Source organism: Pongo pygmaeus, chromosome 10, assembly GCF_028885625.2.
Source record: "Pongo pygmaeus isolate AG05252 chromosome 10, NHGRI_mPonPyg2-v2.0_pri, whole genome shotgun sequence".
Taxonomy (NCBI): domain Eukaryota; kingdom Metazoa; phylum Chordata; class Mammalia; order Primates; family Hominidae; genus Pongo; species Pongo pygmaeus.
The window spans coordinates 692,582-1,732,917 of record NC_072383.2 but is presented as its reverse complement, the minus strand read 5'-3'; the positions used below and the strand labels follow the sequence as shown (position 1 = coordinate 1,732,917).

The following is a 1,040,336-nucleotide window of genomic DNA, read 5'->3' as shown; positions in this document are numbered from 1 at the left end:
GAAAAGATTCTGGTTTGACAAAACGAAGGGCTTTAAGAAGCTACCTCTGGAACAGTTCACCGTGTGCTGAACCAGGTGAAAGACAGCCTTACCATTTCCCTAAAGTTTCACACCTTGTTCTCGGTCGCCTTGATCCCATTCACATATCACTACTGCCAGTTCCTGATGCTTATATAGTGATGAAACAAACTACATCGTTTCCTCAAAATACCCACACCTCCTTAGCTATTGAGGATGTTGCCATTGTCCCTGACCTGAGCACCTGAGGAACATTCCCCTGATCCCCACATGCATAAGGCTGGCTTCACCCTTAACCCTTATCTAAATGTCACCATTAAATATTCCAAAGCAGAATTTTCAGGCCCTCTCCCTGACCATACTTCAGTTACTAAACTTTATATATTGTCTTCTGATTAGCTTTCCAAAAAACAAGAAAAATTCGTAAAATTCTCTATCCTCCAGCATCAGCTGCGTATCTTGAGAATTTCTGTTTTCTCCATTCTTGGGGTATCACACTACTCCACAGGAGGGTAGAGCCCCTTATCTTCTGCAGCACCAAAAAAAGATTCCCTTCCACCCCTATCCCACATGCCAGTCGCCAGTGACCCAACAGTACCCTGTGGCTCAACTAGTCTGATGTAGTCATCTCTGCAATTATCAGATGTTATTGAAAAGGATGGCGCATCACTAGGTGAGTCACATTCATAATCCAGTTGTGGCTCCAGTGACACTATAGTATATTGCTGACATGATGGACGGAGTTAAACTCCATTGTGATATCCAAGGCAATAGCCAATGAGATTTGAATATGTATCTAAGGCATGGTAGTGCGCACCTGTAGTCTCAGCTACTCCAGAGGCCAAGGCTGGAGGATCACTGGGCCCAGGAGTTCCAGGCTGCAGTGAGCTACGATGGCACCACTGCACTCCAGCCTGGGAAACAGAGTGAGACCCCATCTCTAAAAAAAAAAAAAAAAAAAAGAAGAAGAAGAAGATGTATCTAAAGCTAAAAGCAAATGAACGTTCAGCTTTAAAATTTTTTTTCGTAAAAAGAGAGTCTCACTCTGTTGCCCAGGCTGGTCTCAAACTCCTGGGCTCGAGCAATCCTCCTACCTCCCAAAGTGCTGGGATTATAGGCGTGAGCCACTGTACCTAGCGAACTTTCAAATTCTGAAAGAAAAAATACCCTAGATCCCAGTGTGAATTTAAACTTGAGTTTGAAACTGGTTTGTATTGCTTCTCTTATAGAGAAAAGACAAGCTATCGTTTTTCTTATCAGAATCATATCTATTTTTAAGAAGGAAAAAAGACAAATTACTTCACCAGTGAAAACCAGAATTAGAGTGTTCTTTCAGAGACCTGTGTCTGTGAATTAAAAAAAAAAAATTACAAAGAGAAATTAACAGCTTCATTATTACAAAATACTTAATTCTAGCATAAACTCTTCTTTTCAGCTCCAATATTTATCAACTTTTAAAATATAAACATTAGAACTGAGGGGGAAATCTGGACAACATAGAAGATACACCATAAAAAAGATAAATCAAAAGAAAGGGCAAGGAATGTCGTCACATCAGTCCCTCTGGTTGTCTCATATAGTGTCCATAGAACAGTGAAATCCAGCCAGCTGTTTAGGATTCAGTGGTGTTAGATGCTTTGCAAATAGTCTAGTAATCTATTTGAGAAAATTAGAGGGAAATACATAAATATCTGTATTCCATCTTAATTGCAATTAAACAAATCACTGATATCAAATTGTTATATTGCTTAAAACTACATTAATCAGGGCAGGTCGCCGTGGCTCACACCTGTAATAGCAGCACTTTGGGAGGCCAAGGTGGGCGGATCACCAGGTCAGGAGATCGAGACCATCCTGGCTAACACGGTGAAACCCCGTCTCTACTAAAAATACAAAAAAATTAGCCAGGTATGGTGGGGGCGCCTGTAGTCCCAGCTACTCGGGAGGCTGAGGCAGGAGAATGGCATGAACCCGGGAGGCAGAGCTTGCAGTGAGCCAAGATAGCACTCCAGAGGCCAAGGCTGGAGGATCACTGGGCCCAGGAGTTCCAGGCTGCAGTGAGCTATGATGGCACCACTGCACTCCAGCCTGGGCGACAGAGCAAGACTCCGTCTCAAAAAAAAAAAAAACACTGAAGAGAAAGACCAGTATAAACACTCCAATAATTACATAAATTACATTAGCAGCTCCTCAAACGCAGGTTAGATAACATAGTCCTGCAGATTAAACTTAAGATAGAACATCATTACTGGCTGTGCTGCTGACAAAGTCATTGTTTATCTATGGCTTATGCATTAGCTCTTGTTAAGCTTTGCTACCTTCATCAATAAAATGAAGATGTCAGTGAATACATGTTTTAGATGGACAGAAAGGATAAATACAACTTTAGGAATCTACTTGCCGGTGGGAAGGGGTGAACAATAGGCCTGGGAGCTATGGAGAGATCTTTATCTGTAATATTTCGTTTCTTCTATGTGAAAAAGATGAAGCAAGTAACAAAACATTTAACATTTATGAATCCTAGGTGGTATGTACATGGATATATATCAGAGGCTTCTCTGAACTTTTTAAGTAGATGACAAAAACAACTTTATTGAAGTATATTTTTATATAAAATGCACCCTCTTTTTAAGTGTGAGTTCAAATGAGGTTTGACAAATGTATACTCCCATGGAAGCATAACCTCAGTCAAAATGTGCAACATTTCCAACACCCCCCACCAGTCCCCCCATGCCTATTTGCAGTCAGTATTTCCTCTCCCAAGCCTGGCTCCAAGCAACCACTGATATTCTTTCTGCCACTATAGAATGCTTTTGCCTCTTCTAGAATTTCCCATTAATGGAATCGTGGGACATGTACTCTTGTTCTGTCAACTTTCTCTCAGCATGGGGTTTTTGAGTTTCATTCATGCTATTGCATTCATCATAGTTCATCACTTTCTGTTGCTAGGTAGTATTCCATTTCTTTATCCATTCACCTATTGATGAATGTTTGGGTAATTTCTTGTTTTTGTTGTTGTTGTTGTTTTGTGAGTCTCACTCTGTCACCCAGGATGGAGTGCAGTGATGCAATTGTAGCTCACTGCAGCCTTGATCTCCTGGGCACAAACAATCCTCCTATATCAGCCTCCCAAGTAGCAGGGACTACAGGCATGTGCCACCATGCATCGCTAATTTTATTATTTTTTGTAAAGACAGGGTCTTGCTAAACTGCCCAGGCTGTCCTCAAACTCTTGGCCTCAAGCGATCCTCCCATGTTGGCCTCCGACATTACTGGGATTACAAATGTGAGCCACTGTGCCCAACGTCTAGTCCCTGATTGTTATAAATAAAGCTATTGTGAACATTTATGTACAAATCTTTAAGAGGACATGTGTTTTCATTTACTTTCGATAAGAGGGGTGAATTAGCAAAATCATATAAATTTATGTTTAACTTTATGAGAAACTGCCAAATTGTTTCCCCATTTTACACCCTCACCAGCAATATATGAGATTTCCAGTTGTTCCATATCCTTGCTAACCCTTAGTATTGTCAAATTTTTTATTTTAGCTATTCTAGTGGGTATGTCAGTGTTATCTCATTGTGGTTTTAATTTGCCTTTTTCTGATTGTTAATGATGTTGAGCCTTTTCATGTGTTTATTGGCCTTTCTTATATTTTCTTTTGTGATGTGTCTGTTCAAACTTTTTGCCCATTTTTTAAAATGAGATTGTTTTCCCTCTTATTATTGAGCTGTAAGTGTTCTTTTTTTTTTTTTTTTTTGAGACAGAGTCTCACTTTTTCACCCAAACTGGAGTGCAGTTGTGCAATCTCTACTCACTGCAACCTCTGCTTCCTGGGTTCAAGCAATTCTTATACCTCAGCCTCCCAAGTAGCTGGAATCACAGGCGTGTGCCACCGCACCCGGCTAATTTTTGTATTGTTAGTAGAGACAGGGTTTCACCATGTTGACCATGCTGGTCTCGAACTTCTGACCTCAAGTGATCTGCCTGCCTCGGCCTCCCAAAGTGCTTGGATTACAGACGTGAGCCACCATGCCTGGCCATCAGTGTTCTTTATATATCTTTAGATACAAGTATTTTGCCAAAGTAAAAGGCAAGCAAAAAATTCTTTTAAGAATGCCAGGATTACATAATATTTCAAAGTTATAAAGGGTTGTTTCCATTTAATCTCTCCTTTGCTGTGAGAATGAAAATAGAAACACAAAGTTTTCATTATCTTAAAAATAGAGAGTAATAAAGATGTGTGTTAGAAGCTACAACTACAGAAAAACAGGAAATACAGGTGAAATCAATAAAGAAAAATGTCATTTCTTAAGTAATTTAGAAGCACCTAGTAATTAAAAATCTGTCATCTTTTTATTAAGAAAAAATTCAAGACAGCATCTGTGCTACTCAGTGACTGCTTATGCGCTCACCCACACACACAGAACTGTAAGCCGAAAAAAGAGCATTTTATTTGTTGTGCTAAAATTTTAAATCCATAATCTAAAGAGGTTTATTAACCTTGCAATATCTCAATGATGTATAGCTAAACTCAGAACTCAGGACCAGGTTTAGTCAGGATAGTTTGATATAAATAATTTCATCAAGTTATACAGGATGAATCCCTGAGCCCTTGAGGTCACAATCTGGTGAAGTGACAATTTGCAGAAATAAGTTGCAAGGACTGGCAGGCATTTACTGTGGAGGAAGAAGAACTGATCTGGAATTGAATTCCAGTGATTGTGACTAAATAATCACTGAGGTAGGGGTTGAGATTGTTCTCATAATTTTGTTTCTCAAAAAATTTTTTTCCTTTTCTTTTGGTTTAGATTAGAAGCAAAGGCAAAACTGGGTAGGAAAAGCAGGCTATAGCAAAAATAAAATTCTTAATGAAAAATCCAGACTATCGAAAGTCTTACTCCTTCCCCTCAAACTTTCTCTAATAATTTCATATGCCTTGGATGCCGTCAGCCACGTCTAGCCACACCTGAGGTATTGCGGGCAGGCCCAAGACAAGCATAAAATCATAGGGGAGAAAGAGGAAAACAGAAAAAGAGTGAAAGAGCTCAAAGAAATGCTGCTAGAGATGCAACATAAGTGCTGTCAGTTGCCCATCTAGGAAACCAAGCCGAATACTTTTAAAAGAGAATTGGGGCCAGGCACGGTGGCTCACTTTGAGAGGCAGAGGTGGGCGGATCACTTAAGGTTAGGAGTTTGAGACCAGCCTGGCCAACATGTCGAGACCCTGTCCCTAATAAAAATACAAAAATTAGCCGAGCATGGTGGCGCACACCTATAATCCCAGCTACTCCGTGGCTGAGGCACAAGAATTGCTTGAAACCAGGAGGCGGAGGCTGCAGTGAGTCGAGTTCCCACCACTGTACTCCAGCCTGGGCAACAGAACCAGACTCTGTCTCAGAAAAAAGAAAAGAAAAGAAAAGATAATTGGCCAGGCATGGTGGCTCACACCTGTCATTCCAGCACTTTGGAAGGCCAAGGCAGGAGGATCACTTGAACCCAGGAGTTCAAGACCAGCCTGGCAGCATAGTGAGACTCCATCTCTACAGAAATTAAAATAAAAAGCCAGGTATGGTGGCTGGCACACACCTGTAATCCCAGCTACTAAGGAGGCTGAGGTGGGAGGATCACTTGAGCCCAGAAGATTGATACTGCATTGAGCTATGATCATGCCACTGAACTCCAGCCTGGGTGACAGAGGGTGACTCTGTCTCTTAAAAAAAAAAATGAACCAGGCGCAGTGGCTCATGCATGTAATCCCAGCACTTTGGGAGGCCAAGGCAGACAGATCACAAGATCAGGAGATCAAGACCACCCTGGCCAACATGGTGAAACCTTGTCTCTACTAAACAATACAAAAAATTAGCCGGGCATGGTGGTGCACTTGTAGTCCCAGCTACTCCGGAGGCTGAGGCAGGAGAATCACTTGAACCTGGGAGGCAGAGGTTGCAGTCAGCCGAGACTGCGCCGTTGCTCTCTAGCCTGGGCAACAGAGCGAGACTCCATCTCAAAAACAAACAAACAAACAAACAAACAGACAAAAACCCAACATTGTTCTTTCTTCTTCCCAAGCAAATAAAGAAAATAGGTGTGAGATTCTCAAAAGTCAACATCTAGAGAGCTTATTAAGAATGTTAATTCTGGCTGGGCACGGTGGCTCACACCTGTAATCCCAGCACTTTGGGAGGCTGAGGTGGGAGGATCACTTGAGTCCAGGAGTTCGAGACCAGCCTGAGCAACATAGTGAGATCCTTTTAAAAATAACCAGTGTGAGCATACCTGTAGTCCCAGCTACTTGGAAGGCTGAGGTTGGAGGTTTGCTTGAGCCCAGGAGGTTGAGGCTGCAGTGAGCCATGATCAAGCCACTGCACTCCAGCCTGAGCAACAGAGCAAGACCCTGTATTTAAAAAAAAAAAAAAAAGTCGATTCCCGGATATTATCCCAGAGATTCTGGCAGGCCCCAGAAGTCAGATTTTTTTTTCCAGTCAGATTCCAAAGATTCTGATTCGTGGGCTCCATGCAGGCCTGGCTTCCTAGGTGGATGGCCTATGCAGTTAGTTGCTCAGGGCCCTGTACTTGAAAGTGCCCTATGCTTGGGTTTTGTTTTTTGGTTTTTTTTTTTTGAGACCGCGTTTTGCTCTTCTTGCCCAGGCTGTCATGCGATGGTGCGATCTCGCCTCACTGCAACCTCTGCCTCTGAGGTTCAAGTGATTCTCCTGCCTCAGCCTCCCAGGTAGCTGGCATTACAAGTATGCACCACCACACCCAGCTAATTTTGTATTTTTAGTAGACATGGGGTTTCACCATGTTGGCCAGGCTGGTCTCGAACTCCTGACCTCAGGTGATCTGCCCGCCTCCGCCTCTCAAAGTGCTGGGATTACAGGCATGAGCCACCGTTCCTGGCCCCTATTCTTGGTTTGATGCTCTGTTGTTACTGTCTTGAAATTTTTAATAACTTTTGAATAAGAGACCCCTCATTTTCCCTTTGCACTGGGCCCTGCAATTTATGTACTGCAATGGGAGTTAGACCTTAGACTTCAGTCTTTTACTGTGGAAAATATTCAGACAATTACCTACATATCTATTGGATTTTAAGCCTGATACACAGCATCTGAATTAATTCAATTTATACAATTTCTACTTGGCACTTTGGAATCAGGGGATCCTTGAATGAGCTTTTTCCAGAGGGAGAACCCAGACAGAGAAGTACCTGTTGTTACAGGAAGCAAATTCCTGGGGGCAGTGGCTTCAGGAACTGGCAGTTATTTGTGCAAGGAAGGGATAAAGAAAAAAAGTAGAGACCCCAAAAATAATACATGAAAAAACATCATTCTCAGGCATTTGAGGAGAGGCAAAATTGACCCAACAAAGGTGATCAGATAGCCCTGAAACTCAATTATCTAAAAACTTCAGTCATTAAAAGCTAGAAAAAGTTAAAGACCTTTGGAATAAATTCTAAGCTGATTTACTTTGCCTAACCCTCTCAGCTGGGGAGGTCAGTAGGTGGAGATGGAGATAAAGGACATGTCTCTTAGACTGCCAGAGTGTTTTGTGGCAGAACTAGGAGAGATGAGCTTTAGGTCAGCTAATAAAAGTTCCCATTTCCCCACTCGCTCTTTATCATGGTAGAGCATCAACAATACACATTCCATGGAGAAAAAACAAACCGTGGCAAAGAGCCAGTTCCATCCAAGGCTAAAAAATAGAATCAGAATATATTTCAGCTAAATCTAAAAAACAAATTGTTCTTGCCACTGTGCTTCAACTGGAATACATTCCTCTCAGCAGTTGAGTCAGACTATCGAAACTTCAGAGCCTGGCTGGCCATAAACTAGAACAGGAAGGGAAGGGTGGTGTCAGCTTTTCCTAGAATGACCAGCTGGGTAACATTGATTGTGGCCGTCCATTGTCATGCTCTATTTTTTTTTTTTAATCTTTTATTCCTAAGTAACTTTGGCTGTTGTTACTCACTCTTAAGTGGCTTCAGGAAGGTAGAAGTCATCATGGTTTTCACCATCATTACCATCAATGCCATACTCATGTAATTATTATAATAACAATAGCTGATATGTGTACAGAATATTTACTATGTGCTGAGCATTTTGTTAGTTATTTATATACATTAACTCATGTAATCCTTACCACAACGCCACGACATAAATACTATTGTTAGCCTCATTTTACAGCTGAGGAACTGAGGCACAGAGGGGTTAAATGACTTGTTTAAGGTCACACAGCTATTACATAGCAGAGCCAGGATTCAAATACACGGAGTGTGACTCTAATGCCCAAGCACATAGTCACTAGTCTACATAACAAAGGACACTATTCTGGGAGCTGAATGAAGCAAGGCAAACAGTTGCTCTGAACCTTTTTCAGGTTATAGACTCCTTTGAGCATCTATACCCTCAGAAAAATAACTATATACACCAAATATTTACAGATTCACAGAGGACTGCCCCTGCTCCTCCGAGACCATACATTTACATTTATGACTTTATTCCTGGTTAAGAATGCCTACTACAGCCACTAGTTGTTTAAAATTGTAAAACAACTACCAAAGACAAAAAGATTTTTAAGTCTAATGATGAGGCCGGGCAAGGTGGCTCACGCCTGTAATCCCAACACTTTGGGAAGACGAGGTGGGAAGATTGCCTGAACCTAGGAGTTCAGTACCAGCCTGGACAAATGGTAAGGCCCTTGTCTCTACAAAAAAAAAAAAATTTTTTTAAACTAGCCGGGCATAGTGGTGCATACCTGTAGTCCCAACTACTCAGGAGGCTGAAGTGGGAGGATTGCTTGAGCCCAGGAGTTCCAGGCTTCAGTCAGCTATGATTGCACCACTGCACTCCAGTCTGGGCAACAGAGAAAGACCCTGTCTCTAAAATAAAAGTTGAAAATTTAAATCTAATAACTCTGTGAAGTGTGGACTCAGGGCACTAATAACCCTGTAAGCCTTACATAGCACCACGTCATCAAAATCCAAGAACTGACTTTTTTTTGAGACGGAGTCTTACTCTGTCGCCCAGGCTGGAGTGCAGTGGCATAATTTCAGCTCACTGCAACCTCCGCCTCCCCCGTTCAAGCGATTCTCCTGCCTCAGCCTCCCGAGTAGCTGGGATTACAGGCATGCACCACCATGCCCAGCTAATTTTGCATTTTTAGTAGAGACAGGGTTTCACCATGTTAGCCAGGCTAATCTCGAACTCCTGACCTCAGGTGATCCACCCACCTTGGCCTCCCAAAGTGCTGGGATTACAGGCGTGAGCCACTGCGCCTGGCCAGAACTATTTTTAAAAAAACAAACTTTAAAGATTTTTATCAACTGCCAAATTATTTCAAAATTGAAGAATAAACCACTATAACTTCCAGCATATAACACAGTGCCTGGCCCACAATGAGTGCTCAATAATTGTTAATAGAAGGAAGGAAAGGGGAAAAAGGGAGCCAAGTGTATCTGAATGCTTTTTAGTAGTATGATCAATATAATTTCAAAATATCATTCAAGTTTTAAATATATATAATAAATTATATATAACATATATAATAACTCCATTTCTTCACAATCATGTTTTGATTACCCATCCTCAGAATCAAGTAATTCAAGTTCTTCTCCAAATAACTTCTTGGCTTCATAGTCCTATTGCTTTTCATTCAGCAATTAAATGCTAAAAAAAAATTAAATCTCTAGAAAGCCGATGCTCATTTACATTTAGCTAACTGACAAGTTATGATACAATCCACAACAATTTGGGAAAGGGGAATTCACACACAGGATACATATGAAAGCGACCTTAGAACACACTAGAGCAATAGGAAAACAAATGCAAACCAAGTCATTTGGGTTGTCATCATGCTAACTAGATATAAAACCCAGGCTGGGTGCGGTGGCTCATGCCTGTAATCCCAGCACTTTGGGAGGCCGAGGCAGGTGGATCACAAGGTGAGGAGTTTGAGACCAGCCTGGCCAACATGGTGAAACCCGGTCTCTACTAAAAATACAAAAATTAGCTGGGTGTGGTGGCGCATGCCTGTAATTCCAGCTATTCAGGAGGCTGAGGCAAGAGAATTGTTTCAACCTGGGAGGCAGAGGTTGCGGTGAGCCGAGATGGTGCCACTGCACTGCAGCCTGGGCAACAGAGCAAGACTCTGTCTCAAAAAAAAAAAAAAAAAAAAAAATATATATATATATATATATATATATGTAACCCAATAGAAATAGGTGATTAAATTGTCCTGCTAAGACATTTGAAGATTGAAAGTTCAGAGCAATGATTTTAGAAGATCTTATTAACAGTAGAAGCAAATAATGGGAGACCACTTAAAACTCTTTGGGCTGATGCTAAAAACAGTTGTTTATACTCTGTAGAGCTACAGATCTATCTGTTTTACTCTACTTTCTCTATTTTAATACTGTTTTTCAAATTGCACTGACGCATGCTTTTTCAAGTCTGGGTTCAGATCAAAGGAGGGCTCTGGCTGGCTCAATAGGCCAATTAGGCGACATTTTATAAACAGCATGTGACTTCCTTAGAGGACACCAGCAAGTCTCTAAGAGTTCATAATGCTGTTCCGCTGGGAAGTGACTTACTCTAGAGAATGCTGTCATATGTCTGTATTGGCATCTCCTCTTGGCCCCAGTTTGGTTAATAACTACAATTATGCTTTGATCATTTCAACAGCTCTGAGCCTTTGTCAGACCTTATCCCTATTATGTACCTTCATGCCTCCCTGGACTACTGCAATATGTTCCTAATTGGTCTCCCTGTCGTCAATCTCAACACCCTCCAATCCACTCCATCTACTGCTGCCAAGACCAACTTTCAAAATGAGTTAAGTTCAGAAACTTTCAAAAGCTCTCAAAGTCTGAATTCCTTTAAGCTGAAATCCAAGGCTCTCCACAATCTGGCCCTAACTTACTATTTCAGAAATTCACTCACATTATTACATGTACCATGTACCAAGGTCCTGCCAAACCAACTATTTACCATTCCCAGAATATATCCTTCACTTTCTGCCTCTCTATCATTCCTTGGAAATCCTTTGCTTCCTACTAGCCTATTACGAAGTCATTCCTCACACAGCAACTAAAATGGGCTCTTTTTTTTTTTTTTTTTGAGAGAGAGTCTCGCTCTGTTGCCTAGGCTGGAGTGCAGTGGCACGACTGAAATGGGCTCTCTGTCTGCAACTTTAGCCATCCTATTAAATGTTAATTAATAATTTTTATGGTATGTGTATTTTACCATAATAAAAATGGCTTAATGAAAACATAGAGTTAATTAATAGATTTCAAGTTTAACAAGTTGGCAGACCAGATAACCTGAAAATTGTCCTGCTACAAACACCTACAACTGCTGAGTAAACTCAATAAGCCTACTTTTAAATACAAAGCCAGGGCTGGGCGCGGTGGCTCACACCTGTAATCCTAGCACTTTGGGAGGCCAAGGCTGGCAGATCACGAGGTCAGGAGTTTAAGACTAGCCCGGCCAACATGGTGAAACCCCACCTCTACTAAAAATACAGAAATTAGCTGGGTGTGGTGGCAGGCACCTGTAATCCCAGCTACTTGGGAGGCTGAGGCAGGAGAAACGCTTGAACCCGGGAGTGGGAGGTTGCAGTGAGCCGAGATTGCACCACTGCACTCCAGCCTGGGCGACAGAGTGAGACTCCATCTTGGGGGGGGGAAAAAAAAAGCCAGGTTGGGTGCAGTAGCTCCTGCCTGTAATCCCAGCACTTTGGGAGCCCAAGGCAGGAGGATCACTTGAAGCCAGGAGTTCGAGACCAACCTAGACAACATAGCAAGCCCCCCATCTCTACAAAACAAGCATGGTGGCATGTACCTGTAGGCCTAGCTCTTTGGGAGACTGAGGTGGGAGGATCTCTTGAACCCAGTAGTTTGAGGTTGCAGTGAGCTATGGATATGCCACTATACTCCAGCCTGGGTGACAGAATGAGATTCTGTCTCTAAAAACTAAAATAAATACAAAGCTGAACACTCAAGAAAGAAAGTTAAATAACCAGGTGCCTGAAACACAAAGGGAACCAAGACCACTACAGTACCTGTGAATTCAAGCTTCATTTGCTCTAGAAGGTAGAGGACAAGGGGGAAAAAAAAAAAAAACAACCTTCCCTGAGGAATTAAAAACCATGAGCCTGTGCCTTATGTGAGCTTAAGGTTTACTTTTAGAACAATATGATAGAGGATATACGATAAAGTTAGTATTTTTAAATAATAAAATGTGTAAAAGAAGAAATGCAAGAATAAACAAGAGTGAATGAAATAAGAACAGGTAGAAATGCAAAACAATCAAACTTCCAGAAATTACAAATAAAACTTAGTGAATAGGTTAAACGGCAGATTCGACACTTAGCTGAATCTGCTGGATGAATTTACCCAGAAGGCAGCATAAAATGAGAAACAGAAAATAGAGATTTGGCGGCCGGTCGCCGTGGCTCACGCCTGTAATCCCAGCACTTTGGAAGGCCGAGCCGGGTGGATATTTTAGGTCAGGAGTTTGAGACCAGTCTGGCCAATATGGTGAAACCCCATCTCTACTAAAAATACAAAAATCAGCCAGGCGTGGTGGTGCACACCTGTAATCCCAGCTACTCGGGAGGCTGAGGCAGGAACCCGGGAGGCGGAGGTTGCAGTGAGCCAAGATCGCGCCACTGCACTCCAGCCTGGGTAACAGAGCAAGACTCTGTCTAGGGAAAAAAAAAAAAAAATAGAGATTTGGAAGCAAGGAGGATAATATGTCTACTGTATCACTCATAGGTGATCCAGAAGGAGAAAAGGGAGAGAACAGAGGATCATAAATATTCAAGAGATCATCACTGATAATTTCCCAGAATTAAAAAAAAATTCCGAGAATTGATGAAAGACATGAATCCTTGGCCGGGCGCGGTGGCTCACGCCTGTAATCCTAGCCCTTTGGGAGGCCAAGGCGGGCAGATCACGAGGTCAGGAGGTCGAGACCATCCCGGCTAACACGGTGAAACCCCGTCTCTACTAAAAATACAAAAAAATTAGTCGGGCTGGTGGTGGGCGCCTGTAGTCCCAGCTACTCGGGAGGCTGAGGCAGGAGAATGGCGTGAACCCGGGAGGCGGAGCCTGCAGTGAGCCGAGATCGCGCCACTGCACTCCAGCCTGGGCGACAGAGCGAGACTCCATCTCAAAAAAAAAAAAAAAAAAAAAAAAAAGATATGAATCCTCAGACTCAGAAATCATGACAAGTGCCAAACCAATAAACAAGAAGAAATTTACACCTAGACATATCATGGTGAAATTGCAGGCACCACAGACAAAAATCTTAGAAGCTACCAGAGACAGAAGACAAAAGAACTACAATTAAATCCAACAATAAAGGCCCAAAGATAATGGAATAGTATTTTCAAAGTATTGAGAAAAAAACAAAAACATTATCAATCTAGAATTTTATATTTATATAAGTTCTCATTCAAGAATGCAAACAAAATAAAGACTTTTCAATAAAATAAAGACATTTTCAATAAAACAAAGACGAGGAGAGTTTAACATTCAGTTCCTCTCTGAAAAAAAAAAAAAAAAAACAGCTAAAGTGTGTACTTGCAGAAGAAGAAAACTGAACCCAGAAGGAAAGAACAATGGTAAGAATTCTCACCTACTTTGGGTGGAAATGTAAATTTGTATACCCACTTTGGAGCAAGGTTTGGATTACCAAGTAAAGTTGAATACGTGCATATCCTAAGACCCCAGAATTCCACTGCTAGGTATAGAACCTCCTGTATGAGGGACATAAGGAAATATGTAACAACATCATGATTTATTATAACAAAAGCCCGGAAATAACCCAAATAAATAAATAAGGTGCTACTGATTTATTTATTTTATTTTTATTTTTATTTTTTGAGACGGAGTCTCGCTGTGTCGCCCAGGCTGGTGGAGTGTGGTGGCCCGATCTCGGCTCACTGCAACCTCCACCTTGTGGGTTCAAGTGATTCCCCTGCCTCAGCCTCCCAAGTAGCTGGGACTACAGGCGCCCGCCACCACGTCCAGCTAATTTTTTGTATTTTTAGTAGAGACGGGGTTTCACGTGTTAGCCAGGATGGTCTCAATCTCCTGACCTCATGATCCGTCTGCCTCGGCCTCCCAAAGTGCTGGGATTACAGGCCTGAGCCACCGTGCTGGCCTATTTATTTATTTTTTGACACGGAGTCTTGCTTTGTCACTCAGGCTGGAGTGTGGTGATGTGATCTCAGCTCACTGCAGCCTCCGCCCCCCACCCCGGGTTCAAATGATTCTCTCCTGCCTCAGCCTCCTGAGTAGCTGGGATTACAGGCATGTGCCACCACACCTGGCTAATTTTGTATTTTTAGTATAGGCAGGGTTTTAGCATGTTGGTCAGGTTGGTCGCGAACTCCTGACCTCAGGTGATCCACCTGCCTCCGCTTGGCCACAGTTCGTTATTTTTTTAAAAGCAAAGAAATGATGGAGGGATCCAGGCGCGGTGGCTCACGCCTGTAATCCCAGCACTTTGGGAGACCGAGGCAGGTGGATCACCTGAGGTAAGGAGTTCAAGACCAGCCTGGCCAAATGGCGAAACTCCGATTCTACTAAAAATACAAAAATTAGCCGGGTGTGCTGGTGTGAGCCTGTAGTCCCAGATACTCAGTAGGCTGAGGTGGGAGAATTGCTTGAACCTGGGAAGCAGAGGTTGCAGTGAGCCGAGATCACGCCCCTGCACTCCAGCCTGGGTGACAGAGTGAGACTCTGTCTCAAAAAAAAAGAAATGATGGAGGAGTTCATCATGGAGTGGCATGCAGGTGTCTTCTGAGGTGTGGTAATGTTCCACTGGGTACATTTTATTGCTGTTCTCTAAACTGTGCTTTTTTTTCTTGCCATTCATTCATTAAATATTAAGAGCTTACTCTAGGTCAGGCCTGTGCTAGGTGTTGGAGATACAACAATGACCAAGTTAGACAATGTACTAGTTCTCATAGAGGACATTGTAGTGAGGAGTTTGGTGTGAATTAAAGATTCATGAATTCCAACTACTTTTTTTTTTTTGCAGAAATAGACAAAGTGATCCTAAAACTCACATGGAAAAGCAAGGACCCAGAATAACCAAAACAATCTTGAAAAAGAAGATAAAAGTTAGAGGGCTCACACTTCCCAATTTCAAAACTTACTTTAAAGCTACACTAATGAAGACAGTGTGGTACTGACATAAAAATAAACATGTATTTCAATGCAACAGAATGGAAAGTCCAGATGTAAGCTGATACATCCATGGTCAATCTCTGACAAGAGTGGCAAGACCGTTCAGTGGGGAAAGGTCAGTCTTTTCAACAAATGGTGCTTGGATAACAGACATACATATGCAAAATAGTGAATTTAGACCCCCTAAATTCACGCCTTCACACTATATACAAAAATAAACTCAAATGATCAAAGACCTAAATGTAAGAGCAAAAACTATAAAAATTCTCAGAAGAAAATATAAGGATAAATATTTGTGATATTGGAATAGGCAATCATTTCTTAGGTATAATACCTAAAACGCAAGCAACCAAGGACAATTAGATAAATTAGGTTTCACCAAAACTAAAGGCTGTCATGTATCAAGAAAGTGAAAAAACAACCCAAAATTGGAGAAAATATTTATAAATCATATATTTAATAAGGGTTTTATACCTAGAATATATAAAGAGCTCCTATACCTCAACAATAAAAAGATAAATAACTCGGCTGGGTGTGGTGGCTCATGCCTGTAATCCCATTACTTTGGGAGGCTAAGGAGGGCAGGTCACAAAGTCAGGAGTTCAAGACCAGCCTGGCCAACATGGTGAAACCCCATCTCTATAAAAATATAAAAATTAGCCAGGCATAGTGGCAGGCACCTGTAGTCTCAGCTACTTGGGAGCCTGAGGCAGGAGAATCACTTGAACCCGGGAGGCAGAGGTTGCAGTGAGCTGAGATTGCACCACTACACTCCAGCCTGGACGACAGACTGAGACTCTGTCTCAAAATAAATAAATAAATAAATAAATAACTCAATTTAAAAATGGGCAAAAGATTTGAATAGACTTTTCTTCAAAGAAGATCTATAAGAGGGCATGAAAAATGTCCAATATCATTAGTCATTAGGGAAATGAAAGTCAAAATCACAATAAGATACCACTTCACAGCTGGGCACAGTGGCTCACGCCTGTAATCCCATCACTTTGGGAGGCTGAGGCAGGCAAATCACTTGAGGTCAGGAGTTCAAGACCAGCTTGGCCAACATGGTGAAACCCGGTCTCTACTAAAAATACAAAAATTAGCCAAGCGTTGGGGCAGGCGCCTGTAATCCCAGCTACTCAGGAGGCTGAGGCAGGAGAATCGCTTGAACCTGGGAGGTAGAGGTTGCTGGGAGCTGAGACTGTGCCACTGCACTCCAGCTTGGGTGACAGAGTGAGATTCCATCACCAAAAAAAAAAAAAAAAAAAAAAAGGCAAATTATATGGGATGTAAATTTTATCTTAGTAAAAAACAAAATAACAGAAACAACACAAAAGATTAATGATATCTCACCTGTCAAAGCAGGAAGGGATCTTAAATGATCGTCTAGTCCAACTGCATTATTTTAGAGAGAAAGAAACCAAGGTGCAGAGGAAGGAAGTGACTTATAAAAAGTGACACAGCTCGGGCCTGGCACGGTGGCTCACACCTGTAATCCCAGCACTTTGGGAGGCCAAGGCGGGAAGATCACTTGAGGTCAAGAGATGGAGACTATCCGGGCCAACAAGGTGAAACTCTCTACTAAAAATACAAAAATTAGCTGGGTGTGGTGGTGCGCACCTGTAGTCCCAGCTACTCCGGAGGCTGAGGCAGGAGAATTGCTTGAACCCAGGAGGCAGAGGTTGCAGTGAGCCAAGATCCCACCACTGCACTCCAGTCTGGTGACAGAGCGAGACTCCATCTCAAAAAAAAAAAAAAGCCACACAACTCGTCAGCTACAGGGTGAACATTGAGTCCCAGGACCTTTTACTTTTTTCTATATCCTTTAATATGTATGAAAAATTTCAAACGCATACAAAAATAGAGCTAGCTCCCTGTATCTATACTCCAGCTTTAATAGTTATTAGTACACAGCTTTAATAATTATTAAATAAGTATCAGTACACAAATTCAATTTTTCTTTTTTTTTTCCTTTTAGACTGGGTCTTGCTCTGTGGCCCAGGCTGGAGTGCAGTGCACAGTCTTGGCCCACTGCAACCTCCGCCCGAGGGCTGAAGCAATCCTCCCACCTCAGCCTCCCGAGTAGCTGGGATTACAGGACCACACCACTACGCTTGGCTAATTTTTGTAGTTTTAGTAGAGACAGAGTTTTGCCATGTTGTCCAGGCTGGTCTCCAACTCCTGGGCTCAAACAGTCCACCTGCCTCAGCCTCCCAGAGTACTGGGATTACAGGTGTGAACCACTGCACCCAGTCACAACTTTAATAATTATTAAATAATTATTAGTACACAACCAATTTTATTTTATCTCCACCCTCACTTACTTTCTCCCCTCCCAGATTATTCTGAAATGTATCTCAGACATCATAGTATTCATCCACCAATACTGCGATATGTGCATATTTTTTCATATATTTTTACATGTATGATCTATTTCTCATACACATACACATGCACACAAAAGAAAAAAAAAGAGTGATCCCTCCAAAAAATGGAAAGCAATGGTGAGCAAAGAAACTAATAAAGCTTTAAATAAATCTAAACATGCATTCGCTGTATAACTGTATATTACATTGATGATGGATCTGTAAAGATATGAAGTATCACTGCAAAATAGCATGTTAGATAGGGTGGTGGCATATAAAGTACTAAGTTCCTTGAGCAAGACTCCATCTCAAAAAAAAAGTCAGGGTGTGGCAACAGTGTAATTGCTGGTGGCCTGACCATTTATGGCAGGATCTCAGCAGGTATGCAGAGCTACTATTCTGTGGGGAGGGAGTTGATGACAGCTAGTCAAGGTATGACAACTATATTCTAGGAGCTTAGAAAAGGTTCCTGCTCTGGTCAAGACTTGTTGATGGCACCTGAGCCACAGCAGTGGGGCTTAGGCTGAAGTTTCTGGTCCCTGTTGTGGACCTGGGCAAGGGCCTGGTGGTGATGAGGAGCTTGCTTGGTATACGTCCAGCCTTAAAAGCTAGAAAAAGCAACGGCGGGAGCAATGATGTCTGCGAAGCTGTATTGATAAAGTTGGGTTTTTTTAAAGGTGTAAAAGTAAACACATCTGAGTCTCAGGGAAAAGCTACACTACTTCAACTTCAGGATTCAGTCATTCCTGCTTGTTCAGAACCATAGGGTAAAATGAGCACTGCACTTACAAAGGGCTAATCACAAGCAAGGGCACCGTGGCGACCTTTCACCGAGCGTCAAGGTGCGGCGGCCTCCGTAGACCCATGACTCAGAACACCAGGCCAAACACCTGGGAGCACATCTGCGACTTCATATGAAAAAAAGGTGTAATTTAGTTGAAGCAATAAACTTAAAGTTGGAGAGTAAAGCCTTTTCAAATGAGCTGTGAGTGAGTGAGGGGGAGAGGACGCCCGAGGGGCAGCGTGGAGTTGCCCGCAGTGGAAGCGAGGCTGGCGCTCTGCTAATGAGCGCCCAGGGAGGAGGGGAAGACGCAGGCCAAGAACCTTTGGCCCCCAGGCAAGGCCTCCAGGGAAAACCAAAGGGCCGAGCTCAAGCTCCCCTTTCCTCCTGGTTTATTCTCTTTCCCTCAGGAGCCTGCCAGCCTCCACCCTCAAATTCTCAGCCTGAGAAAGTAATACGATATTGGCACTCACCTCTCCAAATTCTTCCAGAAACAGAGTCAGATTAGAGTGTGACAGGAGCACAGTACGCTTCTGGTCTGAGCTTTTGGAGGCCATATGACTCTAGAATGAGTCCGCCTGGTTTTTGTGAATGAGCCCCCCTGGTTTTTGTGAATGAGCCTAACTAAAATGAGTCCTCTTATTTTTTCACCAGAAAAAACAAGATGTGTCAAGGGGCTCTTTGGGCTGTGAAAGAGCTGTATCCCAGCAACAGCTCATGATGTTTCTGACAACTTATTAGCATCTATTTGAGGGTGATTAAAAACATAATGCAGGGCTGATTGTGGTGGCTCATGCCTGTAATCCCAGCACTTTGGGAGGCCGACGCGGGTGGATCATGAGATCAGGAGTTTGAGACCAGCCTGGCCAATATAGTGAAACCCCGTCTCTACTAAAAATACAAAAAAAATTAGCTGGGCATGGTGGCAGGTGCCTGTAGTCCCAGCTCATCAGGAGGCTGAGGCAGGAGAATCGCTTGAGCCCAAGAGGTGGAGGTTGCAGTGAGCCAAGATCACACCATTATACTCCTGCCTGGGTGACAGAGCGAGACTATCTCAAAAAAAACCCAAAAAACCAAAAAAACCATAATGTGTAAAGGATTCAAATTGTACTCAATTATTATAATAGCCTACTTCTCCCCATTCCCATTCCTCCTCCCTAAACCAGAGCTCCTGTTTGCCAGCCAAATAAGCTACAACTAAAATAAAAGGTCTTTTTAGACAAGGATCAAGCCAGATTAGGAATATTATAACTAGGCTTTCCAATCAATATCAGGACTTTCCATTTCTCTATCTGAGTCTGAAACCAATTACACTTCCAGATCGTGGGTCCCCAGGTGCTGATCTCGTGGCACCACTTGTGGGGCTCTAGGTCCAGAGGACAGTCTCTGCTGGCTGAGGCTGGAGGGAGCATCTCATTGGTAGAAGTGGCATAGCATGACTTGGCCACTGGACATCTTGGCTGTCACCCAGACTTGTTTCAAAGGCGAGACTAAAATAAAGAGGGCCGATCAGAGTGGGGGCAAGCAGAGATTGGGCCATCACTACAGAGTTACAAAAGCAGTGCTGGCTGCTGTAGGGCAGCAGCGTCATCTCCTCGAGATAGGACTCCCTCTGCCCTAGTTCTGTTCACCGTCCAAAGACCAGGGCCCTCCCTGAAGCCCAGCACTTGAGAAATGCTCGCTCTCACGTATTATGACTCTGGCTTTGGAAAGAAATTCAGCAAGGGTACTGGTTAAAAGGTCAAAAAGTGGTGAAATGCCATCTGCCCAAACCGAAGCAAGGGGTCGCTTGGATTGGGTAAAGGTTTCCCTTGTGGTTTTAAGTCGTTGGGTTGTTTTTCGTTTGTTTTTGTTTTGTTAGAAAGCACTGCGTCTGTCTGGAGGTTGAAGGGTCGGGCGGGTGTCTGCAGTGCTTTTTCTCCCTTGGCCAGCACGGAAACAGAGTGGGTTTACTGGCCATTTCCGCTTTGTGTGAAGGAAACCTGAGATTCACTGCCTCCAGCAGATAGGAGTTGTCTGTTGTTTTTAGTTTAGTTCTGTTGTTGTTATTAGGTGTTTTTAAAACATATGTAAGTGTGTATCAAAGTCGTATTTCACACTCTTGGCAGAAAATGTACAGGAAAAAGACAGGAGGGCTTAGATCAGGAGGAGGTAGTAAGACTGGTTAAATGTCTAGTGAAAGTTTATTGTTAAAATTGTGGTAAAAAATATATAAAATAACATATACTATTTTAACAATTTTTAAGTAGGCCGGGGCACAGTGGCTGACACCTGTAATCCCAAGCTTTGGGAGGCTGAGATGGGAGGATCATTTGAGGCCAGGCGTTTGAAACCAGCTTGGTCAACATAGCAACTTCATCTCTAAAAAAAAAAAAAATTTTTTTTTAATTAACTGGGCATGGTGGCATACACCCGTAGTCCCAGCTCCTTGGGAGGCCAAGGCAGGAAGATCACTTGAGCCTAGGAGTTCAAGGCTATAGTGAGCTCTGATCACACCACTGCCCTCCAGCCTGTGTGACAGAGCAAGAACCTGTCTCTAAAATAAATAACAATTTTAAAATGCTCAAGTGAACAGTTCTGTGACATTAAGTGCACTCACATTTTTGTGCCACCATCACCACCGTTCATCTCCAGAAATTTTATTTCTTTCCCAACTGAAACTCTGTCCCCATTAAACACTAACTCCCCATCCTGCCCTGCCAGCCACCGGTGGCCACCGTTCTACTGTCTCTGAATTTGACTATTCGTAGTACCTCATATAAGTGGAATCGTAGAGTAGTCGTCCTTTTGTGACTAGCTCATTTCCCTTAGCACAACGCCTTCAAAGTTTATTCACGTTGGTAGTTAGTTCTTTATGGTTTGTTTTTCATCGTTTGGACCCTCAGTTTTTGTTTCTTGTTGAGGACTTGGTAGTCTCAGACATTGAGGATAGGATTGTCGGCTGAAAGTTTGGCCAGGAGGCTTCCTGATCCTTCTTCTCGCCCTAAAATATCTTGGCCACACTGGATATATATATTTTTCTTTTTGAGATGGAATCTCCCTCTGTTGCCCAGGCTGGAGTGCAATGGCGCAATCATGGCTCACTGCGGCCTCAACCTCCCAGGCTCAAGGGATCTTCCTGCCTCACCCTCCCAAGCAGCTGGGACTACAGGCATGCACCACCGTAGCTGGCTAAATTTTTTTACTTTTTGGGAGAGATGGGGGTCTCACTATATTGTCCAGCCTGGTCGTGAGCTCGTGGCCTCAAGCGATCCTCCCCCCCTCAACCTCCCAAAGTGCTGGGAGTACAGGCATGAGCCACCACGCCTGGCCTACACTGGACATTTCTTAGTGTTTTTTCCTGCCTGGGCCACTACCTACTTGGTGTGCTAATAGTTCTCAAGACTCAGCTTGGCCCACATTGCTTGCTCCTCTGGGCAAACCATGAGTATTTCCAAAGCAGACCAGCCTCTCAGGGGACTCTCTGTCTCTGTCTGTCTCTCTCTGCCTCTCTCTGTCTCTGTCTGTCTGTCTCTGTCTCTCTGTCTCTCTCTCTCCCTGTTTCCATCTCTGTGTGTCTCTGTCTCTGTGTGTGTGTGTGTGTCTCCATCTCTGTCTCTGTCTCTCTCTGTCTCTCTCTCCTCCCCCGTCTCAGCATCAGTATTTACCCACTGGCCTCAGGCAAAGGCTTCAGAGAAGGGAAAGAAGCCTTTTCTTTCCCCTTCCCTTCCTCTCAGGCACAGGAGACATGCCTTTTGTTTGCTTGTTTTATAATCATTCTTTGTAAGTAGTACATTCAAATTGCAAAATATATAAGCAGTAAGAATGTGCAATGAAAAACCAGTCTCCCCACCCACTTCCTTGTTGCCCTTTGCCACACCAGCCACTGTGACCCTGACTGTCTTTCTAGGGACATTTACACATAAACAAGCTCAGGGGGCCTCTTTTTACACAAAAGATATCATCTTATACCCACCCTAAAAATAAGAGTGTAATAAATGAAGTCTCCACCAACCAGAGTTGATAAAAAAACATTTAGTATAGCTGTTTTTTTTTCCTTTCTTTACATAAAAATAAGTAAAATGCTACAGATGAAGTTGAAAATACTCTGTGGCCTTTGTGGCCAGTCCTGCGTCCTTCCTCCCATCCTTAGAGGGGAGCACTATTGGAAATTATTTACAACCTTTCTGTAATTTTTTATATGTCATATACATACATATATACATCTGTGAACAATATATAGCACCATTTTGCACAATAATCATGTTTAATATCCCTTCCCCCAATGGCAGGCATTCAGGTTCTTTTAGACTTTGCTCCTCAAATAATGCTGCAGGAAAGTTCTTGTGCAGATATCTTTGTGCACATGTGTGAGTGTATCTGTAGGATAATTTTGTAGAGGCGGGCTTACTGGATCAAAAGATATGTGCGTTTGATAGATTGTTTCAAAGAAAGGGCACCAATTTTTACTTCCACCAGTAATGCATGGAACACCTATTTCTCCACATCTTCTTTCACACAGAAATTTATCAAAATGCTTAATTTTTATTCATCTAATCCATAAAAAATACCTCTTATACTTTGAATTTATGTATTGGAAACCATGTATTGGTAATGTATTAGAAATATAATAGAATTATTTCTTTTATTATAAGTGAGGGTGAGCACCTTTTCATGTGTTTGAAAGCCAGGCAGGCCGGGCTTGGTGGCTCATGCCTGTAATCCCAGCACTTTGGGAGGCCGAGGTGGGTGGATCATCTGAGGTCGGGAGTTTGAGACCAGCCTGACCAACATGGAGAAACCCCGTCTCTACTAAAAATACAAGATTAGCCGGGCGTCGTGGCACATGTCTGTAATCCCAGCTACTTGGGAGGCTAAGGCAGGAGAATCACATCATTTGAACCTGGGAGGCGGAGGTTGCAGTGAGTTGAGATCATGCCATTGCACTACAGCCTGGGCAACAAGAGCAAAAACTCTGTCTCGAAGAAAAAAAGAAAAAAAAAAGCCAGATATATTTCTTCTTCTATGGTTTTTTAAGGTCTTTTGCCTATTTTTCTTTGGGGCTGATTATCTTATTCACTCTTAAGTGTACTTTGCATGTGAAGAAAATTAACTGTCATATGTGTTGCAAATATTTTCCCAGTTAATTGTTTATATTTTGGTTCATCTTAGCTATTTTTGCCACATGGAAATTTTTAATGTTTATGTAGTCAATTTTATCAATACTAATGTTTTTAAGTGGTGATACCTTTATTGTTTTCTTTTAATTTTCTTCATTTCTCCCCTACTTCCCATTTTTGACTCAAATCATACCTGATTCCTGGGTCTAGGGTGAGATCAACAGCTGGAAGCCACCAGAGTTAATCCAGGTGAACCCTGGAGGTTCAACATAACCCCAAAGGCTCCAGGAGTCCTTGACTTAACTTTGCCCTACTGTATATTTATAGGGTATCCTAAATCTGTCCTAACCACTGACACTTCCCAGAGTTCTTTCAATCTGAAGAAACTTCTGGTGCCAAGTTGGTCTCCTTAAAGACCTCTGCCCCAGACGGGTCTGCATCCTTGGAGGCACCATGGCAGGGCTGGCACAGGGAAGCTGGGACCTTAGTGACCTACTGCTGCTTTTTCATTCTTTTCACTCCCTGTGGAGCCGGGTTTCTTACTGGCAGAGAAGGGAAAGGGAGAAAACAAGAATGGACTCATGCTGTCGGCCTGGACTTGGAGATTATCAGTGTGAACTCATGCTTTCCAATACATAAAGATGGAGAGAGAGATACAGGTGTAAAAGTGTGTGTAATATTTTGAATCTACTTTTGTGTGTTCTTAATTTTTATTATTTCATTCATGTATTTTTGAAACAGGGTCTTGCTCCGTTACCCAGACTGGAGTACAGTGGTGAGATCTTAGCTCACTGCAGCCTCGACCTCCCGGGCTCAAGTGATCCTCCCACCTCAGCCTCCTGAGTAGCTGAGACCACAGGTGTGCACCACCATGCCCAGCTAATTTTTCTATGTTTTGTAGAGACACGTTTACACCTTGTTGCCCAGGCTGGTCTCAAATTCCTGGGCTCAAGCAATCCTCCTGCCTCAGCCTCCCAAAGTGCTAGGATTACAGGCATGAGCCACCGCACCCTGCCTTTAAATGTTTTACATGCACATCCTTGTCATCGTTTTCATTTAATTACTCTCCTCTAGTTTGTAAGGGCAGGGCCATAGTGGGCCAGTCCCAAGGCCATGGTGGGCCAGTCCCAAGGCCATGGTGGGCCAGTCCCAGCATTCTTTCCCCTTCTCTCTACCCGAACACAAATGTCTTCACAGAACACCATCATTCAGGCATTGGGGATTAAAAATTAAGATCGAGGAAAAAGCAAAATAAAACAAGCTCATTATTTGTCATTGAGGACTGGGTGGGCATTCCTTCATTCTTCTTGCCTTCCATGGTCCATCTCAGCAGCTTGACATTCTGCACCTTCTATTAGCTCGTGGCCTGGCTGCATCCTCCCTACAGACATTTTACCCCTAAGCAGCCTCCTTCCTTCCTCCCTTCCTTTCCCCCTTCCTTCCCTCCTGTTTTCCTCCTTCCTTCCCTCCTTCCTGTCTTTCCTTCCCTCCTTCCTGTCTTTCCTTCTCTCTCCCTTTCTTCATCCCTTTCCTCCTTTCCTCCTTTCCCTCCTTCCCTCCATCCTTCCTTCCTTCCTTCTCTTCCTCCTTTCTTCCTTTTTTATCTTTCTCCTTTCTTTCCTTTCTTCCTCCTTTAATTCCCTCCTTCCTTCCTTCACCAAATGTTTGCTGCACTGCTAACACAGTCCATGCTGTGCTTGGTGCGGACAATTCTGTAGTGAACGGTGAGACAGATAGATAACTGGTGCTGCCTTCAGCAAGCGTACAGTCTAGCAGACATCCTGCAGTGAATCGGCCACTACATAACTCAGCACCCATTTCCAGAGGCCAGCTCTCTCTCTCCAGTGGCTCCAACTGTAGCCGCTCTCAAGCCTCCACCATCAAACTGTGTCCTTAAGAAAAGCATTGTCTTCTCCCCACCAGAGGAGAGAGCTGCTAAGTGCTCTGACCCCCTTGCTTCCAGCACGTTCATACGAATTGGGATTTGGTGGCCTCACACGCATAGGCTCACGATCCTCACAGGGGAGAGGGAAGACGCCACGATCTGCATTGTACCGATAGGAGGCGCAGGAACTTGCCGGAGATCGCAGAGCAGGTTCGTGCCCAGGTGGTGGGAAGCGACTCTCAGGCTGGGAGAGACACTGAAGGCCGCCCCGTCCAGCCAGTTGTTTTCCCCGGGGCTCCTGCATCCGGACGGCCGTCCTAGACGAGAGAGCAGGCTGGGGCGGCCCTGCCTCCCAAGGGCCGCGCTGAGTGCCCAGTGCACCCCTTCACCCCGCACTCTGCCCCAGCGGACCCCCCGGCTGCCTCATGTTCGCGGGCAGGTGCGCTGGGGAGCGGGGCACGGAAGAGCGGGCAGCTCCTCCCGGTTACAGGCCCTCCTCCCGGCCAGGCCCTGGGCGATGAGCGATGAGAAAGGCAGGGTCCCCATCCTTGCAGCTGGTGGGTGAGGGGCTAACCGAGCTTCAGGAAGCGCTGCTTGTGCCCTGAGGGACTCTCACGGAGGGCGAGCGGAGCACACACCGAGTCCTCTCTCCCGACAGCGGACCTCTCAGGAGGGAGGCGGGAAGTGAGGAGGGGGAGGCGGGAAGTGAGGAGGGGGAGGCGGGAAGTGAGGAGGGGGAGGCGGGAAGTGAGGAGGGGGAGGCGGGAAGTGAGGAGGGGGAGGCGGGAAGTGAGGAGGGGGAGGCGGGAAGTGAGGAGGGGGAGGCGGGAAGTGAGGAGGGGGAGGCGGGAAGTGAGGAGGGGGAGGCGGGAAGTGAGGAGGGGGAGGCGGGAAGTGAGGAGGGGGAGGCGAAGGGGCGGCGGAACCTCCGGAGGCGCAGCTCAGGCAGAGCAGGCCGCGGCCACAGAGGGCTGGGGCTGGGGGCGAGAGGAAACCCGGGAGGGGAGAGGAAGACCGCGGTGGGGCCGCGAGGCCAGGAATCAGGAATCTGGGCAGGGGCAAATTGGCCCAAGTCTGCAGTGTTCTTTAGCCAACTCTGCAGTGGGAGAAAACAGGAAGAGAGGGCTGGACAGCGGGCGGTGCAGCGGGGGAAGGGTGAGAGGATGCACGTGTGACTCGCTCTGCGCCCGCGGAGGTGCCCGTCCGCTGGCATGGCCCGCGGGGTGGGGAGTCGCTGCAGACGGCGCCTGAAGGCAGTTCCCGGCGAGGGAGGCGGAGCCATTTCCCGAGGGCGGAGCTGCGGCCCCGCCCCCCGCCTCCCGCCTCCCCCATACCCCGAGCCGCGAGGCCTTCGAGGGGAGAGGGAACTCTAGGCCGCTGCTGGGGCGGGGTTGGGGTGACTGGCAGTGGGAGAGCCAGGCAGGGGAGGGGCGAAGATGAAGTCAGGGAGGGCACACAGCTCCGGGAGGGCCGTGCTGAGGCGGAGGGCACAGCAAGGGTGGGGGTCGCAGTGGGTTGCAGGGGGGTCGCTGAGCACGGAGGCTTCAGGTCCCGAAGGAGCGATGGCGCGGTGACAGGGGCCCAGGCGCGGCTCAGCTCGCTGGCGGATGAGGGGCTGGGAGGAAGACGTCCGTGCGCCCCTGACCCTCAGTGCATTGCAGAGGGGCCCCAGGGTGGGCGGAGGACAGGGACCAAAATGCAGAGAGGATGGTCCGGCTGGAGAGACGGCTGAGCGAAGGGCTGCAATGGTGGGGTGTGAAGACCCTGAGAGCAGCACCTCCCGCCCACATGGGGGTGCCAGGAGGCGAAGAGCCTTTACCCAGAGGGTTTTCAACTGAATGACATTGTCAAAGAAAAGCCAGGATCCACTAAGACAAGAAGTATTAAAAGTATTTTACGGAAAGTCATTTACAGCTCTGTAAGATTGTATTTTCATGGAATCTTCTAGATTCTTCCCCTAGAATCAGAGTTGGATTTTCCATTAAGTGAATGAAGCTCAAGTTTCAGGGCCTCTCCCTCGCCTTCTAAGGCCCTGTTCATAATTTCGTATTTGTAATTATTTAAACTGCCCCACCCTGATTATATAACTTTTAGGTCCCACAAAAGCTTAGCCAGTCTCTGCCTTAGAACTTCACGAGTTGGGAGGATGAACGAACTTCCATGTTTTGATTTCCAAACAATTTCCCTACCCTTGCATTGTTAAAAGATAAGCAGGAATAAGTGTTCTAGCTGTGAGTGCATTTTTTTTCTTAATATGTTTTGGCCTGGATACTATCTGAAGGTGTTACCCAAGCAGCTGGGTGACTTTGGTGAGGACACAGTTACCCAATACTCCCCAGCTCAGGGTGAAGATTAGGTGGCACGTTGGCAGGACATGTGACTCACATGCACAGGTGTGTTCCTTGGGAGGAAGGCTTGGAACAGGCACCTGTGTGTGCCCAAGTGTTTCTAGCAAACACGGGGACCTGAGTGTCTAAGCACAGGCCCACTTTACAGGGGTCTCCTGAGAACTCCTCCCCCTCCTGAGAATTGTGCCTTCACAGCCAGAAGTCACTCATACAGAATGTTCCCAACTTATGAATGGGCATTGTTCTCAGAAAGAGAATTTGTAAGTCAGTTGTTTAGAACGGGAAGGCATCTCCCCCGATAAACAAGTGTATGTGTGATCTTTGTTATTCAGGAAAGCCTAAAAGAACATCTTGTGTCCCAGAAATGAAGGACTGTACAATGGTAACAGAAAACTCCAGCTGGTGGAATCATGTGGCCCTCAGAAAATGCCTTCCAGCTTCTAGCCTGAGATCCTGGGAATCTTCTCCGCTGTCACAGACCTTCTGTGAGAAGGGGGGATGCTTCCCAGCTCCACGTCCCTGATGTGGCTGTCATGGTCTGGGGCAGAGGCCAGTGAGGAGAAGCAGCTGGGTGTAGGCGGCCAGGCCCTGGGGGCTAGCGGGGGCAGAGTCCATTCCCAGAGCTCCTTTCAGAGTCCACTCCCTGTCCATGTCCTCTGAGGGCCCAGGGGTGGGCCTCCTTGCCTTTGCCTTCTTGAAGTTTCCTTGACCGGGAGCGGTGGCTCACGCCTGTAATCCCAGCACTTTGGGAGGCCGAGGCGGGCAGATCACTTGAGGTCAGGAGATAAGGATCAGCCTGGCCAGCTGGTGAAACCTTGTCTCTACTAAAAAAAATACAAAAATTAGCCGGGCGTGGTGGCACGTGCCTGTAATTCCAGCTACTCAGGAGGCTGAGGCAGGAAAATCGCTTGAGCCTGGGAGGCAGAGGTTGCAGTGAGCTGAGATCATGCCACTGCACTCCAGCCTGGGCGACAGAGTGAGACCCTGTCTCCAGAAAAAAAAAGAAGAAGTTTCCTAAGTCTTTGATTCTTAGGACAAAGTGGTAAACAGACTGGGGATTTAAAAAAAAAAAAAAAGACTCCCATGTGATGGGAGGTGGAAGGTGGAATGCTCATTTTTCAGGTACTGGCCTTCTCAGGAAAGACCAAGACCAACATAGAGAAGGATGGTGGATTTCTGGGTATACAAAAGACCAAACAAATCTGGATCATCAAGGTTAGACCCCTTGCATTTGTGGTTGGCTTCAGTTGAGATGATTCCCAAGAGCTTACATAATAAACTTTACTCTTTAAAAAAAGCATATTTTCATTGATCTTGCCATGACATAGGCAAGCTATATCTTATACACTTATCTATATCTATATAAGATATACCATTACCTTTTTCTTTTTTAATACAGGGTCTTGCTCTGTCACCCAGTCTGGAGTACAGTGGCTCGATCCTAGCTCACTGTAACCTCAAACTTCTGGGCTCAAGTAATCCTGCTACCTCAGCCTCCCAAAGTGCTGGGATTACGGGCATGAGCCACCATGCCCAGCCTCAATATTTTAAAAGTTTATATTTTACAAAAGGCTTTCACATCCATATGATTTAATTTGAGGTAGAGAGAGTATTATTTCTGTTTTATTGCTGAGGAAACTGCCTGGAATCACTTAACTAGTTGGCTGGGAAGCCAGGTCCTCTGTACTGAATCCTGTGCCCTTGCTGTTTTTAGAGGCTGATTAACTCCTGAAAGGGAGATGGGACACACAGAACCCTCTAGCTGAAATGAATCTCCAGAGAATGTCTGGTTTTCTCCCTGGCTCTAGACTCTACTAAATTCTAAAAACATCTAAATGCTCTTATTTTCTTAAACTTTTCTGGGGAATGAAATCTATCCTCTCAGTTACCTGTCCCAGCAACAAATAGCCACTCTGTTTAGAAATCCATGCTGTAAGGCCGGGCGCGGTGGCTCACACCTGTAGTCCCAGCACTTTGGGAGGTCGAGGCGGGCGGATCACCTGAGGTCAGGAGTTCGAGACCAGCCTGGCCAACATGGCAAAAACCCATCTCTACTGAAAATACAAAAATTAGCCAGGCGTGGTGGCATGTGCCTGTAGTCCCAGCTACTAGGGAGGCCGAGGCAGGAGAATCGCTTGAGCCCGGGAGGTGGAGGTTGCAGTGAGCCGAGATCTCACCATTGCACTCCAGCCTGGGCAATGAGCAAGACTGTGTCTCAAAAAAAAAAAAAAAAAAGAAAGAAAGAAAGCTATGCTGTATTTCTACCTTTGGTCTTTTCTGTTACAAAAAAGAAAAAAAGTTCGTTTAGCAGAGAAAGTGTTTTTGACTACTTTGTTGGAAAAAAGCAATAAGGGGCTTAGAAAACAAAGAACTAGCCTGTGGTTACTGGGTCAGTTCACAACACTCCACAGCAGAACTGAAATAATAACGAATGCAAGAATGGGATCATATACATTTTCCAGAGCACTGGAAACTAAACTTTCCAAAGCTTCTATGGCAGCTAAACTTTGCAAAAACCCTGAGCTGGCACCGGGAACTGAGGAGCAAATAAAGCCTGGAAGCCTGACCCTTCTTCCTCAGAGGCTTTTGAACAATTTGACAGCAGAGCCAGCGCTACAATTCTGGTTTCTTGACCCTAGGATTAAAAAAACCACATCTCTGACCTGGCACCTGGCATGGTGGTTTATGCCTGTAATCCCAGGACTTTGGGCTGCCAAGGCAGGAAGATTGCTTGAGCCCAGGAGTTTGAGGCCAGCCTAGGCAACACAGTGAGACCCCAGTCTCTACAAAAAATTAAAAAAAAAAAAAAAAATAGCTGGTCATGGTAGCGCACACTGGTGGTCTGAGCTACTTGGGAGGCTGAGGCAGGAGGAATACTTGAGTCCAGGAATTCAAGACCAGCCTGGGCAATAGAGTGAGACCCTGTCTCTACAAAAAAATGAACAAAATTATCTGGGCGTGCTGGCGTGCACCTGTAGTCCTAGCTATTGAGGAGGCTGAGATGGGAGGATCTCTTGAGCCCAAGAGGTCAAATCTCCAGTGAACTATGATTGAGCTACTGCACTCCAGCCTGGGTGACAGAGTGAGACTCTGTCTGAAAATAAATAAATAAATAAATAAAGCAAGCCAAATTTCTCTGCCCATCAAAGAGTCAAATTGACTTTACAGATTAACACAGTTTTCACTTGGGTGAGTTCTTAATTCAGCATGCAGCCCAAGTTCCCAAGTTCCCAAGTTCAGGACTGCTGAAGACAGCCCCTGGGGACTTTCTCAAGAGAGAACGAGAAGCTCCAGCTGGATTCTGGGCCAGTGCTAGGGCAGAGCCAGCAGCATGTGTGCAACTGTGTGGTTGCTGGCTTTTCCCTGCTCAGGCCTGCATGGGGAGCCGGCGACATTCAGAGGCTTCGTTTGAGATATGATCTTTCAGGTCTGTCCAGATTTGTGAGCTGCGTGATCTTGTACGGTCTGATTGCGAGGCTGTTTGGATGCACATAGTCTCTTGTGCACCTCTCCAAAGCTGCAGAACCAGGTCACAGATGCAGACCAAGCTTAGGGCTTGGGTTTGCCTCACAAAATATTCCCTTCCTCATCTGATCACCTAATGCTGGTCCAGCTGACCACACTGGAGGTTAGAAACAGATCCAGGAAATTAAGACCACACATTTTATCATGTGGGAGGATTTAAGGATGGACTCTGATTTTAGTCTTTTGCAAGATGCTAATCCAGGATAGTTTACCATTCCTCCATTCCTTCCTTTTCCCAGGTCCAATCTTTTTTTTTTTTTTTTTTTTTTTTTAAGAAATAGAGTCTCAGGCCAAGTGCGGTGGCTCACGCCTGTAATCCCAGCACTTTGGGAGGCCAAGGTGGGCTGATCACGAGGTCAGGAGTTTGAGACCAGCCTGGCCAATACGGTGAAACCCCATCTCTACTAAAAACACAAAAAAATTAGCTGGATGTGGTGGCGCGTGTCTGTAATCCCAGCTACTCGGGAGGCTGAGGCAGGAGAATTGCTTGAACCCAGAAGGCAGATGTTGCAGTGAGCCAAGATCGCACCACTGCCAATGGAGAGAGACTCTGTCTCAAAAAAAAAAAAAGAAAAAAGAAATGGAGTCTCACTATGTTGTCCAGGCTGGAGTGCAGAATGCAGTAGCTATTCACAGGCATGATCGTTATCACACCACACCCCCAAACTCCTGGGCTCAAGCAATCCTCTCTCTCACCTCAGCCTCCAGAGTAGCTGGGACTACAAGTATGTGCCACCACACTCACTCCAGATCCAATGTTGAGTGGGTAGATACTGATGCTTTACTCTGAATCCCCATCCTTAGACCTCTAACAGCCTGAGGCCCTGGCTACATTTCCTCTAAACCCAGCTCTGTCTGCAAATGGCCATGTCACTGCATGGAAAGCTTGGTGTAGTCAAATGTAATCACATATCAACAATCCCCTATTATAGCTGCTAAGCAGAATCACCCAAGGCATCTTTTTAAAACACAGAGTCAATTCCAGACCCCACCCCAAATTGACTCAATCAGAATCTCAAGGCCTGGGCCCTACGAATCTGATGTTTTTTCAATAGAGACAAGGTCTTACTATGTCGCCCAGGCTGGCCTCAAACCCCTGAACCCAAGTGATTCTCCTGCCTCAGCCTCCCAAAGTGCTAGAATTCCAGTGTGAGCTAGAATTCCAGGCTGGCAGACTCTGAATTTTTAAATCTCCCCAGATGATTTGAATTTAGCCAGATGAAGGGATGGAACCAGTGCCCAGGATGCATGAGCTTCCTCCTTACCAACACCAGAAAAAGGGGGAAAAACCCACCTCCGTCCCCATTGCCACACATTAGGTAGCACTTGAGACTCCTCAGACTGAGGTAGCCAGGTGCAGCCCAAGCTCTGCTCCACACCCAGTCACCCTCCCTCTCCCATAACATATGAACACCTCCTCCCCTCACCTGGGCTCATTTTTCTCTGAGCAGGTAGAGACTGTGGGGCCATGAGGAGTCCCAAGAGCTGCTCATTCCGCCTCTCTCATCTAAGACCCTCATCTCTCCACTCCCCTGCTCTGAACCCAGAAGCCCCAGGCAGGAGCTGAGTCACATAGAGGCAGGAGCCGCTGTTCCTTCTCTTGCCCCCTCAGTGGGTACACCAGGAAGCGAGCACTGCATTCTCCTATGGACTCCCAATACCTGCTTCTGCTTCCTACCTTCTGTCCCAGCAGAGCCTCTCGTAGAGTCCCCTGCTCCATCCAGCACGACATGCAGTTTCTGTGCTGTGACTGGCGGGACTGCATCGCCAGCATGTCACAGTGACAGGGCCACACTGAGTTTAGGGATGGAGCCTTTGAGTAGCTGAAAACATGTCACTTAATTCAAAAATATTTAAGGTTGTCTCCTTGTGATAGGAATTATGCATTTGTGATGGAGCTGAGTCCTGGCACAGAGATCAAGAGGCTGGAAGAGCAGATTGGAAAAGGGAGTTCAGAAGCTTAGTCCATGGCCCCATCCGCTCAAGATCAGACATGTGTGGAGCTCTTCTGAATTTTAATCTTCACTCTTATTCAAAACCATTGACTCCTAACGCCTGGGAAAGCCAGTGGAGAGAGGGTTTCCCTTTGAGTAAATTCGAGGGAGGCATGTGGTAGAGAATGCCCATAGCTGTCTTGTAAAATGAAGCCCCCAGGCACCACCTCTAAATTTCCTACCGAATGTGACTTACCCATCTAGTTCCATTGTCCAAGTCACCAGTTTTCTCTTTGCTTCAATATGTACATCAATATACTATCTTCAACTTTTGCAGCATTTTCTGTGCTGTTTAGCCCTGTATGCTTTATCTGTTTCCTTTTTTTTTTTTTTTTTTTTTTGAGACAGGGTCTCACTGTAACCCAGGCTGGAGTGCAGTGGCACGATGATGTCTCACTGTAGCCTTGAACTCCTGGGCTCAGCAATCCTCCCACCTCACCCTCCCCAGTAGCTGGGACTACAGGTATGTGCCACCATGCCTAGATTTTTTTTTTTTTTTTAAATACAGGGTCTCACTGTTACCCAGGCTGGAGGAATGCAGTGACATGATCACGGCTCACTGCAGCCTCGACCTCTTGTGCTCAGGTGATCCTCCCACTTTTGCCTCCTGAGTAGCTGGGACTACAGGAAGGCACCACCATGCCCAGATAATTTTTTGTGGTTTTTTTTTTTTATAGAGACAGGGTCTCGCCATGTTGCCCAGTCTGGTCTCGAACTCCTAGACTCATGCAATCCATCTACTTCAGCCTCCCAAAGGGCTGGGATTACAGGCATAAGCCACTGCATTCAGCATTTTTTTTTTTTTTTTTTTTTTTTTTTTTTGCAGAGACAGGGTCTCACTATGTTGCTCAGGCTGGTTCAAACTCCTGGTCTCAAGTGATCCCCCTGCCTCAGGCCCCCCAAAATCTTGGGATTGCAGGCATGAGCCACCACACCTGGCCTGTTTACTTTAGATTTGGGATCCCCAAGTTCCCCTTGCCATATGCCCCTACCAAATGAAATCTCCCTAGTCACTCTTCTCATTCAGAATTCATGGTGGAAAGATGAGGAAGATTGTTGTACACTCCCTGAGACTTAGAAGGAAATGGGCACTTGTTATTTTAGCTGACTAGATTCCTTACCCAGAAATCCACTTAAATTCCTTACCCAGAAATCCACCTGAAAGAGGTCTGCAGTCAGCATGAATTACTAGCTGTGTGAGGTGAAGGATGCCGCTTCACCGCTCTGAGTGTTAGCTTTCCCATCTGAAACACGGGGATAATATTGGCTACACTGCAGAGGTCCTGAGAGGATTACATGTAATATATGTAAAGCAGCTGGTACACAGTAGTACTCCATAAATGGTAGCTATAATTATTACTCACCTCCTTCATCATAACCTTCAAGCACGAAAAGTACTGTGGATGTCTTGAGGGTCCAGCCGAGCAGGACAAGGCATTCCTTTGATGTTTGCTTTCCTAACTGCATTGCCCTCCTCACTCGATCTTTTAAAAATAAGTAAAATAAGACTGACCTAATTCTTCCCACATTTATCCAAATGAAAAATCTAGAACTCAGCTTTGCTGCTGTCCAGATTCTGTTTTCTGCCATCAATCCGCAAGGATTCACCACCCAACTTTTTTTACATTTACAATTTTTTGTTTTTGAGACGGAGCCTTGCTCTGTCGCCCAGGCTGGAGTGCAGTGGCATGGTCTCGACTCACCACAACCTCTGCCTCCCAGTTCAAGCGATTCTCCTGCCTCAGCCTACTCAGTAGCTGGGATTACGGGGGTGCAGGCTACCACACCCTGCTAATTTTTTTGTATTTTTAGTAGAGAGAGGGGTTCACCTTGTTGGCCAGGCTGGTCTCGAACTCCTGACCTCAAGTGATTCCCCCACCCCCCCACGCCCTGCCTCAGCCTCCCAAAGTGCTGGGATTACAGGTGTGAGCCACCGTGCCCAGCCAAAAAAAAAAAAAAAATTTTTTTTTTGAACCAAGGTGCGAGCCGGAGCTATTCGGCTAGAACTGAGAAGATAGCGACACTGTGTGGTCACACGCAGAACTGCAGCCCAGTCTGGAGTGGGTTCCGGGCTGATCATCTGCTCTGACCTTAAGGCTGTGTTCTCTGTCAGATGAGACGTTAGGTCCATTGAAAAGTTTACTTGCATGTGAGAAAATAAAATGAGGAAGGAAACATAGCACCTAAAAAGTGTGAGTGTAATTATTTCCTATTTTACAAATGTGTCCTGCCTGTCATAGCATTCAAGGTCTATGTGGCTTTTGCTGTCAAAACAAAAAAGACAAAAGAAGGCCAGCCACAGGGCGTCAGTCAGTTTTCTTTCTTTCTTTCTTTTTTTTTTTGAGACAGAGTTTCGCTCTATTTGCCCAGGCTGCTGGAGGTGCAATGGTGCCATCTCCACTCACTGCTACCTCCGCCTCCCGGGTTCAAGCGATTCTCCTGCCTCAACCTCTCGAGTAGCTGAGATTACAGGCACCCACCACCACGCCCGCCTAATTTTTGTATTTTTAGAAGAGACAGGGTTTCACCATGTTGGCCAGTCTGGTCTCGAACTCCTGACCTCAGGTGATCCACCCGCCTCGGCCTCCCAAAGTGCTGGGGCGTGAGCCACCACACCTGGCTATAACTCAGTTTTCAAATGCCTGCTGGGTGCCCCCAGGAGCTGTGGAAGATTTACAGAAACATCCTGGCAACCCTTATCCCTCTCAGGTCTTCCTTTTTGGCATACTCAGGCCTTGAAGAATGAGGAAAATGTATGAAGGAGGCAATTGATACTGTAGAGTGATCCTGTCAGAGGGAAAATATCTTTAAATCATCCACAGGAATGACTGGCCTTCAAATACAGCTCAGTATTGAAAAATGAATGCACCTGTAGGGCGGAATGCCAGCCAGGGGCTGTCACTGTCTCTAGTCTATTCTCTGCTTCTTAGCAACTCGGCTCCCTGAACCCTGCAAGGTAGACGAATGGGTGTGTGTCCCATCCTGGGTTAGTCAGAGAACAGAAGCCTTCCTCTTCACACTAGTGGGCTCAGGTTTTTCCTTATTTTAGACAATCCTCAGGACTTGTTCCATAATTATGCATTTTCACAGATAGAAGACTCCTCAGTAAAGATATCATGAGAATTTCCAGAGTAAATACTTAGGGGTCTCATTCACACCAACCAGATTATGTGTTCTCTAGATCTAACCATCCGCCGAGAAATCTATGAGAACGTGAGCAGCTCCTCTCACCTTGATGAGTTCTTCAGCCCCTCCACTCATTGAATTGAACTGCTGCAAAGTCATGCAATGGTGGACAGAGCCCTGACCAGAAGCCCCTCCTGGGAATCTGGGACAAGGACCAGGAGAGATTCAGAGTCCCTTCCTGGGGCTGGAACTGTGAGAGAGAGAGAGAGAGACCTCAGAGGAGAGAAGAGGAAGGGAGAGGGATCCAGAGGTGTCCAGGTCAGCTCCTGAAGACCCTGGCATCTTTGAGACTCTTGGGACCCTCATGTCATACTCCTTCTTCGTAATCTGACTCAAATTGGTTTCTATTACTTGCAATTTTGATAGAACAAATGATATGATGGACCAGGCAGTTAATCACATTATGCCTCAGTTTCCTCGTCTGTTCATGAAGAAACATCATTCATTCATTCACTCAGCAAATATCTATTGAGTGCTTTCTTTGTGCTAGGCACTGTTGTGGGTGATGGCAGACATAGCAGGGAACAAAAGAGGTATCAAAACTTCCTTTATGAAATGTAACTGCTGCTAAGGTCTCTGGAAATAAATATACAAAAAACATAACTTTCAAATCAGGGACCAGCCGAAGAGCTGGCTGACCCAACAGGCAGAGCACCAATATGGGATGGGGCCAGGGTCACTTAAAACAGTACTCACTCCCTTTGGCTTTACAGTAAGATTGGATCAAAAGGGTTCACCTTTTCTATAGTGTCTGTTCTTTCACATCTTTCCTTGGGTCCCTGCTGAAGTCCCCTCCTGATATTCTGCTGAAAGCCTCCCCACCACCTTGTTTCCACACCGGCAAACCCTCTCTTGCCCCGAGTGATTTGAGTCTGTTTCTTTCTCTCTCTTTCTTCTCTCTGTCAATACTGCAGTTTCCTTCTGGGTTTGGTTGTGAGCAGCTTTCAGTCTATTTTCAGTTCTCCTGTGGAGCAGCAGATAATACACATACACCTGTAATTCTTAAAATCTCATTTGAACCATCCCTCCTCCCACCCAGTTGTTTATCAAAATGGCTTAGAAGGCCTAAATTAACTGATTCGGCTCTGTCTTCTGCTGCTGCCTCTGGTAGGGCTGCAAATGAGCAGCGTGAAGACGGCCTGCAGCAAAAGCGGGAGGAAGCAAGGACTGGAGAATCTATGTGAGAAATGCCCAAACTCTGCAACAAGCTAGAAAATTAACTGTGGATGGCTTCAGTCTTCCACACTGCCTGACGTCTGATCCTCACTGCTGGGCCCAAATCTTCTTACTTCAGAGAAAAATGGGCAAGCTCCCACACTTCTTATGTAAAACCAAAATTAAAGCACCCACCCTTTACTTACTGTTTTAGTATAAACACAATGCAGAGATTCTTACATAATAAAGAACTAACAGTAACACTTAGCAACCATGGCTCACAGCCCTTCTCAGCTCCCCAACATTCCTTCTAGAGATATGAAGCCTGTCATCACCAGCCAGGCAGAGGACAAACATTTCCAATAAAGATAGACAACCCAGGCTCTGCAACGTCTCAGCCAGAAGTGTTGAGTTGTTTTTGATTTTTTACATACTCTATGCCTCTGGTGCCTTCTCCACCTCCACCCCCAAATTAATGAAAAATACTCATTTCCAGACGCACACACACACACACACACACACACACACACACACACACACACTGAGGTTCTCCCAAAATCCATGTGCCCGGTGTCCGTGGTGTCTGGCAATGGAGCAGAGTGTTTCAGATGGAAACACTATTTTCCACACTCTCAGGGTGGTGTGGCTCTCTGCCAAGGAATAGGCTTGTCCGATAAACTACTGCATCTGTAAGAGCTCTGTCTCATGGAGGACATCTTGCTAGTTCCTAAAACTCCAGGGGATGACGGAGCTTAAATAAGATACTAATGATTAAAGAGAGGAGGCGGGGCAGAATTTCCAAGGCAATAGCCAATCTGAGGTTTCAATACAAAGAGCAAGTTTTGTTTCTCACCTCAAAGGATGGAGAGTGGGAGAGAACAAAATGGGCTCTCCAAGTAAGGACTTTGAATCCAAGTTCTGGAGACTTTGTCCACGATGCTTGGATGAATGCAAGCCTGCCCTAACCTCAACCATACCTGTGACTGCCTTCCTATCCTCCCATCCTCTAGCTGTCCATCTGTCTTTTTATTAAATGGAGGCAGTCAGGCATACCTTTCTCTTAATTTTTGAAGATAAGGCAAAGACATATAGCTAAGAACATATCGCCTTATGACAGACATTCAGGAATTACATCAGTAGGTCTCTACCCATCCTAGGCAGAGGAGGGAGGGGAACATCTCAGGGCAAATCAGTTCTGCTCTGTACCAGAAAGCTCTTTCCAACGCATCAGCAAGGTTCCCTGGGATGGCTGGGACTGCTTGGTCGAGGCATTACACCAATGCAATGATCTGGTGAGACTACATGTTGATTATAACACATTTCAGGTACTAGGGAACCCTGCCAGGGGCTGCAAAGAGCACTGGGCTGGGAATCAGGACCAGGCTTCCTGCCTCCCGGCAGGTCTTAGCTCTCCATATCTGCAAGTCCAGTGTAGTCTTTGAGCTAACAGCATCGGATCCCTTCAGGTCCCAGGCTCTGCCCCAGACCAGCTGAATATGAATTCCTGGTGTTGGGGACCCAGGACTCTGCGTTTTTACAAGCACACTAAGGTGTGGGACCTGCTTAGGATCTGGAGGTTCTTATCTGGAGCCCCAGAAGCTTAAGCTGTGATTGCCATGTTCCCTTCCTGCTCCAACATTCTGTGATTCTGAGCAGAAGCTCACTTGCTTTTCTCAGGTTGGTTTCCACATTCTCCAGCCACATTCCTACAGCGTTACTGGTCACTTCACAGACAGCTGTCAATCCACCAGGATTCAACAAGCAAGTGACAAGTAACTATACCCGTATGCCAACCTACTTAGAAAAATAGGTCAGCGGATGCAACAGCCACACTGGTATTTGAACACAACTTGCTCCCACGTCAGAAAGAAAACTGATTTACTCTACCACTTGCCATGACTCTGCAGGAAAACCTTACTCTGATAAGGATTATCCATCTCCCTCCCTGAATACAGAAGTGACTTCTGGGGATTGTGGACAATCATTCTCAGCTAATTTCTGGGGGCTTCTAAGAACAGGTTAGATTTCAGCTCTTAAACAGTTTGAGCACCTGATACAAAGTAATTCCCCAAACCTCTAGAACTGATGTGGGGATGAACAGTAACGTTAGCCAGTGTTTCAAAACCCTATTACCATGGTTCATCTGTGCATCTGGATAGTTATGGTTAAAGGTGGTTACGATGGTTAAATGTCAATGAATGAAGACAAGGACATGGTTTTCATCTTTTGTAGACAAATTAACTTCAACCATTTTTTTTTTTTCGAGACAGGGTCTCACTCTGTTGCCCAGGCTGGAGTGCAGTGGCATGATCTTGGCTCACTGCAACTTCCGTCTCTCAGGTTCAAACAATTCTCCTGCCTCAGCCCCCGAGTAGCTGGGATTACAAGTATGCACCACCATGCCTAGCTAATTTTTGTATTTTTAGTAGAGATGGGGTTTTGCCATGTAGGCAAAGCTGGCTTGAACTCCTGACCTCCAGCAATCCACCCACCTCAGCCTCCCAAAGTGCTGAGATTATAGGCGTGAGCCACCCTGCCTGGCCATAACTTCAATCATTTTCTTTCATGAAAATGAAATGTCACCTTGAAAGTATCAACCAAAGGAATCTGGGTAACAGTGTGAGTTAGCTACAGGTAAAATAACTCTAGGTCTGAGGTTCTTGGTTGGGTCAGAACATTCTCCTTCAGGTACTAAAGAGACAGGTAGTATGTATGGCATAAATGCCCTCAGGCAGAATCTCTTTTAAGCAGTTTTGCAATATCATTTGCTCATTATAACCCAAATTAACACATTATTTCTCCAGAAATAAAGTTTTCTAGAATAAAACTGATGTCTTTCTGTAGTTATCGGCTCACCGGCATGCTGGTCACTCTACAGCAGCCTGGCTCCGTGTCTCCCTCAATCACTCCTTCCTCCCTTTTTAGGATAATAACATCTCCCTTCCTAGATCCCCAAGCTCAGCCTTACCCTCCTGGCCCCAAATACTGGAGTCCAAAACTGCAGACAGCAACACAGAGGAGATAGCAAAAGGGCATCCCCATTACCCGTGCTTTACCAGGGACCCAGGGAACAAGCCAGGGTTCACTTGGTAGGCTATCAAATGGGGGGAAGGGAAAGTGGGAGGTAAATATGAGGTTTCCACTTAAATTTCTGAATTCCCTTGTTCATAGTAGTAATATTAATGGCTACCACTTCCTGAGTGTTTAACTGTGCTAGCTCTTGGGGTGAATGCCTAAATGCATCACCTTATTTAATTCTCAAAACATTCTTCTGTCCCTCTCCCTAATCACCAAACTATATAGTCTAAGGAGTCTCAATTTCCTTACCCTCATCCACACTGCAAAGCAGAGTTCTAAAGACCAAATAAAAAATAAAAGGAGACTCATGAAAGATCAGCGTGGGTCCAAATAAGGAAAGGGAGCAAAACCTCCATGAAGGGCATTTAATGTCAGAGAGAAATCGTACACCTGGGGCAGAGACGAGGAGCACGCCGGGCCCGCCAGCCTGACCCGTTGCAGCGTCCTGTGGTTTGTGAGGCCTCCCTCGGTGGAGGAGTGACAGCAGCAGCTCAAGCTTCCCCTCCCTGGAGGGGGGGAAGACAGTATAACGTCCACGCAGCCTGGTCATGCACCCTGGCTTCTGCAGCCCAGGTGCAAACATTCAGTTCAGGGCTTTCCTGACAGGTCAGGTCAAACGGCCCCCTTTCCTCTTCAGGTAGGAGCTAGTGAACTGTGGAGGATGAAGAATTCTCGCTGGAAAGGCAGGCCCGAAGTCCGGGAGGTGCAGATCTCCCTGCGGTCACTGGGCCAGAGATGGCCTTGGACTTCTCCTCATTTTAGGGAAGGAGCCGTTCCTGTAAACTGTAGATGCTGCACATATGCACGTGAATGAAAGAGTAGGAGAGCACCAGGCCTCTTAGGGAACCAGTCTTCATTCTGGGCAAGAACCTGAAGACATCGAGGTTGAAGCTGAGTTCCCGCCACCTTCATAGGGCCTCTTGGTCTAGTGGCCAGCGTCACAGCCAGTCATCCAACCAACAAAGACTCCAGACTTCCAGACAAGATCATCTCCTCCATCCAACCACAGCCTCCCTCCTCCAGGCCACGGTGGACAGACAGTAAATATTTCCAAGTCCCTACATCCTGAGAGTCCTCGCCAGAGGGAGAGAAAAAGCCCCGTCTCCCACCCACCAAGAGGAGAGAACCAGCAAAGTCCACTCCTCAAAGATCTCCAGCGTCTCTTAAATAAGCTTTTCCTTTCCATTTTCATCTTTTCATTATTTAGCATCCGTCCATTTATTTATACAAATATAAAATAGATTTATATAGATTTATATAATATAGACCTTTGTGAGGCAGAGTGCAGGGGGGCCGTGAGCAGACCCTCCGGGCTATTTACAGATGTACTGGTCCACGATCTCCGTGCACTTCTTACACTTGACGAAGCAGCACCAGTGGAACTTGCAGTGGCAGCGCTCCACCTGCACGCTCTTGAACTGGTTGTAGCCGCGCCCGCAGCACATGAGCTCACAGCCATCCATGCCCTCCGAGGTCTTGTTGCAGAGGCGGCCCTGCGTGCCCAGGGAGCCCGTGCTCTCGTTGCGCAGGCAGTAGTCGGGGCTGGGGTCCACGTAGACCAGGTCCTCCGGGGTGGGCTGGGTGAAGCGGCTGTTGACCAGCTCCAGCCGGCCCTTGCGGGTGACGCGCATGGCGGCCGCACTGTCGTACTTCTCCTTCAGCCGGTCCCCGACCTTGCGGAACTCGGCCAGCTGCAGCCAGCAGGTCTTGAGGCTGCAGGACCCCGAGACGCCGTGGCATTTGCAGGCTACGTCTGCCATCTTATACACAGCCTAGGGGAAGAGAAAGAAGGGAGTAAGAAGGAGGATCCCGGCGGAAGAGGCCCAGAGGTGGCTGCGGTAGCCGCAGGCCTAGTACACAGGAGGGGCTGGTAGAGTAGGGGATAGATAGCTTTTCAAATGCATGCAAATGCTCGGTTGCTCAGGGGGAAAACATAAAAGGGGCACCACAGAAAAGAACCCTGGGGCGGCAAGGTAACTCGTTCCCATCAGCCGGGAGGATGGGAGGATGGCACCAGGCACTTTCACTTTCTACTCTATTGGTTTCTCATTCCTCGAAACCTGCTACAATCGATGCATCCTTTTCACAGTTGGAAAACAAAGATATCTCCATCTTGATCAAAGCCTTAAACAGATAAATAATAACCAACAAAATACAGCCAGGCACTGTGGCTGGTGCCTGTAGTCCCAGCTACTGGGGAGGTTGAGGAAGGAGGATCACTTGAGCCCAGGAATTTGAGGATGCAGCAAGCTATGCTTGTGCCACTGCATTCCAGCCTGGGCAACAGGGCAAGACTCCATCTCTAGAAACAAAGCAAAACAAAACAAAACAACAAAATGTGTCCAGCTTTTGCGTAATAGGAGCACAAGTCAGAAAAAAGAATCCAATTGTATCACAAGCCTATCACAGAAATCACTGGCATAGCCATGGTTAGCCCAAAACTCTCCCTGATCCTGTCAAATACCCTGAGAATTAAATGGCCCCTTTCCCCATGTTACCATGTAGTCACTAACTCCATAGAGTCATCAGGAGTCTTGCCATACGCCATCCATTTGTAAGCAAGACCACTTTCTTCCTCCCTAGCAGCCCCCAGACACCCCCTTGGGAGAGGCGGAGTAACACAGTGAAGCAACGTGTAAGGGATCTGCAAGCAGCTGGGCCTGCCTGCAGGAGCAGTTCGTCTAAAACAAGTCTACCCCAGAAGTCACAGAACCACCACAACGTGGAGTAGATTTGAACTTGAGTTATCCCAAACCAAAATGTAAAAGCAAGAGCAGACCAGAAAGCTGCTTACAAAGTGCTTTTCAACGGGCAGCCTACTGACGCACCATGGCAACCAACCTGGCAGCAGGCCCAGACGTGCAGATGGCGGGATGAAAATGCAAGCCGGCTGCAGAGCATTTTCTTATGCACGGCTATTGTCACCAACTGAGTCAGGACTCATTTTTCAAGGGTTTCTCTTAGATTTCTTTTCAAGAGCCCCCAGATTGTGTCTTTATTCAGAGCTAAGCAGAGACCACTGCAGGTGCAAGAGACAGCACAGCCATCATCAGTGCATGTGACTGTTGGCAAAAGTCTTCCTGAGTTTTTTCTGGTACGGAATTATTCCCGCTATTTTATGGTGGAGAAACTGAAGCTCTAGAGAGGCTCACTAACCTCCAAGGCCACCCAGAAAGGACTCAGAATAACAAGCACTTATCCACTCCAATCTCGGGGCTTAAAGTTGGCTTAGAGCAGAGGAGGAAGGAAGGCTCTTCCCAAGGTTAAAGGCACCAGCACTTAGCCGGGCAGCTCCAGGTCTAAGACATAAAGGAACTGACACCCCATCCTGACAGACACTTCAAAGATGGGACCTGCAATTACCCTTCCGTCCCAAATGCCCTGGGTCTGAGCTGCAGCCTGACATTCCTCTGGAAATGGTCCTTGGTTTAGAGAAGGATGACAGGCGTCTGGCACTGCTGAGAGGAGGAAACATTAAGGGTTGGAAACTGTGCACCTTGCCGCTTAGCAACTCGGAGCACAGATAAGCATCTCCTGCAGGGGCAAACACTCAGACAGAGCTGGGGAAGGAGAGTCGGAGCAAGACTCGGCAGGGCAAGGACCAGAATTTTAGGAAAACAAATCCGAGAGGAAGTGCACCAGCTTAAACACCCCCTCCATCCTTCCCCGAATTCAAAGACATTGTAGGGATAGGAATATCTGCAATATATATATATATTTTTTTGAGACAGAGTTTCGCTCTTGTTGCCCAGGCTGGAGGGCAATGGCGTGATCTCAGCTCACCGCAACCTCCGCCTCCCAGGTTCAAGCGATTCTCCTGCCTCAGCCTCCCTAGTAGCTGGGATTACAGGCATGCACCACCACGCCTGGCTAATTTTGTATTTTTAGTAGAGACAGGGTTTCTCCATGTTGAGGCTGGTCTCGAACTCCTGACCTCAGGTGATCCGCCCGCCTCGGCCTCCCGAAGTGCTGGGATTACAGGCATGAGCCACTGCGCCTGGCCCAAATATCTGCAATTTTTTTCATATTTTACTATTGATTATATATATATATAAACTCCTTTTGTAGATTTATATATATATACACATATGTGTATATATCTATGTGTGTATATATACATATATACACACACATATATACACATGTATATATGTGTGTATATACGTGTATATATATATACGTATACATATATATGTGTGTGTGTATATATACACATATATATATACACACACATATATATAAGCTCCTTTTGTAGGCGACAGGGGGAAATGCCTATTTTCAGCCCAAACTGCTAATTCAAAAAGAAAAAAAAAGCTTTAAAAAATGTTTTAGTTCTACGATCTGTCCCTGGAAAAGCGCCCTCTCAGCTCCTCTTCCGCGTCTATCTAATGGTGTGCTGAGCCTGGTGACAGACAGGAATGTTACAGGATTAGGCACCAGCCTTTTATCTGGAAAATGCTTAGAAATCCTTGAGTGGCAAAACAACATCAGCCACTGGTGTTGCCGCCACTGTCTAAGAAGGAGCTACTAGGTGCTCTTGCAGGCCAAGAGAAACTTCTGGCAAAGTAGCCTAAGATTTACTCTGTGTCAAGACATCAGATCCTGGATAATCTTTTTTTCTTTTTAATCTGGTTCTAAAATACTTGTCTATTTTCCATCCCAGCCATCACTCAGCCCTTGCTGGAGAACTTTGTGTGCAGGTGTGAGGAGGCAAGCAGTGAATACCTCCGGCCTCAGATGGTAACTGATGGCTGAGGCCTGTTCCTTGGAGAGAGGATAAAAAATAAAGAGGGCCAGGAATTCCCAACCTGAAGCAGGCAGAGGCAAAGGGAGAGATAAGGAGTTAAGGAAGAGGAGAGGTATGGGGCCTGAAGGAAGGGGCTAAGTGGGTAGACAGACAGGGAAGGTGTGCAAGCCAGGAACAAGCCTGATGGGAAGGAAGGCTGCCAGATAAGAGCCCGGACAAGACAACAAACAATTAAGGGCAATAAAGTGAGACAGACTCAGCAGCAGGGGAAAGGGGAAGAGTGGGTGTCACCTGCCTGATCACAGGCACGTGCGGACACCACAGCGCAGCTCAGCAGAGCCACAAGCAGCCTCCGTGAATCTGACCTCTCCCGAGGAGGCAACACGGAACTCCTCTGTGCATATCCATTTGCCCCACCCACATACAGCACACGGAGGGTTGAAGCAAAGGGGCAGAGAGGGCAATCCCTGCCCACAGGAACCTACCACCAACCTACAAGGCCAAGGTAGACAGAGTAAGGAATACCTGAGAAGAGCAAGAATGCCTGACTGAAGATCAGGCAGGAGAAAAACTACTAACAATGGGGACTGGAGAGGGCAGTGTTTCAACTAAGATCTCAAAAACTGGACCGACTTTGGGCAGTCAGGAGATAAAGTGCGGATCTTAACCCCTTCACCGACATCTCTACTCCTCAGGCTCAGACACCCAAAGACGTGGGCAAATGGACTGGGAGACAGCCAGGACGCCTGAGAGACCGGGTGGCTCCACACACGCCCTGAGCAGAAGTCATCTGAGACGGCTCCAGTCTCTCTGCCCTGGGTTAGCCTATCATAATCACAGATCAGCAATTACCAGAACTCCTAACATCACCACAGACTGACACCACCTTACACACACTCTTTTCTGGGAAACAAAAGTAGCCTCTGGATAGGAGAGGTGTAAGGAAGACCCTGGGCATATAACCCACTCTGGTCGCTACGTGATGTCCCATGGCTGATGATGCTATGCACATAGGTGCACCACATTCCATCTGGCCAATACTACAACATCCCCATTCAGACAAAAGACACTTCCTATTCCATTTCTTTGATATGTGCTCCAATATATGAGTTCACATTTTTTTTCTTTTATTTTTTCTTTTTTTTTTTTTGTCTGAGACAGAGTCTCGCTCTGTTGCCCAGGCTGGAGTGCAATGGCAGGATCTTGGCTCACTGCAACCTCCGGCTCAAGCAATTCTCCTGCCTCAGCCTCCCAAGTAGCTGGGATTACAAGCGTGTGCCACCATGTCTGGCTAACTTTTTGTATTTTTACTAGAGATGGGGTTTCACCATGTTGGCCAGCCTGGTCTTGAACTCGTGACCTCAGGTGATCCACCCACCTCAGCCTCCCAAAGTGTTGGGATTACAGGCATGAGCCACCGTGCCCAGCCTCTCATGAGTTCACATTTTAAGATTTTGCTATGTAAAGACATTTTGAGGCTTATATTCATATCCTGTTACTGAATCACCAGGGTGCCACCATTAAACTTCTAAGAAATTGCCATTCTCATTTTTTTTTTTTTGAGATGGAGTCTTGCTCTGTCGCCCAGGCTGGAGTGCAATGGCGTGATCTAGGCTCACTGCAGCCTCCGCCTCCCAGGTTCAAGCTATTCTCTTGCCTCAGCCTCCCAAATAGCTGGGATTACAGGTGCCTGCCACCAAGCCCAGCTAATTTTTTGTATTTTTAGTAGAGACAGGGTTTCACCATGTTGGTCAGGCTGGTCTCGAACTCCTGGCCTCAAGTGATCCACTTGCCTTGGCCTCCCAAAGTGCTGGGATTACAGGCGTGAGCCCCTGCTCCCAGCCACGATTCTCATTTTTGAGTGAGTTCATCTTTGTTACAATACCTCACCTGGGAACCAGAGCCAGCTGGCTTGACATTGACCCGAGTGGGGACAACACTCCAAGAAAGAAGTCCGTGCTGTTTCCTGAGAGCTCTTTTTCCAGGAGAAAGAGCCTCTCACCAACCAGTGCTCAGACCTCAGACCTTTCTCAGGGGAAACCCGGGTGGACACCCATGTTGCCCTCGGTCCCTGTCAACACTGGCTATGCAGAAGCAGCAAAAGGCATACCTTCCTGAGGGGCAGGCCCTCCAGTCTCGTGTGGCAGAGGCAGCCATGATGGGGGACAGCAAAGAAAAGAGGAGGCTGGATGTGTGCTCAGAGCGGGGGTTTTCAGGAACAAGGTGCAGGCAGAGGGTTCACGCTTTCCAGCACGCCACCTAGGGGCGTGCTCTGCACGTACAATGAACCCAGCTCCCCTCAAACCTGCATTGTTATTTCTACTGAAACTGAGGCTTAAAAGACAGTCACATCTTACATGAGACTGGGGAGGCTGTTTCCTTGAGCCTTAAACAGATGGCTGTCTTCTCACACTTCCACTTAGGTCTAAAATCTCCTAGCACAGAAGTGTGTTTGTCATTAGTACTTGAATGTGTTTTTGACTGGGTTTCTGGATATGTATGATAACAGTTCTTAAAAGTCGACTCTAGTTTTACCATAGCCTTTAACAGAGCATAAACCCTAGATGAGGTCTAATGGCCTAAACATCCCATCGCATTGTCTATTCAAGTTGCAAAGGAGGGGTGGCCAAGACAAGAGCGCTGCTCTAATCCTTACGTCTGGAATTCTGATCCAAACGTTGCACCTAAGTCCTCTAGGAACTGTGAAATAATAAAGTAAGTAAAAAAAAAAAAAAAAAAAAAAAAGAAAGAAAGAAAGAAAAAGAAAAAGCACATATGCCCATTGGAAAGTGGGGGCATTTTGAAAAGGATTTGTTCAATAATGTGGACATCTAAATTTGCAATTGTAGGGAAGAATCTTCACGGTCAGACTAACCCGTTTCCTCGATGGCCAGGCCACAGCTGGTGGCACAGCCCGGGAACAGCCCCGTAGGTCTGCAGTGCTGGGGAGGCCGGGGGGGCCCAGCTTACCCTGCGACCGGCCTCGTTGTTTTGCAGGTTCATCAGCACCCGGCCCTGTTCCTCCGATCCTTTGGCAAAGTTCTTCTCTCGCTCCCGGGCATCCACGAACTCCTTGGCGAAGCGGTAGCCGTACTCCACATTGTCCCCACAGCCACCCCACAGCCAGTCCCGGGGCAGGTCCTTGGGCCGCGCCGTCCGGCTGCAGCCGCAGGTGGAGAGCTCGCCCTCGCGGCAGGCCCGGCTGATGGCGTTCACCACGCCTGCGGCGCTCACTGCATAGGTGAAGGCGGTCTCTCGGCTACCTGCAAAACGAGGCAGGGGCAGTAAGGGGGGTGCACTCTCCCCTCCCGGAGACCTGTCCTTGCCGCGTCTCCCCGACTGACCTGCACACCACAGCCTCTGCTGACACTCCTGGGGCAGGGGGCTCAGGAGGAGCGCTTTTCGCTTCCCCTAGCTCTAATGGTTGAAAACATCTCTTTATAATGGGCTGAAATCCCCTCGGTTTTACTTCCGCCTCTTGGCCCTAGCTCGGCCCTACGAAACCATCCAGAATAAAACAAGTCCAAAGTCCCTGGCCGGGCGCGGTGGCTCAAGCCTGTAATCCCAGCCCTTTGGGAGGCCGAAGCAGGTGGATCACGAGGTCAGGACTTCAAGACCCGCCTGGCCAAGATGGTGAAACCCTCGTCTCAGCTAAAAATACAAAAAATTAGCCAGGCGTGGTGGCGGGTGCCTGTAATCCCAGCTACTTGGGAGGCTGAGGCAGAGAATTGCTTGAACCCAGGAGGCGGAGGTTGCAGTGAGCTGAGACCGCGCCACTGCACTCCAGCCTGGGCGACAGAGTGAGACTCCGTCTCAAAAAAAGAAAAAAAAAAAAAAACGCAAGTCCCTCCGGTCCTGGCCTGCACTAATATCCACTGCAGAAGAGCCTGTGTGACCTGCAGATTCCTAGGAGGGAGACCTCAGTGGAGGGGAGAATAGGCATTCGGAAACACACAGAACATGGGAGTCGAACAGAATGAGGCTAAGGAAGAAATCATGGGATCAAGAGTAGGACGTTGTATCCTAGCACAAATGTCTCCCTCACAGATGCCATTTCTCACGCTCTACGAGCTGCACATCTGTCTGTCTGTACTGCTGCCATTATCTAGCTAGACAGTGGCACAGGCCAGGAGTCAAAAATGAACTAGAATTACAGTGTCTAGAAAAATCCAAGCTGTCTTCCTCTCTCTTCCACAGGATCCCCACTGCCACCTAACTCAGAAGAACTGGGAACCACATCTACAGCACCTACAATTCCAGACACTCATCACGGTCCCTCTAAATACCCAGATCATTTTCCAGCAGAAAATCCCAACTATGTTCCCCTTTACTGCTGTGGCGAACCACCTAAACATTCATATAATGTATGCTCTATTTCAGTAAAATGTCTGTTTCAGAATACTCAGCTATCAGGGACATGCAAGCCCAAATCACATCCACTACGATGGCTATCATCAAAAAGACAGCCAATAACAAGTTGGTGAGAATATGGAAAAACCGGTAAGTGATGCAGCTGCTTTGGAAAACAGTCAGGCAGTCTAAGGCTAACAGTCACAAGGTTAAACGTAGAGCTCCCATATGACACAGCAATTCCACTCCTAAGAACACAGGCAAAGCTCCTCGTTTTACTGCGCTCAGCTTTCTTGTGCTGTGCAGGTGTTGTGTTTTTTGTTTGTTTGTTTGTTTGTTTTTGAGACAGAGTCTCGCTCTGTCGCCCAGGCTGGAGTGCAGTGGCATAATCTCGGCTCACCGCAAGCTCCGCCTCACGGGTTCACGCCATTCTCCTGTCTCAGCCTCCCGTATCTGGGATTACAAGCGCACGCCACTGCGCCCGGCTAATTTTTTGTATTTTTAGTAGAGACGGGGTTTCCCCGTGTTAGCCAGGATGGTCTCGATCTCCTGACCTCGTGATCCGCCCGCCTGGGCCTCCCAAAGTGCTGGGATTACAGGCGTGAGCCACCGCGCCCGGCCGGTGTTGCGTTTCTTACAAATTGAAGGTTTGTGACAATCCTGCTACAAATCTATCAGTGCTACTTTTCCATAGCATGTACTTACTGTGTTTCTGTGTCAGCATTTTTTAGCAATAAAATATTTTTAATTAAGGGGTGTACCTTTTTTTAAGATGTAATGTTATTACACACTTAAGACTATAGAATAGTGTAAACATAACTTTTATATGCAATGGAAATCCAAAAAATTCATGCAATTCACTTTATTGCAGTATGGTGGAACCAAATCTGCAAACCCGCAATATCTCGGAAGTATGCCTTTATACCCAAGAGAAATGAAAACACAAAAACTGACATAGGAATGCTTCTTGCAGCATTATTCATAACAGGCAAAAATTGGAAACAACCAAACTATCCATCAGTGGGTAAATGGGTAATCAAAATGTGGTATTATCCATGCAATGGAATATTATTCAGTCATAAAAAGTGACTAGGCGTGGTGTCTCACACCTGTAATCCCAGCAATTTGAGGCTGAGACAGGAGGATCACTTGAAGCCAGGAGTTTCAGAACAGCTTGGCAACATAGCAGTACCCTATCTCTACAAAAATATTAAAAAAGAAAAAATTAAGCTGGGCATGGAGGCTCATGCCTGTAATCCCAGCACTTTGGGAGCCCAAGGAGCATGGATCACCTGAGGTCAGGAGTTCGAGACCAGCCTGGCCAACATGGTGAAACCCTGTCTGTACTAAAAATATAAAAACTAGCCAGGCGGGTACCTGTAATCCCAGCTACTCGGGAGGCTGAGACAGAAGAATCATTTGACCCCAGGAGGCAGAGGTTGCAGTGAGCCGAGATCACACCATTGCATTCCAGCCTGAGCAACAAGAGTAAAACTCCATCTCAAAAAAAAAAAAAAAAAAAAAAAAAAAATAGCTGGGCATGGTAGCATGTGCCTGTAGTCCCAGCTACTCAGGAGGCTGAGGTGGAAGAATTGCTTAAGCCCAGGAGTTGGAGGCTGCAGTGAGCTATGATTACACCACTGCACTCCAGCCTGGGCAACAGAATGAGACCCTGTCTCAAAAAAAAAAAAAAAACAAACAAAAACAAACAAACAAAAAAACACATGAACCTTTAAATCATTGTGCTAAGTAAAAGGAGCCAATCACCAAAGGCCATGTATTATATAATCCCATTTTATAAGAAATGCCCAGGATAGGCAAATCTATGGAGATAGAAAGAATAGTGGTTGCCTAGGGTTGGGGGTTGGGGTATGCAGAGTGACAGTTAGCGGGTATGCAGTTTCTCTATGGAGTGGTGAAAATGTTATGGAATTAGTGGTGATGGTTGCACAAGCTTGTGAATATGCTAAAAGCCACTGAATTTTACACTTTAAAATGGTGAATTTCATGGTATGTGAGTTATATATCTCAATAAAGCTGTTATAAGAAATAACAAATGATACTTATAGGGACTTAGATATGGAGAGAAGGGAGTGATTCTTAGCAGGAAACAGATTCAATCCTGATCTCAGAGATTAAACTAGGCAGAATCCCACAGTCTTGTCTTGGAAGGTAGAAAGGGAAGCAGTCTGAAATCAATCAATAGGTCTAGAGAAATCTCCCCCTTGGCCCTACTTCTTGATTATCTGGGCATGACACAGTGAAGTTTACAAACAGACCATGCTGAGTGAGTCCGTTTTTCTCTATTAAGCAGCGGCTGGCTTCCGGTCAGTTGTGAAATAGGAATAGCCCAAGAAAAACCGAAATGATGGCAGGAAGTTACACTCGTGATTCAGCCGATAGGACCTGGTCTACGGGGCTCAGAATGTGACAAGGAGCACTGGGGATGGTAAGATGGCCAAAGAGCCTCTCAGGGAGGAGGGTCTGGGCCCCACTTTGAGGAATTCATCTCCTTAAAATGCAGCCTGAACCACCTGACATGGCATCCTGGAACAGAGGGAGCCTCCCAAGCTTCAGCCCCGAGCTATCCTCCATATCCACCCGAAGCTTTCCCTCTACAGAGTTCCTCAGACAAGTGGGCTGGGTTTTCAAGGCAATCCATTCCATCTTTTTAAAATGACTCTAATCACCAGAATGCTCCTTGTATTAAGCTGAAATATGCCTCCTTATGATTCCTGCCGGCTGCAGTTGCACTGTGCCATAATCCCTTTCCCATTTGACAGCTCTTCAGTGTTTGAAAACAACTATTAAGCCTTTTACGTTTTCACTTTTCCAAGCTACATATGTCTGATTTATTTCTATCATTCTTTAGCAAACATACTTTTCAGAGTTGAATCAGCCCTCTCAGAATTGCCTTCTAAAATCACGTACCTGCAGCTGAACTAACACACCAGACAATCTGTACTCTGACGGTTCTAACCTATCATGACTGTTTGGGATCCTGATTTGTCCTCCGGTGCGCTGCCTGCCTCTTTCAGTCGGGTCTTCATCAGAAGCTGAGTGTGGGCAGCTCTGTCTTCACGGGGCAGCCTTTGGGCCCTTGGGTAAGCCTGCTAAGTGCCATCTACTGTTGCTGCCTTCAGCAAGAAAGAGATAATTCGGGGCTTCAGAATGGATATGCAACGTGTGGGTTTACCTATATATGCAACAGTTCAGAGTTGAATCTCTAACCATCTCAAGAATAAACGGCTAACCCCGTCTGGGAGGAAGTGAGGAGCGCCTCTGCCCGGCTGCCCCATCTGGGAAGTGAGGAGCGCCTCTGCCTGGCCGCCCCGTCTGGGAGGAAGTGAGGAGCACCTCTGCCCAGCTGCCCCATCTGGGAAGTGAGGAGCGCCTCTGCCCGGCTGCCACCCACTATGGGAAGTGAGGAGCGCCTCTGCCCAGCCGCCCACTCTGGGAAGTGAGGGGCGCCTCTGCCCGGCCGCCCACTCTGGGAGGTGAGGAGCGCCTCTGCCCGGCCGCCCACTCTGGGAGGTGAGGAGGGCCTCTGCCTGGCCACTCCGTCTGGGAAGTGAGGAGCGCCTCTGCCCGGCTGCCACCCACTATGGGAAGTGAGGAGCGCCTCTGCCCAGCCGCCCACTCTGGGAAGTGAGGGGCGCCTCTGCCCGGCCGCCCACTCTGGGAAGTGAGGAGCGCCTCTGCCCGGCCGCCCACTCTGGGAGGTGAGGAGGGCCTCTGCCTGGCCACTCCGTCTGGGAAGGGAGGAGCGCCTCTGCCCGGCCGCCCCGTCTGGGAGGTGAGGAGCGCCTCTGCCCGGCCGCCACCCCGTCTGGGTGGAAGTGAGGAGCACCTCTGCCCGGCCGCCCCGTCTGGGAGGTGAGGAGCACCTCTGCCTGGCCGCCACCCCGTCTGGGAGGAAGTGAGGAGCGCCTCTGCCTGGCTGCCCCATCTGGGAAGTGAGGAGCGCCTCTGCCCGGCCGCCCACTCTGGGAGGTGAGGAGCGCCTCTGCCTGGCCACTCCGTCTGGGAAGGGAGGAGCGCCTCTGCCCGGCCGCCCCGTCTGGGAGGTGAGGAGCGCCTCTGCCCGGCCGCCACCCCGTCTGGGTGGAAGTGAGGAGCACCTCTGCCCGGCCGCCCCGTCTGGGAAGTGAGGAGCGCCTCTGCCTGGCCGCCACACCGTCTGGGAAGTGAGGAGCGCCTCTGCCTGGCCACCCCGTCTAGGACGTGAGGAGCGCCTCTGCCCGGCCGCCCAGTCTGGGAAGTGAGGAGTGCCTCTGCCCGGCCGCCCTGTCTGGGAAGTGAGGAGCGCCTCTGCCCGGCTGCCACCCCGTCTAGGACGTGAGGAGCGCCTCTGCCCGGCTGCCCAGTCTGGGAAGTGAGGAGTGCCTCTGCCCGGCCGCCCTGTCTGGGAAGTGAGGAGCGCCTCTGCCCGGCCGCCCAGTCTGGGAAGTGAGGAACGCCTCTGCCCGGCTGCCACCCCGTCTAGGACGTGAGGAGCGCCTCTGCCCGGCTGCCCAGTCTGGGAAGTGAGGAGTGCCTCTGCCCGGCCGCCCTGTCTGGGAAGTGAGGAGCGCCTCTGCCCGGCCGCCCAGTCTGGGAAGTGAGGAGCGCCTCTGCCCGGCTGCCCAGTCTGGGAAGTGAGGAGTGCCTCTGCCCGGCCGCCCTGTCTGGGAAGTGAGGAGCGCCTCTGCCCGGCCGCCCAGTCTGGGAAGTGAGGAACGCCTCTGCCCGGCCGCCCTGTCTGGGAGGTGAGGAGCGCCTCTGCCTGGCCGCCACCCCGTCTGGGAGGAAGTGAGGAGTGCCTCTGCCCGGCCACCCCGTCTGGGAAGTGAGGAGCGCCTCTGCCCGGGCGGCCCCGTCTGGGAAACGAGGAGCGCCTCTGCCCGGGCGGCTCCGTCTGGGAAGCGAGGAGCGCCTCTGCCCGGGCGGCTCCGTCGGGGAAGTGAGGGGCGCCTCTGCCTGGCCGCCCCGTCTGGGAGGAGAGGAGCGCCTCTGCCTGGCCGCCACCCCGTCTGGGAGGAAGTGAGGAGCGCCTCTGCCTGGCCACCCCATCTGGGAGGTGAGGAGCGCCTCTGCCCGGCTGCCCTGTCTGGGAGGTGTACCCGACAGCTCCGAAGAGACAGCGACCATCGGGAGCGGGCCATGAGGATGATGGCGGTTTTGTTGAAGAGAAGGGGAGGAAGTGTGGGGAAAGGAAGGAGAGATCAGATTGTCGCTGTGTCTGTGTAGAAAGGGGTGGGCATAGGAGACTCCATTTTGTTCTGACTAGGAGAAGTTCTTCTGCCTTGGGATGCTGTTGATCTATGGCCTTTCCCCCAGCCCCATGCTCTCTGAAACATGTGCTGTGTCAACTCAGGGTTAAATGGATTAAGGGCGGTGCAAGATGTGCTTTGTTAAACAGGTGCTTGAAGGCAGCATGCTCTTTAGGAGTCATCACCACTCCCTAATCTCAAGTACCCAGGGGCACAAACACTGCAGAAGGCCGCAGGGTCCTCTGCCTAGGAAAACCAGAGACCTTTGTTCATGTGTTTATCTCCTGACCTTCTCTCCACTATCATCCTATGACCCTCCCATATCCCCCTCTCCGAGAAACACCCAAGAATCATCAATAAATACTTCATAAATTTAAAAAAAAAAAAAAAAAAAAAAAAGAATAAACGGCTAAAAAAAAGCAGCCATGAGCTACTAGAGAGACATGCCTCTTTTCCCTACAGGAGAGAGCAGAACAATTTCATGTCCTCTCTGTTCCATATCAGCCCAAGGTGCCTCCAGGCTCCCTAGGCAGAAGCCGGGCAACAGGCCGAGGCTCCTCCGAGCTGCTCTGCCGCCCTCTGGTGACCGACTTTTGCAGCGGCTTCAAAGAAGAAAGGAAGCCTTAGACAGTCATTCTCAAGATAGGGAGAGGGAGGACTCACCAGGAGCTACTCTGGGCTCAGGGGGGAGGAAGGGAGGACAGCCTCCTAGGTAGCATGAGCCTTCAGTGACGCTATAAAAAGGAAGGGGGAAAATTAGGCAAACAGAAACGTTCCATTTTGTAACAGAACAGGGCACAGAGAGATGGGCTCTCTTCGACAGGGTTTGCTTTCGCTAGGCACCTAGTGGATATCTGAACCCAGCAAGTGTCTTTTCCTGCCAACCCCTTTCTTTCCTAAAGTACAGCCTCACTTTGGGGCCTTTATGCACATGAAATACACATGAAAAGGATCTAGCCAACATCAGGCCTGTATTAGGTCCCCAATAAACATTAACTCCACTGAAGAGATTAGAGGAGACTCTCTGCACCTGGGCCGTCCTAGTTTCCTTGCTCAAAACACAGGGCAGGGAGTGCTGCCAAGATTTTCGCCAGAAAGAAGAGACAAATGCCAGGTGGGTTTGAGAAGAATCAATAAACTGAGTAAATCCCACTAAACCTCCAAGTCCACTCTTTTGGAAAAGCTGCCCCCAAGACTGTCCCAGGAACACTAGGACCTTCCTTTTATGCACCCTGAGTTGATACTGAAGGAAGCAAGAGAGCAGCAAGTTTCAAAGTGTACTTTCCCCATCTTTAATTCCCTCTCTCTCTTTAAAAAAAATTTGTTTATAGAGACAGAGGTCTCACTATGTTGCCCAGGCAGGTCTTGAACTCCTGGCCTCAGGGAATCCTCCTGACTCAGCCTCCCAAGGTGCTGGGATTACAGGCATGAACTACTGCGTTGGGCCTTACTTCTCAATATGGGACAGAGAGGGTAGGGAAAGAGGTCTGGAATAAGTGGGAGGGGGAAGGAGCCTTCCAAGTATCCTCCCTAAGAGAGGAGCACGAAGAAATCTCTACCTCCCCAACTCCCCTCCCAGGCTGAAATCCCACTGTGGGGAAACTCCAGCCTCAGGTAACCTTTTGAAGGGAGGTGTTCTGGGAGAATGTCAGGCAGAAGGAACACAGCATCCTAACACTTCCCTTTTATGGCCCTGGGGATAAGACCCGGTAGAATAGGGCCGGATTTCTCAATTTCTTGCCAGAGAGGGGAGGATTGCATTTCAAAAGGACCTAAAACAATTAGACCACAGATCACACCTCCATCTAAGCAATAGGGTGGCCCAAGAATCCTTGGCCAGCAGTGGGAGAGGGGAAGGGACAGGAATCCAGAAGACTTGGCCCTCTCCCTCTCATGTTTTCTTTCGTCTGACCCCTTCCCCCACGTTCACACATCCCTTTCAAATGAAAAAGCTGGGACTGGATGGGGTTGGGTTAGTGACAGCTATCACCACTTTGGCCGACATTTCTATCTCTCTTTCAAAGGTTCAAGTGGAAGAGGCAAAAATCCAACAGACATTCAGGACTGCAATTTCTGGTTCTCCACCCAAGGCTCTTTTTTGCGCTGAGACACAAAGGCAGTGGCAGTGGGCGGCTCTCCTAATCCACTCTAAGTCAACTCAGATGTCCTGCCCCCTCTCAGTGAGTCCCAAGCAGCCTGCTCCAAGTGAGGCTGGAAGGCAGAGGGCTAGAGGAACATCAAGCGTGTGGTTTCTGCAGCCTCCCAGAGCCTGCTTCCTCGTGTGCCGCTCTGTTGGTGCACACTGCTGCGAAGCCTGGAGAGAGCCCAATTAGGCTGCATTTGGGCTCTCCCAGTGCCAGTCCTGAGAGAGCTTAATTGCTCCCAAACGCGATGAGTGCAGTTCCGTAGCCGAGCCCTCTTGTAATGGCCTCTTACCTATCTGCATAACTCTCCCAAAGACAGACGCGTTGTCCACTGTGCTGCAGTTCCACCGCCGCTGCCGGAACTGGTGCTGGCATTCCTTGATGCCAGTCTTGGCTCCCTCCCCTATATAGGCCATGTGCTCCTGGTACAATTGGCACAGCTTCCTCTGGCCAGGGGAGAGCCCGGGAAGCTGACTGCACACGGGCTGGGCACCGATGATAAACATCTCGGGTCTCTGCACCGGGTTCAAAGCTAATGACCTATGACAGCAATCCAGAAAGGGGAAAAAAAGGCCCAGGAGTGAGTATACGCCTGTGTGCAGCATTAAGTCATTCATTCAACACATTTATTGAATGCTCCCCTGTGTACAAGGCCCTGGAAAGAAAAATTAGTAAATCAGAGTGCTGGCCTTCAAAGGACAAACTGAAGGAATCTGAGGCATGAACACAAACGACATGCGAGATGCCAAATGCCCCAGATCGAGCTTCTGGATCTGCTGTGATCAGACAGGAAAATAGCTCTTATGGCTGAAGAGAAGCCTTTATAAGGAAATGGCCAGAATTTGAACTGGATCTTAAGAATGGGGGTCAGGCAGATAAGAAGACGAGGGGTGGGGAGCAGCTCTTCATTTTAAGTAGAGGGCAAAAAGAGCCAAACCTCAACAGGAGAGCACAGGCCTCAATCAATGAGTAGGAGTGACTAGTTCAGTGCAGCCCAAGTACATGATAAGCCATGGAAAGCAATCAATTCCTTTGCGTGGTACTCCTCTTGTGCCTTTAAAATCCAATCACTTTACATACATCACGATCTAGTCTACTTGTTTTCACTGCCATGTCTCACTTTGAGCCTCCCCTCATCCACTCTCCACCAGTTCAGAGGCTCTTCCTTTTGCTCATCATCTACCAGCCATATAGAGTGTTAGATGAGAAGGCTGCAGATTTGCCATCTGAGTAAAAATGCTAGTGGCAGAGACCATGCAAAATAGGTGGTGATCACCTGCCATTTCCATGTCAACTTGGCAATGACAATAGCCTTTAAAACACAAGAAGAAAGCCATCCATGGTGCTGTGAACCCCTCATCTGGCCTTCAGACTTATAAAAGAGGAATTCTATCCCCTACCAGCAAAACACACAAAACAAAGGAACCAAAAACTACCAAGTATTGATATTCTTGTTGACCCAAGAGCAATTTCTAACAATTCATGGGCATGAGGGAAGGTCCAAGGAAAAGGAATGTGGAGAGGATTAGAGAAAAAAATCAAATAAACGGATCCTTTATCCTCAGGGAACCCTTACAAAGATAAGGGTTGGGAGAGACACAGAGCGTTCTTAGTTTTCCTGGGATAAAAGAGGCCCTTAGTACTCCCAGGAATCAAGGTACCATCGTGACACACGGTGCCCTTCCTCCTCATCTCAGTCGCTGAAGGAGGCCTTCGGCTGTGCAGGCAGGACTTCAGCCCCTCTCACTCACCACCAGGAGTTGGCATCTGTCAGAAGCTGAGCCCAGCTGGACAGCAGAGCAGCCGTGAACAGCAGCAGCAGGCTAGGCATGGTCGGCCTCAGCCCCCCCCAGTGCCCTGGGACTGACAGCTTCCAGAGTAGGGCTCCCTGGAGAAAACAGAAATGGAAAGTCAGTGTGGAAACTCAGCGGATAAGGGCAGACCAGGAACCGGAGTGAGGTGGAGAAAATTGCACTGATGCTTACATGCTGCGTGCTCCCCACAAAGAAGCTCGGCCTCTTTCCAGCCTTCACCTCCCACTGCTCATCTTCCCACCCTAGCTAGGACTTCTGTCTCTTACCCCAAACTGTGGGAACCCTGCGCAGGACCTAATTTCCAAAGAAATAATGAGCTGAGAAACCACAAAGAGAAATGAAAACAAGTAATTTCAAGAGCGGAGCTTGCTGCGTTCCTCCGTTCCGCATCCGGGAGGCCACTTAGGCTGTTGCAAAGCACACCTGTCCTTGCTGCAGAACATCCAAAGAAATGAGGACCATCCTATCCGTTCCCCCACGTCCCTACCTCTCATTCCAGCCCAGAGACTTATTTCTCTGACCCTCAGGCTCTCCTTTGTGGGATTAAAACATTTTGGTGAATTGGATTTACCTGCACCCAAGGAGGAGTTTCCCCTCTCCATCTGTGTCCTTCTCACCCTCAGCAGGGTTTCTGAGTCCCAACCCTTGTGTACAGATCAAGGACTTTTCACTTTCTCAAGGCACCTTCTCTGAGAAATGTAAAAGCCACACCGCGAACCGCTCGCCCAGAAAGCTTTGGTGGCTGAGGTGGTGCCTCCCTAGGCGGCCCCTGCCCCTCCTGGCGCCGTGGTCCTCGAGGGCGGCACTGAGCACCTTGCCCAGCAGCTGCGCCGGGGACTCTGCCAACGCCAGGCGGCAGCTCTGGCATCAAATGCCTGAGCTGAGGACGCATCTTCCAGATGCCACAGCCCTTCCCTGCTAGCTCCCGAGCCTCCCACCTCTTGGCTTCCTGCCTGCTGTAACTCACGCCTGTTCCTCTATCCATCCCCGAGAACCCCTGTCCCCAGACCCTGAGACCCACAGCAGATCCGTGCTGCTGGACCCTAGAGCGAGCCTGCGCCTAGAGACACACGCCCCCTGCGGCTCCCCCTGCGGCTCCCCCTGGGGCTCCCCCTGCGGCTCCCCCGCGGTCCTCTGGGGCCTCCGTCTGGGCGTGACCCGCGCCTCCAGCGGCCTCCCCGGGGCCCGAGGCCCCGGACCTGACGAGCGCAGCCCCGCGCGCCCCGGCTCACTGCGCCACTCCTGCGCGTCCACGTCCCCAGGCTCTCCGGGAGGGGGCGGCAGGTGCTTCGGGTCATCAGCCCAGGAAGTATTTTTGTCCTGGGGCCGCCAGGAGAGGAAGGTGGCCCGAGCAGGATCCAGGAGAGCTGGGACACAGCCTTTCCCCAAACCCCTTTTGATTTTCCTTCTCCAAGTCTCAGCTGGGGCGCGGGCACCAACAGGCAGGTGTGTGGGGCCGGCAGGGGGCAGATCAAAGAAGAAACTTGCTCCTTCCCCTTTGTCATGCAGAGCCAGCTCGGAAATGAGCCGGCCTCCAGCCCCGGACTAACAGCTTCCACACCCGACTCTCCGCAGACCTCCCCTCCTCTGAGGGATGCCCCTCCCCCTCTCCTCTCCCCCCATAAATCCTCCTCGTCCCCCAGGGCAGAAGGTCTGTGAATGCACCGACTGGAACCACCAGAGATGGAGCAGAGATAGGGCTGGCACCAGGAGCTAATGGTTTTATGGAGGGGAGGGGACCAGGTCCCGAGTAGGGAGGACGAGAGAAAAGCTTCAAAGCGTTTCCTTGTCCAAATATCCTTAACTCCACCTACCAGTCCTTCCCGGGATTGCAGAGCTGGGGCTGCCCATGCCCTCCTGCTTCTCCAGCCTCCTCCCCGCGGCCCCGAATCCTCCTGCCCAGCCCATGCCCGGCCCACCACCCTGCCGCCTGCAACACCTACTCTCCCTGGGGACTTTGATCCTCGCACATTTCCACCACCAGATAGCGGAGTTCTTCCTCCCCTCCTGCGACACTTGTCCCTCACAACAGTGCCTCTCACCTCTGTCACCCTTCCATCAGGCTCCAGTGAAATCTCTCTGGTCCTGCAGTTCCTAGGTTCAAACTAGGCTACGTTGGGGGCCACCGTTTCTGAGCCAAAGACAGGCCTGGTGCCCGCTAATGGTCACCGTGGCTTTGACTACCCCCAGGACAGGCTGACATGGAAACTAGGGCCAGACTTCCCAGGAGCTGCTAATCCCGCCCTCAGTGCCTTATAAACATATATGGAGACAAGAATCACTCCCGCAGCTGTTTCTACTCCATCCTCCGCCCCCCCTCCCCCCGGCCCCGGCCCCGGGCTTTCCACCAGGCTCTCAGCCCATTAAAAATGTTTTTTTAAAAAATTGCCCCCCAAAATGGCTCTAACATGTGCAGTGGCTTCTTTCTCTGACTTCCAGATGTGTGGTACCTGAAATTGAACTCCCCCATACACACATATGCACGCGCGCGCACACACACACACACACACAACACACACACCAACCCCCTCAGGACGCTCTCTGTCCTGGCAGACAGATGCGAGCCAATTCTTGAGTGGCCATAGTGAGGCCAGGCAGCTGTTTGCCCTCTCTTACATTCTTGTGCTGGGGTGGGCTGGGGTGGGAGTTGAAAGGACCCCTTAGAAAGGTAAATGCTGGCGACAGGTTTCATCAGCAATGGCAGAATGGAAACTTCTTGCCTCAACCCGACTGCGGAGGCAGGAAGCTGTATGGGGACTGATGGTTTTGTGTTAATGAGCAGGTCATATTGGGACCACTGTTTGTGGGTCACTAGTGAGATTTATAGCAGGATTCAACCAGGGGAGGCTCTCCTTGTGTAGGAAGAAAGATCTGGTAAATGCCCAGCAGGCAGGGAAAGGCCTTTGCAATAACTACAGATTTCCCCAGAGTCTAAAAAGATTCCCCTTCCTAAGAGGCAAGTGTCAATTCAAACACACCAAACACAGTAGTTAAGAATGTGGGGCTCTTCGGGAAGCTGAGGCGGGCAGACCACCTGAGGTCAGGAGTTCGAGACCAGCCTGGCCAACATGGTGAAAGCTCATCTGTAATTAAAAAGTATAAAAATTAGCCAGATGTGGTGGCACATGCCTGCAGTCCCAGCTACTTGGGAGGCTGAGGCAGGAGAATTGCTTGAACCTGGGAGGTGGAGGTTGCAGTCAGCCAAGATCGCACTACTGCACTCCAGCCTGGGTGACAGAGCAAGACTCCATCTCAAAAAAAAAAAATAAATAAAAAGTGGGAATCAGGGTCTCTATTCTTTAGTAGTGACTAGGAGGCTGTGGGGAGGGAAAGATGCAAAATTCCCAATCAGGATCCTTCCAGAAGCCAGAATGAGCTGGTCAGACATCTGCTCTATTCCTCTTCTTCATTCATCCATTCAGCCATCCAATACATTCATTAATCAAATAAATTACACACTGGGTGCCTAATATGTGCCAGTTACTGCTCTAAGTGCCAGAGACATGGCAGTGAACAAATACATAATATGTTAGGTCCAGTGAATACTATGAGGAAAATAAAGAGGGGACCAGAATCAAGAATGGGAAGGGGTGGTAGTATACTTGATGTAGGGTTCTTGGGAAGACTACTCTCTGAAATATCTGTGCCCCCAAAACCACTGTGTAGGCAGGACGGTGGGAGGGGATGTAACGATGCTACACCTCCAAGACCCCCTCTAGGGCACATGCAAGGTCCCTGCTGAGATGGCACTGTCCCACTTCACCATCACAACCAAGAGGTGCGTGTTGGAAGACAGGAACTCCAAGATCTCCTCCTTTTTCTGCTGGGACTCAGTCACAGTCACTCATTTTCATTCCCTTAAGGGGCCACGTCCATCCAGCCCAGAGTTAAGAGACCAAAAAGAGAGACCGGGACAGGTAAAGCTGAGACCCCAAGCAGCTCTGTGCTTTCCACCATACTTCAGAGCAGTGCCTGAAACAAAATCTCTGCCCCACAGGACGCGGGGTTGATTTCAGGTCATTAGCCATTCACACAAACCCACTGATGTCTAGAACTGACTTCCCCAGCACCCAGGGACTCAAGCATCTCTCCTGCAGGAAATGGAGCCACCTCCCACATCTGCCCCTCTCCTCAGAAAGGCACCCTCACACCTAGAAACCTATCCAGAAATAGCCACGAGCTTAGGTGGGGGCCTCTTCAAGGTTGCTGAGCAGGCTCCTTTGTCACTGAGGTCACACCTTCCAAGACGCCTTCCCTGACCATCCCTCCCAGAGAAGGCCCCCACCGCCATTATTCTACTTCTAGCTTCTTGCATGTTTTAGCTGCAGCATTAAATGTGACATGGAATAGTGTGGCATGCTCATCTGTTGTGGTTTTGTTTCTTTCCCTCATATGCTCTGGAAATGGTCTTATTTACCATTTTCTCCCCAGTGGATAGGATAGTACACAAGGGTATGTGGGAGGTGCTAGAAAAATATTTGTTGACTGAAAGAAAAGAAAAGCACTCTTACTTGGTCAGCCAGTGGGGAGCTATAGAATGTGTAATTTAAAAATACATTTGGCGGCCAGGCGCGGTGGCTCACGCCTGTAATCCCAGCACTGTGGCAGGCCGAGGCAGGCGGATCACGAGGTCAGGAGATCGAGACCATCCTGGCTAACATGGTGAAACCCTGTCTCTACTGAAAATACAAAAAAATTAGCCCAGTGTGGTGGCGGGCGCCTGTAGTCCCAGCTACTCGGGAGGCTGAGGCAGGAGAATGGCGTGAACCTGGGAGGCGGAGCTTGCAGTGAGCCGAGATCGCACCACTGCAGTCCAGCCTGTGTGACAGAGCAAGACTCCGTCTGAAAAAAAAAAAATACACTTGGCCTGGAGTAGTGGCTCACACCTGTAATCCCAGCACTTTGGGAGGCCGAGGCAGGCGGATTACCCGAGGTCAGGAGTTCGAGACCAGCCTGATCAAAATGGAGAAACCCTGTCGCTACTAAAAATACAAAATTAGCCAGGCATGGTGGCACATACCTGTAATCCCAGCTACTCGGGAGGCTGAGGCAGGAGAATTGCTTGAACTCGGGAGGTGGAGGCTGCAGTGAGCTGAGACTGCACCATTGCACTCCAGCCTGGGCAACAAGAGTGAAACTCTGTCTCAAAAATAAAAATAAAAATAAAAATACACTTGTGGCCAGGTGCAGTAGCTCACACCTATAATCCCAGCACTTTGAGAGGCTGAGGTAGCAGGCTTGCTTGAGCCCAGGAGTTGAAGACCAGCCTAGGCAACACAGTGAGACCCTGTCTCCACAAAAAATTTAAAGTTAGCCGAGCTTGGTGGTGCCTGGGAGGCTGAGGCCAGAGGATCGCTTGAGCCCAGGAGTTCAAGGCTGTAGTGATTGTGCTATTGCACTTCAGCGTGGGTGACAGATTGAGACCCTGTCTCAAAAAAAAAAAAAAAAAAGAAAAGAAAAGAAAAAACAGGCCGAGTGTGGTGGCTCACGCCTGTAATCCCAGCACTTTGGGAGGCCGAGGCAGGTGGATCACTTGAGGTCAGGAGTTTGAGACCAGCCTGGCCAACATGACAACACCTGTCTCTACTAAAAATACAAAAATTAGCTGGGCGTGGTGATGCGTGCCTGTAATCCCAGCTACTTGGGAGGCTGAGGCAGGAGAATCGCTTGAACCTGGGAAGTGGAGCTTGCAGTGAGCCGAGATCGCACCACTGCACTCCAGCCTGTGTGACAAAGTGAAACTCCATCTCAAAAAAAAGAGAAAAAACAAAAGAATAAAAGTACATTTGCAATTTTGTTAACATTCCCGGCATAACAGGGTAAACCATCTTAGCAGTCTTTGGAAAGGAAATGCTTCCCTTTGTGAACTCCTGGCTGCATTGCTGTTGAAGGGGGGGCCTCAGACTGGATGATTTCCATGGGACAGGGGAGGGGCAGGTGGAGGAGCAGCAGGCGTTGCTAGCTGGAGTCCTGCGGCTTCTCTCCCTTTGGCCACTCATTTCTCTTACTGGAGAGAAAGACTGTTTATGGACCTCAGAACAATAGACAAATGCCTCCTAAAATGTACATCAGGTTCACTCATTTCCTTCCCAATTTCCAGGTGAGTACTCACCCTTCTGGCATCTGAACACCAGAGTAGTTCTTCGCGGTCTCACTCACAAGTGCAGATAGATACAATACCAGGTTTCCCTAAAATACTAATTTTACATCATAATATTCCCCTATTTGAAAACGTATAGTGGTTCCCAGTTCTTTACTTCCAATTTGGCCTCATCTTACCTCTCATTGTTTTCCTGAATTTCCCAACATAAGGTCTCCCTTTTCAATCTCCTTCTACTCCCAGAACAAACCCCACTTTTCCCCCAAGACCTCATTCTGATCCTCTTCCCAAGGAAGCATTCTCCTCTGCTCTGCGGCAATCCAGATCTTAAACTACTTTCACGTCCATGCTCAAGATTCATTCCCTCCATAAAACTGTGCTTGATTAACCCCACCCCATGAGAATCTCATTCCCTGAGACCTCTTCGGCCTTTATGAATCCATGTATCTGGTCTGCACCTCCCTACCCCACTTATGCTGCCTTGGGCTGTTTTTCAGGTGAAGTATATACTTCTTACTTCTCTGGTAGATCAAATGCTTCCTAAAGGTTCAAACTTACCTTTTCTACTTTCTCTGCGAGCCCGTTGGTGCCCAGTATGGTTTTACTCAGCAGTAACAAATGTCTTTTGATTGATAACCAGTGACAATAGCTAGTATGAATCAACGTTTATTGAGCACCTCCTAGTGCACTGAACTAAGTGTTTCACATCTATTTTTCTCATTTAATCTTTACCAAAATTTGTGGCATATGCCATTATTATTCTCACTTTGAAAATAGGGAAACTAAAATTAAGTAATTGTTCACACAGCAATTGAATGGTTGACCCTGGCTTGGAATCCAGATCTTTCTACTCTTCCCCAAATACAGGTCCTCCCTGTCACTAGAGCATAACACCTTCTCTGCTTTCTCTCTTTTTTTTTTTTTTTGAGACAGAGTCTCACTCTGTTGCCCAGGCAAGTGACATGATCTCAGCTCACTGCAACCTCCGCCTCCCGGGTTCAAGTGATTCTTGTGCCTCAGCCTCCCGAGTAGCTGGGATTACAGGCGCCTGCCACCACGACCGGCTAATTTTTGCAGTTTTAATAGAGATGGGTTTCACCATGTTGGCCAGGCTGGTCTTGAACTCCTGACCTCAGGTGATCCACCTGCCTCGGCCTCCCAAAGTGCTGGGATTACAGGCGTGAGCCACCACACCCGGCCTGCTTTCTTTTCTTCGTTGCACCATTGCTCTGTTACTAAGTCTGCGAATAGTGTGGAAGTCAGAAAACAACATTCTGATATACAGGAGATAACACAAAAAGCAAGGTTTACAAAACATGCAAAGTTACTAGTATTAATACACACACTTAGATACACACACAGCCTTGTGGGCGGAAAGAGCTGGACTTCTCCCCTAGCCAAAATGATATGTGGGTTGAGAACAGGCCAGGCTGCTTAAAACTGAAGGAATTAAAATATAATAGTTTTAAAGAGTTGGTACTTAGTTTTACCTTGGGATGGAAAAGACAAACCAGGTCAAGAGCTAAGGGTCTGGAAGGGTGGATCCTGGTTTGTTGTGAGGGGCTCATGGGAGACACTGGCAGAGGTGAGGTACAGAGTGAATGTAAAGAAACATAAGGTTTGGAGAGAACGTGGAGGGACATTTTAGATTAGCCTTAACAGTGAAACTCACCAAGAAACTATGTCCTCAGCAAGAGAAGACTCTTACTTCGATAGCACAAAATTGTCTTGCCTTTCAGTAGATACAGCGATCAAGGAGCTCTGTTCAAAGCTTAGATTTGACCATGTGACTTCTTTGCTTAAAACCCTTCAAAGGTTTCCTATCTCCTAGATGAATCATAACTCCTCACCCCATTACACGACGCCTTCCAGAATCTGGCCCCACCAACCTTTCTATCCTCTTTAGGATTTCATGTTGTGCTTTAGAACCCCAAACTCCTTATACCTCCTTATCCAAACCCATCCTGTTTCTCCCCGCTGTGCCTTGCTGACTTCTGGGAATGGTTTCTCCTCTCTCTGTGCACAGCAAGCTCCTTTGTCATTGAGGTCACACCTTCCAAGAGGCCTTCTCTGACCATCCCCCCCAAAGAAGGCCCCCAGCAGCATCATTCTATTTCAAGCTTCTCACATGTTTTAGCCGCAGCATTTAATGTGACATGGAATGGTGTGGCATGCTCATCTGTTGTGCTTTTGTTTCTGTCCCTCATATGCTCTGGAAACGGTCTTATTTACCATTTTCTCCCCAGTGGATAGGATAGTACACAAGGGTATGTGGGAGATGCTAGAAAAATATTTGTTGACTGAAAGAAAAGAAAAGCCCTCTTCTGGCTCTCAGGGAAAGAGGAAGCAGGTCACGAAGGCCAGCCTCCCTCATGAAGACAAGGAGAGCCCCTTCGGCTTCCATACAATTTGGTCCACTCACTGTGAGGAACCTGCTTGACTGTGCCTCCCCTTATCTGAGAATCCACTGCTAATTGAAATTTTGGAGATTCCTGGTCCCAGACATAATTCTCTGTCTTTTCCTCAAAGATATAAGTAACATTCAGCTTCTAAGAGTAAAGTCTGGCACTGCTTAATAAGATAATGTAAAAATGTGTAAGACCTTGGGGAGTGCCTCAAGGTGCATTGGTCTAGCTGGGGAAAACAGAAAACCTGCCCAGAAAAGTATACTATAAGAAGTGTCATCTACTAAAAATACAAAAAATTAGCCGGGCGTGGTGGTGGGCGCCTGTGGTCCCAGCTACTCGGGAGGCTGAGGCAGGAGAATGGCGTGAACCCGGGAAGCGGAGCTTGCAGTGAGCCGAGATCGCGCCACTGCACTCCAGCCTGGGCGACAGAGTGAGACTCCGTCTCAAAAAAAAAAAAAGTGTCAGAAGAGCCTAAGGGAGCAGCTGTAGTCAGCATGTGGGATTTGACTAGGGCCTTGAAGAATGTGAGGGCTTTTAACAGGAGGAAAAGAGCAGAAAGGATTTCACATGAAGATGTGGTTTGGTCAAAGAGAAAATTTCAAGGTGCTTTTGGAAGAAGAGGAGAGATAGTGCAGTGAAGGAGGACTTGAACAATTTCCAATGTTTTCGGAATCGCTTGTTTGTGAAATTTATGTAGTCCCTCCAAAATCTAATATGGGGCCAGGCATGGTGGCTCACACCTGTAATCCCAGCATTTTGGGAGGCCGGGGTGGGAGGATCACTTGAGGCCAGGAGTTTGAGACCAGCCTGGCCCACATCATAGTGAGGCCTCATCTCTACCAAAAAAAAAAAAGCTGGACATGGTGGCACATGTCTGTAATCCTAGCTACTCAGGAGGCTGAAGTGGGAGGATCACAGGAGGTCAAGGCTGCAGTGAGCTATGATTGTACCACTGCACTCCAGCCTGGATGACAGAGGTCTCTAAAAATAATAAATGTTAAATTAACATTTTTAAAAACCTGATTTGGTATTCCCATTGATAATTCAGTATCAATTACCCAGGAAAACTCCCATCATGACATGCTTCCAGTTTCTGGGGGCAACACTGCAGGAATGGGGTCAAAGACATAGGGGACCAGTCACCCTGGATACTGTCCTTTTGATCATAAAATGTGGGTTGAGTGAATCTTCTTAGAGCCAAATATAGAAGTTAAAATGCTGATTGATTACACACCTTCATTTCAATCATGCATGTTCTCTGTCTTCCAATTCTCTTCCTGGATCCAGGCCTGAAATCTTGGTATCCTTTGTGACTCCTCCCTCTTCTTTGCCTTCCAAGTCAAATCAATTGCCAAGGTCTCTTGATTGTATCTCTATAGTGTTTTTTGAATATATTCCCTACTCAACATTCCTATTGTCATACTATGAGCTACTACAAGAGCCTGCTAATTGACCTCTTTTTCTCTAACAAATTGCAATATCTTATGTCCCATTCTTATCTCTTGAAAGAAATAAATGAATTTCCCCACGGCAGTTCTCTAACTTTCAAAGTAACAGGGCTGGGCGGGGTGGCTCACACCTGTAATCCCAGCACTTTGGGAGGTCAAGGCGGGCGGATCATCTGAGGTCGGGAGTTCGAGACCAGCCTGACCAACATGGAGAAACCCCGTCTCTACTAAAAATACAAAATTAGCCTGGCGTGGTGGTGCATGCCTGTAATCCCAGCTACTCAGGAAGGCTGAGGCAGGAGAATCACTTGAACCTGGGAGGCGGAGGTTGCAGTGAGCTGAGATCACGCCACTGCACTCCAGCCTGGGCAATAAGAGCAAAACTCAATCTCAAAAAAAAAAAAAAAAAAAAAAAAAGTAACAGCCAGCAACCAGTTTTCTCAAAGTGTGGTCCACTGTATCTGCATCATTTGGAAACTTGTTAGAAATACAAAATCTTTTTTTTTTTTTTTTTAGATGGAGTCTTGCTCTGTCGCCCAGGCTGAAGTGCAGTGGCCCACTGGAGCGCAGTGGCCGGATCTCGGCTCACTGCAACCTCCGCCTCCCGGGTTCAAGTGATTCTCCTGCCTCAGCCTCCCAAGTAGCTGGGACTACAGGTGCAGGCCGCCACACCAGTTAATTTTTTGTATTTTAGTAAAGACAGGGTTTCACCATGTTGCCCAGGCTGGTCTCGAACTCCTGAGCTCAGACAATCCACCCGCTTTGGCCTCCCAAAGTGCTAGGATTACAGGCGTGAGCCATCGCACTCGGCAGAAATACAAATTCTTAAGCCCCAGCAAGACCTACTAAATCTGAAGCTCTGTGGATGGGGCCTAGCAATCTGTCTTAACAAGCTCTGCAAGTGATTCCGATGCCTATGAACATTTGAGAACCACTGTAATTTAAGCCATCCATGGAAATAAGTAATGAATTAATACACTAAGGCCTTCAAGTAACACATACGTATTTTATCTTATTAGTTATGTATTTAAATATTTTTGAGACAGAGTTTCACTCTTGGCCCCCAGGCTGGAGTACAGTGGTATGATCTTGGCTCACTGAAACCTCCGCCTCCCAGGTTCAAGTGGTTCTCCTGCCTCAGCCTCCCAAATAGTTGGGATTACAGGCACCTGCCACCACACCCGGCTAATTTTGTATTTTTAGTAGAGACAGGGTTTCACCATGTTGGCCAGGCTGGTCTCAAACTCCTGACCTCATGTGATCCACCCACCTCAGCCTCCCAAAGTGCTGGGATTACAGGTGTGAGCACCACCACGCCTGGCCTGAACTGTATACTTTAAATGGGTGAACTGTATGGTATGTAAATTATATCTCAGGAAAGCTGTTACATTTTTAAAAAGTGTTTCTGATGATGCATTTAATTCCACCCCACTAGAGATGTCTGTACATCAGGAAATTTGTCAAGAATAGCAACACTCTTGACCGGCCAGGCCCGGTGGCTCACACCTGTAATCCCAGCACTTTGGGAGGCTGAGGCAGGCAGATCACGAGGTCAAGAGATCAAGACTATCCTGGCCAACATGGTGAAACCCGTCTCTACTAATAATAGAAAAATTAGCCAGGCGTGGTGGCGCATGCCTGTAGTCCCAGCTACTTGGGAGGCTGAGGCAGGAGAATCGCTTGAACCCGGGAGGTGGAGGTTGCAGTGAGCCAAGGTTGTGCCACTGCACTCCAGCCTGGCGACAGAGCGAGACTCCGTCTAAAAAAAAAAAAATTAGCTGGGTGTGGTGGCATGCGCCTGCAGTCCCAGCTACTTGGGAGCCTGAGGCAGGAGAATACTTGAACCCAGGAGGTGGAGGTTGCAGTAAGCCGAGATCGCGCCACTGCACTCCAGCCTGTGTGACAAACTGAGACTCCATGTCAAAAAAAAGCAACAAGAAAAGAATAGCAGCACTCTTAATAGCCTCAAACCAGAAGCAACAATATCCATCAACAATAGAATGGACAAAACAATTAACTGTGATATACTACAACAAAGAATTATTATGCAGGAAGGAAAACAAACTACAGTTACATGCCATCACGTGCATGGATCTTCTGAACATAATATTGAGAAGAAGGAAGTCACAAGAAAGTATATGAATTATGGTTCCATTCGTAGCAAAACTATCTTGTTTGGGGACCCACACATTGGTGGTTAAGCCATAAAGAAAAGCAAGCAAGGAAATGATGACATCAGGGAGTGGTTTCCAAGGAAGGGGGCTGTGATGAGGAAGGGGCTCAAGGAAGTTCCTGGGATACCAGCAATGTTCTGTTTTCCAACCTGGTGATGGATATGCGGCAGTTCACACTACAGCAGTTTATTAAGTTGTGCATATATTATGCTGTATGCAATTTTCTGCATTATATTAGACAACAAAAATATTTAAAAATAAAGAAGTCTTATTAATACCTAATGGCTTGAAGGTCTTTATATATTATATTTTCTCGGCGGAAAGTACTATTATGGTCTCATGGGGCACGTGACCTTTTTTATTTTTATTTTTTGACTTAAAAACAAGATCGACATACCCAAAAAGAAACATATGTTGGGAAATTTAGGTACAGAGACAACCACGTGGGATCACTATTTGAGGGCAGGTGGGGCTGGTGGGAGGGAGTTCTGTGCAAACCACATGGGTATTGCACATGCAGTGCCAGGCCTGGATCAACTGCACATGAATGGCAGCCACTACGCCAGGAGCTGACTCAGCATTTCGCTTCCTCTCTTGCTCAGTCCAGGAAATGAGGCTATGGCAAAATCACCCTCTGTCTCACTTTTTTTTTTTGGTCAGTTATTACTATTTAGTTCTGTAGCTATCTGTTTCTCTTGCATGAATTTTTTTCTAGATACCATTCTTCCCCAAAAAACATTTTTAAAAAGTAGTAACCAAAGATGAATCCAATAATGTACCAATGACTTTATCTGCAAATCCACCACCTCTTACGAGAATCCCCGGATGCTCGTCTTTCTTCTCAGCTCAATTAACACAGCCTCTCCCTGCTAGCCTTAATTATTTCTCCCGAGGGTCTCTGTCTCTAGGTCTCTCTCTAGTTCCTCCTTCCAAGCTCTGCTCAATGAATCCTCCTAGCCCTGAGGCATAGTATTCCTTTGTGTGATCTGCTTGTGTGTGTGCATAATCTACAGTTGCTAGAAATGAAAATAAAAAATTGGGTGGGGAGAGGGTTGTACCAGCTCCACCATAATTGCAGCAGTCCTTTAGGGAGCCTCATCTCCCAAATATTGTGTGTCTTTTTTCATTGTTTCTCTGGCTTGCAGGAGAAGAAATGTCTTTGGGGTGGGGAGGGGCTGGGGGCTTGGTAGGAGTGATGAGATTTAAATTCTGGCCCTTAAGAAAAATGCTAAACTACCCTTCCCCAGAAATGTGTGTGCCATTCCCAATGATAATGTACACAATTTGAGAAGTATATAGCAAAACAGACCCAATCACAGTGCAGGGTGGCAGGGGCGCAGAAACAAATCCTGAGGCCTTCACACTAAAATCTAGTGCTTGATGTTCCAGAGAATAGAGCTTCCCAGCTTCCAGCTCCTGGTGCCTAGAGCAGTGTGAAAGTAACCAACTCACGCACTGTGAGAATAAATTCCACAAAGTAGGCAGAGCAGATCCCCAAGACTCTGGGTCCCTGTACAATTCCCAGAAATGGCAGATCTCAGATGACTCATCTTACTTGGAAAAGCACAATTTTCTCCCCAGGTATCAAGCAAAAGTCCACTGGAAGTCTTATTCTGTGCAGATGATAAGAAAGAGGAAGTTCCCTTCTCCTGAATACTAATAAATTAAAATAGTTTTAAAATATGCTCTAGAAAAGAAGGCAGAAGTGTATACGTCACAGGTCAGTGTGGTTTAGGAATTGTTTCAAGAGAACAAGGCTGTGGACTTTCTTTTCAAGGGCTGGAGGATTGAGGGGTGTTTAGATGCTCTTGTCTTGCAAGTAATCTATTTTCACCAGATCTAGAGTTTTAGCGTATTGCACTATAGGGGAAAAACATTTATTTGTGCAATTGCTACTGTTTTCTGCAAATTCCTGTCTACTTAGAGTGAATGAAGTAAATAAATGGACTTCCGGATCACCACCAAGGGCAGGTGGATAACCTCTCTCTATGCCATATGCTAATAAAAATGTGTCTTGTGCTACCAAGTAGATGTACTACTGTGTTTGCGAAATGGAGCATATTTTTAAAGGACCTGGGGAAATCATGCAACTTTTAAAACCAGGGTCACCAATTGGCAGACAGTCAGCTGTCTTTTCTTTTCTTTTTTGGAGACATCGTCTCACTGTCACCCAGGCTGGAGTACAGTGGCATGATCACAGCTCACTGCAGCCTCGAACTCCTGGGCTCAAGTGATCCTCCCACCTCAGCCTCCTGAGTAGCTGGGACTACAGGTGTTAGCCACTGTGTCTGGTTAAGTTTTTAAATTCTTTTGTGGAGATGGGGTCTCCCTATATTGTCCAGGCTAGTCTTGAACTCCTGGCCTCAAGCAATCCTCCCTCCTAGGCTTCCCAAAGTGCTGGGATTACAGGCATGAGCCACTGTGCCCAGCCCAAGTGTCTTTGACTAACACAATGTTTAAAAATCTTTGGAATATGAATGTCTTGGTGGGTGGCACACAGGCTCTCTAACTTTCCCAAATCCCCACTGCTCTCTGTTGTATTTCTCCTGGCTACTTCACTCATTCATTTTGGAATGTTTGGAGCATTCACAAGTCATGTTCCAAAAGACTTTCAAATTTGCCATGCAGTTCTTTTCTCTTTTTCTTTTCTTTTCTTTTTTTTTTTTTTTTTTTTTTTTGAGACAGGGTCTCACTCTGTTGCTCAGGCTGGACTGCAGTGGTGTGATCATGACTCACTGCAGCTCTGACCTCTCTGGGGTCAGGTGATCCTCCTACCTCAGCATCCTGAGTAGCTGAGACTACAGGCACATGCCACAATGCCCAGCTAATTTTTGCATTTTTTTGTAGAGTTTCACCATGTTGCCCAGACTGGTCTTGAACTCCTGGGCTCAAGCAATCCACCTGCCTCAGCCTCCCAAACTGCTAGGATTATAGGCATGAGCCAGCCCATCATGCTGTTCTTTAAAGGGACCTCAATATACATATTATATATATATTTTATACATTACATATATGATAATCATTGTACCAAATGCATAATCACCATTTATAAATCTGGATTTTCACAGGTGGCATTTTCTGAAAGTAGTTATATTGACTCTTTTTCTAAACAATTCTGTAATTCCACCCCAGAAACTAAGTTTAGATAAGAAGTTATGGCCTCACCTGATTCCAGTCTTCTCGCTCTCTTGAAATCTTACTGAAGCTGTCAACCTTCTGCTTCAAAAATTAGCAATTTCCATTTGGAAGAATAGGATAATTGTTTCATTTTTGTAAACAGGCAGGAGATGAATGTTGCAATGAACGGAACAACGGAAGTACAGCACCCCTGGGTCCACAGCACCTTCAACGACGAGCCCCAGAGCCTGTCTTCATCAGTCAGGTACCCAGGGGCAAGCGGCAACACAGGGGCCGTGGCTAGAGGGACTCTAAAGGCACAGCGTAGCTGAGAGGCTGCAAGCGAATTCTCCTCGTCACTCACTGCTCATGCAGAAATGACACCTGGGTTTTTATCTGGGGGGAAACCAGTAGCTCTAAGTAATGTGGGTCCCTCTAATGCTGTCCCCAGCTGTCACCCCTGTGTCTCAAACTGCTCCTTCGATTGTGCGGGGAAGACTTTCCAAATCCTCTGAGAGAAAAGGAACCAAGCAGCTTTCTAAAGAAAACCACAGGCAAAACAACTTCACGCCCACTCAGGCACAGCACCAGTTCCTTCCTCACGGATGAGAACATTCAAAGCCAAGGTGGTCAGCTCTCCTGTCTCCCCCTCCAATGCTAAGCAGCTCACGTTCCCTTTGCCAAAACTAGAGTCCCTGCTAGCAAACCTCAGACCAGGTTTGTGGGTCTCATAGGCCCTGGTTTTGAGAATTAAATAACTTCTGTGGCTGACTCAGGCAAAAGCATGATCACCAAATTCAGGCCTGGGCAGGTTACAGAGGCTTTTGGTTCACCACCAAAATTCTTTAGTTTCTTTTATGGCTCTGCCAGGCTTCTTTTCACGGAACTCCTGACCCTCCTGCTAAATTGCTCCCTCGGCTGCCTGTTTTCTTGGTGAAGGCTGCAATGATGGGGGTCAAGCTTGCTGTCTATGCTGCCCCAAAACGGGGCTCTGCAGAAAATGATGGTAACACAAGGACAGCGTCTGGGAAGCACCTAGCATTCAGCCGGCACTCAATAAATGTTAACTGTTCATCATTTAACAAATGCTTATTGTAGGTTTACTCAATACACAGTACTGTATAGGATATTCTAATAAATTAATAAAATGCTACTCTCCTAGGAACTCAATATCACTGCCCAAGATGGTAGCCACTGGCCACATGTGGCTATTTAAATTAAAAATGAATTTAAATTAAAGGTTCAGTTCCTCCATTGCAGAAGCCTCATTTCAAGGGCTCAGTAGCCACAAGTGGCTAGCGGCTATTGTTTTGGACAGCACGGATTATAGAACGTTTCCATGATCACAGAGAGTTTATGGATTCTCTCATAGTGCTGGTCTAGAGTGGAAGCCAGGCAAGGAAACAAATCATCACTTGTACAAAACCGAAAGTTCCATTTGAAATCTATTGTTTCAACATGGTGCAGTAGGAGCTTTAACAGAGTTACTTGCAAAGTACCATGGCACTCAACGTAAGGGTAGCAAACTCTAACCTACCGCCCAGGAGCAAGACCCCACCTACCAGCCATGGAGACAACCATTTTCTATTCCAATGACAACCCATACTTCCCATCATTACAGATAATCTTTAGGAAAAGCAGCCATTTTGCAATGACCTTGAGAGCAATTTCCCATGATCAGAACCAAATTGTTTGCTATTTTAAATTTGCTACTCAGAGTAAACGAAAAAGTTCCGACCCAGTGAAAATGCCAAAAAGTAATTTAAATGGAGTTCTTTCTGTGACTCTTAATTCAAATCAACTAATATTATTGAGCATCTATTAGGTCTTACTCAAAGTCGAGTAACAGGAACTCTTAGTTGAATAACAGGAATCTTGTAGAGGTGAGGCAAATGTATGTGATTATAATATTTAGCAGGGCAATACGTTATAATGGAGGTATCAATTACTATCCAAACACCTGAGAAAGACTATGTCGTTCCAACGGTGGGGATGCTTTCTGGGGGTGATGGTATTTGAACCTGTCCCTAAGAGGACAGGCAGGATTCTCACAGCTGGAGATAGGAGAATGAGACCCACCCACGGAGCAAAGGCACAGAGGCCTGAGAAACGCATGACACGTAGTTTCAAGTCCAAAATTCAACTTTGGAAAACAGAAAAGGGAAGGGGGAGAGAAAGAGAGACAGAGAGAGAGAGAACCAAAGCCAAAATCTAAAGACAAACAAAAGTCATTAATTCTTCGTGAAGCAGAACCTTCCTATTGGGGCCCCCTTATAAGGAGTGTGGGCATCTCCTGTCATCTGCAGGAGACATCCGAGGCATCTGAACAGGGGAAAGGCATCATCAGATGTGGATTTAGAAAAGCTCTGGTAATCGTTTGCTCCAATAATGATGGATGGAGTGTGGAGGGTAAGCATCTGCAAGGTGGGAGCCCAGCTGGGAGGTCTGATTCAGTAGAAACACTACAAGGGGCAGAAGGACAGCACTGTCAGCCTGAGTGGAAAAGAGACGAGGAGGTGTGGTCTGTGCCTTATGCAGCCAAGGGATGACAAATGTCAGCAGCTGGAACAAACCACCAGCACAGGCCTCGGGCCACTGGCCTCTGGTCACTGCCGAATGGAGATGAAGAGTCCTGACTATAGTCTATCCGCATGTGGCTTTGGGGAGGGCCCATTGTTTCTGTGGTCACCTCCCAAGCTGCATGAGATGACTGGAGCAGGTGTGATCTCCATGGGATCCGGCTATCTTGTAAGCACAGGCCATGGATCAGAAAGAGTCAGCACTCCTGAAAATACAAACAAATTGAGATACATATCCCACCTTATTTTCAGGAATTTAAGAATTCCTAAATATTAGGATAAATTTAGGAATTCCTAAAATTCCTGAAGATTATCTGTAATATGTAAGAGATACATAACCCTCTTATTAAAATTAAGACAAAATGACCGTTAATAGTAGAAATAATTATTAGTTATTTCCACCCTCCTAGGCATGTGTGTATTTGTCCAATAAGTTACTTCATTCTCATATGACGTCCTCCTCCTTTGGGCCCTCAAAGCCCACTGCAGCAGAGATTACTTGATGGTCACTAAAATTGCATGCCGCTGGACTACATTACCCAGCATCCACTGCACCAAGAGGTGGTCATATGACTGGGTGCTATCTAAAGGTATGCTAGAAGAAGTGATGTCTGCAACTCCCAGGCCTGGCCTCTAAAAATCTCCAACCAGGAGACCTCCAAGCTCATTTTTCTTCTTTCAGCTTGATGCAGACAAGCATGGTGGCCTTCAAAACCAGGCCAAAGGTAGAGTGATAAATCAGAAGAAGCCCAAGCCCCAAAATTACCAGAGGGAGACCTGCCTGATAATAACGAACATCTATTTTGGCTTTTACATGGGCTAGAAATAAATTTCTATGATTCTAGAGCCAATTTACATTTGGGAGATTTGTTTGTTACAGGAACTGCAAGACCTTAACTAATACAACCTCTTACAACACTTATTCTGTTTTGTATTAGACTTACCTATGTACTTTTTATCCCCCTTTTAGACTGTACATACCTTATTTTTATTTGTAGTTGCTCAAGGGGTTTTTAAGATTATCAAAGGGACATCAATTGTGCAAGGATTATTATCCCCATTAAACAGATCTAGGCTGGATGTGGTGGCTCACGCCTGCAATCCCAGCAGTTTGGGAGGCTGAGGTGGGAGGATCACTTGAGCCCAGGAGTTCCAGACCAGCCTGGGGAACATAGTGAGACCCCTATCTCTACAAAAATAAAAACATTAGCTAGGCATGGTGGTGCACACTTGCAGTCCCAGCTACTCAGGAGGCTGAGGTGGGAGGATCGCTTGGCCCAGGAGTTGGAGGTTGCAGTGAGCCACAATCATGCAGCTGCACTCCAGCCTGGGTGGCAAAGTAAGACTGTATCTCAAAAAACTTTTTTTCTAAAGATGTAGAGGTATCCAGCCACTCGTTCATTTAAGGACAAAGAATAAATAAGGGAACAGTGCCTGATTTGAGGTCTTGGACATCTTGTCTATCTCGAAAGACAGGGAAGCACAACATCCTTGAGGTATTGAAAACAAAAAGTTTAATCCTATATGAAGCTATTTGCTGAGAGCAAGATCTAAATAAGAACTCATCATGTTTTACTAACGCAATTCCAGCCTCCGTACAACTGTGTGACCCTAGACAAGTCACACAACATTTCTAGGTCCCAGCTTTCTCAGTTAGAAAATGATGAGGCATCCATCCTGGCGAACACGGTGAAACCCCACCTCTACTAAAAATACAAAAAAAGTTAGCCGGGTGTGGTGGTGGGCGCCTGTAGTCCCAGCTACTCGGGAGGCTGAGGCAGGAGAAAGGCGTGAACCCAGGAGGTGGAGCTTGCAGTGAGCTGAGATCGCGCCACTGCACTCCAGCCTGGGAGACAGAGCGAGACTCTGTCTCAAAAAAAAAAAAAAAAAAAAAAAAAAAAAAGAAAATGACAGGGCAGAGCCACATAAGCCCTAACGTGTTTTCCAGTCCTAACTTCTCTAGCATCTATTGACCAGTCAACCAATAGCTTGAATTGCACCATTAAGTTTGTTGGGCCATTCATTACTCTTTCAAAATAAGTTATTTTTAGAATTCCCAACCTTTCATGAAAGTAAAGTCTAATAAAACACTAAACTGGGTTTTAGTTTTAAATGACAAAAGCTAATTAAGATGTTTGGATATTATCATTTTAAAAAATTCTTTCTCACAATAGGGAAAAAATGCTATCAAATTTTAAACTGCCTTTCTTTGATTATTCGTGAGGGCATACATTTTTTAGGTGTTAACTAATCACTTGTATTTCCTCTTTCATCGTTTTTTTAGTTTTAAAAGCAGAACACTCACAGTAGGATAACAGGAGGAGGTATTACTGCCTCCATGTTTTAGCCAGCGGCCAACTAAAGAGGACTAAAGTATTTTGCCCAGAATTGTCACCAGCTCAACCTACTTGGAATTGCAGGATTCTCAGCATTGGTTCAGCTCTGTGCCTCTCAGAGTATGCCTGCCTTTCATTATGTGTGAAATTCAATGGAATAAAAGTGGCTGCAAGCATAGCATTGTGGGGTTCCATATTTATTATCTTTCGGTGACAGCCGCATCCAATTTTCTCAGTTAAGAAGTCAAAGGGGTTACAAATTCCACGCAGGACCTGGAAATCCAGCTGAGCTGTTTGAGTTTTCTTCTACTTCTCCATGAATAAACATTCTACAGAAGAGCCCTAAACAAACAATGCTGCTAATGATGTGTGAGGCAGATGGGTCCTCAAACTCAACTGGCCAGGGGGACGCTGGCTTTGCCTGGCTAACTCCAGTGCAAAAAATTGTTTTTGCCAAAGAAACCTTGTAACTAGATATGTGCTTAAATCACATAGAACGGAAGTGTTGAATCAGAAGGCATTTTTTTTCCCCTGCTGCTTTTCCGAACCTAACCATGCTTTGTGGCCACAGCACTGTCCTGAAATCACCCTCTGTTTCTAGGTGATATAGTGCTTGTGCAATGATTCAAATGATGGAAGAAAAAAAAAAATAACTCCCTCCTCACATCTGGGTTCTATCAGCAAAATAAAACCACACTGTTGGTTTCAAAAGCATTTAGAAATTTAGCTTAAAAAATAGGCTAAAAAACTGACAGAAAGAGAAATTCTAATGAGTACCCTCTGCAAAAAATGCCCAGTGGCCAGTGTCCTAAAGTTCAAGTCCAGGAAACATGAGTAAGGGTCTCCAGCAGATCTCAACTGCTGGAGCAGGAATAAGGGAGGTGTGTTCTCTGTCTCCTGCAAAAGAGCCTCATCCTTGTGGACGTTACTGTCTGGGAAGGCTGGATCTGAGGCTCTGATATACCACAAATAAATGCATGCTACTGGCACACGGCATCACCGCGGTTTCCTTGTCTCCCGGGCTGCATAAGAAAAACCTCGCTTCTTTTACTCATATGTAAGCACATTCACTGTTCCATAGAAAGCCTATGCTCTGGGTGGCACCCACAGATGAAAGTGAGAACAGGAGCCGGGCGCGGTGGCTCACGCCTGTAATCCCAGCACTCTGGGAGGCCGAGGCGGGCGGATCACGAGGTCAGGAGATCGAGACCATCCTGGCTAACACAATGAAACCCCGTCTCTACTAAAAATACAAAAAATTAGCTGGGCGTGGTGGTGGGCGCCTGTAGTCCCAGCTACTCGGGAGGCTGAGGCAGGAGAATGGCGTGAACCCAGGAGGCGGAGCTTGCAGTGAGGCGAGATCACACCACTGCACACTCCAGCCTGGGTGACAGAGCGAGACTCTGTCTCAAAAAAAAAAAAAGTGAGAACAGGAATGTAAAAATGCATCCCAGTGACCATCTCCAACTCAAAATGACTGAACCCCTAGGAAAACCTCAGTGGTACAATGTACTCATGTTTGTGTGAAAAGAAACCACATACCCAACACTAAAAGCCAATATCAATAACCAAAAAGTCAATGGAAAACAGCGCAGTATAACATAGCCAGTATAATATGACCTGATTTGGTTCAGTAGGGAACAGCATGGGAAGGTATGTGGCAAATGATAAAACTATTGCATTTTTCCAACATTAAGAAAACATCATCAAATACAGAGGCAAAACCAGAATGCCTTGTGCTCTTCACCCCAGCTCCTACACAGCCCCAGACTTCTCCCCATCTGTACATTAGAAACAATCTCCCCTTCCCCCTTCTTTCCCACACTCACTGCCCACCCCAACACATATTTATTTTTAATTATTTTCAAAAAAAAGTAAGAGACTAGGTCTCACTGTATTGCCCAAGCTGGTTTTGAACTCCCGGGCTCAAGTGATCCTCTCACCTTGGCCTCCCATAGTTTTGAGATTACAGGCATAAGCCACTGCACCCGGCCCCCAACACATACTAACCAGAGAAAAATAATCAAAATTAGAGTCAACATTTATGGAGGGCTAACTGCATACTTTGTACTAGGGGCTGAGGGATGGGATGAACAGAGGCCTGGCAAGGTGAAGGGTAATGAAGAGAAACAAAATCCTTGCCCTAGTTCAGCAGTGAGAGCAGCCAGGCCGGAAAACGCCGGGGAAACAGTGGTAATCACAGGCAAGAGAAGGTTGGCGGGTTCAGGGGTACGGCCATGCTCCCATCTGTGTAAAACCCTGGGCAGCAGCCACTGTAGAATCTGTCCCTGTTTGGTTACCCTGTTTGAACAAACAGAACTTGAGATAATTTGTGTGCACAGGAGTAAACTTTTCTTGACCCATTAAACCCCTTCTGACTTAAAAAATAAATAAATAAAAGCTTTTAAAAATTGAAACAAAACACACAGAGTAAAACGCACAAGTCTTAAATATACAGCTGATGAGTTTCCACATATGCACAGACCCATGAAACTAAGACCCAGACCAAGAACCACCTAACCATGGGCAAACCAAATTGATACGCTGCAGGTAAATGCAGGAGTAGAATCTAGTTGGATCTCTAATCTACCTTTTAAAAGTTGTTTTAGCTGGGCACTGTGGCCCATGCCGGAAATCCCAGCATTTTGGGAGGATGAGGCAGGAGGATCACTTGAGACCAGGAGTTAGAGACCACCCTGAGCAATATAGGGAGACCCTGTCTCTACAGAAAATTTTAAAATTAGCTGGGTGTGGTGGCACATGCCTGTAGTCCCAGCTGGTTGGTAGGCTGGGGCAGGAGAATTGCTTGAGACCAGGAGTTCAAGCCTGCAGTGAGCCATGATTACACCACTGCACTCCAGCCTGAGCAACAGAGTGAGACCCTGTCTAAAAAAAAAAAAAAAAAAAAAGGCCGGGCGCGGTGGCTCACGCCTGTAATCCCAGCACTTTGGGAGGCTGAGGCGGGCGGATCACAAGGTCAGGAGATCGAGACCATTCTGGCCAACACGGTAAAACCCCGTCTCTACTAAAAAAAAAATACAAAAAATTAGCCTGGCATGGTGGCGGGCGCCTGTAGTCCCAGCTACTCGGGAGGCTGAGGCAGGAGAATGGCGTGAACTCGGGAGGCGGAGCTTGCGGCGAGCCAAGATCGCGCCACTGCACTCCAGCCTGGGCGACAGAGCAAGACTCCTCTCAAAAAAAAAAAAAAAAGAAAAGAAAAAGAAATAAAAATATAAAAGTTGTTTCATTGTTGTTGTTTATTCTGATATTTAGAGACAGTTTACTCCTTCTGGGGGTTTGTGGGTGGAAAGTCAACTAACAAGGATCTAGGAAACACTAGGAAATATTCTCCCAGCAAGCACACACATACTCATTCAGAATAGTATTTTCTACTTGTTGGCCAGGTGCAGTGTCTCACGCCTGTAATCCCAGCACTTTGGGAGGCCAAGGCAGGTGGATCACTTGAGGTCAGGAGTTCGAAACCAGCCTGACCAACATGGAGAAACCCTGTCTCTACTAAAAATACAAAATTAGCCAGGCATGGTGGCTGGCTGTAGCGGAACTACTCGGGAGGCTGAGGTGGGAGGATCACCCAAGGAGCCCAGGAGCCCAGGAGGTTGAGGCTGCAGTGAGCCATGATTATGCCATTGCACTTCAGCCTAGGCAACAGAGTGAGACCCTGTCTCAAAAAGAAAAAAAAAAAAAAAGAATTTTCTACTTGTTTAGGGATCTCTCAGGATCCCTAACATTTAAGAAATATTTAGGAAACCAGGCTCTGACTTACTGCCATCACGTATTTTGCATCCCTAATATTTAGGAACAGGGCGTGAAGCAGTTGGCTTTTATATGTGATCTGGGCGCTTCCTCTTACGTAACACCACAAACTTCTCGTTCTCTTCAACTTTTTTTTCCGTTTGTAAGACATTTCTCTCCGACCGTAGGACAGTGACAGTTGACAATGCTTTTTTCCAGATCTTCCATTCTTCTTTTTCTAGCTTTGTCTTAGAATTAAAATGAACAGTTTCAAAAATAAACTTGATTTTCTTTAAAAGAAAAAAACAAAACAAACAAAAATGCTTAGTTTGGAACACAACCCATGGTTGGAAGTGAACCACCTGCTCTCTTCCTAGAGCCGTGGAAAACTCAGGGTTAACGATGGGATTATGCTGGCCAAGGATTTCAAAATGCTCATATTTCAAGCACTTACTATCTTATACTATGTAACACTGAAAAATACTAGTTAGTATATTAATTCATGTAGTAGCCCCAACTTTCTGTCAGTTTGTCACACTTACAGGGTGTTTTTAATAAGCAATAGGTTTACAATGAAAGTTGTGACAGTCAGGATGTTAATATAGCGTTAAGGAAGCAAATGTGTATTAAACTTCATTAGCAGCTCCTGGGCATTTCCTGTAGTGAAGCTTTACAGACTAAGACACGTTTCCGATTAAATCACAAGGCAAGCTGACTCAATTTTAGCTCTGCCAGCGGTGACAATTTCTTAGTATACTATTGCTTAAAGTATGCCCTACTTTTTAAAGTTTATAGATATAAAAGCAGGAAAATGGGTGAAAGGAAGATCCCAGAGATTGTGTTTTCCATTTTTCCATAGCACTTTAGCAGCCATTGACATGCCTGGGGACATCCATAATCACTCCATTTGAAATTTCTCCTTTTCCTCCCTTATTGCAGGAAGATCACTGAGCAATCTTCATCACATAGCAGTCTAAGTGATCAAACTTTTATGTACTGCAGCGAAACCATTCCAATTGCTCACAAATTTATTGAAATATCAAGTAAAAAGGCAACAATAGGCCAGGTGCAGTGGCTCGTACCTGTAATCCCAGCACTTTGGGAGGCCGAGACGGGTGGATCACCTGAAGTCAAGAGTTCAAGACCAGCCTGGCCAACATGGTGAAACCCCGTCTCTATTAAAAATACAAAAAAAAAAAAATTAGCTGAGCGTAGTGGTACACGCCTGTAATCCCAGCTATTCGGGAGGCTGAGGCAGGAGAATCCCTTGAACCCGGGAGGCGGAGGTTGCAGTGAGCCGAGATCGCGTCACTGCACTCCAGCCTGGGTGACAAGAGCGAGACTCCATCTCAAAATAAATAAAGGCAACAATAGCGATGACTGCAATCCTGAGTGTGCGCCTGGGTGAGGAGACTCAAAGACGTTCGGCAGGTCGGAGGAGAGATGCGCTCAACCTGAATTGTTCCTGTGACCCTGAGAAAGTGACTTCTCATTCTCTGCCTTATTTTTATTGGTAAACAAACAAACAAAAAGCAAGCAAACAAAAAGCAACCACTGTCATTAAATGTCTACACAGTGCTTTTGTTAAATATCTACACCTGCTTTGAGTGTCATCTGGTTACTAAGATTTGCTATTATGTGACAGCTCTCATTTAGGTTCCCTGAACCAGTTAAATTAAGGAATTCTTTTTTTTTTTCTTTCTTTCTTTTTTTTTTCTGAGACAGAGTCTCGCTCTGTCACCCAGGCTGGAGTGCAGTTGCGTGATCTCAGCTCACTGCAACCTCCACCTCCCCAGTTCAAGCAATTCTGCCTCAGCCTCCTGAGTAGCTAGGATTACAGGTGTGCTCCATCACACCCAGCTAATTTTTGTATTTTTAGTAGAGACAGGGTTTCACCATATTGGCCAGGCTGATCCCGAACTCCTGACCTCGTAATCCACCTGCCTCGGCCTCCCAAAGTGTTGGGATTACAGGCATGAGCCACTGCACCTGGCCCATTAAAGAATTCTTGATGGTTACAACAGTAGCCACTGATTTCTTATGTTAGTTACTTGAACTCTTTGGCCTTCAATAGTAAGTTAGTTAGTTAGTTTATTTATTTTGAGACGGAGTCTTGCTCTGTCGCCCATGCTGAGTGCAGTTGCTCCATCTCAGCTGACTGCAACCTCCGCCTCCCAGGTTCATGCGATTCACCTGCTTCAGCCTCCTGAGCAGGTGGGATTACAGGCGTACACCATCACACTGGCTAATTTTTGTATTTTTAGTAGAGAAGGGGTTTCACCATGTTGGCCAGGCTGATCTCGAACTCCTGACCTCAGGTGATCTGCCTACCTCGGCCTCCCAAACTGCTGGGATTACAGGCGTGAGCCACCGCGCCTGGCCAAATAGTTTAAAAATAAAAAATAAACAACAAAGAATCTCACTGAAGCTTGAGATTGAAGCTCAGTCTGAAGCCCCAGGCGAGCTGTTCCAACTTTAGAGAAAATGTGGACAGGGTTTTCATGCTTCTTCAATTTCCTGCACACAAGGCGGAAGGTCAGTGCTTGGTGTTACTGACCTCTTTAGGAATGGCTGGATTCAGGAAGGCAGTGGCATCATGTGACATAAGGGTGTGGTTTTATCTCAGAACCATCTTTTCTGGGGTGTGAAGAGTTAATGCTGGCAAGGCTGAGCCTTTGCTTTTCTGCCCCTTGAGATTCTGGCTGTTTTTTTTAAACCTTTAACCCTATCCTCTTGGCAGAAAAGGGGACCTGGCTGTGAACTCTGTAGCTGGGCTGATCCCTAAAGCTCCTCTGGGTCTGACATTATGTAAGAAATGTAAATGCTCTGGCGCATCCAGATAGGACTTTCCAGCAAAGCCTGGCCTGGCGCCAGCACCTTTTCAAAAAGGGAGTACCCTTCGCATTCTGGCTCAGTCAGGCCTCGGGCGGCAGCGTCCCGCCTAACGCGGAGTTCCAAATCCGCTCTGAGTAAGACTGATCTTGATTCCCCCTTGTCTTTTGAAATATTTATCAACATGCAAAAGCCTACGAGGATCCTGATAAAAATGACCTTTACTGGCAGAGAGAACACAGCCCCAGGCTAGGCAGAAGCAGCCGAGTCAGCAGTCCACTCCACGGTGGTGAACATTTGGAATTAGTCAGCTCTAGGCAGTCTCTAAACCTGTGCCTACTTCCCTTGGAAAACAGAATTGAAACTGCTTTAAAATATTGCTTCTCCACGCCCACTTCGGCCCTCAGTACTGACATTCTGGAAAGAGCTCTAGCTGCGGGAATCATCCCACCCCACAAACATAAAATGGCACTTGACAAAAATTGACATGCAAGAGCCTCCCCTTGAGAGCGTCTTCTCTCCTCTCCAGAAGCTGTGCCTCGCCTGCTCCTGCTTTCCCTTCTGCTCGGCAGGGGTGCACTCATCATTAGTCCTAGTTGTACTTTTCACTCTTCCCAGGCCCTGTCACTCTCTTCAAGCCCGGCCACACCCCGCTTTTCCCAGCACTGTCCCTCCCTGCCAAAATCTCCCTGAAGTTCTGCTCCCGGGCTCTCACTGGGAAGAGAGGTCACCGACACCAGAGTGGGCTTTTCAAGGATAAAGGGCTAGTAGGGAAGTCACCGCTAGAGGGTGACATAATTACACACAAACACATTCCTGGTCATGCAAGGGCACAGCCAGCTGTGGGGCTGAAGGCATGAAACAGATCAGCATATCCACCAGCAGTACACACACTCACACAAGCACAAACACACACACACACACTCTGTCTCTCTCACACACACACCCTCCCCCCACACACTCTCACACACACACTCTCACACACCCACATACACTCTCACACACCCCCCCCACACACTCTCTCACACACACATACACTCTGTCTCACACACACACACACAACCCTCCCCCCACACACTCTCTCACACACACACTCTGACACACACACACCCTCCCCACACACACTTTCACACACACTCTCTCACACACACACACCCATACACACTCTCTCACACACCCCCCACACACTCTCACACACACACACACCCCCACACACTCTCACACTCTCTCACACACACCCTCCCCCCACACACTCTCTCACACACACTCACTCTCTGACACACATACACCCATACACACTCTCTCACACACCCCCCCACACACACTCTCACACTCTCACACTCACTCTCTCTCACACACACTCACACACTCATACACCCCACACACACACTCTCACACACACACTCTCACACACACACTCTCTCACACACCCCACACACACTCACACACACTCTCACACACACACATGCGCTCTCTCTCACACACAACCCCACACTCTCACACACACACACACACCCACACTCTCACACACACTCACTCTCACACACCCACACACACTCACACACACACCCCCACACTCTCACACACACCCCCACACACACACACTCACACACCCTCCCCACACACTCTCTCACACACACTCACACACCCCCACACACACACTCTCACACACACCCCCCACACACTCTGTCTCTCTCTCACACACACACACTCACACACACAGTCCCTCCCCCCACACTCACACTCTCTCACACACACCCCCCACACACACCCTCCCCCACACACTCTCACATACCCCCCACACACTCTCTCAGACACACACTCACACCCCCCCACACACTCTGTCTCTCACACACACACACACCCTCCCCCACACACTCTCTCACACTCACCCCACACACTCTCACACACACACTCACCCCCCACACACACACTCTGACCTACTTTGGCTTTCAAACCAACCAGAGCCTTCGAGTGTCTTCCATGACCCCACCATGCCTCACCGTGAGCAGGTCCTGCTCACAGCATGGTCAATATCACACTCACTGTTAACTCTATTTTTTTCCCAAGCCAAAGGTACTTTATGAGGAGTTGTTCAAATACGTAATGGGACAGCCGTACTCCTAACAAGCAAAACATGCTACACATTTACATGGCACTTTAAAGATCTCAAAACATATTTGCACATCTTTTTTTCCTTTTATTTTCAGTTGACATGTAAAAATTGTACACATTTATAGAGCACAGAGTGCTATTTCTATCCATGTATGCTATGTGTAATGGATCCAATCAGGGTAATCAGCATATCCAACACCTCGAAAACTATTTCTTTGTGTTGGGAACACTGAAAACCCTCTCTTCTAGCTTTTTGAGCAAATAAAATAAATTGTTAACTATATTCGCCCTACGGTGCTTTAGAACACTAGAACTCATTCCTCCTGTCTAGCTGTAATTTTACATCCATTAACCAACCTATTCCTGTCGTCCCCTCCCTGCTGCCCTTCCCAGCCTCTTTCTTTCAGACAGGGTCTCCCTCTGTTACCCAGGCTGGAGTGCAGTGGTGTGATCATACCTCACTGCAGCCTCGACCTCCTGGGCTCAAGCAATCCTCCCATCTTAGCCTCCAGAGTAGCTGGGATCCCTGATGCGCACCACAATGCCAGGCTCATTTTTGTATTTTTGTAGAGATGGGGGTCTCCACATGTTGCCCAGGCTGGTCTCGAATTCCTGACCTCAAGTGAGCCACCCACCTCGGCTTCCCAAAGTGCTGGGATTACAGACGTGAGCCACAGTGCCTCACCCCTACTTCTATTTCTATGAGCTCAGTTGTTTTTAGCTCCCACACATGAGTGAGAACATGTGGCATTTATCTGTCTGTGTCATGGACCTCTCTTTACGTGGCATCATCGAGTAACTGCATCCTAGCAAGGCCGACTGCTAAACTTATATTGTCAACGCAGCAAAGCATGGTGGCTGGGATATGGGCTCTAGATCCAGATCACAGGATTAAAATTCCAGTTCAGCTAGCTGTTTGGTCTTGAGCAAGTCACTTCTCTGGGCCGTACTTCCTCACCTGTAAAATGGAGATAATAATGAACCCTCTTCATAGGTTGTAAAATGAGCTGTTGTGACAATTAGGGAAGTTCATAAATGTAAAGACCTTAAAAGAAGGCCTACTGCTCAATCAATGCTCTGTAAACATTAGGCTATTTACATTACGGTCTGTCACGGTACTAGGAGGTTACACACATTACCCCAGTCAACCCTCACAAAACTCCCAAGATTTGGAAATCACTAGTTCCATTTCATAGATGAGACAATTGAGGCTCTTAGTGGTTAAATCACTTGTCCAAAGTCATAGAGCTAATAAGTGACAGAGTCAAGATTTTATCCTAGAATTCATCTGACTGTAAAACCTAAATTCTTTTCACCATATCACTGGAGAAAATTTCAACCTTTGTATCAGAGGAGCTTATGATCTAAAAGACAGAAGACGGAGGGGGGCGGGGGACTATAGTTTTTTCCTGTATTATTTTTATTTTGCCAAAAAAGAGAGAGCTTTTAAGAAGTATAATTTAACAAAAGTTTTAAAGAAGGAAAAAAAAAGATGGGTACTAGGAGGTTCTACCAGTGATTCTCAGTTCTGTGAACCCCAGTTCCCAGGTAATGCTGACAGCAATGTGAGAAATGCAAATTCTCAGGCCTCTCCCCAGATGTCCTGCATCAGGAAGCCCTTGAGTTTATTCTGATGCCTAGTCAAGCTTCAGAACCACCGCTCTAAGCAAAAGAAAGAGTAACAGTTGGGCCAGGCGTAATGACTCACGCCTATAATCCCAGCACTTTGGGAGGCTGAGACGGGTGGGTCACCTGAGGTCAGGAGTTCAAAACCAGCCTGGCCAACATGGTGAAACCCCATCTCTACTAATAATACAAAAGTCAGCCAGGCGTGGTGGCAGGTGCCTGTAATCCTAGCTACTCCGGAGGCTGAGGCAGGAGAATCGCTTGAACCCAGGAGGCGGAGGTTGCCGTGAGCTGAGATCGTGCCACTGCACTCCAGCTTGGTCGACAAAGTGAGACTCTGTCTCAAAAAAAAAGAAAGAGTAAGAGTTGGTAGTGAAACCATAGGTCCAAGGCCACAGGACGGATGGATGTCTGGCAGAAAAGGAGTTATGGACTATTTCTTTGCAGGTGAATGGAACATGCTACCCTTCCTGACTTACAGAGGAGAAGATAAGATGCAAGCGGACGGCTGGCCCTACCTGAAAGATCATTCTCTTATGCGCCTACACTTTTGTTATGTTTCCAGTGCTTGAACCTGTACATTTCTTTTTCTTTTTTTTGAGACGGAGTCTCACTCTGTTGCCCAGGCTGGAGTGCAGTGGAGTGATCTCGCTCACTGCAACCTCCACATCTCAGGTTCAAGCTATTCTCCTGCCTCAGCCTCCCGAGTAGCTGAGATTACAGGCACCCACCAGTACGCCCGGCTAATTTGTAATCTGTAAAATGGAGATAATAATGAACCCTCTTCATAGGTTGTAAAATGAGCTGTTTTAGTAGAGATGGGATTTCACCAAGTTAGCCAGCCTGGTCTCGAATTCCTGACCCTGTGATTCGCCTGCCTCGGCCTGCCAAAGTGCTGGGATTACAGGCGTGAGCCACTGCACCCAGCTTCAAACCTGTACATTTCTTTAAAACAGGAAGTAAAGTTTAAAAAAAGTTTAACTGTCAGCAAATGTACATCTGTATAATTTTGAGGCACATCTGTAAAGGTTTTTTTTTTTTTCTTTTTCAAAGTGCATCTTTATAAAAGAAAAAAACAAAAACAGCATTTACTAGGTCCCTACTATGTGCCGGGTATGCACTAGGCCTTTCCTTTCTCGTGGATGTTTTCTTAATGCATCTCACCACAGCTCCGTGAACAGCAATCACTTTCGTTTTATAGATGAGGAAATTGAAGCTCAAAGAATTGAGTGACTTTGCCACAGGTCATGCAACAGACTACAGTGGGAGGGCAAGGATTCAAACACACAGCTTCAGACTCCAAGTGTGCTGTGAACACAGCTCACAGGAAATGGGAACAGAAGGCACGGGCACGTAGGGGAGAGTCACACATGGACGCCACAGACAGGACACCCTGAACTTCCCTCTTTTTCCATCCTTGTCTGGTTCTATTGTTAGAAGAAGAATGGGGCAAATGAGGAGAGAGCTGACTAAAACAAATTTTTTTTTGAGGCAATCTCAGTTGTAAAAACAGTTGCAAAGTCCAGCAAAAACAGTTGCAAAGTCCAGACCATGAATTAAAATTTTCTGACTTCAGATACTGAATTCCAATTCCAGATACATAAGAGTTAAAATAAAGGTTTCTCTTTTTTCTCTCTCTCCTCTCTCTCTCTGTTACCCAGGCTGGAGTGCACTGGTGTGATCACGGCTCACTGCAGCCTCGACCTCCTGGGCTCAAACTATCCTCCTACCTCAGCCTCATGAATAGCTGGGATTACAGGTGCGCACCACTGTGTCTGGCGAATTTTTTAAATTTAACTTTGTAGGGACAGGGTCTCCCTGTGTTGCCCAGGCTGATCTTGAACTCTTGGGCTGAAGCGATCCTCCCGCTTCAACCTCCCCAAATGCTGGGATTACGGGAATGATCCACTGTGCCCAGCCAGATCTCTTATTCTTTTTTTTTTTTTTTCCAGATCTCTTATTCTTGGGAAAAATAAAAGCTAAGAATTCTTTGGGAAAGTGATTTTTTAGATTTTTTAGATTAACTGATGCCTCAATATGGAAGATCCATAACAATGTATGACAATACATGGTTGCTATTGTAATGTTCTTATTTTTTTCTAAACAATGTAAAACTTCAGCCTATTCTCTAAAAAAATTTCCACTATAATGTAACGACATTCTTCCCATCAACACCTATTCAAATTCTAGGTTTCACTACGGATCCTCCAAACTGAGAACTTTATTTCTATCACTCTGCTGGCACTTATAACACTAACAAATACTGTCACTGTCACAGGTATTTTCTAGCTCACCTGCTGGATCCCAAGTTCTTAAAGGCAAAAACATAATCTTCTACATCTTTGTTTATTTCATAGCACAGGCAATGTATATAATTTGTATTAATATTTTCCCGAATTTTTTTTCTTGAGAGATGGTCTGGCTCTGTCACCCAAGCTGGAGTGCAGGGGGGCAAGCACAGTTCATTGCAGCCTTGACCTCCTGGCCCAGCGGTCTTCCCGCTTGCCTCAGCCTCCTGACTAGCTGGGACTGCAGGTGCATGCCATCACGCCTGGCTAATTATTTTTATTTTTATTTCTTGTAGAGATGGGACCTTGCTATGTTGCCTAGGCTGGTCTCAAACTCTTGGGATCAAGCAATCCTCCCAGCCTGGCCTCCCAGAGTGCTGAGATTACAGCCACCCTGCCCAGCCTGAATGATTGAATACATTGAAAACCCGTCTTTCTAAGTGTTCAGTGACCTGGAATTGGCTACATTTACAACACACTTTATTTTTCTAGAGTTGTTCTATCTACCTGTTTTGTAACAAGTACCTAAGGTGTTTGTCAACATTGAACAAACAATACCTGATATCTGAGATTATTCTATTACCGTATTTCTAATTCTTTGGTTGGGTGCCTAAAACTACAAAAACACCTATTATAGTTAACACTCAAAAGTTGCAAATAACAAATTACAAATGGCAACCCCATTTCAAGAGTAAAAGGGCGTGACCATCCATCGGGGGTGAATAGTAATAGCACAGCATCCCCTTTCACCTCCGCGGGTTTTCCGGTATGGACAATATAGTGCACATTCACCCTCACGGGAAGGCTTTGGCTACCTGGATCACAAGCCCTTATTTTTACGGTAGTGGATAAAGATGATCCTAGCCTACATTTACAAGATACAGTAAGCTAATAATTTGGGGGAACATCTCAAATATCTCAGGGGGTTCCTGGCAATCTGTTGATGTGAGAATACTTTTCACCTATTTTTCTCTCTTTTTTTTTCTATCTTTATTTCAAAATGTTTGTCCTGCTAAAATCTTTTTTAAATTTTTAATTGTAAAGTACACATAACATAAAATTTGTCATCTTAACCATTTTTTTTGTTTATTTTTGTTTTTTTTAGACGAAGTTTTGCTCTTATTGCCCAGGCTGCAATGCAATGGCACGATCTCGGCTCACCGCAACCTCCACCTCCCGGGTTTAAGTGATTCTCCTGCCTCAGCCTCCTGAGTAGTTGGGATTACAGGCATGTGCCACCACGCCCAGCTAATTTTGTATTTTTAGTAGAGACAAGGTTTCTCCATGTTGGTCAGGCTGGTCTCGAACTCCTGACCTCAGGTAATCTGCCCTCCTCAGCCTCCCAAAGTGCTGGGATTATAGGCATGAGTCACCACGCCCGATCCATTTTTAAGTGCACAGCTCAGTAGTGTTAGGTATATTCACATTATTGTGCAACCAATTTTCAGAACTTTTCCATTTTGTAAAACTGAAACTCTATACCCATTAAACAACTCCCCATTCCACATCAACCCTCTCCCCAGCCCCTAGCAATGATTATTTTTTCTGTTTCTATAATTTTGACTACTCTAGATACCTCATATAAGTGGAATTGTACAGTATTTGTCCTTTTGTGACTGGCTTACTAACTTAGCACAGTGTCCTTAAGGTTCATCCATGTCGTACTATGTGTCAGAATCTCCTTCTTTTTCAAGGCTGAATAATATTCCCTTGTGAGTATATACCACAATTTGTTTATCCATTCATTTGTCAATGGACATTCGGATTGCTTCTAACTTCTGGTATTATGAATAACATTACTATGAACATGAATGTACAAACAGCTCTTCGAGCCCCTGCTTTCAATTCTTTTAGGTACATACCTAGAAACCGAATTGCTGAATCATATGGTAGGTCTATTTTTAATTTTTTGAGAAATGGCCATACCATTTTCCATAGCAGCTGCACAATTTTTTATAATAGAGATGGGGTCTTGCTATGTTGCCCAGGCTGATCTTGAACTCCTGGGCTCAAGCAATCCTCCCACTTCAGCCTCCCAAAGTGCTAGAATTACAGGTGTGAGCCACTGTGCCTGGTCCACAACTTTACATTCTCACCCGCAGTGCACCAGGATTCTACTTTCTCCAGATCCTTACCTATACTTGTTATTTTCTGTTTTATTAATAGTAGCCACCCTTATGGATATGAGGTGGTATCTTATTGTAGCTTTCATTTGCATTTCCCTAATGACTAATGATGTTGAGCATCTTTTCATGTGCTGTGGGTCATTTGTGTAACTTCTTTGGAGAAATGTCTATTTAAATCCTTTGCCCATTTTTAAATAGGGCTTTTTGTTGTTGTTGTTTCTGCTTAAATCTTTTATTTGCAATCACTGAATCAAATCCTCACCCTCTCTTATGTTTAATATTCTGTCACAAAGAAGTGTCGAGAGAGATGCTCTCCTACTCCTACTTAGAAATACTTAGCAACAGAATGAATGTTACTCTCAAGAAACCTTGAAGTTGGAAAGGCAGCATTTTATTATAAACTTCAGATTACTAATGGCTGCCCAGAACTCTCGAAGAAGTTTTGATATGTATGAAGTCTTTCATAAAGAGATTATTATTATATTATCCATCTCATTCACTTCAGTTCAACAACATTGACAAAATGTCTCCTACATAGCAGGCACTGTGCCATAGATACACTAGAGTTCAAGGAAAACAGACACAAAATATTTTAACTTTTTTTTTTTTGACAAGGTCTCTTGCTCTGTCGCCCAGGCTGGAGTGCAGTGGCACAGTACCAGCTCACTGCAACTTCTGTCTCCTGGGTTCATGCGATTCTCATGCCTCAGCCTCCTGAGTAGCTGGGATTACAGGCATGTGCCGCCATGCCCGGCTAATATTTTCATTTTTTTTTTTAGTAGAGACGGGGTTTCCCCACGTTGGCCAGGCTGGTCTCGAACTCCTGGCCTCAAGTGATCATCCCGCATCGGCCTCCCAAAATGCTGGGATTAGAGGCATGAGTCACTTTGCCCGGCCTATTTTAACTCCTTCTACCCAACCCATAAACTAGACTCTGGGCCACTATTTTTGGAGAGATATATGTATATTTGAATGAGGAGTTAAAAGCTACAGAGCTCTTCTGATCTTTCCTGCCAGGTCTTCCCCTTCTGAAGGAGAAAGTATGAATCCTTAGGTAAGCTTGATCTTTGGGTTGGGCTTCTTAATTTTCCCCCCTACCCAGGTGAAAAGCACATTCCATCTGAAAAATCTAGAATTAAAAAAAAAAAAATTCTTGGTAAGGATTTGGAGAGACTCCCTACACAAGGCTATCATTTCTGCTTTTAAACAGGCTATAGTTCATTCAGAAAAAAACTTCTGGTTGCAACTTGTTAAATCATATACAAAAATCTCAACCAGTTTTAAAAATATGAAGAGCAAGCCACGGGATTTTCTACATTGGAATACATCTTTGCCGGACAATCAGAGTCTCCTGTCTATACGTACTCTCCATATATTTTTGTGTCCTAAGTCTGAGCATAAACCAAAACTCCCAAGAAGTTACTGTATTCGAAGTTATTCTTAATATCTGGAGCCTGCATTAGGAACAATGTATAATTCCATGGGCTAAGGAGACAGTGTGCTAGGCTCTTGGCCTCACAGACTGTTCCTACTAGAAAGGTCCCTGAAGATTACCTAGTCAGATCACCCTGGTGTTACACAAGGAAACCGAGACCCAGAAAGGAGAGTTTCTTCAGTAGCATAAAGTCACCAGGTGTTCAGATTCTGCATAGGGTTCATTCTATGCCCTAGTTCCTTTTCCCCAGGAATGCTTTTTCTGTGATGCTTCTTGATGCTATATTTCCTATTTATTGAAGGTGAAAACAGTCATATTGGTGAAAATCCTTATAATATATACTTGAGTGCCTTAAATAAAAGGCTCTGTGTTAATAAGATTCTAGAATTCAAGTCAAGAAAAACTGTTGCTAGAACGAGGACCAGACGGCCAACTTCTAGAGAAAGTGCTTCCAGACACCTCTGAATGACTCTTCAGATTTGAGAACAAAGGCCTTTCTAGAGAAGGAAAACCATTAGGCTCCTTCTTAGTCCGAGGCTGGTCAGGTCCCTTGTCTAAAACTCCCCTCAAATGTGTGGGGTACTTTGTTTTGTATTAAGCAGGATTAAGTTACACTAAGGTGCTTTGGATTAAGGCCTTGACATCAACCCAAACGCATCTAGGTGCACAGAACAACCAAAAAGTGACTTTCACGCAGAATTTAAGGTAAAAGTTTAGGCAGAAGTGACTAAGAAGAATAAAAGCCTAGATAACCCCCAGGAGAAGAGTGAAGCCCAGGCATAACCCAGAATCGTGACACTTACTGCCACCGTACATCTGGATGTACTGGATGACTAACAGTACAGTCTATTTTTTCAGGAAGGTTATAAAAATCTATGGGCTTCACACTGCGTTGTAATGTGGGTGAGGTAACAAGCTGGCGAGAATTTTTGCTTCTGCATTTCCTGATTTAGGAAAGAGGAGTGGTAGGGGTGTAAAAGGTGTATTATGCCTATTACTGAATCTCTATGTATTTGGTCTAATACTGGTTGCTTGGGCAAAAGTTAGTCTCCTACGCTGAATATGGAACCCCTTCCAAATCTTGTTCAGGTCCTCAAAGAATCAATGAAACCATGTTCCCTTTCTGATAAATCCGCTTGTCTTGTATCTAGTTGTGTGGATCCATAAATTAAAATACAGAAGATCATTTTCTCTGATCCAAAAATTCTTGGTTTGGGGGTAGCTAAAATGAAACTTCTGAAATTCTATCCTTAGTACGGACATTTAGGACCCAGGGGCTACATCCTTGAATGGAATTGTGCCCTGGTTCCATAAAACAGTTGATAAACCAACAAACACGACTGGATTGCCTTAAACCAAGTTCAACTGTCATTCCATTTTAATCAAAAAGTAAATTGGATTCAGCATATACGAATATATTGACTATCAGTACAACTGAGCCATACAACTGATAGTCTAAGGCCGATGACAAGGAGGAAACTCCTAAAACAAGGCTTAGGGAAGGCTGTTCCCCTCTAAGCAAAGCGGGCTGAGGGCATTGGTGGCGCAGCAGCGTGCAGAAGTAGAGGGAAGTTTTCATGTATCAAGTACCGAGGGAAACACACACAGCGTGTCTGGAAACCATCAGAAGATGCTAGAAGGAAGTAGTCATGGATAATTCTAGAAATTTCTAGAACACCGACTGGAGGGGCTCATTGGTTAAGATGAGTACAGCCGAGTTTCTCTCCAATTTAAGACACAAGACTGGAGAGAAAAGAGTCGCAGTAAACAGCCCCAACCGGGGGAGCAGGGGGTGTGATAATGAGGCGTGTTAAGGGGCATTAGGGACAGTAAGAAAAGGAGAGTTGGGGTGACGATTATTGAGCACTGCTATAGGAGGAGGCTCTCGCAGGGATAATCAAGGGAGAGGGGTGTGAAATAAGGGTAACGAATTGTAGGGGTAAACTGTGGGAAGGGGCTGCGCAGACTTCAACAGCAAAGAAAAAGAAGGAACGGGGCTGGGGCGTGGCCCAGAGAGGGAACGGCTCAATAACGGGCTACCGAGTGAAAAGAAGCCGGGTGGGGAGGCGCTCTGCTGACAGCTGCCGCTCCCCCATGGCGCCCACAGGGTTAAAAATCAGGGGCCACGGGACCAGGCCGAACTCGGTTTCCAGGGCAACGGCTCCACAGTTCCGGCAGCGCAGGCCCGTACCATTGCGCGGGCGCGGGGGAGCGGGAGCGGCGGAGGGGACGCGCTGCAGGGCGGCGGAGCCGGGGCCGGCCCGGGCGCTACCAAACGCGAGGCCCGCCTGCTCGCCCGGGGTCTGCGCCGAGCCGCGCTCCGGCCGGACGGCCGCGGCGTCCTTGGTGCGGGGGCCGGCAGCTCCCAAGTGGCCGCGGACGGCGGGGGAGAAGGAACGCACGCCGCCGGCCGGGATTGGCCTCCTGGTCCCCCCGTCTGGGCGGCGGAGTGCGGGCGGCCCGGGGCTGGGAGGTTTGAAAAGCGGGCGAGAGACAAAGGCGGCAGGAAGCCTCCTCCGCGCCCGGAGCCCGTGCGCCCGGCCCCCGGGGCCCCCTCGCCGCCAGCCGGCCCGCGGAGCGGCGGCGGCGGCGGCGGCGGCAGGAGGCGGAGGATGCGGCAGGGGGCGTGGGCGCGGCGGCGCGGGCGGAGCGGCGCGGCCCGGGCGCGGCGTGGGTAGAGCCGAGGCGGCGGCGGCGGCCGGCCTCCGGGAGCGAGAGCGAGGCGCCTTCCCCGCCCGGGATGTGAGCGCCGTGAGGAGCCCGGGGCGGGGGAGGGCCGGGCCGGAGGCGCAGCCGGCAGGAAGGAAGGACGGACGGACCAGGAGGAGGAGCGGCGGCGGCGGCCGGAGCCGGAAGGCGGGGAGGGGCCGGCCGTTGGGCCCGAGGCGGCGGCGGCGGCGGCGGCTGGGGAGAAGCGCTCTCGTCGCCTGCCCGAGGCCGGAGCGGCGGAGCCCGCGCCTCCTCCCCCCAGCGCCGCGGAGGGGGGAGGAGGAAGATGGAGACCCACATCTCATGCCTGTTCCCGGAGCTGCTGGCCATGATCTTCGGCTACCTGGACGTCCGGGACAAGGGGCGCGCGGCGCAGGTGTGCACGGCCTGGCGGGACGCCGCCTACCACAAGTCGGTGTGGCGGGGGGTGGAGGCGAAGCTGCACCTGCGCCGGGCCAACCCGTCGCTGTTCCCCAGCCTGCAGGCCCGGGGCATCCGCCGGGTGCAGATCCTGAGCCTCCGCCGCAGCCTCAGCTACGTGATCCAGGGCATGGCCAACATCGAGAGCCTCAACCTCAGCGGCTGCTACAACCTCACCGACAACGGGCTGGGCCACGCGTTTGTGCAGGAGATCGGCTCCCTGCGCGCTCTCAACCTGAGCCTCTGCAAGCAGATCACTGACAGCAGCCTGGGCCGCATAGCCCAGTACCTCAAGGGCCTGGAGGTGCTGGAGCTGGGGGGTTGCAGCAACATCACCAACACTGGCCTTCTGCTCATCGCCTGGGGTCTGCAGCGCCTCAAGAGCCTTAACCTCCGCAGCTGCCGCCACCTTTCGGATGTGGGCATCGGGCACCTGGCCGGCATGACGCGCAGCGCGGCGGAGGGCTGCCTGGGCCTGGAGCAGCTCACGCTACAGGACTGCCAGAAGCTCACAGATCTTTCTCTAAAGCACATCTCCCGAGGGCTGACGGGCCTGAGGCTCCTCAACCTCAGCTTCTGTGGGGGCATCTCGGACGCTGGCCTCCTGCACCTGTCGCACATGGGCAGCCTGCGCAGCCTCAACCTGCGCTCCTGTGACAACATCAGTGACACGGGCATCATGCATCTGGCCATGGGCAGCCTGCGCCTCTCGGGGCTGGATGTGTCGTTCTGTGACAAGGTGGGAGACCAGAGTCTGGCTTACATAGCCCAGGGGCTGGATGGCCTCAAGTCTCTCTCCCTCTGCTCCTGCCACATCAGTGATGATGGTATCAACCGCATGGTGCGGCAGATGCACGGGCTGCGCACGCTCAACATTGGACAATGTGTGCGCATCACGGACAAGGGCCTGGAGCTGATCGCTGAGCACCTGAGCCAGCTCACCGGCATAGACCTGTACGGCTGCACCCGAATCACCAAACGCGGCCTGGAGCGCATCACGCAGCTGCCCTGCCTCAAGGTACTCAACCTGGGACTCTGGCAGATGACGGACAGTGAGAAGGTCAGGTGAGGGCGGCAGCACCAGCTCCCCTTGTCCCGCCCTGTTCATCCTCCCATTACCGCCGCCCCCACACACTCACACGCACACTTACGCACAGATCATTGCAGCGGATGAGATGGGGCTATGACAGAAGCCTCAGGCTCGTTTCCTCCTCCCTCCTCCAGCCCCCTCCCGGCTTCCAGCCCATTCTCTTTGCAGCTGGGGTTCCTACCCTACCCTACTCCCAGCTCCTTTTCCCCGCGGATGGAGAGATGGACTCTGCTGCTTACCCACCCACTCCCCTGCAGGGGGTGGAGGACTGATTCAGCTACTGTATCCCCACTGCTGTGACTGGAAATGGGGGTGGGGAGTGACTGGTCTTTTCAACCCTGGGGAGTTGAGGAAAATGTCTGCCTTCACTTCAGCTTTGATTTGAATACTGTGATCTGGTTTTTATTTTGAAATGTATAAAAAGGAAACCCAGCTACAAAGGCCTTTTCACCCTTCTTCCACTTTGTAACTAATCCCAGTCTCTTCTCATCACTCCTCCTCTTACAGTACTCTGCTATTCATGCTCATTTCATTTTCTTAATCTTCTTTCCTGTTTAAAAATTTTTTTTTGGAAAAAATTTGAAATCATGGTCCTTTTTTTCTGCTGAATATATTCTATATATTATATATATATAAATTATATATATATATATATACATATATATGTCTGGCTACCTCGTTTTAGTTTACTTTTTTTCTGAAGCCCTGGAATTCTACAAGAGAGATATTTTGAGACTGAAACATGTTTGTGCCTAGACTGGAAAGATGCCCTTGGGTTTGTCCGTCTTTTTGTGTTGGCTTCTTCCCAGCCTCCATCCGTCCAGTGTGCCCCACTTCCACATTCTGGCTATAATTTCCTTTTTCTCCTTGTTCATTGGGATTTGAGGACCTGTTTCTAAATCTTAATTTATAGCACAAATATGTGGGAGCCATGAGAGTTGAACCGTTGTTTTTGTTTGAGATGCAGATTGTGTCTTGAAAATGATGATTATATATGCAAATTCTGCCCTACCCTCACCCTCTTCCAAGTTTCCCCCCAAAAAGGTCACACAGTGCGGCTTCCTGTGGGAAACAGGAGCAGAGCTGGCCTGCAGAGCCCCTGGGGCTGTGATGAAGCTCATGTCTTATCTCTGTTCTGTTAACAAAATGGGAGTTTGTGGGTTTTAAAAAATTCTGTTTCTAAATGGAGGAATAGATGACTGACTTTATTTTGGTGGGGGTTGGGACTTGTGGCTTTAAAGAAATCACTTTTGAGTAGGATGTATATTTTTGTTGGATTTTTGTTGTTGTTTATTTTTTTAGAATCCTCCACAGCAACATGCGCGAGACCATGGAGTTAAAGAAGCCCAGAGACCTTTATCAATTAATTGTACTGTTTGTGAATTTGTATAAATAATAACAAAGATCCTCTTAAAACGTTTATATTCTTACAGTAAAAGGTTAAACTGATATTTATATAATAAAAGAGGAAATATGAAGTATGTTTTTGAAAAAAAAAAAAAAAAAAACAGCCTTGTATCTGCGAATTATTTTTAAGGCATTGTGTGCATGGGGACATGCCAAGGTAGGAGGTGTTGTTTGTATACTCTAAGAGGACGCAAGGTGGAGTTTGGTGCATCCTATGTGGGGGGAGACAGCTCATGGGAAAATTTTATTCTGTATAAGGTTTCCTACTGACGTGTTTTGTTTCTAGAAATGTGATTAGACTGGAGATTTATATAATTTTTGGCTTTAAACTGTCAACAACGTGGAAATTTAAAGAAATTGAACAAAATGAAACTTTTTAAAAAACCAGATTTGTATGTAGTTTCCCCGAGTGGCCAGTTTTTCTTTGGGTGAAAATGAGATCTAGGGGTGATTTCGAAAAGTGGATCACGACGTGGGCTAGAAAGATGGATTTCTTTACCCTGAGAGTGGGTGTGGGGGAGGATGTGAAGGTGGAAGGACTGAAGCCATTGTTCAGAAAAGTTAAAAGAGCGCTGTCCTTGCGTGCTTGCCGGCTCAGTCATGCATACTGAATCTCCCAGTGGGAGCGAGGGTCCGAGTGGAAAGGAGGAGGGCAGCTCGAGCCCTCTTTTTAACATTCCTCTCCAGGCCCGGCTGTAAGGAAGCACTTTCCTGGGGGATGGGGAGCTTGGCCAGGATTTTGCACATTTGCATTTTAGCACTTCCAACAGCCGAGGCTGGCCGCTGGATCCACTCTGTCAAGGGTTTTTAGACTGAAATCGGGGCAGATTAATGAAATACCAAAATTCCAGCAAAGAGTTCCCTTTGGTAGACAGTAACAAAATAATCTGACACCCTGTGGTTTGGCTGTGGAGACCTATGGGTATGAGTGCTCCAACAGGGGAGTGGTTCATATTCCTGGTTTCACATCGGTCTTGGTTGTTTCTGAGATGGTTAAAAAAATACTGATCTCAGCAAGAGCTGATAAGAGTAGTATAAAACTTTCCTGGATCAACCTCTCTTTCCAGGAAGAGGGCTGGAACCCAGGTTTCTCTTAGGATAAGATTGTTTTGTAAAATGTCCAAGCTTTCTGCCTGAGCATATCACAAAAGCCGCATTGTTCCTTTTTGGAGAGTCATCACAATTGGGTCTAATTGAGCCTGACACTAGATCCATCTTCTGTTTCTTTGGGGAAGGTGTAGATCTCTTTCTTCCCACTTAGGTTACAGTGCTTAATGCCTGGAAAAAAAAAATGTGTGAAGCCTATTAAGAAGTAGGGACTCTGAATTAGGGTCAGCTTTTTAATCCAGCATTTGACACAACTCCTGAAGGTTACACGGCTGTGGGTTCTTAGTCTGTTTTTCTTCCAAGAGACTGCATGGCTGTACAGATTCAATTGATAAAAATTTGAGCACCCATGTCTTAGGCTCTGTATTCACATTCTTCATTTTAATATGCAAAATATTCCTACCGCCTGTAACGTGAAGCACGTTCTTCTGTTTTGTCTCCTTTTTATGTTAAATGTTAAATATACACTTGACTAAAGGTTGGCAAATTAATGTTTGAAAGTTAAGACCATGGGTCTATCTATATCCTTATCCTGAATGAGGCATACTTGTATAGCTGGAGCTTCTCTGGGAAAGAAAGATGATAAACCACCTAGAGTGGTTAGTGAAGGTCAACTGCTAATCTCTCAACCTTTTTGGATGGAAAGCAATTAATGTGTTGAGAACCTACGCGTGTTTTACAAGGTACTTGTTAAGTTTTAACCTTCAAAGCAACCTGCTGAAAAAGGTATTATCCCTGTTTTCCAGATAAGTCATAATTCCTGCCGTAAGTTACCCAACCAGTAAGTGAGGGAGCCAGGATTCAAACCTAGGCTCCATTTCTCCATTTCTCTTCCTCCCTCCCTCCCTCCCTTCCTTCCTGTCTGCCTTTTTTTTTTTTTTTTTTTTTTTTTGAGACAAGGTCTTGATCTGTTGCCCAGGCAGGAGTGCACTGGTACAATCACAACCCACTGCAGCCTTGACCTCCCAGGTTCAAGTGATCCTCCCACCTCAGCCTCCTGAGTAGCTGAGTCTATAGGCACACACCACCATGGCTGGCTATTTTTTTTTTTTTTTTTGTATTTTTTTGTAGAAACAGGGTTTCACCATGTTGCCCAGGCTGGTCTCAAATTCCTGGGCTCAAGCGATCTGCCCACCTCGGCCTCCCAAAGTCCTGGGATTACAGGCCTCGTGAGCCACTCTGCCTGGCCCAGGCTCCATTTCTAAAGTCCAGCTCCCTTCTGCTTGATGAGAAGATTTAGTTACTCGTCATACCTTGGTTTCCAGTAAGGTGACCCTCATAGAAGTGAACGGTAGCGGTTTGAACACCGTGTGAACAAGCTTATGCCATAGGGCAGTGCTTCAAAGCGAATAAGGGTGATTCTTGGTGGTATGAAAATGGGAGAAATGCATTGAAGAATAGAAGAGCTAAAGGACATGAGTTGATAGTACACTTTGCGTGGTGGTACAAAAGTTAAAAGGCACTCCAAGGCAGTTCTTAGAATAACAGAAAAAAACTTGGTTGAGGTATTTATTTGCTGAAACTTGAGAACTGAAAAAACATAATGTAAACTTCGTGTAAACCTTATCATCTAGAAGTAATAAACCTCAACAGAAACTGGGTAGTAGTCAAGGAACAGCTTCATTTCCCTTCTAAGTGTCATTGTGCGTAGCCCTTCAATGTTCTTACTGAAAAGATTATCTATAAATCACCTGTGGGGCTCGGCCAATTTCTGCAGCTCCCAAGCTAGGCCTCTAACTTGTCCAACTTAACATTTACTAAAACTAAAAGCCAGTACCAGTATATCCTAAAAATAAACTCAAACCGATCATGTTCTTTCATGAGTCAGATGAACAACAAAGCTCTAAAAAAGCAAACGTTCCTTTTTCTTTTGAAAGGTATGAACTTTCTCTTACATAAGGACATATGATATGTAAATTAAAGCATGGCCTAGTTCCCAAATCCTGCTGCTTTCCTGAAGTGGTTACTAGATAGGTGCTGGTCTTAGAATACAAACAAAACCTTTCACTTTTGACTTAGAGAATTTGAATTCAAGTTTTCAAAGGGAAAGGGTAGTGGCCCCCAGGGACCACTGTGTTTCTAAAGAATAAGAACCTCTTGATTAAAAGATCAGATTTGTAAAACAAAACCAAGACCTCATGCAGCTTCTGACAACTGTCTCTTCCCAGTTCTATGAAAGGGAAAGCCCTGGCCTCTGATCTCTGCTGTGTTCTGCAGCAGAAAGGGAGGGACTATAGTAAGTCATCTAGTGGTCCCCTCTCTCTGTTCTCTTTCTCTTCCCTGCATCAAACATCACCTCTTTTAAAAGTTAATTCCATCCCTTTAGTAGAGGGCAAGACCTAAATTTTGTGCCATTATGAACCCCTGAGGAGTCAGAGGGGTGAGGCTTTTTGATGAAATAATGTGGATCATGAGTAAAGCACAGGATTAGAAATTAGAAAGCTGCATTCAAACCTAAGCTCAGACTTGGGCCACATATTTACCTCATTTCTGTCAATGTACTTGGTCAACTATTAGGCAGCAAGTTAAATTTTTTAAAAAGTTGTGAAACAGATGGGATGTGCATATTTAGATCAGTGCCAAATATTAATAATTTACTTAAGTATCAAAGGTAAGTGCACAGTTGGAATAAGAGCATATATTCTCAGCTCTTGTATGAAATTTCTAGACAATTGGTAAATTTAAATGTCCACAAATGATCAGTTTCAGTTTTTTCCTCTTTTCCAGGGATTGCTCTAATTTTGCCTGGTGGAGTTGCCCTTACCAACCCAGAATATTTGGTCGTATTTGCCAAGCCCTCCAGTTGAGGTGCAAAAGAAAGTAAGCTTGAGATCTTAACTGAGCAGCACTAGAGTGGGGTATGTTAAACCCCCACTCCCAATAAAACAATAGAAGTGGAATTCCTCTGCCTGCTATTTGTTAACCCAGAAAAGTGCACATATTTTCTTTAAAAAGAAGACTTAAGTTTCTATTATTTCATTACTCTTCTACTTTAATTTTTTTTTTTTTTTTGAGACGGAGACGGAGTTTCACTCTTGTTGCCCAGGCTGCAGTGCAATGGCACGATCTTGGCTCCCTGTAACCTCCGCCTCCCAGGTTCAAGTGATTCTCCTGCCTCAGTCTCCTGAGTAGCTGGGATTACAGGCATGCGCCACCACGCCCGGCTAATTTTGTATTTTTGGTAGAGACGGGGTTTCTCCATGTTGGTCAGGCTGGTCTCAAACTCCCGACCTCAAGTGATCCGCCCGCCTCGGCCTCACGAAGTGCTGGGATTACAGGCATGAGCCACCGCGCCCGGCCACTTCAGTTGTTTAAGGAACAAATGCTTTATATCCTTAAACTTACAAGGACACTTGCATTTGTGATAGTGGAAACGAATGAATCTCAATTACAAAGAGGAGAATTGGGTCTGCAGCTGCAGTGCAGCAGAGAAACCCAAGTGAGACAACAAGGTCAGGAATGTGAGTGTGATCTGCGGAAGAACTCAGTCATAACATAGTGTTCGGTTTCTCTGTCTCAACATTTTTGTTTTCCCAAATCTGGCAGATGTGGTACATTTAATTTTATAAATGGGAAAAGATGCTTAACAAAGTGGAAAAGATTTTGCCTAGGTAATTAGAGGAGAACCTAGTGTCAGAACCTGGGCTGCTCTGGACTTAATGACCAATGCAGAAGGTGACCAGCATGGAGGCGGCTCACAGAGGCACTGCAAAGCACCACCCTGTCTCTCTTCAGAGATGTGCTGCACCAAGCCAGGCATGGCACACATCTGTAGTCCCAGCTACTCACTAGGCTGAGGTGGGAGGATCACTTGAATCACAGGAGTTCAAGACCAGCCTGAGTGACACAGCAAAACCCCATCTCTTAAAAAAATTATTTTTTTGTCTTTTTTTTGAGACAGAGTCTCGCTCTATTGCCCAGGCTGGAGTGCAGTGGCATGATCAGAGCTCACTACAGTCTCGGACTCCTGGGCTCAAGGGATCTTTCTACCTCAGCCTTAAAAAAAGTTTTTTAAAAGGTGCTACACCAAAGCATATTATTTTCATTAGGAGTAAAAAAAAAAAACCCAAAATGCTAAAGTTATTACTATTTAATATGCACTACATTATGCAAACTTAGACATGTTTGCAAGCATTATATAGGATTATTCAGGAAACCAAAAAACTAGTACATGTTGTTAAATGGTCTATAAGGTACTGAAGTAGCTAACTGTGTCAAATCTGTTGCCTGTTGCTCTCAGAGGATTTGAGCCAGTTTCCAAAACACTGCTTTGTCGCACATAGTAATGCAGAATACTAATGCTGGGAGTACATGCTTATGAGAGCTTCAAAGCTAGGAACTCACACATATTTCACATGCTATAAATACCTGCCACACAATCCTTTTATAAAGTAGAATCAAGTTGCAAAAACTCTATTTTCTCTTCATTCAAGGGTAAAAAGGCTTGACTTCACAGATGTTTTAGTTACAAATCCCACTTGTCCAGAAAGAGTAAAAGGGTCTAATTTGTTAATACTAGGCACCTTCTTATATTTATTACTCCCCCATTTACGTAATCCACACTCCAGAAGGATCAGACCTACCACACAGTGGTGTGTCAACAATTACTCCTTACATCATGGATCTGAGACACTGGAACTGGACTGTGGGAAAACAGTTCTTTGAGACCAGATTAATTTTTCATAAATATTAATGTGGAATTAATATGGCTTGGAAAACATTGTTTTTCTCATCTAAAAAGGATATGAAGAAATATTTACTACCAAGGCTTATAATATTTCTCCTTAGGAAATCTTGACCTCAAACTAGCATTATTTATGTACACATCTGCTACTTTTTTTTTTTTTCTTTTAGACAGAGTCTTGCTCTGTCGCCCAGGCTGGAGTGCAGTGGCACGATCTTGGCTCACTGCAAGCTCTGCCTCCCGGGTTCACGCCATTCTCCTGCCTCAGCCTCCCGAGTAGCGGGGACCACAGGCACCTGCCACCATGCCCGGCTAATTTTTTGTATTTTTAGTAGAGACGGGGTTTCACCATGTTAGCCAGGATGGTCTCGATCTCCTGACCTTGCGATCCGCCCGCCTCGGCCTCCCAAAGTGCTGGGATTACAGGCGTGAGCCACCGCGCCCGGCCACACATCTGCTACCTTTTTCTAGCCCAAGGCAAGGCTTTTTGAGAAGTAGTCACTAAACAGGGAGGATCCAAAAAAATTAGTCCTGCTATTTCTCAGAATCTCTAGAAAAATCACTGAGGCTAAAATTGGACACATGAGTAAAGTAAGGGAGAAACTGTAATAGTTAAGCCCGCAAATGCCCCTCAAATAAATGCTTAATGTTCTCAGATGGAAGACAACCGTTTCTGCTTTCAATAATTTAAACCTTAACTTCATTGCCCAAAAATCCACTGCTGTGAACAACAACAACAAAAAGACGGCCAGTACGTGTGTCTTAAGCAAACAACATGAAAATGACAAGATGAAAGTGACAATTTCCACCTTTCCTAATTTATTTCAAATGCACACAATTTAGCCAGTTTTCAGGAATCTGTAAAAGCAGGATGGTTAAGTTCTGTGGCCCCCTGAACTTCATCCAGCTGACAGCTGACGGTTGTAGGAAGCAAAAAAGGTCTTCAAATTTCCAGAGCCTGGAGTAGATAGAGGATTGGCTCTTCCAGCCCTAGCTGACGTCTGTGCACTTGAGACAGATGCCCTGCCATTGTGCTCAGGGTCAGATGTCAACAATCAGAACAGCATGACCCACAGGAAGGCAGCTGGCCTCTCTTCCCTACACAGAAGGGTCTAATTTTCAATGGAATCACAAGAGGAACTGCAGAAACTCATTAATGTATGACACAGGATTTAGCAGCAAACAGCTTCATCACTGCTTTATTTATTTTTAGAGTTGGGTCTCGCTCTGTCACCCAGGCTGAAGTGCAGCGGTGTGATCATAGCTCACTGGAGCCTCGACTTCCTGGAATCCTCCCACCTCAGCCTCCTGAGTAGCTGGGACCACAGGCATGTGCCACCATGCCCATTATTACTATTATTATTATTTTTTGTAGAGACAGAGTCTTGCTATGCTGCCTAGGCTGGTCTCCAACTCCTGGGCTCAAGTGATCCTCCCATCTCGGCCTCCCCAAGTGCTGAGATTACAGGAGCCTATAACTGCTTTCTTTAGAAATAAAAATGCGCATATGTGGGTTAAGAGGTAAAAGTCAAGCACTACACATTATTGAAAGGTAGGGATGGAAAATGTTATTGTCTCCTTCTGGACTGTTCCTTCAGCCTCCCCAGCCCTTTAAAAGACAACAAAAAACCCTCTTACTCACAATTTACCTTCCCCATTGTGAAGCGGCTGTGAATCATATCCAAACCTGTCCTGGAGGTATTAAAGCTAGGAGTCCGACCTTGTGTTTTTCTTTACCCCAAGTTTATGAAAATTATTTTAGGGTCCAATATAAGGCAGTACAATAAAGTATGGTTAATGCAAAACTAAATATTTGTTCACTGTGGAAGATAGAAAGTGGAGAAATCCACAAAGTCTGCAAGTCCCACGCCTTGTCAGTAGGTGGCAGCATTGTCTGTGAGTTGGAAGCTATTTCCCGTGAGGAACGACAACCTCCTCCCATCTAACAAATCCCCTCTGGTCCTTTCCCTTTCACCCGCACCCGCAAAGTATTTCCTCCAGGCGTAAGAGTTGACAAATGAGGAATTTCACTTCCTGGAAAAGATGAAATTGAATTTTAAAATATCAGTGAGGTTAATCCCTAGAGCCAGGTGTTATTTTGCAGCTCTCTGCTTTTGGAGCTAAGAGAATCAAACATCAACTTCTAATGCTTTTTAAAATTTTCTTCTCTTTAAACTTCTAATTCTTCTTAAAGGGCACTTCATACAAATCCTTCTTAGATTGCCATATCTGGGGAGTTTAGAAGGAAAAAAATGGGGAAAATTTAAACAGCAAGAAAAAAAGAGCTACTTTTTTTTTTATTACAAAAGAAAAATCAAAAGTGTATCATCTGCAATGAAAAATTCTAGAGAGCCTTTGAGGAAAAGCAATTTTAAAATTTTAGGAGTATCTTTATTTTATTTTATTTTATTTTTTAAATTTTTATTAAAAGGAGTATCTTTATTGCCCAGATGAAGACATCTTCATAAAATGTAAGAGAGTCTAGGAAGATGAAAATAATAAGAGCCCTGATGAAGAAGAAAAGTTGCCTGTGGGACCTAAATTCCTCCTACAGAAAACTGACATTAGGACAAGGTAGCAGAACTTATAATAACTTCTGAGCCAGTGTGGCCAGATTCTGTAGAATGGCACAAGAAGAGAGAGGCTGAGGGCAGAGAGGCCTTTGGCTCTTGCCCTCCTGGTACTCAACAGCCTGGCCTCGGGGAATCAAAGTGTGAGCGGGAAGGGCAGGTGTAGAAGTGGGAAAAAAGGTGGAAGCAGTTATCCCCTGTGGATGCTTCTACCAAGCTGTATTGGCCAGAGGAGCCACAGTTTATAAGCTCTGTAATATAGACGTCATTTTTGGTTAGAGAATGAATAAAAAAGGAAAAGTTTCAGGGACTTGGGGCCTATGCATGAGGCAAATTACATTCCTGGCACCATCCATGAAGGTCTTATGAAAGCAGAACATCTCCCTGGGCAACTTTTGGAAAGTGATGGCTGAAATATGCCATTCTTAGTGACTACGCTGAAAGAATACAGATTCAGGGAAGAAACCCCAAACAGAGAATACAGTTTGTAAAGGAAAGAAAAGCAAACATGTATGACCCTGCACAAAGCCAAGAAGAAGAAAACGGGGCTGGCTGAGGAGCCAGAAGGAGAACTGAGTGAGGGGAATGTGTGAACGCTGAGGACCAGCAGTTCCTAAAGCTGCTCCTCGGAAGAACTGGGAGGGCTGCTCCTTGATTCACAGCCTCCAAGAACAGCTTGCCTGGACTTCGTTTTTTCTTTCTTTCTGTCTTTTTCTTTTCTTTCTTTTTTTTTTTTTTTTTTGAGACAGAGTCACTCTGTTGCTTAGGCTGGAGTGCAGTGGCGCAATATCAACTCACTGCAACTTCTGCTCCCCAGGTTCAAGCAATGCTCCTTCCTCAGCCTCCCGAGTAGCTGGGATTACAGGCACGTGCCACCACGCCCGGCTAATTTTTGTATTTTTAGTAGAGACGGGGTTTCGCCATGTTGGCCAGGCAGGTCTTGAACTCCTGACCTCAGGTGATCTGCCCGCCTCGGCCTCCCAAAGTGCTGGGATTACACACGTGAGCCACCACGCCCGGCCCTGGGCTTCATTTTCAAGAAGGTAGGCCCTCTTTCTGTGGTTGTTTGAATTTGACTCTAGACAAATCTCTTGCGAATGTGGCCACCGGGCTGGCATGAGGATGTGGGTGTGACTGAGACCTCTGAGGTGGCAGCACTGCAAGCCTGAAAATGTCCTACGGGAGGCATGTGGCTGTCACTCTAGTTCTGTGCTCACAGCAGTCAGGACCAGCGTTGTTTTCATCCACACCCCGTTTCTGCCGGGAAGCTAGAGCAACAGTGTAGAGAGGACACATAGGAAAAAGCATTTCCGGGGCAGGCCGGCTCCAACATTCTTCACATGGGCCCTTCAGGCAGCAATTACTCTATGGGCTTCAACATTCTCCATCCAACCCACGTGACTCCAGTTTCTGTGCTCCGTTTTGCAGAGGAAGGTATAGCTGAGGGCTCCAGTAATCCCAGACGATGCACGTTTCTGTTGTAGGGGGCCTTCCCCAAACCCTCTCCCGAGGAGGTTCCCGTGGCTCAGTCTGCAAATCCACACAGCCCGGACACTGATTTGCAGGCTGACAGCCACTGCTGCTGCTTTCCTAACCTTCCTCTGTACTCTTTTCGCCCCTACCAGCACACCCACCCCCAACCCTAAAGGTGTCCATTCGCCCGTTAAAGGACTCCAGCATGGCCACTTCCCAGTTTCTGAATTTCCTGTCGCCATCTATGGAGACTGTCGAGAGGGGTCGAGTGTTGCGGGTGGGGGATTCCAGGCGACGTGGCCACACATAACAGCAATGAGGCCGGTCCCACGGCCATCTACACAGGTATCAACAGCACCTTGCACTCCTTCCTGATTTGGGCTGCCTTCCACTGGATGCTTCAGAGATAAAGCCTCCTGTGCCATTTTCAAGCCTTTTAGTTCCCACTCCTGTATTCATTCCTACCTCTGCACCTGCCAGGAACTTGCAGAGAAACTAAGGAACTTGTGTGCAAGTGGCTGCAAACATCTTCCCTCTCCTCCACTGGTACCATCAACAAGCCCGCTAATGCTAATCTACCCCCTCACTTGTAGCTCAACAGCTTTTCTCCTCTAAGCCCCTGATAATGGTTTTACTAAAATCCCCTTTTGATGGGAAAAATTCCCAGCTGGACATTTCAGGCCGCAGCACAATATACAAGTCTGCAGGTCCCTTTCCCCACCTCACAAAGGCCTCTAATCAAGTGGAAAATGTGCTGGAGGCCAGAGGTTTGGGTCCGCAATTATTTTTTAAGGGATTACTAAAGAAGAATAGGGGGCAGCAAGGACCTCCCCCCGCCCACTTTGTTTTCCATTTGGTCCTGTTTTTAGACACACTGAGCCAGGAGTAGCCATCCAGTTCTCCAAGCACAAGAGCTTCATCTCTCTCTTCCCAGGTGGAAGGATGTCATCTGTGAACACTATTGCTTCAAAAAGATGTAAAGAGTTTGGAAGCAAGATGCAGGTCCTTTTCTGACCCCATTTAAGCCCTTATTTATAAAACCGCTATTGAACGGGATCCTGAGTGTGGAGAGAGCACCCATTCATTAACCTCTAACCTCTGGTCTGTATTCAGAGGGGACCTTTCGCTCTGTGTCCATACACTGCAAGATTGGAGGCATTCACTTGCGCATCCCAGGCTTTGGAGGGCAAGAGGTCATGTTCCCAACACTGCCAGATAGCCTTCTTCTAGTTATACACACTGACCCTTCCCTCGACACTGAGCAAATGTCCACGTTACTCCTAATGTTTAATCTTGGGGCAAAACATGGATAAAAGTACAAAATGTTAACTATGTGTATTGGTCTATTGGAACCTAAAATGTTAACTATGTGTATCGGTCTATTGGAACCTTCCTTTAAGAATGTACACTATGGAAGCCGGTTTGTCTTCCCTGTACATTGCAAAGGACCTTCTTTGATGTCATCTATGCATGAGTGTTCATTAAGGATTAATTGATGAGGATGAACATTTCAGGCTGGCCCTGAGTTCTCATCATTCTATTTCAGCATCGAGAGACTGCTCATTCTAATCCCAGCTGGTTAGTGATGTATGCAAATACCCAGTAAAAAGGAAATGACTACAAATTCCTAAACTCACTCTGGAATGATCAAGGATTAGACTGTTCAGCTCTGAGAGTTAAAAGTCAGCAAACTAAATACCAGCCTGAGTAATAATTTTCAGGTCCTTTCTTCAAAGTTCCTGAAATACTTTTGGTCAAAAACAAAAAATTGATAACTACATTTTTTTTTTTTTTTTTGAAATGGAGTCTCACCCTGTCACCGAGGCTGGAGTGCAATGGTGCGATCTCGGCTCACTGCAACCTCCCCCTCCCCTCAAGCAATTCTCCTGCCTCAGCCTCTTGAGTAGCTGGGATTACAGGTGTGCGCCATCATGCCCGGCTAATTTTTGTGTTTTAGTAGAGACGGGGTTTCACCATGTTGACCATGGCTGGTCTTGAACTCCTGACCTCAGGTGATCCACCCACCTCAGCCTCCCAAAGTGCTGGGATTACAGGTGTAAGCCACCGTGCCCGGCCCAGATTATTTTTTAAAACCTCTGATTTTGTTTTCATCAGTATGATGCCTTAATGATATATTTTGCTTTAGTGACATTTTTGATTTGCCCTCAGAAGATCCCTAAACAACTGAGAACTGGATAGAGAGAAGCACAAACACTACATTGAAGGTATTATATTTAATACTTAATGCAAATATCATATTCATATTTTATGTCGGCTTTCATACTTCTTTTGGGGAGTGTTACAGGAGGAGTATTACATGTCGTTTCCCTAAAGAAAGCAAGTAGAAGTGTGTTATCTGGATCCCCCTCTCCAGATAATGACAGGCTCGCTCAGGCACACCTGCTGCTTGTCCCAAAAATGTTGTAACAGCTTTCTCCAGGAGTGAAAAAGCTTCACCCGACTTTAGATGAAGATGAGCACCTCTAGAAAGGTGAAGGGATAGTCATGAGCAACAAAGCACACAGTGGAATATCTCTAAAGCAAAGCCCACAGTGGTCTGACTCCTTAAATGAGGAGGGAACCGTGAGATAAGTCTGCGTTACAGGGAGAGCTGCTCCGAAGCCACCTCTCATGGACACCCCTCCTGGATGCCTGTTTACTTCTTTGCTTATCATCGTTATTTTAGTCTTCGTCATCATTCTTCAGCTTCTCTGCCCTTTTAACATACCATGTTGGACAAACTATCCGTTGTTTTATTTTATTTTAGAGACAGCATCTCACTCTGTCATCCAGGCTGGAGTGCAGTGGCGCAATCTCGGCTTACTGCAACCTCTGCCTTCAGGTTCAAGTGATTCTCCTGCCTCAGCCTCCCAAGTAGCTGGAATTACAGGCGCCTGTCATCATGCCTGGCTAATTTTTGTATTTTTAGTAGATATGGGGTTTCACCATGTTGACCAGACTGATCTCGAACTCCTGACCTCAGGTAATCCACCCACCTCGGCCTCCCGAAGTGCTGGGATTACAGGTGTGAGCCACCGTGCCTGGCCAATATCCACTGTTCTAAAAGTCACTCCTCCTACTAGAGGAGTAAAACAGCATTTTAGAAACAATAATTTGATAAAATAGTAGCAGCAATGCATCTCAGGTCTTTCAGGGCCATTGAAAATGTTAGTACTGTGGAATGTAATCATCTTTCAGACTCTCTATTAGAGGTAGCTAAATAATTCAAAAAACAAGATGAACATAATTAGAATTAAGTATAAAATGTGTGCTTTCCCATTAAAGAAAATTTTGTTCAAGGCCTAAAAACAGAAGGAAATTATATCGCAATTATGAAATGTTATCAGTCTAAAGTTCATTGTGTCAAACTGCATACCTAAAATAGGTGGGAAACGCCCCTGAATCCACGGAGAAAAGAAGTGTCAGCTTCTCCCGGCCACACTAGGTGGGGTAACTACAGGAGGCGATGGAGCCTTCCTTCTCTGCAGTGTTTTCGTTAGCTCCTCTGTTTATGCTCTTGATATCCAAGAGCATATCTACCCTGAACTCCTACTCAAATATGTTTAGCCTTTGTTGTATTGCTTCCGATTTCTAAGTGATCCCGGTTCACTCTTTCCCATCATTTTTGGGGCACATTTAATCTGTTTCACCTGCCATCTCCATGCCTGGTCACCTGAAGTCAGCATCTGCAGGCCCTGCTTGGGATGGTCTCTGCACTCCTACAGTGAGCTAGCTCCCTGCTCACCCTGCCCTGCCCTCAAAGCCCTCTCGGGCGTCTCCCGGCAGCCATGAATGCTCCAGAACCATTCTGACTCTGCACTCTGTTTCCTCCAGGCTGGGGGCAGGGGCAGGTGAGTGATAATGACCATCACTGTATTTGACTGGCAGTCTCCACACCGCAGGGTTAAAAAATTATTTTTACAAAATATGCCTGCCTATTTAAGGCTGCTCTTTAAAATAATACATAAGTCCTTTTTTTTTTTTTTTTAAATCCTTATTTAAAATTCCCCCAGAATAGGACAACTAGATGACAAGGCAAAGAGGAGCTCTTGAATCTTCACCTAACCCCACTGCCCTCCCCCGAGGAGGGGCTGCATCCTTTGGCCCCAACTCCAGAGTTCCAACAGCAGTGAGGTGGCAAGTGCCCCACACTCAGTGCGGCTAGGAGACTCTTGCTCTTGATTTGTATACGATCATGAAATGAAGCATTTGTCCACACAGGGCAGGCCCCCAGAGGGCCTATGGTAAGCAGGCAGTATCAAGATTCTCTCTTCCCTGGCCTCCTGCTTAAGCATTGCTAGAAGTTTCTTCCCGGGAAGGATGAGGAGTTTATCCAGGCAGTGCTGACAGCCAACGGCAGGACTGATAAAGCCTGTGACTGGCTTTATCAGTGACACAGCTAAGACGACTTTAAGAGCCCATAAAAATGCTAACAAATACTCCTGCTGACCAATGCATTCCAACAGTTTCACAATCACAAAATCCTGCCAGTTTATTGGGATTAATTACTAACTAATAGTTAAAATGCTAAAGTTTATGAATGACTTTAAAAAAATACAAATTAGTGTGGATTCAGGGCTATCTTTCACTTAGTAAATATTTATTTGGCAGCTTTTACAGGCCGAGTCCCCCGCCAAGGGCTGGGGCGACAGAGCACCATCTCCCACTTGCGCGTATGGAGGTCTGCTTTCTTGAGTGGGAGAGAAAGAAGTGGGGTTTTACTGGGAACTGCGCCCAACCCACAGCCTGATTTATCTGTGCCGCAGCCTGCAATCTAGATATGCCCCATGGGAGTGCGTCTCGTGTATTTTAGGGGGAAAATGTTGGGAATTGCTGCTTTACAGAGCTGGGCTTCAGATTCTTGGCGCAGAAGGGAGCCAGCCAGTCCAGATAAGGAGCGGGAACTGAGGTTAACATGTATTCAAGACTGAATTCCTTCTCGGTCCCCGAGCAGTAGCTCCAGAGGGTGACAGCCTCTGCATTGCTGCCCTTGTAGTCTCTCTCCACCTTCTTGAAGCTGCCCTCGATGTCAGTTTCAACCTATTTTACTGGTACAGAAATATGGAGGAGTGAGGGGCCAACCCAGCACTCAGTGACTGCCACTGCCCGCCCCCACGCTGTCCACCCCACCACGGGCACTGCCACCCTGCCTTCTGCTCGGTTTAGCCTGTAGAGACGTTATCAGCATAGCACAAGCTAAAAAGTCTCCCAGGGCGGTCCTTGATTTAAATGACGATTTGAATCACTCCCTGCTTCATCTGCAGTAATTTTGTTTTATTAGATAAAGGGTTTGTGAGAAGAAAAGGAAATATTTAAGGTTTCCTCCCGCTGTCCAAGGCTAGTTAAGTGTAAACAGAAAAAACCTGTTGGGCTGTGCTGAGGCATTGCATACAATTTGTCATGTGCATCTCCATGAGGACAAAAACACACTTGCAGGCAGGCTTCATCAGCAAGAGAAGTGCCTCTGAGCATTTCCTCAGGACAGGACCTTTCTACTGAAGATCCTGCGGAGGGAGAAAGTTCAGAGTTCATGCCAAACCTGACCCCAGGATCCAGGCAAAGACGGTTCCCTGAGGACACTACGACAGAGACAGTGACCCTCTCATGACACTTCCTCAAACACGATCCTCAAACACGATCGCACACACTCCACACTATTTTCCTACCGAGAAACCACCAGGTGCCTTCCTAAGCTCCCACGCCTGTCGGCTGCAGATCCCGACCCACAGCATGGGCAGAAGCCAACAGCAACCTCCTGCGGCAAGGATCCCAGAGTGCTTGGAGCTGGAGAGGGCTGATTCGGAGGATCCCAGAGTCCTACAGGGGCTTCAGACAGGAGATTCCGAGGGGGAGTAGAGCTGTGAGCACAGGATTATCACTGATCAATGAGGAAGAGGGTGTTTTCCCCACGGGATCCTGAGCGGCACCGTGTCAGTGTCTGCTCAAGGAACCATTAACCCCAGGGATGCAAAAGATCTACTACTTATGGCTGAAATACGGAATATTCAAAACCAGATGGACAGATAGGTCGATAGATAAGATTAGAGAAATAAGATAGATTACATTGATAGAGATAGATTTAGACAGACATAAATACTTTCTTTTTGTTCAACTCTTAATCATCCAAACTACTTTTATCTCAAAATGAAATACAGCAAACCCAGTGAGCAAAGGAGGATGGAGCTGTAGGGGATCTTTATTTTTATTTAAATAGAAGTTTTTTCTCCCTTGGGGTTTTGTTTATCTGTCCATACACATCCATAGAAAAATATTATTCTTAGAGTCCTGAGGCTGTTCACATTTGTTTGCACAGACTTTACAGGGCAAATAAAAGACAAGCAGAGATATTTTTCAGACATACTGTTGTATTTAGATGATGTGTTTAGATCCCTCCTTCTAGTTCAGGAGCAATTTGTTCATTCATTACTGTCTAAAAAGTACTTTCAAAATATTCTACTAAATGTATCAAAGATAATTTTTTTTTTAAAAAAAGCTCCTAACTTTTCAAATAAACTCGTACCAAATCCTTTCCAATAGCCACAGTAATACTCACATGACACTGAAATGACCCTCAGGACACCAGCGGCTGTGACGAGAGTAAGTCCCCAGAGTAAGGCGGGATTCTGCTGGCATGGCCCGCTCCCACAGCCTCCTGCCCACATCCAGTTGTTCAAGCAGGCACGAGGCACGAGTGCAAAGCTTCCTGAGGTTTTGGAACACTGATGATCTGGGGCATTTGAGAACTTGAATTTCAGATCCCTCAAAAGAAGGTTCTGCAAACTTTCTGGCTACTTAGCAGGGTGGCCTTTACCAGCACTCAGTTGCTATCCTTGTCCCTGCCTCCCGAGGTGCCTCCACTGCCACCAGCCTCCCCCACCCCAGTCTCCATCCACACCGCTGCCACCAGCCTCCCCCACCCCAGCCTCCATCCACACTGCTGCCGCCAGCCTCTCCCACCCCAGCCTCCATCCACACCGCTGCCGCCAGCACTCAGTTGCTATCCTTGTCCCTGCCTCCCGAGGTGCCTCCACTGCCACCAGCCTCCCCCACCCCAGTCTCCATCCACACCGCTGCCACCAGCCTCCCCCACCCCAGCCTCCATCCACACTGCTGCCACCAGCCTCCCCTCACCCCAGCCTCCACCAGCCTTCTCTCACCCCAGCCTCCTCTCACCCCAGCCTCCACCCACATCGCTGCCGCCAGCACTCAGTTGCTATCCTTGTCCCTGCCTCCCGAGGTGCCTCCACTGCCACCAGCCTCCCTCACCCCAGCCTCCATCCACACTGCTGCCACCAGCCTCCCCTCACCCCAGCCTCCACCAGCCTTCTCTCACCCCAGCCTCCTCTCACCCCAGCCTCCACCCACATCGCTGCCGCCAGCAGCTAATTTTGTATTTGTAGTAAAGACAAGGTTTCTCCATGTTGGTCAGGCTGGTCTCAAACTCTTGACCTCAGGTGATCCGCCGGCCTTGGCCTCTCAAAGTGTTGGGATTACAGGTGTGAGCCTCTGCGTCCACCCTCATTTCACTCTTTTGTGCACTTAGGTATGTTGTATCCGTGGACATAGAATGTTCTTCCCTCCCTGTTTGACTGGAGAACTCTTCCTCACCCTTTAAGTCTCTGAGTGTATGTATAAAGTATAAGATACATACAAGATTCCAAAATAGTGGCTGAAGGGCCATACAATCAGGCAGTCATAGCAATGACCGATTATTAGTGACAAACACATGCCACACAGAGAAAGAACTATGGACAATAATGGCCTATTTAACCTACCACTGTCCTGCAGCAACCGCTCACCTGGAGGAGCAGCAGACAAGGGTAGATGGAGCTGCACTATATGGCGACGCTGGGCAGCTTGGTCCACACCATCACTGCTCCTCCCATCCCACCAAAGGGAAAAAGATCAAGAGAGACCGAGGAGAATGACTACCACTTGGTCTCCATGGTCACGTCATCAGAGATTCATTCATTGACTATTCAGTGTATGCTCTGACTAAAATGGGCAAAAGTGATCGAGACACTTGGGTTCTGTTCTGCTTTGCTCACTTAGTCCTTAACTTGACTGCCCTTCCCCTGCCTCACTTTTTTCACCTGCAAAACCAGACAAAATGCTGGACATTCTACACGCCTACAGGGAACCCCACGGCGTGAAATCAGCGTCAGCTCAGCAGGCAGGTATTCCAGGCAGAGACCCAGCCATGCCCACCCACGTTTCCCACCTTCACCCTCAGGCACAAGACCCACCTTCTGACCACCAGCTCCTGCATTTTTTTTGCGGAGCCCTCATGCCCACCCTGGTAGGAAGGAGATGCCAGGGATGAGTGCTCCCTGTGACAGCCCTCAACCAGGGACAGGCAGGAGCCATTGTATAAGGACACATGTTGTACCCCAGCTGACTTCCCCAGCAGGTTTGGCTCCAATGGCCACAGCCATCACCTGTGTGATAACCCACTCTTGATTGGCTGTCTTCCCTTCCTTGTCTCACTTTCTCACTCTCTGATCAGTAGCTCCTTCATGTCACAAGTAATCTACTGGCCTTTGAGTCACTGTTTCAGGGTGGGCTTCTGGAGGAACACAAACTAGGACAACAGGTCTTCTCTGGACAGGACACCACACTAGACAAAGCTGGGCGTGGTTTAGACCAGAGGGGAAAAAGAATTCAACTTCTTACGTGCAACAACAGCAAAACTGCTTCTCTTAGAAAGAATCTGAACCTCATAAAAGCATCCTTCTTGTCTGAAAAGCTTCCTTGCAGAAGGAGCTCAGTGGGTCTGAGGGCAGGAGTGCAGCTCTCGAGGGGGATGCTGACTCTGCAGTGGGCATGTGGTGTGCCCTGCCCTCCTTTGGCTCTGTGTGAGCCTCCCTTCCTTTGCACAGGGGACTCTGGGTGAGTGGCACAGCCTTCAACAAGAGTGGCTCTGCTCTTTGGCAATAGTCTTTTCTGTGGAACAGCATAAAATGAGCATTAAACAAACTTCGAGGATGAGCTATGCTCAACAGCTATAAAGAACCAAGTGGTGCCGGGCGCGGTGGCTCACGCCTGTAATCCCAGCACTTTGGGAGGCCAAGGCGGGCGGATCACGAGTTCAGGAGATCGAGACCATCCTGACTAACACAGTGAAACCCCATCTCTACTAAAGACACAAAAAAATTAGTCAGGCATGGTGGCGGGCACCTGTAATCCCAGCTACTCAGGAGGCTGAGGCAGGAGAATGGCGTGAACCCGGGAAGCGGAGCTTGCAGTGAGCCGAGATTGCGCCACTGCACTCCAGCTTGGGCGACAGAGCGAGACTCTTGTCTCAGAAAAAAAAAAAACCGAGTGGTTTCTCATTTAGCATATGAGAGCGTGGGGTTGAAGAGGGAAGAAGGAAGAGGAGAAGCCTGGTGAAAAGGAGAGGGAATGGGAGGGAGAGGGAGAGAGAGAGAGTTAGAAAACATCAGAAATTAAGTGGATAAGAGTAAACGACCTTTTCATAAACAACCACTACCTTTCCTCAACCTGGAAAGGAAAATGAAAAGGAGAAAAAAGAGAAGCAAAACAAGGACTGATTATATCAATTCGCATGTACAGAGATAAATGTGCACCAGCTTTTCCTTTTTGTTCTGTGAAAACTTCAATGTATTCTTTATATCTCAATCCTATGAAAATACTTGTGAGATTATAATTATGCTTATATTATTAAAGACAATTTTTCTGGGTTATTCTCCATGTCTCAGGACTGTGCCTTTTGCTGGTCAGCCTAAAATGACCACACGGAAGCACAATTTATATCTGAAGTGGGTTTCTTGTAGACAATGTATAGCTGGGTCTTATTTTTTGACCCACTATGACAATCTGTCTTTTTTTTTTTTTTTTTTTTTTTTGAGATGGAGTCTCACTCTGTCGCCCAGGCGGGAGGGCAATGGCGCGATCTCGGCTCACTGCAACCTCCACCTCCTGGGTTCAAGCGATTCTCTTGCCTCAGCCTCGCGAGTAGCTGGGATTACAGGCATGTGCCACCACCCCAAGCTAATTTTTGTATTTTTAGTAGAGAGGGGGTTTCACAGGTAGTATGAGTTTCTTATAATAACAACATAATCCTAATTCCTCCCCCCCATCCCTTGTAATATTGTTGTCACTCATTCCCCTTATATATAAGTATATATGTAAGGGTACATAATTGAATACATTGTTGCTATTACTTTGAACAGTTATCTGTTAGATTAAGAATAAGAAAAATAAGTTATTATTTTGCTTTCACTTATTCCTTCTCTGCCCTCTTTCTTTATGTAGATCTAAGTTTCTGACCTATAGCATTTTCTTTCTCTCTAAAGAATTTCTTGTAACATTTCTTGCAAGGCAGGTCTACTGGCAACAAATTCTCTGAAGTTTTGTTTGTCTGAAAGAGTCTTTATTCTCCTTTACTTTTAAAGGATAATTGTGCAGGGTTCAGAGTTCTAGGCTGGTGGGTTTTCTCTCTCCACCCTTACATCTCACTCCACTCTCCCCTTGCTCACCTGCTTTCTGAGGATAAGTCAGGTGCATTTCTTCTCTTTGCTCCTCTACAGGTAATGTGCTTTTTTCACTCTGGCCCCTTCCAGGATTTTTTCTTTATCTTTGATTTTCTGCAGTTTGAAAATGATATGCCCAGGTGTAGTTTTTCTGGCATTTGTCCCGATTCTCTGAGCTTCCTGGATCTGTGGTTTAGTGTCTGACATTAATTTGGAGAAATCTGTCATTACCATTTCAAATATTTCTTCTTTCTTCTCCTCCTGGTATTCCCATTACACATGCTACACCTTTTGTAGATGTCCCACAGTTCTTGGATATTCTGTTCTCTGTGTGTGCGCAAGTGTGTGTGTGTGCACACGTGTGTGTGTGCGTGTGTGGGTGGGTTTTCTCTTCCCTTTTCAGATGTGGAGGTTTCTATTGAGATAACGTTATGCTCAGAGATCCTCTCCTCAGCTGCATCCAGTCCACAAATCTATCAAAGCCCATCAGCAGCATTCTTCATTTCCGTCACTGTGCTTTGCTCTCTGCCACTTCATTTGTTTTTTTTCTTAGAATTCCCATTTCCCTGCTTTCATTGCCCACCTGTTTCTGCATGCTGCCTACTTCATCCATTACAGCCCCTCACATTAATCAGAGCTGGTTTCAATTTCCCACCTGATAATTCCAGCATCCCTGCTGTCTCTGAGTCTGGTTGTGAAGCTTGCTCTGTCCCTTCAACATGTGTTATTTGCTTCTTATTTCATTTTATTATTTTTATTTTTGAGACGGAGTACCGCTCTGTCGCCCAGGCTGCAGTGCAGTGGCGTGATCTTGGCTCACCGCAACCTCCGCCTCCTAGTTCAAGCGGTTCTCTTGCCTCAGCCTCCTAAGTAGTTGGGATTACAGGCGCTTGCCACCACGCCCAGCTAATTTTTTTTTTTTTGTATTTTTAGTAGAGATGGGGTTTTGCCATATTGGCCAGGCTGGTCTCGAACTCCTGACCTCAGGTGATCCACCCGCTTCAACCTCCCAAAGTGCTGGGATTACAGGCGTGAGCCACCGCGCCAGGCCCTATTTGCCTTTTAGTATGTCTTATATCTTCTTCTTGATAGCGGCTCTGACTGGGTAAAGGCAACTGCTGTAAAGAGGCCGTGAGTGGGAAGGTCTACTCTATAGTCTACAATCAGGCCTCAGAGTTTTGGTGAGCCTGCGCCCCTCAGCTGAACATTCACAAATGCGTCTCCGTTCTCCCTCCCACCCCCACCTTAAGTGAGCTGGGAGATGGCTAGAGTGGGCTGGCGTGGGAGTTTCCCTTCCCTCAGGTCAGTTAGGTGCTGATAAAGCCTCAGTGGGGTTAGGGGAGGCGACCTCGTTAGGAAGAGCAGAGTGCTGCAGCCTCTTTCAAAATGGTCCTTTTTCTTCTTCCCACTGCAGGAGGCACGAGGGGATTTTTCTCCATTATTCACTGTGAGAACTCGGGGAAGCTCCAGAAGGTGAGGGAGAGGGGACAACGACTTGGTTCCTGTGGATCTTTAACTTTCAGACTTGCCCGCTCTGAGCCTCCGGCACTCTGGCGATGACAGCTCAGGTTTCCCTGCCTGTCACTGCTCCAGCAGAGGCTGCTGCCCAGGGCTTCTGCTCCAGTACCTTGTGAAGCTGCATTCTCCTGCCGGTTTCTCCAGTTCTGGGGACAATGGTTTGCTCTGAGACCTCGCTTCCCTTATGGATCCAAGGAGACTTGCTTTTTCAGTCTGTTCAGCTTTTTACTTGCTAGGATGGAATTGCAATTTGCAAGCTTCTTCGACAGGAAACTAGAAGCTCCACACTTTAATTTTATAAATATAAATATACACATGTGTACATATATCTATGTACAGGGCTATTATGTATACACATATAAATATACACATGTGTACATATATCTATGTACAGGGGTATTATATATACACATATAAATATACACATGTGTACATATATCTATGTACGGGGGTATTATATATATACATATAAAATGATGATATACATAATGATGATACGTATTACTGAGAACGTAAAATATCATTACATAGTGATAGCTGGATACACAAGGAATTCACAACTCCCGAAAGAAAATACATCTGGATGAGCTGCCTAGCAGCTTCCCCATGAGATGGAGGAATGTCTCCATATTTCATTCCCTGTTCCTGCCCTGAAACAATTTCAATCACTTGACAAATCATTATCATTCATTAATAATGTTTACTGAGTGCCCATATGTGAAAGAAATCCACTCTACATTCCACAGATGCATTTCCTCTCCCCACGGGGTTTCCATTTTAATGGGAACAATGTAGAATATATCTGTCTTCCCTTTATATATTCTGTTGGGTTTTTTGTTGTTGTTTCTTGTTCTCTCTCTCTCTCTGGTCCAGAGGAATAATTTCCTGGTTTTGTAAACTAAACTGGATCATTTCACTTCCATGAATCAGGGAATACTTTATGAAGGAATAAGGATTTACAGAGGACTGGGGATAAGAGATGGAGGGAAGCTGAACAGAAGGCAAATGACACTGGCTGAGCCTCTTCAGAACACAGGACAATTCCTGGTGGTGAGTCAGTCTGGATGGGGGAATGGGACACCTTACATGGGGAGCAACGAAGAATCACTGGGGTCAAAAAGAGCACACGTCAAGAAGATGTCAAACTGATGACAAGCAAATATTGCCCCAGTATTACAATTCCTGTTGCCCCATCTCAAAATTACCCTGTCAGTTTGATGGGATAACATTCTCAGACCCCGTTTCATACCACAGACACTGAATCCCTATTCCACAGCTTAGGAAGTCCGAAGAAGTAGACGGTATATGTGTCTTCCAAAGCTGTCTACCAGAGATGATCAAGGTGTTGGAGAACTTTGTCTCTCTTAATTGTTCTGGTAACTGCTGTGTACAACGAGGCTAAACACTTACTGATAAGAATTCTCTCCCTGCTGCCCCAATGCAACTTCCAGATTGTACACTGGAACTTGTACATTGCAACTTCCAGATTGTTAGAGTCCTAACGCAGCAACTTGCCTACACGCAGAAACTGGGTGACCTGGGCTTTGGGTGTAGGAACCCTTCCTAAAAACATGAGTATCATCCAGGAGTCTAAACAATTTGGTGGGTAGACCTTATATTGAATCACAAAGGTTTAGGAGTAGGAATTAGCTAGTCCAGTGGTTTTTTTAAAAAAAATGTTTTTAAAGAAGTAGAACTCTATTTTTCCACTAAAATCATATGTTGAAGCAAAACGAATAACATTTATGTAGTTGAAAATTGGGTAGGAAAAGAGATCTCCACTGGCCCCTAAGTAAGAACTGTCTCAAAGTTCTGTCTCAAAAACCACTTATCTAGCCCAATTCCTCAATTTTTATTGTTTTTTTGTTTTGTTTTTATTTGTATTATTTATTTATTTATTTTTGAGACAGAATTTCGCTCTTGTCACCCAGGCTGGAGTGCAGTGGCACGATCCCCGCTCACTGCAACCTCCACCTTCTGGGTTCAAGTGATTCTCGTGCCTCAGCATCCTGAGTAGGTGGGATTATAGGCACACGCCACCCCGTCTGGCTAATTTTTGTATTTTTAGTAGAGACAGGGTTTCGCCCTGTTGGCCAAGCTGGTCTCCAACTCCTGACCTCAGGTGATCCACCCACCTTGGCCTCTCAAAGTGCTGGGATTACAGGCGTGAGCCACCGTGCCTGGCCTATTTTTATGTTTTTAAACAAGGTGTTGCCCTGTCACCCAGGCTGGAGTGCAGGGGCACTATCATAACTCACTGCAGCCTTGAACTTCTGGCCTCAAGCAGTCTTCCCACCTTGGTCTCCCAGTAGTGCTGGGGTTACAGGCACGAGCCACTGCACCCTGCGCAATCCCTCCATTCCTATAGGTGAGGAAATGGGTACACAAAGAAGGCAGGTAAATTACCCAGGGTTACGGGACTAGGGGTAAATCTGGTTCCTGATGCTTAATCCTTTGCTTTTTCTATTATAACACCCTGTCTCTGAGAATCTATTCTGAACCCATGGAACTACACGTGGCGATCTTAAGCCACAAAAATTACTGACACAGTGTTTTCATTAAGGACTCCCCCTGCCCTGTCCATTTGCTGAGAATGAGAGGTTTCTAGTTATTTGTACCACATTAACTCCAATTGGTAATTTTGAATTCCTTCTTGGCAGAAGTAATATAGATCAGATTCCATTAAACATATTGCTACAGTGAAAATTTATTTTTTAAAAAAATTCAAACCCAGCTTATGGTCTACAGACTTCAGTAAGATTTAATCAGCAACAGTTTAGTATTATACTGCAAAAGAATCTGGATGGTGTTTGGGATTTTACTATAAATAGGTTTCGCCTATATTGCATATATCGGCCTCATGTTGGCACCTTCAGTAATTCCGACGGCAGTTGGCTTCCAAATCCCTCACCATAAAAGTGGTTGCATATTATGAAATCCAACACTGATATCCCAGGATCCCAAGGAGTTTATCCCTGTATCTCATTTAGTTATCTTCCAGGTAATCTGCTGTGATACGCAGTTTGCTAACGCTGGCACAGAAAGGAGGAAAAGAACCATCAAGCTTGGAGTCCTGAGGCTCCCCCAAGGCTTCGATGGGCCTTTCTAGGAGGTGGCTCTGTGATTCCAGCCTCATCACCAAGGAATCTTGGGTTATTTATGAGATCAGAGCCCTTATTAATGTAATTCTGTTCAAGGCAATTTAAACGAATGAAATAGGCATGATGGTGCGTGCCTGTAGTCCCAGCTACTTGTGATGCTGAGGAGGGAGGATCGCTTGAGCCCAGGAGTTTAAGGCTGCAGTGAGTCACGATGGTGCCACTGCACTCCAGCCTGGCAACATAGCAAGACCCTGCCTCTAAAAAAGCTTTTTTTTTAATTTAAAAAAAGAAGGGAAGATAAGTGAGAATTTGAAAGAAATGACAGACATATTTGAAAGCTGCAGGGGCAGGGTGGAGGCAGCCACGGAGGACACGGCGGGGCGTCAGCTTGTGGGACTGGAAGTTCCATGTGAGCACCTAGAGCGAGGTCTCTCATACTCATTCCCACACCACTGAGAATGGCGTTTCAGTAAGGACTGACTGAGGAAGCAACAGCAATGAAAACGAGGCCATGAGGAACGAGGAAACTGTCTACATGGAGTATAAACTCAAGGCCAGCATCCAAGTAAAACATCAAATTGGAAAGAAAAAAACAAACATTTCAGATGGTGAAGCTGAAACTCAGTCTCTGGGATGTGGCAACTTCGGTCTCCCTCTCATGCCTGACAGTGGAGTCAGAGCTCTGTCATTTTTAGAGGCTGGGTCCCTGGCACGCGATGCCTCTGGTACAAAATAACCCACTCACTGCGCAAGTGGTCTGGGCAGGGGACTAGGTGTGTGGGGCCAGCTCACATCCCTGACTCCTGTTTCTCAGCCATTAGCTCATATCTGAAACTGGGTACTAGAACAGTTCATGCCAGGACACTCTTTGAACTCTGTTTGCCCTGGTCCTGGCACTGCTGCCCTACAAAGGGAGGAGAATTTTAATTTTAATAGCATTAAAAAAAAAAAAAAAAACAAGGGAAAGAGAATGAAATACTTGTAAAGCATTTGATAGTATCAAGTCATACACATATAAGCAAGCAAGTGGTAAAAGTACTGAATGAATGTTCTAGAACATACACAATACAAGTTGCAGTAGAACTACCTTTTATATTACCTCATGGAGCAGCAAGGCTACGTTACAGCTGAGAACAAAACTGAGGCTTCTAAACATTTGGGGCTTTTGAATACCTCTCCCCATGTATTGTTTTGGAGTGACCCCCAGCTTTCTGAAGAGCACGGAGGGTGGAGCATGGACATCCTGCAGCACTGTAGAAAGGGCAATGGGCTTTAGGGCTCAGTTATGCTGATTGTTTTCTGCATGACATAGAGCAGACGACCTAGCCTATGGTTCTGTTTCCTCATCTTTTTATTTATTTATTTATTTTTATTTTTTTGAGACGGAGTCTCACTCTGTCACCTAGGCTGGAGTGCAGTGGCGTAATCTCGGCTCACTGCAACCTGCACCTACCAGGTTCAAGCAATGCTCCTGCCTCAGCCTCCCGAGTACCTGGAATTACAGGTGCATGCTACTGCGCCTGGCTTATTTTTATATTTTTAGGAGAGACGGGGTTTCACCATGTTGGCCAGGCTGGTCTCGAACTCCTGACCTCAGGTGATCCACCCGCCTCGGCCTCCCAAAGTGCTGGGATTACAGGTGTGACCGTGCCTGGCCCTGTTTCCTCATCTTTAAAATGAGAATATGAAAGCCTTCTTCACAGGGTTGTAGTTGGAATAAACGAAATGAGATGATGTATGTAAAGCTTCTACTATAGTGCCTGGCATATAGCAGATGCTTCGTTCATTTGATCAATATTAATTAAGCACCTTACTACATGTCAGGCACTGTGTGAGGTGCTGGAAATAAAAGTTAGTATGAACAGACCTGGCATCTGTCTTCTTGGAGCGTGCAGTGTAGCCACCCATGTGTCGCTAATAGTGGCACTTACTGTGAATGTCCTGTCTTGGCTGAGGTGCACAGGTGGTGCTTACACAGGTCACAAAGATGAGCAAAGTACAGGCACTGCTTCTGAACTGCTTAAATCTGATTAAAAAGCTAGGACAACCATAACCACATAATTGGATGGCTCTGCCACTAATTAAGTGATCTTGGGAAAATTATTTAACAATTTTGGACCTCAGTTTCCCCATAAGTAAAATGAGGAGGTTGGACTGGATTAATGGTTCCCAAACTTGGCTGAGTATCACAATTGCCTGGGGAAGCTTTTAAAAGTACGTATTCCAGGGACCCACCCCAGACTTGCTCATCAGAATCTCTAAGTGTGGGGCTCAGGGATCTGTAGGAATTTTTAAAATGTCCCCAAGTGATCCAACACAGATATTTTGGTCTTAGTCCATATGTCAGATCCCTTTTAACAAAAGAGTTCTGGGATAAATTACTATAATCCAAAGCCGAAGCAAAGAGTGCCACAGAAAAGGCACCAGTACAATGTTATGAGAGTTAGGAAAAGGCAAACATCTCGGGAGGCAGCAGCACTGAAGCGGAACTTGAGCTGGGCCTTGGATGAGGGCTGGAACCTGAACTTGAGGGGAGAGAGAAAGGGAAGAGGATGGAGAACTGAAGCCAAACATTTGGTGGAGGACAGACTTCTTGAATGGGAATGATGGGATCTAAGGTTGGCAAGGTAAATCAAGACAAACTCCCTTAGTTATTCCATCCATCCATCCATCTGTCCGTCCATCCGCCCATCCATTCATTCATTTAAATGACCATCCATCCAGGCATTCAGGAATGCCTGGCAGTGTGAAATATGTACTATTCCAGGCCCTGAGGGTGGAAAGATAAAGACGTAGTCCTGGCTGGCCTAGCACGGCTACAGACACCCAGACAGTGACAGAAGCTAATGGTGCTAAAAGAAGTGCAGGGCAGGCTGGGCACGGTGGCTCATGCCTTTAATCCCAGCACTTTGGGAGGCCAAGGCAGGCAGATCACGAGGTCAGGAGTTCAAGCCCAGCCTGGCCAACATGGTGAAACCCTGTCTCTACTAAAAATACAAAAACCCACTGTGTGTGGTGGTGCCCGCCTGTAATCCCAGCTACTCTGGAGGCTGAGGCAGGAGAATCACTTAAACCCGGGAGGTGGAGGTTGCAGTGAGCCAAGATCACCCCACTGTACTCCAGCCTGGGTGACAAGAGCGAAACTCCGTCTTGGGGGAAAAAAAAAAGGCAGGGCAAAGGCAGCCCAGAGGACTAACTGTGCCCAGAAAAGACAGACATCTGAAAGTAAAGGAGAGATAACTGGGTGTTACAGGTTCAACGGTGTCTCCCCAAAATGATATGTTGATGTCCTAACTTCCAGTTCCTCTGAAAATGACCTTAGGGGATATCTGAACACAGAGACAGACATGCGCTGTCTTTTTGAAGACAGTGCGAAGACAAAGAGAGAAGGCCACATGAAGGCTGGGGACTGAGTGATGTTCTGCAGTCTAGGAATGCCAAAGACGGCCAGCAGATCACCAGATGCGGGGAGAGAGGCCTGGAGCAGCTTCTCCTCACAGCCTCAGAAGGAACCGATCCTGCAACACCTTCATCTTGGACTTTGGGCCTCCAGAACTGTGAGAAAGTAAATTTCTGTTGTTTGAAGCTCCCCAGCTTGGTGGTACTTTGTTCCTGCAGCTCTAGGAAACCATACATAAAGCAGACGCAAAAGGGGAGCTGTTAGAGACTGCATATTGTAGGCTTGGCAGCTGATTTTTGAATTGTTGGGTTAGCCAGCTAATTAAGCAGCTAGAGTGGTGCCCAGCACACAGCAAGAGCTCAATAAACACTTGCTGAGTAACGAATGGGAGGCTGGGGAGAAGGAGTAAAAATGGGTTCCCAGGGAGAATGCTGAGATGTGGAGGAAATGCAGTCCCAGTCTCAGGCATGTTGAACCTCTCCAGAGAGAGAGAAATCCAGAGGCAGCTGGAGCATAGCCGTGAAGCTTGGGAGCCAGAGATGAAGTTTCGGGAATCATCCATATAGAGATAATAGATTAGATGCAGTTAAACATTACATAGAAAAAAGAAAAGAGCACTACAGGCAGACATACTGTAATTTAGGGTCTCAGAAAAGGACGGAGAAAAAGTAGAGGAAAGATACAAGTCCAGCATCAGAGAAGACAGGAATGGAGGCTTCAGGGCAGAGGACTCAGCTACAAGAAAACAGAAAAGGAAGACCTATTTCAAGTGATCTGCTTTCCATGTCACAACTGCTGTGTTGTTTTTTGTTTTGTTTTGTTTTGTTTTTTTTTGTTTTTAACCTAAACCCATGACAATTCCTGAATGGTTTCCAATAGAGCAGCTTTTGAATTTCTTAAATTCAAGAAAGATTCGGGTGGAAAAGATGAAGATGTTAGTATTTTAATCCTGAGTGTTTCAATAGCAATCTTAGCCTGCGGAGCTCAAAGACTGCGGGATCAGGCAAACAATCTAGGAGTGAATATTATGTCCCTAATAAAAAGGCTCGGCCGGGTGCGGTGGCTCACGCCTGTAATCCCAGCACTTTGGGAGGCCGAGGCGGGCGGATCACGAGGTCAGGAGATCGAGACCATCCTGGCTAACACGGTGAAACCCCGTCTCTACTAAAAATACAAAAAATTAGCCAGGCGTGGTGGCGGGCGCCTATAGTCCCAGCTACTCGGGAGGCTGAGGCAGGAGAATGGCGTGAACCTGGGAGGCGGAGCTTGCAGTGAGCCAAGTTCGTGCCACTGCACTCCAGCCTGGGCGACAGAGCAAGACTCTGTCTCAAAAAAAAAAAAAAAGAAAAAAAAGAGGGGGGACAGAGAAGTAAAAATTCATGACTTGGTTTTAGGCAGAAGATCAGGTTCCAGTGAAGAGCTGGGTTCTGATTCTGGGGCAAATATTCAAATCAGAGCACCAGCCATTTATTCATTTAACACATTAGTGACCACCTGGCACTGAGCTAGAAGCACAAAGGTGAATAAACTCATCAAGGAGCTTACAGTTTAATGGGGAAGACAGAGACATTATCAGGTACTTAAAAAATATGTTGAAGACCTTAACTAAAGAAACTTTAGAAATCAATAATATGGAGGTTCCCTCAAAACTAAAAATAATCTGCCTCACTGCGTTCACAAGATCAGCATCAAGCAAAGATTAATCTCAAGCCTTGTTGTTTTTCTTGTTGGGTTTTGGACTTACTTGCAACCCCTTTCTTCTTATTTCTCCCTTTTGGAATGGGAACATCTATCCTATACATGTCCCACCATTGTATTTTGGAAGCACATTAACTTGTTTGATTTCATGGGTTCACAGCTGGAGAGCAGTTTGCCTCAGGATGAAACAAACCTTTGAGTCTCATCTGTGTCTGATTTAGATGAGATCCTAGTTTTTGGACTTTTGAGTTGGTGCTGGAAGAAGTTAAGACTTGGCTGGGTGCAGTGGCTCAGGTCAGGCGTGGTGGCTCACGTCTGTAATCCCGACACTTTGGGAGGCTGAGGCGGGCGGATCACCTGAGGTCGGGAGTTCGAAACCAGCCTGACCAACCTGGAGAAATCCTGTCTCTACTAAATATACAAAATTAGCCGGGCATGGTGGCACATGCCTGTAATCCCCACTTGGGAGGCTGAGCCAGGAGAATCGCTTGAACCCAGGAGGTGGAGTTTGCAGTGAGCCGAGATCACACCATTGCACTCCAGCCTGGGCAACAAGAGCAAAACTCCGTCTCAAAAAAAAGAAAAAGGCCGGGCGAGGTGGCTCATGCCTGTAATCCCAGCACTTTGGGAGGCCGAGGTGGGCGGATCACCTGAGGTCGGGAGTTTGAGACCACCCTGACCAACATGGAGAAACCCCATCTCTACTAAAAATACAAAATTAGCCAGGCATGGTGGCGCACGCCTGTAATCCCAGCTACTCGGGAGGCTGAGGAGGGAGAATCGATTGAACCTGGGAGGTGGAGGTTGAGGTGAGCTCAGATTGCACCATTGCACTCCAGCCTGGGCAACAAGAGCGAAACTTCGTCAAAAAAAAAAAAAAAAAAAACTCAAGGCTACTGAGATAGAATGAAGAACGAATGTATTTTGTGTGTAAGAAGGACATGAGTTTAAGGGGGCCAAGGCTGGAACACTAGGGTCTGAATGTGTGTCTATACCCCCCAAATTAATATGTTGGAACTTAACCCCCAAGGTGATAGTACTAAGAGGTAGGGCCTTTTGGGAAGTGATTAAGCCCCTTATAAGAATGGCTGAGAGGAGTGCTCTGGCTCCTTCCCTCTTCCACCCCTTCTGCCATGTGAGGACACAGCAAGAAGGCACCATCTTGGAAGTGGAGAACAAGCCCTCACCAGAGGCCAAACCTGCTGGTGCCTGTCTTTTGAACTTCCCAGCCTCCAGAACTGAGAAATGAATTTCTGTTGTTCATAAATTTTTTAAAGCCTAAAAATGGAATTACCATATGATCTAGCAATCTCACTTATGGATATAGATCCAAAATCATTGGAATCAGTATGTTGAATAAATATCTTCATTCCCATGTTCATTTCAGCATTTTTCATAATAACCAAGATATGGAATCAACCTAAGTGTCCATCAATGGATGAATGGATAAAGAAAATGTGGCATATATACAATGGATTACTAACAGCCTTTAAAAAGGAGGAAATCCTGTCATTTCTGACAACATGAATGAACCTGGAGGATACTATGCTGAGTGAAATAAGCTGGGAAAGAGAGATAAATACCATAAAATATCACTTATATGTGGAATCTTAAAAAGTCAAACTTATAGAATTAGAGTGTAGAATGGTGGTTACCAGATACTGGGGGTGAGGGGTGGGGAATGCAGAGATGTTGACCAAAGGGTAGAAAGTTCCAGTTAGACAGGAGGAATAATTCTTCAAGATCTATTACCCAGCATGGCAATCACAGTTAATGATAATGTATCATATATCTCAAAATTGCTAAAAGAATAGATTTTAAATGCACTCACTACAAAAAAGGATAAGTATGTGAGGTGATAGATGTGTTAGCTTGATATAATCAATTCCACAAGGTATACATATATCGAAACATCACATTGTACCCTGTAAATTTACAATTGTTATTTGTCAACTACAAATAAAAATTGAAGTTAAAAAATAAAAAAGTAATATTCTGTTGGGGGATAAATAAACAAAATGTTGTATACACATATAATGGACTATTATTCAGCCTTAAAAAAGGAAGGAAATTCTGATGCATGCTACAACATGGATGAAATATTGCTAAGTTTCATCCATGGGCTGGGTGCGGTGGCTCACGCCTCTAATCCCAGCACTTTGGGAGGCCGAGGCGGGCGGATCACGAGGTCAGGAGATCGAGACCATCCTGGCTAACACAGCGAAACCCCGCCTCTACTAAAAATACAAAAAAATTATCCAGGCCTGGTGGCGGGCGCCTGTAGTCCCAGCTACTCGGGAGGCTGAGGCAGGAGAATGGCGTGAACCCGGGAGGCGGAGCTTGCAGTGAGCCAAGATTGCGCCACTGGACTCCAGCCTGGGTGACAGAGCAAGACTCCGTCTCAAAAAAAAAAAAAAAAAAAAAGTTTCATCCATGGATGAAACATGGATGCTAAGCAAAATAAGCCAGACACAAAAGGACATATTTTATAATTCCACTTCTAAGAGGTATTTAGAACAGACAAATTCGTAGATAGAAAGTAGGTCCCGATGTGGTGGTTCACGCATGTAATCCAGCACTTCGGGAGGCTGAGGTGGGAGGATCACTTGAGCCCAGGAGTTTGAGACCAGCCTGGTCAACATGGTGAGACCCTGTCTCTACAAAATATAAAAACTAAAAAATTAGCAGAGTGTGGTGGCACACACCTGTAGTCCCAGCTACATAGGAGGCTGAGGTGGGAGGATTGCTTAAGCCCAGAAGTTTGAGCCTGCAGTGAGCTGTGGTTACACCACTGCACTCCAACTTGGGCAACAGAGCAAGACCCTGCCTCAAAAATAAATACATATATACATACACAGGAAAGTAGAAGTACACAGAAGTGGTTGTCAGGGGCTGGAAGGCATGAGGGATGGGAAGTTATTGTTCAATGTTAATTAAACAATAGTGTTAATTCTGAACAGAATTTCAGCTGGGGAAGATGGAAAAGTTTTGTAGATGGATGTGGTGATGATACACAGCAGTGTGAATGTGTCCAGTGTCACAGAACTGTACACTTAAAAATGGTTGAAATGGAAAATTTTGTTAAGTACATTTTACCATAAATTTTTAAAAAACAATAATGTTTGTGAACCTATCTGATAATTGAAAAAACTGGTCTTTTTCCGTGAGTCCCTGTTGGAGCATAAAGCTTCTTCAGCTCAGTGAATGACTGAGCAGATACGAGGCAGCATTGAAAGGAATGCATCCCACATTCGACTGCCCAGTTTGATAGCTAGCAGCACCCCAGGGGTCAAAAGACATATGAGGCCGGGTGCGGTGGCTCACGCCTGTAATCCCAGCACTTTGGGAGGCCAAGGCGGTTGGATCACCTGAGGTCAGAAGTTCAAGACCAGCCTGGCCAGCATGGTGAGACCCCATATCTAGTAAAAATACAAAACTTAGCCAGGCGTGATGGTGGGTGCCTGTAATCCCAGCTACTCAGGAGGCTGAAGCAGGAGAATCGCTCGAATCACCGAGGCGGAGGTTGCAGTGAGCTGAGATCGAGCCACTGCATTCCAGCCTGGGTGACAAGAGAGAGACTCCGTCTCAAAAAAAAAAAAGACATGGGTCCTTTTTGGACTGTGACCTGGTGTAACAGGTTTTACCCTGAACCATTAGGGATCAATGAAGCTGATAAATTGTTCCAGTGGGTTAAGAACAAATGCCCATCATCAAGGAGAAATAAGGACCCTCCCAACCGGCCCCTTCCCTCCCACTGCCGCATAAGGGAAACTTCCATCATTGCCCCCTCAGAAAGAGACCGAACTCAGACTGCAACCCCTGCCCCCCTGCCACTCAGGCAGGTGATCTGGAAGGATCGAGGGGCTTTCCCAGCATCTCAGCCTGTCAGAGGCAAGTCAGAATGAGAATCCAACGCCTACTCAGCCACCAGAGCCTCCCTGCCACTCTAGTAGCCAGGACGACTGGAACTATTGCCTACCACAGCCCCTGGCTAAAAATACAACCTCCTCTGAGATGGTTTCAGTTATTTAAATGTTTGAGAGTCAGGCAGCACCTGGCCTGGGTACTATACAAACATCTGGCTGAGGGACTGCCAGAAAACCACTGGGCAGCTGGAGGTCGTATGGGAACTGTACCCCTGCAGCTGCATGGCCCTGTCCACCTCCCGGCACTTCTCCTTCAAGCCCTTCCTTCCACCCTTTCTTCTGCCCGATTGCTGGTCTCCTTTGCTCCTCTGCCCCATCTGGCCTCTCTGCTCTGCTCAGGATGGAATCTCTGTCACCATCTTTGTTCCTTTATTCCCTGCCGCACCTCTATCTACCTTTCCACTCGACCTTCACCTGGAAGGGTTTCTCCCTCTCTCGCTTGCCAGTTCAGGGGTTTCCTCCAAGTCCTTCTCAAATGCCATTTGTCTCTGAAAGGCTTCCACAAACCTCCCACACGGGTAGCTCTCCTGCAGCCTCTGCTGGCCAGTCAGCCTCACCAGGGAGGACTCATTCATTGAACAAAATTTGCCCACACCTGCTCCAGGCCGAGCCCTTCATGAGGGCAGGGCCATGGGCACAGTGGTGTATGGAAGGGGGTTTCTGCCCTCAAAGATGGGGGTCCGCTGAGGAAGACAAACTAAAACCAAATAGTTAAAGGAACGCACTAGGTTTTATATCAGAATTTTTGTGTAGAGATGTCTTTGGGAGCTCTGAGGAGAAAGCAGCCTGCTTGGAGAGGTTGGGAGGGGTGAATCTTGGGTAAATGTCGTCGTCCCCCAGGCTTGTAGCTGCAAAAGGGCACTGCCAACAGCAGCAAGGCATCACGAGGACCACAAGTGTGGCTCTTCGGACCATGCTCAGGAAAACAGCAGGCGGCTCTGACCGGCCGTGACGCCAGGCTCATCCAGGAGAGATGTGGGAAACGGAATTGAACCGGAAGGGCTTGGAACTCCGGGCTGAGGAGTGACAGTCCGGCTTCCTCCTGGGGCCACAGTGCACTGCTCAGTGCTCCCTAGTAAAAGGCGTGTCACTGGCTATGGTCTCACCGGATTGCCTGTCTAATTCTTATTTTTCAGTTGGGAAAGTTCAGAGCAGTTTTCCCTTGGCACCAATTCACAGCAGAGCCAAAACTTTTGCTAAACGCATGGTTAAAGATTCACAAACATCACAGCAACTGGCACTGTCACAATGGCTCCTGTTGGAGCCACAAAACAGTCCCCAGAGCCTATCTAAAATGAGCAACCTCAGTGACTGACGTCAGACGCTCAGGGTGTACGAGTGTGCTCGTCCACTAAACATGGCAGAGGATAGATCGATGGCGCGCTCTGACGAAGGATTCCACAGTCAAATAAGCATGGGATATACTCCCTCCTGCTCCTGAGGGAGTCACACGGAATATGAACACATTAAAGCTCTGTGGTTTTAAAAAAATGTGTTTAATTTGGTGGAAACCAGCACTTCTCAAACTTACTTGATCACACAACCTTTTTTTTCCTCCAAGTGCCTATTAACCTCTCAGGAAGAACAGATGCTGGGAAGCGCTGGATTAGATGATTTCCAGTTGACCTTTCAGCCATTAAAATCCACTGCTTTATGGCTTGAGTATAAGTCACTGGGCTGGAACGTGAGTAACCAAAACATAATTGAGTTTTAGATATACTAACATTTATTCCGAGAAGTCCTCAAAACTGGAAATGCATGACTTTACGAAGGGATGTGATGATGACGAAGGGTCCACAGGGGGCCGGAGGGCCACGAGTGGGAGAAGAACACAGAAAGCAGGAGAAAGAAAAGGCCTGAGAGGAAGGCAGACTGGTTGAAAGATTCTGATTGGAAGAAGAAAAGGTTCTAGTTAAGTTAGGAAAGTTTGGAAAGCATGAGACAGCTTCACAGAAATTCTTTGGGCACCGAGAAAGGCTGAGATAGGGATCAGGAGGCCATAAGGAGAATGGCCTCTACTTCATGGCAGAGGAAACCTGTTCCCTTGGGGGACACTGGAATGGAGAGAAGGAACCATGGCGGAGCATGGTGTGCAAGCCAGGACGGCCTGGCAGGAAAGCACACTCAGATGCAAGGAGAGAGGGACCAGACAACTGGGGGGTGAAAAGGACGGAGAATGGAAGGGCTAATGAGCACCTCAGCCGACATGAAGAGCAAGGGGCTGGCTACCTGTCATCTACCCACATAGCATGAGTAATTTCAGGCTAACTCTGTCACCTCACTCTCAATCCCTTCCCCTCTCGCAGCTGCTGGGATCTTGCCCCATGAATCACCCTCCTCTCTCGCACATCTTAGGCCCTTGCCAACCTGCCTCCATGTTTCCTTTGACACTGCTGCTCCCTCCAATTACTGCCCAATTTCTATTCTTTGTCAAACTTCTTGAAAGAAGTTCCAGTGCCACATTTATAACTGCTTGGATAGACTAGCCACCTCAAAGTCAGCAGGTCCAAAAGTGGCTCCATCCACCCTCCCCTCCATCCAGCCCCTAACTTAGTTATTTACACAACTGTTACAGCTATGTGCTGCCAGTCAGCCAGACTCAAAGCCACAGCCACCTCCCATGTCTAATTCGGTGACAAGTCTGACATCTTCCTCTGCAATAATCTTTTACATCCGTGACACTCTGCCATCTCACTGCACCGCCCTGACCCCAATTACAGTGGCCTTCTGAATGTTCTCTAAGGCTGGGAGGGCAAATCCTCATCCTCACACACATGCCCCACCTCTTCCTCACCTGGAGACCAACTGGAGGACATGAGTGATGGGGCAATGGAGTTTTTTCTTGTGGATGGTCTCACAATCCTCTCGAACGAAGTGTACGGTCCTGGGAGGCCACCACCAGTCAGCTAAAGTGGGCATTCAAGATGACACAAGCACACATCTCATCCCAGCTAATGACTCCAAAATCCAAATAGGAATCTCAATGCTGGCAGCCAAACCATAGTCATGACACAGTTGTTACTGTCTCCAAATGGCAGAACTTGGTCCTAGTTGTCCTGTTCTTGTCACTCCAACTGAGTAATGTGCTTTGGTGGTATATACACGCTGAGTCATTGTCGTGTCACCAAAAAGATGACAGCACGATTCAGCATTGAAACACAGTTTCAACTGTATACAGAAAGGCATGAATCTACATTTTACATTAGTGAATCAAATGTTTTGATTGAAGAAGTGACCAAAATTTCATTATTTCACTTCAAATCAGCAACAAAAAGCTTCTTGAGACATAAGAAAGGAGGATACCCACAGGTAGAGAAGCCTTGTTACCTCTCATTAAGATCTGCTTATCACAAGGTGTGGCTCATGGTTCTGTGGGCTACCCAGGCTTCTGCTTCTGGGAAGGCCTCAGGAAACCTACAATCATGGGGGAAGGTGAAGAGGAAGAATGCTCATCTTCACATGGCAAGCAGGAGAGTGGGGGAAGAGGAAGGTGCTACACACTTTCAAATAACCAGATCTCAAGAGAACTCTATCACAAGACAGCACTAGGGGGATGGTGCTAAACCATGAGAAACCACCCTCATTGATCCAATCATCTCACACCAGGAACCACCTCCAACATTGGGAATTACAATTCACTGTGAGATTTTGGTAGGGACATAGAGCCAAACCATATCACTCTGTCCCTGGCCCCTCCCAAATCTCACATCATTTTCACATTCTAAAACACAATCATGCCTTCCTAACAGTCCCCCAAAGTCTTTACTCATTCCAGCATTAACTCAAAAGTCCAAGTCCATAGTCTCAACTAAGACAAGGCAAGTCCCTTTCACCTATGAGCCTGCAAAATCAAAAGCAAGTTAGTTATTTCCAAGATACAATGGGGGCACAGGGATTGGGTAAATGCTTCCATTCCAAAAGGGAGAAATTGGCCAAAACCAAGGGGCTATAGGCCCCACAGAAGTCTGAAACCCAGTAGGTCAGTCATTAAATCTCAAAGCTCCAAAATAATCTCCTTTGACTCCATGTCTCACATCCAGGCCATACTGATGCAAGCAGTGGGCTCCCAAGGCCTTTGGCAGCTCTACCCCTGTAATTCTGCAGGGTACAGCCCCCATGGCTGCTTTTATGGGCTGGTGTTGAGTGCCTGCAGCTTTTCCAGGCACACAGTACAAGCTGTCAATAGATCTACCATTCTGGAGTCTGGAGGATGATGGGCCTCTCCTCAGAGCTCTACTAGGCAGTACCCAGTGGGGACTCTGTGTGGGGTCTCCAACCCCACATTTCCCCACCATACTGCCTCAGTAGAGGTTCTCCATGAGGGCACTGCCCCTGCAGCAGACTTCTGCCTGGACATTCAGGTGTTTCCATACATCCTCTGAAATCTAAGCTGAGACTTCCAAGCCTCAACTCTTGCCCTTTCCATACGTGCAGGCTTAACACCACATAGAAGCTGCCAAGGCTTGCAGCTTGCACCCTCTGGAGCAGAAGCCTGAGACACATCTGGGGCCCTTTGAGCCACAGCTGGAGCTGGAGCTGTGGCAGCCACAATGCAGGGTGCCATGTCCTCAGGCTGCACAGAGCAGCAAGGCCCTGGGTCTGGTCCGTGAAGCCATTTTTTTCCTCCTAGGCCTACAGGTCTGTGATGGGAGGCGCTGCCACAAAGGACTCTGAAATGCCCTAGAGCCATTTTCCCCATTGTCTTGACTATTAACATTTGGCTCCTCTTTACTTAAGCAAATTTCTGCCACCTTGAATTCCTCCCCAGAAAATCCATTTTTCTTTTTTACCACATGGTCAGGCTGCAAATTTTCCAAACTTTTATGCTATGCTTTCCTTTTTTTTTTTTTTTTTGAGACAGAGTCTCACTCTGTCACCCAGGCTGGAGTGCAGTGGTGTGATCTTGGCTCACTGGAACCTCTGCCTCCTGGGTTCAAGCAATTATTGTGCCTCAGCCTCCCAAGTAGCTGGAATTATAGTCATGCACCACCAGGCCTGGCTAACTTTTTATATTTTTGGTAGAGACAGGGTTTCACCATATTGGCCAGCTGGTCTCAAACTCCTGACCTCAAGTGATCCACCCACCTCAGCCTACCAAAGTGCTGGGATTACAGGCATGAACCACTGTGCCTGGCTTGCTTCCCTTTTAAATATAAGCTCCAGTTTCAGATAATGTCTTTGCTCATGAATAAGAGCATATGCTGTTAGAAGCCAGGTCACATCTTGAATGCTTCGCTGCTTAGAAATTTCTTCTGCCAGATACCCTAAATCATCTCTCTCAAGTTCAAAGTTCCACAGATCCCCAGAGAAGGGCCACAATGCTGCCAGTCTCTTTGCTAAAGCATAGCAAGAGTGACCTTTACTCCAGTGCCCAATGAATTCCTAATCTCCATCTGAGACCACCTCAGCCTGGACTTCATTGTCCGTATCACTATCAGCATTTTGGTCACAACCATTCAACAAGTCTCCAGGAAGTTCCAAACCTTCCCTCATCTTCCTATCTTCTTCTGAGCCCTCCAAACTATTCCAGCCTCTACCCATTACCCCGTTACCTAGTTCCAAAGTTGCTTCCACATTTTCAGGTATCTTTATAGCAACACCCCATTCCTGGTACCAATTTTCTGTATTAGTCTGTTCTCACACTGGTATAAAGATATACCTGAGACTGGGTAATTTATTTAATTATTTATTTTTAAATTTTTATTATTATTTTTTGAGATGAAGTCTCACTCTGTCGCCCAAGCTGGAGTGCAGTGGCATGATCTCGGCTCACTGCAAGCTCTGCCTCCCGGGTTCACGCCATTCTCCTGCCTCAGCCTCCCGAGTAGCTGGGACTACAGGCACCCACATCATGCCTGGCTAATTTTTTGTATTTTTAGTAGAGATGGGGTTTCACCATGTTAGCCAGGATGGTCTCAATCTCCTGACCTCAGGATCTGCCCACCTCGGTCTCTTAAAGTGCTGAGATTACAGGCGTGAGCCACTGTGCCTGGTGGCTTATAAAGAAAAGAGGTTTAACTGACTCACAGTTCTGCAGGCTGTACAGGCTTATGCTTCTGGGAAGTCCTCAGGAAACTTACAATCCTGGCAGAAGGCAAAGGGGAAGCAAGCACATCTTCACATGGCAAGCAGAAGAGCGGGTGGAGAGGTGCCACGCACTTTCAAACAATCAGATCTTGTGAGAACTCCATCATGAGACCGCACTAGGGGGTTGGTGCTAAACCATTAGAAACCACCCCTATTGATCTAATCACCTCTCACCAGGTCCTACCTCCAACATTGGGAATTACAATTCAGTGTGAGATATGAGTGGGGACGCAGAGCCAAACCATATCACAGGCCAAACAATATGTCTGGAGGCAAGAGAAATGGACAAGTCCCCCAGAACAGAGGAAAGAAAGTGCAGAGCAGGAGAGGCTGGCACGACTAACTCACCTGTTTGAAAGTACTCTCTTAAAGGCATTATTTTATAGGGAATTGGCACTGTTTTTCTTTCTTTGTGATATAGAAAATAAAAGTAAAGTACAGACTAAAGGCATCTTAGAGTCAATGAACTCGGTTCATGTTGTCTTTAGCACTGTAGTAACTTTTACACAGTCTCGAGGCCAAAAGAAATACCTAGTAGTCTCATTTATTAAGAGCAGTGAAATACAAACAACCTAATAAGTACTTATGTCCCAATAACATAGTGGCCATCTGAAAAGACGATACACATCAGTTGAAAGAAAAACATTCTTATTCCACTCTTACGCAACTTCATGATAATGCTTTGAGGTGAATTTTCATAGCCCCTTTAAGGATGAGGAAGTTGAAACTCAGAGAAGTTCAGTAACTTTCCCAGGGTCTTAGAGCTCCAAAATTGTTCTGCCTTGTAATATAGCACTGTGTGTAATTTTAAACTTTCCTCTTAGAATATAAACTCCTGAAAGGCAAAGACTGTGCCTCAGTCATGTTTTAGAATCTTGCCACAAAATAGAGAGTAAGAAAATCTTTCTTGGATTAAATCCTCTCTACCAAAAGCACCCTTCTTCTTATGGCACCTTTTGCATTTTTAGTAGCTAACTATGTGCCTGCCACATTGAAGAGGATAGTGAGAAAAAGGTAAAAGGAAGTGGAAAGAAGAATGATTGTGCTACCCTGGATAGAGGTGGCTAACAGTCACCCAAGTGGTGGCCCCTCATTGCTAGCAGCAACCACACCCAGGAAGCCTTAAACTCATGAGCCACTCCTGGACTGTGCGGCCTCCTCACATCCCCACCCGTGCTGCCCCAGCCAGCTCTGCAGCACCAACATGAACAGAAGGACATGAGTCTTCAGCCCCCCACGCATGAACACCCTCACGGTAAAACCTCATCGGTGTGACTGCCAAGGAGTTAACCACATGGATGCTTAAGGCAAGGTGCACCAGAGGACAGAGGGCGGACGGCAGAGGCTCAGATCCAGTGTCGGACACCCGAGTCTCCTCTCCACAGCAGTGTTCAGGGTCTCTGTGAGGGAGACTGGAGAATTTACTGGTTTGTGGAAACAAAAGCTTCCATCACAACTATAATCACGTAAGCACTGTTGCCGCAGGACCCTGACAAGGCGATGCATTGCTGAGTGGCACCAGCTGCATTTCAGGAGACCGATTTGACTTCTGCTGTAACAACCAAACACAATACAAGCTCAATCTTACACACTAAGCTGTGGCATGGGTGTGAGCCACATTGCCCAGTTGTCTGTCCTAAAAAGGGCTTTTATTTCTCCTCTGAAGAAAGATCGCCTCTGAAGAAAGTGCAGAGTACGTTGGAGGGCAAATAGCTCTCCACAGGAATTCGTTTAATTCACTTCACCTCACGTACCCTCCTACATCCTGAACCTGAGGTCTGTATGTATGTTTAATATGGGGTGGCTGACAGAAAGTCTGTCCCCAGGGACACAGCCAAGGAGAAACTCCGTGAGGATTAAATGGATCTACCATGCCAAAACACTGACAAGCCCCTGCAGTTCTGGAATGACAGCAAGTTAAGAACACAGGATTCATAGACCTCCTGAGACCACAGAAGCCATCCAGTGGAAGTTACACGTGAGGCAGAATGCTCAGTAAACAGGACTGGACAGAAACAACCTGGGGGCCACACAGCCCATCAGTTTGGAGACCTTGCGAACGTCCCAAAGTGGGACACTCCCTTGTCCTTCTCTCAGGCCTCCCGCTTCTCCAGCCGCCCGTCCCAGTAGGGGTAGTCAGGGCGGGCGACCCGGTGGAAAAGAAACCTAGCAGCATGTCCATGATGCTTCAGGTTTGTAGGAATGGGTGCAGCGTTCAAGGCACTCTCACGTGTATCCCTTCATTTGATCCTCACAGCACCTCAGTGAGATGGCAGAGCACACATTAGCCCCCAAAGAAACTGCTACTCACAAAAGCCAAGTGTGAGCCTCAGGTCAGACCACTGGATCTCAAATCCACATCTCCTCAAGTCAGGACCTGTCTACCTCATCTTAAATGCAAGCTCAAACCACACCAGCGGGCAAATGGCAGGAGAAAGCGATTTGCTCGAGTCATGCACGCACACAAAGCATTATCATCTTATTATCTGCTCTTGCAAAATTCTTCCCATAGACTCCAAGGTTGCTGGCTGATTGAAAGGGCAGCCAGGGCCAAGTGCAGTGGCTCACGCCTATAATCCCAGCACTTTGGGAGGCCGAGTCAGGTGGATCACGAGGTCAGGAGATCGAGACCATCCTGGCTAACAAGATGAAACCCCGTCTCTACTAAAAATACAAAAAATTAGCCGGGGGTGGTGGCGGGCACCTGTAGTCCCAGCTACATGGGAGGCTGAGGCAGGAGAATTCCTTGAACCTGGGAGGCAGAGGTTGCAGTGAGCCAAGACTGCGCCACTGCACTCCAGCCTGGGTGACAGGGCGAGAATCCATCTCAAAAAAAAAAAAAAAAGGGCAGCCATGCATGGAGACGGAGCCCTCACTCACCACCAACAGGCGTGCCGTTGAAATGTGACTCCTAGAAATGCGTTTCAGGGTGTTTAACAAGATAGTAATGTTCAATTAGAAGTTTATATTATTCCTGATTAGCTCCAATTATTTTATGAGGTATCATGAAATACAAAACTAAATTAATTTCCATTCTTCTCTATTTATTTATAAGATGGTCTTGCTCTGTCGCCTAGGCTGGAGTGCAGTGGCACAATCATAGCTCCCTGCAGCTTCGACCTCCTGGCTTCAAGCAATCCTCTTGCCTCAGCCTCTGAAAGTGCTGGAATTACATGTGTGAGCCACTGCACCCGGTTAATTTTCTTTTTTAACTTTCTTGTGGAGATGGGGTCTTGCTAATCACATTTCCTTAAAAGACACACACGTAGTATTTTGGGAAAAGATGTCACAACATATAATGATAAATATTTCCCTCCATTCTGAAAAGTTTGCTTTTATTTCTGGAGGACTTTCACTTCCCCCTAAACTTCTAAAATTGTGAAAAGATACTATGGGCATAAACTCAAATTACCATGGAATTTGCATATCCCTAAAATCCCTGAGGTCTAACCAGTAGGTGTCTCACTTAGTCAGTGCTCAGATTCAACAAGCCAGTTGTCAGACGGGGCTTTGATACACAAGTCATCTGTCCCAAAGGAAAGTCCTCAGGTTTGTGAGCTCCTGAAACCCCAGTGATATCAGTTAGTGATGATTTATAGTATTTTCTACCTTTTTTTTTTGAGACGGAGTTTCGCTTTGTCACCCAGGCTGGAGTGCAGTGGTGAAATCTCAGCTCACTGCAAGCTCCACCTCCCGGGTTCATGCCATTCTCCTGCCTCAGCCTCCCAAGTAGCTGGGACTACAGGCGCCCGCCACCGCGCCCGGCTAATTTTTTGTATTTTTAGTAGAGACGGGGTTTCACCATAGCCAGGACGGTCTTGATCTCCTGACCTCGTGATCCGCCCACCTCAGCCTCCCAAAGTGCTGGGATTACAGACATGAGCCACTGTGCCCAGCCTGTATTTTCTACTTATTATATAAGGAAACAATATTAAATATGCCACATATATGAAGATTTACATTTTGTCAATTTATCACGGCTTGACGAGATTGTCTAAAGATATTCAGGTTACTTCCTCCACCAATAACTAATGCAGGCTGCCTCAGAGATCTGTACTAGCTACCTAACATGTTGCAAACTTTCGTCTTCAGTGGAGCAAGCAAGGTACCCAAAAGTAAGTAACCCACAAAATGGGAACAACTATTTGTGAATCGTGTATCTGATAAGCTACAATATACTAAGAACCCTTACGACTCAAGAATAAAACCTAATTTTTTAAGTGGGCAAAGGATCTGAATAGTTATTTCTCCAAAGAAGATATTCAAATGGCCAATAAGCACATGAAAAGATGTTCAACCTTATTAGCCATCAGGGAAATGCAAATGAAGACCCTAATGAAATACATTTCCTATCTGCTTAGGCTGCCATAACAAAATGTTTACCTACAGTTTTAGAGATTGGCAGTCTGGTATCATGGTGCCAGAATGATCAGCTTCTGGTAAGGGCCCTCTTCCTGGCTTCTCATGGTGTCCTCACAGGGCACTAATCCCATCATGGGGGCCCCACCTTCATGACCTCATCTGACCCTAATTACCTCTCAAAGGCTCCATCTCCAGATACTATCACATGAGGGTTAGAGTTTCAGCATATGAATGTAGAGGGAACACAATTCAGTGCACAGCAATACCCTTTAGGGAGGCTACAATAAAACAGATAATAACAAGTGTTGCCAAGGATGTGAAGAAATTGAAACCCTCGTACACTGCTTGTGTGGAATTGTAAAATGGTACAGCCACTTAGAAAAACAGTTGGCTATTTCCTCAAAACATTAAACATAGAGTTAGCATATGACCCAACAATTCCATTCCTATTTGCCGAAAATAAATGAAAACATATTTCCACTTCCACATAAAAACATATACACAAATGTTGATAGCAACATTATTCATGATAGCCAAAAAGTAGAAACAACCTTAATGTCTGTCAACTGATAAAAGGATAAAGGCCGGGCGCGGTGGCTCATGCCTGTAATCCCAGCACTTTGGGAGGCCGAGGCAGGCGGATCACCTGAGGTCAGGAGTTCGAGACCAGCCTGGCCAACATGGTGAAACCCCGTCTCTACTAAAAATACAAGAATTAGCTGGGTGTGGTGATGGGCTCCTGTAGTCCCAGCTACTCAAGAGGCTGAGGCAGGAGAATCCCTTGATCCTGGGAGGCGGAGGTTGCAGTAATTGTACCACTGTACTCCAGCCTGGGCAGCAAAGGGAGACTCCATCTCAAAAAAGATAATAAAAGGTAAAATCTCTATTCAATAAATATTATTTGGCCACAAAAAGAAATGAAGTACTAATACATGCTATGATACGACATGGATGAGCCTTGTAAACATTATATTAAGTGAAAGAAGCAAGTCACAAAGACCACATATTATATGGTTCAACATTTATGAAATGTCCAGAACAGGCAAATCCATAGAGATGGAAAGTAGATTGCAGTGAGGGAGTTGGAGAGAAATGGGGAGTGACTGTTAATGGGTATGAGTTTCTTTTGGGGAGGATGAAAATGTTCTAAAATTGATTATGTTGATGGCTACACAACTTTGTAATATACTAAAAACCATCCACTTGCACACTTTAAATGGGTAAATTCTATGGTATGTGAAGTATAGCTCAATAAAACTGTTACATATTTTTAAAAGTAAGTAGCAGTTAACACCCCTGGAATCCAGCTGAGACATAGTAAGCATAACAGTAAGGACCATGGCCTAGAGTAAGACGTCATCTAGACCCAATCGAATAAACTCTAAAACCAAGCCCTAACAAGATCTACAGGAAAGGTGGAGTTAGATGTTGAGTCCCATCAAGTTAAAGTTTTTGTTTGGTTTTTTGTTTTTGTTTTTTTTTTTGAGACGGAGTCTCGCTCTGTCACCCAGGCTGGAGTGCAGTGGCGTGATCTTGGCTCACTGCAAGCTCCACCTCCCAGGTTCACGCCATTCTCCTGCCTCAGCCTCCCGAATACTGGGACTACAGGCGCCTGCCACCGCGCCCAGCTAAGTTTTTTGTATTTTTAGTAGAGACGGGGTTTCACCATGTTAGCCAGGATGGTCTCGATCTCCTGAACTCATGATCCTCCCGCCTCAGCCTCCCAAAGTGCTGGGATTACAGGCTTGAGCCACCGCGCCCGGCCTAAAATTTGTGCTTTCTACACAGCCACACGAACAAAGTGTCCCACCAAGCCTACACTGGCATGAAGTGATCAGCCCGTAGTTGAACTGTCTGCCAAAACGAGAATCAACACACTTCAAAGAATAATAATAAAACCCAGAGTTTAAAAAATATAACACATTGTATAATATTTAATCAAAAATCACTAGACCAGCAGGGTGTGGTGGCTCACACCTACAATTCCAGCACTTTGGGAGGCCAAGGTGATAGGATCTCTTGAGCTCAGGGGTTTGAGACAAGCCTGGGCAACCTTGTCTCTATTAAAAAAAAAAAAAAAAATTAGCCAGGCATGGTGGTGCATGCCTGAAGTCCCAGCTACTTGGGAGGTTGAGGTGGGAGGATCACTTGAGCCTGGGAGTTTGAGGTTGCAGTGAGCTATGATTGCACCAGTGCTCTCTGGCTTGGGTGACAGAGCAAGACCTTGTCCAAAAAAAAAAAAAAAAAAAAATTCCCTAGATCAATAAATAAATAAACAGGAAAATGTTGAGAAAAAATAGTCAAAAGATACATGACTTGACATGGCCTAGTTGTTGAACTTAGCTGACAAAGACTTAAGGCAGCTATCAGAAATATATTTAAATAGGGAAAGGAAAATATATTCAAAGAATTTTATAAAAATATGGTCTTATTATAGGAATAAACAGGGAATTTCAGCAGAGAAGTGGAAACTATAAAAGAACCAAATGAAAATTCAAGAACTAAAGAGCATGACAACTAAAATGAAAAATTCACTGGATTATCTTAACAGGAAATTGGAGATGATAGAAGAAAGTGTCAGTGAACCTTGAGATACCAACAGAAATTGAAATTGAATCCGAATAACAGAAGGAAAAATGTATTAAAGAAAAATTAACAAAATTTTGGGAACCTGAGTGACAGTCTAATATAAGTAGAATTGAAGCATCAGGATGAGGGAATGGGAATGAGTTAGAAAAAATTTTTGAATAAATAATGGCAAAAATTTTACCAAATTTAATGAAAACCACTAACTTACAGATCTAAGAAGCTCGTCAAACCTCAAGAAGTATATATACACACACACACACACACAAAACCCATGCCAGGCACATCATAGTCAAACTGCTGAAAAATAAATATAAAATCTTGAGGTCAGGCATGGTGGCTCACGCCTGTAATCCCAGCACTTTGGGAGGCCAAGGCAGGAGGATCACGAGGTCAGGAGATCGAGACCATCCTGGCAAACACGGTGAAACCCCGTCTCTACTAAAAATACAAAAAAATTAGCCAGGCGTGGTGGCGGGTGCCTGTAGTCCCAGCTACTCGGGAGGCTGAGGCAGGAGAATGGCATGAACCCGGCAGGCGGAGCTTGCAGTGAGCCGAGATCGCGCCACTGCACTCCAGCCTGGGCGACAGAGAGAGACTCCATCTCAAAAATAAATAAATAAAATAAAATAAAATCTTGAAAGCAGAAGTGGAGAGGGACGACACATTGTGAACAGAGAATGATGATTTAAAAGAAGATAGTTGACTTATTAAAAACCAGAGGCTTTGGGGTTTTGTTTTTGTTTTTGAGACAAGGTCTCACTGTCATCTGGGCTGGAGTGCAGTGTGCGATCTCGGCTCACTGCAGCCTCGACTTCCCTGGGCTGAAGTGATCCTACCACCTCAGCTTCCTGAGTAGCTGGGGCCACAGGTGTGCACCACCATGCCTGGCTAATTTTTTTCTTTTTTTTTTTTTTTGAGATGGAGTCTCGCTCTATCGCCAGGCTGGAGTGCAGTGGCGCAATCTTGGCTCACTGCAACCTCCACCTCCAGGGTTCAAGAGATTCTCCTGCCTCAGCTTCCCGAGTAGCTGAGACTACAGGCGCATGCCACCATACCCGGCTAATTTTTGTATTTTTAGTAGAGACGGGGTTTCACCATGTTGGCCAGGATGGTCTCGATCTCTTGACCTCGTGATCCGCCCACCTCGGCCTCCCAAAGTGCTGGGATTACAGGCGTGAGCCACTGTGCCCAGCCTAATTTTTTTTTTTTTTTAAATAGAGATGAGATTTCATGTTACCCAGGCTGATCTCAAACTCCTGGGCTCACGTGAGCCACCCACCTCAGCTTCCCAAAGTGCTGGGATTACAGGCATGAGCCACCATGCCCAGCCCAAAAACTGGAGTTTTGAAATAACACTTTTAAAGTGCTGAAAGAAAAAAAAAAGTTTATATCCAGCAAAAATATCTTTCAAAAACAAGGATGAAATAAAGATGTTCTCAGATAAATGAAAGTTGAGATAATTTGTTATCAGCAGATCTGCACTATGAGAAATACTACACATGGAATACCCATCAGGCTGGAAACTTGGATCTACAGAAGAGAACAACAAGCACCTGAAATGGTAAATAAGCAGGTAAATATAAAATACTTTCCAGTCCTTTCATAATTTACTAAGAGACAACAGACTAAAGCAAAAGTAAACATTTAGCAGATTGTCAGACATATCTTTTAAAATATGACAATCAGCTAAGTGGGGGGAGGTAAATGGAATATACTAAGTTTATGACATCAGTGACGTGTGGCCTGGGAAGACGTACAATGCTGATTCTAAATAAACGCTGAAAGTTAAGGATGCATGTAGTTAGCCCTAGAACCCCCACCACAAAAAAGGTGTGGTGGGGAGGGGCATGAATGGAAATCAAATAGCAACATGGCAGACAAACAAAACCATATCAAAAATTACATTAAATGATCAAAAGTTAATATCACCAGTAATCTCAACATCACGCACTCCTTGATATGATGCACTGAGGATACAACATCCTCTCATGTGATACTCTTGCCAGAACTGTATAACTACATTCTAATCATGAGAAAACATCAGACAAGCCCAAACTGAGGGAGGAACATCTTATAAATGTATCTTCAAAAATGTTGGCTGGGCACAGGGAAGATCACCTGAGGTCAGGAGTTCAAGGCCAGCCTGGCCAACATGGTGAAACCCTGTCTCTACTAAAAATATAAAAATTAGCTGGGTGTGGTGGCACACATCTGTAGTCCCAGCTATTCGGGAGGCTGAGGCAGGAGAATCACTTGAATCCGGGAGGCCGAGGTTGCAGTGAGCCAAGATCGCGCCACTGCACTCCAGCCTGGGCGACAGAGGGAGACAGAGACTCTGTCTCGAAAAAAAAAACCAAAAAACAGTCAAGGTAATAAAAGACAAAAGTAATACTAAGGCATTGTCACACACTGGAGGAGATTAAGAAGACATGATCACTAAATTTAATGTGAGATACTGGATTGAATTCGGGGCCAGAAAAAGACATTAGGAAAAAACTGATGAAATTGGATGAAGGTCTGTAAATTAATTAACAATACTGTAACAATGTTAATTTCCTGTTGTTGATCATTGTACTACGGTTATGTAAAGTGTTAGCATAAGAAAAAACTAAGTGAAAAGTATTCAATAATTCTCTAGGCTGGGAGTGGTGGCTCACACTTTGGGGGGCCGAGGCAGGAGGATCGCTTGAGGCCAGGAGTTTGAGACCAGCCTGGGCAACATAGTGAGACGCTCTCTCTACAAAATTTTTAAAAATTAGCCAGGAGGCTGGGCATGGTGGCTCATGCCTGTAATCTCAGCACTTTGGGAGGCCGAAGCGGGTGGATCACGAGGTCAGGAGATCGAGACCATCCTGGCTAACATGGTGAAACCCCGTCTCTACTAAAAATACAAAAAATTAGCCGGGCATGGTGGCAGGTGCCTGTAGTCCCAGCTACTCAGGAGGCTGAGGCAGGAGAATGGCGTGAACCCGGGAGGCGGAGCTTGCAGTGAGCCGAGATCGTGCCACAGCACTCCAGCCTGGGCGACAGAGCGAGACTCTGTCTCAAAATAATAATAATAATAATAATAAATAAATAAAAATTAGCCAGGCATGGTGGCATACACCTATAGTCCCAGCTGCTCAGAAGGCTGACAGCAGAAGATCGCTTGAGGTCTGGAGTTTTGAGGCTGCAGTGAGCCATGATTGCACCAAAGCACTACGACCTGGGTGACAGAGCAAGATCCTGTCTCAAAAAAAAAAAAGAATGAACTACTGATACCTGCAACAACCTAGATAAATCCCACAGATATTATGCTGAGCAAAAGAAGCCAAACACCAAAAAGCTGAAAAAAAAAAACCCATAATTCTGGTATAAATCTATTCGTGTGAAATTCTAGAACAGAGTAAAGTAATCTCGAATGACACAAATCAGGTCAGTGGGTGCCTGAGTTGGGGTAGTGGTGGGGTGTGGCTACAGGGAAGGGAGACAAGGAGACTTCTGCAGAAGCAGAAATATATTGATTGGGGTGGTGTTGCATGGGTGTGTATATTCGTCCAAATTTATTGACCTGTACACGTACAATGTGCGGATTTTATTGTATGTAAGTTACACTTAAAGAAAGTTGATTAAGAAGAAAAAGTCAATAGTACCTCCACCATTCAGCTGTGGCAACACAGGGTGGGGAGTGGAGAAAGAAATACAGAGAGGGCAGAGTGTGTGAAGCTAATGAATTTCACACAGCGCATGGAGCTAATGAATTTCACACTGTAAGACTTTCCCTAGCCTTCAACTGTGAAAGTAGGTTCGTGGTAACTTCTCAGAAGTCTGTATGCCATATGGAACGAGAGAGACAGCAGCACACCATCTCCCCACAGCACATTTTTTGAGGGCAGGTCTCTTAGGCTTTTTTTTTTTTTTTTTTTTGAGACATACTCTTGCTCTGTCGTCCAGGCTGGAGTGCAATGGTGCGATCTCAGCTCACTGCAACTTCCACCTCCTGGGTTCAAATGATTCTCCTGCCTCAGCCTCCCGAGCAGCTGGGATTACAGGCACCCGCCACCATGCCTGGCTAGGATAATTTTTGTATTTTAAGTAGAGACAGGGTTTCACTATGTTGGCCAGGCTGGTCTCGAACTCCTGACCCCAGGTGATCCACCCACCTTGGCCTCTCAAAGTGCTAGGATTGCAAGTGTGAGCCACCATGCCTGGCTATGTCTCCTAAGCTTTTAAGCATAAAAGTAGGATGCTGCTTAAGACTTCAGCACATGGAGTGGGTAACAGTGAACTTCAAGAATCTCATTTGAAAGGAAATATTTTAAAGCTGTTTGATAAGGTTTCGACCAGGATTCTTGATTTGGTTACTGTATAACTTGCTGTATGTGTCGAAAATGCAATATTATTTAGGTCAGACTATTGTTAAATTGACATGTTTGTGTAGCTTATTAACGCCAGCATTAAGTATGAAAATAACACCACTTCATTCCTTCTTCCCAGACACAACCAAGCTTTTGATTCTGTCAGCAGAACCAGTCACTGGCAATTGCACAATAGCGTGTTTTGTGGCTGTTCAGAAGCATAATTAGAGCCAGCATTTTCTGGTGCTTTCTAAGTGCAAGGCTCTGCATGCATTTATAATGTAAGTGCTTTCTATTCATTCATTTCATCCTCACAACAGCTTTTTAAGATTTTAGCAGATGACGAAACTGGGGTTACCTGTGTGTGGTGGTCATACTGCCATGGGGTTTTGGGGCGAGGGTTGAGCCAGCACCTGTTGCACTGCAGAACTTAATCTTTTTTTTTTTTTTTTTTTTTTTTTTGAGATGGAGTCTCGCTCTGTCGCTAGGCCGGAGTGCAGTGGCGCGATCTTGGCTCACTGCAACCTCTGCCTCCCGGGTTTCAGCGATTCTCCTGCCTCAGCCTCCCGAGTAGCTGGGACTACAGACGCACGCTACCATGCCCAGCTAATTTTGTATTTTTAGTAGAGATGGGGTTTCACTGTGTTAGCCAGAATGGTCTCGATCTCTTGACCTCCTGATCCGCCCACCTCGGCCTCCCAAAGTGCTGGGATTACACGCGTGAAACACTGCGCCTGGCCAGAACTTGATTTTTTTAAAACACTGTACATAAGAGATTAGACTTACTCTTCATGATAAATATATTTGTGTTAATGTTAACAATATTTTACCCCATATTTTCCAGTGCCAAGGCAGTGAAACAGGAAAGTATAAAATAAAAAAAGAAAAAAAAAAGCTTGCATTCTATTTATAGGATGTAACTTCTTTTTGATCCTTTGGGATACTATTTCATCTCACCAGACAAGCTTCTATAATTTCAAAGTCTCTCTCCTAGAAATAGACAAATAAGAAGATAAGTGCCAGGTATGAATCAACACTGAGTCACCTGGGGCTGTGTTTTGTCAGTGAATTTAAACAAGTCTTTGGGTCACAGTTCCCTTCTGCATATCAGGTAGGAACAGCACTTTGTTGTTCTTAACGTTGGTTATAAAGCACTTCCCTACACACCATGTCGCTTGACCCTAGCAATTCTATGAGATAGGAAGGGGTTACATTGTGACTCCATTTACCAATGAGAAGAGGGAGACTGGCAGTGATAAGCACATTTGCTCAAGATTCTCAGTAATGCAAGGGCAGAAATCCTGGACTGCTGATTCCCAGGTGGCCACAAGCAGCCCAGCAGGCTCAAGCATCAGGGTCCAGGGTCCATGGGAAGTCCAGGTTTTGCCTAGAATTTCCTCTCTCAATTTTAACATGGTTAATAGATGTTCAACTTGAAGGTGACAGGAAACAAATATTCTGTTTGGCAAAATACAAAAGTGCATTTCCAAGTGAACACCAAGGTAGGCGCCAGGTCCCCTTAGTAAACAGTGATCAATTACCTTTTTTCACCAAACCTAAGATGCCACTGATTCTAGAATGCACCATTATTTTGTACCACTAAGAAAGAAAAGGACGTGTCATCAAACTGTCATACAATATTGATTCTGAGATGCATTCTGACCTCAGATATGTTGAAATGCATCTTAATATCGATGAAACGTGGTAATTCAAGGCTGGATTTCTTGAACTGGGGATGATAACCTGTTTAGAAGTCACTAGCTCATTAACTTGTCAATATGGCTGAGCAGCAGCAACACCAAGTGGTGGGATTATCAGTGAAGAGAGAGGAGCCCAGACAAGGAGGACATCACTCCTGCCATCCAGGAACCCACCTCTTGGTTGGGAGGACTGTCCAGGAAAAGTCCAAGAGCCTGGAGCTGCAGACCTCTCAACAGCTCTTCGGTAAAAGCAGCTGTCATGGAAGTGAATTCTCAGGTCTCCTTTGTCTCCTCAATTATCAAAATAAACCAAATTATAAAACACTCAGTTCTTCTGCCCAAATTCTGACGAGGTATTTGAGAATCTAGGGGTCAATTTCTTGACACTTTTACTTTTTTTCAATGAAGTGTTAAAGAGGGAGCTAACATTGACTAAGTACATGATATATGTTAGGCATTGCCCTAATTCACAAAATTAGCACATCTCATTCTCAAAAATGACCTTAGGAGTTGGGCATTATTATCCCTGTTTAAACAGTGAAGAAACTGGAGTTCAGAAAACCTAAATGGGCAAGGCAAGCCAATCAGGCTTGAACAGTTGAGTTAGTTTAAAGCGAAGTCCCCCTGAGCCTCAAGGCCATGCACTTTCCACCGGACAGGACGGAAAGCACGGGCTTGCAAAGACTTGTAAAAGCTGGAAAATCATCACCAGGCTAAACCAAGGAAGGCTGATACCCCAACTACACAGTAAATACCAAAACCTCTTCTGCTACAGGACACCTCGTTCAACTTCAGGACCTGTTTAATCAGCAGGGGAGATGGCCTTGCGAGGGTGGGCCCAGGGACAAACAGCTAGTGAGAAAGCTGCTGCCATAATTCACGTCAGCTCCCCAACGGCCTGCCCTCGGCAGTAGCATGGAAATAGGATGTAAAACGGATAATAAATCCACAGGATTTAGGAGAAACAAAAACAAGGGAAGATTGTCAGGAAAAAACCAGAGGCATTTTGGAACAGTGGTTGCCTCCCAGGGTGACTCGGCTCCCTCCCGCCTTCCCCAGGGGACATTTGGCAGTGTCCAGAGGCATTTTTGGTTGTCATCCTTCGGAGTGGGGTGCTACTGGCATCGTGTGGGTAGGGGCCAGGTGTGTTCTCAGACATCCTGCAATGCACGGAGCAGCCCTCTTCAACAAAGAATTATTGGGTCCAAAATATCCGTAGTGTCGGGGCTGAGAAACCTGACCCTGAAACAACCTTAGGGAAACAAAAAGTGGTGAAGACATTGCCCTTACGCAGCAGCTCATGAACCAAAAAGGCAAAGAAATCACAGGGACTGGCTCTGCATGGACTCCAGGTGCTCATCAGGAAGCAGACCACGCACTTGTCCGGCCATCCCTGTGATGTACCACTGTGTGCACCTGATCCGCACCAGGCTCGAGAGAGGAGCTGGAGAGGAGAAGAACAGGCACGGCGCTGGCCCTCAAGGTGTCACTGCCTGTCTGGAGGAGATGGGCATGTGCGGAAACACACACCTGAGCCTGTAAATACATGTGTGCTTGTACACATAGGCAGAAAAAACTGAAAAGGAATGCACCAAAATCCTACCAATGATAACTCAAAATCATCATTTTCTTCATATTTTCAATAAAAATATGAATGAATTAAAAAATGAAAAAAAAGTCAATGTTTTTCAGTGAACATGTGATACTTTCATCAGTTCTGATAAAACAGGCATATCCCAGGGCCACATGTTCTCGCAGCTGCCCCACCTCTGTGGTATGGCAAAGGAAGCCAAGATGGGGAGGGAGCAACAGAGCAGAGGAAGGACCTATGATTTTGTTTGCTTGTTTTCAGACAAGGTCTCCCTCTGTCACCCAGGCTGCAGTGCAGCAGCACAGTCATAGCTCACTGCAGCCTCAACCTCCCAGGGTTAAGTGATGCTCCCACCTCAGCCTCCCAAGTAGCTGGGACTACAAGCGTGCGCCACCACACCCAGATACTTTTTAAAATTTTTTGTTGAGACGGTATCTTGTTACATTGCTCAGGCTGGTCTCGAACTCCTGGCCTCAAGCCATCCCTCCCAAAGCACTGGGATTACAGGAATGAGCCACCACGCTCAGCCTGTTCCCACTGTTAACACCCTTGCCTGCCAACAGGTGAAACCGCTGTCTTTCATCCACTTAAGTCCTTCAGCAAATGTTCACTGAACACCCACTGCATGTCAGGCGCTGTCCCATGTACTTAAGATACAATAGTGGACAAAATAGACAACAACCCCTGCCCTTGTAGTGTTTCTGTTTTAGCAAGGGGAAGCAGACAGAGGACCAATAAGGGAAATATAAAATACCTGTATGTTCCATGGATATAACAGAGAGAAATAACGCAGAGAAGAGGGCTAGAGAATGGTGAAAGGGTTATGATCTACATAGGAAAGTCACAGAAGTCCTTGCTAGGGTGAGGTTGCAGAGGTAAGTGGGGGCTGCCCACCAAGGGCTTGCAAGCCAGTGTGAGAACTTGGCTTTCTCCTGCATGAGCTGGAAGGCCACTGGAAGGTTTTGAAGAGACAAGTGACAAGATCTGACATGTCACACAGGATTGCTGCCCTAACTAACTCAGAAAGACCGATTAGGAGGTGCCTCCTAATGAGCTGGGATGAGAGGGGTAGAGGAGGTGAGAAGTCATCAGGGTGCTGAGAATGTTCTGAATTTGGATTTGGCAAGAATCACTGATGGATTCGATGTCAGAAGGGAGAGAAGGGAAAAGTCAAGACTGACTCCAGGGTTTACAGCATGAGCAACGAGGAGGATGAGATGGAGAGGGCTGTGAGAAGGCAGGGACGAGCTCAGAGGCATGTAATTCTGTAGAGGAGGTGCTGCTTCAGCAACACGGGTCTGGAGCTCAAGAGAGAGGAGCAGGCAAGACACAAAAACATGAGGTTCCTAAGTGTAGAGACAATACTTACAACCATCAGAGTGTACAGTCCAGTCACACATCACCTAACAACAGGGATACATCCTGAGAAACATGTCATTAGGCAATGTCATTACTGTGTGAATGTCACAGAGTGAACTTACACAAACCTAGATGGTAGAGCCTACTATTCACCCAAGTGAGATGCTCTAGCTGATTGCTCCTGGGCTGCAAACCTGCACAGCATGTGACTGTACTGAATACTCTAGGCAGCTGGAACACAGTGGCAAGTATTTGTGTACCTAAACAAATCTAAACATAGAAAAGGCACAGTGAAATATCTTATGAGACCACTGTGGTCTATGCAGTCCATCATTAACTGAAACATCTTTATGCAGTGTATAACTGCACATAGAGAAGACAAGAGGTCCAAAGAGATAGAGAAAATCAGGTGAGCTGCTGCCGATGAGCAAGAAGGGAAACTGGAAGAGTGAGATGCTCTGGAAGCCAAGTGAAGGTCGTACAGCAAAGGGGAGGCCATGAGCCAGGAGTGGTGGCTCACACCTGCAATCCCAGAGCTTTGAGAGCCCAAGGTGGGAGGATCACTTGAAGTGGAGTTCAAGACCAGCCTGGACAACATAATGAGACCCTATCTCTACAAAAAATTTAAAAATTAGTCGGACATGGTCGTGTGTGCCTGTAGTCTCAGCTACTCAGGAGGCTGAGGCAGGAGGATCACCCGAGCTTAGGATGAGCTTTGGTCAGGATGGTCTCGAACTCCTGACCTCAAATGATCCTTGGCCTCCCAAAGTGCTGGGATTACAGGTGTGAGCCACCTTGCCCAGCCTAAAGCTGATTTTAGATATGACTTCACAGAGGTTACCTTTTTAAGAATAACAAAATGCAACAAGTTAAGATTTTGGGTGACTTCCAAATCCAGGGAACATATCAGCATTTGCTTAGTTAAAACGACAGATGCCTCTGAGATGGGGGCAGCAGGACCCCTTCCTTTTCAGCCAGGGACTTGCCGAATTCTCAGCTGCGCAGGACCAGGTCAGCACTGAGCTCTCCTCTCCCATTACCTGCCTCCCTCTTCCTTCCCTTCATGACAGCCCACCCTGAGCATCTGTGCTCTCCCAGTCCTTCCACAAACCTCTCTTCCTGTCATGTAACGATCAAAATCACTCCTATGCCTATGGGACACAGTCAATGTCCGTGAGATGCATTTCCCTGGAGAAGGGCGAGGCATGCTGACATAAGCAGTCGGTGATGCTAGTGTCCCACATAAAGCAGCCTCCATCTTTCAAGGCAGAGCAAGTCCAGGGCAGGTGCCAAGGGGTGCTAGCGGCCCTGCCAGCCAGCCCGCATCAATATCACCATAAAAGCTGTCGCGTCTAGAGTCCCACAAGGCTCCAGGCATGGTCCAGGTGCTTATGTACACTAGTCCTAATCACCACATACCACATAGAGATAGGTATAAAGTTACTGTTTCCAGTACACAAGTAAGAAAATTGAGACACAGAGAAGTCAGGTAACCTGCCCTACCTCAGGTGATGCAGCTGTGCTGGGGTTTGCACCCAGAAGTCTGCCTCAAAAGCCCTCCTCATCCCAGCCTATACTCTGTCAGTGCAACTGAGAATGCCCCCTCTTCCCTCACTCACGGCCCCCCGCTCCCAAGGGTCTTACTCTAGTTCTCAATTTATATACACAATCTCTTTAAAAGTTTAATTACTTTGATTGCAGGTCTCATATCCCCAAACAAGATTTCTAAGAAAATTCAGTAATTCTTTACTCAAAATTTCTCAGGAGAAACTGCTCAACAAATACAGGTGAAATCTATAACTGGGGAGGAGTCTATGACAGGCACTCAACTTTGCCCCAACCTCCCAGAGCAAGACAAGCCTCCTGTCATCTGGGGGATATTCACCGGTAAGAGAAATGCGTGTGGGGCCCCTGGCCTCTTGCCCATGTCCATCCACTGGTTAAGTTCAGGAAGTGTCACCAGTGCAGGCACGACGCCAGCAAGAGCCCAGGAGCTCAGGGCTGCTCTGCAGCTGCGCACCTTCGGTTCTGGGCCTGACCTCTCTAAGAGGAGCCAGACTGAGAGTAGCAAACAGGATAGCCAGGAGCTGGCCTCAGGAAAGCTTTGTTACATTTTTCATAACATTTTATTTTTATGTTACAGTTTTTGTTTCCCCAACAGGACTCAGAGCAAATCCAACAATTAATCATTTGCAGATAACTCTAAAGTGACCTTTGGGGGCTAAAGTGTGTAAACCAAGAACTTTTGAGTCCACTGCCTTTTCTAAGCCAAGGCCAGCTATCGTTTCCCAGGCCTCAGTAAATCCACTGTATAAATTAGACAGGAGTAACCTTTTAGGAGTTAGCATTTCTGGGGCTCTAGGAGGCTACAGAGGAGAGGAGATTGTATACACCTTTAAGAAAGGTTGGGGTGCCTCCCCCCATAACTCAGGCACCAGCCCCAAAGTCACCCAAAGCTGGAGACAGAGGCTTGTCATAATCTCCCAGATGCCGGCGAACCACAGAGGACCCTGGCAGGCCCAAGCCCAAAGCCAGGAGCACAACCTGAGCCTCCAGCTTGACCACAAGCCCTGCCTCTGAGACCACGACTGGTGAAACAGTAACTCTGTGAAAGCAGCAGGCCCAGAGCACCCCCCAACCCCTTTGGTGGGGACACCCCAGGCCTGTCCACAGCAGAGGGATTCCCAAACCTGAAAGAGCTCGAGCTGCTCAGAGTGACAGGATGTTAGAGCTGGAAGGGGCCTCTGGACCGACGAACCCAATGCTCTCACTTTATAGAAAAGACAAGCAAGGCCGGGCACGGTGGCTCACGTCCATAATCCCAGCACTTTGGGAGGCTGAGGCAGGAGAATCACTTAAGCCCAGGAATTCAAGACCAGCCTGGGCAACATAGCGAAACCCGATTTATACAAAAAATTTTAAATAAAAATTAGCCAGGCATGGTGGTGCATGGCTCCTACAGTCCCAGCCGCTGGGGAGACTGAGGTGAGAGGATCACTTGAGCCCAGGAGGTCGAGGCTGCAGTCAGCCATTATCACACCACTGCACTCTAGCCTGAGCAACAGAGAAAGACGCTGTAAAAAAAAAAAAAAAAAAAAAAGGAAAGAAAAGAAAAGAAAACATTACTGAGACCCAGAGAGAAGCTACCGTGTGCACCCCCACCCACTCAAACACCCTCCCCAGCAGAACCTCAAGAAAAGACAGTGATGCAAAGAACAGGACATCCGGGTGGGTTGGCTTCTTAGGGGAGTTGGAGGTTTGGGGTGCCAAAGACCTTCTTAGAGAATGCCCCTGTCCCTTTAAGGGCTGTACTGCTGCCAGCACCCTACGTGCTTACTCAAAGGGGATCTCTAAAGGGAATCGGAGAGCCTGGCAGCCAGGCTGGGTAATGATTACAGTCAGCACAGCCCCCTGAGGACCTTAAGCGACAGCTTGAGTCTAGGCTTCCTGTGGTCTCCGTCTCCGTGCACAGTATCTGGGAGGGTTAGGGGAGAGCATCTTCCCCCAGTACCGAACCAGGTTCCAAATCACCCAGGAGGAAAGAGTTGGGAAGAAAGCCACATGGGTGGAGAAGCAGCAGGGAGAGAGACCAACTTTAGAAAGTCTAGAAGAGGATTCATGCAGCACAAAAAGACCACACTGCAACCACAGAGGCGAAGAAGTCAGGAAATGCTGCCGCAGCAGCCAGCCCAGTGGCGAGACCGCAAGCCAGTGGGTCAAACTGGGATGGAGGGGGCGGAGGTTTAAATTTAGCCAGGTAAACAGAACCAGGCCAGGGGTGGAGAGGGCCTGGTAGGGGCTGTGCAATCACCTGCTCTCCAGAGTTGGGGCATTTCTCGCTGAAGGGAACAGTCCAGCCAGAACTGTACCAAACAGCAGATCCGTTTTCAGGGTTCCTCCAGCATGCTGTTTGGGGGAGTACACAGGCTGCACCCCAGAGATGGACAGAAGGTTAGTTTTACTTTAAAGTGTGGCTCAGATTTAAAATGAGCATGTCTTTTCATCTTGATGGCAATATCGATGCACAATCCCTCTGCTGGATGTTTCTGGACTGGTAGATACGATGAAGACACTCAATAGAAACCAGCCAAGGCTGCCTGTAAGTGGAGCTCCCACATGCTCTCATTGCCCAGGGGGCTTTTACATCTACTGCTATTGTGTGTCTTCAGAGACCTGATGGAGTTACCAAACAACCAGTAACTACCACCACGACGAAACACTCTGAGGACTGCATTCAGGAGTGGCACTGGAGCAAAGGTGGGTTCTGAAGACCTGGTTAGAAGATTAAGGAGATAAATGGCAGGCGGTTTGAAAAGGAGCCAGAGAGAAAAAGCTCTCACGGACACGAGAGCTTTTGTGGACTGACTGGTTTCTATTTCAGAGAAGACGAGGACTATCACTTCATGTAAAAACTTTCCTCCATGCTAGAGAAGCCAGGCTGTGGCAATCCAGAAACCAGCAGAACCATCCTAGAATTAAAAATTAGAACAGACCAGCCTAGTCCTCTGCCTTTCTGGATCCTGAAGAAGAGCAAACAAAAAATCTTTCAGCTGCCACTGGAGTCAGAGGGTGAAATACACAAGGGAAGAAGAATCCCAGATTTTTTCTTTTCGCAGCATATGGCTCCCAGCAATTTTGGCAGTATCCCTTTAACTATGCTTTTTGGACAGAAAAAAATTTAGAAAAGGGTAGTTTCAAGTCAATAAGAAACCCCTGGTGATATTACAATCACCAAATGAACTAAAGAAGGGACCGGTTTCAGACACCTTGGAGAAACACACAGACACACACCCTCAACCACCTATTCATATTCAAATACATATGATATCAGAGCCTGGGAAAGTACGAAATCCATGGGTGAAAAAAGACCAGCCAGCTCCTCCGAGCCTGGCTCCTGCTCCCCTGGCAGGCAGATCCCACAGAGCGTCCCACGCCCTTGGCCTGACTGTCTTTAAGAAGAGAAAGAAAGGGAAGGGGAGATGTCTTTCCTGGCTGCCTTTGGGTATTGACCCATCCATTGTCGCTTTAGGTTCCTTTGCTCCCTTCACCTCCTGCCCTGTTGTCCGCGCCACCTGCATCCGTTAGTAAAAAGTCCTGGTTTTAATTGTGACCCTTCCCTTGGACTGCTGGACTTGTCATCACCATGAAGACGCCAGCTCCATCACTCCTCTCACAAGGGTGCCTAAGAGGTCTCTTTCAGCGCTGCCATCCTTCCAAGGAGACACACTTCCTCCTTCTTGCTATTTATAACCACAAATCTTGTGTGTCAAAGCGAGAACAGACACTATTTTGAGATGGAGGAAAACCACCCCTCAGTCTTCCACCTCTAATAGGTCGGTGTGTTTGCCAGGACCTGTGCGTGTGAGCCTAGGCAGGGGTGCGGGTGCAAGCTCCAGGTCTGGCACCCACTCGTCTGTGCCTGAGATGGGGAGTCTTGCCTTTGCCTAAGTGAATTCTACCGGTTAATCGGATGGCAGGAGAGGCTGGGTGCAGGAAAGGGTCCTTAGGCTTTCTGAGGGCGTGCCCACTGCTGCCTGGACTCTCTGTTGCCTTAGGGGCAAGCCACAGGAGGGGGCTCCCTAGGCTTCCCCGCGTGTGCCTGGATGAGTGCTGGTGGCTGGCTAGCAGCTGACCCTGCCCTGCTGAGCCAGGGTTTTCAGCAGACACTGACGGCATGGGCACAGACGTCCCATCGCAGCTCTGGTGAGTGGGCACATTCCGGGGCCCCTGGAGCAGTTCGGGGGGTTGATTCCATGATCCCTAGCTTTTCTCCTCCAGGTACCAGGCTGAACCCCTGCCCAGGGGAGTAGCAACTGGAAGCTGTTGCCAACGTGGCCAGGTGGCAAAAGCAGCGAAGAAGGGCCCGGGTAAAGTGGAGAGGAACACCCGACACACACCCCCCTTCCGCTGAGTGACCGACCCAGGGCCGGAGCCACCTCAGTGTCCCTCCCTGAAAAACAGCCAGTCAGGCTCCCCGCAAATCGAATTGCCTCTCCCAACGATCTGCAGCACGCAAATATCCAGGAGTTCGGCTCTGACTGGGGCGCCGGCCACATGTCCACCGAGGCTCCAAGAAAGCGAAGGAGGAGGTCCCGTCCCGCCTCTCCCACGGCGGGGACGTGGAGCGCTGGGGCAACCGGAGAAGCACAAAGCTGAGCGGCCCCCGGGCTCTACCCGCCCGGTCCAGGCAGAAACGCAGGCGCCCAGTCGCTTCTGGCGGGTAAAGGGATCCAGATGTGGCCCTGGAGCGGGGCCGCCCGATGCGGGCGCAGACCTCGGCGGAGGGTCCAGGCTGGGCCCGACCAAACCCGGGAGAGTGAGCGCCAAGCTCAGCGGCTCCCCCTCCTCGGACGGCCGCCCCCGGAGCCCACCTGCCCGCGCCGAGGGCCCGGCGGTCCCCAGCTTTGTTCGCTGCCCCGGCCCGGGGCGACTCCCTTCCCCCGACCTGACCCCGCGGCGGCCCCTCCCCGGCCCTCCCCGCCCGACGCCCGCGGCGCGCAGACCCACCCGGCGGAGAGAGACCCAGCGCGGCCGGGAAGGCGGAGGGGCCGTCACCGGGGCGAGGGCCGGCGCTTACCTGCATGTCCCGCCGCTCGCCAGGCCCGCGGGCTCCGGCCCTGCCCGGCTCTTCCTGCGCCCGGCTGCGCTGGGTGGGGGCGCGGGGGGCGGCTGGCGGGGCCCGGGGAGACCCTGCCCGCTCCTCTCTCAGCGCGCGGGCCGCTCGGGCCGCCGCGTCCGACTCTTCATCCGCGGCCGGGGCGCGGGGCCGGAGGCGCGGGCGGGCGTGCTCAGCTCCCGGGGTCCCGCCGAGGCGTCTCGGGCCCCCCCGATGCCGGGGCAGCCTCCGAGGTGTCCGCCCGAGCCCGGCCAGGCGGCCCCGGCGCTCGGAGTCTGCGCGCCCTCCTGCCGCCTGGAGGGTTCCCTGCTCCGCGCCGGGGACCCCCGAACTCGGCCGGCGGGGACAGTCGGGGGTGCGGAGCCCGCGGCCGATCCGGAGGGAGGCCCTGGGCCCGGGGCGCGGGCTCGGGCGGCCGCCGTCGGTCTCGCTGGGCTGCGCGCCCTGCTCCGGAGCGCGGGACCCGGGGAAGAGTCGGCCCGAGTCGGCTGCGGGGCGGGTGGCGGCCGCGGCTGGGAGTGCAGGGGCCGGCGCTGGGCGAGTGGATGGATCCCGGGGGCGCCGCCGCCTCCGCCCCGCCTCCCGCGCGTCCTCCCCGCCCCCCGGCAGCCGCGCCGGCCCCGGCTCCCTCCTGCCCACCAGCCGGGCCGCGACACCCTCCCGGGGGCTCCTCCCAGGCGCTGGGACCGTGACCTCCGCACCTGCCTCCCGCCCGGTTCCCTCGGCCCCTAAGCAGAGCGGCCCGGGGGCCTCGCCGCGGGGGTGCGGACAGGGAGTCTCCGCCGCCCGCCCCCTTCCCCCGGCCCCGCACGCCTGCCGCCTCCTTCTCCTGGAACGTGACCCGGTCCTCCGAAGAAACCGCGGGTCTTACCCCGGCCAGCAGCCCCCTCGGGGCGCCCAAGGAGCCGGTACCCGCGCCCCGCGATCCTGGCACGAGCGCCCACCTCGGGGTCTGCGGGGCCAGAGGCTCTGAGACGGGAAGAGAGTTATGTCCTCCGCTTTCTTGCTACGCGTCCTCCTTTGAATCCCCCAGAGAAGTAGAGTGACCCGGGAACTGCTTTGCCGCTTTGCAAACCCAGGTCATCCCCCTCGCAGTCCTGGGCCCTTCCCTACAGAGCCCAGCTCAGAAAGATCCCTGGGTTTGGGAAAAATGAGGCAGAAAGGTTTCAAGGAGCAAATGTGTTCTCTCAATACTTTTGTCATGGATATGGGGCTAAATAATTCTGATGTTTTATGGAGAAACTGAGGCACAGAAAAGTCTGACGACCAACCCATAGTCACTGAAGGGGCTAATAGCTTGAGAAGGTCACTAGAGTCCAGGGCTCGGCCTTAGTTCAGATCCAAGTTTAAATACTTTTCTGGAAGTCCCATGTCCTTTTGTAGGTAACCTCATAGCACCCCTGGGTGAGCTGCCCAAGAGGGTGTCCAAGGAGGTGAAGCGGGTGAGCTAAGATCCCAGTGGAGGCAGGAGCTGCTGGTCCCTGCTCCAGACCCAGGTAACAGGGACCAACCAAGAGCAGCCAGCAGGATCCCAGGCCTGCCCTCCAGCCCCTTTGATTTTACATTCTGAAAAACCCAGTCTCTTCCCTGAGGAGGAGGTCGCCCTGCTAAAGAAATTGCCTTCCAATGCAGTATAGTGAGGGGAGGGAAAATACAATAGTAATAATCAAAGGCTTTGCCTTTTTACAATTAGTAACCAAACAAGGTGACAGCCTCCCCCTTTCAGTGGGGGAAGGGGCAGCAGGGAGGGTCAGGGAATGGGTGGGACCAGGAACCCACCACATTGGCCAGGCAATAAGGAGCTATTGTCCTCTGGATTTTACAATAGGAGGGTAAGAGCTGTTGCAGCAAATACCCCACTAATTAGAGGGCAAGGCTTCCTTGGAACTGTGCTGGCTTGGGCCGGAGGTGCACTGTGACTTTTCTCACCTCAGGTGCACTGTGACTTTTCTCACCTCGGAGTGAATGAATGGGGTTTATGAGACCAGGTCCAGCAACCATAAATGAATGGCCTATAATTGTTGTGGGGAGCCTGCCTGCTGCTGGAGAGAAGCTAGTTCAAGGCTTTATCTTGGGGACAGATGGTATGAGGAGAGTTGGCCTAAAGCAAGCAAAAACGCTTTTAATCCACTTTGCCAAATTTCAAGCAGGCTCAGTTTCTCTCTTCCTGAGAATAAAACATCAGTTCTAGTGTTAGGGTCTTTTTTTTTTTTTTTTTTTTGAGACAGAGTTTTGCTCTTGTTGACCAGGCTGGAATGCGGTGGCACAATCTCGGCTCACTGCAACCTCTTTCTCGCAGGTTCAAGTGATTCTCCTGCCTCAACCTCCCGAGCAGCTGGGATTACAGGTGTGCGCCACCGTACCCAGCTAATTTTGTATTTTTCGTAGAGGTGGAGTTTCACCGTATTGGCCAGGCTGATCTTGAACTCCTGACCTCAAGCGATTCACCTGCCTCGGCCTCCTAAAGTGCTGGGATTAGAGGCATGAGCCACTGTGCCCGGCCATGGTGTTAGGGTCTTTGCGGGAGGTCACGGGAGAGTCTTGTCCCCAGACCCTGATTACTCCAGAATGCAACATGGAAGAAACTGAAGATTCACTTCATTTGTTGAGCCCTAAACACCCAGAGATGAATGAGACCAGTCCCCACCCTCAGGAAGTTTACAGTCTGAAGAATGAGGTATGGAGAGGCCGACCTTTAATTTGAAGCCTAGAAGAAGCAACAAGGGATGACTGCTTGGCCCCGAGCTGACAGTCTAGGATGAGAGCAAGTGATGGACGACAGCAACCCCAGCTGAATGCTCTGTAAGTCCCCTACCTCCCACCATCTCTGTCCAAGATGAGTCAAAACTTGTGGCACAGGGAGGGAAGCTGCAGTGCCCCCAGGAAAGGAGCTTGTGGCTGAGTAGCTGGGAAAACATTTGAATGAGGAGACAGCAGAGATGTGGGCCAGATTCCCCAAGGGAAGTGGTGAGCACCCCATAGCTTGAGTCACTGGATTGCTGGGGCAGCTACCTCCAGCTCTGAAGGCAGGCACTGATGGGAATGCAGACAAATCTCACCCATGTTTTGTCTGTGACTGTTGGGTGGGGTCTCTTGCCTTCTCTGCCAAATAAGGCATATCCCAATTTGGCATTTGTGATTAAAAAGAAAGGACGCAAGAAAGTAAGGAAGGAAATAGAAGAAAAAAAGAGAAGAGAAAGAAAAGAAAGAATATTTGGCCCTATGCAAATGTGTAATGATTACTGCTCTGTTTATTGAGGACACTGCTCCCTGCTCCTGGTCATGCCCTCGCAGGCCCCCATCTGCACTCAGAGGTCCCTTCCCAGTCTAACGAAAACCCTATCAGAACTAGTCAGAGAGGAGGCTGAGACTCCTGCATGGCTTATATCTCAGTGGCTTTCCTGCCAGGCACATCTAGGGCTGAGTGCTGGTCCTCAGGCATGCTCTTTGGTGGATTGCTCTATTTCACCACCCCCAGTGCCGGGGGAGGAGCTTCAGGAACACTGCTGTCCAGCCGCTTCTGGGAGCAGGAGGAAAGTACCCCTGCTGCAGGGCAACCCTCTACTCCATCCCAGTCTGTTTCTCTGGCACCTTTCAAAGGTGTTCTTTAAGATGCACAGAAGGCCGGGCGCAGTGGCTCACACCTATAATCCCAGCACTTTGGGAGGCCGAGGCGGGTGGATCACGAGGTCAGGAGATCGAGACCATCCTGGCTAACACGGTGAAACCCCGTCTCTACTAAAAAATATAAAAAATTAGCCGGGCGTGGTGGCGGGCGCCTGTAGTCCCAGCTACTCGGGAGGCTGAGGCGGGAAAATGATGTGAACCCGAGAGGCAGAGGTTGCAGTGAGCCAAAATCGGGCCACTGCACTCCAGCCTGGGCGACAGAGCTAGACTCCATCTCAAAAAAAAAAAAAAAAAAAAAGATGCACAGAAAATTTCTTGGGGGAACTGATGAGCCTTCAAAGCCCCAGAACAAGAGCGGAGGCAGAGCTAATAATAACCTTTTATCCCGACAGCTATTTCACAGGCACTTGACCCCATTGCCTGTGGTACTGTGTTATTCAGTGTTGAGTTTCTGCTCGTTGTCTGGACGTAACATAGAAGTCCTGGTTTTGCTAAGAAAGAGGGCTTTTTAAAAACTGGTAGAATCTGACCCAAATATCCAGACACTATCCATAGATTACCGCCACAGACTCACAATAGCCAAGACAATTTGGGACAGCTGGATCGGGGGAATTCTAAGTGCTGAAGGCAGCAGGATTGGTAAGAAGGAAGCTGCTATCATGAGTTCTAATGTGGCTCTGCAGTGGACCTCTAGAGGAAAAAGTTCCTACCAGGATGTCAGCAGCATAAAGGAATTTTTATAAAAGCAGAAGATAGTTCTTAACACCTCATGTGTGCATAGAGCTTACCAGTTTATAAACTGCTTTTTTTTTTTTTTTTTTTGAGACAGACTCTTACTCTGTTGCCCAGGCTGGAGTGCAGTGGCATGATCATGGCTCACTGCAGCCTCAACCTCCCATGCTCAAGCCATCCTCCCACCACAGCCTCCTGAGTAGCTGGGACTACAGGCACATGCCACCATACCTGGCTAATGTTCATATTTTTTGTGGAGACAGGGTTTTGCCATGTTTCCCAGGCTGGTCTCAAACCCCTGAGCTCAAGCGATCTCTCACCTCGACCTCCCAAAGTGCTGAGATTACAGGTGTGCACCACTGTGAGTGGCTGATATGGTTTGGCTGTGTCCCAACCAAATCTCATCTTGAATTCCCACGTGTTGTGGGAGGCACCCGGTGGGAGGTAATTAAATCATGGGGGCAGGTCTTTTCTGTGCTGTTCTCCTGATAGTAAGTCCCATGAGATCTGATGGTTATGATAAGGGGAAGTTTTTCTGCACAAGCTCTCTTTTTGCCTGCTGCCAACCACAAAATATGTGACTTTGCTCCTCTGTGCCTTCTGCCATGACGATGAGGCCTCCCTAGCCATGTGGAAGCGTAAGTCCAGTTAAACCTCTTTCTTTTGTAAATTGCCCAATCTCAGGTATGTCTTTATCAGCAGTGTGAAAACGGACTAATACAGTGGCCCTCTAGTTTTATCTTAATGGAGATTCATCAGAATGATGACAGCCTTACTCATCTCACTTGGAGGGCTCTCCTCTAACCACCTCTCCCCAAAAGAGAAGTTACCTCCCCTCCAGGGAGAAGACAGCATGGTTGCTGAACAGGGTGCCAGGTCAGTCCTCACAGGTGAAATTCAGACTCACCACCTGTGTGATCTTGAGCAAGACACTCATCTCTCTAAGCCTCAGTTTTCTCATCTAAAAGGTAGCGGTGGTAAGATCACCCACCTATGGCAATGTGAGAAGTCGAAGAATACACATAAAGAATCCAAGTACTGGCTGGGCATGGTGGTTCACGCCTGTAATCCCAGCACTTTGGGAGGCTGAGAGGGGCAGATCACTTGAACTCAGGAGTTCCAGAACAGCCTGGGCAACATGGCAAAACCCTGACTCTACAAAAAATACAAAAATTAGGTGGGTGTTTTGGTGTGCACCTGTAGTCCCAGCTGCTCAGGAGGCTGAGGCAAACGGATCACTTGAGCTCGGGAGGTTGAGGCTGCAGTGAGCCGTGATTATACACCACCGCACTCCAGCAGCCTGGGCAATAGAGTGAGACCCTGTCTAAAACAAACAGAAAAAAGGAATCCAGTACTATTTCTTACACATAGTATATATTCAATCAGTATTAATGATTGTATTATTATGATTAAATAGACATGACCTCATTTTCTGTTGTCCACTGTAATGGAATGCTCTATCCTTGAACTCCTGGATTTTAATCCCTATTTTTTTCTCCCAAGAGAAGACAGAGTTCTGAATTGTCCCTTTAATGAATTACTGCTTTATTAATACCTAGAATGAAGCAGTTGAAGGTGTCACTAAAAACTGGCAAAATCTGGAGACTCTAGCTAACTGCAATGGGAAGAGTTTCATCATTTCATCAGTACCACTCATCAAGGTCCCATAAAGAGAAAATGGGGGCCGGGTGTGTGGTGGCTCACGCCTGTAATCCCAGCACTTTGAGAAACTGACGTGAGAGGATTGCTTGAGGCCAGGAGTTCGAGACCAGCCTGGGCAACAAAGTGAGACCCCCCCCCATCTCTTAAAAACAAGCAAACAAACAAAAGAATGGTGAGCAAATGGGAAAAACTAATGAATGTGATCCTGTTAATGAACTACTCAAATGCTTGACCAAAAAACAAGGCACTCTTTGGAATTGTGATTGACAAGAAATACCATTTTCCCTTTGGAGACTCTAACATCCCCATATGCCTCCTCTTTTTCCCTCATCTCAACTTTGACTGAAGCCCTTTAATGCTTTCTATACTAAGGAACATTTCAGAGGAAACGGAGACAGGGTGTCTGCCCTCAAGGAGCTTTGTTCTTAGGGTGGGGCCAGGACACAAGCAAATGGAAAGGAAATGAACATCAGATGCCCAGGCCACACGCCTCTGGTGCCAGAGCCCCTTGCGGCTCAAGGCCATCAGGACTAGGGGTGGTGGCCGAGCTTCTCCTTCCCTCTCTCTTACTAAGGAGCTGGTTTCCCCCGGGCAAGGTCACTCCCCTTCTTGGATCCTCACCTGTAAAGAGCATGGGTCTAAATACTCCCCAAGAGTAAACAAATCTATGATGGAGTCAAAGGGGAGATGGAGAAAGATGGAGGTTTGAGAGGAAGACAGTGAATCTGACGCCAAGACACTTACTTTTAAAGTCGAGGGGGCATTCAAGTGTTGACAGCAAGGAACAGGGAATGTAAGGAGCGTTAGAGGTCAGGGTGGCTGGAGGTGCAGTTTCAAAAAGTGACCTGATAAATACGAAGGCCAGAGGGCAAGGCGAGAGCGATGGCAGAGTAAGCATCCTCTGTAGACAGGACCCACAAGTTTAGGAAGAGGAGAGCGCAGACTGGAAGGTGCAGGAGGGGGCCCTCGGGTTGAGTGATGTGTGCTCCACAATAAGACACGCACAAAGGCAGAGAGAGGCAAAGCCAGGAGCACTGGCTGTTCCTGTTGGTAGAGGGGGCTGGGAGCAAGGAAGAGAGGGAGGCAGGAACTCAGCAGGGAGCTGGCATTCCAGAGCGGGAGCAGCCCCTTCTTCCTTCCTCTCCAGAGACTGTTAGGATGACAGAAAACGCAGATACCGAAGGAGCGGCCGGCCAGGAAAGGGAGAAAGGATGGCCACAAGCTCCCACAAGGACACTAAAGTGAACTCTCCAGCTGTCAGGGGAGGCTGACCCCTCCCATGTGGCTGCCCAGGGTGGGAGGCACACCTGTGCCAGGTGACCAGAGGGTGTCTCAAGTTGTTCACTCACAGACAGCTCCTTGAGGGGCTTCCTAGTGCACTGAGGGTTGAGTCCCCGGTTTATCAGAATCTCCTGGGAAAGAATGTTTAAAGTCCAGTTTCCAAGGCTGTACCTCTGGTCTGTGACTTCTGAGGCTCCACAGGTCATTCTGATACTGAACTCAGCCAGGGATCCCAAAGGCCCAGCATCCAGTGAGGCTTGCGGGAGGGGAGAGGCTTGCTAACAGGTACAGGGTAGCCCGGAAGAGCCGTGGCACCCCCTGCCCCAGGCCCAGGAAACACATCGCTTAAGTTCCCTGGGGTCCATTGCAGTGGAGAGCGGCAGAGGGGTGGGCGAGAACTGGAGTCTGCAAGGTCTTCCACCATCCCGGCTTCTTCCTACTTGGCCTTGCTAGGGACCAGGTGTGCTCAACCTGAGCTGAGACTGGGTCCTGGGTTCCGCCATCATGTTAGCTTTTGCTAAATGGTGCTAACAAGGATGATAAAGGAAACCCACAGGTAATCCAGACGTCCCAAGGAAGTAATGGTTTGTCTCCTGACCCACGATTATTATCAAAAGCATTTATAGGCCAGGCGCTGTGGCTCACACCTGTAATCCCAGCACTTTGGGAGGCTGAGGCGGGTGGATCACCTGAGGTCAGGAGTTCGAGACCAGCCTGACCAACATGGAGAAACCCTTTCTCTACTAAAAATACAAAATTAGCCGGGCGTGGTGGCACATGCCTGTAATTCCAGCTACTAGAGAGGCCGAGGCAGGAGAATCACTTGAACTGGGAGGCAGAGGTTGTGGTGAGCCAAGATCGCACCATTGCACTCCAGCCTGGGCAACAAGAGTGAAACTCTGTCTTGAAAAAAAAAAAGCATTTATAAACGATTTAATTCCACCCTATGAGCTGTGGTCTTTGCTAGAATGTCTTATCTGAAGCACTTGTTTGGCTTCAGAAAAAAATGATTGCATCACCAGAGACAAACAGTAATAAGTGAAAATGCATCATTGTAATGGACAATTGTTTAACAATTGAAGTTTTTTTTTTTTTTTTTTGAGACGGAGTCTCTCTCTCTGTCGCCCAGGCTGGAGTGCAGTGGCGCAATCTCGGCTCACTGCAAGCTCCGCCTCCCGGGTTCACGCCATTCTCCTGTCTCAGCCTCCTGAGTAGCTGGGACTACAGGTGCCCGCCACCACGCCTGGCTAATTTTTTGTATTTTTAGTAGAGGCAGGGTTTCACTGTGTTAGCCAGGATGGTCTTGATCTCCTGACCTCATGATCCGCCCGCCTCTGCCTCCCAAAGTGCTGGGATTACAGGCGTGAGCCACCGTGCCCAGCCTGAAGTTTTTAAATATTCAAATGTTAAGCTTAAAGCATTTAGCCTGGCACTCTTCCTTTCTCTCTGATATTTTTCACTCTATGTATTTAAACAATTGGCCCTCCCTATTCGTGGGTCCTATGTTCACAGAGTCAACCAACCTCAGATTGACAATATTTTTATTTTTTTAATTTATTTTTTTTGAGACAGAGTCTCACTCTGTTGCCCAGGCTGGAGTGCAGTGGCACGATCTTTGCTCACTGCAGCCTCCACCTCCTGGGTTCAAGTGATTCTCTTGCCTCAGCCTCCTGAGTAGCTAGGAATACAGGTGTGCGCCACCACAACCAGCTAATTTTCGTTGGGTTTTTTTTTGTATTTTTTTTTGAGACAGAGCCTCACTCTGTCGCACAGGCTGGACTGCAATCTCGGCGCAACCTCCGCCTCCCGGGTTCAAGCAATTCTCCCGCCTCAGCCTCCCAAGTAGCTGGGACTACAAGCACACACCACAACGCCCGACTAATTTTTTGTATTTTTAGCAGAGACAGGGTTTCACTGTGCTGCCCAGGCTGGTCTCTAACTCCTGAGCTGAGGCAATCTGCCCGCCTCAGCCTCCCAAAGTGCTGGGATTACAGGCGTTAGCCACCACGCCCAGCCTAATTTTTGTATTTTTTTTAGTAGAGATGGGATTTCACCATGTTGACCAGGCTGGTCACGAACTCCTGAGCTCAAGTGATCCACCTGCCTCGACCTCCCAAAGTGCTGGGATTATAGGCGTGAGCCACTGCACCCAGCCTGAAAATGTTTTTAAAAAATAAAAAATAATGATGCAACAATAAAAAATAATATAAACAAAAAGCAATACAGTATAACAACTACTTATATCACATTTACATTGTATTGGGTATTACAAGTAATCTAGAGATGATTTAAAGTATTTGGGAGGATGTGTGTAGGTTATATGCAAATACTATCCCATTTTATATCAGGGACTTGAGCATTCATAGATTTTGATGGATTTTGATATCATCAGGGTCCTGGAACGTATACCCCAGGGGGTACCCAGAGACAACTGTACAAGCATCTGGGTCCTAATACGTAACTAACATTAGCATCCTTTGTTAATTGTTGAGGTTCCTAAGTATGTTGGTCAATGAAATGGTTCATAGAAAATAGCTGTCACTGCCAGGCTTGGTGGCTCACGCCTGTAATCCCAGCACTTTGGGAGGCCGAGGTGGGTGGATCTTGAGGTCAAGAGATCGAGACCATCCTGACCAACATGGTGAAACCTCATCTCTACTAAAAATACACACACAAAAAAAAATTAGCTGTGCTTGGTGATGCACGCCTGTAGTCCCAGCTACTCCGGAGGCTGAGGCAGGAGAATCGCTTGAACCCAGGAGGCAGAGGTTGCAGTGAGCTGAGATCGCGCCACTGCACTCCAGCCTGGTGACAGAGCGAGACTCCATTTAAAAATAAAATAATAATAATAATACAGCAGTCAGCTTTAATGCTAATTAGACCCTAACATTCCTCCATTCCTAAAAGTCCTCTCCGAGACTTCATGCAATGGCCATAATAAAGAAGGTGAGGGCCAGGCATGGTGGCTCACGCTTATAGTCCCAGCTACTTAGGAGGCTGAGGCAGGAGGATCACTTGAGCCCGGGAGATGAAGGCTGCAGTGAGCTATGATCGTGCCACTGCACTGCAGCCAGGTGACAGAGCAAGACCCTATCTCTAAAAAGAATGAATAAATAAATAAAGAGGATGATATAGACAAAGGTGATTCCTGAAGAGATGGAAATTATATCCAGTGATTTTTTCATTTCATGTTTCAAATTATGAGCCTTGAACGCCTTTGTGTTCTGACAGAAGAATGAACAGATAAATACCATAGGTTTGTATAGGCTTAAAAAGGTATTGGAGGTGCTGATTTTTGTGCCCCAAACGTGAGTCGATAGGAGAGAAACAGATAAGGATAAGGAGAGAACAGGGCAAGAAGGAACTAGCCTGGGAGAGAGAAGTACCATCTAGTCACTTTGTCCTCCTGCAAAGTACTGACGATCTCTTGTACACCCATACTCCTATGTTCCCCTCCCTTCAGCTTTTTTTTTTTTGAGACAGGGTCTCACTCTGTTGCCCAGGCTGGAGTGCAGTGGCATGATCTCGGCTCACTGCAACCTCTGTCTCCTGGGTTCAAGCGATTCTCGTGCCTCAGCCTCCCAAGCCGCTGGTATTACAAATATGCACCACCACGCCTGGCTAATTTTTTGTGTTTTTAGTAGAGACTGGGTTTCACCATGTTTCACCATGTTGGCTAGGCTGGTCTCGAACTCTTGGCCTCAACTGATCTGCCTGCCCTCAACCTCCCAAAGTGCTGGGATTACAGGTGTGAGCCACTGTGCCCAGGCCCTCTTCCCCCACTGTTAATTTTCCTTTTGCCTTTCTTGTAGCTTGATAACATGACCTGTATCCCCATCTGCCTGTTTTATTCTTGGGCTGACACTTGTGGTGCATTTTAAGCTGGAATTTCTGGAAATAGAAAGCTACAAGATCCACAGCAAAAGCTACAAGATGCAGTCGTGGAATTTCAGCCACCAGGACATCACACGCAGGAGACATTCCAGGGACCCAGAGTGGGCGAGGAAGCTGCTGAGAGCCTTCCCGTACCTTCAGACCCCACCACCCAGGCAGCAGCCTGCCCAGAGTCCACTCCCTTGGGCGACTCTGCTTAGGGCTCCCCCATCATCTAGCCAGTGGCAGGCAGCCAGGAGCTACTCGCCTTCTTTAATTTAAATGTACATCCGGGTTTGCAGTAAGTTACAGGGACAAGGGTCTCCAGGAGTGGACCAGGGAAGGCCCTGCCCAGGTAACCAAGCCCAAGTCAAGCAATCCACAGTCCTCAGGATTCTTCCTCCATGGGTGGGGTTTTTGATTGTGTGTTTTAAAGATGCCTTCATTGTAACAATTAAAGGATCAGAATAAATCTGACCACAAGCAGTACTTTAAAACCTTCTTGCTTTGCACTTAGAGAACCCTTGGCATGGCCCTGCTTGCCACGGTGACTGACAACAGCGACCCAGACAGACGGAGGACACTCACTCGCTGCAAATGCTGAGCACATAAATATTTACTTAGGTACAAGCAATGGCCTGAGTGCCTTTCGTGCGGTGGGGAGAGAGGAATGAATCATGCAGGTTGGCAGCTGGAACAAGACGGGGAGAGGAAGGGGAGTCTCTTCTCTGGGGAGCAGCTGTCTAAGAGCTGCCAGAAATAGGAGAGGGAGGACTGGAGCTGGGGGAACTTGAACATGGAGAGGCCTGAGAGGATGCGAGAGTGGACGACCGGTGGGCAGCCCTGGGAGGACCCCACCTCTGCCTGGGAGGAGCCTCAGGCTGCTGTCTGCCAGCCAGTGCCAAGGGCTGGAGGGGCCCCGGCGGAGTCTCACCACTGTTTGGAACAAAGAGTAGTAGAATCTTAGCCCTGCTCCCAGAGGGCAGAGGACGGGAGGCAGGGAGGAGTACACCTGGTGAGGCAGGGTTCACCAGGGGGCCCCACGGAACTGCCAGGGGCCTACAGTTCCACCCTACCCAGTCCTGGGCTCCAGAAGCCATCTGCCAAGAAGGTGGGCCAGTGCACACTGTGCTGCAGGGGTGTGTCTTCTCCCACACCAGTAGCACCGTCACCCCTGTTCACACCCACCCCCAGCCTAGACCTGGTTTTTGCCACAAAACCCCACCGAGACTTTATCTTCCATCTCACTGGGGTCAAGGAGTGGCTGACTGCCTAGTAGCAACAAAGGACGTTTTGAGCCTCGGAATCCACTTGGATCCTGGGGCTGGGAACAGAAGTCCCAACACCAGGTAGGGGGCAGCCCCAGAACCAGGGAGGGGGCGGCCCCAGGACAAGGTGGGGGCAGCCCAGTGTGCATCCCTTCCTGTGTAACTCCTCATCACTCGGCTGGTCCACCAACAAGAACTGCTTAACCTGGGGCTGCCTCTGTGACTCTCCATTTGACCACTTCTCTGCCCCAGAGGGCGGCTGAGAGAGAAGGAAGGAAGGAAGTAGATTCTCTTTGGTCCTTGTTCCCGGCTTGGGTAAGAGAAAGGAAGTGTTCGCTCCTCCTGAGCCAGGCCCTGGCCACCCCCTTTCTGCTGTCCCTCAGTAGACACCTGCACTGTGATCCTAGGCATGGTGGCTGTGGTGGAGGTGGAGGTGACGGGGTCATGGGAGGGAGCATCTCCAGCACAATGCAGCTTTAAAACCACTGCCTCTGCAGCACGGACTCTGGAGTCCAGCTCCCAGGAAAAGCTTCAGATTAGGATATTTCTATTGTTACTACATGTAGGCACTTTGTCAGTTGCACTGTAGCTTTTCTATACTGTACTGGTATGGGGTGTGAGGAAGTTACGTTCAGGGACAGCAGCTCCCACCCAGGACTAACTTCTGCAGGAGAATTATGATAGCATCGGGAAAATAACAGTAATAACCCATTCTAATTGAGAGGTTATGGTGTACTAAGGAATTTAATCCTTACAGCAACAGGATGAGGTTGGCTCTGTTATCCCATTTCACAGATGAGAAAACTGAGGCTTAGAGAGGCCAAATTACCTCCCACAATCACACAACTAGCAGGAGTCCAGGTCAGGCTTCACACCCAGTTGTAGAAAAGCCTGTAGGGAGAGAAATCGGGAGACCCTTGCTGCTGTTTAGGCCAAATTCTGCCTCCAACTACCACAAACTGGGAATTGGTTCTTTATTCCTACTTTTCAGAGCCTACCTTCCTACAATTACTCAGGACAGGAAATCTACCATGCTGGCCCTAATTCTATAAATAGTGGAAGAGGATGCGTTGGCTGGAAAGCTTGAGAGAAACGTATACGATGAAGTGCTTTTTATATAATCTGTTCAAGTTCACAGTGAGGCAGGAAACCAATTTTCCCCAAACTGAGAACTGAGGAAAGGGCCATCCTTTGATTCTTACCTCCCTTTGTCACCCCTGTGGCCAGAGAGGTGTTGCTTTTAATAAAGCAATTTCCAGGTGGTGCTTGGAACTCCACGGAACAAAAACCCATGAGAAATGGCTTGGGGGGTGGGGGCTGCCATTTCCTTCATTTTTCTCTAACTGTTTTCCTTTACTTCCACCAAGCTAGAGATCACAAAACAAGCCAGAGACCCCACCAAATCCCAGGGTGGGGAGCTCCTCCTAGTGGCCCAGTGGGTCCCCCTGTAGACCCCTCTGGGGTCTTGACGAAAGAAGGGAAAGGAGCAGATGTTTGAACAAATCTAGAGTCTTGTATAAGAGAGAATGGTCCACTCCTGGGCATACACCCAAAGAATAGGGCAGGGACTCAAAGAGATATTTGTACAGCCGTCCATAACAACGTTATTCACAGTGGCCAAACAATCCAAGTGTCCATCAGTGGATGAGTGCATAAACAAAAATGAGGTATAACCACACAATGAAATATTATTCAGTCTTAAAAAGGAATGAAATTCTGCCACAGGCCACAACATGGATGATCCTGAGACATTATGCTAAGTGAAGTAGTGAGACACGAAAGGACAAAAACTGCATAATTCTACTTATATGAGGTACTCAGTGTAGTCAAACTCAGAGATACAGAAAGTAGAATGGTGGTGGCCGAAGACTTGGGGGAGAAGGGAATGGAGAGTTATGGTTTAATAGATACAGAATTCCAGTTGCGGATGATTAAAAATTTGGGAGCTGGTGGTTGCACAGCAATGTGTGTGTACTTAATGCCACTGAATTATACACTTAAAAATTGCTAACATGCTAATTTTATGTTATGTACCTTTTATCAAACACAAAAAATAAAAATAAAAAAGAGAGAAAATAGTTCCACCAATTTTTGTGGAAAAAGCACATCTTTTTCCAAGTTTCTAGAAATTTTGCCAAATCACTCACTTTAGGTTGAAATTCTGTGTATTTAGTCTCAGCCTAGAATGAAATCTAGAGTAAATATTGTATTGAAATTTATTTCATTTAGGAGAATAAAATGTGGTCTTAGGCTGGGCGTGGTGGCTCACACCTGTAATTCCAGCAATTTGGGAAATTTGGGAGGCAAAGGTGGGTGGATCACTTGAGAGCAGGAGTTCAAGACCAGCCTGGCCAACATGGTGAAACCCTGTCTCTACTAAAAATACAAAAAAAAAATTAGCCGGGTATGGTGGCATGCACCTGTAGTCCCAGCTACTTGGGAGGGTGAGGCAGGAGAATTGTTTAAAACTGGGAGTCAGAGGCTGCAGTGAGCCAAGGTCACACCACTGCACTCTAGCCTGGGCAAGAGAGCAAGACTCTGTCTCAAAAAAAAAAAAAAAAAAAAAAAAAAAAAGTCTTAGGGAAGGATAGACAGGTCAATGGAACAGAATAGAAAACCCAGAAACAGGCCTACACAAACAATGCCCAACTGATTTTTGTCAAAGCTGCAAAAGAAAATCAATGGAGGAAAAATTGTCTTTTCAACAAATGATGCTGAAGCAATTACACATCCATAGATTAAAAATATGAATCTCAACCTAAACCTCACATTTTATACAAAAATTAATTTAAAATGCATCATAGATTTAAATGTAAAATATGAAACTATAAACTTTTAGAAAACCAGGGGAAAATCTTTAGGACCCAGGGCTAAATAAAGAGTTCTTAGACTTTATACCAAAAGTATGATCCATAAAAGGAAAAAAAATCAATAAAGAAAAAAGCCCGGTTAAGAGGATGAAAAGACAGGTTACAGACTAGGAGAAAATGTTTTCAAACTATATCTGACAAAAGTTTATATCTAGAAAATAAGAACTCTCAAGACACAGCAGTAAAAAAAAAAAAAAAAAAAATCCAATTAGAAAATGGGCAAAAAACATGAACAGGTATTTCACTAAAGAGGATATATGGATTGCAAATAGGCACACAAAAGGACATTCGTTGTTAACCATTGGGGAAATGGAAATTTGAAATCACAGTGAGATATCATTACACATCTATTAGAACAACTGAAATAAAAATAGTGACAACACCAAATGCTGGTGAGATGTGAGGAAATGATATCTTTCATATGTTGCTAGTGGAAATGTAAAATGGTTCAGCCACTGTGGAAAACAATTCGGCAGTTTCTTAAAAAACAGTGTCCAAACATAGACTTACTATGTGATCCATTAATTGCACACCTGGGCATTTACCCCAGAGAAATGATAACTTATGCTTACACAGAAATCTATACTTAAAATTTCATAAAAGTTCTATTTGTAATAAGTGAAAACTGGAAAAAACCCAGATGTCCTTCAGTGGGTGAATGGTTAAACAAACTGTGGTACATCCATATCATGGAATACTACTGAGCACAAGAAAGAAAGAAAAAAAAAAACTATTGATATACGCAACAATTTGGATGGATCTCAAGAGCATTATGCTGGGAAAAGCCAGTCTCCAAAGGTTACTGGATGAAAGATACTCTGTATGATTTTTGTAACTTCCTGTGAATCTATAAGCATTTCAGAAACAACAAAGACTGGGATAAAACCCACTGCAACTCTGCAAGACAAGGAAGAGAAGGGAAGTAAGCTTATGAAGCATTTGCCCTGTGCCAGGACGTCCAGGACACGGGCCAGGCGGTCTGCAAGGGTCATCTCATCTGATTCCTTCAGAGCCCTGTGAAGTTACGCAGCATCCCATATTACAGACAAGGAGATCAAGACCTCAAGTGCTATAATTGTGTTTCAAACCAAGTCTGTCTGACCCTAAAGCTTCCTCTCTTTTAGGGAGCCGAAGTGTATATGAACTTTTGAAGCTAAGTAGTCACGTCAAAGAAAAATAAGTTTTGTGTTGTCTGCCAAAGTTACCACCATCTCAGAAGTGAGCCTGTGCACTTTGTTTCGATCAGTCATCATCGATTGAATGGTTCATCTCCAGTTCTGTTGGATATCATCCACATAAGCTCATCACAACAAAGCCCTGCCTTCTGATAGTTTATGTCCTTCCTCAAATGCCACTTTTGTTGTGTCACTCTCTAGCCCAAAAATCTAGGTAACTATTTTTTCTTTTATTGATACATAGTATTTTATATGTTTATGGAGTACATGCGAGTGTTTGTTACATGTACAGAATGTGTAACGATCAAGTCAGGGTGTTTGGGGTATTTATCCCCTTGAGTATTTATCATTTCTATGTGTTGGTGTCATTTCAAGTCCTTTCTTCAACTTCGAAATATATATAATATTGTTGCTAGTCAGCTAGTCACCCTATTCTGCTATCAAACATGAGAACTTATTTCTTCTTCTTTTTTTTTTTTTTTTTTTTTTTTTTTTTTTAAGACGGAGTCTCGCTCTGTCGCCCAGGCTGGAGTGCAGTGGCGCAATCTTGGCTCACTGCAAGCTCCGCCTCCCGGGTTCACCCCATTCTCCTGCCTCAGCCTCCCGAATAGCTGGGACTACAGGCACCCGCCACCACGCCCGGCTAATTTTTTGTATTTTTTTAGTAGAGATGGGGTTTCACCATGTTAGCCAGGATGCTCTTGATCTCCTGACCTCGTGATCCACCCACCTCCGGCTCTCAAAGTGCTGGGATTACAGGCGTGAGCCACCGCACCCGGCCTTATTTCTTCTGTCTAACTATATGTTAGTACCTATTAACCTCTCTTCATCTCCACTTCCACCGACCCACCCTGCCCATTCTCTGGTGCATATCAGTTCTGCTCTCTAGGTCCATGAGATCAAGTTTGTTAGCTCCCGCAAGTGAGTGAAAACATGCGTTATTTGTCTTTCTGTACCTGGCTTATTTCACTTAACATAATGACTTCCAGTTCCATCCGTATGGCTGCAAATGACACGATTTCATTCTCTCTTTATGTCCAAATAGTATTCCATTGTGTGTATACATGACATTTTTTAATTCATTCATCTGTTAATGGACATATAGCTTGTTTCCTTACCTTTGCTAGTGTGACTAGTGCTGCAATAAACATATAAGTGAAGGTATCCCTTTGATATACTGATTTCTTTTCCTTTGGATAAATACCCAGTAGTGGCATTGCTGAATCGAATGGTAAATCTGTTTTTAGTTTTTTGAGAAATCTCCATACTACTTTCCATAGTGGTTGTGCTAATTTACATTCCCTCCAGCAATGTTTAAGAGTTCCCTTTTTTTCCACATCTTCCTTAGCATCTGCTATTTTTTTACTTTTTGATAGTAGCCATTCTAACTGGGGTGAGATGATACCTCTTTGTAGTTTTGGTTTACATTTCCCTGATGGTTGGTGATATTGAGCATGTTTTCATATACCTGTTGGCCGTTGTATGTCTTTTGAGAAATGTCTATTCATATCCTTTGCCCATTTTTTTAAATTTTATTTTATTATTATTATTTTTTAAGACAGAGTCTTGCTCTTGTTGCCCAGGCTGGAGTGCAGTGGCACGATCTCAGCTCACTGCAACCTCCACCTCCCGGGTTCAAGCGATTTTCCTGCCTCAGCTTCCTAAGTAGCTGGAATTACAGGCCTGGTGTACCATATGGTCTATCCTGGAAAATGTTCCATGTACTGATGAGAAGAAGGTGTATTCTGCAGTTATTGCATAAATGTTCTGTAAATAGCTTTAGGTCTATTTAGCCAAATCTAATGTTTCTTTTTAAATTTTCTCTCTAGATGATCTCTCGAATGCGGGGAGTGGGGTATCAAAGTCCCCTACTATTATTGCATTGGGGTCTATCTCTCTCATTAGATCTAGTAATATTTTCTTTATGACTCTGGGTGCTCTAGAGTTAGATGCATATATATTTAGAATTGTTATATCCTCTTGCTGGATTGATCCCTTTATCATTATATAATGACTTTCTTTGCCTTTTAATTTTTTTTTTTTTTACTGTTTTTGACTTAACATCTGTCTTATCTGATATAAGTATAGCTACTTCAGCTTGCTTTTGGTTTCCATTTGCATAGAATATCTTTTTCCATCCCTTTACTTGCAGTCTTTATGTGTCTTTACAGGTAAAGTGTGTTTTCGTAGGCAGCATATAGTTGGATCATTTAAAAAATCCATCAGCCAATCTATACCTTTAAGCAGAGATTTAATGTATTCACCTTCAAGGTTATTATTGATATGTGAGGTTTTGTTCCTGTCATATTGTTAGTTGTTTTCTGGTTGTTTTATATGTTCTTTGCTCCTTTTTCTTTTATTGTTTGTCCTTATGGTTGGTGGTTTTCCATAGTGACACCCACCACTTGAGTCTTTTCTCTTTCTCATTTGTGTGTTTGTTTACCAGTGAGTTTTATGCTTTTATGTGTTTTCACGATGGTAACTGTTGTCCTTTGCTTCCAAGTATAGTGCTCCTTTGAGCATTTCTTGTAAGGTTGACCTGGTGGTGATAAATTCCCTCAGCTATTGTTTGTCTGAAAAAGACTTTATTTATCTTTCATTTATGAAGGGTAATTTTGCTAGATATAGTATCCTCTGGTGGCATTACTTTTCTTTTTTCTTTTTCTTTTTTTTTTTTTTTGAGACAGGATCTCACTATGTCGCCCGGGCTGGAGTGCAGTGGTGCGATCTTGGCTCACTGAAACCTTCACCTCCCGGGTTCAAGCCATTCTCCTGCCTCAGCCTCCTGAGCAGCTGGGATTACAGGTGTACACCACCATGCCCTTCTAATTTTTTTATATTTTTAGTAGTGACAGGGTTTCACCATATTGGCCAGGCTGGTTTTGAACTCCTGACCTCAAGTGATCTGCCTGCATTAGCCTCCCAAAATGCTAGGATTACAGGCATGAGCCACCATGCTTGGACATATTTTTAAATGCTCAACATCTCTAATCATCAGGGAAATGCAAATTGAAAACACGAGACATCACCTCACACCTGTTAGAATGGCTATTATCAAAAAGACAAATGATAATTATTAGTGAGGCTGTGGAGAAAAGGGAACTCTTGTACACTGTCGATGGGAAAGTAGGTTAGTACAGCCATTTTGGAAAACAGTATGAAGGTTCCTCAAAAAAATAAAAATAGAATTACCATATGATCTAGCCATCCCATTTCTGGGTACATATCCAGAGGAACTGATACGTTGCAGAGATATCTGCACTCCTACATTCATTTCAGCATTATTCACAATTGCCAAAATATGGAAGTAATCTAAGTGTCCATCAGTGGATGACTGGATGAAGAAAATGTGGTATATACACACAATGGAATACTATTCAGCCTTTAAAAAGAAGGAAATTCTGTCATTTGTGACAACATGGATGGAACCAGAGGGCATTATGCTAACTGAAATAAGCCAGGGACAGAAAGACAATACTGTATAATCTCACTTACATATGGAATCTAAAGAATTGATCTCATAGAAACAGAGAGTGGCAGGGCTGGGAATATGAGGGGGAGGGATGGGGAAAGGGAAGAGGTTGATTAAAGGATACGAAGTTTCAGTTAGACTGGAGGAATAAGTATTGGTGACTGTTCTGCACAGTGACCTCAGTTAATAATAATGTATTGTATATTTGAAATTGCTAAAAACAGATATTTAATGTTCTAACCACACAAAAAAATGATGTTAGTGAGGTGAGGGAGTGTTACTCAGATTGATTGAATCTTTCTACAATGTACAGATAGATCAAAATATCTCATTGCATCCCATAAATATGTACAATTATTATTTGTCAATTAAAAATAAGTAAAAACAATTTTAAAAAGGAACTTAAGTCTCTAGCACACAGTAGGCACTCATACAGGCTTGTCAAATAAGTTCATGCGACATATGGCTAAATAAAAGGCTATCACATATGGCCTTTTATTCGCATTAAATGTGTATTTATGAATTAGTTTTACCTTGCTAACCAGATGCTAAGTTCCTTGGCTCACGCTGTTTTATATTCTCAACAGCCCTTAGCCCAGATTGTTAAATGGTTTTAAAACAGCCACTAATAATGAGAGCTCATTCTCACTCTGCAACTGAGTATCCACTCTCACTGCAGCCATCTATGTGGATGGCCTTGCTTCAGACACAGTCACTGCTGGGGTGCTGGTGGCCTTGGGGTCCAGCTGCCACTGACTTTCTCCTTGTTCCTTCTCTGCTTTTGTGGGGAAGTTTGAGTTGCCAAGGTCCCAAGACACACAATCTCTTAGCCATAGCGCATCCATCCACCCCTCTCCTCAGTATTTCCTTCAGCAATCATAACCTTCCTTAGGGGGCTGACTTGGCTCCTTCAGTTTCAAGCCTGCATCTGGAATGAACTCAGACACCAGAGCTCACAGCCCTGGTCATCCATCTCTGGGGATGAGCAAATCAGGAAGGAGCCATGGAAAGCGTGACTGAAGAAGAATGGGTTAGAGGCCGGGGAAGGGGCTGGGGCTGTTGCCATGAGTGGGCCTGACCTCACGGCCTTTCATAAATCACATTCACTGGACTGAGGCTTGAGAGAGACACGCCAGAGGGAGGAAGGTGTTTGGGAAACTCACATGACTGTGGAGAATCAGCTTGTGTCAGAGGCAGTGAGTGGGAAAAGCTGCCTCTCCTTTCTGTTACCCAGGTTCTCTGAGCCAGCATCACGGAGCTCTGGTGACCCTCCTGAGCCGGTTAGACCTTGAGGGCATCTGCTCAAGGGGGCTTTTCAGAGGGGTGTTCTGAGTGTTCTTGAGCCTTGGAGCACAGGAGTCAGGCTGGGTTTCTAGCATCCAACCTCATTCCCTCATTCCCCAGGAAAGCACCATGGGGTCCATGCAAAGAGGCTCTGGTGAAGGACTCGGCCATGTGTGTCTTGCTGCTGAGTCTCTGCTCAGGCAGAGGAGGAGAACCAGGATCCTAACCTTGGAGACCAGAGTGACTCTGGGTAGTGAGAGAGGAATGGGAAGGGGGTAAATGGCTGGACTTCCGTCTCTACTGCGATCACGTGGGTCAGGTCCAGGGTGTCAAAGGAATAGGTGCTGCCGCAGGTACATTTCCCTCCTCTCACAACAGTGTAGACACGTGCAACTCTTGGTTACTGCTAACACCTCATTCCTGTGCCCCAGTGGGGCAGCACGTTAGCATAAACTGTGCAGAGCAGGCTTGGTAGGTCCCCAGGAGTCTGGGCCACCATGCAGAATTGCAACAAGAGGAAAATTATGGTATCCCCAAATGTTTCTTTAAGGCAGGGGTTGGCAAGCTATGCCTCCCCATCCAAATCCAGCTCAGTATCTATTTTTGTACAGGCTGCAAGCTAAAATGACTTATATTTTGAAGTGGTTGGAAAAAATTTTTTTTTAAGAATAATATTTCATGACGTGAAAATTATATGCAATTCAAATTTCAGTGTGCACAGATAGTTTTATTGCAACATGTGCAATCTTTTATACGTTGCTTTAGCTCTCTGATAATGGCATCGGAGACCGTATGGGTTTCATATGCTAAAATCAAGACTGGCCACATAATTTGAGATACAATATGCAAATATAGAGCCCCTTGTTTAAAAAAATATTAAGAATTCCACGATGGCAATAGTTGAGGATTAAACCAAGTGTGGCCCCTAAACCCAGAGTCCTGGGCGACTGCCTATGAATCCAGCCCTGACTAAAATATTTACTCTCTCTCTGGCTAACCTTTGCTGTAGGGGCTAAAATACCAACAAATGTTTTCTCTTTTCTTTTTTTTGCGACGGAGTCTCGCTCTGTCGCCCAGGCTGGAGTGCAGTGGCTCGATCTCCGCTCACTGCAAGCTCCGCCTCCCGGGTTCACGCCATTCTCCTGCCTCAGCCTCCCGAGTAGCTGGGACTACAGGCGCCCGCCACCACCCCCGGCTAATTTTTTTGTATTTTTAGTAAAGATGGGGTTTCACCGTGTTAGCCAGGATGGTCTCGATCTCCTGACCTCGTGATCCGCCCACCTAGGCCTCCCAAAGTGCTGGGATTACAGGCGTGAGCCACCGCGCCTGGCCATGTTTTCTCTTTTCTTTCGTACTATTAATGTTAATCTCCAGCAAAAAATCCAGGGGAAATTATTAAGGTATTTCTAGACACTTTGAAAAGGAGTTATTACATACTAGGGCCCAAAATGGGTTGAGTAAAAATAAATAATTCCGAATTAAAGTCATTTTCTTTTCTGACAAAATGACCTATTGGGATGGGAGGGTGTGTAAGGCTGAGCAGGCGAGTGCCATATACCCGTGTAGCAGCCCTTCCACTCAGGCAGCCATCCACATTGATACCAAAACTATCAGGAAAACTGTGTAGTGACAGTTTCTTCATGTGTGAAGTTAAATTCAACGTGTAAATATTTCTTCTTATTTTTCAGTCACATAATAGCTCATTCAAAAGTACTTCAGGCCAGGTGCGGTGGCTCATGCCTATATTCCCAGCACTCTGGGAGGCTGAGGTGGGCAGATCACTTGAAGTCAGGAGTTTGAGACTAGCCTGGCCAACATGATGTAACCTTGTCTCTACTCTACAAAAATTAGCCGGGCATGGTGGTGCATGCTTGTAATCCCAGCTACTGGGGAGGCTGAGGCAGGAGAATCTCTTGAACCCGGGAGGGGGAGGTTGCAGTGAGCTGAGATCGCACCACTGCACTCCAGCCTGGGCGACAAGAGCTAAACACCGCCTAAAAAAATAAAGAAAAAAGTATTTCCGATGCATTATAGTTGGATTGATAAGTTACTTTTGAAAGTTATTTCCTTGGGAGGCTGAGGCAGGAGAATTGCTTGAACCTGGGAGGCAGTGAGCGGAGATTGCGCCATTGCACTCCAGCCTGGGCGACAAGAGTGGAACACCACCTCAAAAGAAAAAAAAAGGAAAGTTATTTCCTAGTCTTGGGCTTTTTCTCAAGCCATTTTCAGAGGTTGTGAATGAAGTTGAATGCATATGAGCATTTTTGTTAGATGCATTCATTGGATTTGGTACTTACAAGGCAGCAGACATAGTTTATGGCTCCAAAACGGGGAATGAGTGAATCCTGATCTTTATCCCCAAAGGCTCATGTCTACACTTTGTAGTTGCTGAATTTTAGAATCTGAGTGATGTTATCAGTTGAAGCATCGCACAGTCTTTTGCTGTCTCCGCCAGATGACATCAGCTTATTAAACAAAATGTGAGATGCAGTTTCTGTAGGAGGTCACAATGGGGAATTCAGTTCTAGTTGGAGCAAATGGTATTGACCTTTGCTATTATGTCTGATAGAACAGATTCATGCTTGTTGAGGTAGAAATGGGCTGTGGGATGGGATTCAGGCTCCACCTATGACCAGTGTTTAGTTGCCCCGCTCTTGAGTCAATCTTAGGAAGACACGCTCTTCACTTCCTGTGGACAAGGAGTTTCCCAGAGCAGGGGAGTACATTGTCAGGGCTAAGGCAGGAGGAAGAGCTGGCTGTAGGGGGAGCGTGCTAGCGGGTGTCCAGGTCACCCGGGGCCAGGATGCCCCAGCTCCGAGATCTTTTGCGTGCTATTGGCGGGAGCTTGGGGCCGAGGAGCAGGGTCCAGGTGCTGCCACGCATGGCCATGCGACCTTGAACACACGGCTACATATTTTGAGGCCTCCTTGTGTTTGGAATGAAGAGACTGGACAGGATTATTTCTAAGATCCTTTACTGCTCTAATCATCCATGAGTCTCTAAGGAAGACTTTTTTACATAAAAAATCTGTTCAAAAACAGAGCTGGGCTGGGCATGGTGGCTCGTGCCTGTAATCCCAGTACTTTGAGAGGTCAAGGTAGGTGGGTCACTTGAGGCCGGGAGTTTGAGACCAGCCTGGGCAACATGGTGAAACCCCGTCTCTACAAAAAACACGAAACAAATTATCCAAGTGTGGTGGCATGTGCTTGTCATCTCAGCTACTAGGGAGGCTGAGGCAAGAGGATTGCTTGAGTCCAGGAGGTCAAAGTAGGATCGCGTCACTGCACTCCAGTCTGGGTGACAGAATAAGACTCTGTCTCAAAACAAAACAAAGCAAAAGACTGGCTGCCTTCATGGGGTAGAGAGGATGTATGCGCGGAGGGGATTTTTTCAATCAGAGGGAAGTTGGGGTGACCCCCACTGCCCTGCTGTGGTGCCCTTAATAGAAAGCAGCCTTTTCTTTATGCGTATATAAAATGAGTTTCTCAGGAGGCTTGCGCTCTAAATCAAACAAATCGAATAAAAAGTCATTTACTCCACCTCCTTGTGCCCTATTCCCCATTCAGAAAACAGAAGACATGTTCGGAGATGCTTGTTGACTAGGCAAGAGGGAGCCAACACTGTGGCTAGACAGCCTGGGTCCGCAGGGCTGGGGAGGTGCTGCCTCCGGACCGAGGGAAGGGCTGGGCCGGGCATGGGGGCCAGGAGCCTCTCAACAGCCCAGGGACACCATCCTCAACCCAGCCCAGGGTGGGTACCAGTGCTGGCAGGCCCAGGGGTGCTAGGCCAGAGGTCTATCGGGGGAGAGGCCTTGGTGCCAGGCTAGCAAATTGGCTTTAAAATTCATTAATTTTTTTTTTTTTTGAGATGCTGTAACCCAGGCTGGAGTGCAGTGGTGCAATCTTGGCTCACTGCAACCCCCACCTCCCAGGGTTCATGTGATTCTCCTGCCTCAGTCTCCCACATAGCTGAGATTACAGGTATGCGCCACCACGCCTGGCTGTATTTTTAGTAGAGAGGGGGTTTTGCCATGTTGGCCAGGCTGGTCTTGAACTCCTGACCTCAAGTGATCTGCCTGCCTCAGCCTCCCAAAGTGCTGGGATTACAGGGGTGAGCCACTGTGCCTGGCCAGAATTCATTACTTTTTTATTGTGGTAAAATGTACATAATATTTATCATCTTAGCCATTCATAAGTACACAAGTACACCATGAATACATTTAATGCTGTGGTACTAAATTCATTCACGATGTTGTGGAAACATGACCATAGTCTGTACCCAAAACTTCGCCCGTCATCCCTAACAAAAACTCTACCCATCAACCAATAACTCGCCCTTCCTCCCTTCCCCTCATTTGCTGCCTCTAGCTATCTTTCATTAAGTTTTTATTGTGAAAATTTGCACAACACGGAAGTTATCACTGTAGCCATTTTTAAGTGTACAGGTCAGTGGCATCAAGTACATTTATATCGTTTGTAACCATCACCACCCTTCATCTCAGAACTTTTTCATCTTCCCAGATTGAAACTCTGTACACTTTCAACCCTAACGGCCCGTTCTGGCCTCTCCCAGACCCTGCAAGCGGGGGTTATATGAGGTGAACATGGGCAGAAAGACTCCTTCGTGTCTCTGTGAATTTGCCTGTTCTAGGTAGCTCATCTAAGTGGGATCATGCAATATTTGTCCTTTTGTGTCTGACCTGTTTCACTCAGCATGTCTTCGAGGTTCATTTTTGTGTGGCATGTGTCGGAACTTCAACCGTCTTTGGAGACGGAATGGCATTTGTATGTCTACACCGTAATTCACAAGTCCATTCATCTGTAGCTGGACACTTGGGTTGTTCCACCTTCTGGCTGTTGTGAATGAGGCTGCTATGGACAGGGGTGTAAGTATCTCTCTGAGACCCTGCTTTCAATAATTTTGCATATGTGCCCAGAAGTGGGATTGCTGGACCACAGGGTAATTCTATGTTTGATTTTTTTTTTTTTTTTTTTTGAGACAGAGTTTCGCTCTTGGTGCCCAGGCTGGAGTGCAATGTTGCAATCTTGGCTCACTGCAACCTTCGCCTCCCGGGTTCAAGCGGTTCTCCTGCCTCAGCCTCCCGTATAGCTGGGACTACAGGCACGCACCACCATGCCCAGCTAATTTTGTAGTTTTAGTACAGATGGGGTTTCTTTATGTTGGTCAAGCTGATCTCAAACTCCTGACCTCAGGTGATCCGCCCGCCTCGGCCTCCCAAAGTGCTGGGATCACAGGCGTGAGCCACCGTGCCCAGGCTGTTTGATTTTTTTTTTAAGGAACCACCATATCATTTGGGGGTGGTCTTTGAAAGAGCACCACAAGCTACACCCAGAGAAGCTACCACAGATGCACGGAAGGTGGCGAGGGGGAGCTCTGGCTTGGGGGCAGGAGGCCTGGGCTTCGGTCAGCCTGGCCACTGCTGGGCTGCCTGACTCTGTGTAAGTGGTGTTGCTGCTCCGGGCCTCAGCTTCCCTCGTGCTCATTTATGGAAAGCATTTTTATTGAACACCTAGAATGCTCCAGACACTCTCCTAAGCACAGGGATGTACTGATGATAAAGCAGATGTGGGCCATGTTCTCATTCAGCTTTGCATGGAAGGTGGTAACGGATGGAAAGGGCAAGCTCAGCCCTGACCCATCATTAGAACTTCGTGAACTCGGTAGCTGGGAGGGCGTGTTGGTTGATCAAGGATACTGTATGTTCTCATATGAATAATCTCCTGTTGTGGTTTTCATATAAATAACTCCCTTCTAATTCCCATTTTTAAAACTCAGAGAGGGCCACTGTGAAAAAACACAAACAAATCTATGGGGTGCTTGGTGTGGCGCGAGGAGTCGTCTGTGTGAAGGCCCTGGGTGAAGACCGTAGCACCTCAGGCACAGCCTGCTGGAGCTGGCCGCCTACATCCACACGGGTGCGAGTGGCGGGAGGTGGCAAGGTGGGGGCCGGCTGGCCCGGGCTTGTTTGGTCACTAGAGTCCCTGACAGTGCAGTGACTGAGGCAAACCTGGGACAAACACACACCAGCAAACCTCAAAGGGCATCTCAACAAAAGCTAGTGAGGGACACAGAACGTAAATCACGGGGCTTGGGTCAGGAAACTCCGCCACCAACCCAGCCCAGCTGCAGACAGCTGTGATTTTTGTGTCCTGGAGACCCAGGAGAAATTCCTTCCAATCTCGAAACCCGTCCTGATCAGCACCCGAATAAGGAGAACTCTGGGCCACAGGCTCCCACAATTTCCACCCTGCGGTTTCCTGATCCCAGTTGCTACAAGTGGAGGAAGAGAAGAAAACATTTTTGTGGTGAGATCTTTTTAAGCATAGGAAAAAATAGAAGAGAAAGAAAACAAGGGCAGCTCTGGGCAAGGGCCTGACAGGTTTGGGGTTGGACATGCGTCCCCCCCAGAGCCCAGTTGGCAATTGGCGGGCAAGGGTGGGTGCAGGTGAGGCAGGCACGGCCGAGGTCACGTAGGTGAGGCAGGTGCAGGTGAGGGGGGTGTGGGTGAGGGAGGTGCGGGTGACGGGGGTGCGGGTGAGGGGGGTGCGGGTGAGGCGGGTGCAGGTGAGGGGGGTGCGGGTCAGGCGGGTGCGGGTCAGGCGGGTGCGGGTGAGGGGGGTGCGGGTGAAGAGGGTGCGGGTCAGGCGGGTGCGGGTCAGGCGGGTGCGGGTGAGGGGGTGCGGGTGAGGGGGTGCGGGTGAGGGGGGCGCGGGTGAGGGGGTGCGGGTGAGGAGGTGCGGGTGAGGGGGATGCGGGTGAGGGCGGGGCGGGTGAGGGGGTGCGGATGAGGGGGTGCGGGTGAGGGCGGGGCGGGTGAGGGGGTGCGGGTGAAGGGGGTTTGGGTGAGGGGGTGCGGGTGAGGGGGGTTTGGGTGAGGGGTGTGCGGGTGAGGGCGGGGCAGGTGAGGGGGTGCGGGTGAGAGGGTGCGGGTGAGGGCGGGGCGGGTGAGGGGGTGCGGGTGAGGGGGTGCGGGTGAGGGGGGTGCGGGTGAGGGCGGGGCGGGTGAGGGGGTGCGGGTGAGGGGGTGCGGGTGAGGGCGGGGCGGGTGAGGGGGTGCGGGTGAGGGGGGTTTGGGTGAGGGGGTGCGGGTGAGGGGGGTTTGGGTGAGGGGTGTGCGGGTGAGGGCGGGGCAGGTGAGGGGGTGCGGGTGAGGGGTTTGGGTGACGGGGGTGCGGGTTAGGGGGGTTTGGGTGACGGGGGTGCGGGTGAGGGGGTGCGGGTGAGGGGTTGCGGGTGACGGGGGTGCGGGTGAGGGGGTGCGGGTGAGGGGGGTGCGGGTGAGGGGGTGCGGGTGAGGGGGGTGCGGGTGAGGGGGGTGCGGGTGACGGGGGTGCGGGTGAGGGGGGTGCGGGTGAGGGGGTGCGGGTGAGGGGGGTGCGGGTGAGGGGGTGCGGGTGACGGGGGTGCGGGTGACGGGGTGCGGGTGAGGGCGGGGCGGGTGAGGGGGGTGCGGGTGACGGGGGTGCGGGTGACGGGGGTGCGGGTGAGGGGGTGCGGGTGAGGGGGGTTTGGGTGACGGGGGTTTGGGTGAGGGGGGTTTGGGTGACGGGGGTGCGGGTGACTGGGGTTTCGGTGACGGGGGTGCGGGTGAGGGGGGTGCGGGTGAGGGGGTGCGGGTGAGGGGGGTGCGGGTGAGGGGGTGCGGGTGAGGGGGTGCGGGTGAGGGGGTGCGGGTGACGGGGGTGCGGGTGACGGGGGTGCGGGTGAGGGGGTGCGGGTGAGGGGGTGCGGGTGAGGGGGTGCGGGTGACGGGGGTGCGGGTGAGGGGGTGCGGGTGAGGAGGGTGCGGGTCAGGCGGTGCGGGTGAGGGGGGCTGGGGTGCGGGGGGAGGGCAGGCGGAGCATTTCTTTCCTCGCTGCCGCCTCAGGAAGGGGCGTATTCTCAGGGTCAAATGCAAGTAGGAGCAGCCCCTCCAGCCCGCCTGAGCTGTCTCGAGTCTCTTGCTGTTAAGGAAGAGGAATTAAGAGGAACTCAGAAGAGGTAGTTCGCTGAATAGAAGCCCTGTTTTGCAGACGCTGATATCCAGTCAGGAATATTTAATCACTGTCTACAGAGACACCTACATACACACATGGGTGGGGAATGAACCCAGAGTTTTTAGGTGAAGTCTCTCAGGGCCCACCCCGTGCCACAGACCTTCCTCGGTTGCAGAGATTCTGGGCAAAGCATCTGTGCTCTCATGAGATTATCCTGGGGAGATTTAGAAGAATTTTGTGGCCAGTCCCAAGCTGTGCTGATAATTTTTAACAATGGTAATGCTACTGCCAATACTTTTGTTAACACAGGAAAGACTGGCCGGGCGCGGTGGCTCATCCCAGCACTTTGGGAGGCCGAGGCGGGAGATCACCTGAGGTCAGGAGCTCTAGACCAGCCTCAACATGGAGAGACCCCATCTCTACTAAAAAAAAAAAATACAAAAAATTAGCCGGGCGTGGTGGTGCATGGCTGTAATCTCAGCTACTTGGGAGGCTGAGGCAGGAGGATTGCTTGAACCTGGGAGGCAGAGGTTGTGGTGAGCTGAGATGGCGCCATTGCACTCCAGCCTGGGCACCAACAGCGAAACTCCATCTCAAAAAATAAATAAATAAATAAAATAAAACAGGAAAGACCAGTGGGTCTCCTGAAGCCGTTTGGCCACTGAGGTCTAGGTGGCCAGAGAAAGACCAGCACAGAGCTGTGCTCACCACCAAGGCACCTCCTTCCTTCCTTCATCTTCACTGCTTCCCTCAGGCCAAGGAAATCAGAGATGCCAGCTCCACGGAGGGACAGCTTTGTCACATGTAGGATGGGGTGGTCCCTGAACCAGGTGCCACAAGGCCCTGTCCTTGGCAAGCTTATGTCAGATCGTGGGGATGAGATGCAAATTCAGTGACGCAGAATCGCAAAAGCCCCTCGTGGTGCAGAAACGTCATCATCCATTCCAAGCCTTCTGGAGTTGAACCGCCGAGGGGGTGACGCTGAGTGGGCGTGGGGGCAGGTGCCTGAGGTGGCAGGGCACTTGTGGGGAGTCGTGGAGCCCAGTCTGGGTGGAGGTGGAGCCAGCTCTTTACAGTGTGAAAGCTTCTCTGGCTGGTCTGCCACGCTGGGTCCTGTCCCGAGCCCCGTCCTCACTGCGGAGTCGTGTCTTCATTCTGATTCCTGCCCTGGGTGTGTTGCCCTCACAAGCAAGGCTTTCCTGTGTGTGTCTTGTGGGAGGCTGACATGGTCCCTGCCCCTGCTGGAGCAGCATCTGTGTTTGGAGGAGGAAGGGTGCCTCTGGGTGGGGGGTAAGGAACAGGTGTCCTTCGTCGGGGGGACCCACTGGGACTTCGCTGTCTTGCTAGTCTAGCAAGTGGGCAATTCTGGCCAGTTCTCCGTCTTGCAGGGGTTGGCCCTCCCTCCCGCCTTGCTCTGGGCCCTTTAGGCGTGAAGGAGGCTCCATTTGCTAAGGAAACAGTATGAGGAGAGCAGAAACAGGAACAGCTTAGAGGTCTTGCCAGCTCCTGCGCCACCCTGCTCTGGCCACGGGGTGGGTGGCTGTGTCGGGGCTGTGCCTCGCTCTGCCTGTCCTGGCTGGACGTGTGGGCTCACCCCCACCCTGCCGTCTTCCTCCACTCAATTCCTTCTAGATTAGCTCCGTGTAGCATTACCCCAAAAACTCCGTCCAAGTTGGCAAGAATCGCACAATGGGCTGTTTGGCTTTTAATAAAGTTTATGATTTAAATCTTGTGCTCTTAACACCTTCTTTGCAAGCCTCAGAGGGAAACAACAATGTTGAAGTTGTTTACTCATTTCCTTCGTCACATGGAGACCCTCACGCTTGGCCAGGGCCCGTGTGTGCGTTAACACAGAGTCAGGTTGTGTGGCTGTACACACACACACACACACACACACGTGCACTCAGAGGAGAGGAGGAATCTTTGGGAAGACTGGCTGTATTTCAGTACCTGGCAAATTTCCAGAACATCAAATGAGCCCTTAAGCAGGAAGACTCCTCTGCAGAACTAACACCTGCAGTAGATTCTGAGCGTTTGCTTCCTCACCAAAGTCAGTACTGTTTCCCTGGAAGCAAAGAAGGAGACTTATCAGGCCTCTTGTGTGCCCCTGGGAGGAAATACAAGTTCGAAGCGCACCAGAGGACCTGTGTGGAGATTTCAGTGTAGGGGAGCAAGGAGGAGAGGAGGCCGTGGTCCTCACACAGCTGCTTCCCTCCCGGCTGCTTGCACTGGAGATGCAGTCAGGCCCGGCACCGAGGCAGCTAAGGCTGCGGCAGACCCTGCTGTCCTGGACCCTGGCCTGGAAACAAGGAATTCCGCAGAGGCAGCAAATGGGATTCCCCTTACATCACGTAGCCACAGCGCAGGCTTACTCTGGCCTGTCCCGCCCGCAGGGGAAGCTGGGGTCATAACGGATGTCCAGGCTGATATTTCAAGGCCCAACACATCTCCAGTGACGTGGGCTAGAACTGTGCCAGCTGCGGAAAAGAAGGTCCTGGAATACGAAGCCCTGGGAAGCCTGCAAGTCATCAGACCAGTGCTGATCACTTGGGAAGGTCAGTGTATGCACAGGCCTGCTCAACTGGGTCTGCAGGGGACCCAAAAGCAAGAACAGACACATGCCCTGCCCTCAGAGGGCTTGCAGTCAGTGAGGGGACAGGAGAAGGAAAGCAGGCTCCTGTTTTGGGTGGGAGGCAATGGAGATCTAAGTGCTCTCTCACCGCGGAGGCTGCCTGGGGACTCTTCAAGGGCCTTTTGTGACGTTTAGTCCGTGTAGGAGAGTTCAGATATACCGGAGCCAGGGATGGCTTGCATGCTGCAGCCTGAACCCCATGACGTGACATCCTGGCAAAGGATCCAATGTTGGGCTCCAGTCTCCCTGGGTTCCCTTTGTCACAGTGACTGACAGGCAGGGCAGACAAAGCTCTCATTCAAGAGAACATCCCAGCCGGGTGCTGTTGCTCACGCCTGTAATCCCAGCACTTTGGGAGGCCGAAACGGATGGATCACCTGAAGTCAGGAGCTCGACATCAGCCTGACCAACACGGTGAAACCCCGTCTCTACTAAAAATACAAAAAATTAGCTGGGCGTGGTGGCAGGCACCTGTAATCCCAGCTACTCGGGAGGCTGGGGCAGGAGAATCGCTTGAACCTGGAAGGTGGAGGTTGCAGTGAGCTGAGATTGTGCCACTGCACTCTAGCCTGGGTGACAGAACGAGACTCCGTCTCAAAAAAAAAAAAAAAAAAAAAAGATAAAAAATAAATAAAAAATAAAAAAATAAAAGTAAAAATAAAAAAGAGACCATCCCGGCAGGAGGACGACGCGGCCCCAGATGATGAGGCTGGTGGATTGGCATCTGGGCTTTTCTTCCCTCCTCAAGCAGAAACAATCTGATTGTTGGTATCTGACTTCTTGGGGGTGGGGTGGGGTGGGCACCACAGCCCTGCCCGGAGTGGCCTCTCAGGAGGGCAGGCCCAGAGGCCTCTGTGAGGGCTGGGGTGGGTCTTGGAGCAGGGGAAGTGTGAAGAGGCTGGCAACGCCCTCACGTCTCCAGGAGAGCTCCCACTGCAGGCCTCAGTGCTCCCGTCTCTAGCTAGTTTCTACACCCATGGAGGATTTTAGACGCAGGAAATGGCCCTTGGAATAGGGTGTGGTCAGAGGGGGATGACCTCTCTAAGGGTGATGGTCCTGTTCTCAAGATTCTAGGCTTTAGGACAAACGATATGCGGGTTTCCTCACAGCCCCTGGGGATGATGCCACCGACTTACCGCAGACACTGCCCAGCAAGTTTCCAAGCAGGAGCCAGCCGGCCAAGGCCGACTGAACGCAACCATGGGTGCCGGGCCCTGCTGTGTGCACGTCGGGCCTCACGCGGTCCCCTAGTCCCCCACCCACCTGCTTTCATGTTCAAGGCCAAAGTTCCCACAATTCCAGGCCCTACTTTGCCCTGAAATGGAGAGCTGGTTCTTTGCCATTCCGCAGGACAAGCATCCGGTCCCCCACTGCCCCGTAGGCCCCACAAAGGCTGTGCTCGGGGAGGAGCAGGGAAGCCGGAGGCAGCCGGGGAGGAGCGGTGAAGCTGGAGGCAGCCTCCCCTGAGACAGGTCCGTCCCCCTGGAGCCAGGCTCCCCCTATCCCCTGCAGCCAGCCCCATGGGAGTGCCCAGGCGTGACAGTGGGATGACGAAGGCCAACTGGCTTCTGCCTAAAGGGCCAGATGGCTCCTCAAAGCCGCTGGGTCATCCTGACATCAGTACTTAGGATAAAAACCAAGAAGAACTTCGGGATGGAGAAACGTGGCATGCCTCCCGTCACCTGGACCTGCCCTGCTTGTCTAGGGTTGCTGCCTGTGTCCTGGGGTTTACTGCTGACCTCAAGGCCCAGCCCTGGCTGCTGCGGGAGGCGCGGTGGCGGCCAGGGCGCCGTTGCACAGAAGTCCTCGTTCCTGGCTTGTGTTCCCGGCACGGGAACGCTGCACAAATGCAGAGGGAGGAGTCCAGGCACATCAGCCCATTACATCCTGCACACAGGCCAGGTCCAAGTCAAGATGCAGATTCCCACAACCCTGATGAATAAAATCATAGTAATAAAAAAGTGTAAGCCCAAGACCAACCAAGCAGGAACCATCTTTTGAGTGTGAATTCTTTCAGATGCCAGAGATGGCTTTTTGTTATGGAAGTTTCTCAGACATTCGATGCACTTTTTTTGCCCACATCTGACTCTCCCTCTTCAAAGGAGCGCAGCTCAAGTTCTTCACTCGCACGAGTAAGGCCGAGCCAACCAAGTGCTGTGGAGACTGAGACTGAGGGGCCGGGAAGGTGCCAAGGTGGCCAAGACAGAACTGAGTGTTAACTCGGGAAGGGAAAGATGAATGTCGCATGCTGGAAGCAGCAGGAGGAGTTGGGAGGAAGAGTGCTTCACGGCTGAACCCAGCCGAAGGTTGAGGATGTCCCAGGTCACCCTGTAAGCCATTGCCTATGGCAGGGGATGGCTTCTTCCCCAGACGACACAGCAAGGGAATGGTCCCTGTGGACAGGGAGGGCTGGAGTGGCATTACCAAGCCTGCAAACCTCATTCCTGTCCCATCAAGGGCCTGGAGGAGAGAACATTCATAGGGCTTCGTCGCCTCATTCCCAGGAAATAAACTGCCCAGAGCCAAACAGAGCCTGAAATCCTGACGTGACTCACATCCACCGTTAACGGTGACCAAGCCATGCATGTTATTTTCCTCTTTCCTCTGAAACCCCCAGCCACAGTGTGGCCCTGATGCCTCAACCCCTCTGAGGCTGTCAGGGAGTCTGGGGCCAGAGAAAGGTTTGGAAGCGATGGACCCATTCTGAACCCAGGTCCAGTTAAGTTGCTGTATAACTCAGGGCAACTTAATCTTTCATTTCTAGTTTCTCTGCCAGAAAAGCAGGTGAAGGGAGGCAAAATACATGCCTCGTGTTGAGTAACTGAAGATTGAGTGATGCCCTTTCAAAAGGGCCCACCTGCCTGGATGCAGGAAAAGCAATGTCCCATGTCAGCTGGTGCTTTGGCTAACACCTATATCCAGGCACTTAGGGAGGCTAAGGCAGGAAGATTGCCTCAGCTCAGGATTCAAGATCAGTCTGGGCAACATAGTGAGACCTCGTCTCTACAAGAGTTTAAAAAATTAGCTGGGCGTGGTGGCACACACCTGTTATCCCAGCTCCTCAGGAGGCTGAGGCAGGAGGATCACTTGAGCCCAGGAGGTCGAGGCTGCTGTGAGCTATGATTGCACCACTACACTCCAGCCTGGGTGACAGAGCCAGAGGTGTCTCTCAATGTATCAATAAGAACATCCTCCTTCCCTTAGGGAAGCAGAGTCCCCTCATGTAGCTTCTCTGCACGCGGCCTGGGGAGCCTCCCTCAGGTCACAGGCTGGAAGCTCCAGAATGGATGTGCCCAGGGGTGTTTCCTTTGCTTTTTTATATCAGTCCCTGGGGAGGCTTTTCCTCATCGGTAGCTGGGGAGGGGTCAGGACCACTGGGGCTGTGAGATCGTGTCTCCCAAGCTGGCCTCCTTCCTAGGGCACTGGGGACCCCCTTTCATGCTGCACCTGCGGCCACGGCCGCGCCTCGTCGCTCTGAAGCCAGGCAGTACGCACGTCCTTTGTCCACACTGGCCACTTGCTGTCCCAAGTGCCCTCCTCGTACTTTTCTACCTACCTCCCTGGTCTTGCTCGTCTGTCTTTTTGGGCTCCCTTCACCCCCTTTTCTGGCAAAATCCACCTGTTGAAGTTGTGTGACGAGCACTGCCTGCTCTCATGCCCCACTGCCCTTCACTGGGCTTAGCTGTCCCCAGCAGACCGTCCTCCCCGGGAGGTGGCCGCAGCAGTGGGCTGAAGAACACACACTCTGGAGACAGAGTCGGGTGTGAATTCCAGTCTCACCAGTAACATGCTGTGTGACGCTGGGAAGGTCGTGCGTCCACTTTGTGCCTCTCCTGTAAAGTGGGGTAACAGTACCCACCTTGTAGGACTGCTATGAAGGTGAACCGACACCAAACCTGTGCAGTGCTCAGAACTGAAGCTGGCAGGTGGTCCACATGTCACTAGCTTTTATTATTTGTAGCCTGGAGTCTAGAACACAGAGAAGTACAAATTCTGAACGGAGTGCTACGGTGGCCCTTTGTGAATGCAGAGTGCTTGGATCTTCAGAGGAAGAGGCCTGTATGGACAAGTACAATTGAAGGATGTGAATATTTAACTGATTCAGGAAAAATTCAAACACAAGAATAAGGAGAATGGACTTACAAACCCCATGCACCCAGTTCCCCAGCTTCATAATTACCGACCTCTGGCTCATCTTTTTGTCTCCACATCCTGCTCCTCACCCCTGCTCCTCCCCGACAGACCCGCTGGATTATTTTTAAGCAAATCACAGATGTGAAGAAAGCAATTTATGCTCTGTAGTCTTAAAGAAAATTTTAAAAAGGAAAAAGATCATCCTACGGCACCTTCATTATGACCTAGACTGGGGACAGGGATGAAGGAGGCGCTCTTTCAGAGGGGAAGGAGAGGCTGGGAGGTCAAGGGGCAGCCCAGTGCTGCAGTCTGCGAGTCTGGGCCCTTTCCAGGATGCCTGGGAAGGCTCACAGACCTCACACCAGCTTCCCCCGAGCCCCAGACCCTATTTATTTTTTTTGAGACAGGGTTTCTCTCTGCACCTCTAGGCTGGAGTGCAGTGGTGTGATCACTGCAGTTCACTGCAGCCTCAATCTCCCAGGCTCAAGTCATCCTCTTGCCTCCAGAGCAGCTGGGACTATAGGCATATGCCACCATGCCCTACTAAATTTTTAATTTTTTGTAACGAGAGAGGTCTCACTGTTTTCCAGGCTGGTCTCGAACTCCTCGCCTCAAATGATCTTCCCACCTTGGCATCCCAAAGTGTTGGGATTAAAGGTTTCAGCCATAGCACCCAGTCCCTAACTAGTTCCTAATCATTTTTGAGCCAGCCTGAGATATTCTACCTCAAAAATAAAGTACTAGTGATCTTCTCTCAATTCTGAAAAAAAAAAATTAGTGGATGGAATTCTTAAAGTTTTCACATATTTTCCTTAAATCTATGGTCTGTGTCCACTTGCCTGCAACTGGGTGCTGGTAGAAAGCAGTGTGAATAAATAGTAAAAAAGATGAATGGGAAACCTTGGAAACAGCTGACCAGTGTAATCTGACAGCTTTCTGTGGACACATCTGCTTGTGGTTGTGATTTTATATTGTGCAGAATAATACATGCACTGCTAGTAAAATTGTTCCTGCTTCATATGATGAAAGTACAAGCAACCTCAGCCCTGCGGCCGGCCGTGTCCACAGCGCCCTGTCTCCCGGGCACGCCTCCCCTGGCAGAGCTTCCCAACAGCTGCTCTGGCTGCAGAGAGCAAGGCCAGGGTGGGACCTGGGCACTGGGAGGGCTGACCAGGAAGAACGAGTTTGGACTCTCTTGCTAAAATTCCCAAGCACCAACACCCAGTGTGTGACAGAATTTACACGGCGGAGGGAAGGAATGCAGCAAGCTGGCTTGATTCCTTTCTCGGGTAGACACAGAAGTGTGGCTAAGCAGAAAAGTAATTCTCATAAAAGAAATCCCCCAGAATAATTTCTTATTGAGCATAAGGCCCAAGACAAATCCCAAAGCTGGAAATGACAGCCGCGACCAAGCACAGGGTTTCTCGGCTCCTTTTACTCTTGGCACGCACACTTTCTGTTGACCCAGCCTGCATGCCCCAGAGTCAGTGCATCAGAACATGCCCTGCTGAAGCTTGAGTCCCAGTCCTGGGCAAAGCCCTCCCTTGATGGCCGGCCTTTACGGCTCTTCTACCTTGGCACAAGAGCAACACCATCCCTCAGCGCTGGGCACCTACTCTAAGCTCTGGAACAGTGAGATGTGACATGGATAACCTGGCCCGGGGCTGAGGGTATAAGAAGGAAAAAGGGAACCAGGAATTGACTTTAAAAGCTGCAAACCCGCAGATCAGGCGGGAAGGGAAAGGAAGCTCACTCCTCTGAGGTCACAGCAGGCTGGGGGATGTGGCACCACGCCCGTCAGGGCTGTGTGGTAACTCCCACACCCACCGTAAATCCTGGGACCCCTGGCCCTCGGGCTGCCTGCCATTGGAGTTGGCCTCTTGGGCACTGCAGACCTTGTCCATCTTTTCCAGCATTTGGGGACACATCTTGCCTGGACGATCAGCTGAGTGAGACTCAAAGACGGACACAGCACAGTTTTTAAATAACTTTATAATTTCCTGGTGGATTTAGTTTGTGAATAAAAAAGAAAAAATGAACAAAGTGTTTACAATAATTATCAAGGCAAAGTCGAATATAACACAATTTCTTTGTAATGTCATTATCCTGTCAGTAACACAACTCCAGCAGGAACACACATGTACAGTTGAAGGCAGCGGGTGCATTTGCATCACAGACACCACCATGGAGGCTGCTACTGTTACCAAAAGGAACTCAAGCTACAAGGGGGCAGGTGCTCCTCAGCTCCTCCATTAAAGTGCAACACTTCTCTTCTGATGCATAAGGGAGCAAGTCACAGACCCCACTGGACATCCTGCAGTGCCCGGCAGGTGCCCGGGCTAGTCCTGCGATGGGCCAGCAGGCCAGAGTGGGTGGTGATGCCCTCAGGACGTGTAGCTGCAGTAGATGGATGCAATACTGGCGTGGTGTGGAATGAGGGGCTGGACCCAGGCCTGCTTTGGCCGGGGTGGGTTCTCTGCCTTCAGTAGGGTTCACTTCCTTCTTGACAGTGCCTTCTCTGGGGTCAAGAGAGAGCCTGGGCCTAGGAGATCTGGGGTCTAAAAAAGCTCCAAGGGAAAGAATTGAGGGCCCGAAGCCAGAAGGAACTGACATGGAGGACAGTCTGTTCCACCCGGATTGCAGGCTCCAGGCTGGCCAGTGCTCACCCGTGCTGGGTGGCCAGTGGATGAGATAGCACCAAGTGGGCAGGAGAGGTCCTGTGGCCTGCCGGGCAGGGGCTTCGGGGTCAAGCCCAGGTTACCATGCAGTATTAGGCACACTGAGCTAGGACCCACGTGGGGTGAGGGTGGTTATGTTACGGGGTCACAAACTGTGAAACCTCTACCCAGAGGTCCTGAGCATGTATCGGAAAATCCTGGCACAACCGTGAGGCTCTGAGCCCCAGATTCTCGTTCCTTTTGCTCGGCAGGTGTCTCTTGCCCAGGCAGGCACTATGGTAAGTGTGCTCCATGCTTCCTAAGCTGCCAGCCCGGGGCCACTTATGCCAGCCTGGGAGGAGGAGGGGAGTGTGGCTGCCCCATAGTTTGAATTCCTTTATTAACAAGATATTGGTTTGCATTTTTAAAACACAGCTCTTTAATTTTTCATTTCTACAACTACGTTTTAATCTTTTAATAATCTCAACAACAGACACAATGTAACTGCCCCAATTCTCTGAATCACACAGACAATATCGACAAGCAGAGAAAGAAGAGAGGAGGTGGGATGGGACAAAAACCCGCTCCCCCAAATCAATCCCTAAAACCACTTCTCCCCCAAGAGTCAGGAGAAGTACCTACAACAGGGTCACAGCACTTGCCAAACACATTGGAAAAAATCAGGAGACAGGTGGTTACAGTTTTGACACTAAAAAGTCTGGAGACAGTTTTTGCTTAACAAGAGTAGGTAAAGACAGCCATTTTGTTCAGAAGCATTTCCCTGTAAGGTATGTCTTTTCTTGCCTAATTCTTCCCTAATTTGCATGGGGGAAACTCCAGATCCTCTTTAAGACATTCCTTTGAGTGGTTCACGTCCCCTCCTGAGCAGCCCAGGGCTGGCAGTGATGGACGGGAGGCCTCGCTCTGCGGAGGGCGCCTGCTGCATTGCAGACTCTTCTCATCCTTCCTCCTCAGTTCCGAACCCAGGCAGGTGAAGAGGCCAGGAGTAGATGTTAAATTACTGGTATTTGCTGACACGGGGTCCGCTGGGCTTGAGAAATGCCATGTGGTGTCACACTCCACGCAGCGAGGTCTTCTTTGCTTGGCTCTTTCCTCAAAGACTCTGAGGGTAGCCACCCGGCCTGCACTCAAGTAACATGGTCAACAGGAGGGTGGGGTGGTTCTGGGAGGAACAGGACTCTGGCAGCAAATCCAAATGCCAGTGGATGGGCAGCTCAGAAACATTTATATTTTGGGGTGACACATGATGTTCCTCTCACAACCCTGACCCTCAGTAGGGGAGGGATTCGTTCAGCAGGCGGCCAAGACCGTGTCTGTGATGACTTTGCCTTCCTCTTCTCTCACTCTGGGGGTGGGTGAGCCCGCAAGTTCCTCACGGAAAACCAGACTTCAAGGGACAGAAATCGAGGGGCAAGTCACAATGCCCCTCTCGACACTGAAGGCGGCCTTGGGTCCTGTCTGCTTTACAAGTTATTTCTAAAACCCAAGTGTGAGGAAGTCTGAGAGCCACAGGTAGACCTTTAGATTGTAAAGTGCAAGGACAAAGGTTAAAAGGTTAGAGCTGAGATGAATTTGGTGATTCCCATCCATATATATACATATATTTTAAACGGAGTCTCTGTCACCCAGGCTGGAGTGCAGTGACACGATCTCGGCTCACCGCAGCCTCTGCCTCCCAGGCTCAAGCGATTCTCCTGCCTCCCGAGTAGCTGGGATTACAGGCGTATGCCACCACGCCTGGCTAATTTTGTATTTTTAGTAGAGTCAGGGTTTTTGCCATCTTGGCCAGGCTGATCTCGAACTCCTGATCTCAGATGATCCGCCTGCCTCAGCCTCCCAAAGTGCTGGGATTACAGGCGTGAGCCACCGTTGCCAGCCCCATCCATATTTCTCAAACATGTTAAAGCCCGTTCAAAATTTTTCCATTTCAAATGGTATCAAAGTCCTTGCAAATCTCAACTGAGATACCTCATCAATGATTCAATGAGTACCGGGGGTTAGAGGTATATGAAAAGATGAGAAGCTCACACTGTACTTCAGTTACAAAACCCCGTTGGGATCACACCCACTCTTCTTTTTGCCCTCTTTATGGTGATATTGATTTGGGGTGCAGATCTTTAGGTGCTAAAGGGCAACTAGACTTGCCGATGGAGGGGTGTGGGGAAAATTAAGGGCAACCTGCATTAAGTTTTCAAGGCTGTATAACTTCAGTGGCAGTTGTATGACCATATGAAACCATGACTACTAGGAGAGAGGCATGGAATGACAAGTCCTAGTGTGATGGGAGTGAGACATTTGGTTAAGTGTTGGTTCAATGATCTAGACTCAATGAGATACTCTGAATGCTACAAACTGCATCCACTCTGCCCTACAGCACAAAGGCAGTCAGTCCATGTTTATTACTGAACTCTTAGCCAGTCTCCACATCATTTGAGATGCCAGACCAGTGCCCAAGAAGGGCCAAGAAGATTCCTTGCTGTTCATAGAGACCAGACAGATGATATCTGTCCCAGAAATTTTTCTTCTCAGAAGCACTCACAGAGGGCTTCCTTCCGTCAGTTTTTCTGGAGGGAAAGTGGTGGAGAATGTTGAGATGAAGAGAGTCACACACCCAGTGGCTGAGAGTGGCAGGTGCTGCACCTGGTGAGAAAGGCCACGTGGGTGGGATCTGGGGCACCTGCTTGGAGAGAGCAGCTGGCCAGCGCCAGACCACTTGTTTAGGCACGGCCTCGCCTGCTTTCTTGGTTTCACTGTGGCCCTGCAAAGGCTGTTATCATACCCCAGTTCTTTACATTATGGTGGATAAAGTGAGATTCTAATACTCATGCCTTTCAGTACTGGGAGCTTTCTACATGGTTTATGGGCACTGCAATGAACAGAATTGAGGTAACTGACCACAAATGACCACCACTTACTATCTAACCCCTGCACCCCTCTCTGGCCAGCCTGGCTATCAGGAAGCATCTCAGTAAGAGGTTTATGAGCAGAGTCCATTTAACCTTCGATAAGAAACGCTCCACAGTTTCCTCTCACAGGGAGAGGGATTGTTTTACAGCAGGGAGTAGGGGCAGCTGGAGATCTGACCATGTAAGTTAATGGGACAGTCAAGGGCTGGCGGTGGGAAGTTCCTGGACTGATGGGGCTGTGCTGACTCTACAGACTTTCAATTCTCTGAGTAAGTGGGGAAGGAGAGGAGAAAATGCAAAACAAAAACACTGAGTCCAGCAACTCTTATCAGGAGATGTGAGTGTCTGCTGGGTTCTGGTGGCAAAGGTGGTCAAAGAACTAGATTTGGGTTAAGTGGTTTACTTCTTCACGCCTAATTATTTACGACTGCTGTTGTCTATGCTATGTCCTTAACAATGCCAATACTTTCATTGATCTGCAGTCTTGGGGTCAGCTTTCTGATTTGCAACATGAAGCTGGCTGAATTCCACGAGGTACATGTGGATGTCAGGAAATGGCCACCCACAAGTAGATACTCAGAGCCCCTCTAAGGGCAACAATAAACAGCAAAAATCCAGAATCATCAAATGGAATCTTATAGGCAAGTGGGTGACTGAGCCTCCCCAAACTCATGAATTCCATTAGGGAACTTTTCTAGAAAACACACCTTTTCTTAAGATCGGGGAGGGGAAGGACATGCTATTTACTGCTTCGACTCCAGCAGGTATGTCTCACAGAATCCACTACACCTCTCCCTCACTGAGAAGTGGCCTTTTCAAGGATGGATAACTTGCACACAGTAGGCATTTCATAAATATTCTCTGAATGAAATAATCGAGGAAGGAATGTGTGTAGGACGAAAAACCTTCATTTATGCCAGAAGAAGTTTCCAGGCAATGCACGAGGCTGAGGTTCTGAGAAGACAAGTCAAGGGCAAAGCTAGCAGGGTGAGTGAGGGATCACTGGGCTGCAGGCGCTCGGGACACAGGTGCTGGCAAGGCAGGCAGCCTCTTGGAGGTGTTCAGGGGAAACCAGCCCAAGAGGTACAGGCATCTGCTACTGGGGCAAAGCTGCAGGCGGGGACAACAGGGTCTCATACGTCAACTTTGTGTTCTCTTTTTAATTTTTTGTAGAGACAGGGTCGCGCTATGTTGCTGGCTGGTGCTCTTTCAACCTCATATGTTCTTCAATTAGAGATATTTGATCTAACACCTCAGCATGATAAGGTCAACAGTCTCAAACAGGAGAGACTGGTGGAGAACACCTCACATCATCTTCTTGTTAACTGGCTGAGGAACAGAGTGAGGAAGGCTGGGACAGACAGGCAGGGCTGGGTGAAGACTCAGACCTTGGGGGACGAGTGCTCCCAAGCCATCGTGAGGCCTGCTCACAGCTCCCCGGTACAAAGCATCTCATGTGGAAAGTAAGCAGAAGAGACAGTAAAAAGAAGAGTCGATTTTCTCTTCCCTTCCCCCCTTCTCTTTTTCTAATCTTTTTGAGATTGTTTTTTACCCTTTTAGGAGAAAGCACCTATTGCGATATTAGAACACTCAGCTCTCTGGTCCATTGGAGGCATCCTCTCAGCCTGCTGAACTCCAAGTCCATTCCTGGTTTCATTCTCATGTCGGAGGACAGGAGGTGAGAGGTTCCTCTGCTCCATGGCTCTCTGTCAGGGCAGAGCCACCAGCTCCCACAGTTCTCCACTGCTGATGACCAGGTGGCAGTTCTTCAGAGAGAATCGACCTTTTATCTACCCTGGACATCAAGAAGGTTAGTGTAGAGCCCACATTCAAAGCAGAAAGGCAGAGTAAGATGGCAGATGTAGAAATGGTGCTGGAATCACACTTCTTCAAGTGAGCAAGTTGGGATGAAGTTTGTAGTGTTTGGTGCCAAGAAGGTTCTGGGCGCCTGTTCCTCGTAGTTCTCCTTTCTTAGCTCCTGGGGTGACTACCTCAGGCTTCCCCACAAAGCAGGGTCAAGAGGACTCTTCCAGGGCGTTGACCACTTGCTCTAGGATGTCGGGACAATGGTCTGCTATCTGCTGAAGAATGGCGTTGGCAAACTCCTGCAGTTCTGCATTGTCCCGTTCGCCTTTCTCTAACTCATCCTGAAGCTGAAAGGGAAAGGAGAGATGGATTTCAGATACAACAATCCCATCTGCACTGAGCTAAGAATTATTTTTCATCGATAAATGACAAAGGCACTTTCTATGTGAAGTCTCTCTGCATCAACCATAAGAAAAGTGTAAAAGCAAATATCAAATGTGTCTTCATGAAAGGGAGGCCCAAAAACTTAGTCACTGGCTCTAGGCCCAAAGCTGATCATTTTTGCAGAGCTGTGACTTCAGCCCTGGCCTCTCACTCTAAACAGAATGTTCTCTCCGCCAAGTCACAGGCTCACACGTGCATGAGAGCAGGAGAGATGGGCATGGTGATCTCAGATAGGATCTTAACCTTGTGGAGTGACCCTCGCCCTAAGGGAACTTATAATTTAAAGGACTTCTCCATTTGCCGTGTATCGCTTTCATTCAGTACATTAGCCTACCCACCTAAGGCCTGCTAATTTAGCTGAAGAGATTACTTTGAGAAACACAAGATAATCCCTTTGCTTAGAAGTAAGTATATTTTTAACTTCCTGTTGTTTTTAACAACCTCTTTCACATTCCTTCAAGCATTTTAACCAACATTTATTGAGGGCTACTCTGTGCTGGGTGCTGAAAGCTGAAGGGATTTGGTCCTTGTCCTGAAGACCCATTTAGGTTAATGGAGACAAGCACGTAAACAGATAAATGACCACCCAGCAGAGTGAGGCCGCAGCTGAGGCTTGAGCATGTGCTGTGGCAGCCCTAAGAGTGTCTGCCTCACCCTGGAGGAATCTGAGGAAATGCTACTAAAGAGGCATGGGGTCTGGATCTTGGGAGCTGACTAGAACCTGTCTGGGAGATCAAAGACAAAGGAGGCTTAGCGCAGAAGAACAAAGGCTGATGCGTGGAGCTAGGACAGGCCTGGCCCAGATCTTGAGAAAAGGGAAGCCTCAGGATGGCAGGAATGTAAGGCACAGGGAGTGGGTGGAGAATGACAGGAAATGGAGCTGAAAACACACGCGAGGGCCAGACTGAGCATGTGAAGTGAGGGCGTTCCAGTGTGATCTGCGTAAAAACCAAAACCAAAACCACAAGAAAGTAAATCCACGCATTTTTAAATGGTACAGTGACATGAGCATCGTCACTTTCTCAGACTGAGCAGAAGGAAGAGTCCACCAAGGGCAGCTCCTGCTCCCAGCCCAGGTGGGGGTTAGGCGGGGCTGACGCAAGGGAGGGTCAGGGACGTGGAAAGGAACACACAGGTCTGAGCCTCTTCAAAAGGCAGGACTAAAAGGAGCAGGCGTTAAGTGAGGGAGAACTGGAGAATCATTTCTGACAATTCTAGCTGGGGATATTGGACAAATAAGACCAAAAATGAAGGAGACAGAGCAGGTTTTAGGAAAGAAAGGAGGAAAATTAAAAATGGAATATAAAGTACAGTTAAGAACATAGGCTCCGGAGTTAGGCTGCCTGGGTTTCAAGGTCAGTTCTGCCAATTAGTTCATCTGACCTTGACTTGTCTGAGTCTCAGTTTTGTCATCTGTAAAATGAGGCAATAATAACCATGTCAGGCCAATGTTTTAAATTTTAATTTTTTTGGAGAGATGGGAGTCTATGTTGCCTACACTTGTCTTGAACACCGGGGCTCAAGTAATCCTCCTGCCTCGGCCTCGGCCTCCCACAGTGCTTACAGTTGTGAGCTCCTGTGCCCTACCTTACAGGGCTGTTTTCAGGATTTAATGAGATAGTCACATAAAGTGCAGTGCAATGCCTAATAGAAAATGCTTGACAAATATTAGGTGTTCTAACTGTTACTAAATGGGTAAGATCACCCAGCAAGAGCATATAGATTAAAAAGCAAAAAGGGAGCTGCGTACAGTGGTGCATGCCTGTAATCCCAGCTACTTGGGAGGCTGAGGGTGGGGGGATCTCTTGAGCCCAGGAATTTGAGTCCAGCCTGGGCAAGATAGTGAGATCCCATCTATCTTTCTTTTCTCTTTTTTTTTTTTTTTTTTTTTGAGACATGAACCTCGCTCTGTCGCCCAGGCTGGAGTGCAGTGGCGCGATCTCAGCTCACTGCAACGTCCGCCTCCCAGGTTCATGCCATTCTCCTGCCTCAGTCTCCCGAGTACCTGGGACTACAGGCGCCTGCTACCACGCCCAGCTAATTTTTTATATTTTTAGTAGAGACGGGGCTTCACCGTGTTAGCCAGGATGGTCTCGATCTCCTGACCTTGTGATCCACCCGCCTCGGCCTCCCAAAGTGTTGGGATTACAGGCGTGAGTCACCGCACCTGGCCTCTTTCTCTCTCTCTCTTTCCTTTCTTTTCTTTCTTTCTCTCTCACTTTCTTGTTTCTTTTCTTTCCTCCCTCCCTCCCTCCCACCCTCCTCCTCTCTCTCTCTATTAATTTGAGACAGGGTCTCCCTCTGTTGTCCGGTGGGGGAGTGCAATGGTTTGATCAGGCTCACTGTGGCCTCGACCTCCTGAGCCCATGTGATCTTCCTGCTGCAGCCTCTTAAGTAGCTGGGATTACAGATGTGTACCACCATGCCTGGCTAATTTTTTTATTTCTCTTTTCTTTTTTTTTAGAGGTGGGGTCTAACTATGTTGCCCAGGCTGGTCTTGAACCCCTGTCCTCAAGTGATCCTCCTGTCTCGGCCTCCTAAAATGTTGAGATTACAGGTGTGAGCCACCACACTCAGCTGAGATTCCATCTTAAAACAAGCAAAAACAAAAAACAAACAAACAAAAAAACTAGATGCTTGGCACCATAAGACAGGGCAAGAAAAAAAAAAGAAAAGAAAAAAAAGAATCTAGATGCTCTGAGTCAAGAATTAGCACAGTGCTTCTTAAATATATCAGAGTTAAGAATAGCCCTAGCAATCTTCTTTCTGCTAAATGGTGACTAAAAGACCAGGACACTGAGGGGCCAGATTTAGACCACACTGCCTTGGTGCATCTCAAACTCTGGCTGTCGCATGAGTAAGAATCTCTTCAACAGGGAAAGCTAGGAGGCTGGGTACCTTGTAAACACAGCTGCAGAGAAAACAACCCAGAAATGCTAAGTGAAAAGGCTACAAACTCTAAAGTCTCAGCAGAACTGACATCAACCAAGCTACAGAAGAGGTTATGGGGTGGTGTTGCTTTAGGAGCTTGATTCCAGCTCGATTCTTCCCAGGAATATTCCAGACAATTCTAGTTTATATTCTGAGCCAGGTAACTCTTCTTCAGTCTCTACAAGTCACTTATTTATTTCCCATGCAATAGTCTTTATTCTAATTGGGCTTCTGTTACGTTAAGTAGATAATCATGAAGTTACCAAAGGATATAACTTAGTTTAAGAACATTTTTTTCAGGAGTTTTCCACAATTTAAAAAGTGCTTCACAGCCGGGCGTGGTTTCACAGCTGGGTGCAGTGGCTCACGCCTGTAAAACCAGCACTTTGGGAGGCCGAGGTGGGCGGATCCCTTGAGGCCAGGAGTTCAAAACCAGCCTGGCCAACACGGCAAAACCCCGTCTCTACTAAAAATACAAAAAATAGCCGGGCGTGCTGGCACGTGCCTGTAGTCCCAGCTACTCGGGAGGCTGAGGCAGGAGAACTGCATGAACCTGGGAGGCGGAGGTTGCAGTGAGCTGAGATTGTGCCACCGTACTCCAGCCTCGGCGACAAAGCAAGACTCTATCTCAAAAATAAAATAAAGTAAAAAGTGCTTCACAAATATTGTAAACACTTTTGAAAATAAAAAAACAAGAAAAAAATCACCTAGAATATTGCCATCATCTAGAGATAACCATGGCTATATATTTCATCATGCATTACTTGAGGCTTTATGTACGTGTGTATTTGTGTGTATAACACATCTCCAAACAAATCCTAAAGGTTCTTTTTGGAATTTGATAATGGATTCCAACATTTATCCTGAAGTATACATATAGAGAAGAGTCAAAAAAATATTTTAAAGAAAGAAGAGTGATGTTAAGACTTGCTTTACCAAACAAAACATGCCACAGAAGTACAATAATTAGAAGAGTGTTGGGTTGATACCATTAAATGACTGGGATTTAGGATATGACCAGGAAGCATATGAAGTCAATGAACTGTACAGGGTCAACTGGGCCCATTTATGGTTGTATTCTTGCTCACACCATCCAGCAACATAAATTCCAAACTGGTTAAAGATGTATATTTAAAACCTATGCTGTGAAAATACTGAAAGTAAATTTAAGAGCATATTTTTTATAATCTTGAGATGGGAGACAGAAAAGTGTTTTTAGCTTTATTTTGGGGAGGAGGGTAAGTGCTTTTAAATTCAGAAATCATAAAGGAATAACAGGGTAAGTTGGACTATTTAGAAATTTAAAATATCTGTATGGAGACAGAAGAGCTATTAATTTAAAGTACAAATGACGGCTTGAAAAACATAATAAACACAAAACAAAAAGACAAAGGATTGACATCAATGTATTATGAAGTGGTACCATAAGCCTAAAAACCTATAACCTAATAGAAAAACAGGCAGAGAATATGAACAAAAAACTCACAGAAGAAATGCAAACGGCTAACAAGCACAAAAATAATATCCAACTTCATTAATAATTAAATATGGCCAGATGCAGTGGCTCACGCCTGTAATCCCAGCACTTTAGGAGGCCAAGGTGGGCAGATCACAAGGTCAGGAGTTCAAGACCAGCCTGGCCAATATGGTGAAACTCTGTCTCTACTAAAAATACAAAAACTAGCCAGGCGTGGTGGCGGGTGCCTATAATCCCAGCTACTTGGGTGGCTGAGGCAGAAGAATTGCTTGAATCCAGGAGGTGGAGGTTGCAGTAGGCCGAGACCACGCCACTGTGTTCCAGCCTGGGTGACAAAGTGAGGCTCTGTCTCACAAAAAAAAAAAAAAAAAAAAAAAAAAAAAAAAAATATATATATATATATAAACTTGACCAGGTGTGGGGACTCACACATGTAATCCCAGCACTTTGGGAGGCTGAGGCAGGCAGATCACTTGAGCCCAGGAGTTCAAGACCACCCTGGGCAACACAGCGAGACCCCATCTCTACAAAAAATTAAAATAAAAAAATTAGTCAGGTGTGGTTGTGCATGCCTGTAGTTCTAGCCACTCTAGAGGCTAAGGTGGGAGGGACTCTTGAGCCCAGGAGGTTGAGGCTGCAATGAGCTATATGAATGTATTGCTGCATTCTAGCCTGGGCAACACAGCGAGACCCTGTCTCAAAAAAAGAAAAACAAGACCCAGTACGGTGGCTCACGCCTGTAATCCCAGCACTTTGGGAGGCTGGGGCGGCGGGTGGATCATGAGGTCAGGAGTTCGAGACCAGCCTGACCAGCATGGTGAAACCCCATCTCTACTAAAAAAAATACAAAAAATTAGTCGGGCATGGTGGCGCGCACCTGTAATCCCAGCTACTCCGGAGACTGAGGCAGGAGAATTGCTTGAGCCCGGGAGGCGGAGCTTACAGTGAGCCGAGATCGCACCACTGCACTCCAGCCTGGGCAACAGAGCAAGACCCCATCTCAAAAAAAAAAAAAAAAGGAAAAGAAAAACTCAAAAGAAACAAACAAACAAGAAATATAAACTATACAAGATAGGTTTAGGTTTTCCCCGGTCACACTGGCAGACGTTTCGAGGTCACTGACAATCAGAGTTGGCTAGGGCATGGGAAGTGGGAACACCGGAGCAATGACCTGTGGGACAATTGTAGGGAGGTGAGCAATTTGGTCTCATCAGCCAAATTTAATTGTATATGTCCTCTGACCAAATAATTCTACTTTTAGAGTATGTTCAACAGAAACACTAGTAAGAAATTTAAGAATGTATGTACAAGTATGGTTACTAAGGCAATTTGTAGGAACAAATAATTTTTTTTTTTTTTGAGATGGAGTCTCACTCTGTTGCCCAGGCTGGAGTGCAGTGGCGCGATCCCGGCTCACTGCAAACTCCGCCTCCCGGGTTCACGCCATCCTCCTGCCTCAGTCTCCCGAGTAGCTGGGACTACAGGTGCCTGCCACCACGCTCAGCTAATTTTTTGTATTTTTAGTAGAGATGGGGTTTCACCATGTTAGCCAGGAAGGTCTTGATCTCCTGACCTTGTGATCCGCCCGCCTCAGCCTCCCAAAGTGCTGAGATTACAGGCATGAGCCACTGCGTCCGGCTGGAACAAAGATTTTTTAAAGACCTCAGTGAGGCTGGGCGTGGTGGCTCACGCCTATAATCCCAGCACTTTGGGAGGCCGAGGCAGGCGGATTTCAGGAGTTCGAGGCCAGCCTGGCCAACATGGTGAAACCCCGTCTCTACTAAAAATACAAAAAAAATCGGTCACACGTGGTGGTGAGCGCCTGTAGTCACAGCTACTCAGGAGGCTAAGGCACAAGAAAAGCTTGAACCCCTGAGGCAGAGGTTGCAGTGAGATGAGATCGCGCCACTGCATTCCAGCCTGGGTGACAGAGCAAGACTCTGTCTCCAAAAAAAAAAAAAAAAGCCCTCAGTGGATGGAAGGAGTTCCAATTTTACTTTTACTTTACATACCTCTGTACTGTTTATAGCACAAGCAACATTAATTTTGCAATAAGAAATATACCAAAATATATAACATAAATACCTTTTAAAACTGTACATACGTTTAAAGGCATAATTCTGATACTCTACGACCTTAAGGCGGGAAAAAATGAAGTGTATAAAATATCCACTCAAAAAGTATTAACCGACTGGCCAATAAAAAGGAACGAAGTTCTAACACGTGACATTATGTAAAGCTACACTACGTAAAGTATATAAAAACATTGCGCTAAATGAAAGAATCCGGTCTCAACAGACCACATATTGTATGATTCTATTCTTTTTTATTTTTGAGACAGGGTCTCATTCTGTTGCTCAGGCTGGAGTGCAGTGTCAGGAGCTTAGCTCACTGCAACCTCCACCTCCCAGACTCAAGTGATCCTCCTGCCTTAGCCTCCCAAGTAGCTGGGACTATATGCACATGCCACTACACCTGGCTAATTTTTGTATTTTTTTGTAGAGATGGGGTTTTGCCATGTTGCTCAGGCTGGTCTCGAACTCCTGGGCTCAAGCGATCTGCCCACCTTGGTCTCCCAAAGTGCTGGGATTACAGGCGTGAGCCACCATGCCCAGCCTGATTCCATTCTTGATGAAATTCCAGAGTAGCCAAATCCAGAGTTGGGAAGTAAGAGTAGCAGCTGCTTGGGGCTGGGGTAGGATGGGGTGATTGGCAGTGACTGCTAATGGGTGGGGGCTTCCTTCTGGGGTGACAAAAATGTTCAAAAATCGAGTATGGTGATGGCTGCACAACTCTGAGAACACACTACATCTACTGAATTACGTACTTGCAATGGGTGAGTTGTATGCATGTAAATTATATCTCAATAAAACTATAAAAAAATTGGCCAGGCATGGTGGCTCACTCCTGTAATCCCAGCACTTTGGGAGGCCGAGGCGCGTGGATCACTTGAGATCAGGAGTTCGAGACCAGCCTGACCAACACGGTGAAACTCCGTCTACCAAAAATACAAAAAAATTAGCTGGGTGTGGTGGCAGGTGCCTGTAATCCCAGCTACTCGGGAGGCTGAGGCAGGAGAATCACTTGGACCCAGGAGGCAGGTGTTGCAGTGAGCCGAGATCGCGCCACTGCACTCCAGCCCGGGAGACAAGAGCGAAACTTCATCTCAAACAAACAAACAAAAAACTCTTTAAAAAATTGACTGAGTGCTCTATGCAAAACACTGTGTAGTAACTGCCACAAACAGGTAGAGATAAAATGCCCTCAGTTTGGACAGAAAGGAAGGCAGGGTTGGGGGGGTGGGTATTTTCTTGACAGCAGGGGACAGAAAAGGGTCATTTCAAATGCAAACACAGTATGAGGTGAGGCACAAAGGAGGAAAGGCACTGGGCTGCTCACTGCAATTCTGGAGCACAGGAATCGCCGGATCTTGACGGAAGCAATTCCAGCTCTTCAAGAGACACAAAAGGCCCCCGGGCTGGCCGGCCCCAGCCTCACTCCTCAGCAGACCCCCATTCCATTACACAGTTTCAGCGAGGCCACACCTAAGGGCACTGTGTTCCGTTTCAGACACCTCATTACCAGAAAAATGGAGACAAACTGGAGTAAGTTCAAAGACAAATGGCAGCATGACTAAGAAGCTGAAAGAATCATTTTATGGGCAGGATTAGAAAAACTAAACATGGAGACCTGAACTAAGTAAAAACAAAGGGGAGGGAAATGTGGTTATCACCTCCACATGCCAGGAGGGTGCAAACAAGAAGGGACAGTGATTTAGCACTGGAGGAGGAAGTGTAACAAGAAATGGTGGAATAAGATTAAGGAGAAAAAATCCAGAGGCAGACTATAAGGCTACGCTTTCTCCAGGGTCTAATGTATGCTACGCCTGGGAAAAGGTGTTTAAAAATAGAGGGAATCACACAATCGAAAAGTTTAGAGAAGTGTTCCTTCACTAGCTGGAGTTGCTTTCCATCTGACAGGCCTTTCTCTGTTCTCCAGGGATTAGGCATGGTTCAGATTTTATCTGAAAGCAGTATTACTTGTGGGCACAGCTGAGCAGGGAGTGATTTCATTGGTGCTTGATCCATTCTATTTTGTCTTGGCTTGAAAGAATCTCAAGGATCAACTTCTCTTGTGTAACTGTGATTACTTTTAAAATGCGATTTTTATTTTGTTGACTTTGATTGTAAAGCTTTAGTCATTCTGAAGTCAAAGGAGTACAGGCATGTGTTGTTAAAGCTTTTAGATCGCTTAGGAAGAAAGAGAGGCAGTGTGAAGAAACCAAACTAAAAACCTAGATGAATGTGTTACACAGCACAGGTGTGAAAACAAAACCTGAAATGGATTAGTACCTCCTTATACTAAAACACGGCGGCGCCCCCTTGTCCGTGGTTTCCCTTTCCACGGTTTCAATTACCCTCAGTCAACTGCGATCTGGAAATATTAAATGGAAAATTCCAGAAATAAACAATTCATAAGTTTTACAGTGCATGCTGTTCCAAGTATTGTTATAACTGTCCTATTTTATTATTAATCTCTGACTGTACCCAATTTATAAACTGAACTTTATCTCAGGTATGTATGTACAGGAGAAAACAGCATCTATAGGCTTCAGTACCATCTACAATTTCAGCATCCACTGGGGAGCTTGCAACAGACCCCCCAGAGTAAGGGGGACGTCTGGAGGCGTCTGCATGTCTTTACCATACGCATCACATGAAAAAAGGCAGTTTTTGCATGGCTTTGGGATGCAATGGATTCTGTGGATAAGTTGGGAAAGATGTATTTTAGTGTCTGAAACTTCCCCTAACAGGTATTACTCGAGATATTCTTGCTCTCTTCGCCCCCTACCCGCTACCCACACCCCCTCCCATACCTGCTTATCTTCCTCACCTCGTCTTCAAGGCAGGCCCCTTTAGGCTTAAAACCAGAAAAGAATTTCCCAAAGAGTACAAATTAAATTGTGATTTAATGAAAGTGCTCATTACATTCTAGTTACAATGAATTGATTCCTTCTTTCCCCTTCCTTTTACTGCCTTGTTAAGACTACAAATCCAAACGTAGTAATGTAAGAAGGAGTAATCCAATGAGATTTTCCATTTCCCGTTCTCCATTTTCTAATACTGGCAAGTAATCCCACCACTATAACTATTACAGTGAAAAATACTGGCTTCTTGGTTACTTTCTTAAAAACACCATAATTAGGGCAGCACTTAAGTTTACCCAATCAGTTCCCTAGATGTGCAGATGCCATTTTCTGTGCACGTGCTGAAAAACCTTGTATCTAAAAACAAACAATAACAAAAAACACTCCAGAGTAAACCAATTTTCACTAAACTGCAAAACAAGTTTGTTCCCATGAATTCTGCCAGCCCTTTCTATAACTTAAGCACGAAGTCTCATATCTCAGCACCTTAGTTTCCTCCGTATATAGCATTTCTACTACAAAATATTCCTCAAGCCTCCTGGGCACTGCAAGATTTTATTTAAAAAAAAAAAAAGTATCCTCCAGATACTCTGGAGGAAAGGACTGTTGGAATGACACATGTACAAGTATGCACCTTCGGTAGAGAAAATGGAATATGCTCTGTTAAAATAACATGTGCTGTATTCCAGGGGCTTGGAGGTGTGGATGAGGACAGGTGTGAGGGCAGCAGGGTTTGCTGCTGCTCTCAGTGCAAAGGGCCCGGCTCACGACAGCTCTGTGCTGTTGATTATGTGAGCACCTGGGGAGTCTGAGGTAACGCTGTGCTGGATCCGTCCTGCCTCAAAATGACCCCACCTGGCTTCTCCAGGCGAGCAGGGTTCCACCCTCCTCAGGAGTACCCACACTCCTGAGCTAACTCTCCATGTCTCCGTCCCTTCAGTGAACTCTGTTTCCAACCCCTCCCTTGGTCTTTCACTATGGCTTCTGAGGGCACTGAATCCTGCCCGTCCTGAAAAGACTTTTGGAATCTGCATCTCACAAGCTAGTAGCAACTTTTCTCTTCCTGTAACCAAATTTCTCAAAAGAACAGTCTACATGTGTTACTTGCATTTCTGAGTTCTCTCCTTAATAACTAAGAATATAGTTTCTGCTATTTCACTGAAATTGCCCTCTCGAAAGATTACAAAAGCCTCTATATTGAAACTATAAAATATCTGGAGAAGTTAAAAGCGTCTTAAATGGAGGAATAAACATGATTAAGGATTGGAAGCCTCAATTCTGTAAAGGTGTGAATTCTGCCTCAACCAATGGCAAGGTGTGTATGTGATGTATACGGTTGATGCAAGCCATGTCAAAACTGGAAGGTGTGTATGTGAATAGACGAGCTGATTCCAAAGAGTAAGTGGAAATGCAGAGAGCCCAGAACAGCCAAGACAGCCGCCAAGAACGAAGCTGTACAAATGCTCCTCTCTGGAAGAAGACTGTCACTGCAAGGCGGCAGCGATGCACATACATAACACTGGCACGAGAGCAGACACACAGACCAATGGGACAAAAAGAGAACACAGAAAAACCCTACACATATACGGCCACTTGACTGTGCACTGGGAAAGGAAGGTCTTTCTGATAAATGGTGGGGCTATATGCAAAACAAATTTGGATTTCTACCTCATACCATTATCAAAAATCAATTCATGATGAATACATATATAAATGTGAAGGGTAAAACAATAAAGCATTTACAAGAAAATGTAAGAGACCATCTTTAGGGAATGTAAAGATTTCTTAAACAGAACACAAAAAGCAATAATCACAAAAAGAAAAAATTGATTGATAAACTGGATCTACATTAAAATTAAGGATTTCTGTTTCTCTCTCTCTCTCTCTTTTTTTTTTTTTTATTGAGACGGAGTCTCACTCTGTCGCCCAGGCTGGAGTGCAGTGGCACGATCTTGGCTCACTGCAAGCTCCACATCCCGGGTTCACACCATCCTCCTGCCTCAGCCTCCTGAGTAGCTGGGACTACAGGTGCCTGCCACCACGCCTGGCTAATTTTTTGTATTTTTAGTAGAGACGGGGTTTCACCGTGTTAGCCAGGATGGTCTTGATCTCCTGACCTTGTGATCCGCCTGCCTTGGTCTCCCAAAGTGCTGGGATTACAGGCGTGAGCCACCGTGCCCGGCTGGATTTCTGTCTCTTAAAAGACACCATTAAGAGAGTGAAAGGGCAGTCCACAGGAGAAGATACATATCTGATTTATGCATACCCATAATATATAAAGAACTCCTATAAAGCAGTAACAACAGTTCTTAATGAAAAACAGGCAAAACACTTGAAGGACCACAAGAGTATACTGAAATGGTTAACAGACATATAAAAAGGTGGATAACTCATTAGTCATCAGGAAAATACAAGTTAAAATCACAAGGAGATACCACTAAATAACCACCAGAATGGCTAAAATTTAAAAAGACAGACAATATCAAGTGCTGACAAGGATGTGGAACCACTTGGCCTCTCCTACACTCCCAGTGGGAGTGTAAATGGGCACGACCACTTTAGAAAAACATCTGGCAGTATCTACCAAAGTTGAATGCCAAGGCTGAACAAGTGGACTTGTAGGTATACGTAAATTCACCTGAAGACACTGGTAAGAGTATTAAAACCTGGGAACAACCCAAATGTCCATATTGAATGATAAATAGATGATAAATAATTTGTGGCACATTCATACAATGGAATATCGTAGAGCAATGAGAATGAATGAACTATACGTATAACAAAACAGATACAATTCATAAACATGATGTTGAATGACAGAATCCAGACATAATAGAGTATGGTATGATTCCAGGCATAGAAAGTTTTAAAACAGGCAGAACTAATCTGTGGTGTTTGAGGTCAGGTTATCCTTGGAGGATGAGGAGTGACTGGAAGCCAAGGGGCTTCTAGGCACTGGTAACATTCTGCTGCTTGTTCCAAGAATTTGCTATATGAGTGTGTAATTCAGCTATATACATAGGATTTGTGTACTTTTCTGTATGCAAGTTATATGTCAAAACTTCAGAAAAAAACCCACCAAGGACCCCCAAGGATTATCTAACTGTACGATCCAATCTGACCCTGAAAACACCTGCTAGGCTGTCTGCCCTCGAGGCCCCCAACACCCACATGTTTCTGGTTCTCCTCTGCCTGCCCCAACATTTCTTCCCTGTCCTGGTGTTGTTCTTCTTCTTTCTGCTCAGTCTCACGTGTGCAGGGGTTTCCTGAGGTCTAAGGAGACTGTCCACTGTTCTCTCTTAGATCCTCTGCTTAGTGAAACGTGTTTACCTTTAGCTTTAAAAGTGGGGGGTGATAATAACAGCAACTAACTTACTGGGCATTTATTATGGGCCAAGTATTATTCTAAGTGCTTTAGTGCATTAACACATTTAATCCACTTTCTTTCAAATTTATTTCTTTTGAGGTAGGTGTTTTTTCTTCAAAAAATTTTTTTTAATCACAGAAAATATCACATGTATAATAAATAGCATAATAACTCTTCTATGTCCGTCATCTAAACGTAAGCACTATGAAGGCGGATCCACACAATTATAACTCTAGCTTCTTTCTCTACTGAGTTTCAGACTCACATCTTTCCAGTGCCTGATAAACATCTCTTGGTGAATGTTCCCTTTACACATCAAATCATACTGTTCACACTATTTAATGAATTGTTCTTTTCACCTAATAATTAAACAGTTTTTCATGTGATAAAATATTCTTCTAAAATAATTCATAATGGGCTGCACTGTAATCCATTTTATTAAATTGTAATTTATTTAACTCCAATAGACAGTTTGTTCTCAAGTTTTCATTCCTATAAATATTAATGTATTATATTTTCCCATACATAAATCTTTGCATGTCTATGATTTTTTACTTAAAATTCCTGAGTCAAAGGGCATAGACCTGTGTAAAGCTTTTGACGAGTAACCAGACCATTCTAGAATAGCTGTACTAATATTCAGCCCATAAGCAAGAAATAAGGGTGCCATTTTCCCACTCTCTGAACATACTGAGGACTCCAACAAACCAACCAATCCCACCCTTCCCAGTATGACAGCACTGTTTTCCCAGTATGACAGCGCTGTTTTCATTCGTAGTTCTTCCCATCTGTAGTGAAGCCAAAAATTGGGGTAAAACATTAAAAAATATATTTATTGGCCACTTCTTCTGTGAGTTTCCAATTAATGCTCTTTCCAGATCATGTTTCTTCTAATTTAGTTTTTTCTTTCTTTTGAAGAGAAAGAGTCTTGCGCTGTTGCCCACGCTGGAGTTCAGTGGAGTGATCATAGCTCACTGTAACCTCTAACTCCTGGCCTCAAGTGATCCTCCTGCATCAGCTTCCCGAGTAGCTAGGACTACAGGAGAGCGCCACCACGCCTGGCTAAGTTTTTTTTTTTTTGAGATGGAGTCTTGCTCTGTCGTCCAGGCTGGAATGCAGTGGTGCGATCTCAGCTCACTGCAATCTCCGCCTCCCACATTCACGCCATTCTCCTGCCTCAGCCTCCTGAGAAGCTGGGACCACAGGCGCCCGCCACCATGCCAGGCTAATTTTTTTTGTATTTTTAGTAGAGATGGGGTTTCACTGTGTTAGCCAGGATGGTCTCGATCTCCTGACTCTGTGATCCGCCCACCTCGGCCTCCCAAAGTGCTGGGATTACAGGCGTGAGCCACCATGCCCGGCCTTTTTTTTTTTTTTTTTTTTAAAGAGATGAAGGCTCACTATGTTGCCCAGGCTGCTCTTCAACTCCTGGCCTTAAGCAATCCTCCCACTTCAGCCTCCCATAATGTTGAAATTACAGGTGTGAGCCACCACATCTAGCCTAGTTTTTTCATTTCTGATATCCTTGTTAACAATCCTAATTCAAGCTCTCATGTTCTACCATCTTGCAATAGCTTCATAACCACTTCAATCCTGGTGTAAGAGTAATCTTTCTAAAATAGGCTGGAACAGTTCCCTCCTCCTCTTCCAACATCTTAAACGATTTCCTTCCTACAAAATAAAAGACTAAGCTTTTTGGCATGGGAGCTACTGCTCCAATTTCATCTCCTGGTACATACCTACCATTCCCTGTCTTTGCTTTTCCTTTTCTCTCATTCTAGAATGTGGACAATCTTACTTCCTACACACCTTTCTTCTCTTTCTTATCCTTCACGGTTGAGCCCCTTTTCTCTGTAATGCCATCCCTGGTTAGAAGTGTAAACTGCTACAGTATTCATTTTGTCCTCTCTTTCAATAGTTGGTTTTATGTTTAATTCCCCAACTGTTCTTCAAGCTCCTTGGTGAATTCTTTTTTGTATACCAATGTTGCCTCATAACAAAAGGCCTGCACGTAGCAGACAATCTGAAAATGGTGAATGAAATAAAGGAATAGACGCTAATTCTGGGGAAAGGCCTCGATAATGTTCTAAAGAGCTATTTAAGTTCAAATTTGAAGCATGTTCAAACCAAAACAATCTGATGGTAGACAGCAGGGCACATAAACTATACAGTGTAGCACCCCACTCTGTTTAAAGTTCTTAAGCAATGGAATACGGGACAAGTATAGGATACAAAGGTGGCCTCTGGCAGAAATTCTCTGGCTTTTGTGTGTTGAATGTTATTAAAATGCATTCTGTTATTAGTAGCTGTTCCAGCCCTCCCTGAACTCAGAGTAGTAATATGATTTCTAGAGGGACTTGAGCCAAGAATCACAAATGCAATAGCAACTCAATCTGAATGCTCAAAGCAACACAGGCTGGGAGTGTATGCACCAGAGGGAAGGGGAGAAGGCCTCAGCCCCTACGACTGCGCAGGGAAGAAACGGACAGAGGAAGCTCAGAAGAGCGGGAACATTTCAGAGATGAGGCTCTCCAAGCACATGGCAGACAAAAGCATGGTTACGACTGGCTACAGGGAAAACCACTCAGGCCCCCTTCCCTCTTTCTGTGTTAGGATAACTGCCAGAGAACAAGCTGACAGTCTAAAGAATAAGGAATGCGAGGGGGCTGAATGGAGAAAGAGAAGCAGAGTTGAGGGGTGGGCTGCTTGATTCAGGGAGACTGCCCCAAACATTTACTGTTCAGCACAAGTCATGATTTTAGAACAGAAACAACATTTTCTCTCTAGTAAAGATGTTAGAGAGAGCTACCAGAACTCCGTGAAATAAATTTGTAAAAGAGAAAAAACAGTTAAAAGTTCTGTGGACTTGGCCTGATTTCAAGGTAAACAACTCTATTCATAGTCACAAAGCATGAGGTGAAAGGGAGGATGTATTGATGGGTATAAAGAAGGGACGGTTACAAGAGGGGTCAGTGAATGAATTCCTCTGTGGTTGGCAGTGACTCAGATTAATTCCTTTCTGCAGATGGTTTGGTGGCGGGCAGGAAATTATTCAGAAATGCCTAGTTTGGTTGAAGCAGACAAGAATCTAAACTTGAGGTTCTAACAGCTAAGTCCCAGGATGCGTCACAGGCCATGAGGTCTGAGCTGTAACCTGGCATGATGTTCGGAGCCTTTTGGAGCTGACAGATGAAGTGGAAACGGTGTTCGTCCTGGCCAGGTCCGGCCCACAAGCCCCTAGTTTGAATCTGCAGGCTTCTTAGGAGATATGAAGACATAATATAACGTCCTAGTTTGGAATTTCAAACAACTGGAGTAAATGGAAATGTATTTTGCCGTAAGAGCATCTATTGAATAAGACATAAAACTTACACAGTCAGAGGGATCTGGAATCCCTCTAACCCTCTGCAATCCCTCTAAACCTCAATCTTTTTTGCCCAGGCATCTATTTTTCTACAGGCATCTGGTCACGTTTTGACTCTACAGAATCCCTTTAGCACTTAGTACCAGGGAAAACTAAAATTGCTCTTGAAGAATTTATCCTATGGTTGTTTCCCACTGATTAAAGTTAACTCCAGCGTCCTCTGTTCCTTTCAAGTCTGCACTTGCAGAGACTCTGTGCAAAGTGGGCTGGAAGTGGTAATGGCTGTGAGGCTGCTGTGGGGCCTTCTCCTTCTCCCTCCCCGTCCTTTTTTTTTTTGAGATAGGGTCTCACTCTGTCCCCCAGGCTGGAGTGCGGTGGCGAGATCACAGCTCACTGCAGCCTGGAACTCCTGGGCTCAAGTGATCTTCCTGCCTTAGACCCCTGAGTAGCCGGGACTATGGGTGCGCACCACCACACCCAGCTCCCCTTCCTACTTTGTGATGAACTCCTTTGCCAGGCAATGTGTGAATATGTTTTTACAGGAAGGAAAGGCTGTTGCTTAGACCAAAAGTAAATAAGATGTTACTGCTCTCCCATAACTAACCTTGAACAAAATGGCATAATAAAAACGAGAGTTTGGGCTGGGCGCAGTGGCTCACACCTGTAATCCCAGCACTTTGGGAGGCCGAGGCGGGTGGATCACGAGGTCAGGAGTTCAAGACCAGCCTGATCAACATGGTGAAACCCCGTCTCTACTAAAAAAAAATACAAAAATTAGCTGGGCATGGTGGTGCGTGCCTGTAATGCTAGCTACTCAGGAAGCTGAGGCAGGAGAACTGCTTGAACCCGGGAGGCGGAGGTTGCAGTGAGCTGAGATCGCACCACTGCACTCCAGCCTGGGCAACAGAGTGAGACTCCTTCTCAGAAAAACAAACAAACAAACAAACAAAAAACAACAAGAGTTTGGCTCCATTCGGGTCTGTCTATCCAAAGTCAAAATTCCACTGCTTAACAATTTGATAGTCTGCAGTCATCTCCTCCAGATTCAAGTGGTGACATAAAGGGACTTCCTCCTTTCTTTCTCTCATGATAGAAGATGAGATTCCCTGGATGGGAGGGAAACTCAAGTATGTAATCACTTTCTCGTATTATCAACAACACTTTATGCCTGGCATGTAATAAGTGTTCATTAAATATTTATTGAGTGAATGCTAGCCATATGCCTTAGGGTAGCTAGATTTATCTTCCTTCCTTCCTCCCTCCTTCCCTTCCTTCCTTTTTTCCTTTCCTTTCTCCCTTCCTTTTCTCTCTTTTTTTTTTTGTGTCTTTTGAGACAGGGTTGCACTCTGTTGCCCAAGCTGGAGTGCAGTGGTGTGATCATGGGTCACTGCAATCTCTACCTCCTGGGCTCAAGCGATTCTCCCACCTCATCTTCCCGAGTGGCTGGGACTACAGGGACATGCCACCACACCCCACTAATTTTAAAATTTTTTTGTAGAGAGGAGGTCTCACTATGTTGCCCAGACTGGTCTTGAACTCCTGGCCTCAAGCAGTCCTCCCGCCTTGGCTTCCCAAAGTGCTGGGATTATCGTGGGGAGCCACTGTGCTTGGCCTAGATTGTTTAATGTTAGGTCATCACATATTTCTACCATTCATTTTCAAAGGTTAAAAACAAAACAAAAACAAATCAAGAGCTTCTCTGCTTCCCAGCTATGGCACTGAAAACTCTGCAACTGACACTGGCAGCCCCCAGCCCTAAAAGAAATAAAACAGTTAAGATTTCTAGTGAATCTATATAAAAACATAAATTATCGTTTAGTTTTCTACCCTGTCCCCTGTCCCCGACCTGCAGCTCAGGCAAATACCCAAAAATGGAACAACGAGATCTACAAATGCTACACCCAAAACAGGCCAATTCTGAAATTTAGACTCATCAGCCCGGAAGGGAGCTACAAGAACTACCAGTCCCATTCTCTAACCTTACAAGTAAGACAGCTGAGGTCTCAAGAGGTACAGGGCCAGGTACACAGGTTAGACTGACAGATCTATCTGTTGTAGGAAAACTTAATATGTATCTATCACGCCTGGCCAGTGGTTAGAGAATCAGGCTCCACCGCATCCAGGTGCATAAGCTCTCCATGGAGAAAAAGAGGAAGTCTCCCCTACCTGAGAGGAAAGTTTTACAAGGAATCCGGTCTTGCTAGCTGTCAGACCTCCTCCAGCTGTCACCACTCACAGTTGCTTATTATTCTTTGCAAGGTTAGAGTCAACCATTATTTTGTGAAAGTCAACAACTGAGATACCAAGTAACCCCAGCAAAGGTGGACAAATGAATTGGGGTCAGTGGCAATCTACAGGACCAAGAAACACGTGTTGCTAACACCTGCCACTCCAAATTAACCTCCTCATGTATAGCAGGAGCTGGAACCACGCAGTACAACAGATACAACAATTCAGTTTTAAACCGTTATCTGGACAAAAACCAGCACAAATGTTCGCTTTCTGATGATTATATTTTGTATTTGCAGATGTCACCAACATACTCATATCTTAATTTCTAACTTACTTATGTCTAGACACTTCTAAAATTCTGGCTGTCTTCCTGCCTAAAGCATTCTTCCCTAGCTGAGATAATTTCAGTTTTTTCTACGTGATAGTCTGTGCCTACAGCAACTTTCCAGATTATCCTCTTTCCTGAAAAGTTATACCTAATTTTTTAGAAAAAGGGTCTCGCTGTGCTGCTCAGGCGGGTCTTGAACTCTTGGCCTTAAGTGATCCTCCTGCCTCAGCCTCCTGAGCAGCTGGGACTACAGGTGTGTGCCACCAGGCTCAGCAGGTTTTATCTTGATGTGGGTGTTATACCTTCCCTGAACAATCTGGGAAGGGAGCTGAATAGAATGGGAGTTTGGCAAGAAAACAGAAAACATGACTATAAAAGACAAAAATGGGAATTAAAAAAATAAAACTCAACAGGAGATTTACGTTGGTCTGATGAGCCTCTATACACTAAGAAAACAGGGGACCATCTCTTGTGTAGAAACGTCCCTGGAACACCAAAGGAACTGTGACGTGGTATCCCACTCAAAGAACAAGCCAGCTACCCTTCTGTGTGGAATGCTTGGATGAAGTACAGTCCTGAATCAAGAGATGGACGATGGACTCTAGAAGGCTTTATCAGGCCAAAGATTTGCGGATGCAGGCTTGAGAAAGTGTGGAGTACTCTAAACAAAGAAGCAGATTTCCCAGTGAGGCAGATTTTTAATCCGGCTGTCTAAGCTGATTTGGTAATATCTCACATTATTTCTTACAAGTCTATTAACTGAAGCGAACAGAGACATTCAAATTAAGGGCTCGTCATTATAAAAGTGGAGAAAAATTTCCCTCTTTACCAAAGGGACCCATCAGAGCAGCAGCAGGGCTCTGGGAATCGCAGACACAGCCAGGTTAGCTAGTCTGCCTAGCGTATTTGGTTTGGCTCTCAGAAATGAAAAGTGTCAAAAGGGAGAAGATGAAGAAAAAAAAACACAAAAAAACCCCCAAACCCAAACAACAAATAAGAAACCTAATGCTGAAACTGTCAGGGCGGTAAGAACAAGGCTTTGTTGCAGTTGAGATTTAAGTGCTAAACCAGCACAAAGCCTGATCCACGTCCAGGCAATCTCTCAGGCCAGGCAGGAAGAGAGAAGGAAGTTTCCGGAAGTTTCCCCCACAGCCACAGTGGCACGTGCTCAATGCACCCTCTACGTCCAGGGCTGCATTCTGCTACTTCCAGTGCGTGGCATCTGATTCTAGGGCCACTGTGACAGGGAGAGACTGCAATGGCTCCCACAGAGAGCTATGGATCTTGCTGGATTTTCTTTTTTTAGTATAAATCTGATATATTCTCTGGGTGGTATCTCCTGACTCCCTGGTGAGATGACGAAATGACCCTTTAATGTGATATAAACTCCTGGCCCAGTAACTCACAAGGGCCATGGAAGGGGTTCCACGGCTGCCAGAGCTCTAGGGTCCCGTGGGCTGCTCTGAGTGACCCCGGGGCATACCTGCCCAGTTCATGGCACACCACAGTGACATGGCAAGTTGTGTCCGATTTAGCTGACACTGAGGAGGATGGGGGTGGGGTGGGGTGGGGTAGGGCCTGGAGTTGCATGTTACTAATTTTTGGATTGCTAAAGGGAAAACAGTATGTCATGTGATTTGAAAGCTCTTGGGGAAGGTTGGGGTTGAAAGAAAAATATTCCCACAGCCCCCTAAAGCTCAGAGAATTTTGCTGTGTGTTTACTTAGGTGAAGAAGGGTGAGAATGAGGGACTCCCGGGACGTTTCCAGTCCAGTTGGACTCAATGAATGCTTAAGGCTCTCCAAACTTGTGAGCGCAGTTCCCCCAGAAAGTGTGGGTGAAGCCACGGTGCTCCAGGCCCCACATGGCTTCACAGTTTATTCCCACACGGAGGGGAGGCAAAGCCCGCACAACAGCAAGCACTCTAGAAGGACCACCAGGTCTTTCTTCTATGCCTCTCTTCCCGAGAAAACAGCTGGAGGGGGCGGTGGGCCCACCCCTCCAAAGGAGCCGAGAGAGACAGCTCCACACAGGCCAAAGGCATGGAATCACCCACTGCACACAGCCTGTGGAGGCTGTTCCCAATCAACAGCTGCCCCAGCTACTCCCGTGTTGCAGCACCTTCTAACGATCCCAGTGCCTGTATGACAGCTGCTGGCAGGCTGCAGGGTGCCACGCCAGAGAGTGCTCAAGAGCTGGGCTCAAGGCTCCCACCAGCAGGACGGGGAGAAGAGAGCTGCATGGAGTCACAGCCCTGCAGGAGACTCTTAATAAGATATTCTTAGTTATCTACTCTTCCTTTTTCTCCCTGCAAGAAATTCATAGTGCTTGGTTAGTGCACAACACCTAGCACAGACATGTATCTATCTGCTGTTATGCATTCCTGAAACACTCTGCTTGAGCTAGAAGGCAAACGTCTCTGCGGCATCCTGCAGAGGAGTTCACATTCGTGAAGGAGAACAGTTACAGCCAGAGATGCCTCTGACGGGCTAAGAGGACTTTCTTCCCAAGGTTGCACAGGAAAGTAGTGGGAAAAGGTCTGAAATGGAAGAAATGTCTAGTTCTAACTCTGCCACTTAGCTTTACCATCTTGAGCCTCTCTGTCTTCAGCTTCATTTTGTGAATAAAGGGGAGATTAGATGATTTCTAAATTCTTTCCAGATTTAATAATCTATGGCTAAATACAGCTCATCCCTGGTTTGCCTTATAAAATAACAGTAGAACAGTGATCCCTGAGAGCCTGCAGGCTCTTTCTTTCCTTTCCTCTCTTTTCTCCTTTCTTTTCCTCTCTTTTCTCCTTTCTTTCTTCCTCCTTTCTTTTCCTCTCTCTCTCTTTTTCGATGGGGTCTTGCTCTGTTGCCCAGGCTGGAGTGCAGTGGCATGATCTCAGCTCACTGCAACCTCCACCTCCCGGGTTCTAGCGATTCTCCTGCTTCAGCCTTCCGAGTAGCTGGGATTACAGGTGTGCAACACGATGCCCGGCTAATTTTTGTATTTTTAGTAGAGATGGGTTTCACCATGTTGGCCAGGCTGACCTTGAACTCCTGACCTCAAGTGATCCACCCACCTTGGCCTCCCAAAGTGCTGGGATTACAGGCGTGAGTCGTTGCACCTGGCCCCTGCAGGCTATTTCTAGTTGGAGTTTTTTGCTTTCGTGAAGGCTTCCCCCTGCAGCTTTTCTCTGTCGTATCACACAGTGCTAAGAAAACTCATTACTCCATCTTTTCCACGAGTCTTTACCTTCTTGCTAGTTGTATTCTGACATCTATCTGTGGCTTACTTACTTTTAGAAATAAGTATTTTTTGATTCAAATTTAGGCTCAACTCTTGTAAAAGGTTGATGTGATTTCTCATATACTCTAGATTGGGAGTTCCCAACTCCCAGTGCTGGGTCTGTGTACTGGTCCAGGCCCTGTTAGGAACTGGGCCACACAGCAGGAGGTGAAATGCTAGCCAGGAAGCAAAGCTTCACCTGTATTTACAGCCGCTCTCCATTGCGTGCACTACTGCCTGAGTTCTGCCTCTTGTCAGATCAGCTGAGGCATTAGATTCTCATATGAGCGCAAACCCTATTGTGAACCACACATGCGAGGGATCCAGGTTGCGCGCTCCTTATGAGAATCTAGTGCCTGATGATCTCTCACCATCTCCCATCACTCCCAAATGGGACAGTCTAGCTGCAGGAAAACAAGCTCAGGGCTCCCATGGATTCTACATTATGGTGAATTGTACAATTATTTCATTATATATTACAATGGAATAATAACAGATATAAAGTGCACAATAAATGTAATGCGCTTCAGTCATCCTGAAACCATCCCTTCCCTGCCACTCCCCGTCTGTGGAAAAACTGCCTTCCGTGAAACCAGTCCCTGGTGCCGAAAATGTTGGGGACTGCTGCTCTAGATGTATCAGGTAGCCTAAAGTTGGAGAATCCTAAGAATAAAGATGTTTAATCATCAGGCCTGGGATACAATGAAGAGGTTAAGCTGGTTTTTAATCTGGCCATTGGGTCCCTCCCTTTTTTGAACCCTCCTTTTCCCAGTCTCTTCCTGTTTGTATCATCCTAGATACACTGGGCATGCTAAGGAGAAACTGACAACACGCTGCCCTTCCTAGAAAACTTGCACTTACAAAGGCAGTGCCTCAGAGAGATGAAGTCAGGTCGGAGCCTTACCCAATATCCCATCACACTTTTCTGTTAAGTTGGCAGTAAGATGTTACTTTCTGAAGTTTGGTTTAGAATTTACATTAGAAAAGAGTAAGATGTTTCCAGTCTGATAACATTAAAAACTACTATTCATCTTTAACAAGAACACCATGAGAAATCCCATCAATCACAACCTGATCTTTATGGCTATTAAGCATCATTGCACTTTACAGCAAGATCTGTTATCTTTAGTGTTAAAATTAAAGGCTCTCTTTCACTCGTTCAGCCTATGCTAGGTAGGGGCACTTCCTTTTGTGCCTAGGTGGTCTTTTGTATAAAAAGAGGTAAACAAAGCAGTAAGATAGCATTTATACAGTGTAGAAGAATACCATAATCTTATCTCCGGAAAATTCCTGATTTCATTCACTTGCTAAACAAGCATCTACTTCATATTTTATGGCTTTATGTCTCTTACACAACTCTTTTAGAAAGGGTCAGAGACTCAGTGCTTTTCTTACAGCATTCTTTATTGAAGTAACCAGCCGACCCTGAATGGCCCCTAAGGGAGTATTCAGTAATTAGTGGACGTAACAGATTCGCCAGGACCCCCTACCTTGTAACAGGCAGAGCCCCACAGTTTATTTGGAATGCAGTTTCCAGAGCTTGTTTGACAGTCAGTTATTTTGAAACCCTTAACAATTACCCAAGCAGTAGTCAGGTTCGGAAGTTGTTGCCATGAGCCTATTTTACCCATAATGTTTGTGATGGGCTGAGCTGTGTCCCCACCGAATTCATAGGTGGAAGCCTAAATCACCAGAACCTCAGAACGATGTGACTGCATTTGGAGACAGGGCCTTTAAAGAGGCAATTAAGTTAAAATGAGGCAGGTAGGGTGGTTCCTAATCCGGTATGACCGGTGTCTTTATAACAGGAGGAAATCTGGACATACAGAAAGACACTGGGGTGCACAGGGAGAGGGGACAGACCATGTGAGGACACAGTGAGAAGGCAGCCATGTGTACACCAAGGAGAGTGGCCTCAGGAGAACCAACCCTGCCAACCCCTTGAGTTCGGACTTCCAGCCTCCAGAACTGTGAGAAAATCAATTTACGTGGCTTAAGCCACGCGGTCTGTGGTATTTTGTTACGGTGACAGTGGCCCGAGCAAGCTAATACAGTGTTGTTGGTGCGCAGTGCCATAGGACCTAACCACCATTTCATAACAGCGTATCCACTGGAAGGCGCCTTCTGAGTTCCAACTCCAGACATCAGGATATGTCTTCACTTGTCTCAGTGGCAACAGAATTAGCCTGGTCCCATCTTTCCTACTTGGCACCAGAAGGGGGTCTGGGAGAAAACCCACGACCGTGGCAGTGGCCCCAGCATCAGGACATTCTCACAGGGCATGCAGGAGATTCTCCAGAAGGCTCAGGGAGTAACAGCAACAGCAGCAAGGAGGCCTCACTAGTGCTGCCGTGGAGGGCTGGGACTTTTGGGACCAGGTGGTACTGTGGGGAGAGAGGCTGTGGCCGCACTACCCCCAACTCTCTAGGGGAAGCGGGGCTTTCAGGCATGGCCACAGCGGAGTCAACCGGAGAATGGCAGCAATGTCTGTAAACCGGAGACGGTTCATATTTCAGGGTTCCTGCCTGATTTTACACCTGGGCAGTTACGCCCCACTGGAAGAAAGGTGTGGTCTCACACCTTTTTGTTTAAATTTACGTTGGTTGTCTAGAGATTACTGTTGTACATAGCTACTGTTCCTACAGGAGCTTCACATCCTTCAGGTGTGCTGAGTGCCTCTGGCATGCACATTGTAGACACTGTAAGAAATTTAAGTTACTTGTATTTCTAGGCGGTCCTGATCAGTAAGATTGGTACCACCAAACCTTTTGTAAACAATTTAAAAGTTTGGAAGAAAACTGTCGGCAATTTATTTCAGATGCTCTGACCGGACCGGAAGACTGTCATTTCCAAAGTTTCTAGTCCCACTGGCTTTAGGTCTGCAGCGTCTGTGCAGGTCACGTCCATGTCTCTTTGGCATTCTCTTCTGAAGGACTCATTTTCTTCTCTGCTTAGCTGGGGGAGCATTATCTCTGGAAGATGACACTGGCGACGACAGACCCGCGTTCAATGTCCTGGATTATAGTAATTGTCAAGACTCACTAAAGTTCCAGGATGGTAAATAATTGTTCCTGCAGGAGCTCAGGGACTCAGGAGGGTGAACTTTCTTCTCCCATGGGAATATGTTCAACACAAAGGAAAAAAGCAATTAGGGTGGCTAAAAAACGCTAAGATCTCCATAAACGCAGGGCTTTGTATTTTATAAAATATTCCATATTCATATTTTAGGACTCTAAAGAGTCCAGTGTGAGGCCAAGCTAATAAAAACTAGATTAAAAAAGGCTTTTGTGGCCATGCACAGTGGCTCACGCCTGTAATCCCAGCACTTTGGGAGGCTGAGGTGGGCAGATCATGAGGTCAAGAGATTGAGACCATCCTGGCTAACACGGTGAAACCCCGTCTCTTACTAAAAATACAAAAATTAGCTGGGTGTGCTGGCAGGCACCTGTAATCCCAGCTACTTGGGAGGCTGAGGCAGGAGAATTGCTTGAACTTGGGAGGCGGAGTTTGCAGTGAGCTGAGATCACTCCACTGAACTCCAGCCTGGGCAACAGAGCGAGACTGTGTCTCAGATAAAAAAAAAAAAGGCTTTTGCATTCTTTGCTGCAAAGCTGAAGGTACATGAGAACTGAATTCACAATAGGATGTTTTTATGTTCAGTTTTATTTAGACCTGGTGAGTTTGGGGTAGGTACCAGTAATGAGGATCAAGAGCTGCCCTAGTTTAGAGGTGGAGGAGAAGGCCTGATAGGCGAGCCACGAACACCAGAACTCCCCTTCTCTGAGATAAGCTATGGAAGGAAATGACTGGAACAATCTTCTGTATCATAATGTTTTGGTCTACAGAGGTCTCCTAATATTTTCTCTTTCTTTCTCTTTCTGCACAAACAAGATTATTCTACATTTAGCACAAGGTCCCACATATACACCAAAACTCCATGAGGAGTTCTCATATCCATCGGGAGTGAATTGCAAATAATACTTAATATCTGTGTAATTTCAACTATGTAAAAGAGTTCCTTATCGCCCTTATACTCACATTCCCGTTTCCTCTTTCTTTTCTCAACTTCATTTGAAGGGATTTTACCAGAAGCAAGGCAGCCATTTTGCATCGTAAGATCCAACTTAGTAGCCTGTCTTCCCCTGGACTTCTGGTATGTCTGCCCAACCTTCCCCATATTCCCCGCCTCCTTTTTTTTTTTTTTTTTAAAGCAAGCTTTTCCTTGCCAGAGATTTCAACATCCAATTGGCAAGATACCCTTGTCTTCGCATTAAAAAGTTAATGGCAGCTGTCACAGGAAGAAGAAAGTGCCAGACTGTGTGAGAGCGGAGAGGAGAAAACTACTCTTTAGTGTTTCTCATCAGTTTGTCAAGACACACACACACACACACACACACACACACACACACACACACACACACACACACACACACACACACACACAGTCTCAGCGCCCCCAGCCCCTCTCTTCCCATTCTCCAGCCCAGTCCTGATATGGACACACATTTATCTTCACAGTTCTGCAATTCTTTTTGCTGGATTGCTGGACTTGCCTCCCAGTCTCTCACACTATGCTGCCCTTAGAGTTCAGCATCTGAGCTGAGGAAACAAGTTCAAACATCACAAAAAGAAGAAAACCAGATCAGAAACATTCAGGCTGGGAACCAGAAGAAAGTTTGCTGCCCCACAAAGAACCATTCTTTTTTCTTTCTTTCTTCTTTTCTCTCCCTGCTGCCCCTCAGGCCCTGCCCCCCCAACAGCTACATCCATTTGGCTACTCGAGCGACACACCCATCTGTGCAGGCGCGCTCAGGAGGGAAGAATGAACTGTCATGTCTGCGACTGATGATTGATGCGGTCCCTGAGTGAGGGAGATGACCTCTAGGTTCTGTGCCTAACACCGCCCCAGCATTAACACCTCCTAATCCACCACCTTGGAAAAAGAGGGGGTGCAAGTTAAAGAGTGAGTGAGCAAAACCGAGAAAACAAATGGAGAAAGGAATCCAAGGAGAGGAGAGGTCTGAGCCAAGTTTTGGAACAATACTTCCTGAAAATTAAAAATGGGACTAAGTGCTGGGAAAGGGACCTGGAATCCAAAGCTCAATGACCCACAGAGGGGGCTGGCTGATGAAAGTTCATTCCACTGTGGTTCAGCCTCTGATGGGAGGCTGGCATTTATGGTGGAAAAAAAAAAAGAAATTTGTACTCTAGGGAAAAATTCTATTTTTAGCTTTTTAGCAGAATCTGCCTATCAGTTGCACTACTTCAAACAGGAGATTGGAGGTGGAGTATTTTTTTTAAACATTGCCATATAACAAAATGTACAGATCTTTAGGTGTACAATTGAATGAATTTTGATGAATTTATCTACCCACATGGCCATCTCCCCAGTCAAAATATAGGACATTTTCCTTACCCCACAAGGTTCTGTTTTATCCTCTTTCAGTCAATTCCTGTAAGTAATCACTGTTCTAATTTTTACCACCATAATTTATTCTGTTCCTGAATGTCATATAAATGGAATAATACATTTAGTACGTGATTTTTTGTGTGTGTCTGGCTTCTTTTGCTTAACACAGTATTTCTGAAGATTCAGTTGTTTGTATTAGTAGCTCATTCTTTTCTATTGCTGAGTAGTATTCCATTACATGATATATGATCGTTTAAAAATACCTATTCTCCTGTTAATGGACATTTGGGTTGTTTCCACTTTTGGACTTTTTCCGATAAAGCTGCTATGAACACTCTTGTACAAGTCTTTTTGTGGACATATGCTTTCATTTCTTTTGAGTAAGAATAGGATCCCTGGGTTACAGGATAGATGTACATCTATAAGAAACTGCTTATCAGTTTTCTAAAATATTATGCCATTTTACCCTCTCATCACAATGTATCAGAGTTCCAGTTGCTCCATATCTTCACCAACATTTGCTACTGTCAGTTTTGTTAATTTCAGCTATTTTAGTGATACTGTAGTGCTATCTCTTTGTGGCTTTCATTTGAATCAACATTTATTCATGTGCTTACTTTGTATATCTGGAAAGTCTGTTCAAGTCTTCCGCCCATTTAAAAACTTATGTTGTTTTAAGTATCTAATAGATATTAAATATCTATTAAATATCTTTTGTTACTGACCTTTAAAATATCTTCTCAATACAAGTACTTTGTCATGTGTGTATGTGTTTTTGTGTATGTATGTATTTAGTGAATATTTTTTCCCAGTGTTGATGAATAGAAGTTTAAAGTTTGATAAAGTCCAACTTACCATTTTGTTCTCTTAAGTTTAGTGTTTTATGTCTCTATGCCTGCTGAATTGGGGGTAGTTTTAGCAATATATGTTAGGTGCCTTTTGGTTAATATCTGGAATTAAAACACATTTCTTTATTAAGGCTTAAAACAACCACCCATTGCTACAAAGGCTCAGTTTTATTTTATTATTATTATTATTATTATTTTTTGAGACAGAGTTTTGCTCTTGTCTCCCAGGCTGGAGTGCAATGGTGCAATCTCAGCTCACTGCAACCTCTGCCTCCTGGGTTCAAGCAATTCTCCTGCCTCAGCCTCCCAAGTAGCTGAGAATACAGGTGCCCGCCACCACACCAGGTTAATTTTTGTATTTTTAGTAGAGACAGGATTTTCCCACGTTGGCCAGGCTGGTCTCGAAATCCTGACCTCAGGTGATCTGCCTGCCTCAGCCTCCCAAAGTGCTGGGATTACAGGTGTGAGCCACTGTGCCTGGCTCAAAGGCTCAATTTTAGAACCAAAAACATTGGCTTTATCTAAAATTCCTGGGTGACAAAGGTTTTAAAAACGAAAGCTGCACTTTCAAAAATATTCAATCATTCAACATACAGGTCATACATGTCTCATATTCATATATAATCCATATGGCTAATTGTATGAGATGATCTGTATCAAATGGGTACAATATTGACAAGTATGGTGAGGTTGGGATGGGCACTAAGTGATGGGGAGTCAACCTTAGTTTTTAAAACTCTCCAAAAGGAAATTCTATAACATTCTTTTGAATTTTTTCCATGTTGCTTAGTTTTATAGTCAGACAGCTGTTCCCTATGTTTAACTAAAATATTTCTTTTGCAATTTAATATATTATCTTGGTCTATCCTAAGTGGAACTAGAAAAATGAAAAAAAAAAGGGCCTCCTCATCGTTTAGGCAAGTCTTTATCCTATGAAAACTGCCTTTTCAAAACAATTGTTCACTTTTCATTCCTCCTATCTTCCCCTTTTCAAGTATTTTACCTCATTTATTTTTTATGGAGTTTGAGTTAGGATGTCACATTCAAATACTGTCCTAAAATTGCGAGGAGGGGGCTATTATACATCCCTGTTATACTAGATAATAGACAATCAGGGTTAGAAAAACAACAACACCTTAGAAACAAGCTGACTCAAATCATCTTGCAATCCTGAATCCTTTTTATAACCCGACTGAGTAGCTTCTCTCTAGTCAAAAGAACTTATTTCAAATATGGCTGCCCATTCTTTTTGTGGAGAGATCTAGGAAGTTTCACTTTCTGTTAAACCAAAACCTGCCTTCATGTAATGTTTACAATTAAACACTGTAATGGTAATGAAATGGATGTCGCGTTCGAACGTATTTACCTCTTGTAACGGTGCAGTGATGGGTGGAGCTTGGTGGAACTGGCAGCACTGGCCATGGGGTAACACTGACTCAGCCCACACAAAGCTCCACCTGTCACGGCACCATTTTGCTGCTGCCTGTGGGTGTTACCTTGGGGTTGGCTATTTAGGCTAATACTTGTATTTTCAATACTCCTGTGCCTCTCAATTTTCACAAGAGGATTAAAATCTTAATCCTAGTTTACTAAGTTTTTAAAAACTTTTTATTTTAAAATCATTTCAAAAGAACTCCTTATACCAGAAAGTAAGGAGGTTTTCCAAGAGTAGTGGGCATATATTAGAAGGACGTGGGAAACATCTTGGAGAATCTGAGCATTGAAATAAATAATTATAACATATTATAACTCACTGAATAAAACAGAAATCTTTAAGTCTATTCTGGCATAGATCTCACCTGGATTCCTTAACTGCTAACATTTTACATTTGTCATATCATTCATTAATTAATTCTCTATCTTGATAAATATACATGTGTATACACGTCTGTCTCTACCTGTATCTTTATCTGTGTCTCTATCTATATCACTCTATGTATGTTTCCTGGTGTTAAATTCAGGTGATGATTGTTTGGCAAGAGTACTACCTGTGTTGTTCTCTGTGTATATGATGAAGAGGCACATACTGATGTGTCCCACTATTGGAGATGCTAACCTTAATCACCTGGTTTAGATGGTACGTGTCAGATTTTTCCAGTGTAAATTAACTATAAATATTTTGTGCTAATTAACTGACATACATTTTTGTGTGTTTGAAGAGATACTTTCAGTCTATGCAAATAGTCTGTTCTTAGTAAACCTTCACCCAGTGTTTTCACATTCATTGATGATACTTGCCCAAATCAGTTACTAATATAATGGTGCCAAATGCAGATTCTCTCATTCCATAATTCCGTCTACATTATGCTGGCATTCAACTACAGGGTGGAGTTTTCCTTTCTCCCCCATTTACTTGTTCATTCATTCATTCATTCATTTATACCATCACAGACTCCTAGATTTCTATTTTATTCAACAGAATATTGATTATTTCTAGTCCAGAGATCTGAAAGAAATTTCTCCCCCTGGGTCCTCATAAAAAATCTAATTGTAAGCAACATCTTCAGCATCCTTTAAAATATATAGCCATGAGGTTCAGAGATTTATTTTTTAAAAAAATCTCGGCAATATCATAATGTCAAAGTTCATCTCACAGAAACCATTTTCTAGGAGACCCTAAACTAAATATTGCTGCCCAAGTACTCAGAAATCTAATGTATTATTTAATAAAGGAAATAAATTTTCAAGTCTTTGGGAAGATTTAGGCAATATTCTCTATATATTAGTTGTTATAATCTGTTACTATCATTACTTATTTTGATGCTCGAATTCCTCAAGATTTTCCCCACGTTGTTTTGATATATCCCTATCACTCTTGGAATGCTTCCTTACTTTCTGGTATAAAACTGTTCTGGGATTATCATGTGCTTTCCCACACACATCCCTAGACTCAGTCATTTCCCCAAAGAGCTCTGGTTCCTTCTGGTGGGAAAAGGCATCTAGACCAACATCTGAGTACTAAGTGAGCTCTCTGCTACTGGGTATCACTGCTTCTAGGTCCCTTCAGCAGATAAGGTTAGAAAATACACACAATGCTTTGGGAGGCCAAGGTGGGTGGATCCCCTGAGGTCAGGAGCTCAAGACCAGCCTGACCAACATGAAGGAACCCTGTCTCTACTAAAAATACAAAATAGCTGGGCATGGTGGCACATGCCTGTAATCCGATTCAGTTACTCGGGAGGCTGAGGCAGGAGAATCGCTTGAACCTGGGAGGTGGAGGTTGTGGTGAGCCAAGATCATGCCATTGCACTTCAGCCTGGGCAATAAGAGTGAAACTCCATCTCAAAAAAAAAAAAAAAAAAAAAAAAGAAAAAGAAAATACATACATGCATATATATGTATACATACACATATACACATATATAAACACACACATACACACAGAGAAATCTAAATCTATTTATCTGTTAAAAACCATGAATTCATATCAATACCTCTAAAAACAATCCAATACGATAGGGTTTGTCTTTACTCTTTCTATATCTGGTACTCTTATCTCCTATAATGACAAACACACTATCCTCAATATATTAGCCCCAATATATTTACTCATTTGCTTGATCTCCTGGTATGTAACCAGTCTCTCAACCATGTGGGGCACCTTCTTGGCCCTGGCCTGCTATTTCCACTCACGCTGGCTGAATCCTCAGCCCTTGCCTCCCAAAAATGTTGGCCATGTGGGTTGGCTTCTTGGTCTCAGCATGACAAACACATCAGCTATGCTAGCAGAATCCATGGTCCTGCCAAATGCCCAGGGCATGATCCCGAGGACCAGCTCCACTACCAAATATGCCAACCATGCTGGTCAAACCCAGTGCCTTTGTCCTGCCAGTCATTTTGGCTATATCAGTTGAACACTTGGCACCAGCCTCACTGACCATGCCAACTGATTCCTCAGCCACAATTAAGGGGAAGGGGCAGACTGAATAACTTTTTTTTCTTTTTCTTTCTTTTTTTTTTTTTTTTTTGAGACAGGGTCTTGCTCTGTGGCTCAGGCTGGAGGGCAGTGGTGCTATCAAGTGATCCTCCCACTTCAGCCACCCAAGTAGCTGGGACCACAGGCATGCACCGCCATACTTGGCTAATTTTTTTTTTTTCCTTTTTCGATTAACTTTTAAAGTGTATGACTCTATACTTGAACACTGAATAGCTACATTCTGGTATCTGTCAAAGACTAGATCCTAAACATATTGCTGCTTAATGTATAAAAAAATGGTTGAGACAACTAATATTTAGAGAGTATTGCCTAAATCTTTCCAAAGACTTGAAAATTTATTCCCAATATTAAATAATATATTAGATATCTGAGTAGCAATATTTACGGTCTCCTAGAAAACGGTTTTTATGAGATAAACTTTGGCCTTATTATATTGCTGAGATGTTTCTTAAAAAAAGAAGTGTTCTGAACCTCATGGCTGTACACATGGAAGGATGCTGAAGATGTTGCTTACGATCAGATTCTTTATGAGGACCCATGAGGGAGAAATTTCTTTTTCTGTTTTTGTTTTAATATTGTGGGGTACTATAAACTGCACACTACAGACACATCACTTAATGGCGGGGATACATTCTGAGAAATGCATCGTCAGGCGATCTTGTTGTGGGAACATCACAGACTGACTTACACATATCTAGGTGGTACAGCTGCTACACGCCGAGGGTGTATGGCACAGCCTATTGCTCCTAGGCTACAAACCTGTACAGCATGTGACTGTACTGCATACTGTAGGCAACTGGAACATGGTGGCATTTCTGGATCCAAACATATCTAAACATAGACAAAGTACAGTAAAAACATGGTCTTATCATCTTATGGGAGCACTACGGAACACGGGGTCCGTCACCGACTGCAATATTGTTATGTAGCACATGACAATAATTGAATCTCTGACAGTGCCTGCGAGCTCACTCCTGGCTTCACCTTACTTTTTCTCTCTTCATTTTCTCTAGATTATTAGAATTATGGGGATGGGAATGCAAGAGAACAAAGTTCTTCTGGTGATTCTGATGCCCCACCCTCTCTGAGAGCTGCCACTCTCTTTGAGAAGTACAGCTCCAGAACCGCTCACTGCATCTGGAGTACTGTGAGACTCAGACCCGAGCTTCTGCTTGCTTATTCCAACTTCTGATGTGTGCTCCCCCTTGGCCTTACATTACAATATTATAAATATAACTTCCAATTTTATATAATTCAAAAGAAGTAAAAAACATAACATGAACTAGATAAGGAAATTACCTTGAAGAGATAAAATAATGGCTGTTCTTTCATGTATACAAGATATTTAGAAATAATATCTTCTTGGTCATAAGGTGTCTCAAATCTGACCTGACCCAAGTTTACTTAGCTGCTGGAACTTGACAAGATTGCAGCTAGGGGTAAAGTGGCCCTGAATTCATTATTTCAACAACATATGCTTGGTAGAATCTACAGACAGGAAATCCAAAGAAATAGAAACCAAATACTTAAGCCTTCAAAAAATACCTGCAAACCAAAATATTTAAAGTGTGTAGAATTGACTACACATAGGTAGCCAAAACCAAATCCATTTAATCAGACTATCTGACTTTGGCCAGTTGGTGTAAAATCACGATACGTAAAATTTCTTCAAATTAGGGTACTTTGACTGCAGAACAATATTACGCCCCAAATTGGTCACCACGTTCACTTTATAACTACGTGAGCCATTGCACTGGTGACAAATTGAAAAGTCGAAGTTTATTGTTGCGGGAAATTGTTTACACAGTACAGTGGAATGCATAAGAGAGCCATAGGAGGCCCATAAATGTTTCCTCACCTCATTGGAAAGCTGAACACAGTCACTTGCAGCTATGAGAAAGATCACATACGTGAGTGTGGTCTTTCCAATATCTGCACCTGTGGATATCGAACTTTCCCACTCTGTCGCATCTTTCGAAACTAAGGAATTAATGTGTAGCACATGTTCAGTACTGCCTTTTAAAATCATACACAATGTTTATGTAAAACTCATTGTTACCCCTCTCAAAGGAAGCAGCACTCAAATCCTTGAGTTCTATGAAAAAGTTTGAAATTTTGAAAATGAAAAACGGTTCGCATTTATATACAAGGGAAAGGCGATTTGTCAAAAATGTTTTCATTGAAGTGTTCTCACAATTTTCATGGAGTTTCTTAAGAGCCACTAATGCAACTCCCTGAGTAGATGTTAGTTCTATGTTAGCTAATGTCAGTGCTGGATTCACGGAGGCACTAACAAGGCTTCCTGTCCAACAGACGGCAACAGGGCTTGGCGGTGCAACCAGCGCATCTAATACATGAGGAGAAGTTCTAAGCGCACTGCAGAACCCCTGGACCTGGAATTTCAGTGATCGGTGATTCTGAAAGCTAACTAACAGTGGTCAGATACGGGAGCATCCTAAAGTAAACAGAGAAGATGCTTACATCTAAAACTGAACTTGAGAGGCCAGGAAGGGGGCTGGGGCATGCTGAAGAGAGGCTGATTAGTGGGTAAAAATATAGTTAGATAGAAGTAAGACCTGGTGTTCCACAGATCAATAGGGTGACTACAGTTAATGTTAATCTGTTGTACATTTTATGAAGATTAGAAGAGAATTTAAAGGTTCCTAGCATTAAGAAAGGAAAGTATTTAAGGTGACAGATATCCCAATTATTCTGATTTATCTTTACACAGCATATGAATGTATCAAATTTTTCATATTCCAAAAATATGTATTTCTATTGTGTATCAATTTAAAAAACTCCTGAATTTAATAAAACCTTTTTCTTAGTGCTAGGTCAAGACACTTCGTACCATAATAGTGTTCCACTTTGACATTACCTCAATCTATTTTCTTTAAAGAAGGCTTCTTTAGGGCTTAGACCATTTAAAAATGGTCTAAGAATCACCCTCTCTGAAAAATGTCAAGAATATGTTTTCTTCTGTTATCAAATGACTAGAGGGCCTGAGTTCAGTAAGTAATAATGAACTGACAGCCTAAGTAGTATGAGACCATATATTTTAAATTTATATCACACTCAACAATATTGTACATTATTTATGGAAACATATATGTATTAAAAAGCTAAAAATGTGGACTGTAAAAATGCACACCGATTTAGGACAGTGGCTGCCACTGTAGTTGAAAAAAGAAAAATACAGCTGAGAAGAAATACAAAGAAGACTTTAATTATTATCAGAGGCAGGAAAAAACAAAGTGTTTTCCTAATTTCACAGAGTCGGCACAACTCTTCTGACCCAGATTCTCCAGCAGACACCAACTGGGTGTCCTAGAATTTAATTCTGATGCTAGTTACCTGGTGACAGTGTCAGACTCCACAGATTAAGGGCTCAGTCCCACAATATCCACCTCCAGCTTTAGATGCCAATCACAGGTTGTGACCTGTGCTTCTGACTGACCAGCTATAAACCGGAGTTCCCAAGATCCCTTCCTCGGATTAGGTTAATTTGATAGAATGGCTTACGGGACTTGGGGAAACACTTTACTTATGTTTACCCATTTATTACAAAGAATATTTCACAGGATAACACAAATGAACAGGCAGATGAAGAGATGCACAGGGCAAGGCATGTGGAGAGGGGTGTGGAGCTTCCGTGACCTCTCTGGGCACTATCCTCCAGCATCTCTGTGTGTTCGGCTGGCTATCTGGAACCCATCTGGACACTATCCTTTAGAGTGTTATGGAAGATTCATTAAGTAGGCATGATTAATTACATCATCGGCCATGGGCAATCAACTCAACCTGCAGCTCCCCTCCTCTCTCTAGAGGCCGGGGTGTGGGCTGGAGAGTCCCAACCATCTATCACAGAGTTGGTGCCCTTGGCAACCAGTCTCCATCCAGAGCTCCCAGCCACCAGTCATCTATTAGCATTAAAAAAACAAACACTCATCACTCAGGAGATTCCGAGAGTTTCAGGAGCTGCATATAAGGAACTAGGGGCCGAGACCAAATATGTATTTCTTATTATATCACAATATCATACTACATTTAGCATTAAAAAGGATCTGAAGCAGATAGGACAAAGTAATATTTGTTAATTCTGGGTATAAAGGTAATGTTATATTAATCTCTATACTTTTCCAAATGTTTGAAATATTTCATTAAAATTTATTTGATACAATCACATGCAATAACGAAAAGAGCCTGGGGACAAAAATAGAGAGAATCTCTCTCTCTCTCTCTCTCTCTATATATATATATAATGTAAAAAATGGTAAGAGAAGGTTTTCACAGAGGAAACCTTCTTCTGGAATCCTCTGCAAATAATTTTTGTGACCCTAAAATATGCATCAACATGCACACAGAATGACAGGGAGCTTGACATCAAGGAAGCCCAGAAGTGAGAAGATGTAAGGCCAAATTTTCCATGCTCAACATTCTAGAACAAGGGAAAATTCCAAGGTTGATGTGGGGCTATCAGGCTGCTTCTTGGGAAAATACCAGCTGAAAATGATGATGATGATGATAAGAGCAATAACCGCTACCACCTCTAAGCATTGTAATTCTCACAACAGCATTATGTCCACTGCAAGATGAAGGAACACATACAGAGATGTGAAAAAATTCAGATCAAATAAGAAGTGGAAGGGAAACAAAGCAAATTCAAGTCTGTCTGACTCTAAAATGTGTGCCCTTACCTTCCATCACGCACTGAAGCAGACACCACAGCAAGTGGCACTCATGTACGTCTGTCTGCCTATTATCCACGTACCTATCTACTAATTCAGTTCAATCCAAATGAATATATCATGCCCAAAGAAAACTCCAAAGAGTAAAAATTTGGGGGCAGACTTATAAAATGCAAAAATGAAAGGTCACCGCTATGAACAGATTCAAGGGAGAACCTAGAAAGAAGTTCATCGTGCTCTGCCAGCTAGCAATCCTGTAACCATTGTTAACTTACCACAGGAAGTCTGATAAAAAACTCAATAGTTCTAAGGGTTAAATAATCTAACTTTCAACAATGGAATGTTTCACTTGGAGTAAATCAATGCCAGTTCAGTCCATTGTATAGCACCAGGAATAAAATGACAGCAATCGTCATATTTCCTAAATAGACCATTATGGAATTCTGACATAATGATATGTCTTTACTTCCTAATTCCTTCTCTATTCATAGCAGTGAGTTTTAATTTGTCAGTTTATAACTCTGACAAAAAAAGTCATATTCTCATCTCTGATTTTAAGAGACAGTGTCTCGCTCTGTTGCCTAGGCGAGAGTGCAGTGATGCAATCATAGCTCACTACAGTCTTGAACTCATGGGCTCAAGTTAATCCTCCCATCTCAGCCTCGTGAGTAGCTGGGACTACAGATGTGTGCCACCACGCCTGGCTAATTTATTTTATTTTTATTTTTTGTAGAGACAGGGTCTCACTATGTTCTTGGGCTGGCCTGGAACTCTTGGCCTCAAGCAATCCTCCTGCTTCCCAAAGCACTGGGATTATAGGTGCGAGCCACTGGGGTCGGCCTAGGTTTTTTTTTTTAAAGACAAGATTTATTCATCTTTCCAATCTATCTGAATTATTTTTATTCTTTATGATATAATAATGGGTTGTACAAGAACAAGTGCCAAGTGTACAACTGTCTTAAAAAGCTTAAGGAATTGAGAAAGCTTAACTAGTCTATAGGGAGAACCTTTGATAAAGTGATTCATGATTGAACATATGGCCTGACATTCACTTGCTTTAATACACTACTACAGGGTGTTTCTTTGTAACTATTTAGGTAATAATATCTCATTAAGCCTAAAGCAATCCTGGGGGCCAAGTATTATTCCTATTTTACAGTTGAAAAGACCAGGGCTCAGAAGGATTAAGAGTTGTTCCATGTCCCAAAGCCAGAAAATGACAGAGCTGGACTTTGAACCCAGAGTCATTATTTTTCTACTATGCCACTCTGTGAGCACGTGTGTGTGTGCGTGTGTGCGTGTGAGAGAGAGAGAATGAATATGTGTACGATGTGGGGACCATTCTCTTGAGTATGTTCCTGGGGTTTTATTTTTACTTGGTCATAAAAGGTTTTTCAAACCGTTTGAGCAGAAGGAACACCTCAACCAGTGTTGGTGGGGCGGGGCGGGGGGGGGGGAGCGGAGTATCACTCTTCCCCCCAGGGCTGACTGCAGTGGCGTGATCTCAGCTCACTGCAACCTCTGCCTCCTGAGTTCAAGCGATTCTCCTGCCTCAGCATCCCAAGTAGCTGGGATTACAGGCCTGGCTAATTTTTGTATTTTTGCAAAGAGGGGTTTTGCCATGTTGGCCAGGCTGGTCTCGAACTCCTGGCCTCAAGTGATCCGCCCACCTTGGCCTCAAAAAGTGCTAGGATTATAGGCGTGAGCCACTAGGCCTAGCCTCATACTATCATTCTTTGAGGACATGAGACGTTAGCATGTTCTCTCTCTGGCTCTTCAAATAGTCCACCTCTCCTATCCAAGTAAGCACAAGTTAAAAGTGTCAGTTATCTATCAGCACTCGAAAAGCTGAAGAATGCATATGCAATGGGCTGTTTTCATCATCTCTCTTTTATATGTGTTCTATACAGAAATGTATTAAAAAATTGGCACATAAACTTAATAGACTACAGCTGTCCAAGTAGGCAGAGCTTGAGGGTGCTGAATAAAGAGAACTTTGTGTAAACATGTGCAAAGGACCAGGAGATGCTGAAAGCCTTAAAATAATGCCCTTTGTGTATTTTCTTCTTTTACCTTGCAAACTGACAATAATCCAAGTTTATAAGGAGTTCCACTTCTGCAGAGAATGTAGAAATCCCTAAAAGAACATTGTTCTCACACTAACAAGAATAGGCTGGACAATCTACAAAATCAAACCAATTGTTTTTAGCTCATCAGAGTGGCAGGCCCAAGGTAACTAGGTGAACTGAATTCACAGGTAACGAGCCCATCTGAGGAGAGATGGGACACACCTCTAGCAGAGCACAGGAGGAAGAGGTGGCAGCCCTGAAGTGGGTAGGAAGAAAACAGCTTGACAGATTCAAGTCCCTCAGAGCCCCAGACACAAAGGAGTACACACCCACTATCCACCCACTATCCACTGGCTCCCACTGGCTTTGTTGGAAAGACTGGGCGCAGAGCAGGAAACTGAGAGAGCACTCCCTCTGTGGTGCAGAGGTGTGGGCCTGCCAACACTGAGGGCAGAGCAGGAGCGCGAGAGAAATCTAGCCATGCTCTGGCCTGCATGGGTACAGGCGTGACTGGCTCCAGTGAGGACAGGTCCATGAGTTCCACCTGCACCCTGGGCTTTCCTTTGATATGAAGAAAAAAAAAAATTTGCCAGGGAAGAGATTTTCCAGATTGGGTTAGCAGAAAGAACATCTTATTTCCCTTCTGATTCTCAGGCTATCATTCTTTGAGAACACGAGACCCAGAGAAGGACAAGAAAGACTTCGGTGCCTGGAGCCTGGCCCTACTGTGACAGGAAAAGCTGTGTGCTGCTAGGGGTAGGGCAGCAACCTTCATGGCCTCTGTTCCTAGGCTAGAGAAGGGGTACAAACTCTACCTCTTGTGCTGACGTTAGGCAAAAGCAAACCGTTGCCAGGAAGGAGACACGGAGTCCAGTCAGACCCCAAATTATGAACGGATTCAAACTAGAAGTCTGCTGCTACTGGGGAAGGGATAGGAAATCAGCCGACAGTCTAGACCTGTGCTGAGTAGGGGGAGATGTTGTCTGTCATTGGGGGTGGGACAGAAGTACCAAGACCAAGACTGGAGCAGGAAAATGAAGAAGCCACTCCTGCCTGACCCTGAGTCTTCACTGAGTAACAAGAACAGTCTACTGCTTAGAGAAGGACCAGAGCGTGGAGAGAGAGCCCTCTGTGGTGCAGGCACGAAGGACATGCTGAAAGCTGAGAGAGAAGCATGAAACCGAAACATCGGCACCATAGAGCTCACACTAAGCGTATGGAAGTGGCGATCCACCACTGAAAACCTCAAGGCCTGTGGCACAATGAAGGTAACTAGAGTGGAAAGAAGCCCAAACCCAGCTCAATTAGTGAGTTATTTGATTCAGTCCCCGATGCTAATGGCCTGACAGAAGAAGAGGAAAGTATATTTCCAGACATAAGTTTTATTTACCTTGGTTTCCATTGTTCTTTTTACTTAGACTATTTAACATTTAATAAAAAATTACGACACACACACAAAAAGAAAGGGAACTTAAGTATAGATCGATATAAATTATCCAAACTAATAACAGAAAACTTCAAGTATAATAAGAAAATATAGAAAACAAAACAAAACAGGAATCCAAGAGATACGGGACAATATCAAATGATCTAACAAATACGTAATGGTAGTTACAAAAGGAGAAGAGAGAAGTGGGCAGAAGATATATCTGAAGAGATAATGGCCAAGAATTTTCCAAAATTAATGAAAGACAACAAAACACAGATCCAGAGAAGGGGCTCAGAGAATTCCAAACAAGATAAATATACAGAAAAACACAACTAGGAACATTATCATCAAATGGTTGAAAACTAAAGATAAAGGGAATATTTTGAAAGCCTCTGGAGAAAAAAGAACATGGTATATGAACCAACCAACCAACCAACCCACTCACCCCAAAACAAAGCTACATGAATATAGCAGACCTCAACAGAAACTATACAAGCCAAAAGAAGATGGAACCACATCTTAAAAGTATTAAAGAGGAAAAAAAAATCCCTGTCAACCAAGAAATCTGTGCCCAGAGAACATCTCAGAAACAAGGTGTACAGTTTTCTAGGGCTGCCGTAACAAAATACCAGTCTGGGTGGCTTAAACAACAGAAGTTAATCTTCTCACAGTTCTGGAAGCCAGAAGTCCAACATCAAAGTATTAGCAGGTTTCATTTCTTCTGAGGCCTCCCTCTCCTTGGCTTGCAGATGGCCACCTTCTTGCTTTGCCCTTACGTGGTGTTTTCCTCTGTGTGTGTGCCCTGGTGTGTCTCTTAAAAGGGTATCAGTTACAATGGATTAGGGCTCACCCTAATGGCCTCATTTTAACTTAATTATCTCTTTAAAGGTCTTATCTCTACATATAGTCACACTTTGAGGTACTGAGGGGTTAAGACTTCAACACAGGAATTTTAGGAGGCGGGACACAATTCCGGCCATAACAGAAGGTGATAAAAATACATTCCTTCAGACAAATAAAACACAGAATTCAATATCAGCAGATGTGTACTACAAGACATTTAAAAGGAAGTTCTTTTTTAAAATTTATTTTTAATTTTCTGAGACAGGGTCTCATTCTGCGGCCCCGGCTGGAGTGCAGTGGCGTGATCATAGCTCACTGCAATCTTGAACTCCTGAGCTAAAGTGATCCTCCCACCTGGGCCTCCCGAGTAGGTGGGACTGCAGGCACACACCACTATATCCAGCTAATTTTTTAAATTTAAATTAAATTTTTGTAGAGATAAGGGTTTCACCATTGTCCAGGCTAGTCTTGAACTCCTGGCCTCAAGCAATCCTCCTGCTTTGGCCTCCCAAAGTGCTGGGATTACAGGCATGAGCCACTGCACTCAGCCTCAGTAAGTTCTTTAGAGAGAAGGAATAGGATGACAGATGGAAACTCAGACATACACAGATAAAAAACAAAGCTTTTTGAAAATGGTAAACATATGAGAAAGATATTATTTTATAATCTTAATCTCTATAAAATATAAATGATTAAAATAGGCAAATGGGACTTCAAGAAAATAAAAAAATTTGTGCATCAAAAGACACTATTAACACAGTAACAGTAAGAAGTAACCATAGAATGGGAGAAAGTATTTGCAAATCCTATATCTGATTAGGGATAACTATCTAAATATGTAGAGAACTTCTAAAACTCAGTAACAACAACAACAGAAAACCTGATTTATAAATAGGCTGAGAACTTGAATAGATATTTCTCCGAAGAAAAAATACGAATGGCCAATAAGCACATGAAGAGATGCTCAACATCACGAATCATTAGGGAAATGCAAATCAAAACTATGTGATGCCACCTTATACCCATTAGGGTGGCTACTATTTAAAAAACACACCAAAGACTACAAAATAACATGTGTTGGCCAGGATATGGAGAAACTGGAACCCTTGTGTACCGCTGGTGGGAATGTAAATTGGTACAGCTGCTGTGGAAAACAGTATGGTGGTTCCTCAAAAAATTGAAAATAGGATTAACACATAGTCCAGCAATTTCTCTTCTTTTGATTTTATACCAAAAGAACGGAAAGCGCGGTCTCGAAAAGATATTTATACACCCATGTTCACGGCAGCATTATTCATGATAGCTAAAATGTGGAAGCAACCCGACTGTTCATCAGTGGAGGAATGAATAAGGAAAATGTGGTATATAAAACAGTAGCCTTAAAAAGGAAGGAAACTCTGACACAGAATTTCCTTAAACAAGGTACAACACAGATGAACCTTGCTAAATGAAATCAGTCAGTCACAAATCGACAAACACTGCGTGACTCCATTTCTATGAAATCCTTAGAGTAGTAAAATCAGAAGGCAGATGGAACAGTGAAGCAAGGGAGAGTGGGGAGTTACTGTTTAACAGGTATGGAGTTTCAGTTCTGCCAGATGAAAAGAGCTACAGAGATAGATGGTGGTGATAGTTTACGTTATGAATATAACACTGAACTGTACACGTAAAAATTTTTAAGATGGTAAAATTTATGTTGTGTATGTTTTACCACAATAAAACAATAGAAAAAAGATAACTGATTTAAAGCAAAAACAGTAACAATGTACTATGGGGTTTATAATATATGGAGGAATAAAATGTATGCCAACGATAGCATAAAGTTTGAGACAAAGGAAATAGAAGTATACTACTGGCAGATTCCGATACTATACCTGAAGTGGTATATTATATTTTCAAAATTTGACTACGATAAGCTAAAACTGTACACTGTAAACCACAGAGTAATCACTTAAAAGGGGTGGGGAGTTGAGCTTTAAGCCACTAGTGGAAATAAAATAAAATAACAAAAAAAAAATTAAAAGAAAACAAAAACAGAGGAAAAAATAGATGAAACAAATAAATATAAAGATGATAGGTTTAACTTGACCATGTCAATAACTGTATCAAGTGCAGATATTCTAAACACTTCAATCAGAAGACAATTACTGATTTGATATATGCTCGCTACAAGAAACCCACCTTAAACAGAAAGACATGGTGTGTCAGCCCATTCTCACGCTGCTATGAAGAAATACCCGAGACTGGGTAATTACTAAAGAGGTTTAATTGACTCACACTTCTGCATGGCTGGGGAGGCCTCAGGAAACTTGCAATCATAGTGGGAGGAGACAGAAGTGCCAGGCAAAGGTGGCACTTATAAATCCATCAAATCTCATGAGAAGCCACCCACTATCATGAGAACAGCACAGTGGGTAACAACCTCCATGATTCAATTACCTCCCACTGGGTGCCTCCCATGACACCTGGGGATGACGGGAACTACAATTTAAGATGAGATTTGGGTGGGGACACAGCCAAACCATACCATTCTGCCCCTGGCCCCTCCCAAATCTCATGTCCTCACATTTCAAAACACAATCATGCCTTCCCAACAGTCCCCCAGCATTAACCCAAAAGTCCAAGTCCAAAGTCTCATATGAGGCGAGGCAAGTTCCTTCTGCCTATGAGCCTGTAAAATCAAAAGCAAGTTAGTTACTTCCTAGATACAATGAGGGTACAGGCATTGGGTAAATACACCTATTCCAAATGGGAGAAATTGGCCAAAACGAAGAGGCTACAGGCCCCAGGCAAGTCTGAAATCAATAGGGCAGTCATTAAACCTTAAAGTTCCAAAATGATCTCCTTTAACTCCATGTCTCACATCCAGGTCACGCTGATGCAAGAGGTGGGCTCTCAGGGTTGTGGGCAGCTCTGCCCCTGTGGTTCTGCAGGGCACAGCCCCCTCCCAGCTGCTTTCATGGGCTGACACTGAGTGCCTACGGCTCTTCCCGGTACATGGTGCAAACCAGCGGTGGATCTACTGTTCTGGGGTCTGGAGGACGGTGGCCTTCTTCTCAGAGCTCCACTAGGCAGTGCCCCAGTGGGGACTGTGTAGGGGCTCTGACCCTACATTTCCCTTCTGCACTGCCCTAGCATTGAAAAAGACAGACAAAGTTCTTGTCCTGTCCTCATGGGGGTGGTGTTGGTGGCAGTGAAATGCATTGGAGATACGAGGTGAAAAATGCAAATGTCAGGAGCAGAAGGCTCTGCATCACAAAAACAAAACTACAAAACTATAAACAAAACACGCACACAAAATAAACCAACATGCATATTTGGCAGTGACTCACATCTTCTGTTTCTTGGCCTTTAAAGCTGAAGTCAAACTCTGATCACAATACTTTCACAGGCAAGTCATTTGGTATTGTTAGACAGCCTACATTACTTCCTTAAATTCTTACTTGGGGTAAGGAAGCAGGAAATGGGTTGGTTTCTCCACCAATCTTTAGAAGCCATGAAGAAGCTTATAGTAGGGGTTGTTAGTTATTGTATTCCTCTGTAGATGACCCAGATCTCTCGTTTCGCGGGGACTATTGGGGAGAATACAATTTCACACACCTCAAACAGTAACTTCAGTAACTGAAGTACATTCTCAATTAAAGGGAAACATGACAATATTAACAGAATTCATGCGTGTGAGCACAATTGTTTTGATGAGTGCGGTAGCTTGACTGTAACACAATCTGCAATGGGAAGTCTATGAATCAGGTTTCATTCACTCAAAACTTGCTGAAAAATCCTTAGTTTGAAATTTTCTATCTTGGTATCTATCACTCTGAAGATTTTTTTTCCCCTTGGTAAGATTAAGTCCATCTAGGCATATTGAAAATACAGGACTGAGCAAAAATATCTTTTCCATTTCAAAGACAAGCTGGGCAGGCATGGTCACTCATTCCTGTAATCCTAGCACTTTGGGAGGCCAAGGCAGGCCGTCTGCCTGAGCTCAGGAGTTCGAGACCAGACTGGGCAACATGGTGAAACCCCATCTCTACTAAAATACAAAAAATCAGCTGGGCACGGTGGCACGTGCCTGTAGTTCCAGCTATTCGGGAGGCTGAGGCACGAGAATTGCTTGAACCTGAGAGGTGGAGGTTGCAGTGAGCTGAGATCGCGCCACTGCACTCCAGCCTGGGTGACAGAGTGAGACTCTGTCTCCAAAACAAAAACAAAAACAAAAACAAAACAAAGACAAACTGTTTTACAAAGGAATAATTTAATACCAGTTAAACTTTAATACATTAATAAGCACTGTGGTTTTTGTTGTTGTTTGCTTGTTTTTGAGACGGGGTCTCGCTCTGCCACCCAGGCTGGAGTACAGTGGCACGATCTCAGCTCACTGCAGCCACGACTGCCCGGGCTCAAGCCATCCTCCCACCTTAACTACCTGAGTAGCTGGGACTACAGGCGTGTGACACCACGTCCGGATAATTTTAATTATTTGTAAAGATGAGGTCTCGCTATGTTGCCCAGGCTGGTTTTGAACTCCTGGGCTCAAGGGATTCTCCCACCTCAGCTTCCCAAAATGCCGGGATTACAGGTGTGAGCCACTGTGCCCAGCAGCACTGCTTTTAAGAAGCATCGTTTTTCTGCAAAATTCTGAAGGCAAAAGTCTCTAAAATGAATAGCCATGTGCCTTGTTTCCAATGGGCTTTTGGTTGCACTGTAATTATGTATATATTTATTTATTTCCATTACATTTTTACTATATGGTTATCAATATCAAAAAGAGCTATTAGGAATTGAATTTAATACTGTCCTTTTTTTTTTTCATTTTAGAGACAGGGTCTCACTTTGTCACCACCCAGGCTGGAGTACAGTGGCACAATCATAGCTCACTGCGACCTTGAACTCCTGGGCTCAAGCAATCCTCCTGCCTCAGCCTCCTGAGTAGCTGGGCCTACAGGTGTGAGCCACAGCACCTCGCCGAATTTAATACTGTTCTTCAAATCTTTTTCCTCTTTCAAGAAAGAAATTAAAATTCCTATGGCAACATGCTAAATTTGAGAAGTAGGTCTTATCTTTACACATCAAATAAATGATGGATAACTAGTTAGGCTGTGAAATATGTCTGTGTACTATTAGGCAATATCCACATCATGAGAAAGTAAGTACAGCTCTAAGCCTCACCAGTTTGCATTTCTTGACTTGGGGGTTTTCACTGTCATCTTTAATATCACACCACAGGAAGTTCTGTATTAAATACAATTTACCTTCACACACGAGTAAACAAACAATATTTAAGAAATAGAAAGTATTTAGCTAGAAATAGTGCATAGCTTCAAAGTTCTGATGAAAAGTTTTAGTAAGTTTATAACAACACCTGTGCATTTCTTTAGCCTTCTGTTGGTATAAGTCTGTAAGGGGTAAGGAAGACCACTGACTTCTATCAGTAAACTAGGAGCAAAAGGAGCTTTAAGTTAATATTTCAAAAACTGACCTATTTTTCTCTTTTTCTGTTTCTATGTCTCAATGTTTATTCACTTTTTCTTTCCTTCACTTTCCATGTCTGTACTCTATCCCTATTCTCATCCTGTCCTCTGTTTCTTTTATTCCTGATTTTTTGTCTCCAGGCTAGCCTTACCCTGTCTTTTACTGCATTAAAAATCACAACATGTAAAAAAATCACTGGATTTTTACAGGTGACAGTAAACAGAAAATGTCGTACAGGGAGTACTATAGATGGAATGTTTACCCTCCTCCCCTCAATTCATATGGTGAAATCCCAACCCCCAACGTGATGGTATTAGGAGGTGGGCCTTTCGGAGGTGATTAGGTCATGAGGTCAGCAGTATGCGACAGGACAAAAGGAACCAGAAACCAACCATGCTGGGGCCCTGATCTGGGACTTCCAGCCTCCAGAACTGAGAGTAATAAATGTCTGCTGTTTATGAGCCACCCTGTCTGTGTTACTTTGTTTTAGCAACCTGAATGGTCTAAGACATGGGATTAACCTAAACTACTCAGACTCCTTCAGTGGCTACCACTTCATGGAATAACCTATGGCAATGTTAACAGATCGTCCTTAGCCTTCTCCCTTATAAATCAGCCCTTTCGGATACTTGAGTAAGTTACACTGAGGCAAGAATCGTACTTCCTTCAAAAGGTAATTCCAAATATCTGTTCAAGACTATTCATTGCCAAGAAACTTGAATCTAAGAGGAAAATGGTGGTTACCAGGGGCTGGAAAGATGTTGCTGAAAGGTTACAAAATATCAATTAGACAGGAGGATTAAGTTCAAGAGATCTAGTGTACAATTGGCCAGGCGCGGTGAATCACGTCTGTAATCCCAGCACCTTGGGAGGCCAAGGTGGGTGGATCACTTAAGGTCAGGAGTTTGAGACCAGTCTCGCCAGCATGGTGAAACCCCATCTCCACTGAAAATACAAAAAACTAGCCAGGTGTGTTGGCACGCGTCTGTAGTCCCAGCTACCCGGAAGGCTGAGGCAGGAGAATGGCTTGAACCCGGGAGGTGGAAGTTGCAGTGAGCTGAGATCATACCATTGCACTCCAGCCTGGGCAACAGAGCAACACTTCATCTCAAAAAAAAAAAAAAAAAAAAAAAAAAAAAAGATCTAGTGTACAACATGCTGACTATACTTAATAACAATGTATTGCTGAGAGTACATTTTAAAGTGTTTTCGCCACACACATACAAAAATGGAAAGTATGTAAGGGAATGTTTATGTTAGTTAGCTCTATTTAGCCATTCCACGACGTACACACATTTCAAAATTACATGTTGTACATGAGAAACATACATTTTTAATTGGTGAATTTAAAAAATAAAACAGTAAAAAATCAATTAAAAATCAGTTTAAAAATGATATCTGGAAACCCCTCCCCACCCCCAAATCTTGAATCTAAACATGGATTCCCCAAGGTAGCTAGCCCCCACTGCATCAACCTACACAGCAACTGGATTCCCCAAGGTAGCCCCCACTGCAACAACCTACACAGCAACCAGATTCCCCAAGGTAGCCCCCACTGCATCAACCTACACAGCAACCGGATTCCCCAAGGTAGCCCCCACTGCATCAACCTACACAGCAACTGGATTCCCCAAGGTAGCCCCCACTGCATCAACCTACACAGCAACTGGATTCCTCAAGGTAGCCCCCACTGCATCAACCTACACAGCAACTGGATTCCCCAAGGTAGCTCCCACTGCATCAACCTACACAGCAACTGGATTTTCACAGGCTCTTTTCAAAGTGCGAGAGAGAGGCTCACCTGCCCCCGGGTCATCTTCTGCAGCTCATTCTCCCAAGCCGCCTGGTCATCGTCCAAGTTATAGGAAGCTGGTGGAGTGAGTCCACGGAGGATCAGGGGGTCTCGGTCATGGCAGAGGGCTGTCAGGTGTCCAATGTACAACTTTAATTTACTTCTATTTTGGTCAAGTTCTAAGAGGGGCTGGATGATCTAAGGCAAAAAAATAAAATAAAATAAAATAAAATAAAATAAAATGAGGAGAGTCAAGGTCAGTCTGAAATGAGAGGTTCAAACATTCTTTATGCTTTCCAAGTCAAAGAAAATTGACCAAAGACTAAAACTTTTCTAATCACTACTGAAATCTTCAGGATTACAGAAACATTTTCACATACTGTCACACATTTACGCTATCACACCCAGCCGCCCTTCTGGGAGACGGGAAGAGAATGCTGGCTTAATATATCCACACCAGACGGATAGCTCTGTATCGAGGCAGGGATTAAGCACGGGACTAACTTGTTTTTACAGAGATGCTATTCCTGATACAGAAAGACTCCAGTTACCTCACGATTTCTCTTTTCACTTGTTTATGAGTAGATTGCGAAAAACTGCTAGTGAAACTGCTCATCTGAAAGCCTGGACTACATATACTTCAAGTGTTCCTCCACCTCCTGGAATGGAAGACAAATTCTGTCTCTGGAGAAGGTGCATGTTTTTCTTGGCCAAGAGATGTGATGAGGGAATTCATTACGAATTCTGCCTCATCCTGGCTTGCGCTCCCCTCATTTATTTCACAGAGGTTACCCGATATTCTTCTGAACCAGTGACTGATAAATCCCTATATAACACCAAACACCCGACTCACAGCCAAGGACTCTGAGATTCTTAGTTGTAACATTGGTTCTGTGTTTTTCTTAAGTAACAGACTTGCTCTACGTTTTTTCTTTTCTCATTCCTTTCCCCTGCTTGAACAGCTACTCCTTTGATTCCTTCTGGAAGCACACTAAATGACTGATGACTCCTGCCCCAGGATTTCATTTGACAGCTCTCGTGACAATAGTCTGGCCAGGTATTTGGTAGCTGGTCAAAGCCTGGAGTGTTGAGGAAGAGAGCGGGGCCAGACCTCACATCACAGAACACTGAAGCATTAGAGCAGCACCTGCTTGACACACAGCAGCTGTGAGCACTGTGAAGCACTGCCAAAACGCTGGCAGTTCTCAGTGTGTTCCCAGGGCTCACACTGCAGAGGTCTGCACCTGTTGCATGTCACCAGCCTGGCAATTTTCATGAACAGGACACCTCTGGCCTAACTAATGAATTGGGAGCTCAGTAATCTTCAAGTCAACAGAAGCAAGGCCTGGTATTACTTTCCACAGTAACACTGATTCCTCCTTGGACCCCCTCAGAGGACTGCTCCTGCCACCTTCCTTTATTTCTTTTTAAACAAGCGTTTTTTAAGAAACAAAGTTTTATGTTTTTATTATGAAAGCAATGTATAGTTTACTCCAAAACATTTGGGGAAAAAAGAAAAATAAAGGAAATAAGACTTTTCATACACTTCCATCAAGAAGTAATCATCTGGCCGGGCGTGGTGGCTCACACCTGTAATCCCAGCACTTTGGGAGGCCGAGGAGGGCAGATCATGAGATCAGGAGATTGAGACCATCCTGGCTAACACGGTGAAACCCCGTTTCCACTAAAAATACAAAAAATTAACTGGGTGGGTGCCTGTAGTCCCAGCTACTTGGGAGGCAGAGGCAGGAGAATGGTGTGAACCTGGGAGGTGGAGCTTGCAGTGAGCCGAGATCGTGCCACTGCACTCCAGCTTGGGTGACAGAGCGAGACTCTGTCTCAAAAAAAAAAAAAAAAAAAAAAGAAGTAATCATTTGATCATTTGTAACATTTTGGTAATTTTCCTGCCAAATATTTTAATAAATTTATATGAATCAGCATCTAACAGTATCATACCTCATGTTTTGCTTGATATGTTGTTTATCTATTTAACATTATATTGTGAGTACTGTTCACTACATTATATATGACTGAAACTATGTTTTTAATGGCTGCATAATAAATATAGCACATTTCCTTTGTTTCTAGTACTATTTCCAGGAAATAATTAAAAGAGAATAAAGAGCAAGGGCTTAGTGGCTAAAACAATCTTCAGCTTACTAAAAAGATCAGAGTTCAGTTTAGGCCTATACAGTATATAACACAGAAGCTGGAGCCTGGCTAGACAAACCAGAGAAAATTAATCAATTTAGCATTACTTTTGTTTCTAAAATTCTCTCTCTCTAAGGATAAACGATAAACACCAAAGTGTTGCTGTGGAAGGCTGCTGGGCTGTGTAAGAGACTCCTAATCAGCAGGTTTACGGTACCAGTTCTGGGCTGGAATTTCCTACCTATGACAGTCAACACAGCCAGTCACAGAAGGAAGACAGTGTTTCAACCAAGTAGAGAATTTAGAGTGGGGGAGTTGGATAGTTTTTTGCAAACAATACCAACTTTTCAAAAATATTGTATTTTATTTCTGGGCATACATGTATACTTGTGGTCGGGCATGGTGGATCACGCCTATAAACCCAGCACTTTGGGAGGCCAAGGTGGGCAGATGACTTGGGGTCAGGATTTCGAGAGCAGCCTGGCTAACATGGTGAAACCTTGTCTCTACTAAAAATACAAAAATTAGCCAGGCATGGTGGTGGGCGCCTGTAGTCCCAGCTACTTGGGAGGCTGAGGCCGGAGAATCGCTTGAACCTGGGAAGTGGAGGCGCAGTGAGCAGAGATCGCACCACTGTACTCCAGCCTGGGCGACAGAGTGAGACTCTGTCTCAAAACAACAACAACAAAAAGCATACTCATTGTGGAAAATTTACAAAGGATTCCAAGTGCAGTCTTTAAAGGTAACATTACTTTAAATGCAAGTACACTTTGTGCACCAATGACGAAACTGTCTAATAATGGTTCTATCACTGCACTCCCATGATGCCAAGTAACATATCCCTATTTCATTCCTCATTTTTTAAAAGCTTGGTTTTCTCTATCTTCTTTCACGAATACAACCATTTAAAAAAATCACTTTTGGGCTGGCCGTGGTGACTCACACCTGTAATCCTAGCACTTTGGGAGGCCGAGGCGGGTGGATCATGAGGTCAGGAGATCAAGACCATCCTGGCTAACACGGTGAAACCCTGTCTCTACTAAAAATACCAAAAATTAGCCGGGCGTGGTGGTGGGCGCCTATAGTCCCAGCTACTTGGGAGGCTGAGGCAGGAGAATGGTGTGAACCCGGGAGGCGGAGCTTGCAGTGAGCCGAGATCGCGCCACTGCACTCCAGCCTGGGCGACAGAGCGAGACTCCGTCTCAAAAAAAAAAAAAAAAAAAAAAAAAAAAATCACTTTTGGGATTTTCATTGGGTTTGTGCAATTTATTCCCATTCTCTTAGTGCACACGTGCATGTTTGTGGGTATAGAGCTGCCATCACAAATGCCACATCTGGGCTGCAAAGGCTGAAAGAGCTGATTATCTTAGGTAACCACTTTTGACTGACAAACTGGCAGAAAAAAGTGTGACCACGAAGAAAGGGGACAATGTGATAAATGGTCATATTGAGAAGGTCAAATTCCTTATAGTAAAACGGAATTTAAAAAGATATTATTAGCTCACTCCTACAACTACTATGACTCGGATGCTGACTTTTTAGGTCCTTATTCTTAATAAAAAATAAATTTCAGCCGGGCATGGTGGCTCATGCCTGTAATCCCAGCACTTTGGGAGGCTGAGGCGGGTAGATCACTTGAGGTCAGGAGTTTGAGACCAGCCTGGCCAATATGGTGAAATCCCATCTCTACCAAAAAAATACAAAAATCAGCCAGGCACGGTGGTGCATGCCTGTAATCCTAGCTATTTGGGAGGCTGGGGCAGGAGAATTGCTTGAACCTGAAAAGGGGAGGTTGCAGTGAGCCGAGATCGCACCACTGTACTCTAGGCTGGGCACTGCAGCAAGATCTGTCTCAAAAAAAAAAAAAAAAAAAATTTCAAACCGATTTAAATGCATTTTATGCTGATGGCTAATTGATTAAATAAACATGATGGCATTTGGTATTCTGAAAAATTTCAGAGTCCAATCGAAAACTTAAAAAATAAGGCTGAGGTCAGGTGTGGTGGCTCATGCCTGTAATTCCAGCACTTTGGGAGGCCAAGGTGGGTGGATCACTTGGGGTCAGGAGTTTGAGAGCAGTCTGGCCAACATGGTGAAACTTGTCTCTACTAAAAATATGAAAAGTAGCTGGGTGTGGCGCGCACCTGTAGTCTCAGCTACTTAGTAGGCTGAGGCATAAGAATTGCTTGAACCTGGGAGGCAGAGGTTTCAGTGAGCTGAGATCACACCACTGCACTCCAGCCTGGGCAATAGAGTGAGACTCCATCACAAAAAAAGAAAAAAAATAAGGCTGAGGCAGGGAGATTGCTTAAGGCCAGGAGTTTGAGACCAGCCTGAGCAACATAGCAAGACTCTGTCTCTATTGAAAAAAAAAAAAAAAAAAGGCCCGGCGTGGTGGCTCACACCTGTAATCCCAGCACTTTGGGAGGCCAAGGAGGGCAGATCACAAGGTCAGGAGATCGAGACCATCCTGGCTAACATGGTGAAACCCCGTCTCTACTAAAAATACAAAAAAAATTAGCCGGGCGTGGTGGCAGGCGCCTGTAGTCCCAGCTACTTGGGAGGCTGAGGCAGGAGAATGGTGTGAACCCGGGAGGCGGAGCTTGCAGTGAGCCGAGATCGCACCACTGCACTCCAGCCTGGGCGACAGAGCAAGACTCTGTCTCAAGAAAAAAAAAAAAGACAGAAAGAAAGAAAACTTAAAAAAGAATGAAATTCTAAATTGTTTATCCAGGATAAAAACTCATTTTACAAAGAAAAGATAAATGTTTGAGGTGATGGATTACTCTGATTTGATCATTTACATTGTATAGAGGTATCAAAATACCAGGAATACTCCCAAAATATGTATCATTGTGAAAGCATATGAAACTGCCCAACTAGTATAGTCCCCAAATCTATCCGTAAAAAAACTACTTAAGCCTCTCGGAACACAAGAACCATGTCAATCATGTGGGAAATGCCCTTATCTCTTCCCTTTTCTTCCCATCTAATTTGAGCAGTCCACTTAGAAAAGAAACTGTGTTTCCCACAAGGTAGAACGGCCACTGCCTAATCTCAAGAGGGAAGAGGGACATTTGCCAAGTAGAAAGAGAATGCCTTACAGGACCCGTAAGTTATAACTTTTTTCCATACATGACCTCAATACACTGGCAAGGGGTCCTACTAAAAATCATCAGATATGTGGTCAGGCCAAATTGGTTGTACAGCTATAATGAACTATAGTTAAATATACTTTTCTGCACTAGGAAAAAAGAAGTTAAAAAATGACCTCGTCATGATATTTGCTTCTACCAACTGTGACGCCAAAACATCATTATGGCCCCAATGCTACATTTACAAAATTGTTGAAGAAATTTAAATTTTAAAAAGGGATGAGACATTTTTGCTAAGTACTAAGAGCTTTGTTTCTTCTTATAAGAATTTATTTGTTTATGTATTAGATTCTCAAACAGGTTTCAGAGGCCAGCATTTCATGGCATAGTGACAAGACCAGTAATCTTCCAAAGGTGTTTATTTTAACCTAGTTTCCACTTAAGTGAGATTAGATAACTAATGGTCTTTAGGAAGACAGGTAAGTTGTTCCTGTATCATTCAATACAAATAGTAACAGAAGATTCTACCGCACTCCATTTCTGCAAATCACTCATCTATGAGATTAAACACACTTTCTTGGGCCATGTGACTTGAATACCTGGATGAAATGTGCAGAGTGAAACGTCTGTCCGATAGGCTTTTCTCGTCCCACTCTACTGTTTCTGTGCCAGATAGTTACTCTAAGAACCATTTTGAGAGGTATAACACAGCCTCCTCATAAAGACTAGATGAATAGGTACTGAATATTATTTGGGGCTTAAGGTATTTTCTCATGGGGTACTAACATTTTGTCCTTGAAAGATGTCATTTTTTATAATAATTTTTTTTTTTTTAAATTGAGACAAGGTCTCGCTTTGTCACCCAGACTGGGGTGCAGTGGTGCAATCACAGCTCACTGAAGCCTCAGTCACCTGGGCTCAGCGATTCTCCTACCTTAGTCCCCAAAGTAGCTGGGACTATAGGCATGCACCACCATACCTGGCTAATTTTTAAAATTTATTGTAGAGAAAGGGTCTCACAATATTGCCTAGGCTGGTCTTTAACTCCTGGGCTCATGTGATCCTCCTGCCTCAGCTTCCCAAAGTGCTAGGATTACAGGCCTGAGCCACTGCACCCAGCCTGAAAGATGCCATTTTTTTAAAGCTAGCATTTATTGATCACTTACTGTCTTCCTGGGAAATTGTTTTATATCTACTATGATTCTTCTGTGGCTGGCTCAGAGCCCTGAAGTGGCTACAAAATCTTTTTGTTCTTTTTACCTGCTGAAGTCTTCAGAGGCAGGTTCAACTGTCCATATGTTAACTGCATAAATGTTAGTGGTAGTTTTGATTTCTTATTGGACTGTCATTGTACTGCTGTCTCTCAGCATAGGCTACATTAAGAAAATCCCAGAATAACAGATTAACTTTCCATAAATATTATCATCTTAGAATGGCACTCTTGTCCAGAGGCCCCAGCTGAGAGCTAAACTCTGAAAAGTAAAAGATGCAAGAAAATAAAATTCATTAATTCTGCCTCAAAGTCTTTACCCTCAATAACTAAGATATCTTCTTAGTCAATAATGTACTTCAGGGTCAGGAAAATGAAGGACAGTGTGTCGAGCCTCGTCACAAAGGTTTGGAGCAATGTGTTATGTTCTTATTTAAACACAGCTATTTTGTGAAAGAATAGAGTTCACAAAATCATATAATTCAGTTACCACTAGGAGTTCAGGTCCAGGGACCACTAGGTCACTGAGATGGATAAATGTTAATCAGAAATCTCACTACTAATAGAAATATCTGGTTCTAAAAGTAGAAACTCTCTCCAAAGGTTTCAGATTGAAAGGGTTTTATGGTCTGTCAAAGTGTAAATGTGCCTATGAAAACCACAAAAGACTACAGGTTTTGAAATGCAAAGAAACATGAGAATCATTTTTGAAAATAACAAATGATCATTTCTTCTTAGTTTTACAGCTCACAAATCTGTTGCCAATTTTTCTTTAAGGATGCATTACCACTCTAGCAAACAAAACAAAACAAAACAAAACATTCTTTATTTCTGGATTCACGTATGAAGAGAAAACGTTACGTCCTCAAAGCTGTAAGGAGATATGGAACAGCATTCAGAATAAAATAAATCTTGAAATCTCAACTATAGAGCTGCTAACTGCATTCTGCCTATTCAATCTTCATTCAGTTAAAATCTCTTTTACCTTATGCAGCATAACAAATGCTACTCAAGAGAAATCTAAGGGATGTGCATAGGGAACAGACTGTTAGGGGCTTGCCTACTAGTGAGGGAAGGACATCTCTGGCTGAGCATACCTATGTATCTCTTCATGTGCTACAAAGGATGTCAAGACTGTGGGCATCTCTATACTTGCTTTAGTACTTGGAAACTTGTAAGATACATTAAAACCAGGTCATTCACCACCAGGTGGGCGAACATGTATATATAGATGAGGACAGCACACGGAAATTGGGTGAAAAGTGAAGAGAATGCTACTAGGAGGCACAGAAGCTATTATTACAAGCCAACCAATCAAGGGTACATACAGTATGCACCCTGAAAGGACGGCTGCTGAAAGTCGATGAGATAACCAGAATCAAGAAGTCAAGAAAGACACTCAGAAAGCCACTTACTGCTGCACTCAGAAATTCCAGGAGCAGAAATGTGTTCCAAAATTCTTTCTTGCTGTTAAGAGTTAACAAAGATGAGAAAACACTTTCAACTCAGTTCTTGGCTTGAGGCTTGGCTCCCCACACAAATCACTCATTGTGTTTTAGTGAAAAATGGAAGAGTTAAATATAAGTGCATATATATATATATATATATATCTGAATGGTTTCCCTACCGTACAGTACAGTTCCAGGGCTATAGATTTATGAATGAGACATTAGGGGCAAAAATCTAGGCATGTGGAAGAAACATGAGGCAAAAGAGGGAGAAGAGAGAGTCATACTTTTTGCACAGGCCAGCCCAACAAGGACTGACGCTGGATTTCAAGGAAAAGCTAGGCAGGCAGTTGGTCACAGGGAAAAATGGTGGCTTTTAACTCCCTGCATGCATGTGTGAACACGTAAACACTGAAATTGATAACTCACACTCTATTCTGACCCTCTGAGGCCTGGGCCTCACGTGCTGTAACTGCTGCAGTCAAGCACAACAGCACCTTTTGGCATTATCACATGTCTGCTGGACAGATGGATCTGAAAAACAATACGCTCGTTGCCTACGGGACAAAACAGTGTAATAACCTCATAATCACATTTTATTTTCCCCTTTCTCTCCTGCGGCGTTGGGAGTGGAGGGGAAAGGCAAGCGGAGTTACCCAGGGTAAACAAAAGGGACCTCCTGACCTTGATAGCATCTCAATAAACAAGGAACAACATAACAAAGATGTGAACTGAAATGATGAGGAACACATTTACTGGCTCCTTCTCAGTCCGTAGGACTACAAAAAAAGAGCCAAGTATGACTGTCTAGTCACTATGAGATTTGATAGCTTATCTGTACAAAGGCTCCCAAAGACAGGCCAGTCTCTGGAGGAGACTCTTCTGTGAGTGGTAGCTATTTCAAGGTCAGGATAAGAGGGCGTGTGTGTGTGTGTGTGTGTGTGTGTGTCCGTCTGTCTGTGCATGGGAGGGTTGGGGGAGTAGGCAGAGGCAGTTTGCAGTTAGTCACCTTATTATTTGAACTCTAGTGTCAAATCAAACATAACAGACTATGCAGATATAAGTCTACTGCTGAGTGCTCACAGATAGGCTATAGCCACTGAGGGTCTCATTACGTGTCTGGAGCCTGTGGTAGACGTGGCTTCTCAGTAGAGTGCTTAATAATAACATGGCCTAAGAGGGCACAGGTGGCAGGAAGAAGAGTTAGCTACCACCGAAATCCAGGAGAAACTATAAATATATCTGTAGCTGTGTGTAAATATCAGAAATGGGCACCTTTCCACTGGAGAAAGGCGTCACATACAGAAATCTGATCTGTTAATGCTAATACCGGAAACAGCCAGAAAACGGTTTCTCACTGTAGCAGGTGAGAAATGGTTGTGATTTGGTGTTTAGGAATGCACGGGGGCACAAAGTCCAGATGCGAGGAGAGATCTGAGCAAAATGGCCCTCAGCCAATATTTTCAGCTTAGTGTAGCTTAGTTTTCTCTGAAAATAGTGGCACAAGAACTTTGTATCACCAAGAGGATGAGGAAATGTTTCTGTATATCATAAAAGAGCACTTCAAGAATGAAAACAGTACCAGGACAGAAGGCACGAAGGCTGTCTCTCTAGCTTCTTCCTCTCAGTACTATAAACCAAAATAAAGCTGGTTTTTCAGGGGGACAGCAGCTAATTCCAGGAAAGCCAGGGGTACATACCTGCCTCCCCCGACGCTAGCAGCTTTGGTTTGTTTCTATGTACTATTATTCTCTTCCTTTCTTCTCCTGCCTCCCCTCTCTCCTTCTGACCTGCCCACGGGAAGAATCTTTATTTCCACTCCACACACACACTAAAACATCTCATACATCTGAGAAGCTAATAAGGATCTTGGCTGCTCTGACAGAGTTGTACTTCCTGGATTTATGTTTGCTACAGTCAATCAGGAAATCATATTTAAAAGGCAAATTCTTTCTGAAAATTTTATATACCATGAATAGATCCCATGGATTAACAATTTCCAGACATCACCCCTTTCACCTTGGGAATAATCCAGACTTTGGGTGGAAAAAAAGATTTGGGAAAAACAAACATGAGAAAGACGGCTTTCTCTACCAACTTCCTTTATCTGAGAATAAAACCTCCCATGCAGTCATTGAATTATTCTCTCTCTCTCTCAGAACGTTAAACTGTGTAGCACAACACAAACTCTGACGGTCATCACCACTTCAATAGTAATAGTTGTGGATGCTTAAGCAAAGCTTTATTATTTGAAGATATACGGTTGACTATGACAAAAGAGGCTCAACATGGTAAATACCAGAGATACTACAAATGGTGGCTGACGTTTCAAGATTAAACGACCTGGACCATGACTAGCCTAAGGATCTCCAGTCAGACGACCCTCTGGGTGTATGTAACACCCATCTCTGGAAGAAGGACCCACGTGCTCTGTTTCCCTCTGCTCCAAACACAGGATTATTAAGCAGGGACTGGAGATCAATTCTGAAGGGTAGTGGCAAAGTGGGGCAGACCCACTGGGAAGTGGGAAATGGAATGGGCAGAAAGAAGAAACCCCAGCATTTGACAGAACTGACTGATACTCATGGGGGAAGAGCAGAGTGCCAACAGGCGGCCACAGAAGGGAGTTCCAAAGGCTACATGGTGTACACATCTAGACGGAAGCACAGGTAACTACACGAATCAATAAAGAGTAAGTAGGCTCCTAGTTTAGCTGTAAAGTGACTTGATAGTAAAAAAGAAAAAGGAAAAAGTTAAGCTTATATAGAATCTTCATATATCTATTTTTTAATCTCCCAGGCTCTCATACCAGTGCCACCTTTTAGTACTCACAAAAAAGCTACTGCACAAAGGAAGCCACGTCCAATTTTAGTGAGGAAATCCAGAGGATGGAGACCACGTTTTTCATATAATCAGAGAATCTAATATATTACGGGTGTTTAGAAAATAGGAAACAGAATAAAGAGTGAAATGATAAAATCTAACTCTAGAAATCAAGCAAAGAAAAGGGACAAGAGGAAGCAGAACATGCCTCTTCTGCACCATGTGAAGCTGCTCTTGTTTGTAGCTGCTTTTCCCGATTTTTCTACCAGGGAGTACCCCCCCTTTTTTTGAGACAGGGTCTCACTCTGTTGCCTAGGCTGGAGTGCAGTGGTGTGATCACAGCTCACTGCAGGCTCGGCCTCGGGGAGTATACTTTTGATGGCACAGACACATACTTTAACAGTAGCAATAGCTCTCTTCATGCTTTAACCAGTCTGCCCAAATATACACAACATACAATTTTGAGGAATTCTCTATACTCCATTGCCTTGTGGGCTTCAGCAACTGTAACCTTCTTGCATGAGATGCTACTGCTGACAGGAAATAGAAAGCCTTTGTTGGACCATTCAAAGGGAGTAAAGTCTCTGCCATCTTGTTCATTTAAGCAATAAGATCTCATGCCACTGGTCACGTACACTTCTAATTAATAAACCATCCTCTAGCTAGCAAACCATCCACACATCATTTCCCAGATGCAGCATTTCAAGGAACACTGCAAAGCCATTCTAAGGCAGGTGTGTGCCTCTGACAACCTGTGAGTTCAGTGCTGTACATTCTATGTATGTGAAGGTTTTCAGCTCCCCGACTGCATTAACGCATTTTGTCTCAATGATCATGTATTTCTGCACGCCAGAATAAAGCTTCAGCTTAACATGCTATTTAAAACATACACGTGCATAGAGCTATGAAATGTCTGATTGGCTGGAGCCAGGCTCCTCTGAACTAGGACTCCTACCTCTGCCATCTCTTGGAGCAATTACAACTTGTACCTTCCAGGAAAGCACACTGTTTGCCTGGATGCTTGCCCTTATCTGCTCTCATGTCAGTTACTTCCATCATGACATTTTTAAATTAGCCTGGAATTAAATTAATTTAGGAGATCCTCTGCATCTTATAATCTTAACTAAGAATTGCATCTACCTAAACATTTCTTTGGCAACAGATGCTGTGGCATCACAGCACCTTACAGTACTACACTGGATGCAGACACAGGAGTCCATCCTTTAGTACCAGGGAAGGCAGTGTGGCTCCTGTGGCTATGGCCGTTCCAACACTGTACAGCCAGGAGGATGCAGGTGGTTGGCTGGTGACATCATGTTAATGACTGGGTATTCAGTTTCAGAGACTGTGGTGAAAAAAGTTTTTTCTGGTTTTTGTTTTTTAATGCAGAGGCTACCCTCACTAGAGACAGATATGTATCACTTACGTGCTATGACATCTTTGCACTGTATTGATAGTTCTGTGCAACAGAGCAGAATTACACACAGAGTGATAAAGTGGTGAAGAGCATGGGCTCTGGAGACACACTGTATGGCTTGATTCCAGGGTCTGTTACATTCTAGGTAGGAGACCTGGAACAAGTTGCTTTGGTAACAGTGTATTAATGGGGTTGTGATAATCTACGTGCCTGCCACAGAGTAAAGTTCTTCAATAATTATTAACTACTATTATTTCCAATAACCTGTTTTGTCATCTGTAAAATAGGAGTAATTATGCCCATCCTTGTGAAGATTACGGTACATGTAAAGACAAGTTATTCTTGGTAACTACCTGACATCCTCACCCTGAGGACATTTTAATGCCACCACATGTGCTTGGCCTCACCAAGGATTGTGGATGGCCAGGGAAGGCATGTAAAATGATAAGAAGCACAACAAGAACTAGATAAGCAACACAACACTACAGTCCATGAACCAAATTCAGCACCACCTTTTTTGTATAGCCCATCAGCTAAGAATGGTTTTTATATGAACATGAGATTTCAGTGTCTAAAGTTTATTAATTCATAGCCACAGTCATTCATTCACATATCGCCTATGGCTGCTTTCACACTACAACAGCAGAGGTGAATTGTTTTGGCAGGAAGTACACAGTTTGCAAAGCATAAGTATACGCTATCCCAGCACTTTGGGAGGTCGAGGTGGGAGGACTGCTTGAGCTCAGGAGTTCGAGACCAGCCTGGGCAAAACACAGAGACTCATCTCTACAAAAAGTTTAAAAAATTAGCAGGGTAAGGTGGTGCATGCCAATAGTCCCAGTTACTCAGGAGGCTGAGGTAAGGGGACTGCTTGAGACTGGGCAGGAGGTTGAAGCTGCAGTGAACTGCGAATGCACCACTGCACTCCCTGTCTCAAAAACAAACAAAAACCAAAAGTGTAACTATATACTATTTACTATCTGGACCATTAAAAAATGTTTGCCAATTTCCGTAACAGACCAATCTCAGATAACAGGGCAAATATAATATTAAAGAGGAAATTCTTATAATTTTCCAACAGATTATTGTAAAAAGGAATAATAATTACTATCTTAAAAAATCCATTCACAATGAAAAGTACTTGTATCAAGAATAATATTAACACAAAATAAAACACTGGCTAAATGGAAAATTGGATTTGGCAATAGGCATAAAATGAAAACTGACAGTTACAGGAAGTTATAATTAGTAAAATCTATGTAAAAACTGATAAATAAAATCATTATGCAATTTAAATATGAAAAAGAACTGATACTAATTAAAATGATTCCATAAGATAAGAAAATTAAAAAATCTGAACATTTTCAACTACACGTATAAATTGATCAAGATACTAAGTTAACTTAGTTTCAGCTCCAGAAAACGCTCAGTTAAAAATTCCTTGATACTGATACAACCTGAATTAAATATCTGTGAATAGGTTAAATGTTTCTATTGGGTCAAATGTTCTCAAGGTTAGACAAGTCTAAAACACTAATTGGATCAAAACAGCATCCTGTACTCATTTTGATGGAAGGAATTTTAGAGATATCTGCCCCCGTCCCTGCCTAACTTTCTAAATGAAAAATTCAAAATCCTGAGGTGACTTGATGTGTAAAGATGACCAGCAGCTATGTTCTCAGTCGGCATCAGTACATCACAGCTCGTGGTTCTCCCCTGAAGCGGTTATAGAACTTTCAGGCTTTCTTTGATTGCTTTTCCCTGAGTAGTTCCTGCGGGCAAGTTAACTTTCTGAATTATAACTGGGCATTCAGATGGTGTTCTCTATTTTCTCAACCAAGAGAGACTGGAAACCATTTGGGACATTTCCTATAAGAACCAGAGCTTCTTGATAATAAACATATTCTCACTTATAAACTCTTCTATCACTGCACCCCTTCAGCCCCTCAGCATCACTTTCCAGGACAAAGTAGCAAGCTCTGAACTGGCTGTCCTGTTTCCAGTACTCTGCCCCGTGTACCTCCCTCTCCACCCGTCCATCCTCTACAGATTGCAATGGCTAAGGTCTTCACGATCCACCTGCTGCTGACTGCAACCATCTAATGGCTTGTTTTTCCCTCTCTGACATCCCATAGTAATTGAAAAAATAAACCTGAGGCTGGGCGCAGTGGCTCACGCCTGTAATCCCAGCACTTTGGGAGGCCAAGGCAGGTGAATCTCTTGAGGTCAGGAGTTTGAGACTAGCCTGGCCAACATGGTGAAACCCTGTCTCTACTAAAAATACAAAAAAATTAGCCGAGTGTGGTGGTGCGTGCCTGTAATCCCAGATACTCGGGAGGCTGAGGCAGGAGAATCGCTTGAACCCGGGAGGCGGAGGTTGCAGAGAGCCGAGATCAAGCCACTGCACTCCAGCCTGGGCAACAGAGTGAAACTGTTACAAAAAACAAAAACAAAAACAAAAAGCCTGAAAATTATTTAGCATTCCTCTTTTCAAAAAGTGGTGCCTAAGCCCTAATACCCCACTCAGTGTGGGATGGTCTTAGTGACTCACTTCTAAGGAACAGAATGTGGCCGAAGTGATGTTGTGTAACTTATGATTCTAGGTCATAAAAGGCATTGTGGCTTCCTTCTGGCTCTCATCTCTTGGATCACTCATTTTGGGTGAAGCCGGACTCCATGTCACCACATCCAGGAGCCCAGTGGAGAGGTTCCATATGGCAAGGAACGGAAGGTTCCTTCCAATAGGTAGCACAAACTGTGGATGAGCAATCCTGGAATTGGCTGCTCTACCCCAGGGAAGGTTTTAGATAATTGCGGTCCCATGAGAGACCCCAAGTAAGAACTGCCCAGCTAAGACGCTGCTGAATTCCTGACACATAGAAGCCATTGAGATAAAAATCATTTATTGTAGTTTTATGCTGCCAAACTTTGGGGTAATGTGTAATGTTGCAACAGACAATTGATATGCACCCTAACTACTATGTATAATGAGCTACGAAGAATATACTAAATTTGTTATGCTGCTTATGCTTCTATATCTTTGCAAATGTCTTTATCTAAAATTATATCTGCCTGGCAAATGCCTACTGCTCCTTCAAGTTAGCTCAAGGGTCACCTTTTCTGTGAACCCCTGAATCTCTTTGGAGACCTGGGTTTTTCTATTGCATCTTGTATAATTTTTCTCTGTTGGAGAAAATCCATCATTTAGCATTTGTTTCAAAATGAAACATGTATTTTTTACCATGTACCTAGTGCAGTGTTAGGCACATGGTAGATGTCCCAAAAATATTTTTGAATTAACCTTATTTCTCATTTCAGTTTTAAACCAAAATAATAAAAGTTTCATATCACATGGAATTATTCTACATGAACTTGAGGATTCAGATGTAAATGATAAAGGAGTGTGGAGAATGTACTTTTCAGTTAAAACATGAAATCAGAGATAAACATCCTGGTTCAATTCTTAGAAGACAAAACAATATGAATACCAGATTTTTAAATAGTGACCCAACAACAAAATGATTATGTGACCAAATGTAAGATGTTTTCATTTGATTCTAGAATACCAATAGCAAAATTTTAGTAACTTATTTCATATTCACATGAAAACGCAGACAATCTAATACCTTTCTAGGCTTGCCAAATCCCTCCTTCTGCAAAAAGTTTGTGATCCTAGTCTTGAAATTCAGGAAGAAACAGTGCTATGTGTTCAGTAGTGACTATCTATCAATGAAAAGAAATGAAGTTTTGCTAACAAGTGTTTTGCCTTAAAACCTGAATTTTCACCAAAAAGAAGAAGCCATCTGTTTTGAATATTTTATAGACCAAGCCTCTATTTGTGCTTTGCTTTGATCTCCTAGCATAATAGGAAGCCAGTGATACAGTCCAGCTACCCCTCAATCAAGTGTGCTCATTTAATTTATCCCAGAAATGTCGAGCCAGATCCAGCTGGAAACTTTAGCCTCATCGTCCTAGGATCAGGAAGAAGGAAGACACATCAGGGAGAATAGCTCTGTTATTTTGGTTGATAATGCAGTTCTGTGTCTAAGAAAATATTCCTTTAACCCAAAACAGACAGTAATCCTGAAGACAGAGAGTGTGTATAGAAAATAACAAATTAGCGGGGAGCTGAGGACAAGTTAATGAAAGCAGTACTGTAGGGTCCTATTGTAAAGGGTCTGCTGTTTAATATTTCAGATAAAATGTGAGTTGAATCATATCCTCCACAACGTAACTCTATAAAATTAAAATGTGATAGAATACGCAAGTGTTATTAGGCCTGTCTTCCAAAACTGGTATTAAAAAAAGGTCAAATCATAGGCTAACTGAGGGGGGTGAGTAATAAACTTCATGATATAATATTCTAGAAAGCACACTAGGTATTTACTGGAGCTAAGATCAGCCTGGGACACTAATACACATGAATGGAATCCAATTATAGGATAACCTATTAGGGTGCAGGGAGAAACAGAAAGATTAAAAATAGCTACTACACTGCAGAAAACTGTAAATAACATACATGTAACTTTTCTTTAGGGTAAAACTCATCAATGTTTTCTTTTAATAAATATTTGTTGAGCCCTGTCAGATGCCCACATTTTCAGATGACTGTGTGGGAAACAAGTAATACATGAAGAGTTTTATTTTGTACAAAGTACAAAGATACTTTGTTGTCCAGGAAGAATGTCTAAATCACAAATAATACCACAAATAGGGGAGACAGCTCTTCCTCATTAGTAAAATGCCCATAATCATTAAGATATGAACCCACGGATCTGAGTGCATATGTTCCAGAGATGCTTCAAATGCTATATAATTTTCAGTCTAAGAAATAAATCAAGTGAGTCCCAGGACAATGTCACCTTAAATCACTCAACAGAAACCACAGAAAAGCAGGATCTACCTGTGAAACACTATAAATGATGTCTTAAAATACATTAAGTAAAAGGTTCTACCCCAAATTACTTACAATGCACTCATGTAGCCTAAGAGGTCTCTGCCTCAATGTCACCCTCACTGTCATTTATTGAGCACGTCCTATATGTCAGGCAAAGGGCTGAGTGCACTGACTACATTATTACATTTAATTCCCACCATAACCTTTGGCATAGGTTTTATGATTGCCATTTAACAAATGAGGGACCTGATGCTTAGAGAAGAAGTGACATGACTTGTGGGCAGTTACACAACCACCACGCTGGATTCAAATTAGGTCTTAGGGCAAAGATGCTCTTTATCACCAAGTTAAAAGGCCCTCAAAATAATACAACTACCCTGTAGGGGAAGCAAAAGAAAATATATTTTGCCAGTTTTATAGGTGGGATGCAATATATTAAAAAAAAGAAAATAGGAAATTTATAGTTGCACAACTGTCATGTATCACAATTACGACAGCACCACATAAGAGAAACAGTAATGCTGATCTGTGACAGTCACTGACATTGCACTGGGGTGAGGGGATTAGCGGCGATTCTTTTTCTTTTCTATTTTCCAAGTTAAGTGGTTACTGTTGACTATAAATCTCTCTTCCAATCCAACTTCCTTATGTAAAAGTTCCGATACGCATCGAGGCACCCAGGTTTCACACAAAGGAGGCCCCCAGTAGTGGTTTACACAGTATGTGTAGTGTCTGCCAGGTAGAGAGCACACATTATAAATCTAGGAGATATGGTGAGACCTACTCCTTTCTTGTCTGCTTGAGTACGCTTTTGTCTTGATGGTCATCTAGTTCTGGAAGGGTCTGTCTGGGATTTAAGAACACAAAGAGCAGGTGAAAGCAGGTTTGAGACACTTCTAGGCTGGTGTCCAGTTATCAGAGAAATTCTAGTTAAGAATAAAGTATATAAACCTGCCTGTAGTGTCCCAGGCACTGCAGCTGTCCAGACATGTATGTTCTAGTGGGCCACTAGAAGGAGGGCAGACACAGCTGTTTTGAAGGAATCCCAATGGTTTTGATACTTATATGGAGAAAAAATGGTTTTTACGAAAAAAGTGGAAGATGGAATGTGGCCCAGTCACAAACCACTCTAAATTATGAAAAAAAAAGAATGACACATTGAATTTAGAGGTACAAAGACAGAACATGGTAAGAAAAACTGGGGTAGAATTAGGAAATAAAAGCCGCATTCCATTGATATGATAATGTTGACAGAGCTTTCAAATCTGAAATAGTATGCATTACTATACCACATTAGATGAACTATTGTAGTCCACAAAACATATAATACAGTTGTAGTCTAAATTTGGCAAAAGCTGTATAGTCTAGAGCAAAGATCCTAGAATTCTGGGAATTTCTGCAAGCTATCCAAAAGTAATTGAGTTCTAGAGAATATTAATGTTTAAGAAAAGAGACTAACCCTAAAAATCCAGAAATCTGGTATCTTCCAATATTAGTAAATGACTACACCCTGCTCCTATTGACATTCCTCTAACTTACTTGTAAAGAATGTTCTAAAGGCCGGGTGAAGTGGCTCACACCTGTAATGCCAGCACTTTGGGAGGTTGAGGCGGGTGGATCACCTGAGGTCAGGAGTTCTAGACCAGCCTGGCCAACATGGTGAAAACCTGTCTCTACTAAGAATACAAAACTAGACGGGTGTGGTGGTGCACGCGCCTGTAATCCCAGCTACCTGGGAGGCTGAGGCAGGAGAATTGCTTGAATCCGGGAGGCGGAGGTTGCGGTGAGCAGAGATCGCACCATTGCACTCCAGCCTGGGCAACAAGAGCGAAACTCCATCTCAAAAAAAAAAAAAAAAAAAGGTCTAAAAACTCCCTGTGTTAGACTTCAGATACTATGCAAAAGCTATACAGAAGTACATGTTGGCTACCTGTAGGTAGGTAAACAACAGCTATTAATTGTATGGCAAATTATGGATTTACAAACTACTTTCACATTCATTACATCGGTGCCTCAAGAAAAGTAGGATAGTTATCATCACTCCCATTTCAGAGATGAATAAACTGAGGTACCAAGAGGTTAATGGATTACCTTGAAGTCTCTGACCCTGATTCAATGCTTTTTCTATTACTTTAAGTAGGTGTCTACATTTTTCTTGGATAATTCATGTTACACAGAAAAACAGACATACCTGAACCTTGCGGAATTTAATAGCTCTGTGCATTAGGGCCAGAGAAATGATAATTGATCCTAATACTAAGTCTGTCAGAAAGAAAGTAAGTTTGGCCATTAAAAGGATGTGCTAAAAGCTCTAAGTCACGTAAACAGATCAACATTGTCTCACAGTCATTCTGTAAAGCCAAAAACACACTGAGGAGAAATGACCACGTGAGACCTTTGTTCACAGGGGAATGATGATTATTGTAACCAGTTCCTTCTCTGTTCCAGTCCTTGCTATGAGGAAAGGCTGCATAGGTACGGATGACTGGCATGTCTCAGTACAGTCAGAGATTCAGGAATTTGGGCTGGTGAGAATGCTGGTACAGAAAGTTTGTTTCTCTGCTCTGTTTGTCAAGAGCTTCTACAAGTCTGTGGGGAAAGGGAAGAAAGCAGAATGCAGAAGAGGTCACCATCCACTGTAACAGGAAAATATTCCTGTCCCACAAGAGATGTGGCTATGCCATCACACTAAAAAGTGCTCTCACTGCCAACTACCAAGCACAATCCAGCATAAGTGCCTACTAAAATTATGTATGTGCTTTATATTCTAGGAAGTAGATAGTTTTGTTTACACAACAGAAACACAAATTTAAAAGAAATAATACTCCTGGCAGCAAAGAATTCTAACCCTGTTCTACTCTAAGCAGTAGCATGCTATTCCAACCCCTACTCCCCACAAAAAATTAACAGGCAACTGAACAATAAGAAAAGAAAAAAAAAAGGTTCTTAGGTTGTAAGGATTTAAGAAAAAGCTTCTCTATCTATCTATCTATCTAACTATCTATCTATCTGTCTATCTATCTATCTATCTATCTATCTATCTATCTATCTATCTATCTCAAGCTCTTCTCAAGACACACTTTCAGCAGAAGGCTGGGTAGAGAGAATCACAGGCGATTACTTCAGTGTTTATTTCTTTTCCAAAGGTCAAAACCAGTTTTAGTTTGTTTACTTCTAGGGATGAAGAAACAAGAGGAAAAAGGGAGGATGATAGTGAGCTTCCTTAAGGTTGCATGGGTCTCTCCTATTTTCCTGGTTAAGACACCACTGCCTTGAGGATCTTTAGAATTAAGAAAAACTACTCTTTTTTGCTTTTTTCCCAATGGTTCTTTTAGAGACATAAGCGACTACTCTTTTTAAATCGTGATATGAAGAAACCACTTTGTTTTAAACAGCTAAAGAACAGAATAGAATTATACTTGTGTTGGTATACAGAGAACGAGCTTTGGTTCAAGCAAATATCAGGAAAGCAGTAAAACTGCAGCCAAAGGTCATAAGGTCATGTATTTATGAAGCTGTCCTTCCCGACCTGCTCTGATCCTTCTATTACCCCTCTATTGAAAACACCTGACATTGTATGTGCACTCATTAGTTTTTTCTCTAAAGATTTAAGCTAGATTGCCTACTCATTCATTATGTCATTATGAGCTGCTTCTTCCTTCAACATTAGGTATTAGAAGGCTAGGACCCACGCTCAGTCAACCTTGGAGGTAAGTAACTTCCTGAAGTGAGTACTATTTTATCCACAGCATCTCATCCACACTGAGACTTAGAAAATAGATTATTAAAAAAGAAACACACACACACACACACACACGAAACCATATTATCTGGCAATCTGCCACCCAGAAACTACTAAAATTCAATATTGAACAAGTATTCATTGAATACCTATTACTTGTTAAACAATATTTACATCTACCTTTAGTTACTTGGTAGTGCCCCTTGCTGATTTAAGACAGATAAAGTAGATTTCAAAACAAATGATATTTCTGAAAATCAAAAGGGATATTTCACAGTGGTAAGAAGGCCAGTTATCAGGGTATATAACAATCATAAATGAGCCTGCAAACACAGCCGGAGCTTCAAAATACAATGTAAAACCTGAAATAATTCAAAGGACAAGCAGAAAAATCTCTGATTTCTGTTGGAGATTTGAATGCTTCTTTCTCTGCAATTAACAGACCTCTCCCTCTACAAAAATTGAGTGAAGACATGGAGGATCTAACAGACTCTATCAACCACCCTGACCTGGTTGATATTTACAGAACACTGCAGGTGACAATTAAAGAATACCATTTCTTCAAGAGCACAAGTTATGTTCAGTAAGATGGATCACGTTTTGGGCCATAAAACAACAGTCTCAAAAATGTAAAATAATTAAGACAATACAATGTATGGTTTGTGATCACAGTGAGATTGAACAGGTGTTAAAAGATAAACAAAGGCACACTAAAATTTTAAAGAGTTTATTTGAGCAGACAACAATTCATTAATCAGGCAGCCTTAGGCCATAAGTGGTGGGGGGTTCTGATGAAGAGATTGGGAGAAGACTTTTGTAAGGTGAAAGCAGAAGCAAGGTAAAGAAAATCTCTTATTGGTTGAAGTGGGGCAGTAATGTTTTTCGAATCATTTCAGTGGAAAGTCCCTGGTTAGAGGTTGGCCAGGCAGTTTCTGATTGGTTAAACTTAAGTATTGGAAAGCCCCTAGGTAGGGAGTTAGTTGGTGGTTTCTGATTGGCCTAGAATATGACTGTTTACAAAGAGTTGGGTTTCAGTTTGTTTATGTAGGAACTCAGGGCATTGGAGCCGCCTTAGCCTAATGGCCTCCCAACCAAAATTACACTGAGTTTGAAATAGGATTATGGAAAAATGCTGAGCATTGCTAATCATCATGCAAATGCAAACCATGATGAGATACCATCACACACCAATCAAAATGGCTATTATTTAAAAACCCCAAAAAACAAAAAATAACAAATGCTGGAGAGGATGTGGAGAAAGGGGAACTCTTACACAGTGTTGGTGGCAATGTAAATTAGAACAGCCATTATAGAAAACAGTATGGAGGGTTTTCAAAAAACTAAAATAGAACTATCATGCAATCCAGCTATTATACCACGGGGTATATATCCAAAGGAAAGGAAATCAGTATATCAAAGAGATCACTGTACTCCCATGTTTCGTGCAGCACTATTTACAACTGCCAAGATACGGAATTAACCTAAGTATCCATCAACAGACGAATGGATAAATGTGGCAAATATATATACAATGGAATGCTATTTAGTGATTAAAAAAAAAAAGAATGAAATTCTGTCATTTCAGCAACATGGATGAGCTGGGAGGACAATATGTTAAGTGAAAAAGTCAGGCACAGAGAGATAAATACCATACATTCTCATTCATGTATAGAAGCTTGTATGGAAGCTTAAAAAGTTGATCTCATAGAAACAGAGAGTAGAATAGTGATTACAAGAGGCCAGGAAGGGTAGGGGGAAGGGGAAAGCCAGGGGTGGGTTAATGAATATAAAATTGCTTTTGCAAGAATTATAAAAGTGAGAGAAATCTAACCTGACTCCATCTTGCTTCTAACGTCACAAGCTCACTCCCCTTGCTCATTCCTGCGCATAGGCCAAGCTAAGTATGGGAGGAATTTAGCTTATAGTTTAACTTTGAAGCAAAAATGATAATAGTCCCTCTGCAAGCTGACCCCCGCTGGGGACTGAAACCATCTTTGTAAAACGAATGAAAGGCCACAAGGTTAGGATTATGGGAAAAGACTGAATTCTGCTAAGATGTAGGTGTAGTTAAATGATAACCAGCCACTGTTCCCTAGCTTACTTTGCCAGGCTGGAGTGCAGTGGCGCGATCTCGGCTCACTATAACCTCTGCCTCCCTGGTTCAAGCAATTCTCCTGCCTCAGCTTCCCAAGTAGCTGGGACTACAGGCACGTGCCACCATACCCAGCTAATTTTGTTTTTGGATTTTTAGTAGAGACGGGGCTTCACCATGTTAGCCAGGATGGTCTCGATCTCCTGACCTCACGATCCACCTGCCTCAGCCTCCCAAAGTGTTGGGATTACAGGCGTGAGCCACTGTGCCCGGCCTGTTTCCTAGCTTACTTTTCTAATATCACTTACTCATCAAGAGTCATGTAGCTGGAGGTTACAAAATTTGTAACTTCCCCAATTACTCCTATAGATAACATCACTGTTGTAAAACCCGAGATTGGTCTTTAAGATATTTTTCAGACTTTTGCATTCTGGCAACCAACTGACTCCACTCGGACCTGTTACTCATATCAAGGAACTGACTCAACTGGTCTTGTGACCCCCATCTAGAAACTGACTATAAAGATAAAAGATAGTACAAAGATACTTTTTTTTTTGTATAAAGATAGTTTTTGACACCTCTATGATCTCAACCCCAGCCAATCAGCAGTACCCATTCCCTAGCCCTCAGCCTGCTAAATTATCCTGGAAAACCCTAGCCTCTGAATTCTTGGGGAGGCAGATTTGAGAAATATCTCTTGTCGTCTGATCAGCTGCCTTGAGATAATTAAACTCTTTCTCTACTGCAATGCTGCTGTCTCAGTGTATTGGCTTTTCTGTGCAGTGGGTGAGAAGAGTCCACCGAGCAAGTAAAAGCACAGGTAGATGGGAGGAACAAGTTCTAATGTTCTAGAGCACTATAAGGTGACTATAATTAACAACAATTTGTTATGTATTTTTCAATAGCTAGAAGAGTGAATTTGAAATGTTCCCAACACAAAGAAATGATGTCTGAGGTGACAGATATGCTAATTACCCTGATTTGAGTATTATACATTATACACATTTATCAAAATATCACTGTACCCCATAAACATGTAAAATTATTAGATGTCAATTTAAAAATAATAATGAAGGAAAAGATTTAAATACAACAATAGAATGTTTTATAATTAAAAAAAAAAAAACCCAAAAAACCAAAAACAAACAAAAACACTGGGCTTGGGGAAGTAAACCAATAAATGCATACCCTTGCACTCCACACACTGTTCTTCTCACAAAGAAATACACTCATTTTGTAAAGAGTTCCAGATAACTCTCCTGTAGGGTTTTGCTTAAAAGTTTAACCTCGGCCAGGCGTGGTGGCTCAGGCCTGTAATCCCAGCACTTTGGGGGGCCGAGGTGGGCGGATCACGAGGTCAGGAGATCAAGACCATCCTGGCTAACACGGTGAAGTCCTGTCTCTACTAAAAATACAAAACATTAGCGAGGCATGGTGGCGGGTGCCTGTAGTCCCAGCTACTCGGGAGGCTAAGGCAGGAGAACAGTATGAACGTGGGAGGCGGAGCTTGTAGTGAGCCGAGATTGTGCCACTGCACTACAGCCTGGGTGACAGAGCGAGACTCCATCTCAAAAAAAAAAAAAAAAATAAAATAAAATAAACAAAATAAAAGTTTAACCTCACAAAGCAAAACAAAAAATTTTTTTTTAAAAAGGAAAAATCTCATTTAATTGATGTTGGGAAATTATTTAAAAGTCAGTCCCTGGTTCAGAGTATTTTTCTGGATGCAGTTTCTAAAAGATGGTCCCCAAATTTGTATCTCTATTGAATGAAAAGTGCTTCAATTCATTAAAAAGTTAAGTTTGTAGCTGTTAAGTTGTCTAAATATTCAGTCCTTGTAAAAGGTATAGGTGTATATCTTTGTTAAAGGAAATGCTGAATGTGAACATATTTAAAAATAATAAATTATGCAAATGATTCTTTTAAAGACTTCTAAGCAGTTCAAATCAAGGAAGAACAGTGTCATGCTTTATTATGCTAATAAAGCAACCAGTTAAATAAACAAACAAATAGCCCAGTTCCCAAGCAGAGAACAAAAGGCTAAATCAAAGCCTCAAGGATAGTTCTTTTCCATTTCAATACCTTGAAATGTTTACCTGGGAAAGAGGAAGGTGCCTCTTTTCACTAGGAAAAATTTTCAAAATAATATTCAGCGCATGTTTTGAACATATCTTTTTTTTTTTTGCCAGAAAATCACCATTACTTCTTTTTTAATTAGGAAAGTTTTAAAATTGTAGTAAAATACACATAACATAAAATTCACCATCTTAACCATTTGAAGTGCACAGTTTAGGAGTGCTAAATACATTCACACTGTTGTGCAACCATTCTCCAGAACTTTTTCATCTTGCAAAACTAAAACTCTATATCCACTAAACAACAATTCCTCATTTCCTCCATTACTTTGGTTTTTCACAAGGTTTTATGTCTTGAATGAAATGATGAAAAACATGGCTTCCATTTTGATATGAAACGTTAAGGGAAAAATAAATTTAAACGTAGAAATTTATTTTGTCAGCTTCTTTTTTTTCTTCTCAAGAATGAGACCTGAGAGATGGCTTACTAGACAGAATAAAGGATGTGAGTTCCAGCTTCAAAAAGACCACACTCTTGGAGGCTTCTTACACTACATGTTATTGATATTTCAAGCAAGAAAGGTATGTCATATATACATAAAGAAATGTATCCAGGACTTATAATTTTGGAGAAAAAGTACATTTGTAGTATACTAATCCTAAAATGCATTATCAGAAAGATTAAGGTCAACACTTAGGAGAATGGTTACAAATTAGTCCGATATACATACATTGCTACCATGGGGTCCTTTTCTATTCAGATTTTAAAAGGAGTTTATTGTTAGTCTTCACTATTTATAATTGGATATTCTTATGGGAATATTCTTAGGGGAGAAGAGATTTTCTTTTTTCATCCGCTGCTAGGTTAATGGGGGAGAACCCTATCACAGAGACTAGCAAGATAAAAACATACACATTTATTTACTGTAAGTTTTATGTAACATGGGAGCCTTCAGAAACGAAGACCTCAGCCGGGCTCTGTGCTCAGGCCTGTAATCACAGAACTTTGGGAGGCGGAGGTGGGAGGATTGCTTGAACCCAGTAGTTCGAGACCAGCCTGGGCAAAATAGTGAGACCCTGCTTCTACCAAAAAATACAAAATTTAGCAGGGCATGGTGGTACACACCTGTAGTCCCTGCTACTCAGGTGTCTGAGGCAAGAGGATCCCTTGAGCCCATGAGTCCGAAGCTACAGTAAGCTACGATCTTGCCACTACACTCCAGTCTGAGCGACAGAGACAGACCCTGTCTCTAAAAAAAAATAAATAAAGAAAGAAAGAAATGAAGACTTCAAAAAAGAAGGAAATCTGTGTATTTTTATACTAAGATGAAGAGTAGACAGTCATGGAGAAATGGATTTGAGGACAAAAGGGTATAATCTAATAATAGTAATAAACTGGGGGAATTTAGCAGGGCCTGTTTGTTGTTCTTTGTGTTCCTCTGTCTTCAGAGATAAGGACATTCTTTTCCTTCAGCTATGGGGTGGGAACCTCTGCAATGAAGGTTTTATGACTTACTTTAGAGGCAGGTCAGAAAATTCTTTTATAGCTTGCTTCAGGCAAGAAGGGTGAGGAGAAGGTCAGAGAGACCTTCCTGCTTCTGTTGTTGTATCCAATGCCAAGGTGCCATATTTTGGGGTAGCGTGTCCTGAATTCCATCATTTACTCTCCTCTCTCGTAATCAGTATGAACACAAAAGCATAATAACCTCTTTAAAAAATGCTTCTAGCTATGTATCCTTATCAGAGGTAGGTCAAGTTTTGATATAATTAGACATACCTGGCTTCAAATCTGGCTTCTACTGTGTACTGGGTATGTGAACTTGGATAAGTTGGCTAACTCCTCCATGGTTCAGTTTCCTCAGCAGTAAAATAATGAAAATGGTATCTATCTCTTAGGATTGTTACATTGGTTTCAATGAAAACATGCTTACAATGTGCTTATAAACTTACAACTTAGTGTTTGGCACTTAGCAGGTATTCTTTAAATGGTAACTACTAGCATCACCCACCATTTAGTCTTTATTTCCCAATGCCTTTGTCAAAAATAACTCTTTTCCAAAATCTTTTTTTTTTTTTTTTTTTTTGAGATGGAGTCTTGCTCTGTTGCCCAGGCTGGAGTACAATGGCACAATCTTGGCTCACTGCAACCTCCGTCTCCTGGGTTAAAGTGATTCTCCTGCCTCAGCCTTCCGAGTAGCTGGGATTACAGGCAGGCGCCACCACACCCAGCTAATTTTTATATTTTTAGTAGAGACAGGATTTTGCCATGTTGGCCAGGCTGCTCTCGAACTCCTGACCTTAGGGTGATCTGCCTGCCTGGGCCTCCCAAAGTGCTGGGATTACAGATATGAGCCACCGTGCCCGGCCTCCAAAATCTTTTTTGATTTGACATAGGTTCAAGCTGCTTGGGAGCAGGAAAAAAAAAAAAGCAGCAGCAGTAGCAAAATGTTTATGTGTTTCAGTATATGCTCATGAGATGAGATGGTGGCTTAGAGAAGATAGAAGCCCACAGAAGGCATCTGCTGACTACGGTATGCAAAAAGGGCTGGCGGAAAGCTTGGCCTTTAATAGCAGAGGGCAGAGTTCTGAGACAGCTAGTGAGAATCCAGGACAGAAGGATGAGGTGTAAAGGGAGTGAACCCTCTGGAAAATAGTGAAAAGCAGAAGCAAGGATTTTAAATTTCTTTGTGGAGAGGAGGGAAGAAGAGAAACCTGAAAAGCAGAAAACAGGTGGTGTGCCGAGGTCAAACAGTAAACTAAAGACATTTCTGAGCACATAGAGGAAACACTATCAAACTGGAGTTCAGGTGGTGCAAGAATAGTTTGAATCCAGAGTTGAAGAGTAAGGGACTCTTATTCAATCCTCCCACTAAATGAGAACCAAGAGGAAACAGAGAAAGTGAAGAAGGAAAGAGAAAAGCGGGAAGGGTATTCATGCTAGAAGTGGTCAGCTTGTGCCTTGAGGTTAAAGCCAGCTAATAGCTAACATTAACTGAGCAACTACTGATATGTAAAAGCATTGTTCTGTTTTAAGGGCTTTATGTTACTTCATTTAACCATCAAACAGCCCTCTGAGGCAGGTATATCATTATCCTGATTTTACAAATGAAGAAAGTGAGGTACACAGAAGTTTGAAACCAAGTATGGTTTCAAACAAGGTGGGTTCCAAAGCCCACCTTCTGACTAGGACCTGAAAGCAACAGAACTAGATAAAGGGACAATCAACTTAGAAGACAGTGATTCAGACAGTGTCCAAAGGAAGCTGATTACTACTTTAATCCTCTGCAAAGCTCAATATGTAACTGTTCTCGTGAACTCCTCACATCTGTAGTTTGTCTCTTTGAATTATGGGTGGCCAATATTAAAACAGAAGTGTGGGTGGGGATAACCATGGAACGAATGAAAGGACAGACACCCTCTGTTTCACTTGGGCTGGTTTCCTCACCAGCCCCTACACATCATATTCTCATTCTTAGGTTGGAACCTCCTTGAAGTTAGTTCCTATCTAAAACTTTTCTTTTCCTGTTTCATTTTCCCAAACTTTACTCAACCTCCAAGACCTATTTTTCTCCCTTCTATGGTTCAAAATTCCTCACTAGATTCCTGGTTAGTCACATTTATCAGTGAACTCAGAAACCACTTAGTTTCCTTTCAGTGAGGGGCTGTCTTGGGTAACCTACAGATATTCCTTTACCAGCAAAGACCATTTTGTTATTTCCCCAGTTAGGAATACAATTCAATTCAACACGCTTCTACAGAGTGTCTACTATGTCCAAGGAACTAGACTGGAAAATGGAAGACTCCTCTTTTGGTATGGTGTAATGGAAACAGCAGGGGGTCTGGAGTCTGTCCTGGGTTTAAATATCTGCCACTTGTTAGCTGTATAATCTTGGAAAATTATTTAACGTCTATGAGCCCTGTATGAGATAAGATATATGAAAGTGCTGGGCCTATAGTAAATGCTTAATAAATGTTCATTTTCTCCCTCCTATTTCTCAGCAGCTAGATCCTTGTGCTTCTTGAATTCCACTGGCTTTGTTCTAAGCTTTCCAGGAAAGAAGTTTCTTGCTAAAATCTCTGATCCACTTCTGAAAATAGAGGATCAAATTCTTCCTTGTCTGTCATATCAAAAGTCAGTCCTGATATTGGCCCAAACTGGTTTTTGGACCATTTTCTCCATACCAAGAAAACAGTGCAATTCACTGCACCATTTAATTCTGCAAGATAATTTAACACCTCCCTTCTATGGATGTATTCTCTAGAGATTTAAGGCTTCCATTGTTGCATTCTTGCAATGAGAATAATTTTAGGATGTTTCAAACTGATAAGTACACTGACATCTCCACTAAGATGGACAAAAAGGAAGAGCCAAAAGAGAAGGAGATGCTTGTTTTACAACACTTGTCTTAAAAGTTTGTGTTAAGATTTACATCATCTCTAATGAAAAAGAAAAGTCTAGCATACTGGTCCAAATCCTGTTTTGAGATGCTACAGTGCTGATCTAATAGGCAAGCCATTTCCAGATTGTAGTAAGTGGCATGTTCTTATACCAAGACCAACTTCTAAGCCCCTTGGTAGGTACATCCTTTACTGAAGGGACCTAGCACCAGTTCACACAAACTGCTCCATGGGGTGAAGTCCAGAAAGAGCATATGCTGCTCTTCTTGATGGCTAAGAACCATAGGTTACTGGAAGGAAAGTTTCTACCCGAAGGATCTTCAGTTGGTAAATGAAAAAGATTTCAGAATTACATTCAACTCCATTATATTCGGTGTAAAATTTTAGTAGGCAGACTCTAGGACTTCATTATGATTTTCCTTTAAATTCTCAACATTTCTCTAAAATTCTTTTGTTTCTGTTCATCTTTCTTATCTTCCCTTTCTAGTAATAGCAGTGCTGATAATAAAGCTAAGAACCAATTTCTATGCTCCTGGTTTCAATGTAAACTTTACTTTTACTTTTCTGGATTTTTGTGAATTCAGTAGTTAACTAAAATAAATACACACACACACACACAGACACACACACATATATATATTTACTGAGGACCTACTATATCCTGGGCATTTATTCAAATGATGGGAATACGTAAGTAAATATATTAAAGTCCCTGTCCTCATGGGGCCTACATTCTACTGTAAGGAGGGAGGAGGAGGAGGGAGGGTAAAGGGAGGTGGGGAGGAGGGGAAGAAAAAGAGGAAGAAAAAAGAAGAAAACTTACAGTAAATGGATAGAGAGTGGCATGGATAAACTAACTTATACAGGAAATCTTTGCTCTGGAGCTCCCTATTGGGCTGAGACTAAGTCACATTTGCACCACTGAGTTCTTTGAGTCAGCAACATCATTGCTATGAATTGAATGTTTGTGTCCCCTCAAAATTTATATGTTGAAACCCTAATCTCCAACATGATGGTATCTGGACGGCTTTGGGGAGATTATTAGGTCACGAGGGTGGAGCCCTTATGATAGAATTAGTGCCTTTGTAAAAAGAAACACGAGACAGCTTGCTTCTTCTCTCTCTTAGCCCTGTGAAGACACAGTGAGAAGCCAGCCATCTGCAAAATAGGAAGAGGGCCCTCACCAAACATCTGACCACGCTGGGATCCTGACCTCAGACTTTCAGCCTCTAGAATGGTAAAAAATAAATGTTTGTTGTTTAAGCCAGGGGTCTCCAACCCCGGGGCCATGAACCAGCACCTGTCCGTGGCCTGTTGGGAACTGTGCCGCACAGGAGGAGACCAGTGGCAGGCAAGCCAGCATTATGGCCTGAGCTCCGCCTCCTGGATCAGCGGCGGCATTAGATTCTCATAGGAGCGCGAACTCTACTGTGAACTGTGCATGGGAGGGATCTAGGTTGCACGCTCCTGATGATGTGAGGAAGAACAGTTTCATTGTGAAGCCATCTTCCCCAAGCCCCCGTTGTGGAAAAATTGTCTTCCACGAAACCGGTTCCTGGTGCCAAAAAGGTTGGGGACTGCTGTTTTAAGCCATCCAGTCTATGATATTTTCAACAGCAGCCTGAGCCGACTGAGACAGTCATATAAGACTTCATGGCTATTGGACCCAGTACAATTTAAACACATTACAATATAGACATTTATTCAAGTGATTTACTGAATAGTTATATAACTTATCAAATCACGCTCAAATTCTACTTAGTTATTGAACTTAGAACACCTAGCATGAATGTCTGAGAGAGAGAATCAGTTTCCTTTTCTTTCTTTCTTTTTTTTTTTTTTTGGGGGACTGTCTTGCTCTTTCACCCAGGCTGCAGTGCAGTGGCATGATCTCGGTTCACTGCAACCTCTGCCCCCCAGGTTCAAGTGATTCTTGTGCCTCGGCCTCCTGAGTAGCTGGGACTACAGGTGCCTGCCAAGATACCCAGCTAATTTTTGTATTTTTAGTAGAGATGGGGTTTTGGCATGCTGGCCAGCCTGGTCTCAAACTCCTGGCTTCAAATGATCCGCCTTCCTCGGCCTCCCAAAGTGCTGGGATTACAGGCGTGAGCCACCGAGTCTGGCCCTCACACGGATTTTCTATAGGCCAAGAGGAGAGTGCAGGAACTGTTATTTTTTTTTTATGAGTGGAGGCAGTCCTTGCTTCAGTCTGTGTGTCTTAGGAGGGCTGCTTGACAGCTAATTCTTTCAAAGATTTCACTGACTAAATGTCATATAATAGGTAATTTCTTTATAAAATTCAAGGTGTTTTCCCAAAGGAAAAAATTCCTCAACATATAGGAGATGAAACTTGTGGTGATGGAAGAGAGCTATCACCATCAATATGTCTTCATTATCTCTTTTACTGTCAGATACTAGTTCTTCCTTCCAGACCACAGAAATGCCTGAGGACCTTAAGTCACAACTTTTAAATCTTTGTTTTGCATCCTGACCTATAAAATGAGGGCACTGGATTAGATGATGATGTTAATAACAACAGCAACTAACATTTATTGAAAGCTTACTATTTCCTGGAGATGGATCTAAGTTAATGATGACAACAGCAACAGCATAACAAAGGCATGTACACTACTGTTCAAAGCATTCTACAGATATCAACTTATTAATCTATCCAATAATCCTAGGAAGTAGGCATTATTAATAAACCATTTTTTTAGATAAAGGAACTGGGGTTCAGGGAGTTTAAGTTACTTTCCCAAGGTCACAGGGCAGGTGGAGAGGTCTAGATTCAAAGCTGTGCAGTCTGGCTCTGGAGTCCACGTGTCTCACAACTTATCTACTCCCCACAACAACCTCCATCCTAAAGATGAAGAAATTGAAGTACAGCGCGATTACATACCTTGTCCAAATCAGAAGCTAGTACATGGTGGTGTTAGAATCTGAACATAGGCATCCTGCTCCAAAGCCTACACTCTTAAGCATTATGCTTTACCACCTCTCCTGAAATGGCCTAACTCCAGAATCCTTTTCAGCTCAGTACATCTATGATTCTCTTCCCATCTATGGATTATATCAAGTAAGGCTCATACTTGATAACTATATATTGGTGTCCTAGAAAATGTTTTAGATGCAAAACATATGTTCTTAAGTTTGATAAGGCAAATCATCAATTTCAAAAGTTTGAATTTTTAAAGAAAATCTATTTTCTGTAAAATTAGTAAGGAAACAGGAGAAGGAAAGTGGATAGCCAGTCAAAACTTCTGCAGTGTTTTAGGGGTCACTCATGCATTTCTTTAGGTAAAATCCTTATGATATAATGAGGTTTACAGCACATTTTATAAAATTGGAAACACCATATCATAGAAACTCCAGTTACGACTGGCTAATTGCAATTGCATGGTGTTAAACCAATGAAAGTTAATATATTAGTGCGATATGCTCAATAGTGCGATAATTGGAAAAAGCTAAGAGTTATCCTATTTTGGTAGAGAAAGGAAAATGAAAATTTCAGGAACAAGATTATGTACTGGTTTGTTTACTTTTTAGTCTCCTGGTGAAGTTACCTATGGGCCTATTTCCTAGAATACCAACAGGCTTCCTCTGATTGGCCAGAAAAAGGATTTGCAACAAAAATATAATCATGTCCACATACGTGGTGCTTCCAGCTGAGGGAAGCTAAGAAGCTCCTATGTTCTGCCAAAATAGACAAGGTAGGGGCATGCTCATTTCTAAGAGACCAGTAAACTACATCCAGCTACTGCATGGCCTCACATGCTTGATGATAACAAATACCTACCCTTGTCGAGTGCAGATAAATTAGCACATTGATTGCTCTCAGCTTTAGCTTTCTCTGACATGCAGCATCCTAACCTGAAGAGCTTTCTGGTTGATCCAGTGCATTTCAACTTCATTCATGCCCTCAGGATAAAGCCATCTGGACAGCTTCCTACCTCACAGCACGTGGCCCCTTTCCACAACTTACCTCTCCATCCTTCTTGGTTGTGCTCAACAGTTAAGAGATCTACACATGTCCTCATCATTTTAAGCAGTTTAACACCAAGACAAAGACATTTCAGGGAGAACTGACTCCAGGGGAGTGAAATCACTGATAAGCATGGGCAGTGAATCCAGGGAGTGCAAGGCCACCAAATATGTGTGAACTTATTAATCATAATTATTACTTTTTCTAAGAAAAGGATTTCCTTAGTCAAACCTCAAGGGCATCAGATCAAAGGCAGATACTGCCACAGCTGGACTATACTTTCCAGCCAATTGTCCTGAAAAGGAGAATCTAGACAGTGTCCTGGCAACTGTTGAACACAGCAGCAATCCACGAAAAGGGAGGGAAAAGAATATTTAGAATGACTTCTAAAAAAAGTCTTCCTTTACTTTGCTCCTCCCTATTTTTCCCTATTTTTAGGGATAGTTTGAGGGTAATGTCAAAGCTCCAGGGGATGTGTCCGAGGTGCTGACTGTGAGAGCTCATTCTTCTATAGATAGAAACAGAGGTGCTGACTGTGAGAGCTCACTCTTCTATAGATAGAAACAAAAGGAGGTTTTAAATCACAGTACAGCTTTTTTTAAACACCATGTATTTATAATTAATCATCATAAAAAGTATACCTCAAACTTAGGCCAATGAGCAAAGTACTTGATCAATTTTCTATTGTCAATTTCATATAAAGTTATTATAAACCTTGCCAGGACACTGTAAAATCACCCTAGAAAGGGTAATTAATAAAATCACAACTGGAGAAATTTAGTTACATGTCCTAGAAGTTCTCCCAAAAATGTATAAAAAGAAATTATAGAAGTGACTATTAACACACAACGAGAAAAAAAAAAAAAAGCCACAAAATCCAAACCCCACTATGTCAGCAGCACAGCAATACACACAAGAATCACGTGAAAATGAAAAAACAGAAAGCACACCAGGGATTTCATGAATTACAGAGAAATGAGATGTGAGAGTTACTGTGTAAAAAGAAAAATGAAAACGAACAAAAACCATTTCTATAGTTAAGGAAAGCTGTTTCTCACCGTTCTGAACAAAATGGCTGAACTAAGCCTCTGATTGGCTATGCCCATATACCCTCCTCCTCATCCTACAGGGAGAGAGATGACAAGGGGGCAATGCCCCAGGGCAGCATGGAATGAAAAAGAGGTGGTTAGTATTTAAAACAAAGACATAAGCATAATGTAGCCAAAGAGAATTTCTTGACTCTCTCATACAGATTCTAATTCCCTAAACTATCAAAATTAGTAGTTAATGTCGGTCCTCTGTATCTGCAGGTTCCACATCTGTGGATTCAACCAACCGTGGATGAAATATATACATATACATACATACATACATACATATATATATATATATATAAATCAATAAAAAATAACAATGCATTGATAATAAACAAAATTTTAAAAATACAGTATAACAACTATTTACATAGTATTTACATTGCATTAGGTTACAAGTAATCTAGAGACGATTTAAAGTATATGGGAGGGGCCGGGCGTGGTGGCTCATACCTGTAATCCTAGCACTTCGGGAGGCCAAGGCGGGCAGATCACCTGAGGTCAGGAGTTTGAGACCAGCCTGGCCAACACGGTGAAACCCTGTCTCTAACTAAAATACAAAAATTAGCCAGGCATGGTGGCAGGTGCCTGTAATCCCAGCTACTCAGAAGGGTGAGGCAGGAGAATCACTTGAACCCAGGAGGCGGAGGTTGCAGAGAGCTGAGATCATGCCACTGCACTCCAGCCTGGGCAACGCAGCAAGACTCTGTCTCAAAAACAAAACAAAACAAAACACAGTATATGGGAGGATGTGTGTAGCTTATATGCAAATACTATGCCATTTTATATAAGGGACTTGAGCAACCATGGATTTTGGTATTTGTGGATGGGTTTGTTCTGAAACCAATCCCCTGAGGATACTGAGGAACGACTGTAGTTTGTCATTATACTTCTTTTCTTCCTATTTTCCAAGATGCCATCTCTATCTCAGGGCTGGATCTGGGCAAAATTATCAAGTTGGAGGTTTTTCTTTATGTTTTGCTTTTCCTTCAACTTTTCTCTGTTTGCCTCTTCCTACTCCAGGCATCCAGTTCTATTATCAAAAACCTGTTTTCATGAGGAATCAAACATGCATCTTATATACCCTGGCATAAATTCAGTTCCAGGTATCAGGAAGCAGGCAGAAAAGGTAAAATGATCTCTTGGCAGGGAAAAACCGCTGACACCAGGCAGATAGCTCTCCATTTTGCCCACATTAAATATTTACATTGTTTTCCTTCTAAAATACAAGGCTTGCCTCAACTGGCTTAGTAAATGTCATCATACTAGGACTATACCTTCCGAATCTTAGAAGCAACAGCAATTTGAATACCATTGCTGCTTTCATCTGCACTATTTCTGCTGCTTCTGCTAAGACAATGCCATAGCTGTTAGTTAGTGGAGATGTTTAGCAGGAAAGTTTTCCTTGATGCTTTAGTCATATGGATGTAATTACCTGACTGGTTTTTTTTTCCCTTAGCTATGTATTTTAAGACTGGGTGTGATAGAGATGTTAAAATTTGATTTTTGGCAATGGGATATGAGGTAATCTGTTCACCACTCTCTCCCATCCACCATTTTCAAGATTTGGGGAGAGTTCCCTTCTTCCAAGAAGCTAGAATTGAATATGGTTCCCTTCAGAGTCATCAATGTCTCTTTTGTGTTGATGAGAAGTTGAAGGCAACAATTTTCCTTAAGCATGACACGCTGGAGGGATCCTAAGCATGACACGCTGGAGGGATCCTAAGCATGACACGCTGGAGGGATCCTAAGCATGACACGATGGAGGGATCCACAAGGACAGGGAGTGAAGAACTAAGTTTCAATCTTCACTTTTAATAGGTAATGAGCAGAGTTCATAATTTGCCACTAAACAGAAATAATCTCCAAACTGTGCCTCACTAGGCTTGCAAGGAAAGAGTCTTGTTTTTCTAATAAGGCACTATTTCTTTAAAAAGAAAACCAAGATAGTTAAAAATTAGTAAAGACAATTAAAAATTACATATTATTAGTATGTATCTCTGAGAAGGTTAATTTTTTTTTCTCAACCCAATTCAAGGATTCTTTATTGTTCAAATCTTTCAAGTATCTGCTCTTAAAATATCCAGAATCACCAACTTCCTATAAAGAAAGTGAATCTGTGATTTTTTTGAAAAGAATAGTTTTCAGAACTGAATTAGCTATTTATTTTTCTTCTTCTAACTTATATCTCAGAATTTGCAACATGCTAGTACAAAATATTTCAAAATTTAAGTGTGTGGGTTTTTAAATAAAACATTCCAGAGCCAACTTACCTGGTCTGGGGAGGGCTTGTGATTTGTTTGATTGGAATGGGAGGATTTGAAGTGGTCATCCTCGTAGTTGTCGGCCATTAGCTTCATTCGATTTTGCGTCTAGGAAGAAATTATTCATAAGGTTAAATTTAAGTAAAGTTTGTATGACACACTGTGAAGTAATGAGTATTTTAAGAGTTTCATAAGAAAGGATAAAACTAATCCTGTCTGCAATAAAATAAACTAAATATGGGATTTCTGAGGATACTGGAAAGAGTTTAGCCAATACTATGGGCTGAATTGTGCCCCCGCCCAAATTCATATGTAGAACCCCTAAACCCCAATGTTACCATACCCAGAGACAGGGTCTTCAGGAGGTAATTAAGGTTAAATGAAGTCATAAGGGTGGGGCCTTAATCTGATAGGACTGGGCTTCGTAAGAAGAAGAGAAAAATAGAGGGATTTCTCTTTATTTCTCTGCCATATGATGATCCAGTAATGAGGCAGCCTCTACAAGCCAGGAAGAACCTTCACTAGGAACTGAATCAAACACTGCCTTGATCTTGGACTTCCCAGTCTCCAAACTGTGAGAAAATAAATTTGTTTGATTAAGCTACCCAGTTTATGGCATTTTATTATGGCAGCTTGGGCTGAGACTGGCAATTAAATTGATACAGAAATCTTTAGGGAAGAGGCAATATCCCCAAATCAAGCACTTCATGAATTGTCTTTTTAAAAAAAAAAAAAAAAAAAAAAAAAAAGAGACAGGGTCTCACTATGTTGCCCAGGCTTGTCTCAAGCTCCTGGCCTCAAGCCATCCTCTGGCCTCAGCTTCCCGAGAAGCTGGGAACACAGGTACACGCCACCATGCTTAATTTTAAAATTTTCTTTTGCAGAGACAGGGTCTCACTAAAAAAATCAATTGAACAACTATTACAATTTACTACAGAGTTCAGTGAGGTGTTCAGACAGAAGTGCTCTCTCTCTCTCTCTCTCATATATATATATATATATATATCAATAGCTTTTCTTTCTTTATACCGTCAATAAACAATTCGGGTCTTAAAAATAAGTAAAAAGTTCTGAAATCTTTCTCCTCAACCCTAAGCCAGAAGAGGACTATAATCCCATTGTCTTTTCTCCGTCTTTATCAAAAAGGAAGACTGGATTAGTGATTCTGTGTGGGTGGTTAATTTAGGCCTTGAATAAATGAATAATATATTGAACATTTTAGAAAATTAACTCTGCAGAGTTAGCAGCTTAGAAAATGCCAGGGTACATGATGCATAAAATCAAACAGCAATGTGTTACACTAGTAAAATATTGTTAAAACTTGAAGTTTTAAAGCATTAAAAATAAACTTGCTAATACTGTATGATTTAAAAATGCTCACTATAGATAATTTGGGTTTTCTTTGTTATATTTTAGAGAGAGTCTCATTCTGTCACCCAGGCTGTACAGTACAGTGGCATCATCACTGCTCACTATAACCTCAGACTCCTGGGCTCAAGTGATCCTCCCAACTCAGCCTCCTGAGTAGCTGGGACTACAGGTATGCACCACCACACCCAGCTAATTAAAAAATTTTCTTTTGTAGAGACAGGGTCTCACTATGTTGTCTAGGCTGGTCTTGAACTCCTGGCATTATAGATAATTTAAAAAATAAAGTACAAACAAAAAAGAGAAAAGAAAGAAAAATAATCTATAATTCCTCTATCAGTGATTATCACTCAATATTTAGGTGTATCCATTTAGTCTCCTCCCTGTGAACATAAAAAGTGGCATGCTCTTCTGATTTATTCTATTTCTTCTCTATTTCAGCTACACTGTGATATTTTAAAAATTACTATATCTTATAGCATATTTTCATACCTGGTAGAATATGTCCATCAATTCTACTTTGTCAAAATTTGACTGGTTATTTTTAACACATTTTTGTTTCTAGATGAATCAAAAATAGTTTGTCTAGTTTCATAAAAAAATTTGCAGAGATATGTAATGACGTCTGAGCAAGGGATTTAAAAGAGCCAAATTGCCGGAGTTTAAATTCTGGCTCTGTCTCTCACCAGCTGACTTTAGGTCAGCTACGTAAATGCTGTGAGCCTCAGTTTCCTCACCTTTAAAATGGGGATAACAATAGTTTCTCCTACATAAGACTGCTGCGAGGATTAACCTGTTGAATTGACACAAGGAGAGCGCTTAAAAAGGTGTCTGGCGTAAAACTGACACCCAATACATTTTAGCTATCATCATTATCATGACCATTTTTCATATCATTAAATAGTATTCCAAAATACTGTTTTAAAAAAATTACATATATATGTATATGTGTATATCATGTGTGTGTGTGTGTATATATATATGTATATATATTTATTTTTTGGTTTTAGAAAGTTTATGTGTTTTTTTTAGAAACTTTAGAAATGGGGTCTCACTATGTTGCCCAGGCTGGTCTTAAACTCCTGGCCTTAAGTGATCCTCCCGTTTTGGCCTCTCAGACAGTCGGGATTACAGGTATGAGCCACTGTGACCAGCCTAAAATCTACTTTTAACTGGCTGCACAGCATTCGGCTGAATGGATATCCATTTATTTAATTTTTCTTTGAGATGGAGTCTTGCTCTGTCACCTAGACTGGAGTGCAATGGCGTGATCTCGGCTCACTGCAACCTCTGCCTCCTGGTCTCCTGCCTCAGCCTCTCGAGTATAGCTGGGATTACAGGCACCTGCCACCACGCCCGGCTAATTTTTGTATTCTTAATAGAGATGGGTTTCACTATGTTGGCCTGGCTGGTCTCAAACTCCTGACCTCATATAATCCGCCTGCTTTGGCCTCCCAAAGTGCTGGGATTACAGGCGTGAGCGACTGCGCCCAGTCCCCTGAATGGATATTTAGTGAGTCCCATATTGTTGAAGATTTAGGTTCTTTACATTTTCACCTAATAATGTAAGCACATTTTAAAGTCAATTCCTCCCTCTAGTATATAACGATAGAAAAAAAACCTATTAATAAATTATCTGTGAATCAAATTTCTCTTTTCTGGGAGGACCCCCAGTGACCTTTGCTATGGTCTGAATGTTTGTGTTCTCCCCAATTTTATTTTATTTTATATTTATTTATTTATTTATTTTTTTGAGCCGGAGTCTCGTTCTCTTGCCCAGGCTGGAATGCAGTGGCGCAATCTCGGCTCACTGCAACTTTTGCCTCCCAGACTCAAGCAATTCTCTTGCCTCAGCCTCCCAAGTGGCTAGGATTAGAGGCACACACCACCACGCTGGCTAATTTTTTTGTATTTTTAGTAGAGACAGGGTTTTGCTATGCTGGCCTGGCTGGTCTCAAACTCCTGACCTCAAGTGATCAGCCCGCCTCAGCCTCCCAAAGTGCTGGGATTACAGGCATGAGCCACTGCGCCCGGCTCCCCCCAGATTTAGATGTTGAAACTTAACCTTTGATTTGGTGGTATTATGAAATGGGGCCTTTTGGAGATGATTAGGTCAGAGGGTGGAACCCTCATGAATGAGATTAGCACCCTTATAAAAAAGGCCTGAGGGTACCATGCCATATACCCAAGTAACAAACCTGTGTATGTATCCCCCGAATCTAAAATAAAAGTTGAAAATAAAAAGAAAATAATGAGGAACAAGGTTCTACGGCCAAAGTTTGTACTTTGATTTAGGAGACGTAAATATCTAGTTGCATCACTGGTAGGAAACTGAACTCCTAAAGAGGATAGTGTCTCACTCAAAAGAGAAAACATGAAAATAATTTTTTTCTTCTGTTTTCGCTCTCCCAGCACACTTTGCTTGTGAGACCAACTATAGATTTTTTCATATAGAACTGTTATCTCCATTATCAAACTGGTGGCAAATAACATACTTTTTTTTTTTTTTTTTTGCAAACAGTAGTTGTTCAAAGGATAATTGCAAATGAATGAATAAATAAATGGATGAGTAAATAAATAAATGTATCCATTATACTTGGAAAAAGGCCTGAGGGAGCCTGTTTGCCCTTCTGCAGTGTGAAGACGCAGCGAAGCAGCACTATCTATGAAGCGGAGAGCAAGCCCTCATCAGACACGAATCTGCTGCTGCCTTGATCTTGCACTTCTGGTCTCCAAAATGGTGAGCAATAAATTTCTATTGTTTATAAATTACTCAGTCGGAGTTATTTTGTTATAGCAGTCTGAATGGACTAAGACAGTCTTGAAAAGATGTAGGCTAATTTTTCTTATGGCATGTGGTATTTCATGACAAAGTCTTCTGCAAAGCAGCTCTCAGAAAAAAGGAAAATAGAAGGAAGGAAAGAGGCATATACAGAAAGTGAGCAAAACATCTGTATCATGTCATTCAATTGGTTAAGAAACCTTTCCATATTGACTTTAACAGGAATGTGGGTGAAAGTAGACTTGGCTAGTTATTTTCTTAGAATATGAGACAATCTTTCATATCTGATATCTAGCATAAGTTTAAAAACTTAAAAAGAAATCCTAATAAAGTACACACAAATCCATTTTCAAGGCAGAATGCATTTAAAGTACTTCTTAGGAATGAGTACATATGCCTGCCTGAAAAAACTGATCCAAGTGGACAGATAAGACCAAAGATTACTTATTTGATCCACGTCAGAGAATGAAAAAAAAAGTTGTAAGAACTTACTTCTCTATTTCCAAAAGACACGAAGATGATCAAAGTTTAGTGTTCCTAGGTCTAGTATGAAGAAACTTGGTGTGAAGTCTATTCCCTGCATAGTTATGATGTTGAGCACTAAATATCTGACAGCTCACAGAGCATTAGATATTACACAGATCATATAAAAGACTCTGTGCTCTTAAGGGGCTCTCATAGCATGCGCTTCTCAAGATAAGACCAAAAAGCAAAAGGAGTAATTCCTTCATGTTTTACTGACATGAAAGATATTTTATATCCAAATGTTTTTCCTCTTGAACCATGCCAGGTGCATGTGCAGGGAGATGAAACCCCTGGTCCCAATGACATAAAGAATAAGACTGTCTGAAGGAAGGAAGGAAAAAGAAAAAAAAGGAAGGAGGGAAGAAGGAAGAAACTTGCTGAAACAGACTTCTTTAGCTATCAATGTGTATCTCCAGGTATACATACCCTCCCAGAGGAAAAAGGAGTTAGTTGTCTATTCTGTTAATCTTTTCTTCTAAGACAAAAAATGTTAAAATAACTTGTTACAGAAACTATATTTCATAGAAGAATACATAAGCTAAGAAACAGGATAGGCTATCCAGACCCAGCTATTAAAAGAAAAAGCTCAAATTCTAATTAGATTTATGTTTTAGTATTGATTAAAAAAAAAATCTGAGAGTTCAGTTGCAGGTTCTATTAACCAGAATAAAAGCAGACTAATTCTTTAGTAATAGAAGTCTGAAGGGACATCAGATTAAGTCACTGTTAAAATTATTATAATATCTGGTCTCTTCTTCATGAACAATCTGTCCCACTATATATTTCACATCTAATTAAGTCATTAAATCCTATCTCCAAGAACCAGCTCTTAGTTTCACTGACCTTCTCTTACAGCTTCTTTTCTATTTCATTTAATTTCTGTTTTTATTTTCTTTGTTCTTTTGTGTGTGTGTGTGTGTTGGGGGTTACACAGATATTCTATTTCTTGATTTGGATGCTTAGCTCATTAATTTTCTTTCTGTTTTTCTTTCTCTTTCTTTTTTTTTGAGATAGTCTCTCTCTCTGTCGCCCAGGCTGGAGTGCAGTTGGTGTGATCTCGGCTCACTACAACCTCTAGGTTCAAGCGATTCTCCTGCCTCAGCCTCCTGAGTAGCTGGGATTACAGATGCCCGCCACCATGCCCAGCTAACTTTTGTATTTTTAGTAGAGACGGGGTTTCACCATGTTGGCCAGGCTGGTTTTGAATTCCTGACCTCAAGTGATCCACCTGCCTTGGCCTCCCAAAGTGCTGGGATTACGGCGTGAGCCACCGTGCCCAGCCTTTTCATTTTCAATTTTATATATGTGTTAAGAGTATAAATTTTCCTCCAAGAACTGCTTTAGCAGCATCTCACAAATTTTGATATATAGTGTTTTCCCTGTTCTAAATATTTTGCAATTTCTCTTTTTTACAATATTTGCAATTTCCTTATTTTCTAATTTGCAAAATTTGTAATTTCCAATTTTTTAAATGTATACTTTCCTATTTTGCAATATTGGTCCTTCTGAATTTCCCCTATGGTCTTTCTCAAAACTCCTACCAGAGGCATGTACCTTCTCAGTCTGTTTTCCACGTCTCCTAATCTCTCTTTGATATTTTCAATTTTGTTTTATCCTTCTGCACTGCATTTTGGATAATTTTGGCAGTGTTATCTTCAAGTTCATTAATTCTCCTTTCATATATGTTAACTTACCACTAAGTTTTTAATTGAATAACTAGATTTATTGATTATTTGGTAAATCTACATGTACTTTTAAAAATACTCTTTTTTTTTTTTACCGCCCTCCCTTCAAAAATAGTCACTTTCCAAGCCAACATTTATTGAATACTTACTAAGTGCCAAGAATTATTCTAAGAGCTTTAGGTAATTTAATCCTCATAGCAACAATATGAAGTTGGTACAATTTTCATGTCAATTTTATAGATGAAAAACTGAGGTACAGAGAGCCTAAATAACTCAGTGACATTCATATGATTAATAAGTCACAGGGTTAGAGCTCTAATACAAACAGTCCAGCTTCAGAGCCTGTTCTCCTTTTAAAACTAAAATAATTATATTTTATATTGAGAATTTCCAAACATACACCAGAGGAAAGAATAGAAAAAAACCCCATATATCCATGTCCTCCTTCAGAAACTATTCTATTGCTCTACGTGTTTCCTTTATCCTCCCTTCCCTTTATTTGCTGCAGCATTTCTTCTTCTACTGCTATGACTACTACTATTAGTGCTACTTCTATTACGCTTCTTCAATTTTTGAGAGAACTGTAAATTCACATGGGGTTGTAAAAAAATACAAAAATGGCCAAAACAATATTGAATGAGAAGAATAAAGTTAGGAAGACTCATACTTCCTGATTTCAGAGCCTACGGTAAATAGTAGGTTTACCTACAGTGGGTTATCAGCATAAAGACGGACAAAGAAATCAATGAAACAAAACTGAGAGTCCAGAAACAAAACATTATTTTTTTATGGTCGACTGATTTCCAGTAAGGGTACCAAGACAATCTAATGGAGAAAGAACACTCTTTTCATCCCATGGTGTGGGAAAAACAGAAATAGACATGCAAAGAAAATGATGTCAAACTCATTAAGTCTCAGTCTCAGAACATATAAAAGAATAAACTCAAAATGGGCCAAAGACCTAAATGTAAGAGCTAAAACTATAAAACTCTTAGGACAAAACATAAGAGTAAATCTTTGAGGCCTGGATTAGGCAGTGATTTCTTACATAATATACCCAAAGAGCAAAAGTGGCAAAAGAAAAAAAGAATAAATTGGAACACATCAAAATTTATAAAATTTTATGCTGTAAACAGTATCAACAAGAAAGTGAAAAGAGAACGACAGGATGGGAGAATATATTTATGCATCATATATATGATAAAGGATTTGTGTCTAGAACTCTTACAACTCAATAATAAAAATACAAATACCCCAATTAAAAATGAGTGAAGGATTTGAATCTTTTCCATCAACAAAGAAGATTCACAAATAGGCAGTAAGCACAAGAAAAGATGTGCAACATCAATAGGGAAATGCGTATCAAAGCCACAGTGATCTACAGGAACAACGGAGAAGCAATACAATATAAAACAAAACAAACAAAACCCCACAATGAGATACCACATCACATCCACCAGGGCGGCTATTAAAAGTCAATAACAAGTGTTGGTGAGAATGTGTAGGGACGGTCATATATTGCTGGTGGGATTGTAGAGTGGTAGGGTCTCTTTGCAAAACATTTTGGTAGTTCCTTAAAACGGCAAACATACAATTACCATATGACTTAGCAATTCCAATCCTAGGTACATGCTCAAGGTAACTGAAAACATGTTTCCATGCAAAAAAGTACCCACAATGTTCACAGCATCATTATTTATTATAGTCAAAAAACAGGAACAACCCAAATATCCAACAACTTATGAATGGACACATAAAGTCTGGTGTATCCATATAATGAGCTATTAGCCATAAAAAGGAATGAAGTACTGATACATGTTACAAATACGAATGAACCTTGAAAACACGATGCCAAGTTAAAGAAGTCCTGCAAAAGGCAACATAGTATATTATTTCACTTATATGAAATCTCCAGAATAGGCAGATCTATAGAGAGAGAAAGTAGATCAGTGGTTGCCAGGCCTGGGGGAAAGGGACAATGGCTACATTGAACAATTTGAGCAGCAAAATCAATAATGCTTTCAATTTGTCAAAATGTATTTAATATATAAAAAGCGATGACACTGAAATAATGCTAGAAAAAGATACTTTAAAAAATAGGGTATTGTAGTGATGGTTACACATTTCTGTAATTTACTAAACAATATGGAATGACATATTTTAAACGGATAAATTGCATGAGATGTGAATCATATCTCAATAAAGGTATATAAAATAAGACAATGTGCAGCCATGTGAGTAAATAATGCTTTTGCTCTTAAAAAATAGTAAGAGAGGCCCGGCGTGATGGCTCACACCTGTAATCCCAGCACTTTGGAATGCTGAGGTGGGAGGACTGCTTGAGCCTACAAGTTTGAGACCAGCCTGGGCAACATAACCAGACCCTGTCTCTACAAAAAAATAAAAAAAATTGCTGGGCATGATGTCACATGCCTGTGTGTAGTCTCAGCTACTTTGGAGGCTGAGGTGGGAGGACTGCTTGAGCGCAGAAGGTCAAGGCTGCCTTGGGTCATGATTGCACCATCGCTCTCCAGCCTGGTTGACAGAGTGAGACATTGTCTTGAAAAAAAAAAAAAAGAAGTAGGAGAAAAGAAAATAAACTGATTTGTCAGCACTGAAGTTTACTAGGGAACTCATTAAATAAACAAATTAGTAAATGAATAGATGTGTGCGAGGACACAAGGTCCCTGCCCTCTGGAGGATACAGCAACAAGGTACCATCTTAAAAGCCAAAAGCAGCCCTTACCAGACAACCAAACCTGCTGGTGCCTTGATCTTAGACTTCCCAGTTCCAGAACTGTGAAAAAATAAATTTCTGTTCTTTATAAATTACCTGCCTACCGATTTTGTTATAGCAGCATACCAAAAACAGTGAGAAGCCACAATCCGGCTGCTGGGGTGTTTATTATTTATCATTTCTTCTAGTCTGGTTCAGTCAGAGATAGGAAGTGATTCCCAGAGATAGGAAATGAATATTTTTTTAAAAGGGAGAAAATTATTGGTTAACAGTAATGTTTTAAATTCAGATTTAAGATTACAGATCTCAGTCTTGAAGACTGGGTTTACTAAACTACTTTGATTTTATACTTTATATTTTTTTCTCTTATGCTGAAAAATTTTGGTTCCTAACAACAACATAATTACTTGTTATTTGTTTTCTCTAACAATATAATGTTTTTAAAATACCAAAACCAATACAATTACTATCAATATGCCTTCAGGAGGAACTCTAAAATCTATTTGGGCTAGGCACGGTGGCTCACGTCTACAATCCCAGCACTTTGGGAGGCTGAGGAGGGAGGATCACTTGAGCCCAAGGGTTTGAGACCAGCCTGGGCAACATGGTGAAACCTCATCTCCACAAAAAATACAAAAACTAGCCAGACATGGTGGCATGTGCCTGCAGTCCCAGCTACTTGGGAGGCTGAGGTGGGAGGATCGATTGAGCCTGGGAGGTTGAGGCTGCAGTGAGTGGTGATTGTGCCACTGCACTCCAGCCTGGGAGACAGAGTGAGACCATTAAAAAAAAAATCTTTGCATTTTTGTTCTTTTACTTGGAGTTTATCCTACTAAGATGTACAGAGAAAAATCTGTATTATAAAGTTAGCTGCAATAATTATTTGCTCAATGTGAATATGTCAACAATTTAATATATAATTGATTCATCTGTTTCTGTTTGTTTTTAAATTTCAAGGACTGCTTTTTTCCTTTTTTCTGATCTGATTTTATTTTTGATTATGTAACACATTCATTTGATTCTAGAGTCAAAACTATATAACTAGGTATAATCACAGAAGGCTTGCTTCCACCCCTGTCTCCTCTATCCTGTTCCCTCCTTTTTATAGGTAACTTTTTTGGGTAAATTTTAGATTTGTCCTTCAATTGTTTCTTCTTGCAATTATTAGCAATCATATACTCACATAATTGCCCATGTTACTCCTTTTCTTACATAAAAAGTAACATGTTAAATACATTATTCTACATCTTGCTTTTTTATTGAACAGTATGTTCTGGGAATCGCTCCATATCAATAGAGATCTTTCTCATCCCTTTCTACATACAGCTGCACAGTATTCCACTCTGTTGGATATATTGTAATTGACAACAAATATCCCACTGTGGCACAACTGGGTTATTTTCAATCTGTTGCTATTACAAATGTTATAGCAATGAATTACCTTGTGTATATGTTATTTTGTATTTTTGAAGATGTGTCTGTGGGACCAATTCCTAGAAGTAAAGCTTCTGGGTCAAAAAGTCAATGCACAGATAAGCAATGTTACTACATACTGCCAAATTGCCTCTATAAGAGGTCTACATTTTGCATTCCCACCAGTAGAGTATCAGAGTTCCCAATCTGCACAGCCTGCTTAATTTAGTGTGTTGTTAAATTCTCGATTTTGGCCACAAAGCACCTCAGTTTGCCATTATCTGATTATGAATGGGTAAGGACCATGTGCATTTCTTTCTTAGTGATTTTCAGGTAGGAACTTCCCAGACAAGTAGTGACATAAATTTTTAGTCTAAACCTGGGGAAGGTACAGGCTTTATAACTTTGGTTTCTTAGAGCCAACTCTGGGCTCCTTCCCAGAGTCAGGGCAGAGAAAAGCTTCTTTGTCATCTATCACTGGTATTAGTTTGACTGAATGAGTCTTGCTTTTCTGCACAGCAAGCCTCTAATGGACCCATCTTCAGCAGAGGTTCGGTTCCAACTCTGCACCTCTTGTGAGCTCAATGCCTCACCTCCATTCTCTGTATAGGCATTTTGTAAACCCAAGTCCTTCTAGTCATAACTAGGTCTGCCAGCCCCTGGGCAGCTGCTGCATAGGCTCACACACCTCATCTTTATCTTTCAGCCCTCTCTTTGATTCTGACACCATTTTCTCACATGAGCTCAACCACACATCACAAATTTTTAGAGGTGGTAAAAGCTTATGCAGCTTCTTGAGGTTTGGAACAAAAGGCTTTCGGCGCTATCTGAAACAGATTCTAATAATCTGTTTACGTATCTTTTCTTCCAATAGATTTGATTTTATGAGGGCTGCGACAGAGTCTCATTCATCTTTCTATCAACTCAGTACCTAGTAAAATTGCCAGCTTAGATAAAATCCTTAATATATATGTTTGTTGAATTCAAGAATCAATTTTCCATGATTGGTGCAAAACAATGATAGGTTTGTAGCTCCCACCTTTCCTACCATTAAGGACTACATATATTTTTTGGCAATGAGTTTAACATTTTGAATGCTTTTTCTATAAAACTTCCTTTATTAAATAATTCATTTTCCTCTTTGTATTAATCAAAAATAGATATATAGTTACCAGTCAGAATTTAAAACCCAGTGTTACCACAATGAGTTATCTCAGTCAAAAGCAAAGAAAATAGACATTTTAACTAGCACAGTTTTTTCTCAGATAAAAAGACAATTTCTGTTCCTTATACTAGTTTCAAAAAAGAACTCTAGAATCCAGGGACTCCAGTTTACACATATTTATAAAGTTTTCTCCTTCATTTCCTTCCACACAAATAGATTTAATATGAAAAGGAAAATTTTTGATTATGGATATTCACTTATTTACTTTAGGACTCAGTGATTTTTTTTTTTAAAGACTCCATGTAGTTTTTCTTCTTATCTCAGGGTATTCTTGGGCACATCACCATTTATGGAATTGAGCTCACAAGACATCTGTTCTTTCAACATACTTCCCATGAAAACGACTTTTTTTTTCCCCTCTCTTGGTATAAAGCAAATAAAAAAACTTTTTTTTTTTTTGGTCTATCTGCTCATTCTTAAGAAACTCTTCTCTTCCATCTCATCATAACCATTTTCGTAATCCTCAGAAACGCTTGTATGGGATTCTTGGCTTCTATAACACAGACACATAACCTAGCTGGGCGGACTTATAAACATAGCTCATGGTTTTCCCTGAGCTGAAGATATCCCTTCTTAGCTGCCAGAATGAGTATGTTCATCTTAATGGTTAATTTCAATTACCATGTATATTTAGCACTTTCCCATATGCTGTGCAGACTTTACTTCGAACTCTGGAGAAGAGCAGCCTATATTTTCTCTCTTCAAACATATATTAACACAAGGATAAAAACACATTCAACATTTTAAAACTGAAAAAAAAAATTACAAAATTTCTATTCCACTCCTAATTTTTGAAAGATTTCCTGTTTTCTGGCCATGGCATATAATTACGGTACATTCTGGTGAAAAAGTAACAGTCAGATCTAAAAAGCCATTCCTAAAAGTTGGTCATGAACTTAAGTTCCAGGAGTGAAATATCTTTTGGGCCAATTTGCCTATGATGGCCCAGTGCAGTATCTAAAATCAAACTGTTCAAAAACAAAGAGTGGTTGAGCCTTTGCTCCTGGTCACTGCCACAATTTGGAGTACAGATCTCACATCCCTGCAATAAACCTAATGCAATCCAATTCTAGTTTAATGTCATAGGATCATTTCTCCCAGCTGTATCTGTTCTCAAAGAACAGAATGTGTAAAGGGAATTATTAGCTGGATCCAGTGAGACTCAACACTATATCTAAAGAAAAGAAGAAAATGTAGGCAAGTGTTTTCTGTTATTCTAAAAATCAGTGAACGATGGCCAGGATCCAAGAACATTTACCACAGTTTGTCTGTAATTTAGGTTATGTGAGTGGCTGAGTGGATTAGTCCGCTCTCACACTGCTGCAAAGAACTACCTGAGACTAGGTAATTTATGAAGAAAATAGGTTCAATTGACTCAGTCCCTCAGGCTTCACAGGAAACATGACTGGAGGGCCTCAGGAAACTTACAGTTATCGTGGAAGGTGAAGGGGAAGCAAGCACCTCTTCTACACAGTGGCGGGGGAGAGTGAGAGCACAGGTTGAGAGGGGAAGTGTCGCACACTTTTAAACCATCAGATCTCAAGAGAACTCACTCATTATCATGAGAACAACAGGGGGGAGGAATGCTGCCCCCATCCAATCACCTCTCACCAGGCCCCCTCTTCAACACTGTGAATAACAATCAACATAAGATTTGGTTGGGGACACAAAGCCAAACCATATCACTGAGTATACAGTTGTATTTTACAGATGCAAAGGCCATGAAAACAAGAAGTAATAATAAATTTCTTTTTTTCTTTTTTTTTTAGAGGAGTCTTGCACTGTCGCCCAGGCTAGAGTGCAGTGGCGCAATCTCGGCTCACTGCAAGCTCCACCTCCCGGGTTCACGCCATTCTCCTGCCTCAGCCTCCCAAGTAGCTGGGACTACAGGCACCCGCCACCACACCTGGCTAATTTTTTGTATTTTTAGTAGAGATGGGGTTTCACCGTGTTAGCCAGGATGGTCTCGATCTCCTGACCTCGTGATCCGCCCGCCTTGGCCTCCCAAAGTGCTGGGATTACAGGCGTGAGCCACCGTGCCCGGCCTAAAAAGTTTTTTTAAAGTATGATCATTTCCTTACTAAATATACAGAAATTAAATTGCTTAATGCTTTTTTTTTTTTTTTTGAGATGGAGTCTCACTCTGTCACCTAGGCTGGACTGCAGTGGCAAAATCTCAGCTCACTGCAAGCTCCGCCTCCTGGGTTCATGCCATTCTCCTGCCTCAGCCTCTGGAGTAGCTGGGACTACAGGCGCCCACCACCACACTCGGCTAATTTTTTTGTAGTTTTAGTAGAGACGGGGTTTCACCGTGGTCTCGATCTCCTGACCTCATGATCCGCCCGCCTCGGCTTCCCAGAGTGATAGGATTACAGGCATGAGTGACCGTGCCTGGCAATGCTTTTTATAATCACATAAATACAGCCTATTTTCTCCTGCTTGAAGAACAGCTAAGCAAGCAGAGAAAGTGATCTTCAAGAATCCAAGCACTTTACACACACACACACACGTGTGTTCTCTCTAAAGAAAAAAAAAAGAACTTTAGATCACAAGACTAAAAGTTCTTTTTTATATTTAAATTGAGACAGGGTCTCCTCTGTCGCCCAGGCTGGAGTGCAGTAGCACAATCACAGCTCACTGCAGCCTTGACCTCCTGGGCTCAAGCGATCTTCCCACCTCAGCTTCCTAAGGCCTGGGACTACAGATGTGCATCACCATGTCCAGCTAATTTTTAAAATTTTTGTTGTGTAGAGATGAGGTTTCCCCATGTTGCTCAGGCTCGTCACGAACTCCTGGGCTCAAGTGATCCTCTTGCCTTTCAGTTTCCCAAAGTGTTGGGATTACAGGCGTAAGCCACCACGCCCAGCCAAAGTTCTTAAAGCTAGATGTTCTGAGGGAATTTTATCTTTTCTTTTTACAAAATCATGGTCCATATGTGGTAAGAAAAGAATATAATTGAGTCAAAACATAAGCCAACTATACACCTGTGTGTACATACAGCGAAGTATCTTTAAATAAACCCAGAGGATATAAAAGCATTTTTAGATTCTTACTGAACCATTCAGACTGAAAGCAAATGATATAAGGCCAAACTCTCCAATACCATTTTTTTCTCCTATACTCTGACTATTCATTATAAAAGGATTTTTCTGTATATATGTATTTTACAAACATATGTGGTTACATTGTTAAAATTTTCCCACAGCTACTATTGCACTCTTGATTTTCTCTATTCTCCAAAGTTTCTTTTTTGTACAACTGAGCTAAATGGCTTTCAGTCTTTTGTGTAGAAGAAAAAAAACCAGAAAACCACCATTTATTAAAATCAGGCTTTTCTAAAAAAAGTTGTTAATTATAGGAAAGTATCTTAAATGATCTCTTCTTAGTTGTTGAAATATTTCCACTTATAATTTTATAAATCCATATATTTGAAAAACTTTGATTTCCAGAAATATACAAGTATCAGGTATAGATTGATTCTGATAAGAAATGAATACCCATTAAGGACCACTTAAAATGAACTGGAAGCTGAATAAAGTAACGATACTAGACATCAAAACTCAACTGCTGCCAGAGGTATGGTTTTCCAAAACACATAAATATGTGACTTGGGCTAAGGGATGAGGTTGTAATGAAAATTATAACTTAAAAAAATCAGTTATCTGCATGTAAGCATTAAAATTCAACCTACTGATTACTTAGATATCTAAGCCCAGAACATACATTTTATTTTCCTAAAGAGAAAAGGTAGTTTGCTTAAGTCTTCCTTCAAAAATAAATCCCCACCCTTGACGTCTGATCAAGATCTCATCAAGTTCCTCATCTCCCACTATCAATATGTCATCTCTCTGGCTTGTCTTCAGCAACTCCTGTTGAGTAGGTCTGGCAAGAATCCCCCAGCCATGACGTTTCTTCTTAGTAATTTTCGATCACTGACCCCCACCCCGCTCCTTGGCTACACATCTCTGATTTGTCCTTGTGTATTCTGAGTTGAGCCCGATCTCTGTCCTCTAACACAAATCCTCATCTGAGTGGCCCCCTGAATAGAGTCTGCCTTACTGTCTTTAAGAAGTATCAGGAATATTTTTTTTTTCTCCAGCACACTAAGTATAAAAGTACAAGAAAAACTATACACACAGAGAGAAATATTTAAAAGGCAGAGAGAAGGCAGACCAGTCAGGAGCGCTGTGACCTGCAGCTCCCTGGATCTTCTTTTTGCCTTATATATCCAGAGGTGGAGCTGAAGACGCCGACAACCTGGAAATGCCAACAGGTATAGACAAAAAAAGCCTCAACAGAAGCCAACTTTCTAGCCAAAGAAGCCTCTAAAGGAAAGGGACAGCCTAGCAACATAGAAACCTGTGGGACAACAATCACTCTATTCCAAAGACCACGTGGTCCCACTGTCACTCATGTCAGTAAAGACCAAGCGGCGGGCCCCATGCTCACTAGGTTGTGAGGTGGTGCTTCAGCCTCTCCTTGCTCCACTGGAAGGTGTCAGGGAAAGCCGAGGGAGGCAGGGCTATAATCTCCAACCGTCAGCAATGAAGTCTCCCCTCCACAGTGTCACTGGAGACTAGGTGAGGATTCCAGAATTCCACCCCCATGGAGCAGTAACAGCCATGTCTCCTAGTGGAGAGTCAGGACCTTCACTACTGCACAGCAGTAACTAGGCCCCTCTTCCTTCACCCCCACTGTGTTAGTGGAGGCCTTCCTACCCCAACCAGGCAGGGATACATCAGTGAAGCCTAGTGGGGATATGAATACCCATCTCCACCTAGGAGTAACAAGAAGCCTCCACCCCTTGAGTGTGAGCAGGTCCAAGTGGGGAATCTGGACTTCTACCTCCACTGGGCAATACTGAGGCGGCACCCCACTCTTCCCCTGCTGGAGTGGTGTCAAAGAAAACCAGCTAAAACAGAAGTCTAAGTAAGACCCAGAGTCATATAGCATAACATCCAACATGTCCAGGTTTCAACTGAGAACCACTCAACATCCCAAGAACCAGGAAGACCTCAAACTGAATGAATAAAAGACAATTATGATTAAAGGCACAGCAGGGAACTGAAACATTCATCTCGCCAACAGGGTTAGGTAATTGGGCAGCAGCTGATTAGCTACCATAGCTAGACTACTGCTGGGCACCAGAAGTCAGAAACAGCTCTTAGAAGACATGCCAACATAGCTGCTCCCTCCCTCATCAAACTTGTCATTAAGGCTTCATTAATTTCCTCTCCATTCCTGGAGTGGGATGGTTGAATCAGAGTGGGACTGTGTGTGTCTGGAAGTGACCTCAATTTAATCAGACCTCAACTCAATCAACTAGGAAACTTCTAGGGCAGGGCAACCTATTCCAGTCCCAGTTCTTGTAGTAATTTGACCATAGTGAATCCACAACTGGGTTCATTTAATGCTCCAAAACTCATGGTTTGACCACAGTCTTATTTTGGTGGTGACTAAACTACCCCCACCTCCGGGAGATGAACTGACAATACCTCTGGGCATCCTATGCATGTTCTGGTAAGTACTTTTGACTTTCCTTCCAGTTTTGAGGTTCAGAAAAATTCATTCTTTGTCCCATGTTTCACCTTCCCATTTAGATTAATAATAATAAATGTTAATTTTATTAACTCAGTAATATATCAATTTAGTAATTTTTACTCTTATCAATTTGAAAAATTAAACTTTATTATTTTTTAAATGTATTGATTTATTAATCAGTATTAATAGACAGTTGGTATTTACTATATCTTTGATTTTTAAAAAATTTTAATTTATGTCACTGTGGGTTACACTGTCCTAGAAATATATGGAGACATACTGGCTAGTGATCAGTTCTAATTATATCAAGAGACAGGTTTATCACTAAACAGGCTGACTTATCCCTGTTTAGATGTTTGTTATAAGCTAATCACTAATCATAATATACCAGTTTACTACTATAATTAGAAGGAAATAATCTACCAGAGAAAACAAAAATTTTAATAAAATGTCTACTGGTATTTTGAAGTATAATTTACCACTCAAATATACAAAGGTCACTTCCAGACACACACAGCCCTGCTATGATTCAACCATCCCACCCCATGAATGGAGAGGAAATTAATGAAGCCTTAATGACAAGTTTGATTAGTTCATGAAATAAGTGTGTAACTTAAAATGGGAGAGATTACCTACTCAAGAGTTTTTTTGTTGTTGTTTCTTTAAAGGCACTACATATTTTTGCTTAGAGACTGAATGCAAAACAGATTTTTTAATGTAAGGTGCTCTTAAGGAAAATAGACAAAATACCCTGGAATTAATAGGATTTGGACAGAATTCTTTTCTTGAGGGAGTGCTTTTCAAGACTACATTTATGTTAACTCTTTGGAATATTCATGTAGCATTATCCTCATTTCCAGGAACAGAGCTTTATTAATTTATATATCAAAACAGCAAAATGGCTATAGGGTATATAAGATCACAATCACTTGTGATATATTGTGCCATAAATGCTTAAAGCATTTTCAACACATGTAAGACATGAAAAAAAAGGTCTTAAAAACCCTAGAACTGCATAAAAACTTCTAGCAATGCATATCCAGTAGAGCCAATTCTGAAATCCATTACCAACAGGCTTACAGAGGGCATATGCTCATTGAACTATAATCTATAAAGATGAAAAGAATGGCCTGTGTTAATATTTTAGTATATGTCAGAAAACAGTAAAAAGTAAGTATAACTTGCCTATATTCTTTCTTAAGCAAGCTATTCCATTTTCATGGGTTTAAGTAGTATTTCTGTTCTGATGGTTCCAAAATTATCATTTCTAGCTCTCACCTTTACCTGGAGCATCTCTAGCCAATGGCTTTCCTGACATACCTATTTGGGTATAAATCACCTTGAATTCAACTCTACTAAAAATGAGCATGTTATATACTCTTCCATACATGGTCTTTCTTCTTGATTACTCATTTTAATTAGGGAGACCACGTCCACTTACTCGGCCAGACCAGACATCTGACTGGCGAGTGGTCTGTGGGTAGTGACCCTGGGCCCCAGCATAGAAGAAACAGCACGGGAACCACCAATTACTTGTTCCTTTGCCACAGTGACCAAGAAGGCCTCATACTGAAAGAGCTAAACTAGAAAATTTTAAGTAGAATTGGATTACTGAATTGCTGCATGGAGGGCAACTTCCTCATAGAGCCGGCAAGATCTGCAGTGGACTTTGTGTGACCAAGAAATAAGCGTTTACTGTGTTAAGGCACTAAGATTAGGTGGTGTTTGATACACAGAATGGCCTAGTGAATACATTACTCCATCTCAACTACCCTGTATTCTTGTCCTCATCATTTCATATTTGGGAAACTGGAATAGATTCTTAAACAGTCTCCCTGTTTTTAATCTTACCATCTTCTTACTCCAGGCTCCCCGTAACTTCCTCCATTAGCTGCCAGAGTGATTGATTTATCTATAAAAGAAAACTCTGAAAACATCAGTGAGACTAAAAGCCTCTCCATGGCTTGGCGTCACCTACAGGAGCAAGTCCAAGCTACTCTCAGCATTGTCAATCCAGGGCTCTCCATGACCTGTCCCCTCCTGGCTCTGGAGTCTCACGTCACCGCCCAGGAGTAGTGCAGACTTGGTAATAAGAAGCCTTCTATGGCTCCCTGATCTCAGGATGCTTCATGCTTCAGCACCCCTGGCCACTGTGATCCCTCTGCCTAAGAGCTCCTTTTCTGGCTCATTCATGAGGCTAACTCTTTTTTTTGAGACAAAGTCTCTGTTGCCCAGGCTGGAGTGCAGTGGCGTGATCTCGGCTCACTGCAAGCTCTGCCTCCCAGGTTCACGCCATTCTCCTGCCTCAGCCTCTCCGAGTAGCTAGGACTACAGGTGCCCGCCACCACGCCCGGCTAATTCTTTGTATTTTTAGTAGAGACGGGGTTTCACCGTGGTCTCGATCTCCTGACCTTGTGATCCGCCCGCCTCAGCCTCCCAAAGTGCTGGGATTACAAGCGTGAGCCACCACGCCCGGCCGAGGCTAACTCTTATTAGTCTTTTAGTATTCTCCTTTCTCCAAAATTATTATTTGACTTCTTCTGCCCCCAGGCTGTCTTAAGAATGTCTTCTTTGCATATATCAAAAAATGCTAGTGATTAAGCAGAGATAATGTATTCACCTTTCTCTTTCAAATAAAGGGGAACCCTAATACATTCAGGGGCAATAAGCTTGTCATACATGAAGGACTCGAGAAGCTGTGTTACCTACTCCATGTGTTAGTTTCCTGGAGCTGCCATAAGAAATGATCACAAACAACACAAACACAACATAAATTTACTCTCTCACAGTTCTAGCGGCCCCAAGTCCAAAAGTACGGCGTTGGCAGGGCCACATTCCCTGTGGAGACGTTAAGGGAGAATCTCTTCCTTGCCTCTTTTGGCTTCGGTGACTATGGACATTTCTTGGTTCATAGCCACCCAGTCTAATCTCTGCCTCTGCCTTTATATCACCTTATCTTCTGTATCTGTCTTCTCTCTGTCTCTCACAAGGACTTGTCATTAGGGTTAGGGCCCCACCTGGATAATCAAGAATGATCTCTTCTTGAAATCCTCAATTTAATCCCATCTGCAAAGACCCTTTATCCAAATACGGTTACATTTACAGGTTATAGGAACTGAATGTAGACATATTTTTGGGGGGCTATATGTTTGGGGAGGGCATATGTTTTGGGGGGCATTCAATCTACCACAGCCTGCCTTCTAGTCCCACCAAATTCTTATCTGTCCCATACACAAAACATGTTCACCCCATTCCAGTATCCCCAAAAATCTTAACCCACTATGGCACAACTCTAAATCCAAAATTCCATCTAAACAGCATCACTCAAAAGTCCCAAATCTCCTCATCTAATTAATCTGAATTGGGTATGAGGGAGACTAAGTATGATCCATCTTCTCCATCTGTCAATATGCGAAACAGAAAACAAGTTATCAGGTTCCAAAATACAATGGTGGGACCAGTATATGATAGACATTCTCATTCCAAAAGGGAAAAACTGGAAGAAAAAAAGGGGTCATCAGCCCCAAGCAAGTCTGAAATCCAGCAGAGAAAATTCCATTAGGTTTCAAGGTCTGAGAACAATCCTCTGGCTCAAGGCTGTGCCCTCTGCCTGTGGTAGCTCTGTTGGCTTCTGCCTCTGGGTCCCTGGTTGCTCTGCTGACATAAAATCTTTAAGTTTTGATTTTTTAAGATACAATTAATCAATACTGTCAGAATTCAGTAGAGCAGTTACTCCTGCAGGAACAGGCAGGGGATGGTACCTGAAAAGGGAGTGTAAGAACTGGTTGCTGGGGTGTTGGCAATCATCTGCTTCCTGGATATAGATGCTGGTTACCTAAGTGTGTAAAATTTCACTGACATGTATACTTAGACATGTGTACTTTTTAATGTATGTATTTTTTTTTTTTGAGACAAAGTTTTGCTCTGTTGCCCAGGCTGGATGGAGTGCAGTGGTGCGATCTCAGCTCACTGCAACCTCTGCCTCCTGGGTCCAAGCGATCCTCCCGCCTCAGCCTCCAGAGTAGCTGGGATTACAGGTGCCTGCCACCACGCCTGGCTAATTTTTGTATTTTTAGTAGAGACGGGGTTTCACCATGTTGGCCAGGCTGGTCTCGAACTCTTGACCTCAAGTGATCCGCCTGTCTTGGCCTCTCAAAGTGCTGGGATTACAGGTATAAGCCACCGTGCCTGGCTGCATGCATTTCAATTAAAATTTTTTTTGTGACCGGGCGCAGTGGTTCACGCCTGTAATCCCAACACTTTGGGAGGCCGAGGTGGGCGGATCACAAGGTCAGGAGTTTGAGACCAGCCTGGCCAATATGGTGAAACCCTGTCTCTACTAAAAATACAAAAATTAGCCAGGCGTGGTGGCGGGCACCTGTAGTCCCAGCTACTCAGGAGGCTGAGGCAGGAGAATCGCTTGAACCCGGGAAGTGGAGGTTGCAGTGAGCTAAGCTCGTGCCACTGCACTTCAGCTTGGGCGAAAGAGCAAGACTCCGTCTCAAAAAAAAAAAAAAAAAAAAAAAAAAAAGGCTGCATTGCAAGAAGCTTTAAGCAACAGAGGAAATGATCTCTGACAAGGAGAGTAATTTCTGTCAATCATGGCTCATGTTTTTTCTTTTCCTATAGTTATATCATTATGGTAATAAAAAGAAGGATATTTAAGTTATGGCTCATCTTACTAGACGACATAAAAGTGAGAGACCCACTTAGTCTCTTCTCAGATTGTTAAAATATGTATTAAGAGAAATAGTTATTTCGGTGCACAGCCATTAGAAGAGTTGCAAGTCAGTTGCTGGTAATTTCATCTACCATTCAGGAGGACAATGCGGGCTTAGGGAACATTGCTGTGACTGATGTCTTGATGTCTAAATACAAACAGAGCTCTAGATAGCAATTAGCTGAACTAGAACCAGCCTTAAAAACAGGTTTCCTTCAGTTCTTCCTGGCTATTGTTTCTCAATAATAAGATAGATAGGGGCCGGGCGCGGTGGCTCACGCCTGTAATCCCAGCACTTTGGGAGGCTGAAGCGGGCAGATCACGAGGTCAGGAGATCGAGACCATCCTGGCTAACACGGTGAAACCCCCATCTCTACTAAAAATACAAAAAAATTAGCCGGGCGTGCGTCTGTAGTCCCAGCTACTCGGGAGGCCGAGGCAGGAGAATGGCGTGAACCCGGGAGGTGGAGGTTGCAGTGAGCCAAGATCGCGCCACTGCACTCCAGCCTGGGCAACAGAGTGAGACTCCGTCTCAAAAAAAAAAAAAAAAAAAAAAAAGATAGGAAGGTAACTGTGAGGAAACTTGTTAGGAAAAGAAAACTTGATTTATAAGAATCTTCCATTTAGCAGAAATTGAAATTAAGAAATGTTAAACACTGTAGACTAGGGGAATATGATGCACTATGTCCTTTCACTGGCTTCAGGCCAATGACTGAGAACCAACCAGGCTTCTCTAAGTGTGTTTTATAATCTGGCTCTCAGGAGACAGTTTGGTATTTGTTTCAGGTGTGCAATTTGGGTGTGCTCGTAAAGTGCATATGTAGATTTAAACACAGTAATATCCATTCAATCTCTTTGTATATTTCTAATGAATCAGTTTGTTAAAAGTTAGGTAGGCCTGGACTGTACATGTTCCAAATTATTTTCTGAGAACCCATAATTTTAGATGTAAACATTAGTAGGTTGCAATTTTATGCAAGACCAGGAAAAACATCATATCCAATTCCGAATGCTCCATTCAGGAACAAGGCTGGCAACACCATAAACTTTAAGCATCTCTACCCTGAAAACCAACTACCACAAATACTGTTTTAGTATTAAAGCTCAACAATTTCTTTCTTTAAATTCTTATATTTCATAAAACTTTTGAAATATAGGGGGAAAAATATTGAACTTCAGGTATGATAGATGTTCCTTCTTCAACAGTCACTATTTTCTATGAACTTTTCAACAGCTTTCCAATCACTCATCTCCATGAGCTCTTAAGTATGCAAATTAATTGATTCTTAAAATTAAAAAAAAATGCTGGTGGCTAAAAGCTATCTTAATAAATGCTGTGCAATACTTTGGAGCCAGATTTGCATACATCTTGTCTATGTATATATGACAGTAATAGTATTTTAATAACAAAATTATTTCCAATGGTAATTTAGGGTTATTAGCACATGGATTTTCGAACTTAGCTGCTTAAAAATCAGCTTATCATTTTACCCTCTCCTGTGCTGTGTAGCTGTTCATTAATCCAGTCAACTATTTATAAGGTAATTGTTAAAATTAGAAGACATCTTTTAAATAGAAGATTTAGAAAACAGTTTGATCTGTCAGGATTCTGAATTAATTTTTTAAAATTGGCAGCAGTCCTTTATAGTAATGTAAATATTTTCACTGTAATTTATAATAAGGGTAGATTACAGTACTATTTATTACAACAGAGTATAATGGGGTTATTAATAATTTGGCTGGAGGCTATTGAAATCTCTTACCAAAAGCACATACTGTAATGATGGTAACACATTTTGGTATAGTGATTAGGAGTGTCAGCTCTGGAGTGATAATGATCTGCTCTGAATCCTGGCTCAGTCACTTATGAGCTACGTGACTTAGGGAAAGTTACTTAACCTCTTTCCCTCTCTGTAAAATGAGGATAACTCCACTTCTGAGGGCTGTAGTGATGATTAAATGAATTAATTCACATAAAGAACTCAAAATAGGGCTCAGCTGCCTAGACGTTAAATAGTATCTTCTTGAGATGACTAATGGCCTGAATACTGTTTTCCAGAAAGTCATGTGATAGTACATTTGGTCATGTAAATTACAGCTTCTGAAAATGGCACTCAGTGACAGCTAATATTCTAGTTTAACACCACTCCTATTATCCTTGAATGCAAATATCATTTAATTCCACATTCACTTTTTTTTGTGTGTGTGTGACAGAGTCTTGTTTTGTCACCCAGGCTGGAGTGCAGTGGTGTGATCTTGCCTCACTGCAGCCTCTGCCTCCCAGGTTCAAGTGATTCTCCTGCCTCAGCCTCCCGAGTAGCTGAGATTACAGGCGCATGCTACCACACCTGTCTAATTCACATTTGCTTTTAATGAGTATCTACATTAGTTCAAAAGAGACCAAAAGAGGCAGCAGGATCAGATTTTTGGAATATATTGGTCTGACTGGTTCCCACCAAGAGAAGTTTAATGGAGGAGGGAACGACCCTCAAACTAATCTTTCTAGTTTTACATATGCTTAATGAGATCCTCAGACCAAGGTCAATGAGCATAGGAAAGGCAGCTATAAATCACACCACCTGACGGACACAGAAGAAACAGGGAGAGGAGGGCACCAGCATACGGGCAGGAAACCCAGGTTGATTTATCTGCATTGAGACAATTCAAGAGGGATCAGGAAACACAGAAGATTTATAAATTAATTCCCTGTGGCATCATAAAAGGCAGCAGTTTGATGATACGAAAGGCAAGTCAGATTTGATGCTGGAAATGAAGGGAAGAGTCTTATCAAATTGTTGTGAGGGATTTTCCTACATCTGGAATTGATGACAAAAAAACGCAACAGATGGATGAAAGGAGCCTGGATGAATCCAGGTTTCCCTACATTCCCAGCCTCTGGACTTTTTACTTCTTAGTAACTCCAATCAAGCAGAATTCATCAAAATATGATCTATTTCTCTGAAGGATTAAAAAAAACCAGGAGTTTTTCATCTTCAAAATGCAATACTTTTTAATAAAATAACACTTTCATAAAAAAAGCAAATTTCTATAGACAGAGTTAAACAATCTTTACATATGTTTTCTTATGCTTTTTGATTGCTTCTTTTTAAACTCTTAATGTCAGCATTTAGCAGATGATACAGCTACAGGTAAATATGTTGATTTATCAAAATACAGAAAATAATGAATTTTAGACTTTAAAATCATTTGACCTATCCACCCAACATTATAGATGAGGAAGATAAAGCCCAAGATAAAGAGGCAAGTTAGGCAGCTTGTGGCCTTATTTGTGTTAAAACAAATACAATTAAATCATCCTTGCAGCCTGATTTATATAAAAATAAAAAATACATTAGTTGCCAACACTTAGACATAAAGAGATTTGTATAAAAATCTGAATTCTCCAGGGAAAAATGGATGCCTGAATAACACAGGGCTCGCATCTTACACGGTCACAAGAGCTGGAATTAGAAGTGGCTGCCTCTTTAGACAACACCATGTGGGCCCTAGTTTATCACAGTTCTCTTTCTCCACTTCACTCACCCCTTTTATTTATGAGATCTGCCTGGCCCATACAGCCCTAGGGTTAGGCGCTATTAAGTATTTGAATAGTACTTTGTAAAGTGTGAAGTGTTTGATATTCGTTGATGGTGTTATTATGTTCAAGATTATATATACTTATTTATCAACAGAGTTGGATCTAGACCTCAGGTCTCCTGACACTTAGTTACTATTTCTATTGTACCATGCTATACATACAAACAGGAAAACAAGACAGGGATGGTTATAGAATGGGAATTCTTGGATTTGAACAAATAATCACACCAACAAGAATAACCTGGCTTAACATAAAGAATAAATACAATTAACAACTCTAGTCCAAGTGAAAAGTTTCTTTCTCTTTCTCTCTGCTCCCTCCCTTCCTCCTTTCTTCTCATTTGTTCAACTTAAGCCCAAGGGAAAATGAATATATGAATGAAAAAAAGCACAGGATGGCTTTGCTAATGATAAGGAAAAATAGTGACTTCAGGCTAGGAAATTCCAACCTATGATGATGAGTCTTGAAGAGAAGTTTAAAGTGGAGACTGAGCTGAGGAAGCGCAAGGCAATTCCAGAAGTGAGGACAGTGAATGAAAAATGGTTTGCATCTAGTTCTTTCAAAACAATCTGGATACCATCAGTAGGAACAATCTAGTTGATCTTAGTGTTCGTAATGGTTCAGAGGAAGAAGTATATATATTTGAGTACTTAATATATACAAATTTAGGGTTGAAAGGAGGTAAAATAATTTTTAAAAGATTAACATTTTTATCTTGACTAGTCAATAGGGGCCACTGAGGACGGTTGTGCTGGCTCATGTGTGTTATCTCAGCACTTTGGGAGGTGAAGATGGGAGGATGGCTTGAGGCCAGGAGCTATGACTGCACACTGCACTCCAGCCTGGGCAACAGAGTGAGTCTTTACTAAAAATAAATAAGTAAATAAAAAAGTAAGGGCCGTTGAATTATTAAATATAGACTGAACTGTTATCTTCTGTTTTTTTTCGGAATTGTATTCTTCTGTCAAATTCTGAATATTCTAACCAAAGTTTTCATTTTCTAGGATAAAACAAGTCACCGTCAAGGACATAATATCACGCAGGACAGCTGGGAGGTTGATGCTCATGTACACAGCAGATGCAGTATGAAGTAGGCACCATCAAGGGCAAGGTAAAGGGGCCCTGGCAGTGCCTAACACAGATGTGTTTTGAGGAATGTCTTCTTAGTCATAAAACAGACACCTGGTATTATAAATGACAGATTCATATATAAAACAAATGGGTACATAAATGCTCTCAGAGGCTGGCCTCATTATCAAGAATTTAAACTAAGTGAGATGAACAGATGTTTACAACATTTTACTTTCCACAAACAGTTTCTGCAGCACTTAAGCTGCTGTAACACTTGCTATTTAATTTTCCCTTTATTCACTAACAACTCAGGAGCTCTCTGTAGTTTTAGTCTACCATTGTTATCTTTTAGAATGTAAAACAGTTTTAATAGTATGATGAATGGGCTTTTCCAGTTGTTATAGAATTGGTGACCAAGGCCCAAAGCAGGTGACAAAAAAGAGCTAAGCAACCAACATGTATAAAGGCAGCTTAGTGGCCAGTGGCTGAAAAGGCACTACTGTCAGCAGTCCATTGCCTCAGCAGGTGCCCCTTCATCCATCTAAGACTGGTGTGAGCGTAGTGCTACTGCTGGAAGAAGGACTTGTCACATGGAGAGTTATGTGTTCATTCACAAGAGAGTCCCCTTTGCCTTAGCTAAGAGAGAGAGGGATCAAAGAGAACCGCTCCTAAAGACTGAGTGTGAGAACAAGTCAAGGAGACTGGCATCTCATATTCCATCAGACTTGTTGATTTGCCTTGTGCTTATCTGAGAAGGAGACAGATGGCAGATGGAAACAAGCATCGAGGCGGCCTATTTCTCACCATTTGGCACGGCAAGGATGCATGAGCTTTCTGTGGGTCAAGTGATGTTACAGAAAGCTGTCAGGTTTGTGTCTTTTGGCTGCTGCTCCGCCCCAAAGGAAACAATGTTGGCCAGAGAAGCAGCATCACAAGATGAAGAAGGCAGAGGAGTGAAAGAGAATGGAACTTGTCCCTTTCCCCATGCAGGCCTCTCAAGTGAGCTGACGAGGGGAAGAAAAGATGAAGTAAGTTCTGCTTTGTTGTCTGATCTGCTTTCTTACACTGTATAGTATGGTGGAATCATACAGTAGGTACTTTTCTGTGTCTCCATTTTTGCTCGGTGTGTCTTTGCGGTTCATCCAACTGTTGTGTGTATTTGTAGTTCATTTCTATCTACTGCTGAGCAGCATTTCATTGCATGGACAGACCACACTTGTTTATTCATGCACTTGCTGTGGCAGTCAGCCTTCACATGGCCTGCAAGGATCTCTGTCTCCAGGTACTCGCGTCATTGTGCTGTCCCCTCCTATACTACATAAGGGTTGGTCTGTGTGATCAACAGAATAAGGTGGATGTGATGGTATGTCACTTCTGAGGTTAGGTTATGGAAGACACTGCAAATTCCATTTTGGTTGCTCTCTTCCTCTCTCTTGGGTCACTTCTGGATAAGCTGGCTCTCGTGTCCAAAGTAACCCTGCAGAGGACTCCGATTCAGAACCACCTGCTAAGCTGCTTGCAGATTCCTGACCCTCAGTCACTGTGTGAGACAATAATTATTACTTTAAGCCACTAAGTTAAGGGTAATTTTTATGCAGTAATAGATAACTAACAGATTTGGGTATAACTGGGAATGGGGTAACACTGTGACAAAAACTTCAAACACCAGTGTGGCTTTGGAGCTGGGCAGTGGGTGGAAACTGGAAGACCTGGAAAGATTCTGAGGAGAGACGACTGCAAACCTAAAGTGCCCTGAATTGGCTATTGGCTGAAATAGGGGCTTTTAGGAGGCTGCCACTGGATCTCAAAGGGAAGCGAGGAACTTGTTACTGGGATCCTTGATATGCAGTACCTGAACTTTAGCAACGATGTCACCTACGGTTGTGTGGAAAGTGGAGAATGTACTGAATGAACTGAGAGATCTAGCTAAGTAGATTTCCAGTTAAAGTGCTGAAGGTGTGGGCCTAGTTTCTTCTTGCTGCTTATGATAAAATGTGAGAGGAAAATACACTAGTGTGGCCACCCCAAAGACAGCTTAGCATGGTCGTTTTATGTATTTATGGGAATTTACAAACACAGCGTAAATCTAAAATACATATATTTAAAAAATTCCCTATGTGTATTACAGCAACAAACTGAAAGTGAAAAATTAGACCAAAATATCACACAATATATTCCCTAAATTAGTCAATATTTGACCTGCAAGTAGTGTTCTTTGTGATGTACTTCCCTTCCATAGTGTATTTGTCAAAACCATGAAGTCCCTAACGGGAATCATAGGTATAAAATACCCTAACTATGCAATTTATTTCGGGATGTCATCTGAAGGTTCAGATGCAATAATATAACAGTCAACAAGGTACACTCTACCCTCATATTCCTTAAATTTTAAGTCTTAACTTCCTGCCTCTGTAAGAAAATTTAGTCCTCTGTTGGTTCAGAAAATAGGACAGAGAAAAGGAAGGGAGGACTGCTGTAGAAAGTAGTTAATAAAACTGACTAGACACATGTCTCTCTGGCTGACCGCTACAATACAGCATGATGGCAACTTGAAATTCTACATCAGGTATGTGGCTTTAAAGGTTGGTTCTCCATTATCCTTAATGGCAACAAGCTTCCATCATGGATTTCATTTCTAAGCAAAAGGCTTTAAATCACTAAGTAGACTACAGACAGGTCTATTTTCTTGGCTAGTTAGGAGAATTTTTCATATAATTTTTTTTTATAGAACAGAATAAGTCCCAAAAGGTGATTTTCATCTAACTGGGTTCATATTAGATTACTAGTATGTCTTCACAGGATTTTAGCTTCGTTCAAAAACAATTCACATATACTACAGAGAGCCAACAATCAGTTTGACATGTAAGAATCAATTATTTATTGTCTCCAACTTGGTGGAGTGGTCAGGGCCCTGGGCTAAGAATTTGAAAATCAAATTTGAGCATTTTTTTAAAAAAGTATCTGACCTCTACATTCTTCAGATCAATGTTAAGCCAGTTCTTCCCAAATTTTAGCAAATAAGAACAAACCACATTTTTCATATACAAAACAATATATTTATATTCTTTACTCAAAACTTTGAGATAGGTAAAGAAGACACATTTCAAACCAGTAAAATGATTTGATCATAAAAGCTGTGATCAAAGAACATGTCCACCAAAACTGAAAGCTGAAACAGATAATATTTTATTATTGTCATAACCCACAGTTCCTAACAAAGAGAGTTTACTGAATCTTCAAAAAGGTATTCACCTTTGTACCATAAACAAGCCTGGGAAATTTTAGTCCAAATAATGATTTATTTGGAAAGTTCCAAGTGGCTAGAGTGATGATGATGAAGTGTCTTTTCAACCACAACTTCATAATTAGTACACCAAGCTTCTATAATAGACAGTAGCCTTTAATGCCACGAGGAGGAAAAGATAGATGATATACGGCCATTTAAAGGTGGGCCAGTGGCCAGCCCTACATCATGTGAGAAAAAAGGTTAAAGTCAAAATAAGAAAGGCATTAACCTATATACATTTTCTATTCACTAACAACGAAGGAGTAAAATAACCCTAAATAAATGAATCAAAAGATAGTGAGTCTATATTATAGGAGAAATTGTTTCTGAGTGGGATACGTGGACAGAGCACTGAATCCTGTTATGATGGTAACCAGCATTCTAACAGGGATGGGGAAGTGTGAAAGCATGTACAAATGTGGGTTCACAGATGAGTGAATGTGGGCTAGAACATCTGCTAGATCGCACAAACGGCCAATTCAAAGCATAGGCTGGTTTTCCCGACCTAATCAGTCAATGTCAAAGTACTCAGCTTTACTGATGAGACAACAAGTAAGAGCAAAGGTATCATACAAGGTGTCACATGCAGTGCCACAAGAGAGACTGAAAATTGTTAACTAGAGAGTGGACAGAAGTTAATAAAAGACAGTTACTCAAAATATTATTCACTTGATTCAGGTATTTTTTCATACCATACCTACTGAAAGTACTTGGGGCAATGGTGAAATACTCTTCCCATCAAGAACTTAGTGATTAGGGAAATAAAGCGGTCTTGGGGGGATTAAGCAAGTAAAATACACATAACAGTAGAAAACTACTCTATGAAAATGCTTGACTGAAGAATATGGGATCATTCTTGAGACCAACTGGATCACCTGATGTCATCTCAAGGAAGTAGTGCTGGGAGGACGGGAGAAAGACCGCGTGTACAGAAAGGTGATGCTCAGCCTGGAACAGTGAAAAGGGAAACAAATCGCACCATTTCTTTTTTGTGTCTGGTTCTTTACAGACAGAGAGCGGGAGAGCTGGAGTATAAATAGATCCCCTTTTCTGTCTCTCAGGGAACAAATGAGTATCATAAAAACATAAAATAGCATTGTTTGTATTATTCTAATTCTAATACAATCTGATTACCAACCATCTGGAATCTTCACTTAAGATGGTGACAGTGAGAAAAGAATCAGTTCTAATTCTGGCTCCACCATTTAGTCTTCTTCGTAGAAATTTAGCCACAATTTTAACCTTTTTGGGTCTGAAGCGCTTCCCCAAATAATGAAGACACTCTCCAGAGCTACGGGGAAGACCCGGTGATATAAAGCCCCTGTGCCCCGCGCACTACAGTCAAGTGGTACGTGGTGGCCATTATTGTCACTGCTCTATTTTCACAGAATTCTTAAAAGTGATACTACTCAGGGATATCTAGAAAGGGAGGTAATGTGGAAAATCACAGAACTAGAAGGCGAGTGAGATGGGATGTATGCTTGGGAGTTACCATTTTCCTAATGTTGAGGACTTCAGCCAGATGGGCATTTAAATGTTCTTCAGTGACAAAAATGTAAGATTTAAGAAAGATATATTAGAATTTAGAATTATTTTTTAAAAATTCTACATTAGAGTCATATAATTAAAAAGAACAGGTGGAAAAAAGGAAGGATAAAAAGTACCTCTACCTCTTTTTCCTAACTGCCCTGAGAAATACGTTCTTCCTCAGAGGAGTGGAACACCATGTGCTAGTTGTGTAATTCTGAACACTGTGTGAGTCTGCACATTTAAATAAAGTGGTTAGAGATAACCAAGAAGTAGAGCCAGGCCAGGCGCGGTGGCTCACGCCTGTAATCCCATCACTTTGGGAGGCAAACACAGGTGGATCACGAGGTCAGGAGTTCAAGATCAGCCTGGCCAAGCTGGTGAAACCCCGTCTCTACTAAAAATACAAAAAATTAGCCAGGCGTGATGGCGGGCACCCATAATCCCAGCTACTCGGGAGGCTAAGGCAGAGAACTGCTTCAACCTAGGAGGTGGAGGTTGCAGTGAGCCAAGATCGCACCACTGCACTCCAGCCTGGGCAACAGAGCAAAACTCCATCTCAAAAAAAAAAAAGAATGAGAGCCACGCTTACTGAGACTACCCCTCCCTCAATGTACTGTGTGTCACCTATGGCACGGTTCTGACCATGAGCAGGGCTATCAGTGACAGGGAATGGAAGTGGGGATTCTAAGCACTTTAGGTGTGCTATCTTATTTAATTTCACACCAACTCTGTGAGGTAAATCTGAAGTGAATGGGTACATAAGTTACACAATGTTTGGATGACCTGCTAAAGCTGTCAGCAGAAAAAGTTGGCAAGGCCAGGACTACCTTCTACAGAACGTGATACGATTTGGCTCTGCATTCCCACCCAAATCTCACCTCGAATTGTAATCCCCACGTGTCAGGGGAGGGGCCTGGTGGGAGATGATTGGATCACGGGGGCAGACTTCCCCTTTGCTGTTAAGATAGTGAGTTCTCACGAGATCTGATGGTTTAAAAGTGTGTGGCAGTTCCTCGCTTGATCGCTCTCTCTCTCTCTCCTGCCACCGTGTAAGATGTGCCTTGCTTCCCCTTCACCTTCTGCCATGATTGTAAGTTTCCTGAGGCCTCCCCAGCCATGTGGATCTGTGAGTCAATTAAACCTCTTGTCTTTAAATTACCCAGTCTCAGGTAGTACTTTACAGCAGTGTGGAAGCGGACTAATACAGAATGTCTGCCAGATGTCTAGAACAACCAGGGTTTGATGCATTAGCTTGTGAGTTCCTTTAAGACAAGTACTGTGCTTTTGTATCCCTCATGCCCACAAAACACTGGAATCAAAGAATATATGGTGTGACAATTAATTCTAATGCAGAGGATTACAAAATTGTAGTTGTAAACGAGATTATCTAGATTCAAACCAAATCTGTTTAAGTTTGTAGCCTTTACTTTTATACTGTTATAGTTGACTCTTAAAAACAGAAAAAAAAAAAAAAAAAATTCCCAGCCTGTCCTGAAAAGCCCAGCCTGCCTATGACACATCTGTGTAGAGCACACAGGGGCAGAGCCAGATTTCACACCAGCAACCAACACAATATGGAGGTTGTAAAATTCTGGAGGTGAAAAGAAGAAAATAATGCTGAGAGAAAGGCCATTTTGTGACAGCTGTTGTGACTAAACAGATTGTATTAATGCTTTCCAGGGTTCTATCTGAGTTTACATTAAATCTTGTGCGGGGGCCTGACAATCACAGCGGGGCTTCTTCATGACTTAAGGTCTGAACACACTGGTTGGCACCCACCACAGAACATCTGGAGTTTGTTAGACAGCCTTAGTTTCTATTTTTTTCATTGGCCCTGGCCCCTTGCTCTGATGCAGCCTCTCCAAGTGCTGCTTTGCCATGAATGACTCAAGGAGACAAGTTACCCTGTGGTGGTGGTGGTGGGGGGGGGTTGGTTAGAGGGGATAAGTAAATTGGAACCATATTAGAAGGTGACCCCCAAATCTATATATCCCCCATTGCTTCACCCTTTCTGACAATAGGAATCACATGTGAACGCCAAGAGCCTATCAGGCAGTGGCAGCTCCATTTGCTGGAAAGCCTGGTCAATGCTGACTGCTTCCCTGTTAGGAAATAGCCTTTAGATTGAGGCACATTCCTGCAATTCATGGACTAGAAGCTTTAAATTAAAACAACATTGATGCCATATCCTCTTTCCAAAAGGCCTCTCCCTTGTCCAAAAGTTAGTACACACTCTTGGAGGAATTAAAGAATCAAATGCCTTTGGCAAGACTCCTTCCTTCTTGCTCACAGCATCCAGATACATTTTGAAAGAGCAGGAATGTAAAAGGGAGGCAGGAGACGACTGTAGGAAGGACTCCTGAGAACTGTTATTATTTTTGTCTTTATACAGGACACATCGCTACAGAAAATTCAAGGCATATGGTTTGATATAAAGAGACTGAGAATTGTTTAGCTACTTCCTTCTAAGGTTATAATCTCAGAGATTAATTAATTTCCTTAATTTTCTTTTTTTTCTTTTCTTCTTTTTTTTTGAGACGGAGTCTCGTTCTGTTGCCAGGCTAGAGTGCTGTGGTGTGATCTTGGCTCACTGCAACCTCCACCTCCTGGACTCAAGTGATTCTCCTGCCTCAGCCTCCCAAGTATCTGGGACTACAGACGTGCACCACCACATCCAGCTAATTTTTGTATTTTTAGTGGAGACGGGGTTTCAACATGTTGGCCAGGATGGTCTCGATTTCCTGACCTCATGATCCACCCGCCTTGGCCTCCCAAAGTGCTGGGATTACAGGCGTGAGCCACCGCGCCTGGCCAATTTCCTTAATTTTCACATAATGAAAACATATGTTCTTCCGAGGCCACTAATCAAAAACCACTGTGAATGAGGTACGGTATTCTGGTCGGCTAGATATTCAATTCTATTTGGTGTCTTAAGTGAAGCAATCATGAACTGCTTAAATCATAGGCCTATGTATTCAAGCCTAACTACTTAAGATAACTGATACTGCTAAATATATAAACTCACACAGCAGTGAAATCCTTTCTCCAATAATATCCTCCAATTTGCTATTATCAGCTTTGATGAGCCAAATTTCAGTTTTCAACTACTGCATGGATGTCTTTAATAATAAGCACATTCTTCCTATTTTACATAACAGGTAGTCAAAATATTAGATGATGTCCTCTTCTTGCTAAAAAGTATTTTAGGACCCTGGAAAAGTTTTATTTCACTTGTGAATAAGCAATGGGTTACTTTTTGCTGGTCAACTATCCATCCTGCAGAAAAAAAGACATCTTTTGGTATTTTCTCAGCAAAGTGTGCAACATAAATACATATAAAGACTATTTCTAAGCAGTTTTAATTTGATCCAGAGAAAATAACTTAGTTGTTTAAATATTGATTCTTGTTAATATAAACATGCCAAAATACCATCAATTGATGACTGACCTCCAAAAATAGAAGAAAAGAAATTTCTTTACTTGAAAAACTCTTTCTCGGTCTCATTACTTGAGGGTGAAGAGCACACCTGGGCAGCCAAAATGTACAGACAACGTGACTGGGAATGCAGGAGACAGCCACGGGGGCTGGGACGCGGATGCTGCGCACAGCTAGGAGCACTCAACGAGGAGCACTGCCGTTCAAGCAGGGCTCCGATGTAAACATCCAGCACTCTCCTTATCTTCCAAGGGAAATGTTTTTCCCCATTTCTTTATTGTGGTAAAATATGTCTAACATAAAACGCTGTCATTTTATGTTGTGCAGGTTTTGTGCGTTAGGTACATTCACGCCGTTGTGCGGGTTTTGTGCGTTAGGTACATTCACGCCGTTGTGCGGGTTTTGTGCGTTAGGTACATTCACGCCGTTGTGCGGGTTTTGTGCGTTAGGTACGTTCACGCCGTTGTGCGGGTTTTGTGCGTTAGGTACGTTCACGCCGTTGTGCGGGTTTTGTGCGTTAGGTACGTTCACGCCGTTGTGCGGGTTTTGTGCGTTAGGTACGTTCACGCCGTTGTGCGGGTTTTGTGCGTTAGGTACGTTCACGCCGTTGTGCGGGTTTTGTGCGTTAGGTACGTTCACGCCGTTGTGCGGGTTTTGTGCGTTAGGTACGTTCACGCCGTTGTGCGGGTTTTGTGCGTTAGGTACGTTCACGCCGTTGTGCGGGTTTTGTGCGTTAGGTACGTTCACGCCGTTGTGCGGGTTTTGTGCGTTAGGTACGTTCACGCCGTTGTGCGGGTTTTGTGCGTTAGGTACGTTCACGCCGTTGTGCGGGTTTTGTGCGTTAGGTACGTTCACGCCGTTGTGCGGGTTTTGTGCGTTAGGTACGTTCACGCCGTTGTGCGGGTTTTGTGCGTTAGGTACGTTCACGCCGTTGTGCGGGTTTTGTGCGTTAGGTACGTTCACGCCGTTGTGCGGGTTTTGTGCGTTAGGTACGTTCACGCCGTTGTGCGGGTTTTGTGCGTTAGGTACGTTCACGCCGTTGTGCGGGTTTTGTGCGTTAGGTACGTTCACGCCGTTGTGCGGGTTTTGTGCGTTAGGTACGTTCACGCCGTTGTGCGGGTTTTGTGCGTTAGGTACGTTCACGCCGTTGTGCGGGTTTTGTGCGTTAGGTACGTTCACGCCGTTGTGCGGGTTTTGTGCGTTAGGTACGTTCACGCCGTTGTGCGGGTTTTGTGCGTTAGGTACGTTCACGCCGTTGTGCGGGTTTTGTGCGTTAGGTACGTTCACGCCGTTGTGCGGGTTTTGTGCGTTAGGTACGTTCACGCCGTTGTGCGGGTTTTGTGCGTTAGGTACGTTCACGCCGTTGTGCGGGTTTTGTGCGTTAGGTACGTTCACGCCGTTGTGCGGGTTTTGTGCGTTAGGTACGTTCACGCCGTTGTGCGGGTTTTGTGCGTTAGGTACGTTCACGCCGTTGTGCGGGTTTTGTGCGTTAGGTACGTTCACGCCGTTGTGCGGGTTTTGTGCGTTAGGTACGTTCACGCCGTTGTGCGGGTTTTGTGCGTTAGGTACGTTCACGCCGTTGTGCGGGTTTTGTGCGTTAGGTACGTTCACGCCGTTGTGCGGGTTTTGTGCGTTAGGTACGTTCACGCCGTTGTGCGGGTTTTGTGCGTTAGGTACGTTCACGCCGTTGTGCGGGTTTTGTGCGTTAGGTACGTTCACGCCGTTGTGCGGGTTTTGTGCGTTAGGTACGTTCACGCCGTTGTGCGGGTTTTGTGCGTTAGGTACGTTCACGCCGTTGTGCGGGTTTTGTGCGTTAGGTACGTTCACGCCGTTGTGCGGGTTTTGTGCGTTAGGTACGTTCACGCCGTTGTGCGGGTTTTGTGCGTTAGGTACGTTCACGCCGTTGTGCGGGTTTTGTGCGTTAGGTACGTTCACGCCGTTGTGCGGGTTTTGTGCGTTAGGTACGTTCACGCCGTTGTGCGGGTTTTGTGCGTTAGGTACGTTCACGCCGTTGTGCGGGTTTTGTGCGTTAGGTACGTTCACGCCGTTGTGCGGGTTTTGTGCGTTAGGTACGTTCACGCCGTTGTGCGGGTTTTGTGCGTTAGGTACGTTCACGCCGTTGTGCGGGTTTTGTGCGTTAGGTACGTTCACGCCGTTGTGCGGGTTTTGTGCGTTAGGTACGTTCACGCCGTTGTGCGGGTTTTGTGCGTTAGGTACGTTCACGCCGTTGTGCGGGTTTTGTGCGTTAGGTACGTTCATGCTGTTGTGCGGGTTTTGTGCGTTAGGTACGTTCATGCTGTTGTGCGGGTTTTGTGTGTTAGGTACGTTCATGCTGTTGTGCGGGTTTTGTGCGTTAGGTACATTCATGCTGTTGTGCGGCCATCATCAACGGGGAAACTTTTAGCTTTTATATTCTCAAACAAAAGGTGTTACATGAATATTAAGCATTAAATTTTGAGAGCATTTAGGCTGGAAAAGAAAAAGGCCAACCTTTGTTCTTATCTTCAGAGCTTACCCAATCCTGAATAACTGAAAATCTTTCCATGAAAATATCCTTAGTGGCTGTTGTCATAGAAATCTTGCTGGATGTTTTAAAAAAAAGTCTTTCCATGTCAAATGGGCTAATTTCACTAATTTCTACAATCCGTTGTACAAAGTTAAAAAACATTCTCATAGAAGACCTGTGACATTGTTCAAAACAGCCCTCTTACCAAGAATGCTCTGCATTTCCTAGACACAGATTTGTGGAGATAAAAAGTCTCTAATGATGGAAACTAACTAGCTCCAATGATCAGATGTCTAATATGAAACATGAGACCTTAAAGTACAAGCTGGCAAGACCTGTGTAGAGAATGGTGTGAAAGCTGGCCCCACTGACCCTCCTCCTGGCATTTGATAATACCTGCTGCTTAAGCTGCTGCACCAGACGATCCTTCTCCCGCTTCAGGGCAGCCACTTCCTCTTGGGTCTTTTTCTTAGAGGATGAAAGCTCCAAGAGAGCTATATTGGCATCTTTTTCACTAATGGCAGCCAGAAGAGCTTCTTGCCTGCAAAAGAAAGAAAATGCCAACAGTGTAATTTACCCCTTCTAACAATTCTTTGAAGTTACTATTATCATTACACCCATTTTAAGGGTAATAAAACCAAGACTTTCAGAGTGTACACAGCTTGCCCAAGTACACAGCTTGCCAAAGTCCACATCTGGAGTAAATGATACAGCCAGGAATCCCATTCAGGTGAATGTGACTCTAAATTGTCTTTATCATGTTGTTACATTGCTATCTTAATAAGTTTCCCTATATTAGGCTAAGTGAAATAAGCCAGTCACAGAAGGACAAATACTGCACGATTCCATTTACATGAGGAATCTACAACAGTCAAACTCACGCAAACAGAGAGTAGAATGGCGGTTGCAAGGGAGAGGAGAGAGGGGGAAATGGGGAGTTCCTACCAGTGGGCATAAAGCCTAAGTCACGTAAGATGAGTAAGTTCTAGAAATCTGCTGTATGACATTTTCTCTATAAATAACAATACTACATTGTACACTTAAGTGATTAAGAGGGTAGGTCCCATGGTAAGTCTTCTTACTACAATAAAATAAAGTTTAAAAATATTTAGGCCAGGTGTGGTGGCTTGTGCCTGTAATCCCAGCATTTTGGGAGGTTGAGGTGGGTGGATCACTTGAGGCCAGGAATTTGAGAACAGCCTGGGCAACATGGCAAAACCCCACAAAAATTAGCTGGGCACGGTGGCACATGCCTCTGGTACCAGCTACTCACTACTCCGGAGGCTAAGGTAGGAGGATCTCTTGAGCCTGGGAGGTGGGGTTGCAGTGAGCTGAGATGGTGCCATTGCACTCCAGCATGGGTGACAAAGTGAGACCCTATCTCAAAAAGAATAAATAAATAAAAATTGTTAAACTTAAAAAAAAAAACTATATTAGTAAGAACTTAGTATTTCATTTTATATTTTAAAAAAGTTCCTATAGTTGTAGTTGAATTTGAAAAGTAAACAAAGTTACTTTCTGTAAGAATAATCCTGTGACTTACATACTTTATCCATTTATTCCTTTGATAATTATTCTGTAGCTTCCAGACCACTTGAGGCATTACTGACACTGAAGACATTTTCATGCATACAGCGTACCACAAACTGCAAACTTTAATAAAGTGGATATAGAAACACAGCCATCTATTCCTGGTGCATTATGAACATCAATCATTCTTTTTATGTCATCAATGCAAATAAGTGTGCAGTTGTGGCTTTATTGGCAATGATCTGCACACTTTGAAACAGTAATTTAAACTTTACAGATTCCTTGTGGTTTAGCTAATAATTACTTTATGGTTTGTGTCCAAAGGAAAAAAAAGGTGGATTTAGTGGGGAGGCTGATGTAAGAAATTTACAAAATAATCACAATGGAGTTGGTGAACAATTAGTTTCATAATCCAAAATGCATTTCTCAGTAGCTCATCTTTTATGAAAGAAGACATATTTGATTTATAGGAACTATGTAAGTGGCATGAGCTTTTGACCTGAGGAAATGCTGAATCTGAGAATGCATTGCCCAAGTTTAACCTTGCTTCTGTCTTTTGTTAAGATAATTGAGCTTCAACAGCAGTCATATGGAAGAGTTTTAGTTTAGCCACAGACTGGAAGACTATCTGTCTACTGAATATTCTAATGGATATTCTTTATTCTGGATGCGTAGGTCTACTCAACTCTGAAAGCAATACTAACAAATAGAAGATGTATACTCGGTTTACATCACGGAAATAAAGATTTGTTTCACTAGTTTTGCTGCTGGAAGAGGAGAGAAGATTCTCATCGCACTGTCCCCACACTACGTAATTCTAAGAAATGGCAGGCAACTTATACCACGAGGATCCAGTCAACACTAAAGGGATAACGACAGTCTAAATATATCCACTGACCACTTGAAAAAAATATGTTAAGTGGTGAAATGAGCTTAAAGGTGAAAGAGTTCAAGAAGGTCTAACTATGCAGTTTCCTGTTGACTGCGGTCATCTGTTCCCTTACGGGAAGCTCAAAGACTGACCAAGCTGGAAGAGGCAGCATGCTTTCCCAATAAGGGTGCTACGTTTCTGTGCACCAATAGTCAGAATCACACATTTAGTAGCAGGCAAGCAGCAGCAGGTGAATGACAGATAAATTACTCTATCTAATTAGATTGAAATAGCAGCAGCAGATGAATGACAGATAAATTACTCTATCTAATTAGATTGAAATACCGGCACCTTTGCTGAATGCAAAATACAAAGGTGATCGGACTTGAGGCCTATTTTATGCTTAAGGAAAATATTGTAATATGACATAGTAAAAATGATTCCATATTGTTGAAGCTTCTTGACTGAATTCCAAACTCTTTCATAAATGGTATGCTTGGACAGCTAGTGTGGTAAAGTTAATCTCTGGGGTAAAATATCAAATTTGCAAATCACAATATGAAATAACAGATGACAATTTAGATTTCTAATTTCAAAGTTTTGAGGAATGTGGCAGTGGAGTCTGAGCCATTGGAATAGTGTCTTTTTAATAAGATATATAATTTGAAGTATTTTTTATGCAATTCGAATAGAGATTTTATTTCATTGATGCTATTTTTTTTGCTAAGCAATGATAATATGCTATGGGCTATACAGAATCGAACTTCTCTCCTATGACCGTGGCTGTCACCCTCTAAAAACTCCCTGACAGATTATCATGCCTTTCTCCTTTCCATTTAAAACGTATACTCCTGATATTGATTTCTACAGGTATAGGTGCCTAAGAAGGGCAATTCATAGTCAAGAGAATAAAATGCTTTGATTATATATTGTACCTATAATCATATGAATTCTGAGTAATGTCTATCTTTGATAGGTATACTAGCTTTTAGGTTTTTCTTTTATTTTCCAAAAGGGACAAAGATAGTATTGTTCTCTTGGTTACAATTCTGGTAAATTTGAAGTGAATAGTATGAGAGAGAACAACCTCTTGAAAAAAATTTGGAGGATAGCGAAGAATGTGAAAGCTAGTAAACAGTAACAGCAAAGACTTTTAGGGAATACAAAAATTGTTGTTCCTCTAATACATCTCTTAGAAAGGACCATATGGTATAGTTGAACTTACCTGATTAAGTTTTACATGGCACACTTGAGAGTGTCTAAACTCAAAAATGTTGTTAAAAATACTCAGCTTTTCAGAGGGAATGGAATTCACAGTGGAAAAAAAAAAGCAAATTGAAAAAGAATTTTATTTTAATAGCTGTCTACTCAATATAATTGCTTCTTTGAAAAAAGGTATTTTCTGATAAAAGTAGTACACAGTCATTGAAGAAAAACCGAAAGATACAGAAAAGTATAAAGAAAATGAAAATCACCAGAAATAATTCTTTTTTATAACTTCTTTTAATCTGAGTCAATGGTTTGAGATCACCTATTCTAATACTGATATAAATATTTTAAAGAAATTGAACCTCAGAGGAATTAATCATGGACTTTAAGAGCTTTACTAACTAAAGACTATCCGCAGAAAGGGGAGACTTGCTAGTGTAGCACGTTCTGACTTCATTCCCACGAGTCCCTAGGGAGTAATACAAGCACATAAAATGTGAACGGTGATATATGTGTGCCACAAGCCCAGGGCAAAATAAGAACTGCAATGCTTTTCCTGTCAAATTACTCTCCTTGTTCTGTTCCCTTCTTTTCCACAGTTAAAAAAAAAAAAAAAAAGGAAAATGTGGACACGAAACCTTTCAAAGTGATTAGTAATCCACCCCCCGCCCGCACGACCAACATGCACATTACTAGCATAATGAGTAGGTAGCAGCAGAAATCCAACTTTCAGTCATTACAGTAGTCTATTCACTCTATCCCTGGTGCTTTAAACTACCAGGCCAGTTGAACCTGCCCTTTGACCTGCAAATTCTAATAGAATCAAGATGTCTCTAAAAGGACTCTGCTGTAGCATCTGGGCTTCAGGAAATAGTAAGACCACCCCCTCTATCCCCTTCCCCCATCTGGGCACATTTCAGAAACTGGAGGCAAACATCAAAGGCAAATGGAGCTCAATATGCTTTTGAATAACATTCCTGAATCCTTGAGAACACCACATTAGCCTTCTATTGCTAGTAAATAAGAGACCATAATTAGCGTTGGAATATGGTGTTAAAAATCTGAATGAGTCCTAAGTATGTGTGTGTGTTTAACAGAAATGCAAGACAAAAAGAGGAGCATGGATGAAGGGATGTTACCAAGATTTATTATTCGCTCCTCCTCCAACCGAGTATGTCAAATTGAATGATTGCGTAATCATGTTCTATACATTCTATAATACTGAAAACACCTGGAAAAATACCAGATTAAAACTAGAACAAGATAAGTAGCTTTGGACATCTTAATGTCATGGACATGTAGGAATAGTTTAATTTACTCTAATTTTAAGATAAATCTGAAATCTAGATTATCTTACCGATGGATTAAATAAACCTTTGATTCTGCTACCTTCCTTGTTATTTAACCGATTAACTATCCAGAGTGAGTAGTAAACTACCAATACATCTCTTCTACTCTTCTATCTCTTTTCCTGAAGAAATCCTCTAATGACTAGATTCTTCAACTTCCCTTGCAGAGGTTTCAGAGACTATGGTAGATACACTACTTAAATAAACTGTGAAAACCCTAGTCCATGGGACAGCCTCTGTGGGTGGACCTCACTGAAATACCTGCCCTCGCAAACTCTGTTCCCTGTACATCTTATGTCCTCTGTAGGTCATGTTTATTTAGGTACCCAGAAATATCTCTTTAATGTAAAATGTCAACACTAAATTAACTTTTCCTTCCACCATAACAAATTACCCTTTTAATGTTAATAGAGCCATCATATTCCTGGATCCACAGGCTGACAACATTTAGTTTTTAACGTACCCACTGTTTTGTCTGTGCACGTCACTCCCACCCTTTTATCTTGGGCCTGCACCACTCTTAAAGCCTCTTCTCTGATTTCTCCATCAGTCTATACCGTTCTACTTTTCCAAGGTCATCGTCATTAGGTCTCTTGCCATAGCAAATATTTTTGCCTAATATTCAGGATCACCTACAATTTTTTTAACCCATTTCTTCCTTATTGTCTTCCAAGGACTCTCTGTCATAGAGCTGCTATGTGTTTTCACTTAGGTTTATGTTATGTCCTCTGCCTGAAATGCCTGTAGCTTTCTCTCCTTCAAAATCCGGCTTTAACTGCTAATTTCTCTCCATTCAGCATCTCCTTTCAGCACTTACACAGTTTGGATGATATTAACAGGCATTTGCTCTGTAAATGTTTTTTGATTCTTCTACATGGGTAGGGTCTGTTTCTCTGATTATAGTGTTTATGATTTACCTCTTCAAAATTGATTAATGTTTCTGGTTTACTGGTCTATTTATTAGCTCATTAATTTTTATCTTTTAGGTTTTTTTTTAGTTGTGGTAAAACACACATAAAATTTACCATAACCATTTATAAATAAACAGTTCAGTAAAGTACATTTAGATCGTTGTGCGACCAACCTCCAGAACTCTTTTCATCTTACAAAGGTGAAACTATACCAATAACAGTAACTCCTCTTTTCCCCTCCCCCAGCCTCTGGCAGTCATCATTTACTTTCTATCTCTATGAATTTGACTTCTGTAAGTACCTCACATAAGTGAAATCAAACAGTATTTGTCTTTTTGTTACTGGCTTATTTCACTTAACATTACATTTTCAAGGTTCATCTATGTAGCATGTGGCAGAATCTCCTTTTTCAAGGCTGAGTAATATTCCACCACACGCACATACCACATTTTGTTTATCCATTTATCCATCATGGACACTTGGGTTGTATCTATCTTTCAGGTATTATGCTGCTATTTTTACATTTTAAAAAATGTCTTCCTTCTAGGGTCTTGGTTCATAAATTTGAAAACTAAAAGCTTTCAAATATTGTTAATGTTCTGCATTGCATTAGCCTAAACTGCTTAAGCTTTCTTGTTTTATTTTATTTAGGGCTGCAGTTACTCTATATACTCTATACTCAATACACTCTGATATTATTTGCTAGTCTTCAATGTTTGCCCAAAGCCTGTACCTAGGAATAGCTGGAATACAAACTCCACAAAGACAGGGTCTTTGTCTGTTTTATTCTGTAATGTATCCCAAATGCTAAGAATAGTTCTCAGCACAGAGTAGGCTCATAATCAATGTATCTTGAACCAACCGCACCTCCGATTCTGACTTCATTTCTATCTGTTGTGGTGGTTCCCCAGCTGTTCAGTGTTCTCACCTATTCTGAAGCTGTATTTCACTGCACTTTTAAGGCATTTTTTTTTTCCAGGCCAGTAGCATCGAGGCAAGTGAGCAGAGCACGTAAGGAAGATAAACATAAACCACAACTAGAAAGAAACCATGAGCTTTGGGCAACTTACGTTTCATTTAAAGAAAGAGTTGTGTTTTTCTCTAACTGAACACCTGACATCTAGTTCACTAGGTTCAATTCTATACGCCATAATTTAAGAGGGGGTACACAAGCAGAAGGTATCAAAGGAAGATGACATAGTGGGATTATATAAGGGTATATTAATCTAAAAAGATTTACTAACATAGCACAATCATTGCTACCAAAATTTTTAAGGTAGGTTTTGCAAAAACAGAACATTGAATCTGTGTTTGTCCAGAGGGCACAATTGTTACCAAAGCAGGGGAAGTCACAAAAGAGAGAGATTTTGGTTTATAAAAGGAACATCTAGTGTATTAATATTTGTTAGTAAGTAGAGTTGGAAAGCTAAAAAATTATAGATCTTCCCATGACTAGGTGTTTAAAGATATTATCAGAGATACTGTGTAAGTAATTTTGTTTTCAGTGGTCAGACTGTCCTTTTCAACTCTAAGATTTTAATATAACTAATGAGATGAAACAATAAATGATAAGTGCCAAATATACTGTATGGGCAGTAAATGCTGACGTAGTACAGCAGAGAGAAATCACCTTAGGCTAAGGATGTGGGAACTGAGATGGGCCCTATTTTGACAGAGAAATAAGAAAGACAGAGTGGCAAGTGTGAAAGCACCAGTCACATGGGAGGACACATCGTAGAACTGGATTAGAGAGTGTCTACAGGGACAGGAAATGGCAGAGAAGCTGAAGAGGCAGCTCTAAATCAAAGTAGAGATCGTCTGGAATGGTGGCCTAAGGAATAAACACAGAATGTGAAATTCTTGAGGGTTCTAACCAGAACCCGGCAGGCAGAGGGTACACAAAAATGCTGAATGAGAAGTGATTTGATTTTGTACGTAATATAGAAATACCAAAAGTTTTAGAGAAGTAAAGCAAGGTCTTAGAAAGACTGAGTTGAAGGTAATGAGGAGAGATTAGAAGATTCTGCAAGGGGAAAGGCCAGGATGCTACTGCTAGAGATGTGTTAGAAGTAAAAATCTGATATTACAAAAACAGTTCCTAAAGAATGAAGAATAAAACACCGCTGTCTGACTCTTGGATTCAAGAATCGCAGGTAGGACTCTAAATGAAAGACTGCTATGCTAGTCAATGAATATGCAACACAAAATAACTATCACATTTATGCTTAAATGCTACAAAGAAACTTTCAAAGGTCACCAAACACAGACTATTTCAGGGCATAGTTCCAACAGTGCACGCTGGGGTCCTGCCTAGCACAGCCTTCCTGCGGCACAATGGCAAGTCCTGTGCAAAGCACAATGTCCAAGATTTCTCATTTGCTGCTCATCTCATGTTTCTCTATCTCCTGAAACAAGGGAAAGGAACTGACCTACAGTGAGAAATACACTCATGGTTGGGCTCAGTGGCTCACACCTGTAATGGCAACAATTTGGGAGGCTGAGGTGGGTGGATCACTTGAGCCCAGGAGTTTGAGCCCAGCCTGCACAACATGGTGGAACCTCATCTCTGCAAAAAATAAAAAAAACTAGCTGGGCCTGGTGGTGCATGCCTATAGTCCTAGCTACCTGGGGGACTGAGGTGGGAGCACCCTTTGAGCCCAAGAGGTCGAGGCTGCAGTGAGCCATGATGGCACCACACTGCATTCCAGTCTAGGTGGCAGAGCAAGACCCTGTCTCTAGAAAAAAAAAAAAAAAAGGAAAGAAATACACTCACAAGGGAATGGGTAGAGAAGTTATCCCAATATGGACTGACTTCCATTTTTCACAAGTTCTTGAAAAAGATCAAAATCAACATTATAAAGGCAGAAACTGCTGGTGATTATAGCTCACTAAATGACACTGATTGAACAAAATTGTGGGTGGAAAACTTGCCTTCAGTTTTTTCCTTCACCTTTTCTGAAAAATGAGCATGTTCGTAAGATTATGGCAAGTTTAGAAGACTTAGTTTTACTGTGCTATTAAGACTTCTCCTATAAAGCCTCTATCTGCTTCTCAGATGGGCAAAAACTCGACATCTGTATCTCTGCTTGTTAAAAAACAAAAGTTTAGACATTCCAAATTTGTTTAAAAAATATAAAAATGAACTGTATTCTAATCCACAAGAATCGGAGGCAGATCAGTTATTGCCAGGGACTGCAGTAGGAAATGGAGAGTGACTAGAAAGGGCAGAGAGAAGCTCCTGGAAATGACTGTAGCTTGATAAACTCACCAAAATGTACGTCTAAAATGTTTGCACTTTATTGTATTTATATTATTCCTCAATCAAGTTACTTTAAAAACCATAAAATCTTCTGAATGAGGAATGTTCTCATATAGCAAACATGATAAGTATAAGCACTTTTTTTTTAACCTATGGTCAAATATAGATAACATAAAATTGACCATTTTAAAGTGTGTATTTCTGTGGCATTAAGTACACTGATATTGTTGTGCAACTGTCACCACCATCCATATCCAAAGATTTTTCATTTTCCCGAAAAGAAACTCTATACCTATGAAAGGCTAACACCCCTCCTCTGCCCCTTCCAGCTCTTGGCAGCCACCATTCTACTTTCTGTGTGTTTGAATCTGACTACTCCAGGTACCTCACATAAGTAGGATCACACAGCATTTGGCCTTTTGTATCTGGCTTATTTCACCTAGCATGATTCGAGCACAATGTATTTTTATGCTTCCAAATTTAAATAATGTGGAAGATACAAATTACCCTATGAAAATTGTTTCCTCGAGTCTTCTTTTCCAACTCTTTGAGAGAGAGAAAGAGACGGAGAGAGAGAGACAGAGAGAGAGAGACAGAGAGAGAGAGACACAGACAGAGCTCTGAAGATCAACGGTTCTTATCTAGCCACTGCTGGACTAAGAAGGCAGAGCTGGCAAGTGCCAAGATCAGATGGACAGAGCAGAGGAGAAAAGGTCTAGGGCAGAAGAACTCATAAGACCTGGTGAATGCTAGCAACTTTGCTGGGGTCCTGATGTCCTTTTTCATTAAGTCTAGTTAAAAATACACAACCACAGCTTCAGTGCTGTCAGACTGAATATGATGCAGAATCTCTGTGAATCACTTGTTTTTGGCCACTTAGTGTTAAATATCATTTATGGTGATACTGAAAATTTGTTCAAGAAACGAGATATTTATAGGAATTCTAATATTTGATTAAAATTCACAGGCACACAATAGTGTATCTTACCTTCTAGAGGGATGTAAGATAATGACATCTGAAGAAATACTAGCAACTAAATAAAACAACTTGGAGATAAAAGGTCTAAAAGCAAATAACGAACTGCATGGAAAAACAGAATGACTTTAAGAAGCATTGGAATTCAGGTGCTTTTCCAATGAATATTTTAAATAAAATTCAGCCCCATGGCTCTAAAGAAGGTCCCAGTGAACTCCGGACATTCTTTCCACTCTTTCCCCCACACTTCATACAGAAAGTCAAGCTGCTAGTTTCATCCCATACTGTTGATGAGTTGATAGTAAGTAAAGGCCTTCCAAATATTACATCCTCAGTTTTTTAATGAATAATCACGGTCTTATAAATGTGGTACTCTGTGGCCCAATGTTCCAGAGTTTTGCTCTCCTGGAGGCACTTTCATGAAAACCAACTTCATGAGAGATTTTCATTCCATATTCATGACGGTGGAATGTGAATTTAGGCTAAGTTTTTAGATATAGGTCTCAGTTTTAGTGCTCAAGATTAAGAAGGTAGCAGGGCTCCTGGTATTTAAGCAGTTCTAGCTTCCCTTATGAAGGTGGCACCCAAAACTCATTTAATCAAATCATGCATTTCTACAAATTGTTTACTAGTTTAATAAAAACAGGCAATTTTTTATTTTTATTTTTTATGTTTCTTTTTAAAATTATTATTATACTTTAAGTTTTAGGGTACACGTGCACAACGTGCATGTTTGTTACATATGTATACATGTGCCATGTTGGTGTGCTGCACCCATTAACTCGTCATTTAGCATTAGGTCTATCTCCTAATGCTATCCCTCCCCCCTCCCCCCACCCCACAACAGTCCCTGGTGTGTGATATTCCCCTTCCTGTGTCCATGAAAACAGGCAATTTTTTTTTAGGCCAGAGACTGAAATAGCATATCCTCAGTTTCGTGGGTCCATCTTTGAGTATCTTCCATTCATCTTCTATGCCCACCTTTGTTTTTTTTTGAGACAGAGTCTCACTCCCATCACCCAGGCTGGAGTGCAGTGGTGACATCACAGCCAGCTGCAGCCTAGATTTCCCAGACTCTGGTGATTCTCCCACATCAGCATCCTAAGTAGCTTGGACTACATACCAAGTAGCTGGCATCCCCATACCCAGCTTATTCTATTCTATTTATTTATTTTTATTAGAGAGGGGGTTTCACCATGTGGCCCAGGCTGCTCTCCTGGGCTCAAGTGATCCTCTCACTTTGGCCTCCCAAAGTGCTGGAATTACAGGTGTAAGCCACTGTACCCAGCCCTGTATTTCCTTAAATGTTACTTTAGCAAAAGTTATCTAGCTGCTTCCTTTATAAAATATACTTGTACTTATATTTGAAATGAAAGATATGTTCTTCAGGGAGTTAATTTTGGGAAGTTACACAAAAATTTATTCTAGTGATGCCGCCAATTTTCTCTTTAAGCTTCACAGTTTTATTGCATTATTTAAATATTGGAATTATGACAAATACCCTTTTTATTAACTGAATTTTAATTTAGACACCAAGTCTTGTGCACAATGAATCAGAGTGATATGTTTTGGATTACAGTGAAGTGTAAGTACATATTTATTTTTAGGGGCATCCTGCAAACTGGCTCTGAAAGCAATTTCCAAGAAAAGGATCACAAATATATTTGAGCCATGACAGCCCCAATGAAGTAAGTGTAAAATCACCTATATGACTAATGTGAGACTCTATTGGATCTTAAGTTCCAACGTTCTTATTTTTTGATAGAAAGATTCTTCTACTTCATAGCTAAGCTTCATTTTCTTCATGACTAGAGAGTCCCTTCTGTTGAATATGACATCCTTGTTTATATTCTAAGCTTCTTTACTTTTGACTTATACTTAATAATGTCTGTCAATAGTAAAATAGACAATATAACTGAAATTAAAAAATCAGAAGAGAAATTAAGAAATTACAATAAGCCTCAGAATGCCTTCTTAAACAGACAAAAAAAGAAGATGCCAGAGGAGAAGGGAGTACCTAGTTACGACAATGCCTGCTCACTTGTTATTTACTGTTTAGAATAAGATCCACTAAAAATTTTTAAGATTTACATTAATTTGCAAAATAATGGCACATAGTATCTTTCTTTAAAAAAAAGCCTAATCTATAGAATTAGTTAACTATCAAATTGTATATAAAATGTATCTATATATTCTCCATGTTAGAAGACTCTAAAGATGATGTAACTCTTTTGTGATACACAAATATATAGAGACCAAAAGTCCTTTCAATATAATACGTAGGGAACTACAATTTATGGTGAAACATTATAATAGGAAGGAAAACAACATCAATTCAGTGACTGGGCCAAGGTTTGACTATTCCCTCCCAAACTCATGTTGAAATTTAACTGCCCTTTGTAACAGTATTAATAGGTAGAACCCTTAGGGTGTGTTACAGGCCACGACCGCTGTGTCTTCATGAATGGATTACAGCCATTATTGTAAGGGTAGGTCTGTTAATGAGGAAGCGGAGTCTCTGTAAAAGGAGGAGTTTTACCTCCTTTTAGCTGCCTTCCGCCTTTCTCTTACCCTCTCTTTGCCCTTCCACCATGGGATGACACAGCAAAAAGACCCTTGCCAGGTGTTGGTTCCTTGCTTTTGGACCTTCCAGCTTCCAGAACCATAAGCCAAAATTTCTGTTCACTATAAATTACTCAGTCTGTGGTACTCTATTATTGCAGAAATAAAATGAACTAAGACCATCTTAGACTGTTGCTTACAGTCATAGTTCTAGTGAGTTGCCTCTATTTCTGTTGAGTGTAGAAGTGATTCCTGGATTCTACCTAATGTCTACCTATTTTGACAGAACTCGTAAAGAAAATATGTTTAATTTGACCTAAAATGATTGATTATTCAACTCCTCACCATGCTACAATTACTGATCCTCAGGGAGAAAGCCTCGACTGAGCCTACTTTTCCCTAAAGCTGTTATGCTTTCTATTTCCCTACCTTGGTCAAAGTTTTGAGGGCTCCAATATAGTACTAATGACAATTTTGGGTTCCTGACTTCAAGGCAGCAGAGCAAAGACCTATCAGTGACATTTTCCTCCAGAAAATTACTCCCAAACACCAGAACAAGAAAACGAAGCAAACTCTATCTTGAAGCAAACATAATTCTCATGCCAAACTATAATGGTTAAAGTGAAAATGGATATGGAAATTCTAAATGATTTAGCATATGAAAATCAATCCAGAGTGCGAACCTACTACTTAGCTTCATCTCTTGAGGCTCAAGCTCAGCTTCCCCTCCTCCAACTTCATCCCCAGATCTCCAGCACAGATCAGTGGATTCAAGACACAATTCAGTCTATGAGCGGGAAGCAGCTTTCCCCTGCAGAACCCAAGAGCTCACAAATAGGTCAACGGCTGTGGAGAGTTGTATAGCTTATTACACGGTATCAGATTTGCTTTATAATGGTGGTTCTCAAACATGAAAGAAATTATTCAAAATGGAAATCTGTGCTCTACTCTAGACCTACTGAGTTTCCGGAATGGACATCTATACTTGAGATCCACTGTTTTAGACGAAGATGAGCTGATTAAAAAGACCAACATTAAGGTATTACATACCTCTGATTCCCTATATCCTTGCCAAGACTGGATTTTTAGCATTTGTATGTACTTTCCTAATTCAGTAAGTTTATAAAAAGAATCTTTCAATTCCATAGTGAAAATGATCAAAGTAACTTTCGACTCTTAAATTCTGATGATATTGCAGGCACTCATAATGTTGATCATTATTGGACTTAGAAATATTATGCAGCGATGACTTTTATGGGTTGGTTCTATCTAACGTATTATTTGAAAAAAAAAAAAAAAAGTTTAGTGTTTTTTTTTTTTTTGAACAGACAAGGCCTTGCTACATTGTCCGGGTTGGGGTGCAATGTTTTTTCACAGGCATGATCGCAGCTCACTGTAGCCTCAAACTGCTGGGCTCAAGCCATCCTCCCAAGAAGTCGGGACTACAGGCATGTACCACAAGAACATCCTATAACACATTCTTGGGCAAATCTCCTCCTATTTTCCTGGCAGGGGCTATCACAAGACAGATAGGTGAATTTAGGATCTTCTGCTTTCTACATATCTGCCTTTAAAAACAGCTGGCAAGCCAAGGGAGTTTCTGTTAGGGATTTACTCAAATCCTATCAAAATCTCTACTGAATTATGTCTTAAACCCACTGATCTGCGCTGGAGATCTGGGGATGAAGTTGGAGGAGGGGAAGCTGAGCTTGAGCCTCAAGAGATGAAGCTAAGTAGTAGGTTCACAGTAACATCTGGAGATGGTCTGATAAAGAGATTTACTTTGGCCTTTTCTCTCATTTTGTCTTTATTATTTTACAATAGTATGTCCTTTACTCTTCATGTTTGATAGTGTATATAACATGAACAGAAAATTTCAGAATACAATCTTTCCATTATGAAGACGTAGTCCCTTCAAACTAAGGTACACCTGTTGTTATATATGTCTACTTTTGGACTACACCATTTATCTTGTCTTCTTTCCTTAGGAAGTCTCTGTCTCCAAAAGAAAATAAAGCCTTCTTACATTGTCTCTCAGAACTCAAACTCCAGAATGCTTCTCCTTATTTAGATGTCTGTTTTAAGAATTATTGAATGCTTTCAGCAATTAATCTCTGCACTTTGTCACTGTCCCACTGTTTATTTAACCTTTCCCAGTTTTAGATGGATAACATGTCCGTACCAGCTGTCCACACTGTGCTACCGAGGGGGCTGGCTTGCCTTTCTTTAGCCTGTGCTGCATTCCACGTCTGTTTGCCATGACATCTGCTAGAAGAATGCCAGCAGTGTCAGGGCACTCAGGTCTCCACCTCCAGCAAAATCAAGATCCAATTGTGTCTTGATCTCATAAAATGGCCAACATTACATAGAACATCTAATTTTGGGATTTGTGGTACACTTAAATAAAAAGTAGGAACTGCTCCAGTGAGTAAGTATCCGAGATATACTCCTATAGCTGTATAGGAAGCTTATGAAAGCTGTCAGGGATATACATGAGTGCATGCTGGGATGCTGAGAGAGAACCGAAGACATTGGGGCTACTGAGATCTTGGAGGTCACCAAAAACATTTGTTGGCCAAATGGATGAAAACAAACCCGGTAATTTATTACCTTCTTGCATTAATGATTCAACAATTTTATTATTCATCAGCTATCAATTTGTTGGCAAAAACTATAAGAGTCCCTTTTCTCCTACACAGGTTTGGAACGAGACACCTGGTATGTAAATTCTGTGGGAACGGGCAAATGACTATGCATCAGGCAGATAAGTTATCATCAGCTGGAACGGTCCCATCTTTTCTGCATCCTCCTATAGGTTCTAGCTGCTTGCCAAATGCCAGACAAAATTTAAAAACAATGCTTACTACACCAATTTTTCCTTTTAATAAGGGGCATATGGTTAAAGTAGGCATAAAAAGATGGAAAGTGCAGACTTTTAAAATGAAAGTGTTTTTGTTTTTAATTTGAAGGTTCTCTCCTTAGCTATGGCATTATTTTTATTAGGGAAAAATATGCTCAAAATAGTAAAGCAATAACCTTTACTGCCTACTGAGTCACACAACCTACTTCTCAAAGATACAAAAAAAAAACCAGCAACTGAAAATATTATTTCAAAGCAAGTTTTAGAATTCTATTATCTATGAACTCAATTTTTTAAGCTTTAAACTTTTGCATATTTTAAAACAATAGCAGTAAAGATTTCAAAACTATAGAAATGGATACCTATTACTGTGTATATTTTGCATATGACCTCTGGATCTCTTCTTCCTCTCAATGGAATATAAATATATAAATACACACACACACACACACACACACACACACACACACACACACACACACACACTCTTTTTTTTTAGACAGAGTCTCACTTTGTCACCCAGGCAGGAGTGCAGTGGTGTGATCTCAGCTCACTGCAGCCTTGACCTCCTGGGCTCAAGCGATCCTCCCACCTCAGCCCTGCAAGTAGCTGGGACCACAGGCATGTGCCACCAGGCCTGGCTAATTTTTTTTGTATATTTTGTAGAGACAGGGTTTCATCATGTTGCCCAGGCTGGTCCTGAATTTCTGAGCTCAAGCAATCCACCCACCTCAGCCTCCCAAAGTGCTAGGATTACAGGCGTAAGCCACCGCACCCAGCCAGGACCAAATATTTTATCTCACTTACAACACTTCTATTTTACCTTACATTAAAGCTATTTTTCCCATTTCTGAAGCTGGTTGATGGAATTAACTTCATCATGTCCACCCTCAATTCAGCCAATCTTTGACTCAGCTTTAGTGGTTCACTGGTGCCCACCTCATAGAGTGAATTCAATTTCCCAAAATACCCTTCTGTCTGTGACCAGTTGGAGCTGATGATCAGAGCAAGAGGAATAAAGACAAGACGCTTTCTCTTGTTATTTACAGTCAGCTCCACAGGCCAAACTTTACCTCTGGCATACATAGCTATTCTCTAGGTCAGTATTTCTCAAAAGCACATTCCACAGAAGTACAGCAAGTTAGAGTAACAAATAAGCATGACAAAAGATTTCCATGGTCAAGGATGTTTGAGGAACACTGGTCATAACAGCACTGCTGCAGAACTTAGAAGAGCTTTTTATGGTGTAGGTTGCATATCTTTAATAGGAGCCTATATTTTAAAGCAGGAACCAGCAAGCTACTGCCACTCATGGTCAGTCAGCCCATGACCCGTGAGCAAAGAATGGCTTTTCCATTTTTAAATGGTTGAAAAAAAGAAAATAATAATATAACACATAACATATAATAATTACATTTTGTGAAAATTATATGAAATTCAAAGTTTAGTGTCCACAAATAAAATTTTAGTGGAACAAAACCTTGCTCATTTGCTTACATATTTTCTATGGCTGCTTTGGTGCTACAAGAGATTTGAGTAGTGTGACAGAGACCAAATGGCCCACAAAGCCCAGTAAGTTTACAATCTGGCCCCTGAAAAAGTTCCAACCCTACCTATAAAGTATTTTCCAAACTTAATTGATCATGAACCCCACCTTCTCTTTTTTCTGGGTGAAACATCACTTAACACCTTGAGGGATACTAGTACACGAGAAAACAGTTTGAGAAGTGGTGATTTAAAGATAAATCAGTGGGCGGACTGCTGTAATCCCAGGATTTTGGGAGGCTGAGGTGGGCAGATCATCTGAGGTCAGTAGTTCCAGACCAGCATGGCCAACTTGGTGACACCCCGTCTCTACAAAAACACAAAAACTAGCTGGGTGCACTCCTGTAGTCTCAGTTACTCGGGAGGCTGAGGCAGGAAAATCAACTGAACCTAGAACACGGAGGCTGCAGTGAGCTGATACTGCGCTTCGGCACTCCAGCCTGGATGACAGAGCAAGGCTCCGTTGCGCCCTGACCCAAGAAAAGGATACATAAATGATTCTTCAAGAATATGAATGAACTGGGTAACACTCACTATAATTAGCATTGCCAGCATGATTACTATAGAGCCAGATATTCTACTAGGCATCTTCAACTAAGTTTTTTTTTTTTTTTTTTTTTTTTAAGATGGAGTTTCACTCGTCGCCCAGACTGGAATGCAATGGCGCAATCTCAGCTCACTGAAACCCCTGCCTCCCAGGTTCAAATGATTCTCCTGCCTTGGCCTCCTGAGTAGCTGGGGTTACAGGTGCCTGCCACCATGCACAGCTAGTTTTTCTAATTTTAGTAGACACGGGTTTCACCATGTCGGCCAGGCTGATCTCGAAGTCCTGACCTCAAGTGATTGGCCCACCTCGGCCTCCCAAAGTGCTGGGATTGCAGGCGTGAGCCACCATACCTGGCCTTAACTAAGTAATTTAATCTTTACATCAACCTTATGAATTTGGGGAGATACCTGGTAGGCAGTTGTACTGACAGTCCTGCATTCAGGACCTGATTAAAGATTACGTGGGAATAATCAGCACTGAAAGTAATTGAAATCACAGGAGTACACAAGACCACCAAGATAAGACACGAGACCACCAAGATAAGAGGCGGGGCACACAGCACTGGTGGAAGAAGTCTATGAAGAACTGAGGGGGAATGGTCTTAGAGGAAAAAGAAAACCAAAAGAAGGTGGTCCCTTGGAAGCCAAAGATAAAGAAAGTTTCCAGAAATAAGAAGAGATTAAACATGTTAAAGATTCACAGGCAGGTCAAGATAAAGAATACAAAATTTCCACTGGATTTAGATTTTCGAAAGTTACTACTTTGGAGAGTAGTTTCAGGGCTGGAGGCAGAAGCTGTATTGCAATGGGCTGAGCAGTAAACAGCAGTGAAGAGGTGGAAAGAGATCATAAATCAGTCTTTCAAGATCACACAAAACAAAACCAGAATCACAGACTCTTCACTTAACAAGAGACCTTACAGATCAGATCCATTCATGAAAATCATGGCTTTTGTTCCACACCGCATGGCTGCCAAGTGGCTCTCCAGCCTATGTTTAAACACATTGAATGAGCTGCTCTCCAGCCTATGTTTAAACACATTGAATGAGCTGCTCTCCAGCCTATGTTTAAACACACTGAATGAGCTGGCGCCTATACCAGCTTTGACAACCTCTTAGGAAATTACTTATAGAACTGATCCCAAAAGCTCTTTGTTTTTAAGTTTTATTTATATTTTTTATTATCTTGCATAATTATTAAGACTGAAAGAGCTGTCTCTTTGTGACCTTAGTTCTATTCCTTTAAGCTCCATAAAAGAAATTCAAAAATTCAATCACTCTTTCAAATAACTGTCCTTAAAATGTTTGAATAATGTTCTCCTGTCTCTTTAGCGTTAAATAATTATTTGTAGGCCGGGCGCGGCGGCTCATGCCTGTAATCCCAGCACTTTGGGAGGCCGAGGCAGGCGGATCATGAGGTCAGATCGAGACCATCCTGGCTAACACAGTGAAACCCCGTCTCTACTAAAAATACAAAAAATTAGCCGGGTGTGTTGGCAGGTGCCTGTACTCCCAGCTACTTGGGAGGCTGAGGCAGGAGAATGGCGTGAACCCGGGAGGCAGAGCTTGCAGTGAGCCGAGATAGCGCCACCGCACTCCAGCCTGGGCGAAAGAGAGAGACTCCGTCTTAGAAAAAAAAAAAAAAAAAAAGAAAAGAAAAGAAAAGAAGACTTGATTGCTTTTCATGCCCAATAATTTTATCAAGGTGAGAGTTAAAAGATCTGACTGAATATACATGCTTAAATCACACTCATCTATATTTTTAAAATAAAAAAGGCATTTAAACTTAAAGTAGTCCTATTCTAGAGTAAATACACATTCCCTTACATAGGATATAATGAATATGTATTTGTATGTACTTTGAAAGAAACAAAAAGAGAAAAAGCAATAGAAAGAATAAAGTAAAAACAAGTGCTACAGTCTCCAATAACAATCTCTCATTAAACAGATTTTCTTTCTCTCAAATGTCTGCGACCACCATGTGCATGGGCAAGTGTACCAGAGAAAACTGCATTAAGAGTTCAGACTGAAGGTCAAGGAGGACAAGAAATTATTTGGCGGGGGGGGGGGGGCGGTTTACTTACAGATCTCAATGTGATGTTTTCTGAATTAAGAAGATAAATTCTAAGATCATTCTAGCTATTATAATATAAAAATTCACCCTTCTATGAGAAAGATAAGTATATATAAATACATAAACTATACATGATGACATTCAAACCATTTGCAGTTTGGCTCCAACCTAAATTTTCCAGCCTGATGGTCCAGTGATTTGGAAATTTCTCATATTCCCCCAATACATGCTGCCTTTCCCAGTGTCTTTTTAATCCTTTTCAATTAAAATGGCAGTCTTTTAAACCCCTTTTGCCCTTGCTGGTTCAGCTCAGTTCGCCACACATTTATTAAATGCCTTCTATGTGACAAAGGCCACCAGGAACACTGAGAAAACTAGGATGGGTACTCAATCTTGAAATGCTATCCTGAGAAAGCTCCTAAGCAACAGTGAACAGGGTGATATGATGAAGGCTTGTGGTAGAAGGAGCCTGGTGAGCTCTAAGAGTCCTTGAGGCAATGAGATGGTTAAGGCCTGGGGACTCTTGAAACTCTGGGGAGAACTGGGTATTTCAGAATGCTGTTGCTGGGTTAAAGCTGGAGGCCTAATGGATCCTTGGGCCCTTTGAAGCAGTATACACTCAGTAGTGATTTACTTACCAACCGTTTAACCATTATTATAAATCATGTACCATTAATTTATAAATAATATGTGTTTAAATATTCAAATATTAAGAGAATGAGAAGATAAGCCACAGAATGGGAGAAAATACTTGCAAAAGATACATTTGATAAGGGACTGTTATCCAAAATACACAAAAGACACTTAAAATTCAACACTAAGAAAATAAATGATCTAATTAAAAAATGGGCCTTATGATACACTGCATGTATTAAAACATCACTATGTATCCCATAAATATGTACAATTATGTTGTATCAATTAAAAATTGAAAATATTATAAAAAACAAAACAAGATAGAAGGAAGAAAGTGCACCAGAGACCTTAACAGACACCTCACCAAAGAATATATACAGATGGCACATAAGCACGCAAAAAAGATGCTCCACATCATATGTAATCAGGAAATGCATATGAGAACAATGAGATATCACTACACACTTACTACAATGGACAAAATCCAGAACACACACACTACCAGATGATGGCAAGAATGCCGAGCAACAGGAGTTCCCATTCACCGCTGGTGGGAATGCAAAACGGTACAGCACTTTGGAAGACAGTTTGGCAGTTCTGTACACAACTAAACATACTCTTAAGATCTGGCCATCGCACGCCTTAGTATTTACTCAAAACATAGAAATTATTTGAAAAACATGAGCAACACTTTATAGAAATAAATCCAAGAGAAAAGTATCAGTGACAACAGGACTAGACTATATTTCAGAGCTATTCTTTAGATTTGTAAGCAGTAAATCAGAGACTGGATAAACACAGCACACAAAAAGTCTAAGGATATTGCTATGGTGTGGATATGGTTTGTCTGTCCCCACCAAAACTCATGTTGAAATTTGATTCCCAGTATGACGGTGTTGGGAGGTGGGGCCTAATGGGAGGTGTTCAGGTCATGGGGGGGCGGTGAATCCTTCAGGAACGGCTTGGTGCTGTTCTTGTGGTAGGGAGTGAGTTCCCCCTCTGACAAGACTGCATTAGGTATTGCAGGGAACAAACAGATTAGTTCCCAGGAGAGTGGGTTGTGATAAAGCCAGGACGGACTCTCAGGTTCTCCTGTTTCCATGTGTCCCCTTCCCCTTTGACCTACTCTGCTATTGCTATTTTGTGACGCAGCATGAAAGCCCTTGCCAGAAGCCAGGGCCATGCCCTTGAACTTCTTAGCCCACAGAACCATGAGCTAAATAAACCTTGTTACATTATAAATTATCCAGGCGCAGGTATTCTTTTATAACAACACACAACAGACTAAGGCAGATACACTCTAAGAAGGATGAACTTAATTAGCTCTAGAACTGTAAGTCCCTATAAAACAGGAAGAAATCTTGTACACGACATGAGCTCCTGCTGGCTCTGTCCTATCTGACTTCATGGATTTATGGCAGTTTCCCAGTTAAAGGCCCATCCCATAGACCATGTGTGGCTTACATATTTGCCATTCCTACTGTGGTATGGCATAAATAAATCATGAGGCTTGGGTCAGTATAGCCAGCCTGTAAAGTGATTCATGGAGCCAGAAGTACCATCCCCTAGGACTGTGTACTTTATTACAGTAAACCTCAGAACAAGATACAATTTCCTGACTTAAGAAGCAGCCTTTAAATCAGGACACCTGGACAGCCTTGGAACCACTTAAAAAATACAATAGGTCTCAACCCACCATTGTTTCTCAGTGCTGGCCTACGCCTGCCCCAGGCCTGTTCTTTTAACACTAACTACTAAATTCAGAAAGAGTCCCTTCTGAGTGAATTACTGTGGTGAAAGAATTACAGAATAAATTTAACGCATCCCATCCTCTTATCTCCATTGTTTTCTGTTTTTCCCTGACTTCACTTACCCACTGAGGGAAATAACATTCCCCACGACGAATTTTTCCCTCATCCTTTAAAACTCATAAACCAGGAGGAGTCCCTTTTGGTGCCAAAAGAAGAAAGCACAACACTGTGAACCTGGTTTCCCTCCTCAATAAGGAGCAGTAGAGTGGACCTGGAGACAAAGTTGTCAGAGCATTCTCTGCTTAGAGACCTATGCTGCAGTCAGTGCTATTTTATGTAAATTACATATACTTTAAACCAACACTGGCAAGAGGGCCATACTCTTGCTTAGGAAAGCTGGAAGTCTAACCAGTTGTAAAGGTTATGTGTTTGATGAACTCCTAAAAGTTTTTTAAGGTCTAAGTATAATCAAGCTATCTTTTATGTTCTCAACTCTGAATAAAATGCTGGAAGCTAAACGGCCAACACATTCCAAGGTATCAAAAATAGCTTTTTTTTTTTTTTTTTTTTTTTGAGACGGTCTCACTCTGTCGCCCAGGTTGGAGTGCAGTGGCACGATCTCGGCTCACTGCAACCTCTGCCTCCCGGGTTCAAGTGATTCTCCTGCCTCAGCCTCCCGAGTAGCTGGGACTACAGGCGCATGGCACTACGCCCGACTAATTTTTGTATTTTTTAGTAAAGACAGGGTTTCACCATATTGGACAGGCTGGTCTTGGACTCCTGATCTCGTGATCCGCCCGCCTCGGCCTCCCAAAGTGCTGGGATTACAGGCATGAGCCACTGTGCCCGGCCAAAAAGAACTCTTTTTAAGCCAAGATCTCGAACACTTTTTAGCTAGGACAAAAAGCTATTAATCCTAATCAACCTCACTTTACGGATTTACTGAAGCCTAGAAGCCAAAGGTTAGTCACATACTAATACTGTTTCATGCTGCTTCTTGTAGAAACCCTGGAGAAAAAGAAGTATTGGGACTCTGTTATAAACATGGAACTGACTCCAATGTCGTTGTTTTCTTGGGTACAACTTGAGGAAAATTTCCTTTTTTCAATAGACGTCTACTTGTTGAATATGTTTTGAGGACATGCAGCCAACAACAGACACAAAAAAGACACAGGGCATTACTACATTCCTCTACAATAAGAACACAGGACAGGAGAAAATATGAAGTCTAGCTCAGCCTCTTCACACCTCCCCATCAAAATGATTGGACTGTATAAGGGCATGAAGTGTGCAGAAATACGAGCATGGCAATGGGAAGAAAAAGTATATTGCAAAAATGAAATCAGAAATATTTCAAGGCTTGAAGCTTTCCAGTCAATCATAAAATAGAGGAAGGAAATGAATATAGGAATGCCCAGCAGTTACCAAAAAACCTACATTCTGGTGACTCGTGTATTTTAAGAGACACAGGTCTTTGTAAGTCCTGAGTAATCTTGTTGCATTATATTGTGAGACATTATACATTTTTTTTTAAGATGGAGTCTTCGCTCTGTTGCCTGGGCTGGAGTGCAGTGGCACAATCTCGGCTCACTGCAACCTCTGCCTCCGAGGTTCGAGCAATTCTCCTGCCTCAGCCTCCCGAGTAACTGGGACTATGGGCGCCTGCCACCATGCCCAGCTAATTTTTGTATTTTTTGTAGAGATGGGGTTTTGCCATGTTGGCCAGGCTGGTCTTGCACTCCTGACCTCAAGTGATCTGCCCGCCTCGGCCTCCCAAAGTGCTGAGATTACAGGGGTGAGCCACTGCGCCTGGCTGGACATTACACATTTTTTCCCCTTAAGCTGATTCTTCATCATTGGCCATACAGGCAGTGTATGGTTCACTAAGTTTCCTAAAAATAATTCAGTAACAAAAGTTCTTTAATGAATAAATAAATATAAACACTTTTGGAAACAAGAGTGGCAGACATACTCCTTCTTAAAGACGTCTGGCTCACTTCTTATATCCGTATTTTGCTAGGAGAGAAATCCAAACCAGGAAGAGGCAGTGGTGGATCATTTACACTGGTCACACAGTGGTTCCTTATTAGCAAATGCTACCAACCTTTGTAGCATGCCAGACAATGTAAATAAACACTGCAGACAACACATTGTAAAATGTATCACACTCTAGAGAATCAACTAAGTGGAGAGACATACAAGAAACCTGTGTTCATTTTTAATTTTTTTTTTTTTCTTGAGACTGAGTCTAACTCTGTTGACCAGATTGGAGTGCAGTGGCGCCATCTCTGCTCACTGCAACCTCTGTCTCCCAGGTTCAAGCAATTCTCCTGCCTCAGCCTCCTGAGTAGCTGGGACTACAGGCATGCGCCACCACGCCTGGCTAATTTTTGTATTTTTAGTAGAGACGGGGTTGCACCATGTTGGCCAGGCTGGTCTTGAACTCCTGACCTCAAGTGATCTGCCCACCTCGGCCTCCGAAAGTGCTGGGATTACAGGTGTGAGCCACCATGCCTGGCCCGTCTAGCTCCACTATTAATTTTACTTATATAAAATGATGGCTAACACGGTGAAACCCCATTTCTACTAAAAAATAGAAAAAAAATTAGCCGGGTGTGGTGGCAGGCGCCTGTAGTCCCAGCTACTCAGGAGGCTGAGGCAGGAGAATGGCGTGAACCCAGGAGGCGGAGCTTGCTGTAAGCCCAGATCACGCCACTGCACTCCAGCCTGGGCGACAGAGCAAGACTCCATCTCAAAAAAAAAAAAAAAAAAATCTACTGAAATTCTCTTTGTTTATTCTGCTAATGTCAAGTAAAATTAAATTCAATTTTTATTTAAAATGGCATGTTATATGTTGATTTTTTTCTATATGTGCATAGGAATATGACAGGAATCCTGCTTACCTACTACAAATAATGATTATTTTCTAGGCAATTGACTTTGGGGCTGTTTTTTTCTCTATTCTTTCTACTTTGTACTACTACTTAAATATATAAAAGAATAAAAAATAAGTAAATCATATAAGTGACTGAAGGAGCACTAAAATACACAAGAAAAAGCATGTGCTTTGGAGCTGGATAGTGCCGCTTACTAGTTGTATGACCCTAGACAAGCAGCTTCCTGAACTTCCTTGATTTTATCTGTCAAATGGAAATATAAATGTGTAAACTTACCAAAGTTGTTATTAAGATTGAGACAGTATAAAATAATAATTATACCTCTCTTACAGATAGGAATCTGGCACATGGCAGGCCCTTAACAAATGTTAGTTTTCCTAGAGAGCTCAGGTTCCAACAACAGAAAGAGAAAGAAAAAGTGGAATTACCACTCTGGGTTTTAGATTTCTTTTTAATTGTATCTTTTAACCTTTAGTCAAGAGTTAAATGAACACTTGTTTTAGTTCCCAAGATTTGTGTGGCTGAGGACCGTCAGCTTTGTTAAAACACAGTGATCAAAATGTACCGTCAGGGTTTCAGGGTTTCACAGCACAAACCATGTGGTTCCAGTCTCTCCTTTCCTCCCTCAGAGATCAACAGCTTCTTCATTCAATGCAAAGAGAATACTGTGTTAAAACCCCTCTTTCCCCCACTGAGATGCTGACCGAATCTACTGCATATGCAAAGTAAAGCTCATGGTTACGAAGAAAAGCCACCACCACAGAGCTAGGCCAGATATCTTTTAAAAAAAGTAAATAAATGACAGACCCCACCCAACCCTGACTCCCCTCTTTGAGTCCCATAAAAGTATTGTTGTATAATCAGATGTTTTATTTATAAACAAAGATGAAAATGTTTTTACAGGCTAGGCGTGGTGGCTCACGCCTGTAATCCCAGCACTTTGGGAGGCCGAGGCAGGGGGATCACGAGGTCAGGAGATTGATATCATCCTGGCTAACACAGTGAAACCCTGTCTCTACTAAAAATACAAAAAATTAGCTGGGCGCGGTGGTGGGCGCCTGTAGTCCCAGCTACTCGGGAGGCTGAGGCAGGAGAATGGTGTGAACCCGAAAGGCAGAGCTTGCAGTGAGCGGAGATCTCGCCACTGCACTCCAGCCTGGGTGACAGAGTGAGACTGTCTTAAAAAAAAAAGAAAAAGAAAATGTTTTTACATATGAAATCTATAATTTAAATGATAAGCTTCAGAATATACCTTATTTCAGCATACTGGCAGGTAGTTTAGAAGCTTTAAAGGAAAGTCCTGCAGTCACTGGCATTATACGATGTGTTTAATCTTTCCTAGTAACATAAAGAATGAAAAAGCATCTAAGACTTGGGTGAGAAGTGAGACAGTGTAAGTGGCACAGATGTTCCGAAAGGGTAGTTAAGTGAATGAGTGATGAAAACACTGAGCCACTAACCGCCACAGAACTCTCTAAAAATAACTCAATATCAATACTAAGATAACTAAACTCTTAAGTTACAAGAGAATCTGCTTCAGGGAAGAACAGACATACAGTTTTTGTACTAGATATGATATTCCTGGTGCAGCTCATAGGAATCCTTTGAATTAAAAGCAGCATGACTGTATGGGATATTTTCATGCCAAAATAATCAGTGGAGCACTGGAACTGAAATATAAAGACTAGCACCAAAGCTGCTAGAATTTGAATGACCCATGAACTAATTGAGCATTAGTGATACAGACAAAAGGGGGAAAATACTAGTTGGGATGAATGGCACTCTCTTTTGAAGGACGAAGTCTATAATGGAAAAGAAATGGTCATTTGCTTATGATGCTTGTTTGCATAGGGCTCTGCTGGCCTCATGTTGCCTACATGAGAGATCCCCAGAAGAGCTGTAAAGCCTACTTTAAGTCCAGGTGCTCTAACTCCTGTCTGTCAAAACAGGACTGTTTTCTTAATAAACATTTCAAAGCTGTCTAATGCCCGGACTGATTAGTTTAGGGGCTGGAAGGAGTTGTGAGGACCGCATGAGCGACAGGCAAAAAAGGCAGATAACATAGATACTGGTATTTATTTCATTAAGTGTGTTTAATAAATTTTGAGAGTGTTACTGTTTGCATTCATGTAATGGATTATAGGGTCAGCATGATCTTCCTGAAGTATGGATTGGATCACATCACTTCCTTGCTATAGAATAATAATTTAAAATAGTGGCATGGCATACAAAGCCCTTCTAGCCTTTTCCCTCAAAATTTTCCTCATTCTTTGCTCCAGCAATACTAAATTTCTTATAGTTCCTCAAATACACGTTAATATAATATTTCATACCTCTGTGACTTTTCATCTGCTATTTTATCAGCTAAGAATACTCACAATGCTCTCTTCTCTGATTTATCCTTTAAGAGCCAGCTAAAAGGCTAGGAGGGTCTGTAAAATACCAGGTAGACGTGGGATGATGTCCTTTCAGATTTACTTTAGGTTCTACATTTAAATTCAGCACTTACCACCTTTTGCCATGGTTTCTCTATCCCTGCATTTTTGCTTTATCTTTTTTTTTTTTTTTTTTTTTTGAGACAGAGTTTCGCTCTTTGTCACCCAGGCTGGAGTGCAATGGCGCGATCTCGGCTCACTGCAACCTCTGCCTCCCAGGTTCAAGCGATTCTCCTGCCTCAGCCTCCCAAGTAGCTGGGATTACAGGTATGTGCTACCATGCCCAGCTAATTTTTGTATTTTTTTAGTAGAGACGGGGTTTCACCATATTGGCCAGGCTGGTCTCAAACTCCTGACCTCAGGTAATCCACCGGCCTCGGCCTCCCAAAGTGCTGGAATTACAGGTGTGAGCCACCGCGCCCCGGCCTGCTTTAACTTTTTGCTCACTGAATTTTATCTTTACTTGACTTTTTCAGGAAAAACTCTCTCTACAAGCTCCCACTGAAACCTGTTCATACTTCCTTTATATTGTTACAGTATATTATTAATATAATTTCCTGTTTCGTGTATTTCTCCATAGATTTGGAAAGGTAAAAACCATGCCCTTTCATCTATGAATTCCCAGAAGAGAGAAGAAACTGTTTACCATTCAGTGAAATATAAAAAGAAATTCTTATTTTTCTTCAGTTCAAACGAAGTTTTGAATATCCATTCAAAGTGATTCAGCAAGAAACTGTCAACAGAATTTATGCAAAGTATTCCAGGCTGATCTCAAAGCTTCAAATTTCTTTTTTTAAAAATTATACTTGAAGTTCTAGGGTACATGTGCACAACGTGCAGGTTTCATACATAGGTATACATGTGCCATGTTGGTTTGTTGCACCCATCAACTCTTCATTTACATTAGTTATTTCTCCTAATGCTATCCCTCCCCCAGCCCCCCACCCCCTGACAGGCCCCAGTGTGGGATGTTCCCCTCCCTGTGTCCATGTGTTCTCATTGTTCAATTCCCACCTATGATGAGAACATGCGGTGTTCGGTTTTCTGTCCTTGTGATAATTTGCTGAGAATGATGGTTCCAGCTTCACCCATGTCCCTGCAAAGGGCATGAACTCATCCTTTTTTATGGCTGCATAGTATTCCATGGTGTATATGTGCCACATTTTCTTAATCCAGTCTATCGTTGATGGACATTTGGGTTGGTTCCAAGTCTTTGCTATTGTGAATAGTGCTGCAATAAACATATGTGTGCATGTGTCTTTATGGTAGCATGATTTATAATCCTCAGGAGATCGAGACCATCTTGGTCAACATGGTGAAACCCCGTCTCTACTGAAAATACAAAACAAATTAGCCGGGCGTGGTGGCGTGCACCTGTAGTCCCAGCTACTCAGGAGGCTGAGGCAGGAGAATTGCTTGAACCCAGGAGTTGGAGGCTGCAGTGAGCCGAGATTGTGCCACTACACTCCAGCCTGGGCGACAGAGTAAGACTCTGTCTCCAAAAAAAAAAAAAAAAGAATAAATGGACATTCAAGGAAAAATAGAAATGTTAATATTCTGTGTTTTAAACCAATCTGTATTTATTCCTCTGGAAGAAGGCAGAATATACTGGCAATGTACCCCTTAGAATGAAAATAACAAGAACTGGAAAACACATCCTTAAAAGAAAGTACTAGGTTGGACACGGTGGCTCATGCCTGTAATCCCAGCACTTTGGGAGGCCAAGGCAGGAGGACTGCTTGAGCCCAGGAATTGGAGATGAGCCTGGGCAATATGGAGAGACTCTGTCTCTATATCAAAAAAGAGGGGAAGGGCAATAAAGCCGACTAAAAGCAGCCAGGTGGAACAGCTGCCAGCGAGAAACCGAGCTGACTGGCACAACAGACCTTCAGAGGGAAGGCAGTGAGAGTGGATGGAGGGAACACACAGAAGCAGGCTGAAAGGGGAGGATGCTGGGAACGCTGCACCGGGCTACTGAACAGAGGGACTCATTCCTAGCTCCCAGCAACCCCGAGGGAATGACCGAGTTGTACTCACAAAGAGTAATCTGCTCTTGCTATGGGCCTCTGGAATTCCAGCAGAAGAGGACCCCTCAACTACCACAGACACCGATTTGGCAGGGAGAGCTGCTTAGAGAAGTAAGGGCAGCGCGTCAGCTGAGGTGGAACCCAGAGGGTTTGGTGTGATAGAGTCTGTAGTGGGGCATGGCTCGGGAAGCTCATCTCCCTAGGCTTGACTTGTGCCCATAGGAGACATTAGCTCCAGGGGAACAATTGGACCTAACCTCTGCAGGACCTGAACTCTGGAGGTCTTGCCCATCAGATGGGGCTGGTCCAACCTGAGCACCCCCTGGTCTGCTGGACTCTCTAGGGACCACAGCCTAGCTGTGCCTGCTTGCAGGACAGCCTTGGGTACCCTGGAGGCTGTCATTATAGCTCCTGTGCTGGTGAACTATGCCTGACTGGCAGAGAACTCCAGCAGGCTGGCCCCCACGGTCACACACTGGCCACGCACCAGGCCTGCCTGCTTTCTCCACACATTGCAGCTTCCCCCAGGCCGACAGCAAGCCTCCACATCTCTTTGCCAGCACATGTGTACGTGGGCAGATTTTGCTTTCCTTGCCCTGCCAGTGTGCATGTGTGTGTGTACCCTACCCCCTGTTCCCCGTCTGCTGGACCATCACCGCAGCTGGAGCCTTGGTGAGCACAGAGCCAGCCAGCCCTGCCCTTGTGCCAACACTGCCATGGGAGTGAAACTAGGCACAGAGGACAGCAGACCCTCCCCAACCCTGAGCAACCACCCCTGCCTGGGGCACACAGAGACCTGTCCCCACCAGCAATCCACGTCCATGTTAACACAACCACCAGTGATACCACATGCACGGTCACCAGCAAGGGCTCCCTAGCCCCCCAAGCTGAGCTGCCTCTGCCACTGTGGTGAATGCCTGCATGGGGGCAGGCACCCTGGTACCTGTTAGCACCCTGTCACAGTCGTCCAGTGTGCACTCTGCTGCGCTGCTGCTGTTGCTGGCACGTGCAAATGAGGACGGATCCTGCTGCCACCACACTATGAAGCACTTCGGCAGATACCACCCATTAGAGTGTAGTGACCAGTGATCGTGGAGCACCTCGGCCTCACCAGCACAGTGGACTCCTAACCTCAGAGGAGCCAGAGAACAAAGTCATTGCCCAATGTAAGTCCCCCAAAGTTAGAGCACACAGTCTAGAAGATCAGAGCTGAGTGTTGGCCGCCTAAAATCTTCCAGAAACAGTCAGTTGGCTGAATCCACCTTATACCACAAACACTGAAGGTCATCAAATAGTATAAAAGAAGAAGAAGAAAAAAAAACTATCCAAAAGTCAGCAAGTTCAAAGATTGAACAAACATTAGCCCAGAAAGATAAGAAAGAACCAATCCAAGAACTCTTGACAACTCAAAAAGCCAGAGTGCCTTCTTTCCTCAAAATGACTGCACCACCACTCCAGCAGGGGTTCTGAACTGGGTTGAGATGGCAGAAATGACAGAAACAGAAGGCAGAATATGGATAGGAATGCAGATCGTTGAGATGCAGGAGTATGCTGAAACAAAATCAAGGAAGCTAAGATCACAATACAACAATATAGGAGCTGACAGACAAAATAGCCAGCAAAGAAAAAAATGTAATCAACCTGACAGACCTGAAAAACACACTATAAGAATTTCATAATGCAGTCACAAGTATTAACAGCAGAACAGACCAAGGTGAGGATAGAGTCTCAGAGCTTGAAGACTGATGTTTTGAAATAAGGAAGTCAGACAGTAATAGAGAAAAGAGAGTATAAAGAAATAAACAAAACCTCCAAGAAATGTGGTATTATATGAAGAGACCAAATCTATGAATCACTGGTATCCCTGAAAGAGATGGGGAGAGCGTAAGCAACGGAAAACATATTTCAGGATATCATCCATGAGAGCTTCCCAACCCTAGCTAGAGAGACTAATATGCAAATTCAAGAAATGCAGAGAACCCCAATGAGATCCTTCATGAGAAGAACATCCTCAAGACATAATCATAAGGTTCTTGCAGGTTAAGATGAAAGAAAAAAATGTTAAAGGCAGCTAGAGGGTAAGGTAAGGTCACCTACAAAGGCAAGTCCATCAGACTAACAGCAGACCCCTCAGCAAAAACCCTACAAGCCAGAAGAGACTGGGCACCAATAATCAACATTCTTAAAGAAATTCCAAGCCAGAATTTCATATCTGGACAAACTAACCTTCATAAGTGAGGGAAAAATCAGATCCTTTTCACACCAGCAAATGCTGGGGAAATTCATTACTATCAAACCTGCCTTACAAGAGCTCCTTAAGGAAGCACTAAATATGGAAAGGAAAGACCATTACCAGCCACTTCAAAAGCGCATTTAAGTAAACACACCAGTGACACTATTAAGCAACCACACAAACAAGTCTGCATAATGACCAGCTAACATCATGATGACAGGTTCAGATCCACACATATCAGTACAAACCTTGAATGTAAATGGGCTAAATACCCCTATTAAAAGGCACCAAGTAGCAAGCTAGATAAAGAACCAAGACCCACCAGTGTGCTATCTTCAAGAGACCCATTTTGTATGCAATGACACCCACAGACTCAAAATAAATGGAAAAAAATCTACAAAGCAAACAGAAAAAAAGCAGGATTACATCTTAATTTCAGAAAAAAAAGACTTTAAACCAACAAAGATTAAAAAAAAAGAAAAAGAAGAGCATTACTAAATAGTAAGGGGTTCAACGCAACAAGACGACCTAACTATACATGCACCTAACACAGAAGCACCCGGATTCATAAAGCAAGTTCTTAGAGACCTTCAGAGAGACTTAGACTCCCGCACAATAATAGTGGGAGACTTCAATACCCCACTAACAGTATTAGATCAAAGATTAACGCCAGGAGCAGTGGCTCATGCCTGTAATCCCAGCACTTTGGAAGGCTGAGGTGGGCAGATCACTTGAGGTTAGGAGTTTGAGATGAGCCTGGCCAACATGGCAAAATCCTGTCTTTACTAAAAATACAAAAAAAAAAAAAAAAAAAAAAAAAAAAAATAGCAGGCATGCTCCTGCACGCCTATAGTCCCAGCTACTGAGGAGGCTGAGGCAGGAGAATTGCCTGAACCCAGGAGGCGGAGGTTGCAGTGAGCCGAGATTGTACCACTGCACTCCAGCCTGGGCAATGGAGTGAGATTGTCTCAAAAAAAAAAAAAAAAAAAAAAAAAAATTGTTTTTAACAAAGATATTCAGGACCTGAACTCAGAATAGGATCAAAGGGACTTGACAGGAATCTACAGAATTCTCCACCCAAAAGCAACAGAATATACATTCTCACCTTCACAAGGCAATACTCTAAACTTGACCACGTAATTGGACAGAAAATACTCCTCAGTAAATGCAAAAGAACTGAAACCATAAACACTCTCTCAGACCACAGCATGATCAAATTAGAAATCAAGACTAAGAATTTTGCTCGAAACCATACCATTATATAGAAATTGAACAACCTGCTCCTGAATGACTTTTGCATAAATAATGAAATTAAGGCAGAAATCAAGAAGTTCTTTGAAACTAATGAGAACAAAGATACAACATACCAGAATCTCTGGGACACAGCTAACACAATGTTAACGGGGACGTTTATATCATTAAATGTCCACATCAAAGAGTTAGAAAGATCTCAATATAACAACTTTACATCACAACTAAAAGAACTAGAGAACCAAGAGCAAACCAACTTCAAAGCCAGTAGAAGACAAGAAATAACAAAAATTAAGAGCTGAACTGAGGGAGACTGAGACATGAAAACCCATATAAAAGATCAATGAGTCCAGGAGTTTATTTTTTAAAAAAAATTAATAAAATAAACTTCTAAATAGGCTAGTAAGAGAGAAAATCCAAATAAATACGATTAGAAATAACAAAAAGGATATTATTACCGAACCCACAGAAATACAAACAACCACTAGAGAATATATGAACAACTTTATGCATGTAAACTAGGAAATCTAGAAGAAAGGGATAAATTCCTGGACACATACACCCTCCAAAGACTGAACAAGGAAGAAACTGAATCCCTGAACAGACCCATAATGAGCTCTGAAATTGAGAAAGCAACAAATAGCCTACCAACCAAAAAAATAAATACATAAATACATAAATAAATACATAAATATATAAATAAATAAGCCCAGTACCAGATAGAATCACAGCTAAATTCTATCAGATGTACAAAGAAGAGCTGGTACCATTACCACCGAAACTATTTCAAAAAATTTGAGGAAGAGGGACTCCTCCCCAACTCCCTGGGTCAAGAACCACTACTATACTGGAAATGCTCATGGTACCACTATCTGTAAGAGCCCCAAACTAAATGATCTCTGTCTCCATCAACAATGAATAAATAAGTAGATGGATAACTGCTAGACAAATAAATATTGTATAGTCACCCGATGTAATATCATATGGGATGAGATTGAAAGAACTATTGGCTACATGTAAAAACGTGAATAAAACTCACAATGCAGAGTGAAAGAACCCAGACACAAAAGAGTACTTACTTGATAACTCCATTTATATGTAACACAAAACAGGCAAAATTAAAATATGCATTCAGAAGTCAGAATAGTGATTACTCAAGGGAGGTGTTACTCACTGGAGGGAAGCACAAAGAGGGCTTCTGGAGTATTGGGAATATTCTGTTTCTTGATTTGGGTGTCAGGTTAAATCAGTTTTTCAGATTGTAAAAATATAGTGAACTAAACTGACAGTACACATATTCTTTCAGAGGTATAGTATACACTTCAATAAAAAATTTAACAAACATGTTAGTAAAGTTACAGATAAAAACTAAATAAGCAGGGGACGGTACATTGAATGTAGCTGAAGACAGAATCAGTGAATTGAAAGAGAGTACTAGGAATTTACTCAAAACATGGAACAGAGACATAAAGAGATAAAAAAGAGAGAAGATAAATTAAGAGACATGTAAAAAAGACAAAGAGACTCTAAGTCTACTAGGAGTTGCAGAACAAAACATTACAGAAAACAGTATTTGGGAGAATTGTTCATAATTTTCCAAAATAGAAGGACAAGATGAGTCTTCAACTTTAAGATATGGCTGCATGTCCTGTGTAAATGAATAAAAATAAAAATTCAACTGTCAGAAGTTAGGGAAGGGGAAGAGAGAAGAAGGGAGGGGAAGAAAAGTGGAAGGAAGAGTAGAGGTACTGATAACCTTATTTTACGTGGCCTAGGCAGAGAGCCTGTGGGAAGATGATAAAGAGAAATTAGAGTTTTAAGTGTATGATTTAAAGTTACAAAGGTAACGAACAGGAGTAATAAAATAATAATAATAATAATACAAAAACTGGGAGAAGGAGTGAGGGAAAACAGGCAGCAATTTAAGTAAGCTAAATACTGACTGTAGCAAGCAGTCAATAAAAAATAACATTATGAGTCTAAAGTTTTGAGTGATGATTGCTTCTCAGCCTTAGCTAAGAGCAAGTGCAAAGTTTTGAGTGAAGAAAGCTCAAAGGATCATTCACTCGAGGATGTGGAAAGGGGGACAGAAAAGGTAGAGGTGTTGTTGCTTTTCCTTATAGGCCTTTCTGTACTATCTGACTTTTCACCATTATCATGTATTATGTTGTTTATGCATTTCACAGAAGAAAATAAAATGTGGTCCTGTAAAAGGTGAACTTGCTCTTCCTAGTTAAATAACAGATGATACTGGTTCTTAGTCATAAAACAAAGGATACTGCTTGAAACTTCAGGGTTGAATCCACTGCTGCTGGCTCCAGGGTTTAAATATTCCCATCTCAGCTTTTATAATTTACTTCCATTGGGAACTGTTAAACTATTCTCCAGAATCTTTTTAAAGGAGAAACCAAGCACACTAGAAAAGTGGGGTCAAAAGTCCTGGGAGCTTTTAGCTTAAATCATCTTTAACTCCTCCCTTTCCTTCAAATTCCACATATCCCTTTGTCATTAAATCTTCTGTTCATTCTACCTCCTCAATATTTCTTCATCCTCCACCTCTGACATAACCCTAATTCATAATTTCTTGCCTGAATTACTTTAACATCCATTTATTTTGGTATCTTATTCACATTTTCCCCTTCCCCAGCTAGGTAAGATCTAGAGGAGCAACATTAGATAGCAAAAGGAAACCAAAGTAACGGATCTGTTCCTTTCCGTTTATTAGTATAATTGGGAAAATTACTCACTTTGTTACAGTCTCAGTTTCCTCAACTATAAAACGAATATAATGAAGGCAGCTTTCTCACAGGCTGCTTGTGAGGCTTTCAGAATATATACATGGAAAACGTAAAACAATATATTATTATTGTTCTAGTTATTGCCTCACTTTGCATCCCAAATAGGGATAGAAGGCCATTAATATGCGGGTAGTTGATTTTATTTACGCTATTATAAAATTATTTTGAGATTATTAGATGAATCTATATTGAAAAATTTAAAAAAATATATAACCTTTTCTAAGACTTTTCTTTTCTTTTCTTTTTTGAGACAGAGTCTTGCTCTGTTGCCCAAGCTGGAGTGCAGTGGCGCGATCTCAGCTCACTCCAACCTCCGCTTCTGGGGTTCGAGTGATTCTCCTGCCTCAGCCTCCCAAGTAGCTGGGATTATAGGCGTGTGCCACCACACCTGGCTAATTTTGTATTTTTTAGTAGAGATGGGGTTTCGCTATGTTGGCCAGGTTGGTCTCAAAATCCTGACCTCAAGTGATCTGCCTGCCTTGGCCTCCCAAAGTGCTGGGATTACAGGTGTGAGCCACAGTGACTGGCCTCTAAGGCTTTTTTTTTTTTTTTTTTTTTTAGTAACTTTTAAATAGACACTTATTTATATGTCAAATCATCTCTCAAAAGTTCCAAGAATGAAAAAGACAAGGACCCTCCCTCCCCAAGAACAGAGGCTGTCTTATTCCAGGTGATACCGCTAACACGTAGAACTGTGTCTAACACTGAATTAGATGCTCCTAATTCAACAGAAAACATGTACACAGATATTTTAATCCATGGTAAGAAAAAAAGACGAAGCAATAGGAGAGGTTCAAAGCAAACTCAGAGAAAGAAATGACTTCCTGCTGTAGCATCATTTGTCATGGAAGAAGCAGCATCTTAATTGAGGGAGAAAAGGGGAGGGGGGAGAAAGGAAAAAGGGCAAGAGGGGGAAAAAGTGAAAGAGAAAGGAGAAAAGTGAGGTAATATGGGCCTAGTGCACAATAGGAGGAGCCAGATTATGGGGAACCTTCAACGCCAGGTTTAGGAGACTGAGTTTTATCCTGAAAGGATAAGAAGCCTTTGGAAAATTTTAAGGGGAAATAACATGACCATATACGTGTTTTCGAAAGTATTAAGGGCAGGTGCAGAGGCTCATGTCTGTAATCCCAGCACTTCGGGAGGCCATGGTAGGAGAACTACTTGAGCTCAGGGGTTTGAGACCAGCCTGGGGAACGAAGTGAGGCTTCATTTCTAACAAAAAAAAATTAAGCTGGGCATCATGGCATGCATCTGTGGATGCATACCTCACCTATTTGGGAGGCTGAGGCAGGAGGATTGCTTGAGCCTGGGAGGTTGAGGTTACAGTGACTGGTGATTATGCCAATGCACTCCAGCCTGGGTGACAGAATGAGACACCATCTCCAAAGGAAAAACAAACAAACAAACAAACAACCAAGTATTAACCTGGAAGAAGCAGAAGAAAAGGACTGGCAAAGGGTAAAATTAGTTAGAAATTAGCTAAGATGCTGTTGCAAAAACAAAGTGATAAAATAGAATAATTCCTGTGAAGAGAGAAACAAAATGATGTGGAGATATGTCTCAAAGGTTGAAAAAACTATGAGAAGCAAGGGAAAAAAAGTTATTAGGAACAATTTAATTAGTTTCTGGCTTGAACAACTGAGTAAACTGCATTTATTGATGATGAAAATACTGAGGAGCATATTAGTAAAAAAAAATGATGAGATGATTTTAGGTATGTTGAGATTGTTTATGGAATGTTCAAGCTGTCAGGTGCAGTTAACAGTTGATAGGGGCCCAAAGTTGGGAAGAGAGATACGGGCTAGAGTAAACCACTTGTGTATTTATTTGTAGTTGGACGTCATGAGCATGTATCAATAGCGGTTGATGCCACTGAACAGATAGCATTACTTTGGAAAAAATATAGGGGACGAAAGTATAGAAGGAGAAGAGAAGGGAGCTAAAAGTGGACTCAAGGCGACCATCAGTTGTAAGGGAGAGAAAAAGGAGACTTTTAGGGAATGGTTAAAGACACAGGAGGAAAACCAAGGTAAGTATTGAAAGAACCAAAGATCAACTGTCATGTGTAGGCAACGTGAAGAAGTTCCTATAGAAAAATTTATCTGGGGGCTACATATTGCTTAATGTTATATAATCATGGGAATAAAAGACCTCTAAATGCTACTGTAGGTAACTCTAAAATACTTGTGTAAATATATGTATATTTTGCTAAAAGTAGGTTAAAAAAACTTCATTGTTAGAACATAAAGATATAAGACATGACTCTGGGGGATGGATCCACAAGACACATACAAATCATTCATGACTTTAATAGAAATGTCTAGTATTTTTCTTTTCCAGAGTGGGCCTCAAATCATGAAGAGGTTATACATTTGAATTAATATGGTAATTTGTAACTTAGGACACAAGATTTAGAATCAAAACAAGGCCAGCAATGTGGTAGATGAAATAATGTTAAATTGTGTTTTTAATATTAGGTATAAAAAGAGTTAAATTAAAAAACCCCAGCATTTATGAACCAATGACTATTAATGAGGTAACATCTTAAGACATACATTTGTCACAAACTGAAATACCTTAGTTCTAGTAGGATGTACATCAGCTTATTATACATTATCCACAGATTTTTGGCATTATTAAAAAAAACACACACACAAAGTGTCTATAATTGAGCCTGGAGTAATGTGGCTATGTCACACACTATTTCAGAGAAAAACATGCAGAAACAGGGAGTTCTACTTGCTGTTGGCAATCCATAACCTTTCCAAGAGGGAGAAATAATGAGTTTAAAATGACTGACAACATTACCCTGTGAACTATTCATAAACAGGGAAACTAAAAAATATCAACTTTTCAACCTAAAACATTTGCCCTTACAAGCAATTTCTTTCAAAAACTCAAGGGAGACTTTTTGTCTCTACATCTAAAATATCACCTTTCAAACACAAAGAGTTATAGTACCTAGTCTGTTCTAAATCCTTCCTGCATATAGTCTTTCTGGCTCTGATAAAGAATGCTGGACAAGGTACAACGGCAAAATGGTACTATCAGGCAGGATCAAAACTTAGTTTGCATCCTTTTTTGACGCAGATGAATTGCTTTTCTGCTTCAAAGGGTGAGCTTTGTCATGAATGCCTTCGGCACTTCAGTCTGACTAGACGTTATCACTTGATAAGCAAAATAGGAGAAATAATGGGACTTAATGCAGTTCATAATTAAATCTAATTTGAGAGGTCAAGGTCTTGGGCCAGACTCTGACTTACCTTTTTAAATTAGTGGTCTTTGAGTAAAATGTCTTGATTCTAACACCTTGTTCACTTTACCAGTCTGCAAATCAGTAAAACGGTGAAGATTTTTCTACTTTACTTTTGGAAAATAAGGATTCAAAGATAAACTGGTGAAAGTTTCTGGCATTCTTTCATGAAAAGAAATCAAAACTTATTTCCAGGATGACGACTAACTTAGGCTCATTTTCTCCAAAGGAACAAGAAGTTTTTGAATCATGAACGTCAAAGTAGAAGACTGGCAGTTTCATACCACAAGCACCTCCCTGAAACCAGTAAGGTTTATCTGACTTCAGCAAATATCCAACTAAAGAGACTGTATACAATGGTAACAATTAATGATCAAATAAAGAAATGAGTCACAACCAAAGATGCAAACAGGTTTGGAGAAGCAAAAAGGAATGAATAGACAAACTGGTGCATATCTTGTATTATAAAAGAGAAAAGAGAAACTATACTCATGAAAGAAATGAGTCAAAACTATAATCCTTAGATTACTCTTTAGATGTTTACAAATTTTTGTTTATTCTATTTGTTTTTCAAGAAAGAGGAATAAATGGTATGGTCAATTCTAAGAATTACAATCTGAAGTATCTAATTTGAAAAGTGAATGGAATCAAAGAAAGTTAAAATATATATAAAATTTTCTTTATTGAACTGTCTTGTCAAACTTCTGTCCTTCTAATATTAAATTTATAGAGTTTTATGAAACATGCCTCATTCATATGTTTACCAATAAAATTAGTTGTCGTGGCTCCTAAGGATTGTTTTCTTACAGCAGAGAAAATGCCAGTTAAACAGGATAAAGAATAAAGCCAAACTCAGTGGATACTTGGCACAATTAACAATGTTATCCAAACCTCTGGACACAAACTCTTAGCATTTTTTCAACCTCGAAACTGGTTAAAAATAGTACACTATGTGTTCCCTGAAATTTATCATCAAGGAAACTAAGCAAGAAAGGCCCTGACAATTCAGCAATACAGACTCCCAGAACATTGATACATTTTATTACAGCTTAAAGACAAAGGGAAACATGGGTGGGAATAATAGAATTTTTAAAACTTCTCAAAGTCCGTGTTCTGCCTAAAACTGAAAAAGGGAAGCTGAAGAGCTTAAGACTACCCAAAAGCCAAGTCTTTACATAAGGAACGCTGAGTCATCGCAACAATAACTCATTTTTTTCTACAAAGAGTTATTTTTAAAGTTTAGAGACTTTAAAAACTCACCAATATTCTATGTTTAACACACTTCCAGTAATTAACTTAAAACATTTTATACATTCACATTAAGTTGCCTCCTGTGTGGGCTACAAAATATATGTGTATGAGGGGCGACTACCAATGTGAAGTGGGGATGAATGGACTTGAAAATACTTCATTCACTTCTATGATACCTGAAGAAAAACAAGCAGTGGAAGCCTAAACTGAATTTGGAAAATGAAAGATTCACCAACATTCATAACTGGAAACAAAACTGGAAGATTTACCTTAGGTAAACTCATTATCTCCAATTAAGTTTGAGACTGCTAAGCAACATTCTGGAATCAAATAAACAGGAGTAGCAAATAATTCTGGAGGGTCTAATCTGTCATACCATATGTATTGGATAATAATTTTAATGGAAAGAAGGAAAGAGTTATTTTAAAAAATGAACTTTATATTCAAGCCTTGTTTCGGATGCTCCCTCTCTGACTGGATTACCCCAGTGACCGTCTGAGACTGAGGCCTCTGGCTTGTTATGTTGAGAGAAATAAAATATATATATATTTGTCTTTGGTATCCATGAATGATAAGTTACACTTCTGACATGCATTCAGCAAAGTCTACCTGTTAACCTCCTTGAAATGAATTCTATGAAAAAGCAAAAATCTTGGCAGGCTCCAAAGTGAGACATGCCTTCTCTCTGGGTTCTTTTCCCACCCAGTTGCTCCTAGGGTAGACTTTGGAGTTCACTGTCACCTCATCAGTAGGTCTGTCAGCTGCCAAGACGAGAGAAGACTAAGCCACTCCCTAATTCCTGGCCTTTTTGCCTTCTCCAGAGCAAAAGCAAATCCAGAATAGATGGATACGTTTTAAACCCACTATATTCACTTGCTCATTGTAATTTATCAGATCAATTAACTTAACTCAGAATAGGAAATAACTGATATTAGATATTCCTCTAAAGGGGCACTGTTCAAATACTGTTCAAGAACATCAAGATATGAATTAGCAGGGAGACAAGACCACTGACCAGTCTTTGATGTACTGCTAATAACAGGGAGGTGGGAGGGCAGGGGTGGTTATATTGAATGACAAGGGTTCACAGCTTAGAAGGTAAAACAGCAGAGGTGAAATTCGGGTAAAAGGGGTGAAGATGTTGGGAAGCAGCAAGAATCAGCCATACAGCTTTCTAGGTAAGGAGTAGTCTCATGTTGTACATTTGAAAGAAAAAATTGAAAAGACAAAAACAAAGAACAATCATTCCTTCTAAGCAAAATATTTTCCTAATGCCTTTTCTATTTTGGAATGTGGCTTCAAGTCTTTAATTTTTCCCTGAGTAAAATCTGGTCATAGTTAATTTTCTGCAACAAATTTGCTATACTTTACCTACCCAACTCAGAGAAAAAACCTTAAAAGAACAATGAGAAAATGCACTCTAGGTATAATATGTAAGTGAATGTATTCTAGGTATGATTTGTGATTTCCTTGTACAAATATAGCATTTGAGTCTCAATATTCACAAAAAGCTCATGGAGTAATAAATCTCTGTGGCCTTTTTCAAATGGGGTGGCAGTATAAGAATTATAGACAGTGACCATTTCTTTATTCTGAAATATAATTTATATAGATACCACATGTGTACAAAAGTGCCTTGAAAAACTGCAATATGTAAATGTAAGAAGCTATTTTCCATGTTAACTAATATCTTACATTGGCTGACAGGAAAGCTAATATTCAAAGTGAAGGCACAACAAATTGCATGTAATTTTATATAACACAACACCCTTGGTTGTAGGCTTTTTTTTTTTTCTATTACCAGCAAGCACCATATTTCAACTCATCAAGTGCGCTGACATTAAAGTTAGAAGTATTCGGGTTCTAGACATCGCACACTTACGTCCAAAATTATTTGTCAAATGTTCAATAGTCACATAATTAATTCCCCACAAAATATACAGCCTATACCAATTTCAGCCCTCTTTTATAAGACATAAGATTACAACATAATTTCTCCTATCATATTGAGGAAACAGCTTGGCAATAAGAAGAGAGATGGAACAGAAAGCAGGTTTCCCAATTCCTAGACCAGTTTTCTTTGTATCATCCACTGTTGGGGCATACAAACTCATATTAATCTTTCATCAAGAAAACTAAGGAAAATCAGGTGTGAAAAAGGAAGTCAGAGATAATTTCAGATAACTGAATCAATCCAGCAAAATCAAGGATATTTTGGCTGTTCTAAAATGGACAAATTAAGGTCGCCAAGCTGGAGAACCAAGTTAAAAGTTTAGAAAATATATGCTCAAAATAGAAGAATGATGACTGAGACAAGTTACATCAGATTTCAACCAGGATTAAAGAGCTCAGAATTGGAAAATTTTATCAGGCGAGAAAAGGTCAATCTAAAAGAAACAGCTGAGAATTATGGAATTATCATTATTAAAGATGTTTATACTAGAACTCAACATCCACCTCTCTGGCATGGGTTTATGTAATAAATGTTTACTTCTTAGCAATTTATGTAAGTGCTAGATTTTATCAGGACTGAAAAAAGACAAACTGCTAGTTGCTGCTCATTTTTTCTCATAGAAGGCAGGATACATGCACAGGCGGAAATAATGAGTTAAGCTTTAGTTTAAAATTCCTGTAGGACACTTATCTGAAAATGCCCAATGGCCATATGAAAATGTAAGTCCAGAGAGCTTCAGGATGAAAGGTTTGGAAGTTATAGATAACATACATGGCAGCTGAGGGTGAAGAAGAAAAAAACAAGCACTACTATCTGACATTGATTAAGGGCTTTCTAAATGCCAGGCATGATTCTAAGAACAAATGGGGATCAATGCATTACATCTTCAGACTATAGGAAGGAGTTTTTATTATCTTCATTTTAAAAATAAGGAAATAGAGATGAAAATATTTCTAGTATTATCTTGCCAAGCTTACATGGTTAGAAACTGGTAGAGCTGGTATCTGAACCCAGGCAGTCTAGTTTCAGAGACCCCCTCTCTAACATAACTTCCGAGTAGTTAGTATAAGAGAGAAAAAAATGTCCAAGGTGAACCTGTACATGGGAGATGAGCAACCTCAGGCTGGAAGGGGAACACCAGCATTTAAGGAGTGGCTATAGCTCACTTTCATAAACATTTACAAAGCATCTACTACATAACAATCGATATGTTCTAGATATTGGGAGGTAAAAAGATAAGAAACAATGGGCCAGGCGCAGTGGCTCAGGCCTGTAATCCCAGCACTTTGGGAGGCCAAGGCGGGTGGATCACCTGAGGTCGGGAGTTTGAGACCAGCCTGACCAACATGGAGAAACCCTGCCTCTACTAAAAATACAAAATTAGCTGGGTGTGGTGGCACATGCCTGTAATCCCAGCTACTCGGGAGGCTGAGGCAGGAGAATTGCTTGAACCCAGGAGGCGGAGGTTGTGGTGAGCCAAGATCGCACCACTGCACTCTAGCCTGGGCAACGAGAGCTAAACTCTATCTCAAAAAAACAAACAAACAAACAAAAAAAACCGCACAGTTATATAGGAGAAACAGACTTTTAAACAATGAACTAAAATATATAATGATGATTCAGTAAAAAAAAAGGGACATTATCAAAGGATTAAAAGGAATAGTTGAAGACAAGTATGAGAGTGAGTAACACAGAATCCAAGGGAGGAAAGTGTCAAGAAAACATTTTAAAAAGAGTATTTAGTAGGGTGGCAAATGCTACCGAGTAGCCACATAGAATGAGAACCAAATAAATGATATTGGGCTGCTTCTTAACTTTTGAAAGGAAACACGTTCTGGAAAAAGCGGCATCTCTGGTTAAGTATTTTCTCTAAGGTATAGATTAGAAATTCCTGGGTGGGCATGGTGGCTCACCCCTGTAATCTCAGCACTTTGGGAGGTGAAGGCGGGCAGATCACGAGGCCAGGAGATCGAGACCATCCTGGCTAACACGGTGAAACCCCGTCTCTATTAAAAATACAAAAAAATTAGCCGGGTGTGGTGGCGGGCACCTGTAGTCCCAGCTACTCAGGAGGCTGTGGCAGAATGGTGTGAACCTGGGAGGAGGAGCTTGCAGTGAGCCGAGATCGTGCCACTGCACTCCAGCCTGGGTGACAGAGCAAGACTCCGTCTCAAAAAAAAAAAAAAAAAAAAAGAAATTCTCATTATTCTAAACCCTACATATAATTAATTCAAGCATCAAAGACTTTCACAGTATGGGATCTAAGTTCTACTGGTTGCCTCACTTGCATCAGTGAGGTATATTATCACTTAAGTATGTAATCCTGCGTGAGCACAAGGACACTTATTCAATCTGCTACCACAAACTTAAAAGCAGATGACTTCTCAAAGCACCAAAACACAGAGGATGCCTTGATTAGTGGGTATAAAACATATTACCACTGCTGAACGTGGTATGGAAAGATGGAAAGCTTTTCATTTCTATTTCCTTATTTTTAAAATGAAGGTAGTAAAAACTCCTTCCTGAATCTAAAGATGTAATGCATTGATCCCCGTTTATTCTTAGAATCATTCCTTTCAAGGAATATGCTATGAACTTGGGAGTAACTTTGTCTTTTGCTTAATTTTATTAGCACAAAAGGAGATAAATGCTTCTCACAGCATAGATGTGTACAGTGAATTCAATAAACTTATAGAAGAGATGTAGGAAATGGTTACGAAAGCCTAACATTCTTTTTATATTGAACACTCAAGTATTATTTATAAAGCCTTCTAAAGCAACTGCATGCTTTCCCAGTATATCACCTAAAGCCATGAGTAAGATACTCTATTTGAAGAGCCCAAAGAGAACATTCATCAGGAAGAGAACAAGCTTTACAGGTCTCAAGTTTCTAGGAGTGAAGCCATTTTGCCTTTAAATTATGCTCAGAAGTAAAACATAATTCAAAACAGAAGCTGCATTTTCCATGCTGACAACTCTATGTATAATTGATTAAATAAAAGCATCATTGACAAGGAGGCTCCACATTGTATGAATACAACACGCAATTGCTACCTTTACAAGAAATATCTGTGCCACATATGGCACGATATAGAGCAAAATACATATAGAGAAAGAGAAAAAAAAATTAAGCTGGAGAAAATCTGACACTGAGAAAATAAGAATATATCTGGCTTACAGTACCAGAAGTAAGAGGAAATCAAATACCATTGATGCTCCTTATCCACGATAGCTGTGTTATATAAAATAGCCATGACCACTGAATTAGCGAACACTGAACCACTGGTCCTAGTGGAAATACAGGATCAGGTTCCTGGAAGCCACTCGCCACAACTTTTCTGTCATTCAATCAATGCACAAACTTGTTTTATGTGTGTTTCTGTTTAAAAGCATCTTATTTAATATATGTGTGTGTATGTGTATATAAAATATATATATTTGATACATTTGAAATCACAGCCAACAGCACTATAACTCATGCCTGAAAGAAGGGTATTTAATACCAGTGTTTTCCCTGTAAGGCACATAGCCTTCTTGTGCTTAGGAAGAGTAGATTAGCCCTTCAGCACCATGCTTGGGGGCCATTTTTTAAACACGGAAATCACCAATAAAACATGCAAATACGAAGTATCTGAAAATGTGGTGCTAAACAGACCATGAAAAGGACACTGGATTACTGTAGGAGAGCTGAAACAAAAAGGCAGAGCATCACCTTGGGTTGGTTTGTTTGTTTGAGACGAAGTCTTGCTGTGTCGCCCAGGCTGGAGTGCAGTGGTGCGATCTCTGCTCACTGCAACCTCCACCATACGGGTTTAAGCAATTCTCCTGCCTCAGCCTCCTGAGCAGCTGAGACTACAGGCGTGCACCACCATACCCGGCTAATTTTTATATTTTTAGTAGAGACAGAGTTTCACCATGTTGGCCAGTCTGGTCTCGAACTCCTGACCTCAAGTGATCCGCCTGCCTTGGCCTCCCAAAGTGCTGGGATTACAGGCTTGGGCCACCGCTCGCCTGGCCCATCATCTTGTTTGACTGCAGCTGGGAACATGAACGTTGAGGGACTCAAAGTTTTTTGCTGCTCTGCCCATGTATGTGAATGACTGTGAAAATACCATGAGTATTGATTTGGGCATTACAAATACATTTCAGCAACAAGGTGAATTCACAGATAGAAATCCACAAATAATGAGGATTAACTGTACTTGTCTCTAAAATGTAACCCATAAAAACAAGCTTTAATTGATTTTCCACCCCATTAATCAATACTGCTTCCTATTAGAGTGACTATCATCTGACAGGGGCCACTTCCGCTTTTTGCTTCTAGTTTAGAAAAGAAGCAATGAAGCTGCATATCAAGAAACTTGTCCTAAGTCTAGGACAAAATATCTGAGGGATCTACCAGAACATCACAAAGTCATGAATAAGGACATGTAAAAAAATTGTGGGTAAATAAAGACCAAATTTATAAATGAATCCAAATAAGAAATTAGAATTCACAATTCTTTACTCCCTCAGGTTACACTTCACATGATAAGGATTCTCTTCTGCCAATTCTAAGATAAATTTCACTCCTAGTGGATTCTTGAGATAGAAAGGTTCAGAAAGGTAAAGGTCTGATCACAGCTGTTATCAGTGTTCTTCCAGCAACTGTAAGAGGTTAATTTTATACGTGAATACTCTACCACGGATTTCATGTAGCCAACTTCGCTTCTAAGTTAGAAGTAAAAATGTGTTCAATGGTCATAATAAGTAATAGGAGAATTTGGTTACAATATGGAAAAGTTGCTGTTTAAACAAATCCCTAGTTACTAGAGAGTTAACTTTTCCATTACTAAGCCTGTAAGTGAACATAAACTACAGTAAAGATTCTGAGAAACAGTGCAGAATTTTTTAAAAAAATTACCATACTAAGAATGGCAGTGGGTATTGTCTAATTTCTTACAACACTAGAGTAACCTCCCTCCTCTTTCCCTGTATTCTTCCAAAAAACACTCTATGCCATTTAATGCACTAGAAATCAAAGTTACAAAGACAAAAATAACATGCCTTCAATAAGCTCAGAATCTGTTGGAAAATACTATAAGAGGCAAATAAAACATAATGTGGTCTATTTGTATTATGTCCAAACTGCAACAACTCAGATTTCCATTTATGGTTGAATGGATAAAGTGTAGTATAGTCATAGAGTGGAATACTACATACCAATGAGAATAAGCGAACTACTATTACACATAGGGGTAGCAGAAAGCAGGGACGTATCATGAAGAGGTGTATATGCATATCAAGAAAATATATTTATTTATTTATTATTTATTTTTTGGGTGAGAATGATGACGGGGGCGATGGGGATACAGAAAAAGTTCAGGTGGAAGATTCAGCACACCTGAATTTTATGCCGGTAATGTTGGCAGGCAATGTGAAGGATTTATCACAATGGGACAAGAAGACCAATTAGGAGGCCGTGAGATATAAAAGCTAGAATGATCATGAAGACACAAATTCAGTGGCGACAGCAAGGACACGTTTAATACTGGAATCTGTTTTGTAAAGGTGTTTTTGAATGTTATATAAACTGAATAGTTCTATATCACACAGGTAGAATGGGATAGAAATAGGAAAACTGCATACCTGCTCCACAATTGTGTATGTTGTAGTCCACATGCAAAAACTATAATATTTACAGAAAACCGACCTATATGCAGGCTGACCTTATAGGAAAAATATTTGAAAATCACTGAAGTTACATCTTCAAAGAGTTATTAACAATAGAAACACTGTTCAGCAGAAATTGTGAGAAACAAAGTAAAGAACGTGGTGGTATCCGTTAATTCAGTACAGTTCTAACTATATTAAAACACATGAAACCATACCTGAATGTTCTGCATGGAGACTGGAAAAGTATTTCTTAAAACCTTTTTTCAGAAATATAGAAATGTAGTGTGTGTGTATACATTATGCATTCAGATATTTTACTGAATTTGAATAAAGGTCATCCAAAAATTTATAAGAAAAGTAGATACTATATTAACTTTAGAATAAATTAGTGTTTGCATATGTTTCCGAATATGAATTGTTGTAACATTTCAGAGGAAGGTCTACAGAACAATCAGATTAATGGTTTATCAAGTCAATCTAATTATGGCACCTACAATCACCTTCACTCTGTTCTTTTCAGCAGTAAATATAAAAAGGGGGCTTTCAGATCAGGCGCGGTGGCTCACGCCTGTAATACCAGCACTTTGGGAGGCTGAGGCGGGTGGATCACCAGGTCAGGAGATTGAGACCATCCTGGCCAACATGGTGAAACCCCGTCTCTACTAAAAATACAAAAAGATTAGCTGGGCGTGGTGGCATGCACCTGTAACCCCAGCTACTCGGGAGGCTGAGGCAGAAGAACTGCTTGAACCCAGGAGGCAGAGGTTGCAGTGAGCCGTGATCCCGCTACTGCACTCCAGCCTGGTGACAGAGCGAGACTCCGTGTAAAAAAAAAAAAAAAAAAAAGGGGGGGGGGGGGCTTTCAGAACTACACATATATTTGTGTCAGCAAATAACTCACTGTTACAAATGCTGACTATCTGAAGTGGCAAAAAGTTATCAGGTAAGAGTGGACTGGGTAATCTGAAGCATATCCAAGCAAACTGATACAGAGAAAAAAAGATAAAAATTAGTATAAAATATGCAAAATTTTAGCAAGAGCAAAAAGGAAAAAAGAAAGAAAAGAATTGCACTAGAAAAACACTGCACTCGGTTTCTTCGATTCTTTTGGGTTGGAAACTATGCTCAAGGGCAGCTTGGATGTCAACAGAAATTGCTAGGAATAAACGTTTTAGCAGTCTTTCCTAATTTGACATCTTTAACAAATAAGTTTTATGAAGTCTTTGTGATTCAAATGATTTGGAAGGGAAAGGTGAAGGAGTAAATCTGGAAGGAACACCAGACATTTAAAAACACTGTTAGTGATAACATGTACTTGTTATTTAAGAGAGTTGATATTACTGCACTGTGTGTGTGTGTGTGTGTGTTTGTCTAATTCAAAGTTTATTTCTGTAGGAATTACCCAGAAGCTAAACTGGCTAAACTGCACTGGCTTATAAGCAGATCCAGTTCTCCTACACATACACACAACAATTCAAGAGTATATACACATGCCTGGTAACCTATGAACCTGGCTTAAGGATTGCTTGCAGAAGCCATAGCTTCTGAGTAGGTGTTTTCCTCACTGAAGAACTATATTAGCTCTATTCTATACTCTTTTTTTTTTTTTTTTTTTTGAGATGGAGTCTCACTCTGTCGCCCAGGCTGGAGTGCAGTGGCGCGATCTTGGCTTACTGCAACCTCCACCTCCTGGGTTCACGTGATTCTCTTGCCTCAGCCTCCCAAGTGGCTGGGACTACAGGTGCCTGCCGCCACATCCGGCTAAATTTTTGTATTTTTAGTAGAGACGGGGATTCACCATATTGGCCAGGCTGGTCTCGAACTCCTGACCTTGTGATCCACCCTCCTCAGCCTCCCAAAGTGCTGGGATTATTGGTGTGAGCCACTGTGCCCGGCCTCTATACTCATTTTTAGACATAACAGTTTCCCACTCGTGTTCATTTTTCCACTGTGTGGTAACATTTTTATGACTTCTTCTGAAGTCACTGTCTTGCTGCTTTAGTTGTTTTTTTCTTTTTTTTAAAGACACTGTCAAAATCAAGTCAGGGTTAATGGCCTCCTTATCCACATTTAAAAAGAGAAGACTAGATAACAGACATTCCATGACTAAGTTTTCTCTCTCTAAATATAACCTCTCAGGGATTTCATATTACAGAAATAACTTTGGCAAAATGAAAGAAATGTAAAAGAACTTACTATTTACTACACGTATCATATGCTGGCCATGGTGTCACATAATTTCACATACAATTTTGCATTTAATTCTCATAATACTATCAAACAGGCATTTACTAGCTTCATTTACATACATGTGGAAACTGAGGCTCAGAGTAAATTAAATGTTTATGTCCTGTTGTGACCTAAGTCACAGTGTACCCTTAATTTTGGTTCTAACTTGAAAGCTCATTTTCCTCTGCACTCACCATGTTAACATGTATGCCTGCACATGGATATTCTTATACCCTTCCCCTTGTAAACAAATGGTAGCATACTGTTTTCCATCTTCCTTTCTCATTTAACACTATCAACTAGAGGCCGGGCGTGGTGGCTCACGCCTGTAATCCCAGCACTTTGGGAAGCCAAGGCGGGTGGATCACGAGGTCAGGATATCGAGACCATCCTGGTTAACATGGTGAAACCCCGTCTCTACTAAACATACAAAAAATTAACTGGGCGTGGTGGCGGGCACCTGTAGTTCCAGCTACTCGGGAGGCTGAGGCAGGAGAATGACGTGAACCCAGGAGGCAGAGCTTGCAGTGAGCCGAGATTGCGCCACTGTACTCCAGCCTGGGCGACAGAGCAAGACTCTTCCAAAAACAAAAAAAAACAACAAAAAACAAAAAAACACTATCAACTAGAATTACAAATACATACTTCCTCTGTTACATTTTGGAATTTATCCTGCAGACATACTTGCATACATGTGAAATGACTTTTGTAATAAGGTTATTCTTATACTTATGAAAATTTTGCATTACAAATTTGTTAAGATTTTGTAGCATCATATGTAATGGCAAACTGTTAGAAGTAACTTAAATGTTCATTAGTGGAGGACTAATTAAATATAATACTATGGAATACTACTCTGCTGGAGAGAAAAGAGTGAGTAATGGTGTAGAAAGATGTCTCAAATATAAAAGTCAGTCAGCAAAAATGGAAAAGATGGATAGTATCTACTACACCTAACAATGTAAGGAAATGCACACTCTCATACACATTTGGGTGAGAGCACACGTGGGGCAGAGCCTTTTATAAGAGTGCTCGAGCAACAGTTTTCAAAATAAAATGTCATTATGTTTTGACTCAGCAATTCCATTATCTATCCTAGAAAAATAGGCTTACATATGTGAAAAGATGCAAGTATAATGATTTTCTTTACAGTATTGTCTGCAATATTACACAACTGGAAATAACTTAAATAACCTTCAACCAAGAAAGGATTAAATAAATAATGCAATATCTATACACTGGAACACAAAGCAGTTGTTAAACAGAATACAGCAGATCTTTATGCTGACATTAAAAAATAACCATGAATATTCTTCCACTGAAATATAAGTTGCAGAACAATATATCTAACATTGTATATATAAAATCAGAAAAACAAAAGGTAAAAATAAGAACCACCCCCACCCCACATACAAACACACACACAAGTATTCTATATGCTATTCCATTTCTATTATAGCTTTAGATACTTTGAAAAGTTATTATAGGTATGGGAAAAAATACAGAATTTAAACATGCCAAGCACATTTTTGTGATGGTCCAAAACAATTACCAAAATTCTGAGGCCTTCATTTTCTAATGAGGAACTCAATTCATGAATTTGTTTCAATAATGATACCAAAATGTAACATATATGAGCCTAAATGGAAAGACAAAATCTGAAATACATCATTACAATAAAGTCTTGCTAATAAAATAATCCAAGTGATATTTTAGTAATAAAATTTATGGGACTGACCAGCTATGCATGGATAATGGTTATTTACTTGAAAGAAAATAATAAATATATCGTACCTAACAGTATCCTGCATATACAGAGAGCTCAGTACATAAATAGGAAAAAGCAATGTAAGAAACAGAAATTGTGTAATATAGAAACTCAAACTGAATCATGTGATAACAGGCACATGCTTTGGGGGTGAGTGAATGAGAATTTTTCTATTTGGTATATGAAGGAAAGCAGAAAGCTAACAAATAGAGGTAAATACTATCCTTAAAGCGAATATAAAAAATACACTCACATATAATAAGGGATGAATTAAAATCAAATTTTATTCTTAAAGTTTCACTCTTAGCAGAACTGGATAGTATCACTGTTGACTTTTAAAGCAATAAAACTGAGACTGACTTGAGATGAAGGGATGAAAAATGAAGAAAATATCACTATAGAACATAAAATAGCAGAAAGAATAAGACAGCTATCATAAAGCAAGCATCAGTTCAGAAGTCAGGAACATGGAATAAATAGGCCAAAGTGCTGGGCTTTGTGAACCTTCCCCCTTTACTGAGGAATGGCGTTTTCTGACACATAATTACTCCCACAGAGGAAATGCTTTTCCATAACCTCTTCTTCAAAATTACAAAGAGCTGAGAATTACACAGTAAATTTTTGGCAGTTAACTTGGAGAGACTGTTGCTTGGAGCTGCTGCACCTAAACACTGAGCTTCTCAGCAAACAGGGCCTGCTGCAGCCCATAAACTAATCTCTGTGGAGGGCCCCACTGAGAGACCCACATGTTCTGCAGCTCAGTGCCAACACCCCTTTCAATACTCCAAAGGTTCACTTGCAACTCTGCATAAATTGCCAGTTTCTCTTGGCTCCAGAGACAGCTTCACCTGCAGGGTTTCACTTTTCTGTTTGACACCTTAATGTTGATTTTCCTATGCACTACAAAAGAGCCCTCTCCAGTGCTTCTCACACAATTACACAATCACTCTATTGTAACTCAGAAGAGGATTAATGATTGAGTTTTATTTGATTATAGTCTTGATTAATCCTGACTTTGTTTAATTTGTGACCTTTGCTGGGATCCCAAGGGCTGGGAATTAGAAAATGCACACTGTACCACTGTACTCTGAACAGTTTGAGCCAATTTATTTCATGCCTCATTAGCCACAAAAGCTATAAAATTTTAGTCCAAAAACAGTTCCACATTTTTTCAGAGTATGGGTACAAAATTTTGTATGAGCTTTTCATTTTGATTTAAATACAGTAAGCCAATAATTAAGTCTACCCTAGTTATACCCATAGGGTTCTAATTCCAACTGGCAGATATCTCAGCAAAATACCAAACCCCAGGCAAGTCATATTATGATGCAGCTGCCCTGACTTCCCAAGGCTCAGATTCAGTTTTTGTGAAGGACAGAAAAAATAAAATCTGCTTTTAAAAAATCCTCCCAAATTACAATATTCCTTGATAAATAAATCTTAAAAAAGATATCACATCATGGAAATTTTAGTTCTAACTTGAAAGCTCATATATACTTATTTACTATTTGAGAATAGCATTTGTAATTTTTTAGTTATTCACTATTTCAGAATTAGATCTTTTAAAACATTTTTATAAGTAATTTACAATATACACATGCTATATAAAATATTTACCTTTTAGAGTTCCCAGAATCAGCAAATTATTTATGAGAAACTACAGAAGAAGCCCTTTTATGTGACACTCAAGTCTGCTGGCTGATTAACTAAAATATTTCTTAAAGAATAAAAAAAGTATATGGAGAAGCGTTTTGCTGCTTTGAAGCTGCTTTGCTGCTTTTTCATGTAGACAAGATCCAAACGATCACCATATAATCTGATGACTTAGGTTCAGTATTGTCTTTTTCACATCCTTTTCAGTTCTGGTTGTGTGAAAGTGGGGCTAGTCAGTATGTAGACATTTGAAATCCAATACCAATTTCAACCTTTAAGGTTTCAAAAAGTCTCCCAATATTCAGTAACCGTTACCTAATTCAACAGCAGCAATTTGTTTTTGGATGTATTTATTTTTTTAAATTATACTTTAAGTTCTGGGATACACGTGCAGAACGTGCAGGTTTGTTACACAGGTATACACATGCCATGGTGGTTTGCTGCACCCATCAACCCATCATCTACATTAGGTATTTCTCCTAATGCTATCCCTCCCTGAGCCCCTGACCCCCCAACAGGCCCGGTGTGTGATGTTCCCCTCCCTGTGTCCATGTGTTCTCACTGTTCAGCTCCCACTTATGAGTGAGAACATGTGGTGTTTGGTTTTCTGTTCCTGTGTTAGTTTGCTGAGAATGATGGTTTCCAGCTTCATCCATGTCCTTGCAAAGGACATGAACTCATCCTTTTTTATGGCTGCATAGTATTCCATGGTGTATATGTTACACATTTTCTTTTTTTTTTCGTTTTTGAGACAGAGTTTCTCTCTTGTTGCCCAGGCTAGAGTGCGATGGCATGACCTCGGCTCACCGCAACCTCTGTCTCCTGGAGTCAAGCGATTCTCCTGTCTCAGCCTCCTGAGTAGCTGGGATTACATGTGCCCGCCACTACACCCGGCTAATTTTCGGTATTTTTAGTAGAGATGGGGTTTCACCATGTTGGCCAGGCTGGTCTTGAACTCCTGACCTCAGGTGATCTGCCCGCCTTGGCCTCTCAAAGTGCTGGGATTACAGGCTTGAGCCACCACGCCTGGCCATGTGCCACATTTTCTTTATCCAGTCTATCATTGATGGGCATTTGGTTTGGTTCTAAGTCTTTGCTATTGTGAACAGTGCTGCAATAAACATGCGTGTGCATATGTCTTTATAGTAGAGTGATTTATAATCCTTTGGGCATATACCCAGTAATGGGATGGCTGGGTCAAATGGTATTTCTGGTTTTAGAGCCTTGAGGAATTGCCACACTGTCTTCCACAATGGTTGAACTAGTTTACACTCCCATCAACAGCATAAACGTGTTCCTATTTCTCCAAATCCTCTCCCGCATCAACAACAGCAATTTTTAAATGACTTACCTGCATCCTTTTTCCACAACATTTTGCTTTATTTCACGGAGATATTTTTTCATATGAGTATGTCATTGGTTTCTTATAATAATAAAAATATATAATTAAAATGTCAAGAATAGCTGGAATAAATAACTTTTCAGCAATAATACAACTCAACAGGTTAACAGAGCCATGCCTGGTATATGTGACAGTAATCTAGTAGCTTTTCCAGCATGCTCTGGGCAAAAATTGGCATGGTGAACAGAGAAAAGAAAGTCTCAACCTGGCAAGTAGTTATGAGTTAACTGGAAGGTGGTTTAAAAAGCTTCTCATATATTTAATAGTGTTCACTGCTCAGTTAGCCTAAAAGTGCCCATTAGCTATAAAAAGATGTTTACTGGCCGGGCGCGGTGGCTCAAGCCTGTAATCCCAGCACTTTGGGAGGCTGAGGTGGGCGGATCACGAGGTCAGGAGATCAAGACCATCCTGGCTAACACGGTGAAACCCCGTTTCTATTAAAAATACAAAAAAATTAGCCGGGCTGGTGGCGGGCACCTGTAGTCCCAGCTGCTGGGGAGGCTGAGGCAGGGGAATGGCGTGAACCCAGGAGGCAGAGCTTGCAGTGAGCCGAGGTTGCGCCACTGCACTCCAGCCCGGGCGACAGAGAGACTCTGTCTCAAAAAAAAAAAAAAAGTTTACCATTTCAAACTGTAAATTCACATCATTTCTAGAAATGATATTGCTATCAGTTTCGTAAAGTGATTCACTTCACTGTGTTTCTATGAACTCAATTATCCCATCGGCCCCACTTTGTCTCTTCTTTCTCCTCCCCTCTCTCTTTGGCTTTCTCTCTTTCTAATGTGCCATGCAGAAATAAAACTAGTAAAAAAAAATAAGTCTGAGAATAAATTTGGGAAGAGGCACAATTTCATGTTTTAGAATACTGTAGATCCGCCAACCTCGGCCTCCAAAAGTGTGGATCACCTGAGGTCAGGAGTTTGAGATCAGCCTGGCCAACATGGTGAAAGCCTGTCTCTACTAAAAATACAAAAATTAGCCGGGCGTGGTGGCGGGCGCCTGTAATCCCAGCTACTTAGGAGGCTGAGGCAGGAGAATCGCTTGAACCTGGGAGGTGGAGGTTGCAGTGAGCCAAGATCACACCATTGCACTCCAGCCTGGGTGACAGAACAAGGCTTCATCTCAAAAAAACACAACACAACAAAACAAAACAAAAAAACTGTAGAAAACTTCTGAATATGGGCTGGGTGCAGTGGCTCACTTCTATAACCCCAGCACTTCGGAAGGCTGAGGTGGGTGGATCACCTGAGGTCAGGAGTTCAATGATCAGCCTGGACAACATGGTGAAACCCCACCTGTACTAAAAATACAATTAGCCAAATGTGGTGGTGCACACCTGTAGTCCCAGCTACTTGGCAGGCTGAGGAAGGAGAATCGCCTGAACCCGGGAGGCAGAGGATGCAGTAAGCAGAGAGAGTGAGACTCTGTCTCAATAAATAAATAAATAAACAAATAAATAAAAAAGAAAGAAAATTTACTGACTAAAATCCAACGAAGACAGAAGCAGAAGTCTTTATGGCATTAGACCATTAGGCAAGTTTCATTTGGAAATACTTCATTGACACAGTTAGAAAACTACTTCTGAAAGTTGGGAGAAGAGTTAGGAAGACTGGTTGTAGTAAAGATAGAGCCCAGAGGTAAAATAGACAAGACCAAAATGGACAGACAGATTGAAACAAAAATAAAGATATGAACAAAGAAATAATTTTTATTTTTAAAAGATTGCCATTATCTTACTAATACAGTGTAAAAGGAAAACATATTAAATGTTCATGGCTTAGATTTTCTAAAAGAAAAAAGCTTTGACAGTAAATTACATATTTACTTCTTAGAAAGCTTCACACAAATTACTACAGTAAAGAAAAAAACTGGCTGGAGTTAAAAATACCTTATGTCAATTTACCAGGGTCAATCACTGTGTGCTTGTCAAAAATTTAGGTAGGAAAGTTCCTCAAAGTAGAATTGCAGGGTCAAAAGTTTTTGCACATTTTGTAAAACCTTTGATAAATACACCTAGCTGCCCTGGTTTACTACTTCAGACTATCTTTACACTCAAGTACTTGTTTCTTTATATTCTTATTGCCACTGGGTATTACATCTCTGCTACTATGTTACATTTTTAGAAAGGGACTTTTTATTTAAATTTAATCTTCTTTTGTCATAAGTGAGGCTTGATATTTTCTTATAGTTTTATTGGTCATCTGCGTGTATAGTTTTGTGAATTGCTTGATTATATTCTTTGCCTACTTTTCTATTATGATCAATGTCCTCATTTCACGGATGGACAAACAGAGGCCCAGATAGGGTAAGTATTTTTCTTAAGGCTCTACAGTAAATGAATCACCTCTATGGAGTCAAAATTTAAGGAACCTTCTCATCTTTCTAATACAATAGGAAATACTGATGAAGTAGACAGGATGTGGGTTAGCATGTCAGCAACGAAGACTCACCATACCCTCCAGCCCACTACCACACACAAAAAAGAAAAAACAATTTTACTTTATTTAATTTATTATTATTATGTTTTTAGACAGAGTCTCACTCTGTTGCCCAGGCTGGAGTGTAATGGCGTGATCTGGGCTCACAGCAAACTCCACCTTCCAGGTTCAAGCAATTCTCCTGCCTCAGCCTCCCGAGTAGCTGGGATTATAGGCACCCACCACCATGCCTGGCTGATTTTTGTATTATAGTAGAGACAGGGTTTCACCATGTTGGCCAGGCTGGTCTCGAACTTCTGACCTCAGGGGATCCGCCCAGCTTGGCCTCGCAAAGTGTTGGGATTACAGGCATGAGCCACCGTATCAGGGCAAAAAAAAAATTTAGAATATTTAATACTTCCAGAAAAATACTGAAACGTCATGGGATAAATCAAAATGTTTTCGGTCTTCACATGTATTTTTTTCAATTTTTTGTACAATTTGATTTACATATGGGAGGTGATTAGCCTCTTTTCAATGGTTGGTTAGTGCCTCTAAAGGTCTGATTCTAGTCTTGTAAGTCTATCTAGGATAGATAGAATTAAAGCAATATATGGAGTTATAACATATTTCTGAACAGGAAAGTTGAATCTCTGTTTAATATCCATCCACTCCATCATCATCCTTTACTAATGGGATCTGGATTTTGCACTGGATAGTCACTGCCCAACTAAAACGCGATATTCCAGGCTCCTCTGCAGCCTATTGTGTATAGAGGGTAGGCATGCTACGAAGTTCTGGCCAGTAAGAAGAAGAAATCTAGTGGGTGGGTCTTTGATATGGTGATTGTTGTTTAACCAGTTGGCACGTCCCTGTTCCCCTTGTCTTTCTTCATATTCTGGAATATGTAGGAAAGGCTTCTGTATGCCACCATTTTGCAAGCAGGAGGAAGAAGGTCATATACTAAGGATAGTGGAAAAGAAAGATAGAGCCCAGAACCATTTGGTATCATGGAGCCACTGTAGCAGCCCCAAACTGCCTATTAATAGAATGAACCCTTATTCTATTAATTTTTTTATGGTTTTATTGCAATAGGAGCATCTTTTGGATGTTCATTAAAAATGAACTAAGACAACCCTAAGTGATACTGCTGTAACCTGCCAAAAGTAATGATTGAGAGTTAAGAAGACTGGCTGCCAGGAACAACATGATAAATGTTACAGTGAAAGTGGCTGCAGTAGAAACAGAAGAGGACTTTAAAAGTAGAACTTTTAAAAACAAGCTCAACTCATGAAAGAACTGACCAACTCATAAATATAGTGGATGATTCAAGCCTAAAAATAAATGTAATTTAACAGAAGCAATTATCTTGGAAGTGAGGTAAGAATCAACCAAAGTCAATATATTAAATGCCTATATATAAAAAAAACTGCTTTGGCTGGGTGTGGTGGTTCACGCCTGTAATACCAGCACTTTGGGAGGGCAAAGTGGGCAGATCACTTGAGGTCAGGAGTTTGAGACCAGCCTGACCCACATGGTGAAACCTCGTCTCTACTAAAAATACACAAATTAGCCAGGCATGGCGGCAGGCACCTATAATCCCAACTACTCGGGAGGCTGAGGCATGAGAATCGCTCAAACCCGGGAGGTGGTTGCAGTGAGCCAAGATCCCGCCACTGCATTCCAGCCTGGGTGACAGAGGAAAAAAAAATTGCTTTACCTCTCTGAGAAACAAATAATACAATGTCAAGGAGTCAGAGGTGCCATCAGTGGGTTAGGAGGACACAAGCAAACAGACTGACTCTGGCAACCGATTTTCTTTGAGACCTTTACTGCTTAAAGCTAGAGGTCAAGCTCAAGGTACTGAAGAGACAGTCAGCAGCATTAACTTCAAAACAAAAAGTCAATATGGGGTATGTGATCATACCACTGATTACAGAGATGTCAGGAACTCCACTTCTTCCTGTAGCTGTTGATGAAAAAATAGAAATAGTAGCTACAAGCAGCAGAAAATGTGTTTCTAGGAGAAGAAATTATGCTATTCAACCCCTGCACTGAGATGCAAAAGACAAAATTATGTTCTTGAGGAAAATGGGGATATAGTTTTCAAATAATAAACTATATACTGGGTAGCATAAGAAATAATTAGTTTAATTTTACATAGTGGAAATTCAATCATATAAAGCCAATGGGAAAGTTTTTATATTGCTCAAATTTTATCAAATTTCCTATCATCCAGCTGGTGAAAAGACTTAGTTTTGGCCATGTATCTCCATAGAAAAAAAGACAAAGCATGGCTACTTCAAGTGAAATAGCCAGAAAAATAACTGATAACTCTATGAGTAAAGCAATTGCATCTTTTTGAGGAAACAACAGAATAGCGCTTGCAAAGTTTATGCCAAATGGATCGGTACCATTTCCAAGAATTTCTGGTCTAAAATAAGTTGTTAGTTGCCTGATACACGAGAAAAACTATTACCACTTCACATACATAGAAAAAAAAGACTGTTTCAGATGCTCACAGGAAAAAAGACCCCCATTAATAGGACAACTATGTATTTAGGTTAGAAGTGACAATAAAAATTAGGTTAATAAATTATTTTCCTATAAATAACAAAGATCAAAGGCATATCTCTCTTGCTATCTTAGGCATATAAAATCCTTCTTACTAATCAACTAAGGCTGATCTCATACCTCTAACACTACTGAAGTTTGACAAAAACAAACATTGATAAATTTAATGTTGTATCAACAGAACAGGGGAGAGAAGTCAGTGGTCAATTTTTCTTGCCAAGTAGTTTTGTCTGTTTTACGGCTCTTAGAAATTCTAGGATGCCTAAGCCAGGGCAGAATTCAAACCCTGGTGTATCTGTTTTTAAAGTTCGTGCCAGAAAGGATACCTAACTACTAAAATCATAATCAACACGAACTTGATTATGGACCTCCTGTATCCTTATAAAATGTTCCCTTTGTTAAGGTGATATTCTCATTCTTCACATTTCTGTGCCTATGTTTCCAGTCTCCCTCCCTTGTGAGTTATCATTGGCAGATTTTGAAGAAAGAGGTGAACACACTCAGTTCAGCCCCTTCTGCTCTCCTCTCTTCAGACCTGGCTGCCTACGCAGAAGGTCCATCCTGTTCTACTCTCTGCCATTCAGTAAGAGGCCTGCAGTTATTCAGCTGTGCTGGTGGGCAGATCTGTCTACTTCAGGAGTGATATACTAGTGAAGCTACCTGGGTGCAAATATAAAGTTATGTTCTCTAATCAGCTTTGTCAGTAATGACAACAGGATTTTCATCTCCCTTATTTTGACTCCCTTGTTTACTACTCACCTGGATCCAGATTCAAGAGGATAAATACGGAAAATCTTTGGCAAGGGATACACAACCTATCTGCCCAAGAGTAGAAATTCAGAAAAGCCTTTTGACTGTATGTAGTACCCTTTAGAGCATAGAACTACTGCATCTCTCTAATTTCCCAAATGTTTTAGCCTCTGATTATTCATTGAGATTCTAGTAATAAAGCAGTAATTACTGATCAAGAACTGTTTAAATGGCCAGGCGCGGTGGCTCCTGCCTGTAATACCAGCACTTTGGGAGGCCAAGGCAGGCAGATCACCTGAGGTCAGGAGTTCGAGACTAGCCTGGCCAACACAGTAAAACACCATCTCTACTAAAAATACAAAAAAATTAGCTGGACCTGGTGGCGCGCACCTGTATTCCCAGCTACTTGGGAGGCTGGGGAAGAGGCAGAGGTCGCAGTGAGCCGAGATCGTCCCATTGCACTCCAGCCTGGGAGATTAGAGCAAAACTGTTCCTCAAAAAAAAAAAAAAAAAAAAAAAGAACTGTTTAAAGTGTTTTACATGTATTAACTTCCTTAAAATCCCCTCAACACTAACACGGTGAAACCCCTTCTCTATTAAAAATACAAAAAATTAACCGGGTGTGGTGGTGGGCGCCTGTAGTCCCAGCTACTCAGGAGACTGAGGCAGGAGAATGGCATGAACCCGGGAGGCAGAGCTTGCAGCGAGCCGAGATCGCACCATTGCACTCCAGCCTGGGCGACGGCGCGAGACTCTGTCTCAAAAAAACAAAACAAAACAAAAGAAAACAAATCCCCTCAGCACTAGGTACTATTACAAATTACCATTCTATAGGCGAGGAAACTGAGTAACTGAGAGGTTAAATAACTTGCTTACAGTCACACAGATAGGAAATGGTGAAGGCCATTTTAAAGTCAAGTCAGTCCCTCAGTCTGTGACCTTAACTAGTTTTCGTCAGTTCAGTAGGTCTTAAGGAGACATTAAAAAAAAAAAAAAAAAAAAAGTCAGAGTGCACACAGTGAGAATACTGTTTTGTTAAATACTCATTTCACTATGTGTGTGTCTGTTAGAGCAAGAGTGAGAGATAAAGAAGAGACAAAAAGGGAGAGAGAAGGGGGAAGGTACAGAATACTTTTCTTATCGGGGTCAGAGTAAAAAAATAGGCCATGCTTCTCTCCACAGGTGGGTGAAGAAATTCATAATCATTCTGATAACAACCTAGTATATGATTTACTCACTTCCCCTACAGCCTGACATACTAATAATTATTCCTAAACTAAGATGCCATCAATACTTATTATTAGATAATCTTACTATCTACAATACTACCACAGTTCCCAAATTGTGCACTGCAGCACCCCAGGGAACTCACAGGGGTACTGCAGAGCATCTTAAATTTTGAGAAACACAGTGCTGTCAGACAGTGTGCAAATTACTAGCTTGTGGTATTTCACAGTTCAATACGACATCACGCAAAATTATTGTTCATGATATTCCATCTCTTTGAAATTGAGTTTTTGATGGTTGCTGTGTATCTTAGTCTATTCAAGCCACTGTAACAAAATATCATCAACTAGGTAGCTTATAAACAACAAAAAATTACTTCTCACAGTTCCAGAGGCTGGAAAGTCTAAATCAAAGTGCTGTAAGATTCAGTATCTGGTGACAGTCCACTTTCTGGTTCACAGATGGCATCTACTCACAGCTTTTCTCACATAGTGGAAGGGGCAAATGAGTTCTCTGGGGTCTCTCCTACAAGGACACTAATCCTATTCATAAGAACTCCACCTTCAAGACCTAATCACTCCCCAAGGCTCCACACCTCCTACTATCATCACCTTGGGGGTTAGAATTTCAACATATGAATTCTGGGGGGACATAACCATTCAGACCACAGCACCGTGACTAAAAGCACAACACAGTTCTGCACAGAAATTAGTATGGAACAAGAAATGAAGTTGGCAGTGGCCAATCTGATTCCAAGGTTTAAAAAACTGTGCCATGCCCAACAAGCACACATTTGATTAGTAAGTAATAAGGAATTAAAATATTTTCTTTCAATTTATTATTACTAATATGTCTATTATTTTTTGACATGATTACAAACTGTTGGAACATAACAAACTATTAGGAACTGTTAAGTATTTATTTTGGTCTAAAAGTCATGAAAAATTTCGTGATTGTGCTAGAACCAAGTAATGCTGGGAACCTCTGTCTTAACTGCAAAGAAACTGACTTCCTTTAAGAAAGCTGTAAGATAATGTTCACCATCAAGTTTGAAGAATTTTCAAGTATTCTTTCAATTTATGCAGAACAACATAAGCTGCTTTAGTTTTTTATTGAAATGTCCTCATTTTAATATAACTGAATAAAAGCATTTTTTTTCTTTATCTCAGGCCTTTATTTGCTGCTAATCTGTTGCAATACTCTGAGATTCAAGGGAAATTTGCCTGTGAAGTAACTGCTACCATTCATGCAAATAATAATAATAACAATAATAACAGCTAAAGAAGAAACAGAACCTCAACTACAAAAACATTACTATTTGGCAGCCACTGATTCTCATCTTACCTCTATCCCTGTCAGAGGTTAGGACACTGCCCTATCTTAAGAGCAACACTGCTATTTTTGAAATAATAAAATAATGTCTTATATGCACAATGACCATTCACACAAATGTGACCTTTGAGGTTTATCTCCTGATGTTTTGAACTATGTTGTCAGTATTCAGATGGGATTTACAATGAATCAAAGCTACTACTGTTCACACTACATTATATCTACAATAGAGTGCAATGAGATACCATAATATTTTCATTTGGTATTTTTTATTAGCCTACAGTTCAGTTCTAGTCAATGAAATACATAGTACTTTTTAGGTTGAAAGCCTCTATTTATAATACTGCTTTAAGAAGCTTAGATGGAGGAGGAATACCACAGAGGACATTGATCCTCTGACCTAAAAAGCAAGTTAAAAATGCTCAATTTTAAATAAAAAAATCTTGGGTAGCATAAAGGAATCATCAACTTACCTAAACAGTGATTGGTGACTAACTAAAGGGGCGCTCAGGCATTAGTTTAAAGCAAAAACCAAACACAGCTCTGGAACCGTCTTAGGTTTTAAAAGTGAAAACAAGAATATAATTTTTAGCAGGATGCAGAAAGGATGCACCCACAGCTAAAAGTAGTAGGAGGGGAGAAGCAGCGGCAACAAAGAAACTCCTTCAAACCAATGACATCCAAATTAACTGTGCAGAAAAGTCACTTCACTCAAATTCAATATGCAACTTCTATTTAATCCCAACTACTAATAAACAACAAACACCTCACCTAACATGTTTACAGGGCCTGTGGACTCATTATTTATACAATACCACAAAGTGGGCGGCAGGGAGTTGAAAAGAAAGAAAATTCATGCCAACTCCACCCATGGTCAAATCACCAAGAACTTATTTTACGCAATACTTATTAAACTCAGTTATTCTTCTACTTATTGGTCCAGAATTAAATGACCTGACTAGCTATCTGCAGGAAAAAAACAAAGTTGATTTATCTTTCCCTTTAAGACAATCAATCCAAAGAAACTGACAACAGCTGAGCTTTAGTAAAATAGCTATCTTCTTAGTGATCAAAGAGGTGAGACACAAATGAACACTGGCGTGACATAAACAGTCTCTAGGGCCTCACTTGCTCCGGAGCCCGTCAGCACTTCCCAGGATGCCAGCTGGGAGGAAGAGGGCATGTGCCCACAGTATCTCCATCTGAAACCTCCCAGCTACAACTATGCCAAAGATCACCTATTGTTTGCCTGTGATGTATCCATAAAAGTTTATATACATAAACTTTGCAATTATTTGGGTACTTTCTAACAGATGAAATTACAATAAAATGAGTAATTAACTCACTGAAACATGTATAGGTGTCTGGTCAAAAAACTTTCTGGGCTGAGTCCTGTCTCAAAAAAAAAACAACAACTTTCTGATTAGGCTTCTTCTACAATTGGAAATTACTGACAGCTTCACACTATATTATTTCATACAATAGGATTTCATCCCTAGCAAGCAGAGCTGCAGCATCTACTTAATAACATAACAATTTCATTCATCTCCGATGTCTTAAATTGAAGCACCAAGGGGTTTAGCTACATGAACTCTGCCAATAAAATAAAACAACAACAAAAAAATCAGACCTAGAAATAAAAAGAAATGTTTTCCAATACAGTTTTACGTAGAGAGATGGAAATACACAAGCACAGTGTGACTGTCTCATCTCCGCAGGAAATTAGCAACGGAACGAGGTTTACTCCTCCAATTTCTACTTCAGTATTAACGGGTTGAGCAATTGCCACATGGAACAAGCCCCTTTAATACCACCTAGTCTACTTCCCAGCAGTAAGTTCCACTCCCAGGCCTGTCACGGCTCATTTAAATAGTACAGCATGCTCCCTCTGTAAGTCTCCTCCTAGAGCTTAGAGAATTTCAGATATAATGAGATACGAAGGTGTTTATCATGAGGTAGAATGGAACTCTGAGCCAAAGCAACAGGAGCTGGATGTCATGAGCAGGCTGAGAACAGAAGGTTTTTTTTTTCTTTAAAGTATACTGGAAAAATAAACTATTCCAGAAGACACCATAAAGTTTGGGTAAAGGCAGAAGTTTTAAGCAGAAGTAACTCTTACAGAAACTCAGGGAACAAAATAAGATTTCAGAAATAGAGATGAAAAGCAGGAAGTACATCTTTCATCATTCCCTTCTGCTGCCTTTCCACAGAAAACTGTTGTTTAAGAGAGTTGTAATTCATCCCATCCCATAAGCAATGGCAAAAACTTTGCAACAGATATATATCTAAAAAGCAACAATCAAATCCATCTGATGGATTTTGAAGACTTCAGGAAGAAAAAGAATGATTATAAAAATAACAGCTGACAAAAATTAGGAGAGAAGGAGAAAAAAAACCTAACAGACTGAAAATAAATTAGTTTAAATTGGAACTTGTACTTGTGATAAATACTGTGAAGGAACCCAACATGACCCTCCCTTCTTGCTCCAAACTCATAAAAATGGTGCATAAAAAGAAAATAATAATTAGGTATTGAGCTTTAGCCAAACCAGGAGAAGCGCTAATAACAAAGAAAGAATTCAGTTATAGCTGACGAGTTTAAGTGGAAATAACTTATGGGGGTGGGGCGAGGGAGCGGTAGGTGAAAAACTGGGTTATAAGCCTTAGGGAGGAGATCCCAGGATTGGGGCTCAGGAGGAGATGGAACTAACCTTTCTGCATAAAGTTAAAGAAAGTCACAAAGGTTGACTACCCCTGTAAAAATAGAGACCTTTAGAAAAACTTTACTTACTAGCCCAATGAAGCAACAAAGACTCTTAGGCTATGGGTAGGAAAAGAATTACTCATTAGAAATCATTGATGCATGAGAGACACACAGAATCCCAAGCACAGAAATTAACATAAAAACTGGTCCAGAAAGAGTGAGTGTACTAAGTCCCCAGAGAGAGAACCTGGAAGCTGTTCTGAAGGAACAGGACTCCCAAGGAAAGCAGCTCCACAGAAGCACAGCTACCAAAGATTAGAAAACAAGTCCTCGTTTAAGAGTTACAACAAACAGGCCGGGAGTGGTGGCTCACGCCTGTAATCCCAGCACTTTGGGAGGCTAAGGTGGGTGGATCATGAGGTCAGGAGATCAAGACCATCCTGGCCAACACGGTGAAACCCGTCTCTACTAAAAATACAAAACATTAGCCGGGTGTGGTGGCGGGCACCTGTAGTCCCAGCTACTCGGGAGGCTGAGGCAGGAGAATGGCGTGAACCCTGGAAGTGGAGCTTGCAGTGTGCCAAGATCTCACCACTGCACTCCAGCCTGGGCGACACAGCAAGACTCCGTCTCAAAAAAAAAAAAAAAAAGAGTTACAACAAACAGAAGACTTCACATTGTAAAAACTAGAAATAATAGAACTGTGTTAAAGGGCCTTTAAATAAGCATAACAGAGGTTCTCCTAACAGAATGCCAATTATCAGACTCTCCAGATCAACCAATATTCTTTCTCCCTTCCAATAAACTGGCTGATACCCAGGCATATTGAAAGATAGCAACTCAGAGACAACTGAAGACTCTTTTGGCTGCTTAACCAGTTGTGCTAACTGTTTTTCATGTATCTTGCCTTCGCAGAGTGCCTTAAAGACTATCTTTAAACCTCAGAGGTAGGTGCCGATTAGATTAAGCCAAGAACGATAATCACTTTCCCTCCTCACTGACTTGGCACGGGACTCTGTCTAGCCTAACAGATGTTGAGTAAAAGTCTATTGTTGGGGGAGGCTGGATATCAGCACTTCTGAGAAACATTTTCAAATATCTAAGAAAGAGACCTAGGAACACTCAAAAGGATGGCATCACTTGACACCAGCCTGAGGACGAAAATCAACAGATAGTTCAATGCCAGTACATCTGGTCAGTGGATAGTTTTTAAAATCTTGACTGTAGTTGTATTTACACCTCCTGTGCTTTCCTTTTATAGACTATGTTTTTTCACCACAATACAATAATATTGTGAACTCCAGAACAAATACCTCTCTCCCAACTCCCAATTTTATAAAATGAAACCACCACACCCTAAATAGGTTAAAAAGAAACACTCAGAAATCCAGAGACTTCATCGTACATGAGAAAAAAAAATCTAGATATATATCAAACCTTGGATATAGCTAATGGAATTATTTATTTATTTATTTATTTATTTAGATGGAGTTTTGCTCTTGTTGCCCAGGCTGGAGTGCAATGGCGCGATCTTGGCTCACCATAACCTCTGCCCCCGGGTTCAAGCGATTCTCCTGCCTCAGCCTCTTGAGTAGCTGGGATTACAGGCATGCGCCATCACACCCAGCTAATTTTGTATTTTTAGTAGAGACAAGGTTTCTCCATGTTGGTCAGGCTGGTCTTGAACTCCTGACCTCAGGTGATCCCCCACCTTGGCCTCCCGAAGTGCTGGGATTACAGACGTGAGCCACCACGCGTGGCCAATAGAATTCTTTTTTTTTTTTTTTTTTTTGAGATGGAGTCTTGCTCTGTCTCCCAGGCTGGAGTGCAGTGGCGCGATCTCAGCTCACTGCAAGCTCTGCCTCCCGGGTTCATGCCATTCTCGTGCCTCAGCCTCCCCAGCAGCTGGGACTACAGGTGCACGCCGCCACGTCCGGCTAATTTTTTTTGTATTTTTAGTAGAGACGGGGTTTCACCGTGTTAGCCAAGATGGTCTCGATCTCCTGACCTCGTGATCCGCCTGCCTCGGCCTCCCAAAGTGCTGGGATTACAGGCGTGAGCCACCGCGCCCAGCCAGTAAAGCAGCATCAAGATTGAGAGGATTGACTCCAATTTTGAAAGAAGTTCTACTGTGGGTAAAATGCTTATCAAACAGCATCCCATGCTTCAGAAAAATCTTTTGTGAAAGGAAGGGTCGGTCCATTGATGTGGCAACTTTATTACTGTCTTATTTTAAGAAATTGCTACAGCTACCTGAACCTTCAGCAACCACCACTCTGATCAGTCAGCAGCCATCAAGATAGAGGCAGGACCCTCCGCCAGCAAAAAGATCATGACGCCCTGAAGGCTCAAGATGATCATCAGAGTTTTTTTTAAATAAAGCATTTTTTTTTTTTTTTGTATTTTTAGTAAAGACGGGGTTTCACCATATTGGCCAGGTTAGTCTCGAACTCCTGAACTTGTGATCCACCTGCCTCGGCCTCCCAAAGTGCTGGGATTACAGGCATGAGCCACCGCGCCCAGCCTAAATAAAGCATTTTTAAAGTATGCACATTTTTTAAGACACAATGCTATTGCACACTTAACAGACTATAGCATAGTGTACATATAACTTTTTCTTTTCGAGACAAGATCTCACTTTATCACCCAGGCTGGAGTGCAGTGACGTGATTACAGCTCACTGCAGCCTTGACTTTCTGGGCTCAAGCAATCCTCCCGCCTCAGCCTCCCGAGTGGCTGGGACCATGGTGTGTGCCACCACGCCCCGCTATTTATTTTCTTTTTTTGTAGAGACAGGGTCTCTCTATGTTGCCCAGGCTGGTCCTGAACTCCTGGGCTCAAGCAATCCACCTTCCATGGCCCCAAAGTGCTGGGATTACAGGTGTGACCCATCGCACCCTGCTTACATATAACCTTTCTAAGCACCGGGAAACCAATACATTTGCGTGACTCACCTTATTACAATATGCACTTTATTTCAGTAGTCTGGAACAAAACTTTCGGTATCCCCAAACTATGCCTAAAATGCCCTAAACAACCATGTTTATGAATACACACGTTTTAGAATTCTTTTGAATTTTATTCTTTCTCTCTCCTTCTTTTCTTGCATTACTAGGATCTCCAATATAGTACTGAATAGGGGGATATAGACATCCTTATCTCTTTTGCAATCTCAGGGTTCAGCTTACATCATTAGGTATGATGTCAGCTGTAAATTTTTCATGATGCTCTTTATTGAGCTGAATTACCTTCTATCTCTAGTCAGCTAAGATATTTTATCATAAATGGATGTTGCCTTTTATTAAAAGCCTTTTCTGAAGGTTCTCAGGTGACTAAATGATTTTTTTCTGTATTTTGCTCAGGTAGTGAGTTTAATTAATTCATTTTTGAATACTGAACAAATCTTACATTCTAGAAATAAGGCCAACTGGTTGTGATATATTAGCTTTCTTATTTATCTTGAATTCAAATTGCTAAGGTTTTGTTAGGGACTTTTATGTCAACGTTCATGAGTGACACTGACGTGTAATTTATTCTTTTGTAATGTCTTTGTCAAGTTTAGGCAGGAGGGTCACAATTTTAAGCTGACTTAGTAAGTATTTCTATAATACCTTCTTTATTTTGTGAATGAGTTTCTCTAAGACTGGTATTACATCTTGCTTACACATTTGGTAGAATTCAACAGTAAAGCCATCTGGGCCTGGAGTTTTCCTTGTAGGAATGTTTTTGATTATAAATTCAATTTCTTTTTCTTTTTTTTTTCTTAGTTTTTAAGTTCAGGGGCACATGTGAAGGTTTGTTATAGAGGTAAATTTGTATCATGAAGGCTTGTTGTACAGACTATTTCATCACTCAGGTTTTAGTCACTTTTCGTGATCCTCTCCCTTCTCCCACCCTCCACCCTCCAATAGACCCCAGAGTCTGTTGTTCCCCTCTATATGTCCATGTGTTGCCATCATTTAGCGCCCCTTGTGAGAACATGTGGTATTTGGTTTTCTGTTTCTGCGTTAGTTTGCTAAGGATAATGACCTCTAGCTCCATCCGTGTTCCTATAAAAGACATGATCTTGTTCGTTTTTATGGCTGCACAATATTCCATGGTGTACAGGAACTACATTTTCTTTATCCAGTCCACCACTGATGAGCACTGAGGTTGATTCCATGTCTTTGTTATTGAGAACAGTGCTGCGATGAACATATGTGTATATGTGTCTTGTTTTATTTCAAATAGCTTTTGGGGTGTGTTTTCTTGTTACAAGAATGAGTTATATAGTGGTGAACTCTTAAGATTTTAGTGCACCCATCAACTGAGTACTATATATACATGGTACCTAATAATTAGTTTTTTATCCGTATCTTCCCTCCCTCACCCCCTCGGAGTCTCTAAAGTCGATTATATCACTCTGTATGCCTTTACATACTCATAGCTTAGCTCCCACTTAAAAGTGAGAATATAAGCCTTTTGGTTTTTAACTCCTGTGTTACTTCACTTAGAATAATGGCCTCCAGCTCCATCCAAGTTGCTGCAAAAAACATCATTTCATTACTTTTAACGGCTGAGTAGTATTTCATGATGTATATATGATAGAACGATTGATATTCCTTTGGGTATATACCTAGTGATGGGATTGCTGGATCAAACTGTATTTGTTTTTAGGTCTTTGAGGAATCACCACATCGTCTTCCACAATGGTTGAACTAATTTATACTCCCACCAATAGTGTTTAAGAGTTCCTTTTTCTCTGCAACCTCACCTGTCGTCTAGTCTGACATCGTCACTGCAGTCCTGTCTAGTCTGACGTCGTCACTGCAGTCCTGTCGTCTAGTCTGACGTCATCACTGCAGTCCTGTCGTCTAGTCTGACGTCGTCACTGCAGTCCTGTCGTCTAGTCTGACGTCGTCACTGCAGTCCTGTCGTCTAGTCTGACGTCGTCACTGCAGTCCTGTCGTCTAGTCTGACGTCGTCACTGCAGTCCTGTCGTCTAGTCTGACGTCGTCACTGCAGTCCTGTCGTCTAGTCTGACGTCGTCACTGCAGTCGTCTAGTCTGACGTCGTCACTGCAGTCCTGTCTAGTCTGATGTCGTCACTGCAGTCCTGTAGTACAGTCTGACGTCATCACTGCAGTCCTGTAGTACAGTCTGACGTCGTCACTGCAGTCCTGTAGTACAGTCTGACGTCGTCACTGCAGTCCTGTAGTACAGTCTGATGTCGTCACTGCAGTCCTGTAGTACAGTCTGACGTCGTCACTGCAGTCCTGTAGTACAGTCTGATGTCGTCACTGCAGTCCTGTAGTACAGTCTCATGTTGTCACTGCAGTCCTGTAGTATAGTCTGACGTTGTCACTGCAGTCCTGTAGTCTAGTCTGAGGTTGTCACTGCAGTCCTGTAGTATAGTCTGACGTTGTCACTGCAGTCCTGTAGTATAGTCTGACGTTGTCACTGCAGTCCTGTAGTATAGTCTGACGTTGTCACTGTAGTCCTGTAGTATAGTCTGACGTTGGGTAGCATAATGCCTCCAGCTTGTTCTTTTTGCTTAGGATTGCCTTGGCTATTCGGGCTCTTTTTTCGTTCCATATGACAAATTCAATTTCTTTAATAGATAAAGGCCTGCTCAATTTTCTATTCCTTCTTGAGCCAGTTTTAATAAATTATATTTTTCAAAGAATGTCTATTTATTACATTTATTGGTATAAGGTCGCTCAAAATATTCCCTTATCTTTTTAAGTGTCTTTAGAAACTGAAGTGATAACCCCTCTCTCATTTCAGGTATTGGCAATTCATGTGCCTTCCTTTTTCCCTTGATCCGTTTGGTAGGGACTTATCAATTTTTTAAATTTTTTAAAGAACCACGGTTATGAATTTTGTGAATTTTCTCTGTTGATTCTCTGTCTTCTGTGTGTTTGATTTGTTATCTTTACTATTTCCGTTATCCTACTTACTGTGGTTTAATCTGCTTCTTTTTCTGGTACCTTAGTATAGAAACTAAGATCAATGAATTTCAACTTTTCTTCTTTTTTAATATAGGTATATAAGGGTAAAAATTTCATTCTAACCACTTTTTCAACTGTGAAACACAAAATTTCACATTTGAATTTTCATTCAGTTCAAAATGATTCCCTAATATTCCTTCTTCTCTAAGCCACGGTATTTAGAATTATGTTATCTAATTTCCAAACATTTTCTAAGTATCATATTAACTTCTAACTGAATTCTACTATGGTTAGAGAACAACTTCAACATATCTCAGTCTTCTGAAATTTACTGTGACTTACTTTTTAAGGCCCAGCATATGGTCTGTATCTGTGAAACTTCCATATGCACTTAAAAAACATATATTTTCTCCAGTTGTTAGATATAGGATTCTCTAAATGTTAAACAAGTCAAGTTAATAGTCTTTAGATCTCCTATATTTCTGATTGCTTTTGTTTGTTTACTAATCCTATCAGTTTCTAAGGAATAGAGGCCAAAATCCCCAGTAATGACTGGTGACCACAGATTTGTTTTACCTTTAGTTCTGTCAGTCTGTCCTTCATGAATTTTGAAGCTCTATTAGATATATATTTGTTAGGATTATTATGTCATTTGGATGCGTTGTCCCCTTTATCTTTATGATATGCTCTTTTTTATCTCTGGGAATACTCTTTGTGTGGAAGTCTCCTTTGTCTGATATTAATATAGCTATGCCAGGTTTCTTAGGATTACTATTTCCAACAACTACCTTTTTCTGTTAATTCCAGCCAGTGTTTATGATAGTATAGGTCTTATGTACAGCATACAGTTGAGCCTTGCTTTTTTTTTCTAATACATCCATTCTAATATCTCTGTCCTTTACTTAGTGTGTTTATTATATTTCATTTTGCCATAAATATTGATATGGTTGAATTTCTGTCATTCATTTGTTGTTTCTGTTCTTTGTTTATTTGTTGTTCCTTTTCTGCCTTTATTGGTTGGATAAATGAAACAATTTTTAGCATTGCATTTTATTTCCTCTATTAGCTCTTCAGTTGTTTTTTCTTTGTTTTTTTTTTTTTTTTTTTTTTTTTTTGTGACAGAGTCTCATTCTGTCGTCCAGGCTGGAGTGCAGTGGCGCCATCTTGGCTCACTGCAACCTCTGCCTCCCAGGTTCAAGCAATTCTCCTGCCTCAGAATCCCGAGTAGCTGGGATAACAGGCACCCGCCACCACACCCGGCTAGTTTTTGTATTTTTAGTAGAGACGGGGGTTTCACCATGTTGGCCAAGCTGGTCTCAAACTCCTGACCTCAAGTGATCCGCATGCCTTGGGCTCCCAAAGTGCTGGGATTACAGGCATGAGCCATGGTGCCTAGCCGCTCTTCAGGGTTTTTAAAATTTTTGTTGTTATTATTTTGGTAGTTGCTCTACAGCTAACAATATGCACCTTATCAAAGTCTATTTAGATTAGAAATTGTACTACTTCACATCTAACACTTCATAATCTTTCTTTCTATTTTTTTTTTTTTTGTTAGAGACAGGGTTTTACTCTGTCAACCATGCTAGTGTCCAGTGGCACAAACAGGACTCAGTGTAAACTCAAAATCCTGGGCTCAAGTGATCCTCCAGTCTCAGCTTCCCAAAGCACTGGGATCACAGGCATGAGTCACCATGCCCAGCCAACAGTTCATATTTTCTACTTTAAGAACGTAACAACCTTACAATTCTATCTCCTAATATTTTGAGATACTGTTGTCCTATCTTTCACTTTTACATGTATTATAAATGCCAGCTCATCATGTTATTTTTGCTTTAAATGGTTAGTTGTCTTTTAAGGGAATTCTGAGAAGAAAAAATACATTTTCTACATGTATCAACTGATTTACCATGTCTGTGTTTTTTTTTTTTTTTTGGCGGGGGGACAGAGTCTCACTCTATCACCCAGGCTGGAGTGCAGTGGCGTGATCTTGGCTCACTACAGCCTCCGTGTCCTGGGCTCAGGAATCCTCAGTCTCAGCCTCCCAAGTAATTGGAACAAGAGGTATGAGCCACCATCCTCAGCTAATTTTTTTTTTTTTGTAGAAACAGGGTTTCGTCATGTTGTCTAGGCTGGTCTCAGACTCCTGGACTTAAGTGATCCTCCCACCTTGGCCTCTCGAAGTGTTGAGATTACAGGCGTGAGCCACAGTGCCCGGCCCATGTCTGGTGTTCTTCATTCCTTCCTGTAGATTCATGCTCCCATCTGGATTCATTTCCCTTCAGCTTGAAGAACACCCATTAGCATTTCTTGTAGAGTGCTTTCTAGAGATGAATTCTTTTCATATTTGTTTATATGAAATTGTCTTTATTTAATCCTAGTTTTTAAAGGGTCTTTTTCTTTGGTTACAGAATTTTAGGCTAATTTTTTTTTTTTTTTAGTACCCTGAAAGAAGTTCCATTGTCTTCAGGTCCTCACTGTTTCTGATTAAGGACTCAGCTATCAATAGTTTCCCTTTATGCGCTGTGCCTTTTTTCTCAGGCTGCTTTTATTTTTCTCTGCATATTTTGTTTCCAGCAACTGGATTATGATATTTCTAGTTGTGATTTTTTATTTTTTGTATTTATCCTGCTTGGTTTCACTTAGTTTCTGGGATTTGTAAATCAAAGATTTATGGTTTCAAATTAAATTAGAGAAATATGTTGGTCATTTTTAGAAACTGTCTTTCATCTGCTTCATGCTCACTTTTATCCTTCTAGTGCTCCACATGTATGTTAACCCATTTGAAATTGTCCTACATGTCACTGAGGCTCTGTTCATTCGGTAAAAATCCTTTCACTCCCTGTTCTATAGATTGAATAATTTCAATTGATCTATTTTGAAGTTCACTGACTCTTTCTTTTGACAGCTCTAATTTGCCATTAAGACTATCCAATAGGCCGGGTGCGGTGGCTCACGCCTGTAATCCCAGCACTTTGGGAGGCCAATCTGAGGTCGGGAGTTTCAGACCAGCCTGACCAACATGGAAAAACCTCGCCTCTACTAAAAATACAAAATTAGCTGGGTGTGGTGGCGCATGCCTGTAATCCCAGCTACTTGGGAGGCTAAGGCAGGAGAATCACTTGAACCCGGGAGGCGGAGGTTGCGGTGAGCCAAGATGGCGCCACTGCACTCCAGCCTGGGCAACAAGAGCGAAAAACTCCATCTCAAAAAAAAAAAAAAAAGACTATCCAATAAATTTTTCATTTCTATTTCAATTATCAAATTTCCATTTTCATTTTATGATTATTACTTTTTTGAGATAGGGTCTCATTTTGTTGCCTAGGCTGGAGTACAGTGGCACAATCAAAGCTCACTGCAGCCTCAATCTCCCAGGCTCAAGCAATCCTCTCACCTCACCCTCCCAAGTAGTTGCACCACCACACCTGGCTGATATTTAAAAAAATTTTTGTAGAGACAAGTTCTCACTATGTCAAATTTCCATTTTAAAATACTTTTCCTTTCTCTGTTGAGATTTCCTATCTATTCCATCATCAACATGACATTTTTCTTTAATTTTTTGATGTATATGTATAGGGGTGAATTTAGTTTTTTGTTTTTTTTTTTTTTCTGTTAAACCAAATAGGACTCCTCAGAGGTGATTTCTACTGCATGCTCCTTTTCTGCTCTATAGATCATATGTTCCTGATTCTTTGCATGTCTGGTAATTTTTAAAAGCTCAACATGGGATATATTGCAAATATGGTTCTGTTAATTTCTTCTGAGGAGCAGTGATTTTTATTTTAGTACATATAAGTCAGTTAATAGTTGACTCCTTGAACTTGTATAGGTTTGGAGTTAACCTTTGATATGCTGATCTGCTGAAAGCTCAGGATATTTCCCAGGCTTCTCTATCTCGGTGAGACTCATCGTCCAAATTTGGTCTACCCTGTAAGACTTAATTGGGGCCTTGTTTTACCAGTCTTAGCCTGGGTCTAGAGTAGGCCTTATATTAAAGCATGGTCCTTGTTCCTAAAGCCTATCTTTTTTGTTATCTCAGCTAGATAACTGAAGTTAACAAGGATTTCTCCATGCTGACTGGGTTGGAACTCCAGATTCCCCACTGCTCTATCTCTAATATTACAATTCCAGTCTCATTCTGTAGCATCTAATCTCTGGTAAGCCTTGGGCAGTCTCATTCAGTGAACACGTAGCCTAGTCCTCAGCCAGGAATCATGATATCTGGCTTCCAGCTTCTCCTCAGTATACTGTTTGTATATGAATTACTTCCCTGATTTACACATGATATTTACAACTACAGAATCAGGGGACCTCAGGAGGTCATCTGGCCAAAGAAGCACACAATTTTTAAATTGATGGGAGACCTTTCGAATCTGAGTGAGAAAACTGCAGACCTGAAAAGCTAAGTGATGTCTCCAGGTACAAACACAAAAGCACAAATTGGATTTTCAGTTGTAAATGTCATGCTTTGCAAGCACCCAGCTTTACCAACTTCAACGTGTTTTTTTAAATCTCATTTGATCCGTGTAACAACTTCATGAGGTGGGTCTAAGTATTACTACGCCTGCTTCACGGGTAAGCAAACTGGCTCAAAATGTAAGCAAATCCTTTGCTACACAGAGCATCTTTTAATCCTCTTTCATTCAGTAACTTCTGGAAGAAAAGCTTATGATTAAATGGATAGATTACTGTCTTTGACATCCACAGCTTGAGGGGAGTTTTACCTATTTGGAGAGTGAGTAGCTACCTATAGGGTACACTCTGGAGGACAATAAAACAGATGGTCCTGAAAGGAAAATTAAAAAACAAAAAACATCAAAAATCCAAACAAAACCAAAAAAACCTGCCATACTGGTAAATTATATATCAGATTTTCTTCAAATGGGTATTGCAATTAGGTTAAGGCATCAGGTTACCTACCTACAATAATTAACCTTTTAAATGATTCATTTATATTTAACAAAAGGGATGAGGGTTGATCCTATACCTCCAACAGAGAAAAAAGAAAAGGAAAAAGTAGGACAATAATCTCACTTCCTTCGTCTTGTGAGGAGTAGATGACAGACAGTCTTAATTTCATCCCTACACAGGTAAGCACATTTTTACACGTGAACCATATATTGATAGAGAGAGAGAAAGAATTTTGAAAGTTGAAAACAAGAGGGACTTTCGGGGTCTTTACCTGAAAAGTTTAGTTCTTTATTTGTTACTTAGACCTTATTCCAGCCACTTGAGGCTTTTTACATAAAAAAAGATTAGAAAGCATGGATTTTTTTTTAAACATGGTTTCTTCTATTTGGAAGTTATGTCTGATCTTAAAAAGCTAAAATGTGGAATAAGTTTAAAATTTAAAGAAGGAGAAAGGCAAAGAACATTTAGGGTTATTTGTAATTTATTCCAATTCAGGTCACAAGAAAGTAAAGAAATTTCTATAGGGTGGGCCATATAAAAGCACTGAATATCAGGGCAGAAAAAAGGGGAGCAGAATGAGAGAGTTAAGCAAAACTGAGCAGGAGTCCCAAGGGATAGTTGATTGTAGATATAAACTTTGCTTTATAACTTTAACTAGTCCCAGACCCACCAATGCTATTTGTTTATAGCTATACTGTACAACATATTGTTTTTTTTTCAAGTGTAAAATAATTTTATATTAATTTATGTGGGTTTCCTACATAACATTCAACCTCAGTATTCTAGCCCATTGTGAAAAATGCTTCCAAGTCCACTGAAAGTCCTTTATCATATGTCTACAGACTTTAAAAAAAATGGCTTTTGGTGGAAGTATAAATAAATATGGCTTTGTGAAGAGGAAACATGCTCTTATGTAACTCAGAATGCATTTTCATTTTTATTTTCCCCCCTGAATTGTTACTAGGATATAATTTGGATAACTATTTACAATTTTATAGTTAATTCGGAACACTATGTCATAAATCCCTAAGGAGATTTTTTTTCAATGTGAGCAACTCCACAATTTTTTTTTTTTTTTTTTGAGACAGTTTCACTCTTGTTGGCCAGGCTGGAGTGCAATGGCGTGATCTCGGCTCACTGCAACCTCCGCTTCCTGGGTTCAAGTGATTCTCCTGCCTCAGCCTCTTGAGTAGCTGGGTTTACAGGCACGGGCCACCACGCCTGGCTAATTTTTGTTGTTGTTGTTTTGTTTTTTTTTGAGACGGAGTCTCGCTCTGTCGCCCAGGCTGGAGTGCAGTGGCGTGATCTCGGCTCACTGCAAGCTCCGCCTCCCGAGTTCATGCCATTCTCCTGCCTCAGCCTCCCGAGTAGCTGGGACTACAGGCGCCTGCCACCGCGCCTGGCTAATTTTTTGTATTTTTAGTAGAGACGGGGTTCACCGTGTTAGCCAGGATGGTCTCAATCTTCTGACCTCGTGATCCACCTGCCTTGGCCTCCCAAAGTGCTGGGATTACAGGCATGAGCCACCGTGCCCAGCCACGCCTGGCTAATTTTTTTTTTTTTCTTTTGAGATGGAGTCTCGCTCTGTCACCCAGGCTGGAGTGCAGTGGCGCAATCTCAGCTCACTGCAACCTCTGCCTCCCAGGTTCAAGCGATTCTCCTGCCTCACCCTCCTGAGTAGCTGGGATTACGGTGTGCGCCACCACACCCAGCTAATTTTTGTACTTTTAGTAGAGACGAGGGTTCACCATGTTGGCCAGTCTGGTCTCGAACTCCTGACCTTGTGATCCACCGGCCTCGGCCTCCCAAAGTGCTGGGATTACAGGCGTGAGCCACCGCGTCCAGCCAATTTTTTATATTTTCAGTAGAGACAGGGTTTCGCCATGTTGGCCAGGCTGGTCTAGAACTCCTGACCTCAGGTGATCCACCTGCCTTGGCCTCCCAAAGTGCTGGGATTACAGGTGTGAGCCACCGTGCCCAGCCTGTTAACAGCTCTCTTAATCACAATTGTACTCTACTTTTCTCTCCTAACAGTCAATAATTTTTTAAATGTCAGAATTTAGTACTGGACTCTTCTTAGGTACATATAAAAATTTATTCTCTGTTAGTGGGAGACCTTTTTTTGGCCAGAAAGCATCTCATGAGTATATAACTTAACACAGAGATATTTGGATTACTCTGCCAGCTTTACTTGTTTCCAGAGAAGACCAGTCTTCTAAACATGTCTGTCTAGTCAGTTCAGGAGATTCTAATATTTTTCATTTTTCACCTGTGTTGACATCATCTTTTAAATCATATTTATTTATTTTTTAAGCTCCCAATTAGTATAGTGATTTAACTTCTACTCGTTGGTTTCATTCTTTGAATGACTTACAACTAACTGCCTGCATATAGGAGGCTACCTATTGAATAGCTCTAAACTCTCAATGAAACCAAAGAGCTCTGCCACCTCTTCCCTGAACAAACCAGTTGTCAGGGCAGTCAAATTCACAGCTTAATAAAAATTTTATTAAAAATAAAAAATAGACTTGTAAAATTTATTCTGAATGCTAATGTAGGGTGGGACTGCAGGAGGAGTTTGAATGCAGGGCAGTGTCGAATGAACTAGCTCACCTAGAATTCTTAATAGTGAACCTCATGACCTCAACTGATACTTAAAATTTATTACAGTTATTACAGTTGTTATTTTATTATTTTTCCCCTGCTCCCTTTTATCCTTTCTTTCTTAAGGGAAAAAGGCTAACATAAAAGTGGAATAAAAAAGTAATGGTTAACAAAACCACAGCATAAGGAAGAGAAGAACCATTGTGGGATCTGCCAATAAAAATGTTCCTTCTCTTCAGGGCTGGCTAACCAACGCAAATGTTTCTAATGCACCACTGGCAGGCTACCAAGCGAACTGTTTTACGTCTCCCCAAACTTAGGGTCACCATTTATCTGTAACAGATGCTCAAAAATTACATTAATATACGCTAGGAATGGAAAATAGCTATTAATTCATTTCTCTTGGCTTGATGAGGTCAGGATTATTCCAGAAAACAAAGCTATTCTAGTGCTTTGCTGAAGAATTTTCTATGCAAATGGGCCAACTACCTTTTCCTCAGGGAAGACTCTGTCTTATTCTAGCTCCAGAGTCACACATATTCCTGTTTCAGTCTCCCTGCACATTTCATGCCCCTCATATTTCTGCCTCTCAGGTTCTCTAGGTAGACTAAGTCTTTCTACTTGTTCGATGATCAATAATTGAATAATTTAAACCTTTAAAATATGGTGGGTCATGCAATGACTACAGAGTGAAGAATCTAGTGTCATCACCAGCAGTCACAGGGAGGACTTGCCTTTCTCCACTTAAGTTTGCAAGCTTTTTCCTCATGATGCTACTCGGAACTCTAACCTCTCTTAATTCTCCCCCTACGCCAATCCACTTCTGGCTTCACTTGCGCATTACTTCCAAGACACATCACTTGTAATGCTTTTCTAAAAGGACAGAATCTCGTAGCCTTGCACTATAGCCCAAGAACGTGAAAGCACAGAGGACACCTCAACATTCTTGGGTTGCAGTCACAATATCGCAATTACCATGTCCCATGAGAATTCATGCTAAGGTATCATGGCAAGATTCTGTACAGCTCTATTATTCAGGTATTCAAAGTTTACTGATAGTTCAAAGTAGCAGAAAAGTAAACTGATGTCAGTTTAAAGCACCAGTTGGAGTGAAAAAGTTTTATTTTAGGCCAAAGACAGACTGTGCATTTATGCAGAGAAGAAGTGAGCAATGGCCATGTGAGAGAGAACTGAGAGCGAAAGGCTGCTGAGGCAGGGACTTGAGATCTGTGACAGAAAGAAGAATCTGGCCTTATGAAGGAGAAAGAAACCTATCCTCTGAGACAGAAAAGAAGACAACAAAAATAAAGATAACTGCTGACAGAACGAAGGTAACTGAGGGATCCCGGGATAGACCTGGTTTCAGTAAAATAGCAGTAGGGCCTTTAGGTAAGGGGAAGGGTTAGGAATGGTAAATGAGAGGGTACAACTGGATTTTCAAAAGAGACATGTTTGTTTTAAACAGAAGGTCACTGAGAAGTAAAAGAAACATCTACTATGTATTAGCAGATGCATACATGCTTCACAACAGATTATAGTCTCAGCAACCTACAAAATGTGGGGGAAGCAGGAAAATGTATAACAAAGCTCTGCTAAAAGTGACATTTTTCTAAAAATTGGCTTCCAGTGTGGCAAAATGTTAACTATTGAATCTTGGAGATAGGTATATGGGGGTTCATTCTCTCTACTTGTGTGTACCTTTGGAAATGTTTACAATAAAAAATGTGTTTAAAAATTGCCTAGTCTTCATACAACCTCAGAACCAACAGCCCTCTTCCCCAGTAAGCTCGCCATTTTGCCTGAACTTTCCAGAAGATTTTAGGAATTTCAGAGAGGTAATTACACACAGATATGTATAAGCCAGAGGATTTAAAATTCATTAAAGAGGAACCAAAAATATTTCTATTTGATCAGGATTTGTTCCACCTTTGACCAAATTTATTCTAGAGAGTGAGAAATACAAGTTAGCACTAAAATTAAGTAAGTGTATTGGGGTAATAAACAGAGCCGGAAGATGAATGCAGGGAGAAAAAGTATTTCCACTAAGCATATGCTTGAAGAATAAGACTACAAACACTTACTTCATCTCCAGAACTTCCTCTAAGTGTTTCCTTCTCTCCGCCCGAAGATTAGTCAAGTGAGTTTCCTTTTCTGCCAGAGACTGCTGGGTGGAGGACAGCTTTGCTTTCATGGATTCTAGTTCCTGCTTTACTTTCTCCATGGCCATCAGTAACTCCTCCACCTATCACAAATATGGGAAAGAGAACAACAGAGTATCTTGATCAATTAAAGTCAGAGAACCTGGGTAACACGCAACTCCTGGGTCCAGAAAATTGAAGAGACACAGGAACACATTAAAAATTCTGTACTCTTTCTGGATCAGTTATGTGTATGTATATATCAAGAATCAATACAGCAGATAATAACATCCCTACAGTATAATTCTTTTCAGTTTAGGTCAGAAAGAACTTAATACATGCAAGGGCATACGAGTCATCAGTTTAAGAAGTCGCACGCTGCCACAGACAGTACCTTTTAAGGAAGTTCTTTGGAAATAATACAATACAAATATAAATATAAAAAAAATACAGAACGATTTTAGGAAATAAAAGACATAAACTTGACAAATAACAGATTTCCTGTATACATAGATGAATAATTTTTAGTCCTCTAAACTAAAATTTTCCTATTTACATCATTAAGAAGAATTTCTTTTTAAAGAAACCGCTAGAATTCAATCGGACCATTTCTTGCTCTAAATCCAGGTAGGTAGGGTTTCTTTTTTAAGGAAGGCAGGAAGGAAATATATCCCTATATACCTATATAGTTATGTGTGTGTATATATACATACCAGATAGAAAGGAGACAGAATGCTTTAAAAATGACATGGGGAAAAAAAAAAACAAACAAAAAAACGCTTTGATAACAACAGACCTGAAAAACAACAAACAAAAAGCCACCAGAGAAGACAGACAAAATGCTAAAACATAAGGAAAAGAAACTAAGAGAGCAAGGTAAGTACTTTATCAGTAATTTCCACTTATTCCAGGTGGCTACCAAATCAGAATTATTGAAATAAACATGTTCATTTCAATTCAGAAGCAAATGTAATCAAATAGCCAACTGCATCAATTACAAGAGTTTATGTTAGGTTGTTAATTGCCAAGAAAGGATCTTGGTAATAACTAGTTTTTTCAGAAGTAAAAGATAGGGCAGGTAGAGGTGAGGCATTTGCCATTCATTGATTCCTACATAAACCCCATTTGTGTGATGCTAAAACAGAGAAACCTAGAGTCAAAAATCAGCATGACAAATCAAAGTTGTTTCACTGACCCTTGGAAATTAGTGCTTCCTACCTAAACAAAGTTTCCATGCTGATTGGTAACAGCTGTTAAACAATGATAGTAAGCAGATGCATTTAGTTTTTTGGCACCTGAATTTTTTTATCCTTCCAGAAGTGAGCAAGTTAAATGTCTCCAGCTAACAGCATCCTCACAGTCCCAGTTGCCATAAGAATATATTGTTACAGCCGGGCGCTGTGGCTCATGCCTGTAATCTCAGCACTTTGGGAGGCTGAGGCAGGTGGATCACCTGAGGTCAGGAGTTCGAGACTAGCCTGGCCAACATGGCAAAACCCTGTCTCTACTAAACAAATAAACAAACAAAAAAGAGAATATATTGCTATGTAATACACTGGGATAGGTATTCACACATCTGCAAGCTTTACATGAACATATACCATTGATTCCATTTTATCAGTTTAATTCATGTAAAATTTTATCTAAAATTGGGTACAAATAATACACCAAGCTATGTTTTTATAACATAAAATCAGTAATGGATAAGAACCATTTATAGGAGCTCCAACACATAAAGCATAGGATGTGTCCATCTTTTATAAACTTATCTTAAACAGATCTAAAAAAAATCTGCCTCCTATCCTGTCTTTTGCCACTCCAGGCAACCAACATTGTCACTTTCTTACATAACTTGGACAGATATTTTACATATACACAAGCAAGCATGTGCAAATAACCCATTCCGCCTTTTTCTACACAAATGGAAGCCCATTCTATACATACTCCTATGCATTTAAACATTTTGGGAAAGTTTTTATTAAAATACAAAATAAACATAGAAAAATACACAAATAATAAATGTACAGCTTTAAGAATTTTCTGAGTGAACACACCTACGTAATCAGCACATAAAACAATAAACTAAACGTTACCAGTACCCCAGAAACTGCCCACATATCCCCTTTCCAGATAAAGAGTAACTGGAGTAAAAGGCAGTAAAACTGCCTTTTAACACTCTAGATTAATTTTGACTGCTTATTTTTAATTTATACAAATGAAATTATGTAGTATATAATTTTACAGATTTTTAAACTCAGTGTACTATCTGTGAGATTCATCCAGGTTGCCCGATGCAATTATCGTAACTGTATGGTATGCCACTGTGTGAAAATACCAACATTTATTTGAAGCACTTGTGATAATGAGCAGTTCTTAATTTTAATGGAGTTCAATCAATTTTCTCCTTTATATTTCTTATATGCTCAGAGCTTTTCATATACTGAATAAGATTTTCTCTACTTCAAGGTCATGAGAATATTCTTCTAACCTTTCTTATAAATTCTTTATTGTTTCATGTTTTCATTTACAATATATATGCAACCGATTTTTGCATACATTGTAATGGTTAAAATTCATTTTTATTAGTATGAAGATAGAAGAATTTCAAAAGTCATGGTTAGAAGAAACTTTCTACCTACTTTGCAAAAGATTATAGCTTTAAAGACTACTTATAAATTGTAGGAAAAAATGTAGGGTCCAGCCCTACCGGGCCTGTGGGTTTTCTCTTTGTGTGTGGAGACAAGAGATCGTAGAAATAAAGATACAAGATGAGATAAGAGAAAAACAGCTGGGCCCAGGGGACCACGGACCACTACCACCAAGACGCAGAGACCGGTAGTGGCCCCGAACGCTTGCACTCGCTGCTATTTATTGTATTCTAGGCAAGGGGGTAGGGTAAGAAGTGTGGGTTATCTCAAATGATTGACAGGGTCAAGTGAGTCACGTGTCCACTGGACAGGGGGCCTTTCCCTTTAAAGTAGCCGAGGCGGGGAGGAAGGACAGCATACGTCAGCATTTCTTGTATGCACTTCACAGAAAGATCAAAAGTCTTTAATACTTTTACTAATTCTGCTACTGCTAAGAGGAGGACCCAGGTGCACAGGCGGAACATGAAAGTGGACAAGGAGCGTGACCACTGAAGCACAGCACTGCAGAGAAACGTTTAGGCCTCTGGATGACTGCGGGCAGGCCTGGCTAACATCAGGCCTCCCACAAAAGGTGGTGGAGCAGAGTGTTCTCTAACTCCCCCAGGGAAAGGGAGACTCCCTTTCCCGGTCTGCTAAATAACGGGTGCCTTCGCAGGCACTGGCGCTGCCGCTAGACCAAGGAGCCCTCAAGTGGCCCTTATCCAGGGTGACAGAGGGCTCATGCTCTTGTCTTCTGGTCACTGCTCACAGTGTCCTTTCAGCTCTTAATTCTGTATGGCCTGGTGTTTTCTTAGGTTATAATTATAGTAATAAAGAGTAACACTACAAGCTAATGATTTATAATATTCATACATAATCATATCTATATCCTATTTCTAGTATAACTTTTATTATTCTAATTATTTTCTTTATTATACTGGAACAGCTTGTGCCTTCGGTCTCCTGCCTCGGCACCTGGGTGGCTTGCCTCCCACAAAAAAAGATTTAACAATGTCTTATACTGCACATAACTACCTCAAATTTTATGAATAAGCAATGTAAAATACTGCATGCAAAAAACAGGGCCTACCATATGCACGTATTTTAGAATCAAGCGCAAAGCACCCATCTATAGACTTACTACCCAGGAGCTTTGCAAGTGCACTGCAGCTGTATCGCACTGAATCTCCCGTGAAAGGTGATCAGCATTCTTAGTGTTACTTATCCCTTACACGTCTTTATTTTTACCTCTAATGTATATATGCCAAAATAAATCACTGATTATTTTTTATCAGTTTACGAACTTCATATAAACAGCATTTTCTTTCTTATTTCATCCAACATTATGCTTTTTTGATATGTGTTTTTTTTTTTTTTGAGGCAGAGCACTCACTGCAACCTCCGCCTCCCGGGTTCAAGCAATTCTCCTGCCTCAGCCTCCCGAGTAGCTGGGACTACAGTGCACGCCACCACGCTCGGCTGATTTTTTTGTATTTTTAGTAGAGATGGGGTTTCACTGTGTTACCTGGATGGTCTTGATCTCCAGACCTCGTTATCCACCCGCCTTGGCCTCCCAAAGTGCTGGGATGACAGGCGTGAGCCACTGCGCATGGCCACTGCATTTTTTTTTGTAAAGGCTCACCGTATGTGAATATTCCAGAACCAAGAGCAAACACACACCTGTGTATTCACCTCCCAGAAGCCAAAAACAATGACAGCTCAACAGCATTGACCACACTACCACCCAGATTATGGTTTGCCATTAAACTGAACAGGCTCCTTAGAAAAATGACTGAGTCCGGATTTGGAACAGGAAATTTCTAAGATGAACTTTGTACATCTTGTGCTGGAAAGCAAGAGAAATAGGGATCATGGCAAAAGGACACAGAAACGCTGATACCAAAACCAGCCAGGGAAGGAAGGGAGGGACTCAGGGAGGGAACTAACTGACTACAGAGGAATATCTCCTATATAGATGCAAAAATCCTCAACAAAATATTAGAAAACCGAACCCAACAACATGTAAAAATTGAGATTTATCCCAGGAATACAAAGGTGGTTTAACATACAAAAATGAATCAATGTAATTGGCCTGTTTGAACATCCGTCCCCTCCAAACCTCATGTTGAAATTTGATTCCCCGTGTTGGAGGTGGGGTGCCTAGCGGGAGTTATGTGGGTCATGGGGTGGATCCCTCACGAATAAATTCATGCCCTTCCTCGGGGATGAGTGAGTTCTCATTCTATTAGTTCACTAAGAAAGAACTGATTGTTAAAAAAGAGCATGGCACCACCCCGTCTGTCTTGCTTCCTCTCTCACCGTAAGATCTCTGCAAAAGCTGGCTCTGCTTCACCTTCCACCATGAGTAGAAACACCCTAAGGCCCAAACCAGGTACAGACACCAGTTCTTGAACTTTCAAGCCATCCTGAATCGTGAGCAAAAGAAACCTTTTTCTTTATAAATTACCTAGCCTAAAGTATTCCTTTATAGCAACACTAAATGGACTCAGGGCTACCGGATATATTAATAATACACTGTATTAATAGAATACAGGAAAAAAACTCTATGATCAACTCAATCGATGGAGAAAAAGCATTTGACAAGTTCTAACATCCTTTCATGCTAAAAACACTCAACAAACTAGGAATGGAAGAGGACTTCCTCAACTCATAAAGGGCATCTATGAAAAACCCACAGGTAACATCATCCTTAATGATGAAAGGCTGAATGTTTTTCCTCTTCGACCAGGATCAAGAACAAGACCAGAATGTCTACTATTATCATTTCAATTTAACATTGTACTAGACATAATAGCCAGGGATATTAGGCCACACAAAAAATTAAAAGGATCCATATTAGAAAGGAAGACATAAACTATGTTTAGTTTACAATGACATGCTCTTGCACACAGAATGATCCTAAGGAATCCACTAAAAATCACTTACAATAAATGAGCATTCAAATGTCGCAGGGCACAATAGCAATATACAAAAATTAACTGTATGTCCATACACAGCAATGAAAATGAAATTAAGAAAACAATTCCATTTAAAATAACATAAAAAAGAATGAAATATCTAGGCATAAATTTGACAAATGAAATGTAAGATGTATATACTGAAAATGACAAACATTGTTGAAAGAAATGAAAGACTTAAATAAATGGAATACTTATGTTTATGGATGAAAGACTTAATATTGTTAAGATGGCCAATACTCTCCAGGTTCAACACAATCTACACTAATTTACAGGTTCAACATAATCTCTATAAAAATCTGAGCTGTTGTTTTTTTTGCAGAAATTGACAAGCTGATTCTCAAATTCACATGGAAATAAAAAGGAGCCAGAGTAGCCAAAAACATCTTGAAAAAGACAAAGCTGGAGGGCTACTCATACTTCAAAACACACTACAAAGCTTCTGGGTTGGTACTGGTTTAATGATGGACAAAGATATCAGTGGAAAAGAAATGAGAGTCCAGAAATAATCCTAACTTTCTAGGTCATAATTTTGACAGGGGTACCACGCCAATTCAATGGGGAAAGAATATTCATTTGAACAAATGGTGCTTGGACAAATGCCCCAGTACTTCATACTTCTAATTTCTTAATGGCATTAACTTCCTGATGACACTGGGTCACTTGTCCTGTATTATGTACCACATTCTGGATTCCACTGACTATTTCTTTTCTTTTTTTTTTGAGGCAGAGTCTCACTCTATCGCCCAGGCTGGAGTGCAGTGGTGCAATCTCGGCTCACTGCAACCTTCACCTCCTAGGTTCTAGCGATTCTCGTGACTTAGCCACCCCACCGCCAGCTAATTTTTGTATTTTTAGTAGAGACAGGGTTTTGCCATGTTAGCCAGGCTGGTCTTGAACTCCTGACCTCATGGGATCTGCCTGCCTTGGCCTCCCAAAGTGCTAGGATTACAGGTATGAGCCACCGCACCCAGCCTTTGTTGACTATTTCTTAATGGTGCCATTTAATCTGTTCTTCTTATCCTCATTTTTCTTGTAAACTGAAAGATTTAAAGGCGTTAAGTCTTCGTTAGATTTTGGTTCAGTATTTTTGGTCTTTTTGACAATAATATTTCATAAGTAAGGCTATGTAGTCATAGTATATCACATGAGATATATAACTGGTTGTCTTTCCCATTTTTAACAATAACATTGATTAGTGGGTTCAGGTGACAGCAGTGTGATATAAATATTTTTATTTTAATTAATTAATTAATTTTTTTTTTTAGACAGTCTTGCTCTGTTGCCCAGGCTGGAGTGCAGTGGTGCGACCTCGGCTCACTGCGACCTCTGCCTCCTGGGTTCAAGCAATTCTCCTGTCTCAGCCCTCCAAGTAGCTGGGATTACAGGTGCCCACCACCGCACCAGGCTAATTTTTGTATTTTTGGTAGAGACAGGGTTTTGCCATGTTGGCCAGGTTGGTCTTGAACTCCTGACCTCAGGTGATCTGCCTGCCTCGGCCTCCCAAAGTGCTGGGATTACTGGCATGAGCCACCACACCCAGCCTGATAGAAATCTTCATTATAAATTAATTAATCTTTTATCAAATTATTTAATCATCTAAATAATAATCAGTGAAGTTACACGTTTTGTTTAGGAACCATTTATACTTCTTCTTCCTTCAAATTCCCAGCCACATCTATCCCCACCTTCCCACACATCACCAACAGCTTGTTTTTCTTAGTCTTGCTGATTTAAAGGAGTTATAAACATATTAATGAACATATATTCTAGATAACAACCGTTTATCAACTACATGTGTAGCAAATTTATTCTTCCAGTTTATGGCTTTTTCTTTCCATTATACTGGTTTTTGATCATCAGAAATACAGTTACATGCCACATAATGCTTTAGTCAACAATGGCCCACATATATGATGGTGGTCTCATCAGAGTATAATGGAGCTGAAAAATTCCTATTGCCTAGTGATGTTGCTGCCATCACAATGTTGTAGCACAATGCATTACTCACGTGTCTGTAGGGACGCTGGTTAAACAAACCTACTGCACTACCAGTTATATAAAAGTATGGCACATACAATTATGTACAACATGCAATGATAATGAACTGTTACTGGTTTATGTATTTATTGTACTATACTTATTACTTCAGAGTGTACTCCTTCTACTTATTTTTTTAAGTTAATTGTAAACTAGCCTCAGGCAGGTCCTTCAGGAAGTATCCAGAAGGCACTGACATCCCAGGAAGATGACAGCTCCGTGTGTTACTGTCCCCGAAGGCATTCCAGTGGGACAAGATCTGGAGGTGGAACATAGTGGTATTGATGATCCTGACCCTGTGCTGGCATAGGCTAATGTGTGTGCTTATGTCTTAGTTTTGGGAAAAAAAGTTTTAAAAGGTCATAAAAAAGTAAATTTTTTTTTATAATAGAAAAAAGGTTATATAAAGATATAAAGAAAATTTTTTTATATACTTGTACAGCACGGTACAATATGTTTGTGTTTTAGGCTAAGTTATTAATTTGTGTTTTAGGCTAAGTTATTACTATAATACTATAATAAAAGAGTCAAAAAGCTTTAAAAAGTTTTTAAGTTTATAAAATAAAAAAGTCAGCGGCCGGGCATGGTGGCTCATGCCTGTAATCCCAGCACTTTGGGAGGCCGAGGCGGGTGGATTACGAGATTAGGAGATTGAGACCATCCTGGCTAACACAGTGAAACCCCGTCTCTGCTGAAACATACAAAAAATTAGCCGGGCGTGGTGGCAGGCGCCTGTAGTCCCAGCTACTCAGGAGGCTGAGGTAGGAGAATGGTGTGAACCCGGGAGGCAGAGCTTGCAGTGAGCCGAGATCACGCCACTGCATTCCAGCCTGGGTGACAGAGCCAGACTCCGTCCCAAAAAAAAAAAAAAAAAAAAAGGAAGCTTAGTAAGCTAAGGTTAATTTATCATTGAAGGAAGAAAATAAAAAATAAGCATAGTGTAGCCTAAGTGTTCAGTGTTTATAACGTCTACAAAAGATATCCTAACCCTTCATATTCACCCACCACTCACTCACTGACTCACCCAGAGCAACTTCCAGTCCTGCAAGCTCCACTCATGCTAAGTTTCCTTAACAGATTATCTTTTAAAAAATCTTTTATATTGTACTTTTACTGTGCTTTTCTATGTTTAGATATGTTTGAATACTAAAACACTTACCTTTGTGCTACTACATTATTCAGTACCGTAACGCTTTCCACAAGTTTGTAGCCCAGAAGCGAAAGGCTATACCATATAGCCTAGGTGTGTAGTAGACTATACCATCTAGACTTGTGTAAGTTCACTCTATGATGTCTGCACAAGGAAGACTGCCTAACGGTGAATTTCTCGGATGTAGTTAAAGTCTTTGTTGTTAAGCAATGCACGACTATACCATATATTAACATATTCAAATTTATCAGACATTTATTTTAGAATGTGTGACATTTACATTCTGTTTAACAAATCCTTTCTTATACTCAAAGTCGTATTTCCTACTTTTATACTGGTTTCATTGGTGGACTAAATTAGTGGTCTCAATTATTCATTCCTTTATAGTAAAAATGTACATCTATATCCTTGCTAGGGGCTTATGATTGGCAAAGTACCCTGAGTACCTTTGGCTAGGCTACGTGACTTGCTTTAGGTAAAGAGATGTTTGCAGATCTGACAGAAGCTGAGGCTTACAGTCTGAGCGGCTGAGTTGCATTTCTACCATTGCCAGGAGAACAACATTTTGCATAGCTGCTGCCCCTCAGCTGGGCCCTAGAAGGAGCCATGTGGATCAGAGCCACCCCAGTTAAAATCTAACTCAGAGCCAACCATACTCACCCTCCATGTATGTGAACGAGAAATAAATGCTTGGTATTGTCTGTACCTTAGTCAGAATTCTCCAGAGAAACAGAGTGTATATGTGTAAATAAAGACTTATTATAAGAAACTGGCTCATGAATCACAAGATCTATAGGGTGAGCTGGCAAGCTGGAGACCCAGGAAAGCCAGTGGCATAGTTCCAACCCAAATCCAAAGGCTTGAAAAGCCAGGAGAGCCAATGGTATAGCTCCAGTCTGAAGGCGAGCAGGCTCCAGACCCAGGAAGAGCCAGGGTTTCAGTTTGAGTCTGAATGAATGCAAGGAAAAGCTAATGTCCCAGTTCGAAGGCAGTCAGGCAGAGGGAATTCTCTCTCACTTGGGAAAGATCAGAGTTTTGTTCTACTCAGGCCTTTAACTGATTGGATAAGGCCCACCCACATCAGGGAGGGCAATCCACTCTACTCAATTTTGCTGACTTAAATGTTAGTCTCATCCCCAAATACCCTCACAGAAACACCCAGAATACTGTCTGAGCAAGTATCCAGGCACCCTGTAGCCAGTCAAGTCAACATCTAAAGTTAACCATCACAATATGCTACCGATATTTTGTAGTTGTTTGTTATACAATATCTGATTGATAAACTTTGTAAGAGTTTTAAAGTATTGCTTTTCATGTTTAGTCCTTAATCCATCTGGAATTCATTTTTGTACATGGTATGAGGCAGGGGTCTGATTTCATTTTTCCCCATATGGATAGCCAATGTGCAGTACCATTTATTTAAAAATCTATTCTATCTTAACCTTTGATACATATCAAGTATACTCAAAAGCATGGATATTTCTGCACTTTCTATTATGATCCACTCTTTTGCCTATTCCTGTACCAATACCACATTCATTATCTTAATTATTATCACTTTATAAGGCTTGGTATCTAATAAGTCTCAGCTTGTTCTCTTCAAGAGCATCTTAGCTATTCTTGAACTTCTGCAAAAATATTTAGATTTTATCATATGCCAGGTACTCTTCTAGAACACGTAATGAACTAGATATATTTTTAGAACTTTAATATCTTTCATAAAGTTTAATAATTTTTCTCATTAAAATGTTAAACATCCTAATAATATTTATTCCTAGGTACTTTATATGCTTAATTTTCTAGTAAATAGTATCGTTTTTACAAAAAAAAGTAAATTTTCTGTTCAGTGCAGATTACGGAAATTGAATCTGTATCTAGCAGTCTTCTTAAATGCTCTTACTGACAGATTTTGAAGTTTACTATATAGACAAATATGATAGTTTTCTTTCTTTTCTTATTCTTACAATATTCATTTCTTTCACTTGCCGTGCTGCATAATTTAGAATGACTACTACAACGCTGTACAGACATGGTGATAGCATGCATTCTATTTTATTCCTATCTTTAAAAAGAATCCTTTATAAGTTTTATCTATAAGTAGTGTAATTTTTAATAGATACCCTTTATTAAGTTAAGGAAATTCCCTTGTATTGCTAGTTAAGAACTTTTGAAAATTATAAATGAATGTTAAATTTTCTGCATTTCTTGAGATGGCCACTTAACTTTTCTTCTATCATCTTTTACTGTGATGGATTATAGTAATTAGTTTTCTTTTCTTTTTTTTTTTTGAGATGGAGTCTTGCCCTGTTGCCCAGGCTGGAGTGCAGTGGTGTGATCTCAGCTCACTGCAACCTCCGTCTCCCCAGTTCAAGCAATTCTCCTGCCTCAGCTTCCCAAGTAGCTGAGATTACAGGTATGCATCACCACGTCTGGTTAATTTTTGTGTTTTTAGTAGAGACGGGGTTTTGCCACGTTGGCCAGGCTGGTCTTGAACTCCTGACTTCAAGTGATCCACCTGCCTTGGCCTCCCAAAGTGCTGGGACTCCATCTCTACAAAAAATTAACCACGCCTAGCCAGGATTACAGTAGTTTTCTACTGTTAAGCCAACCTTGAACTCTTGGAATAAAACTCACTCATGCACATTTTTCTTTTTTGTGTACACTAATTTTGGATTGGTGTGATTATGTTTAGGAATTTTTCTACATGTTCAGGATTGAGACAGGCCTAAGCTTTTCTTTTCCTGTATTAACTTGTAAAGTTTTGATATAAAGTTATGTGAACCTTATTAAATATGTTGTTGAGTGACTGTTCCCTCTCTTTTATATTTCCAAATTGTGTCTGTAAGATTGAAATTATTTGCTCCTTGTATATTTGCCAAAAGTTACCAATATAAATCTCTGGGCCTGAAATTTGTAGGAAAAATTTTTATTACTGCCTCATTTTTCTCAGGTTTTCTTTTTCATATTTAGTTGGCTTTGCTAAGTTCAATTTTTCTTGGCATTTGGTCATTTAGTCTAAATTTTCAAATGTGCTGGCAAAGATATCTTTGTATCTTTCTAGCACCTACAAGACTAGTAGTTGTGAACCCTCTATCATTCTAAAATAAATATTGTTCATTGTGCCATCTTTCTTTTTTTCTTTTAGTCTCACCAAAGACCAGCTGACTTTCTCGGTGTTTTCAAAGAATGAATTTTGGGCTTTGTGGATTTGTTTTATAAAAGAGTGACAGGGATTTGGTTTCCCACTTGACTATCTTGGGCTGCCTTGATCTTTTCTTTTATCCTATGAAGATATAAAACCCAATGTTCAATAGTTATCAAGTACTTATTTTTGAATTCCCTACCTGTTCATCCCCTGACCTGAGAATTTCTTACCTTTTTGCCAAGATATAAATGCAATTTTATTGACTATCTTCAATTGTTTCTGTGAAAGTTACTTCCCCAGCACCAACTCTGTCATGTTTAAGGACACATTTTACCCTTCATTCAAAACTCTTACTTCCAAAGCAAACAAAAAAAATTCGATTAAAATATGAGCAAAAGATCTCTATAAACATTTCTCAAAAGAAGACATAAAAATAGCCAAAAGTTATATGAAAAATGTTTGACATCACTAATCATCAAAGAAACGCAAACCAAAACCACAGTGAAGCTGGGAGTGGTGGCTCACGCCTGTAATTCCAGGAGGCCAAGGCAAGAGGAAGGGGTTTGAGGCCAGCCTAGACCACAGAGTGAGCCTCCATCTCTACAAAAAATTAGCCAGGCATGTAGTGCACACCTGTAGTCTCGGCCATTCTGGAGGGTTGCTTGAGCCCCGGCGTTTGCAGCTGCAGTGAGCTATGATCACGCCACTGCGCTCCAGCCTGGGTAACAGAACAAGACACTGTCTCTCCCTCAAACCACTCCTAAAAAAACCCCACGATGAGGTACTATCTCATCCCAGTTAAAATGGCTATTACCAAGAAAGCAGAAAATAACAAATGCTGGCAAGGATGCAGAGAAGGGAGAGCACTCATACACTGTTAGTGAGAATGTAAATTAGTACAGCAACTATGGAAAATAGTATGGTGTTTCCTTAAATAACTAAAAATAGAACTCTCTCATGATCCAGCAATCCCACTACCGGGTATATATCCAAAAGAAAGGAAATCAGTATATCAAATAGATATTTGCACTCCCATGTTTACTGTGGTACTGTTCACAATAGCCAAAATACGGAATCAACCTAAGTGTCCATCAGTGGATGAATGGATAAAATGTGGGATGTATATACACATACACACACAAACACACACACACACGAATACTATTCAGCCGTAAAAAGAATGAAATCCTGTCATTTGCAGCAACATGAATGGAACTAGAGAACATTACGTTAAGTGAAATAAGCCAGGCACAGAAAGACAGATGTTGCTTGTTCTCACTCACATGTAGGAGCTAGAAGAAATTTGATTTCATGGAGATAGTGAATAGAATAGTGGTTACCAGAGGCTTGGAAGGGTAGGAGGGAGAGTGGGATGAAGGGAGGTTGGTTAATGGGTACAAAAATACAGTTAGATAGAAGGAGTAAGTTCTAGTGTTCAATAGCACAGTAGGGAGACTACAGTTAACAATCATTTATTGTGAATTTCAAAATAGCTAGAAGAGAAGATTTGGAATGTTGCAACACAAGGAAATAATAGATGTTAGAGGTGATGGATACCCCAGTTACCCAGATTTGATCATTACACATTGTATACATATATCAAAATATCACATGTACCCCATAAATATGCACAACTATTACATATTGTTAAAAAACTTAAAAATCTCCACCTTCCAGATTTTTATGTTAGTAAAATCGTTTTCTTAAAGACTGCTTAATTTTCCCATCCATTTGAGTGTCAGACCCTCAAAGTATTTCTGCCTCAGATTATACATATATCCAAGTAAGTCCTAAAGCATTTTGGTATTCAGCGCAAGAATGGTACCGTAAACCAGGATTTCCAATCAATCATCTGATTTGCTCTCTGGCTCTAAGCCAGGGAAACAGTTCCAAAGTCAGATTTAATTACTTCATTTTCTGTTACGTTTCCACAATCCAGGAGAACACGTCCAGCTGGAATCATGTGGCTCCATTTCGTGCCTACCACTGAGCAGCTGTACAGTATTGGGTACAGCCAGAGAAACGAGGGTAAAGACCGACGGGGAGAAGAAAAGAAGAGATAAATCCTATAGTAAACAATGAAGAATTTATCCACACTTTAAAAATATACTGCAGGTCACAGCACAATTTTCAAAAGCAGACGTTTTAAAACACAGAAAAGCTCAGACCAAAGCTGGGACTCAAATATGTAACTTAACTGCCTCCAGTAACATATTAAGGAGAAAGCACGGGGCTTGACAGTGTGCAGTGCCAGCAGGACCAGATGGTTTGCTTAAATCACAAGCTAATAAACTTTTGCTCAGAATAAGAAGGGAACAAATTATGACTTTACCACAGACCTATTTTCCTTAAGAAAGCAGCACAACAGGGGGCTTCAGAGGCTGGCAAAGCCTGCTTCTTCAAGTTTCCCACCTTCTTCTGTTCCACAACCAGGAGAAAAACACTTTTTGTAGTTTCTAAGACGCGTATGGAAAATCTTGTTATGCTCTCTTGGGAGAGTAAAAGGCATAAGTCTCCACAAGAAGAAAACAATTAGAAGAAAAAGGGAGTGGTACAAAAAGATTATCTAGAGGTTCAGCAGTCACCATGCAAGCCAGATTGTCACTTGAGAAGTCCACCGGTTTCCCTGACTAGAACAAAATTCCAGATTAAAACCTACTCTCTGTTTTATAATTACAAAGAAAAAAAGGTAACAAGCTCTTGAGTTGAGGAGCATTTCTGAAGTATTAGTGAAAACATGTATACATATATACCTACATATATAAATTCTATCATCCTTTCCTAGGAAATTCCTTTAGGGGATCTCACAATCATTGCTAAGGAAAATTTGAATTTACATTTACCAAGAGAGCTTTAGGCTATTATTTACACTAGAAATCTCTTTTTTCCAATATGTTCTTTGGCCAACTCATGGTAATTCTTTGACAAGATATATACCGGTAGGACAGTATTTTATAAGCATGGAATAGCTATAGTTATTGCAATAATAATTACTTACATTATTTGACTACTTTGAAGTACACTGTTCTAAGTGCTTTAGATGTATTGTCTCATTAAAGCCTCAAAATTATCCTATATGGTGGGTATAAAGAATTATTATCCTCATGTTTATGGCAAAAGAAACAGGGTTAGTGGGTTTAAGTGCCTTGTCCGAGGTCACACAGTCAGAGAAAGCAAAGCCAGGACTCCAAGCTAAGTAGTCCGACTCCATCTTGCTATACACACTGAGTGCTGCTTTGCTATAATGTATCAGTGTTCACCAAAATCATCCACAATGGTATCTAATGAGTCACTGGGTAGTGTTCCCATTCTCACTCTTTTTACAAGAGAGTGGAAACATATCAGTGTGAAAGAAATGCTTCTTTTTCAAGCCATCTCAATTTTCCTTTTATTTAAAAAAAAATCAACTCAGAAGGCTTAGGAAGATAAATCCTGTAATAAGCACTCATCACTCCTAAGTAGGGCTTGAAAAATAAGACACAATAAAATGTGGATGCACATTTTCAAAGCAAACATCACCCTGCTGCTATGACCCTCAGTATCTTGTGTCACTGATGTTAGAAAGAGGCTAAGACGGGCCAATGTTTCATCACTGCCAATTCTATTTAGGTAACTTTGGCAGCATAGCATCAAAACTAAAAAATAAAAACCTAAATTAATGCACTGAAAACAAACTATTTTTCAGCAGAATATTATTTCACTTTTCCTATTTTTAAGTCAGCCTACATCATGCTTTGACAGCAAAATATTATTTATCTCCCAAGATTTGCTTATTTCAGCAACAGATTGTAACAGAACCAATTAACACAAAAAATTAATGATCTACTGGGTATGGGTACACATAAGCTCCATGGTTCTTCTTTCCTCCTGGAAGAAGGGAGGACAGAAATAATCTAAGTAATAGACTGCATTTTCTTCCTCCAGCAGTAGTAACAAAGAAGATGTGGCAACCACCATTTTATGCTTTCTTCTGCATCTGGGTCTGAGAGCTCTTAATATTTCATTAGGGTTTGTGACAAATGTCTAATTTAGGAAATGAAATATGAATAGAGGTGGAATGACAAAGACCATCCCTAGAACTCTGAGCTCTGATAAGTTCTCTTCTGAAAAGGCATTTTTTTTTTTCCTGCTTTGCTAGGGAGTTAAGACAATAGAATAAAGCAGGTGTTGAATGGCTGTATAATTTGTCCAGGTTTTGGAAACAAATTTCCTTCTTAGTTGAAATAATCTGATCATCTCAAATGGCGAAAATATTTATTACATTTTATTCGGAAAACAGCAAACAAAACAGATCATGTAGGGACTCAGCCCTTCTTCTAAGATCAAATGAAATAATGTGAGTAAAACAGACTCAAACGCTTTCCTTAAGTTTTCAACAAAAATAAATGTTTCACTGCCATTTTAACTGGAAATTTTAATTCTTCTCATTTGCAATGGTGAAAAAAGCCAAACTGCCACCTTGAAATAAATAAAGTTGACATTTCATTAATTAGACACACATTTTGTGGAGAAAATTTATTTCAACATAACCCTGGACAGTTGTTAGAAACACAATGTTGGCAAATAAAATGACACTTACTTGACCTTATCAAAAGTATACTATTAGCCAAGGGAGAAAAGTAAAAGGATGGGATTTTAAGTCTGGTAACCCTAGGACACCAAGAAGGAAACTCATAAACATCACGTAAGTGCATGTATACTATGTGTATGTATGTGCATCTATGATACGTGTATGTTTGTGCATGTCTGGTGTGTGTGTGTGATTTTGGCCATAATAAGGCTGAACAGTTGTATGCTGCCGTTGTAAGCTACTAAAACCCTTGCAAATACTTATCTCCATGTGAGGTAGTGAGTGGATACTTGTGGGGATAATAATTTCTTCCATCTAGGTGAGGTTGCAGATACTTGGAGAGATTACAAAACTTATGCCAAATCACTGTTAGTACACAGAACAAGGATTAGAATCCACGTCACTTGACTTCTAATCCAAAGCACTTTACATTGATTTTATTGCATCTTTATTCATTTATTAAAGAGGGTGGAGATAAGAGGAAGGGACAATTGAATGTCAAAATAGGGCTTGGGACATGACACACACAAAAGCTATCTGTTGAATAGGATAAATCCCACCGTGCACATTTCTCCAGAAAAAAATATCTTTCATTGAAACATCCAGGAAGACACAGCCAAGGAGAATATAAACTGCATATAAAAATCAGTGGGAAGCCATCCGGCTCCCAAGGCTTTACTTTCAGCCATATCTCAGATGACTGCTTCTATGATCAATAACTTGGTTTATCAAACTTCTCAGTAGGAGAAAAGAAATAAGAGCCAAACACTCCAAGAACTCATTACAAGCAAATGACATATCCCTTGTTATAGATCCACCACACAGACTCCAAGAGTGCTTCCTGGTACAGAAGTTGTTCTGCAGTTTAGAGTATAGGGTATAAAAACATGTCTGGTCGGGCGCGGTGGCTCACATCTGTTATCCCAGTACTTTGGGAGGTTGAGGAGGGTGGATCATGAGGTCAGGAGTTCGAGACCAGCCTGGCCAACATGGTGAAACCCCGTCTCTACTAAAAATACAAAAATTAGCTGGGCATGGTGGCGCACGCCTGTAGTCCCAGCTACTTGGGAAGCTGAGGCAGAAGAATTGCTTGAACCCGGGAGGTGGAGGTTGCAGTGAGCCGAGATGGCGCCTCTGCACTCCAGCCTGGGCAACAGAGCACGATTCCGTCTAAAAAAAAAAGTCTGCTTTGAAAACCAGTATCCATAGACTTCTGGCAGTCATTTCTGGGGTTTAATTTTGGATGTGCCAAAGGTTTGTTTCTACTGTAACTAATTTTTTCACATGGCTGTAACTTTTGAAAACACAGATACAGTCCTTTTGCTGAATAAAATGAAAACTTAAGCCTAAATTTAAAGGCACAGATATTTCCTGATCTTCCAGGACAGTATTATCATGTACTACTTTGTCAAAAAAATTTTCTGGAGGTTTTTCTAGAGGAAGAAACTAAGATAACAACAACAAAAAAAGACAAATCCAAATGCATTACTTGAAGAGCAACTACTCATGTTTCTAGAGAATTTTTTGGTCCTACCATGTCATGGGGTTATTTCCTGGGGGCTTCAGTTCTGCTTCAGAATTTCTTTAGTAGTTATCTACTGACCCCATCTGGCAAAATTATAGAGGAAGTTACAGTTGTTAAAGCTTCTGTCAATGTGATTTCTAAAAATTTTATATAAAGAGAAATTTTAAGAGAAATAAGAAAATAGGAGATCAGGGCAAATGAATCTAAAGATCTTTAGCTTTATCTTCCTATACACATAGCATGAGAGAGAAAACATACAATCAGGAAAAGGTCATGCCATTCACTTAGGAGGATTTTAAATTCCAACTAATTTACACTCCAAGTTCATATCGCATATAAAATCTCCACTTTTTTTTTACTGTTATATTATTTATAAAGTTTTCTGCTTTCTTTTTCAAGTATACTAAACATTACTCCATCTTTTAGGGCTATCCGTATTCTAAAAGAAAGAGTTCATGTTGCTTCCTTTTCCCTTGTTATTCTTGAAGATGACTGTTAGTACTCTGACCTTTTATTAAGGGTTCTATTAAAACTCTTGAGGCTTTTTTTGTTGTTTAATATAAACACAAGGTAATTATTTTAAAATTGTATTCAGCAGAAAGGGATGCATATAACTTTAAATATAGTACAAGGTAGCTTCAAACTTTAAGTACAGTTACTAAAAGTGGAGAAATGTCAGTTTTAACCATGAAAAGTAGCCTTATGATTAAAGATTTGTGTTGTTTTCTAATCTATCAATATTCAGAATCTGATTCTATTAAAAGGGCTAAAAATTACACGAAGAAATGGAAAGTTTTAAAAACACACTGAGTTTCATTTTCTTTACCATACTATTTCCAGATTTTTTAAGGTGGCTACAACAATACTATGAAATTTCAACTCTTTTTTTGGACATTCATTCTCTGAGACATTTGAGTTTTTAAACCTCCTGTAATTAGAACATATTTGGGTAATTTCCATTAATAAATGGATCAAAATGCAGAATGCTGGGTTGCCATTACTAGAGACTTTATCATTCCTCTAACTTAAGTCATTTCATACACCTTTCAAAGATCAAAAGAAGGAGAAGTCTAAACATGGAGATTTCTGGTAAGGCAGGGTACAGCCATTTAACAACTTCTTTCAACAAGCCAGAGATGGCAGAATTCTCTTTGAAGTGGCAGCCCCGTTGGCCTTTGAAGTCCCTTGTCAATTGCAGCATGGCTGTGGTGGGGTTTGTTTTGTAACCAGCTGTCACCATGAACGCAGACATGACGTATTTCCAGCAGTCTCACTTCAGGGTCTGTCAAGTGACTGATTTCATAACCAGTCACCATAACAAAGGGGATTCAAACTCCTTGACGGTAGAGCAAGAGTCTACAATGAAACCTACTAGGCTCCTCTTGACAGAATTTGATTTAAAGACTGAACTGATTACACAATGGCAAAGAGAAAATGATTGTGAACTGTCATATCTCTTAGGTACCTGAAACATTAAAAATATACTCTCTATATGCTTATCAATATCATGTTTCATAATAACATCTTACATTTTAAAAATGAAGTATCTTTGAACAACAGTATTACAATCTGTGCATTGACCAAACATGATGAACTTCTGCAGAAACCAGTAAACTGCTTTACAAGCACAGTTTATGTTACCAACTTAACACTATATTTTTTTTGTAAGACAGAATGATTCTACATAGTTCTGAATAACGTTTGTACCTGTAACACTTTTGGACTGCTTAGCTACTCATTTCAAGAATCTCTCACAGAAATCAGTTTAAGACTTATAAGAGCAAGCAAAGAAAATGAATTTAGGATATGTTAAGAGGAGATTTCTGCAAACTATTAAATGTAACCCATTACAGCACTATATAAAATGAACCAGTCTTAATAATATTATGAACCTATTTCCAAGTCCGGGAAAGATGAGGCAAATCTTGAAAAACCTAATGTCAAATTTACCAGTGATGATCAGAAGCATCAGTCCCACTAAAAGGAAATAAAGCAGGATCAAAAAGATTTTCAAACAATTCTAATCAGTTTATACCTGCTCTGCATAATGTTTTGAATTATTGCATGTTTTCATAAATATGGTGGCCTGGTATTTCAGAGTGGAAGGCTCACTGCTACATAAGTCTTTCAGCTAGTTCCCACTAGCTAAGAGGTCAACAACAGTGGGCCTAGAATTTTGCACATTCACTTTTTGAGACATATAAGCTCTGTTTTCCCACTGAAGGACAGGTCAGGGATAACAATGATTTCTAAATTGTATTTTTCCACTCTGGCTACCATTCTTTAAAATCAAGCACAAAAAATGTAAATAACTTCCACATAAATATCTATTCTAATTCTTTAAATCTACAATTCTGACACCTTTAAGTTCTTCTGTTCAGATGAAAAAGTATTTTATCAAATCCAGTGAAAACACAGTTGCAACAAAGAAAACATTTCAAAACACTGTTTAGGTAAGTTTAAAAATACAATAAAATTACCATTAAGTCCTAAATTGTTTAGTAAGTATAGTGATGCTGCAAACATTAAGTAAGTCAAAACAAAATTTCATTTATTCGCTCATAAGTTAATTACTTAGTAAATAGTCATTGAATTCCACTGTGTACCAGGCACAATGGTAGACATTGAGGATACAACAGTAAATAAGACACAGCTCCTGCCCTCAAGGAGCTTTCACTCTAGGAGACGAAATGGAGACAGTCTCTTAAAGCAATAGGTAGTAAATACATAATAATAATGCAGTGTTATTAAAAAAAAAACAGGACTAAGTACAAGTGCAGTTGAAAAACATGAGAGGCCAGGCACAGTGGCTCATGCCAGTAATCCCAGCATTTGGGAGGCTGAGGCGGGCAGATCACCTGAGGTCAGGAGTTTGAGACCAGCCTGGTCAACATGGCGAAACCCCGTCTCTACTAAAAATAACAAAAAATTAGCTGGGCGTGGTGGCGGGCGCCTGTAATCCTAGCTACTTGGGAGGCTAAGGCAGGGATAATTGCTTGAATCCGGGAGGCAGAGGTTGCAGTGAGCCGAGATCATGCCACTGCACTCCAGCCTGGGCAACAGAGCGAGACTCCATCTCAAAACAAACAAAACAAAACAAAAACAAAAACAAAAACATGAGAGAGACATGTAACTCAGACTTGGAAGGTCAGAAAAGGTTTTATGGAAGAAGTACGATTTTTCTAGACAAGGGAATAAGGTAAGGTTGAAGAGATTGCTTCACTCAGAAGGAACATGTAGTTTAAGACGTGTAAGCCATTCTTTACTCTTCTGAAAAAGGACCCAACAAGAACTGGCACTTGTTTTCGACCTAGAAAACATTACATATATCTGAGAATCTGTTGTTTAAAAACTGAATAATATTATAAAGAAAGTATGTAACACAGTGACTGGCACACAATAGGTAATCAGTAAGTGTCAGTAAATCCACACGAATTGTAGCTTGTATTAAGAATAAAAGGTACTCCGCCTTCTGACACAAGTGGAAGCCTGAGACCTTCACCAGAAGCAGATGCGGGCATCACGCTCCTTGTACAGTCTCTAGAACCATGGCCAAATAAACCCCTTTTCTTTATAAATTACCCAGCCTCAGGTAATTCCTTTATAGCAACACTAAATGGAATAAGACAACCATCCACTTAAACATCCTCATGACAAAAAGCGTAGAAATCAACCTTGCCACTTCCCTCCCCTCTCCCTCATCATCAACATGCAACCGACTGGCAAATCTTGCTGAGTCTATCTCCAAATAGACCTCTCCATCTCCTTTGCCATCACCCTACATGTCCCTGGATTATATGTTTTCCTAACATGTCCTCAGCCCTTTCTACCCTTACTCTCCTATTTATTCTTCATATAACTGCTGGAATACTCTTTATTTTTGAGATGGCACAATCTCGACTCACTGCAACCTCTGCCTCCTGGGCTCAAGTGATTCTCCTGCCTCAGCCTCCTGAGTAGCTGGGACTATAGGCGTGCGCCACCACGCCCAGCTAATTTTGGTATTTTTAGTAGAGACAAGGTTTCACCATGTTGGCCAGGCTGGTCTCGAACTCCTAACCTCAGGTGATCGACCTGCCTCAGCCTCCCAAAGTGCTGGGATTACAGGCGTGAGCCACTGTGCCCAGCCTGGAATACTCTTTTTAAAACAGGAAATAAGTCTTAACCACTCTTCTGCTTAAAATTACTTAAAAGATAACCACTGTGGTTAAGATAAAACCTAAAATCATTAACATGACTATCCTATATATTCTGGTTTCTGCCTACCTCTCCAGTTTCACGCCACACCATCCATTCATTCGCTCATTTATTCAATCACTCACCTACTATCCATAGAGCTACCGGCTCACTTTGACTTAGTACACTCCATGAACTCTGGTTTTCTTTTGATTTCCGGACTATGCCAAACTATTTCCATCATTAGGGTCTCCACACATGTGGTTCCTGCTGAAGTAAACTACCTGCCATTCTTAATTTCACTAATTACTACTTACTTTTCATTTTCATTTCTCAATTTAAGTATCAATGTGTTAAGAGATGCCCTCCAGCTAGGCACGGTGGCTCACACCTGTAATCCCAGCACCTTGGGAGGTTGAGGTGGGCGGATCACAAGTTCAGGAGTTCGAGACCAACCTGAACAACGTGGTGGAATCCCATCTCTACTAAAAATACAAACATTAGCTGGGTGTGGTGGTGCATGCCTGTAATCCCAGCTACTTGGGAGGCTGAGGCAGGAGAATTGCTTGAACCTGGGAGATGGAAGTTGCAGCAAGCTGAGATTGCACCACTGCACTCCAGCCTGGGCAACAGAGCAAGACTCCGTCTCAATAAATAAATAAATAAAAATAAATAAAATAAAATAAAATAGAAGAGATGCTTTCCCTGACCATTCACTCTAAATAAGGTCCCCTGTTACACACTTTTATAAAATACTATACTTTATTTGCATGGATCAAATTTTAAAGTATATGTTTATTTCTGTGATCAATCTCCCCCACTAACATATAAGCTCCATGAGGAAAAGGACCATACTCATTTGGTTCAGTAAAATACTCTGTTTCTAGCACATAGGAGGATCTCGATAAACAATGAATGAACAGCGAAATGAATGGATGATAGATAAACTTTTAACAATGCTGGGGTGGCATGTTCTCACTATGGACATCTAATGTAGATGACTCTAATTTCTGTAACTATTCCACTCCTTTTTCCTCCACTAATTCCATCACTCATGTCATAACTTTAAGCATCTACATGATGCTACTACATGAATATGGAAGAAAACATATGCAATTATAATATCCCTTGAAAGTGATCTAGTCTTCCACCATTATTTCTTAAAGGAAAAATTACTTTTGACAAACATGGTTTTAGGTCACAAATGTTTTTCCAAAAACAAAAATTTTAAAAATGACCAACTATATCAGAAAATGCTTGTATTTGAATATCCTAGTATCACAACTCTGTCAGGCTTAGGAGGAAAAACTAACTAGTATCTACTAACTATGTGTATGTAGATAGATAGATATCCATGTATCTATCTATCTGTCCATCCATCTGACTGTCTGACTGACCATCCATCCATCCATCCATCAATCCATCCATCCACCCATCTGTCCAACATATTATGGAGTTGAACTGTCCAATATAGTAGCCACTAGCCAGATATGGCCATTAAAATTTACTTAAAATTAAATAAAAGCAAAATATCAGTTTTTCAGGTGCTCTAGCCACATTTTAAGTGTTCAACAGAAACGTGGCTAGAGGCTACCATCTTGGTAGAACAGACGTAAAACATTACCACTGTTTTAGAAAGTTCTATTTGACAGTGCTGCTATAAAGACTACAGAGGTTTCAGAAGTCAATAAGCACTTGTGAAGAAAAATGTATACTTATAATATTCACTTTATGCCAAAAACGTAACTTTTGTTTAGATTTCAAGTCCTTCTAATACTGAATAGTATTTAGAAACCATATCTGACCACTACCAGTGAGCATTGCTACTAAGAAGATGATTTGTTTTCTAGGTATTTTCAGTACATAGGAAATGCATGTGTGATCATGTGTTTAAGAGAAAAAAGTCATAAATTTAAACAAATGTTTCCAATTCCAATTTAAGATTACAAAGACTAAACCCTTAAAACATTTTTACAGTTTTAAAATTTCCGTATCTTCTTGCTTCTAGGAATAAGATCTAAGAATAATGTTCTAAAACCAATACTTTGTTTTAAATAATGCTAAGAAAGTATTTTTTCCCTCCCTCCCTTCCTTCTGGAAACTATAGAACATCTGGCTTAGTAAAACTGAAAGACAGCATTAGAACTGGATTTTATAGCATATACTTAGCAGTTTACTAAAGCTACTCAAGCTATTATTATTATTTTTTTAGACGGAGTCTCACTCTATCACTGAGGCTGGAGTGCAGTGGCATGATCTCAGCTCACTGCAACCTCTGCTGCCCAGGTTCAAGCAATTCTCCTGCCTCAGCCTCCCAAGTAGCTGGGATTATGGGCACCTACCACCACGCCCGGCTAATTTTTGTATTTTTAGTAGAGATGGGGTTTCACCATATTGGCCAGGCTGGTCTTGAACTCCTGACCTCGTCATCCACCTACCTCGGCCTCCCAAAGTGCTGGGATTACAGGTATATGCCACAGCGCACGGCCTACTCAAACTCTTTTTATGAGAAGACCATGGATGTAAAATGGGAAATAATGTACAGATTAAGAACTTGTATTGATCTAAGACAGACTCTCAGAGAATAAATAATCCGGTGATAAGAACAATGTCCATCTGATCAACATATTAGATGACTGTGTTATTCTCAGTTGATGCAAATCTACAACTTCTAGAATATGTGACCAGATTGGGGGAAGAGGACAAGAATTTCCTTGAGTCACAGTATTAAAACTTGACATATGTAAATTAGAATTTAACAGTAAGTTTGTCACTGCTGGTGCTCAATCAACCAGATAGGGTCTATAAATACGAAATTTCTCTGGGGCCTTCAACCAACCAGTGAGAGCAGTGCCTCCCCTTGAAACCACAGCGGGCAGTGGTGGTGACAACAGAAGTACCAATAGTGGTAGATGTTTACTATGGGGTTACTATGTGTCAGAATCTGTTAAAGGTGCTTTATACACATATCATCTCTTTAATGTGGCAGATGTAATAACTATTTCTTTTACAGCTCAGGGAACTGACCCACAAGTAACTTGCCCAAGATCATAATTTGTAAGTGGTGGAAGCCTAATTCCAACCAAGGCTTCTAACTCCAGAATCCACTTTCTTCGCCATTATAGAATACAGCTTCCCTAAGGTTCTGGAACGACCTTTTGAACTGGAAAGCCACAGTGTAAACATTTCTGTACCTAACCTATCACTTCTGCCTTTCTCAGACTCGACCTCCCTCACATTCAGTAAGCCCACTTCCAGCTTTGTAAGATTACAAAGAAGTCCAGATGAGATGAGCAAGCCTGGGGAAAAACTGGTTGGAAGGTAAGAATCAAAAGACTGAACTTAGTTTCTGGTTGAGATATCAAGGAAATATTGGTGTACAGATATGAAATGGGCTGCTGTCTATTTCATAAGTTTGGATCTCAGAAGAGAAAACTGGGCTAAAAATATAAATTGTGCACGCACCCAGTCCAAGCTATGTGGAAAGGTAGCCTGAGCGCAGGATTTCGAGGCCATAGTATGTACAATCATGCCTGTAAATAGCTACCACAGTCCAGCCTGGATAACATATCGAGAACTCATCTCTAAATAAATAATAAAAATATCTAATGTGATAACAATTCTAAAACTGACGATAATGTAGCTAACATTTCTTTAATACCATGTCTTGCTTCTTATCCTCAAATTTTTCCCTCAGGCTTTCTCATCTCAAAAAATTATACCACTATTCTCCCAGTTGGCCAACCAGAAATCCAATGGCCATCTTTGTTTTCTCTTCTATCCTTTATCCATACATGTAATTCACCAAATCCTTTTAGCTCTATTTCCAAAAGACGTTTTAAATTTATCTATTTCTCTTTATATCCACTGTCACTGTGGAATCTCTTCAGCTATTGCCTGATCTGCCCAACCTCATGCGTAGACCAAGAGTCTCTCTACACGTTTTTGCCTGTATACCTCCTAAAAGAGTTTACACAACTATGATTTTTAAAATGTATCTTTTTATACTTCTTTTTTTCTGCTCACAAACATACTGAGACAGAATGATTTTAACTTGATATACAAATTTTTTACATCGAAAGTTTAAAGAGTTGCAAAGATTTAATTTCTTGGGTATTAAAGACTGTTTTTTAAAAAAGTATCACTTTTTTAAAGAAAAGGAAGTATCCAATAAAATACAAATACCATACTTGATATCCATCATCATCTATTCAAAAACTGTAAGGACAAATTATTATTTACATGTTCCTTTTTCTCTTTGACCTTGTTTCCATTCTACTTCGCCTTAGAATTTTATACTAATGTAATTTACTTTGTGCTAGACGGCTTGCATGGATCTTTTCTCGTACTTTTCTCAATAAAAATATTTATGTAAGTTTAGATATTTTAATATTTTCCTGTGGTCATAACCCTTAAGAATTCTTGTGGACTGAGTTATCATTAGAATCACTAGTTATATAGTATCAATCAAAACCAATATATATATTAAATATTATAAGAAAATAATTATTATACATGAATACATTTTAATTAAAATGTATCTTATTAAACATATTTATCTTAATGAGATTAATGGGACTTTTATAATTTTATTAGTTTAGATATCCCTTGTTAATATTACTATTAATAGAAAGGTAAAGGTTCAGACCGGGCACAGTGGCTCACACCTGTAATCCCAGCACTTTGGGAGGCAGAGGCGGGCGGGTCACCTGAGGTCAGGAGTTTGAGACCAGCCTGGCCAACATGATGAAATCTCGTCTCTAATAAAAATGCAAAAAAATTAGCCAGGCATGATGGTGGGTACCTTTAGTCCCAGCTACTTGGGAAGCTGAGGCACGAGAATCGCTTGAACCCGGGAGGTGGAGGTTGCAGTGAGCCAAGATCCCACCACTGCACTCCAGTGTGGGTGAAGAAGTGAGACTCCATCTCAAAAAAAAAAAGGAAGATAAGGGTTCAGCATCAATTCTATTGGTATGTTTCACTTTTATAGATGTAAGCACTAAGAAACCTTCATCATATAAATGGATAGGAATGGAAGGAGTTTTGTTGTGGCAATATAACTCAACTCTTTGCATTCCTTCAGAAACACACGCCCCAAACCAGATAGTAATGTGTCATCGAAAATTATTTATAATAATCTACCAACTGGCAACTTAATTAGGTTTTATTTCAATTCTGTTGAAAACAACCTGACGGACTCATCCATTATCTTAACACCAATATGCTGAATTGTCCCTTTGTTAACATTCCAAAATTTTTTCACCTCTGAGGAATAGAAGATAGTAAGAGTCAGGAGAGTTGTAAAGTGAGGGGTGCAGAACCGTGAAGGGGAAAATGAAAAAGGAGAATCTGCACACCTTAGGTGCTTTTTGAGCAGATCAATTTCAGGGATACATATGTTTAGAGGCTGAGAGCCTGTGTCCATGTGCCTTTTGGGAAAGTGTTCATGCACTTTCAGGTGTGTGCATACTTCAGTTAGAAGACATCCAGCCTAGGCTACTTTAATAGCCCATCTGATCCTCCTGCTTCCAATCTTACCCCCTCTAATTCATCCTCCACCCAACACCCAGAATGATCTTTTAAAAACATCAATCAGATGATGTCACGCCCTCTTTAAAACTCTTCAATGGCTTCCATCCCTCTTATGAAGCACAAACTTCTGCCATGGCTTATATAAAAGGCCCTGCATAGCTTGCACCGTTCTTGCCCGCCAGTTATATTAGTCTTCCTTAGACATGTTCAGCTCTTCTCCACCTTATTACCATTATGATTGCTGCTTCTGTCCCACTTGTCACATGGTAAGCTTATTCTTAGCCTTCTAGGCTCAGGACAAAGCTACTTTCACAGAGGACCCTCTCTGAGCACTTAATCTAAAATAGATGCTAACCCTCCGACTTTCAAGAAATTATTGTGTATTTCTGAAAACCTGTTCCTTTGTCATAACTAGTAATTAAATGTTATCTGTTGGGTTAGTGTCTGTGTCCCTATCTGAACTGTAAGGTCTCGGGCATGAAACTACAGCTACTTTGTTTATCAGCATGTATTATCCAGGACTACCACAGCACCCACTGAATAAGTTATAAAGATCTGTTGAATGAATGAATGAGCAAGTAAACTAATAATTATTGTTCTTTGTTCAAAGGTTCTCTACTTCCCTGAACATAAGCTTGAACATGCTTCATTCAGCACGATCTGACTGTGCACACCTGTACAAAGGATCTCTCTTACTCTCTCATCTTCTTCTCTTCTTTACATAGTTCTTGCCATTCCTGTTTACACTCAGCTGTAGCTACTAACCACAACTTGGTTTCCTAGACGCTTCCAGCTTTCACTTCTGTTCCCTCTACATGGAATACGTTGAACATCTTTCACTTCTTTGCCTAATTCTTTCCTTTTTTTATATACAGAGTCTCGCTCTGTCGCCTGGGCTGGAGTGCAGTGGTACAATCTCAGCTCACTGCAAACTCCGCCTCCCAGGTTCACGCCATTCTCCTGCCTCAGCCTCCCGAGTAGCTGTGACTACAGGTACCCGCCACCATGCCCGGCTAATTTTTTAATTCACACACAGACATCTTCTCCAGGAAGCCTTCTGTAGACCTCCCAAATCTGGATTTCAGGCTTGCCTCTCTTCCTCTATTCTTCAAGCTCTGTATTAAGACCTCTACCATGGTAGTTATCAAACAGAACCATAATTATAAGTTCATTCTTCAGTCTTTCCCAATAAACTACAAGCTTCTTGAAGACAGAGGCTGTATCTATTACCTTTTCATTTTCAGTGCTTAATGTGGCATTTGGAAAAGCACAAGATATTTTTTAAATGTTAGCAGGGAAAAAGGTACAAGTGAAAGTATAATTTTATTTTCAGAGCATCACTGCCATTTAATAAACAATGAGGGAAAAATAACTTAATATTCAGACCAGTAAAGAATTATATTTATAAAAGTAAAGAATAAATTGTACACTCTGGAAATTGCTAAAAGTAAAAAAGGCAATAAGAAAGACTAACGAATACAATTATAGTTCTATTAGTGTACGTCATCTTCTACAGACATACCCCTCTACCCGTTTTGCTTCTGTAGTGGCAACTGTTCATTCTGAAAATGAACTTGGGTATTCTGGTGATAACTGCTGCATAAATGACAGAGGAGATTTTCGGCCAATGAAGAACTTTATACATTAACAATGACAAAAAAATATGTAATCCTTAAAAATGCTCATTAATGTATAATTACCTAGCAAACCACAGATATAATCCTATAACCTTAAACATCAAGAATTTATACTTTATAAGCCAAATAATGTCAAAATGGCAATTTGAAAAAATATTACTGTTTATCACTGAATATCACTGTTAAAAATGGGGTTTTAAAAGAAAAATCAAATTCATATGTGCAAATATGTTGTTATTATTATTATTTTTAAAGACAGGGTCTGACTCTGTTGCCCAGACTGGGATGCAGTGGTACAATCATGGCTCACTGCAGCCTCAAACTCCTAGGCTCAGGTGATCCTCTCACCTCAGTCCCTCAAGTAGCTGGGAATATAGGCATACCCCATCATGCCCAGCTAATTAATTTTTATTTTTTTTTGTAGAGACGAGGCCTCGCATTGTCGTACGGGTTGGTCTCCAACTCTTGGCTTCAAGCAATCCTCCAACTTCTGCCTCCCAAAGTGCTGGGATCACAGGCATGAGCCACTGTATCCCAGCCCAGTGAAGATATTTAAATCACTCTTTTAAAATGTTAAAAGAAAATTCAAAAATTTAAAGTTCCTAACATCATAGCTGAACTAAGCATACTGCTCCTTAGCCCCTGGCAATTCTGAGACTTGTTTAGGAGACCTTGTTTAAGAAAAGTGACACTCACATTCAATAAAGCACAAAACCCACCAAAAGTTAAACAGAGAAAGATTCCAGAAATAGAATCCCCACGTGGAAAGGGACAAAGCAAAAGTAATGGAGCTGTTGGGTTCTCCCCTGTGGGGATCATTCACTTCCATCTCTCAATTTGCTCACACAGGTTAGGGAGCACCTTCCTTCATTAGGTTATTACACAACTTCTATAAATTTCTAGCATGGGCTCAGTGTGGGGCAGCATGTATTAGGAATAAATAAACTGTAAGGGGATCCTGTGAGAATAAAGAAAAGGCATCAAGAGATGTTTTCTTATAGGAGTTCTTCCTTGCTGGAACTTTGGAAGGTTGTACATCTTATTTTAATAAGAGCTCTGGCTCCCATACAATTTTACTTTGCTCTTGGAGGAATTAAGAGATGTAGATATCCTACCTTTATCAGAAAAAGTCATTCTTTCCCAGAAGCTAAATTTCAGTGAGAAACAGGTAACTTTTGAATCTGAGAAAGATAGAATAACGTTTCTAAACAAAAAAGCCTCATTTAAGGCATTTCAAAAGAACATTTGTAGATTATCTCAGTATATACAATCAACGTACATAAGTAAAATTAATAGTAGAGCTAAAAGACAGGAAAAGATGGGCCAGGCGTGGTGGCTTACACCTGTTAATCCCAGCACTTTCAGAGGCCGAGGCGGGCGGATCACTTGAGGTCAGGAGTTCAAGACCAGCCTGGCCAACATGGTGAAACCCCGTCTCTACTAAAAATACAAAAATTAGCTGGGTGTGGTGGCACATGCCTGTAGCCCCAGCTACTTGGGAGGCTGAGGCAGGAGAATGGCTTGAACCCAGGAGGCAGAGGTTGCAGTGAGCTGAGATCACGCCATTGCACTCCAGCCTGGGCGACAGAGCAAGACTCCATTTCAAAAAAAAAAAAAAAAAGACAGGAAACGATAAAAATAATAATAAAAAATGGGAGAGGAGAGAACAGTAGACGAAGGTTGTAAGGCTTCGAAGTATAAACGGAAAAGCAATTTCTTCATACCTTGAACCACTTCAAGTTCAAATAACTGGCCTCATGCAATATTTCACGCAACAGCTTCAGATAGGCAGTGAGTAGCAGAAAGGCGAAGACAAGAAAACAGAAAAGGAAAAAAGCATACAATTAAAAGCAAAATATATACAGCCACTTTGGGAGACCGTTTGGCAGCTTTTTCCAAAACTCTTACCATATGATCTTACCACAGAATCCAGCAATCACACTCACAGTTATTTATCCAAATGAGCTGAAAACTTATATCCACACCAAAGTCTGCATGTAAATGTTTACAGCAGCTTTGTTCCTAAGTGCCAAAAACTGAATGGCACCAAGATGTCCTTCAACAGCTGAAGGAATGAACAAACTGTGGCACATCCATACAATGGAATATTATTCAGAGATAAAGAGAAATGAGCTATCAAGCCACAAAAAGAAGAACCTTAAATGCAGATGCTGAGTGAAAGAAGCCAATCTGAACATGCTACATACTATCTGACTCCAACTATTAATAAAGAAAACGGCAAAACTACAGAGGCAGTAAAAAGATCACGGATTGGGGAGATGGGGGAGGAATAAATCGGTGGGGCATGGCACTTTCAGGGCAGTGAAACTACTCTGTATAATACTGTAATGGCAGATACATGTCATTATACATTTGGCAAAACTCATTGGACTGTGCATCATAAAAAGTGAATCCTGAGCTATGGACTACACAGTTAACAACAATGTATTAAAACTGGTTCATTAATTTTAACAAATACTACACTAACCCAACATGTTAACAATAGGGGAAACTGAGGTAGAGAAAGGAGTAAATGGAAGCTCTTTGTACTTTCTGCTCAATTTTTCTGTAAACCTAAAAACTTAAAGTCTATTAACCATAAATAAAACACACCCCTAAAGCATATTATAATCAGTTCACACAATAGCCTCAAAAAGGAAAATACATAACAGAAGTCTATATCCCGTAATGACATGATCTATTATTAATTGCCAAAATCTCTGCATGATCTCTGATGTTTAATACTTGTCAATAAATAATGACGCCGAAGCAGAAGAAAAATCTTTATTTGAAAAATAAAGGAGAGAATATAAAAAGGGTAAAATCAAGATTAAAGGAAATTCCTCCCCATTCTTGGGTGACACAATGGCTGTCACCATCCCTTCTCTGAAGCTCTCCACTACCCAAGCTCTATGTGACTGTGCATTAGGAACGTATTTGAAGAAAGAGCAGACAAGGTATTTATCTAGGAACAGGGCACTGAAAGGCACTCATTCTGCAAAAAGTTCATTCTCTCTCAGCTTTGCCAATGAGGTTGGTCTTTCTATACTTGACACAAAAGAAACCATATCTTTGTATCTCACAGAGCTATGAAGAGGCTCCCTGGGGCACATGCTATGTCTGCCTTGGAAACATACCCTTCTTTACTATAGCTACCTTAACTCAAAATAACACCAGTGGTCTGACCAAGGAGTTCCCAGGAAGATTCCTGCCACCCTCTCATTGAGTACTTTTTTCCTGTTTAACATTTATATTTCTCCCACAAAGAAATGGAAAGGAAACAATTACTGCAAAATTAAGTGTTATGAACCTCTGTGTCAGATAGATTTGAAATCTTTTCTTTTTTTTTGAGACAGAGTCTAGCTCTGTCGCCCAGGCTGGAGTGCAGTGGCGTGATCTCGGCTCACTGCAAGCTCCGCCTCCCAGGTTCACGCCATTCTCCTGCCTCAGCCTCCCGAGTAGCTGGGACAACAGGCACCTGCCACCATGCCTGGCTAATTTTTTGTATTTTTAGTAGAGACGGGGTTTCACCATGTTAGCCAGGATGGTCTTGATCTCCTGACCTCAAGTGATCAGCCTGCCTTGGCCTCCCAAAGTGCTGGGATTATAGGCGTGAGCCACCGCACCTGGCCTACATTTGAAATCTTAAATCACATTCTCATAATGGGAGCTGGGATTATAACCTTCACTTGTTAAAACTATTTCTTCCATTCACATTTCCCATCTGTAGTTATTCTTCCTAATGAAAAGTCAAAAGCAAGAGTATGGAGATCTTAAAAGATACAGGATATATATAAAACAAGCACCACAAAGTGCCATAGCAGAACTCTTCAGCAAATCCCTCTGAGGCTGAGACATGCTTATCTGGGACTCAAGTGCATGGTTTCTGTGTCCTTCATACTCACTGTTAACCTTAACTTGTTACAACCTTAACTCTTCTCTTCAGTGAGGCAGGGTATGAAATGAATAAACTATTAGCTATTTGAAATTAACATTTTTCAGTCAGAAATGTTTGTGTCTTTTTTTTTTTTTTGGCCGGGCACAGTGGCTCACGCCTGTAATCCCAGCACTTTGGGAGGCCGGGGCAGGTGGATCACTTGAGGTCAGGAGTTCGAGACCAGCCTGGCCAACATGGTGAAACCCCAACTTTACTAAAAATACAAAAAATTAGCTGGGCGTGCTGGCAGGCACCTGTAATCCCAGCTACTCAGGAGGCTGAGGTAGGAGAATCACTTGAACCCGGGAAGCAGAGGTTGCAGTGAGCTGAGATCGCACCATCGCACTCCAGCCTGGGGGATAAGAGCAAGACTTCGTCTCAAAAAAAATAATAATAAAATAAAATAAAAAATAAATAAATAAATAAAAAGAGAAATGTTCATGTTTTTTCTTTCCGTTTAAAAGCCAGGGTTGTGCCCAGTCTTGTAGCAGACAGACAAGCTCCATTTCACCTCGTCCAATATATTAGCACATGCTACATAAATACATATGGGATCAGACCCAAGTTATTAATGCAGGGACTTCCGTGTTAACATGAGTCAATTCTCATACAACTTTATTTCAATTCTTATTTAAGAAAGAGCAGACAAAGCATTTATCTAGGAACAGGGCCCTGAAAGGCACTCATTCTGCGAAATGTTCAATTCTCTCTCAGCTTTGCTAATAAAGTTGGTCTTTCTTTCTATACTTGACACAAAAGAAACCACATCCTTGTATCTAATACCGCTATGAAGGAACTCCTTGGGACTTCTCCTCTATGAAGTGTTTCTGAAACCCTATAAACATACAATATGTATAGTTTACCTAAACTATACTGGTTGTGTTTTACCTTTTGGTTAACCAGCAGCATTGCTTAGAACTGTATAAAATAGCAGACCTGTTTTTCAGCATTGGTCCTGGCTGATTCCTCTTGTGCTAGCACCATTTCCCGCTCTGCAGTTATCTGTACACTTTCTCTTAGTGCTTCTTCCAGCTCTTCAATCCTGTCATCCTTCTTACGGAGACTGTCCTAGAAAATGATGGAAGACTAGGTGAAGTAGATTAATTAAATTTAACCCAGGGAGAGCCTATTTATTAAGAAAGGGCTGTTTGCTTATTAAATGTTCTTCCCATCAGAAGCAAATCCAGGTCAACAAGATATCGTCGCAGAGGACACAATAAAGAAAGCAAGGAAAGAAAAGAAGTAAAGGAGGCCAAAGAAGTGTATTAAGAGCAAAGGGTCAAGTTAGTTAAGCAAGATAAATGTGAGGAATCTGCTCTCTGTAACAGAGAGAATAAAACTGTGTTAGACAGCAGAGGTGGCAAGGGCTTGATTATTTAAAAGCACCAAGTTGTTTTTGAACTACTCTCTAAGCATAAAGCCAGCTTTGATGAGATAGTAATTAGACTGAATATCAAAACACTCTTTTCCTGCAGTTAAGCCTAGATGAAAAAGTGCAGTGAGCAACATGATCTTTCAGATTATATTCTTCATAGACAACCGCTGGCAAACAATTTCTTAAAAGACATTAAAAAGCAAGTGATGCATCCCAATATTTCAAGAATGTATGGTTTTCTCATAATCTCATAGGAGAAAACCAAAAATGACAACTGGAAAAAAGTGACCGGTCTGGCTAAGAATGAGCAATTTTATTAGCCAACCAAGCAATTCCCAGCCCTGATGTTCTACACAGGTTTAAAACACAGCTTCTGGAGAGGTGAATGTTGATCTATCAGAAAGTCAAACAAAATCCTACAGAACGTTGAGTTCATATAAGATAGGAGAGATCTTAAGAAGACAACATGAAGAAGAGTTCAAGTGGGATGGAGAACTGGAGTCTTCAGGTTATTATAAGCACTTCCTTCTTTAACTTCTTATGAAACTAGAGGATTAAGAATAAAGTGCTTCCTTTTAAAAATACATAAAACAAAAGAACAAGATTTGCTAAACCATTCTCCAATTTTCAGAATACTCATATCAGGAAAAGATATCCAAGAATTTTTTATTTTATCTAAGAAACTCAATTGTACCACAGCCCACTTTTGTAAGTCCTTTTTGACAACTTTACCTTCAAAAATCTAGAACTTGAAATCTGTCAAAGATAAGTCAGAATTTTCTCCCCACTTTGGAAGGACAGCATCTATTATTTAACATTCTTCTTAATAAACAGTTGATAAATCTTTTGCTCTCTTGTTTTTCTAAATTTTAAAAAATGAGAGTTAGAAAAAAAATTCACATTTTGGTGATGTACGTTATATTCATGTTAAGAGAAAAGTTTTCATTCTTCTCAAAGAACTGTGGTTCTCCACAGTTATAAAATACTGTGATCTAATCCCATAAGTAAGGTTCTGTTTTATGTAGGGCAGTTTAGCTGTATCCAAAAAACAAAACAAAAAAACGCTGTTTGTTGAACTCTTCATTCCCTCTGTTGACTTGCCATGAACAGCAGAGTACAGTGGAGGTTTTTAAAGGGATGCCACGCAGAGAGACAAGGAGTGATGCCCGTCAAAACAAAGGCCAAGGTGGTTTCTTCAGAATCAAAGAAAACTAAACATAAAAGAAGGATTATGAAGTAAGAGATGGATGCAATGATTACTTCAGTCTTCTCAAACCCTCTAATGAATGAGAATGACTATTTTGGACTAATATGGGATTCTAAAACACAGATTGCTGTAAGTATAAAGAAGCATAAAGAAACATTATTAACACATAAAGTTGATAATGTTTCTCATTAGCAACTTATGGAAAATTCAGTATTATGTCTTTGTGCAATCTATCCCATCCCACTCTTAAACTGTTCTTTGGAAGTCTCCTGAGAAGCTTCTATTATCTAAATTGAGGCTCAAACAGTTAATTCCAAATAACTTCCCAGGAATCTATTTCAAGCAAACAACTTTACTTGTACATTCGCGTGGGGTAAAAATAGTTTTGTGGCTGTACCAATAAAAAACTTTTAGGGAGAAAATGATTAGTAATTTGTCATAATGCAGAGAATCAAGTTTTCATAATATTTCATTATGAAACTCATTTCATAACTTCATTTGAAACCAGCAGTGAAACTAGAGTCTACCACATGAGCTCAGTGTTCATGGCCTTATTTAAAAAAAGATTTCTGGAATTAATGGCAAAGCCTAGTTCAAAATCTTTCTCAATAATAAGGATGAAAAACAAAAGCCAAGTGAAACTACAAATAAAAGGAAATGGCTGATAAGTAATATTTATGTGATATTATAAGTCACATAACATTTCGATGTAAAGCTAAGTATGGAATCATTTGCTCTAACGCAACTGTATCAAACTAGGATAATATAATACAACAGAATGAAGACAGCAAATATCTCTCTCACCTTCATTTACGAAGTCCAGAATTACTTAATCTATCAAGTGGGTAAAATCTGGCACCAGTTTGTTTTGGAATTTTGAGAGATCTGCTAAAATCAACCAAGGAAGTTTCTCTTGTGTCGAACCACAGCTTGAATCTCCTATTTAATTTAATAAAATGTTGAGCCAGTGTAAGAAGTAAACAGGAAAGCCTTTGAGTCCTACAAATACCAGAGGACCAACAGCACTGCTAGGTAATATTTATAATCATTCCTTCTTGTCCTCGCTTTTGCAAAAAGATTAAATCCATCATTTAGTGCTTAGATGATAATATGAATACCCTTTTTTTTAAAGTTTAGAACACTAGAGGAAAGAAAACATCCTGAAAACTTTTAGAAAGGCCAAAAATGATCACTTGTTGGATCAAAAAATCAGAAGACACTGGAGTTTTTAAAGGCAACACAGGAAACTAGAAGACAATTTGAGTAATGTTTTCAAAACTCTAAGGGAAAAAAGATGATTACCAATCTAGAATTCTGTATCTAAACCACCAATCAAATATGGGAGTTGAATGCAAAATCCCCCCAAAAAAGTATCTCACTCAACGACTCTCTCAGGAAGCTACTATGGTATACTCTATGAAAATGAAGAGGTAAACCTGGAAAGAAGATGTGGGACCCAGAAAAAAGGAGCTCTACCATAGGTGAGTGGTGAAGGGAACCACAAGCATGACACAACCTAGAGACTAAGCACACATGACAGCAGAGAAAGGAAATGAATGTTTCCAAGAAAAACAGCAGATGTATGGATTACTGAGGGCAATTAGTAAGGGATAATGTATTTTTATAGTAGTAATGATATTGGGAGGAATTTTACGGGTGTAGAAAGGAATCTGGGAATAGATACCCAAGACAGGAAAAGCAAAAAGGAAAACTAAGGTACCCTAGGAAAAACCAAAATGTAAATCATAATATACTACGTGCCTCAGTTTTAATAATGCAGACCTAGATATAATTATATTGGAAGGACAGAAAGAAGGAAGTGTGTGTGTTGGTTTGTGTAAAAACACTAATTCCTCGTCATCTATGATAAGACGTCAACAGACGATGCCCAAATAAGAAAAATAATAGAACAATAATATAAAAATGTCACTTGGAAAGATAAAAATAAACAACAGTAGAAACAACCAAAAGAAATGAAAGTGGTCACCTCAGAGGAAGAGGAATCAGAGTTAGACAAGAATAAGAGAAGTGACTATTATTCTAAGACATGTAAGTATTATTTGTGTAAATAATATAAAATACATATTGTTCTGATATAAAATCAAAAGCAAATTGAAAAATATGTTAAAAGAGTATCTTGCACTGCAAAGAAATCAATAGGGATATAAAGACCTTCTGGAAATAGTTACGAGTGTCATTGTTTAGATAACTGATATCTAAATATGTAAGTTAACTGTTTACTGTGAAAAGAGAAAAGCAGACCAGGCAAACACATCTTCAGGCAGTGCTCATGATCAAAGGAAAGGTAAAGAGAACAAAACATGTATGGATTATACGTCATTGTGCTCTTCAGCTTTTTATTCAAAAGTCCTATGAATTTCTTCATAGCAATATTTTACAGAAGTGGGTCAGAATTATGATAAGAAATTCCTTTCAAGTCTTTTGATAACCATGGGATATTCTAAATAACAACATTTTTTAAAAGGGACAATATTATCACAGTAAGTTCTTCCATAAATTCTGAAGATTCTGAAGATAAATCTCAAACTTAAAAAGAAAAATCTCTTATCTGTCAATGCCAGACTTTGAGTTGAAGAAGTGACAGTTATCACTAGCTTCCTTGAAAGTGAGTGAGCCAATAAGATGTCATATTAGACTTGAGAATTATGAAATGCAACAGACTTCACATACTTCTGCTCTCAGGACCACACTGATGAAGTAAGGGGATGTGCTAACACCCCTGGAAAGTGCTTCCTGGTGGCTTGAGTGCAAGAGTGATTATACCATGTGCAGCCCGAGGCTTGGAATAGATGCTTTACATGCTAAAGTACATTTTCTCCTTCAAAACATCCATATTCACCAACCTTCATGATAAACTATGAGCCAGTAAGAGCCATTCTGAGTCTGTAATGCTGAAGAAATCTACACATACTATCTACTATGCCTAATTCCTCCTATCCCTATATTCCTTAGGTTTGAAGGATCTGAAGCATCTGGAAATCAGGAAGTTGACTTACTGGAACTAAATGTAGCTAGAGATTAAGGTAGGACGTGCCACACTTAATTTGAGAAAATCATATCTGTTGTTTATAGGCATTCTTAATCTGCCGTTAGCTTAGAAGAACGTATTCTTCTTTAGCTAATATACTATTTGTACTGTCCAATGCAGGAGCCACTAGCAACAGGTTGCTACTGAGTGATTAAATGTGGCTAGTCCAAATTGAGATGTGCTATAAACACACACTAAATTTCAAAAACTTAGTCTTAAAAAAAAGGAGGTACAACACTTCTTTAATAATTTTCATATTGATTATATGTTGAAATAATATTTTGGATATATTTGATTAAAGAAAACATTATTAAAATTAATATGTTTCCTTTTAGTTTTTTTAATGAGACTATTAGAAATTCAAAATTATACATGTGGCTCACATTATATTTCTACTGGAGAATGTGGCACTAGTTAGAGCAGTTTTTTACATATGAAATAAATCTGTAAAAGGCTATATGACACATCATGTTTTACACACATTTGTAACTCTTTTCCCAGCTTACAGGCTGTCAGCAGACAAATATGAGTTATATAGGTGATAAACACCAACAAAAGCTCCAACGGTACCCAACCCTGATAATTACTATGGTGATAATATGAATAAAACAATTTAAAATAGCATTTATTACTCTAACAGAGAAAACCAAACTGTGGATTTAGGGGGGAAAAAATCAGACTGTGGTAGATCACCTTAATACTAAAAATATAAAATACCTGTAATCATTGTTTATTGTTGTATTAATGAGTTACTTCAAAACTCAGCAGCTTAAGACAACAGTGAATACTGATTATCTCACACAGTTTGTGTGGGTCAAGAACTCAGAAGCAGCTTAGCTGAACAGTTCTGGTGCCAGGGTCTCTTACGAGGTGGTAGTCAAGATGTCAACCAGGCTTCAGTCCTTTGCTTCCATTTAGATGGCTGGCAAGGTGGTGCAGCTATTGGCAAGAGGCCTCTGTTCCTCTCCACCGGGCTGCTTGAGTGTCGTTACAACACGGAGGCTGTCACCAGAGCAAGTGATTCAGGAGCGCAAGGCAGTTGCATCAACGTCTTTTGTGATCTAGCTTCAGAAGTGGGTGCCATCACTTCTCCCTTCTTGTACAGTTCATACAGACCAATCCTGACAGGGTGTGGGAGAGGACTACACAAGGGCATGAACGCCAGGAGGTAAGGATGATTTGGAGTCAAACTGAAAGATGGGTATTATACAACCTGAGAATGTAGCTCCAGTATAACAAAACTGGATTATCAATGAAGACAAAATTTCTTCTCAAAGAAAAATGCCTGTTAGGCTAACAAGACTTCAATTATAAAAACACAGCTGTTGGTATGAGACTATATTAAAATGGAACCCAAACATACCTAAAATATAAAGGCAGATATTATGGAGACTACAGAATTGAGATATGGCTCAGCATTTCACTGAATGTGAAACCAGCAAGATACGCATCACGTCAGGAATTATTCAGAATAAACTCTGCAAACGATTTGAATTCTAATAAAATATTTTGTGACTATGATTACAAATTAGAGTAATCCAACGTATTCATAAATAGTTCAACATCAAGAATACTCAGTGATAGGCCAATCATCAAAGTTCAGCTGAAAAAAAATTGGACAAATGTTTTAAGAGATATACAATGGAGGTTTATCAATAAGCTTAGTCATCACATTTGAGTGAATCCTCACATTTGACTGTTTGGGGAATCAACTTTTTTTTTTTTTAAGAAATATGAGAACGAAATACTCAGAGTCTATTGGCCCCCAATGAATAAAGACCCTCTTTAAACTCCTGTTGCCTCACGAATTTTCAGTATAACTGCTTCTAGTCTTAAAGTAGACAAGGGAAAAAGTTAAAAAAAAAAAAAAGGCAAAAACAGAGTCTAATTTTAAATTACAACTGTGTATTTCAAAATTGTTTTTAAAGAAGTAGATTTCATCAGAGTGAACAGGCAACCTACAGAATGGGAGAAAATTTTTGCAATCTATCCATCTGACAAAGGGCTAATATCCAGAATCTACAAAGAACTTAAACAAATATACAAGAAAAAAGCAAATCCCATCAAAAAATGGGCAAAGGATATGAACAGACACTTCTCAAAAGGAGACATTTATGTAGGCAACAGACATATGAAAAAATGCTCATCATCACTGGTCATTAGAGAAATGCAAATCAAAACCACAATGAGATACCATCTCACACCTGTTAGAATGGCGATCATTAAACTCACGCCTGTAATCCCAGCACTCTGGGAGGTTGAGGTGGGCGGATCACGAGGTCAGGAGATTGAAACCATCCTGGCTAACATGGTGAAACCCCATCTCTACTGAAAAAAAGTACAAAAAAAAATTAGCTGGGAGTGGCGGCGGGCGCCTGTAGTCCCAGCTACTCGGGAGGCTGAGGCAGGAGAATGGCATGAACCCAGGAGGCGGAGCTTGCAGTGAGCCGAGATTGCGCCACTGCACTCTAGCCTGGGTGACAGAATGAGACTCAGTCTCAAAAAAAAAAAAAAAAAAAAAAAAAAAAAGTCAGGAAACAACAGATGCTGAAGAGGTTGTGGAAAAACAGGAATGCTTTTACACTGTTGGTGGGAGTGTAAATTAGTTCAACCATTGTGGAAGACAGTGTGGTGATTCCTCAAGGATCTAGAACCAGAAATACCATTTGACCCGGCAATCCCATTACTGGGTATATACCCCAAAGGATTATAAATCATTCTATAATAAAGGCACATGCACATGTATGTTTATTGCAGCACTATTCACAATAGCAACGATTTGGAACCAACCTAAATGTCCATCAATGATAGACTGGATTAAGAAAATGTGGCACATATACACCATGGAATACTATGCAGCCATAAAAAAGGATAAGCTCACGTCCTTTGCAGGGACATAGATGAAGCTGGAAACCCTAATTCTCAGCAAACTAACACATGAACAGAAAACCAAACGCCACATGTTCTCACTCATAAGTGGGAGTTGAACAATCAGAACACATGGACACAGGGAAGAGAATATCACACACTGGGGCCTGTTAGCAGGGTTTGGGGCTGGGGGAGGGATAACATTAGGAGAAAATACCTAACATAGGTGACGGGTTGATTGGTGCAGCAAATCACCATGGCACGTGTATACCTACGTAACAAAACTGCACATTCTGCACATGTAACCCAGAACTTAAAGTATTTAAAAAAAAAAAAAAAAAAGTGGATTTGAGATGTTCTCACCACAAAGAAATGACAAGTATGTGAGGTGATGGATATGTTAATTACCCTGATTTGATCATTCCACAATGTATACATGTATTCAAACATCACCATACATACATACGATTATTATTTGTCAATTAAAAATTAAGCTTGTAATCCCAGCACTTTGGGAAGCCAAGGTGGGTGGATCACCTGAGGTCAGGAGTTCCAGACCAGCCTGGCCCACATGGTGAAACCCCATCTCTACTAAAAATACAAAAATTATCCTGGGTGGTGGTGCACACCTGTAATCCCAGCTACTCGGGAGGCTGAGGCAGGGAGAACTGCCTGAATTGGGGAGGTGGTGGTTGCAGTGAGCCAAGATTATGCTACCACACTCCAGCCTGGGAGAGGGAGTAAGACCCTGGCTCAAAAAAATATTAAAAAAAAAAAAAAAAAATTTTTTTTTTAAATTACAAAGGGGAATTATTAGGTTGGTGCCAAAGTAATTGTGGTTTTTGCCATTAACACACGTACTGTTTGGAGATAAGCCATTTTATAGCACCCATTAATTAGAAAAAAGCATTAAATTGGCAGCCTAGGGGAACAAGACTAAGTAGAGAGAGAGTTTTATTTCATGCACCTGCCCTAACTTGGCTATTTTACTCTGCTTAAACAATTCAGGCAACCCAAAATTTAGAAATGTACTGTGTGTCAGATAAATCTCATTTAATGGCTATCTAGAGATAGTAAAGGAACATACTTTATCATTTCAAATAGTTCATATCACCTAAAGTGAAAGCAGTATCTTTAGAGTTTTACTTCAACTGCTATTAACCACATTTGCACTCACCAAAACGAACCCATACCATTTTTCCTACCACTGGATTATGTAACTGAAGCCTACTTTTGCCAGCCTCACATACTTGCTGAAATCAAATAAGAATACTTCACTCACAGAGTATAGGGTTCACGTCAGGAGGTTTGTGTGACTGCTTTGAGGGGTCTGGTAGAGGGAGAAGAAGGAAGACCTTTCAAAGAATTCCTCATCTCCTTAAAGAAGAAGACTCCTATATTCAAAGAGACTAGGGCAGAAGTCGGGATAGCCTAACTATAGCTTCACTCAGGCAGATTAACAGGGAGAGACTGGACTCTACAGCAAATCCCATGATACCACTCCCAATACATCTCTCAGAACTTTACTTCTTGATGTCAGCTCTGTCAACACCAAGCTACACATCACTGCAGCTGTAAGACTCTACCCTCCACTGTCTTTTTTTTTTTTTTTTTTTTTGAGATGCAGTTTCCCTCTTGTTCCCCAGGCTGGAGTGCTCACCACAACCTCCGCCTCCCGGGTTCAAGCGATTCTCCTGCCTCGGCCTCCAGAGTAGCTGGGATTACAGGCATGCACCACCGTGCCTGGAGAATTTTGTATTTTTCGTAGAGATAAGGTTTCTCCATGTTGGTCAGGCTGGTCTCGAACTCCTGACCTCAGGTGATCGGCCTGCCTCGGCCTCCCAAAGTGCTGGGATTACAGGTGTGAGCCACCACACCCAGCTAGCTGCCTTTCTTTCCAATCAAACATTCAATCAGAAAAGCAAAGGCAAAGGAGAAACTGCAGTTAAAATTTAATTTGTTGTTCCCTCAACATCTTCCTCAAAAATTGTTAACAAGGCTCTACAGTATAGTAACATAAAAAAGAGCTACTTGATAATGGTAGATCTTCCTATGCGTTTGCCTTTTTCTGCAGCAGAAAGAAGGCCAATTCAAATTTCACAAAGATTATCCGAAGTAACAATCTCCCACATTCTCTCCTCCCTCTCCCAACTCTCATTCTGACATGGTAATGGAAGTCATTTATTTGAATTAATAATAAGAGCTGCTTCCTTGGAAGTAAACACCACTTACCAGATAGACTTTAACCTGTTCTGAAAGATATTAATGTTAACTGTTATCCATTATCCTTAATGTAAAGAGACAGTAATTCTTTATTACCTTCAACCCCACTGCTTATTCTGCCTCCCTCTTCCCCATCCCCTAAGCATATATACACATCCAGAAGATTTCATTAAAATCATTCAACATGTCAGAATTCATTTACCAACTTCTCAGATGCTTTGTGGGGAAAAAAATTGAAGCCAGATGCACTGATGAAGTGAAAGCTAGTATAACACACAGACAGAATCTGGTTACACACCAACTACTTTAAGGCAATACTGTGGGTTAAAATTTAAAAATATTCTCTCCCTCCTTCTTTTTAAAACTCCTCAAATATCTCCCCTCAGTTAAGAGTGGTGCTCTGTTATAACCTCAATGGTTAAAAACCAAAGTCAAAACAAAAGCAGATGTATTTCATTAAATAAACAGAAAAGTACACATATAAAAATGATGCTTTATATCAATAAATTTTACAGAGCATATAGTACAAATATCCCATACAGACTGGGAAGGTTCTCATCTTGAAAATCATGGTAGCTGAGTATGAGAAACTTGGGCAAGGACATGGAGTTTACCTAATCCCCTATAGGACACTATAAATCTTTGATCTGTAATGCTTATAAAAAGAACAAGCATACCTTTTCAAAATCTTTACCAAAAAATCCCAAAAATATCTTTTCCTTAAAATAACAGACAACTGATGTGGTCCATAAGAGGCTGACCTTTGCCTCCGAGGTCTTAGAAAACGGACTGTTTGCATACCTGCTTCTGTTCTCTTAAAAAATAAAAGGATCAGTATTCAGTGGCACAATAAGGCAACTATAATTAACAACACGCTGTTAATTACCTAAAAGAATAGAATTATATTGTTTCTAACACAGAGAAATGATAAATGCTTGAGGGGATGAGTACCCTAATTACCCTGATATGATCATTACACATTACAAGCTTGTATCAAAACATCATGTGTACCTTGTAAATATGTATAACTATTATGTATCCATTATAATTAAAAATAAAATTTAAGAAAAAAAAGAATCTCATTGGAGACTTTTCCTTCCAAACGCAAACCAAAAAGAGCTCACACAACACAAAGGAAAGGAGTAAACCATTCATTTCACTAAAGTGAGAACTTAGTAGTCCACTTTTTCATAATTTTAGTGCCTAATGTAATTTTATTCATCATTTTATGGAGAGCACATTAGTCCTATCAATAAAGTCTTTCAATACATTTCACTGCTATTAAATTGAACTGACATGTGGCCGGGGGAAAAGTACTATAGAGTCCATTTCGAACACTGCAGAATTTTAAAAAATAATGTTAAGCCGCGTTTTTGCTTTCTTTCTAAATGGTAAAAAGTGGCCCAGTTTGAGACAGGAGTTTTTAAAAGCTGCACACATAACCAACAATTTGTGTAGGTGCTGAATTCACCTGCAGTAAAAGAGAATTTTCATGCGTAATTTCAGCAACTATCCACAGGGGTGTAAAAACAGATGCTGATTCATATGCATACTTTTCCATTGTGATCCGTTACTCTAATATTCATTAAGAACACCTTAAAAACTCACCTATGACAATATTCTATATAGAAAAAGCCCTGTTTTACTAAGAAAAAATTTTTATTAAAAAGGAAGAAATGATACAGGATTAAACATTTAAACAAGTGAAGGAGAAGTTCTAGAAACAGGAAATCAAAATTTATTTTTGCAAAAACAAGAACATTAATATATTAGATGTATCCAGCATGTGACAAATCACATACTATTTCTAGAAACAGTATTTCTAAAAAGATGTCAGACAATCTTAATTTTTATAAAAGGCTTTCTTAAATAATTATCCCCCTGGCAAATCTAAAAATGAAGGATAAGTAGTGTTCATCTCAGAAAGGAAAAAAATCTCTTACCAAAATGAAGAAACTTTTTGTAGACAGAGTTAAATCAAATTACAGAGAAAAACACAAATGTTTCATTGACTATCTAAGAAGAGAATATGCTTAAATACATGTAAAGCTGATTTTCTCCGTCTCTATTTCCATTGTTTTCACTTTCTTTGAACTTTATTCTTAATATTCATTGGTTTCGGGAGAGCTGACTCACAGCACTACAGCATTCTTTCAGCAGTTCCATTAATCTCTCTCACAACAACCTCTTTCAAGGTTAAATTCAGATACTTATCTTTGTTATAAAGAAAAACAAAGCCCCAAACCACTATTGATAGGAGCCTCCTTTCAGTCCACTCTACTTTGCATTATTAGGATGTGACTAAAACTTACAGCCTTGTTGAAAGGTATATCTGAGTGTTACTGCTCAAAGAATATTCCCAACTAAGGGAAGATGGCATTTCCTGTGTCAAAACATACAAGGCTCTTAAAGGATAGCCTACAGAATTTTAGAGAATATTTATTAGGATGCTGAAAGGAATATCATTCACTTCCAAAAAAATTATAACTAAATGAAATTTTATTATTTATAACTCAATAAGTACAGCTATAATTAATGAACCTATGTAAAACAATGTTTAAGAAAAACTAAAAAGAAATTTTAAAGTAATTCTTCACTTATGGCAGATATGAACTAGTTGAGAAGGGAAAATTAAATTGGTTAAATCACACAGGCGCAATTATAAAACAATGTATTGAAAAGTATGTAAACAATAAAGTACGATTAAACATACAGGCTAAGGAACAATGGATAAGACAATAACAACTCCAGGCAGAGTTCATCAACAAAAGTTAATTTTAAGGCAGAATCTTTATGTAGTAAAACTGGAAATCCACAGGAAAAAGATTCTGCATAAGTAGAAGAGCATCCATTAGGAAAACAACGTGTTCTATTCAGAGAACACCAACAATGTCAGCTTATATCAGAGAAGCCAAGCATTTAACCTCAAGATGAGGTGAAAAACAGAGCTTGCTTTAACAGGAGGCTCCAAATGCCAGGAGCAGTGATCTGAATCAGATCAGATCAGAATCAGAACCTGAATTTTGTGTGCTCCCAAAATTCATACGTTGAAATCTAATCACCAAAGTGATGGTATTAGGAGGTGGAGCTTTTGGGAGGCCATTAGGTCATGAGAGCAGAGCCCTCATGAATGGCATTAATGCCCTTATAAAAGAGACTGCAGAGAGCTGCCTTGCCCCTTCCACCATGTGAGGACACAACAAGAAGGTGCTACCTATGAACCAGAAAGTGGGCCTGTACCAGACACCAAATCTGCTGGTTCCTTGATCTTGGACTTCCCAGGCACAGAACTGTGAGGAATAAATTTCTACTGTTTATAAGCTAGCCACTTTACAGTATTTTGCTACAGCAGCCCAAATAGACTAAGAGACCAGGCTAAGATGCATGTGGCTGAGAGTTCTTGACATCTATAGATAAAATTAAAATCAATAAACATTTATGAAGTACCAACTATATGCAAAATACGAAGACATGATCCCCAAGCTCAAGTATGCAGAGGAACCAGCACACAATTAGTATATAATACAAAGTAATATAAAATAATCCCCAAATCAATGAAGAAACAAACTAATGAAATTACAACAGAAGGTATGATTAATTCCAACTGCGAGGATTTAGGCAGCCTCGCAAAAAAAAGCATCTAACCCTTAAAAGATGGGTAGGCTTTCAAGAGAAAGCTTTTTTAAATCCCCAATTCACCAACAGTCAAATCAGCTAAGACTATGCTTCTATATGTTTTATTTGAAAGGTTCTTGCTGTTGCTGGAATTTACCTAATTTCAATTCTGCGTATAGCAATTACTATAATTGAAATTATTGTACTTGTATTATAACACATCTTTTGAGAGCCAGCAGAAATAAAAAGTTATAATAAGTAATGTAAAGTATAATCCATGCATTTTGGAGGCTAAGGCAGAAGGACTGCTTGAGGCCAGGAGTTCAAGTCCAGCCTGGGCAACATAGCAAGACTCGGTCTCTACTTAAAATAAGAAAAAAAAAAAAATTAGCCAGGTGTGGTGACACACCCCTATAGTCCCAGATACTCCAGAGGCTGAGGAAGGAGAATCGCTTAAGTCCAGGAGTTTGAGGCTACAGTGAACTATGATCATGCCACTGCACTCTAGCCTGAGTGACAAAGCGAGTCTGTCTCTAAAAAAAATTTTTTTAATATAAATAAAAACCTCTTTCAATTCTCACAGAGCCCTTACCAGAATGTGAGCTTCTTGAGAGTAAGAAGCTTGTTTGTTACTGTTTCTAGCATAGAAAACTGCACAGCACACAAAGGTATGAAACAGTGAGCAAACGCTTTGTATGACTCTTGTCCCACTCCAATCAACCTCCAAATATTGCAAAAAACAGTATCCTGAAAATGCAAATCAGATCCTGTCAACTTTTCACGTAGAATGTTCCACTACTTGCAAAATCTAAACTTCTTTTCAAGGCCTATAAGGTCCCTTTTGGCCTGATCCTTACCTATTCTCTACTTTGAAAATGCCAAGCTTTTCATTGCTGTAGGGATAACCTCAATTTTTTGTTTTCTCCACTTTTTATATGGCTTTTTCAGATCTCAATGTCATATCCTTTGGGAGGACTCCTCTGATGTCACTACCTAAATTTGTTGCCCAAAATATTTCCCTCCCCCATCATCTATCACAGTGTCCTGTTTATTTCTTTGTAGTACTTACCCTGGTTGATATTTACTTATTTGTTTAGTTTTATTGTTTTTCCATGAGACAATGTTCCAGAAGGGCAGAGAACATGTCTTTTCACTACTGTATAACCAAAGATTAGCAACAGTGCCTGACACTTAGAAAGCATTCGATAAATTTATATTGAAAAAATGAAAGACATCTCAAGTATGTCTAAAAATGAGTATTTTTAGTATTTTTAGTAGAGACGGGGTTTCTCCATGTTGGTCATGCTGGTCTTGAACTCCCGACCTCAGGTGATCCACCCACCTCAGCCTCCCAAAGTTCTGGGATTATAGGCATGAGCCACCGTGCCTGGCCTGATCAGCTACATTCCTAATTAAACTATGGGTTTACGAAGTCAACAATATGACTTCCTAAATTCCTAAATTCAGGAAAAATGCCTGAGCTAACTATCCTGTTACGTTAATTCTGGTAGTAAGACATTTTTAAATTCAAAAGCATACTTATTTCAAAGGGATGGCAAAGTGAAGTGGGTGATTAAAAGTGCTGAGAAATATAGTGTCAATGCATTTTTTAAATAATTTTATTCTGAATTAATTATGAACATACAGAAAAGCTGCAAAAACAGAACAGTGCCCATCTACTCCTTATTCAGGCTCCTGTAATGTTAACAGCTTACATAACCATAATAAAATGATCAAAACTAGGAAATTAACATTGGTACAATGCTATTTACCAACTTGAGAACCTTACTTTCATTGTTTTTCCACCAATGTCCTTTCATTGTTTTTCCACCAATGGCCTTTCTTTCTGGAATTTTTTTTTTTTTTTTTTGAGACAGGGTCTCACTCTGTCTTGTAGGCTGAAGTGCAGTGACGCAAACAGGGCTTACTGCAACCTCAAACTCCTGGGCTCAAGTGATCCTCCCTCTTCAGCCTCCCAAGTAGCTGGGACTATAGGTATGCACCACTATACCCAGCTAATTTTCTGTTCCTTTTCCTGAAATCTGCTTTAATCCAAGATCCCACAATTCATTTAGTTGACATTTCCTCTCAAATGTATCTGTAACTGCTCAGTCTTTCCTTGTCTTTCATCATCTTAACATATTTAAAGTATACTGCTCAGTTATTTTGTAAAATGTCCCAGAATTTGCATTTGTCTGGCATTTTCTCATTACTGGAATGAGGTTACACATTTTTGGAAAGAGTAACACAGAAATGATATTGGGTCCCTCTCAGTGCCTTATATCAAGGGGTTCATGAGGTCAATGTCTCTTTATTACTGGTAATGTTAACTCTAAACACTTTGTTAAGGTGTCCTGGTAGGTTTCTTCACTGAAAAGTTATAGTCTTCTGTTAAAATAAATAAACACCTTAGGGAAAACATTTTGAGACTATGAAAGTCATGTTTAACCTCAAACTTTCACACATTAATTTTCACAACCATCAGTTTGTCTCATGGTGATTTTCTTTTGGTCTATTTCCATCTATACTTATTAACTGAAATTCTTCTATGAGAAAGAGCTGTCTGTCCACATGCCATTTAGTTATGTATTTGATTACTTATTTATATCAGTATAAACTCATGGATATGTATTTCATTCACAATTAAAATACTTTTTTTTTTTTTTGCTCACGTTTCATTTCTTTTTTAAAACTGCCAGTCTCCTCTGTGTAGATTCACCATGGTGAATTTAAGCACTCTCCCACCTATAGACGATTAGGTTTTCAAAATTTTGCAATTACGAATAATGTAATAAGTCACCTTGTACATATGTCTTTTTATATTTTTGGACATGTACATGCATATAAATCTAGACATGGGATAGCTGAGTCTAAAGATCTGCACGTGTATATCATATATAAGCCACATAAAAAAGCTGAGTCTAAAGATCTGCACGTGTATATCATATATAAGCCACATAAATCTAGACATGGGATAGCTGAGTCTAAAGATCTGCACGTGTATATCATATATAAGCCATATAAATCTAGACACGGGATAGCTGAGTCTAAAGATCTGCACGTGTATATCATATATAAGCCATATAAAAAAGCTGAGTCTAAAGATGTGCACGTGTATATCATACATAAGCCATATAAATCTAGACATGGGATAGCTGAGTCTAAAGATCTGCACGTGTATATCATATATAAGCCATATAAATCTAGACATGGGATAGCTGAGTCTAAAGATCTGCACGTGTATATCATATATAAGCCATATAAATCTAGACATGGGATAGCTGAGTCTACAGATCTGCACGTGTATATCATATATAAGCCATATAAATCTAGACATGGGATAGCTGAGTCTAAAGATCTGCACGTGTATATCATACATAAGCCATATAAATCTAGACATGGGATAGCTGAGTCTAAAGATCTGCACGTGTATATCATACATAAGTCATATAAATCTAGACATGGGATAGCTGAGTCTAAAGGTCTGCACGTGTATATCATATATAAGCCACATAAAAAAGCTGAGTCTAAAGATCTGCACGTGTATACATAAGCCATATAAATCTAGACATGGGATAGCTGAGTCTAAAGATCTGCATGTGTATATCATATATAAGCCATATAAACCTAGACATGGGATAGCTGAGTCTAAAGATCTGCACGTGTATATCATACATAAGCCATATAAATCTAGACATGGGATAGCTGAGTCTAAAGATCTGCACGTGTATATCATACATAAGCCACATAAATCTAGACATGGGATAGCTGAGTCTAAAGATCTGCACGTGTATAACATATATAAGCCACATAAATCTAGACATGGGATAGCTGAGTCTAAAGATCTGCACGTGTATATCATACATAAGCCATATAAATCTAGACATGGGATAGCAGAGTCTAAAGATCTGCACGTGTATAACATATATAAGCCACATAAATCTAGACATGGGATAGCTGAGTCTGAAGATCTGCACGTGTATATCATATATAAGCCACATAAAAAATCACTTTGAGGCCTGGTGCAGTGGCTAATGCCTATAACCCCAGCACCCTGGGAGGCCAAGGTGGGAGGATCACATGAGGCCAGGAGTTCAAGACCAGCCTAGGCAACATAGTAAGACTCAGTCTCTATTTAAAAAAAGAAAAAAAAAATCACCTTGGGAACTTTAATAATATTTAAATGCAAAGAGGCTTCTGAGACTAAAAAGTGTGAGATAAGTTACTATAAATCATAGTAATTAACTGTCCAAAACACAAAGGTAGAAATAGGATACAACTGAGTGGCAACATGACATCATAAGGAAGAGTATTCATACCTACGGCCATGATAAATGACAAAAAAGTGTTTAGAATCTCTGGGATCCTCAGATTCTCTCAGTTTTTCAGGTATCATTTTCATTTCACACGTAAGATAGTATTTAATCTAATGAGAACATTTGTAATGTGTTGAACCAAAAACAAAAAGCAAAGTAACCACTTACTTCCAAACTCACTTTCTGCCAAAAGGAATTACTTTTGGCACTATCTGAAGTATTCAAAGAATGGAAAATTGAAAAGAAATGAAGTTGTCTTTTCAGAACACTTTCAATATAAATGTGGAATTCTGAATTAAATAAAAAACACAGTACAAGGACAATAAAGGAATGGATGCTACATATAACTAATACAAATGAATCTCACAAATAATGATCAACAAAAGAAGTGACAAAAGAATAAATATAATAATTCCATTTATTGAAGTACAAAATATACAAAACTAAATTATAGTTTTTGATATATGTGCAGGGCATAAAGAAAAGCAAAGAAGAAGAAAAGTCAGAATAGTAATCTCTGGAGGAACAGAAGAGAAAAATGATAGCAAAGAAATATACATATGAATTCTGGGATGCCAACAATATTCCAATTTCTTGAGATGATCATTTTATAAGTATTCTTTACATGGTACATCTATATGTGCATGTGTATACTTTTAAAAATGTATTTTATTTTTCAGAGTTAAAAAAGAGAAAAAATAGAAAAGTAGTACTACTGCTCTCTGGCAAACTGTAACTTCTACCTGGAACAGTGAAGCCAATGATGAACTTAACATCACAACTGGCAGTCGCTGAATAACAAAAAGTGAAACTGAACCTTGCAGGTTAAGTGTTAATCTTCACAAATAAAATACATTTACTATGTGCTTATTAACATAACTAGTAAAATTGACCTTTGAATATCAAAATGGCATCTGATAAAGATTAAACATAAACTATTCAAAACATTAAGTATAAGGTCAGGTGTGCTGGTTCATGCCTGTAATCCCAGCACTTCTGGAGGCCGAGGCAGGCAGATCACATGACGCTAGGACCAGCCTGGCCAACATGGTGAAACCCCGTCTCTAATAAACACACACACACACAATTAGCCAGGCATGGTGGCATGTGCCTGGAATCCCAGCTACTTGGGTGGCTGAGGCATGAGAATCACTTGAACCCGGTAGAAGGAGGCTGCAGTGAGCTGAGATCACACCACTGCACTCCTGCTGGGGTCACGGAGCAAGACCCTGTCTTAACAAACAAACAAACAAACCATTAAGTATAAAACACTTAACATTTTAATCCTAGAATTACTATACTTAAGGTAGAAATACTAAAATAATTCCTTCAAAAAACAGAAATAAGGTAGTAATGTTTCCCTTTTCTTCTCCTATTTCATGAAAACATCAACAGATCACCTAAACAGCCAGAAATTTAAAACACAAAACATAGTGATAAAAATGTTTAAAATGAGAAGACATAATTAATTGCTATTCTACTATTCTACGACACACCAAAAATACAACCAAAGTCACTCGATTATGATTGTGTGACAATTACTCAATACTTCTAGAGCACCAAGTCTCCTTCAACAATAATACAGAATACTTCAATCACTGGCATAGTAACTTCAATCTGGAACTATGTGCCTGAGAATGATGGTTAATGTGTATGTTACGTAAACTACTCACTCATCACAACTCTCCTAGCATCATTTCACATCAAATTAGAGTACGGTACCAGAAAACTATGTACCTAGGCGATATTATTTGGTACTGTGGCACTGCCACTAGAGTTTTAACTTAATAGCCTTGGTCTTAGCTCTACATAGAAAAAACATAACTATGGCCATAAGTATTAGGTTTCCAAAGCTAATCATGAAAACTTCATCTACAGTAACACTTTGGATAAAGAACTGGTGTTCAAAGTGTTTCTAAATGTGGTTTCAAACTTCAGCACTATTTGCAGTGTGGGCCGAATAATTCTTTGCTGTGGGGGCTATCCGGTGAACTACAGGATATTTAGCAGCATCCCAGCACTCTACTCACCAGATGCCAGTAGCACCCCTCAAGTTGCAAATGTCACCAGACAGTGCCAAAGATTCCTTAGTGCCAAAATTGAGCCTTAATTGAGAACCACTGCTCTAAATGAAGTAACATGAGGCAAGTTTCTCACAAAATCCTACTGGAAAAATTAAAAGTTCTCTCCTAATAAAGTGAGTGCCTCCTTTTACAGGAAAATTATAGAATCTCTCACGTTTCATTACATCCCTACAGTAGGACCTCAGTATCTTCTGGGGATTGGTTCTAAGACTCCCCTGGAATATGAAAATCCACAGATGCTCAAGTCTCTGATATAAAATGCTGTCATATTTGCAGATAATCTATGCACATCTTCGCATGTATTTTAAATCATCTCTCAATTTATTCTAATACCCAATACAATGTAAACACTATGTAAACAGCTGTTACACTATATTATCTTCTATTTATTTTTTATTGTTGTATTATTCTGTTTTATTGGTTTTTTTCCCATAATATTGTCAATCCACCGTTGGCTGAATCCGAAAATGCAGAAACTATTGATGTGGAGGACCCACTGTACCTGTTATGTTACTACTACCTAGTCCAATCCTGTTAACATTTGCTCTTATAGAAGCTTTTACATGTATCATCTCATTAATGCTCACAACCTTTAGAGACAGGAGCTCTGTAAGGAATTTGTCTGTTTTCATACAGAGAAACTTTATTTTATAGGTGAATACAATAAAGAGCATTTGCTAATACTTTTTTCATCTTTTTATGGCTTGAAGTTTCATTTGCCTTTTTCTTCTCTATGATCTACCACAAATCTTTAATAATTTGGTTGTAATCTGGATATTAGCTTTCTTTAGAAAATATTTTATATTCCTTAAATCTTTCTTAACATGATAAATAATAAACACAGATAGGAATAAAAAGAGGAATGAATTTAGTTCCTGGCTGGAGATGACTGAATAAATTACAAGTGATAATATTCTTTAAGTTATTAGTATACTTTAACAAACTAGAGACTCAAATGATATTTCAAAGGTTGTTGAAAAAACTGATAAATTTACCCAGAAAAAAAGTTTTGAGATAAAGTTAATGACGTTGAAGATGACCTACCGACTTTGTAAACAAAGTGCAAAAGAAATGCAAAAAGGCTGGGCTCATGCCTGTAATCCCAGCACCTTGGAAGGCCGAGGCGGGTGGATCACCTAAGGTCAGGAGTTCGAGACCAGCCTGGCCAACATGGTGAAACCCCATCTCTACTAAAAATTCAAAAAAATTGGCCAGGTGTGTAATCCCAGCTTTTCGGGAGGCTGAGGCAGGAGAATCACTTGAACCCGGGAGGAGAAGGTTGCAGCAAACTGAGATCACACCACTGCACTCCAGCCTTGGGGACAGGGCAAGAGACTCCGTCTCAAAAAAAAATAAAAAATAAAAAAAAAAAAAGAAGAAGAAATGCAAAAAATTGGATTAAAGACAAAGCAATGAATATAGAATGAAATGGAAACTTGTATGTGATTACGCAGCATATGATTAGGTAGATTTAAAATTTTTTTAAAGAACACCTATTTACTAAGTGCTACCAGGAGAACTGGGTATCAGGGTAAAGAAAGAGTACTTTAAATTTATGTTTTATAAGTTAAGTTACATAAATTCCACATGCATTAAAGCAATGAACATTTACAAGAAACAAACACATACACATAGCTAAAGAACTAAAAGAAACTAACATGCTTGATTTTGTTGCAAATGGGAGATTAAGTGAAAAAATAGCCTTGAAAGGACAAGATAAGCAATTTAAAAGATTTTTTGAAAAGAGGTTTAAACAACAAAATCTAATAAATTTCAAAAGAAAAATGACTGAAAAAGAAAAAATATGTAACAATCATCATTCCTCGATGTAATTCATAACATATCAATTCAAAGTAGGTGATATGCAAAGATCTTCACGATAGGTAGCAAATGTAATTAAAATTTGACACAGAAATTTCACATAATAAATCATTACATGTGAAAAACGGACAGCGTCACTGAAGAAATGAAATATAACAACTTGAAGACGCCATTATATGTAAAATGAGCAAAAAATTAAATAGAACCAAAGTGGCTATGGGGAAAATAGAACGCCTGCAAACTGCTGGGGGTACTATAAATTAGCTCATCTTTGGTAACAAAAATTTAAGAAAAGCTACAACACTTCATATACTTTGAGTAAGTTTGCTCTGAGGAATAGCCAAAGGAAATCACCAAATTGGGTACAATTTATCGGTACAAATTTGCTCTGTGAAAATTGAAAATAAAGAAATGTCCAGAAAAAGGGGAACGTGTATAAAGCTACTGAACTCTGGATTCAACTGAAAATAATAAGTACAAGCATCATTATGAAACATATAACTCACGGAAATGTTTAAATGATATAAAGTTTTTAAAAAGCAAAATACAAAAGAGTATATATGTATTACTATTACAAATAAGTAAAATTAAAGTTTAAAAGAAAATGTAGAGGGATACAAACAAATATATATTATGGATTAATTTTTCTAGTATGTTAATTAAGAGTTATAATTTTTAAACAAAAGCAAAGGTATATGACCAAAGGTATATGACCTTCAGTTTAAAAACAGAAGAAACCAACTCCATGAAATTCAAGCAAAGATATGAAAAAAGAAGTTACTTGGAAAATACAGAAAATATTTCTCAAGTAAAGGGAAAACACAAATAAGGAGTTTGGCTAAGAAATTAAGCCAGAGACAAAGGCTCCATTCCAGGGCTATGTAAATATGGTTAGAAAGCTAGTTTAGAACTGAAAGACACACTAAAGTCTAAGGAGTGAGGTCTTATCTGTCTCAAGACTCATTTTAGAGATATGAAAGTTTCAAGTGGTTAAGTGACATCTTTCTTTTTCAGCATTTTATTAGGGACAATTTCAAACATGCAAAAGTATAGGAAAGATAGTATCATACACCCCATGTCACCATCACTCAGCTTCAATAAACTATCAAAAAATGGCCAATGTTTCCCCTACTACCATTGGAATTTTATAAAGTAAATCCCAGTGTTAGGGCACTGGTATCTCAGCAATCTCCAAATTATTTTTATAGTCTCACCATGAAGTTTCCGGATTTAAAAATACTTTATTTGTTTTAAACAACTGTACTCATTAGCCTTTCTTATGCTCAAACTGTCTATCCTAGGCCAGTGATAGCCCCTTCATTCTTGCTCCTCTGTCCATCCTTATATGACCCCAGTAGTCTTTGATGGGTTCTTAATTTTTCATATCACATGATGCTATAGTGCAGTGATTTTTCAAAATGTGGTTCCTGGTCCAGGAATGTTATCATCATCCAGGAACTTATTAGAAATGCAAATTCATGGGGCTTTCCCCAAACTTACTGAATCAAAACCCCTAGGGACAGGAGACAGCAATCTATTTTTCTAATAGTCCTCCATGTAACTCCAACGCACACAAGTTTGAGAACCACCAATTTAGGTTTATCTTGTACATTTCTTGCTCTAATCCTGGAATGAGTAATTTCTCCAAGAATTTCTAACTTCTTTTATTTTTATTTAATTTATTTTAGAGACAGGGTCTTGCCCTGTCACATACGCTGGAGTATAGTGGCACAATCATAGCTCACTGCAACCCTGAACTCCTGGGATAAAGCAATTCTCCAGTCTCAGCCTCTAAAGTAGCTGGGACCATACGTGTACACCATCCTGCTAGGCTAATTTCTCAAATTTTTTTAGAGGCAGGGTCTATGTTGCTCAGGTTGGTCTTGAACTCCTGGTGTCAAGTGATGCTTCATCTCACCTCCCGCGTCACTAGGATTAGCATAAGCCACGATAGCCGGGCTCTATTTCTTCACTATGTTGTTATAAATGACAACCCAGTGGTAGGGAGTACCCCTAACACCCAGATTGCGATCTCTAAATATGATCCATAGGGCCAGGCACAGTGGCTCACGCCTATAGTCCTAGCACTTTGGGAGGCTGACACAGGAGGTTCGTGTGGAGCCAGGAGTTCGAGAACAGCCTAAGGCAACATAGTGAGACCTTGTCTCTACAAAAAATTAAAAAATTACAAGCCTGCAGTCCCAGCTACTTGGGAGGCTGAGACAGGAGGATCACACAACTGCACTCCGGCCTAGGTGACAGAGTGACACTGTCTGTCAAATAAGTAAATAAATAAATAAATAAATAAACAAATATACTTAAGTAACTGAGTAGTTAGTAAAAGAACTGAGATCAGATCCTAAGTACCCTAACTTGTAGTCCAGTGCTCTTTTCACGGTATTTGAATGAATTACATCTCGGTGGAACTTGCACATGGCCATCAGCTATCTTTTTCATAACTTTGATATCTATCATTTACTTAGACACCTTGGGGAAGTCAGTCATACACTCTAAATTAGTTTTCCCTATATGTAAAATATAAATAATATAATCTATCTTATTTATCTTTTAGTTTATATAAAAAGGAAATAAGAGATTACATATGAAAGCACTTTTGGTGTTATAACAACTGACAGAAGATTAGAAGAGTATCTTTGGTTTATAAAGACTGCTAATAGAAAACATTAAATGATGAGCAGGGGAAGAAAGACAAATGAAACAGTTAAAGTGCTAACGTAAAGAGGGGCTGGCCTTATCATAAAATAAATACTTTCTACAATGAAACAACAATGTGGCCACAGTTGAAGAAGGGAGGTTAAACTGAAATCCTAGAAACAGACTCATCATCAATTTCGTGAAATATAAAGACATCAATTCAAGTTTGTGAGCAATGAAATAATTCCCTATAAACATTCTTGTGAAGTTGTTAGCAATAAAGAAAAAATATCCTCACCACACAAATACCATAAAATGAATTAATAAGTAAAGGTAAAAAGCACAGAACAACTTAAAAGTATTTATGTGTAAATATATACTCTCAAAATGGGGATAAACTAAGCAAAAAATCCATGGGAGGAAAAGCTAACAATGGAAGAGAGATTTAAATTACATTAACAAACAAAAGAAAATTCAAGACTTGAAAAAACAATGTCACTGGTAATCAGAGAAATATAAATTAACACAGAATGAAATATTTTCCACTCATCAGATTTGTATTTTGTTAAAAAAAAAAAAAAAGGAGGAAGAACAGAAAGATGAGAAAATTGCCAATATTAACTGTTATTGGCAAGGATAAGGAAAAATTGGCATGCTGCTTTTTTCAAAATTTGGTGTATTTCAGGAAATTTATACTTTTTCTATAAATATAATCAGTAAAAGTTACATAAAAGAGGAATGAGAAAAAGAAGTAAAAAGTAGAGTCTTCTTCACATGTTAAAAGAATTTGTTGTAAAGCCTCAAAATGGCTTCTACATAGTAACTCCTCCAAATCTCTCCAGTAAAGACTGTAATTGTGGCATATACACAATATCAGACCCAATTAGAAATTGTTAACTAGAGAATAACAGTCCGGCAGTGGCTTAGTCTTAGCATGAGTTTCAAAGACTCCAGCACGTTTATGGTATTCTTCCCTATAATCTAAACCTTCATTCTGAAGCATTATGATCAAGACAAAGAGGACAGTCTACAGATTCAGGAAGTCCCAGTTAAAATCATGGCTGAGCCATTTAGAAGTTGTGTGCATTTATGTAAGTAACGCAATGTCTCTGAATCTATTTCCCCCGGTGCAAAATGTATACAATACCACCTGCTCCACTTGGATTACTGTGAAGGTTAGAACAAAATGAATGACCACAGCCTAGTTTCAAATACTGAGGACCTAACGGGCACTTATAATATGGTAGCTGCTACTGCTGTTATTGAGCCTGGTTTAATTAATCTGTGAATAATTAGGTTTAGGCATCAATTATACTCCACTGAAGTGAAAAAATACAGTTTATATGTTACATTCTGTATGACTGTAAAATATTCTTGCTAAATTGAATATTTAAAAAGAGGAAAAGAAGGAAAGATAGAGGGAGGTTAGAGAGGTAGAAGGAAAAGAGAAAGGAAGAATGGAAAAAAGGAAGAAAGACACAAACCAAGATTAGCAATCCATTTTAATGAATGGAACTGGCAAAGAGGTATACTGACAACCCTGAAGCCTAATATAACCCACTCATTAAACTGTCATTGAACTTACCAATTAAGTGTGATCAACTTGAAGCAAGATGAACTTTCTCCTATGCTGAGGTGTCCTCATAAAGCTGTGGAATAAAACTTGCATTTTCTATTTAAAGCCATTCCTTCATTGCTAAACAGTTGGTCTGAGAGGAAGGCAGCAAGCAGGGTTAGAAAGAGAAAAAAGAGGAGGATAAAGATGAAGAGAAAAACAACACGCGATTATGGATCAAATGTCTTCACCCGATCTTTTCAGATTCTCCTTGTGTTCTAACCTGTAGCTGCTGAGAGCTGTCGTTGAGATTGTCCTCCCGTCGTCGCGCCTCCTCTAACATTTGTGCACTCTTCTTTTTTTCCACCTGTTCCTTGTGCTTCAGATTTGCTACCTTCTTATTCTGGTCTTTCACTTGCCTAATGACAGAAGGAGAAAAATCAAGCTTTGCATATGTATGCATAGAAACAAATATGTTTATTTTGAGACTTACACCAGTGACAATAAGGAATTGTTGAAAACCAACAAATAAATACATGCTGCAAAATTTTTCAACAATTCCAAATTCGTTCCTGTCAATGGTAGCACATTTGTTTACAAAAATAAGTTTTCCCATAAAGAACATGTATTTCAGCATGTACTCTATGAAGAACAATGAAATCATAAAACAAAAGAACGGCATGGGATAATCTGAAATGACTAAAAAGAAACCAAGTCAGAGATTCCGGAAATATGGAAGCGGTCTCCTGACACCGACGCACTGAAATATTAGAATGGCTGACAGAAAAAGAAAGCTTTGTAAAACAACTCTAATTTTACCATTATTAAATATTTCAAACATTCAATACACTGTATATAATGTAGATGTATATGAAAATAATGACATAAAAATCTATAAACCTAGCTTAAGAAATGGAACATCATATTTACTTCTGAAGCTCCCTATTGTGTCTCTCTCTACTATTGGACTATCCTCCATTAATAACAACAACCTATATCTCAAAAATTATGTTTAAAATCCCCTTGCTTTTATTATTGTTTTGCTACATATATATATATATATGAACTGTTCATTTATAGTTTACATGTTTTTGAGCTTTATAAAGATAAATAATTATTCATTTTTCTTTTTAGTACAGAATGATATTCAATATTATTCCCTTTCAACAGATTTCGAGACTTAGACCATTCAGAGTGTAATGTATCTTTTAATCTTCTCCACTTTCACTGAGGTATGAAATAATATATGGCAATTATTTTAGTCTACTCCCCAGAAGATGACAATTGCGTTGTTTCCATTTTCTTGCTATTTTAAATAATGCTGCTAGGTGCACTCTGATATACCTGGGCAGGAATATCTCTAAGGTGTAGGCCTAGGAACTGAATTGCTAGGAAATACAGTAGGTACACCTTATTTTATTTTATTTTCCAAGAAGCTACATTGATTTATACTCTTGCTAGCTGTGCATAACAGTGGCCATTATACCTCTCCACATCCATTAACACACGGTACCGACTTTCTAAATGTTTCCAATCAGGTAGAAAGAAAATAGAACCTCATTATGGTTTTAAAATGCGTGTTTCTAACCACCTAGGCTGAATATCTCATCATACAGTATTCGATCATTCCTGTTTCCACTTCTGTGAAATAGCTATTTGTGTCTTTTGTCCATTTTTTAAATTAACATATCTTTTTCTTGATGACTTGTAGGTATTCTTTATACATTATAGATAATAATGCTTTATCCGTTATATGTTATGTAAGTATTTTCTTCTAGGCTATGATTTCTTTACATCTTTTCATTGATAGAATTCAATTTTATTTTTTTTCTGAGATGGGATCTCACTCAGTCGCCAAGGCTAGTGTGCAGTGGCACAATCTCAGCTCACTGCAGCCTTGACCTCCCAGGCTCAGGTGATTTTCCCACCTCAGCCTCCTGAATAGCTGGAATTACAGGCACATGCCACCACACCCAGCTAATTTTTCGTAGAGATGAGGTTTCACTATGTTGCCTACACTGGTCTTGAACTCCTGGACTCAAGCAATCCACTGGCCTCTGCCTCCCAGTGTGGGGATTACAGGCATGAGTCACCATGTCCAGCCTAAAATTTTTAATTGTTTCAAATGTATCAACCTTCTCCTTTATAATATACAATTTTGTGACATTTCCACAAAATCTTGTCCATCCAAGTTCATAAAGATATTTCCCTAAAACGACGTTAACTTTGTCTTTCACGTTGTAGTCATTAATCCATCTGAAACCGATGTTGTATATGTTATGACGTAAAAACATACTTCCATTTTGGAGGGTTTGGTATAAGATAAGAATAAAATTTCATTTTTTAAATGTATTTATAATGAATTTTCCCAGGAATATTTATATGCATTGCCACTTCTGGTGTGTATCATGTTTCTATATGCATGTGTACCTGTTTTGTGGCTATGTTTGTATATTTCTGTGCCAGATCTATACCACCTTAATTACTACACCTTTACAAAAAGTAATTAGTAAGGCAAGGCTCCCTACCTTTTTCTTCTTCAAAACTGTCTTGGCTATTCTTGGTGCTTTACACTTCCCATAGAAATTTCAGAACTAGCCCGTCAAGTTCCACCAAACCAACCAACCAACTACAGCAACAAAAATCCCAAGAGCAGCCTCTGGGATTTTGATCCCAATTACATTGAAGTAATGTCAGTTTGGGAAAAACTTCATGCTTTTGGACCTTTCAATTCATTAACATACTACAGATGCTCCTCAACTTATCATTGGGCTATATCCCAATAAACCCACCGTAAGCTGAAAATATCCTAAGTCCAAAATGCATTTAAAACACCTAATCTGGAAAGTAGCAGTTGTTTACTCTCCTGGTTGTGTGGCTAACTGGGATCTGTGGCTCACTGCCACTGTACAGCATCACAAGAGAGTATCATATTACATACCACTAGTACAGGAAAAGATCAAAATTCAAAGTATGGTTTTACTGAATGTGTATCACTTTTGCACTGTCGTTAAGTTGAAAGCTTGTCAGTGTGTACGTAAAAGAGATGTGTATATATTTTATTCCTATGTACATTATATGTTTTGCCATCATTTAAAATTCCAGACATCATGTCATTACACCCTTATACATGCTTCCTTATGCGCCTCCAAAAAAGAGCACTTTTTAACAATGTAAATTGTGACAAAATTAATAATTCCTCAATATCAATATATAGTCCATATTCAAATTTCCCCATTCGTATCAAAGTTTATTTTTTACAGCTACTTTATTTGAATCAAAATACAAAAAATGCCCATACATTGTGCTTATTTGTTAGATCCTTCAAATCCCTACTAATCTAGAGGAAAGTCTCTTACCTCCTCCAATGTACCCTTTTTGAATGCCAGTGATTTTTTTTAGAAGGAAATCAATTATTCCATACAACGACTCACATTCTGGATTGTACGTTTGCTTCTTCATGATGAAATTCAACTTGTTTCTCTATATCTCTTGCTTTTTGTTTGTTTTGATATTGAATATTAGCTTTAAAGACTTGAATAGATTCAATTTTCATTTTTAGGTAAAAATAATAATTAATGGTGTTGTGTAACTGACATTGCCTCACATCTGAGAGCATATAACATAATGTCTGGTTTCTTACTCTTTTTTTTTTTTTTTTGAGACAGGGTCTCGCTCTGTTGCCCAGGCTGAAGTGCAGTGGTGCAATGTTGGCTCACTGCAACCTCCACCTCTCAGGTTCAAGCCATTCTGGCGCCTTAGCCTCCCAAGTAGCTGGGATTACAGGCATGCAACACCACACCCGGCTAATTTCTGTGTTTTTAGTAGAGAAGGGGTTTCACCATGTGGGCCAAGCTGGTCTCAAACTCCCGGCCTCAAATGACCCACCCGTCTTGGCCTCCCAAAGTGTTGGGATTACAGGCATGAGCCACTGTGCCTGGTCCTTGGTTTTCTCACTCTTAAAGAGGCTAAGATTAACCAGTGCGTTAAGGTAGTGACAGTCTGGTCACTTCTGTGTGTAGAGTTCACCTAATGGCTCCGTGCACTAATGAACTTTTCCTGAATAAACTATTTTAATAACTTTTTAAAATTACATTTTCTAGTGGCTTTTTGCTGGCATATAAACAGGAACATGATTCCCATATATGGGTATTATATCTAGAAAACCTGTTAAATGCTCTTGCTAATTCTAATTATTTTTCTATAGGTTTTTATTTTTCTATGTATTCGGTTTACAGTTATATAATACATCACCGAAGTAAACCAACAAAGCCCTTATGACTGATCACAAAGGAACGGAGATTCATGAAATGACTGATGGAATTAAAGATAATCATCCTAAAGCAGCTCAATGAGATTCAAGAGAACCCAGAAACAAAAATCAGGAAACTCAATAAAAATTAGGAAAACAATACATGATCAAAACAAATAGTTTAATAAAGGAATAGAAACTCTAAAGAACCAAACAGAAATCTTGAAACTGAAGAATACACTGACAACTGAAAAAAAAAATTAATAGCTTCAATAGGAAACTCAGTTATGCAGAAGAAAGCATCAGTGAACTCAAACACACATTGTTTAAAATTATCCAGTTAGAGAAACTAAAGAGAAAAATGAATTTAAAATGACATAAGCATACAGAAACTATGATGCAGCATTAAACGAATGAGTATGTGCATTATCAAGGTCCCAAAAGGAGAACAGAAGAAATATCTAGCTTACTTAAATGTTTGTTGCCTGAGAATTTCTCAAATCTTGAAAGAAATATGGACATCTAGATTCATGAAGCTCAAAAGCTCAAGTCAAAGAAAATTACACTGAAACACATTATAATTGAATTCTGAAAAATCAAAGGCAAAGAGGAAATTCTGAAAGCAGCAGGAGAAAAGCAACCTATAATACAAGAAAACCCCCAACACATACACACACACCACCATTACCACCACCAATAAAGCAATCAGTGGATTTCTCAGCAGAAACCTTGCAGATCAGGAGGGAATGAGATGATATAGTCAAAGTGCTAACAGACAAAAAATTGCCAGCCAAGAATATTATACATAAGAAAGCTGTTGCTGGGCACGGTGGTTCACGCCTGTAATCCCAGCACTTTAGGAGGCCGAGGTGGGTGGATCACGAGGTCAAGAGATCGAGACTATCCTGGCTAACACGGTGAAACCCCATCTGTACTAAAAATACCAAAATTAGCCGGGCGTGGTGGCATGCACCTGTAGTTCCAGCTACCCGGGAGGCTGAGGCAGGAGAAATGCTAGAACCCAGGAGGCGGAGACTGCAGTGAGCTGAGAACATGCCACTGCACTCCTGCCTGGGTAACAAAGCGAGACTCCGTCTCAAAAAAAAAAATTGCTTTACTTCTCTGAGAAACAAATAATACAATGTCAAGGAGTCAGAGGTGCCATCAGAGTGGGAAAAAAAAAAAAAAGTTGCCCTTCAGAAATAAAGATGAGATAAAGACATTTCCAGACAAACAAAAGCTGAGAGAGTTCATCGCACTAGAACTGCCTTATAAGAAATGCTAAAGGGAGTTGAGTTAAAACTAAAGGACACTAAATAAAAACATGAAAACACATTAAAGTATAAAACTCACTGGTAAAAATAAATATACAGTCAAATTCAGAATACTGTAATGCTGTAATCACGGTACATAAATCGATTTTAACTAGTATAAAAGTTAAAAGACAAAAGTATAAAAATAACTAGCTACAATAATTTGTCAATGGGTACACAAATATAAAAAGATATAAAGTGTGACATCAACAGCATAAACTGTGAAGGAGGGAGACATAAAATTGTAGAACTTTTGTGGGTAATTAAAGTTTAGTTATTATAACCTTAAAACAGCCTAAGATGTCTTATGTAACCCTCATAGTAACCACAAAGAAAACTAACCTCCAGTAACATATAAAAGATAGAAGGGAATTAAGCATACAATTACAAAAAAAAAAAAAAATCATCAAACCACAAAGGAAGGCAGCAAGAGAGAAAGGAACAAAGGACCTACAAAACAGAGAACAACAAAATGGCCTTAACTATCAATAATTACTTTAAATGGATTAAATTCCCCAATCAAAAGATATAGAGTGGCTAACAGATTTTTTTAAGTATCCAACAATATGTTGCCTACAAGAGACTCACTTTAGCTGTAAGAACACACACAGGCTGAAAATAAAAGGATAGAAAAAGATATTCTATGGAAATGGTAACCAAAAAAGAACAGAAATGGGCTTACTTATACCAGACACAATAGACTTTCAGTCACAAGAGACAAAGAAGGTTATTATACAACAATAAATGGGTCAATTCATCAAGAGAATATTACAATTGTAAATGTATTAATATATATGCATCCAACCTTAGAGCACCTAAAAATATAAAGCAAATACTAACAGAACTGAAGGGAGAAACAGACAGCAATACAATCACAAGAGAGGACTTTACTACCCCACTTTTAACAACGCATAAGTCAAAGAGTCTATCAATAAGAAAACATTAGACCTGAATAAGAGTATAGAGCAAATAACAGACTATCTGAAACATCCATCCAACAGCAGCAGAAAACATATCCTTCTCAAGTACACACAGAGCATTCCCCAGAATATATCATATGTTGGGACACAAAATTAAGTGTTAAATCCAACTATGTTAAAATCATATCAAGTATGTTTTCCAACTACAATGGTACAAAATTAGAAATCAATAATAGGAGGGAAATTTTAAAATTCACAAATACATGGAAAGTAAACAATATACTCCTGACAAAACCAATGGGTCAAAGAAGAAATCAAAAGCAGAGTCAAAAAGTCAGGCTGGGCGTGGTGGCTCACGCCTTTAATCCCAGCACTTTGGGAGACCAAGGCAGGTGGATCACTTGAGGTCAGGGGTTTGAGACCAGCCTGGCCAACATGGTGAAACCCCATCTATACTAAGAATTAGCCGGGTGTGGTGGCACATGCCTGTAATCCCAGCTACTCAGGAGGCTGAGGCAGGAGAATCGCTTGAACCCGGGAGGCGGAGGTTGCAGTGAGCCAAGATTGTGCCATTGCACTCTAGCCTGGGTGACAGAGCGAGACTCCAACTCGAAAAAAAAAAAAAAAAAAAAGAGTCAAAAAGTATCTTCAGGCAAATAAAATGAAAACACAGCATTCTAAAACCTATAGAATACAGCAAAGCAGCAGTTCAAAGAGACAAGTTTATGGCAATAAACTTTAAGAAAAAAAAGATCTCAAACAACTTAACCTTACATGTCAAAAAAATAGAAAAAAGAACAAACTAAGCCCAAAGTTAGCTAAGGTAAGGAAATAATAAAGAGAAGAAATAAATGAGAGACCAGAAAGAAAATTGTAAAAAATCAACATAATAGTTGTTTGTCGAAAGATAATCAAAATTGAGAAGCTTTGAGCTGGAATAACTGAGAAAGAGAATTCAAATAAAGAAAATCAGACATGAAAGAGAAGACATTACAACTGATCCACAGGAATACAAGGAGAATATTATGAAAATTAATACACCAACAACTTGGATAACCTAGAAGAAATGAATAAATTTCTAGAAACATATACCCTAACAAGACTGAATCATTAAAACAACAACAAATGAAGACTTTTTTTTTTTTTTTTTTTAAGAGATTCATTCTTGCTTTGTTGTCCAGGCTGGGACACAGTGGCACCATCATAGTTCATCAAAATTCTGGGGTCAAGGGATACTCCTGCCTCAGCCTCTCCAGTTGCTACAACTACAGGCATGCACCACTGCAACTAGTTAATTTTTTATTTTTTTGTAGAGACCAGTCTTGCTATGTTGCCCAGTCTGGTCTCTAACTCCTGGCCTAAAGTGATCCTCCCACCTTAGCCTCCCAAAGTGCTGGGATTACAGCCACTGCACCCGGACAACTGAAGAAATATTAATAGCTGAACAGACCAATAACAAGTAAGAAGACTAAAGCAGTAGTCAAAAACCTCCCAACAAAGAAAAGCTGAGGACCAGATGGCTTCATAGGTGATTTCCACCAAACACTTAAGCACAAGCTAGTATCAATTCTTCTCAAATTCATCCAAAGAATTAAAGAGGCAGGAACACTTCCAAACTCATTTTAAAAGGCCAGTATTGCCCTTATACCGAGGCCAGATAAGGATACTATAAGAAAAGAAAATTACAGGTCAATATATTCCTGATGAAACTAGATGCAAAAGTTCCAACAAAATACTAGGAAACTGAATTCAACGGCACATTAAAAGGATCATTCACTATAATCAAGTGGTATTTGCAAGGATAGTTCAAAATATACAAATTAATAAATGTCATACACCACACTAACAGAATGAATGATAAAAATCCACACAATCATCTGAAAAAGTATTTGACAAACTTAAATATCCTTTCATCATAAAGACTCTCAATAAATTAGGTAAAGAAGGAATGTACCTCAACACAACAATAAAGGCCATATATGATTAGTCCACAGCCGATATACCTAATGGTGAAAAGTTGAAAGCTTTTCCCCTAACCTCAGGAACAAGAAAAGGGAGTCCACTCTCACCACCCCTTCAACAGAATATTCGAAGTCCTAGTCAATTAGGCAAGAAAAAGAACTAAATGGCACACAAACTGGAAAATAAAAAGAAAAACTGTCTCTATTTGCAGATGACATGACCTCATACATAGAAAACCCTAAAGCCTGCATAAAACAATTGTTAAAAACTATTATAGTAAGTTCAGTAAAGTTGCAGAATATAAAATATACAAAAATTAGTTGTTTCTATACACTAACAATGAACTAAAAAGAAATTTAAAAAAATCTTATTTACAATAGCATCAAGAAGTTCACAGGAATAAACTTAATCTTAAGTGGCTGAAAGATCTGTACACTAAAAACTAGAAGACAAAGGAATTGAAAAAGATACATACAAATGGAAAGATAATCTGTTCATGAATTGAAACAATTAATGTTGTTAAAAGGTCCATACTACTCAAAGCAATCTATGGATTCAATGCAGCCTCTATCAAAATACCAATGGCATTGTTTCACAAAAACAGAACGAATAATCCTAAACTTCGTATGGAACCATAATAGACCGTAAATAGCCAATTGTGAGTAAGAAGAACAAAGCTGGAGTCATCGCACTTACCGATTTCAAACTATGTTACAAATCTAAACACTATGGTACAACCATAAAAACAGACTTCTATACCAATGGAACAGAATAGAAAGCCCAGAAATAAATCCATGCATTTACAGTTAATTGATCTTTGATAAAGATAACAAGAATACACATTGGGGAAAGTATAATCTCTTCAATGAATGGTGTTGGGGAAACTGGATATCTACATGCAGGAGAATGAAACTGGACCCTTATCCCTGACCATATACAGAAATTGACTCAAAATGGATTAGACTTAAACATAAGACCTGAAACTTTAAAACTAGTAGAAGAAAACACTGGGGAAAGAAAGCTTCCTGACGTTGGTCTGCACAATGATTTTTTGGACATGACCCCAAAAGCACAGGCAACAAAAGCAAGAGCAGACAAATGGGACTGCGTCAAACTAAAAGGCTTCTGCACAGCAATGCAAGCAATCAACAGAGTAAAGAGACAACTTACAGAATGGGAAAGAATGCTTGCAAACCTATCTGATAAGGAGTTAATATTCAAAATGTCTAGATAACTCAATAGCAAGAAAACAACCTGATTTTAAAACGGGAGAAGGATCTGAATAGACATTTCTTGAAAGAAGACTTTAAATGGCCAAATGACCACCAGGTATATGGAAAAATGCTTAACAGACCGAAGGATAGCTAAATATGAAAATATGCCCAACATCACAGGAAGATGCAAATCAAAACCACAATGAGATATCACCTCATACCAGTTAGAATGGATACTCTGAAAAAGACAAAAGATAACAAGTATTGGCAAGGATGTGGAGAAAAGAGAATCCTGGTACACTGTTGGTGGGAATGTAAATTGGTACAGCCATTACGGAAAACAGTAAGAAGGTTCCTCTAAACGTTAAAAACAGAACTACCATATGACTCTGCAATGTCACTCTGCTACATATCAAACAACTGAAATCAGGATCTGCACTCCCATCTCACTGCAGTATTAGTCACGATAGCCAAAATGTGAAAACAGTGTAAGTGTGCATCAGATGAATGGATAAAGAAAATGTGGCATATATAATCAAATGGAATATTTATCAGCCATAAAACAAAAAGGAGGCCAGGCACAGTGGCTCAAGCCTGTAATCCCTACACTTTGGGAGGCTGAGGCGGGTGGATCACTTGAGGCCAGAAGTTTGAGGCCAGCCTGGCCAAAATGGCGCAACCCCATCTCTACTAAAAATAGAAAAATTAGCCAGGCCTCGTGGTACACACCTGTAATCCCAGCTACTCAAGAGGCTGAGGCACAAAAATTGCTTGAGCTCAGGAGGTGGAGGCCGCAGCGAGCCGAGACTATGCCACTGCACTCCAGCCTGGGTGACAGAGTGAGACTGTTTTGAAACAACAACAAAAGGGAAATACTGCCACTTGTGATACGAATGAACCTAAAAACATCAAACTCACAGAACTCATAGAGAATAGAATGGTGGTTTCCAGAGGGCTGGAAAAGGGGGGGATCATGGAGGATGTTTGTCAAAGGGCATAAACCTTCAGTTATATAAGATGAGTAAGTTCCGAAGATTCAATGTATAGCATGGTAGATTATAATTAATAATACTGTACGGTACACTTGAAATTTGCTAAGAGCAGAGCTTAAGGGTTCTAACAACACACAAAAAAAGTGGTAACTATGTGAGGTGATGGATGTGTTAATAGTAATCCTTCACAATGTATACATGTATCAAATCATGTTGTACACCTTACTTAAATGCACACTATTTTATCAATTTTTATCTCAATAAAGCTGGGAAAAATTATGCAAGATAAAATCATGAATTAATGACACAGATGATAAGATAAAAATTCATTCTCCATTGAAAATGCACACTAAGAAGTTACATTTTGGATCTCCACTTTTGGCCATCTTCAATGTCTACAGAAGAATTCAGCCACAGACATAATAAAATCAGCTATCACTAGAGGAAATAAAAAGAAAAATAGTGTTTATATTTATTCTCCTTACTCTATAATTTTTTATTTCTCATTTTAACAATCTGATATCAATCATATTAACTAATGGAAAAAGCAGACTGGCTCCTGGCATTAGAGAAGACAAACAAATGGAGAAAAATTCTGTTTATATGAATCAAATTGCTTTTTCTCAAAATTAAGTTCCTCGTAACATTCATTTACTAGATGCAAAAATTTTGCTCTGTTTTAAGAGAGAGAAAAAAATTTAAACGGTGCAGAAATTCCTTTCACCTTGCACTTGTGAATTATTCCAGATGGTGCTGGCAACCTTTAATGCCAATAGCAGTAGCCTGGTTATTTGGGGCATTATGACACATGGAATAAATAACTGAATTAAAACTACTAGACTATGTTTTGGTCAGAAGGCAGATATGCAATCCAATCAAAGCCAATTTCATTCCTCAGCACTTTTCATCACAATTATATCGAAGAGTAAGTGATTTTAAAAATCCTACTTTACCTACAAATCATAAAACTAGGTTATGGTGTTTTTAGTCGTGTTTCAGAAAAAACAATTTAAGAAATTCATTACCCTCATCCTATCCAATCAACCACTACATGTGTGTGTGTGTGTGTGTGTGTGTGTGTGTGTGTGTGTCTGTTTTTTAAGAGACAGCCTCATTTTGTTGTCCTGGCTGTAGTATAGTGGCATGCTCATACCTCACTACAGCCTTGAACTCCTGGGCTCAAGTGATCCTCCTGCCTCAGCCTCCCAAGTAGCTGGGACTAATAGGCACACACCACCATGCTCAGTTAATTTTTGTAGAGACAGCACCTTGCTATGTTGCCCAGGCTGGTCTTAAACTCCTAGCCCCAAGTGATCCTCTCGTCTCAGACTCCTGAGCTGCTGAGATTACAGGTGTGAGCATTCCACCTGGCTCACAGACATACTAACGACTACCTCCATTAACTCCAAAAAGACATAATAAAATGCTAACTAAAGAATACAGAGCATGACCCCAAATGTATGTATATACACACATATAACGAAGAATATTAAAATGGACAAATTAAGCATTTTTTTTCTTTTTGGTTTTTGAAAATTCATTTTTTTCTTTTCTTATTTATTTATTTTTTTTTAAGACAAGGTCTCACTTACTAACCTAGGCTAAACTGCAGTGGCACAATCATAGCTCACTTCCCAGGCTCAAGTGATCGTCCCATGTCAGCCTCCCAAGTAGCTGAGACTATAGACATATGCCACCATGCCTGGCTAATTTTGTTATTGTTGTTTATTTTTTGTAGAGATGAGGTCTCACTATGTTGCCCAGGCTGGTCTCAAACTCCTGGGCTCAAGCAATCCTCCAGCCTCGGCCTCCCAAAGTGCTGGGATCACAGGAGTGAGCTACAGTGCCCAGCCTATTTTTTTTTCTTTTTTATCTTTTTTTATAGTTTCTAAATTTTCTACTTTAGACATAAAATATTTTAAAATTTTCTTTAAAAGTTGTTTTTAAAAACAGATATGGTTGTATCTCAAAAAAGGTTCTTTGCCTATATCAGACAAGATATACAAAGTAGTACAGTATGGCACATTTTTTTGGTCTTTGATTCTTTTATTTTTTTGGTCTTTGATATTCTTAATCCATTTTCTTTTCATATTTTAAATCTCCTATCTTTAGTTTTACCACTATTATTTCTTTACCTTCACTCTACAGGCTAAAGGATGACTATCAAGATAAAATGGTTTTATCTACGATAGGCAACCAAGGAAAGTACAGAAAATTGTGAGATAATTAAATCAATCTCTCGCCTACCCCCACCTTCTTGTCTTGTGTATGCGTGTCTGTCTGTGCACATATGTGTGTGCATGCACGTTTTTATGAATGTAGGTATAGTTCTGAATTCATGAATTAACTAGAAAAGATGAAAACACACAATGATTTTCTTGCCTCATTATTATCCTTTTCAATATTGTTTCTCTGGGAAGAGGTATAGGAGGGAATATCATCTAAATATACATTAAAAGAGTAAAAGGAGGGTATTTCTGGAATGTATATTTAGGAAAAAACATTCTGAGACATAACAGAACTTGTGAAATGAGGAATTTCCTTCTTTTTCCTTATAAATAGATTAACATCTAGTTTGATTTGAATCTAAATTCTCAAGAAAACCCAGATGTTAGTAAATTCCTATCGTGAGGTGCCATGGATTTAATGGCTTCGTAAATTTATTAAAACTCTCTCAACTGCTGTTTTGCCTGAACTAATCTTAATTTAATTCAAAGTGAACGTAGATGTTTTATCATTCTTCAAGCAGGAAGAGGAGAAATTAGAGCAATTCATAAATAAATTAATGCTTTAAAATTAGATTCACAATTGCTAAGCTCCCAACTATTATAATAAACCGTGAAATGATGAATAAAAGATTTAACTCTCTCCACCATGTAAGCAAACAAAAGCGTAAGAAGACAGAAAAACAAAGATGGGAAAGAAAACAGTAGTTGAATGTTTACTGGTCTCTGCCACCAGAAGTTTTACAAAATGTGGTCCACTATCTTGCTATTTAAAGTGTGATCCATGAACTTATATCATGAGTGTCACCTTAGTGCTTGGTAGAAACACCCAATCTCAGGTTGATGCCAGACCTATTAAATCAGAATCTGCGCTTTAACAAGGTTCCCAGGGGATACGAATACACACTAAACGCACAATGTTAAGAAACAACAGTCAATGCAGACTATGCCAGGCAGGCTTTGGCCATATTTACTTTGTTATTGCCACCCTAAGCCTCTGTCTCTTAAAATCCAAACTCAAATTTAGGTAAATCTATTAGATCACAACTATTATGGATGCTCCTAACTCCAATGCCACTTTAACTGTATCTATCTTATGACATGTTGACTTGTTCTCCATATTAGGGGAGGGAATCTACATACCTGTCTTACTGTACTTTATGAACATGCCTTCCTAGAGGTTAAAGTCCTCCTCTGATATATTTTCAAAATCCACAATTCCTAGCACAGTTCCTTGTGGTACATGGGTGCTCATTAAACATTTGTTGAACAAATGCATAAAAAGGAAACTAATCATACCCTACTGACAATCCACCCAAAACAAAACTCTGAGGGAAAATACAGTTTGTTTGAAGCTCTAAAACAATGGAATTACTAAAAAATAAATATCTTCCTTGTATCTTAAACACCTAGCAAAATTAATTGGTAAAGGAATTTTTATTATCTGTCTTTAACTTACTCCTTCCTATTAAGAAACTAACAACATTTGTCAGAGGCTACACTTCTACTGGCTGTTTTGCTTTACCAAAAAGAAAGTTACATATAGTTAGTGTTATACGTTACTATATCATAAAATCTCCCACACAAATTTAAGAAAAAATAGGATGCTTCTATTGTCAAATTTAAAAAAATATTATCAATCAAATTTCACTCAGGTATTCGTGTTTTCACTCAAGAAGAGAAGCTTAAGCTAGGGCTTAAATATACAATAATTAAAAATAAAATGACATTGCTAAAGCACCACATATATTACATATAAACATCTATAATATTTATGAAATGTTACATGCAGAGAATATGGGCCAGATGTGGTAGCTCATGCCTGTAATCCCAGCACTTTGGGGGGACAAGATGGGTGGATCACTTGAGGTCAAGAGTTTGAGACCAGCCTCAAAACCCCTTATCTACCAAAAATACAAAAATTAGCTGGGCATGGTGGCACCTGTAATCCCAGCTACTCAGGAGTCTAAGGCACAAGAATTGCTTGAATCCCGGAAACGGAGTTTGCAGTGAGCCAAGATCACGCCACTGCTCTCCAGTCTGGGTGACAGAGCCAGATCCTGTCTCCTCAAAAAAGAAAAAAAAAAGAGAATATGTACACTCATAATAGTCATACAGCACATAATGATAATGCTTTGGTCAATAATAGACTGCATCTTATATGCAGATGCATATAAGATTATAATACTGTATTGTTACTGATGTTTACATGTTTAGGTACACAAATGCCACCGTGTTATGCTGCCTACAGTATTCAGTACAGTAACATGCTGTACAGGATTATAGCCTAGGAGCAACAGTCTATACCTTACAGCCTAGCTGTGCAGTAGGCTAGACCATCTATGTTTGTGTTAGTATACACTATGATATTTGTACAATGATACCACATAGCGATGTGTTTCTCAGAAACTATCATCCCCATTGTTCAATGACTCATGACTATATATATTGCACACATGGACACACATACACACACCCTCTCTCTCATTTTACCTTCCTCCAAAGAGCTCCACTCACAGTTAACATAAAAATTAAGACATAAAATTTTATACTACCTAAATACCTAATTGTAGCTTTAAAAAATACCTGCCCAAAGAGTAACCAAAAAACTAAAAATAAAATGCTAATAGTTTCACTTGTTATCTGTCTAATTAAAATGCTTTTGACTATTTCAAAGCCATTTTAAATGTGGGTTTTATTTTCATGGAACCATATCCCTAATTGTCTAAAGAAAATAAGTCATAATGAAAAGGAGAAAAGATATCAATACAGAACATAAAACTGTTAATTACTTGGAGTTTTACATAAACACTTTTAAATTCTGCAAAAATATTTTAAATGATCAATTCAACATTTTTCTAATCAGCAAGGAAACTGCATGATAATTAGTCTCATTTTACATGTAGTGTCTTTTATTTCTACACTTATTCTCACTACTACACGGATTTCTTTGAAGACAAGGACCCGATTTTATACAACTCCATAGACCTGAGATGAGGACTGTCTTATGGCAATTAATCAATGTTTACTGAAGTGTTTTGACTTTTTTTAATGCTGGTTCTCAAGATAACTTTAATCTATGACCATTAATTCAACAAACATTTAATAAAAGCTTCTATGGGCCAGGTGCTATCTTTGAAAATATGGCCGTGAACAAAACAGACAAAAATCTCAGCCCTCATTGAGTTTACTGTCCACTGGAAAGAAACAGAACATAAGAAAAATACACGGTATGTCAGACAGTGATATGTCCAATGGGAAAAATAAAAGAAGAAAGGAGATAAGGTGTGTAGGAATGGGTGGTGGGATTGGAATTTAAATCAAGTGCTCAGGAAAGGCTCCACTGCAAAGGCAACAGCTAAGCAAAGATGTGAAGGAAGTAAGGGAGTGAGCCTCAGTGTTCCTCACGAAGGAAACAGCAAATGCGAACGGGCACGAGGCCCAGGTGAAGCAGACGGGAGCAGCAGGCCGCTAATGAGGAAGGCAGGTAATGAGGGCCACCGCCTCCAGCAAGGGTTAGCAAACTTTCCTTGTAAAGGATCAGAGAGCAAATATTTTACATTTTGTGAATCATGTAAAATCTGTCTCATATATTTTTCTTTTTTTTTGTTACCCTTGAAAAATGTAAAACCCATTCTTAGCTTGCAGGTTTTACAAAAATAGGTGCCAGATGAGCTGTAGTTTGCCAATCCCTGCTGAAGAGCTTTGCAGGTCACTGGAAAAGTCTTTTTCATTTGGAAGCAATTACTTGTTATCACAAAGTACAAAAGAATTGCTCAAAAACACGAATAAAAATAACAGTAACCTAATAAACATTCAAGTTTCTCTCAACTGATGTAAAGCTGCATATTTGTCCATAATTTAAAACTAGCATGCATTCTCAACCGTCAACTTTTTCAGAAAAGAGCCAGCCCTCGCTCATCTATTCAGCAAATATTTACTGAATGCCTGCCACGAGTTAAATACAGGAAGAAAAAAATACAATGTCCCCGCCCTCAACAAACATATTGAACTTATTTTTAAAAGGGGGAGGCGGGAACATAAACTAACAAAAAACTATGTCATAGCACAGTGACATGTGCTAGGAAAAAAATTAAAACAGGCAATGTAATGGAGACATTGGATGTGACAAACAGTGTATTTCATCTACAATGGTCAGCGAAGAGACATATAATGATCTAGGAGAAGAGGTACAGAGAATCATAACTACAAAGCCTTTGAGGATAGAAAATGCTTAGCTTGTTTTAACAACAACAAAAAAGCTGATAGGTGGAGTATACGGAAGGGGAGGTTGCGGTGGGGTTCTAGAGGTGGCAAGAAGCCAGAGGATGCAGAGCCTAAGCTGTGGAAGGAGCCTGGGTTTTACTGTGTATGATGGGAGAACACAGGAAGGTTTTAATCAAGGAGTGACAATGTCTAAGAGTTCAGTTCAGGCCAGGTGCGGTGGCTCATGCCTGTACTCCCAGCACTTTAGCAAAACCTTGTCTCTACAAAAAACACAAAAATTAGCCAGGCATGGTGGCGTGCACCTGTAGTCCCAGCTACTTGGGAGGCTGAGGTGGGAGGATGGCTTGAGCCTGGGAGGCAGAGGTTGCAGTGAGCCAAGATTTCACCAGGGTACTCTAGCCTGGGTAACAGTGAGACCCTGTCTCAAAAAAGAAAAAAAAAAAAAAAGAGTTCAGTCTGATTGCCACAGAGATGGGACAAGTACAGAAGTAAGATATAGAAGCAGACAGCCATTGGAAAACGGCTGCAGTAGTTTGAGCAAGAGATAATGGTTCATAGAGAGAACAGAATGGAATCATTGAATTAAAGATACATTTTTGAGGTGTGATCGGGCTTACTAATAGATTTAATGTAGGGAGTAAGAGAAATCAAGGCTGCTTGGTGATTTACTGCCTGCACAATGAGTGAATGGTAGTATCGTTTACTGAGGGTGGGAAACTGGGGAAGAAGAGGTTTTGAAAACGGTGGGCCAGATCAAGAGATCTGTTCTGAGTAAAACTAAATTTGTTATTTAACTAAAGACATTGTGTAGGTAATAAGTAGAGTATTCTAGAGCACCTTGTATATTATTAATTTGGTAGCTATTGCTGTGTTTTTGATAATGAATGCCTTAGACTTGAAGAAGTCTGAGGCCACGCATGGTGGCTCACGCCTGTAATTCCAGCACTTTGGGAGGCCAAGGCGGGTGGATCACCTGAGGTCAGTAGCTCAAGAACAGCCTGGCCAACATGGTGAAATCCTGTCTCCACTAAAAATATAAAAATGAGCCGGGCGTGGTGGTACACGCCTGTAATCCCAGCTACTCAGGAGGCTGAGGCAGGAGAATTGCTTGAACCTGGGAGGCAGAGGTTGCAGTGAACTGAGATGGCACCATTACCCTCTAGCACGGCCGAGAGAGTGAGACTCCATCTCAAAAAAAAAAGAAAAGAAGTCTGAGAATATATATATATAAAAGAGAATAGGACTGAGAGTGGAGCCTTTTAGAGGTCTAGAGGAAAGTAAGTGGCAGAATCAGAAACACCACAAAAGGAATGACAGGTGAAAGAGGGAGAAAATAAGGAGACACTGGTATCAGAGATACCAGAAGAAAACAGTGTTTCAAGGAAGGAAATGCGTAGAATGATGCTGAAAGGTAAAGTTAAGATGGGGCCATGGAAGTGATTTTTGTATTTGGTAACATGGATATTCATGATAACTTGACAAGAGCAGTTTCGTAGGAGTACTAAAAATAGGAGCCTGATTAAACAAACGTAAGGAAAGGCAGAGAGCAATGACAGTGAATTTTTTAAATAAGATTTGCTGAGAAGGGAAGAGAGAAACAGGCTGGCAACTAGAATAAGACATCATGTCAAGAGAACAATTTTTTTTTTAAGACGTTAAGTGAAACTCTAAAGGCAGGTTAGTACACTTGTGAACCAAGAGAAAGCAAAAATTTGAAAGGAGGGAGAAGGATAATGAGGGAGAAGCATCTTTAGGTTGGGCAACTGGGACAGGATTAAGAGAAATGGCAGCAGAGGTGAATTTAGGAATAGTGGCACTATTCAGGCAAAGGATACAGGTATAGATGCAAATAGGCTGGTAGATTTGATGAGGAGACACACTGGGTAGCATCGAATTATTTTAATTTTCTCAAAGTAATATCAAGTGAAGCCAGAAACTTTGAGTGGAGGCGAAGGATTTGCAGATTTGATAAGAGAAGAGAATGATACAGTCACCTCTGAGAATGGGAAATCAAATCTAACAGTCCTCTTAATTAGGACTGCGTGCAGAATTAGGAGCAATTTGACATCTGCGGCCATAAATTCAATGTGAGACCAGTCTGCAAAGCTTTGTGACTCTTCTTGCCCGGTAACATGCAGCTGCTCAGGGCAGAGGCAGTGTAGGAAGACACTTGTTTTAAGTCAGGATTGAGGTTTTGCAAGCAAGTGTCACGGAAGAGAAAAGCAAGTAAGTCAAGGAGATTTAGAAGGGAGTGATTGTAGTGCTGGACCATGAAATCTGACCCAGGTAAGGAAGGAAGTGTGAGGCCATACGAGGTTCAAAACAAACAAACAAAAGTAGTAGGTTGTTGTTTCAAGGTCCTAATTAGACGGAATAATTGGAGTGGAGACGAGAGTAAGTGAGCTGGGAAGACAGGAGGTGTTGGCCAGAGCTGAACTGTATCTTTCAGCATCACCATTCCAAGGTGGAGAATTCTAACGGGTAACAATCTATTCCACATTTAGAGGCAGGTTTACTCTACCCAGAACAGCTACACAATGCCCTAAATCAGAGAAATGACACTGTCTAGGAATGGCAGCAGACTAGAGGAAAAGGAAAGCAGAGAACTCACTCTCACATACCACAGCACAATTTATAGAGCTGTTTTTCCAAAACAGTCATTGTCCATTTCCCAAACTGTGTAAAGATAAGAATCTAGTACTGCTGGTACAGTCAGAATCAATTTACAAAGTCTGATAAAACAGACCAAGGATATGACACAATGCTATGACTGTACTGTGCCAAGAAATTTGAAGGTGTGGTTGAGAAATAGAAAACCAAAGAAAACCCTGCCTTAAAATGCAGACTTGGCTTTTTGGATCTATGACAGAATAAATATATTGTCAACTTGTTTCACTGTTTAAAAAAAGGAGGAGAGGGAATACTTTTATGTTGCTCACTTCTGGATTTCTTGCTGATTAATTCATAATGACAGAGGAAAGCACTGAGCACTTTTATGGAGCCAAGCACCCATTTTTGTTAAGCACTATCATAATTTTTATCACTGTATAAAACAAGACATGCAACCTTACACTTCTGAGTAAAATGTTCATAGTAAGAGAAATAAGCGTATACAACCTCTTCCTCTACCTCTATTATTTTCTCCCTTAATTGTATTATTATTCTCCAACACTCCTACTTCATTTAATTTTCCTCTCCCTTTCATGTTTCTTGTTTATATGCCTCAGGGCTCACAGGATCAACCAGGGATTCAACCCTTCTTGGTAGAAGTCAGACATATAGTGGTTGCTAGCCCCATGACTTTGGAAAAGTAACGTACTAGTCTGAATAGACAATATGGCCTTTTATTTCCTGTTATCTTGTTTCACTCTTCCCAGCTGAAAAGTGTTTTTGTAGATATCATTCCATTTACTCCCACCCCCGCCCCACCGTCCCCACCAAGGCTATGTCAGTGATGAAAGCTGTGAATGCTACAGCTGAATTACACTGCAGCAACAGCATACGAAAATGTATACAGCTGAATTACACTGCAGCAACAGCATACGAAAACGTATACAGCTGAATTACACTGCAGCAACAGCATACGAAAACGTATACAGCTGAATTACACTGCAGCAACAGCATACGAAAACGTATACAGCTGAATTACACTGCAGCAACAGCATACGAAAATGTATATGCAGGAATAATATGCCATCCATATTTCTCCACCTGGTGATTTCACAGGGCTCAGCTTAAAAACTAATTTAATTTGGACATTTCACTCTAACGTGCGTAATACAGAAGCAACAGCTGGAGGTTGTGGGAAATCAAGGCATAAAATCATTAATAAAAGCAGATCTATTAAGTAAATAATAGTAACACCTTTTTCTGTGCAAATAAATATTAGTGATCAGAAAATCTCATATGTAGTTTTCTCAATAAATGTTAGTTAAAATAAAATAAAAATCATTAAATCAAATGGGTAGAAGACTATCCCAGTGAGATGGGAGAGAAGAATAAAGTTACGAGTTTCTGATTTCATTATTAAAGGATGCGCCTAGAGGAAAAGAAGGAAAAAAGGGATGAATGGAAAGAAGGAAGGAGAGGGGGAGACCAAAAAAAGGGTAACTTATAAATCTGAAAATTTGGGGACAATTTATTTTCATACAAAAACATTTACATTCCATTTCCAAATAGTCTTTAACCAATAAGATTCTGGTTTTATGTAAAACATGACAATTTACAAAGATTCCATATGCACGCAATTGAATTATAAAAGTTGTTTATATTCCCATACTTTTTGCTTTTTTTGGATTCATACTAACTACATAATAAAATCCATATTCCCTTAATTAGTGCTAAAGGTCTTTAACAATCACCTATATTTTTAATATTCCCTTATGCAGTAAGCATGAGGAAAAAACTCTTTTGTTTTTTTGCCTTTTCAGATGTCTTCATGTCGTGCCCTTTCCCTTACCCTGTCTTTGCCGAGCGTAGGAGCACACACACACTCATTCTGCAAGAAGAAGCTTAAAGGGCAGCATCTTGGCAAAGCTTTCCAGCACTCCCCTAAACAGAACTATTTCCTTCATCTCCATGAGCTAAAGGCTCTGTATCTAGATTATAGTATAATAGAGTATAATTGTAAAAGAAAGTATTTTCTAGATCCACTGATAAACTGTAATACTGTAAAAAATGCAAATATTAGATCTAGAGTTCCCAAATTCAATGCAATTCAAACCAAAAGACATAATGCAAAGTACCAGTATTAATTGAATATGCTGTTAAATTGCTGCTAACAGTGCACTCATGGTACTTATTACCATGGTCCACGTTGTTTTGAGCCTTAAGATGATCCAACTGTCTCAGAAATTTTGTCAAATTACTTTTTTAAAAAAGTTTGCTGCTTATAGTACATTATGACATCATTTGAACTCTGCTTGGTTAAAAAGCAACAGTATGGATTAGGCCCACCACTGTTCTTTTCTCATTGGCCCATGACAATTACAATGAGATGATATCCATAAATATAAATGAAACTACATAGGGTATTTCATTGTAAGATATTCACCCAGGTGATCCAGAATATGTATATAAACTTTTTTATTGTCATTGAAATGAAAATACAAAATCATAAAATTTACATGGTAACTTGTAAATCTCAGAATGTGTTCAAGGTCTCCCAAGGGATGTGAGGACCCCTAACAGGAATACAAATGGTAGAGTGGTTAAAAGCAAAAGTTTTAAGGGCTAAAGAGCTCTAGGTTAAATATTGGTTCACTATTCATTATCTATATGATCTTTAGCCTCTCTAAGCTTCAGAGTGTTCTTATCTTTTTTATTTATGACATGGGAATAATGCCCATCTCTTATAGAATTGTGAGAAGTAAATAAAATAATGCATGAAAAATGCTTAGCATAAGATTTGGCACACTGCGAGAGGTTACTAACATATCCTTTCTCTCCTTACCCCAAACATATATGTGTGTGTGTGTGTGTATGTGTGTATACATACACACACAGACATATTTATCTGTTTTATATGTTAATATATAAATTTAAATATCTAAATTTGCCCTTACATTAAGATCCAAAGAAACATGGAATATGCTTCTTCTTCACTCTTTGAGGGGAGGCAGGGAGGGGGAGAGTGGAGGGAAGGAGGATACTATTGAAGTTATGTGTTATATGTTTATATCTAACTCTAGCGCTATGTTAAATATAATACTATAATAACCCTTCTAAGTACTTATTATATACCAAGCACCTTAATGTTTATCGCAGCATATTTATCATCTTATTCAAAATGTTTTATAAGGTTTTATTAACTCCACATTAAAAATGAAAAGAGCAAACCTTCCATAAAATTTAATCATTACCCAAAATCAGTTTTAAACTTCCTAGAACTGTACTCAAACTCAGGTCTGTCTGACTGTAACTACGATAATTTTAACCTCTCTACTATAGAAATTATGAGCAAATACTGTTTACCTGGGAGATCTCTGACACCAAATATTAAATGAAGATGGCGTACACAGCGCATAAATCAGAAGGCAGAAACCCACTGCTCTACAGGGTTGTTACCTTACCAGGACTCTATCGCCATGGTTAACAGCATGTATTCCTCTGATCTTAGGAAATTTCATCTTTCAGTGTCTTTTTTCTTTCCAAAAGCGCAGCATACCCAATGATGTAAGTACCCTGGCATTCTCATATGGATTCATTTCCTTTTTTAAAAACTCAACTTTTCCTTTTTCTTTTTTTTTAGAGATGGAGTCTCATTCTGTCATCAAGGCTGAGTGCAGTGGTGTGATCTCGGCTCACTGCAACGTCCACCTTCTGGGTTCAACCGATTCTTGTGCCTCAGCCTCCCAAGCAGCTGGGACTACAGGCATGCACCACCATACCCAGCTTTTTTTTTTTTTTTGAGACGGAGTCTCACTGTGTCACCTAGGGTGGAGTGCAGTGGCAGCGATCTCGGCTCACAGCAACCTCCGCCTCCTGGGTTCAAGTGACTCTTGTGCCTCTGTCTCCCAAGTAGCTGGGATTACAGGCATGCACCACCATGCCGGGCAATTTTTTTTTTTTTTTTTTTTTTTGAGATGGAGTCTTGCTATGTCGCCTAGGGTGGAGTGCAGTGGCAGCGATCTCGGCTCACTGCAACCTCTGCCTCCTGGGTTCATGAGATTCTCCTGCCTCAGCCTCCCAAGTAGCTAGGACCACAGGTGGCCACCAACACAACCAGGCAGTTTCTGTATTTTTAGTAGAGATAGGGTTTCACCATGTTGGCCCTGCTAGTCTCAAACTCCTGAGCTTGAGTGATCTGCTCACCTCGATGTCCCCAAAGTGCTGGCATTACAGGTATGAGCCATCGCACCCAGTCTTAAAACTCAACTCCTCTGAAAGCAAGCTTCGACTCTAAAACAGTATTTCTATGCACTCTTCCTTTTAAAAGCTACCACTTTCTTTCCACTTGAAATGATGAGTATGAACAGATGAGTTTAGTTCTTCCACAGAATTTATCTCTTCACTCACATTAGATGGTGAATGTGAAAGTGCACTTTAAGCTACTAGGTACTAAATAAATGTAAGACACTATGGGTTTTTTTCCGCTCTTTATGTGAATAGTCAAAATGGAAGCCAAAGGATTTAGGCAGAAAGAGTCAGGAAATAATTTTACGTCTAGAAAAAACTACCGGTAAGTCAGAAAACTAGACTAAATGCTAGGTTACAGGTAAAGGTGAAGAAGACTAACCTCACAAAGGGCAGAATCAGGATTACTAGACAACTAAAAAATATGCTTTAGGCACTGCCCAGGAGAAAATAGGCTCTGGGATGTAAGAGGATCACATTTATCGAAGCTTTGACAGCCTGCTAAGTTTTTTACATATTCACTACTCATTAAATAGACAAATATTTAATTAAATACTACCATTATATATCAAACACTGAGGATATAATTTTGAGAGAGCCAGGTAGGAAGGGGTCCCCACAGAAATCCCAGCCAGTGGTGCCCTGGGAGGAGAGCACACTGGGATGGAGCTACAGAAATCCCAGCCAGTGGTGCACTGGGAGGAGAGCACACTGGGATGGAGCTACAGAAATCCCAGCCAGTGGTGCACTGGGAGGAGAGCACACTGGGATGGAGCCACAGAAATCCCAGCCAGCGGAGCACTGGGAGGAGAGCACACTGGGATGGAGCTACAGAAATCTGCACCTTGTGCAGCAGGGAGGAGCCTGGCCCCTCCTTTTCACGGGTGTAACCTGGGATTCAATCTGCAAGGCAGGTAGCACTCTAGCAAGGAATCTGGCCTGCAGAGAGGCCCTGTTTCCCCCTCTTCCTTTTCACCCCATAAAACCCTGTCCTACTCACCATTCGAATCGTACGCAAGCATAAATTTTCGTGGCCGAGTGACAAGGACCCCGTCTTTAGCTGAACTAAGAAAAATTCCTGCAACAATTTCATGAATAAAAATTGTTCGTGTTCTCAAATACTTCCCAGGCATCTAAGGAAATACAGTATATAATAAGTGCTATTAGAGTGGACAGGAAAGAGACCTAAGCTAGTCTGGAGGTAGAGGTGGTGGTGATGATCAGGAAAGGCTTCCTGGAAAAACAGTATCTGAACTTTCCTAAGGGATTAAGTCCAAGTTACTAGGCAGGTGATCCAGTGCTAGGCAGAGAAGAACTATGAACAAAAACCTGAGGAAAAGGAGAATGTGTTATCTTGGGGAAAACCTCACAGTTCAGAATGTCTATAGCTTAAAGTTGGAGGAGAGAGTAGAGAAAAAGGAAGCTAAAGGTAAGCAAAGCCAAACAATTATACGCTAAGCAAGGAATCTGTAGCTTACCCAAAGTAGATAGGACTTATATAAAGAAGTGATATAATCAGATTTCCCAAAATTTGGAACAAGCTGAAAGGGAAACATAATGAGAGTGGACAGGAGGAACCATTAGATAGCTTTAGCAGTAATGTAGGAAAGAATCAACTTACTCTACTGTTGCATCAATAAACTAATAATGACAATAAGCAAGCTACTATGGTTTATATTTAATTGACCTCCTTTAAATAAGGTAAAGAGCCTGTGGTGAATTTTCCTCTCACAACACATTGTATAAAACTTCTGATTATGGCCGGGCACAGAGGCTCACACCTGTAATCCCAGCACTTTGGGAGGCCAAGGAGGGTGGATCACCTGAGGTCAGGAGTTTGAGACCAGCCTGGCCAACATGATGAAACCATGTCTCTACTAAAAATACAAAAAAAAAAAAAAAAAAAAGAAACCTGGGCATGGTGGTAAGTGCCTGTAATCCCAGCTACTAGAGAGGCTGAGGCAAAAGAATTGCTTGAACCCTGGAGGCAGAGGTTGCAGTGAGCTGAGATCGTGCCATTGCACCCCAGCCTGGGTGACAAGAGCGAAACTCCATCTCAGAAAAAAGAAAAAAGTTCTGATTATATCCAAGCTATATCATTATGATCACTTCCCCAAGCCAATTGTTCCTTCTAGTTTTCTTGGAAAGTCATCTGGAAAGTACTTTCCTTTTAACATCTCAACTTAGGTCAGGCGTGGTGGCTCACGCCTGTAATTCCAGCACTTTGGAGAGACCCTGTCTCTCCTAAAAATACAAAATTAGCCAGGCATGGGGGTGCATGCCTGTAATCCTAGCTACTCCAGAGGCTGAGGCAGGAGAATCGCTTGAACCCGGGAGGCGGAGGTTGCGGTGAGCAGAGATTGCACCATTGCACTCCAGCCTGGGCAATAAGAGCGAAACTCTGTCTCAAGAAAAGAAAAATTCTCAATTTAAGAGATTGCATTTGAAGGGGATTATTTTTCCCTAACACTTTGAATATAGTTGTGTAACATACTTAAGTGATTTTTGAATATAGAAACTTACAATAACTAACATTGAAATTTGTAATACCTAGGCCAAACAGCTAGCTACATTTTTTTTTTTTTTTTTTGAGACAGAGTCTCACTCTGTTGCCAGGCATGGCACAATCTCAGCTCACTGCAACCTCCACCTCCCGGGTTCAAGAGATTCTCCTGCCTCAGCCTCCTGAGTAGCTGGGACTACAGGCGTGTGCCACCACACCCAACTAATTTTTGTATTTTTTAGTAGAGACGGGGTTTCACCGTGTTGGCCAGACTGGTCTGGATCTCTTGACCTCGTGATCGGTGTGCCTCGGCCTCCCAAAATGCTGGGATTACAGGCGTGAGCCACCATGCCCAGCCCTAGCTAAAGAATCTTAAAACTGTCTTTTGTAGCCATTGAGAGCAACTATCCCAAACACACCAGAAGATAATAATAATAATAACAATAACAATCCCATATCAATGAAGGAAAACGAAGTAAAGAAAAATTAAACATACATTTCCCTCTTGCCTATGACAGAAGTCAAGTTTCTGAATCCCATTACACTATACCTAAAAGATGAGATCTGCTTGCAAAAAGAACTAGTTTTGCAATCTTTGCTATCATGCTCAAACATCTGACAACCCAGACAAGAGCTGGAAGGTTAAAACTGAAGAATACAACTTCACCAACAAAGAAAATGCCAACAGTGGATAAACACTCTAGCTTAAAAAGACCGTCTTAAAGACAGAGCAATCCCGATGTACACACAATTAAACCAAATCACTTACAGGTCTGCCAGGTGCCAGTGAAGACCACTGATTTCCTCGTCTGTTTCTCCCAAAGCACAGTCTCAAATTCTGAGGCCTCAAAGACACATACATGGACAACAGAATCTGGAGTTTGGAAGGAAGGTTTCTGTGAAAGCATAAGCCACACCCAAGAAGCCAACTCAATAGTTCTGAAGTTTGTGACTCTTTTCTCCAGCTGCCTCACCCTAAATTACTTGTCACTATGTTCCACTGCTCAATATGCTTTTATACATTTAAAGCAACAAGGCAACAGGTGCCAGCGAAAACAGTGCTTTTGCTCTAACATCCTGAAATCTTAACCTGACTCTTGTACCCATGCCAATAGAAAACCTCAGACGTCCTTTAACAAAGGCAAATGGTCACCTTGATATCCTAAACCCAAGGAAAGGTTGATTTTTATAACAAGTTAAAATATGAGCTAGTATAAATAAATCAACAGAGATATTGTTAAATGTTTGTGAATTTTTTAAAAAAGGAGAAAAATCTATTCCAAAAACGTTAACTCACTAAAGTCTTGTGAGTCAAAGCACACTCAACAGACCAACAGTATCAGTACCAACTGGGAGCTTTTGGAAAGGTAGAAAAATTCAACCAAATCCATCAAATAAGAACTGTATTTTAACAAGCTCCCATCCAATTTGCATGACACTTAAGTTTGAGAAGCAGTGTTCTAAAGGATCTCATAAAATAATCAAATTACCCAATATCTGAAATACAAGTTGTGTTACACAGCATTTCTTGAGCAAGGCAGAAAATGTTGATAAATAGGACAACATAAATGAATGAACTAGTCAATACTATAGGAACATCTCATACAACAGGCTATGAATGGTGACAGACTAGCCAGTCTCATCTAAGAATTAGAGCAAAAAAAAAATGCTATGAAGAAATCCCAAACATTGCTACATGAAACCATAAGTTTGTTTAACTGTGTGAATTCCAAATGTATTGATAATCATAGGGAACAATACATACCAATAGCCCCCTTGAAAATAAGCCATCATAAGACTGCTTTAGAAACAGTTTATCACGTCTGTAATCCCAGCACTTTGGGAGGCCGAGGCGGGTGGATCATCTGAGGTCAGGAGTTCAAGACCAGCCTGGCCAACATGGTGAAACCCTGACGGGTGGATCACGAGGTCAGGAGTTCCAGACCAGCCTGAGCAACATGGCGAAACCCTGTCTCTACTAAAAATACAAAAATTGGCCAGGCGTGGTGGCGCACCCCTGTAATCCCAGGTACTCAGGAGGCTGAGAGAGGGGAATAGCTTGAACCTGGGAGGTAGAGGTTGCACTGAGCTGAGATCACGTCACTGCACTCTAGCCTGGGAGATAGGGCAAGACTCCATCTCAAAAAAAAAAAAAAAAAAAAAAAAATTAGCTGGGCGTGGTGGCAAGTGCCTGTAATCCCAGCTACTCAGGAGGCTAAGGCAGGCAGGAGAATCACTTGAACCCGAGAGGCGGAGGTTGCTTGAAACCAGTGAGCTGAGATTGCGCCACTGCACTCCAGCCTGGGTAACAAGAGAAAGACTGTCTCAAAACAGAACAAAACAAAAAACAGTTTAATTGCTGATTGCAATATCATTATTTTATTCAGAATTAATCAATTTCCCATACAAGATAGGCTTAGTATAATCAAAAGAAGACACAACTGAACACCAGTTGCCAACAGCTGCCAAATAAGAGATAGAGCTGCATGCAGTTTCCATTCCAAGACCACGCATTCTGCTTCTCTGGACACTGTATACCAAATAATACAAGTAATCCAACCCTCCACCCCATGCTCCACGGGTCTAAAAAGCACAAATTTAAAAAGGTGTTACAACCTACATGTCATCTCTAGATGTCACAACGATGTAACAGAACAAGGTACAGAGCAGGGGTGTCTAATCTTTTTGCTTCCCTGCCCACACTGGAAGAGTAAGAATTGTCTTGGCCCACACATAAAATACACTAATAATAGTTGATGAGCTTAAAAAAACGCAAAAAAAGGCTGATAGTGTTTTAAGAAAGTTTACAAATTTGTGTTGGGCCACAGTCAAAGCTGAGCTGAGCTGCATGCAGCCCATGGGCTATGTGCCATGGGTTGGACAAGCTTGATACAGAGGAAAGTAAAGTGTGAAGTAAACTTGAAATTAGACAAACTAGTTTTGTACCCTAGATTCTGCCACTTAGTAGCTATGACCCTAAGTAAATCATCTAATCTCTCTAGACTCAATTTTCTGATCTGTGAAACGGGAAAATGTCATCCAATTCATATAGTTGTTATGAGTTGAAGTGAGATAAAGAATGTGATAGCATTTTTAACAGTGTCAAACTGTAATTAGAAATTAGACGTGTTTCTGTGGTTTTATTGAGATGGCAGGGGGTGGGGGTGAGGGTGCCAGAGTAAGTATGGCCCAATAGTTCTTATAAGACATACTAAAAGATGATTTGTGGTTTACATGAAATTTAACTGGGCATCCATATTTTTATTTGCTAAATCTGGCAACTCTAAAAAAACTCAAATTTTGGCTAATTTTAAAATTATTCTTTCTTCCCTTCTCTGTTGAATTTGCCATCTTCAGCTGATTTACAGAATTTGTGGTGATCTACAACCGTGGTGATCTACAATTGCTATCTAGAAAAACATTTACCATTTATCAATGCATGATAGTATAAAACTATCATTTTCAGTAGAAGAGTTAGGAAGATCAGCACAAGTCTGCATTCACATATTTTTTTTTTCCTACCAATGAGTTATTCAAAAGAGTACACTACTACACCAGCAGATGTTATTTAACAGAGAAGATGCTACACTTGCTTGTGCAGACTATTACAAAAACACCAGGCACTATTATTTGAAAGAAAAATAATAATAAGTACACTCTTGAACAATAGAGTTGCTTAAGAAAGCTAAAAGAATGAAAAGTGGAAGCTAAAAATGCAAATAATAACAGATCATTCTCCTGGGTTATAAACTCTTGCCCATAAGTCAAACTCCTTGTAAACAGATTTTATGGGGTCAGAAATTTTCTAGGGCCTACAAAAAAAAAAAGCTTAAGCTAAAAAAACTAACCCTTTCAAAAATACAATTACATCTAGTTTTGTGAGTGATATATCTTATGATGAGGTTTTAGCAACTAGTGCCTTTTCTTAATGAAATCAGACAATAATGTAAAAAATCTTTTTAAAGTGTGTAATCAGAGAAATAACTACTTGAGTTAGATTTTTGAAATTAATGTGAAATGTTTTCATCAAACTACATAAAAGAGACTATAACAATGGGATTTTTTGGGGGGCAAAGTATAAAAGTATTTTAACTTTTAACAACATAGGGACTCTGGTCTTAACCCATTTATGCCTAGTGTTCTATTATTAGAATGCTAAGCTTGTGGGAGTTATTTATATCCTACTGCTCAAGGTCATCACAAAGCTCTGATTTTTCACACGCAGAAAATGTGCAACCTCTGGTATAAATGGGTTAATGAAGTTGGTAGGAACTATCACACATATTCCAAACGCTTGTTTTAAAAACAAGTCTACAATGGTAACTGATAATTAAAACATAGATATTAATAACATTGAGCTCAATTTTAGACCTAAGTGTTAATGAGAATAAAGAGATGACATTTATAGCTCTCACCTCTGAATGACCATTAGCCAAAAGAAGAATTCTGAACCAAATCATATATTTTCATCTACACATAGAATAATTTCTTGGTATTCACTCTCTGGTGCTAATGTCATTGAACACGAAATAAAAAGATGTGTATGTCTGAAGATAGAAAATGTGAGTCTTCAGTCAGTATCACTCTAAATAAGATCTCACTACTCTGTACTGAATGCAAAGGAAGACAGAGGAGAGCAGGGGAAGAAGACAAGGGAGAAGAGAGGAATAAAAACAAACCTCTGCAAAACAGAAATGTTTAGTGGAGACACTAAAATACAAATACTACAGCTAAGCATCACTATTAATACAAAACAAGCGGTTAAAATAAACACTGAAAGGTTAAGTATCTTGCCCAAGGTCATATAATGAAGTCACCCAAACAATCCGGTATCAAAGCAGTAATAAATTACACTCTCTTTATGACCTATTCAACTGGACTTGGCAAAACCATAATTAAAATTGTAAAATGTTTCTATCTAAAAAAAAATACTGCACTAAATCATAATCTGGAATGAAGAGAGACTTTAAACTTCTTTTGCATACTACAGTTAAGATGATCTTTGCCACTGAAAAAACAATGACTTTTATTTTGTATTCCTTGGAAAATAAACTTATTTAGAAATAAGTATGATTTAATGGCATTTGCTGCTGGGTAAAAGTGAACTAAAATAAACCAGCTAACAATATTATAATTAATATAATCTGTAACTCAGTGAATTATGTATATACCAATGGCTTCACGGTCAAATTCTTCTGAAGCTTTTCCCAGGGTTTCATTTAGAGAGACTGAGAGCAAAACCAGTCATGCAAAGGACCAACTATGGGACAAATGATAAAACTTCCCACTAAAATATGAGTCAGCTTGAAGCTTAAGTTAGAGATGAAAGTTCTCTAAACACAAGGCAAAACACTTCATGAAATTTTTATACTAAAACTCAACTGCTTTCAGATTTTGCCACCTAATTGGAATTACTTAAGTGGTATCCATACTGTTCTACTACAATATGTGGAGAAAATGTTTAGAGTAGAAATGGGAAAATCTATTTTTTAAATGCAGTATTTGTGTTTGCTATTTTTATTACAAACACTTTAAGATTCCTTCTGTAATGAATACAGCTGACTCAAAATGGGCAGGGGGCATAAATTTTTTTCAATTTATTTTCTTTTTTGGGGGGCTAACTCTTTAATAACACTTATCCCAGTGTAACCCATATGCTAGCTGTTGAGAGTCAAAGAGGTGCTTTTATAAACAGCAAATATATATCTACACACACACACACCTATATATACACACACATATATAATCGCTATTATTATTAGGTAGTTGCTAGGTAAAACACATATGATATTAACAGGCTCATTTCTGAATCCTATCAGAAACCCTCACACTTTATATTGCCATGGCTCATATGCAAAATAAGTAACTTTTTAAATGCAGATTTATGATTGTTTTGTGCCGCTTCTCTTACTATTTACTTACTAATGAAGATGGGCAAGTTACTTAACGTGCTTTTTCACCTAAAAAATCAAAATAATAAATCTCTCTTCATAGTTGCTAAGATCAACTGAAACAAAATATGTTCTGCTACAGTGCCTCTGGCACATATAAATAGCAGTAATGGTTGCTGTTTTTGTTATCACTAGTTCTACCACCTAGCAGATTCACAAAAAGAAACCAAAATTTAAAGGATGTGGGTATGTGTGTGTCTGAAAGTTTGTCTCAGTAAATAATTCAAGGTTTCTTCTATAAAGCTATAGACAGTTGTGACTTTCCCTCCATCATTTTTGCTGCACTTTATCCCATTTAATAGCCAGAATGTCTCTATTGAATGTTCAATTAAATTAACACAATTCTTTTCCCCTCCTCTTTCCTCGTAATCGTCTTTTCATCTCCACTTCTCTCTCAGTCAAAACCTGGCCATCTGGTTCTTGCTCTCTGACTACTCAAACTACCTTTTCAAAGCACAAAAATCTAAACGCACTCTTCTGATAAACCCAATACCCTTGACATTTTATCCTCACAGCTAGATTTCTAGATCCCTCTCTCCTGAAATATGTTCAGTTCCCTGTATGAATTCAAGATAATGTTTGCAAACAATGCTCAATCACATAATCTTTGTTTTAGTGCAAGCATACTGACCTTGAGGTGAGACTGAAGGAAACAGCAAATCCAGGAAGAAAATGTGAAAAAGAAAGTTAGAAAGAATTAATAAGGACAATATTCAGAAATATTATTCATGGACATCATAAAATGCAGGATTAGAGAAGGGAAGGAGTCACAAATTCTTTACAGGCACTAAAGAAGAATTATTTCAGATTTTCAACTCAACAAATTTACTTTCTTATTAGATTACACCATTGTATTTTAATGAAAGTTTCTAAAAAAAAAAATTTGTCCAAAATTTGCCATTTCCTGGGCAGGAAAAAAAACAATTTCTTAAACACCAAGAAAAATAGAGAAGGTTAGCCATCTCATTCTCATTTAAGTAGTCAGAGCTGGCTTTAAGTAACTGCACAATTTTAGTCTGCTTAGTTTTATAGACACCCACCTTATAACTAACTATGCCTTAACCACCCCACTCCATTAAGAGGATCCAAGTTATCTAAAAGCAAAAGCAGAAAAACACAGCTTCTGTAGAATACAGAACTTTAATTTACTTGAAATAATTTTCTCAAATGTTAAAACATAATTTTCTCCTAACAACAACTAGTATTTCTCACTCCAAATCTACCAAAATCCTCAAATGGTGCAATCTAAAAGCAATAATGAACAAGAATACACAGGCTTGTTTACAGCAATTCAGTTCCAATGCTGCTTAGCAGTAGGAGATTTAAAGCAGTCATGCTTAATATTCCCTCATAGCATGTGGCCCTTACAGTTCATTACTGCCTTTTACAACAACAAGCAGTTTTTCTCTTTTTTAAAAAGTAATCAGTTTCACTGAAATTAGTATGATCCTCCAAATAGTTAGGGCTTCTAATGACCAGTATCATCTGGATTATCTTCATGGTCTAAATTTTACCTTCAGAATCTGAAACAAAATATTTATTTCTTGAACGCAAGCACCATTTCCATTTATACTTTAATATCTTCTAAAACTTAGTGATTTCTTGCAAAAGTATAATTCAGTACTTACAAGTTTTAAAAAGTCATTGTGAGAATAAAAAAAGATAAGAAGGACAAGATTTGTTACCTTGTAACATGAAGAGATGAAAAACAGAAACAAAACGACTTGCTCTCAATCACATGGTGCGTGAGTGGCAGATACAGAATAAGAATGTAGCAGCCGGGCAGGCATGGTGGCTCACGCCTGTAATCCCAGCACTTTGGGAGGCTGAGGCATGCAGATCACCTGAGGTCAGGAGTTCGAGACCAGCCTAGCCAACATGGTGAAACCCCATCTCTATTAAAAATACAAAAATTAGCCAGGCGTGGTGGCACACGTCTGTAGTCCCAGGTACTCAGGAGGCTGAGGCACAAGAATCGGTTGAACCCGGGAGGTGGAGGTTGCAGTGAGCCAAGACTGTGCCACTGCACTCCAGCCTGGACAACAGAGCAAGACTCCGTCTCAAAAAGAGTAAGAATGTAGGTCTGCTGACATCTCACCTGGGCACAATTTATATGTTTTATGATGCTTCCTTAGGAATCTATAAAACTCCATGAACCTTTAGCATCTATAACGCAGTGTAAAATGCAGACAATGTTCAAAGGCAGAAAGAAGCCAATCTCTAAATGATTGTTCCCAACGATCCTTTTATTTCATTGGTCGTGAAACAGGAAGTCAAAATAATTTTAGATGAACAAGGACATTAACTGAATCTTCTTTGTATGCAAGTTTTTATATAACACATGGGTAAATCCATGGGAAAAAATTGAATGTATTCCTGCCAGAGAGCAACTTTAATTATTAATTTAATTTTTACCTACTTTATTATTCATGAATCATATTTCACTTTAGTGTCAAATTACAACTCTTTTTTTTTTTCTTTTTGAGACAGGGTTTCACCTGTCACCTAGGCTAGAGTGCAGTGGCGCAATCTTGGCTCACTGCAAACTCTACTTCCCAGACTCAAGTGATCCTCCCACCTCAGCCTCCCAAATAGCTGGGACTATAGGCATACACCACCACACCTGGCTAATATTTGTATTTTTTGTAGAGATGAGGTTTCGCCATGTGCCTAAGCTGGTCTCGAACTCCTGGGCTCAAGCAATCCACCCACTTTGACCTCCCAAAGTGCTAGGATTAGAGGCATGAGCCACCACGTCCAGCTAAACTGTAACTCTTGGGAAATAACTTTAGGAGAAAAAATCTGTACATCGAATTATATGTAATCCTAATGTTTGTACTTTTAGGTAAAACATTACAGTAGCCATTAAACACAGATTCCTATAAGACCACAGTAACAAATTATAAGGTGCTGTGCCCACAGGAAACTTTGGGAAGATAACCTAACAGGATTGACTACAAAAACCTTTGTAACTTATTCTCCTTTTAAAGGAAATCTACGATATTCATCAAGGAGGAAGAAGAAAGAAACAAGCAGCTTCCCCAGAAAGCAAGCTGAAGCAAGCAGGATCAGATAAAGAACCAGTCATCTTCAGTTGTAATATGCTGGCATCTTTCTTTTCCTTTTTAGTTTTTTCATTTTTTAAACACAGACCATTCTCCCTCAAGCAAGAACACACATTAAATAATTACTCTGAGCCACCATCCGCAGCCCCAGTCATCTCTCTTCCACTCTAACCACATTAACAGCATATTCTCTGACACTATACTTCATGGATTGAAGGTGCATATCCATAAATTTAAAAGTAAGACTATTTTTCTCTAAACAGACACTTTCCTCATGGATTATATAGCAGTTTATGTCAAACTTGCATACGGCTTAATTTCTATATGGTATCTTTGAAGACACAGTAAATGAATATCAATTCAAAATTTAAGGAAAAATATTTACAAGAATAAAGACTAAATACCTAGGTTTACATTTTCAGGTTACACTATGCAATAGATGCCCGAATATAATGTGATACTAACATAAAGTAATATCATAAAGCCCATTTCGCCATTGAGATGGTCCAAAAGAAACCGTTTTGGGTCAACCTAAATAAACAAACTCAGCATATAGGTAAACCCGTCAAATATCTAATTGACAATTTATACTAGTAAATACATTCACTTAGTTACTACACGTACATTTAAAATGAAATATATGACAAAATAATATTAATTTAGAAATACTACTTTCTCCTACTCCCACATTCAACAAAACAATTTTATTCACTCTTTGAATGCATTCTTAACATCAATTCACCAAGGATAGAAGACACATCATAGTAAAAAGTATTTTATATTACTGAGAAAGAAAAAAAGTTATACCAATTAGATTATACCATGCCATTTACTTGTATGTGTATCCAAATTTCAGAGATGTTAAAATACAAAAACAAGGTCAGAAATGGCATTTCATTGCGACAAAAAGGAGAAAGGGAAAGTTATCTACACTTTTGCTTAATCTACAAATCTAAAAGAAATTCAACTGAATTATATTAAATTGTATAAGAATATAGGCATATGAATGTACTTACATTTTTACAGAAGGAAAAACGTGTAAATACATATGCATGCATATATAAACATGTACATGTGTAAACATACTATGTACATATAAAAGAAATATAAAAATATTTTCAATATAATGTCAAGGTATGGGAGACTACTGAATCTCTTTTTAATTTCTAAAGGGTCTGAATATTATGGGCGATGGTAAGAAAAGGAAATGTGGGCCGGGCGCAGTGGCTCACGCCTGAAATCCCAGCACTTTGGGAGGCCAAGGCGGGCGGATCACGAGGTCAGGAGATTGAGACCATTCTGGCTAACATGGTGAAACCCCATCTCTACTAAAAATACAAAAAACTAGCCAGGCATGGTGGCGGGCACCTGTAGTCCCAGCCACTCGGGAGGGTGAGGCAGGAGAATGGTGCGAACCCGGGAGGTGGAGCTTGCAGTCAGCCACGATAGCGCTGGGTGACAGAGAGAGACTCCGTCTCAAAAAAAAAAAAAGAAAGAAAAGAAAAGGAAATGTGAGATGATTAGATAGCAGAATGAGAAAAGAGTGCTACTTCTCTTTTTTAACATATATACATTGGTCTCTCTAATGTACAGTCACAGGACAGAATGTGATAGGTACTACTGGAAAAGCACAAGTAAAGGAAAGAGAGATTACTAGCGAAAGGAGGTCAGTAAAGTTTTCTTTTTCAAAAAAAGTAACAGTTAAAATGGGTCGGATTCCCACAAACAAATAAAGGGAACAAAACTTTTAGTCAAAGAGAAAAGAATAAGAAAAGACAGATAAGAAAAAAAGCATTCTTCTTCAAAATTTGACTTCTATTTTCTAAGAAAACAGCAAATTCTTCTCAGACTATCAAGCCAAAAATTGGTAATATCCTATAAACTAGTTCAAGTTTGCCAACATATTTTAGAAGATTTATGAAAAATAAAAACCTCCATTTTCATTGCATAAAAATTTTAGAAACTACTTGTAAAATCTTTAAAAGAAAATTTAAAATCTCAAAAGGCAATAATCTTTAGGCATTAAGTTGAAGCCTAGCAGCTATTTTCCCAAATGCCATCAGAAAAGTTCTCTTTCTTTTACACATACACACGTGCAAATAACACTCCCAGATTAAAAATCACTACCGGCATGATAGGAAAATGACCTCCTTCATTCTTTGTGTTCCAAAAAAAAGTTATGTAATCTGTTCATAGGATTTGGGCTAATCTTGTTGATTTTTGTTTTTAATCAAGGGTGTTCTTAGTATGCTCAGAATTTAGCCCAAATCCTATGAACAGATTACATAACTTTTTTTTTTTTGAGATGGGAGTTTCATTCTTGTTGCCCAGGCTGGAGTGCAATGGCACGGTCGCAGCTCACTGCAACCCCTGCCTCCCAGGTTCAAGCAATTCTTGTGCCTCAGCCTACCAAGTAGCTGGGATTACAGGTGCCCAGCTAATCTTTTTTTGTATTTTTTAGTAGAGACAGGGGTTCACCATGTTGGTCAGGCTGGTCTCAAACTCCTGACCTCAGGTGATCCACCCTCCTCAGCCTCCCAAAGTGCTGGGATTACAGGCGTGAACCACCGCGCCTGGCCATAACATTTTTTTTAACAAAGTCAGTTGTTTATAAATCAAAATATAGCTCCCTTAAAAACAATACTATAAATACACACTAGGTTGTCTTGGTAGTCCACAAAATTAAAGTTTAATCATGATGTAAAAGCCAAGAGCTAATAGTTCCAGATGAATGACACGGTCTGGCTGTGTCCCCACCCAAATCTCATGTTGAATTGTGATCCCCAGTGTTGGAGGTGGGGCCTGGTGGGAAGTGACTGGATCATGAGGGTGGTTTCTAATGGTTTAGCATCATCCCCCTAGTGCTGTCTTGTGATAGAGTTCTCATGAGATCTGGTTGTTTGAAAGTGTGTAGCACCTCCCCCTTTGCTGGCTCGCTCTCTCCTGCCAGCCATGTAAATGTGCCTGCTTCCCCTTCACCTTCTGCTATGACAGTAAGTTTCCTGAGGCTACTCCAGAAGCAGAAGCCTGTACAGCCCGCAGAAACATGAGCCAACTATTTTCTTTATAAATTACCCAGTCTCAAGTATGTCTTTATAGCAGCATGAGAACGAACTAATACAATGAGGTATGGAAAAGATGGTTAGCAAAGAAGATAAAACTAATCACCACAAAGTAGAAAAACAAAGTTACCTCCATCATAACTACTCACAAGGCTAGCCCTAAGAATTTTATATATATATGAACAACAAAACTGATCTCCAGTTCTCCTATCTTTCTCAGAATAATTGTAGCAGTGCAATATCTTAGCTTTCCCTCTGTATTCTGTATCTCTCTACTAGAGCTGGAGGACCTGAAATTAATATTAATAGTTTAGGATCCAAAATTACTTATTAGCCTTCCAACCAAATAACCTCCCAAGCTACTATCATTTAATATTGGCTTCAAAAATGGAAAGACCAAAGACTTAAGAGTCCAAATTTCAGGGCTGGGTGCAATGTCTCACCTCTGTAATGGGTGCAGTGCCTCACCTCTGTAATGGGTGCAGTGTCTCACCTCTGTAATGGGTGCAGTGTCTCACCTCTGTAATGGGTGCAGTGTCTCACCTCTGTCATCGTATCACTTTGGGATGCAGAGGCAGATGGATCACTTGAGCCCAGGAGTTCGAGACCAGCCTAGGCTATATGGCAAAAACCCATCTCTACAAAAAAAATACAAAAATTAGTTGGGCGTGGTGGCATGCGCCTCTAGTCTCAGCTACCCAGGAGGCTGAGGTGGGCGGATCACCTGAGCTCAAGAGGTCAAGGCTGTAGTGAGCCGTGATAGTGCCGCTGCACTCCAGCCTGGAAGACAGAGACCCTGTCTCAAAAAAAAAAAAAAAAAAGAGCCCAAAGGTCAACAAGTCCTTTCTTTCTGATACTACTACATTCTGGGCACATGATAACTGGGATGACCAGCCTCTGCAGTATGTTAAGTGATACCTTCCAGTAGAGCTCAACCAGACCTTAAGGAACTAAAATTTCATTACTGGAATTTCTAGCTATTGGACCAGCTATAGACAAATGCCAATGCTAGCATAATCTATAAATGAAATGACAATAGCTTCTGTATTGATGGAGTCTTAGTCTCTTTGAGCCAGACGTATCCCTTTAACTGAGTCCAGACTGAGACAAGCACTAAAAAGTACATGTGTAGAAAAACTGGACCCTAGCAGCAAAACAACCCACGTGCCATTTCCACAGTACCTGTCCTGTAAGTGGGCATTCCAGCATATGGGAAAGACTTTGGCCTCAGTAAGATCCTCAAGTGAACAGACTCTGAATCGTCTAGCTGTCTACAGCCTCCTCTTCTAGGAGGTGAGGTCATTAATGAAAACTGAACACCTGAAAAGGATTTCTTTTCAGGAAGGAGAGACAGACACTGGAATTGTTAGGCATGACTCCGCTACCTACTTAGGTAATACAGGACCAGTCGTTTAACCTCAAACATCTGTGTAACAAAAATCTAGGCCAGGCACAATGGTTCATTCCTGTAACCCCAGCACTTCTGGAGGCCAAGGCGGGTGGATCACTTGAGGCCAGGAGTTCGAGACCACCCTGGTTAACATGGTGAAACCCCATCTCTACTAAAAATACAAAAATTAGCTGGGCCTGGTGGTGTATGCCTGTATTCCCAGCTACTTGGAAAGCTGAGGCACAAGAATCACTTGAGCCCAGGAGGTGGAGGTTGCAGAGAGCTGAGATCATACCACTGCACTCCAGCCTGGGTGACAGAGGGAAAATCCGTCTTAATAAAAAATATATATATATATCATATATATTTTTATATATATGATATATATTTCATATATATGATATATATTATATATATCATATATATATCATATATAATATATATTTCATATATAATATATATTTCATATATTAATATTAATATATTTCATATATTAATATTATATAATATATATTATATTATATATTATATAAATATATTATATTATATATATTAATATTATATATTATATTAATATTATATATATTATATATATATTATATATATAGAGAGAGAGAGAGGGAGACAGACAGACAGAAAGAGAGAGAGCGAGAAATAGCGCACGCGCATGCACCCGGTGTGGTGGCTCATGCCTGTAATCCCAGCACTTTGGGAGGTCAAGGGGATCTCTTGAGCCCAGGAGTTCAAGACCGGCCTGGACAGCATAGTGGGCGCCAGCCCTATAAAACAATTAAACAACTAGCTGGGCATGGCGGCGCCTGTGGTCCCACCCACACAGGACACTGAGGTGGGAGGTCTAGGCTACAGTCTGGGAGGTCTAGGCTACAGTCTGTGAGCTGTCATCACGCCACTACACTCCAGCCTGAGCAACAGAGTGAGATTCTGTCAAAAAAAAAAAACCTACATATGAAACCTTTCCAACACATACCCCCACAACCCAAAAAGTCATGACGTAGACAGGGCAGCTAAAATGAACAAATATAACTAAACAAATTGCATTAAAATTCTTGGATATCTTTCTTAGATTCAAAATACATCCTCCTTTAAAGTAGTTGCCTAGTCGGAGGCAACAATCTGCTAAATGTATTCCTCTCAAAAGATGAAAGGGTGAGATCTGTTCCAGGCATTTGGGTGGGGGATGAGGTGGAGGCAGAGACAAAGGAGAATAAAGAGGACTACAACAAAGGAAAAGTAGGACTGACACCACCTGAGTGGGCTGATTTGAAAAGAATGGCATAGAATAATCTATGACTGGTTTAACTATTACCCTCAAATTACCACCTTATTTTAAAAGAACCAAAATCAGCACAGTGAGGAAGTTATTCCTGATCTGGGGGAGTAATTAAAATACTAGGGAAATTATCTTTTGATTTGGAAGGTATTAGGTAGACAAAGAAACCCCAATTTGGTCAGGGCCCCTGTGTTGCCCCGGCTTTCAGCAGCATTGATCCTTATTTGACTTACCAAAAAACTTTAACTCTTTTCAAAATGATTGCTTCCATTAAAAAAAAAAGGGGGGGGGGGAATAAGTACGTAATTATATCCATTTGAATGCACTGGATTACAAGTAACGGAGAATCCTGATTCAAACTGGCTTAAACAATCAGAAATTGTCCTATCTCACATAACAAGCAGCACAGAGGCAGTTTCAGGAATAGTCCATTTCAGTTCCAACTCTGCTTTGCTGAGATTTTGTTAACTGTCACTCTCTGGACACTGGCTTCATCTTAGGTTGGCAGAAGTAGCTGCAGCAATTATGGGTATCACATCCCGACAAGATAATGTTCAGGAGAAAGGGGTCATCTTTCTTCTTGCAAGTCTGTCTTATAAGAAAATCATTCCCAGAAGCCTCCCTGTGGTTTTTCCTTCCAATCACTAATGCATATGTGCTCAATTCGTAACTAGCCACTAAGAAAGACAATGCCATTATCCTGATTGGCTTTAAAAGATCAGAATCTACTTCTGGAGCTGAGGAAATAGGGAATTACACATACTTGCGGTTGTGTTAGAATGGGAAAGTAGAAAATTAAATGTTAAGGCAAAAGGGAGAAACTGAAGTTTAATGTATAAAATTAATTTTAAAAGTAGGGCTCAGATCTGCAGAGGCTGGGACTAGGGTTGGGAAGAGATTTGCTGTAAAGGGACAAAAGGGAACTTTTGGGGATGAGGAAATTTCTATATATCTTGATCATGGTGGCAGTCATGTAAGTGTATAGATTTGTCAAACCTCAAACAACCAGCTTAAAATGGGTGCATTTTATTGTATGTAAATTATACCTCAAAGTTGTTGAAGTTTTTTTAGGGGCTTCTGTGGACTTCTTATAGAGCCCCTCCTTCAAATCGCTGCTCATATATCAATAACTTTATCAGACAGGTCTTTCTCGACTATCCCATAAATAATCACTTGGCTGAATTTCAAAACATCCCCCCCCCAAAAAAAATCTATATCCGTTAAAATCCCGGTTCTTATATTCCCTCAAATCAGGAAATATAGTAAATCCACAATTCCTATTAATCTTTAGATCACACAATAATAGACTCTATTATTCTTTGGATCACTGAAAACTTCTAACTTTGAAAAACCAAAGGCAACCTTTGTTATCTAAATTATATGAAAATCAGATGGTTGCCATTCTCTGAATACAAGTTTTGAATGGCATATTGAATCTAACAATCTCATATTAGAGTAAAATTGAGGATTTCTGCTGCAAACACTAAACTCTGTGAATCCATTAGTCATGGTATTAGAAAAAAGGTAACAAAGCACATTAAAAAGCAAAATTATAAGGCACAATACAATATATGGCACAGGGGATAATGTTCCCACAGTGGTGCTATAACATGGGCACATTCACTAAGAGGGACAGCGTGAGTGAAAAAGCAGACAGCAAACAATCCTGTATCAGCCTCCAGTACGCTTCTAAATACTTGATTTAATTTACTTTATTTTATTTTATTTATTTTTTGAGACAGAGTCTTGCTCTGTCACCCAGGCTGGAGTGCAGTGGCACAATCTCGGCTCACTGCAACCTCCGCCTCCTGAGTTCAAGTGATTCTCCTGCCTCAGCCTCCCAAGTAGCTGGGACTACAGGCATGTGCCATCATGCCTGGCTAATTTTTGTGTTTTTAGTAGAGACGGGGTTTCTCCATGTTGGCCAGGCTGGTCTCAAACTCCTGACCTCAGGTGATCCGCCTGCCTCAGGCCTCTCAAAGTGCTGGGATTACAGGCGTGAGCCACTGCGCCCGGCCACTCCAAGTATTTTAAACATTATAGCAAAGAAAAGCCTACTCACTATTAATCTAAATAGAAACTCTGATGTGCTTACTTTAGGAGAGAAATTCTCAGTTACATTCAGGGTTCCTGAGGCTACTCTAAATTTATCTACTTATCTAATGACTTTTCAAGCTCTGGTTTGTTTGTTTTTTGTATACTATCCAGAACCATCAGATGATGACTTTTTTGAAATATTAACTTGTCTATGTTACAGTGCCCAGTTACTCCATCAAATATTAATCTAGATGGTGCTTGTGAAGGTAGTTTGCTGACATAATTAAAGCCTCTAATCAATTTCAGTAAAAAAGACTATCCTAGATAATCCCAATGGGCATAAATGAATCCTTTGGAAAGATTTTAAAACAGGCTGAGGTTTCCCAGGAGAGAAAAGAAATTCTGCCGGTGGACCACAGCTTTGGCTTGTGCCTGCAACAGGTTCCATCCTGCTCATGATCTTCTCTTCCTGATAGCCTGCCACAGGGATTTCAGTCTTGCTTAGCCAGCCCCATGATTTTACAAGACTATCCTCTGTAATAAATCTCTTAATATATGTAGGCATATATTAATATATATAAATATACGTATAAATCTCATCATATATGTATGCTTCTGTGTGTGTTTATATATGAGTGTGTGTATATATGTATTTATCTCTCTCAATATGTGTGTGTGTGTGTGTATATATATATATATATATATCCTACTAATTCTGCTTCTCACTGAATTCCAACTAATATGCACCACAGTATGGAACGTGAATTTAGAAGTACTACTTCTTAGATTTACTTGGGGAAAATATTTTATATTTATAGATGTATTAATGGGCTTATCCAATCCTCTTTTTAAAATTGCAGTGGGTCAACAGAGTGGTACACCACTAAATCATCTTCTGACAAGAACCATTATTTTCTGTAACAGACAACATGGGAAGGAACTACTCATTTATTTCTTTAGATCACAAAGAACAGGCCTGGGAATCCTTCATAATACAATCTGAACCATTTAATATTGGAGATCCTTTTATAAGGAGCACTATAAAATGCAAAGAATACTAAGGATTTTCTTGAGTTCAATTATTGTAACAGTCTCCTTTTATTTCTGCACTTAGTGGGTTGCTGAACACCCTTAATAAATTAATTCTACATGCTGAATCTACAGTGTGGCACTACAGTTACATTAGTTGAGGAACTATTTAAAGAGTAAAACAAAGACTAAAACAATCACAACTAGCAGTATCAGAACTTTACCAGAGCGAACACAGACTTTATCAAAAAGCAGGGTACCTAAAGAGGTATAGTTCAACTTGACATATAATCAGCTGTTCTTTAACTCTGATCAAGCAAAATTCCAAACAAGCCCCAGCAGTAGCAAGAGCAGCAGCAGCAATTCACTCTAGTACAAGACTGTAGCCTTATTTAATGCTCACTTTCCCAGGAAGTCCCAAACAAAACCCTGATGGTACAGGGACAGAAACCTGGCATGGAGGGTACAATTTGCACAAGAAACAGCCATGGCCAAGGGGCAGGAGGAGCATACACATATAAACACATAGACACCAAAAACCCCAATGGAACAGGACCATGGTAAGACAAAAATAAGAATGAAGAAACTCAAATGATAAATTACAGGGAGACAGACAACGCAGAGGAAATAGTGGAATGGCAACATAAGCAGCAAATGATTAGTAAGAAACACAGCAGCCACACACATGCAAATCAGAACTAAATCTGGGAACAAGAGGCATAACATAATCCCAACTGTCTTTGACAAAGAATGCACTGATTATCTCCTAAAATAAGCAGAGCTCAGTTTATAAAAATGGCATTCAAGGGCATAAGTGAAACTAAAATCTACCTTAGTTTGTAAGCAAGCCATACTAAATATAACCACTTCTACTTAAGACATTGGGTCCAGATGGGGTAAAAGAATAAATCACCTAAGGGTAGGCAGCCTTCAAATAACAGTTGCCAGGAAGTCCAAAAAGAACAGAACTAGCCTTGGCAGAACAGAAAGAAAATTGATTTGGAATTTACAAACCCCATTCTATTAGCTCTGGCTCAACCACCGTGTCACTTCAGCAATAACTTCTCCGGGCCTCGGTTTCCTCTTCCATAAAATGCCATGCTAGATCACTTTCACAAATTCCATGATTCTACTGTTTATAAAAATCTTAAACTATGTTACCAAGTAACAAACTACAAAGCTGGTAGCAAAAGCTGAGTTATGAAGGCTGTTCCCTTTTTTTTCCCAGTAGCCAAGAAACTGTGTTAAATCCTAAAACAAAATTATAATGCTATAGGGCCAGAGGACAGAATTGTACAGTGCTTTTTCCAACTTTTATAAGAGTTACATTCTATGGAAAGAGTAGATCATTTACAACTCTTTCTCAAAATGTGAGAAATATAGTGTCTAATAAAAGCTGCTCTTTGGTGTGCTCTGGATATCAAATACAGACTTAGTCTTATTTCTTACTCTCCTTCAGTTCACATCCATCTCCCAAAATCAATATTGGCGCCAAAAATGAATCAAAAACGTTTTCAAGCAACTGCCTGGAATAGCAAGCAATAATTTCAAATGTAGATTTCTAATAAGAAATCAAACCATAAAATAAAACTTATTCAAGGAATTTCTTTTCTGAAATATATTTAGTGGGAAGTCACTAATCAATCAAAAGCACCACATTTTTATATCTATGCAGTACTGTTGCAGATTTCAGGCCTTTCCAAAAGCAAAGAGAGGCATGTATTCATGTAAGGACGTAATGGGTGAGGGGGTATACACACATGTGTGCATGTGTGTGTTGTGGGGAAGGGTACAGTGCAAAAATGAAGACATAAAAAATGTACATAATCTAATCTTGAGGCTATGGTAATTTTAAAATTCTGACTTAAAGAATTTTATCCATATATCCTATCCAGAACTGAACAAAAAGAGTAGAGTTAATACCAAAATAAGAGGAAATAAGTGAGCAGGTAATCAGCCCGTGTTATTTACACTTTCAGTACAGTGAAGGAGAACTGTGAAGGTTAGACTTCATAGTTTTGGTTTCTTGAAAATTAAAATTCTATGACTATAGAATAGGAAAAAATAATACATTCAGAGGACAGTATCAAGTCTACCACTAACCCCAAAACGTTAAAACTTAGTAAAAAATTTATGGAAGTACTCTAACACTTCTCAGCCTTCGAGATCATAAAAAAAAAAAAAATTATTCTTAAGGATCAGTCCCCAAAAGGCCAAGTAGATTAGTGACCCCACTCTGTCACTGTCAGTCTTTCTGGCTGTTCAGAATATAGGTAATTAACAAAGTTCTACTGGCAGAGTTGTTTCTGCACAGTTTTACATTTATGTTAAATATGTGGTGTAAAAGAAGAGGTCAAGAGGCACATGCTTGACCTCTAGCATAAAATAATAAGAAAATACACCAAAAAAATTCTAGGAGACCTGTCTGCCTAGATCTGTTCAAACACAGAATATTTTGAAGAATTCCAAGTCAGAGACAGCTTCATAAAAAACATATCCGTGGCTCCTAAATTGTCCTCAAAGTGTCTCTCCTCCTAATTTTGATCTAATGCACTGAAGTAACAGCTTGTTTTTCAACAATAAAAACTGTGAAAAGTCTAAAAATTTATAGCCCAACAGAGCATTAGCTCAACAACAAAGGTCTAAACCAGTGATAAAAGATTAACTCCTTTGCTTGAGGATCATTTGCTCAGTATATAGAGAAATTAAAAAGTAGACATTTGTCCTCTCTTGATTTGCCAGTAAAAAAACTTTAATTTTAAATTAATGAATACTCTCTTTTTTGCCAATGTTACAGCCCATAGCTTCCCAATTTATTCCCATTCTATGTTGCCTTCGAGATACCGCAACAAAGAACGTACACTGACCTAGAAAAAAGGCAGCTAATACAGTAATAGCAAGAATTTGAGAACCTAAATTCAGAGTCAGATATATTGAAAAAGTGTGTCCCCAAAAGCATACTTTTAAAACCATACTTTAACCTCATGAGCCCCAATCAGCTTCACTTTCTTACCTTTCCAACTCAGCTATCTTCTTGTCTTTGTCATTCTTCTCATTTTCCACCTCCTTCAAGATCTCTAAGAGTCGATCAACTTCTGCCTGGGCCTTGCTAGACTCATCTTTGTACCTGGTGATCTCTCTCTCCAAGTGCTGTATTCGGTCACTCATCTCTGGACTGGCTCTGGCTTCCAATGCTGCCTCATGTGCCTACAAAGAAAAGCATTTCAATCCTATCAGATCCACACAGGTGGCAATGGGCAAACCATGTCCCAAACAATGAGTTATATTCCAATTTAAGTACAGAATTATCAAATATCTAACAGTTTGTAATTTATAAGGTTTTTATCTACTTAAGTATTATATAGACAAATATTAGTAATAAATGGAGAATTGTTAGGTTCCAAGTAGATTAGTTGTTTTAAATAATACATCTCTGAATATTATTAAATCAAAAATCATCACAAGCCAAAAGATGCTTCAGAGTTTAGTGAGACAAACTAACAAGTCATTGAACTGTTGTTATTGATCTCTCCAAGGGAATATCAAAAGGCAAACACCAGGGACTCACTGCTGATCGTATAGCCGGACCAGTGCAGAGACCTAATTCCCACTAGACGCTAACTTCCATTTCCATTTCCATTTCCTATATGCTGCTTTACCTAACGTGTGAATCACACAGCCTTGGGCATGTAGAATCATACAGATACTGTGAGTGTGATGCCACAAAAATGTGAGTTAGGTTAAGAAAATAGCTGCTACCATCACACAGGTACCTCCCTCATGCAAGGATTAGAGAATTTACAAAATAATATGGGACAAACAAATGAATTCAGAAATCGATAACCACACTTAAGGATGGGCTCAGTGGCTTGAGCCTGTAATCCCAGCACTACAGGAGGCCCAAGCAGGGGGATTGCTTGCGGCCATAAGTTGAAGACCAGCCTGGGCAACACAGCAAGGCCCCATCTCTATTGGAAAAAAAAATTGTTTAAGAAAAATTTTTTTAAAAGAACCACACTAAGATCTGAGAAAAAAATTTTTATTCAGGATCCTACAAAAGTCAACTAATATTGTTTATGCATTTTGGAATACAAAACAGTTTCCATAATTACAAACTAATTTTCAAGTCCTTAGCTGTCTTCTGGAATCTCTAAAGCCATGTATGTATAATGTGTTTAATGAGAAGACAAAAGCTTAGACGTTTTTTCTTATTCAATAGACAACAGAATATATTTAGTCCCTTAAAATGGTTTGAAAAAATATTAAAGGAGAAAATATATATATTCTTAGGAAATATTTCAGAAAGCTCTGAAGCAAAGTACCTTGAGTAAATGAGAAATGTTTATATAATTGTATTAAACGCTTGGTGAAAGTAACAGCTATACTTTTAAGATAAGTCCTTTCCCAAGTTCATTTGTTTAAGGCTTCACACGTGTAGAAAAAAATCTTTTATCTGTCTTAAATATAGGCTTCCCTAACCCTTAACCTTGATACACATATGAAGTATATTTTAAGAAACAAAAATCATGTAAGTTTGGAAGGTAAGAAGAGAGCACTGTTCTGCACTGAATGTTGTCCAATGTCTAAAATCAGTTGTTTCACATGGTTTCCCAGTTTTGGAGTTGTTAATTGTAGGAGGGAAATTCCTGCAGCAGTCAATCCTTCATGGGCAGAAGGCTATAAATGTATCTAATAGAAAAGGAGAGAGGGAAGAAGAGTATAAGGAGTACCAAGATCAGGAGATATTTCAATAGAAAGCTGATCATATTACACATAAAGAGAGGGGACAACAAAGGGGAAGAGATTGAAGATGCAAACAAAAGCACAAGTAACTGAGAAAATTCTTAGTATCCACAAAGAAAGAAGGTAACGAAATAGGCAATAGGAGGCAGCTTGATGTAGGGGCACAAAAGATGACTGTGTAAACAAAAGTGAAGGCCGGCTGCCATTTAATGTCACTGAGATAATTCTAATAATTTATTATAAATTATTTATTATAACTCCACAAATATAAATATAACTACTGCATATCGGCATTCTGGGCCTTCACACATGCTGGTGAGTCCTTACTTTGAGGTCTCAGCTTAGAAAGTGTCACTTTTGTTAGGATCCATGACCCTGACCTAAGTTAGTTCTCCTTGATATAAGCTTCCCTCACACCATGTGATTTACTACAATTACCTTTTTAAGTGTCTACCTTCCTGATAGGGGCTATAAATTATATGAGTCAAGGGACAGGTCTGTCTTGTCCACCACTATATATCCTCAGTGCACAGTGTGGTAACTGACAGTAAAAACTCAATTATTTGTAGAAAAAATGAATATGCAAAAGCAGTGGGCTAGTTTCCATTTGATTTAAAACAGCCCACAGGCCGAAATGGTAGGAAAAGAAAAATGATTGGGAAGAAGAGAAATTAATCAGTAATTAAATATAAGTGAAAGATTAAATGTAGCTGGAAGATTATTGAGAATATCAAATGAGGCCAGGTGCAGTGGTTCACGTCTCTAATCCCAGCACTTTGGGAGACTAAGCTAGGAGAATTCCTTGAGCCCAGGAGTTCAAGACCTGCCAGGGAAACACAATGGGACCTCGCCTCTACAAAAAAAAAATAAAATAATAATGATAAAGATAATTAAAGAATACTAAATGACAATCTTTAAAGACAAAATAAATCAAGCTAGGAAACAAAAAATCAAAGATACTATAAACCTTCCCTTCCCTTATGACAACAAATTCGGTATCAGAGTAGTTTACATCTAAACTCTTGCTGAGTTAATTTGTACTTTAAAATAAAATTCTAAGATTTTTAAACCACCTTAAAGACCTTCACAACTTTATAAATTATAATACAAACTCCAAAAAAGGCATATTTTTCAAATCAGTGTTATAAACATCCCTTTAAAAGGGACTTCTAAGCCAGGTGCAGTGAGTGGCTCACGCCTGTCACCCCATCACTTTGGGAGGCCGAGGTGGGTGGATCACCTGAGGCCAGGAGTTTAAGACTAGCCTGGCCAACATGGCAAAACCCCATCTCCACTAAAAGTACAAAAATTAGCCAGGGGTGGTGGCGCACACCTGTATTCCCAACTACTTGGGAGGCTGTGGCACGAGAATTGCTTGAACCCGGGAGGTAGAGGCTGCATTCAGTCGAGATTGTGCCACTGCACTCCAGCCTGGGCAACAGAGTGAGACTCTGCCACAAAAAAATAAATGAAGATAAAATGGATTTCTAAATTGTGGAATATGACATTTAATTCAAGATGCAAGCATTTCTTCTGTCCATAGAGTCAATTATCATGGTATCAATATGAAAGGTATTTTCTGGATGAAGGTGTTTAATTTCATGCCTTCGTTTTCTTCTCCCGTTTCTTACCCATTAAGTTCTAACTATATGTTAACCTATGCTTTAAAAATGCAGATACTCCATACACCTTGCTTTTAGAATGTGAAAAAGTCAAGAACATTCAGAAGCAAAAGCTGCAAACTTTAGTGAAATAACAATATTTGTATAAAATATCACCTTTGGACAAGAGAAGCTGACCTAACAGTGAATAATCTTCCTTAAAATACTGAGTTAAAGGTTAAGCGCTCCATCCACAGGCCTTGTTCTACTGAAAAACACCTACCTTTAACATTATTAAAACCTCAGTACTCATACACTGGAGGCAAAGATTTTGTTATTTTGTATTTCATACATGTCATAGTAAAACATGTAAGATTACAAAACCATGCAGATAATCATATTCCTATAGAAATCAACATTTTCACCACATAACCTATTTAATGAGAAAGTAAAGACTAAGACAAGTTTTTTTCCTTATTCAATAAGCAACAAAACATATTTAGTCCCTTAAAATGGTTTCAAAAAATATTAAAGGGGCAAACACACATACTTAGGAAAGCTCTGATTCAAAGTACCTTGAGCAAAAGAGAAACGTTTATGTAAATTTTGTTAAATGCTTTGTGGAAGAAACAGAGGTACTTTCGAGATTAAGTCCTCTACCAATTTCTTTTGTTTCAGGTTTCATCAGTTGTCAAAATTCAGTTACTAAGCATGGCCTTTACAAAAGACTCTATTGGCAGATACATATTTTAATGTGTTAGCAAAACTGTACCCTAAACTGGTGCGGCTAAAAGCCACACCATGGTGGAAATAAAAGCAAAGAGAAGAAGTCATGAATGAATTAACTCACTAGGAACAAAACAAGGTAAAAGCAGCAGAAATGCAAACACTTTCCAAAGTCTCAGGAAAAATTTTGGTCTTAAATAAGCCTTTCTGTTTTGTAGTCATCTCAATATACTTTAGAGAGGAATCATTTAAAAAAAAAAAAAACAACCTAGAGTGCCTATTTCGGGAAGGGAGAGATGAGAAGGTTAAGTATATTCATTTATCTATAGGGTGATAAAAATGTCATTCACACAAAAGCCAGAAAAAAAACTATCAACTGGGACTTTCTGGCAACACTTGGCTAGGTCACTCACTGGCTTGGATGAGTGGCTCCGGACTATTCCAGGATGCTAAAGACAGTAAGAAGCATCAGGGAGAAAAGAAGAAAGAAAAGTACAGAAAATGGTTTTAAGAGTAGGATAATCAAGAGAAAGAGAATTAACGGTTAAAAAAAAAATGGTGAAAAAAACAGCTTCAATAAAAAAATCAGAGTACAGAAATAAATATTTCACTCTACAAGGAAAAAAAAAGAATTACACATTTTTTAAATTCTGATAACTCAAGGCTGAGCATAGTGGCTTTGCTCCCAGCAGTTTGGGAGGCCATTGCAGAAGGATCTCTTGAGGCAGGGGTTTGAGACCAGCCTAGGCAACATGGCAAGACCCCTCTATTTAAAAAAAACAAAAGGCCAGGTGTGCTGGCTCATGCCTGTAATCCCAGCACTTTGGGAGGCCGAGGCGGGTGGATCATGAAGTCAGGAGTTCGAGACCAGCCTGGTCAAAATAGTGAACTCCATCTCTACTAAAAATACAAAAATTAGCCGGGCGCAGCGGCATGTGCCTGTAAACCCAGCTACTCTGGAGGCTGAGGCAGGAGAATCACCTGAGCCCAGGAGGCAGAGGTTGCAGTGAGCCGAGACTGCGCCACTGCACTCCAACCTGGGCAACAGAGTGAGACTCCACCTCAAAATTAACTTAGCCAGGTGTTGTGGCATGGGTCTGTAGTCCCAGCTCTTCGAGAGGATGAGGCAGGAAGATCACTTAAACCTAGAAGTTTGAAGTCACAGTAAACTACGATTACGCCACTGCACTCCAGCCTGGACGACAGAGCAAGACCCTGTCTCTAAAAAACAAAGAAAAAAAGACAAAAAAATCTGATATCTCAAAAGTTGAGTTTCGATCCTTTCCTTAATAAATTCTGAGGCTATTGTCTCATGCTGAAGACATGGAATGCCAATATTCAGATAACAGGATATACATTCTTAAGCTATAAATAGGTCAAAAATGACTCCAATTATCATTACCTCAAGACCAGTCATTTCCTACTCCAAACAAAACAGAGAAGAAATCTACTTTAAAAATTTCAATGATAAGCACAGGCTTTTGAATAAATGTAAATTAGAACACTAATAATATACCAGTAATAGTTTCCAAGAAGAAAATATGCCAAATAATCCTTCATGTAAATCTACACATAAGCTATAAACCAAAAAATAGACCCTAATGTAGAAGGTAAAGATAACAAAATTCTAGGCCCAATAAGTTGCTAAGAAAAATTAAAAATATAACAAATTAAAAAAACTTTCTGACAATATGTGCCCTGTCTTTTCAAAAAATGCTAGGAAATTAACATTCTCCAAAATGAGATAAAATCTGAAACGGGATATTTAACAATTGTTCTGAGTCTCCGATCTTACTACATATGTTAAATTAGAAAATATGCTCCCACTTATTCTTTTTTTTTTTTGTGAGATGGGGTCTTGCTCTGTCGCCCAGGCTGGAGTGCAGTGGCACGATCTTGGCTCAATGCAACCTCCGCCTCCTGGGTTCAAGTGATTCTCCTGCCTCAGCCTCCTGAGTAGCTGGGATTACAGGCCTGCGCCATCAAGCCTGGCTAATTTTTTTGTGCTTTTAGTAGAGATGGGGTTTTGCCATGTTGGTCAAGCTGGTCTCGAACTCCTGACCTCGTGATCTGCCCGCCTCGGCCTCCCAAAGTGCTGGGATTACAGGCGTGAGCCACCGTTTTTTCTTTTTTTAAGAGATGGGGTCTCACTCTGTGGCACAGGCTGATGTCCAACTCCTGATCAAGTAATCCTCCCACCTCAACCTCCCAAGTAGCTGGAATTACAGGCACGAGTTACCGCACCTGGCAGAAGTCTGATTCTAATGGAAGAAAAATATCAGGTAACTGAGATTTTTACACTCTGGTCTCATATTTTACCCACAAGGGAGTTGCATATTTTAATCTTTCTCTGAACTGTCAATTTTCAAAGATTTAGGGATTATCTTGAATAAAATAAAGTAGGATAAGAATGCTAAGATAATTAATTCAGGTATACATGGTATTTTAAAGTTTGGGGGATTATTATTCCATTGGTAAATTATTCCCTATAAACATGCTAAGGTTATCTACTACGCTCTTATTTAAAGCAAAGCAAAAAAATGTGAAAATTTTTCTTTAACCTTTTTCAATTGTGATTCCATTTTCAGACACTCCTCCTTCTTCTGCTCCAAAGCAATCTCTAGTGTCTTAAGCCGTGAGTCCTTTTTCAGTCCTGAGGATGCCAGAGAAGAAGCATGCTCTTTCAGATCCAAAAGTGAAGCCTAAAAGAAGGAACACACATCTAGAATAAATAATTATAAACAAAATAGAGGTTTAAAATTTTAAATTTATCGTGGTAGCTGTAATTTCCTTTCCATTACCAAATGCTGACATATTTTCATTTCAAGGAAATTCATTCATGAAATATAAAACAATATTAGCTCTAGCTTTCAACTCTTAACAAATAAGATGGATTCTCAAGAAATACCCATTCAACAGTGATGTAAAGAGTTCTGTCAATACAAAATAAACCAAAGTAGATCAAGCTTTGTGAATGTAAGTAGTCAAACCTCAGTAGCTACATTAACTTAAACAGAAAACATTTTTCGGCCAGATACCTGTAAACCCAGCATTTTGGGAGGCTGAGACAGGGGGATCACTTGAGGCCAGGAGTTCAAGATCAGCCTGGGCAACATAGCAAGACCCTGTCTTCACAAAAAAAATTTTTTTAACTTAGCTGGGCATGGTAGTGCACACGTATAGTCCTAGCTACGTGGAAGACTGAAATAGGAAGATCCCTTGGGCCCAGGAGTTCAAGATTGCAGTGAGCTATGATAATGCCACTGCACTCCAGCCTGGACAACAGAGTGAGACACAGTCTCTTAAAAGAAAAAAAAAATCACATTTTTCCCTATTAAAAGAAAAATTCTATTAGGAATTTAAACTTCAATAACATTGCCTAAAGATATTAGAAAGAAAATCCAGAGAAAGATGCTAAAGCTCATGCATTATCATCATCTGATTACATAGCATGAGGCATCTTTGCTATTTAGGTCATATTAACAGGACTCTCCAAAAACAAGATCAAAGTATATTAAGTCACCTAATTTAATAGCTGTTGTGTTCTTTGATAGTTGCTATACATAAAATTTCCTCCTTTTGCATATTCCTTTTATCTGTCAACTTTCTTATCTTTAGCACACTATTTCTCCAAATGTAACTGAGCTTCAGTTACTTTAGGTCTATACAAATATTAGTAAGTAAAAAACCAACATAAAACAAAGTGAGTAATACTTAGAAAATGAATGAACCAATCCGCTATGTCTCTGCAAAGCTTTCTGAAATATTCTTTAAGGTATTCACAAAAGCCTGCTAAAAGAATATTAAGAAAATTTTCCATCGAATACTTTTTTACATGCATTATGTAAACACCAACAACATACAGACACACGCAATGATTAAGCAAACAAACTAATTCCATTTTAGGGAGCTTAACCTCTTTCTCTGAAAGATCGCCTTGCAACAGGCTGACTTTTTCCTTCAAGTCTTTAAGATCTTTTTTGTAGTTATCAATTTCCTCTTGCTTCTCTCGCTCATCTCTGTCCCTCTGCTCCTTTAAGCGTTCAATTGTCCGCTCCTGATGAGAGAATATATCAACATGTAAAGAAATTCCCTTTTGCACTTATATGACTGTAACTCTGCTTTTAGCAGAATTCCAAACTTCTATATTCAAAAGACAATGGTAAGTTTTTAAAGAATCCACCTTTTTTTTTTTGAGACAGAGTTTCGCTCTTGTTGCCTAGGCTGGAGTGCAATGGCACGATCTTGGCTCACCACAACCTCTGCCTCTCGGGTTCAAGCGTTTCTCCTGCCTCAGCCTCCCAATTAGCTTGGATTACAGGCATGCGCCACCACGCCTGGCTAATTTTGTATTTTTAGTAGAGACAGGGTTTCTCCATGTTGGTCAGGCTGGTCTTGAACTCCCAACCTCAGATGATCCACCCGCCTCGGCCTCCCAAAGTGCTGGGATTACAGGTGTGAGCCATTGTGCCTGGCCAGAATACACTTTTTAAATAATTCATCCTTCTTATTCGTCTTGCCATAACAAGGATGTAGGTTCATTCATTTGAATCCCAAGGTTTCTTTTCTTATAATCTCAACTAGTATTTGATATCACTAAAGTATTCTTTTGGAGTATTTCCATTTATTCAATTTCTGGGCAACTAAAAGCTTATATATACACCCTAAGGACAATAACTAACAAATATTTCTTCTCTATATATTATTCACATGTTGCCCACAAGGCAATGGAAACAACTCACAACTCACACACCAAAAAAGGGGGAATGGGAAAGATTTTGATATATTGAGCTTAAAATATAAAGGAAGGTAAAGAAAAGAGAAATCATCAAAACTTTCTGTCAACAGATACTCAAGAAGTTTGAAAATCAGAGCAATTTAGCCAGGTGCAGGGGCTCATGCCTGTAATCCCAACACTCTGGGAGGCCGAGGTGGGTGGATCACTTGAGGTCAGGAGTTCAAAACCAGTCTGGCCAACATGGCAAAACCCCATCTCTACAAAAAATACAAAAAATTAGTTGGGCACGGTGGCTCATGCTTGTAATCCCAGCTACTCGGGAGGCTGAGGCAGGAGAATCGCTTGAACTTGGGAGGTGGAATTTGCAGTGAGACAAGATCACGCCACTGCACCTCAGCCCGGGCACAGAGTGAGACTCCATCTAAAAAAAATGTTTCCCTTCACACTACATATGTCAGCAATAGCACACAGCAGCTCTTTTCCCTTGTGCCCACAGGGATTTCTTTGGTATTCTATATCCAGTCTTAGATTAATGAGAAAGCAGAAAACGTGTGTGGAGAGTCGGGGCCAGCCACTCACTTTCTCTGCAAGGGCCTCCTCCAAAGTTGTCAAGGCAGTGTCAGTGTTGGTGGTGTCAGCCTGCAAGGATTTGACCCGTTCTTTCAAGCTGCTCATCTGCTTTTCCTTGTCTCTAAGCTGCTCTTGAAGATTTTCAATCTAAATGTACATAAATATTTAAGGGAAAAGAGAGGACGTTTATAAAAAAAAAATAGCACAATCAAAATCATTTCAATTTGAAAACAGATAGCTCAGGGTTGTCTGTGTGTGCATTCTGTAGAAATCATTTAATCCTAAGAGTTTCAGAATTACATGCAAAACCTTAAATTTGTAGGCAAATTAAATTTGTAGGAATTTGTAGGCAAAACAAAAAAAAGGTACACACATGTATGGACACGCACGCACGCACGCACGCACGCACGCACGCACGCACGCACGCACGCACGCACGCACGCACGCACGCACGCACGCACGCACACACACACACACACACACACCCCCCTAACAAAATAAGAAAAGTAGCTAGCAGAAAAGATCCAGTATAGAGATGGCCATGTAGAGAGGAAAGTCATGAGGACTAGGATTACTTCTAAAATGACATTGTAAATGCCAAGAGGGATTTCTTCACAAAGCATAAAGGGAGGACAGAGGATAGCGCAGCTAAACAGTGAGAAAGACAAATCAACTATATAAAGAAAAGGCTGTTCTTAAAGGCTAGTGTTATGTTAGTTTTACACCATCTTTTATCTACGCAGCAAACATTTTCTTAGCCATTCGTTCATACATACTTACATGCATTCACTTACTTATATCATCTTTTATCTAAGCAGCAAACATTTTTGTGGCCATTCATTCATATACACTTACATGCATTCATTTACTCAAAAAACATTTGTTGAATTCTGTATTACATGCCAGACACTACGGATATAAAGAAAAATGAATAGACTCATTTTTATTCTACTATGAGATGGTAAGAAAATGCATCATTATACAGCTGAAGCCAAGCTATAAAACAGTTTGTGTGCCAACCTAAGGAGCACAGATTTTATTCTAGAGAGATGGAAGCCATTAGAGATTTTTAAGCACAGAAATGGTCTGGCCAGTCCTGTACTTTAAATAAATAACAGTGCCAGCGTTGGCAGTATCAGCGTGCAAGGATCTGACCCATTCTTTCAATGAAAATTTAAGAGGACTCGCATATAGACATGGAAAACCATTAGGGTTTGTATCAGTTCAGGTAAGGTTATGGGGACTCAACATACTATGAGATAACACTGTGGAAATAGCATGTTATCACTCAAGTACAACAAGCAGCATGTTATCACTCAAGTACAAGGAGACTCAAGTACAATAAAAAATTATTATTCAAGTATAATAAAAAAAATCAAGCAAACTATGAGGAAATTCTAAGGAGCTATCCTTAATAAGCTAAAGGAAAATTATAAATAAACCAACTACTCACAAAGTTCATTCATTCACTATATACACACGAGTTCAAATTCCCACCATAGATCAGGCACTTTTCAGTTGCTGAGGAAACCGAGTAATGAAAACAGACCAAATCCCTGCCTTCATGGAGCTTACATTCTAGTAAGGTAGACAAATGAATGATGCAGGGAGGGAGTGAGTGATTGAACAAATGAATGAATCAATATAGCATACGGCAGAGATAAGTTCTATGGAGAAAAATGAAGCAAGAGAATATAATCACCATCTCCTCTTGAGCTGATATTAGAACTACCTGATTTTTCTACATGGTTTTCAAAATGCAAGATAAACGTTATCTCCTCTAGGAATAGTTTGTTGCCCTCACCTCCATGAGAAAAACCTGATCATTGTCTGTACTCCATTAATGATACATATACATGTATATATTACATATAAATACACACTCCTCCATTATTCCATTTATCTATATATCGATCACACATCTCCATTCCTCTATCAATCATTATAGCACTGATTAGTGTATGTAACCATATGTAATTCTTTGTTTTATACATGTCTCCACAAGTAGACATGGATCCTGCCCCTCCACCTGTTTTGTACCTTCCTATATGGTACATCTCAGATCATAGTAAACATTAATAAATAAATGAATAAAATATAAGTTTGGGCTTCCATAAACTATATTCAGGGATTCACAAAAACTCCTGCCAATAACGGAATTACAAAACAATCCTGGATCCAATTGTCAGGTAGTTTCTTACATTAATAAACTTAGTACAAGCTCTTTAGGAACCTCTCTAGAGTCGAGAAGAACTCGACAGGCAGAACAAAAGAGCTAAGAAAGAGATTTGGTAAGTTTAGAATAGGGTACGTGAATATGCTGAAGCTTACGTTTTCACTTGTTAACAAAGAAATAATCATATGGGTGAACCACTGAATTGCCCAGTAACAGACCAAAGCCTATTGTAAGAACCGAGTTCATCCGAGATGGAAAGCATTAGTCTTCCCTTGATTTAATCAGACACTACTATTGAAATCTCATACGGATCAACACTTAGGTAAACTCATAACCATTAAAGAGAATTTTGCCACTCAAAAATTCAGTACTCCATATACAGGTATACCTGGATTTCTTACGCTTTGCTTTATTGCTCTTCACAGATACTGGTTTTTTACTAACTGAAGGTTTGTGGGAACCCTGCGTCGAGCAAGTCTATCAGCACTACTTTTCAAGAGCTTTCTAACTTGGTGTCTCTGTCACATTTTGGTAATTCCTGCAATATTTCTTTTTCATTATTATTGTATCTATTATGGTGATCTGTGATCAGTGATCTTTGATGATATTATTGTAATTTATCTGGGGTGCCATGAACTCTGCCCGTATGAGATGGTGAACTTAAGAAATGTTGCATGTGTTCTGACTGTTCCACTGATCAGTCATTCTCTCTTCTCTCTCCCTCTGTGTCAGCCTTCCTATTCCTTGAAACACAACTACATTGAAATTAGGCCAATTCATAACCCAACAATGGCCTCTAAATAGTCAAGGAGAAGGAAAAGTCGCACGTCTCTCACTTTTAGTCAAAATTTAGAAATGATTAAGTCAAATGCTACATGCAGAGTTTGAAAAGTAAAAAAGATTAAGCTTAGTGAGGAAGGCATGTCAAAAGCCAAGACAGGCTGAAAGCTAGGTCTCTGGAACCAAACAGTCAAGTTACTGAAGGAAATCAAAAGTGCCACTCCAGTGAACACACAAAAAAAGAAATCAACCTTATTGCTGATATGGAAAAAGTTTGCTGGTTTGGATACAGGATCAAACCAGCCACAGCATGACTCAAGCCAAAGCCTAATCCAGAGCAAGGCCCTAACTCTCTTCATTTCAATGAAGATTGGGAGAGGTGAAGAAGCTAAAGGAGAAAAGTTTCAAGCTAGCAGAGGTTGGTTCATGAGGTTTAAGGAAAGAAGCCGTCTCCATAATATTAAAGTATAAAGTAAAGCAGCAAGTGCTGATGGAGAAGCTGCAGCATGTTATCCAGGTCTAGCTAAGACAATCAATGAAGATGGCTACAACAATGAATTTTCAATGTATTTGGTTGGTGCAAAAGTAACGGCAGTTTTGCCATTGAAGTTACTTCTGCACCAACCTAATAGATGAAACAGCCTTTTATTGGCAAAAGATGCCATCTAGAACTTTCATAGCTAGAGAGGATAAGTCAATGTCTGCCTTCAAAGCTTCAAACATTAGCTGGGTGTGGTGGTCCATGCCTGTAATCCCAGCTATTCAGGAGGCTGAGACGGGAGAACTGCTTGAACCTGAAAGGCAGAGGTTGCAGTGAGCCAAGTTCATGCCACTGCACTCCAGCCTGGGCAACGAAGCAAGACTCTGTCTCAAAAACAAAAAAAGGAAAGAAAAGAAAAAAAAAAAAAAACAAAGAAAACAAAGCTTCAAAGAAGAGGATGACTCTCTTGTTAGGGGATAATGCAGCTGGTGACTGAAAGTTGAGGCCAGTGTTCATTTATCATTCTGAAAATCCTAGGGCCCGTAAGAATTATGGTAAATCTACTCTGCCTATGCTTTATAAATGGAACAATGAAGCCTTGATCACAGCCCATCTGTTTACAACATGGTGTACTTGGTGTATTAAACCCACTGTGGAGACCTACTGCTCAGAAAAAAAGATTCCTTTCAAAATATTACTGCTCACTGACAATGCATCTGGTCACCCTAGAGCTCTGATAGAGAGGTACAAGGAGATTCATGTTTTTCTTATGCCTGCTAATATAACATCCATTCTGCACCTCATGGATCAAGGAGTCATTTTGATTTCTAGTCTTACTAGTTAAGAAATACATTTTGTAAGGCCATAGTTGGTGATTCCTCTGATGGATCTGGGCAAAGTAAATTGAAAACTTTTCGGAAAGGATTCACCATTCCTGATGTCATTAAGAACATTTGTGATTCACAAGAGGAGGTCAAAATATCAACATTAACAGGAGATTGGAAGAAGTTGATTCCAATCCTCACGGATAACTTTGACAGACTCAAGACTTCAGTAGAAGTAGTCATTAAAGATGTGGAAATAGCAAGAGAACCAGAATTAGAAGTGGAGCCTGATGCTGTGACTGAACTGCTGCAACTTCATGAAAAAATTTGAACAGATGGGCCAGGAGCAGTGGCTCACACCTGTAATCCCAGCACTTTGGGAGGCCGAGGCAGGCAGATCACTTGAGGTCAGGAGTTCAAGACCAGCCTGGCCAACATGGAGAAACGCCATCTCTACTGAAAACACAAAAAGTTAGCCAGGCGTGGTGGTGGGCACCTGTAACTCCAGCTACTCGGGAGGCTCAGGCAGAAGAATCACTTGAACCTGGGAGGCAGAGGTTGCAGTGAACCAAGATCACGCCATTGCACTCCAGCCCGGGCAACAATAGCAAAACTCTGTCTCAAAAAAAATAAAAAATAAATAAAAAAAATTTGAACAGATGTGGAGCTGCTTCTTCTGAATGAGTAATAAGAGTGGTTTTGGTTTTTTTTTTTTTTTGAGACAGAATCTACTCTTGGTGAAGATGCTGTGAACACTGCTGAAATGACAACAAAATATGTAGAATATTAATAAACTTAGTTGATAAAGCAGTGCCAAGGGTTGAGAGGATTGACTCTAATTTTGAAAGAAATTCTACTGTGGGTAAAATGCTATCAAATAGCACTGCATGATTCAGAGAAATCTTTTTTGAAAGGACAAGTCAACTGATGCAGCAAACTTCATTGATGTCTTACTTTAAGAAACTGCCACAGCCACCCCAACCTTCAGCAACTACCACCCTGATCAGTCAGCAGCCACCAACACAGAGGCAAGATATTCCACTAGCAAGAATATTATGAGTTGCTGAAGGCTCGGAAAATCATTAGCATATTTTGCAATAAAGTATTTTTAAATTAAATTATGTACATTTTCAGATATAATGCTATTGCATACTTAATAAACTACAATATAGTATAAACATAACTTTTTATATGCTCTGGGACGCCAAAAAATTTGTGTGACTCGTTTTATTGTGGTGGTCTGGAACTGAATCTGCAATATCTCCAAGGTATACCTGTATACACAGAACACAATGTCTTGGTGTTTACATGTTTAACCAGCTGTGCAGGTCATTCCAGTTGCTAACATATAGGTCTTATACAAAGAAAAGCTATGGTCATGCTGTTGATTAGACTTTCTTGTCAAGAAAGGGCAATACAAGAAACATTATTTAAAATGAAATTTCACAGAACCAACCAAGTTTTACATACAAGAAGACAGATTTGTTTTATGAGCCTACCTAATACACAAACACCCCTTACATACATAATAAGGATAATACCCTTCTTTCTACTCCATCATCTGCATCTAGGGAGAAATTAAGGAATTAAAATGTTAACAATTTCACTTTTATACCTTATATGTAGTTAAACTATTAAAGGAATCCATTATTCTTTGCTAGTAAACACTTCTGCTGATATACTCAGGTGCAGAAGCTGCTGAAACAGGTAAAATTCCGTCAGCAAGTTCTCGGCAAGCTACTTTCTTTTTCAATTACCCACTCTAGACAGACTGACTGTTGAGTCGGAGTGAAAAGGGATGGCTATTCTTAGACTCTTATTTACTTCTAAAAGAGGAGAAACAAACATTCCATAGTGAAAGGATCTCACAAAATAAAAAAAGAATAGTGGACACTAATATTACCTCCTCTGGGCAAGCTGCCATCAGTGAGGAAGACCTGAAATAGACACAGATGGGTGCAAACCAGCTGGGTAAGCACCGAACAAACCCAAAACACGCAGGGGGTGGGAGGTGGGTGTGTCAGGTGAAATGTGTGCCCATAAAAATACTTCTCTTTCCGTTTATCCAGCATCATGATGGGTAACAGCTGAGCCCCACTGAATCCAGCATCACGATGGATAACAGCTGAGCCACATTGAATCCAGCATCATGATGGATAACAGGTGAGCCCCACTGAATCCAGCATCATGATGGATAACAGCTGAGCCCCACTGAAGGCTCCCGTGACATATCCTCACTTTCGTTGTGATCAAGGACCTCGGTTTATATGTGTCACTAACCAGCTGAAGAATGAATGTTACCACATTATTCTTGTCATTATTCTCTTCTTTTTCACCAAGCTAATGTTGAGGTTATAAATGTTGTTTACTATGATAGTCCCATATCATATTATTTCAGTATGTATTATGCCATTTTTATAAAATATTCAGCAGAGATCCTATTCTATACTAAGTTCAAGTACCCATAGGATCTGAAATATAAGATTTATAAGCAGCTTTGAACAGCCAAGAGAAAAACTGGATCCGTTATGCACATACTAGAACATAAAGATAAAAATGATTGTTCAGAATCACGTTAGCAGAAAAATACCCTTTTAAATATGCTCGGAATATCCAGTTTTTAAAAACTCTCCATTGTTTAGGACTACAAACCACAGAACACCTAAAATACAGTAACAAGAATAACAATTCTAACAGTGGTGGTGGGGAGGTAGATTACAGGAGCAGCCAACACTTAAAAACATGCCAGATGCTGATGCAAGGACTTTATATGTAACAATGATTTAAGCATCACTACAGGACTATGGGAAAATCACTAGGCAGTCTAGCTCCAGAATCTACTCTAAATTACCACCCTATAAATAATATGTTCTATGGTGAAAAACTGAAAAAGTAATCACATAAAGCATCTTTCCATAAATGATTTCTTATGATTATAGTGTTTATTAATATAGTATATCATTACTACGATCATGTACTTAAAATGTACCCCCTACTGAAGCAAAGAATAAAACAAACCCCCAAAGAATGAGGTACCAAACCACTGCAAATGGAAAAGTACATCCTTCATGGATGAAACATGTATCTAATCACCATACACTAAAGCTACTGGGCAGAGCCAAAGATGCTTGACGTTAAGGATTTCAGGACCACGACGTTATTAAAATAATCTGTTTAGCCTAACTTTCAAGGTTAAAGGAAGCTAGTTTATTTACAGACAGATGGACCAAGGAGGACCTGACAATAAAACACTTAAAAGGTTTTTCTTCTGTTACATAAATTAGTTTTAAAATTGAAAATTAATAATTGTTACAGAAAAGGATACATTTTATAATCCCATGGGATTTTTTTTGTATAAACTCTCCCTGACATAGAACGAAATCACTACCTATTAGCACGTATTCAATTTCTGTACAAGCAAAATTTCATAGTGATCAAAGGAACTGGCATTTATTCTACACATCTGTGCCGTCAATGATAATAGAAGGGGGGTGATATCAAACAGGTTTATATATACAGTTTACTATCATAGATAATTATCATTATTGAGTAGTAAACTCAAGAAATACATATTTGTTTGTTCTGTTTTTGAGACAGGGTCTTGCTCTGTCACCAAGGCTGAAGTGTGACAGTGTAATTGCTGCTCACTGCATCCTTGAACTCCTGAGCACGAGTAATCCTCCAGTCTCAGCCTCCGGAGTAGCTGAGACTACACATGCATGCCACCACACCCAGCCAATTTTTAATTTTTGTAGAGATGAAGTATTGCAACATTGCCCAGGCTGGTGTCAAACTCCCAGCCTCAAGTGATGCTCCCACCTTGGCCTCTCAAAGCATTGGGATTACAGATGTGAGTCACCGTACCCAGCCCAAGGAAGAAATATTTTTAAATTAACTGTTTGGAGAAAGACGACATTATTCCTTAAAATGACCTCTGTAATCATGGTACAGTTCTGTTTACTAGGGTGGAAAGAAACAGAAATAAAATAGTTATTTTATATAGAGGCTTTCTTGTCCTCATACAATTTTTATTTTAACAAGAAAGAAAAACTGATAAAATCAGAGGAAGTCTAATGCTGACTGCAATGCTACACAGTGAATTCATCAAATCTGTATACTAATTCCACGTTGGCACAGATTTATTGATATCTTTTATCAGCACTGCCCAGTTGTCGGGAGCTATCATGTTTCGGTCTGGGTGATTTATTTCTAGTCAAGTGGAACTCATTACTGTGCCTTTGAGGCCCAAATCACTGGGCAAACGCAGAAGAGACTTCCTCTAGGACACGGTTCTGAGGACAAGACAGCTCAAAACACTTCTTGCAATCAATCACCTGGCTCACTTTAAATATCATTTAAAGGAAAGGAACATTTTTCAGGGTGCCTCCACCGCTCTTTTAAGTAGCCATCAGCATCAAATTTATTGTATGAAGTCAGTTATTCAAAAAGGCTCTGATCTTTACTTTCTTGGTTAATAATACCTTTCAGTATTGATGGCAGAAACACAGTCTGGATGAACTGGTCATAATCAGTTGGCAAAGAGGGATCTATAGTAATTAATAGTGAATTTTTCCTTTTCAGGTTCTAAGTCCCCTGATTTCTAGTCAACAGTTTGTCCACCATCAGACACTCGGACAAAATGTACAAACAAGGCAAAACTATAATTTACCCCCCCCCCCGCCAAAAAAAAGAGTGTTTTGCCCAGACTATTGTGTTGACATCTAAATTTTGCTTCTCCACTTGCTTCCAGTGATGAGAAGCTGCAAGACTGACAAAACTATAAGACACTCTAAGCAATGTTTTAAATTCAGTTTGGGTTTTTAAAAGTTTTCATATCAGTATTCTCAATTACTGCTGGTCCTCAGTAAGCCCAGCAAAGATGTCGGGCAGCAACTAACATTTCCTTGGTTGGGTTTCCCTGTCAGTTGTGCTGTTCTCTCATAGCACAGATTATGGAGTGAATTATTGCAATGGATGACTAGTTACGTGGCATTGAACAAATTGCTTAATCTTTCTCATCACTTTAACTGTGAAACAAAAGACTAGTAATATCTCTTTCAATTATAAAATATAACAATATTCTTCTAAGGAAGATGAGAACATTTAAAAAGTAATAAACTTCACCAGAATACTACTATATTTTATCTATAAAACTGTTCAAATTTAATTATACAGGAATGGTATAGCCCTTAAGAAAATATATTTTCAGAGTCCACTGCTCCAGGTAGATTTTATTAATTGCTGGTAGGAAAGAAAGTTCCTTGACAGATTTGCTGATGGTACAGATCATGGAACTAGGGGCCTCCTGCATTAGAACAACTGGATAAAATGACACAAAAGCTGGTAAGACCAAAGGTCACTGCCAGTCAAGATCTGCCTGGTAGATAATTATGGAAAATAGCTCAAACCCTTCTTTTTATATCTAGTCGGCATATATAAAAAATTGACAGACCTCCCTGTGCTAAAATTGCTCAAAAGACAAAGAGGGCACATAAATCCACAATGGCAATCCTTCTGTGGCAGTAGCAAGGATGAGATTTCACTGAGGCCCTCAATTCACATCATCGATGTGAATGGCTTCCCTCGAAGTTGTTCAGTTACAGTGGCTGTCTAGGTAGCCTAGTCTCAGTTCACTACATTTTAGTGATGAGAGATCCAATATTTTTTTAAAAACTAAAGCAGGCACAAGAGGCTTAATTTTTTAAAAAATCCATTGTATTGTAATAATTTAAAAATTGGGAATAATTAAACACATAACAATAAAAGGCTAGCCAAATTAAATATGGTCTATCCACTGGGTGGAAAGAATATTATACCATTACAGCTCATATTCTTGAGAATTAAGGATACAAAAACTTGTTTATTATTATATACTATTACATGAATAAGACAGGTCACCAAAAAGTATGTGTAATATTATACCAATTTCAAGTGAGAAGTTTATTTTTACATAGATTTTTTTCTTTTTATAGCTTTTCCATACTTTTCATATATTTAGAATAGACATCTATAATTTTAATGATAATGACAAAACCAAATATTTTCTAAATACAGTCCAAGAAATCTTAGCAAAAGGAGACTCTCTTATCATATTCACTTGTCAACATAGAAAATCTCTAGGGGTTTCTCTGGGGCATGTAAGCCAACTGTATTATTTAACCCATACCTTTCACAAGTTCATAATGTGTAACCAAACAAATCAAGCTTTCAGAGATTTGGGGAGTTTTCTTCAATGCCAAAGAAAGACTGAGAGACACAAATAAATTCAAAGAAACCAAGACTTTCAAAAACTACTTGAATATAAGGTCTGAAGGAAATATGATGAGATGTTTCACTTATTTTTAATTTAAATTCAAGTTCACCTCATTGAATTTTTATTTTCGCCAGGTCTACTTTTATGGGTTGAAAGATGCTAACTTGTACTAATATCCTACCCTATATTCTACCCAAGACTGGGTTTCCCAGAAAGCAGACCCCGAGATAGACATTATTATGCAAGAAGTTTATTAGAGGGTACTCTCTGGGATCAGTGTCAGTAGAAAGGAAGAGAAAAATCAGGATTGTACAGAGGGAGCAATTCAGCTGCCATGAAGTCCCAAAGGATTCTGACAACCCCATGAGGAGCTCTGAAGCTGTTGTCCCAAGTAGGGGGAAGGAATTCAAACCACGGCACCTCATAAGGATCAATCACTGGATGTCCATGGGAGGGGGCATGCCCTCGGGCAAGGTCATGTCTTTAGCCAAGACAATCTCTAGGGAAAGTTGAGGGCTTTCTGTTGATAACACTTCCAGTGATCTGGGGGAATAAGTCCTTCAACACTCAGGAGAGATCTAGGTTGCATCGATCATCGCAGCATCCACCATACCCAACAGTTATACTCTTTCTAGTTAAATTATAATTAACATGAAATTGTAGTTGCCATGAATTTCTGTTGTATTTGAACCATATACACATTTTATGATTTTGTAAAACCTAGAAAACAGTGTATATCACCAACTTGGTTGTTCCATAGATGGTGAGTGTTTTTATTTATTTTTTTCTTCACCATGTCATGGTGAAAGGTGGGTGTTTTAATCAGAAGTTCATGGATAAACTTTAAGGTGTATATTATATCCCAGTTCATACAAATGAACTATGCACACTTTTACCTGGGGAAAGCCCATAGCTTTCATCAGACTGTCAAAAGCATAAGAGAAGTTACAAATCATTAATTGGTGGCATTCTTTTCAAGAATCCAGAATGTTGTTTAAAATGACCAGTCACAGCCGGTGCGATGGCTCACGCCTGTAATCCCAGCACTTTGGGAGGCCGAGGTGGGCAGATTATCTGAGGTCAGGAGTTTGAGAGCAGCCTGGCCAACATGGCAAAACCCCATCTCTACTAAAAATACAAAAAAATTTGCTAGGTGTGGTGGTGGGCACCTGTAATCCCAGCTACTCGGGAGGCTGAGGCAGGAGAATCGCTTGAACCTGGGAGGCGAAGCCTGCAGTGAGCTAAGATTGCGCCACTGCACTCCAGCCTGGGCGACAAAAGCGAGACTCCTCCTCCAAAAAAAAAAAAAAGACCAGTCACTTCATTTAAAGTTGTTTGCTTAGCTGCTTTATAAAAGTGCCAAATTTGGCCAGTGCAGTGGCTCACACCTGTAATCCCAGCACTTCAGGAGGCTGAGGCGGGTAGATCACTTGATCCCAGGAGTTTGAGACCAGCCTAAGTAACATGGCAAAACCCATCTCTACTACAAAAAGTATTAACAATCAGCCAGGTATGGTGGTGTACAACTGTAGTCTTAGTTCCTTGCAGCACTGAGGTAGGAGGATCACCTGAGCCCAGGAAGTTGAGGCTGCAGTGAGCCATGATCGCACCACTACACGGCAGCCTGGGCAACAGAATGAGACCGTCTCAAAAAAAATAAAAATATCAAATTTGCTGTGTATAAGGCAGAGTTCAGCCTGAATGGGATGCAAGGAAACAAATCCAAATGTCAGTTCCTTACCTATATGCAATGTATATAAGAAGCCCAAAGGCTGACAGGGTGCGGTGACTCACGCCTGCAATCCCAGCACTTGGGGTGGCCAAGGTGGGTGGATCACGAGGTCAGGAGATCAGGAACATCCTGGCCAACATGGTGAAACCCTGTCTGTACTAAAAATACAAAAATTAGCAGGGTGTGGTGGCGTGCGCCTGTAGTCCTGGGTACTAAGGAGGCTGAGGCAGGAGAACTGCTTGAACCCAAGAGGCAGAGGTTGCAGTGAGCTGAGATCACACCACTGCAGTCCATCCTGGGCAACAGAGCGAGATCTCAAAAAAAAAAAGAAAAGAAAAGAAAAAAGAAGCCCAAAGATCTTATAGAATTTTGCAAATTTTTCTCTGTAAAATTACATGATTTTTCTAACCTGAAAAACTCCATTAGGAAAAAAAAATCATTAGGAGAAAAAATTGAGGAAGTCTGACAATTACAGGAAGATAAAACAGATAAAGAACAAAATACATGTCTGATTCTTGAAGCTATTTTCTGGTTAGGATATACATACTGGTGTAGCAGGAAAAAGGAAGAGCACAAAAGGCTGCTTCATCAGAGTCTGATTTAGTAACTTCTTCACGTGGTTAGTTACTTCAATTTCTCAACTAGAGTTGACAGATACCTGGGCATCTAATCAAACAGCCATTCCCACAGATGAGAATGCAATGTAAGAGAATTAATGTCAAGTTATAAGCACTTTTTAAGCAGAAGAAAATATTGACTCTGCTTTAAAACTGTGAGCAGGCACTTTTCCCTAAATCCTTTGTCTTTTTCTAGATATGTGTCTGTATATTTATTACTCTGACAAGTTCCTGCTACAGGATCTCCTGAGAAACAACTAAGAACAATCTTCGTCAGAAGAGGGATCTGACTCTTACTTATTGACTTGTTAATTATCATTTTTCAAGTTTAAAATGTGTGCTCGGTCAAAACACTCAACTAGAACTTGCAAGACTCTGAGAACATTAATGTGGTGTACTACAACAGATGAGAAAGGACACAGATAAGCACAGATCCTCAAATTATTCACTAAGTTACTTAAAAGCCCATATAAATAATATTTAAGCCCAAATAAATAATGTTTAATAAGAGTCAAAATTATTTCCATGATGTAAAAATATTACAATATAAGCCTTTGCATATGTCCATTTATATTACACCTTAGCACCTGAAAATTAAGCATTTATCCAAAGGCTATATTCCCTCAGGTCCACTTCTATTGTCTCCATAATAATGCTGATAGAACAAGTTTCTACATTCATCCAGCTGAAAAACACAAAGCTATTTAAAAACACATCTATCTTTACCCAGCAATGCAAGGCTAGTTTCAAAATACAAAAATCAATCAATATAATGTACCACATTAACAGAATACAGGAGAAAAACCAAACGATCATCTCAATAGATACAGAAAAAGAATTTTATAAAATCCAACATCTTTTTATGATAAAAACATGCAACAAGCTAGGAATGGGAGGGAATTCTCAACCTGATAACCAGCATCTATGAAAAACCCACAGTCAACATCATACTTCAAGGAGAAGACTGAAAGCCTTCTGCATTTGTCCATTTTCATGCTGCTGATAAAGACATATCTGAGACTGGGAAGAAAAAGAGGTTTAATGGACTTACAGTCGCACATGAAACGGGAGGCCTCACAATCATGGTGGAAGGCAAGCCACCATGTGACTTGCTTGGAAGGCACCAGGCAAAGACAGAGACAGCTGGTGCAGGGGAACTCCTCTTTATAAAACCATCAGATCTCGCGAGACTTATCCACTATTGCAAGAACAGTACGAGAAAGACCCACCCCATGATGCAATTGCCTCCCACTGGGTCCTTCCCACAATACAGGGGAATTGTGGTTATTACAATTCAAGATGAGATATGGGTGGGGACACAGCCAAACCACATCATTCCGACCCAGCCCCTCCCAAATCTCATGTCTTCACATTTCAAAACCAATCATGCCTTCCCAACAGTCCCCCAAAGCCTTAACTCATTTCAGCATTAGCTCAAAAGTTCACAGTCAAAGGTCTCATCCAGTATAGGCAAATCCATAGAGACAAAAAGGAGGTTAGCAGTTGTCAGAGGATGAGGGGTTGTAATTGCCAGCAGGTGTGAGTTTCTTTCTGAAGTGATGAAAATTGGACAGTGATGATGGTTGCACAACATTGTAAATATTCTGAAAACCACTGAATCATATAGTTTAAAATGGTAAATTTTTTTTTTTTACAGAAAATAGGCTTTAATGATTCTAGCAGAATGCAAAAATACAGAAATAAAAGTGAAATCTATGTTTTTTGTTTTTTTAATTTTTCTTTTATTATTATTATTATTATTATTATTATAATACTTTAAGTTTCAGGGTACATGTGCACAACGTGCAGGTTTGTTACATATGTATACATGTGCCATGCTGGTGTGCTGCACCCATTAACTCGTCATTTAGCATTAGGTATATCTCCTAATGCTATCCCACCCCCCTCCCCCCACCCTACAACAGTCCCCAGAGTGTGATGTTCCCCTTCCTGTGTCCATGTGTTCTCATTGTTCAATTCCCATCTATGAGTGAGAACATGTGGTGTTTGGTTTTTCATCCTTGCGTTAGTTTACTGAGAATGATGATTTCCAATTTCATCCATGTCCCTATAAAGGACATGAACTCATCATTTTTTATGGCTGCATAGTATTCCATGGTGTATATGTGCCACATTTTCTTAATTCAGTCTATCACTGTTGGACATTTGGGTTGGTTCCAAGTCTTTGCTATTGTGAATAGTGCCGCAATAAACATACATGTGCATGTGTCTTTATAGCAGCATGATTTATAGTCCTTTGGGTATATATCCAGTAATGGGATGGCTAGGTCAAATGGTATTTCTAGTTCTAGATCCCTGAGGAATCGCCACACTGACTTCCACGATGGTTGAACTAGTTTTTATGATCTGTGAATTCTATCTCGATTGGAAAAAAATTCCATCCAAATTAACCCCTCAGTGCTAGGTCAAAGCAGTATCCATCAACGAAGTGTGAAAACACTCTAAGTTCTGAGATGTATCTTGCTTTATCCCCCTCAAATAACACAAAAGAGTTTAGCCATGTTTATTTCTTCTTAATGTTCTTAAAAATTCTCGCCAGGCACAGTGGCTCACGCCTGTAATCCCAGCACTTTGGGAGGCCGAGACGGGCGGATTACGAGATCAGGAGATCAAGACCATCTTGGCTAACATGGTGAAACCCCGTCTCTACTAAAAATACAAAAAAATTCGCCAGGTGTGGTGGCAGGTGCCTGTAGTCCCAGCTACTCAGGAGGCTCAGGCAGGAGAATGGCGTGAACCCAGGAGGCGGAGCTTGCAGTGAGCCGAGATTGCGCCACTGCACTCCAGCCGGGGCAACAGAGTGAGACTGCATCTCAAAAAAAAAAAAAAATTCTCCTGCATTCTGTGTATCATCTATACACACCTCTGTCTTCTAAAAGGCAGTCTTGTAGCAAGCACACTGGTTCTTGTTAGATCACCAATACACAAGTTTCCATCTAGACAGTTGTGCTTCTCACCCAAGGTGAATCTCCAAAATCAGTATGTAGCATTAATTCACCTTCTGTTAGTCCTTGTCCTTTCCACATACCTTATTCTCTTGTACTTTCTTCCTATGAATTACATTTATACTCTGTGGTAATTCCTGAATTAGGTAAAACAACTCTTAAGTTGTTCAGAATTCTTTCTGGTTTGGAGTAGCTTGTTTGAAAGCAACAGATAACATTAGAAACCCTAAAAATAACAGATTAAAACACTGAGCAGAACATGGAAATAGAAACATTCCACTTCCATTCTGGTTAATAAGGCTGCAATATCATAAGACAACAGAAAAGGGAATACGAATTTTACTGCCATACCGCACAAAAAAACTCACTCTTTGATTTCCAACCCCTTATCCAATGTTTTATTCTATTGAAGTAGATATTTTCCAAAAATGGTCACAACAATGTCTCCCATGTCACATACTCTTCTGCCATGAACTCTACCCCTTCTCAGGAAGAAGATGGAGCCCCATTCTTGACACCACCACCACCACCACCCTGCTTTAATAAGGGCAGGGTCTGGCTGGGCCTGGTGGCTCACGCCTGTAATCCCAGCACTTTGGGAGGCTGACGCAGGCGCAGATCACGAGGTCAGGAGATCGAGATCATCCTGGCTAACACGGTGAAACCCCTTCTCTACTAAAAATACAAAAAATTAGCCAGGCGTGGTGGCGGGCGCCTGTAGTCCCAGCTACTCGGGAGGCTGAGGCAGGAGAATGGCAGGAACCCAGGAGACGGAGCTTGCAGTGAGCTGAGATGGTGCCACTGCACTCCAGGCTGGGCAACAGAACAAGACTCCATCTCAGAAATTAACATAACATAACATAACATAACATAACATATAACATAACATAACATAACATAACATAACATAACATAACATATAACATAACATAACATAACATAACATATAACATAACATAACATAACATATAACATAACATAACATAACATAACATAACATATAACATAACATAACAACATAACATAACATAACATAACATAACATAACATATAACAACATAACATAACATAACATAACATAACATATAACAACATAACATAACATAACATAACATAACATATAACAACATAACATAACATAACATAACATATAACATAACATATAACATAACATAACATAACATAACATAACATATAACAACATAACATAACATATAACATAACATAACATAACAAGGGCAGGTTCTGTGACTACTACGACCAACAGAATACAACAGAAGCGACCTGCTACTTCCAAGCCACTTTCAAGAATAACCCTTCACTGACCAAGCAGCTTCTGCTTCTAACATCTATAAATCTGGAAGCAGCTTCCATATTAGAAGTGTGACTACTCTCCCCATGCCACAAGGAACCCAAGGCACCTGCAGTAGCTGGGGCAAAAGACACCATGTAGGCCAGACATGGTGGCTCAGGCCCATAATCCAGCACTTCAGGAGGCCACGACGGGCGGATCACTTGAGGCCAGGAGTTTGAGACTAGCCTGATCAACATGGCAAAACCCCGTCTCTACTAAAAATAAAAAAATTAGCCAGGTGTGGTGGTGCACGCCCGTAATCTCAGCTACTAGGGAGGCTGAGGCATGAGAATTGCTTGAACCCAGGAGGTGGAGATTGCAGTGAGCTGAGATTGTGCCAGTGCACTCCAGCCGGGGTGACAGAGTGAGACTCTATCTCAAAAAATAAAAATAAAGAAAATAAAAATAAAAACCACCATGTAGACAGAGGCTAAGCAGCAAAGATAGAATATATGCAAGTGAATCGGCCATCTTGGTAGGAGATCATCCAATCATAGACACTTCCAGGTGAAAATACACAAATCAAGAACAAACTACCTATGTGAGCCATTCTGGAATTCCTGATTCACAAATAAATAAGCAAAATAAAATGGTTGTTTATGCCACTGCATTTTAGGGCAGTTATTATGCAGCAATAGAGTTTGCTAGATCTATCATAATACATCAATTTTTATTGTTGTTTTAATCACTTATATCTGAAGTTTATTATTTCTAGATTATCACAATGTAGGGATGAGGGGGTATTTTGTTGTTTTGTAGTATTTTTTGAAGACAGTGTTCTGGAAGTGGAAGGAATACTGCTAAGGAACATATAATTAAAAGATTTACATTATAACAAGGTAAAAAAAACCCCTCCCTTTCTAAGAGAATAATTATTCAATAATTATAAAATATCACTTCTATAGGATCAGCATCATTTATAACCAGAAACCTGTTGACATATAGAAGTTAAATCATACTTTGCAAGTTAAACTCTCCACTTCCTTAAGGTTTACTTTTAAAAAGGGAGGGGAAAAAAGTTGTATGAAGCAAATAAATTTACACAGAGTATATTTCCTTAGCTACCAGTAAAAATATAATCATCAAATCAAACTTCATTTACTGTGCATTTTTGCAATAAAATGACATTTCAAGAGTTTAACTATACATATTCTCCATCAACAAAGAGCTGCAAAGTGAGTTCTATTAGACAATTATAAGTAAAGGAAAGAAAAGGAAAAAATTCTAATATCTAACTAAATTATGTTTCAGACGTAAAGTTCAATTAGGCCTGACACAGTCTTCTCTAAACTTAGCGTGTTTCACAGCTGGGTTAAGATTTAAAATAATAACATTCAGAAAATATAGGAATTGATCCTTATTAAAAATAAAAAGGCACAATTTTAAAAATAAAATATTTTCTCAGAATATATTAGTAAATACTGTCTTTAATTAAAAAAACAACAACCTTACTCTCCTATCCGATTTTATGATATGGAAAAAGTGAAGAAACTAACAACTGTCTTATCCAAGACTTCACAGAAAACAAACAGAACATACAAAGGAAGTATTCTTTCTGACCTCCTACCCAAAACAAAATAGAAGAGACTTAAAGAACCAACTAGGACAAAAAAAAAAAAAACAAAAAAAAAAAACACCTATATATCAATTGGCTTTCTGCTCCTGCTAAATCTAAAACTCTAAATATCAAAACCTAGGAAACTGGAGATGCAAGCAAAACGAAATAAACAGAAGTTACAGAAGCATGGAAGGGAATGTTGATAGCATCTGTGTAAGCAAATTAAACTCCAAGCTACATTATCATTTATAATCCATCAAGCAAGAAGCTGTATAATTTTAACACAGATTTTGAATGCAGCTCAGATTCAAATGCTCAATTACATTTTCCAGGTCAATGATTTATTATAAAGATAAGAAATTTACTGTAACACAAAACTACTTTAAACCCTAGGGGAGAACCCTGGGAAGGAGGAGCCCAATACTAATCCCATTGTACAGCACGCTTGGCCATCTGCTATTGTCTCATTTCATTCTCTAAGCACAGGGTTACCCTAATGCATACAAATATGTATACTACCTAGAAAGCAAGGAAGACTATGGGTGGACAGTGGTGGCCCAGACAGAACCACAGACAGTCCACAGTATGTGACTAACTTATAACCCAGCGATTACCATAACTGCCATTGTGCTCAGAAGAAAAAATTTCTTTTAAGTATATCTAGATAAATGCCAAAATAACATAGTTTTTCAGTACTGCTCCCTAAATATTACAATATTTAAATATTACTTAAATATACAATTATAATATTCATGAAAGAAATGATTAGAGAATGCAGACACCAAAGAACAAGAAAAGGATAAATGTAGTGTTACCTTATTCTTCTTCCTTAGGGAACAAGTGTCTGAATCAAGAAGCAAAGTACAGAATTTAAGGCTTTTTTGTACAGAATTAAGGCATCTCTACAGGGATACCTAAAGTTCTACCTTAAAAGTTATACCACAATATCCCACTGAAGATAAATTTCTAAAGTTTTTGATTGAAAATCTTCTGGGACAGAGGAAAGAAAAACTCAACTCAACTGCTTCCTAAATTAACAGGTCAATAAAGATGACTACATTCACTGAAATCTTTCTCATTATGTAAAAATTGGGTATAATTTTCCCATGGAGCAAGTGATTTCAGAGTTCGTAATAAGACAGAAATGGCTTCATATGCAGAGTTCTACCAGAAATTTTTAAGAGCGTATATTACAAATGTTAAAGAGCAGAAGTGAAATGCCAGGGCATGACACAGTGGAAAAGAACACCCCTCCTTGTTTTTATTCACACCGCTCTCTAGGCTTAGACGCCCCTTTCTCCATCTACCTTGCAAACTTTCAAGGCTCAGCTCCTAAGACTTCCTTAGACTCCTTTCATACAGGGCTAAATCTAAAATTCTTGTTTTTTTGCCCCACCATATATCATTCGTATCATAACTTTCTAACCTCCCATAATTCTGGGACTCCTGAGAGCAGAGACCACATCTGTATGTCTTTGCACTTAACACAGTGCCTAGCACATAGTGGAAAATACTATGCGGAATGAGGACAGTTTAGAAAGACTGGGAAGACTGGGAGACCCACAAGAACATAATTTGGACTGTACAACTATAAATGTACTCATTAAGGAAAAAGAAGAAGAAACAGCAAAGACTATTCCAGTGCATACATTGCTTAGAATGCTAGGAAAATATGTGTAGGTGGTGGTCCTGAAAAAGCCAAAATGGTTGGGTATGCTGGTGGTTCACTATCAAGGTATCATCATTAGAAGGAATTTCAGGCTGGGCACAGTGACTCATGCCTGTAATCTCAGCACTTTGGGAGGCCAAGGCAGGAGGACTGCTTAAGACCAGGAGTGTGGATACCAGCCTGGGCAACACAGTGAGACCCTGTCTCTACAAAAAGAAAAAGAAAATTTAAAGAAGAAGGAATTTTACAGGCTGATCTTAGATTTGATTTTTTTTTGGCAGAGTCTTGTTCTTTCGCCCAGGCTGGAGTGCAGTGGCGTGATCTCAGCTCACTGCAACCTCTACCTCCTGGGTTCCAGAAATTCTACTGCCTCAGCCTCCCCAGGAGCTGGGATTACAGGTGGGCACCACCATGCCCAGTTAATTTTTTGTATTTTTAGTAGAGACAGGGTCAAGCTCCTGACCTCAGGTGATCCACCCTCCTCAGCCTCCCAAAGCGCTGGGATTACAGGTGTGAGCCACCACGCTCAGCCTGATCTTAGATTTTTAAGGGTCTTATTGACGAACATACATGAAGGACAAATAGGAATATAGATTTATAAAAGTCTGGACCTGCAAACAAAGTGAGCTTACAAAAAAAAATTCTACAAGCAACGAAAAAAGCTTTTAGAATTGTTGTGATGTATATATCAATCTGATCAGCAGTTTCTTACAATGTATAACCTAAATCTTTTGGGGCCTTTTCAACATTTTATTGCCTATATGAAAGTATAAAGAGCACGTTTATAAATGGGTAGAAGGCATGACATTGAAGGACTGACAATCCTTCAATCAAATCAAGACTAAACAATTTGTTAGTCAAATCAAGATTTGATTGTTAGACTAAATAACTGTTAGACTAAACAATCAAATCAAGAGTCAAAAGATTCTCCATGATTCTAAATTCAGAGTAATTGGCTGAATTAAATTTAATGAGAATAAATTATATTGATACCTCATATCCTGAGTATATATCACTTTACAGGTTCCAAGGTACATGATTTCATACACATCACATCGTTCAACAAGAACCTCCTTACGTAGCTATTATATCCACTCTACAGATGAAGAAACTGAACGTTAGTGAGTTTCACTGAGTAGCCCACATTTCAGCTAAGGGCCATGAACGGAACATGAATCCCATTTTAATCATCTCTCTTGCAATTAGATCCAAAATTCTAACTAAACAAGTCAAGATGGAAGAAAAATCAGTTTAGACACATAAAAGTCATCAGAAAAAATAACCAAAGGAAATAAGAACAATGAGAGGAATAAAAATACTTCACGTAGGATATTAAGATTTGGGGGCTGCCAAAGAGTAAGCTCCAAATATCTAAATATCACGCAGAAAAAAGATCTGACTTACTCACTATGGCCCCAAGTTAATCTCAATCAGTAAATACTCTAAGGCAGGGGTCCCCAACCCCCGGGCCATGGACCAGTGCCGGTCTGTGGCCTGTTAGGAACTGGGCCGCACAGCAGGAAGTAAGCGGTGAGACAAGTGAGCGTGATCGCCTGAGCTCCACCTCCTGTCAGATCAGTGGCAGCATTAGATTCTCACAGGACCATGAATCCTACTGTGAACCGTGCATTTGAGGGATCTAGGTGGCATGTTCCTTATGAGATTCTAATGCCTGATGATCTGACGTGGGACAGTTTCATCCCAAAACTGTCCCCTGCAGCATGGCCTGTGGAAAAATTGTATTCCACAAAACTGGTCCCTGGTGCCAAAGGCTCTAAGGAATCAATTCTGGTTAAACAAAATAGGGTCAAAACTGTCCAAAACTGATACATGCTACCTGAGAGGAAATCAATTCATTCATCGTAGTTAGACATATTTCTCCTATTTATTTGCCATATGTACTTCCTCTTGTTGAACATGTATAAATACTAAAATCAAGTACTAATCTCTGGGATAGAATAAAAAGGAATACTATCAATGAGAGATATACCAATGAACTTCAACAATATTTGAAATGTTTACTTAACTTGAGTGATTATACTCAGTATATTATTCTCTATACATTTTTGTATCTCTGAAATGGTTTTTAAAATATAAAAAGATAACATAAACACATGGTCAACAAACAAGGAACTGGGATAGCACCCATAACCCTTCATACAATACAATTCAGAGAAGTTCCTGGGCAACCAAAAATTAAAGTTTAAAACTTGGGAACAGCCGGGCCCAGGGGCTCACATCTGTAATCCCAGCATTTTGGGAGGCCAAGGCGGGCAAATCACTTGAGGACGGGAGTTCGAGACCAGCCTGACCAACATGCAGAAACTCCATCTCTACTAAAAATACAAAAAAAAAAAAAAAAAAAATTAGCTGGACGTGGTGGTGCATGACTGTAATCCCAGCTACTTGGGAGGCTGAGGCAGGAGAATCGCTTGAACCCAGGAGGCAGGGCTGCGGTGAGCCGAGATCATGCCACTGCACTCCAGCCTGGGCGACAAGAGCAAAACTCCTTCTCAAAAAAAAAATAAAATAAAATAAAATAATTGGGAACAGTTAAGCTGTTTTTAACGACTAGTGACGAGCATTAAATACACTGAAATTCAGAAATAAAAGCTAAATATGAATCATAATTACAGTAAGCAATGTTTCTCCTTTACAAAAAACAACACAATATAAAACTGAAAAGTACTATGAACTCAGCAAAATATAACAAAAGTTTACCAACAAAAATCAAGAAGGGGGATTGGTAATATAAATAAACTATTTTTAATAAAAAGTAGTCAATAAACGTGGCTTCATTTTTAAATGTGTTAAATCAAGACACAGAAAGTTTTAAAATATTGTTTAAAGTAATAGATAATCACAGGAGAAACTAGGCACAAACTATCAACTTTGCCCACTCTATTGCACATATAGCAAAATTAGATAAAGTGATGGATTACACTTTAATTTTGCTGTATGTCCACTTATAATGAATGAATTGATTTCCTCCCAGGTAGTGTGTTATCAGTTTCGGACAGTTTGACCCTCTTTAGAATTGACTCCTTAGAGTATCTGCTGATTGAGGTAATGTGGGGCCATATTGAACAAGTCTAATCTTTCTTCTGCATGATGTTTTTTTAGATATTTGGATCTTCACTTTATTAAAATCAATGGTCAATTTTCATTTTTTGTAACTCATCAGCAGTATTTGAAAAAGCTGATCATCCTCTCCTCTTTGAAACCCTTTCTTCACTTGACTTCTGAGATACCACATTCAATAAAAAAAGTAACAAGGTCATTTTTGGAAAGAGGAAAATTTGACAAAATGATAATAAAGTTCATCTGAAAAAGTAAACGAGTGAGAAGAGTGAGAAATTCCTGCAAAAATAAAATTAATATAGCAAAACAATCTACTAATCTGATAATTTACTTGTGGCATTTCAAATCAGAAGAGAAGGGGTGCATTATTTAATAAATACTATAATGACAACTGGCCAGCCACATGTAAAAACATAAAACTGAAGCATTACAGCAATATATAAATTTTATAAACCAATTTTTAGGTGTAAAAAAAGAAACTTTAAAAGTACCAGAGAAAAGCATGTATGAATTATATAATAACCTTGGCAAGGGCAGACTGCTTGAGCCCAGCAGTTCAAGGCCAGCCTGGGCAACATGGCAAAACCCTGTCTCTATGGAAAGCTAAAAAATTAGCTGGACATGGTGGTGTGTGCAGCTGTAGCCCAGCTACTCGAGTCTGAGGTGGGAGGTTGGCTTGGAGCCTGGGAGGTAGAGGTTGCAGTGGGCCGAGACTGCGACATTGCACCCCAGCCTGGGTGACAGAGCGAGACCCTTCCTCAAAAAAATATAAAAATAAAAATGACTTTGGCATGTATAAAGACTTTCAAAGTGTGACCTAAAACTGAGAGGACATAAAGAAAAGTACTATTAAATTGGGTGACATAAACCCCAAAATAAATACATAAATGAAGTAAAAAACAAACAAACAAACAAACAAAACAGGAAAATGTATTTGTAAAACATAAAAGGAAACAGACCAATATATTTACTAGAGGAAAAACTTCCTGTAAATCAACAAGAAAAAATACATCATCAAACAGAAAAATATGGAAAAGAAATGAACATATACCTCCCAATTAAAACAAAAACCTATGAAAAAATGCTCAATGAGAACTCAACTTTAAATAAATACTAAGCAAGAAAAGAGATACTTCAGAATTGCCTACCAAGTCAGTGGAAATTTAAAAAGGTTTGATAACAAATGTTTAATGAAACTGTGCAGAAAAACATTCTCAGTGTAAATCAGTGAAAGACTTTTGGTGGATAATTAAACAGCTATCAATATTTTAGATGCATATAATATTAACTCAGGAATAAGATGGTTATGTCATTATGCGTTATAGTACTATAATAAACAAGAGGCCGGGCGTGGTGGCTCACAACTGTAATCCCTGCACTTTGAGAGGCCGAGGTGAGCAGATCATGAGGTCAGGAGTTCGAGACCAGCCTGGCCAACAAGGTGAAATCCCGTCTCTACTAATAAAACAAAAATGAGCCAGGTGTGGTGGCGCGCGCCTGTAATCCCAGCTACTCAGGGGGCTGAGGCAGGAGAGAATTGTTTGAACCCGGGAGGCAGAGGTTGTAGTGAGCTAAGATTGCACCACTGCACTCCAGCCTGGGCGACAGAGCGAGACTCTGTCTCAAAAAAATAAAATAAATAAAATAAAATAAAATAAGAAAAACCCCTATCTTCATCTACCTGTAAAGCTTAGGTTAAATTTAAATTATGGTAGAAGTATGATTCAGAAAACCATGTAGATACTTTTTAAGATGAGATAAAGCTGCATATAAGATGATATTAAAATGTTTATTTTTAAATTAATAAAAAGTATGATTCCAGTTGTTTTTTAAAAGGTATATAACACATAAATGCTTGAATATGCATAGAAACCTTATGAAACAGCACACAAAGAACTGTTAACAACAGTTAATATCCCTAAAGAACTGCACTGAGAGGAGCAAAGGATGGGAGAAGGAACTTCAATTTCACTCCATATGTTCTGGTAATTCTTTTTTTTTTTTTTTTTTTTACCTCGAACACATATTACTCTCATAATGTTAATACTAGTCATTTTTAAAATCCTACACTGTCATTTCTCAGGGCTTTTAAAAAAATACTTATCAGCAGGGTGCGGTGGCTCACATATGTAATCCCAGCACTTTGGGAGGCTGAGGTGGGCAGATCACGAGGTCAGGAGATCGAGACCATCTAACACGGTGAAACCCCGTCTCTACTAAAAATACAAAAAATTAGCCAGGCGTGGTGGCAGGTGCCTGTAGTCCCAGCTACTCAGGAAGCTGAGGCAGGAGAATGGTGTGAACCCGGGAGGCAGAGCTTGCAGTGAGCCAAGATAGCGCCACTGCACTCCAGCCTGGGCGACAGAGCGAGACTCCATCTCAAAAAAAAAAAAGTTTAATTTTCTTTATCCATTCATTGGTTGATGGGCACTTAGGTTGATTCCACATCACGGATGTCTTTTTTTTTTTTCAGAATGACTTCTTTTCCTTTGGGTAGACACCTAGTAGTAGGACTGCTGGAAAAAATGATAATTTTTTTTTTTTTTTTTTTGAGATGAAGTCTCGCCCTGTGAGTGCAATGGCACAATCCAGGCTCACTGCAACCTCCGCCTCCCAGGTTCAAGCAATTCTCGTGCCTCAGCCTCCCAAGTAGCTGAGACTACAGGCACGCACCAATATGCCCATCAAATTTTTTTATTTTTAGTAGATACGGGGTTTCGCCACGTTGGCCATGTTGCCAGGTTTGTCTCGAACTCCTGACCACAGGTGATCCGTCTGCCTCGGCCTCCCAAAGTGCTGGGACTACAGCTGTGAGCCACCACGCCCAGCCTGAAATGATAAATCTACTTTTAGTTATTTGAGAAATATCCATAAGTTTTCCATAAAGGTTGTACTAATTTACATTTGCTCCAACAGTGTGTAAGACTTCCCTTTTCAGCACATCCATGATACCAGCTATTATTTTTTAACTTTTTAATAACAGCCCTTCTGGATGGGGTAGGGTGGTATCTCATTGTGATTTTAATTTGCATTTCCCTGATGATTAGTGATGTTGAGCATTTTTTCATACATTTTTGGGCATTTGTATATCTTCTTTTGAGAAATGTCTATTCATGCTATTTGCCCATTTTTTATGGGATTATTTTTTTTTTCTTGTTGATTTAAGTTCCTTGTAGACTGTGGATATTAGTATTTTGTTGAATATAATGCAAATATTTTCTCCCATTCGGTAGGTAGTCTATTTACTCTTTTGATTATTTATTTTGCTGTACAGAAGCTTTTCAGTTTAATTAAGTCCATTAAGTCCCATTTATTCATTTTCATTTTGTTGTGCTTTTGAGATCCTTGTCATAAATCCTTCCCCTAAGCCAATGTTCAGAGGAGTTTTCCCTGTGTTATCTTCCAGAATTTTTATGGTTTCGGGTCTTAGATTAAGTCTTTAATCCACCTAGGTTAATTTTTGTATATGGCAAGAGACAGAAAGTGTGTGTGTGTGTGTGTGTGTGTGTGTGTATATAAATACACATGGGTATGTGTATGTGTATACATACATATATACACATATACACATACACGTGTGTATACACACATATGTGTATGTGTGTGTGTACACACATGTGTATGTGTGTACACACACACATATACGTATACGTGTGTGTACACACATGTGTATGTGTGTACACACACACATATACGTATACGTGTGTATACACACACACACACCATGGAATACTACTCGGCCATGAAAAAAAGAATGAAATCATGTCTTTTACAGCAACCTGGATGGAACTGGAGGCCATCATCCTAAGTGAAGTAACTCAGGAATGGAAAACCAAATACTGCATGTTCTCACTCATAAGAGGGAGGCAGTGCTGAGTACCCAAAGGCATACAGAGTGGTATAATGGACACTGGAGACTCAGAGCAGGGGGAGGCAGGCAGGGGAGAAATGAAAAATTACCTATTGGATACAACGTACGTTATTCAGGTACACTTGGGAACTTCCCAAACTACTCCAAACGAATAAAGTTATTAATTAACAAAAAGAGAAATGGAGTATCCCAAAAGTCCAGGAAGGGAAAGGGCCAGGGGAAGGCGCAGAGCTGGGGGCTGTGATCATGTAGGCCAAAATCCGACCATGTGAAGAAAGGAGGGCCCAGGAGGGCAAGCCCAGCATTCCACACGCACGGCCAGAGAAGGGCTTCAAACACCTGCCCCGCTTGGCAAACTCACAGTGATCCGTTTGTTTTACCTTCTCCGAGTTCATGCATTCTTCAAGCTTTGGTAACTGGAATGTTTGTCTTTTCACGCTCAAAAACAGTCAGTAGAAAAGGAACCAAAATTAAGTACCAATCATATGTCAGGATTCACCTAGGAAAACTGTGAGCTGTTGACTGGACTGCTTCTCTGAATAAGCTGGTACTCCCTTTTGTCTCTAATTTTAAAAGCTCCCAGGCAGCAACCTGAAATCCACAATCTCTTTGGAATAGGATGGGAAATATTCTGAAGGCACAGTTAAACACGTATAAGTCTCAAGCCTTAAAAAGAGTCAAAATACCAAAGCCAAGAAATTGTGGAGCTTTGCCCACAGTGGTGTGATAACCTGCAATTGTCTAACATATTCAGCATGTGTCTTTCAGAGTTCTAGAACAGAGAGACATCTTGGGATTCATCTGATTTGGGAAAAGCCTTTAACTGTAGCTAGGAGTCACCTCAGTGTTCTTCATGTAATCAAGCCTTGGAGATTTTCTGTTGTGGTTTGCTCTTCTGATGTACAGTTCCCAGAAGTAGGAAATGGAAACATGACCTTTTACAGACAACTGTGAAAGGAGAAGCTATGACTGTGGAAGAGAAAGCTCCCTAGAATGCCCTCACAAAACCATCAATGGAAGACATCCTCCAGGAGGCCTCCAGCGGATCCCTTGATACTACAAAAATACCGGAGGCTTAGGAGTTGGGAACTTCCAGGGGCTAGAGATCTCTTGCTGTGGTCCTTTCCATCATCACACTGACAACAGCTCTCTCCAACACCTTTCTGCTTACCACCATCTTCCTCACCAGGAAGCTACATACACCAGCCAACTATCTCACTGGCTCCTTGTTCATATCCATGAGCATCATATATACCATCACACACACCTGGAAATTTGGCCAACTCCTATGCAACATCTGGCTGTCTTCTAGCATCACGTGCTACATGGCCTCCAACCTATATTTCTGTCTGTTGCTCTGACCAGTTACTGGGCCATCACCAATGCCCTGCAGTATAGTAAATGGGCCATCTCAAACTGTATCTCTATCCCAGTGCTCTTCTCCTAGATCTCTTGCACCACCTACTCCACATGTAAGACCTTCTACATTCTGGCTGTGTTGTTCATCATCTTCACACATTGCCCAACAAGAACATCCAGAAGCCATCATCACAGCACCACTGCCCAGGTCATCACAGCTCACTCTGCTCCCTCAACCCCAGCCTCCATGAGAGGCAAAGGCGCTTAACTGGCTTTCCTCTGCTTGTTAACCATGTGAAAATCAAGCATGCTTATAGTGTCCTAGAACAACAGGAAATTCACTTTCAAACAAGGAAAGCCATAGAAACCCTGGGGATCATTTTAGGGGCTTTTATCATCTGCTAGCTGCCTCTCTTTATTCTGTCTCTGCCAGCCAAGATACCCAACCATATTAAACATCTTCATCTTGCTGAGCTTTTTTTTTTTTTTTTTTTTTTTAAATACCAAGTCTCACTCTTGTCTCCCAGGCTAGAATGCAATGGTACAATCTTAGCTCACTGCAACCTCCGCCTCCCAGGTTCAAGCGAGTCTCCTGCCTTAGCCTCCCGAGTAGCTGGGATTACAGGCACCTGCCACTACTCCCAGCTAATTTTTGTATTTTCAGTAGAGACAGGGTTTCACCATGTTGGCCAGGCTGGTCTCGAACTCCTGACCTCACGTGATTTGCCCGCCTCAGTCTCCCAAAGTGCTGGATTACAGGCGTGGGCCACTGCGCCCAGCCTTGCTGAGCTATTTTTAAACTCCATCATCAATCCAGTGATGTATATTCTGTCTAATGAACAGTTTCACCAAGTATTTCAGAAAGTTGTCTTTTTTGCGGAAAGCCTCCCAGTCTTATTTGGTGGCTACTTGGTTATCTTTACCTGTTGTCTTCTGAGCCACCAAAAGTTGGGCAGTTGTGTGAAATGAAAGAGGATTGAAATTTGTCAACAGCGTTAGGTAGAAACATGGCTCACAGGGTTACCTGTTGATATAATTCACATAGAAAAGTGCCTGGCACTGAGAAAGAACCCCGGCTCAAAGTTTCCTGGTGTACCTAAGATTTCTATAAACCTCCAAGGAAAGCAGAGGAGAATAATGACCTGAATTGAAACAGAATTTAAGAGTTCAAATGGAGGGGTCCATTCCACATAACACTCTCCACTGGAATATAACAGGGATTTCTTGCATTGAGTCTTTCTTAGATCAAATCTGTCCTGGTTGTTCATGAGATATTCAATATTGGGGTGCACATGGTCTATGGTGACTTGGAGAGAGATCCGGAAGCCAGGGGCAAAGAAGACAAATAGAATTAGGTTGACTACTTTGTAGCCTTCCTTCTTCCCCAATAAATTCATACAACCTTAATGTTCCAAAGGTAAAATCCCTGATCTCCCCCACTGGAGTATTTATAGGTTTTGGGTCCACCAAGCTTTGAAAAGAATGCCATTCCGATTTTTTTAGTTTTGAGCTCTCTCAAAATCACTGTTACTTTATTATTCTTAACTCTAATACACTGCCAAATTTGAATTGATTTTTTAAATGCACTTTTTGTTTAGAATAGTTTTGGATTTGCAGAGAGGTAAGGATGGTACAGAGAAAGTGATACAGAGAGTTCCTGAGAACCCAGAGGCCAGATTCCCATACTGTTAACATCTTACATTAGTATGACACATTTGTCATAATTAATCAACACGGACACATTATTCTTAACAAGAGTCTGTGCTTTATTCACATTTCCTTAGTTTCTGTCTGCTGTCATTTTTCTGTTCCCAGACACTGCCTAGGATATGTCATTATGTTTGGATAGCATGTCTCCTTGGCCTCTTCTTGGCTGTGACAGCTTCTTGGACTTTCCTAGTTTTTGGAGGCTTGGCAGTTTTGAACACTACTAGTCAGGTCTTTGGTGGAATGTTTCTTAACTAGGATTTGTCTACTGTTTTGTTCATAATTGGACTGGGGTTTTGCGTTTCGGGGAAGAGAACCACAGAGGTGAAGCATCATTGACCACACCAAGTGCACATACCGTCAAAATGACTTATCATTGTTAACAACGACCCAGTTACTTTTATATCCCACTCTCATTAGGAATCTTAAGATGCTGACTCATCAAATAAAAAGCCTGAAATATGATCCAAAAATAAGCAATATAAATAATAAATAAAAATGGTAATAACTGCTCAAAACACATTAGACTAGCTATTTTTATTTGATCAATTTATAAGTAATGGTTTGAAGATAAAAGAGTTGTAAATAACTTTGAATTTATCCTTTCCCTGTGAATACGTTCTCCTTCTGGAAAATATTTTAGTTCTACTGTTCTGTTTTTACTGCCATGGCTATTAGGAGAAGCCTCTGACTGGGGGAGAGAGGATAGTGGGTTGTTGCTACCAGCTAATTCAGGGTTCAGTAGTAAACTATGAGATGGAGAGTTTCCACATATAAGTATGCCTAAACTGCATCTGAGTTCCTTCAGTAGGAAAATGTCCTGTGCTGTCTGACGGAACTGCTTCAAAGACTCTGTTTAGAGATAACACACAGAGTTATGAATATTTTATCCCATGCCAAAATGCTTTACAATGTAAGCTGCAGGAGAGTGCACTGTAAATTCCCCTAAGATATTCAAAAAAACCTTCCCCTGATGCAAAATCTTGATTCGATTCTTCTCAGTCTTGGTGATGGCCAAGGGACTATGGTCCCAGAGATTAGTTCAAGTAATATTAAGCAGGTGAAATTTTTCTATGTTGTATCCACCACCACCCATGTCATTCCTAATACCTCACAAAGCAGGCAAATGAATGAAAATTAAAGAATAATAATATTCAATCTGAAGTCTTGTTCAAGTAATACACTTTATCTCCATGACTTTTTGCCTGTCAGTATCTATGTATTTGTCTCTATACATCATATTGGCTGAGTTTCAGAAATAAATGACAATACAAAATGAAAAAAAGATGTCTGGCATGGTGTCTCATGCCTGTAATCCTAGCACTTTGGGAGGCCAAGGCGGGCAGATCACTTCAGTCCAAGAGTTCAAGACCCGCCTGGCCAACATGGTGAAACCCCATCTCTACAAAAAATACAAAAAATTAGCTGGGCATGGTGGCATGTGCCTGTAGTCCCAGCTACTTAAGAAGTGAGGTAGGAGGACTGCTTGAGCCCCAGACACAAGGGTTGCAGTGAGCCATAATTGCACCACTGCGTTACAGCCTGGGCAACACAGTGAGACCCTGTCTCAAAAACAAACAAATCAACCAATATATATGTATATATGATACTGTATTGAAACTAAGTTTCAGCTGTAAGCACTACTCTTCTCTCCATGGTCCTACACAAAATTTCAAAAGTTTAAACAGTAAAACTATGGCTAGAATAATAAATGCTGTTTTGACCTTTGTTCTCTGGATGGAAGTGTGGAAAAAGTTGTTACTCCTGCCTAAAAATACATAAAAGTGCATGTTTTATCAAGAAAAAAAATTACTTATTTTGAAGTTATTTTTATATAGTTTTTAAAAAATATATAGATCCCTTGAGAACTTTAAACTGTCTCTAAACCTACTGTATTCATTTTATTTTTTATGGATACTAAATTTAAAGCTATCTCTATTTTATCAGCCAACAATGGTGCTGGAAATACATCACAAATGTTGATTCTGACCACATTAATACAGTAACGTCAACAAAAAAAAGTACACAGAATGGGAAGGATCTAAGCACTGAAAATAACAGGCATAAAGGTAATTGTCTACAAAGCAGTACTAGGCCAAACTCGGTGGCTCATGCCTGTAATCCCTGCACTTTGGGAGGCCAAGGCAGGAGGATCATCTGAGGTCAGAAGTTTGAGACCAGCCTGACCAACATGACGAAACCCTGTCTTTACTAAAAATACAAAAATTAGCTGGGTGAGGTGGCAGGCGCCTGTAATCCCAGCTACTCAGGAGGCTGAGGCAGGAGAATCACTTGAACCCAGGAGGCGGAGGTTGCAGGGAGCCAAGATCACGCCACTGCACTCCGGCCTGGGTGACAGAGTGAGACTCAGTCTCAAAAAAATAAATTAATTAATTAAATAAAATAAAAAAGAAGCACTAATAACATAAACCAATTTTGAAAATAGTTGTACTAAATATCTGGTAAGTTTTAAGACACATAAAAGTTTGTAACATGATAAATTATTGGGGCATTGTAGTGTACTAAGAGAGCACAATTACTGGTCCTCTGCTCTGCTGCCTCCTGTGAAGGATGAAGAGGAAGGACAAAGAAAATATATACAAGATTTGCATGATATGTGTGTGTGTGTGTGTGTGTGTGTGTGTGTCTGTCTCTCTCCTGTTGCCATGTAAGACGTGCCTTGCTTCCCCCTTCACCTTCTGGCATGATTGTAAGTTTCCCGAAGCTTCCCTAGCGACTCAGATATGGAAATGTGAGTCAATTAAACCTCTTTTCTTCATAAATTACTTAGTCTCAGGTAGTATCTTTATAGCAGTGTGAAAATGGACTAATACAAAAACTTTTCTAAAAATTTTTACCTAGTTAAAAATAAGAAATGCATTACTTCCAAACAACCTTTGAATCCTAACCAGTATATCTTTCCTTCCAGTAACATTAATCATCTAAGGCTTTTTTAGTAGCTTGCTGTCATGTTCTTATGATCTGAAAGGCGAAGTTTAATGACTGAAGACCCACGCAATCTTTCAACACTTTGGTTTTAAATGAAGTAATCCTTACAGAACGAGAGCGAAGAAAATAGGAGCTGAAAAATAAATGTTATAAAAGTAAAATATATGCCCCTAACACTTATGACCTAATGAAAGTGATAATCCATCATGTCACCAACATTTTTGGTATAATCAGCCTAGAGCAACAAACACGCTGCTGGCACAGTGGTGAATCAAGTCTTTGTGCATCCAGATGCCTTCAGAAACTTGCACTGAAACCAAATAATTAAATCACTCCCCTCCTCACAAACTCCACAACTGCAATAACCAGTGAAATTTTAAAAATTCATATTTTACTAATAATATCCTACACTTAAAGAAAAGTTTAATAGGAAATGGAACCCAAAAGGCTTACGCATTATTAATCATAGTAAAAATTACAAATAACTTCTAATCCACTAAAAGTTGTCTGGTCATATTTCTTACCAACATGCTATTGTGCCTAGGAAGAAGTAAATGCAAGAGAAGCACAATGGGAGAAAAATATACAATGATCAAGTGCATGAGAAGTGAAAAATGTTTTGAAACTATTAAGTCTATTACTTAAAAATATTACTATTGAAAGATCAAAACTAACACAAACAAAATAAAACAAAAATCAGACGATCTTCTCAATAGACCCCAAAAAAGCAGTTAACAAAATCCAGCATCCTTTATGATTAAAACCCTCAGCAAAATTGGCATACAAGGGACATACCTTAAGCCATCTATGACAAAGCCACAGCCAACATTACGCTGAACGGGGGAAAGTTGAAAGCATTTCCCCTGAGAACTGGAACAAGATAAGGATGCCCACTTTTACCACTTCTATTCAACAGTACTGGAAGTCCTTGTCAGAGCAAACAAGAGAAAGAACTCAAGGACATCCAAATCAGTAAAGAGGAAGTCAAACTATCATTGTTCGCTGATGATAAGGTCATATACCTAGAAAGCCCTAAAGACTCATCCAAAAGCTCCTAGATCTGACAAATGAATTCAGTTAAGTTTCAGGATGCAAAATTAATGTACACAAATCAGCAGCACTACTATAAACCAACAGTTACCAAGCTGAGAATCAAATCAAGAACTCAACCCCTTTTACAATAACTGCAAAAAAACCAATAAAATACCTAAACAAGGAAACGAAAGACCTCTACAAGGAAAACTACAAAACTGCTGTAAGAAATCACAGATGACACAAACAAATGGAAACACATCCCATGCTCATGGATGGGTAGAATCAATATTGTGAAAATGACCACACTGCCAAAAGCAATCTACACACTCAACGAAATTGCCATCAAAATACCATCATCATTCTTCACAGAACTAGAAAAAACAATCCTAAAATTCATATGGAAGCAAAAAAGAACCTGCATGGCCAAGGCAAGACTAAGCAATAAGAACAAATGTGGAGGCATCACATTACCCAACTTCAAACTATACTACAAGGCTATAGTCGCCAAAACCAGTCATGGTATTGGTACAAAAATAGGCACACAGACCAATGGAACAGAATAGAGAACCCAGAAATGAAGCCAGATACTTACAGCCAACTGATCTTCGACAAAGTAAACAAAAACATAAAGCAGGGAAAGGACACCCTATTCAACAAATGGTGCTGGGATAACTGGCAAGCCACATGTGAAAAATGAAACTGGATCTTCATCTCTCACCTTATACAAAAATCAACTCAAGATGGATCAAAGACTTAAATCTAAGACTTGAAACCATAAAAATTCTAGAAGATAACACTGGAAAAACTTCTAGATGTCGGCTTAGGCAAAGACTTCATGAACAAGAACCCCAAAGCAAATGCAACAAAAAGATAAATAGATGGGACTTAATTAAACTAAAAAGTTTCTGCACAGCAAAAGAAATAATCAGAAGAGTAAACAGACAACCTACAGAATTGGAGAAAATATTCACAAACTCTGCATCTGACAAAGGACTAATATCCAGAATCTACAAGGAATTCAAATCATCAAGTAAAAAACAAATAATCCCATCAAAAAGTGGGCTAAGGACATGAATAGACAATTCTCAAAGGAACAGACAGTTCTCAAAAGAAGATATACAAATGGCCAACAAACATATTAAAGCTCAACAAGGGCTGGGTGCAGTGGCTCACGCCTGTAATCCCAGCACTTTGGGAGGCTGAGGCGGGCAGATCGCCTGAGATCAGGAGTTCAAGACCAGCCTGGCCAACATGGTGAAACCCCGTCTCGACTAAAAATGCAAAAATTAGTGGAGCGTGGTGGCGAGCACCCGTAATCCCAGCTACTCAGGAGGCTGAGGTAGAAGAATTGCTTGAACCCGGGAGACGGAGGTTGCAGTGAGCCGAGACTGCGCCACTGCACTCCAGCCTGGGTGACAGAACAAGATTCCACCTCAAAAAAAAAAAAACAGCTCAGCATCACTAATTATCAGGGAAATGCAAATCAAAACCACAATGCGATATAATTTAAAAATAAAAAATAGATATTGGCATGGATGTGGTGAAAAGGGAACATTTTTACATGCTGGTGGGAATGTAAACTAGTAAAACCACATGGAAAACAGTATAGAGATTCCTTAACTAAAAGTGGACCTACCATTTGATCCAGCAATCCCACTATTGGTATCTACCCAGAGGAAAAGAAGGCATTATACGAAAAAGACACTTGCACAGGCATGTTTATAATAGCACAATTTGCAATTCCAAAAAATACGGAACCAGCCCAAATGCCCATCAATCAACAAGTGGATAAAGAAAATGTGGTATATATATATACCACAAAATTCTACTCAGCCATAAAAAGGAACAAAATAATGGCATTTGCAACAACCTGGATGGAGTTGAAGACCATTATTCTAAGTGAAGTAACTCAGGAATGGAAAACCAAACACTGCATGTTCTCACTCACAAGTGGGAGCTAAGCTATGAGGATGCAAAGGCATAAAAAAGATATAGTGAACTTTGGGGAGTCAAGGGGAAGGGGGAGTGGGTGAGGGATAAAAGACTACACATTGGGTACAGTGTCCACTGTTCAGGTGATGGGTGCACCAACATCTCAAAAACCACCTCTCAAGAACTTATCCATGTCACCAAACACCACCTGTTCTCCAAAAACTACTGAAACAAAAGATAATAAAAAAAATTTTTACTTTTTAACTCATTTTATTTAGACGGATACTTTCTTAATGTATCTATCAATTCTAACACAAAAGCAAGCATTGTACTTGAGTGGGAGGGAACTAAAAGCGTTCTCATTCAGATCAGGTATAATGTGAAGATGCCCACTGTCATGCAGTGGGGTACACATAAGTAGAAAGGAGAAGGAAATGGGGCACATACATTAAAATTGAACACAGGAAAATCATCATTATTTAGAAATGATAACACTACATATTTGGAAAAGCCAAAAGAATAAACTAAAAAAAAAAAAAAAAAAAAAAATCCAAACCTTTAAGAGAATTCAGTATGACGACTAAGTACAAAACTGATATAGAGAAATTATAAGCCTTCATGTGTACAAAAAAACAAGCAGTTAGAAGACATAATGAAAAATATAACACTTTATAACAAACAGAAAACCTAGGAATAAGCTTAACAAATGTATAAAATCTATTATGAAGGAAACATTAAAACATTTCCGAGAAACAAAAAATGAATTCATGGAAAGATATACCCCATTCTTGTCAATTCTCTATAAATTACTAACTACAAATTTTATGTAATCCCAATAAAAAACACAATAGAAAGAATTAAAGGCAGGAGATGATAAAAGCTGATTCTAAATTTCAAATGAAAAAATAGCCAAGAAAAAAAAAAGCTAGGGCACTTTTGAAAAAGAGAAGTACCTTAGAAGGAATTAGCTATTAACATATATCACAAAACCACAAAAATTTAAACAATGTTACTGGATACAGACAGATCAGTATCACTGGAAAATAAGAAATATTCTAAAATATAACTTTTGTAATATGTCACAAAATCCAGAAGCCTTAAAACATTCACTTTAAGAAGTCTGAACACATACACACACACACACACACACACACACACACACACACGTGAGTCAAAAGCCAAACAGAGCTAGGAGCAGTGGCCTTGGGAGGCTGAGATGGGAAGATGGCTTAGGGCCAGGAGTTTGAGACCAGCCTGGACAACATCTTTTTTATTTTTTATTTTTATTTTTAAAAAAGCGGGGCTGGTGCAGTGGCTCACGCCTGTAATCCCAGTACTTTAGGAGGCCAAGGTGGGTGGCTCACGTGAGGCCATGGGCTTCAAAACCAGCCTGGCCAACATGGTGGTAAAACCCCGTCTCTACTAAAAATACAAAAAATTAACCAGATGTGGTGGTAGGCACCTGTAGTCCCAGCTACTTGGGAGGCTGAGGCAGGGGAATCACTTGAACCCAGGAGGCAGAGGTTGCACTGGGCCGAGATCGTGCCACTGCACTCCAGTCTGGGCGACAAAGTGAGACTCCATCTCAATAAATAAGCCAAACAAGAAGAAATGTTTAGAACTCACATCAGACAAAAGAACTAATTTTTAAATTGGGAAGGGATTTCTACAAATCAACTTTTAAAAAAGCAGGAAAGAACTCAAAATAAAAATGGGTAAAGCATATAAACAAATAACAGAAAATACAAAGGATTTTAAATATAAAAGTATGTTCAACTTTACTTATAATGAAAGAACTACAACTACACTGATATTGTTTGCTCACCTATCAGATTGCCAAAAAGTAAAAAAGTCTTTTAACACACTCTGTAGACAAGTATGTGGGAATATAACACTTTCATCACGGATAGTAGAAATGAAACTTGGTACAGTCTCTTTAAGGCTAATTGGCAAAATCCATCAAAATTATAAATGCACATCCTTTCACTCAGCAGTTCAACTTCAAGGACTTTATCCTAGAAATATACTTGACTTGACATATGTATAAACTAAACATGTACAACATTTTTTACTATTAATCATTTTATGTAAAGGAAGAAATTTTTAGCAAAATAAATGTCCATCAGTAGAAATTTTGCTAAATATAGTATATCCATACAATGCTATTAGTAACAACAATGAAGAAACCCTTGGAAAGAATACCAAAATATATTAACTGAAAAAAGGGGAAAGAACAAGCACTAAGGAACAGTAAGATTTGTATTGAAATACACAAGCACACTTTTTTTTGCTCATATATGAATTATGTGTTTGTCTGGATGCTACCGGTCTTGGCTTAAAACTGTCATCTTATTAAACACATAAATGAAGTTGTACCTTTCCAAGTCCATGTACTAAACCAATTTAGTACAGTTTCAATAAAAGACAGAAGGGGCAAAAGAATGTCAGTTCAAACACTTTGGCAATTTACAAGGCACTTTTGAGAAACAGCATGAAAAGCACTACTGGAAGATACTAACAGTGTTTAAATTTTTAAAAACTGAATATGTAGAGCAGTCTTAACAATCTACCTACTACAACAACAGTTCCAAATTACTAATCACAAAAATATAAACTGAAGAATGAGCAAGAAACTCTGACAGCATTTAGAAATAACTTAGTGGTAGGAGTGCAGATGTATGAGGAATGGGCCACTGAACTCAAAACACCTGCACCTTACCTTCTTCTGAAGAACATTAACCTTCCGCTCCTTCACATCCAACATGTCCTTGAGGTCATGTATCTCTCCAGCTTGTGTCCCCTTCTCTTCAGCCATATCCTGAATTTGTTTTGTCTTTTTATTCAACATGGTTTCCTTCTCTTCCAAACGCAATCGGAGAGCATCCACCTAAGAATGTAAGAGTTTTACAAGTGATGAATTAAAAAGAAAAGAATGTAATTCCTTTCAAATAGATATGTTATAAAGGTTATAAAGAGGTTGAGTTTTGTTATTCTATAAAAGTAGTATTAGCTACATCTATGTTTCTCTGGATTCAGGGTCCAGTGTGCTCACCGTTACACAATGGAACCTCTACAACTATGTTTCTCAAACTTCATGCGCATCAGAAACATCTGGAGGGCTAAATCAAGCCCCTAGTTTCTGATTCAACAGGGTTAGGGTTCAAAATTAGTATTTCTAACAAGTTTCCAAGTGAAGCTACATTGCTTTAGAAAATCTAAAACTAGGAAAAGGGAAAAAAAGCATCACCAAGCATAACACTGGCTATATCAGATAATACAATCTAGCCATAGGCTATGAGGCTTTTATGAAAAACAACCCCATAATGCACTTAGATATCCATACAAAGCAAAAGCAAAGGTCTACTTTTAGACGGCAAGACTAACCAGCTAAAGTTTGGTAACTAGTTACCTTTATCCCTGAAGTTGAATGCCTTTCATTAGATATAACTTTAAAATAACAAGAAATCTAATGATATTTATTTTAGAATCCATTCACAGAAAATTTTATTAAGCTTTTATCACCCCATACATAGATTCAGTGCTGTTCAACAGGAAAATAATGAGTCATATTTTCAAGCCAGAAATTGTTAATAAGCTGTTTTACATTTTTTCATTATTGTCATTTCAAACATATAACCCATATAAAAAACTATCAATGAGCAATTTTATATTTTTTCATACTAACTCTCTGATATCTAATGTATATTTCACCTTTATATCACATCTCAATTTGGGCTAGCCACATTGCAAGTACTTAATAGCCACAAATGGCTGGTGGCTACCACACTGAACAGTGCAAATCTAAGAAATCAAGTATGGTTCCATGGTCTCTCATCTTTAACTTGTCTTATTTTTCCTATCTGAATGTGGATTAAACCACAAAGAAAATATGAATAATGTTTCATATTTAGAGTACATCAAAGCACTCAGGAAGATCTAATACAGGTTGGCCATCCCAAAATCTGAAAATCCAAAATGCTCCAAACTCCTGAACTTTTTGAGCACTGACACGACACTTAAAGGAAATGCTCAATGGAACATTTTAGATTTTCGGATTAGGAATGCTCAACCAGTAAGCATAAGTATCATGCAAATATTCCCAAACTCAAACTCTGAAACACTTCTAGTCCTGTGCATTTTAGGTAAGGGATGTCCAACGTGTAGAATATCTAAACTACAAGGTATCTGAGAACCAATACTGTGTGTGTGGTGGTGCTTCTTGCTCAGTTAAGTAGTATGGAGAATTCCTTAACAAGACTAGTCTCATGGGAGACTGCTATAACAAGTACTTGCTACTACTGTAAGTGCTTACAAATTGTGTTGGACCATACTGGAAAGGAAAAACATGTAGATAAACCATATTTCACTCTGCTAAACTACATTTCTACCAGCTACTTCTATGCGACCAGTCTCACCAAGCCAGAAAGTAGGGAACAATCATTTGAGCTCCCATTTGTCATTATTCACCACAAGTTCTACCATGCTCCTTCAAAAGTCTTTCATCTGTAATTTACCTCTATTCTGCTTTAATAAATATACAGTTAACCTAATTATAATCTGGAAAGATCTACCTAAGAACTTTCAAACTCTAAATTTGTTTTTCTGAATCACAAATACTATTTTTTTCCTTCTCCTACACCTACTAAATCTACCCTTTGTCCATAGCATGACCTCTGATCTATCATCCTTTCTTTTTTTGTCATTCATCTCTATTCTGTTTTGTTTTGTTTTCCTCCCAGCTTAATCAATGATTTCAGTCTCATATCAACTCCTTAAAAAAAAAAAAAAAACCTGTTTTACTTTACTACTTTATTTCTGAATTAAACAGTTTTCTGGGCCTTCCTGCATGTGTTCATGTATATTTTTGTCACCATATTCAGTAATCTCCCCTTATCATCAAGGAATATAATCCAAGACCCCCAGTGGATGCCTGAAACCACAGACAGTATCAAACCCTATACACACTATGTTTTTCCTCTATATACATACCTATTACATAATAAAATTTAGTTTACAAATTAGTCACAGTAAGAGATTAACAACAATAATTAGTAACAAAATAGAACAATTATAACAATATGCCAGCATCATTACTCTTATGCTTTGGGGCCATTATTAAATAAAATAAGGGTTATGTGAACACAAGCACTAATACTGCAACAGTCGATCTAATAACCGAGACAGCTACTAAGTGACTAAGGGGCAGGTAGTGTGGATACGTGGATACACTGGACAAAAGGAAGATTCACCTCCAGGGTGGAATACAGCAGAATGGCACAAGATTTCATCACACTACTTAGAAAAAAAGCTTAACTTAAAACCTGGGAGCTGTTCCTTTCTGGAATTTTCCATTTAATATTTTCGGACCACAGGTGACCACAGGTAACAGAAACCAAGGAAAGCAAAAAAGCAGTTAAGGGAGGACTACTGGGTATACATTAAAATCCTCACAGTTCTGTTCTCAGGTATTGTATTTTCTTCCCTTGCATTCTCCCTGTGGAAAACTTCACACTCTCTCACGGAATGTGGGAAACTGGGCCTTAGAGGAGACAGCAGGCGCAAGATCTCACAGCTACAAATGAGCAGTGGAGCAGAGATTTAAGATTACGTGGTCTTGCCCCCAGACCCCACACTCTAAGCCACTAGTTCTCTACCACCACCCTAACCCACAGGATCCCAGCAGGGAATTCAAGGTCCTCCACGGTCAGACGGTCCCAATGTACCAGCACGGCCTAACCTTTGCCATATGCCTCTTTGCCTCATTTCCAGTGGCTCTGCATTGCAGCAGTAACTGCCATTCTCTGAATAAATACTATACTTTCTTTCTTGTCATTGTTCACATTTTGTCCTATGCTTGTAATATCCTTAACCCCTACCACTTAAAAAAAAAAATCTGCCCACTGAACACATTTTTCAAGGCCCTCTTCCTATGCTACCATTTTAATAAATATTTTCCAAACCCCCAACAGACAAGTACTATCTCCCTCATCCATCCTTTCTCAGGGTATTTTGTAATAGAATTTAACACTTTTTTTTCTACTTATAGAACTTAGTAACATTATCATACAGAACTTACATATATATATATATATATATATATATATAAATAAAATTTTTTTTTTTTTTTTTTTTTTTGAGACAGAGTCTTGCTCTGTCACCCAGGCTGGAGTGCAGTGGCACAATCTTGGCTCACTGCAACCTCTGCCTCCCGGGTTCAAGCGATTCTCCTGCCTCAGCCTCCCTGGTAGCTGGGACTACAGGAATGGGCCACCACGCCCAGCTAATTTTTTTTGTATTTTTAGTAGAGACGGGGTTTCGCCATGTTGGTCAGGCTGGTCTCCAACTCCTGACCTCAGGTGATCTGCCTGTCTTGGCCTCCCAAAGTGCTGGGATTACAGGCATGAGCCACCACGCCTGGCCCATATTTTGCCCACCCTTTTATCCTCAGTAATCCTATCTCACTTAAAACATACAGCACTGTAAAGTAGCTAACATTATCTCCCTATTTCAAAAGATGATAAAACTGTGACTCAGGGGAGTTAAATAATTTACCTCATATTACACTAAAGAACTGATGAGTAGAAGGATTATGGCCAGGCGTGGTGGCTCACACCTGTAATCCCAGCACTTTGGGAGGCCAGGATGGGCGGCTCACGAGGTCAGGAGATTGAGACCATCCTGGCCAACATGGTGAAACCCCGTCTCTACTAAAAATACAAAAATTAGCTGGGCATGGTGGCGCATGCCTATAATCCCAGCTACTCCGGAGGCTGAGGCAGGAGAATTGCTTGAACCAGGGAGTCGGAGGTTGCGGCAAGCCGAGATTGTGCCACTGTACTCCAGCCTGTCAACAGAGCGAGACTGAGGGACAGCATTGGGAGATATACCTAATGCTAGATGACGAGTTGGTGGGTGCAGTGCACCAGCATGGCACATGTATACATATGTAACTTACCTGCACATTGCGCACATGTACCATAAAACCTAAAGTATAATAATGATAATAATAATAATAATAATAATAAAAGAAAAAAAAAATCTTCTTAAAGAACCACAAAAAAAAAAAAAAAAAAAGAACTGGTGAGTAGAAGGACTGGAACTCAAAGACTAGATATGACATCAAAGATTATAATCTGTTATCACATACCAAAGAATACCAGCATAAAGGAACACAGGTGAACACAGGCAGGCAGGGAAATCTCTCCTACGAACAGTATGTCAAAAGAGTCAGAAAAGTTTTCTAAAAGAATAAATGTCTGAATTGGTTTTTTAATGATGAAGAGAACATCACTAGATACAAAGGGGAAGGCAGAGAGAAATGCATGGATATCTAGGAAGAGGAAATAGAATATTTAAAAATCTAGAAACATGAAACAGCATGACATACTTATAAATTCATTTGGTATTGCTTAGCGTAAAGTAACAGAAGGACAAGAGACAAGCCTGAAAAGACAGCAGATCATAAATCCTTGCCTGACAAAATAAGATACTTAAATTTTATCCTACTTGCAAAATGGAAGTCAGTGAAGATTTTTAAGCAGGAGAAAGTCATGGTATTCGTATATCGGAAAAATTATACTGGGCTGGTTACTGGAGACACAAAGATAACTAAGATATTCCCTGTCTTCTGCTGAAGTTACAACCTAATGGAGAAGAATGTTGCCAAAATAGATCACATAAATGTATTATAGAAAGTGCTGCAACAGAAGTGTAGAGAATATTTTCTTAAAGTACAGAAAAGAAGCACTCAGCTTGCTTGGAGATACCTCAAAGCAGGTAAAGATGAACAGATGGCTGGTGAGGAAGATAATGGAAGAACCTTTGAGCAGAGATACCACAAATAATGAAGATTAGAAAGGATGTTAACTTCTCCGAGAGCTATGAATAGAGAATTGCTAAAGCATAGAATAGGTGGTAAGTTATGTGAAGTGCAGCAGTAGACAAGGCCTTAGCCACGGAAAGCATTAGTGTCATGTCTAGGAGCTTGACTTTTATTGGTTGTATATAAGGGATAAAAGAGAGATAAGTCAAACATGGGTTCCCAGGTTTCTGATGAAGAAGACTAAATGGGTTTTAGCTTTGAGAGAGAATAAGAACCTTATTTTTGGTGTGTTATTTCTGACATGACATATATCTTAACAGCCTCCCTGATAACACCTGAAATGCTTTGATAATAACCTGAAAATATCTGATAATGACCTGAATATGAACTAGAAATCCAGAAAAACCTAACTGTTTTACTTTCTCAGGACTGCCCTAACAAAGGACCACAAACCAGGTGGCTTTAAACAACAGATTTTTTTTTCTCTCTCAAAGTCCTGGAGTTTAGAAGTCTGACATAAAGGTGTCAGCAGGGCCTTGCTCTCTATGAGGGCTCTGAGAAAGAACCTTCCTTGCCTCTTGCTGTCTTGTAGCCAGGTGGCTCCTGGCTGCTTGTCTTGTAGACGATGCATCACTCCAATCTCTGCTTCCACCTTCACTTCACCCTCTTCTTCGTATCTTTATATGTCCTCTCTCTTCCATAAGGACGCCAGTCATTGGATTTAGAGCCCACCCCATCATGATCTTATCTCAAACCTTAACTAATTATAGCTTCAAAGACCCTATTTCCAAATATGGTCACATTCTGAGTACCAGGTAGACACAGATTTATGGAGGATACTATTCAACCCACCACATCTACTACTACAAAACACCCAGAAACGCTAGGTAAAGCACAACAAACTTCTATTCAAATTCATAGATCAGCACGCATATAAGCATATTCAAAAGTGTACACATAGAGAAAGAGACAAAATCACTAAAATGTTGAAAACAGAGACTAGAAGCCCAAAGTGGTAAGCTTACAACAGAAGTGACGCCTGTCCTGCTTTTTCATTTACTTGTTTCTGTGACCTACAGAACTGAGTTTGGAAGATGCCTCCAGTAACAGAAAATAAGATGTCAGGGCAACACAAAGGTTAGGTTGGAACAGGACGCAAAATCCCAAGCCCCCTCTGGGCAAGTGCCCTGCTCTAGAGAAGCCTCAGGCACACAAATGTTCTGAATGTTCCCTTACATTACCATTCTCAGACCCTTTGGTCTCAGGACTCCTCAGCACTCTTAAAAATTACTGAGGACCGGCAGGGCACAGTGGCTTAGACCTGTAATCCCAGCACTTTGGAAGACCAAGGTGGCCAGATCACCAGAGGTTGGGAGTTCAAGACCAGCCTGACCAACAGGGAGAAACCCCGTCTCTACTAAAAATACAAAATTAGTCAGGCATGGTAGTGCATGCCTGTAATCCCAGCTACTCAGGAGGCTGAGGCAGGAGAATCACTTGAACCCGGGAGGCGAGGTTGTAGTGAGCTGAGATCACACCATTGCACTCCAGCCTGGGCAACAAGAGCAAAACTATGTCTCAAAAAAAAAAAAAATTACTGAGGACCCCAATTGAGTTTTTATTTATGTGAGTTATATCTATCAATATTTGCTATACTCAAAATTAGGGCCAGGTGCGGTGGCTCACACCTGTAATCCCAACACTTTGGGAGGCTGAGGCAGAAGGATCACTTAAGGCCAAAAGTTCAAGACCTCCCTGGGCAACATAGCAAGACACTATCTCTACAAAAAAAAATTTTTTTAAATTAGCCAAGCGTGGTGGCACACATCTATAGTTCTAGCTACTCAGGGGGCTGAAGCAGGAAGATCACTTGAGCCCAGGAGTTCAAGGCTGCAGTGAGCTATGATCACACCACTGTACTTCAGCCTTGGTACCAAGCAAGACACTGTATCTTTAAAAAAAAAAAAAAAAATTAGAACAGCTTTTAAATAACAATAAGCCCAATATGTTAATCAAAGTAACATTTTAATTTCCAAAACCTACATTTTCCCCCTAAAATAGTAAGAAGAATATAATTGTTTTAAATTTTTGCAAATCTCTTCAATATCTGGCTTATAATCAAGGGGGGAGTGCACGAGGAGACTAGCTTTAGAATAAATGCAATTTTGGTACCATCTAACAAAGCTTAAATGAAAGACCCAAAAGAATGAAACTATTTCCAAGTATTTTACCAGCATCACAAAACAAAAGTTCAGTAATATTCACAGGAACACAAAATGCCTAGCATCCAACAAGGTAAACTCACAATGCCTGGCATCCAATCCAAACTCACCAGACAAGCAAAGAAGCAGAAAAACACAATTCATAATACAAGGACAAAAAGCATTCAGTGAAAACTGAGATCAGAAATAACACAGATCACGGTATGATCTCACTTACATATGGAATCTGAAAAAAGATGAACTCAAAGAAACAGAGAAGAGAATGGTGGCTACCAGGGGCTGGGGATAGGAACAGGGAGAGGAACAGGGAGATGCTGATCAAAGGGTACAAACCCTCAGTTATGAAATGAGGAAGTTCTGGGGATCTAATATACAGCAGCGTGTAATTAATAATGCTGTATTACATACCTGAAATTTGCCAAGAGAGTAAAAATCACAACACCCCACCATGCAAACAAAAAAAGTTCCAAAAGGGAAGTGTCAGAACAGACTGAATATTGATTCAGTTAGAAGAAAAGGACTGCAACCACAGAGTAAAGACCTTAGTGGAATATGAAATTCAACAACCAGGCTGCTCAAGATGCCAAAGAACCCACTGACCCTTATCCACTGGCATTCAGGCGCAGCTCAAGCCAGCCAGTGTCACTACTAATCCTATTTGACAGTATCAGGTTTGGTTCCTATTAGCTGAACCCATTACAGGGCATCAGTCATGGTGAAGGTGCTTACTGAATCTGGGGACCCTTCTACACAGTTAAGGAGGTCAAAGCCTTAGAAAAGTATACATGTCAGAAATTTGAAAAATAAATAAATCACATAATCATTTGCATCTAATTACTACACGCTAATCTGTATTTTGTATACTATATTCTACCAAAAGCAAAAAACAAAGCAACTCATTAAAAAAAAAAAAAAAAAAAACCGGCCAGGTGTGGTGGCTCACACCTGTAATCCCAGCACTTTGGGAGGCTGAGGCGGGTGGATCACTTGAGGTCAGGAGTTCAAGACCAGCCTGGCCAACAATGTGAAATCCCCTCTCTACTAAAAATACAGAAAAATTAGCCAGGCGTGGTGGTGGGTGCCTGTAATCCCAGCTACTCGGGAGGCTGAAGCAGGAGAATCACTTGAACCCAGGAGGCGGAGGTTGCAGTGAGCCAAGACTGTGCCACTGCAGTCCAGCCTGGGCGACAAGAGCGAAACTCTGTCTCAATTTAAAAAAAAAAAAAACCCACATTATTTTATCCTGTATCTCCTAAATACACAAATTCTTACTATAAAGGCAAAAACCTAAGGCATTCAAACCTAAAGTCTCAACTGCCTAATTTTCTTGTCTCTCAGTTCTTCTAAGCATTAATTTCAGAAAAATAAAAGCCTTTCCATCTGTGGGACATGAATCTGTATGTACGAACACATCCCTCATCACTTCTAAGTGTTTTTCATTCTGATGGCACCACCATCACACAGGACAACATTTGTGAGACCCCGCATTGCTGCCTCTTTATGAAAGGCACCCAGATGCCAAGGCTGCACTTTATATTGGATCCATGATTCAGTTAAGTGACCTGGAAACGTGTCAATGCTGACTGGACATAAATACCCACACGGCACTGAGAGAGTGTCAAGTATGAACTGGTGACTGAAAAAGGTGACTGAAAAGGGAAAGAATAAGAACTCTTGTTATAAACATACAAACTTTAGTATAAGTGTGGCTGGAAACACAGGCTTTGATACAAAAAAATTTCATATTATAAATATTAGGAACAGAAACTGCCCAAGTCCATACCCCTAATTACTAAATCATCTTTTATTTACTAAGTATTCAATTCAAATCACCTGTGTACACTTTGTCTTAGTCTGCTTTTTTGTGCAGTACAGAATTCAAATATGCTAGTCTAGAGATTTGAGATAAAAGCCACCACAAAAACCACTTTGCTACTACTAGATTAATTGCTCTGAATTCTACACTCATCTTTTGGTTTGGAGTGAACTAAATTTATAGTATAATTTTGTATGAGGTCCATATTTTACAAACCACAAAAAACATATTCAGGAAAACCCCTCAAAGACCAGCAGGACACACAGTCATTGCCCTAACACCAATCCTGGCAGGAGGAATAAAACCTTGTTTATTCACATCAGTGGAGCTGCAGGAACAGCATTCACCCAACTTGCCAAGTTTGTCTGTGGCAAACAGGTCATGCCAACTTCAATAAAAACAGAAGGCTTTTGTCTACAAGGTTTTCTCTACCAATGGAAATGAACAGAAAATGGCTACCCTACTGTTTTGGCCTTTCACTTCTGATCAAAAAACAATTCTGGCCGGGCGTGGTGGCTCACATCTGTAATCCCAGCACTTTGGGAGGCCAAGGTGGGCAGATCACAAGGTCAGGAGATCGACACCATCCTGGCTAACACGGTGAAGCCCCGTCTCTACTAAAAAAATACAAAACAATTAGCTGGGTGTGGTGGCGGGTGCCTGTAATTCCAGCTACTCAGGAGGCTGAGGCAGGAGAATGGTGTGAACCCGGGAGGCGGAGCTTGCAGTGAGCCGAGATCGCGCCACTGCACTCCAGCCTGGGCGACAGAGGGAGACTCCGTCTCAAAAAAGCAAAAAACAAACAAACAAAAAAACAATTAATTCTCTCAACCTACCTCAACTTTCCTGTTTTAAATCAACAAATAGATCTATCTAAAGGCAAATTAGTAGTAATAATTAGTGGCACGGATATGTGGCTTGTTCCCTATCATTCCTCTCTTGGCTTTGCCAACATGACGCTTTCCCTTTCGAACTCTGTGATCACACCTTTTCGGTGTTCTCCATCCTCTGTCATTTCCTCCTCCTCACATCTCACTGCATGGAACCTCCTCTGGAGAAACTAATCCAATTCTAAGGCTTTAACCACCACCTCCACAGCTTCCAAATCTTTATTCCTGGCCCCAACTAGTTCTAAAAACCTAAAATTCTAATAACTTTTATTTAAACCACATCTTCCATTGATTAGTTTAGAATGAGACATTTTAAAGAACTTTTTATTTTAATGTATATTAAATCTGACTGGTATCTATTATATTTTCTACAGTTTTCCTGTATTCTGCAGTATTTCATAAATTTAACAGTTAAATAACTGAATTTAAACTCCCAACTTTAAAGCTGAGAAAAATCAAGGCCCAAACTAATTAAGTGACTTGCTCAAGTCCACTCTAAATGATACATCCTATGACCGCATTTCCCATTGTTCCCACCTAGACGGGAGGCTGAATGCTGGGTGAAGGGCACTGAGCCATGGGGCTGTCAGCACTACAGACCACACGGAAGTGAACCTTTTTAGAGTACTGTTTCAACAAACTGCATTGAGCTCTGTTTGATACCCCATACTTCATAGAAAGATGAAAAGCTCAGATATCAAAATAGTCAAGGTAGAAATGAGTCATTCCACAGCACACAGTTTTTCAAAAAAAAAAAAAAAAAAAAAAGACTATATGTTTTGCAAATTTATATTCTGAAAAATTAATGTTGATACCTTCACTCACTTTCCCTTGAAAACTCCTAGCAGACAAAGAAGACACAGTATCGGCTACACAAAGTATACTGCAATAAGTGGTATTCAGGTATGCAGCCCCAAGAAACTCTTGGCCTCTGCAAACCTGATAAAAGCATGGCAGTCAGCCAACTTACTTTGGCCCCTTTAAGCCAACACATAACATAACATTTCCTCATTCTGGTATCAGAACTAAGATCAACAAAGCCTTATAACTCTATGTGAAAACGCTCACAGAAAGGGAGAATTCCTTATAGCTTTCTCCATGTGAAAACCCTCCTGGGCTCAAGTGATCCTCCTGTCTCGGCCTTCCAAAGTGCTGAAATTATAGGCATGAGTCACTCTGCCCGGCCACTGCAGAGGTCTTTATGCTTTCTTACAATTTCTGTCTTCACACACCTTGAGCTTCATTTTGCCACTGTTGAAATATATAATCCATTTATTTTATTCCTATGCTCTTGACAGGGAAGATAGAAACAATCTAGATGCAGAATTCCACCTGCTCTATTATTTAGCAACATTATACCAACAAGGAGAAGCAACAGACAAGCTCTTCCTTTTGTGATCTTTCTCTGAAATTCTTCACCTTTACTGAATAAACCTCAATTGATTTGCGAGTTTTGGCTGTAATGGCACTATTACTGTAAGGTCTATGCCATACTATTATATTGATATTAGATTAGTTTTTCCTGTTACATTAATGCCTTTTTGCCTCCTGTTTTTTTCTTGCATCTCATTCTTTCCTTCTTTCTAACATACATCTTTTAACAGTTCTTTCCATAGGGATCCTGGGTAGTCAACTCTCATTTGTATTAATCTGAAAGAAAAAGTCTTTCTGCTATCTTTACTGAAGAATGAGAGTTCAGCTTGGTACAGAATTCTGAGTTGCCAATGTTTTTCACTAAACTTTGAAGATTTTACGCTACCATATTCTCACTACTGTTGTTGCAACTGAAAAGTCTGATGTTGGCCTAATTGTTAATCCTTTATAGGTAATCTATTTTTTCTCCCCAGCAGGTTGTTTGTTTTCTTTTTTAGAGACAGGGTCTCACTCTGTTGCCCAAGCTGGAGTGCAGTGGCACAATCATAGCTCACTACTGCCCTGAAGCCCTTAGGCTCAAGGGATACTCTCGCCTCAGACTTCTGAGTAGCCAGGACTACATGTACACACCACCATGCCTGGTTAGTTTTTTGTTGTTGTTGTTGTTTGTGGAGACGCGGTCTCACTATGTTGCCCTGGCTGGTCTGAAACTCCTGGTCTCAAGTGATCCGCCTGCCTTGACCTCCTAAAGTACTAGGATTACAGGCGTGAGCCATCATGCCCGGTCTACCTGCCAGTTTTTAAGATTAGTTTATCTATGGTTCCACTAAGCTGTATGGAGGTGTAGATATTTTCCTGCTCAAGAATAATTTGTTCCTGAATTGAAGGATCCATTCCTATCATCAAAATCAGAAAAATTCTCAGCAATTCTCTCTCTCAAGATTGCCTCCCATTCTCTTTATCCGCTCCTGAAACTCCTACATATAAGTTGGGCTCAATTTCCATAGAGTTCTTTTTAATAATTTCTATCTTCCTATTTTTCCTATTGTTTGCTGGGTAATATCTCATCAGATCTATGTTCCAATTCACTAACTGTTCCTGCAACTCTCTATAATCTGCAACTACACTAACACACTGAGTTTTCCATTTTAGTTACTATATATTTCATGTCTAAAATCCTGTTTTGATCTTTTATAACCCGGTTGGTTTTATTTACAGTGCCTCTGTTTTTTTCCTCATGTTTTAAATCGTTCCTTTATGCATTTATTAATTATAATAGCTAATATTTACTGAGTGTTACTATATAGCTAATTAACATTTAATTCTCACAACGTTATGAGGTAAGGCTATTATTCTTCTCACAGATGAGAAAACTGAGGCAAAAAAGTATACACTCATACAGCAAGTGGCAGAGCCAAGATTCAAAGACGCTATACTAAACAGCTAGTGCTAGCTGGGCACAGTGCCTCACGCCTATAATCCTAACACTATGGGAGGCTGAGGTGGGAGGATCACTTGAGTCCAGGAGCTGAAGACCAGCATGGGCAACATAAGGAGGTTCTGTCTCTATAAAAATTAAAAATTAAGAAAATAAAAATTAAATACCTAGTGCTACTTCAGCTTTTGCTCTCAATAGTCATGAAACAACATCCCAACAAGTTATATCTGATCATCCATTCTGGAGAGTGTTCCCATGCCTCCTAGTCCATCCTTTAATCATTTAGTTTATACTCTCGTTCTATTATCCAACATTCCTAAGAGTCTGATCACTCCATTTGTTCTTACTCCCATTATTGGTTCAGGGGAGATTACAATCCACAAGTGATTAACTAATGTGGAATTGTAAATTCATTCTAAGCAATGCTTTTATCTGTGGGAATCTACATGTACTAAGTTGAGAGAATGTCCCTTCAGAGCAGTTATGTCTATTCAAACTCAAACCTGCATGATGAGAGACCTTTCTCCACAAAATCAAAGCCAAGGAGAATAAGTCAGTCTCTCATATTGCCACTAATACTGGTAGGAGGCATTTTTTTCTCGTCTGACCTTTCTCAGGAGAGTACTAGATTTATGCAGAGGTCTTGGCTTCAGATCCCTATCTCACTTAGGACCAAGGTCTGTCTGCTGTCCACGTGTTATCGTTGATTCATGTAAAGTTCTACTCTGGTTTTGTTTTACTCTTTTTCCATTTATGTCCAATACCCATCCCTCCTTCAATATGCAGCTATTCTAATACGTTTTAATATGTTCCTGAATATGTATCTTAGAAACACAGAGGGTGATTTTTATATTCATACATGTTTTCAATTTATATTAATGCTATATACCTCAACCTGTTTTTTACTTTTAAAAAACAGCATGGAAGCTGTTTTTTAAATAATACACTACTTGTAACAAGTACTGTAAAGTGAGCCGAGACTGCGCCATCGCACTCAAGCCTGGGCAACAAGAGCAAAACTCCGCTCAAAAAAAAAAAAAAAGTAAACATAGATAGTACTTATATCTATCCCTGCTTCTGCATCACTGCTTTTGACTTTTGTACAGTATTCCATGGTACATATCCACAATACTTTATTTATCCAACCCCCTAGTAATAAACACTTATGTTGCTTTTAATTCCTTCTTCCCACAAATAATACTGTGGTGAACATCCTTATACATGTCCTTTTGTGGACCAGTAGGAAAGTTTTTCTGGGAAATATACCAAGGAATGGGATTACTGAAACCACCTATGTCATTTGTGTTACTGTTTGCCCAAATCCTCACAAGCACTGAATGTTATCTCATATTCTAATTTTTATCAATTTGATGAACAAAATATAGTATTTCATCATCTTTGAAATTTGCATTTCTTTATTTACTAGTGAGATTGATGACATCATGGCATAGTTGTTAACCACTTAGGTTTCTTTATCTGTTAATTGTCTATTCAAATCCTTCACTCTCCCTATAGTCTCTATTTCTTAATGATTTTCAAGCTTTTTTTTTTTTTTGAGACAGAGTCTTGCTCTGTCGCCAGGCTGGAGTGCAGTGGCATGATCTCAGCTCACTGCAACCTCCACCTCCTGGGTTCAAGCAATTCTCCTGCCTCCCTCCTGAGTAGCTGGGACTACAGGCACGTGCCACTACGCCCAGCTAATTTTTTTATTTTTAGTAGAGACGGGGTTTCACGATGTTGGCCAGAATGGTGTCGATCTCTTGACCTCATGATCCGCCCGCTTCAGCCTCCCAAAGTGCTGGGATTACAGGCATGAGCCACCACGCCTGGCCTCACGCATCTCTTTTTTATTCTTTATCTGAATCCTTACTATTTTAAGAGGCTCTAAAAAAAACTCTTCTCCCAATCTCATCTGTTAGCTTTGCCAATGGTTTTCTTTCTTGAACAGAAATGCTTAAATTTGATGGAGTCATTTAAGTTATCTTACCCAATATATTCCTACTAAACATTTTCATTGATTAGCTTTATAGTTTCTCTTTAACACTGAGGTCTTTAATCCATCTAGAGTTCACTGTTTCATCTAGCATGAAGTAGGTGGCCAACTTTATTCTCCATATGGTATGTCAGTTTTCTCATACTTGCTTGATTTTGCACTAGTTTATGACTGACTCTCTCTCCACATAAATGTTTCTGATTTCACATTCCCTGTTCTTTTCACTATCTGCTCCTTCCTGTGCTAGTTACCGCACTGTTCTGAGGCGCACTGTTTGGTTTTGTTTGGTTTACGACTCTGTGTTTTCATGTCTCACAGGGCAGGGTTCTCCCATCTTCTCTTCTCTTTTTGTTTAATGTTAGAATAGCTTTATTCATCCATATACATTTTTAAAAATTTAATAGTGGTAAGATATACAGACATAAAATTTGCTATCTCAATCATTTTAAGTCTACAGTTCAGTAGTGTTGAGTATATTCACACTGTTGTACAACCAATCTCCAGAACTCATTTCATCTTACAAAACTAAAATTCTATACCCATTAAACTCCACATTCTCTCCTTCCCAGCCGCTGGTAACCACCTTTCTACTTTCTGTCTCCGTGAATTTGACTCTAGGTATGACTAGTGGAATCATATATAGCATTTGTCTTTTTGTAACTCCTTACAAAATTTAAAATAAAATGAATTCCTAAAAAATACTGTTTGGTTTTTTTTTGTTTTGTTTTGAGACGGAGTCTCGCTCTTGTCACCCAGGCTGGAGTGCAGTGGCGCGATCTCAGCTCACTGTAACCTCCGCCTCCCGGGTTCAAGTGATTCTCCTGCCTCAGCCTTCTGAGTAGCTGAGATTACAGGCGCGCACCACTGTGCCCGGCTAATTTTGTATTTTCAGTAGAGACGGGTTTTCACTATGTTGGCCAGGCTGGTCTTGAACTCCTGACCTCAGATAATCCACCTGCCTCAGCCTCCCAAAGTGCTGGGATTATAGGTGTGAGCCACCGTGCCCGGCCTACTGCTTGGTGTTTTAATTGGAAATGCAAAAGAATATATACATTAACTTCAGGAAAACTGATATCCCTGCAGGATTAAATTATACCATCTATTGATATGGAGTATCTTTTAATTTATTTATTTTTCCTCATATCTTTGGGTAGAGTATTAGGCTTTCTTGTTTTTTCTTGGGGAGTGGGGAACAACTTGAGGATGAAAATGACTATTTTTAAATATTTGATAGAAAATATCAAATATTGGGCTGGGCGCAGTGGCTCACGCCTGTAATCCCAGCACTTTGAGAGGCCAAGGTGGGCGGATCACAAGGTCAGGAGATTGAGACCAGCCTGGCTAACATGGTAAAACCCCATTTCTACTAAAAATACAAAAAATTAGCTGGGCGTGGTGGCATGCGCCTGTAGTCCCAGCTACTCGGGAGGCTGAGACAGGAGAATCACATGAACTTGAGAGGTGGAGGTTGCAGTGAGCCAAGATCATGCCACTGCACTCCAGCCTAGGCGACACAGCAAGAATCTGTCTCCGAAAAAAAAAAAAAAGAAAGAAAATATCAAGTATTTTCTCCTCGAAAGCCATCTGGGCCTTAGGATTTGGGAGGGAAAAAGGGATGAGGCTGATTACCATTTCAATTTCTATAACGACTGTTGTTCATGTTTTCTCTTACCTCTTGAATTTCTTCTGTCATTTTATATTTTTCCAGAAATTTATTTCTTCTTGTTTTTCAAGCTTATTCGAATATCATTGTTTAGAGTTGTCTTATATTATTTTTAAACTCTGTAGTACTAGTAGTTACTTTTCCTTTATCATCTGTAAGAGCTGTTCCTGTCCTATTAACCTTTTTCAAATAACTACCTCTTGGTGTTGTTTTATTCTCTATTAATTTCTCATCTTATATTTATTACTCTTTATTGTTTTTGGATTAACTCTGTTTTTTCTAAGTTTCCTGATTTGAACACCTAGATTACTTGCTTTTCTTTTTTTCTGATAAATGTCTTAAAAACCAGACATTTCCCTCTAAATACTGCTTTAGTTATACCCCACAGAGTTTTTTCTAATTATGTTCCACAAATTTTTATATAGAGAGCTTTTACTGCCACTCATTTTTAAATGTTTATATTTCTCCTTTAACCCACAGGTCATTTCGGTAGTATGTTTCAATATTGTAGATTTATTTTGGTTTTCTGCTGCTGTTCTTTACTATCTTTATTACTACTTTACTATCTTTACTCCTGATTTCTAATTTTGCTGCATTAGGAGTGCAAAGTCATGGGACTTTGACTCTTGGGAATTTTAAAGTTTCCTTTATGACCCAGTACATGGTTAGTTTTTACGACTGTTCGGTAAGTTCTTGAAAACAATGTTTATTCTCTATGTTAGTACAAAATTCTATATACACATCTATGAACTTGAGCTTGTTAATGTTATTAAAACTTTATGTTGATGCTTCTTTGTTTATTTGATCAAATTCTGACAGGAGCACATCCAAATGACCAACTACAATTGTTGATTTATCTATTTCACCTCATTGCTGCTAGATATACATTTATTTATTTATTTATTTATAGACAGAATCTCTCTCTGTCACCCAGGGGCATGATCTTGGCTCACTGCAACCTCCACCTCCTGGGTTCATGCTATTCTCCTGCCTCAGACTCTCAAGTAGCTGAAACTACAGGTGCGTGCCACCATGCCCAGCTAATTTTTGTATTTTCAGTAGAGACAAGGTTTCACTATGTTGGCCAGGCTGGTCTCAAACTCCTGAACTCAGGTGATCTACCCAACTTGGCCTCCCAAAGTGCTGGGATTACAGGCGTGAGCCACTGTGCCCAGCCTGCTATATATATTTATATATTTATTTATATATATTATATAAATATATATAATATATTATATAATATATAATTTATATAATATATATAAATTTATATAATTTATATAATATATATAAATTTATATAATTTATATATATTATATATTATATATATTATATAAATTTATATATATTTATATATTTTATATATATATAAATATATATATATTTAAATGCCATGTTGTTAGATGCATCAATTGACACAATTATATTTTCTTGGTCTACTGTTTCTTTTATCAGCATATAACATTGCTCTTAAAAGATAACCAATATTAAAATAAATCATATTTGGGAAGGCCTATTTTCCTGATATAACTTTTATTTTTAAATTTTTTTCTCTCTCTGTATTTTTAACTTTGCTGTTACTTTTTGTCTCTGTTTAACTCTTGTTGACAGTATATTTCTGTATCTTTTTAGCCCAACTGAGATTTATATTTTCATTTTGATCCAAGTACTTATTTGTATTTATTGACTTTCCCATGATTTGTACTTATCTCAGCCTTCTTTTTCATGGTGTCCACATGCTATCACATTTCTTTCTCTCCCCTCCCCATTCTTCTCTATTTTTCACTGGGTAAACTGAGTTTTACTCTGACGGTTTGAAACTTATACATTCCATTTTGATTTTTCTAGTGTATTAAGAGCCATACTTATGCTTGTATTTTCTTAAGCTTATCATTATCTTCTTAAGTAACTTGATGTAACTTCTTAAGCTTATCATTATCTACATCTTCCTGCAAACAAGACAGTACCCCATCACCACCGTAAGCAGTGCCATCTCACCAACTGGAGCTGGGGGAGTGGTTGTGGCAGGAAGCAAGCCTCCCAGATCAGAACGCCTCTGGTATGATCATCTGTACCTCTGCTACAACAAATGCTCTGCCCCAGGTATAGAGAGGATGCTGAAAGGGGAAGGAGCGCTCCAAAGCCAGTCTACCTTCACAAGCAGACATGAATATCATGCCATGTCACCCTGCAGCACCCACCCCAAACCCCTACCCCATAACTCATACAATCCACCTACAACAGTAAGAGAGAAACACATTCATCTGAAAAGGATTCTAAGCCCTATCTCTGTTCATAGTACCCAGTCCTCTTTTATTCTGAGCAGCTATTTCAGAGATATAGATAGATATATACAGATATATTAATAGATACAGATAGAGATATAGATATAGATCATCAGCCTTTCTGTTTTATTTGCCACTGTATCCCCAGTGCTCAGAAGAGTTCGCAGCAGGTACTCCCAAAACCATGTTGAATGAAGAGATCAATCAATACATCTTTCTCTTCTTTCACAATCTCGTCACAAAAGATGCCTATCTCTTTCTGAGGCTGTATGATTCCAACAACCTAAATCCTTTTCTCCTCTCTACCAAGATGAATTGTTTCTTCCTCTCCCCATCTTTCTTTGTGGCTAGTCCTCAACCTACCAATCAAACAAGAGTCATGGTCGTCTATGCACATCATAATTAGCAAAGTCAGAAATGATGAATTCCAGTCCCAAAACTAATACCAAGTAGTTGTATAGGCCTTCAGCATGTCACTATATTCTCTCTGCACAGGGAGGAATTGCAGCATTATGATCAAGAACGTAAGTTTGGGGGTTTGAATCGATCGGGCACCAGGTCATGTAACTTCAGTCTCTCTAAGTTTTAACCCATCTGTAAAATGTTGCAGCAATTCTTATTTCTTAGAAGGTTACTCTAAGAATTAACTGAGAAAATGAAAGTATACAGACCCTCCATGGCACACAGAAAGCACTCAGGTTAGATATTATCATACATATTCTTTAAATTATGGAAAGACTGGATGATCTCTAAAAATGCCCTCTAGTTCTAAGAATGTATTACTAACTCTTAGTGTGCTGAAGAAGTCAGAACTCTAGCTTCAAGTGGCACTGGGCTGGGACTGCAAGCAGAGAGTGCAGGTCAAACAACAGCATCCTAGCTCTAGTGCCTAGTGCCTAAACATCCTAGAGCAAGGGCAGTCCCTCACCTTGTGCTAGATGCTGATCTCCTGAGCACTTCTGAAAAAAAGAACCACTTCCTCTTACTATTACTAAGATATAGATTATATTCCTTACCTATAATAAACAGAATTCCTAAACACAATTTCCTGGAAAAGGGGAAAAAACTGTACTACTTTGAAGCAGTAAGGTCTACATTATTTTGGCTTATTGATAAAACCAGCTCTGCTCTGCACATTGAGAATTCATCCTGAAAATACATTTAATGGTAGGTCCCTAGTATAGCATCACGATTTTGGAACAAGAAAAGAACTTTAATTCTTGAGAATACTGTAACTGATATATCAAAAGTCCCAGGGTTACTAGTGAGAGTAGCCTCAAGTGCCAATCAAAAGTGGTATGCTAATAAGCAGTTCACAAAATTCTCAATTATAAAAGAAAAACAACAATACTTATCTTGTCTAACCCATGCCATTACTATGAAGAGCAAACAAAACAATAAAGATCAAATCAAATCAAAGTGTTATAAACTGTAAGGTGTTTCAAAATTTTTTTAACCCACTGAATTTAAATTTCCCTCATGGCTGGGCACAGTGGCCCTTGCCTATAATTCCTGTGCTTTGGGGGCTGAGGTGGGAGGACCGCTTGAAGCCAGGAGTTCAAGAACATCCTGGGCCACATAGTGAGATCCCGTCTCTACAAAAAATACAAATTAAAAAATTAGCCAGGAGTGGTGGCCTGCATCTGTAGTCCTAGCTACTCAAGATGCTGAGGTGGGAGGATCACCTGAGCCCAGAAGTTCAAGGTTACAGTGAGCTATGATCAAGGCACTGCACTACAGCCTGAATGACAAAGTGAAACCTTGTCGCAAAAAAAAAAATAATTTAATTAATAAATGTCCCTCCATATTCAGATGAGAACAGAATTAAACATCTAGTCATAAAAACCTTAGGAAGTTGTTATTATCATTATACTCATTTTATAGATGAGGAAATGGAGGCTTAAAGAAGTAAAGTAACTCCTGGATGGACGCGGTGGCTCACGCCTGTAATCCCAGCACTTTGGGTGGCCGAGGAGGGTGGATCACCTGAGATTGGGAGTTCCAGACCAGCCTGACCACCAGGGAGAAACCCCATCTCTACTAAAAATACAAAATTAGCCAGGTGTGGTGGCACATGCCTGTAATCGCAGCTACTCAGGAGGCTGTGGCAGGAGAATCGCTTGAACCCAGGAGGCAGAGGCTGCGGTGAGCCAAGATTGCGCTATTGCACTCCAGCCTGGGCAACAAGAGCAAAACTCCATCTCACACACACACACAAAAAGAAGTCAAGTCACTCCTCTAAGGTCACACAACTAGTAAAGGTAGAGGGCTGGTTTTCAAGCCTATGTCTGACTCCAAAGACCATGCTTTTAACCACTATATTACTAAATCCAGACCACCTCCGTGAAAGTCATCAGATTAAAAGAGATGGTTACAAAACGGGAGCGATTCCATGTATACTGTACCTTGTATAACACCAGAGGGCCTCATTCCATGCACCCTGAATGGGGGGGAAAAAACAGATCTTTTCACATGTAACTGTTTTCCTTAAAGGATTTTTAAGATTTTTTAAACTCCAGGCTAGGCACAGTGGCTCATGCGTGTAATCCCAGCACTTTGGGAGGCAGAGGCAAGAGGATTGCTTGAGCTCAGGAGTCCTAGACCAGCCTAGGCAACATAGTGAGACTCTGTCTCTGCAAAAAGTTTTAAAAATTAGCCAGGTGTGGTGGAACATGCCTATAAGTCCTGACTACTCAGGAGGCTGAGGCAGGAGAAGTGTTTGATCCCAGGAGTTCCAGGCTGCAGTGAACTATTAATATAATCGTGCCACTGCACTCCAGCTTGGGTGACAGAGTAAGATTCTATCTCTAAAAGTAAAAATGAAAGAAGAACTCCATGATCCATGTTCTTTTTTCATATATACTTAATTTAGTAATCTGAGTGTTAGATTGAAGTCTAGGATAGCTGCAGAAAAGAAGATGAAATCGACTAAGAGCAAATTATAGAAACACATGAAAACTTTCAAAGAGCTGGTATAAACTGCCTTTTACTGGGCTCTAACACTGGCAAGTTGCATTGGAAAAGGTGACTCCTGTCAAGTGTCACCAGAGTAATTTTTTAAGTAATGCTAATAAATAGACATATTACATTCTTAAAATCATCCCAAATTCCAAAGAAAGTTAGCTTTCATTCTTTTATCTTTTATGATGAGATGGTTCTATTTGAGCAGTGGCCCTAGTAACTTACAGAAATAATCACTGAGACTCAGCTACTCCTGCAATGGCTAAAAACTAAAAACCATTCATGAATGACAACAAATACAATCTATTCTCTATGGTACAAGAAACCAATCACAAGCCCATCTGGGTGAGACCTGGCTAATAAGAACATTATTTGAGGGGGGTACAAAGAGAAGCATGAATTGCCAAGAGAGAAAAGTCATTTATTAGACTGTGACAAGCTTTTAAATGTTTGCATTATCATTAACCAACTGCTTGGTTCTCTGGTTTGTACACCTGCCACCTCCATCCAAAGCTATTACAGTAGCAAACTTGGAAGTGCGGCTGACCTCTAGAACACTGGCGCCCTCTTCTGACCCTTTTGCTGTATTGCATGCACTCAAGCTACTGAAGTGAAAAACGATTAATAAAGCTATTACATTTTAAAATAACTTAAAGAGTGTAATTGGATTGTTTGTGACTCAAAGGATACACGACTGAGGGGATGGATACCGCCATTCTCCATAATTTATTTTCACATTGCATGCCTGTATTAAATATCTCACATACCCCATAAATATATATACCTACTATGTACCCACAGAAAATTTTTAAAATAAAGCTATAAATGAATAACTTTGCAGGTAACATTACCTAGATGATTTCATATTTATAATTCCCTGAATAAACCTAAGTTTAGCTTAATAAAAGTAAGAAAATGCAGATCATCTAAATACTATGTTCTCTTAACATCTCAACAGTATATGCATTAGTTGATTTTATTAGAAGAATTATAAAATGATAACAATGACAAATGTACAAAGACTTTACTATGTGCCAAACACTGGCAGTAAATAAACGAGTTTAATTCTAACAACAAACTTATGAGTTAAGCACTACTATTCTCTGCACCTTACAGACGTGAAAAGTGAAGCGTAAGGAAGTTCAATACGTTCCCAGGATCACGCGACTCATAGTAAGGGGTAAAGATGGAAGTCCAAACTCAGTAAACATGACTCTAGAGCCAAAGCCTTAGCCACTACTGCATCTCATGATTTTATACCCAAAATATCTCTGTGAGGTAGAATGGAGCTGATATCATAACAAAATGAAACATAATTAAAATAGAAAAAGTGTAAGTTATAAGAAAAATGACAAATATGTCAGCTAAAATCTCCCACTTTTAACAAAGCCCCAAATTGTACAGATAAAAATATTACATGATACAGTTTAGGTTCCTTCTTCATTCGTCCTTACTTGAAGATTCTTGTCTTCTAGGACTACGATGTTTTTATTCTTTCTTTTCCTCCTCATTCCTTTTTTCCACCAAATTATGTTCTTATTTTTCTTTAAAGAAAAAAAGCTAATCTACATCATATGCTTTATGTTTCTTCTATAAAGCAAACCTACTTATCTATTCTTAAATTACCTATTTCACTGCAACCTTTAAAAAATATTTATATTAAGACAGTACATCCACATGGCATCATCAACTCTTTCTCTTCGATCATTGAAAATAAGATAGATAAGAATCGATCTGGGATTATTTAGCAATACACTAAATATCTATCTGAAGACATATACCTATCTGAAGATGGTCAATACCTAACTGAAGTCATAGCCAATAGTCTAGATCATCTTCCAAGATTTCTAAAAACACTGCCCAGGCATGGTGGCTCATGCCTGTAATCCCAGCACTTTGGGAGGCCAAGGTGGGCGGATCAAGAGGTCAGGAGTTCAAGACCAGCCTGACCAATATGGTGAAATCCCGTCTCTACTAAAAATACAAAAATTAGCAGGGCCTGGTGGAGTGCGCCTGTAATCCCAGCTACTCAGAAGGCTGAGGCAGGAGAATCACCTGAACCCAGGAGACGGAGGTAGTGGTGAGCCGAGATCATGCCACTGCACTCCAGCCTGGGCGACAGAGCGAGACGCTATCTCAAAAAAAAAAAAAAAAAAAATTCTAAAAACACTAACTTTATTTTCAAACAGGATATGTAGACACACTGTCTAATAATCTGTGGTTTAAAATTAAACTATCTAGAACTTTAACAGATTCCAGTTTCCTATATATTCATAATATCACAACTTAAAAACACTTAAATGTACTCCAAACACAGTGTAACCAAGTTCATTGTCATTCATGACTAGAAAATTCACCAGGGGTTGAACTGAAGCTTCTAAATCAATGATTTCTCTTTTAAAATTATCCTTTCATTTTTAATACTGTTAGAGTATACTTTGAAGTACAGACTTGGTGAAAGTTTAAAGAATTAAAAACATAAACTGCACCTGTTTTAACTTGTTAGATCTAAGAACAACTGAAACAAGATGGTTATATTTTAGCACAGTAACTGATCACGCTGCTAAAGAATTAATCATAACATTACTCATATTTCCCAATTCTAAACATAACAAAAACAGCACAGGTAACGCTTATGAAAAGGTGCCAAGAAACCAACTCCCCACAATTCCCAGAATTCTTTCTACCTCAGTCTGCAGGATGGCAGCCCTCTGCTCCTTAGCAGTCAAGGACTCCTTCAACACTTCAATGTGCTGTTTACTATCTGAGAACTGGTTTGTGAGTGTTTCTAGCTTTGTCTGCAGGGCGAGTAGTTCTGTGTCCTTTCTGGACAGCTCCTGTTTCACCTGGCCAATCTAGAAAAGAAGTAAAACACTTTAAGGAAAAAAGAAATAAAACAAACACCTCTTATCTGGATCTTTGACAGATCTGAGTCACAAAATATGAAATTAAATGCAGCACGAATTGTGTGATAGGTCATATTCATCTTTTTGCATCACATAATCTTGGATCTCCCCCAACCCTGAGCCAAAAAAAACACACTAAACTTATTCAACCAATAGGGAAATGTCCAGTTTTCATTTATTGTGTCTTCTAAATAGTCTTTGAAACCTCTTAGAAAGGGAATGGAGGGAAAGGAAATTCCAATTCAATTAGATGACTATGAGATAGCAGTAAGCAACTGAACACCACTGTACTGATGAAATGGCTTTCATTTTTCTAGGTGAGACCTCTTCAGAACACGATGGATCAAATGCAGGATGAGGGCAGATATAACACAAAAGGTTTTAGAAACCTCCTAGTACTATTTAAAATTCAAAATCTGCTGCTGTTGTGCTTATTTTTCATTGTTATCTTTTTCATTCTCAAAAGTCTGCATAAAATTCTTATCTTAAAAAGCCACTTTTAATGTTATACATAACGTGGTTTTGTAAAATCCTATAATTTGATGTTATGTGTATTGATTAATTTCTCTCTTAACATTGAAAGTATTTTCTTTCAAACACCTTCTTTACATTCCTGTTTTCTAAGAATTTTAAAAATAGTTTTTTACCCTAAATGTAAGCCATGTAAACAGAAATTACATCTGCTTTTACATTATGTCTACCACCTAACAAGGAACTAAAAAAGATACTAATTATTGGAAGTATACATTGACAAGCCAGTAATTTTGGTGTCACTGATGAAACAAAAAGTTATCTTTTCATTTTCAAAAACTTGTATCTAAAGTATTGTAACTGAATGTATCTAAAGTATTGTAATTGTAATAATCTTAGGTATAAGGGATAAAGCTTTTGAGAACAATTTCCAATGAAGAAATAAATTTCACATTAATTAAAATTAGACCTTTGAGGAACACCAAAAATAAATTTCCAATTTAGCCTTCTGTTTCAAAAAAGATTATTTTTCTCATATGCATAAAATCTCTTCTGGTCGGGCGCGGTGGCTCAAGCCTGTAATCCCAGCACTTTGGGAGGCCGAGGCGGGCGGATCACGAGGTCAGGAGATCGAGACCACGGTGAAACTCCGTCTCTACTAAAAATACAAAAAATTAGCCGGGTGCGGTGGCGGGCACCTGTAGTACCAGCTACTCAGGAGGCTGAGGCAGGAGAATGGCGTGAACCCGGGAGGCGGAGCTTGCAGTGAGCCGAGATTGAGCCACTGCACTTCAGCCTGGGCGACAGAGCGAGACCCTGTCTCAAAAAAAAAAAAAAAAAAAAAAAAAAATCTCTTCTTAGAAATATATTCATTCATTCAACAAATATTTCTGTATGCTTACTGTATACAAAGTACCTGAGGATACTAAAAACATCAGTGGAAGATAATTTTAAACGGTGGCTATATTCATCCTGCAAAATAGTATGTACCCAAGAGTTACCACACACTGTAACAACGTGGAGTCTTTTATGATATCCCTTCACCAATAAAAACAACCCATTAATACTATTCCACTCCCTAACACACTGATTGTAACAAAAACACATTTGTTATATGAATTAATATTTTGGGGATGTTCAAAGTGTTACCATTTTCTCAGCTAAAGAACAATGACTTAAAGATTATTCAAATTTCCAGCTATCTCCAATCATGTGGTCAAAAATAAATATAAAAATCTGTTTCGTCATCATCTGCATTATTAAGTAAGCTTCAAATCACGCTATATTGACCTTAAAGACTAAGAAAGAAAGAAATGAAAAGCAGGGTTTAGGCCGGGGTGCAGTGGCTCATGCCCATAATCATAGTACTTTGGGAGGCCAAGGCAGGTGGATCACAAGGTCAGGAGATCAAGACCAGCCTGGCCAACACGGTGAAACCCATCTCTACTGAAAATACAAAAATCAGCTGGGCATGGTGGGGCATGCGTGTTATTCCAGCTACTCAGGAGGCTGAGGCAGGAGAATCGCTTGAACCAGGGAGTCAGAGGTTGCAGTGAGCCGAGATCTCGCCACTGCACTCCAGCCTGGCAACAGAGCAAGACTCTGTCTCAAAAAAAAAAAAGAAAAGAAAAGCAGAGTTTAGAAGCACAAATTTTCCTTAAAGACTGAGAAGGGAAGAGATTATAAAGGGGAAGCAAATATAATACAAAGCTTAGGAGCACAAGGCTTTGCAGACAATCACACATCAGAACTAAGCTAGCTCTGTGTCCCTGAATAATTACTTTCCTAATCAGTTTCCTAATCAGTAATAAGGAGAAATTATATGAATGCCACTGTACTGTTTATGGATTCAATAAAATAAAGCGTGAAATGTGCTTAGCCTGTTGTCTGATTCAATGCAGAAATTACTAATAGTAGCTATTTTAAAAAGGAAGTTATCGATCAACCTTCCCTCTAGCCAATATATGGTTTCCATAAACCAAATTAGACCCTTTCCACCAAAATATTTCCCTTTTTAATATCTACTATAAAGTGGACCATAAATAGCAAATCTACCAAAGTAGCCCAAGTTTGGTTTTTTAAATGCTATATTTTTTTATTCTAGTCTTAGCCACAATTATTTTCAGAAGCAGTTTTTGCTGACACTTTGACAAATGTGTGCACAGCCTAGTATAGGTCAGTAAAGAACTTGTAAGCAGTATGTGGAAGAAGACTGCTTGTATAAAACCAAATCCTGCCTCTTACTAGCTGTGTTTTCCTAGGCACCATTCTGTTACCTCAGTTTCCTCATCTATAATTTGGAGTTGATAATATGTCTAACTCAGCACGTTATAAAATGTTTATAGTAAGTGTGCAAGTGTTAGCTACTTTATTATTCAGCCATCCCTCGGTAACAATGGGTCCATGGGGGACTGGTTCCAAGACACACCTTGGATACCAAAATTAATGAGTGCTGAAGTCCCTGATACAAAATGATGTAGAATTTGCATATAACCTATGCACATCCTCCAGTATACTTTAAATCATCTCTAGATTACTTGTAATACCTAATACAATGTAAATGCTATGTAAATAGTTGTCATACTGTATTGTTTAGGGAATAATGACATGGGAAAAAAGCCTGTACATGTTCAATACAGACACAACATCCATTTTTTTACCCTGAAAATAAAAAACAGTTGGTTAAACCCACAGATGCAAATCCACAGATATGGAGGGCCAACTGTATTTTATTATGTTCTGAATTGAAATTTTAAGTCCATTAGAATACTGAACTAGATTTAGATACCTGAAATAAGTCTCTTAGTAATTTTAATTTACTAGATAAATACTTTCTATACATCTGTCCTAAAGAAAGTAACATTTGTGGCAAAATCACTCACTGGAGACTTAAAGATAATGTCTACATAAGAAGGTAAAGCACTTTACTCAAGAGTTTCAAATTCAAATAAACTCTAGGTGATGGACCTAGAACAACTGCATATATTCTTGTACCTAGGAAGAAAAGAAGGCCGCCATTCATATAAACCAACAATAAGGGGTTGAGAAAAAAACAGGCTTTGAAATACCATCCATAGAGTGACAAAAGCAACAATAAAGTACCAGGTACAAGGCTTCCAGAACATGTGAAGGCTCACTGCACACAAAGTGACATGTGGGTCAAACTAGTGAACAGGAGTCAGTTAAAGAGCAGAGCAGGCTGGTTAGTGCTAGTAATGGGCAAAGCTGCCAACCACAGAGAATGAAAGGGTAAGCCGCCCAGAAGCCATAGAGCTAGCAGGGTCCCACTGTGGGGTCACTGCACACAAAGAGGTAAATCTTACGGCAAAGACCTCAGCCTGAAGACCAGCCGCTCTCTTTTTCAGCTCCTCCCATTGAGCCTCTTTCGAACTTAGTTCCTCCTTCAGTTGTTCTACCTGTCACGACATTATTATTCTTTTTCACTTATGTGTCAACTTAGGTCTTCTTCTTATCTACTTTTGAGGCAGAATGGTAACTGGAAATAACAATAACTTATATAATACAATCAAATCTGTTCCCCTCATTCCCTCTTCAAAGAGCCATAGGTAGTTTCTCTAAGTTCACAGGTTTTTTTTTACCCCACAGTGGACTGGAATGTGCTAATCAACAAATGAAAAACATAAACACAGATCATACTGCACTATGTCTTGTTCTCAAATTAGGGTGAAAAACCCAAACTAATAGAAAGTTGGTTATGTGAGGCCAGGCGCAGCAGCTCCCACCTATGATTATATCCCAGCACTTTGGGAGGTCGAGGCAGGAGGATCACTTGAGGTCAGGAGTTCGAGACCCGCCTGGCCATCATAGTGAAACCCGTCTCTACTAAAACTACAAAAACTAACTGGGCATGGTGGCGGGCGCCTGTAATCCCAGCTACTCAGCAGGCTGAAGCTTGAACCCTGGAGACGGAGGTTGCAGTGAACCGAGATCACACCACTGCACTCCATTCAGCCTGGTCGACAAAGCATACCTCCGTCTCAAAAAAGAAAAAAAAAAGTTGCGTATGTGAGTTTTTAACTTCTAAAACTGAAATGAAAGTAGTAGAAATAATTCATAATAGAGTCTGAAGGTAGCAGAGGAGTATTCTGTAGACTTATATGCCAGGTATGGGCACCATGGCAAGAAGCCAGAAACTGGAGGGGAAGTGATGTTATCATTCCTTCACACTACTGGGATGTTTCAGTTTTCATTTCTAAGAACTTGGAGAATACAACTGGCAAATAAAGGGGGAAAACACTTATTTTCTGGCTAAAACTTTATAATTACAACCATAATGTTTAATTAAACCACAACAAAACGGGTAAATTGATAATTGTGATAAACTAAATCCTCCAACTTGCCTAAATAGTTTACAGAATCAAACTAAATGACTTTGGATACAAGGAAGGAACACTGTGACTGATTATAAACACAGACTGATAGGTCTTGGTGGTATCCATCTTTGTCATATTACACCTGAAGTGCACGTGGGAAGCAATAAACCTGACAGCAAGTGGATCTTCCCCACAGGATAGGGCAAAGAAAGGGCTTTCCTTTACAGAACTGTATTTGGAGGGGAAACATAACTTCATTTAACCCATTTCATTAAAAAGCCTCTTAGGGCTGGGCATGGTGGCTCACGCCTGTAATCCCAGCACTTTGGGAGATCGAAGTGGGTGGATCACCTGAGGTCAGGAGTTCAAGACCAGCCAGGCTAACATGGTGAAACCCCATCTCTACAAAAAATACAAAAAATTAGCCAGGCGTGGTGGTACGCACCTGTAATCCCAGCTACTCGGGAGGCTGAGGCAGGAGAATCACTTGAACATGGAGGCAGAGGCTGCAGTGAGCTGAGATCACACCACTGCACTCTAGCCTGGGTGACAAGAGCGAAACTCCATCTCAAGCCTCTTAGGGTTTTGACTTTTTAAATAATTCACAAGAGGTAAAGAACTTGATGTTTCATATAGTGAGAAAAACTCATCTGGAAGTTTTTCGGAAGTACTAATAGATATGAAAAGTTAAACCGTGACAATACGTATGTAGCCTCATACAGAGAACTGTCTTTGTAAGTAAAAACTTGTAATAACTATCTATGTCAGTAATTCTGACTTTAATTCTGGAGAAGTTTCATTTGAAAGAAGTGTACTAAAAGTATTCTTCCCTGAAACCTGATAAAATAGTGTAAAATATGGCTTTATCATCACTAGAGAAGTAAAAAATATGCATCGATTTTTCAAACCCCTTTTAAGAATCAAAAGTCTCACACGCCATTACCTTATTTTTCATAAATTTAGAATGGCTCCGATACACTTCCATCTGCTTCATTTCTTCTTCCCTTTCCTCAGTACTCAAAGCCCCATTCGATTTCAGCATCTGAATTTCCTCTTCCAGGTCTCGGAGCCCACGCTCCATAGAGGAAATTTTTGAATCCTGAAGACAATGGAAGATTTAGTGATTGAAGTATTCACAAAAACCCAGAAAAGCTGAATAACATGATATTTAAAGAAGTTACATTTAATAAAGATAGACAAATATACAGAAAAAATGCTGTCTGGCAATTGGTGCCTTGCTTCCTTTTTTTGAGACAGAGTCTGTCGCCCAGGCTCTAGTGCAGTGACGCAATCTTAGCTCACTGCAACGTCTGCCTCTGGGTTCAAGCAGTTCTCCTGCCTCAGCCTCCCAAGTAGCTGGGATTACAAGTGTGCACCACCACGCCCAGCTAATTTTTGTATTTTTAGTAGAGACAGGGTTTTGCCATGTTGGCCAGGCTGGTCTCAAACTCCTGACCTCACGTGATCCACCTGCCTCGGCCTCCAAAAGTGGTGGGCTAATGGGCGTGAGCCACCATGCCCGGCCAGTGCCTTCCTTCTAAAATACGTCCTTTACCATTTGAGTAGGAGCAGAAGCACTCATATCCACAGTATGATTTTTCCTCTATGACTGCCTCCAGTTCTGCATCCTTTAAATTAAAGTTGAAAATGATTACTAAATTACTGAAGAAGTAAATGCAATGAAAAACTGGTTAAAATTTCTTCACATCAGAAATTACAAATTTCTGGTGAAAAAAATTTCCAATATTAATAGTAAAGCTTTTTCTAGTTCTAATATTTTATCATTTTACTTGGTGACCCCTAAAAAACATATTATGCCCCAAAGGAGGGGAACAAAGTAAGAGGGTTTCAAAGATTTATACAGTAACGTGTATAGCTATATGTGTAATAATAAAAATTACATAACATCCCACTGCAGAAAAATGGGGGAATAATTAAGTTATTTATCATGTTAGAAATCCTTATTGTCTATACTTCATACATTTAAAATAATTCATAATGTTTTAAATCACTGTCCTTATAAATCATCATCTCTACCACAAATATCACCTTCCAATAGAACATTATTTCATATTCGATTTCTTGATTTTGTTTGTCGCAGTACCTAGTTTCTCCCCAGACTACTTTACATGTCATGAATTACAGAAAGACTCCTACATGGAATAAATAGTTTTATGTATCTGTAGCTGCATATGCTTACTCACCAAAGAAATAGAGACCTTAAAGAGCATAAATTAAGTGTAGCTTTATTTCACTTGGAGTTTTAGATAAACCATTCCTTTGGAAGCTATTTTGAAATTAACTCCTTTTCTACTTTACCTCAATAATTTCTTGATTAAGTCTCCTTAATTCTCAGAGCATGAAGATAAGAGAGATTAAGGCTTTATACTGAGAAAACTACACCTAGCTATTTTCAGGTTCAAGGGAGGGGAGAAGAGAGGATGTGTTCCTCTGTCTTGCTCATCACATGACCTTTAAAAATATCCCAACGAAAACTGTCTTTTATAAATTCATTCAAATTAAACTTAAAATGTATCTGTTCAAAAGCCATCGTACTGAATTAACACAATCAGAGTCATTCTATACCTAAACCAGGATTTTTATTTACTCATGTGGAATGACTGACCCATAAAAAGTACTACTTCAATTGCACTACCTGAAAATTCACTTTTAAGATTGCTATAAAATTTCTCTGGAAATATCAGAACACAGCCCCTTAAAAAAGACTAAAATACTAGGCATAAGCATATGACTAGCCTACAAATGAAAGAAAGTGGAAGTTAAATGTAAGTTCTCCTCTGTCATTAGCCTGAGTGGTAATGAAACTGGACCAGCTGAAAGAGGGAAGTGTATCTCCACAGCACTGGGGCTCCACTCAAGACAATTTAGTCCCAGGTAAGAACTCCAACTCTGTACATCACATGGCAGCCTGAACCTGTACAGAGCCTCTAGAAAGTCTCTACAAGGCCCTTAAAAAATATTATCTATCTTCTCTCCTACCCTAAACACAGACAAAGGCAGCTTTTGACAAATTAGCACCCTCACTACCAAATCATGAGCCATAAAACCTTCTTCCCAAAAAGGGATCATGACTCCAGCTCTGAACACCAGGAGGCAGGTACTGACTGACCAGAAAAAGAACCTACCAAGGAAATCGGGCCACAAAATTAAGGCCTGATACTCTCAACTAGTTCTAGCACCAACCCAACAGGTACCAATGCTGGGTTTGAGGAGAGTCATTCCAATCAGGTTTCTTATTCCTAGAATGTGTAATATTTAAATAAATAAATTCCTTTTCACTTTACTACTCTGTACTTCCCCAGCCCTGGCCCTTCCATCATTGACCAACCAGTCCCACTGGACTTACTGAAATCCTCTGCCCTTTGTCAAATTGCCCAAATTCTCAACCTTTTCCCCATGAACTCCCTCCAGTGAAGGCCAATAACACCCCAACACCACAAAGGAGCAGGGGAAAGGGCTGACGTTCTCCCAGTTCCTCAAGGCTGTTTCCCTTTATGGAAAGCCCATGCTCCTTTTCACTCTACCCTCCCCATTGCTGCCATCCAGGGACTTCTCAATCACTCCTGCCCATTTCTGGAAGTCTTTGGCACCTGGCTTACAATATCCCCTTCAATCACCTTCCTACGATAATCTGAGGACTGCAACGTCAGAATTCCTTGACGCCCTTAATTGCAATGATCTCATCCTCCAGTCCATTTCGGTGACCCAGTTTCTAGGACTGTCCTTTGGATCCTATCATCATCCAGAACTCTCTTCCTCTGGCCTGTCACACCCTCACTCTGATGATTTCCTGTTCAACCTCACAGAGAATTCCACTTTCCTAACTTTTACATTTTCTCCCAACCTGTCAGTCCACCTGAATTTTATTCTTTCCATATCCAGGGTACAGTCCAGGACCAACCTCCAAACTCCTCTGTCATCATCACCCTCAATTCATTTGCATCCCAATCACTCACTCTGCTTTATCTATCTCAGCAAAACTCTAACCCTAGAGCAGTACAGTAATTCTTCCCTGTTCCTCCACTGGTCAAGGAAAAACAAACAAACAAACAAACAAATAGTAGAGACAGGGGAGGAAGAGAAAGAGAAAAGGAGGAAAGGCTGGAATGAGGGAAAATGGTGGGAGAAGGGATGAGAAGAGGAAAGAGAGGAAGAAGAGGAGGAGGAAGAAGAGGAGGAGGAAGAAGAGGAGGAGGAAGAAGAGGAGGAGGAAGAAGAGGAGGAGGAAGAAGAGGAGGAGGAAGAAGAGGAGGAGGAAGAAGAGGAGGAGGAAGAAGAGGAGGAGGAAGAAGAGGAGGAGGAAGAAGAGGAGGAGGAAGAAGAGGAGGAGGAAGAAGAGGAGGAGGAAGAAGAGGAGGAGGAAGAAGAGGAGGAGGAAGAAGAGGAGGAGGAAGAAGAGGAGGAGGAAGAAGAGGAGGAGGAAGAAGAGGAGGAGGAAGAAGAGGAGGAGGAAGAAGAGGAGGAGGAAGAAGAGGAGGAGGAAGAAGAGGAGGAGGAAGAAGAGGAGGAGGAAGAAGAGGAGGAGGAAGAAGAGGCGAAAGAGGAGAGGGCAAAGAAAATTGCTTCACCTTCAAGATTACTGGGCTCTTTTACTTCAATCATCTTTCTTCCCTATTTTCCCTAAAGACTACTCTAGATTTTCGTAATTCTCTCAAGCGCATGCCACATTCTCAGCAACACAGCTATTTCTGTTGTGATTTCAGCATCACATCCTCTTGACCCCACTGGGCCACCAGAATCTTTCTCCTTAGCAGAATGGCTGAAGGTTCACACAACTTAAAATGCATCCACTGCCAGCAAGTAATACTATTACTCGTCCTCATTCGGTCAAAAGGTGGTTAAACAAATAATTTTGTGAACATAGGTACATTCATGTGTTTTATTCTTAGGTGTTAACAGGGATCAGGAAATAACACGACAAACTTGTGGTGAATGTGAAAAGGGTAAAACCATGCAACTGAACGATTATAAAGTCCCTTTACAAGATTATACTCAAGACTACCAATTAACTACAAAGAACCCAGAATCCACTAATCCGGAATTTGTTTGGTAAATCCTTTCCCCACCGAGAATAAAGATGTATACAATATAAAGTTTTAAGAGGAAATCATCCAAATTAAGACAACAGTTTCCATAACTACTTCAGAAGTATCTATTTACATAAAATTATTTATATGCCATTAACTAAATATTCTTGTCATATCAACAAATATTAAATGAAGGCCCACAATGCAAAACACAGTATTGAGCTTTCTAGAGGATATGAAGAAGTAGTTGTGAGGGGAGGTCCCTAACTACAAGAGCTTTTATGAGAAAGAATAGATTGTTAACAAAAATAACAGCAGCAACAGCTAGTATGGATTGAATGTTTACTATGTGCTAGGTCCTGTTCAAAGTGTTTTTACATGGTTTAACTAATTTAAACCTCAAAACGACCCACTGGATGAGTACTATTACTATCACCATTTGTTGATAAAGAAACTGAGGCATAGGTAATTTGCTCCATATCTTACAGTTGGTTAAATGAAGCAAGATTTTGAATCCAGGGAGTTTAACTTAGAAAGCAAGTTCTTAATCACTATACTGAACAGCCTAAAGATTTCTAAATATTCATTAACTTAAGGCAGAGGTTTTCAAAGGATGGTCTATGGAACCCTCAGGGTACCCTCAACCCTTTCACAAAGTATGTATGATCAAAACTATTTTATAATAATACCATGATGTCACCTGACTTTTCCACCGTGTGCACTAAAGATATAAAGCAATGATGGGCAAAACTGCTAGTGCCTTAACATAAATCAAGGCAATGGCATCAAACCATACTTGTAGTCATTATATTAATATTTGTCACGTCAAGTACTTGTAGGAAAAAAATGAAAAATAAGAAATAAAATTTTTAAAAGACTACTTCATTTAAGACTGTCCTTGAAGAAGCAGTAAAAAGCATTACTTTTAATAAATCTCGGCCAGGCGCGGTGGCTCACGCCTGTAATCCCAGCACTTTGGGAGGCCGAGACGGGCGGATAATGAGGTCAGGAGATTGAGACCATCTTGGCTAACATGGTGAAACCCCATCTCTACTAAAAATACAAAAAATTAGCCAGGCGTGGTGGCAGGCGCCTGTAGTCCCAGCTACTTGGGAGGCTGAGGCAGGAGAATGGCGTGAACCCGGGAGACGGAGCTTGCACTGAGCCAAGATTGTGCCCCTGCACTCCAGCCTGGGCGACAGAGCGAGACTCCGTCTCAAAAAATAAACATAAAAAATAAAAAATAATAAAAAATAAAAATAATAAATCTCAACACATACTTTTAATATTGTGTGTGACAAATGGAATGAAGCTGCATACTGAAATACGATGGCTGTCCCTAAGCACAGGACTCGTGTGTTGCTTTGAGATGTAAACTGAATTCAGTTATTTTCTTCACAGAACACTATTTTTACTTGAAAGAACAATTGACAAGCTATGGTTACCCAGATCTGGTATCTGGCAGACATTTTCTTAAAATGAAGGAAGTGAGTCTGTCACTTTAAGAGAATAAAGGGCTCCTGAGACCAAGACATTTGCGAATAGCTGATTTAAAGAAATTCTGTTCAACTCTTTTTGGTCCAATTTGAATTATGGTCTACAAGTGAAAGGAAATAAAATTGAAATTCTTTTAAGATGTCATTTTCATTGATTCTCACTCTTAATCTCCAAATAAGTGAAATATTATTACATGCCATTTCCTAACACTCACACATGGAAGTTTTTGATCACTTAAAAGTATAAGGTGATTCATAAGATTCTTTACTAGATTCTCACTTACCTTCATCTCAATAACAGTTTGCAGAGCTTTTGTTTTGGCAGAATCAGGAGCATTCTCAAACCTTCGATGCATCTCCTGTAGAAAAGAGGCAAAAAGAGATTCAGTGCTCTCCTGTTCACTCTCATTTTTTTCAAAGAGGAGCGAGAGCCGATGTACGCAAAAGATCACTACAGCCTTATGAGACACGGACCCCTTCTGTGTTACCAACCTTTCCCTGTGAATCAGGCAATCCACAGACTGCATTCAGGCTCACTCAACCATGCAGGCATAGGAGGATCCCTATCTCTGAACACCTAGTTATTTACAATCAGTCACACAGACGCCAGCTACCATAACAGTTGAAACTATGATTTCACATCCTCAGGTTGTGTGTCAATCTTCCACATAACTCCGAGAAACGTAATCAGAATTCCAAATGATCCAAAAAGGGGATTAGAAATGCTCCCTTTTAAAAGGAGAAATAAACACCATCACAATCAGTCTGCATTGCTGACTGCAGCTATGGAAAGCAATCTGTACTGACAACATCCTTTCCACGGCACCCACCCCCAGAATAACAACCACCTGGTTACCTACGATGAAGCTCTCTCTCTAGTGGTGCTACAGTTAGGAAGAAAAAGATGACACTGTTGAACAAGTTTCCTGAGTAGTTCAGGTTCAGAAAATGTCAGAAAAACATAGCTTTTTTTTTTTTTTTTTTTACCCAAATTTTACTGAGTTCAGGATAGAAAAGGAAGGAAGGGATATCAGAGCCTTCCGGGTTACTGAACCACCTCAGTGATTTTCTTGTCAGACTCTGTGAATGTCCCTAAATAAATCAGTCAGTACTTCGAAGTACCCTGGGGACAGGCTCTTGGGAATCCAGGGAATACAGAGATGAATGCTTTCTGCTGCCTCTCTCCCTACTTCCAGCTTTAACTATCCACCTAGTCATCCCACTTTCATGTCCAACAAACATTTCAAACTCTACGTGCTCAAAACTCAACTCCTGACCAAGCGTGATGGCTCACACCTGTAATCGCAGCACTTTGGGAGGCCAAGGCAGGAGGGTCACTTTGGCCCAGGGGTTCAAGACCAGCCTGGGCAACATGGCAAGATGTCATCTCTACTCCTGATGGTGCCCCCAAACCTGCTCCATCCTTCCTGTTACTCAGGCCACAAACCTATGAGTCTTCTTAATGCCTTCCTTTTGCTCTCAGGCTGCAGTCAGAAAATCCAGTTAGCTCTAGCTTCAAAACATACCCCAAATCCAAGCACTTCTTGCCATCTCCACGGCCACCACCTGGAATGAACCACTAAACAGAAATATACCTTTTAATCCATAACAACCTTCTAACTGAGCTCTGCTTCATCTTGCTCCACTACCGTGTATTCTTAATGGAACACTTCAAGTGACCCTTTTAAACATAAAGTTATCCTTGTCAGTCCTCTGCTGAAAACCCTGTCATGGCTCCCCATTCGACTCAAAGTAGAGTCCAAGTCCTCTCGGTAGCCTGCAAAGGCCTCATCTCATCGTCCTTCCCTGGGTCTCCATGCTTTAGCCACTCTGGACTCTTTGCTGCTCCTCAAATATGCTAAGCATGCTCCTGATCCTTAAGCCCTTTGCACAAGCTGCTAGGGGAAGACTTCACTTCCTTTCAGTCTTGGCTCAAATGCCTCTTTTGTATTAGTATTAGGTTTAGTTGTTGTGATAATGCCATTGTCATTATGCAAGAAAAATGTCCATATATTTTAGAGATGCATATTAAAGTCTGCAGAGGAAAATGACGTCATGCCAGGGACTGGCTTTAAAATCTTTGGTAAAGAAAAGAGGAAAAAGAAAAAAGGATACATGGAGGAAGTGTGACAAAATTTTCGAAACTGGTGTATCTGAGTGATTAGTATCTGAGATTCATTATGCAGTTCTTACTGCTTTTGTGTAGGTTTGAAATTTTTCATAACAAAATGAATGTTCCATGTTTTCAGTATAATTTACACCTTATTTTAAAATTTAACACAGCCAAAAAAGAATGCATGTGTCCTTTCCCCTTTACTTCGCTCTCCTTCTTCTTGTATATAGCACTTAACCTCTAACACATTTTATGATTTATTATGTTTACTTATTATTCTCTACGAGAATGTACGCTCCACAAAAGCTAAGATCTTTGTTTCATTCATTCACTGATGGATCCAAAGCACCTACAACAGTAGCTGCCACACTGGTAAGCGCTTAATAGACATTTAAGGAATGAATACTGAATGAATGAAATGGCTACCAAACGTTCAAGAATTAGCTAGAAAGGAAATATTTTAGTCCCTTCCTACTCCTGTGCTGAATTTTGTACACCTCCTATTTCTCATACAGCATGCTACACAGCTTACATAGCTCCATTAGCACTTACCCCACTGTATTAGCAATAATTTTTCTTCTCTAATATACCATACTGTGAACTCTTTAAGGATAGAAACTGTCTTCTGTATTCCTCAGGCACTGTCTGATATGTAAGCAGTCATTAAATATTACTTCTCCTCTCTATCTGTTCCTCTTTTGTTAGATGAAGGAATGAATGATAAATGAATGAATGATCAGCCAGTTTCTATCCTCACCTCTCCACTGAACCACACGATCTAAAATAGCAAATAAAAAACCTCCTTCTTTCTAAACCTAATGGCTATTGTCAGTTCACCTCCTTTGCAAACTCTAGCTGGTACCGGAAAAAAAAAAAATTTAAGTTAAAGAAGGAACATCTTTAAAATTTTCACCTGGCTTCCATTAAAGAATTATCCTAGCTCTAAATTCTTATTCTCCACCCTTTTCCTTTCCTACCTGCAGACATTTTCTAAATTCCTGTCCTCGGAACATCTGGATTCTATAGCCTGAATCCAAAGCCTTCACTAATCCACAGAGTAACTTTATGTGAATTAGAAAAAAAGCAACCCTTCTTGGGTAGATGCAACATCACCATGAAGCACAGGCTGAATTTTAGGGCCTACATGCTCCATCAGCAGGAAGCTCTTGTTTGGTGAACAACCTGTACAAATAACCATGCAAAATAGCCCTTCCCTAATCCTGTGGTTTCAACTATTACCTTTTCACGTATACCCCACAAAATCTATTTATCTTGCACTGTGGCAGGCATCCAGCACTCTTCCTCACCGTGTGATATCTGACCTCCTTAGTATGTGTGGGAACTCCACATTTTAAAGCAGAGTCTACCTCCCACAACAGAAACTGAAAATGCCACATATTTGTTGCCCAGCCTTTCTTGTGATTAAAGCCCAGGTACATGATCTAATCACCTCAGACACATTCGTCACGTACTTTGAAACAGAATCTTGCGACATGAAGAAGCCAGGACATGAATATTTACAGACAATTCCAGCAATGGGTGGCAGAGGCAGCAGCTATCTCAGGCTTCCAGACACACCAACAGCAGAGGCTCCAGTGGTGGTGAGCAGTGTCAGTGATGTCGGCGTAACACACTAACATGCCTGTGCCACGCAGCAGTGTCATCACTAAACCAATATAGGAGTATGATTGATTCGAGGCATTATTCTTGTCTACATAACTTCGGAGCCCAGTTCTCTAGTCCTCCCAGAGGCTCTGGGACCTATGTATTTATCCCATTTATGCACTCCAGGAACTAAGTTTTGGAGATATAATAATGAGAAATAACGTATTTGGTCCCTTTTATCATGGAAGCTTTAATAGGAAAAATAGAGTTTAATCAAATAATCATCTACGCAATTAATCAGGGTCACTGACCACCTCCACATTGCTAGCACCCATGATGCATCCTCAGTCACTGTACTTGATCTATCAGCAGCATTTTACACAACTGCTCAATCCCTCTTCCTTATTCTACTCTCTTCCACTCTAAGCTTTTCCTCCCATCTTACTGGTTCCTTTTCTTCCCAACTCCTCAGGAGTGTCCCAAGCATCAGTCCTTTGTAGTCTTCTCTTCTCCACCTATACTCATTCCCTTGGTATTTACCGTTCAGTATCATGCACATACTGATAACTCTGAAATGTTTACCTCCTACTGAAATCCATACTTGTATGTACCTTTGCTTTCCTGGAGTATCGAATATCTGCCCCACTGTTAACACATCTACAAGTGACCTCCTGGCCCTCCCCTCTAAACTTGCTTCATTCATCCTGCCTTGATTCATGGTATGCATCCAGCCAGTTGTTCAAACCAAAAACATAGGAGTCTCTATTTTCTTACACCCATATCCAACTCATCAGGAAATCCTGCTCTTCCCATTTTCAAAATATATCCTGAAACTTAACCACCTCCACTGTCACACTGCTCTAAGTCACCATTATCTTTTGCCTGGATTACACCAACAGTCTCCCAAATCTATCTCACCATTCACAATAGAGCATCTAGAGTGATCTTTTTAAAACAGAAGTCAAAACATGCTGGCAATTATCAAAAGCTTCTCGTTTTACTCACAGTAAAAGTCACAGTCCTTATGCTGACCTAGAAGGCGCTACATGATCCGGCCCTGTTACCTCTCTGGCCTCATCTCTTATACTCCTCTCTCTCATCCAGTCGGCTCCAGCCAGACTCGCCCCTTTGCTTTTCCTCAACATGTCAGTCACCCTCTTGACTTAAGGCCTTTCACTCACTGCTTCCTTTGACAGGCTCTCTCCTTCCCTTAACTGTTGAAGTCTGTTCAAAAGTCAAAGTCTCAGCCGGGAGCGGTGGTTCATGCCTGTAATCCCAGCACTTTGGGAGGCCAAGGCGGGTGGATCACGAGGTCAGGAGTTCAAGACCAGCCTGGCCAACATGGTAAAATCTTATCTCTACTAAAAATACAAAAAAATTAGCGGGGCCTGGTGGTGCGCACCTGTAATCCCAGCTACTGGGGAGGCTGAGGCAGGAGAATGGCTTGAACCCAGGAGGTGGAGGTTGCAGTGAACCCAGATGGTGCCACTGCAGTCCTGCCTGGGTGACAGAGCAAGCCTCTGTCTAAAAAAAAAAAAATCAAAGTCTCAAGCAGGCTCATCCTTACTACACCATTTTTAATTACGATTTGACTCTAATATACACTCCCAATCTCCCTAACCCAGATCTACTTTTTTCTTAGTATTTATAACTGCTTATTAGCATATTCCTTTTTTATGTTTATTGTTTGTCTCTCCTATCCCAGGGATTTTTCTTTTTTATTATCTGATGTATATCAGCACCCAGAACAATACACAGTACAATGATAGTACTCAAATATTTGTCAAATAAATGAAGAAAATAATTTTTAAGTAACTGTATAATTCATATGTAAAAAGTGTTATAAAGAAAATATCCACAATACTATAAAAGAGTAATGAGGAGATCCTGACGTAGTCTTGGGATCTTGTAAAGTTTCCTAAGCAACACCTGAGAGCTGAAGGGCGACCAGGAGTTAGAGTGGGCAAAGTGCAACCATAAAAAGGGAGGGGAAAGATGATCTCACAGGTATGTTTTCGGCCAACTAAAATCCAGAGAATGACATGTGGGCGTTGAGAATCTGAAACTGCCCTGCGCATTGCCCACACACCACTGCAGAGTCTTTGTGAACTCCAACGCATTCAAATACCTACCCTGAAGACAGCTGGTCCACACCTGCTATCTCTCCTTCTTCCTCTCCCTCTCCCATTCACTTTTTATTTTAATTAATTTTAAAATATTTCAGACATACAAGATCCCTTTACCTCATAAAAGCAGCCTAATCTGGCTTCTTTCTCTACCCCTCCATTGAAACAACTCATCAAGACTACCAACGAATTCTAAGTTACCAACTCTAATGAACACATTTCTGTCCTCATCTCCCTGGAACTCTCCGAAGCATTCAAAGCAACGGTCCAATCCCTCCTAGATACTTGTTTTCTCTTGACTATTATGACATCACACTCTCCTGTTTTTAGTTCTCGCTCTCCAATTGCACCTTCTCTGTTTCCTTCACAGGTTCTTCCTTCTAAATTAGACCTCCGGGTGTAGATTAGACCAGTGACCAGGTGATCAGTTCTAACCTTTTTCTCTTTTCCATCTAAACTCTCTAATCTACTACATGGTTTAAAATACAATGGAAATGCTGATGAATTTCTAGGCCTGCCCTCTGCTCTGATTTCAGGACTCATACATCCAACTGCCCATTTGGCATCTCTATTTAGATGTCTAACAGGCAACTCACATTTTATCAAAAAAAATTCTTGATTTCCTCTTCTTCAGTCTCACCCCTCATCTGGTGACTCTGATGAGAGATGAGTCTTCTCTGTCTCAGTAAATAGCACTGCCATTCCAGTGGCTCAAGCCAAACACCAGAGCTCTCCTTTTCCCCCTCCTGATCTCCATTTCCCATAACCAAGTCAACAGCAGGTCCTAATTGTTCTCGTGCGAAAGTATTTCTTGAGTCTAACCATTTCACCCCATTTCCAGTCCAGTTTGCAACAGCCTCTAGTTAGCTTTCTTCCACCTCCTTTGTTTATTTTCAAGAGAGCACCAGGGTGATCTTGATAAAATATCCACAAATCATGGCATTAATCTGCTTTAAATCTTTCAATAAATTTACCATTATACTTCTCACTTTGACCATAAGGTGAGACGGGCCCTCCTGTCATAAACTATCATAAAATTAAACAAAATGCATGAAATAACTGTTTTCAGACCCTGGATAACAAGCAGTACAGGACTATGATCCTTGAGAGAAAATAAACAAGGTGATGGCCCAGATATGTCCAGTAGGTGGCGTAGGGAGTGGACGCCCAAACAAAGAACAACAGTCTTGCAAAGCTCCAAAGACAGTTTAATGAGTAAGGTTCCCATTAATGTGTGAAAATTTGCAAAATACCAGAGGTCTGGGCACCATGACTCACGCCTGTAACCCCAGCACTGTGGGAGGACAAGGCGGGCAGATCACTTGAGGCCAGGAGTTCGAGACCAGCCTGGCAAACATGGCAAAACCCTGTCTCTACCAAAAATACAAAAGTTAGCTGAGCACGGTGGCGGGCACCTGCAATCCTGGCTACTCGGGAGGCTGAGGAAGGAGAATCGCTTGAACCTGGTGGGCAGAGGTTGCAGCGAGCCGAGATCGCGACACTGCACTCCAGCCTGGGCAACAGAGTGAGACTGTGTCTCAAAAAAAACAAACAAACAAACAAAAAAAACACAGAGAAGGAAGCTCACCAGAAAAGCAGCACTGTCTAACCTGACAAGGGTCCCCTTGAGTCTTTGGCCAAATACTAAGTCATGCATGTATAGGGCAAGCCTCCACAAGGTAAGATCAAGAGCTACTGGAGAAAGAGCAACTATCAGCTCTCTAGCCATGAGTTGAGCAACTACCTGAACCCCATAGGGCTGGGAAAAATTCAAGTTCCAAATAGTGGGGAGAACAGCAGAGGCATTTAGTAGAGACACTAAAAGGTCAAGCTTAGGAGTAGAGCTGATGTAGCCTAGAGAAAAGGCTATTCTAAACCAGCCCTAACAGAGTTTAAAAGCAAGTCTTGAAAGGATCAAGTTAATCCCCAAGTAAATTAACTCTTGCCAGACAAAACAACCCTTCATTAAGGAAGATACTGAAATCCAGATACTCAATCACCTTGTGTCCATAATGTCCATCATACAACAAATTCTATACACCCGAAGTAGGAAAATATGACCTATAAGCAGGAGACAAGTCATTCCACTGAAATAAACATGGATATTACAAAGATGATGGAATTGTCATTCCAGCTAATAAACCAAGAAATGCTCAAACTGCATGAGAAAAAAAAAGGAGGAATTAAGGGCAAATCTGTAATTAAGAGATTTAAAGCATATTTTTGAAAAACAGAACAAAGTCATAATTCTTAGGGATGATACCTAGGAATGATATTAACATATAATACAATATAACAATACTGTGACATTAAGGATCAGATGTGATAAGTATAATAAGCAAAGGCATGATAACTACAAAATCCAGAATACTGGTTGCTTTTAGAGGGAAGGGAGAGTTCTGGCTGGGTTGGTTCACGTACAGGACTTCTGGGTGGCTGTGAAAGTTCTATTTCTAGACCTAGGTAGTGTTCATGAGGGTGCTTACTTTGTAACTTACTTAACTATACACCTGTTTTATTCTATTTTTTACACGTGTTCCATATTGTATCAAAAAAGAGTTTTTAAAATCTCTTAAAATTATTTGTTTTCTTCCATCCCAACACCTAACACATTAATTAGTTTAGGCCATAATAATCTCTCGCCTGCCTTAAAACGACAAACTCGTCACAGCCTCCTCCCAGCCTACTTTGTCCACGTTGAATCTGTTCTACACACTACAAGGTGATCGATGGGGCACACAGTAGATATTTAATAGTATTTGTTCAATAAATGAGTGTCAAACTTTAAATTGTCTGAGTAAAAATAAAATGAACTCTGCTAACTGTAAACAATCTTCATTTATTAACAAAATTTTATAACCTATACTTTACAACATTTTTATTTGGCATTTCTATATCTACTTGAAAATATTAAAACTGCATTTTTTAAAAAATAACACACAATTTAGATTTTCAACTTATTTCATCTGATTTCTCCTCTTGAGCATTACCTAATTCCAAATCGGTAATTCGGTAATTCCAAACTGATTCACTTTAAGGTGAAACTACTGTAATTTCATTTCTACGCCCTAGCAAGCACACAAGCAAAATGTAAAGAAAACAGAAAAATCTATTTGAATAAAAAGTCCTGACTGGGTGCGGTGGCTCATGCCTGTAATCCAAACACTTTGGGAAGCCAAGGCAGGCAGATCACTTGAGCTCAGTAGTTCGAGACCAGCCTGGGCAACACGGTGAAACCCCATCTCTATGAAAAATACATAAAACTAGCTGGGTGTGGTGGTGCTCATGTGTAGTCCCAGCTACCTGGGGGGGCTGAGGCAGGAGGACTGCTTGAGCCTGGGAGGTGGAGGCCGCAGTGAGCCAAGATCACGCCACTGCACTCTAGGTGACAAAGTCAGACCCTATCTCAAAAAAAAAAAAAAAAATCCTTCCCTGCATACAATAAAGAATTGGGGTGTATTTTAAACCATCCATAGGCATAAAGCTTTTCTACAAAGATGTTTTAAAACCCATTGCTCAAAACAAACTCCCATTCAGAAGCCTGCACCTTACAGTTCACTCTGAACACATCTTCCAGTCAGTGAGCTGATAAGCTCCCCTTTCCCATCAGGCACATCAAGCCTATGCCTCCCGCATTGTCAATAAAGAGAGAAGACTGGAAATAGAAGTACTATTCAAAGAAGTGTAAGAAGTAGAATATGCTATTTGGTCACTTTATTTCACTCCTTTTGGGCTGAAAATTTTCATTTGAAAAAATTAGAGGTACAATTATCTGAATCTTGTTATATCTATTTGTCTTTTTTTGTCTTAGTCCATTTAATGTTGCTATAATATACTTTCAACTGTGGTAGACCATAGGAAATATGTTCATTTTCTCTCATTAAATAACTAAAGAATAATGACTAATTTATAGTTAGAAAATAAACAAGTTAGAAGCAATTTTTTTTTTTTTTTTTTTTTGGTGCAGTGGCACAATCTCGGCTCACTGCAACCTCCACCTCCCGAGTTCAAGCGATTCTCCTGCCTCAGCCTCCCAAGTAGCTAGGACCGCAGGCATGCACCACCATGCCTGGCTAATATTTGCATTTTTAGTAGAGACGGCGTTTCAGCATGTTGGCCAGGCTGATCTTGAACTCCTGACCTCAAGTGATCTGCCCACCTAAGCCTCCCAAAGTGCTGGGATTACAGGTATGAGCCACCATGCCTGAGAAACAAAATTTAATAATTCTCCTTTTCCCTAGTTGTTTCTTCGTAAGTCAACTTTTACTTGCACACCTGAGAGAAAGTATGTGTGACTAAAAAGTAAAACTTATGTCTGAAAATTTTTTTTCAAGTTTCAAATCTTAGCCCTCAGCACCCTTGGTTCAAGGATAGAAAGCTCCACATTGTTTGGGAAGTCCCTTCACAGATTCAATTTCTGAATTTATCATACTCACAACACAGCAGAGACAGAAATAAAAAAGAAGGGAGGGTAAATGGAAAGAACTGTTACCACTTTTTCGTATCTTAACTTGCCCAGTGTCACACACCATTGTACCTGAACCCATTACCATCTCTGGTAATAGCAGTGTGCTGAGAAAATGTCACCTTGTCAAAATGGAAATGAAGGACAAATGATGTAATTTAAAAAGGAGAGGAAGGGCCAGGCACGGTGGCTCACGTCTGTAATCCTAGCATTTGGGAAGCCAAGACCAGCAGATCACTTGAGGTCAGGAGTGTTCGAGACCAGCCTGACCAATACAGTGAAACCCCATTTCTACTAAAAATACAAAATTAGCCCAGGTGTGGTGGCACACGTCTGTAATCCCAGCTATTTGGGAGGCTGAGGCAGGAGAATCACTTGAACCCAGGTAGCGGAGGTTGCAGTGAGCCGAGATCGCACCACTGCACTCCAGCCTGGGCGATAGAGCAAGACTCCGTTGCAAAAAAAAAAAAAAAAAAAAAAAGAGAGGAGGAATAACTTAAATAAGTAAGGTATGTAATTGTTCTCATCTTCCAAAATTGCTACAAAAGACAAACTAAGAATTTCTTTTTCTTTTTTGGCCAGGCGTGGTGGCTTATGCCTGTTGTCCCAGCACTTTGGGAGGCCGAGCCGGGAGGATCACTTGAGGTCAAGAGTTTGAGACCAGCCTGACCAACATGGTGAAACCTCATCTCTATTAAAAATACAAAAATTAGCCGGGCATGGTGGCAGGCACCTGTAGTCCCAGCTACTCAGGAGGCCAAGGCAGAAGAATTGCTTGAACCCAGGAGGCGGAGGTTGCAGTGAGCCGAGATCGCACCACTGCACCCCAGCCTGGGCGAAAGAGCCAGACTCTGTCTCAAAAAAAAAAAAAAAAAAAAATTTAAATTCCTATTCGTTTTCTATGTTTCTCTCTCTCTCTCTCTCTCTCTCTCTCTATATATATATAAATATGTTTTTCTATATATATGGAAAATATATAATATATATGTTTATATATTATATATATAGAAAAACTTATATATTTATTTATATAGAAAAATATACATTTATATATAGAAAAATATATATATTTAGATATACATAAACATATACATACGTTTCTTTTTTTCTCTAATCTCCTCTGCTTATACCTTCTAACTGCCAGTAATACTGACAAACTGACAAGCAGTCCTCAGATATGCTAGTTAGATTCAGAATTCCCTAGCCTAGAACATATTCAAATATTAGCACTTTTAACCTCAAAGATTTCCGCAAACCTAACACGATAGCAGTTGTACTAATACGGTTTGTTGATTAAAATACAGACAAAAAACTAGTAGGCTGCAATAATGTTTTAAAACAAAGTTGTAGTTTATTAATCACAATAGCATCTACCAGCATTTAAATAAGTAGGAGCACATGCTGAAATATATTATTTAGTTGGCCTATAGACAATGTTTGGTATGCATATGGATTGAAGACCCAAAAATTCCACAGCCAACTTAGGTATCCTCTGCTAGCAGACTGAAAACCAAAGTTGGGGCCTCAAATGTTGGTGTATAACAGAATCACCTGTTAAGCCCCCAGCACTAACCAAGTCTTGCCTGTAATTCAGCATTTGTCCAAGAGATGTCCCCACTCTTCTATCAATCAAATGAAGGGAGCTACAGCAAAATAATACAAAATCTAAGAATAAGCAGTCACACAACAAGGTGATTTGAGTACAAACAGAAAATATAATGCTTCATTGAAATCTTACTTTTTACCTTTCGGCTTTTTAGGGGGAGAATTATTTACCTGCTATCTAGAAAATCATGTTAATAAAGAAAATGTAAAACTAATGACAAATGTTATTAATAGCTACAAATGCCATTTTAATGCTATCTTATTTCATCAAATCTAAGATGCCACTGATTATAAGACACACCACTGTTGTACATGCTGAAAAGAAATAGTGGAAATGCCTCCAAATAAATCATGACACAAAACTTTATCATAAATTTAGGGTTTTGTTTGTTTGTTTGTTTTTGAGGCAGAGTGTCACTCTGTTGCCCAGGCTGGAGTGCAGTGGTGCAATCCTGGCTCACTGCAACCTCTGCCTCCTGGGTTGAAGCGATTATCATGTGTCAGCCTCACACAAAGAGCTGGGATTACAGGCGTGCATCACCACACCCAGCTAATTTTTGTATTTTTAGTAGAGACAGGGTTTTGCCATATTGCCCAGGCTGGTCTCGAACTCCTCGCCTCAGGTGATCCGCCCGCCTTGGCCTCCCAAAGTGCTGGGATTACAGGCGTGAGCCATTGCACCTGCCCTAGAATTTTTACTTAATACTGATTGCAAGAGTTAGTTTTTTTAAACTTATTTAAACAAAGTTTAATCACATACCATCATAAACTGTTTTCATAACCTTCTCCATACCCAGTAATTTTGTTTCAATGCTGATTCACAGAATATTTATGCAGAAACACTGAACAACAAAGTTAACATGGGAAATGCCAACAATGCTCATACCTCAGCTGAAATGATGATAAAATGAATGGACATGATTATATTTGTGAATACATGGGCAAACAAATATACCTGGACTGCTGCTTTGCTGATAGAGACTGTTAACACGACACCAAGTCTTAACACTTAACTCAATTTCATTGTTAAAACAGGGAAAGTTTTGACTTTTAAACTGATTAAATGCGGGCCGGGTGCGGTGGCTCACACCTGTAATCCCAGCACTTTAGGAGGCTGAGGCGGGTGGATCACGAGGTCAGGAGTTCAAGACCAGCCTGACCAACATGGTGAACCCTCGTCTCCACTAAAAATACAAAAATTAGCTGGGCCTGGTGATGGGTGCCTGTAATCCCAGCTACTCGGGAGGCTGAAGCAGGAGAATCGCCTGAACCCAAGGGGCAGAGGTTGCAGTGAGCCGAGATCACACCATTGCACTCCAGCCTGGGCAACAGAGGGAGACTCCATCTCAAAAAAAAAAAAAAAAAAAAAAGAATTGATTAAATGCCAGTTTTTTTAAAAGATGGACAACAATTCAATAACTAATGAAATTTTTGGATACCCTAGCATTGCCAGCCCATAATTCTTTGTGCTTCCTGATATGCTAGTGATATTCTATACATCTCCAGCAATCATTTCAAGTCCCCATTCCCCTAACCTAGATTATAGCAGTTAAATTCCTTACTATATTCCCTTGTTCACTCTTCTCTCCTTCCTCCATTTATTCTCAGCACAACCAAAGTAAATTTTAAAAGCTAAATCAGATTGTGTCACTCCCTTGATTCAACAGTGGAATGGTTTTCTCTCCCATGTTGAATAAAATTGTTGCATTATCTGCAAGGATCATAAAGGCAGGTACTTTTTCTCAAAGACAGCATGGATTTGTTTGCTGCTATATCCTTAGTGCTGTGCACATGGTTGGTGTCCAATAAATATGTGATGGGTGAATCTGACTCTGGCTACCTCTCCAATTTCACATCTTATTAAGTCTTCCCCTTATACAGTATGTTCTTGCCCTCCAGCCTCCCTCCTGTTTCCTCAAAACTCCTTCCTATGAGATCTTTAAAACTGTTAATGCTTCTTCATGAAATTATTTTACTTGGCAAAGCTGGCTTCTTCTCTTCAGATCTCCACTGAAAGGGCACCTCCTAAAGGACACTTACCCTGTTATAAAATCCCCTTCCCAACTTAATTAGCACTCCACCCAGAAAGTCTTACTGAACAGTGCTGATGCACAGTATTCCATCCTTGTAAGATAAAAAAAGAAACAGAAATAATGAAGGAATGTATAAATAATAAAAATGGGGCTGGGTGCAGTAGCTTACGCCTGTAATCCCAGCACTCTGGAAGGCAGAGGCAAGTGGATCACCTGAGGTGAGGAGTTCGAGACCAGCCTGGCCAACATGGCGAAACCCTGTCTCTACCAAAAATACAAAAATTAGCTTGTGCACACCTGTTGTCCCAGCTACTCATGAAGCTGAGGCAGGAGAATAGCTTGAACCCGGGAGGCAGAGGTTACAATGAGCCAAGACCACGCCACTGCACTCCAGCCTGGGACAGAGCAAAACTCTGTCACAAATAATAATAATAATAATAATAATAACAACAATAGTAATAATAATGGGCCAGGCATAGGCATATTGCCTGTAATCTCAGCACTTTCAGAAGCCAAGGAGGGAGGATTGCTTGAGGCCAGGAGTTCAAGACCAGCCTAGGCAACATAGGGAGACTCTGTCTCTACAAAATATTTTAATTTAAAAATTAACAATGGATGGTGGCATGCACCTGTAGACCTACCTATTAGGGAGGCTAAGGCACAAGGCTCACCTAAGCCCAGGATTTCAAGGCTGCAGTGAGCCATGATCATGCCACTGCACTCCAGCCTGAGTGACAGAGTGAGACCCTATCTCTAAAAATAAAAATAATAAAAATTTAAAATTAAAAAAAATGACTGGAAGCATGTACATAAGTTAATAATTATTACTAGGTAACAATACCTTGAGTTATAAGTTTTTGTTAATCTATTTCCTAATTTTACTACAACGGATTTCCAGTGTAATAACATCATGTTTTTTAAAAAACAATGATGTTCTACTTCAAAAATAAAAATGTCCTCACTGTTAATAAAGATTTCAGACTTTTTACAAAAGGAAAAATTACAGAACAACCTACAAATTTAGAAGTATTTTTTAAAATTATTATTTTGCTGCTTTGGGAATATGCCATTTTTTTAACCTCCTTCCTCACATTTCATTTAAAAAGGAATTATTCAGACTCACACTAACACAGGTTGGGGATTTATTTTCCCCTGCCCAAAAGTGAAAACTACCTGAAGTCCAACTATATATAGAAAAGTTATTATGGCTATTAATTTTTTAATTCAATATAAGATGGTTTCTTCCTTTACGCCTTCTTAAAATGATACATTATTTAGAAGAGTAAAAAATTATCAGTAGTCACCTAGGTCAGCTAAAAATAAGTAACACTGTGTCTCTACATCACTCTCTCCAGCTATGCCTCCATGGCAGCCAATGATTTTTATCACGTATCTTTTACAGCAAGGCAACAGTTTCCATGGCAACCACAGGGCAAATATCCATTATTGCTGCCAAGGACTTTTATAAGCACACATAAGCTGAGATAACCGCTTACTCTCTTTTATTAATATTTTTAAATTGAGCAATGGTTAGCTACTCTGATTCTGGTTTTGTTGTGTTTGTTGTCTCTACGAACAGATCTAGAGATGAGTGAAAAATCAAGTAATTTTTTACCCCTTTAACAACAAATGAACTCTCAAAATCAGGGGAGCAGGAGAGAAAAGACCCAGAAAGTCATTGAGCCAGCATACATACCAGACAATGTCATTCCATACAACAGGGCAAATCAGAATAGAAATCAGTGACGCACTTAAATACAAAAGATGAAATTCTCTTCCACTACCACAGCAGAGCACGTAGATTCACTGGGGCCAAGATGCTGATTAATCAGGGAAAAAAAAGATTACCAATAAATCATAAAACTAAAAATGTAGTCACATACCTCTCTCAACATATTGTTCTCTTTTTCCTTCTGCTCCAAAAGGCTTTCTAGGTGATGAACGTGCATCTCTGCCTCTGCCAGTCGTCTTGTTCTCTCATGGTCTTCCTCGGTAGCCTTGGCAGAAAGTCCTTTGCTCTGCAACATTTCCAGAAGCTTCTTAATGGATTCATCCCGAGCATTTAGGGTCTGCTTTTGAGTCTCAATACGCAGCTCCATTTCCTCCAATGTCTTTCGAAGAAGAAACAGCTCTTTGGCCTGCCGCTCATGCTCAGCATGAAGCCTCTGAAAGTTCTCCTCTGTCAGCTCTGCTACACAAGGTTCGCCAGTCCTACTGCTACTATCCTGCTGAAACAGCTGATTCAGGTCCCTCTGGATCCGCAATTCATCCTGGAGAGCCTGGATCGTCATCTGCATGTGCTAGAACCAAGACAAAAAGAAAACCCCCAAATCAGCTTTCCTCCTCAAGTAGCAAATCAGAGCAGCCTGCAGGAATCAAAAATAGCTACAAGAAATCTGCATCTAGCAAATTAGGATTCACCTTATTCTGTTTTACAGGTCCTTAAAAAATGATTTGAGATAATATGCAAAATGTCAGTAATTTAACTTCAGTTTATTCCCAACAGGACGCAAAATAAGTATGGCACTCACTCCACACTTTGCACAAACTATAATAAAGACACTGTTCAAAATTAATAGAAGATATTACACAGAAACTAAAGTTGAGGGAATGTGGGAAATGGGAAATCTATAGGAATATGAATACATTCCTTCAAAAAATTTCATCAAAACGGCTGGGCGTAGTGGCTCACGCCTGTAATTCCAGCACTTTGGGAGGCCGAGGTGGGCGAATCAGCTAAGGTCAGGAGTTCAAGACCAGTCTGACCAATACGATGAAACCCTGTCTCTACTAAAATACAAAAGTTAGCCAGGCATGGTGGCATGCGCCGGTAATCCGAGCTACTCGGGAGGCTGAGAAAGGAGAATCGCTTGAACTTGAGAGGTGGGGATTGCAGTGAGCCAAGATCGTACTCATTGCACTCCAGCCTGGGCAACAAGAGTGAAACTCTGTCTTTAAAAAAAAAAAAAAAAAAAAAATTTTCATCAAAAAATACAAAGGATGGCCAGGCGCGGGGGCTCACACCTATAAGCCCAGAACTTTGGGAGGCCGAGGCAGGCGGATCACCAGGAGTTCAAGACCAGCCTGGCCAACATGATAAAACCCCATCTCTACTAAAAATACAAAAATTGGCCAGGCATGGTGGTTCACGCCTGTAATCCTAGCACTTTGGGAGGCCGAGTCGGGCATATCACGAGGTCAGGAGTTCAAGACCAGCCTGGCCAACATGGTAAAACTCCGTCTCTACTAAAAATACAAAAATTAGCCGGCATGGTGGCACGAACCTGTAATCCCAGCTACTCAGGAGGCTGAGGCAGGAGAATTGCTTGAACTGGGAGGTGGAGTTTGCAGTAAGTCAAGATCACACCACTGTACTCCAGCCTGGGTGACAGAGCAAGGCTCCGTGTCAAAACAAACAAACAAACAAAACCAAAGGACAGCGAAATACAAAATGACTTTTAAGTATTATAAACATTAAATAATAAATATTAACATTTAACAAGTAGTTTGTATATGCCAGATTATGCCACACATTTTTTATGTTATTTAATCTTCATTATGACACATGGACTCTTTTTTTATTTTACTGTAGTAAAAACCCTTAACATGACATCTACTTTCCTAACAAATTTTAAGTGTACAATGCATTACTGCTGACTACAGGTACAATGTTATACATCAAATCTGTAGAGCTTATTCATCTCAACCAAAAGTTTATATTCCTGTTGATTAGTAACTCTCCATTTCCCCTCACCCCGGCAACTACCATTACACGCTTTGATTCTCTGAATTTGACTATTTTAGATACCCAACACATGTACTATTATTTAATTTTATAGATGAGGGCACGAGGCTTAGAGGTTTAAGCACTCGTCCAAGATCACAGAGTAAGTGATAGAGCTGGCATTCAAAGCAATCCTTGCAGCCCACTAAAACTAGAACCAAGGAAAAAAGAAAACTCCAAATCAGCTTTCCTCCTCTAGTAGCAAAAACAGAGCAGACTGCAGAAATCAAAACTGGTAATACCCAAAGATAATAATATAGCAAAGTTTTTTAAAATTAGAATATGCAAAGCTTTTTATACAGGGGACGATGACAACATGGGTGACTAATTAAATAAAGGTATTAATGCAGATAAACTACTAAAAATGTTTGAGAGGGCGTATCTTTAGCTTGTATCCCTAAAGAAGGTATATGAACCTTTAATCTGAATGGTTACGTAAATTCCAGCACATTATACAATGAATTCCAAAAGGCTGTTACATCAAAAATCTTATTTTTAGGAATGAAGAAGCAACAATAAAAGGTCATTCCTTGTATTCAAGGCCTAGCAGTGTACCATACTGGGAAGAACACTAAATGTGATGAGAAAACATGAGTTTTAGTTCTGACTCTCACACTGACTAGTTATGACATTTAGACATGTCACCATCTTTCTGGGTTTCAGATTCCTCATACTTTAAATGAGGGTATAAATACCTGCATTATCCTTTGAAAAAATCTTTTTTTTTTTTGGAAACAAGGTGCCTGCTCTATTAGTTCGTTTTCACGCTGCTGATAAAGACATACCCAAAACTGGAAATAAAAAGAAGTTTAACTGGACTTACAGTTCCACATGGCTGAGGAAGCCTCAGAATCACGGCGTGAGGCAAAAGGCACTTCTTACATGGCGGCAGCAAGAGAAAATCAGGCAGAAGCAAAAGCGGAACCCCCTGATAAACCCATCAGATCTCGTGAGACTTATTCACTATCACGAGAATAGCATGGGAAAGACCGGCCCCCATGATTCAATTACCTCCTCCTATGGCCCTCCCACAATATGTGGGAATTCTGAGAGATACAATTCCAGTCGAGATTTGAATGGAGACACAGCCAAACCATATCACCTGCTATGATTTTCAGCCTTAAAAAGGAAAGAAATTCTTACACATGCTACAACACGGATGAACCTTCAAGACGTTGTGCTAAGTGAAATAAGCCAATCACAAAAAGACAAACACTGTATGTATCCATTGACGTGAGGTATCTAGAGCAGTCGAATTGATAAAAAAGGAACTAGAACAGTGGTTGCCAGGACGTAGGAGTGGGACAGAACGAGGAGTTATTGTTTAATGGGTAGAGTTTCAGTCTGTCAAGATGAAAAGAGTTCTGGAGATAGATGGGATATACTGAATGCCACTAAACTGTACACTTCAAAATGGTTAAGACGGTAAATTTTATGTTATATATATTTTACCATAATAAAAAAATTGGTTGGAGAGAAGATGTTGGTCATAAAATTCCACTTATGGATATTTTAGGTTAGTTCTCATTTTTCACTATTGTAAGAGGCACCTTCACATATGTATCTTTACACATGAATCCACATTTTTCTTGGGAATTCTCAAAGATGGAATTGCTGGATCACAAAGTATGCACAATTATAATTCTGATACATATTACAAATCATTTCTATCTGTATCTTTGTATATCGACTTTTGTCATATTACAAATCATCTCTATGTATCTTTGTATATCGACTTGTCATATTACAAATCATTTCTATATGTATCTTTGTATATCAACTTGTCATATTACAAATCATTTCTATATGTATCTTTGTATATCGACTTATATTACAAATCATTTCTATCTGTATCTTTGTATATCAACTTTTGTCATATTACAAATCATTTCTATATGTATCTTTGTATATCGACTTTTGTCATATTACAAATCATTTCTATACGTATCTTTGATATCCACTTTTGTCATATTACAAATCATTTCTATACGTATCTTTTGCATATCCACTTTTGTCATATTACAAATCATTTCTGTCTGTATCTTTGTATATCGACTTTTGTCATATTACAAATCATTTCTATATGTATCTTTGTATATCGACTTTTGTCATATTACAAATCATTTCTATATGTATCTTTGTATATCGACTTTTGTCATATTAAAATCATTTCTATCTGTATCTTTGTATATCGACTTTTGTCATATTACAAATCATTTCTATATGTATCTTTGTATATCGACTTGTGTCATATTACAAATCATTTCTATATGTATCTTTGCATATCGACTTGTGTCATATTACAAATCCTTTCTATCTGTATCTTTGTAAATCGACTTTTGTGACTCCTCTCTTCTTGTTCTTTGCCCTTTTTGTTATTGAACATTTTTTCCTAATCCATTTTAAGAGCTCTTCATATTAGGAAAATAACCTTTCACCTGCTATGTATGTTACAAATATTTTTCCAAGTCTGCCATTTTTCTTCTAACATTGTTTATGATGACTTTTAATAGATATTTTCTTTTTTAATACAAAGACAATGACATTTTCCTTTATCATTTCTGGTTTGGGTATTATGCTTTTAGCAAGCAGTGAACTTTCAATTCTGGTAGTCTTCAAACACTTGAAAAGCACTGCTATTTCTTTCGAAGAATAAACTCACCAAAAAAAAAAAAATCAGGAATTTAAATTCATGAATATAAATTTAAAAATGCATTTCACTACCAGCATCATCTTTTAAAGATTAACAGTTGCTGGAGTTCAAAAAACCCTCAATAAAAAGACGTATCAAAACGCTAATTCTCTGAAGCCTAGTTTCTTTCCCTTGGAAGTCAAAAAAAATCCTGACACTCCGGAGTGAATATATCCCAAATGGAAATACCAGAAGTGAAATTCAACAGGGAAGCTGATTTCTAGGTATGACTGTTCCTCCTTTTTTGACCATTCATCATCAATTCATTCAAGTCAGGAGAAATATATGTTGGCTACAGTTAATAGTTTCACATACGCTTTGGCACATATGGCTAAATGTAGCATGGCAATTACTATTTTGGTAAAGAAGGAAAACGTTAACTACTAGTGTGTCTGGTTCTTCAGCTCCGCCTGCACCCATTTTACTATAGTATAAAAATAAAACAATGCTCTTACTGGTAGCCTAGAAGTCTATACAGCAGTTTTCTCCACTAAAATATAAACCAACATTTCCTCTTTTGGCTACAATCAGTCTAGCTTTATTTTATAAAAATTCCTGCCAACTCCTTTAGAAGAAGGAAAAAAGCAGACTACAAGCAAGGCTACTCTTTCTCCAGCATATTCATACATAAGATAAAATGGGCATATTCACACATCACAGACATCTATAATGATCAACCAAAAACAGATACATTGAGTTTAAGGAAAGATCTAGTTGTAAGATAATACTAGAATGTCTATTTGGGAAGTCTGTTCCCGACACACTGCAAAATGATCTCACACTCCAAATTTTATAGCAACACCCACTAGTCTACTTCTCACTCTAACACTCAGCTTGATTTTGAAACGCTGGGAAAGTATTTGTCTAAAATTTACTCCAAGGACTGTACTATTATTACACCAAGCTATATCTCAATGAAATGGTAAGATATTGTGAACAACAATAATGAAAATTCTTAACTATCTGACAGGGCCTATGACTTTTATTACAACAATAAGATATCTGCAAAAACAATGACAGATCACAACTACTATTCATATATTTTAGATAAATATCAGAAGCTCTTCTGAGGCAGAACTTCCAACAAATAAACTGTCATTAGTTTCTTAGAACAAGAGTACACTTTGATTCCGTTTATTCTCATTCCTAAAATAACAGAACTATGTAGTCTAGAGATATTTTTAGAGAAAAAAAAATGATGGATACGTGAAATGGTCATGATTACAAACAAAATACATCACAGAGAACTCAGTACACTGTTTATTAAGAAGATCAGAGTCAGAGAAAACACCAGTATTGTACCCTTTTATAAATGTTAAATTAAGAACAATTTTTTCTGAAACATATAAATACATGTATTAAATAAACTTTATTAATGTAACATGCAAAAGAGTTTTAAATAATTCTTAAGTCAACCAACTCAAGCTTCCGGTTTGGTTGGGCTATCTGATGTTCCTGTCTGTGCTGCCCAGGGCGAAATGCTTATCCATAGAATAGCACTTATCAGACTGATCTGCAATTTAATTCTTTGTATTTATCATCAATAAACTTCCTAGGACTTAGGACTGTCATCTTTTTACCCTGGGCACAGCACAGTACTTGACTACTATCAGTCCTCAATAAATTTTTGATGAAAAACTGACAAAAATTAAATGTTGAGAAATTATGTTGAAAGTAAATGGCTACTGTATGTTAGCTGCATTTCAAGTATCTGGGAAGTTATACCTCTTCCTTAAAAAAAAATGCAGTGAATTACTCTTATTCCAAAAAAATCACTCATGCCTATAATCCCAGCACTTTGGGAGACCAAGGCAAGCGGATCACAAGGTCAGGAGTTCAAGATCAGCCTGACCACCATGGTGAAACCCCGTTTCTACCAAAAATACAAGAATTAGCCAGGCATGGTGGTGCGCGCCTGTAATCCCAGCTACTCAGGGGGCTGAGGCAGGAGAACTGCTAGAACCCAGGAGGCAGAGGTTGCAGTGAGCTGAGATCCTGCCACTGCACTCCAGCCTGGGCAACAGAGTGAGACTCCATCTCCAAAAAAAAAAGAAAAAGAAAAAAAAAATCAGTTCTACACCAACCAATACAAGTAATTCTTAAATCCAAACTGGCCAAAATACAAACCATAGTCCTAATAAAAATGTTAATTATATGTTCTAGGTTTATTCAATATTTGACCTGAAGCAAAAAGAAGCATTTTCAGATAATCAACAGTCAACAAGAATCTTTCATAGTTGTAGTACTATACAAAGCACAGCAAAAGTACAGGATAAAGTTCTTATCCAAAAATAAAGCTCACAAATGGGTAAAACATAAGAGTTATAACCTATTACAAATTTTAAATTAACAACAACATTCAAGAAAGACAAAAGGAACACAGATAAAGCACTTATTTTACATGCAATATATTCAAATGAAGCTTAGAACCGATAAGATCACTATGAGCTAAACTCATAAAACTTTAATATATCTCTATGAAAACAAAGTACAGTTGACCCTTGTACCACACAGGTTTGAACTCTGAGGGTCTGCTAACACATGGATTTTCTTCTGCCTCTGCCATCTCTGAGACAGCAATATCAACCCCTTTTCTTCTTCCCCTTCCTCAGCCTACTCAACACAAAAATGATGAGGATGAATATCTTCGTGATATCAGGTCCACTTCTACTTAATGAATAGTAAGTGTATTTTCTCTTCCTTGTGATTTTCTTTTTCTTTTCCCCCTGAGACAGAGTCTTGCTCTGTTTCTAAGAGCTGGAGTGCAATGGCGTGATCTCAGCTCACTGCAACCTCCGCCTCCCGGGTTCAAGCGATTCTCCTGCCTCTGCCTCCAGAGTAGCTGGGATTACAGGTGAGCGCCACCACGCCTGGCTAATGTTTGTATTTTTAGTAGAGACGGGGTTTCACCATATTTGTCAGGATGGTCTTGATCTCTTGACCGCATGATCCACCCACCTCGGCCTCCCAAAGAGCTGGGATTACAGGCATGAGGCACCACACCCAGACGATTTTCTTAATAACATTTTCTCTAGCTTGCTTTAAAGAATGCAGTATATACATAAAATACATGTTAACATATAACATACAAAATATGTGTTAATCAACAATGTTATCAGGCCCCTGGTCAACAGTAGGCTATTAATAGTTAAATTTGGGGGGAGTCAAAACTTATACACAGATATAACCCCACTTGGTACAAACGTCAACTGAATTCTAATTTCCATCATTTTAAAAAAAGAAACATTTTAAAAGAAGAAACTAATTTAATGAGTCTGAACCGCAGAGAATGAGACAGGGGAAGAGCCTCCAAGGTAATTTACTCCTCCTTATTGTTAGTTTAGTATTCTTTGAGTTAATGACAGAGATTTATTTCCTGTACAGCAAAGCACACTGAAAGCCCTCAAATATTAAACCAAATCAAAGTTTTCAGACTAATCTAAACACAAGCAGGAGACTCACCAAAATGCAAAAAAGACCCGCACTAGAACTTAAATGGATGGATTAAATTGTTTAACATTCTCACCCATTATCTGGAGCTTACTTACTAACCAAAGTTATTTTCCTCTAAAAAAAGATGTCCGAGTCAAGAAAATAACAAGCAATTACACTAGAATTCTAACAACTACTCTCTGCCTCGGAATCCAGGAAAAATAAGATCATCTATCTTTTTGCTCTGCGAATGCTGTACATAAATCTAAGTAACAAGACAATCGCTGGGGAACATCAAAATTTGGACAACAGGTTTATTTCAGCAATAAACATAATCCATCTTTATGCTACCACAACCCAGAATAGAAGTTAAAGAATAAATGAAAATGTGGTCGGGTGCAGTGGCTCATGCCTGTAATCCCAGCACTTTGGGAGGCCGAAGTGGGTAGATCACTTGGGGTGGGGGAGTTTGAGACTAGTTTGACCAACATGGTGAAACCTCATCTCTAAAACTACAGACCTTAGCTGGACATGGTGGCGTCCTATAATCCCAGCTATTTGGGAGGCTGAGGCAGGAAAATCGCTTGCACCCAGGAGTTGGAGGATGCCAAGATCACGCCACTGCACTCCAGCCTGGGTGACAGAGCAAAGCTCTGTCTCGGAAGAAAAAGAAAAAGGAATAAATGAAAACACTATCAAAATGGGGAAGTCCTACTGTCATAAATGCATTCTATATACACCACATAATGACGTTTCAGTCAACAAGAGACTGCATGTATCATGGTGGTCCCATAACATTACAATGGAGCTAAAAAATTCCTATCACAGGCCAGGTACGGTGGCTCACACCTGTAATCCCAGCAGTTTGGAAGGCAGAGGCGGGCAGATCACGAGGTCAAGAGATCAAGACCATCCTGACCATCATGGTGAAAGCCCGTCTCTACTAAAAATGCAAAAATTAGCTGGGTGTAGTGGTGCACGCCTGTAATCCCAGCTACTAAGGAGGCTAAGGCAGGAGAATCGCTTACCCGGGAGGCAGAGGTTGCAGTTAGTGGAGATCACACCACTGCACTCCAGCCTCGCGACACAGCAAGACTCCATCTCGGGTGGGAGGGTGGGGAATTCCTATCACATTGTCATAGCCATCATAATGTTGTAACACATGCCTTACCCATGTGTTTGCAATGATGTTAGTGTAAATAAACCTACTGCGTTGACAGTCATATAAAAGTGTGGTACATACAATTATATATAGTACATAATACTTGATAATGATAATAAATGACTATGTTACGGGTTTTTGTTGTTAGCTGTTTTTACTTCCAAGTCCTTTCTGTTTTGAGACAGAGTCTCGCTCTGTCGCCCAGGCTGGAGTGCAGTGGTGTGATCTCGGCTCACTGCAACCTCCACCTTCAGGGTTCAAGCCATTCTCGTGCCTCAGCCTCCCAAGTAGCTGGGATTACAGGTGTACGCCACCACCCCCTAATTTTTGTATTTTTAGTAGAGATGGAGTTTCACCATACTGGCCAGGCTGGTCTCAAACTCCTGACCTCAGGTTATCCGCCCACCTCGGTGCTGGATTCAGGTATGAGCCACCTCATCTCTTAGACAGTAGCATTTTATTGGTCTTATATCTTATGTATATTTTCCACATATTGCTGAAAAAAAAAATTTTTTTTTTTTTTTTTTTTTTTTTGAGAAGGAGTCTTGCTCTGTCGCTAGGCTGGAGTGCAGTGGTGTGATCTTGGCTCACTGCAACCTCCGCCTTCTGGGTTCAAGCGATTCTCCTGCCTCAGCCTCCCAAGTAGCTAGGACCACAAGCGCACAGCCACCATGCCTAGCTAATTTTTGTATTTTTAGTAGAGATGGGGTTTCATCATATTGGCCAGGATGGTCTCGATCTCTTGACCTCATGATCCACCCGCTTCAGCCTCCCAAAGTGCTGGCATTACAGGCATGAGCCACCGTGCCTGGACTGAAAATTTATTTTTAAAGTATTTATTGGCTGGACACAGTGGCTCACGCCTGTAATCCCAGCACTTTGGGAGGCCGAGGCATGCAGATCATGTAAGGTCAGGAGTTAGAGACCAGCATAACCAACATGGTAAAACCCCATCTCTACTAAAAATACAAAAATTAGCCGGGCATGGTGGTGCATGCCTGCAATCCCAGCTACTAGGGAAGCTGAGGCACGAGAACTGCTTGAACCCAGGAAGCAGAGCTTGCAGTGAGCCGAGATTGCACCACTGCACTCCAGCCAGGGTGACAGAGCGAGACTCTGTCTCAAAAATAAAAGTAAAAATAAAAATTAAAGAAAACACAGAAAGGACTTGGAAATAAAAACAACTAACAACAAAAATGATAAAACTTGCATAGAGAAGACCATACATTTTTCTTGGAAGCAAAACACCGCAGTATAAATATAAACATTTGTACACAAACCCTTAATATTTTCCATGACAATCATCAAATAAGATGTGTCTGAGACTCTTTTGCACATGTGTTTGTAAAGACATTAAGTAGATAAAAGAGCTCCTCGAGAAAATTAATGAAGAAAATTTTTGAGAAATTAATGCAGAGAAAGGCAATCAATGTAGGTGGTAAACATCACAAAAGATTACTTCATGTTTTCGTATTTAAAAGGAAAATAAATTTGCTTTTCCTTCATAAATTTTCCTTCATATTTAAAAGGAAAATAAATTTGCTTTCCTGGTTATCTGCCAATTCTATCACACAAACCCCAATAAATACATTTGTTACCATTATTTCCAGACAGACTTTTAATTCCTGCATGCATACTGCAGAGCTTTTACACACCAAGTTATATTTGTAATTCAAATGCTTAGATCTATGATCACAAAAGCTTTCATATCACTTCAGCTGACTTTATTTTTATTTTATTTTATTTTTCTTGAGACAGAGTCTTGCTCTGCTGCCCAGGCTGGAGTGTAGTGGCGCGATCTTGGCTCATTGCAACCTCCGCCTCCTAGGGTCAAGCGATTCTCATACCTCAGCCTCCCAAGTAGCTGAGATTACAGGTGCCCACCACCAAGCCTAGCTAGTTTTTGTATTTTTAGTAGAGACAGGGTTTTGCCATGTTGGCCAGGCTGGTCTCAAACTCCTGACCTCAGGTGATCTGCCAGCCTCGGCCTCCCAAAGTGCTGGGATTACAGGTGTGAGCCACCATGCCCAGCCTCAGACTTTATACTTTTAAGGGAAAGATATTTGGATGGTTATCTTAGGAAGTACTAATGATAAAATTTTAAATTCACAAATCAGACTTCAAAATTTTTAATTTCTGCTTATCAAAAGAGAACATTATATCATATGGAAAGGGTGATGAGAAGAATTTTAAAAAGAAAGAGACCACTATAAAAATAAAATTGGCATGCCACATATAACTGTTAAAGGACTTGTATCCAGAATATATAAACTACTTCTACAACTCAATTAAAAAAAAAAAAACTTTTTAAAAGTGGGTAAAAGACTTAGATACTTCAGAAAGAAAAATACATTCCTGGGGAAGATGAACGTTCTTCTAAGGACAATAAGCAATTGAACTAACTAACCAATAAGCAAAGGAAAAAGTGACTAGTATCTTTAGCAACTGGGGAAATGAAAATCAAAACCACAATAAGATACCACTACATACCCACTAGAATGGCTAAAATTTAGACAACTAACAATACCAAATGCTGGCAAGAATGTGAAGCAGCCAGAACCAACACTGAAAACTGGTCTGGTAGTTTCTCATAAAGTTCAGTATGCACCCACCCTAGGACCCAGGAATTCCACCCTTAGGTATTACTCCAAGAGAAATGAAAACATGTACCAATAAACACAACCATATAAAAATGTTTACAGTGGTTTTATCCATAAGAGCCAAAAACTGGAAACAACACAAATGTCCATCAACAGAAGATTGCATAAACTGATAGTACCACATTCACACAATGAAGTGTTACTCACTATATAAAAGGATAACTATGGATACATGCAACAACATGGATAAATGTAAAAAACAACATGCTGAGCAAAAAAAGCCAGACACAACAGGGTACAGACTGTATGACTCCATTTAGATGAAGTTCTAGAACACGTAAAATTAAAGTGAAAGGAATCAGAACACTACCTGTACTGGTAGGCAGGGATGACCCTAACTGGGGAGAGATGCAAGGGAACTTTGTGGGATGATGGAAATGTTCTATATCTTGACAGAATTGTGGATTACACGGGTGTTGGCATTTGTCAAAACTCATGGAAACAAGATACTTAAGGTGTGTGCATTTCACTGTATGGAAACTATATCTCAACCAAAATACGTTTTGAAAAGAAGTAAAAGGTCTAAGGTTTAAAAAGGGAAAATAAATAAATATTCAAGAGAACGTCTTAACAAGTAGGAATGACTTGGATTAGAAGAAAGAAGAGTAGACCAGGCACAGTGACTCACACCTATAATCCCAGCACTTTGAGAAGCTGAGGAGGAAGGACTGCTTGAGCTCAGGAGTTCAAGACCAGCCTGGGCAACACAGACACTGTCTCTACAAAAAAAGTAAAAAATTAGCCGGGCACAGTGGCATGCATCTATAGTCCCAGACACTCAGGAGGTTCCCCCAAGCCCAGGAGTCTGAGGCTGCAGTGAACCATGATAATGCCACTATATTCCAGCCTGGGTGGCAGAGTGAGACCCTGTCTCCAAAAAAAAAAAAAAAAAAAAAAAGAAAGAAAGAAAGAGATGATAATTTAAATGATTTTAAAGAACTCTTCCAGTTCTGACATGCTTTGTAGCATACTCTTATTGCCTAACTCAATGTAACCTTACATTCTTAAGATAAAACAGAAGGTTTAAAAGCTAAAGTTTGAGGTTATAAAGACACATTCAAACATACAACAAAGTAAGAAAACCACTACCAATAATTTGCCTTATTTGCTTCAGAGCTCTCTCTCTCACTGTTGCTTATTTAACAATTCACATAAATGATGTCATTTGCACAAGGTTATCTCTGCAACTTCCTTTTGTTACTTTACATAATATGCTTCAGATTTATCCACATCGATACATGTAGATCTATTTCATTCATTTTATGAACTGTATAATACGGGTTCACAATTCTTTATCCAAAAATCTAAAATCCAAAAAGCTCTTAAGTTTTCCCATAACTTAATTTAAAAATGTAATTAACCCAAATAGTATGAAGCCATTTAAAATCTATTTATCCCACTTAATATGAATATTCATAAATTTTGCTACAGAAAAATTAGTATGTTTGATTATGAGGTGTTTCCCAAATCCCAATGGGAGTGTTATACAATAAATGGTATACATACTGAATTACCTTTAAAGTTTAAAAATTCCTAAATTCCAAAATACATCTGCCCTAAGTATTCTGGAGAAAAGGATTGTTTATTTGAATTCCACTATAAGAATAATATCAATGTATCCATTCACTTACTGAGGAACAGTTAAGTATTTTTGTACTTATTCACTATTATAATAAATACACCTCCATCTATCTAGATCCTATCTAGATCACTATTATAATAAATTACACCTCCATCTATCTAGATCCTTGAGCACATGGGTAAAAGTTTCTCTCAAGAAGACACAGAAATATAACCTCTGGGTAGCAGAGTGTTCCTCCAACTTTACCAGTCATTTAAACTTTCTACTTTTCCATTTTATATACAGCTAAGTACATCATGCAGATGATAAAAGGAGTCAGATATCCAGCCTGGAATGTTTCTATCTAAGGAACTTTTATATCTAATCATATAGCACTAACTTTTGGTATAAATGATCAAATTGTTATTTCATAAAAACAAAACAAAAAAACCCCACAAATGACTGAGCATTCAAGTCCATCGATAAGGAATAAAGGCACAGCATTTTCAAAGAAAGCTGTGAATTACAAAGCTGTCTTAGCAGAACCCTCACTTCATTCTGAGACAGGAGAAATATTTTTAAAATTACATCTATGGAATATTAAATAAATCTGCCTCTCAATATAAGACCTTATGTTTCTCCATTTAAACAAAGAACCATTCGCCAAAAAAGAAATGACCTTTTATGTCTTAATGTGCTACTTACTGCCATTTTCAAGGCAGTTTAGCTTACTTAAGAAGGTATACACAAAGACGCCATCTTCACGCTCTACATATGCAGAGACTATGCAATGCTCCAATGAGAACACAGTGTAAGAAGGTGAAAGTTCCCTGTTGAAAAAAAATTAGTCTGCTAATTGGATCATTTTTAGACAAAAGAACCAAACTGATAAGCAATCGGGCATAAGAGGAGAAATCAATAAATTTACCTTGCTGGTATATTTTGAGGTTTTGTTCACTTAAAAAACAAAATTATCAATAAAATCAGAGCTTCAAGGGTATGAAATGGAATTAATTTTCATTTTTTTCAAGGGCTTTTAACATCATGTTACTGTTAGAGGGATAAAAATTATTCCACAAAAAAATGCTAAGCATCAGTAAAGAATCAGGTATCACTGTGTGACTACTTTTTTTTTTAATTCCTAAAGGGAAAAGTAATTATTTTTGTATGTAATAAATAAGAAAGAGCCAGAGGAGAAACTTGATTCTTGCATCTTTTAAGCCTTCAGATTCCTTATCTCCAAGATAATTTCATAGGGATCTTTGAGATCAAAATTTTGGCAACTTAGTGTACAAGTACACTATTTGGCATTTTGTAGGGATTCTCAGGGGAAGATGAAAAACTTGAACATCTCTCTCCAAAACTGAGAGTCTTAATTAAGATCTCATCATCGCCAGGCACGGTGGCTCACGCCTATAATCCCAGCACTTTGGGAGGCCGAGGCAGGCAGATCACAAGGTCAGGAGTTTGACACCAGCCTAACCAACATGGTGAAACCCCGTCTCTACTAAAAATACAAAAATTAGCCGGGCGTGGTGGCGGGCGCCTGTAATCCCAGCTACTCAGGAGGCTGAAGCAGGAGAATCGCTTGAACCCGGGAAGCGGAGGCGGCAGTGAGCTGAGATTGTGCCACTGCACTCCAGCCTAGGTGATGGAGTGAGACTCCGTCTCAAAAGAAAAAAAAAAAAAAAAAACTCATCTCATCATCATCTCTTCAAAAACTTAAACATCTCTCTCCATCTATGTTCCTTCCCACCTTGCTGCTTCCTCTTTTCAACTATAATCTCTCTCAAAGAAGGAAAGAGAGAGGGAAGAGAAAAGATTGGGAATACTAATTTCTCTCCTCCTTTACCTAACATCATAAAATAACATATTTGCCTGAGAATCCCTACAAAATGCCAAGTACTGTTGTACTTGTATGCCTAAGGTGCCAAAATCTTGATCTCAAAAATCCCTATAAAATTATCTTGGAGATAAGGAACCTAAAGGCTTAAAAGATCCGGTTCTCTTCTGGTCCTTTCTTATTTATTGCATACAAAAACAATTACTTTTCACTTTAGGAATTTAAAAAAAATCAGCACACAGCGATACCCGATTCTTTACTGATGCTTAGCATTTTTTTTAATCCAAATATATGAGCTGGGATAGATGCTTATACATGTCTTTATTCTGACAATTTCCTGTGAGTGTGTGTGTGCGCATGTGTGTTTAATAGAGAGACGGGGGTTTCGCTTTACTACCCAGGTTTGATCTCAAATTCCTGAGCTCAAGCAATCCTCCCACCTCAGCCTCTCCTGAGTAGTTGGGACTGCAGGCATGCACGCCACCATGCACAGCTTTTTCTGACAGTTTTTAACAAAATTTTTGGTCCCCATATTACAGGGGTAATTGACATTTCAAATAAAGCTACTTGTTTAACCTTAAGGTTTCTATACAAAAACAAGAAAACTTAAATGAAATATTCACACAAGAATATTAAATAACTTTAGTGAACCTAAAATTTTCATGCCAGAAAGAAAGGAAGTACTCAAAGAATAACAGGAACATGTCTAACAGACACAGGAGTGAGCTTGAATGGGCTCCTACTGGCCAACTCTTGGACAGATTGAGCATCAAATTCAATAATGGTGGTTACATACAAACTACTGAAAAAAACAGGGATCTATAAATCCATACAGATATGACATAAATAAATTGAACAGTTGATGAAGAATGAGATATTTATATAGTCTCAAGGTATCTCCTCACAAAATAAGTATTAATTACAAAAGGAGAGTAACTGCCCAGTGGAGAAGCTGGAAAGATATTATCACCTTGCTCAAGCAATCAAAGTGATCATCTTCAGTAATAAGACAGCCTGACAATCATGTGCCATCTGCCAGGGAACGATGACAGGAACGCAGCATCCCTTCTGTGATATTCTTTTCAGTGATATACAACCTAAGCATATAATGAAGAAACACAGGACAATCCAAATAGAAGTATATTCTATAAACCTACTAGTCTGTAATCCTTGAAAGTATCCAGGTCATGAAGCCAAAAACAGACAGAAAGTGTCCCAAATTGAAGGAGATGAAAGAGATATGCAACCTGTGGACTGAAGGAGATGAGAGACATGAAACCTGTGATTCTAAACTCAATCTTTTTTATTTACAAAGATTATTTTTGTGTATTAGAACAACAAATGAAACTTGAATTTAAAATTTAAATTTAAATTCCTAAAAAAAATTTAAATTCCTGAATGTGACGGTTATGCCAAAGGTCCCTTTTTGTGGGAAACATACACTGTATGAAGGGGAGAGGTATGATGACATATAGGTTGGCAATTTATCCTCAAATGGTTACAGAGGCAAAAAAGTTATTTTTACCGTATTTGGAAATTTTCTCTAAATTTGAGATTGTTTCAATTTTTAATTACTCAAAAAATATGATAGGGAAAAAATCCATTCAAAGTAGGAAAAAAAATTTTACAAATTACATAGTAGTAACCTTGACAAGAAATGTGCAACACTTAAATGAAGAAAACTACAACACTGCTGGAACAAGTAAATAAACTTTTAATCAATAAAAAAAAAAGCCATACTTTTATTTTTATTCTTTTGACACAGGGTCTCGCTCTCTCACCCAGGCTGAAGTGCAGTGATGCAATCCTGGCTGACTGCAGCCTCAACCTCCTGGGCTCGAGTAATCCACCCACCTCGGCCTCCACAGTAGCTGAGACCACAAGTGTATGCCACAACACTTGGCTAACTTCTTTATTTTTTTTACAGATGAGGTTTCACCATGTTGCCCAGGCAGGTCATGAAGTCCTCGGCTCAAGCAATCCGCCCACCTCAGCCTCCCAAGGTGCCGGGATTAGAGACATGAACCACCATACCTGGCCCAAGCCACCCTTGAAAAATAATTTGTAGGTTTAACACAACCCTGATTGTGGCTGACTGAGAAAAAGAACAGTTCTAAAGTTCATTTTTAATTTATTCAGTGATCCAAAATATATTTATTATTTACTATGTGTCAGGTACAAGGGATACAGCAATAAGCAAGAAAAATAAGATCTTTACCCTCATGGAACTGAAATTCCAATGAAAAAGAGAGTAGACAAACTGTCAAGAATGTTATTTACAGATTGTGATAAATGATATTGAAGAGACAGGCTAATATAGCAGATTGGGTATAGGATTTTCTACTTTAGATAGTGTTGGGTTCAGGAGGGCCCTTTGAAGAAACAGCATCTGAGCTGAGCCCTGAGGCAGCTGGGATATAAAAAGAGTTGGGTAAGAGTATCTGGCAGCACCTAAGAATAAAGAGAATGGCAAAAATACAGACATGGGAGGGAAATTTTTTTAATGCCCAACCGGCCATTAATACAAAATTATAAGCCTGTAATAATTAAATCAATCTAGTACTATCAAGAAGTACTAGAAAAAAGGATAACAAACAGAAAAGTAGATCTTATAATATATAAGCACTTAACAGCAACAACAAAAAATTGCCACAAACCAAAAGGAAAGGGACTGATCATCTACCATACAATGTGTAGAACGTTCTTCAGTTATTAGGAAAACATCAAAATAAGTTTGTCTCCTCACACAAAAATACAAAATAAATTCTTAAGGAAGATTAAAGAACTAAGAGTAAAATGCAAATTAATTAGAAAATAAAAAATATATATACACATTTAATGATATTCATTCAGATAAAGAAGGCCTTTCCAAGCAAAAAAGAAATGTAAGGAATTGCAAAAAAAAAAAAAAAGTGTGGTACATTTTACTGCTTGCCAATATAAAATGTGTATACATCAAAAATATAAAGACTAAAGAGCAAATGACAAACACTGAAAATGATTTATAACAAATGTGAGAGGAAAAGCTTTATCCCCACTATATAGAGCCCATATAAATTAAATATTAAGCTCTTCCCTTCCCCAAGAAAAATTAACAAAAAATACACAACTCACAGATAATACCCAAATAGCCAGTAAACACATGAAAAATGTAAACCAAAAAATGCAAATTAAAACAAAATAATACTTTTTAACCTATAAAACAGGCAAGATTTTTTTTCAGGGAAAAGATCTTTAAAGATAACATTAAGATGGGAAGTGAGACAGGCATTATTACACACTGCTAGTGAGATGGTCTAATCTTTATGGAAAACAATTTGTCAATAGGTATATCCAGAACACCCTTTCTAAACCAGTACTGTATTCTGCTAAAGAATTAAGCCCTACATAAAATAATTTCATGACTGTTTTCTCAGTTCTCTCAAGGATAATTCAAGCCAGTAGAGTTCAAGATGCACAGGAAATACGTTAATTTCACTACACATAGTAGATACCTCAGGGCATTGGAGCTTAATGTCCTCAAGGACCGAATTGAGAAGGGCTGATCAAGAGCTACTTTAAAAAGATGTATTCTTTAAGAATATTATAAAACACCTTTCATTTTATAAGCACAATTGTGTCATCATCAAGAAGTAAAGACTGTATTTTAGCAATGTTGCTTTTCTCTCCAAACACAAGGTAGATAATATAATAATCTGTGGACTCATTTTTGTAACATTTTTTTCATTGCAAAGTAATGAATACTATGTTAAACACTTTAAGAATATATAATGTATACAGGAGAAAAAAGGACTCTCCTGTAATTCCTTTGATCATCTTTGACAAATAGGTTCAATTATTTAGCAATCTACCTTAGGAAAATAATCAGAAAATGTGAAAATACATTAACAAAGATAGCCATAACAGTATTATAATAAAAAGAAGGAATATCCTAACTATCCAACAATAAAAGAACCGCTAAAAATGGCATCATTTCATATAGTCATTTAAAATAACCTTCCTGAAGAATATTTAGTAACATAGGGCAGATGCTCTAAAGTTTTTAAATCAGTTCTTTAAAGTCATATAAAGAGTGTGTGGGCCAGGTGTAGTGGCTAACACCTATAATCCCAGCACTTTGGGAGGCTGAGGAGGGAGGATTGCTTAAGGCTAGGAATTCGAGACCAGCCCAGGCAACAGAGCGACACCCTGTCTCTACAAAAAATTTTTTAAAAATTAGCCAGGGCTATTGGTTCACATCTGTCGTCCTAGCTACTCAGGCAGCTGAGGCAGGACTATCACTGGAGCCCAGAAGTTTGAGGCTCAGTTAGCTATGATTGTGCCACTGCACTCCAGCCTGGGCAACACAGTGAGACCCTGTCTCTCTAAAAGAACGAAAGAAATGTGTGTGGTATGTGTACACATGCATGCATAAACCCAACTGGGTATGTCTATGACACATAGGAGTATAGAAGGTTTTTTTCCCCACATACCCTTTAGTATTCTTAAACATTTTTTATCATATGTTAATATTACTTTGTAATGAGGAAAAAATATTAAAGAAATAACTCTACAAAGTACTATGTTATCTACTCTGCGTTTAGAGAGAAGTAACATTGCTAAAAGATAATGAATGCTTCCTGAAGATGGTACAATTGTGCTTATAAAGTAGAGGAGGGTGAATAGAATATTCTTCTTAAAGAATACAGAGATCAGGCCAGACGCAGTAGCTCACGCCTGCAATCTCAGTACTTTGGGAGGCTGAGGAGGATGAACTGCTTGAGCCCAGGAGGTAAAGACCAGCCTAGGCAACATGGCGGGGCCCTGTCTCTACAAAAAAAATTAAAAATCAGCCTGGCATGGTGGCACGCGCTTGTGGTCTCAGCTACTCAGGAGGCTGAGGTTGGGGGATCACTTGAGCTGGGGTGGTCAAGGGTACAATGATCCATGATCACACCACCACACTCCAGCCTGGACTATAGAGTGATACCCTGTCTCAAAAACAAAAAATACATGGATCAAGAATCTTAACAGTGCTACCCTAACAATACACTCTTCCACATACTCCAAAGTCAGTTCCAAAGTTAGTCTCCAGTCAAGAAATAATGAACACTAAAACTAAGAAATTTGCCAGACCTTCAAATGTACACTAATGAGGGACATTTTAAAGCTAGAAAGCAATAGTTGTCCTTGAGACTTTGGCCTGTAAGTAAAATCCGCCTGCTTTTTGAAAATCCCTTACCTACCTAGTATCATCAAGGTTCTAATCAAGTTATAAGTTCACGTAAGTATTAAAGTTAGGCAGCGAATAGCCTGAAATCAATACATAAAAGCTTCATTAGGCAATATAAATATACTCTTTAGAGTCAAGGGAAACTCTCATTTAAGCACTATACACAGAGTTTACAGACAAAAGAAGAAATTATAAGCTGGGCACGGTGCCTCACGTCTGTAATCCCAGCACTTTGGGAGGCCGAGGCAGGCGGATCACAAGGTCAGGAGTTCGAGACCAGCCTGACCAACATGGAGAAACCCCGACTCTACTAAAAATACAAAAATTAGCCGGGCATGGTGGTGCCTGCCTGTAATTCTGGCTACTCAGGAGGTTGAGGAGGGAGAATCGCTTGAATTCAGGAGGCAGAGGTTGCAGTGAGCTGAGACCATGCCACTGCACTCCAACCTGGGTGACAGAGTGAGACTTCATCTCAAAAAAAAAAAAAAAAGAGGCCGGGCACAGGGGCTCACGCCTGTAATCCCAGCACTTTGGGAGGCCAAGGTGGGCGGATCACAAGATCAGGAGATCAAGACCATCCTGGCTATCATGGTGAAACCCTGTCTCTACTAAAAATACAAAAAATTAGCTGGGCTTAGTGGTAGGTGCCTGTAGTCCCAGCTACTGGGGAGGCTGAGGCAGGAGAATGGCAGGAACCTGGGATGCGGAGCTCGCGGTGAGCCGAGATGGCGCCACTGCACTCCACCTGGGGGACAGAGCAAGACTCCATCTCAAAAAAAAAAAAAAAAAAAATTATAAAATCACCTTATATAATACTCTTAACAAACAAAGCACCAGTGAGTTTATGCCTACCATTCAAGAACCCTGAATTCACTGTTTGACATTTGGCAAATGACTATAACACAATCTTTGAAATCAAAATGTCAAACTGACACAACCAGCTATGGCAATTACTCTAAAAAGCAGTGGCTAGGCCGGCCGCAGTGGCTCATGCCTGTAATCCCAGTACTTTGGGAGGCCGAGGCGGGCAGATCACAAAGCCAGGAGTTCGAGACCAGCCTGGCCAAGATGGTGAAAACCCGCCTCTACTAAAAATACAAAAATCAGCTGGGCTTGGTGGTGGGCACCTATAGTCCCAGCTACTTGGGAGGCTGAGGCAGGAGAATCACTTGAACTCGGGAGGCGGATGCTGCAGTGAGCTGAGATCGCGCTGCTGCACTCCAGCCTGGGCGACAGAGCGAGACTCTGTCTCAAAAAAAAAAAAAAAGAAAAAAGAAAAAGCAGTGGCTAAAATGAAATACAGTAAAATTGCAAACTACACTGGACACACACACAGTTTTGCTCTAAATGTATTTTTTACAATATAAATTAGCTCATACATGATCATGGTAAATAGAGAACTATCATTATAACAAAGCTGTGCTGATTCATACGTACCTTTTCCTACGCAAAAGAACTACAAAGAGAGGCAGAATTACAGCCTTCAGCAGGAAAGGAAAATGCCCTCAGCTTGGCTGCTGAATAAATAGTAATCCTTTCAGCTCTATTTTGAGAAAACTAAAAAAGAGCACCTGCATCCAGGGCTCCCTTCCTACAGGGGCACACCCCTGAGCACTCATGGCCCTCTGCTCAAGACAGGCTGCACTTTCTCCTGTGCTCAGAGATCCACTGCCATCAGCATTTTCTCAGCACTGTAAGCAAGCATTTCTACTCAATTACTTCTGTGAGTTTTCAACATATGTTGAAGCATTCTCTGGCTACTATGGCCTGGCATCCTAGGGCTATCCAAGTAATCTCCTGAGGTACCATTTATTAACATTACTTCTGTTTGTGTTATGATTACAAAGTTACATATATTTAGAATAGTCTTCCCCAAACCCTAACTTTCCAATAGTAAAATTTTGTAGAACCTGATGCTCTTCATCGGATAGCAGAAACACGGCATTTTACACTAAAAACTTTTCGACCTGGCTTGTTATAAAATGAGTTGTAAAAACAATTAGTGGTTGCCAATCTTTTTTCATTAAAAGAAAATAAAACTTAAAACATCTAACATCGCCCATAGAGCAAGTGTTATATCATAAAACTTATGTTTTGGCCAGGCACAGAGGCTCACACCTGTAATTCCAGCACTTTGGGAGGTGGAGGCAGGCAGATTGCTTGAGCCCAAGAGTTCGAGACCAGTCCGGGCAACATGGCAAAACCCCGTTATCTACAAAAAATACAAAAACTAGCTGGGTGTGGTGGCACACGCCTATAGTTCCATATTTTCAACTACAAAACTTAAAACTGAAAGATAAAATACAGAACTGAAATAAATATAAGTTCATAATCAGATGCTAAAAATAAAAATAAAAAATAAAAAAAACCTCAAAATAAAACAAGCCTAGGATCCATGGTATTTCTGCCATGTTTGCCATGTTTCCTATGCTAAATTATGAACAGCTTCAAGATAAAATAACATCATCTATGTAGACCATTCAATATCATTCAAATATTTACTAATTTCCTAGCAACAAATTCTAGATTTTGTTGTATCATTGATACAGGAGGTAGAAAGAAATTACTTAGGCAGATAATAAGGGCAATAGAGTCCTCGGCAGAATTTCCCCTTTTAACAAAAAGCAGCCCCAAAAGAATTTCTTTTCTAACGAAGAGCAGCCTGAAAAATCCAACATAAAAAAGCAAGCTGGAAGCTCGCATGGGTGAATGTCAGCAGCTATGCTAACAGAAAACGGCTACCTGGGGGCCGGGTGTGTTCAACATGGAGGCTCCACCTTCCCTTTTCTTTGTCACCACGTGTAAAGAAACAGACACTGTGCCGGGCACACAGAGAACCCATCTGCATAATAAAAGATTAGGGTGGGGGTGGCCAGATTTTTGCACACTAGGCAAATGGAACACCTAGCGCTAACCAGTTTTCCAGAATGGCACACCTGGTCCAACCGATCTCTCATGTCCTATGTAGATCATGACACCACCTCCTCAAGCTGATCTATAAAACGCCTTGCATTCCCACAGAACCAGCAACCAGCCTCTCCAGGACCCATCTCTGTCGCAGAGAGCGCTTCTCTTTCTTTTGCCTATTAAACTTCCACTCTGAACCTCACTCTTCGTGTGTCCGCGTCCTAGTTTTCCATGGCCGTGAGACAATGAATCCTGGGTATCAACGACCGACAACGACACTTCTTCATAAGGATTCATATAAATATTCAGACTAAATCTTATTCTTCATTATCTTCTACTTTATTACACTAGAAACACGTGTTCGTTACAGGGGGAAAACGGAATTACAGATAAAAAGAAAAATTAATAATCCTATGAATCTGAGAAAAATCACAAAAAATTTTATGGATATCCTTTAAAACAGTTTTTCTCTGCTGACATTCACCTTTTTTTAAAAAAAAGAAAGGCTACAATAAAAGTAATAATTAATGTTTACCAGAGGCCAGACCATGTTCTATTTTTATTTTTATTTTCATTTTTTTATTTTATTTTTTAGAGATGGGGGTCTCATTATGTTGCCCAGGCTGGTCTCAAATTCCTGGGCTCAAGCAATTCTCCCGCCATGGGCCTCCCAAAGTGCTGGGATTACAGCCATGAGCCACCGCGCCCAGCCAGTTCCTTTTCTGAACGCTTTATGCATTCTAACTCATTTAAACTTTACATCTCACCCATGACGTACCATTATTTTCATTTTACAAAAAAGGAAACAAATAATAAAATCGACCTGTCCCTAGGTCAGTTGGAGAGTAAGTGGCAGAACCATCCAGCAATGACTCCATAGCTTGCGCTTTTTACAATGTGCTGCTTCCAAAAATTGATCATTGTATATATACTATATATATACACTTCCCCTAAAATACTATGAGCATCTTCCTATTCCACACATTTTTTAAATGCTGAGATTGTGGGAAATTCATTACATATTTTAAGATATACTAATTGTATAAGTCTACATATCAAATACCACATTTAAAGAAATCCTTAACAGGCCAAGTATGGTGGCTCACGCCTGTAATCCCAGCACCTTGGGAGGCTGAGGTGGGCAGATTATTTGAGGTCAGGAGTTCGAGACCAGCCTGGGCAACATGGCAAAACCCCATCTCTACTAAAAATACAAAAATTAGCCGGGCATAGTGGTGCATGCCTGTAGTCCCAGCTACTGGGGAGGCTGAGGCAGGAGAATCGCTTGAAGCCAGGAGGCGGAGGTTGCAGTGAACAGAGATCGCGCCACTGCACTCCATCCAGCCTGGGTGATAAAGTGAGACTCTGTCAAAGAAAAGGAAGGAAAGAAGAAAGAAAAAGAAAAGAAAAAAGGAAAGGAAAGGAAATCCTTAACATTAAACATCTCTCTTACATGAATAAGCTGCACCTCAATGAGGAAACAATTCATTCTTTTTCTTTTTTTTTGTTTTGTTTTTGTTTTTGTTTTGTTTTGTTTTAGGTAGGGGTCTCCTGTCACTAAGGCTGGAGTGTAGAGGCACCGCTCACAGCAGCCTGGAACTTCTAGCTTAAGTGATTTTACTCTTAAGAATAATTCCATTCTTGAAGCTAATGTGGGCCAAAATACTCTAGAATTCTGCTCCTCCAGAAATTCATGTTTATAAAACCACACACGGTATACATATTTCATGTTAACATTATTCTAAACTCAAATGCATGTTTCTCTTTCTTTCTACTCTGCCCCCTTTTGAAAAAAATCTCTCAAAGTACACAGCATACTACTGGGCATTCACAGTAGGCACTAATAAATATGTATTGATAGACTGATTAGACAATGCCTTGTTAAAGCAGAAAATGTGTAGAAACAAAGGTCACCTTGTGAGCGTCAATGCAGCCAGACCCCCCTTCTCTCACTGGGAAACCACAGACACTCACAAAGCATGCCATCCCAGATAACGTACAGTGACATGCCAGGAGAAAAACAGCTAACACGGCCATCCATTTTGCCTAAATGCTGAACTCTGACTGCAGCACTGTCTAAGGTCAGTTAAATCTATCTACTAGCCAAACAGGCAAGGGACAAACTAGGTAAATTTTTTAAAAAGAGCTGGGGGTGCGGTGGGGAAGAATCCTAGTGAAATGTAAGTATGTTAAAACAAAAATCTTAAAGGAATCCTGATACGCAGTTCCTAAACAAGGGCAATTGCTCTGTGATATTCATCGTACTATATAATATACCCAGGCCCTGGGAAAGCACTGGCCTTAGAATGGCCCTCTGCGAAGAAGAAAGTTATTGATTAGGCTTTAGTTTGAATGTCTGGCAAATCCTCATGAATCCAGAATTGTGATAGTACAAACTTTGAATACATGATTTTTACAGCACATAACAGTTAAGATAATTTTCTCTGTTAGTTTTGGAATTCTTACCCATAAATATAGAAAATCCAGTTATAAAAATAATAACCTCTTTTTTTTCTGAATGTAGAAGATCAGGACAATACAAATAACATACGCGGCGTGCTTTTTTTGATATACTGATCCCAATTACTGCAAACACTTGCAAGATAAGCACAGACCACCCAAAAGGTCAAGGCTAGCTTAAAGATCACATTCTCACCTGAAAGACAAAACAGAGGTGGTTTCCAGGGAAAAGAGACCAAGCTCCCAGACTTTTTGAAAACTGAAGCAAACATACCATAATTTGCAAAGTATTTGCTTTCATCTGTCTTCTACTACCTGCATATATTATATGAGCTGTAGAAACAAGCTGGCCTCCCTGTAAAGGAAACATGGGAAGAACTCTTTTCTTAAGTTTAGTTAATGAGTGAAGATAAACAGTTCTAGCAAGAGGGAACAAATAGTCCAAGAAGGAAGCAAATAGAAGAGTCTAGTAAGACTAAATAGAAAATAAACAAGTGTGTCAAGAGAATAATTTCATGAAAAATAAATACATAGGAGGGAGGACAATTGAAGCTATACAAGGATTTTCATGAGACAGTAAGTCCATACTTTCCAAAGCCCTTGCTTCAAAGAATGGTGAGGAGGATTTACAGAAGCTAGAAAGTTGAGGGAATCCTAGCATTAGCTCCACGATGAAAAAATACATACATTCTTCATGAGAATATAAAAACAGCATTATTTCTATCTGACAAAACTAACCTGGCTGGGGTGATCTCTTCCTGAATGAAGTACATATTTAATGCATAATAAAAAGCTAGGCAAGACTGATGAAAACTACTTGAACTGTTCCATAATCAAGTTGACAGTCCTGAATATAAACTCAATGTTTGCTGAATAAATAATACCCATTAATACTTTTTCCCTCTTGAACTATATCAAGCATAGGGGAAACAAGTCATTTTAGAATTGAACAAGTGTTTTAGAATTGAAAATAATATTTTCACAACACTTTTAAATTTTTTATACCATACATAACAGTTTACCCTTCCTCTCCCAAGTTTCTAGATATAGAAATAAATTCAACTTATTAATCCTATGAACTATTCAAATAAACTATTCAAACAGAAAAACAGGATAAAATGATTGCAGCTGACAATTTTTTTTTTTTTTTTTTGAGACATAGTTTCACTCTTGTTGCCCAGACTGGAGTGCAATGGCACCATCTTGGCTCACCGCAACCTCCACCTCCTGGGTTCAAGCAATTCTCCTGCCTCAGCCTCCTGAGTAGCTGGGATTGCAGGCATCTGCCACCATGTCCAGCTAATTTTTGTATTTTTAGTGGAGACGGGGTTTTACCATGTTGGCCAGGCTGATCTTGAACTCCCGACCTCAGGTGATCCGCCCTCCTCTGCCTCCCAAAATGCTGGGATTATAGGCATGAGCCAGCGCGCCTGTCCGACAATTTCATTTTCAGATACATAATACTTTTTAATGTTTTTTCTCAGATGGAGTATACAATCTAGACTGTACTGTTTTTCTTTGCTTATCTCATTTGGTTGCCTAAAAGACTGATGAAACAAGTTAATGGAGCACTATTTTCTCTTCGGTGTTACAGCTTAACCTAAAGAGCACTTATCTCAAGCCCAGAAAAGTCGTATTTTTTAATTCCTTGTACTCAAAAGTGTGAAATAAAATACAGCAGTTTATTATCACCAAAAAGGGAATATTTATTCATAATTAATATTTATCCACACACCCATTAACATTTACTAATTCTAGGTGATGGAAACACAGGTTTGTGTTTACGTAATTATTTTTAAAGTTCACTGGATATATATAAAATACATAGAGACAATAAATGTCAGGCTAATGTTCTAAAGTTTTCAGCTTGGTTAACTAGATGAGTGTTTCAAGTGTGGTTCCCTGACCAGCAGCATAAGCATCACCTGGGAAATTAAATCTTGTGCTCCACCCCAGACCTACTCGATCAGAAATTCTGAGGATGAGTCCCAGCAATCTGTGTTTTAACAAACCTTCCGGTTAATTCTGATGCACACTTAAGTTCGGGGACTAGCTGACAATTTAAAAGATCTTGCTATTCATCAAGAACAGAAAACAAGAGAAGCAGGCAGGAGCAGAGGAGATCAGAAGGACAAGGTGCCTTAGTGCTTTATTAATTCACCTTCTTTTCCCCTCCCCCTGCCCACATCCCCCAGGTGGTCACTGTGGTGTTTTTCATTCTTGTTATAAGAGACAGGGTCTCGCTCTGTCACCCAGGCTGCAGTGCAGTGACAGGATCAGGACTCACTGCAGCCTCAACCTCCTGGGCTCCAGCAATCCTCCCACCTTAGCCTCCTGAGTAGCTGGGATTTACAGGCATGTACCACTGCACCTGGCTAATTCTTCTTCTGCCTTTTTTTTTTTTTTTTTTTTTGGTAGAGATGAGGTCTTGCTATGTAGCCCTTGCTGGTCTCAAACTCCTCGCCTCAAGCGATCCTCCTGCCTCAGCCTCCCAAACCACTGGGATTACAGGCATAAGCCACCATGCCCAGCCAGTCTTCTTTATTTCTAATTACACCCAGATAAATTTATTTTGGTATTCATGAATTTATGCTTCTTAGTCTAACTGCATTATACGCTTTTTAACCTCTAAATCCTCAACCCAGAATATACATTACGATTACCTTAGGAGAGTGTTTTAAAAATCCTGATGTCCAGGATGTAGCCCACACCAATTAAATCGGGGGATGGGGGCTGACCAAAAGTATTTTAAAAGTGCCCCAGATTCCAAGTGTGCAACAGTAGCTGAAAATGATGCAATCTAAGTGAAACTTTTTGTCTCTAGTTCAGTATTTCTCCAAGTATGATGACAAAACTATCTGTATCAGAATCGCTAGAAGTATAGTTCCCAAAATGATATTAAAAATAATCTTCAGAGTGGTACATATATGACTTTTTTTGGGGGGGGATGGAGTCTCACTCTGTTGCCAGGCTGGAGTGCAGTGGCACAATCTTGGCTCACTGCAACCTCCGCCTCCCGGGTTCAAGCGATTCTCCTGCCTCACCCTCTCTAGTAGCTGGGATTACAGGAACGCGCCACCACGCTCAGCTAATTTTTGCATTTTTTTGTAGAGATGGGGTTTCACCACGTTGACCAGGATGGTCTCAATCCCTTGACCTCGTGATCAACCCACCTCAGCCTCCCAAAGTGCTTGGCCTGACCTTTTTCTTAATAGTTATGTATTTACACTTTCATTTTTTATTTTTTGGCAAATGTTTTCCACGTGTAGTAGTGACAGTTACATTTTAAAATAAGATTCAGTTTTTTAAAATGAGTTAATTTTTTTAATTACTAAATAAATAGAACAAAGAATAGGGAAAACATTGAATAGATGGTAAGCAAACAAAAAAGGTTCAGTTAACCTTCACAAATATAGATTCCTGAGCCCTCCCCCAGCAGTCCTAAACCAGAAATTTTGGGAGGGGGTCCAGAAATTTTAATTTTTAACAAGTGCTCACAAGTGATTCACATATGTAAAGCTCATAGTGCTGTCATAAAGAAAATGCTCTAATAAAGAAAAATTTGAGCCTTCTGCCACTAAGCAAAGAACAAGTTTGGGTGTAAAAGGGAACCTCTCATTCTATGCTGTTTGCTGCCACCACTTCCCTGTCTCACACCTCCTGGGTCAGGAAGAAGTAGAGTTTTATCCTGAAGTCCTGTTCCATCCTTTCTTTTTTGACCAAGTCCCAAAATCCAGGGCTTATCATTTTGCTCTCTTCTCACCCCTTTCATTCTCCTTAACATCATCACAGAGTGGGTATCCCCACCCCAGGAGGCTGTGGGACAACCTCTTGACCCACATCCATTTGCTTTTCCAGCTACCCTCTGAAGGCAATTCTTTTAAAATGTCATTGGCTGGGTACAGTGGCTCATGTCTGTAATCCCAGCACTTTGGGAGGCCGAGGCGGGCAGATCACCTGAGGTCAGGAGTTTGAGACCAGCCTGGCCAACATGGTAAAACCCTGTCTCTACTAAAAACACAAAATTAGCCAGGCATGGTGGCACGCGCCTGTAAATCAGGAGACTGAGACAGGAGAATCGCTTGAACCCGGGAGGTGGAGGTTGCAGTGAGCTGAGATCGCACCATTGCACTCCAGCCTGGGCAACAACAGTGAGACTCCATCTTAAAAAAAAAAAAGGTCACAAAACACTGGTAAATCATCCCATGTTACTTGTCATTTGTCCTCTCAAATTCCAATGATAACCAACCTCTATCCATTCAAATTGCAAATTGTTTATATATTGTGGCATGGTTAGAAAATGCCCTCACCAGACTGAGGATGGCAAATACATTTCAGTTCATACCACCAGCTCTTACCCATCTGCAGTCGCCAGAGGTTCTCAACCAACCTTGATCTCACCTTAGAATCACCTGCGGAGATTTTTAAAATCTCCCAGCAAGACCACCCCCAAGCCCAATCAAATCAAATTAGCTGAGGGTTTGGGTGAGACTCAGGCATCGGGTTTTGGTTTGTTTGCTTTTTAAGTTTCTCGGTGATACCAATACGCAGCCAAGGTTGAGAACCACTGACCTGGGTTCAGCTAGAGATGTTGTCAAGAGAGATTTAGAGATGATCTGCCATGAGCAGGCAACATTTTTGCCAATCCTGCACTATTCACTCAGGCAAGTACAGGAGACGCTGACAGAACAGTGACATCTAAGGACAGAAATGTCAAATTCCAGTATCAATGAGGGTAATGTGCAAATATTTGTTTACATTTATCTTGGGGTATTTCTTGACAAAAACATTAAAAAAATTTGCTTACTCTGGCCTCCCAGGTTTTTTTAAAAACCAAACACCATACCTCCAAATATGCACAGTAGCTTTATGAAATTAAGCTGTCTCAGATACTTATAATTTTCAACAAGGCCTAAGATGGTGAAATTTATAAATTATTTAGCTGAATCTACTCAAGGGGAGATCCAAAGCAAGAGAGTTAAAATAGACAAATACTACTGTCTATAGGTACCACAAAGCATATGCAATCACAAGTTCAATACCACACATCACAATTCCAACTGTTTCTGTGATACAGAAGTCTCTGTGATACAGATCCCTTTCATAATTATATTATACTAGTGCAATTAGAGCTACTCATTCAATGTCTTGCACAGACTATAAATCTTTGAGTATGTGAAATTCAGATTTAAAAATCTATTTTGTAATAAATTTGCCACCAAAAAATTTTTATAATACAACATTAAGGGAAAAGCATATTCTAAAAAGTAATAAAATTTAGCTTTGCCCTTGATGTGACAGAGAAATAATGTTTAATTTTAGGAAGCACAATTTTTCTAATAAATGAACACTTGGCACAAAGTATCGCAATTGTATCCACTTCCTGCCATAAATGCCAGCAGCAAGTACATCCTATTTCAAGTTCCTCTGAAGCCAATGAGTGGGCAGAACACAACCAGAGCCAAAATGGGGAACACATGGTATTCATTCTTTGAAAAAAATCAGCAGTGGATTACAACCAGGAGGGGAAGCCATCTGTCACAAGAAAAAGAGGTGGCAGGAGCTGTAACATGCCACCTCAACCTGCACCGTCACATTTTAGATTTTAACCCTTGTAATGAACGATAGGTTTCAAAATTATTAGCGTCAAGGTTATGGATGGAATGGGAAGAGGAAGAAAAACCACTAACACTGTAATTCTACTAATACCATAACCCTATCTCATACTGGGAAGAGCAACAATATAGCAGCAAATAGAAACCAAACAAATGCAAAAAAATCAGAAACAAGTCAACACTTTGAGAAATTCAATGCCCTCTAGTATGGGAAGCGCTGGCCGTTGTAACCTGCATTATCTGCATCTAGCCTAAGAACATTGCCCAAAACTTCAAAATGAACAAAAGAAGGCGACTTCCAAAATTTAAAGACGAAAGCGAACTACAAGTCAAAAATCAACCTTTACCACTGTCTCAATTCCCCCTACCCTTTACCCACCCTAATTCACCCTCCATCACCTTGAATAAGGTAAAATCATAGAACAATTAAATAGATTGAAAAAAGGAATCTTACTAAAGTGTCAGTCCTATCTTCTCTGTGGTCTTAAACCCATTAAAACCCATTTTAGACATATATAACAGGTTTCTAACCTTCAGAGGAGCACAAAACTAACATTAGTTACTGTCATTTTTAAATCCAGAATATAGTGAGGTTTAACTAAGAAAAAGTATAGCCACTAAACTTCTATTTATTTAAATCAGCATTTTATACTGCCATTACAATGTAGGGACACTGTTCATAAACACATTATTCGTGAAATCAGAAGTGGTCACACTAATTCTAGTTTATTCACTTACTTGTCAATATTCTTTCATTCAACCAGTTTTTGAAACCTTACCTCCTCCACCCAAAGCCATCTCTAAAACGAAAATAGTGATTTCCCCTTGAATAGATTCAGCCAAAAATCCAACTACTAGTAATGTAATTCTTCTTTCAGGCTTTGGCATACAATGGCTTTTTTTTTTTTTTTGGGTAGAATATATGTAGACATATATACATATATATAGACATATATATTCTACCCCCCAAAAAAAGCCATTTAACAATTTTTAATTAAAATATTTCTGTATGTGTCAATAAATGTTTTATTTTTAAATTAAATCAATGACGGGGGGGTTATGCCTCATGCTCCTTAAGAACAACACAATAAATATTTATGATAGAGAAACAGTTACCCTCCACCAAGTTAATAGTGTAATTTATTATTCTAATTATACCAAAAATGAACTCAATAGTTCAGAAATAGCAGATTTATTTGTTCAAAAGTTCAATAAGTAGGACATCAATAAGTAGGACATTTCAATCAACAGACCTCTGGGGAAAATCCACTGGGTCACATAAAAATACACCAAATGTTCATGCATCATGAAGTAATTAATGCTGAATTCCTCATTCAACTACTCAGTGATAACACTTGGGGCAACTATAGAATAAGGCTACTTTTCCTCTTTTCCTAAAACAACTAAGGCAAATGTGAAGGGTGCGTCACATCCCAGTCTCTGATTCCCTTCTCTGCCAGCCAAGCGCAGTGATAAAGCACGTACCATGGAGTGGTACCATCTGGGTGGAAGGCTGCCTCTGCCACCTAACAGCCATGTGACCTTGGGCAACTTACTCTCAGCCTCAGTTTCCACTTCAATAAAATTAACAGTACCTACCTCATAAAATTGTTATGATGGTTAATAACATAGAGCACATAAAACAGGGCCTGTTTCTTAGTAAACACTACACAAGTGTTAGCTATTATTATTTACTCTGTTATCTAAACAAACTATTGAAAAACTTTGTAAAAGGCCAGAGAGTAGACACTGTATTTCAGGTCTAGTAAGTCATACAGACTCTATCACAACTACTCTATCTACCACTGGTGTGAAAGCAGCCATACATAATACAAAAATAAACATAGCTGTGTCCCAATAAAACTTTATTTATGCACACTGAATTTTGAATTTCATATAATTTTCACATATCACAATATATTAATTTTTTAATCATTTAAAAACGTAAAAGCCATTCTTTGCTTATAGGATGTACAACTCCTGTAGGAAGGATTTGGATATAATATGGTGATCCCTATTATAAACTAATGCTTCTCAAAGCCAGTCCATGACCAAGTTGCCTTAATAAAACTGTCACTACAAAGTTAAAATCTGTATGTTCTTGAAAGGACTGTCTCTTATTGTGGAATGATGCACAATTCCTTTGGTGTTAGATTGACTTTCCCCTTATAAAACAACAGTAATACTATGTAGTCATTTATCATTTTTTGTTTTTATCTGACAATCCTATGCCAGTCTCCCCCACTTTTTTTTTGTTATTTATTTTTTATTTTGCTAGTGTGTGAAATGCAAGTCTGGGAATCATTACTCCACTGCTTTCTGCCTAATCAAAACAAGAAAAGTACTGACGTATGTCATTTACACCTGCTGATGTTGACTGATTATTTAAAGTAATCAAATTATACGTATCATCTTCTCAACTGATCACCTATTATCTCTTTTCTTTACCCTTCTCTCAATGTTAACCCCTTCTCAGGAGCCTTTGGATCCTATGATACACCTATTCTTGTATTTCCTCCTCCAACAAAAACACACAGGAATTTTAATGCCATCTTTTACGTTTAATAAATGACTGAATATTAATTTTTCAATAAATATTTTAAACAAGTATGTACACTTCATTCATCTGTCCCTAGTCAAAAACACAATGACATTTGGCTTTGTAGCCAGACGGACCAATATCTGTCACTTGCTAGATGTGAAACCTGAACAAATTCCTCTCTTAATTTTCAATTTCCTCACCTATAAATGAGGACAACATTGCTTACTTACAGAACTGTTAGTAAGGATTAGAAGCCATGTATATGAAAGCATCTAGGATGGTATCTATAAATGTTCTATAATAATTATTACTAGCATCTATAATAGTCTAGATATATTAGCATCTATATCTACAATAGATATTAACCCCTTCACTAGTTCTCTATCATAAGTACTCAGAGATGCATTTGATAACAGCATCATTTTCACTGACAAATCTATTCCACTATTTTTTAAAGGATACAACAACAAATGATACATAAAAACCAAAGGGAACCTCAGATGTAATGCTACAATTTTAATGTCAGTGGAGTAAATAATAGGGATATTGTGAGCAAAGTACACCTTTTAGTGACATACACTTATCATGTAAGAATTTAAAAAGCACAGTACAGGACCACAGTACAAAAATTAGTAATTTAAAATAAGCAGAATAAGAAAATATAAGCATTCTATGTTGCCCATTTAAGATAAATCTCCACTGCCTTGTTAAGGTTCAGTCATCTTCATACAAAAGCACGTATTTTAAATTATTTGTGGAGAGTTTTGGGCCCAACTAACCAAGCAGGGACCCCTTACCACAGAAAGAAAACAGAGCAATAAAAAATTTATTTCCAGCAATACTACATTCCTTTTGGGAAAGCACTCCATAATTCATGGACGACTCATTGTGGAAATAAAAATGTTAAATAATGAATATGACTGTAACTGAAAATCCTGAGAGCTAATTACCCTATTCAAAGTTCCTGATAACTCCTACAGGAATATTAAGGCTGGGCGGGTAGTGATTAGTTATCCAAATGAAACTTATTATCCACTGTGACTCACTTTCTAAAAAAGTTTTATAGGTCCCGTGCTACTGTTTGCCTCTGGTAGCAGATCATGTAAGGCATATCTCATACTTCAAAATATATTATAAAATGTTTTTGTATTTAAGAAATGTTTGACTTAATTTTAATTCAACTTTTATTATACTGCATACCTATTACGTCAGGTAGTCTTGTCCATAATTTATAAATATTATCTTCTTCAATCTCACTTAAATATCACAACAAGTATTATTATCCCCATTTGTCAACTGATGAAATTCACATGAAGGCTCTTTGCCCTTTAGATGTAAACACTGATTTTCTGCTACCTATCTTGAAAAGAACTTCATTAGTCACGTATTTCTCCTTCCCAGAAGCACTCAACTTGGTTAAATGAATCAGTTTTGAATTTGGGCATTATGATCAAAGTGAACAGACTCTTAGAGAATTCCACTAGGATAACTGACAAAAACAAAATCAAGTAATTTCAGAAGAAAGACTTGCTAAAGATCACCTAGTCCAACTCTCTGGGTTTTAAAGATGAGGAAACTGGCATCCAAAACGCTTAAATATTGCCATGGCTACACACCTGGCAAAGCCAGGATAGAACTAGAATGCAGATCTCCTGATTCAGTGTTCCATCTATTACACCAGTGAATTTCAGGCTTATCAGACTTAATACTCTCCCATTTTATAACAAACATTTTGTAAATATGCCCTTCACTATCCTGAAATGCACAGATAATAAGCCCACTCCCACATATGGTTTCAAAAAAAAATTATATAATGCTGTGTGAAGGAAAAATGAAAAGAAAGAATTTACAATAAAATAGTATGTATGTTAGCATGTAAATGCTAGGGCACAACTACACCAAAAGACTATGCAAACAGAGGCTAAAGAGACAGTAGCATTAGCAACAATGCAATGTTGCTGTTGAAGTGGTTTTCCAAAATGGCAAAAGCTCTAGGTAAAGTTACAAACAAAATGAAGTATAATCTTCTATCAACTTCGTCCTCAGTCAAACGATGCTAATGCACTTACACACATTTATTTAGTTACAGGATCTTGGCTCAAATGACTATAAGCCGATTTTTTTTAGCTATCAAATTCCTAGCAAGACATATGAAAATCATATGGTATGAGGGAAAGCTTTTCAGTATGCAGACCTGTCCTAAGCAGTGAGGGGAATGTGGTAACTTTAAGCCCTCTCCACCCTAAATCCTAGAAACACCTTCTGCTCCCAGTTATTCTAACAGCCCATGTTTCCACAACTTTCCAACAATTGAGACCCAATACACTGTCCCTTTAAAATAAGTATCTTTCATCAGAAATACCAAGAGAAATCTAAAAATTTATCTGCTACCATTTAAGTAAATAACCTTTTACCTGCTTCATCTCTTGAAAATACTCTGTACAGGCCAGGCGCAGTGGCTCATGCGTGTAATCCCAGCACTTTGGGAGGCCGAGGCAGGCAGATCACAAGGTCAGGAGTTCGAGACCAGCCTGACCAATATGGTGAAACCCCGTCTCTACTAAAAAATACAAAAATTAGCCAGGCGTGGTAGCAGGCGTCTGTAGTCCCAGCTACTCGGGAGGCTGAGGTAGAAGAATCGCTTGAACCCGGGAGGCAGAGGTTGCAATGAGCCAAGATCGTGCCACTGCACTCCAGCCTGGGCGAGAGAGCAAGGCTCTGTCTAAAAAAAAAAAAAAATTAAGAAAAAGAAAATACTCTGTACCATAGATAACATGTTTTCATACAAAAATAAGAAATAGACCCTCGTAAAATTACAAGATAGGAAAGGCTAGAAACACTCACTACAATATGCTTCTCTCCTAAGAATGTAGCACCTACTTTAAGTTCCTATGCCCATGAAGAGGAGTCACGTGAAAAGAAGAAATTACTTATTATGCAGGTTATCAAATCCATGAAAGATAATCAAAAGAATATTTTTTGAATGATTCTCTCAATTTTTCAGATTTTAAGTCCTATAAAACAAACTTAGTTCCCAAAAATGTTCTTTGAAATACAACAAATGCTGTAGGTTTATCACATAAATACAATGCAACTGTGTTTAAAAAAAAAAAAAAAATTAAAAGTACTAGGTCAAGCATGGTGGCTCACACCTGTAATCCCAGCACTTTGGGAGGCCAAGGTGGGTGGATCACTTGAGGTCAGGAGTTTGAGACCTGGCATAGTGAAACCCTGTCTCTACTAAAAATTCCAAAATTAGCTGAGCATAGTGGCAGGTGCCTGTAATCCCAGCTACTCTGGAGGCTAAAGCAAGAGAACTGGTTGAACCTGGGAGGTGGAGGTTACAGTGAGCCAAGATCATGTCACTGCACTCCAGCCTGGGCAACACAGCTAGACTCCATCTCAAAAAAAAAAAAAAAAAAACAGGCCGGGCGTGGTGGCTCACATCTGTAATCCCAGCACTTTGGGAAGCTGAGGCGGGCAGATCACGAGGTCAGGAGATCAAGACCATCCTGGCTAACACGGTGAAACCCCGTCTCTACTAAAAATACAAAAAAATAGCTGGGCGTGGTGGTGGGCGCCTGTAGTCCCAGCTACTCGGGAGGCTGAGGCAGGAGAATGGCGTGAACCCAGGAGGTGGAGCTTGCAGTGAGCCGAGATCGCGCCACTGCACACTCCAGCCTGGGCGACAGGGCCAGACTCTGTCTCGAAAAAAAAAAGGAGCGTACTGGTAGGCCAGATGCAGTGGCTCACGCCTGTAATGCCAGCACTTTGGGAGGCCGAGGCGGGTGGATCACCTGAGGTCTGGAGATTGAGACCAGCCTGGCCACCATGGCAACACCCCGTCTCTACTAAAAATACAAAAATTAGCTGGGCGTGATGGCGCGGGCCTGTTGGTTAGCCAACTACAATATAAGGGCTTCCTTAAGACAGCCCACCCAAAGAACCTCTCTAAGGGTCAAGAAATACATGCTATCAACAACAAATCAACAAAGTTACCATTCCTCACCGTTACTCAGAGTATTTTCACATTACTCACTGTTCCTAAAGAACAGTGTAACTTCCTAACCCTTGACCAAGAAGCCAGATACTTGTTAATCCATGTTGCTGTCACAAGTCATAATATTTTATTACAATACTGAACAAATAACAGAGATCGTAGCTAAAGAGTGACCTAGTGAGGACTCTAGTGGCAGCCTCTTACCAGAGGCAGAAGACCCACATAAGGCATTTAGATTTGTAGTCCTCCTTTCCTTAAAGAGACATGCAAAACTAGGCCAGGTGCGGTGGCTCACACCTGTAATCCCAGCACTTTGGGAGGCTGACGCAGGTGGATCACCTGAGGTCAGGAGTTTGAGACCAGTCCGGCCAACATGGCAATACCTTGTCTCTACTAAAAATACAAAAAGTAGCCAGGCATGGTGGTGGATGCCTGTAGTCCCACCTACTTGAGAGGCTGAGGCAGGAGAATCACTTGAACCCAGGAGGCGGAGGCTGCAGTGAGCCAAGATCATGCCACTGCACTCCAGCCTAGGAAACAGTGCAAAGGCTCTGTCTCAAAAAAAGAAGAAAAAAAAAAGAAAGAGAGCCTTGCAAATCTGTTTTTCATTTTAAAACGTTACTTATGATAACATTTATTAGGTTTATTGTTTCTAAATGTATTAATTTTTTTTTATTTTAGTATCTAATATGACAAATATTGGTAGATATAACCTACATAAACAAAAGCTGCTTGGGGTCCTTACTAATTTTTACAATACACAGAGGTCCTGTGGCCAACAAGTTTAAGAATTACTGCTACAGAGGACTATTCAAGTATCTGAGGATCATTTAAGATCAGAGCAGTTATCTCAGGTTGACTTCAAAGCTAAACAGATCTTTGCATACCACATTCTCTGAAAGTACATAAGCCACCAGCCACTGGTAAGAGATGGTACACTGTGTACATTAAGGCTGAACTAGCTCACTTTCTCGGCCTATACAGTCACCACATACGAAATTAAGCAAGTGTCACTGCAATTCAGTATTAGGAAGGAAAGCCGATTAGGTAGAAAAGACTGGCAAAATAAAGGGGGAGAGGGTTCAGTAAGTATTGTTAATATATGGAAAAATCAAAGGAAAAGATCTACGTTAAAGACTAACTTTCCAAATCTGGAAAGAAAAATGAGTATTTTTAAGCCGGGCGCGGTGGCTCACGCCTGTAATCCCAGGACTTTGGGAGGCCAAGGTGGGCGGATCACGAGGTCAGGAGATGGAGACCATCCTGGCTAACATGGTGAAACCCCGTCTCCACTAAAAATACAAAAAATTAGCTGGGCATGGTGGTGGGTGCCTGTAGTCCCAGCCACTCGGGAGGCTGAGATAGGAGAATGACATGAACTCGGGAGGCGGAGCATCGCGCCACTGCACTCCAGCCTGGTCAACAGACCGAGACTCCATCTCAAAAAAAAAAAAAAAAAAAGAAAAATGAGTATTTTTAGAAATGTGTATGGCAGCACAAAAACAGTTCATAAAAGCAATCCTAATCTTGTCCATAAGGGAAGAACAGAACATTTTCAAAAACAAAATTTATCATTTCCTCACTGAAAGCACATTTTTTGTAATATTTCTCTTTTTCCCAAAGTCACTCCTAATTTATCAAACAGAGGTAGGTACATGATCTCCAATAAACTTGTTGTTAACTAAAACAAAATAAGGGACATCTAACAGTAGAAGTTTGTGAAAAAATCATAAATCAGTATTAACTTTTTTTAATAAATAATAACTTTCAGGAATTGAGAGAATCACTCGAGATATCTGCCGTCAAACAAAAATACCACAATAAAGACATAGAACCAAAACACAAATCGAGCTGGATGAGAAAATATATATAAAACTGTATCTTCTAATGGCTTCTCCCTCTCCACTTCTTACTCCCATAAGCAAAGGCATGTAGCTGATACTGAATTAACTAGAAAAGTGAGTTCCCCAACATTAACAAGCACACCTTTGTAACATCTATATGCATGTACCTGAGGTCACAGTCACTAGTCTCTTATCTCCAAATTCATATGAAAAACTTTTATTCAAATAATTAAAATGAAATTCATCATTCCTTACTCTAAATTTAGTTCCACTTTCTAATCCATTTCCGTTGTTAATCGTTGGGAAAAGAGTTCCCCAATCTCAATACCATGGTTCGTTGTATTCTTCTCTCTTGCCGTCTATATCCAAATATTTCTTTTCTTTTTTTTTTTTGACAGCCTCTTGCTCTGTCACCCAGGCGGAAGTGTAGTAGTGCACTCACAGCTCATTGCAGCTTCCACCCCCCGCGCTCAAGCCATCCTCCTGCCCTAGCCTCCCAAGTAGCTGGGGCTACAGGCGCATACCACCATGCCAGCTAATTTTTCAAGAGATGTGGTCTCACTATTTTGCCCAGGCTGGTCTTGAACTCCTGGGCTCAAGTAACCTGCCCACCTTGGCCTCCCAAAGTGCTGGGACTACAGGCACGAGCCATCGTTCCCTGCCTATATCCAAATATTTCTTTGAAAATCTCATGGATGTGCACCTTCTTCTCCATTCCTATTACCCTGTTTAATTCAGGCCTTCTACAAGAAACTCATTTCCTTTCCCCACCTTTTTTTCAATCCACTCTGCTGACAGCAGTAAAAGCTGCTCCTAAACAGTATTTTTTATTACATCATTTATACTCTCGTTCAAGAACTCCCTAGGGCAACTTACTATTACTTTCTTCAAAATCTTCATTGAGTAAATCAGATTAAGAAAGAAAAGGCTGGGCACAGTGGCTCTCACCTGTAATCCTAGCACTTTGGGAGGCCGAAGCAGATAGATCACCAGGTCAGGAATTCAAGACCAGTCTGGCCAAGATGGTGAAACCCTGTCTCTACTAAAAATACAAAAATTAGCAGGGCGCGGTGGCGTGTGCCTGTAATCCCAGCTGCTTGGGAGGCTGAGGCAGAGAACTGCTTGAATCCAGGAGGCGGAGGCTGCAGTGAGCCGAGATCCCATCACTGCACTCTAGCCTGGGCAACAGAGCGAGACTCCGTCTCAAAAACAAAAGAAAAAAACTATACTTTAAAGGGTGAATTCAATTATATCTCAACAAAATTGTCATAAAAGAAGGAAAGGAGACAGGGAGGGAGAAAAAGGACAAAAGGACCTGGGAGGATGGGGTAAACTCCCTAAATGTTTCTCCACAAAGTACTACTTTATTCCATACCCCCTTGGGCATTGTGAAAAGTTCAATGACTTAGAGCACCCACGCAGCTGTCAGAAGGCAGTCTGACCTCCCAGTGACCACTTCTAGTGATGATGAAGCATTACTTTGTGAAACTGTTCTTTCATCAAATGGAAATAGCTTTTTTCTTTTTTCTTTCTCTTTTTTTTGAGACAGAGTCTCGCTCTGTCGCCCAGGCTGGAGTGCAGTGGCATGATCTCGGCTCACTGCAAGCGCCGCCTCCCGGGTTCACGCCATTCTCCTGCCTCAGCCTCCCGAGTAGCTGGGACCACAGGCGCCCGCCACCACGCCCAGCTAATTTTTTGTATTTTTAGTAGAGACGGGGTTTCACCACGTTAGCCAGGATGGTCTTGATCTCCTGACCTCGTGATCCACCCACCTCGGCCTCCCAAAGTGCTGGGATGACAGGCGTGAGCCACCGCGCCCGGCCGGATATAGCTTTTTTCAAAAATCCATTCCTCCTTGTAGCCAAAATTTAAAACCTTAATATTTGTGCTCATTTTCCAGTGTTTGTTCTCCAAAAACAATACTCACAAAGAAAGAAAAAAGGAAAAATCTCCTTCAACATGGCTGTCCATCAAATACTTAAGAGTATAATTAAAATGTTGCAAGTCTTCTCTTCTTGAGTTCCTTCAGCCATTTCTTATAAAGTGTGGTTTCTAGGCACCTCCTATACTCTTCTGGACATAACAGAGCACTCATAACAGATGTCAAGTTCCAGACGGTGGTACGATTTTAAATGTTAAAAAATGAAACTATGACCTCCACTGATTAACATTAATGTAACTAAAAACTAAACCCATTTTCTGATTGCTTTTGCACAATAAAAAGGACCCCCAAATTATATTTAAGATGCTATCTGCAAATTTGCTGTAAATTAGCAAATCTCCAAAAACAATTTTATTTCACTGAGATGAGATCACACACTACACTGCAGTGTGAAATCCAAAAAGGCAGAGGAAAATAAAAAGTGAGAGAGAGACTGCAATTATCTGGCAAACTCTGCCCTTATTTCTTCATATAAGCCCTATCTCATATTTGTGCGACATTTTTATTAGCTCTGCTTAATTATTTTTCATACTTCACTACATTCCAGATAAGCAAACTTACCAACTGTAAAAGAAGCAAATTTCCCATACTGATTTAAATACCTTCACATATGATCAAGACCTGATAAATGCATAGTTCAAATGTCTGTAAGCCATACATGTACAAATTTTGCTTCTCAAAATGATTGTAAACTCCCCAAAAGGAACATTATGCATTTTACATTTGATTTCATTTTCTCATGGCACTCTGCATAATGCCTTTAACACATTCCCCTTCTGAAACAACAAAAAAGAGTAAACTTACCTGGGCAATAAACAAGAATACCAATTTATCTACATTTTCTTGTTAAAACAAAATTATCAAAAAGAAAATTAAAACAATAATCTAAGACATAGATCCCAAATTTTAAGATCAGACTTTAAATGACAGTGAAACAACTAGCAACCTCATGAAAAAGTTTATTTAAGGCCAGGAGCAGTGGCTCACACCTGTAATCCCAACACTTTGGGAGGCCGAGGTCAGCAGATCACCTGAGGCCAGGAGTTTGAGACCAGCCTGCCCAACATGGCGAAACACCATCTCTACTAAAAAAACAAAAAATTGGCTGGGTGTGGTGGCGTGCACCTGCAATTCCAGCTACTCAGGAGGCTGAGGCAGGAGAATCGCTTGAACCTGGGAGGTGGAGGCTGCACTGAGCCAAGATCGCACCATTGCACTCCAGGCTGGGCAACAAGAGCAAAACTCTGTCTCAAAAAAAAAAAAAAAAAAAAGTTTATTTAATGGCAAATAATAATAGCTCTCCCTCTCCCTCTCCTCTCCCTCCCCCTCCCCCTCTCCCTCTCCCCTTTCTTCGGTCTCCCTCTCCTTCTTTTTTCGGTCTCCCTCTGTTGCCGAAGCTGGACTGTGCTGCCGTGATCTCGGCTCGCTGCAACCTCCATGCCTCGGGCTCCTGTGACTCTCCTGCCTCGGCCTGCCGAGTGCCTGGGATTGCAGGCGCGCGCCGCCACGCCTGAATGGTTTTTGTATTTTTGGTGGAGACGGGGTTTCGCCGTGTTGACCGGGCTGGTCTCCAGCTCCTGGCCTCGAGTGATCTGCCTGCCTCGGCCTCCCGAGGTGCTGGGATTGCAGACAGAGCCTCGCTCACTCAATGCTCAATGGTGCTCAGGCTGGAGTGCAGTGGTGTGATCTCGGCTCGCTACAACCTCCACCTACCAGCCTCCTGCCTTGGCCTCTTAAAGTGCTAAGATTACAGCCTCTGCCCCGCCGCCACCCCGTCTAGGAGGTGAGGAGCGTCTCTGCCTGGCCGCCCATCGTCTGGGATGTGAGGAGCCCCTCTGCCCGGCCGCCCCATCTGGGAAGTGAGGAGCGCCTCTGCCCGGCCGCCATCCCGTATAGGATGTGAGGAACGTCTCTGCCCGGCTGCCCATCGTCTGGGATGTGAGGAGCGCCTCTGCCCAGCTGACCCGTCTGGGAAGTGAGGAGCGCCTCTGCCCAGTTGCCCAACGTCTGGGAAGTGAGGAGCGCCTCTGCCCGGCCACCCCGTCTGGGAGGTGAGGAGCGCCTCTGCCCGGCTGCCACCCCGTCTGGGAGGAAGTGAGGAGCATCTCTGCCTGGCTGCCCCGTCTGGGAGATGAGGAGCGCCTCTGCCCGGCTGCCACCCCGTCTGGGAGGTGAGGAGCGCCTCTGCCTGGCCACCACCCCCCGTCTGGGAGGAAGTGAGGAGCGCCTCTGCCCGGCCGCCACCCCATATGGGAAGTGAGGAGCGCCTCTGCCTGGCCACCCCGTCTGGGAGGTGAGGAGCGCCTCTGCCCGGCCGCCCCGTCTGGGAGGTGAGAAGTGCCTCTGCCCGGCCGCCACCCCGTCTGGGAGGAAGTGAGGAGCACCTCTGCCCAGCTGCCCCATCTGGGAGATGAGGAGCACCTCTGCCCGGCCGCCCCGTCTGGGAGGTGAGGAGCGCCTCTGCCCGGCCGCCACCCCGTCTGGGAGGAAGTGAGGAGCGCCTCTGCCCGGCTGCCCCATCTGGGAAGTGAGGAGCGCTTCTGCCCAGCCGCCACCCCATATGGGAAGTGAGGAGCGCCTCTGCCCGGCTGCCCCGTCTGGGAAGTGAGGAGCGCCTCTGCCCGGCCGCCACCCCATCTGGAAGTGAGGAGCGCCTCTGCCCGGCCGCCACCCCATCTGGAAGTGAGGAGCGCCTCTGCCCGGCCGCCACCCCATCTGGAAGCGAGGAGCGCCTCTGCCTGGCCGCCACGTCTGGGAAGCGAGGAGCGCCTCTGCCTGGCCGCCACCCCGTCTGGGAGGAAGTGAGGAGCGCCTCTGCCTGGCCACCCCATCTGGGAGGTGAGGAGCGCCTCTGCCCGGCCGCCCTGTCTGGGAGGTGTACCCAACAGCTCCGAAGAGACAGCGACCATCGGGAGCGGGCCATGAGGACGATGGCGGTTTTGTTGAAGAGAAGGGGGGGAAGTGTGGGGAAAGGAAGGAGAGATCAGACTGTTGCTGTGTCTGTGTCGAAAGAGGTGGGCATAGGAGACTCCATTTTGTTCTGACTAGGAGAAATTCTTCTGCCTTGGGATGCTGTTGATCTATGGCCTTTCCCCCAGCCCCTTGCTCTCTGAAACATGTGCTGTGTCAACTCACGGTTAAATGGATTAAGGGCGGTGCAAGATGTGCTTTGTTAAACAGATGCTTGAAGGCAGCATGCTCTTTAAGAGTCATCACCACTCCCTAATCTCAAGTACCCAGGGACACAAACACTGCAGAAGGCCGCAGGGTCCTCTGCCTAGGAAAACCAGAGACCTTTGTTCATGTGTTTATCTCCTGACCTTCTCTCTACTATTATCCTATGACCCTGCCATATCCCCCTCTCCGAGAAACACCCAAGAATGATCAATAAATACTTCATAAATTAAAAAAAAAAAGAATAAAGAAAAAAATAGCTTTTATCATGCGGCAAATCAAGGTACGACCTAAAATTATATAAATGTTAATAGTCAAAAGTCTCCAAATAATGAGAAAAAAATGACAAAGAATTACACAAGGTTATCTTTTTGCATTTCTGAACTAGAAATTCTCTTGATTCCTAAGTAAATGAGAATCATAAAAATCAGACTCCAAAAAGAAAAGAAACACACAAGGCAAAAAACATTAAATTCACCTGCCATCCTATAATATTAAACAGTATTTTGTTCATGAAATATTTCAATGACAGTGCTTTAAATATTTTTAAAATAAGCTTCCAACTAAATTCAACACACAGAATTATTTCAAGGCATAATCAAAAAAGAAGTATGACGATAATCTGGTTAAATGCTGTTTAGAATAAAAAAAATATAAATCATCCGAAGTCTTTTTTTTTTTTTTTTTTTTGAGATGGAGTCACGCTCTGTCTCCCAGGCTGGAGTGCAGTGGTGCGATCTCAGCTGACTGCAAGCTCCGCCTCTCGGGTTCATGCCATTCTCCTGCCTCAGCCTCCCAAGTAGCTGGGACTACAGGTGCCCACCACCACACCCAGCTAATTTTTTGTATTTTTAGTAGAGATGGGGTTTCACCTTGTTAGCCAGGATGGTCTCGATCTCCTGACCTCGTGGTCCGCCCGCCTCAGCCTCCCAAAGTGCTGGGATTACAGGCGCGAGCCACTGCGCCCGGCCCCATCCAAAGTCTTAGTAGCTCTGCAGTTCCACCAAGCTCACAGCTAGATTTTCATTCTTCGTCAAATGTACACTAAAAACCTTCCTTACTCCCAATTTTAAAAAAGAAAAAAAGCCTTCCCTGTTACATTACTATTCTAACTCTCCAACCAGCAGTATTTGAAAGTTCAGTAACAAAAGAAGGATGAGACATAAAAATTGCTGAGTATTTATATTAGAAACATCTTCTAAAAGAACTCCATAATAAAGAACCACACATATCAAGCAATTCTAAGCAAATGTGTCTTTACATCTGATAGGATCCTAGAACAAGATCTCTATGGTCCAATCAGATCAAATATTTAGAATGGACCTAAATCCCCAGTCTCAAACCGAAATGGGAAAACTATTTAATTACTGTAAATCCTATTAAACCAATCTTCTTTATCAAGTGGAAGATGCCTGACCTCTGAGGGCTATGGAGGGTATAATGAATGCAGAGTTTAATTAGGCCCCACTGCTGGCTGACTATAATCTATTAATTAGCATTCTGTGTCTCTGTATCTCATTGCAGTGTTTCACTTTACTTTAAAATTGCACCCTTCGTTTTTTGGACCAAAGTTATACAATTTTAGGATTGTGTAGTAATTACAGTGGGTATACGGAGAATATATCCCTGCCAGCACTGGTGTTTAATTAGGGCAAGGGGTGGAATCTAGATAAGGCGGTGTTCACCATTCTTCAGCACATATGGGTTTTTTGGCATGAAAATCCTGTGGACTGTTTCACTGGAACTGAACTGAAGTATTCAGAAGATTCAAATATTTTGTCTTTGAATGTAGACTGATACTTAGAAAGGATATTACGTATTTTCCACACAGCTTCTGAAGTACAAGCATAAACAACTGCTTCAATTATTTCAAAATGAACAAGTACGCCAATAACGTTTTTCATTAAAATTGACATTTCTGAGTCACTTCATAATAAAAACCATCTTAGTGAGGGGCATAGTTTCAGCATCATCAACAAGGTATAATGGTGACTAGCTAATTCCAGGTATAATGGTGATAAATCCAGTAACTTCAAATCTACTCTAAATTTGATACACACACATACACACACGTATAATCTTACACACACATATGCTGTCAATCCATTCTTGAAAAGTAGAGCCTTTAAAAAGAAGTGTTTATTCATAGGCAATTTTTCCACAATATTTCTTAATTCTTTTAAATTTTTATTTTTTATTTCTTTTTAAGAGACAAGGTCTCACTATGTTGCCCAGGCTGGACTCAAACTCCTGGACTCGAGGGATTCTCCTGCCTCAGCCTCCTGAGTAGCTAAGACTACCGGCATACACTACCATACCCAGCTCACAATACTTCTTATAATAAAAAATTATGTCTCAGCCACTTTTCAATTAAATCAAACTGTGATTTTTTTTATTAACAATACATTTGAAATTGTATAATATTCAAATATGATACACTATGAGAATTATCTAAATACATATAAAGAATCTCATATTTGGGCACTAGTATACACCATTACATACTCCAAATTTACCAATCTCATTTTTACCAAGAAAAAAAAAAAAGAACCCAATACAACCCCTAAGAATACAGTTTCCAAGACCTAGGTTATATTGATACTTAACCACAAAACTAAAGAAAGCAAACTCATTTTTTTCCCCTGATATTTACAATTCAATACCAAACTATAAAAACAGAATTTAAGCCGGGCATGGTGACTCATGCCTGTAATCCCAACACTTTGGGAGGCTGAGGCAGGCAGATCACCTGAGGTCAGGAGTTCGAGACCAGCTTGGCCAACATGGCAAAATCCCGTCTCTACTAAAATACAAAAAATTAGCCAGGCGTGGTGGCACGTGCCTGTAATCCCAGCTACTTGGGAGGCTGAGGCAGAGGAATCGCTCGAACTCAGGAGGCGGAGGTTGCAGTGAGCTGAGATTGTGCCACTGCACTCCAGCCTGGTGACAGAGCAAGACTCCGACTCAAAAAAAAAAAAAATACAGAAATTAGCCGGGCATGGTGGCACATGCCTGTAATCCTGGCCACTCGGGAGGCTGAGGCAGAAGAATCGCTTAAACCTGGGAGGCAGAGGTTCCAGTAAGCTGAGATTGTGCCATTGCACTCCAGCCTGGGCAACACTGAGACTCCAGCTCAAAAAAAAACGGCCGGGTGCGGTGGCTCATGCCTGTGATCCCAACACTTTGGGAGGCCAAGGCAGATGGATTACCTGAGGTCGAGAGTTCAAGACCAGTCTGGTCAACATGGTGAAAACTGTCTCTACTAAAAATACAAAAAATTGGCCAGGCACGGTGGCTCACACCTATAATCCCAGCACTTTGGGAGGCTGAGGTGGGAGGATCATGAGGTCAGGAGATTGAGACCATCCTGGCTAACACAGTGAAACTCCATCTCTACTGAAAATACAAAAAATTAGCTGGGCGTGGTGGCAGGCACCTGTAGTCCCAGCTACTCAGGAGGCTGAGGCAGGAGAATGGCATTAATCCGGGAGGCAGAGCTTGCAGTGAGCTGAGATCACGCCACCACACTCCAGCCTGAGCAACAGAGCGAGACTCTGTCTCAAAAAAAAAAAAAAAAAAAAAATACAAAAAATACAAAAAATTAGCCAGGCGTGGTGGCACACACCTGTAATCCCAGCTACTCCAGAGGCTGAGGCAGGAGAGTCACTTGAACCCTGGAGATGGAGGTTGCAGTGAGCCAAGGTTACGCCACTGCACTCCAGCCTGGGTGACACAGTGAGGCTCTGTCTCAAAAACAATTAAAAAAAAAAACTGAGAATGTACTATCATTTTATGTTTAGGAATGATTTTTTTTGGTGTTGTACTTCAACTGACAAATCCAACCAATTTACTTTGTAGTGCAATGCAAATTAAAAACTAAAGTCAGTACTGTACTGACAACTCAAAAATGTCAACTGAAGAAAATGTACTTCACTGTTCTGCCGTCATGTATCATGTGAACATTTATCTGGTGCATCAGTGATTCACAAGGTGAGGAGACATCAACATCACCTGGAGGGCTCTTTTTAACTAAACATATCTAAAATTTTAAACACCCTTTTCCCCTACACACGCCCCATCCACTGAGGGTCCCTGTCACAGTTAATGATCATTATGAACAAGAGTAGGTCACATCCCTGAGATGTAAAGTGGTAGAATAAAGGATGAGACACACTGAGCAAATGGTCCCTTGTTTCTTTTCCTTTCTTTTATGGTTGAGCTCAAAAGTGCCACAATAGAACCATCACAAATTGACAAACAGGCAACAGACAAGTTTAAGACTTAGATTTACATTCGGCGCAGTGGCTCATGCCTATAATCCCAGCACTTTGGGAGGCCAAGGCGGACGGATCACGAGGTCAGGAGTTCAAGACCAGCCTGGCCAACACAGTGAAGCCCCATCTTTACTAAAATACAAAAATTAGCCAGGTGTGGTGGGGGGCACCTGTAATCCCAGCTACTAAGGAGGCTGAGGCAGGAGAACTGCTTGAACCGGGACCCAGGAGGCAGAGGTTGCAGTGAGCCAAGATCGCATCACTGTACTCCAGCCTGGGCTACAGAGCAAGACTCCGTCTCCAAAAAAAAAAAAAAAAAAAGAATTACATTAGATTTACTAAATTCTAAAGATCCCAAGAGTGGTTTCTCATCAGAACCACCAGAGAAGCTTGTTCAAAACATAAGTTCCTGAACCCCATCTCCAGAGATTGTACTTAGCTGGTATGAAGGAAGGCCTGGCAATCTGTTTTAACCAAATATGCCTGTTGATGTTGATGTTTCTGAGCCAGCATTTAAGAACCCTGTCCTTAATTTTAGACTCCATCAGTGGGGTCTATTTTAGCTTTTTTTCTTTCTTTACACATTCTTAAAGTCTTAATGACTCAAACTCAAAGAACTTCCTAAGGAATATTTTTTAAAGGACAATTTCTCTTCTTTAAAGCAGCTAAGTCTCTAAGAAAGAGATTTAAATATATTAAAACACTCAAATTTTGAGTAGTGACAACTTTAATAACTGATGAAAAAGTAAAAGCAAAGTAGTTTGAAGTTATAATGTATCTGAGAAAGAATAAAATTATCATAATTTCTAATTACTTAGAAATCTGATTCAAATGAATTCAAGGTTTTTAATTTGCGTTGTACTACCAAGTAAATTCGAAGAATTTTGGCCCTGTGATATTAACTAGAATAGACACAATAGAATAGTAGGAGGCATTAAAAATAATAATTTAGATATATATTAGAGACCTTTAGTATACAGTAGAAATGTTGTTAGCTAAAAAAAGGTCACAGCATAATACCAACAGTATTCCATTCAGGTAAATCTGTTATGTGTATATGCATAGAGATATTTCAGTAAAGAGAAATGTCAAAATGTTAACAGTGGAATAGCAAAGTTGTCAGTAGATGGGAGGATCTGGAATATATTTTGCTTTCATATCTATGCTTTTCTGTTTTATATTTATGAACAGAAAAATTGAGCTATTTTTATTGCTGAAAATGTGTCTGGAGCTTTAACATACAAAATGTAATGTAACTAGAGATCTTCAAGTAGCCAAAACAGTAGATCTGAATATCTGGAGTGCATATTAGTAAGAATGGTAAGACAATCAACAGAAATCTTAAATTAGATTTACAGTCATATGTTGCTTAATGACAGATATGTTCTGAGAAAGGCGATTTCATCATTGTGCAAAGATCATCAAGTGGACTTATACAAACCCATCTGGTACGGCCTACCACACACCTAGGATATAGGATAGAGCCTACTGCTTCTAGGCTACAAACTGTACAGCATGTTACTGTATTGAATACTGTAGGCAACTGTAACACAATGGTAAATATCTGTGTATCTAAACACATCTAAGCATAGAAAAGATACAGTGAAAACACTGTATTATAATCTTTGTTTTTTGTTTTGTTTTTAGAGACAGGGTCTCACTCTCACACAGGCTGGAGTACAATGGCCCAATCTCAGCTGACTGGCCTCGACCTCCCAGGTTCAGGTGATCCTCCTGCCTCAGTCTCCCAAGTAGTACAGGCGCCCACCACCAAACCCCGCTAAATTTTTTTCTATTTTTTGCAGAGACAGGGTTTCACCATTTTGCCCAGGCTGGTCTCAAACTCCTGGCCTCAACCAATCCACACCCTCTCAGCCTCACAAAGTGCTGGGAGTACAGGTGTGAGCTACCACACCTGGCTAACACTATATTGTAATCTTATGGGACCATAGTAATACATGAGGTCCATCATTGACCTAAACATCTTTGTGTGGCAGATGACTTCTTCATCAGAGACACAGATCATTTCTGATTGCTTCTTTAGTTCTTAGTATCATTTAAGAACACTGCAGAAATTGATATCAGTTGCTTTCTTTATAATTTTTATTAACCTAATCCAAAAATAAAGTGTAATACCAACAATGAGGTAGCTAATTACATATTCTCCTTTAAGAGTATGAGATAGCTTTTTTAAGGAGGAAAAAAATTCAAGCTTGCAAGTTTAAGAAAACTTCTAAAAGTACAGACAACTTGGGCCATGGGGGAAAAAAATGTGAAAAGAGAAAAATTCTAAAAGTCTTTTAAACAAAAAGTATGGGCTGGGCATGGTGGCTCACGCCTATAATCCCAGCACTTCGGGAGGCCAAGGCAGGTGAACCACCTGAGGTCAGGAGTTTGAGACCAGCCTGGCCAACTCGGTGAAACCCCGTCTCTACTAAAAATACAAATATTAGCCGGGCGTGGTAGCAGGCACCTGTAATTCCAGCTACCCAGGAGGCTGAGACAGGAGAATCACTTGAACCTGGGAGGTGGAGGTTGCAATGAGCTGAGATTGCATCACTGTACTTCAGCCTGGGAGACAGACCAAGACTCCGTCTCGGAAAAAAAAAAAAAAAAAAAAAAAAAAGTACGTTTAACATTTTAACTAGTAGAGCCTGAATATGATTTGTTCACATCTTTGGAGTCATCAGCTTCCTCACTGAATGTGACATGGCTATCAGCAAACATCAACTATAACCTGGAGGAGCAAAAAAAATAAGTGAATATTTCCTGTAGCTAATGTGACAGCACTTAGCTCTCCAATTGCAAAGCCCCATAATTATAATGCCCAGTCATCTCATTTATTTTCTACAAGTAAACAATCACACCAAGTTGCCTTTCCTCCACCTTAAATGTAAAGAATTACAGAACAAAAAGCTACAAAAGCATCCTGATGTTAAACTTCCATGAATGGCAACAAAAAGAACAGTTACTTATTGTTCGTACTTAATAAATACATCATCAACATTAAACTTTTTTTTCTTTTTTGAGACAGTCTCACTCCGTCACCCCAGACTGGAGTGCAGTGGCGGGATCTCAGCTCACTGCAACCTCCGCCTCCCAGGTTTATGTGATACTCCTGCCTCAGCCTCCTTAGATGCTGGAATTACAGGCACACACCATCACACCTAGCTAATTTTTGTATTTTTAGTAGAGTCAGGGTTTCGCCATGTTGCCAGGCTGGTCTCGAACTCCTGACCTCAATGATCCGCACAACTCGGCCTCCCAAATGCTGGGATTACAAGTGTGAGCCACCGCACCCGGCTAACATTAACTTTTTAAAAGTAATTTCTGTTCTCAGCTGACAACACTGATTTACCTTGTGATAGTCATTTTGTTTTGTTTTTAAGAATGACTTTTTGACATTATGACAAATCTTAATGGTATACTTTACACTTAAGTTACCTTGTCTAAATACATTTGGTAATAGATATTAGAGTGTGTGGCAAAATTATACTCTCAGAAGAATTGAAAAAAAAAAAAGATAACATATGCTGAAAGGAAAGACACGAAGAGAAAGAGAAACCAGAGAAAAGAACCAAGCAAGAATTGGAGCAAGGAGACATGGGCAACTAGAAAAAAACAGGGCACAGGACCAAATTTGGAAAGCGCTGAGAAATGGAGGACACAAAATAGTAAAATCAATAGGAAAAAGGAAGATACATATACTACGAAGGGAAAAATCTAGGAAAGGGGAAAAAAAAAGGCTATTTCATTTATATACATGAATTCAGCCAATAAAGGTAAACACACATGTAGAACTTACCTGGTTTTCCTCCTGTACAACTCTGTACTGTTCCTTCCAAATAGTGATTTTGGAAGCTTCGTCTTTTCTCAGGGCTCGTTCTTTCTTCAGCTCTGGGCTCCAGAAGGTCTTGATGCTATTCATTGAAGAACTCAATTTGCTCTCCTTTACTTCCACATCTTTCCGCAAGAGATCATTTTCCCTTAATACTTCCTTCAGCTGTGTCTGCAGATCCATGATTGTGTTATCTCTCGCCTGACGAAGGGAGTGAGGTACAGTGGATGCCATACTCACAGGAGGGAGGTGATGCTCTCCAAATGCTATGGTGTCACTAGCAACCCCACTGCTAGCTATATTGGGGCTACTACCCATAGCAGTCATCCGAACACCGTAAGGCAGACGTCCCCCAGAACGGCCAAGTGTCATGGTGCTTTTAGGTGTTTCTGAACCCACATTTTCATGGTCACTTAGATACATAGGGCCAGAGGTGGCATAGGCAGCATTTAAAGATTGTATATTTTCCATTGAAAGGGTTTTCCCACTGCCACCTCCAACACTGCTTCCCGAACTCCCTCCTGTACTATTGGTTCGACGATGACCCAAGCGAGGGGAACGTGGAAGCCTGGGTGAACGCCCAGGGCTCTGGCTGCTCGGTTCCACCTTCCCAACAGAGCGAGCACTTCCATACATGGTTGCAAGGTCAGAAAAGGTGTAAAGCAGAAAATCAACAACAACAACAACAACAAAATGGGAACTTTGTGAGGTGTCTCTATGGCTATAAGTTGTTTTAAGGTTAATCAGAAGAAGGTCCCCAGCTGTCCAATCTCGAAGAAGTATCTTACACCATATCTGTAATGAAAAGATCACACATTAAATCCTCCAATAATAAATATTTCCCTTCTCAGAAACTTTCCATTACCCCCACTTAAAGAAGATCTAGCCCTTCTACCATGTATTTACTCATGCATTCAGAATGTGATTACAGCATAATGTACTCATAGTAAGCAATATTTTAGAGATATTTTAGATGTCTCAAAACTGAATGCTGAAAACATACCACGCAACTGGGGAAAAAAAAAAGTGCCAGGTGCAATGGCTCATGTCTATAATCCCAGTGCTTTGGGAGGCCAAGGTAGGGAGATCGCTTGAGGCCAGGAGTTCAAGACCAACCTGGGATACACAGCAAGACCCTGTCTACAAAAAACAAAACAAAAAAAAAACAAGAAGTATAAAGATTGACAAGGAAAAGATTAAACTCAATGTCTGAATGTATGATTTTCTAACTGAAAACCCAAGATAATCCACTGACAAGTTATTAGAATAACAGAACTCAACAAATTGGTCAAACTCAATATCAATATATAAATATCAATGTATACATCAGTAGTAACAACTAGAAAATGTAGTTTTTAATTTAAAAGAAATTTTAAATCCCATTCACAACAGCAACAAAACCATAAAAGTACTTTGATGTAAATCAACAAAAATGTGCAAGCATTTTGGGGGAAAAAAACTATAACATTTTACTGAGAGACATGAAAGAACACCTAAACAAAAGTTATCCGTGTTCATGGATGAGAAGACGAACACTGCTAAGATTCAGTTCTTCCCCAACTACTTAGCACAATCCCAGTGAAAAATCTCTACAGGATTTTGCTAACCAGCTATAGATCACTTCCTTTCACAGGTGTTGAAGGGTTTTTCAAGTAACTCAACAAGCTGACTCTAAAATTCAAATGGAGAGTAAAGATACAAGAGTAACCAAACAATTTAAAATAGATGAACAAAGAAGGAAGACAGCCCTCAACAGCAAGATAAATTACAAATCCATAATTCTTCATTTGTACTGCAAAAATCCAAAAACCTCTGAAAATGTTTTTCCTTTTAACTCATCTAGCAGCAAAACTTGACCTGATCTGAGCTTACTTACTGTTTATATGTATCCCACATAGTGTGACTTCATATATTTCATCAAGAAAACAATGTGTGTGATTACTGGATACTACCTAATGTCCACTAAGTATTACTGGAAAAAATTCCTGACAACAAAACCACATCTGACCTGCGAGGTTTCTCATAAAGTATTGTAGCCTTGTAAAACTATAATAATGAAAACTGTATAGTACTAGCCCAAGAACAGGGTCTAAATTATATACGGGAATTTAATATATGTTAAAAGTAACATTTCAAAACAGTGAGTGACATGGTTTGGCTGTGTCCCCACTCAAATCTCACCTTGAATGGTAATAATCTTCACGTATCAAGGGTGGGGCCAGGTGTACTTAACTGAATCATGGGAGCGGTTTCCCCTCTACTGTTCTTGTGGTAGTGAATAAGTCTCATCAGATGTGATAGTTTTATAAATGGGAGTTCCCTTGCACAAGTTCTCTTGTCTGTCGCCATGTAAGATATAATTTTGCTCCTCATTCGCCTTCTGCCATGATTGTGAGGTCTCCCCAGCCATATGGAACTGAGAGTCCATTAAACCTTTTTCCTGGCAGGGTGCAGTGGCTCACACCTGTAATTTCAGCAATTTGGGAGACCAAGGCGGGCGGATCACCTGACATCAAGAGTTCGAGACCAGCCTGACTAACACGGTGAAACCCAATCTCACTAAAAGTACAAAAATTAACCGAGCATGGTGGCAGGTGTCTGTAATCCCAGCTACTCAGGAGGCTGAGGCATGAGAAGCTTGAACCCAGGCGGCAGACATTGCAGTGAGCCGAGATTGCGCCACTGCACTCTAGCCTGGGTGAGAAGAGTGAGACTCCGTCTCAAAAAAAAAAAAAACTTTCCTTTTTAAATTACCTAGTCTTGGGTATGTCTGTATTAGCAGCATGAGAACAGACTAATACAGTGAGGAAATGAAAAATCACTCAATAAATGAAGTTTAAATACTTGTTGCTCTTTGAGAAACATAAAGTATATTCGTCTTCACATAGTACACCAAAATAAATTCCATATACGTTAAATATATAAATTTTTTAAACCATTAAAAATACTAGAAGAAAATTTTGAAGAATATCCTTGTGAACTTGAGTTAGGAAAAGGCTTAAATAAAAAACCAGAAGCAAAAACCATAAAGAAAAACAACCAACACACTTAATTATGTCAAAATGACAAAGTATTATACCAAAAAATGCTGTAAATAAAATTAGAAGATAAACCAAAAGCTAGGTGAAAAATACAGTCAACATAAGCATAATGATCTGTAAAGAGAGTATGTAAAGAATTCCTACATGGGAAATGCCAATTTTGAAACAGCAATAATTAGAGGGAAGGAAACTTGTGTTATAAAGGGGAAAAATGTTTGTGGAGGCTTTAGCTCAACGTATAAAGCTCTACACTCAAACTACCATAAAGCACCTGAATTTTTGTTTCAAAAAAGAAAACATGTTCATACTCTACAAGTATAATTAAAACAAATTTTAAAACCACAGGCAGTTGTCCCCTTGATATCTGCTGGGGACTGGCTCCAGCGGAAAGTATCCAGATATCCAAGACCCCCACAGACAACAAAAATCCCAGGATGCTCAAGTCCCTGATTCAAAATGACATAGTAATCGCATAAAACCTATGGATATTCTCCAGTATACTTTAAATCATCTCTAAATTACTTATAATACTTAATACAATGTAGATGCTATGTAAATCGTTGTTATTGTGTTTTTTATTTGTATTATTTTTCCATGTTGTATTATTTTTTCCCAAGTATTTTCTTTTTTTTTTTTTTTTCCACTTTTTATTTCAAGGTGACTTTAAGATTCCTTCCCAAATATTTTTGGTCCACAGTTGGTTTGATCTGTGGATGCAGAACCCACTATACTATAGCTATCAACTTTATACACTTCCTTCAAAGACAATACAGATCTAAACTAGATCTCTCTGATTTCCTAGCATCATTTCAAAGAATTGGCTTAGGTCAAGTAACAACAGGCTTCAGCATATTAAACAATATTTTCCCAAAATCCATTATTATGTAAATTGATTCTTGTAAGTGTTTCTTCATTGAAAATAGTACCCAAGTAAATCATATTGTCAAAAATAAGATTCTAAAGACAGTATCTATTCTGGTCAAACTCAAACAGGTTAAAAATCCTCAAAAATGTGAACACACAGGTGGTCTCATCTCTACATTAGTGAACCAGTAAAGAAATCTCAACAAACAAGACAGGAAATACACAGAACCTGACCCTTTAAGGAAAGACTCCAATCTCCCTCCATCTCAGAAACTGCTATGGCACACCAAGTTCAGAAATTGCAATATTTTGCTAGTAATGTTAGGAAATTCCTTTCCAGGACTAACCTAGCTCATGAAGTAAAAATTCCTTTTCATGAGTAATCTGGACTGTAAAGTGGGTGACAGGTAGTAATCTACAAATCACTACTTAAGATGAATTCTATTTCAAGATCGAAGAGGGATACAAAGTTTTTTCTTTTTTTAAGTAATTTGAATATTGCTTAAAATAAGAGAGCCATTAATTATCTGGAATCCTTTGAATAACAAAAGCCAACATTTAGTGAGTGAGTGTTTCATATGCCAGGCACTGTACTATGAGTTTTATAAGATTTAATATTTATATTAAATATATTCAATATTCATTTATAATTTAATATTTCGTATGAATAAGTAAGATGGGTCCTGTCATTATTTCCATTTTACAGATAAAGAAAGTTGAGGCTTAGAGGGCTTAAGTGACTTATCTAAAGACACACAGCTATTCAATGGTAGGGTCACAGCCTAATTCCAGATCCCTGGAGGCTGTTAACTATCATCTGCTGATGTAACATCTCAAGTGTCCATAGGATAGTAAAGGTTCTCACAAGTTTAAGGTAGTGTATCCTACTAATTTACCACTCTAAACTTTATGTTACATCTTAGATTTTCCCAGGTGCAAAACTTCAACAATCACTTATATCTTTCTATTAAGTAGGAGAAAGTCTTTTTTAAAAGATGGTAGGCAGAATAAAATAAGTAAAACAATAAAATAATACAGAAATTCAAGAGTTTCAAGAATCACACCATGAGAACTATAAACTGCCACATTCACACACACACACAAATATCCCAACTGTGCTGCTGTGCGGAACTCTATTTTCACGTAGTGGAGTAACTAAATCACACTAAATAGGCTAAGATCCAGTAACAAAAATTCACATTGTTTTCAACATTAGCAGGTGCGCACTCTAATATTCAAGTCACTTTCAAATCCAAAATCGTATTTCCAAGTGGAGTCTGTTATTTTCAGAACTATATTCATTTATATGACGAGGGAAGGAATTCACCAGCTCTATCTGAAGGAAGCCCTCATATCAGCTTTTTAATCTCATGAGCTTCAGGGAAGACAGTGTTTTTAAAAAATTCTTACTAAACTATGGAAGAAAGCCACAAAATAATAATTCTTGCACTTTAAACAATTTGACCAAAAATATGACCAAATAAGTCACACAGTATGACTCAATTTATGTAAAATTCTAGATTTATTATGACAGAAAGCTACTAAGTACATGACTAGGGGCTGGGTAGAGGGAGGCATGGTTCATAAAGGAGCAGGGGGAAACTTTTGGGGGTGATTAAAATGTTCTCCATTGTGTTTGGGATGATGGTTCCACAGGCATATATGTATGTCAAAACTGATCAAACTGTATAAATATGTGCAATTACTGTATATAAATTATACCACAAGAGTTTGGGGAAAATTGCATGTATTTTAAACTCTTTCTCTAAATTAAGCCAAAAGAAACACCTTTAGTGATTTATATACCTAGAGTCCCGATTGCTGCTAGAGAAAATCATGCAGCTGTTCAGTTTGATTTCCTACCTCAGCTGTACCCATGTTTCTCCCCTAGAGCCCCACAAGTCCCTTAATTAGCTTCCTATGCAATATTTGTTGTGGTGGGTTATTTCAAATCTTGGCCTTCTGCCTCTCACTTTCAGCAAATGACTTCATATTACGGGATGAATTGTGTCCCCTAATCCAAAATTCCTAAATTGAAGTCTTAACCCCTATACCTCAGAATGTGACTATATTTTAGATAGGGTCCTTAAAGAAGTAATTAAGGTTCAAGGAGGGTATTGAGGTGGGCCCTAATCCAATATAACTAGTATCCTTATAAAAACAGATTAGGACACAGGCAAGCACAGAGGAAAGACCATGTAAAGACACCAGAAAATGGCCATGTACAACCCAAAGAGATAGGCCTCCAGAAGAAACCAACCATGCCAACACCTTCGTCTCAGAATTCCAGCTTCCAGAATTATGAGAAAATACATTCTTGTGCCGGACACGATGGCTCATGCCCGTAATCCCAGCACTTTGGGAGGCCATAGTGGGCGGATCACCTGAGGTCAGAAGTTCAAGACCAGTCTGGCCAACATGGTGAAACCCTGTCTCTACTAAAAATACAAAAATTAACTGGGCATGGTGGCGAGTGCCTGTAGTCCTAGCTACTCTGGAGGCTGAGGCAGGAGAATCGCTTGAACCCGGGAGGCGGAGGTTGCAGTGAACAGAGATGGCGCCACTGCACTCCAACCTAGGCGACAGAGCAAGACTCTGTCTCGGAACAGAAAAAGAAGAAAAGAAACTGTTGTTAAGCCACATCGTCAGTGGTCTTGTGGGGGCGCGGGGTGGAGGTGCGGGAGATGTTTTGTGTTTTTGTTTGTTGAGACAGGATCTCCTCTGTCACCCAGGCTGGAGTGCAGTGGTACAATCACAGCTCACCGTGGCCTCAACCTCCGAGGCTCAAGCACTTCTCCCACCTCAGCCACCCGAGTAGCTGAGACTACAGGCAAGCATCAGCACACCCAGCTAATTTTTGTATTTTTGGTAGAGGTGGGGTTTCACCATGTTGCCCAGGCTGGTCTCGAACTCTTGGGCCCAACGGATTCGCCTGCCTCAGCCTCCCAAAGTACTGGGATTACAGGCGTGAGCCACCGCGCCCAGCTGATGGTACTTTCTTACAGCAGCCCTACCAAATGTATGTATCTCACCTCCTACATTAGAGAGAAACAGAGAAATCAAACAGGAACTATCTCAACTTCCTCTCACCACATGTTCATTGACAGCAACAACCATCCTTAACTTCCTCTATTCTGATGGAAGTGGGCTTCAGCTAATCCTTCCACTGGGTACTTTAGTCTCCATTCCCTCTGGCTTCTCCAGACCTTAGTTAATGATCACTTTTCCTCTCTAATGCCTTTTTAACTTCTGTCTATAATACATCTTGTTTTTTAAGCACTCCCAATTTTTTGACACTCTCCTCTCTTGGTTTCTCTATATCATATGCTCTTTTCTTCTAACCCTCCTCCTTCTTTGTTCGTTCCTCCCTTAAATGTTTCTGATCTTCATCCCTGTGTTATTCTCACACTACAATATCATCCTTAAGAAATCCTTTCTCCCTGCCTCTACCAGCTTAAAATAACATATGTACAACAAAGACTCCAAATTTACTACTTCTCCAGTACTTTTTTACTTCTCCTTTGAGAATCAGAACTATGTATCCCACCTCTGGACATCTTCACTTATACTCCTCACATGCACCTCAAATACACCATGCCCCCAAACTGAACTCCACATCAAGGTCTCCCCATTCCAAAACCAAATCTGCTGCTGCAGGGAAAAAAAAAAAAAAAAAAAATCAAAAAAAGAACATGGCAGTGGACAACGTCTATTCAAATGAATAACATCAGCTGCTCAAGCCAGAGCCTGAGAGTCCTCCCAAAATCTTCATACTCCATATATACACATATTATCAAAACAATAAAATTCCTGTTGCTTTGATTTCTAGGAAATCTTCATACTCCATATCTATACATATTATCAAAACAATACAACTCCTGTTTCTTTGATTTCTAGGAAATCTTCATACTCCATATCTATACATATTATAAAAACAATACAATTCCTGTTGCATTGATTTCTAGGTACCTCTTAAATTGATCCTCTTCCTCCATTCCCACAATTATTACCTCGGTTTATGCCATCCTATCCTACCTGAATTAAAACAACTTTCTAACCTGACTGCCTGCCTCTAGCCTCAGAGTCCTGTATTAGTCCATTCTCAAGCTCTATGTAGAACTACCCACAAGACTGGGTAATTTATAAAAGAGAGAGGTTTAATTGACTCAGTTCTGCACGGCTGGGGAGAGTCCTGTATTAGTCCATTCTCAAGCTCTATGTAGAACTACCCACAAGACTGGGTAATTTATAAAAGAAAGAGGTTTAATTGACTCAGTTCTGCACGGCTGGGGAGAGTCCTGTATTAGTCCATTCTCAAGCTCTATGTAGAACTACCCACAAGACTGGGTAATTTATAAAAGAAAGAGGTTTAATTGACTCAGTTCTGCACGGCTGGGGAGAGTCCTGTATTAGTCCATTCTCAAGCTCTATGTAGAACTACCCACAAGACTGGGTAATTTATAAAAGAAAGAGGTTTAATTGACTCAGTTCTGCACGGCTGGGGAGGCCTCAAGAAGCTTACAATCATGGCAGAAGGGGAAGCAAACACATCCTTCTTCATATGGCAGCAGGAAGAAGTCCCAAGCAAAGGGGGACGAGCCCCTTACAAAACCATCAGATCTAGGCTGGGCGTGGTGGCTCATGCCTGTAATCCCAACAATTTGGGAGGCCAAGGTCGGTGGATCACTTGAGGTCAGGAGTTCAAGACCAGCCTGGCCAACATGGTGAAACCCTGTCTCTACTAAAAATACAAATATTACCCAGACGTGCTCACTCGAACCCAGGAGGCAAAGGTTTCAGTGAGCCAAGATTATGCCACTGCACTCAAGCCTGGGTGACAGAGCAAGACTCTGTCTCAAAAAAGAAAAAAAAAATCGATCTCGTGGGCACTCACTATCAGAACAGTATGGGGTAACCGACCCCACGATTCAGCTACCACCAGGTCCCTCCACAACATGTAGGGATTATGGGAACTACAATTCAAGGTGAGATTGCTGGGGACACAGCCAAACCGAATCAGTCCCCAATCAGTGTTTTTCAAACTTAGAATTATGACCCAATAGTAGGTTGTGAAATCATCTTGATAAGCTGCAACCAAGCTTGTTTTCTTGTTTGTTTTAAATGAAATAAAATCACTAGATGCCCTGAGCCAGAATCACTCAACACACTCTTCATGAAATTTGAGATGTTTGTTTTTCAAATCCAGTAAGTTCTGAAGTAATTGTAATGCAACAAGAGATAACAGTGTTGTTTTCTGCAATGTTTCAGGTGTGCATATGTGTGCACACGTGCATGCTGGATCACAATATAAAATGTACTTCTTGGCCAGGCACAGCAGCCCGTGCCTGTAATACCAGCACTTTGGGAGACCAAGGAGGTAGGATTGCTTGAGTCCAGGAATTCAAGACCAGCCTGGACAACATAGCAAGATCCTATCTATAGGAGAATAGAGATAAGATCTCTAAAATAAACAGATAAATAGAACAGAAAATAAAATGTATAGCTTATTTTCACAGCGTATCACACCAAAGTAAACATAAGCATTGTTGAGAACTGAGAAGGAACTAGGATTTTATTTAACCCTACTTACAGGTTAATACATTAGCCTATGACCATTTCATGGATACTGACAGAATACATGAGTCTCCTGGGTCAAACACAAAGAACTTTATTACTCACAGCACAGCAAGCATGAACATGTTTGCAGTGTCTCCCTGTTACCCCCAAGTCCCATAAGGTGACATGGAGGGGCTCAGATGGATGCTACACAGGCAGCGGGTTTGCATCACAGCTAAGGAACATTGGGCTTAGGGAATCCACCACTTTTTTTTTTTTTTTTTGAGACGGAGTCTTGTTCTGTCGCCCAGGCTGGAGTGCAACGGCGCTATCTCGGCTCACTGCAAGCTCCGCCTCCCGGGTTCACGCCATTCTCCTGCCTCAGCCTCCCGAGTAGCTGGAACTACTGGCGCCTGCTGCCACGCCCGGCTAATTTTTTGTATTTTTTAGTAGAGACGGGGTTTCACCGTGTTAGCCAGGATGGTCCCGATCTCCTGACCTCGTGATCCGCCCGCCTCAGCCTCTCAAAGTGCTGCGATTACAGGCATGAGCCACCGCGCCCGGCCGGAATCCACCACTTTTATAGTAAGTAATAAGTAGGCCTGCTCTTTGTCCCAATGGAAGACATTACCTCCTCCCGCAAAGTGGCCCGCTGCAAACACAGTCCTGAAGAATGGCCTGGGTTAGGAACAGTCAAGGCCTTGCTTGCATTCCTGGCATACTCAACAGGGTGTATATGAAATAAGAGTCTCGGCTGGGCACGGTGGCCCATGCCTGTAACCCCAGCACTTTGGGAGGCTGAGACAGGCGGATCACTTGAGGTCAGGAGTTTGAGACCAGTCTGGCCAACATGGTGAAACCCCGTCTCTACTAAAAATACAAAATTAGCCGGGCATGGTGGCACGTGCCTATAATCCCAGCTATTCAGGAGGCTGAGGCAGAAGAATCGCTTGAAACCGGGAGGTGGAGGTTACAGTGAGCCCAGACTGCGCCACTGCACTCCTGCCTGGGTGAAAGAGCGGGACTCCGTCTCAAAAAAAAGAAATAAGAAGCTCATGGAAGATTCATCCTCCTGACAATTATTTGTGGTAGTTTTAAAGTATGTTCATAAATTATTTAATGCTCCTCCCTTCAAGAGGGAGAGTAAATTTCCTCTCCTTGAGTGTGGACTGGACTTAATGACTTGCTTCCAATGAGGTACTTTCATGACTAACTCTTAAAAGACACTGGAGCTTCTGTCTTCGTCACTCTCTCAAATCACTCTCTCTCTCAGGAATCCAGCTGCCATGTCGTGAGGATACTCAAACTTCAAACTACCCTGTGAAGAGAGTCACATATTCAGGAACTGAAGTGTCCTGCCAACAGCCACGTGAGATGGCTTCAAAGATCCTCCAATCCCAGTCAAGAATTGAAATGAGTGTAAACTCAGCAGTCAACATCTTGACTGCAACCTCACTAGATACCCTGAGTCAGAATCACCCAATACATACTCTTCATAAAATCTGAGATGTTTGTTTCTTTTTGTTTTGTTGAGAAGGAGTCTCACCCGGTTGCCCAAGCTGGAGTGCAGTAGCACAATCTTGGCTCATTGCAACCTCCGTCTCTCAGGTTCAAGCGATTCTCCTGCCTCAGCCTCCCAAGTAGCTGGGATTACAGGCATGTGCCACCAGGCCCTGCTAACTTCTGTATTTTTAGTAGAGATGGGGTTTTGCCATATTGGCCAGGCTCGTCTCAAACTCCTGATATCAGGTGATCCATCTGCCTTGGTCTCTCAAAGTGCTGGGGTTACAAGCATGAGCCACTGTGCCCAGCCGGATGTTCGTTCTTTAAATCCAGTAAGTTTTGAAGTAATTTGTAAAGCAGCAAGAGATAATACAGTCTTGTTTTCTGCAATGCTTAAGGTGTGCATATTGGATCACAATATGAAATGTCCTTCTAGGCCTGACACAGTGGCCCATGCCTGTAATCCTAGCACTTTGGGAGACCAAGGCAGGAGAATTGCTTGAGTCTAGGAGTTCAAGACCAGCCTGGACAACACAGCAAAATCCTATCTCTGCAAAAAAATTAAAAAAAAAAAAAAAAAAAAAAAAGCCCAGCATAGTGGTTCATGTCTGTAGTCTCAGCTACTCAGGAAGCTGAGGCAGGAAGATTGCTTGAACCCAAGAGTTCATGGCTACAGTGAGCCATGATAGTGCCACTGCACTGCAGCGTGGATGACATGGCAAGACCCTGTCTCAAAAAAGCAAAAATAAATGTGATTCTTTTTATAGGTTCTAAACAATTCTCAACACCAGTGCCATAATGATCTTCTAATATGATTCTCCAAATCTCCAAATGGGTAAGGGATTCCAGGGGTGCTCAAGACCTTTGCAGGAGGTCCATGAGGGCAAAACTATTTTCATAACAAGATGATGTTATTGGCCTTTTTCACTGGGATTCTCTCACAAGTGCATAATAGTGTTTTCCAGAGCTACATGACATGTGATAATATCCCACTGACAGCTAATGGAAAGTGTGCTTGTGTATTCTCACATTTTAAAAATGTCTTGGCTGGGCACGGTGGCTCATACCTATAACCCCAGCACTTTGGGAACCCGAGGCAGGACGATCACTTGAGCTCAGGAGTTCAAGACTGGCCTGGGCAACATGGCGAAATCCCGTTTCTACTAAAAATACAAAAAATTAGCTGGGCCAGGTGGCATACACCTGTAATCCCAACTGAGGTGGGAGGATAACTTCAGCCCAAGAGGCGGAGGTTGCAGTGAGCAGAGATCACGCCACTGCACTCCAGCTTGGGAGACAGAGCCAGACCTTGTCTCAAAAAATACTTTTTTAAAATCTGAATTCCTTGGTAGTGCATATGAGGTTTTTCATCATTTGGCCCTGCCTATCTCTGTGAAGCTACTTCTTATCCACTGTCCCTCTCCACGTGACAACCATAATCAGGTCTATGCAATTCCCTGAAATACCAAGCTGTCTCTGTTTTCCATGACCTTCTTCTGCGCCATCAACTGGCTAACTACTGCTCATTTTTCCAAACTAAGTTCAACAGTCACAATCCTACACAAACCTTCATGCCCCTCAGGCTAATTTAGGTGCTCCTCTGAGGTAACCAGGGGCTTTTAAAATAATGTAATTATTGTTTTAGTTAATCACTTCCTTAAAAGTGAAGGAATGTCTTACTCCATCTCCAAAACCTAGCACAGTGTCTAATACAAATCAAGCAGGCAATAAGTGTTTGCCAATGCCACATTTAACCTAAATCCACGTAAAAACCATTAGACAGTTCATATACATATAAAAGTAGTACTAATCTTGAATGTAGTTTATGGAACCTGCAACTAAATGTAATCTAAAACAAATATCACGAAAGCAATTTTTAACATCTTCCTCAAGTTAAGAAAGTTTTGTCTATCTTTAAACGGTATCCAAATTTTATTAGGCTGGGTGTGGTGGCTCACGCCTGTAACCCCAACACTTTGGGAGGCTGAGGCGGGCAGATCACTTGAGGTCAGGAGTTCGAGACCAGCCTGGCCAACATGGCGAAACCCCATCTCTACTAAAAATACAAAAATTAGCCAGGCGTGGTGGCGCACACCTGTACTCCCAGCAACTCCACAGGCTAAGGGAGGAGAATCGCTTGAACCCGGGAGGTGGAAGTTGCAGTGAGCTGAGACCATGCCACTGCATTCCAGCCTGGGCAACAGAGTGAGACTCTGAATAAAAATAAATAAATAAAACAAATTCCATGAACTGACAACCTCCTTCTGTACATGTCTTGCTATTTATTTTTGTCATCTATCCCCTGAAAATAATAAACTAAATTGGCAAGATTTCAATTTTTTAAAAAACTGTTCTTCCTGCATTAATAAAAATACAAACTTCTGTAGCTAAATCTTAATTCCAAGAAGATGGCATAAGCTCAAAAACAGACTAATGCCTCTCATCTAAGAAAGAAATTAAAAATTCACGTACACACAGAGCAATCACATGCAGAAAATATCATGTCTGTGGGGACAAATGGGTTCTCAGTACTAAAAAAATCTCTATTAAACTCTATGTCAGAGACCTACCAAGCTAAAGATGTACCAAGCACTTAAGATGAATTTTGTACCCTATATTTTGAGTTTTTTAAAAATACCAGATGGGCTGGGCGTGGTGGCTCACGCCTGTAATCCTAGCACTTTGGGAGGCTGAGGCGGGCAGATCACCTGAGACCGAGAGTTCGAGGCCAGCCTGGCCAATATGGTGAAACTCCATCTCTACGAAAAATACAAAAATTAGCAGGGTGTGATAGCACACGCCTCTAGTTCCAGCTACTTGGGAGGCTGAGGCATGAGAATCGCTTGAATCTGGGAGGCGGAGCTTGCAGTGAGCAGATACTGTGCCACTGTGCTCCAGCCTGGGTGACAGGGCAAGACACCGTCTCCAAAAAAAAAAAAAAAAAAAAAATACCAGAACAGCATTTAAATCTCTGCAAGCCTTCCAGGATTTACATTTACAGAAATTTTCTAAAATCTAATTCTGAGAAGAATATTACCAGAAATCTGGCTTATCTTAAATTATGTGTTTATTAACAACACAGTTTCACTATCAATTCACTACTATTCACATCACAAAGCCCGTCAGAAAAAAACACAAAGAATATTCAGGACGAGCATGGTGGCTCACGCTTGTAATCCCAGCACTTTGGGAGGCCGAGGCGGGTGGATCACCTGAGGTCAGGAGTTTGAGATCAGCCTGACCAACAGGGTGAAACCCTGTCTCTACTAAAAATACAAAAATTAGCTGGGCGTGGTGGCGCATGCCTGTAGTCCCACCTACTCAGGAGGCTGAGGCAGGAGAATCGCTTGAACCCAGGATGTGGAGGTTGCAGTGAGCCGAGATCATGCCACTGCACTCCAGCCTGGGTGACAGAGCGAGACTCCATCTCAAAAAATAATAAATAAAAATATTCAAAAATTCCAGAATCATTTTTCCCTAAGAAAAGCATGGAAGCCGGGCACGGTGGCTCACGCCTATAATCCCAACAATTTGGGAGGCCAAGGCAGGCAGATCACTTGAGGTCAGGAGTTTGAGACCAGCCTGGCTAACATGGTGAAACCCCATCTCTACTAATAATACAAAACTTAGCCAGGCATGGTGGTACATGCCTGTAAACCCAGCCACTTGGGAGGCTGAGGCAGGAGAATTGCCTGAACCCAGGAGGCGGAGGTTGCAGTGAGCCGAGATCGACATCGCACCACTGCACTCCAGCCTGGGTGACAGAGTGAAACAGTGTATCGAAAAAAATAAAAATAAAAAAAAAAAGAAAAAGAAAAGCATTGATCCCAATGGTTATATACATACTGTGAGAGAAAAACAGCCCCAGTCTCGCCTCACCCCACAGAAATCCATTATACTCAGAAGTCTAAAAATAAAAATACTTCTACCCACAATGATTGTATGTTAGCCTTTAATTCTCACTCTTCCCACAAATAGCTACAAGCATAACATGCAACTGCAGACAGTAATCTCTCACTCTCCTCATAGATTAGAAAAATAATAATAGCTCTTTATGAACTGAGTCTCCAAAGGAACACCAAATATTCTTAAGACAAATGAAAGCAAAAAAATTATTTAATAGCAACACAGTAGCTTACTTCAAATTAACTACAATTGACTAGGCTGACATAGATGTGCTATGATATTTGTAAGTTGAACCAGAAAATTTAATATACCACCCATTAGCTATTTAAATAATTATATGTGAAATTCTGACATAAATCTCAAAATTACTAGTCCAACCTGATGTAATGGGGTTATGCTCATCGAGTCAAATATTTTTAATACTGTATTTCAACATGTTTAAAGATCCTGTTCATTTTCTTAAAGGGTTATAAACATGACTAGGGACGAGAAATATGCTGCTATCCTAGGCTCCCTGTGAAAAGATGAACAATAGACCAAAATTTTAAAATCCCACTGAAGTACAATTTGGCATAATCTATCAAAATTTAAAATGTGCACATTGTTGAACTAGAAGTTTCACTTTAAAAAATATTCTCCATAAAATATATTTTCACAGGTTCAAGGACATAATGTGCAATGATATTCAATTACTGCATTGTTTGTACCAGCAAGGAGACAGCTTAAATTTCCAACGAGATTAGCTGAATAAGTTTATGTATATCTCAACCATAAAAGACAATGCTGCTGTTTAAAAAAAATTGCTTTCAGACAATCCTAATTTAAAAAAAAAAAAAAAGAAAAACAATGGCCAGGCATGGTGGCTCATACCTGTAATCCCAGCACTTTAAAAGGCTGAGGCGGGCAGATCACTTGAGGTCAGGAGTTCAAGACCAGCCTGGCCAACATGGTGAAGTCCTGTCTCTACCAAAATACAAAACTTACCTGGGCAAGGTGGTGTGTGCCTGTACTACCAGTTACTCAGGTGAGAGGATTGGTTGAACTCCGGAGGCAGAGGTTGCAGTGAGCCAAGATCATGCCACTGCACTCCAGCCTGGGCAACAGAGCAAGACTGTCTCAAAAAAAAAAAAAAAAAAAGAAAAGAAAGAAAGAAAGAAAGAAAAAGAGGCCGGGCACAGTAGGTCATGCCTGTAATCCCAACACTTTGGGAGGCCAACGAGGGCAGATCACTTGTGGTCAGGAGTTAGGGACCAGCCTAGCCAACATGGTGAAACCCCATCTCTACTAAAAATACAAAAATTAGCCAGGCATGGTGGCACACACCTGTGATCCCAGCTACTTGGGAGGCTGAGGCAGGAGAATTGCTTCAACCTGGGAGACGGAGGTTGCAGTGAGCTGAGATTGCACCACTGCACTCCAGCCTGGGTGACAGAGCGAGATTTCATTTCAAAAAAAGGAAAAAGAAACAAAAACAAAAAAAAATTAAGTAAATATCTATATCTGACATGCAAAAACATATTGTGAAGTGGGAAAAAAACCAGGTTACAGAAGAATGCTTACAAGGCAATCTCATTTGTGTACAAAGGATATATACACGTATGTTTGTATATACACAGAAATGATTTGTATGGTAACAGCCTATTTATGAAAGACCAGATGGAATCACCTTTTTCCTTACTTACATACTTTTCTTCTCTGTTCCATTTTCTTTTTATAGTGAGTGTGTATTTTTTACTTTTTTTTTTGGCCTGGTACAGTGGCTCAGGCCTGTAATCCCAACATTTTGAGAGGTCAAGATGGGTGGATCTCCTGAGCTCAGGAGTTCGAGACCAGCCTGGGCAACATGGTGAAACCCCGTCTCTACCAAAAATACCAAAATTAGCCAGGCATGATGGCACACGCCTATGATCTCAGCTACTCAGGAGGCTGAGTCATAAGAATTGCTTGAACTCCAGAGGCAGAGGCTACAGTGAGCCAAGAACACACCACTGCATCCCAGCATGGGCAACAGAGTGAAGCCCTGTCTCAAAAACAAAAAAAAACTTGTATTTTTTTAAGTCTCATTATAAACTACAGGTTTAAATAAAGACCTCCACAACCATTCAGCACTAATTTACACAGTAATTAATGGGCCAGGCACAAACAGATTGCTAATATCTCTGTAAGTAGCAGGAAGTTAAAAAAAAAAAAAAAATCACCAGGCACATGGCTTATGCCTATAATCCCAAAACTTCGGGAAGCCAAGGCGAAAGGATCACTTCAGATCAGCCTGGGCAACACAGCAAGACCTCGTCTCTACAAAAAAATTTTTTTTAATTAGCCAGGTGTGGTGGCGCACATCTTTAGCCCTAGCTACTTGGGAGGCTGTAGCAGTAAGACAGCTTGAGCCCAGGAGTTCAAGGCTGCAGCGACCTATGATCACATCACTATACTCCAGCCTGGGTGACAAAGGAAGACAGACAGACCCAAAGACCCAAAGACAGACAGATAGATAGATAGACGGACACAGACAGACAGACAGACAGACAGAAAGAAAGAAAATAAATCTACAAGTTAATGAAGGCACAGATTTCTCTGCTTCTACACTCAGCATGTAACTAAAATTTTAAGTTTGCTAACACTATGCATCTAGTTGTATAACTTTAATCTGATTCTCCAATACTGACTAGAGACTAAAACTATACAACAGTGTGGCTACAGCAGCACTGTGTCAGGGCATACCTATCTGAAAGGCCACCTCTGCTTGGAGCAGCAATGACACATCAATTGTAAAGGAGCAATCTTAACACTTATCAGTTACTATTTCGCCTTTTTTTAATGGAAGGGTAACTCAGTTTACAATCAAGTTAACTGCAGTTTTTAATAATTTTTATCAGTTAATCAAGTTAATTATAAGTTCTCTCAAAGTTCTCATCATGACAAGTATTTTGTCAAGCTAGATACCTAGAAATAAACATAAGGTTGTTAATCATAGTTGTTCTCTAGTTATAACAGCAATCTGCTCCACTTAGTTGAAACAAGTCAAGTTCTAGGTTGTGTAGCCTTCCCCAATGACTCTAGTGCTCACTGATAACCTGATTTCATAAAATCCTAAAATATTAAATTGTTTGGACATAAAATTATGTCATCTTGCATTTTATACATCTCATACTACATCGTGACCAGCTCAACACAAAGTTCAACAAATTCTACCAGTGATTAAGCTGAACAAAGTAAAACAGATGTACCTGTTCACAAACCTCTATTCACAAGTCTGAATAACAAAAATGTCTAAAAATCCAAAAATGTGTAACTAATATGGTAGTAAAACCAGACCTGGACTGGGTTAGTAATCCCAAAGTGTTTGATGAAGAAATTAGGGACCATTCCCAAAACATGCTTGAAAAGTTAGATTATATATAATATATGCACATCACCTGTCTAAAAATCTGAAAAAAATTCTGAATTCTGGTCCAAAAGATCTTGGATGCAGACCTGAATTAATGGTTAAGATTAAATATCAGCCGGGAGCAGTGGCTCACGCCTGTAATCCCAACACTTTGGGAGGCCAAGGCAGGCAGACCACGAGGTCAAGAGATCGAGACCATCCTGGCCAACATGGTGAAACCCCGTCTCTACTAAAAATACAATTAGCTAGGCCTGTAGTCCCAGCTACGCGGGAGGCTGAGGCAGGAGAATAGCTTGAACCTAGGAGGTGGAGGTTGCAGTGAGCCAAGATCAGGCCATTGCACTTCAGCCTGGTGACAGAGCAAGATTCTGTCTCCCAAAAAAAAAAAAAAAGATTAAATATCCACATCACTGTTGGTAAATACAGACATTTATAATCAGGAAGAGCTGCACAGGAATTTTAACTCTGTAACTGTTTATTTCTTAAGCTAGGTGGTAGGTACACAGATATTAATTACATAATTCTCTATATCTTTTTGCATGTCTGAAACATATCATAAGTTTAAAAGGGTTTCAGTGAAAAATTATAGGTACCCAGTAAGTATTTGTTTCTTCCCAAAAATAATAAAAGTATCTGAGAAGCAGCAAGTTTGAAAATGGTTACGGTAAGGGTCTTAAAAACATATCTTTTGATCCAGTAATTCTATGAACAGGAAAAACCAATCTACTCCAATGATCCAAAATGTAGACAAAAGTTTATAAAGATATACCAGCTTTATTAGTACTCATTTCATTGAAAAATGTTTAAGTGAAATCTTTATGACTTAACATGAAGCCTACAGAAACCATTTACAAACCAATGTCTGCCATTTAAAAAATGTTTATAATACAATAATGAAAAAGGATATGCTTTTTTTTTTTTTTTTTCAGAGTCTCACTCTGTCACCCATGCTGGAGTGCAGTGGCGTGATCTCCGCTCATTGCAACCTCCGCTCCTGGGTTCAAGCAATTCTCGTGCCTCAGCCTCCCAAGTAACTGGAACTACAGGCATTCGCAACCACACCCAGTTAATTTTTGCATTTTTAGGGGAGACAGGATTTCACCATGTTAGCCAGGCTAACCAGCCAGGCTGGTCTCGAACTACTGATCTCAGGTGATCCGCCCAACTTGGCCTCCCAAACTGCTAGGATTACAGGCATGAGCCACTGTGCCCAGCCTTCGAGAATATATTTTAATCTACAGTATACTCTCAATTTTGCAAATATAAGCACAGCCAAAAGATGAGATGAAACCTAGTTTTTTCTTAATAGTTGTCAAAATTTTCCAAACAGGTAAACACTACTTATTTAAAAAGGAAAATGTTGGCCAAACAAGGTGGCTCACACCTGTAATCCCGGCAGTTTGGGAGGCCAAGGCAGACAGATCGCTTGAGCCTAGGAGTTTGAGACCAACCTGGGCAATATGGAGAGACCCTGTCTCTACAAAAAAACTTTTTTAATTAGCCGGGCGTGGTGGTGCATGCCTGTAGTCCCAGCTACTTGGGAGCTGAGGTAGGAGGATAGCTTGAGCCCAAAAGGTCAAGGCTGCTGTGAGAGTGAGCGGTGATGACACCACCGCACTCCAGCCTGGGTGACGGAGTGAGACCCTGTCTCAAAAAACAAAAAAAAGGAAAAATGTTAAGAAGACTTAAACAGAAACAAAAGGAAAGCCACTGTAATTCCAGGGTGAACATTTCGTCCTTTTGTACCTAGTCTCAAAGTCATTTTCAACACAGCACTTGCAGTTGCTGTCACCAAACGTAGTTGGCACATATAAAATTTTTCATTATTTCCAATAATACAGATGTAAAATGCCTAATACTATTTCAGACCTGAGTGGGTATACTGAAACTACCACAAATAAGGCAGTAAGGTTTCCTAGTACACACTGTGTATATAATGCATGGGTACGCATTATAAACATGTTTCTTGTCTTCTCCAAGAAACTGGTGGAATGGCACACTGCCAGAAGATGAGACTTAAGAAAAAAACCTCAGAAAAGAATTTGCAGAGCATTAAAAATCATATAGCCGGCCAGGCTCAGTAATCCCAGCACTTTCGGAGGCCAAGGTGGACGGATCACCTGAGGTCAGGAGTTCAAGACCAGCCTGGCCAACATGGTGAAAACCTGTCTCTACTAATAATAAAAAAAAATTAGCCAGGTGTGCTGGTACACACCTGTAATCCCAGCTACTCAGGAGGCTGAGGCAGGAGAATCACTTGAACCTGGGAGGCAGAGGTTGCAGTGACATGAGATGGTGCCATTGCACTACAGCCTGGGCGACAAGAATGAAACTCTGTCTCAAAAAAAAAAAAAAAAAAAAAAATCATATTTTCTTTCTCTTTTTTTTTTTTTTTTTGAGACAGAGTCTTCCTCTGTCACCCAGGCTGGAATGCAGTGGCATGATCTTGGCTCACTGCAACCACTCCACCCACGTTCAAGCGATTCTCCTGCCTCGGCTTCCCAAATAGCTGGGATTACAGGCACCCGCCACCACACCCAGCTAATTTTTGTATTTTTAGTAGAGATGAGTTTTTACCATGTTTGCCAGGCTGGTCTCGAACTCCTGACCTCAAGTGATCTGCCCACCTCGGCCTCCCAAAGTGCTGGGATTACAGGCATGAGCCACGGCACCCAGCCAATATTTCCTTTCTCTTCGACCTGGAAAAGTCCATTTTCCTCCCCTCGGTTACCATGCTTCTCTGAATAAACTCTACCAAGGCAGTTTTTTAAATAGTAATTCTTTATATGTGTACTCACTAAGGTAGAATTACAGACTCAAATTCTGCAGATTTAGCCTGGAGAAATCATAAATTTAAAAGTATCCAAAGAGATTCAAGCAGAATTCAGTGGTTCCTGAAATAACTAAAAAAAGGAGTTATACCATCATGCATTTTAAAGTTTCCAGAAGTATAAGAGATTTATATTGCAGAATCTACTTAAATGAAACTTTATAACAGAAATATCATATTACATTGCATATTTATAAAAATCAAACCTTTTACATCACCATATAAAGCATTTAACACAGTATCTAGTTTATAATGAACACTCATCAATATTAATATTTTAAGATAAACAGTTTTTCATATTTTAAAGTTTCTGAATTGGAATGCAGCTTATAATTAACATGTATAACTAAATTATGTTTCTTTTTTCCTAAAAAGAATGAATGATTAAGTTGATGGTACACCTCACCAAAAAGAAATGGCAACTTTAAAGTAAAGAAATATGCTATTATATGCAGTAAACACTTGTCACAACATTTCATGTAATCCCAACAGCAAACCCCTTTCAAGGAGAAAGATTTTATTAGGCCCAGTAAGTTGCTCAAGATCACACAGCTCCATCAAACTCTAAAGTCAAAATCTTTACCACCACAAGATACTACATATTCATCTACTATTATTATTATACTCTCACCAAGATGCTTTTATCGATTTTGTTTTAAATGGAGCACCAAGGTTAAAATTAGTTTGCTCAAAGTCACAAATTTTTTTTTTTAAATCCCCATGTTCCTCACAGCTCCTCCCTTCTAACTTCTGTCTTGCTACCTCTTTCCTAAACTCCAGACCTGAATTTCCAACCATCCAGTGAGCGGTTATTCCAAAGCTGTGTTGTCCAATATGGTAGCCACTAGCCATACGCAGCTGCTGAGTGCTGAGCACTTGAAAGGTGGCTAGTGAGACCGAGGAACTGAATTTTTATTCCTATTTCATAGGAATTGAAACTTTAAAAACCGATACTTAATTCCATTACTGGAAAAGTTTTAAGCATGTTTGGAATAATCTGGGCATATAAATCTACTTTTTCAACTGTAAATTTTATGATTTACAGATATAAATACAGATGAAATATTTCTGATAAAACTTAGCATTTGAAAATAATGACAGAACAAAAAAATTAGCATTTCAATTAAGATATACTATGAAAGTATACAATTGATTTCAAAGATCTAGTATTAAAAAATAATGTGGCCGGGCGCGGTGGCTCACACCTGTAATCCCAGCACTTTGGGAGGCTGAAGCGGGCAGATCACTTGAGCCCAGGAGTTCAAGACCAGCCTGGGCAACATAGCAAGACCCTGTCTCAAAAAAATAAAAAAAATTTATGTAAATAGATCAATAATTTTTAAATGTTTTAATGTATTGTAAATCATATTTTGGACATACTGTGTTAAATAAGTTATAAAATCCAATTGTTTCTTTTTACTCTTTAATGTGGCTACTAAAAATTTTTTAATTACATATGTGGCTCATATTTCTAATAAACAGTGCTTTCTAGCGGCTACTGTTGTCCCCCACCACAACCATTAATAGCTCAATGAATGACATCACCATCTCTCTAGCTCAGTGCCGTCCAAAAGAACCTTCTCTGATTACAGAAACGTCCTATATCTGATGACTGGGTGATGGTGGTTGACATTAGTAAGACGGTATCTAGCAGAATCCCTGGGTAACAATATCACACAACAGAATACTGTGGAACCAAAGTTCTTAGGAGACGAGAGAAAACCACCTGTTATTCTGACTCTCCTCTGGGGGGGAAAAGAAAGTAGAAACCAAAAACTGCAGACCATTGCTGTCCTACTGAACTTTCTGTAACAGGAATGTTCTATATCTGCACTGTCCAATACAGAGGCCATCAGTCCCATACTGCTGTTAAACACATGTAGCCAGATATTATTTTCTGTTGAATCTCTGTGGATACTCTTGAATTTATAACTTCATAGTACTCCGGACTAAATCTACAGAATTTAAGAGTCTGTAATTCTATATTTGTGTGGCTAATGCAACTGAATAACTGAATTTTAAATCTTATTTTATTTAAATTAGTTTAGACATACTTTAATGGCCATACGTGGCTAGTGGCTACTGTACCCAACAGCACTGTTCCTAGCCTAGGGGTTCCATCTGAAAATCTGGGAGTCACCTTAGTCTTCTTCCTCCCCATCAACTGTCCTTTCCCCACAAAGTGTGTACACACACACACACACACACAGAGAGAGAAAGAGAATTACCCAGTGAGAGAGAGAGAAAGAGAGAGAAAGAGAGAATGAATTACCCAGTCCTGTTAAAGCTTTCAACTCTGTATGCATCTCTATCCCCACTGTCACTACTTTAGTTTTTAGGTTTTAGTGGGAACAGGTCCACAGCCTCCTAGTTGGCTTCCTCACTTAGCCTCCTCTTATCCATTTGTTGTAAAATACAAATATACACCTGTTATTTCCTTTACTCGAAAGTCTCCAAAGTCTTGCCATTGCTCCAAGGTAAAAGTCAGATTTTAACAGGGTTTACAAAGCCCTTCATGATCCAAACCCAATCTCCAGCCTCTTTGGCCACCTCTTAAACCTTCCAGTTCTTGCCCGTATCATTAACACTTATCACACTCTACTGTAATTGCCTGTTTACTGTCTCCCTCCCTGGTCACCAGCATCCTGAGGGCGGAGACAGTGCCTCAAACACTGTACTGCCAAGATGGAACACAATACAGAGTCACATATACACATTATACTATATATACACTACACATATACTATACACCATATATATTATATATACTCTATATACACACATATATAGTATATTAGATTTTCCATAAATATTTTTTGAATGAGGAACGAGAAAAAGAAAAAAGGAAATACATGTGTACTCTTGAACAACTATAAAAATAAAAAATTTGTAAAGCAGACATTTTTGCTATACTATTTACAAGTACAGTATCCTAGGGCTTTCGGAGGCCAAGGCAGAAGATCACCTGAGGCCAAAGAGTTCAAGACCAGCCTGGACTGCAAGACCCTGTCTCTAATAAAAAAAGAAAAGGCCAGATACACTGATACATGCCTGCAATACCAACACTTTGGGAGGCCGAGGTGAGGGGATCACTTGAGCCCAGGGTTTTGAGACCAACCTGAGCAACATGCAAAACCCCATCTCTTAAAAACAAAACAAAAAAATTACATAAATGAGCTGGGCATGGTGGCACGCCCCCACAGTCCCAGCTATGCAGGAGGCAAGGTGGGTAGATCACTTAAGAGTGGAAGGTCAAGACTACAGTAAGCTGAAATTGCGCCTAGGTGACAGAGTAACACTCTGTCTCAAAAAAAAAAAAAATTTGCCAGGCATGCTGGTGCGTGCCTACAGTCCCGGCTACTTGGAAGGTTGAGGCAGAAGGACTGCTTAAGCCTAAGAATCCGAGGCTGCAATGAGCTCCAGCCTGAGCGAGAAAAATCTGTCTCAAAAAATAGTAATAATACTGGCCAGGTGCAGTGGTTCATGCCTGTAATCCCAGCACTTTGGGAGGCCAAGGTGGGTGAATCATGAGGTCAGGAGTTCAAGACCAGCCTGGCCAAGATGCTGAAACCCCGTCTCTACTAAAAATACAAAAATAAGCTGGGTGTGGTGGCAGGCGCCTGTAATCCCAGCTACTCGGGAGGCTGAGGCAGAGAACTGCTTGAACCCAGGAGGCAGAGGTTGCAGTGAGCCAAGATCGCACCACTGCACTCCAGCCTGGGCAACAGAGCAAGACTCTGTCTCAAAAAAAAAAAAAAAAGGTAGTAAGAATTTTAATATAAACTGTTAAGAATCTCAAAAAAAAGTATTAATAATAAGAATTTTAATATAAACTGTTAAGAATCAAAACCTAATTCTGAACTTTGGAAGGAAATCCTGATTGATGATTTAAAATACATATGTATATACTTGCTGTAAGAAGAAATATAATATCATTATACTTTACCTGCATTTGTCAAGTTCAAACTTAACAAATAATTTATGCCCATTTTCAATTAATTTATTTTAAAAATAACAGGAAACCAGATAAGAACTGCTGCTCTACAAAAATTATCAGGCCCAAAGCATAAGAATAAACAAGAACATTATTCAGAATGGATTCAGAAACTTGGCAATACTATAAAATTGACTACAGTAACCACCAGAAAAATCACATGAAATAGCCAATAATTACCTACCTTCAGTAACTTTTTCTGTTTAATAACTTTATATCTAAATGCAAGGGAGAACAACGTCAAGCAAAAGTTCAGCCTAAATTTCATATAAAAGTTTAGAAAAGAGGCCAGGTATGGTGGCTCATGCCTGTAATCCCAACACTGGGAGGCCAAGGTGGGTAGATCACTTAAGCTCAGGAATTTGAGACCAGCCTGGGCAACATGGCAAAACCCCATCTCTACAAAAAATACAAAAAATTAGCTGGGTGTGGTGGTGCACTCCTGCAGTCCCAGCTACTCGAAGGCTGATGCAAGAGGATCGCTTGAGCCTGGGAGGTCGAGGCTGTAGTAAGCCACGACAGCACAGCCGCACTCCAGCCTGGGTGACAGAGTGAGACCCCGGGTGAAAATAAAGAAAGAAAGATTTCTTTAAAAATGTTTTAAGTTTAGAAAAGGGATGGGAACTAATTTGAAGTACTCAAAATTACTTGCCTTTAATGAAAGTAAAGCAAATACTACCATGAAGGCAGAAAAGTCACCTACGTGGCATCTGAAGATGTAAAACATGGCTTCTTCTTACTTCAGAAGAAACCCCTATGAGTCTCTCGGACCATTAATAATAACTTCTTAATGATGAATCAGAAGTTAAATATCGTCTTTCTTTCCTTGAAAAGTTCAGCAACCTGAATTCTATATGAACAATGAGAAAAAATAAAACTTTATACACACACACACACAGAAAAAGGCAGGCAGCCAGAGAGAAGAAAGTCATCAACAGTAATTTTTTTTCAAGTAAGTAAAATCTTTCAAAGGAAAAAAATGCTTAGAAATGTGTTAACCAGCTGAGTGTGGTGGCTCACACCTGTAATCCAAGCACTTTGGGGGGCCAAGGCAGGGGGATCACAAGGTCAGGAGTTCGAGACCATCCTGGCCAACATGGTGAAACCCCGTCTCTACCAAAAATACAAAAATCAGCTGGGCGTGGTGGTGGGCACCTGTAATCCCAGCTACTCGGGAGGCTGAGGCAGGAGAATCGTCTGAACCCAGGAGGCGGAGGTTGCAGTGAGCCGAGATCACGTCATTGCATTCCAGCCTGGGCGAGGGTGCAAGACTCGGTCTCCAAAAAAAAAGAAAGAAAGAAATTTGTTAACCAGCAGAAATGAATGTATGTTTAAATCCATGAAATTGGCCATAATAATGGGTTGAAAGGGGTGGGGGGGAAGCATCCAACAGATATGAAACACACTGGACGGATTTTAACATTTACTAATGAATAAAAATGTAGGTATAGGAGGAAACTTTCTTAATCTAATAAAGGACATGTGCAAAAGCAACTATAACAAACATCTGTAGGGAAACAGTTCCACCATGGTGTTCTGGTGACCTGCAGCTTATCTGAGTCTTGGAGGAATGCCCTGTGATCCTCCTAGAACAGGAGATGGTGGAAAGCCTATATGGAGCTCTCCCAGGTCACCTCTTCCCTATCTTCTTAGAAGCTGTCATGAGACAGTTTCTCATGGCATCCTGGGTCCTGACAAGGCATAGAACCTTCAGCCCTGCCTAACTTAGAACAGTGCTGTAGAATACAAAACCACTTAGCAGCAGCCTAGAATAGGCTCCTCATTAATAGAGTATCCCCCAGCTCACACTGTAGGCATCAGCCCCTTTTGTTGTGGTGTTATCCTTTTTGGTATGTGGGACAAAGATCACAGGGAGCAGGCACCTTTGGCTTATTCTGCTTTCTGCTGACTATGTAACAGATAAACTGTCTGAGTCTAAAGAGGCTCGCTGTGTCTTTCCCAGTCAAATCAGACAGACAAGGTCTTAGCCTTGCCTTGTCTTGTGTAAGTGTGCTTGACAACATCATGCCTAACAATGAAAAGTTGAACGATTTCCCTTTGAGATGGGAAAAGACAATGACGTCTCCTATCTCTATTCAACAACATGCCAGAAATCCTAGCCAGTGAAGAAAAGAAAAAGGTGTAAGAATTGCGAAGAAAAACAGAAAACAGTAATTATTCACAAATGATATGGTTATATAAGTTGGAAAGCCAAAAGGATCTACAGATAAAATTATTATAAGGCTTGATTAGCAAAATACAGAGTCAGTACTCAAAATTCAGTTTTATTTCAATATACCAACAAGAAACGGAAAATAACATTGATCTTAGAATTCTATTTATAATACCATCAGATACCTAGGACTAAATTTAACAAAAGATGTGTAATACTGCACAGAAAACTATAAAACATTACTGAGAGATATGAAATACAACATAAATAACAGGGATATCATATTCAATTAGTCAAAGATTCCTCATTACAAAAAAGTAATTCTACCCAAATTAATCTACAAATCCAATTAAACTCCAATCAGGGTCCTAACATATTTCTTTTCTCCTTTTTTTTTTCGAGTCTCTTTTTTTTTTTTTTTTTGTATTTTTCATAGAGATAGGGTTTCACTATGTTGCCCAGGCTGGTCTCGAACTCCTGGACTCAAGCAATCCACTCTCTTCAGCATCCCAAAGTGCTGGGATTACAGGCATGAGCCACGGTGCCTGGCCTCCTTAAGAAGTCTTAAATGGCAAGCCACAGAGTAAGGTGGAAATATTTGCAACACAAATAACCAAAGAAGGGGTCATATTCAAAATATATAAGGATATAGTAAGAAAAAAAGATAAACAAAATTGGGCAAAACATTTGAATAAGCATTTCACAAAAGGTTTCCTAAGTAACCAATATAAAATTATTCAACCTCATTAGTAATAAGTGAAATGCAGATTAAAACCAAGAGATACTACTATAAATCCACCAGAACGGCTGAAGTTAATAATATTGACAATACTAAGTACTGGCAAAGACGTGGAACAAAATGAACTCTCAGACACGCTTTGGGGCGTGTAATCTGTACAACCACAGGGGAGGGATACTGTTTGGCAGATATCTAAAAGTGTACATATGCATATCCTACGACCCAGGACTTTCACTCCTGGCTAAATCCACAAAAGAATTACATACACATATGCACTAAAAGACTTGCACAAGGCAAGGTGCAGTGGCTCACACCTGTAGTCCCAGCACTTTGGGAGGCCAAGGTGGGCAGATCACTTGAGCTCAGGAGTTCAAGACCAGCCTGAGCAACATGGTAAAACTCCATCTCTACAAAAAAGTATCAAAAAAAAAAAAAAAATTAGCCAAGCATGGTGGTATGCACCTGTAGTCCCAGTTACTTGGGAGGCCGAGGTGGGAGGATCATTTGAGCCCAGAAGGTCAAGGTTGCAGTGAGCCATGATCACAACACTGCACTCCAGTCTGGGTGACAAGAGCGAAACTGTCTCAAAAAAAAAAAAAAAACAAAAAACGCCAGGCACAGTGGCTCACACCTGTAACCCCAGCACTTTGAGAGGCTGAGGCAGGTGGATCATTTGAAGCCAGGAGTTCAAGACCAGCCTGGTCAACATGACAAAACCCCGTCTCTACTTAAAATACAAAAAAACAGCTGGGTGTGATGGTGGGCACCTGTAATCCCAGCTACTCGGGAGGCTGGGGCAGGAGAATCACTTGAACCCAGTAGACAGCGGTTGCAGTAAGCAGAGATCACACCACTGCACTCCAGCCTGGGCAACACAGCGAGACTCCGTCTCAGGAAAAAAAAAAAAAACTTTACAAGAATAGTCATAGTGGCATAATCCATAATAGCCCAAAACTAGAAACAACCTAAATATCCATCAATAATACAATAAACTGTAGTATATTTATACAATGGAATACTATTCAGCAATGAAAATGAACAAACAGCTACATACAAATCTAAATCTTACAAACAAAATGTTGAGTCAAAGCCAGACATGAATACATACAATATGATTCCATGCATATAAAGATGCAAAACAATCAAAACTAAGCCAAAACTAAAAAGGTCTACACATACAAAAAAAGCAAGAAGGTGATTCCCCTACAATCTGGACAGAGATTACCTTTATGAGAGAAGGACTGGGTTGTGATTGGGAAGCTTCAAGGGAAGCTTGTGGAATGCCAGTAAGGTCCTAGTGCTTGACCTACATCATAGTTATACAAGTATCTGATTCATAAATTGTAAAGCTTTACTTTTGTTTTACATACTTTTCTACATATGTGTTACATTCAAGAAGGGCTTCAAGGCTGGGCGCAGTGGCTCATGCCTGTAATCCCAGCATTTTGGGAGGCCAAGAAAGGAGGATCATTTGAAGCTATGAATTCGATACCAGCCCGGGCAAAAAACCAAAACTCAATATCTACAAAAATAAGTTTTAAAATTAGCCAGGCAAGGTGGCAATCACCAGCAGTGTGGCTCACGCCTATAATCCCAGCACTTTGGGAGGCCGAGGTGAGCAGATCACCTGAGGTCAGGAGTTTGAGACCAGTTTAGCCAACATGGTGAAACTCCATCTCTACTAAAAACAAAAACTAGCCGGGCATAGTTGCCCATGCCTGTAATCCCAGCTACTTGGGAGGCTGGGGTGGGCAGAATTGCTTGAACCTGGGAGGTGCCGTGAGACGAGATCACGTCATTGCACTCCAGTCTGGGCAAAACTCCATCTCAAAAAAAAAAAAAAAGTTAATTAATTAAAAACAAATAAATACATAAATAATGGCTTCAAGAAAGAATTCCTTCAAAAGGGAAGTTATATTCCTACAGTAAAATTATGTTTAGGGTCTGAACGTTTATTTCTTGAGAAGTTTTTACAATTTCGGACACTTTTTTTTGTTTGTTTAGAGACAGAATCTCGCCCTGTCACCAGGCTGGGTGCAATGGCGTGATCTCGGCTCACTGCAACCTCTGTGTCCCAGGTTCAAACAATTCTCTCGCCTCAGCTTCCCAAATAGCTGGGACTACAGGCACACAGCACCACACCCAGCTAATTTTTGTATTTTTAGTAGAGACGGGGTTTCACCACGTTGGCCAGGATGGCAGAGACACTTAATTTAACTTCACACAAATTTTCATCCCATTGGGTTATCTTTTTTTTTTTTTTTTTCTGAGACAGGGTCTCGCTCTGTCACCCAGACTGCAGTGCAGTGGTGCAATCCCGCTTCACTGCAACCTCCGCCTCCAGGGTTCAAGCAATTCTCGTGCCTCAGCCTCCAGAGTAGCTGGGATTACAGGCGTGCACCACCACACCCAGCTAATTTTTTTATTTTTTAGTAGAGATGGGGTTTCGCCATGTTGCTCAGGCTGGTCTTGAACTCCTGGTCTCAAGTGATCCACCCACCTCAGTCTGCCAAAGTTCTGGGATTACAGGCGTGAGCCACTGCACCTGGCCTGATTATCTTATTTCCATGCAAAAGGGCTTCCAAACATAAATGCATAAAAATGAGGAAAAAATGAAAATAATATATACAAAAGGGCTGTCACATAAAAATTATCTATTCATCACCTAGCACACCATAATAAAAAAAGTTAAAAAGAATACAGGTGTTTAGTTTCATTCTTCGGTGGACAACTAAAAATGACTGTTCAAGAGTTGCCACCTTTCTGAAGCACAGCCCTGATCATGCGTCTCCTACTCAAAAATCTTCAATAGCTACACACGCAGTATCTCAAGTTGGAAGGAACCTTAAAAATCACCTAGCAGGCCAGGCACAGCAGCTCACGCCTGTAATCCTAGAACTCTGGGAGGCCAAGACAAGCGGATCACCTGAGGTCAGAAGTTCGAGACCAGCTTGACCAACATGGAGAAATCCCGTCTCTACTGAAAATATAAAATTAGCTGGGCGTGGTGGCACATGCCTGTAATCCCATCTACTCAGGAGGCTGAGGCAGGAGAATCGCTTGAACCCAGGAGATGGAGGTTGCAGTGAGCTGAAAGCGCACCATTGCACTCCAGCTGGGCGACAGAGAGAAACTCCATCTCGAAAAAACAAACAAAAAAAATCACCTAGCACCAGGTTCAATGCTTGCAACCTGGCAGAGGATGCACTACCTCATAAAAACATTCACACCATCACTAAACAGCCATGGCTTTAAAAAAATAAAAAGGAATAGTAAAATGGAAGGTGGAGGGGAGGGAGAAATCAAGAACACCACACACATTTCCAGCTTAGGCACCCAGTGGTGTCATTTAACAAATTAAGAAACACCAGAGGAAGTGCAGGAATCATACATTCCGTTCTGGATGTGTTCAGTTTAAGGAGCATCCAAATGGAAACATTCAGTAGCAATTAGATATAGTGGTCCTCAGACTCAGGAGAGAGGTAAAAACTTAAGACATAAAAATGAATACTCAGCACACAGATGAAAAATGAAATAGAAAATGATGAGAAAGCCCAAAGAAATTCAAACATTTAATAAATAAGCATAGAAAGACTCAAAAGGTGACTGAGAGGCCAGGCACGGTGGCTCACGCCTGTAATCCCAACACTTTGGGAGGCCGAGGCGGACAGATCACCTGAGGCCAGGAGTTCAAGACCAGCCTGGCCAACACGGTGAAACCCCATCTCTACTAAAAATACAAAAATTAGCTGGGTGTGGTGGTGCACACCTGTAATCCCAGCTACTCAAGAGGCTAAGGCAGGAGAATCACTTGAACCCAGGAGGTGGAGGTTGCAGTGAGCCAAGATTGTGCCACTGCACCCCAGCCTGGGCGAAAGAGCAAGACTCTGCCTCAAAAAAAAAAAAAAAAAAAGTGACAGAAAAAGAGCCCAGAGAACCAGCAAGAAAAACAGAAAAGTGCTCTGAAGACCTCAAGAGAAGAGAGAGCTTTACAAAGGAAGGAGAGGTGTCCACTCTGTCAAATGCTGCTGTGGTATACAGTCCTGAAATGACTATGAATGATCCCTGCCTCTCAGTATTCATGCCATTGTGAAACCCCGCCTTGAGTGCACTGGACCTAGTGACTGGCTGATAACAGAATACAACAAAAGTGATAGCACATCACTTCCAAGATAAGGTCACAAAAAGATTCTGGCTAATAGCTGTCCTCTTTTGAGGACAGAAGCAGTGAGATATCATATTTTAAGTAATCGTACGCAGAAACCCAAATGGCAAGGGACTCATTTCTCCAGCAAGCAGCCAACAAGGACCCAAGGCCTGCCCATTGCTGCACGAGTGAGCCTGGAAACAGCCTCCCCAGGTAGCGCTCTGAGATGACTGCAGCCTTGTAAGAGACCCTGAATCATAGGTGCCAACTGCACCGACATTCCTGATCTACAAAATCTGTGAAACAATAAATGTTTCTTAAGTTAGGGGGTAATTTGTTATACAGCCAACAGAAACTAGCACAGCTGCTAAGAGGTTAAATAAGAAGATAGTAAAATAGACATTGGCTATTTTCATACATATTTTCACTAGCTATTTTCAGTTTCACTGAAATGATGGTGATAGAAACAAGACAGAAATAGGTTGAGAAGTCACAGGTGAAGAAATGGAGATACATAGCAAATGCAGACAACTCTAAGTCTGTAAAGCAGAGAGCAACTTAAAGCAATAAAGTATGAATCTGGAGTTTTTTATTAAGATGAAGAGACATAATTTTAAAGTTTAAATGATGATAACATGAAGCCAATAGGGTGGAAAAATACACTCTCATGGAACTTCATTCTTTTATCAAGAAACTCCTCTAAAAGTCCTCAGCTTCCTTGGGAAATGTTCTTGCTAGCTCTCTGCCTTAACTGAAACCTGACTTTCCAATCAGGACACCTCTTCTCATATAGTCCTTTTAAGTGAAAGCTACTCAGTCTCTTACACTCCACACCCAATACTGGGAAATGAGGCTGGTACCTTCCCTTCTGCCAGTGCCAGTTCCAGACCACTACTCCCAAACCCTTACGTAAAATCTTCGTCTAGTTCTCATGCTATTCAGCAGCATAGTCTTCAACCTCGACCTCTTCACTATCAGCTAATGACCACCTGGACATCCCCCATACTCAGTGAGGACATGCTGGCAACTAGTTCACAGCTGCCATTATCCTCTATGCCACCAGTCTTGCTACCATCCTGTGTCATTTCAATAAATGTATGGATGAGTTGTCTAACACCAAGTTCCTCAAACCCAAGATCCTCAATAAGCACCTCTTTATTTCCTGGGGATAGCCATTCAACAGGTTGTGAATTCACATTATTATGCTAGCATCCATTCATTCATCAAGTATTTAATAAGTATCTAATAGATAGTTCCTGTCCTCAAGAAATCTAGGACACATATGTTCATACTTTCCACAAAGATGGCATGAAAAAACCTAGCTGACGTATACATAAATTCCAACTACTGCATTTCCTTTATTTATCAGTCAAGTAACCAAGTCAATTCTAGGCAACGACTGTCTGATGTGACTTAGTGAATCCATGTTTGATCCTAGCAGTCACTATTTCCCTTGACAAGCTTCTAAAACTATCTTTTAAATAATCTATTCTAAAATAGTGCCTGGGCAACATAATGACACCTTGTCTCGCCACAAATTTTTTTTAATTAGCCAGGCATGGTGGCACACGGCTACAGTCCCAACTACTCTGGAGGCTGAGGTGGGAAGATCGCTTGAGCCCAGGAATTCAAGGCTGCAGTAAGCTATAACCACACCATTGCATTCCAGACTGAATAACAGACCAAGACCCTTCTCGAGAAGTATAAAATATTGCCAGTGTTCAATATCAAAGTGGAAGATAAAATGTTTCTTATATTTATGCAATTTTAGAATAGGTAATGTCGTATTACACAAAATTTCACTGGTTAAAAAGAAAAAACAAGAAACTGCAAACAGTGCCTTCAGAAAGAATTAGATGGGATAGGAGAGACTTTTAACTGTGTATTCTCCTATACCTTCTAATTTAGTACATATATTACCTATTTCTTAAAATAAGTGTACATAAAATTAACAACAACAATAAAAAGTCATGTACCTTTCCTTAGCACTCCCCTGGTTGCCTATTTTGTTCTGAAAAGAATGAATTTTTTTTACTTTAGAGATGGGGTCTCACTATGTTGCCCTGGCTGGAGTGCAGTGGCTACACACATCTGCATTATAGCACACTACAGCTTTGATCTCCTGGACTCAAGCAATCCTCCTGCCTCAGCCTCCAGAGCAGCTGGAACTACAGGCATGTGACACTGTGCCTGGCTGAAATATTTCTTAAAAATCAACCCGGAGAATGAGGCCGGGTGCGGTGGCTCACGCCTGTAATCCCAGCAGTTTGAGAGCTGAGGCGGGTGGATGACGAGGTCAGGAGATTGAGACCATCCTGGCTAACACGGTGAAACCCCGTCTCTACTAAAAATACAAAAAAAAAAAAAAAAAAAAAAAAGCCAGGCGTGGTGGCGGGCACCTGTAGTCCCAGCTACTCCGGAGGCTGAGGCAGGAGAATGGCGTGGACCCAGGAGGCGGAGCTTGCAGTGAGCAGAGATCGCGCCACTGCATTCCAGCCTGGGCAACAGAGCAAGACTCCGTCTCAAAAAAAAAAAAAAAAAAACCCCAGAGAAGTAAAAAACCAAAGGACTCTTATATTTGTCTCATCTATCTCACACTAAAACGTATTTAGTCATTTCCCTGTTATTAGACATTATAATCAAGCAGAATTCTCTCTTACTCAACATTCTGACACAACTTTAAACAATGACACAGTTGACCATTCCCTCCTTCTTGAAAGCTTCCTCTCCTTCATTTCTGGAATATCATACCTGCCTGGTCTTCCCCTAACTCAATGATTTCTTATCTCTCTCCTTTACTGGTTCCTCTTGATTCCCCTCACCTATCTAGAAGGCCAGTTCCATGAAGGTGAAAACTTTTGTCAGGTTTATATCCCCAGTGCCTAAAAAGGTACCTAGAAGAACCATACTCACTAAGTAACTTATGAATGAATAAGTGAATGAATCAGTCCCCAAGGCTCAGATGTTCGGATCTCTTCTCTACCAAAATTCACCCCCCTGATGATCTCGCCTATCTCATAATCATAAATACTACAAAGAAGCTGAAAACAGCCACATTGCTCACTCTTCCTGGACATCACCCTGAACTTCTGGTTTCTCCACAAACATGCTCCATGAATTACCATCTCCAATTCAGTTACTGGCAACTTTATTCTTCTAGTTATTCAGGCCAAAAACCTTATTGTTTATTCTTCTATTTGGCCCACATCCCACAAACAATCACCAACAAATTCTATAGGTCTACCCTCAAAATATATACAAAATCCAACCCCTTCTCACCATTTCCCCTTGTTCAGAGATACCCTCACCTGGAACAATACAACATAAGCTCCTGACTACTGCCCTTACTTTTATTTATTTATTATGTATTTGAGACAGCCTCCCTCACTGTTGCCCAGGCTGGAGTGCAACGACGGAATGACAGCTCACTGCAACCTTGAACCCCTAGGTTCAAGTGATCCTCCTGCTTCAGTCTCCTGAGTAGCTGAGACTATAGGCACATACTGCCACGCTAATTTTTTTTTTTTTTTGAGACACAGTCTTGCTCTGTCACCCAGGCTGGAGTGCAATAGCATGATCTCCACTCACTGCAACCTCCACCTCCTGGGTTCAAGAGATTTTCCCGCCTTAGCCCCGCGAGTAGCCAGGATTCCAAGCATGCGCCACCACCCCCAGCTAATTTTTTGTATTTTCAGTAGAGACGGGGTTTCACCATGCTGGCCAGGCTGGTCTCGATCTCCTGACCTCACGATCTGAGCCTTGGCCTCCCAAAGTGCTGGGAGACGTGTTCACTACTATGGTACCAGCATCTAGAATATGTGGTACATAATACATATTTAATATATACTTATTAAGTAAAAACAGTATTCACAGTAAAACTTCCAATGATGTTAGTGAACCAGCTAATTACATGCCCAAACTGTTCTAAATACATGAATTAATTCATCTGACCAGCTTAAGAGGTTAGGTACTACTGTTATTATTTCTATTTTGCAGATGAAGAAATTAACGCACAGGTTAAGGTTAGGAAATAACATTAAGCAGTTTGCCCTACATCATACCATGGCAAAGCCAGGATTTGAACTCAGGCACTCTGACCCCAGAACCCACACTCTTAATACACTGAAAGACTTCATGAGCAACAGATTTCAATTATATTCCACACACAAAAAATAAGAAAAAAAAATTATATTCCACATAATCTGTATGCTAAGTTTATTTTACTATATATCTCTGAAAATTGATAATCAATGTACTGATTCTTAAACCAAGATACTTCATTTCTTGATCTTTCTCCATTAATGTTTCTAATGAAATATGTGTAAAACACACATTTAACAACTCTCATACTTCTAAATGTAAACATAGTGTAAAACCGAGCAGCTGTTGCTATGAAAACCTTCTTTTTTTTTTTGAGACGAAGTCTCGCTCTGTGACTCAGGCTGGAGTGCAGTAGCGCAATCTCGGCTCACTGCAAGCTCCACCTCCCAGGTTCAAGCGATTCTCCTGCCTCAGCCTCCTGAGTAGCTGGGGTTACAGGTGTGCACCAGCACACCCAGCTAATTTTTATTTTTATTTTATTTTATTTTTTTGAGATGGAATCTCGCTCTGTAGCCCAGACTGGAGTGCAGTGGCATGATCTCGGCTCACTGCAGCCTCTGCCTCCCAGGCTCAAGGAATTCTTCTGCCTCAGCCTCCTGAGTAGCTGGGATTACAGGCGTGCGCCACCACACCCGGCTAATTTTTATATTTTTAGTAGAGACAGGGTTTCGCCATGTTGGTCAGGCTGGTCTCGAACTCCTGACCTCGTGATCCACCCACCTCAGCCTCCCAAAGTGCTCGGACTACAGGCGTGAGCCACCGTGCCCGGACTAATTTTTGTATTTTTAGTAGAGATGGAGTTTCACCATGTTGGCCAGGCTAGTCTCGAACTTCTGATCTTGTGATCTGCCTGCCTCGGCCTCCCAAAGTGCTGGGATTACAGGCATGAGCCACCGCGCGCAGCCGAGAACCTTCACTTTTTTTTTTTTTTTTTTTTTTTGAGACGAAGTCTTGCTCTGTCGCCCAGGCTGGAGGGCAGTGGCATGATCTCGGCTCACTGCAATCTCCGCCTCCCGGGTTCACGCCATTCTCCTGCCTCAGCCTCCGGAGTAGATGGGACTACAGGCACCCGCCACCAAGCCCGGCTAATTTTTTGTATTTTTAGTAGAGACGGGGTTTCACCGTGTTAGCCAGGATGGTCTCGATCTCCTGACCTCGTGATCCGCCCGCCTCGGCCTCCCAAAATGCTGGGATTGCAGGCGTGAGCCACGACGCCCGGCCAAGAACCTTCACTTTTAAGTTTGCAGTATTAATGCTGAATTAACAGACTGGCATACTTATCTATGACACAGGTAATGAAGGAAAAAAAAAAAGAACACCTCAGTAGACTCAACAAGGATATCACAAGTAATGACTAGCAAGCAACATTTTTTGAAAAATAAAATGTAGGCATAGTTTCAGGCACAAGAAATGCTAAACGAAATAGCTTACTTTTACCTTAGACTTTCCCCAAATTATGTGATGTCATTCCTACAAGGACAAGAATCACAGCTTACTACCAGCCATGCAAATGTCATTTTAGGAGTACACACACGTTTTACCCAGTATCTTAGTTCACATTTGTCCCAATTAATTAAGTCTATGTATAATTTAAAAGCGAAAACTAGATATGTCAATTTTGTTTTCCTTCTAAGTAATCCAAAGTCAAAACTATTCACTTTACCAAATGAATTAACTGAATACTGTTAATTAAATCTTTTATTTATAATTATAAATTGGAACACACACTTTCTCACTTAATACCTATTATGTCCTGTTTCCCATACCTCTCTACAAAGTAGAAGTATTTGCTGGAAGACAGTAATCTGCTCATTAAGTAGGCACTTAGAAAAAGCAACGATCTGCAACTATTGAAATTCTTATCTGTATATTTCTCTTCTGGGTTACAAGAAAGCACTTCTCTGGCTATTTTCCCAAATAAACTGGGTAAGCCTTGGGAAGTCACTGCTTAAATCCCACTTTCTGACAGCTTCTCTTCCTCCATAAATGAATTATTGTGAGTCTACTTCCATCCATTACATAATACACGTCCATCATGGGACCTGTTTTCTGAACAAGAAATAGCTTAAAGGACAGGAACTGATAAGTAGGGCCAGTGAATACCGTAATCTAATAGGGAGCAGGAATCCAGAAAAGAAGATTCTGATTTAAAGTGCTAAGTTGTGAAAGAGTGATGTGAAGAACACTGAACACTGCTTACTCTTAGTAATATTTCCATACAAAGTGAGACGCCTGCCCCCAAAATGTTTTTAAAGCACTTGACTCCAAGAACATTTCTCAGAAATTGAGGAGCCTACCAAAAAAAAAAAAGAGTTCCATTTCATTTTAAAGTGTTTTAATAAAGACCGCAAGAAATATAACTGCAAATGAGAAATAAAATTTCAACAATTTAGCATTGAACACAAAACGTCTAAAAGTCAAGGTGTACTGAGCAAGCAACACGCTGTAAAAGACGGTTGTACTTTAAAACATTTAAGCATTTTTCATATAATTAGCTCCAACAGAACTATTCCAATTGTTCACTTTATCCACCCAAAGCAGTCAACCACAACTACCTGCAACTATTATTCGGCAATGTGCCTTCCAAAGCAACCACCTGAGTCTAGGGCCTTCTCTCAAGGGGCCAGGATAAAGCCTGTAAAAGGGTGGTATGAGATCTTTTAGGCATAGAGGGCAAAAAAAACTGGAAGACACCACCTTGAAGGAGCTAAGTGTAATGCGACCCAAATGGTGGCTGCCAGAACGAAGTTGTCTAAGCCGAAGATCTCCCTCTTCTTGGGTGTAAAACTTTCAGATACATCCACGCTCACAATTTACCTGAGCCAAAGTAAGGGGATTCTCTTCCCTCTCCGACCCCCCCACCCACCCCGCCAGAAGAAGAAGAATCGAACCCTAAAGTAGAAACGTGAGATCTAGTGCAATAAAATAGGTTCTCCAACTGCCTCAAAGGCAACACGCACAGCTCATCGTCCTTTTGAAATACAACGCTTCATCTTTTATCTCACCATTTCATCAAAAAGAAAAGAATCATCTTCAGCATTTTACATCACTCACCTAACCCAAAGATCCACCCTGACCGCACCCCAACCTCATGGCTCCCCAATTTCTCCGTCTCCCCACTACCTCGTCCGCAGCTTCACTAGTCCTAAGCCTCCCACCCTCCGTTCCCCCAAGTGCCCAGAGCCCCAGTCCCCAGTACCCCACCTCCCGCCCCAGGATCCCCACATCGACCGCCTCGGCTCCCGCCCAATCCCGGAGCCCGGCTGGGTGGAGCCCGCGGGTGGGCGCCGGTGGTCTGGGTGGGGCCCGCCCCTCCCCACCCCCCGGGCTGGCGAGGAGGGGGAGGGGGTCGCGAAGCCTCACCTACAGCTCCGCCCCTCCCCGGGGGCGCGTTGCCCTGCCCAGCCCAGCCCGGGCCGTGAGCAAGAAGCTGGGTAGGAAAGGCGAAAGCCTCAGCACTAGCGACAGGGGGGAAGCTCTGGGTCCCGCGCGACTTCCGCGCTGCCGCCGCCGCCGCCGCCGCCGTCTCACCGTCCTCAGGGCTGCCGCTACTGCTGCCGCTGCCGCCCGGGCGCCGCCGCCACTACCGCCGCCGCCGCCACTACCACCGCCGCCGCCACTACCACCGCCGCCGCCACAGCACGGCCCAGGCGCCCGCGACGTCACCACGCCCCGCCCCCTGCGCGAGACACCTAGCCCCGCCCCCAGCCCCGCCGCGGGGCGCAGCGCGCCTCTCTGGGCTCCCCGCTCGGCTGCCTCCCTTTCCCTCAGCCTCCCGGGAGCGTGACGCGGCGGCCCGGGGGCCTCCGGGCGCCTTCCGGGGCACGCCGGTGAGGAACTGGGAAGCGGAGGAAATTCGGCGCCACGGCGGTCGATTAGCACCGAAACAGAGTGATGGGCGCGGAGCGTCCCTGCATACACACACACACACACTCTCACACACGCACACACACACACGCACACACGACCCCTGCGGCCACGGGAGGGGAGAGCCGGGGTCGGCTCCGCGAGCGCAGGGTGGCGCTTGTCTCTTCCTGCTTGCCGTAGGAAGTGGACGCTGGAAGCCCGAGGAGCCGCTTCGTGTCTTCCCAAACCTAAGCGGCGCCCCACCCCCTTCTTCTCGTGGCCCGTTACGCCCGGGGCAGCCAAGCGCCGCGGGAGCAGCGCCGGGATCGACCCTGGCTGCTGGGGGGACGCTTTGTCCCTAGAAAGCTGGTTTTTTGCCCCTTAGCTTCGCGGAACGTGGCCGCGAAATTAGTGGTCATCTGACCTGAGACTCGCGGGGCTGCGCACACGGGCATCGCCGAGGACCCCAGCAATGGACGTCGTGTTCTGTGGTGATCCCGCCAGGACGCGGGGAGCGTGGGCGGAAATTAGTGTCCACGTTCCGACCCTGCGCTGTGCCAAACACTGCTTCGGGAGCTGTTTATTTAGCCTCCGACAGCTAAGCGAGTCGGCGGGCGGCTAGGGCCTGGTGCAACCCGATTTTCTCGTGCAGACTCGCAGCCGATTTTGGTTTTGTTTTTTTTTGGAGCCATGCAGAGGGTAGCTACAGCCATTAATTTAAGGATGTAGATAAGCTATCTCTAAACCAACAAAGTAAGAATGGTGTGAATTATATTTATTCCCAGCCTTCCAGTGTTTATTAAAATAATTTTCGGTGTCCTTGAGAGGAGTTAAAAGCCATCATTTTACTCCTGCTTGCCTCCGCCACCGTAATTAACCACTTTATACTGCCTCATAATCCCATTAACAAATTCCAGTCGCTCCTCAGCGTTCACATTCATTCACTCACCAGTTTCTACTGTTTCATTCCTGCCCAGACTCTCTAATTGTTCCCTCCCAGGATCGACATGCACTTGGATCATTGCAGTTCCTGGGCCTGCTGTCATCTCCCACTTCAGTACTTCCCACATATGAGTACCAACTGTTAGACGATGTGCTGCCAGACCAGCATTTCATTTCTTGGACATCCGGCTATTTACCCAGGAAAAGTCATCCTTTGACTATTTTCCATGACCTTTCTCATCTGACTCGTGATCTGCCCGTCTTGTTACTCCCTAGCAGTGTGGTAAGGTAAGAGAAAATTCAACTAGGAGTCAATAGATCTTTCTGTTCTCATTCTTCCACTGTTTACTTGTATGGCCTCGGGCAAATCATTCTACTTGTGGTCTTAACTATAAAGTGAGGTTTGAAGTAGGTGTCTGAGATGCCTCATGTCCTTGAAATATGTGGATCTGGAGAATTAAGTTGCTAAGCGCTATGTCATACACGGAAATACTGTCCTAACACAGATTCAGATTTTTAGTTTTTATTTCTTGCCACCACACAGGCAAAAAATATTAGTTCCTGCCCTGCTCCAGATATCTTTTTTAAAACTTACATTTAGGATTTTTGATTAAACCTAGCTAACCGAGCACATGTATTTACTGCCTCTTCTTCCTGAGACCCCATAAAATGATGATAAATAAAAGTGACACAAAATAGAAAATGAGAAGGGGGACATCGGAAGATAATTTTTTTTTTATTTGACATGCAAAAAGTAAGTGTGGTCTGACAAAATAAAATGGAGAAAAGCATAATGTAGAATGGGTGTAGAGGGTGCTGCAGAAAGGAAGGGGGCCTGTCAGCCCAGAAGTGCTTTAGGGAGACCGAGATTTGGAGATAACTACCAGACAGAGCAAGAGTGAGAAGCAAGGCTGAGAACAGGGAGACTAAATGAAGGTCTACATAAGGAAGAGCAGAACCCTCCCTATATCTCAGATACAATATCTAGGCATTTATCCAGGCTAAAATTAAGCATTCTGATAATCTGGGGAGATTTGGGCTAACTGAGTATTGAATGGCCTAAGAGTAAAGTATTCTTTATTCTAGCACAATAGCTGGTTTCCTACCCACCCACTTTAAAGTGTAGTTGGGCAAGTTGGCAGGAACTTCCTGCTATGGTTTGGATGTGGTTTTTTTTGTCTCTACCAAATCTCATGTTGAAATTTGATTCCCAGTGTGATAGTATTGGGAGGTGGGTCCTGATGGGAGGTGTTTGGCTCATGGGGGCAGATTCTTCATGAAGGACTTGGTGTCATTCTTACTGTAGTGAGTTCTCACACTTGCGAAACTACATTGGTTATCAGGAGAATGGATTTGTTCCTTCGAGAAGTGGTTTGTTGTAAAGCCAGGACTCACCTCGGGTTTGATTTCTCTTTGCATCTGCACAGACACTTTTCCTTGACCTTCTCCGCCATGTTTTGATGCAGCACAAAAACCCTCACCAGAACTGAGCAGATGCTAGTGCCTTGCTTCTTGTACAGCCTGCAGAACTGTGAGCTAAATAAACCCGTTTTCTTTATAAATTACCCAGCCGCAGGCATGCCTTTATAGCAACATAAGATAGACTAAGACACCTCCCAAGTTCACAAGACTACCCATCAGCATTCCAACTGCCTCATCTTATGTATGAACAGACAACTAAGCGTTATTAGAGATTTAAGAAAAGTCTCCAACATGAAGTGTGGGGGCAGATAAACAGAAACTTAAGAGAATTTAGAAAGGAAAACCTAATTAGTATACTAGGATACTCAGATGAAGTAACAATCCAAGGTTTAAAAGTAGATCTTGAAATTTAAAATAAATTGCCAAATTATAAATTTAATTAAAATATCGAAAGATAAAGTCACTGAACTTTTAAAGAAAATAGAAGAAGCCTGGGCAACATAGTGAGACCCCATCTCTTTAAAAATGTTTTAAAACTTAGCCGGGTATGGTGATGCGCACCTGTGGTCCTAGCTACTCAGGAGGCTGAGGTGTAAGTATTGCCTGATCCTGGGAGGTCAAGGGAGCAGCGAGCCAGGATGGTGGTGCTGCACCCCGGCCTGGGTGGCAGAGCAAGATACCTTACTTCAAAAAAGAAGAGAAAAAGAAAATAGGGCTGGGTGCGGTGGCTCATGCCTGTAATCCCAACACTTTAGGAAGCTGCACCCCAGTCTGGGTGACACAGCAAGAGACCTTATTTCAAAAAAGAAAAAAGAAAATAGGGCCGGGTGCGTTGGCTTGCGCTTATAATCCCAACACTTTAGGAGGCCAAGGTAGGCAGATCGTTTGAGCCCAGGAGTTCAAGACCAGCCTGGGCAACATGGCAAAACCCTTTCTCTACAAAAAAAATACAAAAATAAGCCAAGTATGGTGGCATATGCCTGTAATCCCAGCTACTCAGGTGGCTGAGGTGGGAGGATGGCTTAAGCCCAGGAGGCAGAGGTTGCAGTGAGCTGAAATAACACCACTGCACTCTAGCCTGGGCAACAGAGCCAGACCCTGTCTCAGGGGAAAAAAAAAAAAAAGAAAGAAAACAGAATAAATATACAAAGAGGTGGAAATTGTGAGAGAATTTATTGTGAGAGAAATTTATTGTGAGAGAATTTATTGTGAGAGAAAATAAGATAAAGAATTAGTTCAACAGGACTAATATTATGTGAGAGAGAAAACAAAGTAAATGAAGGACAGAAAATTATTGAAAAAATAATGCAAGAAAATTTCCTAGAACTGAAAGAATCCACTAGTACAGAACTAAAAGAAAAAAAAAATTCAACCATGTGAAATGTTTGAACTCTAAATATAAAGAAGATTCTAAGTTTCCAAAGAGGAAAAAAAGGAGCCCATAAAAGGACAAAAATCAAACTGGCGGGCCGGGCATGGTGGCTCACACCTGTAATCCCAGCACTTTGGGAGGCTGAGGCAGGTGGATCACGACGTCAGGAGTTTGAGACCAGCCTGGCCAACATGGTGAAACCTCATCTCTACTAAAAATACAAAAGAATTAGCCAGGCATGATGGTGGGCACCTGTAATCCCAGCTACTCAGGAGGCCGAGGCAGGAGAATCGCTTGAATCCGGGAGGTGGAGGTTGCAGTCATACGAGATTGTGCTATTGCGCTCCAGCCTGGGCAATGAGCAAAACTCCATCTCAAAAAATAAAAATAAATTTAAAAAAAGAGTTACTTAAACGTGTGCTCAAGCAAAATGAGGGAGAAATCAGGGTATCTGACAACATCCAGTAATCACTAGATCCAATTCAGGAAAACAGTAAAGGGAAGTCCCAGGAACTTAGTTAGATTGGAACAGAAGGGTAGGAGTTCTGGGAGAGAAAACTCCTGGAAAAGAGAAAATTAAACAGAATAATTAGTTACTATGATAAAAAAAAAAAAAAGCTTAGAAGATGCTGCTTTTAGGGGTTTCAACTTTTACACCCAACCTATTAATGAAGCATAGTCTTGCTATCGTTAAAATAGTTTAGGCCAGGCACAGTAGCTCACATCTGTAATCCCAGCACTTTTGGAGGCTGTGACAAGAAGACACTTGAGGACAGGAGTCAGAGACCACCCCAGGCAACACAGCAAGACCCTGTCTCTACAAAGAAATTTTAAAAATTAGCTGGGAATGGTGGCACACACCTGCAGTCCTTAGCTACTTGGGAGGCTAAGGCAAGAGGATCCCTTGAGCCCAGGAGTTCAAGGCTGCAGTGCACTATAATGGTACCACTCTCCAGCCTGGGCAACAGGATGAGACCCTGTCTCAGAAATAAAAACAAAAGCAGGCTGGTTGTGGTGGTTCACTCCTGTAATCCCAGCACTTTGGGAAGCTGAGGCAGGAGGATTGCTTCAGCCCAGGAGTTCGAAGCCAACCTGGGCAACATAATGAGACCCTTTCTCTATTTTAAAAACAAGGCCAGGTGCGGTGGCTCACACCTGTAATCCCAGCACTTTGGGAGGCCGAGGCAGGTGGATCACCTGAGGTCGGGAGTTCAAGACCAGCCTGACCAACATGGAGAAACCCCATCTCTACTAAAAATACAAAATTAGCCAGACATGGTAGCACGTGCCTGTAATCCCAGCTACTCGGGAGGCTGAGGCAGGAGAATCACTTGAACCTGGGAGGCAGAGGTTGCAGTGAGCCGAGATTGTGCCATTGCACTCCATCCTGGGCAACAAGAGTGAAACTCTGTCTCAAAAAAAAAAAAAAAAAAAGGCCGGGTGCGTTAGCTCACGCCTATAATCCAGCACTTTGGGAGGCCAAGGCGGGTGGATCACCAGGTTAGGAGTTCGAAACCAGCCTGCCCAAGATGGTGAAATACTAAAATACAAAAATTAGTTGGGCGTGGTGGTGGACGCCTGTAATCCCAACTACTCGGGAGGCTGAGGCAGGAGAATCGCTTGGACCTGGGAGCTGGAGGTTGCAATGAGCCAAAATTGTGCCATTGCACTCTAGCCTGGGCAACAGAGCAAGACTCCATCTCAAAATAAATAAATAAATTAATTAAAAAAAAATGGTGCTTGAACAATTGAATATCACATGCAAAAGAATGAAGTTGAACCTATACCTCACATATATGAAAATTAGTTCAAAATGAATCAAAGACCTAAAGGTAAAGCTAAAGCTAAAATACTCATAGAAGAAAATGTAGGTATAAATCTTCGTGACTTTGGATTAGGCAATAGTTTCTTAGCTGTGAGACCAAAGGACAAGTAACAAAAGAAAAAAATTGAGACCAGGTGCGGTGGCTTCAAGCCTGTAATCTCAGCACTTTGGTGGGGCCAAGGCAGGAGGCTCACTTGAGCCCAGGAGTTCACGACCAGCCTGGGCAACATAAAGAGACACCCCCCCACCATGTCTGTAAAAAGTTTGAAAGATTAGCTGGGTTTGTTGGCATGCACCCATAGTCCCAGCTACTTGTGAGGCTGAGACAGAAGGATTCCTCGAGCCCAGGAGATCAAGGCTGTGGTGAACCATGATTGTGCCACTGTACTTTAGCCTGGGTGACAGACCAAGATCCTGTCTCCAAAAAAATAAAATTAATTGGACTTCATCAAAATATGAAACTTTTGTATTGGCCAGGCACGGTGGCTCATGCTTGTAATCCCAGCACTTTGGGAGGCCAAGGCAGGCGGATCACGAGGTCAGGAGATCGAGACCATCCCGGCTAACACGGTGAAACCCCGTCTCTACTGAAAAATACAAAAAATTAGCCGGGCATGGCGGCGGGCGCCTGGAGTCCCAGCTACTCCGGAGGCTGAGGCAGGAGAATGGTGTGAACCTGGGAGGCGGAGCTTGCAGTGAGCCGAGACCGTGCCAGTGCACTCCAGCCTGGGTGACAGAGCGAGACTCCGTCTCAAAAAAAAAAAAAAAATTAGCCAGGCATGGTGGTGGGCGCCTGTAGTCCCAGCTACTTGGGAGGCTGAGGCAGGAGAATGGCGTGAAGCCGGGAGGCGGAGCTTGCAGTGAGCCGAGATCGCACCACGCACTCCAGCCTGGGCGACAGAGCAAGACTCCATCTCAAAAAAAAAAAAAAAAAAAAAAAAAACTTTTGTATTATTCAGCCTTAAAAAGGAAGGAAATTCTGACATATGCTACACTGTGGATGAACCTTAAAGACCTTCTAAGTAAAATAAGCCAATCATAAAAGTATAGATCTTATATGATTACATTCATATGAGGTACCTAAAGTAGTCAAATTTATAGAGACAGGGCCAGGCACAGTGGCTCACACGTGTAATCCCAGCACTTTGGGAGCCTGAGTCGGGTGGATCACCTGAGGTCAGGAGTTCGAGACCAACCTGGCCAATATGGCGAAACCCCATCTCTACTAACAATACAAAAAAATTAGCTGGGCGTGGTGTCAGGCACCTATAATCCCAGCTACTTGGGAGGCTGAGGCAGGAAAATCGCTTGAACCCGGGAGGCGGAGATTGCAGTGGGCCGAGATTGTGCAACTTCATACCAGCCTGGGCAAAAGGGCAAAACTCTGTCTCAAAAAAATTCATAGAGACAGAAAGCGTAATGGTGACTGCCAGAGGATAGGGGGAGGGGGAAGAGGGAGTGTTTAATGGGTATAGAGTTTCAGTTTGGGAAGAAGAAACATTTCTGGAGAAGATAAGGGTGATGGCCGCAGATCATTGTGAATGTACTTAATGCCACAGAACTATATACTGAAAAATAGTTAAAATAGTAAGTGTTATGTTACTTACATTTTACCACAATAAATAAATATTTTAAAACTTGTGTGCATCCATTACACTGTTAAGGACTGAATTATATTCCTCCAAAATTCATATGTTGAAGCGCTAACTCCCAGTGTGACTGTATTTGGAGATGAGGCCCTGAAAAGATAATGAAGGTTAAATAAGTCATAAGAATGGTATCTAATCCAGTAGGACGGGTGTCCTTATAAGAAGAGGAAGAGATACCAGGGACACACATCAGAGAAAAGGTCATGTGCAGATCCAAGAAATGTGGCCGGCCAGGTGCGACGGCTCATGCCTGTAATCCTAGCACTTTGGGAGGCCAAGGCAGGTGGATCACCTGAGGTCAGGAGTTCAAGACCAGCCTGGCCAACATGGAGAAACCCTGTCTCTACTAAAAATACAAAAATTAGCTGGGCATGATGGCAGGCACCTGTAATCCTAGCTACTCGAGAGGCTGGGGCAGGAGAATCATCACTTGAATCTGAGAGGTAGAGGTTGCAGTGAGCTGAGATCACACCATTGCTCTCCAGCCTGGGCAACAAGGGAAGCTCCGTCTCAAAAAAAAAAAAAAAGACTTCAGGAAAAAACAACCTGCTGACACCTTGATCTTGGACTTCCAGGTTCCAAAATTATAGCAAAGAAATTTCTGTTATTTAAACCACCTAAACTGTATTATTTTATTATGGTATCCCTAGCAGAATAATGTAGATTTTTATGCCAAGAAGTGGAGTGCTGCTGTAATACATACTTTATAAATGTGGAAGTAACTCAGGAACTGGATAATGGGTAGAGAGTGAAAGAGTTTTGAGGTACATGCTGGAAAAAGCCTAGATTGCTCACACCTGTAATCTCAGCACTTTGGGAGGCTGAGGTGGGTGAATCACTTGAGATCAAGAGTTCGAGACCAGCCTGGCCAACATGGCGAAACCTTGTCTCCACTAAAAATACAAAAATTACCCAGGCCTGGTGGCACACGCCTGTAACCCCAACTACTGGGGAGGCTGAGGCAAGAGAATCGCTTGAACCCAGGAGGTGGAGGTTGCAGTGAGCCAAGATCACGCCACTGCACTCCAGCTTGCATGATGGAGTAAGACTCTGTCTCAAAATAGAACAAAAATTAGCAGGCATGGTGGTGCGCACCTGTAGTCCTAGCTACTCAGGGCAGGGGCGGGCAGGGTGTGGGGCTGAGGTGGGAGGATCACTTGAGACTGGGAGGTCGAGGCTGCAATGAGCCATGATCCCACCACTGCACTCCAGCCTATGTGACAGAACAAGACCCTGTCCCCCCCCCACCCCCCAAAGAAAAAAAGAAAAAGTCTAGATTGTCTTGAAGAGATTGTTGGTAGGAGTAAGGAATAAAGGTGATTCTGGTGAGGTCTCAGATGGAAATTAGGAACACATTATTGGAAAGTGCGGGAAAGGCCATCCTTTCTTCCACAAAGAATTTGGCCAAATGGTGTTCTAGAGTTCTGTGGAAAGTGCAGGTTCAAAGTGATAAATTTGGTTATTTAGCTGAGGAGATTTCTAACCAAACTGTTGAAGGTATGGCCTAGCTTCTTTTGGTTGCTTTAGTAAAATGTGGGAAGAAAGATAAACTGAGGGAATTATTAAGCAAAAACAGAACTTGAAGATTTGAAAAATTCTCATCATTTCATAGAGATTATAGGTACAACTTACAAATTTATTCAGCTTTCTCAGCGCAAGCCAGGAAGGAGAGATGAGATTATACCAGCATAAACACTGTCATCTTGGACTAAAGGGGACACAGATAGGACAGAAGGAAAGAAGGCTGTCGTACTTCTGGGATCCTAAAGGATGAGGCAACAGAGTTATCTGGCTGTGAACACGTTACCCTTTAAGAAAAGGGAAGACTGATCCCAAAGGAGATTCAGTTAGCAACAAGGCTGCTATTCAAACTGCAGGCCCAGAAGATACAGGTCTGGGGAGCTAAGATGTCTCCCCAGTTCCAGAGAGTCAAGCTGTTGCCATCCAGTGCCTCAGAGGCATGGCTGCTACCCAGGACCAATGGGGCCAACGTGGTGATGCTGCCTCCCCAATGGCCCTAGAAGGCAAGCTGCTAATCCACTGGGCCAGGAGGGCAGAGCGTCAAGTCAAAGACAATTATTCTTGAGCCTTAAAGTTCAACAGAATTTGCCTTGCTAGGTTTTATTTTATTTTATTTTATTCTATTTTTATTTTATTTTATTTTATTATTTTATTATTTTATTTTATTTTATTTTTTATTTACTGAGACAGAGTCTCACTCACTCTGTCGCCCAGGCTAGAGTGCAGTGGCTCAGTTTCAGTTCACTGCAACCTCCGCCTCCCGGGTTCAAGCGATTATCCTGCCTCAGCCTCCTGAGTAGCTGGGATTACAGGCACACACCACCATGCCCGGCTAAAGTCTTACTAGGTTTTGAACTTGCTTGGGACCTATGTCCACATGTCCCTGTCTTCTTTCCATTTTTTGCCTTTGGAATGGGAATGTCTGTTCTATGCTTGTCCCACTATTATACTCAGGAAGTACATAACTGGCCTGGTTTCATACATTCACAGTCAGAAAGGAACTTTGCCGCAGAATGACTCATATCTCAAGTCTCACCCACACCTGATTTATAAATAATAATATTTATTTTAGGGTTTTATTATTGTTGTGGTGGTGGTTGTGGTTGTTGTCGTTTTGAGACGGGTTGCACTCTGTCGCCCAGGCTGGAGTGCAGTGGCACAATCTTGGCTCACTGGAACCTCCGCCTCCCTAGCTCGAGTGATCCTCCCACCTCAGCTTTCCAAGTAGCTGGGACTACAGCCACTTGCCCCGACACCTGGCTAATTTTTTTTTTTTTTGGTGGAGACAGGGTTTCACCATGTTGCCCAGGCTGGTCTTGAACTGCTGACCTCAGGCTATCTGCCCACCTCAGCCTCCCAAAATACTGAGATTACAGCTGTGAGCTACCAGCTACCACACCTGGCTATGATTTAGATGATATTTAAATGAGCCTCTGGACTTGGAGTTGATGCTGAAATGAGTTAAGACTTTTGCGGCTCTTGGGATCAGGATAAATGCATTTTATATGTGAGAAGGACATGAATTTTGGGGGTCCAGAGGACAGAATATTATGGATTGAACTGTATTCCCCCAAAACTCATGTTGAAGTCCTAATCCCCAGTGAGGTCATACCCAGTCTGTGGTATTTTGGTATGGCAGCCCTAGCCAACTAATATAGACACTGTCAAGAAAGTGAAAAGGCACCCAGGTGCGGTCACATGGTGGTGCATGCCTGTAATCCTAGCTACTCAAGAGGCTGAGGCAGGAGGCCTGAACCCAGGAGGTGGAGGTTGCAGTGAGCTGAGATCACGGCACTGCACTCCAGCCTGGGCAACAGAGCAAGACTCCGTCTCAGGAAAAAAAAAAAAAAGAAAGAGGCTGGGTATGGTGGCTCATGCCTGTAATCCTAGCACTTTGGGAGGCCGAGACAGGTGGATCACTTGAGGTCAGGAGTTCGAGACCAGCCTGGCCCACATGGTGAAACCCCGTCTCTACTAAAAATAAAAAAATTAGCCAGGCATGGTGGCAGGCACCTGTAATCCCAGCTATTTGGGAGGCTGAGGCAGGAGAACAGCTTGAACCCGGGAGGCAGAGGTTGCAGTGAGCTGAGATCACACCATTGCACTCCAGCCTGGGGGACAAGAGCGAGACTTCGTCTCAAAAAAAAAAAAAAAAAAGAAAGACAACGCAGAATAGGAGACATTTTGCAAACCACATATCCGATATATTTTTTTCTAGCCTATGTAAATAACTCTTTCCCCTCCCCTTCCACCCCCTGCTGGCCAAGATGGAGTCTTACTCTGTCGCCCAGGCTGGAGTGCAGTGGTACAATCTCGGCTCACTGCAACCTCCACCTCTCTGGTTCAAGCAATTTTCCTTGCCTTAGCCTCCCGAGTAGATGGGATTACAGGTACCGCCACCACGCCCAGCAAATTTTCATATTTTTAATAGAGATGGGGTTTCATCACGTTGGCCAGGCTGGTCTCGAACTCCTGACCTCATGATCCGCCCGCCTCAGCTGCCCAAAGTGCTGGGATTACAGGCGTGAGCCACCATGCCCAGAAGTAGACTATATAAATATCTCTTAAAACTCAGCAATAAAAAGGCAGCCCCATTTAAAAGTGGGTAAAGGATCTGAAGAGATATTTTTCCAAAGATATACAAATAGCCAATAAGCACATTGAAAAGATGCTCAACATCATAACTCATTAAGGAAATGCAAATCAAAATCACAATGACTAGCCTGGGCATTGTAGCAAAGCTCCATCTCTATAAGAAAATACAAAAATTAGGTGTGGTAGCACATGCCTGTAGTCCCAGCTATTTGGGAGGCTGAGGTGGAAGGATTCCTTGAGCCAGGGACGTCGAGGCTGCAGCGTGCTGAAATTGTGCCACTGCACTCCAGCCTGGGTGGCAGATTGAGATCTTGTCTCAAAAAAAAAAAAAAAAAAAGGAGCTATCACACCCACTATGATGACTAAAATCAAAAACACTGATAATAACAAGTATTGGTGAGAGTGTGAAGAATTGGAACTTGGCTGAGTGTGATGGTTTACCACTGTAATCCCAGTGTAATCCCAGCACTTTGGGAGGCCGAGGCGGGTGGGTCACTTCAGGTCAGGAGTTCAAGACCAGCCTGGCCAACGTGGTGAAACCCCATCTCTACTAGAAATACAAAAAACTAGCCGAGCGTGGTGGTGCATGCCTGTAGTCCCAGCTACTTGGTAGGCTGAGATAGGAGAATCACTTGAACCCGGGAGGCAGAGGTTGCAGTGAGCTGAGATCGTGCCATTGCACTCCAGCCTGGGTCGCAGAGCGAGACTCCATCTCAAAAACAAAGAATTGGAACTCATACATTGATTGCTGAGGAGAATGTAAAATTATGTAGCCACTTTGTAAAACATCTGCTAGTCCCTTGAGGAGTTAAATGTAGAGTTACCATATGATCCAGTAATTCCATGCCTAGGTGTATAGCCAAGAAAATGGAAAACACATGTCCACACACAAACTTGTACATGAATGTTATAGCAGCATTATTCATAATAGCTAGACAATTAAAAAATTAAATCATGAATAAATTACAAAAAAGACTATTTTTTTTTTTTTTTTGAGATGGAGTCTTGCTCTGTCGCCCAGGCTGGAGTGCAGTGGCATGATCTCGGCTCACTGCAAGCTCTGCCTCCCAGGTTCATGCCATTCTCCTGCCTCGGCCTCCCGAGTAGCTGGGACTACAGGCGCCTGCCACCACGCCCGGCTAATTTTTTGTATTTTTAGTAGAGACGAGGTTTCACCGTGTTAGCCAGGATGGTCTCGATCTCCTAACCTCGTGATCCGCCTGCCTCGGCCTCCCAAAGTGCTGGGATTACAGGCAGGAGCCACCGCGCCCGGCCAAGAGCTGCCATAATAAAATACTGCAGAGTGGGTGGCTTACATAACAGAAATTTATTTTCTCACAGCTTTAGAGGCTAGAAGTCCAAGATCAAGGTGCTGGAAATTTGGTTTATTGTGAGGCCTCTCTTCCTGATTGCAGACAGCCACCTTCTCACTGTGTCCTGACATGGCATATTCTCTGTGTATACACACATGCACAGAGAGAGAGAGAGAGACAGCACATGTGCTCTGGTGTCTCTTCTTCTGACAAGGACACTAGTCCTATCTGTTAAGAGCCCCATTCTTACCATCTCAATTAACCTTTCTTTTTTCTTTTCGTGAGACAGAGTCTCACTCTGTTGCCCAGGCTGGAGTGCAGTGGCATGATCTTGGCTCACTGCAACCTCTACCTCCCAGGTTCAAGCGATTCTTATGCCTCAGCCTCCCAAGTAGCTGGTATTACAGGCGTGTATCACCACGCCATGCTAATTCTTTGTATTTTTAGTAGAGATGGGGTTTCGCCATGTTGCCCTGGTTGTTCTTGAACTCCTAAGCTCAGACAGTCCACCCACCTCAGCCTCCCAAAGTGCTAGGATTAGCCACCGTGCCTGGCCGCATCATTTAACCTTACTTACCTCTTTAAAGGCCCTTCTCCAAATACAGGTACATTGGAGGTTAGGGCTAAAATCTATAAATTTGGGGTGAGCACAATTTCAGTTCATAACAATTACCTGTGGGGGTGGGTGGAATGGATGGGAATGGGAATGAGATTTCCCTGAGCACACCTGTTTTTTTAAAGTTTTACATTTTGAATCATATACATGGCTTATATCTATATCTATCTGTCCATCCATCTATCTATCTGTCTATCTATCTATCTATCTATCTATCTGTCTGTCTATTTTTTTTTTAAGAGACAGGGTCTCTGTCACCCAGGCTGGAGTGCAGTAGTGCAATCTCAGCTCACTGCAACCTCTGCCTCCTGGGTTCAAGCAATTCTCCTGCCTCAGCCTCCTGAGTAGTTTGGATTACAGGTATGCACCACCGCCTCCTGGGTTCCAGTAATTCTCCTGCCTCAGCCTTCTGAGTATCTGGGACTACAGGTGCACGCCACCATGCCTGGCTAACTTCTTTTGTATTTTAGTGGAGATGGGGTTTCACTGTGTTGCCCAGACTGGTCTCGAACTCCTGAGCTCAGGCAATCCGTCTGCCTTGGACTCCCAAAGTGCTAGGATTATGGGCCTGAGCCACCTCACCCAGCCAGTTTATATATTTTTAAGAACTTAATTCAAAAATGATGAAGCAAATGAACCTAGCTATATAAAATTGATACTATAGCCACACTGAAAAAATTTTTATTCAAGTTACATTTGAACATAGTATTCTGACTGCACATCCTTAATTTTATGTAGTTTAAGAACTACAAACCGCCAGGCATGGTGGCTCACACCTGATCCCTGCACTTTGGGAGGCCAAGGCGGGCAGATCACGAGGTCAGGAGTTCGAGACCAGCCTGACCAACATGGTGAAACCCTGTGTCTACTAAAAATACAAAAAAAAAGAAAAATTAGCCGGGCATGGTGGCATTATCTGAATGTCTTTGGAAAGATAGTCCAGAACAAAAGGACAGTTGGTGCCTCTACTCACAGGGATTGAAGAAACATGAGACCATGGAGAACTGTATTTCAGTAGCCAGTCTGTGGGACATTCTATAAGACAACTGGCCTGGAATCATTAAAAATATCAATCAGTGTCAATGTCACTGTCATTGTAGGAAACGTTGTCAGTGTTCTGCCCATATTCACTCAACTTGATCATTTCAATGTCCCATTCACAGCTGATGTCCCACTCATAGGCTTTGCATTTCTTTGCTCAAGGACTTTTTCCCTAAACCCATGTCTAAAGCAGAGAATTAATACCCTCCCAGGGGCAACCCTCAATTAGTGACTGATGAAAGTCAGTGTATAAATATTCCAGCTCCCTCACCCTCTGAGTGAGATAACTCTGAAATATATGGTTACACTAGTTCCCTGAGCTCCCCAACATTCCCAAAGCAGTGTTCAGTGGTGACTGGCTTGATAACACATGCTATTGTCTGCTTTCTTTCCCTGTCTCGCTTCCCCATTACCTACTGGTGTTGTTAGAGTGGGTAGATAGGCAGATATGAGCAGGGCAGGTTAGGGTCCCAAAGAATGTCAGACAACTATCAGGTGACTGCCAGGCAAATGTCAGGCAGCTGGTCAAAGGGAAGGGGAAATTTTCCTTATAAACAGGAGACATCTTGAGCTTGTGGGCAGCAGCTTCTTGGTAAGAACTTAAAATGGTGGAGTTTGACCTTCCTCAGGGGACATGGCCAGGCAAGTACAGTAAGGTGCAAAATGGCAGCGTTTGACCCATATGTGACCTTCCTCTGGGGGCACTAGACCAATAAGGGAAAATTGCCCTAAAAGAGCATGCACATAACTTCAGTATGGCACATGTGCCCCTCTCAGATACTAGCAAGACATTGCACATGCAGCAATTAGCCAACAGCCTGCCGAGGGGGAGGGACAAGAGGAAGAGACGGGGAAAAAATCAGAAAATAGCAAATCTGTGAGTCCTGAGCCAGCAATCAGGCAGAGTACTGAATCTTTGAGTTGCCTGCTTGGTTCCTTGCATGTGTGCTTTTCTTTGCTTCAATGAATTCTTGTTTCTGCCTTAAATCTACTTCTGTCTCAGCCAAATTCATTCTCCCAAGAAGACAAGGATTGAGGACTGTGGAGCCAACCCAGACTTGCCACGGCTAACAATGTTTCCTGGGATCGCCTCCCAAATAAACTGCTTGTACTTGAACCCTTATCTCAGAGTTGACTGCTGGAAGAACCCCAGATAAGACAATCTGCGAGTAGAAATGTCAGATAATGCAGTTAGATATGAATCTGGAATTCAGAGAAAAGGTTCATGCAATTTGTGAGTCATCATCAAAAAGATGTCATTTGTTCTGGTTATCTACTGCAGGAAGACAGATTACCCTAAAATTTAGTGGCTGAAAACAACTATATTTTATTGTAGCTTACAATTTTGTGAATTGGGAATTAGAGCCTGTCTCATCTGGGCAACTCTTCTGTTCCCCATGGCATCACCATGAGGTCACTCCATGATATTCAGCTACCAGACGAACTCATCTGGAGTATCCAAGTATTCATTCACGCTCATATCTGGCACCTTGGCAGGGATGACTGGAAGCCTGGGCTCAGCTGGGACTGCTGACCATAGTACCTACAAATGGCCTCTTCAGCATGGCTTCTTAAATGGCTGCTCGGAGCTACCAAGAGACAGGAAGTAGAAGCTGCTGGTTTCTTAAGACCCGGAAATGGTACAATTTCATTCCTGCCATTGGTCAAAGCAGTCACAGAGCCTTCCAAGAGGAAACACAGACCCTCACTTCTCACTGGGAAGTATGTCAAAGAGTTTGGGGCATTTTTTTTTTTTTTTTTGAGACGGAGTCTTGCTCTGTCTCCCAGGCTGGAGTGCAGTGGCAAGATCTCGGCTCACTGCAACCTCCGCATCCCAGATTCAAGCAATTCTCCTGCCTTGGCCTCCCAAGTAGCTGGGATTACAGGCGTGCATCACCACACTCGGCTAATTTTTTGGTATTTTTAGTAGAGACAGGGTTTCACCATATTGGCCAGGCTGGTCTCGAACTCCTGACCTTGTGATTCACCCGCCTCGGCCTCCCAAAGTGCTGGGATTACAGACATGAGCCACTGCGCCCAGCCCTGAGGCTGTCTTTAATCCACTACAACATTGCAAAGCTGTGAGCCAGGATGAGAATGCCAGAGGTATGAATGTGGAAGTCCAAGCACTGAAACTTTCAATGTTTAGAGACCAGTGAGATAAAGAACCAGCAACAGAGACTCAGAACTATATCATATTCTGCTGATAAGCCAATAAGATGATAATGATAACTAAGAATTGACATTGGCTTCAGTGATGTAGACATAATTGGGGACCTTGACAAGAGCAGTTTACTGGGGGTAGTTGAGTTGAAAGTTTGATTGGTTCAAGAGAGAATGGAATGAGTGGAAAGATAGTTCGTGAGTGCTAGCAATTATTTAGAGAATTTCTGCTATAAATGGGAACAGGAGGATGTATCAGGAGCTAATGGGAGAAATGAGGTCAACATTATTTCCTGTGTAGCTTTTTCTTATGCCCAAATTCCACTGGATATCATCCACTTCTGGTTACTTCTGGTTTGAGATGTATAGGTGAAGGAATAGTTTTGGATCCTCCTTTATTACCTGTTTTATTTGCATAACCGGACAATAACTAAACTTGCTTTAAATATCTCTTAAAGCATTTTAAATTCAAAATTGGAGAGAGGAATATGAGAGTGGTTTTTGGTCATCGTTTAGCCATATACAATATTGTCTTACCTTCTGCATTTGAAGTTTTTGATATCTGATAAATGTTTGTATTGTGTAGTTGAACAAGAATTTGCCACATGAAGGTTTACAGTTGTAGTTTTATGTCAAGTTCTTTATAGTAGTCCCCTCTCATCTTTATCCTCCACTTGGAACTATCTACAGTAGTTCCAGGACCCCCCCTCCCAGTGGGTGATTGAAACCATGGATAGTACCAAACCCTATATATTTATATTATGTTTTTCCTATACATACATACCTATGATGTTTAATTTCTAAATTAGGCAGAGTAAGAGATTAACAACAACTAATAATGAAATAGAACAGTTATAACAATATACTATAATAAAAGCTACATGAATGTGGTTTCTCCCTCTCAAAATATCTTACTGTACTCTCCTATCTTTGGTCCATGGTTGTCTGTGGGTGACTGAAACTGCACATAAGGCAGGGGACTACTGTAACCACAGGTATTGGAAGGCAGCATAGCAGAGTAGTTAGGGTCAGGACTGTGGAGGAAGACTGCCTAGGTTCATATTATGACATAAACTCTCCATGCCTCAATTTTCTTATCTAATGTGGAGATAATAGTAGTAACTCATTTGTAAAGTTATTATAAGGATTAAATGAGAAAATACATGTAAAACGCTTAGAGTAGCACAGGTCATCACTTACTTAGTATGTAGTAAGTATTTGATGAGGTTAGTTACTATTGTTATTGGGCAGTGAATCAGTTGGGAATGCTTTCGGCTACAAGGAGGAGATTAGTGATTGACAGTGGCTTCAATAAGAAGCCTTTATTTCTCTCACAGAGCAGGCACTGCAGAGGTAGGCAGCTGCTGAAACTGGTTCCTTTCTACAGCTCCAGGGCTCTGAGCTGGCCACTCTTCAGCTCCCTTGGACTCCCCCTGTTGTTTGCCACACCACCAATCATCACATTCTCAAAGGCATTCAAGGCAGACAGCTGGGAACAAGGAAGGGCAGAGAGTTTCTCTTCATGAGCCTCCGTCTTATTAGAGAAGAAAAAAGCCTGCCTTTTATGTGTTCTTTTGTCTTGTTTTTTCCTGACTGTCTTCGTTTGAGAAAGTCCTCAGGCCAAGAAATGGAGGTGCTGGCAGCTGGAGATCAGGCTGTCTGTCCATGGTGCACTGATGTGGCACAGGCAAGGAATATGGCCGAGGCACCAATTTGCTGCTACTGCTGTCTAACAGGCATTGGAAGTCTTATGCGTTCAAAAATAAACTTCTGATTTCTACTCCCAAACCTGCTCTTCCCACATCTTCCCCATCTCAGTAGATGGCAACTCTATTTGTCCAGTTACTCAGACCAAATATTAGAGTCCTCCTTCATTTCCTCTCTCTCATGCTTCACATTCAGTTTATTAATAAATCCTGTTGACAGCCTGGGCAATATGGCAAGAATCCATCTCACAAAATAAATAAATAAGCCAGGTGTGGTGGTGCGTGCCTGTGGTCCCCAGTTACTCAAGAAGCTGAGGGTGGGGATCAGTTGAGCCCAGGAGTTGAGGCTACAGAGAGCTATGATCACACCACTGCACTCCAGCCTGGGTGACAGCGAGAGCACATTTCTTAAAAAAAAAAAAAAAAAAAAAAGGAGGACTGGGCATGGTGGCTCTGCCTGTAATCCGAACATTTTGGGAGGCCGAGACGGGCAGATCACTTGAGCCCAGGAGTTTGAGACCGGTCTGCGCAATATGGTGAGACCCCTGTCTCTACAAAAAATTACAAAATTTAGCTGGGCATGGTGGTGCATGCCTGTAGTCCCAGCTACTCGGGAGGCTGGGGCAGCAGGATCTCTTGAGCCAGGGAGTTGGAGACTGCAGTGAGCCGAGATCACACCACTGCACTCCAGCCTGCACAACAGAGCCAGACTTTTTTGAAAAAAAAAAAAAATCCTGTCAGATCTACCTTCAGATTATGTCCAGAATTCAACCACTTTCATCATCTGTATCATTACTGCACTGACCCAATCCACCAACATTTCTTGCCTGTATTATTTAAAATTTCTGGCCAGGTGTGGTGGCTCACACCTGTAATCCCAGCACTTTGGGAGGCCAACGAGGGCGGATCACGAGGTCAGGAGATCGAGACCATCCTGGCTAACATAGTGAAACCCTGTTTCTACTAAAAATACAAAAAATTAGCCGGGTGCGGTGGCGGGCACCTGTAGTCCCAGCTACTTGGGAGGCTGAGGCAGGAGAATGGCGTGAACCCGGGATGGGGAGCTTACAGTGAGCCGAGATTGCGCCACTGCACTCCAGCCTGGGCAACAGAGCGAGACTCCGTCTCAAAAAAAAAAGAAAAGTTTCCTAACTGGTTTTGTGTTTTCTTCCCCTTTCCCCCCATTGATTTAAAAGCTGGGTTATATTCTGTCACTTTCTTGCGCAAAATTCTCCAGTGGCTTCCAGTCTCACTCAGAGTAAAATCCAAATTCCTAGGATGGCCTATAACGTCCTACAAAATTTGCCCCTCGTTGACTCTTTGACCTCATCTGCTAGTCTCCTAGCTCATTCTGCTGCAGTTGCCCCAACTTCCCTACTGTTCCCCCAACCATGCCAGGTGTGCCCCCACCCCAAGAGTGGCCCTTATTTTTATTTTTTCTTGAGATGGAGTCTCGCTCTTTCACCCAGGCCGGACTGCAGTGGTGCGATCTCGGCTCACTGCAGGCTCCGCCTCCCGGGTTCACGCCATTCTCCTGCCTCGGCCTCCTGAGTAGCTGGGACTACAGGTGCCCGCCACCGCGCCCGGCTAATTTTTTGTGTTTTTAGTAGAGACGGGGTTTCACCGTGTTAGCCAAGATGGTCTCGATCTCCTGACCTCGTGATCTGCCCGCCTCGGCCTCCCAAAGTGTTGGGATTACAGGCGTGAGCCACTGCGCCAGGCCTAAGAGCGGCCCTTCTAATGGGCACAGTTTTCTGCCAGGTTGCCTCAAGGCTTGCTTCCTTACTTCCTTCAGGTCTCAGATGTCACCATCCCTGAGCCTTTCCTGGTGCCCCTATGTGAAACAGCCATTTCCTCATGCACTTTCTGTCCCCATATCCTGTTTTATTTTTCTCCACCTGATATACTGTATGTGTATTTATATATGTATATGTGTGTGTACTATGCTTGCTTATCTTCAGTCTTCCCCACTGAAATGTAAGTTCCAATGAGAGAAGACTTTCTTGTATTACCTGTTTCACGCCTAGTGCTTGGAACGTAATAGGCACTTGAAAAGCATTTCCTGAATGAATACATAAACAAACAATATTGAGTATTAGGGTTGCCTCGAGATTTGTGCTTATTCCTTCCATATTTTGTGATTAATTCCCCTCTACCTACTCCCAAAATGAGATTATTAAATCAAAAGGTAAAGGTACTTTGGGAGGCTGAGACGGGCGGATCACGAGGTCAGGAGATCGAGACCATCTTGGCTAACATGGTGAAACCCCGTCTCTACTAAAAATACAAAAAATTAGCCAGGCATGATGGCGGGCGCCTGTGGTCCCAGCTACTCGGGAGGCTGAGGCAGGAGAATGGCGTGAACCCCGGGGGACGGAGCCTGCAGTGGGCTGAGATCGCGCCACTGCACTCCAGCCTCGGTGACAGCAAGACTCCGTCTCAAAAATTTAAAAAAATTACCAAATAGCTTTCAAAAACAAAGCAATTATGTAGAGAGTATCATATGAGTTATATGATGTTCTTGTTAAGCATTGTACTTTTAAACTTTTTCACAAATTTTATAGAAAAGACTAGCAAAATTTATTATCTTTCCATATTTATTTACAACCAATAATAGTACTTTTGAATAAATAATGTAATTTTTAAAAAGTATTTAAAAAACTGAAATCTTGACCAAAGGCTTTCTCAGGTTTATTCACCTTTTTGGCTGTGATCTGACCATGGCTGCCTGCAACCAAAGGTGAACTTACTAACCCCGCTCTGCACACTGCTGCTTCTTTTCCTCCGTTAAGTGCAATACCTGCCTCCCCAGTTCACGACTCTAAGTCCTATATATTAGCTTATCTTTATATCTTAGTTACATAATTCTCACACTAGAGGAAAAGGCAGTCTTTTCTGGCTCAATGACTATGTCTTTTTAAAAAAAAAAAAAAATACCATGCCCTTCCCCACAATGTTTTCTGTGTCCTCTAATAATATGAAACAAAAGGTTGATTAAATGAACATATATATTGGTTGCATCATAGTCACCGCAAGGGAATATTAGGCCCCAATGAAAGTAAAGACATATAGGTTCCTTTTCTTCTCCAACCAAAGGAGCTTGCTGCTCAGATTTCAAAATCTATATTTTGCATATGGATTTTCTATATTTTATCTTTGCATATGCAATGATAAAATTCCATGGAAAAAATGGTGACATATGCACGTAAATCCACTTCTATATACATACACTTTGACTCTTAGAAACAGCTACTATATAACACAATCAAGTATCGATTTATTGCCTGTCTCTCTCTCTCTACGTATATATTTGGTTCAAAATATATATATTTGGTTCAAAGTCTCAGCAAGGGATGTACCTGGCTTTGGTTATTGATGAGAAAAGTACTTAATAGAACATTCAGTTTGCATGATACCCTACCTAAAATAGCTCAGTTGTTAGTTCACTTTCTTCAGATACCTCCTTGTCTCATGAACCGCCTACTTACTCCCAAATGCCATTCTGAACAACCATTTGTAACCACCTTCTCCCAAATGCCCTCTCCCAACTGCCTTTCTAAATCAATGTTTCACTGTCCTAATTTCTTACTGTTATTTGCAGTTGTCATTTTAACCTAAGAGCTAATTATCTTTGCCAAACACCTTTCCGAATAGGCCAAACTTTCAAACTGAAAAAAGAATCTTAGGAAGTCTTTTGGTAAAAAGAAATGTTCCCTTATTTTTGGTTATTAGTATTTTGTTTTTTATTTTAAACTATGGATAGCTTCTTGACTGCCTAAGATTGTGCTACATAAAAATCCAGTAACCACCCTAATCAGCAAAATGAGATAATAAAACAATCCCAAAAGGAATGTGAGTAGGACTAAATTATGACTTTTTTTTTTTTTTTTTTTTGAGACGATGTCTTGTTCTGTTGCCCAGGCTGGAGTGCAGTGGTGCCATCTCGACTTACTGCAACCTCCACCTCCTGGGTTCAAGTGATTGATTCTCCTGCCTCAGCACCCCCCTGCCCCACCCAGGTAGCTGGGATTACAGGCACCTGCCACCACACCCGGCTAATTTTTGTGTTTTTAGTAGAGACCGGGTTTTGCATGTTGGACAGGCTGGTCTCGAACTCCTGACCTCAGATGATCCGCCCACCTCCGCCTCCCAAAGTGCTGGGATTACAGGCGTGAGTCACCGCGCCCGGCCCTAAATTATGATTATATCACCAGAAATGGAGTGGGATATATGAAGACAATGTGTCTCACTTCACACTGACGCAGTCTGTCAACAGAACAGAAGCAAGAATTCCTGAATTAAGTTATCACCAGTATATATGGAATGCTGTCTGATAAACCTCTTTACATAGTTTCTTCATTTTACTTTTCCCAGATTTTGTACTTCACTCTTAATATCGTATACACATACTAAAATCTTTTTTTTTTAAGAGTCAGGGTCTTGCTCTGTTGCCCAGGCTGGAGTGCAGTGGTGTGATCATAGCTCACTGTAGCCTCAACTCCTGGGCTCAAGATATCCTCCCACCTCAGCCTCCCAAGTAGCTGGGACTACAGGAGCATGACAGCATGCCTGGCTAATTTTTAAATTTTATTTTTGTAGAGACAGGGGCTCCCTATGTTGCCCAGGCTGGTCTCAAACTTTTGGGCTCAAGTGATCCTCCTGCCTCAGCCTCCCAAGGTGTTGGAATTACAGGCTTGAGCCACCATGCCCAGCTTAAAATTCTTGTAATGAGAACAACTATGGTCAAATGTAATAAATTGTGATTATATATATAATAAAATAAGTAAAATGTATATTTCATATAATTTATATGACAAATATAATACAATTAGTGCAGCCTCACCAAAGTCTCATTTAAATAAAATTATTGACTATTATACTTTTGGTATGAATCAGTTCTTATTGTGAGAATGTTAAAGAATTCTTTGACTGGTATTCCTGGGATGCAAATATATGTAGTTATTCCTCAGTATCTGTGGTGGATTGGTTCCAGCACCCCCTTTCAAAACCAAAATCTGCAGATACAGTTGCTGATATGAAATGTCATAGTATTTGCATATAAACTACGTACATCCTCCTATATACTTTAAATCACCTCTAGATTATTGTAATATCTAATACAAAGTAAATGCTACATATATTGTTATACTGTATTGTTTAGGGAATAATGCCAAGAAAAAAAAAGTCTATACATGTTCAGTACAGATGCAGCCATCCATTTTCTTGTCCAAATATTTTTTATCTCCAATTGGTTGAATCCATTGATGCAGAAACCACGGATACGGAGAGCTGACTCTGTGTGTGTGTGTGTGTGTGTGTGTGTGTGTGTGTGTGTGTGTGTGTGTGTGTGTGTGTGTGTATACTCACCAATTCTTTATTCAACAAATATTTATTGAATTTCTACTATGTGTGAAGCATAGTTCACGATCCTGGGAATATAGTAGACAAGCTCCTTGCCTTATTGAGCTCACATTCCTATGGGGAAGGGCAGGTTCAGGGCCTCCTCAGATCTTTGCTGGGCCTGCACACGGCCCTATGCATATGCTGCTTTGTAGATTCCCAGAATGAGTTGAAGCTTTTCAAAGCTCCTAGGGATATACCATCCTCTGGCTTTTCCTTTTGAGCTTTAGGTTAGCCTCTTGTTTCCCCTAATATCACCCACTACTCAGGCAGGAATGAAGTCAAACAATTGTCTTGAAATATTTTCAGTAAACGCCTCTGGAGAAAAGGGTTTTTATTTTTTTAGCCCTGGATAAGATCCTAGTTAGGTTAAATAAAGGCAGCCTTGCAAGTGGGGTCTTCCCGGGAAGCACCAGACAGACAAATAACTACAGTACCATGAGAATGAAGCTTTGAAGGTGCTCTAACCCCATTCTGCCTTATCCAGTGGCTGCCAGGTTCCTGGGGTCACCAGGATCGTGGACTGTTGGTTTCCAAGGCTGCCAGGGAGCTGGAGAAAAGGGGATGGAAATAGGATAGTTAAAATGCCACAAACCTTTGTTTTTACTAAGATTCAACCATTTGTCTTGATAAACGCTTCCCAGATTGCTGCAAGCAAGCCTTTTGTTAATTTCCAGAGTTCTGATAAACTTAATACTATCAATTTTTGTCAGTTTTCTACTTGCTTTTATGGAGGAAAGAATTGTGGGGGTTTCTTTGTCATTTTCACTGCTAACACTCATAGGGATGAATCTTACAAACTTAATGCCATGCAGTGAAATGGGAAAGGCATAAAATAGTACATAGGGCATAATTCCATGAATATAAAGCTCAAAAATAGGCCAGACACAGTGGCTCACACCAGTAATCCCAGCACTTTGGGAGGCCGAGGTGGGAGGACAGCTTGAGCCCAGGCTGAAGAGCAGAGGTGCGATCTCGGCTCACTGCAACCTCCCCCTCCTGGGCTCAGGTGATCCTCCCACCCCAGCCTCTCAAATAGCTGGGACTACGGACGTGTACCACCACACCCAGCCTCAAAAAGTTTTTTTAATTAGCTGAGCATGGTGGCCTGCATCTGTAGTCACAGCTACTCAGGAGGTTGAGGAGGGAGGATCGTTGGAGCCAGGGAAGTCGAGGCTTCGGTGAACTTTGGTTGCGCCACTGAACTTCGGCCTGTGTCACACAGGCTCTCACACACACACACACACACAAGTTCAAAAATAGGTAAAACTAAACGACATAGGCAGGGATGTGCATATAGGTGATAAAATGCTAAAGAAAATGAAGAAGACGATAACCGTAAAATCCAGGATGGTGCTTCTTGAGGATTGGGAAGGGGTACCCACTAGCCCTCTAGGGCTGCAGAGGAGGATTGGGAAGGGGTACCTAATAGCCACCTAGTGAGCTAGGTGATGGTTACATGGGCAGTAATTTCACACCTATTTGTTAAATTGTACTTATATGTTTTGTGAACTTTTTTTTTTTTTTTGAGACAAGGTCTTGCTCTGTCACCCAGGCTGGATGACTGCAGTGGTACAATCTCAGCTTACTACAACCTCCGCCTCCTGGGCTCAAGGGATCCTCCCACCTCAGCCTCCCAAGTAGCTGTGACTACAGGCAGGCGCCACCATGCCCAGCTAATTTTTATATTTTCAGTAGAAACAGGGTTTCACCATGTTGGCCAGGCTGATCTGGAACTCCCTACCTTAAATGATCTGCCCACCTCGGCCTTCCCAAGTGCTGGGATTATAGGCATGAGCCACTGTGCCCAGACCACATTTCTTTATGTGTATTATATTTCACAATAAAACATTTTAAAATTAAATAGGTACTTCATTTATAATTTGCACCAAGCAGGAAGTGAACACATTCCACCCACACAGAACTCAGTTGTATGCCATCATATTTAACTACAGCACAGGGAAAAATAAGGAAGTGTAGCCAAAATATATATATTTTTTTACCTTGTGATGCAACAGTAAAATAGATGTTATAATATCTACACGTTCAAAGGAGAGCCTCGCCGGCCTTATTTAAAGGCTATTTATTTTTATTAATGTCCAACATACTTGGTCTTCTGTTTCCTCAGTAGACAGTAAACTCCTCAATATTATTTGAGCTCCTAGGACAGATCCATGTCTGTTTTGCTTACAATAGCATCCCTAGCACCTAGCCGATTGTAAGTGCTCCATAATCATTAAATCAAGAATGACTGACAGCAAATTAGGAAAAAAGGGAAAAAGTTGATGTAAGCAAGTGCACTGACTGTAAGTCAGGAATGGAAAAAAAAAAAGCCAATAAAAGGCAAAAACAAATAGAAAACCATGAGCATTAGAATGGAGTAATGGCTTAAACAAGTTATCTTTTGTCGTATAAAAAAATGGAGGTGGCATGGCAGACTTTTGTATTATCAGGAGCCCAGGCTCCCATCTTTCTGCTTGACCATCCTCAGTTCATGGTTTCTAGTCTCGAGGTCACCTCAGGGTCCAAGATGGCCATGAATATTCCATTATTATATCCAGGAATGAGGAAGTCAAAGTAAAGGGGAGCACAACATATTAAGGTGATTTCCAGACGTTCCATACAACACCCCTATTTACATCGCGGTGGCTCACACATGTAATCCCAGCACTTAGGGAGGCTGGAGTGGGAGGATCTCTTGAGGCCAGGAGTTCAAGACCAGTCTGGACAACACAACAAGACCTCGACTATACTAAAAAATTTTTAAAAATTAACCAGTTGTGGTGGCACATGCCCGTCCAGAGGCTGAGTTGGGAGGATGGCTTGAGCCCAGGAGGTCGAGGCTGCAGTGAGCTATGATCGTGCCACTGCACTCCAGCCTGGGTGACAGAGGGAGATCCTGACTCAAAAAACAAACAGCCAGGCACAGTGGCTCACTCCTGTAATCCCAGCACTTTGGGAGGCCAAGGCAGGCAGATCATGAGGTCAGCCGTTCGAAATCAGCCTGGCCAACAGGTGGAACCCCATCTCTACTAAAAATACAAAAATTAGCCAGGTGTGGTGGCGCGTATGTGTAATCCCAGCTACTCAGGAGGCTGAGGCATGAGAATCCCTTGAACCTGGAAGGCGGAGATTGCAGTGATCCGAGATGGAGACACTGCACTCCAGCCTAGGCAATAGAGTGAGACTCTGTCTCGAAAAAAAAAAAAAAACAACAACTACAAAAATAAAAAAACCCCAAATACATCTTATTGGCCAGAACGTAGTCACCTGTTCAAATGTAGATATGAGGAGAGTAGGGAAATACAGTCTCTTATCAGGGCAGCCAATACTTGGGATTCTGTTCACTAGGGAGGAGGACAGATTAGATTTGGTAGGCAGTATTAGTCTCTGCCACAGGGAGAATTTAATCAGAAAGCAAATAGATGAACCTGTATGCATCAAGAGATTCTGAGTACAGCATAACTCTAATACATAACAATACAAAGCAATCATACATGTTAATAATGCAGATTGAGACATCAAGAAAAATATTAAATTACGTGTACCAGTCTTCTGTAAAGAAAGCAAAGATGTGGCCGGGCGCGGTGGCTCATGCCTGTAATCCCAGCACTTTGGGAGTCGAGGTGGGTGGATCAGGAAGTCAGGAGATCGAGACCAACCTGGCCAACATGGAGAAACCCCATCTCTACTAAAAATACAAAAATTAGCCGGGCATGGTGGCGTGCACCTGTACTCTCAGCTACTTGGGAGGCTAAGGCAGGAGAATCACTTGAACCCAGGAGGCGGAGATTGCAGTGAGCCGAGATGGTGCCATTGCACTCCACCCTGAGCAAGAGAGCGAGACTTCGTCTAAAAACAAAACAAAACAACAAAAAAGAAGGAAGGAAGGAGGGAGGGAGGGGGGGAAGGAAGGAAGGAAAGGAAGGAAGGGATGAGTATAATACATTTTCTGGGGAAGTATATCCAAAATATTGAAAAATATTGAATATTTGAAACTTAGAGCAAATAGAGGCTGGGGAGGTAGGTCACATCTGTAGCCTCAGCACTTTGGGAGTTCCAGGCAGGAGGAACACTTGAGCCCAGGAATTTGAGACCAGCCTGGGCAACATAAGGAGACATCATTTCTATAAAAATAAAAAAATTAGCTGGGCATAGTGGATGCGCCTGTCGTTCCAGCTTTTTGGGAAGCTGAGGTGAGAGGATCTCTTGGGTTCAGAAGGTTGAAGCTGCAGTGAGCTGTGACTGTGCCACTGCACTCCAGCCTGGGCAACAGAGCCACTGTTGTCTCACTCAGATTATTGCAGTAGGAATCTAGTTGGTTTTTTTGTGGTGTTGTTTTCAGACAGAGCGCAGTGGTGCGATCTCAGATCACCGCAACCTCCATTTCCTGGGTTCAAGTGATTCTCCTACCTCAGCCTCCTGAGTAGCTAGGATTACAGGCACACACCACCACACCTGGCTAATTTTTGTATTTTTAGTAGGGACAGGGTTTCGCCACGTTGGCCAGGCTGGTCTCGAACTCCTGACCTCAGGTGATCTGCCTGACTCGGCTTCCCAAAGTGCTGAGATTACAGGCATGAGCCACCACCCCCACATAATTAGTCTTCTTGTTTAACATCTTTCCCCCCACCTTTCTTTTCAACATAGCAGCCAGCAAAATCCTCTTAAAACTTACATAGATAAACATCCCTCTTCTGCTCAAAACCCCTCAGTGGCCTTCCTTCTCAGAGTAAAACCAAAGTCGCATAGCCTAAATGCTTTGTCTGAACCCCAAAACTTCCTGATCTCACCTGTGCTTGCCTCCTGGTGCCCTTGTCTCAAGCCATTTCCTACTCATGTTGCACCTCCAACACTCCAGACGCGCTCCATGCTGTTCCCTCTGTCTGGAACACTCTTCCCCCACTGCACTATGTCCTTCCCACTCATTTCATTCAGTTCTTTGCAGATGTCACCCGATCAGAGAGGCCTTCCCTAAGCAATCGCTTCATCTGAAATAGTACCGCTGCCCTCATCACTCTGTAGTTCTGCTGCATTTTTCTTTTCTTTCTTTTTTTTTTTTACTTCCAGATAATTTTATTGCTTACATAGAACATCCAAGAGTATTTAATGATAAATAGAACCCCCAAAGTTTCAGAAAATTATTTGGTACATAATCCATACATAAAAATGAGTTGCCTTCTTCTATGCCAGAAGCCAACGGTTAGAATATATAATTTTATAAAAATTCTATTTACAGTATCAACAAAAACTTTTAAATTCCTGATAGAAAATATAATTAAAAACATGTAAAGTATTCATAAAGAAAATTATAAATCCTTATTGAAAGGAATCAGTGGAAAGCTATACCATGTTTATGGATGGGATAATTAAAAATCATTAATTTGATATCCTCCATTTTTCTTTATAGCATTTACTTCTACCAGCCACACTCTAAATTTGTTTACTTGCTTCTCATGTCTATCATGCCTCTGTCTCCTAGAATACGAGCCCCAAGCCTGGAATTTGTTTTGTTTCTTGCTCTATTCTCAGTTCCTAGATCAGTACCTTTCACATGGGAGTGGATTAATAAATATTTATTTAATGAAGGATGAATAAACGAATGAATGAGAGATACTAACACTGTTTACTCTGCTACAAGAGTCCTTGGCTAAAAAGATTGAGAACCAGTAAGCTATAGAACACTCCATGCAAAACGAAAACCACCCGTACTTTTTACATGGAAGCATAAGACAGTTTTAACTAAATAAATGAAAACTTTTTTCAAAAAAAAAAAATTACTCTTCTACTTTTGTTTCAGTATTTCATTTACACTCCTTAAATCTAGTAAGAATTAGGCAGCCAGGCACAGTGGCTCATACTTATAATCCCACCACTCTGGGAGGCCAAGGCAGAAGGATTGTTTGAAGCCAAGAGTTCAAGACCATCCTGTGCAACATGGCAAAACCTCATCTCTATAAAAAGTTTAAAAAATTCCGACAGAGTTAAAATGTAAAAAGTGAAAAGTACAAAAAAATGAGCCAGGCGTGGTGGCACATGCCTGTGATCCCAGCTACTCAGGAGGCTGAGGTGGGAGGATGGCTAGAGCCAGGGAGGCAGAGGTTGCAGGAAACTGAGTCACGCCACTGCACTCCAGCCTGGGTGACAGAGCCAGACCCTGTCTCAGGAAAATAAATAAATAGATAGATAAATAAATAAATAAATAAGGCATGCAAACATACTCAAATATCTGTCTTAAAAAATGTCTTCCTTGGGCCAGGTGCGGTGGCTCACGCCTGTAATTCCAGCACTTTGGGAGGCCGAGGCGGGTGGATCACAAGGTCAGGAGATCGAGACCATCCTGGCTAACAAGATGAAACCCTGTCTCTACTAAAAATACAAAAAAAAAAAAAAAATTAGCCAGGCGTGGTGGTGGGCACCTGTAGTCCCAGCTACTCGGGAGGCTGAGGCAGGAGAATGGCGTGAACCCAGGAGATGGAGCTTGCAGTGAGCTGAGATCAGGCCACTGCACTCCAGCCTGGGCGACAGAGCAAGACTCCGTCTCAAAAAAAAAAAAGAAAGAAAGCGTGGCATATAGGGGCCACCTGTAACTCCTCATTGCGCGTTCTCTCGATTCTACTCATGCTTCCAGGAAACTGCTCTTACTAGAGTTGGTAAGATAATCTTGTGTCCTTACTGGTGGTCACTTCTCCATCTTTATTTGCCCTGCCTCTTGTCAATGTCCTACACAGTAGACCATTTATCTTACTTGAAACATTTTCTTCTCTCTGCTTCTGGAGTAAAATACTGTAGTAGTTTGCTAGGGCTGCCATAACTAAATACTATAGACTGGGTGGCTTTAAGAACAGAAATTTGTTCTAGAGGCTAGAGTCTAAGATCAAGGTGTCAGCAGGTTTGGTTTCTCCTGAGGCATCTCTCCTTGGCTTACAGATAGCCACCTTCTCACTGGGTTCTCACGTAGCTTTTCCACTGTGTGGGCACATCCCTCTAGTGTCTCTCTCTCTCTCTCTCTCTTTTTCTTTCTTTTTTAGATACAGGGTCTCACTCTGTCACCCAGGCTGCAGTGCAGTGGCTCGATCTTGGCTCACTGCAACCTCTGCGTCCTGGGCTCAACCGAGTCTACTGCTCCAACCTCCCGAGTAGCTGGGATTACAGGTGCATGCCACCAAACCCTGCTAATTTTTTTTGTATTTTTAGTAAAGACAGAGTTTCGCTATGTGGGCCACGCTGGTCTCGAACTCCTGGCAACAAGTAATCTACCCACCTCAGCCTCCCAAAGTGCTGGGAATACAGGCATGAGCCACCACCGTGCCCAGCCATCGGGTCTCTCTTTGTGACAAAATTTCCTCCTCCTTTAAGGACACCAGTCAGGTTAGATTAGGGCCCACCCTAATGCTTCATTTCAACATTTCAACTTAATTATGGCTTCAAATGCTCTATTTCCAAATATGGTCACATTCTGAGGTATTGGACATTAGGGGTTCAGCACATGAATTTGGGAGGAACATAATTCAGCCCATAACAAGTAACTTCCTGGCTTTCTTCTTTACCTCACTGGCCCCCTTTTTTTTTTTTTTTTTTTGAGATGGAGTCTCACTCTGTCGCCCAGGCTGGAGTGCAGTGGCACTATCTCGTCTCACTGCAACCTGTGCCTCCCAGGTTCAAGCGATTCTCCTGCCTCAGCCTCCCAAGTAGCTGGGATTACAGGCGCCTGCCACCATGCCCAGCTAATTTTTGTACTTTTAGTACAGGGTTTCGCCATGTTGGCCAGGCTGGTCTTGAACTCCTGACCTCAGGTGATCTGCCCACCTCTGCCTCCCAAAGTGCTGAGATTTTAGGCGTGAGCCATCATGCCCAGAGTTTTTGTTTTTTTTTTTTTTAGAGGCAGGATCTAACTCTGTCGCCTAGGCTGGAGTGCAGTGATGCAATCATAGCTCACTGCACCCTCAAATTCCTGGGCTCAAGTGATCCTCCTGCCTGCTGAGTAGCTGGGACTATAAGTGTGCGCCACTGTGCCTGGCTAATTTTTAAAATTTTTTGTAGAGATGAGTTCTCACTGTTGCCCAGGCTGGTCTTGAACTTCTGGGTTCAAGCAGTTCTTCTGCCTCAGCCTCCCAAAGTGCTAGGATTACAGGTGTGAGCCACTGCACCTGGCCTGGCCGTTCTTTTTCAATTTTCTTTTTGTTTGTTTGTTTTTGTTTTTGTTTTTTTTTTTTTTGGAGACGGAGTCTTGCTCTGTCGCCCAGGCTGGAGTGCAGTGGTGCGATCTCGGCTCACTGCAAACTCCACCTCCCGGGTTCACGCCATTCTCCTGCCTCAGCCTCCTGAGTAGCTGGGACTACAGACGCCCGCAACCACGCCCGGCTAATTTTTGTATTTTTAGTAGAGACAAGGTTTCACCGTGTTAGCCAGGCTGGTCTTGATCTCCTGCCTTGTGATCTGCCCGCCTTGGCCTCCCAAAGTGCTGGGATTATAGGCATGAGCCACCGCGCCCGGTCATTTTTTTTTTTTTTTTTTTTTTTTTTTGAGACGAAGTCTTGCTCTGTCGCCCAGGCTGGAGTGCAGTGCTGCAATCTCGGTTCACTGCAAGCTCCGCCTTGCGGGTTCACGCCATTCTCCTGCCTCAGCCTCCCGAGTAGCTGGGATTACAGGCACGTGCCACCACGCCCAGCTAATTTTTTATATTTTTTAGTAGAGATGGGGTGTCACCGTGTTACCCAGTATGGTCTCGATCTGACCTAATGATCGGCCCGCCTCTGCCTCCCAAAGTGCTGGGATTACAGGTGTGAGCTACCGCGCCCGGCCCCTCTTTTTCACTTTTCTTTGCTTATTTCTTCTCTGTCTTGCCTCTATGTGTTGGAGTGCTCAGGACTCTGTTGGGGCTCCTTCTCTTTATACTTTACTCTTATCTCCTCCCATGGCTTCAAATAGTATCTATGTGCCAATGACTCTTTATGTGTATTTCTAGCTCTGCTCTGCTCTTTGTCCTGACTTCTGATTCACATATTAAGTTGACATTTTCATCTGGATGCCTAACAGGTAACATATTAACATATTTGAAACAGAACTTTGGTTGGGTGAGGTGGCTCACATTTATAATCCCAACACTTTGGGAGGCTAAGAAGGGGGGATCGCTTGAGGTCAAGAGTTCAAGACCAGCCTGGGCAACATAGCAAGACCCTGTCTTTACAAACAACAACAACAACAACAAAAATAGGGTGTGGTGGCATGTGCCTATAGTCCTAGCTACTCAGAAGGCTGAGGTAAGAGGACTGCTTGAGCCCAGGAGTTCGAGGCTGCAGTTTGCTATGATGGAGTGCAGCTCCAGCCTGGGCGTCAGAGCAAGCAAACAAATCCAAGAAAATCAGACCTCTCCATTTCCTCTAAACCTGCTCCTGCCTCTGTCTTTCCTACTTCAGTAAATAACACCAACATTTACTCGGTTACTCAAGTGAAAAACCCAGGTATTATCCTTGATTCCTTTCTTTACCACCATTATCCAAACTATGGTCAAGTCCAACAGTTTGGATCCTCTATAGATTGTCTATGAACACATTTTCCATATCTGTTATTTTCTCTCCAACTTCACTAAGCTACCATCTCTCAGCTCCTAGCTGGTGCCCCTGCATCCACACATTTCCCTACAATCCATTCTCTGTACAACAACCAGAGTGATGTTTCTATTCAGATCAGGGCATTTCCCTGCTTGAAATCTCGAAAGTGCCCTTGGTCCTTTATGGATGGTCCACCTTATAGGGGTCCCATAAACTTAAACCCCCAAATCTTCACCCTGGCTTATAAGGCCTGTCCCCTCCCTCCCTACATCTTGTACAAATCTCCCTTTGACCCATTACCCAAACTCCTTCCCACCTCTGGACCTTTGTATCTGCTGTGCCTAGTGTTAAAAGAATTGAATTTGGAGAACATCAGACTGAAGCAGCTTCAGGGCCACGGGTTTCTCAGCAAGCAAACTAAAGCCCGTGTAAGGGGTCACACTTCAGCTGAACCACCCAGAAGCCAGCAACCAACCCTAACTAGGGACTTGACTGATCAGAAACTTCCAACTCACCTTTAACTAGAGACTTTCCAATGCAACCATTCAGATATATTGTCTTTGTCTTGCTTCTGAGAACACCTTATGAAGGTTTTGCTCTTGCCCATTACCCTAGTGGAGCACTGGACTTCTTGGACTCTGGTGCCCCCTGATTCATGAACCACTGTCTGCTGAAATACACTTTTGAAAATTTAAATGTACGTAAGTTTATCTGAACACCAGCCAGCACTGCTCTTCCCCCAGCCTTAGCCATGATTGGCTTTTTCTTGTCACTCAGTTATCGAAATAAAGTCATTGTCAAACATCACTCTCATTTAATGTCATCATAACATGTGACCTGCTATTTTATTGTAAGCTTTGTGACAGTATAGACTTTATCTCCTTCATTCACAAATGTATTCTTAGTGCTTAGAACAATGCTCACTCCTGATAGGGGCTAATAAATATGCATTAAGTGAATAAAATTATAGATTTTACCATATAGCTAAGAGGCACTGCAATCAGCCTTGGATTTGAGACTCCCTAACCTTGCCAATTACTTCACATCTCTAAAATGCAGTTTTCTAACTGTGAAATAGAGATGATACTAGTGCCGGTTCTTAGAATCCTTTTGAGAACTAAATGAGATAATGCATAGGAAGCCCTCAGCACTTGGTTGAGTAAACAGTTAATGTTAGCATTATTCTTATTTTTTTAGAATTCTCCTGTGAAAGTATTAAGTCATATGCCTAAATGCACCTTTCTCTGGTGGGCGGAGTGACAGCGCCTGGATCAGCAGTACAGCTGCTATCACACAATAGCCAAGGACAGGAAACAGAAAGAATACTTTATCCCCTGAGGATCGCAGGGGAATTCAAAGACACACAATGTTATGACTAGAATTGGAAGCTGGCCGAGTTACTAATACCACCATAGGGTGCTTGAGGAAAATGCCCCCAACCTCCTCAAGTCAGCCTCCATCCTAGCTGAGTGCCCCACCCACCGCCACTTGTAGAAGGGCCTCTGAATCACCACATCCACCCTGCAGGACCCAGATCCTTCCCATTTCAGCCTGTGTTCCACGTGAAGCACACCATAGGCTGCCAGACACTTCATTTCCTGGCCCAGACCGTCAGGATTCTGTGGCCAGCAGCATTTTCCAAAAACGGCTGTAACAACAGCACCCGTTCCGCATGTTCTTCTTCAATGGTCTCCCAGTGAGAGGTGAGGCTGTGTCTTCTTCTCAGGCTAGGTCATAAAAGGCAATACGGGCCGGGCGCAGTGGCTCATGCCTGTAATCCCAGCACATTGGAAGGCCGAGGCAGGCGGATCACTTGAGGTCAGGAGTTCAAGACCAGCCTGGCCAACATGGTGAAACCCCGTCTCTACTAAAAATACAAAAATTAGCCGGGCATGGTGGCAGGCGCCTGTAATCCCAGCTACTTGGGAGGCTGAGGCGGGAGAATGGCTTGAACCCAGGAGGCCGAGTTTGCAGTGAGCCAAGATCTGGCCATTGCACTCCAGCCTGGGCAACAAAAGCGAAACCCTGTCTCAAAAAATAAAATAAAATAGAAGGCAGTACAGCTTTCTGACATTCTCCTGGAATGCTCACTCTTAAAACCCAGTCATGCACCCTGAGAAATCCCGTCTGTGGAGAGGCCCACATGGAGAGGAACCCCATGTTCCTCCCAGCCCCTGAGCCCCCTGAACTCTGGGCTGGGAGCCAGCACCTCCTTGCTGGCCATGGGAGTGAGCCATCCTGAAGGGCAGATCCTGCAGCCCCCAGTCAAGACACCAGCTCTTGCCACAGGTACAGGGACGACACTGCCCTGGTGAGCACTGCCCAAAACGAGATTCAGCAAAACAAATGATGATTCCGTCTCCAGAAAAATATTCCTGGTAACAAAGTAGACAATTAATATGCATAAAGCCCATTTTGGCTAATGCCTAAGCCAAATGGCAATTCTTTTATTGTTTTTTATTATTTATTTATTTTTGAGATAGGGCCTCACTCTATTGCCCAGGCTGGAGTGCAGTGGCGCGATCTCCACTCACTGCAACCTCCGCCTCCTGGGCTCAAGTGATTCTTGTGCCTCAGCCTCCGAAGTAGCTGGGACCACACATGTGTGCCACCACACCCAGCTAAAATTTTTTTGTATTTTTAGCAGAGATGGGTTCTCACTATGTTGCCCAGGATGATCTCGAACTCCTGGACTCAAGTGATTCACCCGCCTTGGCCTCCCAAACTGCTGAGATTACAGGCATGAGCCACCATGCCCATCCAAAACGACAATTCTTTTTTTTTTTTTTTTTTTTTGAGACGAAGTTTTACTCTTGTTGCCTAGGCTGGAGCGCAATGGCACGATCTTGGCTCACTGCAACCTCCTCCGCCTCCCAGATTCAAGCGATTCTCCTGCCTCAGCCTCCTGAGTAGTTGGGATTACAGGCGCCCACCACCATGCCCAGCTAATTGGTTTTTTGTATTTTTAGTAGAGACGGGGTTTCACCATGTTGGCCAGGCTAGTCTCAAACTCCTGACCTCAGGTGATCCACCCACCTCGGCCTCCCAAAGTGCTGGGACTATAGGCATGAGCCACTGCGCCCAGCCTCAAAATGGTAATTCTTAATAAGTGAAAATTTTATTTCCTTCTTTTCTTTTAATTATTCAATTTATCTACTCCTTAAAGATTTGGCTTTTTTAAACAACTGAGATCTGAAGGTAGTTGGCCCAGATAAGGACTTTCGTCTGCATGGAATTTTTATGCTTCTCTCCTTTCATCAGGTGAGTTCATTGTAAGGTGTGGAAATGAAAAAGAATGCAATTAACATTACAGAAACATCTGTTAAATGTCAGATATTAAGTGTGTGCTTTATATCTCATCTAATCTTATAACTATAATCTTATAACTCATCTAATCTTCCCACAACTCTAACTAGTAGATGTTATTTATTCTCACTTTAAGAATAAGGAAATGGGGCCGGGCGCGGTGGCTCACGCCTGTAATCCCAGCACTTTGGGAGGCCGAGGTAGGCAGATCACCTGAGGTCAGGAGTTCAAGACCAGCCTGGCCAACATGGTGAAACCCTGTCGCTACTAAAAATACAAAAATTAGCCAGGTGTGGTGGCGGGTGCCTGTAATCCCAGCTACCTGGGAGGCTGAGGCAGGAGAATCACTTGAACCCAGGAGGTGGAGGTTAGAGTGAGCCAAGATCACGCCACTGTACTCCAGCCTGGGCGACAGAGCGAGACTGTCTCAAAAAAAAAAAAAAAAGAGAAGAAGGAAATGGTTTCAGAGGTTTAGAGCTTCTGAAATCCAAAATTCATGCTCTTTACACAATTTCAGGCTTTTTCCCCCTGGAGACTCCAGGAAATATTACTATAGGTGAATCTTGCCTCAAGTTTAAATACCATATCAGAATGTGTTTGGGCCTGGTGCAGTGGCTCATGCCTGTAATCCCAGCATTTTGGGAGGCCAAGGTGGTCAGATCACTTGAGCTCAGGAGTTCAATACCAGCCTGGGCAACATGGTCAAACCCCATCTCTATCAAGAATACAAAAAAATTAGCCGGGTGTGGTGGCACACCTCTGTAGTCCCAGCTACTTGGGAGGCTGAGGCAGGAGGATTGCTTGAGCCCGGGAGACGGAGGTTGCAGTGAGCCAATAACGCACCACTGCACTCCAGCCTGAGTCAAGGAGCAAGATTCTGTCTCAAAACAAAACAAAACAGAATGTGTTTAGCTATAAGTAACAGAAAACCCAATCAACAGTGTTTTCATCCATAAGGATATTTACTGTTAACAAAAGGATTAGAAATAAGAGATTCCAGAATTTGCACTGTGGTTCCTATCAGGAGTAGCTATACAATTTGTGGGGCCCAATGCAAAATAATAAAACAGGGCCCCTTGTTAAAAATGATTAATAACTTACAGCAGCATAGAACATTAAACCAAGCACAGAGTTGTTCTAAGTGCTGAGGCCTATACGACAGGTTCAGAGGCTGAACCTGGTTCTAATGACGCCAGAATTATGGGTTGGCTTCTGAAATTTTCTTGTCCCTGCTTATTGCATTGGAAGATGGCTGTTGTAGTGCTAAACAGAAGAGGATGAACGAAAAAGTTCCCAGAAGATTTCCACTTGCCTTCTGTTGGCCAGAGCTGAGTCACGTGGCTGCCCCCTGTTCAAGGGAGTATAGGAAGGGGAGTAGCAGGCAAAGGGAAGTAAACTGCCGCAGTGAACTTAGATCAATCCACATTTAGGCTCTACAGAAGAGTACATTGGGCTGGGCAGCCAACATGGTGAAACCCTCTCTCTACTAAAAATACAAAAATTAGCTGGGCATGGTGGCGCATGCCTGTAATCCCAGCTACTAGGGAGGCTAAGACAGGAGAATTGCTTGAACCTGGGAGGTGGTTGTTGCGGTGAGCTGAGATGGCGCCTCTGGACTCCAGCCTGGGCGCAACAGAGCAAGACTCCATCTCAAAAAAAAAAAAAAATGCCCAGGCGCAGTGGCTCACACCTGTAACCCCAGCATTTTGGGAGGCCGAGGCGGGCGGATCACAAGGTCAGGAGCTGGAGACCAGCCTGGCCAATATGGTGAACCCCGTCTCTAATAAAAATACAAAAAATTAGATGGGCGTGGTGGCGTGTGCCTGTAGTCCCAGTTACTCGGGAGGCTGAGGCTGGAGAATTGCTTGAACCTGGGAGGCAGAGGTTGCAGTGAGCTGAGATTGCGCCACTGCACTATGGCCTGAGCGACAGAGTGAGACTCCGTCTCAAAAAAAAAAAGAAGAACAGTACATTGCTGTCCCAAATCAGGGTTCTATTAGCAAGATAATGGGTTAGGGCCATGGTCATTGACTAAGCAATCACTGTGTCTTCTACAAATATCTTTACACAGTCAGCACACACTAAACCTTCCTATATCCTGTGGTTCAGCCACATTGGGTTATACTGTAAACATACTCTTAATTTCTTGCCCTTGCCTTCTTACTTATGCTTTATCCTCTATTTAGAAGTCATCATACATAGGATTTTGTATGCATATAAATCTTACCCATACTTGGCAGTCTATTGAAAATGTCATTTCTGTCATGAAGAATTATCTGGTTCCCCCAATAGGGTGCAATTGTCCCACCTCATAAATCCTTAAGAATATTTACCTTTAAATTCTAATTAATGTGTTTATTTACCTTATCACCCCTGTAGTGAATACTGTTTTGTCTGCCTAGCACTTAGTAAGGCATCTTGCTAATTGGGCCATAATAATGGGCATGCACCCCAATCCAGTGAGTCAGAGTCTTTCCCTGTAATTTTTCAAATTGGATCTAGGGAAAAGAATCCCCTTTCCTCACTGGTCACAGAATTAAAAAGTTGCATAACTGGAATGCTTTAGATATGTCCCTAATGTATCCCTAACCAATGCCATGTATCAAGGAAAATTCTAAATGAAAGATCTAATTAAAAAGAGCAGTCTATCAAGGTTTAATTTAGAATTTTAATAGAAAAATGTAAGTCAGTATTTTTGCAACCTACAACCAGAAAGAGATTTTAAATACAATTTTAAAAGGATTAATCAATAAGGAAAAATATCTATGACTGTTATTACTTTTTTTGGCGGCGGGGGGTGAAGTCTTGCTCTGTCGCCCAAGCTGTAGTGCAGTAGCACGATCTCAGCTCAATGCAACCTCCACCACCCGGGTTCAAGGGATTGTCATGCCTCTCAGCCTCCCGAGTAGCTGGGATTACAGGCGTGTGTCAGCACACCTGGCTAATTTTTGTATTTTTTGTAGAGACAGGGTTTTGTCATGTTGGCCAGGCTGGTCTCAAACTCCTGACCTCAAGTGATCCACCCGCCTCGGCCTCCCAAAGTGCTGGGATTACAGGCATGAGCCACCGTGCCCAGCCTGTTATTATATAAAATTTAAGGATTTCTGTTCAGGAAATGACACTATGGACAAAGTTAATAAGCAGCTAACGGAGTAAGAGAAGATATTTACAAAGGCAAAATCTGACAAGAGATTAATATCTAGAATTTCAAAGAATACCTTCAAATCAACAAGAAAAAGGTAATGACCACATACAGAAATGAGTGAATATGAACAGCCAATTAAAAAACAGAGCATGCACAGGAAGTGCTTAAAATCATTAGTAATCAGAAATATAATTTTTTAAAAAAGATAACATTTTACACTCATTACACTGCCAAAGGTTATATATATAAATCAGCATGATGTCAAGAATTGGCAGGGATGTGGAGATACAGGAAGCCTCATGCAAGGGCTGTGGAGAGCAAGCTGTCATTACTTAGGCAAATAAAACAGACGTCTGTCACCCAACGGTTCCACTGCTGTGTGTACGGAAAGTTCTCACAGTTTATAAAGGAACATGGAGGAATATGTTCACTGTAGTATTATTTATGATGTTCACAGTGGGGAAGGTAGATGGGGGAAATATGGTGGATGTACACCGTGGGAAATTGTGTGACAGGCAAGCACAATGGATTAGAAATAACATTGTGTTAGTTTCCTAAAGCCGTCATAACAAATTACCACCAATGGGTGGCTTAAAACATCAGAAATTTAGTTTCTCTCAGTTCTTGAGGCTCTAAGTCCAAGATTAAAGAACTGGCATGGCCATGTTATGAAGTTAATACTACAGTGAATATGTTCATATATGTCCCTTCGTGAATTGTATGAGGCCTTTTTGTACACAGGAGGGGAATCACTGGGTCATAGACATACACCTTATTTGATTAAGTAATGACGGCTTGCTCTCCCAGCAGGGGAGGATACTTCCTTGCCTCTTCCAGTTTCCGGTGGCCTCATGTTCTTTGGCTTCTGGCATAATGACTGCAATCTCTGCCTCCATCTTCAGAGGGCTGCCTTCCTTCTGTCTTTGTCTCTCTTTTCTTATTTGTATTTTTTTTTTTTGAGACTGAGTCTCACTCTGTCGCCCAGGCTGGAGTGCAATGGCACAATCTTGGCTCACTGCAACCTCCACTTCCAGGTTCAAGCAATTCTCTTGCCTCAGCCTCCCGAGTAGCTGAGATTAAAGGTGTGTGCCACCATGCCCAGCTAATGTTGGTATTTTTAGTAAAGACGGGTTTCAACATGCTGGCCAGGGTGGTCTCAAACTCCTGACCTAAAGTGATCCGCACCCCTCCCAAAGTGCTGGGATTACAGGTGTGAGCCACCTGGCCTGGGCGTCTCCCTTCCCTCCCTCCCCCTCACCTCCCCCCTCCCCCCACCCCCTCCCTTTCCCCTCTCCCCCCACCCCCTCCCTTCCCCCCTCCCCCTCCTCCTCCCCTTCACCTCCTCTCCCCTCCCTTCCCCCTCTCCCCACTCCCCTCCCTTCCCCCTCTCCCCACTCCCCTCCCTTCCCCCTCTCCCCACTCCCCTCCCTTCCCCTTCCCCTCTTCCCTTCCCCCTTCCCCCTTCCCCTCCCCTCCCCTCCCCTTCCCTTCCCTTCCCTTCTCTTCCGTTCCCTTTCTTTTGAGACAGTTTTGTTCTTGTCACCCAGGCTCAAGTGCAATGACTTGATCTCGGCTCACTGCAAACTCCACCTCCCAGGTTCAAGCAGTTCTCCTGCCTCAGCCTCCCAGGTAGCTGGGATTACAGGCACCCACCACCATGCCCAGCTAATTTTTGTATTTTTAGTAGAGATGGCGTTTTACCATGTTGGCCAGGCTGGTCTCGAACTCCTGACCTCTGGCGATCTGCCCGCCTTGACCTCCCAAAGTGTTGGCATTACAGGTGTGAGCCACCGAACCCAGCCTGTTTTCTTATAACAGCAATTATATTGAAGAGGGTCTATCCTGAATTGAGTATGACCTCATCCTACTTGATTACATCTACAAAGACCCCACTCTAATTAAAGTCACATTCACAAGTACTGGAGGTTATAATTTCTACCTGTCTTTTTGAGGAACACAATTCAACCCACAACAAAGAATAGCAGGAACTATTTTTAAAATGTAGTTTTTAGAGCTGAGCATGGTGGTGAGCACCTGTAGTCCCAGCTACTCAGGAGGCTGAGGCAGGAGGATTGCTTGAGCCCTGGAGTTTAAGACAAGCCTGAGAAACATAGTAAGAACCCCTCTCTAAAAAAAATTTTTTTAATTAGCCAGGCATAGTGTCATGCACCTGCAGTCCCAGCACTTTGGGAGGCCAAGGTGGGAGAACTGCTTGAGGCTAGGAGTTCAAGACCATCCTGGGCAACATAGCAAGACCCTGCCTCTACCAAAAAAATGTTTTTTTACTTAGCTGGGCATGTAGCCCCTGTAATCCTAGCTACTTAGGAAACTGAAGCAGGAGGATCACTTGAGCCCAGGCATTTGAGGTTATAGTGAGCTATGATCGTGCCACTGCACTATAGCCTGGGCAACAGAGTGAGGTGCTGTCTCTTAGAAAAAATGTTTTTCATAAAAAAAAAAAAGAAAACAATATATTATATTCAATAACATGCAGGTAGGTAACTTTAAAATACATTTACCCCAAAAATTATGTTTCAGAATTTATAAAATTCAGCTAAAGGAGTTCTTAGAGGAAAATTTATAGTTTAATAGTTTAAATGCCTTTACTTAAAACAAAAAAGGTTAAAATCATAGGTTTAGCTTCCACCATAAGAAACAAAAAGAAAGAAAAGTAAATTAAACCTAAAGTGAGCAGAAGAAAGGAAATGATGAAGATAATGATGAAAATCAGTGAAACAAACAAATGGAAAAACAATTGTAGTAATTAATAAAACCATGAGCTGGTTCTTTGAAAAGATAGGTAAAATTAATAAACATCTAGCTGGACTAGTGAAAAAAGGAGAGGACACAAATTACCAAAATCAGAAACGAAAGGACACAATGAAGAAAACAATTAACAGAGTGAGAGAAAATATTTGCAAACCATATATCCAATAAGGGGTTACTATCCTATTCTAAATATGTAAAGAAAACAAACAACTCATAGGAAAATCAGATCACACGACTAAAAAGGGGGCAAAGGGCACCAGGTGCACTGGTTTACACCTGTAATCCCAGTGCTTTGGAAGGCTGAGACAGGAGAATTGCTTGAGGCCAGGAGTTGTGAAAAGCCTGGACAACATAGAAAGACCTTGTCTCTACAAAAAAATTTTAAATTAGCCAGGTGTGGTGGCATATGCTTGTAGTCCCAGCTACCTGGGAAGCTGAGGTGGGAGGATCACTTGAGCCCAGGAGTTAGCGGTTGCAGTGAGCCATGACTGCAGCACTGCAGTACAGTCTGGGCAACAGCTTGATAGCTTGAGACCCTGACTCTTAAAAAAAAAAAATCATTTATCAAAAGATGACATACAAATGATCAACAGGTTCATAAAAATGCTCAATATTGGCCGGGTACAGTGGCTCACGCCTGTAATCCCAGCACTTTGGGAGGCTGAGGTGGGCAGATCACCTGAGGTTGGGAGTTCGAGACGTGCCTGACCAACCTGGAGAAACCCTGTCTCTACTAAAAATTCCCCAGAGGCTGGGGAATAAGGGGGTGGGGGAGAGAATGGGGAGATGAAGATGTTGGTCTCAGGGTACAAAGTTACAGTTAAACAGGAGGAATACAATTTTGAGATTTATTGCACAGCATAGTGACTACAGTTAATAATAATTTATTGTATATTTCAAAATTTCTAAGAGAGTAAGTTGAAAATATCTCGCCACAAAAACAATGATAAGTGGGCTAGGTGCAGTGGCTCATACCTGTAATCCTAGCACTTTGGGAGGCTGAGGCAAGAGGATCACTTGAGGCGAGGAGTTCAAGACCAGCCTGGGTAACATAGCAAGACCCTGTCGCTACAAAAACTTTTTTTTTTTTTTTTTTGAGAGGGAGTCTAGCTGTCGCCCAGGCTGGAGTGCAGTGGCGCGATCTCGGCTCACTGCAGGCTCCGCCCCCCGGGTTCCCGCCATTTTCCTGCCTCAGCCTCCCGAGTAGCTGGGACTGCAGGCGCCCACCACCAGCCCGGCTAATTTTTTGTATTTTTAGTAGAGACGGGTTTCCCCATATTAGCCAGACTGGTCTCGAACTCTTGACCTCGTGATCAGCCCGCCTCGGCCTCCCAAAGTGGTGGGATTACAGGCCTGAGCCACCACGCCCGGCCCCAGGGGACATTCTAGAGGGGACTTCGCCCCCCAAGCCGCACTTCTCCATTTCCCTGCGGTCGTCGCTAACCGAAGGCGCCATCCGGTGACGACTGGATGTGCGCGGCGGTGGTGAGGGGCCTCGAGAACCACCAGGTCCACCGCTGCCTCGGCCCGGGCGGAATCTGGGAAGGTCTCTGACAACCATTCTTCCTAAGATTTTCCCAATTGTGCCTGGGTGGGCGGGCCCCGCATCCTAATGAGCGCTGGGCATGTGAAGTGTGAACCACCCGGGCCTAACTAGCCCCTGAAGGCCTGACGAAACCGCCAGGCCCACCAGGGGGCAGCAGAGATCCGACGGCCGCGGACCGAGAGAAGCCGGAGGGAAGTAGGAGGCAAAGGGCGCGCAGAGAAGCGGCAGGGCGAGCGGCTCAGAACGTAAACGCCAGCACCGCGCCTCCAGGTTGCTTTACGGCTGCCGCAGAAGGCTTTGCGGCTCTTTTCCCTTCCGACTTGATTTACGGTTCCTTCTCTGGTCTGTTTTTTTTTCCCCTCCGGCGCTGGGCGTGGGTTCGGACCTTCTTCCCAGAGACGCTCGCACACTCTTCCCATTCTCCTCTGCGCGGCCTCCATCTAAGCTCTCTTCCCCTTGTCCATAGCCTAGATCGAGCTCCCTGTGTGCACCGCGCGCTGCCCGAGGCGCGTAAGTGGGGGAGGAGAGCGGCTGCCCCCGGCGTGCTTCTAGCCGTGGGTGTGGAGCGTGGGAAGGCTCAGCTTCCGGGTCGAGAACCTGGGGCTGCGGTGGACCTGATCCTGAGGTCTCACTCAGCGTCCTGAGGTCTCACTCAGCGTAGAGATGCTGAGTCCAGAGGCCTGTTGTAGTTCACCAGTGCAGTGAGGGTCTCAGTATCGGGGCTTCCCGAGAGGTGGGTAGGAAGGCGGGGTACAGGAAACTTGGCACCAACGCGCCGGGACCCCACCGCGTCGCGGACAGCCAGGTGTCCATGGTGGCGCTTCCTTGGAGATGCTGCCTGTAGACAGGCGTGGGGAATCTGAAGTTTGTGTTAATAGCTAAACGAAGTTGAGTTGCAGGGAGCGGGGGACGCTGGGAAGAAATGATTGATTTAAAAGGAATTTGACGCCGGGCACGGTGGCGGCATGCCCCCATGTTCCCGGGAGGTCAAGCCTACAGTGAGCCGAGATCGCACCCGTACCACGACACTGCGTCCCAGGCGACAGAGCGAGACCCTGTCACGGGGGAAAAAAATAAAAATAAAAATTTGACGCTCAGTTTAGGTGAGTATTGAGCCTTGTTATAAAATTGAGATAGAGGTCTGGCGCGGTGTCTCACACCTGTAATCCTGGAACTTTGGAAGGCTGACGCGGGAGGATCGCTTGAGGCCAGGAGTTCTACGCCAGCTTGGCTAACATAGTGAAACCCCGTCTCTACTAAAAATACAAAACTAGGTAGGCCTGGTGGCGGGCGCCTGTAATCCCAGCTACGCGGGAGGCGGAGGCATGAGAATCGCTTGAACCCAGGAGGGAGGTGTGCCGATGAGCCGACATCGCACCACTGCACTCCAGCCTGGGGGACAGAGCGAGACTCCATCTCAAAAAAAAAAAAGTTATAATTCACATACAATTAAATTAACTCCCTTTTTTAAAAAAAAGTGGAGACGTAGTCTCGCTCTGTTGCCCAGGCTGGAGTACAGTGGCGCCGTCTCGGCTCACTGCAACCTCCGCCTCCTGGGTTCAAGCGATTCTTTGCTTTAGCCTCCCAAGTAGCTGGAATTACAGGCGCATGCCACCACACCCAGCTACTTTGTATTTTTCACCATGTTGGTTAGGCTGGTCTCGAACTCTTCGGCCTTCCAAAGTTCAGGGATTACAGGTGTGAGCCACCACACCCAGTCTAAATTCACCCTTTTAAAGTGTGCAATTCAGTGGTTTTAGTATATTCACAAGGTTGTGCAATCACCACCATTACCTAATTCCAGAACATTTTTATCATCCCTAAAGGAAACCTTAACACCATTAGCAGACACCCATTATTTCCTCCTACTCCCAGCAGCACTAGTCTATGAATTTACCCATTCTCAGTACTGTATTATACAGTATTTGTTCTTTTGTGTTTGGTTTATTTCACTTAATGATTCAGAGTCCATCTATGTTGTATGTAGCATGTATCAACTTCATTTTTTAAATAACTGAATTATTTATTGTGTGGATATACCACATTTTGTTTCTCCATTTTTGATGGATATTGGTGGTTTTCTAGGCTTTCTAGGTCTAGTCCTCCACAGAACTCGCAGTCTGAGGCACAGACATTTAAAACTTAAGTTTTTGGAAACTAGCATTTAACTCTTGGGTTGGGTCAAGTAATTCAGAGGCCTCAGGTCTGGTATCGTTTAGGGGAGTTTTTTTTTTTTTTTTTTTTTTTTTTTGAGATGGAGTTTCACTCTTGTTGCCCAGGGTGGAGTGCAATGGTGTATCTGGGCTCACTGCAACCTCACCTCCTGGGTTCAAGCGATTCTCCTGTCTCAGCCTCCTCAGTAACTGGGCTTACAGGCGCATGCCACTATGCCTGGCTAATTTTTGGTATTTTTAATAGAGACTGGGTTTCACCATGTTGGCCATGCTGGTCTCGAACTCCTGACCTTAGGTGATCCACCCGCCTCGGCCCCCCAAAGTGCTGGGATTACAGGTGTGAGCCACCGCGCCTGGGCGGGAGTTTTGTTTTTTTGTTTGTCTGTTGTTTTTTGGGGGACAGAGTTTCATTCTTGCTGCCCAGGCTGGAGTGCAGTGGCGAGATCTTGACTCACTGCAACCTTCGTCTCCCAGGTTCAAGCGATTCTCCTGCCTCAGCCTCCTGAGTAGCTGGGATTACAGGCACCCGCCACCACACCCGGCTAATTTTGTATTTTTAGTAGAGAAGGGGTTTCTCTCCATGTTTGTCACGCTGGTCTCGAACTCCCTACCTCAGGTGATCATCTTCCCGCCTTGGCCTCCCAAAGTGTTGGGATTACAGGCGTGAGCCACTGCGCCCCTCTGGGAGTGTTTTTTAGAGTGTTCTATTCTCAGTTCAACACTTAGCAGGCCGTTAATTATAGTGGTATCAAGCAGAGAAATGTTTGTGTGCTGGTCTTCTCAGGGAGGCAGAAACCGTCAGAGATTGCTGTTGTGTAATGTACACCAAAACGTGTTATCTTGTTGTATAAACGGTGTAGTTGGAGATGAGTGTATGAAAAATGTAACTGAGCTAGCTGTGGGAGAGAGTAGTTGTGAAAAATTTTGAGTCATCCACTGTACGCTTTCCCAGCTGTGTTCAAATAAGGTGACACTCTGCCTTCCTGTTTCAGCTCTAAAACTGTTCATAAGTGTTCTTTTGGCTGTATACGCAGTGCCATTTTTTTTTGTATTTTTGTGCTTTTGGTGATTTTGCTGTTTACAGCGGCTTCCAAGAGTAGAAGTGCTGTCTAGCATTTCCAAGTTGAAGGCTGTGATATATCTTATAGAGAAAAGATAAGCTTTTAGATTAGCTTTGTTCAGGCATCACTTTTGTTGTTGGCTGTGAGTTCATGTTAATGCATCAACAATATGTATTAAATAAGATATCTTTAAACAGAAGCACACATAAAACAAGGTTATGTATTGGCCTGTTGAGTAACTGTCTCCCCTCGGAGCAGTGGCTCAGTATTTGCTAGTTCAGTGTTCGTGACGGCTTTACATGACATAACTGCCCTGAGTAATGAGAACTGACTGTCTCAGCAATGGTTCAAGGGCAGAAAGCCTAGTGGATATTTTTCCATCTCTGCAGCTTTTAACATTTCTTCACTCAAGGCACTCATTTTTAATACTGAACTGGCACTTTTGATGTGGAGAGAAGCTAAAATAAGGCCAAAATGCTCTTCATACTATGTGCTGGGTGGGGACTGTGGTGAGTGTTGGGGATTCAGTGATTAGCGTATGGCCCCGCAGTTCTCTAATGGCTGAGTGTGGGAGTGCAGAGAAATGATCAGTGTGAGGGAATTAATCCTATGTTCCCACATTTTTTGTTTGTTTGTTTGCTTTTTGACACGGAGTTTCACTCTTGTCGCCCAGGCTGAAGTGCAGTGGCGTGATCTCTACTCACTGCAACCTCCGTCTCCCAGGTTCAAGCGATTCTCCTGCCTCAGCCTCCCGAGTAGCTGGGATTACAGGCGCCCACCACCACGCCCGGCTAATTTTTGTATTTTTAGTAGAGACGGAGTTTCACCATGTTGGCCAGGCTGGTCTCGAACTCCTGACCTCATGATCTGCTGCCTCGGCCTCCCAAAGTGCTGGGATTACTGGGTTCCCACAGATTTTAAGACTGGATGTGGTGGCTTATGCCTGTAATCCCAGGATTTTGGGAGGCCGAGGTGGGCAGAACACCTGAACACCTGAGGTCAGGAGTTCGAGACCAGCCTGGCCAACATGGTGAAACCCCGCCTCTACTAAAAATACAGAAAATTAGCTGGGTGTGGTGGCGCATGCCTGTAGTTCCAGCTACTCGGGAGGCTGAGGCACCAGAATCACTTGAACCTGGGAGTTGGAGGTTGTAGTGAGCTGAGATTGCGCCACTGTACTCCAGCCTGGGCAACAGAGCATCTCCCCCTAAAAAAAAAAGACATGCTTCAGAGTATGGTGAGCTGCATAAGGCTTTAGAGGTAATGACATTTTGAGATTTCAATTAAAAATTTTTTGTCTACTTTTTTTTTTTTTTTTTGAGACAGTCTCACTCTTGCTCAGGCTAGAGTGCAGTGGTGCGATCTTGGCTCACTGCAACCTTCGCCTCCTGGATTCAAGCGATTCTTGTGCCTCAGCCTCCTGAGGAGCTGAGATTACAGGCACCTGCCACCACGCCTGGCTAATTTTGTATTTTTAATAGAGATGGGGTTTCTCCATGTTGGTCAGGCTGGTCTCGAACTCCCTACCTCAGGTGATCTGCTTGCCTCGGCCTCCCAAAGTGTTGCGATTATGGGCTTGAGCCACCGCACCGGGCCTAATTTCTTTCTACCGCACCCAGCCTAATTTCTTTCTTTTTTTTGAGACAGAGTCTCATTCTGTCACCCAGGCTGGAGTGCAGTGGGGTGATCTCGTCTCACTGCAGTCTCTACCTTCCAGGCTGAAGCAAGCTTTCCACCTCAGCCCCCTGAGTAGCTAGGACTACAGGAACATGCCACCAGGCCCAGCTAATTTTTGTATTTTTTGTAGAGATGGAGTTTCACGATGTTGGCCAGGCTGGTCTTGAACTCTTCACCTCATGCAATCCGCCTGCCTCAGCCTCCCAAAGTGCTGGGATTACAGGTGTGAGCAACTGCACCCGGCGCGCCCAGCCCAGACCTATTTTCAAAATTAGAAAACTGTGAGGCTTCTGGAAGAAGATGAGAAGAATATCTTCATGACCTGAGTGTGTGCAAAGGTTTCTTAGGGCTCAGGATGCCATAGAGTCACTTAAAAAAGCAAAAAACAAAAAACAAAAAAAACCACACACACAAAGATAAATATGATTGATTACATCAAAATGTAATCACAGACTACTCTAAGAAAATGAATGGGGAAACACAGGGACCTGTTTGACAAAAGACTGATATTCAAGATACATAAAGAACCAATAGGCCAGGCGCGGTGGCTCACATCCTGGCACTTTGGGAGGCCGAGGCGGGGGGATCACTTGAGCTCAGGAGTTCGAGACCAGCCTGAGCAACATAGTGAAACCCCATCTGTACTAAAAATACAAGAATTAGAATTAGCTGGGCGTGATGGCACGTGCCTGTAGTCCCAGTTACTCGGGAGGCTGAGGCTGGAGAATTGCTTGAATCTGGGAGATGGAGGTTGCAGTGAGCCGAGGTTGTGCCACTGCACTCCAGCCTGCGCAACTGAACAAGACTTCATCTCAAAAAACCAGTAGGGCTCCAGGCCTGGGATTGGGCCTCTGCGTCTCTACTCCCTGGGCCTGTGGCTCAGTCCTTGGAGTTGGCGTTTGTTTTTCATGAAGAGTAGTGTGCATTAACAGCTGAGTGGTTTTATCAGCCTGTGTCCTGCCAGCAGTGTATGAGAGTTCCAGTTGGTTGTTGCTTTACATCCTTGCCAACGTTTGGTGTTGTCAGTCTTTTGAGTTATTCTGATGGGTGTGGTGTGTCATGGTCTTAATTTTAGTCCTCAGTCACTAATGGTGTTGAGCACTTCTTCCTGTGCTCATGACAATGTATGTCTTCCTTTGTGGAGTGCCTGCTCAAATCTTTTGCCCATTTTACATTGGGTTGTGTGTCTTTTTATTATTGAGTTGTAGCAGTTATTTATATAACCTTTATATCCTGGTTACCTGTCCTCTGTCTGGTTGCCTATTCATTTTCTTAGAGTTGTCTGATGAACAGAAGTTTTACATTTTGATATAATCAGTTTTCTCTTATATTTTCTTTTGTAGTTATTGCTTTCTGAGTCCTAAGAAATCTTGGCTACCTTCAGGCTGTGAAGATAATCTTTCATGTTTTCTTCTGTAAATTTTTTTTTTTTTTTTTTGAGACGGAGTTTTGCTCTGTCGTCCAGGCTGGAGTGTGGTGATGCCATCTCCGCCCACTGCAACCTCTGCCTCCCAGGTTCAAGCGATTCTCCTGCCCCAGCCTCCCGAGTAGCTGGGATTATAGACATGCGCCACCATGCCCAACTAATTTTTGTATTTTTAGTAGAGACAGGGTTTCACCATGTTGGCCAGGATGGTCTTGAACTCTTGACCTTGTGATCCACCCATCTCGGCCTCCCAACATGCTGGGATTACAGGCGTGAGCCACTGTGCCCGGCCTATAAATTTTATAGTTTTAGTTTTATGTTTAGGCCTATCATCCATCTCTAGTTTATGTGAATGATGTGAGATATAATTAAATATTAATTTTTTTCATATAGATATCCAGTCATTCCAGCACCATTTGTTGAAAATGCTGTTGTATTGCATATTGTAAGATGACTGTACAAATGGTAATTGATTTCTGCACTCCCTTTTCTGTTCCATTGTTCAATCCTTGTGTTAGTACCACACTTTTAATTACTGTAGCTTTTTAGTAAGTCTTGGTCATGTAGTTGTAGGTCTTCCAATTTTGTTGTTTTCAAGCTTGATGTGAATATTCTAAATCCTCTCCCTTTCCATATAAATATTAGAATTATCTTTACCAGTTTTACAGAAAAGTCTGGTAAAATTGTGATTGGGATTGCATTGAATCCATGGATCAATTTGGAAAGAAATGACACCTAAACAGTATTAAGTCTTCAAATATATAACTTGGTGCATTTTCCTTCTTAATTAAGCCTTTTAAAATTTCTTTTTAGGCCGGGCGCGGTGCTTATGCCTGTAATCCCAGCACTTTGGGAGTCTGCAGTGGGCGGATCACTTGAGGTCAGGAGTTCGAGACCAGCCTGGCCAACATGGTGAAACCCTGTCTCTACTAAAAATACAAAAATTAGCCAGGTGTGGTGGCAGGTGCCTGTAGTCTCAGCTACTTGGGAGGGTGAGGCAGGAGAACTGTTTGAACTTGCTCAGGAGGTGGAGGTTGCAGTGAGCCGAGATAGTGCCATTGCACTCCAGCCTGGGCAACAAGAGCAAAACTCTGTCTCAAAAAATAATAATAATAAAAATAAAAATTATGGGCCAGGTGTGGTGGCTCACACCTGTAATCCCAGCAATTTGGGAGGCTGAGGTGGGTGGATCACCTGAGGTAGGGAGTTTGAGACCAGCCTGACCAACATGGAGAAACCCTGTCTCTACGAAAAATACAAAATTTGCCGGGCGTGGTGGCACATGCCTGTAATCCCAGCTACTCTGGAGGCTGAGGCAGGAGAATCACTTGAACCTGGGAGGCAGAGGTTGCAGTGAGCCGAGATGGTGCCATTGCACTCCAGCCTGGGCAAGAAGAGCGAAACTCTGTCTCAAAAAAAAAAAAAAAAAATTCTTTTTAGTTCTGTTTTATAGTTTTCAGTTCAGAAGTCTTATACATATTTTGTTAAATTTATTTCTAGATGTTTCTTACCTTTATTTTAAAATGGAGCCATCATTTGCATCATTCATTACTCCATATGTAATGTGTTATCATTCTCTGCCTGCTTTCAAGATTTTCTCTTTATTTTTGTTTTTTAGCAGTTTGCCTGTGGTGTATCTAGGTGTCATTTTATTTGTATTTATCCGGAGATTTATTCTTGAGATTTGCAGAGCTTCTTAAATCTGTAAATTCATGTCTGTCGGCCAATTTGGGAAATTTGGAGCTATTAGTTTTAAAAATATTTCTTCTGTTCCATTCTCTTTCACTTCTTCTGGGACTTCAATTATATGTGAGTTAGACATTTTGATATTAGCCCATGGGATCCTGAGGTTCTTTCATTCTTTTCAATCTTTTTTTTTTTCTCGAAGTTTGCATTTTGTGAGCAGGAGTGACAATCATTCAGGATGATTTTTGAGATTCCTAGTTCAAGAGTAGTTCCTATTCTTTTGTAGGTGTAGTCAAGTATGGCTTCTAATTCTGCTAGAAGGCTTTTTTGTCGGGGAGGTGGTTGTATGTCCTTTGGCTTTTAAATTTTCTTTTGTGTCTTTCACAGCACAGTTTTCAGAGGGTACCCTTTCTCTTTGGTTTTTTTTTTTTAGATGGAGTCTTGCTCTGTCGCCAGGCTGGAGTGCAGTGGCGCAATCTCGGCTCACTGCAACCTCTGCTCACTGCTACCTCTGCCTCCCGGGTTGAAGCGATTCTCCTGCCTCAGCTTCCTGAGTAGCTGGGACTACAGGCACGCGCCACCATGCCCAGCTGATTTTTGTATTTTTAGTAGAGACTGGGTTTCATCATGTTGGCCAGGCTGTTCTCCATCTCTTGACCTCATGATCCGCCCGCCTTGGCCTCCCAAAGTGCTGGGATAACAGGCGTGAGCCACCGCGCCTGGCCAACAGAGGGTACCCTTTCATTCTTTTTCTCCTCCTCCCCAGAAGGCTTGCCTTTTCAAGACTACCTCATCAAGTTCTGCATGTGTTTAGAAGTGTCTCTCCCTGGCCCTCCCTTCCTCCCTCCTGATTTAACACAATTCTTTGTCGGTGTTTTCCCAATTTAACGCAATTCTTTGTCGGTGTTTTCCCAATTTAACGCAATTCTTGGTCGGTGTTTTCCCAATTTAACGCAATTCTTTGTCGGTGTTTTCCCAATTTAACGCAATTCTTGGTCGGTGTTTTCCCAATTTAACGCAATTCTTGGTCGGTGTTTTCCCAATTTCACGCAATTCTTGGTCGGTGTTTTCCCAATTTAACGCAATTCTTGGTCGGTGTTTTCCCAATTTAACGCAATTCTTGGTCGGTGTTTTCCCAATTTAACGCAATTCTTGGTCGGTGTTTTCCCAATTTAACGCAATTCTTGGTCGGTGTTTTCCCAATTTAACGCAATTCTTGGTCGGTGTTTTCCCAATTTAACGCAATTCTTGGTCGGTGTTTTCCCAATTTAATGCAATTCTTTGTTGGTGTTTTCATACTTACCGTGAGTTTTCTTTTTCAGGGAGATATTTTAGTTCTATCTCAGGCTCTCCATTCTCCTCTTCTCTCTTCTTTTTTTTTGAGACAGAGTCTCATTCTGTCGCCCAGGCTGGAGGGCAGTGGTGTGATCTCTGCTCACTGCAACCTCTGCCCCCCAGGTTCAAACGATTCTCTTGCCTCAGCCTCCTGAGTAGTTGGGATTACAGGCACACGCCACCACGCCCAGCTAATTTTTGTATTTTCAGTAGAGACAGGGTTTCACCATCTTGGCCAGGCTGGTCTCGAACTCCTGACCTCGTGATCCGCCTGCCTCGGCCTCCCAAAGTGTTGGGATTACAGGCATGAGCCACCGCGCCCAGTGTGCCCAGTGCTGTTCTCTCTTCTTTGCATCTCTCCTCCTATCTGGATCCCTCTTTGCTGTCCTTAAAGAGCTGGGACGAGAGGTTGAGAAACATCTCTACAAGAAATTGATGTTTTTCTACTTACGGGTAATTAGAAGCTTGTAGTATTTTCAGTCTTCTAAGTATGTTGAAGATATGAGATGTTGGTGATTTTCTTTGTTTCTCCGGTTGGTTGGTCTGTGTAGTTTTTGGAGTATGTGTTTGGATATTTGGATTTATATAGCTGCCATAATCTTGGCTATGCAGGTAGTCTTTCTTGACACTTCATTCTGAAGGATTTGAAGTCTTTGGACAAATTTTACGATGGGCTGGGTGCAGTGGCTCACGTCTGTAATCCCAGTGTTCTGGGAGGCTGCGCAGGAATATTGCTTGAGCCCAGGAGTTCGAGGCCAGCCTGGGCAACATAGTGAGACCCCTTTCTCTACAAAAAATAAAAAATATGCCATGTGTGGTGTTATATAACTGTAGTCCCAGCTACTCAGGAAGCTGAGTTGGGACGATCACTTGAGCCCAGGAGTTTGAGGGTACAGTGAGCCATCTCACTGCACTGGGTGGCACAGTGAGACTGTCTCAAAAAAAAAAAAGAAAATTTACTATTAATGTCTGCATATCCTTCACCTAGGTTCATAAATTTGTTACTTTTGCTTTATCTACTTGCCTTTTTCTCACTCTACACACACACACACACACACACACACACACACACAATTAGTTGAATGAATTGAGAGTACGTTGCAGAAAACATGACGCTTTACTCCAATACCGCATCATACATCTAGTGATAGGCCATTGTCCTACAGAATCATGATATAATTATCACACTAACCAGCTGTGGTGGTGCACACCTGTAGTCTAAGCTACTCGGGAGGTTGTGGCTGCAGTCTCATATTCAGTCCATCATCAGATTTCTCCCATTGTCCTAATAATATTCTTTATAGCTTTTCTTTATCCCTGATCCAAAATTTCATTGAAGATCACACAGTGCATTTAGTTGTCATGTCTCTTAAGTCTTTATTTATTTATTTATTTATTTATTTATTTATTTATTTATTTATTTTTCGAGATGGAGTCTTGCTCTGTTACCCAGACTGGAGTGCAGTGGCATGATCTTGGCTCACTGCAACCTCCACCTGCTGGGTTCAAGTGATTATCCTGCCTCAGCCTCCCGAGTCGCTGGGACTACAAGTGTGCGCCACCATGCCCGGCTACTTTTTATATTTTTACTAGAGATGGGATTTTTACCATGTTGACCAGGCTGGTCTTGAACTCCTGAGCTCAGATGATCCACCCGCCTTGGCCTCCCAAAGTGCTGGGATTACAGGCGTGGGCCACTGCATCCGGCCTTAAGCCTCTTTTAATATAGAAGAGTTCACCAGCCCTTCTATTTTGTTTTGTTTTTTAAGACACTGATGCTTTGGAGAGTCCAGGCCAATTGCTTTGTAGGTTTCAACTTGTTTGATTATTTCCTAATACTACCTAAGTGATGTGACCTTCTTAGTGCATCCGTCAGGAAGCACATGATGTGACTATAATGGGTGACATTAAGTTTGATTACTTAATAATTAAGGTGGTAACTCCCAGGTTTCTACATTGTAAAGGTATCTTTTGCCGCCCTCCTTTTTATTCCCAAGTAGTTTATTTGGAGATTAGTCCTTTACACAGTAGAGGAGAGGGGAGGGGAGACAGGAAAGGAAAGTTTGACAACAAAGGGCGAGTTATCAAGCCTGTTGCCACTGGGGAACCTAATTCCACTGGGGAAGCTCATGGCTTGGTGATGTCCCACAGAGGGGTAAGAAATTTAGGGTATTTCAACAGCAGCTCCTGTCAGGCACCATTTGAGGGCTGCTGCCAGGGTGGTTCAATTTTCTGGTGCTTACAGCTTGCCATAAACAGGTGCAAAGTAGTCTGGATACCAAAGAAAGCTCTCAGGTAACAAGATGCAGATGTTGGCATTTGGAAGTCAGAATAGGGTGCACTATTGTGGTAAGAGCTTAAGGGATGGCTGGGCGCAGTGGCTAACACCTGTAATCCCAGCACTTTGGGAGGCCGAGGCAGGTGGATCACCTGAGATCAGAAGTTCGAGAGCAGCCTGGCCAACATGACAAAACCCTGTCTCTACTAAAAATACAAAAATTAGCCAGGTGTGGTGGTGGACACCTATAATCCCAGCTATTCGGTAGGCTGAGGCAGGAGAATTGCTTGAATCTGGGAGGTGTAGGTTGCAGTGAGCCGAGATCACGCCAGTCTGCACTCCAGCCTGGGTGACAGAGCGAGACTCCGTCTCAGAAAAAAAAAAAAAAAAAAAAGCTGAAGGGATGATTAGTAGAGCATCCATAGTGTCTCCTATACCTGGGTACCCTAGAACCTAGAGAACCTACAGCTTGAGGCAGGAGCGTATGTGCTATTTTTTTTTCAAGAAGTGTACTTTCAGGAAGCAGAGGTAGGGGAAAGGTGAGTGAAGGGAGAAGGAAGATTAAAGTCAGTTCAAGGGTGCATTTTGAAGTTGGCCTTCCTTGGTGCAAGTACAGTTGGTTGCTTATTCTCCTAAAGCTGTCTCCCAGGAGGATGTATACATAACTGCATTCCAGGGCAATCCATCTAAAGGAAGGGTGGATGGACCCCTCAGCTTCTGTAACTCATTGGAAAAAGGTTTGCTTCATGGCACATTAATTCCCATAGACTTCTAGGTTGTGCATGTGTGGGCACCAGGTGGGCCCACAGGCCCTCACACCTCCAAGGCAAACGGCAAGCCACGGGTGGGAAGTGATAGGTACCCAGTATGAGCAGGAGGTAAGGGACCGTGGGGTTGTGCCTGTGGGCAGGTGGTTATAACCCAGACGTGTTTGATCAGCCCCGTGACAGCTGGAGTGGACAAAGTGACCAAGGGCCTCAAGGACACACAAGGCCAAGAAGATTTGAAGTGCTGCGTAAGATTTGCCTAATGCATTTGGATTCTACCTTTGTTTAATGAGTATGCACACATAAAAAACACTTGAACTTGAGCCCAGGAGTTCAAGACCAACCTGGGCAACACAGTGAGACACTCATCTCTAAAAAAATGAAAAAAAAATTAGCCTGGCATGATAGCACTCACCTGTAGTCCTATCTACTCTGGAGGCTGCAGTGGGAGGATCACCTGAGCCCTGGAGGTCAAGGTTACAGTAAGCTATGATTACACCACTGCATTCCAGCCTGGGTAACAGAGCAAGACCCTGTCTCTTAAATTTTTTTTTTTTTTACTTTTATAATGGAAAAACCATTGTAGACAGTTTTTAGGAAGGAAAGCAGAATAGTAAGACATCTTTTTCAAAGTAAAAGCAAAAAAGGCAAAAAATATTTCATGTTTACTTTATGGACAAAGACAAGATTGTCCTTCAATAAAAGACTGAATTTTTTTTTTTTTTTTTTTTTGAGAAAGAGTCTTGCTCCATCGCCCAGGCTGGAATGCAGTGGTATGGTCTCGGCTCACTGCAACCTCCGCCTCCTGGGTTCAAGCAATTCTCCAGCCTCAGCCCCCTGAGTAGCTGGGACTACAGGCACGCGCCACCGCATCTGGCTGATTTTTGTATTTTTAGTGCAGATGGGGTTTCATCATGTTGACCAGGCTGGTCTTGAACTCCTGACCTCAGGTGATCCGCCTGCCTTGGCCTCCCAAAGTGTTGGGGTTACAGGCGTGAGCCACCGCACCTGGCCGGTTTTTTTAAACTTTAAAACAGATTCACTTGATTTTTCTTCCCTACCCCCCAGCTTTTTTGAGGTATGACTGACAAAATTGTATATATTTAGGGTGTACAGTGTGATGATTTGATCTGTGAAATGATTACCACAGACAAGGTAATTCACAAATCCACCACCTCCCAGAGTTACCCTCTTAGCTAGGACAGGTTGGGTATTGCTTCTCTGAAATGCTTTGGGACCAGAAGTGTTTTGGACTTCAGATTTTGGAATATTTGCATATATATAATCAGATATCTTGGGAAGGGGACCCAAGTCTAAACATGAAATTCATTTGTTTTCAGAACCTAAAGATTTTTTTTTTTTTCTTTTTTTTTGAGATGGAGTCTCGCCTGTTGCCCAGGCTGGAGTGCTGTGGCGCAATCTCGGCTCACTGCAACCTCTGCCTCCCGGGTTCAAGTGATTCTCCCACCTCAGCCTCCCGAGTAGCTGGAATTACAGGCTCGCACCACCACGCCCAGCTAATTTTTGTATTTTTATAAAGATGTTTCACCATGTTGGCCAGGCCGGTCTGGAACTCCTGACCTCAGGTGATCCGCCCGCCTCAGCCTCCCAAAGTGCTGGGATTATAGGTGTCAGCGACTGCATCTGGCTGATAGTTGCATTTTTCTGTTGGAGAAGCTGAATAAACTGTGTGTTGTGTGCCTGCCCTTTTTTTTTTTTCTGTTGAGACAGAGTCAGACACTCTGTCACCCAGGCTGGAGTGCAATGGGGTGGTCATAGCTCACTGCAGCCTCAAACTCCTGAGCTCAAGCGATCCTCCCACATCAGCCTCCTAAGTAGCATAGCACCACGCCTGGCTAATTTTTAAATTTTTTGTATTGATGGGGTTTTGCTGGTTAGGCTAGTCTCAAACTCCTGGGCTCAAGCAGTCCTTCTGCCTTGGCCTCCGAAGGTGCTGGGATTATAGGTTTGAGCCACCATGCCTGGCCATAACCTGTGTTTTGACTATAACACATCATGTTGGCACTCAAAACGTTTTGGATTTTGGAGCATTTTGAATTTTGGATTTTTGGATTAGCGATGTTCCACCTATAAGTACATTTTTTGTTTGCCTTCCCATAAAGAATTTTTTGTAATTTTGATTTTATAGTTATAAATGTAATACATTCTTATTGTAAAAATCACCTTTAATAGCACCACCACAATAGCAAACATGTTAAGAGAAAGGTAGAAGTAGAAGCAGACCTTAAAGAATCTTCAGCAGCTTGAGAGACCACAGCTAACCACTGAGGAACTCTGTTTTGGATTGGAGCAGTGCTTAGAAGTTTATAAATAACTCCTAGGATATTGCATATGGATTCTTTTTTTTTTTTTTTTTTTTTCTGAAATGGAGTCTCGCTCTGTCGCCCAGGCTGGAGTGCAGTGGTGTGATCTCAGCTTACTGCAGCCTCTGCCTCCTGGGTTCAAGCAATTCTTTGCCTCAGCCTCCTGAGTAGCTGGGATTACAGGCGCCCACCACCACGCCTGGCTAATTTTTTTGTATTTTTGGTAGAGAGGGGGTTTCACCGTGTTAGCCAGGATGGTCTCCATCTCCTGACCTTGTGATCCACCCACCTCAGCCTCCCAAAGTGCTGGGATTACAGGCATGAGCCACTGTGCCCGGCCGCATAAGGATTCTTTATGTGATTTTTCAGTAGAGGTTAAACATTCTTTGAGGGTTGTTTTTTTTTCCCCCTTTTATTTATATAGAGGTCAACCAGAATCAAGATGTCTGGGACTGAGGAAGCAATTCTTGGAGGACGTGACAGCCATCCTGCTGCTGGCGGCGGCTCGGTGTTATGCTTTGGACAGGTAACTGGTTCCTTCGTGCCGGGAAAGAAAGAGTAAAGTTAGGGCAAGGCAGTTTGTAGAGCATCGTAGTACATGTGGGAGCAGTACCTAGTACATTTACACAGTACATGTGTGAGCAGCACCTAGTACATTTACACAGTACATGTGTGAGCAGCACCTAGTACATTTACACAGTACATGTGTGAGCAGCACCTAGTACATTTACACAGTACATGTGTGAGCAGTACCTAGTACATTTACACAGTACATGTGTGAGCAGTACCTAGTACATTTACACAGTACATGTGTGAGCTATTTGTTATTATTGGTTTTTCCTTTAGATGCATTTTTTGGGGGTCTTTTGTGAACTCTGGAGGGCATTTTGGAATGTTAGCTATCAAAAGACTGATAGTACTGGGGATTAGATCTAGATTTTAAATTTTTTGGGGGGGATAGATAACAATTGTATGACATCAAATTCAAAATGAAACTATGTGAAAATCTCCCTATTTCCTATTGCCCCTGTGTGCATGCCACCCAGTTCTATTTCTTTTTTTTCGAGACTGAATCTTGCTTTGTCACCCAGGCTGCAGTGCAGTGGTGCGATCTCAGCTCACCGCAACCTCCACCCCCTGGATTCAAGCAATTCTCCTGCCTCAGCCTCCCAAGTCGCTGGGATAACAGGCATGCACCACCATGGCGAGCTAATTTTTATATTTTTAGTAGAGATGGGGTTTAACCATGTTGGCCAGGCTGGTCTCGAACTCCTGACCGCAGGTGATCCGCCTGCCTCGGCCTCCCAAAGTGTTTGGATTACAGGCGTGAGCCACCGCACCTGGGCTTTTTTTTTTTGTATTTTTAATAGAGATGTGGTTTCACCATGTTGGCCGGGGTGGTCTTGAACTCCTGACATCGTGATCCGCCCGCCTCGGCCTCTAAATGCTGGGATTACAGGCGTGAGCCACCGCGCCTGGCTTCAGTTGTCTTTCTTGGAGGCATGGGAAGTTACTGGGGTCATATTCCTTGTAGGGACATTGTGTGTATAGAAAAGAGTTTCTTGCTTTGTCCACCCAAACTCCATCTTTGTCTTTAGCAGAGAGTTATGAGTATTCCTCTCATCCGAATAGGACAAGGGGGACAAAACCCAAATCAGCAAGCAGTAGTGTGTTTCTGTTTGTGCAGGATGGGAAATTGTTGCATTGGAGAAGGCGTCAATCTCTGGAAAGGACAAATAGAAGCAAGGCATCCTACCCCTGTGCTCTTTCCATCCTCGCTTCCTGTGCTGACGTCATTTACAGATCTGGAGGCAGGACATTTTAGCTTCCTAAGCTTCAGAAACATTTATAAGGATGGTAGCAGCAGCTAAGGCAGCAGTTCTCAAAATGCAGTTCTCAAAAACCCTGGGGTTTCCGAAGATCTTTCAGAGTCCAGAAGGTCAAAATTATCTTCATAATAATACTATTTGCCTCTTTCACACTCATTCTCTCATGAGTGAACGGTAGAGTTTTCAGAGACTGCATGATATGTGGTGATGTCACTGCTATGATGCCTAACGGCATGCATGCCTTAAAAGTTTCTGAGTTCTAATTCCTAATAGGATAAATATAACCCACATAAACAAAGGTTCTGGGGGGTCTTTTTAAGAGTATAAAGTCTCCATAAAAGATGGAGACTCAGTGATGTGAGGAGTGGTGGAAGTGTGAATTTAATTTTCTTTTTTGGGGTTGCAGTGCCAGTACACAGCAGAAGAGTACCAGGCCATCCAGAAGGCCCTGAGGCAGAGGCTGGGCCCAGAATACATAAGTAGCCGCATGGCTGGAGGAGGCCAGAAGGTAGGAGAACTCATGTGCCTGGAAAGCAGGCATCCATACGACAGACTCCGACGGTCTTGCCAGTTCCCTCTCTGGGTCCTCAGGGATTCGGAAGTCTCCTGTTACCTGTTCCTGGAGGTCTCCCAGTGCCCCTGGGAGGGGATGGGTTCCAGACTTCATTCTCATCTAAAGGGGCCCGGGCATGGTCTTGACACTTGCGTAACCGCCATCTTAGGATTTTTACATCATCTGTTTTTTGTTTTTTTTTTTTTTTAAAGACAGGGTCTTGCTCTGTCACCTAGGCTGGAGTCCGACCAGTGGTGTCATCTCGGCTCACTGCAGCCTCCACCTCCCAGGCTCAAGCGATCCTCCTGCCTCAGCTTCCTGACTAGCTGGGACTACAGGCACCCGCTACCATGCCTGGTTAATTTTTAAATTTTCTGTAGAGACGACATCTCACCATGTTGCCCAGGCTGGTCTCAAACTGCTGGGCTCAGGTGATCCTCCCACCTCGGCCTCCCAAAGTGTTGGGATTACAGGCGTGGGCCACCATGCCCAGCCTTTAACATCATTTAAAAAAATGTTCCTTTTGCCATTTGCTTCTTTTTTTTTTTGAATTAAACACTTTTGAAAGAACTTATGATTGACACATACTAATTGCATATCATTTGCTTCTAATTTTAACTTCTGTGTGTATTTTTGGTCTTCCATAAAATATGTCAAACTGAGATTTGTACTTTTTGCAAACTGAATTTTAGCAACTGCTGGGTGAGTTCCTCCGCGCAACAGACCATTAGTTCTCGCAGGCTCCATCCAGAAGATTTTTGAAATAAACTCATTGAGAATTTTCTTGAAAAAAAAAATTTTTTTTTTTAAGACTGGGTCTCACTCTGTTGCTTAGGCTGGAGTGCAGCGGCATGATCCTAGCTTACTGCAGCCTTGAGCTCCTGGGCTCAAGTGATCCTCCCACCTCAGCCTCCCGAATAGAATGTTTAAGGGCAGTTTATCCAAAAAAGTAGATGAGGAATAAATTATGTCAATTTTGATTCACATTTAAGTGTGGTAAGGAATTAACACAGCTTTTCCTTAAAAACATTTGTTTTTCTAGGTGTGCTACATTGAGGGTCATCGGGTAATTAATCTGGCCAATGAGATGTTTGGTTACAATGGCTGGGCACACTCCATCACGCAGCAGAATGTGGGTGAGTATGCTCTCCGGCAGTGGGGACTTTTGCACTGTCCAGCTCCTGGTGAAAGTATGCTGGGTGAGGAGGTGAGGTAGGTGGACTCAGTTCCCAGCCGGAGGAATGGTTGTGGCCCAGCGGTCAGTGTCCTCTTCAACTTGCTCTCTTTCCCACTCCTAGATTTTGTTGACCTCAACAATGGCAAGTTCTACGTGGGAGTCTGTGCATTTGTGAGGGTCCAGCTGAAGGTGAGGGGGATGGAGTAGACCTGCTGCCTGGAAGGATCAGTGGGTGGTAGGAGAAGGTGAGCAGGTAGGGGAGTAGGTAGCTGGACAAGGACCCAGGCTCCAGAGTTGTGCCTCAGCCAGCGTTCCCTAGAATGGTGGAATTCAAATACTCTTGCTCATGTGCTCCCTAAAAGAATGGAAAAACTGTTCTTTTGCACATTTTCAAGTTGACACCTACAAGTTTTCACCATACATAAAAATTGTTGCAAAGGGTGTATTTTTTGGCATATGGTAAAATCTGACATTCTAAAATACAATAATTTTACCATCACTGATAAGTTTTTGGAAACTCAACTTTAGGCAAAGCAGGTCCTTTTGTTATAACATTGATAAAAACAAAAATTGGTTTTGTTAATAAGTTGTTTCGCTTAAAGTCACAGTTATTTAAGATGTTAAGTGAGGACTTACCGTAAATCTGTTAGATCTTTGTTAAATATTCCAGTGGACTCTAAATACTATAGAGGATAAGATCTATCATTTATTTGAAGAAATACGATGAACAAGCTTTTTTTTAATCATTAGAAATTTTACATTGTTCTTTCTTTATCTGAACTCATATTTCTATTCTATTTCCCCACTGGTTTTAATCCTAATACATATTTATGGTTGAAAGTTTGGCTAGGCGGGGTGGCTCATTCCTGTAATCCCAGCACTTTGGGAGGCCCAGGTGGAAGGATTGCTTGAGCCCAGGGATTTGAGACCAGCCTGGGCAACATAGCGAAAGCCCGTCTCTACTAAAAATACAAAAAATTAGTCGGGCATGGTGGCATATGCTTGTAGTCCTAGCTACTCAGGAGGCTGAGGTGGGAGGATCACCTGAGCCCAGGAAGTCGAGGCTGTGGTGAGCTGTGATTGTGCCACTGAACTCCTGGGTGAAAAAAAAGAAGTTTTATTGATAGCCTTACTGTGCTTCTCTGCCTTTGCATGTGTATAAAAATAAAAAGTTTTGGTAAATTTTCAGTGCACTTAAGGCTCTAAATATTAAAATACTTCTTTTGGATTTAGTTATATTATAGCTACTGTTAACACACAATTGACCAGACAATTGTGTTTATGGTGAAGAGAAAATATAAATATAGCAAAATTTCGATACTTAGAAAAATTAAAGAGATGAAATCTTGCCACAAAAATAAAAAATTTAAAATATAAAATTTATGGAAAATGTATCTTAATGAGATGGATGGTGCTGTTTTTTCTTTTCAGTTAGTTTATATATCCATATATCCATAATTGAATATTACTTCTTTTTTTTTGGGTGGGGATGGAGTTTTGCTCTTGTTGCCCAGGCTGGGGTGCAATGGTTCAATCTCAGCTCACCGCAACCTCCACCTCCTGGGTTCAAGCGATTATCCTGCCTCAGCCTCCCGAGTAGCTGGGATTACAGGCATGCGCCACCATGCCTGCCTAATTTTTTGTGTGTGTTTTTAGTAGAGATGGGGTTTCTCCATGTTGGTCAGGCTGGTCTGGAACTCACAACCTCAGGTGATCCACCTGCCTCGGCCTCCCAAAGTGCTGGGATTACAGGCGTGAGCCACCACACCCAGCCTACTTATTTCTTGAATGAACAATTCAGCATTAATTCTATTCTTAGTTTTCTAAATAGTACTAAAAAACCTTGTATCTATGAGTGAGTAGCTGAGAATGGAAAGAATTTTTTTATAGTGTCACTCATTTATTTGAGTGCTTTCTGAGTTATTTTTTAAAAATCACAGAGTGCTATCATCAAACATTGTATTTAATTCTCAATCAGCGAATGATGTGCTCAGGTCCACCTTCTCTTTTGGTGAGAGGCAGGGACTGGATGCCAGCTGACTTACAAAAGGATTTGTTCTCCAATCCTTAGAGAACATTAGATCCAATATTCAAATTATCCCTTTGTTTGATATCCCAGAGGTTTTTTTTCCAAGACGTAGTCTCACTCTGTTACCCAGGCTGGAGTGCAATGGCACCATCTCGTCTCACTGCAACCTCTGCCTCCCAGGTTCAAGTGATTCTCCTGCCTCAGTCTCCTGAGTAGCTGGGATTACAGGCGCCTGCCACCACACCTGTCTAATTTTTGTATTTTTAGTAGAGGTGGGGTTTCACCACGTTGACCAGGCTGGTCTTGAACTCCTGACCTCAAGTGATCCACCTCCCTCGACCTCCCAAAGGGCTGGGATTACAGCGTGAGCCACCACGCCCTGCCTGGCCATCTCAGAGGTTTTTTACCTTAGGGTAATGCACACTGATAGGATTTGGGGTGGGTTTCTAATGTGCCCTTTGTGTGTTGGGAAGTTGGGAAGGTAGGATCGTCTTGACACCGTGACCACAGGCACACGTCCAGGCAGCCCAGGTCTAGGAAGCAGCACTGGCGATGGATTCTCACCCAGGCTTCTGCCCGTGCCCCTGTAGCAAGGCCACCCGGTGGGAGATTCCGGCTTTGAACCTGCTGCTTGAGGAACGGGGGAGTTGTGGCGCGCCTGCTGCTCTGGTGTTTGAGTTTGAACTCCTTTTCTGCCCCAGGACGGTTCATATCATGAAGATGTTGGTTATGGTGTCAGTGAGGGCCTCAAGTCTAAGGCTTTGTCTCTGGAGAAGGCGAGGAAGGAGGCGGTGACCGACGGGCTGAAGCGAGCCCTCAGGTGAGCACGAGGCTGGGAGTCTAACCTGCGTCATTTCAGCTCCTGCTTCAGAGCAGGTTTCGATTTTTTTTGGAAGAGTTAATACATCCACATGGTTCAAAAATCTAAGCAGCATGGAAGATAAGTCTCACCCCTGCCCTGGTTCCTGTCTGCCCTGTTTTCCCACTTTTGTTAGTATGTTTTCAATGTTTCTGTTTCAGGCTTCCCTTGCTGGGAATAAGTGGTAGAATCCTGTATTCTCTCTTCTCCGCGCACTCAGTAGCGTGTGCCGGAGGCCTTCCCACTCCTACTGCGAGTGCACAGACCACACCCTCATCCTCTCCGTGCTCCTCAGCAGTCCTCCGCTACGCACAGGTTAGCTTAGTTAACTTGGTTACACAGTCACGCGGATGTCCGTGATAGTCCATTTATGTTGCTATACAGGAATACCGGAGGCTGAGTAATTTATAAATAAAGGAGGTTTGATTGGCTTATGATTCTGTGGATTGTACTGGAAGCCTGGTGCCAGCATCCACTTCTGGTGAGGCCTCAGGAAGCTTCTTCTAATCATGGCAGAGGGCGAAGAGGGAACGTGGAGAGAGAGGGAGCAAGAGAGAGAGGGAAGAGGTCCCAGGCCTATTTATTTATTTTATTGTTGTTTTTCATTTTTTGAGACAGGATCTTGCTCTGTTGCACAGGCTGGGGTGCAGTGGTGCCGTCATTGCTCAATGCAGCCTTGAACTCCTGGGCTTAAGTGATCTTCCCGCCTCAGCCTCCCGAGTAGCTGGGATCACAGACACATGACACCACCCCCAGTTAATTAAAAAAAAATTTTTTTTTTGGAGAGACAGGGTCTCCCTTTGTTGCCTAGGCTGGTCTCAAACTCCTGGGCTCAAGTCATCCTCCTGCCTTGTGCCTCCCAAAGTGCCGGGATCACAGGCATGAGCCATCATGCCCAACCCCCACATTCAAAACCACCAGATCTCTCATGAGCTGAGTGAGAACTCACTCAACACCAAGGGGATGGCACTAAGCTGTTCATGAGGAATCCAGCCCCAGGATCCAGTACCTCCCACCAGGCCACACCCCCGGCATTGGAGGTCATGTTTCAACATGAAATTTGGAGGGGATAAACATCCAAACCATATCCGTGTCTTGAGAATTGAAGTGAATTGAACCAGAAAAACCTATGAGTTCTGTGGGGGAGTCCATAGATCCCAAGTTAAGAACTTTGGTCATGGGAGGTTGTCCTCTTGAGCCCCCGTTCCCCAAGTGTGTGTTACCTACTCCTGTTGGGAAATTGGAGCAGCCTTTGGGGAAAAAAAAAAGAAAAACTCTCTGCAGTTTGTTCTCCATGTCAGGAGGTGGCTGGTGGGTTTTGTGAATGGCGGCTTAATCTTTTCATACTCATCACCTCCGTAAGGGCAGGGATTTGTGTCTTGTTCTCACTGCAGTATTCTCAGAAACTAACACAGTGCAGGAACATGCTAGATGCTTACCAGACATCAATGGGGAATGAATGTTAGGGTCCATTTCCTCTGCTGCACCTGAGAGGCAACCTGTACAAAAGTTGTAACTCTATTCTCTGATATTCATGTGTAACAATTCTTAACCCTGTTTCACTTTTTTTTCTCTTGCCCTTAGGAGTTTTGGGAACGCACTTGGAAACTGTATTCTGGACAAAGACTACCTGAGGTCACTAAATAAGCTTCCACGCCAGGTATATTAGACATGGATGAGCGGAGTGAAGATAATGCGGGAAACTCTTCTGTGTCATGGGTTGAGTATTTGGAGGATGCAAGGAGCAAAAGTGAGGACTTAGCTATTTAGAGGGTCGGGAATGTTTATTTCAGATTTCGAATGTTAGAGATAGCAGGAACTAATCACAAGATTTTACTTTTTTTTAAAGTCACATCATTTGGGCCGGGGGCGGTGGCTCACACCTGTAATCCCAGCACTTTGGGAGGCCGAGGCGGGCGGATCACGAGGTCAGGAGATCGAGACCATCCTGGCTAACACGGTGAAACCCCGTCTCTACTAAAAATACAAAAAATTAGCTGGGTGTGTGGCGGGCGCCTGTAGTCCCAGCTACTCGGGAGGCTGAGGCAGGAGAATGGCGTGAATCCAGGAGGCGGAGGTTGCAGTGAGCCAAGTTCGCGCCACCACACTCCAGCCTGGGCGACAGAGGGAGACTCTGTCTCAAAAAAAAAAAAAAAAAAAAAATCACATCATTTGACAGTAATGTGAGGTCTAGAGAATTTGTGTTATGTGTAGGTAGAGAACTGTGGTTGGGGGTAGTCTGTGAAGCCTCAAAGCGAGCACACAGCCCTCTGCAGCACCACTGTCCTTCCCAGACACTCCCAGCCTCACTGTTGAGCCTTCTTTCTTTTCCTTAGTTCTGGTGTCATTAAGATTTACATGTCCATTATTTCTGTCAATACCTACAACGTGATCTGAGCATTTGCCTTTGCAGAATGGGGTCTGTGGCTGGGCAGTCCTGGAGTCACACTGACCTGCCATGAGTGGCTTCTGGAGTGTTCTTCCTGCCTCATCTGCTCTCCGAGGTCCCTGCCATGTCGCTCCCCAGGGCAGCATTCCCATCCTGTGCCTCAGGGATTCTTGTCCTCATGGAGCCCCACAAGGTGTGTGTCACTGGGCATCTGTAAAAACTCCTTTAAAAACATCATTTTTAAACATTATTGGATTCAGTTTGCTAATATTTTGTTAGACTTTTTTTTTTTTTTTTGAGACGGCGTCTCGCTCTGTCGCCCAGGCTGGAGTGCAGTGGTGTGATCTTGGCTCACTGCAACCTCCGCCTCCCGGGTTCCAGCAATTCTCCTGCCTCAGCCTCCCGAGTAGCTGGGATTACAGGTGTGTACCACCACGCCTGGCTAATTTTTGTATTTTTTTAGTAGAGACGGGGTTTCACCATCTTGGTCAGGCTGGTCTTGATCTCCTGACCTCGTGATTCGCCTGCCTCGGCCTCCCAAAGTGCTGGGATTACAGGCGTGAGCCCCTGCGCCCGGCCTTTGTTAGGCATTTTTGCATCTATGTTTATGAGAGATATTAGTCAAGTTTTCTTTTTTTTTTTTTTTTTTTTTTTGAGATAGTCTCACTCTGTCGCCCAGGCTGGAGTGCAGTGGCACGATCTCGGCTCACTGCAAGCTCCGCTTCCCGGGTTCACGCCATTCTCCTGCCTCAGCCTCCCAAGTCGCTGGGACTACAGGTGCCAGCCACCACGCCCGGCTTATTTTTTTATTTTTAGTAGATGGGGTTTCGCCCTGTTGGCCAGGCTGCTCTTGAACTCCTGACCTCAAGTGATCCGCCTGCCTCAGCCTCCCAAAGTTCTGGGATGACAGGCGTGAGCCACTGCACCGGGCGTTTTCTTTTTTTAAATTGTAGCAAATAAAGCACATCACATTTTAACTATTTTTAGTGTGTGGTTGAGTAGTGTTAAGTGTATTCACATTGTTGTGAAATTGATCTGCAGAACTAAGACCCTGTACCCATGAAACAAGAACTCCGCATTTCCCCCTTTCCCAGACCCTTGTAACTACTTCCACTTTCTTTCTTTTTCTTTCCTTTTTTTTTTTTTTAATTTATTTCATGAAAGATGAGGTCTTGCTCTGTCAGCCAGGCTGGAATGCAGGAGTGCGATCATAATTCACTGCATCCTTGAACTCCTGGGCCCAAGGGATCCTCCTGGATCCCCCTGCCTCAGCCTCTCAAGTGGCTAGGACTGCAGGTATGTGCCAGCACACCTAGCTGATTTATTTTTTAAACAATTATTACTTTTTTTTTGTAGAGACAGAATTTCTCAGGGCTGGTCATGAACTGCTGGGCTCATGTGATCCTCCTGCCTCAGCCTTCCAAAGCGCTGGGATTACAGCATGGGCCACTGCACCTGGACCCAGCTAATTAACTTTTTTTTTTTTTTTTTTTTTTAGAGTTCTTGCTGTGTTGCCGAGGCCGGTCTTGATTTTTTTTTCTTTTTTAAAAAATCAGGTTGGGCGCTATGGCTCCTGCCTGTAATCCTAGCACTTTGGGAGGCCGAGGTGGTTAGATCACTCGAGCCTAGGAGTTTGAGACCACCCTGGCCAACATGGTGAAACCCTGTCTCTACTAAAAAATACAAAAATTAGCTGGGCATGGTGGTCAGCCTGTCTGTAATCCCAGCTCTTCTGGAGGCTGAGGCATGAGAATCGCTTGAACCTGGGAGGTGGAGGCTGCAGTGAACCAAGATCGCACTACTGCACTCCAGCCTGGGAGACAGAGTGAGATTCTGTCTCAATAATAATAAAATAAAAATAAAATACTTTTTTGTGTGTGGACATGCAGTTTTTGCTGTTGCCCAGGCTAGTCTCAAACTCTTGGCTGCAAGCAATCCTCCCACTCAGCCTCCTTAAGTGCTGAGATTATAGGTGTATGTGTCTACTTTCTGTTTCTATGAATTTGTCTACTCTGGATACCTCATGTAAATGGCATCACATAATTTTTGCTTTTTGTGACTGGCTTATTTCACTTAGCATTAATGCCCTTAAGATTCATCCATGTAGTAGTGTGTATCAGAATTCCCTTCTTTTTATGGCTGAATATGAATATTCCATTGTATATATAGACCACATTTTGTTTATGCATTCATTTGTTGATGGGCATTTGGGTTGCTTTCAACCTCTTGGCTATTGTGAATAATGCTGTGAATGAGGGTGTGTAACTCTCTTTGAGATCTTGTTTTCAATTCTTTTAGACATATTCTGAAGGGGATTGCTGGGTCATATGGTAATCCTATTTTTAATTTTTTGAGGAGCTGCCATACTGATTTTCATAGCAGTTGCCCCATTTTACAGTTCCACCAACAGTGCACATGAGTTCAGATTTTTCTAAATCCTAACCAGCACTTGTTATTTTCTGAGTTGTTTTTTTTTTGCTAACCTAATGGGCGTGATATTTTATTGTGGTTATGATTTGCATACCCCCTGATGATTAATGATGTTGACCATATTTTCTTTTTTGAGACAGAATCTCACTCTGTTACCCAGGCTGGAGTGCAGTGGCACAATCTTGGTTCACTGCAACCTCCGCCTCTGGGTTCAGACAATTCTGTCTCAGCCTCCCAAGTAGCTGGGACTATAGGCGCCTGCCACCATGCCGGGCTAATTTTTGTATTTTTAGTAGAGACGGGGTTTCACCATGTTGGTCAGGCTGGTCTCAAACTCCTGACCTCAGGTGATCCGCCCGCCTTGGCCTCCCAAAGTAATGGGATTACAGGTGTGAGCCCCCGCACCCAGCCAACCATATTTTCATATGCTTGTTGGCCATCTGTTTATCGTCTTTGGAGAAATGTCTATTCAAGTCTTTTGTCATTTTATTTTGTTTTATTATTTTAATTTAATTTCTTTTATTCATCCCATCTCATCTCATCTCATGACAAGATCTCACTCTGTCACCCAGGCTGGAATGCAGTGATCTGATCATGGCTTGGCTCACTGGAGCCTCGACATCCTGGGCTTGAGTGATCCTCCCACACAGGCTGGAGGGCAGTCGTGTGATCTTGGCTCACTGCAGCCTCTATATCCCGGACTCAAATGATCCTCCTGCCTTAGCCTCCCAAGTAGCTGGGACTATAGGCATTTGCCACCATGCCAGGCTAATTTTTTTATTTTTTGTACAGAATACAAAAAATTTTACCATGTTGCCCAGGCTGGTCTCAAACTCCTGGCCTCAAGTGATCCACCTGCCTTGGCCTCCCAAAATGCTGGGATAACAGGTGTGACCAACCACATGTGGCCCAACTGCTATTTTTATTGAGCTTTTTCGTATTGTTTTTGTATTCTCTCTTTCACTTATGTTTGCTCTCATCTTTTTAGAATTTCCTTTCTTCTAGCTTTGGGTGTAACTTTTTTTTCTAGTTCTTTGAGGTATAACGTAGATTTGAGATCTTTTTTTTTTAATGTGTGTGTAACTTCCCTCTTAAGACTTCTTTCACTGCACCCCAGGGGTTTGGTAGGTTGTGTTGTAGTATTCATTTGTCTCAGGGAATTCTTTTAAGTTGCCTTGTTACATTTCCTTTGACTTTAAGAGTGTGGTGTTTAATTTCTACTGATTTGTGGATTTTCCAGTTTTCTTTCTGCTGTTGATTTCTAGTTTTCTTCCATTGTGATTGAAAAGATGCTTTATATGAGTCCAATCTTGAGTTTGTTAGGACTTGTTTTGTGGCCTAACATGTGATCTGTGTTGGAGAATGTTCCACATGTACTTGAGAAGAATGTATTTTCTGCTGTTGGTGGGTGGAATGTTATGTATATGACTGTCAGGTCCAGTTGGCCTATAGTATCGTTCAAATACTCTATCGCCTTATTCATCTTTTGTTTGGTTGTTTTATCTATTATTGAAAGTTGAGTAGTGAAGTCTCCTACTATTATTGTATTGCTTTTATTTCACCTTACAATCCTCTCAAAGTTTGCTTCATATATTTAGGACCTCTGGTGTTTCGTGCATAAATATTTATAATTGTTATATCTTCTTGGTGAATTGACATTCTTTTTTTTTTTGAGACGGAGTCTCGCTTTGTCGCCCGGGCTGGAGTGCAGTGGCCCGATCTCAGCTCACTGCAGGCTCTGCCTCCTGGGTTCACACCATTCTCCTGCCTCTGCCTCCTGAGTAGCTGGGACTACAGGCGCCCACCACCACGCCTGGCTAATTTTTTGTATTTTTAGTAGAGACGGGGTTTCACCATGTTAGCCAGGATGGTCTCGATCTCCTGACCTCGTGATCTGCCCACCTCGGCCTCCCAAAGTGCTGGGATTATAGGCGTGAGCCACTGCACCTGGCTGACATTCTTATCATTATATAATACCCTCGTCTCCTATAACAGTTTTTTTTTTTTTTGAGACGGAGTCTTGCTCTGTCACCCAGGCTAGAGTGCAGTGGTGCGATCTTGGCTCACTGCATCCTTCGCCTCCCGGGTTCAAGCAATTCTGCCTCAGCCTCCTGAGTAGCTGGAACTACAGGCGTGTGCTACCATGCCCGGCTAATTTTTTTTTTTTTTTTTTGAGACAGACTTTTTGCTCTTGTTGCCCAGGCTGGGGTGCAATTGTGTGATCTCGGCTCACTGCCATCTCTGCCTCCCAGGTTCAGGCGATTCTTCTACCTCAGCCTCCCAACTAGCTAGGACTACAGGTGTGCATCACCATGCCCAGCTAATTTTTTTTATTTTGTAGAGAGGGGGTTTTACCATGTTGGTCAGGCTGATCTCGAACTCCTAACCTCAGGTGATCCGCCCACCTCGGCCTCTCAAGGTGTTGGGATTACAGGCGTGAGCCACCACGCCCAGCCCAAATTTTTTTTTTTTTTTTTTTTTTTTTTTTTTAAACAGAGTCTTGCTGTGTCGCCCAGGCTGGAGTGCAGTGGCGCTATCTTGGCTCACTGCAACCTCTGCCTCCCGGGATCAAGCGATTCTCGTGCCTCAGCCTCCTGAGTAGCTGGGACTACAGGCGCATACCACCACACCCAACTGATGTTTTGTATTTTTAGTAGAGCGGGGTTTTGCTGTGTTGGCCAGGCTGGTCTCAAACTCCTGGGCTCAAGTGATCAATCCACCTGCCTTGCCTCCCAAAGTGCTGGGATTACAGGTGTGAGCCACTGAGCCTGGCCCCAAATTTCTCCTTTTTTTTTTGTTGAGACGGAGTTTCGCTCTTGTCACCAAGGCTGGAGTGCAATGTTGTGAACACTGCAACCTCTGCCTCGTGGGTTCAAGTGATTCTCCAGCCTCAGCCTCCCAAGTAACTGGGATTACAGGCACCCGCCACTATGCCTGGCTAATTTTTGTACTTTTAGTAGAAACAGGGTTTCGCCATGTTGGCCAGGGTGATCTCGAACTTCTGACCTCAAGTGATCCACCTGCCTCAGCCTCCCAAAGTGTTGGGATTACAGGCATGAACCACCATTTCATAAGTGAGCACAGCTGTTCACCTCCCAGATAGGGAATCAGAGCTTTACCAGCAGCCCAGAAGCCCCATTTTGCCCTCTTCCAGTCACTGCCTTGCTTTCCTTTTTTCAAAAGTAACTACTGTCCTGTCTTCTATTCTGACTTCCATGGATTATTTTTTCCTGGTTTTGAACTTTATATATGTAAAGTTCACAAATGGAATTGTACTGTAAGTGGAATTGTACAGTTCATATTTTAAGAAAATTGACCGAAGTATGAAAAAGAACATAAAGACATGTAGACAAGTGCACGTATCATCCACGCTCAGCTTGATGAATTTTCCAACCAAACGCATCCACATAGCCAACATCTGAATCAAGACACTACCAGTACCGAGGAGGCCCCGCTGTGTTCCTTGCAGTCACTGCCATCCCCTGCTCTCCTTCACTCTGAGCAAACCACCTTTAACAACACAGATTGGCCGGGTGTGGTGGCCCACACCTGCTTCAGGAGGCCAAGGAAGAAGGACTGCCTGAGCCCAGGAGTTGGAGACCAGCCAGGACAACATAGTGGGACGAAATAAAAATATCTCTACGAAATAAAAATAAAAATCAAAATTAGCTGGGCCTGGTGGTGCGCGCCTGTAGTCCCAGCTGCTTGGGAGGCTGAGCTGGGAGAATCATTTGAGCCTCGGAGACCCAGGCTGCAGTGAGCTGTGATTACGCCACTGCACTCCAGCCTGGCCCACAGAGCGAGACCCTCTCTCAAAAAACAAAACAAAAAACAAAGAAAGCCACCAATTTGTTTTTATTGTTATGTACTTTTTTGGAATCCTACAGTTTGAACTCTTTGTATCTTACTTGAATTCAGCATGGTTGTGAGATTCATTCATGGTGCGAGCAGCAGTTTCATTGCTGTATAATTTTCTTTTGCATGAGTATGTGGCAATTTATTTTTCTAGTCTTTTCCTAGTAGACATTTTGGTTTTTGTAGCTTGTGGCTGTTTTGATTAGAGCTGCTGTTAGCATTCTTTTGCTGTACACTTGCACTCATTTTTGTTGGGAATTATTGGGTGAGAAGATAGGTACATGTTTCGTTTTAGTAGGTTCTTCCTGTTTTCCTGTATGGTTGTATTAATTCACACCCCACGTGGCATTGTGTAAGTTCCAATTGTTCATATCTTTGACAGCACTTGGTATTGCCAGTCTTTCATATTTTTCAAAGCTCGTTTCTTTTTTTTGAGACACAGTCTTGCTCTGTCGCCCAGACTGGAGTGCGGTGGTGCGATCTCCGCCCACTGCAACCTCTGCCTCCCTGGTTTAAGTGATTCTCCTGCCTCAGCCTCCCGAGTAGCTGGGATTATTGGTGTGTGCCACCATGCCCAGCTAATTTTTTTTTTTTTTTTTTTGTATTTTTAGTAGAGACAGGCTGTTACTCAGGAGTTCCTTCGATTTTTTTTTTTTTTTTTGTATTTTTGTATTTTTGCCATGTTGGCCAGGCTGGTCTTGAACTCCTGGACTCAAGTGATCTGCCTCGGCTTGCCAAAGTGCTGGGATTACAGGCATGAGCCAACGTGCCTGGCCAAAGCTCATTTCTTTTTAAACTACTCATTTATCTTTCAATGTAGATATGAAATCTGCACTATAATTTTCATTTTCAGGTCAAAATGTAATCATCTTAATCCCTCATATTCAAACAATTATTTCATCAGCATCAGTTTTATGAATTGAGAGATGTTTTCCCAAGTAAGAACGTTCTGGATTTCTGTAGGAATCCATGTGGAAATGAAACCATTTGCCCTGTGCCACGCAGCACAGGACTGTCCCTTCTCATGTTGATGAGATACAGAACAGCCCCGTACTGGAAGATCCCCTTGCAGCCTTGGCTGGCAGCCGGCGTCCGTGCCTCCCAAGTGTTCTTCCCTCTGTCGTTTGAAGGGTTCTTCGTGATGCCACAGCGTGCCCGAGGCTCCCTCAGTGACGAGTGCGATTTGCAGGGGTGGCCCTGGCAGAAAGGGTTGAGAAGGTACAGACCTCCACAGAGGCTGTGTGTGCTCATTTCCATGGAAAAAGGACAAGGAGGCAGCAAAGACAGACCCAGCTGCCCAGGAAAGATTCACATTCGATTTTACAGAACATCTGCCCTAAGTCAAAACCAAAGAAGGCTTCCTTTTTATCAAAACTTCACTAACACAGAACATGAAATTGTTTGGCTCCTCCTTCTCATAGAGTTACAGGACCTAGAAGGCGTGATGGATGGAGGATGTCAAATGCGATTTTCCAGGAATCTCAGTCTGTGAGTCAGCAAGAAGCGCGGAGGGCAAGAGCCAGTTGAAGGAATTTGTTTTTCTTCTTTCTTTCTAGTTGCCTCTTGAAGTGGATTTAACTAAAGCGAAGAGACAAGATTTTGAACCGTCTGTGGAAGAGGCAAGATATAACAGCTGCCGACCGAACATGGCCCTGGGACACCCACAACGACAGGAGGTGACCTCCCCTTCCAGACCAAGCCATGTTGTGATACAGGCGGACAAGGACTGCAGCTCCCGGTATGCGGCCTAAGTCCCCTTCCTTTCCTGTGCGGCCCCTTCCTATGTCACCGGGGCTGCCTCCACTCACTCCTTCAGAGCCGGCCACGTGCGTGTGCTCCCAGCAGCCGTGGCTGTTGCTCAGGAGCCCGTCCTCCCCGTTGTCCTCATGCAGAAGCCTCCCCTCATCCGCCGTGGAGAGCGAGGCCACGTACCAGCGGAAGCTCCGGCAGAAGCAGCTGCAGCAGCAGTTCCGGGAGCGGATGGAGAAGCAGCACGTTCACGTGTCCGCGCCGTCAGCTGAGAAGAGTGAGGGTGTGCGAGGGGTGGGAGCAGAGCCCTGGGAGGTGTCTGCAGGAGGAAGTCTAGCCGCAGGGTCTCCTGATTCTCTGCGGTAACCCTGGGCTCCAAACCAGGCCTCGCTGGGACTTCTCTCAAGCTACACGCAGGAGAGATGAGCCCAGGAAATTCAGATACTTAAATCTGCTGTACATTTTCCCGTTTCTAAAGACAATGATTTTTTTTTTCCCCATGGAACTAAGTGGGCCTTGATAAAATCTTCTAGAAATTTAGGGTAATTTCAGGGTAAAGAACTTTTTTTTGCTTCAAATACTTTGGCCATCTCTACATTCGAAAGCCTTGGCCGGGCGCGGTGGCTCACGTCCGTAATCCCAGCACTTTGGGAGGCCGAGGTGGGCGGATCACTTGAGGTCAGGAGTTTGAGACCAGCCTGGCCATCACGGCGAAACCCCGTCTCTACTAAAAATACATAAAAATTAGCCAGGTGTGGTGGCGCATGCCTGTGGTCCCCCCTACTCAGGAGGCTGAGGCAGAATTGCTTGAATCCAGAAGGCAGAGGTTGCAGTGAGCCAAGACCGCACCACTGCCCTCCAGCCTGGGCAACAGAGTGAGACCCTGTCTCAAAAAACAAAACAAAACAAAACAAAAAAAAACAAGCCTTGCGTTTCTGAGATATCTTCGAATACAAGGCAAAATTGGGATTGAGAATAACGGGAACTTTTGGCAGATTATTTATCAACTTTACTTTATTTCAGAGTCCAGATTCAGTGGGAATAGTGATACAGATGCCTTCTCTTTCTCTGTCTCCCCACCTGTTCTCTCCTGCCCATCCAGGGGTAGGTAGTCCTTACTCAGAGGGGAAACAGAGAAAGGGCTTGTCTCAGAGCCATTGAGCTTTTGCCCAGTTTTTCTCTACAAATTGTGAAGAAGATTCACAGAGGACTTACTTCATGGTTGGTTCATTCATATGCCCCTCAGCACTGACAGGCTGAAATTAACATAAAAACCAAAACAGAACCACTGCCTGTCCCGTGGATATCCTTACTGTTGAGTTATTGTAGGTGTTTAGCTTCTCAACCATTGCAGAAGCTCCCGGGTAGATTGTGGAGGAAGCTGCCCTCCAGGCCTTTCCTGCCCCTTGGCAGACAACCTGAGCCATTGTTATTTTAATCCATTTCACACATCAGATTTTGGCTGAAAATTTTGTTTGTTGTTTTCAGACAGGGTCTTGCTCTGTCACCCAGCCTGGAGTGCAGTGGTGGGATCAGGGTTCACTGCAGCTTTGACCTTCCTGAGCTCAAGTGATCCTCCTTCCTCAGCCTCCTGAGTAGCTGGGACTACACGTGCATGCTACCACACCCGCTAATATTTTATTTTTTGTAGAGGTGGCGTCTCGAATTCTGGTTTCAAGCGATCCTCCCCCCTTGGCCTCCCGAAGTGCTGGGGTTACAGGTGTGAGCCACTGTGCCTGGTCAGATTTTAGTTTAAGATTTTGTTTGAGCAGGGGTTATGGCTGTAACAAGCAAGCCAGACACTGGATTAGATGGCCTGTGAGAACCCTTTTACTTTTGCTGTGAAAGGAGAAAGAAACTTGTTTTTCCCACTGGTGAGAAGAATTCAAACCACAGACAGATCTGTAGGTAGGACTGGGACTCGGGAATGTGAAGTTCTTTTTACTGGGTGAAGCAGCGTAGCCCTAAGCGGTGTTGTGCTTCTGAGAGTGTTCCCTCTAACAAGAGGGGAGTGGACTCACGCTCTGAAATCCCGTGCAGTGATGTGATTGTGACTTGTCCTTTCTCTCCTCTGTGAACTGTAGCAGCGCCTCCAGCCCCTCCTCTGACGCATAGCACACCTGTAACTGTCTCAGAACCACTCCCGGAGAAAGACTTCCTTGCAGGAATGACTCAAGAACTAATCAGTAAATACCTTGAAATGCTTGTAAGCTGCTGTGCTGTATGTTTCTAGTAGCCACAGAATACCTTTTAGGCAACATAAAAATCCTCATTTCGTGTGTTTTTGTTGAGGGGGTTCTGGCTGATAGCATATGTCCAGTTCCTCTTTGGTCCTAACCAAAGGGAAGTGTACTTTTAGGGGGAGGGGAGAGAAATTCCAGAAACTTTCAGAAGGTACTCAAGACATGGACTTTCTGACGGCCAGTTTTTCCAGTGCTTTCTGTGAGAATACTTCATTATTTGCTGATGATGCACTTTTCCTTGACCTCTGTAGAGACTCTTGAAGACAACTCTGAAAAGTGGGCTGTGACTCCAGATGCAGGGGATGGTGTGGTCAAGCCCTCGTCTAGAGCAGACCCAGCCCAGACCTCTGACACGCTAGCCTCGAACAACCAGATGGTGACCCAGAACAGGACTCCACACAGCCTCTGCCACCAGAAACCACAAGCAAAATCTGGATCTTGGGACCTCCAAACTTATAGCACTGACGAGCGCATAACAGGTAGCAGAGAGGTGTTTAGGCACAAAAATTAAAGGGAGATCCTAGCTTTAATTCTGGGAATTTTTGAGAAAGGATGACATTTCATTTCAAGTTTGACAGAATAGGGAACTTCTATTAGGGAATGGCACTGCAAGTAGAAGATAATTGGTTTAAGAGCCAGAACTTTTCCTTTGGGCTCCTGACTTCAGGTGCAGCCCTTTTCAGCTCCTGATAATAGCAGGAAGCAGAAACTTGACTGCATGGAGAGCTGTCCCTCCTAGCAGCAGGTCTGTGATGAGCACGATGCCACTTGGTCTGGGAGAATGATCTGCCTTCCTCCTAACAGTAATTCTCATTCTTGGGCTTAGTCTAAATTAGGATCATTAATATAATCCAGAAATCATTAGCTGTCAGTTTATTTTAAAATTATGGCAGCTACATTTAAGCCATTTTGTCTTCCATAGGAAACTGGGAATCTCATAGGAAGAGCCAGGACATGAAGAAAAGGAAATATGATCCATCTTAACTGAGGCTGAGGCCACATGATAGGACTCTGTCACAAAGGGACTTTGGAAAACTACTTTTTGGTCATGAAATTGTTCATCACTCCTGGAGAATGAACTTCATTGCAATTTATCTTGCTTCATTCTGAACCTTATCAAGAGGATCTGACTGAGAGCCCACTGCAGTTAGAGCTGAGCACTTGTGAAAAGCTTGTCTGCCACTCTAGTAGGGAGAGGCTCTGGACAGATGAATACCTTTTCTTCGGCTTGTGAGGCTTCCCACTATTTATTACTAAAGTATTATGTTAATAAAGATGGACATTCTAGGAATCACCAGTGGCTCTTTGCCCTCAAGCAATATAGGCCGGACTTGGTCCTAAGCACCTGCCTCAGCAATTGCCTACATTCAGTTGTTTTGCATAACGTCTGCCTTCTTTCCTTTAGGGTCCATGCCTTTAATGCTGTCCACATTAAGCACTGTGGATCACGACAGGAAAAAGGTTGGAACAGTGCTTTTCACTACTTTGTATCACTCCAGGCTACGATCTTCACTTAATATAAATAAACTCTAATTTATGGGTTTATGACATTACAATCCTGCATTCTTTCAAGACTTCAAGACTGACATTTTTTCCTAAGGAAGGAAATAATCAATCATCTAAGACCACGAAAAAAGGCTGTTTTTTTTTTTTGAGACAGGGTCTTGCTGCGTTGCCTGGATTGGAGTTCAGTGGTGCAAACACAGCTCAACCTCCTGGGCTCAAGTGATCCTCCCATCTGCCTTACAAAATACAGGGATTACTGACTGGTGTGAGCCACCGTGTCTGGCCAGAAAAGGCATTTTTGAGAAAGCAAATCATATACCTTATAACAAAATAGAATAGATATTGCTTATCCCCTTAGCATCTGAAATGCTTGAAACCAGAATTGTTTTGCATTTTTTGAATATTTGTATACACATAATGAGACCTTGGGGATGGGACCCAAATCTGAACGTGGAATTCACCTGTGTTTCATATATATACCTCATACACATAATTTTGTGCATGAAAAAAAGTTTTTGTATAAGATACACTGCAGCTGAAGGGGGCTGGGTCTTTTTTTCTCTTAGGGTCACTGAATAAACTGTTGTATGCCTGGTGCTTTGCGACTTGTCACACGAAGTCATGTGTGGAATTTTCCACTTCTGGCATCATGTCAGTGCTCAGAAATTTTCTGATCTCGGAGCATTTCAATTAGGGATGCTCAAACGCAACTGTTTCTACTTCCCCATTTCAGATGTGAGATATAACCCACCTTGACCATAAATTGGCTTTTCATAGTGTTCAGATGTTTCATAATTCTTTCCCCCAAATAATGAAGTTTGCAGTTTAATAATTTTTTTTTTTGAGAGGGTGTCTGGCTCTGTAGCCCAGGCTGGAGTGCAGTGGTGCCATCTTGACTCATTGCAACCTCCACCTGCCGGGATTCAAGCGATTCTCCTGCCTCAGGCTCCCGAGTAGCTGGGATTACAGGCACCCACCACGACGCCCGGCTAATTTTTGTATTTTTAGTAGAGGAGACGGGGTTTCTCCATGTTGGCCAGGCTGGTCTCAAACTCCTGACCTCAAGTGATCTGCCCGCCTCGGCCTCCCAAAGTGCTAGAATTACAGGCATGAGCCACCGCGCCCAGCCAATTTAATTTTTTTAGACATATTATTTTGGGCTGGGCTGTGCCTAATCTTGAAGCAGTGACTTATTTTTTGGCTCACAGACCCATTTGGGAAGCTGTGAACCTACGATAAGGAAGTCTGAAACTACTAGCCGGCAGCCGACCGTTTCTATTCCTTTGGAAGTTGAAGAGGCAGGAATTAGGAATCCAGTTATAAATTGCACTTAACTCAAAATAGTGCCAATGAGAATGTGAAGGAATTTTCTGGAAATGAAGCCCCACAGCTCAACAAAAGCAAGTTTGGTTTATTTGAATGGTTTCATTAAATAAGTCTACAAAGGTAACAAACTGAAGCACAAAGCGCAATCTTACAAGAAGCGCAACACCCAGAGTTAGTGCAAAATGTACAATTAACGGCTGCTGAGAAACCCCCAAAGTTTGAATTTTTATTTTTATTTTTAAACAGTGTACATTGTTAAATAATGTAAGGAAAACATTTATAATTCAGAAAGTTTTTAATGTGGAAAAAGATACTCAAAGTGTACTATTAACACAAAAATAATTTAAACAAACAGTTCAGTAGCACTAGTTCATTCCTCTAGGCTTCAGTTATTTCATCCACAGGAGGATGAAATCAACAGTAAATAAAACCAGTTCTTTTTGTGTATGAGTGAAAAGATGTCAAAATTATTAAACCCAAATAACAAATGATAATGTGCTGCATGAGGCTCCACTGCTCCTCTGGTATAAAGTATGTTTCACTCTTGGGTGGCCCCTTTCTCAGCTACTCGGCCCCTTGTTAGTTCTATCCTTACTCTCTCCACAAGAAATACAAGCAGAGAATAAATAAATCATTTTAAAGCAGGGGTTGAAGCCCTTGCCCTTTTCCTTTCTACCTTTTAAAAACCTTCAGCTCTCATTTGCATATTTAGGGCCGTAGACCAACTTACTAAGGGAAGCAGGGCCCTTAAGGAATGAACAGGGTACGGGAGCCTCCAGCCTCTTTCTGTGGCGGTGTTGGTGGTGGTGATTCCCGGAATACGCCATTGACGTGGGTAAAAGGTTGGAAATATTTTCAGTTTCCCAACTAAGAGTCAAGAAGCACCCCAAAATGAAGAGTCCTAGCTTCTTTGTCTTCAGAGATAACAAAGATCCTAAACATAGCCAGTTAGGACAGTATTTCCGGAAAGCTCTGAAAATAATAACTACCCATTACAAGTAGGCATAGCACTAAATAACACTGATTGGTTGCAGTTATTACTTACGGGGAGTATTTATTTGAAAATGTGAACATATTAGTTGTACTTCTGGAAATAAAGGTGGCACAACAGATTATGATCCTGCAACCATTGGACATCATAAAGGAAACGAGTAGGAATAAGTATTCTTTCCTATAATGATTAATTCAGATGTGGAAAGATTCACTTTCCACAAAATATAGTACCCCGAGCTGAGAAATGCACGGTACATGTGCAACAAGAGGAAAGCAATCCAAACAGTTTTTCTGAGAGCAACTTTCTCCATCTGTGACTTTTCACTATCAGGTTCCCCAACTTGAAAACTAGCCCCCACCCCCTTCTCTTTATGTTCAATTTCTTCTAGGTCACGTCTGTTCAAGCCTAGCTCAAATAAGAAAGGTTTCTATGACAGTCACTGGCCAGGCATCACGTTTGTTTCCTCATTCTTTAGTCTTTGTCTTTCACCCAGCATGAACCATTCTTTCAAGTTGCCCAATTTTGTTACAACACCCCCTCCTCACTATTCCTGAAACAGAACTTTCTGTTTTTAACCACTGATGCCAACTTAACTTCCCACCCTACTCATCTTACACCTGCTCTAGACAAAGTTGTTGAATGACTTAAAAAAATACTTTTTCAATTTCCCTTTGGCATAACCACTGCTGGACTGCTGGGGTCACACGGACCTAAGATTCCCTTCCGCATGCCCTTTATTGATCTGGGGTCTGATAAGTCGATGCTAATGGCAGAAGCAATAGAAGTCCAAGGCACTAAAATGTCCAGCAAGCAACACTGGGAAACAGAAGTATTCAAGTACAGTAATTTATACAATTTTACATTCACATTTATTTATCTAATACAATGGAAATACAAAGGAAAAAGTTAAAGTGTCTCAATAAGTAAAGGACAGAGCTAGCTTTTTTTTGGAACTTTTTAAACGTTTCATATTTTACTCTTAAAACTACTGTTGTCCAACAACATTTTATATATCACAGTGTTTCCACATCAAAACTGATGGCAAAGTTACATGTCCGCAGGGAACTTATTTTTTTTTCCTAATTGCTAATGCTGCAGTCAAAGCTGCTAATATCTTTTGCTTAAAGCACTAATGACCTATCATAAGAAAGAGTTGCACCCCAGTCCCCTGGCATTTTTCACTGGGTTCTAAAGAGCAAAGAAAAACAAAATAAAAAAGAGAGGGGTAAAAAAAGGGTTAGGGCAGGGTAGGAGAGAGCCCAACAGGTTGTTTTGTCTTGTGGTTCAGATTCTTGAGGGAGTAAGGGATTTGGGGCATGTACCAAAATCAAGAGCTCCACCCACTCGAAATTACAGATGGGTTTGATTTTACATTGAGTTCTCTAGCTTCCTTGTGAAAAAGACTTTCCTAGCCCTCATCCTCATTACTGAGCATAGATAAACGGGAAAGCATGGTCTGAAGCTGCCCCTTTACAAAAAAGCTGTTCTTTCCTTCCTCTCCCACTCCAATAACTGGAGTGGGGGAGACTCTCCATTCTGAGGGCTCAATGCAGTATTAAAAACATTCCCCTCTGGCAAGAAATAACCAGTTAAATGCAGCACTAGTAGTTAGTATATAGGCTACTTCCCACCCCCCACCCACCCCCTCAGCATTCCATCTCCTGCCCCCAGATCTATTCAGTTAATGTCTCTAGGTCTAAGTGGTCCGCAGGTTGGAGCCTGGGGGGTTGCTGATGGATTTCTGCAAATTGCTGATGTTGAAATTCTGCAAGGAGGCAGTTCCCACAGGTTGGAACTGGCCAAGTGGCTGTGGTGCTGGGCCACCCGTCCCACTCCACTGAGCGCCAAATGGGGTAGCTGGAAAGCCATACTGCTGTGGGGGGCACATAGACTTGGTGAAGTGACCTAGAGAGGTAGCTGATGCTGCAGAGATGGGGGCAGAGCCACCCAGGTTTGAGGTCATGGAGATGCACAGTTGCCCAGGTGCAGAGAACTTCCTTGCCATTCCAGGGCCCTGAAAACAAAACCACCACGTGTCAAGTCTGGTGTGGGCCATGGGTATAAAATGTGAGGTGCTAACATATACTTCTAGCATAATCCTGTAAGATACAGCAAAACAGTCTTCTGTAGTATTTATTGGCTCTTTATATTTACCAAGTAAGGGTGAAAATAATCCTGATGAGAGGGGAGGGATGTCATGTGCACGTGTGTGTCTGTGTGTGTAGTTCAGGATGACAAAGGAAAAACGAAGAAGAAAAAGTTGAGCTGACCAATAAGAGGTTAGGAATTCGGGGAAGGAAAAATAAAAGGGTACCTGGGGGATTTTTGCCTTGTTTTTCTGAAGTGTTAAAATTGAAGAAGGTCGTGGTGTAAAACGTTAAGCAGCAGCTTAGTTGTTTCCATCACCTTGATTCAGATGTGTGTTACGGATTCTCTGTGGCAAAAGAGAGACTTACCTCATAATTTGTGTGCCCTCTGCTTCCTCTCCTGCCTGAGAGATTCATGGCATCTCGGGCCCAATTGTCTACCAACTTGTGCAAGTCATCTGTGAATGTACCCTTCCTGCTGGACGTCATGGCAGGAGGCTGAGACTGGGCGGCTTGGCTGTTCACTGTTGCCCCAACAGTGTTTGTGCTGCTGGTCCCTATTATAAGCAACGGAATACAAGCATTAAAAGAAGCCTAGGTTACAATTTCAGGAAGAGGGAAAACTTCACGGGATGATGAATGGCAAGCCACAGGATGGGGAGGGGATGAACTGGGAAGCCATGCAAGAAGCGAAGATCCCAAGGTTTTGTTTAGCCATTTGTTTTGGTATAACAGGGTGATGAAAACAGTTTTTCTTCGGTAGCTGCTGCTAAGGCTGAACAACTCAGGATGACGGTAGGTACACAGGCAGGGGCCTCTTTCAGTCCATTCACAAAGCACCTAAGAGTATTGGAACTGCTCGCCAGTACGCTATTCCCAACATCACGTTGCTGATGGAGGTGTGATACAATCAGCAAGGCTAGTTGCTCTGGAATTTTGCAGAGTGCAGGGCAAAAGAGGTTTTCTTGTGCATTGGGCAGGGTTAAAGTAGGAGTAGGAAAAGATGCTTGGCTAAGGAGAAGGTGGGTTTCCAAACCATGTGGACACTGCCACATTCTTTAGCCATTTTTTTTTTTTTTTGAGATGGAGTCTCACTCTATTGCAATGGTACGATCTCACCTAACTGCAACCCCCGCCTCCTGGGTTCAAGCGATTCTCCTGTCTCAGCCTCCAGAATAGCTGGGATTGCAGGTGTGCACCATCATGCCCAGTTAATTTTTGTATTTTAGTAGAGACAGGGTTTTGCCATGTTGGCCAGGCTGGTCTCAGGAACTCCTGACCTCAGGTGATCCACCCGCCTCGGCCTCCCAAAGTGCTGGGATTACAGACGTGAGCCACCATGCCCGGCTTTTTTTTTTTTTTAAAGGAAGGGTCTCTTCTTTTTCTGTCACCCAGGCTGGATACAGCGGCACAATCACGTCTCACTGCAGCCTCAAACTCCTCCTGCCTCAGCCTCCCAAGTAGCTTGGGACTAGACGTATGCACTACTACACCCAGTTAATTTTTTAATTTTTTATATAGACAGAATCTCCATATGTTGCTTAGTCATGAACTACTGGGCTCAGGCAATCCTGCCATGTCAGCCTCCCAAAGTGCTGGGGTTACAGGTGTGAGCCACCATGCTCAGCCTAGCCATTCTTTAAATAGAGAGAGGTAATAAGAGAAGTAGCATGCTGTGTTCAGAAAAGTTTTTCACCTGGACCCATAAACCTGAATTTGCAAACATAAACTTGGGAGGGGTTAACCTCTCCCAATTTCCCATGAGTAAAGAACAAGATTATTCATGAGGAAAGGACTATATGCTGTGCCTGAATCTTTCAACTTCAGGAAGACATGGTTTTCCTGAAGATGACCTCAGTTTCAATTGGCTCAAGGATTCCCACCGCTTCTCCCCACTCTTCCCAGAACAGCAAGCACTCCCATGTAGAAGCGACAAGAAAATGCAGCTGAGGCAAGGTGCAAAGGGGAGGAGGAAGCTTTGCAGTTATGATGAAGGAACTCTATTTCTGCGGTTTGATGAGAGAGGAGGAAGGAGTCTATGCCTGCCTGATTTCGGCTCTGCTGGAGGGCACACTGAAGATTATTCCAAGAGGCACGTTTTGGGAAAGAGGGAAAGAAGAGTCATGGTCTTGTCTGTTTTCCTTACCCTCCCACTGTCTTACCAGATCTCACATGTTACAGAATAAATAAAAGCTCCTAAAGTAAGTTGTGAACCACTAGTCCTTAAGGTACCCAAGTAATGCTGCGGGTAAGTAAGTGCATGCGTTTCCCGCTTTCAAGGTCAAAGCAGCACCAGATCACAGCAGCACACCTAACACAACCCTGCCACTTAAAAGCCTGTTACTGACCATCGCTGGTCTCAAGTCAAGCTTATATCCTACCACCTGGGGAATGGCACACACAAGCATGTCTGTGCTGCAGTAACAGCTAATTCTGAGGTGAAGCTGCAGTGAGGAAGGTCACATGCTTCTTACTGCTATGGCAAGACATGGAACTACTGCAGTGTGAGTGTCAGCTCACTTCCTGGTGCCTGCTGGAGCCACAAGGGGACTGCTATTGCACATACAGTGTGAAGGGAAGAGTAAGTTCCCCTACAGTACAGGAAACCCAAGGGGAGAAGTATGAAAGCACAGAAAACAGCCTTCCATGAACAGCTAATGTGAGAGAGTGGTGAAGTGGGAAGCACAGGCAATGAGGATGGGCAGTCATGACAGTGAGTGACTCAATCTAGAAAGCAAGCATATCACATGCATGGGGATTGTCATCCTGTTTGAACAATTATTGCTTGGTGAGCTTGATGTGAGAGACAATCAAAACAAAAAACAGAAATAATCACAGGGGAGCAGAGCTGTCAAAAGCTAAATACAAGAAGCTCAGGAGACACGACCATTGCTTATCCACACGGAGCTCATGCTGGGAGACACACCTCTCTAGTCTGATGCTAGTCTGTCGCCCCTGATGCTGCGAGGCCCCTTTAGAACCAAATTTCACTTTTCATTTTAACCTACATTACCTAATACAGGATTCTCTATGAGGAAAGAGAAACCATACAGCTAAACCTTCACATTCTGGCTTCTGTATACAGGCCTCCCGTTAAAGAATGAAACAAACCTATCCTTTTCTGACCAGAAATTAACTCCGAAGAAAAGGAGACTTGACTATAAAAGATGTAGAAAGGCCTTGGAGAGAATATGCTAACTTCTTAACCTTTTTTAGTTCTTCTGAAAAGCCCTAATAAGTAGTATAGACTTACCCCCAAGATTCATTTTTAAATTTCCTCCTGCCATTATAATACATTTCCCCTACTCCCACATTACCAGACCCTACTAACAATAACCTATTATGAACCATAACTGACAGCCCAGCATCCCAAGTACAGAATTTCCCTGTTGACCCTACCTACAACACTGTAAGTGGCCTTCTCATTAAAGTATAAGCCACAGTCTAAGAAGACAAACTCTAGAAAGTGGTGTTTTTCTCCTCCTCAATCTAGCACACATCTCCCACTTCAGTGTGAACATGGGAGGGCATGGACTTTTGTATGCTTTCATCACTGCTGAGTTTCCAGTTGGGGTGATAACACTGCCCAGCACACATTTGCTGACTAAAGGATCGCTCCCCGTAGGAACTAGGCATCCCTGGTCTCCCTGTGTGCACCCATGGCCATTACCAATCCACGCCTGTCACAAGCTAGGCCCACATGGGGTTATCACTGAGGGCATCGACTAGGAGATGATTTCTCAATTAAGCATGTTAAATATTTATTAGAATAGGATACAGAGATAGATGGAAGTTAGGAATCAGGGAGCTATGAGACTGCAGAGTTGGAAGAACTCATGGTTAACAGGCTTTGCAATCAAGGACCAAAAATAACAGAAAAGATAATTACTACAGAGCTGGTTGCAAGGACAGACTTTTTTCACCATCTTCCCTGAAGCACAAAGAGAGAAGCAATGTGTTAAAGATAAAGAAACATCAGTGTAAAATATTTAGAATCTCCAAACAGCACACAAACGCCCAGCAAGAGAAAGCAGGAGGGGAGACAGATAGGTAGGACCTGGTAGCCCTTGAACAGATACAGTTCTACAGAATGTTTCGAACTGGCTGTTAGCCTTAACATGATTATCTGATGGGCTGTGTGACCTGGCTGACAGATGCGGAGTTTCTACACCCAATCTTTGTATCTAAGAGAGTAATGCCCTGCACTGAGGTCCTGGAATCGGCGAGGAACTCCAGTCTCTCAGGTTTCACTGCTTGAATTTCAAATACCCAAGCAGCGTTTCCACTGATCCTGTCCCACTTCCTGTTTCTCCAGCTGGGCTGTTAAAAAAGCACTCAATTAAATGCATCAGCAACCCCACCACAGTAGACTGATAGTATCACTGTTACAGTTTTAAGTTCATTTAAATTGGCTATTATATTTCCACATCCTAGATATATATACTAACCCCTTCCCTTCCAGAATAATTTTTAAAAGTACGTGGAAAACAAGCAACCTCTGAACATAAATATAGCAGTAAGCCAAGCCGTGCTTCCAAACCATTATCTATTTTGAGAGCATAGAATAATACATCTCAAGCTAGTAAGGTGCCCTACTCTTTCCAGTACCTGTTTCCTTTCCATGTTTCCAGTCTGTCTCCTGGGATTTGTTCACCAGGCTTACATGATGTATCCTGATGTGACTTCAAAAGATGTAGGGCCTTTCATTTTGCACCCAAGGGGAAGTGACAAGATTCAGTATTTCTGACCACTTTCATTTGAACAACAGGGGTAATACCACCTACCTTTAAAAGTGGGATGAGAATTTATGGAATTTAATTAACGTGGTATTTGTCACATTATATTTCAGAAACAGAAGCTTTGGTTCTCTTTCTTCCCTCTCAGATACTTCAGGCTGTAGACCATAGGCCTGACATGTCACATTCTACTTCAAAAACACCCCCTTTGCAACTTTCTAGGTGGACATGCAAATTAAATGCTTATTCAATTGTCAAACTGCTAATATGCACAGTCCAGGAAAGTCTGACCAGAAAAATTATTGATCTGAGTCCTCAAAAAAAAAAAAACCACACAAGCCTGGAAAACGATCGAATTGGGTAATGCCTTCCACCCGCTTCTTTGTTAAATAGCCTGGGACTAGTGCATGTGGGGAAAGTCAGTAAAGACTGCCTCTGAAGTACAGCTGATCCATTACTAATACAGGTAAAAATAATAGGGGTGCTGGAAGGAGCCAATCCATTTCTAATGCAGGTAAAAATAACAGGGGTATGTGTGAGGGAAATGGCAGTTAAATGTGTTATATGCTTCACTTTAAATCTGCTCACTACAGAGAACAAAGGGAGGTGTAAATTCTTCCCACCATGAAGAGGCCCAAAGGCCTCTGACCCATACTCAGAAACAGTGATGGCCTGAGCACATGCATTTAAAAAGCACTTCAATAATCACATCAGAAGTTTGAGGCCTTAACAGAGATCTTTATTCAAATTATAGCAAAGGTTTTTCTACTTGAACTATGTTTTTGTTTGTTTTAAACTGTTCTTCCACGAACAGTTATTGACTACCTAGTCTGTGCCAGGTAGGCACTGACTCATCAGAGAGAAATCATGAGTGCTTTTCAAGTGCTACCTGTTTCTCTGTACATGATCTTAACTTGATTTGTATGATGGCCCTAGGACACTGGCATCATCTTCATTTCACATATGCGGAAGATGGGGTGACTTGCTATCGTGCCTTGTTTTTAAGTAGAAAGCTGGGAAATCCCAGAAATCATGTTAGAAGGAGAATTTTCACTTGGCAGATGCTGCGCTTTGATCTTTATTAGACTAAGTGCTTTATCAGAATAACCAAACTAAAAACCGCTTTTGATTTTATGGGGTTAGAGGACAGTAGTGGTGGAATGAGCCAATGAAGAGATTCTAGCATCTTTTCAACTGGTAGATGCTTAGGCTTAATAGAGAAGAAAAATAAGATTTCAATCTACTCTGACAAAGAATGGAAAAAAATGGTACATAATTTTTGCCTGCTGCCAGGATCTAAGAGCATCATTGGTCAAAATGCTTTCTGTCATTTCGTTTCTTTTTTTTGAGATAGAGTCTCACTCTGTCGCTCAGGCTGGGGTGCAGTGGTGCAATCATGGCTCACTGCAGTCTCAACCTCCTGGTCTTAAGGTGGTAATCCTCCTGCCTCAGCCTCCTGGGTAGCTGGGACTATAGGTGCACACCACCAGGCCAGGCTAAATTTTTTTTTTTTTTTTTTTTTTTAGAGATGGGGTATCACCATGTTGCCCAGGGTTGGTCTTGAGCTCCTGGCCTCAAGCAATCTTACCGCTTCGACCTCCCAAAGTGCTGGGATTACAGGTGTAAGCCACTGTGTCTGGCTGATTTCTCTCATTTCTAATGCTAGGGCGGACAGACAGCACTGACTATGACTGTGGAGTTCAGTCTTCATTATTCTAAATGACCCAGCAATCTATTGCCTAGATACCATATCTACTCTCTGTCACAGATCTATGAAGAAGCACTTCTACCAGAAAGTTACATTGAAATTTGTAGAAACTTGTTATTTTGACATTTCTTATCATAATTAATGTGGGGGCCCAAACTTCTGAGGGTAACAGTAATTCAGCCAAGCCACTGAGTAGATGATATACAAAAAGAGACAAATGAAAATGGACTGTGTGAAACATCAGATTCAAGCAGCAGAAAAACAAGGACAAGGAAGGAGTAAAGGTGTTACACACAAAGAGCCAAGCAGGGCGTACTCAGAAATCGGGTCCTCCTGCCACCAGGTTTGAATGTCACCTGTTCAGATGCACAGTTAAACTTCGCACAGCCTGTGAGAGGGGAAAAACAGGGAAGAACAGAGAGAGGAGAAGAGACAGAACACAACTACAAGATGTTAGAAACTTGAGGCTGGAGTGGTGAAATGCACTAAGATGGCACACAGAAGAACAAGCTTCTGGGGGAAGGTCAGATATGTAAGAGATGAAATTAAATTAGGTCTTAATTCTACCATCTGCAAAATGCGGAAGCTTTTCTTAGTTGGAATAATGCTAGCTAGTTTGCCCTCCTTACCAATCAAGTGCATTCTTCCTGTGAAGAGACTAATCTCTAATTTCTGTGAAACTGTGGCAAAGGCACATAAGCCAGTACCTATATTTTTTCATTCTTCTCACCCAGATGCCCAAGTCTTTTCAATTCTTGTTCTAATATGACTAAAAGCTCTTTCCTCTGCAGGAATTTTTTCAGCAATCATTAATAAACAGAGCTATATTTGGAAAGTAGATTATGGATAAAAAACTGAATTGTAAGGTTATTCATTTTAGTATGCCACTCCCATACTTAAAAGTAATAAAATTCTACAATGGCTAAGAAAATGTATTAGCTTTCAGAAACTGCTAAAACACCTTAGAATTTCATCCAGGAAATCTCAGCCTAATATTAAAGCGTAAGTTCCAAATCCCAAATGAGCGAGTCATATAGGCCACACAGATGTTAACTTTTCACCATAATTCCTTGAAAAAAAGTAATTTCACCTAATGGGAGCAATGAGCCCACCGATTCTCATTATCACTCCACTTCCCTTTTCACCCAGATTCTTCAGTGTACAACACGCAGGCTGTGTTCTGGTCAGCTAGTCTCCCAACCCGCCTTAACAGGCTTTTGTCCCAGGTATGGCACCATCTCCATTTTATTGTTTTTGGACGATGATAGTTGCTTTATTACCTTGGCCTGGAGCAGAAAGGCTTGGTACTGAAATGGCACCATCACTGGTGAAGGCTGAATAGAGGTTGTCACTGGAGGGAGATGGCTTAAGGGGCTGTAACAGCTGATTCTGCCCGGACTCTGGGATGTTGCCAGGAGGGTGGAGGGTCTGCTGGGGGTGCAAGACTGAAGCTGCACTCTGACCAGACAGGTTACCTGCCAAAAGATAAAGTGGCATGAGGAAACATGTCCAGCTTTCCCCATGCACTCATCAGGCCCTGTTCTTATACATTTGGTTTGTTCCACTGAGTGATGAATGATGGGTCAAACTGATGAGAAGAACAAAGTCCTCACTAACGGGAGAAGTGAGGAATGACACTAAGAATCAACAGATAGGCTGGGTGTTGTGGCTCACGCCCATAATCCCAGCACTTTGGGAGGCCAAGGTGGGCAGATCACCTGAGGTCAGGAGTTCGAGACCAGCCTGGCCAACATGGTAAAACCCTGTCTCTACTAAAAATACAAAAATTAGCCAGGTGTGGTGGAGGGTGCCTGTAATCCCAGCTACTCAGGAGGCTGAGGAAGGAGAATTGCTTGAACCCAGAGGCAGAGGCTGCAGTGAGCTGACATCATGCCATTGCACTCAAAAAAAAAAAAAAAAAAAAAAGAATCCATAGGTAATAGGGCCATATGTACTATTCCAGAAGCTTTTTAGCTTTAGAAAACCTACATGGGCCACATGTCTGAGCAGAGTAAGAAGACCAGAGTACGTAGTGGATACCCAGATTCCATTCTACAATTCCACGCTTGCTTTTTTTTTTTAACCCTATTAGAAAATGTGTTGAATCATTATACAAAAAGGTTTGCTAGGCAGTCTCTGCTTAGACTTTCCTATAAACATGCATCAGAGCAAATAAAAAAGAGGTGCCAAAAAATGACGGAGGTCACTACAGAGCAATGGATGTTTAAAATTATTTTTGGTAGGTTGCTTTCAATAGGTCAGTTGTCCTAAAATTGACTCTCTGTTCCCCGGTTCCCAGTTGAATTCAAGTCCACTCAAAAAGTATGTCAAAATTGGGATTAGAATTTGATTAGGATTATAGCTGGGCATAATGGCTCATGCCTGTAATCCAAACTTTGGGAGGCTGAGGCGGGCGGATCACCTGAGGCCAGAAGTTTGAGACCAGCCTGGCCAACATACTGCAACTAAAAATACAAAAATACAAAAATTAGCCAGGTGTTCTTATACATTTGGTTTGGGATTACACGCCTGTAATCCCAGCTGCTTGGGAGGCTGAGGCATGAGAATTGCTTGAACGTGGTAGTTGGAGGTTGCACCACTGCCGACTCTCTCAAAAAAAAAAAAAAAAAAAAAAAAGATCTGATTGGGATCAGATCAGAAATTAGCTGATTTCTCTTACAATCACATCTCTACTAATGGGCTGCATGAATTGGTCCTAATGTGCTAGATTTGGATATCTGTGAACCCTTCCAGAGAATGGAACTGCTAAGAAGTTTGCAACTGCTTTTTAACATATTTTAACCTTCTTTTACTTTTCAACTAATTGTGTTAACACTACCATAATTTCACCAAAGGATTAGAAACTCTCTATCTATCCCAATTAAAATATAGTCCAGGGCCGGGCACGGTGGCTCACCTGAGCCAGGAGTTCGAGACCAGCCTGGCCAACATGGTGAAACCCCATCTCTACTAAAAATACAAAAATTAGCCAGGCATGGTGACATGTGCCTGTAATCCCAGCTACTGGGGGGCTGAGGCAGGAGGATCACTTGAAACTGGGAGGCAGAGAATGCAGTGAGCCGAGATCGTGCCACTGCACTCCAGCCTGGGCAACAGAGCAGGATTCCATCTCAAAAAAAAAATTCAAAGTTAGCAGGGCATGGTAGTGTGTGCCTGTAATCCCAGCTACCCAGGAAGCTAAGGTAGGAGGACCACCTGAGCCTAGAAGTTTGAGGCTGTTGTGTTGTGTGCTGTGATCACACCACTGCACTCCAGTCTGGGCAACAGAGTGAGGCCCTGTCTCTTAAAATAAATATATATATATATATATCATTACAAAAGAGTATCACTTAACTATTTCTTTGATTTCAATGACTAGCAAGTTTTTTTTTTTTTTTTTTGAGACAGAGTCTCGCTCTGCCGCCCAGGCTGGAGTGCAGTGGTGCAATCTTGGCTCACTGCAAGCTCCGCCTCCCGGGTTCATGCCATTCTCCTGCCTCAGCCTCCCCAGTAGCTGGGACTATAGGCGCCCGCCATCACGCCAGGCTAATTTTTTGTATTTTTAGTAAAGACAGGGTTTCACTGTGTTAGCCAGGATGGTCTCGATCTCCTGACCTCGTGATCTGCCTGCCTCAGCCTCCCAAAGTTCTGGGATTACAGGCGTGAGCCACCGTGCCTGACCAACGACTAGCAAATTCTTTAACCCAATATAAATGAAATAAAAACCTTAATCAAGAAGTTACCACTTAGACATACACACAAATATGTATATGACGATTACATTCATCTAAGTTGCAATTATGACTAAGTCATCCATTAAAACAAAGAATCTACTAAACAGAGAATAATGTATTTTCTTTCAACTGCCCAAGAGTTTGGTTAAATGTGAGTTATATGAGTTAACAGGCAAAGCTGAATGTCTATCCTTAAGAATAACTATAAATAAAGATTACCAGTAGATAGCAATATGGATTACTATGGAATAAGCCATTGTATTCACTAAGTCTACCTCTATAGACTCAAAAAGAGGTACAATAAATGTAAGTACAGCAGTCAAGGAAGCAAAAATATCAGGAGAGCCAAATTCCTTTGAAATTTAACAAAAACAACAAATGTTCAGCAGGTCACATACAGTTGGAGACAGAAAGAAAAGACAGGGCAGCTGTGGCTGACCTAGTTCAGGGCTTTTTACCTGAAAGCTGGGGGCTTTTATTCCCCAAGGAACTGCTTCGACTAGATTTGCTTCCTTTGCTTTTAGTGGGTCGTCGTCTTCTCCCTGAAAGGGGAGCAGCTGGGGGAATAATAACAGCAGGGGGCACCTTGCCCAGTTTGGTATATAAAGATTCAATTTCATGCTTCTGGCGACTCTGCAGGTCCTGAATCTCTTTGAGATGTCTATGAAAGATAACCAAACATAATTCAAAATACCATAATCCTCTTCATTCAAACAAGAATTAACAGCATATTCCTAAACCTGCTTTCAAGTATGTAGTAGTTACTAATGAACCTTTTCCCCAAATGTACTACCATGAGATTCTAGTTTGTCAACTCACCTTGCTGGCCTGCGTTACCCAAGCCATGTTCCAACAAGCTCCTAGCCAACAACAAATGGTTGATAATGTTTTAGGAGAAAAACATTTCCTGACTTTTGAGGCCACGCGCACAATAGCTGAATTTGCTACTCTGACCCAACTTGCCAAATAAAACCTGCCAACATAATCATACATCCCAGTGCCAGATTCATTTAGTGGACTAATAAATAAAGAGCAGTTAATAGTGATAAAATATGCTATTAATAAAAAAAAATACAATACAGTAACAATAATACAGTAATAATATAGTAACAACGAAGAAGTTCTAGAACTAGAAATGCTATGGGTCTGTATGAGTGCAAGAGAAGCTGCCTGCGCCTGTGAGTCAGTGGTTGGGAATCGTGTGTGTGTGTGTGTGTGTGTGTGTGTGTGTGTGTGTGTGGTGTGTGTGTGTGTGTGTGTGTGTGTGGGGGGTGTGTGTGTGTGTGTGTGTGTGTGTGTGTGTGTGTGTGTGTGTGTGTGTGTGTGTGGGGTGGGGTGGGGAGATATGGGGTGGGGCTTCTGTGGCACTGTGTCTTTAAAAGAAATGAGACATTAGCATATTGTGGTGAAAAATATTATTAACCTTGGCCCTAGGATCTAGGTCTTAAAACCTTATCTGACATTCTTTCACAAGAGAAAATATACTTACTTATCTCGTAGTCGTCGCAGCTCTAACTTTAAGTCTTCATCTTCGATATCTGACTCATTGTCACTACTCATGTAAGAGGAGTTAAATGAATTACTAAGGCTTTGACTTAGATTCTGGATAGGAAGGCTCTTTGAGCTCAGTTGATGGGGGGAGTGTGGACTACCTGAACCATCATCCACATCCCTACTTAAAAAAGCGGCCTCCAGGTCAGAAGATGGCCCATTTAGATGTGAAGGCTCTGACAGTTCAGGCTTTTCTTTCTTTGGTATCACAGCAGGAAGAACAGCTTGTTCCAAATCCATAAAAGGAGGAGATGCCACTGGTCCTTCTTTCTTTGTGTCAGTGATCTTGTCCTCAGTTTTTGATACAGAGAAACGACCCACTTTCTTTGCTGTAGTTGTCACCTGAAAACGTCCAACCTTGGTAGGCTGCCCAGTGTCTGACTTTGCCTCTGAGGCAGTAGTTTTGTGAGCACTCTCTGGCACATCTGAAGAGATACCAGGGATGGTTATCCCATTCGGCTCTGGTTTCACCAAGGTACTCTCTGGACTACTACTTGATAGCACCGAGGACTCTGAAGTGCTGGATTCAAAATGAACAGACTTTGCATCTTCTGACTTATTTTTACCCTCTTTCTGGGCATCGTCTGCTGCAACTGAAACCTGATAAAAAAAGGACAAAGGTTAAAAACTTAAGTTCTCAATATCCAATTTCTATCACAGACAATTTAAAAAAGGAAAAAAAGAATCACTTTATTTCCCTGTCAAAGAGTAGGCTGATTATCTCTTTACACAGTGCCTCCATCTTTGACTATGAAGAAAAATTGAATACCATCATAGAGAACACATGGGTGCTGAGAGGCAGATTCCATGTGGCTGGCTATGCTTACGAAGTAAATAATTTACTTTCGTATTTGATGTCATACACAGAATTCAGATTTATGTCTTAGTCAACATATAAGTAACAAAAGGTCAGGGCCAGGCATAGTGGCTCACGCCTGTAATCCCAGTATTTTGGGAGGCTGAAGCAGGCGGATCACTTGAGGTCAGGAGTTTCAGATCAACCTGGCCAACGTGGTGAAACGCTGTCTCTACTAAAAATACAAAAATTAGCCAGGCATGGTAGCGTGTGCCTGTAATCCCAGCTACTTGGGAGGCTGAGGCAGGAGAATCACTTAAACCCGGGAGGCAGAGGCTGCAGTGGGCTGAGATCATGCCACTGCATTCCAGCCTGGGTGACACAGTGAGACTCTGTCTCAAAAAAAATAAAATAAAATAAAATAAAAGTAAATAAATAAATAAAATGAATTAGCAAGACATTGTAGAATTTTTAGGGTTGCCTGTGAATAAGAAAAACTACAAGGTAAATGTTAAATGCCTGCTATGCCTCAAGAATCAACAGAACTAGCTGGTAACTAAAAAAGAGGATCCAGATCCTTGTTCTGGTTTGTCCATGTATTTACAAATTCAAACTCAGCCCACCTATAAACGCTCAGGACCTGTTTACAAATGAGAAAAATATCACCTACTATCCCCAGCCAGAAAATGCTCACATGCTGGTAAAATAAAGTGATATGGTATCATGTGTTTTAATTTAAAGAATTAATCTTAGGACAATTATTTTAAATGTGGAAAACATTTTTATACACAAAGATGTTTGCTGTTACTTAACTTATTATGTTGGAAAAATTAGAAATGACAATAGAGACTGGTTAGGTAAACCAATTACTGGATGGGAAAAAAAGCTGTAACATTTGGAACAGGAGAAATGGTAGTCAATTTTAGATAAACACTTGTACAGAAAACAAGGAGTGGAAGGAAATACACCCCAAAAAGTAATCTTGGGAGGTGGGCGGATAGATAGTACGACTATCTATCTCTACTAAGTATTTCTATATTTTATTTAGTATATATTACTTTTATTAGGAAAATGCTAAAAAGAGCTATAAAGTACTACATGACAGAAATCACTAGACTGGCAATTGTGTCCCAAATAGGTAGGCAGTAATTTTATTATATAGACAACTCCTCCAAAGGAAGGAATCAAGGCAATGCAAAGTGACTGTCTTACCTGAAATCGTCCCATCTTAAAAACACCAGCTCCTGAACTAGTTGCTAGGACAGGGCCTTCTTTGACTTGAGAAACTGAAACAAATACATGGATGAGGAAAACATAAGTGTCTCTTTCCAGTTAACTTCTTTTCCCTTTGGCTAGAAATACAGCAAAATCAAACTACACATGAGGAAAGCTGTTAGAGGCAAAGAGAACTTCCTTATCTCCTCCCTCCATGAGGCTTTGTCGAACAGCGGAAAAGAGTTATTGTTTGCTCCACTACTAGATACCAACTACAACATTAATATATACTATAAAAACAAAGGTTAACAGGCATTAAAAACTCAATTACTCATTCTTTAATTCAGATATATAAGTAAGTGAAATGAAGGATGAGATTTTACTGAGGACGTTAAGGACCCATCTTTATTTTATTTTATTGAGATGGAGTTTCGCTCTGTTGGCCAGGCTGGAGTGCAGTGGTGCGATCTCAGCTCACTGCAACCTCCACCTACTGGGTTCAGGTGATCCTCCTGCCTCAGCCTCCTGAGTAGCTGGGATTACAGGCGTGTGCCACCACACCCGGCTAGTTTTTGTATTTTTAGTAGAGACGGAGTTTCACCATGTTGTCCAGGCTGGTCTTGAACTCCTGACCTCAGGTAATATGCCTGCCTCCCAAAGTGCTGGGATTACAGGTGTGAATCACCATGTCCATCCAGCCAAGACCCATTGTTAAATGAAAACCAGCTAATTTTATTTTCTCAATGTAACACAGGCAAATTCTAGAATAGCATAGTACAGTTCTCAGAATTATTATTATTATTATTTGAGACGGAGTCTCGCTCTGTTGCCCAGGTTGCAGTGCAGTGGTGCGATCTTGGCTCACTGCAAGCTACACCTCCCGGGTTCGCGCCATTCTCCTGCCTCAGCCCCTCGAGTAGCTGGGACCACAGGCGCCCGCCACCACACCTGACTAATTTTTTGTATTTTTAGTAGAGACGGGGTTTCACCGTGTTAGTCAGGATGGTCTCGATCTCCTGACCTCGTGATCTGCCCGCCTCAGCCTCCCAAAGTGCTGGGATTACAGGCGTGAGCCACTGCACCCGGCCCTCAGAATTATTTAGTTTTGGGCAATTTAAAAACCTTTCCGGGGAACAAAGCTTTGAGTTTCTTTCTAGAGATATGTTTATTTTATACAGCTAGTAGAACATTGAGCAATTTTTATGTTTTCATGTAATTCTATATCTTTGAGATCATTCCATATCAATGCCTCATTCTTTTTAATGATTGCATAGTGTCATACCCTATGTATATACCATATATATATTTCATATTTAATCAGGCTTCTACTGATGGGCATTTAAATTATTCAGAATTTCTTTTCTTTTTTCCCTGAGACAGGGTCTCACTCTGTCACCCAGGCTAGAGTACAGTGATGCCATCACAGCTCACCACAGTCTCGACCTCCCAGGCTCAGGTGATCCTTCCTCCTCAGCCTCCTGGGAAGCTAGAACAACAGGTGCATACCACCACATCCGGCTAATTTTTAAAATTTCTTGCAGAGATGGTGGTCTCACTATGTTGCCCAGGCTGGTCTCGAAATCCTGGGTTCAAGCAATCCGCCTGCTTTGGCCTCCCAAAGTGCTGGGATTAGAGGTGTGAGCCACCATGCCCAGCCCAGAATTTCTTGCTATTTTAAAAATAAATATTCTCTTATAGATCTGTACAATAAATATACCACAATGAAAGTGCTGAATTATTTCCATTTAAGACTGTAGTAGACATCACTATTATAAATTCATCCCCCAGAGGCTGTACCAAGTCACTGGTGGCTATTAGACCCCTGAATTTACCAATGAGAGGTGGGAATTGCTATCACTTGTAGCGTTACTTTGTATTTCTATCCTTATGGATGTTAAATATTTTCACGTCTAAGTTTCCTTTTCTGTTATCTTTTGATTGTTTTTTGGTTCACGTTGAATTTTAGGAACTATTTGTATTAGCAAAACGAGTTCTTTTTGTGATATGACTACACATACCCCTTCCCCTCCCACAAATATACATATTTCTCCAGTTTTTCATTTATATTTGCAATCAATGGCACTTTTCTTCCATGAAGAAAATTTTATATCTATTACTACTTGCTTCTGGACTAGACATTGAACTTAACACCTCTATTAAACTTATCTGAGAACTCCAAACTGATCCATGGACCAAATTCAGCCTACTGCCTGCTTTTGTAAATAAATTCTATTGAAACACAAACTCATTTATTTATGTATTGTCCATTGCTACTTTTGAGATCTGAGTAAGTTGCAAGAGACTATATGGTCTAGCAAGCCTAAAATTTGTACTATCTCGCCCTTTACAGAAAAAGTTTGTCAACCCTGCTCTAGACAGTTGAAAAAAATCCCCTTGGGAGGGGGGAGGAATAGCATTAGGAGATATACCTAATGCTAAATGACGAGTTAATGGGTGCAGCACACCAACATGGCACATGTATACATATGTAACAAACCTGCACGTTGTGCACCTGTACCCTAAAACTTAAAGTATAATAATAATAAAATTAAAAAAAAAAAAGATTTCCAAGCTACACACACAAAAAAAAGCTAGTTATAATGTGGGATCTGAAATAATTGTAATGAGATATTCATAATTGTGGCCCTTAAAATCCATTGACCTATAGATTTTTTTGTTCATGCATGATGTTTTTTTTGAGACAGGGTCTCACTCTGCCACCCAGTCTGGAGTGCAGTGGCAAAATCATAGCTCACTGTAGCCTGGAACTCCTGGGCTCAGGCAATCCTCTCGTCTCAGCCTCCCAATTAGCTAGGACTACAGGCATACACCACCACAACTGGCTAAATTTTTGTCTATAGTGAAAAAGGAAAATAATGTCTTAGTTTTACTGTAAAATAGTGTTGCCCTCATAGGTACCCCAAAAGGGTCCTCAGCCCACACTCCAAGAACTGATGCTTTAATACTATGCAATTCTGAAGTTGTTATTACTAATAAATTAAAAAACTAAAAAAAAGAAAAAAATCCCCTTATGATTTCATATAGTACTATCTTATGATATAGTATTTCATCTTTGGTCCACTTGGACTTTACTTATGTCTAGGCTAGTGATCCTCCTTTGCTTTTTTCCAGATGGCTTTCGAGTTGTTCTAAACCACTTATAAAAATATTCCATCTTTCAGGCAGGTGCAGTGGCTCACACCTGTAATCCCAGCATTTTGGGAGGCTGAGGCGGGCAGATCACCTGAGGTCAGGAGTTCGCAAGCAGCCTGACCAACATGGAGAAACCCTGTCTCTACTAAAAATACAAAATTAGCCAGGTGTGGTGGTGCATGCCTGTAATCCCAGATACTTGGGAGGCTGAGGCAGGAAAATCACTTGAACCTGGGAGGTGGAGGTTGCAGTGAGTCGAGATGATGCCACTGTACTCCAGCCTGGGCAACAAGAGCAAACTCCATCTCAAAAAAAAAGAAATATTCCATCTTCCAATGATTTGAAAAGCTACCTTTTTCATATTCTACATTCTCTTTTTATTGGTAGTAAACTTTTATTATTTTCATTGTACATATTTGATACTCTACATATTTTGATAATCTACATTCCCCTTTCATTTTTCCATTTCTAGACTGTTCTAATGATTTGCAAATCACTTTTAAAATGAGAGCCAACTGAGAATATAATTGCCTTGAAAATAAAAATGTTTAAATTGATTAACTGAAATCTTACATTTGTATTTCCATACAAATATATGTCCAGACTATTCAAGCTTCTATCCCTATATATTCAGTGTCACAAAAGCTAAGAGGTTATCAGTAAATTTACTTTTCTAAACACAGTATGCTTTAATTTCCAAATCTCTAATAGCAAGGATCTGGCATAGCTAATAATGAAGGGTCTTATCATCACCTCCTGTATACCCTTTCCTCTGCCAAAATAATAACAGAACAGATTTATTAAGTTGCTAATCTTTCAAGCTTTAGATATTACCACCAATGCTCCTCAGTTATCAAATACATGGAAATGTGTCTGTGAAGCAGTAAACCTCCTGAATCAACTACAGGTAGGACTGGAATTAGGAATATAAAAGGAAGAAGGATGTTTCTCACCATCCTTCTGAGGCTGTGCTCCTGCTTCTGTAATTGCTGTTGGAGCCACCACGGGTACAGGCTGTAAAACATACACAGACAGACACCACAGATCTTTAGCTTCAGTCACTCAAACTTTTGCCTCGTTGCCTTTCCTATGGTCTTTGTAAAAGGGCAGAAAGACAGCATAGTGATGAAACACTTATGTCTGAGAAAATTTTATCTTCTTTCCTTTTTCTTTTAAAGTCTAAAAGTCTGATGTAAAGAAAGGCACCTTTTAGGGCCGGGCATGGTGGCTCACACCTGTAATCCCAGCATTTTGGGAGGTCAAGGTGGGCAGATCATTTGAGGTCAGGAGTTCAAGACCAGCCTGGCCAACATGGCGAAACCCCGTCTCTAATAAAAATACAAAAATTAGCTGGGTGTGGTGGTGGGCACCTGTAATCCCAGCTACTCGGGAGGCTGAGGTAGAAGAATCACTTGAACCTGGGAGGCAGTGGTTGCAGTGAGCCAAGATCATGCCACTGCACTATAGCCTGGGTAACAGCACAAGACTCTGTCTCAAAAAAAAAAAAGAGGTATGTTTTAAAAGAATGAACTTCTACTCTTAATTCTTGATTGCTTTCTTAATTTTTCTCATAGGATGCTTAAGGGTATAACTTGGATATTCACAGAAAAACAGTTTCAATCAAAACATTGTTATTATTATTTTTGAGATGGAGTCTTGCTCTGTCGCACAGGCTGGACTGCAGTGGTGCAATCTCAGCTCACTGCAAGCTCTGCCTCCTGGGTTTTACGCCATTCTCCTGCCTCAGCCTCCGGAGTAGCTGGGACTACAGGCGTGCACCACCACACCTGGATAATTTTTTGTATTTTTAGTAGAGATGGGGTTTCACCGTGTTAGCCAGGATGGTCTCGATCTCCTGACCTTGTGATCCGCCCGCCTTGGCCTCCCAAAGTGCTGGGATTACAGGCGTGAGCCACTGCACCTGGCCCAAAACATTATTTTATCGGACAAAATTTAGCCTCCTCTAAAACAAAAATACGAAATCCACAGAATTGATCTGTGGCACAATCTAATCAGACGTACAACTAGAAAAGCACCTTTCAAATAAAATCTTTTTCATAGTGATACTCCTGAGTCAGCATTAATCTTTCATTAATCAGTCTCATTTCTTTTGGCTAGAATAAGCAGGAACTTTGAATACATGTTAAAGGTATTAATAATGGTTTAGGTTACAGTTTGTGTCCCAGGCATATAATATATTAGAGTTATGAGGAGATTTTATCAAGATTTTCAAAACTTACACCAACCGCAGAAGTCACTGTGATAATCTCTGGACTAAGTGTTCTTCTCAATTGAGCATCAAGATCCTCTAGAGGTTGCTGGGACTGAATGAAAACAATCACAGTAAAAACAGTTCCTTAGCACCTTCAGAGTCACGATATATAGCCAATTTAGATAGGACACACTGTTTTATGCTTTATATTGGCACAACATAACATTTGTCTTTACAGAACATATAAAACTATACTCAAATTTAGTATACTGCTTTGATTATTTTGCCAGTTTCTCAAGATTGTATGTCAGACTCTCAAGGCTTAGAGTAGTTCATGTTTTTGCAGTTTAAGAGAAGTCTTATTACATTCTATGTTTGCCGTTACTCAAAACAGTAGAAAGAGTTATTTGTGCGATCTTTAAAATATATTGTGAAAAATGTACAAAGATCTACTGGTAGATTCACTGTATCTCATGTTCCCTCTTTTGTTTCTCAGTTTTATACATCTTTCTGGGAAGGTGCCCCTATGAATAAAAGATGGCATTAACATATTCTGTCACTATCACAGGGTATTATTTTCTTCTTCTTTCTTACACGTATACTTCTTGTCTGGGTATTCCATCCTGTTAACCATTCCATCCACCCCAAGCACACAGCTTCCTTCTACCCTTCCACAGTCTAATCCTACATCTGTCTTGGCTTCTATCAATCTATTCTTGCACAGTCTTCGCTTATGCCTTTCCCTCTATCTAGGCACTAGCTATTTACCCTTACCCCTCCACATGTCTCACTTGCTATTTTTCATCACACTTTATACTCCCTTAGAAATCTGAATCCATGTTTTTAAATGAGAAAATAAGTTTAAAACTAATTTTCTAACTCCTGATTTACGGACTTTCACAATGCACTTTCCCCCAAATGTGGTGGCTGATGGAATGCTTTCTCTGTTGGGGTTTTTACTTCATTGTGGCAAGTTCCTTAAATAGTGTTCCCCTGTACGTTGGGACCAAAGAAATAGGGATAAATTCCAACTCAGCTTCTCAAGTAAGCAATTTACCATGTTTTTCTTATTTCTTATATATGATTCAAAAATAAATTCCTAATTTAGTTTAAAAGTTTACTGGCTTGTCTCATGTCAGAAGCTTTTTCCTGGTCACAACAGATTCACAATTAGTACTTTTCTTATGGAAACTCAACTAAATGTGTTGGTGGTGGGCTGGGGTGGGAAAGAGAAATAATAAATATTACAAGTAATTCTGTTCACCACTGCACTCAAGTAAGCAGAACTGACTGTGAGATGGGAATCTCAAGTTCATGAGGCTGGTCTCAGTTCCTCCAGGAGTAATCTCATCATGTTACCATCTCACTGGGCTCGGTGGCTTTTATTTTAAAAGATACAGCACACATAGTTTTCACGAAACATCACCCCATACCTACCTCTATAAGCAAGCTAATTACTTCATTAGGTGGCTAGTGAAAGAAATGATAAACATTCAAGAAAAAACTGGTTTCTCTGGACTCACAGAAAAAGTTTATCAGTTGCCATTGTGCTTCTCCTTTCTAAGGCACTCTCAAAGTTAATTTTGATTATATATGCAATTTCGCTATTCTACAGAAGTGTGAATGATAAAGGGAGCTATATGGGTCTGGTAAAATGTTTGCTTTGCTGTTTTCTTCCTTCATAAGATATAAAAAAAATTAGTATTGAGTGTTTTCGGATAACCGGAAGCAACATTACAAACAAAAGAGCTACGAAGCTTCTTACTTAAGTAGGACCTGGGTCATTGGTTATAACGTTTTAAAAGAAAAGTGTTACTAAGTCAAAGCCAAATAGGCAAAAGCCAAGACCATGCAGTGGAGAACTTCAGCAAGCTTTGTCAGAGAAAGTAGGGCACAGGAAGAAATTTGTCAAGTCTTGAGGCACCTGGGTTAGAGAAGGTCCTGGAAAAGGTGGCAGCTGCTCGCTGGGTAGAGTACCTGCTGGAAGTTCAGTACCCACTGGCAGCACCTACAGACAACAAAGGGAAATTCAAGTCCGTGAGACGCTAAATATAAAGACTGCATACTGAAGAGCAAATCAACTAATTTGAATGCACAAACATAAGAATAAAATATATACAGTTAAGACATGTTTATCACTGAGGTTACTCTCTGGTATCTGTCTTAAAAAAAGGGTGTGACAACCAATGATGTTATTATAGGGGTTACTACAATATACCTATAAAATGAATAGTAAAATACAGTAAAAAGTTGTCCCCTAGGGAGAACAGAACAAAGGCTATATGTACATAAGTGGCAGTGTCCAGATATTCTCGAGCTACTTATTTGGTACAGTATGTATCAGACTTTCGCCATGTAAAACAAGATTTTCTGAGAAAAGAAAACAGGAGCTGGTTAAGCAATAACCAATGGACAGGTCTGATTACAAAAGGCATCAGAAATCTAATACTATTATCAAGAATTTCTATTTTATCTGAGTGAAGATTCTGTATTATCCTATTGTAAAAAGAACCTCACATCAATGGCAATGCAGAAAGAGGCTGAAGCATACAATACAGTAGACATAACACAGCCTTGTTATTTGGAGAAGGTGGCAGAACAAGAGGAAATCCACCACAGCATAATTAGATAATAAATTCTAGTTACTTCAGTCCTAGGATTAGATTATTTCTTCCTCCTCTGTATCAATTTCCTTACTAACTTCCAATTTTTTATAACCCCCAAACTGTACAACTGTAGAATCTACAACAAAGCCAAAAATTTGCTTTATTCTCACTGAAACAAAGATTATGAACTGCTGTTGTTTACGTACATTTTGCTGACAGATGCATTTAGCTCCCTTTTGGGATACAGACTTCTTCAGTTTGTACTAATTCAGAAGAAATACCCGTATTTTACCTGATAATTATACAATCTTAGAAAACGGTGCAGCATAATTAACCTCAAAATCCTGCCACACTTGAAAAAAAAAATCTCATATTCATTGTAGATATACCCTCAAACTGCTGTCAATTTAATAAATACTATAAGCCAGGTACCTTTATAACTATGTTTCTAACTTGCAAGGCTGAATTGAAAAATGTACTTATTAGGGAGGAAAAAAACTGATCATATTTATCTAATTATTTTCTAACAATAATTTTACCGGAGCCTTGGTTAGAGGTGGCTTTGAGGGAGCAGTTCCAGGTTTCAGTCCTGATGTAGTAGTGCTGACTGGGGTAGAAACTTGCCCAGGTGTAACCACTGGTGTAACTGGCAAAGCAACTGTTCCTAGTGGTAAATTGGTTGGTGGTAAGCAAGTACTTGTGGCAGAAGTCAGGAGTTTGCTTGGTGCAACAGCAGTAGTTGGGATGCCTGGTGTGACAGTGCTCTCTATGACTAGTGAGGTCTCCAGTGAGACAGAGGCATGCTGAGCTCCAGATGAGCTGTGTTCACTGAAGAGAGACCGCAGCTTTTCTTCTAGAGTCTTTATGTCATCAATTCCAGGAGCTTTGGGTTGTGTATCAGAATCTATTTCAGGACAATGAGTATGTGGCTGGTTGGGAAGCAAAGCTGGTTGAGGCTGACTATGAATTAGTGTCTGCTGTACAGCAGGCACATTGGCAACAGGTTGTACCAAGGGTGGGATACTAGGTACTTGGGGTAATAAAGGTGTAGAAGTAGGTCCTGCTGCTTGGGGAAGAATAGGAGTAGAAGCTATCACTGATGGAATGACCAAAGGATGCAGCCCACCAGGCTGAGAAACAGAACTAGACACTCCTGCTCCAGGAGAGGAAGAGGAAGATGGTGCAGAGAGGCAGAAAGCCAATCCAGTTGTACTGCTATGAGATGTCTTATCTAGTGAGTGTGCGCTAACTACCACGGTTTCAGCTAAAGTAGGAGTAGAAGTACTGCTGCTAAGCTGAATGGACAGCTGTGAAGCTGTGCTTGGGAATGAAGTGGTGGTAGAAACTGATGTTAATGTGGCTCCCACAGTAGTGCTGCCTGCTGCCTGCTGAGATACTACAGCTGGAGGCTTAGGACCTGGGGTAGCAGTACTGCCCCCTGCAGAGGCTGAAGTTGCTGAAACTGTTACTGAAGGATACAGTGCTGTACTAGAAACAATGTTCTCAGATGTGGATGTGGGGACTTGAAGTGACGGGGATGTAGCAGATATTGAGACAACTGCAGGTATTGTGATACTTGAAACTACACTGGAAAGTACTGGTGATTCAGACACAGGTGGTATGGGGAGACCACCTGAAGTTGCCACACCCGTGCTGGTGGCAACTCCAGCAATCCCCTCTTCAGTGGGCACTGTAACCTCAGACTGAATTACTGATGTGGAAATGTCATTAGGAGGGCTGCTTGTTGCAGTGACTGGTACTGTGGCTGCTGCTGTGGTTGGGACTCCAGCAATGCTACTTAAGAAAGGAGGTACTACTGGAAATGTTGGTCCTGTATGACTAAAGTTTGGAGGTGCTGTATTGGGTCCTTCTGTCATTTGGGTACGTCTAAGTTCAGAAAAGGCCTGTTGTAGACTAAGGGATGATGCAGAGTGAGACAAGTTCATTCCAGGGCTCTGAGATGTAGAGGCAGCAACTGCAAAGGAATACAAAAAAGTTAGAATCAGCCCACTTTAAAAGGATGGATTCAAAAGATTGTCCGCTAGCCTAAGTCAGCTCCTATAAATATCTGTTTTTGATAAAAAATATGGAGTAATCTTAAAACATAGACAACAGTACTAAGTGCAGAAATAAACACATACTACAATATCTATTATACAGGCTATATCTTGGTATGGCCGTGCTTCTTGGCTTTTTCTGTAATTCTCTGTATTCTTCATCTATTTCCCTCTCCCATACGTTTATCTGTTGGTTATAACTCCAGTTTTCTATTCTTTTTTATTATCTGTGTCATCATAAATTACTGCTTTATGATTAAGCTTTCAACATAGCAGAGGCACTGTAGAATTTACATAACAATGTGGCAGAATCAAGCCCTTACCTGTATCTGTTATTTCACTGGGGAAAACTTTTGATTCTCGTAATCGGCTTTCTGGCACAGGACTCACTATGAACCGTCTTCCAGCAGAATGAACGACTTGAGTTAAAGAACTGGTGGGAATGCCTGGTCAAAAACAAACAAACAAACAAACGCAACTTAATAGCATTATTATTATAAATATTGTTAGACTTCATTATTAGCACACACAACTGCTTTTTTTGAGGCACAGTCTCACTCTGTCACCCAGGCTGGAGTGCAGTGGCGCAATCTCAGCTCACTGCAACCTCCGCCTCCTGGGTTCAAGCGATTCTCATGCCTCAGCCTCCTGAGTAGCTGGGACTACAGAAGCCTGCCACCATGCTCAGCTAATGGCTTCTTAAGTCAAAGGTAAAAACAAGGAAATAAAATAAATTCACCTATTTGCTGTGGCATGGAAGACGCAGGAATTGGTTGTTTGAACTCTCCTTCCAATTTCTACAACAAACAAAAGTGATTAAATACATTCTCAAATGCAATCTCAATGACTAGGCAAAGCAAACTGCCACATGCGAAGAGAACATAAAAGTTTGTTGTCGGTCATGGGTGTCAGGTGATATCACTGGACATTTTGCATAGCAAATTTAGAACTATGAAAATATTTCAAATCAACAAAGTTTCACTATGGGAGTGGTGAACCTACCTGAGAACCTGAAAAGCCATAGTCATCCTTTCCTTGTAGACTCTCCAATCCCTGGTCACCCTCTGGTTCCACACTGACATTCTCACTGAGCATTTCATCAGCTTTTTCAATAATTTCTCGCACTTGATCCACAAATGACTCTCTCTCTATTGCTAGAATAAAGTCATTGTTCACCTGTAAAAGAAATGTGATGTCAGTCTAATTAGTGTCATTTCTCAAACTTTATGTCACTTTTATGACTTCTGTCCTATCTGCATACTTACCTATATTTTTATTTATTTTGTACTCAAGTTAGCTCTTCTCTTTTTAAGAACTTCAATATCTAGTTAGACATAGCCTAGACAAAAACATCACTAAATCACAGGTTGGGTGTGCTAGTTTTATTCACATTGAAGTAAATGCATAACTTTAAAAAAACATGGGTTACAAAATATGGCATATTTGCCTAGAGCAATGGCTATTAAAATCAAGTACTAAGGAAAAACCTAGAACTCCAAATGCAGACGTACCATAATTGTTGCTATCTCCTCGGGGTTGTCACCATCTAGGTCAAATTTGAATGTAACCATTTTCCTATTATGAGTCTCTAATTGACATTCTACTACTCGGTCTCCTTTATTTGAAACCTAAAAAGAAAAAAGGTACATCATCTCCAAAGACCACATTCAGCTTTATTACTGAATTTCAGAAAAGCAATGCAGATTAGCACTTGACTTTATGTCTAAGGAAGCATAGTGTTATCACTGTTCCTTGGAGCACTAGTACTTTGTCTCTTAAACTGGTAGCAAGAAAAATCTTTGAGAAGACGTTAGCCTTTGAGCTACTTACTAAAACTATTCTTTTTCTAAAAGGTAAGTAGTGCTTTATCATAGAAATATGGAATGTAAGAATATCATTTGGCTAATTATAAGATCCTATACATTCATCAATTCATCTAAGCCTTAAGAAATATTTAAATGACATTAACTGCTGGCCCTATCATAGCTTTATGAACTACCTTTTCATTTTTTTAAAAATGTGATATTTAAGTCAAAGAGACTGTGGGCATTAAACGAGAAGAGTATTATATAAATTATCTGGCTGGGTGCCTGTAATCCCAGTGCTTTGGGAGGCCGAGGCAGGTGAGTCACTTGAGGTCAGGAGTTTGAAACCAGCCTGACCAATATGGTGAAACCTTATCTCTACTAAAAATACAAAAACTAGCCATGCGTGGTGGCGTGTGTCTGTAGTCCCAGCTACTTGGGAGGCTGAGGCAGGAGAATTGCTTGAACCCAGGAGGCACTGCAATCACAGTGAGCCAAGATCATGCCACTGCACACCAGCCTGGGCGACAGAGCAAGACTCCATCTAAAAAAAAAAGAAATTGTCTATCACACACAGATAGTTATCTTTATTTTATGAAGTGAGTGGTTTGGATTTGATGACCTCTAAAATCTTTTTCAGTGTCAAATTCCTTTAACAACATGAAACTCACAAATCAGGAATACTTACATTCAAAATTCTTAATTTTGGGCGTGAAGTTTTTTCATGTCGAGAGCGACTCCTTACAGATTTTCGGTAATGCCGTTTTGTAGTTCTTCCTTCATGCCTTCCACTGGAAGATGGGACATTCTCATTGCCATCACTCATACCTGAAGCAACATCTGAATGTGCACTTTGAAATTTAAAAAGAAAAAAAAAGTGCAGTTGATAATATGAGATTTAAAGGTCTGATAGTTTGGCGTTTCCTACCATCTTATTTACCAGTCAAGGAAGGAGAATTCTAGTTTTACGTACCTGTCTATAGAGGAAGCCAAAGTGGTCGGCTGGGTAGGTTGTGGCTGTGCTACTGGAACTGGCTCTGTAGGAGCAACCTGAGAGACTCCCTGAGTACTCTGCGAATCGAAAAGATAATTCAAATCTCGGTAGTAATATATTTATCATTCACTATCCCCAATAATCTACTTATTTTTTTCCTTATCCCTCCCCACTAAGTCCTAGAAGCATTAAATTTACTAGTAAATTCTCAATATTCAGCATCTAGAGATAATGGTTTTAAAATTCCAAAGGAAGTTTCTAAAGCTAGTCTCTGGTATAGACTGCATGGTATGAGGTCAGCCAACATATCTGCTACGCAGTGTGAACCTACAACTTGCCATGCAGCCAGCATCTTACCAAGAGTGTGCAATAGCGCAGACAGAGCATAGTACAAAGATGAATTCAGATCTTCTCCTAGCAGGGCAAAAATGATTGCTGAGAGCACAGGAGGGTAAGATACTCTTATGACTGCCAATGGAAAAAGTTTGTGAAAGGACAAGAATAATGGCTAAAGTACTAGCTAGAGAAGTGAAGTGCTAATAGGGTTAATCTTCTCCAAGGCACACTCACTTCCCAACAGAACAGCCAGTGGAAACAAGGACCCCACATTGGCATTTCATTCTGCTGTAAGAAAAAGTCATGCAGAAGTTAGTTTGACATGGTCTCCAAATAAGTTCTAAACCAGGGGAGCCTATGTTTCTTTCTCCTTTACCATTTTTGTCCAATTATATATATATATGTTTTATATATAAACATGCAGTAATTCTATTTACCTCCAAAACTGCTTGCTGGGAGGATGTAGTGGGGGCTTGTGCTAAACTCACTCCTGGCTGGGACACTTGAACCTGTCCTCCTACAGCACCCATAGGAACTAAAAGATTTGATTCCACATAAGGCTGCGCCACCGTGGGAAAGTGCCCAGGTGCAGCCAGTGCTTCTGTCGGCATGGGAGGGGACAGGACTGTAGGGTGGGTGCAAACAGAAGCCACGTGGGAAGAGGGAGCAATATTTGAATCTCCTGGGTACTGTGGTGGCAGTCGAGGTGGGAAGCCCTGTGACAGAAATGAGGAAGGTGAGTTAGAGCAGGTTGGGGGTCATTAAATTAGCAAAACAGCAAGACATGCAAAAAAAAAAAAAAAAAAAAAAAAAAGCACACAGCAAAGAAGAACAGTAGCCAATCTCTTTCTAATAATCTAAAGGGCATATAAAGACCACATCATTGAAGTAGTAGACTGGTTCCAACAGAAGAGACAGAACTCTACAATAATACTTTATTGTTAGTTATCTTCACCTAGAGATGATTTAAATAGGAGGAACACAATTTCTTCCCAGCCAATCTTAAATGGAAAAATGCAAAAATTCTTCCACATAACAGTCATATCATGAAATGCTAATTTTCCTAATCTAAACCATGAAGCTTTTTGTTGATACCATGTTGGCTATTCTGTTTATTCTACCCATATATGTAAAAGTTGCCAGGTGTACTATTAACCACATCTAGCGTTCAATCAGCTTACACTGAATACTGAGAACCATTTTTCTCTGAAGAAGTGTCTTGAGAAAAATGGATCAGGAATCACTGAACATCATTACCCAATCCTTTCTCAGAATTTTACTATTTTGCTTCTCTAGTTGACATGTTATTGCTAGTTATTCTGACACTCGACTATAAGATTTCCATGTTCTTGATGATCTACTAGTATCAAACTCTGTGGTGCCCTCTTCTGCTAGCTAACACAATACCTGGTACAGAACATCTCCAGAGGAAAGTGGAACCTCAGCAGCTTGTCCAAGGTTAGCTGGTATTCCCATGGACTGAACTGCTGGTTGTAGGAGCTGTGGGTGAACCTGACTTGGCAGCTGAGTCACAGGCTGCAGAAGGGTTGGAAGCTGACTAGGAACCACAGTTGATACCCCCGGGATCGCAGCTGTTGTAGCAGATGAAGCCAACGTGAGCAGAGGCTGAGTAATGCCAGCTGCCATTGTGATGGGAAGGGATGAGAAACCTGTCTGAGCCGTAGACACATGAGGAGTTGATATGGGAATTTGAGAGACAGGGTACTGAGGGAGCAAGGAAGTAGGGAGCGGCTGTCCCACTGGAAGGAAATGAGCACCAGAGTGGACTGGAACAACCGAGGGTTGTGTCGCAACTGGGATCTGAGGTTCGCCTTGGATAGTTGGTACTGGCTGGGAAACTGGAAGCTGGGAAGGTAAAGAAAAACAAAACAGACAGGCTTTATAAAAAAAAAAAAAACAAACAAACAAACAAAAAAAAGCAAGGCTGCCAAAAGCAAGATTTATGTATTAGCCAAAAAGAAGGAAAAAACAAAACAAAAAAAACACCAAACCAACAAAACCCTGCATACATTAGTGTTAAGTTAATATGCCACATAAGAATATGGAAAGGAGAGCAGGAGAGAAAGAGGCTAAATAGACTATTACTGTTCTACACCTTTTGTCATAGAAATATTTGCTAATGCTTCAGCATTTGGCAATAGAAGAGGACCCTTCCATAGACAAGAGGTTGGCTTTTTTTTTTTAACAGCTTTATTGCAATATATTTTATATACCATAATGCTATCACTAAAGTTATGACTGCTATTACAGTAGTTACTGAAATTCAAATGAATTCCTTCCCAGTGGAATTAAGATTTCATTCATATTATTTCTAAAATTCTTAAGTCTAACATGGCTCAATAAAAATTGGTATAATTCACATATTTCACTCATTCTAGGATGCAATCATCCCTCTCCACTACCTGATCATTTTAACATGTGAGAAATTGGGATCTACCTTATAACTGATAATGTGGTACATAAAGTATGGTACATTTTAAAGTTGATAGCATCTCAGATGTGATGAAATATTAGGGTAACAATACACTGTGCACATACATGCACAACAGTACTCAAAAATAAAGTTGAAAAAAGGTCATTCAGAAAAGCATACCTTCTACAGGGTACTTTTCAAGTGATTAGGAGGACTACTTAAGAAAAAAAAACATTCCACATAGTAAACAGTGCAGAAATCTACATGAAAATAAAGCATAGTTTCAAACCTAGAATATCAGACATAGCTGACACAATTCTAGGGAATGTCATAGGTTCAGTTACCAGAGCACCTTTACTTAACCTGTTATTTCTAATACCTGTTAAATCAATTTTGGACTGGTAAGACTAAAAGTGAAACTTTGGATTGTCACTGCTGTCAGTAACGTACCCATTTACATTAAATAACGCATATGCACCAATGAGGTGATCTTCACTTCATTTCTGCAATGAGATTAACCTACTTCAAGGGTTGGTTACCCTTAGAAGAAAGGGTAGAAGTCTATCCACATGAAAGGACAAGTTACATGGAAATCTCTTTTAGCACCCTTTCAGAAATTAAGAGTTTACCTGTTTAAAAAAAAAAAAAAAAAAGTTTACCTGTTTTCCAGCTGATACTTGAGGCAAGACTTGTGGAGCTTGAGGTTGACTCACTGGCTGTGCAGTAGTGGCCTCACTGGAGGTTGATGTCTGTGAAAGTGAATACTGCACTGTCTGTTGAGGAGGGGCTGTCTGCTGTATTCCCTGCTGCTAAGAATAAAATACAATGATTCAGTTTTATTTCAAATCAATAACAGCATGTTTCTAAGGAAGCATGTTTACCTAAAGCCTTCGGTGTCTGTAAATAATGATGATTTTAGTAATCAAGACATGCACAAACCCAAATTCATCAATTTCCATTATATATTTGTTTTCCCTCTGATGTTCTTTGTGATGGTGCCACCAGGAACAATTAACCACTCTTTTAATACTAGAGTTACCATTGGCTCTTCACCCAATTATCTCCCTCACCCCAACAACAGGTCTTTACAAATACTTTATCAACTGTATAGTTAATATGCTTGAAGAATAGCTTTGATTATAGCTCCAAAATAGTGAGGAAAGCACTGGATTTAGAATAACAGACATTTTCAAATTTTAGCTTTAATATTTACTAGCTGTTAATGCCTTAGATTGCTTATTTTATTGCAAAAATGGAAGTTTCTCTTTTCGAAACAAGGACATTATTTTTTAACTCAAAGTGGGGCAAAAGGAATGACATCTGGGAATCTACTACGTACTAGGCACTCAAGTATAATTTAATGCATGGCACGTAATTATACACCTAATTTAATGCATGGAACATAACTGTACTCGAATACTAAATTCTGTAATAAATCAAGCAAACAAAACAGGACTATGACCCCTAGAGTACTGCCCCTTCTGCCTAACAAATAAAAACTTGAGGCTGGGCGCGGTGGCTCACGCCTGTAATCCCAGCACTTTGGGAGGCTGAGGTGGGCAGATCACCTGAGGTCCGGAGTTCAAGACCAGCCTGACCAACATGGAGAAACCCCATCTCTACTAAAATTGCACAAAATTAGCCGGGCATGGTGGCGCGTGTCTATAATCCCAGCTACTCAGGAGGCTGAGGCAGGAGAATTGCTTGAACCTGGGAGGCGGAGGTTGCAGTGAGCCGAGATTGCACCATTGCACTCCAGCCTGGGCAACAAGATGGAAACTCTGTCTCCAAAAAAAAAAAAAATTGAAGTTTATGGTTGACTTTCAGGATCCTCTAATACCTAATTTATATTTTTCTTTAATACAACATCTGCTTGTAATAAAAATTTTAACTAGTATATCATATTATAAAGTTAATGAAAATACCCCTAATCCTATTCTCCAGAGGTAACCACTATTAGTTGTTTGGTGCATAATCCTCATGGATTTGTTTCTATGCGTAAGTGGCCATTTTCACATAGTTTTCTTTTTTTTGTTAAAATAAAACAAAACAAAAACATGCCTTTCCTATACATAGTGTTCTATAGCATACTACTTTAATTTCTAAATGGCATCAGTCTCCTAATGATAAACACTTTGGTTGTTTCATTTTTGCTACTTAAAATAATGCTGCAACCAACAGCCTTTTACGTATGTGCTGGTATATCCATACAACTAATAGGTTACTGCTGGTATAAAGATAAGCTATTTATTTGTACATTTATTATGTATCTTGCCACCTTGGTAAGTGTCTTAGATTTTGTTAGGTGATAATCTACAAATAGTATTTTTGCTCTTCTTATATTTATATCAATTAAAATCACCAAAAGAATGCTAAAATATAATGGCAACAGCAGTCATGTTTGGTTTATTCCTATTTAATTATTTCTGATAATGTATTCTTTTTTTTTTGACACAGAGTCTCGGTCCGTTGCCCAGGCTGGAGTGCAGTGGCGCAATCTTGGCTCACTGCAAGCTCTGCCTCCCAGGTTCACACCATTCTCCTGCCTCAGCCTCCTGAGTAGCTGGGACTACAGGCGCCTGCCACCACGCCCGGCTACTTTTTTGTGTTTTTAGTAGAGACGGGGTTTCACCATGTTAGCCAGGATGGTTTTGATCTCCTGACCTCGTGATCTGCATGCCTTGGCCTCCCAAAGTGCTGGGATTACAGGCGTGAGCCACCGCACCCGGCCTCTGATGATGTATTCTTATTTTAACTTTTAAAAAAGCAGAAATGGCTGCTGAATTACATGAAATTTATTTTCCGCAAACTAAGATATATCACATGTAGCCAATTCTAAAGGTGCTCTGAATATAAGACAAATTTGTTAATTTCCCACCTGAGAAAAAGGAACTAAAGAACCAGAAAACCTTTTTTATTTGCCAACTTGAACATATTTAAACTTTAAGGAATGTGAATATCTATAATTATCTAACTCATTAATTTACACACCTAAATAAGATTGCATATTAAATATATTAATTCAGAAATACTGCTCCCTCTCCCCCAAACTCTTCATAGGTAAAGACACCAGCATCTTTACCTTCACTGAAGCTAAATTATGAACGCTCCTGCAGTTTTCTGGCATAACATAACACATTCCCTCTCAGTTGTGTCTTCAGGTAAAATGTGCAGCGAAACGCACCTATTTACTTAACATTAAAATAACTAGAATTTTTTTTTTTTTTGCATTTCTCTTATAGGTTTTTATTCATGTAACCCTTATATTGACATCTTAAAGAGATCTTTAAACCAGTTGTTTAAAATCACATACAGTCCTCAGAATAGCGAAGTCATATTGCTGAGAATAAGGACTAAATTTATGTTTATTGCTTAAAAAAAGTTCTGTCTGATGTTCTCAATAAACATTTCTAACTACATGAGCTAAAGTCTTTGCAGGCACATTTGTTCTCACCTGTTTCATTTTATTTCATTAACCTTTTTTGGTTTGTTGTTGTTCAAAGTAAAGGACAGTGAAAACCCTGTAATATGAGAGTACGTTAAAGGTCTGAATACATGGTGATTCCCCTCTTTTCTGAAGGATAAATTTGAGGAAGAATTCCCGTGTTATCTTTGGGCATATGGCAATCATATGCTCCCAGCCCCCAATACATCCTCCTTAATTCAAAATTATGCTCATATCAAAATTTAGACTCTATCAACTCTTTCCTGAATTTATACCTTCACATATCTATGCTCTAGTTAAATCAAACTAAAGGCACATTTGTTTTTGTCCCCTATTTTTCTATCTTAGGGCCTTTCACCTTGCTCAGAGTATAATTTTTTTATCTTCTGGCCTGGAATATTCTTTATTTCTATATCTGAATCTAACTTATAATCAAAGTCCATTTCAAATGCCTCCTTTTTCCTAAAGTCTTCCTGATATTCCCTTTCCTGCTTGGGAGAGATGTTAATTTCTTCCCTGTTTTTGGACATAATTGGGTAGTAGTCAAATGGTGAGCTGTGGAACTAGATTATGTGGATTTAAATTCTGTTTTTACCTCTTAGAAGCTGTAAGTTTGGGTAAACTACTCACCTTCTCCAGATCTCAGCTTTCCCATCAGTAAAATGGAAATAATTATAGCATCTATACTTATAGGGTTCTTAAAAAGATTAAATGAGAATGTAGGTACAATGTACAAAGCACTTTAATATTAGCTATTATCCTCATTTGTTTTTTAGAAATTTACATATATATTTACTATATTATTTAGACTCTTTCAAAGTAGTCATACCTGGTCCATCTCGGTAAACCTTCAGTATCTGAACTCAATTAGGAAAAAAAGCTGAAAGGACTGTCAAAAATGAGCAGTTTTATGGACAAGTTATTTCTTTGCTTAAGATAACTGAGAGGCATCTGACAGTAACCCTTGTATTAACACCTTAAAGAGATCTCTAAACCAATTGTTTACAATGGCTAATGGTTAATGTTATATCTTAGAGCATCTGGGGAGAAGTGTCACCTCTGGATATGCCAGAAGTACATGATGATCTGCTGTGCACAGTTCCACTGACTAATAATCAGCACTTCAGCCAGGCAGGGGAGGTCTAGCTTAACAGTTTAGCATCATGCTTTGCCCAAGCTTGCCTCATGAAACCAGTTCAAACAGACTTTATGGATAGCAGGGTAGGTAGTTCACAACTTCGGTGCTTTTTTTTTTTTTTTTTGAGATGGGTCATGCTCTGTTGCCCAGGCTGGAGTGCAGTGGCACTATCATAGCTCACTGTAGCCTTGAACTCCTGGGCTCAAGTGATCCTCCTGCCTCAGCCTTCCAAGTAGCTGGCACTGTGTCTGACAAAGTTCACAACTTTGTTTGTGGTCATAAAGCTTTTCAGCAGGAGGCAGCTTTTTGGTACCTTGCTAAGATCTAGCATATCACTATACGAGACCCTATAAAAACACACAAAAAAGCAATTCCTCATTTACTATGTTCAAGAAATGCATGAAATAAAGTAAATTTTAGCAAAAGCATATTTCTTTCCTCACTAAAATAAAACAAGAGATATGGTTCTCTAAGGTGGGATTGGGACCTGAAAGTATGTAAAACAAAAATCATGTCTAAAAATAGACTATCCATATAGTACAAAAAGTTTTCAACCTTTCTTTTTTCAAATGTGGAACTCCAATAATTAAAACAAATAAAGACAGCTTCTGAGGTACATTTGCAGAATCATTAAGTCCCTGTAGAACTTTATTTAAAATGGAAGAAACAATACTATTCTAGGAATCTTGAATTCTGGGTTATAATTTGTAGCTCCCTTATTATCTAAGTGACTTTGGAGAAGTTAATTATTCTAGACTGAATACATTTCCTATATATATATCAAGGGCTCAATTTTATGATTCTACAACACATGCTATAAAAGTATCTAAAACAAAAACATCACTGAAACAAAAATTAATTTTTGTTTCTGCTGTAGAGATAGCATTTAGCCATATTTTTTCTCCTGGAGAGGTAGCTACCTAATTCTTTTAATCTGACATTTATGGTACTGCTCTCTTCTATTCTCACACTCTTTCTTAACATGAAACTCAATGAATTATTTTATTATCTTCTTCATTTGGTAGTAAGTATACATATATATCCCCAAATACAAGACAGATAACCAATTCCTTTGGAAAAGAAAATACAGAGCACAATTTGCTCAGTTCATTGGTGTTCATCTACATCCAAAGATAAGCAAGTTAGGAGATTAGTACTCAGTACCTGCGTTCTCAACCAGCTTTATGTGACTTATAATTTGCATTCTAATTAGGAACTGTTAATAGAATAAAACAGATTTTGTTAAGGTTGGAAAAAATATGTTTACTTGAATTTAACCAGTCTTGTTTGGAAGAAAAGACAGGTGCAAAAACAAAGCATATAAGTCCCAGCCCTTCAGTTCTACAGAGGTATTGATCACAGAGTGAATGCATGTATAACCAAACTAATCAACTGTTTCTGTAGAAAGTGCCTTTAAGTGATTTTCATCTTGTACAAGCAACTCCTGATCTTAAACCAGTATCGAATGACTACATGACCATATGTTGGACTGAAAAAGGGCCATTTGTAATTAAGAATTGAAAACTTTGTTTCAAAACTAAAAACTAATAGAAACAGAAGCCAGTTTAGAGTTTGGTGATTAAAAAACCCACATGGGGAACTAACATTAGGAAGTTTGCATTACACACATAGTGGCTACAAATTTTACGTAGAATAGCTAATCAGTATTCAATTATGCCAAAAATGCATTATTCCCTTGCAAATAGTTACTATTAACTAATATCAGTGATGCACTATACATATTTAATTTTAGAATTACCAGTTTTACTGTTGCATGTATCAGGATTACACTAATCTCTTGAATTCCTTGAACTTTCTGGAACAATCCCCCCAAAACAAAAGTTAAAAATATTTTGGCTGGGCACAGTGGCTCCCAGCACTTTGGGAGGCCAAAGCGGGTGGATCACTTGAGGTCAGGAGTTCAAGACCAGCCTGGCCAACATGGTGAAACCCCATCTCTACTAAATTAGCCAGGCATAAGTAGAATGTAATACAAAAATTAGCTGGGCATAGTGGCACGCGCCTGTAGTCCCAGCTGCTCGGGTGGCTGAGGCATGAGAATAGCTTGAACCTGGGAGATGGAAGTTGCAGTGAGCCAAGATTGCACCACTGCACTGCAGCCTGGGCAACAGAGCAAGGCTGTCTCAAAATAAATAAATAAATAAAAATTAAAAAAAATAAATGTTCTTGAAGTAATTGTTCTCAGGCTTTCATTAGATGCTTCTTAGCGTAAAATCTGACACATCATTCTACAGATTAGAAATAATTAAAAAGAAGTGCAGGATTAGTAGAGGCAAGCACAATGAAGGTAATGACAAATCACTGCTGCAAGCAGTGGGAAAAAAAAGAAAAGGAATGACATATTCTTTGTACTGTAAATTATGTGTAGAATCCAGGCTGGGTGAGGTGGCGCATGCCTGTAATCCCAGCACTTTCGGAAGTGGAGGAGGGTGGATTACCTGAGGTCAGGAGTTTGAGACCAGCCTGGCCAGCACGGTGAAACCCCGTCTCTACTAAAAATACAAAAATTAGCTGAGCCTGGTGGCATGCACCTGTAGTCCCAGCTACGTGGGAAGCTGAGGCAGGAGGATTGCTTGAACCTGGGAGGCGGTGGTTGCAGTGAGCCAAGATTGCACCATTGCACTCCAGCCTGGGTGACAGAGTGAGACTCTGTCTCAAAAAAAAAAAGGGGGTAGAATCCTCTTTTAAAAAGATAATTATATCAGTGATAATGTATGTCTACTAAATTGTTCAAAAGTATATTAAACAAAAGAGATTTTTCTGAAACACAGAAAAATCTCTTTTTTTTCTTTGTTACTGAACACAAGACATGGTATGCCTCTTAATTTTCCTTTCAAAAACTTAGCAGGCCATTTATATAACGAATCACAAAAGTTAAAAGTGTTCTGGCCACTGCTAATTCATAAAATGTTGCAATGCATTGTTCTCACCTGCTGAGGATGTTGTATGGATTGGGAAGATGAAACCCCTGTTAAGCTACTTGAGGATGGCTGACCCTGGCTCTGCCCCTGTGCCTGAAGGAAAGAAGTGAACACAACAAATTAGAGAAGGCCTAAAGTAAGTGTATAGAGGTCAGGCTTTTGCAATGAATATTTAATCTCCTCAGAGTTTGCTTGATCAAAATGAAACATTAACCTGATTATGTATGGGAGAGGCCTTTGGGTCATCTTTTGTAAGAAAAATTTAGAGAAGGATCATACCACACAACATGTTCTGATCCCAACCCATGCAAAACCCACTGATAGTAAAAACCTAAGCTGTCAGTGCTGCTCAGGCTATATATCAACTGCTGCTCAGGCTGTAATTTTAGCTGGCTAGAATAGTCAGATTCATAATAAAATTTGTTATTAGAAATACAATAATCAGGAACAAAGTGTTAATACTATCAATCTGAAATTTACCCAAAAAATTAAAGAAAGGTATTTGGTAATGCTAATTTGGTAATACTTCTTGCAGTGCCACAATGACTTTTATCAAAAGTATCAAAAAACCTGTTATCTTCAACTGCTAAGTACCTAGGGTGATCGTTGCTATCCAGGAGCAATCCTGCCACCCCCAGGGGGGCACTTGGCAATATGTGCAGACATTTCTGGTTGTCACAACTGAGGGAGATGGCTGCTACTAGTATTTAGGAGGTATAAACCAAGGATGTTCTAAATAGCCTACAATACATAGAACAGCCCACCACAACAAAGAATTATCCAACCTCAGATGTCAACAGTGTTGAGTCTGAGAAACCCCAACTAGAGTGTTTCTCACTAGAAAGTGAGAAATGATGCAGGACTATATATAGGTACATTAACAAAATGAAAAGGCTACCACTTTTGTCATTCCATTTCAGTTTACAAGGGGTTCCTTAAAGCTTACATGGATATAATATCACATTCCACTGCAGCTTAACTATTATAAGTATTGATTCCTTCTGTAGTATGTCTATAAATTAACTACCTGGTATTTTTTACTTTGGAAAGTCTAAAGGATAATTACTGGCAATACATTAATATTTATAATAGGGGCTGCAACTTCAATACTGATGTGAATATACTGCATGCCCATGTATAGTTGTCAAGCTTCTGGATCTTTTTGTGTCTTAGTACAACTCTAAATAATTGATAATTTGTGCACATTTTGGGAGTTGTTTATGCTCCTGATGAGGGAAGAACATAGGAAGAAAGTAGGAAGAACAACACATAGTACTTTATGTAGGATATCCAAATGTCTTCAATATATAACTGCATAGTCTTCTATGTAGATTTTACAAGATGTACACATTTGATAAAATATACCAAATGAATATATGAAACAGTAAACACTGACTGTACTTTTGAATTCTATTACATTCATTACATTGTCTTTATTTGCTAAGTGTGTATATGCTCATACACATAAATAACTAAAATTAAATTTGTTGAGGAAAATACAAGGCCTGAGATGTCTACTGTTCCTTAGCTTGCAACATATCACAAATTCCTATAACAAAAAAAAAAAGCCCACCACCCACTAGATCGTTAGTTGCTAGAAATTAGAATCAGTCCTTAATTTTATGAATTAGCATTTTATTTGGACATATAATAATACACAGCAACTTGCTTGACTGATGCCATTTTAAAAGGCATTTTCATTTAAGGCAAATTCCTAAACTGTTTCCTTTTCTATCTTTTTTTTATTCCCATGATATATTTTGTCTTTTTAGATCCTTCTACACTAATGAAAATTCTGTGTATTATTAATATTACTCCAAAAACAGCATTCCCTATTTTCCATTTTTTATATTTTATAGAAAAAACTTTTATCCTATTTTTTAAAAACTTGTTTGGAGGAAGAAAGTAATACTTAAGATTTGTATTCCTAAATAATGCTGGGTCAACCATACATTACATACACTTGCATTTTCACTACTGGCTGAAAATAACGTGCATAGGATAGAAGTCGTTGATTTTGATGAATGACTAAAATTCTAGTTTTTGTGTTTTTTCCACTGGTTTTCACATATAATAGGTAAATCAGGTAGCTTCTCTCATATTTTGTTTTTAAATACATATATGTAGTTCACAACCCCCCAAAGATGGGGAAACTCTGATAAAATTAAACAATATTTCTCCAAAATTCATGATTCAGGGAAATGAGGAATAGAAAATTTAAATGTTATGGTGCAAAGCAGGGTAGTTTAAAATAATTGTGGAAGTTTTCCTATAACCTGTGGATGAAGTGCAGATCCTCCTGAAGAAAATGAGGCAGTTAAGACCTGCTGAGATGTGGTTCCTTGGGGGAAACAGAAGAAAAGTGGGGATTCTTGTAACACTGTCTGAGGCAGATGGATAAAGGGCAATGAGACGTCAGAGCCAAAAGATGCAGCTGCTCCCCCTGTAGGGGGAGGTGACTGAAAATCACTGGGGTCTGAAGAAGTGATTTGTGAGGAATCACTGGAATATTCTGGGCTTCCTATTGGCCAGTTCTGTCCGATAGGCTCTACCACAGAAACGGTCAATTCTGGGGCATGGTAATTATGCTTTTCTTCAGTCACAGGCTGCAAGTAGCCATATAATCCAACTGATTGAGGAGGCAGTTCTTCTTGATTCAAGTCCACTGCAACCTGCCGATTTCGGTAAACACGCTGAGGTAAAATTCCACCTCCTTCTCCTGAAGAGGAGCTTGGTGTGTGAACATGAAATTCAAATACACAGTTGCTTCTGCTCTCATTGTTATGAGTTAACACAGCAGGCGCAGAATGAGGAACAAAGACAGGGTGAAATTTCAAACGTGTAGCATCTGTACTGATAGGTGCAGAAATACTAGAGAGGGGAGATCCTGGACTCAATCCAGAATCTAATCTTAGATTCTGAAGATGTCCTACCAGGAAAGCCTGTCCAGATGGAAATTCAAAGACAGAACTTGAAGTAGGGCCCCCTTGTACTGGCTTCTGTTCAGGTATCTGTTTCACAGGACTTGACAGTACTGATGAGTTGTATGGAATGCCCTCATACTGTTCTGCCACCCGGGCCTGGTAATGTACCCCAGCTACATACACTGCTTCCTGAGGAATAAAATAGTGAGCTTCTTCTGGAAGTACTAGTCCAGGTCTATAGTCACTGTAAACTTGAGATGGTTCAAACATAGGATGGACCTGTATCTCACATGACTCTCCAGTTACTCTACTGGCTGTAGTACCCAACATAACTACGGCCTCTGGTGTCCAGTTAGTTGGGCTGCCACCAGGTGGAAGAAGACTTTGGCCAACAGTCCTCAGCAGGGGTTGGAGGTGGTGAGTTTGGGCTTCCAGGAAGGAGGTGCTCTTACGCCGCTGGGAAATGGCTACTTTCGGTGGGCAGGTGGGAGGTGGTGAAAAAGAAACTGGACGTTCATGAATAGTTGGGAAAAATATCTGTGATTCTGGGTATGTTGGGGTCCCCCCACACGGATGCGCCATGGACTGAGGCTGTATCAACATGAATAAGACAAGTAATTCATACATTCATATGTGAAATTACATCAGACATGCACAACTGGGTAGTTCTGTGTAACCCTATGAAATGGTTACACTAAATTTATAATTAATAAATAACAATGCTTCTGGAAATTATGTGCATAGTAAAAACCCATTAAATACATCCAGGGCCAATGAAATCAATCTGTGGGCTCTTTGCTTTAGATAAGAGCTGCTTTTCCATAACTTTCCTCTCTGAAAGGAAATGGAAGAATTAAACTTTGTAAGTAATTATTTTGTTTTTACCCACACTTAAAAAGTTCACTCTTAAGCATTAATGTAAATTACATCAATAGAAAAAGAGTTAAAGGAAGAGTAAGAACTAAAACAAGGCATAAAAGCCCGACTAGTTCTATACTGTAAGAAGTGTGCTTTAATTTAAACTACTGAACTAACTTTCCCTATATTCTTATTACCCTGTGATATGTTAGAGGCCTTCAGTTTTATTTTCTTATCAATTAATAGTATGCCTTCTAACCAGAAATCAGAAGAGATTTTTGGTGGATAGTAAAAGATACATAATTTGACTAGTGACAGTAATGTCTTTCTCCTACCTCTCCCAAACTAGATGATTAATAGTTTTACTATATTTTTACTACATGAAACATGTTACAGAGTTAAATCACAAAATGTCCACTTTTCTGATCCTAAATAAGAGTTGCATAACCATGAAATTTCTTTTTTCTTTTTTTTTGAGATGGAGTCTTCCTCTGTCACCCAGGCTGGAGTGCAGTGACACAATCTTGGCTCACTGCAACCTCCGCCTCCTGGGTTCAAGGGATTCTCCTGCCTCAGCCTCCCAAGTAGCTGGGACTACACACATGCGCCACCACGCCCAGCTAATTTTTGTATTTTTAGTAGAGACACATTTTGCCATGTTGGCCAGGCTGGTCTCGAACTCCTGACCTCAGGTGATCTGCTCACTTCGGCCTCCCAAAGTGCTGGGATTACAGGCGTGAGCCACTGAGCCCAGCCGTAACCATGAATTTTCTGATTCTGACATCCTGGTGTTCTAATCAACTCAAAAGGGTAATATAAATGACTGACAGCCAATTTTATTTGATAGCACTTTTTATTCAAGAAGCAGTTCTAGATTTAAGACTAAATTTAGAAACACAGCTTGCCAAATGCAAACAATATACACTATAATAATTCACTATCCGCTGGGCACAGTGGCTCACGCCTGTAATCCCAGCACTGTGGGAGGCTGAAAGGGGTGGATCACAAGGTCAGGAGATTGAGACCATCCTGGCCAAACATGGTGAAACCCATCTCTACTAAAATACAAAAATTAGCTGGGTGTGGTGGCATGCGCCTGTAGTCCTAGCTACTCGGGAGGCTGAGGCAAGAGAATCACTTGAACCCAGGAGGCGGAGGTTGCAGTGAGTCGAGATCGTGCCACTGCACTCCAGCCTGGCAACAGAGCGAGATTCCATCTCCAAAAAATAAATAAGTAAGTAAATAATAGTAAGAATTCACTATCACAGACTCCCCTTTTTAAAAGAATTCAGTTTCATTCTTCCATAGGGAAGATCCTTATCGAGCTGGCAAAGTAGATCAACTGTTCACAATAGCTAAAAGAAGATTTCTATTTTCAATCAGAATGCTCATTTTATTGTTATTTACTCATGGTATGTCTCAAAGCCATAACACTGTACAGTTCTTCATTCTCCTAAGTAAAAATCTGAAAATTCTGGGGTTGCTAGTTCAGAAAGTTAACTATATTCTTTATTTGGAAAAGCAGCAGCAAGGACCCACATGCTTAAAATAATTTTAAAAGATAGATCTTTTATAAACATTAATGGAGCCAAAGAAAGTCATACATACTATATATGTATCTAATGTATTCATTAGAGCTACAGTCCCACCTTAGGTTGAAACCTAAGGAAAAAATACTTCCATGGGGGAACATTATGTAGCTCTTTGGTTTGCTGATACATCATCTTACATAAATGATTAAATTAAAATAAATGTTCACTCCAAGGTTATTCTTTGCTGACTAAGGTTATTTGAAAAAAAAAGGACTCATCCAGTTTTATTAGTGTCTCCTTAGAATAAAGTGAGGAGAAAAAATGTTTGGGTAATGTTTGATAAAATTTGCTTTTGATTAAGGCAATAACTTTAAAATTAATGCTTTTAAAACTGGAATATGAAAATGAAAGAATTTTATGTCGATAGGAAATAGGAAGATACAATAAAAGGTAAATTTTATTGGACACATGCTGGTCTGTGCCAAGGACATTATAGGTATCCTCTCTCATTACCTCCTTGCTTTTTATTCCCCCTTAAAGCTTTATTACGAAAAAGTTTCCTATAGGAATAACTGGTATCCTAGAAGCATAATAAAACCAAGTTTAGTCCTGTTCTTTATTAAATTTTAATTAAAATTCTTGTTGCCTGGATGTATTCATTGGTAATAATTGTTCATTTGTCAGAAGTTTACAGTTACATACAGTACTGACAAAGAGGGAAGGCAGGCTGGAGCGTCGGTGCTTGCACTGAGAGGCAGAGTGCATAGGCAGGACACTCTCCAATGCTTTAGAAAGCTTTTTGGCAAAAGTTTCCTCAGGGGCAGTCCGAAGGAGGGAAGGAGAAAGAGGTGCAGACAGCACTGGTGGTGGGGTGGAAGGAGCACTGGGAGAGATGCGGGACAGAGAGGGAACAGCAGAAAGATGGGGAACACAAACCGACATGCTACGGCCACGACGAGGCTAAACAGAAAACAAACACACACATGAAAAACACAGTACTTTGAAAACAAAATAAACAAAAGTACAATGATAACAGGGCATAGCTGCATGAAGAAATGTTCCATCCTCTCCCAATTCCACAAAGTCAGTTTTTTTTTGAGGAGAGCTATAACTCAACATAGCACATCTGACAGATCACAACTATTCACAACTGTTCTATGTTGTCAGTCAAGTACAGGTTTTTTTAATGAATGATCATGATAATGATCAATTATCATGCTAAATATTCTGAAATAACACCAAGTGTTACGAGTGTATGAATGTAAGAATGACCAACTGACTGAAGGGTGCAGACAGGGAAAACAATGAATAATTAGCTTGCAACTTTGGCAAACTTAAGATTCAACAAGAATGAATTCTATTAGTTTAAAGTACATTAAAAGATACAGAGAATTTTAAGATTGGATTATTTTGCAAGAGCTCTGGAAACCTCAGAAAGAGAGTCTCATTTCTGTTTTAGAAGACAAGAGATGGAAAGTTGTTGGCTCACAGTATTTCTTATACTTGCCACTATTTGTAAAGGTAAAAAAGTCACGATCTACTAGGAAAAAGTTTAGCTTTCTAGAAGAAATTCACAACTGGATATAGGAAATATTTTGTACTTTTACAAAGTAATCAATGGGAGAATATCTTTAATCTGAATCTCTAAATAATAATTTAGGCCGGGCGTGGTGGCTCACACCTGTAATCCCAGCACTTTGGGAGGCCGAGGCAGGTGGATCACTTGAGGTCAGGAGTTCAAGACCAGCCTAGCCAACAAGGTGAAACTGTGTCTCCACTAAAAAAAATACAAAAATTAGCTGGGCGTGGTGATGGGTGCCTGTAATCTTAGCTATTGAGGATGCTAAGGCAGGAGAATCACTTGAACCCAGGAGGTGGAAGTTGCAGTGAGCCAAGATCACGCCACTGTATTCCCACCTGGGTGACAGAGTGAGACGCTGTCAAAAAAAAAAAAAGAATAACTTAAAAAAATGTTCAGGCACAGGGTTTAATATAGCTATAAGGCAGTATGATCAATACTATAAAGGTTGTCTTGAATAAGACTGTTATTTTCCTTTTAGATGTTGTAAACTATGAAACTATGTTTTCATTTCCAAAACTTGGCTGTGTAGAATGCTTTGGGCCAAATCTGTGGCCCACCAATAGAGCAAGTATTTACATATCATCATATGATTATTTAGTTTCATTCCTGTTTTGATTTCTCTCCAGCCTTATTTCTTTTATTCTAATTTCTAAAATTTCACTTATAATTTGTCCATATTATTGTAAGCCACATTCCTGAAATGAGACAAGAATAGAATTAGACAAATTTTTAAATTCTCAATATTTAATAATTCTTCATAATACCTCCATAGAATATTGTCTTTAAAAAGCAAGAACGTCTGCTTTTAGAGCATCAATAAATATAGTTAGATTAGTAGCTCAAATACTTAATATCTTCATGTCATTCTACTTGCTTTCTAAAATGGAGACCTAATGCTCCCCCATGATGAATATAGACAAGAGAAAATTTAAAAAAATTTTAGCAAAATCTAGTTATAATGATCCACAAAAATATCAGTTCAAGGTAGAAACTGACAAGAAATGCTGACAAGTAATATTTGTCAGAACACAGAAATATATTTTCTGTGCAGTCTTTATAAAGTTCTTCTATCCTACCCTCACTTAATTATTTTAAAGATAGAAAGTAGATTGTTTTAAAAAAAGTTAGTATATTAGTTGTTTTTTATTTGTGTTACTGTGGCCATTCATTTTGAGACCTAGCCAAAGCAGGATTAAATGGACTCTGAAACAAATGAACATCTTTTATTCCAAGCTGTAGGATAAAAAATCAGAACAAGCAGAAGTATTTTCTTAACAGAGAAAGATTTTCATTTAAAGAAGAGCAAGAATTCCACAAAGTTTAGATTAAAAGCTTTCTGAGAAGGAGGGGAAAATCTGTCTGCTTAAAGATCTCATTAAACAAGTGCTATAAGGTGACAAGGTACTTATTTTCTAATACCTTTCAGAGGCAAATGACATATTTTATTTTCCTCTGAGGTCAACAAAAGAAATGGGGTATTAACTGATGATCTACTTTAACATTCTCTATATGAGAAGCAAGAGTGTCTAATGTAAAACATAGGATAATTGTGTGTGTGTGTGTGTGTATACAAGCATAAAATGTTTCAGGAAACAATTTCTGTAAGTTGATTCTGAAAATAAATCAGTAATAAAACAGTTACCAACTAAAGGGAAAAAGCAAAAGAACATATACTGGGGAAGGAACTTGTGTCCAACACAGACTTTAAAAGGCAGGAACACACACAGCAACTGATGATTAACTCAACACAAGCGCTAAATTAAACAGTCATTCAAATAAAGGATTCCCTCAATCTAGAGTACTCACATGCAGCATTCTATAATGGTTTGAAGGTCTTACCTGTGTTTTGTACAATAGGGAATCTTACAGGAAATACTTAGTAATTATTTTAATAAGCTTTTGAAAAACTCTCCTTGCCCCGCCCACAAAACATTTGTATGTCCAGCTTTTGTTGCTGTGAATAGTTTCAACATCTTAAGTGCTAAAGAGAGCATTACCTTTAGTAAAAATGCAGACTAATCTAAATCTTGCACATAGTTGCTTCATGTAGGCAGTTCAGCTAATGCCCACACATTAATGTCTATATCCTACTCTACCAGGACTACTCTAACTCTATAATAAGGCTTTAGAGATACAGCATTTTATATTTTCTACTTCAGACTCATACTGCTACTTGGTTTGTACAAAGAATTTTAATTTAGCAGACTATCCATTAGCTCTCATTGTAGTATTACATGCTCTTAAGCATTTACTTACCACACTTGAGGGTGGATATACCCCATGGGGCTGAGACTGTGCTTGGACAGTAGAAGGTATATGCCCTGGGACTGTGCCTGTAGAATGTGCCTGTTCATGCTGGGAACCATATGAAACTGTCTGTTGGCTGCTCACTCGAGATTCTGTGAAGACAGAGGATCCCTGACCACTGTCAACTGTCCCATCAGCTGAAGGAAAAATGAATCACCAAAAAAAAAAAAGAGAGAGAGAGAGAAAGACAAATCACAAAATGGAGGTTCACATTTTCTCATATTTTAGACCCATTATATTAGTGGTAACTAGTTATTCCTTGCACAGATTTGAACTAAATAAAAAATGAATTGTAGCCACATTCAGTAGATTTCTATATTTAAATGAGGAATCCATATGGCTATCACAGAATCTTATCATCTGAGGAGTAAGGGAAACAACATGGAACACTATAAGCCTTAAATTTGACAGAGCTTTCAGTCTTAACTATGGAGGCCAGGAGGTTCTCAGTATTAAACAAGTAATTAAATTAATAACCAGTGTTCTCATTAGTTTGTAGTCTATATACCATTCAGCTTTGCTAAAAGAGCTCAACCAGACTGATGGGTTCAATTTTAGTAGCCAAGCTTGTTCATCCTTCATTACTAATTCTATTTTACTTAAATAAACTGTGAAAAGTAGAAATCTACAAATTGAAACCTCCAAGATGTTGAAGCTTATAAAATTATTTTGTATCCTAATCACATTTCCTTACCACCCCATCCTTCTATTCTCCTAGTCACAGATATAAGAATAAAGAGAAGCTAGACGACAACCATTTCAAATTTTGTATAATAGTAGGATTCATAATTCAAAACCAAAAAGCCAGTGCAAAATAACAAGAAGCTAAAAAAACCAATTAGGAGAATCATTAGCCTATCTGTCCACTTCCCAAGATACGTACATAACACAGATACACTGGGTTGCTGGTACTGTAGTTGTTGATGTTGATCTGCCTCAGGTTCTTCAGGTTCTACTTGTGTAGAAACTGAAGCTGAAGTGGTAGAAGCTGTAGGTATGCCGGTGCTAGCAGAAGGGAGCTGCTTGATTCCTGTCTGGGAAGCACTGGATTGTTCTACCTGCTGTTTGAGACTGCTCTCTTCCTGCTTTTTTTTTTCTTGCTCCTCCCGTACCAACTGCCGCTGCTCTCGTTTCCTCTTAATTAATGATACTCTGTCTTTGATAGCTTTAGCCATGGTCTTGTGATCACCTTCACAGACATACCCAGACTCTACCTACAGAATAAAAGGGTAAATTAAGCAGTAATATATTGAAAGAAAACAACATCCCCCACCACCATCCCCGCCAAAAAAAAAAGGCATTGTGAAAAAAAGTAGAGAAGAGGAGGAAGAAAGAATTCTCTCAGGACTGGCCTTAACCGAACTGTAGAATCTGCATTATGCATTTCCCTACCATCTTTGTAGATACTTGAGGGGTGGGTACCACCATTTTTGCAGAAACTCGAAGGCTAGGTATACCTTCACTCCTTATGACAAACAATAAAACAATGGGGCAACTAAAACCTCAGTTCCTAAACCAAGTAAGGTACTCTGTTCTATTCACTGTATGTCCCCCTCACATGTAACCATTAACATTAACCTGTGCTGATTTTACTTTCTTTTACAAGGCAACTACTTAATCTGGTAAAACAACTGTGGTACGAATATGAAGATTTAACACTGCTCCTCCCCTCCAAAAAAGCAAAAAAACTCAGACAATACAAACAGCTAACAATTAAACATAAGTAACTCATACCTGATCTCTTCTCAGAGGCAAATACCACTTTTGAATGGTTCTTATAAATCCGAGTAGAGATGTTCTGAGTTATCTTTCCATAATAATTAGCTATTTTGGGCACTATGGCAAGCATAAATTTGGGGAAGGGTTTCCTTATGGAAGAGTGATCTTTTAGACATACTTCAAATAATAATACATCAAAGGCTTCCTACTAATATTTGATCAGGAAAACTCTCTTCAAAGTAAAAACAATTCATGGTCCTATGTCTGTTTATAGAGTTCATCCAGATAACTGATCAAAGGCTAATGTACCAATATGTAGAAACATAACTTGTCATTCTTAATGAATGATGCTTATACAAACTGGGAGTCACTCAATCTTACAGACTTTTCAAAACGACTTCGGAATGCATTCTACTAGTTCTACCTATCTATCTCATCTATCTATCCCTATGTATATATATATATATCTACATATTTTCTCAAAAATAACTTTTGGCCAGGCGAAGTGGCTCACACCTGTACTCCCAGCACTTTGGGAGGCTGAGGTGGGAGGATCACTTGAAATCAGGAGTTTGAGACAAGCCTGGCCAACATGGTGAAACCCTGTCTATACTAAAAATACAAAAATTAGTCAGGTGTGGTGGCATGTCCCTATGGTCCCAGCTTCCCGGCAGGCTAAGGCAGAAGGATTGCTTGAGTTCAGGAGTTTAAGGCTGCAGTAAGCTATGATTATCAGGCCACTGCACTCCAGCCTGGTGACAGAGCAAGACCCTGTCTCTCTCTCCCTCAAAAAAAAAAAAAAAAAAATTTTACTTTTAAAAAGGACTATAAAATCTAACACCCATTAGAAAAGCAATACAAAGAAGGGAGTTAAAAAAAAAATAAACACACACACACACACACACACACACTGGAAAATCCCACTAATCAAAGATAACTTTTAGGGCCATCACAATTTTATGTCAATGGGATATGCCACACATGGCACTTCATCAACTGCTTTTTTGCTTAATGATAGTATTGATGTATATAAGTCTAAATCAATTTTAAAATGGCTAGTTAACGTCAATTTACCATTTCTTGAGCAACATCTTCTGGGACATCTCTCTCTAAATCAAAAGAAAACTCAATAGCTTCATTATCTTTGTATTTTCCCTTTAATTTCTTAATATCTTCAATACGTAGCCATAATTTTATGGCTATTTTTTCTCCATCGTCTTCTTCTGCTAATTCTACCCGTACTCCTGTTTCCTCTTGGAAGAAGGCATGGTTCAAAAGGTCTTTGATGGAATATCTTCCAAACAGAGGGAAAAGAAAAGGAACAAAAATAAAACACCATTAGTCTGAAAAAATAATTTTCAAATGTGGCCAATTATTGTTATTATTCACAGAAGAAAAAAATGGGAAAAAATACAGGGGAAAGTTTATAACTCATTTTTACATTGCTGCATTTGAAGGGTGACTACAGAGGTTTACTCTGAAGTATAGAACATCATAACAATCTCATTCATGAATAAGAGCTGATAGTGATAATTTTTAAATCCAATCATCTCATTAGTAATAATATACTAGTAATGGCAAGCTAACACAATTGTAACATAATTTTTAAATCCAATGATCTCATTAGTAATAATATACTAGTAATGGCGAGCTAACACAATTGTAACAATTTTTAAATCCAATGATCTCATTAGTAATAGTATACTAGTAATGGTGAGCTAACACAATTGGCTCTATTAAAACTTCAAAATACCACATGATAATTTACATAGCATTTTATAAGTAACACAAATCTTCATATTTATAATCTTGTCTGACCAACACCCAATTCGATATCATCTCCTGATTATTAGGAAATGTAGGCCCAGAAAGGCTGAGAATCTTGCTCACAGTTATAAAAGCTGTAAATGCTGAAATAGAAACTAGAAAATAAGTATTTTTGTTTCTAGTTTGGTACCTTCTACCACAGCAAGCTTTATTTACACCAATAAGTTCTCTTAATTCCTTGTTCAATAATTTGTGCACTGGGCAAGCAGAAGTCTGATTGTGAAACAATCTTAAGATAAAATGGTTTCAATATGCCAATCATCTAATAAACTGCTCCATCAAGAATTGAAACAGGCTGGGCGCAGTGGCTCACCCCTGTAATCCCAGTACTTTGGGAGGCCAAGGTGGGTGTTCACCTCAGGTCAGGAGTCCGCAACCCGCCTGACCAATATGGTGAAACCCCGTCTCTACTAAAAATACAAAAATTAGCCAGGCGTGGTGATGTGCATCTGTAGTCCCAGCTACTCAGGAGGCTGAGACAGGAGAATTGTTTGAACCTGGAAGGCAGAGATTGCAGTAAGCTGAGACTATGCCACTGTACTCCAGCCTAGGCAACAGAACAAGACTGTGACAAAAAAAAAAAAAAGAGTTGAAACAAACATTCCTTTGTTTATAGTAAAAAGTCCTTAAAGAGATTTAACTACCCAGCATACATAAAAATGAAAACTCAAACTAAATTTTTACTTAATAAAGGCTTAAAAACCATGAAGTTAAGCTCTTCTAAATAACGATGTTATAAAAAGAACGAGACTGGAGAGGTGAAAAGATGGAATTCTTTAATTTGGTTGATATATCTAATAGCTCTCATTCTTCAAGTGGTAGATTATGCTCAATTTGCAATTTATATTTGTACTAGCTAGTCTCCTTTTTCTTTTTTGGAGGATGGAAGGGGTGGCAAAGATAGACTGTTTTTCAAAAACAGACACTGGACCTTCGCCATGCCTAACGGGTGATGAATCAGCTATATGGCAGATCAGATACTTGCCACTCCTCTAAGAAAAGTCCTCTGTTAGTACAAATGACTAAGCCACATCTCTTTCTAACCCCTGGGCGAAGTCTTCTCTTTTTACTCAAGGAATTTTGATGTTTTGCTCTTCTTCAATTCTGGCGTAAGGACAGCAAATCAGACCTGTAATAGTTGAGCTGACTTTAAAGAGCCAAAGTTTTATTTCACCATTTAGAATCCAATGGTAAAGGACCAAGAAAAGATTTCCTGTGTCAGATATTAAACTCTTTTTTGAGTTTTATAAATCATGCTGATGTTTTAAGTAAGCAGTTCTCATGGAATGTAGCTATGTTTACGGTGGTTCTGGTTTACTGAAACTCTACCAAACCATATTTTTACAGTGTTCCAGTACATCAAATCTGAATAACCACAATGAACAAAACCCTACCTTTAAAAATGTTACAGGCACAAACAGAGAAACCAATCACAAATATTAAATACACCGTAGAATGAGTGTTGTACTCAAAGCACATTAGTTTTTAGGTTTTGTTCAAGTATCACCCAGATCAAAAGAGGCAACTTACCTTTCATCTTTGTTTTGTCGTATGCATCCTTCAATGATTTCCTTCACTTCAGGAATTGCTACTTTGTCAAAACTGGCTGGCTTCACCCCCTGAAAACCATAAGCAGAAATGCATTAATAAAAGCAGGGCCTTTGAACTTTGTTTTTTAAATTTCTTTTAGGTTCCTTTCTTACTATCCTGGCTTTTTTTCTGACTCGCCTGCAGGAGTTGGTCCATGCAGTGTCACAGCTGGGTAGTGGCAACTTAGCTCTTCACAAGAAAACATGGAACAGTGACAGTAGGGTCACTTACTTCCATATGTGACAACGAAAAAATTTAGGCAGATGTTAATATCTTCTGCTGTGTTTCAAGTAAAGGAATTTATTGCCTAAAAAAGAAAGCTAAATGTTCTAATTGGTTAGAAGATCTTTTGTTCAACCTTGTTCCCTAAACACATCAATCAACACAGCATTTAACTATTTTGAACACTGAACCCATGTGTGGGCATGAATTCACATGCTTAGTTTGGCAGGCATTATATTATTATAGTAACCTTTAACAAACTCAAAGGAGTTGAGGATTTATATTGTTTTGGTATGATAACTGAAGAGCAAATTGTCCTGCACAAATAAAACACAATGAAAAGTAATATATTGGACCCATAAGAAACACATGCTCTGCAATTAATCTCAGAAGAAAACTCATTACCACTATTACATGTGATAATACATAGTAGTCATCACAGTAATAGTTTAGAATCTTTATAAAGTATAAATAATTTCTTTTTTTTTTTTCCTCGAGATGGAGTCTTGCTCTGTTGCCCAGTATGGAGTGCAGCGGTGTGACTTTGGCTCACTACAACCTCCGCCTCCTAGGTTCACGCAATTCTCCTGCCTCAGCCTCCTGAGTAGCCGAGAGTACAGGTATACGCCACCATGCTCAGCTAATTTTCGTATTTTTAGTACAGATGGGATGGGGGTTTCTCCATGTTGGCCAGGCTGGTCTTGAACACCTGACCTCAGGTGATCCGCACTCCTCGGCCTCCCAAAGTGCCGGGATTACAGGCGTGAGCCACCATACCCAGCCAATAAATTCTTTAAAAGTAAATTTTCAGGTTGGGTGCCGTGGCTCAACCTGTAATCCCAGCACTTTGGGGAGGCTGAGGTGGGCAGATCATGAGGTCAAGAGATCGAGACCATCCTGGCCAACATGGTGAAACCCCATCTCTACTAAAAATACAAAAATTAGATGGGCGTGGTGGCGCATGCCTGTAGTCCCAGCTACTCGGGAGGCTGAGGCAGGAGAATCTCTTGAACCCGGGAGGCAGAGGTTGCAGTGAGCTGAGATCGAGCCACTGCACTCCAGCCTGGTGACAGAGCAAGACTCTATCTTTAAAAAAACAAAAACAAAAACAAAAAAAAACAGCAATGTGTGGAAAATATACATAAGATGTAAGAACAAAATGCTTCTGTCTAAGAGGTGGGGTGAAAGAGAAAAAGATCTCATCTATTCTGACCTCATCTAAGTCACCACACGGATCAAGAGTTGAAGCACTGATATGCTGTTCAAGTGGCACTGTAAGTCAACAGACACATAAAACAAAGGGAATGGAGTTGGGGTGGGGTGGTCAGAAAAGTTAAGTTATTAAATATACATACATTCTGATTATCTATAGTCTCAATGACAGATATGGTAAAACAAAATTAGTGACCGATAAATCACAGAAATGCATATAATCTCTCATAGATCTAAATGAAATAAATGAAATACATAAAATGATTAGCTCTAAAGTCTTTTAAGTACCAGAGTTATATCCAAAGCTGGATAATACTCAATTACTCATTGTATTATTCCGAAGACCCAATTTGGAGAATTCTACTCCCAGGGCTAACTTTTCACAGCAAGGAACTGTGTAGTAGGGCTGACCCTAAAGTTAAATTCATGTATTTAAAAGCTTCATTTATGAGAATGACTACAAAGATCACTATCTGTATTATCCTCAATCTTATTTTTCCAACTCCATCTAAGTTTTTCCCAGCTTGTTTTTATCTTCATATAATTCTAGTGAAAACAAAATAACGCTGCTGAAGCAAAAGGCTGCTTTAATTGAGCAAGCTGGTATTTCAAACTTAAGACTTATGAAAACAGGAAATGCAAGAAAAAAATGAATGCCACACACTAAAAATTCTCTGATAGTAGAAAAACTGAGTACAGTTGGCCCTCCTTATTCATGGTTTCCACGTCTGTGGATTCAACGAACCGTATATTAAAAATTCAAAAGAGAAAACTGTATCTGTACTGAACACATACAGGCTTTTCCCTGTCATTATTATCTAAACAATACAGTATAACAACTGCTTACATAGCACTCACAGTGTATTAGCTATTGTAAATAATTTTTACATGTAAATACTATGGGTCATTTTATATTTCTGGAAATTGAGCATCTTCAAATTTTGGTATCCACAGGAGTGTGGGGTCCTGGAACCAATTCCCCAGACAGGGAGGAACAACTGTATTTTGGTTTACATTTGGTTTTAGTTTTCTACAATAAACACATAAAAACTGCATAAACTTTCTTTTTGTAAAGATAAGTTCTTGACCAGGCGTGGCGGCTCACACCTATAATCCCAGCACTTTGGGAAGCCGAGGCAGGTGGATCACCTGAGGTCAGGAGTTCAAGACAGCCTGGCCAACATGGTGAAACCCCGTCTCTACAAAAATTAGCTGGGCATGATGGCGGGGTGCCTGTAATCCCAGCTACTTGGGAGTCTGAGGCAGGAGAATCGCTTGAACCTAGGAGGTAGAGGTTGCAGTGAGCCCAGATAGTGCCACTGCACTCCAGCCTGGGTGACTGAGCAAACCTCTGTCTCAAAAAAAAAAAAAAAGAAAAAGAAAAAGAAAATGATAAGTTCTTGCTCTGCTGCCCAGGCTGGAGTACAGTGGTGGGATTGTGGCTTACTGTAGCCTCAAACTCCTCCTGCCTCAGCCTCCCAAGTAGCTGGGACTACAGGTGTGTGCCACCATGCCCAGCTAATTTTTTGTCTTTTTGGAGAAACAAAGTCTTGCTATGTTGCCCAGGCTAATCTTGAACTGCTGGCTTAAACAATCCTCCCACCTTGGCCTCCCAAAGTGCTGGGATTACTGGCGTGAGCTAACACAATTGGCTCTTCTGATTATTTTTATAGCATTTTAAAAGTCTAGGGCCAGGTGTGGTGGCTCAAACCTGTAGTCCCAACACTTTGGGAGGCTGAGGCAGGAGGATCGTTTGAGCCCAGCTGTTTGTTTGAGACCAGCATGGGCACAAAGCAAGACCCTGTCTCTCCAAAGAGACAAAAAACTAGTGGGGTGTGGTGGCACATATGCCTGTAGTCCACCTACTCAGGAGGCTGGTCCAGAGGATCGTTTGAGCCCAGGAGGTAAAGGCTGCAGTGAGCCATGATCGTGCCACTGCACTCTAGCCTGGGTGACACACCGAGACCCTGTCTCAAAAAAAAAAGTTCCTTCTTCCGTAAGCACATACATTTCAGGGGAATGTACGTAGCCTACTGGCAATAAAACTATGTATTAATTTAACAAAGCAAATGTATACTGATTCTTCTGTTTTAATCTAGCATAGGCACACTGAAAGGACAAAAACATTTAACAATAAAAGACATTCAGTGTGAACTGGACAAGCAGAAGTAGTTCTGAGCTTCAGGTTTCCTGTCTAGCCAATAATGATAACACCTGTCCAACCTGTCTATCTAAATTTACAACAACTGAATTCAAATGTCTATCTGGGTTCAAAGCTCTTTGAAGTATTAAGTTTGCTGACCCAAGGCTACCTCTGAGTATAAAGGCAATCACCAAAGATAATAAAGGAAGGAAAATCTTTTCTTGAACCTGCTTTCATCCTTGATTATCCTTAACAATAATCCTCTTGTTAATCCTATCCCTGCAAACATATATGAATTCATGACTTTACAAATAGGAATACTTATTGAGCAAAACAGATATTAAGATACAGCAAAATCAATAACTGTGCATAATACAACCTTAAATTTAGTAGGTTATGCTGCTTTTTCAACCTATAGCCAAGAATTTTGTATAGAAAATTCCATACCAATGCTATACCACATATTTAGATACTACTACTGCCTTAAAAAATGTACCATAGGTGCCAAGTTAGCCAATAAAACTGAGACACACCTTACCAGTCCAGTAGCTGGTATTAAAAGATTAAGACTGCTTAATGCTACCCACTTAAATACTGAAAAATATAACAAGGAATCTTACCAGTCAGCAACCATCAATAAGCCAGGATGATTAAAATACCTAGCAGAGGTATTCTGAATCATTTAAGAAGCAAGCATATACAGGTATTGTATATTAAAAGTAAATGTGTACATGGAATGATTATGAAACCTCGCTGATCCTAAAAGTGACCCACAGAAAAGTCATCTGGGACATGTAATAGCTGTTTAAAATAAATACAAAATTACAGTTTTTAAAATATACTCATAGGTTTCTTGTTCTTAAGACATGAGAACTCAATGTAATTTTTATAACTGATAATTTTTGAAAGGTGAACTAGATTATTCTTAAACACGATTTTAAGCACCAGACAGAACAAAGTAATGATAACAAGATGTTTTCATGATAAAAGAAGAAAAAAGAACTAAGCTAGATAAATTGGGTTACTGTCTTACACAGAACAAAACTAGAGTTTGTTAAGGACATACAGCCCTCTCATTCCACTCCTCCAGAGCCAACAACTCACTGGCTCTACAGATATTTTTCTCTTACTTTTCTAATTCGCAAGAGTTACCTTTAGGCAGTAGTGGCATATGTTTTTTGACATGGGACAGTAGCTTATTTTTCTTCATAAAATGTAAGTATTTCTTGAATATCTACTGTACACTCATTACAAAACACAAAGGCCACTTCTGCACAATTTTAAATGGGGTACAAAAAAATGAACAACTGTAACTCTATAATAGCACATTGAGAGTCCGATATAAGACAAATGTTTATCAAATTTTATGTTGCGCGATTTGAACTAAAAAAAACCCCACAAAAACATATGCACATTTTATAGGCTGACTTCTCATTTGAATTCTATATACTATGTTTTGCCAACTAACCTGCTAGAAAAATAAAAGTGAGTCATAATACAGAATTCTCTGACTCAATCTTTCAGATCCTAAAAATTGCCAGCACTTGCTTCTTAAAAGCTTATGCTTCAAATGTGGTAGGGTAACATTAACATTAACTCTTAATAAAGGTAAAACTTTTCCCTAACCATTCAGAATTAACAAAAGCCTACCCCCTCCTCACACAGAATACACTATAAATTCACTAAATTATAGAACTCTAAATATTTTTAAAGCATTCTCAAGTTAACAATTGCAATACTTTAACTGAAAGTTAACAATTTCAATATTTTAATGGAAACTTTCTACCAATATCACCAAAAAGGCTACAATATAAACTGTTATATATACTGGAAATTCTTACCTACCTCATTTATACAATCCTTCTGAGGGCAGCAGCAGCAATGAGAATTTATGATGACAAATACTGAGCAAAAATCTTTCTTTGTAATATCCATCAGAAAAGGCAAAACAGATTTCTTATTGGAGGAAAATGAAGGAAAAAATGTCTCTGATGTACATTAGCCCACAGCATAAGGAAGGCAGACATCAAAGTCAGACTGAAACACAGTTTCTTGTTTAACACTAGCCATGCTCCCCCAACTCTCAGACATGAATTTGCCCTACTCAGCCAACAACAGATTTATTCTAGATGGACAAACCTGCATGCCCAACAGCAGGAAAACTATTCTGTTAATATTCCTTCTGCTTCTCTGCCAACAGTAATAGATCCCTGGACAAGCAAAATGAGATTTTTACTTGCTCAATGCTCCACCTACTTTGTGCACAGGTTCTATCTCCTTGACCTATCAAAACCTTTCTTGGATGCTTAACTCTATGTACACTAGAAACCCATTTACCAAAAACACTCCCTTCCTCCGATCATTTTGAAAGTGTACTTTAAAAGAAAAAGGGGATTGAGTTCAATGGACAAAGTGTAAACTCAGAATATGTAGACAAACGAACACTGAACAGGGAATCACAATACTGGGGCTGGGTTCTCAGTTCAATCCATTACATACTATGTTTGCATGACCTGGACCATATCCCTTAAATTCGTTTTTAAAGTTGAGATAATAGTTCCTCTGTTCACCTAATTTAAAAGGCAGTGATATTAAGGTAGACTGCTTTACTACTCTTTCACAGTACATTTGTAAAAAATCAACAGTATTACTACAAGCCTACAGTAACCAAAACAGCATGGTACTGGTACCAAAACAGAGATATAGACCAATGGAACAGAACAGAGCCCTCAGAAATAATGCCACATATCTACAACTATCTGATCTTTGACAAACCTGACAAAAACAAGAAATGGGGAAAGGATTCCCTATTTAATAAATGGTGCTGGGAAAACTGGCTAGCCATATGTAGAAAGCTGAAACTGGATCCCTTCCTTACACCTTATACAAAAATTAATGCAAGATGGATTAAAGACTTAAATGTTAGACCTAAAACCATAAAAATCCTAGAAGAAAACCTAGGTAATACCATTCAGGACATAGGCATGGGCAAGGACTTCATGTCTAAAACACCAAAAGCAATGGCAACAAAAGCCAAAATTGACAAATGGGATCTAATTAAACTAAAGAGCTTCTGCACAGCAAAGGAAACTACCATCAGAGTGAACAGGCAATCTACAGAATGGGAGAAAATTTTTGCAATCTACTCATCTGACAAAGGGCTAATATCCAGAATCTACAATGAACTCAAACAAATTTACAAAAAAAAATCAAACAACCCCATCAAAAAGTGGGCAAAGGTTATGAACAGACACTTCTCAAAAGAAGACATTTATGCAGCCAAAAGACACATGAAAAAATGCTCATCATCACTGGCCATCAGAGAAATGCAAATCAAAACCACAGTGAGATACCATCTCACACCAGTTAGAATGGCGATCATTAAAAAGTCAGGAAACAACAGGTGCTGGACAGGATGTGGAGAAATAGGAACACTTTTACACTGTTGGAGGGACTGTAAACTAGTTCAACCATTGCGGAAGTCAGTGTGGCGATTCCTCAGGGATCTAGATCTAGAAATACCATTTGACCCAGCAATCCCATTACTGGGTATATACCCAAAGGATTATAAATCATGCTGCTATAAAGACACATGCACATGTATGTTTATTGTGGCACTATTCACAATAGCGAAGACTTGGAACCAATCCAAATGTCCAACAATGATAGACTGGATTAAGAAAATGTGGCACATATACACCATGGAATACTATGCAGCTATAAAAAAGGATGAGTTCATGTCCTTTGTAGGGACATGGATGAAGCTGGAAACCATCATTCTCAGCAAACTATCGCAAGGACAAAAAACCAAACACCACATGTTCTCATTCATAGGTGGGAATTGAACAATGAGAACACATGGACACAGGAAGGGGAACATCACACACTGGGGCCTGGGCCTGTTGTGGGGTGGGGGGAGTGGGGAGGGATAGCATTAGGAGATATACCTAATGTTAAATGATGAGTTAATGGGTGCAGCACACCAACATGGCACATGTATACATATGTAACTAACCTGCATGTTGTGCACATGTACCCTAAAACTTAAAGTATAATAATAAAAAAAAAATCAACAGTATTTATGTACACAAGTGGTACAAATTTTTTGCCTCTTCTTCTCCCTCCTATAAAAGTCTCAAAATTAAGACATTCCATTTGCCAGGAAGATCTCATAGATCCAAATAAAAACTACTTTAATTTTAGTGATTAAGGGAAAGTTTTTCTTCAGGGCATTAACAAAGATTGTAGAAACAGCATTGCTCATTGCTTTGTTGTAATGGGTAACAGATTAAAGTCCTCTCTCCCTTGTAATTTTGTAAGCTTGAATCCTGATCAAGACAGTGAATGCTAAGGCTTCAATTACCAACAGTAGCATAAGAGAATGGCTTGGAAGCTGTTTGGAAGTAATATATTTAAAGGTTAGAAATGCTGCTAATTCTAACAAGCTATCTCAAAGCAACTGCCACTAATCTCTGGCTCAACACAATTTGTTATTACTAAGTAGTCCAGGATGTCAGGTATTGCTCAGAAACGCAGCAATGTGTGCTGCAAAAGTGCAGCCTACCTCTAACTTAACTGTATAAGCAAGCCTGTGTAGGACCATGCTTGGCTAAATGAAAGAGCTAGAAAACAAGTGCCATGTGTCCTGCTTCAAAGGTCCATCAGATATAAAGATGTGGGTAGTTTTAAAACTCTATGAGGCAACAAATAAACCAAACTGAGGGGGCTTTTGGGGGCTTGAGGAGACAAAGGTATGATGTAGGCACAAACATCTAGATTCTATAAAGAGCAACCTTTTCTATAAATCAAAATAAGAGTTTTCAAAAATACCATTCACAAATAGATAACAGTTTACATATCTAAACTAATTCTTCTTTCTCTCAAAGTCAGTGCCTTTCTCTGGATTTCCCCTATTTCTTTCAATCGTGTCATTATTTCCATAGCCGAGAAGAAACCTTAGTCATCATTGGATGCTTGCTTCTTCCCCCACAATATTTAAGTACTACTATTATTCTCTATGGGCTCTTAACACAAAGATAAAGTTAAAAACAACTGGGAAATGGTTTTGTGACTAGTATTCTTACTCTTCTCCAACAGCCAAAGATCTCTGACCAAGCAAAAAAAAAAAAAAAAAAAAAAAAAGTTTTTACTGGCTTCTTTGCTGCCTCTCAAGTCATTGTTTTTGTATTACAAAAGTAACCATCAAAGTTCTGACTTCTAATACCTCATCTCTTTAAGCCTAGACCAATTTAAGATGGGCCTCATATTTCCGTTCTCTTCATCTCCAATTTGTGTTTTACACTGTGGCTAGCTCCAACCATCTGACTCCATTTAAGCATCTGACATTTAACCATTTCTAATCATCTGGTATCATATAACTCATAATCACACTGCTCAAAAATGGTTAATAGTTCTCCACACCTACTCAATGATCACAGGATCACAGATCTAGAATGAACCAGATTAAGAGTCCTTCCTTCTTCAAATGACAGAAATGTTAACTCTATGTCAAAGTCAGAATTAATTCATTAGCCAGCCAGGCGCGGTGGCTCACGCCTGGGACCCCAACACTCTGGGGGGCCGAAGCGGGCAGATCACGAGGAGGTCAAGAAAGACCATCCTGGCCAATATGGTGAAACCCCGTCTCTACTGAAAACAGAAAAATTAGCTGGGCATGTTAGCACATGCCTGTAGTCCCAGCTACTTGGGAGGCTGAGTCAGGAGTATCACTTGAACCTGGGAGGTGGAGGTTGCAGTGAGCCAAGATCATGCCACTGCACTCCAGCCTGACGACAGAGTGAGACTATATCTCAAAAAAAAAAAAAAAAGAGAATTAATCCATTAATTCAACTAGTTGACTATGGAGTGTCTCATCTAGTCTAACAGCTATCAGGCAATCTGCTAGATACACTGCACCACCTTCACCACCTAGAAGATAAATATAATCTATACTCCAGTTAAGTACGGGCTGAATCAATGGTAAAACAAAAACTAGAATCCAGATTTTCCAGCGTCTAGTTTGATGTTATTTCTAGTCCATGTTATTGTGCTTTTAAAGCTGGTGTGAAAATCATAATCTAACTTCCACCCACATCTTTACCCAATCTCCCCAAAGTAAGTTCAGTCAAACTGGTTACTTGTTCACTGAATACTTTAGTGAACACTTCTACCAACAAGAATACTTTTCCTATTCTGCCCCCTTTTTTCAGTCAACTGAGTCTTATGCTTCTTTCAAGGTATACCTCAAATCATATATACATATACATACAATCCATTAGAGAAAGTAGCAATTACAAAATATCTATATGAATCCTTTAGCATTTAGGTTATTTACAGTATATCAGAAAACTCAGTACTGCTGTATTTAAATATGGAAAACAATCTTTCTATATCCTTTGTTTTTATTCTGTAGTATACTGCCTTGTGAATTACAGATCAATATTCAGGGTAGGTAAGTAAGGTCAGCTTTTTCGAGGAATTCTGAAATAATGATTTAATAATTATTATTTAGTACCTAAAACACTGGGGATGCTACCACCTTTAATCTTAATCAAATCACAGTAGAATAATGAAATGCTTCTGAAAATCATGCAAAATGTTCCTAAGATATAGCCCCTCAATACTGGAACTTTTCTTTTACATTTATAACCTAAATTTGCTGGATGGACATAGAAACAAAATTTATTAAGGAACCAGTTCAGCGAATTCCAATAGATTTTCACTGATAGCACAACAAATTCTAGCTGCTAAAGAAATAAATACAAAGTTTCCTTCAACTTTTCAAACACCACCTAATTAGGAATCAGTCTCACTTGTTTCAGTAAAAAAGTAGGGTGAATTGCAATCTGTTATATAAAAACTAAAAGGAATTTTACCCTAATGGCTTTAGTTCTGTTTTTTTCCCAGACAAAATGTTCAAACCTTGCAATCCAAAAGCTAATGGAATCAGTGACAAAGTCAAATTACACAAACAAAGTAATTAAAAATCCCCATTATTTCTAACTTGGTTGTTATAGGGCTGGATTCAGCCAGATTCTTACAGTTATGAACCATTAGTTTACAGGAATTTGAACATACCTTATGATCCCATTGGAAAACAAGCCTCTTCAAACTCCCCACCAAATCAAGCTAGCTCTATCAAAGAAATTAACTTACTCATGATTCCCCAAGGCTCGTTACTCTCTGAATACATGAAAGCTTGTGTACTGCTCCAGTTCAAATGCACTATCCTTCATATAAAAAGTTGATGTCATTGCTTGCTACAGTTTTTATTATTTTAAAAGCACGCCAAAGTTGCGCTAAATATATCCTACTTTTACTTGGATCTTCTCATTATCAGTGGCATAGATTTTCATGATAACTGGGTCAAGACTACAAGTATAGCATACAATTAAGAAGTTTTTCTCTGTTAAACAGGGGGAATGAACCTTTACTCAGAGCTCAGAACTGCAGTACCAGACTTTTGCTACTCACATCTCCTAAACTTTTTACCCTCAGTTTTCCTTGTGGTCTAGAAAACAGGTTAAAAACAAAACAAAAAAAGAGGTAAAGGAAAATAATGTTAATGTTTGTATTAGTATCATGTTAACAGAACCTTGATTTCTGACTACTATTATTTCTCCTGCATGTCCTTAGGCAAAATGCTTAAATTCTGAGTCTATTTTCTTACCTGTGAAATGAAGACATTATCTACTTATCATTATATAAAAGATTAAAACAGTATATGTAAAGCACTTTGCAAGGTGATCGACAAGATTACAAATAAATGTTAGCTCGTTCTCCCGTTTAAAGCTTGATTTTATGTGACACTTACGAAGCACATTTAAATTAATGCAATTTGCTGAATGTCACTGGTTAAAATAACATAAAAAGAGACACCTTATTTCACTACTAAATATGTATTAATAATAATGATGTTGATGATAATGGTGATATCTATTAGGTACTGACTGATAACTGTATGCCAGGTACTTTGCCTTTCTCATTTAATCTTCACAAATACTTTAGGCTCAGAGAAGTAAATAATTTGCTCAAGGTCTCACAGCTAGGCAATGACATTACCGGAATTTGAAAGGAAGCAGATCCAACTCCAGAGCCTATTTCTTCCACCTAAAAAGGCAATGCTGAGCTGTTAAATACAAACTCTTCTTTGTAACCTTTTTCTAAGTTAGTACTAAATCTACAGAAGGGGGAGAGTGGTTTACTGGTTACTAATAGCCAGGGTATACACAACAGACCTGGGATGAAAACCAGAAATCTAGAGTAGCCGGGGTCTGTGGGTGTGTTTGTATCAGGAAGCCCTAGGATCTCTTCCAATGGATAACCACACATGTTTCTTTAATAAGCATGCAACAGTTAAGCAGACAGACACTAACATATTTTAAAATTAGTTAAATTTACTAACTAAAAATTTAAATCGCAAGCTGACTTAAGAGAAGGTACAATATTTCAAGGCCTATTTCAACACAGAATCATCATGATTGCTTATATAATTATATAAATTATATTATCTAAGAACTTATTTAAACCCTCCACATTTATCTCAGCATCCAAAACATAAGAAAACTTTTAGAAAAGTAACAAAGACCACAGCCCTTTTTATTCTTTACTAGAAGCCACGAGATGGGAATGGAGATTGGTAAAATCTAGACAGTATTTCCTAGGCAAGAAGTATGGTAATGGACAGTGCAGAATTAAGGACTGTAGAGCATACACAACTAAATTTTCATAGCTTAGAGGAAAAATAAAGCACAAATGTATGCCACCTGCGGCATCCTTAGAAACTAAGGATTCTAGCACAGTTCCAATGGACTTAACTCTTCAAGTTTTTTATTCCACATTTTCTACAGCTTGATTTACTGGTTTTCCTTTTTAAAAAGCAACAACCAGGCCTGGTGTGGTCGTTCACGCCTGTAATCCCAGAACTTTGGGAGGCCGGGGCTGGTGGATTGCTAGAGGTCAGGAGTTCGAGACCAGCCTGGCCAACAGGGTGAAACCCCCATCTCTACCAGAAAATACATGTTAGCCAGCTGTGGTGGCACATGCCTGTTGTCCCTCCCAGTTACTTCGGAGGCTGAAGCAGGAGAAACACTTGAACCCAGGAGGCGTAGGTTGCAGGGAGCCAAGATCGCACCACTGCACTCCAGCCTGGGTGACAGAGCAAGACCCTGTCTCAAAAAAAAAAAAATAAAGAAAAATTTTAAAAAGCAACAACCAAAAAGGCAGAAAAAATGCAAAATTGCATATAAATGCTATAATAATGTAACTTTTAAGTCAAATTGGTTACTTATAATGCTACTTAAAAGTTTACATGAATGACTGAACAATAGTTTATTTAAATAACATTTTGATATTATACTATATAGCCTGCTTTTTATTTAATTAACCAAATAAAGGTACATGGAACTGAAAGACCTTAAGGGATTACTGACCCAGCTCATACTTCTCAAACTTTAATGTACATATGAATCACCCTTGGACTATGTAAAATGCAGATTTTAATTTAACAGGCCTGGAATGGGGCCAAAATTTTACATTAAATACAAGCACCCTGAGATGCTGATTCTGTTGGTCTGAGGACTGCACTTTGCATGGTTTGCTAAAACTGTGGTTCTCAAAGGTGTGGTATATAAAGACCCTTCGGGTCCTCAATATCCTTTCTTGTGGCCTATAAAGTATTTCCTTTTGCAACTACATATCTGCATGAAGCCAGATTTTCTTCATATACTTCAACCCAAACAACATATTGTAACAGACTGAATAGAAAAGCAGATATAAGAATTCAGCAATCTTCTTTTAGACTAGACATCAGATTTGCAAAAATGTGGAAACGCCCCTCTTCTCAATAAGTTTTTAAAATTTGTTTTGGAAAATAGTTATTTGTCATAAAAATGTTATTGATGCCAACATATACAGGGCTTATGTTATTTATCATTTTTAAATGCTTTTGAAAATTCTATTTTAATTTATAATACGGTAAAGTAGATAGAACACAAATAAATAAAAGCTCTTTGGGGTCCTCAATAACTTTTAAGAGTGTAAAGGATTACTGATACCATGCTGAACTAATCACTCAAGCCTGGGCCGGGCGTGGTCGCTCACACCTGTAATCCCAGCACTTTGGGAGGCTGAGGTGGGTGGATCACTTGACCTCAGGAGTTCCAGAACAGCCTGGCTAACATGGTAAAACCCCCGTTTTAACTAAAAATACAAAAATTAGTCGGGCATGGTGGCGGGTGCCTGTAATCCCAGCTACTTGGGAGGCTGAGGCAGGAGAATTGCTTGAATCCAGGAGGCAGAGGTTGCAGTGAGCTGGGATCATGCCACTACATTCCAACCTGGGCTACAGAGAGAGACTCCGTCTCCAAAAATAAATAAATAAATAAATAAATAAATAAAATCACTTGAGTCTGTTAGCTGTCTTGATCCCTTCTCAAAAATTCTCAGATGACAGACTCTCAAATCTTTATCACCAAGGCCTCTTGCAATGTTGCCAAGTTCATTATGTTCAATTACAGTTTCTCTTCCTTCTTATGTAACCTCCTGAAGACCAAGAAAACAGTTGCTGAGCATCTCCCTCTTCCAATAACGCATATAAGCCCCTTCCCTCAAGAAATTCAAAGGAACAAGTTTTACAAATTGACAATGATGGGTCTTGACAAAAAAGGACTCTTAACATTAGAAAAACTGTCTTGAAACATTTTAGGGACTACGAAGTGAAATTACAATTTGGTCTGCCCTATGAAGTCTCAGGGAAGAAAGAACAAAGTGAGAGTAATTATAGGGTAAAAATTATGGGGAAATACCAAAAAAAAAAAAAAAATAAAATAAAATAAAATACAGACCTAGCCCTATAATGGAAAGAGTTAAACTAGTTGTTCAGAAATTACAACTGAGATTTGAGAACCTACAGAAGAGCCTTTCTAGTCCTGGGATAGCCTTTCTACCTATTATTGTTTTCTGCTTTATTTGCACAAAATAGTTTTTCCTATTCTATTAGGTTAGTGCAAAAGTAATTGTGTTTTTTGCCATTAATATAAAATATATTGCTTTTATAGGTACATCAGTTTCTACTTGCTGCTATTCAACTTCATTTTAGTAGGATAATTCTGAAGGTCACCTCAAATTTCACTTCTCTTTCATAGAGTAAATACAACTCTCCCAAATATACATAATGTCTGATTTTGACTATATTTGACATTCCTTTGAATCATTTATTCTTCAAAATATTAATGAGTGCCTACGGTGTGCTGTGCACAATGAATACAAACAACGATATAATAAACCTAGCTCTAGGACAATACCTTTTAAGACACTACATATTTCCTCCTTCATGTATGCTATAGTCTGAATGTTTGCGTCCCTCTAAAATTTTTATGTTGAAATATAATGTCCAATGAGATAGTATTAAGAGGTGAAGGTCTTTGGGAGGTGATCATGTCATGAGAGCAGATCAGGTCATGAGGGCAGAACCGTGAAATGGATTACTGCCCTTATAATATGAGTCCTGAGGGAGCTTTTTGACTGTTTCACCATGTGAAAATGACACAAGAAAGTCCGGTCTATGAGGAACAGAACCTCACTAGATACCAAATCTGATGGCACCTGATCTTGGGCTTTCCAGCCTTCAGAACTGTGAGGAATAAATGGTTGTTGTTTCTATGCCACCTAGTTTATGGCATTTTTGATATAGCAGCCCAAATGGACTAAAACATTGTTCTCAATCTCTCTCCAGATTAAGAGGCAGCTATAGAGTCAAGCAGTTTAACATTGAGAAAAAGAGGAAGAAACTAAAGAACTAAAGGGAAATAAAACCTGCTGAATAGAACAAAATGTAGTATATATATGCAATGGAATATTATTGAACTATTAAAAAGTACTGATACATGCTACCACATGAATGTACCTTGCAAACATTTTGCTAAGTGAAAGAAGCCAGACACAAAATGCCACTTATTGTATAATTCCATTTACATGAAATACCTAGAATAGGAAAATCAAATCCAGAGACAGAAAGCAGATTAGTGGTTGCTAGGGGATGGGTTGGAGAGGAGAATGAGAAATGACTGCTACTGTTATGGGGCTTCATTTTGGGGATGATGGGAAGGTTCTGGAATTAGTAGTGATAACTGCATTAACATTGTGGATATACTAAAAACCAGTGAACAGTATACTTAAAAATGGTTAAAATGGTTAATTTTATGATATATGAATTTTGTCTCAGTTTAATAAAAAACAAAAGCTGCTGAACAACTGAAAACAGGTTAAACACTATATTGAGAATACAGAAACAGTGACACCAGTCTTTTCAGGTTCTGTTAAACTTACTATCAAAGACATTTTTCATTTAAGATTTTCTTCTCAATTGAGCTTTTGAGTTTGCATTTGACAAATAAAAATGTTAAAGTTTTAGTTCTACTCTTAACAGAGAGAAAAGACTGCCTATACATTTTCTGACCTGTGAAGTAGCTACTTGTTTGCACCAAGATTCTCATGTCTATTACAAGTACAGAGGCTAACGCATTCTTATAGAAGGACATCACCACTACTTTCATAGATCAGTAATTTCTTACAGAACTCTACAGGGGAACATGTTTTACAAAGTTCTGGTGACATATGTTTAGCATAGGAGTAAGTAACTTTTCCTGTTAAGGGCCTAATAGTCAATACTGTAGGCTTTATGTATCACACAGTCTGTTGCAATTAATCAACTCTGCCATTATAGTGTGAAAACAGCCATAAATAATATGGAAGCAAATGAGTGTGGTTGTATGCCAGAAAAACTTATTTATGGACACTGAAATTTGAATTTCATGTAGTTTTTGTATCATACAAAATAGTCTTCTTTTGACATTTTCCCCAAACATTAAAAAATATAAAAACCAGCCAGTCATGGTACTCATAACTGTAATCCCAGCATTTGGGGAGGCTAAAGTAGGAGGATCACTTGAGGCCAGGAGTTTGAGACCAGCATGGGCAACACAGTGAGACCCCACCTCTACAAAAAAAAAAAAAAAAAAAATAGCTGGACATGGTGGCACATGTCTGTAGTCCTAGCGATTCAGAAGGCTGAGGCAAGAGGATCACTTGAGCCCAGAAGTTCAAGGCTACAGAGAGCTATGATTGTACCACTGCACTCAAGCCTCGGTGACAGAGCGAGACTTTCTCTCAAAAAATTAAAAACAAAACCAAAAACCATACTTACGTCATGGGCTGTACAAAAATGGGCACCAGGCTGAATTTGGCCAAGAAGCATAGTTTGCTACTCCATTTAGAATATGACAGAATGGGCCAGGCGTGGTGGCTCACGCCTGTAATCCCAGCACTTTGGGGGCCGAGGCAGGCGGATCAGTTGAGGTCAGGAGTTCGAGACCAGCATGGCCAACATGGTGAAACTCCATCTCTACTTAAAAAAAATATATATATATATTAGCCAGGCATGGTGGCGGGCGCCTGTAATCCCAGCTACTCAGGAAGCTTGAGGCAGGAAAATCACTTGAACCTGGGAGGCGGAGGTTGCAGTGAGACAAGATTGAGCCATGCACTCCTGCCTGAAAGACAGAGTAAGACTCTGTCTCAAAAAAAAGTAATGATTGGTAAGTTAGTAAATAAAATATATAAAACATTTCATATACAAATTATAAATTTTATAGTCCCCAAATCTAAAGTTATATATTTAACCTCACAATCAGGTTTGATATTCTGTTTGATCTTAAGTATATATACGTACATGAGCATTTATTTTCATAAATGTTAAGTGGAAAAAAACAAATGAGGTTAGCTCAAATCTAATTCACAAACAAAATCTCTCTAATTCATCCACTTTGGCCTTCTCTCTTACAACTCCTTATTTCAGACTATTAGTCATTTCCCTTAGATTACTTCAATACCCTTTTAACTGGGTTTTCAACATTTAGCCTTTCCTCAGAAATCCATTCTCCATTCTGCAGTCAGAAATAATCTTTCTAAAATTTAAGTCTGTATGTGTTGACATACATGATAGCTACCCACTTTTAAAACAGTCCCCTCAGTGCTCTACATTAAAGTCTAAGCTTTCCTTTTGTCCCTTATCCCTTGCCTCTTCCTTTTCCTACTTCCAAACTTGACAGATACTCAAAATTATGCATCTTCATATATAACACTATCTTAGTCTTTCCCTAATTCTTTAACACCATATCCCTAACCTGTCCAAACTTGATTACTTGATTAGGTACCACTCTTACATGCTTTCATTAAGTACCTATCCCTAAAATAAGTGTTTTCTATTGTATTGTAACTGTTTGCTTTATTTGTTTGTTCCCCTCCCATTGGTAAGTTCTTTAGAGACAGGGACTGTGTTTGACATAACAATAATATTCAATATCTAGGATCTAGAAAACAGTCTGGAACAGTCTGGAACAGTCTGGAACAGTCAAGAGACTTGAATATTTGTTGAATGAACCCATAAATTGTTATGGGGTTGAACTGTGTCCCTCAAAAAGATACGCTGTGGTTCTAATCTCTAGTACCTTACAATATGAATTTTTTTGGAAAAAAAATTAGTTAAGTAATGAGTTAAGATGAAGTCATCCAGGAGCAGTGCGGGTCCTTAATCCAATGACTGCTGTCCTTTTAAGAATAGAAGACACAGGCTGGCACAGTGGCTCACACCTGTAATCCCAGCACTTTGGGAGGCCAAAGCAGGCAGAATGCTTGATCTGAGGAGTTCCAGACCAGCCTGGGCAACATGGCAAAACCTCGTCTCTACAAAAAATACAAAAAAAATTAGCCAGCGTGGTGGTGTGTGTCCATGGTCCCAGATACTCAGGAGGCTGAGGCGGGAGAATCACTTGAGCCCAGGAGATGGAAACTGCAGTGAGCCGAGATTGTGCCACTGCACTCCAGCCTGGGTGACAGAATGAGATTCTGTCTCAAAATAATAATAATAATAATAATGATAATAATAATAATAATAATAATAATAATGATAACAACAAGGATTGGCAAGAATATGAAGAGATCAGAATTCTCTTACACTGATGGTGGGAATGTAATATGGTACAGCTATTGGAAAATAGGCTGGCAGTTCCTCAAATGGTTAAACATAGGATTAGCAATTTCACTTCCAGGTATATACCTAAAGGAAGTAAAAACAGATATTTAAACAAAAACTCGTACATGAATATTCTTCGTAGCAGCTCTATTCACAACAGCCAATGGTAGGAACAGTCCAAATGTCTACCAATGGATAAATGGCTAAACAATTGTGTTTACACACACACACACATACACACACACACAGGAATATTACTACTCAGACTTAAAAAGGAATGAAGCATGAACATTTGCTACAACATGGACAAACCTTGGGAACACCATACTAAGCGAAAGAAGCTAGTCACAAAAGACCACATATTAAATGACTCTATTTAGATGAAATGTCCAGAATAGAAAAACCTATAGTGACAGAAACAGATTAGGAGTTGCACAGGAGTGGGGGGAATGTTTGTATAGAAAAATGATTGCTACAGGGTGCAGAATTTCTTTATCATGTGATAAAATTATTCTAAAGTTGACTGTGGTGACGGCTGCACACACCTGTTGTTAAAGCAAACTAAATATGGCCCGAGAAGGACTTTGTACTTCTAATTTGAGTCTGTGTGGACTAACTGCAACCTAACTTAATACGTAGACAAGACTGAAAACCTAACTTAGGAGTATGCCTGTAACAACTGCTGAGTCTTGGCCAATCCCAACAGCCAAATTTCTGCCTTTTTTCTATTTTTTTTCTTTTTTTTTTCAGACAGGGTCTCACTCTGTCACCCAGGCAGGAGTGCAATGGTGTGATCTTGGCTCACTGCAACCTCTGCCTCCCGGGTTCAAGCAATTCTCCTGCCTCAGCCTCCTGAGTAGCTGGGATTACAGGTGCCCGCCACCACGCACGGCTAATTTTTGTATTTTTAGTAGAGACGGGGTTTCACCGTGTTGGCCAGGCTGGTCTCAAACTCCTGGCCTCAGGTGATCTGCCTGCCTCAGCCTCCCAAAGTGCTGGGATTACAGGCATGAGCCACCGCGCCCAGCCCTCACGGCCGTATTTCAACCACTCATACATTGCTGAGTGTTCAAACTGTGTTCAAATAAGGCAAACAGCAAGCTGTAACCAATCCAGTTGTTTCTGTACCTCACTTCTGATTTCCGTATGTCACATCCCTTTTTCTTGTCTATAAATCTGTTCTGACCATGAGGCATCCCTGGAGTCTCTCTGAATCTGCTGTGATTCTGGGGGCTGCTCAATTCACGAATCGTTCATTGCTCAATTAAACGCCTTTAAATTTAATTTGGCTGAAGTTTTTCTTTTAACACTGTGAAGATGCTAAAACCAGTGAATTATACACTTTAAATGGGTTAATTATATAATATATTCAGTAACGCTGATAGAAAAAAACCTAAATGTACTTTTAGTATGCACATACAAAAAAAAATTATTCCTGATTAATACTCTGACTTGGCACATTATGCCATGCAGAGAACCAATCAAGCCCCCAAAGGTCCTCTAATATTTAATATGGTAAGCACAAAATATTCTATAAACAAACTTCAAAAATTCACTGAAGGATAGAAAGCAGACGTTAAGGACTACTGAAAGCCTATGACTTGATTATGTAATCAGAATCATACTTTTAAGTTTTAATATCTAGATATTCATCTCTACACAGAATAATCTGTCATCTATTTACTTTTTTATTGAAAAGTTGGAGGCATTTTTAAAAATAAAATTCCTTGAATATATCACAATCACAGATTTTGTAACTTCTGTGCAAATATGAGCCTCATTACACTTAAAAAAGCCAGTTACTGCTACTATCCTCCCAATCTTTTGTGGCAGAAACCCTAAGTCAAACCCTTCTGAAACATCAAGAATCTACTGAGATAGAAGACATTTCAGAGTCAATCTAGTTATATGTCAAATAGAACAAATATATTTCTCAACTTTTTCAAATGTCTTATATAATTTCAACAGATTTGTTTTTCACAACCTTAGTAGGCCTGGCAGTTATGACTACCATAATCATATGAGGAAATTAAGGCTCAGGAATCACATAACAGAAACACCTGTTACTGTTTAGCAATATCACTCATATAGCATGTTGATCTACAAATCTCCTTTGATCCACTACAACTTTTGTTATTTTTCCCCTCAGTTTTGAATCTACTGGCTTATATTTCCTCCCTAATTACTTCATTACATGTTTTAATAAAAAAATCAGATTGTATTAGTACCTAGTCATACATTTTGGGCAAAAAGAAATGATTGAATTTGCTGTGCTGTAACAATAAACCTAGTTCAGCTTCTCACACTCTATCTCCCATCTATTCTAGACACAAACCTTATCACTCTAATAGAGTTATCAATTTTTTTTTTTTTTTTTTTAGACCAAGTCTTGCTGTCACCCAGGCTGGAGTGAATGGCGCCATCTCAGCTCACTGCAATTTCTGTCTCCTGGGTTCAAGCGATTCTCCTGCCTCAGCCTCCCAAGTAGCTGCAACTACAGGCACATGCCATCATGCCCAGCTAATTTTTGTATTTTTAGTAGACACTGGGGTTTCACCATGTTGGCCAGGCTGGTCTCAAACTCCTGACCTCAAGTGATCCCCCAGTCTTGGCCTCCCAAAGTGCTGGGATTACAGGCGTGAACTATCACACCCAGCCAACTTACCGACTTCTATCAACATTTTTTTTTTTTTTTTTTTAACAAAACTGAATGTAAACTCCAGGTGAGGCACCACTTTTTGACTTAGTATATCCCCAATACCTAGTATAGTGCTTGGTCACAGTTTATAATTAATAAATATTCACAAATACACAGATGAAACTTATTAAGTAGAAAATACACCAAGTAAAATTAACTTTTCTCCTATGAAACCGAACTCATTTATGTCAATAACTTCTATTCTATTCTTCAAACCCTGATACACAGAATTCAGAATATAGAAAACTGAGGACTACTTTAGCAATCTAAGCTATTGTGGGTTTTTTTGTTGTTTTTTTAAGACAGGCTTTCACTCTATTGTCCAGGCTCGAGTGCAATGGCACAATCTAGGCTCACTGCAACCTCCACCTCCCCGGCTCAGGCGATCCTTCCACCTCAGCCTCCCAGTGGCTAGGACTACAGGCATGCACCACCAAGGCCAACTATGCACCACCATGACCAACTAATTTTTGTATTTTTTGTAGAGATAATGTTTCATCATGTTGCCCAGGCTAGTCTTGAACTCCTGAGCTCAAGCAATCTGCCTACCTCAGCTTCCCAAAGTGCTGGGATTATAGGCGTGAGCCTACAGGCCCAGCCTATTATTGGTTATTCACAAGAAAGAAGTATGTAATAGGTAAAAATTTGCTCTTTTCCACTTGCATACACATAGACACGCGTAAAAACGATATATTCATTGTTTACATAATAGTGTTTATCAATTCTAAGAAGGAAGATTCTGGATGCCTGGTGCTGCTTCGCCATTATTATTTCCTAATCAGTTCAAAGTTTCATAGATGTTATTTTAAGCCTTTATCATCCTTAAAGGCCATCTTTCATTCTACACACACCCCCAAGAAGATGACAATTCATATTTCATAGAAAATAACCAGAGCCTACTGTCAGTACCAGTATCAGCCACTGTGCTAAGCAATCTGTAAGAGGGTAATGGTATCTCTTTTACAGAGAACAAGATAATTGAAGTATAGAGAAATTAAGTGAATTGCTCAAGATAGTATGGCAATAACTAGGGCAAGGATGTGAACCCAAGACTTTGCTTCCAAAACCCATCTTGCTTCCCTTATCTCAGGAGAAAACCTTCCCTATCAAGACTTACCATTATACCATGTCACAAGCCCACTGAATCCTGGATATTACTCTACCCTATCCACCACCACCCACCATGATTTCTACTTCTCTCTCTCTTCCTCTTGCTCCTTCCAAAAGCCTATAAAAAGATAAGGTCTCTTTCACCATTAAAATACAACAATATAATAGCAGCAAAAATACACATATCAGGAGTCAGAAGTTTGCCTCTTAATTACCAACCCCAAACTCTCTGCTCTGAGATGAGACTGGATTTGGGAGCAGGAGAAACTAAGTAGCAATTGATTTGTCCTTAGATCAAAAATTGATTTGTCCAAGACAACAGCTTCACTCTATTTGATCAATTTGCCTTTCCTTCCATTGTACTACGGTGTTTGGCATCTCAGCATTCATGCAAATCCTATTCCTGCTTCTCAGAATGGCCTCTCACCATTCTTCTACCTTCTCTTTTTGACAGTTCATACAACAGCTCTTTTTGTGAAATCTCCCCTAATCCATAGCAGGGTTATCCATTGCTCCTCCACTCTCCTTAGTGCTTATCTCCATTACAATACTCACCATAATGTAATTATAATTCTTTGTTTACATATTAATCTTCTATATTAGAGGTAGTTTTCTGAAGACAGGGAATATGATTATTCACCTTTACTTAGTATCAAGCTCTGGGCATGGGACATAGCAGGGATTCAGAAAATGTTGCATTTATTGGCACTGAGATTTATTTTGTATTTAGGATAGTGCTACAGATAAGGATGAAATTATACAGATGTACTAGATTAAAATATTTTAAGGAATATAAAGCAATAAAAATAATAAGCAGTAAGTACATTAATTGAATTTATGAATTTATAAGTAGAATAACCACTAATAAACAAAATTTTATAATTCATATCATTTGAGAAGAATCAGCTCAGAAAAGGCAAAGATCATTATACAGTGAAACCAATCAGATAAAATGTCATGGAGGAAGACTGTTAAGTATATGGATTGACTGGATAGCAGAAAAGCTTATAGTGGAGGTACAGTATTATATAACATTTACAAATGGATAGGAATACAGGAAAGGATGTGGCATATGTGTAAGATAATGAAGAGAACTGATTTAACTAAAATAAAGTGCTTGGATGAAGATGAAGAATAGCAAAGATTAAGAATTTGTACTTGCTCTGATATAAGCAAACTGGTATCGTAAGTTCCTTATACCAAGAAAGGAGAGCAAGAAAGCTCAACAAGTTTAAGTGAAATAAAAAAATAAATTCACAATGTAAACTACTTCTGGAATATAATGCAAGGTGTGCAGTAAGGAAGATGTGAAATCAGAGTTGTGGCAATGGGAATGAAGAAGCCTTGCATCTAAGAGGTATTCTGAAGCAAGAACCTTATAAACTGGAAGTAGTGGAAGCAGTGAGTGAAAAACAAGAAATCAAATATACCTCTTAAGTTTTCTACAATTTTAAACAAAATAAAGGAGGAAATTACCCAATAAACAGTCGATCCTATGCTCAAAGGAAAAAAAAAAGAGAGAATGTAAATTACTATGCATCAGAGGAAGAAAGGGGAATAATAAGAGACATGAACTGGGAATGATGATACAGAACTCTGAGAGGCAAAGCAGATGAACTTTCTAAGGGCATAAATGTAGAATAATGATCAGGGTACTTATCAGAATCATCTGAAGGCATAAAAAGATTTCTCCTGCCCCCATTCAGCCCAAATTGAGAGTCAGTGCTTCAGGGATTACAATTATATTGTGTATTAGAATCTGGGTGAGTATTAAGAAGAGGTTAATAAATTTAACAGTAAGGCCTCAGGCCAGAGACTTGTAGACATACACCTAATAATAATAACTGACAAAATACCATCCCAATTACAAAGCTGGAAGTAACTTCAGAGTTATGCGCTTTCTCTGTAAACAATAGCTGTCATTTTTACTGGGTATGAAACCTCCACCAGTTCTTACACTTCATATGAAATTAAACTAATTGTCCAAAGTAGCTCCATATCCATCAACAACAGAATCACATACAAATATACAACAAGGATATTGAACGAATATTCACAGCAATAAATAATTATAATTAATCTTTGACTCCCAAGATTTCTTCCAAGCCTTTATGAAGAGGTAAAATTTGGTCTACCTAAAGCAAAATGTTTCCTATCAGTTTTTAATAATAAACATTTCTGGCTCATGCCTGTAATCCCAGCACTTTGGGAGGCAGAGGTGGGCGGATCACGAGGTCAGGAGATCGAGAACATCCTGGCTAACACGGTGAAACCCCGTCTCTACTAAAAATACAAAAAATTAGCCAGGCGTGGTGGCGGGCACCTGTAGTCCCAGCTACAGGAGGCTGAGGCAGGAGAATAGCGTGAACCTGGGAGGCGGAGCTTGCAGTGAGCCAAGATGGCGCCACTGCACTCCTGCCTGGGCGACAGAGCAAGACTCCGTCTCAAAAAATAAATAAATAAATAAAAAATAAAAAATAAACATTTCCATTCTGTTCAGCTATCAAAATCTAAATAAGCAATTTATAATTACATCTTCTATATCAAAATTCAATTAAATTACATTACTAAAAATGAAATAATGAGATACTATGAGCCTCTTGGTGCAATATAACATACACAGCACCACATATTAAGTATCCTTGCAAAAAATGTTTAGCCTAAATTTTATCAAGACTTTTGAACAGTGGTTCTCAAACTTTTGTCTCAGGACCCCTTTATACTCTTAAAATTAACGTTATTGGGGACCCCAGAGGGATTTTGTCTATGTGTGTTACATCTATTAATATTTACTGTGGCAGATGGTAAACCTGAGAAAGTTTTAAAATATTTATTAATTCATTAAAAATTATAACTCATTATGTTACAAATATATAATATTTAAAATTAAAAATTCAGTATTTTCCAAAACAAGAAAAATTTAGTGATAAGACTGGTATCATTTTACATTTTTGTAATCTTTTTAAATATACAGTTTAATGGAAGACAAATGAATTTTTTTTTTTTTTTTGAGACAGAGTCTTACTCTGTCACCCAGGCTGGAGTGCAGTGGCACAGTCTTGGCTTACTGCAACCTCCACCTCCCGGGTTCCAGAGATTCTCAGACCTCAGCCTCCAGAGTAGCTAGGATTACAGGGGCGCACCAGCACGCCTGGCTAATTTTTGTTTTTTTAGTAGAGATGGGGTTTCACCATGTTGGCCAGTCTAGTCTCATACTCCTGACCTTAAGGGATCCACCTGCCTCGGCCTCCCAACGTGCTGAGATTATAGGCATGAGCCACCGTGCCCGGCCCTACAAATGAATTCCTTTATCTGCTTCTGTATGTACTCTGCTGCAATATCGTATGTGCAGTATCATATAGCCTCTGGAAAACGACAACGTACACTCCGAATGCGAGTAAAAAAAGACAAAATTATTTTTACATTGTTAACCTACCCCAACCATTTTAAGGTAAACTTCTCTTTACAGAAATATAGAAGAATAAACCAGTTAAATGACACCACAAGGAAAATTCAGAATGTGGAACATTCCTCAAAATAATCTAATTTTTTCAATAAATCTCTGACATGCAGAAAAAGAAAGTAAAAGCAATAGTTCTAGATTAAGAACTACAACAATAAAATACATTTCGTGGACCTTGATGGAGCCTATTTTGAACACTGTCAACGGACATTTTTGAAACAATGGAGAGAATATCTGAACAGGTTCAGGGTGTTGGATGATGCAGAAATGATTGTTAATTTTTTCAGGCATAATATGGTTATGTAAGAAAATGTATGTTAGAGCAGCATAATGAAGTATGTAGTGATAAACTAAAATGAATCATAACAACTACCTTTCAGGTTTCAATTAGACAGCTGTAGAAAATATCTCTGTCAGCAGACATGAACTACCATGGGTAATTTAAACTACAATAAGGTATTTATTTATGCCTTAAATATTGTAGGTACTAATATATAAGATTTAATAAATCAACTCAAGTCATTCAGAGAAAAGTCAGTGAACAAATTAATTTGACAAAGCATCTTGAATTGAAAACATTACTTTTAACTCTGACTTACGTGGTGGGAGACAATGGGAGTTTAGCTGAATTAACAGGGGGTTAAAAAGTAGGTAGTGAGGGTGGGTTTTTAAACATAATAAAAATTTAAATGAATGCAAGGTGGGTACAGGATAAACTAGTGGTTCTTTGATCTTTATCTTTCACTGTATCATGAGCAATAGCCTTACACATACCTCAACACCACCCCCGCCAACCCCAACAGTTCACTCAGTATGCCTTCCACTATTGTCCTCTTTTACATGGTTTGATGTCATCCACCTTGGGATTCTTTGTTAGATATGACCCAAGTTCAACAATCAGTTAGGGGAAGACTTACACTGGTCACGCGACGGTAGATCTGCGCAGCATTTTGGCACTCCGAGTAAGGATATTCAGATGTAGCCATCTCAAGCATGCACATCCCAAAAGCATAAACGTCAACGGATTCATCATATTTCTCCTCATACATCTCAGGGGCCATGAACTCTGGGGTACCTTAAATTAAAAGAACGATTCAGACTCAATGCGAGCAGAAGCTTCAGACGTTACTCACCGGGGTGAGAAGCAGAGGGGTTGACCTGTGAGAGAGAAGAAATTGGAATGGGGAGAAAAAAGGAAAGGGGGAGAAAAGAGGAAGGAAATCTTCTCAGTCAGTCTGTTCCATCAAATATCTCATAAAAGATCTTCCACTGCAAGGCCTTTATATGAAACTGGAATAAGGTCAAGGATCTATTTATTGATTTACTGTGTAAAATGAATTTCTTTATACAATATGTCAAAATAAAGCCTTGGCTAAGATATAAACTAATCTAATTCATATTGAAAACAAATAGAAGGAAAAGGAAAGACACTATGCAAGGAACAAGGCAGATATAATGGTACATCTGTAAGATAAGATGATGGGTTTAAAAAGATCAAAATACTTGTGTGCCCACTAATGTATGGTAACTGTAGGGTTAATATTTACAGCTACACTCTTGGCATTAACACTCAATCTGATTAGTTTCACTTTTTAAGAAGGCCTTGCAGTGAAAAACCCAATATTCAATACATTTTTTAAAAAATGAAATAAAACGTAATTGTCTCCAAAGGCCACTCACCAGAGCCCTTTTCTTCACATACTTACCATCCCACCTGCAGTACACAAATAAGCCTACTACAGACACAAGAAATATAGTGAGGGACATCCTACAAGCAAAAAGACAAACACACACACAAATATAGAACCCAAATACAGACTGATTTATGAGCACAGTGTGTGATCCCACAAGACTAGGTTTTGTAATGCTTCCAGAAAATTAGGTCTGCATACCTCAAATTATAAGGCATTTCCAAGAAACAGGCATGCACACTATGATTTAATCAACAAAGAAAAATAAAAACTCTATTGGGCCAGAGATTTCAGGATGCCAAAGACAATCAAAGAAATGTTTCCTGTGAAGAAGGCAAAAAAAGAAATTCAGCTTTAAATGACACTTTTCCCATTCTTCTTGTGAATGTATTATAAGAAAATGTGAAAGCATTCCTAACCCTAGTTGCATAATATTCCAAGGAGAACACTGTTTTTCAAAGATGTAGAAATAACTGGTGTTCTGTGCTTTTCCTAGTAATACTTAGTATCCAAGTTCACTTAAAAATTAATGGGTTTCTTTTGTTATTGTCACCTTTTCGAGGGAGTAAATAGAGTGTTTATGAAGACCTCAAGTTTTTAAATTGTGATACCCTCTTCATAGAGTGAAAGCTTATCAAAATAGGCATTAAATTATTTTTCCAGCTTTGAGTTTCTAACATATAAAGTCTGAAAGGGACACCCTTGTTCTTTAGATAAGTGATTCTCAACAGGGGGCAATTTTGTCTTCTAGGGGCCGTATATAGCAATGTCTGGACACACTTTTGGTTATAACAACTAGAAGGCAGGTACACAGGGAGCGTGCTACTGGTATCTAGTGGTAGAGGCTGGGAATGCTGCTCAAGAGTCTTACAATGTACAAGACAGCCCCTTGCAACAAAGAATTGTCCAACCCCAAATCTCAGTAGTATTGAGGTTGAGAAACACTCTTTTAGATAGATCATAACTTCTGAAGAGTGAGACTGAGAAAAAAGTTGATAAAATCAACTTTTCAGAATGAATTGTCATATTTATTTTCACAAAATGTTAGGAGGCTATTCTTTTTTTTTTTTTTATTTTGGAGACAGAGTCTTGCTCTGTTGTCCAGGCTAGAGTGCAGTGGTGCAATCTTAGCTCACTGCAACCTCCACCTCCCAGGTTCAAGTGATTCTCCTGCCTCAGCCTCCCGAGTAGCTGGGACTACAAGCACCCGCCACCACACCCAGCTAATTTTTTTTTTTTTTTTTTTTTTTAGTAGAGACAGGGTTTCTCCATGTTGGCCAGACTGGTCTCAAACTCCTGACCTCAAGTGACCCTCCCACCTCAGCCTCCCAAAGTGCTGGGATTACAGGCATGAGCCATTGCTCTTGGCCAATATTCTTGAATACACACATATATATCCAACAGACATTTTATATGTTTAAAAATTTAATTTTTATCTTTTAATTTTAGAAAGTAAAACTAAATATAAATTCCATTTCTTTCATGAAGTGACATACTATATGTATTACATAAATAGTGCATAATGTTAAGTATCAACAGTGTGTAATGAAAAGATGGCTGGCTGGGCGGGGTGGCTCACGCCTGTAATCCCAACACTTTAGGAGGCCAAGGCAGGTGGATCACTTGAGGCCAGGAGTTCAAGACCAGCCTGGCCAGCACGGTGAAACCCCATTTCTACTAAAAATACAAAAATTAGCCAGGCGTGGTGATGCATGCCTAGTAATCCCAGCTACTCAGGAGGCTGAGGCATAAGAATCGCTTGAACCCGGTGAGTGGAGGGTTGCAGTGAGCTGAGATCGTGCCACTGCACTCTAGCCTGGGTGACAGAGAGAGACTCCGTCTCAACAACAAAAACAAAAAAGCCTGTTACATTAGGTGTTATCAACAAAGTTCACTTTATTTCTTGTAATGTTATCAATAGTCTCTAAGATGATTCCAAGAAGCACAAATATAGAGAATCCTACATCTCATAAGTAGAACGGATCACCTCCTGAGTTCAAGCTATGAATTTCTTAAGGTTTATATCACTTAAAACTCTGACAGGGCCAGGATTTTAAATAAAAGGAATGTCAGAAAGCCAGTCAGGCTCCAAGGTACACCTGAAACATACCTATCACACTCTTGGCAAAAGAAGCCCGCTTCAGGGTTGCCAGACCAAGGTCTCCAATCTTGACTGAGCCAGTAGGGCCGGTGATAAAGATGTTGTCACATTTAAGATCACGGTGAATGATAGGTGGAGTTCGAGTATGAAGAAACTGAAGTCCTTTAAGGATCTGACGGCACCAGCTTCTTAGGACTTTGATCTTCATCACTTTAAACCTTTTCAGATACCTAGAAAAAGCAAAGTATACCAAACAAGTTATCAATGATAGGAGTTTGTTGCTTTGAAGAATTCCATTAAATTCTAACATGACTGGAGATGGGAATATCAAATTTAGCATACTAAGATTCAGTAACATTAAAGGTTAGTAATACTTTTAGTAAGCAGGGCTACAATAGTTTAAAATAAAAATTCTATTAAGAGACACAGAAAAATAAGTCTTCCAAATGCTTTTTCATCTAAACAATGATAGTATTAGGTAACTAGTTTTTTCTTAAAGAAATGGGAGATCAAGTTGGCTATATCAGCTAAATATTTCAGAGCCAAAAATATTTAATTAGTGATTGGTAAGAGAATTATGGTAACAAAGCACCAAATATGAATTCCTTAAAATTAGGTCACCATTTAAATGATTAAGAGGTAGAGTTCTGCTTCTGTTAAATAGTGGAGTAGTTCTATCAGACACAGATGTATTTATAAACTCCAGTCAAAAATATACCAAACAACTATTACTTGAAGGCTCTGGAGAGCAATCAAAATCAGTCATAGTTGGAAGGGACAAAGGGAAAGCACTGCTTGAGTTTCCTTCTTTATAATACATTTTTACCTAAGAAAAGGCCCTGTTCTGATTCTGCAGGTCTGCTAAACCCCAGACAGAAATGGCGACTGAGTTTGGAATGACCACAGCATCAAGAACAGTGCTGTCTAACAGACCTTTCTGCAAGGATGGTCTGTCCAATAAAGCTGCCACTAGCCAAATGTGACTACTCAAATGTAGATTAACTAAAATAAAAAATTTCATTTCTCAGTTGCACTAGCCACATTTCATGTGCTCAACAGCCACATAAGGCAAATGGCTACCATTCTGGATGGTGTACGTTATACAACATTTCCATAATGGCAGAAAGTTCTACTGGACAGCACAGATCTAGAAAGGAAAGGAGGAAATCTCAGAAAGCAGGCACCAAAGGAGAGCCCTAAGGAGAGCCCTAAATTCTGTGTATTCACTCTGCCCAAATCTCTAGTTGACCTCTGAAATACACGTATGTAGGAAAGATTCCAAGCAGCCCAGGTATGCTAAAAGAACTGAACAGAGACCTCTGGTGCTGCCCACTGTAGAAAAGATACATCTGGGGATTGAGTTCCAATGCCTATTTTATCTGGAAATATTCAGGAAAAAAAGAGCACTAAAAATGTTAAATAGAGAAGACTACATTTTCCTTTCAGTATCTTTAAAATACACACACGATTAGTTAAAGGAAAATCTATAATACTGTGATATATATGATATGCTTACATATTCTACTATATAGTTATTGTTTTTCAGTTCCTGAATTTGTTTAATTTTTGTAATTTCTATGTCTTTACTGATATTCTCTATTTGTTGAGCTAAAATTTTCTATACCTTAACATCTGGCTGTCACTGTTTCCTGCATTTAGTATTCTAATTTTGTTGAATAGGTACTATAATTACTCCCATTTACTAATGACTTATCCATGTACTTGTATAAGATATGAAATTACTTATGTCACCTTGTACTTGTATAAGATATGAAATTACTTATGTCACCTTGTACTTGTATAAGATATGAAATTACTTATGTCACCTTGCACTTGTATAAGATATGAAAATTACAGCATACAGAACACGTGGTAGAGGGGTTATATGAAAACTTTATTTGTGCAAAGGTCTTGTATTTTACATGAAATTGTACCGTATTAGTCCTAAATAAATTGTGAAAAGTAACAATGTAAATGTAATCTTCAGGGCAACTACTTAAAATGAAAAACATGCAGAGATCCAGATCTAACTAAAAATCAAATAGTAGAACCAAAATAAAATTTTACTTCATTTGGGCGGGCTAATTGAAGAAAACTAATAGCAAAAGTGGGTTTTATGGTTTAAAAAATAGATCAAAACAGTCATGCTGGATGTAGGGTAAGGAAAAGGCTGCCTGGAAAGTGGCATAAGGGCATTTTCTGATATGATGGAAATGTTCTCTATCTTAAGAGTTTTGGTTACACAAATGAATGCCTTGTCAAAACTCATTCAACCGTACAATAATAATTTATTCTATCCCGATGCTGTTTGGAGGCAAAAGAAAAATAAAGTACACAAATATTGGCACTCTAATGAAATGCATACTGAAGGGTTTACGGGTGAAGCATATTGAATTATTTTATTTTACAATTTATTTTATTATGGAATGAATAAGATAGATGATGGAGGATGAATAAATGGACGTATTAATAATATGGTAAGGCAAGTGATGCAAAAAGTTAGTAACAATAGAATCTTGGTGCTGAGTGTGTGCTCACTGTATGCTTCTTTTGCCTTTTCTATATAATTTTTAGAATTTTATAATGAAATATTGGAAACTTTATTTGTCGTTAGTCCTCCTTATAAACATCCTATTTTTAAACAAAAGGGTATCCTACTATGAACTTTATATTACTTCTCTCTCTCTTTTTTTTAACTATTCCCATAGCACCTCCTTAATTACAGAAAACCTGCCTATCCTTTAAGATCTACTTAAATTATATCTATCATTTTAGTAAAGACCTTCAAGGTTATCCCAGCTAGCAGGAAGGAATAATATCTTTGTCTCAATTGCTATTCAAGTGAAAATTACACATATATTATGATTCACATTTCACTTTAAGAACCTATTCTACGAGAATTGCATACAAACATGATTATTATAGCAATGTTTATAAGGAAAGTACAAGGACAAGAAGGAATCCAATCTGCTCCATATTACAAATGGAACATTTCTAAACTCAGAGAAGCTAAGTTTGATGAGAATGAAAAGTGGTTATAAAAATATGAATATTAATTAAAATCCCCATAACCAACCACATCTTGAGAAAGAAAAGTGACAATTAGGCACCATCGGTGCAGACAGGACAAAAAAAAAAAAAAAGATGTCTCTGCCGGGTGCAGTGGCTGACGCTGGCTCACTCCCAGCACTTTTGGGAGGCTGAGGTGGATGGATCACCTAAGGTCAGGCGTTCAAGACCAGCCTGACCAATATGGCGAAACACGGTGTCTACTAAAAATATAAAAATTAGCTGGGCATGGTGGCATGTGCCTGTAGCCCCCAGCTACTCGAGAGGCTGAGGTTGGAGAATCGCTTGAACCCAGGAGGTGGAGGCTGCAGTGAGCCGAGATCATGCCACTGCACTCCACCCTGGGCAACAGAGCGAGACTGCATCTCAAAAAAAAAGACGTCTCTGATGTATCAAGCACTTCGGGGTCTTCCATTATGACTGATTTTTGCCCTACCACATTGAAGACAAAGCCCAGTTGCTGAAAAGCTCCACTCTCATAAGCAGAACTCTTAATCAGTTCTTCAGTACTAAGATATTTACTAAAAACAATCAACTCATGGTTAAATGGGGATAATTATAGTACCTATGCCAAAACTTGGCAGACTAAATGCTGAGAACAATGGCTGCTAAATGTTAAGAGTACAAAGAATATTCCATTGAAGTAGAGAATATCAACAGAGACAGAAACTTTAAAAAGGAACCAAGTAGAAATTTAGGTGCTGAAAAACACTGTGAAGATTCACTAACAGATTTCAACAGCATATGTGAACACACAGAAGAAAAAGGCAATAAACTTGAAAATAGGAAGTGAAACTGTACAGTCTGAGGAGCAGAAATGAGCAGAGTCTAAGAGATCTGTGGGACACCATCAAGTTGACCAAAATATACACAATGGGAGTCCTAGATAAATAAGACAGAAAAGAGCAGAAAGAATATTTAAGAAAATAATGGCCACAAATTTCCCAAACTTAGTAAAAGACATGAATCTACACATCCAAAAAGTTCAACAAACTCTAAGGATAAATGCAAATAGATCCACAATGAGAAACACTATATTCAAACTGTTAAAAGGCAAAGACAAAGAGAGAATCTTGAAAGCAGCAAGGGAGAAGTGACTTATGACCATGGGATCCTCAATAAGATTATGAGCTGATTTTTCAGCAAAAACCATAGAGGGCAGAAAGCAGTGGGATGGCATATTTAAAGTGCTAAAAGAAACAAAAGCAAAACCCAAAAAAAAACCTTAAGACTGCCAACCAAGAATTATATATCAGCAAAATTATACTACAGAAATGAAGAAATTAAGACATTCCCAGGTAAATAAAAGCTGGAGGAGTTTGACAGTAGTACACCTTTCCTATAAGAAATGCTAAAGAGAATCCTTAGAGGAAATAAAAGAACACTAGACAATAACTTGAAGCCATAAAACCAAATCAAATCTCTGGTAAAGTCCATCACACATCTAAATATTAAAACCAATATTAATGTATTTTTGGTTTATAATTCCTTTTATTTCCTACATGATTTAAAAGACAAACGCATGTAAAATAATGTTTATAAAACTATGCTAATGGGTACACAATGTATAAAGATAAAATTTGAGACAACGAAAACATAAAATGGGAAGGAGGAGTGAGGCTGTATAGGATCAGAGATTTGTATGCTATATTAAAGCAAAGTTGGTGTCAATTCAGGGTAGACTGTTGGAGGTTTATGATGTTAATTGTAATCCTCAAGGTAACCACTGAAAAAATATCTAAATATATACACAAAAGGAAATGAGAAAGGAATCAAAATGGTATACTACAAAAGAAAAATAAATACATTTAAAAAGGTAGTAATGAAGGAGATAAGGAGCAAAAAACAGCACAAGACTGTCTCTAGGAATGTAATATATTACGGCTGGGTGCGGGGGCTCACGCCTGTAATCCTAGCACTTTGGGAGGCTGAGGCGGGCGGACCATAAGGTCAGCAGTTTGAGACCAGCCTGACCAACATGGTGAAACCCCGTCTCTACTAAAAATACAGAAATTAGCCGGGCATGGTGGTGGGTACCTATAATCCCAGCTACTCAGGAGGCTGAGGCAGGAGAATCGCTTGAACCCGGGAGGCGGAGGTTGCAGTGAGCTGAGACTGTGCCACTGCACTCCAGCCTGGGCAACAGAGCAAGGCTCCGTCTCAAAAAATAAATAAATAAATAAAAAATAAGATACAAGACATACAGAAAACAAACAGCAAAATGGCAAATCATTCATTTTGACTAATTAAATGTAAATAAACTCTCTACCAAAAACAGAGATGGGCAGAATGGATTTTTAAAAAAGAAAGAAAAAAAGCCAACTATATACTGTCTACAAGAGGCTCATTATAGATCCAAGGACAGAAATAGGTTGAAATTCAAAGGATGAAAGAAAAATGATATTCTATGCTAATAGTAAATAAAAGAGGGTGAGGTAGCAAAACTAGTATCAGGCAAAATAAGTAAAAATACTGATGCAAGAGATAAAAAAGAGCATGATGTATTGATAAAAGGGCCAATCCATAAAAAATAACAATCATATACATCAAACAATAAAGCCACCAAAAAACGAGGCAAACATTCACAGAATTAAAGGGAGGAAATTAGTAGACACTACAGTAATAATTGAAGACTTCAGTATTCCACTTTCAATAACAGATAAAACATCTAGACAAAAGATGAATAAGAAAACAGAAGACTTGAACAATATTATAAACCACCAAAAGGTAACAGACATATATAGAACACACTGCCCAACAACAAGTGAATATATATTCTCAACTGTACATGGAACATTCCTTCAAGAAATCTCCAAAGAAAAGTCTAGGACTGGATGGCTTCACTGATGAGTTCTACCAAACATTTAAAGGAGAATTAACACAAATCCTACTCTTCCAAAAAGCAGAAGTGGAGGAAACACTTTCTAAATCATTCTGTGAGGCCAGTATTGCCCTGATACTGAAGATACCACAAGGAAACTATAGACTAACACCGTTATTAATGTAGATGTAAAAACTCTCAACAAAATATTGGCAAGCCAAACCCAACTGCATAGTAAAAGGATTATACACCATTTATCTATGAAATGCAAGGGTGATTCAACATAAGAAAATTAATCAGTATAATATATCACACTAATAGAATGAAGTGGTTTTATGATTATCTAACTTGATGCAGAAGAGCATTTGACAAAATCTAACATCTTTCCAAAAAAAAAAAAAAATACTCAAGAAACTAGGATAGGAATAGCAGAGAACTTCCTCAACATGATAAAGAACATTTATGAAAAACTCACAGCTAACATATACTTAATGGTGAAAGACCAAAAGCTTTCTCCTTAAAATCAGTAATATGACAAGGATAATCAATGCTAATCATAATTCAAGTTCTAGCCAAAACAGACAAGAAAAAGAAATAAAGGCATTTGAAAGAACTATCTATCCACATATGACTTGATCCAATATATAAAAATCCCAAAGAATGGCTAAGTGTGGTGGCACACACCTGTAATCTCAGCACTTTGGGAGCCAGAGGCAAGGGAGATCACTTGAGGCCAGGAATTTGTGACCAGCATAAGCAATATATTGAGACCCTATCTTCATGAAAAATTTAAAAATTAGCCAGGCATGGTGGTACACACCTGGAGTCCCAGCTACTCAGGAGGCTGAGGTGGGAGGATCCTTTAAGCCTAGAGTTCAAGTCTGTAAGTCTGTAGTGAGCTACGACTGCACCACTGCACTCCAGCCTCAGTGACAGAGTGAAACCCCAACTGTTTAAAAAAAAAAAAAAAAAAAAAAACCCAAAGAATGAACACACACACAGACGAGCTGATACAAGAATTCAGCAAAGTTGCAAAAGTACAAGACTGACACACAAAAATCAGTTGTATTTATATATACCAGCAATTAACAATCTGAAAAGGAAATTAAGAAAACAATTTCATTTGCAATAGCATATAAAGGATCTAGGAATAAATTTAACCAAGGATGTGAAAGACTTGTATAATGGAATTACAAAACATTGCTGAAAGAAATTAAAAAAGACATAAATAAAATGGACAGACATCCTGTGTTCATGGATTAGAAGACAATATAGTTAAAGATGGTGATACTATACAAAGTGATCTACAGATTCAACACAATCTCTGTCAAAATTCCAACAGCCTTTTCTTGTAGAAATGGAAATCTAATTCTCAAATTCACATGGAATTTCAAGAAGACCCCAAATGTCAAAAACAGTAGTGAAAAAGAAGAACAAAATTGGAGAAGTCACTTCTAATTTTCAAAATTTACAAAAATTACTAGAGTAATCAGAGCAGTGTGGTACCGGCATAAGAACAGACATGCAGGCCAATGAAATAGAATTGAGAGTCCAGAAATAAACCTATACATATGATTAAATAATTTTTGAGAAGGGTACCACGACCATTCAATGGGTAAAAGTCTCTTCAACAAATGATGCTGGGATAACTGGACATCAACATGCAAAAGAATGAAATCAGACCCTACACCTCATAGCATATACAAAAGTTAACTTAAAAATGGAACAATAACCTAAATAGAAAAGTTAAATTGATAGAACTCTTAGAAGAAAACTTAGGGATACATCTGTACGCCCTTGGTTATTTATGACAATGGACTCTTACATGATACCAAAAGCCCAGCCATCAAAAGACAAACCGGATACATTGGATTTTATCAAAATTTAAAACTTGGCACAGGCTTGAGAATCCCAATCAGAAAATCCAAGATCCAAAATGCTCCAGTCGAAAATCTGAACTTGAGCACCAACATGACACACAACAAAAATGCTCATTTGAACATTTTGGAGTTCAGATTTAGGAGGCTTAACTGGTAAGTATAATTCAAAGTTCCAATATCTGAAAAAATTCAAAGCCCAAAACACTTCTGGTCCCAAGCATTTCGGATAAGAGATACTATACTCAATCTGTACATCACAGAACATTATCAAGGAGCAAAAAAGGCAACCTATAGGAGAAAATATCTGCATATCATGGATCTGGACAAGGGCCTAATTTCTAAAATATATAAAGAACTCTTATAAATCAACAAAAAAACAAGCAATCCAATAAAAAATGAGCAAAGAACTTGAATAAACATTTCTCCAAAGATACACAAATAGCCAATAAGCATATGAAAAGATGTTCCACATTATTAATCATTAGGGAAATGCAAATCTAATCCATAATGAGGTAATCATGTCACTCCCAGTAGGATGCCTCCTCAAAAAGTTAAACAAAGATTTCCACATGACTCAGCAATTCCATTGCTAGTATACAGCCAAAAGAAATGAAAACAGGTACTCAAAAAAATACTTGTGCACAAATATTTATAGCAGCAGTACTCTTAATAGCCAAAAGGTGGATACAGCCCAAATGTTCATCAATGGATGAATAAACAAACTGTGATATTTCCATGCAACGGAATGTTATTCAGTCATAAAAGGGGATGAAGTACTGATGCGTGCAATCACAATGATCCTCGAAAACACTATGCTAAGTGAAAGACGCCAAACACAAGGATCCATAACGTACTTTGAGTCTATTTATAGGACATATCCTGATTAGATAAATCCATAGAGATGGTAAAAAGTTGGTAGTTGTCAGGAGCTGAGGGTTGAGAGAAATGGGAAATTGTTCCATGGTCATAGAGTTTGTGAGATGAAAAGCATTCTAGAAATTGCACAGAAATGTGTATGTATTAACACTACTGAGCTGTACACCTAAAATTGGTTAGGATGGTAAATTTTGTTATGTTTTTTACAATAAAAAAATCCCATCCACGAATGGCTGGTCCCAGAGATCAGGTAGTCCAACCACTTGTTTTACATACACATGGGGAACTGAGGCCCAAATGAGGTTAGCTATTTGCCCAAAATCACAGTTGGTCAGAGGCAGCGCTGGGAGCAGTCACAACTTCTACTCCAACTCTAGCGCTCTTTCTACTTAATAAACCCTCCTGTTGGCATAAGCCTCTGAAGCTCAGAAACTGAAAATTTCTTTTTAAATGTAAAAAGAAAAAGAACTTAGATAATGTGCAATTAAAGAAAAAATACGCTGCCTGGCTGGAGGAAGGGAAATGCAGAGTAACTGCTTAATAGGCACTGAGTGTTCTTTTGAGGTGATGAAAATGTTTAGTAACTTGATAGATGTGGTACTTACAAAACATTGTGAATGTACTAAGTGCCACTGAATTGTACTTTCTAAAATGGTTAATTGTATGATATTTGAATTTCATGTCTATTTAAAAAAATAAGTCTAAATTTATTTCAACTTTTAATCCAAATTTTTTTTCTTTTTCTTTTTTTGAGATGGAGTCTCACTCTCTCACCCAGGCTAGAGTGCAGTGGCACAATCTCGGCTCACTGCAACCTCCACTTCCCGGGTCAAGTGATTCTCCTGCCTCAGCCTCCTGGGTGGCTGGGATTACAGGTGCCCACCACCATGCCCAGCTAATTTTTTGTATTTTTAGTAGAGATGGGGTTTCACCATGTTGGACAGGCCGGTTTCGAACTGACCTCAGGTGATCCTGACCTCAGGTGATCCACCCGCCTTGGCCTCTCAAAGTGCTGGGATTACAGGTGTGAACTACCACGCCCGGCCTTAATCCAAATTTTCTAACTCATACATTCCCATCTTATTTTTCAGCTATGGGTGTTTTATCTGTTTCAACGTAAATATACATAAAGAACAAAGGTAGAAACTCAAAAGGCCCAAAAAGCATGCATTTTGGAATTAATTCCCATTCCTTCCCAATTTGCCTCTCCAAATGCTGCCAATGGTCCTAGTTATCCATTCTTCCAGAAATGAATATGAATGTTTTCAATCTACTTGCTTAGGAATCTGTATACATTCTCAATCAGAATTCTTAAATTCTGAAATTTTTCTTTTTCTCATTCTCTCTACTTTTTCATTTTTATTTTTGAGATGGAGTCTCACTCTGTCACCCAGGCTGGAGTGCAGAGGCACGATCTCGGCTCATTGCAACCTCCACCTCCTGGGCTCAAGTGATTCTCTGCCTCAGCCTCCAGAGCAGCTAGGACTACAGGGAAACCCCTTTTAGATAATTAAATCTAACTGGGTCTTCTCATTACTATGTCATCCTCTTTAAATATTTTCTGTCTTTTTTGTGCGTTCTGTTGCTCATTTCTTCATAGTTAATATTCCTGTCAATTCAATTTAGTCTGTTGTTTAACCGTTAGACCATTTATGTTTGAATTTTAATGTTCTTATTTCTAAAAGTTCTTCAGAAGCTTTTAAATTATGCCTGTCTTTTTTTTCTTTGGTGTCTTATTCCTTCAATTCCTTCTTTTCTCTTTAAACACTTCATATACACTTACATATATCTTTACTGACATCGTTATGTAAATAATTGTTTGTAATCACTTTCAGACTTGCCCATATCTTTAATTGTTGCAGTGCTATTTTCCAGTTGTGTCTATTCACCTTCATTGGTGTGATTTGTAATTTAATTGTGAGGTCATCTTCTTTGGAAAGTGTTTTGCCTCTGGACACTGTGACCAAGGAACTGTGAAAATGTGCCCGGGAGTTTTCTTTCCGTTCCTGATCAATTATGATGTATGTTCTTTGGTTTGGGATTCCTGTACCAAGTAGATGGTATAAATTTATGTTATAGCGCCATCTACACATGAGATGGAAGAATACCAAACAGGCTGGGCACCGTGGCTCATGCTTGTAATCCCAGCAGTTTGGGAGGTCAAGTCAGGATGAGGCCAAATCGGGATGAGCTCAGGAGTTTGAGAGCAGCCTGGGCAACAAAATAGACACTGTCTCTACTAAAAAAAAAAAAAATTGTTTTTTAATTAGACAGGTATGGTGGTGAGCAACTATAGTCCCAGGTAGTGGGGAGGCTGAGGTGGAAGGATTCCCTGAGCCCAGGAGTTTGAGGCTGCAGTGAGCTATGATTGTGCCGCTGCACCCTGTCCTGGGCAACAGAGTGAGACCCTGTCTCTAAAAAAAGAAAAAGAAAAGATTAGCTTACAGAATAATTAAGAACACTGGTAGCATTTGATGGGAATTTCTATTTTTCATGGGTCTCCCCTCTTATCCACAGTCTTCTGCACACAGGTAAAATTCCTTGCAGCTTTCACTGGCTAGGGCACTGAGGTCTCTCTTTTCATGGATAGTTCAGTTTTTTGACATAGGCTAAGTTCTAGCTCCCCTCTCTACCTAGTTCTAAGGCTTTCTGTCCTTGCATGGACATTAAAACTAGCATCAACTCCTCAACCAATATGTGGTCTAAAATCCCAGAGTATAAGTTCCTGTTTTGGCTTTGAGTTATCTCTGCTTATTATCTGGAGGTTAACCTTTCTTTCTTTAAAGCTTAGATATGTATTGGAAAAAACTTTTATTATATTCCACATTTCAGTTTGTTGGTGTGGGACAGCCATTCCACAGGGGCTTACCCCACTATGTTACCCAAAGCTTCTAAATATAGTTTTTAAAACAAGTAAACCATTGTATTTTAGAGTAATCTTAGGCATGCCAGACAAACTATTGACAACCAAGTAAGTATCCAAACCAGTGGAAAGAATCTCAAGATGTACACATAATTATTACCACATAATTCTCCTTAATTCATTCAAACACTTATCATTCAGTATCAGATACTTCCACTAGAATGTGATATTCTTGTTCATAGTGCTAGGTATATAGCGCTAGTTAGCACATTCTAGTGGAAGAAAAGAGAGTATCAAGAAGCCTGTCTAACTAGGATAAAGGTATTGCCATAAACAAGAGTGGAAGCTGGATAAAGAAATTAGAATTTGCAGGACAGAAATGATCCGTTGATGTTTCAATATGTTAACCGTAAGCATTTCAGAACATATGCAAGTGACTATATCCAGGTGCTGTAACACTGTATTCCAATGATCTAGAATTAATCAGCTCAGCAGTATTAACTTTAACAATGAATAAAGAATATATGCCACATGACAATTTTAAAATATCCAATTTCACCAAATAAAAAATTTATACAAGGTAACTTACAACAGGTTCTTCTCTGAGTAAAAACAGATCCTCTAAGACACCAGGGGTCCCCAACCACTGGGCCACAAATTGATACCAGTCCATGGCCTTTTAGGAACCTGGCCACACAGCAGGAGGTGAGTGGCAGGCGAGCAAGCAAAGCTTCATCTGTATTTACAGCCACTCCCTCATTGCTCGAATTACCACCTGAGCTCTGGCTCCTGTCGGCAGCATTAGATTCTCATGGGACCATGAACCCTCCCGTGAACTGTGCACGTGAGGGAGCTAGGTTGAGTGTTCTTTATGAGAATCTAATGCCTGATGATCTGCCCTGTCTCCCATCACCCCCAGATGGGACAGCTTAGTTGCAGGAAAACAAGCTCAGGGCTCCCACTGATTCTACATTATGGTGAGTTGTATAACTATTTCATTATATATTTTAATGTAATAATAATAGAAATAAAGTGCACAATAAATGTAATGTGCTTGAATCATTCCAAACTTCCCCAGCCCCAACCCCTGCACCAGTTCATGGAAAAACTGTCTTCCATGAAACCAATCCCTGATGCCAAAAAGGTTGGGGACTGCTGCTCTAAGAAACCTGGGATTACAAAGGCATACTCCAACTCTTACCAAAAGCACTTTACAATAAGTAACAGGAAATTTCTGCATTAAACCTATTTCCGTGAAAGGAATGAAAGAACTAGCTATTTGGGGATTAATTTCTGATGTTATGGGAAATGGAACTAAAAGTATTTTTTAAGTGATAACTGTCACAATATAATCTGCATCTGATATAAAAGTTGCAGGGATATAGCAAAGCACAATACAAATGAAAAAAATAGGTAGTTTCTCAATAAACCTTAATCTCATTTTAACCACTAGGGGACTACCTTGACATTTGATTTCTGATTCCTTAGCCACTCAATTTTTTTTTTCTTTTTTCTTTTTTTTTTTTTTTTTTTTTGAGACAGAGTCTCACTCTGTCACCTAGGCTGGAATGCAGTGGGGTGATCTCGGCTTACTGCAACCTCTGCCTCCTGAGTTCAAGCGATTCTCCTGCCTCAGCCTCCCGAGTAGCTGGGATTACAGGTGCACACCACCACGCCCGGCTAATTTTAGTAGAGACGCGGTTTCACCATGTTGGCCAGGCTGGTCTCGAACTCCTGGCCTCAGGTGATCCACCTGCCCCGGCCTCCCAAAGTGCTGGGATTACAGGTGTGAGCCACCACGCTAGGCCATAACTTCTCATTTCAATACTTACCAAGAAATAATTATCAAATCACTTTATATACCAGAGGACTTTGTGGGCAAGGAAATATGCTAATACAGTAACAGTTGGAAGGATTGTTCCCTTATTAGTAGGCTGGACAACAAAAGTAAAACTGGTAGACCTGAAATTTAAAAAATCAAATTCTCTCATACTTCTTGGTCAGCTTTTGTAATATTGATGAACTTACGTTTTAAGTGTTCCAGATGTCATAAGTTCAGTCACCAAAACAATGCACTTCTTTCCTTTTACTGTGGATTCCCAGGAATCATAAAATCTAACAATATTGGGATGCTGAAGACCTTTTAACATTTCAGCTTCTTCTTTAAATCTCTGCCTCTCAGACTTTGTTAATTTTCGATCCTAAAATCAAAAACCAAAACAGAATGTGGTTTAAAATGATAAAACACCAAATCAGACAGTTAATCTTAGATACTTAAACATTACTAAATCATGATCGATGGTGTTTAAAAAATGCAAATGCTTAAGTTATAAATGATAGATTTGGATTATATAAATTCATGCTTGAGATCATTTTAGTATTTTTACTGTTAATGTGTAACTCAGATATAGTCTCATTTTTGTAAGGCGCAGTTAACTTTCCATATCCAACATAAGTCATCAATTGCTAGACATGCAATTTAATGTCAGGAAATGAACATAGGCTTTGGAGGCAGAAAGACCTAAATATAAATTCCAGTTCTATCTTTGCCTTGATTAAAATCAATCTATCTTTAACCAAAACATTGTTTTTATTTTTGTTTGTTTAAAACACAGAAACTCACTCTGTGACCAAGGCTGGAATGCAGCGGTGCTATCATAGCCCACTGCAGCCTCAAATCCTGGGCTCAAGGGATCCTCCCACCTCAGCCTCCAGCGTAGCTAGGACTACAGGCATGTGCCACCTTGCCCGGCTAATTTTTTAATTTTTTGTAGAGATGAGGTCTTGCTATGATGCACTGGCTGGTCTTGAACTTCTGGTGATCCTCCTACTTTGGCACCCAAAGCCTGGGATTACAGGTGTGAGCCACTGCATGAAGCCTATTTTTTTTTTTTCTTTTAAGCAATAACTTAAACACTCAAGTATTTGTCTTCAAGTCAGGAAAATTCTCAGTTATTATCTCTCTAAACACTGTCTCCTCTCATTCTCTTTTTCTCCCCTTTCAACTCTTCTTTCCTTTTTAAACAATTTTTAAATGTGTGTGAGTATGTGTATAACTTTATCCTTAATATCCTTTAATTTCTCTCTCATTTTCCATTTCCTTCTGTATGCTACTTTCTGGGCAATGTTTTCTGATCTACCTTCTTGTTCATTAATTTTTCTCTTCAGTTATTACATCAAGTATTAATTGAACCTTAAGGTTCTCACTTTGTCACCAAAAGTACCCAATGAGGAATGTAATAAAAGGAAACCAAGTTACTACTCCTGTTTCTACTCTGCCCAATAGCATCAAAACCAATGGATACTATGTACATGCCTCTTACATAACACTTAATCACAGGCAACATTATATTGACTCTTATCCCCCATCAAATAAGCCCTCAGAGGCTTTATTTTGTCATGAAAAGGCAGTGACAAAATACCTTTTTGTGTTCTATCTTTAGCACCTGACAACCTAGCATAGTGACTTGTTCAACAGCCATTTGTTGAATGAATTCCATAAATGTCTTTTCCCCTCAATACCCCTTTAAAAGTGCGTGTGTGTCCTTAATAAGCAGTTAGCATTTCCCCAAGGATAAAAAATTCCTGTGACTTAAAAGAAAAATGAGAATTGAAATTGGGCCTCTGAGTCTCAGTTAAGTCCAATACAACCCATACAGAATGATCAACTTGCAAAGGTCACAGCTTTTGATTTTTAAAAATGGTTTGTAAAAGCTTATTGTAAAAAAGCTGCCAACTACTTATTTATAGCAAAGCATAGAGGGAAAAAAACAGGGGGGACTTCCTTGCCATCAAAAATCCATATTTAATTTTCCTTGAGAATACACTGAATGGCAATCTAAAAATTCCATAGAAATATTTAGATTATTTTATCTCTAATTTGCCCAGAAGACATCTATACTATAAATACAGGCTACTTTATATATCTAAGTGTTTTTATCCTTTCTGAAAAGTATTATTTATTTTAAGGGATCTGAGAACCCCTGCTTAATGTTTGAAGTTAGAAATACAGTTGCATGACAACAGATTATCATCAACAAAGCAGGAAATGGGGGAAACCTAAACAAATAATTTGGGGCTTCTTTCAATAATTTGTCTACTTGTTCCATCTATAACTAAATCTTGTTTTTTTTTAATCTAGGAACATTTCATAAAATATCTTAGAGAAGTACATTATTTTAGCACTCAAAAGACTTTAAGACAATAATAAAGTAGATCAAAACTAACGTAAGACACAGATCAGAAGGAACACCTGGGGTTTTAAAAATAATTTTTGCCAAGTATTTGCTATTTACTAGTTGGCTGCTTTACTTCATTTAATTCTCAGAAAAATGTTGTGAGATGAACTGACTCACAAAATTTTATTATCTCCCTCAAATTCACATGAAAAACAGAACTAAGAGACAAATGAAGATTTGGTTCAAAGCTCATGTTTCATTGACAACAAACAAACCCTAAATATTTTGCAAAACTTCTAAAATAATTTTCTTCTCAGAAGATCCATGTTTGTTATTATATAATAATTATTGAAAAGAAATAGGAACTTTATACTAAATTACAGCTGAAGGTAAAATAAGAGGAACCATATATTGTTTAAATATTACCAACTGTCAATCAAATTATCATGAATACAATGATAAAATTTTAAAAGACCGTATCAAAAAGTAGCATTAAAACGTCAAGTGAGACTTAGAATGGATTAGCCACTGTTGCTTTTTAGAACCTTCTCTTCACCATTATGGAGCTAGATATTCCTGGGGCCTTAATATATTATACTATCCCAATTGCAGCATTCATTACCTTCAATATAAACTAAAGCTGATACAGCTAACCCATTCTATTCATTTCGTTCATTTCTTTCCATCTACATTAAGTTGTTCTGACAGGATAAGTGAGCAAAACCAAGGATCAGTGTCACATGACCTCTTCATAACATGCACAGTTCCAGGCTACTGGGGGTGGGGTGGGGGTCAGGCAACAACTAAAACAATTGTTCATCTCAGTACTACCCAAATTACAGTGCTCAGTAGATTATCCACTGATGTAATTTCTTCTGGAGTGAGAAGCAAAATGCTAATGTTTAGTACAATGACCTCATAACCATTTGCACATCTTCCGTCCCTTGCTTTTAAGAAGCTATTTCATTTTAAACATCCTCTGACAGACATCTCTCTTTACCCTCATATTTTAGTATTTTTAAAGTAGCAATCCCATCCTTTGCTACTGTTCACTTTATTCGCCCAGAAGCAAACCTTCCAAACCAATTGTGCTAATGAAGCAGTGAGACTGGTTTTCATTCATTAAACTTGAAATTTTTACTTCACAGCTAATAACTGTATCCCCAAAATTATCTGGTCCTCAAGTCTTATTAACATTTAAATTTCTCTAGTATTATATATGTGCAATATTCAAAATTTTACTGCTAAATTAAGACCACATATGATAAGTCTACATATCAAAATATGGGTGGAGAAAAGTGTCTGGAATTCTTGATTAAAATATTTTAGGTCAATATTGGAATACTCCCTCCTTATCATTTTCTGCACCACACTGACTTAGCAGACATGGGCATCTATTTCATCTTTTTTTTTGAGACGGAGTCTTGCTCTGTCACACAGGCTGGAGTGCAGTGACGCAATCTCGGCTCACTGCAACCTCCGCCTCCCGGGTTCAGGCAATTCTGCCTCAGCCTCCTGAATAGCTGGGATTACAGGCGTGTGCCACCACACCTGGTTAATTTTTGTATTTTTAGTAGAGATGGGGTTTCACCATGTTGGTCAGGCTGGTCTGGGACTCCTGACTTTGTGATCTGCCCACCTCAGCCACCCAAAGTGCTGGGATGACAGATGTGAGCCACCGTGCCCGGCCTCTATTTCATCCTTTAAAGTGATACTAATTGTTGTTGGGTATTAGGATAAAGAAATAAAAACTTGTCTTCAGGCAGAGGGTACAGCAGTTTGTAACACTGCTTTCCAGGGCAGCATGGGTTTCAGTTACAGTTTACAGAGAAAAAAATTTTTTAAAGAATTATTCTGTATGTTAAAAGAAATTAAGCATATAAATAATTATTTAAGTCTGGCAACTCTCATAGGCCTATATGGTATAACAGCAATTCAAAGATGACAGAAGTATTAACTGTAGGTAACTAACTCTTCTTAAAAACTTCAGAATTAGAGATTGAAGGCCTGGGAAAGGTTGGAAAAACTACTACTAGAAACAAAATAATAATTCTCATGCAAAAATTCTTAACTGTTAAAGATAGCAAAAAGACTAACATGGCTTTCAAGGTGTTTTGAAGTATAATATAAAAATTACACCTGCATTTTATGTGGCCAAATCTACAGATTAAATTCCTGCTGCAGATTTCTTTATGACCTCCCAGTCTGGTACTCTTAGAGATGAAACTTGGGGTCTATCCCATAAAGAAGAGAGTCTATGTGAGCCCAACTTTCCTCAATAGGTGAAAAGATATGATAATTATGGGGGGGAGGGGCAGGTAAACATGGCATCACATCCCCTGCTTCTCCATGGAGACTTTTACCTATCATTCCGAAATAGTACCAGTTTCAGAAAGACCAAAAAAAAAAAAAAAATTTTTTTTTTTTTTTTCAAAAGAACAGGAAAAAAAAATCTGGTTACCTGGTTGTTCTAACTCCTCTATCAGTCCCTTCTTCCCAATATGGCTCACCTTTATACACTTTACTTATTTACAAAAAGTTTCTGTTTCAAAGAAGCAAGAAGAAAAGTCTACTTATAAGAGAGATAGGAGGCCAGGTGCAGTGGCTCATGCCTGTAATCCCAGCACTTTGGGAGGCCAAGGTGGGCAGATCACCTGAGGTCAGGAGTTCAAGACCAGACTGGCCAAGATGGTGAAACCCCATTTCTACTAAAAATACAAAAATTAGCTGGGTGTGGTGGCAGGCGCCTGTAATCCGAGGTACTCGGGAGGCTGAGGCCAGAGAATCGCTTGAACCTGGGAAGCAGAGATTGCAGTGAGTCAATATCTCGCCATTGCACTCCAGCCTAGGCAACAAGAGCGGAATTCCTTCTCAAAAAAAAAAAAAAAAAAAAGAGAGATACAGTTTTCTCAAGCCAGATGTATACGAATGCATAGGTTCTGTTCATTAGGTACCCTTCACTTAATCCCCAAATGTGGGCCAAGAGTATGTAAAAGTTAGGGTCTAAGAGGTTCTCTCTGCCCCTCTTTGGAGGGCACAAAAGCCACATGGGATTCCAAAATACCTGGGACTTGGCATATACAGGAAGCTTTATGTTAATGCTAAAAGTAGCAGATACATATAATAGCTGAACCACAAAAAGAAAAAAACACATTTAGTTCTATTAGAAAATGGCTTAGAACATGTGGGAAAAGGCAATAAATAAAAATACATTAATAAATAAAACAGAAAATGGCAAACTAGGGCTGGGCATGGCGGCTCACACCTATAATCACACCTATAATCCTATAATGGCGGCTCACACCTATAATACTTTGGGAGGCTGGGGCAGAAGAACTGCTTGAGGCCAGGAGCTTGAGACCAGCCTACAACATAGCAAAACCCCGTCTCCAAAAGAAAAAAGGAAAAAAAAGGCAAACTACTTTCACTAAGTGACTTACAGTATCTATTGCATAGCAAAACTTAGAACAATACCTCGTCATTCACATGAATTTTTAAAGTTTTTTTATTAAAGTAGATTAAATTGATTTGAATGTGAAAGCAGCTAACAGGGTTAAACTCAAACTACTTGAGGTGAGGTCTTGCAGGAGATCTTCCTGAAGAAAGCAAGAAGGCTGAGAAGGGGAGAAAAAGGAAAGATAAATGTGAATGAGAATAAAAATAGAAAAATTATTGCTCCCTACTGGAAGGAAATCTTACACTTCAGAGACAAATGTTACTCTGCAGCAAATGCGGAAGAAACAGTTCCCAAAGTTTTTTGAATAGGGTAATGAGGGTTTGCCAAAGGGGAAACCAACAAAACAGAACTGAAAAGCTCAAATGGAGTTATTAGCACTGAAACTGAGTGGGTCATCCTGTAAGAATCTGCCACCACAGGAAAGCAAAAGTGGTTGTGCACATCACAAAGACAAGCATCTCAAAGAATTGTTTCATTTTGTTCAGGAAAGAAATCAAGAAAAAAAATAAGCCCAGTACATAAAAACAAAGAGTTAGGTTTTCAGTGTGCCTGATGTGGCTTTCACTTAAAGAAATAAAAGCAAAAGAGGGAGGACTCATTAATTTCAGGAAAAAAAAAAAAAAATAAGAGACAGGGTCTCACTCTGTTGCCCAGGCTGGTCTAGAATTCCTGGCCTCAAGTGATTCTCTGCCTTGGCCTCCCAAAGTGCTGGGATTACAGGCGTTAACCACCACACCCAGCTCTTGTTAACTTTAAATACCGTGTACTACCTTCCCCCCACCCCCCCCACCCCCCTGCCACAAGGGTCTTCTCCTTATCAACTCAACCTTAACCTTTCTGCCCCTCTTTTCCATACTTACTTGGGGAATAAGGAATAACTATTTCAAATTTACAGGGAGATCTAGCCCAGAAGCCCAGCGAGAAGATTTGAAGAGTCAGGAAAAACAAAACCTGAAAGCAGAATTTCTACAACAAATGCAACCTGCAACTGAGTTTTATATTGAGAATATACGATATTGAGAATGTACATAAGAATATACAATATCTTCATGCCTGGCAAGGTCTGACTTAAGTGTAATGTTTTACTAATTCTGGAATTCAAATTAGATTTCCAAATATCTACGGGACATTTTATGAGCAAAGACTCAATATATGTCCAAGCCTATAAAGTCTCTCCACAAATCACTCATTCCCTATTTCCCTTTGTCTTCCCAGGCAATCTCTATAATTCCATGATTCCTCATATCTCATTTCCATGGTCGCAAACTAATAAAAGCCACAACTACGTCATATCAAAATAAACATTGCCTGATGACTCTCTTTATTTTTCAACCTACTCTTTAGATAAAGATATTCCCCCAGACACTATTTTTATGACACCAAGCTCCTTGCTCAAAAATAGTAAATGCATAATTAACCAATTTTGCTTAAGTATAAGAATCTTCAGCAGGGGCACTTGTTAAGAAAGGATTCTAGGACCCTGGCCCCCAGTCTCCAAGGAAGGGATTTCTTATGACCAGCAAGTTTGGAAAATACTCCATTACATCAAATCCAAATTCCAAAGTCACTTGGATTCAGCTTATTTCTCAATACTTTCCAAAAACAACCCACTACAGATAAGGACTCTTGTTATTCTCACATGCCACGCTTATTTCTTCTTTTGCACTCCTATTTCTAAAGTAACTGCCATGAGTTTTAGTTTCCTTGCTTGTAAAATGAAAACACCATCTTTCCTGAATAGCTAAGAATTATTTTGAGGATTCAACATATTGTAAGTGTGCTTTGAAAACTGAAAATAATTACACAAATTAAGAACATTATTTTTATGGCAGCTACCCCATTCACATTGATTTATTCTCCCATATGTATTCCTGAATATGTTTCACAGACTGAAATAGGCTGTTGAAGAAGTCATCAGGAGAAGTTCGCATTTTCTTAATTTTGGACTATCGATATTATCAGAGGTGGCAAAAAGAATTTTTTTTTCCTTCTTTAAATTTCAGAAAAAAGAATTTTGGGTTCTAACTTAAGACAATTAATTAAAAATAAATATATGTATATTGTGGCTCATGTAGGTGACCACAAGACTTCATTATGCAGTTTGCTTTTCAAATAATATTAGCAACCAAATGATAACCTAAATGACAGTTTATAAGTTTGATACATTAATCATTAATTTTGTTAATTAATTTTGACTATAGGTAGTTTGGCACGTCCTAATGTCAGCAAACCTCTGTAACTATATACTCTGAATTCTTTTACCAGTTGAAGTTTCTGCAGTTATAATTTGTAACTGAAATAGATACTCTCACATAAGAGTAAGTTATTTATAAAGGAAGACAGCCACAATTTGGTTTACACTGTCAAAAACATTAATTTTAGTAGGTTTTAATTAGCACTTAAATTAAAAATTGGTTTTGCTGTTATAGCTGTGTAAGATCGTAAGTCACAAGGAGCGTATATGTATTTTTTCCATTTACACATACAATGTTTTAACAATTTAAGTCACATTAAAGAACTGTCCTTTTTTCCTTTAAAACATGTCTAGCAGTAAGACACCACTTCACACCAATCAGGATGGCTATTACCCGCCCCCCCCAAAAAATAGGGCCGGTGGGGAAGCAAAAAAGTGTTGGCAAGGATGTGGACAAAGTGAAATCCTCATGCACTGCTGTGATTGTAAAATGGTATAGACAGTGTGGAAAAGAGCATCATAGTTCCTCAAAAAGTTGAACACAGAATTACCATACAATTCAGCAACTTCTCTTCTAAGTATACGCCCCGAGAAACTGAAAGCAGGCACTCCAACAGATACATGAACACCAATGTTAACAGCAGCATTTTTTACAATAGTCAAAGGGTACAATGACCCAAGAGTCCATCAACAAATGAACAGAAAACAAAATATATACATATAAAGGAATATTATTTAATATTAAAAAGGAATGAAATTTTGACACGTGGTACAACTCAAATGAACCTTGAGAACATTATGCTAGGTAAAATAAGCCAGACACAAAAGGATAAATAATGTCTGAGTCTACTTATATGAGGTACATCTAGAATATGCAAATTCATAGAGACAGAAAGTAGAAAAAAGGTTACCAGGGACCAGGGAAAGGGGACAATGAGGACTCAGTTTTTAAGAGCTAAGAGTTTCGGTTTGGGGCTGGGCACGGTGGCTCACACCTGTAATCCCAACACTTTGGGAGGCCAAGGCAGGTGGATCACCTGAGGTAAGGAGTTTGAGACCAGCATGGTCAACATGGTGAAACCCCGCCTCTACTAAAAATACAAAAATTAGCTGGGCATGGCAGCGGGAGCCTGTAATCCCAGCTACTCGGGAGGGTGAGGCAGGAGAATCGCTTGAACCTGGGACGCACAGGTTGCAGTGAGCCGAGATCGCGCCATTGCACTCCAGCTGGGGCAACAGAGCAAGACTCTGTCTCCAAAAAAAAAAAAAAAAAAAAAAATTCGGTTTGGGATGCTGAAAAGGTTCTAGATATGGATGACAGTAATTGCACAACATTTTGAATTTGAATGTGCCTAATGCCACAAAATTGTATACTTCTAAGTTACTTGTAAATGGTTACAATGGTAAATTTATGTTATGTATATTTCACTACCAAAAAGGCTGAACATTACTTGATTTTGACAAACCTTGCCCTTGGCACTTAAGACAATAAAATGAAATGTAAAATTCAGGACAGGGGAGGCAGGGAGATGTTACTAGGGAGAAGTACACGGAGAGCTTCGGAGATACAGATACTGTTCTGCTTCTTATACTTGGTAAGGACTTGATGTACATGAGAAAAAGTGTCTATTGGTCATCTTAGGTCTTTAAATAAGAGAAAAGATTAAAATTTTACATTTTCTCATTTGCAAAGCAAGTAAATAATTCAATACTAACCTCTTGATAAGTGTAACTAGAAAATAGAGTTGTCTGCATTAATATTGTTGTTATAATTTAATCCAATTGTCATTCCACTCAATGGATTGGTTTTAGCACATTACTTTTAAAAAGTCACTGTACACATTAGAAAAATTTACATAAATGTTTTCAAGCATACAGAAATGTGGAATATATATATGTCCCTCTGATATTTGTCACTTCTTAATGTTTTGCCATATTTTTTTATTATTTTTATTTTTTGAGATGGAGTCTCACTCTGTCACGCAGGCTGGAGTGCAGTGGCACAATCTTGGCTCACTGCAACATCTGCTTCCTGGGTTCAAGTGATTCTCCTGCCTCAGTCTTCTGAGTAGCTGGGAGTAGACAGGGTTTCACTATGTTGGCCAGGCTGGTCTCGAACTCCTGACCTCAGGTGATCCACCCGCCTCGGCCTCCCAAAGCACTGGGATTACAGGCGTGAGCCACGCGCCCAGCCTTAGATTATTTTCTATGAAATAATACCACTATTCTTCTCTCCACATCCCCAGAGCCACTATCTGGAATATGGTATTTATCACACTATTGTATATTTTTATAGTTTTACAACATATTACTTATTCATGAATGGTATACTATACTGTTTTGCACTTTGATTTTTATATAAATGTTATTTCTGTACTTATATTGCTCAATCCTGCTATTTTGTTTCTGATCTTTAAAAATGAACTAATTTTGTACCCCAACAGAGAAGGCCATCCTTAGAGTATAACTAAATAAACACATATCCTTGTCAAATCAGCAGCATTTACTGTGGATTTTCAAAGTAACCATTATTTATCTAACTACGGTTTACAATACATAAAACTAACCTTTGAATTAGAATACTTTTAGAAGCTGCTTATCAATCCAGGGAAAAAAGAATACACACATTAATTTTTTCAATTTTATTCTTTTTCTTTTTTTGTGTGATGTCCCTGAGTCATAAGAATATGCACATATTTTTTGGCTAAATCTTGTTCATCATGTTCAAAATATGAATACTATGGAAAATGGTTCTTATTTATTGAACATATCCATCTAACTTTATGAAACTAGTTCTGACTACATTTATTTGTGGCCTCAGGCTGGCTGCAGAGTCTGACAAAAAGAAAATCAGTTGCTGCTTCAAAAATATCTATCTCATTTACTGCCCATCTTCACACTGTAGTTTCAGTTTACGTATAATCATAACATTTTCATTTAGAAACAAATATAATTCCCCAGTCTTAACCTTTAAACTCTGTGACAAGAGATCAGTTCCAACCCCCTACACTTCCAAACTTTGTTATTCAAAGAAGAAACTGAAAATTAAGTAAAGGGTGTTTTTTTTTAATTGCCCTTTTTTACTTCTAGAGGGAAAAAAAGATTCAAACGAAATCAGATTTGTTTAGTATCAAGGCTTCAACAATAAGTCAAAGTCATTTCCATATCAATCATAATAGAACTTCTATATTGAACAAGGATAGATCCTCCAAACCTACTGTTTACGACCCCACTGTCTGACACACAAGTGGAAGTCAAACTCCCTTCTCATATTTACAACTGTGATATGTGTAAAAAGCAGTACTATTGCCAGTTTCTAGCAAGCTTTTATCTAGAGGAAATGTTTCTCAAGTTTCTGCCATTTGTCTACTACTTTCACAATGTTTTGCCAAAACTAATAACCAGCTATAATATTTACTTGATATTTTTAACATCATAAAACAGGTACTTACTACCTATTTTAGCATCCTCGTAACTAATTAGTATTGCTGTTAGTTATTAAGAGAAATTTGGGGGCTTTAAAACGTTCATTCACGTACAACCTAAAATATCTACTATTTCTAGAAGTATATGTACCATATTTTGGATAATAATGCCCAATTATACTACATGTACATTATCAGTTTCCCATTTCCACAGCCCTCTTCCCCATCACCCTAATTTTACTAATATGCTTATATGTAGAAAAACTGTGAGGGGAAGTTGATGACTGCTCAATCTTCTGGTTAGCAGGGGCTCCAGGTCTGACTTCTGAACAAACAATGGGGACAGACAAAGATTTTTCCTCCTGGTGGTCATCATTTCAAAAAACAAAGTAAATACACATTGTACAAATTGAAATTTACATAGTATTTCTCTGATTCAATCTGCCTCATCATTAGTACCACTTACTCCCAGAGTTCTGTCTTTATATCTGTCAATTTTCATTTGTAGTAATGATTGGAGCTTTCATTCATTCCTGATTTTATGATTATTTTAGTGGGAAAATAGGAATGGTTTGCTGGGCACAATGGCTGACGCCTATAATCCCAGCACTTTGGGAGGCCAAGGCAGGAGGATCACTTGAGGCCAGGAGTTCGAGACCAGCCTGGGCAACAGAGCAAGACCTTGTCTCTTAAAAAAAAAAAAAAAAAAAAGGTCAGGCATGGTGGCACATGGCTGTAGCCCAGCTACTGGGTAGGCTGAGGTGGGAGGACCCCTTAAGCCCAGGAGGTTGAGGCTGCAATGAGTGTGATCATGCCACTGCACACACACACACACAAATAAAAAAAGGTTATATTGGGAGTTGCTAGTGAGATACTATCCTGAACCAAATATATACATACACCTCTGCCTCCTCAGTTTTCAACGCTGCTAAGCAAACAACCAAAGAGTGATACACGTGACACCAAAGAACAGCTTGTCCCTCCATATTGAAAGGTGATTCAGCATCCATTAATATCGTTCAAGAAGTCTGCAGGGGCTTACAATTCAGAATGACAGTATAAACAGCTTACTTTACTGTTACCTACTTTCCCTCCAGATTCCATTAACATAACTCAAAAAAGTTACAGAAATAAAATATTAAATGCAAACAATAAAGAGGATGAGAGAGGAGGAGCCATCAGCTGATACAAATGACAAAATTCTGGCCCAAGAAGTAACAGCCTAAAATATAGTTGGAGGGTACCTGAGAAAGGAACCAATACCTTTCCTCCAAAAAACAATGAGAGATCCAGTAAAGCAGAAATGAGACATGAGATTTTTAAAAACGAAGAATCTGTAGGACAGACTAATCAATGCCTCTTACCTTCTGTGCGCACAGCAAAATGATCACCCAATGCTTACCCTTGGGTAGGCAGGAAATTAAGGTTCTACTCTAAAGATATCAAAACAACTGGTAGGGCCATTAGAGTGCAAATTAACATCCCAGAACAAAACCAGTTACCATCTGTTATTTTGGGGGTTCCCTGACCATTCACCTGAAAATGAAGTCTGACCATTAACAAGTAATGAGGCTTACTATGAGCTCTAAATACAAACTCTAGATACAGAGTTTGCCTCATGGTAAGCCTCATTCTTAAATAACAGCAGGCCCACAGATCATCACACTTGAGAACTCACAAAGATAGAACACTCTTCCCATCAAAAAGGGGAAATTGCCTCAGAGAAACAAAAAATTCAGGAAATAGAATATACTTTTTAAAATGGTAAATTTTAAGTTATATATTTTACCAAAATAAAAAATAATTATAGCAGGCAATTAAAATAAAAATTATTGACACCCATACAGCAAAAAAACCTGAATGCTAGAGGAAAGCTATATGATCTTTTTATTTTCTATATATAATGTATTACAAACTCACTGCTAAATAAAAAGGTGATCAAAGAAGATGAAGCCAAAAAATGAAGGAAAAGCAAAAGTAGGATGTGTCTGGTACTTAATAAATGTTTTTTCTGGATTTTGTGATTTTTTGATATGACTTCTTTTAACTTTATAATTTTTTGTCATTTCCTCTCTGAGTCCAAATAAATATTCAGTTTAAAAATTTTTTTTTTTTTGACACAGGGTCTTACTCTGTTGCCCAGACTGGAGTGCAGTAGTCCAGTCCTAGACCATTGCAGCCTTAACCTCCCAGGCTCAAGCAATCCTACCATCTCAGCCTCCCAAGTACCTGGGACTATGGGTGCGCACCACTATGCCTAATTAATTTTCTTTAAAAATTTTTGTAGGACAAGCATGGTGTAATCCCAGCACTTTGGGAGGCCGAGGCAGGTGGATCACTTGAGGTCAGGAGTTTGAGAACAGCCTGGCCAACATGGTGAAACCCCGTCTCTACTAAAAATACAAAAATTAGCCAGGTGTGGTGGCATGCACCTGTAATCCCAGCTACTTGGGAGGCTAAGGCAGGAGAATAATTTGAACCCAGGAGGCAGAGGTTGCAACAAGCCAAGATTGTGCCACTGCACTCCACCCTGGGCAACAGCGAGATTCCGTCTCAAAAAATAAATAAATAAAAACTTTTTGTAACGGCAAGGTCTCACTATGTTGCCCAGGTTGGCCCTGAATTCTTGGTCTCAAGCGATCCTCCTGTTTCAGCCTCCTAAAATGCTGAGATTACAAGGTGTAAGCCACCCTGCCCAATCTACTTTTATAATTTTAAAAGAAATCTTTTACTTTAGAGAAGGCATAAAAATACTGTAATATAAAGCAAGAAGAGAAAATGATTAGAGGTGAGAAAATCAAAAGAAACTCTTAGAATGAAAGACATGCAGGCCAGGTGCGGTGGCTCATGCGTGTAATCCCAGCACTTTGGGAGGCCAAGGCGGCCAGACTGCTTGAGCTCAGGAGTTCATGGCCAGCCTGGGAAACAGGGTAAAACCCCATCTCTACAAAAAAAAAAAATATACAAAAATTAGACGGACATGGTGGTGCATGCCTGAGGTCTCAGCTACTCAGGAGGTGAGGTGGGAGGATTGCTTGAGCCCAGGAGGTTGAGGCTCCAGTAAGCTGAAATTGCGCCACTGCACTCCAGCCTGGGCAACAGAGCAAGACTCTGTCTCAAAAAAGACATGCTCACCAAAACAAAAATTCAATGAAAGCTTGCAAAAATAATGTCAACCTAAAATGTCAGGCAAGTAGTTGGGGACAGGGGGGAAGGTTGTTACAAGAATTCCAACATACAAATATATGCCCCCCCAAAAAAGAGAATAGAGAAAAATGAACGAGTGAAAATTATCCAAGAATTAGAACACTTCCCAAAATAGAAAAACATATTTACAGGGGTCTATTTAACAACCCGGTACAACAGATGGCAGAGAAAAAGTAAAAATTAAGAGAAGTTTCCAAAACCAAAAAATATCTAGGAGATGGGGAGAAATACCACGAGTGTCAAGGAGGAAAATCAAATAAACAGAATCCTAAACAAAACCAGATTTTTTTAAAAAGGAAAAGTATTTTCATATGTGGAGGCAAAGTTTATTATACATGCATATTTTCTTACTAGCAAGACACTTAAATATGTATTCATAGATTTTTAAATAATTTATTAAAAAGAGGAACACAAAGGAAAAAAAAGACAGTTATGCAGCATACTCAGAAAGCAGTAAGTTCAGATTAGCAGGATAGAAAAGTCTGAAGAATTCCCTAGGAAGGCAGAAGACTCGATATACTGGATGGGAAAATGAAAACTTTGAAAATGCAATAAGGCCAGGCACGGTGGCTCACGCCTGTAATCCCAGCACTTTGGGAGGCCAAGGTGGGCAGATCATGAGGTCAGGAGATTGATACCATCCTGGCTAACACAGTGAAACCCCGTCTCTACTAAAAAATATAAAAAATTAGCCAGGCGTGGTGGTGGGTGCCTGTAGTCCCAGCTACTCAGGAGGCTGAGGCAGGAGAATGGTGTGAACCTGGGAGGCAGAGCTTGCAGTGAGCCGAGATCGGGCCACTGTACTCCAGCCTGGGTGACAGAGCCAGAGTCCGTCTCAAAAAAAAAAAAAAAAAGAAAATGCAATAAGAAAAAACCAAGGCAATTTGAAATGACAGGAAAAACAGTAAGCAGAACAAGGAAGTACAAAAAGGAGCTCTATCCATAACTAGTTACCTTAGAGAAATGTCAGCCAGACACACTTGATTTTAACTTTTAGACATTTTAAAAACACAGAAGGCAGATATTAATATTACTCATCTTCACAATGTAAAATACATAGAATAGAGGTTAGACAGCGATTTTTTTTTTTTTTTTTTGAGACAGAGTCTCACTCTGTCGCCCAGGCTGGAGTGCAGTGGTGCCATCTCGGCTCACTGCAACCTGCAACCTCCACCTCCCGGGTTCAAGCGATTCTCCTGTCTCAGCCTCCTGAGTAGCTGAGATTACAGGCGCCCGCCACCATGCCCAGCTAATTTTTTTGTATTTTTAGTAGAGATGGGGTTTCACGGTGTTGGCCAGGCTCGTCTCGAACTCTTGACCTCAAGTGATCCACCTGCCTCGGCCTCCCAAAGTGCTGGGATTACAGGTGTGAGCCATCACCGCCTGGCCAGATAGTGATTTTAGGAGAGTGAGAGTATTATGGTCATCTTACAAAGTAGAGAGTAGAACCTGTGTGCATTTGATGCAATAATAAATAAAAGGATGGCATAGGTAGAATACCTAAAGTTGAAATTGACACCAACTGAACGCCGATAATTTCCATACTATCATTAGGATTGCTCCTTTATTATTATGATCATTTAAAAATCTAACATTCCCCCAAAATCTACCTTTTCATAAAACTTAAATTTATTGGTATAAAGAAATTTTACATTACAATACTGATTCAAAACCACAATCTGATGTTTCTCTTATATAGAAGGTAATCATAAAAATGTTACTGAGCTCTAGTTAAATTCTGCCAATCTTTATTGCACACAATATCCATCCAACAATAATAGCTACAGCCTTAAAGAACACAGTAATCACAGTAAGAATGACACAATCATTATGAGAAGAACGTATAAGTACAACAAGGAGACAAAAAAGAGATTAATTTCTGAGAGGATTCTTTAAAGAAACATTTATATATTTTCATGAATATGAATTTAATAGGAATGCAAAAAGAAGAACGTCGGTGTGGAAATGAAAATCAGCATGTGTATAGAAACTTAAAGTCTGGGAATTGTTTATATAATTTTAGAAGAGATGGTAGGAGAGAAGATTGGATAAACACTAAAATCTTGAGAACTTCACATAACAATAAGGAGATTAAAATTTATACTGTGGAGAATAGGGCACCACTGAAAATTTTAAAAGATGTGATCAGATTTGCATCTTCATAAGATTGATCATGCTTGCATTGGTGTGGAACAGAGAGAAGGGTAATTAGACTTAGGAAGATCATTTTTGGTTGATATATTGGTACAGATGAGGGAGAATCAAGATGACAAGGTGGCTGATTAGAAATGGAAAATGAAGATATAAAGGAGGAAGAGAAGTCTAGGATGATTCTCAGAACTTTCTGGTTTTGTTTTTTAGGGGCAGGAAAAATGGTTAGGTAGGGAGACTTCTTGAAATAGATCTGTCTATAGCCACAAAGAAATTTAAGTTACCCCAAATTGATCATTCAACTTCAATTTGAGATTTCAGCTGGGTGCAGTGGCTCATGCCTGTAATCCCAGCACTTTGGGAGGCCACGGCAGGTGGATCACCTGAGGTTTCAAATTTCATTAAGAATTCTGATTATATTCTTTCTGAATTTCTCATATATTCATTTCCCTTTCCCTTTCCAATTATCAAGCTCCTTATTGCATAATACAGGAAAGTATGTGTTTCCTACTCCTCTGCCTTATAATTTCTCTGGTTCCTATACTTCAGAAAAATACATGACAAGTAGCACAACGGATGGAATAAAGGAATTAAGAATATACTGTTACAAGGTCCTTATACTAATCTTGAAGGGTAGAATATTATTTGAAGGTAGATTAATTTAAAATGTATATTATAAGCACAAGAGCAACCATTAAAAAATTTAAAATAAGATACATGGTCAGGAGTGGTGGCTCACGTCTGTAATCCCAACACTTTGGGAGGCCAGGAAGGGCAGATCACTTGAGCTCAGGAATTTAAGACCAGCCTGGACAACATGGTGAAACCCTGTCTCTACAAACGCATACAAAAATTAGCTGGGCATGGTGGAGGGCTACTCGAGAGGCTGCGGTGGGAAGGTCACTTGAACCCGGGAGGCAGAGGTTGCAGTCAGCTGAGATTTGCACCAGTGCACTCTGGCCTGGGTGACAGAGTGTGACTCTGTCTCAAAAAGAAGAAGGAGAAAAGAAGATACTTGTTAAGCCAATGGATAAAAAGAGAAATGTTAAATGACCCCTAACGCATAAAAATTTTTTTCTTTAAAGGAACAAAGAGAAAACAGTAAGCAACAGTATCAGTAAAGCTACTACATTTACATGGCCTATTATAACGGGCAAACTTCAAGAAACTGTATAGCAAGAGAGTAGATGATCTAAATAAAATGGAAAGAAATTCCTAAGACACCAACTATAGAAACTGTATTAGTCGGTTTCCATGCTGCTGATAAAGACATGTCCAAGACTGGGTTTAACTCACGGTTCTGCATGGCTGGGGAGGCCTCAGAATTGTGGCAGAAGGCAAGGAGGAGCAAGTCATGTCTTACATCAATGGTGGCAGACAGAGAATGAGAACCAACCAAGCAAAACAGTTTCCCCTTATCAAACCATCAGATCTCTGAGACTTATTCACTATCATGAGAACAGTATGGAGGAAACGGCCCCCATGATTCAATTATCTCCAGCTGGCCCTGCCATTGACACATGGAGATTATTACAATTCAAAGTGAGACTTGGGTGGGGGGATACAGAGCCAAACCATATCAGAAACTGAATCAAGAAAAAAAAACAAAAAACAAACAAAACAGAAAATCTGAATAGACCTATAACAAGAAAGGAGACTGAATTAGTAATTCAACAAACTTTCCACAATGAAAAGCCCAAGCCCAGATCACTTCACTGATGAGTTCTGTAAAACACTTAAATAATTGACATCAATTCTTCACAAATTCTTCCAAAAAATATAAGAGGAATTCTATGAGGCCAGTATTAACCTAACACCAACACCAGACAGAGACATCACAAGGAAACTAAAGAACAGTATCTTGGCCAGGCATGGTAGCTCATGACCGTAATCCTAGCTCTTCAGGAGGCCAAGACAGGAGGATCACTTGAGGTTAGAACAAGACCAGCTTGGGCAACACAGCAAGACCATATCTCTACACAATTTAAAAAAAAAAAATTAGCCAGGCACGATGATACGCACCCATAGTCTTAGCTACTTGGGAGACAGAGGTGGGAGAACTGCTTGAGCTCAGGAGTTTGAGGTTACAGTCAGCCATGATTGCGCCTCTACACACCAGCCAAGATGCCAGAGCAAGACTGTCTCTAATAAATGAATACATATTTTAAAAGAACAATATTCCTTATTAATACAAACACAAAAATCCTCACCAAAATACAAGCAAACCAAATCCAGCAACTAAAAAGGTTTATTTCCCATGGCCACATGGGATTTATCCCAGGAATGCAGGGTTTAGCATCCAAAAATTAGTGTAGTACACCCCATAGAGTACAAAGCCCATACAATTATCTCCACAGACACAGAAAAAGCACCAAAGTCCAACACACTTTCATTTAAAAAAAAAAAAATTCAACCAACTAGGAAAAAGGAACATCTTCAGTTGGATAAAGGGCATCTAGGAAAACCCCACAGCTAACATTATGCTTAACCTTATTAGTGCAGATGAGGATGTAGAGAAATTGGAACCCTCATTCGCTGCTGGAGAGAATGTAAAATGGTACAGTCACCTTGAAAAAACAGGTTGGCAGTTCCTTAAAAGGTTCAACAGGATTACCATATGACTCAGCAATTTCACTCTTCAGTATATGCTCAAGAGAAATTCAAGTATATGTTAATATAAAACCTTATAAATGAACATTTATAGCAGCATTATTCATAATAACCCAAAACGGGAAACACCACAAATGTCAATCAACTGATGAATAAACACAATGGTTATCTCCATACAATCAAATATTACTCAACCATAAAAATGAAGTGCTGATCCATGCTATAACATGGATGAACATTAAAAACATTACACTAAGTGAAAAAAGCCAGTCACAAGAGATCACATATTATATGGTTCCACTTATATAAAATGTCCAGAATAGGCAAATCTAGAGACAAAGTAGGTTAGTGGTTATCCACACAACCGGAAGAGTTGAGGGGAAACGGGGTTTTCTTTTTTTTTGAAGGAGATGATTAAAATGTTCTAAAATTTAGTACTGTGATGGTTGCACAATTCTGAATATACTTTAAAAACCACTGAATTGTATATTTTAACCAAGTGAATTGTATAGTATGTGAATTATCTCAATAAAGCTGTTTATAAAAATGCAAATGGCAAGTTAACAATAAAATAATGCAAACCATCATCATATAGATTTAAGAACTGCCATATTTAGTCAAACCTATAGTGCTTCTAATGCAGTGTTCTGTCTCAGGGCCAGACAAGAATATACATATAGTGAGAAGAAACGGCTCACTTCATTTAAGAAGAACAGGGAAGATAGTTCTAAAACCATACTGTCACCCAATATGAATCTCCATTATCCTGATCCTTTTGAAAACTGTTATCAACCTCTCTTTTCATTTGGAACAATTATTTCCAATGTTTTACTACCAATTGAAAAAAGAAATACTATCATTAGTTTTGACCTAAATTTACTATTTAGCTCTTGTAGGCAGTCTCCTTGTTTTAATTTACATTAATTAGGAGAACCAACACGTTTTCTCCTTTTTAACTTTATAGGCTTTTCTAGTCACCCAACTTCAGTAAACTCTATTTTATAAAGTTCTTCCATAAAACAGCTAAGAATCTGGTATCTCAATGATTCTAAAAACTACAGAGAAAACGTCTGACTCATTCATTCATCATAAAAAGCCCACTATTTGGTAACAGTCATTTTTACTAGGCCACATGAAGATGTTATTCTCTAAAATTAAATGGCTGGCTGATTGTGCTCTATTGCTATAAGTTTATTTCTTAGGTACAGGAGGATCATATAGAAGTATGTTAGCCTTGCTTATTAATAATAGCAGCTACCGTGACTTAGTTACCAGGCTAAGGTATCCATATGTAGTCTCATTTAAACCTTGTAATAACACTAAAAGATAGATGTCATTACCCTCATTTTACACATGAAGAAAACAGAGGCTTAAAGGTATTTATATCCAAGTTGTGTCTCTTGTCCTGAGTTCACTAGACCTGATAAGAACTCTATGAATTAGAGTTAAAGAAAAAAAAAGTCATAGAATAATATGTTTACATATATATATTTTTTAATGTGAGTACATATTTGTGTAAAAGCATGAAGAATTGGAAATACATACAAATATATGGTTGCCTCTGGGCAAAGGAATAAAGGAGGTTAGGGTCAAGAAGGAACTTTCAAGTTCTGCTGTAAATTTTTTATACGGCTTTAATCTTAAACAAAACAATGTAAATGTATTCCTCATTGTAAGCTTTTTCATTACAAGAATAACAGTATCCGCTGGGTATGGTGACTCACACCTGTAATCCCAGCACTTTGGGAGGCTGAGGTGGGCGGATCACGAGGTCAGGAGTTCTAGACCAGGCTGGCCAACATGGTGAAACCCCATATCTACTAAAAGTACAAAAAAATTAGCCGGGCATGGTGGCGGGTGCCTGTAGTCCCAGCTACTCAGGAGGCTGAGGCAGGGAGAATCACTTGAAGCCGGGATGCGGAGGCTGCAATGAGCCGAGACTGCGCCACTGCGCTCCAGCCTGGGCGACACAGTGAGACTCTGCCTCAAAAAAAAAAAAAAGAATAACAGTATCATAAAAATTGAAACATTTATTAATCAGAAATAATACATATACTACTGTAGTTCTGTGCCAAGCTCTCTCTCACCTTTAGACCTTTGCTCTTCCTAAGCTCACAGTATACATTATTTCCCTCTCCCATTTCATGTGGCTTCTTCCTTCAAAAAACTTTGCCTTGACAAGCTCTCTCACTTTTGCGGGGCTAGCTTAGGGGAGTAGCAATGTTTAGGTATAACCAAGATAATTAAGAAGTTCCTGTATTTAGGTCTACATGGGGAATAAAGGCAGGAAGGCCGACCAACAGTTTGGTGTACTGGGAAATCCTGCAATTCCCCTCATCTGTTGTGTGCCCTGTGATAGGACCTGGGTAGAATAAAACTGCTATTCCCTATTGGAGCCTGGGAAGTAGAGGCAGTGACATTATGATGTGTTCTAAACCTGGGTTAATACATGACTCTTGGACAACCATATGTATAAAAATAAAAAGGCTAAAAAGAAACATCATCCCCCAATTTAAGATTAGAGACAAAAAAAATTATCAAGAAAGGGCATCATTTATATTAATGTCATATATTTTAAGCACAATGTACTGTGCTCAGTAAGCTGTAAATGACAATTTTATCTGCCCTCTTCAATATCTTTCACAGAGTGAAACCATTAATAAATACCTGATGAACTAAAACGGATTTCCACCTTAGGGTGGCAGGCTAGATATAAAATGTAATAGGAAATGTAGTTTTTTTTTTTTTAAAAAGAAGCTCTCTCAAAGAACCTCTTGCATCAAGTATAAGCTGAAACCTAGAAGCGAATGTTATTATAGAAAAGCAAAGATCTACGTTTTAGATAAAGAACCATACTGTACAAAAAAATAATTTTCACATACATGATATAATTTATAACAGCACTTTATGATCATTATTTATAACAGCCACTCTGTTATCACTGAAATGTTGTGCATATACATGAAAATTTCCAGATAGGCCTCTCTATTCATGTAGTAATTATCTTTTTCTTAGTTACAAGAAAGTCCTTTATTATGTGTTCATAATTTTGTGTGTGTGTGTGTGTGTGGTGAGAGAGAGAGAAACAGTAAAATTCTGTTACTGACATTTCTAGATTTCTATTCTAAGTATGTTACTTAATCATTATATATTGTGGAACTATGACATCCACAATATTTACTATGATCTGCCAATCCTTAAAAAAAGGTTTTATACCCCCTTTCTCAAATATCAAGCTGTCTTGGGTTTAGAAGATTTTCTATTCTAGAGAATTGTCTCTAGAATCCAAACATAGCACATTTCCCTTATTTTTTCACTACAGCTATAATTCATTTCCATAGAAGACCTGGTTAAACCTAGCTTTTCTAGTCAAATGATCAAGTAAATCCTCTTTGGACTTCTACATCTTCATTTCTAAAATTAAGAGGAAGAGATCAGGCAGAAAGAACCAGAAGATGTACTTAAGTTCCCTTCCAAAAGAAAACAAAGAAAAGGAAAGGAAGGAAGGAAAAAAGAAAGGCAAGACAGAGTAAACACTAAACAAAATAACAGGCTATAAACTCATAGTAACACTAAGATATGAGACATCAAAAGATTGTCTTTTTAAAACTGTGATTAGCAGTTTCTTGTAAGCCCTTAATCTCACAGAGCATGTTGCATTCAACTGAACTGGTTATTATATCTTCTTTTACAAAAAGTCCACAATGCAGCTTTTACACACACATACACAGGTCAAGACAGATTCCTTGGGAAATGTTAAGTATGTTTACTATCCTTAAAAATGAAAACAAGCAACAGCACCCATAGACAACCAAGGGCTCAGAAGGATAAGGACAAGTCTTTCTCCCTAATAATCTCCATTTGTCCACAAAACTTAGTTTACAGACCACTTTCTCCAGATGGGGCATGGTGACTCATGCCTGTAATCCCACCATTTTGGGAGGCCGAGATGACAGGATGGCTTGAGGCCAGGAGTTTGAGATCAGCTTGGTCAACATAGCAAGACCCCATCCCTAAGTAAAAAACAAAATTTAATAAAAAATAAAAATATGAAAAGATAAAAAAAATCACTTTCTCCAAAAAGTCGTTTCCTTCTATTCTACTATAGCCCCAACCCTCAAGACTGTGTTAAGTATCTTACTTCCCCATCTCGCAAGAGTGAGTTAAGTAGCAGGCACTGTTGGCAGTCTACTACTGGGTCATTCCCAACCCCCACCCCCCACCCTTGCTAACCATAATCCTTTATTTGGTTTAAGTACCTATCTTGTACTAGAGGAAAAGCAAGCCCCATCTCCTGTCAAGACAGTCATAACTGACCTAACCCAATCATGAAGTTCCATTTTCAGTATTTGATCTAGACAAAGCCATGTGACCCACAACTCTGACCAGTAAGATATGAAGCATTGTAAAAGAAATTGCTGCTTCTGTTGCTGAATGCTGTCCAGGATGCATGTGATGGCTGAAAATAGGGCCATAAGGGGTATTAGCCTGAAATACATGCTGAGAATGGCAGAGAGACATTTGATGACATAACTGAATCAATCTGACACTGCCTTACCATCTATGAAAAATTATAAAAACATCCTGAAACCTCTGTGCTTTCGGAAGATGCTTTATCAAGGCAGAAATATCACAGAAAATATTTCTATTACAGGATTTTTCTCACTCCATTTTAACAAAGATTATTTGCAACTCAAAGGCAGAGAATAGCCTTTGGATCCCTGCAGCATCTAAAATCAGAGTATACACCCTCAATACATGTTCCTTGAATAACTGTGCTAGTGTATGTGTGTATGGTGGGAAGAGGAGTTGAGGCTAAAAAATGCTGGCTGACTGAAAAAGACTTAACTAAGTTAAGCCAGGAGTTCAAGACCAGCCTGGGCAACACACAGTGAGACCCTATCTCTAGAAACGTTATTTTTGTTTTTTTGTGTTTTTGATTTTTGAGATGTCAAGTCTTGCTCTGTCACCCAGGCTGGAGTGCAACGGCACGATCTTGATTCACCACAACCTCTGCCTCCCAGGTTAAAGCGGTTCTCCTGCCTCAGTCTCCTGAGCAGCTGGGATGACAGGCACACACCACCACGCCCAGCTAATTTTTGTACTTTTAGTAAAGATGGGGTTTCACCATGTTGGCCAGGCTGGTCTCGAACTGCTGACCTCGTTGATCTGCCCACCTCGGCCTCCCAAAGTGCTGGGATTACAGGTGTGAGCCACCACACCCAGCCTAGAAGTTTTTTTAAAAAACTTAGCCTGGCGTTTGGTGGCATACACCTGTAGTCCCAGCTACTCAGTGGGAGGACTGCTTGAGCCCAGGAGTTCGAGGCTGCAGTGAATATTGAATCACTGCATTCCAGTCTGAGTGACAGACTGAGACTCTGTCTCAAAAAAAAAAAAAAAAAAAAGAAGTATAACCACACAGTTTTTACTAGGACACTGAACAGAGAACAAAGGACTAATAGTACAGGTATACAGGTAGAACTGGGGACAAAAGCTAAATTTTATGACCAGCAGGGTGTACCATTTATTAGTATAGTACCATGCTATGCTAAGTAAAAGTTATTCTTTCATTTTAACAGCAAAGAATTCTGTCTTTTACTTTATTCTTATCTACCTATACATAGTACACTGTTAAGCTTCTCACTGAAGAACTAGAATGGAAAATCATTGGGGTTTTGTACTTCAGACTGTAACTTTTACCAAATTTATGATTCTTTATCATAAATCAGGAGCCCTGTTTAGTGCCATCAACAAAAAACTACTTTCTCTCAAAATTATGGGCTAAGAATCTTACCTCTCCACTTCCCAGTCTGTATCTGTTCTAGTTTCTACCCTTTCCTCTACTCCTGATTTCACCAACAAAGATGTAATGTAGCCTCAGTATGTTCTTTCATTATTATGCCTTAATTGAAGGAAGCATGTGGCCTTCACATTTGAGAACCAACTAACAAACTTTCCCACAAGAACTGTTATAAGCAAAGGTTAAAGTCTAAACTATTAATATTACTGGCACCAAACAGATGTTTGCTCACTTTCTTTTTCCCCCCCCCCCCCCCGAGACAGTCTTGCTCTGTCACCCAGACTAGAGTGCAGTGGCACGATCTCGGCTCACTGCAACCTCCGCCTCCTGGGTTCAAGCAATTCTCCTCCCTCAGCCTCCTGCGTAGCTGGGATTACAGGCACCTGCCACCACGCCCGGCTAATTTTTATATTCTTAGTAGAGATGGAGTTTCACCATTTTGGCCAGGCTGGTCTCAAACACCTGACTTTGTGATCCACCTGCCTCGGCCTCCCAAAGTGCTAGGATTACAGGCGTGAGCCACCTCACCTGGTCCTCTCACTTTCATTTTTAAATATATTTTTCATATGTAACATATTTCAGATATACTGTCTGGGTATCAGCTTTTGCTAGTTATTCTGGGAACAATCATTTCCGGTACTGGCATTATAGGCCTTTTTCACTTAAGTCAACAAACAACTCACAAACTTTTAGAAATATGGTCCATTAGTGCATAAGTTGATCTCAGGTTAGCAGAGTATAACTATGAATTATTATTTTACTAAAAATATGGACAATGTTTAATTTCCATATAGTATTACACACAGTAGCTTTTTTTTAATTTCAAGAAGCTGATGTGAAGGACAATCTATCATGAAACAATATACCCATCTGTGATGGTTAGTTTTATGTTACAATTTTGCTACAGTATTCAATTATTCTATCAAATACTAACTAGGTGTTGCTATAAAGGTATTTTTGTAGATGTGGTTAAACCTACCATCAGCTGACTTTGTGTAAAGGAGACTACCCTCAATTATGTGGGTGGGTCTCATCTAATCACTTACAAGGCAGTAAACTGGGATTTCCTGAAAAATCCTGGCTAAAGATTGCAGCATCAGCTCCTGTCCTAGAGTTCCCAACCCAATGGCCAGCTCAACCAGAAGACAGATTTCAGACTTGCCAGCCCCAACAACCAAGTAAGCTAATTCCTTGAAATTACATATAATACCTATCTGTTACATACAAAATCTCCTAATGGTTTTGTTGCCTTGGAGAAAGCTGATACCATTTTTCACACTAAAATTATACACACACACACACACACACACACACACACACTATGTAAAGCATACACATATCCATGACAACATCCAAGTTTTTAACTTTTTTTTGTTGTGCCTGTCCTGAGATGGACAAAGAGTGGAAATGCACAGAGGTCCTCAGCCCAGCAGAAGACAGATGGTCTTTTCAATAGAGCAGCCTACTTACATTAAAGTGTGTAAGAATAATGAAAACCGACTTACACAAAAGATAAAGATTTTTTTTAAACACACAGAAAGCTAATATAGGTTAAGAATCAGGCAAGCATTAAACACAGGAACCCACAAAAACTACACTAATAATGTAGTTTCAAGCTTTTGTTAATAACTGACACCTAATAATAGCTAACATTTATTGACTTCCAGACCCTGTTCTGGTGCTTTACATATATTAACATATTGAAACTCAACAACACCTCTGTGAAGTAGGTACCTATGTGGGCTTGGTGGCTCACGCCTGAAATCCTAGCACTTTGGGAGGCTGAGGCAGGAGGATCACTTGAGCCCAGAGTTTCAGATCAGCAACAGTGAGACCCCATCTCTACTTCCATCTCTACTTTAACCAAAAAAGAAATGGATGCACAAGAGGATTACAATAAAAAAGTGGCAAAGCCAATCCAAGGTGTAAACACCAGCTGCCTTGTTCTAGAGTCTGTGCTTTGCCATTCTACCATATCACCTACGAAAGTAGAGAAAAAATTTTATTTTTATAAAGTAGATTTATAGTCTAATATGTAGGTGTTTTAAAAATTAACAATGAAAATTACATAATTTCATTTCAGTCACTTAAATAATGAAAATTACATAAAAGATAGACTACTAGGTGTAAAATGCAAAGAAAATAAATCTATCTAAGAAAGGCAAGGCAGAAATAAAACACATAGAAGGCAGGAAGAAGACCAACTCCAAACATACCAATTAAAACACATAGAAGGCAGGAAGAAGACCAACTCCAAACATACCAATTATTACTGTAAATGTACGTTAAAGTTCTCTATTACAAAAAACCTGTGGAACAGGCTTTAAAAAAAAGTCTAGCTAAACACTGTGTATTTATAAGAAACACATCAAAATTAAAATGACATAAAAAAGAAGATAAAGGGCCGGGCACAGTGGCTCACACTGGTAATCCCAGCACTTTGGGAGGCCAAGGTGGGTGGATCACCTGAGGTAAGGAGTTCGACACCAGCCTGACCAACATGATGAAACCCCGTTGCTACTAAAATGCAAAAATTAGTCAGGCCTGGTGGCGGGAGCCTATAATCTCAGCTACTCAGGAGACCGAGGCAGGAGAATCGCTTAAACCCAGGAGGCAGAAGTTGCAGTGAGCCGAGATTGTGCCATTGCACTCCAGGCTGGGCAACAAGAGTGAAATTCTGTCTCAAAAAAAAAAAAAAAAGGAAGATATAGGAACAAGTAAAACAAATGCGAAAAAAGAATGACAATATAAAAAGGGAATATGTTAAGCAAAGAGAATTATTTGAGAAAATGCTGCATATTTTATACTGATAAAAAGCACAATTATTTAAGTATATAACATTCATGCTCAACCCAGCCTAAATATAAAGCTATGAATATATAACATAAAAACTGTTAGAAATACAAACAGAAATTGACAAATCCACAATTATTTTGTAGGGCTGACACGTTTATCAAATATCAGCTAATCAAGTAGTCTAAGGCAACAAAAATACATGGAATTTAAGCAATACAATTAACAAATACAGAATTTTTTCCTTTAATAAATACTATTTTCAAACAAACACAGAACTTTAATTTTTAAAACAGCATACATTAGACTATAAATAAAAAGTTTTAATAAAATCCCTAAAGTAGAAATCACATAAAGCATAAGTTATACTTTGGCATATAAAACTAGGGATCTGAGTAGCATAAATGAACAGCTCTAAAGATCCCAACATCTGCATTTCTTAAGATGCCAGAACAGTACAGTCAGATTATACTGAGGCCCACAATCAGCAAACCCCATTTATTTATCAGTTTTCAGTGCCCAACTCAAATGTGACAACCAAGGCTCATGGGATTACTTGAATAAAGCGTTTCAAGAGCATCCAATCTACACGGGAAGCAAAAAAATAAATAAAATTAAAGAGCAACTAAAATCAGTAACAACAACAACCAAAAAAAGGAACCTGGAAAAGGCAGGGTCATGTGGTGGCTCACGCCTGTAATCCCAGCACTTTGGGAGGCTGAGGCGGGCAGATCACGAGGTCAGGAGATCCAGACCACCCTGGTGAACAGGGTGAAACCCCGTCTCTACTAAAAATACAAAAAATTAGCTGGGCGTGGTGGCGGGCGCCTGTAGTCTCAGCTATTCCGGAGGCTGAGGCAGGAGAATGGCGTGAACCTGGGAGGCAGAGCTTGCAGTGAGCCGAGATCAGCCCACTGCACTCCAGCCTGGGCAACAGAGCGAGACTCCATCTCAAAAAAAAAGAAAGATAAAAAAGAAAAGGAAAAGCAGAAGCTATGAAAGGAAGTGAAAACTTCGAGAAGGGAAAAAACCCTCTAAAAAAAGAAAATATTGTATACATTAACAAGAAGCTATTAAAAATGAAAAAAAAGCCGGGCGTGGTGGCTCACACCTATAATCCCAGCACTTTGGGAGGCCAAAGTGGGTGGATCACGAGGTCAGGAGATCGAGATCATCCTGGAGAACACGGTAAAACCCCGTGTCTACTAAAAATACAAAAAATTAGCTGGGCGTGGTGGTGGGCGCCCGTAGTCCCAGCTACTCGGGAGGCTGAGGCAGGAGAATGGCGTGAACCTGGGAGGCGGAGCTTGCAGTGAGCCGAGATCAGGCCACTGCACTCCAACCTGGGCAACAGGGCGAGACTCCATCTCAAAAAAAAAAAAAAAAAGGAAAAAAAAAGAAAAAAACATCTCTTGGAAGTTAAAAATATATAATGGCAAAAATGAAACTCAATAGGTTGATCAAGCAATGATTTTCCATTAGGAAATCTCATCGAAAACAAAACCAAAAAATAATGTGAGAAAAAGATATGGACAGGCTGTGCGCGGTGACTCACGCCTGTAAACCCAGTACTTTGGGAGGCCAAGGTGGGTGGACCATGAGGTCAGGAGTTCGAGACCAGCCTGGTCAACATGGTGAAACCCCCATCTCTACTAAAAATACAAAAATTAGCTGGGTGTGGTGGTGGGCGCCTGTAATCCCAGCTACTCGGGAGGCTGAGGCAGAACTGCTTGAACCTGGGAGGCGGAGGTTGCAGTGAGCCAAGATCACACCATTGCACTCCAGCTCTGGGTAACAGAGCAAGACTCCATTTCGAGGGGGTTGGGAAGGGGGGGGAGAAAATGATACGGACATTAGACCATTGGTCTGGGAGAACCAACATATATGTCATATATGTAACAGGAGTTCTAGAAGGGGCAACATAAAAAACAGAGGGCAAGAAATGAAATGAGTAGAAGGTAAATTTTCAGAATTGATGGCCAGTGAGTTTCCAGACAAAAAGCCACAATGGAAAAAAGAGACCCATACCAAGGCACATTGCTGAAATTTCAAAACGCTGAGGACAAGACAAAAAACCTGAAAACTTCCAGAGGAAAAAAAAATAGGTTACAAGGAACAGAGAATCCTACTAGCCTCAGACTTTAACAGCAATACTGGAAGCTAGAAGAAAACAGAATAAATGTCTTTAAAATTCTGAAATAAATTATTTCCAATCTAGAATTTGTTATCCAAACTACCTATTAAAGAGGAAAGGGAAAGGAAGATGAAGGAAAATATTTTCAGACATGTAAGTTCTCAAAAATACAGTTATCTCCCAAATGACCTTTCTCAAAGAGTTATGAAGTTATTCTTTCACAAATGAGGAGCTCAAGAAAGAGAAAGAAACAGGATTCTGGAAGCAGGATCAAAAACCAGCTAGATATAAGAATCTCCAAAATGAGAACGAATGAAGATCCCCAACCTAAGCATCAACCTAGAATGCAACCAGTACAAATGGTGAAGTTTAGAAGTTTAAGAGAGGTTATCTCCAAAAAAGAAGAATATCTAAAAATTTTAATGTAGTGACAGGAGATTTACACAACTAGGAGGCAAGACTTCAGGAAAACAGTAATAAATATCTTGACTGTGGTGATGGTTTCATGGATGTGGACAACTTATTACATTTGTACCTTTTAAATATGTACATTTTATTATGTCAACTATACTTCAATAATGCTATTTTAAAAAATAAAAAATGTTAACAAAAATATTCATATTAAATGCTAACATATTATAAAATAAGACAATCACATCAAAGGCAAAAATTCAAAAACTGTAATTCATTATTGATAATTTTTATCACCAACTTCTTGAGATGGTAAGGAAAGGCTGTTGAACAGTTTAACAAGAGGTACTTGGCATTCAGAAATTGAGCTGTCCAGTAATAGTAGCCATTAGCCAATTAAAAAAAAATTCCTTCAAGATTCACACATCTGGGCTGTAAAAATAAAATAAATAAAATACAATTTCTTTAGAGATGGGAGTCTTGCTCTGACACCCAGTTTGGAGCACAGGGGCACGATCATGGCTCACTGTGGTCTCAAACTCCTTGGCTCAAGCAATCCTCCCACCTCAGCCTCCCAAGTAGCTGGGACTACAGGCACATGCCACTGTGCCTGGATAATTTTTTTTTTTTTTGGTGGAGACAGCATCTTGGTTTGTTGCCTAGCCTGGTCTCAAACTCCTGGGCTCAAGCAATCCTCCCACCTCAGCTTCCCAAAGTGCTGGGATTCAGGCATGCATGTGTCACCACGCCCAGCCCCAAGTATGGTTATTGAGTACTTCACTGAAATGTTGCTGGTGTGAACTGAGATATGTTAAGTGTAAAACACACAGCAGATTTTGAAGATGTAATAGAAAAGAATATATACTATCTTTATAATTTTTATGCTGATTATATGTTGAAAGATGTTTAGGCCAGGATGGTGGCTCACACTTATAATCCCAGCACTTTGGGAGGCTGAGGCGGGAGGATCACTTGAGGCCAAGAGTTCGAGACCAGTGTGGGTAACACAGTGAGACCACCCACCCCCCCTGTCTCTACAAAAAATTTAAACATTAGCAGGGTGTGGTGGCACGTGCTTGTAGTCCCAGCTACTTGGAAAGCTAAGGCCGAAGGATCGCTTAAGCCCAGGAGTTCGAAGCTGCAGTGAGCCATGATCGTGCACCACTCACTGCACCCCAGCCTGGGTGACAGGGCAAGACCCTGTCTCAGAAAAAAAAAAAAGAAACAATGTTTGGATATACTGGGTTATATGAAACATATTATGAAATTAATTCCACCTGTTTTTTTTAAATGTGGCTACTAGAAAATTTAAACTAGGTTGGGCACGGTGGCTCATGTCTGTAATCCCAGCACTTTGGAAGGCTGAAGCAGGTGGATCACTTCAGGTCAGGAGTTCAAGATCAGCCTGGCCAACATGGTAAAACCCCGTCTCTATAAAAATACAAAAATTAGCCGGGCGTGGTGGTGCATGCCTGTAATCCTAGCTGCTCAGAAGGCCAAGGCAGGAGAATCGCTTAAACCTGGGAGGTGGAGGTTACAGTGAGCCGACATCGCTCACTACAATTTTATTTCTATCACTTTCTCCTTGGATTTCAATTAGATTTCAAAATTCCCATTAATTCATAGACTTAGGAACTGCAGAGTAATATATCCAATGTTATTCAACTAAGCCTTCTTAGATCTCTGATTTTGGAAACATTATTCTATCAAATAGTTCCCTTGGTTTTCTCATCTATAAAATAGGAATGACAACATACTATGTAGTTATTGAGAGAACTAAAGATGTACTACAGGACAGCTTAGTGGCACTGTTAGGGACTTGCTAGATCAGTCACCCAGCAATGTAACTACTTTTATACTATTTTCTCTCAAAATGCAACATTCACATTCAGGCCTAATAAAATGATAATTAGGTCATAAACTTTCAGGGTCGCTTCAGACCAAAAATCTCAGAAGTTACTTTCCAAAGTCAGTCGATGACAATGATTTAAAATTATATGAAACTTCAAACTCAAATGTTAGTCTACCACAGTTTTTGTTACTTGTTACTTAAAATAATCCAGCCAAGTATACAAAATTGTCATTTTCAGATGAAGAAAAAGGCTTAGAAGTTAAGTGAGGAGGATATCCAGATTCACACAAATATTAATATTGCCAGAAAACTTCATTTTAATCACTGGATTTTAAAAATAAGCCAGAAATCCCATAAGAACTCAACCACTGGGAGGGGGAACAAAGAAAACTGACAGAACTAGAGAAGACTGGGAATTTTAATTTAAGTTCTCAAAAAAAAAAGTTATCTCAATCGTTAGAACACAAAGTATAAACCCCATTTGTTTAAAATAAGAACACATTTATACTTTAAAATTAAATCTGTAGTCTCCACAAAATATCTTACAAAAACTCAAATCCAAAAAGGTTCTGAAGATTTTTAGTGCCATTGGTTTGTTATAGCTAATGCCAGTATTTGCCTATTAATATGAGACTAAATAAAAAGCAAAAATAAAACAGATCATTTAATTAACAGATCATTTAATTATAATTTATCTAATGAAGACCAGCAATTATAAAACTTCACACGCACCTAACTTCAGTTGTTATACAAAATCATAATCATTTGTACCTTTCTAAGAAGGAACACTGTGTTCAGAGCTTATGTTACGATTAATGAACAATGACAGCAGCTAAAATTCATATAGCCACTATATTTTCATTTTGTGGCAAATAGCTATCAACAACATACCGTATGATTTAATTAAGTGGTTAAAAGGATCTAGCTTCAAGTTTATGTTCTAAGTAAAATGTTTTTCAAAGAGTGGGCAGTAAACAGTATTTTCCCCCTGTGGAAAAGCAGTTTTTCATTCTTCCAAAAATTGTACCAAGGTAAAGCAAAGCTCTAGATGATGCAGGCATGTTATGTAGGCGTTAGCAGTACTGCCCTCACTATGTGCTCATTGGACAGTAGTGCAACCCCAAGAAAAAGATGGTTAGCAGTTTTTTTTGTTGTTGTTAATGAAATAAAATAAAAAACAGCTCATTGTGCTAGTAAGGAAACTATTTTGTGAAACGTTCTTCTTTTTATGTGTGCATATACTAAGTCATAATGTAAATGTATTTCTTAGAATGAGTCTCAGAAAGGTTTGATAGCCACTGCAAAGTAGTCTGTCTATAGCAAACTACTATACATTCAGTAACTGGAGAGGTGTTGCAGGAATCAGACTGTACCAAGGTAAAAATCCTTTTTGACTGTGAGAGGATAAGAAGCATATTTAAGGCATGGGCCTAAAGCTGGCAGGATTATCCAACTCTACCACTCAGTTTACTAATTAGACAACAAACTTACTCAAGGTCATTCTTCTATAGTTTGCATTAGAACTAAGTCTCCCACTCTAATGCTCAAAATAAGCTCCACAAAGACACTTTAGCATGTAAGTATTAATTCAGAATTTCCTATTTGGTTTTCAATAACCAAAAGAAACGGCAGCTTAACACAGGCAACTGTTTCCTCAAATACTATTCTACCAGATTAATGACCATGCCAGCTCTCCCATTAAAAGCTTTTTCTAGCTAGTTACTTGGTACTTAGGTTTTTATAGCACTTTTCTTTTCCCATTATGCTCAGTAGTGCATGCAACACACTACACTTAGGAATGCAACACACTTCCTTTGGGAATGCCTCACTGTGGCCATAACTATGACTGAAATTTTTGTGAATTTCTATCATCTGTCTAAACTTAGAAGCAAAGTACCACAAAATCAAGTTAAATCAGACCATATTTTTGTGATCAGTGTACCTCACTATTAAAACATTATATGTATTTTAACAGTTATCATTCAAAACTTGAAGTATATCCAAAATACTCCATTCCAATCTCCTGACAAATAAATCTTCACTGACAACTGATTAAGAAGAGAAACATGTTAAGGACAGAAGTTAAAATGGAATTAGACAAAGACGGGGCAGATTATCACAGCTTCATACCAGAAGCAAAGGTTTATTTCTACATCCTCTTTCCTAAATATCCATAATAAACTCATATTTCTTGCCAAGAACCCCAGAAAAGGTGCCTCAAATTATTTCCATAAAGAAAACAACATTACCCATTAAGCAACTCTGTTAATGATTGATTATCCACAAATTCCAAATTTTAAAAAATTGCTTAACATTGGGAATGGCAGAGGTACTGAGCCTTATTATGACTAATCAAGCCAGTGAAGTACACAAAAAATGCAGGCAAGAGAAAAAGGAAGCTGAGTCAAGTACAGAGTTCTTCGCATCCACAGACAAAATGCTTTATTCTTTATTTCTCAAACTTGCAGTATAAAGAGCAAAAAAATCCACTATTTTAATTTCAGTCCAGTCAATTCACATGGCTGTATGTGAATTTTTCTTTCAGAAAATTAAGGGAAAGGAGCCAGGCACAGTGGCTCATGCCTGTAATCCCAGCACTTTGGGAGGCTGAGGCACGTGGATCACTTGAGGTCAAGAATTCGAGACCAGCCTGGCCAACATGACGAAACCCTGTCTCTACTAAAAATACAAAGATTAGCCACGTGTGGTGCACACCTGTAATTCCAGCTACTCAGGAGGCTGAGACAGGAGAATCACTTGAACTCAGGAGGCGGAGGTTGCAGTGAGCCCAGATCGTGCCACTGCACTTCAGCCTGGGCTACAAAGTGAAATTATGTCTCAAAAAAAAAAAAAAGAAAAAAGAAAAGAAAAGAAAGAAAAGAAAGGCAAAGAAAATTAAGGGAAAGGGAATTTATAGTATGTCTGTGCATTTTAATATTATAGTCACAGCAGCATAACCTAAATTACTTTCCCAACAGGGAATTCGAAATCTGAAAGCAAATACCACTCACATGTCAAATAAAATAACTGCCGAAAATTTACTCACTCGTTTTTCTAAAATATTATGAAAATGAGTACATTATTCAACTCTTTTGGAGAAAAGTAGACAATATGATTTAGAAAAAACACATAATTAGTGGCAATTTTAACAGAAGAGAATGCTCTCCCACTGAACTTCATAAAAACAAAAGAAAATCCAGACTTCATCTGTTTTACTTTCACATTTTAGAGCAGTAAAATTCTTAATTTCTTATTTCTCAAACAATACTCCCCATTATTGGTTGCTCCCCCTGTAATGTTTACTCCTCCCTGAGTTCCGAGATTCCCAGGTATGGAATTTGAATTTCCTGGTAGCACCAGCTTTTGCTCATATTTTTAGAACCTTACTGTGACCCTGTGGTAGTATTCACCAGAAAGAGCATGAGAGAGAAGTCATACTTGTATTAATAACTATTACCAGTATTACTAAGAATTTAAAATTTGTTCTAGAGTTTACATGTCCTGTCCTTATAATTTTATATTTTAATAAGTCATTCATAATCTTAAACTCTAATAACAATGAGTGCTAGCATGATAGATATTTCCTTCCAATTTCTACGAATCACTTTAAAAAAAAAAAAAAAGACCATTGGCCAGGCACGGTGGCTCACACCTGTAATCCCAGCACTTTGGGAAGCTGAGGCAGGTGGATCAGTTGAGGTCAGGAGTTTTGAGGCCAGCCTGGCCAACATGGTGAAACCCTGTCTCTACTGAAAATATAAAAATTAGCCAGGCGTGGTGGCAGGCCTGTAATCCCAGCTACTTGGGAGGCTGAGGCAGGAGAACTGCTTGAAGCCAGGAGGTGGAGGTTGCAGTGAGCCAAGATCGCGCCAATGCACTGTAGCCTGGGTGACAGGGCGAGACTCCGTCTCAGAAAAAAAAGAAAGAAAAAGGAAAAGAAGACGAAAAAAAAATTAATAATAAAAAATTTAAAAAGAGAATTTTACATAAATTTCAAGATTTTCAATGCCTTTTAAAACTAAAACATCAAACCACAATCACAGGTATTAAAATCCTAAACATTCAGTAGTACAAGCGAGTAGCCTTCTTCTGGTTTCCCACAGGTCAAGTAAACAGTTTAAGCAAAATTTAACCCTAATTATAAGCAAAGAGGTGAAATTGCTTAGGTTGGTAAATGAGTCCTTTTAGGTGAGAATATCATTTAAATCATTTAAGTAACCAGGACTCAGCTACTACTTATAGATTTGATAGCTAGAGCACTAAATACAAAGTGAGGTTTAGTCTTTCTAAAGTAAGTAACAAGGCATCCATTGCCAAAGTTTTGGATTATGTTTTAGAGTCACATTTACCACATGAAGCTTGTGTTTAATACGACAAATCTACCATATCTGAACAGCAACCAAAGACAGATGATAAATACTACAAATTGTTGGAAGTCAAACACCGTAAAGTTTCCTGAGTCTGTGGTAAGTTATTTTTCTTAAATAGCTACCATGGCTATTGATGTGTTTCACTGAGCAACTACAGTGAACTTTAATAGATACTATTTACCACTTGTCATTTCATGAAAAATACCAGGAGCTTTGCTTTCACTGTTTCTCTTCAAATGCTTCCCAGTTCATAATATACTAATACTTAAGAAATTACATAGCTGAATTATGTTCCATGGTAGATCATATCTAGCTCTACCTCAAAATTCTAGCAGACTACGTTTGGTCCAAAGTAACACAAGTGCCTAACTCTATGACAAAATCATATCTTTCACATAAAAACAAATCTAATTCTTTAGCTACTTAAAAACTCCAGGCTGGGCACGGTGGCTCATGCCTGTAATCCCAGCACTTTTGGGAGGCCAAGGCAGGCAGATCATGACCTCAGGAGAACAAGACCATCCTGGCCAACATGGTGAAACCCCATCTCTACTAAAAATACAAAAATTAGCTGGGCGTGGTGGCGTGCACCTGTAGTCCCAGCTACTCGGGAGGCTGAGGCAGAATTCCTTGAACCCAGGAGGCAGAGATTGCAGTGAGCCAAGATCGCACCACTGCACTCCAGCCTGGTGACAGAGCAAGACTCCGTCTCAAAAAAAAAAAAAAACAAAAAACAACAAAAAAAATCCCCCCAAATGAAAAAAAGCACAGATGCTGACTAATTTTATCCAATAAGAAAAGTAACTAAAAAGTTAACACTGCACATCATGGAATGAGTTTAAATATACACATAATTCTCAATAAATCACAGAATAGTAACAATAAAGGGACCAAGAGGTCATTTAGTACAGTCTTTTTATCTTCAACACTTCTGAGTGAATAGCTACTCTGTGTGAATAGGTCTTTGTAAACACTAGTCGGTTATTATGACTCAAACATAGCATTATGGGTCAATTCTCTATAGTTCACATTCTAATTTATAATAAATCCTAATTTTCTTTTACTGTCTCTTGGAAGTCCTTGGACAACCATACAATGCAACTTCTCTCCCAAAGCACCAGCCCAGGTACAAACACCATATAGAGCAAGAACACATTGAGATCTGGGCCAGGCGTGGTGGCTCACACCTGTAATCTCAGCACTTTGGGAGGCCAAGGCGGGCAGATCACGAGGTCAAAACAGCAAGACCATCCTGGCCAACATGGTGAAACCCTGTCTCTCCTAAAAATACAAAAAATTAGCCGGGCATGGTGGCACGCACCTGTAGTCCCAGCTACTCGGGAGGCTGAGGCAGAAGAATCACTTGAACCCGGGAGGTGGAGGTTGCAGTGAGCCAAGATAGCGCCACTGCACTCAGCCTGGCGATAAAGCGAGACTCCATCTCAAGAAACACACACACACACACACACACACAAACACATACACACTGAGATCTAACTTTAACTTCACATTTGTAAAATGTAACAACAAACAGCAGCTTGAAAACTGAAAAAGGCCACAGTGTCTCACACCTGTAATCCCAGCACGTTGGGAGGCTGAAGCAAAGGATCACTTGTGGCCAAGAGTTCAAGACCAGCCTGAGCAACATAGCTTGACCCCATCTCTACAAAAAATTTTAAAAATTAGCCAGGCATGGTGGTACATGCCTGTAGTCCCAGCTACTCGGGAGGCTAAAGGGGAAGGACTGCTTGAGCCCAGGAGTTCAAAGCTGCAGTAAGCCATGATCCTGCCACTTCACTCCAGTCTGGGCCACAGAATGAGATACTGTCTTTACTGTCTTTGGGGTCACAGACAACCTGAGCTATTAGTTTTAACGTGCACTACAAGGTAATCAAAAAGTTTGAAGAGAAGCATGCTCGGCTTTTAAAACAAAAATGAAAAACAAACAAGAATGATCTAGGCTCCACTCCCACTTCTACGTTTGTTGAACGCAAGCTTGGCAAATTACTTCATTTCAGTCTCTTCACCCTGTAAAATGGGACTGATACCTCATTCAGGTGACATAAGAATATATGACATAAGAATAAATGAGAATATATATAAAACACAGTGTCTGGTTCATAAATACTATCAAATCGCCACCCTTTTCTCACCATTTTGAGAACACAAGTCCTTCAAACATACACAGTTCAAACTTTTTTTTGAGACAAGGTGTTGCTCTATTGCCCAGGCTAGAGTAGAGTGGCACGACCATAGCTCACTGCAGCCTTGAACTATAGCTAGGACTCCAGGCATGTACCACCTCACTCAGCTAATATGTTAATTTTTTTGCAGAGATGAGGTCTTGCTATGTTGCTCAGGCTGGTCTCAAATTCTTGGCCTTAAGTGATCCTCTGGCCTTGGCCTCCCAAAGTGCTGGGATTACACGTCAAACTTCTGATCAAACTTTACATTAGGCCCTAAAAAAAGTTGCCACTGAAAACACAACTTGCCATAACAAGACAAATTTAAAGACAACTGATCTAAGAACTCATTTGTATTACAAGAAAGACTATTACTTGATAAGCCATTTATCTCATTGTATTCAGTAATGTCTTAATTTACTCTCTACTAGTAAATACAGAAATAATGGAATAACCATTTTTGTAACTGCAAAAGTAAAATTTTAAACATTGATAAGGAGCTAGTATAAACATTTTAAAAATCTATTTTTTGTATACTAAGTTCAATTTTAGATTTTAATACTATAACATAAATATATCCATGAAGATAAATCCATTTTAAACACCAATATCAAGACGATAAAAAATCAGAAATTCACCTATCAAGTTCAAAGATTTACTATACTTAAATGAAAAAAAGAAAAACAGAATTAAGATGACTAACCAATTTGATGGTATAAACAGTGCTATACTATTGATATTAAATTCTCGGCATTGAAAAATATTTGCAGAAAATATAAAAGGATTCATTCTGATATAAGGAACTTATGAAAACTGGTTGGGGGAGAAAAGCACCTGAAGGCAAAAATATAACAAAAGACAAAAGAGGAGATACAATTAGTTATTACTATCAAAACATATGGGGGAAAGTTCTGCAGACATAAACTATAGTTTATGAAATATTTAATAGTATTGATAAATGGGGTTAGTAAAATAAGAACTCTCACTTGGGTCACTGAAAATCTATATAACTCTTCTGGAAAACAATCTTACAATGAATAGAAAGTATTTAAATGTTCCTGCCCTTAGAACCAGTAATTCCATTTCTGAAATTTAATCCTAAGAAAATAGTTCTAAACTGTGAAATCTGAGGTATTGATCAGTGTTTTGTTCACAAGGCTAAGTAGGTAAATTCACTTCTCCTACTCCAAGCCCTTGTGGGCCTCTAGCCTCAAGACTGTTATTTTAGAACCAGCAATTAGAAGACAGTCTCCTCAGCTGGCTTCTGTCTGAGAAAGTCCAGGCCCAAAGGAAGGAGTTTGGTTGGATTATACTCAAGAGGGAAGGGATGAGAATGGAGTTTGAGAGGTAGATGCTAGAGGAAAGGAAGGGATTAGAGGATTCATCCAGACAAGATCAATACACTCACCCTCCTTGTGAGCTGCAGGGAGAAGAGAGAGACAATAATGGTAAAAACTTTCCTTTGGAAAATTATGCAAAGATCCTATTACCCAATATTCTCTGTAACAAGGCCTTAAAGAAACCTTCCAGACTTACATAAATGGGCATGTCAATGACAAGCAGTGTAGGTGAAAGACTGGAGGAAAGCCCTTTCCTGATAAAGTTCTGGAATGTACGAAGCTCACCAAGGATTAGAGGGAGGGGGATTTGTGCAGGGAAATAATGGCCAACTCAATTAGGTAAGGATACAACACAGATTAAATTTGGTTTTCATAAAACAGAAATATTATTTCATGGTTACAACCTTGTGCAGTAAGACCCTCGCCCACTATATTTACAACAGCAAAAATAACATACTTAACACTGCACGGAAATGAAGGAAATTATGGTATATGCACATAAGGAACTGTCAAGCAGCTATTAAAAATATTTATACTAATTTTTATGTTACACTGAATTATAAAATTTTCAGGATATAAAATTGCAAACACACATCTATGATCCCACTAAAACATAAGTTTCACGAGGGCAGAATTTTTTTCTCTATTTGCTACCTGAGACAGCCTCAAGCACATAGGAGTACAATAAACATTTGGTGAATAAATATTAAAATCCATCATGAGAGGGAGGAACAGGCAAACATTCTAAATGATATATCGACATTGTCTTTTAGTGATGACACTTCAGTGGGGTTATTTTGGTTTTTATTTTTCCTTGTTTTTTAAGATATCTCTGAGTATACATTACTTCTATGATGGGAAAAAAACTGATTGGGAAGTAGTTCCTTTTAAATGCATTAAGAATTTCCTATATTTTCAAAATATCTTTGGTATGCTCTAGAGTAGATTTAACAGTTTAAATAAAGGAAGCCAACTTAGGTTATCTTGAGTGGGTAGGAAGTGGAAAAGGCACACTAAGGCTTTTCCCCCTATAGCTTAGTCAATATAAAAACTAAACTTCTTTAAAGAACTTTTTTTTTTTTTTTTTTTGAGATGGAGTTTTGCTCTTATTGCCCAGGCTGGAATGCAATGGCGCGATCTCGGCTCAACACAACCTCCGCCTCCCAGGTTCAAGCGATTCTCCTGCCTCAGCCTCCCAAGTAGCTGGGATAACAGGCATGCGCCACCACACCCGGCTAATTTTGTATTTTTAGTAGAGATGGGGTTTCTCCATGTTGGTCAGGCTGGTCTCGAACTCCTGACCTCAGGTGATCTGCCCGCCTTGGCCTCCCAAAGTGCTGGATTACAAGTGTGAGCCACCATGCCCAGCTCCTCAAAGAACTTTCAATGTACTGTTATTAAAGCCCCTAACACTTGGCTTTTACAAATTTCTGAACCACACAGTACCACTGTTCTAAAAACAAACTACTGATAATACCCCAAATTATATGCGAAGCAGTGAATGGACTTTCTTGCAAATCTCTGAACAAAGACTGAAAGTGAAAAAAATAATTTAGCTTTGTAATATATCAACCATGACTTCTAAACTTCTGTTCAGAGTGATCAAATGTATTAATGATCAATTTACTAGATTTAGTTCTAACTAAATGTTTGCACCTGTGGGACAAACATTCTAATTTTCTCTGAGAATTAAAAAAATAATATATACTTAAGAATTCAAGTGTTTTTTATATATAACTTCAAAATTTTAATGTAGGAAATGGTTTTTCTATAAGGTAAATCAGGCAAATTATGCCACCATACAGCAACATAACCACGTTGTGTGCATACATATGTATACACATAATTACGTTGCTGTATGGTGGCATACATACATACATACACACACACACACACACACACACACCCCAATTATGATTACTGCGTACAAATATTTTGCTGCTTTTTAATCTAAAAACCTCAAATTCTTAAATGGGAAAATGCTTTTGCTATGTGGTAAAACAGGCAAACTGTACAACCACACAATATAATGATAACTATAAAAACAGAGTTCAAACACACAGAAACCAGTGTGTCATACACAGTAACAATGCTTATATCTGGATAAAGATACTGACTGCAGGTGATTTTTTATTTCCTTTTTCTTCCTCTAATTTCCTAATTTTTATAATGAGTGTTTTACTAATTTTTTAAAGCATCTTTTTTGTGTATGATTTAAGGATGGTTACAATAACTAAGGTGGAAATAAATGAAGTTTATAACTCAGATAATTTAGTCAAAATCAAATTAGTTTGTAGCCATAAACAACGACTATCAAAGGCCTTTATGCAAAAAGAAAGTAAGCTTCTGTAGTCATTAAATTAAGAGGGCTTCTCAAGCCTGTAATCCCAATACTTTGGGAGGCTGAAACAGGAGGATTGCTTGAAGCTAGGAGTTCAAGACCAGACTAGGTGACAGTGTGTAACCAGTCTAAAAATAAAAAATAATTTTAAAAAATTACCATTAACAGTCTGAAGAGAATGGTCTTGCCATCTCAAATATATTACAACTTTATTAAAATAAAGCAGTTAAGGCTGGGTGCAGTGGCTCACGCCTGTAATCCCAACACTTCGGGAGGCCGAGGCAGGCAGATCACCTGAGCTCAGGAGTTAGAGATCAACTGGGCCAATATGGTGAAACCCCATCTCTACTAAAAATACAAAAATTAGCTGGACGTGGTGGCATACCCCTGTAATCCCAGCTACTCAGGAGGCTGAGTCAGGAGAATCACTTGAACCCAGGGGACAGAATAAGACCCTGTCTCAAAAACAAACAAAAAAATTAAACTATTCTAGAAAAACTCAATGCTAATAGCTGAACTATAGTTTATCTTTCATAAGCAAGAGACAGACACCAAAAACCAATTTAACCCATTTCTCAGTATCATTAAGATATGAATATGGACACTAAATTAATTAACAAGCTTAAGGAGCCACAATGGCCAGAAATTACTAAAGAATATAAAGCGCCGGGCATAGTGGCTCATACCTGTCATCCCAGCACTTTGGGAGGCAGAGGTGGGCGGATCATGAGGTCAGGAGATGGAGACCATCCTGGCTAACACGGTGAAACCCCATCTCTACTAAAAATACAAAAAATTAGCCGGGCGTGGTGGCATGCGCCTGTAGTCCCAGCTACTCAGGAGGCAGAGGCAGGAGAGTCACCTGAACCCATGAGGCGGAGGTTGCAGTGAGCTGAGATCACGCCACTGTGAGCGAGACTCCGTCTCCAAAAAAAAAGAAAATATAAAGCAGTAAGTTTATGCATTTAATGTATTCCAAACATACACTAGCAGTTTATCTGAAATAAACCAAAATATTTCCCAAATATTTCAAGATATTTACAGTAAACACTTCTAATATTCTCTTAACAACAACTAAAGTACTCAAAGAACAAAGCCATAAAGAAATGCCATTTCTGATTACTGGACATGCTGGCAAATAACAAAAGATAATATTTTAAAAGATGAGGATTCCAATTTTCTTAACAATCTGGTATTAAAAGCATCACAAACCACTAAGAGTTTAAAACCCCAAATTTCTGTGTTCAGCAACAGCAAAGAATTATGGCCTGTAAAGGATGCTAATGCAAGAAACCACAAAAAGGAAGGTGTTAAGACATTTTTTAAAAGGAAGTAGTAAACTTGCTGTAGCGTCGACTTTCACAGTATTTTAATAGAATAGTCTAAATTAGCGAGGGTCAACAGAAACATAATATGAGCTAAATGCAATTTAATTTTCTAGTAGTCACATTAAAAATGTAAAAAGAAACAGATTAATATATTTAACAAATATATCTAAACATCATCATTTCAATATGTAATCCAATTTTTTGAAAACAAAATGTTTTTCTTTTTCATACTAAATTTCCAAAATCCAAAACACACATGCTTACTTATAAATATTTCCTAACTGCTATGGTCTAAATGCTTTCTCCCCACCAAATTCACGTATCAGAAACTTAATTCCTGGCCAGGCACAGTGGCTCACGCCTATAATCCCAGCACTTTGGGAGGCTGAGGCAGGTGGATCACCTGAGGTCAGGAGTTTGAGACCAGCCTGACCAACATGGAGAAAGCCTGTCTCTACTAAAAATAAAAAATTAGCCAGGCGTGGTGGCGCATGCCTGTAATCTCAGCTACTTGGGGAGGCTGAGACAGGAGAATCGCTTGAACCCGGGAGGCGGAGGTTGTGGTGGGCTGAGATCACACCATTGCACTCCAACCTGGGCAACAAGAGGGAAACTCCATCTCAAAAAAAAAAAAAGAAACTTACGCAATGTAACAGTGTTTTGGGAAGCGGGGCTCTGCCTCCATGAATGAATTAATGCAGCTATAAAAAGGGCTTTTGAGAGTGGGTTCACACTCTCTTGCCCTCAGGCCCTCTGCCATGTGAGCATGTGGCAAGAAAGACCTCAACAGATGCCTCTGTCTTGCTTGGACTTCTAGGCCTACAGAACTGCGAGGAAATAAACTTCTGTTCTTTATATATTATGTTATAGTAGCGCAAATGAACTAAGACACTAATTCTTCACCGAAAACCGGCCCAGTAGCCGAGCACACCTGGCACCCAGATTTTTCTGAATACCTTTCTACAACAAAAAGAACCAGGGATCTAGGAGAAATCGCTGCTGCAGGACTGGGGTGGGGAAATAATAAAATGAACTGAGAACATCTTGTACAGAAAGTAAGGATGTCATCAAAAAATGATAGGGACATGTTAATAACAATGACGCAGAAGGGCCCAGGCATGGTGGCTCACACCTGTAATCTCAGCACTTTGGGAGGCTGAGACGGGAAGATCACTTGAGGTCAGTCAGGAGTTTAAGACCAGCCTGGCCAACATGGCGAAACCTGTCTCTACTAAAAATACAAAAACTAGCCGGTCGTGGTGGCATGCGCCTGTAATCCCAGCAATTGGGAGGCTGAGGCATGAGAATCACTTGAACCCAGGAGGCGGAGGTTGCAGTGAGCAGAGATGGTGCCACTGCACTCCAGCCTGGGTAACAGAGTAAGAATCTGTCTCCAAAAAAAAAAGGAAACGGAAGGTAGCTTCTAGCCAAATCTGGGACAACTGTTATGTTTGAAAGTATTTCACAGTAAAGAGTTTTTAGTTTTTTCTTTAAATATTACTACATCCAGGCTGGGCACGGTGGCTCACGCCTATAATCCCAGCACTTTGGGAGGCTGAGGCAGGTGGATCACGAGGTCAGGAATTTGAGACTAGCCTGGCCAACATGGTGAAACCTCATCTCTACTAAAATACAAAAAATTAGCCAGGTGTGGTGGTGCATGCCTGTAATCCCAGCTACTCGGGAGGCTGAGGCAAGAGAATCGCTTGAACCTGGGAAGCGGAGGTTGCAGTGAGCGAAGATTGCACCACTGCACTCCAGCCTGGTGACAGAGTAAGACTCCGTCTCAAAAAAAAAAAAAAAAAAAAAAAAAAACCAAAACCCCCCCCCGCCAAAAAAAAAAAAAAACTACATCCATTACATGAACAAAGGGAAAAATTATATTGTGTAATATTTAGCTAAGTACTGGTTGTTGAAGAAGTTAACTTTACTCATTAAGAGAATAAGAATGGCAGATGTTTAAAACATTAATGAGGTATTCACATCAAGTACACACTCAGTAAATACAGATTTGTGAAAGCCTATAATAGTGATATTTATGGGTAATATGGCAGTTTCACTTCTGCCCTTCTAAGAGGGATAGAATATGGTCAAGATTCTCATCACAGAAATCAAACTATGCTTTAGCCAGAGGATGATCACTAGCAAAATATCTCTATGCTCCCCACTTATGTCCATGAAAACAAAAAAATCTGTGGAGACATAAAGAAACTGATACAAGCAGGCTGGACATGGTAGCTCACGCCTGTAATCCCAGCACTTTGGGAGGCCAAGGCGGGCAGATCACTTGAGATCAGGAGTTCTAGGCCAGCCTGGCCAACATGGTGAAATCCCATCTCTACTAAAAATATAAAAATTAGCTGGTCGTGGTTGCAGGCGCCTGTAACCCCAGCTACTTGGGAGGTTGAGGAACGATAATTGCCTGAACCCGGGAGATGGAGGTTGCAGTGATCCAATATATCTCTCTACTGCACTACAGCCTGGGCCTGGACAGAGAGAGACTCTGCCTTAAAAACAAACAAACAAAAAAAACCTGATACAATGCAACACAAACGATTTGTCACCAAACTAAAACCTAAACTAGCCCCCCTATGTAGTAGGGTGCCTGGGTAGGCAGAACAAATATTTAAGTTGATAGTTTACCATTTATTAATGGCTGGTGGCTTTTTTTGTCTAGGTAGAAAAGAGCATGTCTAGGTAGAAAGGAGCCATCTAGAGCGGTCCTTCTTAGTTACGTCATTGAAGCAAACAGACCTGAATTCAAAGGGAGTAGCAGATTCCATGTGTGACTTGATAAAAATCTGTCTCTATCAATTAGGAAGGGAGGTAAGAGGTGTGTAGAAGTATGCAGAAAAAGCCAAAAACTCTTCCGGTAAACAACTGCAACTCCAAGGCCTTCCATTTTAAGTTTACTATTGTTAGAAATTCCCTGATAAACTTCAATGTACTTCAATGACATAAACTGGCAAAAAAGTTTCCCTCACCCTGAACCCACACAGAGTAAGGCAACTCCCCCTTGAAAGACAGGAGAATCAGTCTAAATTTGGGGATTACAGAGGGAAAGGAGATTTGCATGTGTACGCAAGGCTGAAAACCCCTATCAACCCGGCCAGGCGTGGTGGGTCACGCCTGTTATCCCAGCACTTTGGGAGGCCAAGGTGGGTAGATCACGGGGTCAGGAGTTTGAGACCAGCCCGACCAACATGGTGAAACCCCGTCTCTACTAAAAATATAAAAATTAGCCAGGCATGGTGGCGCGCACCTGTAATCCCAGCTACTCAGCAGGCTGAGGCAGGAGAATTGCTTGAATCTGGGAGGCGGAGGTTGCAGTGAGCCGAGATTGCGCCACTGCACTCCAGCGTGAGCGACAGAGCAAGACTGTCTCCAAAAAAAAAAAAAAAAAAAAAAAAAAACCTATCAACCCAGATAGTCTGCCACAACAGGAATATTTTAAGAAATCTGCCATATTTTGACATAAGCTCTTGTGTGTCCAAGTATGGATTACCCCTGGTGTAAGAGAGCATGAACCTGTCTGACCACAATGAACTATTTTAATCTAAAGAACATCTAGGGCCCGGCACGGTGGCTCATGCCTGTAATCCCAACACTTTGGGAGGCCCAGGTAGGCAGATCGCTTGAGGTCAGGAGTTCAAGATCACCCTGGTCAACATGGTGAAACCCTGTCTCTACTAAAAACACAAAAATTAGCCGGGTGGGGTGGCAGACACCTGTAATCCCAGCTGCTTGGGAGGCTGAGGCAGGAGAATCACTTGAACCTGGGAGGCAGAGGCTGCAGTGAACTGAGATCATGCCACTGCACTCCAGCCTGGGCAACAGAGCGAGACTCCATCTCAAAAATAATAATAAAATAAGCCGGGAACGGTGGCTCACACCTCTCATCCCAGCACTTTAGGAGGCCAAGGCAGGCGGATCACGAGGTCAGGAGTTCAATACCAGCCCGACCAACACGGTGAAACCCCGCCTCTACTAAAAATACAAAAAATTAGCTGGGCATTGTGGCGGGCGCCTGTAGTCCCAGCTACTACTCGGGAGGCTGAGGCAGAAGAATCACTTGAACCCAGGAGGCGGAGGTTGCAGAGAGCCGAGATCATGCCACTGCACTCCAGCCTGGGTGACAGAGCGAGACTGTCTCAAAAACAAAAAAGAATAATCAAAGCTAAAGCAGTAATTGGCTTGGAACAGACTTAAGATAGATACCAAACCAGACAAAACATGACAGTTCAATGTTTCAACTTTTAAAGACCTTTTCCAGCTCATCTATCCATCTCATCCTTGATCATGCTTTCTACTTACCCAACCTTCCCTGAACTTATTCATTTAAAATTACCAGAAGAAATAGCCTACACTTATTTTGTTCATGGTTTTATTTTTTAATTTTTATTTACATACATATATTTTATTATGGATTCAGATGGTACATGTGCAAGTTTGTTACATGGATATACTGCATAATGGTGAGATTAGGGTTTCTAGTTACCTAACCTTATCACCTTATCACCCAAATAGTGAACACTGTACCCAATATGTAATTTTTCAAACCTCACCCCAGCCTACACTTATTGTTTCTACTTTCTAAACTTCCTCTCATCCACTCATTAAACCCACTGCAAATTTTCCCTTCTTCTGAAACTGTAAGGTCACCAAATATTTCGAGTAACTATGACATATTGTTAACCTTTATTAATTCTGCATGTATGTGATAACATCCTTTGTAGTTTCCCAAAAAATAACTATTTTTTCTTTATTAATAGAGTATACATATTTAAATGTGTAACTTCAGTTCTAAAAACAACACTCCATATACTTTAAAAGGATGAACTTTATGGTTAAAGTTGAACTTTTTGGATAAAGTTATTATTTTTATTTTTAAAATTTTTTGGAGACCCAGATCTTGCTACATTGCCCAGGCTGGTCTTAAACTCCTGGCCTCAAGCAATGCTCTCACCTCGGCCTCCCAAAAGTGCTGAGATTAGAAGTATGAGCCACCATGCACAGTCCTGATATTGTTATATTTTTAAAAAGCACAACTTGACCCAAGATCTAGATACAGCACATTCCAAAAGAATTTTCTGCAACGATTAAAAAAAAAATTGTTTTTGAGACAGGGTCATAGCTCTGTCACCCAGGCTGAAGTGCAAGTGGCACGATCAAGCCTCACTGCAGCCCTGACCTCCCCAGCTCAAGCAATCCACCCAGTTCAGTCTCTTAAAGCAGCTGGGGCTACAGACGCACACCACCAGGCCCAGCTAATTTTTTAAATTTTTGTAGACAGGGTCTTGCTATGTTGCCCAGGCTGATCTTGAATTCCTGGGCTCAAGCAATCCTCCTGCCTCAGCCTTCCAAACTGTTGAGATTACAGGTATAAGCCACCATGCCCAGCCTGAAAATGTTCTTTATCTGTGCAATCCAATATCGTAGCCACACGTTGTCACTGAGCACTTGAAATGTGGCTAGTACAAGAAAATGAAGTTTTAAAAATTTCATTTTAATTCATTTAAATTTAAATAGCCACATAAAGGCTGGATGCAGTGGCTCACACCTGTACTCCCAGCACTTTAGAAGACTGAGACGGGTGGATCACCTGAGGAGTTCCAGACCAGCCTGGCCAACATGGCAAAACCCCGTCTCTACTAAAACTACAAAATTAGCTGCGCATGGTGGCACGTGCCTGTAATCCCAGCTACTCAGGAGGCTGAGGCAGAATTGCTTGAACCTGGGAGGCAGAGGTTACAGTGAGCCAAGATCATGCCACTGCACTCCAGCCTGGGTGGCAAGAGCAAAATAGCCACGTGAGGCTGGTGGATACTGTATTAGATAGTGAACAGTGCAGAAAGCTAGGGCATTACCAGTGACTTACATGTATTTATGTGCTTCTCTCTTATTCAACCTCCCCCTTACTGAGGCAACCTTAAATTTAATTGTTAATGACTTTTTTTTTATTTCTTTTTGTCAGGCCTGTTTCTCAGTGTGAATGTTAATGATTTTTTTTTTTTTTTGAGACGGAGTTTCGCTCGTTGCCCAGGCTGGAGTGCAATGCCGCGATCTCGGCTCACCACAACCTCCCCTCCTGGGTTCAAGCGATTCTTCTGCCTCAGCCTGCTGAGTAGTTGGGAATATAGGCATGCACCACCAGGCCCAGCTAATTTTTGTATTTTTAGTAGAGACGGGGTTTTTCCATGTTGGTCAGGCTGGTCTCCAACTCCTGACCTCAGGTGATCCGCCCACTTCAGCCTCCCAAAGTGCTGGGATTACAGGCGTGAGCCACTGTGCTGTTAATGATTTCTTAATAGCCAAGTGCAACAATTTCAACAGCCTAACTACTACATTTCTTTACTACTACTTGTTAAATTCATACTCCACAATTACTACTATGAAAATAGAACTTCTCTGATGTATTATTTTCTTGAAATTTTATTCCCTTGGTAATTGTTACTATTTTGCCTAAGGACCATTATTCTTCCCTCTCCCCCTCTCTAATTTTTCTATCTCTTCATATCCTCTCCCTAGCTTATCTCATTTACTTCCATTATTTCAGCTACAACTAATACAGACATCTTTGGGAATCATCAGCTTTTATCTGCATCTCAGACCTAGTCTTCAAGTTTCAGTAATATATCCAACTGCCTATTGAACTTCTTACTGGAGATTACACAAGAATCTCAAACTCAACATGTCAGATTGAATACATCTCCACACCTCCTCCCATCTAAAAAACAAAAAACCTTAAAACTTAAAAAAAAAACCTTTGATTTTTCTCTCTCAGTTGACAGCACTATCATCCCCTAACCTCTTATCCATGCTTCATTTTTCCTTCAAACACCAATTAATCACTAAATTATCCACTAAACCCTAAATATTTTATCTCCTAAATATTTAAATGTTCTATTCCTTCTATTATCTCCCTAGTTTAGGTCCTAAAAAATCTCACACTCATATCCTAACTAGAGTAGCCTTCCCTTACTTGAGGCTTCACTTCCCACCGTCCAAAAATATTAAATGGAAAATTCCAGAAATAAACAATTCATAACTTTTTTTTTTTTTTGAGACGGAGTTTCCCTCTTGTCGCCCAGGCTGGAGTGCAATGGCGCAATCTTGGCTCACTGCAACCTCCACCTCCTGGGTTCAAGTGATTCTCCTGCTTCAACCTCCCAAGTAGCTGGGATTACAGGCATGCACCACCACGCCTGGCTAGTTTTTTTTTGTATTTTTAGTAGAGACAGGGTTTCACCATGTTGACTAGGCTGGTCTCCAACTTCTGACCTCAGGTTATCCACTAACCTCGGCCTCCCAAAGTAATGGGATTACAAGCATGAGCCACCACACCTAGCCAACAATTCATGACTTTTAAATCGTGTGCCATTCTGACTAGTGTGATGAAATCTCGAATGGGACATGTCATCCCTTTGTTCAGCATATTCACACTGTTAATGCCACCCACCCATCTGGTCCTTTAGTCACTTAGTCTAATGGGTTATGGGATGGAAAAAGCAAAGTATGCATAGGGTTCAGTAGTGTCTGTAGCTTCAGGTATCCACAGGAGGTCTTGCAAACCTCAAAGAACCAAAAGATAAAAATACGGACCAGGAATGGTGGCTCACGCCTGTAATTCCAGCAGTTTGGGAGGCCGAGGCGGGCAGATCGCCTGAGGTCCGGAGTTGGAGACCAGCCTGACCAACATGGAGAAACCCCACCTCTACTAAAAATACAAAATTAGCCGGGCATGGTGGCACCTTCCTGTAATCCCAGCTACTCGGGAGGCTGAGGCAGGAGAATCCCTTGAACTCGGGAGGCAAAGGTTGTGGTGAGCCGAGATCGCACCACTGCACTCCAGCTGGGCAACAAGAGCGAAACTCTGTCTCAAAAAAAAAAAAAGAAAAGCAGGAGAAAAAAATAACCATTATTCCCTAAGAAGAAGAGCAGGGACTACTGGAATCTGTACACTTCCCCCTGTATGCCTTTAATCTATTCTTGGGCAATTACTGCTATGCAAATCTAACCAATTAACTTCTCTGTTTAAAACTCAACTCTTCAGTTACTCTCTACTTTCTATACATAAGAACAGTCCACCCTCCACATCCTCAGGTTCCATATCCACAAGTTCTGCATCCATGGATTCAACTAACTGTAGATGAAAATACTGGGGGAAAAAACAATAACAAAACACAATAATAAAAAACAACATGAATTTTAAAACACTACAGTATAAAAACTATTTACATAGCACTTACATTGTATTAGGTATTATAAGTAATTTAGTGATGACTTAAACTATACGTGAGGAGCCACACCTGTAATCCCAGCGTTTTGGGAGGCAAAGGCAGACGGATCACTTGAGGTCAGGAGTTCGAGACCAGCCTGGCCAACATGATGAAACCCCATCTCTACTAAAAATACAAAAATTAGCTGGGCATGGTAGCATGTGCCTGTAATCCCAGCTACTCGGGAGGCTGAGGCATGACAATCACTTGAACCCAGGAGGCAGAGGTAGCAGTGAGCTGAGACTGCACCACTGCACTCCAGCCTGGGCAACAGAGCAAGACTCAGCCTCAAAAAAAAAAAAAAATTAAATTAAAAAAATAAACTATACAGGAGGATGTACTACTGTAGGTTATATGAAAATACACCATTTTATTTAAGAGACTTGTGCATTTGTGAATTTTGGTACCGTGGGGTGGGGGCTGTCTGGAACCAATCTCCTATGTATACTGACGGATGACTGTGTGTGAGAGGGGCAATATGGAGAGTTCAAAGAACATTTTAATATGACAATGATATCTAGTAACTCTTTAGCATGTTAAAGGATGAATCTGTTGCATTTCCCAGTTTACCTTAATCCACAATAATCTACCAGTCCATGAAAGGAGATGATCCACATAAAGATAGATATATCAGGTTATGTAGCTCAAAACACTTAGCCATGAAAATGATCTTATCCCAAGAAATCTGTTAATCTCTATCTAGTAATAGAGAATGTGCACATTAATAATTTGATTCACTAATTAATTTCATCTTTCACTGTTTGGTTTATACATTACTGTGTGTTTGATTAACTAGACCATCTACCACGTATATACTGACAAAAATATTGTCTCTGAGAAGCTGAACCTCAGTTGCACAAAAGGTATCTACAGGAATGACAGTATGGTTTTTCTTAACTAACCTGAGTATGATGATTATAACAAGCAAATTTCCAAACACTCTTAAATTCAAACTGTTAAAATTCTTAAGAATTCTTACATTCCTGAGAAAATTATTTGCTTGTTATGACTAACAGCTTATCTGAGGACTCTTCTAAAAAATCATTCCAACACATTCATTTAGCATAATGTATTTAATATGGTAATTTGGCAAGGCCAAGATTCAAGTCACAACACTAAAAAGTAAATTGTTTATGAAACCCCACCTGAAAAATCTAAATTAATATAAATGAAGGTGGAGATATTATATGATCAATTAAGCTGGCCACAAAACCACAGCTTACTGATGCTTTTCCTCTTATGTAAAAATCACAAATAACCAATCTTTTAAAAACTACATATAGACCAGGAACGGCGGCTCATGCCTGTAATCCCAGCACTTTGAGAGGCCAAGGCAGGTGGATCACCTAAGGTCGGGAGTTTGAGACCAGCCTGTCCAACACGGTGAAACTCTGTCTCTATTAAAAATACAAAAAAAAAAAAAAAAAAAAAAAAAATTAGCCGGGTGTGGTTGTGGGTGCCTGTAATCCCAGCTACTCTGGAGGCTGAGGCAGGAGAATCACTTTAACACAGGAGGTGGAGGTTACAGTGAGCCAAGATCCCAAGATCACGCCACTGCACTCCAGCCTGGGCGACACAGCGAGACCCCATCAAAAACAACAACAACAACAACAAAAAAAAAAACCTACATATGAAATTAAGTCTGCTACCTGTCAAAGGCATAATCCTCTTCCAAACAAAATATTAAGAGCTTCTGACAATATTTCTTCAAACTGAAAAGCTCCCCTTTTAAGATGTGAGAAATTAAGCTGACAAAGCAAAAAGCTCCTAAAATCCAACTAAGTTTAATATTCCATTTGTAACAGGTGACAATTTACAGCCTTCTAAATGAATATTTAAGTATCCTTTGTTATATTTTATATAACACTTAACATTTTTCAAAGTACATTCACATAGTATTTCAGTGGATCTTCAACAATCCTAAATCAGTAAGACATATTGCTAATAAATGAGCATTATAGATTAAGTTCCTTACTCAAAGGTCAGAAAATTGGGTAATCTAGAACTCAAGGGTTCTGCCTTGGTGCTCCTTTTCATTGTATAGTATTCTATTACACCATAGTGAACTTTCCAAAGACTAATGGATTAGACAAAGTATATAAACCATTTCAATGTGATAAATAAATACTGTAAGAATTATATATGAGATCCACCAAAAGAAAATACGCTTTCCAGATACATGCAAAGAAGATGAGACAAGGATCTTAGGAGATTCTGAAAATAAGCAGTTCAGAAAGACTGGCATTTGGGTGATGGGTCACAAAATTAGAATGTTAGGCAAAGGCCAGGTAGAGCTAAAGAATTTAAAAGCACCAGTAACATAAAGATCAATACCTGCTTTCCTCCTCCTCCAAGAATAGTAGTTAAGTTTTGCTATATGATTTTTCAAGCATAAATATAAACAAACAAAATCTTCACAGATTCCCTCAAAAGGACAACCTAAAAAAGATGCTGCATCATCACAGTTAATATTTATGTGGCAGGCCCTATCCTACATGTTTTATATATGTTCATTCATTTAATCAGCACAACTCTATAAAATGGGTACTCTTTTTTACACCCATTTTACAGACAGGAAACTGTAGCACAAAACTTGCTCAAGGTGACACAATTATGTAGCTGAGCCTTGATTTGAGCCCAGGCAATCTAGTTAACTACTATGTTACAAGGCAGAAAAATGGGCTCTTCAAACATAAACTGAGGTCATGCTAAGTCTCACCTATTCCTGCAGACCAGGTTTTAAAACAAAACAAAACAGCTGAGCATGGTGGCTCAAGCTTGTAATCCCAGCACTTTGGGAGGCCGAGGCAGGCAGATCACGAGGTCAGGTGTTCAAGACCAGCCTGGCCAACATGGTGAAACCCCATCTCTACTAAAAATACAAAAATTAGCCGGGCGTGGTGGCGCTCGCCTGTAATCCCAGCTACTCAGGGGGCTGAGGCAGAAGAATTGCTGGAACCCGGGAGGTGGAGGTTGCAGTGAGCCAAGATCGTGCCACTGTACTCCAGCCTGGGCGACAGAGTGAAACTGTCTCAAAAACAAAAAGACAAACAAAAAACTCAAATAAAATGCAAGTTACTAAATATATAATTTAAATTATCAATATAATTTAAAGACCTGGTATAGCAAAGGTGTACTAATTATAATTATGAATTATTTCATATAGTATGCTAAATATTTTCAGAATTGATAATTGAGTATAGCTACTCTTGCTGCTTTTACAGCTTTATCTAAAAAAATGTAAAAACTACCAGAAAACCCAAATAACAAGTTTAGGATGATTTCTGAAAATGAGAGCCCAGTTTTAGTTGAATGTTTCCATAGGGATGAACTAAGATGAATTTTATTTATATTTATATACATATATACATATTTTTTTGAAATTCTTTGATAAGCTGCTGGTGGAATAAGATGAATTTTAAATGACTAGGATCTTGCATCAGAATTTGAATGTCAAGAAATGAATTGTCACCAAGCAACAATAGATTCCTAGTTTGTTTTACACAAAAACAACCTCTTTCCAGGTTTTTAGATTATTTCTCAGACTGTGTTACTATGGGTCAGAAAAAAGGTAAGAGAAAAAATTTTGCCAATACTCCTAATCGGTGACTTTGAGGATTTAAGAACAAACTCCAAAAACTATTCCCTGAGACGGAAAGTTACGCTGATTCTCATCCTAAAAAATAAGGAATGTGGCACAAATTTAAAAGATAAGAGGGAAAAAAATCACCAACATTCAAATAGATTCCGTTCAATTAGATATTTTAAGAACTATAGCAAAGAAATAAATGATGGTTTCTTAATCACAGAACCACATCCCATTTCTGTAACACTGCTACACTATTCACAAAATATTAATGTCATATACTCATGACACATAGTCTTAATAAAAGACAGAAAAATAAGCAGTTAAGTATATTGGAGCTTCAACAAAAATATGATTTGACCTCTCTTTTCAGGTAGATGTGGAAACAATCTCATCAATATATAATGCATCATGTGAACTCTTCAGAGGCAACTTGGGAAGGTGCTTAAAATAAATCATTCTTAAATCTGTGAATCAATGTTTTCTTTTTTTTTTTTTTTGGAGACAGAGTCTCACCCTGTCGCCCAGGCTGGAGTGCATTGGCGCTATCTCAACTCACTGCAACCTCCACCTCCCGGGTTCAAACGATTCTCCTGCCTCAGCCTCTCGAGTAGCTGGGATTACAGGCGTGCGGATCATGCCCAGCTAATTTTTGTATTTTTAGTAGAGATGGGGTTTCGCCATGTTGGCCAGGCTGTTCTCGAACTCCTGACTGCGTGATCCACCCGCCTTGGCCTCCCAAAGTGCTGGGATTACAGGCGTGAGCCACTGCACCCAGCTGCATCAATGTTTTCTTAAAGGAAATTATGCTATCTTTTTTGAAAAACAAGATCCCTTTCTAGAAAAGCAATGTAAACTCTGCTGACAGAACCCAACAGTAATATTTTCTGACCGAGACAACCAAATATTAAAATTAAGGTGCACTACTTGTCTAATAAAACCAGTTAAAGAAATCTGCATCTTAAACATCTCAGTAATTACTGAAGATCCTGCGGTATCAAAATATTACCTAGGTATTATTTACTAAGAATTGATGCTTGTAATTAGCTGGGTGTGGTGGGGCGCGCCTGTACTCCCAGCTACTTGGGAGGCTGAGGCAGGAGAATTGCTTGAACCCAGGAGGCGGAGGTCGCAGTGAGCTGAGATCGCGCCACTGCACCACTGCACTCTAGCCTGGAGACAGAGCAAGACTCCGTCTCTTTTTTAAAAAAACAAAAACAAAAACAAAACAAAGAATTGATGCTTGTTTTACTAAAGAGCAATGCATAGCATAACATGACTCTAAAAAATTAGCTTGACAGAAAATAGCTTGATTTGTATACCATATTCACCCATCCACAAAAGCCTATTTATATCTCAATTTGAAGTGATAAAAATCAACACCCAAAACAGAAGCCTGAAATTTGCCATGGGTATAGGACCGGGTTTCTCCAGAAATCCAACAGCCACTTCCACACCAAAACAATATTGCTTCATCTGAAATTACTTATTAGCTGTCTACTGGACTACAAATGCTTTATCATCTCCCAAATTATTAGATCCTAACTAGCTTTTGTTCTTCAACTACCTAATCAAGTTATTTACCTGCTCTATGATTTCAGGTTCCTTATTTGTCAAATAAATAGCTGGGCAGGATAACCCAAGATTTCTCCCAGTTTCAATACACTAAGATTTTTAACTCAACAACTTAACTCAATATTCTCCCGTCTTGCTTCAGAAATATATGTATATTAAAAGGATACATTTAGTGAAAAAGTTTCTATCTTCCCAGTGCTTTAGTAATCCCTTGGCTTGTCCTTTAATTTGGCTCCAAAGATAAAAGTTCAAACACTGACCCACTGAATACTTTATTAGGCATGTAGTGCAAGCATCCTGGTCAAAAAACCAAAAATACTGCCTAACTACTGCTATAAAGGATTTTTCAGATAGGATAATCTTCAAAATCAAAACAAAAAATTATAGAAGCACAGACAAATGACATGGAAGTTTCTAAACCAGGTACCACTTAATAAGCTAGGATTCATCTAGTTCTGCAGCCAAATCCTGAAATGACTCAAAAATAATATGTGATATAAGATTTTCTTTAGTTTGGTAATGCCCATGCCTAGATAGAGAATTAAAAATCCAAAAAGTTACGAGTTCTAAGAAAACCTGAGAAGCTTAGACAAAGTTTTTATCGTGACATTAGACAAATTAAGTTTTTTTCACTGTATTATCAGTTCCAAGATAATAAAGTATCAGAAAATTCCAGGTGATAAAGGGAAAACACACATCACATTTTGAGAAGTCTCAGAAGTGAAATAATTAAAATTAATAAAATTAATTCATAAAGTGCTCAACAAGTAATTGGATCCAGTCTTAAAAAAGTAAGGTAACCGGTTAAGGAAGAAAAAAAAATTGTTAAAAAGCACCTATTCAAATATAAAACTATAATGGAAGAATAAAATTCCAGCATCAGTATCAATAGGCATCGATAGTACAAGAAAGAAATGTGTCTACCTGTAAATTTCTGCCTGTAAACCAAAAGGAATCGGACATAAGGTTTTTTGTTGTTGTTGTGTTTTTGTTTTTTTTGAGACAGAGTCTCGCTCTGTCACCACGCTGCAGTGCGATGGTCCGATCTCCGCTCACTGCAACCTCCACCTCCCGGGTTCAAGCTATTCTGCCTCAGCCTTCCGAGTAGTTGGAACTACAGGCGCGTGCCACCATACCCGGCTAATTTTTGTATTTTTAGTAGAGTCGGGGTTTCGCCATGTTGGTCAGGCTGGTCTCGAACTCCTAACCTCGTGATCCACCTGCCTTGGCCTCCCAAAGTGCTGGGATTACAGGCGTGAGCCACCGCGCCTGGCCCAGACTAAGTTTTTTGAATATGACTGACCAAAATGAATAGTTTTCGTTTGACGAGGTTTTCTTTTTTAAAGATCTGTCACCTTTTCAATTCTAAAATACTATAAAATTAATGAGTAGTTTTAATTTCACACTACCTTAGAAGTTCTACATCATTAACTGTAAAAGTTAAGAAATGATTATGTTTGTAAAGAACTTCTTAGTTTTTAAGTTTACTTCCACATGCTGTGTTAATTTCACATTTGAGATGGCCTTAGTGATTTGGAACCTGACATTCAAAGGGTTACGTGTTAACCTATTAGTTCATGGATTTATTTTATCCATAAGTTCCAAGATCATTCAGTTATTTTCATATCCTGTATGAGGCTGGTCTATATTCTTGGCAAGATTACTATCAACAATGGCATTTTTTATGTATGCATAATGTGGCTGACTTTTTTCCTTCAGCATAAACCTGCTCCTACTAATAACCTATGTTCACCTATGCCCAGTCAGGGCAATATTTAAGCAAGCTGCTTCAGTAAGTCAAGCAACAAGTAGCCCAAACTCAGCTGTTTAAACCTAGAATGTACTAGTCAACCAGAATGACACACCATTATTTACACCACTAGAGGTTAAAAAAGGAAGTATTGCGACTCCTTCGGACTCTTGGGAAAGTTTAGCTTAAAGATATTTTATACGATTAAAACAATGATGATGACATTACAACTCTCAAAGCACTTACACAATTTTGCATTGGGCTCCTGTACTATTCGCTGTATAGTGAATGGGCTGAAAGACATTAGTTTAATAACAACGTCAGGGCAATGCTGCTACTGTAAGGCTTAAGCATCATTAGGTAGAACAACATCAAACATCCAAAAGGGGCAGAGAAGAGTCTTTTTTTAATAATTATTTTATACTAAATGCCTGTGCAACCATCAAGCAAAATACATCCAAAGGTACAAGGTCGTTCTCATTTAAAAAGAACAGCCTGATCTCAGGAATGGAAACACACTTCTACACCCAGACGCAGCTCATCACTGCAGAGCCTTTGATGAGATTGAAATGCACAGAGGAAGAAGCATCTGTACTTTCAACTTCCCCACTCATTCCAAGTTTCTTGCCAGACACTAAACCAGGAGACAATTCGTTTGTACTAAGATGACCTTCACCACCGCTGCCCGGTAGCAAATCCCTCTGGCTACCAATAATTCTTATCCTATTCCAACACCTAGGCACATGCTACACATTCTCCTAATTTCAGCCCCTTTCAAAAGTTGGCCTCCCCCTCCCACTCGGAGTCCAACAGAGAATGCCAAGTGAAGGGTGAACTTGATCAACTGGCTTCGCCAAGCCAAGTTTGGGATCCAAAGGACCTTCAAATAAAGAAGTAGGTGGGGCTTTACCTGCAGTTCACACCAGGCGACTTCCACGGTGGTTTCAGTGTCTAGACCTTTGTAGACCGTCTTAAAGGAGCCTCTGCCGATTTCGATGTCAAACTTGAGAAAGCGGCCATCGTTAGACATTCCCACGGCCTTGGTCTCCAGCTCTTCGATATCATCCTGCTGCTGGCTCCGTTCCTCCTGCGGCTCCTTGGCGCTGCCGCCGCCGCTGCCACTTCTCGCCGGCGGCGGCTCCTCTTTGCTCCCCACAAGGCTAGGCTGGGACACTGGGCGGTCTTTGCTGGTACTGCTGGGGACAGTCGAGGGGGCAGGGCCCGCGACGGCCTGTTCCCCAGGGGCGGCAGCGGCTGGAGGCTGCTGGGCTACCTGGGAAGTGGCGGTGGCGGTCACGGTCTCTTCCCGGTGGGGCTCCGGTGGAGCACTCTGCGGGACAGCCGCGGGGATGCTGGGCTGGGGGAGGGAAAGAGGAAGGCCGGGAAGCTCCAGTGCAGTGGCATTGGAGTCGCAGATGACACTCCGGCGGAAGAAGCGGTGCTCAGTGGTGGTAGTGGTCGCGGCCGCCCCACGGGTGTCCTTGTCCATAGTGTGGCGGCGGCGCCTGTACTCCTCGGTCCTGCCGGCCACAGCGTCGGCGGCCGCGGCTCCCAGCTTCTCCCCCACGGAGGAATCGGAGCTGGAGCCATTCTTGGGGGCAGGAGCCGGCGGCGAGAGGAACAGGGAACCGGGAGTGCCGCTCTGCTTCTCTGCGGCGCCGCCAGACATGGTCGGTTCGCTGGAGAGGGGCGAGCGGGCTCGGATTTGTCAATGAAAAGGGCGTGAAGGGCCGAGCCGCCCGCGCAGAGGGCTGCAGGGCACCGCGGCCGGGCGGGTTCGCGCCGACCCGGACGACGCCTCACTCAGCACTGACAAGCCGCAACGAGGGGCAGGCGGACCGCTGGGCCCAGCTGCGGCGGCTGCTGGCACCGAGGCTGCTGCGGCTCACGAGGAGGGCTCGAAGGCGGGCGATTCGGGAGCGCAGCCACGGGGGTTAGCGCCGCACGGTCCGCATCCATCCTGCGGCGAGCGGCGGCCGGGCGGGCGGTGGCAGCAGAGGCGCCGCAGTCATGAGGGGAGGGCCAGGGGCCGGCACCGAGTCGGGGCGGATGCGGCTCCCACTGCCGCCGCTCGCCGAGCTGGGCGGGCTAGGCCCAGAGGGCGGCGGCACCGCGAGCACGGGACCAGGTCCGATGCCCAGGCGGTGGCAGCCCCGGGGCAGAGGAGTGGGAGGGGCCGAGGCGGGCGAGGGAAGGCCGCGGCCCGGCTCCCGGTCACTCGGGCGGCCGCCTCCTCCCACACGCGCCCCCAGCGATGGGGACCGGCCTCACAGGTCGCCCATCGCCCAGAGGCGAAGGGCCGGAGCCTCGGAGCCTCGGCGCCTGAGGAGCGGGCCCCCCCTTCCCCGAGGCCTCCCCGCCCGCCCCAGGCCTGGCAAACCCGTCTCCTCCCGGGCCGGTGCCGGGGGCTGACGGAGGAGGGAACGGCGGGGAGGGGAGGGCCGCTCACCGCGGGGCCCGAGCTCCGCTGCTTCTCTGAGGCAAGAGGAGAGGAGACCTAGAGGACTGGGTGAGGGGGAATAGGGAGAGAAAAGAGCAGTCACCCCCACCAGGCGCCTTCTGTCACCGAATGGGGGTGCGGAGTGGCCGAGACAGGAGCCGCGTCCACCCGGGAAACTCTCCGCGCTAAATGGCGCCGGGAGTCTGAAGCCTCCACACAGCCCGCTCGGATCCCGCCCCCCGCCGCCCGGGGCAGCCCCACCCCCCACCTCGCTCCGGGGCTTTTGCGCAGGCGTGCTAGCCCCGAGGCACCCTGGGACTTATAGTTGACGGGTTAGCCGGGATGAACGGGACCTAGAAGAAAAGTGCCTACGACTTCCGTGATGCCTTGCGGTTGCTGTAGCCTGATGCCTCGTGGGAGTTGTAGTTTTCTTTGGAAACCGTCCCTTCTAAAGGCTGATGGGAGCGTCATCACGGGTCGCTCAACCCCATCCCGAAGTCCGCGCGAGCTTAGGAAAATCATTATTTAGGGATTAATTGTGGAAGAAGGAAGGGAAGGAAAAAAAAAAAAAAGAAGAGGAACGAGCGGGGGTGGGGGGGATGGAAAGACTCCCATCATGCTCTGCTAAGGTAGAGAGCTCTTAGGGTTGCCATGCAATGAAAAATGATCTGTTGTTCGTCTTTAATGGAGAGAGCCGCAGTAGTGTTAAGTGACTGCAGGGCTGTGAGGGTGGAAGGGAAGGGCAAAGCAGGATAACCGGAGCCTGAGCTCTGAGTCGGAGAAGGGGAAAACAAACTTCGTGAAGATTTTGCATGAAATTAATATTGATTAAATGGATTGGAGGAGGAGACAGGGAGGATTATCTTCCATCCTCCTCCCCTCAACAATTGAGGCCACATTCTCAGCTCCTGGCCGAGACGGATATTCTGGCTCTCAAAAAAGGGCTGCCTTACTGAAATCGGGGATCCTAGTGAACTCTATCTTTGCTTTGTCTGAAAAATAATAAAAGGGGAGTTAGGGGAGCGGTGGATTCAAGAAAAGATAAGGTCTACGGATCTATGGGTCTTTGACCACACTCGGGGGGCTGGGCTGACTTCTGCCTTTGTAGTTGGTTGAAACTTATTTTCCACCTTTCTTCTGCTTGGTAGCTTCGTGAAACAACACCCCCTCTTTCTCTAGAGCTCCTGAATGTCCACATGCAATGTCTACCAAGGCTCTGGGCCCGGGAAATGTGGATCCATGCGGCTTGCCGCCATGGAATGTTTTTCTTGAAAGCATCCTTGTCGGCCTGGACCCCTGTGCTCCTCGCAACTACTCAAGATGTGGAGGGGATGAGCACCAGGGGGCACCAGACGGAGGAGGAAGCCGGACTCGGGAGCAGACGGCAGTTTAAAAGCCTCAGTCCAACCGGTGGAGAGCGGGAAGCGCTGAAAACGTACGCAACCGCATCAGAGCGTCCGGACGCGGCCGCCTGTCTTCAGCGCCCGCTGCGGAACCAGCTCGGAAGCGCGCGTCGGGGCCGAGGACCACGCTGCGAGCGAGCAACTAGCAAGGAACTTGGCGGGAGGTTCCTTAGCACAGTTATCGGATGAGCTCCACCTACAGAAGTCTTGCCCTACAGTTCATGTTAATTCATTTGATACATAAAATAGTTAACGCTATTTTTCTTTTCTTTCTTTTTTTGTTTATCACAAGCTACACTTTCAAGTTTACAAAAATGTTTTAAACCAATGATTGTTAGGTTTCATGAAGCTGACAGGTTATGAACATTTTAAAATGCCAATTCACTAGGGACAACTAGACCACTAAAATATTAGTGTTCCATTGCTTTAGAAAATGTATCTTTCATTCGTTTGCTATTGGTAATGGTAAATAATCTCATTGTGGTAAATGGAATTAAGAGTGTTTTTCTAACCGTAAACCTAATGTAAGCAAGGGAAGAAATGGCTGTAAAATACATTTTTATTGTACTTTTGAGTAAAATGAAACTTGATCCATTGTTGCTTCACTAGGAAGAATAGTCTGATTTTAAACATAAGGCAGCTAATTACAAATTGGCAAGTTAAAAGAAGATCCGTAAATCACAATGTTCCCTTTTGGCACCAGGAAAAAATTAGGATATTTTTGTGTGAGTGGTTGTTAAAGGATTTTATTATTGCCTGTTCCTGTTTACTGAGCCCTGAAACTTTGGCCCCACTGCATTGGACACAAGTCCCTTGATAATCACCATGCCCTATCAACATGTCTTTTCAACCAGGAACAACTAAATTCATTGTAAGTAATTTAATTAACCGTTGACTTAAAACCACACTTGCCTAGGAGACAGCTTTTCCCACTTGTGTAATATTAGCTTTACAATGAAAACAGATACAATTTTAAGTTGAATATAATCTTATTATGTACAATGATTAGATTTAAAGGTTATGTTATTTAGTGTGCGTATCTTACTAACAAACACTTTTTTGCTCAGTTGTGGGTTTTTTTTTTTTTTTTTTTTTTTGAGAGAGAGTCTCACTCTGTTGCCCAGGCTGGAGTACAGTGGCTTGATCCCAGCTCACTCAGTTCTTTTTAATGCTTACCAACCTACCTCCAAGTAAATGATATTTTCTGTTACTCATTACTATAATTCCTAATAGTACTTTTCCTTTCTCTGTCACTTCAATTATCGAGTAAAAATCAACCTCTCTATGTTCCATATAAAACATCAAGTGACTGTAAACAGAGATAACAAAGAACCCAGGATACAATGAATGCACTAAGCTCAGAGGTTTGACTTCCTGACATTTGGTTCCACAAGAAGAATACAAGTATGTTATTCTGTCTCACCATGTCTCTATTCTCTCTAGTTCTTGTTCATGTTCTCACACTGATTGATTCATGTTTCTTTCTATTCCCATCCATTCACATTTTTTTGTTTACATGGTTTCTGCCATTGGTAACTAGCTAGCAATGAAAGTCAGAGACACCTTTGATTTAGACAGTGGCTGAAATATCCTGAACACACAAAATCTACCTTACTTTGAATGTGGCAAAATATTGATACATAAAGTTGCTTCTTGAAGTGTAGGGGAAAAATTGTCCCATCCTAAGAGCATTTCTCCTTTTTTTTTTTTTTGTCTCCTTTCCCTCATTTTCCCATGCTCCTTTGTCTTGCCTATGGGTAATTTTTATTTTACCTCTTTGTCATCTGGAACCCTGTCATCTGGAAGTAGGAAGTGAGAATCAGGCAGCTAAACAATGAAAAATAGTTTTTTAAGAACTTTATATTATAAATGAAATAAAGGGGGTGGGATTTTCCCTATATCAAAGTATATTATAAAACCATAAAATTAAATCTGTATGATATTGAGATAAGCATAGGCAATGTAACAGAAGAGAGAGTACCGAAACAATCTCATGTATGTATGGGAATTTCATATAGAAAATGGCATTTGAAGTCAGTAGGGCAAAATAATAAACAGTGCTTGGACAATTAGTTATTCATTTGAAAAATAAATGAGGTCAGTGTTTACTTCAGACTGTTCACAAAATTAATTTCCACATAGATTGAAGAACTAAACTTTTAAAAAATATCTCTAAAGAATTTTTTAAATATAGGAGAACATAGGGTACTAAAGGGCTTCAAAGAGCAATCCAAGAGCCACAAAGAAAAATATTTGACAATATCAAAATTGATAATCTATTCAACAAAACACAAGTGACAAACTGCCAGAAAAACTCTGGAGGCTGTATAACAAAAGATTAATATCCAAAAGATATGGGGGGAAAAAAAACCTCTTAAATCACTGAGAAAAAGACAAACCACTGTATAGAAAAGGAGGATATGAAAAGAATTTACAAAGCAGTAAATGCCACCGTGGCTCACATCTGTAATCCCAGCACTTTGGGAGGCCTAAGTGGGAGGATCACTTGAGGTCAGGAGCTCGAGACCAGCCTGGCCAACATGGTGAAACCCCGTCTTTACTAAAAATACAAAAATTAGCTGGGCATGGTGGTGCGCGCCTATAGTCCCAGCTACCCGGGAGGCTGAGGCATGAGAATCGCTTGAACTCAGGAGGTGGAAGTTGCAGTGAGCCGAGATTGCACCACTGCACTGCTGCCTGGGCAAGAAAGCGAGACTGTGTCTCAAAAATAAAATAAAATAAAATAAAGCAGTAAATGCAAATAACCCAAATAAACATGAAAAATGCTGAAACTCAGTAACTAGCAAAATGCAGATTAAAATATAATATTTTCTCTCATAAAATTGAAAGATTATCTTTTTTTGAGACAGAGTCTCACTCTGTTGTCCAGGCTGGAGTGCAGTGGTGCAATCACAGCTCACTGTAGCCTCATACTTCTGGGCTCAAGCCTGCCAAGTAGCTGGGACCACAGGTGTGCACCACCATGTCCAGCTAATTTTTAAATTTTTTGTAGAGATGAAGTCTCACTATGTTACCTTGGCTGGTCTGAGCTCCCTGGACTTAAGCAGTTCTCCTATTTTAGCCTCTCAACATGCTAGGATTGCAGGTGTGAACCACCACGCCTGGTCTAAATTGAGCAAAAAAAAAAAAAAATTTTTTTTTTTAGTGTCCCCATCATGGCAATTTGCAAAATTTTTAGGGATTCATAATATCAAGTGTTGGCAAGGATGTGGGGAAACGTGCTGTTTAATGATACAGTAAATTAGTACAACCTTTTTTGAGGGCAATTTGTTAGCAATTATTAAAATGTACAATGTGCATCGTCTTTTTCTTTCTTTTTGGTACCTACCTTAGAAAAATACTTGCACATGTTTCCTAAGAAATATCTATAAGAGGCTGGGTGCAGTGGCTCACGCCTGTAATCCCAACACTTTGGGAGGCCGAGGCGGGTGGATCACAAGGTCAGGAGTTCGAGACCAGTCTGGCCAACATGATGAAACCCCATCTCTACTAAAAATACAAAAAATTAGCCGGGCGTGGTGGTGTGTGCCTGTAACCTCAGCTACTCGGGAGGTTAAGGCAGGAGGATCACGTGAACCGGGAGGTGAAGGTTGCAATGACCCAAGATCGCGCCACTGCACGCCAGCCCAGGCAACAGTGCAAGACTCCGTCTCAAAAAAGAAAAGAAATATCTATAAGAATATTCACTATAGCCAGGTGCAGTGGTGTGTGCTTGTAGTCCTAGCTACTTGGGAGGTTGAGGTGGGAGGATTACTTGAGCCCAGGAGGTCAGGGCTGCAGTGAGCTATGATCACACCACTGCACTCCAATCTGAGTGACAGAACAAGACCCTGTCTCTAAAAAACAAAAACAAAACATACATAAAAACTTTCACCTTTCACTATGGCTTTATCTGTAACAAAAAATCCAAATGATCTGCATGTTCATCAGTAAGAAAATAGTTAAACTATGGTATTTCCAGTTTGGGGTACACCATGCAACAGTAGGAAAAAAGGAGGTAAATATGTATGTGGTGCCATAACTATTAAGTGAAAGACTCAAGTTTCAGAATAAAATGCACTAGATCACATCTTGCATTTTTTTTAAAAAGTTATGTTTCTATGTGTATTTAAAGGCATGCAGAAAAAGTCTAGGTAGTACACACCAAATTGAAAGGGGGATTACTTCTGGGGAATACTCAGATCTTTTTTGTTGTTTCTTTTTTAAGATGGAGTCTCGCTCTGTCGCCCAGGCTGGAGTGCAGTGGTGCAATCTTGGCTCACTGCAACCTCTGCCTCCAGGGTTCAAGTGATTGTCCTGCCTCAACCCCCCAAGAAGCTAGGACTACAGGCACACACCACCATGCCCGGCTTATTTTTTTTTTAGTAGTGATAGGGTTTCACCATGTTGGCCAGGCGTGAGCCACTGTGCCCAGCTGAATACTCATATCTTTATTTTGTGAATTTCTTAATATATTCTCACTCATTGCGGATAATTTGAACGTTACAGAAGAAAGTATGGAAGAAAGTGAAAATTACCAGAAAATCTACCCAGTCATAGATAGCAACCTTTAATATGTAGGCGTATTTCTTTCCAGACAGATAAAAATTTTATAATTACGTCGTAAGCTTTTCCAGTGTATTACATACTCTCTGGAAACATCTGTCTTTAATAGCTGCATAGTATTTCACCATATGACATTACCAAGTATAAGTTTTTCACATTATCTGGAAAGAACACAGGAGAAAATATTTTAAAATGTCCCAGGCTTTAACATGCTCTCACAGGAAAAGATTTATCAGAATCACCTAGGAAGCTTTTACAAAATACACCTGTTGGACTGTTTCACCACTACTGCTCATCCAACCTAGATATATTTTTTGGTGAGAGAATTCATTGCAAGCAGACCTGCATTGCAATAATTTTTTTAAAAGAAACTATTAGTATATTAGTAAAAGAATTAGTAAATTAGGATTTAAACAAGGAATGAAAATACCAGAAAAAAAAATATTTTGGAAAATATAAAAGGCCAGAAAATAAAAAAGAAAATAAATAAAAGAAAACATCAAAGGCACTTTATTAGTCATGTTAAAAGGTAAATGATGGTTTCAAGCAAACGTAATAACAAGGTATAATATGCATTATAATATATGAATAAGTAAGCGGGACATGGTGGCTCATGCCTATAATCCTAACACTTTGGGAGGCCGAGGTGTGAGGATCACTTGAGGCCAGGAGTTTAAGACCAGCCTGGGCAACATAGTGAGACCCTGTCTCTAAAAACCAAAAAATATTTTTAAAGTAAATAAAATTTAAAAAAATAATATATATAGAAGTAAATGTATAATGGTTATAGCATAAGGGACAGGAGGAGGAAATGGAAGAATAATGTTATTAGGGTCTTATACTATATATGAAATGGCATAATATTATTTGAAGGTAAACTATAATAAGTTCAAGTTGCATATTGGAAAGACTGAAGCAATCACTAAAATTATCAAATACAGAGGTATAGGTAATAAACCAGTAGTAGGGGTAAAATTGAATAATTAAAAAATACTTAAATAAGGGGCCAGGCGTGGTGGTTCACGCCTGTAATCCCAGCACTTTGGGCAGCCGAGGTGGGCGGATCACAAAGTCAGGAGACTGAGACCATCCTGCCGAACATGGTGAAACCCCGTCTCTACTAAAAATACAAAAAAATTAGCCGGGCGTGGTGGCGGTCACCTGTAGTCCCAGCTACTTGGGAGTCTGAGGCAGGAGAATGGCGCGAACCCGGGCCGGGAGGCGGAGCTTGCAGTGGGCGGAGATCGCGCCACTGCACTCCAGCCAGGGTGACAGAGCGAGACTCTGTCTCAAAAAACAAAAAACAAAAAAAATACTTAAATAATTCAGAAGAAGGCAGAAAAAGAACAAAAAGAGAGCGAATGAAATGACTAGGAAACAGACCAAGAGGATTTTAGTTCAACCACACTGACAATTATGTTAAAATTAAATGGTTTAAACTCTTTTACACTCTCCAACTCAAAGGAAGACATTAAGAGATTGGATAAAAAACAACACCATAATACATGCTGCCTATAAAAAAAAACTTTAAAGATTAAGACACAGATTAAAAGGATGAAAAAATATATACCAAAGAAACACCAATCAAAATAAAACAAGAGTGGCTATATTAATACAAAACAAGGACTATTAACAGGGATAGAAAGGGATCTCTCATAATTACAAAGAGGTCAATTCCTCAAGAAGACATTTCAATTCTAAATAAGGGTGAAAACTGTAACACTTCTAGAAGAAAACAGGTGAAAATCTTTGTGACTCTGGGTTAAGCAAAGAATTTTTTTTTCTTTTTTTTGAGACAGAGTCTCACTCTGTCACCAGGCTGGAGTGCAGTGGCACGATCTTGGCTCATTGCAACCTGCACCTCCCAGGTTCAAGTGATTCTCCTGCCTCAGCCTCCCAAGTAGCTGGGATTACAGGTGTGTGCCACCACACGCAGCTAATTTTTGTATTTTTAGTAGAGACAGGGTTTCACCCTGTTGGCCAGGATGGTCTTGATCTGTTGACCTTGTGATCTGCCTGCCTCCACCTCCCAAAGTGTTGGGATTACAGGTGTGAGCCACCACACCTGGCCTAAGCAAAGAATTTTTAGGTCTGGCTGCAGCGGCTCACATCTGTGATCCCAACACTTTAGGAGCCTAGGAAGATTACTTGAGACCAGGAGTTCAAGACCAGCTTGGGCAAAATAGCAAAACCCTGTCTCTACAGAAAATAAAAATAAGAGACTTTTTAGGACACAAAAAGCACAAACCATAAAAGAAAAAATTGTTAAACTGGACTTCATCAAAATTGGAAGTTCGTGTTCTTTTTTGTTTGGTTTGTTTTTTATAGAGTAGAGACAAGGTCTTCCTGTGTTACCTAGGTTGGTCTCAAACTCCTGGGCTCAAGGAATCTTCCTGCCTCAGCCTCCCAAAGTGCTGGGATTACAGGTGTGAACCACCATGCCCAGACAGAAATTTTTGTTCTTTAAAGGTGATATTACAAAAATGAAAGGACCACAGACTGGGAGTCAATAGTGCAAAACAAATATCTGAAAAAATATTTGTAAACAGAATGTATAGGAAACTCTTACAATTCAACCTTAAGATAATAGTCCAGTAAAAATGTGTGCAAAAGATTTGAACAGATACTTCACCAAACAATATAAATGAAAGGATAAATAGGCACATGAAAAGATGTACATCATTAGTCATTAAGGAAGTGAAAATTAAAATTACCATGAAATATCACCAAATACCCACTAAAATGACTAAAATTAAAAATGGTTGATGAGGATGTAGAACAACTAGTTTCTCATACGTTGCTACTGGGAGTACAGTGGTTCAGCCAGTTTGGGAAATAGCTTGACTCTGTAATAATTAAAGTTGAACATATACTTACCATCTGATCTAGCAATTCCACTGCTGGATATTTACCCAAGAGAAATGGAAACATATGTCCACACAAAGACTTGCATGGAAAATTTCATAACAATTTTACTCATGATAGCCAAAAACTAGAAACAAACCGAATATCTATCAACTGGTGAACAGGCAAGTAAATTGTGATGTGCCCTTATGATGGAATGCTACTCAGCAATAAAAATAAACAAAGTGGTATGTACAATAATATGGATAACGCTCAAAAGCATGATGCTAAATGAAAGAAGCCAGACACAGAAGTCTACGATTTCATTTACATGGCCATCTAGAAAACCCAAAACTCGTGGCAGAACGATCAGTTCTGGGGTTAGAGGGGGAGGAAATGAACTGCAAAGGAGCGCAGAGAACTTTTTGAGTCACGAGAATGTTTTCTGTCTTAATTTTGGTGATGGTTACATGACTGTATTCATTCAAAACTCATTAAGTGGGTGATTATACTTTTTTTTAAAAGACAGGGTCTTGCTCTGTTGCCCAGGCTAGAGTGCTGTGGTGCAATCATAGCTCATCACAGCCTCAAACTCCTAGGCTCAAGGGATCCTCAGGCCTCAGCCTCCTGAGTAGCTGGGACTACAGATGCACACCACTATGCCAAGCTAATTTTTTTTTTTCGTAGAGACAGGGATCTTGCTATGTTAATGATTATCCCAACTTGGTCTCCCAAAGTGCTGGGATTACAGGCGTGAGCCACCGCACCTGGCCCTGACTATACTTTAAATGGGCAATTTTTTATTGTATATAAGTTATTCTTCAAGAAATCAGATTTTTTAAATGATATTTAGTTCTGCCAAAATTATTGATACATAATATACTCTATAAAGCATCCTATTCTGCTATTTGTCTCAATACTCAAGAGATATGAAACCTACCTGAAAAGTCTACATAAATTTTATGGTAAAAATGAAAAAATGATATTACTAATTCAGTTTGAAAAACCTTTAAGCAATGGTCATTTTCATCCATTTCGATGGTTTGGAGGGATAGGGATAGCTATCAAAACAGATATTGAAAAGATTCTGAACATAATGTTCATCTGAGTACCTCCTTACCAGTAAATTGAAAGACGAGCTTCCCAACTCCTTATGATCTCTGAGAGTTTGCTTACATTATTTAGTCATTTATGATCAAGGCACATTCTGTATGCTACTTATATATTCACATTCAGTGATAATTTTTTGAATCTTTTTTTTTTTTTTTTGAGATGGAGTCTTGCCCTGTTGCCCAAGCCTAGAGTGCAATGGCGCAATCTCAGCTCACTGCAACCTCCGCCGCCCAGGTTCAAGCAATTCTCCTGCCTCAGCTTCCCAAGTAGCTGGGATTACAGGCACCTGCCACCACGCCTGGCTAATTTTTGTATTTTTAGTAGAAATGGGGGTTTCACCATGCTGGCCAGTCTGGTCTTGAACTCCCGACCTCAGGTGATCCGCCCACTTCAGCTTTCCAAAGTGCTGGGATTACAGGCGTTAGCCACCATGCCCAGCCAATTTTCTGAATCTTAAGATAATTTTACTGAACATACTTTGCTTAATTAACCTCTACAGTCAGGTTAATTCTGTAACTAAAAAGAGTATTTAGCAAATTCAACAACAGCAATAATATTATCAACTTCCAACGTCTGCCTGTGTTTGGACCAATTGAAGATATGGTAAATTGACTCCCTTAGAATAGCTGGGAATTAGGAAAAGAGTGCCAACCTCTATAGTGGGTAATACTCCTCAGTAGCTAGAAGTATACATTCTCTTAAGACAGTAATAATACTCTTTAAATAGTAGTCTCGGCCAGGTGCAGTGGCTCACACCTGTAATCCCAGCACTGTGGGAGGCCAAGGTGAGTGAATCACCTGAGCTGAGGAGTTTGAGACCAGCCTGGCCAACACAGCAAAACCCTGTCTCTACTAAAAATACAAAAATTAGCTGGGTGTGGTGGCATGCACCTGTAATCCCAGCTACTTGGGAGGCTGAGGCGGGAGAAGTGCTTGAACCCGGGAGGCGGAGTTTGCAGTGAGCTGAGATTGCGACACTGCACTCCAGTCTGGGCGACAGAGCAAGACTCCTTCTAAAAAAAAATAATAATAATCACAAGGATCATGAAATTATACCAGGAAACAATAGGGGAAGAAGATGAAGAAAAGGAACCTGGGCCACTGAGGTCCGTAGTGAATGAGATCTTAGCAAGCTGACCTTCCCAGAACTGAGCCCTTCATTGAACTGAATTAATAAGTTGGCATTCTATTTCAGAGTGATAAGTTACCTTAACCTACTCCCTTTGGAACCCACTTCCTGTGAAGTTTCTTACTTGAAAAATCCTGAAATGATTATTTATTTCACCCACCTGTGTTTTCCCTCGCCCGCCTTTCCTAACATACTTTGAAATGTCTTTTGCATGCGTATCTAGATGAGGTTCCCACTGGAGAAGAAGCATGTTGAATTTCACATCTTGTATGCTATGCAATTTTCACTCTTCAATAAGGGTGCTAAGCAATAATTTAAGTCATGATGATAAAGGGGCGAGGCTATGGATATGCATGTGTACAAGGAAACTAGATATGAATGTGGGGGTTCCTAGAGAAAAACAAGGTAGTGTGGCCTCATAGCTTAGTACACGTAGGGAGTAGCTTCTCAAATTAGACCCTGTCAGCTGCCAGGCTGATTTCAGCTCTCTATCTATGCATCTCTACAGCTCTCACCACAGAGCTTTGACAAAGGTATTACCTTATGACAGGATAGGAGTAGGGGATCTTATCACTTGTCTCTGCCTGTAACAAGCCAAGACAGGTTGAAGTGTTGGATTGGCTTCCAAAAAGAATCAGGACACCAGGGCTAGGTCTTGATTGGAAAAATAAAGTCTGTCAGGCTGTCTTTGCCCACAGGTAGTCATTAAAAGGAAGCCTCGAGGGCTGAACACCAGCTGGAAGAGCAATGTGAAGCCCGGTAAAGACTTAGCCCTTATTGCCAAATCTATCCTGATTCAATTTTTGAAATGGAAAAAAGAGTGTTACCTCCGTAGACACCTGTGATACATGGCCACCACCTAAAGATAGATGACATTCCAAAATAGATTTCCTAAGAGGTTTTCAAGCGCACAGATCCTCTCAAGAAGCATCTTCTGATCATCCAGTTACATGAATGAAAATCTGTGTAGCAGCTTGTTGAAAAACTTGTCAGCTAACCGGGAGGATCATTGTTGACATTCCTACATATTTCCACAATCAGATGTAAGCCAGCTGAGAATAAGGTCTATGCCTCACACTTACTTTTGTCCTCTCTAAGAAGGCCTTGGGCACAGCAGATGTTGATTAACTACGTGATTGACTTAAAATGTTTAATTTTGTGCGGCCGGGCGCGGTGGCTCACGCCTGTAATCCCAGCACTTGGGGAGGCCGAGGTGGGTGGATCACAAGGTCAGGAGATCGAGACCATCCTGGCTAACATGGTGAAACCCCGTCTCTACTAAAAAAAAATACAAAAAATTAGCCAGGCCTGGTGGCGGGCGCCTGTAGTCCCAGCTACTCGGGAGGCTGAGGAAGGAGAATGGCGTGAACCCAGGAGGCGGAGCTTGCAGTGAGCCAAGATCGTGCCACGGCACTCCAGCCTGGTGACAGAGCGAGACTCCATCTCAAAAAATAAAATTTAATTTTTTATATCCAAGCCCACCCTCACACACATTCATGCACACTTACACACACACACACAGAACAAACTAGGTTTTTTAATGAAATGTGTTCATCATAACAGTAAAAGACATACTTTTATTTATTTTTTATTTTATTTATTTGTTTTTATTGAGATGGAGTTTCGCTCTTGTTGCCCAGGCTGGAGTGCAATGGCCTGATCTCGGCTCACCACAACCTCCGCTTCCCAGGTTCAATCGATTCTCCTGCTTCAGACTCCCGAGTAGCTGGGATTACAGGCATGTGCCACCACACCTGGCTAATTTTTGTATTTTTAGTAGAGACGAGGTTTCTCCGTGTTGGTCAGGCTGGTCTCGAACTCCTGACTTCAGGTGATCTGCCCTCCTCGGCCTCCCAAAGTGCTGGGATTACAGGTGTGAGCTACCGTGCCTGGCCAAAGACATACATTTAAAAATTACATTATCTCTTCAAAGGCCAGAAAATCATGATGTTTCACTTGTTATTTATTGTACTCTTTTAAAAAGTAACTTTCATTATTTTTTCATTCCAGCAGTAATACATGTCCTTCTTAGAAAACTTAAAAAATAAGAATAAGGCGGGGCACAGTGGTTGATGCCTGTAATCCCAGCACTTTGGGAGGCAGAGGTGCGCAGATCACGAGATCAAGAGATCGAGACCATCCTGGCCAACATGGTGAAACCCCATCTCTACTAAAAATGCAAAAATTAGCCGGGCATGGTGGCATGTGCCTGTAGTCCCAGCTACTCAGGAGGCTGAGGCAGGAGAATCGATTGAACCCGGGAGGTGGAGGTTGCAGTGAGCCGAGATCGTACCACTGCATTCCAGCCTGGCAACAGAGTGAGACTCCATCTCAAGAAAAAAAAAAAAAAGAAGCCAAAAAAAGTAAAAGCTACTCATAGTTCCTACCACAGAGAGATAACCTCATTAACATTTAATATATTTCTTTGCAATATTTTTCTATGCTTTTATGTATGGGTATATGTTTCTTCTTTTTTTACTGTATATTATTGTCTTATAATTTTTATCTAACAATATACTTTCATTTCACTGTTTTTAATTATAATATTTTAAGTTGCAGCATAGTCTTCCATCATATGGCTGAACCAAAGCATATTTTATTTTTATTTTTTTCTGAGACAGAGTCTCGCTCTATCACCCAGGCTGGAGTGCAGTGGTGCAATCATGGTTCACTGCAGCTTTGACCTCCCAGGCTCACGGGGTCCTCCCACCTTAGCCTCCCGAGTAGCTGGGGCTATAGGCATGCACCAGCACACCTGACTAATTTTTTTTTTTTTTTTTCCGTAGACACAGGGTCTCACATATTGCCCGGGCTGGTCTTGAACTCCTGGACTCAAGTGACCCTCCTGCCTTGGCCTCCCAAAGTGTTGGGATTACAGGCATGAGCCACTGTGCCCAGCCTCAAAACTTACTTAAACACTACCCCACTTGGGGACTTTTAAGTTGTTACTCATATTTCACTCTTATAAATATGATGCATTTTGAAGATCTGTCTTTATCCCCAGGTGGGTAAGTGGAAGTTATATGCAGTATGGATGGAGATAATGCAGAAATACGAACTGATCCACTATCACAGAGACCTCCTTCCCCTGTCCTCAGACCTCCTGAGGACACAGGAGTTTCCCCTGGCACAGCAACAGACCTCCTTTAAGAAAAGTTTTTTAAAATTATGGCCAGGTGTGGTGCCTCATGTCTGTCATCCCAGAACTTTGGGAGGCTGAGGTGGGTGGATCATTTGAGGCCAGGAGTTTGAGACCAGCCTGGCCAACACAGTGACACCACTTCTCTACTGAAAATACAAAAATCAGCCGATGTGGTTGCGCGACTGTAGTCACAGTTACTCAGTAACAGAGGGAGGAGAGTCGCTTGAACCCTGAACCCGGGAGGCAGAGGTAGCAGTGAGACGAGATTGTGCTACTGTGGTCCAGCCTGGGCAACAGAGCTAGACTCCATCTCAAAACAAAAAAAGAAAAAAGAAAGGTTTTTAAAAATTATTACTATTATTATTTAAATACTAAATATAAGATATAGAGCTTCACATTCATTACTTCTCCATCCCAGCTTGAATAACCCATTCATCCAGTCTCCTCTAACTCAATCTCACATTCATTCCTCCTTTGCAAAATCTGGTTTCTCTCTTCACTCTAATATTAATGACACTCTGTTTTATAATAAGACCATTTCAAAGCTTATGCAATCTGATCATCTTGGTACATTTTAATTACATGTAGAACATACATAATTGGACTGAATATAATCACTAGAGCATTGTGGTGAGAGGAGTGTGGGGAAGACCAAAATGAATTCCTTAACGAACTTTGTGTTAGAGGCTTTTCATTCTTACTGTTTAGAGGCTATGTAATGAACCCAGTTAGAAATAGTCCAGTAAGGAGGAAAGATGACCTGCCAGTCTGTGTTGTTTTTGATCACATTAAGGCCATCAAAGTAATTTTTTTTTTCCATGACCACTGAGAATAACAAGAGTTGACAATGGGGAAAAGGTGGGGAAGGAAATAAGTAGGAAATTGTGACAAATGGACATGAGAGCCAAGCTCCATTTTAAAGGTCAACAGATCCATTTAGATATTATGATAGCTTGTCAGCTTCTAACACAATATAAGCATTTAGTATTTATATGATGTTAACTGGGGTTTTAAAGGGCCTTCCCAGTCAGTTTTTATATTGTTTTAGGTAAAAATAAAGGCACAAGGGACACTCAACGTTGTGTTAAATAAAGTCTGACCTGCTTCCTGATCCTGACAACAGTCCACTTCACAGTTAAAATCCCTCATTGACAATAGTCCCTGAAGTTATAGCCGGCAATTTATATGACTCTTACTTTAAATGAGGATGGCAGGCCTAATCCTCCTGTTAAATTTAGGATTAGTTTTCTAGCTGGGCTTGCATATCTGTATTTTTAAAAGATGATGCAATGGCCCACTCAAGTTTGTTATTTTACTGTAGTTTTAATTCCAAAATGGTGTTTATTGGTCTTTTAAAATTTTTTTCTTTTCTTTTCCTTTCTTTTTGGCAGAGTCGGGCAGGGTCTCACCGTGTCGCCCAGGCTAGAGTGCAGTGGCATGATCTCGGCTCACTGCAGCCTTTAACTCCTGGGCTCAAATGATCCTCCCACCTCAGCCTTCCCAGTAGCTAGGACTACAGGTGCATGACACCGCGCCTGGCCTGTTTATTGTCTGTAATGGCTTATTGTTCAGGACAGATAACTTCTAATGGCACCTTGTATTTTTCTAGTATCTTTTTCTCAAACTCATACACTTATCCTCCTTCTCCCACAGTCCCTTTGAGGATGGGTGCAAACTGGCATAAAATAGATGAGGAAACTGAGACACAGAAAGGGGATGAGTTTGGCCGTAGAGTCACCTACACAGTGACTAACTTTACTAGTAGGTTATTGTATGTCCAAATATAACCTCCATCTAAACCCAAGACATTGAATCTTAGTGAATCTTAGGATTTTCCCCCTCTCATATTTACTGGTTAGAAAGAAACTTGCCTACCTTAAAACATATTTTTCTGGGCAAATAGCAAGCGCTAAGGATGCTCTATTCATTCTCTTTGACAGGTAAACAGCGTGGAACCAGGATAGACATCCTGAGAGAGGAAACCAAATTTGCAGATAATTATTAAAAGTTCAGTGTTCCTCTAAGTCTGAGATTTTAAAATTACCAGGCTGTATATGCACATGAATTCTCTAGACAAACCCTGGGTTCAAACCCTGGCTCTGTCACTTAGTAGCTACTTAACTTGTCCAAGCTCCTTAATCTCCCTCTGCCTTTTCCCTTATCTATAAATGTGGATAATAGTAGCACCCACTGCATCAGTTGTTAGATTAAATTAGCAAGTGGGTGTAAATCCTTTAGAACAGCCGCTATTAGTAAGTTCTATATATGTTGGTTATTATTAATATATTATTTGCACAAATCTCAGAAGCACAACTGTTGCATAAAATGATAAATATGGTATCAACTCTAAAACTAACTCCTTGTTATAATGCCCATTTCCTTTTCTGATAAGAACACTAACCTGCTGAATCAAGGAAATGCTATAAGACATGGTGTCCTTTTATTTTTATCAAGGCTTATTACGAAGTCTATTAGGATATTTTCATGGGCACAATGGAGAAATGTGAACTGGAAGGTATCAAGAGCACAGCTGTACGGAGGGAGGACTTCAGGCACATGCCAAATTTTGTCCTTGATCTGTACTATTCAACATCTTAATGACTCAGTAAACACTAAAAGAAACAACAACTAAATTTTCAGAGACACAGGCTTGGTTGGTTTGTTGATTAATATTAACACCATGCCTCAGCAAATAAAGAATTTTGTGTCTATATTGTTTTATAGGAAGGGTACATAGTTTTCACTGGACTCCCAAAGGTGTGTTTGACCCCCACCTCCTCAAAAAAAAAAAAAGCATAAGAACCATTAATAGTACGATGCTCAGTCCTGGCCACTATATATTTTTTTAATTTTAGAGATGGGATCTCACTATGTTGTCCAGACTGGTCTTGAACTCCTGGGGTCAAGTGATCCTTCTGCCTCAGCCTCCCAAAGTACTGGAATTACAGGTGTGAACCACTGTGCCCAGCCCTGACCACTATTTAAAAATTTTTTTTTTTGGAAACAGGGTCTCACTCTGTCACAGTGGTGTGATCACGGCTCACTGCAGCCTCAAACTCCCTGGCTGAAGTGATCCTCCCACTTCAGCCTCCCAAGTAGCTGAGACTACAGGCACACACCACCACACCCAGATAATTTTTTAATTTTTTGTAGAGACAGAGTCTCGCTATGTTGTTCAGGCCAGAATTCCTGGGCTCAAGAAATCCTCCCAGCTTGGTTTCCGAAAATGCTGGGATTGTAGGTATGAGCCACAGCACTCAGCCTGACCACTATTTTTAAAGAAGAAATTGACAAAACAAGTGCCAGATATTGGAGCCTGGGATGGCAAAAGGTTTGGAAATCACGTCCTATGAAAGTTGTTGAAGAAACCTGGGAAACAGCGTGGATAAGATAATTTGCGTTGGGGACAAGATGACACTCTTCAAATATCCGAAGGACTTGTGTGTGTAAAATAGATGAGATTTATTCTGTATGCTTCCAACAGGCAGAAGGGTGGAAGTTACAAGGAGGCAGATTTCAGCTTTAATATAAGCAACAATTTGCTAATGATTAAAGCTTCCTTAAATTGCAATCGACTGTTGTGTGAGCCAGTGAACTCCTTGCTATAGAAAATGTTCAAGCAGGAGCTAGATCATCAGTCAGCGATACCAAGGGCAATTTCCACATTGGACCTTAGGCCGGAATGAATGGCCTCTAAGGACCCTTTCAACTCCAGGAGTCTGTCATTTCCTAATCCTCGTCTTTGTTAGACAGATTCCTTAGCACCCCTTCCCATCATCCCAAAATAAGAACAAAAAGTGGTTTTTATCTACCTTGTATTTTTTCAGTTACATTTAATGGAGTGTATAAAATAGTACCTTCCTGGAGAAAAAAAGTGACTTAAACAGAATCATAAAACAGGGTCTTAGAAGAAGCTTGGAAAGCACTTAGAGTTAAATCTAGTCCTATTTGGGATCCCAGCCACTTTTCAAAGATAGATAAGGAAACTGTGGCTTAAGGAAACAAAGTTATTTGCTCAAGATCCTGACATTTATTGTATTGTAATTCTATTTATTTGTTTATTTATTTACTTATTTATTTGAGACAGAGTCTCTCTCTCTGGAGTGCAGTGGCATGATCTTGGCTCACTGCAACCCCCGCCTCCCAGGTTCCGGTAATTCTCAAGCCTCAACCTCCCTAGTAGCTGGGACTCAGGAATGTGTCACACATCCAGCTAATTTTTGTATTTTTGGTAGAGACAGGGTTTCACCATATTGGCCAGGCTGGTCTCAAACTCCTGGCCTCAAGTGATCCACTTGCCTCGGCCGCCCAAAGTGCTGGGGTTGCAGGTGTGAGCCACCATGCCTGGCCCCTGTAATTCCATTTACAATCGCATAAAAAAGAATAAAACACTTATAAATAAGTTTAACTAAAGAAGTACAAAACTTATACTCTAAACTTATTCTCGAAACTTATACTCTAAAAATTACAAAACTTGACAGATCTTGTAAACTCCCTAGTCTATTCTTTCCCCTTGTCACTACTGGACTCAACTAGTCTTAAAAAAAATTACAAAACGTTGTGAAAAGAAGTTAAATGCCTAAATAAATATAAATAAAAAGACATCTCATGTTCTGTTTAGAAGACTTAATATTGTTAAGATGGAAATACTTCCGAATTAAACTACAGATTCAGTGTTGATCCCTATTAAAATTCCACTTGGCTTCTTTGCAAAAATTGACAAGCTAATACTAAAATTTGTGTAAAATTTCAAGAGAATCATCAACACAATTGTGAAAAAGAACACAGTTAAAGCACATGATTTCAAAACATTCTACAAAACTATAGTAATCAAGACAGTGTGGCATTAGGATAGAATAACGGTAGAGATCAATGAAATAGAATTGAGCATTCAGAAATAATTCCTCACATTTACGACAAATTAATTTACAAGAAGGGTGACAAGAAAGAATCCAGTTAAATGGGAGAAAGAACAGTCTTTTCAACAAATGGTGCTGAGACAATTAGATAGCCATAGGCAAAAGAATGAAACTGAACACCTACCTCACACCATACACAAAAGTTAACTTGGAATGCATTATAGACCTAATTGTAAGAGGTACAACTGTAAAATACTTAGAAGAAAACAGGAGTAAATCTTTGTGACCATTAGGCTGCTACTTGAGAGGCTGAGGTGGGAGGATTGCTTGAGCCCAGGAGTTCGAGGATGATTGTGCCACTGCACTTCAACCTGGGTGACAGAGTGAGACTCTGCCTCTAAAAAAAAACCTATACACACACACACACAGGCACACACACAAACTATATATATATATATATATATACATATATACACACAAATGTTCAATTAACACATGAAAAGTTGCTACTGGATTGATGATAGTCAAAACCATAATGATGTACTGATCACATCCACTAGGATGACTATAATCAAACAGAAAGATAGGCTGGGCACAGTGGCTCATGCCTGTAATCCCAGCACTTTGGGAGGCTGAGGTGGGTGGATCACCTGAGGTCAGGAGTTTGAGACCAGCCTGGTCAACATGTGAAACCCTGTCTCTACTAAAAATACAAAAATTAGCCAAGCGTGGTGGGAGCTACTCGGGAGGCTGAGGCAGGAGAATCGCTTGAACTGGTAGGAGGAGGTTGCAGTGAGCCAAGATTGTGCCATTGCACTCCAGCCTGGGCAACAGAGTGAGACTTCATCTCAAAAAAAAAAAAAAGATAATAAGAAGTATTGGTGAGGATATGGAGAAATTGGAACCCTTATTTACTATTGATGGGAATATAAGGTGATATACATTCCACTGACTTGGAAAACAGCCTGGCACTTCCTCAAAAGGTTCAACACAAGTTGGGGGCAGTTACTTATGCCTGTAATCTCAGCACTTTGGGAGGCTGTGGCAGGAAGATCCCTTGAGCCCAGAAGTTCAAGACCATCCTAGTGAGACCCCATATCTAAAAAACAAAAATTAAAAATTAGCCAGTTGTGGTGCCGCACACCTGTAGTTCCAGCTACTTGGAGGCTGGGGTGGGAAGATGGCTTGAGTCCAGGAGGTCAAAGCTTCAGTGAGCCATCATTGCCCCACTGCGCTCCAGCCTGCACGACAGAACAAGACCCTGTCTCAAACAACAAAAAGGTTCAACACAAAGTTGCCATACAATTTGACAATTCTAGCTTGTTCCAGTAATTCCACTCCAAGGTACATACTCACAAAAAATTAAAACATATATCCACACAATAACTTGTACATGAATGTTCATAGCAGTATTAGTCATAACAGCCAACCCAAATGTCGATCAATTATAGATAAACAAAATGTGGCATATCCGTACAATTGAATATTATTCAGGCATAAAAAGGAATGAAGCACTGATACATACTAAAACATGGATAAATTTTAAAACATTATGGATAATCTGTCATTTATCCCATCCAGTATAGTTGTCATCTCAGACATTGTAGTTCTCATTTCTTTTTTTTATTTTTTTAAATGTTTATATATATATTTTCATTATACTTTAAGTTCTAGGGTACATGTGCACAACGTGCAGGTTTGTTGCATATGTATACATGTGCCATGTTGGTGTGCTGCACCCATTAACTCGTCATTTACATTAGGTATATCTCCTAATGCTATCCCTCCCCCCTCCCCCCTGTAGTTTTCATTTCTAGAAGTTAAATTTGGGTCTTTTAATGTCTTCCATGTCTCTACTTAATATATTTAATCTTTCCTCTAGCTTTATTTATTTTTTTTTTTTGAGACGGAGTTTCGCTCTTGTTGCCCAGGCTGGAGTGCAACGGCGCGATCTCAGCTCACTGCAACCTCTGCCTCCCGGGTTCAAGCGATTCTCCTGCTTCAGCCTCCCAAGTAGCTGGGATTACAGGCATGCCCCACCATGCCGGGCTAATTTTGTATTTTTAGTAGAGACACGGTTTCTCCATGTTGGTCAGGCTGGTCTCAAACTCCCGACCTCAGGTGAGCCACCCACCTCAACCTCCCATAGTGCTGGGATTACAGGCGTGAGCCACTGCGCCCGACCTAGCTTTTTGAACATATAGAATATAGTTATAATAACTATCTTAATGTTCTTGACTGCTAATTCTAATATCTGCATAGGTTCCAGGTCAGTTTGATTGATTAATTACATCCCTCATTATGGGTACACTCAGTAATTTTTATTTAATATTATTCATAGTGAATGTACCTTGTTAAGGGCTGGATATTTTTATAGTCCCACAAATATTCTTGAGCTAATTCTGGGACACAGTTATTTGGAAACAGTTTAATCCTTTAAGGTCTTACTTTTAAGATTTGTTAGGCAGAACCAGAGCAGCCTTTGGGCTAGGGACAATTTTGGTCCAGAACTGAGGCAAGACCTCCTGAATACTTTAACCCATGCCCTGTGGGAACAGGCACTACTTCTGGCCCCATGTGAGTTCTATCTACTGGGGCCTCAATACTTTCAGGTGGTTCTGTCCCCAGCCTGGGGCAGTATCCTCACATTCATGTCCTGTTGAGTACTGTGCTGTATACTCAAGGGGTATACAGTGCTGTGCTGTATACTCTGAAGACCTGTGGATTTGTTGTTGCTGAGTCTTTTTTCTCTCTGTGTGCAGTTCTCTCCTATCTGGTATTCTGCCCTGTCCACTCTAGCTGTCTTGGTCGCCCTGAACTCTCAGCTCCATCTCCTCAACTCAGGCTCTCCCAGGCTCTACTGAGGTTCCACCTTTCTGTGCCACCACCTGGAAACTCTCTCCAGGCAGTAAGCTGGGCAATCAGAGGGCTTACCTCCTTTGTTTCCCATCTCTCATAAATTATTGTTCCTCGTGGCCCGATGTCCCACTTGTTGAAAACACTTATTTTTTAAAAAATATTTTGTCCATCCTGGCTAACACGGTGAAACATCATCTCTACTAAAAAAAAATACAAAAAAATTAGCTGGGCGTGGTGGCAGGTGCCTGTAGTCCCATCTAGTTGGGAGGCTGAGGCAGGAGAATGCCATGAACCCAGAAGGCGGAGGTTGCAGTGAACCGAGATCGCGCCACTGCACTCCAGCCTGGGTGACAGAGCGAAACTCCATCTCAAAAAAAAAAAAAAAAAAAAAAAAAAATTTGTCCAAGTGTTTAGTAATTTCTGAAGGGAAGGTAAATTGGATCACTGTTATTCCATCTTAATAAGAAGTAGACATCTACACTCATGCTATGTTTAGCAAAAAAAGTAGAATTAATTGGCTCACGTAATCCAACCATAGCAAAGAAGAAAATACACTGGCCTTAAGGTTAACAGGATAGATCATTGCAAATTACACCAGTATGCTTTCTCTTTCTCCATTCTAGTGAAGACATGGCTACTGATAGTTCTAGAATCCCAACAACATAGCCAGAATGCCAGAGGCCAACGACAGAACTCCTTCTCTATCTCCAGCTTGGATAATTCTATAGGAGTGGCATCTCATGTCTGTGTCTTATAGCAAACACTAAGGTCAAGAGACTATTACAAGGATTGACCCAACAAACACACAAAACGTACCTGTTGATATGGTTTGGATTTGTGTCCCCACCCAAATCTCTATCGAATTGTAACCCCCAGTGTTGGAGGCGGGGCCTGGTGAGAGGTGACTGGATCATGGGAGACGGATTTCCCCCTTTGGTGCTGTTCTGGTGATTGAGTTCTCACGAGGTCTGGCTGTTTAAAGGCGTGTGGCCTCTCCCCGCAACTCTCTCTCTTCCTTCTGCTCTGGCCATGTAAGACAGGCCTGCTTTGAATTCGCCTTCCACCATGATTATAAGTTTTCTGAGGCCTCCCTGGAAGCAGATGCCACTCTACTTCCTGTACAGACTGCAGAACCATGATCCAATTAAACCTCTTTTCTTTACAAATTATTCCAACCTCAAATATTTATTTATAGCAACGTGAGAATAGACTAATACCTATATCATCTACATTGCCGTTGTACACGAAGCTTTGGGCATTTGTAAGTACTCTCTTGGAATAACTACCTCAAAATAAAATTGCTGTGTCAAAGGTTTTGGACAAACATTTTTCACATGTTGTCAACTTGCCCATCAAAAAGTTTATACCGGCCGGGCGCGGTGGCTCACGCTTGTAGTCCCAGCACTTTGGGAGGCCGAGGCGGGCGGATCACGAGGTCAGGAGATCGAGACCATCCTGGCTAACACGGTGAAACCCCGTCTCTACCAAAAATACAAAATATTAGCCAGGCGTGGTGGCGGACGCCTGTAGCCCCAGCTGCTCGGGAGGCTGAGGCAGGAGAATGGCGTGAACCCGGCAGGCGGAGCTTGCAGTGAGCCGAGATTGCGCCACTGCACACCAGCCTGGGCAACAGAGCGAGACTCCGTCTCAATTAAAAAAAAAAAAAGTTTATACCTTTACATTCCCATCAACAATGTGTATATGGCACATTTCTCCTCACCATTACCAACACTGGCTATTAATTTTTTTCATTATTGCCAAGCTGACAGGTGAAAATGATATAGCACTGTTACATTTTAATTTGTAGTTCTTAGATTAGTCCTGAAGTCAAACATTCTTTCATAGACGTTTATTCATATGGTGGCTATTTACCGTATGTGTACTATGTCACATACATAACAATATTTTCAAATTTAAGTTATCTGCCTTTATTTTGCTTTTAATATCTTATTTTTTTCTTTTTAGGGGTGGAGTCTGGCTATGTTGCCCAGGCTGGACTTGAACTCCTAGTTGGCCTACTTTTTATAACTTTGATGTACAACTTTTTACTATGTTGGGTCAAGCCTATCAATTGTTTTCTTTATGATTTCTGCCTTTCATGTTGATGTAGGTTTCATTCACTCTTAGCTTGTCCCATTTGGTATGACAACCAGATTCTGTTAAGACTTGCCAAGTCATATGTAAAAATCAGCTTTTGGCACATATCTCTTCTAGATCTTAATCGGCTCCTGCTCTTTAAAGATTCCCAGGGCTATAGGCAGCAATTCAAAACATGGTTTCTCCCAAAAGGCCAATTAAGAGAGGCAGTAGTTCTGCTGTGTTTACCAAGTTAATCAATGACTTGGGCTTTAAGCAGATATTCTAGTTGATGATGCTCTCTGATTATTAATTTAAGAAAATCTATGAATAATAATACTAGTAAGTGATATACACTCATTTTTCATTTAGTAGCTTTTACAATTTTGCTTGCTTTGGACGGATAGCTAGCTTATTTTCTGGTAGTCCAGAAGGAAAGTAGAACAATTGCCTCCACAAACATAGATCCACAAAAGCTGCTTCTTTCATATCAACTTGTTTTTCTGGAACAAAGATGCCTTCTACCTTTTCATCAAACACCTTGCATATTCAGTAAGAGTAGCAGATGAACAGGAAGACTGTGGCTTGGCTATGTCAGAAGGGGCCTTCTAGGGTTTCCTGGCAGTTTCCCAGCCTCAAACATAGTTTTTTTTTAAAGCTGTAAAATAGTTTTTTACAAGCTATCTTTTGCTTGGCAAAAGTGATGTCCAACGGAACATTCTGTGTTGATGGAAATGTTCTATATTTGTACTGTTCAAGATGGTAACTATTAGCCACATGTGGTTATTGAGCACTTAAAATGTGGCTAGTAGACTGAGGAACTAAATTTTAAATTAAATTTTAATTAAGTTAAATTCAGATACTCATGAGTAGGGTTATTAGATTTAACAAATAAAGTACAGGATGCTCAGTTAATTATCAGTTACAAATAAGCAACACATAATTCTGTAGCTGAAGTACACTCCAAATATTGCATGGAACACACTTATACTATAAAATTATCCTTTTTTATCTGAAATTCAAATTTAACTGAGCATGCCATATTTTACCTAACAACCTTACACTTGTGGCTAGAGGCTATATATTGCGCATTGCAGGTACAGAGTGTCCTGTTTTTTGCAAAGTTCTTCGAAATTACTCACAGACTCCTGTAGAATCTAAATCAAGGAGGAAAAAAATCATTATGATCATATTTGGACAAAAAAATTAAAAGCTGCCTGACTTCTGAAAGAAGGCCATTGGATACCACAGCCAGGACTACTAAACCAATAAAATTCAATTCAAAATTGTTCATTGGATGCCTTCTATGTGTAGAACAAATATTCAGCTCTATACACCAATATTGCCATGCAAATTGCTTAAGACCTCTGTCAGTTTGAATTGGTCGGTGTCTGTGCTGTACTGAGTGTCAACTATTATGAATATCATCCTTCACTAGGAGGAAAATGGGATAGGTCTTGAGCTCTTTCCAGGAACTCACAACAGGTAGAGAAGTCAGACACCAGCTCCAAAAACAAACAAACAAACATTAGCAAGCAATGAATTTCTGAAAAACAAACAAAAATAAAACAAAAAGTTATTTAATGTAAGACAGATTCTAAGTGATATACACAAGAAAAATGCTTTGAGAATATAAGGGGTCAGCCATAGAGGGGAACCACTGGGTGGGTGATATTGCTTGTCTATTTCTTTTTTTTCTTTTTTTCCTCAAGACCTAATAAGCTCTCATCTTTTCCTCCAAGGGCTTCCAAGGGCTGGACAAATAAGGGTATTTTGTTGTTGTTGTCACCCAGGCTAGAGTGCAGTGGCATGATCATAGCTCACTGTAGCCTTGACCTCCCAGGCTCCAGCAATCCTTATTTGTGAGGCTGAGGTGGTAGGCTTGTTTGAGCCTAGGAATTAAAGGTTAAAGTGCCACTGCACCCCAGCCTGTGTGACAGAGAGAGACCTTGTCTCTAAAAATAAAAAATAAACCAACAAACCAACATTTCTCATAGATTTTGAGTTTTAAATATGACTCAGAGTCGCACAGCAGGCTATGGTGGATACTCGGATCCTCGCAGCTACACTGGTAGCTGTTGGCGTCTCATAGTTGAGTCCATCTCCTGAAATGGCTCTCAGCAAGGGCCTTGCACGAGGCTACACCCCTTCCCTGGGGTCAGGCAGCATCAAATGAATGGTCACTAATGGATACAAAGGCCCACACCTTGCCTCATTGGAGGTAACTTAGCACTTTTGTCACTCCGTGCCCCATAAGCCCAGGTGAAGCCTCTATAGCAATGATACTATAGTTCATCTTCTCCCTCTTCCCAGTTCTGCTTCCCTGACTCCCAGGAGTTGTCACTCTGTACTCCCCATGAACAACAAACCAGTGAGCCCTGCATGCACATCTCTGTCTAGGAGTCTGTTTCTGGGGAGCTTTACCTAAGACATAGGTTATTGAAATATCTTTTAAGCAACCTTCCAGATTCTTAGGACAAACTTCTAGCTTTACTGAGATTGGCTTTTTCTACTGCTTGGGAAAAATGAGACCTGAACGGCCTTTTTCCAGACAGATGTGCAAACTTCACAGAGTCAGGAGACTTAGTGGTTTCTGGAATGAGGGAGGAATTTTCTGGGGCTGGTTACATTAAGTGGGATGACTAGACTGGCAGGTGCCCACAATTAATCTTCACACTCCTCAGTAAAAGGCAGACAACTCAGTGAGATCTGTAGATCTTTGAATGCCCTTAAACCAATCCAATTCTGGCCAACAAAACAGTCACTCATCACAGTAAAAGAATCCCAAGGATGAATTTCACCCTCTGCTAGGAATAAATACTTCCTTTTTCTTCCATTAGGCCTCTCACTGATCCGTCTCCTGCTTATAACTTTTCCTGCAAGACTAGAAGCTGCTTTTTGGAACCTTGGGAGTGGACCTTGACACCTCTGATTCACAATCACGTAACCCTGTGGAATCTGACTAACATCTCTCGTGTTGCCAGCTGTCATCTTTCATCTCCCTTCTTGGCTTTGTGCCTTCTTTCAGTTTAGCTGCAAAGCAGGGATGAGGCTAGAGGGGAGGGTAGTGTTAACGTGTGAAGTTCTTTCTATGTGCCAAGCACTGTTCTGGGCACTTCACATTATCTCATTAAACCTCACAATAACCCTATAAGGTAGATATGGCTGCCCTCTCCCTCTGACACACACAACAAACACCACAGTTCAAAGAGTTACGTAATTCAGTTCTTTGAGATGTGTAACGTCTCCTTTTTAGGAAGTTATCAGACTCGGCTAGGTCTGCACGGCACTGTGAAGCAGTGTCTTGGGTTAACTCTAACGTTCCTAATGTTAGTCTTGGAAGAACTCAGTTTGATAGTGGTTTGGATATGAAAGGATCTAACCCTGATTTTATTCCTAAGTCCTTTACAGTCTTAGCCGTCTTAAGGTGTAGGTCAGAAGAGGTATCTGAAACTGGGATGGTCTCCTAACAGCTGCCCAACATCCTTGGATCATGAATGAACTGATTAATGAATTCATGTAACGGGCGTCCACTGCATCTTTACCTCTGACAAAGTGCAGAAAGTGTTATTCAGGGGTGCTATGGCCCAGTGGTTAAGAGCAGAGACTCTCAAGTCAGGCTACTTGAATTCAAATCCAGGCTGTACCACTCAGTAGATGTGTCACATTGTACCAGATATTATATTAATCTTTTGGGACTTCAGGTTTATCACTTGTAAAATGAAGATGAAAATACTTCATGGGAAGTAGTCATGAGGCCTAAGCAGGATTGTCCGTGTAAAGGGCTTGGAACACAAGTAACTGCTTGAACCATGGTAGCTGTTATCTTATTACAAGACAAAGCAAGTCACGGAAGAATGGATCCAAATCTTAGGAAACACAGAGTTTAGGAGGGGAGATGAGATGTGTGCATAAATAACTATAACACAAATTTAGAAAGTGATGGATGATGTGGAGGTAAAAAGCATATAATAAAACTTAGAGGAAGAAAAGATTACTTCTAGGTAAGGAGATTGGGGGAGGTTTCTTGCTTGAAATAATATTCAAGCTGATAGATGATAAACACAATGAGTTTTAAATCTGTGAGTGGAAACCCTGTTGTAAACCAGCAAACACTAACTGAAGTCGAAAATAATACCAAATGACAGGCTGCTGGTGCAGAGTCCTGGAATACAGCATTGCACATCTGGGTGCCTGTGGGGTGAGATCAATACAGGGCAAAACCTGTCCAACCCACAGATCTGCTTTCCAGTCAGTTCCACAAGGGTCATTCTGACCCAGGCAAGACTTCTGTCTGGTGACCTCCATCAGGACTAGCTCTGGAGAAGACTCCAAATCAATGACTGTCAGCAAGGGTTCATTAAGTGGATGCCATGAGCTCAACACTGCAGGTATGGGAAAGGATACCACATACACACCCAAGTGACTCCCTCTCTCAGGGAACTTATACAGTCTTGTTAGGAAGATAAGATTAATATACTACATGATTTTTATGGCATTTATTGTTCTTTTTCCTGTTCATAAAAGCAATACGAGTTCACTGTAAAAAATTCAGAAAATACAATTACTATAATAAAAGCAAATTTATCCCAAATCCCACTATCCAAGATTAACCATAGTTAAAAATTCAAATTATGAATTTGTACAGCCCTGTCCCCCGAGACAGGCATCTTATCCCCACCCTCGCCTAACACTTGCTCATAGGAGATTCTTGTGCAAGTGGATCATTCATTTTCTTGTTTCTTCTTTCCCCTCTGGATATGTCTGCCTGGGAATGCGATTTGGCTTCAAGTACAGAGAAGAGAGTTATCTGAACGCTATTTCAGGTTCTCAGTGTAGCCATCCATCAACAGGCAGCTCTGGGAAGGCTCCTGGTTCGGCAGGTAGGCCTCTGGCCTGGTGCTACCATATAAGGCAAGGAGCAAGGAAGCGACTCACACAACTCTGCACAAAAAAACCTAAAGCATTGTTCCCGTTTGGGCAGGGGAAGGGTCAACACATATTATGTTGCATATAGGGAAATGGTTTCCTTCCATAATACAGCTCCAAATTATACTGTATGTGAGAAAGAATAATTGGGCATGCCTGTGTGTGTGTGTGTGTGTGTGTGTGTGTGTAATTCTGGATGACTAAAATGAAATCCTCATTCTGCATTGCTCAGTGGCAGTGAGATCTTAAAAAGGACTCATAGGCCATTTTGGACTGATCTGCTGAAGGGAAGGCCCCCTGTGGTGGTGGTCTAGACCAGAGATCCCAAACCAGGAGCCCCACACTGTGTTGGCTTGTACAGTGTGTTTAAACATCAAATTAGTTTTCAACATGAAACCTTCAGGAGATATCGTATAAAAATTTGGAATTCCAGCTTTGAAAGGAAGAAAGAGAGAGAGAGAGAGGATGAATGAATCTGGCAATCTAAGGAAATTAGCTCTTTGAGGGTCATTATATTTTCCCAATTTATTATTATTTTTTAATTGATGGGGGGAGCTTTTTATTGTTGTTGCAGTTTGTTTTTGTTTTTATGCAGAAATTTTCCATTTTTATGCAGTTAAATTTATCAATCATTTCTTTCACTGCTTCTGAACCTTGTCTCTTGCTTAGAAAGATTTAATCCCCATATTGGTTTGCTAGGGCTTCCATAATAAAGTACCCCAGGCTGAGTGGCTTAAACAACACAGAGATTTATTTCCTCACAGTTCTGGAGGCTAAAATCCAAGATCAAGGTGTAGGCAGGGTTGGTTTCTTCTGAGACCTCTGCCCGAGGCTTGTCAGGTACCTTCTGCACGTGTCCTCACACGGTCTTGTCCCTCTGCTTGCCTGGGTCCTGATCTCGTCTTATAAGGACACCAGTCATACTGGATTAGGGCCCACCCTAACAACTTCATTTTAACTTAATTACCTTTTTGAAGACGCTATCTCTAAATACAGTCACATTCTGAGATACTGGGGGTTAGAGCTTCAAACATGAATTTTGGGGAAACCAATTCAGTTTATAACATCACCCAGAATTATTTTTTTTAATTCTCCCATGTTTTATTTCAGTACTTTTATGGTTTTATTTTTAAATGTTAAATATGTGATTCATCTGAACTTTGTTTGGTATAAGAAATGAGATAGGGATCCAATTTTATTTTTTTCTAGTTACTAAGGTAAATGATTCAACTCCATTTATTAGTAATCTTTTCCCTCAAATCTTAAAATTCTACCTTTGTCTTATACTCCAATTCCAGGTATATTTGGCCTATTTCTACATACTGCTTTGTACCATTAATCTGTCTATGCCTGTGCCACTACCAAGCTTTTAATTATATACTTTTATATTTTCACCTTCTAGGGTAAATCTTCCTCTGTTATTTTCTATTTCAGAATTTTCATCATGTTTTTGCACATTTACTTTTCCCAATTTACTTTAGCGTTGCCTTGTGTAATCCTAAAATATTCTGGTAGCATTTTTACTGGGATAGGGTTAAAGATATAGATGAATTTAGGAAGACTTTACATGTTTATGTTGTTGAAAGACTTAATGAGCATTGTATATCCTTTGTACTGCTGGAATTTTTAACCATGTACATGTACTATTTTTATGAAAAGGAAAAATTTAATTTCATTCTTAAAAAAATAAAAAATAAAAGAACACAGCAGAGGTAAACAATGATTAGCAGAGATAAATTTATCTAGAGGAGCCATTTTGGAGCTCCTTAAATTCTAAACCCCACAATTATAACTTCTCCTCTGTTTATGGATGCCTTACTTTCTCACGGTTAGAATAAAATAGATTCGGCAACTCATTTTGACAGTCTGCATGGTGTACTAAGGAGAAATGTCAGTTCTCCCCTCTGCTCTGTCTCATTTCTGCCAATTCAAGAGATACGCTCCTCTTTCAGAGGTTGTCTAGGCTGAGAGGCAGACTGTAAACTTGGCAGGTTTCCCTAACATTCCCCAGCCAAGGCAGTCATTGTCTGGCTAAACCAAAAAGGGTCAGGTTTCTAGTGACAATGAAGCTGCCTCAGGTCTTCCTCCCATCTCACCAGCAGCCAGCTGCTGCTTTTCTCTCATAAGCTCAAGGGTCTTCCCTGTCCCTCCTGCAGAGCTGCAAGCCTGAGGAGAGAGCTGCAGCAAGCAACGCTGGCACCTTAAATGGTCTTTATGTCTGTAATGCAGTGAGGAAGCGACCCTGGAGTTACTTCTCTATGAGTCTTCCTATTTTCTTTCTTTCTTTCCTTCCTTCCTTTTTTTTTTTTTTTAGAAGGAGTCTCGTTCTGCCGCAGGCTGGAGTTCAGTGGGGCAATCTCAGCTCACTGCAACTTCCACCTCCCGGGTTCAAGCAATTCTCCTGCCTCAGCCTCCCCAGTAGCTGGGATTACAGGCACGTGCTGCCATGCCCGGATAATTTTTGTTTTTGTTTTTGTTTTGAGACAGAATTTCGCTCTTGTTGCCCGGGCAGGAGTGCAATGGCACAATCTGGGTTCACTGCAACCTCTGCCTCCCGGGTTCAAGCAATTCTCCTGCCTCAGCCTCCCGAGTAGCTGGGATTACAGGCATGCGCCACCACGCCTGGCTGATTTTGTACTTTTAGTAGAGATGGGGTTTCTCCATGTTGGTCAGGCTGGGCTCGAACTCCCAACCTCAGGTGATCCACCCACCTAGGCCTCCCAAAGTGCTGGGATTACAGGCATGAGCCACTGCGCATGGCCCTCTATTTTCTTTCTTGTTTTCATTTTCTTCCATTCACTCCTCTGTTCGTTCACACGTTCGTTCACATGTAGCACATGAGAGTGATCCTACTACGACGTAAGCCAGAACCATGGCATCCTCTACTCATAACCCAGCACTGGCGTCTCACCTCGCTCAGAGGAAAAACCAAAGGCAAAGGCATTACAATGGCCGACTTAGGCTTCACGTGATCTGTCCACCATCCTCGCTACCTGTGACCTCATCTCCAGCTTCTTTCCCTGTCATTGACTCACTCCACCACACTGGCCTCCTTGCTGTCTCCTTCATGCGTGGAATGCTCTTACCTCAGATGGCCATATAGTCTCACCTCCTTAAGTTCTTGATGCAAATATCACCATCTCAGTGGTTAGGAAGAGTGTATAAATAGAGAAGAGATAGGGGCTGTGGCCCAGCCTAGTGGCTCACATCTGTAATCCCAGCACTTTGGGAGGCCGAGGCAGGTGGACCACCTGAGGTCAGGAGATCGAGACCAGCCTGGCCAACATGGTGAAACCCCATCTCTACTAAAAATACAAAAATTAGCTGGGCATGGTAGCATGTGCCTGTAATCCCAGCTACTCGGGAGGCTGAGGCTGGAAAATTGCTTCAACCTGGGAGGTGGAGGTTGCAGTGAGCAGAGATCGCCCCACTGCACTCCAGCCTGGGTGACAGAGCTGGACTCCATCTCAAAAAAAAAAGGGATCAGGGCTCTAGGTGATATGGTTTGGTTCTGTGTCCCCACCCAAATTTAATCTCAGATTGTAATCCCCACGTGTGGAGGAAGGGACCTGGTGGGAGGTGATTGGATCATGGGGACCGTTCCCCCAAGCTGTTTTGTGATAGTGTGTGAGTTCTCAGGAGATCTGATGGGTTTAGAAGTGGCAGTTTTCCCTGTGCGCTCTCTCTCTTTCCCGCCACTATGTGAAGAGGTCTCTCCTTCCCCTTTGCCTTCCACCATGATTGTAAGTTTCCTGAGGCCTCCCCAGCCGTGCAGAAGTGTGAGTCAATTAAACCTCTTTTGTTTATAGATTACCCAGTCTCAGGCTGAAAACGGACTAATACACTAGGACTGAGCCCTGTATGGTTTAGTTACTTCATCTATCACACTATTAGAGTTTGGGTAGAACACAAGGGTCCTCCAAAAGAGAACAAAAGGAACAGTCAGAGACCTAAAGAGTAAAACAAGGAGGTTGTGGGGTCATTGAAGCTGAGAAAGGAGCTTGAAGAAAAAGACAGTTCCCAGCTATGGCGAATGTTGCTGAGAGGTCCAGTAGTAGAAATGAGTGCAGATTCATAGGTTCAAGCAACAAGCAAGCTATATACTGTTGAGAAACATGACAGAATCCATTTTTCAGTGAAGGGATGGGAACAGAAGCAAGGTAGCATAACCGAGTATTCACAGTTTTTTCTAAGAGATATTTTAATTATTTTTCTCTCTCTCTCTTCTTTTCTCACTCCCTTGGTTCCTCATTTCCTACTTAGCCTTTTAGAAATGCAAATATATGGCTCATGCCTGTAATCCCAGCACTTTGGGAGGCCTAGGCGGGCGGATCACGAGGTCAGGAGATCCAGACCACGGTGAAACCCCGTCTCTACTAAAAATACAAAAAAAATTAGCCGGGCGTGGTGGCAGATGCCTGTAGTTCCAGCTACTCAGGAGGCTGAGGCAGGAGAATGGCGTGAACCCGGGAGGCGCAGCTTGCAGTGAGCTGAGATCGCGCCACTGCACTCCAGCCTGGGCTACAGAGCAAGACTCCGTCTCAAAAAAAAAAAAAAATGCAAATATAGCCTTTTACTTCCCCTTCACCATACACTCCCTACAGGGCAATTTCTTCTAACTGTGCTTCCAGACCGAACTCTCCCAGAGAGTTAACAGTCCATTTGCCGACCAAAGTGTGCCCACAATGGAACGCTCACCCTCCAGGAGGTTGCCTAGAGAGATAGCAGTCAGAAAGCATGCTCACTACTCTCTCCCATTTGGAGAGTTTTCAGCCTAGTAAGATGCCAGCAGTCACCAGCTCGGCTGCCCAGTAGATAAGGCCCTGCCTTGCTTGCTTCCTCCCCTGCCTTTTAAAAGTGCCTGCTTTCTGCTCCAAAAGAGAAGTGCACGTTTAAAGGCAGGATACCTGTGCCTCTTCCCCTAAGCTAGCTTTGGAAATAAATCACTTTCTTTCCACCAGACCTCACTCTCGTTAATTCAACTCTGCGAGCAGAGTGACTGACTCGCGCTTCAGTCACAGCAGGAACAGGAGGAAGGGGAATGGAAGGCGAAGGAGTAGTGTGTGAAGACTTGACTCTCCCAAGAAGGTGGCCTCTGAAGAGATCAGAGACAAGGAGGGCTCCTGGAGAGAGATGAGAAGTCGAAGAGGACAGAAGCATGTAAATAGTGGTAAATGGAGTGAAGTTAAAGACACAGGAAAGGGAAGGGACAATCAAAGAAGCCTAGTCCTTGAGAGGTGAGAGGAGATGACATCAGGCACATGGGTGCAGGAAGAGAAAGATTTATCACAAAGTCAATGAAGCCAAAGACTTAGGGCTCCTCACTTGCATGGGCCTAACTGTCAACACTTACATTTTATTTATAATTTTATATTCTTTTTCTTTCTTTCTTTTTCTTTTTTTTTTTTTTTTTTTTTTTTGAGATGGAGTCTCGCTGTGTCGCTCAGGCTAGAGTGCAGTGGCACAATCTCGGCTCACTCACTGCAAGCTCCGCCACCCGGGTTCACGCCATTCTCCTGCCTCAGCCTCCCGAGTAGCTGGGACTACAGGGGCCCGCCACCACGTCCGGCTAATTTTTTGTATTTTTAGTAGAGACAGGGTTTCACCGTGTTACCCAGGATGGTCTCGATCTCCTGACCTCGTGATCCGCCCGCCTCGGCCTCCCAAAGGGTTGGGATTACAGGCGTGAGCCACTATGCCCAGCCATAATTTTATATTCTTTTTCTTAAAGAGGCCCCTCGAGTTATGTAGGTTTCAGGCCCCCACAAAACATGGTTCTGTCTCTGTGTGGAGGGACTGACCTTTGATAGGAAGAGAGATGCCCCAGTGTTTCTTAAACTTGAGTGATGACAGTAAAGTAAAGCAACCCCAAAAAGTCTAACCAATAGAGAAATATAACAGAGGAACCCCGGGCATTGGTGTCCCTGTGTTTGAGAACCACTGGTCTGCTTGAGACATTCACACATCTGATTGGGAACCACGAGACCTGAGGTCTATGCCTGGCTTTACCTGTACCATGTAAAGGGCTGGCTTCCTGGGCAAGCGACATATACAGGGCAAGAGTTCCCATCTCCGCTGTCACCATCTTCAAATTCCTCACGGTAATTGAACAAGGGGTCCCACATTTTCCTTTTGTGAATGGAAATTCTGTAAATGGGCCCTGTTAATTCTGTAACTGGTCCTGGTCAAACATCATGATTTAGTCGTCTTATTTTGTGACCTTGGGCAAGATACTTGACTTAAAAAAAAAAATTGAGCTGGCCGGGTGTAGTGGCTCATGCCTGTAATCCCACCACTTTGGGAAGCCAGGGCGGGTGGATCTTCTGAGGTCAGGAATTTGAGACCAGCCTGGCCAACATGGTGAAACCCTGTCTCTACTAAAGATACAGAAACTTAGCCAGGCGTGGTGGCACGCTCCTGTAATCCCAGCTACTCGGGAGGCTGAGGCAGGAGAATCGCTTGAACCCAGGAGGCGGAGGTTGCAGTGAGCCGAGATCACACCATTGCACTGCAGTCTGGGCAACAGGGTGAGACTCCATCTCAAAAAAAAAAAAAAAAAAAAAATTAGCCAGGCATGGTAGTACACACCTATAATCCCAGCTACTCAGGAGGCTGAGGCAGGAGAATTGCTTGAACCTGGGAGGCGGAGGTTGCAGTGAGCCACTGCATTCCAGCCTGGGCAAAAGAGTGAGACTCCGTCTCAAAAAAAAAAAAAAAAATTGCTCTATGTCTGGGTGTGGTGGCTCACCCCTCTAATCCCAGAAGTTTGGGGGGCCAGGTCAGGAGGATCACTTGAGCCCAGGAGTTTGAGACCAGTCTGAGCAACACAGGAAGACTCCCTCTCTACAAATAATTTAAAAGTTAGCCAGGCACGGGGGCACGTGCTTGTGGTGCCAGCTACTTAGGAGACTGAGGTGGGAGGATGGCTTGAGCCTGGGAGGTCGAGGCTGCAGTGAGCTGTGATTACACCACCTCACTCTAGCCTGGGCAACAGAGCAAGACCCTATCTCAAAAAAAAAAAAAAATTGAGGCCAGGCACAGTGGCTCATGCCTGTAATCCAGCACTTCGGGAGGCTGAGGCGGGCGGATCACGAGGTCAAGAGATCAAGGCCAGCCTGGCCAACATGGTGAAATCCTGCCTCTACTAAAAATACAAAAATTAGCTGGGCGTGGTGGCACACGCCTGTAGTCCCAGCTACTCGGGAGGCTGAGGCAGGAGAATCACTTGAACGCAGGAGGCAGAGGTTGCAGTGAGCCGAGATGGCGCCACTGCACTCCAGCCTGGGCGACAGAGCGAGACTCCATCTCAAAAAAAAAAAAAAAAAATTGCGATATCATTAACATACCATAAATACTTGAGTTATTTGTGCCTCAGTTTCCTCATCTTCAAGAAACCATAATAAATCTCCCCTCCCAGGTGGGTCGTGTGACAATGAATGCAAGTTGTCAGTGAAAGACAATGAAAGTTCTGTGTGCTCCTCCTGTGAGGTGTTTTTTCCATGAGGCGAGTGCTCACTCGTGTTGCATACCCCTGCTTATCACGCCTGGGCTTCTTGTAGCTGCTGATGAGGCTTTCTATTCTTAACTGACTCTGACATGCTTTTTTTCTTCCTTTTAACACCCAACAACTTTTGCCAAATGAGACTTAAGTACATTGATCACATCATACTCTTTCCCAAGCTGTCTCTGCTCACTAGAGTTTGAGTCTGTCAGTGATTCTCCTATATAGAAGGCATAGCGGATACAAATTCAAGACAGGAAAGGGCAAGGTAAGTGCTTTGGGTTCCCTTCTTTTAATGAGAATGCTGAGACCATACCTCAGCAGAGTTGGCAAGAAGAGGAAGAAAAGAGAAGGGGAATTGCTTCTAACATTTGCAAGGCCCAAGGCACAGATGAAGAAAGAAACTCTAGACTTGATACTTAAAATTTATACATTAAGCAAGCGCATTGTTAACATTTTATATTCTTCTACCTTGACAAATATGTTGTCATAATGTTGACCAGGTTTAAATTTAGAAGTTTGGATCTCCTTGCAGATCACAAGGTCAGGAGATCGAGACCATCCTGGCTAACGCGGTGAAACCCCATCTCTACTAAAAATACAAAAAATTAGCCAGGTGTGGTGGCGGGCGCCTGTAGTCCCAGCTACTCCAGAGGCTGAGGCAGGAGACTGGCATGAACCTGGGAGGCAGAGCTTGCAGTGAGCCAAGATCACACCACTGCACTCCAGCCTGGGTGACAGAGCGAGACTCCGTCTTGCAGGTACACAGTTGTGTGAGGTGAGCCAGACTCTAGTCCTCTCCACTTCTTTTACCATCCTTGGCTCAAAAAATTTTAGGGGATGATAGAGAAGTAGCCACAGAGGGCCAGAAGACATAGAGGATAAAGAACTTTCACACTTTTCCAGGCTCAGTGGCTAAATGCCTGTAATCACAGCACTTTGGGAGGCTGAGGTGGAAGGATCGCTTGAGCCCAGGAGTTCGAGACCAGCTTGGGCATCATAGTGAGATCCCATTTCTATTAAGTATTAGAAGAAAAGAACTTCCAAGTCTCATCCTCGAATTGAGCTGAGCATGTGAAGGCATCCTAGTTTTTATTACTGATTTTATTATGGTTCGGATGTTTGCCGTCTCCAAATCTTATATTGAAATGTGATTCCCAATGATGGGCGTGGGGCCTAGTGGGAGGTGGGAGGTGATTGGATCGTGGAAGTGGATCCTTCTTTAATGACTTAGCACCATCCCCTTGGTTATGGGTTCTCACCCAGTTACTTCATGAGAGATCTGGTTATTTAAAAGTCTAGGACTTCCCTGCTTTCTGTCTTGCTCTCACTCTGGCCATGTGACATGGTGCCGGCACTATGCTTTGTGTACAACCTGCGGAACCGTGAGCCAGTTAAACCTCTTTTCTTTATAAAGTACCCAGTCTTGGGTATTTCTTTTTATTATTTTTTATTTATTTTATTTATAATTTTGAGACAGGGTCTCACTCTTGCTCAGGCGGGAGTGCAGAGGTGCCATAACAGCTCACTATAGTCTTGACCTCCCAGGTTCAAGTGATTCTCTCACCTCAGCCTCCCAAAGTGCTGGGATTACAGGCGTGAACCACCGTGCCCAGCCTCAAGTATTTTTCTTTTTTTTTTTTTTTAGATAGAGTCTTGCTCTGTTGCCCAGGCTGGAGTGCAGTGGCACGATCTTGGCTCACTACAACCTCCACCTCCCGGGTTCAAGCAATTTTCCTGCCTCAGCCTCCCCAGTAGCTGGGATTACAGGCATGCACCACCATGCCTGGCTAATTTTTCTATTTTTAGTAGAGATGGGGTTTCACTGTGTTGGCTAGGCTGGTCTCAAACTCCTGACCTCGTGATCCGCCCACCTCAGCCTCCCAGTGTTCTGGGATTACAGGTGTGAGCCACCACACCCAGCCTTAAAGTATTTCTTTATAGCAACACAAGAATGGACTAACACAATCATCATTGTAGGGATTCATTTCTTAGTATTGAAAAGACTAAGTGCTACGTTAGTACCATGAGCCCAGCAGGAATACTGGGGTCAGCTGAAGAAAGAGCTCACGTGTGTGTTCTACACAATGCCCTGCACACCTGGGCCAGCCTCCCGCACCCTGAGGTCCTCTTCCAGGAATGCCTGCCCAGCAGCACCAGACCCCTTGCAGGACAGAAGAGCAGGACCAAAGCAAAGGTATGAGAAGGAAAGGAATAGCAGGCAGTGTCAAAGAACGGGTCCCGAAACACGATTGTTTTCCAAGCATCCTACAGGTAATTTTCACCAATGTTGCCAATAAGAGCAGACAGGTTTCGGTGCTTGCTATCTGAACATGAGTTGCAAGTTGGTGAGCCTAGCATTTCCACAAGAAGTTGTGTGGAGAAAAGTAGTCACACTGTTGTGGTGGGCGACTCTGAGGGTGTCTCCAGAGTTTCCATCATGATGAGATCGGCTTTAGCTGGACGTTAGGTTACTATTGTTACCAGCACGTTGGTAAATACAACTTAGTTGCCTTGCTTTCTCATGTTTATGTCAAAGAAGTAATGACAAGAAAGGGAGCTGCCAGGGAACATCTCACTGCCAGGTGAAAAGAACCTTTCTGAGAATAAAGCCAAGACAGAATAAAACAGAGCCCTTCTAGTCAAGAGGACACTGAGCACAAGTGCACAATCTGATGGCCATCACCCCCGCCTCGCCTGAAGCTTAGGCGCTCTAATACTGAGAGCCAAATACATTCCTCTCCTGCTTTTCTTTTTTTTGGCGGGGGGGTGGGGAGCAGGCGTAGGCTTAAATTAGTTTCAGTTAGTTTTCTGGCACTCGAAACTGAGAAAGTCCTGACTAACCTCTGGAATAAGGCTCTCTAAGCATGAACAGACTGAGAGGAGTTGAAGAGCACAGGGAAGGTCCTCCTGGTCTGTGAATGTAGCTTAGGTTGGCTCTATCACTTTGAATAAGAACGGATTTGGCCGGGCGTGGTGGTTCACGCCTGTAATCCCAGCACTTTGGGAGGCCGAGGTGGGTGGGTCACAAGGTCAGGAGTTCGAGACCAGCCTGACCAACATGGTGAAACCCCGTCTCTACTAAAAATACAAAAAAATTGCTGGATATAGTGGCACACGCCTGTAATCCCAGCTACTCAGGAGGCCGAGGCAGGAGAATTGCTTGAACCTGGGAGGCGGAGGTTGCAGTGAGCCGAGATCACGCCACTGCACTCCAGCCTGGGAGACAGAGAGAGACTCTGTCTCAAAAAAGAAAAAAGAACGGATTCTTCTCCCACTCTGGGACTCTGGATGAACACTGTACCAGAGGATTAGGTATGCCACTCTTCCTAATCCCCATCTCCCTTACATCATCACCCGCCAACCACCATCACCATAGTGTCTATTCCCCGTGACATACACACACCCACAGCTGCTTGAATTTCTCCAGCATGTTAAGTAAGGAAAACAAAGAAAGCTATATATATGTACATGTCCACTAGCCAGCTGACAGTAACACTCTTTCTGGGCTGACTCCTAGGATAAAGGACATGTTGTCTTAATTACACATTCACACACAAATACTAGGTGTAGGCATTAATGTAGATACTGTGGCAGGTGCTAGGAACTAGAACACTGTTCCTTCCTTCAAGAAGTTTATGAAGTTAATTGGGAGATAAAAACCTGTGAAAGGAAAATGAAAACTCAGCACCCCAATTCACTCTGCAGAAAGAAAGAAAATAAAACTGAAAGCTGAGTGATGCGAGAAGCAGAATTTCCTTTTGTTCCTAAGCAGAGAGTTACAGAGAAAAGGCTAACGACCTCCACAGGTAGCTACTCCGTGTTCACCTTATCTTATGTACAGTGCCAATTTACTGAGTATCAGATGAACACATTGACTGTCCCCCTACCTGCTCCTTTTTCTTGCAACATATAGATCACCACACCCTCCTCTTTCCTCTCCATCCCACTTTTTCCTTTTAAATATTGAAGCCTTCAAAATCATCTTTGGAGAAAGACACAGACCACAAACTGTTTCTGCGATTCCATGTTATTTTCTTCCGGACATTTCCTTAACCTCGGCAGAATAAACCTCTAAATTGATTGAGACCTTTCCCAGACACTTTTTGATTTACAAACCTAAATAGTATATCTAGAAAGTTAAAAATATATATAAGCACTTTTGAAAATAGTTGAACAGTTTGGCAGTTCCTCAAAAAGTAACATGGAGGCCGGGCGTGGTGGCTCACACCTGTAATCCCAGCACTTTGGGAGGCCGAGGCGGATGGATTGCCTGAGCTCGAGAGTTCAAGATCAGCCTGGCCAACACGGTGAAACCCCATCTCTACTAAAAATACAAAAAATTAGCTGGGCATGGTGGCAGGTGCCTGTAGTCCCAGCTACTTGGGAGGCTGAGGCAGGAGAATCACTTGAACTCGGGAGGTGGAGGTTGCGGTGAGCCGATATCGAGCCACTGTACTCCAACCTGGGTGACAGAGTGAGACTCTGTCTCAAAAAAAAAAAAAAAAAAGTAACATGGAATAACCATTTGATCCAACAATTCCATTTTTAGGTATTTACTTAAAATCAATGAAAACATATGTCCACACAAAAACCTGTACACAAGTGTTCACAGCAGTACTGCTCACAATTGCCAAAAGGCAGAAACAAGCCAGATGTCTATCAGCCAAGGCATGGATAAACAGAATGTGGTATACCCAAAAAAACAGGATTACTCAGTAGGATATTATTCATTCAAAGGAATAAAATATTGTGGTATAACAAGAAATAATGCAATAGTACAGTAGAGGGATTCTAGTTAATAATACTTTATTGTGTATTTCAAAATAGCTAGGAGACATTTGTAACGTTCCAACATAAAGAAAAGATTAGTCAAGTTGGGCGCAGTGGCTCATGCCTATAATTCCAGCACTTTTGGAGGCTGAGGTGAGAGGATCACTTGAAGCTAGGAGTTTGAGACCAGCCTGGGCAACATAGCAAGACCCTGTCTATACAGATAATAAAAAAAATTAGCTGGGTGTGGTGATGAATGCCTGCAATCCCAGCTACTCGGGAGGCTGAGGTGGGAGGATTGCTTGAGCCCAGAAGGTCGAGGCTGCAGTGAGCCGTGATCGTGCCACTGCACTCCAGTGTGGGAGACAGAGCGATACCCTGTCTCAAAAGAAAAGAAAAGAAGAAAAGAAAAGATGTATGTTTGAGGTGATGGCTAGTCCAATTACCCTGAGTTGATCATTACACATTGTATGCAAGTGTTAAAATATCACAGACACCCCCAAAATATGTATAACTAATATATACGTAATTTTTTAGGCTGGGCGCAGTGACTTACACTTGTAATCCCAGCACTTTGGAAGGCTGAGACAGGCAGATCCCCTGAGGTCAGAAGTTCGAGACCAGCCTGCCCAACATGGTGAAACCCCATCTCTACTAAAAATACAAAAATTAGGGCTGGGCGTGGTGGCTCACGTCTGTAATCCCAGCACTTTGGGAGGCCGAGGCGGGTGGATCACAAGGTCAGGAGTTCGAGACCAGCCTGGCTAACATGGCGAAACCCCATCTCTACTAAAAATGCAAAAATTAGCCAGGCGTGGTGGCTCATGCCTATAATCCCAGCTACTTGGGAGGCTGAGGCAGGGGAATCGCTTCAACCCGGGAGGCAGAGGTTATGGTGAGTCCAAGTTGTGCCACTGCACTCCAGCCTGGGCAACAAGAGTGAAACTGTCTCAAAAAAAAAAAAAAAAAAAAAAATACAAAAATTAGCTGGGCGTGGTGGCACACACCTGTAATCCCAGCTACTCAGGAGGCTGAGGCAGGAGAATCTCTTGAACCCAGGAAGCGGAGGTTGTGGTGAGCTGAGATTGCTCCACTGCACTCCAGCCTGGGCCACAGAGTGAGACTCCATCTCAAAAAAAAAAAAAAACCATATATATATAATTTTTTAAATGTAAAAGGTAAAAATTAACATAATGAAAATAAAATAAAATAACCAAAAAAAGATGGGATAAATCAAAATTTCCATTTGCTAAAAAAAAAAAAAAAAAAGAAAGCTGGGCATGGTGGCTCACGCCTATAATCCCAGCACTTTGGGAGGCCAAGGCAGGTGGATCATGAGGTCGGGAGTTCGAGACCAGCCTGACCAATGTGATGAAACCCTGTCTCTAGTAAAAGTATAAAAATTAGCTGGGTGTGGTGGTGCGCACCTGTAATCCCAGCTACTCAGTAGGCTGAGGCAGGAGAATTGCTTGGAGCCTGGAGGCGGAGGTTGCAGTGAGCTGAGATCGTGCCATTGCACTCCGGCCTGGGCAACAAAGTGAGAGCAAGACTCCGTCTCAAAAAAAAAAAAAAAAAAAAAGGAAAATATATTTGGTCTTTGTTTCTGCTTCCTGGCACAGAGCTCCTAAAACCCTTGTGATAGGGGGATTGGAGTGTCTTTTGTTGTTCATAATGAGCTTCTTTCAACCATACCTGAGTTTATACTAACGAGATGCCTCTTGCTGGTGGGAGGTGGTGTTGATAGCTTCACCATGGAAGCTAGTTGCCAACCCTTGATTACAGGGTTTCGCCCTCGCCTCCCACCTCCAACCTCCAGGGAGGGGAGAAGGGTTGGAGATCTAGTTCCCAACCACCAATGGCCAACGATTTAATCAATCATGCCCATGTAATGAAACCTCCATAAAACCCCTAAACGACAGGGCTCAGAGAACTTTTGGGTTGGTGAACACATTGAAGTGCTGGGAGGATGGTGCCCTGGAGAGGGCAGGGAAGCTCCACCCTCATGAATATGGGTTTCTGCTTGGAATGGTCAAAATGTTTAGGAATTAAATAGTGGCGGTGATTGCATGACTTTGTGAACACACTAAAAACCACTGAATTGTACACTTAAAAAAATTTTTTTAAAGGCAAGGGGAAAGAGTATGACACAGTTCTATATGAAAGATTATCCCCGCGCTCTCCACATAGAGCAATCTCTTGTGAAGAAAGCACTGTAATGACAGACAGTAGAAATTATAGCTTCCAGTTTACTGACAGTGACTTCCAAGTAAGAGTGGCTATTTTCAGGCTATTGCCTGTGCTTAGTGCAGTACAAAAATCAAGTATTTCTATCTTAATCACATAGCAAATCCTTTCCAATTCCCAACAGTCACTTTCCTCTTAGTCTTATATCACTGGTTGCAGGAAATCATTTGTTATTTTAGACTTAAAAATATATATATATAAGAGATGGCTGGGCAAGATAGCTCACACCTGTAATCCTAACATTTTGGGAGGCCAAGGTGGGCAGATTGCTTCAACCCAGATGTTCAAGATGAGCCTGGCCAACATAGTGAAACCCCATCTCTATGAAAAATACAAAAACTAGCCAGGTTGGCTGGGTGCGGTGGCTCACGCCTGTGATCCCAGCACTTTGGGAGGCCGAGGTGGGCAGATCACAAGGTCAGGAGATCGAGACCATCCTGGCTAACACAGTGAAACCCTGTCTCTACTAAAAATACAAAAATTAGCCGGGTGTGGCGGCGTGCGCCTGTAGTCCCAGCTGCTGGGGAGCCTGAGGTGGGAGAATGGTATGAACCCGGGAGGCGGAGCTTGCAGTGAGCCGAGATTGCACCACTGCACTCCAGCCTGGGCCGACACAGCGAGACTCCGTCTCAAAAAAAAACACAGCTAGCCAGGCATGGTGGCATGAGCCCGTAGTCCCAGCTACTTGGGAGGCTGAGGCAGGAGGATTGCATGAGCCTGGGAGGTCAAGGCTGCAGTGAGCCAAGATGGTGCGGGGAGGGGGAGGAAGAGAGTGATCTCATGGAACTGGGAAGAATGAAATAGGAAAGGAGGAAAAATCATCATAAAGGCATCTTCTCAAATTGTTCACTGTGGGCAACTGGCACTCTATCTCTCTGGGGCCTTCTGAGGAGCCATGCAGAATGACCTCAGAAATGATCCACCTGAGGTAAGGAAGGACTGGTTCCTGTCCCCACTGGTCAAGGTTTGCCCCATGGACATGCTTGCATGGGTGAGTGGTGGGTTTTGCAGGCGTTCCCCAACTCAGTCTTCAAGTTCTGGGACAGAACGTAAGAATTATGCTCAAGAAATGTCCATCAATGATAGACTGGATTAAGAAAATGTGGCACATACACACCATGGAATACTATGCAGCCATAAAAAATGATGAGTTCATGTCCTTTGTAGGGACATGGATGAAGCTGGAAACCATCATTCTCAGCAAACTATTGCAAGGACAAAAAACCAAACACCGCATGTTCTCACTCATAGGTGGGAATTGAACTATGAGAACACATGGACACAGGAAGGGGAACATCACACACCGGGGCCTCTTGTGGGGTGGGGGGAGAGGGGAGGGATAGCATTAGGAGACATACCTAATGTAAATGATGAGTTAATGGGTGCAGCACACCAACATGGCACATGTATACATATGTAACAAACCTGCATGTTGTGCACATATACCTTAGAACTTAAAGTATAATAAAAAAAAAAAAAAAAAAAGAAAAGTTGGTGGCCGGCCAGGTGCAGTGGCTCATGCCTGTAATCCCAGCACTTTGGGAGGCCGAGGTGGGTGGATAACCTGAGGTCACGAGTTCGAGACCAGCCTGACCAACATGGTGCAACCCTGTCTCTACTAAAAATACAAAACTTAGCCAGGCATGGTGGTGGGCGCCTGTAGTCCCAGCTACCCAGGAGGCTGAGGCAGGAGAATTGCTTGAACCTGGGAGGCAGAGGTTGCAGTGAGCCAAGACTGAGCCACTGCGCTCCAACCTGGGCAACAGAGAGAGACTCCGTCTCAAAAAAAAAAAAAGAAAGAAAAAAAAGAAAAGTCGGTTTTCTCAACAGTGGCTGGAGTGAAAGTTTAATTTTAATAACTTTGATGGTTTAAAATTTGTTAATAATTTAAGAAACATTATAGACAATGAATGCTAAGAGATGAATGAAGGAAAGGAATCACTCTAGGCTGAGGAGGTAGGGCATCATAAATGAGGTAAAACTTAGATTTGCAATATTAACCTAGCTCTATGTAGTAGTTGCCCAGTTTAATTCTCATATTTATTTAAATATATGTTGCTTATGCATTGCTTACAATTTTTGTAATTACCACTTTTCCTTCCATAACGAGGAAACTAAAAACATGTAAATATAAAAGAAATTAAGCCTGAGAAAGGACAGGCTCTTCAACAAATGGTGCCGGGGAAACTGGATATCTACAAGAAGAGAATGAAGTTGAACTCTTACCTTACTGCATTTACAAAATTTAGCTCAAAATAGATCAAAGACCTAAAATTGTAAATGTAAGCACTACAACTCTTAGAAAGTCTTGGAGGAATTAGCGTAACATTTTTATGACATTGGGTTTGGTAATCATTTCTTGCATATGACACCAAAAGCACAGGAAAGAAAACCAAAAGCAGGGCCATGCGCGGTGGCTCACGCCTGTAATCCCAGCACTTTGGGAGGCCGAGGAGGGTGGATCACGAGGTCAGGAGTTCGAGACCAGCCTGGCCAACATGGTGAAACCCCGTCTCTACTAAAAATACAAAAAAATTAGCAGGGCATGGTGGTGGGTGCCTGTAATCCCAGCTACTTGGGAGGCTGAGGCAGGAGAATCACTTGAACCTAGGAGGTGGAGGTTGCAGTGAGCCGAGATGGTGCCACTGCACTCCAGCCAGGTGATAGTGCGAGACTCTATCTCAAAAAAAAAAAAAAGATAAATTGGACTTCATCAAAATTGGAAACTTCATGCATCAAAGTATGCTATCAAGAGAGTGGAAAGGCAACCCATAGAATGGGGGAAAATATTTGCAAGCCATATACCTGACAAGGGAATAATGGAAATAATATCCAGAATATGTAAAGAACTCGTACAATTTAACAGCAAAAAACAAACAAACAAAAAACCCACACACAGAAAACAAAAAACCTCATTCAAAAATGAGTAATGAACAGCTATTTCTACATAAAATGTCTATTATAAAGAAAATATACAGATGGCCAATAAACACATAAAAGATGCTCAACATCACTAGTCAATAGAGAAATGCAAATTTAAAACACAATGAGATACCACTTTATAATCATTAGGATGGCTTTTTTAAAAAAAAAAAACAGCACAAAATCAAAAGCTGGTAAAGATGTATAGAAACTAGAACACTTGTGCATTGCTGGTAAGAATGTAAAATGGTGCAGCTGCTGTGGAAAGCGGTTTGGCAGTTCCTTAAAAGATTAAACATGGAATTACTATTTCATCCGGCAGTTTTACTCCTAGGTATATACCCCCAAAGAATCGAAAACAGGGACTGAAACAGATACTTATACAACATGTTCATAGCAGCATTACATCCACAATGTGTAGCAGCAGTCAAAAGTTAAAAACAACCCAAATGTCCATCAATAGATGAATGGATAAACAAAACGTGGTAAACATTGATAATAGAATATGATTCAGCCTTAAAAAGGAATGAAGCTTTGATACATGCTACATGAATAAACCTTGGAAACATTATGCTAAGTGAAATAAGCCAGCAATATATTTCACAAAGGACAAATACCTAATGGTTCCGCTTATCTGAGATAGAATAGGCAAATTCATAGAGAGGGAAAGGAAATGAGAGGTTACCAGGGCTGGGGGTTACTCTTTAATGGGTACAGAGTTTCTGTTTAAGGTCATGATAAAGTTTTGGACAGATATATTTGTAATAGCTGCATAACACTGTGAATGTACTTAGTGCCACTAAATTGTATACTTAAAAATGGTTAAAATGGGCCAGGTGTGGTGGCTCATGCCTGTAATCTCAGCACTTTGGGAGGCCGAAGTGGGCAGATCACTTGAGGCCAGGAGTTCAAGACCAGCCTGGCCAAAATGATAAAACCCCATCTCTGCCAGAAAATACAAAAATTAGCCAGGCATGATGGCGCATGCCTCTGGAATCCTAGCTACTTGGGTGACTGAGGCAGGAGAATCACTTGAACCTAGGAGGCAGAGGTTGCAGTGTGTCGAGATCCTGCTACTGCACTCCAGCCTGGGCGACAGAACGAGACTCTGTCTCAAAAAACAAAAAACAAAACAAAATAAAAATGGTTAAAATGTCCAGGCATTATGGTATACATCTGTAATCCCCGCTACTCAGTAGGCTGAGGCAGGAGGATTGGTTGAGCCCAGGAGTTTGAGTTCAGCCTGGGCAACATAGTGAGACCATATCTGTAATAAAAAACAAAAACAAAAATAAAAGCTTTTTTAAAGGTAAATGTTGATATGTATGTTTTGCCACAATAAGGAAGGAAGGAGGGAAGGAAGGACAGAAGGAGAAGAGGGAAGGAAGAAAGAAAGGGAGGAAAGAAGGAAGGAGGGAGAGAGGGAGGGAAAGAAGGAAAGAAGGAAGGAGGGAGAGAGGGAGGGAAGGAAGGAAAGAAGGAAGGAGGGAGAGAGGGAGGGAAGGAAGGAAAGAAGAAGGGAAGGAAGGAAAACAGTACTTAAAATACTCCAAAGGGACCTCTTCAGCAGCATCCAGGGCAACCTGTGTCATCTTAATTGTATTAAGGCAATGTTTAAGGGCCTTTGGAAAAGGAAACAAGGTGAATTTATGAGCTGGACAGGTAATTGTGATCTGTGCATTACATAGGGCATTTCTAGCTTGGGCACCTGGTAGTGACAATGCCTTGAGAAAGTGGTTTCAGGTCGACAGTTGGCTGGGGTTACTCTGAAATCAAACCCCTACAAGGTTTAGCTTTCCTCTTGATTTGTCTGTTTGGCTCCTCTTTCACTGTTGTGAGCCAAGGCCAGATCACCATCTGGCACCCAAGGATGCAAGAGGGACTTGGATCCATGATCACAGCGTCTCTTCAGCTCCTGTCCCAGGCTACTAGAGTCCACACACTGATCCATGCCTGTTGTCATCTTTGCTTTCTTGTTTTTGTTGTCGTTGTTGTTTTTGTTTTTGTTTTTGAGATGGAGTCTCTCTGTGTCTCCCAGGCTGGAGTACAGTGGCATGATCTCAGCTCACTGCAACCTCCACCCGCCAGGTTCAAGTGATTCTCCTCCCTCAGCCTCCCAAGTAGCTGGGATTACAGGCATTCGCCACCACGCCTGGCTGACTTTTGTACTTTTAGTAGAGATGGGGTTTCACCATGTTGGCCAGGCTGGTCTTGAGCTCCTGACCTCAAATGATTCATCCACCTCAGCCTCCCAAAGTGCTGGGATTTCAGGCGTGAGCCACCGTGCCCGGCCCGTCTTTGCTCTCCAAACTCTAGTCTTGGAGCACTTTGAGGCATTTTTCTCCAGAGGCGCTGAATGGGGTTTCAAGAATTGTTTTCTGGGTTCTTCCTGTTCAGCACCTGCTATTGTGATTACCCTCACAACAAAGTCACAACAAATGGTTTTTCCTTCCAGTTTATTTTGGCCGTGACATGTAACTACCTTCAGTTAGTTTGCAGCCCTGAGTGAACCCAAGTGCTTGCTCCATGCTGTTCCTCATTCTTCCTCACTCAGAGTACCCTTGCAAGACCCAAGAAGTGCCTGTCCCCTCAGACACCACACATCAACACTTGTCGCTTACGGCAGGCACGCCTGCACTTGGCACTATTTCCCCTGAGAACTTCCTGCTTGTTCTTTTTCTTCTTTTTCATGGTCCTTCAAGGCTTTGTCTTTCTCTGGTTGCATACTTCGGGGAAAAATTGACGTCTCTCTTTCCAAGGCTTACAACTGGGCAAGATCTCAGATTCATTACCATTTTCAGAGACTTATATACCCACAAGCAAGTTTGAGAAAGGCTCTCTTAAAAATGTGCCGTTGCCAAAATTTAATTTTGAAGTCTGTCCTCATGAAGGGTTTTTTAAAAATTGAGATTAAAAAACACATAATATTTACCATCTTAACCATTTTTAAGTGGTTCATGCCTGTAATCCCAGCACTTTAGGAGGCCGAGGCAGGCAAATCATCTGAGGTCAGGATTTCGAGACCAGCCTGGCCAACATGGTGAAACCCCATCTCTACTAAAAATACAATTAGCTGGGTGTGGTGGCAATCCTAGCTACTCGGGAGGCTGAGACAGGAGAATCGCTTGAACCAGTGAGCCGAGATCGTGCCATTGCACTCCAGCCTTAGCGACAAGAGTGAGACCTCATCTCAAAAAACAAAAAACAAACAAAAAAAAGAAACTTAGTGGTAGCAAAATTGAAAATTGCTTGGGATTCCCACTCCCTCTTCCTCTTTGCAGCCATCTCATTCTATTTCACCTTCTTCCTACGCATTTTTCAAGCTCCAGCCTCCTACTGACCAATTGCTAGGAGTTGTCAAAGTAGGCACATTTCAAATGCAAATACAGCGCATTCTCTTAACGTAACACAGGCGTGGACAGGAATGGAAACCTGTAAACCTCATGGTGAGAAAATAGTCCCTCCCGTGCCCTTTACACGGAGTCACCACGTGTCCCAGAGGAAGGAAACTGTATCTGCAGGAGTGTAATAGAATTGTCAAGAGCGAACGGAATCGGTCTTGATTCTGTGACAGAGTGAATGAAGACTGTGATGACATATATAAAAATCACACATTTTCCAAGCTAGAACTTAAAAACAAAAAGGTTAGAGCATTTTCGTATACTTAACTGACAATCATCTTTAATTGCTCTGACTAAATCAGAGTCCTGCCACTATTCCATCTGTGTGAGCTGAACCTCTTCCCAGACGTGTTAGTCCTGCTATGCTTACTCTGTGGGCTGGAGGATTCTGAAGAGTTTACCCCACCCAAACCTGTGAGGATGGCGTTCTCTTTATCAGTGAGGTATGGTCTGAGTTCCAGGCCATTTATTTGTATTCTTCTTCTTCTTATTATATTTTAGAGACCTGGTCTCGTTCTATTACCCAGGCTGGAGGGCAATGGCACGATCATAGCTCACTTGCAGCCTTGATCTCCTGGCTTCCCAGCATAACAGTGTACCTTTGAAAAGTGGCTGTGCTTCTGAGAATACTCAGAATGAAAGCAGAGGAGCGGGAACTGATCCCCAAGTTCAGAGCCTCATCTTTAGCTGCTATGCCAACAATGGAAGGATTATTCTCATCCCTCCCTTAGCAGGACCCATTGTTCTCTGGTTACAACAGGAGTGAGATAAACAGCAGCTGCAAGGACCCTGCCCTTCCTCCCTCCAGGCCCAGGCACTGAACGTGAGAAGCCTGGCATTATTAGCACAGAGGCTTCTGACAGTTCTTGAAGAACAGAGTTGATGAGGATGGGGGCTTGAGATTCACTTTTTACAGACAAAATGTCGTCTGTAAGGATAACAGGAGAAGGCTGAGATGTTGCAGCAACTCTTCTCCCTAACCATTTCCTGTATTCTGGCGTATCAAATAACTAGAGAAACAACATGATGTGTGACATAGTGAGACCCCATCCTGTACAAAAAATAAAATAAAATTTTTATATTATATACATATATTTGCATTTGCCAAGTCTTTGAGTCAATTTTCAGGTTTTTTCCATTTTTTTTCTTGTCTTGATTTTTGTGGTTCTTTCATGTGCCTTGAGCCTTCAGATTCCCTACAATATCCAGCCGATTCTCATTTTTCATAAGGTTACTGTAAATACTGAAACGTTGCTCCTAGGGGCAACACAGGGTGAGGTTCCTGTGAGCCTCTGATCACATTTTTCTTTTTTTTTTTGAGATGGAGTCTCGCTCTGTCGCCCAGGCTGGAGTGCAGTGGCGCTATCTCGGCTCACTGCAAGCTCTGCCTCCCGGGTTCAGGCCATTCTCCTGCCTCAGCCTCCCGAGTAGCTGGAACTACAGGCACCCGCCACCACGCCCGGCTAATTTTTGTATTTTTAGTAGAGACGGGGTTTCACCGTGTTAGCCAGGATGGTCTCGATCTCCTGACCTCATGATCTGCCCGCCTCGGCCTCCCAAAGTGCTGGGATTACAGGCGTGAGCTACCGCGCCTGGCTTCTGATCACATTTTTCATCAACCAATCAATTATGTGTGTTTGTGTTTAAAGATACTTATTATATATTGTTGATTCATTAACATTAGATCTATGGCCAACAGCACTGTAACTCACGCCTGAATGAAGCTCATTTAACACACATATTTTCTCCGTAAGGCATACTACAGCTTTCTTGCACTTAGCAACGGTCGACAGCACTTCAGCACTATGTTTGGGGACTATTTTTTAAAGAACAAAATCACCAACAAAAAGCACAAAAATGTCAAAACATAACACTACATATACTGCAAATAGGAAGGACACTGCATTACCGTGGAGAGCTAAAACAAGAAGGCAGGGCCTGGCTTTGTTTGACCGCAGCTTGGAATGTGCACCACCGTGGTTTGAGTGACTCAAACTTTTCACTTCTCTACACATGTCTGTGAACGACTGAAGGTACTGCAAGGATGGATTTGGGGGTTCCAAATCAATTTCAGAGAGTAGCAAATTCCCAGTATGAAATCCAGGAATAATGAGGATTGATTGTAATCACGCACATTCAAGAATGAAAATATTTTGTGGGTGAAATCTTGCAGTGGAATCAGAAGTCAAGAACACATGGTTCCGTCAACTCTCAGAACGTGGGGAATTCTATTCTAAGGGCACTTGGGGATGTGTTAGCCCTTCCCATACGAGAGTGACACTGTCACGTTCCCTGACTCCACTGTCATTAGAACATGAACTGGGAAGTGCTTTTTCCATTCCTGGAGACTATTAGCTCTAAGGTAGTTAATCGCAAGGTGTGGTTCTAGATGGACTGACACCTTCTTAGAAATGTAAAGTGTCTGGTTCCACTCCGGACCTACAGGACCAGAAACTCAGAGGTGGGTTCTTCTGTGTTTTAAAAGACTCTCCAGGAGATCCTGCTGCGTGCTCAAGTCAGAGAACAGTGCTCTCAGCCACCCAACTCATCCGGCCCCTCTAGTGGCTAACGGCCTGTAGGATGCCTGATTGATTTTCCTTTGGTGTGGAAAGAGCCAGGCCTTGATAGAAGAATCCCACTTCTGCCTTTTATAATGGAGAGAACTTGTTACTTAAATACTCTGACCCTCCAGTTTCCTCACGTATAAAAATGTGGAGATTAAAAGACACCATAAAGGAGAAAGTGTCTAGTTCAAAAAAGGACCTCAGGAAATGGCAGCATTCTTTGTCTTCCTCTCTTTTATTATTCCTTCCTGAATAAGACACGAAGGGTGAAGAAAAAAATCCTAGAGGGAGTTTTCTTTCCTTAGCAGAGAGCTCAGGTTTTTTATCTCAGAGGTAACAATCATCATCATTTCTCATTTTCATCATTGTCTGTCTCTCCCCCTTCTCACTCCCTTTCTCTCTCTGCAAGGAAAGCTGGTACTCTGGTCTCAATGTAGCTATAGGTGGAAAAACACACTAAAGTCATTCAAAAAGAATGCAGAATATTTGAGAGTTCTTACACTTTAATATACAATTAAAAGCAAGTCCTCTGAACTCATTACCTTCTGCCTATTTTCCTTCTATCTTCACATAGCAACTTTTTTTTTTTTTTTTTTTTTTTTGAGACGGAGTCTCACTGTGTCACCCAGGCTGGAGTGCAGTAGCGTGATCTCGGCTCACTGCAACCTCTGCCTCCTGGATTCAAGTGATTCTTCTGCCTCAGCCTCCTGAGCAGCTGGGATTACAGGCGCCCGCCTCCATGCCCAGCTAATTTTTATATTTTTAGTAGAGATGGAGTTTCACCATGTTGGTCAGGCTGGTCTTGAACTCCTGACCTCAGGTGATCCACCCACCTTGGCCTCCCAAAGTGCTGGAATTACAGGTGTGAGCCTCTCCTCCCGGCCCACATAGCAACATTTCTGAAAAAAAATCATTGTTTAAATTATTGAAATGGGGCTTTACTCTGTCACCCAGGCTGGAGTGCAGCCCCATAACCAGAGCTCACTGCAGCCTCAAATTTCTGGGCTCCAGCAATCTTCCCACCTGAGCCTCCCAAGTAGCTAGAACGACAGACATGTATCACCACACCTGGCTAATTTTATTTGTTTATTTATTTAGGGACAGGGTCTTGCTCTGTCACCCAGGCTGAAGTGCAGTGGCACAATCATAGCTCACTGTAGCCTCGAACTCCCAGGCTCAAGCAATCCTGCCTTCTCAGCCTCCCAAGTATCTGGGACTACAGACATGTGCCACCATGCCTGGCTAATTTTTTTATTTTTTGTAGAGACAGTCTCACCAGCCCAGGCTGGTCTTAAACTCCTGGCCTCAAGTGATCCTCCCTCCTTAGCCTCCCAAAGTGCCGTGATTATAGGCGTGAGGCACTAGGTGCCCATCCCACATAGCAACTTCTGTGCTCTTTTAGCCTGAGGAACTAAGAATTCCTTTCAGTTGGCTTACTAGGAGCCTTAAAGACTTAATTTGAAAAATGGGTGAGTACAGTATACTACCACCCATTCCTCCAACTCTTCGTGGTTGTTGCTGAAGGAGAATTCAGGTCTCAATTTACCAGCCCTTCATCTGGAGCCGTGCAGTCAATTAAATCAAAATAGAGGCCGGGAAGTTGTGTTCAGAGATTGTAATTCTGCATATTGGAAGGATCTTTTCTTTGAAATGGACTGTTCTGGTGCCTCCCTATGTTTGTAGTTCTTTGGCTGCATGCACTAACTGCCTTCCTGACTTTCTCTGCTGGAGTCAACCTTGCAGACCTGCTATTACTACGAACGTGTAAAGTTGTGTTAGAAATGCTTGTTCCCTGGTGCCGTAAAGAAATAGCACTTCAACATAAATTTAATTTTCTCAGCAAGGCCATTTTCACTTTCTGCAGAAAGGGTACACTCGCCAGCAGTTTTGCCACGAGAGCACACTGAACAAAGGAGACAGGGTCGTTTATAACTTGATGCGTCCACCCTACTGCTGTGTCCGGTTTTCATTGACTGGAACAGGACCTCACATTCTGTATTTGTCCCAATTGGCTAGCAACTTAGAACTTTTTAAGAGAGGCAAAGGCAGAAGAGAACAAAGGAAGGAGGAGGTAACTTGTGGAATGCTGAGAAAGGTAAAAACACCTTCAAATGAGGAAGAAGAACAGGCTATGACCTAATGCTTGCTTGGACCAGTAGAAGCATGGCAGGGCAAATATTTAGGCTAAATTGTGGGGGCTAAGAACATAAAGTACATTGATTTCTTTATTATGGCTAGAGATATTTAAGAATATTAACACAGGTCTTTGAATAAATTTTGCTTCTAAGAGAAGTTACTATTTATTCCTAATTAGATGGGGAGGAAAGTCTTTGAAGAGGAACCTCTACTTTGCTTTTTACAATTGTTTCTTCTAATCTCGACTAGTTTCCCCGAGCATTGGTAATGTCCAGTAGTGGCTAACCAACATTTACAAAGAGGAAGAGAGGGCTGTAACTTTGGAATTTTAATGGTAAAAACCAAAGGGATTTTAATGGTAAAAACCAATTGCCCTGTTCTAAGCCAGGGAAATTCCTTAACACAGGTTTCAAGATACCTCACCAGCTTTCCCCAGCCTTCCTCTCACTCCAGCCCACCTTAATTTTTTTTATACTTCAACTTAGACTGCTTCAGCTAGACAAAACTGATTGCCATTTCCTTTCCCATGCAACTTCCTTCTCTGAAAAATAGAGCTGGAGGAAGTTGAGACCCAGAAAAGAGAAACAAGTTACCCACACCACATTTTGGTCCAGGTTTCCTTCTCCAGCATCACACTTCTATTCCTACTTGAGAAAAGAAAAATAGCTCAGAGGGGTCTCTAGTCACCCTCCCCACAACCACCTATATCCCCCAAACCCCACCTCCATGCCCCTGGGTGCAATTGTTTAAAGGCATTTTGTTCTTTCTTTTCTTCCCTATAGTTTTCTGACTAGCTGCCTCACCTATTATCTTCATGTTCCTGGGATGTGTGTTATAAATAACAATGTATAGCCAATCAATATCTTATGTTATTTTTATGTAAATTCTTGGTAAATAGTTTAGGAACTGCCTTTTTCTTTTCCTTTAAAAGAAGGAAAAGGCTACTACCACTTGTACCTGTTAGAAGAAATAAAGTTCCAGAAAAAGAAAAGAAAAGAAAAACCCACTTGTAGGCAGGTGCAGTGACTCCCACCTGTATTCCCAGCACTTTGGGAGGCTGAGGGGGGTGGACCACTTGAGCCTAAGAGTTCAAGACCAGCCTGGGCGATATGGTGAAAGCCCCATCTCTATCAAAAATACAAAACCTAGCCAGTCTCATAACCCAGTCAATAAATAAATAACTAGATTTAAAAAAAACACAACTGCTGCTACTGGGAGGATAGATTCAGGGCAACTTGAATCTATGCTTCTGGGTTGCAGTCCTCAAACTTGGCCCAGGTAAACTCTCCACTCAGAATGTATTTTCCTTTAAGTCGATGTAGCTGGCATAAGTCAGCAGGATTCAGAGTGAATCCCCCACAGCAACCACCCATTGTTTTTCTCTGAAGGCAGTGCTTGGTACTAGCACAAACCCATTGCGTTCTCCATCTTCAGAAGTCTCATTGGTGTTGCGGGTGAGTTCTCCTGAATCCAGACCCCCGTTTCTTTGGTGGACGTCTAGACTTTGTTTGCGTGGTTTCTCTTTGACTCTCTCTGAATGAGGGTTCTGTCTCTGACTTTCCTATTTAAGTCAGGAGATCAGGATATTTTTCTGGCAACTCATAGGTCTGGAGTTAGCAGTTTGGTTTCATTTTCGGCCAAGACATTGTTGCATCGTGACCTTTCATTTTGGAAATCCAACTTTGATGAATGACCAACCTCTCTTAGATTCCCTTTTTCTAATATATGAGAGTGGATTCTTCACTCCAAAGATAAAAGGCACTCGCTTCCTCCAGCCCGTTAGGGCACCCTAAATAATTAGAGACTTGCTGGGGGTATTGGGACTTTCGTGCCTTAAAAGTTTCCTCTCTCAGGAGAACATCCATAATCTCCCTCACTCTGCCAACAAGTGCACATAAAGGCTGGCCACTTAGCACTCGTGAGGACTCTGTGACCCTCTGGGGACTCAACGATTCTGAGACACATAAAAACGTGGACACAACTCAGTAGTGACACACTAAGGAGTTACACTCACAAGCAGCATATTTTGACCCAAAACAGAGCCCAGAGCTTGGCTGTGAGTGATTCAGGCCTCTAAATTATGGGTAACAAAGCATTCAAGTCTGAAGACTCTCTAACGACGCAGCCTCCCTTGGAAATATCGGCTGATTTTCTGTATGACACTTAACGGAGCTTTTTCTTGCAGACATTTGAACAAATGGGCCCACAGGACTTCAGATGACCCTAAATTACAATAGCCAAAATGGAGGTACTTTGATAGATCAGAAAAAAAAAAAAAAAGCTATTTTAGAACCAAACAGAATGGGAGACCTACTTTCTATTTGTCCTGGCTGAAATCTGATAAAAGATTTGAAAAGATTTTTTTAAAGAGCTCTATGGTTAGAAATCAGCTTAATTAAAAGCTGATATTCAGGGTATAATTTTTATTGACAAAAAGGGCCTTTCTGCTTTTTCTCCCTGGGGTCCAGTTTCTGGGAATTCTTTTTCAGTCAACTGAAACTCCTTTTGAAAAAAAAAATGTTTAACCTCTCCGTTTGCTTCCTTTCTTGTTGGCATGATTTTGCTGAGAAAAACGTAAAACTTCATTGGCCTTTCAGAAAATTTAAAATCTTTCCAAATTAGCCCCGCTAGGCCTTGTTCTTCCATTTCCTTCCACTTCCGCTCCTCCTTTCTTTGGCCGTCTTTGATACCACGTGAAGAAATCTAGAAGAGACTTCTGAGACCTCTTGAGGAACACAGGAAAAGGCACCACACATGCACACGCACACACACACACGCGCACACACACATGCACACACACGCGCGCACACACACACGCACGTGCACACTCAGGCACGCGCGCACACACGCACACGCACATGAACATGCATGCACACACGAACACACACACACATAGGTGCACGCACACACGCACACACACATACATGGAGGCACACACGCACACACACGCATGCACACACACGTACACGCACGCACACACACGCACACAAATGCACACACACGCACACACGCATACATGCACGCACACACGCACACACACGCACACACACGCACACACGCACACGCATATGTGCATGCACACATGCACATGCACACACACATGCGTGCTCTCTCTCTCTTTTGGGGTCTTCTCTTTCTTTTGTGGAGTCCTGAGAATTGTGGGCATACTTTTCTCAGGTCTAAAGCTCTGCTCTCTTTTGCATTGAGTTTCCTGATCTCTGGCTTTTGGAGTACAAAAGGATTACTTTGTATTGAGAGAGAATTTGACCTTTGTGTGTGCAATGGCTAGCAAGTGACTGACAAAAGCTGCAGTTTTAGAAGTAGCTGACAGCAAATGCAGTGAATGGTTATTACTGCAGGGGGCTACTTTTTCGTTGTGTGTTTAGATAAGAAAGGTGAAGTTCGAATGCTTGGAGGTTATGAAAACATTCTCTAACAAGGGATAAGACTCCTGTGGGGGATGGTCTGACCACAGATTGGGCTGATGTTGCAAGGAGCACTGTGGAAACATTGCGTGGCCCTGGACCCATGGCATTCTTTCCTCTTTTGGGGACCTGCGATTCAAAGTAAAAGTGGGATTCTTGATTTTTAAAGATCTAGATCACCTTCCCAGCTGTGCCTGCTTTTCACATGTTTAATTATTAGGCCCTGAGAACTGCAAATACTTTCTTGGCCCTGTTTGTTAATGGGCTCCACTCTAAGCTCAGTAATCCAGTTAAGAAATGGAAAACTAAATTTAAAAATCCACCTATCCAACTAGATTAGTCTTCAAAATACAACTTTCTGGCATTTGGCTGGCTACTTCGAAAAGGTTTTGGTTCGGGACAGGCAAGCCCCAAAATCGGGGCTTAGCCCGGGAGGGTTCCCAGCTTTGCCCAGGAAAGAACTCAGCAACTTTTATTGAAGTGGCTGTATATGGCAGCAGGAGAAGGGCTGCTCCTGTGGAGCAGGGCTGCCCCAGAGTAGCCCAGAGTAGCAGAGTAGCAGCTCAGAGGTGGTTCTGCTCTCATCTTTGTACCCACTTTTAATTATGCAAATTAAGGTGTGGTTTATGTAGAACTTTCTAAGATGAGGGGAGTAACTACTGGGTCCTCCGGTGGTTGCCATGAAAAGGAGCAGTCATGTCTGGGTGTTACCATGGTGATGGTAAACTGACATGGCACACTGGTGGGTGTGTCTTATGGAAAGCTGCTTCCTCCCTGGACCTGTTTGAGCTAGTCTTCAGTTTGGTCTGGTGTCCAAGCCCCACCTCCAGAGTTGAGTCCTGCCTCCTACCTCAGTTTCTGAATTTTTTCTAGGCCCATCTATGTATTTCCTTGTAAAACTTTCTAGTGAATTCCTATGATTTTGCATTACCTTGACATCCACTTTTAATCTTCCTTTAACACATCTAAACTCCTTCTTGAAAATGCGTACATTCTCTCTCCTTTGAGATGCAAATTTGCTTCCCTGTTTTCTCTGAAACTCCGAAACGGCTTGCAAAAACTTTAATCTGTTCCATTTACAGAGACAGAATTTAATCCAACTATCCTTTTAAACTAGTGAGTTTTACCTGTCTGATGACAAATTTTAAACTCAAAGCTGTAAAAATCTTTTTTTTTTTTTTTTTTTTTTGAGACAGTCTTGCTCTGTCACCCAGGCTGGAGTACATGGCATGATTTTGGCTCACGGCAACCTCTGCCTCCTGGGCTCAAGTGATTCTTCTGCCTCAGCCTCCTGAGTACCTGGGACTACAGGTGCGTGCCACCATGCCAGGCTAATTTTTGTATTTTTAAAAGAGACAGGTTTTTGTCATGTTGGCCAGGCTGGCCTCGAACTCCTTACCTCAAGTGATCCACCTGCCTCAGCCTCCCAAAGTGTTGGGATTATAGGTGTGAGCCATTGCACACAGCCAACAGCCAAAGCTATAAAAATCTTAATTTGTGTCTGTGTCTATTTTTTTTTTTTTTTTTTTTGAGATGGAGTTTCGCTCTTGTTGCCCAGGCTGGAGTGCAATGGTGTGACCTTCGCTTATCGCAACCTCCGCCTCCCAGGTTCAAGCGATTCTGCTGCTTCAGCCTCCCAAGTAGCTGGGATTACAGGCCTGTGCCACCATGCTCGGCTAATTTTATATTTTTAATAGAGATGGGGTTTCTCTATGTTGGTCAGGCTGGTCTCAAACTCCCAACCTCAGGTGATCCGCCCGTCTCGGCCTCCCAGAGTGCTGGGATTACAGGCGTCAGCCACCATGTCCAGCAGTGTCTATTTTTTATGTGTATCTGTGTACATGCTGTGTTTTTATATTGTGTACATGATACCATGTTGACATAAGTGAGCACTCATAAATTAAGTAAATAAGCCCAAATGCTTTTCAGGTTCACACGATTTTTAGTAACCTTTGGTAAATAAAACTAGTTTTTAAATTGTTGTTAAAATTAAATTAGAAAGTTTGAAGACTAAATATAGTTCAGACATTTTTGTGTGGTCTATTGGTCAAACAGATGTATACCGTCTCTGCTAGATGTTTAAGATTATAAAACTGTTGCCTCAGCTGAGTGCGGTGGCTCATGCCTTTCACCCCAGCACTTTGGGAGGCAGAGGAGGATGGATTACTTGATTAGCTGGGTGTGGTCGCACCTGTGATCCCAGCTACTCGGGAGGCTGAGGCACTAGAATTACTTGAACTCAAGAGGCGGAGATTGCAGTGAGCCAAGATCGTGCCACTGGGCTCCAGCCTGGGCAACAGAGTGAGACTCTGTCTCAAAAAGAAACCCCAAAAAACAACAACAAAAAAAACCCTGTTGCTTCTGTGATATTTTTGATACCTGCTGAATTTGTCTGTGACCTAAAGTGGTGAGGGCTGGCTGCTGGGCTTCCCCCAACCCTTGCACACATTTTACAGTGAGCTAACATCTTTGGTTTTGAGCCTTTAGGTTCTGGGGTCTAGACAGGTGGCCTTGGTGAGGCCTGAAGACATTGGCATGTCCGTAGCAGCAAGGACACTAGCTGCAGGGCAGGGCCAAACCCAATATGTCCTCCCTGGCCCAGCTGTGCCTCCTGGGGACATGCTGGGAAGGGTTGGCCTTTTTAGGCATCTTTACATCCTGGTCCTCTGTCCTGAGCTCTATACCTGGCATGTAAATTCAGGACCCAGATGGTCCCTGCCCTTTATAGCCATTCTGAGTGCCATATGGGTACTTGGGACCCAGGACAACTGAGGAAGACATTAGGGAGGGTACTTGTATAATAATTTCAAAATTGCTTTCAGGAATTTAAACTCTTAAAATAATGTTATGTTAAGGCCAATTGCTATGATTTACATCTGTAATCTTAGCACTTTGGGAGGCAAGGAGTTCAAGACCAGCCTGGGCAACATAGCAAGACCCATCTCTAAAAAAGAAAAAAACAATTAGCCAGGCATGGTGGCATGTGCCTGTGGTCTCAGCTACTAAGGAGGCAGAGGTGGCAGGATTGCTTGAGCCTGGGAGGTTGAGGCTGCAGTGAGCTATGATTGCACCACTGTACTTCAGCCAGGGCAACAGAGTGAGATCCTGTCTCGAATAATAATTGACCTTATTTGTGTAATCTGTTTTTTTTTTTTTTTTTTTTGAGACGGAGTCTTGCTCTGTCACCCAGGCTGGAGTGCAGTGGCGCGATCTCGGCTCACTGCAAGCTCCACCTCCCGGGTTCACGCCATTCTCCTGCCTCAGCCTCCCGAGTAGCTGGGACTACAGGCGCCCGCCACCATGCCCGGCTAATTTTTTGTATTTTTAGTAGAGACAGGATTTCACCATGTTAGCCAGGATGGTCTCGATCTCCTGACCTCGTGATCTGCCTGCTCGGCCTCCCAAACTGCTGGGATTACAGGCGTGAGCCACCGTGCCTGGCTGATTGCGTAATATTTTTAATTCTTAAATTGATTATGTCTTATGTTTCTAAATGTCTAAAATGTGAATCAAAAAGTACCTGAGACAAGTCTCAATCAATTTAGAAAGTTTATTTTGCCAAGGTTAAGGACATACCTGTGACACATGTGCCTGAGGTGTTTGGGATATAGCCTGGTTTTATACATTTTAGGGAAATGTGAGACATCAATCAATATATGTAAGATGTACATTGGTTTGGTCTGAAAGTCAGGACAACTCAAAGCAGGCTTCCAGGTCCTAGGTAGAGAAGAGACAAACAGTTGCATTCTTTCTTTTATTTTATTTTTATTTTTTTGAGACAGTCTCACTCTGTCTCCCAGGCTGAAATGCAGTGGTGAGATCTCAGCTCACTGCAACCTCTACCTCCTGAGCTCAAGCGATTCTTTTGCCTCAGCCTCCTGAGTAGCTGGGATTACAGGTGTGCGCCACCACGCCCAGCTAATTTTTGTATTTCTGGTAGAGACAAGGTTTCACCATGTTGGCCAGGCTGGTCTCGAACTCCTAATCTCAGGTCATCCCACCCGCCTCGGCCTCCCAAAGTGCTGAGATTACAGGCTGGGTTGCATTCTTTTGAGTTTCTGATTAGCCTTTCACTGAATATACATTTTACAGGAATAGTCACTTATGCCTTAGTCTAGCTTAGTGAGACAATAGGACAAAGGAAGTAATTAGATATGCATGCTTTTGTCTCACGTGAACAGAGAGATGACTGAGTTCTGGCTCTCCTTTGTCCACAAGGAATTTCCCTTTGGGCAAATTGTGACGGATGTATGTAATTTTTTTTTATCTTTGTAGCTATCTTATTTAGGAATAGAATGGGGGTCATGTTTGCTGGATGCAGTTCCCAGCTTGATTCTTCCCTTTGGACTAGTGACTTTGGGGTCCTGAGGTTTATTTTCCTTTCACAAAAGCCAACAACAAAAAAACTAATCATGATAGCTAGATGGTTAGAAATGATTCAACAGGGGTGGGCACGGTGGCTCACACCTGTAATCCCAGCATTTTGGGAGGCCGAGGTGGGTGGATCACCTGAGGTCGGTGAAACCCCGTCTCTACTAAAAATACAAAAAGCTCACTGGGTGTGGTGGCACTTGTCTGTAATCCCAGCTACTCGGGAGGCTGAGGCAGGAGAATTGATTGAATCTGAGAGGTAGAGGTTGCGGTGAACTGAGATCGCACCATTGCACTCCAGCCTGGGCAACAAGAGTGAAACTCCATCTCAAAAATAAATAAATAAATAAATAATAAAATAATAAAAAGAAAAAAGAAAAAAGAAGTGATTCAACATACCGTGGCTCCTTTGTAAGCAGATGACATGACTGAGGTCTGTTCCTTTGTTACTGGACGGAAGGTCTTGACTGTGAGTTGTCCAGGTTCTCGGGGTTTCGAACAAAGAATTAAACAAAATGCACAAACAAAACAACAAAAGAACGGAGTAACAAAGGCACAGATTTATTGAAGAAGCAAAAGTACAACTCAGAGTAAAAGCAGGTGTGAGCAAGCAGCTAAAGAGATGCCTCAGTTAGGGATTTTATTAAGCTGAAAGAACTTGGTAACACCCCAGGTGCCCTTTAGAGGCCTCCAATTGGTTACACCCTATGAAGGATTGGCCTGAGACCAATCTGAGGCTGAAGTGGAGGCTTGGCCTGCAGTCACTCAGAAACTGAAGTGGAAACTTCTGTCTTGTTACCACAGAGGTGAAGATGTGGCCTGTAGGCTGCACAGTCTTGCCTAGAACTGGCTGCACTTGCTGTTCTCTTGCTTATGAGAACTGGCTGCACCTGCTGTTCTCTTGCTTATGAGAACTGGCTGCACCTGCTGTTCCTTTGCTTATGCCCCAACCCTTGGCTACCCTAATTCCCTGTTCTCCTGCCTCACCTTTGTGCTGCCAATCAATTTGGACTTGAGACTTCTCCATGTTCTTGAGCCATAGTACCTGTTTCCTCTTTCCCTTCGATGTGCTTCATGGTAATGTGGGACAGACATCTAAAATGTTGATCATCAATACTTTTTTTTTCTTTTCTTTGAGATGGAGTTTCGCTCTTGTTACCCAGGCTGGACAACAATGGCACCATCTCTGCTCACCGCAACTTCTGCCTCCCGGGTTCAAGCGAATCTCCTGCCTTAGCCTCCCGAGTAGCTGGGATTACAGGCATACGCCACCACACCTGGCTACTTTTTTCAATTTTTAGTAGACACAGGGTTTCACTATCTTAGCCAGGATCGTCTTGATCTCCCGACCTCAGGTGGTCCACCTGCCTCCGCCTCCCAAAGTGCTGGGATTACAGGGCATGAGCCACTGTGCCGGCTGATCATCAATACTTTTAGAAGAGAAAAATTCTGATCAAAAGGGAGAAATGAAAAAGAAAAATAGCTCAGAGCAGTCAGAGCTTTGTGAGGTATGCAAAATGTATCTGGCCCAGAGAGAAATGAGTATGGGACTTCAATCACATGCATATGCCCCCACCCATACCCAGGGGCAATTATTTGAAGACATTTTGTTCTTTCTTTTCTTTCTTTCTTTTTTTTTTTGAGACGGAATCTCACTCTCGCCCAGGCTGGAGTGCAGTGGTGCGATCTCGGCTCACTGCAAGCTCCACCTCCCGGGTTCACGCCATTCTCCCTCCTCAGCCTCCCGAGTAGCTGGGACTACAGGCGCCCGCCACCACATCCGGCTAATTTTTTCTATTTTTTAGTAGAGACGAGGTTTCACCGTGTTAGCCAGGATGGTCTTGATCTCCTGACCTCATGATCCGCCTGCCTCGGCCTCCCAAAGTGCTGGGATTACAGGCGTGAGCCACTGCACCTGGCCTGTTCTTTCTTTTCTTCCCTGTAGTTTTCAGACTAGCTGCTTCACCCATTGTCTTCATGTTCCTGGAATTTTTGATAACAAAGAAAAATGTATAGCCAATGAATATTTTATGTCATTTTAATGTAATTTCTTGGTAAACAACTTAGGAACTCGTCTATTCTTTTCCCTTAAAAACTTTCTTGTAACTGCTGCTAATCAGAGCATACATTCAAGGCAACTTGAATCTATGCTTCCAAGTTGCAGTGCTTAAACTTGGCCCAAATTAACTCTCTGCTTACATTTTCAGTTTTTTCCCTTTAGATCAGCATACTCTCAAGCCATTATCTTGGGCCCTCTCTTCTACCCCAGACCTTGCCTTTTCCCTTCCACCTGTAAATCAAAAATAAAATTCTAAGGCCCCCTCCAATCATCTGAATGGATCCCTCCTCTTGGCCAAGTGTATTCCAAAGTTAACCTGAAAAAGTAGTTCAGGCCATGATGGGAAGCAGGGGTCTGACATTCCTCATATATATTCCTCCCTTTTGGAATTCACGAAAAGCTGACCAGCATTAACATTAACACAGACTTTAAGTCTTGTTAGTCTAAAAAGAAACATTTGTAATCTATTCTCTCCAAAGCCTGCTACTTGGAGGCTTCATCTGCACGATAAAGTCTTGGTCTCCACAACCCCTTATTGTAACCTAGACTTTTCTTTCTATTGATAATAACTCTTCAACCAATTGCCAATCAGAAAATGTTAAAATCTACCTATAACCTGGAAGCCCCCCGTTTTGAGATGTCCCACCCTTCCAGATCAAACCGATGTAAATCTTACATGTATTGATTGAGGTCTCATATCTCCCTAAAATGTATAAAAGCAAGCTGTATCCTAACCACCTGGGGTAAGACTGTGTCACGGGTGCATTCTTAACCTTGGCAAAATATACTTTTAAAATTGAATGAGGTTTTCTTTCTTTTTTTTTTTTTTTGAGACAGAGTCTCACTCTGTTGCCCAGGCTGGAGTGCAGTGGTGTGATCTCGGCTCACTGCAACCTCCGCCTCCTGGGTTCAAGCAGTTTTTCTGCCTCAGCCTCCTGGGTAGCTGGGATTACAGGTGCGCACCACCATGCCTGGCTAATTTTTGTATTTTTAGTATAGTTTCACCGTGTTTGTCAGGCTGGTCTCGAACTCCTGACCTTATGATCCACCCACCTCGGCCTCCCAAAGTGCTGGGATTACAGGCCTGAGCCACTGCGACTGGCTTGAATGAGATTTTCTCAGATACTTTTGCGTTTGCACACCAAAGGCTGTCCTCACGCCTTTTGAATCTCTCTTGAAGATTCATCCCCTAAGAAATCAGACCTTGCTAATCCTCACCTGGCTCTAATCACCTCATTTATTCAAAGATCCACTTTATCCCCCACGCACAGAATTATAGACTGTAGGATCCCAGAAATTTCTGGCTTAGAAAGTCATTTCAGTTTTTATAGATATGGACCACAACTAGCCAAATGATTAGTCTAAGATCACTACGTGAACAATCTTAACTCAAGGAGTTAAGGGACAGAGACAAGCCTAGAACCCAAGTCTTTGAGTCCTTAGCTCAAGATTATTTTCACTACATGGAGATCTATTATTTGTGCTCCTTTTCTCTATCTGTATTCTTATGTTTTTTGAGAAGACCCATCCTTCTCAATTCTTTTATTGCTGTTACCATCATCTTTAGCATCATAATCAACATCATCACTTCAGCTGTTCCCAGAGACCCCCTACACGGTGCCAGCGGGTACTCTATAACCATTACTGATAGCACAGCTTCTTAACCCTTTTTCTCTATGCCAAATGATTACATGTTTATCGCCCTGTAAGTAAGTATCAATCGTCTTCAAGACTCAAGGTGACCAGAGTCGGTAGAATGAAAGAAGCATTGTTACTGATGCAAGAAACCCAATGCTTTATTTCAAATGTCAAAACACAACTTGCTGTACTGAAAGAGCAGGAAAGCTGGGACTATACTGGCCACAGTATCAGGGAAGTTGACGCAGCTCTTGCCTATTAGAAATCACAGGACTTACTGAGTGTGAGGATGCTGGATTTCAGAAGAGCCTGTTAATTATTTACACCGTGACCTACCCTAGCTATAATGCACTGTGCAGCAATGAACTCCTGACTCTAGCTGGGCCAATCTGATTTGCTAATGGCAGCTTAGACTTGAGGCTCAGAAGCACTGGGCCTTGTCCGGTAGGGGCTAGAATTGTGAAGTGATGGCCGGGAGCGGTGGTTCATGCCTGTAATCCCAGCACTTTGGGAGGCCGAGGCAGGCGGATAACGAGGTCAGGAGATTGAGACCATCCTGGCTACCACGGTGAAACCCTGTCTCTACTAAAAATACAAAAATTAGCCAGGCGTGGTGGCGGGTGCCTGTAGTCCCAGCTACTCAGGAGGCTGAGACAGGAGAATGGCGTGAACCCGGGAGGCAGAGCTTGCAGTGAGCCGAGATCGCGCCACTGGACTCCAGCCTGGGCGACAGAGAGAGACTCCGTCTCAAAAAAAAAAAAAAAAAAAAGAAGTGATGTAAGGCTAGGGCCAGATGGTCATGCCTGGTGAAGCTCAGAAAGAGAGAATGAAGGAGAACCTCAGAGAAGCAGAGATGAGAGACCCCAAAAAACAAACAGCAGTCATGGGTCCTGACTCCCACTCCAGCTCCCATCTTTTTGTGGGTCTACACAAAACCCCGTATCTACAAAAGCCCTTCTTTCTTTTTTCTGCTTGACTTGAACTAGTTGAGTGGGTTGCTTTTGCAACCAAGAAGTCTTAACTAAGACCCTCCCCTTCTCCACAGAGCTGAAAGATGAACCAGGCAGCTGTGCACAGTTGGAAGGTCAGGGAGAGGGTTGCCAAGAATTTAAAGATATTGTTTCCTTCTCTGTAGGAGATGGTGCTTGTCAGTCTGTGATTTTCTGTGAATCAGATCTCACAATCACAGACATGCCTCTCTGCCCCCACCTCCCCACCGCAGATAAACATAGCAACCGTTTCCAACCTTCAGCCTTCACTGAACTTCATTTCCTCTCTTGCACTTGAGCCTAGAGGAGTCAGAAACAAGCTCAAAGCCTTGTTAATGTGAATCTGACAGGCATGGTGGTGCATGCCTGTAATCCCAGCTACTCAGGAGGCTGAGGGAGGAGGATCTCTTGAGCCCAGGAGTTCAAGGCTACAATGAGCTATGATCATGCCACTGTACTCCAGCCTGGGTGACAGAGAGTCAAAACAAAACAAAATAAAACAAAACAAAAAGGCTCGTTAAGGTGAATCTAACTGGGCTTTGGCTTACCTTCTCTTTTTCGGGAGGTAAAAGGTTTCTGGAAGGTAGAAGGATGTATTGCAATGATTCCCCAACTTCAGTCACTAGCACACCACCTTCATGATTTTTGATGTGTCCACATATCAGTTGTACTATTATTTTCTTAATTAGACTTTATTATTTTCTTACCTTCACCTATGATATTTTTTAATGAAACCATGGCTTTGCAATACATATCATGTTTTTTCAAATATACATTAAAATGCAAAACTATTAAAATAATTTTTTTTTTAACCACCTAAGATCATTTTATGTGTACTACCTTAGGAAACAATGTCATACAGGCTTTGGAATCAGGCAGGCATGTTCAGGTAATACCTGTATGTCCTTGGGCAAGCCACACTCTCTAACCTCCAATTTTGTCATAATAAGTGTGTCTTCCTTAGGATTTTGATGAGGGCTAGATGGGTCAATTTGTGTGTGTGTGTGTGTGTGTCTGTGTGTGTGTTGCGTGTCTGTGTGTGTAGATGTGGGTCTCACTATGTTGCTCAGGCTGGTCTCAAACTCCTGGGCTCAAATGATCCTCCTGCCTCCTGGAATTACAGATGTAAGCCACTGCACCCAGCCCTGGATGGGATGATTTAAACACTGTGTTTCAACTGCCTAGCACATGCGTAACACCTAGCAAGTACTCAGTCAATGTTAACCATTGCTGTTGTTCCTGCATTCTCTATTTCTTCACTTTGTCTGTTTCTCTGTATTTCCTTTCTTTCTTTTTTGGTCTGTTTGAAACAGGAACCAGCATGAAGTGGGTTTGCTTACTGGAGTATATGAAATTTATGTAAAGCCCTCAGGGACCAGGACAGAAAGGTAAGTGTGGCGCCTCTGCTGGGTCCGGGTGTGTATAATAGAATCTTATGATGTGACTTATTATCCCGTCATGCTTGTGTGGTTGAGATAATAACATTGTTTCTACAGAACCTGCTTTAAAGGGTCAAAGCCCTCATGGATGTTATCTAGCTCATCTCTATTAAGTGTGGACAAGTGTTATCTTCCACAAGTGTTATCTTCCTCATTTTTCAGGTGGAGAAATCAAGACCCCAACAGAGGGCTGACCCGGTTACTCAGCAATGCTCTGGCAGAAACACACAAAAGAGTCCGTGGCTTGTGATTCACAGGCCAAGACGTTGCCTTAGCGCAGCACTCCCCATGTTGACGTGGAAGGTGGTAATGGCAGTGAGCAAAAAAGTGATCCATGCACAGATAAATTTGTGAACGCCGGATGAAACAAAGTTAAAATAGGTGGGGTTTTTTTTCTGTAGGATTTCTCCGTCTTTCATAAGATAACATGCATGATGATTCTCCGAGAGAGATAGAGCATACATAATTTTCCAAATGTGAGCATTAAGTATACCTACTTAGGGACTCTAAAGATAGTGTTCCTCAGAGCACTAGTTTGGGAAATAGCGTCTTAGTTGATCATACTGTCTTGAAAGCTACTCTTCTAATTTCTTTTTGTTATAAAAGAAAGCTGCTTTTGGAATGCTAAAACAAAAACAAAAACAAATCCCATGTCTGAAATCATCCTACCCCCGTATCACCCTAGTCCCACCCTAGGGACTAAGATTTCATTCCTGTATCACTCGTTGCTACACGCCTGGGGAACTGCCTGCCTTTGATCACATACTTACTAATGGGTAATATTTCAACTCTATTTGGTTCTTAAGTTATTTTATTTTATTTGTGAGATGGAGTTTTGCTCTTGTTGCCCAGGCTGGAGTGCAATGGTGCAATCTTGGCTCATTGCAACCTCCACCTCCCGTGTTCAAGCAATTCTCCTGCCTCAGCCTCCCAAGTAGCTGGGATTACAAGCACATACCACCACACCCAGCTAATTTTGTATTTTTAGTAGAGACGGGTTTTCTCCCTGTTGGTCAGGCTGGTCTTGAACTCCTGACCTCAGGTTATCCGCCCGCCTTGGCCTCCCAAAGTGCTGGGATTACAGGCATGAGCCACTGCCCCCGGCCAAGTTATTTTTTTAATTCGTAATTTTTCTTTTTTTTTTTTTTAATTTTGAGGACTTAAAATAATACAAGAAAATAATAACTTCTAATTTTTAAAAGGAAAGTATTGATAGAAAGTTAGTGTTAGGAGAAATGTCATATTATACAGAAAGGACGTGAAGTCCCACAGAGGCCAGGTCACATGGCAAGACAATAGCATACCCACAAATAGAAGAGAAGTATCCTGTCTCTTGGCACAGACTGTTTTTCACTGCTGAAGTGTTCCTTCGCTTTGATTTATAGGTGAGGTGTATTGCTGAGCCAGTTGAACGATCTTGACTCTGTGTTTCTCATTTAGATATTTAATATAAAATACTGTGTGGGAAGAAAAGGAAGTATGGAAGCATCTGTTTTACAAATATGAAGTAGACACAAAGCTCTCTTTCCACAGAGAGTACTCCTTTATAATACCAACGTGAGAGGTCAGGACCAATCCCACGTTACAGACTCACCCTGCTCACACTAGGCTTTTACGTAGCGCAGTGGCCATGTTAAGGACTGATGAGCTGTAGGAGAAATGAAGCATAGTCAGGGAAGAGGACCTGAAAAGGAGATGATGTGATAGAGGATTCACACTTTATCACTTTTGTTTTCTGAAGAGATTTGAGATGGCTTAAAATGAAGACCATGCATATCAGAATTGGTGTTTTGTTGTTGTGTGTTTTGTTTTGTTTTTGTTTTTGTTTGAGACAGAGTCTCACTCTGTTGCCCAGGCTGGAGTGCAGTGGCACCATCTGGGCTCACTGCAACCTCTGCCTCCCGGGTTCAAGCAATTCTCCTGTCTCAGCCTCCTGAGTTGCTGAGATTACAGGCATCTGCCACCACAGCTGACTAATTTTTGTGTTTTTAGTAGAGACGGGGTTTCACCATGTTGGCCAGGCTGGTCTCGATCTCCTGACCTCAGGCAATCTGCTCACCTCAGCCTCTCAAAGTGCTGGGATTACAGGCATGAGCCACCATGCCCGGCCAATTCCAGGGGACTTTTTAAAAATGTTCACAAAAAACAAAAAAGAATGAGGGTAGTATAAGACTCAGGACTCTCCATTCAAAATGAACAAATGTTAACACTTAGTCATATGTTCTCTAGACCTTAAAAACAAAAAGAAGGAATGAAACATTACAGATACAGTTGAAGTCCCTGTATCAGTGTGATGGGCTAGCTATGCTACAGTAACAAACATATACTCCCACAATTTTAGTGGCTTAAGGAAACAGAGATCCATTTCTCAGTCATGCCTCATGTTCACTGTGGGTCACTTGGAAACTGTCGTACACTGTCTTCACTCCAGGACCCAGCGGATGAAGTGGACTGAACCACTGAAATCTGAAACATTGATGATCACTACAGCAAAGGGAAGAGCTCGGTAAATTGTGCATATCGTTCTTGGATCTTCCACCCAAAGTAACACTTTCACCTACATTTATTGGCCACGGTAAGTCATGTGGTCCTGCCTAACTTCAAAGAATGTAAGGACAATACAACAATCCTAGCCATGTACTGGAAGGAAATCCAGAAGATTCCTTTTTTTTTTTTTTTTTTTTGAGATGGAGCCTTGCTCTGTCGCCAGGGTGGAGTACAGTGGTGCGACCTCGGCTCACTGCAACCTCCGCCTCCGGGGTTCAAGTGATTCCCCTGCCTCAGCCTCCCGACTAGCTGGGACTACAGGCGCACCCCACCATGCCTGGCTAATTTTTTTTTGTATTTTAATAGAGACATGTATTTCACCATGTTGGCCAGAATGGTCTCTATCTCCTGACCTTGTGATCGACCGCCTCAGCCTCCCAAAATGCTGGGATTACAGGTGTGAGCCACCGCGCCTGGCCAGAAAGATTCTTAAAGAGACCTAATGACTATCACAGTCCCAGAACTACTTCCCTCTCCCTCTAGAAGCAGCCACACGAACGTGATGTGTATCTAGACCCTATTTTATATTTTCACTACAAATACACTGTAATATAGTTGGTATTCATTTACATATTTTATGAAGTATTTGCTGATGGGATCATCCTTTTATAATGTACAATTTTTAGTCAATAATTTTCAGGATTTATCAATGCTGAATCATGCAGATCTAGTTCATTGATTTAAACAGTCATATAGAATTCCATATTAGAAATATACTTTGATTTATTTATCTATTCTCCTACAAATGAACAAACTATTTACAATTTTTTTTTTTTTTTTTTTTGAGATGGAGTCTCACCCTGTTGCCCAGGCTGGAGTGTAATGGTGCAATCTTGGCTCACTGCAACCTCCGCCTCCCGGGTTCAAGTGATTTTCCTGCCTCAGCCTCTTCAATAGCTGGGATTACAGTCACGTGCCACCAAGCCTGGCTAATTTTTTTTTTTTTGAGACGGAGTCTGGCTCTGTCACCCAGGCTGGAGTGCAGTGGTGCAATCTTGGCTCACTGGAAGCTCCGCCTCCCGGGTTCACACCATTCTCCTGCCTCAGCCTCCCGAGTAGCTGGGACTACAGCACCACCACGCCTAGCTAATTTTCATATTTTTAGTAGAGACGGGGTTTCACCATATTGACCAGGCTGGTCTTGAACTCCTGACCTTGTGATCTGCCCGCCTCGGCCTCCCAAAGTGCTGGGATTGCAGGTGTGAGCCACCGTGCCCGGCCGGACTATGGACATTTTCAAGTTTTCTAGATATTGTCAAGTTATTCTCACAAATGACCTTGTCATTTACACTTCTGCCAGATGTGCATGAGAGTTCTCATTTTCAAACCTCTTTGCCAACATTTGCTATTGTCGAACATTTTACTTTTGGCCAGTTCCATGGGTGTGAAATTGTATCTTATTGTTGTTTTTAAATTGTATGTCCCTGGTTGCTAGTGAGTGGAGCCTTTTTTCATATTTGGTCATTGAGTTTCTTTTTCTGCTGCACAGTACTGTTCAAATTCTTTGCCCATTTATCTGCTGGGCTGTTTATGTTTTTCCTTTTTTTTTTTTTGAGACGGAGTTTCACTCTTGTTGCCCAGGCTGGAGTGCAATGGCACGATCTTGGCTCACTGCAACCTCTGCCTCCCAGGTTCAAGTGATTCTCCTGCCTCAGCCTCCCGAGTAGCTGGGATTACAGGCACCTGCCATCATGCCCAGCTAATTTTTGTATTTTTAGTACAGACGGGGTTTCACCATGTTGGCCAGGCTGGTCTCAAACTCCTGACCTCAGGTGATCCACCTGTCTCGGCCTCCCAAAGTGCTGCATGAGCCACTGCTCATGCAAAGTGCAGGCATGAGCCACTGCTCATGCAAAGTGCAGGCATGAGCCACTGCACCCAGCCCTTTAGGAGCTCTTTATACCTTTTGAATCAAACGCTTTGTCTGTTACACATGTGGCCATCTCCAGGTGATTCTGGTATACCCTCCCCCTACACATCAACCACAACCACCAACCATTCTTTTTGTTGTTGTTTTTGAGACAGGATCTCCTCACTCTGTTGCCCAGGCTGGAGTACAGTGGTGATCTCGACTCACTGCAACCTCCACCTCCCAGGCTCAAGCGATTCTCCTGCCTCAGCCTCCCAAGTAGCTGGGACTATCACACCTGGCTAATTTTTGTATTTTTTGTAGAGGCGAGGTTTTGCCATGTTGCCCAGGTTGGTCTTGGACTCCTGAGCTCAGGACTGTGCTTAACCCAACACAACCTTGTCCAGATCTAGCCATTCAAACATTTGTTGTAATTTAGGCAAGTACAGAATACATCCTCTGTTCATGGAGGGGGTTACTTAGGGGTAGAAGGAATATATAAAATGAGTCTATATATTTTTTTATTTCAAATTTTTTTAATTTAAAAAAGTTTTTTTTTGGTTTTTATTTTTTATTTTTTATTTTTTGTAGAGACAGGGTCTTGCTATGTTGCCCAGGCTGGCGACAAAATCCTGGGTTCAAGAATCTCTATATATATAGACTCATTTTATGTATTCCTTCTATCCCTAAGTAACAGTTACTTTTATCCAAAGATCAGCCGGTCCAAATGCCCTTCTCATAGAGGGCTTCTTTGACCTAGCAGGCAATGGAAGTGTTTAAAATAAGCTGACCAGTTCCTTAAATGAAACTGAATTTGTGTTACTCTCTAACAGACCAAGGCTGAGCAGTCAATGGTGCCCTGTGCTCATGAATGGACAGTAGTGTCTTGCAAAGGTACCATGAGCTGAAAAGACATTCTTAAGTGCAAAAATAGTGTGGTAATTAGAGGAGTAAGTGGAGAGTCCATTTCTTCTTAAAACGTCATCGTTATTAAAATAGGCTAAGTGCAAGGGTGTTGGGATTATGACGTTATTTACGGTGTTTTTCCCTTCTCTATTCTCCAAATATTCTATAATGAACTTACACTATACTAATAATTCAAAAATCATAATGAGAAGTAAAACCAAAATGTAACCCACTGTGATGATAAGGATTCTCAGTTTCTCAAGTAGATGTTCATCTCAAGCAGTAAACGGGGTGGGGAAAAATCCAAGGCAGAAAAGCATAAGGGTCTTTCCCACTTTCAAGCTTTTCAAAGTCAAGTCGAAAGTGCTAGAAAACTGAAGCTTTACGTGGAAAACGGGGGAGGACGTGGCCAAATGCTGTGACAGAAAAGTACAAAGAGGAAGAACTGCTGATGGAAGGGGAGGAACAGAATGGACGAGGAGGGAAGAGGGAGGCTTGGCCAAGTTCAAGTGTATTCTGGAATAGGAGGTGTGTATGCCTGGGGGAGCAAGGCAGCAAGGAACAGAGGAAAGAATACAGGGACATTTGATGTCCAAGACTCACGTGGAAGCCGTGGCTCTGTCCTTTGCTAGTGTTTGGCCATGGGCTGTTGGCACAGCCTGGTCTGTAAAATAAAGGGGTATGCAGGGTCGTCCTGTGACCCATGTGTGATGACATTATAGGAAAACATTTGGGGAACACAGAGGTTCTGTCCGCAGGTTACTTAGTCTTAATGAGAAAAGGGCTTGACCTCAGCCTCTTGAAGAAGGTACAAAAAGACAGAGAGAGAAAAGAGCACCAGAGGAGTGCTAGTAAAGAGCAGAAAGAGAAAAAAACTCCCGGCTGGGGCACAGTGGCAAGAGTGCATGCGAGAACAGCGCCAGAGCCTCCAAACACAGGGGCCCATCCATCACCATCCCTTCCTCATTCACTGTGAGTGACCTGGGGTTATGTGCCTGCTGGGCCTCAGGAGACAGATTTAGGGGGGACACTGGACAGGCACTGTATGTATCTAAAGTCTAATCGTGTTATTTTTTTAAATTTATTTTTCTTTGTCTTTCTTTTTTTTTTTTTTTTTTTGAGATGGAGTCTTGCTCTGTTGCCCAGGCTGGAGTGCAATGGCGTGATCTCAGCTCACTGCAACCTCCGCCTCCCAGGTTCAAGCGATTCTCCTGCCTCAGCCTCTCGAGTAGCTGGGATTACAGGCATGCACCACCACATCTGGCTAATTTTTGTATTCTTAGTAGAGACGGGGTTTCACCATGTTGGCCAGGCTGGTCTTGAACTCTTGACCTCGTGATCTGCCTGCCTCAGCCTCCCAAAGTACTGGGATTACAGGCATGAGCCACCGCACCCGGCCCTCTTTTTCTTTTTCTCTTTCTTTTTTTTTTTTTTAAGACAGAGTTTCACTTTTGTTGCCCAGGCTGGAGTGCAATGGCCCGATCTCAGCTCACCACAACCTCTGACTCCTGGGTTCCAGTGATTCTCCCACCTCAGCCTTCTGAGTAGCTGGGACTATAGGCATGTGCCACCACGCCTGGTTAATTTTTGTATTTTTAGTAGAGACAGGGTTTCTCCATGTTGGTCAGGCTGGTCTTAAACTCCCGACCTCAGGTGATCTGCCCGCCTCAGCCTCCCAAAGTGTTCCGAAAGTGCTGGGCGCCGTGAGCCACCATTCCCAGCCTTTTTTTTTTTTTTTAGAGACAAGGTCTGGCTCTGTCACCCAGGTTGGAGTGCAGTGGCATAATCATAGCTCACTATAATTTACCACCATGCTCAGCTAATTATTTTTATTTGTTTTTTTGTAGCGACGGGGTCTTGCTATGTTGCCCAGGCTGGTTGCAAACTCCTTGGGCTCAAGTGATCCTTTTGCCTTGGTCTCCCAAAGTGCTGGGATGACAGGCCTGAGCCACCATGCCCAGCCTGTTATTTCTTATTAAATCTCTTTGCACAATATTGGGAGAGCTTGCCAGCAAAGGGCAGCAAGTCATCTAGAAAGATGCATTTTGATAGGTGGAAACTTAACACCAAATGAAGAGGGATTTTTTTTCCTGCCCCAGTGGCCCTCACTTTCTGTGCCTTGAAGCTTGCGTCCCTTAACTGCTGAAATTCCCCAAGACACAGTTGACTTCAGGGGCAAATCGCTACCTTGGTGCTCTCTCCGTCGTATACCTTGAAAGCTGAGGATTGTGTTTTGGTTTTTTTCTCTCCCTAAAAGGTAGCTGTACTCTGTCTTCCTTTTAACCACAGTTCCCTAGAAAATAAGAACTGTGACAAGCAAAAGGAGATGGGTACAGGAATAGGCCTTACTCCTCTTCTCCCCCAGTTCCTCAGCCCTAGATCCCAGGGACACTAACCATGGTTGCAGTTTTCATTGAGGAATTAAGGCCTACAAAGAAAATCTAATTCACAGTAACCTAAGCTTGACTCTTGGCTTAGAAATCCCAGCTTCAGGAAAAGCCTGCCTGTTAGGTTCTTTCCTCACTCTGCTGAGGTAGCTCTTATTAGCTCTATTTTATACAGGTGGCTCCTCAGACTTAGAGAGATTAAGTCAGTTTCCCAAAGTCTGTAGTGGTGTATAGTAACATTTTAAATATTACCTTCAGTACTGGCTCTTTTTTACATGTAACTCAGTGATTGCCAAGGAAGATGGGGCTGCACACCCCCATAAGGGTATTCGAGTGTGTGTGTGTGTGTGTGTGTAAGGAGGAGGTTGAAAATTATATTCCATATAATATTATTTGTGCTTGAAAAAGAACCCATTGCTTTCATTTTACAATGAAACTTGTACGTTTGTGAAAAGTAAAATGGGACAGAAATCTTCTTGACTGTTGGGGATCTGCAAAGATATCCTCTTTAATGTGGAGGATGTTCAGAGCAGGGAGAGTGAGATGTTTATATTCTATTTATCAGTCAGGGGCTGTGGGTTAAATACAGCAGCCTAGCCTTTGCCAAGTCTCCACTGACCACATGCTCCTGCTTTGGATCATTGATGTTTTGTATTTAATTTAATCTTGCAATGAAATTCTTCTCAGAGCTTTGTCATTTATGACTTCACTCTTTCTCATAAATAGCCACAGTTTTTCTCCTCTATTTAATAACAGAGGAAGAAAAAACAATCGTGACATAAAATGAAAAGGAATGCAATATAAGATTTTATGTATAGTATAATCTCAACTTTATTAATAATTTTTAAATGAATTTATAAAAGTTAATATGACGGCTGGGCGCAGTGGCTCATGCCTGTAATCCCAGCACTTTGGGAGGCCGAGGCGGGCGGATCACGAGGTCAGGAGATCGAGACCATCCTGGCTAACACGGTGAAACCCCATCTCTACTAAAAATACAAAAAATTAGCTGGGTGTGGTGGCGGGCGCCTGTAGTCCCAGCTACTCAGGAGGCTGAGGCAGGAGAATGGTGTGAACCCGGGAGGCGGAGCTTGCAGTGAGCCGAGATCGCACCACTGCAGTCCAGCCTGGGTGACAAAGCGAGACTCCGTTTCAAAAAAAAAGGTTAATATGAGAGGGAATGTGCTGCAATGGAAGAAGCACAGACCTGAAGCCAGAAAGACTCAGGTGTGAATATTGTCTCTGCCCCGACTGGCTGTATGAACTTGGGCAAGCTACTTAAACTTTCTGATCCCCAGTTGTTTTATTTGCAAAAATGGGGAGGGGGAAGAACTGTATTTATATCAGAGAAGCTGAATTAAATTATAACTAATTAAATGAAATACTTGACACACAGAGAACCCTCAATAAATGATCTTATTATTCTGAGTAGGGAATACAAAGAGCCCGCTTCATGGGCACGTGACCACGCAAACAGGACTCCAGACTGGGTTCAATGCTCTGCTGTTGCCTTCTTGAAGTTCTTCATAACTTGGGAACAAGGGGCCTAGGTTTTCATTTTGCACTGGACTCCGCAAATGACACACACACGGCACACACACAGAGAAAAGATTAAAAAGCAATAAACCAATTACATCAATTTTTTCTATTTTCTATTTTTTATTTTTATTTTTATTTTTAGAGAGTCTTGCTCTGTCACTGTGGCTGGAGTGCAGTGGCATGATCTTGGTTCACTGCAACCTCCACTTCCTGGGTTCAAGCGATTCTCCCGTCTCAGCCTCCCGAGTGGCTGGGACTATAGGCGCCCACCATCACACCCGGCTAATTTTTGTGTTTTTAGTACAGGCAGGGTTTCACCATGTTGGCCAGGCTGGTCTCGAATTCCTGACCTCAAATGATCCACCCACCTCGGCCTCCCAAAGTGCTGGGATTATAGGTGTGAGCCACCATGCCCGGCCTACATCAAATGTTTAATAGAAATAAATAAAAACAAAAAGCAGTAAACCAAAATGTAAACAATGTTTAATCTCTGGATGATTTTCTTTTTCCTTTTTTGTTTTTCTGGGGCGGGGGGACGGGGGTTCGCTCTGTCGCCCAGGCTGTAGTGCAGTGGCACAAGCTTGGCTCACTGCAGCTCTGCCTCCCAAGTAGCTGGGACTAGGCATGTGCCACCACATCTAGCTAATTTTTATATTTTTTGTAGAGACAGGATTGTGCCATGTTGCCCAGGCTGGTCTGGAACTCCTGGACTCAAGTGATCCACCCACCTCGACCTCCTAAAGTGCTGGGATTACAGGCGTGAACCACTGTGTCTGGCCTCCGGGTGGTTTTAAGTGGGGACTTTTATTTCTCACACAGTCTTCTGTATATTCTATATTTTCTACAAGAAATATATATTGCTTTTCTAATCAGGAAAAAAAGTGAATATATGCATGTGCCTTTACAAAATTGTTCTCATTCTGCAGATGAGTGAAACCAAGGTAACAGATGGGAAGGAAATGACTCACGTAAGATCACACAGCAATCGATGTCACATTATGACAATGTTCAGGAAACTGCATTTCCATTTTTGCACCCCACTCTCTTGGGTCTGAGTTACCCACAGCTTTTCTAACAAGAATCTCGTTGGCATCTGACTTGACTTGGGGACCTAGCACTACACTATGCAGAAGGGGGCCCCCCTCAGACGCCCGGTATCAGTTAGTTTGTGCTTATCTGCAGGGGCTCACTGCTATGGGAGTTTCAGAAGTAGAAGCCACAGTCCCTGTTCTCAAAAGGCTTACAGATGGGTACTTACAGTTGCATATGAAACAGTGATGTCAGTACTGTTGTGCAGACTCTGAATGCTGTAAGAACAGCAGGGGAAGGAACTGGTTGTCAGAGGAGCAACCAAGAACCGTTGGCACAAAATCTTTTTACCAGGGTTGTTCACAAAAGAAAAAATGCTGGAAGCTCTGCTCCTTTTAATTTCCCCCAGCTACCCTGTGTAGGCACCTGAAGGTAAACAGTATGAAGGAGAAGGGGATAGAAATGCACAAGATAGTTCTCATTTTGCATATTCCATAGTTCATAGTATTGAAGGTCTTCTTTGACAAACCCCACTGAAGTTTCTTGATTTCACCTTCACCATGGCTAAAAGCAGCAGCTCGCCCCCACACTTTGATTTTTCCCTTCTGTACTTTCTCTTCCCCTTCTGTTTCTCTCGGTGAGGGGTCCAAATTGGAAACTTTTTTTGTCCCACGGCCCACCATAAGGGTTCGTTCTGTGAACCTCTGTCTATTTCATCCCTGCTTACCTAACAGCTCTTTCCCCAAGAACCAAACTTTAAGTTCCTCTCAGCAGCACAGTAAATCTTCAGAGGCTAATACCTGTTTTTTTTTCCTTGAGACGGAGTTTCGCTCTTGTTGCCCAGGCTGGAGTGCAATGGCACAATCTCGGCTCACTGCAACCTCTGCTTCCTGGGTTCAAGCGATTCTCTCACCTCAGCCTCCTGAGTAGCTGAGATGACAGGCGCCCGCCACCATGCCCAGCTAATTTTTGTATTTTTAGTAGACACGGGGTTTCACCATGTTGGTCAGGCTGGTCTTGAACTCCTGACCTCAGGTGATCCACCCGCCTTGGCCTCCCAAAGTGCTGGGATTACAGGTGTGAGCCACCATGCCCAGCCCACAGACTAATATCTTTAAGGAACTTCTAGAAATCATCTCTGGCCGAGTCATCCAGGCGTGAACAAGAGGTTCTGGGCTGAGATCAAAGAGAACAAGGGGAAAATTCAGCAGTTACACAGCCGGGCTCATACTGAAGGGATTGGCATGAATATTAACATCAACTCCATTTACGAGGTTCTTTTACCCTGTGCCAGGCAGGTAATTTGCTTGATATGCATGATCTGATTTAATTTAGTTCTCATAGTGATCTTTCTAAAGTAGGCACTATGATCCCATCTTCACAGGCAGAAAGGAAGCAAAGTAAGTTGCTCAAAAACACAGCTAGTCAACACCCCCAGAATGTACCATGCCAAGAGTGAACTCTAATGTAAACTGTGGACTTTGGGTGATAATGATGTGTCAATGTAGGTTCAATGATTGCAACAAATGTACCACTCTGGTGTGGGATGTTGACAATGGGGGAGGCCATGAGTTGGGGTGATAGAGGAGAACTCTCTGTACTTTCTGATTGATTTTGCTGAGAACCTAAAACAGCTCTGAAAAACAAAGTCTATTTAAACACACACACACACACACACACACACACCTAGTAAATAGCAGGACCAGGAGTTAAGGCTAGGTCTGTCTCCTTAGGTGATGGTGAGTTATTATCAACAACATGTTGAACTCCACCGTACAGGTAGCAATAATGACGTGTATGTGTGTGTGTGCATGTATTGAGGATTGAGGGGATCTGTGTTAAAAAAGAAAGAATTGGAAGGAAGAAATCTCAAATTGAGTCCTGACTCCATCACCAGCTGTGTGATCCTGGACAGGACACTTTGGTTTTAGTTTCCTCATCTATAAATTGCCACTGGATCATTGTGAAGATCAAATCAAATAAAATATGTACAAAGTACTCTGAAAGCATAAAGTATTCTGAAAGCAACTATTCCTGTATTAGTTTCTCTCTCTCTCTCTCTCACACACACACACACTCTCAAATGTACACATCTGTGTGATTAAAGGGATAGCCAGGAAACTCATCTCGTAAGTCTCTAGCCCCACCTTGACACTGAACTACTTCTCTCATTTGTAAAATGAAGTGGTGGTTGAACTGGTACCTCCATTGGAGGGTTTGTTGTGGTTTTCTTGAGACTCTAAGCTCTGATTTCCGTCCTCTACTCAGAACTCCATTCCTATGTCCCCATCCAGTCTTAAAGACTTGGCTGCTGTCTTTTCTGTCCACTCTCCACTGCCACCTTCGAGCTTGCATCCTCCCCACACCCCGACCGGAGTCCCTTGTGCAATTCGAGACACAGTGCATCAGTGACATTCAGACATCTCTGTCTGAGGAACACTTTGTGGTTTCCCTGCCATTTAGAAAAGCTTTTAGCTGTAGAAATTTTCCAACATACACAAAAACAGAGAGAGTAATACATCTTCATGTGCCCAAAACCCATTTTCAACAATTATCAACACACAAGCAATCTAGTTTCATCTGTATTTCCACTCACCACCCTACCAGTGGATTATTTTGAAGCAAATACTATACATCATATTGTTCCATCTAAAATAATCTTTAAAAACAATGACTCTTTTTATTAACATAACCAAAATACTGACCGGGCACAGTGGCTCATGCCTGTAATCCCAGCACTTTGGGAGGCCAAGATGGGCAGATCACGACGTCAGGAGCTCGAGACCATCCTGGCTAACACGGTGAAACCCCGTCTCTACTAAAAATACAAAAAATTAGCCGGGCGTGGTGGTGGGCGCCTGTAGTCCCAGCTACTCAGGAGGCTGAGGCAGGAGAATCGCTGGAACCCAGGAGGTGGAGCATGCAGTGAGCCGAGATTGCGCCACTGCACTCCAGCCTGGGTGACAGGTGAGACTCCATCTCAAAAAATAAATAAATAAATAAAATAACCAAAATACCATATATCACCTAAAGTTAACAAAATATCCTTAATAATATTAGATATCTAATCAGTATTCAAATGTCCCTGATTATCTGATATAGGTTTTATTATTCAGTTGGTTTGTTTGCAACATAATCCAAACAAAGTCTATACACTGTATTGGGTTGATATGTCTCTTAGGTCTTTTTTTTTTTTTAGGTGAGTCTCCCTCTGTCACCCAGGCTGGAGTGCAGTGGCGTGATCACAGCTTACTGCAGCCTTGAATTCCTGGGCTCAAGCAATCCTCTCAACTCAGCCTCCTGAGTAGCTGGAACTACAGCTGCTTGCCACCACACCAGGCTAATTTATTTTTCGAGACAGAATTTCACTCTTGTCACCCAGGCCAGAGTGCAATGGCATGATCTTGGCTTACTGCAACCTCCGCCTTCTGGGTTCAAGCAATTCTCCTGCCTCAGCATCCCGGATAGCTGGGATTACAGGCATGCACCATATGCCTGGCTAATTTTTGTATTTTTAGTGGAGATGGGGTTTCACCACATTGGCCAGGCTGGTCTCAAACTCCTGACCTCAGATGATCCATCCGCCTCAGCCTCCCAAAGTGCTGGGATTACAGGCTTAAGCCACCATGCCCAGCCCAGGCTAATTAAAACAAAAAAAAAAATCATTTGTAGAGATAGAATCTCCTTATGCTGCCCGGGCTGGTCTCGAACTCCTGGACCTAAGTGATCCACCCGCCTCAGCCTCCCGAAGTGCTGGGATTATAGATGTGAGCGGCTGCACCCGGGCCTGTCTCTTAAGTTTTCATCTATGAGTTCCTTCTTCTTTTCTTTTCTCCTCTAATTTATTTGTTGAAGAAACCAGGTCAGGTTGTTTGCACTGTGGAATTTCCCAGGTTTAATCCATCCCTGAGTGTCTTTAATATGTTCCTGTCTTCCCTGTGTTTCCTATAAACTGGAAATTAGATCTACAGCATATTCAGTTGCAATATTTTTGGCAAGAATGCTTCATAGGTGGGGTGTCTGAGGAACACTTTGTCAGTTAAAAAGGCCCTGTGGGCCAGCATCCTGTCTGCTGCCTGGATAAGTGGCTATAATTTTGACTGTGCTTTGTAAACCTTCTTTTTCCTTTTCTTCCTTTCTTTCTTTCTTTCGTTCTTTTTTTTCTTTTATTTTGACAGAGTTTCACCCTTGTCACCCAGGCTGGAGTGCAGTGGCACAATCTTGGCCCACTGCAACCTCCACCTTCCGGGTTCAAGAGATTCTCCTGCCTCAGCCTCCCAAGTAGCTGGGATTACAGGCGCCTGCCACCACGCCTGGCTAATTTTTTTTTTTTTTTTTTGTATTTTGTTTTTTTTAGTAGAGCGGGGTTTCGTCATGTTGGCCAGGTTGGTCTTGAACTCCCAACCTCAGGTGATCCACCCGCCTTGGCATCCCAAAGTGCTGGGATTACAGGTGTGAGCCACTGCTCCTGGCCTTTTTTTCCTTTTTTAAATATCACTTCAGGACTTGAAACCTCCACACAATTTTGTGTGACTTGGGGTTGCCCAGCCCACACACACCAGCCCTTAGAGGCTTATCGTCCATGCCTCCTGAGCAGAAGTCCATTGGTTCCCAAGAGGTGCCTTAAGGGGCAACTCGAGAAACGGAACGGGACAGTTGCCGGGGGTGGGTGGCGGGACAGATAGGGCAGAAGTGGATGTGACTCTAGAATTCAAACAGCTTCACTTTAATCTGCTTTATGTTAACTTCCACATAAGATTACACTTAAGGAAAGGATTTCTCATCTTTAAAAAGTTTGCAAACTACTGATCTTTGTCTCTCTCCTATCACTAAGGAGAGATCATCTATTCCTCTCCCTTAAGCCACCGAGAGAGTGCCAGGCACCTTTTTTTTTTCTGAGACGGAGTCTTGCTCTGTTGCCAGGCTGGAGTGCAGTGGTGTGATCTCAGCTCACTGCAACCTCCCCCTCCCGGGTTCAAGCGATTCTCCTGCCTCAGCCTCCCAAGTAGCTGGGACTACAGGCGTGCGCCACCACACCCAGCTACTTTTTTTGTATTTTAAGTAGAGACGGGGGTCTCACCATCTTGGCCAGGCTGGTCTTGAACTCCTGACCTCATGATCCACCCGCCTCGGCCTCCCAAAGTGCTGGGATTACAGGCGTGAGCCACCGCGCCTGGCCAGAGGCTCTGTTTTTAATCATTCATTGAACAGTGAGTCACAGTTAAAATCCCCCTCCTCTGAATGCGAAAGAGTGAAGGGAAATTTTACTCACCACCACCAAGAGCATCCCCAGTCCTCGTGGGGCATTCCCACGAGAGCTGTGTGCCCTGACTTCCTATTTATGTGAAGTCAGGCCTGATGAGCATCTATCAAGGAGTGAGCAGCCAAACAGAAGCGACATACACAGTGACAGAATTCTAAATGTAGAATTTTGGTTGATAGCTCCACTGGCCAAGAAGGTAGCTACTAGTTACTTAAATGTAACCACTTAAATGTGAATGTAGAGGCTGGGCATGGTGCTCACGCCTGTAATTCTAGCGCTTTGGGAGGTCGAGGTGGGCAGATCACCTGAGGTCAGGAGTTCGAGACCAGCCTGGTCAACATGGTGAAATCACGTCTCTACTGAAAATACACAAAAAAATTAGCTGGGCGTGGTGGTACACGCCTGTAATTCTGGCTACTCAGGAGGCTGAGGTATGAGAATTGCATGAACCCGGGAGGTGGAGGTTGCAATGAGCTAGATCACGCCAGCGCACTCCAGCCTGGGAGACAGAGTAAGACTCTGTCTCAAAAAAAAAAAAGGGTGAATTTAGGCCAGGCGCAGTGGCTCATGCTTGTAATCCCAGCACTTGGGGAGGCTAAGGTTGTGGATTACTTAAGCCCAGGAGTTTGAGGCTGCAGTGAGCTATGATTGTGCCACTGTACTCCAGCCTGGGTGACAAAGTAAGACCCTGTCTCTAAAATAAATTTAAAAATAAATAAAATCAAAATATGTGAATTTATTGAAACTAAATCAGATTTAAAATTCAAATTCCTACTCAGCCAACCAAATTTCATGTGCTCAATTAGCTAATGTGGCTAATGGCTACTATATTGAAGAGTGAAGATGGAAATGTTCAATAACATTTACTGCACTACCAGCTCCCTCCATAGGCCCTCAGAAAGCTTCCCTTTGCCATCCCTGTTGGCCCCAGGATTCCTGGAGAAGTGAATTTGAAAGCAGCTGAGTTAATGTGTAAATGGGCATAAGTGAGTTTGTAAGAATGTTTTGAAGTCAGCTTTTATTCTCACTTCTGTATCTTGTTTGATGTGGGTATGCCCTACTCAGTCTCCATTAGCAGAGGCAACAGATAGTGGTAATTTTCCCTAAAATTTTTCTAATTACATAAATTTTCCATCAGGGAGGGTCTTATTGGTAAAATTAAACTAAAAACATTAGATTCTTCTTGCTCTGTTTCAATTTTTAAAAAAGCCAACAATTTCTAGCCCTCAACTTTTACACACTGAAATTCAGACCTATATCTGATATTTTATATTGTTACACAGGAAGTATTTAATATAAACTTTTTTTTTTTTTTTTTTTTTTTTTTTTTTTTTTTTTTTTTTTTGAGACAGAGTCTCACTCAGTCACCCAGGCTGGAGTGCAGTGATGTGGTCTCGGCTCATTGCAACCTCCACCTCCTGGGTTCACGCCATTCTCGTGTGCCTCAGCCTTCCAAATAGCTGGGATTACCAGCATGCACCACCACGCCCAGCTAATTTTTGTATTTTTAGTAGAGAGGGGTTACACCATGTTGGCCAGGCCGGTCTCAAACTCCTGACCTCGTGATCCGCCTGCCTTGGTGCTGGATTACAGGTGTGAGCCATGACACCTGGCCAAAACACACATTAGAAACAGAATTTAAGAGCTGGAGGGATCTTAGGAATCAACTCTTTTGATAGCTTCACATTCACAAACAAGAATGTAAGCCCCAGAGAAGTTAAGTGACTTGCCTAAAAACACAGTGACTCAGCACACATAGAGGAATCCAGGCCACCTGGCTTTCACCCTAGAGCTTTTCCCACAATTCAAAATTAAAGGATCTTCTTGCTGCTGCCTTCTTCAGTACCCTACAACAATGCTTTGCCCCTTCTACATAGCAAGATCCCTAGGGTCTCATTGTAGACCCCTCTTTCCATGAAACTAGACTCAGAGTAGTTTCTGAGTCACTCTGAGTGTCTACTTATCTGTAAGTTCAAGGATATTCTAAAATATACTTTCCAAGAGACAATCTCCCTAAAAATGTCCCTCTGGCTTTACACCACAAAAATCATCCTAGCAGTAAAGAAAAATAGAAACCATTTCCATCCACAGTGATAACCTCCACGTAGGTGCAGTTTCAGCACCAGCCAAATGTCAGCAACACTCTTCACTACAGCTTCCCTTACCATGAAGTGCCTCAACAGGGCATGCATGTGGTGCTTTTATATCCCCGCAGTGTTTAACCCAATATCCACGTGGTAGAGACTCAGCAGTTGCCTCTCAAGTGGGAATTAGACTTCAAAGACTCTGATTAAAGTCTAGAGCAGGGGTCAGCAGACTACAACCTGTGAAGCCAACTCTGGTCTGTTTTTATGAATATCTGACTCTTTTTGTAAATAAAGTTTTATTGGAACACTCCCACACTCGTTCATTTACATGTTGTCTATGACCGCTTTCACATTATTATAGAATTGAGTCACTGCAGCAGAAATCATGACTCACAAAGGCTGAAAAATATTGGCTCTCTGGCCCCTTACAGAAAAAGTTTGCTGGCTGGGCACGGTGACTCACGCCTGTAATTCCAGCACTTTGAGAGAGCGAGGCTAGCGGATCACTTGAGCTCAGGAGTTCGAGACCAGCCTGGGCAACATGGCGAAACCCCCATCTCTACAAAAAATACAGAAACTAGCCAGGCATGGTGGCACGCGCCTGTAATCCCAGCTACTGGGCTGGGGGTTGGGGCCTGAGGTGAGAGGATCACTTAAGCCCAGGAGGCAGAGGTTGCAGTGAGCAGAGACTGTGCCACTGCACACCAGCCTGGGTGACAGAGTGAGACCCTGTCTCAAAAAATTAAAATTAAAATTAAAAAAGCTCCATATAGCAATTTGAATTTTATAAAAGAGAAAAATGAAAAAGAAAAACTTTGCTGACCCCTGGTCCAGGGTTACAGCGTGACATGGTAGATAAACCATTTTCCAAAGCCTTTTTTCTGTTTACTTCCAAATGATGCTTATGAGATGGGGAAAGGTCCAAATCCAGAAAGATCTTGCCAAATCAAAACCATTATTATAACCAATTACAGCTGTTTCCTTTTCAAACCAATGTGCTTATTAATAGGAAATTTTTTGAAATATATTCAAGTACTTTTCTCTTTTGCATTTTTTTTTGTTCCTGTTTCCCTCTATTCAGCCAGATGTATCCATATTATCTAAAAGATAATGAGGATTTTGACAACAGGGGTGCAAAGAGAAATAAATAGTTAATATTTTGCTTCTGGCATCCAAAATAAGGTTTTTCAGAAAGTTTTTTTTTTTAAGACATGGTCTTGCTCTGTCAGCTCAGGCTGGAGTGCAGTGTCATGATCATAGCTTACTGCAGTCTTGAGCTCCCAGGCTCAAGCAATCCTCCTACCTCAGCCTCCCAAGTACCTGGGACTACAGGTGCTGCAAGCTGCCACATCTAGAAAAATTTTTTTTTGTAGAGACAGGATCTCACTGTGTTTCCCAGGCTGGTCTTGAACCCCTGGGCTCAAGTGACCTCCTGCCTCTGCTTCCCACAATGCTGGGATTACAGGTGTGAGCCACCATGCCCAGCCAAAAAGTTCTTGTACAGATGGGATCTCACTTTGTTGCTCAAGCTGGTCTTGAACTCCTGGGCTCAAGAGATCCTCCTGCTTTGGCCTCCCAAAGTGCTAGGATCACACATATGAGCCACACTGCCCAGCCAAGACAATATTTTTGACAACCAGGTTTTCTTGAGAGTTAGGATTTTCTAAATTTCTTCATTTCCCTTTGAATTGTTGTCATAGAGTTCTACATCAGATACATCCCAGCCAAACAGGAAAAAAAAAAAAAAAAAAAGACAAAGCAAACATTTTCTGATTCTAGATTAAGGGGACTACAGGAAGAAGTAATCTCAGCTACTCAGGAGGCTGAGGCAGGAGAATCGCTTGAACACAGTAGGCAGAGGTTGCAGTGAGCCGAGATGGCGCCACTGCACTCCAACTTGGGCAACAGAGCGAGACTCCATCTCAAAAAAAAAAAAAGTGCTTAGAATAGTGCTTGATACATAGTGGTATTATTATGAGGGGTGGGGTGACAGATATTACTGGTAGACTTTTTAAGGAGTGCTGAGAAGAGTGGGTTCCAGGACTCATTCCCATTCGGGAATGTGGAAGGAGATCACCTCACAGGCTGCCCTGTGCCAACTGGAGCAGCCACATCAGAGCAAACTCTGCTGGAAGTGGGGCTGAGCTTGCCTTTCCCCTGCCCTTCGTCAGCAGCCCTCAGTTCCCATGTGCCCAGGGGGGCTCAGGAGCACTGGTCAAGCATCTTGCAGGAAAATTTCGAGGGGCTTATCTTAGAGATGTGGGCCACTGAGTGGATACAGTGGGATGGGGGCACATACAAGTCAAAACCAGGTCTCAGGACGGTCCACATTGCCATGAGCCAAAGTAGCGCAGACAGCAAGGGAGAACACTGGATCTCAAAGGCAGAAAGAGAATCACCCATGAGTGACTCTGGCCCCGTATCAGACATCAGCCACCAATGCCAGCAGAAGACCCAGGAGCAGGACCTGTGTCTCCTCAGCAGTCAGCAATTCGGGCGGGCCCGTGGGCCCAGCAGCTCCAGAACAGAAAGGAGCAGAGATGGAGAGTCCACAGGACAGATCCAAGAACCGTCCCCACCCCACCCTCCCATGCACCGAGGTGCCATCTTCTGCAAATCTGAAAGACTGAGCATTGTGTCTAAAGTGGACTGTTTCCCATTTAAATGATTAAATCCAACTATGCTTCATAGATTAGACTAAAATATGGCCCCCATTCAATTGTCCAACCCTCCCTCGCGCCACTGTCCAGAGGGATGGGAACTTATTATGGCATTTCATAGAACTGAAGAAATCACCTTTTTTTTT

General features: G+C 41.6%; 5 protein-coding genes, 2 long non-coding RNA genes and 1 other non-coding gene across 80 annotated transcripts; 3 read left to right on the top strand and 5 right to left on the bottom strand.

Moving 5' to 3' along the window:
- Positions 1-40,968: 40,968 nt before the first annotated feature.
- Positions 40,969-163,609, bottom strand: WNT5B (Wnt family member 5B). 6 transcript variants are annotated; one of them, XM_054442674.2, is made up of 5 exons: positions 163,480-163,609; positions 58,882-59,018; positions 57,423-57,670; positions 48,355-48,647; positions 40,969-42,409 (listed from the first exon to the last, which is right to left on the bottom strand). In XM_054442674.2, the coding sequence occupies exons 1-5, from the start codon at positions 163,483-163,485 to the stop codon at positions 41,951-41,953; spliced, it is 1,143 nt and encodes a 380-aa protein (XP_054298649.1). In that variant the 5' UTR covers positions 163,486-163,609; the 3' UTR covers positions 40,969-41,950. The 6 variants fall into 6 exon arrangements, with proteins under 6 accessions (XP_054298649.1, XP_063528366.1, XP_054298651.1 ...); XM_063672296.1 differs by lacking the exon at positions 163,480-163,609 and adding an exon at positions 74,240-74,256; XM_054442676.2 differs by lacking the exon at positions 163,480-163,609 and adding an exon at positions 60,759-60,783.
- FBXL14 (F-box and leucine rich repeat protein 14) lies at positions 97,497-123,519 on the top strand. The gene is made up of 2 exons (XM_054442672.2): positions 97,497-99,470; positions 122,649-123,519. Exons 1-2 carry the CDS (start codon positions 98,277-98,279, stop codon positions 122,709-122,711), a joined length of 1,257 nt encoding a protein of 418 aa, XP_054298647.1. The 5' UTR covers positions 97,497-98,276; the 3' UTR covers positions 122,712-123,519.
- A 37,890-nt stretch (positions 163,610-201,499) lies between the features above and the next one.
- On the bottom strand, positions 201,500-712,633 carry ERC1 (ELKS/RAB6-interacting/CAST family member 1). 16 transcript variants are annotated; one of them, XM_063672288.1, is made up of 19 exons: positions 712,542-712,633; positions 671,997-672,824; positions 618,971-619,387; positions 603,425-603,499; positions 597,540-597,695; positions 595,595-595,678; positions 591,573-591,740; positions 567,141-567,308; positions 528,087-528,224; positions 526,686-526,826; positions 525,331-525,471; positions 518,713-518,906; positions 471,695-471,830; positions 445,580-445,711; positions 411,270-411,430; positions 330,253-330,397; positions 292,443-292,541; positions 255,755-255,943; positions 201,500-207,262 (listed from the first exon to the last, which is right to left on the bottom strand). In XM_063672288.1, exons 2-19 carry the CDS (start codon positions 672,663-672,665, stop codon positions 207,125-207,127), a joined length of 3,351 nt encoding a protein of 1,116 aa, XP_063528358.1. In that variant the 5' UTR covers positions 672,666-672,824; positions 712,542-712,633; the 3' UTR covers positions 201,500-207,124. The 16 variants fall into 16 exon arrangements, with proteins under 16 accessions (XP_063528358.1, XP_063528357.1, XP_054298627.1 ...); XM_063672287.1 differs by having other exon boundaries at positions 595,586-595,678; positions 712,542-712,621; XM_054442652.2 differs by lacking the exon at positions 712,542-712,633 and adding an exon at positions 711,803-711,938.
- Positions 463,698-471,636, bottom strand: LOC134740350 (uncharacterized). Its single transcript, XR_010127747.1, has 2 exons — positions 471,442-471,636; positions 463,698-464,529 (listed from the first exon to the last, which is right to left on the bottom strand). It is a non-coding gene; the product is annotated as an uncharacterized LOC134740350 (long non-coding RNA).
- On the top strand, positions 711,985-791,945 carry RAD52 (RAD52 homolog, DNA repair protein). Of its 18 annotated transcripts, none has more exons than XM_054442663.2 (13): positions 712,040-712,101; positions 713,118-713,347; positions 771,155-771,256; positions 772,966-773,067; positions 774,155-774,248; positions 774,411-774,478; positions 777,020-777,138; positions 778,762-778,837; positions 787,408-787,589; positions 787,744-787,883; positions 789,685-789,786; positions 790,095-790,322; positions 790,766-791,945. In XM_054442663.2, the coding sequence occupies exons 3-13, from the start codon at positions 771,173-771,175 to the stop codon at positions 790,825-790,827; spliced, it is 1,257 nt and encodes a 418-aa protein (XP_054298638.1). In that variant the 5' UTR covers positions 712,040-712,101; positions 713,118-713,347; positions 771,155-771,172; the 3' UTR covers positions 790,828-791,945. The 18 variants fall into 18 exon arrangements, 17 of the variants coding, with proteins under 17 accessions (XP_063528371.1, XP_054298638.1, XP_063528368.1 ...); XM_063672298.1 differs by having other exon boundaries at positions 712,093-712,870; positions 787,744-787,877; XM_054442661.2 differs by lacking the exon at positions 712,040-712,101 and adding an exon at positions 712,453-712,870.
- A 795-nt stretch (positions 791,946-792,740) lies between these two features.
- Positions 792,741-951,609, bottom strand: WNK1 (WNK lysine deficient protein kinase 1). 36 transcript variants are annotated; one of them, XM_054442626.2, is made up of 31 exons: positions 950,012-951,609; positions 890,166-890,338; positions 876,638-876,858; positions 873,754-873,911; positions 846,898-846,986; positions 844,615-844,834; positions 842,705-843,035; positions 841,771-841,958; positions 834,895-836,133; positions 832,628-832,711; positions 825,753-825,902; positions 824,067-824,525; positions 823,097-823,375; positions 822,303-822,400; positions 822,018-822,180; positions 821,036-821,152; positions 820,527-820,700; positions 820,264-820,321; positions 819,848-819,970; positions 818,007-819,442; positions 816,786-816,869; positions 814,890-814,973; positions 813,603-813,663; positions 809,494-809,567; positions 807,424-808,085; positions 806,393-806,595; positions 803,481-803,675; positions 802,496-802,588; positions 799,646-799,687; positions 796,126-796,313; positions 792,741-795,683 (listed from the first exon to the last, which is right to left on the bottom strand). In XM_054442626.2, exons 1-31 carry the CDS (start codon positions 950,768-950,770, stop codon positions 795,366-795,368), a joined length of 8,523 nt encoding a protein of 2,840 aa, XP_054298601.1. In that variant the 5' UTR covers positions 950,771-951,609; the 3' UTR covers positions 792,741-795,365. The 36 variants fall into 36 exon arrangements, with proteins under 36 accessions (XP_054298601.1, XP_054298603.1, XP_063528329.1 ...); XM_054442628.2 differs by having other exon boundaries at positions 802,517-802,588; XM_063672259.1 differs by having other exon boundaries at positions 825,753-825,899.
- Positions 923,360-923,485, bottom strand: LOC129011081 (U4atac minor spliceosomal RNA). Its single transcript, XR_008493209.1, has one exon. It is a non-coding gene; the product is annotated as a U4atac minor spliceosomal RNA (small nuclear RNA).
- Positions 951,610-988,121: 36,512 nt separating the features above from the next.
- On the top strand, positions 988,122-1,032,206 carry LOC134737653 (uncharacterized). The gene is made up of 4 exons (XR_010122763.1): positions 988,122-988,230; positions 1,020,086-1,020,304; positions 1,022,355-1,022,498; positions 1,029,816-1,032,206. It is a non-coding gene; the product is annotated as an uncharacterized LOC134737653 (long non-coding RNA).
- Positions 1,032,207-1,040,336: the final 8,130 nt, after the last annotated feature.

Excerpts from the sequence above, each read along its gene's own strand:
- RAD52 (XM_054442663.2), top strand. The coding sequence starts at position 771,173 with ATGTCTGGGACTGAGGAAGCAATTCTTGGAGGACGTGACAGCCATCCT. Across the intron at positions 774,479-777,019 it reads TTGTGAGGGTCCAGCTGAAG|GACGGTTCATATCATGAAGA; the intron begins GTGAGGGGGATG and ends TTTCTGCCCCAG. Across the intron at positions 778,838-787,407 it reads TAAATAAGCTTCCACGCCAG|TTGCCTCTTGAAGTGGATTT; the intron begins GTATATTAGACA and ends CTTTCTTTCTAG.
- FBXL14 (XM_054442672.2), top strand. The coding sequence starts at position 98,277 with ATGGAGACCCACATCTCATGCCTGTTCCCGGAGCTGCTGGCCATGATC. Across the intron at positions 99,471-122,648 it reads AGATGACGGACAGTGAGAAG|GAGGCACGAGGGGATTTTTC; the intron begins GTCAGGTGAGGG and ends TTCCCACTGCAG.
- ERC1 (XM_063672287.1), bottom strand. The coding sequence starts at position 672,665 with ATGTATGGAAGTGCTCGCTCTGTTGGGAAGGTGGAACCGAGCAGCCAG. Across the intron at positions 518,907-525,330 it reads TGGAATCACAATTGAAAAAG|GCACATGAGGCAGCATTGGA; the intron begins GTTAAAGAAAAA and ends TTTTCTTTGTAG. Across the intron at positions 330,398-411,269 it reads GAGGAAGTTCTGGAGATGAA|GCAAGAAGCTCTTCTGGCTG; the intron begins GTAAGTGTTTGT and ends TTTCTTTTGCAG.
- WNT5B (XM_054442674.2), bottom strand. Across the intron at positions 57,671-58,881 it reads ACAGATGCCAACTCCTGGTG|GTCATTAGCTTTGAACCCGG; the intron begins GTGAGTGAGAGG and ends TTGCTGTCATAG. Across the intron at positions 48,648-57,422 it reads TGGGAGAGTTATGCAGATAG|GTAGCCGAGAGACCGCCTTC; the intron begins GTAAGAGGCCAT and ends CTCGTTTTGCAG.
- WNK1 (XM_054442626.2), bottom strand. The coding sequence starts at position 950,770 with ATGTCTGGCGGCGCCGCAGAGAAGCAGAGCGGCACTCCCGGTTCCCTG. Across the intron at positions 846,987-873,753 it reads TCTACCGTCGCGTGACCAGT|GGGGTGAAGCCAGCCAGTTT; the intron begins GTAAGTCTTCCC and ends TATGGTTTTCAG. Across the intron at positions 802,589-803,480 it reads CCTTTCTGCTCCAGGCCAAG|GCTGTGCGAAGTTTAACTGT; the intron begins GTAATAAAGCAA and ends CCCCTCTCACAG.